This window comes from Mobula birostris, chromosome 14, assembly GCF_030028105.1.
Source record: "Mobula birostris isolate sMobBir1 chromosome 14, sMobBir1.hap1, whole genome shotgun sequence".
Lineage (NCBI taxonomy): Eukaryota > Metazoa > Chordata > Chondrichthyes > Myliobatiformes > Myliobatidae > Mobula > Mobula birostris.
The window spans coordinates 55,149,419-56,302,851 of NC_092383.1; the positions used below are offsets into that span (position 1 = coordinate 55,149,419).

General features: G+C 41.2%; 3 protein-coding genes and 2 long non-coding RNA genes across 5 annotated transcripts; 2 read left to right on the top strand and 3 right to left on the bottom strand.

The window, feature by feature from the left end:
* The first annotated feature begins 756 nt into the window (after positions 1-756).
* Positions 757-37,052, top strand: LOC140209494 (uncharacterized). The gene is made up of 3 exons (XR_011888998.1): positions 757-784; positions 2,630-2,794; positions 37,008-37,052. It is a non-coding gene; the product is annotated as an uncharacterized lncRNA (long non-coding RNA).
* Positions 37,053-91,034: 53,982 nt separating this feature from the next.
* On the bottom strand, positions 91,035-134,597 carry tmem183a (transmembrane protein 183A). Its single transcript, XM_072278584.1, has 8 exons — positions 134,380-134,597; positions 130,969-131,058; positions 119,520-119,687; positions 118,324-118,483; positions 117,575-117,755; positions 109,850-109,930; positions 96,948-97,103; positions 91,035-94,435 (listed from the first exon to the last, which is right to left on the bottom strand). Exons 1-8 carry the CDS (start codon positions 134,594-134,596, stop codon positions 94,250-94,252), a joined length of 1,239 nt encoding a protein of 412 aa, XP_072134685.1. The 5' UTR covers position 134,597; the 3' UTR covers positions 91,035-94,249.
* Positions 134,598-159,817: 25,220 nt separating this feature from the next.
* ppfia4 (PTPRF interacting protein alpha 4) lies at positions 159,818-907,255 on the top strand. The gene is made up of 28 exons (XM_072277740.1): positions 159,818-160,208; positions 708,712-708,813; positions 719,429-719,593; positions 734,436-734,510; positions 787,776-787,892; positions 799,645-799,866; positions 803,050-803,196; positions 807,863-807,997; positions 813,378-813,461; positions 817,005-817,136; positions 832,667-832,729; positions 835,386-835,477; positions 836,322-836,463; positions 842,872-843,098; positions 843,399-843,639; positions 848,473-848,612; positions 850,408-850,580; positions 855,719-855,812; positions 866,489-866,570; positions 868,577-868,777; positions 871,712-871,774; positions 874,306-874,332; positions 881,526-881,701; positions 885,123-885,220; positions 887,428-887,603; positions 887,708-887,776; positions 901,004-901,178; positions 907,020-907,255. The coding sequence occupies exons 1-28, from the start codon at positions 159,969-159,971 to the stop codon at positions 907,067-907,069; spliced, it is 3,708 nt and encodes a 1,235-aa protein (XP_072133841.1). The 5' UTR covers positions 159,818-159,968; the 3' UTR covers positions 907,070-907,255.
* LOC140209496 (uncharacterized) lies at positions 748,369-766,040 on the bottom strand. Its single transcript, XR_011888999.1, has 2 exons — positions 765,972-766,040; positions 748,369-748,566 (listed from the first exon to the last, which is right to left on the bottom strand). It is a non-coding gene; the product is annotated as an uncharacterized lncRNA (long non-coding RNA).
* A 51,693-nt stretch (positions 907,256-958,948) lies between the features above and the next one.
* myog (myogenin) lies at positions 958,949-964,440 on the bottom strand. Its single transcript, XM_072277643.1, has 3 exons — positions 963,801-964,440; positions 962,713-962,812; positions 958,949-959,293 (listed from the first exon to the last, which is right to left on the bottom strand). Exons 1-3 carry the CDS (start codon positions 964,401-964,403, stop codon positions 959,163-959,165), a joined length of 834 nt encoding a protein of 277 aa, XP_072133744.1. The 5' UTR covers positions 964,404-964,440; the 3' UTR covers positions 958,949-959,162.
* Positions 964,441-1,153,433: the final 188,993 nt, after the last annotated feature.

Consider the following 1,153,433-nt stretch of genomic DNA (forward strand, 5'->3'; position numbering starts at 1 on the left):
AAAGAATGTGTGTATAAAAATAAATAACAGATGGGGTATGAGGGGGAGGTGAGGCATTAGCGGAAGTTAGAGAAGTCAATGTTCATGCCATCAGGTTGGAGGCTACCCAGACGGAATATAAGGTGTTGTTCCTCCAACCTGAGTGTGGCTTCATCTTTACAGTAGAGGAGGCCGCGGATAGACATGTCAGAATGGGAATGGGACGTGGAATTAAAATGTGTGGCCACTGGGAGATCCGGCGGACAGAGCGTAGGTGTTCAGCAAAGCGGTCTCCCAGTCTGCGTCGGGTCTCGCCAATATGTAGAAAGCCACATCGGGAGCACCGGACGCAGTATATCACCCCAGTCGACTCACAGGTGAAGTGTCGCCTCACCTGGAAGGACTGTTTGGGGCCCTGAATGGTGGTAAGAACAAAGTCCATTTCAGTGCAAAGTGGGCAAAACGGTAATGGTGTTGCTGAACTATCATAATCAGGGTTTTGCAAGTGGATTCAAAAGCGGAATGGTTGAAGGGAAGTAACAGTTCTTGAACCTGGGACAGTGTGTGATGACAGCTGTAAGAAGATGGCATGGCCCAGATGGTGGGGCTCTTTGATGATGGGTACTGTCTCCTTGAGGCAGCATTTCCAGTACATATGACTATTTTTGGAAAGGGATGAGCCCATGAATTTTGCAGAATCTACTACTTTCTTCAGTTCTTTTTAATGTTATGCATTTGAATTGCCATTCCAGATAATGATGCAACCAGTCAGGATACAGTACTGATGACTGCATCTCTGCCCTGGGTAGGTCACTTGCTAATGCCTTTCTCCTTCCTGAAGTCAATAATCAACTTTTTAATTTTGCCGACATTGAGTGAGCTGTTCTGTTCTCAAACCTTCTAAAATAACATTGCCTGTGTTAAAATGACAGAATATCTTGAAATTGGCAACAAGTGCGTGCAATGTGCAGGCTTTCTTGGTGATATGTCTTAGTCTGTTTTCTTTATTTGGTTTCAGCTCCCTCAAGTGGTGAAGCGTGAAAATGTGTTACCAGTCGTCAATAATTAGGTTAATAACATCAACAAGAAATGGATTAAAATGCAATCTTCCAGAAATTTAAATATCAAATAATTTAACAGGCAAATGAAGTAGACGTTTGCTTCAGTTTTCTGAGTAAATGCCAGAGGCCAGACGAAAGCTTTAGTCCAGAGCAATAAAGAACATGCTGGAAGAACTCAGTGGGTTGAACAGCATCAGCAGGAGGAAATAAACTGTTGGCGTCTCGATCCGAAACCCTGCATCAGCATCTCCCACTGATGCTGCTTGCTCAGCTGAGGTCTTTCAACAGATTGCGTGTTGCCCCGGTGTCTGCAGTCTCTTGTGTCTCCTGCTTTCGTCCATCAGGCTAAAGATAACTTAGAACAACTCCCTTCCGCATCAGTGTACATAGATAAACCCCAAATTCTGAAGTAAAAGAGGTCTGCACTTGAGGTTCAGATTATGTCAATAAATTTCATTAGCTCCGAATATACCTCCCAGCATATGAAGGGAAACTTATAAATACTGTCGATGTTGGATATATTGTAAAATAAAAACTGGAAATCCTTGAAATACGCAGCAAGTCAGGGCATGTCAGCAGGCAGAGAAGCAGTGTTAATGTTTTAAGTCAAAGTGGCTTTGTTTGTTCTGATGAAAGAATGAAGAAGCTTTGACCTGAAACATTATCTCTGTTTCGCTTTCTACTGATGACCTGCTGAGTATTCCCAGCATTTTCTGGTATTTGAAGCTTATGATTATAACCCCATCCATTTATCTGTCTAAATATTAAAATGATCTTTGCAAGTTTTTCTTAAATAGCTTTCTGGTGCATTAAATGTATTTTCCACTTTTGCTATATTTCACTGTTCTCATTTTCAATTCCAATGGGGTACAATGGTTCAGTTATCAAACCAGTAATCCACAAGCATGGATTAATTATCCAGTTAAAATATGAGCAATACTTGGAAGAAGCAAGTAGTGGAATGTGGGAACTTCAATGTACTGAAAATTGAAAGCACTGGATAGAGTGGGCATGCAGAGGATGCTTTCAGAAGGGGAAGGGTCCATGGACCCCTCAGTTAATGGTACAGGTCTATGGCATGAAAAAGGTCGGGAACCCCTGGTCTAGGACTCGAGGAAACAGCCTCAGAAGAAAAGGATGTTCCCTTAGAACAGAGATGAGGAGGAATTTCTTGAGCCAGGGGGTGGTGAATCTATTGAATTCATTGTCACGATAGCTGTGGAGGCCAAGTCATTGGGTATAGAATGGATTCCGGATAATTGGGCCATTAATTAATTGGGTAGCCACTTAATTGGGACAACTCTCAGAGAATAAAATCTAATTGAGAGAATGGACAGCATTCCCTTGATTTATTTGGGATTTAACATCGCTTAATTGGGACAGGAGACTGTTGCCGAAGTTTCAAACTAATGTCAGTCGTATGCTCCTGTGTGGCCATTTAATACTACACGGTGCTTAGAATGGACAGTTTTTAAATAGCATCAGTTGCATGTGTCTGCGTTCAAAAAGCAGTGAATTTTTGTCACTGAAAGTGACAAGAAATAAGCCATCAGACAATTCGAAACTGATTTGCTCACTGCGGTTTCAAGCATTCAGGCACAAAGGTCCAGAATTGGCCAGAAGTGAAAATGAAATGATTTCATCCTTCAACAAGTTAGATACTACAAAGAATTTGAAGGCATCAACAATTGTCTTGAATGTTACAATGAAAATGAAGATTTGGAGGATTCAATAGTCGAAAGTATTGCATAAAGGTAAATCATTATCTGCATCACCTGTCAGGGCTGATATTGTTCATTTATATTAAATCAAAAGAACACAGTAGCTTCTGTTAATGCTTTGTACCTTCAGAAACTAATCAAAAGAAACATGTGGGAACCAGGGATCATATCTATTTTGTTTTACTTTAGTGAGGCGAGTACTTATGACATGGTGCGTAATGACATATGCCATTCACGTACTTCTTACATATAATGGATTATGTGAAAAACAAAGTATGCTTATCAAACAATATATTTACAATATTACTCAGATATTACTGAAGTATTAAATACACAACACTTCCTCCGTGCTTAGGTTGAAACTGCAACTCAGTATAGAATGCATCTCAAATCAAATCTGTAATGTATAGCTCTCTAGTTATTATATATATATATATATATATATACGGTACACTATGTTGTAGGGTAATTTAATGAGTAATGTACTAAAGACTGTCCTACATACACCATCTTTGAGTTGTTGTGTTCACTTCAAGAGACGGTGTCTGATATAATAATGTCAGCGAAAGGTGACTGCTTTTGGTTTGTCCGTAATGGAAGTAGAGGTTGCAGCTTTTATTTAGCACATAGAATGATCCTCACATGTTTTATTCACAAATTCCTACAATATAATACAACTATTATATAGACATCCACAGCACAGTTCTCTTTACAGAAGGGAAGGTTTGCCCCTGAACTGGAAGGGATCCAATATTCTAGTGGGAAGGTTTACTAATGGAGTTTAAACTAGAGTTGCAGGGGGATGGGAACCAGAGTGCCAGAACAGTTAGTGGACAGATTGTGAAGCCAGATGTTGGTAAGACCTCAAACAAAGTCAGGAATCAAAAGGTTGAATATGGTGCGACTGGTATCCTGAACTGTGTATACTTCAATGCAAGAAGTATCATAGGAAAGGTGGGATTTTGAGGAACAGATTTGTAAAAAAAATCACAGACTATTGCAAGAACCATAAAGTTGTAGCAGAAACAAGATGCTGGAAATCCAAGCCACACACACAAAATGCTGGAGGAACTCAGCAGGCCAGGCAGCATCTATGGAAAAGAGTAATCAGTCAATGTTTCAGGCCGGGACTCTTTATCAGTACTGGAAAAAAAAAGATGAGCAGTCAGAGCAAGAAGGTGGGGGGTGGAGAAAGAACAAGTTGGTAGTGGATAGGCGAAATCAGGAGAATGGGAAAGCTGAAGTAAAGAGCTGGGAAGTTGATTGGTGAAAGAGACAAAGGGCGAAAGAAGGGGGAATCTGATAGGAGAGGACTGAGGACCATGGAAGAGAGGGAAGTGGGAGGAGTTCAAGAGAGAGGTAATGGGCAGGTAAGGAGATAAGGTGAGAAGGGAAAAATTAATGGGGAATGGTGAAGTGGGAGGGGGGCACTTACCAGAAGTTCGAGAAATGGATGTTCATGTCATTAGATTGGTGGCTACCCTGACGGCATATAAAGCGTTGTTCCTGACTGTGGCCTCATTATAGTAGGTAGTTTAGTTTTCCACATATTGACTGGGAATCCAATACTCTAAAAGGTCTAGAAGGGATAGAATTCGTCAAAAGAGTTCAGGAAAGTTTCCTTCAGTATGTGGAAGTGCCAATGAGAGAGTGTGCAATACTGGATCTGTAATGAGGGAATGAGACAGGACAGATGACAGAAGTTTTTGTAGGAGAACACTTTGCATCTAGTGACCACAGTGCCATTAGTTTCAAAGTAAATGTGCAATAAAACAGGTCCGGTCCGCTAGTTGACATTCTAAATTGGAAAAAGGCCAATTCTGATGATATCAGAAATGATCTGGCAAGTGTGTATTAGGACAGGCTGTTTTCTGGCAAGGGTGTACTTGGAAAGATGGAGGTCTTCAGAAGTGAAATTTTGAGAGTACAAAGCTTGTATATGCTTGTCAGAGTAAAAGGTAAGGATAACAAGTGCGGGGAAACATAGTTTCACACGATACTGAGGTCCTGGTTAAGAGAAAATAAGGAGGCCCATTACAGGTATGGGCAGGTAGGGAAACATGACATGCTTATGGAGCATAAGAAATGCAAGAGAACATTTAAGAAAGAAATCAGGAGGGCTAAAAGAGGACATGAAGTTGCTCAAGCAGACAAGATGAAGGAGAATCCTAATGGATTCAACACATATGTTAAGAGCAAAAGGATTTCCATGGACAAAATTGGTCCTTTGGAAGACCAGAATGGTAATCCATGTGTGAAGTCAAAACAGGCGGGGGAGATCTTAAGAACATTATTTGCATCTGAATTTACTTGGGAGACAGTTACTGAGTCTATAGATGTGAGGCAAAGTGGCATTGACCCTGTACAGATTACAGAGGAGAAGCTGTTTGCTATCCTGAGGCAAGTCAGGCTGGATAAGTCTCCGGCGTTGAATAAGGTGTTCCCTCAGAATTTATGATAGGTAAGTGCAGAAATTGCTGGAGCCTTAGTAGAGGTATTTAAATCATCTTTATCAACAGAAAAATACCAGGGGATTAGAGGATTGGATGTAGAGTAGTCAATGTTGTTCAGCTGTTAAAAAAAAGGCTCTAAACATAAACCAGGAAATTATAGACCAGTGAGTCCGACATCAGTTACAGGAAAGTTATTGGAAGGTGTTCTAAGTGGCCGGATATATAAGTATTTGGATAGACATGGACTGATTAAGAATAGTCAGCATGGCTTCACACATGGTAGGTCATGTCCAACCAATCTTTCTGGAGAAGGAGGATGAGAGGAGACATGATAGAGGTGTACAAGATAATAAGAGGAATAGATAGAGTGGATAGCCAGCGCCTCTTCCCCAGGGCACCACTGTTCAATACAAGAGGACATGGCTTTAAGGTAAGGGGTGGGAAGTTCAAGGGGGATATTAGAGGAAGGTTTTTCACTCGGAGAGTGGTTTGTGCGTGGAATACACTGCCTGAGTCAGTGGTGGAGGCAGATACACTGGTGAAATTTAAGAGACTACTAGACAGGTATATGGAGGAATTTAAGGTGGGGGGTTATATGGGAGGCAGGGTTTGAGTGTCGGCACAACATTGTGGGCCGAAGGGCCTGTACTGTGCTGTACTATTCTATGTTCTATGTTCTATGAGGGGAAACATCTTCACTCAGAAGGATGTGAGAGTGTGGAATGAACTGCCAGCACAAATGATGCATGCAAGCTCAATTTCGGCGTTTAAGGGAACTTTGGATAGGTACGTGGATGGCAGGGATGTGGAGGACTATGGTCCCAGTGCAGATCGATGGGAGTAGGCAGTTTAAATGCTCTTGGCATGGACTAGATGGGCCAAAGGGCCTGTTTCTATGCTGTACTTCTCTATGACTCTATGGCCCTAATTCATCAGCATTTCCATGATTAGTGATCATTTTGAATTTGATCTTGTAATTGTGTCCAAGAGCAGAATCCATCTGTGCATTCGTGCTGTTACTGTTAGTAGAACACCCCTCTGTGGATTGAAAATGGACAACAGTGGTTGATGATCAGTAATGAGGGTAAGCTTTTACCCCATACAAGTACTGGTTGAAATGTTTTACGCCCCAACACAGACTCAAGGCCTCTCTGTCAACTTAAGCATAATTTTTCTCTGCAGTGGTAAGTGAATGTGATGCAAAGGCTATGGGGTATTCACTTCCATCACTCTTAATATGTAATGTGATTGCACCTATACTGTAAGACAAGCTGTCACAAGCAAGCTTCGTTGAGCGATGTGTGAGTATTGCAATGTGTGAGTACACTGTCTAACATCACCATTTCCTTTATCTTTTTGAAAGCCACCTCACACCGCATTGCCCACTGCCATTTCTTCCCGATCTGCAGTAATGAGTTCAAGGAGTGCAACACAGTAGCCAGGTTTGGCAAGAACTGTTATAATAATTGACAAATTCTAAAAAGGACCACAAATGTGACATGTCTTTTGGCCTTGGGGTGTACGCCACTGCTGAATTTTCTCAGCACACATGTAATGCTTGTGTGTCAATGGTGTGGCCACAGTAAGTGATGCTTGGTTTCAAGAATTCACACTTTTTGCATTGTGCTCCAAGCCCATAATCTTCTAATTGTTTTAAAATTGTCTTGAGATTTTGGAGACGTTCCTTGTCATCCTCATCGGTAACAATGATGTCATTCGGGTAACTCTGAGTGCCTGGGAAGCCTTACAGCACTTGGTCCATAGCTCTCTGTCAGAGTGCAGGTGCAGACGCTACTCCAGAAATAAGCCTATTATAGCAACAAGGCCACTTGTGAGTGTTTATGGTGAGAAATGCTTTGGACTCTTCTTCCATCTCCATCTGTAGTTAGGCTTCAGCTAGGTCCACTTTGCTGAAATGTTCCTCTCCAGAAAGGTTTGCAAAGAAAGCCTCTATCCTGAGCAGAGGGTATTGGTATACTTATAGTACAGGGCTGATCGTGACCTTAAAATTACCACAGATCCTGATGAACCCATTCTTCTTGGACACTGGGACCACTGGCATTGTCTATGGGCTCCGTTCAATATTTAAAAGAGTTCCTTCAGCCTCCATGTGATCTAGTTCACTTTATAAGGAACTGGACGGGCTTTATAAAACTTGGGTGTGATATTTTCACTTAACAATGTTTTTCCATTTATATGTTTGAGTTTTCCAATGCCATCCTTGAACATTACAATGGCATCACCCAGTGCCCTTCCTAATTCGCTTTCAGTCGACTCTGTTGCAGGGCATGTGACATGCAAGTGGTGGATGGATCTCAAAATCAAGTTGCAGTTGTCTCAGCCAATCACAGCCCCCACAATGTTGGTGCTCCTGTTTTACTATATACAAGTCCAATGTGGCTTGCTGATTGTTATGTTTCACCGTTACAAATGTCATTCTCACAGGAGTTAACTTTTCTCCAGTATAAGTTCTCAGTTGGACACCTGCAGGCTTCAGATCAGTATCTTTGAAATGCCACTCAAACTCTTTTTGTGCAATGACTGAAATAGCCGAGCCAGTGTCCAATTCCATTTTAATTAACTTGCTGCCCACTTCTAGTGTAATCCATATTGCTTGTCTCTTGATAGTTTTCACATTGTCAATCTCAAGACTAATCAATCCTGTGTCACGCTCATCATTATCAGTTTTTCAACAACAGAATGCAGATCAGTGCTCTTTTTGAAACTGCAACTTGACTTTCTATCTTTTTCTCTTCCCTGTGCAGTCTATTTATTTTTGTCTGCCTGACATGCTTTTTGTATGTGTCCTACCCTGTGGCATTTTCTGCAATGTTTAAACTTTAAACCTGCATTGGTCTGGTGTATGTGAGCCCCTGCCACAAAGGTAACACAATTTGTTCAATCAGACAGTTTCTCAAAGCTCAAAATAAAATTTACTATCAGAGTACATACATATCACCACTTATAACCCTGAGATTCCTTTTCTATGGGCATGCTTAGCAAATCTATAGAACAGTAACTGTAAACTGTAAATATCAGGAACTATAAACTCTAAACATCAATGCAAATGCAGATATAAATAAATAGCAATAAATAACGAGCATGAAATAACAAGATAATAGAGTCCTTAAATGAGGGTAGCTATTCCCTTTTGTTCAAGAGCCTGATGGCTGAGGGGTAGTAACTGTTCTTGAACCTGGTGGTGCGAGTTCTAAGGCTTTTGTACCTTCTACCTGATGGCAGCAGCGAGAAAAGAGCATGCCTTTGTGGAGAGGATCTTTGATGATGGATCTGCTTTTCTACGGCAATGTTTCATGTAGGTTGGGAGGATTTTACCCATGAGGTACTGGGTTGAATCCACTACCTTTTGTGGGATTTTCCACTCAAAGGCATTGGTGTTCCCATACCAGGCCATAATGCAGCCAGTCAGCACACTCTCCACCACACATCTATGGAGGTTCGCCAAGGTGTTTGATGACATGCTGGATCTTGGCAGACTCCTGAGGAAGTAGAGGCGCTGTCATGCTTTCTTTGCAATTATATTTATATGATGGTCCAGTTGTGACATTGCAATTTTGTTCACTCTCACATTCATTCCTGACAGCGACCTATTGACCATCCCTAATTTTCCATATGTGAAGAGATCCTATCTCTAAGAATCCCCAATAATTTCCCTACCACTAATATAAGGCTGACATTTTTGTCTAATGCCCTGCCCTACATAAAAAAGAAACAACATTGATTACTCTTCAGTCCTCTGGAGCACCAGCTATAACTAGAGAGAATACATAGACCTCTTTCATGGTCCCAGTAACCTCCTCTCTTGCTCCTCTCAATAACCTGGAATAGATCCAGTATGACTTTGGGGACTTACCCACTTCAATGATCTTCAAGAGTCCCAACACTGCTTGATATCAAATGCCCCAGAATATCAGTATACCCCCTGCTTGATCTCACTGTCCTCTGTGTCCTTCTTGCTGAATGCCAATGCAAGGCATTCATTTAGTACCTCATTGACTCCAGATGTAAACCTACAAACTTCTAGCTATGACCTTCCTTTCTCCTGAAGTGGTCCTACCAACAAATTTAGAATTGTGTTTCTAATGTATAGGATTCTTTTACATCCCATTTGCCCAAGTCATTTCATGGATCCTTATAGCCTTCCTGATCCCTTGTTTAAATTATCTACTGTTTCGCTTATATTCCTCAGGACCGTGACCGATTTCAGCTGAAAATAAGTTTCTTTCCATCTGTGCATACATGTACTTGTGCATTAACAATAAAAACATAAATTTGACTGTCACGACTCAGTAACATAGGAATCAGTCCAGACTTTCATATAGCGAGACCAGCAGTCTGGCAAATAACATTCATGTCATATGCCAGGAAATAATCATCTCCAACAAGGAAGGCTGTAGCTACCTATCTTTGACAATAAACAGCCAAGTCCCCAGTCATCAACATCTGGGAAGGTGGGTCACCAGCAAACACAAGCTTACCAGGCCCATAGGAGAACAGTGAGTGATTGGACAACAACACCTTGAAACCTTTCACAACATCTGTAAGGAAGAAAGCAGGGGTATAATGGAATAATTTCCACTTTCCCAGATAACTGATTCCTCAAGCTCATTCAGGAATAAGCAGCTCACTTAACTGGGGCTGATTTCGCCACCATGAACGTAAATTTCCCCCACATTCAATGCACAATAGCTGGTACGTGCCATCTACAAAATGTACTGCCATACTTACTGAGGCTACTCCAATGCTACCACACAACAAGGAAAAGACCAGCAGGTACGTAGAAACACGACCACCTGCAGGTTCCACTCTACATTCCACACTGCCCCTACCTAGATGAACATTATCATCACTGGGTCAAATTCCAGCCATATTCACCAAATAGACTATAGGAAGGTAGCTTATCATCAGAGGCAGCTGGAGGATTCACATAAATACTAGCCGTGTAATGCTCAAGTTGCAAAAAATAACCGATAGAATCATATAGACAATGAACAGAAACAGGGCCTTCAGCCCCTTGCACAGGGCCTTCAGCCCTCATGCCCAGAGCCTTCCAAAAAATAACAGATAGAATCACATAGACAATGAACAGAAACAGGGCCTTCAGCCCCCATGGCCTGAGCCTTCAGCTCCCATGACCAGGGCCTTCAGCTCCCATGGCCTGGGCCTTCAGCTCCCATGGCCTGGGCCTTCAGCCCCCATGCCCATGCTGACTATAAATGAAATCTAAAGCAATAGAAGAAAGAGTATTAGTAATTTATCATTAACCTGGTTATTGAAATCCATTTCATCCTGGTTTCTCTGTGTACCTAAGTGTGAGCTTTCTTATGAAAACAATAAAAAATATTCACATTGGACCAACTTGTTAGAAAAACCCAAGCTGACCAGCTGAAGTGAGTTAGAACAGTTGTACTGTCAGAACGTTCAGATATGGTCCAAGCTCAGGAAGAGACACTGACAGTACACAGACATTAATGGTAACAGGATTTTAAGGGAAAAGAAAACAATAAAAACTAGGCCAAATAGGGCCATTGACTAAAACTCTCAAACGGAAAAATAGATGCCAACACTGTGGCTAAAAGTAATATCTAAATATAAAACGAATACTACTAGACTTCATCATCAGTCAACTCGATAGTCCACTTTCTCAGGCAAGGCTGAATGCAAACAGGCAGCATAACGTTGCTGTGTTTTGCTCAAGTCTCGACAAACGCCACAACAAAAGGAAGGGTGCTAAATACCACCATAGTAATTAGCTGACACATGCATATTTACGAGCACAATTGCGGAACCTGCTGTGTACCCCACTTGTGAGGGGAGCCTAGACCCTGCAGATGTGACAGATGCATCAACCCCTTCACAATATGAGAAACTTAATCATTTATTTATACTGTTAAAACACCACCCTGCAGTTAAAAAAAATGTCAGTCTGTACATCTTACTTGAAACAGCAAGGCCTTGTCAAGGTACTGCATGGCAGGCTGATCACTTGGGATTCAGGATAGGTAAACCAACTGAAAACAGAGTTGGCTCAGTGGATGGAGACGATGAGATGTGGGAGGGGGTGTTATCAGATTATAGGCCTGTGCACAGGGTGGATGGAGACGATGAGATGTGGGGGGGTGTTATCAGATTATAGGCCTGTGCACAGGGTGGATGGAGACGATGAGATGTGGGAGGGGGTGTTATCAGATTATAGGTCTGTGCACAAGGATTGCTGCTGATTATAGGCCTGTGCACAGGGTGGATGGAGACGATGAGATGTAGTGGGGGGAGGTGTTATCAGATTATAGGCCTGTGCACAGGGTGGATGGAGACGATGAGATGTAGTGGTTGGTGGTGTTATCAGATTATAGGCCTGTGCACAGGGTGGATGGAGACGATGAGATGTTGGGGGGGGGGGTGTTATCAGATTATAGGCCTGTGCACAGGGTGGATGGAGACGATGAGATGTGGGAGGGGGTGTTATCAGATTATAGGCCTGTGCACAGGGTGGATGGAGACGATGAGATGTTGGGGGGGGGGTGTTATCAGATTATAGGCCTGTGCACAGGGTGGATGGAGACGATGAGATGTAGTGGGGGGGGGGGGCGTTATCAGATTATAGGCCTGTGCACAGGGTGGATGGAGACGATGAGATGTAGTGGTTGGTGGTGTTATCAGATTATAGGCCTGTGCACAGGGTGGATGGAGATGATGAGATGTTGGGGGGGGTGTTATCAGATTATAGGCCTGTGCACAGGGTGGATGGAGACGATGAGATGTGGGGGGGTGTTATCAGATCATAGGCCTGTGCACAGGGTGGTTGGAGACGATGAGATGTGGGGGGGTGTTATCAGATTATAGGCCTGTGCACAGGGCGGATGGAGACGATGAGATGTGGCAGGGGGTGTTATCAGATTATAGGCCTGTGCACAGGGTGGATGGAGAGGATGAGATGTGGGGGGGGGGGGGGTGTTATCAGATTATAGGCCTGTGCACAGGGTGGATGGAGACGATGAGATGTGGGGGGGGGGGTGTTATCAGATTATAGGACTGTGCACAAGGATTGCTGCTGATTATAGGCCTGTGCACAGGGTGGATGGAGACGATGAGATGTAGTGGGGGGGGGGGGTGTTATCAGATTATAGGCCTGTGCACAGGGTGGATGGAGAGGATGAGATGTAGTGGGAGGGGGTGTTATCAGATTATAGTTCTGTGCACAGGGATTGCTGCTGATTATAGGCCTGTGCACAGGGTGGATGGAGACGATGAGATGTAGTGGGGGGGGTGTTATCAGATTATAGGCCTGTGCACAGGGTGGATGGAGAGGATGAGATGTAGTGGGAGGGGGTGTTATCAGATTATAGGTCTGTGCACAGGGTGGATGGAGACGATGAGATGTAGTGGGGGGGGGTGTTATCAGATTATAGGCCTGTGCACAGGGTGGATGGAGACAATGAGATGTAGTGGGGGGGGTGTTATCAGATTATAGGTCTGTGCACAGGGATTGCTGCTGATTATAGACCTGTGCACAGGGTGGATGGAGACGATGAGATGTGGGAGGGGGTGTTATCAGATTATAGGCCTGTGCACAGGGTGGATGGAGACGATGAGATGTGGCGGGGGGTGTTATCAGATTATAGGCCTGTGCACAGGGTGGATGGAGAGGATGAGATGTAGTGGGGGGCGGTGTTATCAGATTATAGGCCTGTGCACAGGGATTGCTGCTGATTCCACAGTCATGTACACTCAGTGGCCACGGTATTAGGCACCTCCTGTACTCAATAAAATGGCCATTGGGTGTATGTTTGAGGTCTTCTGCTGCTGTAACCCACCCACTTCAATGTTAGATATGCTGTGTTTTCAGAGATGTAACACATGATTATTTGAGTTACTGTCACCTTCCTGTCTTCTGAAATCAGCCTGGCCATTCTCCTCTAACTTCTCTCATTTTTGCCCAAAGAACCTTTTTTTTGCAGCATTCTACAGACTATTATGTGTGAAAATCCCAGGAGATCAGCAATTTTTGAGATACTCAAGCCACCCCATCTGGCACCAGCAATATTTCACCTACAAAGTCACTTCAATCACGTTTCTTATCCATTCTGTTGTGTGGTCTGAAGAACAACTGAGCCACTTGACCATGTCTGCTTGCTTTTCTGCATTGAGTTGTTGCTACATGATTAGATATTTGCATTTACGAGCAGCTGTACAGGTGTATCTAATAAAGTGGCCACTGTGTGCATCTTAACCATGTGGTTGAGAACATCAGTGGCATAATTAGTAAGTCTGCAGATGATATCAAAATTAGTGGTGTGGTGGGCAGTGAAGATGGCTGTCTTAAGCTACAATAGGATTTACATCAACTGGGAAAGTGGGCCAAGGGAGGGCAGATGGAATTTAACTTGGACAAGTACGAAGTAATACATTTTGGGAAGTTAAACATTGGTAGCATGTACAATGAATGATAGGGCCCTGTGAGTGTTGTAGAACTGAGACCTAGAGTACAACACATAATTTAAAGTCGTTTATTGTCATCGAACTCTATACATGTATATAATGTAATGTATACAGTATAACGTGTATAGAAACGAGAAAATGTCTCTCCGATATCGCCTCCATGAGCAAGAAGGCACAGCAATGCAACCCCCCTCCCCAATCTTAACTGCATTTTGCAGTAGCACCATTGAGAGCATCCTGACAAGTTGAGAGCATCAACTGCTGGAACGGGAACAGTCGAACATTGGACCTAAAATCCATACAAAGGTCTGTGAGAACAGCTGAGAAGATCATAATGGTCTCCCTACCACCCATCGGGGATATCTATCACAAGTGCTGCATCATTAAAAATCCCATCCATCCATCCAGCATCTTCTTTGACTTTCTACCACCAGGCAGGAGACTCCGATGCATTAAAAACAAGAATGGTGAGGATGAGAAACAGTTTCTTCCCTCAAGTCATTAGGCTTCTGATCTCCCTGCTGCATCGTATGTGAAGTGTCACGGGTTAATTTGTTACATACCTTACAATATTTAATATTAAATAACTGTGGTTTGTTATTTATGTGTGATTCATCTGTAGATTTTACGCTTACCTTCATAAGTTATCTTGTGTTACGTGTATTACTGTGCTTTACACCCTGGGTTGGAGAAACGCTGTTGAAAATGGCAACGTAAGTAAACAAGGAAGCAAGGAAAGTGTATTGTCTACTTGTCCTCATCAGACAGACATTGAGTCAGTTAAAGCTGTATAAAAAATTGGTCAGAGTGCTGGTCTGGACATAGGAAGGATGTGATAAGCTAGAGAGGGGGCACAAAATTTTCACAAAGATGTTACCAAGACTATATAGCTTGAGTTATAAGAAGATTGGATGAGCTGTGGTTGTTTCCCCTGGAGCGACGGTGGCTAAGTGGTGACATAACTGAGTTCTATAAAACCATAAAAGTCACTGAGAAGATGGATTGTCACAGTCATTTTTCCTGGAGTAGGGGAGTCTAAAACGTGAGGGCACAGACTTTAACCTATACTTAAGTTTAAACTATGCCTTACCTCACATACTGAAAGGGGCAGGCAGCACACACAAAATGCTGGTGAACGCAGCAGGCCAGGCAGCATCTCTAGGAAGAGGTACAGTTGACGTTTCAGGCCGAGGCCCTTCGTCAGGACTAACTGAAGGAAGAGTGAGTAAGAGATTTGAAAGTGGGAGGGGGAGGGGGAGATCCAAAATGATAGGAGAAGACAGGAGGGGGAGGGATGAAGCCAAGAGCTGGGAAGTTGACTGGCAAAAGGGATACAAGGCTGGAGAAGGGGAAGTATCATAGGATGGAAGGCCTTGGAAGAAAGAAAGGGGGAGGGGAGCACCAGAGGAAGATGGAGAATAGGCAAGGAGTTATTGTGAGAGGGAAAGAGAGGAAAAAAATTAGGGATGGGGTAAGAAGGGGAGGAGGGGCATTAACAGAAGTTAGAGAAATCAATATTCATGCCATCAGGTTGGAGGCTACCCAGAGGGTTGAGGGTACATGGAATAATCTGCCAGATGAAGTTGTAGAGATGGTACAATTACAATAGATAACAGATTCTTGGACAGGTACATGGATAGGAAAGGCTTAGAGGGATATTGGCCAAATACAGGAAAACAAAACTAGCTCAGGAAAACATCTTGCTTAGCAAGGACTAATTGGGCAGAAGGGCCTGTTTCTGTGTTGTATAACTCTATGGCTCTATGTCTAAAACCTTTGAGCTTGATGGTTGCAAGAAACAGGAAATTTGAGCAGTAATTATGATTACAAAAATAAAGATGCTGAACTTAAGTAAACATGCAAATTATGTTTGCATAGTCCCGGGGTTGACTTAATTCAGAACAGATTTGTGGAAAGCATAAAGCACTTAAACAAGATTGATTACTCCATGGAGGGCATTGGGAGTTTCGGTGAAAGAACAGCAGTAATTCTAAATATAAGATTCAAATATGTTCCTTAAAACCTTGGGGCCTTAGCAGCTGCAGGGTCAGTCAGTCAGCTGGATATGAAGGACAATTAAAAAATGATCTGCAAGAAGCCATGAATAAGATTACAGTGATAGAGAGGGTGAGATTTAGATGTACCCCCACTATAAATTAAAACCCTTCAAACAGTGCAATAATGGTTTTCCTTCAATCAAATAATTTCACTAAAATTAGGAGATACCAACAGGAGCTCTTTAAATTTATCAAAATTACAGTATCATACTGGGTACAGCAAAAATCCAATTGTTTGTTAGCCTCATAACTTTGGAGTTGCCAGAATGACCAATTTTCCAAGCTAAGGAAATGGGGGAAATGAGTGGTGTTACCTTGGACCACTTGCAAATTAGCAGGGAGGAGGTGCTGGGAATTTAGGGTCTATTTAGTTGGATAAATCCCATGGCCTAACCTGGTGCTTTCTCAGACCTTGTGGGAAGCTGGAGAAGAAGTTGTAGAGGTGGTTGCAGAGATTTTTGCTTCAGATCTGGCCACAGATGAGTTTCTGGAGGTTCGGAGAGTGACTGAAGTGTTACCATATTTTAAAAGGTAGCAAAAAAAAAGGAGCTAGGAATTGACAGGCTGATGAGTCTGATATTGGTGGTGGATAAATTGTTGGAGGGAAATCTGAGGGACAGCATTTGCCAACACTTGGAAAGAAAGGGTCTAATTTGGAACAGCCAGCATTGCTCTGTGTATGGGAAGTTGTGTCTGACAAAGTTCTTGGATTTATTCAAAGAGGCAATCAAGAGGGTAAATGAGGTAGGGCAGTGGATGCTGCCTATATGGGTTTTAGCAAGGCCTTTAACAAGGCGCCTCATGGCAGGCTAGTCTAGGAAGTTGGATCAGATGGGATCGAGGGGAGGTGGTGGATTGGATACATAATTAGCTCAATGGCAGAATGATAGTTCATGGTTCTTTCTCAGGCTAGAGACTTATGTCTAGGGCTCTGGGCTTGGACTTCTGTTGTTTGCAATTTATAGAAACAATTTGGAGAAACATACAAGGCATGGTTCGAAAGCTTGTGGGTGATGCTATATAAAATAGGTGGTATTGTAGATAGTGCAAAGGCTTTGTAAATTTACAGGTGGATCTTAATCAGGTAAGTATGTGGGTTGAGGATTGGTTAATAGCTTTCAATCCAGATAAATGTGAGGTGATTTGGGATATCAGACTAGGAGAGGACTTTCAAGGGGAATGGTGGGGACCTGGGGAGCGTTATGGAACAGAACAACCTTGGAGTGCAAGGGCATAGCTCACTCAAAGCAGTTTCACAGGTGAGATAGAGCAGTGAAGGCATTTGGCAAGTTGACCTTCATCAATCGAGGCGTTGGGTATAGGAGTTGGGAAGTTATGTTGCAGTTTCCTAAGACGCTAGTGAGATGACACTTAGAGTGTTGAGCATCGTGTTGGTCATCATGTTGTAGAAAATATGTTATCGAGCTAGAAAGAATCCAGAAAAGATCTGTCAGGATACTGCCTGAATCTGGGGTCTGACTTACAAGGAGAGGTTGTGTAGACCAGTACTTTATTCCCTGAAGTGTAAAAGATTGAGCTGATAGAGGTATGAAGTTTGCCACGGTGAGAGAATTTAGTTTTCTTTTAGCACCCAGGGAGAGAGTGTTAAAAACAAGACGCCATAGGTTTAAGATCAAAGGTGAAAGATGTAAAAGAGGCATCAGGAATGACTTCTGCATGCAAAGGATGGTGTGAATTTAGAATGAGCTACCAGAAATAGAGTTTGTAATGGGCACATTAGCAACATTTAAAAGCCACCTAGATTAGTACATGGATAGGACAGATTTAGATCAGTATGAGACAAATGCAGAAAGATCAGATTAACTCACTGGACAACAATGTTGACATGGATGAATTGGGCCAAGAGCCCAATTTTCATGCTGCATGACTGATGCTATAGACTCTATTGATATTTCTTCTATTAAAACACCAAAACACTTCTAATTCACTGTCTTAGTAAAATAATTCTTCAGTGAATCGCAAGGGTTTACAAGGAGTTTGAGAAAACCCAAAGAAGTTTAAAAGGAGCCTGGGAACGGGGGGAGGTCATATAGTCATAGAGTCATGGAGCATCAAAGTACAGAAACAGACTCCTTGGCCCATCTAGTCCATGCCAGCCTGTTTCTTACCTAGTCCCACCTAGACCATGCCCTCAATGCTTCCTTCATCCATGCACTGTACCAATCCAAAATTCTCTTAAACGTTACAATCAAACTCACCTCAAGCATTTCCACTGACACCTCATTCCACCTTTGCACCACTCTCTGAGTGATGCAGTTCCCATTAAATATTTTTCTTTCAACCTTAAGCCTATGACCTATAGTTCAAGTCTCACCCAGCCCGAGGGGGAGGAAACCTGCATGTGTTCACTCTATACCGTCATGGTCTTGTATACCTCTATAAGATCTCTCTGTATTTAAACCTTAACCTATTCAACCTGTTCCTGTAACTCTGGTCCTCAAGTCCAGGTAACATCCTTGTAAATTTTCTCTGTACCCTTTCAAAGTTATAGATATTTTTCCTGTAGGTAGGTGACGAGAGCTCTAAATATGGCCTCACTGACGTCTTATAGAACTTCATCATAATACCCCAATTCCTGTACTCAATACCATAATCTATGAAGGCCAATGTGCTAAAAGCTCTCTTTATGGCCCTATCTATGTGTGATCCTGTGATGACACATTCAAAGAATTATAGGTCTGTATACTCAGGTCTTTTGTTCTACCAGACACCACATTGCCCCACGATAACATTCACTGTACGATTCTAAATTGATTTGACTTGTTAAAGTGCAACACTTCAGACTTTCCTGCATTAAATTCCATATGCCATTTATTCGGCCCATTTACCCAGCTGATCCATATCAGTTTGCAAGGTTTGATAGACTTTCTTACTGTCCATAATGTCCCAGTCTTGCTGTTGTCTGCTTTGCAGTTTACCACATTATCATCTAAATCATTAATATAGATGATAAACAATAGACCCAGCATTGATCCCAAAGGCATACCTCTAGTCACAGGCTTTCAGTCAATGAGAAAACCATCTGCTACTCAGACCAGCTGGTAACATGGGCTGGAAAATGGCACATGGAATTTAATGCAGACAAATGTGAGGTGTTGACTTCCTCACTAAGCCAATGTTGAATCCAATTGACTGCTTCATCCTGAATGCCAGGCAACATAACCTTCTGGACCAGCCTCCCATGCGGGACATTGGCAAAAGCATTGCTAAAGTCCATATAGAAAATAACCAATGCCTTCCCTTCATTGGAAATCTCCCTTCTTGGTAATCTCCTCAAAAAAACTACAAGATGAGTGAGACATGATCTACCACATACAAAGCCACATTGACTATCCCTAATCTGGTACAGTCTATCCAAATATTTCTACATCTTGTACCTTAGAATACCTTCCAATAATTTACCTATGACTGATGTCACGCTCACTGGCCTATAATTTCCCAATTTATTCTTAGTGTCTTTTTTAAACAATGGAACAACAATAGCTATCTTCTAATTCTCCACACCTCACCCATGCTAAGGACATATTAAATAACTGCCAGGGCCGCCTCAGTTTCTGTACAAACCACCCACAAAGTCTGAAGTGGCACCTTGTCAGCCCTGGGGATTTATCCATCCTAATTTGCCTCAAGACAGCAAGCACCTCCTCTTCCATAATCGAGATATTGTCCATGACCTCACTAATCTCAGTTCTATAGGCCCTCTGTCTGTGAGTAAATATAAACACAAACAAAAATCATTTAAGATCTGCCCCACCTCTTTTGGCTCAATGCATAGGTGACCACATTGAGCTTCAAGAGGACCAACTTAACCATATAACCATATAACAATTACAACACAGAAACAAGTCATCTCGGCCCTTCTAATCCGTACCGAGCGCTTACTCTCACCTAGTCCCACCGACCTGCACTCAGCCCATAACCCTCTATTCCTTTGCTGGCCATATAGCTGTCCAATTTAACTTCAAATGACAACATCGAATCTGCCTCTCTCTTAAGTGTTCTCTTGCATTTCTTATTCTCCTCAAGCTCCTCATTTGATCGTAACTGCCTAAACCTGATATATGCTTCCTTCTTTTTCTTTAAGCAGGGCCTCAAAGTTCAACGTAAATTTATCAAAGTACATATATGTCAATATATACAACCCTGAGATTCATTTTCTTGTGGGCATACCCAATAAATCCATAATAGAATAACCATAATAGAATCTATGAAAGACCACGCCAACCTGAGTGATCAACCAGTGTGAAAAGACAACAAACTGTGCAAATACAAAAAGAAAGAAATAATAATAATAAAAGAATAAGCAATAGATATTGAGAACATGAGATGAAGAGTCCTTGAGAGTGAGTCCATAGGTTCTGGGAACATCTCAATGATGGGCAAATTGAAGTTGTGTGAAGTTATCCCCGCTGGTTGAGGGGTAATAACTGTTTCTAAACTTGGTGGTATGAGTCCTGAGGATCCTCTACCTTATCTTCTACCTTCTTGCTGATGGCAGCAGTGAGAAAAGAGCATGACCTGGGTGGTGATGGTCGCTGATGATGGATGCTGTTTTCCTGCGACAATGCTTCATATAGATGTACTCAATGGGGGGACTGGGCCGTATCCACTAGTTTTTTTTGGGATTTTCCATTCAAGGACATTGGTGTTTCCTTAGCAGGCTATGAAGCAGCCAGTCAATATACTCTCCATTACACATCTATAGCAGTTTGTCAGAGTTTTAGACATCATGTTGATTCTCCATAAACTTCTAAGGAAGTAGAGGCACTGCTGTGCTTTCTAGTAATTGCTCTTATGTGCTGGGCCCACTTGAAAGCTGCCTGCATGTCAGTCTTAGAGACTGAAATCACACAATCATCATGTCAGCCTTAGAGACTGAAATCACACGATCATCATGTCAGTCTTAGAGACTGAAATCACACAATCATCATGTCAGCCTTAGAGACTGAAATCACACGATCATCATGTCAGCCTTAGAAACTGAAATCACACGATCATCATGTCAGCCTTAGAGACTAAAATCACACAATCATCATGTCAGCCTTAGAGACTGAAATCACACGATCATCATGGGAGTTCCTCATGGTTCCTCCATGTTTCGATGTTCAAAGAGAGCATAGAAGGCTCATCTAGAAGTGAAGACCTGTTGCTGCCTATGTCACCTGATTTAACTTATAAGAGGTGATAGCATTCAAGCCCTGACATCACTCAACATGCCTCGATATCCAGGGTTCCCAAAATATGTTGGCCTTGACTTTTAATTCTTTGAGGGTGATTGGTGAAACCAGGTATGTGGAGAGTAAGAAGTTGGGAGGTGATAGGTGGAAATGGTAAAGGTCTGAAGAAGAAGGATTCTGATAGGAGAGGTGAGTGAGCCATGGGAGAAATGGAAGGAGGAGGGCACCAGGAGGAGGTGATAGGCAGGTGAGGAGAGAAGAGTTAAGTGGATTCGGAGTGGGAATTGAAAAAGATGGGGGAGGGTGAATTTTGGGAGGCAGAAGAAACTGATGTTCATGCCATCAGTTTGGAGGCTGCCCAGACAGAATATAAGGTGTTGCACCTCCAACCTGCCTCGTGGCAGGAAAGGAAGCCGAGGACCAACATGTCAGCGTAGGAATGGGGATTAGAATTAAAATGGTTGGCCCACCAGGAAATCCTGCCTTTTGCAGTTAGAGTGTAGGTACTCGACAAAGCAATACTTAAATCTATGTTGAGTCTCACCTCACCTGATTCGAGGTGAATGGGCACATATAGCACTTGTTCTGCTTGCAGGGATGAGTACCAGGAGGGAGATTAGTGGGGTGGGATGAATGGACAAGGGAATCACAGAGAGAGTGATCCCCGTAGAAAGTGAAGAGTGGAGGGGGTGGGGGAGGTAAAGATGTGTTTGGTGGTTGGGTCCCATCGAAGATGGTGGAAGATGTGGAGAATGATGCGCCAGATACAAAAGCTCATGGGATGGTAGATAAAGACAAGAGGAACTCTACTCTCGTTAATGCGGCTATAAGATGTGGTGAGTGTGGATGTCCAGGAAATGGAGATGCATGTGTGGGCAGCATCAGAGGTGGAGGAAGGGAAGGCCCAAGAAGGAGGACATATCTGTTACCCTGGGAAAGAAAGCCTCATCGTGGGAACAGATGTGGTGGATGTGAAGGAGCTGAGAAAAAGTAATGGCAATTTTACAGGAAAAAAGGCAGAAAGAGGTATAGTCAAAATAGTCATGGAATCGGTAGGTTTGTAAAAAATGCTGATAAATAGTTTGTCTCCAGAGATGGAGACAGAGTTTGAGAAATGGGAGAGAGGTATCAAAAATGAACCAAGTGAATTCAAGGGCAGGGTTGAAGATGGATGCAAAGTCGAGTGAAATTGACAAGCTCAATACGGGTGTGTGAAGTACCATCAATGTAACTCAGAAAGACTTAGGGAGCATTACCACTATACAGGGAGTATAACTTCCTGAACTCACCTTGCAGGACCTTATTGGTAACATTGTGCACCACGACCTCTGACTACTCATACTATGGACTTGATCTGAGACACCTCTGACCTTGGCATCGTGAGGTGTGGGGGGAGTTGGCAGGGGCAACATATCCCCGAAGGTCTCCATCTTCTCCACAAAACCTCCTATCAGTTCTCCTAACCAATGAACCTGCTATCACTGCTGCTTGCCTCTTCTCCCCTCTTCTTTTCTGATCCAAAGGACCAGAGTCAATGCCCGAGACCTGATTACTATGGTTCTCCCCGATGGATTGTTCTCCCTGCAATACTGTCTCAAAGGATGCACTTATTATTGAGGGGACTGGCTGCAGGGGTACCTGAACTACCTGCCTATTGCCTTTCCCTCCTGACAGACAGCCAGGCATCTACATCCTGCAACTTCGATGTGACTGCCTCACTCTAACTCTTGTCTACCAACCTCCTTGTGCGTTTGAAAGAAGCTTAGGAACAAGGTCCTGGTTAACTTTAAGGAGGGCTAAAAAACATGGCCCCATCAATTTTAAAAAGAGTGAAGGAACAGGGCCTCAGTGAGTGTAAGAGTAAATCATGGGATGGGGCTTTGGTGAGTTAAAAGAGAGTGCAGGAAAGGGTGAGGTAGGCGTATGGGATTCAGGGCTTTGGTGAGACAAATACCGAACTATCAGATTTCTGCACAATCAGAATTTTTAATCATCAACGTTTTCTTATAACTAAATTAGAACTGTCAATATTGATTTCATGGTCAGAGGGAAAAAGCTATCTCTATTACTGTATTTTCAATCTATTTCCAGGTTAGGTACTTAGTAAAATCTGGGGATATGTGCTGAATTTTTTAAATAAGTGATTTGAATGTTAGCAGCAAATGGTCAGATGATCTTAAACTGGAGGCAAACCTTCAGCATTAAATTACGAAGCTGAAACAAAGATAATTAAGGAAAGTATTCCCATCAGACCAACTCATTAAGGAACCCAGGCAGATCAGTTTAAGTCTAACAGCACTAGTTTTACAATTTTCTGCTAATGTGTGAGATGCTGGGATGACTAAATAATTCTTTTCTTCTGACAAAGCACTACTTCAGTTGTAGATTGCACAAAGGAAGAATAATCTGTTTCACCCAGAGATTAGTTGTCAAATTAGTTAAAGCAAGTAACCAAAATCTCAGTACTGCACAATCTTTCAAAAACGTCTTTGTTCAAATTCTACTTTCTGGAGATTTGCCCATTCAGTTAAGGATGAGTCCAAAACCTTCATCAGATCCGCCTGGTTATCAGGAATGCTATATTGGAAAGATAAATGTTCTAATCAGAGCATCCTGCACACAAAGACATAATCATGACTCTGTTTGCTTACATGATTGATTTTAATTGAAACTCTCCAGTGCATTTCTGAACCCAGATCCAGCGACAGGCATACCAAGTTACTTTGTTCTTTGATCAAAAGGACAAGTTGGTTGAATTGGAAGGCTGAAGCAAGCCTTTTAACTATTATTTGGATTGAAGTGGAAGCTCTCAATTCTTTATAGGTGTAAGGATCTCCAGCACCCAGGCTAATATAATCAGGAATCAGTTTAGAAGTTCATTCATCATCAGATATCAAAAGGGATTGCCATTGAAAACGAAAATAATATTTTCATTCATCATGGACAAAGCCCTCCCTACCATTGAGGAAATCTTCAGAAGACAGTGCCTCAAGAGAGTGGCATCTATCATTAAGGAACTTCACCATTTGAGACATGCCCTCTTCTTGTTACTACCATCGGGGAGGAGTTACAGGAGCCTGAAGACCCACACTCAATGTTTTAAGAACAGCTTCTTCCCCTCTGCAATTGGATTTCTGAATAGTCCATGAATCCAGGAATACTGCCTCCCTGTTACTCTTTAGCACGATTTACTTCTGTAAGTTAAAGTCATTTTTATGTCTTACATTGCACTGTTGCCCCAAAATGACAAATTTCATGACATATGTCAGTGACAGTACAGATGATTCTAACATAATCAAGTACGCATTATCAGGATATGTCTGCTTCCTAATATACAATTATCTCTTTTTATTGTGTTCTTCACTTTGAATACTATTTATCTCATTCGATGCCTAGCAGGATTGATCATTTAAGGGCAAAATACTGATATTCATCAATGACCTTTAAACTATCCTGTTTATCTTGCGGTGTGTGATAATATCGTTTATTCTGAATAACTATGAGAAGGAAAATTTGACAATACACACATGGTCTTTAACATGGTCTGAAGTGAGAGTTGAAATTGCCTCAGATAAAATTGAAGTTGCTAAAGAAACATAAGTTTTCGCATTCATATAATATCTTTAAAGTAAAAGTTGTATCCTAAAACAAAGTTTATCTATAAAGCATCCTTCACAACCTCAGGAATTGAATGAAGTATCTTGGACAATAGACATAATTTTAACAAAGCAAAATGCAGCAGTTCAATAGTGAACAGTAACAATCCAACAAGCAGTGATAATTGCCTTAAAAGCTGTTCCTTTAAAGTGATATTGGTTAACACTTGAATATGCACCAGGGTATCACTTCTTCAAATTAGCCCCGTAAGATCATATGCATCCATCTGTACATGGAAATGGAGACTTGGTTTAAACTCCAACTGGAAAAACAGAGCAGTAGAAATTTCATCTCTCCTCCTGTACAGTCTTGAACATTGTCATCAACACTTGGTTCCAATGTAAAAGAAATGTAGAATAAATTTCTACTCTTTTGTTTCCACTTTCTCCCCACTGCTTGAACATTAACTTGAATTTTACGCTGAAGTGTTTGGAGAGAAACTGCACAGCCTTCTGACTCAGAGAGTGATGCCCAGGCCAGAGGTGAAATCTTCATCATGGGGCGGGAAAGGAAGAAATAAGAAAAAAAAATTCAGAATCTTGGCAATTGAAAGAGAATCAATGAAGTTGGTCAGTCACTGCAATTTGACAGCAGAATGGAGAGAGAAGCTGGGAGAGAAGGCAGAATGGGCTGCTAGTGATGGAATCTAATAGGAAAAGAGGGTGGAGTATGGAACCAAGGAAGGGAGGTGGGATGGGAAGATGGAAGCACTAGGGAGAAGGGCAGCTTGGGAGAAGTGTTGAGGTACTGGGTGGATGGAATGCAGAGGAGGGGAATGCAAATATGAGATATGGGCCACAGTAGACAGCACAATGCTATTACAGCTCAGGGCATCATAGTTCGCAGTTCTATTCTGACATCGTCTGTAAGGAGTCTCCGTCCATCCCCCCATGGAATGCTTGGGTTTCCTCCCACAGTCCAAAGATGTACCAGGTAGATTAATTGGTCATTGTCAATTGTCCCGTGATTGGGTTAGGGTTAAATTGGGGCTATCAGGGGTTGCTGATGTGGTGCAGCTCGAAGCATCAGAAGGGCCTATTCCACACTGCATCTCTAAATTAATAAATAAATAAATAACTGGCTTGTGGCGAGAGGGAGCGCAGGTACAACAGGTGCTAGATCCACAAACACTGCTTGACCTATTGAGTTCTTCCAGCAGTTTTTTGTTCCAGATTCCAGCATCTGCAGTGTCATGTATCTTGTCAAGGGAAGTGGTCTATTTATCAGATTGAGAACAGGACACTATCTGCTTCTTATCTCACCTGTAGGCCTTACCCCAGGGTGTCTAGTTACTGGCTGAAGTGGCAGCACCAAGTCTGGCCAAGCTGCTGAACTTGTGGCTCTGATCCCAGCTCTCATGGCCGTCAGTGGAATTTCCAGTGATATTGCAAGGCCTTGGCCATTTTGCTTGATGTAGACCTTCCCTTGCATCAAGGGTGGTTCTTGAGGTGACAAGAGAGCAGTCAATCATAATGTATGCATTCCCAGTTGGCATAACACACAAGAATTAAGGGAGTCTGCATAGAATGCAGGTCAGTTGACACAGGAATGTTGCTGGTGATCCATTAATCCCAAGTGAGACCAAATATTTTCCTGAGACAGCAAGGCCAAAGCTGGTCAATCCCCACTTTTGTTTAGACAGCATGACCTAACCCTCAGTGCCATAAATCATGACAACATCCTGTGCCAAAACGTAAAATGCTTTATTCAAAAGAAAACAAAGGAGAACACTGAATACTGGTAAAAGGAACAGGTAATAGGAGAATTTATAAAGGATGAAAATAAGTTGTAGAGGCAAACTGGTTTGAGGAGCCATAGCATGTAAAGACAATTACCATTTCTGGGTGAGAGGTGGGGGCTTCAATTAGGTGCCTCAGTCAGTGACAGGGAGATCCCAAGACAGATTAAAGTATGAAGGAGATTATAAAGAAAGACTTCTGCTCTGTCTCTGATGAACTATTCCCTGCTTTGATTTCACATTCCTTGAGAGAGAGAAAATATTTTCACTAAACCTTAAATTCTTTCCAAAACATGCAGCTACATTTACAAAGTAACTGCCCAAAATTGTACCTTAAGTTTTTGATATAATGTTGTGCTGTAGAAGATGCAGAAATACAAGTTTTTGTGTAGACAAAAATTCTAATGATCATTTGTTTAAAGTATATTTCAAACCTAAGGAAGAAAATACCAATCCTTTAAAATTAACTATATAAACTCGGAACCAATTACCTAAATAAAGTATGATCATTTATTTTTCAATATTGATAAATGTTTCTAGTTAAGGCTATAATTTTCTCTTTGGAGACCTAATAGTCTGATGCTGACAGTAGTAAAAGAGTTAAATATTTGTTAAATTCTCAAAAAGTATAATTTCAAAGGAAGGTGATAACATGTTTGCATTGAGTGTTCAAAATTCACAGGTAACACAAAGTGTTGAGAACCAGTAAGACACAGGAAACATTAATGGGAAAGTGAAGGACAAGTTCACTGAATGTATAAACTATGTTTCTCTAGATCTGTATGCTGAGGAGCAACAAGAGAAAAGGCTACTTTATTTATTATTTGTTATTTTTGTTGTGGGCATCACTAAGTCGTGACTGAAAAAAAGGTTACAGTTGGGACACTAACCTTGTATCAAAAGGACAGGCAAGTAGGAGACGGTATGGTGTGGTTCAGTTGGTAAAAAGTGAAATCAAATCCTTAGGAAGAGGTGACATGAGATTTGAAGATGTAGAATGCATATGAGTAGAGTTAAGAAACTGCAGGGTAAAAAAGACCCTGATGGGAATTATATACAGGCCTCTGAACAGTAGCTGTGGACTACAAATTACAATGGGAGATAGAAAATGCATGTCAAAAAGTCAGTGTTACAATAGTCATGGAGGATTTCAATATGCATGTAAATTAGGAAAATCAGGTTGGTGCTGGATCCGAAAGAGGGAATGAATTGAATGCCAGCAGGATGGCTTTTTAGAGCAGCTTGCAGCTGAGCCCATGAGGGGAAAGGCTATTCTGGATTGGGTGATGTGTAATGAATTGGATTTTACTAGGGAGCTTAAAGTAAAGAAACTCTTAGGCAGTAGAGATCATTATGTGACAAAATTCACTCTGCAATTTGAGAGGGTGAAGCTAGAGTCAAATGTTTCAGTATTACAGTGGAGTAAAGGGAACTATGAGGCATGATTGACAGGCTGGCCAAAGTTGATGCAAAGGAGACACTAGCAGGGATGAAGGCAGAACAACAAGGCTGGAGTTTCTGTAAGCAATTTGGAAGGCACAGGATAGATACATTTCAAAGGCAGGATGATATAACCTTGGCTGACAAGGGAAGTCAAGGACAATATAAAAGCAAAAGAGAGGAGATATAATAGAGCAAAAATATATAGTGGCAAGTTAGAGGACTGGAAGCTTTTAAAAACCAACAGAATACAACTAAAAAAGCCATGAGGGTGGGGGAGGATGAAATATGAAGGTAAGCTCACCAATAATATCCAACAGGATACCGAAAGTTTTTCCAGATATATGAAGAGTAAAAAAGTGGCAGGAGTAGATATCAGACCACTGGAAAATGATGCTGGAGAGGTGTTAATGGGGGACAAGGAAATGGCGGACAAGCTGAGTAAGTATTTTGCATCAGCCTTCACTGTTGAAGACACTAACAGTATGCTGGAAGTTCAAGAGTGTCAGGGGGCAGAAGTGAGTGCAGTTGCAATTACTAGGAAGATGGTACATGGGAAGCTGAAGGGTCTGAAGGTTAATTGTGGAGGCATAAATAATGATCATTCAAGAATCACTAGGTTCTGGCATGTTTCTAGAGAACTGGAAAATTGCAAATGCCACTGAACTCTTCAAGAAGGGAGGGAGGCAGATTTAACTCAGGGGTTGGGAAGATGTTAGAGTTGATTGATAAGGAAGAGCTCAGGGTTCTTGGAGGCACATGATAAATAGGCCAAAGTCAGCATGGTTTCCTTAAGGGAAAATCTTGCCTGAAAAATTGTTGGAATTTTTTCACGAAACAACAAGCAGGATAGACAAAGGAGAGTTGGTGGATGTTACATACTTGGATTTTTCAAAAGGTCTTTGACAAGGTGCCATACATGTGCCTAATAGCAAGATAGGAGCCATGGTATTACAGGAAAGATATTAGCATGGATACAGCAATGGCTGACTGGCAGGAGGCAAAGAGTATGAATAAAGGGAGCTTTTTTTAGTTGGCTACAGGTGACTAGTGGTGTTGGGACCATTTCTTTTTGCGTTATATGTCAATGATTTGGATCAAGGAATTGATAGCATTGTGGCCAGGTTTGCAGATGATATGAAGATAGATGGAGGGACAGGTAGTGTTGAGGAAGCAAGGAGGCTGCAGAAGGACGTAGACAGATTAGTAGATGGACAAGGTTGTGGCAGGTAGAAAACGGTGTCAGGAAGTGTATGGACGTGCACTTTCGTAGAAGTAACAAAGGCATAGACTGTTTTCTAAACAGGCAGAAAATTCAAAAATCTGAGGGGCAAATGTATTTGGGAGTCCTTATGCAGGATTCCCTAATGGTTAACATGCAGATTGAATTGGCTGTGAGGAAGGCAAATGCAATGTTTGTATTCATTTTGAGAGAACTTGAAGTCAGGATGTAATGCTGAGGCTTTATAAAGCACTGGGGAGGCCTCACTTGGATTATTGTGAACAGTTTTAAGCCCATTATCTAAGGTAGGATGTGCTGACATTGCAGAGTTCAGAAAAGGTTCATGGGAGTGATTCTGGGAATGAAAAGGTTATCATATAAGGAGTATTTGAAGGCTCTGGCCCTGTACTTGTTGGAATTTATGTGCATCTACTTCTACCCTATCATCCCTCATTACTATCTGCAAAATGCTAAGCAAAGAGGTTGCTCCAGAAATTTAAACAGCATCTTTAGAAATGCGGCTTCATTCGTATGCCTGTTGCCTCTTTTCCTGCTGGCCGATTGCAGCTTAATCACATTCCTTGTCTTTCCCTCTTCACCCTCTGGTAGCTAAACCTCTCTTTCCAGGGGCATCAGGCCTCATGGATCCAGTCTCTCCAACAGTTCCATGACCATCTGAACAGCATACATCCAAACTTTCAATTTACAATGGAGTTGGAGAAGAATGGTTGCCTCCTGTTCCTGGATATTCCAATAAGACGATAGCCTTGGACATGGTGTTTATTCAAAATCCACTCATACCTCAACAATAACAGCCACCATCACGCTTCCCAATGTAGTATGATTCTTTCTATTTTCATTAACCGTGCTAAAACTATTTTGAACACGTAGAGTTTCCCCGAGGAAATAAGACGATTACACATGACGCTCCTACAGAATGACTACAAAGTGAAGGAAATCAATCGGTCCCTTCAAAAGTGCTGACTGAAAAGCCAGGAAATCTAACGAGGAGGAACCCAGCACTACTGCCTGTCTTCCCTATATCTAGATTGTGTGTGTGTGTGTGTGTGTTCGTCCATCGTCAACGTCGATGAGGACCTCGACACCATTATTGATGGTGTCGAGACTAGCGCGTGACTTGGATTTAAGTGAGGGAGAGTTGCACAGCGTCAGCCTCACTCTCTCTTCCCAATTTCCATCTGGATCCAGTGGCAAGATAGAGTTGAGATGGCTGGAGATGGGACTAGGCGCAGTGGATGACCAGGACGTCTTCTGTGTCTTGTCCTGCTCTACACGTTCCACGACGCTTGCGGAGACCGCCTTCTTGACCATTGGACCTTCCATTGGTCTCGTCCGCTCAATCCGCCAGGGTCTGTCTTCACATGCTGGGGTAGACAACTCCCTATCTCACCGAGGGTTTGAGACCCGTCGGCTACCCTCACCTCGTTTAGCCGGCTTGTCGAAGCCGTTGCCCGGGGTGTGGCCGCTGTCACATGCAAACAGCTATGGGGAGCCACAGGTGAGAGCTGAGTGCCAGGTGGGGACCAAAGGTGGACTAACCGCCCTGTTACATGTTCCCCGACCAGAGGTGCCACCCCTCCCTGACACCCCATACACCCCATATTTAGATTAGATTATGAGGACACACAGTCCTCTTTTTATTGTCATTTAGTAATGCATGCATTAAGAAATGATACAATGTTTTTTCCAGAAAGTTATCACGAAAACACATGACAAACCGACTTAAAAACTAACAAAAACCACATAATTATAACATTTAGTTACAACAGTGCAAAGCAATTCCGTAATTTGATAAGAACAGACCATGGCACAGTAAAATCTCAAAGACTCTCGAAAGTCCTATCACCTCACGCAGACGGTAAACTTCCAGCGCTGCCAACTTGCCGATGCAGCATCCTGGAAGCATCCGACCACAGTCCAACTCCGAGTCCATCCGAAAACTCCGAGCCTCCGACCACCTCTCCGACACCAGGCACCAAGCAACATCTCTGCCGAGCGCTTTGTCCCCGGCCCCGGCAACAGGCAATAGGCAAAGCTGGGGATTTGGGGCCTTCATCTCTGGAGATTCTCAATCGCACAGTAGCAGCGGCAGCGAAGCAGGCATTTCAGAAATTACTCCAGGTGTTCCTCCATACTCTCACGGCTGTCTCCATCAAATCCAGATTGTGCACGGCCCCCTTAGTTACACATATGATATTCATTCAGAACGGCCACGCGCGCTGTGTCGCGCTGCCATCTTCTCCTTGGTGGTATTTCCACGGTTTCTGGAAGGATAACCAAGATCCTGAAGAAATATCAGATTAATACCATCCTCAAACACATAAGGAAGCTCAAATCACAGCTTATGCAGGTCAAAGATTATCTTTGACTCAGGTCGGCTGACATATACAGGATTCCCTGGGAAGTGGAGCATGTTAACCATTACGGAATCCTGCATAAGGAGCACAGGAAGAAGAGAAGAAGAAGAAAGCCCTTAACTCTGAGTGGAGTCATCAGGACACCGTTATTGACAGCATTTTTTTGGGGGGCTTTCTTATTTTTACGAGGCCAAGTTGCTAGCTCGACGCACAACCCAGCACGGATAAAAAGCGTGCAAGGGAGCTGGCTGGATTCGAGCTCGGGAGCCTTTGCCTCTACGCCATCAGCCGGCTGAAAGGAGCACAGGAGGTTTATCAATTTGGGTTACCCAGAGAAATCAGTGTTAGCAGAACATTGCATTTGCTGTGGCCATAGGATTGACTTCAACAGCACAAAACTACTGTGGGATTGCCTGGAGAAGAAAGTCAATGAAATAAAACTAGAGGAAAAGAATTTTAACAAAGACAAAGGACTTGCTCTAATTAAGAAATGAAATTTGATTGTAAACAAGGTGGGAAAGCAGAAAACTGATTGGATGATTACTAACCAATCAGGAGGGAAGGACAACAGGATTATAAATACCACTGAACTAGGCATGCCTAGGCATCATCCCTGATGAAGATGGCAGAGTTTGTCTTCAAAATATCAATTAAAATCGATTCCGTACCTGGCTGAAACCCTGAGAAGAGTTTATTCATCATATACACTAGGAAACCACTAGATCCCTTCTCACTTACCCCTTGTTCCATAAAAACTGACACCCAAATAAGTATAACCGTAACAAGTGGATGCTGCAACTATTTGGTTTCGCTTGGACAAATGGACCCAGACTCGGTAGTTCTCCAAGACTCACTTTATTGTTAATACAGAGAAGGAGAAAAATAGAGAGTTGAGAGAAATGCTTTATATCGTACACTACCAATTCCACTAATAGGTAGGGCTAACTTAAACAACCCCTCGTAGTCTACAACGCCGAGTATACTTAGCAACGTCTGCGTGGTCCCTGAGGCAGGCGATCGACCGTGGACTGGCTAGGGTGGAGGTCCTTGGCACCAGTTCAGCTGCTCAGCCCAAACGTGTGACCTAGGCGAGTGGTCTGCCCAAGAAAGAACTTGCCCACCTTTTATAGCACTATCGCCACCTCCCAGTCCAGCTGGTAGGGGCGAGGCATCCAATCCAACACCAACAGGGCCCTAAACTTTTGGTCAGGTGACCTTCAACAATCGGCCTCTGCCTCCTCAGGGACAATGCGTTCTATTAATCTTACAACCAAACAACATAAAAAACATTCTTTAGGGACAAGGTGATTAATTACTTTTACACAAATCGGCACTTTTAGTTTGCTTTCAGGCAATGTTATCAGGTAGACCAGAGTCACATTGCTCTCCCCTTGTCTAGAATCAAGGGTCAATTTGCCCAACACGCAGGTAGTCCTTCAAAGCAGAGCAGACCCACAAATTCGTACTTGTTAACCATTTCCTTGCCATATCCATTTTTCATACCCACACATCCCATCCATACACTTACCAATACACACCTACGGGGAGGAAGTTCACCACAATATTCATCGCTTTGAATCATTGTGTAAAGTGAAGGCAAGGCTACTTTGTTCTTTAGCCTTCCTTCTGAGATGCTGGGACAAGGACATCATCCATAAATTCATAAGGTTGCATTCCGCAGTGATTTCTCTGGCAGCCAAATGCTGATTAGGAAACACGTCCATTGCATTAGATCCACTCTGGACATCTAGATGAACAGACAACTGTCTCTTTACCTGGAATTCTCAGCTCTCTTGTCTCCTGGTGACTGGGAGTGCATTGACAAGTCCACTGCTGCCCAAGGTGAACAAGTTCCGTAAAGAAACACTGCGAGGCAGGTCAGGAAATACGACAAACTATATAAACAAACTGCAGGCATCCCACCATTGGACCCAGAAAGAACTGTCATCAACCAAACTGGGCAAAGCATCGATTCGATCAGTCCTCACCAAAGGGCTAAACTTTACTCCGGTCCCCAGAGCTATACCTTATCGGGACTACATTGGCAGAGCAGAACAAGCAATCTGAAAACTGCCACCGGATACCGTGGAGGAGCCATCAGTTGCGAAGGGTGGTTATTGAAGCTTCAGGATGCCAGTAGAGGTGTGTATACTCATTCTGGGAGCTGTATTTTAGCATACGCATTTTACAAGTACGTATGTGTTGTCTTGGTGTAGCAGTTAGATGTAAGGGAATACAGCAGGCATCAGGAGTTCCAGCGCTTAGCAGTGGCAGACTGCGGAGTACATACTCTGCGGTTTTAAGTATGTGCTGTTTAACTGGTACCCGTCATTTGTGTTTTGTGTCATGTGGAGATATTTCAGGCAGAAGTTTTACCAGATACGTCTGTCAGGATGGCACCTATTGAGGTCAGGCAACATCAGCTCGAGAACCCTGAAAATCCAAGTCAGCCCTTGACTCTGGTTACGACTACTCATAAGCCCTTCACTCCCGGGGAGAAACAGAGCATTTTCCCTCACTTAAAGTCGCATCTGGGAATTCAGAATTCTGATGCAAGTTCAAGGAAATGGTTGAAGTTGCCCAGATGCACCCTGAAGATATACACGTGTTGGTAAAAGTGAAGTGCCGGAGGAATATGCGGGACGGTATGGCCCAGGGGGTGCGAGATGGTACACAGGCGACTACCAGGAATGCCAGCAATGAAGAGAGATGTCATTTTTTTTAAGTGAAAGCGAAGCAGTGACTGAGGGGAGGTGAGAGTGACTGGGGAGCGGTAATGGCGGTGACTCAGAGAGCTGACGAGAGAGCCATGGATTATGCAAAATGCAAATATCAAGCATATGAGGAGTATTCTGGGTTGGATAATCCAGGGAGGGACGACACAGTCTTCCTGAAAATGATGAAGGAAGGCCTGAGCTCCAGCCCATCAGGAACTTTTAGATTTAGGGATAGCAGTGGGGTTGACCTACTCTGCAATAGTTTCGTGGGCCAGTGAGAGACTAAAGGAAATGCAAGAGAATTCATAAAGTGGCTATAGTGGATGCAGTTGCTGTGATGCCACAGAGGGTTTGTTTTGTGTGCCAGCAGCTAGACCACGTAGCAAGGAACTGCTGGAATAGACAAGGGAGGGTAAAGGAGTTGATATGCTATCGGCCTGTGCTAGCTGTGGCCTTTCGGGACATGGTTGGAGGCAATGTCCAAAAATGAGGAGAGAAAAAGAGGTGAAAGTCACAGCAGACACGCAGTCTCTCACCCCAACAGCGCCCAGTCCGTCCAGTCTATCAATCCGATCCTAGAGCTGGTGAAGATGGCTTCTAGGTCAGAAAAGGATGTGGCGACATCCCCCACTGCCAGTACTGGTGATCTGCAGAAGTACACAACAGCATTGGGGAGCCGGCATTGCGATGTATCAGTTGACACGGGGCATCAGTATTGATAACTGACCTACCCCTGCCAACAACCGGGGACAGGAAATTTATATTACGGGTAGGAGGAAAATCGTTGAAAGCAGAAAGAAACTATTACTATTTATTATTTATGGTGCAACTGTAACGAAAACCAATTTCCCCCGGGATCAATAAAGTATGACTATGACTATGACTAAACAAATCGCAGATGCTCAAAATCAGTGGGGTGCAGCTTCCAGTGCCTTTCTGGGTCTGTCCCAATAATGAGGGCACTATCCTTGGAAAAGACATCCAGAAGGAAGCAGAGGCCATTATAGATTCAGGCAAGGGAGAAATAATAGGGACAAGCCAGGGGCAGCGAACACGTACAAACAACAGAGAACAGAACAGTTGCAACAGCTCTGATCATCAGAGACGGGAGCCAGGCTGGAGTCTATGGATTACTTTTCCAACAGTTCCCAGCAGTGCGGGCTAGACACAAGCAAGATTGTGGTTGAGTAAAGATAAACCCAATTAAAATGGGGGGGGGCTTGCATAAACCCCATAAACAGTATCCTATAAAAACTGTCACACTGACAGTGGTTCACAAGTCAGTAACAAAAGTTAGGGACACCGGAATGAATCCCACGAGCGCCATCCTAACAGAGGGGGAGGAACACGGGTGCAAAATGGAAATAGAGCAGGAAGAAGATGTCAGTGTGAAGGAAACACCTCTGGCAGGGGAAGCAGAGGAAATTTTTACAGATGGGTCTCGGAGCTACATAAGGGGAAGCCACGGACTGGATGGGCTGTGCTGAAGGACACGGATGAAGAATTGGCTTCAGGAGCACTGCCAAGAGTTACTCAGCTCAGGTGGCGGATAGAGATGGCGGTTAGGGTGGCCCTGATAGAAGCACTGCGCTACAGTAAAGGCAGACGAGCAAATATATATACAGATATCTGGTGTGCCTTCGGGGTGGTGCAGGATTATCTGAGGCATGCACACAACGAGCATTTGTAACCTCGATGCACAGGTAGTCAGTACCGGCACCTAACACAACAACTGCTGGAAGCAGTGACTCTGCCAGCGGAGGCAGAGGGGAGAGCAAGGAGCAGAAAGGCATTGAGTGTGACGGGGGCAGTGGAGGAACAAGGGGCAATTGACATTGCAAGTGTGCAGGAAGAAACGATGGGAGCCAGTTTAGTAAAATTATATGAAGAAGTGGAGGCAGAAGCGAAGGAAAGCTGGAGGAGAAAGGGAGCAAAGGAGGGACTAGGTGGGAGCTGCACACACGGGGCTGTGGTGGCCCTACCATGTGTTAGGCAGGTTATACTGAAGTTCTATCAGGGAAGTTAGAGCTTGGTTACAACCGTCCAGCAGGGTTGGGCGGGGATGTTGAGAAATTCTGCCGCCATTGTATCATTTGTGCCCAGCATTACCCTGGTAAGAGCAGAACGCTACAGCTGGCAAAACAGCCGCAGCTGAGAGGCCCCTACCAAAACGCAGGGGGGAAAGCTACTCATGTAATTATTGATCACCTCAGCCGGTGGGTAGAGGCTTTGACAATAAGGACTGCACCGCCAGCACCGCTGAACGGATTCTAGTTCAGGAACTCCTCCCAAGGTGGGGACCCGCGGTTCAGGTGGACTCAGACCAGGGAGCACATTTCACAGGGGAAGTGATGAAGGAAATGTGCCGATTGCTCGTGGCTCAACAACAGCTCCACGTACCCTACCACTCTCAGAGTTCAGGAAAGGTAGAAAGGATGAACCAAACAACCCAGAACGCCTTAGCCAAAGCTATAGCTGAGATAGGAAGGACATGGGATGATGGATTACCAGGAATCCTGATGAGATTACGAACAACCCCAACTGTATGCTGGGTCTCAGTCCCTACGAATTATTGATGGGGTGAGCAATACCTTCTGGGGTAATTACGGTTTTCGATGAGCCTGGGACCTAGAGGGATTGAATAACACAGATAGTGAAAGACCTTTGTAAACATCGTAAAGGACTGAGCAAAGCAGCAGCAGCACATTGCTGATCAGAGAGAGCTGGAGGGAAAGGAGGTAGTCCTCCCTCAGCCCGGTGACCAAGTCACGGTGAGGGTGCTGCCTGAGAGGGCAGGGCTTGCCCCCAGATGGATAGGACCACAGAAGGTACTCTTAACAAATGACACTTATGTCTGTGCGCAGACAGCGAGGAAACACCAGTCTCAGGTTAAACCATTCGACCCACCTTTTTGTTGTCCCCACAGACAGAGCGGGGGATCAAGTGTACCCAGTAACTGTGTAATTACAGAGAACCTGAGGTGAACACCAGCCAGCCACGCCAGACCTGACCACAGCTGATGGAAACGCACCTGCAGCAGAGGTGAAGGCAGAAGAACACCGAAAGCATGCTAAAGGGTAACGGTACTCTGATACGAAAGCTGGCTGCTGAAGGTAGATGATAAATTGAATAGCATAGAATAAAAAAAGATATTGGGGAAAAATAGATGAGGAGGGATTTAAGTTACAGCAAAGACAGTAGGTTCCACAACTTCAATGGCATGGCAAACTGAGAAAGATTCACATAGTATCTGAAGGCAATCACCCCCAGCCTGAATGGGGAGTGAATACAAATGAGCTGGGCCCTTTCAGCAGTCAGGCCAGTGATCAACTGGACAGTTCAGAAGGGGCTGCCACCGGGGAGAGTTCCTTGCAGTCATTTACATAGCGACCACCCCAGCCCCTTCCTGTACATCAATGAGAGGGCCTGTGAGCCTCAAGCACTTACCTTGCTGATGCCCCTGGAAAGAGAGTTAGTGACCAGAGAATGAAGAGATGAAGACAAAGAATGTGATTAGACCGCAATCGGCCAGCAAGGAATAAAATAACAGGCATACGAATGAAGTCACATTTCTAAAGACTGCTGTTTAAATTTCTGGAACAATCTCTCTGCTTAGCATTTTATAGATTGTGATTAGGGATGATAGCGTAGATGTAAATGCACATAAAGTATTTGGTGGAAAATTCCGAGGCAGAGCATTTCTGTTGTCCTGTTTGAGTAGATCCTCCTTAAGATTGCCTTTCCTGATTTTTGCCATGATTTGGCTATTTGGTATTTGCATTAATGAGCAGACTTACAAGGGCACCTAATAAAGTGGCCATTGATACTATGCAAGATTCTAAGAGCAATTGATCAGAGTGGATGTTGAGGAGTTATTTTTCTTGGGCATTTTTGTTAAAGGTCCAGAACTCTTTATCATGAAACTCCACGATGATACAGCTTGAACTGAATGTAAAATAATAGAGAGAGAGAGAAATTATTTTTGACCATGTTACTGAATGTTGATTACATTTCTCTTATAAAGACTACATATTGTCTGTGCTGGCTAGATGCACCCCTGAAGAAAATTCTTATTGTTGGCAGCTGACTGGTAGATTAAGCGGGAATGAAGGAATTAAATAGATTGGACTAGAAATTTCAAACTCCTTAAATTATGTCTCCCACAGGATGATGACAAGAGATTTGCATCTAACTAATCCCAAATTCAAATCTGTTGAAGAGATGAACTCAGCATGTTCTTTCAACTGACTGGCACTCAAGATGGCAATTGGTAGAAATCATCCCTGCCTGAAATAATTGCAATCTATTAAGGCTTGCCAGGTTGGTGTAACTCAAATAAAACAATTAAACAGAAAATGTATGTTTTATATTTCATTAAGTATAGTTGTGCATTTGCTCATTAATCCTTATTTACTCATGGTATAAAAAGGACATCCAAACTCTCTTTCTGTTCCATATATCTCCCAATACTTATGGAAGAAATTCCTCTCTTAGCATTTGGTTATTTTACAGCATAAATCAAGTAAGCCAATCCAAATCACTACAATGTCTTAATTCAAATCTGCAAATGATAAAAGACTCTAACCTGTGTATTTTGCATTTATTTGAATCAACACATTTAAAGTATGCATCTGTGGAGGAACTAGTACCATACTTTGCATTAAACAATACTAAAAACGATTTTAACAGTAGAACCACTTTCAATGCAAAGGCAATAATTCTGGGCTAATATTGGTGTATGTAGCTTTTTCAAATAGCCAGCAGTCATTTTATGGTATATGTTTAGATCTTGACCTGCAAAAGGCTTTTGATAAAATAAATCTAGAAATCTTAAAATACAAGTTTGAGATAAAGTAGCAAAATGGAAGTTAGGTGATAAATTAACTTACGATAACAAGCAAAGGAAACCAAGCAGTTAATTCTATCTTCACAGCCTCATTCTATGAAATACCCCAGAGATTGACTCGAGGGTCTTTGCAGTCTTTTATGCCTGGCTAAGCATAAATGCCTAATTTAAATTTGCTGACAACTCCACTATCAGAGGCCAAATCAAATTTGGTGACAAATCAGCATATAGGAGAAGATTGAAAATCTGGCTGAGTGGTGCCATAACAGCACATCTTAATATCAGCTACACCAAGGAGCTGACTATTAACTTCAGGAGCAGGAACCCAGGGGTCCATGAGCCAGTCCTCATCAGAGAATCAGAGGTGAAGAGGATCTGCAAATTTAAATTCCTTGGTGTTATTATTTGGAGGACCTTTCTTGGACCCAGTACATAAGTATAATTACGATGAAGGCATAGCAATACTTCTAATTCCTCAGGAGTTCGCGAAGATTCAGCATGACATCTAAAACTTTGACGGACTTCTTTGGATGTATAGTGGGGAGTATATCGACTGGCTGCTTCATAGTCTGGAATGGAAACACCAATGCCCATGAATGAAAAATACTACAAAATGTAGTGGATACGGTCCAGCCCATCAAAGGAAAAGCCCTCCCCACTATTGAGCATATCTACATGAAGGGTTGTCGCAGGAAAGCAGCACCCATCATCAGGGACCCCCACCACCCAAGAAATGCTCTCTTCCCACGCTGCCACCAGGAGCCTCAGGACCCACACCACGAGGTTCAGAAACAGTTATTACCCCAGAACCGTCAGGCTCTTGAACCAAAAGGGATAACTTCATTCAGCTTCACTTTGCCCAACATTGAAATGTCCCCACAACCTATGGATTCACTTTCAAGGACTCTTCATCTCATGTTCTCGATATTTATTGCTGATTTATTATTATTATTTCTTACTTTTTGCATTTTGTTGTTTTTTGCATGTTGGTTGAGCGCTCGAGTTGGTGCAGTCTTTTATTGATTCTGTTATGAATTTATTGAGAGTGTCCACAAGAAAATGAATCTCAGGGTTATTTATGTAAACTTCGATAATAAATTTACTTTGAACTTTAATCACCATATTTCTGCTTCTGGGATACTTTGTAGAAATTGGCTGTTGCATTTCTTATGGTATAAAATTGACTACATTGCAAAGGTACTTAACTTAACGTGAACTATATCATAGTTTCCTGAGTTAATGAAAGAGACTTTTTTAATAAAAGCTATAATCGTACTAGCCTTGTAAGAACTTAGTCAAGCAATGAGGCTGATCAACCTCTACCCACCAACCCAGCGCCCCACCACTACTTTATCGTTTCTTTTCAGAGTCACATGACATACAGACACTCCTTTGCCTAGCATCACTTTATGCACACACAATCTATTTATGTATATAAGCTATCATATGCATTTATATTTACATTGACACCCCCAGCCTCCCCCCTCTCCCTCTGATCTCAGCTCTCATCCGTGCCGGGTCTTTACCATCCCCTCCGACCTTCAACTGTCTGGGCAGAACGCTTGGTCCTCAGTAAGGGCCTCACCTTTGTCCCCCTTCGCCCACACCTCAGCGAGTTCCGTGTTCGCCATGATGCGGAACTTTTCTTCCGCCGTCTCCGTCTCCGAGCCTACTTCTTCGGCAAGGACTCCTCCACCCCTACCGATGACCGCTTCTCCCGTCTTCAACCCTCCTCTTCTTCATGGACACCCTGCTCTGGTCTTCTGCCTGCTCTGGATCTCTTTATCGCTAACTGCCGATGGGACATCAACCATCTCGACCTCACCGCACCTTGTCCCCATTCCAAGCTCACTCCTTTGGAACGCTCTGCTCTCCACTCCCTCCGCACTAATCCTAACCTTATTATTAAACCCACCGATAAAGGGGGTGCTGTTGTAGTCTGGCGTACTGACCTCTACCTTGCCGAGGCACAGCGACAACTCGCGGATACCTCCTCTTATTTACCCCTCAATCTTGGCCCCACTAAGGAGCACCAGGCCGTTGTCTCCCACACCATCACCGACTTTATCCGCTCAGGGGATCTCCCATCCACTGCTACCAACCTTATAGTTCCCACACCCCGCACTTCCGGTTTCTACCTCCTACCCAAGATCCACAAACCTGCCTGTCCTGGCCGACCTATTGTCTCAGCTTGCTCCTGCCCCACTGAACTCATTTCTGCATACCTCAACATGGTTTTATCCCCCCTTGTTCAATCCCTTCCTACCTATGTTCGTGACACTTCTCACGCTCTTAAACTTTTCGATGATTTTAAGTTCCCTGGCCCCCACCGCTTTATTTTCACCATGGATGTCCAGTCTTTATATACTTTTATCCCCCATCAGGAAGATCTCAAAGCTCTAAGCTTCTTTTTGGATTCCAGACCTAATCAGTTCCCCTCTACCACCACCTGCTCTGTCTAGCAGAATTAGTCCTTACTCTTAATAATTTCTCCTTTGGCTCCTCCCACTTCTTCCAAACTAAAGGTGTAGCTATGGGCAACCGTATGGGTCCTAGCAATGCCTGCCTTTTTGTTGAGTTTGTGGAACAATCTATGTTCCGTGCCTATTCTGGTATCTGTCCCCCACTTTCCCTTCGCTACATCGACGTCTGCATTGGCGCTGCTTCCTGCACGCATGCAGAACTCGTTGACTTTATTAACTTTGCCTCCAACTTTCACCCTGCCCTCAAGTTTACCTGGTCCATTTCTGACACCTCCCTCCCCTTTCCAGATCTTTCTGTCTCTGTGTCTGGAGACAGCTTATCTGCTGATGTCTACTATAAGCCTACTGACTCTCACAGCTATCTGGACTATTCCTCTTCTCACCCTGTCTCTTGCAAAAACACCATCCCCTTCTCGCAATTCCTCTGTCTCCGCCGCATCTGCTCTCAGGATGAGGCTTTTCATTCTAGGACAAGGGAGATGTCTTCCTTTTTTAAAGAAAGGGGCTTCCCTTCCTCCACTATCAACTCTGCTCTTAAACGCATCTCCCTCATTTCACGTACATCTGCTCTCACTCCATCCTCCCGCCACCCCACTAGGAATAGGGATCCCTTGGTCCTCACCTACCACCCCACCAGCCTCCGGGTCCAACATATTATTCTCCGTAACTTCCGCCACCTCCAACGGGATCCCACCACTAAGCACATCTTTCCCTCCCCCCCTCTCTCTGCATTCCGCAGGGATCGCTCCCTACACAACTTCCTTGTCCATTCGTACCACCCATCCCTCCTCACTGATCTCCCTCCTGGCACTTATCCGTGTAAGCGGAACAAGTGCTACACATGCCCTTACACTTCCTCCCTTACCGCCATTCAGGGCCCCAAACAGTCCTTCCAGGTGAGGCAACACTTCACCTGTGAGTCGACTGGGGTGATATACTGCGTCCGGTGCTCCCGATGTGGCCTTTTATATATTGGCGAGACCCGACGCAGACTGGGAGACCGCTTTGCTGAACATCTACGCTCTGTCCGCCAGAGAAAGCAGGATCTCCCAGTGGCCACACATTTTAATTCCACATCCCATTCCCATTCTGACATGTCTATCCACGGCCTCCTCTACTGTAAAGATGAAGCCACACTCAGGTTGGAGGAACAACACGTTATATTCCGTCTGGGTAGCCTCCAACCTGATGGCATGAACATCGACTTCTCTAACTTCCGCTAATGCCCCACCTCCCCCTCGTACCCATCTGTTACTTATTTTTATGCACACATTCTTTCCCTCACTATCTTTTTTCTCCCTCTGTCCCTCTGAATATACCTCTTGCCCATCCTCTGGGTCCCCCCCACTTGTCTTTCTTCCCGGACCTCCTGTCCCATGATCCTCTCGTATCCCCTTTTGCCTATCACCTGTCCAGCTCTTGGCTCTATCCCTCCCCCTCCTGTCTTCTCCTATCATTTTGGATCTCCCCCTCCCCCTCCAACTTTCAAATCCCTTACTCACTCTTCCTTCAGTTAGTCCTGACGAAGGGTTTCAGCCTGAAACGTCAACTGCACCTCTTCCTACAGATGCTGCTTGGCCTGCTGCGTTCACCAGCAACTTTGATGTGTGTTGCATTTATATTTATTGTGTTTTTATTATTATGTTTGTTGAAATCTGAAGTTTTAATCCAAGGTTCTTTCAGAAGTCAGGAAAGAAGCACAAAACTTGTTGGTTCACAATTGTTATATCAAGCGTTAACAGAACAAAAGAAAATTGAAAAAAAGACAGCAACAAGAGCAGAAGCTAGTAGCAGAAGACTTAAAGGTAAAGAGACTGAGACGGCACTGACCTCATGGTTAGCTCTTTTATACCAATAGATAAGGAAAATCCCATTCTAATTTGTAGATAAGGGTCAACCAATGAGATAGCTATTATTCAGATAATATAGTACCAAGAGCAGCTTCCAGACCATATCAGTGCTATACCAGTATAAACACTAGGGAACACACGGAACTTGCAAGTACACATTGTGGCTATTACGAAGCATAATAAACTGTTACATGCATATACGAGCTACTTAAGATACAAACAGGTAATTACTTGATAGACTGCAAAGAACATATCAATTAAACAGTCTAATCTAAGAATTAAACAGTTGGATCTAAATTGTTCCTTATCTTATTGCGTTTGTTTTTGTGCTGTGTCAGATCTCCTTTTGTTCTCCTTTACACCTGTGTACTGGAAATGACATTAAACAATCCCGAACCTTGAGTTGGGTGACAGTGGCATGCCAGAAATATTAGGCCAATGCTGATAGCTAGCAAGAATATGATGGTGAACTTGACAACTGAATGGTGTTCTAGACATGCTTGCAGGACAATGAGAACAAGTAAATATATATATATATATATATATATACATACATACATACACACTAAGTGTATACTTTTGCAGTACATGTGGAACATGTTTGTATTTGCAGATACATAGCACATAATATGGGAATGAGAGGGTTAACGTATGAGGAATGGTTGTCTGCTCTTGGACTGTATTCCTTGGAGTTTAGAAGAATGAGGGGAGACCTCATAGAAACATTTTGAATGTTGAAAGGCATGGACAGAATGGATGTGGCAAAGTTGTTTCCCATGGTGGGGGAGTCTAGTACAAGAGGGCATGACTTAAGGATTGAAGGGCGCCCGTTCAGGACAGAAATGCGAAGAAATTTTTTTAGTCTGAGGGTGATGAATCTATGGAATTTGTTGCCACGGGCAGCAGTGGAGGCCAAGTCAATGGGTGTATTTAAGGCAGAGATTGATAGGTATCTGAGTAGCCAGGGCATCAAAGGTTATGGTGAGAAGGCGGGGGAGTGGGACTAAATGGGAGAATGGATCAGCTCATGATAAAATGGCGGAGCAGACTCGATGGGCCGAATGGCCTACTTCTGCTCCTTTGTCTGATGGTCTTATGGTCTAATATTCAGCCTTTGCCAACCCTTGTGGCTGTAAAATTGAAAAGCCTGGCCCCCTTATGCTTGCGTCGCTAATGACTCACATCACATTGTTAACAGGGGATTTGACAGGAGATAGGCTGTTGAGGTCCGCATCTTGGCATCAATATTCGATGAGATGAGGAGAAATTTCTTTAGCCAGAGAGTGGTGAATCTGTGCAATTCTTTGCCACAGGCAGCTGTGGAGGTCAAGTCATTATGTATATTTAAGGCAAAGGTTGATAGATTCTTGACTGGTCAGAGCATGAAAGGATAGCAATGGTGAGAGTAAGAGTGTCAGTCCTTGGTTCAAAGGAGGCTTCAGCTCGGAAGAGGCGTTGGATCTGGCTAAGTTTCTGTTAAGTTCCATTTTTTTCCTCTCTTTTACTATACTTAGTGAAGTAAATGGCTGCTGTGTGTTCTTCATGCCGGATGTTAGAGTACTGGGAGACCCAAAGTCTCCCGGGGAACTACATCTGCGTGAAATGCATCCAGCTGCAGCTCATTGAAGACCGGGTTAGGGATCTGGAATTACAGCTGGATGACCTTCGGCTTGTACAGGAGAGTGAGGAGATCATCGGTCAGAGTTACGGGGAAGTAGTCACCAGGAAGTTGCAGGAGGCAGGTAGCTGGGTGACTATCAGGAGAAATGGAAATGTGAATAGGCAGTTAGTGCAGCGTACCCCGTGGCTTTTCCACTCAATGATAAGTATAACGTTGTGGGGGATGACTTCTCAGAGGAATGTCACAGAGACCAGGTTACTGGCACTGAGCATAGGTCGATGGTGCAGAAGGTAAAGAGGGAGAGGAGGGGAGCGGTAGTGATAGGGGACAGTCAGTGGAACAGACAGGAGATTCTGTGGGCATGAATGGGACACCGGAATGGTATGTTGCCTCTCTGGTGCCAGGGTCAGAAATGTCTCAGACCGCATCCACATTATTTTGAAGAGGGAAGGAGAGCAGCCACATGTCTTCGTACGTATTTGCACCAATAACATAGGAAAGAGGTTCTGAAAACAGAATTTAGAGAGCTCAGTAGAAAACTGAGAAGCAGGGTAGCAATTTCTGGATTTCTGCCTGTGAGGGTAGAAACAGGATGCTTTCGCAGATAAGTGTGTGGCTGAGAAGCTGGTGCAGGGGCCAGGGCTTCAGGTTCTTGGATCATTGGGATCTCTTCTGAGTGAGGTATGACCTGTTCAAAAGTGATGGGTTGCACCTGAACCCGAGGGGGACCAATATTCTTGTGGACAGGTTTGTTCGAGCTGTTGGGAATGGTTTAAACTAATTTGGCAGAGGGGTGGGAACCGGAGTGAAGGGACTCGGGGTAGGATGGATGGTAAAAATGTAAAGATAACATGCAATCAGACTGTCAGGAAGGGCAGGCAGACGATAGGACAAAATTGCACACAGCAGGGTGAGTATCAGTGCATTAGGAATGTAGAATCAAAAAGGGTAGCAAATACAGTACTCAAAGTGTTATATCTCAATGCACAGAGTAAAAGAAATAAGGTGGATGATCTTGTTGCACTATTATAGATTGTCAGGTGTAATGTTGTGGCTATCACTGAATTGTGGCTGAAGGATGGTTGTAGTTGGGAACTGATTATCCAAGGTTACACATTATATCAGAGCGATAGTAAGGTAGGCAGAGAGGGTGGCTTGGCTCTGCAGGTAAAGAATGGCATCAAATCATTAGAAAGATGTGACATAGGATCAGAAGATGTTGAATCCTTGTAGGTTAAGTTAAGAAACTGTAAGGGTAAAAGGACGTTGAAGGCAGTTATATACAGGCCTCCCAACAGTAGCTGGGATGTGGACCACAGATTACAACAGGAAGTAGAAAATGCTTGTGAAAAGGGCAATGTTATGAGAGATTTCAACGTGCAGGTCAATTGGGAAAATGAAGTTGGAAATGGATCTCAAGAGAGTGAGTTTGTTGAATGCCTAAGAGAAGGTTTTTAGAGCAGTTTGTCATTGAGCCTATGAGGGGATCAGCTATATTGGATTGGGGAAGATATGATATCACGTGCAATGATGTGCCAGTACGTGATTGGACAGCACTGAGCATACACGGGGTTTGCCAGAATGTTTCAGCATGTGGTGGGGTTAAGACATGTTTGTTTATTACTGTAAATAAAAGTTCTCTAATTCTTCCAGAATATGATCCTTTACTGTTAACTCACGGAACGTTTAAATAGAAGAAATATAACACGAGCATTGTTAGAGCATTGGCTGATTGGTAGGAGGCAGCAAGTGGGAATAAAAGGATCATTTTCTGGTTGGCTGCCAGTGACTGGTTGTGTTCCACAGGGGTCGGTGTTGGGAACATTTCTTTTTATGCTGTATATCAATGATTTAGATGATGGAATAGATAGCTTTGTTGCCAGATTTGCAGATGGATACGAAGATTGGTGGAGGGGCAGGTAATGTTGAGGAAACAGATAGGCTGCAGAAGGACTTTGACAGATTTGGAGAATGGGCAAGAGAGTGGCAAATGAAATACAATGTTGGAAAATGCATGGTCATGCACTTTGGTAGTAGAATTAAATGTGTAGACTAATTTTCTAAACTGTGAGAAGATCCAAAAATCTGAGATGTAAGGGGACTTGGGAGTCCTTGTGCAGAGCACCCTAAAGGTTAACTTGCAGGTTGAGTCAATGGTGAGGAAGGCAAATGCAATATTAGCATTCATTTCAAAAGGTCTAGAATACAAGATCAGGGATGTGATGCTGAAGCTTTATAAGGCACTGGTCGGGTCTCACCTTGAGTATTGTGGACAGTTTTGGGATTCTCATTTAAGAAAAGATGTAGACATGAGGAAATATGCAGATGCTGGAAATTCAAGCAACACACACAAAAAATGCTGGTGAACGCAGCAGGCCAGGCAGCATCTCTAGGAAGAGGTACAGTCGACGTTTTGGGCCGGGACCCTTCGTCAGGACTAACTGAAAGAAGAGATAGTAAGTGATTTTTGTGTGTGTTGTAAGAAAAGATGTGCTGGCATTGGAGAGGGTTCAGAGGAGGTTCACAAGGATGATTCCGGGAATAAAAGGGTTATCATGCAAGGAAGGTTTAATGGCTCTGGGTCTGTACTCGCTGGAATTTTGAAGGATGAGGGGAGATCTCACTGAATGTTGAAAGGCCCAGACATGGTAGATGTAGAAAGGATGTTTCCCATAGTGAAGGGCCCAGAACGAAAGGGCACAGCATCAGAATAGAGGGCCATCCATTTAAAACAGAAATGCAGAGAAATTTCTTTAGCTGGAGGGTGGTGAATTTGTTGCCACATGTAGCTGTAGAGGCCGGGTCATTGGGTGTATTAAAGGCAGAGCTGATAGATTCTTGATTGGACATGGCATCAAAGGTTAGGGGGAGAAGGCCAGGGAGTGAGGCTGAGGAAGGGGGAAAGACCATCAGCCATGATTCAATTGCTGAGCAGACTTGATGGACCAAATGGCCTAATTCTGCTCCGATGTCTTATGGTCTTCTGGTCTTAAGATAGAGGGAGAAGGCAGGAGACAGGGGCTGATGGGAAAATTGGATTAGCCATGATGAAATGGCGGAGCAGACTTAATGGGCCAAATGGCCTAATTCTGCTCCTATATCTTTTATGGTTTAATGGTCTTAATATTTGCAATAGTGCAAATGTTAAATACGCAAAATTTAAGGGTTTACTGGGTTGTATTGGGTGCTCACAATGTGGCCTCCTTTGTAAAGGAAAGTCAAACACAAATTGGTAAACACTTTATTGAACACATCCATTCGGTCTGCAATGTCACTTTATGTCTTTGCCCTATGCCCACTCCAACCTCTCTGTCTTCAGCCTGACATATTTCACCAACACTCACAATTTAAGCTCAAGGAAAAGAAGTACATCTTCTAACCGAGAAAGTTCAGAACTTAATATTGAGTTTAACAATTTCATGTAAACCGCTTTTTCACAATGTGACAGTATCCTTGTCTCTATTGTTTCATTCCAACTACCAGTTAATAGTTTGTACATTATTACAGGCATTTTCTCTGTTCATTTCACTTTTCCACTTCTCGCGAAGGACCTTTGACCAGAAACATTGACCCAGCTTCTCTCCCCACTGGCTGACCTGTTGAGTGGTGTCATATTTCCCTTCCTATTTCGAGCATTGATTTATTTCATTTATTTACTTAGAGATACAGTATGAGACAGGCCCTTTCAGCCCAGTGAAGCGCACTGCCCAGCAAACCACCTATTTAACCCTAGCCTAGACAGAGGACAGTTTACAATGACAAATTAACCTACTAACTGATCCATCTTTGAATGTGGGAGGACACTGTAGCACTTGGACGAAATCCATGGAGAGGACGCACAAACTCCTTACAGATGGTGTCAGAATCGAACTCCAAACTCTGACACCCCAGACTCTAATGTTGTCACACTAACTGCCATGCTACTGTAGCGCCCAAAAAAGGAAACCCAGAAGAGGCACAATCGTGGTGTTGTAAATGGTTGAATATTTGAAGTGGGTTTTTTTGACTCCAATACTTGCATCTGTCCATCTATTGTGTCTGCATCTGATATCACTTGCTAAAGCACATCTTGCACTATGATGTTAACGACTGATGGACACAGCACATATCTGGTGCATCTTAGACTGCACGTCATCCCTTAACATTTGCTTTGTTGGAAGGTTTGATAGATTATCTTTGTGACTTTCGGGCTTGAAGTAAGTGAGGGGAAATAATGTTTTTTCCTCAGCAAGTAGTGGTATTGAGGTACATCACTGCCTGATCTTCAGTTTAGCACATAGAAAGTCTGTTGTCATTGATATTCCAATTGTGATTTCATTGGATTCATCCAAACCCTCTCTTCAATAGAATCCCTACTGTATTATTCACTTCTGTCAGTAACACTTGAAAAGTTTTCTCGTTCATTAACATCACAAAATGATTGATCTGAACTGCAGTGAAATATTGACCTCAAATTTGTGCTTAATGGTTCCCTCCAGTGGCTTTGAAGAAAGCTCCCCAGAAAGATCTAGCAACCTCTGTGGCAAGAACATTTCCTTCTCTGTAACTTGTCTCTGTCAAGCAATATTTCAGGAAATAAGAATAATTATTTTAATGAATGTATTATTTATTATATAAAATACTAAAATAAAATTGAAATATGCAAGTGTGATTATAACAGAAGATGAAAACCTTGAAAATCTTATTTTCAGAGATGTTACAATTTATCAAACTTTGAAATATTTACATGAGTTCACCATAATGCATAATCATGAAAATAAGATTCATGACATGGATTGCTTGTTGTGCAGTAAAATATGGTTTAGCAGACTAAGAAGTGCTTCTTTAGACCTAATTTAAATATTAGACTTTTGGGGCACTTTATAGGGCGCAAATTCATAAGTATCTGAAATACATGTCAGTAGTCTCTCTAGTGTGTAATGGAAACAATAAAAATCAGTATAGATCGTTTGAAATGTAGGCTCAATCAAATGAATCAAAAGTATATTTAATTACAAATAAATTTTCAGTGCAGATAGATTTTACTGGAACAGTCATGCGACATGCAATGGTAAATAGAGTTTGCTACAAAAATAGTAATTTATCATTTAGAAGCCAACCCTCAATTATGATGATGGATGCTGTGATGGAACTGGAGATGCTTTTGTCTCTAGACTGTTTCAGTTGCAGTGGCAAGAACCTAGTCTATCTATATTCTGTTTTGAATTATTGGCTGTGTTGTGCTTTTTCTATCTCCAGCATTCTGTTATAATTCTGCCAATGTACATGCTACAATCAAACTATGCAGTCACATGAAAACTAATCTCAGATATAATCAGATTGAAACATAAGTTCATTCTATATGGTTGAGATTGCTTTTACATTGCAACACAGACAATATTCGTATAAGAAACTTTGGCTGAGGTTAAGGCAGTCAGAAGGTTTTTATTTCGACAGTAACAGGCCCTACCAGCCCAACAAGCCCATGCTGCCCAATACCACCCCGGGACCACTTGACATACGTCTTTGGAATGTGGGAGGAACCTGGAGCACCTGGAGGAAACCCAAGTGGTTACAGGAAGAACATACAAAGCCCTTGTAAGTAGCCAGAATGGAAACTGGGTTGCTGGCACTGTAATGCTGTTATGTTAACTGCTTTGCCTCTTTGCCATCCCTATGCAAGGAGAATGTCAAAGGCTGCTGATTGCTGAGGAGATGTGACCTGCCCCGTTGCTCAGTTAACATATAAATAGAAAGACCAATATGGTTCGAGTTGATTAGTGGATAATCTTCCATCTTTCACACTGATGTTAGGATTTTCAAGGATGACCATCACAACAATAAGGCTATAAAGTGCCTTTAAGATTGGGGCTTGACACTGGATGATTTTCAGTCTTTCAATATCAAGGTAGCTACAAGTGGAATTTTCCCAGCAAATAGGGCTAACAAGATTACTCCACCAAAGAGCTGGCATTGTCCTGGTGAGCCAAATGACTTTCTTCTGTATATGAGCTTCAAGTCTAATTGTCATTCATTATATACATGAATATAACCAAATGAAACAGCATTTCTCCAGGGCTAACATGGAAAACTCACCATCAGCAGCACACAATACACTGCACATAGCACAGGTAGCCCATATGGTTATGATTTCAGAAAAACACACTGCCACAAAGAGAAAAAAATATATAACCCAAGCCCCTGAATTGTCCTGGTCAGCAGGGAGCGAACACTGGAGGGCAGCACTAATGAGTGAGAGGGACCAGCCCCTGAACCAGTATGAAATCCAGTGCACTCTGGCCTCTCCTTTGCCGGTGACTGCAACCTACAAGTATGAGGCATGTGGGCCTTGTCTGTGCAACGACCAAGGAAACCCAGCTTCCCCACTGTCAGGGTCTCCAGTGAACTGGACTTACAGTATCCTACATTACCAATGTCTAAAAGGGTCTTGTGATCACAATAAGAACGACCAAGACGATTACACACATCTTTTTTTAACCTCAATATTTGCTTGCTTTTCTGCCAACTAATGAGACTGTGTTACATTATTTCATGATATGTGGATCTTGTACTCTTAATTAATTAATATGAAACTGCTGCACAGCCCTTTCCTCAGATAAAATGGAAGGCTGGTAAGATTTCATTTCATATAACCATATAACAATTACAGCACGGAAACAATTTCATTGGATTAGATTTTGATTTTCTCTGATAGTTCAGAGCAGAGTGACTGGATGGCTGTTTAATACCAGCCCCCTCTTTGATTTCCATTAATTTCTTTCAACTCTTTAAACTATTGCACATAAAATTTATCACCGCACGATTCTTAAACCTTTAAATAGATTTTTTTTGAATATTTAAAATCTGTGTGTAATTTTCTCTTGCTCTCCCAGCCGATTTCTGCCTAAATTGAGAAAGGTGAAATTGGAGAGTGAAGAAGCAGTACTGCAAATCACCTTCTGTCTTTAGTCAGTGGTATTGTACAACAAACAAATAACAAGGCCATAAATAGTAAGCACGTCACATTAATCAGTTAAGTGTTTAATTGCCATCTCTTTCCATCATTATCCATTGCACTGCTGGATGTAAATTAGATCTGTTCCTTCTGGAATAGAAAGTGAGCCTTTAGAAATTAATTGGTGCTATTGATTGGCTTGAAAACAAAACAATATACACCCAACAAATAGGTGAGATCTCTCACACAGTTTGCAGATCCTGCCTCAATTTCTGAAATAACTCCAAAGCAGGGTAACAGCTCTCTGACATTGCATTGGGCAGACACTGAAAACGCCCATGGATTCTGAGGTAGATGTAAAAGGCTCGCCTTCTCTCCACAGTGTGCCATTCCAGAACAGATTTACTTTACACCCAGCAGTGCAATGGTGAAATGAAGTCCCTGAATACCAATTAACGTCTTCAAATGACATATTATGTGAATTCCTAGCCGATTACAATGCTAGCCTGAATTCCAGGAGGACTGTGGTGACCCACAGTCATCGTATTCTTCAAAACACCAATTCTTTATTCTGACTTCAGTTTTTAGACATTGTTTATGCAGCTGCCAGCACTCTGTATGCCCAGTAGCAATCAGAGCGCCTCTGACTGTGATGCAAATAGACAGTCACCAAAGGGCACTGATGCCTTGTAACAAAAACAAAAGGACATGAAGAAGCAGAATTTAGCACACTCATTTATTGTTCATCATGATTAAATGAAAGACACAGGTAATAAAAGTGTTTAATCACATTGTAGCAAATTTGTTTTTGGTTACCTAGTTACATAACTTTGAGAGTAGCTCTGCCCAGAATTAATGACTACAGATGAAATACATTGCATTAACAATTCTTTTAGTGTACAGAATGTTCTTGAACAGTATAATTGCTGTCAGACAACAAATTATTAATGCTGGTAAAAACAATTCACACAATTGTTAAATTTTTCATTAGTCTACCTTGATTGATCTTCACAGAGTGTTATCAAACTTGTCTAGTAACCTTTCTGACAACCGACGTCAAATCAAAAACTTACAAAATTTAAGCTGTATACAGAATTAAATAAAACAACTGGATTAATCACTTTGTACATTTGTAATGAAATTACACATTGAAGGGGACTGTTAAAATAGATTATATCAAACTGTACATATTGACAGAAACTCTGTTTTAACCTGCATGTAACAATCAATCAATGCACTGCATTATTAACCATAAAAAAAACATTTTACACTTTTTAATTTAAAGACTTCGTCTATTCCATCTCGGAAAAAGAAAGTATCCATTTTAGAAACAAACATGAACTGATCTAATATGCTGTTTGTCTCTTGTCATCCACTACTGGTAAAATGCACAAGCCATTTGAAAGGGCCAGATCACAGTGCTCAGGAATAACACTGAGATATGGTAACTGTAGATACAGCAGTTATAATAAAAGTTAACCACTTTAAAAATCATGCTTACAAATGTGGTTTCTTACAATGTTTGGTGGATTGATATGAATTTCTAAAGGTAAAGCATATGTCTGCTAATTGCATTTTGTTGAGGCCAGTTTTATAGTTGAATATATTTGACTGGGCTCCCTTGAGTTATTTCAGTAATTGGGGAAGGACCCCCAGACTCTGCAAGGGTGCTTGCCTATTTCATCAATTGGCTGTGAGTGACTTCTGATCTGCATGCTCTGTGACTTCTCAACTCTTTTAGAAAAATGACATTTTGTTTTTAAACCTCCTGAGCAACCAGTAGTCCCCTATAATTTTTTTAGAAACTCACCTTCTCTCCACAATATGTTAAGAATGAATATACAGTACTTAAGTTCTACTCAGGATTGCAATGGTGAAATGTTGGAAAAACCTTCAATTCAACATTTCAGTTACAACACAGAGTTGGTGTGATGTTAAGCCTTGTTTTGCTAGGGAGTTGGTATATTCCTTACTATTATTTGTACTTCTCATTTAGAATTGCTACTGCTATTAATGCTTACATAGAAACCTCCTCCACATTGGGGAATCCAAAAGCAGACTGGATGGCTGGGTTGCATTTCTTTACCTCCTAGACTTATTATTGAATTCAACAATTTCAGATATTCAGCCAATTCAAACGTTGTGTCAGGTTTCCAGCAGTAATTTTCCCCTCTCCTCTCCTGGAGTTTCTGATTATATTTATACTGTACCTCACACAGATGTAGCCTTTAGTTAACAACACACACAAGATGCTGGAGGAACTCAGGAGGCCAGGCAGCATCTATGGAAAAGAGTACACAGTCGACGTTTCGGGCCGAGACCCTTCATTAAATCAGTTCTGACGAAGGTCTCAGCCCAAAACGTCGACTGCTTACCCTTTTCCATAGATGCTGCCTGGCCTCCTGAGTTGCTCCAGCATGTTGGTGTATGTTGCTTGGATTTCCAGCACCTGCAAATTTTCTCTTGTTTGTGATTGTACCCTTATGTTATTCACTAGCATTTACCAATCTCTTTCTGGCCAGAATCATGAATATTTGAATCATCCAATCTCTTCTAGTCTCTACCCTAATTCGGACCTAATCTTTTGCTCACTGCTTATCCCCATTTTATTCTGAAATATAAAACTTGTTGTATTTCTAAATTTTCACGAAGCTGACATAAGGGCATCACTTTGAAAACTTTCTCTACAATTTCCTAATTTACAATATATTTTAAACAGTTTGTTTTTTTTCCCCTTATTTCTGATTTTATTGGGCTCTAAAGTGTTGGAGACTGAGGGACAAACTGTTAGAATTATATAAATCTATGAGAGGCAAAGATAGGTTAGATAGTTAGAGTCTTTGTCCCAGTATGGGAATGTAAAATAATAGAGGGCATAGGCTCAGGATTAGAAAAGGAAAGTTTAGATGATATTTGGGAGGCAGGTTTTTCACAGAGTATGATAAGTGCCTGGGATATGCTGTCAGAGAGGTGGTAGAAGTAGAAAAGACAACAATATTTTAAGAGGCAATTGGATGGGCACAGGAACAGACATGGAATGGAGAGATGTAGGCAGATGGGATTAAATTAGTTTAACATCATGGTCAACACAAATATGCTGGTCTAAAGGGCCTGTTCCTGTATTGCACTTTTCTATGTTTGTATATTTCTATCACTATTAATGAGACAGTTTGGAAGGAAAGAATTGTCCACTAAAGAAGAAACTTTCACCAAACAGTGAACCTTCTGTCTTACTGTCTTTCTGACAGTAAGTCTCTTACTAGCTCTTATTTCAGTTTGTCCTGATGAAAGGTCTCGGCCTGAAATGTCGACTGTACCTCTTCTTAGAGATGCTGCCTGGCCTGCTGCGTTCACCAGCAACTTTGATGTGTGGTGTGAGAATTCAGGTACATAATTTGTTGAAAGAGTATCACAGGTTGACAGGGTCATAAAGAAATCTTTTGGCACTTATGCCTTCATAAATGATTGTATTGAGTGCAGGAGATGGGATGTTATGTTGACGTTGTACAAAACGTTGGTGAGGCCAATTTTGGAGTATTGTGTGCAGTTTTGGTCACCTACCTACAGGAAAGATGCAAACAAAGTTGAAAGGCTACAGAGAAAACTTACAAGGATATTGCTGGGTCTGGAGGATCTGAGTTATAAGGAAAGATTGAATAGGTTAGGACTGTATTCCTTAGAAAATAGAAGATTGAGAGGAGACTTGATAGGGGTATACAAAATTATGAAGGTATAGGTAGGATTAATGTCAGCAGGCTTTTTAACACTGAGGGTGGGTGGAACTACAGCCAGAGGTCATGTTTTAAGGGTGAAAGGTGAGAAATTTAATGGGAACATGAGGGGAAACTTCTTCACTCAGAGGGTCATGAGAGTGTGGAATGAGCTGCCAGTACAAGTGGTCCATGAAAACTTAATTTGAATGTTTAAGAGAAGTTAGGATAGATACATGAATAGTAGGGATATGGACAGCTATGGTCCTGGTACAGGTTGTTGGGAGAAGGCAGCTTAAATACTTTTGACAAAGGGCCAAAGAGTCTGTGTCTGTGCTGTAATTCTCTATGACTCTATATAGTGTGATAGATTTTCCAGTGGTCTTCAATCTGTTCCGTTACCCATTCATTTCTTAAAGCCCAGTACAGTACTAAATTTTCTGAGGCAGGAACTTTAGGTTTATACTGCCATCTGTCAGCTTGAAGAAAAGACGTAATTTTACACAACTATGTTGGAAGCTGCTATTCAATTAGAATATATTACACTTTGTAGTGCTTCATCTATGCCACTGCAGTTTACAAATGGCTGTAGGAGCAAACCGCAAGATCACACAGAGCTGCTGCTTGAATAATGGGCAATTTATTAGTAACTGATGCACGGCAGGAGACCATCCAAAGCTGAACTATCCGAGCATGAATTTGGTACAGCTTTTACATTCTCAGTTGAGAAAATTACCAGTATAACTACATTTTGATAACAGAATGTTGGCTACAGGAAGACTTAATTAAGTAACAGACTAGGTCCTGATTACAGAATAAAATGGTTATCCACAGGTTTAGCAGTGAATCTAATAGTCTATTACAATAATGGGTGCATGCTCTAACATAATTAGTGAAACATAGTTAACACCGCTGCACCGTTTCCTTCCTATTTTTGTCTGCAGTTCCCTGTTCGCACATGAGCACAATCCCCATCTCTATTTACAAATTATTAGCCTTCACAATTCTTTCCCCTACAACAATGGCAATTGGAAATTCTGAGTTCTGTTGCCTGCAATGTTTGTAAGGGCACATCATCGACTTTATGCAAAATAGAAGCTCTTTCCGGAATTTGGATTGTGTGCATGCATACAGATACATGTTAATGGCCATGTTAGTTAAGTTAATCATTGAACCAATATCTGCAGCAATATTTATAGTGTAAGAGTAGTCTTCTCGGTCAATATCATAGTATGATATACGAAGGATAAGCTGAGTGACCAGTCTTGTGGCACACAGGAGAGAAAAACTCATAGAAACTGTAATCAGAAGGACAACAGATTTTCTTTTCTGTACCCTGAAATAAAGAGAACTTTCTGAGTCTCTAACTCCCTTCAGTTCACTTGAATTGTGAACCCTATTGCTCTGAACAATCACCCTTAATATCAATCCATTTAGTGTAAAGATGATTATCAGTGGAACAATGTAGTCTATAACTGTTTGAAACCACACCAGACCATGTACAAAGAAATGTGAGACATCTTGTTTGTAAACACATTCATATACAATTCTGTGGGTTTCATTAACATTGATGGGTTCAGGTCTAGCTTGAGAGCGATTAGACCAATAATAAGGAATAGCAAGCAAATAACTTAAGACAAAAGTGAGAGTTATTGCAATTATGGCATGCCGTGAGGTACATAATTTTGTCTTGAGTCTAAAGCTATTTATGGCAATGAAACGTTCAACAGTGAAGGTTACCACAAGCCAGACAGAAGCATTGAATGCACCATAATTGAAAATGTCTCTCATGGTGCACCATGGATCTCTTGCCCAAAATGGTTCAAGGGCATAGAATCGGAGGACCAGCTCAAGTATTACAATTAGTAAAAGCACCAGGGTGTCTGCAACTGATAGTGCCATTAAGTAGTAAGTGCTTGATTTGGACATCATACAATTTCTTTGCCAGAAAACTAGGAACGTCATAATGTTTGCTGAAAAATAAAAAAATATATAAAAATTAACACCACAGTTACCATTATTCACATTGTTATACTGTAGATATACATTTTGCAAGTTAGATTTTTAAATTCTTTGTTAGATTTTTAAGGCATGAAATCAAACCACATTCCGGGGTTTTAGCCTGAGAAATGAAAGAGTTCCCAGTTATCAAAAATAGCTTTCTTTGAATGAGATATCAAATACCATTGAGGTTATATTAATCAGTCAGGTGGATGTTAAGATCCCATGGCACTATTTGAAAAAGAGTAAGCATTATTCTAATGTCCTGTCACCTAGATCAACAAAAGGAGGACAATTGGCTCTTCAGATACTCTCTGTGGAATCATAGAACACAGAACAAGAATGGGAACTTCAGTCCATGATGTCTTTGCTAAACACAGCGCCAGTTGAACTAAATCTCTTCTGCCTGCACTTGACCCACACCCGTCTATTTCTTACATATTCATGAGTTAATCTGAAATGCTCATAATTACCACTGTTGTTTCTGCTCCCTCCAACTCCCCTAACAGTCTGTTCCAGGCACCTACACTTTCTATCCCTCACCATAAATGCACGTCCTCTAGTATTTGACATCTCTTCCCTAGACCCTGTTATTTCAAGGAGGAATATGGCTGCTGTATTTGTATGGAGAAATGTGTCATTAAATTTAAATGATTTTTAAAATGATATTTATCATTCAAAGGAAATGATATGGACAAATGTAAATATAAGTTTTTAAGAAAGACTTGCTGACTTTTCCAAACTGTAAAACCTTATTAACGTATTTTTCATGAAAATATTAACATTAGCATGCCAAAGAATGAAAGCATAAGCTGACTGATTATGTTAGGCCCTCCCCATCATTGAGCACATTTACATGGAGTGCTGCCACAGGAGAACAGCATCCATTATCAAGGACCCCCCTCATCCGAACCATGCCCCCTTCTCACTGTTACTGTTGGGCAGGAGGCACCGGAGCCTGAGGTCCCACAGGTTCAGGAAGAGCTATGTATTACCCTACAACCATCAAGTAGCTGAACCAGTGAGGGTAACATCACCCTGAAATGGCTCCACAACCTATAGACTCACTTCCAAGAACTCTACAAATCAGTATTATTTATATTTTTTATTATTTGCATGATTTGGCTTCTATTCCATATTGGTTGTTTATCAGTATTTCTTATTTATACTTTTTCATAAATTGTGTTTTTTTTTTCTGTACCTGCCTGCAAGAAAATGAAGCTCAAGGCATTATATGATGATGTATACATACTTCAGCAATAAACTTCCTGTGAACTTAGAACTTTGATATGTGATGATGTGACCAGCTATTTTATTGGCAGAAAATTTACCGCTGTGTCGTGCAACATCCTAAAATGCCATTAATAATCCTGACTCCGAATAAACAGTATTTCACAATGTCACATTTGGCACTTTTTCTGCAAGAGCTACAAGTACATGTAGCTTTCAATAGCTTTTTGGATGAGTTTATCTTTGATGAAAATGACTTCTGATAAGATCTGTCTTTGATTCTATACCAGTTACAACTATTTTGAAGGCATTGTTCCTTTGAGATGAAATGATCAGAGGACATGCAATGGATATCTAGTCTTCAAGAAATGACACCATCAATCAATGACATATTCGTATAGTTTTCAACCCCATCTTCTTCTTCAACGGTTTCTCAGGATGTCTCCTCATCAGTGTTACAGTACTGAAAGAACGTATATGACTCTCTCATAATATTTTAAGCAAAACAGTATTAATAATAAGAGGCATCTATAATTCATGCCTAAAATACTTCAATTTCTTAATAATTTTTGAATGAAAATCCCTTGCTGCAGTCTCATCACCAGGCACTTAAGTCAAAAGTATATCTTCAGAGTATAATTTTTGTTGAATTGAACTATTAGATTAATGCGATTTATTGACTACTGTAATTCTACCCATTTATATCAATGATTCATTATTTTGCTTGGATAATTTTATCTAAGAAGCTTTAGATACCATGTCCTTATGGTGTAGAGTTAATATCTTGAAATGCAGAGAGCGATATCCTTACAGACCTGCTCTGAAGATGACCATTTTGAGATCTCTGACATTGTGCTATGCACCAGATATCTGCAGCAATATAGTCATTTTCATGTTTTTAATTGTTCACTTTAGAATCAAAGGTAATGACAAATCGTGATACCACATACAATCAGAAGTACAATAATACCATCATGAGGTCTGCAGATAAACATAACTCTACGATACAATATTATGTTGGTATTTTGCTGTTAAAACATTTTAGTAAGAATAAAATATATGTATATACTCACAAGGAATTCCAATCACAGCAAGAAGCGGGTAGAACACTTTCTGCAGGATTATCATCCAATGCTCGTTGTCCATTTTTAATAATGAACTTCCCAGTCACAAGAAGGTATCTTCAATATGCCTGAAGCCTCATCACTTCAGATATTTTAAACATATTTTAAATATATTTTATTGCTTTATTACATTTTCCCATGTCTCTCAGCAAATACAGCAATACTACTTTTAATTTAATATGTGTAAGTAGTAGTCATAACTAAATCCAAGTGTTAATGATTACCAGGATAATCAGGAAGGTGAACGATTTAGTGGTAGATTTCTGATGCAATGATATCATAAAATCTGTCATGATTAAATCATTCAAACTTTACTATCATACCATCCTTGAATTGCTAAATGTTCCAATCTACAGCTGATGTTGTTATAAACTGGTTTATGTGTGTGCTTCAATTTCCTGTAGCCTGACTTTGTTTTCCAGCCTCTTCTGCCATATGGTTTATTCTGGATATTAGAAGGTGTTTTTTATAAAGTTATGTAACTTTGTCTTGCAGATCAATTGCACATTTTTTTTCTGTAACATACCAGTTATGCCACCAGAAATGGCTCTGCTATACACCTTTAAAAGTTATGGTTCCTCTGTATTGCTATCAAGCACCTCCAGTGGTTGGTTGACATCAGGAAAATTGGATTGCTTTCTACAAAGAAACAAAATGGTGATTTTACTGTCTGACTAATTGTACTCTGACTACTCGTCTTTCTTTTCAGTCCTGATGAAGGGTCTCAGCCAGAAACGTTGAATGTTTACTCTTTTCCATAGATGCTGCCTGGCCTGCTGAGTTCATCCAGCAATTTGTGTGTGTAGCTTGGGTTTCCAGCATCTGCAGGTTTTCTCTTGCTTGTGATTATACTGTCTGATTGTCTTTTGCACACTGGTTGTTTGTCTTTCTTTGTTGTGTGTCATTTTTCATTGATTCTATTCTTTGTTTTGTATTTCCTGTGAATACCCACAAGAGAATGAATTCGAGGAAAGCATATGGTGACATATATGCACTTTGATAATAAATTTACTTTGAACTTTGAACTTATGGGTGTGTTTTTGCTTGATTTTTTCATTGATTGATGAAACCTGGTGTGATAATTAGCCACATGGGATAACGGCAGGTTAACCGAGATCATTACAGGAATAAGTCAGAAATAAATGTCTTTTGTGAGATTGTGGGCATTTTCTCTGGACCTGTTTGGTTTACTGAGATCAAGTTGGATTTCACTGACTTAAGCTTTTGTGCTTACAGCATTGTGCCATGGTACAAGTCTAGGTGACTGTAACCGCCACTTAGAATTCAACATACTTTCAATAATTTAATCAAAACATGGAAATATGTGGTAAGAATTGAACTCTGTTATACTGATCCTGCAGTTGCAAAAGGGAAGATGTTATTTGCACTTCAAAAGAGGCTTTTCCAATTATGAGGAAATTGTGAATCGTTTAACTTTCATTTGGAAGCTCTTGAGTAATAGTTCAAATCATCTTTAAGGGATTTCTTTAAAAAATAATTAAATTATTTTAATGTTTTAATTGTTTGCTCTAATTGGAATAGTTCTTGAATGTTTCTGGACATAGGACTGTTCAGAACCTTGACAGCTTTGACAAACTGCAGAGAGGGAGATGCCGTTAAAACGAAGAAAGCTTGGCCAGAGGCTAATTTGGAAGCCTTGCTTCTTGAAAAGGAGTCTTCAGCAGTTGTCACTTGGGCTTTACAGTAAAAAAGCAATAATACTGTACAGGGTATACATGAGCATGTGAGTGATTATGTCAGGGACCAAGTCAGACACCTTAGCCAGCGGTCTGAGTCTGCCTGTAACACAAGACAGGATGAAGAATCACAACACACATCAAAGTTGCTGGTGAACGCAGCAGGCCAGGCAGCATCTGTAGGAAGAGGTGCAGTCGACGTTTCAGGCCGAGATGTGTGTTGCTTGAATTTCCAGCATCTGCAGAATTCCTGTTGTTTGTGAAGAATCACAACATTTGTTGAGGCTCTATAAGGCACTCGTGAGACCACATTTGGAGTATTGTGAGCAGTTTTGGGCTCTTTATTTTAGAAAGGATGCACTGACACTGGAGAGAGTTCAGAGAAGACTGTATGAGGAACGTCTGGCAGCTCTTGGGCTGTATTCCCTGGAGTTCAGGAGAATGAGGGGGAATCTCATAGAAACATTCCAAATGTTAAAAAGCCTGAGCAGATTAGATATGGCAAAGTTATTTCCCATGGTAGGGGATTCTAGGACAAGATGGCATGACTTCAGGATTGAAGGACGTCCATTTAGAACTGGAATGCGGAGAAATTACTTTAGTCAGAGGGTGGTAAATCTGTGGAATTTGTTGCCACGAGCGGCTGTGGAGGCCAAGTCACTGGGTGTATTTAAGGCAGAGATAGATACCTTCTTGATTAGCCAGGGCATCAAAGGGTATGGGGTGAAAGGAGGGGAGTGGGGATGACTGGATGAAGTGGATCAGCCCATGATTGAATGGCAGAGCAGACCCGATGGGCTGAATGGCCTACTTCTGCTCCTAAATCTTATGGTCTTATTCCAATCAATTTACCTCTCAATCTTCACATAACCCTTTGGAAGGAGACAGCAATCTGCACACTATAGTCAGTGGACATCCTCCAGTAAGTTGTTTTCAGCAAAGCTCAGAAATACTTAATCCTTCACATATGTTATGCAACTCTTACTTACCTGTCCAGCACCAAATAAAGAATCCCATCCGCCCCCCCGCCGCGATTGTTAAAATAGAGGAAATAATGCCAAGATTTGACAGTAACAATCCACAATCCAGAGTCAAGGTTTAATGTGCCTCAGTACACAGATTTACCAGTAGGACATTCGGAGTCTTCAATCAGAATGGACAGGGCAATGCATATGGCATGCAAAGAGCTCATGGGCACTGGCCTATCATGCTTTAATGATCATCCAGAATATTAAAGAGCACGGAAGTCATCTTTTACTAATATAGTCAAAGACCTCGATCTTACTGCCGATGAGGGATTGGACTTGCAGTCAAAGTAGCTTGGTAAGGAATCCTCAGAATGTGTTAGACACCTTAGAGCAATTCATATGAGCAACCCAGCTGCAGCTTTAAGAATGGCCTCAACGAATGTTCCAGTGCACCGGAGGGAATGGAAAGTGCACTTTTCAAGTAGCGGGACAGCTTTTCAAAGATTGCAAATAAGGATAGCTATAAGTTAAGAGAACGTGGGGATGTGTTAATGGAGCTGCTTTCAGCAAAGGAAGATGGTTATCTGCCTGGCTTAACTTGTTTAGACACAGCCTGAGACGTTAGTCCTATTGTTGAAAAGATGCCACATTCTTTGTAAGAGAAATAAATTTGTCAAGGTTCTAAGTATAAACAGGAGTATAGAGTTTTCTTTATTTGCTTATTTCATCTGCCATTGAGCTAAAATAAGAAGTAACCCCAGCTTCCCTCTCCCTGCCACAGCGAAAAACCTCCTCTAAAGCACATGAACATTAGGACTCCAGTGTCAGTCTGTGAGACCAATGTCTCTTCACCTACAGTTCAAAATGAAACTGTTCTCAAAGGTGACCCAGCAAAACATTGCTCCAGCCATAATAAACCTCACCCGTTACAAAAGTGCTGTGGCTTCAGGTAAAAACCACTGAGGAACAAACGACTTACCTGCAAGAGGAAGGAATTTGCTTCATCATCACATCTATCACTTAACAGCAAGGCCAAAGTGTGGTAAATACAATGACAATAGTCATATTACAGCCTCACATCCTGGTCCTCCTGCGTGCCATCCAAGGTTTTAGATCACGCTTCAGAGCACAGTGGGGAGGAAGAGGAAGGAATTTTGCCTTCTGTGAACTCTTGATGCACACTCTGTGACAGCAGTCTAGCAACTAAATCCTGCTCCAGTATATGCCTGAAGTGTATCCTAAAGGGCAACAAGTGAATGCTTTCAAGACATACACTGTTCTTGGAGACCTTAGCCCAGTTGGAGTTCTTTGAACTGTTTGGCACCAGTGGCGATTCATCATCCTACAAATTGAAGGCCTGTGCTGGTGTAATGGAGAGATCAGGTAGAAGAGTGTCAGATTATTAGACTGAAGCATGGAGCGGTGGTATTACTCTGACACGTCCTACACTCATGGAGTGTAATGACATTCCAGACAATCACAAAGAAATAGCGACCCCTGAGGCTGCCCTCTGTCACACTCACCTCAAGCTCCTTGCTGTACAGATCCCGCCTCTAGACTATAAAGCCCAAATCCTACTTGTGCTTGGGAGTGATATCCTCATAGCACATAAGGTAAGAAGCATATCAATAGACCTGGTAAAGCACCTAAGCTGGACCTAGGATAGGTCGTTGTTGGTGATATGTGTTTAGGGAATGTGCACGGGACTACTGTTCACAGATTTAAGGCAGGCATTCAGGACAGTGGAAGTCCTTCGCTAGCTAGCCCTTGCATAAGCCATGTTAACCTTAAAGAAAAGGTAAACTCCCATTCACAGCTTCAACATGGTCTCTCACAAAGCAAAAGAGCAGATGAAGTCTGCCTTAGGCTAACAGTCTTCAAAAGATCTGAGGAAGTTCATAAGCGTGTACACCCTTTCAAAGATGAACTCTTCCTTAAGGCTATGAACAAGTAGGTCTTCCAGAGCGAGTCCAACAGCTAGGTGGCACCTCTCCCCTTTTAAGTCTCCCAGAACCTTTCTGCCCATCAATAGAGACTCACCTCGCTTCTCTGTCGTGCATGCTGAATGGGAAACAGAAGATGAAAGAGCAGCCTGTTGCTTTCGTGCAGAAGGTCTCTGACAATGCCCATGCAGATCCAGCCCCCACCCCCCCCACCCACTGATTAAGGGAGAAGAAAGCTGGTATCCACCCACTTTTGGAGTCTACTACCCCAGAAGGATAGACCGGATCAAGGTGGTTTTCAACTCTAGTGCTCAGTACGATGGCATCAGTGTGATAACCAGGTTTGAATACCAGCCACAACAGGGCCAAAAAGATTCCACAGTCCATGCAGCCAAAGCAGTGGAAGCATGTGCCCACAAAGCAAAATCCTGCAGATCATGCTTCCAGATCTGTCTAAGCCTCCTACTCACCAACAGCAACTAGTTCAATAGGTGTCCATAGGTACATTTAATGTCAGAGAAATGTATACAATATACATCCTGAAATTCTTTTTCTTCACAAGCATCCACGAAAACAGAGGAGTGCCCCAAAGAATGAATAACAGTTAAATGTTAGAACCCCAAAGCCCCCCCCCAGCTTCCCCCTCCCACGTTTAAGCAGCAGCAAAGTAAGAACCTGCCCCCCCACCAGCAAAAAAGCATCGGCACCCCCACCGAGCACTGAAGCATGCAGTACCCAAAGACTACTCGTTCAACCAGTAATTCAACATTCCACAGGCTCTCTCTCCCTAATAAGGGAAAAAGAAGTGTCCCCATTTCACAGCGAGAGGGGAGGCATAACAAGACAACTCACCGATTTATGGTGTTAAAAGTCTGTTGTGTCACTTTTTCCGATCTCTGTGCTCAAAGCTCTTGGGTCTCTGGACACACAGCCAGCAGCCAGCTCACTGCTATCGATCCTCCATGTATTCCCACGACACGCCAGTTTTCTGCAGCAGCACCGACCTCGAACCTGCCCGCCTCCAGAGCCACGAAAAACTGGCACCCTGAAGGCGTGCTAGTCTTCTAGGCCTCGTCCTTAGCATATTAAAAAGCAGCCTGAGAGTGCATCCCATTCCCGCAAAGAACCAAAGTCAGCGTGTAACTCCAGGTCAGGGTTTTCAAAAAAAACCTTGAAAAGGAAAAAAAGATAGAAATAGAGCTGTTTCCAAAGATGCAAGCAAAGAAGTCACCATTAGGCGCCATCATCCTAAGCTCCATCCTCCAGTATGGGACAACACACACAAAATGCTGAAGCATCTCTGCAGACCAGGAAGCACCTATGGAAAAAAAGCACAGTCAACGTTTCGGGCCGAAACCCTTCGGCAGAACTGGAGAAAAAAAGCTGAGAAGTAGGTTTGAAAGATGGGAGGAGGAGAGAGAGAAACACCAGGCGATAGGGGGAGGGATGAAGCAAAGAGCTAGGAAGTTGATTGGTGAAAGAGACAGAAGGCCATGGAAGAAAGGTAAAAAAGGGGGGTGAAGAGTACCAGAGGGAGGGGATGGGTGGGCAAGGAGATGACATGAGGGAGGGACAAGGGGATGCGAAGTGGTGAATGTGGGGAGGCATTACTGGAAGTTTGAGAAATCGATGTTTATGCCATCAGGTTGAAGGCTACCCAGATGGAATATAATATGTTGTTCCTCCGACCTGTGTGTTGCCTCATCACAACATGGAGGAGGCCATGGATAGACATATCAAAATGGGAATGGGAAGTGGAGTTAAAATGGGTGGCCATTGGGAGATCCCGCTTGTTCAGGCAGATGGTGCACAGATGCTTGGCGAGGCGGTTTCCCAATCTACCAATCTCCCAATTTCCTCACCTATCACCCCACTAGCCTCTGCATCCAGCATATAATTCTCCAAAACGTCAACCATCTCCAACTGGATCCCACCACCAAACACGTCTTTCCCTACCACCCCCCCCCAACTTCCTGCTTTCCGCAGGGATCCCTTGTCCATTCGTCCCTCCCCACTATCTCCCTCCAGGCACTTACCCTTGCAAGCAGAACAATTGCTACACCTGCCCCTACACCTCCTCCCTCACTACCATTCAGGACCCCAAACATTCCTTCCAAGTAAGGCAACACTTCACCTGTGAGTCTGTTGGGGTCATCTACTGTGTTGGGTGCTCCCGTTGTGGCCTCCTGTATATCGGTGAGACCCAACATAGATTAGGAAACCACTTCACCAAGTATCTACTCTCCGTCTGCCAAAAGAAATGGGATCTCCCAGTGGCCACCCATTTTAATTCCACTTCTCATTCCCATTCCAATTCCAATATGTCCATCCATGGCCTCTTCTACTGTTACAATGAGGCCACAGTTAGGTTGGAGGAATAACACCTTATTTTCCATTTGGGTAGCCTCCAACCTAATGGCATGAACATCAATTTCTCAAACTTCCAGTAATGCTTTTCCCCCTCACTATTTCCCATCCCCTTGTCCCTCCCTCATGTTACCTCCTTGCCTCCCTCATGTTACCTCCTCTGGTGCTCCTCATCCTCCTTTTTTCTTTCTTTCATGGCCTTCTGTCTCTTTCACCAATCAACTTCCTAGCTCTTTGCTTCATCAATCCTCCTCCAAGTTGCTCCTATTGCCTGGTGTTTCTCTCTCCTCTCCCCCAACCTTTCAAATGTACTCCCCATCTTTTTTTTCCCAATCCTGCAGAAAGGTTTTGGCCCAAAACGTCATAAGTATTTTTTTCCATAGATGCTGCCTGGCCTGCTGAGTTCCTCCAGATGTATGTATGTAAGCTGATTGATCCTGATGCTGATGTGGAAATTCGACTACAAGTGACAAGCTATGCAACTGGCACAATAACTAGACTACAAACCTATAAGACCAGAAGGTATAGGAGCAGGATTAGGCCATTTGGCCCATTGAGTCTGCTCCGCCATTTCTTCATGTCTGATCCATTTCCCTCTCAGCCCCATTCTCCCAACTTCTCCCCGTAACCCTTCATGCCCTGACTAATCAAGAATCTATCAACATTTGCCTTAAATAATCCCAGTGACTTTGCCTTCACAGCCACCTGTAACAACAAATTCCATAGATTCACCACTCTCTGGCTAAAGAAATTCCTCTTCATCTGCGTTCTAAATGGATGTCCCTTTATTCTGAGGCTGTGTCCTCTGGTCTTAGACTCTACCACCGTAGGAAACTTCCTCTCCAAAACTACTCCATTGAGGCCTTTCAACATTCAATGACATCCCCCCCCCGCCACCCGATTTCTTCGGAATTCCAGTGAGTAGAGGCCCAGAGCCATCAAACACTCCTCACGTGATAGGCCTTTCCATCCCAGAATCATTGTCGTGAGCCATCTTTGAACCCTCTCCAATGTAAGTACTTCCTTTAGATAAGGGATCCAAAACTGCTCAGGATACTCTGTGAGGCCTCACCAGTGCCTTGTGAAGCCTTAATATTACATCCATATTTCTATATTCTAACCTCACCATGTTGCCTTCCTCACCGCTGACTCAAACTGCAAATTAATCTTCAGGGAATCCTGCATGAGGATTCCTAAGTCCCTTTGCACCTCTGATTTTTTAATTTTCTCTCTATTTGGAAGACAGTCTACATTTTATTTCTTCTACCAAAGTGCATCACCATACAATTCCCTATACTGTATTCCATCTGCCACTTCCTGGCCTATTCTTTCTAATCTGTCAAAGTCCTGCTGTAGCCTCCCTGCTTCTTCAAACTACCTGCCTATCTTTGTATCATCCGCAAATTTGGTCTCAAAGTCATCAATTCCTTCATCCAAATCATGGACATATAATGTAAAAAGAAGTGGTCCCAACACAGACTCCTGTGGAACACCACTAGTCACTGGCAGCCAACCAGAAAAGACTCCCTTTATTTCTATTCTTTGCTGCCTGTCAATCAGCCAATGCTCTATCCATGCTAGTACCTTTCCTGTAATACCATGGGCTCTTAACTTGTTAAGCACCCTCATGTGTGGCACCTTGTCAAAGCCTTCTGAAAATCCAAGCACACAACATCAACTGATTCTCCATTATCTATCCTGCTTGTTATTTCTTCACAGAATTCCAACAGATTTGTCAGGCACGATTTTTCCTTCTAGAAATCATGGTGACTTTTACCTATTTTATTATGTGCCTCCGAGTACCCTGAAACCACATCCTTGACAATCGACTCCAATATCTTCCCAACCACGAAGGTCAGACTAACTGGCCTATAATTTCCTTTCTTTTGTCTCTCTCCCTTCTTGAAGAGTGAAGTGATATTTGCAATTTTCCAGCCATCCGGAACCATGCCAGAACACATTCACTCCTGAGAAATCATTACTAACGGCTCCACAATCTTTTCAGCCACCTCCTTCAGAACCTAGGGTGTAGACCATCTGGTCCAGGTGGATTATCTTCCTTCAGACCATTCAGTATCTCAAGCATTTCCCTGGTAATGGTAACTGCATTCACTACTGCCCCCTGACACTCTTGCATCTCCAGCATACTGCTAGTATCTTCCACAGTGAAGACAGGTACAAAATACATTTTCAGTTTGTCTGCCATTTACTTGCTCCCCATTACTACCTCTCCAGCATCATTTTCCAGTGGTCCAATATCTACTCTCACATCTCTTTTACTCTTTATATACCTGAAGAAACTTGTGGTAACCTTAAGAAACCTCTTTAATATTATTGGCTGGCTTACCTTCGTATTCCATCTTTTTCTTCTTTATGACTTTTTTAGTTGCCTTCTGTTGGTTTTTAAAAGCTCCCCAGTCCTCTAACTTCTCACTAATTTTTGCTCTATTATATGCCCTCTCTGCAGCTTTTATGTTGACCTTGACTTCTCTTGTCTGCCACGATTGTATCATCCTGCAGTAAAACACTTCTTCTTTGGACGTATATATCCTGCCTTCTGAATTGCTCCCAGAAATTCCAGCTACTTGGGCTCTGCCATCATCTTCCAATCAATTTTGGACAGCTTCTCTTTCATGCCTCTGTAATTCCCTTTACTCCACTGTAATACTTCTGACTTTAGCTTCTCCTTCTAAAATTGTAGGGCCAATTTTATCATATTACAATCACTGTCTTCTAAGTGTTCCATTACCTTAAGCTCTTACTGAAGGAAGTTGCAGAGGAATGTAAATCTAGTCAGCTCCATCTTGGGCACTAGCCTACAAAGTACCCAGGGCATTTTTAGGGAGCGGCTTCTCAGAAAGGCAGCATCCATTATTAAGGACTTCCAGCACCCAGGGCATGCCCTTTTCTCACTGTTACCATCAGTTAGGAGGCACACACTCAGTGACTCAGGAACAGCTTCTCCCCTGTTGCCATCCAATTCCTAAATGGAACTCTACCTCACTTTTTTAATATTTTCTGGGTTTTGCACAATTTTTTATCTATTTTTATCTATTTGCATACTGTAGTTGATTTATTTATTAATTATTTTTTAAAAAAATTCTTCTTCTTCTATATTGCATTGAATTGCTGCTGCTAAGTTAACAAACTTCACGACAGGTGTTGGTGATAATAAATCTGATTCTGATTCTAATCCATTCTGGTTCAGTACACTACACCCAGTCCAGAATAGCTGATCCTCTATTGGGCTCCACCACAAGCTGCCCTAAAAAGCCATCTCGTAGGCATTCTACAATTCCTGGGGATCTAACACCTCAACCTGATTTTCCCAATCTACCTGCATATTGAAGGTTAAATTGACCTGTTGACATGCATTTTCTATCTCCCTTTCTAATGGCTAAACAACATCTTTGGTACTATTTGGAGATCTAATATAGCTCCCATTGGGGTCTTTTCACCTTTGCAGTTTCTTAGCTCAACCCATGATTCTACACCTTCCACTCCTATGTCACTTCTTTCTAAGGATTTGAATCATTTTTTACCAACTGAGCCGTCTCACCCCCTCTGTCTACCTGCCTGTGCTTTCAATATAACGTGTATCCTTGGACATTGAGCTCTCAGCTATAATCTTTTAACTGCCATGACTCAATGATGCCCACATCATACATGCCAGAGATTACTACCCTGGAGGTCCTGCTTTCTACCTAGCTCCCTAAAATGTCTTTTTAGGACCTCTTCATCGTTCTTACCTATCTCATTGGTGCCAATATGTACCAAGACTTCATTCTCCCCCTTTAAGATGCCATGGACCCGATCTGAGACATCCCTGACCCTGGCACCTGAGAGGCAACATACCGTCCGGGTGTCTCTAGCACGCCCATAGAATCTCTTCTCTGTTCCTCTTACAAAGGAATCTCCTATCACCACTGCAGTCTTCTTCACCTCGCTTCTGAGCCTCAGTGCCAGAGACCACAGCTCCCCCTGGTGGTTCGTACCCATCAACAGTATCCAAAGTGGTATGCTTATTATTGAGGAGAATGGCCACAGGTGCACTCTGCTCTGGCTGGCCATTTCCCTTCCTTCTCATGACAGTCACTCAGTTACCTGCTTCCTGCAACCTTGTGGTGACTACATCCCTATAGCTCCCATCTATCACCTTCTCAATCTCCTGTATGAGCCAAGGTCGTCGAGCTGCAGTTCCTGTTCCTTAACACGTTCTCCCAGGAGCTGCAGCTCAGTGCGCCTGGTGTAGATGTAGTTACCTGGGAGGCTGGAGGTCTCCCAGAATTCCCACATCTCACACAACTGCCTCTGGGGCCATTCTCACTGCACTAACTGTGCCCAAACAAATGAGAAATGAAGAATAAAGAAGAAATAAAAACTTACCAGATACTTAGCTCGCCCAACCCTGATGAGCCAAAGCCACTCCAACCTACCCCAGATAGGGTTTGAAGAGTTCTCCTTCTGAAACTCCATGCAAAGACCACTTGTGACTCTGATCCACACTGTGCGCTCTTTCAAGCCTACCGCACAGCTCCCTACTGAGTACAGAGGTTGGCATAGACATTTGAGACCCCACACCACCAGCGTACTCTCCCAAGGCAAGAAACAACATAATCCACTGTGCAGACTGCTCCTCCTCTGATGAATTAGACATTTTTTCTAAGGGAGGAAACCTCAAGAAGAACAACCCACTCACTAAATTGAATCCAATCAGGGGTAAAGACAGCCTGCTCAGAGTTGGAGGAAGATTAAAGCATGCATATTTAAACTGCCTAGAGATGAGCCTCATTATTATGCAGGGCAAGTGTCATGTCTCCACGTTGCTCAAACACTGCTATCAGGTGGAGCATTAGAGACGTATCCTCACGGAAGGAGCCATTCGAGCTGCCGGTATATGGCAAATTGGTGGCAAGAGACATTTTACATGACTGTGTCACCTGTCGCAAGCTGCAGGGCAAAATGGAAAGGCAAATGATGTCAGACTTGCAGAGGAGCGACTAAGCACCTCTCCACCCTTCGTATACACTGGTCTGGATCTCTTTGGTCCTTGGACGCTGGCTAGTACGAGAGGTGGTCTAGCTCATGCTAAGCAATGGGCAGTGCTCTTGCCTGAGCAATCAAGTTATTCACATAGACGTGATTGAGTCCATGGATACATATAGCTGTGTCAATGCACTGAGACTGTTCTTTGGTCTCTCTAAAAGACTATGCTCTGATGTGCTAGAAATGTTATTGGTGCTTGCCATGAAGTTGAGTTCCAGAAAGTGACGAAGGACTGTAAGGGGCAGACTATGTCAACAGCCAAGGATGTACTCGGGACTGTAAACTACCACACTCCTCCCATATAGGCAGCACATGATCAGAGTGTCAAGAAGAATCTTGGCGTCTGTGCTGATGCACAGAGGATCTTCCAGCTTGAGTGCTGAGTTTCTGTGCACCCTCATGGCAGAAGTAATGGCAGTTATCAACTGGAGGCCACTGGTTCCAGTCTCTGCAGATTTACCTTGCATTCTGACTCCTGCAATGCTTCTCACCCTGAAACACAGTGCAGTGCCCCAACCGGAAACTTTACATAAAAAGGACCTCTACAAACAGCAATGTTATCAAATTCAGAATTTAGCTGATCAGTTCTGGAGGTGGCGGAAACAAGAATATCTGCAGACAGTGCAAGTTCACCACAAATAGCAAGTGCCTTGCACTAACATTGAAGAAGGTGATGTCGTGCTTCTAAAGGACAGCTGAGCAGCCGGAAATGACAGGCCCATGGCATTAGTAACACACAGCTTTCCAAGTGAAGATTGAAAGATTCGCAAAGTAGAGCTGAAGATAACAAAGCAAAGGTCAATCAAGAAGTTCTTCAGACCTGTGTCTGAGTTTGTTTTCCTTCTGAAAAAGTAGGACTGAACTTGTTCCATTAACTATTTGCGGCATCTTTATAAATGCCAGGCAGGGAGTACTCAGGCTTTTAATTTGAAATATAGTCCTGCCGACTTTCATCTGATGGTGGTGCTGACTTTAATTTTGAACTTCAGTTGGACCACATCAGGAGGGCAGCCATGATGTTTTTAGTGGAGTCTTTCAGTCAGACTGAAATGCTGTACGTATACGCAATCCTATGTTATCTGTATTTCATTTGCGCCATCAAAATCATTGTCTTTTTAATTTTTTGATTCTAATTCAATTTGTAAATATTATTGCTGCCCAAAATAAAGCACCTGGAGCTTGGATGCTATATCCTGACTCCTGTGTTCAACAGAGTGGAGTTTGGCTTACTGCTGAATTGTATACTTCCAACTACACACGCAAGGAGAGAAATACAGAACCCAATCAACAACAGTCTGGCTAGGATACCGTAAGATTGTTTAACTGTTCAAATGTACAGTGGTCAGAATCAGAATTGGCTTTGTTATCAGCAGTACCTGTGAAAATTGTGAACTTAACAGCAGTAGTACGATGCAAAACATGATAACATACAGAAAAAATAAAGAAGTCAGTTACAGTAGGTATATATATGTATAGTGCAAAACAGAGATAATACAATAGAAATGTAGTGAGGTAGTGCCCATTCAGAAATTGGATGGCAGAGGGGAGGAAGCTGTTCCTGAACTGCTGGGTCATTCACCTTCAGGCTCTGTACTCCCTTCCTGATGGGAACATTGAGAAGAAGGCATGTCCTGGGTGATGGGAGTCCTGAGTAATGGATGTTGCCTTTCTGAGGCACAGCTCCTTGAAGATGTTTTGAATACTACAGAGGCTAATACCCAAGATGGAGCTGACTAATTTTACAACTTTCTGTAGCTTCTTTCGGTCCTGTGCAGTAGCTCCCCAGTGATACAGCCTGTCAGAATACTCTCACGGTACATCTGTATAAGTTTTTGAGTCTTTTAGATGACAAACCAAATATCCTCAAACACCTAATGAAATATAGACACTCTCATGTCTTCCTTATAACTGCATCGATACATTGGGACCAGGTTAGAACCTCAGAGACTTGACACCAGGAACTTGAAATTACTGACTCTCTCCACTTCTGATCCCTCTATGAGGATTGGCTCATGTTCCCTCATCTTACCCTTCCTGAAGTCCACAATCAGTTCTTTCGTCTTACTAAATTGAATGCAAGGTTGTTGCTGTGACATCACTCAACTAGCTGACATATCTCACTCCTGTACGCCCTCTCATCTCCATCTGAGATTCTGCCAATAATGGTTGTATCATCAGCATAGTCAAGGGTATAGAGAGAGTAGAGCTGTGGGCTACGCATACACCCCTAAGGTGTGTCAATGTTGATCATCAGCGAGGAGAAGATATTATCACCTATCTGCACAGATTGTGGTCTTCCGGTTAGGAAGTTGAGGATCCAATTGCAGAGGGAGGTACAGAGGCCCAGGTTCTGTAACTTATTGATCAGGACTGTGGGAATGATGGTGTTAAATGCTGAGCTATTTTCAATAAACGGCATCCTGACATAGGTATTCGTATTGTCCAGGTGATCTAAGTCCGTGTGAAGAGCCATTGAGATTGTGTCTGTCATTGACCTACTGTGGCAATAGGCAAATTGCAGTAGTTCCAGGTCCTCGCTGTGGCAGGAATTCATTCTATCCATGACCAACCTCTCGAAACATTTCATTGCCAGTATTGTTATACAAGTAATTAACCTCCATATGATACGTAGAGACAGTTTTCCAGCTATCATGGTGTGTTAAGACGTTGTTAACTTTAGTGATAGTGCCAAATTTGGTTGCACTCAAAAAGCAGCAATTATGGTCAAAAAAATCTTGATACAGCATCAGTGTAGGTTGCACTCAAGTAAAAAGTTAAATCTCGTACATACACAGCTTTCAATGGGTCTACTCTCGATAGCACTCAACTGTCGTCACTGAGCAGTCAGCAGAGAAGGGCATCAGTAATTAAAAGCACCATCCTTGTAGGAGCCAAACTGTGACTCACACTTGACTCCTGATAGGGGCATGTGAGAACTCCATGGTCGATGGAGAGGACACATAAGTGATAATCAATGTAAAATTTGCTAGGGGAGAGATCTTGTTCATGAAAGCGGCCAGGAAACCTATCAGGAACACTAATAAAAGAAAGATGCTGGAGATATCTGGAGTTAAGAGAAAGAGAACCACATGCCAAGACACAGAAACACATAGTTCAGAATCAGGTTTATTATCACCGGCATGTGACCTGAAATTTGTTAACTTAGCAACAGCAGTTCAATGCAATACATAATCCAGCAGAGAGAAAATAATAATAATAAATAAAATAAAAATAATAATTAATAAATAAATAAATTAGATATATTGAATAGATTTTTTAAAAACATGCAAAAACAAATATACTGTGTATATGTATATATATATTTATATAAAGTGAGGTAGTGTCCAAAGATTCAATGTCCATTTAGGAATCGGATGGCAGAGGGGAAGAAGCTGTTCCTGAATCACTGTGTGCCTTAAATCTTCTGCACCTCCCTCTGCAATTGTTACTCTATCCACCTCTCCTATTTATTCCATTGCACTCTACATTATTCCACAACCTTTTCTCCACCACCCTCCGCAAAGAGATCAAGTCTCCCAAGATCAGATGATGAAAGAATTCTCCCATATTCTTCATCCCCTTCTTTACAGCAAAAACAAGGAATAGGAGAGACTGTCCATCCCACTGGAATAACCACTCTACCCTCACAAGCAGATGAACCAAAGAGCCACAAGACATTTCCCAAGCAAAAGGTGTACAGATTCTGTCAGACATTCTCACAAGTGTTTACTTAGATTATTATATTCCTATCCCGTTCCCAATTTGACCAGCACTAGATATCCTCATTAGCATTTGTGCTTCAGTATTGCTCTAAAGCTGTTTTGGATGCTTCTGATAAAGGTGGCTAACTTCTTTGTTCTTTACCTTTTGCCTTTATGGTGTGTCAGAGTAGGCTCCTGGTTTCCTCGTCAGCACACCACCACAAAATAGCAGAAGCACAGAAAGTGGAGGAAGGGGCAGTGTGGTGTGCAAGGGGGAGGAGAGACACTCTAATGGTAATCTGATAATGATGGTCAAAGCGCCATTGATCAATGTAACACCAGAGGCCTGATATCAAAGGGGAAGTAGATTAGAAACAGCAAACCACTAGCAATACAACAGACGTGGGCGGGCTGCATTATGGCAACTGCTTTAGGGAATCCATGCAAGTTTACCAGAGGCTAGGTCTATGCATCCATGCTGCCCCAAGGGACTTTGATAAGGAATCTTAATTATTAGAATGATTTAGATATGCAATAAAATGCCTGCATGCTATTAGGATTACCTCACTGGATGCAGGAATGACAAAGACCAAGGAGGAGTCCATCTCCATATGACTAGTGGTCTCCTAACTCTTATAGGAAGCTCCTATAGGAGCTAGGAGCTCGACCTCCTTGCAGACCATCATGTTAAGCATCCATACCAGCCTTCGGCACTTTTGTCACTGTTATCCCTTGCATCCTTCCCTCTCTCTACTCTTCCCTCCTTCACCCCTACCCTCAAGCCACACAAAATGTCATTCTGCACAGATTCAGTGGCCATTGGTCATATGGCACCTACTGGAGGCATCGACAGATGGCACGCGTCTTTCTGCTTCTGCGCATTCTCACACAAATCTATCTCGAGGCCTGTCTCTGTCACGGAGAAGCAATGGCGTGCCACCAGTGAACAACTTGATGCAGTCAGAAAGGAGAGAGCTGCCATCTGTGAAGTAATCGCTGCCTTCACTGAACAGCCAGCTGACAGCAGCTCTCAATAGCCACAGGAACATGTGAACTCATCACAAGTGTTCTCTTTGTTCAAATAGGAGGGCCGTGTGTAAACCAAGTCGGGAAGTTCCCTTTTGTGTTCCTCACTTAAGTCCTCTGAGATGATGTTAATGCGTGGGACTGGCCCCTGGCACAGATTCCTAAACCTCTTACCACTCACGTCTGCTGTACTGCCCATGACCTGCAGCCCCTAGTCTACCTTGCCTTTCCCCGGTGGCACATATTACAGAATTAGAGGCATGGCATGACTGAACTCATCACTGCTTTGCAGGAGTGGGGACATACCCCACACGTGCTCATCGTTTCATCTTCCCACTGAGTTACGATGGAGTGTTGACACGGGGAAAGGAATGAAGGCAGCAAGGATCGGTCACCTGTAACTTGGGGTCTTTTTGCTGATCAGCTCGAGGTAAGGAAGATGAGAGCAAACTGCCCTAAATTGTGGCGATGCCCAGGCAAGTCACCCAGTGCCAGGAGTGTACCCCCTTTAAATAGTAAGAAAAGCAGAACTTAATGTGCTGTTCTCCTAAGGATGGTTTCATGATGATCACTGCATGACTTTGAACTTCAGTGTGCGTCAATACTGGCATTTATGTGCAAAAATCATGTGCTAACCTGGATGGCGGTTAGTGTGAATTCACACAGACTTGATTTATGACACAGCAACACATTATATTCCGTCTGGATAGCTTCCAACCTGATGGCATGAGCATTGATTTCTCGAACATCCGGTAATGCCCCCCCTTCACCATTCCCCGTTCCCATTTCCCTCTCTTACCTTATCCTCTTACCTGTCTATCACCTCCCTCTGGTGCTCCTCCCCCTTTTCTTTCTCCCATGGCCTTCTATCCTTTCCTATTAGGTCCGCCCCCCTCTACTGTCCTCACCCCTGTATCTCTCTTGCCAATCAAATGCCCAGCTCTTTACTTCACCATCTCCCCCCCCCCCAGTTTCACCTTGTGGTTCTTCTGCTTCTGCCCCCACTTTCTTACTCCTCATCTTTTTTTCCCGCCCTGCTGAGGGGTCTCGGCCCGAAACGTCAACTGTACTCTTTTCCATAGATGCTGCCTGGCCTGCTGAGTTCCTCCAGCATTCTGTGTGTGTTGATGGACTTCCAGCACCTGCAGATTTTCTCTTGTTTTTCTCTATAATTGAATTCCAAGGTTTTTCTCTTTTTTTGAACTCTTATTCTTTCCCCCCATTTCAAAATCGTCACTCTCATGGGCCGTGCAGCTGCCCCAATTCTCACCAAATCTGAATCCCTAAGAATTAAAATGAGAGCTTGTATAGAGCCTCAGTCAGGTTTTCAGAAAAGTCTTTCCTTCCTCACACGCCCCACCCTATCCTCCCAGTTCCTGCTCAGCCTGATCCTCTTTTTGAGTTCAAGGCTAGTCTTAGTATTGACACACAAGGTTTCAATATCATTTTTATTCATTGTTGTTACATACCTCAAGGAGATCTTGTGACTTTCTTGTGAGAATGATGTAATGGTCTTTTGGAGGTCACCTGATGTAATTTTCCCGCCGATGTGAGGTCACGTGGTGACATGTTCACCACGGGTATAAAAGAGAAGACCCCTGGTGACGCAGTTAGTTTTCCAGCTAGAACGTTCATCAGTGTCTCCGTTCCCATTGCGTATTAGTTTTATGATGCAGTTTCATTTTTAAAATGGAGTTTTACGTTCTATTATAAGGTACAATAGTGCTGGACTGGCAATTTCTGCTAGATTTGTTAATGTACCTTTTCAGTAGTATTGGAGAGTGAAGACTTTATCGAAGTACAGGATCTGAAGGATTAAGAGAAGTTGGTAATGTTCGGCAGTTTAATAAAGGATCAACCTTATTGAGTCTTCGTTGACAAAGTAGCAACCTGCATCAAAGATAACTCCTGCTGAAAGAAAAAAGGAAGTTCATGCAAGGATTGCTCTCTAAAAGAAATTAAGGTCAGTTGTTTTAAGCCGTTTATTTCCTTCATCCTGAATCCTTTGGACAGAACCAGCAGGAAAGTCACGTCTATGAAGAAATCCTTCTCCAGAGAAGTCTCTCCCAAATGAATGTATAAATCTGTTGGACTTTCGAATTTACCATTTTAAGAACTGTGTTTGACTTTACCGCTCTAAGAACTGTTTTCGCATTTACCGCTTTAAGAACCAGTACTGAGTGGCGATTTGTTGAACGGCCACATAGCGGTTAACTTCTGGTTAAGGTTTTCGTTTGATTTTTATTGTTTATCCATTTTTAATAAATGTTTGGTTGTTTTTATATAACCTGACTCGATTGACATTCATTGTTGCCGGCTAGGTAACATATATTGTGGGGGCTCGTGAGATCTTGTTCCAAATTTTTGAGTTTAAGTGCTGATTTAATTGTCATTCTGACTTGGAAAAGGGGAATATCCGATTTTTTTTTTAGTTTGATTGGTGTGTGAGTGGTATTCGGCAGCAATGAATATTGACGTCTTTATGGATTCGCCTGACCCGGAGTTTTTAGAGAATGCGAGAAAACCTGTTGTATCGGAGATTGCTAGGAGGTTGGATATTAAGGGAATTACGAAGCGTACCACAAAGGCCTTAATTCAAAGAAAAATCGCTGAGCATTATATTAGTTTGAAAACATTTGATGAGGAGGTGTTAGATAGGTTTCCAATGAGTAATCTGGAAATGCAGTTACATCTTAAACAGATAAAGTTTGAAAGATTTAAAAAGGAAATGGCCGAAAGAGAGGCTAATAAAAATAGGGAATTTGAAGAAAAAGAGCAAAGTAAATTAAGGGAATTTAAAGAAAGAGATGCTGAAAACAAGGGGAAATTTAAGTTAGAGATGGAGAAATTAAGGATGGGAAATCAGTCTTCTGGTTCTAAGAAACAGTTTATTGCTAGTCGTGAGATTATTTTGACTCCTCCATTTAATGAGGTTGAAGTGGACAAATATTCCCAACATTTTGAAACGGTTGTTCTGAGTTTAAAGTGGCCGAAGGACCAATGGCCAGTGATGTTACAAAGTGTAATTAAAGGCAAGGCACAACAAGTTTATACAGCTTTAAATGCTGATCAAGCACTGGATTATGATATTGTTAAACAGCATATATTAAAGGCATGAGTTGGTTCTGGAAGCGTATAGACAAAGGTTCAGAAATTTGAAGAAATCGATGGAAAAAACTTATGTGGAATTTGCCTATGAAAAATTTGTGTGTTTTGAGAGATGGGTTTCCTTTAAAATTGTGAATGGGGAGTATAATAAATTAAAATAGTTGATTTTACAGGAGGAGTTTAAAAGAAGCATTCCTGTTGAAGTGAGAACATAGTTAAATGAAAGGGACACTGCTACATTGCAAGAGATTGCTAAATTAGCTGATGAGTATGCTTTAATTCATAAGAATAAATTTTCTCCAGGTAGAACTTTTAAAAGGAAAAATAGCACAGAGAGTCAAGGTAAACCAGAAATTAAATCTGACGTTAGTGAGAAAAGTAAGGATGAAGGGAGAGATGTGAAGGAAAGACATTTTGGTATTATTTGTAATTATTGTAAGAAACCTGGACATGTAGTAGCTAACTGCTTTCAATTGAAAAAAAAGAGAAGGAAGCCATCCCAGAAGCTTGTGTGCAGCATATTGAAAAACCTGTAAAGCCACAGGGTTCAGAAACATTAATGAAGATTTGTCAGAGTCTGACCAAGTTAAGAAGGGATATGAAACTTTAATAACAGAAGGATTTGTATCCTTGAAAGAAGGATCCAATTCAGTACCAATAATAATATTTAGAGAAACTGGAGCTTCTCAATCACTAATATTAGAGAGTGTGCTAAAGTTTAGTGATGAGTCTGACATTGGTGAGGTAAATTATATAAGCGGAGTTGGGCGTGCCCTTATGCCAGTACATTTACATAGAGTAAATTTAAGGTCAGAATTAGTTACAGGGGTTGTTAAAGTAGGACTACAATCCAGTTTACCTGTGAATGATGTTTCTCTTTTGTTAGGGAATGATAGGTGGACAAGTTTTTCCTGAAGTGCATTTGACAATAAATCCTAATTCTGAGGAACCACAGAGGGATTCTAACACAGATTCTTCCTGTGTTGTAATGAGAGCTATGGCTAAAAAGACTGATGTAAAGGATGAGGTTGTTACCCATGATTGTTCAACACAAGATTCGAATTTTGAGGATGTCTCAGAAACTTTCTTACCTACATTATTTTGGTAGTAAGTCTGACCATGAGTATTTGTCTTTATCTCGGAAGGAGATGATAGCAGAGCAGGGTAGAGATCCCGAGATAGTTAAATTAAAGGAGCAAGTTCTTCCAGATAGTGAAATTGAAAAAGTGCCAGTAGGATATTATTTTGAAAAGGGAGTATTAATGAGAAAGTGGAGATTGCCTATAATTCCTGCTAGTGAGGAATGGGAAGTTAATCACCAGGTGGTAGTTCCCAAAGTTTATCGAAATGAGATTTTAACTATGGCTCATAGTATACCTTTGGGTGGTCATTTAGGTGTAAAGAAAACTACGAACAATGTTTCTAAACATTTTTATTGGCCTAGTTTAAGAAAATATGTGGCGACATTTTGTATGACGTGTCATACGTGTCAAATTCTGACTAAACCTTATCAGGTTACTCCAGTGGCCCCACTGCAACCAATTCCAGTTTTTGGTGAGCCATTCTCAAAAATCATTGTAGACTGTGTAGGTCTTTTACCAAAAACTAAATCTGGACATCAATATTTGTTAACTATTATGTGCACAGCACCTAGGTTTCCAGAGGCAGCACCTCTTTGGAATATAACAGCCAAAACTGTGACAAAGGCTCTTATATAATTCTTTACTTATTTTGGGTTGCCTAAGGAAATACAATTGGATCAAGGTAGTAATTTTATGTCTGACTTGTTTCAGCAGATAGTTTATAAACTGGGAGCAAAACAGATTATCTCATCAGCCTATCATCCAGAATCACAAGAAGCCTTGGAGAGATTTCATTCTACATTAAAAACTATGACATATTGTGTGGAAAATGAAAAGGACTGGGATGAAGGTGTACATTTACTACTTTTTGCAGTACGAGAGGCAGTGCAGGAATCATTAGATTTTAGTCCTTTTGAACTTGTGTTTGGGCATAGAGTTCAAGGACCCTTGGCCTTGTTGAAGGAACAGTGGATTAATAAAGAGTTACACACTAATTTGTTAGATTATGTTTTAAAATTTAATGAAAGATTATATAAAGCTTGTAGCTTGGTAAAGGAAAATTTAAAATTGGCTGAAGAGAAGATGAGACTTGGTATGATAAGGAAGTTGGAATGAGGTTATTTAAGCCTGGAGATAAGGTGTTGGTTCTTTTCCCAGTGCAAACGAACCCATTACAAGCTAAATTTCATCGTCCTTATGAGATTAGATCTAAGTAAATGATGTGGATTACGTGATAAAAACCCCAGATCGGAGAAAGACAACACAGCTGTGTCATATAAATATGATAAAACTATATTATGAGAAAGAAGCTGCTACTATGACTGTTGTGATCAATAATGAGTTTGATCTTTCTAAAAATTTAATGGATGATTCATCTGAAACTCATTTTAAACCCAACATTATTTCAGCCAGGTTACCAAATTCAAAAATTCTAGAAAATATTGATGAAAAATTAGCTCATTTACAGTAAAAGAGAGAGCAGATGAAACGATTAAATTTTACATATAAAGATTTATTTCCAGACGTCCCTAGAAGAACCACCATAGCTACACATGTTGTAGATGTTGGAGATGCAAAACCCATAAAACAACATCCGTATCAAATGAACAGGGAAAAATGTGAACTTGCTGAACAAGAGATTAAGTATATGATAGAGAATGATATTATTAAACATTCTAATTTGAATTGGAGTTCACCGTGTGTTATGGTGCCTAAGCCAGACAATAGTATTAGGTTTTGTACAGATTACAGGAAGGTGAATGCTGTGACAAAAACTGATGCATATCCAATCCCTGGGGGAGATGATTGTGTGGATAAAGTTGGACAAGCCAAATTCCTTACAAAGATTGATTTGTTAAAAGGTTATTGGTGTGTTCCATTGACGGATAGAGGTAGAGAGGTTTCTGCATTTGTAACCCCATCTAGGTTATATGAATATAATGTTCTTCCATTTGGGATGAAGAATGCACCAGGTACTTTTCAGAGGATGATTAATAGTGTGATTCATGGATTAAAAGATACAGATGCCTATATTGATGATTTAGTTATAGGAAATAATACGTGGAAAGCACATACTACTGCGGTGGAGAAACTATTTGAGAGATTTTCAAAAGCTAACTTAACTATTAACTTAGCTAAAAGTGAATTTGGTCATGCCACTATGACTGTTAAGGAAAAGGGTTAAGGAAATCAAACTCCAATTTAATAAAACAGTTTAATATTACAGGAGTACAAGATTTTGATCACTCATATTAAGAGTAAAGGTAATGTGATCACTGATTGTCTATCTAGATGTTAAATGTACAACGAAAATTTTTTTATGGAGTGGTATTTTAATATTTGTAACACTCCTACTGTATATTAGTTTGTAAAGTGCTGAAAGCTAAGACTGTATATATTGTGTATGTTGTAAATTTTATATCTTTGTATTTTTTTGTGTAAATTGTTAATTGGTTAAAATTTTGTTCCTTAAGAGACCAATTTTTTGGAGGGAGGTGTTACATACCTCAAGGAGATCTTGTGACTTTCTTGTGAGAATGATGTAATGGACTTTTGGAGGTCACCTAATGTAATTTTCCTGCCAATGTGAGGTCACGTGATGACATGTTCACCACGGGTATAAAAGGGAAGACCTCTAGTGACGCAGTTAGTTTTCCAGCTAGAACGTTCGTCAGTGTCTCCGTGCCCATTACGTATTTGTTTTATGATGCAGTTTCATTTTTAAAATGGAGTTTTACGTTCTATTGTAAGGTACAACAGTGCTGGATTGGCAGTTTACCTTTTCTGCCAGATTTGTTGATGTACCTTTTCAGTAGTATCGGAGAGTGAAGACTTTATTGAAGTACAGGATATGAAGGGTGAAGAGAAGTCGGTAATGTTCGGCAGTTAAATAAAGGATCGACCTTACTGAGTATTCGTTGATGAAGTAGCAACCTGCATTAAAGATAACTCCTGCAGAAAGAGCAAGGAGGTTCATGCAAGGTTTGCTCTCTAGAAGAAATTAAAGTCAGTTGTTTTAAGCCATTTATTTCCTTCATCCTGTATCCTTTGGACAGAACCAGCAGGAAAGTCACATCTATGAAGAAATCCTTCTCCAGAGAAGTCTCTCCCAAATGAATGTATAAATCTGTTGGACTTTCGAATTTACCATTTTAAGAACTGTGTTTAACTTTACCGCTTTAAGAACTGTTTTCATATTTACCGCTTTAAGAACCAGTACTGAGTGGCGATTTGTTGAACAGCCGCATAGTGGTTAACTTCCAGTTAAGTTGTTCACTTGTTTTTTATTGTTTATCCGTGTTTAATAAATATTTGGTTGTTTTTATATAACCTGACTCAATTGATATTCATTGTTGCCAGTTACGTAGCAATTGTTCTATTTCTGCTTTCCACAGGTCTCCAACCATCATCATCTTCTCATTTGTTTTGTTTTATTTTTATACTTGCAGCTATTTCAGGGCAATGTCTGCCAAATTGCTTCCTACTCAACAGAGCAAAATGCATCTTTCCTACATAAGTGATTCCCGACCTAATAAAATTACAGGCAGATTGGCTTCAGGTCTTTATTCTAGGATTGTGATTTCATGCACCGTAGTCACAATAGGGGGCTGGGATATACAGTGCCTCTAAAAGCTATTCACTGCTCTTTGAAGTTTTCATGTTTTATTGTTTTACAACATTGAATCACAGTGCTTTTAATTTGGCTTTTTTGACACTGATCAACAGAAAAACACTCGGTCGTATCAAAGTGAAAACAAATTTCTACAAAGTGATCTAAATTAATTATAAATATAAAACATGAAATAATTGATTGCATAAGTATTCACCCCCTATAATATGACAGACCAAATCACGACTGGTGCAGCCAATTGGTTTTAGAAGTCACATAATTAGTTAGTGTCCGAGCTATATATAAACCTGTGTGCATTCGAGGTGTTTAATTTGATTGTATTAAAAATACACAGGTATCTGGAAGGTCCAACCGCTGGTGAGTCAGTATCCTGACAAAAACTATGCCATGAAGACAAAAGAAACTCCAGGCAACTCCGCAAAAAGGATATTGAAAAGCACAGGTCAGGAGATGGATACAAGAAAATTTCCAAAACACTGAATCAAGTCAATCATGAAGAAATGGAAAGAATATGGCACAGTTATAAATCTGCCTAGAGGAGACCGTTCTCAAAACCTGGGTGATTGTGCAAGAAGGGGACGAGTGAGGGAGGCCACCAAGAGACCTATGACAACTCTGGAGGAGTTACAAGATTCAGTGGCTGAGATGGGAGAGACTGTTGCCCGGGTGCTTTGCCAGTTGCATCCTTATGGGAGTGGCAAAGAGAAAGCCACTGTTGAAAAAGATTCACATGAAACCTTGGCTAGGGTTTGCCAGAAGGCATGTGGGAGACTTTGAATCCAGCTGGAAGAAGGTTCTATGGTTTGATGAAACCAAAATTGAGTTTTTTAATCATCAGATTAAATGATCTGGTGTAAGCAAAAACACACATCATAAAAAGCACACCATCCCTACCTGTGGTGGCTGCATCATACACCGCAGCACACCCTAGGTTTGTGAAGGTAGAGGATAAAATGAATGCAGCAAAATACAGGGAAATCCTGGAGGAAAATCTGATACAGTCTGCAAGAGGGGTGTGTCTTGGGAGAAGGTTTGTTTTCCAGCAAGACAATGACCCCAAGCATATGTCCAAAGCTACACAGGAATGGCTTAAAAACAACAAAGTTAATGTCCTGGAGTGGCCAAGTCAGAGTCCAGACCTCAATCCAATTGAGAATTTGTGGCTGAACTTGAAAAGGGCTGTTCATTTATGATCCCCATGCAATCTAACAGAGGTTGAGCAGTTTTGTAAAGAAGAATGGGGGGAAAAATTGCAGTTTCCATTTGTGCAAAGCTGATAGAGACCTATCCACACAGACTCAAGGCTGTAATTGCTGCCAAAGGCACATTACTAAATACTGACTTGAAGGTGGTGAATAATTAAGCAATCAATCATTTTGTGTTTAATAATTGTGAGAAATTTAGATCAATTTGTAGAAACTTGTTTTCACTTTGACAGGAAAGTTTTATCTGTTGATCATTATCAAAATGTCAAATTAAATCCACTGTGATTCAATGTTGTAAAACTACACATGAAAACTTCGGGGGGGGGGAGAATACTTTTTATAGTAATAAGCCTTTCTATATTTACAATAAAGAACGTTATTCTCCTGATTGTTATGTTAATACTGAAATTAAAAATGAAAACCACACTTTACACCTGTTTTAATGACCCAATTATTAATTGTTTTCTTCTATCTATTCTGATATGTCCCTTACATGATTTTGGATACTCCCCCATCAAATCAAATCAAGTTTAATTGTCATTCAAACTATACATAGATACATTCAAATGAGACAGTATTCCTTTGGTGCCAAGGTGCAAAAACATGAGAAATAATGAGAAAGGAAAAAGAAACATAGTCACAGAAGAAAACAAATCTTTAGTCCAAGTCCTGGGCGACAAATCTAACAAATTGATGATTTGGTTCCTCACAGTTCAGCCTGTAATTCCACCAATCCACCACTGGAGGGCAGCACCAAAGGGAGCGACCACCACCGAGCCCAGATACCACGCTACAACGCAAGCCTGAGGTCTGAGGCCTAGTCCTAGCTACAACCAAGTTGACACTACTGCCTCGCCACCTGTCTCGTTACAAAATAAGAGAAGCAGACCTGCAGCAATCAATGTCCAACAAGGTCTTGCGATCGCAAAAGGAACATCCAGGACAATCACTCTCGGTTTCACTTCATGCTGCCTTTACGTCAACTCGAAGGTACCAACTCCGGTACCTCTGAGTAGCAAGCAGCAGCACAGTCTCCACCCAGGTCAGCTCTTCCAAACCCAGTCCAGCTTCTCCTGCTTAGTTCAAATCCCCTGGCTCGAATCCCCAGGCCTTAAAGCTCTGCGCTTCTTTCCGGATAACAGACCCAACCAGATCTCCTCCACCACCACTCTCCTCTGACTGACAGAACTGGTCATTACCTTCAGTAATTTTTCCTTCGGCTCTTCCCACTTCCTTCATATTATAGGTGTAGCCATGGGCACTCACATAGGATCCCAGCGATGTCTGCCTTTTTATTAGTTAAGTGGAGCACTCCACGTTCCAAGCCTACACCAGCATAGCTCCCCAACTCTTCCTATGCTACATCTATGACTGCATTGGGGCTGCTTCCTGCACCAATGCTAAACTCGTTAATTTCATCAACTTTGCCTTGAACTTCCACCCTGCCCTCAAACTTACCTGGCCCATTTCCAACACCTCTCTCCCCTTTCACGATATCTCTGTCTCCGTCTCTGGAGATGGTCTATCAACTGATATCTTCTATAAACCTACTGACTCTCACAGATATCTGGACTCTTCCCCCCTGTCACTTGCAAAAATGCCATCCCCTTCTCTCAGTTCCTTCATCTTCACCACATCTGCTCTCAGGATGAGGCTTTTCATTCCAGCACAACTGAGATGTCCTCCTTCAAAGAAAGGGGCTTCCTTTCCTCCACCATCAATACTGCCCTCACCTGCATCCCTTCCTCTCCTCCATCAACACTACCCTCACCTGCATCTCTTTCATTTCGCGTACATATGCTGTCACCCAATCCTCCCACATCTTTCCCTCCCTCCCTTTCCACTTTCTCCAGGCATCACTCCCTATGCGACTCCCTTGTCCATTCATCCCTCCACACTGACCTCCCTCCTGGTACTTATCATTGCAAGCAGAACAAGTGCCACACCTACCCCTACACTTCCTCCCTCACTTCCATTCAGGGTCCCAAACAGTCCGTCCAGGTGAGGTAGTAATTCACCTGCAAGTCTATTGGGGCCATCCCAATTGTATCCAGTGCTTCAGGTGTAGCCTCCTGTATATTGGTGAGATCCGGCGTAGACTGGGAGACTGTTTCACCGAGCACCTTCACTCCGTCCGCCACAAAAAGCAGGATCTCCTGGTGACCACCTATTTCAATTCTACTTCCCATTCCCATTTTGAAATGTCAATCCATGGCCTCCTCTACTGCCATGATGAGGCCACATTCAGGTTGGAGAAGCAGCACCTTGTATTCCGTCTGGAAAGTCCCCAACCAGATGGCATGAAAATCTATTTCTCAAACTTCTACTAATTGCCCACCTCTTCAACACTCCCTATTCCTGTTTCCCTCTCTCACCTTACCTGCCCATCACCTCCTTCTGGTGCTACTCCCTCTTCCCCCTCTTCCATATTCAGTCCTCTCCTATCAGGTATCTCCTTCTCCAGTCCTTTATCTCTTTCACCAATCAATTTCCCAACTCTTTACTTCTCCCTGTTTCACCTATCACCTCCCCCCACCTTCTTACGCTGACTTCTCTTTCTTTTCAGTCCTGATGAAGGGTCTTGGCCTGAAACGTCGACTGTTTACTCTTTTCCATAGATGCTGCCTGGCCTGCTGGGTTCCTCCAGCATTGTGCATGTGTTGCTTTGGATTTCCAGAGTCTGCAGATTTTCTTGTGTTTAGATATTATCACGTTCCCTATAAGCTTCATTTTAAATTAATAAGACCAATTCTTTTCAGGTGTTTGTATTGTAGTTCCACATGGCAGGAAATTTGAGGTTAGGCGAAATGCTTACCATAGTTTATCATGATATGCATTGCATAATCAGTGTCTGCATTGACAGAATTATCCAGGTTACATTTATGAGTTAAGCAAAAAATGCTGCAGGAACGAGTCCAGGCAGCATCTATGGAGGGGAATAAACAGTCAATATTTCATGCTGAGACCTTTCATCAGGAGTACGTTACTGTAGACTTCCAGCATCTGCAGAACCTCTTGTATTTATGCTGATGAGTTGATTGGTATAATATACAAATTATGGAGTATATTCCAATCTTTTAATAGTGATTAAGTAATCACACTTCACCTGGATTGGTTGAATGGAATCAGCAGTGCTGAAAAATATGAGCTACATATGCAAGATTCAATGACTTTGTGTAGAACAGTAATAGACTGCCACCTAGTGATCATATCTGTAACATTATAATACTTTTGTCTGCAGATTAGATTTCACCTATCTTCAAATTCATTTACACCATAACATAGCAGCAGAACTGGGTCATTTGACCCTCCGAGTCTGATCCACCAATTGATCAAAGCTGATCTACTTCCCTCTCAACCCCATTCTCCTCCGTTCTATTGGCAGAGCCAATAAAAAGTTGTTAAAGGTCAATCAGATAACCTACAGCCAAAGACACTGGAATGCAATATTTGAATTGGTAAGGAACAAATATAAAAGTGGACACTTCGAATGTGCTATCAAGAGACCCACCAGCGCAAGGAAGAACTTCCCCCATACCAGGGGCTGGGGAAAGAAAGGATCGATCACCCGGCCAACTGAGACCCCCTGTTTTGGTGTTACAAATTGGACAAGTGTTCTTTGTGAGTGTTACAGAGAGATCAATAGAAATCATGTTTTAAGCTGTTGGCCCGGGATCAACATAGTTACATCGTTGTTTGTACAATAAAGTATGAGCCATTAATTACGAGTTGTGCAATGCATTTCCTAAATAGTCAACACTTCCTCACCTCTGTTGAGGTTATGTCCTCTGGTCCTAGACTCCCTCACTATGGGAAACATCCTCTCCAGATCCACTCTACATAGGCCTTTCAACATTTGATAGGTTTCAATGAGATACCCCCTCATTCTTCTAAATTCCAGCAAATAACAGGCCACAGCTATCACTTATTCCTCATATGATAAGCCGTTCATTCCTGGAATCATTCTCGTGAATCACCTCTGGATCCCCTCCAATATCAACACCTCCTTTCTTAGATAAGGGGTTCAAAATTGCCTACAATACTCCAAATTAGGCCTCACCAGTGCCTTATAAAGCCTCAGCATTACATCCTTGTTTTGATATTTTAGTCCTCTCGAAATGCATGCTAACATTTCCCTTCCCCACCACTGATTCAACCTGTTACATTGCTCAGTTAGTGAAATCACTCTCTCAGTGGTGGAGACCCAAATTCAATCCTAATCTTGGGTGCAGCCTGTGTAGAATTTGCAAATTCTCTCCATTGCCACATTTTTCCTTTGGGTGCTTAAGTTTTCTCCCATTATAAAGCCTGGATTGGTCACAACAAATTGTTCCTGGTGTGTAAGTAAGTTGTAGGATCAATGGGGAATTTTAAAAATGGGATTAATGTCACTATAGTATACACATTCAATGACTAAGCCATTAAAACTTAAGCTACAATGATTACATTGACCAAGATTAGAAACTAGTTGCTTTGTTTTCTACATACAAAACTATAATTCCAGTCCCTTCACAAGTTTTAAGATTGTGCTTGATGGAGACTAGAGATTTTGCAGATGCTGGAAATCAGGAGCAACATGCACAAAATGCTGGAGCAGGTCAATTCACAGGGAAATGGACAGTCATTCTGGAGTAAGGCCCTTCAGCAGGTCAGGAAAGGAAGAGGCAGAAGCCAGGGCAAGACAGGGAAGTGGATGGGGAGGAGCCCAAGATGGTTGTTTAATAGGCAAGTTCAGAGGGGGAAGGTAGAAGGGTGGGATGAAAGAATTATTGAGCTTCATCTTTTGTTATTGAATATATTTTGTGATGGTGTACAATCAGATAAAGTCATACAATTAAGAGAATAATGTCCATTACATTGAAACTTTAAAGTAATGGTTAGTTTTATAAAGCGTACATTTTTGGTTAGTTTTATAAAGTGTGTACTTTTGAAAATGGCAGGTTTGTAGGGGACAAAGGTTACACCTTTTGCAAAATAGCCATAAACACCAAACTAAGATATCTATTTTCTAGTTCTGACCTCTTGATAATTCCAGATCTTAATATTTCCACCAACAATATTGAGATATAGTGTTTACCGTTTTCATCTCTGGAATTCTTTTCCTAAATTTCTTTTACTCTTCTCTTCAATGCCCCTTAAAATGTGGATCAACAACATATATTCATTTATCAAATGATATTGAAAAACCTCTCTCATTCTTAAGTGAATACAAACTCACCCCAAAAAAGAAAGTGTCCTTATTTAAACAAATTTTAAATTTTTTAAAATTCAAAAATCAGATTTAAAAAAATGTTTGTCCTCAGCTCTTCAGTTTCCCCAATGAAGCTGCTAATATGATATTCAGTTTAGAAATTCATCAACACAACTTACAGCACAGAAATTTATACCATCATGAACTTTATTAAGGTCTGAGACTAATGTCTAAAAATGAAAATAATGTCATTCAAAAATGATTTGTTTAGCAAATATGCTATTTAAATGTTCATAAAATTTATGTTGTACATTTTAAAATGAAAATTCTAATTGTCCAATGAAAGAAACTTTCAAGAAAAGAATGAAGAAAATCATGCTCATCAGTTGTCAACCAACATCAAGTTCAACACTTACATAGTCCAGTTAAAGTAACCATGATATATTTCAGTCAATTTGAATAATATTTAGTCATACAATTTCTGGCTTGCTGCAATATTAGTACATGTTCAATAGCAGTGAAATTTCAGACGACATCAATACCTCACATGAATACATCCACATCTGTTTTGTCTACTTAGTGGTACTTTAATTATTTAATCTCAATAGAGAAGTTCATTTCAAAATAGGGTATTTACACAAATTTGCAGATCTGTTTTAAGTTACATTTGAACAATATGCCAACAATTAGACAGCTATATTTGATAGTGAAACTTAATTACTTTCCTCCAATGTCTTTATATCTCTAATTATGCATATATTAACTCAATACCACAAGAGGACTAAATCCAGAATGCAGAATTAGAAAATTAATTTTTCTTTTAATCAACATTTAGATCTACTACTTATTAATTTTTCCTACTCAGAACACAGATGGATATATCATTAACTTCTGTCCAGTGTCTTGGACATTACAGCTGTACTTCAGTAGCACGCATGTAACCAACAGTACTTGGCATTGGCTGAAAAATTTCTGGTTAGTTCAGTTTTCTGCATTTTTGTAAATTACCAGGTGAGAAATTAAATGATTTCAAGACACACTCAAAAACTTAAATGATAGCTCATAAGCTGATCTGCGTAATCAGATGACCTTCAAAAGCAGTGTAAAACTAGGTGATCCATAAACCCCCTTCACTGTGTCAAAAAATAGCAAATCCATATGTAAACTTTGCCTAATATTCATTGATCATTGTGTGTACTGCAAAAGAAGGCTTGGAGAAATAAAGGTTAAGCAAATAGGTTTCTGAGATGAAGCAAACTTCTGATAAAAGACATTACTCTGGGCATGCTACTTACAAATGAGATGCTGGTTTTCAAAGTCAACATTTTAAAAAGACAATCACCTTCACAACTAACAGAAGATTTCTTCAATGTTAACTGAAATTTCTGAATAATTTGGAACATGTACCAAACATAAGGTACTGACTTTAATGAATAATTAGCTACATTTCACAGAAATACTAGATTTTACTTTTAGAAGAAATAAAGGAAGTGTACTAGGGACAGTAGTAAGCTTGAATTTTCACAGCATGTTTATTTTGATGTACAAATGAATCATCCCTGGCTGAAAATTGAACATTTAATTTTACATTTATGGTTAAAATATAAGATTAAAACAAATTTGGCAAATTATTTACCCTTTGAATACATATACTAATAAATAAATGCACCAAATGGTAAAATTTGAACCAACAGTCACAATTAAAGGCCAATTCCAACAATTTTGAGGAAAAAAATCTTGAGATAAAATAGTAGCTATGTCCTAATGGTTTCCCAGAAGCTAAAAGGTCTGCAACTTTCTTAAGCTCAGCTGTAAATTTCCGCATTTTGTGCATGTGCAATGCCATTTTAGAACCATCCGATTTATAAACTCTCAACTTCCAAACTGTCTAATTATATTGTATATGCATGCACATTTGAAAAACGTTGTTCCAAAAAATTCAAATACAACGTACTTCACGTAAAACAGTAAAGAAAGGACATTGCTGTCAATTTCACATAGCATTGAAATATGTGCCACTAACTGAAACAAGCTGCCATGTACTGTGCAAAATCAGTATTTCTACAATTTCCTGCAATCATCAAATCTGTCAATCAGAAACATGATATCCATGCTATCTATCCATGATATTGTATTCAATTACACTACTCATACTCATCACATTCCACTAACAGAAATTTATCATGACTAGTAAGTTAAGATTGATTTGGGTTTGACTTTACTTCATTATGTAACACATTCGCATTAATGAAATCTTTGACCATGTAGTTTTTAATGGAGACAGGTAGCGTGTTAAAAGTAGTGAAGGCCAATTCAAAACAAATCAAGTTCTGCAATATAAAACAAGTAGTATGACAATGAAACAATTTTCAATTGACAAATCAGTCACTTTTAGTGTTCCAAATCATTTTCATTTAAAGAAATCAGCATCTTTCATGTATTGTGCATGACAATTTCTGTCCACAGACAGCAAGCAGCGAAATTTTAAATGCAAAAAAAAGCAGGGTGATTCTTTTCAGATTATTGGAAACATTAATGAATTTTTTAATTTTTCCAGAGGTTCAAAAATGGTTTAGATTAATTGAATGCACAATGTTTAAATTATCAATTTACAATTTGGTAATTTCAGCTTTTTGCTTTTCAAGTGTAATTCACAACCACTTTGTGCATTTCTAAACCAATCCTCCACTGCAATCAAAATCCCATCAACAAACTATACAAATCAAAACTAAATGTAGTATATTTTAATCCATTTCTAATTGTGCAGAATTAAATAATATATAATTAACAGAGAAATTTAGGAACTTCAAAATAATGCACCATACAAAGATCCTCTTTACAATGAGTTAACTTTTGGCTCCAGTCTCCAGATTACTATAAAAGCAAGCAATCACCTTTTGTGGAAATATATTAAAAAGAGAGCAATGTTTCTATCGGTTACCACCAATGCTAATTTAAAACATTGCATACTACATGAGATCGTCATTCAGTGACATGGGTACTCAGTATATGCAACTTCTTACTGCTCATATATCATTGCCAAGTATTTAATATTTCATACTGTCAAAATAAGGGAAAACCAATTCCTACAACATCAAGCAATCTGCAAATTCTGTGTATAAAATGAGAAAGATGTAAAGATGAACTACTGTTAAACAAATTACTTTCCAGACAAGATTAGTTTTTCCTGATTCTCAAATCCGGGCTCCAAATGCTGTATACACTTCAGCCCTCAATACTTGCATTTCAGCTGCTAATCACCTTTGACATTTATGAATCACAAAATTCTACATTCCTTAAGTCACTTCTCTATAAACTGAACTCATTCTCCATATCTAACATGCAATTCAATTAAGTGCCAATTTTTTCCTCCCAGTTTTGTATTGTTTGAAAGGGAAATAATACTAAATACTGGCAGAAAAGGGATATTGTGGATGCCACCAGTCCAGTAAACGCACACTATGCACAGGATCCAAGATAACTTGGAGTCCTTGGTCCTTTTTAGGCTTCTTGCCTTGTGGAAGCGGGGAGTCTTGAAAGAGCATTCTGACACGATGGTGCCTCATATCAGTGCTCACATTTATTGTAAACTGTAAAAGAAACAAAGGCTTTTAACAACCTGAGAAGGCTGAACATACAGTACATTAGTCAGTAAACGTTTTAACGGCAAACTTGTAAGACAGCCTACAAAACTTGCATACCACAGAGATGATGTTCCATAGGTATGACAAATGTTGTTATATGAAGTAAATTCAGCAGCAGCTAAAATCAATCCGAATAAAAGCCAATGCAACCTTCAAACAAGTTTTTAAACATATGTAATTTGGTTTAATATTGCAAATAATTAATAAAGTTGTCCATGGAAGACTTTTGCAATACTAGTCACAAGATTTTTCCACAGATTACAACAAGACATTTTTTCCCCCACACGATGTATCTGCAATGTTTCGAATTTTGCCTACTCCTGAAACAATAGTACCAGAGTGACAAAGAAATAAGCCAGCTGTTTAAAAAAGGTTTTTATTTAATTGTATCTTTCTTGAAACGGTCCCAGATTGCATAACCAGCTAAACATAGAAACATAGAAAATAGGTGCAGGAGTAGGCCACTCAGCCCTCCGAGCCTGCACCGCCATTTATTATGATCATGGCTGATCATCCAACTCAGAACACCGCCCCAGCCTTCCCTCCATACCCCCTGATCCCCGTAGCCACAAGGGCCATATCTAACTCCCTCTTAAATATAGCCAATGAACTGGCCTCAACTGTTTCCTGTGGCAGAGAATTCCACAGATTCACCACTCTCTGTGTGAAGAAGTTTTTCCTAATCTCGGTCCTAAAAGGCTTCCCCTTTATCCTCAAACTGTGACCCCTTGTTCTGGACTTCCCCAACATCGGGAACAATCTTCCTGCATCTAGCCTGTCCAATCCCTTTAGGGTTTTATACGTTTTAATCAGATCTCCCCTCAATCTTCTAAATTCCAACGAGTACAAGCCCAGTTCATCCAGTCTTTCTTCATATGAAAGTCCTGCCATCCCAGGAATCAATCTGGTGAACCTTCTCTGTACTCCCTCTATGGCAAGGATATCTTTCCTCAGATTAGGGGACCAAAACTGCACACAATACTCCAGGTGTGGTCTCACCAAGGCCTTGTACAACTGCAGTAGTACCTCCCTGCTCCTGTACTCAAATCCTCTCGCTATAAATGCCAGCATACCATTCACCTTTTTCACCGCCTGCTGTACCTGCATGCCCACTTTCAATGACTGGTGTATAATGACACCCAGGTCTCGTTGCACCTCCCCTTTTCCTAATCGGCCACCATTCAGATAATAATCTGTTTTCCTATTTTTGCCACCAAAGTGGATAACTTCACATTTATCCACATTAAATTGCATCTGCCATGAATTTGCCCACTCACCCAACCTATCCAAGTCACTCTGCATCCTCTTAGCATCCTCCTCACAGCTAACACTGCCACCCAGCTTCGTGTCATCCGCAAACTTGGAGATGCTGCATTTAATTCCCTCATCCAAGTCATTAATATATATTGTAAACAACTGGGGTCCCAGCACTGAGCCTTGCGGTACCCCACTAGTCACCGCCTGCCATTCTGAAAAGGTCCCGTTTATTCCCACTCTTTGCTTCCTGTCTGCTAACCAATTCTCCATCCACATCAATACCTTACCCCCAATACCATGTGCTTTAAGTTTGCACACTAATCTCCTGTGTGGGACCTTGTCAAAAGCCTTTTGAAAATCCAAATATACCACATCCACTGGTTCTCCCCTATCCACTCTACTAGTTACATCCTCAAAAAATTCAATGAGATTCGTCAGACATGATTTTCCTTTCACAAATCCATGTTGACTTTGTCCGATGATTTCACCGCTTTCCAAATGTGCTGTTATCACATCTTTGATAACTGACTCCAGCAGTTTCCCCACCACCGACGTTAGGCTAACCGGTCTATAATTCTCCGGTTTCTCTCTCCCTCCTTTTTTAAAAAGTGGGGCTACATTAGCCACCCTCCAATCCTCAGGAACTAGTCCAGAATCTAACAAGTTTTGAAAAATTATCACTAATGCATCCACTATTTCTTGGGCTACTTCCTTAAGCACTCTAGGATGCAGACCATCTGGCCCTGGGGATTTACCTGCCTTCAATCCCTTCAATTTACCTAACACCACTTCCCTACTAACAAGTATTTCACTCAGTTCCTCCATCTCACTGGACCCTCTGTCCCCTAATATTTCTGGAAGATTATTTATGTCCTCCTTAGTGAATACAGAACAAAGTAATTATTCAATTGGTCTGCCATGTCCTTGCTCCCCATAATCAATATATCTTCTATTTTCCTAATTTGATTAATATTACAGATGTATGGTTAATGATATAGGCATGTAGAATGGAAATGATTGATAGTAATTTCAATTATCAGTCAAGCTGCAAAGGTATTTGTCACACCCCACCTTATCCCCTTCTTTGGCTGATGTGATGCTAGGAAATACTACAAATACTAGGAAATTGGAAGCACAACAAATTTAAACCAAAGAAAATTATGCACACTAATACATTTAGAACATTCAAACTTGATCTTACCAAAGCTAATGTCATTCCCATAACCACAGGTGTGAAGATGAAATTGAGAGTGGTGATCTGCAATAAGTAGCAGTCTTGGTCAGGGTTCTTGTGTACTTGTTCATACTGTCTAGGAAACTGTAGTCCATTTTGACAGCCATTCTTCAACTTAGGTGACTGATGGATACAAGTTGTACAAATTACTTGACAATAAACCATTTCAACTACAAACTGACTCATCTACTAGCTCTGACAGCAAATATGTGAGGGAGGTAAAACAAATGAAATTTTAAAGACAAAAAAAATTAACTGGGAATTAGATTGTAGCTTAAAGCATGACAGCTATTAATTTCCACCAAACAAAATCTAAATACTCCTAAAGGTGTGAACACTTTTCTGTGCTAGAAATCCACAGGTCTAAGTTACCCAGTAATCTGAGTTTCAACAGCATTCCAAGGACTTTAGTAATAAGAAACTACATTGCTTGCAGTCAAAATTTTCAACAGACCATAAGACAGTGCAGAATTAGGCCATTGGTCCATTGAGTCTTCACTATTTGATCGTGCTGATTTATTATCCCTCTCTTCCCTTCTGTAACTTTTGACGCCCCTACTAACCACGAACCTATTAAACCCTGCTTTAAATATACCCAATGACTTGGTCTCCACAGCTGCCTCTGACAAGAAATCCCAAGGATTTGCCACTGTCCGGTGAACTCCTCCACATCTCTATTCAAAAGAAATTCCTCCACATCTGTTCCATAACATTTGGAAAACCATGGCCTAATTAGGGAGCAAACCTAACTTTGCAAGGGGCAAGTTGTTTCTCACTAACTTGATCATGTTTCTTGATGAGGTGATGAGAGTAATTGTTGAAAGTAGAGCACTGGATGTTGTTTACATGGTCCTGACAAGGCACCATGACAAGGTCCCATGGGAGGCTTATCTAGAAGATTAAGATGCATATGATTCATGATGGACATTTAGATTCAGAACTGCTTGCCCATAAAAGACAAGAGTGTAGTGGTCGAAGGGACTTATTCTAACTGGGGGTCTGTGATCATTGGTGTTCTGCAGGGATCTGTATCTGTAAACCTCTGCTGTTTGTGATATCTCAATGATCTGGATGAAAATATAAGTCTGCAGATAATACAATGATTGGTAGTGTTGTGGATAGCTTTGAAGACTGGCAAAGAATACAGCATGATATCAATCAGTTGCAGATATGAGAGGAGAAATAGCAGATAGTTAAACCCAGCCAAATGTGAAGTGTTGCACCTTGGAAGGTCAAATGTTAAAGAAACAGTACACTGTTAAGGGCAAGAACTTTAATAGTATTGATGAGCAGTTAAATCTTGGTGTCCAAGTTCATAGCTCCCTGAAAGAGGGTACACAGGTTGAAAGAGTGGTTAAGAAGTTATATTCATGCTTGCCTTGATTAGTCAAGGCACTGAGTTCAAAAGTCAGGAAGTTGTGTTGCAGTTTTATTAAACACCAGTTAGGCTATGTCTGGAGTCCTGCATACAATTCTACTTGACCCAGTTTTTGAAGGATGTGGAGGCTTTGGAGAGGGTGCAGAAGAGGTTTACAAGGATGCTGCTTGCATGTACTGTAACAAGAGGCTGAACAAACTTGTTTTCTCTGGAATTGCAGAGGCTGAGGGAAGATCTAACAGAGGTTTATAAGATTATGAAAGGCATACGTAGAGCTTTTTTTTGTCTGGGTTGAAATGTCTAATACCAGAGGACATGCACCTAAGGTGTGAGGGCGTAATTGCAAGATGTGAGGGGCAAGTTTTTTTTTACCCCGGAGTGTGATGGGAGCCTGGAATGCACTGCTTGGGGTAGTGGAAGAAGCAGATCGACTACAGACTTTCAAAAAGTGTTCAGATAGGCACATAATGTCTATTTTTCTCACATCTGCGTAGGCAGAGGGGATCAGTTTAGTTGGCCATTTAATTACTACTTTAATTGGTTCGGCACAACATTGTGAGCTGAAGGGTCTGTTCCTGAGCTGTACGGTTCTATGTTCTAAATGGACTTCCTTCTCTTCTGAGGCTGTTCCCTCCGGTCCTTGACTCCTCCACTTCTGAAAAACATCCTCTCAAAATCCACTCTATCTAGGCCTTTTAATATTCAATAGGTATCAATTCAATGATGGGCTTTAATGATGCACTGAAAGATTGTTTGGTTTGTGGAAACTTACAAGAAAGCATTCAAAAATGGCCACTAAACAAAGTACAACTCATATTTAAAAGAGCAGTTGAAACAGAATAAATTGTGTTACTGTTATGGCAGGGGCTCACATACACCAGAAAAAATGCAAGCTTAAAGGCAAAACTTGCAGAAAATGTAACAGAGAATTGAACTAAATTGAATGGACTTTATTACTTACACCCTTAATGTACGTGAGTAAAAATCTTTACATTAAGCTTCTGTCTAAATGTGCAAAGTGCAATTTATAGTAATTTATAACAAATAGTATGCACAACAGGACAGTCAATATAACATAAAAATAAAGTCTGATGGCCCGGTGGAAGAATCCTGTTGATCCTGGCTCTTATGCTGCAGTATCGTTTCCTGGATGGTAGCAGCTGTGGTTCAGTTGACTCAGGTCCCCAATGATTTTTCAGGCCCTTTTTACACACCTGTCTTTGTAAATGTCCTGAATAGTGGGAAGTAGGATGCAAAGAGCATGGCGGGCATACAAAAATAAATAGACTGCACAGGGAAGAGAAAAAGACTAAAAAGATGCAGTTTTAAAAAAAAACACTAATCTCCATGGTGTTGATGAAGAATCTGACAATAATGAGTTACACAGGATTGGGTAGCCTTAAAATTTACAATATGAAAACTAACAAGAGACAAGCAATATGATTTACATCAGAAGTGAATGGCAGGGATTCTGCAGGGAGCGCTCATGGAGTGAGGTCGCTTCTGGCTCCGCTCCATTCCTGTTATCTTTTTTAACCTATGATCTCCTTGATCTAATCAATTTTTACCCACACCAGAAAATTTATTCTATTTTACTGATTTTTTCTTAAATTGCAACTCTGGAATTTAAAGAAATGAGTAAAAGATTCAAAGCCAAAGATGGGAAAGATTCTGACGGAAACGGAGGAAAAAGAAAAGGTGACTCTAAACAAACGGAGCTATCTTATGAGGTTATGATGAAGTTTCCAGAGGAAAAGTTCGAGGAACAACGTCAAAATCTATCTGAAAGTTTATCTGATAAATTTGAACAACAACGTCAAAGTCTTAATGAAGATTGAAAATCAATCACGGAATCTCTGAAATCCCTGGGTTGTGAAGTTCAAAAACATCGAAGTAAAATCTCTGAACTGGATATTAAATCTCAGAAGACGGATTCAAAAGTCGAGAACTTAGAGCAGAATTTAGCTTCGACCATTAAACTGCAACATTTTAAATCCAAAGTCATCGATCTTGAAAATCGATCGAGAAGACAAAACTTACGTATAATTGGTCTACCCGAGGATGTTGAGGATGGAGACCCTTCAATATTCTTTGCTCAACTTTTAAAGGATACGTTCAGTTTTTCCCAATGAGCCTCCATTACTTGACCGCGCCCACCGTATACCGCGGTCAAAGTCGACATCGGCTGTATCCAAACTGAGACCAATTATTCTTCGTTTCCATTATGTTAATGTTAATGTTAAATGTTAAAGTTAAAGAACAGCTTCTCCAGATCATCCAGGGATGATTATTGCCAGCATTCTTTCAGGATAGTTCAAGATTACAGACCCGAAGTGATGAAGGAACGACTGACTTTTAAACCTCTGATGTCGGAATGTTATCAAAAAAATCTCAAACCGGCATTACTGTATCCTGCACGTCTCAGAATTTCTCTTCCTGATGGATCTCGTCACGTCTTCCATTCCATAACCGCCGCTCGAAGCTTTTTGGATGATAACTACCCATCTGATGCGGACACCACCCTTTAATTAATGTTCTGTGCTCTCAGTATCAGTTTTTTTTTCCTGGTGTTTTTTTAAAAAAAAAATAAACCTTCTACTACCGTACAACGAAGGTTTTTTATAAGCTCAAGATTTTTGTTTTGTGCTTACTACTAGTTAATACTTTACAACTTACATAAAGTAGTTATTTCTTGCAAATAACGTTACTTTCTTTTAATTTTTCCTTAACTTTTTGTTTTCCGATATTATTACTAACGATTTGATCTGACGATCATTTTCAGTTATATGTTCTTTATTTTTGTTTCTGTACAATTAAAATGGCAATTTGTTTTTCTTTTTGCATAATCTCCTTTGTTCTTTTTGGGACGCCATGTTCTTATGTTTCTTCTTCCCATAATCCCCTTTTTTTGGAAGCGATATTTTACTTACTCTCATTTATAATTAACTAATCATACATATTGATACTAACTTTTTCTTATTTACGTATCTTAGTAATTATACTATGTAGATTATTTTAGTATAGTGTTTAATTTTTTTTATATATATCAGTTTCCGGGGGGGGGGGGTCATCTATATAATATATCTTTGGAGTTGCCTCCTGCAGAAATGGGGTTAGATTTAGTATAGTTAGTTCTTTCTTCAGCCTTTTCTGGCTTAGTTTGGGGTTCTTGGGGATGGTGGGTGGGGTAGTCTTTTTCTTTTTTAATTTTTTCTATTGGGCTGATTTAGTACTACAAAGATGTCTGCAGTGTCGTGATTTCCAGTTCCTCTCTGATCATGTATTCCTCTTCCGATTTCATGAGTTCACATTATGGTTAACCCTTTACATTAATTAACATTAATTTAAGGGTTAATCTTAAATTATGGCTCACATTATTAATTTTGTCTCTTGGAATACAAATGGTTTAAACCATCCAATAAAACGGAAAAAGATTTTCAAAGTATTCCAAAGACTGAATGCTCATATTATTTTTGCACAAGAAACTCATGTAAGGAAAGAGGATCAATGCTTCTTTAAGTTTTGGAAAGGACAATACCACTCGAACTCCCAAGCCAAAATTAAAGGCCTCTCAATTTTTATAGATCCCTCAATTACATTTATTCATCAAGACATTATCTCAGGTCTTAATGGTAGATTTTTGTTCATCACTGGGTTACTTTTTAATAAAAAGGTTGCTATGGTTAATGTTTATGCTCTGAATATGGATTATCCTGAATTTTTTAAACACATATTCACTTCCTTTCCTAACTTAAACGAGTATATGTTGATAATGGGCGGTGACTTTAATTTATGTTTGAATCCCATGTTGGACAGATCCATAGGTAGCCCGGCTTTACCGAGTAAGTCGGCTACTCTTATTAGCTCTTTTATGTTTGATTCTGGAATTTCAGAAATTTGGAGATTTCTACACCCAAAGGATAAAGAATTCTCATTCTTTTCACATGTTCATCGTCCTTATTCTCGAATTGACTATTTTTTTATTGACTCTCGATTAATCCCATCTGTAATTGATTGTAATTATAACATTATTGCCATTTCAGATCATGCTCCAATGAAACTTTCTATCAAGTTAATGGATACTTCTTGTACTAATAGACAATGGCGATTTAACCCTATTTTGCTTCAAGCCTTGGACTTTGTCAAGTTTATAAAGGGACAGATTGATTTCTTCTTTTCAATTAATACTACGGAAGAAATTTCCAATGGAACAGCTTGGGACGCTTTTAAAGCTTATATCCGTGGTCAGATAATTTCCTATTCGGCTGGTTTGAAAAAAACGTGCTAAGAATGAAATACTCTTGTTGGTTGATAAACTTAAAGAAATTGATAAAAAATACACTATTTCTCCCAGTAAGAAGCTGTACAAACACAGAGTTGAACTTCAATTGGAACATAGCTTACTATTAACATCCTTAATTGAAAATCAGTTAATGAGAACTAGAAGTGATTTTTATATTTATAGTGATAAATCGGGTAAATTATTGGCTAATCAATTGAAATTTGCTTCTGTTAAATGTCAAATTACTAAGATTCGCAAACACGATGATACTTTGACAGTTGATCATGATGGGATAAACAAAACCTTTCAAGAATTTTATACCTCTTTATATCTACTCTGATTTTCCTCATGATTTTAATACCATGCATGATTTTTTAAGTAAACTGAATTTTCCAAAATTATCACCCGAAGATTGCTTATCATTAGAAACTCCTATTACAGAGGAAGAAATAATAACTGCAATCTCATCATTCAATTCTGGTAAAGCACCCGGTCCAGACGGGTTTACAGTGGAATTTTTTAAATCCCTTTCCTCTATCCTCTCTCCGTGGTTGTCTAGAATATTCAAAGCAGCAATCAGTTTAGGTAAATTACCACAATCGTTTTATGAAGCCTCTATTCCCTTAATTCTTAAAAAGAATAAAGATCCTACTGATTGTGCATCATACAGACTGATACCTCTTTTGAATGTAGATTCAAAAATTTTAGCAAATAGGTTAGAGAAGGTATTACCTCAAATTATATCTATGGACCAAACTGGATTTATTAAAAATTGTTATTCATCCTTTAAAATTAGGAGGTTAATGAATATTGTTTATACCCCTTCACTTATTACCCCGGAATGTATTATCTCATTAGATGCTGAGAAAGCCTTTGAGAGCTGAATGGCCTTATGTATTTAGTGTGCTTGAGAAATTTAATTTTAGTTTGATATTTATATCTTGGATTAAATTGTTATATTATTCCCCGGTAGGTTCGGTTTGTACTAATAATCAAAGATCTCCCTTTTTTCGTCTATTTCGTGGTACTAGGCAAGGATGCCCACTTAGTCCTTTACTATCTAATATCGTCCTTGAACCTTTAGCAATTGCTATCCGTGACTCTCCCAACAGTTTTGGTATTACCTGCGAAAATGAAATACATAAATTATCACTATATGCAGATGATTTGTTATTATATATCTCTAATCCGGAGATGTCAATTCCTGCTATTCTAGCTTTGTTGGCTCAATTTAGCAATTTTTCTGGCTACAAATTGAATCTTAATAAGAGTGAATTATTTCCCCTAAATAAGCAGGTACCTATTTATGGGCGTTTACCATTTAAATTGGTTACTGACTCATTTATATATTTAGGGATAATAATTACGAAAAAGTATAAAGACTTATTTAAAGCTAATTTTTTACCTTTAATTGATCAGATTAAACTTTTGTTTACTAAATGGTCACCAATATCTTTGTCTTTGATTGGTCGGATTAATGCTATTAAGATGATTACTTTGCCTAAATTTCTATATGTATTTCAATCGGTTCCAATTTTTATCCCAAAATCTTTTTTCGATAATGTTGATTCAAAAATTTCCTCATATATATGGCAGAACAAAAATCCTAGGCTAAGTAAAAGGTATTTACAGAAATCTAAAAAAGAGCGGGGGCTCGCCCTCCCGAATTTTAGATTTTCTTATTGGGCAATTAATATTCGATACTTAAAATTTTGGTTACAAGATTTGGATGTATCTTTAAATTCACATTGGGTAAATCTTGAATGTAATTCATTACAAGGGTCTTCTCTGGGTTCGGTTTTAGGAACTTCGCTTCCTTTTATTTCTTCTAAATTGTATAAACAAATGAATAAGCCAATAGTTAAGCATACCTTACGTATATGGTTTCAATTCCAAAGATTTTTTGGGTTCAATTTATTTTAGCAAGTCCCATTACATCTAATTTCCTTTTTCAACCTTCCATTATGGATCAAGCTTACTTTGATTGGAAAACCAAAGGTATAGTACGTTATTGTGATTTATTTTTGGATAATTGTTTCATGTCTTTTGATCAACTTTCTAATAAATATAATTTACCCAGATCTCACTTTTTTAGATACCTACAGATTAGAAACTTTTTAATTATGGCTTCTCCTCATTTTCCACACTCATATCCAATGGATACTTTGGAAAAAATTTTAGATCTAAATCTCTCTCAGAAAAGTGTTGTAGCAATTATTTATAACATAATTATGAATTTATGTCCTGATGTTTCCAATAAAATTAAAACTGATTGGGAAAGAGAAATTAAGATTATTATACCGATCGAAAAATGGGAAAAAAATTCTTCAATTGGTTAATTCATTCTCCATATGTGCTAAACATGTGTTGATACAGTTTAAAGTAGTGCACAGGGCTCATATGTCCAAAGATAAACTATCTCATTATTATTCTTATATTAATCCTATATGTGATAGATGTCATTTCCAGATAGCTTCTTTAACTCACATGTTTCGGTCATGTCCTTTGTTGGAAAAATATTGGAAAGATATTTTTGATATTATTTCAACAGTTTTGAATACAGACTTACAACCTCACCCAATTACTGCTATTTTTGGATTACCAATGATAGACTCAAATCATTTAACCTCTTCAGCTCGTCGGATGATTGCATTTCTTACTTTAATGGCTAGAAGATCCATTTTGCTGAATTGGAAAGAGATTAACCCTCCTACTGTATTTCACTGGTTTTCACAAACTATGTTGTGTTTGAATTTGGAAAAAATTAGAAGTGTGGTTTATGACCCTTCCATTAAATTTGAAAACTTGGGAGGCCATTTATTCAGCATTTTCATATGATGTAATTTGACCATTTCCAAACTTATTTTACTTCTCTGTACTATTGGTTGAGAGGAATGGAGTCGTTGACACTAAGGTTCTCTTCTCTTCCATTTTTACGTTGTTAAAATTGCCCAAGTCTTTTTAGTTTAGTTGACTAATTCTGTTTAGATTGTTTTTTTTTGGGGGTGGGGTTTGCTTTTTTTTGTTTTTTTTCTTTTTCATTATTTTTCTCCAGTTATTTTTTTTTTGTCCTGTGTTATTCATTGTTGTCCTACATGATTGGGAGCTTTGTCAATTTATACTATTTGGTTTTATAATTACTCATCTTAAGTATAACAATGTATTTCCAACAATTTTGTATTATTGCTATGTTATGTTTATATTTTATGAAACTAATAAAAAGATTGAAAAAGAAAAGAAGTGAATGGCAAATTAATTAAAATCAAATTGGACACTAGCTCAGACGTTTCAGTCATTCCTCAAAATAAGTTCAAATGGCATTTCAAAGATACCAAATTGAAGCCTGCAGATATCCTACTTAAGAACTTAAACTGGAGAAATAATAGCTCCTGTGAGAGTGACATTCATAATAGTGAAGTACACAACCAAAAAACAGAAGGGCCAACATTGTGGGACTGTGAATGGTTGAGGCAACTACAACATGATTGTGGAGATCCATCCACTATTAGCATACCACATCCCCTGTAACAGAGTCAGCTGAAAGTAGATTAGAAAAGGTACTGGACGATGTCACAGCAGTGTTCGAGGGCGGCATCGGAAAACACAAACATATAAAGGATGAAATAGTGCTAAATTAAAATGCAACATCCAAGTTTTTCAAGGCCTGTCTGGTTCTTTATACCATCCATGATAAAGTAGCCAGTGAGCAAGATCGCATGGAGGCTGAAGGAATTCTTTCCAAGGTTGAATGGAGCCCATGGACAATGTCACTGGTCCCAGTAGCCAAGAAGATTGGGTCTGTCAGGATCTGCAGTGATTTTAAGGTCACCATCAATCCAGTACTGAGAGTAGATCAATACCTTCTGCCTAGGATAGGGGATACCTTTGCAAATCTTTCTGGAAAGAAACACTGTAGCAAAGCTGACATAGCTGAGGCCTACCTACAGATGAAGATGGAAGAACAGCCCAAAGTGTTTTTCACCATAAGCACCCACAAAGGGCTTTATCGCTATAATAGGCTTATTTTTGAAGTAGCTCCTGCACTCTGGCAGATAGCTATGGACCAAGTGCTGACAGGCTGCCCAAGCACTCAACGTTACAAATAAGGAATTACAGGGAACATCTCCAAACTGTCAATAGTGTTAACAATTAGAAGATTCAATAGTGTTAACAATTAGAAGATTATGGGCCCACAGCACAACGTGACAAGTCTGAATTCTTTAAATCAAGCATCACTTACTGTGGTCACACCATTGACAGACACATTACACAAGTGTGCTGAGAGAATTCCAGAAATGGCAGATGCCCCAAGACCAAAGAGAGTGTCAACCCTTGAACTCATTACTGCAGATTAGGAAGAAATAGCAATGAACAAGGCAGTGAGATGCCTTTCCAAAAGGCAATGGAAATGGTGACATCAGAACTGTACTCACACATTATGATCCACGTTGTCCAGTGAAGCTTGCCTGTGACACTTCGCCTTATGGTATAGGTGCAGTCATGTCACATGTTATGTGATGGACGTGAAGGCCTCACAGCCTTTGCATCACATTCCCTTAACACTACAAAGAAAAATTACACACAGATTGATAGAGAGGCCTTGAGTTTGGTTTGTGGTGTAAAACGTTTCAACCAGTATTTGTATGGGAAAGAGTTTGCCCTCATTACTGATCATCAACCACTGTTGTCCATTTTCAATCCACAGGAGGGTGTTCCACTAACGGCAGCAGCACGAATGCAGAGATGGGCTCTGTTTCTTGGAGGACACAATTACAAGATCAAATTCAAGAGGACAGCCTGTCATGGAAATGCTGAGAGGTTGCTCAGTTTACCCTTGGCAAAGGTAATACCTGAAGAATTTACAAATGTGGACATTTCTCTTGGCATATTCTCCCTCATGTAAATTGAAAGTCTCCCCGTTCTGGCAGAAATGATCCAAAGGGAAAGCAGAAAGTGCCGAGATGAACTTGCCCTTGACGGATGTTGCCTTCTATAGGGACTGAGAATTGTTGTACCACCCAAACAGAGAGTTAAAATGTTTAAGGAGTTGCAATACACGGCATTATTCTGAGCATGGTCAAAATGAAGTTGTTGGCTTGAAGCTTTGTCTAGTGCCCTAAGATAGATCAGTAAATTGAGCAGCTTGCATACACATCCAGAAGATGCCAAGAACAGTGCCTCTCCATCCCTGGGAAAGGCCTGCACTGCTCTGGCAGAGGACTCATGTGGATTTTGCTGGACCATTTGTGGGAACGGATTTCGTGGTAGCAATGGATACAGCTACAAAGTAGCCAGAAATGTTCCCAATAGCCTCCGCTATAACCTCACACACTGTTGATGTGTTGAGAAACCTCTTCTCAAGAACCGGTATCCCAGAACACTTAGTCAGTGACAATGGACCACAGTTTGTTGTGGAACAGTTTGTCATTCCTGAGAATAAATGGAATATGAATGGCTTGGCAAAAAGGTTGGTTCAGAGTTTAAAGAACACACTGCAGTGAATCAGAAGCATGCCAATTTCTTCTTTGCATGTCGTGATACAGCATACTGCAAAGCCATCCACTCACCATCTATGCTGTTCCTGGGTCGTTCCTTGCGCTCACACTTGGATCTCCCCAAACCAAATCTCAAAAGGAGTTTGCAGGGCAAACAGCTGAAACAAATTCAGTTCTCCTCAAACAAGGAGGTTTGATGCTTCACTCCCAGAGAAGGATGACAGAGATGAGAAGTAGGTACTTGGAAAGATTAAGGAGAGAACTGGACCAGTATGCTACACAGTAGAGATTGCGCATGATGTCATCTGGAGAGAACGCATCGACCAGTTGAGGAGACTAGACTGGATTGTTAAAGAAGAAAAGTGTCCAGAGCTGTACAACTTCCTGAAGTTCCAGAGTCAACTCCTGGAACCAGTACGGAGGCTGCAAAACCCACGAATTATTTCACAGCCACAAGTCTCATCTGCCAAGTAGAATGATCCCCCTTGTCAGAAAAGACGTCATCCTGCAAAAGTAAGAAATCATCCACAGCAATTAAATCTTTAGGGCTGAATGGGACAATTTAAAAATTACTATTCTGTGGATGTCTATAATATAATTTGTAATATATAACGACCAGAGAGCAATGAGCTATGTATTTGAGTTGAAATGTATTCTATATTGACTTGGAGTTTATAGCTAAGCAAGGAGGATTGCAGTGAATTTATTATTTAAGTAGTATTTGAGTAATACTGTAAATATATTGTTTGATTAAGCATTCTTTGTTTATATGTAAGTAGTACATGAATAGTATATGCCATTATGTCACATCATATGTGAGTGCCTCACGAAAAAGAAAAAAAACTCAGTAGGCAAGTATCCTGGCTCCTCTGTTTTTCTTTCAATTAGTTTCTGAAGTTACAAAACATAACATACCTTTATTCCTTCTACCAAAATGCATGACCGTATAGTTCCCTACACTGTATTCCATCGGTCACTTCTCTGCCCAGTCTCCTAATCTCTCCAAGCTCTTCTACAGATTCCCTGCTTCAACACACCCTGCCTCTCTACTTGTAATAGCATGTGCTCTATCTTGTTTAGCAGCCTCATGTATGACACCTTGTCAAAGACCTTCAGAAAATCCAAATAATCAACATCCACTGATTTTCCTTTGTATATCCTGCTTATTAATTCCTCAAAAAAAAACTACTGATAGTTTCTCTATAGAGATAAGAATCCAAAGGACAGTTTTTACCTAGCTCAGGGAAGTCAAGGCCAGACGTAACCCTTTTACTCTATTAATATTTCTATTTGGACTCAACAAGGGTCAGGATACACCTAGGATATCTACAATAGAAAACTCCACCCCCACCCCCCTAGTGGTTAAGTTCTCCAGGCCGGTTCGCTTGACAATTTTGCTTCTTTGGAGCCTTTTTGTCCATCTTAATTACATCAAAAGCATGCTTTCTGTTACTCTTGTGATTTCCTTAAATGCAAGTAGTTTAACCATAAATAAGTTGTCCTTCGGAAGAGTCTGATAAAAGCAAACGACATATCTATGGTAACAAGTGGCACTTAGCTTGGTATCTACCCAGAGGTAAAACTGAGAATGCAACTTCTACTTAGTTCCATAAATTGAAAAAAAAATCTGTGATATTGTTAAAACATTTAGAAAACACACAAAAAAGCTACATTTAGAAAACACTAATTATCAACTTAAAACTTCAGTGCACACCTGCTTTTTGAATTTATAGTTGAACTCCCATCTTTGGTCCGATCTATTTCCACTTCCTTTCTTGCACCAGTACAGTAAGCACTAAAAATAACATTTATTTATGGTCAATGTTCAAACATTCAGCTTCACACATTAGTTACAAAGAAATCATTCTAGGAAATTGGAAGAGTAAATAATTAAAAATTACACCTTCAGTAACACCAGATAATGCTTTGCCAGTAAGATTTGTTGCACACAAATTAAAGGCATTCATATACTTACATATTTCCATCATTTTTATAAATTGTCATCAATATTTAGATAAAAGCGCACAACAGTAACTACATTATTAATTTTGCTCGATTTGCTAAAATTAGCCCAACAGAAATGTTAAACAGCTGCCTATAAGACAAACACATTAATTGTTTGAACAATATACCAACTAAAGGAACAAATATTCATGTGGAATTCCATTACTGCAGACATACATAATAGCTAAACTACTCAAGTTCATACAGGGTAATGTATCTGCATTTGTAGAAGCACAATCTAATGACAGACGCTTAATACTTTCGAAGTACTTTGTGCACACTAGCTCCATACAAAACAGAGGTAGAAAGGAGGGCAGGGACTTGATTATATGTCAGTGAATACATATGATTAGTAGATACGTAAATAAATGCGTGCCTGAAGAGAACATGCAGTAAGGTGGCATCTATTCAAGGTGAACACAGAGAGTTTCAATAGCCAGGGCTAATTCTTTCCTTTCCGGCAAAGCCTGTCACAGCAATATATAAAGGAGAAGTCCAAAGTTAGATGTGAAACACAGCAACATAGTTGAAAAAGCATTACTTTGATGCACAGTACACCTGATCTAGTATGCTGTCCACTGTCTGTGTGGAGTTTAGATACTCCCAGTGACTGGCTGGGCACATTCCCCCACAGACACTGCAGTTTCATCCCACATTCCAGAGATATTCCTGTAGAATGACAGGCTACTGTAAATTTCCCCTAGTGTAAGCGTGTGACATAAGAATCAGAAGTTGATGAACACAAGAGAGGTTATGCAGGAGCAGAAAAAAATAGTGGGGAAAATGCCACAGATGGGATTGCTCTGATCTGGTGTAGAAATATGGTCCAAATAGCCTCCACCTCTATGAAAAATATAAGGAAAGGCATTTGGTCAGAGCTTCACCCATATACTTTTAAAATAAACCAACAAGGTTATAGGACTAAAGGTGATGAAGTGAGTGTGGCCATGACTGAAACAGGATATGAAGATGGTCAGGAAAGTTAATAGAGCATTGCTGATTACAAGGCAAAACTAGCCAAGATAGACAGGGTTGAACTATGTACTAGCATAGCTATAGCAGCTAAGGAAACAACCACAGCTGGCCTTCCAGAAAGATCAGATGAAGTCATGTTAGTTGAACTGAGGAACAAAAATAGGGACAATCATCTTAAGATCTATACACAGGCCCTCTTGCAAAGTACGAGATAAAACTGCAGATATTTCAGCACAAGTATAAAAGCAAAAAAAAAAGGCAGTGAGAGTTGGAGATTTTTAACTAGGCTAACATTAAGTGTGGTCCTGGGTATGACTCTAAACTGCAACTGGTGATGAGGCTCTGATTGGGGACTTTCAGAACTTTCAGAAAGTGGAGTTACCCCTTAGTCATTCATTGCTCCCAGGGCCGCTCTGACCCAGAACGGTAGCACCTACAAGGGTTCCTGCTCAGGATACGAGCGAAGGCCAACGGCAGATCCTGCAGGTTCAGTAACTGAACTTATGACGGAGAAGGCGGATGAGCTAGGACCTCAAATGTCAATGGCTATAGTACAGGCGGACGAACATTTGGGAAGAGAAATGGCGATTTCTTCAGTTCGCCCAACAGTAGGCAATAGCAAACCACTGTTGCTAGATACTAGGTTTCCTAGAATCTATTTGCTAAGAAAACCATGGTCAAACTCACAAAATGTATCACACAACAACAGCGTCAAGAGGCTCTTCAAGACAATTCTGAAGATGTTTCACTCAGTAGAGTTGATTCTGGTCAGCAGGGGATCCCCGACTCTCATCAAGCTACTGCTCATAAAATTAAAGTAACACAAAAGAATATCATTGCCACTTGGAACGTAAGAACCCTATATCAAGCAAGAAGATTGGACAATGTGATAAATGAAATAGAAAGACTAAAGATTAACATCATGGGAATTAGCGAAGTTCATTGGATAGGTGCTGGAACATGTCAGAATAGAAATAAAACACTAATTTATTTTTGTGGAACATCCATACTAATGGAGTAGGAATTCTTATAGATGAAAACATGGCAAAAAGTGTTTTAGGACATTGGGCAATATCAGAAAGAGTGCTCCTTGTTAGATTCAGAGGACAACCATTTGATTTAGCAATTACACAGGTATATGCACCAACAACAGATGGAACAAATGAGGATATAGATAAATTCTATGAAGAGCTTGAACAAGCAAAGAATGGATGCAAACCTCAAGATATTGTTATTGTCATGGGAGATCTAAATGCTAAGGTAGGACAAGGTGCTGATGGAAATACCATAGGAAAATTTGGACTAGGGGAAAGAAAGAGGTGAGAAATGGGTAGAATGGTGCAAGATGAATAATCAGGTCATTATGAATACCTGCTTTAAAAAACATCCAAGGTGCTTGTGGACCTGGAAAAGTCCAGGTGATAACACTAGAAATCAAATTGACTTTATTACTATAAACCAAAGATTTAGAAACTCAGTGACTCAATGCAAAACATATCCAGGTGCAGACTGTAATAGTGACCATAACCCAGTAATATGTCATGTAAAAGTAAAACTTAAAAAAACAAATGCAGCCTGAACAATCCCTTGACTACTTGCAATTAATTAAAGAAGAAAACTTAAAGGCAAAAATTTACAATTGAAGTAAGGAATAGATTTCAAAGTCTAGAAATAGAATCTGTTGAAGATGATAGCAATCATGTAGAAATGAAACTTAACTCTCTAAAGGATGCCTTGGTAGAATCAAAGTCAGTGATTCCTAAAAAGGAAAAAGCACAAAATAAATGGATGACAGATGAAATCAAAAATCTAACAGAGGAAAGGAGACAGAAGAAAGCAAATCCTATAGAATATAAGTCCTTAGATAAAAAAGGTTAAAAGCTTATGTCAAAAAGTCAAAGAAGAATGGTTAAACCAGGAATGTGAGCAAATAGAGTCCCTATTACTGATCCAAAAAGGTTACATCAACAAATCAAGAATATCACTGATAAAAAGCTCCTCTGTTCTTCAGGTGGATGTTTGAAAGCAAAGGACGGTACTATTATCATGGAAAAAGATGAGGTTATGAACAGATGGACTGAGTATATTCAGGAATTGTTTGAAGACAATCGAAAAACCAGAAATTAAGAAAAACACTGAAGGTCTAAAGTATTCTAAAATCCGAAGTTCGTAATGCAATAAATAAGATGAAGAAAGGAAAGGCAGCAGGTCCTGATGAATTAATAATAGAACAAATTATCGCCCTTGAAGATTATGGAATTGAAAAACTTACTGATTTAATCAATGACAATTATAAGACTGGAATAATAACAGAAGAGATGAAAAAAATCAGCATTTATCACTCTTCCTACGAAACCTGGAGGGGAACAAACTGCCGCTGTAAGAATAGATGGAGAAGTGAGTCAGTTTACAAAAATCAAGAGAGGCGTTAGACAAGGGTGTGTTTTCTCTCCTGATTTATTTAATGTGTATAGTAAAACAATATTACAAAAAATAAGAGACATCTTGGGAATCAAAGTTGGCAGTGAAGACATCAATAATTTCAGATATGCAGATGACTCTGTATTAATTACAAGTACGGAGGAAGAACTACAAAACTTAACTGATATAGTTGTTGAAGAAAGTGCAAAAATGGGTGTATCTATCAATTGCAAAAAGACAATGTACAGTGATATCCAAAAAGGAGAATCCCATCTGCAGGCCGAGAATAAATGGGGAAGACATAAAACAAGTACAGAACTTTTGCTACTTAGGAAGCTGGGTGAGATCAGATGGCGGGTGAGATCAGATGGCAGGTGCGACATGGACATCAAAAGAAGGATAGGTTGGCAAAAGACACCTTTACGAGAATGAAGAGTATATTGACCAATACTAAACTAGGCATGACAACCCGCCTCAGAGTACTGAAATGTTACGTTCATCCAGTTATACTATATGGCTCAGAATGTTGGACATTATCTAGTAGCATAAGGAAACGAATTGAAGCAGCGGAGATGTGGTTTTTGAGGAGGATGCAAAGAATATCATGGACGAAACAAATATCTAAAAGGATGTCATGAACACAGCAAACACAAAAAGAAATAGTGTATGAGATCATGAAAAGGCAACGTAACTTCACTGGACATGTGATTAGGAAAGAGGAGATAGAATGCATGGTAATTATGGGAAAGATTGAAGGGAAGAAAGCAAGAGGAAGACAGAGACAAATGATGATGGAGACAGCAGCCAGAGAACTGGAAATGAATGCCAATGAATTGACCCACTTGACCTGAAACAGGGGTGTGTAGGCCATGGCAGTCAAAGCTCAAACTGGGCACGGCACTTGATGATGATGATGATGAACATTAAGTGGAATGGAACATTCTGAGCAAACAAGTAGAGTAGGAGCAAAATTTTTATTAAAACATTTTTAGTAAAATTCAGACTTAGCAAAAGAAATAGTCATGGAACTGAACTTGGTTTTAGATTAGTAATGAAGGCAGCACTGGGAGAACGTATTAGAGGCAGATAATAATTTAATAAGACTAGTTTAATTTAGCACACATATACAAGAAGGATGATAAATGCAGAATAAAAGTCCTACATAAGGGAAAAGGCAATTTTATTGAGTAGAAGTAAAACTGTGAACAGCTGTTTGAAGTTAGGTCAATATTATTGCAATAGGAAGCTATCAAGGAAAAGATAACAAGCATTCAGAACTAATACATCATCACTGAAAGAGCTCTCAGTGCCAAATTTCATGGACGTTACAGGACATACAGGGTACAATAATCTTGTATTGTTTAAAATCAGAGGTCACAGTCTCAAAATATTCAGGACTGAGGTGAACAATTTCTTCACCCAGATGTTAGTGGATTTTCTACCCTGGTGAGCTATGAAGGCTCACTTAATGCAGATCTAGGAAAAAGATAGACAGATTTTTAAACATTCGTGGAATTAAATCATTTAATTCAGCAAAGTGCCTGACATAAAACAGAAGACCATAAGACATAGCGGCAGAATTAGACCATTTGGCCCATCGAGTCCGCTCCACCATTCAATCATGGCTGATCCTTTCTTCCCCTCCTTAGCCCCACTCCCCTTAACCTTTGATGCCGCATCAAATGAAGAACCTATCAGGTTCTCCCTTAAATACACCCAACCATCTGGCCTCTACTGCTGCCCATAGTAATAAATTCCACAAATTCACCACCCTCTGGCTAAAGAAATTTACACGCATCTGTTTTAAATGGACACCCCTCTATCCTGATGCTGTGCCCTCCTGTCCTAGACATGCCACCATGGAAAACATTCTTTCCACATCTACTTTGTCTAAGCCTTTCAACATTCAGAAGGTTTCAATGAGATCACCCCCATCCTTCTAAATTCCACCGAATACAGACGCAGAGCCATCAAACGTTCCTTGTACGATAACCCTTTCATTCCCGGAATCATCCTTGTAACCCTCCTATGAACCCTCTCCAATGCCAGCTCATCTTTTCTTAGATGAGGAACACAAAACTGTTCACAATATTCAAGGTGAGGCCTCACCAGTGCCTTATAAAGCCTCAGCATCTCACCCCTGCTCTGGTATTCTAGACCTCTTGAAATAAATGTTAACATTGCATTTGCTTTCCACAGCACCGCCTCAAACTGCAAGTTCAGTTTTAGAATGTTCTGCACAAGGACTCTGGAATCCCTTTGCATCTCAGATTTTTGGATTTTCTCACCATTTAGAAAATAGTCCGCACATATATTTCTACTACCAAAATGTATGACCATGCACTTTCCAACACTGTATTTCATTTGCCAATCTCTTGCCCATTCTCGAAATCTAAGTCCTTCTGCAGCCTGTTTCCTCAACACTATCTGTCCTTCCACCAATCTTTGTATCATCTACAAAATTGACAACAAAGCCATTTATTCCATCATCTAAATCATTGATATACAGCATAAAAAGAAGCGGTCCCAACACTGACCCCTGTGGAACACCACTAGTCACTGGCAGCCAACCAGAAAAGGATCCTTTTATTCCCACTCGCTGCCTCCTACCAATCAACCATTGCTCTGACAATGCCAGTAACTTCCCTGTAATACCATGGGCTCTTTCAAGCAGCCTCACATGTGGCACCTTGTCAAAGGCCTTTTGAAAGTCCAAATATACAACATCTACTACATCCCCTTTATCTATCCTATGTACAATCTCAATTAATTTGCCAGGTAAGATTTTCCCTTAAGGAAACTATGCCAACTTTGTCCTATCTTGTCCTGTGTCACCAAGTAAACCATAACTTCATCCTTAGAAATTGACTCCAACATCTTCCCAACCACTAAGGTCAGGCTAACTGGTCTATAATTACCTTACTGATGCCTTCCTCCCTTTTTGAAGTGTAGAATGATATTTACAATTTTCCAGTCCTGACACCATACCAGAGTCCAATGGTTTTTGAAGGGTTATTACTAATGCCTCCACCGCTACCTATTTCAGAACCCTAGGATGCAGTTCATCTGGTCTGGGTGACTTATGTACTCTTAGGTCTTTCAGCTTTGTCAGTACCTTCTCCCTTGTAATAGTAACTGCACTCATTTCCCTTCACTGACACCCTTCAACATCTGGCACACTGCTAAGTGTCTTCCACAGTGAAGATTGATGCAAAATACTCACTTGGTTCATTTGCCATCTCTTTGGCCCCAATTATTATTTCTCGGCCTCAGTTTCTAGTGGTCCTATATCCACTCCAAACTCTTTTTTTTAAACATATTTGAAAAAGCTTTTACTATCCACTTTGATATTGCTTGCTAGCTTGTTTTTATATTTCATCTTTTCCCTCCTAATAATTATTTTAGTTGCTGTCTGTAGGGTTTTAAAAGCTTCCCAATGTTCTGTCTGCCCACTAATTTTTGCTTTGTCGTATGCCCTCTCTTTTGCTTTTACATTAGCTTTGACTTCCCTTGTCAGTCACAGTTGTACTAGTTTGCCATTTGAGTACTTCTTCATTTTTGGAATACATCTATCCTGACCCTTCTTCATTTTTCCTAGAAACCCATGTCATTGCTGCTCTGCTGTCATCCCTGCCAGCATCTTCTTCCAATTTACTTTGGCCAACTCCTCTCTTACCACTGTAATTTCCTTTACTCAATCTGAACTTAATCATATTGTGATCACTGGCTCCTAAGGGTTATTCTACCTTAAGCTCCCTAATCATCTCTAGTTCATTACATAACACCCAATCTAGTATAGCTGATCCCCTCATAGGAATGGTGAGCCATGAATGGTGGAGTAGATGAAATGGATCAAAGAGCTTACTTCTGCTTTTATGTTCTGTTTTAGAAAGACTGGGAAATCTGCATTCCACAAGTCTTTGTGCAACATTAATTCTGTCAAAAGTAAACTTGGGGTTGATTACTGCAATTAAAAGACTTTATATGATCAGAGTTCACCAAACAATGGAAAATTACTGGAAATTAAATTTCCACTTACGCTGCAATTCTGTAACGTGGTTGGAGTTGACTCAGGAATTGCTGGTTTCTCTAACAAACGAGAACGAAATGGCTCATACATGAGATACAAGGAACGAATCACAGAGGCCCGCAGTGAACTAAACCTTCCTATGACCTCGCGTTGTAAACGTTCAGGCAAGTACACATCTGGACAGTAGTATCTACAAATTATGCAGAATTATGGATCGGTTAAGAGAACAAATACGCTTTCGTTAAAAACAACGTAAATAAAGCACGTTTATGCTGAACCCTGAAGATACACAAGGATGAATGAAAGAAAAAGATATCTAATGTCATTCCAAGTTGTTCACCATTAATTGGTTCAGATTACAATGCAGTTACTGTATCTTATAATCTCACATTTCCATCAGAATCCAAATCAAAACTATGTGAGAATTACCAAATAAATCTCTACTCCTCCTAACTTGGGCATTTAGGAAAATGGTGGGCATGGAAAACCTGGCAACACTACAGCTGCACTTTGATTTCAACTTAAAATACCGAAGTATGATTTGCAAAGATAACTCTAGGAGACAACTTGTGTGCACAGAATGCATCCTGGCCTGCACAGAATAGTTAACATACTGGTCATAAATGGTGTGCAAATTCCATCTATTAAAAAAGGGCACCTTCACACCTATTGCTGCATCTACAAGAATCAGCTTCTGAATTAACACTTGTAGCGAGCAATATGTATAGAATAAAAATAGTACTCAGAAATAAACTCACCTTTTGTACAATCTGGTCCAAAAAGCAGCTGTACAGGTAACAGCCCAAGCATTTTTACAAATCAGAGCAAATTTAACAGTATCTTCAGGACGTATGTAAGATGACAGGAATAACCAAATATCTATCGGGTATTGTTCTCCACAGTCCTCTTCATCCTCCACTGGCAAAGAGGGAAAAAAAACTGTTCATTTTGACGAATATAATTTATACATTCCGATGGTAAAATGCATTTTTTTGGCTATAACAATAAAATAAATTAGTTGCTATTGTAACTGTAAATCAAAACTATCAATTGCAATTGTTAGGCATGCAGTAGTTAGACACTTTGGTCACACATTGAAAGATTACTCCTTTCATTTATATTTTTCTGAAGTATAACAAAATCAAGGCTGGTGATTGAAATGTTGGACAAATGTAACAGATAGGGAAACTACTTCACACACTTTATTTTTAAAAGTTATAATATGACAGGAGAATTCAATACTGAGGTCTGCAATTATACCAGATGCACAAGCTGACTGTGTGATGCACCATTCATATTTTTCCAATCTCATCACTCTGTAATAATGACATCCTTTGGAACATTTGGGATTTGGAGATACTGCTTAAGTTAATTACTGAGCATAATAAAACCACAACTTGACAATGGAAGGCAATAGAACTAGAAAAAGAAAAAAAACACACTTGCTTTAATTACAGCAAATGTTTGCCAAAGAAATGCAGAACTTGGATATCAACTTCATGTGACAAGGCACAACTTTAGTGATACAAGCATAAGAACCACTTAACCAGAGGAACACTGTGATAACTGCACCAAAACCCAGATAATCCACACACAATATTTCGGTGGAGTTAGACTGACAATTTTTCCCAATTGTCTATTAATCCTATTATTACAAAGCACTGAATTTTTTTTATTGAGATGCTGCACAGACGTATAATAACTTGTTTTAAGGGGCTCTGGTGAGTTTAATGGGAACATGGGAAATAGGGAAATGAGTTTAAGGGAAGTGTAAGAAATGATGAATCAGGAGTTGAACCATCATTGATTTCCAAACAAGCAATTTTATTGCAACAATTTTTAAAAAACTGGTCTACCCATTTTCCTGAAATGCATTTAAAAATCACGCAAAGGACTCTTTGGAGAATATTCAACATTTTCGATTTAAATATATAATTTTGGAGGCAAATCTTACCTTGCTGTCGTTTACTTTTCTTTTTCCTAGAGACCTTCAACTCATTTGAGTGGCCATCAGCATCTACTTCATCACTGCTGTCACAGTCCAAATGATCCCCAGCTACAGAGGAAAGAGCTTCTTCTGCTGCAGGGACTTGAGATGCCTCCAATCCACACAGCAACTTTACTAAAACAATATTACAAATACATTAGACCAGCCTGTAATTCCAAAATATCACAAAAATTTACAATGAAATATTTTAGAAAACATTCAATGATGTTTCAACAATGCATTAAGGCCATGTTAAATAGTATTGCTACATTAAATGTGCAAAACAGAACATTCCAATTCAAAATATTCTGTTCCCATGGTCCTGGGTTCAACCTACAGGCAACATTTGAAATTATGGGGCCATCACTAATGATGACAAAGTTATTAAATATGAAACAATTAAAATATTTATCCATGGTATACAAAAAAACTTCTGCAACATGGTAATGCAATGACCTGGGAAAGGTTTCCCTGCTAATGTAATGGTTCCTCTGTAGCGCAGTGTTTGGGCTATGACTAGAGATAATGGGGCTTTGGAAAGTGGACTGGCCAATGAGGGGAGGTGTTTTCTTTCCTCCGTGCCCAAGCGAAGGTTTCGCAGTCTTTGGTTCAACGGAAGATGGAGAGAGGATGCCAGAATGGGGAAGTTGTAGGCTGCAGGACAGAGTGGACTTGGAATGGGATCGGAAGTCAACACCTAGAGAGAAACAAAAATCGATGGAGAACAAACAGGCGGGAAAACTATAAGCTCCAATGTTGCACATTAGACTGTTTCATGAGAATGAGCCCTCTTCCTTTTTTTGTTTCTTTACTAACCCTATAGTCAAATTAAGAATTATACATCTCAATCGTTTAATTGCATATTGTGTACTGTTTGTTATTTCGTGGTACTGATTTGTAACAGGGGAACACATCACACAACATCCACCCAAACAAGATCTGGCCAGGCCAGAGCTGCTGGCCGAACCCGAGCATTACAGTAACGTTCAAGCAAGGCCCTAACAAAACTGAAGAGTGCACAATAATATGCTTTTCGTGCAACTTCTTATTGGCTAGGCTATCAGTGCTGTCACACACATGAATTCTGCTTCTAATGGCAGCCAATTTCCCCAGCCCAGCTGCAAGGAGCAAAGCAGCCTCCATTGCTTCACTCATTCCTCCATTACAGAAGTCCCACTCAAATCCTCATCCAGAAACGTCACTGACAGTTGAGGTAGAACAGAAGGCAGTGGATATTAACAGGAGCAATCCAAACTATTATTAACCAATATGAAATGTTTTTGTTAACAAATATAAAATGTGTTCTAGCTAAAGTTTCACTACCACCCAGAAACAAGGATCTGGTTGAAATTAATAAATTAGCCACTTGCTTCGTAATCTTGTCCGTCTTACAACAACTTAGCAAAAAAATTGAAGCTCATTCTTAAATATAGGTAGGGCCTAACATTTACGATACTAAGGGCTTATCATCAAACTCAGTAAACCCCAGGGACTTCTCCACTGTGCCCATCCCAGGTTATGAATGTCTGACTTATGGACAACTTGTACATATGAACGAGTGTTTGGAAGACTGACAAGATGGATATGATAGTTGTGCAGGCTGGATGAACTCAAGTATTTTGCGTCTGTCTTCACTGTGGAAGACACAAGCAGTACGCCAGAAACTGGACAGTATCAGGAAGCAGAAGTGAGTGTAGTTGCTATTACTAAGGAGAAGGTGATTGAAAAGCTGAAAGATCTGAAGGTGGATAAGGCAGATCAGTCACCTGGACCAGATGGGACTACACCCCAGAATTCTGAAAGAGGTAGCTGAAGAGATTGTGGAGGCATTCGTAGTGATCTTCCAAGAATTACTAGATTCTAGAATGGTTCTGGAAGATTATTAAAATGCAAATACCACTCCAAACTTTAGGAAAGAAGCGAGGCAAAGGACAGGAAATGATAGGCTAGTTAGCCTGACTTCAGTGGTTGGGAAGACAGAGGCTGAGGTTTCGGACTAACTGGAGGCACAAGTCTGAATAAAGAGACCCTTCATCTGTTTGGCTGCCGCTGACTAGTGGTGTTCCACAGAATCAGTGTAGGGACCATTTCTTTTCATATTATATGTCAATGATCTGGATCATGAAATTGATGGCATTGTAGCCAGGTTTGCAGATGAAACAGGTCTGCAGAAGGACTTGGACAAATTAGGAGAATGTGCAGTGAGGTGGTAGATGGAATATAGTCTAACAAACTGTATGGGCTTTCTGAAATCAGATGTGCAAAGAGAGTTGGGAGCCCTACTGCAGGACTTCCTAGAATTTAATTTACAGGTTGTCTATAGGAAGGAAGGCAAATGCAATGTTAATAGTTATTTCAAGAGGACTAGATTATAAACGCAAAGATATAATGGTGAGGCTTTAAAAGGCATTGGTCAGACCACGTGTGGAATATGGTGAGCCCCTTATTTAAAAAAGGATGTGCTGGCATTGGAAAGGGCCCAGAGAGTGATGACAAGAATGATTCCGGGAATGAAAGGGTTAGCATATGAGAAGCATTCGATGGCATTAGACCTGTACTTGAATTTAAGAGGGGGGTGGATGAGGTATCTCATTGAAAGGTCTAGATAGAGTGGATGTAGAGAGGATGTTTCCTACAGTGGGGGAGTCTAGGACCGGAAGGCATGGTCTCAGAATAGAAGGACATACCTATGGAACAGAGATGAGGAGGAATTTCTTTCTTTGAGGTAGTGAACTGATGGAACTCATTGGTACAGACGACTGTGGAGGCCAAGTCAGGACCGGTGATCCAGAACTATACAAGTCGTCCAGGTATGATCTATGGTAGGCTATCTTAAGAATAAAAATGCAATTCCAATTGAAGTTAGAGACAGAATTGGATGTACTGGGAGGGTTTGGAGGCCATAACTTCCTACAAAGCAAACCCTAACATTGTGAACGGCTGTGATGCTTCACTCCCAGATGAGTTCACTGACTTTTTATGCATGCTATGAAAGGAAGAATGAAACTACACCTGTGTGAATCCCTGCAGCACTTGGTGACCTTGTGATCTCTGAAAGGAGGTTGCCTCAGAACATCTTTCAAGACAGTGAACCCTCGCAAGGTGCCAGGCCCTGATGAAGTACATGGTTGGACTCAGAAACCTGTGCCAGCCAACTGGCTGGACTGTTCAAGGACATCATCAATCTGTCAATACATTCAGAGTTTCCCACCTGCTTCAAAAGGGTGATAATCATACTAGTGCCCAAGCAGAGCAGGGTAAGCTGCCTCAATGACCATCACTCAGTGGCATTCACATGTACTGTGATGAAGTGCCTTGAGAGGTTGATCATGGCTAGAATCAACTCCTGCCTAAGCAAAGACCTGGGCACACTGCAACTTGCCTATCGTCACAATGGGTCTACAGTTGATGCAATCGAACTGGCAGTCCACTTGTCCTTGGATCACCTAGACAATAATAAAACCTACATCAGGCTGCTGTTCATTAACTACAGCTCAGCATTCAACACAATCATACCCTCAGTTCTAATCAACAAGCTCCAAACCCTGGGCCTCTGTACCTCCCTCTGCAACTAGATACTTGACATCCTCACCAGGAGACCACCAGCTGTGTGGATTGGAAATAACATCTCCTCACTGAGGATCAACATTGGGGCACCTCAAATATGGGTGCCAAGCCCACTGCTCTACTCTCTCTAAATCCACGATTGCACAACTCAAATGGCACCTATAAATTTGCTGATGGCACAACAATTGTTGGCAGAATTTCAGATGGTAATGAAGAGGCGTACAGGAGCAAGAATGATCAGCTGGTTGAATAGTGTTGCACCAACAACCTTGCACTCAACATCTGTAAGACTAATGAACTGATTGTGGACTTCAGGAAGGGTAAGACGAGGAAACACACTTCAGTTGTCATCGCAGGATCAGAAGTGAAAAGGGTGAGCACTTTTGAGTTCCTGGGTGTCAATATCTATAAGGATCTAACCTAGACCCAAAGTATTGATGCAATTAAAGAAGATACAGCAGCAGCTATGTTGCATTAGGAGTTTGAGGAGAATTGGTGTGCCACTAGAAACACCACGAATTTCTGCAGATGTAACATAGAGAGCATTCTAACTTGTTGCATCACTGTCTGGTATGGAGGGGCCACTGCACAGGATTGGAAAAAGCTGCAGAAAATTGTAAACAAGAGGAAATCTAAAACTGCTGGAAATCCAAGCAACACACATAATTCCGGAGGAACTCAGAAGGTCAGGAAGCATTTATGGAAAAGAGTGCCCTGATGAAGGGTCTCGGCCTGAAACGGCAACTATACTCTTTTCCATAGATGCTGCCTGGTCTGCTGAGTTCCTCCAGCATTTTGTGTGCAGAAAGTTGTAAACTCAGCCAGCTCCATCATGGGCATTAGCTTCCCCAGCATCCAAGATCTCTTCAAAATGTGATACCTCAAAAAGGTGGTATCCATCATTAAGGACATGCCCTCTTCTCATTGTTACCATCTCATTCGCTCTTCACTCAGTCCAGGAACATCTGGACAGCAAAGATACATACATAGGATGCTCTTTAATTGACTACAGCTTGGCTTTTAATACGATCAACCCCTCAAAACTAATCAATAAGCTTCAAGATCTTAGCCTCAATACCTTCTTGTGCAATTGGTTCCTTGTTTTCCTCACTTGCAGACCCCAGTTTGGATTGGCAACAACATCTGCTCCACAATCTCCACCAGCACAGATGTACCACAAGGCTGTGTGCTTTGCCCATTGCTCAACTCACTTTACACTTCTAACTGCGTGGCTAAGCACAGTCCCAAAGCCATATTCAAGTTTGTTTACGACATCACTGTCATAGACCGAATCAGCATATAGGAGGGAGACTGAAAATCTGGCTGAGTGGTGCCACAACAACCTCTTAATGTCATCAACACCAAGGACCTGATCATGGACCTTAAAACTGTATGAGCCAGTCCTCATTGGAGGTTCAGAGGTGCAAAGGGTTAGCAATTTTAAAGCCAACGGTGTTATTTCAGAGGAGCTGTCCTGGGGCCAGCACACAAGTGCAATTACAAAGAAAGCATGGTAGCGTCTCTACTTCCTTAGGAGTTTGTGAAGATTCAGCATGACATCTAAAACTTTGACAAACTTCAAAAGCGAGTGGTGGAAAGTATATTGACTGGCTGGATCATAGCCTAGTATGGAAACATCAATGCCTTTAAATGGAAAATCCAACAAAAAGTTGTGGATACAGCCTAGTCCATCATGGGTAAAGCCCTTTCCACCACTGAGCACATCTACATGAAGCATTGTTGCAGGAAAGCAGCATCCAGCATCAGGTACACCCACCACCCACGTCATACTCTCTTCTAGCTGCTTCCACTAGGAAGGTACAGGAGACTCGGGACTCAACCCACCACGTTCAGGAACATTACCCCTCAACCATTAGGCTCTTAAACCAGTAGAGATAACTTCACTAGTCCCACCACTGAAATGTTCCAACAGCCTATGGACTCCCCTTCAAGAACTCTTCATCTCATGTTCTTGATATTTATTTCTTATTTACTAATTATTATTTCTTTCTTTTTGTATTTGCACAGTTTATCTTTTGCACACTAGTTGAAAGCCCAAGTCGGTGCGGTCTTTCAGAGATTCTATTATGGTTATTATTCTACTGTGGATTTATTTATTTATTTATTTATTTATTTATGGAGCGGAAAGGCAGCAGATCCTGATGAATTAGTAATAGAACAAATTATCGCCCTTGAAGATTATGGAATTGAAAAACTTACTAATTTAATCAATGACATTTATGAGACTCGAACAATACCAAAAGAGATGAAAAAATATCAGTATTTATCACTCTTCCTAAGAAACCTGGAGCAACAGAATATGAATTACATAGGACCATAAGTTTAATGAGTCATATCACTAAGATACTTCGAAGAACTTTGATGACAAGAGCTAAAAGTAAGATAAAAGCTGAAATAGGTAAAGAACAACATCGTTTTGTGAAAGGCAAAGGTACAAGAAATGCACTATTGATGTTAAGGATACTATCAGAATGAGCTATTCAAGTGCAAAAAGATTTGTTTGTTTTATCGACTACACAAAAGCAGTTGATAAGGTGAAGCACAGCAAGTTATTTGAAATATTACAGAAAACCCTAGATCTAGATTCAAAAGACCTCCGCCAAATCAGAAATCTGTACTGGCAAGGATGTGATCGGTAAGTGGGAAGCCTTCAAAGGAGAAATTTTGAGAGTGCAATGCTTGTATGTTCCTGTCAGGATTAAAGGCAAAGTGAATAAGAATAAGGAACCTTGGTTCTCAAGGGATATTGCAACTCTGATAAAGAAGAAGAGAGTTGTATGACATGTATAGGAAACAGGGAGTAAATAAGGTGCTTGAGGAGTATAAAAAGTGCAAGAAAATACTTAAGAAGGAAATCAGGAGGGTTAAAAGACATGAGGTTGCCTTGGCAGTCAAAGTGAAGAATAATCCAAAGAGCTTTAACAGGTATATTAAGAGTAAAAGGATTGTAAGGGATAAAATTGGTCCTCTTGAAGATCAGAGTGGTCGGCTATGTGCGGAACCAAAAGAAATGGGGGAGATCTTAAATGGGTTTTTTGCTTCTGTATTTACTAAGGAAACTGGCATGAAGTCTATGGAATTAAGGGAAACAAGTAGTGAGATCATGGAAACTGTACAGATTGAAAAGGAGGAGGTGCTTGCTATCTTGCGGCAAATTAAGGTGGATAAATCCCCAGGAACTGACAGGGTATTCCCTCGGACCTTGAAGGAGACTAGTGTTGAAATTGCAGGGGCCCTGGCAGATATATTTAAAATGTCAGTGTCTACAGGTGAGGTGCCGGAGGACTGGAGAATGTCTCATGTTGTTCCGTTGTTTAAAAAAAGGATCGGAAAGTAATCTGGGAAATTATAGGCCGGTAAGTTTGACGTCGGTAGTGGGTAAATTATTGGAGGTCGTACTAAGAGGCAGAATCTACAAGCCTTTGGATAGACAGGGACTTATTAGGGAGAGCCAACATGGCTTTGTGCGTGGTAGGTCATGTTTGATCAATCTACTGGAGTTTTTCGAGGAGGTTACCAGGAAAGTGGATGAAGGGAAGGCAGTGGATGTTGTCTACATGGATTTCAGTGAGGCCTTTGACAAGGTCCCGCATGGGAGGTTAGTTAGGAAAATTCAGTCGCTAGGTATACATGGAGAGGTGGTAAATTGGATTAGACATTGGCTCAATGGAAGAAACCAAAGAGTGTTAGTAGAGGATTGCTTCTCAGAGTGGAGGCCTGTGACTAGTGGTGTGCCACAAGGATCAGTGCTGGGTCTATTGTTACTTGTCATCTATATCAATGATCTGGAAGATAATGTGGTAAATTGGATCAGCAAATTTGCTGATGATAGAAAGATTGGAGGTGTAGTGGACAGTGAGGAAGGTTTTCAAAGCTTGCAGAGGGATTTGGACCAGCTGGAAAAATGGGCTGAAAGATGGCAGATGGAGTTTAATACAGACAAGTGTGAGGTATTGCACTTTGGAAGGGCAAACCAAGCTAGAACATGCAGGGTAAATGGTAAGGCACTGAACAGTGCAGTAGAACAGAGGGATCTGGGAATACAGATACAAAATTCCCTAAAAGTGGCGTCACAGGTAGATAGGGTCGTAAAGAGAGCTTTTGGTACATTGGCCTTTATTAATCAAAGTATTGAGTATAAAAGCTGGAATGTTATGATTGGTGAGGCCGAATCTGGAATATTGTGTTCAGTTTTGGTCACCAAATTACAGGAAGGATATTAATAAGGTTGCAAGAGTGCAGAGAAGGTTTACAAGGATGTTGCCGGGACTTGAGAAACTCAGTTACAGAGAAAGGTTGAATAGGTAAGGACTTTATTCCCTGGAGCGTAGAAGAATGAGGGGAGATTTGATAGAGGTATATAAAATTATGATGGGTATAGATAGAGTGAATGCAAGCAGGCATTTTCCACTGAGGCAAGGGGAGAAAAAAAATCAGAGGACATGCGTTAAGGGTGAAGGGAGAAAAGTTTAAAGGGAACATTAGGGGTGTCTTCTTCACACAGAGTGGTGGGAGTGTGGAATGAGCTGCCAGACGAGGTGGTGAATGTGGGTTCTTTTTTAACATTTAAGAAAAACTTGGACAGGTACATGGATGGGAGGTGTATGGAGGGATATGGTCCGTGTGCAGGTCAGTGGGACTAGGCAGAAAATGGTCCGGCACAGCCAAGAAGGGCCAAAAGACCTGTTTCTGTGCTGTAGTTTTTCTGTGGTTTCTATGGAACAAACTGCCGCTGTAAGAATAGATGGAAAAGTGAGTCAGTTTACAAAAATCAAGAGAGGCGTTAGACAAGGGTGTGTTTTCTACCCTGATTTATTTAATGTGTTCAGTGAAACAATATTACAAAAAATAAGAGACATCTTGGGAATCAAAGTTGGCAGTGAAGACATCAATATTTCAGATATGCAGATGACACTGTGTTAATTGCAAGTACGGAGGAAGAACTACAAAACTAAATTGATATAGTTATTGAAGAATGTGCAAAAATGGGTGTATCTATCAATTGCAAAAAGACAGAATGTATGGTGATATCCAAAAAAGAGAATCTTATCTGCAGGCTGAGAATAAATGGCAAAGACATACAACAAGTTCAGAACTTCTGTTACTTCGGAAGCTGGGTGACATCAGATGGTTGGTGCGACATAGATATCAAAAGAAGAACAGGGATGGCAAAAGACACCTTTACGAGAATGAAGAGTATACTGACCAATACTAAACTAGGCATGACAACCCGCCTCAGAGTACTGAAATGTTACGTTCATCCAGTTTGTTATATGGCTCAGGATGTTGGACAATATCTAGTAACATGAGGAAACAAATTGAAGCAGCAAAAATGTGGTTTTTGAGGAGGATGCAAAGAATATCATGGACGAAACGAATATCTAACGAGGATGTCATGAACAGAGCAAACACAAAAAGAGAAATAAGGTATGAGATCATAAAAAGGCAACGAAACTTCATTGGACATGTGATTAGGAAGGAGGAGTTAGAATGCATGGTAATTATGGGAAATATTGAAGGGAAGAAAGTAAGAGGAAGACAGAGACAAATGATGATGGAGACAGCAGCCAGAGAACTGGAGATGAATACCAATGAATTGATCCTCTTGACCCGAAACAGGAGTGTGTGGGCCATGGCAGTCAAAGCTCAAACTGGACACAGCACCTGATGATGATGATGGATTTATTGAGCATGCCCACAAGAAAATAAATCTTTGGGTTGTATATGGTGACATATATGTACTTTGAACCCTGAAGAAGTACAGGAACCTGAAGGCACACATACAATGTTTCAGAAACAGCTTCTTTCTCCTCCATCATCATATTTCTGAATGGTCAATGAACCCATGAGCTCAGTATTTCCCCCCTTTCTTTTTGTACTATTTATTTTTTCTTCTTTTATACATGTATATACTTATTATAGTAATTTTTAGTTTTTATTATTAGGTATTGCAATGCATTGCTGTTGCAAAACAACAAAATTGGACTTTGTTCTTTGACACTGACCAAGATAAAATTTACACTGGCAAATTTCTACAGTGTCATGAAGACTAGAAATCACTAATGGTGAGTTGAAGGATGGCACAGTCATTCTACGGTTGGTCAAAGACCTTGGCTTTCAAATGATGTCCAAAACTGAAAAGCCTCTGTACATTTCGGTGTCAATTGTTGTGGGGCAGGAGAAGGAGGGAAGCCCAAAGAAATAGGCAGAAGAATTGTTTTAACAATGTTAAGGAAAAGCAGCTTTGTATAATGGCACACATTTAAATAATAATACACGTCCATACCAATCATGCCTCATTCCTAAACCTTCTGCTTTATTCATAACATTTGAGTGGAAAAACTAAAGATGGGAAGAACAACAATCCATTCACAACATCAATTGAAATAATGCTAAGTGTTCTGTCAGTGATCAGTCAATAGCATGCTACAGCAGCCTCACTTGAATAAGGTGGTCACAATTACAAGATTTAAATCTGGCCCAAAGACTGGCAAATTGTCAGTGCAGTACTAATCACAGATAAATACAAAAAATCTCATACTATAATTCAAAGTAGGAACAAGTTAGCCATAAACATTACTCCCATTAAATGACCACTGCATATGCTCCTAGTGGGTGGGTGAGTGATACAATCTGGGGATATTTGCTGAAAGCATGGGAAGAACAGAAAATGGGACTGATGCGACATTAGTGAAATGGTCTTAATGGACTCAGTAGATGGAAGTCTGATTTAGTGTTGTACCTTTCTGACTCTAGATCATTAAAAACCATCCAGCTGATTTAATTCACTCTGCCGAAATTGTTTAACACATTTGTTTTCTTACTTATCACTAATCTATGACATTTCAAAACTACTTCATTCAATGAAATGCACACTCTACCGTAATGTCACTAAAATTCCTATATTAATGCAGGTTGCTTCTTTCTAGGCTGTGAACCATCATGAGTTAATCCTTTGCAAGAAAAGTACACTGAATACTATCAGGTATACGGTCATACATACATGTGCAAAGACAAGTGCACTTCAAAGATGCATGTTAGCCTACTGCTCTACTCTCTCTACATTCCTAACTGTGTTGCTAATCACAGCCCAAGTGCCATCTATAAATTTGCATATGACGCCACTGCTTTTGGTAAAACCTCAGATAGCGACAAAGGAGTGCACAGGAGTAAGATAGATCTGCAGGTTAAGTAATGTCGCAATAACATCAGACTCAACATCAGCAAGACCATTTGGTATGTTACCAAAAACTCGTGCAGATTTCCATAGATGCATGGTGGAGAGCATTCTGACTAATTGTATTACAGCCTGTAATAGAGGCTGCAATTCACAAGATCACAGGAGGCTCAGCCAGCTCCCATCACAGGCACAACCCTTCCCGCCATCAAGGATATCTTCAACAGGTGGTGCCCCAATAAGGTGACATCCATCAGTAAGGACTCTCACCATCTGGGATATGTCCTCTTCTTGTTCTTACCATAGGGGAGGTGGAACAGGAGTGTGAAGACCCATACTCAATGATTTAGAAATAGCTTCTTTCCCTTTACCATTGTACTTCTGAATGGTCCATGAAAACTACCTCATTATTTCTTTTTATTACACTATTTATTTTATACTTTATAGTAGTTTTATGTTTTTGCATTATACTGCTGCTGCAAAACAACAAATTTCACATTATGGGATAATTATAATAAACCTCATTCAGATTTCTGCCTTAAACAGAAGATGGAACAATCAATGTAACAATCAGCAGTAAAGTTCATGGATGGAGACCTAAAGCTATGCATGAAAAGCTTAATCAATTCAAAAAATATTTCCAGAGCAAACCTTCTTTTTGAATTGCATTTGCCACAGCTTTCTTTACTCTACCAGTCTTCACAATAGCTGGGTCCGAATCGGCATAATCTGCCACAGTAACTGAAAAACAAAAGGTTAAATATTTTTAAAACTCTGATGAGCAGATCTGTAAAATAAGAAAAATAAAAACATACATCCTTTGTTGCCACCAGATGAGAACTTTTTAAGTGCAGCTCAGAGCCCTCATCCAAGCTTGTCAAGTAGAATACCAGAAGTTAATAAAAAACAAATCTTAACATTTCACTTTTCATACCACCTACATTATGCTATTTACTTCTACCTACACATGCATGATCAAACTAAGGCTACCCAAACTCTATTCATACAGCATCTTCAGACTGATAGAACTACTACAGTATTAATTGGCATACTGAACCAGCACCAGACAATGCCAATACTCCAATGAAACTGAACTGAAATTAATACAGCAGAGAATCTGCAATGCTAGTTTTCCATAACTGACCAATGGCTGCGCCAGCATTTACAGCCCCTATTTTCCTTAATTGTATTCCTATTTGAAATATTATTCAGAGATGCACAAGAGAAAAGGTCCATTAAAAAATCTAATTGGTAGAGCAAAAACAGAGAAAGGGAATTTAATTGTGTGCAGTATTAGGCAGAGCTGCTGTGTGACAGCTCAAGCAATCCAGGTTTTATCTTGAACTCCGGTGCTGCCTGTTAATGTAGACACACACTCAATGTTTTAGGAACAGCTTCTACCACTCTGCTATCAGATTCCTGAATGCACAGTGAACCCATCAACACTACTTCATTATACTTTTTTATCTCTATAATTTTTTTATGTATTGCAATGTACTGCTGCCAACAAAGCAACAAATTTCACGGCATATGGTAGTAATATCAAATCCAATTAGAGTCTGCACAAGTTTTCTTAAAAAATTAAGTATGGGTTCGTCCTCCAACCGATTAGATGCTCCACATCACAAAAACATGCTCTTATCTGAGCTTCAAGTTTCTAGGAATAAACATCACCAACAGCTTATTCTAGTCCAACTATATAGATGTCACGGTCAAGAAAACACACTGCCACCTCTACATTCTCAAGGGACTAAAGAAATAGGCTACAGGACTAAAGGTGGTAGATTTGAATGCCCGCAGTATACAGATTAAGGTTGATGAACTTGTAGCAGTTACAGATTGCCAAGTATTTGTTGTAGGCATCACTGAGTACAGCTAAAAGATTATAGCTGGGAACTTAATGTCCAAGGATACACATTGTATCGAAAGGATAGACAGCAAGGCAGAGGGGACTCTTGATAAAAAGTGAGATTAAATCATTAGAAAGCGATGACATAGGGTCGGAAGGTGTTGAATCATTGTGGATAGAGCTAATGCAAGGGTAAAGAGACCCTAATGGGAGTTATGTACAGACCACCAAACAGTAGTAAGGATGTGGTCTACAAGTTACAATGGGAGACAGAAAATGCATGCCAAAAGACAATGTTATATTATGTTATAGGGGGGATTTCAATATGCACGCAGGTTGGAAAAATCAAGTTGACGCAGGATTCCAAGAGAAGAAATTTCTAAAAATGCCTACAAGATGACTTTTTAGAGCAGCTCATGGTTGAGCCCACTAAGGATCAGCTATTCTGGATTTGGTGTTGTGCAATGAACCAGAATTAATTAGAGCTTAAGGTAAAAGTACCCGGGGGGTGGGGGGTGTTAAATGATCATAATATGACCAAATTCACACTGACATCTGAGAATGAGAGGCTAAAGTCAGATGTATCAGTACTTCAGAGGAGTAAAGGGAACTACAGAAGCAAGAGAGAGGAGTTGGCCAGGATCCATTGGAAAAGAACACTGGCAGGGATGGCGGCAGAGATGCAATGGCTGGAATTTTCGGAAGCAACTTGGAAGGCACAGGACATACACATCCCAAAGAGGAAGAAGTATTTAAAAGGCAAAATGACACAACCATGGCTAACAAGAGAAGTCAAAGCCAACATAAAATTCAAAAAGAGGGCATATTGACAGGAATTAGAGGATTGGGAAACTTTTAAATACCAACAGAAGGCAATTTAAAAAGTCATTAAGGTAAAGATGGAATATAAAAGTAAGCTACCTAATACTATTACAGAAAATACCAAAAATTTCTTCAGATACATAAAGTGTAAAAGAGAGGCAAGAGTGGATATTGGACCACTGGAAAATGATGCTGGAGATGCAGAAATGGGGAACAAGGACATGGCAGACAAACAGAGTAAGTACTTTGCATCAGTCTTCACTGTGGAAGACACTAGCAGTATGGTGCGAGTTACAGGAGTCAGGGGTCATCAAGTGTGTGAAGTTACCATCACTAGAGAGAAGGTTGTTGGGAAACTGAAAGGTCTGAAGGTAGATAAGTCGCCTGGACCACGTGGTGTAGACCCCAGAGTTCTGAAAGAGGTGGCTGAAGAGATTCTGGAGGCATTAGTAATGATCTTTCAAGAATCACTAGATTCAGGAATAGTTCTAGAAGACTGGAAGGGGATTGGAGGGAGGGGGATGGGGACTGGGGAAAAATGGATCAGCCATGATGAAATGGTGGAGCAGACTCAATGGGCCAAATGGCCTAATTCATTCCTATATCTTATGGTATTATAGAAATTTAACATGCCCAGTAAACCTTTTTTTTTTAATCCATGCACTGTAGAAAACATCATGTCCTGGTATAGCAGATACTATTGGTCAGATTATAAATAACAAAAAGTTTGTATTTAACAACCCCTTACTATTAAATACAAACATTTTCCTGTTTATAACCTAACCAATAGTACCTGCTTAGTCAACTAAAAAAATATTTGAAGAACAATCCACGACTGTTCTACTTAATGGAGGGAGGAACGGCTCCTCTCCCGTCAGATTGGCTTCTTTCCTCTTTATACTGGTTACACGCTTAATCTCGAGTCGAAACATCGACGAACCCTCTGTCTTAGCAGATGGTGTTTGGCCCGCTAAATTCTTTCAGCAGGTGTGTATGTTTGTTCCAGATTCCAGTTTCTGTAGTCTCTTGTGTCTTCAGGTACTACTGGAAAGTCAGGTAAATGGGCGTGGTGGAGTCCATTCAAACTGGCCTTTTGTTGTTCAATCCTCCCAATTACAGTAACGATTAAGATCAGAATGCGACTGTCACGAGCGTCTATCGATAGAACATTTAATGGTCCATTCACAGCTATTCAGCCAGGTCAAAAACTGACCCGCGTTTAATGATAAATGGGCGAACTAACGATGAACGGCTCAACTCCGAGACTGACACATCTATAAGCCAATCGGATGCCCCTTAAGACAGAAAGAACCAATCAAGAAAGGGAAGCGACTAGCAGTTAGGTTGCGCTGCCGCGTTGATTGAATTCACTTTCCCTTGGTCGCCTTTACCTGCTTCAGAAGAAATGTTTCCCCGGTATTTCAGCCGTTTTCTGTTCCCTTTCTTTGGCATGGCGGCGGCGACGACGACACAGAACCGAAACACGCTATCGAGAGTCCTTCCATGTTGCAAAGCCAACAGGAAAAACGGAAAGAAAAAAGAAAATCGTTGGGTGAATAAAATACAACCCTCCGGGATCTTCAGCCATATTGGAAGTGAGACTCCCATCAGCCCCAGCGCCCGAGGGTGGGAACACGCATGCGCAGGAAACGAGCGTCAGGAACATGCAGATGCTGGCAATCTGAAATTAAAGCGAAATGCTGGGAACGCTCAGGAGGTCGGGCAGCATCTGGGAGAGAGAACCAATGTTAACAATTGCAGTCGGAAAATTCCCTGCAGTTTTCAGCTTTGGCGTTTGTCTGATTTCAAGTTACCGATCAAATTTACAAATCAAACAAGTACTTTAGTTTGATTCCAATTCATTGTTATTCCTCTTCGAAGCAATGCTACTCTTAAGGAAGTTGAAGGAGCCAGAGGAAGATAAAATAAAAACATTTTTGTTTGACTCTTGATTTCTTTGTTTGATTTCTGACTGACTCTCTTGCTTCAGTGTTTCCCTCTGATGTTGATACACCGTGACCAACATTTGCTTCCACAAATTGCATCTCTTCTGGTATTTTCTGTTTTATTTCAGAATTCCAGCATCTGCAGTCTTTTCATTTATATGGACAATAAAATGCTAGCCTAGCCAATGATGTTCAAATCTGGAAATAAACAAAATATAAATGTACACATGTACTGGAGACCATCTACCTAAATGTGTTGCAGACATTTCCTTACATTTAATTACGCCTTGAATAATACAATAATGTTTTCACCAGTTCTTATCTCTTATGATATACACAATTTGATACAAATGACTGAACCAATTCTTAAACAACAGGAATTCTGCAGATGCTGGAAATTCAAGCAACACACATCAAAGTTGCTGGTGAACGCAGCAGGCCAGGCAGCATCTCTAGGAAGAGGTACAGTCGACGTTTCAGGCCGAGACCCTTCGTCAGGACTAACTGAAGGAAGCTTCAGTTAAGAAACCAATTCTTAAACTGCTTTCTACCTGCCTGTGCCTAGGCTATTTTTTCTGCCATCAGAGACGGAATGTGAAATATGGTTTATAGAGTAACACAGTGCAAATACTGACTCTTTGACCCAACTTGTATTTGCCAACTTAGATGCCCATCCAAGCCAATCCCGTTTGCCAGCTTTTAGTTCATTACCCTTTAAAAATTTCCTGTTAATTAACCTGTTCAAAATGTTTTTATTTTATCTTCCTCAGGCTCAACCACACTTGATAGTTCCATGAACATACCACTTTCTGTGTGAACAGGTTGCCCCTCAGGTCCCTTTTAAATTCGCCCCCCCCCCCACCATCACCACCTTAAAGCTTTGCCCTCTAGATTTTAACTTTGGTCTAAACTCCATTCCCTTTCCTTGGGAAATATCCTCTTCATGATTTTGTACACTTCTATATGGTCACTCCTTAGTCTCCTATGCTCCAAGGAATAATGGCCGAGCCTGCCCGACCTCTCCTTATAACTTAGGCCCTCAAATGCTGGCAACATTCTCATAATCCCTGCTCTTTTCCCATCTCAATAAACGCTTTCCAATAACAGGGTAACCAAAACTGTACACAACGTTCCAGCTGTGGGTTCACCAATGTCTTGCAGAACTGCAGCAATAACATCTCAACTCCTGTACTTATTGCTCCGAGTGATGAAGGTGTACAAGCCAAACATGGCCTTCATCACCCTGTCTACTCATGATACTGTGGGAAACCAGATATATGTAGTAACTGGGTTAACTGTCTGGACACACCCCTCTGCTGACTGCCCCTGTGGCCCCTCCCACAGACCCTGAATAAAGGCGATTTCGCCCTGCTCCTCTCCCTCAGACCAGGAGCAGACACTTGGCATGGAGGTCACATCTTACTGCGAATAAAAGCCTTCCAGTATTTACCTTACTTCAGTCTTTTGGAATTATTGAAGGTGCTTCAATTTTATTCACAGTAAATTTTAAAGCATGGAACATCCTCTGAGACCTGACAAGTTAGATCTCGATCCGCAAACAGCTGAAGCTGGAAATGCTTTCAAACTCTGGCTGGCCTGCTTCGAATCGTACCTAGAGGAGGTTAAAGTGACCGACCCCACAGCGAAGCGCAGAGTTCTACTTTCCAGGGTCAGTCCACGGTTCTACTTGCTGATCAGAGACCAGCCGAGCTACGACAGAACGATGAGCGCACTCAAAGGACAATACCTGCGGCCGGTAAACACCGTCTATGCGCGCCATCGTTTAGCGACTCGAAACCAGCAGCCCGGGGAATCAAGCGCTGAGTTTGTCCGAGCCCCACTGACGCTCGTGCGATCCTGCAATTACCAAGAACTGATGGCAGTACAGCATGCAGAGCTCCTAGTGAGAGAAGCCTTCATCACGGGGACCAGGTCAGTGTATGTGTGCCAGCGGCTGTTGGAAAAAACTGATCTTACCTTAAGTTCAGCGATCGAGCTGGCCAATACGCTGGAGGCCGCTCTGCACAACTCTAAGGCTCTCCAGGTACACGATCCCCCGATGGCCTCATGGGCGCCGCAGACCCCACAACCCGCCGGCGAATCAACCTTGGCTGCTGCCAGTCATGAGTCTGCGAAGTGCTACTTCTGTGGACTCGAGAAGCACCCCTGGAAACACTGCCCAGCTCAACAAACTACCTGCTCCAACTGCGGAAAGAAGGGCCACTTCGCCAAGGTCTGTAAGGTCAAACCGCGAATGGGATCAAGCAGCACCGCGTGCGAGACATGGGGGTCACCATCTTGCCTGCCGCCATCTTCCCTGCACGCCGCCACCACATGTGAGACATGGGGGTCGCCATCTTCCCTACACGCCACCACCACGTGCAAGACATGGGGGCAGCCAGCTTGGTCGGCGCCACCTCCCACCGCCTACAACCAACGGGTGCTCACGGGGCACCCCACCGCGCCGGACCAAAACAGCGACTCAACCCTGGCCTCCGTGACCCTCGACCAAAGCGCTCCTCACCAGCTCGCAAGGTCAATGATGGACATCCTGGTGGAGGGGCGCAGGACAAGCTGCCTGTTTGACACAGGCAGCACAGAGAGTTTTATCCACCCGAACAAGGTGCAGCATTGCAGATTCGTGATAGTCAGAGGGTCGCCATGGCTTCCGGGTCGCATACAACAGACATCCGGGGCGTCCAGGGGGGTTGTGTAGCGACGCTAGTGGTGCAGGGCACAGAATATCGAGACTTTACATTACTCGTCTTGCCTCAACTGTATGCCCCTGTGCTATTGGGGCTCGACTTCCAGAGCCACCTGAAAAGCGTGACAATGGAGTATGATGGGCCCTTCCCACCAATCACTGTCGTAAATCCCCAGTTTTGTAGGGATATGTCACATACCCCGTTACTGACCACCCACACACACACCGACCCACACATCCCACCCAACACCACTTGTGGCCTCTCCACCCTCAAGATCCCTCCCCCACCGCTGTTCGCCAACCTGACACTCGACTGTAAACCTGTGGCTACTAAAAGCAGGAGGTACAGCGCGGGGGACAGAGCTTTCATTAAGTTGGAAGTGCAGCGGCTGCTTAGGGAGGGGGTCATTGAGGCAAGCACGAGTCCTTGGAGGGCGCAGGTAGTCGTTGTTCGGAACGGGCAGAAAAATAGGATGGTCATGGACTATAGCCAGACCACCAATAGGTTCACGCAGCTCGACATGTACCCTCTACCCCGCATCGCGGATATGGTCAATCAGATAGCATAGTACAAGGTGTACTCAACCATAGACCTAAAATCCGCTTACCATCAGCTCCCCATCCGCCGGGAGGACCGCCCTTACACCACCTTCGAGGCAGACGGCAGGCTTTATCACTTCCTGTGTGTCCCCTTCGGTGTCACGAATGGTGTATCTGTCTTCCAAAGGGCAATGGACCAGGTGGTGGACCAGTGCCAACTGAAGGCCACGTTCCCATAACTGGATAACATCACCATCTGTGGTCACGACCGGCAGGATCACGACAACAACCTCCAAAAATTTCTCCTAGCGGCTAAAGCTTTCAATCTCACCTATAACAAGGACAAGTGTGTGTTTGGGACCACCCTACTTGCTATCCTTGGGTGTGTCGTGGAGAACGGAGTCATTGGCCCTGACCCGACAGTATGCGCCCCCTGTTGGAACTCCCTCTTCCCAACACCCTCAGAGCCCTCAAAAGGAGCCTGGGCTTCTTTTCATATTACGCCCAATGGGTCTCTAACTATGCAGACAAGGCCCGCCCCCTGGTCAAGTCCACCACATTGCCCCTCTCAGCCGAGGCCCGCGCGGCCTTTAGCCCATAAAAGGGGACATTGCCAAAGCAGCAATGCATGCAGTGGATGAGGCCATTCCCTTCCAAATAGAGAGTGACGCCTCCGACTTCGCACTGGCTGCTACCCTCAACCAGGGCGGGATGACCGGTGGCGTTCTTCTCCCGTACCCTTCAAGGCCCTGAAATTTGGCACTCCACAGTGGAGAAAGAGGCCCAGGCCATTGTGGAAGCTATTAGGCACTGGAGGCACTATCTGACCAGCGCTCAGTCGCATTCATGTTTATATAACCAACAGCGGGGCAAAATCAAAAACGATAAAATTCTGAGGTGGAGAGTCGAACTCTCCACCTTCAACTATGACATCATGTACAGGCCTGGGAAGCTCAACAAGCCCTCCAATGCCCTATCCCAGGGAACGTGCGCCAGCACACAGATCGACCGGCTATACACCCTACATGTAGATCTTTGCCACCCCGGGGGGGGGGGGGGTCACCCGCCTTTTCCACTTCGTGAAAGCTCGGAACCTGCCTTACTCCCTTGAGGAGATCAGGACGATGACCAGGGACTGCCAAGTCTGCGCAGAGTACAAACTGCACTTCTACCGACCCGAAAAGGCACAACTAATCAAGGCCACCCGCCCCTTTGCGCTACTGAGTGTTGATTTTAAGGGCCCCCTTCCCTCCACCAACCGCAATGTGTACTTTCTTGACGTTATCGACGAGTACTTGTGGTTCCCCTTCGCCATCCCTTGCCCCGACACCACTACCACGTCAGTTATAAAAGCCCTGCGCAAGCTCTTCACTCTGTTCGGGTACCCATGCTATATCCACAGCGACAGAGGGTCCTCGTTTATGAGTGACGAGCTGCGCCAATACCTACTGGCTAGGGGAATTGCAACTAGTAGGACCACAAGCTATAATCCCCAGGGGAATGGACAGGTGGAGAAGGAGAATGCCACGGTGTGGAAGGCCACACTCTTAGCCCTCATGTCAAAGGGACTGCCGGTCTCCCACTGGCAGGAGGTCCTTCCCGAGGCACTCCACTCCATCCGCTCCCTGTTATGCACGGCCACCAATGCCACCCCTCATGAGAGGCTCTCTTCTTTTCCCAGAAAATCGACCACTGGGACCACCCTGCCAAGTTGGCTGACGTCCCCAGGGCCCGTGCTGCTCCGGAAACATGCGAGGAGAAATAAATACTCCCCGATGGTCGAGAGGGTTCACTTACTTCATGCGAACCCCCAGTCTGCCTATGTGGTTTTACCTGATGGGCGGGAGGACACTATCTCCATCCGTGACCTGGCGCCCGCAGGTGCACCGGGCCTCTACCCTGAACACTCCATGGTGACTATTAACCCCGTATCCACCAATATATATACCCACCAGACACCGCACTCTCCAAGCCCTACACAGACACCACATGACACTCCCATACCGGGCGCGACGCACACGCACGAGGGATTACCAATGCCTAATGTGCTGACACCTCAAGTCAGGCCGAAGCCAGCACAATCACCGTCGCCGACGCAATCACCACCGGTGCTATGTAGATCACAGCGACAGACTCGACCGCCTGATAGACTTAACCTGTAAATATACTTGTTTTAAATATTGTCAGTCACTTCACCCTGTGGAACTCTTTTAAAAAAAAGGAGAGGTGAATGTGGTAAGCCATATATATATATATACATATAGTAACTGCATTAACTGCCTGGACACGCCCCTCTGCTGACTGCCCCTGTGGCTCCTCCCACAGTCCCCTGAATAAAAGCGATTTCGCTCTGCTCCTCCCCCTCAGACCAGGGGCAGACACTCAGCATGGAGGTCACGTCTTACTGCGAATGAAAGCCTTTCAGTATTTACTCTACGTCAGTCTTTTGGAATTATTGAAGGAGTTTCAGATACCACCTTCAAGGAACTACGGTACCATGCAAAAGTCTTAGGCACCTGTAAAAAAGAATTCTGTACAGTGAAGATGCTTTCAAAAATAATGAAATGAAAAGTTTCTAAATACAGTATCAAAAAAATCACTATAAACAGCAGTAAACAGTAAAAAAAGCAAAATTAAATCAATATTTGCTGTAACACACACAGAATGCTAGAGGAACTCAGCAGGCCAGGCAGCATCGATGGAAAAAAGTGCAGTCGACCTTCCGCCCGAAACCCTTCAGCAGGACCACCTTTGCTGTGACCACTCTTTGCCTTTAAAACTGCATCAATTCTGTTAGGTATACTGTTGTGCAGTTTTATAAGAAAATCATCTGGTACATTCTCCCAGCAGCTTGAAGAACTTGCTACAGTTCTCCTGCAGAGCTTGGCAGTCTCGCTTGCTTCTGTCTCTCCAGGCAATCCCAGACAGCTTCAATGATTTTGAGATTAGGGGTCTGTGGTGCCATACCATCTGAAACCATAAATGTAGGGCGCCTAAGACCTTTACACAGTACTATATGTACTTGTATTCCTCTGCCCCTCTGTTCCACAACTCTCCCCAGGGTTCGCCCCCCCCCCCCCACTGTGATGTACCCTGGTTTGACTTAATGCTTCACATGAAACATTAAGAATATATGTTGTAACTTTTTAAACTATCAGTTCCTGTGATTTAAGTTTTCCTTATTTTGATTCAGGGATTTTAATTTACAAATCTTTCTACCTGTATGTTTTATTTTCTATCTGGGAATTTTATTTTCAGTATTTTCATCATCTATTCAATTAGAAATATTTTAGAAGTAGTTGTGCACATAATTTTGATATAGGCTCAGATATGATGTCTGCCACATATTATAATTGTAGTTAAACAGTCACAAGTATGCCTACATGTGTTGATGGAATGATGTGGATCATTTCTATCATCTCTTGTTCAACATCAATGGTCATTTATGAAACTTCAATCAGACTGCTCTTCAATTTCTAAAAGAGCTAATGTGCATATTGAGGTGGAAACAAATTTTATATCTGTATATATTTATAAATATATATTTTGTAAATCTAGTCAGCTCCATCTCGGGCCCTAGCCTACAAAGTACCCAGGACATCTTTCGGAAGCGGTGTCTCAGAAAGGCAGCGTCCATTATTAAGGACCTCCAGCACCCAGGGCATGCCCTTTTCTCTCTGTTACCATCAGGTAGGAGGTACAGAAGCCTGAAGGCACACACTCAGCGATTCAGGAACAGCTTCTTCCCCTCTGCCATCCGATTCCTAAATGGACTTTGAAGCTTTGGACACGACCTCACTTTTTTAATATAAATTATTTCTGTTTTTGCACATTTTTTAACAATCTATTCAATATACGTAATTGATTTACTTGTTTATTTATTATGATTTATTTTATTTAATTATTATTATTATTATTATGTATTGTGTTGAACTGCTGCTACTAAGTTAACAAATTTCATGTCACATGCTGGTGATAATAAACCTGATTCTGATTCTATATATATACAATGAATATTCTTTAAAAAGTTAGAGCCAGATTGTGAATATAATTCAATATTCTTACTCTCATTATCTATACATTTTATATAATAAAATAAGTAAATTTGTAATCAAAAGATATTGAGGACACCAAACAATGTTAGTTATTTTTTCACTCTCAAACTTGATTACTTCTTGCACATTAGTTATCTTCAGAATAATGCAGCTTTTGTTTGGTACAATATTGCTTGTCAAAAAACAAATGCTTTTTTGATAAGCAAGAACCAACTTCATTTTCCATTCTATGTGCTTTAGTGAAATTCAGAAAATTCTTCTGCTTTGTATTAAAATAATGAGTCTTTTCCAGCAACCAAGCTGAGCTTCCTGTAATCAGCATAGTGAGTAGTTTCCATTTGTTTTATCCTTATTAACAGTGTTAACGATGTCAAAATTTCTTTTTGCGGCTGAGAAATACAAATATTTTTTGTTCATAGCTTTTGTTTATTTAAGTGATAGTCATTCTTAGCATCGTAAGCATTTTCCAGGTTTAGCTATTAGAACATAGAATGTGGAACATTCAGCACAATACAAGCCCTGCAGCCCATGACGTTGCGCTGAGCTTATAAAGTACTCCAAGTTCAATCCAATGCTTCCCTCCCACATAGTCTTCTATTTTTATCTTTCATCCATGTGGCTATCTAACGGTCTCATAAAGGTCCCTAATGTATTTGCCTCTATCACCACCCCTGGCAGCGAGTTCCATGAACCCACCCTTCTCTGTGTAAAAAAAACCTAAAATTATGCCTTCTTATATTAGCCATTTCTGTCCTGGGGAAAGGGCACTGGCTTTCCACTCTACCAATGCCTTTTATCGTCTCATACACCTCTATCATCACCTCTAATCCTCCTTTGCCCCAAATAGAAAAGCTTTGGCTTGCTCTACCTATCCTTACAAAACATGCTCTCTAAATCAGGCAGTGTCCTGGTAGATCACCCTTGCACTCTCACTGAAGTTCCACATCCTTCCTGTAATGAGGCAACCAGAAATGAACGCAGTACACGTGTGGTCTAATCAGAGTCTGACAGAGCTGCAACATTACTTCATGGTTCTTGAAGCCAGTCGCCCCATTAATGAACGACAACACACCATACACCTTCTTAACCATCTTATCAACTTGTGTGACAACTTTAAGGTCCCTATGGATGTGGACCCTAAGATTCCTTTGTTCCTCCACACTGATAAGATCCTGTCATTAACCCTGTACTCTGCACTCAAGAACATTTCAAAGTGTATCACTTCACACTTTTCTGGAATGAATTCAATCTGCCACTTCTCAGCTGAGGTCTGTATCTTGTCAATGTCCCTTTGTAACCTGCAACAACCTTCTACACTATCCACAATACTACCAACCTTTTGTCAGCTGCAAACTTACTAAGCCACCATTCCACTTTCTCATCCAAGTCATTTATAAAAATCACAAAGAGCAGTGATCCCATAACTGATCCCTGTGAAACACCACTGCTCACTGAGCTCCAGGCAGAATATGCTCCATCTACTACCGCCCTCTACCTTCGGTGGGCAAGCCAATTCTGAATCCAAATAACCAAGTTTCCCTGGATCCCACGCCTCCTGACTTTCTGAAAGAGCTTACCATGAGAATTTTCGAATTACTTACTACAATCCATATACACAACATCCACTACTCTACCTTCATCAATTTGTTTTGTTACTTCCTCAGACAATTAAATCAGGCTCACTAGGCAAGACCTTCCCCTCACAAAGCCATGCTGACTGTCCCAAATCAGACTATCTCCAAATCTTTGTAAATCCTATCTCAAAGGATCCTCTTCGATAGTTTGCCCACCACTGATGTAATTCCCAAAATTATCCTTATTACCTTTCTTGAACAACGGAATAAACTATGACCCTCCAATCTTCTGATGCTACTCCTAGGGCCAGTGAGGACACAAAGATCATTGCCAAAGGCACAGCAATCTCTTCCCTTGCTTCCTGTGCTAACCTGGTCTATATTCCGTCTAGCCCCAGGGACTCATCTATCCAAATGTTTTTCCAAAGCTTCAGCATATCCTCTTTTTTAATGTTGACATGATCCAGCATTTTAGTCTGTTTTATGCTGTCCTCACAATTGTCAAGGTCCCTCTCACTGGTGAATACCGATGGATAGTATTCATGTAAGACCTCCCCTCCATCCTTCCACTCCAGGCACATGTTTTTCCTCTTTTATCCTTGATCAGTCCTACCTTCACTTTCGTCATCCTCCTGTTCTTCACGTACGTGTAGAATGCCTTAGGATTTTCCTTAATCCTACTTCCTTGTTTCCTTCTAGCTCTCCTACGTTCCTCTCTAAACTCCTTCCTGGCTACCCTATAACTCACAGGGGCCCTGTTTGATCTTTGCTTCCTGAATTTTAAGTATACTTCCTTCTTCCTCTTGTCTTGATGTTCCACATCTCTAGTCAACCATGGTTCCTTCACTCTGTCATCCTTTCTCTACCTTCACGGGACAAACTTGTGCAGAACCTCATGCATGTGCTCCATAAGCAACCTCCACATTTCCATTGTACCTTTCTCAGAGTACACATGTTCCCAATTTCTACTCCCAAATTCCTGTCTAATGGCTTCATGATTGACTCTCCTGCAGTTAAATACCTTTCCACATTGTCTACTCTTAACCCAGTCAGGGAGTTGTGGTCACTGTCTCTGAAATACTCATCCACCAAGGGATCTGTCACCCGACCAAGTTCATTGCCTAGTACTAGATCCCTGTATGCTTCTCCTCTAGCCAGCCCGTCCATATATCGTGTCAGGAATTTTCCCTGGGCATACCTAACAAATTATGCCCATCTAAATCTTTTGCATTAAGGAAGTGCCACTCAATATTAGGCAAGTTGAAGTCACCCATGACAACAACCCTGCTATTATTGCTTATTCGTCTTCGGCCCACCAGGGGCATCTTGCCAGAGTCCACTATCTTGGCCTGATGGAAGGCTGATCAGTCCTGCAGCTTTCACTTTTACCATACAATTTCAAACATCTTCTCGTGAAGACCCTTCCACTCCCAGGGAGGAGGTCTTTGGAGCTTCTGTTCATGTTTCTGTAGCTCTGGGTTTTTACTGGCTCGCCCCATGCTCAACCATCCTCCTCTTGCAGCCAGGCTTGGGCCCATCCATGGTAAAGTTCTGTTATGCTTGCATCTTTCCAAAATCTCCCTTTCCAGCTCCCCTCCAGCCGGCCCCCTAGGCCTGAGTCGATGTAGTAGTTCAGTAGAAACAGAGATACTGAAGGGGGAGGGGGGTAATCTACAGAATAATAGAGTGATTGCTCCCTTTCTGTTTCTGACCTCTACCCACACTGAATCAGTAGACTACCACTCTACAATGTCTTTTCTTTCTGTAGCTGTGATACTATTCTGGATTAACACTGTCATTCACCCACCTCTTTTACTTCCCTCCCTGCCTCTTTTGAAACATCTAAATCCCAGAACTTCCAGCAGTCATTCCTGCCCTTATGAAAGTCAAGTTTCTATAATGTTCACAACATGAATTGAACTGAATTGAATTGACTTTATTTCTTACATCCTACATATACATAAGGAGTAAAAATTTTTACGTTACATCTCCGTCTAAATGTGCTATGTGCAATTTATAGTAATTTATAATAAATAGTACGTGCAACAGGACAGTCAATATAACATAGAAATACAATTGTATCTGTGTGAATTAATCAGTCTGGTGGTCTAGTGGAAGATGCTCTCCCAGAGCCAGTTGGTCCTGGCTTTAATGCTGCGGTACCATTTCCTGGATGGTACCAGATGGGACAGTTTGAGCCCTTTTTACACACCTGCCTTTGTAAATGTCCTGTAGTTCACAATTACAGATGCGCTGATCTGTCCGGAGCACTCTCTGCAGAATCCTGCGATTAAGGGAGGTACAGTTCCATACCAGGCAGTGATGCAGCCAGTCAGGATGCTCTCAGTTATGCCCTGTAGAAAGTCCTTAGGATTTGAGGTCCCATACCAAACTTCTTCAACTGTCTAAGGGGAAAGAGGCGCTCAACCCCAGATCCGCTGTTCAGTCTCTCAACCCCAGATCCGCTGATGTCAATAGAGGCTAGCCTGTCTCCATTCCTCCTGTAGTCCACAACCAGCTCCTTTGTTTTTTTGTGACATTGAGGGAGAGGTTGTTTTCTTGACACCTCTGTGTATGGGTGATGACTTCTTCTCTGTAGTTGGCCCCATTATTATTTGAGATTAGGCCAATCAGTGTAGTATCAGCAGCAAATTTAGTTAGCAGATTGGAGCTGTGGGTGGCAACACAGTCATGGGTATACAGAGAATAAAGGAAGGGGCTTAGGACACAGCCATGAGGGGCTCCTGTGTTGAGGGTCAAAGAGGCAGAGGTGAGGGAGCCCACTCTTACCATCTGCCAGTGATCTGACAGGAAGTCCAGCATTCAGCTACCCAAGCCAGAGTGAAGGCCGAGGTCTCTGAGCTTCTTGTTGAGCCTGGAGGGAATTATGATGTTGAACGCAGAAGTCCAAGAAAAGCATTCTCACATAAGCATTCTTCTTTTCCAGATGTGTAAGGACAGTGTGTAGAGCTGTGGCTATTGCGTCATCTGTTGATTGGTTGTGTCGGTAGGCAAATTGTAGAGGATCCAGTTTGGGTGGTAGCAAGCTGCAGATGTAATCCCTAGGCCTCCCATCCCATGATCCTCTCATATCCCTTTTGCCAGTCAACTGCCCAGCTCTTGGCTCCATCCCTGCCCCTCCTGTCTTCTCCTATCATTTTGGATCTCGCCCTCCCCTTCCCACTTTCAAATCTCTTACTAGCTCTTCTTTCGGTTAGTCCTGACGAAGGGTCTCGGCCCGAAACGTCGACTGTACCTCTTCCTAGAGATGCTGCCTGGCCTGCTGCATTCACCAGCAACTTTTATGCGTGTTGCTTAAATTTCCAGCATCTGCAGATTTCCTTGTGTTTGCGATGTAATCCTTGACCAGCTTCTCAAAGCATTTGCTTATTATTGCGATGAGTGCGACAGGACGCCAGTCGTTCAGACATGTTACCTTGGTGTTTTTAGGTACAGGAACAATAGTGGATATTTTGAAGCAGGAGTCACTCTACACTAGGAGAGGGAGAGATTAAAAATGTTTTTAAACACACCTGCTAGTTGTGCTGTGAACACTCTGAGTACTCGCCCTGGGATGCCGTCTGGTCCCGCAGCCTTGCTACTGTCCACTTGTTGGAAACACCTGCACACTTCAGCCTCAGAGATGACCAAGGCAGAGGCCTCTTCGGTTGCTCTCCTCAGGGGCTCAGTGGTGGCAACATTGAATCAAGCATAAAAAAGATTTAGCTCATCTGGGAGAGAGGCAGCGATGTTGGCAACACCACTGTGCTTAGTTTTAAAGTCTGTGATGGCGTGTGGACCGTGTCATAAGGTGAAGAGTTTTGCCTGGATCTTGTCACTGTATTGTCATTTCACTGCCTTGATGACTTTGCGCAGATCATAGCTGCATCTCTTGAGTTCCTGCAAAATAAGCTCTGTGTCGCATGGTGAGCGCTGCTCGCACGGAACTGTTGATCCAGGGTTTCTGGTTTGGATAGACCCCGACCAGTTTCTGATAGGTCCATGTACTGATCCATGCTCTAAATTCATCACCCTTGTTCCTGATACTTCTTGCGTTAAAATAGATACATTTCAACCCATCCATTCAACTGTAATTATGCCCCATCTACCACTCTATCCTTCCGCACAGTCTCTCTACACGTTGCTTCTACCTTTACGTCAACTACCCCATTCTTTGTCCTATCATTCTGGTTCCTATCCCTCTGTCAACCCAGTTTAAAACCTCCCCAAAAAGCTCTAGCAAACTTGTCCACAAGCATATTGGTCCCCCTTGATTTCAGGTGTGATCAGTCCCTTTCGTACAGTTAGGTAACGTGTCGCTAATGATTTCAGACTTGCATCTTTTCTGCACTAAGTACATATCAATGGTAAGTTTAAGACAAGATTCACTGATTGTATTAAATGGAGAATTTTTATCACACTTATTTGAAAACAACCCAGTTCTGAAAATGAAGGAGGGTTGGCTTGCCACTTTCTGCAGCTGTACTGTAAGTTTGAATGCACAGTAAAAAAAAAATTTGCAAAAAGCAGTGAACTCTGCCCAATGCATCAGAGGTACATCCCTCCCCGCTACCTCAACATTAGCAGTGTCTGCAGTGTTACATACCTCATGGATATCTTGTGACTGTCTTATTACCATGGTGTAATGTTTTTTTTTGTTGGAGGTCACCTGATGTAATTTTCCCGCCGATGGGAGGTCACATGATGACCTGTTCTCCACAGGTATATATAAGTGAGACCCCTTGGGTGATGCAGTTAGTTTTCCAGTTAGAATGTTAGCCAGAGACTCCGCTCTATTGCGCTTTTTTTTTAAGACACAGTTTCGATTTAAAATGGAGTTCTACGTTCTATTGTAAGGTACAGCAGTGCTGGACTGGCAATTTCTGTCAGGTTTGTTGATGTACCTTTTCAGTAGTATTGGAGAGTGAAGACTTTATCGAAGTACAGGATCTGAAGGATTAAGAGAAGTTGGTAATGTTCGGCAGTTTAATAAAGGATCGACCTCATTGAGTCTTCGTTGAAGAAGTAGTGACCTGCATCGAAGATAACTCCTGCCAAAAGAGAAAGGCAGTTCATGCAAGGTTTGCTCTCTAGAAATAAAGGTCAGTTGTTTTTACGCCGTTTATTTCCTTCATGGTGAATCCTTTGGACAGAACCAGCAGGAAAGTCGCGTCTATGAAGAAATCCTTCTCCAGAGAAGTCTCTCCCAATTGAATGTATAAATCTGTTGGACTTTCGAATTTACCATTTTAAGAACTGTATTTGACTTTACCGCTTTAAGAACTGTTTTCACATTTATCGCTTTAAGAACCAGAACTGAGTGGCGATTTGTTGAATGGCCGCATAGCGGTTAACTTCCGGTTAAGGTTTTCATTTTTTTTTTATTGCTTATCCATGTTTAATAAATATTTGGTTGTTTTTATATAACCTGACTCGATTGATATTCATTGTTGCTGGTTACATAACAGCAGCATTTGCTGCCTCAAGAAGGCAACACCGATCAAAATCCCCACCATCATGCCATCCCATCTTTTCACATTTACCAACACCGGGTTCAAGAACAGATATTTCCCTTCAACAATTCAGTACTTGAACCAACCATCAAGACTAGTCACTACACTTTAGCAAAATTCTGATCACTTTGCACAAAATAGACTTTTTTGTACTAATTGTGTTCTTGAAAAAAATTGTGCATATTGTGTTTCATGTGAATGCTGCTTATATGATTCTACAAGTCTGTGATGCTGCTGCATGTAAGTCTTTCATTGCACCTGTGCAAATGTGTAATTGTGCGTATGAGAACAGACTCTACTTTGATAAACATTGAATTAATCAAATCAAACTGAAAAGTTAAACATACCTGCTAGTTTTAGTTCATTATTTCAAATAATATGCAACCAAAATTTATTGTATTTCCTTGTTTTGATTTTGCAAACCAATGTTTCATTGCAATTGGGTCAAACAATTCTGTCAATATAACTTTCAGCTCAAAAAATTAGAATAACATTATTGCACCACTGCATTGTGTGATATGAGTTTTTCTAGATCTGTCATTTAACTGAGCCTCTATTTCCTTCATTGACTTTGAAGAACATTTTTGGTCCTTTTGAAAGAAGTCATATAAATGTAACCCATTTAATTATTTGGGTAAGGCTTTAAATATGCACTGGCATTCTTTATTAAACTGTCCTATTCAAGGCTGAAGAATTAGGTACCTTAAAATGTCAGTGGAGTCAGTAGGCTAAGATTCTGCAAGCTCTCAAATATGGATATGAACTGAGCAACTAATGCCTTCATGTTTCTTATCACTATTTATACCCACGTTTATCTTCAGGTCCTGAAAGTCCATTCAAATGAAACAATTATCCAGATCCTTTGTGAAAGGTTTAGCTAGCACGTCTATTATTATTTTGTAGAAGGTCAAAGAAGCCATAATAGCTTTTCCTCATTGAGCTTTGACCAGCAACCAATTCGGGCATCAGAAGTTTGAAAGCAGGGGATTTCACTCAGGTCTACTGCCCAAGTAGAAAAAGGCAGCAGCAGGTCATAGCTGCGCAATTGAGCTTTGACCAGTGACTAGTCAGTGTTTGGGATTGATTAGCAAGAGCAAACTAAAGCAAGCAGGGGCTAGCACAGTGGCTGTTGCCTGAGTGGACATGATTTTGAGGATTTAGCTCTTCGAGGCTTCAGCAAGGCAAGGCTTTAGTCAGAGAAAGCAAAAAAGAAAAACTCTAGGTAGAGTTTTTTTCCTTCCTTTCTTTATATCTGTTCAGTTAGGACAGTAGAGATGCCAGGCAGGATAGTTGAATGCTCCTCATGCGGGATGTGGGAAGGCAGGGAGTCCTCCAGTGTCCCTGATGACTACAACTATGAGGAGTGCATCCAGCTACAGCTTCTAACAAAACGCATTAAGGAGTTGGAGCTGGAACTGGATGAACTCTGGATCATTTGGGAGGAGAGGTGGGTGATAAATAGAACATATTGGGAGGTAGCTGCACACAAGGTGCAAGACACAGGAAACTGGGCGACATTTGGGAAGGGGAAGGGGGTTAAGGAGCCAGTGCAGAGTACCCCTGTGGTCATCCTCCTCACAACAGGTACTGTTTGGATACTGTTGGGGAGCTGACCTAAAAGAGGAAAGTGACAGTTGTTGGGGTTCTGGTACTGAGTCTGCCTCTGACTCAGAAGGGAAGGGGGAAGAAGAGACGCGCTGTGGTGATAGGAGATTTGTTAGTTCGGGGAATGGACAAGCGGTTCTGTGAGCGAGAATGAGATTCGCAGATGGTATTTTGCCTCCCAGGTGCCAAGGTCCGGGACATCCTGGATCGAGTCCTCAGCATTCCTAATTGGGAGGTTGAACAGCCAGGGGTCGTGGTTCATGTAGGTACCAGTGACATGGGTAGGACGAGTAATAAGGTTCTGCGTTGGGAGTTTAGGGAGCTAGGTGCTACGTTAAAGGGCAGGAACTCGAGGGTTGTGATTTCAGGATAGCTCCCCATCCACGTGCTAGTGAGGCCCAAACTAGAAAGATTATAAAGTTAAGCACATGCTAATGAGCTGGCATAGGAGGGAGGGCCTAATGTTTTTAGATCATTGGGCTCTCATCCAGGGAATATGGGACCAGTGCAGAAGGGATGGTTTGCATGTGAACTGGAAGGGGTTTAATATCTTAGTGGGAAGGTTTGTTAATATTGCACGGTGGGGTTTAAACCAGAGTTTCAGGGGGATGGGAACCAGAGTGCCAGAACAGGTAGTGGGGAGGTTGTCGAGCCAGATGTTGGTAAGACTTCAGACAAAGTTAGGAGTCAAAAGGTTGAGCGTGGTGTGACTGGTGTCCTGAGTTGCGTATATTTCAGTATCGTAGGAAAGGCGGATGATCTCAGGGCATGGATCAACACTTGGAATTTTGACGTTGTAACCATTAGTGAGATTTGGTGCAAGAGGGGCAGGAATGGCAGCTCAGTATTCTGGGGTTCCGTTGTTTTAGATGTGACAGAATGGGAGGGACTAAAGGAGGAGTGGTGGCATTATTGTCAGGGAAAATGTCACTGCAATTCTCCATCAGGACAGACCAGAGAGCTTGACTAGAGAGGTATTATGGGTGGAACTGAGAAATAGGAAAGGTATGACCATGTTAATGGGTCTATATTACAGACCACCCAACAGTTCAAGGGATTTAGAGGAACAAATTTGTAAAGAGATTGCAGACTGTTGCAAAAAGCATAAGGTTGTTATAGTAAGTGATTTTTACTTTCCACATATTGACCTGAAATCCCATACTGTAAAAGAACTAGATGGGATAGAGTTCGTCAAATGAGTACAGAAAAGTTTCCTTCATCAGTATGTAGAATTCCCAATGAGAGAGTGTGAAATACGGGATCTACTGTTCAGGAATGAGACAGGACAGGTGACATAAGTTTGTGTAGGGGAACACTTTGCATCCAGTGACCACAATGCCGTATGCTTCAAAACAAATATGCAAAAAAGATACATTTGGTCTCTGGGTTGAGATTTTAAATTGGAGAAAGGCCAATTCTGATGGTATCAGAAATGATCTGGCATGTGTGAATTGGACAGGCTGATTTCTGGCAAAGGTGTACGTGGAAAGTGGAAAGCTTTCAAAGGTGAAATTTGGAGAGTACAAAGCTTGTAGATGTCTGTCAGAATAAAAGGTAAAGATAACAAGTGTATGCAACATTGGTTTTCAGAGATATTGAGGACCTGATTAAGAGAAAAAGGGAGGAGCATCGCAGGTATAGACAGGTAGGAACAAATGAAGAGCTTATAGAGTACAAGAAATGCAAGAAAACACAAGAAAGAATTCAGGAAGGCTAAAAGAAGGCATGAAGTTGCTCTAGCAGACAAGGTGAACTAGAATTCTAAGGAATTCTAGGATATGTTAAGAGTAAAAGGATTGCAAGGGACAAAATTGGTCCTCTGGAAGACCAGAGTGGTAGTCCATATGTGGTGCTAAACCAGATGGGGGACATCTTAAGTGCATTCTATGCATCTGTATTTGCTCAGGAGATGGATATAGGGTCTATAGAAGTGGGGCAAAGTGCCACCAACTTCATGATCCTTGTACAGATTACAGAAAAGGAGGTGTTTGTTCCTGAGGCATATCAGGGTGGATAAATCCCAAGGGCCTGACAAGGTGTTCCCTTGAACCCAATGGGAAGCAAGTGAAGAAATTGCCAGGGCCCGAGCAGAGATATTTACATATCCTTAGTGATAGGAGGGGCACCAGAGGATTGGAGGGTAGCCAATGCTGTTCTGCTGTTTAAAAGAAACTGTTAAAGGAAACCAAGAAATTATAGGCCGATGAGTCTGATATCAGTTGTAGGAAAGTTACTGGAAAGTATTCGAAGAGACCAAATATGTAATGTAAGTATTTGGATAGACATGGGCTGATTAAGGATAGTCAGCATAGTAGGTTCATGGTAGATCATGTCTAACCAATCTTATAGAGTTTTTCGAGGATGTTACCAGGAAAGCAGATGAAGGCAGTGGATGTTGTCTACATGAACTTTAGTAAGGCATTTGACAAGGTCCCGCATGGGAGGTTGGTCAATCAGGTTTAGTTGCTCTGCATTCAGGATGAGATAGTAAATTAGACATTGGCTTTGTGGGAGAAGCCAGAGAGTGGTAGTAGATGGTTGTCCCTCTGACAGGAGGCCTGTGACTAGTGGTATGCCGCAGGGATTGGTGCTGGGTCCTTTATTGTTTGTCAACTATATCAGTGATCTGGATGATAATGCAGTTAATTGGATCACCAAATTTGTGGATGATACCAAGGTTAGGGATATAGTGAACAATGAGGAAGGCTATCATAGCTTGCAGAGGGATCAGCATCAGCTGGAAAAATGGGCTGAAATTTGGCAGTTGGAAGTTAATGCAGACAAGTGTGAAGTGTTGCACTTGGGTAGGACCAAACAGGGTAGGTATTGCACTGTGAACGGCAGGGCACTGATGAGTGTGGAAGAACAAAGGAATCTGGGAGGTCCATTATTCATTGAAGGTGGTGACACAAGGAAATAGAGTCATAAAGAAAGCTTCTGACACATTGGCCTTCATAAATCAATGTATTGAATACAGAAGAGAGGATGTTATGTTGAAGTTGTACAAGACATTGGTGATGCCTAATTTGGAGTATTGTGTGCAGTTTTGGTTACCTACCTACAGGAAAGATGTAAACAAGGTTGAAAGAATACAGAGAAAATTTACAAGGATGTTGCCGGGTCTGGAGGTCCTGAGTTATAAGATTAAACAAGTAAGGACTGTATTCTTTAGACTGTAGAAGATTGAGCGGAAATTTATGAGAGGTATACAAAATTATGAGGGGTATAAATGCAAGAAGGCTTTTTCCACTGTGCTTGGGTGTGACTACAATCCAAGGTTATGGTTTAGGGGTGAAAGGTGAGAATTTTAAAGGGACATGAGGAAAAACTTTCACACTCAGATGGTTGTGAGAGTGTGGAAAGAGCTGCCAGCACAAGTGGTGCATGTGAGCTTGATTTCAATGTTTAAGAGGAGTTTGGATAGGTACATGGATAGTAGGGACTTGGAGGGCAATGGTCCTGGTGTAGGTCAATGGGAGTAGACAGTTTAAATGGTTTTGGCATGGACCAGATGGGCCGAAGGGCTTGTGTCTGTGATGTACTTCTCTATGACTATTTCTTATTTATTTTCAAACTTGAAAATATAGTTGTGATTAAAATGCTTGAACTACTACTTTGCATTTGAGACAAAATGCAGTATTCATAGAAACATAGAAAACCTACAGCACAATACAGGCGCTTCGGCCCACAAAGTTGTGCTGAACACGCCCCTACCTCAGAAATTACTAGGCTTACCCATAGCTCCCTATTTTTCTAAGGTCCATGTACCTATCCAAAAGTCCCTTAAAAGATCCTATCGTATCCGCCTTCACCACCATTGCTGGCAGCCCATTCCACGCACTCACCACTCTCTGCGTAAAAAATGTAGACATCTCCTCTGTACCTACTCCCCAGCAGCTTAAACCTGTGTCCTCTTGTGGCAGCCATTTCAGCCCTGGGGAAAAGCCTCTGACTATCCACACGATCGATACCTCTCATCTTATACACCTCTATCAGGTCACCTCTCATCCTCCATTGCTCCAAGGAGAAAAGACTGAGTTCACTCAACCTGTTTTCATAAGGCACAGTCCCCAATCCAGGCAACATCCTTGTAAATCTCCTCTGTACTCTTTCTATGGCTTCCACATCCTTCCTGTAGTGAGGTGACCGGAACTGAGCACAGTACTCCAAGTGGGGTCATTTGTATTCCCATTTTTATACAGAACAACTTAAGGTATATGGAAACTAACAAGGAGCGAGAACATAGGATATTAGGTATCTAGGTCAAAGAGTCTGGTTCTTTCCAAGGAATGGAGGAAAAACTTAGGGAAGGAGATCTGGAGCTCACAAAATTGCCTAAGGAACCTGGAATTGGTGACTGCTGTAAGCTTGGTGGAAGTTCTAATGGTGACAAAGCACAAGACCTGAGAAGGATCTATTTAGTTTCAGAAACACATGTAACCTTTAGTGCCCTCTGTGTTGCAAGCAACTGAGGAAGAATTTCTAATCCCTTTTAAAAATGCAAACACGAGGAATTCTGCAGATGCTAGAAATTCAAGCAACACACATCAAAGTTGCTGGTGAACGCAGCAGGCCAGGCAGCGTCTCTAGGAAGAGGCACAGCGACGTTTCGGGCCGAGACCCTTCGTCAGGACTAACTGAAGGAAGAGTTAGTAAGAGATTTGAAAGTGGGAAGGGGAGGAGGAGATCCAAAATGATAGGAGAAGACAGGAGGGGGAGGGATGGAGCCAAGAGCTGGACAGGTGATTGGCAAAAGGGATATGAGAGGATCATGGGACAGGAGGCCCATGGAGAAGGAAAGGGGGGGGAACCCAGAGGATGGGCAAGGGGTATAGTCAGAGGGACAGAGGGAGAAAAAGTAGAGAGAAAGAAACAATGTGTGTATATAAATAAATAATGGATGGGGTACGAGGGGGAGGTGGGGCATCAGCGGAAGTTTGAGAAGTCAATGTTCATGCCATCAGGTTGGAGGCTACCCAGACGGAATATAACGTATTGTTCCTCCAACCTGAGTGTGGCTTCATCTTTACAGTAGAGGAGGCCGTGGATAGACATATCAGAATGGGAATGGGATCTGGAATTAAAATGTGTGGCCATTGGGAGATCCTGCTTTCTCTGGCAGACAGAGCGTAGGTGTTCAGCAAAACCATCTCCCAGTCTATGTCGGGTCTCACCAATATATAGAAGGCCACATCAGGAGCACTGGACGCAGTATATCACCCCAGCCGACTCACAGGTGAAGTGTCCCCTCATCTGGAAGGACTGTCTGGGGCCCTGAATGGTGGTAAGGGAGGAAGTGTAAGGGTATGTGTAGCACTTGTTCCGCTTACAAGGATTAGTGCCAGGAGGGAGATCAGTAGGGAGGGATGGTGGGGGAAACGAATGGACAAGGGAGTCGCGTAGGGAGCGATCCCTGCAGTAAGCAGAGAGAGGAGAGGAGGGAAAAATGTGCTTAGTGGTGGGATCCCGTTGGAGGTGGTGGAAGTTACGGAGAATAATATGTTGGACCTGGAGGCTGGTGGGGTGGTAGGTGAGGACAAGGGGAACCCTATTCCTAGTGGGGTGGCGAGAGGATGGAGTGAGAGCAGATGCGCGTGAAATGGGGGAAATGCGTTTGAGAGCAGAGTTGATGGTGGAGGAGGGGAAGCCCCTTTCTTTAAAAAAGAAGGACATCTTTCTCTCTCCTTTTTCTTCCTTTGTCCCTCTGACTATACCCCTTGCCCATCCTCTGGGTTTTCCCCCCTCCCCCTTTTCCTTCTCCCTGGGCCTCCTATCCCATGATCCTCTCATATCCCTTTTGCCAATCAACTGTCCAGCTCTTAGCTCCATCCCGCCCCCTCCTGTCTTCTCCTATCATTTTGGATCTCCCCCTCCCCCTCCCAATTTCAAATCTCTTACTAGCTCTTCCTTCAGTTAGTCTTGACAAAGGGTCTCGGCCTGAAACGTCGACTGTACCTTTTCCTAGAGATGCTGCCTGGCCTGCTGCGTTCACCAGCAATTTTGATTTCTAATCCCTTGTTTGGAATCAAGTACACAAAATTGACTTTGGGATCCATGGTAGGAGCAAAGAAGTCAGCTTCAATATATTGTCATTCAGAGAGGTAGAAATAGACTTCAATAATTTTTTCCAAAAATTCTCAGAAAATTAATCAATCCAATGTTTAAACCTTTGCTACCAGCTCGGTTGTTTTAATCTGGAAACTATTACTGCGACATGCAATGACTATTTGCCATTGCTTAATAATACTATGTGAGAAACCCAAAACTGGACAGTTATCAAAGTGAGTTTTAACTAATACAATATTTAATTTTACAATGGATAGTCCTGTGAATATAGCCCTGTACTGTTTTTGTTAAAATAAATTTTTTGCCATTATGCTATTCTTCATAGGATTCATACTTTTCCCAAAAACTTTTCTATCAGATACCAGCTTTCAAACACGGGCATTCCTACATACATAAACATTACCATGCAGTTTTATGCAATTTGTCGGGGGGGAACTAGGGGATTGAGGGAAAAGGATGATGCCATGGAAAAAATCCATGTCCCAATCCACACCCCCAACCCACACCCTCACATGCACACACTCTCTCCATTTTAAACATAACACATAAGACATAGGAGCATAATTATGTCATACAGCCAATCAAGTCTGTTCCACCATTCCATCATGACTGATTTACTATCCCTCTCAACCCCATTCTCCTGCCTTCTCCCCATAACCTTTGATACTCTTGCTAATTAAGAAATTTACCAATCTCTTTTAAAACAAAGACTTGCCCCCCCCCCACATAATTGTTTCTGGCAATGAATTCCACAGATTCACAACCCTCTGGCTAAAGACATTCCTTCTCTTCTCTAGTTCTAAAGGGACATCCTTGCAGTTCAACGCTTTGCCTCACGGCCCTAGACATCCCCATGATTGGAAACATCCTCTCCACACTCACTCTTTCTAGGCCTATCAATAATGGATGTTTCAATGAGATCCCCCCTCATTCTTTGAAACTCCAATGAGTGCAGGCTCACAGCCATCAAATGCTCCTTATATGTTAACCCTTCCATTCCAAAGGATAATTTATTTATTTATTTAGTGATACAACATGGAATAGCCCCTCTGGCCTTTCAAGACACCTCACTCCAGCAACCTGACATCCCTGGTTAACACTAACCTAATCACAAGACAATTTACAATGGCCAATTAACCTACCTGGTATGTCTTTGGACTATAGGAGGAAACCAGAGCAGCAGGGGAAAACCCTCATATTCCACACTGAGGAAATACAGAGACTCCTTACAGAATGGTGCTGGAATCGAACTACAAACTCCGGTTACCCCGAGCTGTCATGGTGCTGTGATAAACGCTACACTACTGTGGTGCCTATGCATAGTACATTCTTGTGAACCTTCTCTGGACCCTCTCCAATGGCAGCACGTCCTTTCTTAGACACGGGTTCCAAGGAAAGGAACGTGTGGAATGCCTGCAACATGGCCCTTTAGATCAGCCAGTGAGTGAAAAGGCAACTCCGGATCAGACCCAAATAAGAAGCCCAAATCAAAAGAACCCCAGGTAACAGCAATCACAATATGACAGAATCCACCCTGGAGGGAGGGAGAGAGAGGGGGAGAGAGGGGGAGGGAGAGGGGGAGAGAGGGGGAGGGAGAGGGGGAGGGACAGAGAGAGCAAAATCAGATGAAATAGCACTACAGTGGGGTAAAGGGGATCGGTAAAAGGCTGGCGATTGGAGTCGGCCAAAGCTGACTGCAAGGGGACACCAACAGGGAAGACGGTAGAACTACAATTGTCGGAATCCTTGGGAACGACTCAGAAGGTGCATGATAACTACATCCCAAAGGAGAAGAGGCACCCTAAAGGGAGGATGAGGCAATCACAGCCGAAAAGACAAGGCAAAAGCAAGAGAGAGAGCATACAATTTTAGACTTGGAGTCAATGTAAAGAGGAATTTTCAAATTGATTCCCAGGGTGAAGGCCTTATTCTGGGAATAGAGATTGAGCCAGAATGGTGTAAACTCATTGGAGTTTGGAGAAAAAGGCTTACCATGTAGATGCTGAGAGACTTTCTCAGATTCGGAGAATTTAGAACTGGGCAATGTGATCTCAGGATAAGGAATTGGCAACAAAGTGCAGAGAAAGCTCTTTACTCAGAATGCCATTAATCTTTGGAACTTTGTATCACAAAGGACCAGTCTCTTAGTGACTCAGTATATTTAATGCCTACACTGATAGATACCAAGGGATTGGATTTCAAGACAGACTTTGGAGTAGAATTATAGAATTTTTAAAGCATTAAAGGAAACCATTCAGGTTATTAAGTCTATGTCTGCTCCTTGAAGAGCGATCCTGCGAGTCGCATCACTCATTCTTCTCGCAAATTACTCTCATTCAAGTACATATACAATTCCCCTTTGAAGGTACTATTTAGTTCTTTTTAAAACTGCTTTGTATTCTTTACTGCAAATATTAAGATGTTGCTAATGGCATCGCTTCCCTAAGTGACCAATTCAATCAGTTACGATTTACACACCTCTATCGAATTTCTTGTGTTTCCACTTGTGGGGAAATTAAAATCTGCGGCTTTTAAATAGAAGACAGACACAGATAAAATTTAATAGGATTGCTTCTGTTTATATGTTGTTTAGCAGTGGTATTCTAGACTTACCATATTGATTTTGTGCTTGCAGTTGGCAAACAGAAAATTCCTCACCCATTCACTGGCATTGTTAAACAGTGAGCAGCTTTGAACCTGCGCAGAAGACTCTGATGACGCAACGGTGAGGCAGGAGTGGGGCAAGGCGCATGCGCGGCCACAGCCGATGCCGGCAGAATACTGGAAGAGCACGAGTGCGAGTCCCAGTTACCGGAGTGACTGGGAGCGGTGCTTCATCGGCGGCCTTAAGGCTGGCGGCAGGGGTCATCTATCGGCGCTCAAATTCATGTAGAGCTTACGGGTCTGTGATCTTGTTCGTGTTTTTTTTGTGTGGAAAAGAAGCATCACCTGGTTAGTTTCTGAGTGGTTCTGGAGGATGATGTGCGAGGTGATGCCCACCATCAGCGAGGATACCCTCAATCAGAGGGGCTCGCAGAACGGCTCGGAGGACGCGAATTTCGAGCAGCTGATGGTCAACATGCTGGACGAGCGGGACAAGTTGATGGAGACCCTGCGGGAAACGCAGGAAACTTTGTCCGTCACTCAGGAGAAGATGCAAGAGGTGGCTCACGAAAGGGATCTACTGCAGCGCCAGCTTAATTCGGCTCTACCTCAGGTAACGGGCATAAAGGCACCGGTGTGTCTTCCGGGGGGGGGGGGGAACAGCCACGTCTCTAAAAAGCGGAAAAGGCTTTATTAAGTAAAGCCTTCTCCTGGGATTGCAAGCGGGTGTTCGAAATCGCCAGGGAATTCTTTTGTTATTTGTGTATTGGTTCATAATTATATAACGCTTTAAAATGATCTTGTGTTATACCCATTACAGTTCACCGTCTAATCAATATGGGGCGATAACGTGGGTGTTGCATGTAATAAAGCAGCGCTTGCTTATCTTTCTTAGACAGCACTGATTTATTTTGCTAAACGAGTGTGGTTTCTAGGTTAATTATGTAAGAGAACCTATTCTTTAAAAAGAACTCTGAAAAGGTGTAGGGAAGTCCAAATGCGGTTTCAAGGAGTCTTGTACCTGTGTTCAGGTAAACGAGTGAGCGGATGAGACGTAACGGTTTTGAAACTGTTAAATACCTGGCCGCAGTATGTTTGCGCGTCACCACCAGGGGGCTGAGTCTTAGACCAAGAACATTTATTTAACGTTCCAAATTATTGTTTATTCTCTTTTATTTTTTTGGTTTAGATACGTTTAAACCTGAGAGTTAAAAAAAATGTACTTCAGCACTCATATTTTGAAATAGTGTATCTGTGAGAAAGATAATCAAGGTCAGTCCTATTGATCATACTGCAGTGTCGTTTTTATATATAATCTTAATGAAACCTTTTCTGTGCAGTTACTGGCAGTAATGGAGTCGAATGTCTCGTGTACGTCATATTATTTTTAATATTGTTTCTGTTTAATTGTGGTTTTGTGTTTTTAGTAAGTTATTTTCTGTAAGATTTAATGAAAGCAAAATTAATTTGGATATCATTTTGAGATGGAACACTGGGTTTACCATGAATCCATGATGTTAGCTTGCACCAAATGGAGCAGCAGCACCAACAACTATTGTGAGAACTTACAGCACAATACACATATAGAAAGTAATAAATGGTTGGACTGTGTCTATGGTTATAGAACATGAATTTCTGATATCTGAAAACAGTTTACTGTGCCCATGTGCCCATTATTGGTGGATGGGGAAGAGGAGAATGATTTACTATTTTTCTCTCTAATTTTATTTTTGCCTTTTGTAATTAACGTGTCCTCTGTTTTCACTAGACTCCTATCTGGGGATAAGTATAACATAGAAGTTACTCTGAATCTCTTCTCCAGTCAAGTATTTATAAGGGAAAATGTGATTTCTTCAAAGGACAATACCTTCCAAGTAATGTAAGCTGTTATGAAATGCTAATGAAGTTAAATTGACTCAGTACAAGTGAGTAGTTGGGGATGGATGATATATCCCAAAAAAGGTCCAATGTAAGTAATCAGGAAAAGTAAAGTGCTGCAGGATTACTAAAGGCAATCATGAGATTCTGAAGAACTTTTATGAGGAAGAGGAAAAAATGTCATTGTGAAGAAGTTTACTAAACACAATTAAGCAGGGAGGTTTTTAAAAGTTATTAGATGTGTAGATGGAAGTAGATAGGTTTGGGGTTGAGAAGATTTGAGAAAGAAAAGCAGATTGTAGCAAAATAAATTAATGTGAAAATTGCAAACTTATTAGAAAGGATCAGTGACCTGATTAGTTCACGTCTTTTATGCTCACTTTAAAAGAGAGAATAACACTACACCTGTGTAATTCCTCACAGCATCTGGCATTCTCTATCTTGGATTCTGATGTCCAAACATTCTTCAAGAGGGTCAGTCCTCACAAAGCATCAGGCCCTGATGATGTACCTGGCCAGGTAGTGGAAATCTGTGCCAAGCCACTGGCTGGAGCATTCAAGAATGGCATCTTTGTTACATTGATAGCTAGGAAGGCCATTTTGTTGAAGTGGAAGGATACATCAGCTCCCACTTTGTCACAATGGTTCTCTCAAGTGATGCTATGTCTTAGTTTGGAGAAAATTAGAAGTCGAACCTTTGAACCTTTATTTGATTTTGAGAAAAGATGGGGCTCATTTGCTTGTTATTATCATTTGAGCTAATTGATAGATTCTTTCCATGATCTAATTGTAAATTTTTTGGTATATTTTCTTGCTGACAGTTTGATGTTTATTTTTAGAAGCTTTTTGTATGACGCATGGCTCCGGGGTTGTACACCCAATGGGGTTTTTTTTCCACTTTTTCTGCTTAGGTTTTTTTGTTATCACATTTTTTTTCAATCTTTAAGATAATGTCTTTTTTGAGACATTGTAAGTGTTGTGACTTCAATGTACTCATGTTATTTCTTTTGTATAATATAACAATAAAAAGATTTGAAAAGAAAGAATGACATCTAGTTAATGCTGTGGTGTCAGGTTCCCAGTTGCTTCAAAAGGGCAGGTGCCCAAGAAGAGTAGCATGATCTGCCTCAATGAATATCAACTGGTAGTACACTTACTATAAGGAAGTGCTTTGAGAGGTTGGTTGTGTCTAGAATTAACTGCTTAATGAGCAAGAACATAGATCCACTGCTATTCACCTACAGGCTTTCCATTCAGTTTTGGAACACCCAGAAAAGAACAAAATATATATCAGGCTGCTGTTTAGCAATTACAGCTTGGCATTCAGTACCATGATCCCCTCAGTATTAATAGCCATACTTTCTAATCCTTGGCCTCTGTAACTCCATCTGTAACTAGATCCTTGACTTTCTCACTGGGAGACCACAGTGTGGATCTGTGATAACTCCTTACTGACAGATAGCACAGACACATCTCAAGGATATGTGCTTTGCCCAGCGCTCTACCCTCTCGAATGTGTGGCTAAGCACAGCTAAGATGCCATCTATAATTTTACTGATGACATCCCTGTTCATAAAATGTCAGATAGTGATGGGCATATAGGAGTGAGATTGGCTGGTTGATTGATTGGTGTCACAACAACGATGACCTTGCACTCGACATCAGTAAGACCAAGGAGTTGATTGTAGACTCCAGGAAAGGGAAGTTGGGACAACACTCTCAAATCCTCATTGAGAGTTTGTTGGAGGGAAAAAAAGTGTGACAGCTTCAAGTTCCTGGGTATCAGCATCTCTTTGGATCTGACCTGGGCTCAAAATATTGACATAGGACTACTTTGGAGTTTGAGCAGATTTTCAGAGGTTGGATGTTTGGTAATGAGCATTTTGAATGGTCGCATCCCACCGTGGTATGGAAGCTCCAGTGTACAAGATCGCTAAAAGCTGCAGAGGGTTGTAGACTTACCCAGCTCCATTCAACAATTCAGAAACTGCTTCTTACAAAGCTGCCGACACCCACCCTCCATCAGATTTCTGAACAATCTATGAGCATTACTTCATTATTCATTTGCACTATTTATTTATTTTGTAACTAACGATGATATTTCTCTTTCATTGTACTTCTGCAAAGCAACAAATTCCACATCCTATAAGACAGTGACAATAAACCAGATTCCAGAATGACAGTGAAGTGTGTGTAATAATCAGTGGCAGGAAAGACAGACAGGTTTTTTATGGGTTGGAATTGATGTTGAGCCTTGAGGACAGTAAAATTATTAGATTTCTGTGACAAAAGTAGTTATTTGGAGTTTTGCAATGATGTGACTATCAGACTTGAGGCATGGCTCAAGATTGATTGCCTTTTGCTATATTTCTCATATTTCAAGGTTTAGGGAACCTTGCTTTTCAAGAGAAATTGAGACCCTGGTTAAGAAAAAAAAAAGGAGGTGCTAGCAGGTATAGACAGGTAGGAACAAATGAGGTACTTGAGTATCAGAAATGCAAGAGAACACTGAGAGGGTTTAAAGAGGGTTTGAGGTTGCTCTAGCAGACAAGGTGAAGGAGAATCCTAAGGGGTTCAACAGATATTTTTAAGAACAAAAGAATTGCCAGGAATAATTGGTCCTTTGGAAGATCAGAATGGTAATCTATGCATGGAGCCAAAAGAGATGGGGATATTAAAGGATTTTTTGCATCTGTATTTAGTCAGGAGACTATAGATGAGAGGCAAAGTAACAGAGAGGTCATGGACTTTATCGGCATCACAGAGGAGGAGGTGTTTGCTGTCTTGAGGACAAATCCCCGGGCCTGACAAGGTGTTCCCTTGGAGTCTTCGGGAGGCAAGTACAGAAATTGCAGGAGTCCTAGCAGAGAATCTTAAATCATCCTTAGCGACAGGTGAGATACCAGAGTATTGCAGGACAGTTCGTTGTTCTACTGTTTAAGAAAGGCTGTAAGAATAAGCTAGGAAATTACAGGCTGGTGAGCCTTACATCAGTAGTGGGAAAGTTATTGGAAGGTATTCTAAGAAACTGAATGTGAGTGTTTGGATTGACAGGGATTGATTAGGGATAGTCAGCATGCCTTGTGTGTGGTAGGTAATATCTAACCAATCTTAGAGCTTTTTGAGGAAGTTACTGGGGAAGTTGATGGCAACGCAATGGATGTTGCCTACATGGACTTCAGCAAGGTATTTGACAAGGTCCTGCATGAGAGTTTGGTCAAGAAGGTTCAAGATGAGTTAATAAATTGGATTAGCTATTGGCTTTGTAGGAGAAGCTGGAAAGTTGCCTCTCTGACTGGAGGCCTGTGACTAGTGGAGTGCTGCAGGAATTGATGCTGGGTCCATTGTTGTTTGTTATAGTGGACAGTGAGAAAGATGATCAAAGCTTGCAGAGGGATCTGGCCAGCTAGAAAATTGGGCTGAAAAATGGCAGATGGAATTTAATGTTGACAAGTGTGAAGTATTGCACTTTGGGTGGACCAACCAAGGCAGGGCCCTGAGGTGTGGGGTAGAACAAAAGGGATCTGGGCATACAGGTCCATAATTCATTGAAAGTAGCGACACGGGTAGGTATGGTAATAAAGGAAGCTTTTGCCACATTTGGCCTTTTTGGATCAAAGTATTGAGTACAGGAGATGAGATGTTATGTTGAGGTTGTGTGAGATGTTGCTGAGGCCTAATTTGGAGCATTGTGTGCAATTTTGATCACCTATCGACAGGAAAGATGTAAATAAGATTGAAAGAGTATAGAGGAAATTTACAAGAGTGTTGCTGGGACTGGAAGACCTGAGTTTTAGGGCAAGATTGAATAGGTTAGAGCTAGAACGTAGAAGATTGAGGGGAAATCTGATAGAGGTATACAAAATTATGAGGGGTTTAGAAAGGGTAAATGCAAGTTGGCTTTTTCCACTGAACTTAGGTGAGACTACAACGAGAGATCATGGGTTAAGAAGAGTGAAAGGTGAAATGCTTAAGGAGAACGTGAGGGGGAACTTCTTCACTCAGAGGGTGGTGAAAGTATGGAATGAGCTGCCAGCACAAGTGGATACTATTTCCATTTTGACGTTTAGAGAAATATGGATAGGTACATGGATGGGATGGGTATGGAACGCCAAGCTCTGGATGCAGGCCGATGAGACTAGGTAGCTTAAATGCTTTAGAATGGCTTGTTTCTGTGCTGTAAGTTTTTGAAACTAATGTGGAAAAACTTTGTTAATCCAATTAAACAGAACAGTACAAAGATGTTGTTGTAAGTATAGGATCAAATATTGACATTGCAGCAAACCAAACAGAATTACAAATAAGAATTGCTTAACATCTGGAAATTTGGTATCTGTATTAGAGGACTTCACAAGCAGAGTAAAGAAATATTTGGTCGTTTAGTGAAACCCATAATTACATAGTTAAGTTTGACTTTGTCATCTAATATGCAAATATTTGGTGTGATTTGATTCTTTAGGCATTTTAGGTGTCAGAATTACAAAGCAACATCGGGCTGTCACTTTGTTAATGTGTTTTTTGTACTTTTTTAAAACTGCTTTTGTGGCTGTGTATAGAAATGGGACATTGTTATCAAATATGCAAAAGCACATAGGTATAAACTTTCAATGAACCATTATGTTAATTGTATGGTTCTGAGATCTGCCTTGCATATTACGGTACTGCAAGTTCTTTTAGGCGGTTGACTATGCATTTGAGGAGGTATGCTGCTATTTCATGAATATCGTTAATCCTTCAATTCTAATATATTGATTATGTTATACTTGTGCTGTAAAATAGCCATAACTCTGATCCTATATGAGGTGAGACGTATTCTCCACACTTTATTTGAAGAAGCAAAAGTTTATCAGTTTTTTAATGGCCTAGTTTAGATTTGTATTTTCATTTTCAGAAGTGATTGATGAAAAGAAAAACAGATAAGAACATCAATGAGAAAATGTCCTTGAAACATGGGAATTTCTTTGAGGGCCTGACAAGGTTGTTGCAGAGTTGATGTTTCTTCTAACTAAGAAGTCCAGAATCATTGTGTCAAAATGGGGAATTGGACATTCAGACCAGAGATGAGAAAAAATTTCTTCACTTAAAGGGTGGAGAATCTTCAGAAATTTCTACCAAAGAAGGCTGTGCTAGGGTTAGTTATATACTAGGGTTAGTTCTAGTGCTAGTGTAATGAACAGATTTTGAATCAAGGAAGATAGAGTTGGTACAGACAGTTGGTAAGAGAATAGCTATGATCGTATTGATGATGAGCAGCATGAGGTACAGTATGGTTCCCTCCTGCCCCTATATGCTTGGATAACAAACACAAAAGTGTGTTGGTCATTAGGTAGCACAAAGAGCATTATTTTGTAGACTTGCACAAAGGGAATTGTATAGTAGGTTAAACCTTGCTGGAAAATGTGTTAATGGTGCAGTGTTATTTGGGTGTAAATGAACTAAAAAATTCAAAGGATAAAGTTTGTAAATGATGCATCTCCAAATCTTGCTGGTTGATTTACACTATATAGGTTTTGTTGAATTTAGCTTCTTTGACCAAATGGTTGAGGAATCATTACCTCTCAGTTCCATGATGGCATCTATCTATATCCTTTGTCATGGTTAATACAAACAAATGTACAACGTCAAGATTTTTGTTTCATTTTTGAAGGGAAGTCCAAATGATAAAATTCCATGTTTCTATTGATGAAAGTGAATGATACCCTTGCTTGTGGAACTAACAACTTTAGCTATTTGCTATCATCACTAATCACAACAAGCATAATTACATCTCTTGTATACTGAAGATTACCTGATGCTGCATTGATCTGTTTCTATGTTTATCTCCAACCATGATTACTTGGTGAAATACAGGTTATAAAAACTTGCAAGTTCTCAGCTATGGATTTATCATTCCAAATCTCTAACTTTCATTTTGACAATTAAGATGCTTCCAAACAAAAGCTGTTTGTAGAAGACTTATCATCTGAGATAATGTCTCTTTAATTGGCTCAGTATCAAATTTTGTGTGATAACATTCGTATAAATCACAATGAGATGTTTTACTATATCAAATACACCTTTGAAGATGATTTAAAGGGTTTGACTTGGGACTCTCTGAGCCTGAGAAAAAGGGGAAGGAGAGAAACATTTTTTTTCTCTTATAATTCATGGATAATCCCTTTTCAGTAATCCTTTTAAATAGATATGTTTCATGTATTCTAAATCATGTAAGCAGACTAAAATGGGTGAGATTGGGGTGTTGAAAGAGACAATTTTGAGTTTGAACTTGATTCACAGTTTCTTCTACGTAAGTAAGCGTGATTGAGTCTACTAAAATAAAATGGCTTAAATTATTTGTTAATGTAATGTTTTTTAGACTTGATCTATTAAACTTCTTAACTTTCCTCCTCAAACTCCTGACTGAACAGTATAATGCGTCATCATGCGAGGAGATGGTTCAGGAACCTGAAGACACAAAGTCAATATTTTAGGAACAGCTTCTTCCACTCTGCCATTAGATTTCTGAATGGACAATGAACCCATGTACAGTGCCTCAGTATTTTTTGCTCTACTTATTTAATTTATTTTGTGTATTATTGTGATTGATATTTTATTATGTATCACAATGTACTACTGCTACAAAACAGCAACTTTCAAGACGTATGCCAGTGATATAAAATCTGATTCTGAATATCTTAATGTGAATACTAATTTGGGAAACAGCATAAGTTTCTAGCTCTTTTAATTCAGGAATGTAGAACAGTGCAAATAAGGAAATCAGTGCTTCTACTTAATGTAACAAACAAATTTAATGATTTTGGCATTTTGTTGTTTAGCTGTGATGGAGTAATGTCTGTATTGTCACTCTAAGGTGTCTCTTGCCTTATAAATGTTTGTATAATAGTTTAATTGCTAAATCACAATTAAGGAGAATCTCATAAATCTCATTTAGAATGGTTAGTGAAGAGGTTAAGTGTGCATTGAAGTTTGATGCTACAATATGTATCCATCAGAAGGTTTGGAAATGCAACATTACAGTTTTGGTTCATTTAATTAGATGTGCAGTAATTAGAGTAAATTATTTTTATATTAATGTTTTTTCTTATGTGCATTTAGTATCTTGTGTCAAAAGCTAGCAGGCAATTGAAATTGACTCAATTTATAAGTATTGGTTGCTGTTATTGCACTTGACGGACCGTTGTGAAGCAAATGGTTTTACTGTGTCTAGCAAACAAGAACTCCTTTAATGGCCAGGTTCAAAATTGAATTTTGGCATCACCTGAATGCCCCAGTTGGATACCTTTTCTTAGTCTGTTTTAATTGATTGGTTGGTGGTGTGTGTGTGTGTGGGGGGGGGGGGGTGGTGTCTGAGTACTATTAATTGTCTTTATCACTGTTTTATTTTCCCTTAGCTAAGTTCACTATAGCATTAGCATGCATACAGAACAATTTCAGAGTGAGGCAGGTATAACATAATGTCCATGTGGCTATTTGGCTAGGATGGATAAATTAATCATTGGTGGCAGAAAGTATATTATGAGAATTAAGTAGTCTTTAGTTGTTAATTTGTAATTTATTTGAATTTTTAGATAGAATTGGATTTTTCAGCTGTAAATAATATTGACAACATTTTAAAGAAAGAGACTGGAGAAATGAACGGGCAGGTGGCAGATCAAGTTTAACCAAGAGAATTGGACACGCTGCAGGCAGGAAGCATGTCCCCGCTGATGGGTGAGTCCAGAACCAGAGGCCACAGTTTAAGAATTAGGGGTAGACCATTTAGAATGGAGTTGAGGAAAAACTTTTTCACCCAGAGAGTGGTGGATATATGGAATGCTCTGCTCCAGAAGGCTGTGGAGGCCAAGTCTCTGGATGCTTTCAAGAAAGAGATGGATAGAGCTCTTAAAGATAGCGGAATCAAAGGTTATGGGGATAAGGCAGGAACTGGATACTGATAGTGGATGATCAGCCATGATCACAGTGAATGGCGGTGCTGGCTCGAAGGGCCGAATGGCCTACTCCTGCACCTATTGTCTATTGTCTGTAATTGTGGGGAAAAAAGATCAACATTTGTTGTGGAGATTGAGAGGAATGATACAATTTTAAGGCAAGTAGAGGAGTGAAGACATTAGGAGTATGAGTTGTATATATCTTCTTTGGAAGACAGAAGAGGAGTCCATTAATGTGATCTGTGATTTTTGATTTTACAAAGTAGAGGCATGGCTTACAGAAGATAATCCCAAAACTGGTAAGGTCCCAGAAAGGGTACTGTGACCAGTTTGGATTAATACATTTTAAAGATTACAAAACATTGGAGAAGATCCAAAGATTACTCATGAGCGTGGCAGCTAACATAAAGAATGTTCCTTTACTTGGAGTGGGAAAAGTGAACCCAGAAAAACTGGAAATATTTTATTTCACCTAGAGAAAGTTAACTGGAGTTAATGGTGTTCAAAACCCAGATGGTTTTGTATACTAAGTAAGGAACATCTGTTGCTTTATTTTTGCTTAATTCTGTATCGGAGGAAATCTATTACTATAGAAAGAGATATCATAGGTGTCAAATATACAGTATGCCAGAATAGTTGATATCAGATGCATTAAGTTTAAAATCTTGAGATAAATGGAAGTGGAATGGTGTTTTGGAAATGCTTGGAGAATTAGGGCTAATGTGATTGCTCTTCAGACTGAGGTTTGACCTCTTTAATGAAGATGAATGGTCTGTCTTTTTGTTCCCATGAAGTTGATTTGTACAGCTGACAGCCGTAACCTTTTGTTCCTGATAAGTTCCCATTCTGTCATTGTTCTAGTCTTTCTTTTTTGGATCCAAAGTGATGACCCCATTTTAGTCAGTCAAGCTCCTTATTATTCTCAATCACTCTCTCAGCTTCCGTCTTTTCATTATCTATTTTCATCTTGTTGTGCCTTCTCATGTAGTTTGCACTTTGAGAAGTAGTCATCAAAACTTAATACAAAACACTAAAGTTCACAATGGAAAGCTGAGGACCCAGTTGCTTGAAAGACACCATTTAATGCGTTCTTATTGTAATCATGTGTTGAATGCTTTTCTCCTTTGTTCTTCACTTAGTTTCATGACATAGGTTGATAATTGGCTATTTCCAACTCCTGTACTCAGAGTATTTATGAAAACTCTTTTGGGTCTTCCATAAGCAGACACTCCCCTAATTACTATGTTAGTGATAATCTTATGAGAATTAATTTGATCTGACAGACATTGAAAATATTGTCAACAGCTAAATATGCAAAAATTCAGCTGCTGTAATACTGATGAATTTTTGTAACTTTCTTAATTCCCACAGCACCCCATGCCCCCCCCAAACAATGGAATGAAGATTGTTACCTACTGATATGAAAGTAGGCTTTCCATTGCTAGAAAACTTTTGAGAATGAATCATCTATTTTCTTGTCCTACTGTTATTGACCTGTGGCACAAATGACGAGGTTTATTTTAAACCCCTTCATTTTTTCTATTCAATTTTGAGCTTCAAAGAAAAAGAGGCATGCCTTTTCTACTCTGTCTCCATTTATGAAGTTAATTGAACATGTTTTTGTATTTTTTACACTCCATCTCCATAAAGGTGATCACTTAATGTTAATTTAGCAAGTCTGTCTTTTTCTTATGTTGTTTGAATCTGTGCTTATTTTTTGCTGTAGTTTTTATTCACCATGAGTCTTATCACAATTGTTTTTTCCTATTGAAAAAGTTGATTGGTTTGAAAATGCAATTTGCTTAATTATTGACCATAGTTACTTAACCAATCATGCCTTTTAGTGATACACACTAGGTTTTGTCTTACCAATACTCTAATGAATATTCATAACATGTTTGAACTTCTCAGTCATTATTAAACTTCCCAAAGTTTAGTTTAACCAGTTCTTTCTTGCTTCCCATTATGCAGCTGGCATTTAGGGCAGCAGTGAAGGTCCTCCATCTCTGTCAGTGTTCAGGGCTTTTTTCATAATGTCAGTAGTTTCCTCTTGGTTTTCACTACTGTCGGTCAAGCAAATCCTAGTTGGAGACTCGGGAATACCATTCCACTCAGATGTACAAGTATTCTTCATTGCTGTTTCCATAACAATTTGGATTTGCCATTAGGATTGTTAGCCCTGAGGTTAACACCTGCACCTGGAGGTCTGGTTCTACCCTTTGACCTGTTTAGCATGGGCGACCCGAGCAAGAAAGAAAGCACAAGGCCTTGACTCTAATCGCCATTGCTCTCTGGATCGTTGAGGTATGCAAGTCTCCAAACCACAACAAGGTTGTGGTCCTCCTGGAGGCTGGCCAATTCTACTGTTGGTTTATGCTACTTGACTTCCAAGCTTCTCTCATTCTAAGCTGTCAGCAGCAAGTTTGTCATCTATCAGTGTTTTTTGTTAGTTGAGTTTAGATCAGTTCCACTGCTTGATTATGAAATCAGTTGTACTCACTGCTTTAATATGATATTTTGAGTATAATTAGATTAAATGAGTGTGTAGTTATCTGATAAATGGAATATAATGAGGGAAATGTGTAATTGGCCATTTTGGGCTGGAAAAGCAAGAGTATTGCCTCAATGGTGAGATGCTGCAGAGGAATATGGGTGTTCCAGTGCACTATTCATTATGTGCTAGTTTGCAGGTTCTGAAAATAATTACGAAAGATAACACATTTTGATTTATTGCTAGGAGAATTGAATACAAAAATAGAGGAGGTTATGTGTCACTTACTTAAGACTTTGGTGCCATTACACCATCAGCACTGTATAGAGTAGGTAAGAACAGATGTAACATCATTGAAGGCGTTTCAGTGGAGGTTTATTAGGCTGTTTTTTTTGACAAAGTTGGACATGCAGCCTTGTATTTGTAGTTTAGAAGAGGAAAATGGCTCTTGGGATATGCAAGATCTTGATAGAGTGCATGTGGTATGGATGCTTCAGCTGTTCATTGACCTTGTCACTGTAAGAATGAGGGCCCACACCTTTAAGATATGTGTGAGTTGAGTCTTTGTTCTTTGGTCTTCAGTCTTAGGAACATTCTTCCAAAGAGTGGTGAAAGCTGACTCTGAATATTTTAAAGGCAGAGTTAGTTAAACAATGGGGCAAAAGTTTACTGCAGGTGGACAGGAAGGAATATGGAATTGATATTAGTCAAGTCAGCCATAATTATTAAATGATAAAGTCCGCATGGTTTCATCTAATATATATGAATATATATTGCTGCTACTCTTCTGTTTACAATTTTCTTTTTCTATTCAATTGAACGCACAACTTTGAATAGTTAATTGCTAGAAATGCTTGTTGTGTAACTAGATGTATGGAATAGCTATTGTTCATAACCTTTCTGAGGAGTTTTTTGTTACAGGTTTCTTATTTGTGTTTGTGTTGTCTTTCTGTATATATTTTGTCCCTCTTAAGCCTGTTTTTTAAAATATAATGTGGTTTTATTTTAAATAAGACAACATCTGAATTGCATTATAAAAATTATAAAATAAAATTTGAGAACTGTCAAAAGATTGAAAAGAGATGGCAAGAAATCTTTATTAGATTATGTCAGAAATGATAAGGAAAGCACAAACTCTCTAGAAGGTGATATTATCCAAATCAGGTGGTGAAGTGCTGGGTAAACATTTGTATAAAATGCACAGCCTTAACATGCTCAGTGGCTTTCCCTGCTTATGTAGTCAAGACAAAAAATGCTTTAATATCAATTCATATCAGTCTAATGACCAAATCATTTTAGCCAACAGGTGGAACTGTAGTGCACTCTTCTTGCTCCCAGCACAGCTTTCCCATATCTGCTGCCCATGCAATTGTGAACAAGTTCAGTCACTTTCCCATGATGTTGGGAGGAAGTGGGGGCATTACATTCCTATGAAGAGCTCTTTTCTGTAACGCGATGTTGCATCATCTGTGCGTGCATCCTTGAAAAAGAAAGATACCAGTTTTTTCTCTCAGTACTGGGAGCAAATTTTATTCCATATCTCAAATTTTTGGGGGAGTCATTTGTGAAATCTGTAAGGATGAATTTTCATTACCCAAATGAAATGCCAGTACTCTGCATAAGTTTTTGCATCTATTACGCTTGAATTATTGACTGTGCACAAAGAAATTTTTTTTTAAGAGTTAATGTGCTGAGTTTCACTGGCATGGTTAGTATTTGTATATTTATTGGCTCTATTTGTTTCACTTGGTAATTTGTTGCTTGTATATGCACTTGCATACTTGTTCTGTATCAACAATCCATGTACCAGCTGACTCTTGCAGCCTAATTTCTCCTTTACTCACTTTGAATGCCAGTTTCTGCCCCACTGAGAATATTCAGAAGATGGACTTGACAAAAGTTTGCTGATCTGCTGAAAGATTTGATACACTTGTCTTGGACATTTGCAAGCTCCTATTTTTCTTGGTGTCCTAAAAATTTATAGTCTGATTGCACGGATATTTGCCAAATCTGTTTGGTATAATTTTTCCTTCAGTGATACTTTGTTTTGAATAAAGCTTGTCCTCCTTTTGTTTTAAATATTACTCTGAAAGGACTATAATGCAGTGACTGCAGTGAGAGAATATATTGAAAGCACTATGCTGTCAACTTGTAGATTATGCCATGGAAGGGTCCCTTTCTGTCATCAGCTTGAATTAATTCCAGATTTTGGGCCCAAGTTGCCTGATCGTTGTCATTATTAATGATATATTGCTACTGAAATGCTAGTAACACTTTTGTAAGTGGGGGGGGATATAAAACAGTGGATTTTGGTCAAACTGTATGCTAAAGCCTGGGGTGTCTGTAGCCTTCTGTATCCTGGCAATTTAAATGCTCATTCAGATATTTAAAGTCATAGCAGAATCCAGCACAGAAATAGGTCTTTTAGTCCACTGACTTCATTGCAACCATCCTATTAACTCTTTATTCTAACAGTAACCTACACAAAAGTAGGAATTTACAGGAGACTGTTTACTGATCTGTTTGCAGGATTTCTGAGATTTGGGAGGAAATCCACATGGTCAAAGGAACCTTTTGGTATTATGGTCTGAATTATAACATTTTAAAGATTTATTTTTGGGGATGCTGGCAAAGCTGTGTTTAATTTTGTAGATGATTTCCTAGAATTACTGAAATTCGAGTGATATTCTTCCATTGATTAATCATGAATTCCATAACTTGAAGGCATCAAATGCGATCATTAGTTGAGACCTCCCAAATGGCCAATTCAATAGCCTGAACAGTATTCTTTTGTAATCCAGGAACTCTCCTAAAAATGGTATGGGCTAAGTGTGAAAGGAGATTTGAGTGAACTGTTAGTTAATTATGTTTTGTAACTCCAGAAACCAATTGAATGAGTCTGTAGTGGAGGCTGTTGGGAACATTTCTGGCCACTACTTTGCTGTATCCACTACTACCAAGAAATATGTGGCCATAAATGGTCTGGCAAAATTCCCATTAATCCTCTGCCAGGGCAAGGCAGGCCTTTCCCGGGGATGCTCTTGGCATTTTCTAGACATCCTTGCAGTACATGGCAAGCTACTCAGTCTATCCCAGGCCACCAAATAAAGCTTTGAACTAAAGGTTTCATTTACATTACACACCTCACTACCAATCATGTAGTTCCTCCAACATTTTAGCTCTCAACTTGGATGGTACAACAACTTCAATCGCCACATAAGGCAATCCCTGTCAAGGGCAAGTTCATCCCCGCACTAGTAAAAATGGGGGATCTGGAATTTCTGCTGCACATTTTAGCTGCTTTGGGTTGCCATGTAGACCTGAGACAACGTTGGGTCTTTTCTGGTTTCTCTTTGGATCATCTCTGACATAATAGGGAGATTTTCAATTTGCATGAGAGAGAATACGTCAAGAGAAGTGTCCTCTTCTATAAATTTTTCAGGTATTTCCTTTTCCAAGGGTAAATGGGATAATCCATCAGCATTTTCATGATTAGTTGTCCTTTTGAGTTCTATCTTATTGTATCCTCCAAGAAGCAGAGCCCATCTCTGCATTTCTGCTTCTGTAGTTAGTGGAACACCCTTCTGTGGACTCCAGTGGTTGATGATCAGTAATGAGGGGAAACTTTCTCCCATTCAAGTACTAGTTGAAACGTCATACACCACAAACCAGACTCGAGGCCGTTCTTTCAATCTGTGCACAATTTTTCTCTGTAGTGTTAAAGAAACATGATACAAAGGCTATTGGGCATTCACTTCCATCACTCCTAGCATGCGACATCACTGCATGTACGCTGTAAGACAAGACGTCACAGGTAAGCTTCACTGGATGATGTGGCACGGCTTTGTCCGTTGTCATTTCTTCCTGTTCCAATGTAATGAGTTCAAAGGGTGGAGCACTGTAACCAGGTTTATAGTAATTGACAAATCCTAAAAAGTACTGCAACTGTGACATATCCTTTGGGCATGGGGGTTTCATTACTGCTTGAATTTTCTTAGTGCATTTGTGTATTGTTTGTGTGTCGATGCCGTGATCACAATAAGTAATCTTTGGTTTAAAGAATTCACAGTTGCTGCATTATGCTCTGGGTCCATAATCTTCTAATCTTTTTAAATGTCTTGAGATTTTGGAGATGTTACCAGAACAATAACGTCACCCAGGTAACACTGGATGCCTGGGCAGCCTTGCAGCACCTGGTCCTTAGCTTTCTGTTATAGTGCAGGTGCAAGTGCCACTCCAAAAATAAGCCTATTAAAGGGATAAAGCACTTTTGAGTGTTTATAGTGAGAAACACTTTGGACTGTCTCTCATTTCCATCTGTAGGTAGGCATCAGCTGAGTGCACTTTGCTGAAATTAATCTATCTTCAGTACTGGTTTGATGGTGGCCTTAAAATCGCCACAGGTCCTGACAGACCCATTCGTCTTGGTTACTAGGTCCATTGGCATTGCCCATAGGCTCCACTCAACCTTAGAACAAATTCCTGCAACCTCCATGCGATCTAGCTCACCGGTTACTTTATCACGGGTTTGTAAAACTTGGATGTGGCATTTTCATTTAACACTATTTCACCCTTGATGTATTTGATTTTTTTCAATGCCACCCTTGAACACTGTTGTGGCATCTTCCAGAACCTTCCTTAATTTGTTTTCAATTGACTTTATTGCAGGGAATGTGGCATGCAAATGGTGAATGGATCTCCAATCAAGTTGTATTTGTTTCTGCCGGTTATAGCCCCCAGAATGCTGGCCCTCCTGTTTTTACCACATACAAGTCCAATGTGGCTTGCTGATTGTTGTATTTCACTGTTACAATGTCATTCTCACTGGAGTTTTCTTTACTCCAGTAAAAGATATAGTTGGATATCTGTAGGCTACAGATCAGTATCTTTGAAATGCTGTATAAACTCATTTGTGTAATGACTGAAACAGCTGAGCCAGTGTCCAATTCTATTTTAATTAATTTGCTGTTCACTTCTGGTGTAAGACATATTGTTTGGGTCTTGTTAATTTTTACATAGCAAATCATAAAGCTACGCATTCCAGTGTCACACTCATCATTATCTTATTTTTCAACAACCATGCTCTTTTCAAAACTGCACCTTGACATTTTATCTTCATCTCCTGCCAGTGCAGTGCATGTAATTTTGTCTGCCCAACATGATCTTTGTGCCCTTTTCTGCAAGTTTCGCCTTTCAACCTGCATTGGTCTAATGTATGTGAGCCCCTGTCACAAAGGTTACACAACTTGTCTGGACAGGCAGGTTTCTCTTTAGACATTGTAATTTTGTTCACGCTTACTTTCATTTCTGACTGAACTCAATACTTCTGCTGTTTCTATTCATACAGCAATTTCAACTGCTCTTCTAAATATGAGTTGTGCTTTGGTTAGGAGCCATTTTTGAATGTTTTCTTGTAATATTCCACAAACTAAATGATTTTTCAGTGCATTATTAAGCCCATCACTGGACTGACAATTTCTTCAATTCAGCCACATAAACTGAAAAGGGCACCCCTTCCTTTCAATTGTGTTTACGAAACCTGAAGTGTTCTGCAATCAACAATGATTTTGGTTCTAAATGTTCTTGCATTACTTTCCTGATATCAACAAAGCTCATTTTGGCTGGTTTGGTAGGAACAATTACATTTCTAAGTAGACTGTATGCTTTTCCTCCCACTGCACTCCACAGCACTGACACTTAACTATGAGGCAAAAAATTAATGTATGGATCGAATAACATTCCTTTTTTAATTGACTTACCAGTTCAAAGCATAAATAACAATGTTACCACGAGGCTTGATAAGACATTAGTCAGGCCGCACTTATGGTATTGTCAACAGTTTTGGACCTCGTATTTCAGAAAGGATGTGTTCTCATTGGAGAGAGTCCAGAGGAGGTTCATGAGGATGCTTCCAGGAATGAAGGGGTTAACATGAGCATTAGGCAGCTTTGGGCCTGTAGTCATGGGAATTTAAAAGAATGTGGAGGGATCTCATTGAAATCTACCGAATATTGAAAGGACAAGATAGGGTGGATGTGGAGAGGATGTTTCCTATGACAGGGTTATTCAGAACTAGAGGGCATAGCCTCAAAATTGAGGGGCAACCCTTCAGAATGGAGGTAAGGAGGAAGTTTTTTAGCCAGAGAGTAGTGAATATGTGGAATACTCTGCCACAGACTGTGGCCGAGGCCAAATCCGTGGGTATATTTAATTGCAAAGTTTATTATTTCCTGATCGGTCAGGGTATCAAAGGATAGAGGGAGAAAGTGGATGTATGTGGTTGATTGGTATCTGGGATTAGCAGACTTAATGGGCTAATTCTGCTCCTATGTCTTATGGTCTTGTGCAGTATGACTATGGAAGAAATTCTTTGGAAAAAATATGCCATTGATGATTCAGCTAGTACTATGACAAAAGTGTTTTATTCAAGTCGGAACCAGAAAATGCTCAGAACACGTCATTTTAGTGGAATTTGAATTGTTCTTTCCATGTGGGGAAATCTTCACCCAAGTTTTAAACTTAACCTAAACTTTGAGATGTAGGAATCTGAACATTGTGCATTTGTTTAGTATAGAAACGTAGAAAACCTACAGCACAATACAGGCCCTTCGGCTCACAATGCTGTGCTGAACATGTAGTTACTTTAGAAATTACCTAAGGTTAATGACAGCCCTCTAGTTTTCTAAGTTCCATGCACCTATCCAGGAGACTCTTAAACAACCCTATCGTATCTGGCTCCACCACTGTTGCCGGCAGCCCATTCCACGCACTCACCACTCTCTGCGTAACAAAAAACTTACCCCTGACACCTCCTCTGTACTTGCTTCCAAGCATCTTAAAACTGTGCCCTCTTGTGTTAGCCATTTCAGCCCTGGGAAAAAGCCTCTGACTATCCACACGATCAATGCCTGTCATCATCTTATACACCTCTATCAGGTCACCTCTCATCCTCTGTTGCTCCAAGGAGAAAAGGCCAAGTTCACTCAACCTATTCTTGTAAGACATGCTCCCCAATCCAGGCAACATCCTTATAAATCTCCTCTGAACCCTTTCTATAGTTTCCACATCCTTCCTGTAGTGAGATGGCCAGAATTGAGTACAGTACTCCAAGAGGTGCCTGACCAGGGTTCTATGTAGCTGCAACATTACCTCTCAGCTCTTAAACTCAATCCCACAGTTGATGAAGGCCAATGCACCGTATGCCTTCTTAACCACAGCATCAACCTGTGCAGCAGCTTTTAGTGTCCTGTGGACTCGGACCCCAAGATCCCTCTGATCCTCCACACTTCCAAGAGTCTTGCCATTCATACTATATTCTGCCATCATATTTGACCTACCAAAATGAACCACCTCATACTTATCTGGGTTGAGCTCCATCTGTCACTTCTCAGCCCAGTTTTACATCCTATCAATGTCTAGCTGTAACTTCTGACAGACCTCCACACTATCCACAACACCTCCAACCTTTGTATCAACAGCAAATTTACTAACCCATCCCTCCACTTCCTCATCCAGGTCATTTATAAAAATCACGAAGAGTAGGGGTCCCAGAACAGATCCCTTAGGCACACTACTGGTCACCGACCTCCATGCAGAATATGACCCGTCTACAACCCACTCTTTGCCTTCTGTGGGCATGCCAATTCTGGATCCACAAAGGTCCCCTTGGATCCCATGCCTCCTCACTTTCTCAATAAGCCTTGCATTGGGTACTGTATCATGGTGTTGTTATGGATATGTATATCTATATGCTATAATAATCCACAAGGAAGATCAGTTGAATAGTGATGAAATATGTGCAGCTAATGTAACTAATTAAGTTCCAACTTAAGTGATCCAGCGCAAAAGTGAGGGCAATGTCTGAAGTGTGGAAGGAAATGGACATTGGTTGAACATAATGCTGTGCCAGTGGGGAAGGAATGAGGCTTTGGGTAGTTAACTTAAAATACTGTAATATCTCTGGCCATTATTTTGTAACAATTAATCAAAAACAAAAATAAATCAACTTACCAGCTCTTTACTACTTCCCCTTCAAGTTTCACTTATCACCTTGTGTTTCTCTCTCCCCTCCCTGCCTTTTTTTACTCCAGTCCTGCTGAAGGGTCTTGGCCCAAAACCTCGACTGTACTCTTTACCATAGATGCTGCCTGGCCTGCTGAGTTCCTCCAGCACTTTGTGTTGTTTGGATTTCCCGCATCTGCAGACTTTCTCTTGTTTGTGAAGAAAGAATGCTTGTTGATTTAACTTGAGGGTAATGTCAAATTCAGAGATATACTGGGATTTAATAAGCATAGAAGCTACAGATCAGAATCAAGGAATTGTGAATGTGCTGAACAATGGAATTTGAAGTTTCATTGTTGGTCATATAATCTACATAACTTTAAAAATGCAAGCAGTGCTGTAGTTCCTCTTATCCAAAGGTAGTAATGCACAGTTGTGTATTTAAGTTGCTTAAAAAATACAAGATGAACTATATGAAAATCTATCTTTCCCTTAAACCTCTGCAGTTGATTACATAGAACCATAAATGTTATGTGTAAAACATGATTAGATTTTAATTGATAAATTAAACTTGATAACTTTTATCATGCAATAATCATGTCTTACACAACATTTATGGTCCTATGTAATCAGCTGCAGTGATTTAAGGGAAAGATAAATTTTCACATAGTTTACCTTGTATCCTTTAAGCCATCAAGTTCTTTTATTTTTTTCCCTCTGGCATGAGGAAATTAAATGAAAACCAGCATTGGATTGAAGTTAAAACACAAACAAAATGCTCACAGCTACCTGGACTATACCTCTTCCCACCTTGTTCCTTGTAAAAATGCCATCTCCTTCTCTCAATTCCTTTATCTCTGCTGAATCTGCTCTCGGGATGAGGCTTTTTATTCCAGAACAAAGGAGATGTCCTCCATTTTCCAAGAAAGGGGCTTCCCTTCCTCCACCATCAAAGTTGTCTTCTTCCATTTCATACACATCTGCTGTCACCCCATCTTCCTGCCACCCAACCAGGGATAGGGTTCTTCTTGTCCTGACTTGCCTCCCCATCAGCCTCCGCGTCCAGCACATGATTCTGTGGAACTCCCACCATCTCCCTTGGGATCGTACAACCAAGCACATCTTTCCTTCCTCCTCTTTCTCTTCCCCCCCCCCCCACTTTCCACTTTCTGCAAGGATTGCCTCCTGGAGTCTCCCTTGTCCATTCATTCCTCCCCAATGATCTCCATCCTGGCATTTATCCTTGCAAGTGGAACAAGTGCTACATATGCCCCTACACCTCCTCCCTCACTACCATTCAGGGCCCTAAATAGTCCTTCCAGGTGAGGCAACACTTCACCTGTGAGTCTGTTGTGGTGGTATACTGTGTCCAGTGCTCCCGGTGCAGCCTCTTGTATATCGGTGAGACCCAACATAGATTGGGCGCCTGCTTTGCCGAGCACCTATGCTCTGCAGAAGAAGCGGGATCTCCCATTGGCCACCCATTTTAATTCCATTTCCCATTCCCATTCCGATATGTCTAGCCATAGCCTCTACTGTTGCAATAAGGCCACACCCAGGCTGGAGGAACAACACCATATATCCTGCCTGGGTAGCCTCCAATCTGATGGCATGAACCTCGATTTCTCAAACTTCTGGTAATGCCCCTCTCCCCTTCATTTCCCCATACCCTTTTCCCTCTATCACCTTATCTCCTTGCCTACCCATCGCCTCCCTCTGGTGCTCCTCCCCCTTTCTATCATCTCCTGTCCTCTCCTATTAGATTCCCCTTTCTCCAGCTCTGTATCTCTTTCACCAATCAACTTCCCAGCTCTTTACTTCACCTTCTCTCCCCACCTTTCCCGGTTTTTCACCTATGACCTTACTTCTCTCTCCCCTTCCACCACCTTTTAACTCTACTCACCTTTTTTCTCCAGTCCTGCTGAAGGGTCTTGGCCCAAAAAGTTGACTGTACCCTTTTCCATAGATGCTGCCTGGCCTGCTGAGTTCCTCCAGCATTTTGTGTGTGTTGCTTGGATTTCCAGCAGCTGCAGATTTTCTCTTGTTTGTGATTGGGTTGAAGTTGAATTTCTTTTAGATGAACCATAGGAAGTCCGATTTTGATTATTCCATTTCTAAAATTTATATGCATCAACATCATGGATTGTTCTAACCTCATTCTACAATAAAATAAATTAAAATGTGTTCAAAACCTAACATGTATGTATCTTTGTATTTAAATAATACATTTATCCCCTCATCCCCAACCTTAACACTGATTAGTCTGGATCATATTCTGTGCCTAAGGATCTGCCAAAAGTGGGGTATCTCATGCCATGTCTTTATGCTGGTTTTGATTGATACAGATTCAAAACTGCATTATTGTATCGAACAACTGTCACAATGTAGTAAGTCTTAGTATATTTTCTGCTTCATGACGGTGCTGTTGTTATCTTAAAATGTGTTAATATTTGATTCCTTGGATAGTAATATGTGTTGAAATAGGGTTAAAAAGAAATGCTTGATTCTCTCTTCATAAATTTCTGGGCATGTGTTAAGCTATGTAGGAAATTATAGGGGAGAGAAAAAAGAGATGGTCCCTATGATATGTCTCACAGCTATGCTAACAGCAGCAGGAAATAGATTAGTTTTATGCACAGTGATACATTGCTTAAAATTGTATATATTGATTCTTTATTCATTCATATCATATGGGTGATACTGTTAACACCAGCAATGAATATCATTGAGAAAGCAATGGTGAGCAGTTTCCTTGAAACTAGTTTCTGTGGGAAATTGGAGAGTGCGGTTAGGTAAGGTGGAAAACATTAGCAGTATATTTTAAAGTAAAGGTGTATGTGGTTTGGAGATCCCATTCACCTCCCGATTTTTATCCTCTAGACTAGGTGTTCCCAGGCTTCTTAATGACATGGATCCAAACCATTATCCATTACCTGGCATATAAGCGAAACAAATGTTGCTTCTCATTTCATTAGTATTCAGATCTTGCTGTATGCAGGCACCAGATTACATTATTTAAGGAATTGTAAATTACCCTTTCTTGCATGGAAATAGTGAGTTGATAATTAGAATAGTGGTGAAGTTGTAGGACTAACAAAGCAGGTCCAAGAGTTGCTGTGTGATATACTTTACCGGACGAGAAAGCGAATCGATCAGGGAACACAGGTATAGAAAGTCCAAGCACCAGCTAGGCTCTATCTGGTCCATCAGGAACAAAGTAGGAATGCTCGTTATAAATAGTTGTTTACTTTAAGAATTTAAATAAATACGATCACTTAATCTTCAGTAGATCAGAAATTCTCCCCCCCACCCCCAACACCAAAAGTATAATAATGTAGCCTCTACAATGTCAATCTTGTTTTGTGTTCGGATTCACGGAAACTTGCTCCCCTGGAGGATTCATGTGTGAGAAATATCAGCTAATCCAACACCTCGGGAACGAGGTGGCTGAACTTGAGGCAGCTGACTTGTGATGTTGTAGAAAATTGGCAGATGTGGTCCAGGTGTCCTTTAGGGAGATAGTGTGCACCCCAGGAGAGCCACGGTTGAGACTCCAGACCAGAAAGAAAGAGGTGGGCGACCATGGGAAGGAAGCCCAGGGTATGAGGTGCACACTGTCCGAGGGCATCAACCTCAGTGTTGAATGTGTCCAACCATTCTGAACATCTAGTGATGCTCTATGATGACCATGAAACCTCTGAGGTGGTAGGCAGGACAGAGAAGCCCCAGAGGACCCCCTCTAATAATAAACCTAAACCCCATTTTTAAAAAAAGTAGTAGTGATAGCAGACGACTCAGTGATCAGGGGTTGAGAATCAGGTCCGTACTGACAAGGAGTCATGTACGGTGTGTTGCCTGCCAGGAGCACAAGTAGGAGATCTCCCTGGATGAGTAGATAAGCTCCTGGCTAGAGCTGGGGTGGATCCAGTAGACATTGTCCACATCGGATCAAATGACATGGGTAAGGGCAGGCTGTCAGTTCTGCAAGACAAATTTAAGGAGTTCAGTGAGAAGCTTAAGGGCAGAACTGACAAGGTGGTCTTCTTGGAAGTTCTGCCTGTGCCACGCACCAGTCCAGGTACGATGGAGGAGATTAGAAGATTTAATGCATGGCTCAAATCATGGTGTATGTTAGAAGGGCATAGGATTATGGGACATTGGGGCGCCTTCTGGGGCAGATGGAACCTGTACCACCAGGATGGGTTGCATTTGAACCAGAGGGGCATTAATGTACTGGGCAGGCGTATGCTTCAATTAGTTGAGGACCTTTTAAACTAGAGGGCGGGGAACTTAGAATTGGCCAGGCTCAACTGTTTCAACACCTTGGTGGGGAATAACATATTAGGACGTAAACCGATTATAGGCTTCAAAAATATAAAAATGGGTCAGAATAGGATGAAAAACATCAGTGATAGTCTAAGAATGTTCTGTATAAATGCAAGAAGTATTAACAATAAAATAAACAAGCTGGAATTATGTGCAGGCGTGTATAAGTATGACATAGCAATAACAGAAAGCTTGCTGACCTCAATGGTGATGAATATAGTATTAAAGGATGTACTTAGCAAAGATAGGCAAGATCGTAAAGGTGGAGGAATAGCCATATACATAAGAAATAATTTAAATGTGAGGCTGCTGGGACCGCAGCTATTTACAATATACATTAATGATTTAGATGAAGGGATTAAAAGTAACATTAGCAAATTTGCAGATGACACAAAGCTGGGTGGCAGTGTGAGATGTGAGGAGGATGTTATGAGAATGCAGGGTGACTTGGACAGGTTGGGTGAGTGGGCAAGTGCATGGCAGATGCAGTTTAATGTGGATAAATGTGAGTTTATCCACTTCAGTAGCAAGAACAGGAAAGCAGATTACTATCTGAATAGTGTCAAGTTAGGAAAAGGGGAAGTACAACGAGATCTAGGTGTCCTTGTTCATCAGTCACTGAAAGTAAGCATGCAGGTACAGCAGGCAGTGAAGAAAGCTAATGGCATGTTGGCCTTCATAACAAGGGGAGTTGAGTATAGGAGCAAAGAGGTCCTTCTGCAGTTGTACAGGGCCCTAGTGAGACCACACCTGGAGTATCGTGTACAGTTTTGGTCTCCAAATTTGAGGAAGGACATTCTAGCTATTGAGGGAGTGCGCGTATGTTCACGAGGTTAATTCCCGGGATGGCGGGACTGTCATATGTTGAAAGATTGGAGTGACTGGGCTTGTATACACTGGAATTCAGAAGGATGAAAGGGGATCTGATTGAAACATATTAGATTATTAAGGGATTAGACACACTAGAGGCAGGAAACATGTTCCCGATGTTGGGGGGGTCCAGAGCCAGAGGCCACAGTTTAAGAATAAGGGGTAGACCATTTAAAATGGAGTTGAGGAAAAACTTTTTCACACCGAGAGCTGCGGTTCTGTGGAATGCTCTGCCTCAGAAGGCAGTGGAGGCCAATTCTCTGGATTCTTTCAAGAAAGAGTTAGATAGAGCTCTTAAAAAATAGCGGAGTCAAGGGATATGGGGAGAAGGCAGGAAAAGGGTACTGATTGTGGATGATCAGCCATGATCACAGTGAATGGCGGTGCTGACTCGAAAGGCTGAATGGCCTACTCCTGCAACTACGTCTATTGTCTCTTGCTTGTGATAGCTGAATCGAGACTTAGTGAAGGTAGTGGGGTGAGAATTGAAAGCTATAAGGATAAAGAAATAACACCCTATCCTCGTTATATGCGGGGGATACATTCCTCGCAGTCGACGCTTAGTATGGAAAACGCACAATGTGAATAATTATTTAAATGGAGAAAATAGGGATGCGTTCTGGAGGGCTTCCTAAATATGTTTTAACTGTAATTTATTCACACTTTCATACCAATACGACACAAAAGCAGTACCAGAGGGCAACATTTCATCAATTTAAGGTAATATTCAACATAATAAATCATAGAAAGTTAACATACTAGAGTGTACAGTGTTGGCTGCGGGAGGTGAGTGGTTGTGCAGTGGTGTTGGGCAGCTTTACATGGATGAGGTGGATGGTTGTGGGTCGTCAGGATCATCAAGGACAGCAAGGGGTGAAGGAAGACTCACAGAACTCTCAGAACTGCCGGCAGCAGGAGATGACACCGGTTTGAAGATAGTGGTGAGGGTTGTTTGCTTGGCAGCATTTTGTTTATCAGCATAAATTTGCTTGTAGGGAAGAAGGATTGACTGCAGGGAACAACTGAAATGCTGACTCCGTTCTGTACTTGGGTCCATGTCCATCGCCATTTGTGCCAAGTGTTCCACAGCCTTAAAAAAAATAATTCTGCCAGTCAGCACTAGCTTGCTCACCACGCACAGCTAAGTTGTGAAGCTTGTGATGATTAACAAACTTAGAAAACCATCCCCTACTTGCATTAAAGCTAACAATATCACTTGACACTTCCTCACTAGCCTCTGAACAAAGGTGGCCATAAATTTCCAAAGCTTTCACATGAAGATGATCAGATCTGAGTGTTGTTTTTTTCTTTGTTTCATGCTCAATGTACAAACTCAACATTTTTTCCATTTTTGTCATAATCGGGTTACGCACTTTGGTAACAATCTTTGAAGACACTTGTGATGAATCAATCACGGCACTGTTTATTTTCTCTGTATTTTTCTGTATGTGGCTGATCGTGGACTCACCCAGGCCGAAGTAGCATCCCAGAGCTGTGTTACCTTCACCTGACGCTGCCCTATTTATAATTTCTAACTTATTTTCAGGTGTTAAAGCATTTCTCTGCTGCTTGGCTGATGGCCCAGGACTTGACATAGGATGCTTAGGAGGCACAGTTAAGTATTTCAAGCACAAAATCAGTGCGCCATAGGTAATAACAACAAAAGTTTGAGTGCAAGATTGCACATCCACACGCTGCCAAAACGAATGCGAGACTGGCAGGAATGAGACTGTGAGGCGTGCGCATGTGACTTGTATTGGCGGAAAAGCGGTGCTTCTCGTCCCAACAGCCTTGCATAACACAAACACGACGAAATCTGCAACACACACAAAATGCTGGTGGAACGCAGCAAGCCAGGCTACATCCATAGGAAGAAGCACAGTCGATGTTTTGGGCCGATTGTGCTTCTTCCTATGGATGCTGTCTGGCCTGCTGCGTTCTACCAGCATTTTGTGTGTGTAGCCTCGCATAACTGAGTTTTGGACGCATATAAGGAGAAGTTGGTAGAAATAGGTTTGACGCAAAACTGAATCCGCATTGTCTGAAGATGCATATAACGAAGATAGGGTGAACATTGGTTTTATGTTATAGATCCCCAAATGCTGATTGTGATTTTGGTGAATAACTATATCAGAATATTAAAAAAAACAACTTCTGAGGGTGATGTTATAGTTATGGGTAGCTTTATTTTCTCAAATACTGAGTGGGCAAACTCAGTGACTAATGGATTACAGGAAAGTGAATTGATTGTGTTATTGAATAATTGTTTTTTGACCCAGTATGTAAATACACCAACAAGAGGGGAGATCTGTCTAGATTTGATACTCTTAGATAGAATTTTGAGTACAGAAGTTGTTGAGCCTCAGGAACAAGTTATCATAAGATTGTTAGTCTTGAAGGTTTTTGGGAGAGCGTATCAGTAAAAACCAAAGCCATTAAATTAAATTTCAGAAGGGCAAAGTTTGTGCAGATGCGGCAAAGACTTCAGAAGGTAAACTGGAAGGAACTGCTTGATGTTGAGTCAGTTGTGGAACAATGGGGCCGATTTAAAGAGATACATGCAGTGCAGGAAATGTTCGTACCTAAGGTCAAGAGAAGTGATAATAGATCAACTACATGGATGAGTAAAGATGTACATAAAAAATCCAGGTGATAAAAGAAGAGCAAGTATTAATCTCCACATATTATCAGTTGGTAGATACTATAGCTTTCACATAACACGTGCTGCTCTGTGAAATAAACTATGTGCATTCTTTTACATGATCATTACAAATTATTTGATTTATTGGGAAGGTTGGCATCATATTGAGTTCCCAACAATCAAATTTGCAGTATACAGCTTTGAAGCAAATCAGGTAAGCTAGTTTTAGAGCATAAAATTCTGCATGTATGGGTTTTATCATCCAAGTTCTCCTGATTGAACTTTTATAATGTATTTAAACACTCTTCTTGGAAGTAGTACTTCAGTTACAACGGATAATGTTGCTTCAGCCTTTTATTGTGAGATCAACTCCTTCAGATATCCAGCATTTGTAAGATAACATTTAGCAGTCATCTGTGTCAGTTGTTGAGAATAAAATATCCCTTTGGTGATTCCTATACCCAGCTCACTAAATGTTGTTTCAGTATTTTTTTATTCTAGGTTTGAAGGCATCTAAGCACTTTCAAAGTGTTTTTAAACAATTTTTTCACGTTGTTTTATTAATCTGGTATGAATTTGTATTTCCTGTGGCATAACAGGAGGCTGGTTGGCCCAATTAACTTTATGCTGAATCTTGGGGCAATTATATTCTCCTATTTTCTACAATGCATTTTCTTTACAGTCTTCTCTATCACACATGGCCATATAGACCATCAATTCTCCAACCACTGATCTTCGCATTGAGCAATATGCAGTAGCCAATTGAATAACAACCAGCGTGTCTTAAAGATGTGGGAGAAAACTGTACTTTTGGGATATTGAGGCTCCCGAACCAATGTGGATAACTTCATTCACTGATCTACAACCTACAGACTTATTTCAAGGACTCTTTACAACTCATGTTCTCAGTATTTTTATTTCTAGTTTGTCTTTTGTACATTGGTTGGTTGAGTCTATATTTATGAAATGAATCGCAAGGTAGAATATAGTATCACAGAGATTGGTAATAGATTTGCTTTGAACATCTGTTATAGGGAGAATATGCGAAGTGTGTGGCTTTACTAGTAATGTTTGATTTCACAGTTTCAGTTAAGTAATTTGGATTTAAGTTAAAGTAAATTTGTAACCTTTCTAGTGGAGCATTAATCTGATTAATAATTACTGATGTATACACAGACATCCCACCCTGCAAAAACTCATTTCGGGGAGGTAGCATCATCAATTTGCACGAGACTTCCGGGAGAGGTGGGATGTCTGCAATAGAGTAGCTCCTTAGCAGCTGGCCAGCTAGTTTAACTAGCCTTAGCTGTGCTAATGAACGAATGACACCTGTTACACTCACCTCAACATGTCTTTTACAGTCTTAACCCACCATGGGCAATAGAAAAGTCACTGTTGCAAACAGTGCAGCGAGCAACACTGTCATTATTTTTGACCACTATTAGGCAGGGGTACACATTAGTGTAGTCCGGGGTGACGTGTGTTTTATATTTTTTTTTTGGAACACTTTGCCATGGCGCGCTCTCGCTTGCTCTCTCTCTCGTGGTCGCTCGCGCGCTCTCAAGTGCTCTCGCTTGCTTTCGCACTCACTCTCTCTTGCTTTCTCGCGCGCTCTCTCTCATGGTTGCTGTCACAGTCTCTCTTGCTTTTCTCTCGCTCGCTCTCAAAAAAATTGATTTCCGTGATATTGTATATAATTTGCGGGCATCGGAGAGCCACTATTAATAAGTGGGAGACTCCCGGAAGTTCCGGGAGAGGTGGGATGTCTGTATTCAACTCCAAGATCATTCAGAATTAAAAGATTTTTTTTGGAAACTATCTACTCATTAGCTTGAAGAGAAGGATTAGCTGCATCAGTTTTTTTCCCCTTTAAATATCAAGTTGTTTACAAATTGTTCAGTGGTTTTATGTTTACAACAGAGTATATCACTCAAGGAGTAACATTTATTTTAGATAGCAATCTTTTTGACTGGATTTTAAAAAAATGGAAGTATAAGCAATTATTTGTTAGCAGAATACATAGCACATCAGTGCCCCCTTCCAAAAAAAAGATGGTGACAATTGTTCTTTTTCTTTTCTCCTGCCTTTCCTAGGATATGTGCAGAGCTCTGTAGAAGCCAGTTTTTTTTTATATATCACCATCACCTCCACCTAGTTTTGGAAGAGGTGTAAATTGAAGAAACATTATCTGAAATTGTACAGTTGTATAAGAAAGTAATGCAAATGAAGGTGCTGGCCATCAGGATGTTAAACTTAAGAGTCTAGAAAGTTCTTATATGCCCATTTGAGAGTACTTTTCCTTGACATTTGTGTTGAGTTTTTTTAAGGACAAAGTAGGAGGTTTGATTTTTTTTTCTCTTGCAAACTGTTTTGGATAATTATTTAAAATCTTTGTTCAAAGTAAATTTATTATCAATGTTCATGTATGTCACCATATACAACCCTGAGATACATTTTCTTGGCATACTGAATAAACTCATTATAGAATAATAACCATAACAGAATCAATAAAGGACTGCACCCTTGTTTTATAATTATTGTTATTAGTTATTTGGGAATATTTCACCATATTTATAATTATTTGGAAACCAAGTGTTTTTTGCATATGACATTTCCTACTTTCTGGAAAAGATCACATTGATGATAATATATTACTATCAGAATGCTGTCACTGTATGCCAGAGGGTAATTGTTCTTGTCTTTGCCATGCACTCTTGTTAGGAGGTGACTTCTAGAACTGCAAGAGTTTTGATCTACCCACATCAATAATAAATATTGGCAGACAATTTTTTAGTTAGTCTTTGGTCTTTCTTACTTGCCTTTGATTTAGTTCTGAATACAATCATTAGAAATGTACAAAATCATTTGTCTAGTCAAGGTTATTCTGTAAATGGCTGCTGTGTTTCTACGCAAGTCTTTAATTTCACATCCTGCAGTGCCATTGGATTTCATTCAACTAATTTTTAATGTGAAATGGCTAGGCCTCATATATGTTGTACAGGTTAGCAGTATACACATTATAATACGACATTCTGGGGCATTCCTTTTTATGCAAAAGCAACAGATCAATGAGAATTTATACTGAGCATACTGATTCTGATAGGATGTTGTAGTTTGCAGCAAATCCATTTATTGGCAAAAGGCTTTAATGAGGTGAGTATCAGTGGTTGCAACATGTCAGAGTTTCATAGTCATGTACAATTTGCTGTCTATAGGTACTGATGCAGAAAATATATGGCATATGATTGTTCCAGCAATTAAGCTTGAAGGTTTCTCACTGAAATAGACCTTATTCTAAGAGATATAAATTTAAATCTTTTGTATTGTAAAATCATGCTGCAAAATGAGATGAAGACAAATGGTTGGCTGGCAAGGCAAGGGAGATTATTAGAATTTATAACGTGGAAGAGTACAGCACAGGAATAGGCCCATCGGCCCATAATTTTATGCCAAACCAATTAGATTGGTAATCAAATTAAAATTAGTCAATTGTTTTGCCAATAATGCAGAAGACACTTATAAATATTTAAATTTTTAATCTTAGGAGAAGGTTGCTTGACAGTTATTATTAACAATTGGACACAATAATTTCACTCAAATCTAAATGTACTATTTTAACTTGTCTGTTTTTATTTACTAGGATAGTAAAGTAGATTCACAACTAAGTTTTTCAACAAGATGCTGGTAAAGGACAACTGTTGAGCAGGGTAACATGGGTAACAGTTTTCTGATTTCTGTGTTTTATCTGCTCAAGTATGGACTCCAGCATTTTCTGTTCAGTTACTTCAGTATAAAATGAATATCAATTGTCCTCTTAGTGCAGAATCCCAACCATAGCTTCAGTTTTAGACAATGAATTACCAAAGTGCTGTAGATGAGTGAAGCACCCTTTGGATAATGGCTGGATATTGTCCAAATAAACGTTAAGAATGAATGATAAAGCTGTGCCTTGAAGCATTGATTTGAATCTTTCACAAATACTAATGAACAGTAATTTGCATTACTGTTCCTGGGCCTCCTAATGGTCATCATTTATCTGAAACATTAAATGTTTTTCTTTCCATAGATACCATCCAACCACTGGATATTGTGTTTGAAACTGTAAGTAGTTCATTGGTTCACAGATTTATCATTGATAAGGTTACAAGCTCTTATTTGAAATGGCATACCCTTATAATTGAATCAGTTTGTACAAAATTTATTAGCCCTTAACTTTAAGTCAGCTTAGTAAATTGGTTTATTATTGTCACATGTACCAAATACAGTGACACACTGTTTTGCATACCATCCATAGAGATTATTTCACCATGTCAGTGATTTGATATAGTACAAGGGAAAACAATCAAAGGATGTAGAATAAAGTGTTACAGAGAAAGTAAGGTACAAATCATACCAAGTAGATAGAGGGCAAGAATTCATCTTATTGTACTAGTGGATAGTTCAATGGTCTTGTAACAGTGGGATTGAAGTTGTCCTTGAGCCTGATTGTAAACATGAGGTTCTGCAGATTCTGGAAATTCAGGGGAACAAATGTGATGAGAATACACATAAATTAAGATGTTTGCTGGCCTGGGCTTGCACCAGTGGCACCAGCAGTTGGTCTGCCACCTGTCCTCGGGAGGGAGAGATAAGGAACAATGAAGCAGCATTTGGAGATGTTAATGAAGGAGCCATCAGTCTGGGTATTGTCAAGATCGGCTCCCCCTTTGAACCTTGAGCTGTTTGAAGTGATGGACAGGCGATACCCCAGCAGGGGGATAAAAAGGGACAGGTTCGCTAAGGCAGGACACACACGACACTCGAGGTAACGAGACCCTGGAAGCGGTGCGCCTCTCACGAGTCGGTGGGAAATACTGGGCCACAAACGCACAGGGTGGAAAGGTACAATCAGCAGGAACCCGGTGTGTGTCCGCCCTTGCTTGGGTGCCGGGTTCACTGCAGAGGATCGACCGCATCTGGAGGAGGGGTCACAGTCGGTGACCCCAGGTGACATCACAAAGGACTCGCCCGAAAGCTGCTTGTGAGCAATATCGCAGGTCTGAGAGTGGAAGCCGTTTTGGAACGATCATCCGTTCTCGTTCTCGTTCTCTCCCTCCCTCCCCCCACGTTGTCCATCGCCATGGCAACGATTACTGCGAACTGAACTAAATTGAACTGGACTTTGTGTCACTTTGAAATTGGTCATTTACCCCTAGACAACGATAGAGCTTGATTGATCCTGTTATCTTAATTCTGTGCACATGTGTGTTTATCATTGCTGAACTGTTGCATTTATTATCCTTTCGATTACTGTGTTGCTTGTTTCGTTAATAAAACTTTCTTAGATCTAGTAATCCAGACTCCAACTGAGTGATCCATTTCTGCTGGTTTGGCAACCCAGTTACGGGGTACATAACACAAACAAACAGAAAATGCTGGAGGAAATCAGCAGGTCATGCAGCATCTATAGAAAGGAATGAACAGTTGATGATTTGGGCCGAGATCCTTCATCATGACTGGAATGGAAAGAAGGAAGAAGCCAGAGGGGGGAGGGGAAGGAGCTCAAGCTGGCAAGTGAGCTGTGAAATCAGGCAAGGGGGGTGATAAATGGGTGGGGGAGGGAGATGAAGTGAGAAGCTGGGAGATGATAGTTGGAAGAGGTAAAGTGCTAAAGAAGGAATCTGATAGGAGAGGAAAGTGAACCATGGGAGAAAACATCACGTTTCTCTACCTTCCTGTTGGGAAAGAGGAGAAAAGAACATTTGGGGTTTGGGGGGTCTTTGAATATTTTGGCTTTTTATGAAGGCAACGAAAAGCATAGAGCGAGTCTGTGAAGGGGAGGCTGGTTTTTATGATATGGACACATCTCAACACAACTCTGTAGTTTTTTGCAGTCTAGGGCAGAGCAGTTGCCATACCAAGCTACAAAACATCTGGATTGTTCATGCTGAAATAAGTACATAAAGAAGAGGAGTTTCACTGTAAGGCTCATATAGGTTAGAAATCTATTCATAATTAACAAGTGGCCTAGATCTAAAATTCAATTTGCACTTAATGCAAAGCATGAGGTGTTCAGGATAAGTCTGGGGCGACCAAGAAGCTCAACACATCTGAAATAAACTTTAAACGAGCAGATTTAACTCAAAGTACAGGAGCAGACCCTTCAGCCCAACTAATTAAGTTAATCATGCCTAATTACGTTAATCCCGTCTGCCTGCACATGGTCTATATCTCTGTTCTTTCCATGTTCATGTGTTTAAGTGCCTCTTAAATATCTTATCATATCTGCCTCCAGCACCACCTCTTGCAGTATCCACCACTCTGTGTAAAATAAACAAACACTTCCCCTCTTCCTTCTGCCTCTAATGCTTCACTGAAAACAACACTAATTTGTCCAGCCTCTCCTTGTAGCCGAGATGTTCTAATCCTGGAAACATCCTGCTAAACTTCTGTGCACTCTTCAAAGCATCCATATCATTTCTATATGTAGATAAATATAGGAACCAAGTCACCATCATTGATACGTGCCATGTTGTATAACGTGGGCAATCGTGGTCTTTCCATGACCATGATTTTTCTTGACAATTTTTTCAGGAGAAATGGATTGCCATTGCCTTTTCTGGGGAGTGTCTTTTCAAGATGGGTGAACCAGCTATTGTCAACATTTGCCTGGCCTGAGTGGCTGGTGCAGGGTTCTCAGTTGGATGATCAGCCATGATCATAATAAATGGCGGTGCAGGCTCGAAGGGCCGAATGGCCTACTCCTGCACCTATTTTCTATGTTTCTATTACCAGGGCTTGAGATATGCACCAACTGTTTATCGACCATCGGCTACCTGCCTCTATGGCTTCATGTGACCGTGATCAGGGGGCTGAGCAGGTGCTACACCTTGCCCAAGGGTCTCCTGCAGGCTGGTGGACGGAAGATACACCTTTTCCCTTCTTTGGTAGAGATGTAACTCCACCCTCCCACCTGAAGTATGGGATGTAATCATTGAGAATGCATTTAATTTAATATCAAATGGATGATGATAACACTGAGAAAGTTTTGAAAGTATTTGTTTAGTTATTTGTGACATAATATTCAATAAACCTAATGTTGCGATGAGTTAAACAAGTAGATACATTCCTAAGAAGATACTTCTGATGCTGGAATCCAGAGCAAAAGATGCATGCTGTAAGAGCCCATGGTCTCGACCTGAAACATTGACCATCCCTTTGCTCCCAATCATGCACTTCCAGTAGTTAATTGGATTGGATACATAGAAACATAGAAAATAAGTGCAGGAGTAGGCCATTCGGCCCTTCGAGCCTGCACCGCCATTTATTATGATCATGGCTGATCACCCAGCTCAGAACACCGCCCCAGCCTTCCCTCCATACCCCCTGACCCCCGTAGCCACAAGGGCCATATCTAACTCCCTCTTAAATATAGCCAATGAACTGGCCTCAACCGTTTCCTGTGGCAGAGAATTCCACAGATTCACCACTCTCTGTGTGAAGAAGTTTTTCCTAATCTCAGTCCTAAAAGGCTTCCCCTCTATCCTCAAACTGTGACCCCTCGTTCTGGACTTCCCCAACATTGGGAACAATCTTCCTGCATCTAGCCTGTCCAATCCCTTTAGGATCTTATACGTTTCAATCAGATCCCCCCTCAATCTTCTAAATTCCAACGAGTACAAGCCCAGTTCATTCAGTCTTTCTTCATATGAAAGTCCTGCCATCCCAGGAATCAATCTGGTGAACCTTCTCTGTACTCCCTCTATGGCAAGGATGTCTTTCCTCAAATTAGGGGACCAAAACTGCACACAATACTCCAGGTGTGGTCTCACCAAGGCCTTGTACAACTGCAGTAGTACCTCCCTGCTCCTGTACTCAAATCCTCTCGCTATAAATGCCAGCATACCATTCGCCTTTTTCACCGCCTGCTGTACCTGCATGCCCACTTTCAATGACTGGTGTATAATGACACCCTGGTCACGTTGCACCTCCCCTTTTCCTAATCGGCCACCATTCAGATAATAATCTGTTTTCCTATTTTTGCCACCAAAGTGGATAACTTCACATTTATCCACATTAAATTGCATCTGTCATGAATTTGCCCACTCACCCAACCTATCCAAGTCACCCTGCATCCTCTTAGCATGCTCCTCACAGCTAACACTGCCACCCAGCTTCGTGTCATCCGCAAACTTGGAGATGCTGCATTTAATTCCCTCATCCAAGTCATTAATATATATTGTAAACAACTGGGGTCCCAGCACTGAGCCTTGCAGTACCCCACTAGTCACCGCCTGCCATTCTGAAAAGGTCCCGTTTATTCCCACTCTTTGCTTCCTGTCTGCTAACCAACTCTCCACCCACACCAATACCTTACCCCCAATACCGTGTGCTTTAAGTTTGCACACTAATCTCCAGTGTGGGACCTTGTCAAAAGCCTTCTGAAAATCCAAATATACCACATCCACTGGTTCTCCCCTATCCACTCTACTAGTTACATCCTCAAAAAATTCTATGAGATTCGTCAGACATGATTTTCCTTTCACAAATCCATGCTGACTTTGTCCGATCATTTTACCACTTTCCAAATGTGCTGTTATCACATCCTTGATAACTGACTCCAGCAGTTTCCCCACCACCGACGTTAGGCTAACCGGTCTATAATTCTCCGGTTTCTCTCTCCCTCCTTTTTTAAAAAGTGGAGTTACATTAGCCACCCTCCAATCCATGCTAACTTGTATATTTGAAACTTTACAGACAGGCTAAACCCATAAATAACATTTTATTAAAACAAAGCTTTTCCACTTTTGACTATTTGAGTCAGAATGAACTTTCAGAAACAGAAAATGCAGCCACACTTGACATATGATATCTGCTGAAGATATACTACCCATGCATTAGCTATTAGTGACTTTAGGGTTGGGTGGGTAGAAAGACTGGGGGGGGGGGAAGAGAGAGACATTGTTAAACACCTAATTCGTAAATAAATTTTCATAAATTTGTTCTTGCAGTAGTTTCCCCTGGTTGTGATTTATATGGAATTTTAGTTATCAATGCATCAGGTATAGCATGAGGATGAGCTTTGAAGTTCCAAAGACACTTTGGTGCTCTTTTGCAATAGAACAACCAGATCTGAATTGAACGGCTCTCATCTTGTTTCTCTAATTGCTGATACTGTGTAAAATTTTTATTAGGTGTTTCAATCATTTGAAAATCGTTTGGTTCAGAAGAGTTTTTAGGCATTGCAGTGTTTTCAGACATACTATTGAATTCATGGTCAAAGCCATGCTCGGTTGAAGAAACAAGTATTATTAAACATTTGTTGCTTGTAATAATTTTATAAGTTTAAGTCATTGAAAAGCAATGGAGAGAAAAGTTATTGTAGCCCAGATATGGTATGCAGTCAGTTCTTCTATATTTGAAGTGTGAATGGAGTCTGAAATCTCCTCTAAATATATCTTTGTAGGTTTTGTGTGAGAAAGGTGACTTCCAATTTAGCTATTTGACTTAAGTCAAGTCTTTTGAATATCTGCGTGGAAATTTAATCATGTATGTTTCCCTGGCAACATATATGTAGCTGATTGTGTGGAATTTAACATTGTGGTAAAGTGCATAATAGCCTTTTCTCCCCCTGTTGCCCAGAAGGGCTTGATGTTGCCATGCTGTTTGTGTGGGAAGGTGAGGTATTTATCACTCAAAAGTAATCAAGATCCAGAAAAATGAACTGAGGAAGGATGTAGCATCTGTGAAAAATAGCAGTGCTGTAGTCATCATCACACCTTATGTACAACTGCTTTGAAGCATTAATGGGTTTTCAATCACTCAGTCATTAATAAGCAGGAATCCAGCTGGATGTCCGGTATTGATGAAGGAGCATATAATGATAGCCCTAATGTTTTCCAGAATTATGGCATATTGCAGTAGCATGTTATCAAGGACATTTAAAATTGTTAAAATGTCTTAATGTCTTCTTGTCTTCCTAGGCACTTAAATTATATTGATATTTTTGCAACTAATTAAAAATTAAATGATTTAAAATTTGAGGCTTCAGTTAATTCTTGACAAAACTAAATTTATACTCAAGATCCTATGTTTGCTGTCAAGGCAACAGTGAGGCTCAGAGCATCATCATCATTCAAGTGCAAATGCTTTAGCAACTTGAGCCAAAAGTGAATGTTTGATTAAATGTAGAAATAGAAAAGCTGTCTCAGAGGTTGTTAGCATCACGAAAATGATACCTGTCTGCACCCCAAAATTTAATGGCACCCTCTGTATTTGCAGGATAAATATCAAATAAAAGCTTTATAGTTAATTTGATATCCAAATTCTTTGTCATCTGTTAATTTATATTGGTGGTAATGAAAAGTATATTGATTAATTCCATTGGAACATGCTAAGCCTTCTGCATTACACTACTCCAACAACATCTGCAAAATATCAGGTGAAATAAAAGGCAAGATTGAAGGTTTGTTTGTTGAAGATTACTCGTTAATCAGAAAGTATATTGGAATAAATAGATTTTTTACAGGTGACAAGTGGGTACCAAACTTATTGATATTTAGGTCTCAGCTTATCTTGATCCCTATCAAAGAATTCACCGATATTTCCAAGGTTGCTGATGATACCGAACTTGATGCAAAAAGATGGATTTGGGAGTAGAGAGTAGGTTGTTAATAGGCTGCCAAGAGAAGCAAACTGAGGAACTGGGCAAGAATTTAGTTGGTGAAATATAATCTGGGCTCATTTCTGGATATTAAGGGACTGAAAGGAAGTGTGGACAGTGTTAGAAAGTAGGAAAGTAGGATCAAAAGGAGGTCATTTTGCAGTTGAACGTGCCTGATTTCAATATCATATTCTAGCTGTCTCCTCATTATTAATGCCTTTTGTCTCCCAGAATCTGTCTTCGATATGTTTATGTCTTGTGCTCCAAAGCTTTTTGAGGTAGAAAATGACAGATTCAAGATTCTTTGAGTGAAGAAGTATATCCTCATCCCAATCTTAAAAAAATAATTCTGGAACTATGATCTCCAAAATGCTCCATATTTCAAAGACAGATGGTCTCATTCTTCTATGCTCAAGTGAATACAGGCCCATTTAACCAAATAATTAGTTACTCATCAGTCAGTCCTCCATTCAGACTAATGAACTTCTAACATTACCTCTCTGGGAATAAACCACATTTCTTTAAGAGGACCAAACTGTGCACACGACTTAAGGATGTAGTTTCACCAAGGCCTTGCATAACTGTGCTATGATATCTTTGCTCCTGAACTCAAAACCTCTGGCAAGAAAGACCAATGTACCAATTTAGCTCTCTTTTTGTTTGTTTTTGGTGTCGTATACATGGATACCCTGGTCCCTTGTATATGAGCATTTCTGAACCTCTCAGCATTTCAATAAAACTTTGCATTTCTGTTTAATAATACACTTTCAGGGATAGTGCATTTTGGGGTGCAGTCAATCTGCAGAACGGTCGTGGAGGAGGAAAGGGACTGGGTGACTATCAGTGAGACAAGTGTACATAAAGTAGTCCAGGAGACTGCTGAAGGCATTCTAGTTCCCAAAGCACTTCTGAATGTTGATGGGGGGGGAAGAATGTTTCTATGGGGATTGCCGCAGCAAACAAATCTGAACTACCAAGCCTTCCTGGTGTAACTCTTTTTCCACACATTCTACTTGCAAGCCACCTTATCCAGGTACGTATTCCAAACAGAAATGGGTCACCTGGCTCCTTGAGCCTACTCTGCCGACTAGTGAAATCATTGCTGATCTAATTTTAACCTCAACTCCACATTCCTGTCTACGAGCCTCATTGCATATCAAGAATCTAATCGACTACGCCTTAAAAATATCCCAGTTCTGATTTAAGTAAGAAAATGTTCCAAATGTTTGTGACAGTCATAAAAAATGTTTTCCTCATCAGTTTTCAATGGTCTTTTTAAATGGTGTCTCTTAATTTAAAATTCAGCCAGCAGAAGAAAAATTCCCTTCACGTCTACCTTGTGAAAACACCTCTCAGTCCTATTTTGTAATTAAGTTGCTTCTTGCTCTCTTGCACTCCAGCAGCTAAAATTCAGCTTTTACAACCTTTGCTCATAAAAGAATCCACCCATTCCAGGTATGAGTCTGGTAAACCTCTTCTGTACTGCTTCCAATGCATTTGCATTCTTCCCTGAGGAGACAATGACTCTCGCTTAGACGCTGCGCTCTTAGTAGGTGAAACATGCCTCCCTAGTTTTGCATTAAACTCCCCAAGCAGTAAATGTTTTATTAGCTTTTCTAATTACTTGCAGTATTTGCATTCTACCCTTTAGACAATCATATTGCAGCACACCCAGGCATCTCAAAGGTATGCAATTTCTTGCCATTTAATTTTTGTTCATTCAGCCTGTCAAAATGGAAAATTTAGTATCTTGCCACACAATTTGCCACATTTTTGCCAAGTTAATCAATTTCTTTATATTCTTTTGTAGCCTCCTTATTTCCTGTTTGCAATTTGGATTGTACCTTTATAAAATTTTGCAACAGTAATATTATTGCCATGATCAAGTCATTCATATATTTATAAAAGGTTGAGGCTCCAGCACTGATTCCTGTGGCACACCACATGCGATGTGAAAATTGTACATTTGTGTTCTGTAAATTTTTTTAGTTATTCTCGTAGATTATTCTCTTTAAATTTTTTTTATTGGAATATGTCATTCTGTGTGTTCTGAAAGATCCCCTAAATGTTGTCTGCTGCATCTTGATTGACTGGTCGCGTAATCTAATTTTCCAGTTCACTTCAATTAGCTCTGCTTTCATGCCCCTCATAAATGCCCCTATTTAAATTTATAATGCCGCCGCCTTTCCTTCAAATAGTAAAATTTGATCACTTGTGTCAGAGTACCTTGACTATAAAGTCATTACTTAACCCCGTCTTACTTCCGGTAAGATGGCAGCGGCTTCTGCAGAGTCAACCAAAGGTGTTTACAGCCGCCCAAGAGAGAGGTATCAGAGTCGGTGCCCTCCATTGGAAGTGGTATGGTGCGCCATTCAAACTGGAGTTGGTGTTCACTCAGCAAAAGACCAGCCATATTGTGTTTGACTGCAGATTTTTGTCCTGGACTGTATTTTTTTGCGTGACTATACTTGAAAGATATCTTTATGTGCTTGCTTTGTGTTTGTGTGACTGTTCAACTGTGTGTTGCATCATGGCCCCGGAGTAATACTATTTAGCTTGGCTGTATTCGTGGTAGGTTGAATGATAATTACACTTGAACTATGAACTACCTTGCTTTGCAGTACCAAGCCTCCAGAAGTTGTATACAGACTGTGTTTGAGCATTTGCTGAGACACAGAAGCACGGTTGTGGAAAGTGGTTCCATTTTAAACCAAGGTCTAATTGTAAATCTTGGTGGGCTACATGTGTAGGAGGGGCGGGTGAAAAAAGGAGCTTTGTTTTGCAGGTGTTTAGTGAGTCCCATTGCTGGCTTGTAGTTTGAATTTCAAATATGCACATCTAGAAGTGACTTGACCACAACATCTTGACTATTGAGGTAGGAGTGAACTTTGTTCCGGAGTGGAAGTGATGGAAGGTTAATAATTTTACATTTATCCTGTAGCTTAGCTGCACTCCAGTGGGAAGCTTATTGGATGTGAGATACAATATAGCTGCAAGGAAGATTGAGAAGGTTGCTGTGGTTGTATAGCTTTGGGATTAGGTCTGTGTTGAGCTTATTGAATCACGAGAATCATAGCTTGCATACTATTATGTTACAGACATAGAACAGGAATGAATCTAAGAAAAGGGAGCGGGCAGTATGTTAAAGGCAGTTTGAGTTGCTCAATAATTCAGCAAGGTCATTGCCATTTTTTTTCTGTCATTTTGCACCAAGAGAAAACATCAGCCCTGAGAACAAGGCATGCTGCAATGTACGCATATCTCTTGATTTTCTTTGTCCAGATTTCTCTTGTAAATGGATGACATCCAAGTCTCCATGGAGTTTCAGGGTACTGAATTTCAAAACTTCGTGAACAAATTCCTCCTAATTTCCGTTTGAATTGGCTTGCTCCTTATTCTGAAGCAGGGATCCCTGGTTCTGAGATTCTCATTGTTAAACTTCTACTTTGAAAAAGGCACACTCGACAACTTCATGCCAAAGAAACGACTTTATCTTGAACTTCAAAACTGTTATGTATATGCAGAGGCTTTTTACAACCTGTACGGCATTGCAGGCACACTATATACAGAGCACACCAGAAGCAAAGAGAATGGAAGAAAAATCCCCCATTATCCTAATTAGTATTAACTTACTTTTAATAATGCTCACATTACAACTCCTCTCCCCTTTAAAATCCAACATTCCCCAAATGTAAAAACTAGGAAATAAAAATAGTGGTGTTATTAACTTGCGTACCCCTGAAAACTTGTACTAGTATCTCAGCAACAGTTTATCAATACAGAACATCTGGAAAATGTGATAGATTCAACATTCAATCTAACAAAAACAAAAAAAGAACTGTCCCGTCAAAGATTCAGTCTGTCAGGAGGTTTACGAGTGCGCTGTGATCTGCACGCTACCCCCCGGTGACCCAGCAGGCACAGCTGGTGAGGGTGTTATTATTAGATTATGAAGACACACAGTTCTCTTTTATTGTCATTTAGTAATGCATGCATTAGGAAATGATACAATATTTCCTCCGGTGTGATATCACAAAACACAGGACAGACCAAGACTGAAAAAAATAACTCAACCACATAATTATAACATATAGTTACAACAATACCATAACTTGATGAAAAAGTCCATGAGCACAGTAAAAAGTTCAAAGTCTCTCAAATGTCCCACATCTCACACAGACGGGAGAAGGAATGCCCGACCACAGTCCGACTCTGAGTAGTCCGAAAACTTCGAGCCTCCGATCAGCCCGCCGACACTGAGCACCATCTCTATCCAAATGATTCGACCTCAATCTCAGTCGCCAGCAGCAGGCAAAGCTGGGGATTTTGGGGCCTTCCCTCTGGAAGATTCTCGATCGCCCAGTAACAACGGCAGCGAACCTGCGTTTCAGAAATTTCTCCAGATGTTCCTCTGTGCTTTCACGTCTGTCTCCATCAAATCAGAATTGTCCGCGGCCCCTATTTAACAGATACAATATCATTTTCACCGGAGGGCTGCGCGCATGCGGCGTGATGCTGTCTTCTCCAGGAACATGTTTTGGGTGGATCTGGTTTTGGGGGCATGAGAGGGGTCTGTGTGTCTGCATGAGAATGTCCATCCTCCTCAAGGGACCCCGACCACTCTGCCAGCGTCTCGCCCTCTGGCAAAGTCACTGGTGGACATGCTTCCACCGTAGTCTGTCTCACAAATGGAAACTCAATGGAACTGTCTGCCTCTGAGCCAGTATCATGATGCAGGCACACATGGTTCTGATGCCTGTGGAAAACACGCCCATCAGTCAGCTTAACAACAGAGGAGACGGGACGACTCTGCTTGAGAATAACCTCAGGCAGTCATTGCTGATTGTTTCTCACATAGACATTGTCATCCGGTTTTAACTGTCTCTCTCACACATGTTGATCATGTCCCTCCTTCTGCTTTTCCTGCTTTCCTTCCAGTTTCGCCTTCATGTCCGGACGCTGCAGGTCCAATCCTGACTTGGGCCTATGCCAAATCAGCATCTCTGCTGGAGGGCGGGCAGTCGTAGTCTGTGGCGTGAGGCGGTATTTAAACAGGAAACCTGAAAGCCGCATGCTAAGAGAGTCCCCTGGCATCCGCTTCAGGCCTTCCCTTCACTGTCTGAACAGCCTGCTCAGCCAATCCATTGGAGGCTGGGTGGAAAGGGGCTGTCCGAATGTGATGAATGCCATTTTGCTGCATGAACTCACTGAATAGTTCACTGGTGAATGTCGGGCCATTATCAGTGACCAGAGTGCCAGGCAACCCGTGGACTGCAAACATTTGCCTGAGGTTTTCTATGGTTGAGGGGGCTGTGATGTTGCTCATGATGTGAGCTTCGATCCATTTAGAATGTGCATCTACCATTACAAGAAACACCTGCCCCATAAAAGGGCCAGCAAAGTCTAAATGTAGCCTAGACCAGGGGTGGTCTGGCCACTCCCATGGGTGCAAAGGAGCTGGTGGTGGCATATTCTGATTAGTCTGACATTGCGTGCATGATTTTACCTTGTTCTCCAGATCCTGATCCATTCCCGGCCACCAAATGTAGGACTTTGCAAGGCTTTTCATTCGAGACACTCCTGGGTGAGTCTCATGAATTTCCTCCACAATCTATGAATGGCCAAGGGGAGGCACGATGACCCTCGCCCCCCCCCCCCCCCCCAGAAAATGCAGCCATCCTGCAGACTCAGTTCTGTCTTGCGTTTGGCATAAGGCCTCAGTTCCTTTCCTTCCACAACTCTGGGCCAACCTTGTAAAAGAAAAGTCTTAACTTGATAGGACTGGGTCCCTCTCTGTCCACTGCCTGATCTGGGTCACCTATACAGGTGTCTCTGACAGCTTCTCCAATGAAAACAGTCTCTGGAGGCACATATGTAGTAACAGGTGTCTCAGGTAAAGGTAGTCGACTCAGGGCATCGGCGTTTGCATTATCCCCACCGGCTCTGTACACTATAGTATACTAGTAGGCTGACAATGTAAGAGCCCAATGCTGTATCCTGGCTGAGGCTAGTCCTGGGATGCATTTAGTCTCACTGAACAGGCTCATCAGTGGTTTATGGTCCGCATAAATTGTAAATACGTGTCCATAAAGGTACTGATGAAAGCGTTTGACCGCAAAAACGATGGCCAGATCTTCTTTGTTCAGCTGTTAATATCCCTGCTCAGCAGCTGTCAGGGTACGTGAAGCAAAACCAATAGGCTTCTCTGAATGGTCCTCCATTACATGTGAGAGAACTGCCCCGACTCCATAGCGTGAGGCATCGCATGCAAGGGTGATCTCCTTGTCTGCGTCATAGTGAACAAGCAGCTTCACTGAGTGGAGGAGTTCTTTCACTTCCTTGAAAGCTTTCTTCTGCTCTTCACCCCACTGCCACTTAGTGTCATTGTGAAGCAGCTTATACAGTGGGGTCAAAACCCTTGAGAGGTCAGGAAGAAACTTGCCATAATAATTCACCATGCCCAAAAATGATCCGAGTTCCGTGACGGTCCTAGGGCGTGGGGCCTCCTTAATAGCTCTCACATTGTCCTCCACAGGAAAACCCCCTCAGCTGTGATCTTGTGTCCCAGGTAAGTCACATTTGATGCCAGGAACACACTTTTTCTGCGTTTCAACGGCAGCTTTGCGTCTGAGAGCCTCTTCAGCACCCGTTCTAAATTAGCCAGATGCTCCACCTCCATAGCCCCCGTGATCAAGATATCATCAAGGTACACTGCAGCAAAGTGTCCATTGTCCTTTGGAAAATGGCAGGGCTGGACGCCACTCCAAACACCAGGCGATTGTATTTGAATAATCCCTTGTGTGTATTAATTGTGACGTACTCCTTTGAATCCTCGTCGAGCAGCAGCTATTGGTAGGCGTGGCTCATGTCCAGCTTTGTGAACAGTTTACCCCCTGACAGGGTCGCAAACAGGTCATCCACCCGTGGCAATGGGTACTCCTCCAGCCTAGAGACCTGATTCACTGTAAGATTATAATCCCCACATATCCTCACCATTTTGTCTGCCTTCAAAACTGGAACAATGGGAGCCGCCCATCTTGAAAACTGGATGGGTTCAATAATGCCCACCCTCTGTAAACGTTCCAGCTCCTCCTCGACTTTGCCTTTCATGGCGTAGGGCACCGACCTGGGCTTAAAGAAATGTGGTGTAGCCTCAGGGTCGACATGGAATTTCACTGTTATGCCCTTCAGTGTTCCTAGCTCGTCCCTGAAAACGTTACTGTACCGCTGCAGAATGTCCTCCGTTGTGTGTGCATACTTAATTTCATGCCAGTTTAGCCGGATTTTGCCAAGTCAGTCGTGACCCAAAAGACTGGGTCCCCTGCCCTTATCTATCACTTGCCTGGCTTCAGCGTTCTGATCCCCGGCTGAAATGTCCACATATAACACCCCTAAATGAGGTATGGGCTGCCCTGTAAGGGTCCTAAGTTTGAGCTTTGACGGTCTAATGGGAGGCAGGTTGGACCCCCATGTTCTCCTGTCGGTCTCCTCGCTAATGACCGATGCAGTACCCCTGAATCAATCTCAAACTTAATGTTCTTTCCCCTGACAGTGACTGTGGCATAATATGGTTCAGGTGATTCCTCATCTGTGTCCACTGTAAACATGTTGTAGGCACACGCTGCCTCTTCATCTGTTTCTTCTAGATGGTGTGTGGCTGCCTGAGCCTGTTGAGCTTTCCCCTGCCCAGGCTTAATCTTACCCTTTGAACTTCTGCACTTTTTAGCTATATGTCCCTTTTTGCTACAAGCGTGGCAGCATCTTTGAATTTGCAGTCATTTGCATAGTGCGACCCTCCACACCGGAAATATTCCACCTGCTTTGCCTGTTTACCAGTCTCCCTCCTGACTTGATGCACTGCTGCCGACTGTGACCCCCCCCCCCCCCAATGTCCTTTCTGGATATCCTTGACATCATTAGCAGCCATCTCCCTGCCTTGGGCAATCTCGAAGGCTTTCTTGAAAGTCAACGGTGGGGTTTCCCTAACAGGCGGTGTTGTATGCCGTCATTATTAATGCCGCATACCAATCTATCACAGAGCATGTCTTCCAACACAACTCCGAAATCACAATGCTCCAACAGCTGCCGAAGCTCGGCCATGAAGTTGGCCACAGACTGACCCGGCTTCCTGAAACGGCTGTGAAACTTACACCGTTGGGCTATCACAGAAAGTTCTGGATTGTAGTGGTTCCCCACAAGCTTGACCAGTTTGTCATATGGAATGTCCCCCGGTTTCCGCGGTGCTGCTAAATTCCTTATTAGCTTTTAAGTCTTTGCCCCACACACACTCAGGAGAATAGAGCGCTTCTTAGCCTCCCCGGTAATTCCACTAGCACAGAAAAAGTGTCCCAACCTTTCCTCATACTCTGGCCAGTCCTCGTTTCCTTCCAGAAATTCCCCAATAGTTCCAAACGTAGCCATCTGAAACACGAAGCTCCCGTTCAAAAAACGTGCCAGTACGTTCACAAAATCAGTTCACCTCATCGCCAAAAATATGTAGTAACTTCTACTTTCGACAACTTCATGCCAAAGAAACAACTTTATCTCGAACTTCAAAACTGTTATGTATATACAGAGGCTTTTTACAACCCGTACAGCATTGCAGGAACACGATATACAGAGCACACCGGAAGTAAAAAGAATGGAAGTAAACCCCCCTCCCCCATTATCCTAATTTGTATTAACTTACTTTTAATAATGCTCACATTACAACACTCAGCAAGATGAGCATCTTCCTTGTATCTGGCCTTTAAAATCCTTTAAGAATATTGTATGTTTTGTTCAGATCTTTCTTCTAAACTTCAGAGAATAAATGCACAATCTCTCCTAATATGGCATTTTTTTTTGTAGCTAAGATGATGAAAACAATGGGGCCTCTTTTATTTTAATACTGCAGTCCTCTGGTAGACCAACATACTAATTGCCTTCCGTATCCCTCACTAAGCCTGTATGTTGACTTTCCGTGATTTGTGTCACTCGGGTCCCTTTTGAACATTAACATTCAAGCGTTCCCAACCTTTCTTCTGCCACGGACCCCTATCATTAACTGAGGGGCCCATGAATCTGAGGTTGGGAACCCTTGATTTTAAAACAAAACTCTAGTTCTCCATTTTGTGAAGTTATCCACTTTTGTGCACATTTTTCCAGTTTAAATTATATCAGCTATATTCCTGTCCATTCCTTGTCTCTGTCTTAAAGTATCTTTACATTCTCCTCTCTACTCACAATTCCATCTAGTTTTGTAAACACAAGGATGAGAAAGATGAGGTTATGAACTTGGCTTGGAGGTTTTTGTCCACCAGTTTTGGAATGTCTGCATGACCATGTCTACTTCAGAGGCTTTGTTATTCGTCAGATGATGTGTGACTATTTTGTTCCCTTGTCCATTTGTTGCGAGTGTGAGAGAGGATGAGAAAGTTTCCTGTCAGATGGAATTAAGAACAGTCTTATGAGGGACAGGGCTATGGTCAAGGTGTTCTTTCCAACATGTGCTGATAGTCTTTGTCCTTGATGGATTTTTCCTGTTTTTGATTCTCAGCGGGATTGATCCATCTATATTTGGAGTATAGATGGTCATGAGAGCAATGAAAAATCTGGATTTGATTATCAGATGATTGCTGTGATTATCCGTATTTTGGAATGTTCATCAAATGAGGTCAAATGAAATGAACTGAAGTACATGAGGGGCAATTACACTGAAGGGAGTTTACTATAGATCACAGTGGACGGAGATAGAGTAATTTATTGGCAAATTTTTGACAAAGCATTAAAGCACTTGGTCACAATAGTAATAGATTTCAGTTATTCTAATAACTCTCATACGCTCAATATCAAATTTGTAGAGACCATGCTGCTTTCTAAATGGCATAGCTTCTAAATTGAGGTAAAGCTAGACTGAGAAATAGGGGTCAAAAACAACGGGTGATTTGAAGTAATTGTTAATTTAGAGGGATGGTAAAGAAAAGCTTTTTCACCCAGACATGGTAGAGATTTGTAAACTCACTGCCTGAAGGTGCGGCAGGGGCAGAAGGCCTTTTAATATTGAAATAAGTTCTTGGAGGCATAGTTGGAGACCTGTGATAACATGAAAAAGAGAAAAGTAGAATTGAAGTGAGTGATTTCACTCTTGAAAATGCTAAGTTGGAAAAATGCAGCATGTGCCTCTGTATAGTTCTGAAGGTGAGCCAGAATCTGAAAACCAACACACAACATTTTAGGAACTGCTTTTTCCCTTCTGCCATTAGATTTCTGAAAGGTTTATGAACACAACCTCATCCCTCTTTTGCATGATTTAGTTTTGCAACTTAAGGTAATTTTTATGCATTGCACTGTACTGGTGGTACAAAACTCCAAATTTCACAACATGTCAGTGATAATAAACCTAATTCTGACTGTCATATAATCAGGAGATCTCCTGGTTGGGTGTGAGGGTGTTGAGGGTAAAATGTTCAGGTATGTTCAAGGTCAGCGGTCCCCAACCACTGGGCCGCAAACTATGTGCTACCGGGCTGCGAGGAAATGATATGAGTCAGCTGCACCTTTCCTCATTCCCTCTCACGCACTTGAACTTGAAGATAGGGTTGTCAACTGTCCCGTATTTGCCGGGACATCCTGTACATTGGGCTAAATTGGTTTGTCCCATACGGGACCGCCCTTGTCCCATATTTCCCCTGCTAAGGTAGAGCGTTCCTATGAAACCTTCTGTGCGAAATGGCGTGAAGCAAAGAAGCAATTACCATTAATTTATAGGGGAAAAATTTCTGAGTGTTCCCAGACCCAAAAAGTAACCTAACAAATCATACCAAATAACACATAAAACCAAAAACAAACAACACTAACATATAGTAAAAGCAGGAATGATATGATAAATACACAGCCTATATAAAGTAGAAATAATTTATGTACAGTATAGTTGGGAAGATGAAGGCAAAACCGACTTGTGGGGAAAAAAATCAGCACGTACGCGCATGCGCACATCACGTGCGCACGTCACGCATGCGCACACAGGTGCCCGCGCAAGACTTCATGGTTATGGTAGTCTTTCCTGGAGTAAAGTGTCCCACGATTTGACTGCTACTTTTGTCCCTTATTTGGGAGTGAGAAAGTCGGCAACCCTAACTGTGAAAGACATGTTGAGGTGAGTTTAACCCTATTTGAACACCCTCCCCCGCTTGGCCGGTCCGCAAGAATATTACCAATATTAAACCGGTCCGTGGTGCGAAGAAGGTTGGGGACCCCTGTTCAAGGTGATTATGATGAGAAAGTAATTACTGTGGATGAAAATATTGGAAAGATCACAAGTTCTGTAGTGTCTATAGGAAGAAATTGTATTTAGCCCCTCAGTGTTATGCACTTCAATTAAATTATAGCTGCAGTAACATTTCATTTGTAGTGGCTTTTAAGTGGACATGTTAATAACCCTTAGCATAACCCCAGGATTAAGGGATGATTCAAGTGATTATGAATTCAGCATATTTTTGAATGAGTAAATAAAGGTAAATTGTTCAGTTTTCTGAGTGTTTGCTAATCAAAACATATGTATAAAAATGGTAGGCAAAAGAAAAATGGATTATGATTTGAAATGTTGCCTGAGGGAGTTTTCAAAATCATTACGAAGGGAATTGGAAATGTATATATGTAGAAAAAGTACATTTTAGAATTAAATGAGGAACAGGGCTATTTGATAGTGTTTTGCAGCTGGCTCAGCTTTGTGCTGAATGTGCTTACTGATTGATTTGTAACAGTTTTGCTGCCTATAAAAATTAATTGGTCTTAATCCTGGAAATTTCAACAGTTATAGCTGCTTAGAGCAATGTGTTCCAACCATCCAGAACCCTATTATGTAAAGAATTTTGCCTTTGATTTGGTCTTGTGTGTCCTAGTTCCACTTTAGGATTGTGACCTCATGTTTTGGATTCCTTTACCAGATTAAGTAGCTTCACTGTATCTTTTTGATTCAATGCTGAAGTAGGTCATCCACTCTTTCGGAAGGGAAGCACAGTTACCTGTTCTGATGATAGAATCTCAGCGACCCTCTTAAGCTAACACCTTTCCTGATATTTATTTAGTCCAGAGCTGCAGATATGATCTGACCAATTGTACAGCTAAAACATTTCTTTGCTATTATGTCCTAACATGTTGAAATAAAGGCACGTGGGACATTGGCCATTGTGATTACCTTTGTAACTAAGTAAATTTTTCAGTGTCTTCTGCATGTTATCTCATGGAATCCGTGGCTCCACCCAGCTCTTTAAAAATGGACTACTTTTCATTTCATGCACAGTGGATGGTAATTCCACCTTGCTATTGTTTGCCATCTGCTTTGTCTATCCATGCCTTTTAGTCCTTTTTGGCTTCCTGCTTCCACATGCCATCTTGCCTACAATCAGAAAGTTTGTTTATACACCTCATAATTATTCTGTATTGTTCTAGCACAAATCACTGGGAAGTGCCATTTATGAAATGTCAGTTGGTGAAAGTTTTGTCTTGACTGTCTCCAAATTTCCAGAATTTTGTTGGCCCATTTACTAAAACAATCTTTGGGTAGCCTCCGAGGTGACAGTATGAACATTGATTTCTCTAACTTCCAGTGGGTTCTCTTCTCCCCTCCCCCCTCAACTTCTCTTCTTTTCCATTCAATATTCCGGCTCCCCTCGTTTCTCTTTCTTGCCTTTCATTTCCCTCTGGTGCCCTCCTCCTTTCCTTTCTCCCATGGTCTACTCTCCTCTCCTAGCAGATTCCTCCTTCAGCACTTTACCTTTTCCACCTATCACCCCCCCCCACTTCAAAGTTCAAACTGAATTTATTATCAAAGCACGCATACTGTGTCACCAAATACTACCCTCGAGATTCATTTTCTTGCAGGCATTCACAGCAGAACAAATGTATAATAGAATCAATAAAAATCTACACACACTGTGCAAATACAAAAGGAAACAAGAAATAATAACAATAAATAAATAATACTGAGAACCTGAAAGTTCTTGAAAGTGAATCCATAACTTGTGTTCAATGATCAGTTCAGTGTTGTGTGAGTGAAGATGTCCATGATGGTTCAGGAGACTGATGGCTGAAGGGTAATTACTGTTCCTGAACCTGATGGTCTGGGATCTGAGGGCCTTTCATACTTAGTCATCTACTGCCACCAACATAATGAATTCAATACTCGGATGAAAAGCAGGAGTCATCTCGTACAGCCAGATTTGGGAACAGCTTCTTTCCAACTGTGATAAGACTGCTGAACGGATCCTGACATGGATCTGGGCCGTACCCTCCAAATATCCGGACCTGCCACTCGTTTTTTTTTTGCACTACCTTACTTTCCCTTTTCTATTTTTTATTTATGATTTATAATTTAAATTTTTATTATATTTACTATTGATTTGTACTCCAGGGAGCACAAAGCGCAGAATCAAATATCGCTGTGATGATTGCTCTAGTATCAATTGTTTGGCAACAATAAAGTAATAATAATATCATGAATACTTGGTGGAAGTGGGTAATAATTGTAGTGTGAGTAGTGTGTGTCTTTTGGAAGCCTACTAAAGCCTCTGCAGATTCTCCTGAAGGAACCATGTATTGTACTCAGTCATAAAAATTGTTCTGTGTGGATGAACAGGTTGTACCTATCTCTAGCAATTGTTAAAGACCAATAAAGCCAATGTAGAGTCAGTTCCCAACAGTGTTGCTGAGATTGAAGTTTTTGGTCTTGTTTGTAGGGAACAGTTTAGAAACATAGGACGCCTACAACACAATACAGGTCCTTCAGCCCACAAAGCTGTGCCGAACATGTCCTTACTTTAGAAGTTACCTAGGGTTACCCATAGCCCTCTATTTTTCTAAGCTCCATGTACCTATCCAGGAGCCTCTTAAAAGACCTTAGTTGAGCTGGATATTCTTTGTGGGGAGCTTCAAATTGGGAGCATGCAAGTACTAGTTCAATGTGGCAAAGAGAAGATGAAATTGGGATTTGTTCAGAGTTTTTAACTTTTCCAAATGTTCTATACTTTGAGAGGCTAGTCCATGATGGGGGATCATACTTGGTTTAGACCATATTTATTTATATTAATTGCATTTGAGTTTATGATGACCCCATCAGAACATTCAATCATTGCAAGCATTTGACTTCAATAGAGATCCTTAAGGATTTCAACTAAACACATTAATTAATGATTCTTTCAGGCAGCTGCAATGATTGATGTGCCAGTAAATGCAATTTCCATAACATTAATGCAATTTGCAATAACTATCTTCTGTGCTTCAATTGCAGCCAGTTTGTAACATGCTTTTCAGCTGATTAACCATGTAATTGGACAAGTTCTAGAGGAGAGTAGTTTAATACAGTCATCCGATGGAACATTGGATCTTGTGCTATCAGAAAGCTACAGGATATCTGCAGTGGTATTTGCCTTGCAACCATTCAGGCTAAGCCTGAGACTGAGCAAATGTCAGGAATGTCTCTCAACCTACGTTAACAGTAGTGGATCAGGACCAGAATGAAGAGCATTAACTTTAGTTCCACGGATTATGAAGGTCAAGGGGTAAATTTTGCCTTAATGTTGTGGATCCCTTCTTGGCTCTTTGCAAACTAAGATCACTTGCATCTCATTAATGAAAGAAATGGAATATTTCTTAGCCATTTATTCGCAATGAGTTTACAAGGTTTCCTATGGTGTTAAAGCCATAAATGTGTGAGGAATGAATGAAAGTTTTGATGAGGGAATGCACTCGATTTAGAGTTGTTGAGTAATGTTTGGAAAGGCATCGATGATGAGCAGCTCCAGCAGGTGCAAAAATGGGAGTAGACTAGGAATGGGAACAATGACATATGCAAAGTCTCAGAAGAATACATGGGAAGAAATAATACTATTGTAAATCTAAACATAAAGATGCAAATGAATGTAGATAGGCCATTATCTGCATTTTGGGTTTTCTTTTGAGAGCACAGTAAAATTGCAGGATCCTAGTTATTTTGGAACAGTCTTCAGTTTTGAGCCCAGAAGTGTAGATGCTCTTAGATTTTTATGCTGCCCCTTGGGATTTGAGATGGAGATATTTATGACCTAAGGCAAATGAACATTTGAAATATAAGAAGATGCAGGATAATGGAGGGTAAGAAGCTGGCATGAAAGAATAGCTAGGTAGCCTTCTGTACATTGTAAAATTTGCTTGATTCTTAGGAACTCAGTGAGAGATATTTTCAGGTGAAGGCCTAATTATTTCCAGCATTTAAAAAAATAAAATATTGCATAATGTCCATGCAAGTCATTTAACATTTGCTCCTATGTGCTTTTCTAATTCTTTTGTGAATTATTCACATGTAAACTTGCCCAAAGCCAACTCTGCCCTGAGACCCATTTCTGTCCAGTCCTCCTAATATGCTTGACTTACATTATCTTGTTAATTTTCCCTGTCACCTCCTGGCCACTGATCTCCCTTTCACCCTGAGCACCTGCCCGTGACTCTTCTGTCCTCTTAACAGTCTCTTTTCCCCACTTCCTTCTTCCAACGCCACTCCCCAGCCCCGCCCAGCCCAGCCCAGGCTGCAACTCTGAATCACCACCATATTCGTATGATGTGGGACTGGCCACTGTAGGGAGCTGGCACCCTTGGTGTCTTTGAGCCAATCTCTGCTATGGTTTTCTGATCTAGTGATTGATAACTGCTCTGATTCAATATTTTTCAACACTTGGCTTAGTCATGCAATGCCACAGGAATAAAAAGGTCATTATAGATGCAAATCACATTTTGGTCAGGGATTGACTGCACATTTTCACTCTTCATTTATACCCTGGTTGAATGGAAATAGTTCTACTTTGGCCTTTGAGCATGCAGTTTTAAAATATATAAGTTTTAAAAATATATATATATTATAAATGTTCAGACATTAAATTTGTATTGCACATCCAAACTCTTGGGCCTAAAGTAATCTCTGGACAAGTTTTAGAAACCTCTGGACTTTTCTCAACATATAGCTTTGATACTATATAGTGTTGAATATCATGAGGCTCAGTGGACCTCGAGTTCCTTATGAACTTATCCAAATTTATCTGTTGAAACTGCAGGCAGGCATCCTGATTCCTAACTATTTAAAACCATGCTTATATATATCTAACCACAAGCAGTGCTTTTCCTAACCAATAAAATCTCTTTATTAAGCTGCAACTCAAACTGGCAGCAGCAGACCAACTTGGAAAAGAGGCTCGTGCTGAAGAAAGACTTCTGTGTATATGTTTAAGTACAATGCAGGTATGAGTTGTTAAAACATCAAGTTGATACAGTGCATTAGGCATATATTTGCTCCCAGTGAGGATATTGCTGTTGTATTGCTTTTATGAATTTTTGTTTCACAAATAATGGCAGTAGATCATAATAATATCTATGCATAATACTTGAAATTAGTTTCCTGCTTGATTGTAGCTCATCGTATAAAGATTATTCTCCTGAGAACAAAGTAGCTTGTTGTAATTGCACAGGAACAAAAGTCTGCAGTGATATGTTGCCAAGAAGAGAACAGGGTTACCCAGATTCTTAATATAGTGAGGACGTATCCCTAGCCAGAAATCTTTTAAATCTGTTTATCATGACTATTGCTGGCTATGTCCATGGTTTAAATAACGTAGCCTCCTAATCAAACTCCTAGCAGTAAATTAAAAAGTCGAGAAAAGTGACTCATTGGAAAACTGGTGATGGGTGGAACCAGATGAGGAGAGAGACGGGCAGATAGAGTCAGGTAGGGGAGGAGAGGAGCAATTGGGGGCTGGTGGCTGCAAGGTAATGGATCCAGTTAGGTAAGAGGGAACAAAGGGGACAGGTGGACCTGGGGAACATGGAGGTTGACAGAGGCTGGAAGTTATTAAGTGGAAACAAGTGGCTGCAGATGCTGGAATCTGATAAATAGTAATGGTGATAAGTAGAACCAGATAAGGGAGGGATGATGGACAGAGCAAATCAGTTGAGGAAGCAATAGGAGAACCAGCAAGTGGCAGATGGAACCACTTGGGGGAGGGGAATAAAAGTGAATGTTGGGGGGGAGGGGGCTAAAACCATGAGAAAGGAGCACGGAGTGTGGTTTATGTGAAGTTGTAGAATTCATTGTTCATGCTATTGGGTGGTAGGCAACCTGGATGGAATACAAAGTTCCTTTCTTGGTTCAGTTTGGCTTCACTTGGCATTGAAGAAGGTCAAGGATAAACAGGTCAATGTGGGAATGTGAAAGAAGTTGAAGTGGCATATAATCGTGAATTAGGGTAGCCAGTGTGGATGGAGTGCAGGTGTTTTATTGGTCTCATTGATGTAGAGGCCACATTGCAGTAGACAGGTGTGGAAGAGATGCATACAAATCTTTTTATGAGTTGAAAAGCTTCTCTGGGGCCCTTGGTGTAAAGGAGGAAGTGATTGGACAAGTTTGCCTTTCATACAATTGCAGGAGAAAGTACTGGAGAGAAGGAAGGGTGGGTGGTTAGGGATGGTTAAATCGGAGAATCAGAAGATGGTCCTTTTTAAATATCAGACTGGTGGAAGGATCCAGTTTCAGTTGACAAGTGATGAAGGATGTGTGAAATGTGAAGGTTGTAGAGTGAAGTTTGAGGATTAAGGGAACTCTATCTCTATTCTGTCTGGATTTCGGTGCGGTATGCGAGAGTAGAGCTGGAGAGGAGAAGCCATGTTTCCTGAAAAAGGAGGACACTTCAGATGTACTGAAATAGAAACCCTCTTCTTGAGAACAGATCTGGTTATGATGGAAAAATATAAAATCTTTACAAAAGGCTGGGTGGGAGGACTTGTAATCAACATATCTGTAGAAGTCTGTGTGATCATAGTAAATACCTGTAGACAGTTTGTCTCCGAAAATGGAGACAGATCATGAAAAGGGAGAAGGGCGTCAGAAATTCATGAAGTAATATACTGCTATGTGGTTATACACTCCGTGGCTACTTTATTAAGTACCTCCTGTGGCTAATAAATTGTCCACTGTGTGTGTGTTCGTGGTCTTGTGCTGCTGAAGTTCATCCACTTCAAGGTTCAACAGGAAAGTTCAGCATTGTTCTGCACACCACTTGTAATGCCTGGTTGTTTGAGTTACTGTCAGCTTGTCAGTTTGAACTAGTTTGGCCATTCCCCTGGGACTTCTCTCATTAATAAGGCATTTTTGCCCACAGAACTGCTGCTCAATGGATTTCCTTTTTTGTTTAGTGCAGCATTCTCTGAGAATGTTGTGCATGAAAATCCCAGGAAATTAGCAGCTTCTGAGATACTCAAACCATTCTATCTGGTACCAACAATCATTTTATAGTCACATTTCTTCCCCATTGATATTTGAGCAACAACTGAACCTCTTGGCCATGTCTGCATTCTTCTATGCATTCAGTTGCTGTATGCATAATTGGCTGATTAGATGTTTGTATTAATGAGCAGGTGTACCTAATAAAGTGTCACTGAGTATATAATCCTATTTTATAAAGTTTTAAAAACATTTATAACTACAGATCCATTTTCATACTGGTACTTTTTTTCTCATTGTAAACAACCAGATAATGTTAATGAGATGAAAACGTCCTGACATCAACAAGAAGGTGGTCAGTATTATTATCAGGTCAGTAGGATACAATTGTGTCCTATAGGCTGTACCTGCTGCACAAGCTGATGCAGTCAAATGTAAATACTGAGCAGCTTGCATACTCTGCCTTTTTACCAGGTTCCTGAAGTCCTGTCCACTGGTGCTTAAGTGCTTAAAACCTTCCCACTGTCAATAGTGGGGTCTTTTACATCCTGTTAGACTTGTTTGATGTCAAAACAATTTGGAATGTTTATGGATTCTCTGACATTCACAAAGAAAATAATTATTTTTGAAAGATTAAATATTCAAAGTTATAAATTTAAAAAGCAATTTCAATGTTTTAAGATTGCAATGATTTGGAACTTGCCTTTCTTGCTTGCATCTATTTCTCTCCATTGAGATGGAGTTGCTGGACATCAGCCAATAGACTTTCCATTGTAATTGCTGGAAAGCTGCGCAAAGCTAGCCTTCAATTGCTGATCGTTATGGGGTGTTCGGAGTCAGAATAATAGCAATGTTCTTTTGGAAGTTTAGAAATTCCAGGCCTCAGAAGTGATTCCTATTGTCAGTTGCTATATAAGCAGATTGAGAAATGTAGACAATGAGGATTGTCAGTCTGGCCAGGTTTGCCCTGAGTCCTGATAAGCAGGCCTCCACTCATTTTCCATTTTAAATTATATTAAGTCCTGGAAACTCAAACAGCAATAAACACACAATAGTAGCATTTCAGAGAGAATAGGTTGGTTGATCGAGTACTCCATCTCAAAATTGTTGCTGCACATTTCCAATGACTTTGAAATTTTGGGTCATTTTATTGATGAGCATAGACTTTTCGGTGGATCTGTATATATGATGTACATATGATAGCTGTATATTGTGATGCAAGCTGGAGATCTAATGGGAATAAAAAGGAAATTAAGAGTACAGGGAGTACACATTTCAGTTCAAAGGAACATTTTTGTACTGTTTAGTCTACTGCATTAATCTTTATGTCAATTGTTTTTTGAAGTGAAACAACTGGACTTTCTGGAGCTGTTTCTGTAAATTTATTAGTCCAATTGCACAGCTGCTGACTTGTTTTTGGCAAACAATTGAATTGTATTAGGGTTTGAATCAGCTCGGTTTTGTCATGTGTATGGTGAGTTTCTTTATAATGAACACACGTGCAACTAACCTGGCCAGATCAAAAAGGATGAATATTTCAAATTTTATAATTATGCTCACTTAAAAAGGGTTTAAGTGCTTAAAAGTCTTATTGACTTGAATGAGTGTTAAAAATGCAATTGATAATTAGGTAAGCTCTGTCTAGCTGAGAATGAAGGCAAGTAATCAGTATATGTGTTAGAATATTTACTGCAGCTGTGCTTGAGCTGTCAGCTGTTGCCTTTTAATCGGCTTTCGAAGTATGAGGTCAGCCTTTCAGGAATGGCTGCAAATTATATTCATGCTATTAATTCTGTGAATATGGGTGTTTCAGATGGCACAAAAATAAACTTTATTTCTAACTGAATATTATAAATGCTATGGAACTTGTGTGAAGTGCCTGTAATTTTAATTTTAAATTTCAATTTTGTATTATGGGCACAGTAACATCCAAAAGTTGTGGAAGGAGAATGCTGGCAAGCGAAATTATTTCTTCTTGGTACTCAAGAAAATATTTGAGAGGATTTGCTGTTTAGATGAAATCTTAACAGATATAGCAGCATGGGGCAAATAACTTGAGATGAAATAGTTATTTTGGCAGTTTCAGTTTTTACAGTAGTGGGTGTTAACATGAACTAATCAAAACATGAAAATATGCTTGCAGTGACAACAAACTATCTTCAGAACAAAAAAGATCAAATTTTTAAATGTATTCTGAAGAGAAGCTATTTAGAGCTCATCAAGATGAGCCTATCAGTGCAGGAAAGTAGAAGATGTCTTTGTTTTTTGACACCTGTTGTTTGAAGCAGGTACTCCCAAATCAGATATGTCTTGGAATGCGTACAGAAAAGAGCTCCTTCTGATAAGACTATAAGGCATAGGAACAGAATTATTTCTACTGTATAATGCCTTCAATTAAAGTACACAAATACAGCCTTTTTGACCACTGGTCTTGCTGTCCCTCTTGGTTTGAATACTGATTCAAAATTGCTTATTGTAAACTGAATAGTTAGTGCCATTGACAGAGGTCCATGCAAAACTGGCAAAACTTATCTCATAAGCACTTGTGCAATTGGTAAGAGATTTTCAGACATGGAAATTCACTGTTGTTTCAAATAAATGTTTTATTTTTTTTTAAAACTGAGAAATCGTCTTTGAAACTTCTGTTATCACCAGCATGATGCCACCACCAAAATCAGCTTCCTTTCCTGTATTCTACAAGGAGGCCATTCCCTCCTTGATACGTGGGTACAGGCTTTGTTCTCTGCTAACCAGATGTAATAATTGTAATTTTACATCCTTTTCTGCCACTTTCAGGGCACTGAGCACTCCCAAATGAAAAGGACTTGCATATACATTTTCAATTTGGTACATTGCACTTGCTGCTCACAATGCAGCCTCTTGTATGCACATGTAGAATAGCTGATAACTTTGTGGAACATCTCCAGTCAGCCTCGATAGTGTGGTCCTGTGCTCTTGTCTTCTGTCCATTCTCAATCTGACCACTATGTTCTTGGCCTTCCACTATATTCTAATAACGCTTGATGTTAGCTTAAAGAAACTGATCTCATTTTTCATTTAGACGCTTAATAATGTTCATGACATAACCACATCTTCCACTTGTGAGTAGCAGTTGTTTGTGATAATTCTGATATAGCTTCTCTGCGCTCTTTTGTTTTGTTACTTGTTTTTTACCATTCTCCTTTTATATTGCACCATTATCATTTTGTCATTTTAATTACTTCTATCCTTTTGAGACATCCCACCCTGCAAAAGCTCATTTCAGGGAGGTAGCACCACCACCCCTGCCCCCTGCAACCCTGTATTCTCTCTCTCTTCCCCCCCCCCCCCCCCCCCCCCGTCGACCTCCAAGGGTGTATGTATACAGGACATTTGATTATGAAAGAACACAACAAGTTATTTGATCACATCTTGAAACCACACACACACATCTATCTGTCTATTTATCTATATGTATCTTTCTTGTTGAGTATTTTTTTGGCAGTTTCAATACTAACAGGTGAATGCTAATGCAAATAGCTTTTCTATTTCTTTTGCAAACTTTCCTTGTACTGTGATATGGCTTGCTTGGCAGATTTGAGCATTTTGCCATAAGTCTCAACCTCTCAGCAGTCTGTGGCAATGAATTTGTTAAATTTTGCAAGACATCAGATTCACAATTATATTATATTATCATGGAGTCGGTCTTTTTATTCTATTAAGTCTACAGGGAGTTTGACCTCATCACGTAGGACATCAATAGAGCAGCTCCTTAGCAGCTAGCCAGCTAGTTTAAATAACGTTAGCTATGCTAATGAATGAATGACACCTGTTAAACTCACCTCAACATGTCCTTTACAGTCATTTAATCCACCATGGGCAATAGAAAAGTCACTGTTGCAAACAGTGGAGCGAACAACACTGCCATTATTTTTGACTCTATTAGGCAGGGGTACACTTTAGAGTAGTTTAGGGTGAAGTACGTTTTAAATTTTTTCTTTTTGGAACACTGTGCCATGGCGCTGTTGGACACTAAACTGAACTGATGGACAATGAAAGAGAGAGAGAGAGAGAGAGAGAGATCGACTGTAAAGCCCACCCACAGGGAAAACTGATGGGTCTACTTAGCACAAAGAGAAACCAATCAGGATGCGCTGTCTCTCACTCTCTCGCTGTGTGTGTCCCCCTCCCCCTCCCCCTCCCCCTCCCCCGATTTTGAAACACAGCAGCAGAATTGAACTGGGTCGCTGGTGCTCTAATAGCATCATGCTAACAACTACTATGTCGTGACAGATTTCTGTCAATTTCAGTTTGCCTCTTGCAGGTGTCCTCCAAAACTTAGACTAAACAAGCATCTTCAATTGCACATCAACTTTTTTTTCTTTTGTAATGTTCAAACCATTTTGTAGGAGAATGATGTGCTAAATGTGGTTGAAGACATTATAATATCCACCAATATTCTACTAAATGGTTTGTGCCCCTATATTGAAATATTCATGTTTGGCTAATGAACATGTTCTGAAATAAATAAGAAAACTGGTGATTTAAGCTGTAGGTTTAATGTGTTGGTGTGAATCTGTTCAGCTATTGGGAAATCTGTTATAGTTCAGTCCACTAGAAATGGACTATAGTGCTGTGACTCAGCAATTCATTTGTGGTGTGATGCAGTTATATCTTCAGAATAGTATTTTTAATACAGAAAGATCCGATGATATTTGCCTGTTTATGGTATTATTCTTATTGCAGATTCTGCTATTACTTTGGTGCTAACCACTGACATGCTTTGTATGTTTTGAGGATTGCAAATGCTCAGCTTTTTGATTGTCGTCAGCTGGAAATCGGGTGGATTGGTGTCCCTTAATGGACAAAGATCATAGTCCTTGTAGTTTCTTTCTATATATTAAAATAAGATGTTTAATTAGTGTCATAAGGTGTTTTGTGAACTTAATCTCTACTTATCACAGATGCAACTGGCAAAGAATAGATATACTTAAGTTATTGTCAAGTATAAGCAGATGAAGTTGATTCTTTTGAAGGGTAAGAGAGCGAGTCTATGCATTTATTGTGCTAACATGGAACATAGAGATTCAGGAGACAATCCAGTAAAAAACTATCAAAAACCCTTAATTCTAAAATGTAAACTTTTAAAAATTAGTTGAAGAAATCTTTTTGTACTGGCCTTTTGTACCTCCTGGGTCTCCATTAATAATTGTGTAAAAAGATTTTTAAAAATTGTGTTGATAAATTACTCAATTGTTGAGTAATTGTTGATCCAGAATTGCAAAATTACACTGAAGTTGCATGCAATGCACCTATAAATTATGTGAGCACACATGGAATCGAGTTTTTATACTGCTGCTTCAGACTTGTGAAATGTGTAACTTCTCGAATTCCATCAATAGCTGTTGAGTTTGCTCATTATTTGAGGATGCCCTGTGTGAACAGTAGGAGATTTTCTTAAATATGGAAATGAAGGTTATCTGGAGGATTTAAATTTAAGTGGCAATATTTATACAGGTCTTTGCAAAGACTTCCAAATCTACTGGAAGGATAAGTGAACCAAATTCAATATCCTTTTCCAGGCCAACATCCTTGGCAGTTGAGGACCTAAATTGCAATTACTTTATGCAAGCCATATCCCCAGCACCATCCTCCTTAAACAGAGATTCTTCAGAGAGCTTGATCGTAGGAAGAAATCTACAAACATACAGGACAAAATATATCAAAGCCTTCTTTGAAAAATGCATTATCTCTACTGACTCCTGGGAATCTGAGAAACAGAAAATGCTGTGAGGACTCAGCGGGTCAGGTAAAATCTCTGAGAATAAAAGAAGCAACATAATGTGATATATCACTAGTATTGCATAAGTAAAAGAACAAATTGATTCTAAGTTGTGGAGAATGTGGCAGAGGGGTGACTAGGGGAAAGAAGGGATAGTTTCTGGTGGGATGAGGTCAGGGATACCAAATGCATAAACTAAATGAGGTCTCCTGATTAATGGTTTGATCAGTGCAGTTAGAGAACCAGAGCAAAGGAACATGAAATGTGTGGTCAGTCAGTTTTTTTAAAAGGAAACAAGGTGCAAATGTTGAGGTCCGGCATGTCGGGTTGTGTAAATGGAAAGAGAAAAAACAGAACCAATACTGTGAATTGACTGGGAATTTCAGGTTTAAAAAAAAAACAAAAACAAGTTGCCCAAGGTTATAGAATTTGATACTGCACCTGAAAGGCTACATTGTACTTGGGTGCAGAGCGAGGGCTGTTCTTCAAGTTGTATTGGTCTCATTTTATTATACTGGAAGTTACAGCAGATACTTCAGTGTAGAAGTGGGATGGGGAATTTAGAGCGGCAAGCAACAAAAGTTCAGAGTTGTCCCTATGGAATGAATGTATATGCTCTGCAAGTGGTCACTCAATGCTTTTTCTCTTGTGGAGAACATATTGTAAATAACAACAGATTTGAAGGATGTTAATAAATTACTGATTGACCTGAAAAGACTGTTTGAGTCCTAGAAAAGGAATAGGTATATTAACAGGTAATATATATCTTGTATATTATTGTACTAGCTCGTTGGTGGCATAGTGGCATCAGCGCCAGGCTTCGGAGCAAAGGCTCTTGAGTTTGAATCCAGCTGGCTGCCTTGCACACTTTCCATCCGTGCTGGGTTGAGCGTTGAGCTAGCAACTCCGCCTCGTAAAAATAAGAAAGCCTGCTTAAAAAAAAAACGCCATCATGATGGCGTCCGGATGATTCCACTCGGAGTTAAGGGCTTTCTCCTTCTTCTTCTATATTATTGTACGGTTATTTATTTGTATTGAATGGTATTATGTTGCACAGAGTCATACAACATGTAACCACATTAAGCATATAGCCATTTTGTAGGTTTTATTCCAGATTTGTCACAATAGGTTTTGCTTCTTGGTTCACTCTTTACTTGTTGGTCTTGCTGAGCAGTAAATTCAATATGGTTAAGTCAGGTGATGCAGCTTAGAATTTTGATAGGATACTAATTATGTCCTTGGCTTCACCAAAGAGGGATGGGTATTTGATGATGTGCTTTTCTGAATGACTCCATTCTCAGTCCACAGATGGAATGTCGGTAACCAAATCAAACTGGCCTCTGCAGCCAGAATTAAATGAAACAAAAGTGAGGCCATTTTCTATCACATTTGGTCCAATTGATCTCTCATCCTCTTTATTGTCAGTTCCAATTAGCTGAGCTGCTGTTGAAGTAGGTCTGAACACTAAGAAATGGAAGGAACATATAGAAAAGGTGAAGCAGAAACTGTGATCATGGACATGTTGGAAAAGGATCTTGTCAACATGTGAGTTGCTCTTGTTGCTACCGCAGATTAGACTTGCTGTCTGTTTCCCTGTTGCAGCAGTCACGTGAGCTGTTTCCCAGATTATCTTCGGTTCAGAACTGCAATGTTCTCAAAAAAAAAGGAAAACTGTACTAATGTTGTTCTTATCCAAATGTCATCTTTTGTGTTGGGCTGCCTCAAGCTGTGGGTATACTCTGGGTATGCAAATATCAAGTGTCACTACTTGGGTTCCACCTGCAGCTGTCATTGCAAATGTTGCCATGGAATGTTCTATTTAATTGCTGTGCCACCTGTTTGAGACATCTGTGATCACAGGTCAATGTAGCAGTGATCTGTATGGCATATCCCTGAGGCCCTTGGCAACTTGGATTCTGTTGAAGGCTGCCAAAGCTTTTTGCCAGAACTTCCAAACAAGCACCAAGATCTTGTTTAGCTCATGCTGAGAAGATCTGGACTCATCGGCAAATGGATATCAAAAAGAACAGCAGATACTGGCAGACTGAAAGGAAATTGGAAACACTCATCGGGTCAAGCTATGTCCATGTAAAGAGAGTCTCTGTGTCAGACAAAGTCACAGATTTGAAATGTTGATACTGATTCTCTTTCCACAGTGATGCTTGGCTCGGTGAGTATTTCCAACATTTACTGTTTTTGTTCCGGATCTGACAGGCCCTTTCATGAAGTCGGTGTCAGCAGTACCAGATGCATTTTCCACCTCTTCCCTTTCCCAGAATGTCTGAAAAGGAATGCAGAGAGTCTTTGTTGCAGTTGAGCCCATACAGCTCTGCAACAGTGTTTCATGGGCTGTTCTCAGAAATGCACATCAACACAAGTATCAGCTGATGCTGAAAGGTCCTCAGTTTTAGGAGCGATGCTCTTTATTCTATCCAAAATTTGTGGGTCCTTCAGTGTAACGAGGTGTTCAGAATTGATTGTTGTCGACTGGCACATTTCAAAGTCCTGGGCTGCATTCCTAGGGATGCACTGATGTCTCATGCTGCTGCCACACAGCTCTGTTAGGGAAAAGCCATTGTTTAAGGCCCTCCTGCTGCTGCACTTTGAGGGAGTGGAGCCCAGTTAAAAATTCCTCAGTGTTTGGTCATTGAAATTATATAAGAGATTTGCTATTAGAATGTAAATCTTGTATGTAAATGGAATGTTGTGTTTGTACTGAGAAAGGTGAAAAGAATGTACTGTATTATGATACTAGTGATGTTCCTGGAATCATCAGGTGTTTTGGGTATTTCAACATCATACAAACTCCTCCAGGTGACCCAGCCGGGGCTGATCAGACCCCAGCTTGTGTCCAGATGGCTAGCTACTTATGACTCCATGGCTCCCTTCTTTTGACCCATAGCCATCTTGAGGCCCTCTCTGCCGCAAATTCTATAAGTAAAAGTGAGAATCCTCTGCAACTTAGTTATTTTAGCATAATTTATTGTTGTAGAAAAATCTGATGTGCTTAGGCAGAAAAAACAGCTTTAAGTGTGGAAAGCGGCCAGTGAAGGAGTGGAACTTTGAGGCTTTGACTTGAGAGGCTTCGACGAGAAGAGGCGGAGGACAAGCTAGCTCGCAGTTAATTTTTACAATGTCTCCTGAGATGGTGATGTGCCTCTCATGTGAGATGTGGCAGTCTTGGGGGAATTCCCCTCTCCCGCAGAGTCACATCTGCCAGAAGTGCATACGGCTGGGCGATCTGGAAGACTGTGTAAGGAAGCTGGAGCAGCAGCTGGATGACCTTCGACTCATAAAGGAGAATGAGGCAGTCATAGATGAGAGCCACAGGGAGGTAGTCACACCTGGGCTGTCTGAAGCAGGTCGCTGGGTGACAGTGAGAGCGGGGAAAGCGAAGGTGAGCAGACAGGTAGTGCAGAGCACCCCTGTAGCCATTCCCCTGAATAATAAGCTTACCGTCCTGGATACTGTTGGTGGGGATGACCGACCAGGTGTGAGTCATGGTGGCAGGGCCTCCGGCACTGAGTCTGACCCTGTGGTGCAGAAGGGTGGGACGGAGAAGAGGAGAGCTGTCGTCACTGGACACTCTATAGTCAGGAGAGCAGACAGGAGATTTTGTGGACGTGAGAAGGACACCCGCATGGTTTGTTGCCACCCGGGTGTCAGGGTCCGGGATGTCTCTGACCGGGTGCACGACATCCTAGTACGAGAGGGAAAGCAACCAGAAGTCATGATACATGTTGGTACCAATGACATAGGCAGGAAGAGGGATGAGGTCCTGGAGTGTGAGTTTCGGGAACTAGGTAGAAGGCTGAAGAACAGGACCTCAAGGGTGGCATTCTCAGGATTGCTACCAGTGCTACATGACAGTGATGGTAAGAATTGGAGGAGATGGCAGTTGAATGCGTGGCTAAGGAGTTGGTGTAGGGAGCAGGGTTTTAGATTTTTAGGTCATTGGGATCTCTTCTGGGGAAGGTGGGACCTTTACAGATTGGATGGGTTGCACCTGAACTCGAGGGGGAGCAATATCCTTTCAGGTAGGTTTGCTAGCATGGTTCGGGAGGGTTTAAACTAATTTGCGAGGGGGATAGGACCCAGAGCGATAGAGCAGTGAAAGAAGTGCATGGAGTACAGCCAGATCTAACATACAGAGAGGCTTTGAGGAAAGAGAAGCAGAATAAACAGTGTAAAGACAGTAAGGTAGAAGGGCTGAAATGTGTGTACCTCAATGCAAGAAGCATCAGGAACAAAGGTGATGAACTGAGAGCTTGGATACATACATGGAATTATGAAGTAGTGGCCATTACAGAGACTTGGCTGGCACCAGCACAGGAATGGATTCTCAATATTCCTGGATTTCAGTGCTTTAAAAGGGATAGAGAGGGCGGAAAAAGGGGAAGAGGGGTAGCATTACTGGTCAGGGATACTATTACAGCAACAGAAAGGGTGGGTAATGTAGCAGGATCCTCTTTTGAGTTAATATGGGTGGAAGTCAGGAACAGGAAGGGAGCAGTTACTGTATTTGGGGTATTCTGAAGGCCCCCTGGTAACAGCAGAGATACAGAGGAGCAGATTGGGAGGCAGATTTTGAAAAAGTGCAAAAATAACAGGGTTGTTATCATGGGTGACTTTAACTTCCCTAATATTGATTGGCACCTGATTAGTTCCAAGGGTTTAGATGGGGCAGAGTTTGTTAAGTGTGTCCAGGACGGATTCCTGTCACAGTATGTGGACAGGCCGACCAGGGGGAATGCCATACTAGATCTAGTACTAGGTGATGAACCGGGTCAGGTCACAGATCTCTCGGTGGGTGAGCATCTGGGGGACAGTGACCACCGCTCCCTGGCCTTTATAATTATCATGGAAAAGGATAGAATCAGAGAGGACAGGAAAATTTTTAATTGGAGAAGGGCAAATTATGAGGCTATAAGGCTAGAACTTGCGGGTGTGAATCGGAATGATGTTTTTGCAGGGAAATGTACTATGGACATGTGGTCAATGTTTAGAGATCTCTTGCGGGATGTTAGGGATAAATTTGTCCCGGTGAGGAAGATAAAGAATGGTAGGGTGAAGGAACCATGGGTGACAAGTGAGGTGGAAAATCTAGTCAGGTGGAAGAAGGCCGCATACATGAGGTTTAGGAAGCAAGGATCAGATGAGTCTGTTGAGGAATATACAGGGAAGCAAGAAAGGAGCTTAAGAAGGGGCTGAGAAGAGCAAGAAGGGGGCATGAGAAGGCCTTGGCGAGTAGGGTTAAGGAAAACCCCAAGGCATTCTTCAGTTATGTGAAGAAAAAAAGGATGACAGGAGTGAAGGTAGGACCGATTAGAGATAAAGATGGGAGGATGTGCCTGGAGGCTGTGGAATTGAGCGAGGTCCTCAATGAATACTTCTGTTCGGTATTCACCAATGAGAGGGAACTTGATGATGGTGAGGACAAATATGAGTGAGGTTGATGTTCTGGAGCATGTTGATATTAAGGGAGAGGAGGTATTGGAGTTGTTAAAATACATTAGGACGGATAAGTCCCTGGGGCTTGACGGAATATTCTCCAGTCTGCTCCACGAGGCGAGAAAAGAGATTGCTGAGCCTCTGGCTACGATCTTTATGTCCTCGTTGTCCACGGGAATGGTACCGGAGGATTGGAGGGAGGCAAATGTTGTCCCCTTGTTTAAAAAAGGTAGTAGGGATAGTCAGGGTAGTTATAGACCAGTGAGCCTTACGTCTGTGGTGGGAAAACTGTTGGAAAAGATTCTTAGAGATAGGATCTATAGGCATTTAAAGAATCATGGTCTGATCACGGACAGTCAGCATGGCTTTGTGAAGGGCAGATCATGTCTTAACAAGCCTGATAGAGTTCTTTGAGGAGGTGACCCGCATATAGATGAGGGTAGTGCAGTGGATGTGATCTATATGGATTTTAGTAAGACATTTGACAAGGTTCCACACAGTAGGCTTATTCAGAAATTTAGAAGGCATGGGATCCAGGGAAGTTTGGCCAGGTGGATTCAGAATTGGTTTGCCTGCAGAAGGCAGAGGGTGGTGGTGGAGGGAGTGCATTCAGATTGGAGGATTGTGACTAGTGGTGTCCCACAAGGATCTGTTCTGGGACCTCTACTTTTCGCGATTTTTATTAACGACCTGGATGTGGAGGTAGAAGGGTGGGTTGGCAAGTTTGCAGACGACACAAAGGTTGGTGGTGTTGTAGATAGTGTAGAGGATTGTCAAAGATTGCAGAGAGACATTGATAGGATGCAGGAGTGGGCTGAGAAGTGGCAGATGGAGTTCAACCCGGAGAAGTGTGATGTGGTACACTTTGGAAGGATAAACTCCAAGGCAGAGTACAAAGTAAATGGCAGGATACTTGGTAGTGTGGAGGAGCAGAGGGATCTCGGGGTGCATGTCCATAGATCCCTGAAAGTTGCCTCACAGGTGGATAGGGTAGTTAAGAAAGCTTATGGGGTGTTAGCTTTCATAAGTCGAGGGATAGAGTTGAAGAGTCGCGATGTAATGATGCAGCTCTGTAAAACTCTGGTTAGGCCACACTTGGAGTACTGTGTCCAGTTCTGGTCGCCTCACTATAGGAAGAATGTGGAAGCATTGGAAAGGGTACAGAGGAGATTTACCAGGATGCTGCCTGGTTTAGAGAGTATGCATTATGATCAGAGATTAAGGGAGCTAGGGCTTTACTCTTTGGAGAGAAGGAGGATAAGAGGAGACATGATAGAGGTGTACAAGGTAATAAGAGGAATAGATCGTGTATAGCCAGTGCCTCTTCCCCAGGGCACCACTGCTCAATACAAGGAGACATGGCTTTAAGGTAAGGGGTGGGAAGTTCAAGGGGGATATTAGAGGAAGGTTTTTCACTCTGAGAGTGGTTGGTGCGTGGAATGCACTGCCTGAGTCAGTGGTGGAGGCAGATACACTAGTGACGTTTAAGAGACTACTAGACAGATATATGGAGGAATTTAAAGTGGGGGCTTATATGGGAGGCAGGGTTTGAGGGTCGGCACAACATTGTGGGCCAAAGGGCCTGTACTGTGCTGTAGTATTCTATGTTCTATGTTCTAAATTTTATTCAAGGCATTGAAATGAGTACTTCAACAGATGCATCAGCACCCAGTTTTATTTCTAGCAGTCTAATGCCAAGTTTTATTGTTATTTAATTATTTATTTAGAGCCACAGCGTGGAATGGCCTCTTTTGGCCCACTGTAGTGTAGCAACACGTAGCAACCCGATTTTAATCTTAGCCTAATCACAGGGCAATCTACAATGACCAATTAACCTACTAGCAGGTACATTTTGGATTGTGGGAGGAAACTGGAGCACCTGGAGGAAAGCCACCCATGTTAAATCAGTTCAACATCAGACAATAAGTATTACTGCTACTACTTTCTCAATGTTTTTGGTTTACTCTCTGGCACACAACCAACGACATTATTTCTACCATTTCACTCAAATTTACCTTCAAATCGTCTTAGTTGCTTTGGTGTCTTCGCTAACATGCGTGTCTCTATATCCCTTTAGCTTTAAACTATCCTTCCTTGACCTCTGCTTCTGGACACCTTGTCTAATATCTTCCAATTTGGCTTGGCAATTTTTGTTAAGCCTTTTTTCTTGAAGCATCTGATACTTATATTAAAGATATATTTTAATCCAATTTTGTAATTTTATTTTGCAGGAATTCTGAGATTGCTGAAGTTTTTATTTGGGCTGAAAAATTCCAAAATGTGTAATGATGAGCCATTCCTTAAACTTCATTGGAACAAAGCAAAAGAGTAAGGACTGAAAAATAAAATGGAGTGTGGTTGAGAATTAATCAATGACCTGATTAATTGATCTGCAAATTGATCTCATTATTTGAATTTATTCCTCTAATGAGCAGTGAATAATGGTACAGTTTAGGATGGCCAAAAGGGGACATGAAATGTCCAAGGCAGGCAGGATTAAGGAAATCCTAAGTCATTTTATACACAGAATATTTCGGGGAAGAGTATGCCCACTCAAAGTTAAAGGAGGGAATTTATGAATGGAACCAGAGGAAATGAGTTTGTTCCGAATTACAATCTGAATCAGGTTTAATATCACTGGCACATGTCATGAAATTTGCTGTTTTGCAGCATTGTAATACATAATAAAAATAATAAGTTGTAATAAAAAATTAAATTAAATAAGTAGTGTAAAACAGCAAAAAAAAAGGTTCATCGTCCATTCAGAAATTTGACAGGGGGGCAGATCCCGAAACGTTCCGATTGTCAAGGACCTCCACCACCCAGGACATGCTCCCTTCTCTGCTGCTGTCAGGAAGGAGGTACAGGAACTTCAGGAATCACACACCAGGTACAGGAACAGTTATTACCCCTCAACCATCAGGCTGTTGAACCAAAGGGGATAACTTCACTCAACTTCATTTTTACCATCTCTGAAATGTTGTCACAATCTATGGACTCAGTTTCAAGGACTCTTCATCTTGCGTTCTCGCTATTTATTGCTTATTTATTATTATTATTTATTTTTGTATTTGCATACTAGTTGTACGCCCATTTGGTGTCATCTTTTATTGATTTTATTATGGTTATTGGATTTATCGAGTATGCCCCCAAGAAAATGAAACTCAGAGTTGTATATGGTGACATATGTACTTTGATAATAAAATTTACTTTGAACGTCATTATGATTTTGCATTTTATCATTTACCTGTATTGTACTTTTTTGTTAACTTAAACTTTATTCTGCACTGTTATTGTTTTATCTTATTGTAGCTCAGTACACTGTGTGGTGATTTGATCTGTATGACAGCTTGCAAGACAAGCTTTTCACTGTATCTTGGTACATTTGACAACAATATAATCTAGTATTCTAAAATAATGGATGTTATTGTTATGATTTATAACTCCAAAACATTAAACTCATTGAAGAAAAAGATGGGAGCCTGGGGAATGCAAGTCTAACTTTGTCTTTTACTTTAAGCAAGGCATGCATGTAATGTGGTGGTGTGATAATGTATTCCATTTACAGATAACCCACAATGGATTAATTAAATGAACAAAAATGTTGAAATAAACAATGTATTTACAATATTATTCAAATACTATTGGAATTTACATACTCCTCCATGCTTAGCTGCAAGCTCCAACTCAATATAGAATGCATCTCACCTGTATACACGGTATGCTATAATACAACTACTATACAGACATCCACGGCACAGTAAATTTTAAATTGTCCCATTCAGGCTTAAAGGGTTAATCGCTGTAGAGGTCTCCTTACTCTTGTGGGATGATGTCTTTCCTGACAAGGGGATCACTCTGCTTGGCAGGTGAAACATGTCTGTCAAGCAATCTCAGGTTCTAGGATCTCTTCTGTGATGGTTGTAGGTGTTGAGTGTGGGACTGTAGGAAGTGGTTCTGACAGATCTGGCTACCTTTCTTCTCTAACAATTTCCTCTGTTCTCTTCAACTGATCGCTGCACCATCTCCAGATGATGCCAGACACAACCTCCGCTGTGTAGGAGAGTGGTCCAGTTCATCTTTGGTTTTTTTGTTTACCCACTTTTGATCACCTCTATTGTGCCTTCCCAGGGATGCTTGTCCAAGAGTGAAACCTGAATCTCCATGTTGAGGAGCCCTCAATTTGTCTGGGCTGTTTATTCTGCATGCTCCTGAGGTTTGGTCTGAGGAGATCCAAGTATTGAATGTAAGGGACGACCCAGGAACAGCATAGTAGGTGAGTTATTGTAGAGTGTGCTGCATTATAATATACAAGGAGGAAATTGAAAAGCTTCTGGTTCAGTGTATGTGTAGTATCTTCTGCAGGCATTGCTTGTAGTGCATCCTTTAGACTCTGGACAAACCTTTCTGCCAAGTCGTTTGTATCTGGGTGGTACGGTGCAGATGTAATATGTTTTATTCTGTTCATCTTCAGGAATAACTGAAACTGTTCCACCACAAATTGGTGCATTGTCTCAGACTAAGTGTTCTGGAATGCTAGTTCCTGTGAAGATGCTTCTCAACACATCAACAGTGTTTGAGAGTGTAGTGAATGTGACTGGGAACACTTCTCATCACTTTGTAGCTGCATCCACTACTACAAGAAATTTTTGCCTATGAATGGTTGGCAAAATCCACATGAATCCTCTGCCAGGGAATGCAGGCCATTTCCGGGGATGGAGAGGCTCTGCTGTTAGCACGGTGCATGGCAAGTTGCTGGATATGCTAATCTGCCCCAAGCCATCAAGCAAAGCTTCAAGCCAAGTCTTTCATTTTGACCATGCCAAGATGACTAGCATGTAGCTCCTCCAGCTCTTTATCTCTCAGCTTGGATGGTACAACTAACTCTCAATCCCCACATAAGGCAACATCTGTCAAGGGCAAATTACTCTCAGCACTGGTACAAATGGGAGAACTGTAGTTTCTGCTACTCATTCCAGTAATTTTGGGGGGCCATGTAGAGCTGAGATGGTGTGGGGTCTTTGCTGGTTTCCCTTTGGATCATCTTTGTCATAATAGGGAGACTTTCAATTTTCAATAGCGAGAGTACATCAAAAGGAATGTCCTCTTTGTAAATGTTTCATGTGTTTCCTTTTGCAAAGATACATTGGACAATCCACTAATCTTTTCATACTTAGTTGTACTCTTGTAACTGTCCTTCAAGAAACAGAGCTCATCTCTGCATTTGTGCCGCTGTTGTTAGTGGAACACCCTTCTGTGGATTAAAATGGATGCAAGTGGCTGATGATCAGTAATAAGGGTAAGCTCCTTCCCATATAAGTACTGGTTGAAATGTGTTATACCCCAAACCAGACTTGAGGCTTCCTGTCAATTTGTGCATAGTTTTTCTCTGCAGCATTAAGGGATTGTGATGCAAAGGCTATGAGGCATTCACATCCATCACTCATTACATGTGACATGACTGCACCTGTACCATAAGGTGAGGCTTCACAGGCAAGCTTCACTTGATTATGTGAATCTTAATGTGTGAGTAGTGTCTGACGTCGCTTTGTCTTTTTGAAAGCCACCTCACACTGCCTTGACCATTGCCAGTTCTTCCTCATCTGTCGTAATGAGTTCAAGGGTGGAGGACAATAGCCAGGTTTGGGAGGAACTTGCTTTAGTAATTGACAAATCCTAAGAAGGACTGTGACCGTGACATGTCCTTTTGTTTTGAGGCATCCACCACTGCTGGAATTTTCTCAGCATACTTGAGTAATTCTTGTGCATCAATGATATAACCACAGTAAGTAATGCTTGATTTAAAGAATTCACTCTTATTGCATTGTGCTCTGAGCTCATAATCTTCTAATCTTTTTAACACTGTCTTGAGATTTGGACATGTTCCTTGTCTTCCTTACCAGTAACAATGATGTCATCCAGGTAACACTGAGGGCCTGCACAGCCTTGCAGCACCTGGTCCATAGCTTTCCACCAGCGTGCAGGTGCAAATGCTACCCGAAAAATAAGCCTATTATAGCGATAAAGCCCTCTGTGAGTGTTTATGCTGAGAAACACTTTAGACTGTCTCCCATCTCCATCTGTAGGTAGGCCTCAGCTAAGTCCACTTTGCTGAAGTGCTTTTCTCCAGTAAGGTTTGCGAAGATATCCTCCACCCTGAGCAGAGGGTATTGATATACTTTCAGTACCTGGTTGATGGTGACTTTAAAATCACCATAGATCCTGATGAACCCATTCTTCTTGGACACTGGGACCACTGGCATTGTCCATGGGCTCCACTCAACCTTGGAAAGAATTCTTTCAGCCTTCATGTGATCTAGCTCACTTTATCACGGATGGTACAAGGAGTTGGGCAGGCTTTGTAAAATTTGGTTGTTGCATTTTCCTTCAACACTATATTATCATTGATATGTTTGAGTTTTCCAGTGCTATCCCTGAACACTGTTGTGGCATCACCCCATGCCTATGTGATTATAGTTCAATTATAGACTATGTAAATAATCCAGAATAATTTTCCCTCCATCAGCACAAAAGTACCATGTAGAATTTTGATCCTAATATAAAAAAAGATAGGGGGACTGGGAAGATGCAAAATAAATTCACAATAGATATCAGAGTTGAGAAATTATGGGCCACACACACAAAATGCTGGGGGAGCTGAGGAGGCCAGGCATCATCTATGAAAAAGAGGACAGTCAGCATTTTGGGCTGAGACTCTTCAAGGACTAAATTAATATAATCACTTCCCGGTCATATGAACCATGCAGATGATAACCGCTGGATGTACTTTTAGAAACAATGCCGCACATTTATGAATAACCTTCCAGAAAACCATTTCAGCTGAACTTCTGAACTCCAACTATCTAGAAAGCAACATGAATGAAAATGTATTCAATTTTGGTTACCCCTAGAAACCAGAATCCAATAACAACACATTTTAAATGAGTTGCAAACTAATTGGTAATAAAATTGTGTTTCGTTGAAAGGGCTGGCAAAATTTTTGCTATTTTCAATCTCTTTGAAAATTACATTATTTTATTGAAAGTTGAGTGCCTGTTTATTTTGATGCATACTCTGACTGAAGCAAAGGTGAACCACTCGGTATGCAATGTCCAGTTATCTGTTGTGTAATCAAATGCACCGATCTCTCTGATGAAGCCAGCCATTTCTGCTCTTTATGCTCTTCACTGTTTATGAACCCATGTATTCTTTTATTTTCTGACATTTTTAAAACTCTATCATCTTTCCTCTTCTGAAGAAAACATGCTGCACTGAAGGAAAAAATGCAAGTTTTTTTTGACTGTTTTTCGCTGTGCTTTTTAAAAACTCGAACCTCATGCTGCACTTCAGGTATGTAGTGTCTTAGGTGCATTCAAAACTTACTCAGCACTACTGTTACGTTTTGTAACCTTAAAACATTAAACTAATTGAAGAAAAAGACCTGAGCTCAAAGAATGCGTCTATTATTTGTTTTTTATGTCCACATATCGCACGGTGGCGTGATGGTGCATGCCATTTCTATACTTTTACAGGTTACCCATGGTGCATTATTTAAGAAAACAAGAATAGTCAATCAAACAATATACTTACAATATTACTCAAATACTACTAAAATATTAAATACACAACAGCTATGTTTACCTAACAGGTTTATGTCCAATATGAACATCCTTGGAATACTTGTAGTTTCCGGAACAAATAATATTACACAGATGAATGTGATACCACTTCATCATGCACTCATCTGATTATTTTAGGAATTTAATGTCTTTAACTTTCTTTTTTTTTCATTGGTTTACTCCTTTTTCCAGCAAGGCAAGCATTTACTGGCCATCATTTACTGATCTTCAATGAAATGGTGTGCTATATCTTTCCAAGGGAGTTACTTGTAGACCAGAATGGATAAGGAAACATTAGTATACACCAACAAGAGAAAATCTGCAGCTGTTGGAAATCCGAGCGACACACACAAAATGCTAGAGGAACTCAGCAGGCCAGGCAGCATCCATGGAAAAAGGCACAGTCGATATTCTGGGCTGAAACCCTTTGGCAGGACTGGCAACACTCAAAATGCTGGAGGAACTCAGCAGGCCAGGCAGCGTCTATGGAAAAGGTTTCAGCCTGAAATGTTGACTGTACTTTTTCCCATAGATCCTGCCTGGCCTGCTGAGTTCCTCCAGCATCTTGCTTGTGTTGTATTAGTATACACCAGATTTCTCAAGGTTGTGATTGTTGATATTAGATTGTTATTTTGGATTATTGTTTAATTAAAATAAATTTTCCCGTTAGCTTCTGTGGTGAGGTTTGAGCAAGCATCTGTAAATCATTAATTTGGAATTCTAGATGAGTAGTCTCATTAACAACACCTTACAAACATATATTTATTTTGGTACTGTAAAACAGTTGGCAAGAAGTATTATGGATGAAAGATTTATTGAAATCCTCAGATTTTATGAGAAGTAGTGATAGAAGATGAATGATCTTCTCAACAAAAGCTCAAATTGACATACTGCACAGTGAATGGACACAGCGTTGTTTTGATTTGAGTCAAAGGTTGTATATCATGCCACTCAAAAGCTAAAAGGTCAAATGTTGCAATATAATTCGATTGTCCAGCCTTTATACTTTGTGTAACTTTCCAATTCATTGTCTTTTGCCTTAGCTGCATGAATTGCTTAACTTATAAAGCTGTAACCTCAATATATAACTCTTTTGAGAACTGCTTTGAAGGTTTAAAGAGCAGTATTTCAGAGTGCCTGACCTTTTCAAAATTGCATTAGATTGTCACAATTTTGTATAGCCAAGATAGTTGGGACTACTTAAGGGTGCTGTTCAGATTGAAACCTGAAGTAATAGATTCACCAAACAGATATGTTTTCTACAAAATATAAGCACTTTATTGTTTAAAGTATCTTACACGGCAAAGGAATTAGAAAAGACAGGAGGGAAAGAGATAAATTGGAAAGAGATAAATTAGAAAGGACAGATGCAGCACAAGGTTATTTTAATTGGAGAAGGTGTTAGCATCCTTCAGGATCAGTGTTTAGATTCCTGGTAATTACTTGCTGTTGCAGTGAACAGCTGCAATAATCATGCAACAAGTGACAGTAATACCAGGAGATAAAGTAGTGTGTGTGGGGGGGGGGGGGGCGGGGGGGTGGTTGCTGGTAGTGTTGGTGGTTTCTGTCTGCTTTCGTCCACTAGGCTTAGAAATCCCCTGTGCTTGCTGCCCTTCTTGTCTACTGGGTTTTAATTCCCCTCTACCGGTTTCCAAGAAATCATGGTGGGTTTGCCAATTTCAAGAACAAACTGAACATACAGTGATAACAATCATGCAATCATGTAATTTTAAAAGAAAATGATTGAAAATGGAAAACTGTTGTCAAATCTGTAACTAAAACTTAATTTTATTACAATAGTTTGTAGCATATTTAAAGTAAATGTTTTGTTGTTGGATTTAATTTCTGGTTTCTAGAGGTAACCAATACTTAATAAATTTTCATTTTTGTTGCTCTCTCAGGATAGTTGGAGTTCTAAAGTTCAGCTGAAAATGGTTTTCTGGAAAGTTATTCATAAATCTGTGTCATTGTTTCTAAAAGTCAATCCAAGGGTTATTAACTGTATGGTTTATATTGCCTGCAAATGATTATATTAATTTAACACTTGAAATTATTAGTATAAACAATGTTAATTCTTTGCACTGAGATAAATTATTGAAATTATTCCCTGTGCTGGCAAGTTCCATATGCTTAATTCTTTTTGATGTTTCTTCTGCATTCCCTTATGGTCTTAATAGTGTGTGCTTTAAATGTATGGTCCCTTGTTTTCTGTTTTCATGTGTGGAAATGTATTCACTATATTTACCCTTTTGAATTCTTTATAGTATGACTATATTAAAAATGAATATAAGCTTATAATTCCTTAGCTCTGGCATCTCTATTGTGAATTTGTTTTGTACCTTCTCAGTCCTTTTGTTTTTTTTTGTGATATTGGGAACATGGTACTTTTATGCTGATGGAAGGGAGATGTTTTTGGATTACTTGCACAGTTCTGTGATTGAACTATAATCACATGAGGTTGAATTTGAAATCTAATTTATTTCCTTTCCGTCACGTTGTTATCTGTGAAAATATTGCTTTAGACAAACAAATATTGAAGTCACAATTGAAATTTGAGTGTCTGTTTATTGTGATGTACAGTTTGATTGAAGCAAAGTTGATTCACCTGCCTCATTCTTCAGAGGATATTAGTGCAAAGAAAGCAGTTAGTGGAGGATTAGAAATATTTCAACTTTCAGCAGAAGGAAGCCAAGACACACATGTCCGCACTGGCACGGACATACATCCATACTAATAGACTTAAAGTGTTCTGTGCCTTGGTAATTCAGGTGCTTATCTGGATGCTGCTTAAATTCTGTTAGAATAGTTGCCTCTACCATTCTTTCAGGCAACACGTTCCAGATTCTGGTCTCTTTTTTTTAGGATCAGTGAGGAATTGAACTAAATGTGTCTGTTTCCAAAAGGAATAGAAAAATTGACAATTGATGTGTTGCCGTTGTCGGAGATATGTTGCTTGAAGAGGTAATTTTCACTGGGTTCAGATGAAGGGTCTCAATCAGAAACAAAGACCACTTTTTGTGACCCCTTAAAAATTCCACCAGTTTACATTTTGAATGACTACTTTGCAGACTAACTTGAACTAATAACCATTGTCTTTAAATTAGAGAACCATAGTTTGTTTGGCTGGTCATTTTCATCTCATGAGAGTCAAGTTCTTATTTGTGTCCTTGTAATTGCAGTAGTGGGAGAAGTCCAGTCAAGGGAAATAGCATTGTGTGTGATCTGATTCTAATGAGTTGATGTTTGTACAAACAATCTCAGTCATCAAATCATACACATTTTTGCTAACATTGGAATTAGATTAGTGATGCAAGTGCTTGCATGAAAACTGGTTTAGACCATCTGATACTGAATGGACAGTTCTGTCTACCTGGTTACGGAATTGCATCATTATTGATTTAAAAAAATACAGAAAATGCTACCATACTTAAGAGTTTATATATTTGTTCATGAGTTTGCTGGCAATGCTGACACTTATTGGCCATTACTAAATATCCCTGAATAGAGGAGGTAGATAAAAGTCAATCACTTTGGTCGATGTTGAGTCACAATTGAGCCAGATTGAGAAATGGTAGTAGATTACCTTCCTTGTTGGATGTTAGTGAAACACAGTTTTTTTAATCACAGTCTGGTAGTTTCATGACTAGCTCTTTTCATTTCCAATTGAACTTGTTTATTTGACTGTAAATTCCTTGGTTATGTGATATGTTCATACTCATATGAATAGATTAGTGGTCTAGAAGTGCCTACTGTTTTATGAAGAAAGCATCTTGACCCACTGCTGTTCCCTGCCTCACCAAATGAAGCAAATCTTTTATTAAAAAGTCAATGGATATTGAATATAAAGCTGAGTTTAAAAAAAGATCTCGTGTTTTCTGGTGTATATGATGAATAAACTCAACTTGGGCTTCCAGCCGGGTATGGATATTTATCTTAACTGACAATTTTGACAGCAAGCTCTTCCTTCCGCGTCAGGGATAATTCATGGCCATGTTTTGTCTGGTGGTATTTATACCCCCCTCATCAGTCCCTCCTGATTGGTTAGTCTTCATCCAATCAGGTTTCGGCTCTCCCACCTTGTTTACAATCTAATTCCTGTTCTAATTTAAAGCGAGACCTTTGTTTTTGTTAAAATTCTTTTCCCCTAGTTTTACTTCATTGGCTTCCTTTTTCAGGCGATCCCAAAAGCCATTGGCACGGCACAGTAGTTTTGTGCCATTGAAGTCAATCCTGTGGCCATTGCAAATGCAATGTTCTGCTACCGCTGATTTTTCTCTGGGTAATCCAAACGGATACCCCTTCTGTGCTCCTTGATGCGTGTTTCCAGCGTGTGTCCTGTCTGGCCAATATACACTGCTGTGCATTCACAGGGAATCCTGTGAACACCAGCAATCTTGAATCCATGGTCATCTTTGACCCATATAAGCTGTACTTCTGAGTTTCCATATGAATTTGTAGATTGTATTAATCTGGTATTTCTTCAAGATCCTGGCAATCCTTCCAGAAACAGTGGAAATATAAGGAAGGCAGGTGGTATAATAGCCACCAACACGCCTCCCAATGTAGAGCGGTTCTTTCTACTTTGATTGACCTTGTGAAAACTATTTCAGACCCAGAGAGCCTCCACGAAGAAGTAAGACAACGTTCCTATAGAGTGGCTACAAGGTGACAGAAACCAAAGTTCATGTGAGTGGGTTTCGGATAGATGCCATGTTAGAGGCTACCGTCTGGTTTCCGTCATATTATAATGTCCAGGAACAGGAGGCAATCATTCTTCTTCATCTCCATCGTAAATTGAATGTTTGGATGTATGCTGTGCAGATGTTTGTGGAACTGTTGGAGCGCCTGGATCCATGAGGCCAGACTATGAAGGTGTTATGGACGTGTCTGAAGAAGCATTTTGGGCCTCTCTTCAAAGTCCTCCATGTAGAAATTGTAATAGCTGAGGATAAGGGCATTCCAACGGCCACTCCATCTGTTCATGCTAGTTCCTCTAACAGGGGAAGTATACAGCTGAGTTGTTTAAACAGGCTGTTTGCAAAAGCAATAATGTTACAGGTATTCTTCAGTTAAAGTCGATACTGAATTTCCTTAAATTAATTTTCAAAGTTAAATTTTGCCTTGCACATTGATTGTTGAAATGATTATTGATGTTGTAATTGTTTACAAGAAGAATGAGCCTTGGAAATGGACTTAAAGTACTTGAGAGCTAGTTCAAATATGAGATGCATTTGCATTACATAACTTAAATGTGGGTACACTTTATTTCCTCCACTTTGAGACCGTTCAAGTCATCCAACTTTGTGCTTGTCTGTCTTACCCACTGCATCTGATAAGTGAATTATTTTATAAATAATTTTAATAAAAGAAAGGCTGTAGAGCAAGCAAGGTCAATTTTTTTAGTGGGGGTGAAGCAAAGTTTTGAAGTGCTCAACTGGTGAGATGTGTACACTGAAAGGCTTGTTCACACAAGTATAACGTAGATAGAAAAAGTGATACTTATAAATAATATATGACCTTTAGCCATCCCCTTTCCCAGTTACCCCAACCTTCTCACAGGACTTGTTCCTTGGCTCTCTTTTGGCTGAGCTTTACAGCTTTGCAGCCCTTCTATCATCCAATGATATGTAGATCTTTTTCTCCAGTGAAGCAAAAACTTCAGCTACTCTTGACACTGAATTTTTTTTATTTTGTTGTTGAGAGGATCATAGTTTATCATTAATTTATGCTAGAGGTAGCTTTTTGTCGATACGTCCAAATTCGAAGGACTAAACAATTGTTACTGCCTTTAAAGTAATACGTAGGGAACTTGTATTTATGTACACTTCTATCTGAGGTGGGTGGTGGGGTGGAGATGCATCTCTGCCAAAGGAGGTGAAAGCGCACCTACTCTCCACTAGTCTGCAGGTCATCCTTGGGAAAGGTGTCACACCTGCTTAGCCCACTGATCAGGGTCATGGGAAGCCATGGTTGCAGGTGATGGATGGTCATATAAGCAGAGGGTGCATATCACATCTTGGTTATGTGACCACTGACACCAGGCATACAATCTCTGAACAGCCAGAAACAAGAGAAAATCTGCAAATACTGGAAATCCAAGCAACACTCGCAAAATGCTGGAGAAACACAGCAGGCCAGACAGCATCTGTGGAAAACAGTAAACAGTCAACATTTCAGGCCAAGATCCTTCATCAGGACTGGAAAAAAATGAAAGTCAGTGGGAAGTGGTGGGGAGGGAAGGAATAGCTACAAGGTGGTAGCTGATAGGTGAGACCAGGAGGGGGGCAGAGGTGACGTAAATTCTACTTCCCATTCCCGTTCTGCCATGCCAGTCCACTGCCTCCTTGACTACTGCGATGAGGCCATACTCAGGTTGGAGGAACAACACCTTGTATTCCGTCTGGGTGCCTCCAACCTGATGGCATGAATATCAATTTCAGCTTATGGTAATTTCTCACAGCCCCCCCCCCCCCCCCACCTTCACCATTCCCCATTCCCATCTCCATTTCTTGCTTTGTCTCCTTACCTGTCCATCACCTCCCTCTGGTGCTCCTCCCTTTCTTTTCTTTCATAGTCTTCTACCCTCTCCTATCAGATTCCCCCTTCTCCAGCCCTTTATCTTTTTCACCTATCATCTTCCAGCTCTTTACTTCACCTCTCCTCCCCTCCAAGTTTCACCTGTCACCTCCTACCTTGTACTTAGTCCACCCCTCCCCTCACCCTCTCACTCTGACACATCCTTTTTTTTTCCCGGTCCTGATGAGGGGTCTCTGCTGGACATGTCGACTGTTTACTCTTTTCCATAGATGCTGCCTGGCTTGCTATGTTCCTCCAACATTTTGTGTGTTGCTTGAATCTCTGAAGAGTATTGATCTTGTAAAGACAGTGTCAGAAGAAAGCAATCGCAAAGCACTTCTGTAGAAAAATTTGCCTAGAGCAATCATAGTCAAAGCCACAATCGCTCACATCAGGTGATATGACACATAATGAATCTATTTGAGCAAAATTTTTTCAAGGATTAAAGAAACAGAAATTGGATCAGAGCCACAATATTATAGCAGGTAGCCAAACACAAAGGAGGAAATTATAGAGCTCAGGTCTTTCTTAGTTGAAAGAATGAATGCCAATGGTATGACAATTAAATTTAGGGATGGGTAAGAGTCCAAGGCCAGGGGCTTGCAGATTTTAAGGTTATTGCAGAGACTGAAGCATGCACAGTGAAGTGAAAGAGTTTGAAAACAAATGAATGGAGTTCTAAAGTGGAAAATTTTGCATTATCAGTACATCTCAGCATGCACTGTGACTATTAGTAAACAGAACTCAGTGAGAGTTGGGACACAAGTTAAAGAGCTTTGAATTACGTTGATCGGAGGGAATGGAGGATTTGGTCAGTCAGGAATGTATACAATTGTTTGAGACTATTTTCCAAGACTAGGAGGATCTGAGGCATTGCGGTTAAGATATTAGGCTAATATCCAGGTGTCTCTCTTGAGTAAGGCACAAGTTTTAAATCCCACTTTTTGTGCTTGGATTTTTGGTGATATTTGACAAGCAGACTTATTGGACTATTGGATGTTATTTGATTAGGAAAAGAAAAGGGGGGAGAAAAAAAGGACTAATACTTATATATGTAGTGAAAAGGTGCGTGGGGTAACTGGAGCTCTAGTGAGTTGGGAGTAATCATGGGAATTGGGGCCCTGATGAGGCAGAAAGATATTGGGCATCAGGACCTCAATGAAGAAGAAAGGTTCAGGGTTACAGGGGCCTTGCAAATCAGGAAATACTACCTGGTGAGCCTGATGCTGAATCAAGATTTCCAACTGTTGCGTATCAGATTATTGAACCCTTATTATAAACCTGAATAAATAATAGCTTGTGATTATGACCATGACACTATCAGATTGCCAGAAAAACCCATCTGTTCAACTTGTATTCTTCAGTGAGGAAAAGTTTACTTCTGACCTATATCTAATTTCAGATCTGTCAACCTTGATAACCTAATTTTTCTCTGAAAAGGTCTCTCAGTTCAGGGTGTGACTTGGGATAGATGGGCAATAACAGTGATGTCTGCGTCCTAGGAATGTGTGACTATAAAGTGGGAGAAAATATGAGCTTTATAATTCAATTGGAAGAAATTTCTGAACACTCTGTAGTACAAAGAGTCTAAGAAATGTAGTAGAAAGAGTCTACAAAGACTACTTAGAAACTGTAGAAGGGCCGGGAGAGGTGCTGGTGAGGTAAAGGTTGGGTGTGGTGAGTTTACATGTGAAAATTGTCGTGTTCTTATCAATTGTCGTGATATTACCAAAGGGCAGCATGAAGTGGTGAAATGAAGATTTATAATATTTTTAGGAAACACAAATGTAATGGGGTATATGTGTACATATGTGTATGTATGTGTATATGTGAGTAGAAGCTACTGTTGGTGGTTCTCTAACACTGGATAGTTAGGAACTAGGTGAATGCAGCTCATTTAGCTGGACCATAGTGGATAGGTGGAGAAATAAGTGATTGAAGATGCTGGAATATGGAATAAAATGCAGCCTTGGAGGATCTCAGCAGGTAAGAAGGGAAATGATCTGGATGTATGGTACATGCTGCCTTTTGCTACCTTCCCATTGATTGAGGAAGAGACTCCTGGGCTTTATGTGAAAGTTGCCTCACAGGTAGATAGGGTAGTTAAGAAAGCTTATGGGGTGTTAGCTTTCATAAGTCGAGGGACAGAGTTAAGAGTTGCGAGGTAATGATGCAGTTCTGTAAAACTCTGGTTAGGCCACACTTGGAGTACTGTGTCCAGTTCTGGTCGCCTCACTATAGGAAAGATGTGGAAGCATTGGAAAGGGTACAGAGGAGATTTACCAGGATGCTGCCTGGTTTAGAGAGTATGCATTATGATAGAGATTAAGGGAGCTAGGGCTTTACTCTTTGGAGAGAAGGAGGATGAGAGGAGACATGATATTGGTGTACAAGATAATAAGAGGAATAGATAGAGTGGATAGCCAGCGCCTCTTCCCTAGGGCATCACTGCTCAGTACAAGAGGACATGGCTTTAAGGTAAGGGGTGGGAAGTTCAAGGGGGAAATTAGAGGAAGGTTTTTTACTCAGTGGTTGGTGCGTGAAGTTAGTGGTGGAGGCAGATACACTAATGAAATTTAAGAGACTGCTAGATAGGTATATGGAGGAATTTAAGGTGGGGGGTTATATGGGAGGTAGGGTTTAAGGGTCAGCATAACATTGTGGGCTGAAAGGCCTGTACTGTTCTATATTCTAAATGGTCAGTTGACGTTTTGAGTTGAGACTTATCTGGACTGGACATGGCAGATGAACGTCTTAACCCACAACATTGACTGCCCATTTCTCCGTAGTGGATAGGTGTTGGGGTGGAGATATAGTGGCCATTTGTATCCAAGGTTATAGAGTGGTCAAGAGATATGAAAAGGGACAGGATTAACATTGTTGTACTCACATAAGATGCTGTTTTAAATTTGATCAGATTTTTGAGTGCTGTGGTAGTAGAGGTTTGGTAGGTTTCAGACACTGGAGTCACAAGAATGGTAGGCATAAATTTTGCAACGTATCTGTAAAGACTTTTGGGGAATGACATTGGGGTTGGGAATGGGTTGTGGTTTGCAATGACTAGATGTTTATTTAATATGATTGCAGTATTTCAGGAAAAGGTTTTGGTATCTGAGGAGAAAGAGCTATTAATATGATTACCAAGCTTCCTTTATAGCTGGTTTAATGGGAATAGATTCATTTAGAAGTTGGCTTTTGGTCAGTTTGAACTTAGCTCCACGAGTAAAGTAGAAACTCCTCAATTTTCTACATGTGGGCAAGATGCATGTATCTTTGTGTTGTATTCAAATGAGTAATTTCCATTCTTTCCTGTCACTTTAGCAATATATAGTGTTACGTAACCGGTAACAATGAATATCAATCGAGACAGGTTATATAAAAATAACTAAACATTTATTAAACACCGATAAACGATAAGGGAAAAAAAAACAAACAAGAACTTTAACTGGTAGTTAACAGATATGCAGCCATTCACCAACTCGCCACTCGGCTCTGGTTCTTAAAGCGTTAAATGCGAAAATAGTTCTTAAAATGATACAGTCAGATATAGTTCTTAAAGCAATAACTTCGAAAGTCCAACAGATTTACGCGTTCAATTGGGAGAGACTTCTCTGGAGAAGGATTTCTTCACAGACGCAACTTTACTGCTGGTTCTGTCCACAGGATTCACAATGCCGAAAAGAAACAGTTTAAATCGACTGACCTTAAATTCCTTTAGAGAGAGAGAGAGCACACCTTTGCATGAACTCATTGCTCTTTTGGCAAGAGTTATCTCGATGCAGGTTGCTACTCCAACGAAGACTCAATAAGGTCAATCCTTTATTAAACTGCCAAATGATGCTGACTTCTCTCGATCCTTCAATCCTGCACTTCAGTGAATTCTTCACTCTCCCTTCGAATGTTGGAATTGAGTAAATCAACACATCTAGCAAAAATTTCCAGTCCAAGTAATAATGGTATCTTGCAACAGAAAGCACAACCGTTTTAAAAATGAAACTGCGTCACCAAAAACAAACACGCAACAGAAACGGAGATACAGCACATTCTACCTGGAAATCTACAAACTCAAAAACCAACTGCGTCACCTGGGTCGACCATTATATAATCACGGGGCACATGTCATCACGTGACCTCACATTGGTGGGAAAATCACATCAGGTGACCTCCAAAAGACCATTACATCATTCTCACAAAAAAAGTGGTCTGCTTGAGTATGTAACAATAGCATTTATTTCTGAATCTCTGAGGGATTTGTTTTCAATGTTTATTTTCTTCTGGCTGATTTTCTAAGCATGTAGGACCAAGAAATCATGGCTTGATAAAATTGTGTAAGATGTTCAGATGATTGCCTCCATACTTCTGCTAGATAATTCATAATGCCTGTCATTAAAGCAGTTAGCAAATGTTAATGAACACTTTTCAAGTTAGCAGAGCAACAAAAGACAATTTGTTGATGTCTAGTCAAGTATGTGTCCAAAGAGGTGAAAATGAGGTGCCTATTGAAGCAACAGGTGGAGTAAGCAATAGCAATGGGGGCCAGAACATCAAAGTGTTGGTGAAGGTGTGTTTGAACAGATCAGTAGCTGGAAAAAATTAGCACTTTTTGAATAGATCAAGAAATGTAAGGGAAGTTAAAGAAAGTTATGTTCTATGTGTAGTCCATTTATACTACATCATTCATTGATGCTTTTACATATAGCTTGTGAAAATGATTTTTTTTTCAGAAATTTAACCTGAATCCTAAAATCTTGAACCTACTTTTGTGGTAGAGTATCCAGTGAGGGTTCTCCTATCCAGTACATATTGTTCCTATTGTATTTATTTTATTGGAATGTTAAGCTTCACTTTAACAAAGATGATGCCAGTGTCCAATGCTCCCTCAGGTGACATCTTCCAGATAGCTCATGAAAATAGCGTTTTACATTTATGTTTGTTTTTCACCTTAAGTGTGTTACTGGGACTGTTAGAACCTCCTGCGATATACAGCTTGGAGATTGTTTGAGTGATCTAGCGCTTCGCTGGCTCCAGGAAGCAAGTGTGTACTCTGATAGTCTCGATGCAACAAAACTTCGAGACGGAGCGCAAACTGATGTTTGACTCTGTTTTCCCATTGAAAGCATCCATTAATTGCCAATTAAAGCATTTAAGAAGACTGAGATATCGAGGCGAATGCTGAAGGTGAGTGAGAGTTTCAGTGCCGACTCCCTTTTGACCATGGCTGGAGAAGGAGTTTGTGAGGGGCCTATCACTGTGTGGCTCACTGTGGCAGGTGGGTAGGCCTCTCTGCGTCATATGATGTCCCTTTCTTTTGGTGAATGTCGGTGAGATTGTGATTCTGCTTTTATGATTTGGACTATTGCGTTTAGGGACTGTGGACTTTTTTAGACTTGTGGTTTTTGTATTCTGTTTTTTTTATCGCCCATTCTTTTTCCATTTTGTTGTGTAAGGGGAGGGAATTTGGAAGTTGATGCTCTGTTAGTTTGTTTTTTTTGTGCAGGGAAGGGGTCATTTTTTGGGGGTTGATGTTCCTGTTCCGTTTTGTACAGGGGGATTGATGATCAGGATGCTGTTCTTTTTTGTATGGGGGTGGGATGGATTTGATGTTTCCCTCTGAATGACCTTTGTTCTTTGTTTTGTGGCTATCTGGAGAATACAGATTTCAGAGTTGTATGTGGATACATACTTTGATAATAAGTGAGCATTTGAACCTTCTAACTTCATGCAGGTTTAAATAGAATTGCATAGTCTGTTAAAGGAAAACCTGATATGGAAAAGCATTGTGGAATGGGACTTGTATTTCAGTGATTTTTCCAAAACCTGACTAAAATGTTGCCTCTTTTGCTGTTAATTTGCATGTTTCGGATGAAATCTAACCTTTCAGGACAACAGCATAGAGTTGGCTTCCAACAGTTGTTCTTCAAGTCAGCCTATTTGGAAAGTTGGGCTAATAAATCAAGTTCCAGACATCTGATTGTCCAGCTCTGGAATTTGTATGCCTCTATATTATGTGTGTCTTATCTTAGGGCTATATTCAAAAGAGATCTAATTTGTAAATTGGACAGGTCTTGAATTTAGGGAAGCACAAATGTTAAGTGATCTAAATGTGTTTAACAAGTTTACTAATAAGGCAGCAAGTCAACCAAGGCAACAATGCATGATTCTGTATTCACTTGGAGCAATGAGATAAAATAATGGGTTCATGCTCTGCCACTTCTGACCTTTTACATTACTGTTCTGGATATTGGAAAAGGTTCTAGTTAAATTGACAAATAGTTGGTGTGAAATGCTTATTTATTTATTCATTGAGACAGCATGGAGTGGACCCTTCCAGCGCTTAAAGCCTTGCTAGCCAACAACCCCCTTATTTAATCCTATCCAAATTATGGGACAATTTGCAACGACCAGATAACCTACCAACTGGTACACCTTTAGACTGTGGTAGGAAGCTGGAGCACCCGGAGGAAACACACACGGCCACAGGTAGAATGTACAAACTCTAGAACCCTTGAACGGTATTTCAGCATGGCTATCATTTACTTCGAGATCAGTTTGTGCCAATCTGGATACCTCAATAAAATTAAGAATAAAAATTGAGCACGGCAATATGCAAGTCATGATAAGTTAGAGTTATTAGTTAGGTGAAGGCCCATTGTTATAACAGTGGACTGAAAATATGCATACAGGTTTCCCCCGCCATCTGAAGGTAGAGCATTCCTATGAAACGGTTCGTAAGCCAGAATGTCATAAAGCGAAGAAGCAATTACCGTTTATTTATATGGGAAAATTTTGTGAGCGTTCGCAGACCCAAAAATAATCTACCAAATCATGCCAAATAACACATAAAATCTAAAATAACAGTAACATATATACAGGAATGATATGATAAATACACAGCCTATATAAAGTAGAAATACTTTTCCACAATCATTACTGAACTATTCTCTGTAGCGAAATCTCACGCAAGCACCGTCGGCAGAAAATCTCACGCAAGCGCTGTTGGCAAGAACACTCTCTCCAGTAACCTTTAAACTATGAAGCTGCCAAATCATACCAAACAACACGTAAAAATACACAGCCGATATAAAGTAGAAATAATATATGTACAGGGTAGTATCACTTACGGGAATTGGGAAGACAGCGAGCACACGGATGATGGTGTGTTAGACTGAGTCGTTGCAGGTTGGGTGGTGCAGTGGCCCCCACCCTGCAGGCCGCTGAGCGATACACTGCCGTGAAGAACGTAGGGGTCCAGCGGTAGCCGGGAGGTACACAGCACATCTTTAAGAAAAAAACTGAAACAAACTTGCTAATTAATCAGGTGCCGCCCGTAATTGTCGGCCCAGATCAGTGCCACTTTCCGATTACGTCGTCTCTGATCTGGGCTGACAATTACGTGTCGGTGGCACCTAATTAATTAGCATGTTTATTTCGGCTTTTTTCTTAAAGATGTGCTGGGTGCCTCCCGGCTACCTTTGCATTCTCCGCGAATCGGTATCTGTCTGTGGCCTGGGGTTTGGGGTGGTGGGACACTGGGGTGTCATCTCGTCACTTATTTCCATTGGAGCAGGCAGCTCATCTTCTCCTCTGGCTGCCTGCCTTGATGTCGAAGGTCGAGGTCTGCTGTGGCTGATGTGGAAGGCTTGCTTGACTGCTGAGCCTTGCGCATTTTTCTATCACGCAGTTCTTTCATAAGGACTCAAACCATCCTGCAAATATCCCCTAAACCGACGTACCCTTTCAAAATTAAAGTCGTACTTTATCATTACTCATTTGGTTTCGATTGTTATCCTTTTTTTCTTCCAATTGCATCAGCCCTTCATCTGTCAGTTCTTGGTGATGGGATGCCAAAACCTCTTCAAGATCATGTTTGTCAGCTTCCACAAGCCAAACTCACGTTGCCCTTACTTCGTTCACCAGGATCAAAACGCTTAATTATGTCTAGTTTTACCGTAAGTGTAACACCCTTACGAGCTCTTTCAGGCTTTTCTGATACCATAGAACTCATCTTGCAAACGGCTGCTCACAGGCTCGTGTTAAAACAAAGCAGTTCTGAATCAGGGAGAGAGCAGCTGCTCGGGGCGCGCTGCCTTTTATCGCACGCTGATCTTTTCGCGCGCTGAATTTTTTTCGTAACAGTAAAAACACCTTCTGAAAGCGAAAACGGGGTACTAATGTAGGTCTTTCATAACAGTGAGGTTTTGTAAAGTGAACGTTCGAAAAACGGGGGACACCAGTACTTGTTTTGCAGAATGTCGCAAGGAAACACTATCAGAATAACATGAGTTTAGAGTAGATGCTATCTTTGGCAATACACAAGTAGGATTCAAAATTGTTGACAATTCAGGGTGCAGTATGTCACCTTGTACAACATCTAAGCATACTGAAATCTTGTACAGGAGGACATTGCAGATGTGTCAGAATTGGCAAATTATCATTGTTTGAGTTATTTCTATTTGACCTCAAATTGAAGTGTTTCAGTGAAAGACTAATTGAATGCATTTGCTATGTTTAGAGATGGTCAAAAGAGCAACAACTATTGCAATACTTAATTAACTCCACAAAGTAATATTACCATTTGGTTTACAGTGTTTCTAAGGAAATTTGCTCATCCTGACTGCAATGTTTTAATTCCTAAAGCTGAGAACGTAAATCCAAAATTTATCACGTGCAAAATTTAGCACTGATTTGACAGGGGGATGAGAACCAGAGTGATAGGGCTGAGGATGGGGCAGTCGGTCCGGTGTGTAGTGAGTCTGAGGGAGGACAGGCAAATGATAGGCCAGAATTGAAGTCAGCAAGGTGAGTTGAAATGTAACACAGGGGCAAAATTGAAGTCTGAAGGTGTTGTATTTGAATGCTCACAGCCTACTGAAAAAGATAGGTGATCTTATAGCACAGGTAGAGATTGGCAGGTATGATGTGTGGGGCATTCTCTGAGTTGTGACTGAAAGAAGATCATAGTTGGGAGCTTAACGTAAAAGAAAAAGGGCATACAATATATCAAAAATTTGTGGGAAGTTAGAGGATTGGAAAGCTTTTAAAAATTAACAGAAGGCAACTAAAAAGCCATGAGGAGGGAAAAGATGAAATATGGAACTTAGCAAGCCAATGGTATAAAGTGTAAAAGGGTGGCAAGAGTTGATATTGGGTTGCTGAAAAATGATGGTGGAGTGGTAGTCTTGGTGGGCAAAGAAATGACAGACCAATTGAATAAATATTTTCGATGAGTCTTCACTATGGAAGACACTAGCAGTATGCCAGAAATTTGAGAGTGGGGTTGGGCATGAGTGTTGATGCTATTAAAAGGAGATGGTGCTTAGAAAGCTGAAAGGTCTAATGGTAGATAAGTCACCTGGGATCAGATGGACTACACACCAGGGTTCTTGCAGGAGGTAGCTGAAGACATTGTGGAGGCATTAGTAATTTTGGAATGGTTCTAGCAGACTGGAAAATTGCCAATGTTACTCCACCTTTTAAGAAAGGAGGGAGGCAGAATGAAATAAATTATAGGTCATGGATGATGTTAAGGATGAGGTCACAGCCTACCTGGGGCACATGACCTATTAGGTTCAAGGGGGATGTGAGGGGTAAGTTTTCGACTCAATGAATTGTGGATGCCTGGAATACGCTGCCTGGTATGGTGGTAGAGGCAAATACATTACAGGCTTTTAAGAGATATTTAGATAGGCACATGGCAGTAAGGAAAATGGAGGGATATGGACATGGTGCAGGTTGGAAGAATGAGATTGGGTGTTCCTGATTTGCTTTTTAGCTGGTTTTGCACAACATTGTCAGCATGATTTCCTTCAGGAGAAATTTTGCTTGACAAATCTGTTGGAATCCTTTGAGGAAATAGTACGCAGGGTAGAGGAGAATCAATGCATGTTGGGCAAAGAGTCGGACTGTGGTCGGGCATGGCAGGGAGAGTTTCTCTTCCTTCTCCCATGTGCGTGAGATGTGGGACATTTGAGAGACTTTGAACTTTTTACTGTGCTCATGGACTGTTCTTCATCAAGTTATGGTATTGTTGCACTGTTGTAACTATATGTTATAAATATGTGGTTTTGTTAGTTTTTTCAGTCTTGGTCTGTCCTGTGTTTTGGGATATCACACTGGAGGAATATTGTATAATTTCTTAATGCATGCATTATGAAATGACAATAAAAGAGGACTGCATGTCTTCATAATCTAAAAAAAAATGAAGCGGCAAGTGGAATATAGTGTGGGTATGTGTATGGTCATGTACTTTGGTAGATGGAATAAAGGCATAGACTACTTTTCAAATCTGGAAAAAAATTCAAAAATCAGAGGTGCAAAGGGAGTCCCTAAAAGTTAACTTGCAGGTTGAGTCAGTCAGTGGTATGGAAGGCAAATACAATGATCAAAGTACATTTATTATCAAAATTTATATGCAGTACCCTGAGATTTGCTTTCCCCCCAGATAGCTACAAAGTAAAGAAAACAAGATGTAGACACGAGGAAATCTGCACATGCTGGAAAATCAAGCAACACACCCAGCCTGAAACGTCGACTGTACCTCTTCCTATAGATGCTGCGTGGCCTGCTGTGTTCACCAGCATTTTTTGTGAAAACAGGATGTGTTATAATGCAAAAGGGTGACTATTGAAATATATTTGTGTGCAATATATGGAATAAGGTAGATGAACTTGCAGCACAGTTGCAGATTGACATATGTGGTGTTACAGGCATCACTGAATCATGCCTGAAAGATTATAGCTGGGAGCTTAATGTCCAAGGATACACATTATATTGAAAGGACAGGCAGGAAGGCAGAGGGGGCAGCTTTGCTCTGTTGGTTTTGTGATGAAAGAGGGTTACAAAAGTACACATAGACTAAGATATTAACTGTCCTGTGCTAGCACCAGTGGGATCAACAGTTGATCTGCCACCTGTCTTCAGGAGAGAGAGATAAGCAAGACAATGGAGCAGCATTTGGAAATGTTAATGAAGAGACGAGAGAGTTTAACGGAAGGAGACACCGGTCTGGGTATTGTCAAGACCGGCTCCTTTCGAACCCTGAACTGTTTGAAGTGTGATGGACAGGTGATACCCCAGCAGGGGGATTAAAAAGGGGCAGGTTCGCTAAGACAACATACACGACACCACGAGGTAATGAGACCCTGGAAGCAGTGCGCCCCCACAAGTCGGTGGGAGTTTTGGAGATTTGTTCGCGGAACCAGCCATAGACGCACAGGGTGGAAGGATATGGTCGGTGGGAACCTGGTGTGTGTCCGCCCTTGCCTGGGTGCCGGGTTCACCGCTGAAGAACGATCGTGTCTGGAATGGAGGGGTCACAGTCGGTGACCTCAGAAGACATTACCAAGGACTCGCCCGAAAGCTAACTGCGAGGAATATCAAAGGTCTGTGTGGAATCTGTTTTGAATATTCATTCGCTTTCGCTCTCTCTCCTTTTCCCTGCCCAACGGCACAACGGTGATTACTGCGAACTGAACTGAACTCAATTGAACTGAACTTTGCGTCACTTGAAACTGGTCATTTACCTCTAGACTGTGATAGAGCTTGATTGATCCTATTATCCTAGTTCTGTGTACATGTGTGTTTATTCATTGCTAACCTGTTGCATTTATATCCTTGCTATTAGAGTACTGTGTTGCTTATTTCTTTAATAAAACTTTCTTAGTTCCAGTAATCCAGACTCCAACTGAGTGGTCCATTTCTGCTGGTTTGGCAACCCAGTTACGGGGTACGTAACAGTTTAAAAAAAAATGAAATCAAATCATTAGAAAGAAGTGACATAGGATTGGAAGGTGTTGAATCATTGTGGATAGAGCTCAAGAACTGTAAGAGTGAAAAGATCCTGATGGGAGTTATATACGCAGCGCCAAACGGTAGTAAGGCTATGGTCCACAAATTGTAATTCAGAGATAGAAGCCCTAAGGGCAATGTTACAATAGTCATGGGGATTTCAATCTGCAGGTAGATTGGGAAAATCAGATTGGTGCTACATTCCAGGAGGGGAAATTTCTAGAGTGCCTATGAGATGACTTTTCAGATCAGTTCGTGGTTGAGCCCACCAGGGGATCAGCTATTCTGGATTGGTGGCTGTGCAATGAACCAGACTTTATTGGAGAAGGCAAAAGAACCCTAAGGAGAAGCGATCATAATGTGATCAAATCCACCCTGAAATTTGAGAAGGAGAAGAGGTTGGTCATAACTTGACTGAACTCCTGCCTCAGAAAGGACTTGGACCCACTGCAGTTTACCTATCACCACAATAGGTCAATGGCAGATGCAATCTCGGTGGCTCTTCACATGGCCTTGGACCACCTGGACAATACAAACACCTATGTTGGGATGTTGTTCATTGATTATAGCTCAGCATTTAACACTATCATTCCCACAATCCTGATTGAGAAGTTACAGAACCTGGGCCTCTGTATCTCCCTCTGCAATTGGATCCTTGACTTCCTAACAGGAAGACCACAATCTGTGTGGATTGGTGATAATAACTCCTCCTCGCTGACTATCAACACTGGTGCACCTCAGGTGTGTGCTTAGCCCACTGCTCTACTCTCTATACCCATGACTGTGTGGCTAGGTATAGCTCAAATACCATCTATAAATTTGCTGATGATACAACCATTGTTGGTAGAATCTCAGATGGAGATGAGAGGATGTACAAGAGCGAGATATGCCAACTAGTGGAGTGGTGTTGTAGCAATAACCTTGCACTCAACATCAGTAAGATGAAAGAGCTGATTGTGGACTTCAGGAAGGGTAAGACGAAGGAACACATACCAATCCTCAGAGGGATTAGAAGTGGAGAGAGAGAGTGAGCACTTTCAAGTTCCTGGGTGTCAAGATCTCTGAAGACCTAACCAGGTCCCAACATATCAATGCAGTTATAAAGAAGGCAAGACAGCGACTATACTTCATTAGGAGTTTGAAGAGATTTGGCATGTCAACAAACACACTCAAAAACTTCTATAGATGTACCATGGAGAGCATTCTGACAGGCTGCATCACAGTCTGGTACGGGGGGTCTACTGCACAGGACCAAAAGAAGCTGCTGAAGGTTGTAAATTTAGTCAGGCCCATCTTGGGTGCTACCCTACAAAGTACCCTGGACGTCTTCAAAGAGCAGTGTGTCAGAAAGGCAGCGTCCATTAGTAAGAACCCCCAGCACCCTGGCATGTCCTTTTCTCACTGTTGCCATCAGGTAAGAGGTACGGAAGCCTGAAGGCACACACTCAGTGATTCAGGAACAGCTTTTTCCCCTCTGCCATCCGATTCCTAAATGTTCATTGATCCTGTGAACACTACCTCACTTTTTTAATATGTATTAGTTCTGTTTTTGAACAATTTTTTAATCTATTCATTATATGTACACTGAAATTGATCTACTTACTATTATTATTTTTTTCTTCTATATTATGTATTGCATTGAACTGCTGCTGCGAAGTTAACAAATTTCACAACACATGCCGGTGATAATAAACTGATTCTGAAACGGGAAAAAAAAGCAAAATGCAATATTGATAGAGTCCGGATATTCAGTTCAGCTTAGTTCAGATCAATCTTGCAATGTGTTGTTTGTTATCTGCAGGCCACCCCAATCAAAAATGCCCAAAATAACAACAAAAAGAGGAGTGATGATAAATGTTTCTTAACATGAACTGCAGAGTCCAATCCTCAAACTGTGTTGTTTAAACCTTCCCAAAGACCCAGGGCTCCAGCAAAATGCTCTGGCAGCTTCGAATGGGAGAGGAGAAACCTGCTTGCCTCCATGATTTCAATCTTCCTTGATGCTTCATTTGGTGAGATCAGCGAGAAATGGAATCAATTATGGGCTTGCGTCTGATCGCAAGGCCTTTTGGTTTTGAGGCTGCACAGTTTGCTTGAAACCTCGCTGAACATCATTGGAGACAGCAAAAGGAAGTATTTTGTTATTGTGTATCAGCAAAGCACCTGATCGCTCAATCAGCCCAATAGCAACACACCATCAAAATGTAGATCACAGGCTCCAGCAGCAGCAGAATCACATTTGAAAGGAAATGAAGGGAAGGAAGTAATTTCTTGAATCCTCTCAAGGATGTCGCCCTTGGTCATCTTGTTCACTGGCACCATCTTCATTCACTGCATTCATTTTGCGAGGATTTGAATACAAGTGCCAAGGATGTGATGCTGAGGATTTATAAGCACTGTACAAACTACATTTGGAGTATTGAGAGTAGATTTGGGCTCCTTATCTAAGAAAATTTGTGCTGGTATCGGAGTGGGTCCAGAGGAGTTTCACAAGAATGATTCCAGGAATTAACACATGAACGCTTGGCTCTGGGCTTGTACTTGCTGGAGTTTAGGAGGGATCTCATTGAAACCTATCGAATATTGAAAGGCCTAGCTATAGTGGATGTGGAAAGGATGTTTCCTATGCAGGGGTTCGCAACCTTTATTATGCCATGGATCTTTACCATTAACCGAGGGGTCTGTTGATCCCATGTTGGGAACCCATGTATAGTCCAGCCTCTGAATAGAGGGATGACCATTTAGAACAAGGATGAGAAGGACTTTCTTTGGCTACAGGGTGGTGAATCTGTGGAATTCATTTCTGTGAATGGCTGCAGAGGCCAAGTCTTTGAATATATCCAAAGTGCAGGTAGGAAGTTCTTGGGTAGTCAGGGTATAATTTGTTACGGGGAGAAGGTAAGAGAATGGTGTTGAGAGAAGTAATATATCAGCCATGATGGGACAGTGGAGCAGTCTCAATGAGCCAAGTGGCCTAATACTACTCCTATGTCTTCTAGTATTATGGTCTTATCTGTGCAGTATTTCAAAATTATTGCAGAAGTTTTCCGACCCTCTATTTCACTCCCTTTTTGTAAAAGGAAGTATTTTGTTATTGTGTATCAAACAGCATTCAACAATAAAATATTCGGGTAAATTTTTGAACTGCAGATGGTCTACAAGTGTTGTTTCACTTTGGACATTCACCTGCACTCTGTCACGAGTTCAACGTGGAACCATTTTTCTTAACTGGACTACTAAAGCATCCCACTGTCTCTGTGTATATGGTGTTAAATGCTCCATCTGAAATCTAATCCGTGAAATGTGACTAATCATATTTTTAGAAATCATTTTTACAGTTCCTCAGTCTCAGCACAGAATAGTGAGAATGGAACTTTTAAAAAAATTGCTAAAATCTATTGTGTGCAATGATCCAGTACTGAAAACTGGATTTTAGGGATATGTCACTGACCTGCACACAGCAGGATGGTTTAGTCCTATTCTGTGCCATGTTAGCTCACTGAAATACATTTTTTCTGTATCCTTCTCTAAGGGGGTTTCGATTTTTATGTTACTGTGGAGGCTAATTAAAATGGCGTTTTTGTTATGTTAATCTGGGGAATGCGGCTTTGTTGTGCTTTAACGCTGCGAAAGTTTGCGCTAGCAGCTTATTGTGGTTTAGAGGGTGATAAGAGGGTGCTATTAACCAATTGGGATAGTTGTTATGGTTTTGGTGTATTTGAAGATACTGTATGAGCGGGGTTTTGGGGCAGAAGGCGGGAGAGCGAGACAGAGGATGGACCAGGTGCTATGAGTCCGCTAACGTGGTCGGACCCCGAGCGGGACGTTCGGCGAGGAGACGGAGACGGACTCGTGTGGAGCGCCTGGTCGACCACCGTTGTTGGTCCCAGGCGGCCGGACGAGGTGGTCTGAGGGGTCACAGGGTGAAGAAGAAGGTCCTTGAGCTCCAACGGTTTTTGTGCACGAAGAGATTGAACTTTGATAAGTGTGGCGCCTTTTATTTTCCTTTTATATTTTATTCTCTTTTAATTATATAGTTCCAGTAATATCTATAAACTGTAAATCATTTAACTGCATCTGGTGTAATGTCTGTTATTTGGGCGGGGTGGAGTACCTCACACAGCATCCACACAAACGGATTACCCAGTTTGGCGGGGCCGAGGCTGTTTCCCTAGACGACAGCGAGCCGAGCGACCCTGAGGGTGGCCAGGGGGGCTACATTGTGGGGGCTCGTCCGGGATGCTTGAGTCTGTTGGTATGCTGTGTGGGTGCCCTGATTAAATCTGTAATGTGTGTCTCTGTGGGTTATTTGCTGTTGATTGCTGTATGCGTTGTGGGTGCGGTCTTCGTTCGAGTTCAGACTAGCATTGACGAGTTAGAGGTGGCACTCGGGGCTGTCCATGCAGTTGGGAGAGAGAGGAAAGAGTGGTCTGATTTGGAGGTAGAGTCTGCGAATAAATGTTCTAGCTCTGGCAGGCTCCGCCTGGCACTGGGGATAGTGTCCACCCCAGGAGGGGCGGAGACGTGTGAGACGTGGGCGAAGCGGATCTCTCAGTTGTTAGATGAGTGGCAGTGCTTGGTTGAGGGAGAGCGACAGGGATTGGTTGAAAGTTTGAGTAGGTGGGCTGGTGACGGTGTTAGAGCTGTCAGGTTCACTTACACCGTAGTGACAGCTGTCAGTTATTTGAAAGAGGGGGGAAAGTTTTCAGTGTGTCTTCTCTGGCGAGGAGGGCGGCTAAATTGCTTGTAGTGCCAGGGGGATCATTTCAGAAGATCAGTTGTTCAGCTGATCAGAGAGGTGCCGGGAAACTTAGTGGAGGCCCAGTGGGGGTACGGCCTGCGGTCTCTGGGGAAACACGTTCCTAGCAATGTACCACTGAACTTCCGCAAGGAAAAGACCCTATTCCTGAAGGCTTAGAGGGGCCACGCCCCAGGGTGTCGCTATGGATAGAGGGAAGCGATGCTAATGCTATCCTCCACCCCGGCGCACAGATCAAGTTGTTGGACAGTTCGTTTTACAACCGGTGTCTGAAGCATTTACCCTTGACAACCGCAAGGGCACCGGAGACTTTGGGTACTAGTGGTAGTAGTTATCCAGAAGACGATGATTGGTTAATGACCCTGGAGTTCATGGGGGCATTGTCTGGGCACCCAGCGTGTCGAGTTGCTTCTGTGGACGTGTGTAGCAGCCTTGAGCCGGTACCGAATTTAAACGAGACCCAGCGGTGGTACGGCTTGGGGAAAGTAGCTGAGGGTGAGACCCTCTTAGTAGATGCTCCGAACCACCATGAGGGAGGGGAGTTGACCGCTGAAGACACCTCAGTGAGAGAGAGGTCACGGCAACTGGACCCTGGCGGCGTGGAAGATGAAGGCAGCGTGTGTGGGGATGATGCGACGTGGTTTAATGTGCCTCATCTGAGGGGTGGATGTTGCCAGATCCTGAGGAGTGCGGCTGTTGAGCCGAAGATGGCCTTTATTAGTTCGTTAGGATTCTTCCGATCCGAAAAGATGCCCAAGGGCATATCCGGAGCCCCTGCATCCTTCCCGCGGAGCATGAGGAAAACCGTGGGGGAAGTGAAGGTGTGTAGAGTTTTGACGTATGTGGATGACCGCCTAGAGCTTGGATTCGCCTTGGGGGACTATGAAGCGAGGCGAGTGGCTGAGCCCGGGCGACCGAAGCGAAGTGTCAAATGTGGAGGAGTTTTTGGCCGGAGGAGTTTGGTGCAATGTGAGGAAAATGACCCGACATACCAGTTGAACTTCCTGGTGTTGGGACAAACGGTGGTGGACCGGGGGATGGAAACCCAGGTCGTCAATCTGAATGAGACACAGGGAAGAGAGGGGATTTGCACCGCACTGCGGTCATATACTGACGAATTAATCCAGCGAGAAGAAACAATGACCCACCTTCGAAGGTATCAGCAGAAACTCAAGACGTCCATTCAGAACAGATTGGAAGATTTACAAGTTGGGGAAGATCAAGGAAGTGTTCTGACTAAGGTCAACAGAAAACCGAGAGCCCAGGGAGGGGAGTTTGACTACACTCCCGAGGAGGTAAAGAAATGGAGGACCGATCTCGGAAAAGGGAGGCGGACGCTTGAAAGGAACCTGAAGATGACTATCGCGAGTTTAAATGAAGTGGAAAAACTGAAAGTTGACCTGGAAGACGCCCTCAGGAAGAAACAACCGGAGGCTGAACATTCTTTAACTGCTGCTTTTCAAGTCAGGGTGGAAGAAGCTGGTGGGGTAACTGCGTCCCAGATTGAGATGGCCAGGAACCCTGAGTCAGAACTGCTGAGGCTGTGGCAAGAGTTGAAGGAGTCCCCAAAGAAGCTGACGTCTCGACTGCAGGAGGCTGAAGGGGTAGCCCCAGCTAAATGTTTCAGTTTGGAGAAACTCAAACAGCAGCTACCGATCGAAGGAATGAGGAAGAATACGGATTCGAAGGATGATGTGCTGCACATGTGGTACATGCTGCCTTTCGCTAACTTCCCTGTGATTGAGGAAGAGACCTTTGGCCCTTCTCCCACTGAGTCAGGTGTAGTGGGGAGGGCTAGCTGTGGGCAGTCTGAGTTACGGCAGGATCAGGAAGGAGGAGAGGCGGGGCCCCGGCCACGGGACAGGGGGCTCCGAGCTGTAGTGGTGGCCTGAGTGAGAGAGGAGTTGGCAAGCAGGCCTGAGGTATCCCTAGTAGTGTCTGAGCCTTGTGGGTTTAGGTGAGGGGGTACGGAGGTCTCAGAGGGTTAAGAAGCTCCCGGATAGGTTGGCCTATTTAGCGCCCGTGGGACGGGAGTAAGGTCCACTGTTTGGGGAGCACTGTCAGTGTGTGTATCTGTGTATGTGTGTGTTGTGTGTCTGTAGGACTGGGTGGCGAGTTATTTAGAAGTCATGGGGACATGACTTTATTTGGTGGGGGGAGAGTGTAAGGGGGTTTCGATTTTTATGTTACTGCGGAGGCTAATTAAAATGGCGTTTTTGTTATGTTAATCTGGGGAATGTGGCTTTGTTGTGCTTTAACGCTGAGAAAGTTTGCGCTAGCAGCTTATTGTGGTTTAGAGGGTGATAAGAGGGTGCTATTAACCAATTGGGATAGTTGTTATGGTTTTGGTGTATTTGAAGATACTGTATGCGCGGGGTTTTGGGGCAGAAGGCGGGAGAGCGAGACAGAGGATGGACCAGGTGCTGTGAGTCCGCTAACGGGGTCGGACCCCGAGCGGGACGTTCGGCGAGGAGACGGAGACGGACTCGTGGAGCGTCTGGTCGACCACCGTTGTTGGTCCCAGGCGGCCGGTCGAGGTGGTCCGAGGGGTCACAGGGTGAAGAAGAAGGTCCTTGAGCTCCAACGGTTTTTGTGCACGAAGAGATTGAACTTTGATAAGTGTGGCGCCTTTTATTTTCCTTTTATATTTTATTCTCTTTTAATTATATAGTTCCAGTAATATCTATAAACTAAGTCATTTAATTGCATCTGGTGTAATGTCTGTTATTTGGGCGAGGTGGAGTACCTCACACAGCATCCACACAAACGAATTACCCAGTTTGGCGGGGCCGAGGCTGTTTCCCTAGACGACAGCGAGCCGAGCGACCCTGTGGGTGGCCAGGGGGGGGCTACACTTCTAAAGACGTCAGAAACAACGGGTTTTCAAGGGTATAGGGAGGGTAACTGGATGGACTTCTGTCCAACTTGGCCGTGATGTTTATTTCCTTAGCCTGTGGAAAAAAAAAACAAAAACGAATGGATTTGCTTGTCTGAGCAGACTAAACAATACCTTTGAAAAAGGATCTAGTGCACTATACCTTCGTTTCCTATTTGATAGTTTTAAAAATATATACTACTAAATTTTGTAGTTGTGTTATTTGTGAAGCCATTTCTTGCAGTGCCTTCTGCTTCCGTATTTGTCAGAAAGTCTCATCTGCACTTTTGCCGATAGTGCCCTTCAGTTCTCACATTCAGTCCGCTCAGCTGAGAGGAAAGCTGGAAGGTTGAAACTGCACAAATTTTGCAGCAAATTTCACCATTATTTGGCACTGGCCTTAAAAGGATTTTAATTGAACCATGGGAAGTGAATCTTAATTCATCTAATGAGTGATTTGAAGAATACATTTCACGATGCTCTGAACACTTCAGTGACATAACCTGAGGTCATCTATTGTTTCAGTTCTTTCAACATCAGACTCTCTCACCCAGGCAACCCAGCCATGGTTGATCAAGCCACGACTTGTGTTCAGGTAGCAAGTACTGCAGATCCCCATGGACTTGCCCTCTTCAATCAGAGCCATCTTGTCATGGTGTTGTTGCCAATAGCTTTCTGCCTCCTTGTACCAGTGATGCCCAACGCACTGAGGACTCTGTGAAGAGACTGTCCAGCAAAGCCCCAGCAGCCCACTTCAATGGGTATGCATTTTGCCTTCCATTCCTGCTTCTGACAGTCACTGACCAGTTCCTCAGATTTGGCAAGTTTCCTCTCATGAGCAGACTCTCCTCCCGAGGCACTGTCAGCTCCAGCAGGATGATATATTTTGCTGCTTCTGAGACCAGGAGGGTGTCTGGTCTTGAGGTCTTGTTTGCTGTGGGAACTTCAGTTGTTTCTCCAGGTCAGTCATGAGTCAGCAGTCATGATCAGGTGCCAGAATCCCAGTGGGTGGCTTTATTTTTGCTTTCGGTTTTTCCCCAGCTGTCACAAAGGTGATGCCTTGATTATAGGGTTGATGTTTGCTGTTACCGATTCTTCAAAAGATAACTTCTGCAAGAGGCTTCAGTACCTGGTCATGTCTGCATTGCCATCGGCCCTCTCCAAGAGCTTTTGGGTAGCAGCTCAGGATGTGCTGCAAGGTTCCTCCCCTGGAGCACAACAGATAGTCTGGGGCATCAGCCTTCCTCTGTAGGATGCTGGATGGGCTGGGCAAGATATCAAACGCCGCCTGGATAAGGAACTTGATTTGGTGTGGTTCTACTCACCAGAGATCGGTCCATGTCACTCCTTTCCATAGCCAGCTCTCACCTGGTCCAAGCTCCCTGCTGCTTCATGTCCACTGCTTTGGTGGATCTCCCTTCATCCACAGCTGCTCTGACTTCCTCCTGGATGAGCCTATACTTCTTGCTCCCCTTATCCCTGTCATACCTGGGGACTGGGAAGTTTCCCAAGCCAGCTCTTCTATAGGTCTTTGCTCCCACCAGTACATTGTGGCACAGCCAAGATTCAGCCTGCTGCATGGCCTCTTCTCTCCATTTCCTCTCAGTCTTCACAATGACCTTTGTCTGTGCGAACTTTGAGTTGCTGGACTCCCTGTACTATATCAACTCTCTTGCTCTTGTCACCTTGAACTCTTCCTCCAAAGATTTGAAGCAGCTGCAGCTTGGTGTTCTTTCGCAGAGGGTGGTGCTGCTGAGAGTCCTAGGTGATCTTGGCCGCCTCTGGAGAAAGCTGCTGGCCTTTCTCTTTAGGTTCTCAACGTGGAATTTAGAACTTCATATACCAGCAGTGACCAAAGAATTCCTGGTAGGATGCTGTGCTGATACATCTGTCCGTTGAGCTTGCCAGGTAGTCCTGACCAGTCACCTGCTTTCAACTAACCCTTCAGCTCCTGGCAAGTTGCCTGGATTGATGACATGTCTTTCAGGCTGCTGTCAGACATCTTGCCAAGGCTCTTCATTGTGGGTTTGTAAGTTTGAAATTCATCCTTCCCCAGTTGTTGAGCTTCTCCAGTCCTTGCAGGATCCAGCTGCAGACTCTGCAGTGACAGTCAGGTCATCCATGAAAGCTCTAATTGGTGGTTGCCATACCCCAAACCTGGAACAGGGCCTTGGGACTCGGGTTTGGCAGACTTTGCAATCATATTCATTGCAAGGGCAAAGAAGATCATAGAGATGGCACAGCCTGTGATATACCCATTGTTGGAGATGAAAGCTATCAGCTGCCTTGCGACAATGCTGAAAAACATTTTTCCTTCTGCACTGAGCAAGGAGATAATCATGAACTGGTTTATGTTCCTGGAGTCGTCATCCTTTGGGGATCAGGACTCGAGCAAACTTGCACTGCTCTGCCAACTTTCCTCTCCTCCAAATGACTCTGAGTATCCTCCAAAGCAATTTAAGCAGTCGGGGACAGTGCTTGTAGACTTTGTACGGGACTCCATTTAGTCTAGGTGAAGAGCTGGACCTTATCTTCCTCACCACATTTTGCACATTCAGGTGTGGTTTCCTGTTGCTAAATTCAGAGATGGCTGGAGGTGGATCTATCAAGATGCTACAGTGATCCAGATTTCTTCCTCTGCTGGGGTCACTATGTGGTTTGGATATGCAGGTCTAGTTTCTCATTGGAGCACACCAATCTCCCACTTAGCTTCTGCCCCAGTAGTTGTTTGGTGACCTTAAACAGATTGGCTATGAATGCTGCTTACCTCCTGGCTCTCTGCTTGTGGCATCTATTATGCTGCTCAGCTTTGTACAGGGTCATAAGCTGCTTCTTGAGGATGCTACACAGCTCTGCCAGAAGTAGTTCTTATCCATATCTCGTATCTACAGTTCCTGCTGCAGAAGTTACAGATGTGAGTCTGCTGTTAACCTGCATGATGGGTATCATTCTCTGACCATTTCATGCTCCCTCTTTTCAGCGTTGAGGGATAGGTGTTTCTCCTTTAAACAAATTCCTGATCTATGTAAAGTTTCTTTGACATAACAGTCAATTGGAGGATCTCTTGGCTCATGCTATCTTTCTCTTGTCTTGAGAGATGCTTTTAGTTATTCTTTGTACTGTTTTCTTTGTCGACCACATAATCTCTGGCTGTGATTGAGATAGTGTGGAATTTGTTCTAATGATTGAGAGTTGGGCATGCACTGTGAGCAATGCGCTTACAGATACTAGCTGGATGGTGATTGTTGCCTGGATAGCTTTTCTTTTAATGAACTTGAAGTGGCTAAAGCTGTAACATTTTTGCAACAGAAGAGACTGGATAAACATGAAGTTGGTGTTGTGCAAATCTATACTTCAAGTATTAAGCATTCTATATTTGGAGAAATTTCACAAGAGCCAATAAATAAATCCAAGAGACTTTTTAATTAAGCAATTTAAACTTCCTTTTATAAACAAATATTTATTCTCCTCCCTCACTCCAAATAAATAGATTTTTGAAGAAAATGCTCCCCCAAATACAGAGAAAAATTTATTTGTATCTGGGAATTCAACTGAAAATGGTCATTAATTGTAGTAAGAAAAACATTTCTTGGATTCTTTATTTCCCATGTTCATTCTTGCTCCTCACAGGTGAATTGCTATGTACCTTTGTATTTTATTAAAAATTAAAAAAAACATTTAAAAAGATAACATAGTCAAACACCCAATGTGCAGAGAGAGAAAAAAAAATTGTGCAACGAATAAAAGTAAGCAAAGAGCATTCAGAACAGAAGTGAGTCCATAGGCATGAAGCTGGGAGCAGCCAGAGCAGGCCACAGATTCAGCCTCAAATCAATGTAGAGCCAAATAAAGATCGCAGTGTATGGAGCAAGCCTCGACTTCAGTCTAGTGCAGAGCTGAGTAAACGTTGTGGAGCAGCAAACTGAACCAGCCCAACCCTCGCTTCTTGTGCCGATATCCTGCCTTTTTAATCCATCTGGCCCGGTGTTTAAATCGTCCAAACATGGGTCATTTCTTGCACTAGGATCTGGGCTCTGTTGCATCGATCTGGTCTAGGCCTGTACCCTGCCACCACAGTTCGACCCAAATCAGCCTGGCTCTTAAATTGATCAAATTTCTCTCGGTTTTGGTGGAATCTACCTCTCCTCTATTCCGACTTTGCCTTGAATATGTTTTGACCCTGCATCGACTTTGCCTTGCAACTGTACACTATGACTATTGATTTGACCTCTCCTTCGCTCGCCTTTCCATTGTTTGCGGTGATTGTTTACCATAAATTTTACAAGAAAAAGTGTTATTAATAAAGTGTGTTGTATTCTTGGCTTTGTTTCCCACCAGAAAGTAGTCACCGGGCTTCACCAGTACCATCTTAAACCGGAAGTTGTACAGTAGCAAAGTAATGGAGTAATTTTTAAAATAAAAAGTAAAATCAAAATTTTAAAGTAAGTTTTGAATTATGTAACCACATGGAGGGACTTTCCAAAACCAAGTTCAGTCAGGTTGATTTTTCTCAACACGTAGGTGTACAATTTGATTTAAATGGCTTGCATAGAAAGGTCACAGAGAAGTTAAGAAAAGGTAATATTGAAGTTGGCTCTGACTCCCATGACTGAATAACCTGTTGATGGTATCACCATACAAAAACCATTGATGACAATTGGGTGAAATACTGGATGATGAACAGAATATAGAATTGCATAACTGCAAAACCCTCAAAGGTGGGCAAATGGGAAGGAAGAAAAAAGAAGAAAATACATTGATGTGGCAATGGGTGTAAACCTCTTCAATTTTACTGTATTTAAAAACACACATGGTTTTAGTTTCACCACACTGCATTCAAGTAACCCCAATGCAGTGTGTATTTTAAGTTTCTTTCATATATTAGGATGTGCTTTTCAGAGGCCAAGTCATGTGTGTTTCTATTCAGGGAGACATATTGTTAACAAGGGTATTAAAGGCCCAAATCCCATGGTGTGATTCAAATTCTTGAGTGATACCAACTCTCTAAATCTATATTCCTACTTCTTTAATTAATAATTGAGTTGAGACTAGTGTGCCTTGAAAGTAATTTGAAGGCTTTATGCTGTTGTGTCATATTTCAAGTCTAACAATTCTCTTATGATTTTGCTCAATTCTAATGAACTTTCATTTAAATAAAATTTTAGTTCATGAATGTGACAATTAGAATTATTATTGAAAGTTCTTTATTTCTCTCTCAAACATTCTTAACTTTGGTAACTCAGAAGAGACAATTATGCTTTATTAAATTTTGACTAATATTATAGTGTAAGTAATGTTTGACCCGAGAGAGTTCTGAAGATTTGTTAGTGGTTTGGCTTTTCTGATATTGGTGATTTAAAGAAGATGCTGCATACTGTGCATTATTATCCATAATAGAATGATTAATATACAGTTCCATTCTATAAATTGATTTATATTTTTAAAATGATACCAAGAAGCCCTTAGTTTATTTGTTATTGTGAACTGTGTGCACTTAAATCCATAGATGGGTATCAACTGTTCATTTGTTTTTACTGAAGGTACTAATAAGCAGGATTTCTCTGTGTGTGTGTGTATATATATATATATATATATACACACACACACACAGGCGCGCGCAGTTTATTCTTGTTCCAATAGTAATAAAACTTGGTCCCTTGTTCAAATTCACCCTAAATTTATCATCAATGTGTATATATGTTGTCATACAGTACCTTGAGACTCACTTTCTTACAGGCATTTACAGGAAAAAATACTGGTAGAATTGATGAAAAACTATGCACAGAGACTGCCAAACAACCATAGTAGGAGGGGAAAAAAGACAAATTGTGCAAATAAAAAAAAATATGCAAACATTAGAACGTGAGTTGTAGGGTCCTTTGAAAGTGAGTCTGTGGGTTGTGGTATTTGTTCAGAGCTGAGGCCAGTGAAGTTAAGTGAGCGAAGTGTCACCTATTTATAGACATCCAGGAGAGGGGTGTCGGAGCAAGTGTGCTCTACCAAAAGCGGTGTGGCGCAGTGTCCGAGCTGGAGTCCGTGCTGCCACCCAGTGTTCACCCAGCAGAAGATAAGCTGTATCGTATTCGACTGCAGACTCCTGCAACATTCATGGACTCGACTTGATCTTGGACTACATTTTTTTTGTGTGACTATTTTACTGGTATTTTCTATGTGCTGTTGGACTGTTGGTACTGTGTTTTGCACCTTGGCCCCAAAGTTTCATTTGGCTGTATTCATGTATGATTGAACAACAGTTAAGCTTGAACTCTGAATATCCATGTCGGTTCAGGGGCCTGATGGTTGTAGGGTAATAACTGCTCCTGAACCTGGTACCGTGGGATCTCAGAATCAGGTTTAATGTCATCGGTATATGTCATGAAATCTTGTTTTGCAGCAGCAGTACAGTGCAATAAATAGCAATAAAAGCTATAAATTACAGTAAAAGTTAATATTAAATAAATGGTGCAAAAAGAGAGGGAAAAGTTACTGAGGAAGTGTTTGTGTTCATTGTCCATTCAAAAATCTGATGGTGGAAAGGAAGAAACCGTTCCTGTAATGTTGAGTGTGTGTCTTCAGGCTCCTGTACCACATCCTTGTATTTTGCAGTAAGAGGCCATGCCCTGTGTGATTGGGGGGGTAGGGGGGGTGGTCCTTAATGATGGATGCCACCTATTTGAGTCATTGCCTTTTGATGTTGGGGAGGTGAGTGTCCACGATGAAGCTGGCTGAGTTTACAACATTCTGTAGCTTTTTCCAGTCCTGAGCAGTGGCCCCTACATACTAGGTGGTGATGCAGCCAGTTAGTTAGAATGCTCTCCAAGGTACATCTGTAGATATTTGTGAATGTCTTTGGTGACATACTAGTTCTCCTCAAACCATAATGAAATACAGCTACTGTTGGGCCTTCCTTATAATTGCATCAGGCTCACAATAGATTCTCATATGTTGACACCCACAAACTTGAAACTGTTCACTCTTTGCACTTCTGATCTCCAGATGAGAACTTGTGTGTATTTCCTCTTCCTGAAGTCCACAATCAATTTTGTGGTCTTACTGACGAGCACAAGGATGTTGCTGTGACACTACTCAAATGACTGATCTATCTCGCTCCTGTATACCACCCTGTCACCATCTGAAATTCTGCCACAATAGCTGTGTCGCTGACAAATTTATAGATGGCGTTTGAGCTGTGCCTAGTTTATTTGGGTAGAGAAAGTAGAGCAGTAGATGCACTCATCCTGGCGGTGACTAGTGTTGATTGTCAGCAAGGAAGAGGAATTATTTCCGATCCACACAAATTGTGGTCTTGCCATGGTTGGGTCAAGTATTTAGTTGGAGAGGGAGGTACAGAAGCTCAGGTTTTGGAGCTTGTTGATTAGAACTGAGGGTAGGAGTGTGTTGATAGCTAAGCTGTAGTCAATAAACAGTGCCTGACATAAGTATTACTATTGTACAGATGATCGAAGGTTTGAGTTGGAGAGTTTGTGAGACTGCATCTGCTTTAGACCTATTGTGGTGATAGTTAGGTTGCAGTGAGTCCAGGTCCTTTCGGGGGTGGAAGTTGATGCTAGCTATCATCAAGCTGTCAAAGCACTTTATCATAGTAGATGTTAGTAAGTACCACTGGGTGACAGTCATTAAGGCAATTCACTCTTCCCTTTGGCACTGGTATGACTGTTGCCCTTTTGAAGCATGAGGATTTCCCAGCTAATGGTAGTAGTGAAAAGAGAACATGGTCTGGATCGTTAGCTTTTTTTGATGATGGATGCTGTTCTCCTGTGACAGTGTTCCATGTAGATGTTCAGTGATGGAGAAGAGTTTGCCTGTGGTGGACTGGTTTGTATCCAACACTTTCTACTAACTTTTATGTTCCTGGCCATTAATGTTTTCATACTAGGCTGTGTTGCAACCAGCTATGAAACTCTACTCTGCGCACATATAAATTTTTTGGTAAGTTTTAGGTGGCGTGCTGAACTACACAAACTTCTTTTTTTAAAAAAAAAAGTAGAAGCGCTGTTGTGCTTGCTTTGTGATGGCATTTGCATGTTGGTCCCAGGATAGATCCTCTGTTGTAGTAACACCAAGTAATCTAAAGTTACTGACCCTCTCCACCAATCCCCTAATAAGGACTGACTCATGGACCTTTGGTTTCTTCCTCTTCTAGTTGTTAAACAGCTCTTTGGTTTTGCTGGCGTTGAGTGAGAGGTTGTTATTGTAGCACCATTAAGCTAGATTTTCAGTCTCCCTCCAATGTGCAGTTTCATCACCATCTTTGATTCAGCCAACAGCAGTGGTGTCATCAAATTTAAATATGGCATTAGAGCTTTCTTAGCCACACAATTATAGATATAAAGTGAGCTGAGCACGAGGCTAAACACACAGCCTTGCTAGAAATCATCAATAATTTGCAAATAAGAATTAAAGTTCTTCCGGTGTATTCTCTATTCTTTTCTTGGCCTTAGTGACCAGGCAGAGGGAAGTGAGTTTCGTTGAGTTTTATTAATGCATTCATTGAAATGGAGAACGCAAGAATTTCTGGAAATTCAGATGGGTCCAATTCAGAAGATAACGTTTGTAGTCAATGTGCAGTATTACATGATGAGATGTGGATCTGAATGCACAAAGATCATAAATTAATTAGTGAGGGAAACTGGGAGGCTTCTGTTGTCTGGATATTGTGGCAGGCATTTGAGAAAGCTTGAATGCCAAGATTTGTAAAGCCAATCATATTAACTGTGCTTCAGTAATATTTTGTTCAGAAGCACTGGACTTTATTTCATTTAGAGATGCGATACAGAACAGGCCCTTCCAGCCCAATGAGCCACATCGGCCAGCAACCCAGCTGTTTAACCCTAGTCTAATGACAGGACAACTTAGAATGACCAATTAACCTACTAACCAATACGTCTTTGGAATGTAGGAGGAAACCAGAGCACCTGTAGTCAACCCATGCGCTCACGGGAAGGACATACAAATTTCTAACAGACAGCATCAGAATTGAAATCTGATGCCTTGAGCTGTAATAGTGTCACACTTACCACGAGGTTATCATGGTTCCCCCAGGGGATTAATGTTTATGCATTGCTCTTTCCTGTAAAGCAATGAGCTTATGAAGTTTATATTGGTTTATAAACTCAAATTAACTATGAAACAAAATAGGAAAAATGCCTTGCTTGGAGCTTCAGAGATCTTCAGGGCCTGCTCCTTCACACTCCTCTGTCTGATTAAGCTTAGATGACTGCATTCTGCATTTTAAAGGGATCAACGACAAACAGGATCACTCGCATTCTAATATGAATGGCCTCAACTAATTTATTCACTTTTATGTGGCACAGTATATGTACTTGAGGTACAAGACTGACCCCCTAAACCTTATGAGAACACTTTAAAAAAATTACAGTTCTGTCTAGCCTTGTACATCATGTAACTCACCACTGTACTTGGTTCTCTTCTCTTCTGGAATCGTCTTTCTCCCACTAAACACCTTTTCTGAATGGGTGCTTTGAGCCAAGAACACAAGTTGAAGGTGCATGTTTATAATCTTCCAATGACGGGCGTCCAACCTAAAATATAGACTGTCTCTCTTCCAACGGATGTGACCTGCTGATTATTTGCAGCATTTTCTGTTTTAGCTTTAGATTTCCAGTATCTGATTTGCAATTAAAAAAATATTTCAGTGTTTATATCTATCTGCCCAATCCCAGCCCATGCTTATAAAACAGCAAATGTTAGGAACATCAGGTCAGGCTGCACTTTTGGAAAGGGAAACAAAAGTATTATTTCTGATTAAAAATACACAACAGGGTGCTGGCTGGTGGTGCAACGACATCAATGCTGGACCTGGGAGCGGAGGTTCCCGGGTTCAAAACCATTCGGGTCCACTCCTGAATACACTTTCCAACCGTGCCGGGTTGAGTGTCGAGATAGCAACTCAACCTCGTAAAATAAAGGGAAAGTGCTGCAAAAATGTCTGTGTGAGGAGTGGCGTGCCACACAGTCTATCCTCTATCTCTATCTCTCTCTCTCTCTCTCTATCTCTCTCTCTCTCTCTCTATCTCTCTCTCTCTCTCTCTATCTCTCTCTCTCTCTATCTCTCTCTCCGTGCCTTGTTTAAAAAAAAGCCTTGAAAAAGACATCATCACGAATGCACGTACGGACACGCAGACGCACATGCACAGACTCGCACGCATGCAGGCATATGCCAAAAAAAACTTCACAGGACTGGGAAAGTTAAGAACACAGGTTAGTTTTAAGTTACAAGTAGGATGGTAGAGAGAGAGATGTAATGAGAGGAATATCTCTAAGATGAGGTTAAGGTTGTCTTTGTGATATCTGCCTATTGAACTTAACAGGTCGTTAGAAAGAGAGAAGACAAATAAACGAAAGTGATACAATGGTGTAATCCAAGTCAGAGCTGTTGAAACGAATTTAAAGTGAAATGCTAGAAATGGCATGGCTCTGCTTGTTCTTCCAAACTCCTGGATTCCTCTAGGAAAGCCAGATTATTTTACTGCCATATTTCACACCTTAACACTGTAACTGCTCTGTTTTGTCGTCTTAAGTTTTAAGTGAAGTCTGGATTTTTTTCCTCAAATTTGGCTTCAAATTCTTTTGCCTCTTACGCACCAACATTACCCTTCCAAGCAGATTCCCATCCATCATGCAATACCATCAGGGAGATGTTTGATTGGTTCCAACTTCATTCTGCAGCAGGATAATGATCCCAAACACATGGCCAAGGTCATAAAAAGCTATCTTCAGCAAAAAGAAAAACAAAGTTCTGAAACAAATGGCCTCCACAGAACCCTGATCTCAACATCACTGAGGCTGTCTGGGATTACATGGAGTGACAAGCAAGCGAGACAGCCAGCGATTGCAGAAGAAGTGTGACAAGTTCTCCAAATGCTTGTCACCAGCTGATTTTCTTATAAACCTGCCCAGTGTACCCAAGATTGATGCGGTTTTAAAGGCAAAAGGTGGTCACACCAAATATTGATTTGATTTAGTTTTCTTTTACTGTTTACTGCTTTTTATAATTTTTTTTGATATAAGTAACTTTTCATTTCTTTACTCTTAAAAGCATCTTTGCTTTTCCCATTCTTTTTTATATTGCCTAAGGCTTTTCCAAAGTACTATAGTAACTTTATGTATTACATTGTACTGCTGCTACAAAACAAAATCAAATTTCATGACATGAGTGATGATAAACCTGGTTCAGATATGGGTCTTTATTATAGAATGATTTTGGGGGTGGGCAAGGAGGGAAGAATCATGGTTAGGAAAAGGGGAAGGGAGCTACACATAGTTGTTTTTTGTTAAATATATCTTTGCCAGTGAAGACTGCAAAGTGTCACTGAGAAGATACTGTAAATATATGAAAGAAGGTCTTGTGGTTGGATAAGACGAAAATGGAACATTTTGGCCCCAACACCAAGTGTGGCGTAAATCTAATGCTGCACATCAGCCAGGTCACACCATCCCTTCTATAAGGTATGATGGAGGTAGCATCATGCTATGGGGATGCTTTTCAGCAGCAGGGACTGGAAATCTGCTTAGGTTTGATGAGAAGATGAATGCTGCTAAATAGCAAGATCCTGCTAGCCTCTGCTAGAATGCTTAAACTAAGGAGGAAGTTTGTCTTTCAGCAGGACAATGACCCAAAGCATACTGACAGAGCAACCATCGAGTGGATTCAAATGAAGAAAATTGATGTCCTTGGGAGGCCCAGTCGGAGTCCTTAGCTTAATCCAATTGGACATCTCAGGCAAGACCTCAGGATTGCTGTCCTCCACCACCACTCCCCAACTAACCTGGCACAGCTTGAGTAATCTTGCAAGGAGGAATGGGTAAATCTTGCTCCATGTTATGCAAAGCTAATAGAGACTAATCCAAAATGACTTTTGGCTGTAATAGTTGTGAGAGGTGGCTCAACTAACACTGAGCAAATAGGATGAAAACTTCTGAACTGTTGACATTTCAGTTTGTGAATTTTTAGTTTTTCATGATGTACAATTTTCCCTATTTTTTTGGGTTCAGTTGTGAAAAAAGGAGCATGTGATCCACAAATAAAAATGCTCAGTTAAATTGATCAAATTCGTTGGTTGTATTGCTATTTACATGAGCAAAGGGTTGGGGACTGAATACCTTTTCAAGACACTATGTGTCTGGATGAGTTAACTTTTGTGGAACATCTGGACAGCAAAGATGCATACATCAGGATGTACTTCATCGATTATAGCTCAGCATTTAACCATCACTTCCTCAAAACGAATCAGTAAACTCCAAGACCTGGGCTTCAATACCCCCTTGTTCAATTGGATCCTGGATTTCCTGACTTGCAGACCCCAGTCGGTTTGGATTGCCAAAAACATCTCCTCCACAATCTCCATCAGCACTGGAGCACCCTGCTCTACTTACTTTGCACCTATGACTGTGTGGCTAAATACAGTTCCAACACCATATGCAGGTTTGCTGATGACACCACTGTTGTGGGCTGTATCAAGGTGGTGATGAATCTGCATACAGGAGGGAGAATGAAAATTTGACTGAGTAGTGTAATAACAATAACTTCTCACTCAGTGTCAATAAGAGCAAGGAACTGATTGAGTGGAAAACCAGAGGTTCATGAGCCAGTAATCATTGGAGGATCAGAGGTGGAGAGGGTCAGTAACTTCAAAATTCCTGGATATCGCTATCTCATAGGACCTGTCCTGGACTCATTATATAAATATAATTGCAAAGAAAGCAGGACAGCTCCTCTACTTCCTCGGGAGTCTGTGGAGATTCAGCATATCATCAAAAACCTTGGCAACTTCTATTGAGGCGTGGTGGAAAGTGGATTTCCACCCTGCTGGCTGGATTTATGACCTGGTATGGGAACACCAACGCCTTTGAGTGGAAAATCCTACAAAAGGAAGTGGATTCGGTCCAACATGGGTAGAAACCCCCCCAACCATTGCGTATATTTACATGAAACATTGCAGTGGAAAAGCAGCATCCATCATCAAAGTTCCTCGCTACCCAGGCCATACTGTTTTCTCACTGCTGTCATCAGGTAGAAGGTACAAGTACCTCAAGACTTGCACCACCGGATACAGGAACAGTTACTACCCCCAACCATTAAGCTCTTGAACACAAGGGGATAACTGCTACACTCATTCTACCTCTGGTGTTTCCATAACCGGTGGTCTCACTTTATCTTGTTATTTCATGGTCGTTATTTATTGCTATTTATTTAGACTTGCATTTGCACAGATTGTTGATTGATCCTGTTTACAGTTACTGCTCTGTAGATTTGCTAAGTATACCCGCAGAAAAAGAATCTCAAGGTTGTATATGGTGACGTGTATGTACTCTGATAATAAATTGAACTTTGGTACCTTCCTTGGAATATTGATGACACAAAATTCAGTGATGCTGATATATTTCAGTGTGAAAGTAAGGTGAAGCAATGCCATCTTCTCAAACAAAGATGTTCTGTATCAGTGTGTTTAAACATGATGGATTTAATAAAGAAGCATGAGTGTAAAGAAGGGGGCTTCCCTTCCTCCACCATCAACTCTGCTCTCAAATGCATCTCCCCCATTTCATGCACATCTGCTCTCACTCCATCCTCCCGCCAGCCCACTAGGAATAGGGTTCCCCTTGTCCTCACCTACCACCCCACAAGCCTCCAGGTCCAACATATAATTCTCTGTAACTTCTGCCACCTCCAACGGGATCCCACCACTAAGCACATCTTTCCCTCTCCCCCCCCCCCCACTTTCCACAGGTATCGCTCCCTACGTGATTCCCTTGTCCATTCGTCCCCCCCATCCCTCCCCAACGATCTCCCTCCTGGCACTTATCCTTGTAAGCGGAACAAGTGCTGCACATGCCCTTACACTTCCTCCCTCACTACCATTCAGGGCCCCAGACAGTCCTTCCAGGTGAAGTGAGACTTCACCTGTGAGTCGGCCTTTCTTTGCATTAGTATGCAAAGTAGTGATGAATATTAGCTCAAAATAGCTTTCTATTACCTATGGTATGAACAATTGTGAGTTTAATATATTACAAAAAGGAAACTAACAGTTCCTAATTGTGTTTTAGATTTTCTTTACGGTTAAAATCATGTTTGTCAGATGAGGTATAAGAGAGGAAGTATAATGATGAGAACAATAGAATTGTTGAGGTAAATTATAAAATAAACTTTAGGATCGTTCATACTTTTTCATTTGGAAGTGCCTTCGAAGGGAATAAAGGACAATGATCACTTTGTCCAATTTCACTTGAAAACTGTGATACTCACTTTGATAACTCACCTGTAACGTAACTTTATGATGCAACACATTGATGCAATCACAAAGAATGCATGCCAGTGGCTATACTTTATTGTGAATTTGAGAAGATTTGGTATGTCGACGAAGACTAGCAAATTGCTACTGATGCACCGTGGAGTGTGTTCTGACTGGTTGTATCACTGCTGGTATAGAGCAGGGGTCCCCAACCTTTTTTTGCATCGCGGACGAGTTTAATATTGACAATATTCTTGCGGACTGGCCGACCGGGGTTGGGGGGGTGTGTTTGTTCAAGTACGGTTAAACTCACTTCAACATGTCTTTTACAGTTAGGTTTGCCAAGTTTCTCACTCCCAAATAAGGGACAAAAGTAGCAGTCAAATACGGGACACTTGCGTTTACCCCGAGAAAGACTACCATGACCCTGAAGCCTTGTGCGGGCACCTGTCTGCGCATGCGTGATGTGCACGTATGTGATGTGATGATTTTTCTTCCCACAAATCAGTTTTTGCTTAATCTTCCTGACTACACTGTACATAAGTTATTTCTATTTTATATAGGTTTTGTATTTATCATATCATTCCTGCTTTTACTATATGTTAGTGTTATTTTAGGTTTTATGTGTTATTTGGTAGGCTATTTTTTTGGGTCTGGGAACGCTCAAAATTTTTTCCCCTATAAATTAATGGTAATTGCTTTTTTGTTTTACGCCATTTCGGCACGAAAGGTTTCATAGGAACGCTGCACCTTAGCGGGGGAAATATGGGACAAGGGCGGTCCCGTTTGGGACAAACCAACTTAGCCCAATATATGGGATGTCCTGGCATATAAGGGACAGCTGGCAACCCTATGTTCAAATTCAACAGTGCGTGACAGGGAATGAGGAAGGGTGCAGCTGACTCATATCGTTTCCTCGCGGCCCGGTGGTACATGCTTTGTGGCCCCGCGGCCCGGTGGTTGGGGACCGCTGGTATAGAAGTTCCAATGCACAGGATCAACAAAAGCTGCAGAGGTTTGTAGATTCAGCCAGCACCATCATGGGCACTAGACTCTCAACCATTAGAACATCTTCAAAAGTGGCATTTGGCATCAAGAAGGCGGCATCTGGCTTCATGGACCTTCATCCGGAGCATTTCTCCTTCTCGTTATGACCGTCAGGCAGGAGGCAGAGGAGCCTGAAGATGTATACTCTAAAATCTACTTCTGGTTTTCTTCACTGTTCATGAACATCATCTCACTATTTTGCTCTCTTTTTGCACTTTATTTGTTTTTTATATTTCTTATTGTAACAGTATTTAAGTATTTCACTGTACTGCAAAATAAGAAATTTCATGATATGGCAGTGATAACAAACATGATTCTGATCTTAATTGGGCAATTTTATGCAGGTCGACAGTATGCCTTTATTCATGGTTTATGTTTAAAACAAAGCATGCTCAGAGGATTAATCTTCAAGGTTCAAATTTATTTGAGTCAGAATCAAGTTGATTATCATTAGAATATGTTATGAAATTTGTTTTGTGGCAGCAGCACCACATTGCAATAAAAAGTGTGCGTGTGTGTGTATATGTATGTGTGTATGCATATATAGATGTATATAATCGTGCAAAAACAAAATCCCGAGGGAGTGTTCAAGGGTTCACTCTCCATTCAGAAATCTGGTAGAGTGAATATCATACACATACAATACTGTTACCCAGAACAGGCTCTAGCCATGGACTTGGGCCTGGAGACAACAGGCTTTTATCTCCCCAGTGGACTCAGGGATTTGCAGATTCGACCCTAGCCCTGGATTCTCAGCATTGATCCCAGGACACACCAATCACCAAACTCTGTATTTTCCAGTATTGCAATCCCAAACACAAGACCTTACACCTTGGTCTCACTGATGTGTGATTCCCAGAGGGTCATCAGAACTCGTTCCTCCTGCCCACAGAGAACTCTGGCTTTGGAACCTGAAAACAACTGAATGAATGACCTGGGCGTTTCTTGTCCACTCTCTGCTAATCCTGCATCTGATTGTTGATATCCCCGTCCACATAGCTGGTTTTCAAACATATGGCAGAGACTTGGACTCTGGCCTGATATCTGATTCCTCCACAGCCATGTTACTAAACCCTAACCTGACCCTTAATACCCCTCCCTGTCTCTAAAACCATCCTTATGAACTTAAAAAAAAGGCAGTTAAAAAATTCCTAATTTAAACAATTGACAATCAGCAAAACCTGAGGATACCTCCTCTTATTTACCCCTTGATCATGACCCCACTAAGGAGCACCAGGCCATTGTCTCTCACACCATCAACTTTATCACCTCAGGGGATCTCCCAGTCACTGCTACCAACCTTATAGTTCCCATACCCCGTACTTCCTGTTTCTACTTCCTACCCAAAATCCACAAACCTGCCTGTCCAGCTAGACCCTTTGTCTCAGCTTGCTCCTGCCCCACTGAACTCATTTCTGCATACCTTGACACTGTTTTATCCCCCCCTTGTTCAATCCCTTCCCACCTATGTTCGTGACACCTCTCATGCTCTGAATTTTTTTCAACGATTTTAAGCTCCCTGGCCCCACTGCTTTATTTTCACCATGAATGTCCAGTCCCTATATACCTCCATCCCCCACCAGGAAGGTCTCAAAGCTCTCTGCTTCTTTTTGGATTCCAGACCTAACCAGTTCCCCTCTACCACCACTCTCCTCCGTCTAGCGGAATTCGTCCTTACTCTTAATAATTTCTCCTTTGGCTCCTCCCACTTCCTCCAAACTAAAGGTGTAGCTATGGGCAACCGTATGGGTCCTAGTTATGCCTGCCTTTTTGTTGGCTTTGTGGAACAGTCCATGTTTGAAGCCTATACTGATATCCGTCCCCCACTTTTCCTTCGCTACATCGACGACTGCATTGGCGCTGCTTCCTGCCTGCATGCATGCTGAGCTCGTTGACTTCATTAACTTTGCCTCCAACTTTCACCCTGCCCTCAAGTTTACCTGGTCCATTTCTGACACCTCCCTCCCCTTTCTTGATCTTTCTGTCTCTATCTCTGGAGACAGCTTATCTACTGATGTCTACTATAAGCCTAGGGACTCGCACAGCTACCTGGACTATTCCCCTTCCCTCCCTGTCTCTTGCAAAAATGCCATCCCCTTCTCGCAATTCCTCCGTCTCCACTGCATCTGCTCTCAGGATGAGGCTTTTCATTCCAGGATGAAGGAGATGTCCTTTTTTAAAGAAAGGGGCTTCCCTTCCTCCACCATCAATTCTGCTCTCAAACGCATCTCTCCTATTTCATGCACATCTGCTCTCACCCAGTCCTCCTGCCACCCCACTAGGAATAGGGTTTCACTTGTCCTCACCTACCACCCCACCAGCCTCCAGGTCCAACATATAATCCTCCGTAACTTCCGCCACCTCCAATGGGATCCCACCACTAAGAATATCTCCCCTCCTCCCCCGGCTTTCCGCAGGGATCACTCCCTACGCGATTCCCTTGTCCATTCATCCCCCCCATCCCTTCCCACCGATCTCCCTCCTGGCACTTATCCTTGTAAGCGGAACAAGTGCTACACATGCCCTTACACTTCCTCCCTCACCACCATTCAGGGCCCCAGACAGTCCTTCCAGGTGAGGTGACACTTCACCTGTGAGTTGGCTGGGGTGATATACTGCATCCGGTGCTCCTGATGTGGCCTTCTATATATTGGTGAGACCTGACGCAGTCTGGGAGACTGTTTCGCTGAACGCCTACGCTCTGTCCGCCAGAGAAGGCAGGATCTCCCAGTGGCCACACATTTTAATTCCACGTCCCTTTCCCATTCTGATATGTCTATCCATGGCCTCCTCTACTGTCAAGATGAAGCCACACTCAGGTTGGAGGAACAACACCCTATATTCCGTCTGGGTAGCCTCCAACCTGATGGCATGAACATTGACCTCTCTAACTTCCATTAATGCCCCAACTCCCCTTTGTACCTCATACCTTATTTATTTATTATTATTATTTGTTTCTTTTTCCCTTTTTTCTCCCTTTTTTCCTCTTTGTCCCTTTCACTATAACTCCTTGCCCATCTTCTGGGCACCCCCCCCCCATTTTCTTTCTCCCTAAGCCTCCCGTCCCGTGATCCTCTCCCTTCTCCAGCCTCGTATCCCTTTTGCCAATCAACTTTCCAGCTCTTAGCTTCATCCCTCCCCCTCCTGTCATTTCGGATCTCCCCCTCTCCCTCCCACTTTCAAATCTCTTACTATCTCTTTCAGTTGGTCCTGACGAAGGGTCTCAGCCCGAAACGTCGACTGTACCTCTTCCTATAGATGCTGCCTGGCCTGCTGTGTTCATGAGCATTTTTTTGTGTGTGTTGCTTGAATTTCCAGCATCTACAGATTTCCACATGTTTGCACTTTTAAAAAACCTGAGCTGTGACTCAAGGGAGGTTGTTCTTGGTGCCATCTTGGAAGGCTGCTATTGAACTTTGTAGATCTGATGGCACTTCAGACAAGAAAAGAATGACCTAACAATTCAGTTCAGTCAAGTAGTATATGATGTCAATTGAACAACAGTTCTTATCATAAATTTGTTACTAGATTATCCCGTCACTCAAAACTTTACAACTGATATTGTTGATAAAACTTTCTTTCCTTCGTTTGAATTAGTGGTGAAAATGGAAGTGCTGATATAGAAGTTAACATACAGGTTTCCCCCCCCATCCGAAGGTAGAGCGTTCCTGTGCAACGGTTCGTAAGCCAGAATGTCGTAAAGTGAAGAAGCAATTACCATTTATTAATATGGGAAAAATTTTTGAGCGTTCCCAGACCCAAAAAATAACCTACAAAATCATGCTAAATAACACAAAACCTAAAATAACAGTAACATATAGTAAAAGCAGGAATGATATGATAAATACACAGCCTATATAAAGTAGAAATAATATATGTTACAGTGTAGTTTCACTTACCGGAATTGGGAAGACTCCAATAAATTGCAGTTTTGTCACAGTTAAACACTTGCTTATACGAATAACCACCTTTCTGTAGTTATTTTCTTCAGTTCTGTGGGGAACTTTTCCGCAGCTTTAGTATCAGCTGAAGCACTCTCTCGAGTAAACGTTAAACTATGAGGCTGTCCTCGCCTCAGAAACCGATCAAACCACCCGTGACTACCTTTAAATTCCACTTTCGCAACACTTTCATCACCATCGTCCAGTGCTTTCTGTTTCAGCTTATTAAAAAGACTGACTGATTTCTCCTTAAGTATAAGAAAACTTAACGGAACATCACACTTCATACACCCATCAATCCACTCAAGCAATAGACTTTTCATTTTATTCATTATTGGATGCCGACTAAGAGAGACCACTTTGCTACGAGCAGAACCAACAGTAACATCGGCAGCTTTCAAAATTCTTTCTCTCCGCATATAAATAGTGCAAATGGTGGACGCAGGTTATTTCAATGCACGGAGAGTGTCGTTACTTCATCCACCATGATCGAAATGCTTCGTTATGTCTAGTTTTATGCTAAATGTAACACCCTTACGAGCTCTTTTAGGCTTTTCTGATACCTTAGAAATCATCTTGCTAATGGATGCACAAAATAATTCGAGATAAAGCACGTGTTTAAGCAATGGCAGCTAGAATGCAGTTTGGGGGGAGGAGTTTGGCTGTTCGGGCGCGCGCTGCCTTTTTTCGTAACAGTGAAAACCCCTTCTGTTAGCAAAACCAGGTAACTAATGTGGGTCTTTCGCAACAGCGAGGTGTCGTAAAGTGAACGTTCGGAAAAATTGGGCCCACCTGTACGGCAATTTTAACATAGATAGGATAGTTGTAAAACTTCAGCTAAGGGCTCTGGAAATTTGGAACACTTACCTGTTGGTACTAGATGAAGTGATGAAGAGAAAGTGCCGGAGCTGAAATTGGTAGCGATGTGTTCGATAGGGGTATTAAGCATTCTAGAATGTGGATGTCAGGTATAGATCAGTTATGATCTAGTTGAAAACAGTGGTGAATAGCTTATTCGTATTCCTACATCTATAATAATATTTCTTAATAAAATATAGTTAAAATATAAACAGTTACCTGGATAATTTGCAGACCATCTCAAAAAGGTCACAACACGCTGGAGGAACTCAGCAGGTCGGGCAGCATCCGTGGAAACGATCAGTCAATGTTTCGGGCCGGAACCCTTCGTCAAGGCTGAAGAGTGAAGGGGCAGAGGCCCTATAAAGAAGGTGGGGGGGGAAGGTGGACCCCCACGTTCTTTGTAGGGCCTCTACCTCTTCCCTCTTCAGTTGATCTGTTGTTGTTGTTCTGAGTTCTGCTGGTCGTCATTTTGCAACCCACTGGCTTAGGACAAACTGCAGGAGGAGAGTTAGACCATTTAAGACAAACTGCAGGAGGAGAGTTAGACCATTTGGTCCATCAAATTTGCTCTGCCCCTCCATGTTCTCAAGGGATGTCCTCGTGTTCTGAGGCTGTGCTTTCTGATTTGAGACTTCCCGCACTACAGGAAACAGCCTCTTCATGTCTACCTTATCTAGGTCATTCAATATTTGATAGGTTTCAATGAGATTCTCTTCCCCCCCCCCCCCCATTCTTCTAGTGAGTTCAGGCACAGGGTCATCAAACGCTCCTTATACATTAACCCTGAGGTTATTCTCATAAACTACCTCTGGACCCTCTCCAATGACAGCATATCCTTCCTTAGATATGGGGCCCAAAACTGCTCACACTACTCTAAGTGCAGTCTGACCAATGCCGTACAAGGCCTCTGCCTTCAACAGATCATCCTTCAAACTTCCTGCCAGTTGAAATAAGATTCCACATCTTTTCCTTTACCTTCTCTTATTGTAGTTCAAGGAGAGCATCCTCTTTTCAACTCCCTGTTTGTTTTGTGCTAACCTCTCCTCTTGCTGTGGTTTCCCATGCAAAAATAAGATGTCTGAAGCCTCCGTTAGTCAGGGTTGACCACGGATGTTGCATCCTAGCTATCCAGATACGTAAGCCAGGGCAGTACAATATGGAGAGTGAGCTGTTGCCCATGTAGCAAGCTGCCCCTTTCTAGTCATCTGATGAACCCAAAGGAGCGGTAAAGACCGATACTGTTTGGAGCCAGTAGCGACGCAGAAGTTGCCAGTCAGCATTGAACTCAATGTAGGACTACCTTAGGGGATTCCGCTCTGGATTTTCCCCTTGGAGTTTACTCTCGAAGTCTTTCCCATGAGTGTGTATAGCCTCAAGGCAGCAGAGGTTTGAGATCAGAGTTTTCCTTCTAGATGAGCTGCCAACCACAGCTGACGAGCTCCATCTGTTCGAAGGGACTGGTTTTCAGGTGCCAGTAACCCACCTTTGCCCCTTCTCCTGTCAGTAGAAACAGTTCTGCCGGGCCTAGTAGCTAAGCCACACATGAAGGCCAGGAGCTGGACTTGGTTGTCAGCAGCATCTGACAAGAGATGTAACACCTGTCATTTCACTTCTCTTCCCATCATCTGCGGACACAAATAATCCTTTCGGGTGAAGCAGTTATTCACATTCATTTTTTCTAATCAGTGTTCACAGTGTGATCATCTCTACACTGGGGAAATCAAACAGATTAGATGACCACTTTGCAGAGCACCTGCATTCTGTCCACAGGGGTGGGCGGGTGGGGTGGGGGTGAAACCTGAGCTTTCTGTTACCTGTCATTTTAATTATCCATTCCATTGGCACTCTGACCTATCTGTCTGTGGCCTCAGGCATTCTTTTAATGAGGTCCAACACACACTTGATGACCAGCTGCTGGTCTTCCATCTGTGTATATTGCAATGTCCCAGACTTCATATAAACTTGCACAACTTCAGACCACTTGATTTCTCTGCAAAAGACTTGGTCATTGATCATATTAGCTCAGTTTCTTTTCCTCTTGATTGTTTTTGTGCATGGTGCCAAAGCCCTGCATTTTAAAATATTTTATACTTTTATTATTTCCCTGCAACTGCATTGATTAATCCATTGACTGAAGGATCTCTACAATTCATCCCTGTGGCAAATCTGGCCTGACATTGTCACAGTTATTCCTTCTCTTCTAATAATTCCCTCTTTCACAGTTCTGATGAAGTGTCTTAAACTTGATTTTTAAACTGCTTTTCTTTTCAATTCACCTGGTGAGCATTTCCTACATTTCCTATTTTTTAATTTCAAATTTCTATTATCTACAGGCTTTTGTTTCATATGCCAGCCAGATTGGTTAAAGAAGGTAGGTTGTTTCTCAGATGGAGATCAGTAGTTAAAATAGGTTTAACACATACAATAGTTTTGTGGTTACCATTACGAAGATCAGCTTTTTATTCCAAAATAAGTTCATTACTTAGATTTAAATGAATCAGCTGTTGCAGTGAGATTTGAACTACATTCTCGAAATCAATGGTTCAGACTGTTGATAACTTGTCTGGTAACTTTGTCACTAAATATAATTCTTTGTTTCTCATTTAAATTGATAGTAGAGTGAAAATGCCAGATATATCAATTGTTAAAACACCAGTGTAAGTTTCCAAATTTGTATCAGTCTGTCTACTTCATTCACATCAGTACTTTCTTATTTTTCTGACAAAGTTTGTAATAAAACCAATTGGTTTCCAATTCAAAACATATACTTGTATTTAACCTAATGATTTCAGTTGAAATTTAATAAACATTGAACTATATTTTGAACCTTGTAGTACAATGAAGACCCATTTTTCCTTCTATTACATCAACTTGTACAAGCTTCTAAGGAACAAATGTTTAAAGTTCAACATCTTAAATCTGAGAAATGGCTCATGCTGATGTTTGAACTTAATTGGGAAACTCTTTGTGTCATTTACAATATTTGGGTGTGCTAGGTTCCAACAGGGAATCTATATTTAATTTATGTTGTCATTAGGCAATGCAGTGTTACTTGAGACCTTATTGGTAACTAACAATTCATTTCAAGGGCATGGGTTTAACAATTTTTAAAACTCTATAATGTTTGCATAATCACTGCCAAGCATTTTGAGCAGCTGCGTGGAACAATACTTGATTAGAGAATCTTGTATTCACCCTTCATGAATTGTTAATTTTTTAAAGCATGTACAAGAAAGGAGACTTTTGACAGTATCGTTGAAATCAGTGTTATCACGGTAGACAGTTTTCAACCAGATTTGTTTTTTTTCCTTCATTTTCCTTTTTTTATTGTAAAAGGGTTCAGTTTTTGACATCTCCAGAAAGCTTCTGAAGTACACCTGCAAATAATTTGCATCATAGCATCTTCTAACCAAGGACTAGAAACTATGAAGTTATGAACTATCCATTGATGTTGGACTACATTGCAGTTATTGGACTTCCAATTTTTCTTTCAATTTTAAATTGATCATTTCCTTAGTAATTATACTGTTTCTACTGTTTAAACCTGTCAGCTATCATCTTCATTTTGCGATCATTTTAATAGAACATAATGGGAAAATCACACATCATTTACAGCTTTATCCCATATGTCATATTTGCATGTGTTCCAAGAAATTAGTCAGTCATACAATGGCATAGAATGGCATCCTTTGTTTCTATTTGCTTCATTTTTGAACTGAACAAGGTGTGAAGTACCTGTCACATTCAGGGGATGGGGGCAAATATTGTGCTTTCCATTATTTTTTAAGAGTGCAAGCAGAATTCTGAATAGGTGTCATCTTTGACAATCTAAAATTAAACATTGATTGCACTCAAATGAGCTTCATGTGCAAGTTTTCTTGGAGGCCATGGCTTTCTAGTGCAAGTTCAGTTAGTAATTTTCGTCAATAACCTCCAGTGTCATTTGAAAGATAGCTATTTGCTTAAGCAAAAACAAGCAGTTTGGTGCGAGAATTACTGAAAATGTTTCTCAATTGTATAAAGAAATCTTGCAATAGAAAATATGCTTTCGAGCCCTCCAAAATCAATTTCTTCTGTCAACTGGCATATTAGATGGGAACCATAATCAGTTTGAAATACTCAAGACTCAGAAAATGGCTCAAGTCTTTCAGTTCCTTTGCATGAATGTTGGGAAAAATAGAAGATAGAGAACGGCTGTTTGTACAAGTTATGAACAAGATGATCACCAGAACCAAAACAATACATCTAAAGAGACCATAAAACGTAGGAGCAGAAATGGGCCATTCGGCTCATCGAGTTGTTCACATTTCAGTCATGGCTGATCTATTATTCCTCTCAACCCCATTCTCCCTTTGTCCTTCCTTCTCTCAGTAATCTTTGACACCCTGGCTGATCAAGCACCTATCAATATCCACCTCAAATCTACCCAATGACAGCCTCCACAGCTGTCTGTGGCAATGAATTCCACAGATTCACACCCTTTGGCAAAAGGAATTCCTCCTTATACTTATCCTATTAGGATGAACTATTCTGAGGTGGTGTCCTCTGATCCTAGAGTGTCCACTGTAGGAAACATGCTGTCAGTGTCTATTCTCTCTAGGCCGGCGCCATTACTCTAGGGGAAGGCACTCCCCGGCCTGCCAAACTTATGAAATCTGGTTTGTGTGAATGCTGCGTGATGTTTTTCCCTGTTACAAATCAGTACCATGAAATAACAAACAGTACACCATATGCAATTAAACGATTTAGCTTTATACTTAATTTGACTAGACGGTTAGTAAAGAAAACAAAAAGAAAAGGGCCCATTTAATGAAACAGTCTAATGTGCACGTTGTTGGCACTCACGACTTTCCCATCCATTCTTTCTCCATTGATTTCCCCCAGGCGTAGTTGAATCCCGACCCCATTCCACGTACACTCAGTTCTGCAGTCTAAGGCTTCTCCGTTCTGGCATCGTCTCTCTCCATCTTTTGCCCAAAAAAAGCCTGCGAATTCCTTCTCTCAGACCCACAAGAAAGAAACAACACACCTCTCATTGGATGGCACACATTCCAAAGCCCTGTTATCTCTCGTCATAACCCAAACACTGCTGCTACAGAGAAACCATTCCATTAGCAGGGAAACCTTACAGAGCGTTACACTCTCCCTGCACCACATTTAGTCATGTCCTCCTGACGTTGCATTAATTTGCCAACCCTTCCTGCAAAACACAAAGGCCAACCGAGGTGTAAAAGGCAGTCATGTCAAGCCAGTCACTTTTTATTGTTATTTCGACCATAACTGCTGGTACAGTACACAGTAAAAATGAGGCAATGTTTTTCAGGACCATGGTGCTACATGAAACAATACAAAAACTACACTGAACTACGTAAAACAACACAAAAACTACACTAGACTACAGTCCTACCCAGGACTGCATAAAGTGCACAAAACAGTGCAGGCATTACAATAAATAATAAACAAGGCAATAGGCACAGTAGAGGGCAGTAGGTTGGTGTCAGTCCAGGCTCTGGGTATTGAGGAGTCTGATGGCTTGGGGGAAGAAACTGTTACATAGTCTGGTTGTGAGAGACCGAATGCTTCGGTGCCTTTTGCCAGATGGCAGGAGGGAGAAGGGTTCATATGAGGGGCGTGTGGGGTTCTTTATAATGCTGTTTGCTTTACGGATGCGGCATGTGGTGTAAATGTCTGTAATGGCAGGAAGAGAGACCCCGATGATCTTCTCAGCTGACCTCACTATCCGCTGCAGGGTCTTGAGATCTGAGATGGTGCAATTTCCGAACCAGGCAGTGATGCAACCGCTCAGGATGCTCTCAAAACAACCCCTGTAGAATGCGGTGAAGATGGGGGGGTGGGAGATTGACTTTTCTCAGCCTTCACAGAAAGTAGAGATGCTGCTGGGCTTTCTTTGCTATGGAGCTGGTGTTGAGGAACCAGGTGAGATTCTCTGCCAGGTGAACACCAAGAGATTTGGTGCTCTTAACGATCTTTACGGAGAAGTCCTCGATGCTCAGCGGAGAGTGGTCACTTCGTGTCCTCCTGAAGTCAACAACCATCTCTTTTGTTTTGTTCACATTCAGAGATAGGTTGTTGGCTCTGCACCAGTCCGTTAGCCGCTGCACCTCTTCTCTGTATGCTGACTCATCGTTCTTGCTGATGAGACCCACCACGGTCTTGTCATAGCTCCCCAAAGTAGTTGGGGCCACACTCTGTTCCCCCACTGCTACATAGGCCAACCTATTCGGTGGTTTCCTGATTCTGTGAGACCTCCATACCCCCCTCATCTATCTCTTCATGTTCCGACACTACTGGGGATACTTTTGGACTACCTGACAGGGTCTCCCCCGGCCTATCACTCATGTCCACCTGCACATCTGACCCCTCTGTCTCTTGGCTAAGCCCTGCTTCATCCCTTGCAGGGTCCTGCTGCAACCCAGGCTGACCGCCGATAACCCCCCGATTTCACCTGACTCAACATGAGAAGGGTTGGGAGTCTCTTCCTCAGTCAGTAGGTAGTTAGCAAAAGGCAACATATACCACCCCTCCATGTCCTCATCCTCCAAATCAGTATCCCTCTTAGTGGCAGGGTCCAGCGTAACCTTTCCTGCTGTTGGTCCTAGAGTTGCCCTGCGTCACCGCAGAGGCCTCTTATGAAGTGTAGGCTCCAGGTCAGGCTCTGGGGCAACCTGCATTTCTTGTCCCAGAGGCAGAAGATGGTTCTGATGGAGAATCATGACAGGTCCATTCCCATCCTCTGGTTTCACCCGGAAAACTGGTAGGTTTGGCATCTGACTTTCCACCACATAGGGCGTAGCCGCCCAGCAGTCAGCCAATTTATGCTTCCCCGGTAGCCCCAAATTCCTTATGAGGACTCGGTCTCCTGGAAGGAGTTGGGAGAACCTCACCTTTTGATCATACCTCCTCTTATTTCCTTGATTCTGCTTGGCAGCTGCGACTCCAGCTAATTCACAAGCCCTCTTCAGCTCCCTTCTCATATTAGACACATACTTCAGATAGTCTTTGGTGATAAGTTGCCCTTGTCAGTCCCAAAACAAAAGTCAATGGGCAACCTCGCCTCGCGTCCCAAACATAGATAGTATGATGAGTACCCAGTAGCTTTATTTCGGGTACAGTTGTTACTGTGGACTAGATGTCTAATATGTTGACTCCACCTGCTCCTCTTGCTGATCTCCAAGGTTCTGAGCATGTCTAGCAAGGATCGATTAAATCTCTCGGGCTAGGGATCACCCTGCGGATGATGGGGAGTGGTCCTCGACTTCTTGACTTCAAGCATGCCCAGTAACTCATGGATGAGCCTGCTCTCGAAATCCCATCCCTGACCACTATGTATCTGCCTGGGAAGGCCATAATAAATGAAATACTTCTCCCATAACACTTTGGCTACTGTGGACACCCTCTGGTCCTTGGTAAGAAAAGCCTGCTCATATCTGGTATAGTGGTCCATGATGACTAAGACATTCGCCATGTTGCTGACATCAGGTTCTATGGACAGGAAATCCATACACACCAGGTCCAGGGGCCCTACACTCTGAAAGTGGGACAAGGGAGCTGCCCACGTAGGCAGCGTCTTCCGCTGTATATAGTGAATGCACGACTTGCAGTATTCTTTGACCTCCGGCTTTATCTGGGGCCTGTAAAACCGGTCTCTGAGCTATCCATAGGCCTTTTCAATCCCCAAATGTCCAGAATCATCATGAAGTGACTTCAACGCAATTCTCCGATACTCCTCTGGCTGAACCAGCTGGGAACGCCAAAGTCGGTCTGGTGGTGACGTGACCCGGTATAGGATCTTGTTCCGCAACTCCAACCGGGGCCATTCTCGTAGTAATGGAGGCACTGTGGTGTGTTTTGTCTTCTCCACCTGAGCCACGTCTCCCTTTTCGACCGCTGACCAAATGGTACTGATACCCGGGTCATCTCGCTGAGCCGCTGCCACTTCCTCAGAACTTAATTCTGGCAGCTGATTTGTCTTCAGAGCAGTCAGGTCACAGTAAACTTGTGGAATGGCGTCATCAGAAGCTCCCAATTGATCCACTGCTCGATCCTGCCCCTGCTTTCCCTCTGCCTTCACTGTGATGGCAAACTGACACATGGCTTTCACCCCCGGGGCAGGAACACTCTCCCACTCTTCGACCCTGCCCAGCTCTTCATACAGGATGCCCCCTAAACCCTTTCGGCTGGCATCTGTGTGCTGTACATACGGTAATTGGGGGTCTATAAAAGCCAGCATCAGCACCTGGGTCAGCAGCTCCTTCAGCGACTGAAAGGCCTCTTCACATTTTGCATCCCACCTCAGTCCAAAGGGCTCCGATGGGCTAAGACACTCTCCACCCTCCTGTCCTTTTTTCCCCCTCCCTTTCTTCCCAGGGGGGGCTGTAACCACACAGAAGCTGATTCAATGGGTAACTCATTTTTGCATAGCTCTTCACAAACCTCCGATAGTAACCACAGAACCCGAGGAACAAGTGCAGAGCGTTCACAGTCTGTGGCCTTGGCTAAGTGGTCACCACATCTTAGTCGGATCAGTAGCTACTCCACCCGTGAGACAATGTGCCCAACATAGCTAACAGACATCTTGCAGTACTGGCACTTATCCAGGGAAAGTTTTAACCCTTCAGTTTTCAGGTGGCCCAGCACCTTCAGTAGCTTCGCTTCATGTTCTTCCAAGGTGGACCCAAACACTGTGAGGTCATCCAGATACCCCAATACCTCAAGCAAGTTCATATGCCCCACCATCTTCTACATGACCCGCTGGAAGGTTGCAGGGGCTGCTGATATGCCCTGGGGCATCCTTTGGAATTGGAAGAATCCCAGAGGACATAAATGCTAAATTCTCTTGTCAGCCTCACTCATGGGGATCTGGCAATATGCACTCCTCAGGTCCAGCATACTGAACCACTTCGTACCACTCAGGCAACCCAGCACTTCTTCAGTCCTCGGGACAGTATACTGGTCAGGGATGGTGCGCCTGTTCAGAGTCCTATAGTCCACACACATGCGTACCTTCCTTTTCTTCTTTCAGGCCACTACTATTGGGGACCCATAGGGGCTTCAGTAGTCGACGAAGATTCCAGCTTCCTTCAACTTACACAAATGCTGCCGAACATCTTCCACCTCTGCAGGGGCCAGTTACCGCAGAGTATCCTCGGTCACCTAGATAGTGTAACGAGTGCTCTTGGAACAACCTACATCAAACTTGTCAGTGGAAAAGACACCTTCCAGCTTCAACATCTTCTCTACCAACCTCCTCTTCCAATCCGCAGGTACCGGGAGTCCCCGAAGTTGAATGACTCAGCGGTCAACTTCCCCCCACCTTTCCAATAGTTTCTCCCTGGCTTGTCTCACAGGGGCACTAGACATTACGGTCACCGGGAACAGATATACCAGGGGCATCCCCCACTTGAAGGTGACCTCCCTCTTCATAGTGTTCTTGACAATCACTGCCATCCTGCGTTCCTGTATAACCAAGGGCTTCTGCAGTTTGGGCCTCACCAGTACCCCAGCAGGAAATCCTGACTCCCCCTCGTGGTCTTCCGGGGCGTCCACTACGAGGACCTTGCCCTCTGGCATTCCGGGAAATTTAGGGGTCCCCATCACTCTTGCTACTTCCCTGGGCCATAACACTTTTGGCTTCGACTGGGTTAACCACACAGTCCCTCATCTAAGTTTGGTGTCTGGCCCAATGCAGCCACACACTTCCTCAAAAGCAGCTCGAAACACCGGGTGCACGGACAATGTTCCCAGAAAGTTTTCCCCAACCCTTGCAGGCCTCCATGAACCTCCTCACCAGAGGAATGTTGGTCCCTACCAGGATTGAAACGCTCCCCTTCTCAGTGGGGTCCGGACAAACCAGCACTAATGTATTAAGGACCTCAGCCACTCCCACATTGGCCTCCAAGAACTCCAGCTTCACTGATAAATAACGGTTGTATAGATAATGACCTGTACCTAGACTCCAGATCTCTAGTGCACTGAGTGGTGTCAATGGTAAATGTGCCAGATACTGGTTATAAAACAAATGGTACAGCAACGTGACCTGTTACCTGGTGTCAAGTATGGCTTTGGCATAAATACCCTCTATCCGTAGCAATACACTGGAGCATGGCCCCACTAAGCCTTCAGGATAGGGTCTTGTGCTTTCGGGGGTTCCTTGGGATATGGCTGGGACCGTGTTCTCCCAGAGACACCAGGCTGTTACCTCACTGGGTCCCCTCTTAAGTTTTTCCAACGACTCTCTCTGCGTTGGTAGCCGGGGGTTCACTCTCCTTCTCGCGTGACACCAGCTGGCAGCAGTCCTCTGCATTGTTCATCCCCCTGAGAAGATCTTCCCCCTTATTGGCTCCATCATATGGGGGGGTGGGGAGGCTGGGGTGACACCTGCTGATAACAACCAGGGCACTTCAGTTCTCAACTCGGCCACAATCTCCTCTACCACTCCCTGGGGCAGGCTATCTATGGTCACTTCACCGCAGGGGACCACTACCGAAGACTGTACACTGCTGACTGAGGCCTCCCGTGCTTCCAACACATTCTCCTCCTCTCGTACGTCATTGATCAGTTCAACAAAAGAGGGAGAGGGGCGTGTCTTATGAGACAGTTGGAAACCCCAAGCAATCAGGTCCTGGGACTAGGCGCCCTTTGCTGTCTGGTCCATTCTTAACTGATCCACCTCAGCCCCCTGAATGACCCCTCTGCGCTGTAAGCAATTTAACTGCCTCTCTAGCTGAAAAATGTTGGCAGAAAGGTTCTCCCCCTGCTCCTGCCACATGTTCTGAAACCCTGTCATGAGCTCCATTGGGCTCCCTGTCGTGCCAAATGCCTTTTCCATTGCCCCCCATACAATTGACAGCTTTACTTACGGGAAACTCGACTTGTGATTTAGCCCACTCAGCTAACGTCATGTCAGCGCTAGTCTGCAGTAAAACGAGGTCTGTGCCTGCCATTTTATTAAACCTCTGCTCACAATTTTAACAGTACCTAACAGGGGAATTAACAATTCATTCAGAGTACAGATATCTCCCCCACTCAACACATACTTGTTAGTTACCGGTAACCCTGTGGATGAACACCACCACTCCACCCTGGCAGCATCCATGCTAGCACAGGCTTAAACACACAACCCACTGGTTCAATGCTCAGGACAATCATACAGCATCCAACGAAATCATTCCTGAACAATACCCCCGCAATTGTAACCCTCAGATACGGCCAGTGGCATTAATCTAGGAGAAGACCCTCTCCAGCCCACCAAACTTATGAAATCTCATTTGTGTGGACGCTGCGTGATAGTTTCCCCTGTTACAAATCAGTACCATGAAATAAACAGTACACCATATGCAATTAAGTGATTTTAGCTTTATACTTAATTTGACTAGAGGGCCAAAACAAAAAGAAAACAAAAAGAAAAGAGCCCATTTTAATGAAACAGTCCAATGCACATGTTGAAGCTCATGACCTTCTGGTCCGTTCATTCTCCGTCAATTTCCCCCAGGTGTAGTCAACTCCCGACCCCATTCCACATCCGCTCAGTCCTGCAGTCTAAGACCTCTCCATTCTGGCATCGTCTCTCTCCATCTTCTCTGAACAAAAGTCCATGAATCCCTTCTCTCAGACCCACAAGAAAGAACCAACACGCCTCGCATTGGATGGCACACATCCAAAGCCCCATTATCTCTAGTCATAACCCAAACACTGCTGCTACAGAGAACTATTCCATTAGCAGGAAAACATTACAGAGCGTTACGTTAAGCATCTTAGTTTGCTTCATTCTAGGGAGCTGAACAACGTCGTCTTGGCTGTTTTATTTGTCTCCCATTTTCATTTTGTTTAATCTTTTGGTCAGTTTTGTAACCGAATGCTGTTGACTGTTGAGAATTTGTTTAAGATTGCACAAAGTAATCTGATAGAAGTGAGGCAGAAGAGACTTGTGTTCCTAGCATTGCTTTCAAACAGTGATTTGTATCCGTATCTGACAAATGTTTGGATATTATTAAACCATTGCACTACTTGATGTCCTTGAATTAAGTGAGATGAGTTTGTATTCAAAGTAGAGCATAGTAGGCAAAGAGAAGTAATTTAACACTTCATCTTTTGATAGCTGCTTCTCCAGCAAGATTTCACTTGTCCTTTGGCAGCATTTAATGTTTGACGACCCTTTTAAAATATTCATGTTAAGCAAACTACAAATTAATTTAAGAAAATGTCATCTGAAAGATGCATTTTAACCACTTGGCTGCTTGAATTCACTTGTCTTCATTTTATGAAATGACTTTTATTGTCCCTATTATTTTCTGACAGCCTTTTAGTAGTCTTCATTGAGTCACCCAGTAATTGAATGAAAATGTTGGGACAGAATTGATTGCAAGTAGTTGCCAAAATTGCAAAAAATTATTGCAGACATATAGCCTGAATTGTTACATCGTACAATAAAAAATGGAGCTTTATATGTTAGCTGTGCAACAAAAGAGAAAACCCTGTTTTTGTATAGACTTTACTATTTTGTTCAATATCTCACAGACTGGAAGTGTAAGCCTAAGATTTTCATTCTGTGGATCTCCCATTTTGATTGGTCACCAAATCATCAGAGAAATGTACTGTTATTTGTTTTAAGCTAGAGTTACTAAATATATAATACTAAATGTGATTTTATTTTGAGTTGTGTAATTTGTTTTGACAGAGCAAATTTTTGTTTCAAAGGAGTCCTTCCTTTTCTAACCACATTAAATTAATTGAAGAACAATTTAAACCACGTGCATTTTCCACTAAAAATGGGCAAGATGTAGTTTAAAAATGCAAACCATTGCACACTTTGCAAGTACTTGCAGCTGGGCTTAAACATTGTGATGAAAGTAAGGAATATTTGACAGAATAGAAAGTCCAGAACCATTTTCTGCACAATGTGAAGTGATGTATGCCTCTATCAACTCTACGTGCTTTCTTATTTTACACCAATAACTGCAATCAACCTTTCTTCTAGAATGTTAACAGATTCTCTGTCTGCCACTTAATATGAGACACCCTAATGTAAGCATCGTGTAATGCTGTGCAAAATATAGTTAGCTCACCATTTGTTAGCAATGATTTTAGATTTTTATTGCCCTTATAAGCTGACAATTGTTAATTTCAGATGCATTAGGTCTTTTACGGCTTGTTCACACCAGGACAGTCCTGGTTTCCTTGGTATCTTGATGAAACTCTTTACTTTCTTCACCGTGGCATTGACATACTTCCTCGATATTGATATATTTCCTGGATGCACTGTTCTCATGATGACCTCAACTGATTTGTGTAGTTTCAGCCATTCCTGTGTGCAGTTACAGGTGTCCCCCGCTTTTTGAATGTTTTCTTTATGGCATCTCGCTGTTACGAAAGACCTACATTAATTACCTGTTTTTGCCGATTGTGTCGCCTCTGATCTGGGCCGTCATTTACGTGCCGGGCGGCTCCTAATTAGCTTGTTTATTTCGGCTGTTTTCTTAAAGATGTGCTAGGTGCGTCCCAGCCACCGTTGCACCCCTGCATGCTTCGCGGATTGGTATCGGTCCGCGGCCTGGAGGGTGGGGACCACTGCACCACCCCAACCTCTGATGAATCAGCCTAACACACCATCATCAGTGTGCTCGGCGCTGTCTTCCTGATTCTGGTAAGTGATACTACACTGTACACACATTATTTCTACTTTATATAGGCTGTGTATTTTTATGTGTTATTTGGTATGATTTGGCAGCTTCATAGCTTAAAGGTTACGGGAGAGAGTGTTTCTGCCAAGAGCGCTTGCGTGAGATTTTCGCTACGGTGGACAGTGTGGCAATAATTGTAGAAAAGTATTTCTGCTTTATATAGGCTGTGTATTTATCATATCATTCCTGCTTTTACTATATGTTACTGTTATTTTAGGTTTTATGTGTTATTTGGCATGATTTGGTAGGTTATTTTTTGGGACTGCGAACACTCACAGATTTTTCCCATATAAATAAATGGTAATTGCTTCTTCACTTTACGACATTCTGGCTTATGAACCGTTTCATAGGAATGGTCTACCTTCAGATGGCAGGGGAGATCTGTACCATCTCATTGAATTGAATTGACTATTTCTTATATCCTTCACATACATGAGTAGAAATCTTTACGTTACATCTCCGTCTAAATGTGGAATCATAGTAATTTATAATAATTTATAATAAATAGAATCGTCAACGTAATATGGAGTACACTCAAATCAGCGTGAGTTGATCAGTCTGATGGCCTGGTGGAAGAAGCTGTCCTGGAGCCTATTGGTCCTGGCTTTTATGCTGCGGTACCGCTTCCCAGTTGGTAGCAGCTGGAATAGATTGTGTTTGGGATGGCTTGGGTCCCCAATGATCCTACGGCCCCTTTTTACACACCTGTCCTTGTAAATGTCCTGAATCGTAGGAAGTTCACAACTGCAGATGCACTGGGTTGTTTGCACCACTCTCTGCAGAGTCCTGTGATTAAGGGAAGTACAGTTCCCATACCAGATAATGATGCAGCCAGTCAGGATGCTCTCAATTGTGCCCCTGTAGAAAGTTCTTAGGGTTTGGGGGCCCATACCAAACTTCCTCAACCGTCTGAGGTGTAAGAGGCGCTGTTGTGCTTTTTCACCGCACAGCTGGTGTGTACAGACCTTGATTACAAACCTTAAAGAGGTGCTAAGCTTCTATTGCTCGCCTTCCTTTACCACAAAGATTTCTTATTGCACATTTTTGCATCATTCTCGAAAAATGGCTCAGTATCAGAATCAGGTTTAATATCACTGGCATATGTCGTGAAATTTGTTGTTTTGTGGCAGCAATACAGTACAACACATGAAAATAAAACTATAAGTTAAATCTATATCTGTATGTATATGTATATATGTAGGTGTGTGTGTGTGTATATATAGATATATCTATCTATCTATCTGTAGGCACTCTTAAAGGAAAAGCAGAGTAGTGTATATTGTTGCAAGCATAACTTTAACAATTGAGTGGATCATGTGGTATGGCTTTGCTACAGTGCTGTCCAAGATTTTGCTTAAGAATGGTCCTATGATTTGGAGAATGTAGGAAACTTTGAAACAAATTTTGAATACTTGGATTGTTGTGAAGTTTCAAATTAAATCTGAGAATTTGCTTTGGAAGTTGCTGAGAAATACTTAAGTTTACAATTGACATCCATGACTAATGGAGTGGATTGGTATTCAATCCTGACTTCCCCCTGTGTAAAATTTACACCTTCTCTGAGACTGTATAACTCTGGTTTCCTCCCACATTCCAATGATGTGGGATTTGGTAAGTTAATTGTTGAATGCAAGTTTCCCCTAGTGTGTAGCTGAGTGGTAGAATCAGAGTGGAATGATTGATCAGTGTTCTCAACTCAAACTTGATGGGCTGAAGAGCCTATTTCCATACTGTATTCTTCAGTCTATGACTTTGCCATTATTCATCCTGCATTCTCAAAGCTTTGCAGAACAACAGTGCTCAATATCTTGCAAGTACTACTTGTAAGGAGAGCTATACACAAAATCTCTTAAGAGCTGCATTGAAGAACAAATACTCTTAGTAATTCAGAAGCTGGAAACAAAGCATCTAGGTTTAGATATAGAAAAATAGTTTTCATTTTTACAATATACAATGGCATGCAAAAGCTTGGGCACCCCGGTCAAAATTTCTGTTACTGTGAATAGTTAAGTGAGTAGAAGATAAACTGATCTCCAAAAGTCAAAGTTAAAGATGAAACATTCTTTTCATCATTTTAAGCAAGATTAGTGTATTATTTTTGTTTTGAACAATTTTAGAGTGGGGAAAAAAAAGAAAGAAGCACCATGCAAAAGTTTGGGCACCCCAAGAGATTTGAGCTCTCAGATAACTTTTACCAAAGTCTCAGACCTTAATTAGCTTGTTAGGGCTATGGCTTGTTCATAGTCTTCATTAGGAAAGGCCAGGTGATGCAAATTTCAAAGCTTTATAAATACCCTGACTCCTCAAACCTTGTCCCAACAATCAGCAGCCATGGGCTCCTCTAAGCAGCTGCCAAGCACTCTGAAAATTAAATCGTTATCATTTGACAAAGGAGAGACTTTCTAAAATCTTTCCTAATGTTGATAGTGATTGTAATAGATGTAAAACTGAGATAGCTACACTGACACATATGTTTTGGTCTTGTTCTATATTGGAACAGTTCTGGAAGTCGGTTTCCTCAACAATTTCTAAAGCACTTAAAATTAATTTACAACCAAATAAATTAACTGTGCTTTTTGGAATAGTTCCTCAAAATATTCATGGTATTTCTGTGTCTGACCAACATGTTATTGCATTTGTTACATTGATAGCTAGGAGCACCCACTTTGTCATAATGGTTCTCTCAAGTGATGCTATGTCTTAGTTTGGAGAAAATTAGAAGTTGAACCTTTGAACCTTCATTTGATTTTGAGAAAAGATGGGGCTCATTTGCTCGTTATTATCATTTGAGTTAATTGATATAATTTTTCCACGATCTAATTGTAAATTTTTTTAGTGTATTTTCTTGCTGGTGGTTTGATGTTTATTTTTAGAAGCTTTTTGTATGACGTATGGCTCCGGGGTTGTACACCTAATAGGTTCTCTTTTTTTTTCTCACTTTTCTGCTCAGTAGGTTTTTTTTTTGTTATCACAAAATTTTGTTTTCAATCTTTAAGATGATAGTTTTTTTTTGAGGCATTGTGAATGTTGTTACTTCGATGTACTCAGTTATTTTTCCTATATATACAATAAAAAGATTTGAGAAGAAAGAAAGAAAATTAAAATAACTGATGCCCACAAAGCAGGAGAATGCTATAAGAAGGTAGCAAAGCGTTTTTAGGTAGCCGTTTCCTCAGTTTGTAATGTAATTAAGAAGTGGCAGAAGGTGGAGATCAATTTGAGGTCTGGAAGACCAAGAAAACTTTCCGAGAGAACTGCTCGTAGGATTGCTAGAAAGGCAAATCAAGACTCCCGTTTGACTGCAGAAGACCTTCAGGAAGATTTAGCAGACTCTGGAGTGGTGGTGCACTGTTCTACTGTGCAGCGACACCTGCACAGATATGACCTTCATGAAAGAGTCATCAGAAGAAAACCTTTCCTGCATCCTCACCACAAAATTCAGCGTCAGAAGTTTGCAAAGGAACATCTAAGCAAGCCTGATGCGTTTTGGAAACAAGTCCTGTGGACTGATGAAATTAAAATAGAACTTTTTGGCCACAATGAGCAAAGGTATGTTTGGAGAAAAAGAGGTGCAGAATTTCATGAAAAGAGCACCTCTCCAACTGTTAAGCACGGGGGTGGATCGATCATGCTTTGAGCTTGTGTTGCAGCCAGTGGCACGGGGAACATTTCACTGGTAGAGGGAAGAATGAATTTAATTAAATACCAGCAAATTCTGGGAGCAAACATCACACTGTCTGTTTAAAAAAAAAGCTGAAGATGAAAAGAGGATGGCTTCTACAACAGGATAATGATCCTAAACACACCTCAAAATCCACAATGGACTACCTCGAGGCGCAAGCTGAAGATTTTGCCATGGCCCTCACAGTCCCCTGACCAAAACATCATCGAGAATCTGTGGATGGACCTCAAAAGAGCGGTGCATGCAAGACAGCCCAAGAATCTCAGAGAACTAGAAGCCTTTTGCAAGGAAGAATGGGCGAAAATCCCCCAAACAAGAATTGAAAGACTTCTAGTTGGCTCCAGAAAGTGTTTACAAGCTGTGATACTTGCCAAAGGGGGTGTTACTAGGTACTGACCATGCAGGGTGCCCAAACTTTTGCTTTGGGCCCTTTTCCTTTCTTGTTATTTTGAAACTGTAAAAGATGGAAATAAAAAAAGTAATCTTGCTTAAAGTATTAACTTTAACTTTATGCCTTTTGGAAATCAGTTCATCTTTTACTCACTTATCTATTCACAGTAACAGAAATCTTGACCAGGGTGCCCAAACTTTTGCATGCCACTGTAGGTATACTGAGTCTCTTACCAAGTACTGAACAGTTAGCATTTGTTTAGCAATCGTGCTATCTTGTCATTAAAATGAAGCTGCCATTTTTAGTTTACACTAAAATCGGAGAGTGTAAAGTAATAGTGTGGATGGGATTCATGTTAAAGGAATTGTATTTAAGGCTTAGGGTATTGCCGATGAGGTATCTACAGAGATTTCCATACATATTATTCCCTGGGGTGGTTAAAAAAAAGACTGGCTTGTTGTCTGAGGGATGTGGTCAGGAAGTGTTGGATACCCTGCTTAATGAGTTTCTCACAAATGCGGTGATTGCAAAATATTCTTATTGGTGCTGCTTCATTCCAGGGGCTATTATTGCACTTTTGCTTTTGTGATCGATCAGAGACAGCAGCCACATATAGAACAAGATGATGAAGGGCTCATCCTAGGCCACACCTGAGAAGAAAACAGTGTGCCAAGATTGAGTTGCTGGGATAAAGGCGACGAAGGAATAAAAGTAAATTAGGTAAATTGTGCATTATTCTAGAGTGGGTAAGAAGGGAAGATTGGAAACAAGGAATTTTGTTTGAACATGGGGGTGGGTTGATTATTCAGGTAGTCTTTGGTGTAGCAGTATTCTGCTGCATACTGATGAACTCCTTTTTCCAAAAATGTAAAGCTATCAGTTGTGAGATAAATGGACTTAAAATAGAACGTACACAAAATCTGAGATTTGTATTGGGAGAAACAATGATGGCATGTGGATAGAGAATGCACAGTTCTAAGTTTCTTAATGACCCCTGTGTTAGTGGTACTGAATAATTAATTCAGTTGCTCGTGCATTGTGAATTATTCATGTATCCTGTTGGGATAACATGCTGTTTGTGAGTTATTCCAGTTGTTTCATTGTTTCTCCTGTGTAAGCAGTTAAAATGCTAGATTCACTGAAATTTGAAGAAATTATATAATTTATTTTTATGTGCATGTTACATTAATTTGATATCTTGGAATCTGTTTAATTGTGTTGCAACTTCATGCAAAAGAAGCTATTCTCAGGTAGTGTGAAGCACCCCTGGATTATTCAGTTGTCTACCACTACTATACCTTAAACATTTTTTGATGATAGTGGTGATGGCGTTTAGTCAAGAGGTTGTGAACGTCTAGAGGCCTAAGAATAAAATCTAGACCCCCCCCCCCGCTTAAACTGAGGGTGTGCTGCACTATCAAATAATCATTAAGTCACAGAAAACCAGAGCACAGAAACAGGCCCTTTGTATGTGCTGAACCCTTATTTTGCTTTGTCCCATCGACTAGAGCCTTCGTACTCCTCCCATCATGTACCTATCCAAATCTGTCTTTAATGTTGAAATCGAATCCACATCCACCACTTGTGCTGGCAACTCATTCCACACTCACCACTCTCTGAGTGAAGAAGTTCCCCCTCTTGTTCCCTTTAAAACATTTCACCTTCCACCCATGACATCTAATTGTAGCCTCACCTAAACTTGATGGAAAAAAACTGCTTGCATTTACCCTATCTATACTATACCCTTCATAATTTTGTATATCTGTATCAAATCTCCTCTCAATCTTCTGTGTTCAGGGAATAAAGTTCTAATCTATTCAACCTTTCCCTATAACTCAGGACCTCAGCTCTGGCAACGTTCTTGTGAATTTTTTCTGCACTCTTTCAAATTTATTTACATCTTTCCTGTAGGTAAGTGACCAAAACTACTTAGCAGTCCTGAAGAAAGGCTTCAGCCCAAAACTGTGACTCTTTATATATTTCCATTGATGCTGCCTGACCTGCAGAGTTCCTCCAGCATTTTGTTTGTGTCACAATACTGCAAATTAGGTCTCACCACTGTCGAGTACAATTTGAACATAACATCCCAACTCCTGTACTCTGTACATTGAGTTATAAAGACAAATGTGTCAAAAGCTTTCTTTACAGCCCAATCTACTTGTGACACCACTTTCAATGAATTGTGAATCTGTATTCCCTGATCCCTTTGTTTACAACCTTCAGTGCCGTACCTCTCACTGTGTAAGACCTACCCTGGTTGGTCCTCATACTTATCTGCATTGAATTCCATCTGCCATCTTTCATCCAATTTTTTGGCTAGTCCAGATTCTGCTGTAAGCTTTGGTCTTCTTCATTGTCCACTGCACCACCAACCTTGGTGTCATCTACAAATTTGCTGGTCCAGTTTACCGCATTATCATTTAAATCATTGATATACGTGATAAACAACCACAGACCCAGCATCAATCCTGGTAGCACTCAACTAGTCACAGGCCTCCATTCAGAGAGGCAACCATCAACTATCACTCACTGGTTTCTCCCAAGAAGCCAGTGTCTAATGAAATTTACTACCTCATCTTGAATCCCAAGCAACTGAACTTGTTGTGTCAAAGGCCTTCCATGTAGACAACATCCACTGCCTTGCCTTCATCAACTTTCCAGGTAACTTTCTCAATAAACTCTATGAGACTGTTTAAACACAACTGCCATTCACAAGACCATGTTGACTATACCTCAGGAATCTCTGTCTATCCAAATACATGTATATCTGGTCCCTTAGAAAACCTTACAATAACTTTCCCTGGTGTCAGGCTCACCAGCCTATAATTTCTGGCCTTATTCTTAGACTTTCTTAAAGAGTGGAACCGTATTACCTATCCTCCAGCCCTTTGGCACCATATCCGTGGCTAAGTGTGTTTAGAATATCTCGTCCAGGGCCCCTGCAATTTCTGCAGTAGCCTCCATGGGTCTGAGGGAAGACCTTGCCAGGCTCTGGGGATTTATTCTCTTGAATTTGCCTCAAGACAGCAGCAGATCTTCCTCTGTAATCTGTATAGTGTCCATGACCTCACTGCTGCATTGCTGCACGTTATAGACTCTGTGTCTATCTCCCAAGTAAATACAGATGCAAAAAAAATCTTTAAATCTTCCCTCATTTCTTTTGGCTCCACACATAGATTACCACTCAGATCTTCCATAAAAGTGATTTTTTTTTCTTTTTTGTTCCTTGCTATACCTTTGCTCTTAATATATCTGTAGAAGCTCTCAGTATTCTCCTTTACCTTGTTCGTTTGAGAAACGTCATGTCCTTTAGCCCTTCTGATTTCCTCATCTAGTATTCTCTTGCATTTCTTATACTCCAAGTACCTAATGTTCAGACTTTCAAATGAAGAGTTGATCTGTACCCTTATCTATTCATCTGCAGGTTTGTGTAAAATTTGCTTTGGTGCTATTTGAAATAAAAATAAGGAAAGTTATTTCTCCTCAACTTCCTGGTCAATATGTAGATCAGAACTAATCTGATTGTCATCAAATTGCTGTTTGTTGGATCTTTAAGTGTTTGAGTTGACTGGCATTTCTACTAAATATGTCAATGACTATTTGAAGAAATAAGTGAACTGTAAATTGTATTGAGATGACTGAGGTATACAAATTGTTTCTCTTTACAGCTGAACCACTATTCACCAAACCACATGTAGAAACATAGAAACATAGAAAATAGGTGCAGGAGTAGGCCATTCGGCCCTTCGAGCCTGCACCGCCATTTATTATGATCATGGCTGATCATCCAACTCAGAACACCGCCCCAGCCTTCCCTCCATACCCCTTGACCCCCGTAGCCACAAGGGCCATATCTAACTCCCTCTTAAATATAGCCAATGAACTGGCCTCAACTGTTTCCTGTGGCAGAGAATTCCACAGATTCACCACCCTCTGCGTGAAGAAATTTTTCCTAATCTCGGTCCTAAAAGGCTTCCCCTCTATCCTCAAACTGTGACCCCTCGTTCTGGACTTCCCCAACATCGGGAACAATCTTCCTGCATCTAGCCTATCCAATCCCTTTAGGATCTTATACGTTTCAATCAGATCCCCCCTCAATCTTCTAAATTCCAATGAGTACAAGCCCAGTTCATCCAGTCTTTCTTCATATGAAAGTCCTGCCATCCCAGGAATCAATCTGGTGAACCTTCTCTGTACTCCCTCTATGGCAAGGATGTCTTTCCTCAGATTAGGGGACCAAAACTGCACACAATACTCCAGGTGTGGTCTCAACAAGGCCTTGTACAACTGCAGTAGTACCTCCCTGCTCCTGTACTCAAATCCTCTGGCTATAAATGCCAGCATACCATTCGCCTTTTTCACCGCCTGCTGTACCTGCATGCCCACTTTCAATGACTGGTGTATAATGACACTCAGGTCTCGTTGCACCTCCCCTTTTCCTAATCGGCCACCATTCAGATAATAATCTGTTTTCCTATTTTTGCCACCAAAGTGGATAACTTCACATTTATCCACATTAAATTGCATCTGCCATGAATTTGCCCACTCACCCAACCTATCCAAGTCACCCTGCATCCTCTTAGCATCCTCCTCACAGCTAACACTGCCACCCAGCTTTGTGTCATCTGCAAACTTGGAGATGCTGCACTTAATTCCCTCATCCAAGTCATTAATATATATTGTAAACAACTGGAGTCCCAGCACTGAGCCTTGCGGTACCCCACTAGTCACCGCCTACCATTCTGAAAAGGTCCCGTTTATTCCCACTCTTTGCTTCCTGTCTGCTAACCAACCCTCCACCCACACCAATACCTTACCCGCAATACCATGTGCTTTAAGTTTGCACACTAATCTCCTGTGTGGGACCTTGTCAAAAGCCTTCTGAAAATCCAAATATACCACATCCACTGGTTCTCCCCTATCCACTCTACTAGTTACATCCTCAAAAAATTCTATGAGATTCGTCAGACATGATTTTCCTTTCACAAATCCATGCTGACTTTGTCCGATCATTTCACCGCTTTCCAAATGTGCTGTTATCACATCCTTGATAACTGACTCCAGCAGTTTCCCCACCACCGATGTTAGGCTAACCGGTCTATAATTCCCCGGTTTCTCTCTCCCTCCTTTTTTAAAAAGTGGAGTTACATTAGCCACCCTCCAATCCTCAGGAACTAGTCCAGAATCTAACGAGTTTTGAAAAATTATCACTAATGCATCTACTATTTCTTGGGCTACTTCCTTAAGCACCCTGGGATGCAGACCATCTGGCCCTGGGGATTTATCTGCCTTCAATCCCTTCAATTTACCTAACACCACTTCCCTACTAACATGTATTTCGCTCAGTTCCTCCATCTCACTGGACCCTCTGACACCATCTTTATTTAAACATTCGCGATCTGGAACTGTGAAGGTGTTGATGGAAGAGAAAAGAGGAAAGGACTGTCAGTGAAATTGAGATTAGTGAAGAGGAGAGGAATTTACATAGCAGTGAAATGTATTGTCTGTGCACAGCTACATATCGATTAAATAAAAACACATATGCGGGAACTGGCTTTAACTGGTGTATTCACATTGCAATGAGAGAGAGACAGAGAGTGAGAGAGAGAAAACAATGCGCATTTCCAGACAACAGATCAATGCAGAGTGCTGAAGGGGTTGCGGGGGGGGGGGGGCGGGGGGGGGGTGGTCATTGCCCTAAAAGAAACTGATCCATAAATTACACTTCCTCCCCCTTTAGATTAATACAACATACTGCATATGTACAAAACATTCAATTTCCTTTCAAACTCATTCCAAATAAACATGCTTTCACAATAACAGTCCATAAACTAACTTCACAGTTCTATAGGTTCAGTCTTTTGGGTGGTGCTCGATTTCTTTCAGGATAGGGCCTTTGGAACTGTAGAGTGCCATCAGGTTTGGCAGGTGTCTTGTCTGAGACAATATTCTCAGTTTCTGGTGTCACATTGCTGTCAGTGACTTCATCACTGAGAGGCAAATCCGGTAGCTGTAATATGTCCAACTTGTTAGATGGAATAAACTTGGATGTGTTCTTTGGTTGAGCATCCAAAGTCTGGTCCACAAGATGACTCCATGTATGATCTCCAACATCCACTCTGCATTAGCGACCCAGTTCTTATATCGGGTGTCCAGATTGGACTTCCTGTCCATTGTCAAACCTCCTTGCTGCTTCACTTGACAACTGGCTGAACTGTTTATTCTGTGCTTCCCTCCAGAGGTCTTGCTTCAGGAGGCTTATGCGAGATCTCAGATTCCTGCTCATGAACAGCACTGCAGTTGTTCGTCGCATGAACAGAGTTCCGATACATAAAAAGTTGTCCATGTTGTGCTGCAGAGAAATGTTCTCTTTGACCATCACTTTAATGGACAACTTGCATGTTTGGATAAACCTTTCAGCTAACCCATTCATTCCTGGATGGTGAGGAGCTGCTTGAAATGTCTGATGCCATTTTTCTTCATGAACATTTGGAATTTTTGTGGTCTGTTGTCAGTCAAGCTTGTTCTGGTAAGCCGTTTCTGGTGAAGATAGTCCTCAGAGTGGAGACAGCGTTTACTGATGTACTTCATTTCATTGGTATAACCTCAGGCCACTTCGAATGAGCATCCACAGCAATCAGAAACATGGAGGCCATGAATGGCCCAGCAAAGTCAATATGTACTCTTTGCCATGGTGACAACAGCCACTCCCATGGGTGTAACAATGCCTGTGGGGGTGCATTTTGAACTTTTTGGCATCCCAAACACATTTTAGCCAAGTTTTCGATCTGTTTATCTATGCCCAGCCACCACATGTAGTTCCGGGCGAGACTCTTCATCTTGACTGTACCCAGGTGTCCTTCATGCAGATTTTCTTGCACTCCACTGCGCATTTTAAAGGGAACCAGAACACTGGATCTGCACATCAGAGTACTTTGACATACCTTTACTTACTTTATTTTACTTTATTGTCGCCAAACAATTGATACTAGAGCGTACAATCATCACAGCGATATTTGATTCTGCGCTTCGCGCCCCTGGTGTACAAATTGATAGTAAATATTAAAAATTTAAATTATAAATCATAAATAGACAATAGAAAAGGGAAAGTAAGGTAGTGCAAAAAAACCAAGAGGCAGGTCCGGACATTTCGAGGGTACAGCCCAGATCCGGGTCAGGATCTGTTCAGCAGTCTTATCACAGTTGGATAGAAGCTGTTCCCAAATCTGGCTGTACAAGTCTTCAAGCTCCGAGCCTTCTCCTGGAGGGAAGAGGGACGAAAAGTGTGTTGGCTGGGTGGGTCGACAGTTGGTCGCGTCATGCTGAGAACTCTGGAAACATAGGGTTGCCATGTGCTGGCCATCCTTCCATGGTGATGTCATAGACTTATAGAATATCGGGTCATTCGTTGCTTCCGTTTGTATTTTGAAATTTGTTACTGGCAAGTGGTCCACTAATGCGGTGTGGAACACTTATGCAGGGTCACAGAATGAAGACTTCTTCAGTTGCCAGTAGTGGAAGATATGTCAAGCCGTCAAGCCATCAAGTGTTGCTGTGCTTGGTATCCTTGAACTCCATGTCACAAGTGGGCTCCTAGAAATAGTGCCCACATTGTAACTGGGTAGCAGTCATCACTGGAATTCCCTTCCTGGGATTGAAAATGTACGCAAGGGACTGGTGATCTGTCACTAGAGTAAACCTTTGTCTGTAGAGGTAGTGGTGGAACTTCTTTATTCCCCATACTCGAGTAAGGGCCTCTTGGTCGATCTGTGCGTATTTGCGTTCTCCACTTGTCAGTGTCCTTGAAGCAAATGCAATCTGGCATTCAGATCCATCTTTAATGTGTGATAAAACGGCTCCAAGGCCATAAAGGGATGCATCACACACCAATCTGATGGGCAGGGATGGGTCATAATGGGTGAACAGTTCATCAGATGTTATTAGTCTCTTTGTTTCCTCGAATGCTTTTTTTTTTACATCTTTCTGACCATTCCCACTTTGCTCCTGTCTGCAACAGTGTGTTTGATTGATGTAGCACTTCAGCAATGTTTGGGAGAAACTGGTGGTTGGAGTTTACAAGGCCCAAATATGACCTTGAGTTGTGACATATTTTCCAGTTTGGGGATGCATGTAGCACTGCTTCACTCTTTTGTGGCTTGTGTAAGCCCTGCTTGTCAATGACACACCCACAATATGAGATTTCATTCATGAAAAACTCCCATTTCTCTCTCTTTGCATGCATACCATATTCACTCAGCCTGGTGAGCACTTTACCAAGGTTCTGGAGGTGCTCTTCATCTTTCTTGCCAGTCATAATGATGTCATCAAGGTAACATTGTGTTCCTGGTATATCTTGGAGCACTTGTTCCATTGTTCTTTGCCAATCTGTTGGGGCTGATGCAACGCCAAAGACAAGACAATTATACTTGAACAATCCCTTTTGAGTGTTGATTGTGAGGAACTTCCTGCTTGACTCCTCAATCTCCATTTGCAGATAGGCTTGTGACAGGTCAATCTTGGAAACCTCTCCTCGCCTGCCAAAGATGCAAAAATGACCTCTCTTCGTGGCAGGGATACTGCACAGCACACAGCACCGGGTTGATACTCAGTTTGAAATCCCCACATATGTGAATGGTGCTGGCCTTCCCATTCTTGACCACTGGGAAAATGGGCATGGCTCAATTGCTTCACTCAACCTTGGAGAGAATTCCAGATGCCTCCAAGCTCTGCAGTTCAGTATTCAATTTGGGATCTTGTGCATAAGGCACTGAACATGCTTTATGGGATCTTGGTGTTGTTGTTTCATCCAGTTTAATTCTGGCCTTCATGCCTTTGAGTTTACCAATCCCCTTCTCAAACACCTTCTCATTAGGATTAAGCAGCTGCGCCAGCCTCTGGTTAGTGCTACCATTTCAGCTGCCGTTCCCTATCGATGCCACACTGAGTGCTTTGTATGAGTGCCAGTTTAGCTGGATTTTTCCCAATCATTCATGTCTGAAGAGTGCTGGTCTTCCACTTTTCTATACATAGAGCTCTAACTGTTGTATTTTGGCCTCCATATGTCACCTTCACTTTCAGTTTGCCTTTGGGAGGCAATTTTTTGCCTGTGTAAATCGTTAGCTTGACTGAGGTCTTCTCTAATGGTATCTTAGAAAACAATCTGTTGTAGTCAACCTCTGGAACTATGGACAAAACTGACCCGGTATCTAGTTCCATTTCAGTTTTATATCAGACCAATCTATTATGATCCAGATGATTTTGTGATCTGCTTCAGTTATACTATGTAGTTCATGGCATGACAGCTTACCTTTGTCACACTCTGTTGTCTGATTCTGGTTTACATTTGGTAACTTGATGCATTTGTTTAGTTTTACATTTGAGACTTTTCACTCGGTTGTGCTTTTTGTCTATCTTGTACATTCTCTGTATCTGATGTTGTCTGTGACACTTTCTGCAGACTTTTTTCTTTGAACCAGCGGTCATTTGCATCATGGGAGGATTTGTCAAATTGATAACATCTTCAGCTTTTTGCACCATTCAGGGACATTTTGTGCATTTCACATTCTAAACTTACTGGTTCTGCTGCCTCCTTTGCTGCAGTCTCTAATGATATTGCAATGGTCAATGCCCTTTCTAAGGTTCTGTCTCTTTCAGATAGTAACCTATTTTGAGTGCTTTGACTCAGCATGCCACCTATAAGCGTGCTCCTTAATGCATCAGAAAGTCCAACTCAAAAGTCACAGTATTGGGAAAGCTTGCGCGCCTGTGCAGTGTATTCAGAAATGCTTTCTTCCTTTGGTTCCTTTTGTAAAATATAAAACTGTCAGCTATTACTAGTGGTTTAAGGCTCAAGTGATTTTATAAAATTGTAACAATTTCATCGAATGTCTCGCTTGCTGGCTTGCAGGGGTTACTAAGTTGCATAAGAGACTGTACGTACTTGGGGGCCCATCAAGCTAAAATGTATAATATTGTAAACAAAAACAGCAGGAATTCTGCAGATGCTGGAAATTCAAGCAACACACATCAAAGTTGCTGGTGAACGCAGCAGGCCAGGCAGCATCTGTAGGAAGAGGTGCAGTCGACGTTTCAGGCCGAGACCCTTCGTCAATATTGTAAACAAATTGGTCCATTTTTACACACGGTATAAAGATACTCCTTAAGTGCCAGTGGAAGTTATTTCTGGTGAGGCAGGCTTTGCAAATGAGCAGCAGGTTCTCAAATATGTCCAATTTTCATTAATTCTGTTATTTCTTAGCTCCGCAAATAATTGAAGGAGTAGCTTTTATTTAAATGGTATCCTCATTGGCATTAAATATGTCAAACATGTTAATACTACTTGTTCAACCAACATACACAAAAACTGCTGGTGAACGCAGCAGGCCAGGCAGCATCCATAGGAAGAGGTACAGTTGATGTTTCAGGCTGGGACCCTTTGACAGGACTTCCTATAGATGCTGCCTGGCCTGCTGCATTCACCAGCATTTTTTGTGTGTGTTGCTTGAATTTCCAGCATCTGCAGATTTCCTCGTGTCTGTGTTTTTAATAATACTTGTTTTCTCATTATAGTAACAGCCATGTGCTATAATATTGACGAACCAAATTTTTAATCCAGACACTGATGCGCATGCCAGGACTGGCATGTGGAGTTGCTTGTTCAAGAGCTAGTATTTGTCTTCTGCCCTGCTCAGGTGAAGTGCTTATAGAGACCAATGGCGACAACATGATCTTCTGTGGATTTTTTTCTGCACTCCTGCTGGGAATTCTATGCCTGAACCAACGTTGGATTGCAACAAAAACACATCATACCTACTTGTATTAATGGGAGATTTTGATTTCCAGGAGAAAGACAAATGCTTGCTGCTTTTCATTGTGTATTTTTAAGTTTTTATTACACTGGACAATAAAGATTTTGCTTCCTGAATACTCTTGGCTGTATCTTATGGATTTGTGGCCGCTAGTCATGAAAATCACCATGAAATTTTCCTATCATTCAGATATATTTGTTATTTCAGTTCATAATTCAAGTCAATTAGCTTGCCCACAATGCAAACTGAAAAGTTTTCTATCTTGTCCAGTCATGCCTGGGCAGGGAGGATACTGGTGGCAGGACAGGTTTTAGGAAAACAGGACATGGAGTCTAGAGGAGACAGAGAAAGATGAAGTGATGCACAAGCTGGGAATGGAGAACGACACTGATCCTGATACAGATTTTTAACCCTTTATGTTGAGTGAGCCTCATCAGGTAACTCAATCTGAGTGGAATGACCTAGTCAGAGACTTCAGTTTGTCAAAGGCGAAAGCAGAATTACTGGTTTCAAGACTGCTGTCACCAGCCAGAAAAATCTCCTTGAAGGATTTCGATATTTGAGACTGATGTTACCAAGAATAACTGATGCCAAGAGTAAGGAAGGCATTTTTATTGGTCCACAAGTCAAACAGGTCATCAATGAGAGGTAATTCAAAGAACTTCTAGTTTGACTGGAGAAAATCACACACAAGGCATTCAAGGAAGTTGCTGAATTTTTTCTTAGCAACTGTAGAACAGCAAGCTATGTGCAGCTGGTTAACAACACGCTCCAAGCATACAAAATCATGAAGTGCGACATGTCACTGAAGATACATTTTCTGTACTCCTATTTCGACTTTACTGCAAATCTTGGTGCTGTCATGAAAAGCATGTTGAAAGGTTTCACCGGGCCATTTCAGTCATGGAGAAACAGTATCGGGGCAACTGGGATCCATCTATGCTGGCTGATTATTGTTGGACACTTAATCGAGAAGCCTCAGACACTGAGTACAAATGAAAATGAAAATCATCAACAGAACATTTTTATCTTAGTTGAACTATTGCAAAGTGTCAGCACCATTATGCAATTAAATGCATTATATTCAATAAAAGTTAATTTCTTGTTTCTCCAAATTCCTACAAATGATACAAGTAGTATGAAATTATGTCTTCAGCTTCAAGCAGTCTATTTTTAAAAAAAGTCTGAGAGAGCAACGCTTTAGAAAAAGAATATATTGTCCAGTGTTAACCTTTATTAAACGGAAAGTATTTTATTTTTTAGAAACATATGCCAGACACATACACAAAAGTTCAACTGATCTGATTACTTTGACAAATTTGAAAATTCAGGAGTAGAGGAGGAGGGCCTCATCAGCTGTGCAGCCACAGCTTGTGCCAAAGTACTGTGAGCTGGGGTCCCAGTGGAAGATTGTCCCAGAGGCTGTGCTGGAACAAATAGTGTGGCTTGAAGGCAGGCATCAGCAATTCAGCAGCAACGGAAGTCTGTTCTATTTTAGAATTTCAGACTCGTGGAAACAGAGCAGCATGTCGATGTTTTTTATGTGTTTCAAGTCCTGATCTTCGCTTCTAATTTTTTTTTTCTCTTTTAAGTTTGTCCAAAATTTCCTTTTCACCCAAGTTATCAATCACCATCTTAGTCTTCCCATGAGTTGGCATTTTGCCCTCAGGAATATAGCCATGGGTGGCTGGTTAAATCACTACCACGATAATAATTGGTATAATAAATTCCTTTGGTTAAATACCAGCAAGAATGCATTTTTGGGGAGGTTCCTGGCTTTTCATTGAAGTATAATAAATTATACTTTCTGTAATTCCTGACATTTTTGTTGTGCTGTACAAATAAAGAAAAAAAACTTTATATATGACAACATTATTACATGCTACAGGATAGTCAGTCCGATGCGGTACTATGGTGATTAGTGCTATGCTTTACAGTGCCAACTGTAAGATCGGGTTTCAATTCCTGTTGCTGCCTGAAAGAGCTTGTAAGATCTCTCTGTGACTGTGACTGCATAGGTTTCCTCCAGATCCTCTTGTTCTGTACCACATTCTGAAAAAGTTGTAGGCATGCTATGTTGGTGCAAGAAGCATGGTGACACTTGCAGGATACCCAGCACAACTCTTACTGATTTGATTTGGCACATGTGACAAATAAAGCTAATCTTTAGAAAAAATGGGTAGTGGAAAAATGGGGGTGCTGAATTTAATGCAATTGTAATGCTGAAAATTCTCAGTTGATCAGACAGCATCTGTAGAGGGGACAGTACTGGTGTTACCATTTTGGAATCACCTTTCACCAAGCACTCATCAACTGCAAAGATTTTGTTTTTCTGTCCACATATCCTGGAACATTGCTACATTATTAACACACAGCATATCCCTACATGCTTAAGTAGCAAAGTGCCACATCATGGGAAAGTCTAGGAGCATTGATTGATATCTTGGACAAATTTTTAAAGTGGAAAAATGAGCCAGCAGTGCAAGAAGTATGGTTATTTCAAGAGAGCAGAACTTGAAGCATATTCCTTAAAACAGGTAGTAGTTTAAAAACAATGCCTAGGAGCTGATGGTAAAAGGAGGAAGAAGCTGCAGAATTAGAATAGCCTATATCATGGAGAAATTATAACACGAATTTTCTAAATGAACCAAAGGGAATGTTATGAGTAGAATTCAATATAGCCCCATTGATCTGACCAGTGGATGGAAGATAATATTGTGGTTGATTTTACTGTAGACAACAGAAGAGGAGAGGTGATGAAGTCATATGTGCTACATTATTGTAGCTACTATGGTCGATAACTGCAACGAAGGGATTTGTGTACAAGTACAAACTATTCTTTCCATTTGTTGGACACCTTTACATGAAAAATATCAAGCAAAGTTTGATGCCAAATCCTATAATGGAATATATAGATTTGAATGCCTTAAAATAGATAAGCTAAAAAATTTTGGAAGCTAATTCCAGAACTTAATGGTGTTGGCAGCTGAAAGCAAAGCTGCCAATATTGGACTAATTACATTTGGGAAAGGTATGATGCTTTGTTTGAGCATGTCCAGATATATTATCATTATAGGAAAATTCAGAATTCCAAATCTCCCTCAGTTTATATTAGTAGTGCATCTATATATCCAATGAACAGGTTCTGTGTGGATATAGTAAAATAAATTGATTAACTAAAGGCTTTCATTTTTTTCCCCATTTGTCTCTTTGAAATTAGAATATTGTGACTGAATAACAAGTGGAGCTTTATCAACGTACCTATATATCTACTTAATCTCCTGCTTTAGTTACAACATATCCCTGCAGTGTTTGATATTTAAAGCAAAGTTGAGTCACCTAGCTCTGCCTCCTGTTCTTCAAGCCATTACTAGCACTCCTCTGGAGTGGAGGGAGTAGAACTTATAAAGCAGCCTCTGAGCTTTGAAAACATAACTCATTAAATGCAAGAGTATTTCTGCAGTGCTGCTGTGAGTGAACATCAATCAAAATGCAATGATTAGCTTATACTTTCACAGCTAGAAGCTTTTGAAATATTCTGATACAGAATTTTTAGCATTTCGTATTCTTTTCCATAGATGCTGCCTGATCTGCTGATTTCCTCCAGCATTTTGTGTTTTTGGCCTCTGTCTCCTTTGTTTGCATGACCTGTGACCAGCAAGTTTAGTAATTATAAATCATAGTTTCCTCTTGTACAGAAAATTCATTCATGTTTTCTGTTTTATTTCTTTTGAAAGCCTGATGGAGGGCTAATATGTTAACAATAGAAACAGAATTGTAAAACTTAAAAGTTATTCATCCCCTGAGGAACAGGAGTACACATGGTCATACTGGATCACTTGGTCACAGCCCTCCAGTTCGACTGAATGACACCATCATGGAAGTCATTTCAGGTTTTTCCCTTGGAAAGTTCTTACTCCAGCCACGTCCTTCCACCTCCATTAAAAACCCTTCCTCGCTTCCTCAACAATATGCACTTGTGTTAATTATTTTAAGATCAAATATTTGTCTCGCTCTAAAGTATCATACCTCATCTATTTGATCCTGATTCCCTTCAGATCATTTGACATTAAAGAATTTCCTGTCTCGGTGTTCTTTTGATAAGTGTATCAGGGATCTGATGGCCGAATGAGTAATATCTCCTACTTGCTGCTTACCAGCTCCCAAGCTTATTCAAAATTACTTGACACATGTTATTGCTGACTCCATGACTTCCCTGTACCCTGTCAGGCATTTGTAACAGGAACTTGGAGTTGCTGCCTAAACTATAAACAAGTCTTTGGCATTTTGTATAATAAAAAAACATATTTGAAAGATGAGCAAAGCATATGCAGCCAACAGGTACCATCAATTTGGCTGTCTTGCGTGTTGAAGGATTCAGGTTATGTGTGATAAGATCTTGTTGTGATGATTAAGTATTGATTAAAGAGCCTGGAATCAGTGTATTTCTATTGATGTATTTTGCCAAAAAGATTCTCCTGGTTTACAAATATGCAACGTTGCTAAATGTGAACCAATTTGATTTTCTCTAATGTTACTTTGGAATTGCAGTTTAGTATAACAAACAGTGGGTGATTATGGTACTGAACTAAAGATGAAGTACTTTGGGTTGTAATGTTAGCCAAGATTCAGCTGCTGTGTACTTCAACAATAATTATTTTGTTTCCAACTGTTGAACGTACTGAAACTAGGAATTTGAAACTCATCTGGGTTAGCATATGCACAACAGCAAATACGTCACTGAGTCTTGCAACTGGCATCTTTATGTTGCTATTGTGGAAATTATGGGCAAATGCCATACTGTTAATCTGTCCTGAGTATGGCTGTGTGAATCAATGCTTCTAATTCTTTCTACAATGAAATTAATTCAATATTAGTTTAGGAAGAAAAAGAAATTAGCATGACTGACCCTGAAGTATAGAATGGAGGTCTTAATTGACCTGCTGTCTGTGTTGCAAAAAGAAAGCATGTGCAGATATTATTGTATGGAAAAAAATGCCTCCTGAATTATGTATTCAACATGTTGTTGCATATTTGTTCTCAAGTGTTAGGTTATATTTCTCATTTTGAACAGACTCTGTTTCATTCTATTTTTATAATGTGTTTTCTTACCAGGGCTAATGCAAAGCTCTTGTTTAATACAGCTGCCACTTGATGTTTAAAAACATCAAAGTGATGAAAGATTGTTAAGTTTGTTTAGCTAGTGATGCTTGAGTGAGAAGTATTTACTTAGGGTCTGTGGAAATTTGCTTGTTTATTTAGGAGCATTGCATGAGCTTTAACTTTCACCTGAACCACTCCTGTGGACAAGAATCACAAAAATTAATTGTAAAAGCTACCAGAGTATGTAAATAGGAAAAGGCCAAAGTGAAGAAAATGGAAAATATATGGGGAAAAAAGTAAATGGTTGAGGTATTAAATAAGATCTTTCTGTTCTCCATTGCAAAAAAATATAAAAACATATTCTGAAAACCGTATGGAGCAAAACATTGACAATGAATAATTTAAATTATTTGCAAACAAAAGGGAAGATATAAATTAATATACCAAAGTCTGTAGCCTAAAGCTTATGCATTTAAGGCTTGGAAACAAAGATGGCGGATAAATTATTTCTAAATTTCCCTGTAGTCCTAGGCTTTGAATAGTCATTGCTAAATGTAACACCAACATTCACAAGGGAAGGGAGAGTAGGAAAAGAGGCCTGCTAAACAGTCAAAAGAGCTGGAATATATTATTCAAGGTAGTGATAGATCACAGCATGACCAGGCAAACTAAGAGCTGAATTATGAAAGGAGAATTGTTTCTGACAAATCATTTGAGTGCTTTTTGATGTTATGTCATCGTGGATAAGGGGGAAACCAGTGGACTTGAACGGATTTTCAAAAAAAAATGTTTAATAGCTGCTGGAGGTTAATTCAATAGATTAGAACCTGGAATTTTAAGGAATATATAAGCATGAATTAGTGATTTAATTTCAGGTCGAAGCAGAATCGGAATAAATGGGTCGTTTCTGGGTTGTCATGCTGTGTGAATTAGAAATGGGTGTACTTTACTTACGTTTGCTAGTAATTCAAATCTGGCTGCAAAAGCTAAGTTGAGGGGATGGTGCAAGTAGGCTGCAGTATTTAGTGAAAAGGGTAAATCAGTGGCAGCAATCTGACAAAGCATGAATAACAGATGAAAAATAAAATGAAACAACATTTGAAAGTTTAAAAATGCAGATGCTGGAACTCCTGAAATAAAAATGGAAACTGCTAGAAAGTCAGCTCAATAGTATTGTTTGCTTTTATTATAAAATATTACTTTTGGTTAACTGATGAAGTGCAGAAATGTTGAGGGAACTCTTTTCTGTGAATCACAATGTTGAAGAACAGGTATAGGAAGTGAGTGCAAAGTAAATTTATTATCCAAGAACATACTGTATATGCCAACACATGCAATCCTGGGATTCATTTTTTTGCGGGCATACTCAGTAAGCCAATAACCATAATAAAATAAATGAAAGACCACACCCAGCAGGGCAGACAATCAGTATGCAAAAGATAACAAACTATGCAAATGCAGTACTGTGCAAAAGTTTTTGACACATTATATATAATATAAATCTATAATGTAATAATATAACTATTATATATCTATATATCTATCTCCGCCTCCCCATCCCCCCTTTCTCTCCCCCCCCTTCCCCAACTCCCTTCCCCCCCCCCTCTCTCCCTCCCCATCTCTCGCTGTAAAACGTACATGATATGATAAACGATTCTGATGTGGGCCTCTGTGGTGGACTGAGAATGGGAAGGGGGCAGGAAGAGGAGAATCATGGTTAGGGAAGCACAGAGAGAGAGATTCTGTCACAGCCAATAAGTCAATTGGTTGGAATCAAATGGTCTTGCTGGGTGTGTCTACATCTGTGCCTCTTCCCTGCCCTGGCACTCCTTCTCTGCCACTTGTCCCACACCCTCTCACAGCATTCCATTCTCACTATTCCCAACATCCTTTTCTCTCTCTCTCTTTTTCTCTCACCTTCTTTCTCTCTCCATCTCTCTCTCTCTCTATCTCTCTATCTCTCTCTCTCTCTATCTATCTCTATCTCTCTATCTCTCTCTCTCTCTCTCTCTCTATCTCTATCTCTCTCTCTATCTCTCTCTGTATCTCTCTCTCTATCTCTCTCTATCTCTTTCTCTCTCTTTCTCCCTCTTTCACCCCCCCCCCCCGCTTCAAGAGAGCCGGATGGTTAAGGGTTGGTGGTGTGATTTCTCAGACTCCTGCGCTACCTTCCTGATGGCAGCAGCGACAAGAGAGCATGATCTGAGTGGTGGGAGATCCCTGATGGTAGATGCTGCTTTCCTGCAACAATGCTCCGTGTAGATGTGATCAAGGGTGGGATGGGCTTTACCCATGATGGACTGGGCTGTATCCACTACTTTTTGAAGGATTTTCCATTCAAGGCCATTGGTGTTTCCATACCAGGCTACGATGCAGCCAGTCAATATACCCTTCACCACACATCCAGAGAAGTTTGTCAACAGTTTTAGATGTCATGTTGAATCATCGCCAACTTCGAAGGCAGTAGAGGGGTTGCTGTGCTCTTGTTGTAATTACACTTGTGTGCTGGGCCCTGGGCAGGTCCCCTGAAATGATAACACTGAGGAATTTAAAGTTGCTGAGCCTCTCCACCTCTGATCCCCTGAATAAGGACTGCTTCATGGACCCCCTGTGTCGTCCTCCTGAAGTCAGTAAAAGTAAGTAGATTGTTAGCTTTCCCTGCAGTAGTATTAGGATACAAGAATAAAGAAATCTTACTACAATTCCATGGAGCACCATTCCTGCAGAATTACATATAGGACCCTTTAAATAAAGGATGAAGTGCAAGAAAATGATTAGGCTCTTTCTGGAATGGGTGAGGGGGTGGGTACTTTACAGTTTTGATCTTGTATTCAAAGATGTACAGTAAATATTGGCATTTAAGGGCATCCAAAAAGTTTCATTTGGCTAATTCCAGGGAGACGTGATTGAGCAAACTGAAATAATTTCCATATTTAAGGCCACATGAGGAATGATCTGGCCAAAAGCTCAGTTGTGCAGTGGGGAATTTGGAAGTCAAAACAGAGAATATAGGATTGTCCACTTGGAACTAAGATAAAAAGGAATTGCGTAGAATTGTATTTCTTTGGGAATCTCCACCCCGGATGACTGAATATGTGGGTTGTTGAGCACATTCAAGGTACTATTTTTTGTTTCAAATGGCTACTCCAACATTTTCTTCATCCTGTATGAGAGCTCTCATTTAACTGGATAGGTTTTGATTTTGGTTATTCTTGCAATTAAGTTGGAAAAGTGAAAGCGAGATTAAACATCGTGTTGCTAGGACTTGAGTTATAGGGAAAGATTAGTTTATTCTTTGGAGCCTTGGAGACTGAGGGGTGAAATTGTGAAGGTATATAAAGTTGAGGGGCAGGGACAGGGTCAATGTACACAGACTTTATCCCAGGGAAAGGGAGTCAAAAACTAGAGGGCATTGGTTTAAGGAGCAAGCTTATATAAAAAAAACCCAAGAGGCACTTCTTCGTGCAGAGTGTGTTTCTTATATGGAATGGACCACTGGAGCAAATGGTTGAGGCATGTATAATAATGACATTTAAAAGACTCTTGGACAGGTACCATGTGTAGAAACGTTTTCAAAGAATATCAGTCAAATAAGGCCAAGTGCATCTTGCATAGATGGAAATCCCAGTCAGCGTGAACGAGTTAGATTGAAGATCCCTTTTCTGTGCTATTTTGCTGTGACTCTGTTGAAGTGATCTTGATATCTAATTTGACCCTAAGGTAAATACAGTACTCCATACTATATACTTTCTGCCAGTGACTGCAAACTACTTTTGTAACATCACACTTACCTCTTTAAGGTCTTTCTTTGTAAGTAGAAATAGAAGTAGACTACATCAACTACACCCCCCCCCATGCCTTCTCCTTTCTCTGTTAACTTTTAACTCCTGTGGGTTTGTTGTATTTACGTCAGCAGTATAAATTTGCTTTGCTGAAACTCTCCTCTATTGTTCTGTCAGAAAATATCAGTGAGCATCAGAAGGATTGCACCGGCTCGAACTGTCTATGAAGGCTTCATTGAAACACAGTTCGAAAATGGCCAGGTTCCCCTTGATGTAAAAACTGTGCTTAAAAAGTAAAGTACAGGATTTTCATGTCATCTGTTCCTGTAAAAACATCTCATACATGGCATTTACAATTTATTCAGATATTTGAAAACAATTCAGATTTGTAGCTGTTTTAAGAATGGCAATACCTTTATGTGAAATGGGTGAATGAATCTCATTTAATGTAACTTGTCATTATGTTATATAGTTCATATCTCAGCTGCACATAGCTTTTTCTGTACATGTGAAACATATTTGAATTTGCACTAATACATAACTGATGGTTATCGGCATCAAATTTACACCTTTGGGTCTATGGTACTGGCATATGCTTTATGTTAACTGGAATGTTTAATGATGTTAAAAGGTCAAGGTCCTGAACTATGAATTTTGCTTTTATAGAGACAATATCCAAATACCACCACCATTTCAGAAAGCTGAATGAACATTGGAACACTGACCTCTCCGTTGCCTTCCAACCCCTCCTTTTCTCCACCTCAGCCAGCATAACAGTGAAAATTTTAATCTGTCCTTGGTTAGTTTAGTTTTTCTAGCCATTTCTCAGTTAATGTACCTTACTTTAAACAGCTTCAAATTTATCTAGAATACTACAATCCTCATGCTCACCATGCTGACTGGTAGTCAGCTCCATCTCTACTTGCATGGCTATTGTTTATTTTAAAAAATTGTCCTCATTTTAAAGCTAGTTTGTTTTACTTTACTTTTTGGTAATCTCCTGCATCTTTATAGAACACATGACATTCATTCCTATAGCGCTGTGCTTCCCTTTTGTCCTCCACTGTATCATTTATTTCAGCCAATTATAATGCACCTATTCCTTAGAAACCTTCTCAATAGTTTCCTCTCCCTCCTGTCTCCTCTTTAACCAAAAATCTTAGTGATCCATTTCTACTGTCTCTGTGCTTTGTGCTTCCTCTGAAAAAATACTTGGAAGAAATTGAGAGCTTCAGAAATGTAAATTGCTAACTCAGTTTAACATTTTTAACTGATGGTATGATGTCCTGTTTTTGAGGAGAGCAATGTGGCACTGGCAATATAACCAACCTCTAACCAGCATGTAAAATTCAAAGATGATGATGTGTGTCAGGTTTTGAAATCTGAGGCAGCAGGAGATCTGTTCAATGAAATTATCAATGCATAATATGGCTACTTAAATAAGATAATGTAGTGGAGTATTTCCATTTGTGGCTGGTGAAAATGTGGGATCTGTTAAATGCAAAGTTTCACTGGTGAGACCACAGAGATCTTGGAGCACCATCTGTTTTCTGTACAGGATGAAATCATGCACATTAATCACTGTGCACTCTGCATCAGTGGTTCAGTACTCAAAAATAGCGCAGCATATTAAAGAAATGAGGATGGCATGTTATTTCTGTAAGTGATCTCATTTCTCCAGTGCTGCTGACAGTATACAGCATGCTGCCTGAGAGGCAGCTTGTTAGTAATGGAGTGGGTGGAGATAGTAAATGACAATTTAATTCTGCTCCTTACTGGCAAATACTATATGATAAAGCTGCAAGTTCATCATAGTATTAATTACTGTTTAGGGCTGTAGCAACCTCAAGAAATATTTGAACTGGCACTTCCATTTACGTGCACAATATCAATGACATGGAAATCAGTTGGCGATTGAGTGATGAATTAAAAGTCAATATAGATTTTTTTCATTAGAAGGGGACTTTGTCCCTCAAAAAGGATAATTTTCTCCATCAGAAATGAGTCTTACTGTTCTTAAATAAAATGATGATAATGATGCTGGGCAGGTCAGAGAAGTCACTACTCACATTTAAGGGCAATGATTTATTCCAAACCATACCATTCTTGTAGTGTGGAAAGTCCATGTCAGACAAATGAAGCCAACTCTACTTTGACAAAGTTGATAAGAGTATTAAGGGAATCAATGGGTATGGAAATAGTGCAAGAGTTGGGTCATCCATGATCTGTGCAAATTGCAGCAGTTTCTAAGAGCTAAATAACCCCACTCTTGTTCCCATTTATTATGCTGTTATCAAGCATGTGAATCTTATAGACCAATATCTTTATTAAATGTTGATTCTAAAGTTTTTTCTAAGTTATTAGCAAATAAATTAGAAAAAGTACGTACTTCTATTATTTCGGAAGACCAAACGGGTTTTATTAAAGGTCGTTACTCTTTTTATAATATTCGCACACTGTTAAATATTGTTTATACTCCCTCACAAAATGTTCCTGAGTGTGTTATCTCTTCAGATGCTGAGAAAGCTTTTGATAGAGTAGAATGGCCTTAAGGTGCTTGAAATGTTTAATTTTAGCTCGAAATTTATATCCTGGATTAAACTGTTATATCATTCTCCTGTGGCCTCGGTCCGTACTAACTCTTTAAGTTCACCTTTTTTCCCTCTTTTTCGAGGTACTTGACAAGGTTGTCCTCTTAGTCCTTTATTATTTGATATTGCATTAGAACCTCTTGCAATTGCCATTCGAGAATCTCCAAATATTACTGGGATAACTCGGGGCTTAAAGTCCCATAAAATATCACTCTATGCTGATGACTTACTTTTATATATTTCTAATCCCCAAAAATCCATCCTGGCTGTTTTAGAGCTATTAGCACAATTTGGTCTTTTATCAGGTTATAAATTAAATCTTAGTAAGAGTGAACTTTTCCCGATTAATAAACAACTTCCCTTATATCTTAACTTTCCATTTAAATTGATTAATAATTATTTTTCATATCTTGGGATTAAAATTACTTGTAAATACAAAGATTTGTTTAAGATTAACTTTTTACCATTAATTGACCATATTATTCAACTTTCATCTAAATGGTTTCCTTTATATTTAACTTTGATTGGTCGTATTAATGCAGTTAAGATTTTTTTTTGCCAAAATTTTTATATATATTTCAGGCATTACCAATCTTTGTTCCAAAATCTTTTTTTGATAAAGTCGACTCCAAAATTTCTTCATTTATTTGGCAAAATAAAAACCCGAGACTGGGTAAAATACATTTACAGAAAGCTAAGAGAGATGGAGGCTTAGCATTACCTAACTTTAGATTTTATTATTGGGCAATTAATATTCGACATATGAAATTTTGGTTACTTGATCAGGATATACTATCCATTCTTAAATGAGTAGCATTGGAATTACAATCTGTTCAGGGTTATACACTTGGCTTTATTTTAGGTTCCTCTCTTCCTTTTGATTTGAAACGTCTTAAACAGGTGTCTAACCCGATAGTTAAATATACCTTACGTATTTGGTTTCAATTCAGAAAATTTTTTGATCTTAATCAGTTTGGGTTAGCGATTCCTATTTTAGGTAACATATTTTTTCCTCCCTCTTTTACGGATCGTGCTTTTCAAATTTGGAAGACTTAAGGGTATTTCACGGTTTTTGGATTTATTTTTAGATGGTTCCCTTATGTCTTTTGAACAATTATCTAATAAATATAATTTATCAAGAATACATTTTTTTAGATATCTGCAAGTTAGAAATTTCCTAAGTACTATACTTTTTTCTTTTCCAATGCTTCCTCCTACATACATTTTAGATACTATAATTAACCTTAATCCATGTCAGAAAGGTGCATCGGCTATGATTTATAATATTATTATGAAACTTAGGAAAGCTCCATTTGATAAGATTAGGGTAGATTGGGAACAGGAATTGGAGTTTATCATTTCCGTGGATGACTGGGGGCAGATTTTATAATTAGTCAATACTTCCTCTATCTGTGCTAAACATTCCCTAATTCAATTTAAAGTTGTTCATAGAGCACATATGTCCAAAGATAAATTAGCTCGCTTTTATTCTCATATTAATCCTTTTTGTGATAGATGTCCGGGGCAGATAGCCTCTTTAACTCATATGTTTTGGTCTTGCCCTACTCTGGAAACTTTTTGGAGAGACATTTTTAATATTATCTCCAAGGTATTGAATATAGATATCTCTCCTCACCCTATTACTGCTATATTTGGACTACCTAAAATTTCCAGTAATCTTTCTCCTTCCGTAGCCCGTAGAATGATTGCATTTCTTACTTTAATGGCGAAAAGATGTACCTTACAACATTGGAAAGAGCTTAATGCTCCAACTACCTTTTTTTTGGTTTTCTCAGACGATATTATGCTTGAATTTGGAGAAAATTAGAACCAACCTTTATGACTCCTCATTTAAATTTGAACAGACCTGGAGATCTTTTATTCAATATTTTCATTTAATGTAATATATACCCTTCCTGTTTTTTTTTACTGTTTTTAATGGAGGTCGGGATTGAGGACGTGATTTTAAGTTTTTTTAACTCTGTTTGGTTTCAAGTTAGCCCATTGCTTTGCTTTGCTTTTAGTTAGTTGCACGGTGGGTTTTTTTGGGGTGTTTTTTTTTCCTTTTCTCTATTGATATATTAAGGCTGCTGATAATTGCAAGTGGAATGTTAGTGAAGAGAAATCACGGATAAGGAGCAACAAATAATCTGCTGGAGGAATTCAGCAGGTCAAACAGAACCTTTGGGGTGAAAGGAATTGATAACATTTTGAATTGAAACCCTGCATCAACACCAAGGGTGGAGAGGAAATATAGCCAGCATAAAGAGGAGAGGATTGAGTTTCTCCAGCAGATCACTTGTTGCTTCAGATTCCAGATTCTGTGTCTTTAGTATCTCACATTTTAAAATAATTATTTTCTTATTTGGAGCATAGTGACTTAGAAGCAAACAGGCTGAAATTCTATTTGTGACCATTATGCTTGAATGGATCTTAATATTAAAGTCAGCTATATTTAATAGTTAGGGCATTTTCAGTGAAACATTTGTACTAGAAAACCAATGAAACAATGTTCCTCCAGACCAAGGTGCACAACGAAGTACATGTAACTCACACACAACATGTAAAGTAGTATCACCACAAATAAATTAATAAATAATTAAATGCATTTATGACACAAGTTTAAAAAGCAAACAGTATAACATTATTGGTTCTTAATACACGGTGAGACCCGAGAGGTGGCAGGGAGTACAATAGGCTCACAGCCTGGGGAAAGAAGCTGATTCCCATCCTAGCAGACCTTGTCCTAATGCTATAGTACCTCCCAGCTGATGGTTGGGAGCAGGCTCACTTGCCTCAATCTGCTCAGAATGCTGACTTTAGTGAAATATTAGACAAGATTAAAGTCTAGTCACAGTTTGGAATTAATTTGATATTCCATGAAAATTATAGCAATTTATTTTGAAAAGGCATGGCACAGAGCTAGATTTTGCTGGCTCTAGAATTGACCCATTGCTATTTAGTTTTATCAGTGATTAAGTCCAAGATTTCCTAGAATGTTAGTTCCATTCTTAGTTAAAGATTAGCAGTACCATATCTTTCCTGGTTGTACCTGGTACATGATCTGATACCTTACTAATTTCAAAAAGGTTTGTGGAGGTGGGAATTACAAGGCAAAAGGAATGGTATGTAATTACTTCAGTTTAAAATTGCTAAAGACAGTTGGTTCTGGTTAGTTGGGACATATTGGTACCAGTACATTTTGGCCCAATTAAGTGGCTGCCCCAATTATCAAAGTTTCACGGAAATAGTTTTTAAAAATTTATTAAAAAAAAGATAAACTACCATTTAACTGAATAACAAATGTATTTATATGAAGCACAGAATAAATGAGAACACTACCAAAACTAATACATTATTATAAACCAGTATTACAGGTTTCCCCCGCTATCCGAAGGTAGAGCGTTCTTATGAAACGGTTCGTAAGCTGGAATGTCATAAAGTGAATAAGCAATTACCATTTATTAATATGGGAAAAAGTTTTGAGCGTTCCCAGACCCAAAAAATAACTACAAAATCATGCCAAATAACACACAAAACCTAAAGTAACATTAACACATAGTAAAACCTAAAGTAACATTAACACATAGTAAAAGCAGGAATGATATAAATACACAGCCTACTTTTACTTTTCTGCAAAATACTTTTCTGCAATCATTGAAGCACTGTCTAGCGCAGCGAAAATCTCACGCAGACGCTCTCAGCAGAAACAGTCGGTGCAAGTGCTCTTGGCAGAAACGCTCTCTCCAGTAACCTTTAAGCTATGAAACTGCCAAATCATACCAAATAACACATTAAAAATACACAGCCTATATAAGGTAGAAATAATGTATGTACAGTGTAGTATCACTTACCGGAATCGGGAAGACAGCGAGCACACTGATGGTGTGTTAGACTGAGTCGTCGGAGGTTGGGGTGGTGGGACACTGGGGTGTCATCTCATCATTGTCTTTTTCCACCCAGGGCAGGCAGGTCATCTTCTTCTATGTCTGTCTGCCTCAATGTCGAAGGTTGAGGTTCGTCGTTTGCTGTGGCTGATATGGAAGGCTTGAAAAACAACAGTATGCTTTACTGCTTAGCCTCGTGCATTTTTCTATCATATAGTTCTTCGTAAGCAGTCAAACCATCCTGCAAATATGCCCTAAACCTACGTATGTTTCAAAATTAAAGTCGTACTTTTCTGCAATCGTTGCCAATTGCAGCGAAAATCTCAAGCAGTTGCTTCACGTTCAGTTCCTGGATGACTTCACTTCGGTCCGTTCGCTACTGCATTCGGTTTTGATTGTTATCCTTTCCTCTTCCAATTGCATCAGCTCTTCATCTATCAGTTCTTGGTCATGGGATGCCAAAACCTCTTCAACATCATCTTCGTTAACTTCCACAAGTCAACCTCACTTTGTCTTTACTTTGTTCACCATGATCAAAATGCTTAATTATGTCTAGTTTTATGCTAAGTGTAACACCCTTATGAGCTCTTTTAGGCTTTTCTGATACCTTAGAACTCATCTTGCTAATGGATGCTCAAAATAAATCAACATAAAGTACAGATGCTCACAGGCACGTGTTTAAGAAATGCTGGCTAGAATGCAGTTCCGGGGGAGGAGCTTGGCTGCTCGGGGTGCGCGCTGCCTTTTTTCATAACAGTGAAAACATCATCTGTTAGCGAAAACGGGTAACTAGTGTAAGTCTTTCGTAACAGTGAGGTGTCGTAAAGCGAACGTTCAAAAAGCGGGGGACACCTGGTAATTACTAATGGTAATCGACAGAGGAATTCATTCAACATATGCTAATATGTTCTTTAGATTGACTGTAAATGAACAAAATCAGTGCTGACACTTAGTGCAGTTAGTGGTCTGCCTTCAAACAGAGCTTTCATTAATAGCATCCTCAATCTTCATCTTAATTGTAACATCCAAGATGATTGTGGATAGCTAATTCTTTGTAGGTCCTAACTAGTTGTAGTAGTGAAATCGTTTGATTTTTCACTCCAGCTGTTTCTGACATCTCCAAACCTGAATGTTTGAAACCACAGTGAGAAAACAGTTCTGAACTGTCTTATCTATAACCCACGATCGTCAATGACAAAAATCACTGCTTTTTGAACACAAACAACCAAGTGACACTATTTAAAAGCTGCTTGCGCTAAGCACACGATGTGCACGCGACTGACACTAGTTAGAAAATGTTCATCAACAGTGCCTTGTCCCAATTAAGAAGTATAGCGTCCCAAATAAACAATGGGAACCCAGCTATTTTCTTCATTTTTTTTAAAGAATTGTTCCAAGTAAGTGACTGGTACAATTAACTGATGGCTCAATTAACCAGAATCCACTGTATTTGTTTTTAAATGCTAACTTAAAAAAAAATATTTTATTTAGAGAAAAAGCACGGAACAGGCCCTTCTGCCCAACGATCTGCACTGCCCAGCAACCCAACTATTTAACCCTAGCCTAACCACAGGGCAATTTACCTACCTACAGGTATGTCTTCGGAATGTGGGAGGAAACTGGAGCACCCGGAGGAAACCCATGTGCTCATGGGAAGGGAGTACACATTTCTTACAGACGGTGTCAGAATTGAACTCCAAACTCTGTCACTTCCTGCTGTAATAGCATCATGCTAACTGATATGATACTGGGGCCCCCCCTTTGAGAGAGTAAACAGCAGCATCTTAATGGCCAACAAACTTTTTCAGTACTTCACTGGCTCCTCAATGTGTGTTTGGATGTCCTGCCTGTTGTCTAGACTGTGCTACTGCAGTCTGAGATGCCAATAACTTATGGTTCTTTGTCTTTGCATTTGGTTCAGGTAAGTACTGGAGTAATGGGGGTGCAGATGGGTTCTATACTGGCAGTTGTAGACAGTGGCCTAAGCCAACAAAATCTGGCCAGTGGAAGTCTCAAAGAAATTGAGTCCTGATTTTTGTTTGTCTGCTGTTCAGTGCCCTGTAGCGCCTCATTCCCGATTATAAATAATGTTACTGAGTACTGATAGTTTAAATAACTGTTAATTTAAGGTTGCATTGTACGTCATTTTTTTCTGTAATTGCTTGCAAGACAATTAATCTCAAGGTAGTATATTGCACTTTGATAACAAATTTACTTTGAATGGTAGTGAGGAAGTCTTAGTCTGTGTTTTATGTTTTGTTTCCTTATTTTTTTGGAGAATAAACTAGTATGTTAACTCCATTTTGAGCCACTCAACGGAATGCAAACATAGGAGTTATTCATTTATGGAATAAGAATACAAAGTTAAAATTCTTAGCTGGTCAGTGAATATCAGTGGAGAGTTGTACAGAGTTAGCATTTCAGTGAATGTCCTTTTTTTTTAGGGCCTACAGTACATTGCTTTCATATTTAATACTTAATTTCTGTTTGTATGTACTACATGCTGGGATACTTAAATCAATTCTATATTATTTTAACTATGTGAACCCAGAACCCATTGTCTGATAAATACGGTTTGAAATTTTTATTACCTTGGATCTGGAAATCATTAATTTGTTCTTCCATGTAATTTAATTCATGCAAATCCTCCCTAATGCAAAACACCTTCAATGGTATTTAATTAATGATAAGTCAGAAGGGATGTTAGTGTATTACTTAAGCCTGTATATTTTTGTTCAATTGACTTAGCTGTCAAGTAAAGGATAAAGACTGAAAAATCAGCAAAGATGGTAGAGAGTGGAGAGATCATTCAGATACACTTAATGAATTGAAGGAGATCTTGGAATGCAAGTTATTAACATTGTCCTTTGCTGCAAACACATCTTGCTTGCCGTCAATTCTCCCTGGCCATCATTGAGATAGAACAACCTAATAAATTGACAGTTTTGTTTGGTATAATTCCTCAATATATTCATGGTATTTCTATATCAGACCAACACGTAATTGCATTTGTCACATTATTGGCTAGAAAGGCTATTTTATTAAAATGGAAAGATGCCTCTGCTCCCACTTTGATACAATGGTTCTCTCAGGTGATGATATGTCTTAGTTTGGAAAAAATTAGAAGTCGAACTTTTGATCCTACGTTTGACTTCGAGAAAAGGTGGGGTTCTTTTGCCTGTTATTATCATTTGATTTGAGTTAATTAAGATGACCATCTGAATGATCTCTCCACTCTCTACCATCTCTTCTGATGCTTGGGTATATGGATTTGGTTGGCGGATTGATGTCTTTTTTTTATGGAAGCTTGTATGGCGTATAGCTCCGGGTTTGTGCTCCAAATGGGTTTTTTTTCCCTGTTTTTTTTTGGTCATTAGGGTTTTTTGTTTTAGTTAGTAGGGGTTCTTTTTTCCTTTTTTTTCCAAAAAAAAGCTTTAATATTTTGTTATTTTATTATTATTGATATACTGTTTAGTTTGGTTGATAGTTTAACTCTTATTCTACATATGGATATGTTGTCTTGATTATCTTGATGTTGTTTTCTTTGTTGTTGATTTTCAATAATAATTAATAAAAAGATTTAAAAATGAAAATGAAATAGAACAAGACTAGTAAACCCAGATGTCATCTTTAAATCCTGTAACAGAATTATTGCTAAAGCTGCTTTTTTAACAGTGTAAAAATATCCTTTCTCAGTTCCTTTGTTTTGCCAATTTTTCTTGTCCTTTTTTACTTCGAGGTGGCTTCTCTTTATAAACGTGGTCAACCAAAGCTCTGTTTCATGTCCTAGTGCTGAGTAGGTCCTCTTCAACCACAGTTTCTTGTTTACCAATTATTATTTGCTTTCAGTCAAGCACTACATAGATTGTTTAAAATTTTTAACATGAATTTGGATTCCTTTACCATCTGGCCCCTTCTACTATGTAATCAGATATTAGTGTTCCTTAAAATCTTGCTTATATTTACACTTAATTTCTTTGAAACTACTTTTGGCCTTTAAGGCCCTAAGTTTGAGCAAGCTTTTCGGTTATCTTCCCAATTTTGCCATGGTTCACTTTCAATATTTGTTGATATTGCTCCTGTCAATCCCCTTTGGATGATTTGTCACTATCCAGACACTATATGGTGTGAAAAATGATGCTGTCATAAGGAGCTAACTTTAATAAGTATTGAAGGAAACCCATAGGCAGAAATGTTGAAGAGCAGATAAGCATCTGGGGAGGTTGTACTTGAAGGAACCATTTGTATTTCAGGGAGCATGAAGCGCAGAGTCAGATATCGCTGTGATGATTGTACGCTCTAGTATCAATTGTTTGGCGACTATAGAGTATAAAGTATTGACCACGACAAAATTGAGAGTTTTGCAGGAAGAGCAGTTCACCTGAAAAAGGTGAACTTCAGAGAAAATCACAAATCAGAGAACAATCCAATAAGTCAACAGGAAGATGGCTATGTTAGTCCTCGCCAGGCTATAGGCAGCCAACTTATGGACACCCCATACATTTGAACGATAATTTGGAAGATCAACAAAATGGATGGGGGTTAGTTTGCCAATTGCTGCAGGCACCTTCTTTCTGGGAATGGGGCATTTCCTCCCACCCCAACACACTCCTGAGCTTCAGCAGTATGGCTGGGTTGAACCGAGCAGATTTGGGAGCACTGAGAAGATTTACTCTTCCAGTTGCTGACTAATTGAGCTGGATATTAGTTGCTCTTGCTGTACCTTCTCACTCACTCATCTCAGCTGGTTCTGTCATCCTCTCCAACACACTATACTTCTTTACTTCTAGCGCTTCTGGCTGCTATCAGTTCTCAGGAACAAAACTCTGTTGTAACCTGGTGACTGCCTGTAATACGTGTGTCTTTCTTGACCAGAGAAGATGAATGGGCTGACAAACATCTGCTGGAGGAAATCAGCAGGTCAAACAGCATCTGTGGGGCGGGGAGAGGGTGAGGTGGGGAGAAAGGAAATGTTAACATTTCAGTTTGAAATCTTGTATCAAGATGAAGATTGGAGATGTGTAATACCTATTATAAAGAGAGACAGGGAATGGTGTGGCTGAGATAAGAGGTGGTTGATGGACAGATGGTGGGGAAGGATTATAGAAGGATGATTGGCAGATTGAGCCAAATAGGAGTGAGGGTGGTAGTGTTCGGAGGTATGTAGATGGCAACAGCGAGCTAAATGGCCAATCAGTTAGTGAAGGGCAATTACCATCCCTTTTATTTGTCTTTCACCTGTTGGTTTATGACTCTAAAACTATTCAGAGTTGTTCTCTCTAACTAGCTACTTAGATGTTTTATTTATTTGCCACAAGCCACTTTAATTTCCTATCACAGATGGTTTGATGTTAGCTGCTGACTAACACTTCCACATTCTTCCAGGCTTTTTGTTGGGGGCCAAAATCCATAAGAGGTACCAAACTTGGATGGGTAGAGATAGGACAGCCAAAAAGGAATTAAAATAAAAGCAGAAAAGCAGAAAATCCTGGAGGTACTTGCCAAGTTAGGTAGGAGAAGAATAGTTTCATGGATGGGACCTAATTGAAGCACAGATCATAGACAATTATCATACAGCAAACTCCCTCAAACTAGTGTACTATTTACCAGGCAGATGATCTCCTTTACTAATATTGAGTGGAAGATCAATGTTGACTCTGCCTTTCCATGTGATTTTTCCTGTTCATATGACAGTACAGGCGGTGATGCCTCAGTTAAGTGCTTTATCTGAAAGATAACACTCCTTGCACTGCAGCTTAGATTTGGACTTGAACCTATAATCACTTACACAGAAACATACATAGAAAATAGGTGCAGGAGTAGGCCATTCGGCCCTTCGAGCCTGCACCGCCATTTATTATGATCATGGCTGATCATCCAACTCAGAACCCCGCCCCAGCCTTCCCTCCATACCCCCTGACCCCCGTAGCCACAAGGGCCATATCTAACTCCCTCTTAAATATAGCCAATGAACTGGCCTCAACTGTTTCCTGTGGCAGAGAATTCCACAGATTCACCACTCTCTGTGTGAAGAAGTCTTTCCTAATCTCGGTCCTAAAAGGCTTCCCCTCTATCCTCAAACTGTGGCCCCTCGTTCTGGACTTCCCCAACATCGGGAACAATCTTCCTGCATCTAGCCTGTCCAATCCCTTTAGGATCTTATACGTTTCAATCAGATCCCCCCTCAATCTTCTAAATTCCAACGAGTACAAGCCCAGTTCATCCAGTCTTTCTTCATATGAAAGTCCTGCAATCCCAGGAATCAATCTAGTGAACCTTCTTTGTACTCCCTCTATGGCAAGGATGTCTTTCCTCAGATTAGGGGACCAAAACTGCACACAATACTCCAGGTGTGGTCTCACCAAGGCCTTGTACAACTGCAGTAGTACCTCCCTGCTCCTGTACTCGAATCCTCTCGCTATAAATGCCAGCATGCCATTCGCCTTTTTCACCGCCTGCTGTACCTGCATGCCCACTTTCAATGACTGGTGTATAATGACACCCAGGTCTCGTTGCACCTCCCCTTTTCCTAATCGGCCACCATTCAGATAATAACCTGTTTTCCTATTTTTGCCACCAAAGTGAATAACTTCACATTTATCCACATTAAATTGCATCTACCATGAATTTGCCCACTCACCCAACCTATCCAAGACACCCTGCATCCTCTTAGCATCCTCCTCACAGCTAACACTGCCACCCAGCTTCGTGTCATCCGCAAACTTGGAGATGCTGCATTTAATTCCCTCATCCAAGTCATTAATATATATTGTAAACAACTGAGGTCCCAGCACTGAGCCTTGCGGTACCCCACTAGTCACCGCCTGCCATTCTGAAAAGGTCCCGTTTATTCCCAGTCTTTGCTTCCTGTCTGCTAACCAACTCTCCACCCACACCAATACCTTACCCGCAATACCGTGTGCTTTAAGTTTGCACACTAATCTCCTGTGTGGGACCTTGTCAAAAGCCTTCTGAAAATCCAAATATACCACATCCACTGGTTCTCCCCTATCCACTCTACTAGTTACATCCTCAAAAAATTCTATGAGATTCGTCAGACATGATTTTCCTTTCACAAATCCATGCTGACTTTGTCCGATCATTTCACCGCTTTCCAAATGTGCTGTTATCATATCCTTGATAACTGACTCCAGCAGTTTCCCCACCACCGACGTTAGGCTAACCGGTCTATAATTCCCCGGTTTCTCTCTCCCTCCTTTTTTAAAAAGTGGAGTTACATTAGCCACCCTCCAATCCTCAGGAACTAGTCCAGAATCTAACGAGTTTTGAAAAATTATCACTAATGCATCCACTATTTCTTGGGCTACTTCCTTAAGCACCCTGGGATGCAGACCATCTGGCCCTGGGGATTTATCTGCCTTCAATCCCTTCAATTTACCTAACACCACTTCCCTACTAACATGTATTTCGCTCAGTTCCTCCATCTCACTGGACCCTCTGTCCCCTACTATTTCTGGAAGATTATTTATGTCCTCCTTAGTGAAGACAGAACCAAAGTAATTATTCAATTGGTCTGCCACGTCCTTGCTCCCCATAATCAATTCACCTGTTTCTGTCTGCAGGGGACCTACCAGTCTTTACCAGTCTTTTCCTTTTCACATATCTATAAAAGCTTTTACAGTCCGTTTTTATGTTTCCTGCCAGTTTTCTCTCATAATCTTTTTTCCCCTTCCTAATTAAGCCCTTTGTCCTCCTCTGCTGAACTCTGAATTTCTCCCAGTCCTCAGGTGATCCACTTTCTCTGGCTAATTTGTATGCTTCTTCTTTGGAATTGATACTATCCCTAATTTCTCTTGTCAGCCACGGGTGCACTACCTTCCTTGATTTATTCTTTTGCCAAACTGGGATGAACAATTGTTGTAGTTCATCCATGCAACCTTTAAATGCTTGCCATTGCATATCCACCGTCAATCCTTTAAGTGTCATTTGCCAGTCTATCTTAGCTAATTCACGTCTCATACCTTCAAAGTTACCCCTCTTTAAGTTCAGAACCTTTGTTTCTGAATTAACTATGTCACTCTCCATCTTAATGAAGAATTCCACCATATTATGGTCACTCTTACCCAAGGGGCCTCTCACGACAAGATCGCTAATTAACCCTTCCTCATTGCTCAAAACCCAGTCCAGAATCATCTGATATAGACAAGATGATGTTACTAAATGAATCATGACTGACATTTTAATATTTCTTCATTTTCTACATAGCTTGGGAGATCAGAATTTTTTGTATGAAAATAATTATTACTCCAGCTTGAAAAGTGGATGATTGACCTTTCCTGATGCACCTATCATGGAGATCATTACACATCTAAGCTTGTAATCTTTAATTTGAAATAAAAATCAGGCTATGTTTATGGCTGATGACTGTTATTTATCGAAGTTATGGTCCAAAGCCTTTGATCGAGCTGTGCAAAATTGCTACTAATTGTAACTACGACTGTACAAGCTTGTACATTGATGGAGGTCCGGTGCAAGCAAGATTGATGCTGGCAGAAATATTGTGCTCTGGTGGACCTTGTGGAATCCAACAGTGGTGTGTGAGGTTCAACAGTTCCCCAGCTGTTATATTGGCAATTCAGCTGCTTCACCTCACCATGTTGGACCATTTCTTATTGAAAGGGAAGACTGGGTGCAAGGGAATAAAATGCAAAGTAACTTAACTTTTTTTTGTAATTAAATCTAATACATTTAAATGTATTTCATTGACAAGTTTTTTTTGTGTTGAACAATGTTTTCTATAATAATACTTTAACTTTCATCTTTATTTTTGTAATTTTTGAATATTTGTGAATGCCACCCTCTGACATTATGCCAGCCAATCAGCTTCAGTGTGTGGCTTAGCTTCCGATGAATTGCACTTACCATCAGAATGCAGGGTCTCATTGAAAATTAAATCTGAAGATCCACTCCAGATCAGTAGAGCTTTGGCATATGTAAGCAATGACTGTTAGCCTTGAGTTGCTTGGAAGGTTTTGGGTTTTGAGCCTGGAAAATACATGGCTATCATTAGATTCCTTATTGCATCGATTTGAGTATTTTTGAGGGAGAGTTACCAGACCTGCCCCAGATTGAATCTTAACATTGTGTATTCATTATCACCAACTCAGTTTCCTCCAATTTACTTTATTGACAATGACTATACACTGAGCAACTGCTTTGTAATGTGATGAAAATTCAATTCCAAATGATGTTTTGTCTCCTTAAATGGTTTCTTTCATGTGCTGAATACTTTTATTCTTGTGTTATGTGTACATAATTTACATTTACTCAAATTAGGAAATGTCATCTTACAACACATATCTATGTAATTGATTTCCCAACCCTACTGTGTATTTAAACAATTTGATTTTAGATTTCCAGAGTCACATATTTTCTGCATCTTGTAGTTCCAACATTGCTCATATGTTTTCTTTTCCTTTTCTCGCCTATTCCCATCCCCACTTCCCTTTTGTTCCTCTAATTACAGATGCTACCTGACCTATGACGAGTGTACAGAATTTTTGGGCTTTATTCCATATTTAGCTTGTGTTTCAAAAATTAATGTAATCCATTCTGCTTTTATCTGCTTGTGTGACCCAGCATATTTATCCTTGATTCTAGACGTTATCTGAAAATGTTCTTTTGCTGTCCTCTTTTATATTATGACTCGCTTACCTTTATATTTCATCTTTTCTCTCCATATTACTTTTTTAGTTGTCTTCTGATGGTTTTAAAAAGCTTCCAAATCCCCTGGATTCCAACTAAATTTTTCTATATTGTATGCCTCCTCTTTTGCTCATATGTTCTTCGATTTGCCTTGTCAGCTACTGTTGTCTCATCATCCCTTTTAGAATATGGCTTTTATTGAGATGAAATAACTCTGTATCTTCCAAGTTATTCCCAGAAACTCTCATAATTGCTGCCCTACCATCATCTCTGTTAGTGTCCCCTTCCAATCCACTTTGGCAAGGTCCTCTCTCATGTCTTTGTTTTTACCTTTATTCAATGCAGTACTGATACAATTGATTTTAACTTCTCTCTAAAAATTCAGAGCAAATTCTATCATATTATAATCACTTCCTGCTAAGGATTTCTTTACTTTAAACTCCCTAATAACTCCTAATTAAATCTGGTCATTATACAATACCCAATCTAGAATTGCTTTTTCCCTAAAAAGAGATAATCTGCAGATCCTGGAAATCTAAGCAACACACACAAAATGCTGGAGGAACTCAGCAAGTTAGTCAGCATTTATGGAAAAGAGTAAACAGTCAACATTTTGGGCTGAGACCCTTCATCAGGACTGGGAAAAAAAGAGATAAGAAGTTAGAGCAAGAAGATGGGGGGGGAGGAGGAAGTATAAGGTAGTAAGTGAGAGGTGAAACCGGGAGAGGGGTGAAGTAAAGAGCTGTGAAGTCGATTAGTGAAAGAAATAAAGGGCCGGAGAAGGGGGAATCTGCAGGAAGAGGATGGGAGGCCATGGAAGAAAAAGGGGAAGGACTCTCCAGCCCGCATTTCTCTAATCTTCATCTTCCTCCTCTTCCTGGACTTTGCACTCTGGTCTTCTGTTGGCTCTGGATCTTTTCCTTGCTAACTGCCTAGAAGACATCAACCATCTCGACTTCACTACTCCTCTTCACAATTTCAACCTCACTCCTTCTGGACGCACTGCTCTCCGCTGTCTCTGCACTAATCCTAACCTCATCATCTAACCTATAGATAAAAGGGGATGCTGTAGTAGTCTGGCGGACTGATCTCTACCTTGCTGAGGCCAGATGACAACTGTTAGACACCACCTCTTACTCATCTCCACTAAGGAGCACCAGGCCATTATCTCCCACTCTATCACCAACCTTATTAACTCTGGGGATCTCCCATCCACTGCCACCAAACTCATAATTCCCTCACTCTGCACCTCCCATTTCAACCTCCTACCCAAAATTCACAAACCTGCCTGTCCAGGTAGACCCATTGTTTCTGCTTGTTCCTACCCCACCAAACTCAGTTCTTCATACCTCGTTTTGTCCCCTGCTTCAGTCCCTTCCTAGTTACATCCGTGACACTTCACACACTTGGTCTTTTCAATGATTTCAAGTTGCCTGGCCATGATCATCTTATTTTCACTATGGACGTCTAGTCCTTACACACCTCCATCCCCCATCAGGAAGGCTTCAAAGCTCTCTACTTCTTTCTGAGTACCAGATCCAACCAGTTCCACTCTACCACCACTTATCTCCATCTGGCTGAAATGGTCCTCTCTCTCAATTCCTTCCACTTCCTTCAAACAAAAGGTGTAGCCATTGTCCCTCCTGTGGGTCCCAGCTGGACCTGTCTTTTGTTGGCTATGTGGAACTATGTTCCAAGTCTACACTGGTATCACTCTCCAACTTTTCCTACATTACATTGACCACTGCATTGGTGCCTCTGTCTGCACCCGTGCTGAATTTGTCGACTTCATCCACTTTGCCTCCAACTTCCAGCCTGCCCTCAAATTTACCTGGTGCATTTTTAACACCCATCCCCCTCCCCTTAATCGATCTCCCTGTCTCTGTTTCTGGAGACAGCTTATCTTACGTCTTTTGTAAACCCACAGGCTCTCACAGCTACCTGGACAAAAAAAAAAACACCTCTTCTCACCCTGTTACTAATATGCCATCCCTCTTCTCTCAATTCCTCCGCTGCATCTGTTCTCAGAATGAAGTTTTTCATTTCAGAACTAAAGTGATGTTCTCCTCCTTCAAAGAAAGGAGTTTCCCTTCCTCCACCATCAATGCTGCCCTCACCTTCATCTCTTCCATTTTGTGCAAGTCTGCCCTCACCCCATCCTTCACCACCCCACTCCTCTTGTCCTCACCTACCATCCCAGCAGCCTCGCATCCAGCACATAATTCTCTGTAACTTCCACCATCTTCAACGGGATCCCACCACCAAGCACATCTTTTCATCCCCTCCCTCACTTTCTGCTTTCTGCAGTGATTGCTCCCTGCATGACTCACTTGGTCATTCGTCCCTCCCACTGATCTTCCTCCTGGCATATCCTTGCAAGTGGAACAAGTGCTGCAGCTGCCCTTACACCACCTCTCTCACTATCATTCAGAGCCCCAAAGAGTCCTTCCTGGTGAGGCAACACTTCACCTGGGAGTCTATTGGGATCATCTACTGTATCTGGTGCTCCCAGTGTGGCCTTCAGTATATCATTGACTTGATATCAGTGATTGGGAGACCGCTTTGTCAAGCACCGACACTACTACTTCCAGAAGAAGTGGGATCTCCCAGGGGCCTTCCATTTTAATTCCACTTCCCATTCCCAATCCGAAATGTCCATCCATGGCCTCCTCTACTATGCGATGAGGCCATACTCAGGTTGGAGTAGCAACACCTTGTATTTCAGGTGGGTAACCTCCAACTTGATAGCATGAACATTGATTTCTCGACCTTCTGGTAATCCCCTCCCCCTTTTTCCTTCACCATTCCCTGTTCCCCTCTCTCACCTTATATCCTTACCTGCCCATCACCTCCCTCAGTGCCCCTCCCCCTTCCCTTTCTTCCATGGCTTACTGCCCTCTCCTATCAGATTCCCCCTTTTGTAACCCTTTATTACTTTCACCAGTCAACTTCACAGCTCTTGACTTCATCCCTCCTCCTCTCCCAGTTTCACCTATCACCTGCTACCTTGTATTTCTTCCTCCTCTTCCTCGTCATTTTTTCTACAGTTCTGATGAAGGCTGTCAGCCTGAAACGTCAACTATTGATTCATATACATAGCTGCTGCCTGGCCTGCTGAGTTCCTCCAGTATTTTATATGTTGCTAGTGGGGTTGACTGCAAACTGACCTTTAAAAAGCTATATCACAAATTCCTTCTCCAGGAATCCGGCTCTAACTTGATTTTCCCAATCTACCTGCATATTAAAATCTAGCATGACCATTGTAACATCAGCATTTTACATGGCAGGACCCTGGTCTGAGCATAGTTCAGGTGGAGCCTCTTCATTTGGAACAAATCCCTCCTTCCCCATTGCAATTGCCAATGTCACATAAAATGCAAACCCACTTGCACACCAATCTTTCAACCACACATTTAACTCTGATCTTAGTATCCCAGTGCCAATTTGCACTTGTCTCAGGTAATAATCAAGAGATTATTACTTTTTGGTCTCCGTGTTTTAATTCAGTCTCTAGCTGCTCGTATTCTCTTAGCAGAAACTCTTTCCTTGTTCTTCCCGTATCATTGATACCCACATGGATCAGAGCAACCGGATCTTTCCACTTCCACTCCCACTCCAGACTCAAGATAGATATGGTTACACACAGTAACAACTATTGATGCCAACATATTAATAAGACCTTGTGAAATGTCATTGGCTTCATGGTTCCATGCAAAACTGTTATGGGAAATCAGAGTCATCATTATTTGATGATATACCCCACATAGGATTGGAAGATGTAGAATCCTAGTGGGTAGAGTTGAGAAGCTGCAAGAGTAAAAAGACCCTGATGGGAGATGCATATAGGCCTCAAAACAGTATGCAGGATGTGGGTTACAAATTACGACGGTAGCTAGAAAAGACATGCGAAAAGTGCAATATTACAAAAGTCATAGGGAATTTCAATATGCAGGTAGAATGAGACAATCAATTTGGTGCTGAATCTCAAGAGTGATTTTGTAGAATGCCTATGAGATGCCTTTTTAGAGAGCAGCTCATGGGGAAAGTCCACAAGGTGAAAGGCTTTTCTGGATTGTGTGTTGTGGATTTGATGAGAGTTTAAGGCAAAGGAACCCTTGGGATGCAGTGATTGTAATATCACTGATTCTTGAGACTTCAGCAAAAACATGTCCCACTAAGAAAAGTGTGAATTCCGTTGAAAATAAATAGCATTTTCTTATTTAAAATAATCAGGGTTGATCATCTGAGGGTCTTTTGCACAAATGCAACATTTTTTCGTATGTTTGTTTTTAATTTTATAAATTACATGATTATATGATAGTCCAGTACCCACAAAATCAGTTGTCCTCAGACAAGAGATTATCATTTCAATTTGATAAAAACGTGTGAAAAAAATCATTTAAAATATATAATATATATGCCAGATGAAAGAGTGTGAAAAACCTCTTTAAAACTAAAATAGTGAATTTTCAACAATATTTACACTTATTTTGTGGTTGCTCAAAATGTGTTCCTAGATTTTGTCAGCACCGTCAGATATTTATATAAAAAAAGCAATAAAATCAGGCAACCACGTGGTCAACTATATTCCTGAGGACCCCCTTTCCACCCTCCACATCTGCTAAATGCAACAAGGTCAAACAAGCTCCTGTAAGTTTGCTATTTTTTCAATATTTTTTACATATTTATTGATGTTGCTAATGTCACAACCATGACGTGTCAACACTGTTTTGTATAGAAAGAATTACTTTAAATTATGACATAAATTTATACATTTTAAGTAGAGGCCAGAGGCAGCTAGCAAAAGAGGGAAAACAAGATGGCTCCTGTATACAACTCATGCATGTCATGTAAAAAAGTGTGTTTTTGTCACCACCGTCAGACGTCAACACTGTCAGGTTTTCAGTCTGACGGTGGTGACACATAGTTTGACGGTGCTGGCAAAACATCCAAATCATCTTTAAAGGAGGCTTGAATATAATTTATGATCACAATAGATAGTAATATGTCTTGTAATGTTTCATTAACCTCTTTATAATATGCATAATTTCCCCTTTATTTCTTCCACACAGGCCTACAATTTTTCCTTGCTATATGTATCCCAAATGACTAAAACCACAAATAAATTTAGTTGTGCCATTTCATGATCATTTTATAAAATTTCACCAAATTAAACATAATTAAATTCATAGTAATTTTGCACAATTTCATAGTAATTCCATTAAATTCTGACCTTCCTTTTATGTATTTTGGGAAGTTATGGCTAGGCAGCAGCTATCAGTGGAGGAGCGAAGGAGAAGAAACAGGGAATACCAAAAAAAGCGGCGAGAGAAAATATATAGTGAGCCAGAGTTAAAGGAGGAATAACTGAGAAAGGAAAAGCAAAGATGAAAGAAGAGAGTAGAAGATGGGAAGATAAAAACTATCAGTGATTTGAATAAAAGGGAAAAGAGGAGTAAGAGAAAGGCATGGAAACGTAGAGGGCAGGAGTCAAGAGAGCAGAAGAGAAAGGGCCCAGGACACCCAGAAACTCCCCCAGATAGTCCATTGGATCAGGCTATACAGGAGCCAGCTCGCAGTAGGCAGTCTACAGCAGGGGAAAGAGAAAGAAAGAAACAAGAGCAAGATACTTGAGAGAGTGAAAGCTTTGAAAAACAAACTTCAAGAGATAATATAACAGGGGTCCCCAACCTTTTTTGCACTGCGGACTGGTTTAATATTGACAATATTCTTGCGGACTGGCCGATTGGGGGGGGCGGGGGGTGTTAATCATGACCAGAATATAGGTGATAAATTAACTATAAGTCACTTATAAGTGGATAATACACTCAATTTTGTTTCTAAAAGGACTTATCTAACGAATTTAATATTAAACACACCGCATATTTTCTTCGTATGAACATATAAAATCATTGCAACACACCAATATCGCTGAATCAGTGGGAGCCCTGGGCTTGTTTACCTGCAACAAGATGGTCCCATCGAGGGGTGATGGGAGACAGCGATACTCGAAGGGGGTTCCTTATGTCCAGTCTATTCCGCAATTTAGTTTCTGTTGCATTCATTGCAGAAAAGCCTGCTTCGCAGAGATATGATGTTGGAAATGGAAGCAATGTTTTCAGTGCTTTTGAGGCTATCTCAGGATATTCAGCCTTGATTTTGATCCAGAATGCCGGCAGAAATGTTATGTCAAACATACTTTCAGCCCACAGTCATTTGCAAGTTCAAGGAGTTGATCTTCTTCCCACGCTGACATGGATGACTCACCGGGGACATTCACAAATGGGTCACGGACCCATTCTTTTGCACGTCTTGGGTCATTTGCGGTTGGGAAGTAACGCTCAAATTCCATCGACAGTGAAGATAGGTGATTGTGCACCAGCTGTGAGAAGGACGATGCAGCCTCAGTCTCTCCCAAAATCCCAGCTAATGTTGGGAACATGTCAAATATGCCCCCGTCCACTGGCCGTCCCTACATTTCCAGTTTGGCTTTGAAAGCAGACACTTTATCTGCCAACTTGAAGACAGTTGTCATTCTCCCCTGAAGTGACAAATTAAGTTCATTGAGCAGGTTGAAGATGTCACACAGATAAGCGAGTTTTGCTATCCACTCCTCATCACTGAAGTGTGCTGCCAGTGGTGACTTTTTTCCTGAAAGAAATCTCTGCAGCTGCTTTCTTAACTCAAAAACCCTGGCCAGGGCTCTTCCACCTTGATAGCTACCTGACTTCAGTGTATAAGAGAAGGCGTTTGTGCTCTGTATCCATTTCCTCGCAAAGCTGTTCAAACAGGTGTTTCTTAGCCTTAGCAATACGGCTATCACTAAGTACGACGCTGTCAGAGCAGCAGCATTTGTGGAGGTGGTGGCTCTCAGCACTTGCTTCTGTCCTTTCTGTCCTGCTTGCTCATGTTTTTTTTCTGCTCAAAAAACTCAACGGGTTTGTCTTTAATTGCAAGGTGCTTGGACTCAAGGTGCCAAAGCAGTTTTGAGGGCTTCATTGCCTCATTAGACAGCTTGTCTCCACATATCACACACAGGGGGCTTGGAGCGTGCGAGTCACTGGTCGCATTAAAGCCATATTTTATGTACAACTCTTCGTATTTTCTGTTGAAGGAAGCTTTTTTTTTTGCAGTCTCAGCCTCAGCTGTCTCTGCGTTATCATCATTGTTGGGCCTTTTTATGTCCCCTACCACCTCTTCCAAAGAAAATCTCAAGCGTCTTTTGTTTTTCACTCATCATACCGCCAAATCATATCGTTTCCTCGCAGCCCGGTAGCACATGGTTTGCAGCCCGGTGGTTGGGGACCACTGTAATAAAAGATAGGACAAACTGAAAAAGCATTGGCGATGAGAGCAAACTAGAAAAAAAAACACAGGAATCATCAAGAAAAAGCACAGAGCAGATGCTGCAGGGAATTAAACTCAAAAAATCCTCCATCAAGAAAACTCTGCTCTTCCACAACTGTCATTCAAGAATTTAATCAAAACAAAAATAATTTACAGTCGCCCCTCAAGTCTGCTCAAAAATCAAAGAACTTCACTCTTGTCAGGCAGGGTTCTAAAGAAATATCGCCTAATACACCAGACAAAGCAGTTCGGGCTGACATACAACACACTATGAAAGAGAAGGACTACTGACAAAAAACCCACTTACATTCAAACAATAACCCAGATGGTTCAGGATTTCTACCATAGATCTGCATAAATGACGACTTTGACAAACAGGACACGATAACACGGAAGAAAATAAAGCATCAGAGAATGATTCTGACTAACACAATATTCAACCTCCACAGGAAGTTCAACAAAAAGGAACCAACTGTAAAACTCAGTTATTCATCCTTCTGTGCTTTATGTCCATTCTATGTCACAGCACCAAAACCATCGGATCGAAAGACATGCTAATACCATGAAAATGCAAATGTTTAAGGTCCTAAGCATATGGTATTGTCAAGTCTAGCAAATTGGAGGATAGTTTTGAACTTGTGTGTTGTTCTCAGACAAGCGAGGCATGTCTCTGTGCTCCTGCACCCGGTGTCTCCACAAGCACACACTTCCCACCATACAGCAAGAGTTGACCGATGTTGAGTGGCAGCAATGGGAATGAGTTCAGGACCAAACAGCAGATGGAATTCACTACAATACGAGACTTGTGAAGCACAATGACACACTAGTAGAGCTCATCAAACTGTATGAAGACAAACTAAAGAGTGAAACAACAACATGTGTGTTTGGGTCAGAACCAGTCTAGGGAATACAGGAGCATGATACAGAACTGCAATGAAGGCACTGTAATTGTGCATGTGGATTTTTCTGAGGCATGGAAATGCAAATATAGTTCTTGAGGTACAGTCATGCCATTTTGGTCAGAACCTCCCACAGCGCAATCTGCACACTGGCATGCACTACACAAAAAAAGAGAAAGCAGGATTTTGTAGAATATCAGAATCCAAGCGACAGGATGCTTCTGCCATTTGGACTCGCGTGGAACCAGTCCTCAGAGATATTCGTTTAAAATTTCCAAAAGTCGATACCATTCAATTTTGGTCAGATGGCCCCAGCAAGCAGAACTAAAACAAGAACTTCTCTCTCCTCTGCAAAGTCCCTCAAACACTGGGTTTCCAGAGAACAACCTGGAACTTCTTCGCCACTTCACATGGGAAGGGAGCTCCAGATGGGATTGGGGAAACTGTGAAAGGTCTGCAGACAGCCTTGTACTACTGGAGAATGACATTGTGGATGGCAAGATCTTCCATAAGATGGTTGGGAGAAGCCTTTGCAGTACTCAGCTCTATCATATTGCTGAAGGTGACACGCAGACATATGATGCACTCCTTTCTCAACCATTAAAACCTGTACCAGCAATGAGGAAAATCCATCAGGTCATACCTTACGGAAACAGCATCCATTGCAGATCATTGTCATGTTTCTGCAGTGAGCCACAGATGTGCCATTGTTTCAACCCAACAACATTTCAGTTGACTGAAAATACACATGCCAGGGTACAGGATGAGGAGAATGATGGCCCTACCACAATGGGAAAGAACAGAGGGCCTTTGGCGATGCTGTTGGAGGAAATGGAGCAGAAACCCCAGTGTGGTCCTGACGGGACTACAACAGATATAACAGCTGGTGTCATTAATTGTGGAGATTGGCTTGCAGTCATTTATGACCAAAATTGGTGGTTAACAAAGGCTGTCACTGTGGATGCTCATCATCAAGATGTTCAAGTGGAGTTTTTCCACCCTCATGTGCCCAACACACGCTTCCATCCAAAACCAGATGGAAAGGATATGTGCTTCATACCAGTTGAAGATATTCTGGTCAAACTGATGGAGCCATCATCACCGGATCGTGCAAGCAGGATGAGGGAGATCTACTACCTGTCTGCTGAAGTCTTGGACTTCATAGAGGAGAAGCATGTTAATTGTTTACTTCCTGATAAAGCTGACTGAACATTTTCGAAGGTTTTCAAGCTCAGAAATGGATGGAATTTTTTTTTTAGTTCTTGGTATGTTTTCTGATGTTTATGCTTAAACATTGCAGTTGTACTGTAGTTTTGATTTTGCTGTTTACCATTGTTAATATTTACAGAAGGATAAAATGTACATGACAATTTGTTATTTGTTGTACCAAATTGTTAAATAAAGTTGTTAAGCAAGGAAGCATTGACTTGAGTGGTGAAAAGGTTGGAATTGTTTGTTGTAATTAGGCCACTGCCACTACCGTCAGGTCTTAGTCACCACCGTCTGATGGAACTTTCTTTGTTTTAAATTAATATGCTTACAACCTGTTCCTCCAAAACAGTTGATTTATTAAAGTAATTGTCTCTTTAGAGTTAAAAATATGTTTTTATGTCCAGAATTGTTACTTCGTATATTTAATGCTAATGATAAAAGTTGCATGATGGAAGAGTTTTTAAAGGAGTACATGTGAAATAGTATAAAAAATGAACAAAAGTGAATATTCAACATTTAACAGCATATATGTGTACCTATGGTGTAGACATAATCATTTAAAAGCTCTAAATCTATATAAGACTAAATAAATAGGAATAATTAGCTTTTTGTTGTGTCTGACTGTGTTGACAAAAACTAAGTAATGATAGGAAAAACACATATTTTATGAAAAAATTACAAAATCAGAGGTTGCACCAAAATATTGCTTGATTGCTGAGACCTTGTTCTATAAACATACAAGTTTAGATTTCTTAACACTTAAAATTTTTTCTTTTCAAAATTAAAACTTGTTTTATCTAAATTCTCAAGAATCAGTGATATGATTTGAGAGGGAGAAGCTAAAGTCAGATGTATCAGTATTACATGCCTCTATAAAGGGACTTATAGAGGCTTGAGAGAGGAGCTGGCCAAAGTTAATTGGAAGGGAACACTAGCAGGGATGATGCCAGCACAGCAATGGATAATTTCTGGGAAATATTCGGAAGTAAAAACCGATGTAAAAGCAAAAGGGGGTATAAAATAGAGCAAATGTGAGTGAGAAGTTAGAGGATTGGAAAGCTTTTATAAACCAACAGAAGACAGCTAAAAAAAAGCCATAAGGTGGGAAAGATGAAATGTAAAGGTAAGCTAACCAATAATATCAAAGGGGATACCGAAAGTTTTCTCAGATATATTAAAAAAAAGGGAGAGGCAATAGTATATATTGGAATTCTGGAGAGGTCGTAATGGGGAGAATGAAATGGCAGGCAAAGTATTTTTCATCCATCTTCACTGTGGAAGACACTGATAGTATGCTGGAAGTTCCAAAGTGTCAGGGCAGAAGTGAGTGCAATTGCTACTGTGAGGACGAAGGTGCTTGGGAAGCTGAAAGATCTGAACATGGGTAAGCCACCTGAGCCAGATGGTCTACAGCCCGGGGTTCTTATAGAGGTTACTGGGGAGATTGTGGAGGCATTAGTAATAACATTTCAATAATTACCAGATCCTGGAGGACTGGAAAGATGCAAATGTCACTCCACTCTTCAAGAAGGGAGACAGCCAGAAGAAAGAGAATTATAGGCCAGTTGGCCTGATGAACTCAGTGATAGGGAAGATGTTGGAGTTGATTAAGTATGAGGTTTCAGTGTACTTGGAGGCACATAATTTAGTAGGCCAAAGTCAGCGTGGTTTCCTTAAGTGGAAAATCTTGCCTGACAAATCTGTTGGAATTCTTTGAGGAAATAACAAGCAGGATAGATAATAGAGAATTGGTGGATGTTGAGTTTTCAGAAAGCCTTTGACAAAGTGTTGCACATGAGGCTGCTTAACAAGATGAGAGCCCATGGTTTTATAGGGAAAGTACTGACATGGATAGAGGATTGGCTGATCTACAGGAGACAAGGAGTGGGAAGGGAGCCTTTTCTCGTTTGGCTGGTGGTGACTAATGTTGTTCTGCAGTGGTTGGTGTTGTGACTACTTTTTACATTATATGTCATTGATTTGGATGGCAGAACCAATGGCATTGTGGCCAAGTTTTCAGACAGTATGAAGATTGGTGGAGTTGATAGCAGAGAGGCAACAGAAAGACATAGACAGATCAGGAGAATGGGCAAAGAAGTGTCAGATGAATGCAGTGTCAGTCAGGCTCTTTGGTCAAAGGAACAAAAAAGCATAGACTCTTTTCTAAATGGGCAGAGGAATAAAGGGTGGGGGGGGGGGTGGTGGCATTGCCAGTCAGGGAAAATGTTACAGCAGTGCTTATGCAGGACAGATTAGAGGGCTTGTCTACCGAGGCCATATGGGTGGTGCTGAGAAACAGGAAAGGTATGACCACATTAATGGGGTTGTATTATAGACCATCCAATAGTCAGCGAGAATTGGAAGAGCAAATCTGCAGAGAGATAGCAGACAACTGCAGGAAACATAAAGTTGTGCTAGTAGGGGATTTTAATTTTCCACATGTTGATTGGGATTCCCATACTGTTAAAGGTCAAGATGGGTTAGAGTTTGTAAAATGTGTTTTGGAATGTTTTCTAAATCAATATATAGAGGCACCAACTAGAGAGGATGCAATATTAGATCTCCTATTAGGAAATGAATTAGAACAGGTGACAGAAGTGTGTGTAGGGGAACACTTCGGTTCCAGTGATCAGAACACCATTAGTTTCAACTTGATCTTGGATAAAGATAGATCTGGTCCTCGGGTTGAGTTTCTAAACTGGAAAAAGACCAAATTTGAAGAGATGAGAAAGGATCTAAATGTGTGGATTGGGACAGGTTGTTCTCTGGCAAGGACATGATTGGTAAGTGGGAGGCCTTCAAAGGAGAAATTTTGTTTGTATGTTCCTGTCAGGATTAAAGGCAAAGTGAATAAGAATAAGGAACCTTGGTTCTCAAGGGATATTGGAACTCTGATAAAGAAGAAGAGTTGTATGACATGTATAGGAAATGGAGCAAATAAGGTGCTTGAGTATAAAAAGTGCAAAAAAAAATACTTGAGAAAGAAATCAGGAGGACTAAGAGAAGACATGAGTTTGCTTTGGCAGTCAAGGTGAAGGATAATCCAAAGAGCTTCTACAGGTATATTAAGAGCAAAAGGATAGTAAGGAATAAAATTGGTCCTCTTGAAGATCAGAGTGGTTGGCTATGTATGGAACCAAAAGAAACGGGGGAGATCTTAAATGGTTTTTTTTGCGTCTGTATTTACTAAGGAAACTGGCATGGAGTCAATGGAAATAAGGCAAACAAGTAGTGAGGTCATGGAACCTATACAGATTGAAGAGGAGGAGCTTGCTATCTTGAGGCAAATCAGAGTAGATAAATCCCCAGGACCTGACAGGGTATTCCCTCGGACCTTGAAGGAGACTAGTGTTGAAATTGCAGGGGCCCTGGCAGATATATTTAAAATGTCGATATCTACGGGTGAGGTGCCGGAGGATTGGAGTATAGCTCATGTTGTTCTGTTATTTAAAAAAGGCTCTAAAAATAATCTGGGAAATTACAGGCCGGTAAGTTTGACATTGGTAGTAGGTAAATTATTGGAAGGAGTACTGAGAGACAGGATCTACAAGTATTTGGATAGACAGGGACTTATTAGGGAGAGTCAACATGGCTTTGTGCGTGGTAGGTCATGTTTAATCAATCTATTAGAGTTTTTCAAGGAGGGTACCAGGAAAGTGGATGAAGGGAAGGCAGTGGATGTTGTCTACATGGACTTCAGTAAGGCCTTTGACAAAGTCCCGCATGGGAGGTTAGTTAGGAAGATTCAGTTGCTAAGTATACATGGGGAGGTAGTAAATTGGATTAGGCATTGGCTCAATGGAAGAAGCCAGAGAGTGGTAGTGGAGGATTGCTTCTCAGAGTGGAGGCCTGTGACTAGTGGTGTGCCACAGAGATCAGTGCTGGGTCCATTGTTATTTGTCATCTATATCGATGATCTGGATGGTAATGTGGTAAGTTGGATCAGCAAATTTGCTGATGAAGGAAAGACTGGAGGCGTAGTGGACAGTGAGGAAGTTTTTCAAAGCTTGCAGAGAGATTTGGACCAGCTGGAAAAATGGGCTGAAAAATGGCAGATGGAGTGTAATACAGACAAGCGTGAGGTATTGCACGTTGGAAGGACAAACCAAGGTAGAACATACAAGGTAAATGGTAGGGCACTGAGGAGTGCAGTAGAACAGAGGAATCTGGGAATACAGATACAAAATTCCCTAAAAGTGCCGTCACAGGTAGATAGGGTCATAAAGAGAGCTTTTAGTACATTGGCCTTTATAAATCAAAGTATTGAGTGTAAGAGTTGAAATGTTATGGTGAGGTTGTATAAGGCACTGGTGAGGCCGAATTTGGAGTATTGTGTACAGTTTTAGTCACCAAATTACAGGAATGATATTAATAGGGTTGAAAGAGTGCAGAGAAGGTTTACAAGGATGTTGCTGGGACTTGAGAAACTCAGTTACAGAGAAAGGTTGAATAGATTAGGACTTTATTCCCTGGAGCATAGAAGAATGAGGGGAGATTTGATAGAGGTATATAAAATTATGATGGGTATAGATAGAGTGAATACAAGCAGACTTTTTCCACTGAGGCAAGGGGAGAAAAAAAACCAGAGGACATGGGTTAAAGGTGAAGGCGGAAAAGTTTAAAGGGAACATTAGTGGGGGCTTCTTCACACAGAGAGTGGTGGGAGTGTGGAATGAGCTGCCAGATGAAGTGGTAAATGCGGGCTCACTTATAACATTTAAGAAAAACTTGGACAGGTACATGGATGAGAGGTGCATGGAGGGATATGGTCCAGGTGCAGGTCCGTGGGACTAGGCAAAAAAATGGTTCGGCACTGCCAAGAAGGGCCAAAAGGCCTGTTTCTGTGCTGTAATGTTCTATGGTTCTATGGCAGAAATCTGAAACATTTGAAGTGCAAAGGGATTTGGGATACCTGCTGCAGTACTCCCTAAAAGTTAACTTGCAGTTTGAATTGGTGGTGAGACAGGCAAATGTAACGTTAGCATTCATTTCAAGAGGACTAAAATATAAAAACAAGGATGTAATGCTGAGGGTTTATAAAGCTTTGGTCAGACATTATTTGGAGTACTGTGAGCAGTTTTGGGCACCTTTTCTAAGAAAAGTACTGGCATTGGAGAGGGTTCAAAGGAAGCTCTGGGACTGTACTCACTGAAATTTAAAAATGAGGGGCAATCTCATTGAAACCTATCAAATAGTTTAGATAGGGTAGATGTGGAGGGGATGTTTCTTATAGTGGGGGAATTTAGGACCAAAGCGCACAGCCTCAGAATAGAGTGATGTCCATTTAGGATGGTGTTGAGGAATTTCTTTTGCCAGAGGGTTGTGGATCTGTGGAATCTGTTGCCACAGCTCACTGTGGAGACCAGTTCATTGGGTGTATTTAAGGCAGAAGTTAGGTTCTTGATTAGTGAAATTTCAGGGTGAAAGGTTACAGGGAGAAGGCAGGAGAATGGGTTTGAGAGGAAAAATGGATCAGTCATGATTAAATAGTGGAGCAGACAGGTGGGGCCAAATGGCCTAATTCTGCTCCTTTGTGCCATGCTCCTATGGTGGTACCATGAGCAAATTTGCAGATGGCGTTAAAACAGAATCTGGTTATGCGTTTAGGAGTGTTTTGAGAGTAGAAGTTTTAAACATCTCCAGTGAATATTCTCACATAGTTGTCTTTCTATCTAGATGTTCTGGAGATGTATATAGGGTTAGGGAGATGACTAATAAACCTGTATTCTTAGATGAATTGCAGTGGGTCAAGGTTGTTTGGTAGACTGGAGTTAATATGCACCATGAACAATCTCTTAAAGCACTTTATGATGGTAGATGTCAGAGCCAATGAGCAGTAGTCTTTTTGGTGCAATATCTTTTTTTTCTCCTAGATCCTGAGATGATAGCAGTTGTTTTAAAGCAGGTGGGAACCTCAGATTGAAGCAGGGAGAAGTAAAAATGTCTGCAAATACTCCCTCCAGCTGACCTGGACAGGAAATAAGGACACAGCTGGAGGCACCATCTGGGCCAGATGCTCTTTGTGGGTTCATTCTGTTGAGGTGGGTGATTACATACCCATTCTCCTCTGTTCATTGGGAAAGGATGTGGTATTGTCAGTGATGCTGCTGGACTTCAGTTTTATAGCCCACTAAAGTTCAAAGTAGAAAGTTTCACCACATGCTACCCTGTGATTCATTTTCTTGTAGGTGTTCAGAGCAAATAGGAAGAAACACAATTGGATCAATGAACGACTGCACACAAGATAGACAAATAACCAATGTGCAAAAGTTGACAAACTGTGCAAATACAAAAAAGGAAAAAATAATAAATTGGCAATAAATATCAAGCACATGAAATAAAAAGTCCTTGACAATGAATCCTTAACCAATGGGAATAGTTCAGAGTTGGGATGAGTGAAGTTGAGTGAAATTATATCCGCTGGTCCAAGAACCTGATCGTTGAAGGACAATATCTGTTCCTGAACCTGATAGTGTGGGATCTGAGGCTCTTGCACCTCCTTCCTAATGGCAGCGTTGAAAAGAGAACCTGGCTGGTTGTTCTCCTTGATGATGGATGCTGCTTTCTTGCAAGAGCATTCTTAAATGTTCCCAGTGTTGGGGAGGGCTTTTGCTGTGATGAACTGGGGCTGTATCCATGACTTTCTGTGGGCTTTTCTGTTCCGAGGGCATTGGTATATGTTGTAGCACCATTCAGCCAGATTTTCAATCTCCCTTCTATATCCAGATTTGTCAACTCCTTTGATTCGGCCAACAACAGTGGTGTCATCAGCAAACTTAAATGTGGATTGGTGCTGTCCTGGGCTCACAGTCATAAGTATAAAGTGAATAGAGCAGGGGGCTAAGCACACTGCCTTGTGGCTCACCTGTGCTGATGGTGATTATGGAGATGTTATTGCTAATCCAAACTGGCTGAGGTCTGCAAGTGAGGAGATCAAGGATCCAATTAGACAAAGAGGTATTGAGGCTTAGGTCTTGGAGCTTATTGATCAGTCTTGAGGGGGTGATAGTATTGAATGCTGAGCTGTAGTCAATGAAAGGCATCCTGGTTTATGCATCTTCACTGTCCAGATGTTTGAGGGTTGAGTGAAGAGCCAGTAAAATGACATCTACTGTAGACCTGTTGTGTTGGTAGGCAAATTGGAGTGGACCCAAGTTGCTTCTCAGGCAGGAGTTGATATGTTTCATCACCAGCCTCTCAAAGCACTTCATCACTGTGGACATAAATGCTACTGGACAATAATCAGTGAGGCAGGTTCCCGTGTTCTTACACAATGGTATAATTGAAGGCTGATTGGATCAGGTGGGTACCTCAGACTCCTTGATGAAGATGGCAGAGCTTGTCATCAAAACTTTGGTTAAAGTCAATACCTGTACCTGGTAGAAGCTCGAGAAGAGTTTATTCGTCATATATGGTAGGAAAGCAATTGATTCTTTTGCCAAAGTTAGAGGTTAAAGATATCTGTGAACACTGTAGCCAGTTGGTCAGCATAGGTTATCAGAACTCAGACAGGCTTGGGTCTGGGCCAGATACTTTCTGTGGGTTCAACCTCCATTATAGCATGTAAGCCCTGCCATAAATGATGGCTGGAATAGGACTCTAGACTGTCTCTTAGCATCTCTGATAGCTTTACGGAAGTTGTATCTTGATTTCTTGTAAAGGTCAGGGTCACCTGACTTCAGTGCCTCAGACCTGGACTTCAGTAGGGAGTGGATGTCCTGGTTCAATCTGGGGAAAACCCAGATTGTCCTTTTTGGTACACAGCTGTCAATATACTTGCTGATACTATCATACTGGTTCTAAGCAATCTGAATTTGGCTTGTTGCCCGGACATTACCTACAGTCTCTATTCACATACTCTTAATAGCAGAGCTGAATGGGCTGACCCAGCAGATTGAGGAAGGCACAGCAAGGTCTCATTAGCAAGTAGTCCTCAGGTGACTTGTCTCTGAAGCACTGCCCCAGAGCAGTTTGCAAGCATTTGGCTGGAGGCAAAGCTGAGGGTGGGAACTTGTTTTTTGATATTTAAAGCTGTATTAAAAAAAGTATGGAAATTATTCCCTTTTTAAATTGTACAACAATTAACAAAACATTAAAATACCAATACATATTTAAAATACTAAAATGAAGTAAATTAAATTTAAAGCATGTAATTGCACTGGTCTCACTCAGAGAGCTGGGAAATGCTTTTGAAATGAGTGAGATCATGACATCAGTTGAGTCTGATTGGTGTAGGGTGGGACAGGTGGATTCCCTCACATTACGGCAATATCAGGGTGTGCTGCTCAACTCTCCATACAACCGAGCAGTGTAAGCAGCACACCAGCGGCTGTCATGTACCGTGTCCTTTGAATGAGCTTGAGAGTCCAGGGCATATTCCCCAGGAATATCTGAATGATACCTTGGGAGTTGCCAGCCTCAGCCAAGCGGTTGCCCCAATGTTTTATCAACCTCTTGTGGGTGAAATTAAGAACTACAAGATTGTGCCTGTTTTTGGGAATTTTTCTCCCTGTTTATGTGGTTAGGCTTACGACTAATGCATGCGATTTACTTTAAGCTGGCCTTTGAACATGCAATACTGTTTAGGTAGGATGCCCCTGTCTGATTGTCAGTCTGTGTCTTGAACAGACCAGGAAGCTTGTGTACATTGCATTTTCATTATTTGCTATTCCTTTTCATTAAAAAAATCCATTATTTAAAATGTTCTCAATATTTGATTTTTTAAAATAGGTCCACAATATATAAATGTAACCCAGGGACATTCACCAGTCGTGTGATAAAAATTCAGAAAAGTGTTTCAAAATGGTGATTTTATTTGGTCAGCAATAATTTGAATTTGATTTAATGATTTGATAACAATGGTTTAAAATTTGCTGTTTTAAATATTACATAGGAATCAACAGTACAGCATTTGGCTCAGTTTTGTGCGTGACAGATAATGATGTTTGGGTACTCAAATGCAGTTAATGATAATGAAATCGCTCTGGACAGAGTTTGAATTCGGAATTCTTGTGGCAAAAAGTGATATCATTGTTGGCTGGCTGCCAGTTGCTATGGGAACTAGCTCTCAGGCTCACAGCTCATCTTTCTCTGACAGAAATTATCTCAGTCTCTTGTTCAATGCAGTTTCAGAAACATTAGCACAATTAGGACTGAATTTTTTTGAAATGCATAATGTATATTTGGTGTCAATAAACAACCGAGATAATAAAATGAGTCACAGACATCCCAGAACGGCTGCACTGATCCAAATAGATTGTGGTATTAATAAATAGATAAAGTGGTTGAACCTATTGGAGAAGAACAGGCTGTGATGCTTTTTATTTATCATGTTAAATACTTAGAGGGCTTCACAGGATAGATTAGTTGTGGATACTTTTCTCTGACTGGGGTACTGAGAGTTTTCAAGACAGGTTCAGGGCAGAGACAAGAAGAAATTTCTTCACACAAAGAATTTTTGAAACTCACCACCCAAGAGGGCTGTGGCCCATTCACTGACTGGCTGTATTTAACGGTTATTTACATGTAAAGGAAATCATGGATTACTACAAGAAAAGATCATCCACGGTTTTATTGAGAAGTGAAGGAAAAGAGGTTTAATGGACTATTCCTCTATTCTTTGTGTTTATACGTAATGGGATTGAGGGTTTTCATGATTGAATAGACTGATTGGGCGTATGGGCTATGCAGGTCAGTGAAGAGTAAATCACACAACCAACATTTTATTGCATTTCACTGTGCCCAGAAGCAGTATTTTTCTTTTCGAAATTTCAAAAAAAAACTCCATATCGCATTCTGTAGGTTCTTGATAAGTCATTTTGTTTATGAGCTTCTTGCAGGCTTGAATAATTGCCATGCTGTGTCCTGGCAAACCATCCGATCTAGAGCACACACACAAAATGCTAGAGGAACTCAGCAAGTCAGACGGCACCTACGTAAGGTTCTGAAGAAGGATCTCAGCCTGAAACGTCAACTATTTATTTCCCTCCATAGATGCTACCTGACTTGCTGAGTTACTCCAGCATTTTGTGTCGCTCAAATTTTCAGCATCTCTTGTGCGATCTGATCTGAAAATTTCTGAAGCTTATACTGTGATATTGCTGAAAGATGGTGCTGAACAGCACAACATAACTGACATCATTTTTATATTACCTAACCATGTTTGGATTTTAACATCTAATGCACTAGTGTGTCTGTACTCAGGAGTCAATGAACCCAAAAATGGTGCAGATGATTTTGCACTGGTTCTTAACACGAACTGTGCAAAAATGTCAAAACTTCCAATGCAATAACATATTTACAATATATTTTATCAATATGCAATAAATCTCTGAACTGTTTCAATTGGAGAAGAGTCCTCACTCTGAATCCTCACTGTTTTGTTCCTTTTGGCTCAGTTAAGCTGCACTGTTATTATTTTGTGAGAAATATTGTGATGCCTCTGGTTTTATTTTGTTATTGGTTTTAGACTATGGAATGTCTCTCAAATTCTTCTTAAGGCAACACTTATTCCTGTGATACCTCACACTTCGTTTACGCTTCATCCCCTATCATCCAGGCCAAGACAACTGTAATGCTTTCTGCTGCAGTGGTTGAATTTGTGCCACTTGGATTTGGGTTAACATCTCTTTACTTGTCCTGTTACAGCACGAAATTTGTTTTTCCTTTTCTCTTTTCCTCCATCTTACTGGAAGTGGAATTTTAGCTTTGTGGCTGTTGCCAGCAGTGCGCAGCTGTGCACCCAGTCCCTGGACTGGACTGCACATTTAACCTTGGTGATAGTATACTTCCATGTGCCATGATACTGGGGTGCGCATCTCTGTATGCTGATTTGTTTTCTTTCTCAAAGGAAACCTGGCTGTTTCATGGCATTCTCTGGTTTTATATTTAATTGTGAATAGTGTGTTGCCAGCAGTGTGTGAGTGAATTCATGTGGTGGTCTTTAATTTTGTAAGCTTACCTGCAGCAAATTAGGGGAGTGAGTTGTCTGTCACAATTGTGGAGGATATTATATATCTGGTGAACTGAACTTTCATCTTGAGAATGACATCTGAAGATATAATTGACTGTTGCCAGCACTGGCAAAATAATCAGCCAGCTAAGTTCTGACCTCAAATATAAAGCGGTTCATTGCTGCTTTGTCCACGCTATTGAGTAGTTTATGTTGAAATATCTATTTCTATTTTGTCCTGTTGATCCGTACACACCACATCTTCATATGAAATGTTTCACTTGTGCATTTATTCCTGACCATACAATGATGCACAAACTCTCTTCAGATTGCTGTTCCCTCACAGAGAGAGCAATTGTCTTCTCGTAGACTTTTTTTTGGAGGGTAATTCCTCCAAATTGCCAAGCTCCTCTTGAATGTGGAAGACCAGGGCAAAGCTGAGCGAGGTTCTACTGTCTCTCTATTCATTTTTTCATAATAATTGCATGCAGTTCTTGAAGTACCATGGCTTTTGCTGTTGCTTGTTCATTCATGGCTTTGGTATTACCAGATACTTCCTCTAATTCTGTTTTTAGGATCTGTCTTTCTGCTGGGAAGATGTGCATAACTCAGTTCATCCATGACGTAGACCTTGCTAACAGGATGATAAACAGTTTGTGTATTGTACATTTATAAGCACAGGTTCAGTCACTGTTGCCCTCTGAGGCTTGGTGCAGATTCTTCATCGCAATCCCTTCAGGAATTCATGGAGCAAAAAGTAAAAATAAAGCGCTGGTAATCCAAGACTGTAAGTTCATTGACCTGAAAAGCTAACTCAATGTCTTCTTCCTCTGTTGCCTGACTTCCTGAATATTTCTAGTACTTTGTGTTTTTTTATTAAATGGGGTTTGTGATTGGGATGCACTTTACTCGTATATGTCAAGCCCAGATGCCATAGCCAGTCATTCATTTTCAGTGTGATGAAAGCCTATACAATGCACACAAAATGCTGAAGGAACTCCAAGTCAGGAAGCATCAATGGAAGGGAATAAACAGTTAATGTTTCAGGCTGAGATCCTTTATCAGGACTGAATCTTGATGCAAGGTCTTGGCGTGAAGTCTTTACTGTTTATTCCCCTTCATAGACATGCTGAGTTTCCTGCAGAAATTTGTGTGTGTTGTTTAGGATTTCCAGGCATCTGCAGAATGTGTTTATCATCAAAGCACTTTACAGCTTCTGTCAGAACTTAGCTTGCGTACGCTACTGGCTGGCCTCCTTGCTTTTTCAAGGTCCTGCATAATAGCTGATCCCTGACCTCTTTCCTGAGCCACCTGCTCAACATCATTGATGCAACATTGCTCTGGGTCTGTTGTTTCTATTTCTTTGATTGGGTTGAATGCTTACGAATGTCTTTACAGCACTATTCAATGATAGTTGCCTCAGCAGTTTGCATATCTCACTACTCTGGATCTTGGAAACATAGAAATATATAGCAGAGAATTGGGCCCTTTCCAACCCTACCTAATGATGCTCATCCAGGTTAATCTCAATTAGGCCTGTATGCCCTTCCTATCCAAAAACCTGTCCGAATTCCTTTGAAATTTTGTAATTATGTCTAACTCTACTAGCTTGACAAGGTGGGGGGGGGCGGGGTGTGGGGTGGTATGTATGCCACCATCACCACAATGGCAGGCAACTCGGTAAATAAAAGGACCTACATTTCACTGTTAAAAAACACAAAACTCTACCAGAGGTGAACAATGGATCATCACTACTGAAGAGTTTGCACTTATTAACATAGATACACAGTCCAACCCCACGGGTCTTACCAGAGGTTGTTGGATTTCTGTTGGCCTGTAAAGAGATGAAACCTTCTATATGGCATCATTCAACAGCCACTTTCCATTCAAATAATATTCTACTTTTTCATTCTTCTCACCACACGATTAATTCCACTCTCTATGTACTCTCCATTTCATTATTCTTTCCATTTTTTTAACTTTGCTGGATCAGGTATGACACCCTCTACGACCATGTGACCCTGCAAGGAAATCCTTAGCTTGCATACAAGGTTCTCCATGTTGTACTACTTCTTCCTATAGCTGTTCATGATCCCAGTCTATTTTTGCCTCTGCAGCAGTCTATCCTTCTCCAGAGGGAAGAGTGCCATCTGCTGTGATCCTTCCCATTTTATTTTTCCCATGGTTCAATCAGGTCCTCCCTCCTCAACCCCCCTCAAATTCTACCACTCACCTATGCCCTTGGGGCATTACTATGGAGTGTTATTTTACTAAACCAGAGCACCTGAAGATAACTTAGGCAGTCACAGGATGAACGTACAAACTATACGTTCAGAACTGGTGGTCACAGGAGATGTGAAGCAGAAGCTCTACTCAATCTGCCACTCTGCAGTGGACCTTTGTTGAAGTCCTTCAAGTGTTGTGCTGATCCCCAAAGACATTGCCAGTGTGTTGAAGAAACAAACTCTCACTGTCGAGCTGTTTGGTCCAAAATGCATTCTTCCTCTATCTGGCACTCTGAAGATTTTCACTCTGCTCAGATCTGGCAGATCAGGACCCTTTAATATCTTAATTGGATAATGTTTTCTCTTCAGTGCCTTATTCAGATCATGTGGATTCAAACAGATGCTCAGCCTGTCGGGCTTATCCACACGCACTAAGCTTGAAGTGGTTACTGCTGAGATGATCTCTGCCCTGTTCAGCTTTGTTTCTCATAGCCTCAGCACTAAATATTACTTTTGCTGTAACTTTGTTTCTTTAAACACATGCACAAATTTGTATAGCAGCTAATCAGAAGCACAGGAGATTCTGCCAATATGGAAATCCAGAGCAACACAGTCAAAATGCTGTGTTGACTGTGTTAGCAGGTTAGCAGCATCTATGGAAATTAATAAATAGTTGGCATTTCAGGCTGAGACCCTTCTTCAGGACGGGATGTCTGACGGCTGTTGCTTTAGTGTAGAACTTACATCTGCAGTAGGCTGCTCCCATCAGGTTCTCTTTTTATATACTATGATAATTTCCATTTGCTGAGTTGTACAATTATTGAAAATTAAACTTTTCACCAAGTACAGTAAGCTCTGATTTGTACCTTTTTACATTAATTGAATTGGTCCGTTGTAGTTCCCATTTGCACAATGCTCCCTCAGTCATATGCTTTCACTTTATTAGCACTTATTTTGTCTCTTCAAGATTCCTTGTATATTTAGGAATGATATTACATGTTACTACAATTTTACCTCAGTTCTTTCTCTTTTGTTTTTCCTTTGCATTTCTCTTAAGACCAAGGATGAGTTGTTTTCACTCTGATTTTGAAGACTTTCAGGTGGCTTATGGAGCCAATATGGAACCCACAGACTCTGTCACAGATGGGGCAGGAAGTCCTTGGTATGGCATGTTGGTGGATAGTTTGCCACGTGGTGTTCTCTTTCCTGAGCTTCTATGTGCTGTTGGTGAATGGCCGTGGGATTCTCAATGTCATCCTGAGTGCTGATGATCTATTTTGATCAGTTATGGTCAGGTGTCCTTGCAAATTGTTTGAGATGTGTTTCTCCCCCCATCCCCCAGGGAGAATTTGAGACATAACTAGAATCTTTCCGCTTTCCCAACTGGTATTTATTCCCTTACCATGATCAGCTTAGGCAGAGTGCACTGATTTGGAGTCTTGTGTCAGGCAACTGAATGATGTGGAGCTCCTCAGAGCCAACTGCATACAACTAGTGTTAGTGATGTTGGCTTTGGAGATGATGCTGACATCGACTTGCTTATTCTGCTGGTTGATTTCTAGATCTTACGGAAGAATCACTGGTGGCTTTGCAACTAGATAAGAGGTGGGAAATCCAATTGAAAACAATTTTGCTTTCTCCCAGAGCTCTGGAAACTTATTTTGAATATAGCTAGTTATCCAGAAATTTTGCTTCAGCTGTTATATTGCATTGCAGCTTAGTAAGGCATTCTTCCAATGTGGTGTCAATAGCATTCACTTTCACCCAAATGGATCTCCACCCAATTTGGTATGTGCATCTCCAGCAAGTCTCTGAACTGAAATTCCATATCAGTATGTATTTGTTTCAAATAATCAAGATATACTATCAGATCTTTATCTTGCAGTTCTGTTTTATGAGTGGCTGGTGAAGGAAATCGCATAAACTCAGAATGTCTAATGTTACTGTTGAAAAGTTTGAGTTTTCCAATGAAAGCGGAATTTCTATACTAAATACTAAATTCTATACTTCAATACTAAAGTCAAAGAATTATAGTAAGTGTAATCATCTGTTAAAGTATCTGTATTGAAATATAGATGTAAAAATAAAACTAGCTTTTTAAGCAGTATTTTAAAAAATTTTAATTTTTTAGACAAATATTTTTTAAATGCTATTAATAATACAAATTCTATGTAGCAATAAAGAGCATGTGCTCACCAAAAGAAGCAAATTGAACTTCCTTTTCAAGATATGTTGAGTATCTGGGATTTCATGGAAGTTTTAGAGGTCTTTGCAGATTGGCCGTTTCTGGAGGATAACCCCACTGCAGTAACTGCAGCCTTCAAATCATGCTTTGTAGGTATTATAACACGCACGGGTCAGTGGAATACAAACAGAACCAGCCTGCTGCTGCATCCTTGCTGATTGTTGCAGACAACCCCACCCAATCTGTAGTTTGTGATTTGTGACTGGTTCTAGAGCAGGGGACAGCGGACCGTCCTGTGGGGTGTGAACAGTGATTTGTACATGATCAAAGTTCAAAAGTTCCAAATAAGGTACATATGAGTCACCGCATACAACACTGAGATTCATTTTCTTGCAGGTAAACTAATAAATACATAATAAAATAATAACCATAATAGAATCAATGAAAGATTGTTCCAACTTGGGCATTCAACCAGTGTGCAAAAGACGTCAAACTGTCCAAGTAAAAAGTAATAATAATAAATAAGTAATACATGAGATGAGTCCTTGAAAGTGAGTCTGTAGGTTGTGAGAGCACTTTAACGAGCAGGAACAAAGATAAAGGCTGATGTGCTGCACACCCATACACAGGCTAAGCTGTTTTGCTGCCTCATTTGCATCACTTAGCATATTTTCCCCATTCATTTCAGGGTTACAATTAGACTACATGTTTATTTATTTATTTATTTATTTATTTTACAATATATTTTAGTATTATTTCTTTAAAATTGTAAACTTATGATGGTCCATTCTGAAACTTCTGTGGCTCCCAGTTTCTTGTTTTTTATTTACGGCCTCTGTAAAATCCAGGATGGCCCACATTGAGAACCACTGTCCTACCTAGCAGATTAAAACAAAGTGTGAATTTTTTGATCACTTCACTGTATGTCAGCCATGTACTATTTCTAAGGGGTTTATGTTTATCTACTAACAGGTTGCTTAGCTTTTGGCTTGCTCTTGAAGATTTCTCTTTCAAGCCTTGCATGCACAATCTTTTTCCTATTGCAGTCTATGTAGCAGTTCTCAACAACTAGTCAGTGTTGCAAGTAAAACTACTCTTGGAGTTGCACTGGCATTGCTCAAGCTACTGGCTTGACTCAATGTTATATTATGCTGTCTTCACAAGCTGTTCCTTCTTTGAATTTTTTTTGTCACATTGATGAGTTAGTCTTTGGTGAGTCATGTTACAGGGTTTTGGGCCGATCATTTACCTGCAATATGCTTTGTGTTATTGTCTGGTGCTTCTGCACCTCTTCAATGATTAGCTTTTTGATTTCCTGGGCAGTTGGAGATGATAGAAGTCACTTCCTTTGTGTAAGAAGTAGCTACAGAGGATGACTTTCCATACAAAACAATCAGTGCATTTGCATTTCATACTCATTGTGTTAAGTTGATCAAGTGTGACCATTCCTGCATTGAGAAGCACACCAATGAACTGATTTTGTTTGAAAATGCTTTTTAAATGTATAAAATTGACTGCAACCTGCATCTGCCAGACATCATTTTCTTTTAGCTAAAATGGTGTTATCTTGTATGCAAAGGCAACATCCAGGGGATTTTTCTGACCTTGGTTATGCATGCAGTAGATTTGCACTGGTTAATGATGTGGAAGGAGTTGCTGAGTCCCTTTTCCTGTTCCAAGCGCAGATGATGTCCTTACTGTGTGATGACAGATTGTTACTAATGCATGAAGATATCCTGTGCAGACAGCACATTTGGAGGCAGTGTGAAATCTGTGACATCCCAGCTTTCCTGAAAGTTGCTGCTTCAGTGATGTCATTGCAAGGTTCTTCAGTGGTCAGCACTATCATACCAGGTAGAGCTGATTAAGTTGCAATACGTGGTAAATTGTAGAATCAGAATCAGGTTTTATATCACTGGCATGTGTAGCAGGATTTGTTGTTTTGCAGCAGCAGCAATATATAATAAAAATTATAAATTACAATAAGAAGTAAAGGGAGCAATAGGATTAATAAGGGAATACTCCAGTGAACTAAATGTATCTTCCCAAGATCAAGATGCACATCTTAGAAAGAAGCAAAAGGAAAAGAAAGAGGAGGATGGCAGAAGTGGTAGGGAAATGGAAGAGGATAGACGAGATCTAATTTCTCCAGAAATTAGCAAATTCAGAGATACTCACAAGAAACTAGGAGGAAAAGGAAGACGAGAAAAAGAAAGACCAGAAGTTGTAAAGCAGAAATGGAGAGAGAATGTGAGTGAGAAAGAAAAAGAAGCCGGTTCTGGTTGAGAAGCAAGGATCAAAGTAGATCCAGAGAGAAAAGCCAAGAAAAGGAGAAGAAAGGTGTCCAGAGTTGTCAGAACCACTTCCTCCAGTCTCAGAGTCAGCTCCTACAACCACCATGGAGGCAGCCCAGAAGATGAGTTTGTTTCACAGCCTCAAGTCTCACATGCCAAGCAGAGTGATTCCCTTGTCAGGAAAGATGTTATCGCAGGAAAGTAAGAAAGCTTCCACGGTAATTAAATCTTTAGGTCTGAGTGGGATCATTTAAAATTTGCTCTGCTATCGATTGACTATATTGTATTTGTATTACACAGTGTACTATATACGTGTATAAGTTGAGATGCATTCTTTACTGAGTTGGAATTTATAGCTAAGTAGGGAGAGTGTTGTACATTTAATATTTCAGTAATGTTTGACTAGTATATATACTTTGATTAACCGTTCTTTGTTTACTTGATGCATTGCATGTTATATGTAAAAATAAGTAAATGGCATATGTCATAATGATGCCATGTCATGTACACGGACAACTCACTTAAAATATAAATGAAACGAAGACCCATTCTCCTCAGCTCTTGTCTTTTTCTTGCAATTAATTTTTTACGTTTTGGAGTTACAAAACATAACTATTCTCTCTTTCAAAGCTTAAATTAAAAGCATTGAGCTCATCTGGAAGTGAAGCATCACTGCCGTTCATGATGTTAGGTTTCGCTTTGTCAGAACTAATTGCATGCAAGCAGTGCCCAAGCTGATGAGCATCCAATTCTATCTCTAACCTCAATTGAAATTGTTTTTTTGCTCTTAAGATGGCCTTCTGTGGGTCATCCCTGGGTTTCTTGTGCAGTTCTGGATCACTGGGTCTTGAATACCACAGATCTAGTCCTCTGCAGACTCCAAATCCCCTGGTCATTCGACAGCTTTTGATTTGGGTATGTCTGGTGTGTTCTTGAAGGTACAAACTCATCCACACAGGTTTTGATGAAGACGGTGAGAACTGTGGTGTATTCATTCAGACTCTAAGATGAATCCCTGCATATTGTTCAGTCCACAGACTTGAAGCAGTCCTGTAAGTACCCCTCTGCCTCTCTTGACCATATTTCTTTGTCCTCACCATTGGTGCTTATTGGTCTTTGGTCTCGGCCTATATGCTTGGAGTAGTACAGCTTGGTGATAGTACTATCCAAAGTGAGTATTGGAAGGCACGGTAAGTGTTCTTGATGGTTATGTTACAGCAGTCAAGTGTGTTGGCTCCCCTGTGGTGATATATTGGTGCTAATTGTTCAAAGACTTCTTTAAGCCAGCCTGGTTGAAATTTCCCACAATGATAGGGAAGGCAAAGGGTGTGCTGTTTCATGCCTGCTCATATGGAGCTTAGCTCCATCAGTGCCTGCTTGATGCTGGCCGGGGTGAAGTAGACACCACTGTCAGGATGACAACAGAAACTCCATCGGCAGATGAAAAGGGTGACATTTGACTGCTAGATGCTTCAATTCGGTTGAAAAGCACTGAGACAGAACTGTCACACCTGTGCACCATGATGAATTAATTATCGAGCATACTCCATCTTTTCTGCCTTTAAAAGACTGAGCTGGAAAAAAACCTGTTTCTTATTAAGGCCTATATTGAACTACAGGCTCTTTAAGATTAAGGATTAGAAGCAGAAGAGGTGTTGGTTCCCACACTGGATTATTTCCCTCCACAAATGCAACTTATACTCCACAGCTAAATGCTACATTTCATACTGACCTTCGTCCCCATTAAAATGTTTAACTGGGGGGAAGGGATGAGGGTTAATAGGAGAAGAAAAATTCTGTCAATTTGATGCAGCAATTCTGTGCTCATTCGTTTATTTCCAGTACTTATGGGTACTCTTGACAACTCTGTCTGAAAATTTCTCAGGTGAAATATGCCAATGCTGAATCAGGTATGATGGGGAATAATTTCATTTTATACCTTCAAAGGTGTCACCTTTTTGATAAACAGTAAAGTCAGTATCCAACATTAAATTGTACTTGACTGTCATATTTCTTTGCAGACTGTTAGCAACCTTTGGGCAAATGGTGTGATTCCAATACCTATTAATTTTTGTGAGATTTAAAGGCAGTTGAAAAATATTTTAGCATTTTATAAACGGCTAATGCAATTTCAGTATCAAACACATCTTGATCCTGCTTGACTATTGAACTTTCTTCTGATGGGTTTTAGCCAAATTCAAGCTTTTCTCAGCCCATTTCCCACTGAAAAGTTGCAAGTAAAAAAAGGACCTGTCCCTGTGAGCTCATCCTGCCCAGAAATTGGCCAGAGTGAAATACTTGATCCTTACCTCAGTGTTGTCTTACCTGGGCAAAATATGTGAGCTGAGTTATATATGCACTGATTGCATGTCCGTGGTCTTCTGCTGCTGTAGCCTATCCACTTTAAGGTTTGACATCTGAATTCAGAGATACTCTTCAGCACCACTGTTGTGACTTGTGGCTGTTTGAGTTACTGTTGCCTTCCTGTCAGTTTGAACTAGACTGGCCATTCTCCTCTGACCTCTTTGATTAAGAAGGCATTTGCACCCACAGAGCTGCCACTCACTGGATATTTTTTTTGTTTTTCACAAGATTCTCTAAACACTAGAGATTGTTGTGTGTGAAAATCGCAAGAGATCAGTGGTTTCTGAGATACCTAAGCCATCCCGTCTGACACCAACAATCATTCCATGGTCAGAGTCACTTAGATCACATTTCTTTCCCATTCTGATGTTTGGTCTGAACAACAATTGAACCTTTTGACCATATCTGCATGTGTTTTTTTTCTTTTTGCATTGTTGCTGTCATGTGATTGGCTGATTAAATATTTGCATTAACAAGTAGGTTACCTAATAAAGTGGCCACTGAATATAGGTGCTAGCTTCACAGTGGAAAAAGCATGAGCAAATTGGTGCATGCATTTCTAGTTTTGGAATGTGAAATCTTGGAGCAAATTCTGATTGTTCTCATTTTTAGGAATGGTAGGTGGCACAGGGAGAGAATAGATTTCAGTCAATACTGAAAGTATTGGAAACCTTTTCTGAATATTATATTGTCAGAGCTCTTTTTCAAATTTTGTCAAGACAGTGATATATCAAGCAAGTTTAATTTATTGTTTTTTATTCTGGTTTTCCAATCCTGAAGACTGGTGTGGGGCTTGTTTGCTTCTTGTTAAAATTCAAAAGAAATGACAATTGTTTTCAAGCAACACACATCAAAGTTGCTGGTGAACGCAGCAGGCCAGGCAGCATCTCTAGGAAGAGGTACAGTCGACGTTTCAGGCCGAGACCCTTCGTCAGAACTAACTGAAGGAAGAGTTAGTAAGAGATTTGAAAGTGGGAGGGTGAGATCCAAAATGATCGGAGAAGACAGGAGGGGGAGGCATGGAGCCAAGAGCTGGACAGGTGATTGGCAAAGGGGATATGAGAGGATCATGGGACAGGAGGCCCAGGGAGAAGGAATAGGGGAGGAACCCAGAGGATGGGCGAGGGGTATAGTCAGAGGGACAGAGGGAGAAAAAGAGTGAGAGAAAGAATATGTGTATAAAAATAAATAACGGATGGGGTATGAGGGGGAAGTGGGGCATTAGCAGAAGTTAGAGAAGTCAATGTTAATGCCATCAGGTTGGCGGCTACCTAGAAGGAATATAAGGTGTTGTTCCTCCAACCTGAGTGTGGCTTCGTCTTTACAGTAGAGGAGGCCGTGGATAGACATGTCAGAATGGGAATGGAATGTGGAATTAAAATGTGTGGTCACTGGGAGATCCTGCTTTCTCTGGCGGACAGAGCGTAGGTGTTCAGAAAAATGGTCTCCCAGTCTGCGTAGGGTCTCGCCAATATATAGAAGCCCACATCAGGAGCACCGGACGCAGTATATCATCCCAACCGACTCACAGGTGAAGTGTCGCCTCACCTGGAAGGACTGTCTGGGGTTTATTGTTTTCATCATTTCAAACTCTAGGTATTGTAAATGAAATAAAACTAAGTGCCAGAAACACTCAGGAGTTCAGGATACATCTATGAAAAAATTAAATTGATGAAAGTTCAAATTAAATTTATTATCAAACTACATACTGTATATGTCACCATATACAACCCTGAGATTCATTTTCTTGTGGCATGCACAGTAAAAGAAATGCAATAAAATCAATAAAAGACTGCACATAAGATGGACAAACAACCAATGTGCAAAAGACAACAAACCATGCAAATATAAAAATAATGAGAATGTGAGTTGAAGAGTCCTTGAAAGTGAGCCCCTCTGATGTGGGAACAGTTCAAGTGCTGGGGTGAATGAAGTTATCCCATCTGGTTCAAGAGTTTGATGGTTGACAGGTAATAACTGTTCCTGAACCTGGTGCTGTGAATCCTATGGCTCCGGTACCTCCTTTCTGATTATAACATCAAGAAGGGAGCGTGGCCTTGATGATGGGCATCCTTGATGATGAGTGCTACTTCCCTGTGAAATCACTCCTTGTAGATGTGCTCAATGTTGGGAGGGGGTTTACCTGTAATGGACTGGGCTGTTCTACTAGATCTATCTTTTGTAGGTGTAAGGGGTTTCTTCTTTTATGTTACTGCATATGTTAATTAAAATGGCTACTTTGTTATGTTAAATGCTGAGAAAGTCTCTAGCTAGCACTTTGCTTGGGTTATAACAGATAATAGAGTAAATGAACCAATGGGTGTCCATGTTATTCTTCCTTGGGTTGATGTGCTGGCTCATATGGCTGGGAAACAGGGGCTTTTGGTGGGAAGTCGGAGGAGAGACCGTGAGGACGATCATCTGACTGGGACCAGGGGGTTTTGACAGGGAGTCGGAGGAGAGACCGTGAAGATGACGGACGTAGTGATACGCTGTCTCATATGACTGGGAACCAGGGGGTTTTGGCGGGTAGTCAGAGGAGAGACCGTGAGGGCGATCATCTGACTGGGAACCAGGGGGTTTTGACGGGGAGTCGGAGGAGAGACCGTGAGGATGATGGACGTACGGGAAAGCTCAGGTGGATCACTCCGGGTGGGGAGTTGGAGGAGAGACCGTGAGGACGACGGACGTAGTGATGTGCTGTCTCATATGACTGGGAACCAGGGGGTTTTGGCAGGGAGTCGGAGGAGAGACCGTGAGGACGACGGACGTAGTGATGTGCTGTCTCATATGACTGGGAACCAGGGGGTTTTGGCGGGGAGTCGGAGGAGAGACCGTGAGGACAACGGACATAGTGATGTGCTGTCTCATATGACTGGGAACCAGGGGGTTTTGGCGGGGAGTCGGAGGAGAGACCGTGAGGATGACGGACGGACAGGAAAGCTCAGGTGGATCACTCCGGGTGGGGAGTCGGAGGAGAAGACCGTGAGGACGGCGGACGTAGTGATACGCTGTCTCATCTGACTGGGAACCAGGGGGTTTTGGAGGCGAGTTGGAGGAGAGACCGTGAGGACGACGGACGTAGTGATACGCTGTCTCATATGACTGGGAACCAGGGAGTTTTGGTGGGGAGTCGGAGGAGAGACCGTGATGACGATCATCTGACTGGGAACCAAGGGGTTTTGGCGGGGAGTCGGAGGAGAGACCGTGAGGACGACGGGCGTAGTGATACGCTGTCTCATATGACTGGGAAATAGGGGGTTTTGGCGGGGAGTCGGAGGAGAGACCGTGAGGACGATCATCTGACTGGGAACCAGGGGGTTTTGGCGGGGAGTCGGAGGAGAAACCGTGAGGACGACGGACGTAGTGATGTGCTGTCTCATCTGACTGGAAACCAGGGGGTTTTGGCGGGGAGTTGGAGGAGAGACCGTGAGGACGACGGACGTAGTGATACACTGTCTCATCTGTCTGGGAACCAGGGGGTTTTGACGGGGAGTCGGAGGAGAGACCGTGAGGATGACGGATGTAGTGATACGCTGTCTCATCTGACTGGGAACCAGGGGGTTTTGGCGGGGAGTCGGAGGAGAGACCGTGAGGACGATCATCTGGGAACCAGGGGGTTTTGACGGGGAGTCGGAGGAGAGACTGTGAGGGCGACAGATGTGCAGGAAAGCTCAGGTGGATCACTCCGGGTGGGGAGTCGGAGGAGAGACCATGAGGATGACGGATGCAGTGATACACTGTCTCATCTGACTGGGAACCAGGGGGTTTTGGCGGGGAGTCGGAGGAGAGTCCGTGAGGACGACGGACGTGCGGGGAAAGCTCAGGTTGATCACTCCGGGTGGTCCTGAGCCGCGAGTCGACGGGGTCATGGGGGTCCCGAAGAGGTCCCCGAGCTCCAACGTGTGCACGAAGAAATTGAACTTTGATAAGTCTGGCGCCTTTTCCATTCCGTTTTGTATTGAACTTCTATTAATCTCATAGACTTAGTAATATCTATAAAGTGTAATTGGTAAAACGTACGTTGTGTGCTGGCTGATGACTGATGTTTGAAGCTGAATCCGGTGGCAGTTGTACAGCACCCGACGTAACCCAGAGACAAGGCGGGCTGCGGACGGGGTTTCCCCCAGATAAATACGAGCCAATATAGCTGAGCATTTCATAGGTTTTTCCATTCAAAGGCATCGATGTTTCCATACCAGTCCGTGATGCAACCAGTGAATATACTCATCACATATCTATAGACGTTTGTCACAGTTTTAGATGATATGCCAAATCTTCGCAAACCTTTAAGTAGAGATGCTGCGGTGCTTTCTTTGTAATGGCATTGACCTGCTGGACCCAGGACATTTTCTCTGAAATGATAACACTGAGAAATTTAAAGTTGCTGATGCTCTCCACCGCTGATTCCCCCAATGAGGACTCGCTCGTGGACCTCTGGTTTCCTCCTCCCGAAGTTAATAATCAGTTCCTTGGTTTTACTGACATTGAATGAGACTCAGCTACATATTCAATCTCCCTTCCATATGCTGATTGATCACCAGCTTTGATTCAGTCAACAACAGTAGTGTCATTAGCAAGCTTAAATATGGCATTGACGTTGTACTTAGCCTTACAATCGTAAGTGTAAATCTAATAGAGCAAGGGGCTAAGCACAAAGCATTGTGGTACCCCTGTGCTGTTGGTAATTGTGGTGGAGATGTGGCCAATATGAACTGATTGGAGGAAATTGAGGATCCAGTTGCACTAGGAGGTATCGAAGTCTAGGTCTTAGAACTTATTGATTGGTTTTGAGGTGAAGATCTTATTCAATGCCGAACAGTAGTCAATGAAGAACATTCTGATATTTGCATTTTCACTGTCCAGATGTTCCAGGGTTGAATGAAGAGCTAATGAAATGGTATCTGCTGTTGACCTGTTGTGCCAGTTGGCAAGCCAAGTCTCTTCTCAGGCAGAGGTTGATACATATCACAGTGGATTTAAGTGCTATTGGATGGCAGAGAAAAGAGAGGAAGCTGAGGGGAAAGGCATTTAAGGTGAATGGTAGTTGTTGAGGGTGGAGGCAAGAGAATGTCAGCAGGATTATGTTGCCATTTGTGGTTAGAGTGCAGCTGCTTGTGCTTAGAGTGAGTGCAAGTGTTTGTCCATGCCTGTGTGAGTGCAACAGCCACCAAAGAATTCACGTGTGTGCATTATCTTCTGCTCAATCTGGAGTTACAACAAAGGGACTGCCACTGAAGAAGGAAGACCAGGAATACGAGAGAATCTGCAGATGCTGGAAACCCAGCAACACACAAAATGCTTGGAGTAACTCAACAGGCCAGGCAGTATGTACAGAGGGAAATAAACAGTCAACATTTTGGACAACTTTCTAAAGTAATGCTTGCCTCACCACATCATGATAACAAAACTCTTGTCTCATGCAAAGACGACAGATGCTCCAGGTTGAATAGTTATGCTGGGCTACTTGGCTTGGTCCAGTGAACAAATCTAATGTGAGCCCAGCTGTTCTTGAATTTTGTGCAGATCCTGGGTCAGTGCAATGAATGTTGCAATGAAACCAGTACTGATGCAGAATCCCAGCATGCTTGAGACAATGCATTCAGTGCAAACTACATCTTGATAATGCTACCTTGAACAAGCTGTTAATGATAGCTTAGCTGAGGAGGGTGTGATTTTTGTTTGCCTTTTAGAAAGAACTGTTAATTGCAAGTCAAGACTGCCTATTTAGTCCGAGCGTAGAAGAGTCTAACTGTGGCTATGTCCACACTACGCCGGATAATTTTGAAAACAAAGATCTTTCTCTTCGTTTTGACCCTCCGTCCACACTGAAATGGCCTTTTCATCCCCCGAAAACGGAGCTTTTCTAAAACACCCTCCAGAGTGTTTAAATTTGAAAATGATTGTTGTGCATTGTAGTGTGGACGGGGTAAACGGAGAGATTTCAAAACGCTGTCATGACAACACCACAACAACAATGCTTTTTCTGTTTCTGTTTGGTACTACGCAAGCACTGCCGGACGGCTGTTATAACACGCAGTCGGTGTGAACGGCGTGAGAGTTAAATTGTAAAGTGAGCTTTTTGACTATTTAAAAACGCTGTCATGACGTGCTGGAACAGATGGCGGCAGCACAGCATTTCATTGTTTTCTTGAACGCAACCCCCCACACAACCTAACAATTTCAGAACAGACGGCATTGAGACTGAAGCCAGAAGAGTTAGAAATGTACTCACCAAATACTTTGACCCATAGCTTGCTGAATAAATATGTATGCTCACTTTGCCCTGTTTTCTGTCCTTGCTTGTATGAAGGTGGTTTACTTATTTATGCAAGTACTTCTCTGACAATAGATGTGTAATAGCCTAATGTAACAGTGTATGGAAATACAAGATAACACTGATGCAAACATGTTTTATACATTTAACGAGGTGCTTTATTAATGCAACAGAGTTGGTCAGTTTTTCAATGTTCATCGTCAGCCAGGTCATACACTCTGTGAACTCCCTATCGGTTGCCTCCATACGCTCCAGTATTTGTTGTTTTTTAGTTTTAAGTCCTCCTGCACAAGAGCCAACAGCAATTCCTTTAAAGTTTTTCTAGTCTGTAACTGGACAAACGCGCACCAAATATACCATTTCCTCTTTGCTTGTTTTCTGTGTGTCCTGCGCATGCCCAGTAGGAGGAGATTCGCCCAAATATCCGGTCTAATATGGACGGAGATATTTTGATAAACGCTTGGTGGGGATGCCTGTCGTTTTTATTCGAAACCGGCATTTTCAAAATTATCTGGTCTAGTGTGGAAGTAGCGTGTGTCTCTGGTTCAGTTTAGATATCAAACAGCTTCTAAATTCTTGGGTTTGGATTGACTATGGTCAGATTAGGTTTGGGCTGAGTTGGTGAAGTTGAGAGTGACATGGATAAATGATTACCAAAATCAGCTAACCACTACTCTGTTAGTTGGGTTATAGGTGTATGGGGATTGGTTGTTTGACCTGATTCAAAGGCGCCACATTGGCTTGAAACTCATTGCCTGTAGAGGTGATGGAAACAGAAACAGAGCTTTTTTTTTTGGCTTCTGCACCTTTCCTTTTCAGTCCCATTGAGGGGTCCTGATCTGAAACGTCAACTGATTATTCAAGATTCAAGTTTGCTGTTATTTGTTAATGCTCAAGTGTAAAGGAGTAAAAGATTGTTTCTCCCGATCCAAGGCAACATTAAGAAAAACTAAGCATAAAGAACGCAGTGAAATAAACACAATAAATATAAATACATAAAATTAGCATTTATGCATACATATGCTGTATGTAAAATGACACTTGGTACAGGAGTATCTGCACATAAGGTGACTGACTGAAAATGATTAAGTAGTTGTGGATGGGGTGGATTAATGGGCTGGGATATTGATCAGGCAGACCGCTTGGGGATGTAACTGTTTTTGAGTTTAGTGGTGCTGGCGTGTATGCTCCGCATCTTCTTCCCTGATGGGAGTGGGACACACGGTTCATAGGAAGTGTGGATAGGATCCTTCGTGATATTTCTGGCACTGTTCTGTGTAATGTCCTTGATGGCAGGTAGTCTGGTGCCAGTCACTGGGCAGTTTAAACTATGTAGTGTGTAAGTTGCAGTGCAGTTTCTGTTGCACACAGTGATGCAGAATGTTCATATACTCTCAGCTGCACATATGGAGAAGCAACACTCATACGGAGAGGGTTGTGAATATTGATGTGCACAGCCTAGCTCTTTTCAGCCTCAAAGTTGGTGAGTTATTTTGACTGTATAAGATGTGTTCTGGGACCATAAGGAGTTGTGCAAGACACACACTCTCAGGAGTTCGAAACTGTTTTCACTGCTGTGCCACCAATATGCAGAGGGGTGTGAGTATTGCGATTTCTCCTGAAGTTGATAACCATCTCCTTTGCCTTGTCGATATTGAGGAAGAAGTTATTTGCTTGGCACATCTCCACAGATAGTTATCCCTCCATAGATGCTACCTGACATGCTGAGTTCCTGCAACAATTTGTGCTCAGTGCTCAGTGTTTTTTGGTAAGTGATTTATTTTGGTATCTCAGAGAATTTGCAAGAGGAAGGTTAGGTAATGGGATTGATAATATTGCTCTTTTTTTATAGAGGAGATAGAGTTTCAATGGACGGAGTGGTTCTGACCTTTACAACCAGATTATTCTCAAACATCATATGGTTAAAATGTGCTCACTTGTAACTGATATTCAGCTGTAGATTGTATGCGTCTGTGTGTATATATGTGCATATATGTGTATATTTCTCTAAAATACAGAAAAGAAATAATTTTGAGTTTTACTCAATTATAAATGTTGTGGCAAAACAAAAACCAAGGCTAATGACGCCACCTTTGTTTAGTGATGTATTTGCATTATGGATTCACTAGAGGGCATCTGAGACAGTATTGTGAAGGTATTTTGAAATGTTACTAACTTTATGTGCTTTTGATCTTTTGTCTTTCTTATGGGCAATGTTGGTTGGTCTAGTGAATAAATGTGGCACCGAGTAGGGCCTAAAACCACATTCTTAGTTACATGGATAATTGCTTTAAAATTAAGGGATTATGCAGGTTTTTTCCTGTGGTTTTTCACCTAAGACCATATTTATTGCTACTGAACAGGTGGTGGTGGTAATCCATTCACTCGAATTGCTGCTGACTTTGTGTTGATGGTTGTCAGAAAATTCCTGGATCAAAACATGATTAAGTAATTCTACTTATTTAAGGTATCTATCTATACCATTAATCCATCTGCTCTTTGTGGTACTATGTTCAATATTCCAACTACTGGACAAAGTAAAGAAAAATATTATTGTGAAATAAAAGCAGAAAGTGGTGGTTCTGTGATGCTGAAGGTCTATATATGGAAAGAGAAAAGCAATTTTTAATAGTTCAAGTTCATTTAACATTTCAACAGGACTAAAAAAAAAGGAGAAATGAAGCAAGTTTTAAATTAAGGAGAGGTTTATGGGTGGGGAGAACTGAGCTTGCCCAGTTGATCTAAATGTGTATGGTGCCAGAGGAGGAGCTGCAAACAGAAGTAGGTGAATGAGGGCAGTAGAGAGTGCAAAATAAGTGCTTAAACTCTCAAGTGTGGAACCCAGCCATTGCTGGAAATCTCTAACAAAAAAATAATGGAGGTACTCAGCAAATTGAATAATCAGATTACATCTGACGAGAGAGGAAAACCTCAGTTAATATTGAACATCCTTTCATTGGTACTGGTCAATTCTGACACAAACTGGAAAAGTTGGTCAGCTGAAATTGTTAGAAATCAGTACTGAGTCAAGAGAGAGCATGCCTACGTAGAAGATATGAGGCACTTCTTTGGAGCAATGTAAAAAGTCAACAATGAGTTGAGCAGTGGGCAGAGCAAAGAAGGAATAGAGAATCAAAGAGGTAGGCAACTGACAACTCGGGGAGTACCCCAGTAGATTGATGGGAGCGGTAATGCAAAACAGCCACTAATCTGTGTTTAGATTCTCCAATGTATAGAAGATCACATCATAAATACCGGATGGCATGCACTGAGTTGGCTGAATAGCAAGGGGATTGGTATGGAAGGAAGAATGTAGCAGAGAGTTGTGGAGGGCACCATCCCTTCAGAATGCTGAGGTGGAAAGGAAATTTGGGTCTGTTCGGGGAATGTTGTTGTAGATGTTGAAATTATGGTGACTGGTGGTAAGATGAAGATGAGGAGAACCCAAAGTAGGTTAAATAAAGTTAAGAACCCTAACTGCGTCGAAGAGTTAGCCACATTAATGGAGAAAGGAAGACATCTTACAAGCACTGGTGTGTGAAGTCTTGTAATCAGAATAGATATAATGGAGTCAGAGAAGCTGGGAAAATATAACAAAGCTTTTATACAAAAGGTGGTGGGGTAGATGCAGTTAAGCTGTCTGTTGGGAATCTGTAGACTTGTAACAAATACTGTAGCTGCTAATTTGTTCCTTGAGATGAGATAGGAAAGTCGGAGCAGAAGATATGAATCATGTGAAAATGAGGATAGGGTGGAAAATGGCAATGAAAGTAATAAGATTTTCAATTTCAGTGTGAATCTGTTTTAGCTTTCTGGATAAAGGCATTTCTCCTGAATTCCTTAGTGTTCTGTGATTTGGCACAGGAGGGAGAAAGAAGGCATAACACAGAAAGGAATATGCTTATCGACACTCAGTGATTACAGATTTCTGACATTTGAAATGCTGGAGTTGCATTAGCTTCCTCATGTTTTAAAGGTTATTGAACAGAAGGTTCTTTCAATAGAATCATGAGCCGAATCACTGGCTGATTCTTGTCTTCCTTTTTACCATGTAAAAGGATGCTCTGGTGAAACCTAATATTGTGCATCACAGGAAGTCAGCAGCAAATGTGACCGTAGTGTGAAGACATAAATAAAAGTATGAGTCTGCATGAGTAAACGTTGTGACATGTGCAAAGTGATAGTCATGTCATTTAAAAAGAATCCTGTCAGTATTTCCCTTTGTATCATTTGATACAGGGGAGCCATGGTCCATTCAATTCCTATGAGAACTCTCTGATGTATTAGGAATTGAACAGTGGGACTGCAGTCTCCTTTCACTTTTCTCTTCCTTCCTAACAAGCTGGGTAAGTAGCCTCAGCAGCATAAGCTGGGTAATTTTATCAAGAGGAGGATGAAAGTGCCACAGTTCTATAAATGGAATATTAGTCTGTCATTGCAATCTGCCTAATAGACCAGGGCATTGCACTTAAAAATTAGTTAAACAAGTAATTAATTGGTGGTTCATGATGTTGTTACATTGCATTTATAGAAACTGGTCTTTTAGTCTATCTGCCAATGCTCCACACAAGTTTTTACCAACTATTTTTCTTCGGCTGCCTCTGTGTATCTAAGTTAATTTCTCCCTTGGGACTTTCCCTTGCTTTCCTTTTAAGTCTTCTCTACTGCTTGCCTCAACTTCAAAATTCATTTATTATCAAAGAATGTATAAATTATGGCACATTGAGATTTGCTTGCTCAAGAGTAGCCACAGAGCAAGAAATCTGAAGGAACCCCATTAAAGAAAAAAAGAATAAAAATAAAAGACCAACACTTGATGTGCAAATGAAAAAAAATAGAAATTATGCAAACAATTGAAACGAACGACAGCATTCCGAACCAAAACTGAATCCTCTGATCCGAGCCCCAGAGCAGCCTCGAGTAGGCCAAAAGCCTCGCTTATCAGTTCATCATGTTAGTGGGCATGGAGCGCAGCAGCCAGGGCAGTCTTCATAGCCTCAGCACCATAAAGACAGGACAAGCAGAATCTGTTCTTGCCTCAGATCTTGACACCCTGTCTTTTCAGTCTATCTGGGTTGGCGCCCTAGAGAGGAGTAAACATCACAGGGAGTGAGTGAAATTGGCTCTTGCCTCCAATCTGGGCTGATGCTTAAATTGTCTGAACAGCGTACCGTACCTCACACGAGAACCCAGGCACAGGGCGCCGCCCGGCTACTTGCTCAGATTCCATAGTCCAGCCCAAAACTGCTCTCAAGCTCTTCAGATCGGCTCGGTGCCCAGAGCTATCTAATCTCGCATTCGGACCAGTTGAACAAGCATCGGAACTTCTCTGCTCAGGCGCCAAGTTCTCCTTTCGTGTCCAGAGTGATCCAAGCTCGCTTGCAGGCCAGCTGTACGAGCATCGGAATTCCACCTGCAATAATACTGCAACACCCCATCTCTGCTCATCCCCTGAACTCACCTCACCATCACTCGCCACCTCACTGTTTATGGCTATAATTTAACACAATTTACCACAAGAAAGGTATTTTTAATGATGTTTATAGTCAGATTTCCTATCTTTTCTGACTTCACTTTGTAATTGCAAGTTCCATATTCTAATCACTTACTGGATAAAGATGCTTGTCCTGAATTTCATTTTACTTGTGAATTGTTACTGCAGAACATTTATACTTTGACGGATTTGCTGGGGAAAATCTGAGGGTGAATTGTGACATTGTTAATATTCTAACTTAATTGTTCATTTTGACAGAATACATGCTCGCAGTTACAGGGCAAAATTCCAAAGACCTTTTATTCAGTACTGAACACTGCAGATAACATTCAAAGGCAGTGGAATAGAATTTGTCAAAGCTGGGAAGGAAGTCTGTGAGTATTGAACCATTCATTGCCAATGAATCATTTCACACAGGATTTGGAAAGTTGCTGGTTCATAGCTTCAGTGCTCCTTTCATGGTAATGGAATTAGTGTATTTAGGGTTTGTACCAATTGATACAGAGGTCTTTCACCTTATAGTGACTACTCTCCACTTTTCTAAAACTGTGATAATGAACACAATGTAACGTCAGCAACATTCATGTTGATGGTGCGGATGTTCCTTTTTTCAAATTTGTGATCCAAGTTTCCTATATTTTTCCATGTTCCACTGTATTATCTGTTATCTGAAAATTGTTTGTTTCATGACAAAAAATTACAAAAGTAGATTAACCTTCATTTATATATTTGGCAAAATAAGAATCTGCTTAGGTTAAACTTAAAACTGACCCTTCTGTGGCCAATTTGACTGTGTGCTCAGCTTGAGTGCCAACCTGGCTTGATCGTCTCTTTAGGAAGAACAATCTCATTGAAGCTACTGACTTGCTTCAAGATGAAACAGCCATTGATCAAAATTAGAGGACAATGTGGTTATACTAAGCAAACTATCCTGGCATGGATGAAGTTCTGAGACAGATAAGAATGGTATGGGTAACTTGAACCTGCAGGACTATTCAGAAGGTATATTTAAACTGAGCACAGGCACTCCCCAAGGCTGTGTGCTCAGCCTCCTGCTGTTCAGACTGCTGACGCATGACTGTGTCACAGGATCCAGCTCAAACTCTGTCAACAGGTTTGCGGATGACACAACAGTGGTTGGTCTCATGAAGAATGATGATGAGACAGAGTATCCAGAGGAAGTGGAGCAGCTGGTGGATTGGTGTGAGAAGAGCAACCTAAGCCTGAATGCAGAGAAGACAGAGGAAATCATTGTGGACTTCAGGAAGGTGCAGACAAACCATCCATCCCCCTCTGCAAATACATGGCTGCTCTGTAGAGAGAGTCAAGTGCACCATGTTCCTGGGAGTTGCACCCATCTTAACTGCGTTTTACAGGAGCACCATTGAGAGTATCCTGATGAGTTGCATCTCCATCTGGTATAGGAACAGTCAAGATTGGATGTAAAGGCCCTACAAAGGACTCTGAGAACAGCTGAGAGGATCATAGTGGTCTCCCTGCCATCCATCGGGGACATTTATCACGAGCGCTGCATATGCAGAGCCCTTAGTATTACTAAGGATCCCACCCACTCATCCAGCATCCTCTTTGACTTTCTACCATCAGGCAGGAGACTATGATGCATAAAAACAAGAATGTTCAGGATGAGAAACAGTTTCTTCCCCCAGTTCATTAGGCTTCTGAGCACCTGGCTGCAGCGTATTTGAAGTGTCAGTGGTTAATCTCTTCCGTACCTTACAATATATAATATTAATGCACTTTACTTTGTTATTTATGTGTGATTCATCTGTAGAATTTATCCTTAACTTCATCAAGTTATGAAGTGTGTTATGTGCTTTGCACCCTGGTTCAAAGAAACGATGTGTCGTTTCTATATATATATTAAATGTTTTTTAAAATTTTTATATGTATATTTTTAAATGACAATGAACTTGACTTGACTCGACCTATAATAAATAAACCCAGTGTACTTTGTTGGGTAACCACGCTCAATGGAAAAATAGACTCAAATTCATAGATTAGAAACAGGCCCTTCAGCCCATCTAGTCTGTACCAACCCATTTAAACTGCCTAGTCCCATCAACCTCCACCCAGAACATAACCATGTACCTATCCAAACATCTCTTAGTTGTTGAAATCAAACTCACATGCCCCACTTGCATTGGCAGCTTGTTCCACACTCTCGTGACCCTCTGAGTGAAGAAGGTTCCTCTCGTGTTCCCCTTAAACATTTCTCCTTTCACCTTTCACCCTTAATCCATGACCTCCAGTTGTCTTGCTCAACCTCAGTGGAAAAAGTCTGTTTGCATTTACCTTGTCTATGTCCCTCATAATTTTGAATTCCTCTGTCAAATCTTCACTCAATCTTTTGCGTTCTAGGGAATAAAATTCCAACCTATTCAATCTTTCACTATAACTCAGGTCTTCAGTCCTGGCAACGTCCTTATAAATTTTCTCTTTCAACTTCACTTACATCTTTCCTGCAGGTAGGTGAGCAAAACTGAAAACAATACTCCAAATTAGGCCTCACCAATGTCTTGTACGTCTTTAACATAGTAGGCCATCTTCTGTACTCAGTACTTTGATTTATGAGGCCAATGTGCCAAAAACTTTCTTAATGACCCTAACTACCTGTGACTCTACTTTCACCGAATTATGGACCTGTATTCCTAGATTCCTTTATTTTATCGCACTACTGTGGTTGGTCCTCCCAAAGTGCAACACTTCACTCTTGTCTGCATTAAATTCCATCTGCCATTCTTCAGCCCATTTTTCCAGCTGGTCTTGATCTTGCTGCAAGCCTCAATGGTCTTTCTTGCTGTCCACTACACTTCCAATCTTTGTGCCCTCGGCAAATTTACTGATCCAGTTAACCACATTATTGTCAAAATCATTGATATAGATGACAAACAACAACAAACCCAGTACCAATCTATGCAGCACAGGCCTCCAGTCAGAGGGACAACCATCTACTACCACTGTCTGGCTTCTCCCACAAAGCCGATGTCTAATCCAAATTACTATCTCACTTTGAATGCCAAGCAACTGAACCTTCCTGACCAACCTCCCATGTGGGACCTTGTCAAATACCTTGCCGAAGTCTTTGTAGACAACATCCACTGCCTTGTCTTCATCAACTTTTCTGGTAACTTCCCCAAAAACTCCATAAGATTCATTAGACATGATCTACCATGCCATGCCATAGGTGCTAATCAGTCCCTATGTATCCAAATACTCATAAATCTGGTTCTTTAGAATACCTTACAATAACTTTCCCACTACTGATGTTAGTCTCACTGGCCTGTTATTTCCTGGTTTATCCTTAGAGCCATTCTTAAACAGTTGAACAGCATTAGCTTTCCTCAAATCCTTCAGTACCTCACCTGTTGCTGAGAATGATTTGAATATCTCCACTAGGGCCCCTGCAATTTCTGCACTTGCCTCCTATGGAGTCCGAGGGAACAATTTGTCAGGCCTTGGGGATTTATCCACCCTAATTAGCCTCAAAAAAGCAAACACCACCTCCCCTGTAGTCTATATAGGGTCCATGACTTCACTGCTGCTTTGCTTCACTTCTATGGACTCTGTGTCCACCTTTCAAGTAAATACAGATGCCAAAGATCCATTTGAGATCTCCCCCATCTCTTGACTGGATACAAACATTTAAAAATGTGAGTAGCCATCAGATACTAGGGTAGGAATTAAGTGAACTAAATCTAATTTTATTCCATGCGTGCAACTTAACCCAAAGGTGGGTTTTACTCATAATTAAGATGGGTGTGATTTTATTTGTTATTGAGGTAAAGTATGGAATAGGCCTCCCCCACGCTGCTCAGCAATCCTCCAATTTAATCTTAGCTTAATCGTGGGACAATTTACAATGACCATTTGACCTAACAGCAAGTACGTCTTTGGACTGTAGGAGGAAACCAGAGCTCCCAGAGGAAACCCACTTGTTCATGGGGAGAACAGACAAACTCCTTACAGGCTGCGGCTAGAATTGAACCCGGGTTCCCTGTACTGTGAAGTGTTGTGCTGCTCAGATGCAGGCACTGGTGAGGACAGTACCTGCTGTTCTCCATATTTATGCTTAGTGACAGGCTTTCTGTAGGAGTTTACACTGGATCATCCAATGATAAGAAAGCCAGTGGACTGCTGTGCCCTCTACTAGGAATCTAAGATTTATGTTGACATAGTAATCAACTACCTGTTTTAAGTGATCAGATTGCAGAACCTTTGAGGCTGGGTCTGAAACAGGATATGTGATTAAGTGTTAGAAAGTTCATTCAAAACAGTCTTGGCACAAATGGCTTTATCTTAGCCTTTTGGGGTTGAGGATGACGTCAACTCCAGTTGATTAGATTCTGCATGGCTCTCAGATTCTGCAACAGGTGGGGCAGGAGGTGCTGAACAGGGCTGATGTGGGCAGTTAGGGAGGTGGAGTATTTCTTCTGCCAATTACACTGTGCTTGGTGTGCTCACTAATGTTCCTTCATTTTGAATGAGAATAGGCTAGGGATTTCCACAATGTTAGTTTTTCAAGAAGGCCTTGAGAATATCCTGGAATCTTTTGCTCTGTCCTTTGAGGACAAAATTAGTGACAGTGTTAGGAACGGAGTCCATTGTGGAATCCAATGACAGGTTAGTGAGGAGAATTATCTGCACAACAGTGAACTGAGTAATTCAAATCTCAGGTTGGTGATATATTGGTCTAGGAGAGGATGCTGACAATAAGACTGGAGGGTTTTATGGAGCCAGCTATGCTGTTTCTTTAGTATGTTGAAGTGACTGGGAAAGATAGTCATAGTCATACTTTATTAATCCCGGGGGAAATTGGTTTTCATTACAGTTGCTCCATAAATAATAAATAGTAATATAACCATAAATAGTTAAATAGTAATATGTAAATTATGCCAGTAAATTATGGAATAAGTCCAGGACCAGCCTATTAGCTCAGGATGTCTGACCCTCCAAGGGAGGAGTTGTAAAGTTTGATGGCTACAGGCAGGAATGACTTCCTATGACGCTCAGTGCTGCATCTCGGTGGAATGAGTCTCTGGCTGAATGTACTCCTGTGCCCACCCAGTACATTATGTAGTGGATGGGAGACATTGACCAAGATGGCATGCAACTTGGACAGCATCCTCTTTTCAGACACCACCGTGAGAGAGTCCAGTTCCATCCCCACAACATCACTGGCCTTATGAATGAGGTTGTTGATTCTGTTGGTGTCTGCCACCCTCAGCCTGCTGCCCCAGCACACAACAGCAAACATGATAGCACTGGCCATCACAGACTCGTGGAACATCCTCAGCATCGTCCGGCAGATGTCAAAGGACCTCAGTCTCCTCAGGAAATAGAGACAGCTCTGACCCTTCTTGTAGACAGCCTCAGTGTTCTTTGACCAGTCCAGTTTATTGTCAATTCGTATCCCCAGGTAACTGTAATCCTCCACCATGTTCACACTGACTCCCTGGATGGAAACAGGGGTCACTGGTACCTTAGCTCTCCTCAGGTCTACCACCAGCTCCTTAGTCTTTTTCACATTAAGCTGCAGATAATTCTGCTCACACCATGTGACAAAGTTTCCTACCGTAGCCCTGTACTCAGCCTCATCTCCCTTGCTGATGCATCCAACTATGGCAGAGTCATCTGAAAACTTCTGAAGATGACAAGACTCCATGCAGTAGTTGAAGTCCGAGGTGTAAATGGTGAAGAGACAAGACAGTCCCCTGTGGAGCCCCAGTGCTGCTGATCACTCTGTCGGACACACAGTGTTGCAAGCACACGTACTGTGGTCTGCCAGTCAGGTAATCAAGAATCCATGATACAAGGGAAGCATCTACCTGCATCGCTGTCAGCTTCTCCCCCAGCAGAGCAGGGTGGATGGTGTTGAACGCACTGGAGAAGTCAAAAAACATGACCCTCACAGTGCTCTCTGGCTTGTCCAGGTGGGCGTAGACACGGTTCAGCAGGAAGATCCATGTCTTAGAAATCTAGTGGAGCTTCGGGGTTATATCAGCATGGTAGAGCATGAGCTTTGAGTCAGCACTGTATTCTTGGCCTTCAAGTCTTTTTTCCCTCTGATGGCCAGAATCTGTTCTGGTAAGTAGATGGTCTCACGAATTTCATCACCATCTGTCTTCCCCAAGAGATGGTTTCCAATATACGCAAATGAACCTTATCTGGTAGAAACCTCCTGATTTTTGTGGTGAGCTACACAGGTGCAGCTGTGGTTTAAGCAACACTCACAGCATGCTGGAAGAACTCAGCAGGTCGGGCAGCCTCCGTGGAAAAAGATCGGTTGACGTTTCGGGCCGGAACCCTTTGTCAGGACTGTAGGGGGAAGGGGCAGAGGCCCTAAAAGAAGGTGGGGGGAGGGTGGGAAGGAGAAGGCTGGTAGGTTCCAGGTGAGAAACCAGTAAGGGGAGAGATAAAGGGGTGGGGGAGGGGAGGCAGGGAGGTGATAGGCAGGAAAGGTGAAGAAAGAATAGGGGAAAACACAATGGGTATTAGAGGGAGGCAGAACCATGAGGAAGGTGATAGGCAGCTGGGGGAGGGGGCAGAGTGACACAGGGATAGGGGAAGGGAGGGGGAGGGAATTACCGGAAGTTAGAGAATTCTATGTTCATACCAAGGGGCTGGAGACTACCTAGACGGTATATGAGGTGTTGCTCCTCCAACCTGAGTTTAGCCTCATCATGGCAGTAGAGGAGGCCATGTATGGACATATCTGAATGGGAGTGGGAAGCAGAGTTGAAGTGGGTGGCTACTGGGAGATCCTGTCTGTTTTGGCAGACGGAGTGGAGGTGCTCGACAAAGTGGTCCCCCAATCTGCGTCGGGTTTCTGTTTGATTTGTGGTTTGATTTAGATTTTAATAATAGTAACTTTTCCTGCAGATTTTGAATCATTAATTTTTTCATGTGTTGAGCTGTTTCTGATTTCACCAGTAGCTGGTGCTGAAGGACTGTATATTTGCTGTGAGCTTGCTTCAGTACACGAATTGACTGAAAAGCAGAAAAGCTGCTGGAGCTCTCGATGAAACTGATCAGCACACAGTGTTGGTGCCTGGAGTTGAGCTCTCTATCATTTGTAGGGTCTTGAGACAAACTGAGAACACAAATTTGACTCAAAGGGACATAGGTTACTTTCTTGTATATTGAGGCATTTTTTATAAATAAACCATGCTCTGGGATTCTGCAGGAGTGTTTTTGTAGAACTCATTGGTACTGTTTGTCACCTAATTCCTAGGACAGGGTGGTGAAGGGTAGGTTATCCTGTCCAAATTCATCCTGAGCAATGAGACCTTTCATGCTCAACCCATTTCTGCTTCCAGCACATGATTTTTGGAGTTGCTGCTTCACAGTCTTGCCTGGGTATCCATGGCATGCTTTGTCATGTATTTTGTCGTGTACTTAGTTAAATGCAAAGCCTTTCAGGCCACAGCTTGTGCAAGGTTCTTAATATTTAAGCAAATCCTTTGTTTATGTTGATCACAACTTGTCAATTTTAGTCAGATTTGATTCTTTGGCTTCTTGACCAAGTGTTTTAATTTGAATTAGTTGCAGAAGCTTTTTATTATCTTCGTAAAACGCTGTGAATGTAGTCTTCTTGTCCAGCTTTTATTTATCAGATAAGTTTTCCGATGGTCAAAATTAGTTCAATTACTGTACTTCATGACCTTACATTTGTAACAATTAACTTCTCCCTGATTGTCAGTTTATCTACCCCAGGGTTACACCACTTCAGTTCCAGCTCCTGCTGGAGTCTTGATGGATGGAGATATGAAATGGGGTAAAGTGATATTCTCTGCTATATCGTCATCCTGTGAAGAAACATGGCCTTTGTTTGAGTCTGCATTGTCCATCAAGTAGCTATCTATACCAGTTCGGTTTACCTGCACTTCATCTCTCTGGGTGGCGTAATTGATAATCCATGCTAAATTGTGGTCTATACTATAGACCATATTTTAGCAGGGTACTCAAAGTGGGCAGTATCTCCCCCCCCTCTGGGAATGGTATGGGGGCAACTGGTAGCAAGGGGAGCAGCTAAGGGATTACAGGCTTAATTAAAGGAATGAATACTCATTATAAACATTTGATTCGCAGTGCTTCATAACATTATAATGATCAAGTACAAACAAGAGAAAATCTGCAGATGCTAGAAATCAAGCAACACATATAAAATGCTGAAGGAACTCAGAAGGCCAGGCAGCATCTCTGGAAAAGAGTACAGTCAACGTTTTGGGCTGAGACCCTTCAGCAGGACCTACTTTCCAACATTGGCTATCATGACCTTTTCCAATTACTGAACATCTCTGAGTTGGAAGAGAAAGTAAAAAAAAAAACTAGGTCATGATCTTAAAGTGTACAGTGCCCACCTGGGTGAGCTGCACAATAACTTGTCAGAGTTTTCAGGATCCTCTCTCAATCCACATTCCAAGCTGGATAATGAATACATTCCTGAACCCTGTAATGAGGAATTAACAGGAGGATGGATGAAGGACTGATCTTGCTACAAAATGACTGTGAGCTGAAGCTGAGGTTAAAAAAAAATCACATCAAGACTTTTGGTTGCAGAAATAAATCTGAACACCATCCTGCAAAGTGGAAGAAGGTCAAGATGTTCTTTGTTTCCTTTCCAGCAACATATTTAGTGGAGCATACTTTCAGTGCTGTCATCCAACAAGCAATGAAACACTGCAAATTACTGAATGTGGGGATCTGAGATTCCTTCTGAATGACATTCAGTCTGATGTTGAGAAGCTGATATCACTATACCAAGCCCGCCCATCTCATTGAAAGGTGAAAAATGAATGTAGTAGTAAATAGATGGGCTACTAATGCATACTTTTAAATTATTGATGAAAATAGTTCTTGTTGTAATTAAATAAAGTCATTTCATTCATAGATTTAAATTGATTTTTTTTGCAATTATGTGTCACTGTTTTGAAATTACTGTGCACAGTAAATCAAAATTCTTTGTGGTTTTTATGTAATGGTTGGAAAGGGACTCTGGGGATGTGGTCTGGGAGCCAAGGGAAGGGGGCAGTCACCCAAAATGTTTGGGAATCACTGGTTTAAAGGAATCAAAGGAAGCACTCTGCCCAGGCTGGAAATCCACCTGACATAAAGGAAGATGGCTATTAGTGGTTATTCCTACGACATTGCTTTTGGACCCCACCCCCCCAGAAATAATATTCTAGGCCAACTATACAGTAGATTCAACAATGGCTTCAGTTTTTTAAAAAAATAATATTGAAGTAGGAATATCAGTTGGTTGTTTAGTTCCATTTGCCACATCTTGGATAATGACAGTTTTTGTCTGCATACAGGAGGATTCGGACAGCATTCTGGAATGGCTGATGAATGGCAAACAATTACAACAGGTCACAAACAATAGAAAATCTGGAAATCCAAGCAACGCACACAAAATGCTGGAGGAACTCAGCAGGCCAGGCAGCATCAATGGGGAAAAAAAGGTACAGTCGACGTTTTGGGCCAAAAGTGCCCCAGAAACGTCAACTATATTTTTTTTTCACAGATGCTGCCTGGCCTGATGAGTTCCTCCAGCATTTTGTGTGTTACTTATAATAGGTGCAAACTTAAAAAAAAACAGACATTTAATCACTTTGCCTTGGTGTTCATCAGTATTGCTGCATTAAGTCTCCTACCAAGGGTGTCACCTTTGATTAATAAATTATCAAATAAACATAGGCAACAAGAGGAGTTCAGTAGTTGGGTATCCTTTGTACAGGTTTGTATAAACTATCTTTCTGACTCATCAATGTCTTTTCACCATTGGTAAAGCATTAGTGAGGAATATAATGCATTACTCTTTACTTTGCTGACAGTGTAACTACAAAAATACTTGAAATTGGACACTATTAAGCACCCAGTACTTTACCCTAAATATTTGTTTTCTCTACTCATGACACACTGGTTACAATGTATAATGCCTGCAGAATGCATTGGAGGAATTTCTGGAATAATTCATCTGAGCTTCCTAAATTTTAAGACTTATACCACTGAAATCCTCCAAGAGGACCAAAACCTTGTTGTGGTTTGGAGGCTTGTGTGCCTCACTGACCTAGAGAGTGTGCTGGCTGGAGTCAGGGCTTTATGCTTTTCCTCTTGGTTGGGTCTCCCATGCCAAACAGGTCAAAGGGTCGAGCCCAGACTATGAGCGGTCCACCGGTCCTCTAGGTCTGGGGGTTCGGCTCAGGGCTGACACACCTGACTGAATGCTACGGAATTCCTGAGTCTCCACCCAGTACTTGTATGACTGATAGTAGTGAAAACCGAGAAGAAGCTACTGACGTGATGAAGGAAGCTCTGAACACCGCCAGAGTTGGAGGACCTTCATTGTTGCCGTAAAGGCCAGCGGTGTAATGGGCAGTAAGTGCCACTGAGATGGGAAGGAGCACCAGATATATGGTAAGCTAAGTCTACTTGCCTTAAAAATGAAAACGTATCACCATCCTTTCATCATTGATTAATCTACAAAGCTGCACTCAATGAGGTTGCAGATGGACAATGTTAATGACATCTTATGAATGAGTATAGGAATTGGATACTGGTCATGGTATTGAAGATGTAGTCTGATTAGATTACAGTACATCTTGAGTTATTTCCTACCATTCATGCTTAAGTAAGTTCCTCACAGTGTTCTGTTAATCTGAAGTATTTCTGTGCAGTGTGGACATGCTGTGAACCTGGTCCAACAATAATCTCTTCAGACTAGTTTAACTGTTTTAACATTCTCCTTGAGATCTTAGATGATCAGTATTTCCTGTCTCCAGTTCTTTAAATTCTTCTATATACTTACCATGTTTCATCTGTTGCTGTTATAAGCATTAGATCCACTAGTTTTATTGGAAACTTTAGGGATCATAAGGAAAACCACGGAGTCATTGTAATCAGCATTAATCCCTTCCTCTCAATATCATTTTCCTTGACCAGTACCTACAGTATGAAGATCTGTCTAACTGAATGGCTGTTTTGAACAGCCTGTAATATATAATACACTGCACATGTCATAACATGCTTTGTTTCCATGGTCAATTTGCCCACCTAAATCCGCATTAATTGCTGTTGATAAGGTTGTTATTCTGCTGGAATTGCTTTTACCCAGTACATTGATTTGTTTTAAGTGGTTTTGATTTAAGATCTAATATGTAGTTTTCTTCATTCTTTTAAAAATAAGCAATGCATTTCTTCTTTTCAATGCTAAATGGTATCTCTAATTTGTACTTGTAATACTAATAAAAATGCCTAATGTATTCTTTGACTGATATGCATTTAATTTTTCTACAATATTGATTTCTATGTCGTATAATTACCTTCTTATAAATTAAGGATTTGATGCCCAAGAAAAGAATGGCATTTTCCCTTCACTGTAATGGCTTCTTCCTTGTCTGCAGTGGACTTTTGCAGAGAGGCATTGACTAGAGATGAAGAACTCTTCAAATGGTCTGATGAAACCGTAGTTGTTGCAGAAATGCAATACTTCGTGCATTTCAGAAAGTACCTTAGTTGATTTGAAATGAGAGGTTTGTCAAGGACTGGGTTAAATCTCATTTTCATAACCTGCATGCAAAATTTAGGCTGACTCATGTCAGTATTATCCAAGAGAACAGTGTTGTTGCAGATGCTATTGAATGAGAAATTTAATTAAGGCCGTAAGAGCAGGTTCTGTATGCCTTTGCCAGTCAGTGTCACCTAAAGCTGATTTGGTCATTTATATTAGATTAGATTAGATTATGAAGACACGTAGTCCTCTTTTATTGTCATTTAGTAATGCATGCATTAAGAAATGATCCTCCGGTTTGATATCACAAAACACAGGACAGACCAAGACTGAAAAAACTGACAAAACCACATAATTATAACATATAATTACAACAGTGCAACAATACCATAACTTGATGAAGAAGTCCATGAACACAGTAGAGTTCAAAGTTTCTCAAATGTCCCACATCTCATGCAGACGGGAGAAGGAAGAAAACTCTCCCTGCCATGCCGACCACAATCCGACTCTGAGTCATCCGAAAACTTCGAGCCTCTGATCAGCTCTCCGACACCGAGTACTGAGCGCCATCTCTGTCCGAACGATTCGACCTCCTTCTTGGTCGCCAAAAGCAGGCAAGGCCGGGGATTTTGAGGCCTACCCTCCGAAAGATTCCCAACCGCACAGTAACGACAGCAGCGAATGGGCGTTTCAGAAATTTCTCCCGATGTTCCTCTGTGCTTTCACGTCCATTCTCCATCAAATCAGAATTGCCCACGGCCCCTATTTAACAGATACAATATAATTTTTCACCAGAGGGCTGCGTGCATGCAGGCACGCCACCATCTTCTCCTCCCACAACTTGATGTTGTTGTTGTTTGTAGGATTTTGCTGTTTGCAAATTAATCATTGCTTTTGCTTGTACAAAAAACCCCATGTCATTTCAGAAACAGTTGATCAACTATGGAGTACTTTAGGGTGTGAATAGGTTTCAATAGGTATATCTGATGTCAGAGAAATGAAGACAATATACATTCTGAAATTCTTTTTCTTCGCAAGCATCTACAAACTTTGTACAAAAACAGAGGAATGCCCCAAAGAATGAACGACGCACGCACAAATGGCAACAAGGTAACGACCCCACCCCCACCAACAAAAAGCATCAGTGCCCCCCACCAAGCACTCAAACGTGCAGCGAAGCATCAATACAGGCACAGATTTGCAGTACCCCAAAGATTATTTGTTCACCCAGTATTCGACATACCATAGGCTCGCTCTCTCCCTAATAAGGGAAAAAGAGGTGTTCCTGCTTCACAGCAAGATGGGAGACATAACAAAATAGCTCGCTGATTTATGGTGTTAAAAGTCTGTTGCGTGGTTTTCCTGAGCTCTGTGCCTCTGGGCACACAGCCAGCAGCAAGCCCACTGCTTCTGATCTTAAACGCAAACAACAGGAATTCTGCAGATGTTGGAAATTCAAGCAACACACGTCAAAGTTGCTGGTGAACGCAGCAGGCCAGGCAGCATCTGTAGGAAGAGGTGCAGTCGACGTTTCAGGCCGAGACCTTCCATGTTCTCCTACAACGCATCAGTTGTCAGCACCAGCCTTGAATCAGCCCGTCTCCAGAGCCACGAAAGTCCGGCACCCTGAAGGCATGCTAGTACTTCAGGCATGCCCTTGGGATATTGAACAGTGGCCAGTCGTGAGGCCCTGAGAACAGGTCTCATTCCCGCAAAGAACCGAAGTCAGAGTCTAACTCCAGGTCAGAGTCTTCAAAAGAACCTTGAGAGGGAAAAAAAGAGATGTCAAAGATAGAAATAAAGTTGTTTCCGAAGATGCAAGCAGAGGAGTCGCCGTTTAGTGCCATCATCACTAAGCTCTGCCCTCGTCTGATATCCTGTAATCATGATCACTTTTCTGTAAAATTAATTTTACAAAGAATTTTATGTCACTTATGCACAATTGATGAAAAATGCAGTTGTTGATCTAGGCACTTGATATTAAAGGAACCATTTAAAGGGTTTTGGCCCGAAATGTCAACTGTACTTTTTTCTATAGATGCTGCTTGGCCTGCTGAGTTCCTCCAGCATTTTTTGTGTGTTGTTTGGATTTCCAGCATCTGCATATTTTCTCTTGTTTGCATTTAGAGGCTTTGATCACTCTTGCATTTCTTTAAGGTGAATACTACTTTCAGTCAAAAGCAGTCCTGTAATGTTTGTACACTGTTGGGAAACTTGCTCAATGCTTCATGCAATGAAAGTCATTCCTGCTCAGTTAGAAAGGTAGAAGGATTCAGTCTATAGTCATTTTAATTTGATTAAGTATTTTAAATTCTGACATGACACAGGAAGGAAGAAATACTCCTCATGAATTATGCAAATTCCAGAGAGTATTCTGGTCATGCTTGAAATATATGATACTGGTTAGGCCACAGCTAGAATACCATGTACAGTTCTGATCACCATATTCTCAGAAATAATGTAATTGCTTTAGAAAGAGTGCAAGGAGATCCACAAGAAATTTTCCTGAGGCTTGAGAAGTACACTAATAAAGCAACTCTGAGTAGGCTGCCGTTATTTTCTTTGAACTAAGGACACTGCAGCTATAATTAATTGAAAGTGTACAGAATCTAGATCAGTGGTTCCCAAAGCTTTTTGGGTTACTGCCCTCTTGGCTCCCAGACCACATCCCAGTGACCCTTCTCCCTTTTTGGGCATTACATATAAAGAATTTTCATTAATGATGCGCCATGAAAGAAAACAGGAACTGCAAATTCAAAGCAGTGACGAATATTGCAAAAGTTATTCAAATCTATTTGAAGCTACAAATAAAATTATTTAATTATAGTAAAGGATTTTCATCAACAATTTTAGAGGTTAGATTAGAATACCAGCTATTCACTACTTAGATTAGATTAGATTATGAGGACACGCAGTCCTCTTTTATTGTCATTTAGTAATGCATGCATTAAGAAATGATACCATGTTTTTCCAGAATAATATCACAGAAACACATGACAAACCAACTTCAAAAAAATGACAAAAACCGCATAATTGTAACATATAGTTACAACAGTGCAAAGCAATACCATAGTTTGATAAGAACAGACCACGGGCACGGTAAAAGTCTCAAAGTCTCTCGAAAGTCCCATCATCTCACGCAGACGGTGAACCTCCAGCGCCGCAAACTTGCTGATGCAGCAGCCTGGAAGCATCCGACCACAACCTGACTCTGAGTCGGTCCGAAAACTCTGAGCCTCTGACCAGCTCTCTGACACGGAGCACCGAGCACCATCTCTGCCGAGCGCTTTGAACCCGGCCCCGGCAATAGGCAAAGCAGAGGATTTGGGGCCTTCCCCTCCGGAGATTCTCAATCACACAGTAACAGCGGCAGCGAAGTGGGCATTTCAGAAGTTTCTCCAGGTTTTCCTCTGTGCTTCTCACGGCTGTCCCTATCAAATCAGGATTGTGCACGGCCCCCTAATTAACACATTGCGATATCATTCGGAATGGCCGCGCGCTCTGTCGAGTCGCCATCTTCTTTCTCCCTCCCTCCCTCCTACTTAATTGCTTTTTCACTTTTCAGTGAGATGGATGGGTTTGGTGTGGTGATATCAACCTCACAACATCAGGCCTAATGTCACTCAGAAAGATTCGCGGATCCCCACATTCAGTAATGTGGTCAGTTTTGTTGCTTTGAAGTAAGGTGGGTGACTGCACTGAAACTGCCCTCCACTAAATATGATGTTGGAAAGGCAATAAAAACATCTTGACCTTTTTCCACAGTGTAGGATAACATTCAGAGATTTATTTCCACAACCAAATGTCTTGATTTTTTTTTTGAACCTCAAAGTCATTTTGTAGCAAGATCAGTTCTTCCTCCATCCTTCTTGTTAATTCCTCATTACAGTGTTCATTAATTGATTTATTTACAAATCTGGAATTTGGATCAAGAGAAGCTCCTGCAATTTCTCTGTCACATTTCTTTATGCAGCTCACCCAGGTGGGCACAGTATTCTTGAAGATCATCATTTAACATTCTTCATTTCTCTTCCTTCTCAGACACTTGGAAATTGGAAAGGTCACATTGGCCAATGTTGCACTGAAGTAGAGTTAACTTGGACAGAAATCTGGAGACAACTGATTTATCCTTGATAAGATTCACGTCATTTCCTTGCAATGGAAGATTGATTTAATTAAACTTTATGGATAATTATGACAAATAAAAATACCATGCTTAGCATTCTTGCCCCATTTTATCACATTTTCAAAAAGTGCATAAAAACATCTCAGGCAATTTCTTTTTGAGAGCCATCTGACTTCTTTGCAACAACAAATATTCTGACTGTTCATCATTCTTTATACAAATCTCTTGAAATAATTGAGAATTGAGAGAATACAGCTTGATTTTATTTACCTCTGTGATAACAATATTTAATGATTTGTGCAGTGGATAAATTATGTTTTTTGTGACAGGATGTTATCTGTGAATTACACAGTAAATGGTAAATTAGTAGGTACAGCGTTTTTCAAGAAAGCAACTCCATGATGGTGTCCTGTCATTGATGATGCCCGCTATTTGTACGAGCAAGAATGTTGGTGAATGGAATTTCTTTCTCTTTGAAAGGTTGCTTAGCAACCAAAAATATTGACTCACCCTTATCTGTTTCTAGTTCCCATGCAAATGATAACTCTTGAACCATCTTTTCTGAAGCTAATATAACCAAGAAGCAAAGATTTGTTGCCAGGCAAAGCTGATTCATCCAACTGTAGAGCAAATTCTTTTGTCCTAAGTATGTTGCACAATGTGTCTTCCACCTTCTCAGGCATTTCATTTATTTGTCTTTGAACATATTTGTCACTGAGCAGAATCATTTTAATTATTTGGTCTAGTAGATTATGCAAAACCGTACTCAGAACCCCCCTTACTGCAGGCAGAATCAGTTCTCCAATTGTATGGGACTTTCTACATTTAACAATGAGCAATAAAATGTTCCATGAAGCCCCCAGACCATTACTGTTTTGTTGTGAAGTGCCGGCAACTTGTTTTGAAATGCTTTCTGTTTCTGAAAGCTTTTACAAAGTGACTGAAAATAAGTCAAGTTCTTGTTTGCTTTATCAGTGTGTATTCTCTTCAAATGTTCAAGGAGCCTGGATGGTTTCATTGCTTCATTTGAAAATATCTTTTCACACAGCAGGCACTTTTGCTAGTTGATCCATATCTCAGATACTGTACACTACACTGTTTACATTTTTTCATTTGTTCTGCTTCTGCCATTTTCATTATGGATTAACTAACAAGGTCAATTGCCTATTGCTTAAATCCATCTTCGAGTTACAATCAATAAAGGGAAAAGTTATATTATCATAGCTCAGGGAAAACCTGACTCTTTGTCTGAAGGTACATAAAGTTGGGTAGTGATATGTCATTTGAGCCATGGACTGGAGAAATGCAGACAAGACCATTCAAAAGGGCAGACTTTAAACTTTACCCTATTGAATGGCAACATTAATTCACAGGAATTGTGTCATTGGGTGATTAAATTATGGGAATTGTACCAGCTAACACTGTTCTACAGTAGTGAACAAGAATAATGCATGGGCCATGCTTGGAAATAACACAATTTCTTCAGTCCTGATTTCTCATGATATGCCAAATGTAGAGTGTCACAGTGCTTTTCAACAACTATAATGTACATTGAACAAAGTGTAAGAGAATAGTGAGTTCGTAAGAAGTAAGGTGATTACATGATCATTGAATTCAATTATGAAGCACTGAGGATCAAATGCTTATAATAAGCGATTTATTTCTTAAATTAAGCCTGTAATCCCACAGGTGCCTCCCTTGCTACCAAGCATACCCCCACCCCCACCCCACCACCCCTTTATTTTTATCGCCACCTTAGAAATTCCCACTGCCCTTGGGGGTGATATTGTTCATTTTGGGAACCACTGGTCTAGATAACAGAAGCAGAAAGTATCAATTTCCCTAACCAAGTAGAGCAATAAAATGAGCAATTGACTAAGTTCATTGATAGAAGGATGACAGGGGAGTTAAGAAATTTGTTTTCTCACCCAACAAGTGGTGTGAGTCTAGGACTGTCTCTGAAATTTGTGTGTGTTAACTTAGACGGTCCACTCCAGACTGCATGGACGAAATGAGTTTTTGAACATTTTGTGCCATACTGATATCTGTTCCTGATATCTGAAAGCCTTTCCATCAGGAGTGTAATGGAAGTCTCTTGCTTGTTTGCCTGAGTGCAGCTCTAGTAACATTCAAATCATAACACGTAGAGGGAAAAGCAGCCTGTTTGCTTGGGATCTCTTCTAAAACCTCAGGTATTCACTCTTTTTCTGACCATTGCATCATAGTTGTAGGGGGTAAAATGCTCTGCAGTTACCCAGCAAGATGACTCCTACAGTAACTGTTACATTCTGTATTAAGAAATATTAATTCCAATAAATTACTGTTTGGAAATACTAAATTTCAACTCATTATTAAATCACTGAATTTTTAAGTAGTGATCCCTAGATCTCAATTCTTTTCATAGTGGAAATATCATCTTTGTTTAACCTGTCAGGAACTCTAATTGCCAGAAGCCCGCCTTATGAAGACCATGCACTGTGAAATTTCTGTGGTTATGCTGTGCGGTATTATCTTATGACATCTACTTTACGAAAAACTTTTTTCCTTTTAAACAACAATTATTTGCATATACAGTTGTGTAGAAGTTAATAAGCTGTCACTATGACTCCATTTTACTAAGCCATGTGTTTTTATTCTCAATTAAGTGTCATATATGAACATTTGTTCAGAAAACTGATTATATAATATGTGGAATTTTTTTGTGACATTTGAATATCAAAGTAGATGGTAACTCTGGCTGAATTTGCATCAGCAATCTTGGCCAATATCTTGTAGCAACTAGTCAATTCCTTTTACACCTCTTACATCCTTCAGCTGAAAATTTTTTTTCTTCTCTCGAGTCAGGAATGTCTCAGATCAGTTCCATAGCTTTCAAAAGGCGGAGAGGGAGCAGCCAGAAGTTATGGTACATATTAGTACCAATGGCATTATTAAGAAAAGGGAAGCGGCTATGAGGAGAGAATATTGTAAGTTGGGTAGAGAAATGAAAAGTAACACCTCAAGGATAGTAATGTCTGGATTGTTGCCTGTGCCGCATGGCAGTGAGAGCTAGAATAAAATGACTTGGCAGATGAATTAGTGCAGGGGCAGGACTTCAGATTTCTGTGTCATTGGGATCTCTTCCAGGGAAGGTATGACCTGTACAAAAAGGACAGATTACACCTGAACCCAATATATTAATGATCTGGATGATGGGGTGGTAAATTGGATTAGTAAGTATGCAGATGATACTAAGATAGGTGGAGTTGTGGATAATGAAGTAGGTTTTCAAAGCTTGCAGAGAGATTTAGGCCAATTAGAAGAGTGGGCTAAGGATAGCAGATGGAGTTTAATGCTGATAAATGTGAGGTGCTACATTTTGGTGGGACTAATCAAAATAGGACATGCGTGGTAAATGGTAGGGCATTGAAGAATGCAGTAGAACAGAGGGATCTAGGAATAATGGCGCATAGTTCCCTGAAGGTGGAATCTCATGTGGATAGGGTGGTGAAGAAAGCTTTTGGTATGCTGGCCTTTATAAATCAGAGCGTTGAGTATAGTTGGATAGCTATATGGACAGGAAAGGAATGGAGGCTTATGGGCTGAGTGCAGGTCGGTGGGACTAGGAGAGAGTAAGAGTTCGGCACGGACTAGAAGGGCCGAGATGGCCTGTTTCTGTGCTGTAATTGTTGTATGGTTATATGGTTATATTAGCTGGAGGTGTGTGAAATAAGCTGTCTGAGACTTCGGTCAGCAGGAGAAACAATCCCTCCTTACAATAAGAACTGAGGAAAGAATGAAAGAACAAATTAGAAAAATTTGCAATGTAAAATTTTGTGGAGCACCAATTAGTCATAGAAAAGTACAGCACAGAAACAGGCCCTTTGGCCCATCTAGTCCATGTTGAATTAATAAAATTACATCCAGGAAGAGAAGGAACAAAATGACTTCTGCTTAAGCTACTCATTTTCTGCTATGGATGGAAGTTCCCACTTGCTTCAAAAAGGCAACAATTATACCAGTGCCTAAGAAGAATAATGTGAGCTGTCTTAATGACTATCGCCCAGTAGCACTCACATCTACAGTGATGTAATACTTTGACAGGTTGGTCATGACTCGACTGAATTCCTGCCTCAACAAGGACCCAGAGCCACTGCAATATGCTAATCGCCACAAGAGGTCAAAGGCTCTTAGACAATCTTAGACCACCTGGGCATCACAAACACCTACGTCAGGATGCTGTTCATCGACTATAGCTCAGCATTTAATACCATCATTCCCACAATCCTGATTGGGAACTTACAGGACCTGGGTCTCTGCACCTCCATCTGCAATTGGATCCTCGACTTCCTTGCTGGAGGACCACAATTTGTGCGGATTGGTGATAATATCTCTCCTCGCTGATGATCAACATTGGTACGCCTCGGGTGTGTGCTGAACCTACTATTCTACTCTCTCCTTACCCATGACTGTGTGTCTAGGCATAGCTCAAGTACCATCTATAAATTTGCTGATGATACAACCATTGTTGGTAGAATCTCAGATGGTGACCAGAGGGTGTACAGGAGTGAGATATGCTAACTAGTGGAGTGGTGTCGCAGCAACAACCTTGCACTCAATGCTAGTAAGTCAGAAGAGCTGATTACGGACTTCAGGAAGGGTAAGATGAAGGAACACATACCAATCCTCAGAGGGATCAGAAGTAGAGAGAGTGAGCAGCTTCAAGTTCCTGGGTGTCAAGATCTCTGAGGACCTAACCTGGTCCCAACGTATCAATGCAGTTATAAAGAAGGCAAGACAGCGACTTCACTTCATTAGGAGTTTGAAGAGATTTGGTACGTCAACAAAAACACTCAAAAACTTCTATAGATGTACTATGGAGAGCATTCTGACTGTCTGGTATTGGTGGGGCGGCGGGGTTGGGGGGGGTTGGTGGCTACTGCACAGGGCCAGAAGAAGCTGCAGAGGTTTGTACATTTAGTCGGCTCCATCTTGGGTACTAGCCTACAAAGTACCCAGGATGTCTTCAAGGAGCAGTGTCTCAGAAAGGCAGCATCCATTATTAAGGACCCCCAGCACCTGGGGGGCGGGGGGGGGGAGGGGAGGTCATTGTTACCATCAGGTAGGAAGTACAGAAGCCTAAAGGACACACTCAGCAATTCAGGAACAGCTTCTTCCCCTTTGCCATCCGAATCCTAAATGGACATTGAACCTGTGAACACTGCCTCACTTTTTTTTAATATATATTATTTCTGTTTTTGCACGATTTTTAATCTATTCAATATACGTATACTGTAATTGATTTACTTAATATTAATTTTTCCTTCTATATTATCTATTGCATTGAACTGCTGCTAAGTTAACAAATTTCACAACACGTGCTGGTGATAATAAATCTGATTGTGATGGAGATTGACATTATATTTAGGGTCATCATGGTGCTCAAACATTTGATCTACTGTTATTCCAGATAACTGCCTGCATTGGCTTCAACAAATAACCAAAAAGCAAATCCAAAAAGTTCTTGAACTCGTGGAACTAAGTAAATCTTTACTGCTGGTGCTATCTCCAGTGAGGTTTCTACCTTATCACATTATCTGAAAAGTTCTCTTCAAATTTACAAATTACACTCTATGCATTGTTACAAAAAAAAAAATCACTGGCCAAGATAGCACTGAGCTGCGACGTCCATTGATATCATGGCTTGGGCTTAGGCACTAGTCGTTTGTTGTTTGTAGGGATGGTTTTGGGGACAGTGTGGGGAGTTGTGGGTCAGGTTAGGGTGGGTGTTACAGAGGTCAGGGTGGTGAATGAAGAGTCAGAGGTAGGAGTTTGAGTTCCAGTCGAAGCACTCCATGGTTAACCGTCGGTGATCCTGTATGGGAAGTCGGCAAGTGCTGAGTAGACCAGTGAATCCCAGGTCGGAGACCAGTCCTGGACAGCGAATCTGGGTGCGGGCATGAGTCACGAGGGCTGGTGACCACTCAGCCATCCCTACCCAACTCACTGCAGTTTGAAGTCCATATGAGTCCTGCAGTAGAGGCCTGAAGATTAAACCCAGTAAAGTCTGGAGGGCAAGGCAGAAGAACAAAGTCCAGTGCATGGCATGCCCAGAGGAAGGTGCCTGAAGGTCAAAGACTGATGGTAGAGGCCCAAAGGAGTCATGAGGACACGAAGGAGTCAGATGGGCCCAGGTCACTGGGGTGGAGGTCTATGCTAGTCCAGAACTTGAGGCTTGAAGGTCAAACCAGTGATAGGCAAATCCTGGGGTGAAGTCCAGAAAAAGAGGCCCAATGTCTGTGTGTTTGAGAATCTGAGACAAGGACTGGAGGCAGAAAGCAGCCTGTCCTGATGTTGGAGGCCTGTCTGTGTGTGTTAATGGATGGGAAATGGGCTTTTTTGCCATTATTTCCCCTTTTGTTGTTGTTATTTGTGGTGTTCTGCAGAATATTGTGCATATGCTACGTTGGTGCCCGTGGGAAGATGTGGCAACACTTGTGGGCTGGCCCCTGCACATTCTTGGGAATGCTGGTTGTTGGCGTAAATGATGCATTTCACTGTACGTCTTGATGTGCAGGTGACAAATGCATCTGAGTCTGAAATAACCTATTCCATGTTGTCCGTCTTTTACTTTTTGTTTGGATCACCTCCAGTCAAAATAAAGAAGGATCATTTGAGATGGTATTCAGTACCCCGGGGCCGTGCATCAGGAACACACTTCCTGCCCTGTTCATGGAGGTATCCGTATTGGCCTCATCACTTCACCACTGGCATTCTCAAATAGCTTACTCTGTATTTCACCTTTCTCTTGTACTTACTGCTTGTTGGAAAATGTACTGTCAATTTTCACAATTGTACCTAGCTCTCTGATTAATGGACTGTCATCACAGTTCACTTTCATTTTAACAAAACCACCCTGCCTCTGCAGCCGAAATTATTAATTGACGAGCAAGTTCCAGTATCTTGCAACTTGCTGTTTTTCTTTTAATCCTGTGAATTTGCTAGCAGATTAATAAATGCGTGACATAAAATGACATTTTCCAACAGAGAATCCACTTCAATATCTGCTTTGGAAAGCGAAAATCTATTTTGACTGAATCCACTGTACTGTATTTTATCATTGTAATTTTTGAATGCTAAAAGAATGAACTTCATTTCATTTTCCAGGAATTAGATGAGCTGAAGATAAAAACTCTTTTCCACTCATTTAAATCTACTTAAATTTTGCTTCTGGTAATTCCTTTTTAACCAATGAATACATTTCTTCCCAGGCTCAGTCAGAAAGCAAAGCTGTACCTTTTCAAGAATAGAAATGGAACGTTGAAGTCTGAAATGCACAGAGGTTAAGTAATATTTTCTATGCCAAAAGCGATCAACTTGTGTGGGATCAACTTGTCATATGTTCTGAGTTTAAGTTTAATTATCAATCAACCATGCATGAATATAGCCAAACGAAACAGCGTTCCTCTGGGGCCTAGGTGTAGATCATATTACCAACAACACACAGCACATTGCACACTTCACATAGGACTTAGCACAAATAGCACATATCGTTACAATAATAAACAAACATACAGTCACGAAGTAAAAGAAAAAATAAATGCATCCTAAATCCCTGAATGGTATGACCTGTGGATTGATGGCAAGTTGTCCTGGTCCAGCTTGTCCTTTTACTGAGCGAACACTGGAGAGCAGCACTCATGGGAGGGGCCAGCCTCCAACCCAGTATGGATTCCAACACACTCACGGAGGCCTCTGCTCTCTCCCACACTGCCTTGGCATCTCCTGGGTGGCGGCTGCAGCAGACAACTCCGCGGCATGAGGGCCTACTCCTCGCTACAACCGAGGTATCACAGCTCCCCCGTTGTCAGTCTCTCTAATGAACCAGTGTACCAGACTTGCAGTATTCTATGATACCAATGTCTAAAAGGGTCTCGAGATCACAATAGAAAAAAGTCTAAGACAATCACCTGCACTGCGTACCATCTCGACACAACAGCGGTACGCAACAAGTCCAGGTGAGAAGACAACGGTACACAATATATCCTGCTCCCATCAGGCAACTGGCTGATGGGCAGACCTGCAATTCTTGATGTTCCTAGTATCCGGCAGTGTCTTGTAATTGTTTAAAAAAAAATGTAAAGGATGAGCAATTACACTTTTGGTTGGACCCGGTTTTCCCGCTGCTTCAGAGCTTGCTGCATCTTACTGGAAACCGGTAACCATTAATTTAATAATCAAAGTACAAAAGAATTGTCAGTAAGTTTAGGAAATAACTTGAAACTTTCACGTTGTATATATCTGGTCCTCAATGTGTCAACATTCTGTTCATGTTTCTTTGTTTGATATGATGCCATTGACCCTGTGGGAGTATGTGTCTTTGACTAGTTCTGCTATAATATGTACAAAGTCGAAACAGTGTTCCTCTCTGCCCTGAGACATGCACTGAAACATAATACCATACCTGATGCATTTTACTCAGCCTTTTCAATTTACCTGACAAAACATTTTACAGAAATGTGTTTCTTTTATAAATCAAGGTAAGGTTGAACTTTAAGAGAGAGACTGCTAATGGCACAGCAATAATACGGTGCAGTTATGCTTTAACCTGATGCAGAACCACAAGATACAAGACAGTCTCCGTATTCGTGTGTGTTAGCCTGTGAAATTTATGTAATTCACCATTTGGAGCTAAAGTGTAGTAATCAAATATTGGACTGAACTGGTACAGGAAGAACCTTCAATATTTTTGCCTCTCTTTCTCTGTACGGTTCCAATTCCATATTCTGGACCTTAGGACAATTTTGATTTTTTTTCCAATGAGTTGTGCAGCGCAATAGAATGCTCCATTTTAAACGCCATCCATCATCAAGGACCCCCACCATCCAGGCCATGCTTTCTTTTAACTGCTGCCATTGGGAAGGAGGTACAGGAACCTTGGGTCCTACATCATCAGGTTCGAGAACAGTTTTTATCCTTCAACTGTCAGGCTTCTGAACCAGCGTGGAGAACTTCACTCACCTATAGACTCATTTTCAAGGACTTTTCAGCTCATGTTGTCAGTGTTATTTATTTATTTCTATCTCTATCTCTCTATTTGATTTTTTTTGTATTATAAGTTTACTTTGAACTAATTGTATGACCAGGCACTTCCACACAAAAGCAGCAACTCCTTTATCTTTTAGCCCTAACACCTTAATATATCATTGAGATATTCAACACCAAATATATAATACTGGTGATGCCAGCTGTGCCTATACTCCTTATTGTCCATTGAGCAATTTATTAAAATTCTTTAATAAAGATTTTGCTTTCTGGTCACAATTTGAATACCTCATTTAGACACAGTTTAATAATGCACAAGATTCTCCATCCAGACCTGTACAAATATGATGCATTTTTGTTCACAATATTAACCCCCCCCCCCCCCCACCCCGCATCCAGACACAACACAATATAACTTGGGTCCTTGTGTTCTGAAGCCAAATTTTCAAGAAATTATCTTCCCTCATTTTCGTAGGATCCAAATGATCTTCTCTTAAATTTTATTTTGGACTATCGTCTGTCTGGGAACATTAAATAAAATGTTAGTGGAATCTTCAAGTAGCTTATGTGTAAGAGAAAGGAAACGGAGTTACAGCTGCAAGGGATGGAGCCCTGGGATTGTAGTTGCTTTGGAGGTACTCAGGATCCTTGTTTCTGATGAGGTCCTTAGTTTCCATAAAGGAAGTGTATCTGGAATTTGTTAGCAATTAAATATTCTTTCATTTGTTGCTGCAGGCTATTTACTCCCCATTCATAATTGCCCACGAGATAGTGTTGAACTGCTGTTTTATACAACACAGTTATTGAAGGAATTCCCATAAAGATGTCAGCTGGTGAGTTCTAAGATGTTGACCAAGTGGCTTTGAAAGAATAATGATGCATTTCTAGTGTGTGGTTTGGAGCGCTGTTGTTCCTATCTTCCTGCTGCCAGCATACAAAGTGATCAAAATCATGTGTTTAAAAGCTCCTGTCATGAGACCCATCATGGTTAATTGCAATGCATTTTGGAGTGTGCTTGTGGTGGATGAGGTTCCAGCGAAGCAGTTTGCATCATCTTGAACCACATTTAGCTGATTGTATTCTATTAACAAATCTAAATTGGGGTTCTGTCACAGATACAACTGGCTTCCAACAATCACTACCCAGTGATTAACCTGGGCAAGGGAGGCTGCCACTATGTTTATCTCTTGCCTAGATTTGTCATTGAGTAATATTAAAAAAGGTCTTGTGGCTTTTATTTTATATTATTTAATATCTCCATACAACATTAAGGAGGCTACTCTGCTCATCAGGTCTATGCTGTTCTAAGAGAAATTTCATTAGTCTCAGCCCGTTATAGACAACCCTCACATTTTGTGGGTGATGTTGGGAGTTGTTTGCTTTCTTAGTAAACAATCTGTATCACAACTTTCATTAATGCCAAGTCATACCATTTGTCCACGTGTCAAGAAGTGCAAAGTGTTGTTTGTTTCACATGAGTTGTGTGAGATGTACGTTTATTCTGTATCTCAGTTTTTTGGATCGTGTTTTGTGAATTCTCAAATTTGTATATGGTGACGTAAATGTACTTTGATAAATTTACCTGAACTTGGAACTTTAAACTTTGACTCTTGTAAGACTGCATTTCTGTTACCTACAACCCTCCATCTATATTGACAGTGATTTACATTAGTGTATTTAGCTATGACATTGTCATTGGGAAGTAAGACAGAGCCAGAGCACCTGGGGAAATCCATATGGTGACTGAGATCTTGCAGTCTCCACACGGATCATCATCATCATCATCATCATCATCAGGTGCCGTGCCCAGTTTGAACTTTGACTGGCATGGCCCACACACCCTTGTTTCGGGTTAAGTGGATCAATTCATTGGTATTCATTTCCAGTTCCCTGGCTGTTGTCTCCATCATCATTTGTCTTTGCCTTCTTCTTGCTTTCTTCCCTTCAATTTTTCCCATAATTACTGTGCATTCTGAGTCCTCTTTCCTAATCACATGTCCAATGAAGTTACGTTGCCTTTTAGTGACCTCATGCATTATTTCTCTTTTTGTGTTTGCTCTGTTCATGACATCCTTGTTAGATATTTGTTTCATCCATGATATTCTTTGCATCCTCCTCAAAGCCACATCTCTGCTGCTACAATTCATTTCCTCATGTTACTAGATAATGTCCAACATTCTGAGCCATATGACATAACTAGATAAACGTAACATTTCAGTACTCTGAGGTGGATTGTCATGCCTAGTTTAGTATCGGTCAGTATACTCTTCATTCTCGTAAAGGTGTCTTTTGCCATCACTATTCTTCTTTTGATGTCCATGTCGCACCTGCCATCTGATGTCACCCAGCTTCCTAAGTAGCAAAAGTTCTGTACTTGTTTTATGTCTTCACCATTTATTCTCAGTCTGCAGATAGGATTCTCCTTCTTTTTGGATATCACCATACATTCTGTCTTTTTGCAATTGACAGACCCATTACTGTATTGCACTTTCTTCAACAACTACTGTATATCAATTAAGTTTTGTAGTTCTTCCTCCGTACTTGCAATTAACACAGTGTCATCCGCATATCTGAAATTATTGATGTTTTCACCGCCAACTTTGATTCCCAAGACGTCTCTTATTTCTTGTAATATTGTTTCACTGTACACATTAAATAAATCAGGGGAGAAAACACACCAAACTGACTGACTTCTCCATCTATTCTTAGAGTGGCAGTTTGTTCCCAGTGCAGATTTCTGATTAGGCGGAGGTCTTTTGAATCTAGATCTAGAGTTTCCTGTAATTTGTTCCATTACTAATTCATCAGGACCTACTGCCTTTCCTTCCTTCATCTTATTTATCGCATTACGAACTTTAGATTTTAAAATACTTGGACCTTCAATGTTTTTTTAAATTTCTGGTTTTTCGCCTTGAATGTTTTCAAACAATTCCTGAATATAGTCAGTCCAGCTTTTCATAATCTCATCTTTTTCCATGATAATGGTACCGTCCTTTGCTTTCAAACATCCACCTGAAGAACAGAGGAGTTTTTTTACCAGTGATATTCTTGATTTGTTGATGTCACCTTTTTGGATCAGTAATAGGAATTCTTTCTATTTGCTCAAATTCCTGGTGTAACCATTCTTCTTTGGCTTTTTGAAATCAGATTTTAACTTTTTTTATCTAAGGACTTGTATTCTACAGATCTGCCAAGTTCAGTAACTGAACTTATGACGGAGAAGTCGGATGAGCTAGGACCTCAAATGTCAATGGCTATAGTACAGGCGGATTAACATTTGGGAAGAGAAATGGCGATTTCTTTAGTTCGCCCAACAGAAGGCAATAGCAAACCACCATTGCTAGATACTAGGTTTCCTAGAATCTATTTGCTAAGAAAACCATGGTCAAACTCACAAAATGTATCACACAACACAGCGTCAAGAGGCTCTTCAAGACAGTTCTCCTCCGTGATCTTGACTGATGTTAAGTAAGCACTCAATGTATTGAGTGCTGTCATTAACAAACAAGTAACAGTTTACCCTGATACCTTTCAAATCATTGCCGTGGGCTTCAATCAAGCTTGCATAAAGAAATCTCTACCCAATTATCATCAACTTATCACCTGCAGTACCAGGGGTCTTAACACGCGGGATCACTCCTACACTACCATAAGGAATACGGTGTACTGTTCGATCCTTAGACTGTGTTTTGGGAAATGTGGTCATCTGCCTGTCCTCCAGGCAGAGGCTAAAGAGCGAGGCTTCAGAAGTGAGGACAACAAAAAGGTGGCCCAATAGACTCAGAGGAGTAGAGTGGGACTGCTTCGAGTCAGTGAGCTGAGTCATGTTCAAGGACTCAATGAATATGCCATGGCTGTCACGGACTTCATAAAGTCAGTCGTGGATGAGTGTCTTCCCACAGAATCATTTAGAGTTCTACAACCATAAACCCTAGATGAACTAATCTGCTAAGGGCCAGATCAGTGACGTTCAGGTCTAGTGACTAAGTAAAATATAAGAGGTCCAGATACAATCTCCGGGAAAGCCATCTCACATGGCAATTCCGGACCGAACTGAAATCATAGAAGGATGTTTTACAGCTGTGACAGGGTCTGAATGCTGTCACATCCTACAACATAAAACCAATCAATGTATGTGACAACAAGGTTTCACTTCCAGATGAGCTCAATGCCTTTTATGCTCGCTTGACCAACAAAACATGGAGGCATTCTTCACGAACTTCCACAATGCAATGTTATTACTGCTCAGGGCGTTGGAGTTCAGAGTTCAGTCCTGGCGTCCTATGTCAGGTGTCTGTGTGTCTTTTCCGTGGCTTGTGTATTTCAGTGCTCCAAAGGTATAACGAGTAGGTTAATTAGTCATTGTAAGTTGCCCCGGGATTAGGTTAGGGTTAAATCGCAGTGGTTTTAGGTTACTGGGGCAGCGCTGTTTGAGGGGCCAGAAGGATCTACTCGGCGCTGTATCACAAAATAAATAAATAAATTAGATTTTTCTGAATTGCCAGCCATTTCCCGGTTATTCATGGTTGCTTGTGTTTTCTTGCGGACTATAAGCTTGAACCTGATATTTACCTGGAGAGCATCACATTCCACATATGTTGTTTGGAAGAAGCCTTCGAAATTGTCAGGTCTAAGAGTCAATGCTGACCTTGAGATCCTTCTGCTGACGGTGACGTCTGTGTTGGTGTCCAGGCATGCTTGGTTGGCAACAGTTCAGTCAGCTTGTTAAATCAATGGGCACAGATGTAGCAAATTGGATTAATGGTGGAGAAATGCAAAGTTTGCACTTTTATTTGAATAACTGAGAATTTTTGGATTTTGCTGTTGCCTTGTCTTTGTTCACAAAATTCAGAACAACAGCATAGGCAATTATTAAAATAAATTGTATGTCAACCTTCAAAATAAAAGAATTAAAGTACAAGAATAGAATCTTATAATTCTATAATACCTTGCTTGTACTTCACCTGAAGTGCAAGGAAAGTTTAATAAACAGCTTGACAGAGTTGCCAGAATTGAACATGAACAAGAGTAGATCTATATTCTATGTTCCCCTAGAATTTGCAAGAATGACAGGACAGAGTTGAGATGCTGTGATTCCTGGTTGTGGGATTAAGCACTGGGATCTTCCTCATTGAATAAAGGGCTGACCATTCATGACTGATTGGAAACTTAATTCCTTTATTGAAAGAGTTGTGGTTATGGAATTGAAAACTTACTGATTTACCCAATGACATTTATGAGACTGGAATAATACCAGAAGAGATGAAAAAAATCAGTATTTATCACTCTTCCTAAGAAACCTGGAGCAATAGAATGTGAATTACATAGGACCATAAGTTTAATGAGTCATATCACCAAGATACTTCGAAGAATTTTGATGACGAGCTAAAAGTAAGATACAAGCTGAAATAAGTAAAGAACAATGTAGTTTTGTGAAAGGCAAAGGTACAAGAAATGCAATATTGATGAGGATACTATCAGAACGAGCTATTCAAGTGCAAAAAGATTTGTTTGTTTTATCGACTACACAAAAGCATTTGATAAGGTGAAGCACAGTAAGTTATTTGAAATATTACAAGGAGCTCTAGATCTAGATTCGAAAGACCTCCGCCTAATCAGAAATCTGTACTGGGAACAAACTGCCGCTGTAGGAATAGATGGAGAAGTGAGCCAGTTTACAAAAATCAAGACAGGCATTAGACAAGGGTGTGTTTTCTCTCCTGATTTATTTAATGTGTACAGTGAAACAATATTACAAAAAATAAGAGACATCTTGTGAATCAAAGTTGGTGGTGAAAATACCAATAATTTCAGATATGCGGATGCCACTGTGTTAATTTCATGTATGGAGGAAGAACTACAAAACTTAATTGATATAGTTGTTGAAGAAAGTGCAAAAATGGGTCTATTTATCAATTGCAAAAAGACAAGAATGTATGGCGATATCCAAAAAGGAGAATCCTATCTGCAGGCTGAGAATAAATGGGAAGACATAAAACAAGTACAGAACTTTTGCTAATTAGGAAGCTGGGTGACATCAGATGGCAGGTGCGACATGGACATCAAAAGAATAATAGGAGTGGCGAAAGACACCTTTGTGAGAATGATGAGTATACTCTGACCACTACTAAACTAGGCATGACTACCCGCCTCAGAGTACTGAAATGTTATGTTTATCCAGTTACGTTATATGGCTCAGAACGTTGGACAATACCTAGTAACATGAGGAAACAAATTGAAGCAGCAGAGATGTGGTTTTTGAGGAGGATGCAAAAAATATCATGGACAAAACGAATATCTAACGAGTATGTCATGAACAGAGCAAACACAAAAAGAGAAATAATGCATGAAGTCATGAAAAGGCAACGTAACTTCATTGGACATGTGATTAGGAAAGAGGAGTCAGAATACACAGTAATTATGGGAAAGATTGAAGGGAAGAAAGCAAGAGGAAGACAGACAAATGATGATGGAGACAGCAGCCAGAGAACTGGAAATGAATACCAATGAATTGATCCTCTTGACCCGAAACAGGAGTGTGTGGGCCACGCCAGTCAAAGCTCAAACTAAGCACGGCACCTGATGATGATGATGATGATGGTGATGCTTTGGGATTGTCAAGCCCAGATGCTCCAGATATTCAATTGCTGGCAACATATTTTCATGTTAATGGGACTGGGGAATGTGGAGAGAGATATATTTAAGAAGAAACATTTATCATAATTTTATTGAAAGGGAGAGCAGATGTGAAATTTGATACTTCTAATTTAAAGCCAAATTAACTGTGGATTTCATTTTACAGCTGGAACAAAATCTCAATCTGATGAATTGGTTACTTAAATGCTGCTAATGGCAAGCCTCTTGTATAAAGCTGTGTATGCCTTCTAGGTCCTTCTCTTACAAGAGACCAAGTTGCATGCATCAGTAGATAGTTGGTAGGAATTTTCATCTGCATTATGAACTAATGTAGTCAAACATATCAAGCCAAGACCTAATAGTCCAGAGGGAATGGTCAAGTAAAATTAATGTATCTCTGTTTTCTTTTCTCATTTGCATGTTTCCAGATTTATATTCTTTTCCCAAAATATTACATATGTCTCTTCTAATGTATTTTCACTACCTGGGGAAAGTTAGAGATTTTTTTCTTTGGAGCATCGTAGAATCTTAGAAATGTACAGCACAGAAACAGACCCTTTGGCCCATCTAGTCCATACCGAAACAATTTAAGCTGCCTACTACCATTGACCTGTACCAGGACCATTGCCCTCCATATCCCTAATATCCGTGTGCCTATCCAAACTTCTCTTAAACGTTGATATCAAGCTTACATGCACCACTTGTGCTGACAGCTCATTCCACACTCGACCTTCTGAGTGAAAACGTTTCCTCTCTTGTTGCTCTTAAACTCTCACCTTTCTCCCTTAAGCCATGGCCTCTGGTTGTAGTTCCACCCAACCTCAGTGGAAAAGCCTGCTTGCTTTTACCCTATCTATACCCTTCATAATTTTTTACACCTCTAACAAACTTCCTCTCAATATTCTACCTTCTTTTAATACAGTCCTAACCTATTAAATCTTTCCTTATTATTCAGATTCTCCATATCCATTGCCTTACCTTCATTTACTTTCCTGGTAACTTCCTCAAAAAAGTTGATAGGCTTGATTAGACACGACCTATCATGCACAAAGCCATTCTTACTATCCTTAATCAGTTCATGCCTATACAAATACTTATATATCCAGTCTCTTAGAATACCTTCCAATAACTTTCCCACAACTGATGTCAGACTCACCAGGCTGTAATTTCCTGTTTTCTGTTTATAGCCTATCTTAAACAGTGGAACAACATTGGCTATCCTCCAATCTCCTGTCACTAAGGATATTTTAGATGTTTCTGCTGGGGCCCTGGCAATTTCTGCACTTGCCTCCTGTAGAGTCCAAGGGTATACCTTGTCAGGACATGGGGATTTATCCACCCTGATTTGCTTCAGGGTAATAAATACTTCCCTCTTCTGTAAACTGTACACAGTCCCTGAAGTTGATGCCGCTTTGCCTCACTTGTATAGGCTCTGTATCCATACAGATGCAAAGAATGCATTTAAGATCTCCCACTTCTGTTTTGGCTCCATGCATGGATTACCATTCTGGTTTTCCAGAGGACCAATTTTGTCCCTTGAAATCCTTTTGCTCTTAACAAACCTGTAGAAATCCCTTAGGAATCTCCTTCTCTTCATCTGCTGGAGCAACTTCATGCCTTCTTTTAGCCTTCCTGATTTCTTTCTTAAGTGAAGGAAGATGAAAGTTGTATAACATTATATGAGGCATGGGCAGAGTGCATAGCTGGTGCCTTTTTCCCAGGGCAGCAATAGGTAAAACCAGAGGATATCGTTTTTTTAACCTGCATGGTATAAGATGGGGATGGGAACAGTGTGGACATGATATGTTTACCTGATGATGAGCATGTTCAACTTCATACTTCATTGTTGTTGGACTTTATTGACCAATAATACTCATTTTCTCTACCTCTTACCTCCAAACCCCTCCTCCCTACTCAGCCAAAGATAATTACTATGGATTAGTGTAATGATTGATCTTATTCAATTTTATGATATGGTTCCCTTTGGATATATATTCAGTGCATTTTGCCAGTTTCAATTGTGTTGCAAGTTGTTGGATAGCTAATTACAAACTTTTTTTATGTGTAGCTGCAAAGACCCAATTTAAAAATCGTATGTGCAGTGACCTATCTGTGCATTGCAGTGTAAAGGCTGTACAGGGAACAAATCTTGCAGCTGCTGATTCTGTTGGTGTGTGCCTCAATTTACTATGCTTGGCTCAGTCCCCAGTGTACAATCCTGAAGCTTATTGCAAGGCACTAGCCTCTGGAAATTGTTTTTTTGGGGATTTGATTGTGATGGGTTTGATGGTGTTTCTTTTTGCTGCCTAAAATCTAAATTTTCTTCTCACAGGTAGTAGAAGCGTTAATGCGTTAAAATCAATTTTGGTTTCTAATTTGTTTTTTTCATTCATTCAGAAACCACTGTATAAGTCTGGGAGATGGAGTTGTACTTGTGCCATTGATAGCGCAATGAAATGATGTGTCACTTTTTTTGCAACCAGTGTTGCTTTTCAGCAATTAAGCCTCATGTACTAGATGTAGTAATGGACGGAGTTGAAGGATCATATGACACATTGGATTTTCTGAGTCAACATCACCTGCCTGTGCTGGTGATGCCTCCCTCCCAGATGTGTTGAACAACTTGTTTTGAGGTGGAAAATGACGTGATGGTGAGGAAGCTGTGTCTTACTGTGGCCGATGTGAGGAAAATTCTGTGCAGGGTCAACCCACGGAAGGCTGCTGGATCAGACAATATTCCTGGCAGAGTGCTCAGAGGATGTGTAGACCAGCTGGCAGATGTTCTCACTGACATCTTCAACACCCCTCTACCACCACACTCCTCCGTCTAGCGGAGAGGGGTGGAAAGGGGAAGATGTGCTTCATGGTGGGGTCCTGTTGAAGGTGGCGGAAGTTGCGGAGGATAATGTGCTGGATCCAGAGGCTGGTGAGGTGGTAGGTAAGGACAAGGGGAACTCTGTCCTTGTTGTGGTGACGGGAGGATGGGGTGAGGGTCAAAGTGTGGGAAATCACATCTTTCCCTCTCCACCCCTCTCTGCTTTCCGCAGGAATCGTTCCCTCCATGACTCCCTGGTCCACACGTCCCTCCCCACGGATCTCCCACCCGGCACTTATCCCTGTAAGCGCAAGTGCTACACCTGTCCCTACACCTCCTCTCTTGCCACCATTCAGGGCCCCAAACAGTCCTTCCAGGTGAGGCAACACTTCACTTGTGAGTCTGTTGGGGTCATCTATTGCATCCGGTGCTCCCGGTGTGGCCTCCTCTACACTGGTGAAACCCGACGCAGATTGGGGGACCGCTTCGTTGAGCACCTCCGCTCTGTCTGCCACAACAGACAGGATCTCCCAGTAGCCACCCACTTCAACTCTGCTTCACATTCCCATTCAGGTATGTCCATACATGGCCTCCTCTACTGCCATGATGAGGCTAAACTCAGATTGGAGGAGCAACACCTCATATACCGTCTGGGTAGTCTCCAGCCCCTTGGTATGAACATAGAATTCTCCAACTTCCGATAATTCCCTCCTCTTCCCTTTCCCCATCCCTGTTTTACTCTGCCCCCTCCCCCAGCTGTCTATCACCTCCCTCATAGTTCCGCCTCCTCCTACTACCTATTGTGCTTTCCCCTATTCCTTCTTCACCTTTCCTGCCTATCCTCTCCCTGCTTCCCGTCCCCCACCCTTTTATCTTTCCCCTTACTGGTTTTTCACCTGGAACCTTCCAGCTTTCTCCTTCCCACCCTCCCCCACCTTCTTTATAGGGCCTCTGCCCCTTCCCTCTTCTGTCCTGGTGAAGGGTTCCGACCTGAAACGTTGACAGATTGTTTCCACGGATGCTGCCCGACCTGCTGAGTTCCTCCAGCGTGTTGTGAGTGTTGCTTTGACCCGAGCATCTACAGATTATTTTGTGTTTACCTTCAGACTCTTCAGCTTCTCAGGGACCTTCTTCTTAGTAATAGACCTTCTTCTTTTAATTTTCCACACATAGACTGGGAAGCCCATTCTGTAAAAGGGCTGGATGGTTTGGAGTTTGTCAAATATGTGCAAGGTAGGTTTTTGGAGCAATACATAGAGGTACCAACTAGAGAAGGAGCAGTGTTGGATCTCCTGTTAGGGAGTGAGACAGGGCAGGTGACGGAGGTATGTGTTGGGGAGCACTTCGGGTCAAGTGATCACAGTACCATTAGTTTCAGTGTAATTATGGAGAAGGATAGGACTGGACCTTGGAATGAGATTTTTGATTGGAGAAGGCTAACTTTGAGGAGATGCGAAAGGATTTAGAAGGAGTGGATTGGGACAATTTGTTTTATGGGAAGGATGTAATAGAGAAATGGAGGTCATTTAAAGGTTAAATTTTGAGGGTTCAGAATCTTTATGTTCCTGTTAGGTTGAAAGCAAAGGTTAAAGGTTTGAGAGAGCCATGATTTTCAAGGGATATTGGAAACTTGGTTTGGAAGAAGAGAGGAATCTTCAATAAATATAGGCAGCTTGGAGATAAGGAGGTACTCGAGGAATATAAAGAATGTAAAAAGAATCTTAAGAAAGAAATTAGAAAAACTAAAAGAAGATGCGAGGCTGCTTTGGCAAATAAGGTGAAAATAAATCCAAAGGGTTTCTACAATTATGTTAGTGGCAAAAGGATAGTAAGGGATAAAATTGGTCCCTTGGAGAATCAGAGTGGACGGCTATGTGCGGAGCCAAAAGAGATGGGGGAGATTTTGAACAATTTCTTTTCTTTGGTATTTACTAAGGAGAAGGATATTGAATTGTGTAAGGTAAAGGAAACAAGAAGGGTAGTTATGGAAAGTATGGCAATTAAAGAAGAGGAAGTACTGGTGCTTTTAAGGAATATAAAAGTGGATAAGTCTCTGGGTCCAGACAAGATATTCCCTAGGACCTTGAGGGAAATTAGTGTAGAAATAGCAAGGGCTCTGACAGAAATATTTCAAATGTCATTAGAAACGGGGATGGTGCCGGAGGATTGGTGTATTGCTCATGTGGTTCCATTGTTTAAAAAGGGTTCTAAGACTAAACCTGGCAATTATCGGCCTGTGAGTTTGATGTCAGTGGTGGGTAAATTGATGGTAAGTATTCTTAGAGATGGTATGTATAATTATGTGGATAGACAGGGTCTGATTAGGAACAGTCAACATGGATTTGTGAGTGGAAGGTCATGTTTGACCAATCTTATTGAATTTTTTGATGAGGTTACTAAGTTGATGAGGGTAAAGCAGTGGATGTTGTCTATATGGACTTCAGCAACGCCTTTGACAAGGTTCCACATGGACGGTTAGTTAGGAAGGTTCAATTGTTAGGCATTAATATGAAAGTAGTAAAGTGGATTCAGCAGTGGCTGGATGGGAGACGCCAGAGAGTAGTGGTAGATAACTGTGTGTCAGATTGGAGGACGGTGTGCAGCGGTGTGCCTCAGGGATCTGTACTGGGTCCAATGTTGTTTGTCATATTTATTAATGATCTGGATGATGGGGTGGTAAATTGGATTAGTAAGTATGCAGATGATACTAAGATAGGTGACGTTGTGAATGATATATGTTTTCAAAGCTTGCAGAAAGATTTAGGACAGAAGAGTGGGCTGAAAGATGGCAGATGGAGTTTAATGCTGATAAATGTGAGGTGCTACGTTTTGGTAGGGCTAATCAAAATAGGACATACATGGTAAATGGTAGGGCATTGAAGAATGCTGTAGAACAGAGGGATCTAGGAATAATGGTGCATAGTTCCCTGAAGGTGGAATCTCATGTGGATAGGGTGGTGAAGAAAGCTTTTGGTATGCTGGCCTTTATTAATCAGAGCATTGAGTATAGGAGTTGGGATGTAATGTTGAAATTGTATAGAGCATTGGTAAGGCCAAATTTGGAGTATTGTGTACAGTTCTGGTCACCGAATTATAGGAAAGATGTCAATAAAATTGAGAGAGTACAGCGGAGGTTTACTAAAATGTTGCCTGGGTTTCATCTCCTAAGTTAGAGAAAGAGATTGAACAAGTTAAGTCTTTATTCTTTGGAGTGTAGAAGGTTGAGGGGGGACTTGATAGAGGTGTTTAAAATTATGAAGGGGATTAATAGAGTTGATGTGGATAGGCTTTTTTCATTGAGAGTGGGGAAGATTCAAACAAGAGGACATGAGTTGAGAGTTAAAGGACAAAAGTTTAGGGGTAACATGAGGGGGAACTTCTTTACTCAGAGAGTGGTACTGTGTGGAACGAGCTTCCAGCAGAAGTTGTTGAGGCAGGTTCGATGTTGTCGTTTAAGGTTAAATTGGATAGATATATGGACAGAAAAGGAATGGAGGGTTATGGGCTGAGTGCAGGTTGGTGGGACTAGGTGAGAGTAAGAGTTCGGCACGGACTAGAAAGGCCGAGATGGCTTGTTTCTGTGCTGTAATTATTATATGGTTATAATTGCAACTACAACTCACTTCAGTTCTCTGGCACTCAAATTTCTGGCATACCGCTAGTGTCCAGCACAGTGAAGACTGACTCAAAATACTTACTAGCTTATTATTTCTTTGTTCCCCATTACTACCTCTCCAGTGGCATTTTCCAGTGGTCAAATATCCACCTTTGTTTCTCTTTTTATCTTTGTACATCTGAAAAAACGTTTGATATCCTCTTTGATATTTTGACTAGCTTACCTTGATATTTCATCTTTTTTCTCCTGTTTTTTTTTAGTTGTCTGTACTGTTGGTTTTTAAAGGTTTCCAAATCCTATAACTTCCCACAAATGTTTGCTCTATCATATGCTTGTCCTTTTGCTTTTATGCTGTCTTTAACGTCCCTATCAGCCACGGTTGCCTCATCCTCTCTTTGGAATACATTTTCATCTTTGTGATGTATCTAAAGTGCACCTTCTGAATTGCTCCCATAAGCTTGAGCCATTGCTGTTCTGTTGTCATCTCTGTTAGTGCCCCCTTCCAGTGAATTTTGGTCAGCTCCTCTCTCATGCCTCTGTAATTCCCTTTACTCCATTGTAATACTGATACATCTGACTTCTGCATCCTGAACTGCAGGGTGAATTCTATCATATTATGATCACTACCTCCCAAGTTAATTTCCAAAGGCCTTGTTACCACTTCTTTAAGACAAATTTCCGTTATGTTGATGTCAAGCTAACAATATTTCCTTATTTTCTGTCTTCCCAGTTTCTTCATCAGATGAAGTTTTCATCATGTTAATCTTTGTAATTTTCTCCCATAAGCGCTATAGAAATTGGTCATTATATTGAAGTCATAAATTGATAGATATTATCAGAATTGAATGATAATCGATTATCACAGGACTGTGATGCCAGGTTAAAAGATAAATTGTGATCTCATTGAATAGGATAGTAGATACAACTGGTTGAGGTAGACACGGACCAGTTGGGCCAAATGGCCTGTTTTAGAAATACTGGTGGAATGGATTAAAATATTGTCTCAGGACCTTCAGGCAATATGGTGGTAAACGGGTGTTTCTCAGACTGGAGAATAGTAGATGGTGATATACCCAAAAAGGAATTGCTGGGATTGTTGTAGTGTAAATCCTTCAAAAGCTATGAATAGAATTTCAAAATCCTTGGATGGGATATTTGGAGCAGTGAGGTGGTGAGTGATAGACTGCAGTGGAATATTGAATGTTGATGGATTGGTGGACAAGTGGCAGGTCAAATTTACTGCAGAGAAGAGTTCCTTCTGGTATAATTTCTGTTCAGTTTGTTTCTTTTGTAAACTTTGAGCTTTTAATGCTGTGTGCCCATGATAATGCTATGAGTAAGCTTTTCATTGCACTTCTGCAGACACGTATTTGTGAATCTAACAATAAACTCAACTTTGATTTTGACAAAAGATTGTTTCGGTGGAAAGGATGAGACGAGATAATATAGTTAAATAGTACAGTTCTAAAGACTGTGTGAGTAGAAGGATATCTGTACACACATGCCATAACTTTTGAAGGTAGCAGAAAATGCTGAGTGCATAGTTTATTTGCAATTGGGAAGGATCATCAGCATTGAGCAATTTCTGCCCTACTAGCGTTTTCCTTTTTCTTCCTCACTGTTCTGTGGAATCTTAAGTGATCTGAGCAATATATGGACATCTTTCTAATGTGTTCTATTTGAATGATGGTATCCGTTAGCCCCATGCTGCATGTGTATGTTTTGGGGAAAAAAAAACACGTTTTAAGTAAATTATTAGGGAGGAATACATCAGAGAAACAGGCCTTTCATTCCACCATCTGTACCAACAGCACCAATTACAATTATCCCACATTGATCCATATAATTCCATAAACTCTCCAAAGTTTCTACCTCTCATTTATACACTAAGAGCAATTATATAAATTAACCTTTTTGAACACCAACACGTGCAACTGACGCTGTTTTAAAAACTGTTCGCTCCAAGCCTGGTGCCGTGACTAACGGCCATATTAGTGCATGCAACTGATGTGAGATATAAACTGTTCAGCAACAGACTCCTGTCCCAGTTAAGCAGCATAATGTCCCAAATAAATGAAGAGAATTCCGGCTATGTTCTCTACTATTTTGTCCCAAATAAGTAGCTGCCCTGATTAACCAATGGCCCAATTAAGTGGATTCCACTACTACCCTTTACCTATAGTTGACAAGACAGAGAAAATAGAAGAAACAAAGTAGGCTAGAAACTATTTAAGGTAATATTTGTGCATAATTGTGTGCATCTTTGGGTATAATGTGTGTTCTTTCAGAGGAATATAATTTAAGGACATTAATTTGAAAATCATGCAAGCTCAAGCTTCCTAACAAAAGACACATTCTTTCTGTGCAATTGTTGATACACTTGTGAAAGAGTGGTAAAAATTAATTTAAACAATAGAAGAATGCAGGGGAATCTGACGTCTACCCAGAGAAGTGATCTGCACTTACTCCTGAACCTTACAACCGAACCTTACAACCTGCATGTTTTAAGCAATTACCAGGAAGTTAAAACCAAAATTTCTAATGAATTTTCTCTGCATGAAATGATTTCTAAAGGTCACCAGCAATCAGTTATGAGAAAATTATTACGTTTGGCAACACAGTAGGTGGTGTTTATTTATTCCAAGCTTTATCCTGGTGCCGAATTCAGATAACTGAGCAATTTCAAAGATTGATGCTAAAGTTTATTGTGATATATTTGCATATTGCAGAATGCATTATTAGTCGACATATTTCATGGTATAAGCTGATTACCTTAATGCATCATTTTTGTTGAACCAAACACTGATATATATTCCTAATTTTATTGTTACCTTGCATATAAAGTCGTAATTTTGGCTGGGAAGATTTAAGTACTAAAATGATGTGAAATGGAAAGCTGTTAAAATTGCTTCTGAGAAATATCAACTTTTTACATTAAAAAGGCTACCAAAAGCAAATATTCATAATTAGTGATTTATTGGAGTTCAATAGTAATATTTTTTTGTCTGTAAAATATATACAATGGAAATGCATTTTCAGCATTTATGTGGTCTGAAGAGCTTGGACAATTACAAGTGACTATCAGAGCAAAACAATTCTGCAATTAAGCTGCCATGTTATTAATTATGAAATAAAACTGAATAGCTTTAATGTTACTTACTTTTGACATTTATGACATCATTGGTAGCTAGAGACAGAAGAAATTATGTTCTTTCGATTTTTGTCGATTCCGCATTTCGAGCTGGCTGGTGTGTGTGTGTGTGTGTGTGTGTGTGTGTGTGTGTGTGTTGTGTTGTTTTTGGAATGGTTCAATATAGATTATAAACCAGGAAGGTAAAAGGTTGAAGAAATAAGTGGATTTGTACAGGTGCAGTGAATTTGTTGGGTTGGTGTATAATAGGAGCTTTTGAGTTTTTGATTGAAGAACAAAAACAGTACCTCTTTGCCTTATCCATCCTTCCCCGTTCTCACTGCAACTTAAACCTTACTTGTTTAACCTCTTTCCCAGTTTTCACGAAGGCTGTCTGTCTGAAATTTTAACTCTAGTAATTTTAAAATGAAGGGGGATACTGTATGGTATGTTTCAAGTGTACAATGGCATGATTTGTTTGAAATGCTCTTTATAGACCTCATCTCTGGTGACTTCGCTACACTCTATGATCCAATCAGCATCTCATTATTGATTTTAATTTATTCGCAGTTTACAAATTAAATTTAAAGTAACTGTTAAAAGAGTACAAATGTACAAATATGAATTGCTAAAAGACAGACTTTGATACAGGTTTTCATTTTGTTGCAACATCTATTTCAGTTCCCTGGGCTCTATGATCAAATGAAATGGTTTTATTGCTTCCCCAATATTCACAGTTAGTTATGTGCCAATGTGGAGTGTATATAGGTATGGTTTGGTTCTGGTAGCTGATTTAATTTACCCAATCTTCCTCCCTAACATTCACTCTGTCACCCAATTCCATTCCACTCCCCTCCCCCATTCCCTGACCCATCTGCTTCGCTCCCCTTGTTATATTAAGTTGGAGTTTGGAGTTCAACCCCAGCGTCATCTGTAAGGGGTCTCTGTACGCAAGCTTTCCGTAGATGTACCAGTTAGGTTAATTGGTCGGTGTAAATTGCCCCGCACCTAGGCTAGGGTTAAATAGGGGTTGTTGGGGATTGCTAAGCAGTGCAGCTTTAAGGGCCTATTCTGCACTGTATCTCTAAATAAGTAAAAATAATAAATAATCATTCTATCTTGACTTGATTCAGGAGCCTCCAACTCAGACTGAAGAAGCTAAATTGGGATCGATCTTGCTTCATGTATGTTTGTACAACCATGAACTCGGGTATGTGAATACTTACCTTTGGGGATTTCAGTTACCCAAGGTTCTTTTGCTGCTCCCCTGGTGAGCTGGTCAATAGGTTTTCAGAACCTGTTGTGACCTTCAGTGAAGGAAAGATCGGGTATTAACCTGGTTACAAATCAATGTACTCTCCCCACTCCAGTTGAGAACTTTAATCCCAGACTCATTCCAATACATGTGACAAAATAGCGCACAATACTAATAAAGCCTCTGTCTTCATTGAAGCAGTCCTTTCAGGGCCGTAAGTTGAGGATACTGCTGTTCTCTGCTCACAGCCTGTCATTAGCTATTCAATTATCAGCCTAAATCTGTTTTATCTAAACAAATCATGCAAAAATCAAACCATTGCAGAGCAATTGAACAGGAGGTGGACAGCAGGATGGCTGTTGATAACCTATGTGTCTGATGATGGTTTTATTTACTTGGAGAGCATGTGAAAGGGAGTCTTACAATGCTATATTGGAGACCCTGGGCCAATTTTGTAACAAGCAAACTTCAACAAGTGGTAACATGTACCAACAGGCTGCTGCACCTCCTATATACCAAAGTGATTATACTTCAAAAATTTTTAATTACCTGTAAGAGGGTTTGAGATTGGATAGCAAAACATTTTTTTGATGTTTTAATTTGCGTAATGACAACTGTTCAAGTGAAAGAAGCCATGCTAAAACAGAGATGTGAATTATTCCTCTCCATCAGCACTTCAAGTTATAGTGAAATATAATTTCAGAAGTTATTGAGAAATTAAATTCAAGTTGAGTTTTATTATCTATCATCAATGACTGAAAATGTTTGCTGTTAGTAAAGGCATCCGTTAGTCTTGCAAGACCATGGATCTGCGACTGGAAAGTCTTCACTCTCCAGGGCGCAGGCCTGGGCAAGGTTGTATGGAAGACCAGCAGTTGCCCATGCTGCAAGTCTCCCCTCTCCATGACACCAATGTTATTCAAGGGAAGGCACTGCTGGTCTTCCATACAATCTTGCCCAGGCCTGCGCCCTGGAGAGTGAAGACTTTCCAGGCACAGATCCATGGTCTCGCAAGACTAACGGATGCCAACACTGCTATTAGTAGAGGGATTTCAAGCACAGAAAACACGGGAAATGTTTAGCAGTTCAGGTAGTCTCCGAGGAAAACGAAGTCGGGCCGAAGTCCCTTGTCTAAACAAATCTTCAGCCTGAAATATTAACTTACTTTCTATAGATTATATCTAATCTGCTGTGTTTCCAGTATTTGCATTGCCTGTTTTTAGCAGATTCATTGATGCTCATTCTTTCTGCATATTAATTAATTAATTGCTCTGCACATTTGAAATACTCAGTATAGTTGGAACATGGTATTTATTGTCTTTCAAGGTGACTTTAGTCATAGATTCCCAAAACTGTCATATCAGTTCATGGAAGATTAAAAATGGTTGGAACTAGTAAAGGGATTTAAGAATATTTTAGTGGAATTACTTAAATGCAAGTTAATGACATTCATTGCTGAAATTCTTTGTTTCCAATTCTTTGTCTTGTGTATTATGGAGTGGAAGACATCAGCTCCCGAAGAGATTGTTGAGAGAATTGGAAACAACTCTAAATTCTGAGAGTTCACTCATTATTTATGTATTTATAGAGTTGCTGATTTCGTCAACAGCATTTACTTATCATGATAAATCTAAACAATATATAGCATATTAAAAATATATACTTTAACTGGCATCTGTGGAGAAAAGGTCTGTGGCTATTAAACTAAGCACTAAACCAGTAACATGAGGGTTACAATTTGTTTTAAGATAGATTATGATTTGCTCTCTGATTGGAATTTCTATGGCTTGTGTTGGAAAGAGTCACTTGAATTTATAATTAGCTGACTGCATCAGCAAAAATGTGCCTCCAGTTTTGATTCAAGTTAAAGCAGATAGTAGCCAGTCTCTGTAATCTTCTGTTGCTTGAAAGGTTCCTAGAAACCTGCTCTGCTGCTGCTGCTTAGGGCTTCAGCTGTCAATGTCCTAAACAATGAATTCTGTCCTTTTTTTTCCATTATACCTCTAACCTGTGATTTGGACACCCATAATACTTAATTCCAACTTAGTTTTTCTGCTTTATCTCTTTTTGTGGTGTGACAAGAATACACATGGATTAAGATGTAGCTGGCCTGGGCTGGCACCAGTGGAATCAGCAGTTGGTCTGCCACCTGTCTTCAGGAGAGAGAGAGATAAGGAAAACAATGGAGCAGCAATGGAGAAGTTAATGAAGGAAGGAGAGCTGTCAAGTGCGGCTCCCCCTTTGAACCCTGAACTGTTCGAAGTGATGGACAGGCTATACCCCAGCAGGGGGATAAAAAGGGACAGGTTCGCTAAGGCAGGACACAGACGACACCTGAGGTAACAAGACCCTGGAAGCGGTGCGTCTCTCACAAGTCGGTGGGAAGTACCGGGCTATAAATGCATAGGGTGGAAAGGCATGATCGGCGGGAACCTGGTGTGTATCCACCCTTGCCTGGGTGCCAGGTTCACCGCAGAGAAACGATCGCATCTGGGAACGGAGGGGTCACGGTCGGTGACCTTAGATGACATCACAAAGGACTCGCCCGAAAGCTGACTGCGAAGGTCTGTGTGGAAGTCGTTTTGAATATTCATTCGTTTTGCTCTCTCTCTCCTTCCCCCCACTGTCCATCGCCACGGCAGCGATTACTGCGAACTGAACTGAACTTTGCGTCACTTTGAAACTGGTCATTTACCCCGAGACAACGATAGAGCTTGATTAGTCCTGTTATCTTAATTCTGTGTACATGTATGTTTATCATTGCTGAACTGTTGCATTCATTATCCTTTTGATTAGAGTACTGTGTTGCTTATTTCTTTAATAAAGCTTTCTTAGTTCTAGTAATCCAGACTCCAACTGAGTGATCCATTTCTGCTGGTTTGGCAACCCAGTTACGGGGTACGTAACATAAGTGGGGTTCTCGTCCGCGATTTTGAATGCTAAATTTGGGACGGAGTAAATTGATTGGGTCAAAATTCCCGAAAGAAAGAAAAGACAAACAGCAGAAATGGAGGCTGAGGAAATTATAAAGGCGCCGACCTCGGAGGCATTAGAGGATGCCAGGAAATCGGAATTGGTAGCTGTGGCCAAACGGTTGAATCTTGCTAAGGGGGAGTCGACAATGAGGAGAGAGGAGATACACAGAGCTATCGTAGAGCACTATGTATCTAAAGGTGTGTTTCCCCAAGGCGAGCTGGAGGTGGTGTCTATTGAAAAACCTGCCGGAGACGCGGTACAGGTACAGCTTGAAAAACTGAGACTCGAGCACAAGTTCTGGGTACGGCAGTTAGAACACGAAGAGAAGCAGTTAGAAAGGCAGGAGAAAGAGAAACAGTTAGAAAGGCGGGAGAGAGAGTTAGAAAGGCAGGAGAGAGAGAGAGAGACAGCTGGAGCGAGAGGAGAAACAGAGGGAAAGGGAATTCGAGCTGGAGAAGTTAAGGATAAGGGCAGAGCAGGGGCCCGTGCCGAACCAAGGTGGAGGGTTCCGGGCGACCCAGGAGGTTAGGCTGGTTCCTCCATTTGACGATACCGATGTGGATTGGTACTTTCTCCATTTCGAAAAAGTTGCTACGAGTCAGGACTGGCCGAGGGATCTTCAACATGTTCGTCAGCTTCCACAAGCCAAACTCACTCAGTCCTTACTTCGTTCACCACGATTGAAACGCTTAATTATGTCTAGTTTTATGCTACGTGTAACACTCTTACGAGCTCTTTTAGCCTTTTCCAATACCTTAGAACTCATCTTGCAAATGGCTGCTCACAGGCATGTGTTTCACCAATGCCGGCGAGAATGCCGTTCTGAATCCGGGGGAGAGCGGCTGCTTGGGTCGCGCGCTGATTTTTTCGCACGCTGATTTTTTATCGCGCGCTGCCTTTCTTCGGAACAGTGAAAACACCTTCTGAAAGCGAAAACAGGGTACTAATGTAGGTCTTTCGTAACAGTGAGGTTTCGTAATGCAAACATTCGAAAAGCGGGGACACCTGTATAGCAAATGCACATGGTGAGAAAATGTATAGAAACGAAACCCTGGATCACTCTGCATCTACAATGCTTCCAAAATTGGAGAGCTAAAGAATTGATCGTCTTCACCTACTTGGCCTCTGGCAAAGCTGAACAGGCATGGTGTCCTGAGGCTCTGCACTTCTAAGTGGCTTTTAACCAAGTTTTAAATGTCTTGCCAGACATTCAGAAACTATTCAAATAATATGACTGAAAAATAATATTTAAAAAAGTTAATTAAAAACAAATTAAGATAGGAACAATTAATTAAAATACTAAAATAGTCAAATATGTGAAGCACTTAACCTGTACATAACATTTTCCATTCAACTGAATGAGGTCACTATTCCCAATCCAGTGCTCCCCAGTGTAAAGCTGAGGGCCGTGTGTGATGTATCTAGATCAGTGATTCTCAGCCGTTTTTTGGCCACGGCCCCCTTAGGAGCTCTTCTCAGGTTCCAGGGCCCCCCTTTCAAACAGGAATACAACACAAACAGATAGACAGAAAATAATTTATTATTGAATACCAAGAAAGCTTGAACATTCCCACATGTGGACAAAACATAAAAAAAGACTGTATGAAATTAAACATCTTTCAGGCCTAATGCGATCCTTGAGCTTGGTGCTTTTCTGCAAGTTTCATGATATTGGGCTTCAAGTTAGACAATGACAGTCGGAGGTCACCTCTTGTTGCGATATCAATTCTGTTCCTGGATTTTGTCAAGGAAGCTACCTTGTAGAATCCACTTTCAACCAAATAGGTGGAGGGAAAGGCAATAAAAAAATCTTTGGGCTTTTTCCCAGTGTTGTAAATTTATTTGGTAGATCACCAATGTTGTGAGTATTTCCAGTTTTAGCAATCAGTTTACTAATTTTGTATGATGCAACAAGACCCTTCTCTAACTTCTGTGACGTTTGAGTAAGCATTTGTACCAGCGTTGGCCTTCGTTCGAAATTATCTTGAAGGTTTTTGAAGAAATCCAAGTGTTTAGCCTTCTTCTCTGGATGTGAGGTATCCAAATGTTTTCTCAATTTGCTTGGCCTCATGCTTTCATTTGACAATGTAGTCATGCAGTTCAAACACATGGGCAAAGATGGGTTTTGCAGAGCTGCGATGAAACCATGTGATAAGTATTCCGCTGAATACTGCCGACACTTTTTTTTTGCCAAGGGGCTCATGGGCAGAACTATTTCTGAAAATAATAAGCGCGTGAAATACAGATACATTACTGACAAAAAATGCTGTCACCTGGAGCCAGGGATTTTCTTTTTCCGGTGACTTTGTATGCAGTAATAAACACTTTTCACAACCTACCTTAATGTATAATATATCCAAACACATATACTTTAAAGCTTCTAGGCTAAAAAAGACCTAGCAAGACTCACTGATCTTCGGAGAATGAAGTATGGCGATAATGGATGCGAGAACCCTTGATCGAACACGTTGACCTGGTGCAGTCTGATTCGCGACTGACTCTGAAGTGAGGCTGTATGGGAGGAGCTTAAGCAATGAATTTACCAGGTGCGCTGAATTCAAACAGTGTGTTGGAAAGATATTATAAATAGGAGGGAAACTATTGACTCCAATGAAGGTTGCTGCTTGGGTATTTCATCGGTTCAGTTACCAGGGCCCCCATCAACCCTTGGGGCTCCCCTTCTCACAGTTTTCAGTCAGTGGCCCCCTTCAAATGTGCCAGGGCCCCCAAGGGGGCCATATGGCCCCCATTGAGAATGGCTGATCTAGATCACCTTCAGTGAGTCACTGTTCTGTTGCGAGAATGAATGGTGGACTCAGTGACAGAGCAAGTAGTCAGATGTGCTGACTTCTGACCTTCAGGAGTTCAGACTTCCAGATTTTGCTCTGCAAATGTGAAAGTCTTAGACCCCTGTGGCACAAGCAGCTGAGGCGATGATCTACTTGGTATGTATCAGTCCATAATTTCAAAATAATTACATTGTTACTGATAGTGATCGTTTTCTTTAGAAATAGGACCTTGGAGATTACATAATTTGTCTGTAATAGTTTTCCTTCCCACATACATACATTCATACACACACACACACACACACACACACACACACACACACACTCTGCACACGCACTCAACACACGTGCCCTCTTACATATTTCCTTGAGAAATATGTAACCTTTTAAAATGTGCACCCCGCAATATTATGCAGGTGGAGGTGTCTGATTACTAGTAGTGGAGCCATTGAGGCTGTAGCTACAGAAAAGCCATCTGCGCAGTCTATGATCCATCAGTCAGCCTTGGGTCCACATTCTGCAGACCTGTATACAAGGATCCAGAGACTCAGGACTATGTAGACTCCATCCTATCTTCTTATCCTGAGTCCAAAGTTAGTCTTAGTCCTAGCAGCATAACGCACGTGCACATGGGTCTCTCATTATTGTATGCATACAATATTGATGGCTGAATCTGTCATTGTGTAAGTTTGGCATGTAATACGTTGGCTGTAGGTCTTCACTGGCAGTAACTATAGTTATCAAGAGCTGGCTCAGACGCTATGCTGTACAATTCTTTGAATTATCACCCTGTCATGGACTCCTTCCCAGAAAAGTATATATGAACCTGAGAGATTTGCAGATGAACCTGTTTCTGTAAAGTTATTAAGTGCAGGCAGAGAGGAAATGTGCTGAGCTTCCTATATTAGTGGAGTGGGAAATGTTTCACTTTTAGGAAGAAGATATGAGCAGTAGCTTAAAAAAATACATGTTTTTGAATGCTTTCCGGATGTCTTGAAATGCAACAATTTGACCATATCTCTAATAGCATTCATACTGATTATGACAAGACTTCAAAAAAAATACAAAGATAGTTTTAAGAAAAATTATGGAGAGTATGGAAACTTGGGTGGAGAGTGGCTGAAGGGAGGAAATTCTAGAACTTGGGTCATCAGCAGCTGAAAACAGAAATCAAGTATCAGTAGACCAGTTACCATTTCTTTCTTTTCTTTTGCTAATCATTTAGACCATAAGAGACAAGAACAAATTAGGCCATTCAGCCCAACAAGTCTGCTCTACCATTTCGTCATGGCTGATCTATTTTCCCTCTCAGCCCCATTTTCCTGCCTTCTCCCTGTAACCTTTCAGACCCTGACTAATCAAGAACCTTGAAATACAGTCAGGGTCTGAAAGGTTACAGGGAGAAGGCAGGAGAATGGTGTTGAGAGGAAAAATGGATACACCACCTGTGGCAATGAATTCCACAGATTTACCACCTGTGGCTAAAGAAATTCGTCTTCACCTCCAATCTAAACGGATGTCCCTATTTTGAAGCTGTGCCCTCTGGTGCTAGACTTCTCTAATTTGGGAACATCTTCTACAGCCTACAATGTCCACAGTTTCAGGAGACAGGACATTACTTTGAGGCTGTCCTGGCAGGATCTCAACGTAGAATGGTGACATTCCTGACCATGGCCCACCTTGTATCAGGCCTCGTATCACTCTCAATGTACAGGCTGTGGTGATTTATTGCTCTGAGAGGGCCATTTTGGTGTAGGACAGTGAGAGCAGGGGATCTCAACACAGTGGGCAAACTGGGCAATTATGTGGTGTGTAACTGCAGATGTTTGGGCTGGAGGATGGAGATTGTTATAGTGGAAGTGGTGTGCAATAAGTGTACAGATGATGGCCAACATGCAGTATGCTCACTAGTACTGAACATACACTTAGTGGCCACTTTTTTTTAGGAATGCCTGTACACCTACTTGTTAATGCAAATATCTAATCAGCCAATCATGTAATAGCAACTCAATGCACAAAAGCATGCAGGCATGGTGAAGAGGCTCATTTGTTCTTCAGACCAACTATCAGAATGGGGAAGAAATGTGATTTAAGTGACTTTGACCGTGAAATGACAGTTCGTGCCAGACACTTTGAGTATCTCAGAAACCACAGATCCCCTAAGATTTTCATGCACGACATTCTCTGTAAAGTTTACAGCGAATGGTGCAAAAAAACAAAAAAAAATTCAGTGAGTGGCAGTTCTGTGGGTGAAAATGCCTTCTTAATGAGGTAAGTCAGAAGAGAATGGCCAGACTGGTTCAAATTGACAGGAGGGTGACGGTGACTACACTACAGCAGCAAAAGTTAGGAGTCATCAGTATTTCCCAGAAACAATCCAATAGCTGTACTGATTTTAATTCATCGGCAAGTGTATGCTACGCCGAAAGCTCTGACTGGAACCTTTTTCTTTCAACTGATATCTTAAAAAGCTTTGCTTGATGGAATTGAACCCACAATCCTACTTCATTACTTTGAGAAAGCAACGGTGTCCTAATTTACCTGGAGCATTTATTTCCTTTCTAATGATTTGTCTATTGAATGTTTAAATGAACAATCTATTTTTGTCATCTAAGTACTAACTGCCTGTTAAATTGTATAAAGTTTGGGGATGTGTATAGCTCAGCTTATGAGGGAAGCTTTCCACTTTTCCTTCAATTTCCCAATTTCCTCAGCAATTAGCTCCATTTATAGTCTGAAGGAAAATATCAGCCACGGAGTTCATCTTGAAATCTCATTGTGGAGGAAGCCATGTTTGAGGTACTTGATCATTAATAAGCAGACTTGATAAGTATGCACATTGTCATTTGGTACACACCTTTGAGTTATATTGATATCTACTTAGCAATTTAAATGTGATTAATTAAACCTGAAGCCTGTGAGGTAAGAAACCAACAAAGTATTTTAGTATTAACTGGACAACTTTTTAGTAGTCTAGAATAGTGTTACAGAGAAAGTGCAATGCTAGCAGACAATAAAATGTAAGGGTATGATGAGTTGGGTTGAGATTGAGTCTATTTATCAAAGTAGGGGACCATTTAATAGTCTTATAACAGCTTGTCCTTGAACCTGCAGATTTGTACTTCCATGTCTTTGTATCTTCTGCTCTGTAGAAGGGAAGAGAAGATTGACTGCCTGGGTGAGTAGGCTGCTGTACTGAGGCTGAGACAGCAATCAGTGTAAAGTAGCTTTGTAGAGTGGAGATTTGGTTTTAGTGAGGCCCAAAGCCATGTACACTACTCTCAATTTTTTTTGCAATGTCCTCTGCTCTAAGTTCTGAAAATTGTTTCCAAAAGCCCTGCCCCTTGTAAAATTCTTCTTAAAATTAATATTTCTGATGAAACTTCATCTTAAAGTATTACCATATCTCATACCTTGAAAAACTTTATACTTTAAACCTTGAAAATTATTTTAAAAATCTGTATATGTTGGAAATCTAAAATAAATGTCAACTTTACCTTGTCAATACTGTTCGATTCCAAATGCTTTGGGACAAATTCTTATGTAAAAATATATAATATACTGTAAATGCAACTTATTACTGTTCATCTACTTGAAAACAGAGACTTTGTAGTATTCTTTCAGTCAAATGTTTTAGATTATTAACAAATCATTATGATGTATTCCTGTGAAAGGTATGATTTCTCCAAAATCATTAAATGTTCCTTGAAGAGCAAAAGAAACTCAAAATTGTGAATCATCAAAACAAAAGATGACCTTTACTGAGTAATAGGACAGAAATCCGGCTTTGGGGATTCACGTTATATTGGTGTTGTGTATTTAATATTTCAGTTAAATTTGAGTAATACTGTAAGTATTTGATCAATCAATCTTTGTATACATAATCCATTATGGGTTCTATGTAAAAGTACGTGAATGGCATTCGCCATCACGCCACCATGTCATGTGTAAAGAAATGAAATTTTATTCATACGAGTTACCCCTGGCACTGCTGAGTTTTTTTCCAATTAGTTTTGGAGTTACAAAACCATAACCGTTAGTTTATTAATTCAAGCTTTGATCACTGAGCCTGATCAGCATTATTATCCATAACTTTTTTGAATAGTGCTTGCTTGGGTTGATTGAGGAAAATTGTATTTTATATCAAGACCTTAAATCTAGCTCAAAACTTATCGTCTACTGGGCAACATTAATGCCGGATTCTGAGACCTAGATCACTGGTGTCAGAAGACTTTGGGAAAACTACTACTAATACTATCACAGTAAAATCATCCAAATTTCTGGAAAGTTAAGAGAAATAACATAAATTTCTGCAAGATTAAGAGAAATATTGTTCTTTCCCAAGCTAACATCCCAGACCGAGGCCTTAGCTATTTATTTAGCTGTGTTTGGCTGGGCATGTCATTCACAGGCCTAACATTGGAACTTTTAAGAAAATATTCTAGGTGATGTCTGTTGTAGGAGGAGATCATGAGGCAGACAAAAAAAATTCAAAAATGTGCTCAAAGCTTCCTTGAAAAGATACAACATCCCCAGTTACTCCTGGGAATGACTGCTGAAAGTAGAGAAGGATCACAGGATGGTATGAAGACTTCGAAATAATGCACATGTAATGCGCTAATGCAAGAATGAATGGAGAAAGATAATGGTGATTTATTGATATCTCCTGAAATCTTCAAAAGGTGAAGATGGCAGGAGCTGGTAAAGAATATAGGGCCAACTTCGGTTATACAGAGAATAGAGTTAATTCATGCTCTGTGCATTGGAGTTGATGGGCTGAATTGTCAAAATGTTGTTTTCCTTTGAGTCGCTCAATAACGAGAAATTGGATGCGTACCTCACTAATTGGCACCTAGCGGAATAGATACCAATGTGTCACAGTTATAATTTTTATTGTTGTTAATCCTCATACAACTTGTGTCTTTACCTCTTGTTCCTCCAACATCAGAATCCTGCTAACACAACTGAAAAGTTTGCATGAGCTGAAAATTTCGCCATTGACAAAAATAGATTTGTAATCAGATTAGGGTGACTTGTGACTCTAATCATCAGGAGGCACCACAACGATTCTGGGTATATTCCACATAGATTTTCTGTTGCTCTTAAATGCAACCCCTTCTGGATTAAAACAAAACAGAACATGGGACAAATACTGAAAATACTTGACACATTAGGCAACAATGATGGAGAAGGGATTGTTTTAAGTTAATCGTCATTTACTCATCAGTGTTCTCTTTTACCTGGTAAACACTTCAGAAAAGTTTTGTTTTTTATTTCAGATGTACACGATAGGCAGCATTTTCTTTAATATGCCCCAATTTGCTTGTATACTCTCTGATTGCACTGAGGGCAGGGCATTTTTTAAAATTCCCAATTGTGGCATATTTGCTATTAAGATACCTATATTGCCATATACTGTATATGCATAAACTCATTCCAAGACATAGTTGATGAGAAAAAAAGCATGTTAAATTTTTGTATGTAATTGTTGAAAATTATGATGAAACAAAATATAGAGAATGACAATATCTGGGTTCCTTTGTTTACTAGCATTATAGCATTATGATGTAGTGTGTATAAATCACAAGTGTACCATTTTAAGAACTGAGTATACCATGCAACGTGATCTCGATACATACTCCATAGCTTAATTGTTATCTCTGCTTCCAATATTAACTTAGCAATCAATAATATTAGCCGCCAGGCACCATACTTCCTAATGATTATATTATTCCACTGAGTGTAGGAAACATTTTTTGAGGCGACTTGAAATTTAATAAACATTATAAATATACATTTCAAATAGTTGATTGGCAGTTATTTATGGACAACAGGAGTTATGAATTGATCAGAAAACTTGCAATATGCTGTTCAACTTATAAACTTTCAGTGCATGACTTGCTGTAAATTTTGTTTTGTTGTTTCAACAGCATAAGTGTGCTTATTCAAATTCATCCCAAAATACTTCTCATTTAAACATGTCAATTAACTTGTTCACTTATTTTGAGTAGTTTCTTGAAATTTGTACATTTCTCCATTGACTATAACAGCAAGAGTGAACCTTTAATAGCAGTGGTTTAGCTCTGTGACCCAGCATATGGCGTAAATTTATGCTTCTCTGTAATTTGCAAAAACTACTTGATTGTTTTAATCCTTAATTCCGTGGCACCACGTGATGTTGTAAGAGCCCACTGGTCCAAAGCCAAAACTTCTGTGCAGCTCCATCTGCCATGTGAGATTTGAGTGTTTTTATTTTCAAATGCAAAGATTTTTCTGAATAGCTGCCTCTGCTTTGTTAAATGTTGATTGTTCTCTCCTTTTCCCTTCCCCAAGCTTTCCAAATGGTACATTGTTAGTTGTTCCTTAAAGAAAATCATTGTCTTTAATGCTACAATATTGTTCATAATTGTACTTCTCATTGTAATTACTCCAAACTGTGTTCCATTTGGTAGAGCCAGCAGGGATCGACTAAGTTTTGCCCCTGATAACCACCACACTTGTAGCTTTTGTGATTCATTTAGAAGCTTTCTCCCCAACTGAATTGCTTCCAACCTTTAGCTCTGTCTGATATTTTGCCAATAGCCTTGACACGTGCTGTATCTGCTCGATCCATATTATCCACTGCACATCTCACGATTAGAACTTCCTTTCTGCATTTTCCAGATCACATCTTTAAATACAGATCCATCACCACCTTTGCAAGTTCTCATTCAAATTAGTAATTTCTGTCTAGACTACAGGACATTGAAATTGAATAAAACACAGTCTCAGATTAGTGATACTTCAGATGCCTGGAGACCAGCCAAGGTGTTTAACAGAAGGCTTCACTGCCAAATTCCCAGCATTTTGAACAATATGGTTGACCATCTGAAGATTCCTCCTCTCCACCTGTGCTTTGGTTTCTCTAGCCAGCATTGGCATCTGTAATTAATTTTGGCCAATTCTGTTTTTAAGTTTAACAAGATGGTTTGAAGCAGGAAACCTTGTTGGATAAGGGGAAAAAAGAAGAAGGAACTTTTGCCTCTGCCTAACTTGCACAGTGCAAAACAAGCATAGGAAGAATTGTTCCTGTCTGCATTTCTCATTCTTTTACAAATGTCACTGAAATTGGCAAAGTGATAGCCAGAATTCTTGGCTGTTTTTTCAGACTGAAGGAAAGTTGTTGGTAGTATTCCCTGGAGGTCAGATTTGGTAGCAATGTTCTCTTTGGTATGGCATAGCATGGATTTTGGCTGAACTAAACTCATTGCTTGAGCTTCTCACCTGCAATACTAACCCCCCCCCCCCCCCCCCCGCCCTCCAGCTACTCACCTCCACTCAATTAAAGTGCTGAGAATTTATACAGGATATTTGCTAAATAAACACTGGGAGAAGCTTCAAGGAGATTGTGTAGAAATTTAATACACTGGAAGCTCTGGGCTAGCAAGTGTCAGACTTAACAGATGATAAATAATTGCAGCGTACAACCCGATGCCTGAGTGATGGTTGAGCATTATCTCAGTTTTGGATTTTCCTTCAGCACTCTCTCTCTGGCCTGGGCATTTCCTTTTGAAGTACCTTGTACTTCATGGTTCGTTACTAGTTAACCATAAAACATCATTGACACCCCAGCTGGAGTACTGTATTCATTCTGGGCACCGCATTTTAAGGAGGTTGTCGGGATGATGCAAGAGAAGCTGAAAAGGAAAGGATAGAGAAGTCTTTTCAGTGGAAAGATGTGAGAGGCTGAGATTATTTTTCTCAAGCTTAAAATTGTTTGAGAGATTTAATAACATAATCAAAGCTCAGTGCATTCAAACATTCCTTTCACTGGGAAGAAGTGATTTGCCACTGATTTCACCATTGTGTCAGCTATTTGGAACTGACTTCTTTATGGCTCAAAAATCCTTTTGTGAAGTCGGTGATAATACGTGGATACAAACCAGAGAAGCCAGTGGAAAAAATATTATTGTTTACCTATAAAATTTGTTCATGGTTAAAAAGGTACTTTCTGAACTAGAAAGAATGGTGAATTTATTGGTATTTACATACAGATTGAAATTTAATAAATTCACTGAAGTAACACAGCTAACAAGCCTCTTACATGTATGCATTGAGATGAAGCCTAATGTTCTGGGTATTCCCTTGGGGTCTAGGATAGCTTACTTCCACTGCAAACACAAAATACTCTGCAGATGCTAGTGTTGCTTACTTCCACTGCACTTCTGTGGATTCTGCGATGACTGAAAAACCTGTGTGGTTGCTGCTGACTCTTCAAAAGGTGCCTAGGTGATACTTTATAGGTGGTGAAATGGGTGGGTCCTTCCACTGTTGGCCTTTATATGCTCGCAGTGTACAGCCTCAAGGTGCTTGGTGCCTCTCCAGAAGCTCCTTCTCCATTTTGAGCAGTTAGGTATCATAAATCAGTGAAGTTATTGTAGTTATTTAAGCAATACACACAAAATGCTGGAGGAACTCAGCAAGCCAGGCAGCATCTATGGAAGAGAGTACAGTTGACGTTTTGGGCTGAAAGTCTTTGACAGGACTAGAGAAAAATGCTGAGGAGTAGATTTAAAAGGTGGGCGGGGGGAGAGAGAGAGAGGTGATAGGTGAATCCTGGAGGGGGAGGGATGAGATAAAGATTTGGGAAGTTGATTGGTGAAAGAGACAGAAGGCCATGGAAGAAAGGAAATGGGGGAGGAGCACCAGGGGGAAGCGATGAGTGGGCAAGGAGATGAGGTGAGAGAGGGAAAAGGGGATGGGAAATAGTGAAAAGGGAGTGGGGAGCATTACCAGAAGTTTGAGAAATTGATGTTCATGCCATCGGGTTGGAAGCTACCCAAATGGAATATACGGTGTTCCTCTAACCTAAGTGTGACCTCATCATGACAGTGGAGGAGGCCATGGATGGACATATCGGAATGGGAAGTGGAATTAAAATGGGTGGCCACTGGGAGATCACACTTTTTCTGGCTCAGTAAAGTGGTCTCCCAATCTATGTCAAGTCTCACCGATAAACAAGAGGCCACACTGGGAGCATTGGGCACAGTATACGACCCCAACAGACTTACAGGTGAAGTGTCACCTCACCTGGAACGACTGTTCAGAGCCCTGAATGGTAGTAGGGGAGGAAGTGTAAGGGCAGGTGTAGCACTTGTAATGTTAGATTTAATTGCTTTGAAACATCCTCAAAACATTTTGTCTGCTCTACTGGTAATGTCATGCTATGATAGATCTCAGAGTTGAGTATTTGTTTTGGGGGTCTAGGTTAGGTACGTGACTGATATGAGAGAGTGTTACCACATGAATGTTGGCCAGGAAAAGGATCCTGACCTTGTTTCATGTTTTCTGCCAATGGAGCTGGAGAACTTTGTTGAGGCAGCTTTGGTAGTGTATCCAGTAGTTTCTACTCCATACTGTTAATTGTCCATGTCTCCAAAGCATTCAGGGGGTCAAGGATCACGGCAACTCTGTAGACCCATGAACTTACTGATGGGTTTTGAGTTTTGATCTTCCACTTTTTTTTCAGTTGGCCAAAGTTTATTTTGGCAGGTTAGAGATAGTGGGGAATTTGTCTTCAGTATCTTCCTTTGCTAATTCATGGCTTCCCAGATAGGGAAAGTGATCCATGCTTTTCCAGGAATTTTGTACACTGTGCACATGCAATGTCAGGATTCTGGAGCTCTGGGTGGGGGCAGTGTATCTAGTTTGACAGGTGGACTGAGAACCTCTGTCGCCTAGATGCTCGGTTTAAGGCCCTTCTCTTGCTGTATGTAACCTGCACACAATCACTGTCACTACAGAAAGACAAGATCTTTCTTGACTCTTAACACCTACAAAACAGTTAGCAAACACATTTGATTTGTTGTTTATTCTATGCTATTTGATCATTGGTATCCCAGCTCAATATTTAAAGTGTAATTAAAAAAGAAAGATTAGGAAGCTTTGGTTTATTTGTCACATGTACATCAAACTATACAGTGAAATGTGTTGTTTGGTCATATCAGATCAGCGAGGATTGTGCTGGGTAGCATACAAGTGTTACCATGCTTCTAATACCAGCACAGCGTGCCCCAATTTACTAACTCTAACTGTACATCCTTGAAATATGGGAGGATTCTGGAGCACCCAGAGGAAACCCAAGTGGTCATGAGGAGAATGTACAAATTCTTTATAACCTTGATCTTACAGCTAGCAGTGTAAAGGGGTCATCGCTACGCTACCATACCATCCTAATCTAAGTCATCTAAGATTTGTTGGGTGTTCAAAACCTTGATTTGTTTTGATAGACTGTAGCAACAACTGTTTGTTCTGTCAGCAGGGTTAGTTATCAAAGCAGACAGATTTGCCATGTCATCTAAAACTTTGACAAACTTCTATTGATATGTGGTGGGGAGTATATTGACAAACTATATCACAGCCTGCTGTGAAAACACCAATGCTCTTGATTTGAAAACTTACAAATAGTAGTGGACCTGGCCCAGTCCATCACAGTTAAAGCCCTCCCCACCATTGAGCACAGCTACAAAGAGTGGTGTTGCAGGAAAGTAGCATCCATCATCAAGGACCTGCACCATCCAGGTCACACTGTCTTCTCACTGCTGCCATCAGGAAGGAGGTACAGGAGCCTCAGGACCCACACCAGATTAAGCAACTGTTATTAACCCACAGGCTCTTGAACCAGAGGGGTAAGCTTCACACAACTTCTCTAGCCCCATCACTGAATTGTTACCACAACCTATGGACTCACTTTTAAGGACACATCATCTTATGTTCTCAATATTTATTGCTTGCTTGCTTGTTTGTTTGTTTGTTTGTTTATTTATTTATATTTCTTTATTTTTGTACAGTATTTGCACAGTTTGTTGTCTTTTGCACATTGGTTGTTGTCCGTCCTGCTGGTTGTGATCTTTTATTGATTCTATTGTGTTCCTTGTATTTACTGTGAATGCCCAGAAGAACATAAATCTTGGTTGTATATGTACTTCGATAATAAACTTACTTTGAAGTTTGAACTTTCAAAATGGAAGTAGACAAATACTTAAAAGTAGTTATCTATGGAAAGAGCAAAGTAGTACTAATTGTAGCAGTGTAATTATTTTAAAGAACCAAGCCAGGTTTGATGTGCTGACAAGCTTTTTTGTTCTGTTAATGTGTGAATGAAGAGCAAACTACTCATTGATCTATCCTGAAACCACAATTTTTAAATGCAAATTAGCTAAATAATTAAAAATATCTATTTATAGCTAGGGGTTATCTCAAGTAGAGTAACAATGTGCTAAACCAGCAGCTTTCATTTAATAGAATGAATGGCTTATTTTTGTACAAGGCCTTTCAAAACCATATAGCAGGGGTGGCTAACCTTTCTGAGAACACGTCAAGTCAAGTCACTTCTTATTGTCATTTCGACCATAACTGCTGGTACAGTACACAGTAAAAATGAGACAATTGACAATGTTTTTCAGGACCATGGTGCTACTTGAACAATACAAAAACTACACTGAACTACGTAAAACAACACAAAATTACACCAGACTACAGACCTACCCAGGACTGCATAAAGTGCACAAAACAGTGCAGGCATTACAATAAATAATAAACAAGACACAGTAGAGGCCCGCACAATGGAGGGCAGTAGGTTGGTGTCAGTCCAGGCTCTGGGTATTGAAGAGTCTGATAGCTTGGGAGAAGAAACTGTTACATAGTCTGGTCGTGAGAGCCCGAATGCTTCGGTGCCTTTTGCCAGATGGCAGAAGGGAGAAGAGTTTGTATGAGGAGTGCGTGGGGTCCTTCATAATGCTGTTTGCTTTATGGATGCAGCATGTGGTGTAAATGTAATGCCAGGAAGAGAGACTCCGATGATCTTCTCAGCTGACCTCACTAACCGCTGCAGGGTCTTGCGATCCGAGATGGTGCAATTTCCGAACCAGTCAGTGATGCAGCTGCTCAGGATGCTGTCAATACAACCTCTGTAGAATGTGATGAGGATGGCTGGTGGGAGATGGACTTTCCACAGCCTTCACAGAAAGTAGAGACACTGCTGGGCTTTCTTTGCTATGGACCTGGTGATCTCTACAGAAGAGTCGTTGATGTTCAGTGGAGAGTGGTCACTCTGTGTCCTCCTGAAGTCAACAACCATCACTTTTATTTTGTTCATATTCAGAGACAGGTTGTTGGCTCTGCACCAGTCTGTTAGCCGCTGCACCTCCTCTCTGTATGTTGACTCATCGTTCTTGCTGATGAGACCCACCACGGTCGTGTCATCGGCGAACTTGATGTAGTTCGAACTGTGTGTTGCAACACAGTCGTGGGTCAGCAGAGTGAACAGTAGTGGACTGAGCGCACAGCCCTGGGGGGCCCCCGTGCTCAGTGTGATGGTGTTGGAGATGCTGCTTCTGATCCGGACTGATTGAGGTCTCCCAGTCAGGAAGTTTAGGATCCAGTTGCAGAGGGAGGTGTTGAGGCCCAGTAGGCTCAGCTTTCCAATCAGTTTCTAAGGAATGATTGTGTTGAATGCTGAACTGAGGTCTATGAACAGCATTCGAAAGTACATGTCTTTTTTGTCCAGGAGGATTAGGGCCAGGTGGCGGGTGATGGCAATGGCGTTGTCTGTTGAACGATTGAGACAGCAGGGTCTTGATGTGCCTCATGACGAGCCTCTTGAAACACTTCATGATGATGGATGTGAGTGCGACGGGACAGTAGTCGTTTGAGGCACGTGCCTAAATTGGCAATAACCTTCTAAAAATTGCCATGTTACTTTTGAGCAGAGATTAGCGTTAATGAATGAATTAGTAATAATAATTATTGTCTTAAGGAAAAAGGGTAAGTCCTGTTGCTCATTTACATATATTCATTGTTTTACTATTAATCAGGTTTAATCTCACTATTGTCATGAAATTTGTTATTTTGCAGTCATACATTGCAATATATACAAAACAAATTGCAATAAATCTATAAATATTTAAATTAAATAAGTAGAACAAAAAGAGAAGAAAACAAAAAATTATTGAGGTAGTGTTCATGGGTTCATTGTCCATTCAGAAATCTGTTGGCAGAGGGGAAGAAGCTGTTTCTGAAACTTTGTGTGTGTCTTCTGGCTCCTGAATCTCCTCCTTGATGGTTGCAATGAGAAGGGGGTCTTCCCTGGGTGTTAGGGGTTTCTTAACGATAGGTGCCACCGTTTTGAGAATAAAATTATAGCAATGACTGATTTATATAAATGAAACATTTTAGAAAATCTGTTCAGAATTGTTAATATTCATCTATTAAAACACACTTGAAGAATAGAATAATTTCTAAATAATATTGTTACTGAACCTCATAAGAAATGTTCATGTGAAATTATATGTTTTAGTGTATATTTGAAAAAGATGAAGGAAAGGAAAATAAACACATGTTGCTTTCAGTGAGACTTTTGTTTCTGCACTAACAATTACAAATATTTTATATCCAGTTTGTATTTGGTTATTTTGAGAGCTCTGCATGTAGCAGTAGTTTCATCAGTAAGTCTACTCCTATAATTAGACTTGACCAGGTTCATCACTGAGAACAATGACTCACATGAATATGTCGTAGAAAATACTATTAATATTGCCATTGCAACATTGTGCAGACAGTTGAGTTTCAGGAATGGAATTCTAGAGTTTCAGAGCCTCATTGCCTGGATTTTTATGCTTTGATCCAGTCTGTAACCACTCTCCTTCAATATTTTCAAGTTCAGTTCGTAATTCGTCAGATTTTTTTGCCTCCAAATTGAGCTGCTTTTTAAATCAATTAATTACATTTCAAAATTATTCAAGTCAATTCATTATTAAATGCAACATTTCCAAGTTCAGTTTGTCTGATGTTGGACTGTCTGTACACTTTATGATTTTTTTCCTATTTCTTTCAATGAACTGAGTATTGTGAATCGTAGAGAAAATTATTCAGTGGTTGAACCAAAGATACTCAAAAATAGCATTGCAAGACACTGTCTGTTTTTTCAGAGATTTCAGTATCTGTCTTTTTTTAAGGTTTGGGAAATACTTTAAAAGTACAATTTTTGGTACAGGTATCCCCCGCCGTCCGAAGGTAGAGCATTCCTGTGAAACGGTTCGTAAGCCGAAATGTCGTAAAGCGAAGAAGCAGTTACCATTTATTTATATGGGAAAATTTTATGAGCGTTGGCAGACCCAAAAATAATCTACCAAATCATGCCAAATAACACATAAAACCTAAAATAACAGTAACATAGTAAAAGCAGGAATGATATGATAAATACACAGCCTACATAAAGTAGAAATACTTTTCCACAATCATTACTGTACTGTTCTCCGTAGCGAAAATCTCATGCAAGTGCCGTCGGCAGAAAATCTCATGCAAGCGCTGGTAGCAAAAACACGGTGCAAGCGCTCTCCAGTGACCTTTAAGCTATGAAGCTGCCAAATCATACCAAATAACACGTAAAAATACACAGCCTATATAAAGTAGAAATAATGTATGTACAGTGTAGTATCACTTACTGGAATTGGGAAGACAGCGCCAAGCACGCTGATGATGGTGTGTTAGGCTGAGTCGGAGTTTGGGTGGTGCAGTGGCCCCCACCCTCCAGGCCGCTGAGTGATACATTGCCGCGAAGCATGCAGGGGTGCAGCGGTAGCCGGGAGGCACACAGCACATCTTTAAGAGAAAAGCTGAAACAAACATGCTAATTACTTAGGTGCTGCCCGACACATAAATATCAGCACAGATCAGAGGCAATTGCTGATTGCATCGTCTCTGATCTGGGCCGACAATTACGTGCCGGGCAGCACCTAATTAATTAGCATGTTTATTTCAGCTTTTTTCTTAAAAATGTACTGTGTGCCTCCTGGCTACCGTTGCATTCTCCACGAATCGGTATCTGTCCGCAGCCTGGGGGTTGGGGTGGTGGGACGCTGCGGTGTCATCTTGTCATCGTTTGTTTCCATTAGAGCAGGCAGCTCATCTTCTCCTATGACTGCTCACCTCGATGTCAAAGGTCGAGGTTCGTCATCTGCTGTGGCCGATGTGGAAGGCTTGCTTGACTGCTGAGCCTCGCACATTTTTCTATCACACAGTTCTTTTTAAGGACTCAAACCATCCTGCAAATATCCCCTAAACCGACGTACCCTTTCAAAATTAAAGTCGTACTTTATCATTACTCATTCGGTTTCAATTGTTATCCTTTTTTCTTACAATTGCATCAGCTCTTCATCTGTCAGATCTTGGTCATGGGATGCCAAAACCTCTTCAACATCATGTTTGTCAGCTTCCATAAGCCAAACTCACTTTGTCCTTACTTTGTTCACCATGATTGAAACGCTTAATTATGTCTATTTTTACGCTAAGTGTAACACCCTTACGAGCTCTTTTAGGCTTTTCCGATACCACAGAACTTATCTTGCAAATGGCTGCTCACAGGCTCGTGTTTAAGCAATGCCGTAACGAATCCGGGGGAGAGCGGCTGCTCGGGGTGCGCGCTGCCTTTTATCGCACGCTGCTTTTTTCTTAACAGTAAAAACACCTTCTGAAAGTGAAAACAGGGTACTAATGTAGGTCTTTTGTAACAGTGAGGTTTCGTAAAGCAAACGTTCGAAAAGCGAGGGACACCTGTATCACATTTAAATACTTCGTTTTATTTAAAGCCTTCAATATTATCAAACATCAGATGGTTTATCAGAACCCTGTAATTTGGCATTTACGCCATTTAAATGTGAGTAGAAATCTACAGAAACCATCAATCAACAAATTCACACAACATTATATAATTCTTGACAAGGACCTTTTTCATACATCAAAATTAGAGAAATTTCATCCACTCAACAATCCTTTGAGGATAGAACCTCTACTAAGCCAGCAAACATTTGCTGTATGTAGGCAGTCCTGTGTACACTGAATTCACCTCACTCAGTAAATTCTGAAATTGTCTGTTTTTCAACGCATGCCCAGAAATGAAATTAATTGCCTAAATTACAATTTTTTAAATATATTTTTATTTTTTATTTTTTTTAGCTCAACATAACAAACTTTTCAATTTACAGGTATGTTTATATTTACATTTGTTCCCCTCACAGATATCAGCTATCAGAACACTTCCATCAAAATATAGACATCACCTCAACATCCAATACAAAAGCCCTTATTAGTATAGCAGACAGGTTTACATCTACATATTGCAGAAAAGGTTGCTATGTTTTATGAAAACTATTTGTTTTTGAGTGTACCTACATGTCAGAAAGTCCAAAGGAATGTATTCCATTTATGCCAACCAAAAAGTCCAGGGGCCTTATCGGATATCCAACAAAGTAAAATGTTCTTCCTCGAACAAAAAGTCAGGACGTTAAAAAGTTTTTTCTGATGTGCATTAATAATACGACTGCTGGGTAAGCCTAAACGAAAAGACACTGGGTCCGGTTCAAGCTCCATCTTCAGAATCTTTTCCATTTCACCCAAAATATCACTCCAGTATGCCTGATGCATGGGACAAGTCCGAAAACAGTGGGTGAAAGTTCCACTCCAATAACTGGCAGTCCAGATTTTCAGCCTGGCGTAATGGATTGTGGATTTAAACTTTGGATTCCTAAGGGTATTTTCCATCTAGGAGATTTGTTTGATGAAGGAACGATGATGTCTTTTAGTCCAATAGTTCAGAAATCTAACATACCCAACAAAGATCTTTTTTTGTTTCTTTCAGATAAGAGATTATATACAGAAAAAAAAAATCATTGTTAACTGATTTCTATAGTTCTGACATAGGAAAGAGGGTGTTTTGTTCTAAGGGTGAAGTCCCCATTAGTACTTTTTACAGCATCCCGAGGGAATGTTCTTGTGGAGAGGCTGAGCAGCTGGGAAAAGTCTGGGAGGAAGAGCTGGGAGTAGAAATTACAGCTGAAACATGGGAAGACATCTGCGATAATGCAAAGAAAATTTCAGTTTTTAATAGAACTAAAGCACTGCAACTCAAAATTCTGCATAGAGCCCTTCGTCTCTCGAAATTTAAGACGGGGGTTTCTCCAGTGTGTTCTAAATGTAAAGTAACTACTGGAACTTTCACCCACTGTTTTTGGACTTGCCTTAATTACAGTTTTCCTGAAGGACAGTTTTTGAACACAAATCCTCCTTGTGAACTATACAATGAAAGCCTATCAGTGGATGTCCAACATGTGTTGGATCTCCCCCTTCCCCTCCCACTTTCAAATCTCTTACTAGCTCTTCCTTCAATTAGTCCTGACGAAGGGTCTTGGCCCGAAACGTCAACTGTACCTCTTCCTGGAGATGCTGCCTGGCCTGCTGTGTTCACCAGCAACTTTGATGTGTGTTGTTGCTAGAATTGACAGGATTGCCTCTTTAACAATCCTGCTGGGTGGATCATCAGTTGTATGGAAACTATTTTTGAAAGGTTAACTTGTTGATCAGACAGTTCTTTTATTACTACCTTACATATTTCAACCCCTGTAATGTGTTCAGGAAATGTTACCAAGTTAACCAGTTCTTCACTTATTTCACTACTAATTTGAGTAACAATGGCTGGCCCAGCTAATTATGTAATATTAGTGTTCTCAAGACGAAGGGGAAGAAATTTATATGAACTATACCTTTTTGTTTTGCTATGTTTATTCCCATCATTTATTCCCATCACCAGGGCATCAAAGGTTGTGGTGAGAAGGTGGGGGAGTGGGACTAAATGGGAGAAAGATCAGCTCATGATAAAATGGCGGAGCAGACTCGATGAGCCGAATGGCCGACTTCTGCTCCTTTGTCTTATAGTCTATTAATATTCAATAATTTACTATAATTCTCACTGCCAAACCTTAATACACTGAATATTATTTTTCTTTTTCTGGAAAATCATGTAAAAGGAAAGTAGCACATTTTAGCCACAATTCTTTCACTTATTCTCCATCACTGAGTAAATTTTCCACATAGAGCAGTAATCTTTGAAACCCCAAAATTAGCAGCAGCTAAGTTGGAACTACCTGAAATAAATGTCATAAAAATATTTGACTGCATTTTTTGTTGCTGATTTCTTGAGAAATGTGTTTCTTTTTCTTTCGCTCTTGCTCACTTTTATTGCAAAGCCATTTATGAACAGTTTCATAATTGCGCTTTATAGCGGAAGTCTGCGCACCACTGCTTTGATACATAAGATGCATAATGCGTTATCACCCTTTTAATCATGCCAGATCCTTCCCTCCACCACTTCTCACATTAGACCAACAATTCTGTTTCTCTTAATCATGCCAAGTCCTTCCCTCCACCACCTGAAAATCTCTGTTTCTTCTCACATTATACCAATGATTCTGTTTCTTTGCTGGTGTCTGATATTCTGAACAAGATGAAAATATCTCATTGATAAACTTAAATAACATCATTTTACTAATTTAAATAAAACATTTATCGCAAAAAAAGGAAATATTCATAGAGGCACTAAACTACATATTGTACTTACTATTGTTATCTAGTATATACTCAAAACTGACAGAAGAAAAATAAGCAGAGTAAACTCAATACCAACTAGCTCAAGGTGGTATGCGGTGAGGATTCCAAAATGTATCATCTAAGATCATGAGTTTTTGCAACCATTTAACTGCTGCCAAGCTGGCATGAGACATTTCCATTGAAAACATCTCAGTGCTCTCAGGTTGCAACAATTATTCACTGCTTCATTTGGCAGTAAAGAAGATCATTGTTCTTTTATTATTATGGATGGGGTTTAAAGAATTAAGGGAGAGCACTGCATGGCACATGCCAACAAAGTTTTTGCATGTGCATCTTGGGCACAGGTGCCATAGGTTTGCCATCCCTGCTTGACGGTGCCCCAGCATTCATTGTAAGCTACAGCATTACATGGTCATGGTTGCAATTTTGGAAATATGACAATTAATTTGTGCTAATCACTAGATACCTTGGTTTTAGATTGTATTAAGTATTGTTCAGTATACGAGAAAAATACTCCCTTAATGTTCTTCATTATAATGTAATGGGATCGATCTTTCGTGTTCATTTTTGGGAGCAGAAAGAGCATCCATTTTAGAGCTTCACCTGAGAAGGACGCCTCTGATGGTTGAGCACTATAACAATAGAATAACAATCTCAGTATCTGTGTTTGAGTCTCTAAACTATGATTTGACTCTATAAATTTCTGATCCAGAGCCAAGAAGGTTACTACAGAGTTAAATCAGACACACAGTTGTATTGCAGTTAATCTGGAACACAGCTGACAGTGAAATAGTTAAATTACAATGCATTCATGCTGTTTAGTAGCAGATGGAGAATTTTACAGTATACACTTAATGGATAGCAACTCTAAAGTAGAATGATTCTGAAAAAAATAGTAGCTAGAAATCAGAATACATGAAAATTTAGAATTCAATTTTAGATTGTTCATTGTGTCAGCAATGTTTTCACATAATAGGTTACTGTTCGTCATTATTGTATCTCTCTTAGATAGAATGAGAAAATACTGATTAAATTCTATTTGTATCTGGTAAAAAGCTATTAATTGTTTCTTGTGATGAGGCTTCTGGTTGTGCTGTTTGCAGATATTATTATTTGCCTTTACTGCACACTTAGTAGCCTGATTGTGGGTTACACTGAGCCAAATTGGCCTCACAACAAATTCAGAGCCCACAACTGCTGCAAACCCAAGTCAGGCCTGACCCACATTTTGTTGCTGATGTAAACAATAATTGCTCGGTTGAAAGAATCTTGGTTTAGCAGGAACACTAAAGAGTCACACCATGTTCTCTTCTCAGCCCGAACAGCAGAGGTTTCCTTTATCATTCGATTTATAAGCAAACTTTCCAGAACTCTTGAGGTGGGAAGTAAATACTCAAAGGCTGTGAGGATGAATCGATCATTGTCTAAATCTGCAGTAATCTTGTGGTTCTTTCTCCCTTGTGGATCTGCAGAGGATTTTAAATCTCATTTGTCAAGATCCTTCTCTGTTCAATAAAGCACTGATGAGATTCAGTAATTTGGGATTGTTAAATGAATATTTCTGAAGGAGTAAATCATTTCTTGTGACTTACTTATTCAATGGTTTGTTATACCATAGATTTCATGCAGTGTGTTTATATTTTTTGTGTTAGAAGTTAATGTGTAATGTGGATAGTGTCATTACTGTGATGTTATACGGTATCTTTAAAATGATGAAACATGTTTTCTCAGCTAAGGTTTTGAACGTTTAATGTTGTGATCTAATTGCGACAACTAGACCCCATGTGTTTCACTGCCAATATAATCCCATAAAATTCACAATATATTGGGAGTGGTTAACCACAGAGAGCTTTATGATTTTTTTTGTAATGAACTGCCATATTAGTATATCCTGGGTTTAATTAGAGGCTTGATAGTGGGGACTAAAGCAATACTGATGACTTGTAGCACCGTCTGACACTGTGCTCACTTGCACTCACGTTGGTCGTCGGTCCATTTGGCTTCTGACAGGAGGGTGTAATCAGTCACCTGGCTGTTATAAAGGCATATGATTATCAGTGGGAGCAGATGGGCAGCTCCTATGCTCCCTGACTGCTTACACTGTGACATACTCTCTCATGAGCTCTGTCCCAGCTATAATTTCCTCATGTTTTACATCAGCCATCCTTTCAATGAGGAACTGTTTTTCAACGACAAGCAGCTTATTGGCTGGCTGCAGCTAAAGCTAACCCACGCTTGTGGGAGTTCAAATTTCCCTTGGTTATCCTGCTCCAAGTTAGAGGATACAGTGCAGTTTCTGTGAGATCCCCACATATTACAGGAAGAAGGATCTAGGCTTTGCAACTGTCTGCCGTTGTGGACTTGATGATTCCTGTAGTGCTCAAGTATGATTTTTTGCGACATGAACTCGGGGACTAACTCCATAAAGATTCAGCTGCAGAATGGAATTCGCTTTAGCACGTATCAGGTAAATCACTGTTCTCCTTCAGCAGGGTGTTGGGGAAGGTTTTAACAGAGAGAATATATCAAACAAAATGCTTTGTTAGAAAGGCTTGATTGTGGGTTTAGTGATACATTGCAGACCTGGGTGGCAAAGCACTAAGCAGTTTATAATCTTTGGAATTTTAAATAGCTGGATTCCATACATAAGGCTGTTTGAAAGGGCAGGTTTTCATTATTTTACAGTATTAGAAATCTTTGCCTACTGAGCTTTGTACTTGCAGAGGAGATTTTGTAATGCAGAATAATGCATATAACTGATTCGTATTCATTCAGAGTATCAGACTTAAAACTAGTGAGTCGTTGTACTAAACCCAGTGGAACTCTGCTGTTAGGAATTCCATGAATAAAGATGAATAATTAAACTCTAATTCCTGTACTGTAAATAAAAGCAAAGAGAGGCTATAGTATTGGTATGCTCATGAAAGAGGATTATTCTACAGTTTCAAAGATCTTTAATAGTAATATTTTTGTCACAGAATTGATTCATTTGATTATTTTGGATTGTCAAAAGATGTATTCAAGGTATTTGGATACAGTACTCAAAAATCAAATATTTGGCAACTTGGGATACAGTAATTTTTCTCAAGTAATTTATGTGATCTTTCTTTATTGCTTTACCTAAAGCTTCCTTTATCTATGCATTTTACTCTCTGAAGTCCCCGAGCAAACCCTCCAGAGTGTGTATTGTCAAGAGAGAGATTCAGCAGCTCCTGCAGTTCACTGCTGAAGTGGATTTGGTGGCAGCATTGCTTCAGCAGTGATTTTCAGTGCAACGATGCTTCTATTTCAGTTAAGAGCATGCTTCAACTAAGGATCGTCTCACACTGGAATGATGATTTTGTTTGGAAAAAATATCTTGCAGATGAGATAACATTAATGTTCTCAAGTTTGGTTTTATGATCTGACCAGAATAATTGAGAATGAAGTCATAGAATGAATGAAATTGAAATACTTGTTTCTCTATTTAAAAACTTGTTGATTATCAAAATGGGTTATTCCACCTTTGATTTTCAAACAGGAAAGAATAGGAACTTAACGATGTTTATTTGTAACTGAATTTGTTCACGTTACACTAATGGGACAAGGTAGGCTTAATGAACGCTGAATTTTGGTGTGCTAATATCCAGAACTGCCTGATGCTCATGTGCCACCTAAGAGGAATCTTTGTAACTCCTTGATGGTCTCTGCATGGGTAACATGTTTGCAGAGTTTTTTTGAGCCAATAGTCAGTTGCAGGACCGTTATGAGATAATTATGACAACAGGAAATTTTTATTTATCTTTATCCTTGTCTTAATTCAGTTGAAGGGTTTAGATTACAGAAGTGCAGCAGTTTATGAGAAGGAAGCTACCGACTGAATCCAATCTGATTTTATTACATACTGTACCTTAATCCTGGAGGAACCATTTTCTGAAAAAAATAGTTGTAAACACTATAAAAGTTATCACTGGTCTCTGTTAAAAAAACAAATTTAGTGACTTGAGTAGAAATAGTATAATATTGCAGTGCAACAATCCAATCATCTGCAGATTTCCTCGTGTTTGCGTTTTTAAAAGCACGCCAGCTTAATCAACCTTAAATTTAATGCTCAGATTTGATTTGATTAAGGGCATATTGTGATCAATTTATTGTGATACCTTTTCAGTTCCATTTCAAAGCAAAAGAAAGTTAAACTTTAAAAATTCTGACCAAATAAAAGTATAATTAATGGTAGGGATTATTACTGTAAGTAATCTTTTGTTTGATTGTCTGGATAGTGAATTTTGTGGAGATTTTCAATGATTGGCGAGTCTAAGAAGCGTTACATATGAGATATGACTCATCTGCAATAGATTTCTTTTTCCTTGGAGCAAGTAGCTCCAGTGTTGTCAATCATGTAGCCTGGAAGTCTGTTTTTGCTGATATTTTTGACCTTAATTTCATGACTCATTGAAATAAAAAAATAGACACTAGGGAGAAGAAAGCTTGATTGTTGATCACATTGAAATTTTAACTGAGTGGGGACTGCAAAGGCAGTTCTGAATCCCTTTGAAAATAACTAGGCTATCTAGAGATTTAGATTAAAGGTTATAAATCTGGAAATAATGGTTCCAGATCCAGGGTCTATACTGACGTTGTTAAATCAGACTGTATGCAATTGATCTCAAAGGTTAAAGAGTTGCAATAATGGTTGCTGTTATTAATTGGTGTGACAGATGTTAATCAATAAACTAACGTGCTGTGTAAGTGAGATGTGGCGGGTAGGGGCACTGAGTGGTGAAGAGGAGGAGAGGATTCACGCTATGTTCATATTCGTGATCATTCTGTAGAGATGGTGAAGTACAGTGAGTATATTATGAACCTGTAATATTGATAGTTAGCGATTTTAGAGTAATCACAATGTAATATTACTGTAAGATCATACAGCTTCTGTGCAGAGAGAAATATAATTAATGTTTCAAATCAATAAGCTGTATTTCATCTGATTATACAGTATTTTCTCCATTTTCTGCTTTTTTCAGGTTTAAAGAATCCGCAGTCCTTTTCTAAACAAGGTATTGGTAATTGTAGGCTCTTTTAAAAAAAATAGTACCTCATTAAGGAACAATACTGGGTTAAACCCAATGATTACAATTTATTTAATTGGTAATATTACTTGAATGTGGAGCTGCCTTATTTAATAGTCAACAATAACCGAAAGAATTAGTTTGCTAAGTGGAAAACCACAAACCCATAAACTTACAATGTTTGTGACGGAGTGGCCTGGTAAATTTTGTTTTTAGTTCAGTGTATTGATTGATTGATTGATCAAGCTAAAGCACAGAATAAGCTTGTCTGGCCATTCGAGCTGTGCCGCCTAGCAACCCTTGATTTGACCCTAGCCTAATCACTGGACAATTTACTATGACCAAATGACCTATCAATTGGAATGTGGGAGGAAACTGGAGCATCTAGAGAGAACCCACTCATTCCATGGGGAGGACATAGAGACTGCTTACAGATGACGCCAGAGTTGTGAGGTCTGGAGTTGCAATAGTGTCGTTCTGCTTGCTACTGTGTGTTGGGATACAATGTCAAGTAATGAATTGGAGATGTGATGACTAATAGAAGTCCAATGTACAGCAAGCATAATTTACTCAGGAAACATCTATTCAAAGAAAAGAGGAAATAAAGTATAACAGCTTCTCCCACTAAAAGCAGGATGTTTTCCACAGAAATAAAGCAAGGAATTTTTCCACTTAAATTGTATGCTGAAATCTTTCTGACATTTATCATGCTTGATTGATAAAAGAACGACTGAATCACCTCCACACTAGTTAATGATAGTGTTGTGACTATTTGCGGCCTCTAAGTCTTTGTGCTTCTACCTGTTTTTCATCATTACATAACAGTGACTAGTTTTAGTACAGTTTTCTTATACAAAGCTTTGCTATTTTGTTCGTGCTTCTTTATGAGCTTCTGGTGTAGAACGTAGATTTTTTTTCCCTCTGGGGAGAATTGAATGATCCTAATGGGTATGAACTCATCTATTGAGCTGCCACTTAGTTAGTGAAAGACAGGCTAAACTTTGGCAGAGTATCTATTTAACATCTTATTTTGCTGCAGGTTAAAACAAATTAATTTTTTTGGGGTACTGGGAAATGATATGTCATTTTATATAAAGTACCTGAAATATGTGCTGCTTTTCTCTTTCCACATATGCAGCCTGACCTGCTGAGTATTACCAGTTTTTTCTGATTTTTGTTCAGATTTCCACCTTCTGCAGTATTTTCACCCAGAAGGAGAACGTGCAGAATTCACCTGGACAGCATCAGGGATTAGGATTAAACCTGGGTTGCTGGAGCCAGAGTAGTAGGGCAACAGCCCCACCTCTGCACCACACTACCCTTATCTTCTGAGATAAAACCTGGTGCCCATTAGATTCCCATCAAGATTCCCATTAAAAATGGGTGCCACTTGTTTGAAGGTTTTGAAGTCACTTGAGCAAATTATTTGCACTAACTTTCCACAAATCTTGTAAGTGATTAACAAGAAGAGTACTGATGTATCATTTAGGAGGAGTTAGAGCAAGTGATAATTTTCCGGCTTCCTCTGTTAATCTGATCCAAGTGGCTTTCTGAGGGTAATTGTCCAGGCTAAGGGCTCTTTTGGTTTTACCACCTCATTATAAACTATTGTGGTAACCCCAATTTATCTGCCTTGCTGGGCAGGTCTCTTGGGGTGGTTGATTGTTGGCTGAAAGTGAAACCTATACTGATATTGACACAAATTTAAAAAAAACATTAATCTGTGGGGCTGTTCCTGCAACTTCATTTTGTAGACTCAACTGCTTTGAACTTATTTGAACGTTGGATGTGAAGTCTGTGTCACTGACCTTTTTATTTCCCCTTTTCGATTACCTTTATTTCATTACTCTTATTTTGAAGTTGATAATTGGTTCCAGTTGTGACTTGGTCAGGGGGAAACTAAGAGCCATCAGTTCAAGTCAGATTGGAGTCTGGTGGAGGTGAGATTGGAGAGAAGGACAGAAAGCAGATTGTCTTTCATTTAGGCATCAGTGAATGAAATGTGTTTCTATATATCTTGTACTGATTTGCCATTTGACTGATTATCAAAGAAAATTGTTTTGTTGTCTCCATTGGGCACAGTTTGGAGATTCTCTCTACAGTAGTAAAGTTGTATATGACAAGAATGTTCCAATGATGTAATGTTCCAACAATGTGATGTTCCACCCTTAGCCAACATTGCCAAAGGCATATCCACCGAGTATACATATGTTCAAAATTGTTTTTAAAAAGTGTGAAGCTTGGGAGTTAATTAATAAACACTGGAGTACTATATGCACATATTATTCTCTCCCTACAATTTTCCTTCATGCGACAGTTCTATTTCTCTTGGTATGAGCCAAGGACTTTAATTATGAACTTTATGCAATAAGCGGTAAGTACATATTGAAGCCTCAGTGAAATGGGCAGCCAACTCATTCATTGCTCAGCTGCCGAGAGGTTTGCACAGGAGGTTTACAGTGTCTGCCTTTTCATTTCATTATCTCCTCCAACTCCTGAATGTTAGTTAGCAAATTGTATTATACAGGGAGTGTCTGATTGAAATGTCAATTAGTCCTAGCATGCCAAATCAAAAATGCAAATGCCAAATCTCAGGGTGTCAACCCTGTTTTTTAATATTCTTAATCCATCTGCTGTTCTTAATAAAGATCCAGAATTGCCTGAATAAATCAAACCCCTATTTTTGCCACTAATATTTAAATCATTTCACTGAAGTATTAGTTTAAACTCCTTTAATATATAAGCAGTAGTTTCACAATTGATCTGAATTGAGTAGGCATTTTGTTTAATCTGGTGCTTTTAGTTTAAAATGAGACAATTTTATTAGAGCAGTTAATTGGGAAGTTCCATCAGAAAAATTCTTGCTTAATTTTGAATAAATATCTACAAACAGCTAGCTGAAATGCTATATAATGAGTGATATTTTCAGATGGACTGCAGAAGATTATGCATAGAATTATGTCTTGTTAGATCAATCCAAAACTAATCCCACTCCTCCACATAGACCCATGCATGTCACATCCTTGTTTTTAACTGAAAAGAGGAAATGGTATAATCCTGCTTTGGGAATTGAACATGTCTTCTAACCTGATGTGTTCATGTAGAATGGGGAGAAGTATTAAGAGCTGTGGTGAAGAAATAAAGGGGGATGGGAATTAATTACTGACTCTACCAAAGTGATAAAGGAGACAGAACTCTTTCTGTGTGGTATTGTTCAATAACTATATATCGAGAGTATTACTAGAAGGTGTTGAGCTTCGGAAATTAAGAAGAAAATTAAGTCCTGCCGCTGCTCAGCAGGGTCTTTCAACCTTGCCACTCCCGCAGTCATCCAGACCATGTGTATATTACGAATGTATGTTCAAATGTTCATCCTGAATCATTAAGAATACATGGGCTGTGTGTGCACTGCTTTAACAGCTGGCCAGTTTAAATATTTACAGGTGTCACCTGTACAGGTGTTACATTCCTAAGAAATGGTCCATTTCATGATTATCCATAGCACTATATTATGTCATCTGCACATCTGTCAAGATATGTGAATTGAAAATACAGTAAACTTTGTGTTTATTTAGCTCACATAAGCTTGATGAGAACAAATTTTATTCTAAAACCCACATTTTTGGGCAGTGATTTGTGAATTCTGTAAAGCCAAATTTTCATTACCTGATCAGCTGTAATGGATGGGGGAAGGTAGGCTCCTTTTTGTATAAAGGAAGTTAAATATTTGATAGGCAATTTACCACCAAAATAGGTAAGATGGTCGCTTGTTTTCTTTCTCCTTGGAAATTGCTTGAGTGTATATTTGATCAGTATATTGTGCTCTAGCAATATGAAACGTGTGATTTAAGTAAGCCTTTGATCACCTTCATTAATTGCTTGCTTGTACAAAATCTGTAATGCTATCAATTTGATTTGTTTTGCTTTACTCAACTGTGTTCACTTTTTACAGGGAACTGTTTCAAATTATTTCAACTCTTTGCTGATTTTATACCGGTGGTATTTTTTTCATCGAATGTGCATTTAATTTCTCCGTTTTCTTCTCAAAGTATTTCCTCTCATTTATCTACAAGCTTAATTGCATATGTTGCATTCTTATTATGGGAAACTTCTTAAGGTGATTCACAAGAGCATAATCAGATAAACGTTGAGATTGAGTTGAGGCTAGAATCATTGTTTGTATCACAATTAAATTGTGTCTACTATTCCAGCATTTCTGTCTTTCCCTATCCCCTTCACTTTGTCAGATCATTTATTTTTGCATTGTACCAATAAAGTTGATGGTGGAGGCAGTTTTATTGGTGATACAGCAACACAGTTGGTAGAATTACTGCCTCACACCTCTGAGGGTTCGATCCTGGTTTCTGGTACTGTCTGTGTAGAGTTTGCTTATTCTCTCTAATTGCATGGTTTTTACCCGGGTGCTTTGACTAGATTCAGTAGGCTAAAATAATTTTTTAGAGAAAGAATAAGAAGTCATTGTCATGTTCTCTTAACTCAAGTCCAGATTTGTTATATTTTGACAATCAAGGCTCCCAGCACTGGACTAATTCAAACTCTTCTCCAACCACTTGACAGTCAACCATCTTTCTATCAGATGTGCTGTATTCTCTTTTGTACGATCCAAATGAATCCTTATAGAAGCCTCTTGAACTTCTCTGAAATTTCATACACAGTAGACTTTCCTTACCTACCCAGCTGTTACTAATTTAGGGAGTGTGATTGTCAGTGAAGCAGTTTGAGAAAAGCTATGTTACTTGTACAACAATTCAAAACAATTAGAGAATCAGAAAGAAAAGGTGTATTAATACTGAACTAAGCAAAGGAGCCAAAGCTATTCCCATTGTGCTTTTTGGGATTTATGCAATCTATGAGATGACCTTTAGAACAAACTATTGATTTTAGTATCCAAGTGCGAAGGAGGATACTCCATTTGGACAATTTAAATGCTGGCCCAGATATTCTGGAAAGCTGGTGTTGGGATTGGATCGGAGGTGAGAGCTGATTTTGCTCACTCTCCCACAATGTTCACTCCTGTACGTGGTGCTGAGGCAATGAAGACTGTCCACGGCTGCTGTGCTCTGTGCCCAAGAAAATGATGGAGTGATACCGAGGCTTTGGGACTGCTCCGGGGTTCAGATCTAAAAACTTGTTGGTGTGGAATGTTGTTGATCGCTTCCATTACTTGCATGATTTAATTCTTTCCCCCTTTCTTTGCACATTGGGTGTTGGTCTTTATTTTTTTTAATTGGGTCCTTTAGGATTTCTTGCTTTGTGACTGCCTGTAAGCAAACAAATTGCATAGTTGTATAATTTATGCATTTTTTGATAATAAATGTACTTTGAACTTGAATTTGAACTTAATATCACAATCCCCTTGTATATTGGAATTTAGGATCTCTTTGCTGTCATGGGACATAACACAAAGCCTAATTTCATGTGTTTATTGATGAAATTGAGTCCGAGTGAGGAATTAATTGTGACCCTGGACTGGTAAACCAGATAAATATTTGAATTATTTAATCAGCAGTATGTTGCATTTTGGCCAAGCATATCACCTGCCAGAGCAGCCATCAGCCAAGCAGGCCCAATAATGAAAAACATCATTCTATAAGTGACCCAGTTTATCTAAAGATAAATAAAATCTGTAAAGTATTTGAGGATTTGATGATTATGAACAGTTCAAAATTTAATTTAATATGTGCGGTGCAATTTGTAAGCTTCTCAATTTATTCCATTTGTAAAGATTACATGATGTCTTTTTTGAATGCTGAGCATTTAGGACCCCCCCCCACCCCAACGAGACCAGAAAAGGTTGACCACGTTAGTAAAATTAAAGCAATACACACAATATGCTGGAGGAACTCAGCAGGTCAGGCAGCATCTATGGAGGAAAATAAGCAGTTGACATTTTGGGCCAAGACCATTCATCAGTTCCTCTGGCAATCTGTGTGTATTGCTCAAGATTTCCAGCATCTGCAGAATTTCTTGTGTCTTACCAAAGTTAAAACCAGCCAAGGCTCCAGTTGTTTGTTATGTTGACACAGCTACTTTCCCTTTCAAAGTGTGGAGATGCCCTGCAGAAGTTTTCATTTCAGCTCACTGGTTTATAATACTTATTTAATTGATGACTAACATGTACAAAATAATTGCACAGAGTTGTAATACTTGGAATGAAATCATCTGTTACATGGGATTAAGGAAGGATATTCCCAAAATTGGCATGATATTCTAATACATAACCCAAGGGAAGATTTTTAATTGTGTTTGAACAGCATCGTCACCCTCCCCCTATCACAGACAGGGTTTAATATTGTTGAACACGATGAAATACATGAATTATTAATAATATTCTCATCATTAGGCAGAGCAGCATGCAGCTGAGATGAGGGATTTGTTTGTGAGCTATGATGATATTTTCAGTTTGGTTCAGCAAAGTGTTTCCTTATTGAGACTCATCAGTAAATGTAAAAATATCAGAGTGGAGCTGGAGAGAGGAAAACGCAAGTATCATCTTGGTTCCCAGGAGTGTCATTGTCTGCGAATCCTTGTGCAGCTAAGTAATAAATGTAAGTACCATTAAACCTGGAAATAGTTTGAAATTGAAACAGAGCCTCATTGCACTTTATTGAAGATCCCAAAGTTTATTTACTTCTCAGACTTGCTTTCTTTTTTGCCATCACCAGGCTTTTTAACTGCTAACATTGCACCAATCAGTCTCCGTTTAGAGATTTTGTACATTACTTTAACTTTTGGGTTGTTCTTTTAGGGCTTGATACTTGCTGTTTTTCAAGGCATTCTTTTTAAACATATTAACCTTGACAGAAGTTATTTGTTTGCTCAAAGCCAGGGATAATATTCTTTTTATTGGAATGAGTTATCATATTAGAATTTGAAGACCTCTATGTTTCCATTATTTTTAGAAGTTTCTCTTCCCTAGGAATGTTTTTGCTGAACTTAGCTGAGGCTGAACCAAATACAGGTTTCCCCCGCCATCTGAAGGTCGAGCATTCCTATGAAATGGTTCATAAGCCGAAATGTCGTAATGTGAAGAAGCAATTACCATTTATTTATATAGGAAAATTTTGTGAGCATTCGCAGACCCAAAAATAACCTACCAAATCATGCCAAATAACACATAAAACCTAAAATAACAGTAACATATAGTAAAAGCAGGAATGATATGATAAATACACAGCCTATATAAAGTAGAAATACTTCTCTACAACGATTGCCTGCATAGATTTCCATAGCGTAAATCTCACGCAAGCGCTGTTGGCATAAATGCGCTCTCCAGTAACCTTTAAATTATGAAGCTGCCAAATCTACCAAATAACACGTAAAAATACACAGCCTATATCAAGTAGAAATAACGTATGTACAGTGTAGTATCACTTACAAGAATTGGGAAGACATCGAGCACACTGATGATGGTGTGTTAGACTGAGTCGTCGCAGGTTGGGGTGGTGCAGTGGCCCCCATCCTCCAGGCCACCGACTGATACATTGCTGCGAAGCACGCAGGGGTAGCTGGGAGGCACACAGCACGTCTTTAAGAAAAAAGCCAAAATAAACATGCTAATTAATTAAGTGCTGCCTGGCACGTAAATGTCGGCGCAGATCAGAGGCGATGCCGATTGCATCGGCACTGATCTGGGCTGACAATTACGTGCTAGGTGGCACCTAATTAATTAGCATGTTTATTTTGGTTTTTTTCTTAAAGATGAACTGTGTGCCTCCCGGCTGCCGCTGCATTCTCCGTGAATCGGTACACTACCTGTCCGGGGCCCGGGGGTTGGGGTGGTGGGTCATGTGGGTGTCATCTTATCGTCAATCAGAGCAGGCAGCTCATCTTCTCCTATGACTTCCTGCCTCGATGTCGAAGGTCGAGGTTCGTCGTCTGCTGTGGCTGATGTGGAAGGCTTGCTTGACTGCTGAGCCTCGAGCATTTTTCTATCACACAATTCTTTGTAAGGACTCAAAACATCCTGCAAATATCCCCTAAACCTACGCACCCTTTCAAAATTAAAGTCGTACTTTATCATTGCAGCGAAAATCTCATGCAGTTGCTTCACGTTCAGTTCCTGGACGACTTCACTTTCGCTACTGCATTCGGTTTTGATTGTTATCCTTTCCTCTTCCAATTGCATCAGCTCTTCATCTATCAGTTCTTAGTCATGGGATGCCGAAACCTCTTCAACATCATATTCGTCAGCTTCCACAAGCCAATTTCACTTTGTCCTTGCTTCGTTCACCACGATCGAAACGCTTAATTATGTCTAGTTTTTCGCTAAGTTTAACACCCTTACGAGCTCTTTCAGGCTTTTCTGACACCTTAGAACTCATCTTGCTCACAGGCTCGTGTTAAGCAATGCCGTTCCGAATCCGGGAGAGAGCAGCTGCTCGGGGCGCGCTGCCTTTTATCGCACGCTGATTTTTTATTGTGCGCTGCCTTTCTTCGTAACAGTGGAAACACCTTCTGAAAGCAAAAGCAGGGTACTAATGTAGGTCTTTTGTAATAGTGAGGTTTTGTAAAGCGAATGTTCGAAAAGCGGAGGACACCTGAAGCAAAAGCTTGTATTAACCAGAGTGCGCAGCCCATTTGGAACATAAGCACAACAAGATATACAAACAGAATTTTTTTTGTGTGGTGTAAATACTATATAATTCTGAGGATGGCTGAGGTCTTTTTTGTGGTGTGGCATTTATTAGATTTAAGCAGTATATATTTGTAAGCAGTAGTTATTTACTCCAACCATGAACCTGATGGCATTCTTTTTCCCCATTTCTGCCCCATGTAATATGTATTACTTATATAAGAATGATTATCAAATTATTACATGGTTTAAGTAGCTCCCTCTAACCAACAGGGTAACCCTATTACAAGTCCTGACACATGAATCACATTGAATAGGTTTTCTGTGTAACTGGTTTATGGAACAGCCAGTTTTCCCTATTCACCCCTGTTTTAACTACACAAGGAACTTTTTACAAATGACCATGAAACTCAGGAGCAGAAATTAGGCTATTCTGCCCATTAAGTCTGCTCTGCAATTATGAACCTAATAATTCTATGAACTTTAATGAAGATGGCAGATCAATCTGTTGAATAAAATGGTCATTCAGAAGAGAGAAAGCTTAGTTCATATAATTCTGTACCATCATTCGTCTGAGAATTGTTGGTGCAGAATAAACTCCAGTAGGGCTCACATTACTGTAAATATAGGTGAATTAGGAAATTTGCCGTAGGATTTCCCTAATATCCTGCTAGCAGTTTAATGGAAAGATTAGTTGAACCATCAGAGAACACAGCTATATTTTTTTCTCTCCTTTCTTAACCGAGGAATCAAGAGAATCAAATTCCTAACTTTAGTTTGTAATACAGATGCTTAATTTTCCCCTACCCTTTTGTATATGGAAAAACGTAAATTTGAAGTATTAAACAGGTCAAGGAAGCAAATCCCTTAAGCAATTTTAAATTGTACTAACAAGTGTAAATGAACTACTTTTTCTTTAGGTGACCTTCATGACCCATGCTCCCACACTTTGGTAACTCAGAAAGGTACAGAATCTTTAAATCAAAAAGCAAAATGTTAAATAGAAGTTAATTACTAATAAAGACTATTAAATCACATGCTTAGTGATATTTAAAACATAAAACTGATGTCAAATAATTATAACACGAGGAAATCTGCAGATGCTGGACTTTCAAGCAGCACACACAAAAGTTGCTGGTGAGCGCAGCAGGCCAGGCAGCATCTATTGGAAGAGGTACAGTCGACATTTCCGGCTGGGACCCTTCATCAGGACTAACTGAAAAAAGAGATAGTAAGAGATTTGAGAGGGGGAGGGGGAGATCTGAAATTAAATAACTATATAAGGCTTTCCCTTCCTTTGCCTCATTAGTCACAGGCCAAGATTCTTGGTTTAATGTACTTGGGTCGAACCTGAATAATCTGGGAGGGATGTTCTCTATCTTGAAGAATTCCAGCAAGACTGGACTTTGCTACTGAACTTTGTGGTATTCAGTGATGGAGTGCAGAAGCAAATACCATTGGTTAATATAGGACTGGAATATGCATGTAAATCAGCTGTTCATTCTGTTGTAATACCTGAATGCTGAGGTTCCCCAAGGAGCTGTTACTAACAGTCGGGGAGGTTTGTTGACCTAGATAGGATTTTATTCTGTTTCTCACTCCTCAGATGTTGCCAGTCCTGATAAGAATTAGCAGCCTTGTCTCAGGGGTTCTAATTATCTGGATAAGTGTCAGAATTTGCACTATTTACAAGAGCCTAAAGGGGATAAAGAAATTCAATTAGAACATTTTGTTTAGAATGTGTAGGGAAAACTTTAGACTAGCTGTCAGCAAGTACCCTTTGTATTTTATTTTAACTTCAGAAGAAACATAAGAAACAGGACCCAAATAAGGTCATGTGGGGCTTTAAACCTGGTGTGCCACTCATTAAGGTCATTGCTGAGCTTACATCCCAGTGTAATTTTCTCAGTAATTTCCCAGTACTGCTTGATTTCCTGGATATCCAGAAATCTATCAGTCTGTTTTGAATGGTAATTCGTTTATTATTGTCACATATACTAAAGTACAGTGGAAAAACTTTGTTCTGCAAGCCTTCCAAACAGATCATTACGAAACATCAATACAATAGGGAACACAAAGGGAAGAAGAAAATGTAGACCATACTGTTAGTTACCATTACAGAGAGAATGCAGTGGAGATTAGATCAATAAAGTGCAAAATCCATTAGGTAAGTGAGAGATCAAGAGTTTTATTTTTATTACTTGAGGTCTGTTCAAGAGTCTAGTAGCAACAGGATATCAGAATCAGGTTTATTATCACTGGCATGTGACGTGAAATTTGTTAACTTAGCAGCAGCAGTTCAATGCAATACATAATATAGCAGAGAGAGAGAAAAACAATAATAATAAATAAAATAAAACATAAGTAAACAAGTAAATCAATTATATATATTGAATAGATTATCAAAAAGTGCAAAAATAGAAATAATTTATATTAAAAAAAAGTGAGTTAGTGTCCAAGGCTTCAAAGTCCATTCAGGAATTGGATGGCAGAGGGGAAGAAGCTGTTCCTGAATCACTGACTGTGTGCCTTCAGGCTTCTGTATCTCCTACCTGATGGTAACAGTGAGAAAAGGGCATACCCTGGGTGCTGCAGGTCTTTAATAATGGACGCTGCCTTTCTGAGACACCGCTCCCTAACTATGTCCTGGGTACTTTGTAGGCTGGTACCCAAAATGGAGCTAACTAGGTTTACAACCTTCTGCAGCTTCTTTCGGTCCTGTGCAGTAGCCCCTCCATACCAGCCAGTGATGCAGCCTGTCAGAATGCTCTCCATGGTACAACTATAGAAATTTTTGAGTGTATTTGTTGACTTGCCAAATTGCTTTTTAGCTGTAACAAGCTGAAATGGTAATATTTAATTGTATCCATTCAGAGTACTCCTGCTACTCGAGTCCATAATAGCTATCCTTGTTTTCAAATTTTGGTATATTCTGCGCAGTGGTTTGAATGGGACTGCACAGCTAACCGTATAACCATATAACAATTACAGCACGGAAACAGGCCATCTCTGCTCTTCTAATCTGTGCCGAACTCTTACTCTCACCTAGTCCCACCGACCTGCACTCAACCCATAACCCTCCATTCCTTTCCTGTCCATATAGCTATCCAATTTAACTTTTAAATGACAACATCGAACCTGCCTCAACCACTTCTGCTGGAAGCTTGTTCCACACTGCTACCACTCTCTGAGTAAAGAAGTTCCCCCTCATGTTACCCCTAAACTTTTGCCCTTTAACTTTCAACTCATGTCCTCTTGTTTGAATCTCCCCCACTCTCAATGGAAAAACCCTATCCACGTCAACTCTATCTATCCCCCTCATAATTTTAAATACCTCTATCAAGTCCCTTTCAACCTCCTATGCTCCAAAGAATAAAGATCCAACTTGTTCAACCTTTCTCTGTCTGTACTCTCTCAATTTTGTTGACATCTTTCCTATAATTCGGTGACCAGAACTGTACAGAATACTCCAAATTTGGCCTTACCAATGCCTTGTACAATTTCAACATCCCAACTCCTATACTCAATGCTCTGATTTATAAAGGCCAGCATACCAAAAGCTTTCTTCACCACCCTATCCACATGAGATTCCACCTTCAGGGAACTATGCACCATTATTCCTAGATCCCTCTGTTCTACTGCATTCTTCAATGCCCTACCAGTTACCATGTATGTCCTATTTTGATTAGTCCTACCAAAATGTAGCACCTCACATTTATCAGCATTAAACTCCATCTGCCATCTTTCAGCCCACTCTTCTAACTGGCCTAAATCTCTCTGCAAGCTTTGAAAACCTTCATTACCACAACTCCACCTATCTTAGTATCATCTGCATACTTACTAATCCAATTTACCACTCCATCATCCAGATCATTAATATATATGACAAACAACATTGGACCCAGATCCCTGAGGCACACCACTCGTCTCCGGCCTCCAATCTGACAAGCAGTTATCTACCACTATTCTCTGGTGCCTCTCATCCAGCCACTGCTGAATCTATTTTACTGCTTCGATGTTAATACCTAACAACTGAACCTTCCTAACTAACCTTCCCTGTGGAACCTTGTCAAAGGCCTTACTGAAGTCCGTATAGACAACATCCACTGCTTTACCCTTGTCAACTTTCCTAGTAACCATTTCAAAAAATTCAATAAGATTTGTCAAACATGACCTTCCACACACAAATCCATGTTGACTGTTCCTAATCAGACCCTGTCTATCCAGATAATTATATATACCATCTCTAAGAATACTTTCCATCAATTTACCCACCACTGGTGTCAAACTCACAGGCCGATAATTGCTAGGTTTACTCTTTGAACCCTTTTTAAACAATGGAGCAACATGAGCCAATCCTCTGGCACTATCCCCGTTTCTAATGACATTTGAAATATTTCTGTCAGAGCCCCTGCTATTTCCACACTAACTTCCCTCAAGGTCCTAGGGAATATCCTATGAGGACCTGGAGACTTATCCACATTTATATTCCTTAAAAACACCTGTACTTCCTCTTCTTTAATTGTCATAGTTTCCATAACTACCCTACTTGTTTCCCTTATCTTACACAATCCAATATCCTCCTCCTTAGTGAATACCGAAGAAAAGAAATTGTTCAAAATCTCCCCCATCTCTTTTGGCTCCGCACATAGCCAACCACTCTGATTCTCTAAGGGACCAATTTTATCCCTCACCATCCTTTTGCTATTAATATAACTGTAGAAACCCTTTGGATTTATTTTCACCTTACTTGCCAAAGGAACCTCATATCTTCTTTTAGCTTTTCTAATTTCTTTCTTAAGATTCTTTTTGCATTCTTTATATTTCTCGAGCACCTCATTTACTCCAAGCTGCCTATATTTATTGTAGATCTCTTTCTTTTTCCGAACCAAGTTTCCAATATCCCTTGAAAACCCTGACTCTCTCAAACTTTTAACCTTTCCTTTCAACCTAACAGGAACATAAAGATTCTGTACCCTCAAAGTTTCACCTTTAAATGACCTCCATTTCTCTATTACATTCTTCCCATAAAACAAATTGTCTCAATCCACTCCTTCTAAATCCTTTCGCATCTCCTCAAAGTTAGCCTTTTTCCAATCAAAAATCTCAACCCTTGGATCCAGTCCTATTCTTCTCCATAATCATATTGAAACTAATGGCATTGTGATCACTGGACCCAAAGTTCTCCCCAGCACATACCTCAGTCACCTGACCTATCTCATTCCCTAAAAGGAGATCCAACACTGCCCCTTCTCTAGTTGGTACCTCTATGTATTGCTGCAAAAAACTATCCTGCATACATTTTACAAACTCCAAACCATCCAGCCCTTTTACAGTATGGGTTTCTCATTCTGTGTGTGGAAAATTAACATCTCCCATAATCACAACTTTGTACTTACTACAAATATCCGCTATCTCCTTACAAATTTGTTCCTCCAATTCTCACTCCCCATTAGGTGGTCTATAATACACCCCTATAAGTGTTACTACACCTTTCCCATTCCTCAATTCCACCCAAATAGCCTCCCTCGGTGAGTCCTCTAATCTAGCCTGCCAAAGCACCGCTGTAATATTTTCTCTGACAAGCAATGCAACACCTCCCCCTTTTGCACCTCTGATTCTATCACACCTGAAGCAACAAAATCCAGGAATATTTAGTTGCCAATCACACCCCTCCTGCAACCATGTTTCACTAATAGCTACAACATCATATTTCCAGGTATCAATCCATGCTCTAAGCTCATCCACCTTTCTTACAATGCTCCTAGCATTAAAATAGATGCATTTAAGAAACTCTCCACCTCGTACTAAGGCATCCGTTAGTCTTGCGAGACCATGGATCTGCGCCTGGAAAGTCTTCACTCTCCAGGGCGCAGGCCTGGGCAAGGTTGTATGGAAGACTGGCAGTTGCCTGTGCTGCAATTCTCCCCTCTCCATGCACCGATGTTGTCCAAGGGAAGGGCAAGGGCCGAAACAGCTTGGCACCAGTGTTGTCGCAGGGCACTGTGTTGTTAAGTGCCTTGCTCAAGGACACAACACGCTGCCTCGGCTGGGGCTTGAACTCATGACCTTCAGGTCGCTAGTCGAATGCCTTAACCACTTGGCCATGTGCCCATAGGGTATATATAGGTAAGGTGTATATCATGGTGGCATCCGTTAGTCTCGCCAGACCATGGATCTGTGCCTGGAAGGTCCACCTCTTACTCTCTGTTTATCCCTAATGGTGCACACAACTTTGTTATCTTTTTCTTCCTTCTCCCCTACATCTTCGGTCTGAGCGCTCCCATTCTCTGTCCCCTGTCTATCCTCCCTCACACACTGTCCATCAGCTTTCTCTATTTGTGAGCTAACCTCCTCTCTTCTAGTCTCTTCAATTTGATTCCCACCCCCCCAACCATTCTAGCTGAAAGTCTCCACAGTAGCCTTCACCAATCTCACCGCCAGGATATTGATTCCCCTAGGATTCAAGTGCAACCCGTCCCTTTTGTACAGGTCACACCTGTGCCAAAAGAGGTCTCAATGATCCAGAAACTTGAATCCCTGCCCCCTGCTCCAATCCCTCAGCCATGCATTTATCCTCCACCTCATTCCATTCCTACTGTCATTATCGCATGGCACAGGCAGTAAGCCCGAGATCACTACCTTTGCGGTCCTTCTTCTCAACTCCCTTCCTAACTCCCTATATTCTTCTTTCTGGACCTCTTCCCTTTTCCTACCTATGTCATTGGTACCTATATGTACCACGACCTCTGGCTCCTCACCCTCCCACTTCAGGATATCTTGAACATGATCAGAAACATCCTGGACTCTAGGACCAGGGAGGCAAACTACCATCTGGGTTTCCTGACTGCGTCCACAGAATCGCCTATCTGACCCCGTAACTATCGAGTCCCCTATCGCTACTGCCTTCCTCTTCCTTTCCCTACCCTTCTGAGCTACAGGGCTGGACTCTGTGCTGGAGGCACGGCCGCTGTTGCTTCCCCGAGGTAAGCTGTCCCCCCCCAACAGTACTCAAACAGGAATACTTATTGTTAAGGGGCACCTGGCGCAGATGTGGATGTCCAGGAGGCTAGGAGACTCCAGGATCTCCCACATCCGATACCGAGAACAGCAAGCTGCCCTCACACTCCTACTTTCCCCTTTCCTCAAATAACAGGAAGAATTGAAAACCAAACCTACTTTGCCTCGCCTGTTTCCGCCTAAGCCCATTGAGCCAAAGCCCTTAAACCTTCACTCTGCTCCCGGCTCACTCCGCTGCCCGCAAGACGATGCTACCCGCTGTATAAGGCTGTGTTCCTTTTAAATCTTGCGTGCTTCACTGCCTGACGTCACATGCCTGCGCAGTCCTCCCTCTCTTAACTCAGATGAGGAAAAGAAAAAATCAAAATGGCTTCCGCCGTACTCCGGTTCTGATTCTCAGACTTCCTTCTCTGAATTAAACCTGAATCAAGCTTTCTGACCTTTTAAATCTTCCACGCTTCACTGCCCGACATCACACACCTCTCTTAACTCCAATGAGGAAAAGAAAAAGCTAGTCAGGGCAGAGACTCCTGAAGATGTACCAGCCACTGAGCAAATAAAATTCTCTTCAGCGCAGCTGTAAGCCTCTATTTCTCATGCTCAGAAGTATCTCTTGCTCTACAGCTCATCAGCCAGGAGAAATTATTTGCCTGTACTTCGCCTGTCAGGCTTTGTAAGAATTTTGCAAATTCCCTCATTATTATCTCTCAATCTTGCAAACACAAGAGAGAAAGCTTGCATGGTATCTTCTCATGCGGCAAACCTGCCATAACTGCAACTAATTTAGTGAATCAGCTGCACACACTCTGTGGCAACAATATCCTTTCTTAGAAAAAAAGACAAATAGCACAGAAAGCTCCAAGGTACAGTCTCACTTTAGGTGAAACACAATTGTATTAAGACTTCCTTACTAAATAAAGGCTAACATACCATGTGAACTCATCATTGTTTACTATGTGTGCAGGCCCTCACTTCAACTGCGGCACACTGTTCTGCATAGTTGCTATCCTTCAAAAAGATTGTAGTGGACATGATCTCAGTGGACATGTCCAGGCACAGTGTGTATTGCTAGAAGCTATTGAATTCTGAGCCCTCAGTCTCCACAACCTTAGCTTTAAAGACATAGGGAGGAATCTCCTTGAGATTTCCAGGTCAATCCTAAGGGTAAGTTTAGGAATTGGTCAGTGTGAGTGGATTCTCAATATTTGGGTAAGAAATGCTTGATGATCTAGACAACTGCCCTTTCATACACTTATGGTCAGTCTACTTCAGCTACAAGCAAAGTTTTGCCTGATTGGCCATTTTCTATTAAGATTGGGATAATTATTCATCAATGTATAAAGTGGTAGTAATCTGATCAAAACACATTTAATTGAGACAGAAGAACGGAATAGCTTGATAATGCTCATGCGATCACGTTCTTGTTTTAGGAATTAATGATGCCATTTCTGGTGGTTTTGTATGGTTGGACCTATTACAAAATGTGGTAAATTTTCTTTCACAAGAGGTGACAAAGTGAGAAAGCAAGCTTAGTACACAAACTAAGAATAGAAGTTGCCTCTTTTAACTGCCTATTTTGTGCTAACTATTAGTGATCTGACGCAGTGCACAGGAACCTGCTTTTCTTCAGACAATTATTTGGATGAATTGATGTCATTTGCCATCATTCGCAAGAAGAATGAACCAGCAAATGCTCTTTCTCCCTTTTTTCAATCTTTATTGATTTTTAAAAAAAACTGTATACAAACAAGAGGAGAATATCTTTGGTATATTTGTCAGTAACAGTACATGCAGAAGGTAAAATAAACAATATCAACATCACATAGTGTTGATCTAGAATGTATAATACACGATAAAAAAGAATGTAATTCATTCTCCTCTTATCAATTTATGAAGAAAGAAAGGACTTTTCGAAATTTTTATATATAAGAAAAGAAAAAAAAACTATTCTTAACAGAGAAAAAAGGACTGGGCAGTCCATCCTGAGAGAAAAACCAAGAGAAGAGAGACTCTCTGATCAAATCCAAGGTTCTGAAAAAATAGCTGGAAGAGAATCAGTACAAAAATCTGATCATATGAAAATATTGAATAAAAGGTCACCAGATTTCCTCAAATTTAAAGGATGTATCCAATGTCCGACTTCTTATTTTCTCTAGACTTAAACAGGACATGATAGAGGAAAGACAATTAAAGGCAGTAGGAAGGTTAGGGTCCTTCCATTTAAGTAAAATGGCTTTCCTAGCCAATAGGGTTGAAAAGTCTATTAGCCGCTGAGTGGAAGCAGGAGTGTATCCTGCTTCAGATGGAATAATCCCAATAATAGCTCTAAATAAGTTTAGTTGTAAATCCAGATCCAGCATTTTTGATAAGGTTTTAAAAACATCTTTTCAAAAATTCTACGACTTTATGCAAGACCAAAACATGTGAGTTAAAAGTGGCCACCTGAGTATTACATCGATCACAAATAGGATTAATATTGGGAAAAATACCGGCTAATTTATCTTTTGACATATGTGCCTGATGCACTACCCTGAACTGTATCAAGGAATGACGGGCACAAATAGATGAAGTATTTACCAGATGAAAGTTTTTACTCTATTGATTATCTGAAAGTAACTCTTGAAATTCCATTTCCCAGGCAGCTTTAATTTTATCGTTAGATATCATTTGTAAATTCAGTAATCATTTATAAATTGTAGCTATTAATTCTTTTTGGAGTGGTTTAACCTGGAAGAGGGTATCTATTATATTAGATGAATAAGCGGAGGGATAATTTGGAAGCAAAGTACTTAAAAAAAAAAAAAAATTCCTAATTTGAAAATATCTAAAAAAGTGTACATTGGATAAATCAAGTTTATCCGCTAGCTGAGTAAAAGACATTACATAATCCCCTATAAACAAATCCGAAAAAGTTATTATTCCTTTGGTTTTTCAAATTAAAAAAGCCTGATCTAAAATTGATGGTTTAAAAATATAATTACGATATATTTTACTAGAAAGGACAAAATTATTTAATTCAAAAAATCTGTGAAACTGAAACCAAATTCTTAATGTATGTTTAATAATAGGATTAAGGTCTTGTCTACCAATCTTAGAGAACAGAAAAGGAAGAGGAGCTCCCAGTAAAGAGGCCAAGGAATACCCCTTCACCGAGTTTTTCTACAAATCCACCCATAAAGGACAGTCATATATGTCTGAATAATGAATCCAACAGGTAATATATTGAATATTAATTGCCCAGTAGTACAGACTAAGATTTGGCAAAGCCATATCATCGTCCTTTTTTAATTTCTGCAATAAAGGTTTACTCAATCTAAGATTTTTGTTGTTCCAAATTTAGGATAAAATTTTAGAGTCTATTCTATCAAAAACCATTTAGGAACAAATGAAGGGACTGTTTGAAATATATATCAGAATTTCGGTAGAACTATCATTTTAATAGCATTAAGTTGACCAATTAATGATAGCATCATAGGAGACCATTTAGAAAGTATTTGTTGGGTTTAATCAATTAATGGGAGAAAATTATATTTATGGAGATCTTTAAAATTCTTAGTAACTTTAATACCAAGATAAGTAAATTGACTAAAAGGTAATTGCTCATACTGATCCAAATGATTATTAATGAGAAATAGCTCACTTTTGTATAAATTTAACTTATATCCAAAAAAAAACTACTAAATTCGGAGAATATGGATCACATAGAAGGAATAAATTTCTTAGGATCTGAAATGTAGACTAACAAGTCATCTGCATACAACGAAACCTTATACATTTTATCCCCTCTCTTAATACCCTGAATACTATTAGAATTCCGAAGAGCAGTAGCAAGAGGTTCTGGAACCAAGTTAAATAACAAAGGACTAAGAGGACAGCCCTGCCGGGTACCTCTGTATAGCAAATGTTCTGATTCCAATGTGTCACTGAGTGCAATGGAAAAGGAACATTCCTTGCTTAAGTCCAACTTGCATAGAACTGTCTTATTTATAGAACATAGAACAGTGCAACACAGGACAGGCCTTTCGGCCCACAATGTTTTGCTGAACCAATTCAATTAATAATCAAAAATTTAAACTAGCGTAAGATTGCCTCAGGACCAGGAAGGGTGATACCAACTTGGATTGCCACTCTTAATACTGCTTACATGACTCCGATCAGAAAACTTGTATCTGATCAACTGATGAAATCCTTCATATTCAAATATTCTCCCATTTCTTGTGTGAATGAGCTTGAAAGATGGATACGTATTTAAGGTATTGGGAAAAAGTGCGAAAGTGAGTTACCATCATCTGGATATAAAATGAAGACCAGTGTAAACAAGAAGTTTTCTGTACTAATCAAATTGGCTGGGAGTGTTGTACTACATATTTGTATGTATATTTATATTCATTATTAATACTCTCAATGACCAAAGTAAAGAATGGTAGCAAAACAAATGCCATGATTGCAATAACTAGATTTTTCCAACATTGGGAAAGTAGTCCACGCACAAGTCAATAAATACATAGTATGGCAGTCAAATCTCCATTGTATCTCATTACCAACACTCAGTTACGCAAAGATGTTTGTTTGCCACCCAGTTATGAAATATTGTCTAACCTTTCTTCCTATAAGATGCTGAAGCAGTGGGGTGTACTGTACCACCAGGGACAAGATAGTGTTTCCTAAATTCACAAAGTGCAGGCTTTAGGATGAAATAAAACTTCAGCATTGCTGAAGATCAGATAATCCAGCATTGTCAAATTCCAGAATTTCTGGACTATTGGATGCTATCCCAGAAGTACACCAGCACAAGTGCTTAATTAACTTTTAAAAATATTGTACAGTATTATAGAAAATTTCCTGTGAGTGCTCATCAATTTAAAGAAACCATGGGAAATAGGGTCTGGTGAGCTGAATGGGGATGTAGAAACCAGGGCCGCAATGAGTGGGAGGAAGAGTGGCAAACAATATCTGATGAGCAAAATACCAAATGAATGAACATTTCTGAATCATCAGATACTGTGTGTGTGTGTGTGTGTGTGTGTGCTGGGGCAGCAGGCTGAGGGTAGCAGACACCAACAGAATCAACAAACTCATTCGTAAGGCCACCAGTGATGTTGTGGGGATGGAACTGGACTCTCTGATGGTGGTGTCTGAAAAGAGGATGTTGTCCAAGTTGCATGCCATAATGTACTGGTTGGGCACAGGAGTACATTCAGCCAGAGACTCATTCCCCTGAGATGCAACACAGAGCGTTATAGGAAGTCATTCCTGCCATCAAACTTTACAACTCCTCCCTTGGAGGGTCAGACACCTTGAGCCAATAGGCTGGTCCTGGCATAATTTACATATTACTATTTAACTATCTATGGTTTTATTACTGTTTATTTATGGTGCAACTGTAACAAAAACCAATTTCCTCCGGGATCAATAAAGTATGACTATGACTGCACTGTATCTCCATCCCCCACCAGGATAGGGTTCCTTTTGTCCTCACCTTCCACCCCACCATCCTCCATGTTCAGCACATAATTCTTCGGAACCTCTGCCATCTCCAACGGGATCCCACCACCAGGCACATCTTTCCTCCCCCCCCCCCCCCCATTCCTGCTTTCCACTGGTATCGCTCCCTGCGTGACTCCATTGTCCAGTCATCCCTCCTCACTAATCTCCCTCCTGGCACTTATCCTACAAGTGCAACAAGTGCTACACCTGCCCCCACACCTCTTCTCTCACTACCATTGAGGGCCCCAAGCAGTCCTTCCAGGTGAGGTGACACTTCACCTGTGAGTTTTTTGGGGTCGTATGCTGTGTCCGATGGTCCTGAGGTGACCTCCTGTATATCGGTGAGTCCTGGCATAGATTGGGAGATTGATTCGCCAACGCTCCATCCGCCAGAAGAAGCAGAATTTTCCAGTGACCATGCATTTTAATTCCACTTTCCATTCCCATTCCGATGTCAGTCCATGGCCTCCTCGACTGTTGCGATGAGGCCACATACAGGTTGGAGGAACAACACTTTGTATTCTGTCTGGGTAACCTCCAACCTGATGGCATGCTCATCGATTTCTCGAACTTTCAGTAATGGACACCCCCTGCACTCCACCCCCCTTCACCATGCCCCAGTCCTATTTCCTTGTCTCACCTATCACCTTATCTCCTTGCCTGCCTATCACCTCCCCCTGGTGTTCCTCCCCACTTTTCTTTCTTTCGTGGCCTTCATGGGACAGGTATAGTCAGAGGGACAGACCCCTTACCCATCCTCTGGGTTCCCCCCCCCCCTTTTCCTTCTCCCTGGGCCTCCTGTCCCATGATCCTCTCATATCCCTTTTGCCAATCAACTGTCCAGCTCTTGGCTCCATCCCTCCCCCTCCTGTCTTCTCCTATCATTTTGGATCTCCCCCTCCCCCTCCCACTTTCAAATCTCTTACTAGCATTTCCTTCAGTGAGTCGCGACGAGGGGTCTCGGCCTGAAACGCTGAGTGTACCTCTTCCTTGAGATGCTGCCTGGCCTGCTGTGTTCACCAGCAATTTTGATGTGTGTTGCAGAATTCTTCGTGTTTGCGTTTTTGAATGGTGAAAGGCCTTGATAGAGTGAATTTGGAGAGGATGTTCCCTATGGTGGGAGAATCTAAGACCACAGGATACAGCCTCAGAGTGGAGGGGTGTCCTTTTAGAACAGTATTAAAGAGGAATTTCTTCGGCCAGAGGGTGGTGAATCTGTGGAATTCATTTCCACAAGCAACTGTGGAAGCTAAGTCTTTATGTATATTTAAGGAAGAGGTTGATAGATTCTTGAGTGGTCAGGGCATGAAGGGATATGGCAGAGCAGACTCAATGGGCCAAATGGCCTAATTCTGCTCCTATATCTTATGGTCTTATGGTCTTTCTGTTTCTTTGCATTTTAATTTACTTTTGTGCCTGCAACTTTATATCTTTAGTATTTGTAATAACAAAAAATTGTTATAGATCCCTTTTGCGATTGACATTGTTAAACTCACTGGACAAATTAAAATAGGTGAGCTTAACAAAACTCTTATGGTAAAGAATTATTTTTTGTGAAGTAAAATGTTATTGTATATTTGGTTTACATTAGTCTTGCGAGACCATGGATCTGCGCCTGGAAAGTCTTCACTCTCCAGGGCGCAGGCCTGGGCAAGGTTGTATGGAAGACCGGCAGTTGCCCATGCTGCAAGTCTCCCCTCTCCATGACACCAATGTTTTCCAAGGGAAGGGCATTTGGACCCAAACAGCTTGGTACCAGTGTCATCGCAGAGCAATATGTGATTCAGTGCCTTGCTCAAGGACACAACACATGTTGCCTCGGCTGGGGCTTGAACTCAGGACCTTCAGGTCACTAGTCCAATGCCTTAACCACTTGGCCATGTGCCCACACTTATAAAAGGCAATATTGAGGTAGACCTCAAGGCTATGGACAGGAGTTGAGATAGTTCCACTTCACAGTGTTCTGTTCAGTTTTCATTTGTAAAAACACCAAAATATTTATGAAAGTGGGCAGCTGTTCACACTCAGTAGCCAGCTTTATCCGGTACCTCCTGTATCTAATTAAGTGGTTACTGAGAGTATGTTTATGGTCTTTTGCTATTGTAGCCCATAGCCCATCCACTGCAAAGTTTGACATGTTGTGCATTCAGAGAAGTTCTTCTGCACACCACTGAGGGTAACACGTGCTTATTTGAGTTATTGTTGCCTTTGCCAGCTTGAATCATTCTCCGCTGACCTCTCTCATTAACAAGGTGTTTTCAAAATAGAACTGCTGCGCACTGGATATGTTTTGTTTCTGGCACTATTCTCTGTAAACTCTAGAGACTGTTGTTCATGAAAATCCCAGGATATCAGCAGTTTCTGAAATCCTCAAACTAAACCATCTTGCACTAACAGTCATACTATGTTCAAAGTCACATTTCTTTGCCATTCTGATGTTTGGTCTGAACAATAATTGAACCTCTTGATCATGTCTGCATGCTTTAATGCATTGAGCTTCTGCTACATGATTGGCTGATTAGATATTTGCATTAAGGTGCTGGTGTGTGAGTGCACCTAATAAAGTGGAGACTGAGTGTAAATCCCACAAGAAGTTTGTTTTTATTTGTGGCTGCATACTGGCTGAGCATAGTCTCAAATTTAGTGTTTTTGTATATGCTAAAAGATTTAGTGAAAGCATTATGAATAGTGCAATATTTTAACCAACCACAGTGCTATTAATCACGGAAAGAGCTTTCAGTATGACAGCTCATTCTCCTTAATGGAATTGGAGGAAATTGTAGTCATCCAGAACAATAAAGAAAACTTGCAAAGAATCTTCTACTCTTTAGTGCCCATCTGTTTTCTTTAGTGCTTGTTTTTTTTTGCCATATGTGGTACCAAGTACTCTTGTCTACACACCTTTGAAAGACTTTTGTGTATTAGTGTGAAAATTGACTTTTACATGATTTAAATATTTTTTATATAACTGGAACAACTTAAAAGCTCAGGTCTTAGAACTATGCAATTTAATTAAAAGCCAGTTTATAATTTTTATATCTTATTCAGAGGCACCACCTTATTGGACCATTAAACCCTTGTAGCAGAGAAACCACACTGTAGCATTTTGGCTTGATAGCCTGTGATGATCTCCAGTTTATATTCTGAGCTAAGTGCCTGTAGTTGTCCTGTGGTCTCTTGTCAAACACAAACCTACCCTAATAAATAATTGAAACTCTTCATTCCTCCTTTATGCTTCCTAGCATTAAAAAATGAGATTCACAACATTTAGGATAATGGCCTTCTGGGGTAATCATCTGGAATCACTTTATTTTTGTTTTATCCATCTGATCTAAAGGCTTCAATATTTTGCTTGAATATGTTTCAAGTTCACCATACTCAAATGAACTCAATTTAGTACGAGTCCTGGCCCATTATCTGCTGTACTCTGGCTCTCATGCTCCCTTGCTCGCCTTGATACTGTCCTAATTTCCATCATTTCTACTGCAGTTGAAATGTAAACCTAATTCCCTGAAGTTCAATATTATGTGACATCTTTGCCGTGTTGACCACCATATTAAAGAAATTACATTGCTTGTATGCTCCACCCCCTTTATTTTTCTTTTAATTATGCAAGTGAGATGGATGGCTATCATTTTTATCCATATGTTTCAGCTTCTGCCACAGTCATGCTTCAAGTTCTAGTTCAGGTTTATTGTCATCTGACTGTACATGTATATAACCAAATAAAATAACATTCCTTCAGACGACACTGCACACACAAAACACACATAAGACACAGCACATAAAACAAAATATTAGCTTAAATAAGTTTGTAAGTTTGCTGTCCAAGTGACAAGAGCTCGGTGATGGCAGAGTATTCATTAATCTCACAGCCTTGGGGAAGAAGCTGTTACCCAGTCTGGCAATTCTAGTCCTGATGCTTCTGTACCCCCTCCCTGATGATATGGGTCAAAGAGATTGTGGGCAGGGTGGTAGGGACCCTCAACAATAGTTCGGGCCCTTCATCTGCAACACTCCCAGTAAATATCACAAATGAGGTGGGGGGTGGTACGGAAGACTGCTGTGATTCTCTCAACAGTTCTTATTCAGGATTCTATTTACTGCCTTATTTTTTCGTTTATAAATTGAAGTTAATGTTTTGGATCTGAGAAGCTCAATAAGGAACAATTAAAATGTATTTGGATATGGGCCAATAACAAAGGCTGTTTGGGATCATCCTAGTCTCCCTAAGCCAAGTCCAGATTGATACAGGCTGCTCTGAAGAATAGGTTTCTATTGAAATGAACACAACTCTCGAATGCAAATTCTTTGCCACATCTCTCCTTTGTTGTTCCATAGACTCTTTGTGAGGATACTAGATTACTTATGTTGTCCCTCTTACGTTGACTCTCTTTTCCTTTCCACTCCTTTCAGATAAATTCCATGCCTATAACATTAAAATCTCAGTATGGCTCAGTTTAAATTTTGTTTAATAGTTGCACCATGCAAAAGTTTACTCTACCAAGTATTATGTAATTACCTAGTTGTACACAATTCTTTAAAAGTGTATTGAACAGAAGGTAGGATGTTTTGCCAAACTCTTTGTAGAAACCAACTGAATGACTCATACAAAGTTCAAGGTAAATTTATTATCAAAGTGCATGTATATCACCATATGTAAGCCAGAGATTCATTTTTTTGGCAGCATTTACAGTAAATACAAAAACAAGCAAAATAATAATAAACTATAAATATCGAGATCAGCTGGCTCCGGCTGACAGTACCCGGTATGGGCCCCTGTCCAGAGTTACGGATCCCACTGCCTTGTGGGTATTTTCGGGAGAAGAGAAGGCTGAGGAGTAAGCCCTACACAAATCCGGAGTGGAGCCCCTAAGTCGGTTGGATGACGTATCATGTCATCTCCCGGCAGCTCCTGCAGCCAAGCTGTTGCCAAATGTACTGCTTCGCATTCCTTTGGACCACATCCACGAGGCTGAGAGGGGGATCTTGATGTCTAGGCAGCCCAGGATCTCCATATTCATCGTCCAGGTCTGTGCCCCGGAACCAGACGCATCCATTGTCTACTTAGGTGGAGCCATTATATTATAAATACCGAGAACATGAGATGAAGAGTTCATGAAAGTGACTGCAAAGGTTGTGGCAACAGTTCGGTGATGTGGTAAGTGAAGTTGAATGAAGTTATCTCTCTGGTTCTAGATCCTGATGGTTAAGGGGTAATAACTGTTCCCCAACTTGGTGGTGTGAGTCCAGAGGCCCCTGTACCACCTCCCTGATGGCAACAGTGAAAAGAGAGCATTGTCTGAATGCTGGGGATCCTTGATGATGGATGCTGCTTTCCTGTGACAGTGCTCCTTGTAGATGTGCTTAGTGGTGAGGAGATCTTTACCTGTGATGGTCTGTGCTATATCCACTACTTGTGCAGGTCTCCACCTCTGACCACGGTGAACAATACCTGGACCTTACATATGGTTAAAGTCTGATGGCGATGGGGCGTCTGGCAGCAGGAGCAGGTACGAATGGACTGGGAGCTCCTAGTCAGAACCCTGCATGGCAGCGGCACAGGGTATTTGGTCGCTAGCAGCTGGGACTGAGTGGCAGCTGTTTTCGGCAGACCCCTGTGCGACTGAGCAGCCCTATTTAGGGACCGCACTGCTCACCCCAATTGGGGAATGGCCTAGAAAAGGTGGCCTAAATAATTGCCCATTCAATCATTTGCCTGGATAGGGTACCATGCCTATCGGGTTATTCCACTACTATGGTCGAAAGAAGAAACAATGCAACCTAAAACTGGCAACATGGAATATAAGGACTCTCCTAGACTCTGACAGACCTCACCGGAGAACAGCCTTGATCGCTGCTGAGCTGGGGCGCTACAACATTGACATTGCTGCCCTGAGTGAGACCAGTCTCCTGGATGAAGGCTCTTTAACAGAAGAAGGGATGGGTTACACCTCCTTCTGGAAAGCTTTCCCCCTCAGGTGGACAACATCTCCATGGAGTAGGATTGGCCATCAGGAACACCTTTCTACCAAGTTTCACAGAAACAGCTGATGGCATTAGTGAAAGACTAATGACCCTCCATATCCCCCTGGCAAAGAAACGTTATGCCATGCTTCTCAGTGCCTATGCACCAACTTTGCCATCTGAGAATGAGGCCAAGGAATGCTTTTATCAGACATTGGATGCAGCTGTTTGTCAGATCCCTAAGAATGATAAGATCTTTTTGCTTGTGGACTTCATCGCTAGAGTGGGACAGAACAATAGGATATGGAGTGGAGGATATAGAGTGGAGTGGAGGATATGGAGGTATTGGTAAGGTGAATGCAAATGGCATGAGGCTACTTACTCTTTACTTTGAGCATAACCTTACCATAACCAACACCATCTTCCATCAGAAGACAAAATATAAGACCTGGTGGATGCACCCTCACTCTAAACATTGGCACATGATCGACTTCATCATTGTGAGATGTAGTGACATCAAGGATATTCTTATCACCCGTGCCATGAGAGGTGCAGAGTGCTGGACTGACCACCGTATAACCATATAACAATTACAGTACGGAAACAGGCCATCTCGGCCCTTCTAGTCTGTGCCGAACTCTTACCCTATCCTATTCCCACCGACCTGCACTCAGCCCATAACCTTCCATTCCTTTCCTGTCCATATATCTATGCAATTTAACTTTAAACGACAACATAGAACCTGCCTCAACCACTTCTGCTGGAAGCTCATTCCACACAGCTACCACTCTCTGAGTAAAGAAGTTCCCCCTCATGTTACCCCTAAACTTTTTTCCTCTAATTCTCAACCCATGCCCTCTTGTTTGAATCTACCCCACCCTCAATGGAAGTCTAACCATGTCAACTCTATCAATCTCCCTCATAATTTTAAACACCTCTATCAAGTCTCCCCTCAACCTTCTACGCACCAAAGAATAAAGACCTAATTTGTTCAACCTTTCTCTGTAACTTAGGAGATGAAACCCAGGCAACATTTTAGCAAACCTCCTCTGTACTCTCTCAATTTTATTGACATCCTTTCTATAATTCGGTGACCAGAACTGTACACAATACTCCAGATTTGTATGATTGTGGCCAAGCTCCATATGAAAGTGCGTGCCCCCCTTGCAGCTGCAAAAACCCAGTAAGAAGCGGCTAAATTGCAACTGCCTGAGAAACAAAGAAGAAAGAAGTGAGTTTGGATGCATCCTAGCTGAGAAACTAAGAGAGTTCAAACCTTGCCTGAGCTCAGAAAATACCATGGAACAACAGTGGACCTATATCAGCTCTGCATTCTATGAGGCAGCAGCCCAGTCCATCGGCCATAAGAGCAGGAACCACCAAGACTGGTTTGACGATAACTCAGACACTATCCACAACTTGCTTAAGGACATGCACAAAGTACACCGGGCAACTTTACACAACCCTTCATCCACCAGCATCAGGCAGCATTGCAGGCAACTCGGAGGAAAATGCTAAAGGCAATACAGGCCAGACAAAATGAGTGGTGGACTGAAAAGGCACATGAAATCCAGTCCTTCGCTGATAATAATGACATGCATAATTTTTACAATGCTGTCAAAACTACCTACGGCCCAATAAGTCGATGCATTACTCCCTTGAAAACAGCAGATGGTCTAACACATCTGAAGAATCAGAATACCATTCTGCTGAGGTGGGCTGAGCATTTTAACACCCTGCTTAATCAGGACGCAGACCCCACCATCCTGGACGAACTGCCTGAATTTCCTCCTGTCTATGACCTCCGTCTACCACCAACCTTCCGGGAGGTTCTATCAGCTGTCCATTCCCTTAAGAACAACAAGTCCCCTGGCACTGACAGTATCCCTGCTGAGTTACTGAAGAACTGAGGGTACATGTGTATGTGCACCCTCTACCAGTACATCACAAGGCCTGGACTGATGAGAACATCCCACAGCAATGGAGAAATGCAAACATTGTTGTCATTTATAAGAACAAGGGTGACAAGGCCATCTGCGGCAATAGTAGGGGCATATCACTCCTTTCTGTTGCTGGAGAGGTCCTGGCTAAGATGATGCTTCAGAGACTCATCAGCAATATCTCCGAGTCAATGCTGCCTGAATCGCAGTGTGGCTTTAGGAAGAACAGGAGCACGATCGACATGATCTTCGCAGCCTGGCAGCTTCAGGAAAAGTGCTGGGAGCAACATCAGGACCTGTTTATGGCCTTTGTCGACCTCTCCAAAGCATTCGACACTGTGCAAAGAGAGCTATTATGGGATGTCCTCCAGATTTGGCTGTCCCAATAAATTTGTTAACATCCTCCGCCAGTTCCACGATGGGATGACTGCTTGGGTGACCATAGGAGGACAAGAGTCTGAGCCCTTCCTTGTATGCACAGGGGTTACCAAGCTTCTCCACAATGAGACTGAAGACAGCAGCGGTGTGGCAGTGGACGTCCGATTAGATGGCAACCTCTTTGACATCAGGAAGCTCCACGCAACCACCAAACTCCGTTGAGGGTGGGTCCTAGAGCTGCAGTATGCAGACGACTGTGCGCTTCTGGCCCATACTCCGGAAGATCTTCAGACTGTCCTTGCTGTGGCGGTGAGAGCATACAGCAGGATGGGGATAACTGTCAATACCACCAAGACAGAACTGGTTTGCCAATAGAGTACCAGTGTCCCACCCACTCTACCTGCCTTCACTGTTGGTGATGAAAAGCTGTCAGTAGTGCCATCTTTCAAATATCTGGGGAGGATTCTCTCTGAGGATGGCGGTATTGACAACAACATCCAGAGCTGCATTAAGCAGGCATCAGCTGCCTTTGGGTGACTTCGGCGTAGAGTCTTTCAGAACAGGAGCCTTCGTCCCTCCATGAAGGTTGCCGTATACCAAGCGGTCTGTGTCACCACTGTCCTTTATAGCTGTGAAGCTTGGGTAACCTACAGCCATCACATCAAGTCCTTGGAGCGCTTCCACATAAGCTGCCTCCAGCACATCCTGGGAATTACCTGGTGTAAGCAAGTATCTCACACTGAAGTACTTGTAAAGACCAACTGCAGGAGTATTGGGACCATGATCACCCAGTGTCAGCTGCAGTGGCTGGGGCACATGATGAGCATGCCCCCATGTTGGCTACCTTGCAGAGTGTTATACGGCCAGCTACATCATGCTCAGCTGGAGGGCTGAAGAAGCACAATAAGGATCAGATGAAGAATCCTTTAATGAAGTGCAAGATCAGACCCGAGGACCTGGAGGATGTTGCTGCTGACCGTACCACTTGGTGACAGCTGTGTAGGGATGGGGTTTGTATTCTGGAGATGGAAAGAACAACCAGAAGACAGCAGAAGAGAGCCAGGAGAAATGCAGCTATGGTTGCCACCACTACCACATATACATGTCCCATCTGCAATAGAGCTTGTGGGTCCATGATAGGACTGTATAGTCATCAAAGATCTCACGTTAAAGGAGTGGATGTCGTCATCGGATTTCGATGGACAGCTGAAGGACGGAAGGAAGGACCTTTTGTAGGCTTTTCTATTTAAAGGCATTGGTGTTTTCATACCAGGCTGTGATGCAACCAGTCAGTATACTCTCCACCATGCATCTATAGAAAGTTGTTGAAGTTTTAGATGACATGCTGAATCTTCACCAACTTCTAAGAAAGTAGAGCTGCTTCCATGCTTTCTTTGCAGTGCCATTTGCATGCTAGGCTGAAGACAGTTCTTCTGAAATGATAACATTGAGGAATTTATGTTGCTGTGCCGCTCAACTTCTGATTCCCCAGTAGGACTTTCTCCTTGGACTTCCGGTTTCTTCATCTTGAAGTCAATAATCTGCTCCTTGGTCTTGCTGACATTGAGTGGGAGGTTGTTGCGTTGGAAGCTGTGCAATGATATGCAAAATGCTTATGGTTTGGGGTTAAGTTATGAAAAGCATTACATTTTGCAGAAATTTTCAAAATCTTAAGATAATTTGGAAGTATATTTTGATAGGATGTGCTACAAAATATGTTGTTTACCGTTGTGTTTTGAAAATGTACACCTGTCCAATTTTTTTGAAATGGTTCAGTGTATTTTTGAGTATAATGTCAGGGGGCATTATTAATACAAACATGATTGTTGAATCCAATATTGTCTGACCATAAGGTTTTGTACAGTGCTTCCAAATATTTGGCAAAGGAACTGAATTTAGAAATTTTGTCTTTTAGTATGGTATCTATAAGATACCAGATTGAATAAATGATTTAATCTATGTTCAAAATTGTTCTGTAATTGTTTTGATATTGTATTTGAACATTCAAAGATGAAAAATAGGAACAATTGCTATCCTATTGTAAAATAACTTTGCTAGGTTCAAGATTGATATTCAGTATAATCTTATGTAGTTAAAGTGTCTAAATTTTTATTTAATAGTTATGTTAGGTAGTTTACTGCTCAATGCTCTAGAGTTTATTGCATCTTTGTACAACTTAGATAATGTATTTGTTGGAATAACATCAGTTTTAATTCTTATAATCTTAAGATCACATAGTGAATTGGGCAGCTCAGACAGTGATGACATAAGAAAGACATTAGGGCAGCTCACCAACGGTTGATCTTCTCTGAGATCTTGTTCACAGCAATGCTTTTTATTTTATGATTAACTATTACGGTCTGTATGGAAACAGATCAGAATAATACGAAGCTTTTTTTTAAAATTGTGAATGCAAAATATGGATGAAAACATTTCCACACAGGGCAGAGTAAATATTTAAAATTGTATGATTGTTAACCATATTTTGTATAAAGGTTGAACCACTAATGGAAATGCAATTTAAACTTTAGAAGATTCACATACTTTAAGCTTTTCCAGACCATTTTTGTCAGCCTTACTACTGTTTTGTGAATAATCAATTGGTCTTTTTATTCTGGAACATTCAAAATAAAAGGATCACTTAATTATGATGCTATGCGTTCTTCTTTGTATTGGCAGCATACATACAGATTCATGATTTGACATAAATGCAAAGAGGAGTAAGAATTTATTGGAGAGAGAATCTCAAGCTCTTGTAGTTCAACAGCACCAAGAGTCCAAATATATGCACATTGAACCACATTTGAAAAAGGTGAAGAAATTTATTTTAAATTTATGGAGAACGTAAGATCTCTTGTACATACATGTCATGTAATGTGCACCTGAAGGGTATCATTTAAAGTTACAGTGGCATGCAAAAGTTTGGGCACCCTGGTCAAAATTTCTGTTATAGTGAATAGCTAAACGAGTAAAAGATGAACTGATTTCCAAAAGGCAAAAAGTTAAGGATGACACATTTCTTTAATATTTTAAGCAAGAAAACTTTCTTATTTCTATCTTTTATAGTTTCAAAATAACAAAAAAGGAAACAGGCCAGAAGCAAAAATTTGGGCGCCCTGCATGGCAGTACTTAGTAACACCCCCTTTGGCAAGTATCACAGCTTGTAAACGCTTTTTGTAGCCAGCTAAGAGTCTTTCAATTCTCATTTGGGGGATTTTCACCCATTCTTCCTTGCAAAAGCCTTCTAGTTCTTTGAGATTCTTGGGCAGTCTTGCATGCACTGCTCTTTTGAGGTCTATCCACAGATTTTCGATGATGTTTAGGTCTGGGGACTGCGAGGACCATGACAAAACCTTCAGCTTGCGCCTCTTAAGGTAGTCCATTGTGGATTTTGAGGTGTGTTTAGGATCATTATCCTGTTGTAGAAGCCATCCTCTTTTCATCTTCAGCTTTTTTACAGACGGTGTGATGTTTGCTTCCAGAATTTGCTGATATTTAATTGAATTCATTCTTCCCTCTACCAGTAAATGTTCCCTGTGCCACTGGCTGCAACACAAGCCCAAAGCATGATCGATCCACCCACGTGCTTAACAGTTGGAGATGTGTTCTTTTCATGAAATTCTGCACCCTTTTTTCTCCAAACATACCTTTGCTCATTGCAGCCAAAAAGTTCTATTCAAAACGTTCAAAGGAACACCTAAATAAGCCTGATGCATTTTGGAAACAAGTCCTGTGGACTGATGAAGTTAAAATAGAACTTCTTGGCCGCAATGAGCAAAGGTACGTTTGGAGAAAAAAGGGTGCAGAATTTCATGAAAAGAATCCCTCTCCAACTGTTAAGCACGGGGGTGGATCGCTCATGCTTTGGGCTTGTGTTGCAGCCAGTGGCATGGGGAACATTTACTGGTAGAGGGAAGAATGAATTCAAGTAAATACCAGCAAATTCTGGAAGCAAACATCACACCATCTGTATAAAATCGAAGATGAAAAGAGGATGGCTTCTACAACAGGATAATGATCCTAAACACTCCTCAAAATCCACAATGGACTACCTCAAGAGGCGCAAGCTGAAGGCTTTGCCATGACCCTCACAGTCCCCTGACCTAAACATCATCGAGAATCTGTGGATAGACCTCAAAAGAGCAGTGCATGCAAGACGGCCCAAGAATCTCTCAGAACTAGAAGTCTTTTGCAAGGAAGAATGGGCAAAATTCCCCAAACAAGAATTGAAAGACTCTTAGCTGGCTACAGAAAGCATTTACGAGCTGTGTTACTTGCCAAAAGGGGTGTTACTAAGTACTGACTGTGCAGGGTGCCCAAACTTTTGCTTTGGGCCCTTTTCCTTTTTTGTTATTTTGAAAGTGAAAAAGATGGAAATACAAAAAGTTTTCTTGCTTAAAATATTAAAGAAATGTATCATCTTTAACTTTTTGCCTTTTGGAAATCAGTTCATCTTTTACTCACTTATCTATTCACAGTAACAGAATTTTTGGCCGGGGTGCCCAAACTTTTGCATACCACTGTATATCTGGGCAGAGGTAGAGCTACACAAAAATAATTTGGCCTGATTGGCACCCTGCTTTGTTTACCAGCCTTTCAAGGCTGAAGCTGCTGTTTGAACCCATTGCGCTGAATTAATTAATACTACTCTGTTCCTCCATTTAGCTTATTGGTAGTAAATCAATGTGTACCATCAGACCTCCTAAACACTAAAGAACAAGGGAATAATCATTGGTAGAGAAGGTTTCTCATTAACATTTATGATTTTTAAGTAATCTATCCAGCCTACTGTTGGTTGTTTTGGCAGTAGCTTTACTTCTGAATTTAATATTTTAGTCTTTTAAATTTTATTCAGGTATGAAGTTTCTCTTGCAGAATTCTCTTCCCACATATGGATAACTAACTGGTAACTTTTGAAAATGTTGCAGAATCGAAGCCCTTTGGATACTTAGAGGGAAAGTTGGAAAAGGAGTTTAGTTTATGGTGTTTTATTTTAATAGCTTGTTTTAATTATTTTTCACTTAAAAAGTTGGCCGCTTGAAAAGATCTTCCAATAGTTGACTCAAAAATTCCACCTACACTGAGTTTATTAGGAAAGTGTAAGTGTATCAAATGAAACTCATTTGTCAACCTGGTTACTTACAGAAAATACTCTGTATGCAATATGCCCTCCCACTCTACTGTAATTAATGAAGTTAATGCTGTTGAACGTGTAATGCTAGAAGCTGATAACATTTGGGTTTTTAATTCCTTTAATTAAACTCTACAAAGTGTTGCAGTAAATGGTGAGCACAATCCAGTTTTACTGATTTGGAAGTGTTGAAATATTTTGAAGATTTAAAAAAAGGTTTCTATATATACTTTTGTCAGCCTGCATGGTCTGCTGAATTACTGTGTACTCTTGATGAAATGGAACGACAAATATAGTGACATTGAAGTGGAGGCATGCAACATTATTCTCTGCAGACAGAATTGTTGTATATAGCTATGGTGTTTATTCAGTTATAAGGCATGTAGGCAACAGAACAGTGTTATTTTAGAAGAATGAATGAGGCTTCTGTGTGGATTGAGTTTAAAGCATATGGTTCAGTGTGTGAAATACTCATGAGAAAAAACACATTTGGTTTTGCATTTCAAAATTTTGGATTGTGACAGTAACACTACCATACAGCACAGCAAACAGCTTGGCTAGTACTATATTTAGCACCTGCCTTGCAGCAAAAATGAACTTTGGTGCTGCAAATTCTCAATTTGTGAATAAGTGACTGGTATCATCAATAACACCTTATTAATGAGTATGTTCTTTCATTTGTATGTTGTAACAGTGAGGATAAAGTTGCTTTCCAATTGTCATCATTATGATGGTATTGTGATATTGAACAGGGCTGACAAGTAATTTATGTACAATATTAATGATTTTAATTGCCAAAACAGTACTTTTTAACTGAATGGTGATAACTTTACTTGTTCGTGATGGTTGAGATGGATGTGAATGATACTGGAAAAAGCATTGCATTAGGAACTGCTCATTTCATATTTTCTGAGCATGGAGGTCTTGCTCAGTCCCACTCAATAGTCACAGATTACATCCAGCCACATGACGCTATGTTTCTTTGGAGAATAGTCAGCGCCCTGTGATCTAGAATTTAAGAGTGAAGTTTATGGGAAAATTAGAATGGTTAAATATCAGTGAAATTGTTTGCAAATCCAGCTCTTGCTTTGTGCAATATAATATCATCAACATTGGGTATACCGAGAGAGGTCAAGTTGAACCTTTTTAGAGTTCTATTTAGGCTCTTAGTTCTCATCCATACCTTAGGAAAGATTCAAATGTCATTGAAAAGTTGCAGGGAAAATTTAGTTGAGTATGTCCACAGTGAGTGGTTAAAAACCTGGTACTCACAACCTACAAGGGTGTGGAAGCAGAGCCAACCATTGATATGGAATGAAATGTGACAAAAGAACCAGTTATCAGAAGATTGATGCCGATAAGAGGACAATGGGGGAACATGCAAGGTGCTAATAAGAGAGAGACGAGAGAGATTACTGGAAGGAGACACGATTCCGAGTATTGTCAGAGACCGGTGTCTTTGAACCCTGAACTGTTTGAAGTTTGATGGACAGGCGATACCCCAGCAGGGGAATAAAAAGGGACAGGTTCGCTAAGGCAAGAGACACATGACACCACGAGGTAACGAGACCCTGGAAGCGGTGTGCCCCCACAAGTTGCTGGGAGTTTTGGAGGTCTGGTTGCGGGACCAGCCATAGACACACAGGGTAGAAAGATACGGTTGGGTGGGAACCCAGTGTGTGTGTCCGCCCTTGCCTGGGTGCCGGGTTCACCGCAGAAGAACGATCGTATCTGGAACGGAGGGGTCACAGTCGGTGACCTCAGAAGACATTACAAAGGGCTCGCCCGAAAGCTAACTGCGAGGAATATCGAAGGTCTGTGTGGAATCCATTTTGAATATTCATTCGCTTTCGCTCCCTCTCTTCTCCCCGCCCCAACGGCACAACAGCGATTACTGTGAACTGAACTGAACTAAATTGAACTGAACTTTGCGTCACTTGAAACTGGTCATTTACCCCTAGACTGCGATAGAGCTTGATTGATCCTATTATCCTAGTTCTGTGTACATGTGTGTTTTATCATTGCTAAACTGTTGCATTTATATCCTTTTGATTAGAGTACTGTGTTGCTTATTTCTTTAATAAAACTTTCTTAGTTCCAGTAATCCAGACTCCAACTAAGTGGTCCATTTCTGCTGGTTTGGCAACCCAGTTACGGGGTACGTAACAGAAATTAAATAGTCACTTAAGGGAACTTTGGAGGGCAATTGTAGATGGCTTCCTGTGCCATAATGAACATGTTTAAACCAGTAAGTCAGACTTAATTGTTCTGTGCACACCATGATGACACGTTTTACTTGTTTTAGATCTATTGGCCATCATAACCATGGCATCCTAAACTTGATGGGTGTGCATTGTTTTAGCATTGTTCTTTCCAGTCTTTATATTTCTAAAGTTGCTAAGCTTAGCTTTGTTTTCCAAGGTATGATGGGAACATTTTTCTGTCCTAATGTAATACTGTCTTTGAAATGTATCCCTGCAGAGAGTTGATTGAAGTGGGTAATGAGGTTTGTTGCGGCATTTTTTTTTCTTGGAAAGTGCATTAAGGCAGGAATTATTGAGAATCACTGCTCGATGGCAAAATGCTGCTTCACATCGCTTACCAATGCCGTGTTACCAGGGCAGCTTTTCTTGGCAAATTTTAATTGAATTTGTTAAAAAATGAAAGAATGTATGCCATTATCTTTGTTAAGTGTGCAAAGCAATATATAGTAAATAAGAAGGAACTTATTTTCAGCTGTCTATATTGCGAAAAATGGACTACCACAGTTTGAAAGTTGTCTTTGTGCTAGTGCTCACTTTCACAGTCGCTCTTGATTTTTGCAAACTTTATTATAATGAATCTATCTGTACAATAGCTCACAGTGTCTTTGCTGAAGTTGGGTCAGATGCCTATCCGTTGGGCTTGACACAGTCAATACAAAGATGATTGCAATTTTATAGTAATAAGTTGGATCATAAGGTCAACAGGCATTTGATCTTGTCTGAATGTTGGCAGGCAGAATGGAGCACTCATTCCTCTACAAGTGAATTGCACTCTGGAAGAGACTATGTATGCACATGAAGGATTTAATTGCTTAGTGATGGCAAACTTAAATCGAGGGCACTGATCTTATTGCCCTTTTCTTCTCTGTTTCTTTAATGGTGAAACAAAATGCCCCATTGATTTTGATGTGTAAATTCAAAGTAAACTGGGTTTCTGTTATTTCTAGAATCAAATTCCAAATACCTTACCTGACTCACTCTCCTGAAATACGTTCTTATCTGACAACTCCTTATTTAAATTTTTCACATGTCATCTATTACACAGTAGTTTCCAAAATTGTCTCCAATATCAAAGCAGAAATCTGCTTCACTAGGCCACTTAACCTCAAGGCCAACTCTTGTTTCCATTGCTACATCGTTGACAACTGTTTTTAATCTGCTGAGGACCCAAGTTCTGGAATTCTTTCCCTAAGTTTCTTTACTTCTCTAAGATTCTCTTAAACTTTCCCTGACTTTAATCGCTTAACCAAACTTTTAATCATTTGTCACAATGTTTTTGCCATAAATTTGTTTTTCATCATCATCATCATCATCAGGTGCCGTGCCCAGTTTGAGCTTTGTCTGCCATGGCCCACACACTCCTGTTTCGGGTCAAGTGGATCAATTCATTGGTATTCATTTCCAATTCTCTGGCTGCTGTCTCTATCATCATTTGTCTTTGTCTTCCTCTTGCTTTCTTTCCTTCAATCTAACCCATCATTACCGTGCATTCTAACTCCTCTTTCCTAATCACATGTCCAATGAAGTTACATTGCCTTTTCATGATCTCATGCATTATTTCTCTTTGTGTTTTTTCTGTTCATGACATCCTCGTTAGATTTTCATTTCATCCATGATATTCTTTGCATCCTCCTCAAAAACCAAATTTCTGCTGCTACAATTCATTTCCTCATGTTACTAGATATTGTCCAACATTCTGAGCCATATAACATAACTGGATAAACATAACATTTCAGTACTCTGAGGCGGGTTGTCATGCCTAGTTTAGTATTGGTCAGTATACTCTTCATTCTCATAAAGGTGTCTTTTGCCATCCCTATTCTTCTTTTGATGTCCAAATCGCACCTGCCATCTGATGTCACCTAGCTTCCTAAGTAGCAAAAGTTCTTTACTTGTTTTATGTCTTCCCCACTTATTCTCAGCTTGCAGATAGGATTCTCCTTCTTTTTGGATATGACTATACATTCTGTCTTTTTGCAACTGATAGATAGACCCATTTTTGCACTTTCTTCAACAATTATATCAGTTAAGTTTTGTAGTTCTTCCTCCGTACTTGCAATTAACACAGCGTCATCTGCATATCTGAAATTAGTGATGTTTTCACCGCCAACTTCGATTCACAAGTTGTCTCTTATTTTTTGTAATATTGTTTCACTGTACACAATAAATCAGGGGAGAAAACACACCTTTGTCTAACGCCTCTGTTGATTTTATGTTTTTAGAAGCATAATTTGTCATAAGCTTGTTTTTTTTTAATCTGGATGTCAAATATGATCTATTGCTCCTGTGATCTTCTGCTGCTGTTCTCGTTACTGGGCAGAGGATGTGTGGTGCTCTCTGTGTAGCAAGCTGACTTTTTTAGGGATTAAACACTTGCTGTTAAATATAAATCAAGAAGTGTGCATGCTTTGGTGTTTTCCTTAAGGTGTATTGGAGGTGTAGTTTTGTGTTAAATACAGTTTTATATCTTCTCAGCACAAAAGATTTTGAGCACAACTTGCCCATCAGTAACTTATGAACATGAACTTCTTTTTAATTGTGGCCCTGCTTGTTTTGAGAGGAAGATCTCAGATTAATGCATATAAATATTTGTCTGTTGTAGTACCAAGAAATAAATTATCCATGTAGTTTGAAGCTAGTAACAAGAGTATCAGTTATAAACAAAACGAAGTAACTACATTCCAACACTTGATATTTTTATGATGGTCATTATTCACAAAGAACAGAAACTGGACAATAATGTTCCTTTTAACAGCTTTTCATCAAAGCTTATTTAATTAGTTTAGCCTCTGTTATTGATGTTGCCAAAATGTAATAACTTAATGGTGAGGCAAAAAAGAAGAGAGACCTGGAGCTATACGTGGGGTGATTGATAAGTTCGTGGCCTAAGGTAGAAGGAGTGAATTTTAGAAAACCCAGCACATTTATTTTTCCTGCATTTGCACACTTAGTCCAGCGGTCGTGGAGCATACGGATCCCTTCGTTGTAGAAGTGGTCCACAGCAGGGGTGATTGATAAGTTGATGGCTTAAGGTAGAAGGAGATGAGTTATACTGCTCTCGTTACATGCACATGCAGTTCAACTCTTTGAGTGAAAATGCAGAAAGTTTGTAGTTTCTCCTCACCTCCTTCTACCTCAGGCCACGAACCTATCAATCATCCCTGCTGTGGACCACTTCTGGAGGTCCAAGACGCCGACTTCTACAAAGAAAGGATCCGTATGCTCCACGATCGCTGGACTATGTGTGTAAATGTAGGAAAAATAAATGTACTAGGTTTTCTGAAATTGACTCCTCCTACCTTAGGCCACAAACTTATCAATCACCCCTCGTATTTATGTAATATACCAAGTAAATTCTCTGAATAGCTTTCTACCTCATTGAAAAGTGCACACAAATTTCCTGTACAACACTTTGGTTCATGGCGTTTCATGGAGGAGGGGAGGAGAAGATGGCGCGACGCAGCGTGCGCAGCCGCTCCGAATTGATATCATATTTGTGAAGTAGGATGCTGTGCACAATTCTGATTTGATGGAGACGGACGTGAGAAGCACGGAGGAACATCTGGAGAAACTTCTGAAATGCCTGCTTCGCTGCCGCAGCTACTCTGCAATCGAGAATCTCCGGAGGGGAAGGCCCCAAATCCTCAGCATTGCCTGTTGCCGGGGCCGGGATCGAAGCGCTCGACAGAGATGGTGCTCGGTGTCGGAGAGCTGGTCGGAGGCTCGAAGTTTTCGGACGGACTCGGAGTCGGACTGTGGTCGGGTGCTTCCAGGATGCTGCATCGGCAAGTTTGCGGCACTGGAAGCTCATGGCAGGAAGAGTTTTCTTCCTTCAACCACCTGCGTGAGATGATGGGATTTTTGAGAGACTTTGTGACGTTTTTTTTTACTGTGCCCATGGTCTGTTCTTCTATCAAATTACGGTATTGCTTGCACTGTTGTAACAATATGTTATAATTATGTGTTTTTTTGTCAGTTTTTTTTAGTCTTGGTTTGTCTTGTGTTTCTGTGATATCATTCTGGAGGAACAAATTGTATCATTTCTTAATGCATGCATTACTAAATGACAATAAAAGAGGACTGCGTGTCCTCATAATCTAAAAAAAACTTCAAGACGTGATACTTCAGTGCTGCTTCTGTTTTATTTTCATTACTTTATGGATAAGATTGTAATGACAATTAATATTCATGCCAGCTAGAAGGTTGGCATTATTCTTAACATTGACCTCCCCAAATTAAGTGATATTGTAATGTAACAAGCTCCATGTTTGCCATTTAGGACAGTATTTTCTGTGTTTCCATCTTGTGCCAAGTAATTCTGCCTTTGCTTTAGTGTTTTTGGCAAAATCACTTAAATAAGTAAAAAGATGTAATCATTATCCTCACTCAATTCAGTTTGATACTATCTAGTTCCAACTTCTTTTTTCATGAAGGTGTAATATTTTCCCCTTCCTGTTCTGAGATTATAACATTTTAATTCTTGCTGAATGGTAGTCAGTCTTGTTATTGTTTGAGCTTTCAGAATCATGGATCCAAGGAACTGTGCAAATTGTGATATCCATGAACTGGAGGCAGAATGTAATTTACAGAACATTTTGAAGCAGACTTGAGGCAGAAGCTCAATGATCAATGTTTTTAAATGGAGTCCTTGTGAATTGACTAAAACTTGCATCAAATAAATCTAACAACAAATTGCAGTGAATGGATGCAAATTATGTCCTTATTAATAATTCCAATCACTAGCAGCAGTGAGGCCTCAGGATATGTTCAAAAATTATTCATTTTCAGTAAAATCAGGATTTATTTTAACTTGATCTGTCTGTCTTTCAATCCAAGTGTACTTTTGCCTTCTCACAATATTCTTGTGTTTTGTTAAAACCGTGGTAACTATACAGTTTGAAGTCTGCTCCCCTCATCAAGTTGTTGTAGAGATCTGCTCTTAAACTTTGTTGAAAAGTGCAATTTTAACAAGCAATTTGTTTGCAGAGCAGTAGGCAAAATGTTTTTGGACCTTGTATTTAAAAAATGCTATATTGCAACATTGACCCTCAACTTTTAAAGTTTTGGTACATTTTAAAGAAGTTTCCAAAGGCAAGTTGTTATTTAAATACCCGAAAAAGTTTGGAAATGGAACATATTTCACCCTCGTCATTTCTACAGTTTGAGATCAGTCGATGTAGCCATAACGTAGAATGACATCACTGTGAGTGACGTAGCTAAGTTTATAACACACAAAATTGCAATTGCGTTGTATATGAACAGAGTTCCAAGCTGTGATTTACAACTTTACAGCAGGCTTCCATTCTCAACCAATCTGTTAACGTGTGGCATCAAGCTGAGGGCACCTGCCCCAGCTCATGCTTATAAATTATTTTGTCAACAATGATCCAGTTCTGTGTTTCCTCACTTAGTTTTATCTGTGTTCTACTTAATAAGGAAAACACCAAGCAAAAATGAACAGTGTGGGCAGACTATTGATACAGAATGGTTACTGCTGATGCTCTGGTCCAAACCAGATGTAAAATAAAAAGCTTTACAGCCTGGGGACAGTTTTGTTTCTGTGGAGGCCAATGAACTTGACCATGTAATGTCTTTCCTCATTACATTCCGTTCCCTTCATAGGACATTACAGATTAATTCTGTTTTTCCTCAACAGTAGCTAAAGTATCAAAGGGGATGAATGAATGATTTATATGCCATTGCCTGAGGAAATTGTAGGTCTGAAATGTTATGCAGCAGTCATGATGCCATGGTGAGGCCTCAGCGTCTCTTCTCTGACAGTCATGAATACAATTATGCAAATCAAACCTTCACTGCTGCTGTTAGTGATTTGAACAATAGTACTTTATTTTTTGGTGTATAACCCGTAAAGTTGAATTTGATATGAGGTTAAACCATATTTAATGTTCTCCTTTGTGACACAACTTAATTCAAGTCAATAGAGCAGAAATAATAAGTTGTGAATTATGTTCTAAGAATGTTTCAAGTGTAAAGTAAGTATAAATATGACCAGAGTATATGGTCGATAATTTTGATTTCTCAATTATGGTGTCATCTTTATAGGTCATAGAAGTATGTTCTTTCATTTTCAATGCCTGTGACTGAAAGAGAGTCCTATAATGAACCTGATTTGATTTCAAATCATACAGGTCTTTGGTGAATGCTCGGTAGAATTCTGAAAATTTTCCAGCAGTGTATTATGGGTGAGTAAATTGTATTGAATTTTACATAGAATAGAGTAATTACCATTTCTGGAGCGTCAGGCGTGTCCCAGAGATTGCACGGACCAAAGATTAATCTTCAAGACACCACAGCAAATAAAGCAAATAAAAGGGACTTTTAAAAAATCATTTAAATACTTGTTTAATATAAAAATATTGGAGAAAGGCAAGTAGAGACAAGCATGTTGGAGGTAGATTGCCATATGATAAAAGCATCTCCAACTATATCAATACTATATTTAAAATGAACTTGAATTACTTTCCTGTACCCATGGTTTCAATTGAAGAAGGATCCACAACTAAAGGACTGATGATTCTTTTCTTACCCCAGATTCAGTTTAAACTGCACATTATCTCTATATTATTTTTTCATAATTTGAATCAACAAATGCAACTGAAAATCTAAAGTAATGTCTGAAATATGCCAGATAGGCCCTTGATTATGTTTCGTCCAAAATTATTTTCTAGTGTCAGATTTATAATGCAAAGTATCTGAAGGTGCATGTAGACCCTTTTACAATGGCAGCACAGCAGTGGAAACTGGGAGGAGTTTCAAACTCGTGGGAAAGCGCATCACACACAACCTCTCAGGGTTCCAGAACACATCTGACTCGGTTAAGAAAGCTCGCCAATGCCTCTATTTTTTGAGGAGGCTGAAGAAAGCTGGACTCTGCACATCCATACTCGCATCATTGTATAATGCGCAGTAGAGAGCATGCTTCCAAGCTGCATCACTGCTTGGTATGGAAACTGCATTGCAGCACACAGGAAGGCTCTTCAATGGGTAGACAAAACTGCCCAATCTATCACTGGTACCAGCCTACCTGCCACGAAGAACATGTATACAGAAAGGTGCCAGAAGACGGCAGTAACATAATGAAAGTTCTCACACACCTTGCTTGTGGGCTGTTTGCCACACTCCCATCAGGAAGGAGGCTGCGTAGCATCCACGCCAAGACAACCAGACTTAAAAACAGTTACTTTCCCCAAGCAGTAAGGCTGATCAACACCTCTGCCCACTAACTCCACCACTACTTTATTATTTCTCGTCATTTTCCTTGTGTCCAACCTAGTGTCACTTTATGTATATAAAATCAATCTATCTATCTAAGCTATCTTATGTTTTTATATTTATTGTGTGTCCATTATTATTGTTTTCTTTACCTTTTGTGTTTTTTGTGCTGCGTTGGATCCAGTGTACAGGAAATGACATTAAGTAATCTTAAAAGTTGAAAACTTGAAATTGTAGAATTTTATCTCTTTAGATCTTTTAGAAAACATTTTCTGTTAAATTATCTTGCTAATGTAGTGGCTATAAATGTTGGGTTGGATTGTGTTTCACCCAGTATAGATTTTGTGTTTGCCTTTTACAGGATCACTATAACCGCACTAAGCTTCTGTGGCTGTTTGACTTCCCATGTCCTGAAGGCATATAATGACTTTCTGACACCTTATGTTATACGATGGCCTTTTTGCCATTTCTAAAATGATCAGAGGCATTTAGGATTAGTTGAAATATATTTACATAATGGAACAATTAAAAAAAAGATTTAGCTTCTATTCTGCAAATACTGGCTTCAATTATATGAACTGTAGGAACTTTGGTGAACTGTGTGCAATCAAGCATTTCTAAATGGAAAGCTACAGCTATATAAGTGAGGTTATTGAAAGAGCTAAGAGCAGCAGAATGTGAACTATAAGGAACACATTAAATGCCTATCTTGTTCACGTCACTAGCTCGGGCTTCACAAACTATCTAAAATGAAAGTTTGTAAGAAAAGTCGGTGCTTGTAGTTATTGGTGACTGGATTGGATCCTGGAGAGTCAATTCTCATTAGCTGTTAATAAATTCCTTGGTGCAAGGCCAAAAGAGAGTAGAAGAGATCTCAGCAATGTCCAAGCCAATATTTATCACTCAACCAACATTTTAGATGATCTCGCCATCAGCAAATTATTCTCTTAGATTAACTGTAATAAAATTTGCACATATTGTCATGTGTGAAGCCAAACAGAGCTGCAGAACGGATGATGCTAATGAGAGAGAGAACGAGAGACAATGGAGAACCATTCAAAATACTAATAATAGAGAAGAGAGAGATTAACGAGAAGGAGACACATAATTCAGATGTTGGTGTCTGCCACAGACAGTTGCTTTGAACCTGAACTGTTTGAAGTTTGATGGACAAGCGATACCCCATCAGGGGGATAAAAATAGCGGGTTTGCTAAGGCACAGGACACACACCACGAGACCCTGGAAAGAGCATTGTGCCCCACAAGTTAGTGGGAGTTTGGAGGACTGATTCGTGGGAATCAGTCAGAGGCTCACAGGGTGAAAAGGTACGATCGGTGGGAACCTGGTGTGTGTGTCTCCTTGCCTGGGTGCCGGATTCACCACGGAAGAATGATCGCATCCGGAACGGAGGGGTCACAGTCGGTGACCACAGCGGGATCAGAAGGCATCGCAAGGTTTGCCTGAAACCAACTGTATCTCTCACTCTCTCCAATGGTACAACAACAGCGATTACTTCGAACTTCACTAGATTGAACTGAACTGAACTCTGCTTCACCTTAAGACTGATCATTTCACCCCTAGACTGTGATAGAGCTTGGTTGATTCCTATTACCCTATTTCTCTGTATATGTGTATACTATCATTGCTAACCTGTTACATTTATATCCTTGCGGTTAGTGTACTGTATTACTTATTTCTTTGATAAAACTTCATTAGTTCCTAGTAATCACAGACTCCAACAAGTGTTCCATTTCTGCTGGTTTGACAACCCACTTACGGGGTACGTAACAATATATAAAATTAAGACTCAGTCCATTTGTGAAAATATGAAGATGGTGTTAACGTGGCTTTGACTGGATACTTGTAGTTGTGCAGTTATGAATAAAGGGGTTAGCAATTAAAAAACAGCACAAAGAGCAACGTGGCCATCTCTGCTAATCTCATTTGCATTTCACCTATATCCATCCAAACCTTTCTGATCCATCTGCTTGTCCTCAGCTCTTTTAAATTTTATTATTGTCCCGCCCTCCACCCTTCCACTGACAGCTCATTCCATATGCATACCAACTTCTGTGTGGAAAAGGTGTCCCAGAGGTGCCAATTAAGTCTTTCCCCTCTCACTTTAAACCTATGAACTCTGGTTCATGATTCTCCAATGCTTGGAAAAAAGTAGTATGCATTCAACTTGTCTATGCTCCGCATGATATTATGCAAGTCTATAAGAAAACACCACAGAGTCCTACACGCCAAAGAATAAAGCCGTAACCTCTCCTTGTAATCCAGTCCCCCTGAGTTCAGGCAAAATCCTCATACCTGCTGTGCATTCTTTCCAGTTTAAGGACAGCAATCCTATAGCAGGGTGTCAAAAACTGAACACAGTTTTCCAAGTGCAGCTTCAACAATATTTTGTACAACTGTAACATGACATCCACTTTAAAATTGAGCATAACTTCTAGACTCAGTGTTCTTACCAATGAAGGCCAACACACCAAAGGCAGTCTTCACCACCCTGCTCACTTTCACTTTGTGTCACACGTTCAGTGAACTATGCACTAGTTCACTAGGGTCCTTTTAGTTTGTTATAGATTTGCCAAGTAAAGCAGGGGCCCCCAACCTTTTCTGCACTGCGCACCGGTTTAATATTGACAATATTCTTGCGGACCGGCCGACCGGGGGGTTGGGGGGTAGGATTGCCAATGGACAAGAGTAGCAGTCAAATGCATTATTTACCCAAAAAGACTACAATGGCCATAAAGCCTTGCGCGGGCACCAGTGCACATGCGCGTCGTGACCTGCCGATTCTCGCCCCCGTGAGCAAATCCTTTTTGGCAATTCTGTTCGTGGGGGTGGGTGTTAATCACTACTGGAATATCGGCGATAAGTGGGTAATACACTCAATTTTGTTTCTAAAAGGGTTTATCCAATGAATCTAATATTAAACACACAGCGCATATTTTCCTCGCATGAATACAGTGATAAGTCAATTATCAGGGGAGGACAGGGGAGCTTGAAGTGTTGAACGAACTTCCAGTAGAAGTGGTAGAGGCAGGTTTGATATTATCATGTAAAGAAAAATTGGATAGGTATATGGACAGGAAAGGAATGGAGGGTTATGGGCTGTGTGCAGGTCGGCGGGACTAGGTGAGAGTAGCGTTCGGCATGGACTAGAAGGGCCAAGATAGCCTGTTTCCGTGCTGTAATTGTTATAGGGTCACTTATAAGTCAATAGCATCATAACATTTGGATATTAAACACACAGCACATATTTTCCCCGTATAAATATATAAAATCATTGCAACACACCAATATCGCTGAATCAGTGGGAGCCCTGGGACTAGGTGAGAGTAGCGTTCGGCACGGACTAGAAGGGCAGAGATGGCCTGTTTTCATGCAGTAATTGTTATACAGTTATATAAGTCACTTATAAGTCAATAGCATCATAACATTTTAAGTAACCTTTGGATATTAAACACACAGCACATATTTTCCCCATATGAACGTATAAAATTATTGCAACTTACCAATATTGCTGAACCAGTGGAAGCCCTGGGTTTGTTTCCCTGCAACAAGACGGTCCCATCGAGGGGTGATGGGAGACAGCGATACTCGAAGGGGGTTCCCTATGTCCAGTCTATTCCGCAATTTAGTTTTCGTTGTATTCATTGCAGAAAACTCCGCTTCGCAGAAAAATGTTGGAAATGAAAGCAACGTTTTCAGGGCTTTCGTAGCTATCTCAGGATGTTTAGTCTTGACTTTGATCCAAAATGCCGACAGAGATATTATGTCAAACATACTTTTCACCCCGTCGTCATTTATAAGCTCGAGGAGCTGATCTCCTTCCCACCCTGACACGGATGACGCGCGGGTCACGATCTCGCGTGCGTAATGGCTGATCAGTGGCCATGACAGGGAATGAGGAACAGTGCAGCTGAATCATATCGCCAAATCATATCGCTTCCCCGCGGCCCAGTAGCGCATGCTCTGCAGCCCGGTGGTTGGGGACCGCTGAAGTAAAGAGTCAGTACAAATACAATGAATAGCATTACTCTTTTCTGTAAGCACTATACGTGGAATTGACTGAATTGCTTGGGTTCCAGGTTACAGCTTGTGCATTTCTGAGGTTAGTAATGTAATCGTGCATACTTTTCAGGGCAGTCTTGTATGGAACACTGTACTGTCACTAGCATCCCACGTTATAAACGTTCCTGGTCTGGCTGCTACATATCCATTAACTCCTTATTTAGGAAAGCATAACTAATGCAGTCATCCCACCTCTCCCGGAAGTTCTGGGAGTCTCCCATATATTAATAGTGGCTCCCTGATGCCCGCAAATTATATACAATGTCCCGGAAATTGATTTTTTTGAGAGTGAGCGTGAGAGAATGCGCGAGAAAGAGTGAGAAAGTGAGCGCAAGAGCAAGAAAGCAAGCGCGAGTGAGAGCGACCACGAGAGAGTGAGAAAGCAAGCGTGTGAGTGTGTGTTTGTGTGTTGGGCTGCAAAGCATGTGCTGCCCGGCCGCGAGGAAATGATATGATTTGGCGATATGAGTCACCTGCACCTCTCCTCATTCCCTGTTGAGTTTGAATACACGCGAGGTCATTATGCACGCGTCATCCATGTCAGCGCGGGAAGGAGATCAATTCCTTGAGCTTGCAAATGATGGCATCCTGAAAAGTATGTTTGACATAACATCTCTGCCGGCATTCTGGATCGAAGTCAAGGCTGAATATCCTGAGATAGCCACGAAAGCACTGAAAACGTTGCTTCTGTTTCCAACATCATATCTCTGCAATGAATGCAACGAAAACTAAACTGCAGAATAGACTGGACATAAGGAACCCCCTTCGAGTATCGCTGTCTCCCATCACCCCTCGATGGGACCGTCTTGTTGCAGAGAAACAAGCCCAGGGCTTCCACTGGTTCAGCAATATTGGCAAGTTGCAATAAATTTATACGTTCATATGGGGAAAATATGTGTTGTGTGTTTAATATCCAAAGGTTACTTAAAATGTTATGATGCTATTGACTTATAAGTGACCTATATAACCGTATAACAATTACTGCATGGAAACAGGCCACCTCTGCCCTTCTAGTCCGTGCCGAACGCTACTCTCACCTAGTCCCACCGACCTGCAGTCAGCCCATAACCCTGCATTCCTTTCCTGTCCATATATCTTCCCAATTTTTCTTTAAATGATAATATCGAACTTGCCTCTACTACTTCTACTGGAAGTTTGTTCAACACTTACTTCAAGCTCCCCTGTCCTCCCCTGATAATTGACTTATCACTATATTCATGCGAGGAAAATATCCGCTGTGTATTTAATATTAAGTTCGTTAGAGAAACCCTTTTAGAAATGAAATTGAGTGTATTAGCCACTTGTCACCTATATTCCAGTCGTGATTATCAGTCCCCCCCACCGAACAGAATCGCCAAAAGCAATTTGTGGGAAAAAAATCGGCTCGTACACGCATGCGCACACAGGTGCCCATGCAAGGCTTCATGGTCATTGTATCTTTCTTGGGGTAAACACAACGTATTTGACTGCTACTCTTGTCCGTTGGCAACCCTATCCCCCTCACCCCCCGGGTCGGCTGGTCCGCAAGAATATTGTCAATATTAAACCGGTCCGCAGTGTAAAAAAGGTTGGGGACCCCTGTTGTAAACAATCGAACACACCAGTGTTCTTTATCTGCATACCAGCATGAAGGTCACTTTGCTGGGTCACATTAATGAGACAAGGCCAGTGAGTTATGCTCTGAGTTACCTTGGAGAAGATTCTGAGGAAAAACTGAGTCAGAATAATTGTCAATGCTAGTTATGTGGATGAAGTTTATCGAATTGTTGTCTTATTTGTCAGAAGGTAATGATAGTTAACTGAGCTCATAAACATCAACAAGTAAGAAAAGGATTGATTGAAAGTTAATTACCTTCTGCTGTGACCTTCAATACCAATCACATACCTATCTGTCACTAATGGGTGTCTTGGCCTGGTCTAGTCTCAGGAGGGTTTCCTCTGGGCGTGAGAAACTGTTTCAAATTTTCCAGCAAAATGTGTTTCTTTATTCAAGGCTTAATAATGAGCCTTTGAAAGAAGCTGTCACTTTAATTGATGTGATTATTAACAGTGTGAATAGTGTGATTTATAAAAAAAACATTTGTGATTTGGATTGGTTTCAGACTCAACATTGTGACAGATTTGATGGACATAAAGGATCATTTTGTTGTATTCATTCTGCCTAATTCCATGAGTCATATTCTCTGAAAGTGCGGATGGGAGCTCTCCCTTCTTTTCCCACCCATCCATAAGCACAAATCTGCTATCTAACTGATTTTAAAAAAATTATATAATAAGTTAGAAAACAGACTTGGGAAGCTTTTTTTTACACACTCCCTCAGCAAAAAACTTTGTTGCATAGCAAGCAAGTATTTAAAGTGTGTCATTGTTGGTAATAAACTTTAAATTTATTTTTAAGCTCAGGATTCAAACTGTGAAACATCTATATTTAGGACAATGCAAAGAATTGAATTATCAATCTATAGCAAGTATGAGATTGTTGTAGTTGAACAAGAATGTGTTATTTTCAACTGTAATTGGTTACCTGCTCTTCTCCACATAACCTCATTCTTCTTCCTTGGCAGTCCCTTAGGATAAAGGCTTCCTTGTGTCCCCCTTTGTTGGTTCGGCATGGCTGATAAAACCAGTGAGGGAACTGCAGATTCATCTGATGGGGCAGGGTACTTCTCATACGATGGATCGATGGGTGGGTGGCTTGTGAGGTGTTGTGCACTTAACTGATTGACCTTGCTTATGTAGTTATTTAGTTGTAGTCTAATTTTAGTTGTGTTTACTTTTCACAATGTTGGCCCTCTGCTAAGATGTTCATTAAACACTGAAGTAAACGCAACCTTCATGTTAATTAACAGATTGCAAAAACTTGATATGCTGCCGGCATTAGAAGAAATTGATGTGGGTTAATCCATTGTGATCCAAGCCTCTATCTTTGGGAGCTATCTAATTCAGACTCCCCATTCCGTTACAATTGTAGACGAGGAAAAGTGGAATGCACACTCCTGCTCAAACTATTTTTTGTAAATGCTGTTTCATATCATTTCAAGTCCACATGCAGTGTCCAATTCATTCGGGTCGCGCTGCATTCATTTGTCATTTGTATACAGATTGCATCTTTATTTTCATCAGAATAGGCTTAATATCATTGGCGTATGTCATGAAATCTGTTGTTTTGCAGCAGCAGTACATTGTGATACATTTTTTAAAAAATAGTATAAATTACAATAAGAGATGTGTAAAAAAAAATTAAACAAGTGCAAAAAGAGAACAAAAACAGAAAAAGTGAGGTAATGTACATGGGTTCATTGTCCATTCAGAAATCAGAATCAGAAATCCATTTAGGGAATCACATCTAATTACAGTGCTCTTGTATATAGCCAAATATTAGTTATGCAGGTTTTAAAAGAGTGGATTGCCCATTGACTTTATATGAAGATCTCTCAATTTGTATGCATGGCTTGGGTGGCTTTCTGATTAAGTATTTTCAGATGTGTAAAACTACTGCCTAAATATGTAAATTTAGTTCAAATATAAATATAGCTATCTTATTTACTGAATATTTGATCTCCAAATAATATCCTTCATCAAATTCGGAAGTTCTTAATTGACTCCCAGCTTCAACAACTTTTTGACAGTGCATCAGATTTCCACTATGGAGAAGGTACTTCCTGGTATCAGCACAAATGAAGCTACAAGTTTTAAGTTATGTCCGTTCATTCTGCATTGTCCTATAAAACCAAATGTCTTCCTCTTTCATATCCTATCACATCTTTTAATTATTTTAAATCCTGTACCTTGTCTGCAAACCATACTTTTCTTGACTCAAAGCAAAGGTAAGATGCAGGAGTGGTCAAATGGCACCTCTGGTGTGCACCTTTCTAGGCGATCATAGCTGATATATTTCAAATCTCTGTTCCCAGATTTTGCAAGCAGAAAAACATTTCTGAGCACTTCCCTTGTAAAAGCAAAAAAGGAAAATAGAGGACATATAATATAGCAGAAATTAGTGGTAAATTAGAGGATTGGGAAGACTTTAAAAACCAACAGAAGCCAATTCAAGCCATAAGTAGAGAAAAGATTAAATATGAAGATAAGCTAACCAATAAGACAAAAGAGGTTAAAAAAAAGTTTTTTCAGATGTACAAAGAGTAAAAGACAGGTGAGTGGATATTAGGCTGCTGAAAAATAACACTGGAGAAGTAGTAATGGGGGAATGAAGAAATGGTGGACGAACTGAATAAGTATTTTGCATCAGTCTTCACTGTGGAAGACACTAGATGTGTGCCAGAAATTTGAGAGTGTCAGGGGGCAGAAGTGTATGTCATTGCTATTACTAAGGAGAAGGTGTTTGGGAAGCTGAAAGGTCTGAAGATTGATAAGTTGCCTGGGCTCAGTAGACTACACCACAGGGTCCTGAAAGAGGTAGCGGAAGAGATTGTGGAGGCACTAGTAATGATCTTTCAAGAATTGCAAGATTCTGGCATAGTTCTGGAGGACTGGAAAATTACAGATGGCACTCCACTCTTTAAAGATGGAGGGAAACGAAAGAAAGGAAAGTATAGGCGAGTTAACCTGACTTCAGTGGTTGCTAAGATGTTGGAGTCGATTGTTAAGGATGAGTTTTCAGGGTACTTGGAGATGCATGATAAAGTAGCATGGTTTTCTTAAGGGGAAGTCTTACTTGACAAATCTACTGGAATTCTTTGAGGAAATTACAGGCAGGGTAGACAAAGAAGAGTCAGTGGATGTTGTTTACTTGGATGTTCAGAAGGCCGTTGACAAGGTGCCACACAAAAGGCTGCTTAACCAAGGAAGGGGCCATGTTATTACAGGAAAGATAGGAGACTGGCTGACTGGCAAGAGACAAAGAGTGGGAATAAAGTGGGCCTTTTCATGGTTGACTGACAGTGACTAGTAGTAATCTACAGGGATTGTTGTGATTGCTTCCTTCTTACATTATATGTCAATGATTTGGATGCCTGATTTGATGGCTTTGTGGCCAAATTTGAAAACAATACAAAGAACTGAAGGGGCGGGTAGTGTTGATGAAGTAGGGAGTCTGCATAAGGACTTAAACAGAAAAGGAGAATGGGAAAAGAAGTGGCAGACGGAATACAGTGTAGGAAAGTGTATGGTCATGTATTTTAGTAGAAGGAATAAAGGCTTAGACTTTTCTAAATGGGGAGCAAATTCAGTAATCGTTTGCTGCCTCATGGGAGTTTTTGTGCAGAAATACCTAAAGGGTAACTTACAGGTTGAGTCGATGATAAGGAAGACAAATGCAATGTTAGCATTCATTTCATGAAGAAATTCATTCAGCTACCTACAGGAAAAATATCAATAAGATTGAATGAGTCCAGAGAAAACTTAGAAGCATCTTGCTAGGAAATAAGGACTTGAGTTATAGGGGAATGTTAAATAGTTAAGGACTTTATTTCCTGGAGCATAGGAGAATGAGGGGAGATTTGATAGGGTAAATACAAGCAAGGTTTTTTCTACAGGGGTTTGGTGAAACTAGAACAAGAGGTCATAGGTTATGGGTGAAATGTAAAATATTTAAGGGAATCATGAACTTCTTCACTCAGAGGGTGGTGAGAGTAACAAGCTGCCAGCAGTATCGATAGATGCAGGTTTGATTTCAACATTTAAAAGAAGTTTGGATAACTACATGGATGAGAGGAGAACAGAGGGCCACGGTCCAGGTAAAGGTTGAAGGAACTAAGCAGAATCATAGTTCGGTATGGACTAGGTGAGCTGAAGGGCCTGATTCTGCAGTGTTCTATGACTCTATTATGATAACATTTTCCTGGAAGATCTTTGCCACGAGATTCTTTCTTACTTTCATGTTTCATGTATCTTGGTTCTGTGGCAAATTGTTTTGAAACAATTTCTGTGAATTAATCTTCTCCATTATTTTTGTCAAATTGGCTTAATCAGATTGTACGAAGATAAAAATCCTCCAAATTATTATATTGATATTTTTACAACCACCTCTTACTTTGCTGACCCTTTCCACCTCTGATCATTTGATGAACACTGGTTCATGGGCCTCTGGTTTCCTCCTCCTGAAGTCAATAATCAACTCCTTCGTCTTGCTGACATTGAATAAGAGGCGGTTATTACAGCACCGCACAGCCAGATTTTCAGTTTCGCTCCTATATGCTGATTTGTCACCACCTTTGATTTGGCCTGCAACAGTAAATTTGAATATGCCATTGGAGCTGTGCTTATCCACACTGTCATAAGTGTAAAGCAAGTAGAGCGGGGGCTAAGCACATAGATTTGTGGTGCATGTGTGCTGATGGAGATAGTGGAATAGATGACCCTAATCTGAACTGACTGGGGTTTACAAGTGAGGAAGTCCAGGATCCAATTGCATAAGGAGGTACTGAAGCTAAGGTCTTAGAGCTCATTGATTAGTTTTGAGGGGATGATGGTATTAAATGTTGAGCTGTAGTCGATAAGGAGCATCCTGATGTATGGATCTTTGCTGTCCAGATATTTTAGGGTTGAGTGAGTGAGATGGCATCTGCTGTGGACCTTTTGCTCCAGTAGACAAATTGGAGTAGATCCAAGTCGCTCCTCGAGTCGAAGTTGATATGTTTCATCACTAACCTCTCAAAACACTTTACTGTTGATGTATTAATCATTGAGGCAGGTTACCACATTCTTCTTAGGCACTGGTGTAATTGAAGCCTGCTTGAAGCAGTAGGGTGCCTCAGAATGCTGAAGCGAGAGGCTAAAGATCTCAGTGAATGCCTCAGCCAGTTGATCAACATAGGTTATTACTATTTGTCTGGGCTGGATGTTTTCGTGAGTTCACTCTCCTGAAGGCTACTCGCATGTCAGCCTCAGAGATTGAACTCACAGGATCATTGAGGATTGTGGGAGTTAGTAATGGTTCCTCCGTGTTTTGACATTCAAAGCGAACATAGAAGCATTGAGGTCATCTGGAAGCAAGGCCCTGTTGTAGACTATGTCACTTGATTTAACGTTATAGGAGGTGATAGTATCTAAACCCTGCTGCAACTGTCGCGCATCCTTCATTGATTTAAGTTTAGTCCGGAATTACCACCTCGCCCTTGAGATAGCTTCTTGGAGATCATAGGGTCCAAGGTCATATCTCCCTGAAAGTAGCTACACAGGTTGATAGTGTGGTTATGAAGGCATGTAACATGCTTGCCTTAGTCAAGGCATTGCATTCACAGGTCAAGAAGTTACGTTGCACCTGAAGGAAAAACTCCAGTTAGGTTGCATCTGGAGTTTTGCACACAGCTCTGGTCACCCCATAATAGGAAGGATGTCAAGGCTTTGGAGAAGGTGCTGAAGAGGTTTACCAAGATGTTGCCTGGATTACAGGGAATGTGCTATAATGAGAGTTTGGAGAAACTTGGTTTGTTTTCACTAGAGCGGAAATGGCTAAGTGGAGATCTAATAGAGGTTTATAAGATCATGAAAGGCATAGATAGAGTAGACAGACAATATATTTTTCCAAGTGTTAAAATGTCTAATACCAGAGGGCATGCATTTAAGGTGAGAGGGGGTAATTTTAAAGATGTGAGAGGTAGGTTGTTTGCACAGAGTAGTGAGTACCTGGAATGCACTGCTTGGTGTAGTGGTAGAGGCAAAAACACAAGAGACTGTTAAGCAACACACATCAAAGTTGCTGGTGAATGCAGCAGGCCGGGCAGCATCTCTAGGAAGAGGTACAGTCGACGTTTCAGGTCGAGACCCTTCGTCAGGACTAACTGAAGGAAGAGTTAGTAAGGGATTTGAAAATGGGAGGGGGAGGGGGAGATCCAAAATGATAGGAGAAGACAGGAGGGGGAGGGATGGAGCCAAGAGCTGGACAGGTGATTGGCAAAGGGGATATGAGAGGATTATGGGACAGGAGGCCCGGGGAGAAAGACAAGGGGGAGGGAACCCAGAGGATGGGCAAGGGGTATATTCAGAGGGACAGAGGGAGAAAAAGGAGAGTGAGAGAAAGAATGTGTGTATAAAAATAAATAACAGATGGGGTACGAGGGGGAGGTGGGGCATTAGTGTAAGTTAGAGAAGTCAATGTTCATGCCATCAGGTTGGAGGCTACCCAGACGGAATATAAGGTGTTGTTCCTCCAACCTGAGTGTGGCTTCATCTTTACAGTAGAGGAGGCCGTGGATAGACATATCAGAATGGGAATGGGATGTGGAATTAAAATGTGTGGCCACTGGGAGATCCTGCTTTCTCTGGCGGACAGAGCGTAGGTGTTCAGCAAAGCGGTCTCCCAGTCTGCGTCGAGTCTCGCCAATATATAAAAGGCCACATCGGGAGCACCGGATGCAGTATTAAGAGACTGTTAAGATCTGTTCAGATAGGCACATGAATGTGAGGAAAATAGAAGGATAGGGGCATTGTGAGGCAGAAGAGATTAGTTAGACATTTGATTTTTAATTTGATTAGTTTGGCACAACATTGTAGGCCAAAGTGTCTATTGTGCTGTTCTATGTTCTATGTCAGTATGTGAGCCTCTGAAATTAAAAATGGGAATCTTGAAGCTATTGCCTTCATACATGTGTATCTTTCAGTTTTCCTCACTCCTGGTGTGCATATGAAGTAGATTAGCTCTCAACACAGCAGTCCAGTGTTGTTTTTTCAGAAGCATCAACTATGTTCTCTATAAATTCCAAAGAATATTTTGTGTCAGATGCAAAGCGCAATGCCTCAATTCACTGCTTGCACCTGTATCTGCACAGCTAAGTCCGAATGCCAGGTTGGCTTATGTTTGAGGTGACACAATGATGGGGAAATTGATGTTCATTCGTTCTCAGTAGCAGTTGTTATTTTTGCAAGCAATGTATCTCTTTTTTTTTGTAATGAAGAAGTGTCCATGGGTTTCATCAGTTTAATTCACCTGCCAGTAAATAATTAATTTCCTATTAAACAATGGGAAATGCTTTAGATTTTCTTTACTTATAAGCTACTATTCTACAGATGGTCATTATTCCTATGACTTGGATTTTGCTGTAGGATAAAAGGACTTGAATGATGCATGCCATCATTAATATGGAGTTTAAGGTAAGAAAGAATATCCATACGTTACAAACTGCTGTGAGCTGCTGGCTGACTTCAGGCACCCTACCATCTGCTACACCAAAGTGCCATCTCACCCGGAAGCACCCCTCAAGTATGAAGTTGCTGCATTTTCATATTAATTTTTCCATTAAATAGCACAGGGATTTGGCAATTAACAGTATAAAAAGCCTTTATAACAATGTGATAACTATTAATTACTAACCAACATATCTTGTCAGAGAGTAGTTCTTCATTCTTATTTGCTAACTTTCCTTTCTGGCCTTTCATTTAATCAATTTTCATACAGTGATTCCCAACCTGAGGTCCACAGACCCCTTGCTTACTGGTATTAGTCTATGGCATAAAAATGTGCTGGGAACCCCTGATCTAAAATGTGGTCTTTCTGTTGATCCTTACTTCATACTTTTTCTGCTAAACTTTTGATTACACTTCCAGAGAACTGATGGCCAATTCTTCCTTGAAAGCTAACACATGCAAGCAAATCTGTTAATCTGGGTCATAATCCCATATTAATGAGATGTGTTTGTAACTTCTATTCAGTGTGGATATATTGGAAGTATGATATAGAACTATATGGTCAGTTGATAGCACACAAAATTTAAACAAATATTGGACATTTTACTTTGTCAACTGTCTACTTAAAAAAACTTTAAAATAATGTCCAACCTTTTCTGACATTAAATAATTTAAATAATTTTATTTGAATTATTCCTGCATTTGACATGGAAGTTCTCAGTATGAAATCCATTTTTATCTCAGTGTGAACATGGAAAATTTACTTTTCACACTGAGATAAAAATGGAATTTAGCAAATCACAAGTCTCGTCAGTGGAGGCGAATTTAGTTATTTGATGAAGGAAGTTGAGATTTAGACCAGCAACTGTCATTACTGAAACTCATGGACCCACATAGCACTGTTAAAACAATCCCAAGGTGTCCCACAGTATCTAGTCAGTAAGTGCATCATTTAATTTTCCTTCATTACAAGTTGTGTTGTTGTTGGTTTTCTTACGAAAAGTTACTGAAAATTAAGGAATTTTATTTACCCATCGGCATGTGTTTGTTGAAGATGCCAGTAGGATTAAAGTGAAATACAAAGGCATCTCTGATCTGGATATGTGGAGCTTCGAGGCATTTCACAATGGTTAAAATTTCTGGATATGAAAATTAAATGTGGACACTTCAAAAAATGTACTCTTATTACATGAATTATAAACAATACTTAATATTTGGAGGATTTTTTTCCTGTCTATCTAAATCTGACAAAGTTGAAAAAATAAAAATTTACATCCAACTGGGATAACTTGATTTTGAAAATGTACATTTAAATTGTATTTCACGTTAAAAGGATATTTTTCTGTTTTAAAGATGAAGTTCAAATGTCAATCCTGTTGAAGGATCTCAGTCCTAAACACTGATGACTATTTACTCCCTTCCAGTATTTTTTTGTGTTGCTCACGTTCTCCTTAGTAATATTGCCTACATTTATTTCTGCCCCCTGACTTGAATTTCTGGCATGTTGCTAGTGTCTTCCTCTGTGAACACTTGATGTAACATTCTTATTCAGTTCATCAGCCATTTCTTTGTTCACCATTACTACTACCCCTTTAGCGTCATTTTCCAGTGGTCTGATGTCTGCTCTAGCCTTTCTTTTACTCTTTATATATGTGAAAATGACTTTTGGCACCCTCTTTTATATTATTGGTTAGCTTACCTTCAAATTTCAACTTTTCTCATTATTGCTATTTAGTTATCTTATGTTGGTTTTTTAAAAGTTCCCAACCCTCTATTTTCCCACTTTTTTTTTGTAATATTGTACGCTCTTTCCTTTGATTTTACGCTGTCTTTGACTACCCCTTATCAGCCACAGTTGTTTCATCCCCCCCTTTAGAATGCTGCTTCTTTGGGATGAACTGATTCTGCACCTTCCAAATTACTCCCAGAAACTCTAGTCACTTTATTGTCATCCCTTCTAGTGTCTCCTTCCAATCAACTTCAGCCAGATACTCATTCATGTCTCTGTTGTTGCCCTTACTCAATTGTGCTACAGATGCATCTGATTTTAGCTTCTCCCTCTCAAACTGCAGGGCAAATTCTATCATATTATGATCACTGGTTCTTAATTGATCCATTACTTTAAGCTCCTTAATCAAATCTGCTTCATTGCACAACATCAAATCCAGAATTGTTTTTTCTCTCTCTCTCTAGTGGCTCAACCACAAGCTGCTCTAGAAAACCCTTTTGTAGGCATTCTACCAATCACTTCTGTTGGGATCCAGTACTAACCTGATTTTCTCAGTCTACCTGCATTTTGAAATCCCCCTTGACCATTGAAATTTTGTGCTTTTTACATGCCTTTTCTACCTTCCTTTTTAATTTGTACGCCACATCCTGGCTATTATTCATATACCTGTATATGACTCCCATTCGGGTCTTTTTACTCTTGCAGTTTCTTAACTCTACTCACAGGGATTCTGCATCTTCTAATCTTATTTCACTTGTTTCTGAGGATGTGATTTCATTTTTCATGAACAGAGCAATCACCTCCCCTGGTCACCTACCTGTCTTTTCAATTGGATGCGCATCCTTAGACGTTTAGCTCCCAGCTGTGCTATTTTTTTCAACTACAATTTTCTGATGCCCACAGTCTCACACGTGGCAATTTCTAGCTGTGTTATAAGCTCACTTACTTTATTATACTGTATGCTTTCAAATATAATGCCTTCCTACTGTACTCACCAACCACCTTAATATTTTCATCATGTTGCTGGAAGTTAAACTTTTATCCCTTTCTAAACTTTGTCTTCTTTATTCTGGAAATTTCATTAATCTCTCCTGCATTTACCTTTCCTTTTACTTTGTCCATAATTTTTAAAGCTGTTGAATCCGCCCCGTTTTCTCCCCCCCCCCGCAATGTAGTTTAAAGCCCCAACCACAGCCCCAGTTATAACATTTGTTGGGACCCTGGTCCCTTCATGAGTCAGGTGGAGCCCATCCCATCAGAATAGGTCCTTCCTTCCCCAATATTAGTGTTAGTATCCCACGAATTGAAACCCACTTCTTTCACACCAATCTTGGAGCCAGAGATTGTTACCTTTTTGGTTCTGAGTTTTGGGATGGCAAATGATTCTGACTTTTAGTTTAGTCCTTAACTATTCACGCTTCCTCTGCAGAACCTCCTTCCTTGTTTTTCCTACATAGTTGGACCATGACAGCTGGTTCTTTTCCCTCCCACTCCAAATATCTCTACAGGCCAGATGAGGTGTTCTCAACCCAGGCACCAAGCAGACAACACAGCATTTGGATCTACAAATCCTTCACAGTTACATTTCTCTTCTCTCATCCACCTTTAATGGCTTCCATGGAGACATGATTCAGTTTCTCATCCTTCCAACAGCCCCTACTCCTATCTGCATAAGGAGTTAGAATCTTAACCCTGTTGGGCAAGCTCAAGGACTAAGGCTCCTCCAGCACTACCATCTCGATCCTCCAATCTGCCTCACTCACAGTCACATCATCTTTCCCCAAACCACAGATCGAATTTGAAATAGTTAATCTAATGGATGTGGCTAACTTCTGAAACAGTGTCCATGTAGCTGTCTCACTCTCTTATGCATCAGTGTTTAAAGCTGAGATTCCAGATCATCAGTGTTGAGCCTGTCTTCCTTGAGTAACCAGCGCTTGTAGTAAATGGGGTCCACTAGCTCCCATATCATGCAGTAACAAATCATTACCTAATCCTCCTTCCCTACTTAAATTATTTATAATTTTGTGTATTTTTATTTAACAATAATACTTAAAAACCTTACCTTTTCTAACCTGTTCCTTACCCATGCCTCCTTACTGAAGCCTTCCAAGCTAAAGCCTCAAATTGCCTCTCCTGTTGATATTGATGCTTAAAACATGGTTGGCAAATAAAGTTCAGATTTTCTTTTTCAAAGGGCACAAAGCTTGTTGTGGAGTTTGGTAGTTTCAATGACATTAAACCGCAACACATGCAGTTTGATTTCTACCTAGAGGCTTTTTTGATTTGCTTCAAATATGCAGCCTCAATGTGTTTGAGAACTAGTTTAGTCCAAGTATGCAGTTTTTAATCAGGATGGTTCCTGTAACATCTAAAGTACCAAATATCGATCGCATTTGCTTGCATAACTCATTCCTTATACAAAAATCTTTGCAGCAGTAAATCACATTGGGTACAACCGGAATGAAACATCTGTTGGAATGCCAAAACAGTCATAATTGATTCTTGCCAATTACTGAAAGTCAATGAATAGTATTCAAAATGTGTGGGGAGTTCTGCCTAGTTACCTACCTGTGAAAATCTGTCCTTCACTTGCCATCCCAAAACAGCAACTTCTCACATTTATCCAAATTAACTCCGTTTGCCATTCCTCAGCCCACTTACTCAGCTGATCAAGATCCTTCTGTAATTCCTTATAACAATGTTCACTGCTTCATGTCCTTTAAATATCTCCAAAGTATTTTCCCTTGCTATTCAATGTGGAAGTTCTGTCTGTGCTGTTAGATTTTGGCATAGTCCCTTAATGGATTCAGAAAAATAAATGAACTACTTCCATCTGGGGGTGGGTGGGTGGGACACAAACCAAACTAATAAATGTCAGCAAATCAGTTTGTGTCTTTTAACCCTTGAAATTTAAGGCTCCTGATGAAGCACACAGATTTCTTAGTCATATGAAATTTTCCACTTTATTTTTTTGTGGAAAAAGTGCACCACGGATTGTGGCACACAAGCTCCCAAATCACCATAATATTGTAACAGATGTTTCTATGATGCCAGCAGTGTATCTGTTGTTCATACACTTAGTCTCTGAGTCAGAATCACACACCATTTACATGAGCGCGTAGTCTGGGGTGACTAAGCTCTGCTGCGATCCTAAGCAACATGGCACAGTTGGAGATACTGTCTTTCAAATGACTAATATAGCTTGAGACTGCACAATAATGCAAGTCCTCAAGGAAATATTGAAAAAGTGTTCTGGGGTTTTGCCTGGTGACCTTCCTAATATTTGTCTTTCAACTAATGTCTAATTATAGTTTATTTTGTTATCATCATGTTAAGTCTGTCAAACCTTGCCCTGTACAAATTAGCTGCTGTGTTTTTCTTTGTTTACGGCAGGGATTACATTTTCTATGTATTTAATTATGCATTTAGTGTTTTGGATGTTCACCTGCTATTTCTTCTGTTCTTAACCAAATCCACAAATTTCTAGGGTGTTCCCTTACTTTTATCAACAAAGCTCAGCATCAGTATGAAAATATTCAGAGGAGGGACTACAATAACTGATGCTAAGTATAATTATTTATCCCACAATTAGTTTCTAATAAAATTGCCAGGTTATCCAGATGTTATTGTTCCTGGTTTCAATCCTCTAATTTCCATTATGACTCAAGAAAATAAATGATATGAGTCCTATAAATGTTCTAGGTTTGTCTGAACAGAAGAACCCTGGTCTTCAGAGAATCTGGGCAAATTTTGACAGGAAATATGTGATTTTGCTGCCAAATTTTAATTGGATTTAAAAATGCTTTCCAATCAGAATCATTTTGTATATCACAAACATAAAATCTGTCTTGTACCAGCAAAATCCTACATCAATTTGAAATTTGTTTTTTTAAAATATTTGATTAATACAAGTGGAAAAGACTTAGAACAAAAAATAAGGATTTTAGTCAATCTTGCTCACTGCCCATAGTTCACACATTTTTGATGTTACCTTAAAGTACTGTGTTGAACAGTTGCTCGTTGAGTTTTCCCTCAAGCTTTTCAGTTTTTTTTCAACAAGCTACCAGTTACTTTGTGTTAAGTGTAGAACAAACATCTTCTCTAGCTTTTCCTTTCAATTGGGTTCTCCAACTGAACTGTGATCAGATCCATTGCTGGCTGCATGGCTATTAAGAATTTGCAGACAAAAGTCTTGGTACATATTGGTGCCAATGACATAGGTTTGAAAAGGGAGGAACACCTAAAGAGAGAATCTAATGAGTTGGATAGGAAGCTGAAAATTATGACTTCCAGGGTAGTAACCTTTGGATTGCTGCCTGTGCCATGCACCAGTGAGGGTAGGAGTAGGAGTCCAGATGAAGGGTCTTGGCTGAAACACCAACTGTTTGCTCTTTTCCATGGATACTGCCTGGCCTGCTGAATTCCTCCAGCATTTTGTGTCTGTTGATAAGAATAGGATTATTTGGTAGAGGACTGTGTGGCTGAGGAACTGGTGCAAGGGGCAGAGCTTCAGATTTCTGGATCACTGGGATCTCTTCTGGGGAAGATGTGATCTGTACAAAAGGGATGGGTTACACCTGAATCCAAGGTGGGTGGGAAACCCTTGCAGGCAGGTTTGCTAGAGTTGTTGGGGAGGGTTTAAACTAATTTGGCAGGGAAATGGCAACTGCCTGAGGATGGGGTAGTTGGTATACAACTAGATACAGTGTGCAGGGAGACTGTCAGGAAGGACAGGCAGATGGTAAGGCAAAATTGCGGTTAATGCAATGACTTACATTGTAACATGGGGACAGATTCGAAAAGGGCGACAAATACAGTACTGAAGTTGTCATATTTGAATGCATACAGTATATTGAATACTGTAGATGATCTTGTAGCAGTGTTGGTAGGTATGGTGTTGTGGGCATTACTGAGTTATGGGTGATAGAAGGTCGTACTTGGGAGCTGAATGTCCGCGGATACACATTGTATCAAAAGGACAGGCAGGTAGGCAGAGGGAGTGGAGTGGGTCTGTTAGTAAAAACTGAAATCAAATCCTTAGAAAAGAGGTAATGTAGGATCGAAAGATGTAGATTCTTTGTGAATAGAAACAGCAAGGGTAAAAATACCCTGATGGGAGTCATATATAGGCCTTCAAACGTAGCCAGCATGTGGGCTATAAGTTACAACGGGAGACAGAAAATGCTTGTCAAAAGGACAATGTTATGATAGTATAGGGGGGATTTCAATATGATGGCAGATTGGGAACATCAGGTTGGTGCTGGACCTTAAGAGAGAGAGTTTGTAGAATGTCTACAAGACAGCTTTTCAGATCAGCTGGTGGTTGAGTACAATGGAGGAAGGCTGTTCTGGAATGGGTGTTATGTAATGAAAGGATTTGATTAGGGAGCTTAAGGTAAAGGAACCCTTAGGAGGCAGTGATCATAATATGATAGACTTTACTCTGCAATTTGAGAGGGACAAGCTGAAGTTAGATCTATTAGTATTACAGAGGAATTAAAGGAATTATAAAGACGAGAGGAATTGGCTAAAGTTGATTGGAAGAGGACTCTAGTAGGGATGATGGCAGAGCAGCAATGGTTGGAGTTTCTGGGAGTAATTCAGAAGGTGAATCAGTTCATCCCAGAGAAGAAGTATTCTAAAGCAGGATGTTGCAACTGTGGCTGACAAGGATGGTCAAGAACAACAAAAAAAATTAGTGGGAAATTAGAGGATTGGGAAGCTTGTAAAAATCAACAAATCTGACATGGTTCCAGAAGAATGGAAAATTGCAGTGCAACTCCACTTTTCAAGAAGGGAGAGAGGCAGAAGAAAGGAAATTACAAGCCAATTCGTCTGACCTCAGTGGTTGGGAAGATGTTAGAGTTGATTGTTAAGGATGTGGTTTTGGGTACTTGGATGCACATCATAAAATAGGCCAAAGCTGCATGGTTTTGTTGAGGGAAAATCTTACCTGACAAGTCTGTTGGAATTCTTCGAGGAAATTACAAGCAGGATTTACAAAGCAATAACTGTGAATGTTGTTTACCTGGATTTTCAGAAGGGCTTTGACAAGGTGCTACACATGAGGCTGCTTAACAAGATAAGAGCCCATGGTATTACATGACAGATACTAACATGGATAGAGAATTGGCTGATTGGCAGGATGCAGAGATTGGGATAAAAGGGAGCCTTTTGCTGATTGGCTTTGTGGCTCTTAAGAAGATAGGTGGAGGGTGGTTAGTGTTGAAACAGGGAGTCTGCAGAAGATTTAAGCAGATTATGAGAATGGGCAAGGAGTGTTGGGAAGTGTATGGTCATGCACTTTGGTAGAAAGAACAAAAGCATAGACTATTTTCTAAACAGACAGAGGATTTAAAAATCTGCAGTGCAAAGGGACTTGGGAGTCCTCTGGGAGGATTCCTTGAAGATTAACTTGAAGGTTGAGTTGGTGGTGAGGAAGGCAAATGCAATGTTAGCATTCATTTCAAGAGGACTAGAATATCAAAGCAAAGATGTAATGCTGAAGCTTTGTAAGGCCCTGGTGAGGCCTCACTTGGGAGTATTGTGAGCAGTTCTGGGCCCCTTATTTAAGAAAGATGTGCTGACATTGGAGTGGGTTTATAAAAGGTTCATTGGTGATTCCAGGAATGAAGGAGTTAATATATGATAAGCTTTTGATGGCTCTGGGCCTGTAGTCTCTGGAATTTAGAAGAATGAGGAGGTATCTCATTGAAATCTATCAAATGTTGAAAGGCTTAGATAGAGTGGATGTGAAGAAGATGTTTCCAATCGTGGAGAATCGAGGACGAGAGGACAGAGCTTCAGAGTAGAGGGACATCCATTTAGAACAGAAATGAGGAGGGATTTCTTTATCATGAGGGTATCTTTGGAATTATTGCTACAGAGGGCTGTGGAGGCCAGGTCATTGGATGTAGGCGTAGGTTGATAGGTTGCTGATTAGTTAGGATGTGAAAGGTTATAGGCAAAAGGCAGGTGAACACAGTTGAGATGGAAAATGGATCAGCTATGATAGAATAGCAGAGCAGACTTGATGGGCTGAATGGCCTAATTCTGCCCCTATATCTTATTGTCTTCTTTCTGTTTAAGTTTGACAAACTTTGCTTTGTATTACCATTTTTTTGACATTTCAGTTGTTCTAGTGTGTAATAGTGTGTGTCAATAGCAGTATATTTTACATATTACCAAGGATCTCTGTTGGGCAGTTGTCTTCTCCAAGTCTGTTAGCATTCTATTTCCCCACTGCCTTGTTCAATGTCATGACTTGGGACTTGTTGTATTTTCCTTCTGCTCACAACCTAGAAACTGTAACTGCTTTCTGTGACATTGGGAACTGGTTTTGTTCCATTATTATTACTCTTGTGCTTCCTACTAGCCTTTCTCCATCTGTATGAAAAGTGATTCATGCTATTGTATTTGTTACATTCCTTCTCTTAATCTGGGTACGTCTCCTGCCATTTATCTTTCTGTCATAATGCATATATTACATTGTCAATTTTCTTTTTTTTGCCCCTATTTGATGAAATGGGCAGAATATCCTTTATCCAATTCATCAATTTTGGTGGCTTTAGACAACATTAAACCTGTGCAAGATTTGTTACACTGAATTTTTGCAATGTTCTTTCCCTTTAGCCTGAATCTTGAATTCATCAGACAATCCCCTTGTAGATAACTGACTCCTTCAGATCTCCAGTGTTATAATTTAATATCAGAAACTACTTTTTAGTCAAGGACAAGAGATTCTGTAGATACTGCAAATCCAGAGCAACAACACAAAATGTTGGAGGAACTCAGCAGGTCAGGTAGCATCTCTGGAAAGTAATAAACAGTTGCTATTTCATGCTTTTCAGTTAAGTATGTGTTGAATGGCCCTTTATTTGTCTGCCATCTTCTTGAACTCTTGAATCTGTCCAACTTGTTATTACATGAAGGGTTGTTGTAATTCTCAAAGGCTGTGATAATTTCCTCCAGCAAATAACCTGTTCCAGCATTCGGATGCTTAGGCTACATTTGCAATATGTGCTGTATGTGTATACTAACTAATTGAAGCATCTACTGTCAACCTCTCCCAGGGTTTACCTTCATCTATCTACTAATAGTCATGTGGCTGTTGTACATCATTTGGACAGACCATCAAAAATCCATGACTTTCAGAGATCTTTCTTCTCCACTATTATACAAAGTCATTGTCCTTCACAAAACCACATGTAAAAAGTCAATATAACATAAGAAAACAATTTTCTGACACATGCTATGCCGTGTCCAGCAGACGTTCTCTGTTTAAAGTATTATTTTTCATATTCTTTGCGTTCTTCGTGAAAGCATTTAATTGGAATAAGGGGAAATATGAGGCTATCAGGCAAGAACTTGGAAGCATAAATTGGGAACAGATGTTCTCAGGGAAATGTACGGAAGAAATGTGGCAAATGTTCAGGGGATATTTGCGTGGAGTTCTGCATAGGTATGTTCCAATGAGACAGGGAAAGGATGGTAGAGTACAGGAACTATGGTGTACAAAGGCTGTTGTAAATTTAGTCAAGAAGAAAAGAAGAGCTTATGAAAGGTTCAAAAAACGAGGTAATGATAGAGGTCTAGAAGATTATAAGGCTAGCAGGAAGGAGTTTAAGAAAGAGAGCCAGAAGGGGGGCCATGAGAAGGCCTTGGCCGACAGGATTAAGGAAAACCCCGAAGGATTCTATAAGTATGTGAAGAGCAGGAGGATAAGACGTGAGAGAATAGGACCAATCAAGTGTGACAGTGGAGAAGTGTGTATGGAACCGGAGGAGATTGCAGAGGTACTTAAGGAGTACTGTGCTTCAGTATTCACTACGGAAAAGGACCTTGGTGATTGTAGGGATGACTTGGAGCAGACTGAAAAGTTTGAGCATGTAGATATTAAGGAAGAGGATGTGCTGGAGCTTTTGGAAAGCATCAAGTTGGATAAATCACCAGGACCGGACGAGATGTACCCCAGGCTACTGTGGGAGGCGAGGGAGGAGATTGTTGAGCCTCTGGCGATCTGTGCATCATCAATGCGGACGGGAGAGGTTCCAGAGGATTGGAGGGTTGTGGATGTTGTTCATTATTCAAGAAAGGGAGTAGAGATAGCCCAGGAAATTATAGACCAGTGAGTCTTACTTTAATGGTTGGTAAGTTGATGGAGAAGATCTTGAGTGGCAGGATTTATGAACATTTGGAGAGGCATAATATGATTAGGATTAGTCAGCATGGCTTTGTGAAAGGCAGGTCGTGCCTTAGGTGCTTGATTGAATTTTTTGAAGATGTGACTAAACTCATTGATGAAGGTACAGCAGTTGATGTCGTGCATAGGGATTTCAGCATGGCATTTGACAAGGTACCCCATGCAAGGCTTATTGAGATACTCTTCATGGTTTTTATAAATGACCTGCATGAGGAAGTGGAGGAATGGGTTTGTAAATTTGCTGATGACACAAAGGTTGAGGGTGTTGTGAATAGTGTGGAGGGCTGTCAGAGGTTACAGCAGGACATTGATAGGATGCAAAACTGGGCTGAGAAGTGGCAGATGGCGTTCAATCCAGATAAGTGTGAGGTGGTTCATTTTGGTAGGTCAAGTACGATGGCAGAATATAGTATTAATGGTCAGACTCTTGGCAGTGTGGAGGATCAGAGAGATCTTGGGGTCTGAGTCCATAGGACACTCAAAGCTGCTGCGCAGGTTGACTGTGTGTTTAAGAAAGCATATGGTGCATTGGCCTTTATCAATCATGGGATTGAGTTTAGGAACCGGGGGGTAATGTTGCAGCTATAGAGGACCCTGGTCAGACCCCACTTGGAGTACTGTGCTCAGTTTGGGTCGCTTCACTATAGGAAGGATGTGGAAACCATGGAAAGGGTGCAGAGGAGATTTACAAGGATGTTGCCTGGAATGGGGAGCATGCCTTATGAGAATAGGTTGAGTGAACCCTTTTCTCCTTGGAACAACATAGAGTGATGAGAGGTGACCTGATAGAGGTGTATAAGATGATGAGAAGGATTGATCATGTGGATAGTCAGAGGCTTTTTCCTGGGGCTGAAATGGCTAGCATTAAAGGGGACTGTTTTAAGGTGCTTGGAAGTAGGTACAGAGGAGATGTCAGGGATAATTTTTTTTTATGCAGAGAGTTGTGAGTGCATGGAATGGGCTGCTGGCGACGGTGGTGGTGGCGGATACAATAAGGTCTTTTAAGAGACTCCTGGACAGGTACATGAACCTCAGAAAAATAGAGGGCTATGGGTAACCCTAGGTAATTTCTAAAGTAAGGACATGTTCAGCACAGCTTTGTGGGCTGCAAGGCCTGTATTGTGCTGTAGGTTTTCTATGTTTCTATGACATGTTATGATATTTGAAGTTTTTACACACCTGCAATGTGGCCATCCGCTATCCTCAGGCTTGAACACCTCTGTCAGAAACATTCCTATTCAGGAACAGATTGCTGAAAGCTTTTTCAGAACGTCCTCAAGGAATGTAATTATGCCCAATTAACAGAAAATTGTGATAGGTGATTAATGTGTTTCAGGAGCATGGCTAGTTTCATGGGCTGACCCTGCTTCAGGTGCAGTGTTTTGATTAGCCAGTACAAGAAATCAGAGAAGCTTCATGTGCTCCTAAAATTACTCAAGTTTGATTTTGTTCTTTCGCAAAAATAGCAACATATTTGAACGCAAACTCCAGGCAAAAGTCTGTGCTGTCACAATATATCTGTTTCCATGTACATGGTTCATCCGTTTTTTGCTGAACACTGCATGTTCATGGCACGTTTGCTATTTCTAGTCTTCGGCTTTTCTCCTTCTGGTGAAGGTTGACTGCTAGAAATATTTGCTATTAATGCAATCTGATTCTGAAGGTATCCCTTACTCACTCTTCCTTCAGTTAGTCCTGACGAAGGGTCTCGGCCTGAAACGTCGACTGTACCTCTTCCTAGAGATGCTGCCTGGCCTGCTGCGTTCACCAGCAACTTTGATGTGTGTTGCTTGAATTTCCAACATCTGCAGAATTCCTGTTGTTTCTGAAGGTATGTGCTGTCAAGGGGCACAAGTAAGCTTTTGTTTCTTTTCTCAGCTGACAGCACTATAAAATCCTTTACTTTTGAAAGAACTAAATACTTCCAGACATTGGACAACATGGAGATTCCTGATAAACACCAAACCCTAAAACCTTGGGGGTCAGTCCACAAGTGTCCCAATGCTTTTGTTTTCAACATAGAACACCCACAACTTACTAACCCTAATCTGTACGTTTTTGGAATCCGGGAGGAAATTGGAGCACCCGGAGGAAACCCACGTGGTTGCAAGGAAAATGTATAAACTCCTTACAGACAGCAGTGGGAATTAAACTCAAAGTGGTGATGACCAACAATGTAAAGCAATCATTCTAACACTGTGTTACAGCGCTGCCCTTTCTAATGGATTTATCACAATAGTGATAAGAGGAACTGTTTGGAGAAGTAATTTGAAGCAGCAGCTCCTGATGGCCCCCCTATATTGGTGAGGTATCTACCACTGCCAGTTTGGTGACAAAAATACAGTTCACAGACTGCGGGAGTGAAACGTGTTATTGTTGTCAGCTATACTCTGATGTAGCTTTGATTTAATCTTGTGACATTGGATCACTTGACACCAGTTAACATAGAAACATAGAAAACCTATACAGGCACAATACAGGCCCTTTGGCCCATAAAGCTTTGCCGAACATGTCTTTACCTAAGAAATTACCTGGGGTTACCCATAGCCTTCTATTTTTTTGAGCTCCATATATCTGTCCAGGAGTCCCTTAAATGACCCTATTGTATCGCCTCCACCACCATCGCCAGCAGCCCATTCCACGCACTCGCTACTCTCTGCATAAAAAAAAAACTTAACCTTGACATCTCTTCTGTATCTACTTCCAAGCACCTTAAAACTGTGCCCTCTCGTGCTAGCCATTTCATCCCTGGGAAAAAGATGCCCTGCTTAATTGTATGACATTTAATGGCATGACTTTAATCAACTTTTCATATAGTATTTCATCCAAATTAGCTGAGTATGACCATGTCTTATGGAGTACTTTTACTATCCTCTTCCCCACCCCCTCCCCAGTGCTTCCCAGTTATATACAAGCTAACATAACATTTGACCTTGTGCTTTTAGTGGTGAATCGCAATTTCTAAATCAAAACATTCAGAAGGATACAAACGTGCAAAAGTATGTTTAAATCAATGCTAATTTGTAGAAGATGTATTTATTTTCTGCAAGATATATTGCAAACAATACTTTTTCATAAAATATTGATATTAATTTATTACTAAAGCTGTTGTACAATGTTATGATGTATTCAATTTGGAGTAGGTTTTAGAAATATATGAAAGAAAACAAAACAATGCCTTTCACTAACTGCTCAAGAAAGCTTCAGGAAGTTGATACAGCAGTAAAGGTGGCCAATTCTTTCCTCAAGACCCATATTAGAGAATATGATGCAGTTACAATGGTTAGATGAACATCCTTCATCTCTCCAGGTATCCATGAAACCAAGAAAGGAACTTATGATCATCAACCCCCAAATCCCACCTGCCCGCAAAAATAACATGCAAGAATGGATACTGTCTTAGTTTCTGATGAATTATAATTAATAAATAATGTACTGTAGTTAAGAAAACTATAATTAACAGTAATGATGAAATCTATCCGCTTCATTAACGCTTGTGAGATGAGGAAAGGAAATCATCTTTGTTTCTCATAATGCCCATTTCTCAATGCACTCTTAAGTGGTCGAGTGAGCCAACCAATTGGAGGGAAATTAGGGATGGGCAATACATTCAGTGGCCACTTTTTTTGGTACACCTGTACACCTTGTTAATGCCAATATCTAATGAGCCAATCCTGTTGCAGCAAAAAAACATACAGACATGGTCAGGTGGTTCAGTTGCTGTTCAGACCAAACATCAGAATGGGGAAGAAACGTGATCAAAGTGACTTTGACCATGGAATGATTGTTGGTACCAGAAGGAATAGATTGTGTATCTCAGAAACTGTTGATCTCCTTGGACTTTCATGCACAAGAGTCTCTAATTTTATAGAGAATGGTGCAAACTACACACAAATTCCAGTGAGCAGCAGTTCTGTGGGGGAAGATATCTTGATAATTAGAGAGATTAGAGGAGAATGGCAGACTGGTTCAGCTGACAGGAGGGCGAAAGTCGTGTGTGGAAGAGCATCTCTGAATGCACAACATGTTGAACCTTGAACTGGATGGGCTACAGCAGCAGAAGACCATGAATGTGCACTCTGTAGCCACTTTATTACGTACAGCAGGTACCTAATATAGCGGCATCTGAATGTAAATGCTGCCCTTGCCAGTAATGCTCAGAATTTAGAAAACAAATAAGTTTTTAAAAAAATCATAATAATTTACTGACATCTTACTAACTTACTGTACTTTTTGGCATTGTTCCATGGCATTAACCATAGACTAATTTGGCTTGAATGTGCGCTTTGAAATTGTTCTTTCAATTCCGTGGTCAGGAATTTTATTCAAGCTTCATAATACATATAACATTTACAAATTCTCCCTTTAGGCTTTGAGTTATCAATAAACATAAGATAGGGATTTACATTTTCATGTAGAGGGCTCTGTCAGAAGGAGGTAAAGCTTGGATTTAAACCAGTTTTATTGAATTTCTTGACAGGACACATGATAGATTGTTTTTGTTATAGCTGTGCAAGGGGATGAAGCTGGACTTTTGAGGATTTTCATTTAAAATCCACTGGTGGTGGAAGTTCAGAGCTAATTTTATTTTGTAATTTCAAACTTAAGCATGGCAGGTTCCTTGTGGAGAAGGGTGACCATAATCTCATGATTTATAATTGGATCTGGAAATAAAAATGATTCCATCTGATTAAAGTTCAATACCACACAAGTTGAGTTCTGTACATTTAGTTTCCCTGAAGTCTGCTAAATCTGTCTATTCTAGTGTAAATGAGGTGTGTGTAATAATTATTGATTTTCTCAAATGCAAGACAATTAAGCCAAAATATCTCCCAATAATGACATTACTGTATGTTAGAGTGGATTTCTTTTTGGGTAGATTATTTGTTAACACTTAAATGACTTTGGCCACCAGACTTCTATTTTAACTGTTTGACAAAGGACTGTGGATTGAGTCCACCACAATGGGCTTCCTAAAAGGTGTAAATACCAGATGCTTCTGGTGCCTGATGCTGTAGTTTCGAAGACAGTATTATCTATACATTATAAATATTAATTGTTTTCTATGTTAGCACATAAAATGCCAAATAAACGTATTGTGGATTGAACTAAAGGCTGTGGATACCAACACAGACATGTTGGCGTCAGAAGGAAAGGATGAAATCCGAAGTTGTGATGTTTGTATGTAACTTCAAAAGGAAGCATTGTCTGTAACTTTTTAAGTAGCAATTGCCTTTGTGTTTAGCATATAAATATTGAGCCCACATTTTAGCTAGCAGACCTTTCTGCGGAAAGCGTCTCCATCCGTTAAGGTGCCTGCTGTACCTTGTTATGTCGTATAAAGAAGCTGCTTTGTATCTACCAGTGACTCTGTCCCTCCGGTGACTTCATCCACGCTACAACACTGTATACCAGGTGAAGGTGAGTAAAGAGATACGGAGTTTAAAAGTCAACTAAGTGGAAAGATGGAGTTATAGATTATCACATTTGACCAAAGATTTAGTTTGGGAGGGACATGAACTGATGGCAAAGGTGTCACATTGGAGTTCAGGAATAGCAATAGTGAGATCAGTCCTTTTGGCATTATGTCAAAACAAATTGCAGTTTATTGAAGACTGAATGTTGGGCAATAGTTTGCTGAAGGGTGAAGGTCAAAAGATGTGGCAGAAAGGTTGAATACATGACAAATGAATGAATCTATCTGGAGCCAATACCATCACATTTCTCTTTCTCCACCACTTTCTGTCTAACTTCACCCCGTTAATTCCCAATCCAGCCCACACCCTTTATTTTCCTACTCTCTTGCTGCCATCATAGGATTTAATGTTTATTTTCATAAATTAAATCAATACTTCAACATACAGCAAAGGAAATTATATACTTAGAATAACAGAAATTACTATAATGACCCAGTCATAATTTTAAATTCCAGGCTGAGGCAGCAGTCTATAATTAAATTGTCACAGCGATAGCTACAAAAATCCTTAGACCAAGCTGCATCAAGGAGTCTTGTGTGAAATGAATTTTAAGTAAAGCAGAAGGCAATTTAACAAATAACTTTATTTTGTTCGAATCCTAATCTCTCCTAGAGAAAAAAAGTTGTTACTTATTCTTAAATGTTGCAGGTTGGATTTCAGCCCCCAGACTAGTTGTATGACATAGATTAATGTTGATGAAATCTTTAAGAAGTTCTGCAGTATCAATGAGAGTCAAGTTGTTCCTCTAGTTCAAATTAACTTTAAACTGGTGTCACTATTTGATGAAGGGCAGGAAGTTCCAGTCATTGTTTGACTTTCAAGCAACAGCTCCATCAGTTAATGAGTTGCTCTTTGTTACTGTTGCTTCAGATCAGAAGACTTAGAAGCAGAATTAGGCCATTTGGCTCATCAAGTGCACACCTTTTTATCATGGCTGATTTATTATCTCTCTCAACCTCATTCTCCTGTATTCTCGCTGTAATCTGCGACTAATCAAGAAAATCTCTGCTGTAAGTGTACTCAAAGACATGGCCTTCACAGCTGCCTGTGGCAGTGAATTCCACAGAACCTCTCACTTTCGCAGTTTAAAGTACCCACCTGCATCAAGCAGGACTCAATCATACTGGTGCCTCAGAAGAACTTGGTAACCTGGTTCAATGACTATTGTCCAGTAGCACTTACATCCACAGTGATGAAGTGTTCTGAGAGTTTGCTGATGAAACACATTAACTGTTGCCTGCGAATCTACTTGGATCCACTCCAGTTTGAATTCTGGCACAACAGGTCCGCAGTAGATGCCATATTATTGGCTCTTTTTTCAACCCTGGAACATCTGGACAGCAAACATGCATACATCAGGATGTTCTTTATGATGACAGCTCAGCAGTCAATACTATTGTCCCCTCAAAACTAATCAATAAGCTTCAACACCTGGGCGGATCAAATGTGGTGATGAATCAGCATATAGGAGGGAGATAGAAAATCTGGCTGGATGGTGCCACAACAACATTTCACTGAATGTCAGCAAGACCCAGGAGCTGGTTCTTGACTTCAGGAGGAGAAAATCAGAGATCCGTGAGCCAGTGCTCATCCGGGGATCGAAGGTGGGGAGGGTCTGCAACTTTAAATTTCAGCGAACCTGTCTTGGGCCCAGCAAGCAAGTGCAATTGCGAAGAAAGCACAGCAATGCCTCTACTTTGTTAGAAGTTTGTGAAGATTTGACATGACATCTAATACTTTGGCAAACTTCTAATGGTGTGTGCTGGCGAATGTATTGACTGGTTGCATCACAGCCTGGTATGGAAACACCAATACCCTTGAACAGAAAATCGGACAAAAACGAGTGGATATGGCCCAGTGCATCATGGGTAAAACTCTCCCCACCATTGAGAGCATCTACATGAAGCATCGTTGCAGGAAAGGAGCATCCATAATCAGTTAACCCCACCACCCGGGTCATGCTCCCTTCTCACTGTTGCTGTCAGGAGGAAGGTACAGGAGCCTCAGGGCTTTCACTACCAGAATCAGTAACAGTTATTACCCCTCAGGCTCCTGACCTAGTGGGGATAGCTGCATTCAACTTCAATTGGCCTGTCATTGTTTCCAGAACCTGTGGGCTCACTTTCAAAGTCTCCTCATTTCATGGTTTCTATTTTTTGCTTCTTATTATTTTCTTCTTTTCCTCTTTTGTATTTGCAATTTGTTGACTTTTGCACATTGGTTGTTTGTCCACCCTGTTGGGTGCGGTTTTTCATTGATTTTACTATGTTTCTTAGATTTACTGAGTATGCCCACAAGAAAACAAATCTCAGGGCTCATAAATAGGTACTTTGATAATAAATGTACTCTTGAACTTTGAGATTCATTACCCACTGGCCAAAGAAATTCCTCCTCATCTCTGTACTAAATGGTCGTCCCTCTATTCTGAGGCTGTGCCCTCTATATCTAGGCTCACACACTATAGGAAACATCCTTTCCACATCCACTCCATTCAGAACTTTCAATATTCAATAAGTTTAAATGAGATCTCCCTCATTCTTCTAAATTGCCGTGATTACAGGACCAGAGTCATCAACCATTCCTCCAATGTTATCCCTTTCATTCTGGGTATCATTTCCTTGAAGCTCCTCTGGACCCTCGCCAATGCCAGGACATCTTTTCTTCAATAAGGGGCCAAAAACTGCTTACAATTCTCCAAATGTGGTCTGACCAATGCCTTATAAAGCCCCAGTATTACACCCTTGCTCTTATATTCTAGTCCTCTCAAAATGAATGCTAACATACATTTGCCTTCCATACCCTCAAATCAGTCTGCAAGTTAACCTTCAGAGAATCATGCACAAGGAGCCCCCAGATCTCTTTGCACCTTTATTCCTTCTACCAAAGTGTTTGACCATACACTTCACTACACAATATTACATCTGCCATTTCTTTGCCATTTTCCCAATCTGTCTAAGTCCTGCAGACTCCCTGCTTCCTCAGCACTATTTGCCCCTTCACATGTCTTCATACCAGCCACAAACCTGGCCACAAAGCCATCAATTCTGTCATCCAAATTATTAACACAATGTGGAAAAAGAATGATCCCAATGAACCCTAGGAACAGCACTAGTCACAAGCTGCCAACCAGAAAAGGCTTCCTTTATTCCCACTCTTTGTCTCCTGCCAATCAGCCAATCCTTTATCCATGTTAGTATCTTTCCTGTAATACCATGGGATTTTATCTTGTTAAGCAGCCTCGTGTGGCATCCTACCAAAGTCCTTCTGAAAATCCAAATGAGCAACATCTACTGACTCTCCTTTGTCTACCCAGCCGTTATTTTCTCAACGCATTGCAATGTGTTTGTCAGGTAAATTTTCTCCTTAAGAAATCCATGCTGACTTTGGCCTACTTTATCATGCACCTCCAACTACCCTGAAACCCTATACTTAATAATAAGTCCATAAGATTAGGCAATAAGACCATAAGGAGCAGTATTAGGCCACTCGGCCCATTGAGTCAACTCTACCATTTCATTTTACCTGATCCATTTTCTCTCTCACCACCACTCTCCTGCCTTCTCCATGATGAATCAAGAATCTATCAACTTCTGCCTTAAATATACTCTGCTGTCTGTGGCAACAAACTCTACGAACTCATCACAGTGCATGGAGCTTAGAAAAATAGAGGGCTATGTGGTAAGGAAATTCTAGGCCTCTTCTAGAGTAGGTTACATAGTCAGCACAACGTTGTGAGCTGAAGGGCCTGTAATACGCTGTAGGTTTCTGTGATTCTCTGGCTGAAGAAATCCCTGCAACACACATAAAAGTTGCTGGTGAACGCAGCAGGCCAGGCAGCATCTCTAGGAAGAGGTGCAGTCGACGTTTCAGGCTGAGACCCTTCGTCAGGACATTCAAAGAATACACCTCAGGGCATATTCAAAACCCGGACTCCAGCAACGACCATGGAGACATTCAAAGAATACACCTCAGGGCATATTCAAAACCCGGACTCCAGCAACGACCATGGAGACATTCAAAGAATAGTCCTGACGAAGGGTCTCAGCCTGAAATGTCGACTGCACCTCTTCCTAGAGATGCTGCCTGGCCTGTTGCATTCACCAGCAACTTTTATGTGTGTTGCTTGAATTTCCAGCATCTGCAGAATTCCTGTTGTTTGAAGAAATCCCTTCTCATTTCCGTTCTAAAAGGACACTGCTGTATTCTATGGTTGTGTCCTCTAGTCTTAGACTTATTCTCCATAGGAAACATCTTCTCCACATCCATTCTATTAAGACCCTTCAACATTCGACAGGTTTCAATGAGGTCACCCCTCATTCTTCTGAATTGCAGTGAGTAGAGGCCCTGAACCTTCAAACACTCCTCATATAACAAACCCCTTTCAATCCCAGAATCATTTTTGTGAACCTCCTTTGAACCCTCTCCGTTGTCAGCACATCGTTTCTTAGAGAAGGGGGCCAAAACTACTCACAATACTCCAAATGAGGGCTCACTAATGCTTTATAAAGCTTCTACATTACATCCTTGCTTTTATATTCTAGGCCTCTTTAACGAATGCTAACATCACATTTGCCTTCCTCATCACCAATTGAACCTGCACATTAACCTTTCAGAAATCCTGCATAAGGTCTCCCAAATCCTTTTGCACCTCAGATTTTTGAAATTTCTCTCCATTTAGAAAATAGTTTAGAGTTTTATTTCTTCTACCAAAACGCATGACCATGCACTGCCCAACGCTGTATTCCATCTGTCATTTCTTTATCATTCTCTTAATCTGTCTAAATCCTTCTCTAGCCTCTCATCTGCATCAAATCTACCTGCTCCTCCAGCTATCTTTGTGTTGTCCACAAGCAAATGGACCCCCAACACCTTCCCAACCACTGAAATCAGGCTAATTGGCCTATACTTTCTTCTGCCTCCCTCCATTCTTGGTGTGATATTTGCAATTTTTCATTCTTCAAGAACCATTCCAGAATCTAGTGATTTTTGCAAGATCATTACTAGTACCTTTAAAATTGCCCCAACTACCTTTTTCAGACTTAACTATTTTCAAAACTTTCACCTTCCCAAGGACCTTCTCCTGACAAATAGCAACAACGCTCAACTTCTGCCCAGACATTCCACATTTTTGGCATGCTACTAATGTCTTCCCCAGTGAAGATTGATGTAAAACACTTGTTAAGTTTGGTTGCCATTTCTTTGTCCCTCGTTACTACCTGTAAGGCATCATATTTCAGTGTAGGCTTCCGCAAATAAGACAAAGTGAGGCATTTTATGTTTCATGAAGCCTGTAACACTTTTTATTGAACTCCAAAACCTAAAAGACAAAAGCACACTGAAAACCTTTATCTAACAACATCATCATGTCAGATCAGCCTCTTAAAGCGAAGCCCCAACTCAATGTTGGTGGTTTGAATTATGTACATTTCTCCCATTTGCGTTGCCCTATACAGGTCCCCCTTGAATTCACTAAAGCTGGCACTGTGAGCCTGTCTGGAGCTCAGATGAGTTCCGTGGCTTGGATGTTGTGTTCCGTGGGTGGAGGAACCGCGGGTGCCTCAAACTCATCCAGAGGTGTGTTGACACGTTCAAGTTCATGTTGTGATGCCAGTGACATGGCAGCGGAATACTCCAAATCTTGGTGGGATGGTTTAAGGCGATCTACAGATAGGAGGTGGGGATAGGTGAAAAGGAATTGAATTTGCTGAAGAGGGTGGAATGCTGTTGATAAGCCAACTAGATGGTTGTGGCATTAGGAATGAAGTTATCTGGCACTCATAATGGCTGCTCGTATACCAGCTCAGTTGCAGATGACTTCAGGTCCTCTTTTAGAGTTGTTCTGAGCCCTAGCAGGACTCTTGGGAGACAATCATACCAACAGTCATTGGTCAGTGAAGGACACAGAGCAGCCTTTGAGGAATAGTGAAACTGCTCGCATAGGTCATTGAACTGCAGATGATATGCTGTAGTGTGATTATAGCCTATCACCAAGGTTCTGGGCCATTGCAGCCCAGAAGTCTGAAATGACTGTGGTCATAGGAAATATCAGATGGGGTGTAAAGCCAAGCAATCCAGGTGCTGATGAGTGCCCGAGCCATGCCAGTAGCCATCGTCAGTGATGACCTCTGACCACCTGGTGGTATGGTCCACCAAGGTAAGAAAGTGCATAAACCCACAGAAGTGGGGGAAGAGGACCAACAAGGTCCACATTGACCTGGTCAAACCGTCGCTCAGGGACCTCAAAAGGTTCCAAATCTGACTGAACATGATGGTTAATTTTTGCCTGCTGGTACTCCACATAGGCTGCAGTCCAATCACGCACATCCTTTCTGAGGCCATGCCAGACAATCTGTAGTTCAATCACTTTCTGTGAGGCATTCTGGCCAAACTGCGACAGGCCACGTCTGGAGTCCAAAACAGTCCATCTCCAGTTTGCAGGCACTTTGGGGTGATGGCGACTGGTTGAGACATCACACAGGAGACAAACTCTAGCTTCCCCCGAACTTAATGTTAGCCAACTGCAGGCCCATGACTGTTGTTCGGTAAGCTTGGACCTCTGGGTCAGTAACTTGGTTGGCTGCCATGCCAACGTAATCAACCCCTACGTGTACGGCCTCATTGGACATGACATTATTTTTCACCTTCTGTCGTGAACTCAGGTATGTAGGTCAAGTGGCGTTGCTGCCGTGCAGGCCAAGGGATTGGTATTTTGGCCATCGTATGCACGAGGGATTTGTGGTCAACAAATGCTGTGAAATGGTGACCCTCTAAAAGAAAAAGAAAATGGCAGACAGCCAGATAGAAACCGAGAAGCTCATGGTCAAACGTGCCGTACTTCCTTTCGGGGGGGATGGAGCTGCCAGCTGAAGAAGGTGAGTAACTGCCAAACGCCTCCGACCAACTGTTTGTGCACAGCACCCCCAGTATACTCTGAGGCAACAGTTGTAATGGCTACAGATGCATAGGGGATAGGGTGCACCAGTTGGGTTGTGTTAGAAAGAGATTGTTCGGTGTCTTCAAATGCTCTGGTCATTTCCACTGAACAGTCAAACACTTGATTAGGGCTATTGCTTTTAAGCACACTATGCAACGAGAACATAAGCTCAGCAGCTCGCTGAATGAAGCAGTGATAAAAATAAAAAAAAAAACTCGTAGTATTTTACTAGAATGGGGCGGGGGGAAATCCATATCAGTGGCTACTTTTGATGAGAGTAGTTTTGTACCTTCTGTGGAGATGCAATGCCAAGGAAGTCAATGGTTGACAACCCAAGCTGGTGTTTAGCAGGGTTAATCAACCTGTGATGGCTTAAGTGCTCAAAGTGTACAGAGAAGAGATACGTGTTTGGGTTTGGATACATTGGTGACAAGTATGTCGTCCAGGGTAAACAAAAACAAAATCTAAGTCTTTTAATACAGAGTGCATCAGCCATTGGAAAGTCTGTGCAGCATTTTTCAGTCCAAACGGCATGTGCAGAAACTCAAAAAGGCCAAATGGGGTTATCGCAGCTGTTTTGGGAATGTCCTCCAATCACACAGGCCCCGACTGGTAGCCCCTAACTCGATCAACTTTGGAAAAATTGAACTTTCCTGCTAAATGAGCTGAAAAGTGTTGGATGTGTAGGACCAGGTAACGTTTGGGGTTGTGGTGTCGATCAGGCATTAATAATCACCACGAGGGTGAAAACGACTTTGGCAATTATGGAGATGACTTATAGTGGACTGAAATGCTTGAGTGTATAGACATTAAGAAAGAGGATGTCCTAGAGCTTTTGAGAGGTATTAAGAAAGATAAGTTGCTGGGACCAGACGAGATATACCCCAGGCTACTGTGGGAAGTTAGGGAGGAGATTGCTAAACTTCTGGTGATGATGTTTGCATCATCAATAGGGTCAGGAGAAGAACCAGTGGATTGGAGGGTTGAAAACGTTGTTGCCTTGTTCAAGAAAGGGAGTAGAGATGGCCCAGGAAATTATAGACCAGAGAGTCTTACTTCAGTGCTGGGCAAGTTGTTGGAGAAGATCCTGAGAGGCAGGATTTATGAGCATTTGGAGAGACATAATCTGATTAAGCATAGTCAGCATGGCTTTGTCAAGGGCAGGTCATACCTAATGAACCTGACTGAATTCTTTGAAACATAGAAACACTCTTGTTACATTCTTTGAGGATGTAACAAAACACATTGATGAAGATAGAGTAGTGGATCTAGTGTATGTGGATTTCAGTAGGGCATTTGATGGCTTTAGTAAAGAATAGATGGCTTTGCTGCCCAGTTTGCAGATGATAAGAAAATTGCTGGAGGGGCAGGTAATGTTTAGGGATCAGGTAGGATGCAAAAGGACTTAGACAGATTAGGAGAATGGGCAAAAAAATGGCAAATGAGGTAAAATGTTGGAAAATGCATGGTCATGCACTTTGCTAGTAGAAATAAATGTGTGGACTATTTTCTAAATGAGCAGAAATCCAGGAATCTGAGATACAGAGGGACTTGGGAATCCTTGTGCAGAACAACCTGAAGGTTAACTTGCAGATTGAGTTGATGGTGAGGAAGGCAAATGCCATGTTAGCATTCATTTCAAGAGGTCTAGAATACAAGAGCAAGGATGTGATACTGAGGCTTTATAAGGCACTGGTGAGGCCTCACCCTGAGTATTGTGAACAGTTTTGGGCCCCTCATCTTAGAAAAGATGTATTGGCATTGGAGAGGGCCCGGGGAGACTCACAAGGATGATTCCAGGAATGAAAGGGTTATCATACAAGGAAAATTTGATGGCTCTAGGTCTGTAGTTGCTGGTATTCAGAAGGATGAGGGAGTATCTCATTGAAACCCTTTGAATGTTGAAAGGCCTAGACAGAGTGTATATGGAAAGGATGTTTCCCATATTGGGAGAGTATAGGACAAAAGGGCACAGCCTCAGGATAGAGGGTCATCCTTTCAAAACAGAGACATGGAGAAATTTCTTTAGCCAAAGGGTGGTGAATTTGTGGAATTTGTTGACACATGCAGCTGTGGAGGCCAGGTCGTTGGGTGTATTTAAGGCAGAGATTGGTAGGTTCTTGATTGGACATGGCATCAAAAGTTACAGGGAGAAGGCCAGGAACGGGGTTTGAGGAGGAGATAGAAAAAAATGATCAGCCATGATTGAATGGCGGAGCAGACTCGATGGGCCAGATGGCCTAATTCTAATCTTTTGTCTTATGGTCTTAATAAGGTTTCCCATGCAAGGCTCATAATGAGGCAAGGGATCCAAGGATACCTTGCTTTATGAATCCAGCATTGGCTTGACCACAGAAGGCAAAGGTGGTTGTGGAAGGTTCGTATTCTGCATGGATAAGCTGAAGGATTGTCAGAGGTTACAACAGGGCATTGATAGGATACAGAACTGGACTGTGAAGTGGCAGATGGAGTTCAACACAGGTAAGTGTGAAGTGGTTCATTTCTGTAGGTCAAGTTTGAAGACGTAATATAATATTAATGGTAATGTGGAGGATCAACGAGGTCTTGGGGTCCATGTCCATAGGACCCTCAAAGCTGCTGTGTAGGTTGACAGTGTTGTTAAGAAGGCCTGTGGTGTGTTGGTCTTCATCAGCTGTGGGATTGAATTCAAGAGCCGTGAGGTAATGTTACAGCTGTATAAGACCTTGTTCAGATCCCACTTGGAGTACTGTGTTCAGTTCTGGTCACCTCATAACAGGAAGGATGTGGATACTACAGAGAGAGTACAGAGGAGATTTACAAGGATGTTGCCTGGATTGGAGAGCATGCCTTATGAGAATAGGTTGAGTGAATTTGGCCTTTTCTCCTTGGAGTGACAGAGAATGAAAGGTGACCTGATAGAGGTGTATAGGATGATGAGAGGCATTGATGTGTGGATAGCCAGAGGCTTTTTCCCAAGGCTGAAATGGCTAACACAAGGGGGCATAGTTTTTAAGTGCTTGGAAGTAAGTACGAGGGGATGTCAGGGGTATGATTTTCACACAGGAAGTGGTGGATGAGTGGAATACACTGCCAGCAAAGGTGGTAGAGGCGAATACAGTAGTGTCTTTTAAGAGACTCTTAGATTCTGGAGTATGTTACATGGTCAGCACAACATTGTAGGCTGAAGGGCCCCATAATGTACTGTAGATTTTTTATGTTTCTATAAGAAGCGTTGCCCTGAAAGGGTGTCTGTGATAAACAGTAAACGACCCTGGCAGCTGGAACTCACGGTGTTCACAGACCTCTGATGTCCTGATGTGCTGGCACTGTCAAAGTTGTAAGACGGTTGGTACTACTTAGCATTCTCTTCAAAGCAAGCATGGTAGAAGGACCGGTACAGCCACAGACGTCCTTCTGTTGAGGGCCTTGCTGACCGGGCTTATCGAGGTTGAGAAAGGAGGATGAATGATGCCTCGCTGTCTGGCTGATTGTAGACTATCAGCCATTTTAGCAAGCTCCCTATAGTCCCATCACAGGTGCATTAATGAGGGCTACATGAACTTGATCAGGTATTTGCTGCATGAAGAGTTCTTTAAAAATAAAACAAGAATGGTGATTTCCCAGGAGAAACGGCATGTGGTCCATTAACTCTGAAGGCCTAGCATCACTGACGCCAGGCAAGCTGAGCAACAGCATGTGGTCCATTTGCTAGGGCTTCAAAGCAAATGAAGGAACTCAGACATCGATAGTGTAAAAGTCTGTAAAAGGCAAGTTTTCAGCGATGGTAGTAGAATTTGGTGTCATCGGTGGAGATTTCTCGCAGGGCAAACTGAGCCTCAGCTTGCTCAAACCAAGTGACGGCATTTTGCTCCCAAAACTCCAGCAATTTCAAAGTAACTGCATTGGCTGACATGTCTAATAACTCTGGAGTTATCTTAGAGCATCGGGGTCACTAATGTAGGTTTCCGCAAAGAAAGCGAAGTAAGGCGTTTTATGTATAATGAAACCCGCAACACATTTTATTGAACTCCAAAACCTAAACACAAAATTGTCCAAAAAATCATTACGTAACAACGTCATCATGTAAGACCAGTCTCTTAAAGCAAAACCCCATCTCAATGTTGGTGCATGTGAATTATGTACATTTTTCCTAATTACATTACTCTACACAGGCAGTCCGATATCCACTCTCACCTCTCTTTTTATATATTTGAAAAATCTTTTGGTATCCTCTGTTATATTATTGACTTGGGTTACCTTGATATTCAAAGGTTCAAAGGTCCAATTTAATGTCAGAGAAATGTATACAATATACATCCTGAAATGCTTCGCAAGCATCCAAGAAAACAGAGAAGTGCTCCAAAGAATCCAATCCTCCACTTTCCAACTTGCCAACGGAAACTCCAGCCATTGCTGCTCTAGTGTCCCCTTCGAAACAACTTTGGTCAGCTCCTCTCTCATACCTCTGTAGTTCTGTTTACTGCTCTGTAATACTAATACATCTGATACTCTCGTCAGGGTGACTTGATGACTATTATGATCACCATTTCCTAGGGTTCATTTTCCTTAAGCTCCCTGATCAAATCTGGTTCATTATACAACGCCAAATCCAGACTTGCCTTTTCCCCCAGTGAGCTCAACTACAAGCTGCTGTAAAAAGGGCATCTTGCAGGCATTCTACAAATTCGCTCTCTTGAGATCCCCCACTAACCTGATTTTCCCAATCTACCTGCATAATCCCCCATGACTATTGTAACATTGCCCTTTTTACATCCCTTTTTTTATCCCCTGTTTTAACTTGTAGCCCATATCCTGGCTACTGTTTGGAGGTCTGTATATGACTCCCTCCTGTTACTTTCTTTTTACCCTTGCAGTTTCTTAACTCTGCCCATAAGGGCTCTACACCTTTCAGTGCCACCTCTTTCTAAGGATTTGATAGGATTTTTACCCACAAAGCCACATCACTCCCTCTGACTCCCTGCCTGTGTATCCTTGGATGTTATGTTATAATTCAGTGATGCCCACAACCTCATAGTCTGCCAATCTCTAACTGCGTTACAAGATCATCTACCTTATTCTGTGTACTGCATGCATTCAGATATAACACCTTCAGTTCAGTATTCATCCTCCCTTTTTGATTTTCCCCCATGTTACACTTCAGCTCATCCCACTGACTGCAATTTTGCCCTATCATCTGCCTGTCCCTCCTCACAGTTTCTATGTGTATACCAACTGACCCATCCTCAGCCCTGTCAATCTGGTTCCCAACCTGCTTCAGAATTGCTTTGTGAACTTTTCTTGGGAAAACTGTTGCGTTCGTTGATTAGATGGTAATATGCTTGTTTATGTTTCTAAGATGTGCTGTAAGGCGCTAGGTAGGTTAATTTTTGTGGAACATATTGCATTCAGAATTGGGTTTATTATCACTCACATATGTTGTGAAATTAGTTGTTTTGTAGCAGCAGTACAGCACAAGACGTAAAAAGATCCAAAAAGTTACAATAAAAAGGAGTGCAAAAGAGTGCATGATTTTTGTAAACAAAAACCAACTCAAGAAACAATGCTCATATGGCTATTGTGTGTTACTGAAAAATGACATGTATTAAATTTAATTGAAACATTATCATGCCTCAAAGATCAACTAGTTGTATAGTTGTGACAAAATGATTTTCAATTGTGTATCTTGAGCATTCCTGGTCAAACTCTTCGTGAAATTTTTTCTGTCATTGGCTTAACAGACTTCTGTCCCATCAAGAATTAATTCCAGTTTTGAAAAGCTATACTGACAGATCTGATATACCAAGAATCCTATAGTATTTTTAAATGGGTAATAGTTGGATTGTGACCTGCATTTAGTTTTGCTAAAATGGTTTGCACAAAGGAGGTGTGCAGAACAAATGTACCTTGGCCTCTGGGTATGTGCAGGCTTATACTGGTGTCTACTTGACAATTAATCTTCTAATTAAAATTCTTAGTTCTTCCAAGGCATGATCATTTTGTTGGGTGTGGAATATAGAATGTGTAATCAGTTCTTTTCCTGTTTAAGGTGAATAGTCATAATTAAGTCAATTATAAGCTAATAGCAACTAACTGTAGGAACAACTGTAACAAAATTTACAACCTTTTAGAGTTGCAATCAAACTGAATAAGCTGTGCTGCATTTTCGAACGATTGAAGTGAGAGTATTGGATGCTGAAATAGTAGTACAGAAAACCAGTATAATTGGATTTGGCAGGAGATGCAGGCAGTTAGAAATCAAAGACAGGCATTTATTGCTATTGTCTCTGACAATATTTTATGCTCTTCATCAAAGGCATTGCAATATTGAATCGACAGAAAACTGCCTACTGCACGCTCGCATTAGAGTAAGTTCAACAGTTAAGCTGTCAACAAGATTCAGATGAATGCAGTTAGCAATGGCAGTTGTAGAGCAGAAGCTTCACCCAAAATCAAACAAATGAATGTGCTGTGGTGGCCACTTAATGTCAGTTCTCTTGCCCTTCCTGCTCATTTGCCAGGTTGCTCCTAGAAGCTGCTGGAGAATTTCCCGGTTGTTTCAGTGAATTCTGATTTGTTTTCACTTTATTTTACTTGTGTGATTACTTCACACCAGCAGATGCTGGTGGATAATGGCGGTTAAGTCATCACTTCCATTAAACTGTTGCAACAGATATGTTGTATGAACACTCAACGGACTTTATTGGAAGGTAGTTCATCTCAAATTTATCTCTGAGAAAAAAAATATGTTCATGTAATCCCTGACAAGGTGCCACACATGAGGCTACTTAACAAGATAAGAGCCCATGGAATTACGGGAAAGTTACATACGTGGATAAGGCATTGGCTGATTAGCAGGAAACAGAGAGTGGGAATAAAGGGATCCTATTCTGTTTGGCTGCAGGTTACTAGTGGTGTTCCACAGGGGTCTGTGTTGGGGCCGCTTCTTTTTACATTGTACATCAACGATTTGGATTATGGAATGGGTGGCTTTGTGGTTAAGTTTGCTGACGATACGAAGATAGGTGGAGGGCCGGTAGTGCTGAAGAAACAGAGAGTCTGCAGAGAGACTTGGATAGATTGGAAGAATGGGCAAAGAAGAGGCAAATGAAATACATTGTTGGAAAGTGTATGGTTACGCACTTTGGCAGAAGAAATAAATGGGCAGGCTATTATTTAAATGGGGAGAGAATTCAAAGTTCTGACATGCAATGGGACTTGGGAGTCCTTGTGCAGGATACCCTTAAGGTTAACCTCTAGGTTGAGTCGGTGGTGAAGAAGGCGAATGTAATGTTGGCATTCATTTCTAGAGGAATAGAGTATAGGAGCAGGGATGTGATGTTGAGGCTCTATAAGGCACTGGTAAGGCCTCACTTGGAGTACTGTGGGCAGTTTTGGTCTCCTTATTTAAGAAAGGATGTGCTGACGTTGGAGAGGGTACAGGGAAAATTTACTAGAATGATTCTGGGAATGAGAGGGTTAACATATGAGGAACGTTTGTCTGCTCTTGGACTGTATTCCTTGAAGTTTAGAAGAATGAGGGGGGACCTCATAGAAATATTTCTAATGTTGAAAGGCATGGACAGAGTGGATGTGGCAAAGTTGTCTCCCATGATGGGGGGGTGTAGTACGAGAGGGCATGACTTAAGGATTGAAGGACACCCATTCAGAACAGAGATGCGAAGAAATTTTTTTAGTCAGAGGGTGGTGAATCTGTGGAATTTGTTGCCATGAGCTGCAGTGGAGGTCAAGTCATTGGGTGTATTTAAGGCAGAGATTGATAGGTATCTGAGTAGCCAGGGCATCAAAGGTTATGGTGAGAAGGTGGGGGAGTGGGACTAAATGGGAGAATGGATCAGCTCATGATAAAATGGTGGAGCAGACTCGATGGGTGAAATGGCCGACTTCTGCTCCTTTGTCTTATGGTCTTATGGAAATTGTATCATTCCACCTTTGCCACATCATTGCTGGATTTCTTTGCAGAATGAAAGCAGTGCTTCCTGAACAGAGACTGGTGCCTTCTGCAACTGGATCAAATCCTTCTCCTCGTACCAAAAAGGTGAATGAATCTCTGCAGTTAGAGTCATGCAGAGGTATAAACAAGTCTATTGGCCCAATTTGTCCATGCCTTCCTGAGCTAGTGCCATTTGCCCAAATATGACATATGTGGTCCATTTCTAACTGCATCTACAAGTTTGCAAATGACCCATTGTAGTGGCTGTATCTCAAATAAGGAGTCAGAATACAGCAAGGAGGTAGAGTGCTCAGTAACATGGTGTTATGGCAACAACCTTTCCCTCAGTGCTAGTTATTGACTTCAGGAAGGAAGGTGGTGCTCATATTCCTGTCTACATCAACAGTGCTGAGGTTGAGAGCTTCAAGGATTTAGGAGTGACATCTCTAGTGTCTTGTCCTAGTCCAACCATGTTGATGTCATGGCCAAGAAAGCTCACTACTGTAATGCCTCTGCTACTTCACAAGAGTAAGAAAATTTTGCATATCCCTTTCAATGCCTATAATTTTTTATTAATGCACTTTTGAAAATATTCGATCTAGATGCGTAATGGTTTGGTATGGCAACTACACTGTAGATAGTTGTGGATACTGCTCAACACATCACCAGAAACCAGCCTATTTTCCATGGACTCTTTATACTTGCTGCTGCAGTAAAATGGTCAGCGTAATCCAAGGCCCCACCGATGCTGGACAAAAGATGCAACAGCCTAAAAGCATGTACGACCAAGCTCGAGGACAGATTCCATCCCACTGTTATCAGACTCTTGACCTCTCAATCTACCGCATTATTGTTACCTGTACTACTTTTTCTTTATAGCCTTTATACAATTCTGCATTGTTACTGTTTTCTGTTTTAACTTGTTTGACTTCAATGCACTTGTTGTGGTTACTTGAAAACAAGCCAGTGCCGCTGAGAGACTAAATACAGGAGTCGATGTTGTATGACACGCTTCAAAATAACTGAGTTCCAAGTCAGAAAAATGTCCATTCAGTCCTTTATTACCGAACCAGCAAAGATGATCAATCTTTAAGCGATAAAGATATGAACAAAACTAAAATTAGCAATATGGTGAAATAAAAGTAATTAATGTTTAAATTAGCATAATTAAATGAAGATCATAAATAAGCATAATTAGCAGTCAACTAAAACATATCATTCCCTAGTTGCCTCTAACTAGACTAAACTGAATTAACTCATACAAAGTGTAAATATGTATCTATACTCATTTGCTTTTACCACACCCCAATCCATGTCACAAACAAATGCGCAACACAAGAAACAATAGAGTCATAAAGTAGATAAAGGCTACTATAGTACTGTTTAGTATTGTGTTCAGCCTCTGTGGTACCAAAATGAATAATTCTCTTTTTTCCAATGTTAACAATTTTTATTCCTCCCACTGATGCTGTTCAGCCTGCTGTTTTCCTCCAGCAGACTCTTACTGTTTTTTTCCATGGTTGGATATGAGTCAATCAGTCAGCACCAAAGTACAATGGTTTAAAAAAGGAACTCTATTTTTGATAATGCATTTAAATGCAGATAGCAGCTTACTCATGCTGTTGTCACTTCTATTGGCAAAGTTGTTTATTGTTGTGAATTGCTCTTCCTTTCTATGCCTTGCGGCGCATCAGGTGGCAACCTTGCTATTTCTTTTCCATTTCTCTGTTTTTTACAAGGCGAGTTGTTAGCTTGAGGCTCAACCCAGTACAGATGGAAAGTGTGCAAGCTTCAAACACAGGACAACTCACCCCGAAGTCCGCTGCAGATGCTACTACGCCAACCTGCTGGCCATTGTTGTGAATAGTTGTTTTCAAGTAGGATCACAAATGTTAAATTGATACCAGGAAAATGTTCTAGTTGGTACTAACAATAAGTTTCAAAAGTAAGGTAAATTTCATTCCAAACAGAAGTTGCGATTAACATATCAAGAATCTTGTGGATAATCTGAAAAGCATTTTGTTACAGGGAATGCTGTAAGATTGGCTCTAATATGCAGAGAGTAGTTGTGAAACTTGAAGTCCTATATGCCTGTCTAGGTGATAAATCCTGTCCTCATTCGAGATGTAGGAAGCAGTTGTTGCATAGGAGGTGATTGAATTTCTCTTGTTCTTTGTCCCAAGTCAGCAAGTGATTCTTCCATTGTGAGTTGTAAATGTTCTGGTTCTGCTGTGTGTGCACAGATCAATCACCCAGGATTGTTTCTTTTCAAAAAATGATTGATGTACTTTGAAGTGGAATATAAAGGTAGTTAGTACTTTTTAATATGCCGGCAGAATAATGGAGCAGATCTAAGACCTTTGCAGCCTTGGTACATGAACAATAATTGTTTTCTTGTATATAACCATGCCCTTGTACTTAAGGGCCACTCCCCCATTTCACATACATCTGCTCTCACTCCATCCTCCCGCCACCCCAGTAGGAATAGGGTTCCCCTGGTCCTCACCTACCACCCCACCAGCCTCCGGGTCCAACATATTATTCTCCGTAACTTCTGCCACCCCCAACGGGATCCCACCACTAAGCACATCTTTCCCTCCCCACCTCTCTCTGCATTCCGCAGGGATCGCTCCCTACGCAACTCCCTTGTCCATTCGTCCCCCCCATCCCTCCCCACTGATCTCCCTCCTGGCACTTATCCGTGTAAGCGGAACAAGTGCTACACATGCCCTTACACTTCCTCCCTTACCACCATTCAGGGCCCCAAACAGTCCTACCGGGTGAGGCAACACTTCACCTGTGAGTCGGCTGGGGTGATATACTGCGTCCGGTGCTCCCGATGTGGCCTTTTATATATTGGCGAGACCCGACGCAGACTGGGAGACCGCTTTGCTGAACATCTACGCTCTGTCCGCCAGAGAAAGCAGGATCTCCCAGTGGCCACACATTTTAATTCCACATCCCATTCCCATTCTGACATGTCTATCCACGGCCTCCTCTACTGTAAAGATGAAGCCACACTCAGGTTGGAGGAACAACACCTTATATTCCGTCTGGGTAGCCTCCAACCTGATGGCATGAACATCGACTTCTCTAACTTCCGCTAGGCCCCACCTCCCCCTCGTACCCCAGCTGTTACTTATTTTTATGCACACATTCTTTCTCTCACTCTCCTTTTTCTCCCTCTGTCCCTCTGAATATACCTCTTGCCCATCCTCTGGGTTCCCCCCCCCCCCCGTCTTTCTTCCCGGACTTCCTGTCCCATGATCCTCTCGTATCCCCTTTTGCCAATCACCTGTCCAGCTCTTGGCTCCATCCCTCCCCCTCCTGTCTTCTCCTATCATTTTGGATCTCCCCCTCCCCCTCCAACTTTCAAATCCCTTACTCACTCTTCCTTCAGTTAGTCCTGACGAAGGGTCTCGGCCTGAAACATCGACTGCACCTCTTCCTACAGATGCTGCCTGGCCTGCTGAGTTCACCAGCAACTTTGATGTGTGTTGCTTGAATTTCCAGCATCTGCAGAATTCCTGTTGTTGATGTAGGAGCAGAATTAGGCCACTTGGCCTATTGAGCCTGTTCTGCCATTCCATGATGAGTGATTTGTTATTCCTCTCAAACTCATTCTTCTGCATCCCCCCCCCCCCCCCATAACCTTTGACAACCTGACTAATCAGGAACCTAACAACCTCTTCTGTAAATATATTCAATGACTTGGCCTCTACAGCCATCCATGGCGATGATTCAACAGATTTATCATTCTCTGGTTAAAGAAATTCCTTCTTTCTGTTCTAAATGGATGTCCCTCTATTCTGAGGATGAGCTGTCTGGTCCCAGACTCATCCACAACAGGAAACATCCACTCTATCTGTGCCTTTCAACATTCGATAAGTTTCAGCGAAATCTATCCCCTTCCCCCCCTAATTCTTCTAAACCCCAGTGAGTACAGGCCCGGAGCCATCAAATGCTCCTCATTAGCTAATCTTTTCATTCCTGGAATCATTCTTGTGAACTTCCTCTGGATCCTCTGCAATTCCAACATCATGTCTTGATTAAACGGGCCCAAAAAAGCTCAGAATACAGAATACAAGTGAGGTCTGACTAATGCCTTATAAAGCCTCAGCATTACATCCTTGCTCTTATACTCTAGTCCTCTCAAATGAATGCTAACATAGCATATGCCTACTGTATCATCAATTCAATATGCAAGTTGACCTTTTGAGAATCCAGCATAATGACTTCCTTTGCACCTCAGATTTTTTCAACTTTGACCCTTTGTATCCTTTTTACCAAAGTATGTAACCATACTATACTATATTCTATCTGCCACTTCTTTGCCCATTATCTCAATCTGTCCAAGTTCATCTGCAGACTCCCTGCTTCCTCAACACCACTTGCCCTTCCACCTATGCAAACCTGGCCACAAAGTCATCAATTTCATCATCCAAACCGTTAATAATAACATGAAAGGAAGTGGTCCCAACACTGTGGAACACCACCTGTACTCAGCAGCCAACCAGAATAGGACCCACTTATTCTGCCTCTTTGCCTCCTGCCAGTCAGCAATCTTCTACCCATGCTAATTTCTTTCCTGTAATACCGTGGGCTTTTATCTTGTGAAGCATTCTCATGTGCGCCCCCATGTCAAAAGTCTTCTCAAAATCCAAGTAAATCCTGCCTCCTATTTTCTGAATTCCTGAAGTAATTCCAACAGGTTTATCAGGCAAGATTCTCCCTTAAGGAAACCATACCAACTTTGGCCTACTTTATTACGTGCCTCCAAGTACCCTGAAACCTCATCCTTAATAATGAACTCCAACATCTTCCAACCACTGAAGTCAGGCTAACTGGCTTATAATTTCCTTTCATTTGCCTCCCTCCCTTCTTAAAGGGTTGAGTGCCATCTATAATTTTCCAGTGCTCCAGGACCATTCCAGAATCCAGTGATTCTTGAAAGATCATTACTAGTGCCTCCACAATCTCTTCAGCTACCTCTTTTAGGACTCTGTGGTGTAGTCCATCTGGTCCAGGTGACTTATCTAGCTTAGGACCTTTCAGGTTCTCCCTAGTAATAGCAACTACAGTTACTTCTGCCCCTTGACACACTCAAATTTCTGTCATACTGATAGTGCCTTCTACCGTGAAGACTGACACAAAATACTTACTAACTTCACCTGCTGTTTCCTTGTCTCCCTTTACTACTGTAACTCTCCAGTGCCATTTTCCAGTGGTCCAATATCCACTTTTATCTCTCTTTTATTCTTTATACATCTGAAAAAAAAGTTTGGTATCCACTTTAATAGTTTTGGCTAGTTTGCCTTCATATTAGTGATACCCAATGTAGATTGGGAGACTGCTTCACTGAGCATGTACGCTCTGTCCACCACAAAAAGCAAAAATCTCCCGGTGGCCACGCATTTCAATTCTACTTCCCATTCCCATTCTGATGGGTCAATCCATGACTCCTTCTACTGCCATCATGAAGCCACACTCAGGTTGAAGGAACAACACCTTATATTCCTTCTGGGTAGCCTCCAACCTGATGACATGAACATCAATTTCTCAAACTTCCAGTAATTGCCCTCCCCACCTCCTTCACCCTTCCCCATTCCCATTTGCCTCTCTTTTCTTATCTTCTTATCTACCTATCATCTTCCTCTGTAGCTCCTCCCCTTCCCTTTCTTCCATGGCTTTCTGTCCCCTCCTATCAGATTTCCCTTTCTCCAGCCCTTTATCTCTTTCATCAACCAACTTCCCAGCTCTTTACTTCACCCCTCCCCCTTTCCTGATTTCACCTTTTACCTACTACCTTGTACTTCTTCCTCCCCTCCCCCCACCTTCTTACTCTGACTTCTCATCTCTTAATTCCAGTCTTGATGAAGAGTCTCAGCCTGAAACGTCGACTGTTTACTCTTTTCCATAGATGCTACCTGGCCTGCTGAGTTTTTCCAGCATTTTGTTGTGTTGCTTGGACTTCCAGCATCTGCAGATTTTTCTCTTGTTTACCTTCATATTTGATCTTTCTTAAGTTTTTTAGATGCCTTCTGTTGGTTTTTAAAAGCTTCCCAATCCTCTAACTTCCCACAAATTTTTGCCATATTATATATTAATACACTCTTTTTTACTTTTATGCTGTACCTGACCTCCCTTGTCAGCTGCAGTTCCCTCATCCTCCCTTTAGAATACTTGTTCATTTTTGGGTTGATATCCTGCACCTTCCTAATTGCCCCAGAAACTCAGGCCATCGTCCTGAGCAGGTATGATGGCAGGTGTTCTGCTATCACTCCTGCTAATGTCCCCTTCTAATCAACTTTGGCTAGCTCCTTTCTCATGCCTGTATATGCTCTACTGAAATACTGATACATCTGGCTTTATCTTTACCCTCTCAGTCTGCAGGATGAATTCTATAATATTTTGGTCATTGACTCCCAATGGTTCCTTTATTTTAAGCTCCCAAATCAAATCTAGTTCATTACACAGCACCAAATCCAGAATTGCCTTTCCCCTAGTGCTCTGAACCACAGTCTGAGGTAAAAAGCCATCTCATAGGCATTCTACACATTCCCTCACTTGGGACCCAGCACCAACCTGCTTTTCCCAGTCTGTCTGCATATAGAAATTTCCCTTAATTATCATAACATTGCCCTTATTACATGCCTTTTCCATCCCCCATTGTAATTTTTATTCCATGTCCTGGTTACTGTTTGGGACACTGTATATAACTCCCATGAGGGTCTTTTTACCTGTGCAGTCTTGTAGCTCTACCTCCAAGGATTCTATATCTGCCGATCCTATGTCACCTCTTACTAAGGATTTGACTTAATTTTTTACCAACAAATCCACCCCACCCCCTCTGACTTCCAGTCTGTCCTTTTGGTGCAAGGTGTACCCTTGGATGTTAAGCTCCCAACTATGATCTCCTTTCAGCCACATCTCAGTGTTGCCACAATGACATACAAACTATCTCTGTCTGCTACAAGATCAGCTACCTTATTCTGTATACTGTCTGCATTCAAATATAACACGTTCAGTCCTGTATTCCTCACCCTTTTCTCTCTTGCCCTACATTACCCTTCACCTCATCCAACTGACTGTATATTTGCCCTATCATCTGCCTGCTCATCTCACAGTCTCACAACACACTGCATTAACTTGTCTACCAACTGCCCCATCCTAGCCCTATCTCTCTGGTTTCCATCTGCCGCCAGCTTAATTTAAACCCTCCTCAACAGCTCTAGCAAACCTGTCCACAAGGATATTAGTCCCCCAATCTCATAATAATACATTTTTTTATCTTTGAAGTTTATATCAGGTCAACATTTTAAAAATCTGTTTTCTTGTTTATTGGAAATAAAATTTTCTTAGTATCATTTTTATAAGAATTTCTTGGATATCAAGATTTTTTTTCTTGATAGCCAGCTAAACTAAAATCAGGCAGTGCTGGAGACAGTATATGCTATAGAGAGCTAGAGGATCATCAAGTACAACAGAAATGTTTATTCTCCAGGGCATTGTAATTTTGTTGATCAAATAAGGAACCAACAATTCTTTGCACATTTTATTATAATGGTTTTGAGAATTAATTTTGTAACATCGTCCTTTTTCCCCTTTTGTTTATAAATACATTAAAGATGCTTTTTTAATTATAGGAACTCTTAAGTTCATTAATGCTGTGTAGAACATCATCTCTAACATAAACACATCATAGTGACTGGCTGAGCTTTTATGTCGGGTAAATGGCAAGGCAATTGGTGTTCACTGTACCTTCCGGGTAAATCTGTCAGTAGTTCCTAAGCTCCACGTGGCTGCAGTTGAACTGAGGTATCAGAAAAAATGTGCCTGATATGCTCTGCTCCTTTCTGTGCCATTATTTGCTGTAAAATATATGATAGATCTCATCTAAAAATACACTCCAAAAGATTATGTCCATTCTGCTATAAATGTATTAGCACATTCTTAATTGTAGTCACTGGCACTCAAAATTTAATTTAACAGATGTATAATCTGTAACTGGAATTTAACTAGATTTGCAGAAAATTTTAATTTTACTTCTTTCACCACCTTTTCCCCACTTTCCTTTTTTTATTTTTCAAATATGAATTAATGACTGAAATATTCTACTTTGTACCTGATTCTGTGTCTAAATGAGGATTCTTCATTCTGGTTATTTTGGAAGTATTTTCTGTTGCTTGACATGCATTTAAATGCTGTGGTATTACAGCGCTGCTTTATGGTTAAGTTGTTACGTAAAGACTCAGACTGTAGAAAGTTATCTTCCCTTCATGTTAATTGCAAAATATAGGCCATTATATTCTTTTCTCCTCTACTCCATCCCCCTCCAAATCCCAACATCGCACACTGCAGTTTTTTGATCTGTTTATTGAAATTGAGCGTGATTAACATGTAATCGAAGGATGAATGATGAAAACATAGTTGTCACAAGGCTAGGTCAGAATTTGTAATCCGTTATGATGACTTTTTGATGTCCTATTTCTCTGTCATCTAAACTCTTGTAAACAGCTAACTCCAGATGTGCTCAGTGCATTAATTACATTGATAATTTGTATGAACAGTTAGCAGTTGTCACTTTGTCATAGAGACATACAGAATGGATACAGGCCATTTGTCCACAAGTGCATTCCCACAATTAAGCAGAAATTTAATCCAACCTTAACCAATTAACCCCAAATTTCATTCTTTCCACCATCCCCTACCAAATTCTACTGTATGAGGGGTGATTGATAGGTTCGCGGCCTAAGGTAGAAGGAGTCGGTTTTAGAAAACCTAGCACATTTATTTTTCAACATAGTCCCCTCCTACTTTTGAAAGTATCTGACTGAGGCGCTGCCTTTTAAGAAGGTATCAACAGTCATCAAAGATCATCACTACCTGCCCCATGCCATCTGTTAGAGTGGATTTCTTTTTGGGTAGATGATTTGTTAACACTTAAATGACTTTGGCCACCAGACTTCTATTTTAACTGTTTGACAAAGGACTGTGGATTGAGTCCACCACAATGGGCTTCCTAAAAGGTGTAAATACCAGATGCTTCCGGTGCCTGATGCTGTAGTTTCGAAGACAGTATTATCTATACATTATAAATATTAATTGTCTTCTATGTTAGCACGTAAAATGCCAAATAAATGTATTGTGGATTGAACTAAAGGCTGTGGATACCAACACAGACATGTTGGCGTCAGAAGGAAAGGATGAAATCCGAAGTTGTGATGTTTGTATGTAACTTCAAAAGGGAGCATTGTCTGTAACCTTTTAAGTAGCAATTGCCTTTATGTTTAGCATATAAATATCAAGCCCACCTTTTAGCTAGCAGACCTTTCTACGGAAAGCGTCTCCGTCCGTAAGATGCCTGCTGTACCTTGTTGTGTTGAATAAAGAAGCTGCTTTGTATCTACCAGTGACTCTGTCTCTCCAGTAATTTCATCCACGCTACAACACCATCTACTTGCAGCCATGATTGAGCAGGAAGTATAGAAGCCGGAAACATCAGGTTCAAGTACAGCTACTTCAGTCATTCAATTCTTCAACCAGCCTGCACAACCATGATAACAACTGTATCTGCTTAGCCCCATTCTACCTGCAGCTGGCTCTATACCCTTCTCGTCCATGTACCTATCTAAACTTTTCTCAACTGTTGAAATCGAACCCATATCCACCACAACTGCTCTCAACTCATTCCATACTCTTATTTAGATTAGATTAGATTCAACTTTATTGTCATTGAGTACAGATACAAAGCCAATGAAATGCAATTAGCATCTGACCAGAAGTGCAAAAGAATAGTGTTATTTACAAAATAACTGCGAATAAAAAGTGAGTGCTACAGCATACAAATATAAAATTACTGAGACAGTCCAATATGGGTGCAATATTGCTTAGCACTGTGATGTGAGGTTCAACAGGGTCACAGCCTCAGGGAAGAAGCTCTTCCTGAGCCTGCTGGTGCGGGAAGGGAGGTCTCTGAATGAAGATGCTCCCCCTCATTGTTATGTTTTGTAAATTACAAAACATAAAACTAATTGAAAAGAAAAGATGGGGGCCTGGAGATGATATGTCTGGTTTAATTTTTACTTTTAGCGAGGCATGCACTTATGACGTAATGACATAATAATGTATGCCATTCATATACTTTTACATATAACCCGTAATGAATTCTGTAAGTAACAAAGAATTCTTAACCAAATGATACACTGACAATATATTTACAATATTACTGAAATATTAAATCCACAACACTCATGTTCCTCTTAAACTTTTCACCTTTCACCCTCAACCCATGACTTCTAGTTCTAAACTCACCCAACCTCAGTGGAAAAAACCTGCTTGCATTTACCCCAAATATCCTGTCAACAGGATAAATTGCAATGTAAAAGGTGGACAAAATCAATAAAGATTAATATAGGTCTAAAGGTGTTATATTTGAATGCACTCTGTATATGGAATAAGGTCGATGAACTTGTAGCACATTTATAGATTGGTGGGTACGATGTTGTAGGCATCATTGAATCATGGCTGAAAGAAGTTTATAGCTGGGAGCTTTATGTCCAAGGTTACACGCTGACAAGCAGGAAGACAAGGGGTGGCTTGGCTCTGTTGGTAGAAAATGAAATCAAATCATTAGAAAGAGGTGACATGGGGTCGGAAGGTGTTGAGTCATTGTGTATGGAGCTAAGGAACTGCAAGGGTAAAAAGACCCTCATGGGAGTTCTACAGAGGCATCCAAACAGTAGTAAGGATGTGGTCTACAAGTTATAATGGGAGATAGTAATTTGAATATGCAGGTAGATTGGGAAAATCAGGTTGGTGCAGGATTCCAAGAACGGAAATTTCTAGAATGCCCATAAATTGGCTTTTTAGAGCAGCTTGTGGTTGAGGCAACTAGGGAATGAGCTGTACTGGATTCAGTGTTGTGCAATGAACCAGAATTAATTAGAGAGCTTGAGGCAAAAGAACCTTTAGGGGAAAGTGATCATTATATGATTGAATTCACCCTAAAATTTGAGAAGGAAAAGCTAAAGTCAGATGTATCAGTGTTACAGTGGAGTAAAGGGAATTACAGAGGCATGAGAGAGGAGTTGGCCATAATTGATTGAAAAAGAACACTGGCAGGGATGATGGCAGAGTAGCAATGGCTGGAATTTCTGGAAGCAATTGAGAAGGCACAGGACATGTACATCCCAAAGAGAGAAGGTATTCTAAAGGAAAGATGAAATGACTGTGGCTAACAAGAGAAATCAAATCCAACATAAAATTCAAAGATGGCATCTAATAGAGCAAAAATTAGTGGGAGGTTTGGCGATTAGGAAGCTTTTAAATACCAACAGAAGGCAACTTAAAAAGTCATTAAGAAGGTAAAGTTGGAATACGAAAGTAAGCTAGGGAATAATATTAAAGAAGATGCCAAAAGTTTCTTCAGGTATATAAAGAGTAAAAGAGATGTGAGAATAGATATCGAACCACTGGAAAATGATGCTGGAGCGGTAGTAATAGGTGTAATATTGATGTGACTCGGACACCGGTGTAGATTGAACAACCAACCTTTATTCACCAGACTTCCATTTTTTTTAAACCCTTTTTCCACGTCCTGACGTCATACGCACTCTGATGCTACGAATACTCACACAATACATTACATCCCCCTCTCAAGATTTTTTTTTACAACACTGAATTACGAAAACAATGCCTCTAGGTATGCCCTTCTTACAGTGCAACAACTATGACATAAACTAAAAAAAATCTTACCTTCTTGTACTGTATTCTGCATTGTATTTTACAATACTAACAGCAGTGTATTTTCTTTTACTAACATAGACTAATAAACCTTTTATTTCACACCTTGGAACTTATGACATGTGACTTTGCCTCAAACTGTATGTCTAGTCTCCGTATCTAGCTGGAAGTTTGACTTGTCTCCCAGACCATGTGTGATACAACTGTGACTGCTTGACCTTCATCCGTGTCAGTCTCTCGAGTGACCTCTGTGTTTTTGGGGTCTGCATCATTCTTGGTGTCGCTTGTTTCCATGTCTGTATCTGAGGAAATGTCCTGTGCATCTGTACGTGGAAACTCCCTCTCGCCTGTCTTCAGCAGATGCTTCCTGTTCCTCCTGTAGACTCTTCCATCCGGCGTGCGAACTATGAAGGATCTTGGTTGCTGATGTCTGTTCACAACCACAGCTGGTTGCCAAGTGTCCCGTCTCTGTATTCTGACATTTTCACCTGTACGCAGATCTGACAACTGTCTTGTATGTCTGTCATAGTAGCTCTTTTGCTTTATATGCTTGTACTTTTGCTTGTCATGTACTTGAGCATTACCTTCAGGAGTCAGTAGAGTTGTGGATGTTGGCAGTCTGGACTTCAGACGACGTCCCATCAACAGCTGCATAGGAGAGAACCCCACACCCTCAATCGGTGTGTTGCGGTATTCCAGCAGAGCAATGTAAGGGTCGCCGTTGCTGCTATGTGCCTTCTTGAGCATGTTCTTGACAGTTTGTACAGTTCTCTCTGCTTGTCCATTAGACTGAGCGTGCCCTGGACTGGAAGTAACATGTTGAAATTCCCAGCTTTCTGAGAACCCTCTGAACTCACCACTGGCGTATTGTGGACCATTGTCACTAACGACAATATCAGGAATCCCATGTCTTGCGAATGTTGACTTCATTGCGGTAATGACACCTCGACTGGATGTGTCACTTAACTTGGTGATTTCCGGATATTTTGAATAGTAGTCCACACAAAGCAGATATTCTGTACCATTGTAGTGAAAGAGATCTGTGCCAATCTTCTCCCATGGTCTTACTGGTAGTGGGTGGGGAAGCAGAGGCTCTCTTGGATTGCTGTTTTTGTTTTCATTACAGACAGCACACTGAGACATAATGCCTTCTATCTGAGTTGACATGCCTGGCCAATAGAGAATGTCTCTTGCTCTTTCTTTACATTTCACTATCCCCAGGTGTGACTCATGAATTCTGTTGAGCATCTCCTGTCTCATTTGGTTTGGTACGATGAGTTTTGCAGTTTTGAACATCAGTCCTGATGCATAGCTGATTTCCTCTTTAAATGTCCAGTATTTCTGCATTTCCTTTGGAACATCTTTTCTTCCTGTTGGCCATCCATTCATTGTAATGTCTCTTAGCATTTGCATTTCAGGATCATCTGCAGTTGCCCTCCTGAACATGTTCAACTTCTCCTCAGAGATGGGTAGCTGAGGTGTAACCCAGTTGACCTCCAGCTCTCTTCCTAGCAACTCTTCCTTTTGCTCTTTGAGGTAAGCACGGCTCAAAGCATCAGCGATGTACAGTTCTTTTCCTGGCTTATGGGTGACTGTGAGAGTGTACCTCTGTAGCCTGAGAAGCATCCTTTGCAGCCTCATAGGAGCTTGGTGGAGTGGCTTTTTGAAGATGCTCTCAAGTGGTTTGTGACCACTCTCAACCTGGATTTCTTTGCCATATACATATTGGTGGAACTTCTCACACCCATAAACTATGGCGAGTAATTCCTTCTCGATTTGAGCATATCGGTGTTGGCAGTCCGTAAGTGCTCGTGATCCATACGCCACAGGCCTCCCATCCTGCAGTATAACAGCTCCTATTCCTTCCGAACTGGCATCCACAGACATCGTCACCGGTTTATTGACTTCATAGAACTTGAGTGCTGGTGCATTGGTAACCAACTGCTTCAATGTATCAAAACATTTCTTTTGTTTGTCTTCCCAATGCCATTCAGTGTTGCTCTCTAGTAGCTTTCGGAGTGGAGCGCTGACCTCTGATAAGTTGGGAATGAATTTGGCAAGATACTCTATCATGCCCATGAACCTCAATAGTTCTTGCTTGTCTTTGGGTGGTGGTAGCTGTACCACAGCTCTGACCTTTCCATCATCTGGTTTTAGCCCATCAGCACTGAGCACATGACCTATGTATTTGATCTCTGTAGTTCTGATCTTACATTTACTTTTGTTCAGTTTTAGGTTGTACTCACGTGCTCTCTCCAGGAGCTTCCTCAGTCTCTGATCATGTTCCTCAATTGTGTCACCCCATATCAGCAAATCATCAATGATGTTGACCACCCCGTCCAGGCCTTCAATCACTTGTGCCACGGATCTCTGGAATACCTCTGATGCAGAAGAAATCCCAAAGGGTAGACACAGGAAACGATATCTCCCTATGGGCGTGTTGAAAGTGCATAATTTGGAACTTTCTTCATCCAGCTTGATCTGCCAGAAGCCTTGATTTGCATCTAATACTGAAAAGTATTTTGCATTAGGCATGCGGGAGACAACCTCTTCAACCGTGGGCAGCGGATAGTGCTCTCTTTTGATGGCTCGGTTGAGATCTTGTGGATCCATGCAAATCCTCATCTTTTTTTCTGTGACCACTGTCACCATACTACTCACCCAGTCGGTCGGTTCTATTTGTCTTGTTATGACTCCCATCTGTTCCATTCTGTGTAGCTCCTCCACTACTCGATCCCTGAGAGCTACTGGAATCTTTCTCGGGGCATGCACGACTGGTGCAATAGTTGGATCAATCTTGATATGGTGTTTCCCTGGTAAACATCCTAATCCAGAAAACAAGTCATCAAAGTCTTTGAGAATGTCATTTTCTTTTTCAACACCATAGATTTGCTTCACCAGGCCTAGCTTTGTGCATGTTGCTTTGCCCAGTATTGCGGAAACATGTTGCTGCACTATTTCAAATTTGATCTTGTATTTTTGACCTTTGTATACACAGGTGAGTGCTTTTTTGCCCAGTGGCGCCATCTTGTGGCTGAAATATGCAACAAGCTTGCAGGTGGATTTTTCCAGTCTTCCTCTGATGTCCAGTGAGTTGAATGTTTCTGCCGACATTATATTACACTTTGCCCCAGTGTCAAGCTTAAATGTCACTTTCCTCCTGTTTATTATCAGATCTTGGGTCCAATCATCTTCATCCTCCATCTCTGCATTGTCAATATTCTTGATGCTTACCTCCTGTTCCACTCCAACTGTGCCAATGAACATGTCACTGTTGCCCTCACTCTGTTCCACAGCATGCATTTTCCTTGCGTGCTCCTTCGATTTGCACATCTTTGCAAAGTGATTTCTTTTCTGGCATAACTTGGTGTCTGACCAAAGGCTGGACATTTTCTGTATCCATGTTTATAACCACACCTGTTGCAATTAACTTCCTTTTGATCATCCTGTGGAGCTGGCTTTGTCCTACTCTTGTTAGTTTTCACAGTTTTTATTTTGTGCACTTCAATCTCTTCATTGAGCACTTTAACCTGACTTGACATGATCTTGCTGGCACGGCAAACATCAATCGCCTTTTCTAATGTAAGATCTGCCTCTCTCAATAGCCTGCCTCTCACTTGATCATCTTGTATGCCGCATACAATCCTGTCACATATTAAAGAATCATGCAGTTGTCCGAACTCATAGTCTTTTGCCTTGCTCTTTAAATCTGTTACGTGGGCGTCTATGGTCTCCGTTGGTCCCTGAGCCCTCGTGAAAAACCGGTGTCGGATGAACGGTAAGTTTTTTCTCGGTTCGCAGTAATCTTGAAACTTTTTTTTCAACACTTAAATTTTTTCTTGCTCATCATCTTGGAAGATAAACGTGTTGCAAACCTTTATTGCCTCTTCTCCCACTACGTGCAGAAACGTAGCACATTGCACTTTCTCCGTCTTTTCAGCTAGGCCGCTAGCGGTGCAAAGCAGCTCAAACTTCTGGATCCTTATTTTCCAGTTTTCAGCAAGATTACCTTGTAGGCTTAAACTTGACGGTGGCTGTAACTGTGACATCTTTTGCGTGTCTTCTCTTCCTTCTTATTGTTCGCGTTTTCTTCTGACACCATGTAATATTGATGTGACTCGGACACCGGTGTAGATTGAACAACCAACCTTTATTCACCAGACTTCCATTTTTTTTAAAACCCTTTTTCCACGTCCTGACGTCGTATGCACTCTGATGCTACGAATACTCACACAATACATTACAATGGGGAGCAAGTAAATAGCAGACAAACTGAACAGTATTTTGCACGCGTCTTCACTGTGGAAGATACTAGCAGTATGCTGGAGGTGCAAGAGTGTCAGGGGGCAGAAGTGAGTGAAGTTGCCATTACCAGGGAAATGCTTGAGATACTGAATAGTCTGAAGGAAGATAATCCACCTGGACCAGATGGTCTACACCATAGGTTCTGAAGGAGCTGGCTGAAAAGATTGTGGAGCCATTAGTAATGATTTCTCAAGATTGAATGGGTTCTGGCATGGTTCCGGATGGCTGGAAAATTGCAAATGTCACTTCACTCTTCAAGAAGGGAGAGAGACAGAAGAAAGGAAATTATAGGCCAGCTAGTCTAAACTTAGTGGTTGGGAAGAAATTGGAGTCGATTGCTACAGATGTGATTTCAGAGTACTTGGAGGCAGATGATAAAATTGGCTGTAATCAGCATGGTTTCATTAAGGGAAAATCTTGCCTGACATGTCCATAGGGGTACTTGGATTTTCAGAAGACTTTTGACAAGGTGCCACACATGAGGCTGCTTAACAAGTTATGAGCACATGGTATTACAGGGAAGATTCTGGCATGGATAAACTAGAATGGTTGGGGGGTGGGAATCAAATTGAAGAGACTAGGAGAGAGGAGGTTAGTTCATAAATAGAGAAAGCTAGTAGACAGTGTGTGAGGGAGGATAGACAGGGGACAGAGAACGGGAGCACTCAGACCTAAGATGTAGGGGAGAAGGAAGAAAAAGGTAACAAAGTTGTTTGCACCATTAGGGATAAACAGAAAGTAAGAGGTGAAGAGTTTCTTAAATGCATCTATTTTAATGCTAGGAGCTTTGTAAGAAAGGTGGATGAGCTTAGAGCATGGATTGATACCTGAAAATATAATGTTTTAGCTATTAGTGAAACATGGTTGCAAGAGGGGTGTGATTGGCAACTAATTATTCCTGGATTTCGTTGCTTCAGGTGTGATAGAGTCGGAAGGGCAAGAGGGGGAGGTGTTGCATTGCTTGTCAGAGAAAATATTACAGCGGTGCTTTGGCAGGATAGATTAGAGGACTCGTCTAGGGAAGCTACTTGGGTGGAATTGAGGAATGGGAAAGGTGTAGTAATGCTTATAGGGGTGTATTATAGACCACCTAATGGGAACGAGAATTGGAGGAGCAAATTTTTAAGGAGATAGCAGATATTTGTAGTAAGCACAAGTTTATGATTGTGGGAGATTTTAATTTTCCACACATTGACTGGGAAGCTCATACTGTAAAAGGGCTGGATGGTTTGGAGTTTGTAAAATGTGTGCAGGGTAGTTTTTTGCAGCAATACATAGAGGTACCAATTAGAGAAGGGGCAGTGTTGGATCTCCTGTTAGGGAATGAGATAGGTCAGGTGACTGAGGTATGTGTTGGGGAGCACTTTGGGTCCAGTGATCACAATACCATTAGTTTCAATATGATTATGGAGAAGGATAGGACTGGATGGACCCAGGGTTGATATTTTTGATTGAAGAAAGGCTAACTTTCAGGAGATGCGAAAGGATTTAGAAGGAGTGGATTGGGGCAACTTGTTTTATGGGAAGGATGTAATAGAGAAATGGAGGTCATTCAAAGGTGATATTTTGTGGGTACAGGATCTTTATGTTCCTGTTAGGTTGAAAGGAAAGGTTAAAAGTTTGAGAGAGCCATGGTTTTCAAGGGATATTGGAAACTTGGTTTGGAAAAAGAGAGGGATCTACAATAAATATAGGCAGCTTGGAGTAAATGAGATGCTCGAGGAATATAAAGAATGTAAAAAGAATCTTAAGAAAGAAATTAGAAAAGCTAAAAGAAGATACGAGGCAGCTTTAGCAAGTTAGGTGAAAATAAATCCAAAGGGTTTCTACAGTTATATTAATAGCAAAAGGATGGTGAGGGATAAAATTGGTCCCTTAGAGAATCAGAGTGGATGGCTATGTGCAGAGCCAAAAGAGATGGGGGAGATTTTGAACAATTTCTTTTCTTTGGTATTCACTAAGGAGAAGGATATTGAATTGTGTAAGGTAAGGGAAATAAGAAGGGTAGTTATGGAAAGTATGATGATTAAAGAAGAGGAAGTACTGGAGCTTTTAAGGAGTGTAAAAGTGGATAAGTCTCCGTGTCTAGACAGAGTATTCCCTAGGACCTTGAAGAAAGTTACTGTGGAAATAGCAGGGACTCTGACAGAAATATTTCAAATGTCATTAGAAACGGGGATGGTGCTGGAGGATTGGCATATTGCTCATATTGTTCCATTGTTTAAAATGGGTTCTTAGAGTAAACCTAGCAATTATTGGCCTGTCAACAAGAGGAATTCTGCAGATGCTGGAAATCCAAGCAACACACATCAAAGTTGCTGGTGAACGCAGCAAGCCAGGCAGCATCTCTAGGAAGAGGGTACAGTCAATATTTCAGGCCAAGACCCTTCTGATGGAGGGTCTTGGCCTGAAACATCAACTGTACCTCTTCCTAGAGATGCTGCCTGGCCTGCTGCATTCGCCAGCAACTTTGAATTATCGGCCTGTGATTTTGATGTCAGTGGTGGGTAAATTGATGGAAAGTATTCTTAGAGATGGTATATACAATTATCTGGACAGGCAGGGTTTGATTAGGAACAGTCAACATGGATTTGTGCATGGAAGGTCATATTTGACAAATCTTATTGAATTTTTTGATGAGATTACTAGGAAAGTTGACGAGGGTAAAGCAGTGGATGTATGGACTTCCGTAAGGCCTTTGACAAGATTCCACATGGAAGGTTAGTTAGGAAGGTTCAATCGTTAGGTATTAATTTTGAAGTAGTAAAATGGATTAAGCAGTGGCTGGATGGGAGACGCCAGAGAGTAGTGGTGGATAACTGTTTGTCAGTTTAGAGAGCGGTGTCCAGTGGTGTGCCTCAGGGATCTGTACTGGGTCGAATGTTGTTTGTCATATATATTAATGATCTGGGTGATGGGGTGGTAAATTGGATTAGTAAGTATGCAGGTGATACTAAGATAGGTAGAGCTGTGGATAATGAAGTAAGTTTTCAATGCTTGCAGAGAGATTTAGACCACTTCAAAGAGTAGGCTGAAAGATGGCAGATGGAGTTTAATGCCGATAAATGTGAGGTGCTACATTTTGGTAGGACTAATCAAAATAGGACATACATGGTAAATGGTAGAGCATTGAAGAATGCAGTAGAACAGAGGGATCTAGGAATAATGGTGCATAGTTCCCTGAAGGTGGAATCTCATGTGGATAGGGTGGTGAAGAAAGCTTTTGGTATGCTGGCCTTTATAAATCAGAACATTGAGTTGGGATGTAATGTTGAAATTGTACAAGGTCAAATTTGGAGTATTGTGTACAGTTCTATGCACCGAATTATAGGAAAGGTGTCAACAAAATTGAGAGAGTACAGAGGAGATTTACTAGAATGTTACCTGGGTTTCATCTCCTAAGTTACAGAGAAAGGTTGAACAAGTTGGGTCTTTATTCTTTGGAGTGTAGAAGGTTGAGGGGGGACTTGATAGAGGTGTTTAAAATTATGAAGGGGATTGATAGAGTTGACGTGGATAGGTTTTTTCCATTGAGAATGGGGGAGGTTCAAACAAGAGGACATGAGTTGAGAGATAAAGGGCAAAAGTTTAGGGGCAACATGAGAGGGAACTTCTTTCCTCAGAGAGTTGTAGCTGTGTGGACCGAGATTCCAGCAGAAGTGGTTGAGGCAGGTTCGATGTTGTCATTTAAAGTTAAATTGGATAGATATATGGACAGGAAAGGAATGGAGGGTTATGGGCTGAGTGCAGGTTGGTGGGACTAGGTGACCCTAAGAGTTCAGTACGGACTAGAAGGGCCGAGATGGCCTGTTTCCGTGCTGTAATTGCTATATGGTTATATAAACTGTGGCTGATTGGCAGGAAGTAAGGTGTGGGAATAAAGGGAGCCTTTTCTGTTTCGCTGCTCGTGACTAGTGGTGTTCTACAGCGGTCTGTGTTGAGACTGATTCTATTTACATTATATGTTAATGATTTGAATGATGGAATTGAAGGCTTTGTTACAAAGTTTGCAGGTGATATGAAGATAGGTGGACGGGAAAGTAGTTTTGAGGAAATAGGGAGGCTACAGAAGAACTTTAGAAGAATGTACATTAGGAGAATGCACAAAGAAGTTGCAGATGGAATACAATGTCGGGAAGTTTATGGTCATGCACTTTGGTAGAAGAAATGAAAGGGTTGAATATTTTCTAAATGGAGAAAAAGTACAAACATCTGAGATGCAAAGGGATTTGGGAATCATTGTGCAGGATTCCCGAAAGGTTAATTGGCAAGTTGAGTCTAGTGGTGAGGAAGGCAAATATGATGTTAGCATTCATTTCATGAGGACTAAAATATAAAAGCAAGGATGTAATGTTGAAAGTTTATAAAGCAGTGGTGACCTCACTTGGTATATTGTGAACAGTTTTGGGCCCTTTATCTTAGGATGTGCTGAAACTGGAGAGGGTTCAAAGGAGGTTCATGAAAATGATTCCAGGTTTTAATGGCTTGTCATGAAGAGTGATGGCTCTAGGCCTGTATTCATTGGAATTTAGAAGAATGAAGGGTGACCTAATTAAAACCTATCAAATGGTTTTCAAATTCATAAACATAACATGACAACAATACTAATACAAAGAGATTGGGATTACATTATTGCTAATTAGCATATGCAAATATAAATTATAGATAACACAAGCATACTGAGTCTCCCAAACTCTTAATGTAATAATAAAAAGAAAAATGAAAAAAATGTCAAGAAAAAAAACACAAATTAGAAAAAAAAGAAAAACTAAACTAAACAGAACTAAACTAAACAAAGCTGGGCTATTATATTACATCAGATACAATCATTAATGTCATTAACTCCGCTCCTCTGTCCATATATTTAAGGTAAATAAAAAGGATTTGGAAAAGGTCAAGTTACATCACATGAAAGTGTTGAATAAATGGTCTCCATGTCTCTTCAAATTTAACCAAAGGATCAAAAGTGACACTTCTGATTTTTTCCAAACTTAAACAAGATACAGTTCGGAAAACCATTGAAATGTAGTACGAGGATTAGCCTCTTTCCAATTTAATAAAATGGATCTTCTAGCCATTAATGTAACAAAAGCAATCATCCGATGAGCTGATGAGGATAAATAATTATGTTCCATCATTGGTAAACCAAAAATTGTGGTAATAGGATGAGGTTGTAAATCAATATGCAAAACTGTTGAAATAATATCATAAATGTCTTTCCAATATTTTTCTAAAAGAGGGCAAGACCAGAACATATGAGTCAAAGAAGCTACCTCAGAATGACATCTGTCACAGACAGGACTTGTAGGACAGTAAAAATGAGCTAGTTTATCTTTAGACATATAGGCCCTATGCTCCACCTTAAATTGTATCAACGTATGTTTAGTACATATAGAGGAAAAGTTAACTAATTGGAGAATCTTCTCCCATTTCTCTATAGGTAAGAGAAATTGAAGTTCCCTTTCCCATTCATTCTTAATTTTATCAGATATACCTGGCTGTATTTTCATAATCATATCATAAATAGTTGCTATTAAACCCTTCTGATCAGGGTTTAAACCTAAAATTTTTTCCGTGATATCAGTTGGATATGAAGCCGGAAAAGTAGGTAGCGTAGTATTTAAAACGTTTCTAAGTTGTAACTATCTAAAAATATTGGATCTGGGCAAATTATATTTATTAGACAACTGTTCAAAAGACATGAAACAGTTATCCAAGAATAAGTCTCGAAAGCATATTATACCCTTCATTTTCCATACCAAAAAGGCTTGATTCAAAACAGAGGGTTGGAAAAAAAATTAGATATAATAGGACTTAGATTAGATATAATGGTCTTGATAAAATAAATTTGTTCAAACCAAAAAAATTATGAAATTGAAACCATATTTGTAATGCATATTTAATTATTGGATTAGCCATTTGTTTATTCAATTTAGAAAGCACAAAGGGAAGCAAAGTCCCTAAAATAGAAACCAATGAAAACCCTTGTACAGATTTACATTCAAGGTTTACCCATTGTGGACTTGGAATTATATCCAAATCCTTTATCCAAAATATTAAATATTGATATTAATTGCCCAGTAATAAAATCTTAAATTTGGAAATGCCAAACCACCATCCTTTTTAGACTTCTGTAAGTATCTTTTACTTAGCCTAGGATTTTTATTCTGCCATATTTATGAAGAAATTTTAGAGTCAAAAGTATCAAAAAAGGATTTAAAAATAAAAAGTGGTAAATCTCTGCTTATTCTTCTACACTCTAGAGAATGAAGTCTAACTTATTCAATTTTTCCCTTTAACTCAGGTCTCAGGTCAAAATTTTCTCTATACATCTCTCCTATAGATAGGTGACCAAAACTGTACACAATACTCCAAATAAGGCCTCACCAGTGTATTATAAAACTTCAACATAGTATCCCAACTGCTGTACTGAATGCTTTAATTTATGAAGGTCAATTGCGAAAAGTTGTCTTTACAACCCTATCTGCCTGTGATGCCCCTTTGATGGAATTAAAAATCTTCATTTCCAGTTCCTTCTGTTCCACAGTGCCCAACCTTGTTCGTCCTTCCCTGGTTGGTCTTACTGAAGTGTAGCACCTCACACTTGTCTGCATTAAATTCTGTCTGCCATTCTTCTGCCCATTTTCCCAGCTGGTCCAGATCCCACTGCAAGCTTTGATGGTCTTCATCGTTGTTCACTACATCTCTAATTTGGTGTCGTCTGCAAATTTGCTGGTCCAGTTTATCAAATTATCATCCAGATTATTGATATAGATGACAAACAACAAGTGACCCAGATGGCAACATACCATCTGGGAATCTTGTTCTCATCCGCAGAACCTCCTCTCTGTACCCCTAACCAATGAATTGCCTATCACTACAACTCGTCGCTCCTCCTGCCTTCACCTCTAAGCCACAGAGCCAGACTCAGTGCCAGAGACCTGACTGCTGTAGCTTTCCTGTGCTAGGTCATTCCCCACCCCCCACAAACAGTATCCAAAATGATGTATGTTTTGTTCAGGGGAACAGCCACTGGGGTACTCTGTACTAGCTGTCTATCCTCTTTCCCCCTGCTAATGGTGCTATATGCTTGTGATGCACTTGTGCAGGGGTCCCCAACATTTTTTGCACCGCGGACCGGTTTAATATTGACAATATTCTTGCGGACCAGCCGACGGGCAGGGGTGGGGTGGGGGGTGGGGGCAGGGGGGAGGTGTTCAAGTAGGGTTGCCAACTTTCTTACTCCCAAATAGGGGACAAAAGTAGCAGTCAAATACGGGACGCTTGTGTTTACCCTGAGAAAGACTACCATGACCATGAAGCCTTGTGCGGGCACCTGTGTGCGCGTGCGTGATGTGTGCATACGTGACCTGCACATGTGTGTACGTGCCGATTTTTTTTTTCTACAAATCGGTTTTGGCTTAATCTTCCCGATTCTGTTAAGTGAAACTACACTGTACGTACATTATTTCTACTTTATATAGGCTATGTATTTATCATATCATTCCTACTTTTACTCTATGTTAGTGTTATTTTAGGGTTTATGTGCTATTTGGTATGATTTGGTAGGTTGTTTTTGGGTCTGGGAACGCTCAAAAATTTTTCTCATATAAAGTAATGGTAATTGCTTCTTCGCTTTATGCCATTTCAGCACGAAAGGTTTCATAGGAGCGCTGTACCTTAGCGGGGGAAATACGGGACAAGGGTGGGCCGGTATGGGACAAACCAATTTAGCCCAATATACGGGATGTCCCAGCTAATACGGGACAGTTGGCAACCCTATGTTCAAGTTTAACAGTGTGTGACAGGGAATGAGGAAAGGTGCAGCTGACTCATATCATTTCATATCGCCAAATCATATCGTTTCCTCGCGGCCCGGTAGCATATGCTTTGCGGCCCAATACCGGTCCGTGGCCTGGTGGTTGGGGACCACTGCACTTGTGCATATACGTACTTGCACTGATGCACATAACAATAAACTCGATAGGGATGTTGACTTGGGTGCTTGATCTCTCATTCATGTGTAAGTCAGCATTAAAACACCAGCCCTCTGCTAAGCTGACAGAAAAGAATTTCTGACTTAAGGGAGTTTCCATCTCTGTCTCACAGTCAGCATTTGATTTACCATTTGAATTATGATATATTTTTTGTTCTATGAAGCTACTAAAGAAATTGTAATTGATGTTGGAAACCTGAGGAGATCTTTGCTTCTGCTGATTATTTTTTTTTATTCCTGAAATCACAACAAGAAATTATCAGAACTTCCAAGGAATTTCTTGGCTGCCAAATGCATAGTAGTTTGCTCAAAGTCAATAAGATTAATTGTATATGTTTATTTGGTAACAACCACACAACTAATATAAGGAAGAAGAAAGTGAGTCTACCTGTTTAACTAGATTTCCCTATTAATCTCATGGACTGTCAGTATTTTACATAAATTTTCCTCTTTATTGAAAAGTTTTTTAAGGTTTTGCACTGTATTCCTTTTTTAACCGGATGAACTGGACCTGGTGGCATCGAGATTCATTGTCACCGAGGAGGACGTTAGAAGGGCTTTCCTGAAGATAAATCCAAGGAAGACGACGGCCCCAGATGGCATCTCGGGACGGGTTCTCTGGGCCTGTGCAAGCGAGCTAGCTGGAGTGTTTGCTGACATCTCCACCTGCTCCTTGCTTCAGTCTTAAGATCCCCTCGTGTTTTAAGAAGGCAATGATAATCCCAGTGCCGAAGAAGAGCAAGGTGGCATGCCTGAATGACTATCGACCTGTGGCTCTGACATCAATTGCTATGAAGTGCTTCGAGAGATTGGTTATGGCACACATCAACCACAGCCTACCGGTCAACCTCAATGCTTTGCAATTCGCCTACCGGAGCAACAGGTCAATGGCAGATGCCAACTCTCTGGCCCTACATTCCTCCTTAGAACACCTGGAGAATAATGACACATACATAAGGCTCCTTTTCATTGACTACAGCTCTGCCTTTAATGCCATCATTCCAAATAAGCTGATTCCTAAGCTCCGGAACCTGGGCCTTAGCACTCAGATCTGCACATGGATCTTCAAATTCCTCACAGACAGGACCCAGGCTGTAAAAATAGGGGACAAGCTCTCCTCTACAATCACTCTGAGCACCGGTGCCTCACAAGGCTGTGTACTCAGCCCCCTGCTGTACTCACTGTACACCCATGATTGTCTAGCCAAGTTTCCATCAAACTCAATATATTTAAGTTTGCTGATGACACAACAATTGTAGGCCGTATCTCGGGTAATGATGAGTTTGAGTACAGAGGGGAAATTAAGAACCTGGTGGCATGGTGTGAAGACAATAACCTATCCCTCAACGTCAGCAAAACGAAGGGATTGGTGTTGACTTCAGAAGGAGTAGTGGACTGCACGACCCAATTTACATCAGTGGTGCACAAGTGGAACAGGTCAAAAGCTTTAAGTTCCTCGGGGTCAATATCACAAATGACCTGACTTGGTCCAACCAAGCAGAGTTCACTGACAAGAAGGCACACCAGCGCCTTTACTTCCTGAGAAAACGAAAGACATTTGGCCTGTCCCCTAAAACCCTCACTAATTTTTATAGATACACCGTAGAAAGCATTCTTCTAGGGTGCATCACAACCTGGTATGGAAGTTGTCCTGTCCAAGACGGAAAGAAGCAGAAGATCGTAAACACGGCGCAGCACATTACACAAACCAATCTTCCATCTGTGGACTCACTTTACACCGCACGCTGTCGGAGCAGTGCTGCCAGGATAATCAAGCACACGACCCACCCAGCCAACACACATTTCGTCCCCCTTCCTTCCGGGAGAAGGCTCAGGAGCTTGAAGACTCGTATGGCCAGATTTGGGAACAGCTTCTTTCCAATTGTGATAAGACTGCTGAATGGATCCTGACCCGGATCTGGGCCGCACCCTCCAAATATCCGGACCTGCCTCTCGTTTTTTTTTGCACTACCTTAATTCCCATTTTTCTATTTTCTATTTATGATTTATAATTTAAATTTTTAATATTTACTAATTTTAACTATTTTTAGTATTTTTAATATTTAATATTTGTAATCCAGGGAGTGTGAAGTGCAGAATCAAATATTGCTGTGATGATTGTACATGCTAGTACCAATTGTTTGGCGACAATAAAGTATAAAGTATAATGGTTGTTTTAATGGAAGGAGGAGAAGATGGCGGCGCGATGCAGTGCACGCGGCCTCTCCGGTGATGAATATCTGTTATCTGTCAAGTCGGATGCCGTGCACCATTCTGATTTGTTGGAGGCAGACGTGAAAGCACGGAGGAACATCTGGTGAACTTCTGAAATGCCTGTTTCGCTGCCGCTGCTACTGTGTGATCCAGAATCTCCGGAGGGGAAGGCCCCGAATCCTCGGCTTTGCCTGTTGCTTGGCAGCTGGGGCTGGGGTCGAAGCGTTCGGTAGGAATGGTGCTCGGTGTCGGAGGGCTAGTCGGAGGCTCGAAGTTTTCCGATGGACTCAGAGTTGGACTGTGGTCGGGTGCTTCCAGGATGCTGCATCGGCAAGTTTGCGGTGCTAGAGGTTCATGAGTTTTTCTTCCTTCTACCGTCTGCGTGAGATGTTGGGGCTATCGGGACTTTGGGAATTTTTTTTACTGTGCCCATGGTCTGCTCTTGTCAAATTACGGTATTGCTGTGCACTGTTGTAACTACATGTTATAATTATGTGGTTTTTGTCAGTTTTAGTCTTGGTCTGTCTTGTGTTTCTGTGATATCATACCAGAGGAACATTGTATCATTTTTTAATGCATGCATTTCTAAATGATAATAAATGAGGACTGAGTGTCCTCATAATCTAATCTAATCATTTTGAATGCTTATCAGTTATCAAAGCCTATCTGTCTTTTTCCTAATTCTGCGGCCAAATCTATCCAACTTAATCATCTTCCTCCAAAAATTCTATGTAGTAAGATTCCTTCAAACCATTTTAATGAAAGATTGCTACCCTGGCTATTTCTCATAACCTTTATCAAAAAATGTTTGCCACTGTAAACTACATATGGTACAAATTTAACCCTGGTAAGAGCTACTTCAGTATGATGCTTGGGGAGAAAACTTGATTTAAGAAATTCAATACTTCTGCCACCTCCAATGGGATCCCACCACTAAGCACATCTTTCCCTCCCCCCCCCCGCATTCCGCAGGGATTGCTCCCTACGCAACTCCCTTGTCCATTCGTTCCCCCCCATCCCTCCCCACTGATCTCCCTCCTGGCACTTATCCGTGTAAGCGGAACAAGTGCTACACATGCCCTTACACTTCCTCCCTTACCACCATTCAGGGCCCCAAACAGTCCTTCCAGGTGAGGCAACACTTCACCTGTGAGTCGGCTGGGGTGATATACTGCATCCGGTGCTCCCGATGTGGCCTTTTATATATTGGCGAGACCCGACGCAGACTGGGAGACCGCTTTGCTGAACATCTACGCTCTGTCCGCCAGAGAAAGCAGGATCTCCCAGTGGCCACACATTTTAATTCCACATCCCATTCCCATTCTGACATGTCTATCCACGGCCTCCTCTACCGTAAAGATGAAGCCACACTCAGGTTGGAGGAACAACACCTTGTATTCCGTCTGGGTAGCCTCCAACCTGATGGCATGAACATCGACTTCTCTAACTTCCGCTAATGCCCCACCTCCCCCTCGTACCCCATCTGTTACTTATTTTTATACACACATTCTTTCTCTCACTCTCCTTTTTCTCCCTCTGTCCCTCTGAATATACCCCTTGCCCATCCTCTGGGTCCCCCCCCCCGGTCTTTCTTCCCAGACCTCCTGTCCCATGATCCTCTCGTATCCCTTTTGCCTATCACCTGTCCAGCTCTTGGCTCCATCCCTCCCCCTCCTGTCTTCTCCTATCATTTTGGATCTCCCCCTCCCCCTCCAACTTTCAAATCCCTTACTCACTCTTCCTTCAGTTAGTCCTGACGAAGGGTCTCGGCCTGAAACGTCGACTGCACCTCTTCCTAGAGATGCTGCCTGGCCTGCTGCGTTCACCAGCAACCTTTATGTGTGTTGCTTGAATTTCCAGCATCTGCAGAATTCCTGTTGTCTCCAGTTTATAATGATTAATTTTCCCAACATGCTTCTGCAATGAAAGATTTGTTGAATCAGCTCTCATTCCTCATGAGAATATTGACGCTTACCTTTCCTTTTATTTCCCTGGATTATGTGTCTCCCTGTCACTGTTGCTATTTCTGTTTCCCTTTTATTGTTTGCAACTTTCAGATCCCCACCATTTACAGTCTGCATTAGTTGAGCGCTGCCCTGCAGCTCAATCAAAAATGTGTCGCATTTCTTCAAATCACAACTTGTGCTTTTGCTGAAATACATGATTTAAGTACAGATGCTGCTAGATACCGAGATGAAAACAACAGAATCCAAATACAACAAGTTTATGAAAGTAGAGTGATTACTTTGAGCATAAGGATAAAGGGAGTATTGTGACCCAAATGTACATCAAGAAATGATGATAGGAAATTTAAATGATACAGAGACAAAAATAAAATGCTAATAATTAAGACAAATTTACCTTCAACTTTGCTTAATGAGATGATATTTATCTTTATGAATGTGCTTTGGATTCATACAGTTCTACCATAATTGAAATTAATAGTATCAAAGGAGGCTGTTCAGCCCATTATACTCATATTGACTGTAAAATAAAACAAATCTTTTAGCCCAAGTGCCAATGCTTTGTCTATAACTTGTATGCTCTTTCAACAAACTTTGAAATGGTATTAGAATATTTCACACACATTGAAGAAGTGAGTTCCAGACCTTGGCTCACTCTACATGAAAATATATTTCCTTAGCTCCTAATTTTATTGCAGTAAATATCTTAAATCTGCCCCTTGGTATTGAACCCTCAACCAAGTAAAAGAAATATTGCTTATCTGCCCTGTTCATTCATTATTTAATCTATCAGGAGTCCAAAATTAAAAATTGACCCAGTCACAATCACAACATCATGTCTGCAATTCAGGTCAAGTTTCAGTTGTTGGCTTAGGTTGGATTATTAATTTTACATTCAAGCAGTCCTCCACTGACAATGTCCTACTATTTTATCTGTAGGCACATCCTTGCCTTTATTCAATGACCAGTTCACTGCTGATAACTGGTGTGCTGTCATGACTTCCTTGTTCTTGCATTTCATTAAAGCAATCCATATGTTTTTCTGGAAGCTATCTACTGGTCTGACTGCATTTGGAGACCTGCATTTGCACTTCAAGGTGCTTCTGTGCACACCCTCTCAATATCCTATCATTTTGATTTTGTTTGCCCTGATTAGGTGATTACTTTGCATTTTTCTGGGGTTAAATTCCATTCTCACTTTTCTTCCCACATTTTGCTCTTCACCATCAGTTACATGGTTAGTTTTTGAATCATCTGCAAAATTACTAATCATGGTCCTGATACACCAGGGGTCCCCAACCTTTTTTGCACCGTGGACCGGTTTAATATTGACAATATTCTTGCGGACCGGCCGACCCGGGGGGGGGGGGCAGGGGGGAGGGTGTGTTCAAGTAGGGTTAAACTCACTTCAACGTGTCTTTTACAGTTAGGGTTGCCAGCTTTCTCACTCCCAAATAAGGGACAAAAGTAGCAGTCAAATCCCGGGACACTTTACCCCATGAAAGACTACCATGACCATGAAGCCTTGCGTGGCACCTGTGCGCGCATGCATGACATGCGCATGTGATGTGCGCATGCGCGTACGTGCGGATCTTTTCCCCCACAAATCGGTTTTGCCATCATCTTCCTGACTATACTGTACATACATTATTTCTACTTTATATAGGCTGTGTTTTTATCATATCATTCCTGCTTTTACTATATGTTAGAGTTATTTTAGGTTTTATGTGTTATTTGGTTGGCTATTTTTTGGGTCTGGGAACGCTCAAAAAATTTTCCCATATCAATTAATGGTAATTGCTTCTTTGCTTAATGCCATTTCGGCACGAAAAGTTTCATAGGAACGCTCTACCTTAGCGGGGGAAATATGGGACAGGGGTGGTCCCATATGGGACAAACCAATTTAGCCCAATATATGGGATGTCCCGGCAAATATGGGACAGTTGGCAACCCTATGTTCAAGTTCAACAGTGTGTGACAGGGAATGAGGAAGGGTGCAGGTGACTCATATCGTTTCCTCACAGCTGGGTAACACATGCTTTGCAGCCCGGTACCGGTCTGTGGCCCGGTGGTTGGGGATCGCTGTGATACACAACTCGATAATTGATCAGGAAACCAGGAAAAGCACTGAAACCAATAATAAACATTGGGCACATAATAGATAAAAAAGCCTTCCAGTAATAAAACACCAGCTGCTGAAATGGTTTTGGATCCAACTTGATGCTTCCCCAGTCCCAAGGACTTATGGATTTCTGACTTCTCTACTACAATACACAGAGACAATACCAGATGTCTTAGATTCACCAATGCTCTTCAAAACAACTCTACCCTTAACAAGTCCACACTTACTGACCTTAATTAAACTACATCATTTTAGATGAAGGATACACATATTGATTAAGGACAATAGAGATTGATTCTGGCTCTCAGAACTTTTTTTCAGTAACTTGCCCAGTACTGTTGTAAGGCTGACCGGCCTGTTATGAATCTGTCCTTAAACACCTTATTCAGCAACAGTGCCACATTAACAGTCCAGCACCAAATCTGCAGACAAAAAGGATAGTAAAGTCTGGTCTTTGTCTGTAAATTTCATTCCTTGCTTTATTAGCTGTGGTAAAGTATATATATGTGTGTGTGTATATATATATATATGTTGTAACTCGGTTACCTGTCTGGACATGCCCGGACGTGCCCCTCTGCTGACTGCTCCTGTGGCTCCTCTCACAGACCCCTGAATAAAGGCGAGTGTGCCGCTGCTCCTCCTCTCAGTCCAGGACAGATACTCAGCATGGACTTTGGACCATTTACTGTTAATAAAAGCCTTTCAGTATTTACTCTACTTCCAGTCTTTTGGAGTAATTGATAGTGCATCATTAGCAGACTGAGGAAAAAAATTCTGAGCCAGAGAATGTATTTACTTTTGAAGATACTAATCTCCTTAATATTTCATCAGCTATGTTTGAGTTGAATACCCTAAACTCTTTCTCCCTAATTGCAGTGGCTGCATTATGCCCTGTTTTGTGAAGACACTTGCAAAGCATTGAGTTGGAGTCATTCTCTTGTCTCCGCATTTGTTACCATTTTTGGTCTCCTGTAGGCCTGTTTACTTTGTTATCTTCTCGTATTGCTTTTCTTCTTTGAGTTAGCCTTATTTTCACAGAGCAAAGTGTTTTCCTGTATTCACATTTTGACTCTCCAAATTCCTCTTTAACTTGGATGTACTCTCTATCAGGTTTCTATAGTTTCAGCCTGCCTTGATAATTATTTTAATGCATTTTGAATATTTTCCATTGTTTTGGGGTCAGAGACAATGACAGGCATTCAAATTCCTACGGCAGTTAGACAACTATTCGTCATGGGATGTACAGTAGCTTCAGTGACTCTCAGAACAGTTTTGGATTTGACCATTTATGATGTGAAGGCCTTGCATTGTACAAAGAGGTTTGCTGGTCAGGGGCTGATTATGGGTACAGTATCAAGTTTCAACTGCAAGGGAATTAGGGAACAGCAGACAGAGACAATTGACCAAAGTTGGAAGTAACATATAGGTTAGATATGGCCAGGTCCAGTGTCCTAGAGTTGTACGGCACAGAAGCAGACCATTCAGTCCAACTCATCTACGCTGAACTCTGTTGAGTTTACCCACTCTAGAGTCTTAAACGTGGTCAAGGCTTAAGTCTTTCCTGTTATAATAGACAATAGGTGCAGGAGTAGGCCATTCGGACCTTTGAGCCAGCACCGCCATTCACTGTGATCATGGCTGATCATCCACAATCAGTACCCCGTTCCTGCCTTCTCTCCATATCCCTTGACTCCGCTATCTTTAAGAGCTCTATCTAAATCTCTCTGAAAGCTTCCAGAGAATTGGCCTCCACTGCCTTCTGAGGCAGAGCATTCCGCAGATCCACAACTCTCTGGGTGAAAAAGTTTTTCCTCAACTCCGTTCTAAGTGGCCTACTCCTTGTTCTCAAATTGTTGCCTCTGGTTCTGGACTCACCCAACATCGGGAACATGTTTCCTGCCTCTAGTGTGTCCGATCCCTTAATAATCTTATATGTTTCTGTCAGATCCCCTCTCATCCTTCTAAATTCCAGTGTATACAAGCCCAGTTGCTCCAATCTTTCAACATATGACAGTCCCGCCATCCTGGGAATTAACCTCGTGAATCTCCGCTGCACTCCCTCAATAGCAAGAATGTCCTTCCTCAAATTTGGAGACCAAAACTGTACAGAAAACTCCAGGTGTGGTCTCACCAGGGCCCTGTACAACTGCAGAAGGACCTCTTTGCTCCTAAACTCAACTCCCCTTGTTATGAAAGCCAACATGCCATTAGCTTTCTTCACTGCCTACTGTACCTGCATGCTTACTTTCAGTGACTGATGAACAAGGACACAAAGATCTCGTTGTACTTCCCCTTTTCCTAACTTGACACCATTCAGATAGTAATCTGCCTTCCTGTTTTTACCACCAAAGTGGATAACCTCACATTTATCCACATTAAACTGCATCTGCCATGCATCTGCCCACTCACCCGACCTGTCCAAGTCATCCTGCAATATCTCAACAGCCTCCACACATTTCACACTGCCACCCAGCTTTGTGTCATCTGCAAATTTGCTAATGTTACTTTTAATCCCTTCATCTAAATCATTAATGTATATTGTAAATAGCTGCGGTCCCAGCACCGAGCCTTGTGGTACCCCACTAGTCACCGCCTGCGTTAATCCCTACTCTTATTTTCCTGTCTGCCAACCAATTTTCTATCCATGTCAGTACCCTACCCCCAATGCCCACTAACCTCCTATGTGGGACCTTATCAAAGGCTTTCTGAAAGTCCGGGTACACTACATCCACTGGCTCTCCCTTGTCCATTTTCATAGTTACATCCTCAAAAAAGTCCAGAAGATTAGTGAAGCATGATTTCCCCTTCGTAAATCCATGCTGACTTGGACCGATCCTGTTACTGCTATCTAAGTGTGCCGCTATTTCATCCTTCATAATTGACTCCAGCATCTTCCCCACCACCAATGTCAGGCTAACTGGTCTATAATTCCCTGTTTTCTCTCTCCCTCCTTTCTTAAAAAGTGGGATAACATTAGCTACCCTCCAGTCCACAGGAACTGATCCTGAATCTATAGAACATTGGAAAATAATTACCAATGCGTCCACGATTTCTAGAGCCACCTCCTTAAGTTCCCTGGTGTGCAGACCATCAGGCCCTGGCGATTTATTAGCCTTCAGTCCCATCAGTCTATCCAACACCATTTTCTGCCTAATGTGAATCTCCTTCAGTTACCCTAGGTCCTCTGGCCACTATTACATCTAGGAGATTGTTTGTGTCTTCCCTAGTGAAGACAGATCCAAAGTACCTGTTCAACTTGTCTGCCATTTCCTTGTTCCCCATAATGAATTCACCCGTTTCTGTCTTCAAGGGCCCAACTTTGGTCTTAACTAATTTTTTCCTCTTCACATACCTAAAGAAGCTTTTACTATCTTCCTTTAAATTCTTGGCTATTTTGCCTTCGTATCTCATCTTTTCTCCCCATATTGCCTTTTTAATTATCCTCTGTTGCTCTTGAAAAGTTTCCCAATCCTCTGGCTTCCTGCTCATCTTTGCTATGTTATACTTCTTCTCTTTTATTTTTATACTATCCTTGACTTCCCTTGTTAGCCACGGTCGCCCCTTACTCTCCTTAGAATCTTTCTTCCTCTTTGGAATGAACTGATCCTGCACCTTCTGTATTATTCCCAGAAATACCTGCCATTGTTGTTCCACTGTCATCCCTGCTAGGGTATCTTTCCATTCAGCATTATGTATCCATTAGATCTCTTCAGGAAAATTATACTGTGTCAAGATTTCCTTCATTGACTAAATTGCTTAACTACATTAGTTTAATTATGAAGAGATTTTGCTGTCAGTGATCACTAATTTGATTGGTGCTTTGGGATAGGGTTCACTGTCTGCAAAGTCCTAAACTCAAAAGAAGATTTTAAGCCCTATGCTACATAGCTACCTATGGGTATCCTCACTATAGGGAGGTTATACTGTATCCACCTACTTTTCAAGGGCGAGATTACTTCCCCATCTGCAATGAAGTCTAGCTACCAATACCCACCGCTTGAATGGTGGGTCACCCCTCCCCACCAAGGAGGCGATACTTCTGTGATGGTATTGGCTTTGCTGATTGTGAAATTCTACACCAAAAAGAAGACATTAGGGCCTATTTTATATAGGTAGCCACAGGTACCCTCCCTAAAGGGAGGTTATTCTGTGTACCCAAGCTTCAAAGACTAGTTCACTTCCCTGTTTATTCCTCACAGTGAGTTTTAGCTGCCAGTACACCGCACCTTGTTCCCATTCCAACCTTACATCTTCCGAACGCTCTGCTCTCCACTCCCTCTGCACTAATCCTAACGCTACTATTACCCGCCGATAAGGGGGGTGCTGTTGTAGTCTGGCGTACTGACCTCTACCTTGCCGAGGCACAGCGACAATTCGCGGATACCTCCTCTTATTCACCCCTCGATCGTGACCCCACTAAGGAGCACCAGGCCATTGTCCCCCACACCATCACTGACTTTATCCGCTCAGGGGATCTCCCATCCACTGCTACCAACCTTATAGTTCCCACACCCCCCGCACTTCCCGTTTCTGCCTTCTACCCAAGATCCACAAATCTGCCTGTCCTGGCCGACCTATTGTCTCAGCTTGCTCCTGCCCCACCAAACTCATTTCTGCATACCTCGACACTGTTTTATCCCCCCTTGTTCAATCCCTTCCTACCTATGTTCGTGACACTTTTCACGCTCTTAAACTTTTCGATGATTTTAAGTTCCCTGACCCCCACCACTTTATTTTCACCATGGATGTCCAGTCCCTATATACTCCCATCCCCCATCAGGAAGGTCTCAAAGCTCTATGCTTCTTTTTGGATTCCAGACCTAATCAGTCCCCCTCTACCACTACTCTGCTCCGTCTAGCGGAATTAGTCCTTACTCTTAATAATTTCTCCTTTGGCTCCTCCCACTTCCTCCAAACTAAAGATGTAGCTATGGGCACCTGTATGGGTCCTAGCTATGCCTGCCTTTTTGTTGGCTTTGTGGAACAACCTATGTTCCGTGCCTATGCTGGTATCTGTCCCCCACTTTTCCCTCGCTACATCGACGACTGCATTGGCGCTGCCTCCTGCACGCATGCAGAGCTTGTTGACTTTATTAACTTCGCCTCCAACTTTCACCCTGCCCTCAAGTTTACCTGGTCCATTTCTGACACCTCCCACCCCTTTCTAGATCTTTCTGTCTCTGTCTCTGGAGACAGCTTATCTACTGATGTCTACTATAAGCCTACTGACTCTCACAGCTATCTGGACTATTCCTCTTCTCACCCTGTCTCTTGCAAAAATGCCATCCCCTTCTTGCAATTCCTCCATCTCCGCTGCATCTGCTCTCAGGATGAGGCTTTTCATTCCAGGACGAGGGAGATGTCCTCCTTTTTTAAAGGAAGGGGCTTCCCTTCCTCCACCATCAACTCTGCTCTCAAACGCCTCTCCCCCATTTCTCGCACATCTGCTCTCACTCCATCCTCCCGCCACCCTACTAGGAATAGGGTTCCCCTGGTCCTCACCTACCACCCCAACAGACTCCGGGTCCAACATATTATTCTCCGTAACTTCCGCCACCTCCAACGGGATCCCACCACTAAGCACATCTTTCCCTCCCCCACCCTGCCTTCCGCAGGGATCGCTCCCTACGCGACTCCCTTGTCTATTCGTGCCCCCCATCCCTCCCCACTGATCTCCCTCCTGGCACTTATCCTTGTAAGCGGAACAAGTGCTACACATGCCCTTACACTTCCTCCCTTAACACCGTTCAGGGCCCCAGACAGTCCTTCCAGGTGAGGCGACACTTCACCTGTGAGTCGGCTGGGGTGATTACTATGTCCAGTGCTCCCGATGTGGCCTTCTATATATTGGCGAGACCCGACACAGATTGGGAGATCGTTTCGTTGAACACCTACGTTCTGTCCGCCAGAGTAAGCAGGATCTCCCAGTGGCCACACATTTTAATTCCACATCCCACTCCCGTTCTGATATGTCTATCCACGGCCTCCTCTGCTGTAACGATGAATCCGCACTCAGGTTGGAGGAACAACACCTTATATTCCGTCTGGGTAGCCTCCAACCTGATGGCATGAACATTGACTTCTCTAACTTCTGCTAATGCCCCACCTCCCTCTCGTACCCCATCCGTTGTTTGTTTATATATACGCATTCTTTTTCTCTCTCTCTCTCTCCTTTTTCTCCCTCTGTCCCTCTCACTATACCCCTTGCCCATCCTCTGGGTTTTCCCCCTTCCCCCTTTTCCTTCTCCCTGGGTCTCCTGTCCCATGATCCTCTCATATTCCTTTTGCCAATCACCTGTCCAGCTCTTGGCTCCATCCCTCCCCCTCCCACTTTCAAATCTCTTACTAGCTCTTCCATCAGTTCGTCCTGACGAAGGGTCTCGGCCCGAAATGTTGACTGTACCTCTTCCTGGAGATGCTGCCTGGCCTGTTGCATTCACCAGCAACTTTGCTGTGCCCACTGATTGAGAGGTGGGTCCCCTCTCCCTACCAGGGAGAAGATACCTCCAGCAAACAAAGTAGTTTAAACACAGTTTGTTTATTTTTAGTGATGCATGTTTAATGCCAAACAACATTCTTAAAACAAATTTAAAACCTACCAAGAATTTCTACCTTATAAAAGACGTCCAGATTACGAGCCATTTCTAAACGAAGGATTTCCAAAACACTTGCAATTCCGATAAGCTAAAAAGAGATACTCATAAGCCACAGATAAACCAGTCATCCATTGCAGAAATTGAAGGCGGAGGAATACATTCCAGTTCACCCTGTGTTTCTGTCATGCTCCATTGTGCTCCTGGACCATTCCTAATAAGCCTAAACTGCTGTGTAAGTGTATACTGTTTTTCTGCCTCTAAGGTGACTTCACATTCATGTTTTTTCTTCAGAAACCTTTTAACACAAGTGATCTTAAATTTTCTGGAGACAGAGCTCCCAGGTCTCCAGAGTCAATGCTGTGAAGCTGACTCTATGAATACACAAATAGAACTTCCAGCTATTAACAGATCAGTTATTAATATGCTTAGTGATAAAATCTGTAATATCAATCTGGTCTGCAAGCTTCCTTGAACGAAATAACTTAGCCAGTGTTGGCTGATTTGAAACAAGCCTATTAAATATCCTGTTGTCTTACAGTACACCTCTTCAGAAGTTAGCACAGGTACAATGGGGCCCACATCCTGTGTTGTAGACAGTGCTTATTTGCAAAGTTCTTTACAAACTTCAAACTGATTAACTGCTTGCTGTTGACATTGAGAACTGAAGACTGCCTCCCACTTATGACGAAAACTAAACAAAGGATATTACAGTAGTTGGAAATTTAACTGATTTGAAAATAACTCTTTGATCTTTAGAAGTGTCATCTGAGCTTGGGGGATAAAAGCAGGGCCCCCTGTCCCAGGACAGTAAATATCTATCACACTTCCAGCCCAAGGGGTAGTTGAAACACAGTTCATTTTTTTCATAATGATGCACATTTGAATCTAGACATATAACCCACATTCAACACACACAGAGGTTTTCTGATTCATAAAACTTTCCAAACTACAAAAGTTTTGTAAGCTACTAAGGAGTTTGAAATACAGGTACAATTCTTATGTACTAAAAGAACATACCAAAAAGTTGCAGATGAACTAGTCATCCATTGCAGAAACTGAAGGCTAAGGACCAGAAATGTACACAATAGTCCAAGTGTGGCCTAAGCAATCAGAAACTCGAGAGACTGCGCAGATACTGGAGATCCAGAGTAACACACAAAGGGAACTCAGAAGGTCGGGTGGCATCCAAGGCTAAGCAATATGATATCCCAGCTCTTAAACCTCTGCCAAGGAAGGTAAATGCCCTGCTCTCTGGCCTATACATTGTGTTACCATTTTCAGGGAGTTATGAATTTGCACTCCAAAATCTCTCTGCACATCAATGCCATTGATATGTCAAGTATATGTCTGGACAATATTAGTTGACACAGAATGCATGCCTCGCCCTTGAGTGGATTAAAGAGCCATCTGCCATGGCTCTGCCCAAATATCCAGATGCTCTACCTGTACGCCTCCCTCTGTATCCTCAGGCAACTATGTGCAACTTCACCAATCTTTGTGTCTTCAGCAAATTACTTAGTAGCCCACAGAGATTCTCATCCAAGTTATGTAGAATAGGTTCAACGCCAGTCCCTGAAGTACATCACTGGTTACGAATTCCCAGTCAGAAAAAACAACCCTTCACCACTAGCCTTTGATTCCTATTACCAGTGGTACCATGTTATGCGCCATGGCCCAGTTTAAAAATAGATTATAATTTCTGTATAATTACAGCAGATTTTTAAATTTAATCGGGCTGATAAGCTTAATAGCTCTACTCTTCACTGTAATAATTATATTTTAAAATGAGGTCAAAGCTTAATCATATGCAATTTTACTTATATGCAGTGTTTTTTTTTGTTGCTTTCCCTGTTTGGGGTAGTAGCAACAGTAATAAAAAAAAAGGAGAGTACTGCATTAAAATTGGTATTTTTCAATTATCATTATTCAAGGAAATTGTTCATTTCAAACCTTAAATTACTTTGCAAAAATTCAAACAGCATAATCAAAGATGGCAATTGTTTTGTGTTGCCGTTATCAAATTACCATAAGACACAGGAGCAAAATTGGGCCATTCAGCCTATCGTGTTTGCTCCACCAGTCCATCACGGCTGATCCTGTATCCCACTCAACCCCATACACCACCTCTCGCCATATCTTTTGATGCCCTGACTAATCAGAAAACATCGACTTCCACTTTAAGTGTACCCACGGACTTGGACTTCACCACAGTCTGTGGCAGAGCATTCCACAGATTCACTACTCTCTGGCTAAAAATAAATTCCTCCCTATCTCTGTTCTGAAAGGTAGCCCTTCAATTTTGAGGCTGTGCCCTCTAGATCTGGATACCTTCACCACCTTTCCACTTCCACCTTATCTAATCCTTTCAATATTTGGTAGGTTTCAATGAGATTCCCCAGCATTCTTCTAAATTCCTGTGAGTATAGGCCTGAAGCTGCCAAATGCTCCTCATATGTTAAATGGCTTCATTCCCGGAATCATCCTCGTAAACCTCCTCTGGACTCTTTCCAATGACAAAATATCCTTTCAGAGATATGGGGCCCAAAACTGTTGACAATACTCCAAGTGTGGCCTGACTATGTCTTATAAAGGATTAGCATTATCTCCTTGCTTTTATATTCTATTCCCCTTGAAATAAGTGCCAACATTGCATTTGCCTTCTTTACCACAGATGCAACCTGTAAGTTAATCTTCTGGGAGTCTTGCACGAGGACTCCTAAGTCCCTTTGCACCTCTGAAGTTTGAATTTTCTAACCATTTAGATAATAGTCTGCACTATTGCATTTCGCACCACTGTATTCCATCTGCCACTTTTTTGCCCATTCTTCCAATTTGTGTTAAGTCCTGCTGCAATCGCGTTGCTCCCTCAGCTCTATCTATCCTTCCACCTATCTTCAGATCATCTGCAAATGTTGCCACAAAGCCATCAATTCCATTACAGATTGCCCCCGCCATCTGAAGGTAGAGCGTTCCTATGAAACGGTTCATAAGCTGAAATGTCGTAAAGTGAAGAAGCAATTACCATTTATTTATATGGGAAAATTTTGTGAGCGTTCACAGACCCAAAAATAACCTACCAAATCATGCCAAACACCACATAAAACCTAAAATAACAGTAACATATAGTAAAAGCAGGAATGATATGATAAATACACAGCCTATGTAAAGTAAAAGTACTTTTCCACAATCATTGCCGGCACTGTTGTCCGTACTGAAAACCTCACGCAAGCGCTCTCGGCAAAAACACTGTCTTCAGTAACCTTTAAGCTATGAAGCTGCCAAATTTTACCAAATAACACGTAAAAATACACAACCTATATAAAGCAGAAATAATGTATGTACGGTGTAGTATCACTTACTGGAATTGGTTCAGCGCCAAGCACACTGATGATGGTGTGTTAGACTGAGTCGTTGCAGGCTGGGGTAGTGCAGTGGCCCCCATCCTCCAGGCCGCTGACCGATACATTGCCGCGAAGCATGCAGCGGTAGCCGGAAGGCACACAGCACATCTTTAAGAAAAAAGCCGAAATAAACATGCTAATTAATTAGGTGCCGCCGGACACGTAATTGTCGGCCCAGATCAGTGCCGATTGCATCGCCTCTGATCTGGGCCAACAGTTACGTGTCGGGCAGCACCTAATTAACTAGCTTGTTTATTTCAGCTTTTTTCTTAAAGATGTGCTGGGTGCATCCCGGCTACCGCTGCATTCTCCGCGAATCGGTATCTGTCCGGGGCCTGGGTGTTGGGGTGGTGGGACACTGGGGTGTCATCTCATCGTCGTCTGTTTCCATTAGAGCAGGAGGCTCATCTTCTCCTATAACTGCCCGCCTCGATGTCGAAGGTTGAGGTTTGTCATCTGCTGTGGCTGATGTGGAAGACTCGCACATTTTTCTGTCATACAGTTCTTTGTAAGCACTCAAACCATCCTGAAAATATCCCCTAAACCTACGTAACCTTTCAAAATTAAAGTCATACTTTATCATTGCAGCAAAAATCTCACGCAGTTGCTTCATGTCCATTTCGCTACTGAATTGGTTTCAATTGTTATCCTTTCCTCTTCCAATTGCATCAGCTCTTCATCTAACAGTTCTTGGTCATGGGATGCCAAAACCTCTTCAATATCATCTTCATCAACTTCCACAAGCCAAACTCACGTTGTATTTACTTCGTCACCACGATCGAAACGCTTAATTATGTCTAGTTTTACACCCTTACGAGCTCTTTCAGGCTTTTCCAATACCTCAGAACTCATCTTGCAAACGGCTGCTCACAGGCACATGTTAAAGCAATGCCATTCCGAATCTGGGGAGAGCGGCTGCTTGGGGTGCGCGGTGCCTTTTATCGCGCGCTGATTTTTTTCGTAACACCTTTCAGAAAACACCTTCTGAAAGCGAAAACAGGGTGCTAATGTAGATCTTTTGTAACAGTGAGGTTTCATAAAGCGAACATTCGAAAAGCGCGGTCACCTGTATCTAAATCATTGACAAACAACATGAAAAGTAGTGGTCCCAATACTGACCCCTGAGGCACACCACTAGTCACCGGCAACCAACCAGGAAAGGATCGCTTTATTCCCACTCGCTGCCTTCTGCTTGTCAGCCATTCCTCCATCCATGCCAGTATCTTTCCTGTAACACCATATGATTTTATCTTGTTAAGCAGCCTCATGTGTGGTACCTTATCAAATGCTTTCTGAAAATCCAAGTGAATGACATCCACTCCCTCTCCTTTGTTCACTCTGCTTGTTACTTCCTTGAAAAACTGTAACAAATTTGTCAGACAAGATTTCCCTTTACAGAAACCATGCTGACTTAGACTTATTTTATTATTATTCTCCAAGTACCTTGAAACCTCATCCTTAATTATAGACTCCAACACTTTCCCAATCACTAAGGTTAGGCTAACTGGCTGGATAATTTCCTTTGTTTTGCCTTCCTCCCTTCTTAAAGAGTGGAATGATATTTGCTATTTTCCAGTCCTCTGGGACCATGCCAGAATCACGTGATTCTTTAAAGATCATGGCCAATGCATCGATTATATCTTCAGCAATCTGTCTCAGGACTCTGGGATGTAGTCCATCTGGTTCAGGTGACTTATCCACCTTAGGACTTTTGAGTTTGTCTAGCACTTCTTCCTTTGCAATAACAATGGCACTCACTCTTGCTCCATGGCACTCATGGACTCTGGCACACTGTTAGAATCTGGCACAGTGATCCACAGTACTCGTTAAGTTCATCTGCCATTTCTTTGTCCCTCATTACTACTTCATGAGCATCATTTTCCAGTGGTCCAATATCAACTCTCACCTCCCTTATACTCTTTTTGTAACAGGAAAAAATGCTTTATTCTGCTTTATGTTATTGGCTAGTTTGCCTTCATATTAAATCTTTTCCATTCTTATAGCTTTTGTAGTTGCCTTTGGTTGGATTTTGGAAGCTTCCTAATCATCCAACTTCCCACTCACTTTTGCTACCTTATCTGCCCTTTACTTAACTCTTATGCAGTCCTTAACTTCCCTTGTCAACCACAGTTGCCTACCCCTGCCATTTGAAAACAACTTCTTCTGTGGGACTTATCTGTCCTGCACTTTGTGAACTGTTCCCAGAAATTTCAGCCGTCTCTGCTTTGCCGTCATCCCCGTCAGTATCCTCCTCCAATCCACCTGGCAAGCTTCTCTCTCATGCCTCTGTAATTCCCTTTATTTCATTGCGATAGTGATCCCTCTCAAATTGCAGTATGAATGCAAGCAAATTTTGATCACTGCCTCCTAAAGTTTCCTTTATGTTAACCTCACTAATAAGATCTGGGTTATTACACCACACCCAATCTAAGATAGCCTTTCCCCTTGTAGGCTCAAGCAGATAAGGAGATAAGGTGAGACAGGGAAAAGGGGATTGAAAGTGGTGGGGGGGCATTACCAGAAGTTAGAGAAATCAATGTTCATGCCATCAGGTTGAAGGCTACCCACTTGTTCCTCCAACCTGAGTGTCTCCTCATCACGACAGTGGAAGAGGCCATGGATTGATATATCAGAATGGGAAGTGGAATTAAAATGGCTGGGAGATCCCTCTTTTTCTGGTGGATGGAACATAGTAGCTAGGTGAAGAGGTCTCCCAATCTGCATCAGGTCTCACCTATATTCAGGAGGCCACACTGGGAGCACTGGACGCAGTACATGATCCCAGCAGACTCGCAGGTGAAGTGTCACCTCATCTGGAAGGACTGTTTAAGACCCTGAATGATAGTGAGGGAGGAGATGTAGGGCAGGTGTAGCACATGTTCCGCTTGCAAGGATAAGTGCCAAGAAGGAGATCAGTGGGGAGGGATGAATGGACAAGGGAGTCGCTTAGGGAGCGATCTCCGCAGAAAACAAAAAGTAGGGCGGAGGGAAAGGTGTGCTTGGTGGTGGGATCCAGTTGGAGATGGCAGAAGTTTCTGAGGATTATGTGCTGGATGCAGAGGCTGGTTGGTTGGTGGGTAAGGACAAGAGGAACCCTATCCCTGGTAGAGTGGCGGGAGGATGGGGTAAGAGCAGACGTGTGTGAAATGGAAGAGATGTGGTTGAGGGCAGCATTGATGGTGGAGGAAGGGAAGCCTCTTTCTTTGAAAAACGACGACCCTCTTCTTCATTCTAGAATGAAAAGCTTCATCTTGAGAGCAAATGCAGTGGAGAGAGGAATTGAGAGAAGGGGATGGCGTTTTTACAAGTAACAAGGTGGGAAGAGGTATAGTCCAAGTTGCTGTGAGAGTCCATGGGTTTATAATAGACATCAGTAGATAAGCTGTCTCCAGAGATAGAGACAGTGAGTTCAAGAAAGGGGAGGGAGGTGTCAGAAATAGACTAGGTAAATTTGAGGGCAGGGTGGAAATTGAAGGCAAAGTGGAAGAAGTCAACGAGTTCAGCATAGGTGCAGGAAGCACACCAATGCAGTCATCAATGTAGAAAAAATGCAGGACGGTCACCAGTGTAGGCTTGGAACATAGACTGTTCCACGTAACCGACAAATAGGCAAGCATGGCTGGGACCCATGCAAGTGCCCATGGCTACCCCTTTTGTTGAAGGAAGTGGTAGGAGCCAAAGGAGAAATTGTTTAGAATGAGGACAAGTTCTGCTAGGTGGAGGGGAGTGGTGGAGAGAGGGGAGCTGGTTAGGTCTGGTGTCCAGAAAAAAATGGAGAGCTTTGAGGCCTTCCTGGTTATGGATGGAGATGTAAAGGGACTGGACGTCCATAGTAAGATTAAGAGACAGATATCATAGACAGATTAGGAGAATGGGCAAGAAAGTGGCAAATGAAATATAGTGTTGGAAAATGCATGGTCATGCACTTTAGTAGTAGAAATAAATGTGCAGATGATTTTCCAAAAATCCAGGGAGAAAATCCAAAAATCTGAGATGCAAAGGGATTTTGGAGTCCCTTTGCAAAACACCCTGAAGGTTACTTTGCAGGTAGAGTCAGTGGTGAGAATGGCAAATGCAATGTTGTTTTCATTTCAAGAGGTCTGGAAATAAGGGATGTGATGCTGAGGCTTTATAAGACACTGGTGAAGCCTTGCCTTGAGTATTGTGAACAGTTTTGTGCTCCTCATCCAAGAAAAGATGTGCTGGCATTGGAGAGGGTTTATAGGAGGTTTACAAAGATGGTTCCGGGAATGAAAGGGTTATTGTACAAGAAACGTTTGGTGGCTCTGGGTCTTTATTCACTGGAATTTAGAAGAACAAAGAGGGATCTCACTGAAAACTCTTGAATGTTGAACGGTCTGGACAGAGTAGATGTGAAAAGAGTGTTTTTCCATAGTGGGGGTGGGTGTAGGACAAGAGGGCACAGCCTCAGGATAGAGTGGCATCCACGTAAAGCAGATGCAGAGACAATTCTTTAGCTGGGTGGTGAATTTGTGGAATCTGTTACCACGGGCAGCTGTGGTGGCCAGGTCATTGAGTTTATTTAAGGCAGAGCTTGATAGATTCCTGATTGTACACAGCATCAAAGGTTACAGCGAGGAGGCCGGGGAGTGGGCTCAGGAGGGGAGAAAAGAATCAGCCATGATTGACTGGCAGAGCAGACTCAATGGGCCAAATGTACTAATCCTGCGCCCATGTCTTATGGTCTAATTAACACCCACTAGCACATCTCTGACATAGACAAAGGATGAAATGAGATCATCCAGGAGAAATGTGCTGTAATATTCCAACACTTTCCAAACTGAAACTGCCCTCTGGGTGGAAAACGAAATCCTTATTTCATCTCTTAATTATTTTACTCCTCATTTTAAATATGAGCCCTTTGGTTTCTATTGTGGAAAAGTTTCTCATTCTCCTTCCTATCCATGCTTTTCATAATTTTGTAAATCTCATTTAGTTCTTTCTCATTTGCCTTCATTCCAAGGAAAACAAATCTAGCCTATCCAGTTTCTCATCACTGAAATGTTCCAGCCCAGGTAAATCTCCTCTGCACCTTCTCAACTACAATTGCATCCCTCCTATCGTATTGCAACCAGCACTCCTTTCTTCAAAATATTATAAAGTTGACCCGTAATCTTCATTCTTTTACTTTTTATGCCTCAGCTAATGAAAGCCCATATCCTGTTTGCCTCCGTTAAAGATCTACGCACTTGGGAACACAGGTCCCACAGTTCTTCAGTGCTCCCTGAAGCCTTGTAATTCATGATGCTTGTTCTACCTGCCATTGTGTCACCCTGTTAATTAGCTGACCAATATTGTTCTGTGAGCTAAGGATATCCTCACTATTAATAACACCAGCAAACTATTAATCATATTAATCATACCTCTTGCATTCAAATCTGAATAATCAATGTATATGTAAATTAAAGGGATTAAAGGCAGATAAATCCCCAGGGCCAGATAGTCTGCATCCCAGAGTACTTAAGGAGGTAGCCCAAGAAATAATGGATGCATTAGTGATAATTTTTCAAAACTCTTTAGCTTCTGGACTAGTTCCTGAGGATTGGAGGGTGGCTAATGTAACCCTGCTTTTTAAAAAAGGAGGTAGAGAGAAACTGGGGAATTATAGACTGGTTAGCCTAACATTGGTGGTGGGGAAAATGCTAGAGTCAGTTATCAAAGATGTGATAACAGCACACTTGGAAAGCGGTGAAATCATCGGACAAAGTCAGCATGGATTTCTGAAAGGAAAATTATGTCTGACGAATCTCATAGAATTTTTTGAGGATGTAGCTAGTAGAGTGGATAGCGGAGAACCAGTGGATGTGGTATATTTGGATTTTCAAAAGGCTTTTGACAAGGTCCCACACAGGAGATTATTTGTAGTGGTGTGCTACACACAGCGCTAGAATAACCACACGGAGTCGGTGAGTTGGAGTTGTGATAGAGATTTATACAAACTTCGCGGCCTGCTTTAAAGCCTTCCTGTTCCCGCCCTCCCTGGGGTGGGACTGCTGTGGGGAATGCATATTCCCAGACCCTTTCCGCACGCGGGATTTTCCCCCTGCTGGTGAAGATGGCCTGGCGCCCTTTTTGGGGCCAGCCCTTTGCCTGCGCGCGCTGTTTTGTGTGCCGGTTTGTGTGTGCTAGAAAGTGGGTCGCCACATAACCCCCCCCTCCCCCCGAACCGGCAATACCTCCCCCAATGTCCACAGTCTGGATCGGCCCCCAGTTCTCCCCAATGCTGAGACAGAGGGCATTTCTGCCATTGAAAATTCATCATGTTTTGACAAAGTTGTTCCAGTGAGATGTCTTGTTGGTTCTTGTGAGGATATCACAGTTTCTTTCAACTCTAAAATCGATTCTTTTGCAGCTGCAGAAGAACCAAGGTTATGCTCATTAATTCGTTTTGTTATTACATCGCTCTCGGTATGAATTCTTGCTTTGCAGGATCGTACCACACATCCCCAGTAAGTTTTCGTGCCCGCAGCATTTTTCTTATGATAGTGATGGATATAATTTCTGTCATCAACAAGTATGTTTCCACTTTTGCTTGATTTCAAGAACTGTGACATAGCTTAGTTTCTGAAAAAAAAAGTAAATTTAAAGCCAAATTGTAATTGGAAACATGTGGGGGTTTGTTTATAAGTAGCGCAGTCGCAAACGAGGCACCCCTCATTTGCCTACAATTACCCTAATCAATTAGATGGTTGCTTTTTGAGCTGAGATAAGAGGCTTAGCATATATAATACAGGGTTTATTACCCAGTGATTATTACATATAGTGGGACGCAAATGACCCGGACACAAAAAAAACGGATGCAAATGTCCAAGGACGCTAATGAACAGGACACTAATGACCGGGACACAATGGTCCAGGACGCAAATACCGTACTATCCACAATATCATGTGTTTAACATTAAGTTATACAAAATAATATGTTTGATTGATACCTTAAAAATAGTTTAAATTCCTTCAATTAATGGAATGTCAATTATATAAATTGAACTGATTTCTAAGAAAAGGGCATTTATACCCTTGGTTAATGCAAGAACCATAAAAGAATTTTAGAAGTCTATTAAAGAAGCATTTTTTTGTTATGTGGTAAAGTTAGGGAATTAGGAGTAATCTGTAACTTAATAATACCTGTAAATGTAACATCAGACCAAGGGAATCTCAAGTCTTCAGATTTGTGTTATTATATTTAAGTGAATTTAACAAGTATAGTTTATACGTTTTGTATTTCAGTAGGTGGGAAGAAATATGTCTAATTAAGAGGTAAATGAGAAGCCAGGAACACTAATTTGTCTCTGCTTTAAATAGATGCATTTCTTAATAGTTTCCCATCATGATGAAATTTGATATTTATTAGAAAATATCTGCAGATATTCAGAACTCTGATGTTTATTTTTTTAATGTCTTTCATTTCACCTACTCCAGACAATAGCTGATGCTTAAAATTACCCATCCACCTAAGAAAGAAATTTTGCTGGGTTGTAAAACTGCTAACATATTTTTATAGTGTCTCTTGCTGATGTGTAGGCGAGAGGGATTGCATCTTGTTTCATCCCTCTAAAACAGGACTTTTACTTGAGTGGAATAGGATCACTGTAACGCTAGGGTTCCCTACCTTTTTTATGCCATGGGCCCCTGCCATTAACCGAGGTATCCGTGGACACCAGGTTGAGAACCCCGACAGAAAATAGGATGCATGAAGAAAAAAATTGATTTCACTGACTTCTTGATTTTGATATGCATGTTCTGTTGAGGAAGAACAATAAAGAATGAACTTTCAAGTTTGATGGAAGATCCTCAGACTTAGTGAAATGAACGCAAACTTGAATTTAATTTTCACATGACTTGGCTACTTCTTCAAATGTTTACAAAGACATTATTGAGTATTATATACCTCAATGTTTCTTGTCATCATTATTCTAAATACTAATGTCTTTTTCATGATTATTCTAGAGGCCAAATATTTACTGATTATAAATTATAGCATTTTCATTATTATATGTTATTGCATCTTAGACCATAACAAAATTAGAAGCAGAATTAGGCCATCTGGCCTATCGTGTCTGCTCCACTGTTCAATCATGGCTGATCCTTTTTTTCTATCTCCTCCTAACCCAGTTCCTGGCCTTCTCCCCATAACCTTTGATGCCATGTCCAATCAAAAACCTATCAGTCTCTTCCTTAAATACACCCAATGACCTGGCTTCCACAGCTGCGTGTAGCAACAAATTCCACAAATTCACCACCCTTTGGCTAAAGAAATTTCTCCGCATCTCTGTTTTGAAAGGGCACTCCTCTATCCTGAGGCTGTGTACTCTTGTCCTAGGCTCTCACACCATGGGAGACATCCTTTCCACATCTACTCCGTCTAGGCCTTTCAACATTCGAAAGGTTTCAATGAGATCCCCCCCTCATCCTTCTGAATTCCAGTGAGTACAGACCCAGAGCCATCAAACGTTCCTCGTATAATAACCCTTTCATTCCTGGAATCATCCTTGTGAACCTCCTCTGGACCCTCTCCAATGCCAGCACATCGTTTCCAAGATGAAGAGCCCAAAAATGTTTACAGTACTCAAGGAGAGGCTTCACTAGTGCCTTATAAAGTCTCAGCAATACATCCTCGCTCTTGTATTCTAGACCTCTTGAAATGAATGCTTTCCTCGCCACCGACTCAACCTGCAAGTTAACCTTCAGGGTATTCTGCACAAGAATTCCCAAGTCCGTCTGCATCTCTGATTCCTGGATTTTCTCCCCGATTAGAAAATAGTCCGTACATTTATTTCTTCTACCAAAGTGCATGACCATGCATTTTCCAACATTGTATTTCATTTGCCACTTTCTTGCCCATTCTCCTAATCTCTAAGTCCTTCTGCATCCTACCTGTTTCGTCAACACTACCTGCCCCTCCACCAATCTTTGTATCATCTGTAAACTTGACGAGCAAGCCATCTATTCCATCATCTAAATCATTTATATACAGCAGTGGTCCCCAACCACCGGACTGCGGACTGGTACCAGGCCGCAAAGCATGTGCTGCCGGGCCGCGAGGAAACGATATGATTTGGCAATATGAAGCGATATGGGTCAGCTGCACCTTTCCTCATTCCCTGTCATGCCCACTGTTGAGCTTGAACGCACGTGAGGTCATAACCCATGCCGCTCATCACCCACGCCGGAGGTCATCAGCCAGTATGAGTAAAAATCAAACATCGCTTGAGAGTTTCTTTGGTAGAGGTGGTAGGGGACATAAAAGGCCTAATGATGATGATAACGTAGAGATAGCTGAGGCAGAGACTGCAAAAAAAAAAGAAAGCTTCCTTCAACAGAAAATACGAGGAGTCGTACATAAAATATGGCTTTATTGCGACCGGTGACTCGCACGCTCCAAGCCCCCTGTGTGTGATATGTGGAGAAAGGCTGTCTAATGAGGCAATGAAGCCCTCAAAACTGCTTTGGCACCTTGAGTCCAAGCACCCTGCACTTAAAGACAAACCTGTTGAGTTTTTTGAGCGGAAAAAACGTGAGCAAGTGAGACAGAAGCAAGTGTTGAGAGCCACCACCTCCACAAATGCTGCTGCTCTGAGAGCATCGTACTTAGTGGCTAGCCGTATTGATAAGGCAAAAAAGCCTTTCATTGTTGGTGAAGAATTGATTCTTCCTGCTGCCAAGGGCATGTGCCGTGAACTGTTGGGAGAAGCTGCAGCTAACAAGATGGCACAGGTTTCTCTTTCAGCTACCACAGTTTCAAGGAGAATCGATGACATAGCGGAGGACATCGAAGCACAGCTGTTGGAACAGCTGAGCGAGTCACCATGGTATGCTATCCAGGTCGATGAGACTACCGATGTCGACAACAAGGCAAAGCTGCTGGTTTATGTGCGATATATGTTTCAAGACGATGTTCAGGAGGATATGTTGTGTGCACTGCCGCTGCCAACTAACACAACTGGGGCAGAACTATTCAAGTCTTTGAATGACTACATGTCAGGCAAACTGGACTGGTCATCCTGTGTTGGAATATGCACAGATGGGGCTGCTGCTATGACTGGACGGCTGTCTGGGTTCACTACCCGAGTGAAAAAAGGTTGCTCCAAAATGCCAGTCTACACAGTGTCATACACAGGGAAATGCTGGCTCGCTGAAAAATGTCACCTGATCTTAACAGCATATTGAATGATGTTGTTGAAGTTATCAATCACATCAAAGCAAAAGCCCTTAACTCACGTCTGTTTGAGCAGCTTTGCGAGGAAATGGATGAAGAGCACAAATGACTTCTCTTACACGCTGAAGTCAGGTGGCTATCAAGGGGGAGAGCCCTGGCCAGGGTTTTTGAGTTAAGAGAGCAGCTGCAGAGATTTCTTTCAGGAAAAAAGTCACCACTGGCAGCATACTTCAGTGATGAGGAGTGGATAGCAAAACTCGCTTATCTGTGTGACATCTTCAACCTGCTCAATGAACTCAATTTGTCACTTCAGGGGAGAATGACAACTGTCTTCAAGTTGGCAGATAAAGTGTTTGCTTTCAAAGCCAAACTGGAACGTGGGAACGGCGAGTGGACAGAGGCATATTTGACATGTTCCCAACATTAGCTGGGATTTTGGGAGAGACTGAGGCTGCATCGTCCTTCTCACAGCTGGTGCACAATCACCTGTCTTCGCTGTGGACGGAATTTGAGCGTTATTTCCCGACCACAAATGACCCAAGACGTGCAAAGGAATGGGTCCGTGACCCATTTGTGAATGTCCCTGGTGAGTCATCCATGTCAGTGCGGGAAGAAGATCAACTCCTCGAACTTGCAAATGACGGTGGGCTGAAAAGTATGTTTGACATAACATCTCTGCCGGCACTCTGGATCAAAAGTCAAGGCTAAGTATCCTGAGATAGTCATGAAAGCACTGAAAACGTTGCTTCCATTTCCAGCATCATATTTTTGCGAAGCAGGATTTTCTGCAATGAATGCAACAAAAACTAAATTGCGGAATAGACTGGACATAAGGAACCCCCTTTGAGTATTGCTGTCTCCCATCACCCCTCCTTGTTGCAGGGAAACAAGCCCAGGGCTCCGACTGATTCAGCGATATTGGGTTGCCAACTGTCCCGTATTAGCCGGGACATCCCGTATGTTGGGCTAAATTGGTTTGTCCCATACGGGACCGCCCTTGTCCCATATTTCTCCTGCTAAGGTAGAGCGTTCCTATGAAACCTTTTGTGCCAAAAATGGCGTAAAGTGAAAAAGCAATTACCATTAATTTATATGGGAAAAATTTTTGAGTGTTCCCAGACCCAAAAAATAACCTACCAAATCATACCAAGTAACACATAATATTTAAGTAATTTTCCTTACATATTGGAGGCTGACCTGTTAGATACAATTATGAGTATGAATCCTTCGATCAAGGGTTCTATTGGAAGAATTTATAACTTATTATTACAATGGGATAAGCATCCTTTATCTAAGATTAAACAGGATTGGGAAAAGGAACTCAATTTGTCTTTTATGATGGAGGATTGGATGTGGATTTTGAAGTTGGTTAACTCTCCTTCAATTTGTGCTAGCCATTCATTGATTCAATTTAAAATTATACATAGTTATCATTTGATGAAGGAGAGACTTTCTAAAATCTTTTCTAATGTTGATAGTTATTGTGATAGATGTAAAACTGAGATAGCTACACTGACAGGTATGTTTTGGTCTTGTTCTATTGTGATGCCAAACCAAGTTATCGGATGATTGATGCTAATGAGAGAGATAAGAGAGACAATGGAGAAATGTTCAAAATGCTAATGAGAGAGGAGAGAGAGATTACCAGAAAAGAAACACAATTCAGACTATTGACAGACCGGTTGCTTTGAACCTGAACTGTTTGAAGTTTGATGGACAGGTGATACCCCAGCAGGGGGATAAAAAAGAACAGGTTCGCTAGTCACGGACACACACCACGAGATCATGAGATAATGAGACCCTGGAAGAGCGGTGTGCCCACACAAGTTGGCGGGAGTTTGGAGGTCCGGTTCGCGGGAACAGACTATAGACTCACAGGGTGTAAAGGTACGATCGGTGGGAACCTGATGTGTCTGTCTGCCCTTGCCTGGGTGCCGGGTTCACCGCGGAAGAACAGTCGTATCCGGAATGGAGGGGTCACAGTCGGTGACCACAGCGGGATAGAAGACATAAAAGGGTCCGCCCGAAAACCAACTGCGAAGACATCAAAGGTCTGCCTGAATCAAATTGCACCCCCCCTCTCTCCAGCGGCACAACAGCGATTACTGCGAACTGTACTAAGCTGAACTGAACTCTGTGTCACTTAAGACTGATCATTTTACCCCTAGACTGCGATAGAGCTTAGTTTGATTCCTATTACCCTAGTTCTGTGTACATGTGTGTATTATCATTGCTAACCTGTTGCATTTATATCCTTATGATTAGAGTACTGTGTTACTTATTTCTTTAATAAAACTTTATTAGTTCCTAGTAATCCAGACTCCAACGAGTGGTCCATTTCTGCTGGTTTGGCAACCCAGTTACGGGGTACGTAACACTATATTGGAACAGTTTTGGAAGTCAGTTTTCTTAACAATTTCTAAAACACTTAAAAATTAATCTACAACCTAATAAATTAACTGTGCTTTTTGGAATAGTTCCTCAAAATATTCATGGTATTTCTGTGTCTGACCAACATGTTATTGCATTTGTTACATTGATAGCTAGGAGGGCCAATTTGTTGAAGTGGAAGGATACATCAGCTCCCACTTTGTCACAATGGTTCTCTCAAGTGATGCTATGTCTTAGTTTGGAGAAAATTAGAAGTCAAACCTTTGAAGCTTTATTTGATTTTGAGAAAAGATGGGGCTCATTTGCTCGTTATTATCATTTGAGCTAATTAATAGATTTTTTCCACAATCTAATTGCAAATTTTTTGATATATTTTCTTCTCTTGCTGGCGGTTTGATGTTTATTTTTAGAAGCTTTTCGTATGAGGCATGGCTCCGGGGTTGTACACCTAATGGACTTTTTTGCTCACTTTTTCTGCTTAGTAGGTTTTCCTTGTTATCACAATTTTTTTTCAATCTTTAAGATAATGTCTTTTTTGTTGTTACTTCAATGTACTCATGTTATTTCTTTTCTATAATATAACAATGAAAAGATTTGAAAAGAAAGAAAGTAACACATAAAACCTAAAATAACAGTAACATATAATAAAAGCAGGAATGATATGATAAATACACAGCCTATATAAAGTGGAAATAATGTATGTACAGTATAGTTTCACTGAGCAGAATCACCAAAGACGATCTGTAGAAAAAAATTGGCACGTACATGCATGCGCACACAAGTGCCCATGCAAGGCTTCATGGTCATGGTAGTCTTGGGGTAAACACAGTGAGAAAGTTGGCAACCCTAACCCCCCCCCCCCCCCACCCCGGTCAGCCGGTCCGCAAGAATATTGTCAATATCAAACCGGTCTGCGGTGCAAAAGAGATTAGATGCTGCTGGCCTGCTGAGTTTCTCCAGCATTTTGTGTGTGTTGCTTGGACTTCCAGCATCTGCAGATTTTCTCTTGTTTGTCATTGGACTACACAACATCTGCCGATTCTCCTTTGTCTATCCAGCTTGTTTCTTCAAATAAATCCAACAGAGTTTTCAGGCAAAATGTTCCCGAAAGGAAACTAAGTTCGTTTTGTCTCCAATTATTCTGAAACCTCATCTTTTAATCATCAACTCCAACATCTTCCTATCCATTGAAGTTAGGTTAATTAGCCTATAATTTCCTTTCCTCTGTCTCCTTCCCTTGTTGAAGAATGGAGTGACATTCGCAATTTTCTATCCTTTGGAACCATGCCACAATATATTGATTCTTGAAAGATCATTGCTAATGTCTCCACAATCTCTTCAACCACTTCTTTCAGAACACTGGGGTGTACACAATCTGGCCCAAGTGACTTACCTATCTTCAGGTCTTTCAGCTTTCCAAGCATCTTCTCCCTAGTAATAGCAATTGCACTCTCTTCTGCCCTGTGACACTCTCAAACTTCCGGCAGACTTCCAGCTAGTGTCTTCCACAGTGAAGATAGATGCAAAATACTTACTTAGTTCATTCGCCATTTTCTTGTCCACTATCACTACCTTTCCAGCTGTCCAATATATACCCTCACCTCCTCTTTACTCTTTTTGTATCTGGAAAAACCTTTGGTATCCTCTTTGATGTTATTGGATAACGGTACCTTCATACGTTATCTTTTCCCTTTTTATGGTTTGTATAGTTGCCTTCTGTTATTTCTTTAAAAGCTTCCCAATCCTCTAACTTTCCACTAACTTAGCTCCATTATATGCCCCCTCTTTGTCTTTTATGTTGGTTTTCACTTCCCTTGTCAGCCACAGTAGCATCATCCTGCCTTCAGAATACTACTACTTTTTTGGTATGTACCTATCCTACACCTTCCAAATTGCACTCAGAAACTCCAGCCATTGCAATTCTGCTGTCATCCTTGCTCCTCTCCCCTTCCGATCAACATTAGCCAACTCTTTTCTCATGCCTCTGTAATTCCCTTTACTTCACTGTAGCACTGATGCATTTGACTTCAGGTTCTCGCTCTCAAATTGTAGGGTGAATTCCATCATATTATGATCACTGCCTCTGAAGGGTTCACTTACCTTATGCTGTCTAATCAGATCCAGTTCATTACACAATACCCAGTCCAGAATAACTAATCCCCTGGTAGGCTCAACCACAAGCTGCTTTAAAAGTCATCTTGTAGGCATTCTATAAATCTCTCTCTTGAGATCCAGCAGGAACCTGATTTTCCCAATCTACCTGTAAATTGAAATCCCCATGACTTTCATAAAATTGTCCTTTTGACATGTCTATCTCCTTTAGTAATTTGTAGCCCACGTCTATTGGGAGGTCTGTATATAACTCCCATCATGGTCTTTCTACTCCTGCAGTTTCTGAATTCTGCCCACAAGGATTCTACATATTCCGATCCTATGCCATGTCTTTCTAAGGATTTAAATACATTTTTACCAACACAGCCCCACTCCACACTCTCTGCCTACCTGCCTGTCCTATTGATACAATGTGTATCCTTGGATGTTAAGCTACCAACAATAATCTTCTTTCAACCATGACTCAGTGATGCCCACAAAGTCATACCATCTGGGTGTCTCTTTCACGTCTACAGAATCTGTATCTGCCCTTCTAGCTATGGAATCCGCTATCACTCCTGGCAGTTTTCTTCTCCCCCTTCCCTTCAGCTCTGCAGCATCAGAATCACTGCCAGGGACAAGGATGCTGCCCCCCCACCCCCCAGCCCGGTAGGTCATCCCCCCACCCCCCAATGTATCCAAAGGGGAACGGCATACAAAATACAGAAATATAAAAAGTGAATTTTTCTAAAGCATAAAGGAATCATGGTTTTCATGTGATTATGTGGAATAATGTATCTGCAGGAAATATTTGAATTTGGTTGCATCTTGTCTTTGCTCCCAAAGTGTAGAACAGTTTCCATTTCTGGCAGAGATGTGTGAAATTAAGCATGATAACGCTTCATACTAAAGTAAAAGTCCTAAATGAATTATTTAACACCATGAAACGATATAAAGTTTGATCCCATTTAGATATTTTAAACTAGATTTTGTGACTTAATGTTAGATTCCTCATGTCGATACATGTTGATAGATCATTTATTCTGATGCTAGATTCTACTTTCGTATCTCTATCCAAATTTATGACAAGTTCTCATGGAGGTGAAGTGTGCATTTTTTCTTAGGGACTTTCCAAAAAGTGGAAGGTTGTAAAGCAATACCCCTTGTTGACCAATCATTTTGGAATTATATTCACGTATTTATGAGAGTAATAGTAGCAAATGCAAATGATTGTTTTGATTTTGGAGATTTTCTTTGGAGAATGTGGTAATGCTGTCTTCTGGAACCTTATCCTTAGACTTCTTGCACTAAGCTTTGCTTAATCTGAATACGTGTATTTTGGAGCAACTTAGTCTTTGTACCATTGATATCCGTGACTTATATAATTCCAGAAGAGTAGATCATACTAATATTTTCACTTACAAGAGAAAACCTGCAGATGCTGTAAATCCAAAGCAACACGCACAGAATGCTGCAGGAACTCAGCGGGCCTGGCAGCATCTATAGAAAAGAGTGAACAGTTGACATTTCGAGCCAAGGCCTTTCATGTGGACCCTTCATCAGGCTCGAGACGTTGACTGTTTACTTAGTTCCATAGATGCTACCTGGACTGCTGAGTTCCTCCAGCATTTTGTGTGTGTTAATATTTTCACTTTACTGCTGGGCTTGAACTTGCTCAGGAACCAAAACATAGAATTTAATTTTTTGTAAACTGTTCATTTCAAAAAGCCAAAGTGCTTGTATTTTAAATTTCATTGTACTTATCTCTTCGCATGCATGGTGTTCTTCTGATGGGAACTTAAGGGGACAATGAGCCGAAAAAAATATTCACTTCATTGTAACTGCATGATTTCTTGCTTGAATGTGTGTTTGATTTATTTAGAATTACACATGCTATATTCATGTAGTTCCAGTGACTAAATTAATCAATATCAAAAATATTTTAAGTACTCTGCACTGCTCCTTCATCAATCAGGCGTAAATATACAGCAGTTCATGTACTGTAGAATGAAATTGCACTGAAAGCACGAGTAATAGATAATTTTTTAAAACCCCATATCAGATTTTTATTCTACTTTTACAATGCATTTCACTCTCTCTATCTCACCCTTACCCTGGCATTTCTTCACATTTAGTACCCTTGCCAGGCCACCTTACTCTCTTTCCATTTTCTCCCCTCCTTACACTGCATCTTCCTTTCATTTTGTACACCAGTCTAGTCTCTCATCTCCCTCCTAGTCCTTGCCCCAGTTTGTTGGCTCTGCCATGAATAGAAGACAAACAAAAAATAAACAGGAATCTTTCACTGGCTGTTGTAAAACAATAGAAATACTTCGTCTATGCTGGTTTCTGAAATGGAAAGTAAACAAAAGGGATTGATATTTTCCAACATATAATTAAGAAGTCTATTAAGTTTGAAAATAAGATAAGTAGACTTTTTCTTCTTCAAGTTGTTATTTGATCTAGGAGCTGGTATACCTACTTGGCTTGGATCATACTAACTTCCCTTTTACAAGTTAACTCGTGTTTAAACTCCATTGGCGTAGTTGCCTCCTGACTTTCAAGCTCAAGGTCATTGACATAGGCGCTGTGATTGTCTCTCAATTTTTGTTCTGTAATGAACACAGGTTTTACCGATGTTCTACTCTCTTTTCTCATCACTTCTCTTTTGTTTTTATCTCTGCCAGGCAGCCTGTCTTCTCAATCCACTTTATCTCAGTTTTTGATGGTACAAACAATAACCTCAGTTGTTAGAAAGGGTCATTTTATTCGCTAACTTTTTGAAAGAAATGAAACATGTTTTCCTTACATTTATGGGCCACTATGTGATTCTGGCCCATACCAAAGTAAGTAACACCGATCTGTTTTCTAATGTGGCCTGGGAAACCTCTAGAATACTTCAGTGCATTGTGCACACTCAGCACTGTTGAAATTTATGAGGAAAACCATCCATATGCTTCTCAAAAGAAACTAGGAGCAGGCATTAAGTGTCAATCTCACGTAACATTTAACCATTTTTAAAAGCTGATAATGATGGCTTACCCACCTCTGCCATTTAACATTTGTTATTTCATATCGCTGAGTGAAATGATTTTAAAACTCTGATCATTGTTTTTAAATCCAAACTTATTCTATCAGCTGGACCCTATCCAGTTTCATTGGAATTGCAATTGGTCTTTTAGTTCCTGAAGCTTCTGCTAGACTAAGAGCCTCCGGCTGACTTCATATAGACCTTTTACCCAAATGCCTTAATACTTTTGATTAAACAAATGGCACAGTTTGTGACTGGCCTGTGAATAAAAATTACACTCATCCTGTATGGTCTGTGCTGCTGTGAAGTTGCTAAGAAATTGAGTCTTTGTACTGATAAATCCGGTTACGCTGTAAACTCAGCTGGCTCTGGACCAAGCAGGCCACAGAAATGAGGAAAAAGCATGAACAGCCATCTAGGAATCCTCTATACATTCTCTTGAATATTACTGAAGCATTAGAAATGTATGAAATATTTAAATGTTGTCAAAAGTTATTCAGGAATTTAAAATTAAGCATCATTAATAAATCAGCAAAATAAGGAATATTCAAAATTACTTAGAATGTTTAAAAACAATTAGAATCAAAAATAAAATGCTTAGTGCTTTGCTTATCTGATTCAAGTTGTTCAGGTGGATTCCCTAATGCAAGTGCTAAGATATTGTCTGTTGGAGTGAGTTAGGATATTGTGCTTGAGAAGGTCATCCCGTGAGTCACTCTCTGAACTGCTGGTGCAGATACTTCCATGGTACATTTTAGGGACTGATGGAGAGTGCAAGGGGAAGTTCCACTATTTATTTCCAGTGACAATGAAGGGACGGGAATATATTTACAAGTAAGGATGAAATACGGTTTGGAAAGGGGATGCAGGTAAGAGTATTGTTTTGCACCTGCACTCCTTGTCTTTCTTGGCTATAGCACTGTCCAAGTTTCGGGGTTGAAGTTTGCTGGGGCCAAGGGCTGTTTCCCTAGACAACAGCAAGCCAAGCAACCCTGAGGCTGGCCAGGGGGGCTACATTGTATTTTAAAGATTTTTCATCCAAAAGCATGGCGCACTGATGGTGGAGTCAATGAATGTTCAGACATTGGATGGGAAACTAATTAAACCTAGTATTCCAGAATGTATGCAAGCTTTTGGAATGTTGTCAGAACTGTACACATCCAGGCACAGGAAATGTTTCCACTTATGCACCTGACTTGTACCTTCTAGATGATAGGGGTGACTCAGTTAGCTTTCTTTGAGGCAGTATCCATGTGGCTTGTCTGATCAATGATGAACAGTCAGGCTGTTAATAATGCAGACTCAGTGATGATAGTGGTTTAGATTATCAAGGATAGATGATTAGAGTTTCTCTTGTTGGAGGTGGTAATAATGGTAGACTTGGGAACGCAAGGCTACAGATTATTTCTGCTGTAGATGATGGTCCACAGAGCCTCATAGCTTTGAGCTGCTATGTCTGTTGCGACTCAGGTTCACCAATGTGAGCCAAAAATCTGAACAGCAATCCTCAGATGAAGGGTAATTTGGGATGGACAACAAATAACAGCATTGGTGGTGACATTAAAGAGGTTTGGAGATTTCCCAAACACTTGAACAAACTTCTACAGGTATGCTGTTGTAAGTATCCTGACTGGTTGCATCATGGTCTGACAGAGCAACTTGAATGTGCAGTAATGTAAGAAGCTGTAGAGAATAATAGAGCCAGTCCAACACATCACAGGTATGTCTCTCCCCACCATTCGTAGTATCTACAGCAAGTGCTGCCTCATGAAGGCAACATCCATAATCAGAGCACCCCAGCATCTGGAACATGCTATTTCGCAGCTACCAGGATGTATAGAAGCCTGAAATCCTGCACCACCAAATTCAAGAATAGCTGCTTCCTTTCAGCCATTCAGTTCTTGAGCCAATGCACACCTAATCACTACCTCAGTGTGGCAGCATTCAGACCACTTTGCACTACAACAGTGTTTTTTTCTGATTAAAAAAACTTTGTATAATTGTGCTTAGTTTATGGTTTTCTTGTGACACTGCTAAAAAGATGCTATACGCCTGTGATGCTGCTACAAGTTAAGCTGTTTATTGCACCTATGCATACACATACATGTACTTGTGCATATGACAATAACCTCAACTTTGCGTTTGACCTATTCGCTGAACAAAAAAAGGTTGATGAAGAATTTCTGCTCATTATCAAAGAAGTGGATTTGAATTTGCAGGGCATTGGTACCAGTATTGGGGAAAGAGGCTGCTGTTTCACTGGCAAACACGAGGAGTTCTGCAGATGCTGGAAATTCAGGCAACACACATCAAAGTTGCTGGTGAACGCAGCAGGTCAGGCAGCATCTCTAGGAAGAGGTACAGTCGACGTTTCAGGCCCGGACCCTTCGTCCTGATGAAGGGTCAAGGCCTGAAAGGTCAACTGTACCTCTTCCTAGAGATGCTGCCTGACCTGCTGCGTTCACCAGCAACCTTGATGTGTGTTGCTGTTTCACTGAGATGGGCTACATACACCTGAACCATAAACACGGGGTTCTGCAGGTACTATAAATTTTGAGGAACACACACAAAATGCTGGAGGATCTCAGCAAGTCAAACAGTATTTAAGGAGGGGAATAAGAGGTTGATAATTTGGGCAGAGACTCTTCATGAAAAGGAAAGGGGCGGAAGTCAGGATAAGAAGGGGAAGGGAAGGAATAAAGACCAAGACAAAAAGTTTAGAAAGAGGTAAGAATTTAATTTCAGGCAACATGGAGGTACAATTGAAATGAAGAGTGGTCAATACAGGACTGAAGATGTTATATTTGAAGGCACACAGCGTACAAAATAGGATGGATGATTTTGAAACACAGCTAGAAGTTCACAGGTATAATGTAGATATCACTGAGTCATAGTTGAAAGAAAATCACAGCTGGAAGCTGAACAACCAAGGATACACATGGTTTTGAAGAGGCAGACAGGTGGACCAGAGAGGGGTGGGGTCGCTTTGTTGGTAAAAATATTAAAACAAATCCTTAGAAAGAAGTGACATAAGATCAGAACATGCAGAATCCTAGTTGCTAGAGTTAAGAAACTGCAAGGGTTTAAAAGACCCTGATGGGAGTTATATATATGCCTTCAAACAGTAGCCAAGATGTGGGGTACAAATTGAAATGGGAGACAGAAAGGGCAGGTAAAAGGGGCAATATTGCGATGATCATGAGGGGATTTCAAAATGCAAGTAAATTGAGAAAATCAAGCAGCTGCTCAATCCCAAGTGAAGAAATTTGTAGAATGCCGACAAGAAGGCTTTTCGAGCAGCTTTTATGTAAAAGGCAATTCTGGATTGGGTGTTGTGTAATGAACAAGATTTGATTAGGGAACTTAAGGTAAAAGAAACCTTAGCAGGCAGTGATCATAATGTGATAGAATTCACCCTGCATTTTTAGAGGGAGAAGCTAAAATCAGATTTTTCAGTACTACAGTGGAGTTAAGGGAATTAGAGAGGCATGAGAGAGGAGCTGACTAAAGTTGATTGGAAGGGGACATTACTAGGGATGACAGTAGAGCAGCAATGGACGAATTTTCAGGGAGTAATTCGGAAGACGTGGAATTGGTTCATCCCAAAGAAGAAGAAGCATTATAAAGGGTGGATGATAAAAACTGACAGAAAGCAATTGGAAAAAAAAAGCAATAAGGAAAGAAACTAGCCAATAATGTGAAAGAAGATACCAAACCTTTTTTCAAATATATAAAGGGAGGCATGAGCAGAAGGTGCTTGGAAAGCGGACAGGTCTGAAGGTGGACTGGATGCCATGGTGCTGTAGCAGGTAGTGCGATGCTAATACAGCTCAGAATTCAATTCTGGCATCTTCTGCTCCGAGTCTGTACATCCTTTCTGGGAATGTGTGAGTTTTCTCCAGGTCCTCCGGTTTCCTCCCATAGTCCAAAGACGTACCAGGAGGGTTAATTGGTCATTGTAAATTGGAAGGAGCCTATTTCATGCTGCATCTCTAAATAAATAAATGAATAGGTCTCCTGGACCAGATAAACTATGCCCCTGGGTTTTGAAAATGGTGGCTGAAGAGACTGGAGGACTGGAAAATTGCAACTGTCATTCCAATCTTTAAGAGGAGAGGGAGCGAAAGAAAGGTAATTTTAGCCAGTTAGCACAACTTGTGGTTGGGAAGATATTGGAGTCTATTATTGAGAATGAGGTTTCAAGGTACTTGGAGGAGCATGATTAGGTAGGCCAAAATCAGCGTGGTTTCCTTAAGAGGAATTCTTGCCTAACAAATCTGTTGCAATGCTTTGAAAAAAAATAACAGGCAGGGTAGACAAAGGAGAGTCAGTGGATTTTCAGAAGGTCTTTGACAAGGTACAGCACATGAACCTACTAAACAAGATAAGAGCCTATGGTATTACAGGAAAAATGCAAATATTTACAAAAGATTGGGTGACTGGCAAAAGTCAGAGTGGGAATAGAGAACGTCTTTTCTGGTTGGCTGAAACTGACTTTGGTGTTCTGCAGGGGTCAGTGATGGGACTGCTTCTTTTCACTTTCTGTGTTAATGATCTGGATGATAGAATTTATGATTTTGTGGCCAAGTTTATGGATGATACAAAAGTAGGTGGATGGGCAGGTGGTATTGAGGAAACTGGGAGTCTGCAGAAGAACTTGTACAGATTATGAGAATAGGCAAAGAAGTGTCGGATGGAATACAGTGTAGGAAATTGTATGGTCATGCAATTTCATAGAATGAATAAAGGCATAGACTATTTTCTAAATGGATAGCAGTTCAGAATTTGAAGGTGCAAAGCGACTTGAGAGTCCTTGTGCAGGATTCTCTGAAGACTAACTTGCAGGTTGAGTCAGTAGCAGAGACAAGTGCAATATTAGCATTCATTTTGAGAGGACTAGATATGAAAAAACAAGGATATAAAGCTGAGGCTTTATAAGGCATTGGTCAGAAAGCACTTGGAGCATTGTGAGCAGTTTTGGGCCCCTTATCTAACAAAGGATGTGCTGACATTAGAGGTGTTTTATGAGAATGATCCCAGAAATGAAAGAGTTAATGTATGAGGAGCATTGGATGTCTCTGAGTATGTACTCATTGCAATTTAGAAGAATGAGGATGGATCTAATTGGAAGTCCTAGGTAGTGTGGACGTGAAGAGGATGTTTCAAGTCATGGGAGAATCTAGGACCAGCCTCAGAATAGGATTTCCCTTTGGAACAGAGATGATGATGTGTTTCTTTTGCCAGGTGGTAAGAAGTCTGTGGGATCGATTGCCAGAGACAGCTGTGGTGGCCAACTGTGTTGCCAGCTGTGTTTAAAGCGGAGGTTGGTTGCTTCTTATTAAGTGAGGGCATCAAAGGTTACTGGGAGAAGGCAGGAGACTGGGGTTGATAGGGAAAATAAATCAGACGTGATAAAATGGTGGAGCAGACTCAATGGACTGAATGGGCTAATTCTGCTCCTATGTCTTTGTTATCAGCAACATAGCCTTCTGCACTTGTAACAGCTTAGACAGCATTTAGCATTTTTATAATAATATCAAATTGGTTTTAGGTGAATGTAAAAATTAATGCCAATCTTTAATATAATCTTTGCAATGACAGTTGCAAATAATTGAATTCTTTCTTTCCACTGTTTCAATTACAATTTTATTCCCATTTTATTCTTATTTCTCAATCATTTATCTGTGTTACAAACTGTGTTACACAGGCTGAAATATTCAGAGTAACAGCATTCCACATTTTTTACTTGATTATTCCGTTCATTGCCGTTCTTTCTGGGTTTTTAATCAATAGGGTATTTCATTCCGTGAGTCAAATGGCTCATGTGGAATGTGAAGTTATTTGCAGATGTAAAGATCCTGAAAGCATGTTCATTAATTGGTAACAGGAAGAAACAAGAATTTTAATCAGTCGGAAGATAAACTGAAAAGTAGTGTTGGAGCATTAAGCTATCTGAGATCCATATAGAATGCTCTTGTGTTTTACCCACTGGCTGAAATAGATGTTTCATTTTGTTTTCCTCTATCCAGCTCATTTGAGTGATAAAACCAACTTACTGCAAATTAGTGTGAAATTGCAGTTGATTATAGGCCCATGCTCTCTGAGATCCAGATAAAAAATTCTCAATTTAGTTCTGCCTGACCGTCTTTCAACAGTTGGAGGAAGATGATCTTTATCTTTGTCAGTATATGGTTCAACTATGGGCCCTGTGTTTAAATACTTTATCTAATCGTTATTATCCATTCCCCTTCACAGATCTAATAGCAATGAGATTGTATTGTATTTAAGCTAACTTTCTTTATGCTTTTATGTCTGTCTAAGTGTTGAGTAAAATTTTAATTATAAATTTTTCATCTTGACTTTTATACTATTTTTCCCATGATGCTTTCTATTCATGATATTTTATATGAAGTGAAAATGGCTTTCTACTTGAGTTTCCAAGAAAAATTAATTTACCTTTAACAAAATAGTGTGCTTCTTTTCTGGTTGACCTAATAATAGTCCTGGTTGTCAGGATAAGTGGCTTTTCTATTGTGCCTTCTCGATGAAGGGATAAAAGATATTTCTATTTAATCTATTTTCTATGACCTTGATGTCCCAAAGTGTTTTGTATCCAGTTAGTGATGTTGTGTCCGGCATAGCTCAGCTGAATATATGTACATGAAAGCAATTTGAATAGGTTTGCTAATCTTTATCCTAATTGCAAAGTAAAGCTGAAGCTGAAAATCTGAAATGAAAGTTGAAATACAGGATGTATTCAGCAAGTCAAGGAACGTCTACAGTGAGGGAAACTCAGTAAATGTCCAAGATCAGTCATCTTTAGGATTTTAATACTGAAAAGTCATTGGGCAAAGCATTGAAAATAAGAAACGGGAAGTTATTCCCTAATTATGACTTCTGGAATCTTGAATGGAGCTTTGATTTTCAGTCATCAGAAAAGATGGCCAAAATATTTTTCTATTAAATGGGAATGACTGAGTAATTAGGTGTATGTTCTTTGGAATTTAATATAATGAAAGTTCACAGTTGGATTTCCTGGCAGTCTTTTGGTTGAAAAGAACATTCTGAAGTTTCCTGTGAGATCGAGAAGATCATCTCCAGGCTGCAAAAAAGGTGCAGGATCAAATGTTGCAAATCAAAGAAATTCCTGTGTTGCAGATGCAATCAGCCCCCTATATTGTGCTTTATATTTTGAATGCACAAGGCCATGGATGAATCAGTGTCAACATCAGAGATGGACCATGAAGAATTATTAATCGTCAACCATTCCAGCTCAACATTTGAAGGCTTTCTCTTTGAAGAAGTTAATTACTGGAGTTTAAACAAACATTTTAATTTTACTACTTGACTCTTACTTTGTTTCAAATCCGTTTCTCTTTATAAAGTTTTACTGTTATTTCTGTGCTTGATTTAATGTTGATTTTCCCTCTTTTATTTCACTGCTTTCTTAATGCTTCCTGTCTTTAGTTCCTGGTCTTTAAATCTAAAAGAGCAAGTTGATTTAAAGACTACAAAAAGTGGTAGATACAGCCCTGTGCACCACATGCAAAGCCCTCCCACAACCTTGAGCACAGGGAGAGATGCCTCAAGAAACAGCATCCACTATCAAGGATTCCCATCATCCAGGCCATGCTCTCTTCTTGTTACTACCATCAGGCAGGAGGTACAGGAGCCTTGGGTCTTATATTCACCAGGTTCAGCAACATTTATTAGCCAAGAGCCATCAGGCTTCTGAATCAGCAAGGATAACTTCACGCACTTCAATTCTGCACTCACTCCACAACCTATAGACTCACTGTCGAGGACTCTACAACTCATGTTCTCAGTATTCTTTATTTTCTTAAAAAAAATTCCTACTGGCATGATTTGGCCTCTTTCCACGTTTGTTTCAGTCTTTATTATGTATTGTTTTTAATGAAATTTATCGTATTTCTTTATATTCCTGTGAAAGCCTGCCAGAAAATAAACCTCAAAGCAGTATATAGTGACGTATGTGTACTTTGATAATAAATTTACTTTGAATTTAAGTTGAAAATCTATGTAAAAGAGATTCCCTATTTCCTATTTCTTTTTATGTAGAATTTCGCTTAGTTTAATGTGAAACCAAGTCTCTCTTCTGAGAGAATTTTCTTATTGATGCCAATTCTAAAAATACAAGTGCAAAAGGAAAGGAAATAAAGCCACTGCTTTTACTGGCAACCAGAGACAATTCCCAACTTTGCTCTGAAGTGGCAGTTGATGCCTTAGAACTGTATTTAGCCACAAAAGGAAAGCTAATTAAACAGTTTTAAAATTAGCAAATTATTGTTAATTTAATGCAACACTTAGTTTCCAGATGATTGAAGTTATTTCAGTTGCTTCAGAATATTGCCAATTCATTTTGCATAATATCTAGATAGTGCTAGTGTTGATACAAGTCCTGTTGATTGATTTAAATGTTGGATTCTAAAAGCTTGACGAAGTAATCTGCACAGATCAGTTCCATGTGAGGCCTGGGGAGGGGGTGATATTGAACAGGATTTTACTGATGTTGGCAGGGTGTTGCACAGGGAAAGGCCTGTAAATTTTCCTGACGCTTCACTGAACTGATGGAGTGGACGATGAATGTTTTGTCATATAGTTCCCTAGACTCCCCATGTGCGCTGAATACTGTACAAATAAAATATTGTTTATTGTGAGGAAGTTGTTAATAATTTTCATATTCCAAGAAGTAGTTCTTGAAAAAAATAATGTAAAACAGGTGATGAAATCTTAGGCTAACAACTTTCAATTTTATGCATAATCATCCAGCCCCTGTTTTCTTGTGATTTGAAGAAAATGACAAAATATCCAATGAAGTTGATCCCAAACAATACACTTTCATAATTTAGTCATTTTTTTCAGTAAGTACCAATTGCCTACATCCAACAATAGGCTGATTATTTAATGTTAATCTGAAAGGCCTTTTTCAAGAATTCTGTATCAACTTTGTTTCAGAATGAAGCCCATAATTGGAATTAAGCTATTTCATTAGTCATAGTCATAGTCATGCTTTATTAATCCTGGGGGAAATTGGTTTTCGTTACAGTTGCTCCATAAATAATAAATAGTAATAGAACCATAAATAGTTAAATAGTAATATGTAAATTATGCCAGTAAATTATGAAATAAGTCCAGGACCAGCCTATTGGCTCAGGGAGTCTGACCCTCCAAGGGAGGAGTTGTAAAGTTTGATGGCCACAGGCAGGAATGACTTTCTATGACGCTCTGTGTTGCATCTCGGTGGAATGACTCTCTGGCTGAATGTATTCCTGTACCCAACCAGTACATTATGTAGTGGATGGGAGACATTGTCCAAGATGACATGCAACTTGGACAGCATCCTTTTTTCAGACACAACCATCAGAGAGTCCAGTTCCATTCCCACAACATGACTGGCCTTACGAATGAGTTTGTTGATTCTGTTGGTGTCTACCACCCTCAGCCTGCTGCCCCAGCACACAACAGTAAACATGATAGCACTGGCCACCACAGACTCGTAGAACATCCTCAGCATCGTCCGGCAGATGTTAAAGGACCTCAGTCTCCTCAGGAAATAGAGACAGCTCTGACCCTTCTTGTAGACAGCCTCAGTGTTCTTTGACTAGTCCAGTTTCTTGTTAATTCGTATCCCCAGGTATTTGTAATCCTCCACCATGTCCACACTGACCCCCTAGATAGAAATAGGGGTCACCGGTACCTTAGCTCTCCTCAGGTCTACCACCAGCTCCTTAGTCTTTTTCACATTAAGCTGCAGATAATTCTGCTCACACCATGTGACAAAGTTTCCTACCGTAGCCCTGTACTCAGCCTCATCTCCCTTGCTGATGTATCCAACTATGGCAGAGTCATCCAGAGTCTGAAGATGACAAGTCTCCATGCAGTAGTTGAAGTCCGAGGTGTAAATGGTGAAGAGACAAGACAGTCCCCTGTGGAGCCCCATTGCTGCTGATCACTCTGTCGGACACACAGTGTTGCAAGCACATGTACTGTGGTCTGCCAGTCAGGTAATCAAGAATCCATGATACCAGGGAAGCATCCACCTGCATCGCTGTCAGCTTCTCCCCCAGCAAAGCAGGGCGGATGGTGTTGAACGCACTGGAGAAGTCAAAAAACATGACCCTCACAGTGCTCTCTGGCTTGTCCAGGTGGGTGTAGACACGGTTCAGCAGGTAGACGATGGCATCCTCAAGTCCTAGTCGGGGCTGGTAGGCGAACTGGAGGGGATCTAAGTGTGGCCTGACCATAGGCCGGAGCAGCTCCAGAACAAGTCTCTCCAGGGTTTTCATGAAGTGGGAGGTCAATGCCACCGGTCTGTAGTCATTGAGGCCGCGAGGGCATGGCGTCTTCGGCATAGGGACAAAGCAGGATGTCTTCCACAGTACAGGAACCCTCCGGAGCCTCAGGATCAGGTTGAATACATGGCAAAGTACTCCACATAGCTGAGGGGCACAGGCTTTGAGCACCCCGGTGCTGACACCATCTGGTCCTGCAACCTTGTTTGGATTGAGACGTTTCAGCTGTCTTCTCACCTGTTCAACTGTGAAGCCCACCGTGATGGTTTCGTGTGGGGAAGGGGTATAGTCATGAGAGCAGGGTGGGGGACTGTGAGGAGGGGTAGGAGGGGAGAGTGGAATATGTGTTGGTTGGGGGCCGACAACAGATGGCTCATGTGTGGATGGGCAGGGGCCAAATTACAGATCTAGTTTTGAATAAAAGGAGAAAATATAAAGAGAATGAAAGCATTTTATATTTAACCCGAGAATGTTGAGGGATCTTTTAACATTGTGTATCAATAAGAAGTTATACCACTATTTTTTTAACAGTTGCACATTGTGACAATGATGCAATGATGTTGTACCTTCAGAAGAATGTGTGTTTCCAGAAGAAAAATTCTGAGTTGAATTTGCATTATCCCACAATCAAAACTCATCTCATATTGGAATGTGAGCTATTTATACTGCAATAAAATCCATCATCATTTGTCGCATTGTCCTTGGGGAGAAAGTTAAGAATATAGTCCTGTGAATTCTAAATATACAGTGGAAGTCGGAAGTTTACATACACTTAGGTTGAAGTCATTAAAACTCACTGTTTAACCACTTCACAGATTTCATATTAGCAAACTATAGTTTTGGCAAGATGTTGAGGACATCTACTTTGTGCATGATACGAGTAAAATTTCCAACAATTGTTTACAGACAGATTATTTCACTTTAAATTGACTATATCACAATTCCAGTGGGTCAGAAGTTTACAAACAAAATCAAAAGAAATCAGCCAAGACCTCAGGAAAAAAAATTGTGGACCTCCACAAGTCTGGTTCATCCTTTGGAGCAATTTCCAAACACCTGAAGGTACCACGTTCATCTGTACAAACAATAGTACGCAAGTATAAACACCACGGGGCCACACAGCCGTCATACTGCTCAGGAAGGAGACGCATTCTGTCTCCTAGAGATGAACATTCTTTGGCGCGAAAAGTGCAAATCAATCCCAGAACAGCAAAGGACTTTGTGAAGATGCTGGAGGAAACAGGTAGACAAGTATCTATATCCACAGTAAAACGAGTCCTATATCGACATAACCTGAAAGGCTGCTCAGCAAGGAAGAAGCCACTGCTCCAAAACCGCCATAAAAAAGCTAGACTACAGTTTGCAAGTGCACATGGGGACAAAGATCTTACTTTTTCGAGAAACATACTCTGGTCTGATGAAACAAAAATTGAACTGTTTGGCTGTAATGACTGTCATTATGTTTGGAAGAAAAAAGGTGAGGCTTGCAAGCTGATGAACATCATCCCAACCGTGAAGCATGGGGGTGGCAGCATCATGTTGTGGGGGTGCTTTGCTGCAGGAGGGACTGGTGCACTTCACAAAATAGATGGCATCATGAGGAAGGAAAATTTTGTGGATATATTGAAGCAAAATCTCAAGACATCAGCCAGGAAGTTAAAGCTTGATCGCAAATGGGTCTTCCAAATGGACAATGATCACAAGCATACCTCCAAAGTTGTGGCAAAATTGCTTACGGACAACAGAGTCAAGGTATTGGAGTGGTCATCACAAAACCCTGACCTCAAACCGATAGAAAATTTGAGGGCAGAACTGAAAAAGCGTGTGCGAGCAAGGAGGCCTATAAAACTGACTCAATTACACCAGTTCTGTCTGGAGGAAAGGAACAAAATTCCAGCAACTTATTGTGAGAAGCTTGTGGAAGGCAACCCAAAATGTTTGACCTAAGTTAAACAATTTAAAGGCAATGCTACCAAATACTAACAAAGTGTATGTAAACTTCTGACCCACTGGGAAAGTGATGAAAGAAATAAAAGCTGAAATAATTCATTCTCTCCACTATTATTCTGACATTTCACATTCTTAAAGTAAATTAGTGTTCCTAACTGACCTAAAACAGGGAATGTTTTCTAGGATTAAATGTCAGGAATTGTGGAAAAACTAAGTTTAAATGTATTTGGCTAAGGTGTATGTAAACTTCTGACTTCAACTGCAGCTCTTCAAGTGCAATTTTTGAATATTTTCATAGAAGTGTATCTTTTTTTTTTACATTTTCATTGTATCACATCTTAAATAAAAAGTAGATGATTGATATACTCTTTGTGGTGCATTCATTTTTCTCCATCCCCATGTTATCAAAGTAGCCTCATAGGAGGCTTATCAATTTTGTGTCTTGAATGTGATCCTTCATTACTACCCTTAGTAAAAAGCTGAATTATGATTAGGAGAGGTGAAGAGAGGTTACATGTTAGAACTTAAAATTTAACTAGACCTTCAGAAATGGATCTTTTGGGCTAGAAATGAGTTCCAAGAACTAAAAATTATTAATATAAATTACATCAAGATCACTCAGTTCAAGTGTTTGGAGACTTTGATGGATAAAGACAAATTAAGCTTGCCTAAAACATGCAAGCATAGGTAATGCAACAAACTATACATCAAAGCAGAATTCACAAGTTTTCCAATTTGGTAAGCCATCAAAGAGTAGAAAATAATCACCCATTGACAATCTTTATTGTCAAAGTACATACTAAATACTTCAGTGTATGATGAGTAACCACTGTAGAAATACAACAGGAAAATGTGGCAAATTATTAGTAGACAGGAAGATCTACTAAATGCATATATCCAATTCATCTTTTGAAACTTACGGTATTTATCTTAGCAAATTTGAAGCCTGTGGAATTAAAGGGTCTTTTTCAGCATGGATAGACAATTAGCTTACAGGCAGAGAGTAATATTAAATTGTGGTTTTCACTGTGGTAGAAGATTGAAAGTGGTGTCCCCTGGGGTCCTATCCCTTTTACAAACATAAGACCTTTGGTTTTGTTACAAAACAACATTCCTCCGGACAATGATCCACCCACAAAACCTATTACACATAGTACATAAAGTAAAATATTACTGTAAATAAGTTAATAAAATTTAATTCAAAATACCTGTAGCTAGTAACACAGGTAAACACTAAACAGTACAGTAAAAAGGAAGCAGCTCGCTGTTCTACTAGTGAGACCTCGGTGGTGGCAGGGTATTCATTAGTCTCACAGCCTGAGGGAAGAAGCTGTTACCCAGTCTTGTCATCCTAGTCCTGATGTTTCTGTACCTCTTCCTGATGGTAGTGGGTCCAAGATATGGGTGGTAGGGATCGTCAAAACTGCTTCCAATCCTTTGTCTGCAATGCTCGCAGTGAACATTACAAATAGTGGGGAGGGACACCCTGATGATCTTTTCAGCAATTCTTTCTGTCCTCTGTAGGGTCTTACAGTGCAATGCCTTGCAGCTTCTGTACCAAGCAATGATGCAGCAAGACAACACACCCTTTGTAGAAAGTTGTTGGAATGAGGGCAGAGAGCCTCAGTCTCCTCAGAAGGTGTAGGCACTCTGTGCCTTCTTAATTGGTGAGGTGGTGTTGTGGGTCCATGTTATATTGTCTGTTTTGTGCATACCACGGAACTTAGTGCTCTTCACTCTCTACATGGCAGAGCCATTGATGTGCAATAGAGAGTGGTCGACCTGTGTCTTTCTGAAGTCCTCATTTATCTGTTTTGCCTTGTTCACATTGAGATTCAGGTTATTGTGCTCACACCATTTGACAAGCGTCTCTACCTACTTTCTGTATGCCAACTTGTCGTCGCTGATGGTGTCACAAAGGTGTCTGTGAATTTTCTGTGCATACTCATGCCTTGCCTTCCTCATAAGACCATAAGATATAGGAGCAGAATTAGGCCATTTGGCCCATCGAGTCTGCGCTGCCATTTCATCATGGCTGATCTAATTTTCCTCTCAGCCTCAATCTCCTGCCTTCTCCCTGTTTCCCTTCATGCCTTGACCAATCAAGAATCTATCAACCTCTGCCTTAAATATACTTAAAGACTTGGCTTCCACAGCTGTCTGTGGCATAGAATTCCACAGTTTCATCAGTCTTTGGCTAAAGAAATGCCTTTTCATCTTCATCCTAAAAGAATGCCCCTCTATTCTGAAGCTGTGTCCTCTTAGTCTTAGAATCTCCCACCGTAGGAAACATTCTCTCTACATCCACTCTATCAAGGCTTTTGACCATTTGATAGGTTTCAATTAAGTCCCCCCTTGTTCTTCTGAATTCTAGTGAATACAAGCCCAGAGCTATCAAACGCTCTTCATGTGATAAGCCATTCAATCCTGAAATCATTTTTGTGAACCTCCTTTGAACCCTCTCAGCACCTCCTTTCTAAGATACAGACCCCAAAACTGCTCATAATACTCCAAGTGAGGCCTCACCAGGCCTTTATGAAGTCTCACATTACATCCTTGCTTTTATATTCCGGTCCTCTTGAAATGAATGCTAACATTGCATTTGCCTTCCGTACCACAGACTCAACCTGCAAATTATTCCTTTGGGAATCCTGCATAAGGATTCCCAAGTCAACTTGCACTTCAGTTTTTTATATTTTCTCTCCATTGAGATAATAGTGAGCCCTTTCATTTCTTCTACCAAAGTGCATGACCATACATTTCCTGACTGTTTTCCATCTGCCACTTCTTGGCCCACTCTCCTAATCTGCCCCAGTCCTTCTGTAGCCTCTCTATTTCCTCAAAATTACCTGCCCCTTCACCTATCTTCATATTGTCTCCAAACTTTGCAACAAAGGCAACATTCCGATAGCATGGGAGAACGCAGCTCTTGCTGACCTTAGAGTCGTCCTGACCCTGATCTGTCCCCCATATGCCAGACATTTCCTTTGTTTTATTTCTACTGTTCTTCCTTTTTGCAACTCAAAATGGACCTTACTTTTCCAGCTCTGATGAAGAGAAATTAACCCAAAATGCTGAAATGAGAAACTGTTTCTCATCCATTCTTGCTACATGACTTGTTGAGTGCTTCAACACTTTCTGTTTTTGTTATGCATGAATATATTTTTACTTGTTGATTGAGTTAGACTATGGTGAGTAGAGTGTCCAAATTTACAGATGATAAAACTTTTAAAATTGTGGTAAACAGGGAAGAAGGTAGCATAGGACTATAGGTACCTGAATAGGCTGCCCAGAAGGAGATGGTATTTAATACAGAAGTATTTGAGCTGTAACAGTATTGCATAGTTCTAAAGGAAGTGCAGGAACAGAGACGGAGCTTTTGAAGATTGAGGAGCTTGTTTAGAGAGTGCATAGTAAACGATATGAATCCAGGGATTAATAATTTGGAGATTATTAATCTCCAAATGGCGTGGGCAAGGTTGTATGGAAGACCAGCAGTTGCCCATGCTGCAAGTCTCCCCTCTTCACGCCACCAGTGTTTCGAAGGGAAGGGCACTAGTGCCGATACAGCTTGGCATTGGTGTCGTCGCAGAGCAATGTGTGGTTATGTGCCTTACTCAAGGACATAACACGCTGCCTCAGCTGAGTCTCGAACTAGCGATCTTCAGATCACTAGACCGACGCCTTAACCACTTTCAACATCAAAACCGATGGACAGCCGAAGAAGAAGAAGAGGAAAATTTGGAGATATCAAGTTTAAAAACAAGAAAATTATTTTGAATGTTAATGTAAAATAAATAATTAGGTCATAAGTAGACTATTCCATCCAATTAGCAGAAATATGAAGATTCTATAGAGGATGCAGGAAAGATTTACTATAAAGTCCTCAGAGATGATGTATTTCAACTGTAAGCTTGGTCTGAAGAAAAACGGGGAAACCTCATTTTTTATGGCAATGAAACTTTGTGGTTAAGCATTTTTTGAAAAAAAGGGCACACACTGCTTTCATTTGAAGCTGGAAATTTTGTGCCATTTTTGGCATTTTATTGTAGGTACATAGAAAACTCAAAGCTGGAAGCATTGAAATGTTAATAAAAGGAACACAAGTACCCAGACAAAGTAACGTTGATGCAATGGTAACTGGTTTACAGTGAGAAATAGAAATATTGTATATGCATTTTATAAATGTTCAAAATCCATAGGATCAAAATTTTGATTTTATCTTCCAAGGTGGAAGAACACATTTTGCAGGTTAACAAGTGATAAATGGAATAACAAGAGTCTGGAGGTGTTGGAATCTAGAGCTAAAGCACAAACTGCTGGAGCATCTCAGCAGGTTGAGCAGCATCTATGAAGGCAAAGGAATAGTCGACAGTTTGGCTCAAGACCCTGCATTCAGACTGAGTGTACAGGAGAGATAGCCAGTATGAAGAGGTGAGAGGAGGGGTGAGGCTGGGATTCTCAGGCAAGAGATCGAAGCAGGTGAGGAGGGACAGATGAATCATGTTGGGGAGCAGTGGAAAGGGGAGACAGTGGCTGGGAGGAATATTGGCTGAAGGAGCACATTGGCAAGGGGATAAGAGTTCCAATATGTACAGTGTGTAGGTGACAGCCAGATGGAGACAGGGGATTGAGAAATGGTGGTGAGGGGCTTGAGGTGAGATCAGAAGGGGAGAAAGAGGAGCACAGGGAGCGTAGGTTACCTGAAAGTGAGGAATATGATCTACTGTTCCCATAGTTTGCCTTGAACTTCACTCTGGTTGTGGAGAAGATTGGTGACAGACAAGTTGGTGTGGGAAATTGAAGTAGAAAAATGCAAATGCATTGTGAGCTCTGGGGACAGTGTACACAAAGCATAGGTGTTCCGCATAGTCACAAAAATTGACTTATTGCTGGCACATGTACTGGGATACAGTGAAAAAATTGTCTTACATGCCATTCATATAGATCCATTCATGACAACAGTGCATTGAGGTCGTACAAGGTCAGAGTGCAGAATAAAGTTACAGAGAAGTGCTGTGCAGGCAGACAATAAAGGATATAATGAGGTTGATTGATCCATCTATCTAATTCCCCTGATTTTTGAACTAGATTTTAAATATTGGTAGATTAGATGCAGGCCCATCTTGCATTTGGATGGTTATTGATTGATTACAGCAAAAACAATCTCCATCTGCAGTTAAGCCTTTGCATGGAAAAAGACCCTTTCCAATCCAGCTCATTTTAAGAGAATCATAATCATAGCTGTATGTTTGCTGTGGACTTGCAGGGATTTTGGATTACAGTCAGTTTAGGCTGGGGAGTCAAAGGTGTTTATAGATTGCGAAAACATTAACATTGGAGTATATTTGTGGATTTTGCGTCTTTTTTGCTTAATTTCTTCTTTAAAATGCAGAAAAAATCTGCATTTTATTCTACAGAGTTTTTTGGCTTCTGTGGTGATAAAAAGACATTGCAAATTAGATACATGCTTCAGAGTTCATTAGACCTGCAATCATGCGGATTCATGATTCATTTAGTTTATGCAAACTGCATTTAATTGTCATAATAAACACATAGTATATGGTAGTAAAGTAGGGGTGAAAGCTTGAATCCAACAATGTGCGTTAGAGGAATTGTATGCAGATGGCCATGTCATGTGGAAAGTATACTTGAGGCCTTAAGTAATGGTTTGGAAAACATGAGTGGACCGCTGTTGTATCTGCCATAGTTGCCACATAAAGTGCCTGGAGAAAATTAGACAGTGGAATTACAGAAGAGTGTACAGGAGATATTGTGACAAGAAGACAGGAGAATTCAAGTCATGTGTATGCACAAATTATTTAAGATGATCGAACTGTCTCATTAAGGATGTCTAGAGCCTCCATGCCATCATTAAATGTATTCTTTAAGCTTTATTGCGGCAATCTCATATCATCAGTCACAGGATTTGAACACCTAATCTAAGCTAATGATTAATAGCATTAATGGATGCAGCATTTACTGTTGCCATTATAGATATTGAACTCTAATTCCACCTCCCTATTCAGATAGATAGGAGGCATCTTTCTCATAAATCACAAATGACCAGGTCATTCCCCAGGATGACTTCAAATGCCAACCTGCACCATTAATATAGATTTTTACCTTCTTTCCCTTATTTGAAATCGGTGGGATCTACGGCACCCAATGATTTCCATGTTGTGTTAAAAATGACAATATCCTAAAAATTATTCCTTGAGCATGAATTGGATCATAAAATGTAATTTTATTTTTCTGTAAGGCGAAACAATAAAAATGAAACAGGTAAATAGGTTAGGGGTGATGGATAAGCTTTGACCATGGAGATGATAAAAATATACAATTTCTAAAGCTCTAAAGAAAGGGCAGCCATTATGCTTGATATAAATCTTTCTGAATGTTATTTTTTAAAGATTAGATCCTATTATACTTGCCCCACTCATCCTTAGTCCAGTATCTATCACCTCATGTGCTAATAGGTGTGACTGCAGACAATTTCAAGCATATTAGTTCTCCCTGTACAATATACAAACACAGCAATCCAAGGTAGTAATGTTGCAGTGTGATGGAAAATGGACTGAGCAGATGGTGAAGAAAACTCATAGCTTTGAAAGTAAATTGGTTTATTATTGTAACATATACTGGTGTACAACGAAAAGCTTGTCTTACTTGTCATCTACACAGATCAATTCATTACAACAGTTCATTGAAGTAGTGCAAAGTAATGCGTTATTGTCCCAGAAAAAGCGGTGCAGGTAGACAATAAGGTACAAAGTTGCAAGCTAGGTGGTGATGTTAAGAATCTATCTTAATGTACTACAAAACCATTCAATAATCTTATAACAGTAGGATAGAAGGATGTCATGCTGAGGCTTATTAAGGCATTGGCCAGACCTTACTTGGAGCATTGTGAGCAGTTTTGGGCCCCTTATCTAAGAAGGGGTGAGCTAGCATTGGAGAAGATCCAGAGGAGGGTCACGAGAATGGTTCTGGGAATGGCAGGGTTAACATGTGAGGAGCAGTTGATGGCCCTGGGCTGTACTTGCTAGAGTTTAGAATAAAATGGGGGGATCTAATTGAAACCTATTGGATATTGAAAGGTCTAAACAGAGTGTTCGGAGAGGATGTTTCTTATACTGGGTGAGTCTAAAACTAGAGGGCACAGCCACAGAGGAGAGGAGTGTCCATTTAGAACAGAGATGAGAAGGAATTTCTTCAGCCAAAGGGTAGTCAATCTGTGGAATTTGTTGCCACTGATGACTGTGGAGGCCATTTAATTGAGTATATTAAAAGCAGAGGTTGATAGCTTCTTGGTTAGTCAAAGTGTCAAAGGTTATGGAGAGATGCCCTTGAGAGAGATCAATAAATCAGCCATGATGGAAAGGCCGAGCAGACTCAATGGGCTGAGTGGCCTAATTCTGCTCCTATCTCTTATGGTCCTTGAGCCTGTTGGTGCGTCCTTTTAGGCTAGTCTTAATGAAGGGTTTTGGCCCGAAAAGTTGACTGTTTACTCTTTTCCGTAAATGCTGCCTGGCCTGCTGAGTTCCTCCAGTATTTTTTGTGTATTGTTTTGTATCTTTTGTCTAGTGGGAGGGAGAAGAAAGAGAAAGTGAAAGATAGGTGAGGTCATTGATTATATTGGCTGCTACCAAGCCAGCGAGAAGTGTATCCACTCTATGGAGGGGAGGCTAGTTTCCATGATGTGCTATGCTGATGTCTGCAAATCACTGTCATTTCTTTCAGTCATGGGCAGAGCAATTGCCATACCTTATTGTGATGGAGCTGGATAGGATGCTTTCTATGGTTTATTGATTAAAAAATTAGCAAAGGTCAAAGGGTCATACAAATTTCTTTAGCTTCCTGAGGAAGTAGAGGTGCTGGTGAGTTTTCTTGGCCATTATGGTTGAACCATATTAGATCAAGTAGAGAGTTAGTTGAGTTTGTCTGAAGTAAAAAGTATACATTTATATTGTATCTTCAGAACATCTAAGAATAATTGACACATAGTTAACATTAGAGAATTAATTGCTTGATAGCAATTTGTGCAACAAGGTCCTATAAAATAGATGCAGTATTTGACCTGATTTCTTGACAGCAACGAAAAGGGAGACTTCAAAAGTTAACCTCAAAGAAACATGCCCCTAAAGACTTATTCATCTGTGTTGTGGGGGTTTCCCTTACTCGGTGGTGGTGACTTTCATCTGTCCATTTTAGAGAAACGTGAGCAATATCAGTGTTGACATCTTCAAGAGGACAGCAGCCAATCAGATTGAGGCTGTAAGATTGGAACGATTCTGAACTCCTTTAAGTTATATTGTGGGTTTTGCATCCGCTGGAGATGGCAGGTGGAGCACTCGCTGACATCAGTGGTAAGCATGAAGTTGTCTTTCAGACACCTTATGCCCAAAGCCTCTCCAGTGGCCAGACTCAAGTACATAGAACATACAATAGTACAGCACAGTACAGCCCCTTTGGCCCACAATGTTGTGTCAACCCTTAACCCTGCCTCCCATATAACTCCCCACCTTAAATTTCTCCATGTACCTGTCTAGTCGTCTCTTAAATTTCACTAGTCTATCTGCCTCCACCACTGACTCAGGCAGTGCATTCCACGCACCAACCACTCTCTGAGTAAAAAACCTTCCTCTAATATCTCCTTTGAACTTCCCACCCCTTACCTTAAAGCCATGTCCTCTTGTATTGAGCAGTGGTGCCCTGGGGAAAAGGCACTGACTGTCCACTCTGTCTATTCCTCTTAATATCTTGTATACCTCTATCATGTCTCCTCTCATCCTCCTTCTCTCCAAAGAGTAAGGCCCTAGCTCCCTTAATCTCTGATCATAATGCATACTCTCTAAACCAGGCAGCATCCTGGTAAGTCTCCTCTGTACCCTTTCCAATGCTTCCACATCCTTCCTATAGTGAGGCGACCAGAACTGGACACAGTACTCCAAGTGTGGCCTAACCAAAGTTTTATAGAGCTGCATCATTACCTCGCGACTCTTAAATTCTATCCCTCGACTTATGAAAGCTAACACCCCATAAGCTTTCTTAACTACCCTATCCACCTGTGAGGCAACTTCCAGGGATCTGTGGACATGTACCCCCAGATCCCTCTGCTCCTCCACACTTCCAAGTATTCTGCCATTTACTTTGTACTCTGCCTTGGAGTTTGTTCTTCCAAAGTGTACCACCTCACACTTCTCCGGGTTGAACTCCATCTGCCACTTCTCAGCCCACTTCTGCATCCTATCAATGTCTCTCTGCAATCTTCGACAATCCTCTACACTATCCACAATACCACCAACCTTTGTGTCGTCTGCGAACTTGCCAACCCACCCATCTACCCCCACATCCAGGTCGTTATTAAAAATCATGAAAAGTAGAGTTCCCAGAACCGATCCTTGTGGGACACCACTAGTCACAATCCTCCAGTCTGAATGTACTCCCTCCACCACGACCCTTTGCCTTCTGCAGGCATTGGAGGTACATTGGAGGTGGAAGCCGAACATGCTCCAACAAAGATACAACTTAAGGCAATACTTTGACTGCATAAATCATGCTAACAGTCTTAACAGGTTGTCTCTGCATATCAGCAAAATTCAAAAATTATTAAAAATCATAAAAAATATCAGTAAAATGTGATGAATTGGCATAATACTTGAAAAAGAAGAGTAAAATAAATGAATTGATAAAAATATTTAGTATCTTTTCATTCTTTAAAACCATTCCTCTCTATCAAATGAAAGGAGATGTTGTTACTGTACTGAGTCCAATTGGGTTCAGATTCAGTAAATGGATTCTCCAATATTTATTCTTTTCCCATCTGAAGTCTGTTCTGCAATATTTCAATGTATTTAGTAAAGATTGGCAAAAAATGGTTAGCATTTCTGGGACTTGGGCATGAAAATCCTGATGCTGGCAGCTCTTAGCTGAAGTTGATCACATTTCCCTCTAAATTTGGGCCAACATCACTTCCGAAAATTTGAAGTACATGTCTTTTAATAGGACAGAGGTAGGCAGACAAGGTGGATAAAGGATAAGTACTGTAGATGGTGACAAATTTGTTTTGTGCTTTAAATAATGTGATCTTACATCATTTTTGTCAGGCTTCCTAACTGAAGAATATATAATCACAATCAGGTTTGTTATCACTGGCTGGAAACAGTTAACTTGAATATGTTAACTTAGCAGCAGCAGTTCAATGCAATACATAATATAGAAGAAAAAAATCAATCAATTACAGTATACGTATATTGAATAGATTAAAAATCATGCAAAGAAACAGAAATAATATGTATTGGAAAAGTGAGGTAATGTCCAAGGGTTCAGTGTCCATTTAGGAATCGGATGGCAGAGGGGAAGAAGCTGTTCCTGAATCACTGAGTGTGTGCCTTCAGGCTTCTGTACCTCCTACCTGATGGTAACAGTGAGAAAAGGGCATGCCCTCGATGCTGGAGGACCTTAATAATGGAAGCTGCCTTTCTGAGACACCACTTCTTGAAGACAGTGATGTAGCCTGTCAGGATGCTCTCCACGGTACATCTATAGAAGTTTTTTAGTGTATTTGTTGACATACCAAATCTCTTCAAACTCCTAATGAAGTATAGTCGCTGTTTTGCCTTCTTTATAGCTGCATCGATATGTTGGGACTGAGTTAGGTCATCAGAGATCTTGACACCCAGGAACTTGAAACTGCTCTCTCTCTCCACTTCTGATCTCTCTATGAGGATTGGTATGTGTTCCTTTGTCTTACCCTTCCCAAAGTCCACAATCAGTTCTTTCATTTTACTGACATTGAGTGCCAGGTTGTTGCTGTGACACCACTGCACTAGTTGGCATATTTCACTCCTGTATGCCCTCTTGTCACCATCTGAGATTCTACCAACAATGGTTGTATCATCAGCAAATTTATAGTTGGTATTTGCGCTATGCCTAGCCACACAGTCATGTGTATAGAGAGAGTAGAGCACTGGGTTAAGCACGCACCCCTGAGATGTGTATATATAGCTGCATTGACTATTTATTAGCTTCAAGGCAGTATTCTCTTTTCAAAATATTGACTTTTGACACCTATTTTAACCATGTCCATGAGTAAAGCAACTTGAATTAAGTAGCCAATGGTAAATTTTGATAACAGTGCTTGAATAGTGGAGATTCATATAGTCCTCATTCAGTTTAAACTTCCTTAGGAGAATTCAAAATCTCATGTAATGTGTGAAGCAAAGATCAGCTTTAATTTTACTGTAAGCTTATTTGATTACGTATCACTTAACATGAAATAATTCATGTAAAGATAATTTTCATGTGAATCCCCACTCCTAATGCCCTCTATCACTGAATAATGTTCAGCTGTTAGAACCTGAATGAGTGTGCACAATGCAAATAAGGCTTGATATTAGTCATAAAACATGAAGCTATGGGAATAATAGATAGATATTGTGAGCAAAAATATGTTTAGAGAATTTCAAGAAGAAAGTCATTTATTAATAATTGATAGACAAACAGAATAAAAATTAATTAAAGATTTCAAAATGCATCTATTAGAATTTGCAAGGAGCCTAGGGTTGTGTGCAGAAGCAGGACTGGAGTGCGCGAATGGGAGCAAAGATACATTAGCCCAGTCATTAATCACTCAACAAAAGCCTCAAACATACGGTTATGGAATGTGAATCCAGACTTGTTTATAAGGACAGATAGTGTACACCTCCATAAGCTGGTAAATTTGATGTCCTGAACACATCCTTTTTTTCACTTCAGTGGGATGTTTATAATCTAAGTACGCTGTGTTCCAAAATACATTGTTCTGTGATGATTATCTGCTCTTTCAATTATCAAAATCATTGTTACCTTTAGATTGTATTTAAGGATTATATTAAGCATGTTAGCAATACTGCTGAATTTGTACTAACAACATTTTGAACTTAAAAAAGGATTCATGAAGTGAAATTGTTGCTGTCAACGTGTGGATTAATCACTACCTTAGCCACAAGTATTTTTGAACAGAAAGCTAATTTGTTTTCCTTTACTGATTGTAGTGCTGGAACATGTTGGCATGGTCTATGTATGCTTTTAAAATTTTATCTATTCTAAATCAGAAACTGGTTTATTATCAGATTTGTTGTTTTTTGGCAGCAGTACTATGCAAGATCTAAAAATTACAATTAGTTACAATAAATAATGGAAAAGAGAAGTAGTGAACCATTAAGGTATCTAATGATGGAGGGGGAGAAGCTATTTGAAAACGCTGAGCTGGGTCTTCAAACTGATGTGCCTACTCCTCAATGGTAGTGTGAGAAGAGGGCATGGTGAGAGTACTTCAATGGTGGAAGCTTACTTCTTGGAGCACTGCCTTTTGAAGATGTCCTCGATGGTGGGGAAGGTTGTGCCCGTGATGGAGCTGGCTTGATTCTTTAGCCACTTTCGATCCAGTGCATAAGAGTCTCCATACCAGGCCGTAATGCAACCAGTCACTGTACATCCGTAGAAATTTCCTGGAAAATATGGTAACATACCAAATCTCCTTAAACTGCCACTGAAGTCAAGCTACTTGTGTGCTTTCTTTGTGATTGCATCAATGTGTTGGACTCAGGATAAATCCTCTAAGATGTTAATGCCCAGGAACTTGAAATTGTTCATCCTTTCCACTGCTGACTCCTCACTCCTGACTCACTTAATGAGAAAGAGCTGACCGTTCAGCAATGCAGGAATCCACCTGAAGTTGTATTGGTAACATCATTGGTGGTGAAGCAATAATTGCCTTTATGCCATTCTTCTGTCTTTTAGCCGTCATTGGTAATACAATGAGGCTGGCATGGATCTACTTGTCCTATGATTCTGAAATTACTAAGTGAGGTGCTGCTATTGGTGTGTGTAATTTATTGCTTCTGTCCCCTTGGTGCTTCTATGTAAATTCATTTAATGTGAGTCAGTGATATTGTCACTGGGGTGGGACTTCTTAGTAAACCTATTGAGAATCTTTAAACAAAGCATTTTCTCACTGGTATCCTCCAAGGGTAATTTCAATACAAAAAGGTGGCAGTGGACGAATACCATTTTAGTGTAAGAGAATGGAAAACTTTTTGTTCAGGGCAGGGCAGCATTTGACAAAGACCCTTTTTATGTATTTGCTATGCAGCACACTTTAATTTTCATTGTCCATCCACAGCCAAATCATTTTATTTCCACTCGCATTAGGGGAACATAGTTAAATATTAAAGTTCAATCATTATCAAAAGGATTGTTGGCACTTTCTTTTAAAATAAAGGGAGCATTATTCGTTAAGATAAATTGCTTCAGATGTTAACTGTCTCAATGACCTCTTTCTTCGAATGGTTAAATTCCAGGTTTTGCAGGGTTCCTTCTAATGTCATACGTTAGTGCAAGGTAAAGTGTAAACAGCTGAACAATCAATGTTATGTTCTGTACATTAACAGTACTTTATTTTTTTAAAAATAAGGAATGATTTTTAATTAAAAATCCTTTTAATGATCTACGAAGGTACAGATTGCCAAATGTCTGTGCACACTCCGTGAAAGCTGGAGTGAAGTTGGGGAATTTTAAACCTTGATTTTTAACATTAATGTTTTGAAAGGTCAAAAAGTGTAATGCACCTCATGTATCATATTTGTTTTACATGAGTAGCAATTCCAAACTTGTGCTGATAATAGCACAAAGCATGTTCATAGAGACCACTCAATTGATCTGCAAGTCTGCTAATGTCAAGCAGTCTACGGCAGGAAAATATATTTGTTAATGTATTCCTGCTCTGCGATTAACTTCATGTATTAAAGTACCATTCTTCTTAGACCAAATGAAATGTAAATGTAGTGCATCTTTTGGTAATGCTTTCTGCAAGTTTCCTGTAAGATGCACTGATTACAGATATTTAATTGCCAGCCACCAACTTCCAAAATTATGCGTTAAATATTATTCATCTGGGAATCTATAGTTAAGAACATAAGGGATTCTGCAGATGCTGGAAATCCAGAGGATCACCCTCAAAATGTTGAAAGAACTCTGCAAATCAGGCAGCATCTATGGAGAGGAGTAAAGAATCGACGTTACAGGCTAAGAGTGGAATTGAAATTAATGACCGTGTTTTTCGACTGTAGTAATACTGATGAAACTGTCATCTTGTGAATACTTGTGTAATGTCCTGGTTAAGGTTTCTACTGCTCTGCTGTGAGGTATTTTTATTTTAGCAGAAAAACAGAGTGTCCTACTAGTAAGAGTGTTTTGGCTTTGGCTAAAGATAAGGAGCCATGTTGTCCAACTTAAGAGTGTTGTGTCAGCTAGTCGGCATTGCCTTTAACGTGTTGTAACTTTCTGCCCAGTGCGATGCCATGGAACATTTGAGAGGGCTAGGCAGGATCAGATTTCTGAAGGGCAGTAGTCTGGTTTTGTTTGGGGTCTTTTGGCAGGGGCTGCTGGTTCAAAAGAGGAAGTGCCAATACTCCTGAGTTAGCCAGTTCATTCCAAGATGGTCTTTGAGGGAAGTTTGGACAGTGGCTGGTGTCTTTCACACAGAACGTGAGTTCAGCAATGCACCGGACACTCCAGAAATGAACTCCATTGTTTATGTGCACATTGGACTTGTTTAACTGTAATAGGCCCTTTTTTTCCCTTTTCCTGTTAATTGTTTGATGAAGTTGTAAAATTGGTAAATATGCTTTCTTTATAATTTTATGCTGGTGTATGATCTGTCATTTCTTGGTGAACGATAATTTTGTATCTGTCGGTATTTACACAACATTCCTTATTCAGAGCATACTAACTTTCCTGCTTGGTGGAATTCAAACGATATCGACCCTGGATGTTTGTTACTTATAACGGTGGTCTTCTCCCTGCTGAGTCATGTAGCTGCTAGCCGAGCTAGCTAATGAGCCAAGTTTGTACACGAGCCCTATGAGAAAATTACACTTATTTTTAGTTTAACTCTTCTCACTGTAATTTTCAAACTTAATAGTATACTTAGTGATATTCCTCCTGATTTTCTTAAGTAGAAATTGTTTTGGTTTCTTCCTGCTTCTCTGTTAGATTTCAAGGTTTAAAACTTGGAGATAGAATATAGAGAAGAGCATTTTTTGTTTTATCTTTCTCACCCTTCTATCATAGTAACTTCCAAGTATTACAGTGTTTGGGGTAGGATGAGAAAGAGAAAGAGCAGTTGTTCTGTTTGTCTATAACACAGGTTATAGATAAAAATGAGGATTGAGAGTGCTGTCTAGTTTTCAGAGGCTTTTGAATTTTTCTAAACAGAAGCCAATCATAATTAGAGCTATGTCTCTGTCTTTTAACTGTTGTGATGGATTGGTTTTCCATAACTTTTCTTGCCTTTATTCATAATATTCTTACTCTAAAATAATTTAAATGATGACATTTTTAGGATGAATTTTGATTTCTGCTTATTGTTGGTGAGCCAGAAAGTCATGTGCAGATGGTAGGAGAAAAAAAACAAGCTTTTTATATTAAAAGGAAAGGAAGTTTGGCACACCATGAATTCCTGCAATCATTAAATAAGGCAAAAGCATGAAAAGGCCCCAGCCCAAGTACATGCTTCACTATTGAACAGCTGATCTTTTAATTCAGCCACTTTCCTGCAGTAATATCTTATCTTGATGTGTTTCCAAAAATTAACTGTATTTCAAATGAAGAAACATTTCCATCCAGATTGGATAACTCTTTATTTTCTGTCTCTGACCTTTGACACCTGGACCAGGGAAAAATGCCACTCTATCTATGCTATCAAGACACATAAGAATTTCAATCAGATTGGCTCTCATTTTTTCAGACCAAAGATAATATAAGTCAAGTGTGCATTATTTCTTCTTGTAGAGCAAGCCTCCATGACAGTTATCCGTCTGATCAATCTTCACTGTACTCCATCCATCACAAATATATCCTTCCTTAATTGAGGAGACCAGTTCTATACAGAATATTTCAGGCATGTTCTCACAATGACCCTGGAAAACCGGTGGAAGACGTATCTACTCTAGTACTGAAATGCTCTTGCCTTCCTAAATGCCTGTATGTACAGAACAAGCATCCCACCCTGCAAAAACTCATTTCAGGGAGGTAGCATCATCAATTTGTGGGAGACTCCCGGAACTTCCGGGAGGGGTGGGATGTCTGCAGTAGTGTAGCTCCTTAGCAGCTAGCCAGCTAGTTTAAATAATGTTAGCTATGCTAATGAATGACTGACACCAGTTAAACTCACCTCAACATGCCTTTTACAGTCTTAACCCACCATGGGCAATAGAAAAGTCATTGTTGCAAACAGTGCAGTGAGCAACACTGTCATTACTTTTGACCCCTATTAGGCAGGGGTACACTTTAGGGTAGTCTGAGGTGAGGTACGTTTTATATTTTCTTTTTTTGGAACACTGCCATGGCGCGCGCACGTTTTCTCTCTCTCGCTCTCTCTCTCTCTCGTGGTCGCTCTCTCGCTCACTTGCTGTCAAAAAAATTGATTTCCGGGATATTGTATACAATTTGTGGGCATCAGGGAGCCACTATTAATATGTGGGAGACTCCTGGAACTTCCGGGAGAGGTGGGATATCTGCATAACAAATATGTATATTGAAACAGAATTATTTCTTGGCTCATAAGACCATGAGTGTTGATCTTTATATGTTAGACTATAGTACATAGGAGTAGAGTTGGACCATTTGGCCCATTAAGCCTGCTCCATCATTTGATCACATCATTCAGTCTGATTTATTATACCTCTCAACCCCATTCTCATGTGTTCTCCCCATAACCCTGGACACACTTATTAACCAAGAATCTATCGACATCCGCTTTATGTATACCAAATAACTTGGCCTCCACAGCTATCTATGGCAATGAATTCCACAGATTCACCACCCTCCGGCTAAATGAATTCCTCTTCATCTCTGTTCTAGAGGGATATCCTTGTAATTTGAAGCTGTGCCTTCTGGTTGTAGACTCTCCTCCTGCTGGAAACACCCTCTCAATATCTGCTCTATCTAGGCCCTTCAATATTTGATAAGTTTCAATGTGATCCACCCTCATTCATCTGAACTCCAGTGAGTACAGGCCTGAGCCATTAAACACTCTTCATATGTTAACCCATTGATTGCCAAGATCATTATCATGAGCCTTCACTGGCCCCTTTCCAATGCCTTTCTTAAACAAGAGGCCAAAAACCACTCACAATATTCCTAGTATGGTCTGGCCAATATCTTATAAATCCTCAGCATTATATCCTTCCTTGTATATTCTAGTCCTCTCGAAATGAATGCTAACGTTTGCATTTGCGTTCATGACTAAAGACTTAACCTGCAAATTGACTTTAAGGAATCCTACAGTAGGACTTCCAAGCCCTGTTGCACTTCCAATTACTGAATTGGCTCCCCATTTTAAAAATAACCGTTACATTTATTCCTTCTACTCAAGTGCATGACGAATCACTTACCTACTCTGTGTTCCATCTGCCATTTCTTTCCCATTCACCTAACCTGTCCAAGTCCTTCTGCAAACTCTCTACTTCCTTATCACTGCCTGTCCCTCCTCATACCTTCGTATCTATCAATTCTATCATAGAGATCATTGCCATATAACATTAAAAGAAGTGGTCCCAAAACAAATCACTCGGAACACCACTCTCAGCCAACCTCTTCCTTTATTCCCACTCTTTACCTCCTGCCAGTCAGTCAATCTTGTGTCCATGTTAGTATCTTTCCTGTAATCTTCTTTAGCAGATTCATGTGCAGCACCTTGTCACAGAAAATCCAAGTATACAACATCCACTGACTCTCATTTGTCTATGCTATCTGTTACTTCCTCATAGAATTCTAGCAAATTTGTAAGGCAAAATTTTCCCTGAAGGAAACCATGCTCTCTTTGGCTTATCATGTGCTCCAATTACCCCAAAATCTCACCCTTAGTAATGGATCTTAACATGTTGCCACCTCTGAAGTCAGGCTAACTAACGTATAATTCCCTGTTTTTGTCTCTCTCCCTTCTTAAAGTTCAAAGGAAATTTGTTATCAATGTATATACACCTTACCATCTACTTATAGGCATCTGTTAGTCTCGTGAGACCATAGATTTGCGCCTCGGAATGTTTCCAGGGCGCAGGCCTGGGCAAGGTGGTATGGAAGATCGGCAGTTGCCCATGCTGCACGTCTCCCCTCTCCACGCCACCAAGGTTGTCCAAGGGAAGGGCATTAGGACCCATACAGCTTGGCACTGATGTCGTCGCAGAGCAATGTGTGGTTAAGTGTCGCTCAAGCCAAGGCTTGAACTAGCGACCTTCAGATCACTAGACGAACGCCTTAACCTCTTGGCCACACGCCAACACTACCATCTACTATCTACCACCATCTCTGAAAATCATTTACTTGCAGACATTCACAGTAAAGACTGGAGTGACATTTGCAATTTTCCAGTCCTCCTCAACCATTCTGGAATCTAGTAATTCTTGCAGGATCACTACTAGTGCTTCCACAATCTCTTCAGCTACCTCTTTAAGAACCCTAAGGTGCTGTCCATCTAGTCCAGCTAACTTACCTACTTCTAGTCCTTTCAGCTTCCCAAGCACCTCCTTAGTAATAACAACTGCACTCACTTCTTCCCTCGACACTTGAATTTCACTGTGAAGACTGAGGCAAAATACTTCTTGAGATCGTCCAGTGTTTCTTTGTCCGCATTATTACCTCAACAGTGTAATTTTCCAGTGGTCTGATATCCACTCTTGCCTCTCTTTTACCATTTATATATCTAAAAATACTTCTGGTATCCTCTTTTATATTATTGGATAACTTCATATTTCATCTTTACTGCTTTTTAAATTGCCTTCTGGTGGTTTTTAAAAGCTTCCCACTAATTTTTGCTCTATTACTTTTATGTCTGGTGAAGGAGCTAAACTGTTCAGTCTTAATGCAAAAGTCCTCTGTGATTTATTTATGCATTTCTGATGTACTTAAAAGTGCTGATTGCTTTTTTAACTTGCTTATGAATTACATTTGTAGAAACATGTAGTGCAAGTGTGGAATGAGTTACCAGAAGAAGTGGTAAAGGCAGGTTCAACTGGAACATTTAAGAGAAGCTTGATAGATGAGAGGGATTCATCTTGGGTGCAGGTAGATAGAACTAACCTGAGGGGGAAGAAAGCTGGCATGTGCTTCCCATATCTATATCTCTCATAATTTTATGCATCTCTACCATATCCTCACTCATTTCCCTTGCTCCAGGGAATAACGTCCTAATCGTACTAGTGCCCAAGAAGTGCAGGCTGACCTGCTTCAATGACTATCGCCCAGTTCTACTTAGATCTACTGTGATAAAGTGCTTTGAGAGGTTGTTCATGGGTGGAACCAACTCTTGCCTAAACAAGGACCTAGACCCACTGCAATATGCCTATTGCCACAATAGATCTAAAGAAGATTGAATATTGTTGGCTGTCTACTCAGCCTTGGATCCTTGGACAATAGCAATAACTATATCAGGCTAATGTTTATTGCTTAATGCTCACCATTCAGCACAATCAAACCCTCAGCTCTAATCAACAAGCTCCAAAACCTGGCCTCTGTACCTTCCACTGCAACTGGATCCTTGACGCCTTCAGCAGGAGACCATTGTCAGTGTTGACTAGAAGTAACATCTCCTCCTCACTGACAATCGACACTGGCACACCTAAGCTCCTAAGCATCCTAAGCTCACTGTTCCACTCCCTCTACACCCATGACTGTGGGACTAGTCACAGTTTAAATGACATTCATAAATTTGCCGATGACACGACTTGTTGGCAGAATTTTAGATGGTGATAAAGAGGAGCACAGATGCAAGATAGTTCAGCTACTTGAGTAATGTTGCAATAATCACCTTTCACTCAATGTCAGTAAGACCAAGGAATTGACTGTGGACTTCAGGAAGAGGAAGTCAAAGGAACACACACCAGTCCTCACTGAGGGGTCAGTAGTGGAAAGGGCGAGCAGTTTCACATTCCTAGGTTTCAACATCTCCGAAGATTTATCCTGGGCCCAACATAGTGATGGAAGTGCAAAAAAGGCATGACAGCAGCTATGTTTTATTAGGAGTTTGAAGCAATTTGATCTGTCACTAATAGCAGTCATTAATTTCAACAGATGGAGAGCATTTTAACTGGTTACGTCACTGACTGGTAAGGAGGGGCCATTGCACAGCATTGGAAAAAGCTGCTGAAAGTTGTGAACTTAGCTAGCTCCAGCATGGGCATTACCCTCCCCAGCAACAAGGACATCTTCAAAAGAAAAACCTCAAAAAGGTGGCAACCATCATTAAGGACCCCAGTCACCCAGGACATGCCTCTTCTCATTGCTACCATCAAGGAGGAGATACAGGATCCTAGAGAAACACACTAAACATTTCAAGAACAGCTTCTTTCCCTCCAGCATCAGATTTCTGAATGGATTATTAACCCATAAACACCACCTCACTAATTTTGCTCTCTTTTTGCACCTGTTATTTAATTTAATTTTTTATATATACTTATTATAATTTATCGTTTTTTTATTAAGTATTGTAATGTACTACTGCTGGAAAACAACAAATTTCATGACATATGCCAGTGATATTAAACCTAATTCTGATGCAGATTCTGATAACTCAGGTCTTGAAGACCAGGGCAACATCCTTGTAAATATTGGCAAGGACTAGATGGGCTGAATGGCTTGTTTAGGTGCTGTACTGTTCTACCATGACTCTAATTGCATACAAATTTGACTTAGTGGAAGAAGTCAGAGGGTGGTAATGGAGTTTTGTAATTTCAGATTGGGGGTCTGCACTGCATGGATTGGTGCTTTTGTGTGTTCTAGAGTAATACTACACAGGATCAGGCCCTTCAGCCCAATTAATTCATGCTGATTACGTTGCCCATCTAAATTGATCCAATTGTCTACATTCAGCCCATGTTCCTCTATCCTCTCCTATCCACATTCTTACTTCACCTGAATGTCTTTTAAAGGTGCTTAATGCATCTGCTTCAACCATCCTTTTTGGCAACTCATTCCATGTACGCACCATTCTTTGTGTGAATAAGTTGCTCTCAGGTTCCTATTAACGTTATCCCCTTTGATCACAAGTACATGTTCTTGAGTATTTTGTTTCCTGTCCCTGGGAATAAGACTGTGTGCATGTATCCTACTGTCTTTGCCCCTCACAATTATACACATCTCTACAAGGTCATCCCTCAGTTTCCTACAAGAGTAAAGTCCTAGATTACCCAACCTTTCACTAGAACTCAAGTCCTCAAGTACTGGAAACATTTTCAGAAATCCAATTTGCATTCTTTCTAGATTAATGACATCATTCCTAAAACAGTGTGACCACAAAGTGGTACACGAAACTCCAAGTGCAGCTTCACCAATGTCTTGTACAACTGCCACGTAACGTTCCAACTCTTAAATTCAGTGCCTTGACTAATGAAGGCCAACAAACCAAATGCCTTTTTCATCATCCTGCCTATCTGTAATGCCCCTTTCAGTGAACTGTGTACCTAAACTTCTAAGTCCCACTCTTCAACAAAGCTCCTCAAGGCTGTCCCATTCACAAGCTGTACCCTGGTTTGATTTTCCAAGATAGTAGTCTGGTGAGAACACCATTTGCCAATCTTCAGACCACTCACCTAGCTGATCGAGGTCCTCTATCCACCTATTTTCGTACTATGCACAAAGGATCTATATTGGGATGTCAATTTTGTTAACATGGTTAGTAAGTTTAAGGATGACACCAAAATTGGTGGTGTATTGGACAATGGAGTAGATTATCCAAAATTATAACAGAATCAAGATGAACTGGGCAAGTGGACTAAGGAGTAGTGCATGGAATTCAATGCGAACTAGTGCTCAATGTTGCCAAAGAAAATGACAGAGTGGATACAATAACAATGCCTAAAAGATATTTGGACAGGTAGATGGATAGAAAAGATTTAAGGATGCAGGCAAATGAGATTAGCTCATTTTGACATCTTGGTAGGCATGGACAACTTGGACCAAAGAACTTGTTTCTACCCTCTGAATCTATGACTTTCGTTGAAGTATGGAAGTTACTTTTAAAGTTCCAGGAAGCACTGTGGAGATGGATGACAAAGGGTGATTGTGTCTCAACTTGCTTTTTCCTGCTACTTCAAGTTAAAATGAGCCAGCTGAAATGAAACACAAGCAACACACACACACACACACACACACGCACACAATGCTGGAGGAACTCAGCAAGTCAGGCAGCATCTATGGAAAAGAGTTACAATCAATTTTTTGGGATGCTTGGATCTGCACATATTCTCTTGTTTGCAACTGGAACACATCTTTTTTGGCTGATCTTAATCATTTTGAGCAACGCACATCAAAGTTGCTGGTGAACGCAGCAGGCCAGGCAGCATCTGTAGGAAGAGGTGCAGTCGACGTTTCAGGCCGAGACCCAATTTCCAGCATCTGCAGAATTCCTGTTGTTTTTGTTGTTAATCATTTCGACTTGTGTTTGCAACTCATAATTTGATTCAGAAAATAGTAAAATAGCAATGTTTTCTTTTTGATGAGTACCACAACTGTTACAAAAATTTCTGTAATGTATGCTTCTTAGTGTTAAACAAAATAACCATCATAATCTGAACCCGTTAATTTTCTTTATCTTGATTGAAAGGAACAGAGAATGGTATTTGGTAGTATCATTGTAGAGAAACAAGACAGTTTTCTACAGATTGTTTGATTTAATGTTGGTAACACTAGTACCATGTCAGTCAGGCTTAGAGTGCTCTCACAAGGTTGCAAATTCCAAGTGCACTTAGTCCTGAGCAAATAATCCAGGAAGATTTTTGATTGTGGAATTAACAGAGTGCTGTTCTGAGAAAGATTCGTGCCCAGACTCTGCTCACTCACTTGGATGTATAAGAACCCATGGCATTAGTTGTGATTATTTTTCATATTCATGTCAGTATATACTTGATTCCCGTAAGTTAACAAATGCTATTCCTTGAAGTGCTGTATAGGTATCATGAAACTTCAAAGATTCAAAGTAGATTAAGCTAGGTATGCAATCCCGAAATTCATCTTCCCACAGACAGCCATGAAACAAAGAGAAACCATGGAACCTATTCAAAGAAAAGTATCAAATCCTATCCCCTCCCATGCACAAAAAAATCTAACAAATCGTGCAAACGATAAAAAAAAACAAAACAGAATATAAAACATCAAACCACAAATTCAAAGAACCAGTCCAGGAACGTTCAGAATCAGCTCAGTTCAGTTCAGTCTGGCCATTCGTTGACTGCAGGCCATAGAGTCAGTCCACCCCGATCAAAATAGCAACAAAAAAAGAAGCAACCAGAAAGCAGAAACATATCATAACATGAACTACAGAGACTAATCCACAAACTATGACACCAAGACCCACACCTCCGGCAGCATCGAGCGAGAGCGAGCGGTCACTCGCAGGCAGACAGTGCTGAATACCCGCTCGCCTTCACTCTTGTCCCTATTGATTTCAGTCTTCCTCAACACTTTAATTGGTGAGATGGTGAGATTGGCGAGATATGGAGTCAATTACAGGCTTGTGCCTCCTCTCTGGGCTTCTTGACCTTCAGGCCATACACTTTGCTCGAACTCTTTCACCAAACTTCACCGAACTCCCACAGGGACAGCAAAGCGCCGGATCGCTCAATATGCTCGAAAACATACCATCAAAATGCAGCTGAATTACAAACCCCATTTCCAGAAAAGTTAGGATATTTTCCAAAATGCAATAAAAACAAAAATCTATGATATGTTAATTCACGTGAACCTTTATTTAACTGACAAAAGTACAAAGAAAAGATTTTCAATAGTTTTACTGACCAACTTAATTGTATTTTGTAAATATACACAAATTTAGAATTTGATGGCTGCAACACACTCAACAAAAGTTGGGACAGAGTTAAAATAAGATTGAAAAGTGCACAGAATATTCAAGTAACACCGGTTTGGAAGACTCCACATTAAGCAGGCTAATTGGTAGCAGGTGAGGTATCGGGACTGGGTATAAAAGTAGCGTCCATCAAAGGCTCAGTCTTTGCAAGCAAGGGATGGGTCGTGGCTCACTCCTTTGTGCCAAAATTCATGAGAGAATTGTTAGTCAGTTGAAAAGGAATATTTCTTAATGCAAGATTGCAGAGAGTTTAGGTCTTTCAACATCTACAGTACATAATATTGTGAAAATATTCAGAGAATTCAGAGACATCTCAGTGCGTAAAGGACAAGGTTGGAAACCACCGTTGAATGCGTGTGATCTTCGAGCCCTCAGGCGGCACTGTCTAAGAAACTGTCATGCTACTGTGACAACTATAGCCAAGTGGGCTCAGGAGTACTTCGGAAAACCATTGTCCCTCAACACAGTCCGTCGCTGCATCCAGAAATGCAACTTGAAACTGTATCATGCAAGGAGGAAGCCATATATCAACTCTATGCAGAAACGGGCCGAGCTCATCTCAGATGGACTGAAAGACTGTGGAACTGTGTGCTGTGGTCAGATGAGTCCACATTTCAGCTAGTTTTCGGAAAAAATGGGCGTCGAGTTCTCCGTGCCAAAGATGAAAACGACCATCCTGATTGTTATCAGCGAAAGGTGCAAAAGCCAGCATCTGTGATGGTATGGGGGTGCATCAGTGCCCACGGCATGGGTGAGTTGCATGCATGTGAAGGTACCATTGACTCTGAGGCATATATTAGGATTCTAGAGAGACATATGTTACCATCAAGGCGATGTCTCTTCCCAGGACAATGGGAATTCAGCAGGACAATGCCAGACCACATTCTGCACGGGCTACAACAGCGTGGCTTTGTAGACACAGAGTGCATGTGCTTGACTGGCCTGCTGCCAGTCCAGATCTATCTCCTATTGAAAATGTATGGCGCATCATGAAGCGGAGAATCAGACAATGGAGACCACGGACTGTTGAGCAGCTGAAGTCTTATATCAAGCAAGAATGGACAAAATTTCCAATTGCAATTAGTATCCTCAGTTCCAAAGCGATTAAAAAGTGTTATTAAAAGGAAAGGTGATGTAACACAATGGTAAACATGCCTCTGTCCCAACTTTTGTTGAGTGTGTTGCAGCCATCAAATTCTAAATTTGTGTATCTTTACAAAATACAATTAAGTTGGTCAATAAAACTACTGAAAATCTTTTCTTTGTACTTGTGTCAGTTAAATAAAGGTTCACGTGAATTAACATATCACAGATTTTTGTTTTTATTGCATTTTGGAAAATATCCCAAGTTTTCTGGAAATAGGGTTTGTATATTTGCAGTACGAAGTAATAAAGAAGGTAAAAGAAGTAATTTTGTGAACTGTCTGAAGAATGTCGCCTTTGGTCATGTTGTTCACTGTCAAGTTTTCTTTTGTACAATAGTAATCCAGTTCAATATACTTCATTGCCTGTGAAGTGCTATAGGATGTCCTCAAGTAGTGGAAGGCAGTCTGAATATTCAAGTTCATTCTGTATTAAAATGTGAAAACAATCAAATAATTGTCTTGTATATTGGATTTTTTTCTTCAGTGTGTTTTTGAACTTAGCAAAATCAGCTTCTCCTCTATTTACTTACCTAATGCTGCTTCTTCCAATATTCCTGCCTCACTTTTTGCCATCAAGCTGAATGTGAATTCAAAGGTAGGATGAGAGCATCTTTATAGTAGATTGTTTTGATCTTGACTGTCAGGAGTTGTTAGTGGAGGGCTGCTGCTGATGAAATCCTTTTTTAAAAATTGTTTTTAAGGTCCCCTTCAGAAAATTACCTATTATTTTCTTTGATTTTAATGCTGAGGTACAGTATGGTAGCTGTTTCAAAGAGTCTTTGCTTAATTCTATTGGCATGTAACTTTGTGACAGAATCCTGGTTTCATGATGCTGATGTACAATACTTCAGGGGATGGCATTCTGCCATTCTCTTAATCAAGCCCATCCCAAAAGTGTAAGAGAGTTTGGAAGCTCTCCTTAATCTATTGGAATACTTCCAAAAGAAGCTTCCTTCACGCTGTGGCCTTCAAACAGATTGAAGATTTGCCAGTGGCAGTGTAACTGCTGGCTGGGCTCTGTGAGCAGCTGTTGTTCCACTTTGACGTTCGGAGATATTTATAAATGTTCATTGGACATTCATTTAATAACTAAAATGGCCACCAAGATAAACTGCAGATGCTGTTAAATGAAATAAAAGCAAAAATTGCTGGAAACACTCAGGAAGTCAAGCAGCATCTACAGAGAAAGTAATGGAGTTAAACCTTCAAGTGAAAGACCCTTCTTGGAAAACAAAAAAAAAACAAGTTGGTTTTAAGTTGCAGGGAGAGTAGAGGAGGGATGGATGGCATAAACAAAATAATTTCTGATGAAGCCAGAACTGTTGTAAAGCCCATGGGAATAATGGGGATATTAGAGAGAGGGAGAGCAGATCTAAATGAAAGAGAGAAAGAATGCAAAGTTGAAAAGTGCAGAGCTGTAGGATGTACCCAGCTCTGCCAATAGAGAGCGAAGGACTGGGCCAATATGATGTACTGTACATCAACATCATCAAACCAAGCTTTTGTCACAATTGGCATTCCAGTGAAACAAGGCAAAGATTCCTTGGAGCAACTACTATTTTGCACCTCAGGTCAAATGGCCAATTCTGGCTCAGAAAGAGAAATGAAGTTACCTGAAGTTTAGTTCCCAGAAGATTGCACTGCACCCAGAAAGAATATGAGGTATTTTTCCTCAAGCTTACATTGGGCCCATAATAGCAGTGCAAAAGCCACCACCATCAGATAGCAGACATCCCACCTCTCCCAGAAGTTCCGGGAGTCTCCCGCATATTGATGGCAGCTCCCTGACGCCCGCAAATTATATTCAATATTCCGGAAATCAATTTTTTGAGAGGGGGAGGAAGAGCGAGAGGGAGCATCCTGATTGGCCTCTCTTCATGCTAAATAGACACATCAATTTTCTCTGTGGGCAGGTTTTACAGTCGACCTCAAAAATAATAACAGTGTTACTCGCTGCACTGTTTGCAACAGTGACTTTTCTATTGCCCATGGTGGGTTAAAATGTAAAAGACATGTTGAGGTGAGTTTAACAGGTGGCATTTGTTTAATAGCATAGAACATAGAGCATAGAATAGTACAGCACAGTACAGGCCCTTCAGCCCACACTGTTGTGCCAACCCTCAAACCCTGCCTCCCATATAATCCCCCACCTTAAACTCCTTCATATACCTGTCTAGTAGTCTCTTAAATTACTATTTAAGAGACCACCACTGACTCAGGCAGTGTATTCCACGCACCAATCACTCTCTGAGTAAAAAATCTTCCTCTAATATCCCCTTTGAACTTCCCATCCCTTACCTTAAAGCCATGCCCTCTTGTATTGAGCAGTGGTGCCCTGGGGAAGAGGCTCTGCCTATCCACTCTATCTATTCCTTTTAATATCTTGTATCCTCTCATTCTCCTTCTCTCCAAAGAGTAAAGCTGTAGCTCCCTTAATCTCTGATCATAATGCATACTCTCTAAACCAGACAGCATCCTGGTAAATCCCCTCTGTAACCTTTCCAATGCTTCCACATCGTTCCTATAGTGAGGCGACCAGAACTGGACACAATACTCCAAATGTGGCCTAACCAGAGTTTTATAGAGCTGACAACAGGAATTCTGCAGATGCTGGAAATTCAAGCAACACACATCACAGTTGCTGGTGAATGCAGCAGGCCAAGCAGCATCGACTGCACCTCTTCCTACAGATGCTGCTTGGCCTGCTGCGTTCACCAGCAACTTTGATGTGTGTTGCTTTTATAGAGCTGCATCATTACCTCGTGACTCTTAAACTCTATCCCTTGACTTATGAAAGCTAACATCCCATAAGCTTTCTTAACTACGCTATCCACCTGTGAAGCAACTTTCAGGGATCTGTGGACATGTACCCCCAGATCCCTCAGCTCCTTCACATTACCAAGTATCATGCCATTTACTTTGTACTCTGCCTTGGAGTTTGTCCTTCCAAAGTGTCCTACATCACCCTTCTCCAGGTTGAACTCCATCTGCCACTTCTCAGCCCACTTCACGAAAAGTAGAAGTCCCAGAACCGATCCTTGTGGCACACCACTAGTCACAACCCTCCAATCTGAATGTACTCCCTCCATCACAACCCTCTGCCTTCTGTAGACAAGCCAATTCTGAATCCACCTGGCCAAACTTCCCTGGATCCCATGCCTTCTGACTTTCTGAATAAGCCTACCGTGTGGAACCTTATCAAATGCCTTACTAAAATCCATATTGATCATATCCACTGCACTACCCTCATCTATATACCTGGTCACCTCCTCAAAGAACTCTACCCGGCTTGTTAGACACGATCTGCCCTTCACAAAGCCATGCTGACTGTCCCTGATCAGACCATGATTCTCCAAATGCCCATAGATCCTATCTCTAAGAATCTTTTCCAACGGCTTTCCCACCACAGACCTAAGGCTCACTGGTCTATAATTACCCGGACTATCCCTGCTAACTTTTTTGAACAAAGGGACAACATTCGCCTCCCTCCAATCCTCCGGTACCATTCCCATTGACAACGAGGACATAAAGAGCCTAGCCAGAGGCTCAGCAATCTCTTCCCTCGCCTCGTGGAGCAGCCTGGGGAATATTCTGTCAGGCCCCAGGGACTTATCCATCCTCATGTATTTTAATAACTCTAACACCTCCTCTCCCTTAATATCAACATGCTTCAGAACATCAACCTCACTCATATTGTCCTCACCATCATCAAGTTCCCTCTCATTGGTGAATACCAAAGAGAAGTATTCATTGAGGACCTCGCTCACTTCCACAGCCTCCAGGCACATCTTCCCACCTTTATCGCTAATCAGTCCTACCTTCACTCCTGTCATCCTTTTGTCCTTCACATAATAACTCCTGTCTCCTCAGCCTCTTCTTAATCTTCTTTCTTGCTACCCTATATTCCTCAATAGACCCATCTGATCCTTGCTTCCTAAACCTCATGTATGCTGCCTTCTTCCACCTGACTAGATTTTTCACCTCACTTGTCACCCATGGTTCCTTCACACTACCATTCTTTATCTTTCTCACAGGGACAAATTTATCTGTAACATCCTGCAAGAGATCGCTAAACATCGACCACATGTCCATAGTACATTTCCCTGCAAAAACATCATCCCAATTCACACCCGCAAGTTCTAGCCTTATAGCCTCATAATTTGCCTTTCCCCAATTAAAAATGTTCCTGTCCTCTCTGATTTTATCCTTTTCCATGATAATGCTGAAGGCCAGGGAGTGGTGGTCACTGTCCCCCAGATGCTCACCCACTGAGAGATCTGTGACCTGACCCGGTTCGTTACCTAATACTAGATCTAGTATGGCATTCCCCTTGGTCGGCCTGTCAACATAGTGTGACAGGAATCCGTCCTGGACACACTTAACAAACTCTGCCCCATCCAAACCCTTGGAACTAATCATGTGCCAATCAATATTAGGGAAGTTAAAGTTGCCCATGATAACAACCCTGTTATTTTTGCACCTTTCCAAAATCTGCCTCCCAATCTGCTCCTTGGTATCTCTGCTGCTACCAGGGGGCCTATAGAATACTCCCAATAGAGTAACTGCTCCCTTCCTGTTCCTGACTTCCACCCATACTGACTCAAAAGAAGATCCTGCTACATTACCCACCCTTTCTGTAGCGGTAGTAGTATCCCTGACCAGTAATGCCACCCCTCCTCCCCTTTTTCCCCCTCTCTATCCCTTTTAAAGCACTGAAATCCAGGAATATTGAGAATCCATTCCTGCCCTGGTGCCAACCAAGTCTCTGTAATGGCCACTACATCATAATTCCATGTATGTATCCAAGCTCTCAGTTCATCACCTTTGTTCCTGATGCTTCTTTCATTGAAGTACATGCACTTTAGCCCTTCTACCTTCCTACCTTTATACCCTTTATTCTGCTTCTCTTTCCTCAAATTCTCTCTATATGTTAGATCTGGCTTTACTCCATGCACTTCTTTCACTGCTCTATCGCTCTGGGTCCCATCCCCCTTGCAAATTAGTTTAAACCCTCCCGAACCATGCTAACACAGTTAATGTTATTTAAACTAGCTGGCTAGCTGCTAAGGAGCTACTCTATTGATGTCCTCCGTGATGAGGCCAACCTCCCTTTGGACTTGCTTAAAGTTGTGATAGAATAAAAAACGACTCCATGATAATATAATATTTTAATGTCACATTTTCTGCATATACCCAACTTGGTTTACAGATTAGACAAAATCACTAAACAAAGTATTACATAAACCCTTGGAGGTCGATCGAGGGGGGTGGGGGGGATATGGGGTTGCAGGGGGTGGTGGTGCTACCTTCCTGAAATGAGTTTTTGCAGAGTGGAATGTCTGAGACAGGCAGTGTGAGTAGAATGGGGAATTCATTTGGGAGGCAACAGAATGCTCAGGGTCATCTCTGCACACTGAACGTGAGCACTCTGCTAAGTGAGCACCCAATTATGTTTTGTTTCTCTCAGTAGAGCAGACCGATGGCAGACTGCAGTAAGATAGAGTGAGATGACACCTGACCTACATTCCCCGAGTGTTATAACTAACTAACCTGTTCGGAGTTTTTAGGAACAAGAGAAAATCTGCAGACCATGAAAATGCAAGAAACACACATAAGATGCTGGAGGAACTCAGCAGGCCAGGCATCATCTGTGGAAAAGAGATGTTTCCAGTCTTGGCCCGATACATCAACTGTACTCTTTTACATAGATGCTGCTTATCTGAGTTCCTCCAGCATTTTGTGTGTGTTGCAAATTTAGAAGTCACTTAAAAATAAACTGCTGATGTACTTTATCTTCCACCAGCAGTTGTCTCCCATCTTCACACTCCTCTCTCCCCACCTTGCTCTGTCTGTTGTTTTTTTTTTACTTTCCTCTCATTCTTTGCCTGCCTCCATCTATCATTCACTTGCCATAATCTTCCAACTCCTCTCCTGTTCACCTTCTCTATCTGGCACTACCTGCCTGTCATCTTGCGTGCCCCCTCAGTCCACCAATCACCTTGGACTCCTTTCCTTTCAGCCCCGCCCTCCCCTCCTTCTCCTTCCTATGCTGGCTGTCTTGCCTCTCAACTCTCAGTCATGATGCAGGGTTTTGACCTGAAAAATTAATAGTTTCTCTTTAACCACTGATATTTCAAGATCTGTTGAGTTCTTCCTGCAGATTGTGTGTTATTTATATCTGGAGTCACCTGAAGGCCAGACTAGGTAAGGATGGCAGATTTCAAGCCCTGAAAGACATTATCTGGTAGTTTTGTTCTTCTCTTCTCCTTTGACTTTCCCTTGGATTGAGGATGACTAGTTTGGAGGATCCTGAAATAGCTGATGAGACCAATATGGAGACTGCAGACTTCTTCCAGAGGTGCTGACGTGGAGGGTTTGTTGACTGTGAGGTGGTGCATTCTTTCTGCTGTCTGTGCAGTGTTTCGGGGTACAGTATTCGTTATGCATATGCCTTATGCTCTCTATACTATCCTAATGCAACTTCCCCACTTTTACGGGCCAGAGGTTTCCAAAAGTGAGTGGGGATGTGGTAGTGCTTCAGGCAGCTTTTAGAGTGCATCCTTGCATCATTTCCATTCTCAGTCTGATATTCTCTCCCAGTGGCTGTGCTTGGAACAGAGTCTGGTGATAGGAATGGTAAGTGTTCAGAGCAACAGAGTGGAATTTGGGCTTCAACGCTGGAGATGTTGGTTTGTGCGAGGACACTAGCAGTGGTTTGCTTATGTTTCCAGTTGATGATTCCTTTCTAAAACCTTGAAATGGCTGCGGTAAGCAGTCCAGGTCTCAGAACAATAAAGGATAGCAGGGAAGTTTTGTGCCACATCTGAGTTTTTGATCTTCACAGACCCTTTTCCACAGTTGGTACACTGAAGGTCTCAGTGAAATTGATTGTTCACTATACCTTGAGAGCTGAAGTGTAGTCGCTGCAGCTGAACAGCATCACATTGGTTCTGAAAAGTAGCTGTGGGAAGTTTATTAGAGTTTTATGATTTTATAATAGCTAATTTGTTTATTTTAAAATTCCACAGCTGCGTGGTGGGGGTGGAGTGGATTTAACTCAGTCTCTGAATTCTAACTAGGTCGTTAAAATATCAAGACAGTAATGTAACTACTGAGGCACAACCATTCCTGTTCTCATCTGGTTCCTGAAAATCTCCTTGCAGTAGAGCACAACGCTTGGCACAATGCACAATACAGAATGCAGGACAAATTTCAGAGTTTCCATACTGAATTACACACACACACACACACACACACACACACACACACACACACACACACACACACACACACACACACACACACACACACAGTTCAGATGTTTGCATTCTGATTTTCCGATTTGTAATGGTGAGTATTGTAGCAAATTAGCTATTGAGCTGAATATCACGGCAGACTGGTGAACATGCAAAAGGGAAATACTTGTTAATGTTCTGTGAAAGTAAAGCAAGAAAATTAAAGCTGTCACAAAGTATGTGCTTTGTGTTTATAAACTACGTGCTTGCAGCTCTAATGTCTGGAAGTAGCTAATGCACAGGTAACTGAACTAATGTTATTACTTCAGCACGACATCTAGCCAAGCATCTCCCACACATTCACTTCACTCTGTAGAAGGTTATATAATCAATGGTGCTCATTAGTGAAAAAAATAATTAAGATCACTGGACCTCATAACTTGGAACAAGTAGAGTTAGGAGCTTTGTAGCCTAGTACGAAAGACAAAGTGTTTAGGAGAGTGCACTAATGCAAATTACTGTTTCAATTTCAAAGAGCCTGATAATGAATGCATTGGAAACTATCTCAGTCATACAAGGAGTCATATGCGCAGAAAAGGAATAAGAAGGGTGGAATATGTTACTTCTCCTGTGTTTTATTCTTGTATTAAATTATTTTGTATTTTTGAGGAATGTTCCCATGTTTTATATGCGCTGATACCTGTAACATTTTCCTCGCATCTTGCTCCCATACACTTTCAAAACACTAAAACTAATTTAACTGTCCTCCTCTTCAGACTAATTGCATTCAAATTTGTGGTTGTTTATTAATTCAATTTAGTCTAACAAAATATTGAACTGTCACTTCCATATAATGTGAATATCAGTTTTTCTTAAATTTTTCCATTTCCATTTTCATTTTTAGCACTTCGACAGCAAGGCCCACATTTATTATTTCATCTCTACTTGCCTTTAGTAAGGTGGTCAGCTTTGAGGTACCTCCTGAACAGAGGTTCATGTTCTTCATGTTCTTCTGCTGCTGTAGCCCATACACTTAAAGTTTCGACGTGTTGTGCATTCAGAAATGCCCTTCTGCAGGCCTCTGTTGTAGCACGTAGTATTTGAGTGACTGTTGTATTCTTGTCAGCTTGAACCTGTCTGGCCATTCTCATCTGACTTCTCTCATTAACAAGGTGTTTTTGCCACTCACTGGGTGTTTTCTGGCTTTCACACCATTCTCTATAACCTCCAGAGACTGCTAAGCGTGAAAATCCCAGGAGATCAGTAGTTTCTGAGGTTCTCAAATCACCCCTTGTGGCACCAATAACCATTCCACAGTCAAAGTTACTGAGATCACATTTCTTCTCCATTCTGATCTGTGTTCTGAACAACAACTGATCCTTTTGATCATGTCTGCATGCTTTTATGACAGCTTCCAACACTTTGCTGAAAATTGGGAGAAGATTGTCTGGGTGATAATCGTCCTTATTTTTGTAAACAGGACCCATCTGGCCAAGATTTCACAAAGGTGGGTGGATGCCAGTGTTGCAGCTTATTGAAAGAGTTTGGCTTGAGGTGATGCTAGTTACTGAGTACCGGTCTTTTGTAAAACAGCACTGCTGGTCAGTGACATACGGTTATGAAACTTCAGATTTTTTTGTCTCAACTCTCTTTGTGAAGCACCTCTGTAATCAAAGATTGTTCTTCTGAATGAACATCTGCAGGATTTCCATGGGAGTAGGTCCTTTGCTCCACTCATCCCTGTGAACAAAGAACAGTACAGCGCAGACAGGTCCTTTGGCCATCACGTCCATGCCAGCCATGGTACCGTCTGCCTGCATATGGTCCATATGGTCTCTGTCCCTCTACCCCCTGCCTGTTCATGTGGCTGTTGTAAACATTGCTTTCATTATCAGTGTCTGCCACCTCCCTGGTAGCATATTCCAAGCACATCCCGTGCGCTCTCTAAAAAGACTTGCCATTTCTCCCATTTCATCTTAAACTTGTATTCTCCAATATTTGATAGTTCCATCTGGGAAGACTCCATCAATCCTGCCTAGGCCTTTCATGATTGAAAATACTTCAATATGGTCAATCTTCAGCCTCTGGCATGATAGAGAAAGCAATCCAAATGTGTCCAGCCTCTCCTTATAGCTAATGCTCTCTAATCCAGGAAACATCCTGGCGAACCTCTTCTGCGCTCTCTCCAAAGACTCCATATTCTTCCTTTAATTCTTCAACTCCTCATGAGTCTCAATATACTGCTATATATATATATACACACATACATGCACACACAAAATATTATTTTTCTCTCCCCTTATGGGTGGTGTGTATGTGTATTTTACCCTCTATCTCGGGCCCTTTACTAGCGGCCTGGGAGCTTGGGGATTCGGCACAGTATCCTTGCCGTTCCTAGTAGTGCACTCTTCTGCACCGAGATCCCAGTTGTTGTTCCAGGGATTTGTTGGAGCCCATTCTCCCAGTCCAGATGTCACAGTTATATCACCACCAGAATTACTCTGGTTTAACCTTCCACATCCTTTCTGTCTGCTCTCTGAAGCCCTGGTATTTCTCCAGCTTCTCATATTCTTTCTTTCTGATTTGGGATTGCCACAGCTATTACTATTGCTTTCTTCTGTTCCTTGTCCCAGTATTACTCTGTCTGATTCGTTGGGAGTACCTGCTTATCAATCTGTATTTGGAAGTCCCAGAGGCTCTTAGCTCTATCATTCCCCACTACCTTCTCAGGTATTTCCCATTTAGACTTGGGAGTGTCCAATCCATACTCAGCACAGATGCTCCTGTACACAATTCCTGCAACTTGGTTGTGACATTCAGTGTCTTTTGTCCCTGCCTGCATCTTGCACCCTGCTACTATGTGCGGGATGGTTTCAGCGAATTCCTTGAACAGTCTGCATCTTGGGTCTTGTTTGGTGTGATAGACTCCTGCTTCTACGCTCTTGTGCTCAGTGCCTGTTCTTGTGCAGCCATGAGCAGTGCCTCTGTGCTGTCCCTCAGCCCTGCCATTTCCAGTGATTGGTAGGACTTTCTTATGTCAGTCACCTCAGATATCTAGTGATGGTACATGCCATGCATTGGCTTGTTCTGCCTTGGCCTCTGGTCCTCTGGCTCTGCTTCACCCACTTCCATTTCCATATTCCCTGCCTGCTGCCTGAGGCATTCTCCTAGCAGTTTGTCCTTAGGGGCCATCTTTTTGACATAATCATGGATGTTTCGCATTTCTTCCAGGACTTCCAAATACCCATCCCCCTTTATTCTGGTGGTTGTATAGTTGCTCGACGTTGAACTCTGGATGGGATCCTCCACATATTGTTAGTAGTTTCCGGATCTTAATATCAGCGGCTTCCAGTTCGTTCCTTGGCCAGCACACTGTTGCAGCTAGGTATCTGATGACTGGCAGGGCGAAATGTGTTGATGACTCTGATCTTGTTCTTCCCATTCAGCTGGCTTTTTAGGACCTGTCTCACTCTTTTGAGGTATGTGAATATTGCATCCTTCCTTGTGTCCTTATAGAAACATAGGAACATAGAAAATAGTTGCAGGAGTAGGCCATTTGGCCCTTCGAGCCTGCACCGCCATTTAGTATGATTATGGCTGATCATCCAACTCAGAACCCTGTACCTGCCTTCTCTCCATACCCCCTGATCCCTTTAGCCGCAAGGGCCATATCTAACTCCCTCTTAAATATAGGCAATGAACTGGCCTCAACTGTTTCCTGTGGCAGAGAATTCCACAGATTCATCACTCTCTGTGTGAAGAAGTTTTTCCTCATCTCGGTTTCCCCTTTATCCTCAAACTGTGACCCCTCGTTCTGGACTTCCCCAACAGCGGGAACAATCTTCCTACATCTTGCCTGTCCAATCCCTTTAGAATTTTATGTGTTTCAATAAGATTCCCCCTCAATCTTCTAAATTCCAGGGAGTATAAGCCTAGTTGATCCAGTTTTCGTCGTATGAAAGTCGTGCCATCCCAGGAATCACACATTGCTCTAGTCTGTGCGAGGAGTGGCGCCCCACACAGACTTCCAATCTGCCCCTTGTAAGGCATGAAAATGCCCGATGCAGGCTGTCATAGTCTGAGTTGATGTTCCCTCCCTCCCTAGTTACAGTCGAGAGTTAACTGAGGCCGGCTGGACCCTGCCAGTGATTCCGTTCCACGATGGTCCTTTTAAATTCTCCCCTGTTGTTCTCCTTTCACTCTCCCTATGGTGATGGGTTCCAAAGAGTCACAACTCTGTGGGTGAAGAGGTTTCCCTTGAATTCTCTGCAGACTGAAGAAGTCGAGCTGACTGCAGTTCTGTCTGACATGTTCTTTGCTTCTCAGATCTGTGGGCTGAGGAAGAATGACATTGGTAGTTAACCTCCTTATTCACGGCTCATTTTCATATGTGGGTAATTTTCCCTGCTTCTAAAGGGTTGTTAGAAAATACCACTGCCCTCTAAAGACTGAAAGCCGAATGGGAAACCATTGGTTGGATGCTCAATGGAGCAGGGTCAGAAACCAGAGGCCAGTCTGCACAGGGCAGAGTTTGGGGCTCTGGAAGATGGTTGGGAAGAAGGAGAAGGGAATCAGCAGCGGGGCGTGGCAACAGATGATAGAGTAGCAACATTTGGAAGCTAATTGGCAGAGAAAATTAATTCCGTTGTCTGACTGATAACACAAACAATACCTGGTGTGAGGTGCTCCACTGGTCGAGGCACATTTGTGTGGTGGGAATGGTTATATCTATCGAGAGAGTTGTTCCTGCTTGTTTATCCTGTAGTATTATATCCCGATGATTATTATGGATTGTCCTATCTGAAATAATGTATTGATTATCATATAAAATGTGAGATTTTGATTCTAAAACTGGATCAAGCTTGAATTTATGGTGCCTTTATGAAATGACGGAGGTCATACATCAGTCTGTATTTTAAAGCAAGATTCTGGTGAATGATATTTGCCACTTGATTGTAATCAAATTGAGTTCAACTGCTGCAGGATCCTGGAATGTGTTGGAATGTGTCTGGTTTCTCTTGGCATTTCCTGCATTTATTGACTTGTTTGTTGGTATTGTATGTAGTTTTGATTTTTTTCTTATTTTTGTTAACCACCTTGTCCTGTATTTCTGCAAAGAACCCTCTGTTTCTGGGAAGAGGTCTCCAACTCTCAGTCAGGTGCTCGATGCTTCCTTGTCACCATCTCATCTGCTCAGATCACTGGGATGTCTCCCATGGAGGGTCATACTCATTCCACTGGTTCATCTTTTCTTCCATAGTGATGATTCATTTTTCTGAGTTGGCCTCTCATTTAAGTTTTCTGGTCTGTATTTCTTATCACAATTGTATATACACACATGGACTGTTGAATCCTGTTCAGTTTTGATGAAAATATATACTTAATTTTATCTGACTGTTGTGTGATTTTTTTTTTCAAATGTGTTATTTCTCTTCCTCCTTCTGTCCAAGGTAGTGTTAATCTAAGTGGGTTTGAGTGTAAATAGTCTTCTCTAAAGTTGTCATTTCAGTTCTTATTTATCTTTCTAAATATTACTGATTGAAATGGGACCAAGATATTTTCATTTAAAAAAGTCAATGTCGGTATTGATGAAAGTGTTTATTGCCTTTGTTGTATTTGTTAACTATTGAGCTCTGTTTGGCAGGTTTTTTTTTAAAGCCTTGAACTAAATGTTGTCAAAGGTTTTCCCTATTTCACACTACTTTTGTTTTCTTTGCTTGTTGATATTCCAGATACATGGGTATCAAGAGTCCCGATGAAGGGTCTTGGCCTGAAATGTTGATTCCCATCCATAGATGCTGCCTGACATGCTGAGCTCCTCCAGCACCTTGAGTGTATTTCTCTAGCATCTGCGGGTCCTCTTGTTTCCTAGATACTTACATGTTTCTTGAAAGAACAAGCCAAGAACAACCTGGTAGTGGGGTTGTGTGGCTCTGTTGGTAAAATATTAAATAAAATCATTAGAAAGACGTGGCATAGGGTTGGAAGGTGTAGAATCTGTGGGTAGAATTAAGGAAGAGCAAATGTTAAAAAAAAAAATCCCTGATGGGAATTGTATAGAGACCTCCAAACAGTATTAAGTATGTTTTCTACAATTTACAATGGGAGACAGAAAATGTGTGCCAAAAGGGCAATGTTACAATACTTTTTACTTTATACTTCATTGTCGCCAAACAATTAGTACTAGAACGTACAATCATCACAGCGATATTTGATTCTGCGCTTCACACTCCCTGGATTACAAATATTAAATATTAAAAATAGTTAAAATTAGTAAATATTAAAAATTTAAATTATAAATCATAAATAGAAAATAGAAAAATGGAAAGTAAGGTAGTGCAAAAAAAACCGAGAGACAGGTCCGGATATTTGGAGGGTACGGCCCAGATCTGGATCTGGATCTGTTCAGCAGTCTTATCACAGTTGGAAAGAAGCTGTTCCCAAATCTGGCTGTATGAGTCTTCAAGCTCCTGAGCCTTCTCCTGGAGGGAAGAGGGACGAAAAGTATTGTGGCTTCCATCTACCTGCAGTATCCCCAGTATTTGTAGCATGGGGGTCTGGGGTTCAGTGGTGGCAGCCTGATAGGACCCCTTGTGCTTACTCTACATCTGCCCACACGTAGGTATACATATATACGTGTGTGTGCGCGTGTGCACACACACACTCATATTTATGTATCATTCTGAGCAAAATTAGACTACTGGCATTTTCCAACAACATTAACAACCATTATTGATTTTAATCCTGGACCACACAGCAGTAAAACAAAGTTTAGATCATTTCATTCAGTGTCTTGCACAAGCTGTGGTTGGGTGGGTGGACATCTGCAGCACCCTCAACAATTGTTTGCATAAGTGTGAATTTGGAAATGTGCATGTGCATGCTCACATCTGCCACAACAACACTAAGGAAATATTGATATGCCCTTCCCAAAATTGGCAAATTTAAATTCCTGCATATTCCCCAGATTTTATTAAGTACATGAACCAAATGTGAGGAAATACAGTCACCTTAGCTGAAATTGCATTGCAGCTGTGTCGAACTTTATGAAATTTGTTTTTGTGTTGTGAATATCTGTGTTAGAAGGATGATGTTAGAGGATTTTGTAGTAGGTTGCTGCTTTTTAATTAATGGGCAGAGAGGACTGTTGAATTGGAATTTGCCAGATGGTTACTAGGAAAGTTGATGAGGGTAAAGCAGTGGATGTTATCTATATGGACTTCAGTAAGGGCTTTGACAAGGTTCCACACGGAAGGTTAGTTAGGAAGTTTCAATCGTTAGGTATTAATATTGAAGTAGTAAAATAGATTCAGCAGTGGCTGGATGGGAGACGCCAGAGAGTAGTGGTGGATAACTGTTTGTCAGATTGGAGGCCGGTGACTAGTGGTGTGCCTCAGAGATCTGTACTGGGTCCATTGTTGTTTGTCATATATATTAATGATCTGGATGATGGAGTGGTAAATTGGATTAGTAAGTATGCAGATGATACTAAGATAGGTGGAGTTATGGATAATGAAGTAGGTTTTCAAAGCTTGCAGAGAGATTTAGGGCAGTTAGAAGAGTGGGCTGAAAGATGGCAGATGGAGTTTAATGCTGATAAATGTGAGGTGCTACATTTTGGTAGGACTAATCAAAATAGGACATACATGGTAAATGGTAGGACATTGAAAAATGCAGTAGAACAGGGGGATCTAGGAATAATGGTGCATAGATTCCTGAAGGTGGAATCTCATGTGGACAGGGTGATGAAGAAAGCTTTTGGTATGCTGGTCTTTATAAATCAGAACATTGAGCATAAGAGTTGGGATGTAATGTTGAAATTGTACAAGGCATTGGTAAGGCCAAATTTGGAGTATTGTGTACAGTTCTGGCCACTGAATTATAGGAAAGATGTCAACAAAATTGAGAGAGTACAGAGAAGATTTACTAGAATGTTACCTGGGTTTCATCTCGTAAGTTACAGAGAAAGGTTGAACAAGTTGGGTCTTTATTCTTTGGAGCGTAGAAGAGTTGAGGGGGGACTTGATAGAGGTATTTAAAATTATGAGGGGGATAGATAGAGTTGACGTGGATAGACTTTTTCCATTGAGAGTGGGGGAGATTCAAACAAGAGGACATGAGTTGAGAGTTAAAGGGCAAAAGTTTAGGGATAAGGGGGAACAACTTTACTCAGAGAGTGGTAGCTGTGTGGAACGAGCTTCCAGCAGAAGTGGTTGAGGTAGGTTCGATGTTGTCATTTAAAGTTAAATTGGATAACTATATGGACAGGAAAGGAATGGAGGGTTATGGGCTGAGAGCAGGTCGGTGGGGCTAGGTGAGAGTAAGAGTTTGGCACTGACTAGAAGGGCCGAGATGGCTTGTTTCCATGATGTAATTGTTATATGGTTATATTATATGGTTGTATGATACTGGTTCCCTTCTCAAGGTGCAACATTGTTCAGTCAATGTTCTGTTGTTTAGGAGCATAATAAATTTAGCATTACCTGACAAGGAACCAAATATACTGCCTCACCATTGGGACAGTTTTCCTTCTGACACTTTGAGACTTACACTCAGTTACCAATAATTCAATATATTATCTCCTCAAACAGTGCAAGAGTGGAATGATCATTGGTTGGAAAAAGGCAAATGATTGATCTGAAAGAAGATTAATACACACTAAATCTTCAAAAGTTAAATTCCATTTCGTACTCATCCTTGGCAGTCTAAATAAGACATGATTAAACTTATCTGACCGATGCACACGTGTTCAAATAGCAGATAGCCTTAAGTCTCCCTCTAATAACCCTCTCGACCTGAATAATCATATTCTACAAATAGATCGAGTAGACCACGTGCTTTGACTACATTTTAAATAAAGATGGAAAGAATATTTTTAATTAAGCTTCTAATTTGACTGCTGGAAATAACTCACTCCTCCGTCATACCCCTATGCTCACTGTATCTTTTCTGTCTGATGCCTGTCTAATGTTAAGCTCATTTTTTCCTCATTAGCCCTGTTGTAAAAATCAGGCCGACTTGATCTCCTTTTCTTTACTACCATTAAAAGCCATGCCTTGATTTTCTAGTACACTTAATTGTAGATTTCCAAGTTTTTATACCCATTAATTCCAGGTTTTTAAGTTCATTGCTGTCCAATAAGCAATGATTGATAGCTGCATTAAATCGTTTGCACAGATGTCATAAAAGAGTATATGTAAGGAATCACTGTCTTAGGATGATGAAAGCTTGAGTAATCTAGATTGACTGTGATAGAAAATAACTCCTGTCCTGTAGAAAAAAAATGAGACTTCAGACAAATGTTGCTCATTAATTTTCCAAATGTTTTGGCTAAGTACATTTAATAAGGCTGGGTTTTCCTTTCCCTTCTGATTATCAGTAATAAATGTTCAGTGTCAATATCCCTAATGACTGCCATCAAATTACCTTTTTAAATTGTCTGGTAATCATGTTTCAGCCCCAGTGCCTGATCACAAAGGCCAATTAACAAGAGTGTTGTGATGCTGGAGTTTTCTTTTTCTCTAAATGTTAGGTTGGTTATAAGGTAAGATGAAAAGGGAAAACCACAAAGTACCCAGGAATTGAAGTCTAAACCAGTAATTTCATATCTCTGTGCAATCTAGAAAAAGACATTGCTTTAAACTCTTATTTGAAGGTGTCTAGCTCTATGGGGATTTGTAGCTAAGTTAACAATAAGCTAACAGCTGGGGCCCAGTTTCTCTCCTTTTTGGTTGTTTAGTCTGATGTCCACTGGTTCCCCAGCTGATGTCTTGCTGTGGTACATCTAAAAGGAGAGAAGGAAATCAAGGAATTAACCTTTGGAAAAGCATTAATAATAACAAAAAAAAAACAATATGCTGGAAGAACTCAGCGGGTCAGACAGCATCTGGATTAAGGGAAGCAATTACCATCTCAGTCTGGGATCTTACATTAGGACTTCTTTGCAAAAGCATTTTGGACTTTTGCAGCCATCAATTAAACGCAGTTAAAAGGAAACATTTTGCCTCTCTCAGCTGGGAAAGTAAGATTAGAAGTGTGTCTTCATAAGATTAGAGACATGTCTTCATAAGACTGGATGAGGAAGGAGACAAATGTCATTGATGTGATGGAGAGAAGGCTCACTATCCTAAGTGATATAATGGCTTTATATTTTCCAGAATCCAAAGTCTATTTCACACATCTGACCTGATCTTATCTGATTCTCATCTTTTGGGATGGAATAGTGGGTTGCAAGCTGTCACTTTCACAGCTGGAACCACAATGTCCATCACTTTATAGCTAATGTTCAACTATCTTCATGCCAGTGCTACTTTAGCCAGGTACGACCACAAACAACATCATATGTAGACTGTTAATCCATTGAATATCTGGTAGCTATCAGCATTATAAATCATCAAAAAATGTGTTGTAATTGTACATGTGATCATATTTCTGAATCCTGTATTTTATTGTTTGGCACAAAAGATTGTGCAACTGGATTTATATTAATCAGCTATAATTTGCATCAAACTATTTAGAATATGTACAGAGCCTGTGAACTAGAAGTGCTCTTGATTCCTCCAGTGTTTGCAGAATAAATGTGTGAATAGTATGTGCAAAATAACATTGTGTAAATTAAAATCTTTTAAATACCATACTTACTCATTATGGTAGTGTAGCGGTTAGCCCAACGCTATACAGCTCAGGGCATCACAGTTCAATTCCAGCTTCCTCCATAAGAAAGTTTTTATGTTCTTCCGGTGAGCACATGGATTTCCTCTGGCTTTCAAATATTTAATGTCAGAGAAATGTATGCAATATACATCCTGAAATGCTTTTTCTTCGCAACCATCCAAGAAAATAATGGAGTGCCCCCAAAGAATGAATGTTAGATGTTAGAAACCCAAAGTCCCCCCCCCAAGCTCCCTTCCTTCCCGCATGTAAGCGGCAGCAAGCAACGATCCCCCTCCCCCCACTGGCAAAAAAAATCATCGGCACCTGCCACCGAGCACTCAAGCGTGAGCAAAGCAACAGCAAAGACACAGACTTGCAGTACTCCAAAGACTGCTCATTCACCCAGTATACGACATACCACAGGCTCTCTCTCTCTCTCTCTCTCTCTCTCCCTAATAAGGGAGAAAGAGATGTCTCCGTTTCACAGCGCGAGGGGAGACATAACAAACAGCTCACTGGTTTACGATGTCAGAAGTCAGTTGCGTCACTTTTTCTGAGCTCTGTGTCCAAAAATCTTGGGTCTCTGGGCACACAGCCCTAGATCTTCCATCTCCCACCACACACCGATCTCCTGCCCGTACACCGACCTCCGATTCCCCCATCTCCAGAGCCATGAAATCTCAAAGCTCCAAAGGCAAGCGAAGCTGTTAGACCACGTCCTTGGCATGCCAAATAACGGCCAGTCATGAAACCCTGAGAGTGCGTCCCATTCCTGCAAAGAACTGCAGTCAGCATGTAACTCCAGGTCAGGGTTTTCAAAAGAACCCTGAAAGGGAAAAACAAAGATAGTAAAGGTGGAAATAGAGCTGTTTTGGAAGATGCAAGCAAAGGAGTCGCCATTAGGCGCCATTGTCTCCTCCTAAACTCCTCCCGTTTCCTTCCACAGTCCAAACACATACCAGAGGTAGATTGGTCATTGTAGATTGCCCTGTAATTAAACTCGGGTGAAACAGGTGGGTTGCTGGGCGGTGAGCTCATTTGATCAGAAGGGGCTGTTCTGCACTGTATCTCTAAATAAATGAAATGAAATAAACCTAGAAGTGCAAATAATACAGATACACTAAAATGATCTAGGCTGAAAGGATTAAATTAAGAGGAAAATTTGCAACGAATTACATTGCCTTTCTTTAAATATGAATGGTTATAGAGAGAGATATTTAAGATGATTCGAGGATGTGATGGCTAGGTATTTCCTGTGATGTGCATGGAGAACAAGGAACATAACACTGAAATGAATGCTGGACTTTCTTTGATGTCAAGCATGTCTTGACATTGGAGAGGATGTGTAAAAACATCAAACAGTGAAGATCAAAAGAATAAAATCTAATAAGCAGTGAGGATGTTAAAATGTAATGTACTGTATGTCATGTTTGTTGTGAAAAGGTCTCTGACAGCAGCAAAAATAACATCTGTATAAATTTAACAATTAGAAAGTTATTGCTGAATGGAATTGCTTAAATTAAATACCCATGTAACGCTCAACTATATTGGCTCGTATATGTCTAGGGGAAATCCTGCCCGGCACCAGCCCGAACGCTTCCCGCTTGGCTGGTTGCTGTACCACTGCCACCCGAGTCAATCCCAAACATCAATCATCAGCCAGCACACACAGTACGTTTTACCAAGTACACTTTGTAGATATTACTAAGTCTATGAAATTAATATAAGTTCAATACAGAAAAGGAAGTAATGGGAAAAAACAGCGCCAGACTTATCAAAGTCCAAGTTCTTCGTGCATAAGTTGGAGCTCAGAAATTCCTGGCGATCACCCGGACTCTGTCGACTCCTGGCTCAGGACCACCCGGAGTGATAGACGGGAGCCTTTCTGCACGTCCACTGTCCTCTCCGTCTCTCCTCCGACTCCCCCCAAAAAACCCCTCATGTCCACCATCCTCCTCGTCTCTCCTCCGACTCCCCGCCAATAACCCCTGTTCCCAGTCATATGAGACAGCATTATCACCCCAAGACGGTAACATGAACACCCATTGGCTAATAGCACCCTGCTGTCTGTATTAACCCAAGCAAATGTCTAGCTGGAGACCTTCTCAGCGTTTAACATAACAAAGAAGCCATTTTAATCCACATACGCAGCAATTTAAAAGATTAACATAACAAAGAAGCCATTTTAAATTTAACATACAAAGAAGAGACCCCGTACACCCGATTTTTAATGCAAGTTGGAAAGAATGTAATAAGTTCTCAGAAATATAAGAATTCGCTTATGTTTTCTGAATATTTCTGTGTTCCAGAACAGGTAAAAAGCATGCCATAACAGATTTAATAGTAATACAATAGTGACTTTGAAAAGGGGCACTAGAATACATTTACAAAGTTCTCAGATCTTATTGTATGACTTCAGGAGGATAAGCGGGTAAGCAACTGGGTAAAACCACACATGAAGATCATGGGTGGTACACAATAAAAGATTTAACTTGGTCAATGAAAGCCTTCACCATAAGATCAAAAAGACAATAGACAACTTCCTCACAGACAGGACCAAGGCTGTAAAAATAGGGGACAAGCTCTCTTCTACAATCACTCTGAGCACCGGTGCCCCACAAGGCTGTGTACTCAGCCCCCTGCTGTACTCACTGTACACCTATGATTGTGTAGCCAAGTTTCCATCAAACTCAATATATAAGTTTGCTGATGACACAACAATTATAGGCCGTATCTCGGGTAATGATGAGTTTGAGTACAGAGAGGAAATTAAGAACCTGGTGGCATGGTGCGAAGACAATAACCTGTCCCTCAACGTCAGCAAGACGAAGGAATTGGTTGTTGACTTCAGAAGAAGTAGTGGACCGCACGACCTAATTTACGTCGGTGGTGCGCAAGTGGAACACGTCAAAAGCTTTAATTTCCTCGGGGTCAATATCACAAATGACCTGACTTGGTCCAACCAAGCAGAGTTCACGCACCTTTACTTCCTGAGAAAACAAAAGAAATTTGGACTGTCCCCTAAAACCCTCACTAATTTTTATAGATGCACCGTAGAAAGCATTCTTCTAGGGTGCATCACAACCTGGTATGGAAGTTGTCCTATCCAAGACCGAAAGAAGCTGCAGAAGATCGTGAACACGGCACAGCACATCACACAAACCAATCTTCCGTCCGTGGACTCACTTTACACTGCACGCTGTCGGACCAGTGCTGCCAGGATAACCAAGGACACGACCCTCTCAGCCAACACACTTTTCGTCCCTCTCCCCTCCAGGAGAAGGTTCAGGAGCTTGAAGACTCGTACGGCCAGATTTGGGAACAGCTTCTTTCCAGCTGTGATAAGACTGCTGAACGGATCCCGACCCGGATCTGGTCCGTACCCTCCAAATATCTGGACCTGCCTCTCGGTTTTTTTGCACTACCTTACTTCCCATTTTTCTATTTTCTATTTATGATTTATAATTTAAATTTTTAATATTTACTAATTTTGACTATTTTTAATATTTAATATTTGTAATCCAGGGAGTGTGAAGCGTGGAATCAAATATCACTGTGGTGATTGTACATTCTAATATAAATTGTTTGGCGTCAATAAAGTATAAAGTATAAGGTATAACAATATAAGTGTGAATTGAGAAAAAGTCCAGATACATAAAGACAAATAAAAAAGAAAATAAGTAACAAGTCCCTGCTTGAAGGCATTCAGCAAGCTTCCATGTGATAAAACTTAGGTAAAATCAAAGCGCATACATTTAAAGCGTAATTATTGATCAGTGGAGAAGTTTCTTGTTGGTTGAAGACAATCAGTGTATTCTTAAATTGGACAAAACATAGTGGTGAGCTGGCCTCAACCAAGCTGATTAATAATGTGAAATTATGGCACACTACCAAGTTATCAAAGTTTGCCAATGACACACATGTTGAAAATGTCTAAGTGAGAGTAGAAAAGACTAAGCAATGGGGTCAGTGATTGATTTCAACACCTTTAAGGGCAAGTTTGACATTTTTCATTCAAAAGGGATAAATCCAAATAATTTGTAGATACTCGTTGGGAAATTTGGATATCCTTGTGCACACATAAAACCTGTAGTTTAGTACAACATATAATCACCAAGGTAATTGAAATGATAGTCTATTTAGCTAGAGGACTAGAATGTAAGAAGGAAGAAATTTTGCTGCAATTAATAATAACCTAAATCAGACTTTGTGAGGTGCTATGTATAATACTGGACATTTTTAATCTGTCACGTTTGCAGTCAAGGGTTCCCACCTGCTTCAAAAGGGTGTCAATCATTTCAGTGTCCAACAATGGCATGCTGAGCTGCCTCAATGACTATTGCCCAGTTACATTCTATCTGCTGTGATAAAGTACTCTGAGAGGCCGGTCATGGCCAGGATCAACTCGTGCCAAAACAAGGAGCTGGATCCACTGCAGTTTGCCTTTCACCACAACATGTCTACAGCAGATGCAATCTCATTGGCCTTGGATCGTCTGGACAATAGTAATACCTACATCAGGCTGCTGTTTATTGATTACTGTTCAGTGTTCAACACAATTATGCCCTCAGTACTCATCAACAAGCTCCAGAACCTGGGCCTCTGCAAATGGATCTTTGACCTCCTCACTGGGAGACCATGTTCAGTGCAGATCAGAAATAACATCACTTTGCTGACAATCAACACTGACTCGCCTTGAGGATACATGCTTAGCCCACTGCTCAACTCTCTCTACACCCACAACTGTATGGTTAGGCACAGCTCAAATGCTATCCATAGATCAGCTGGTTGAGTAGTGTCGCAACAACAATCTTGCATTCAGTGTCAGTATAACCAGTGAATTGATTGTGGACTTCAGAAAGGGGAAGTCGAGGGGACACGTATCAGTCCTCATTGAGGGATCAGCAGTGGAAAGGGTGAGTAGTTTTATCTTCCTGGGTGTCAACATCTTTGAAGATCCATCATACTAATGCAGGTACAAAGAAGTCTTGAAAGCGGCTATACTTTATTAGGGGTTTGAAGGGACTTACTATGTCATCAAAGTCTCTCACAAATTTCTACAGATAAGCCCATAAGACATAGGAGCAGAATTATGCCATTCAGCCCATCGAATCTGCTCCATATTCCGTCGTGGCTATCCCAGATCCCACTCAACTCCATACACCTGCCTTCTCGCCATATTCTTTGCTGCCCTGACCAATCAGGAAATGATCAACTTCTGCCTTAAATATACCCATGGAATTGGCCTCCACCAGAGTCTGTGGCAGAGCATTCCACACATTTACTACTGCCTGGCTATAAAAAAAAATTCCTCCTCACCTCTGTTTTGAAAGGTTGCCTCTCAGTTTTGAGGCTGTGGCCTCTAGTTCTGGATAACCCCACCATAGGAAACATTCTCTCCACATCCACCCTATTTAATTGTTTCAACATTCGGTAGATTTTGATGAGCCCTCCCCCACATTCTTCTACATTCCAGTGAGTACAGGCCCAAAGCTGCCACATGCTCCTCATATGTTAACCCATTCATTCCCAGAATCATCCCCGTGAACCTCCTCTAGACTCTCTCCAATGACAACATATCCTTTCTGAGATGCGGGGCCCAAAGCTGTTGACAATACTTCGATTCAATTTGAAGTGCGGCCTGACTAGTGTCTTATAAAGGCTCAGCATTATCTCATTGCCTTTATATTCTATTCCTCTTGAAATAAATGCCAACATTGCATTTGCCTTCTTTACCACAGACTCAACCTGTAAATTAACCTTCTGGGAATTTTGCATGAGGACTCCCAAGTCTTTCTGTACCTCTGTTACTTGAACCTTCTTCCCTTTTATTGTTCCTTTTACCAGAACGCATTATCATACATTTCCCAATGTATTCGAGCTGCCACTTTTTTTGCCCATTCTTCCGATTTGCGTAAGTCCTGTTGCAATCACATTGCTTCCTCAGTAGTACCTACTGCACCACCTATCTTTGTATCATCCACAAACTTTGCCACAAAGCCATCAATTCTGTTATCCAAATCATTGTCAAACAATGTGAAAAGTAGCAGTCCCAATACCAACCCCTGAAGAAATCCACTCGTCACTGGCAGCCAACCAGAAAAGGCCCCCTGTATATACTGTGCATACATATGCATGTGTGTGTGTGTGTGTGTATATATATATATATATAGTACTGTGTAAAAGTCTTAGGTACATATAAAAAATCTATGAAGTGAAGATGCTTCCAAAATTAATGAAATGAAAAGTTTCTAAATATGAAAAATTATTATAAAGTGTACGGAACAGTAAGGGGCTAAATCAAATCAATATTTGGTGTGATTCCCCCCCCACCTTTAAAACTGCATCAGCTTTCTTAGCTGCACTGTTATACTGTTGTGCAGTTTTATAAGAAAATCAGCTAATGATTTTTTTCAAGGATCTTGGCGAAGTTCCCACAGTTTATCTGCAGACTTCAGCTGTCTCGCTTGCTTCTGTCTCTCCAGGTAATCCCAGAGAGCTTCAATGTTGTTGAGATCAGGGCTGTGTGGAGACCATCTGAAATTCTATAGAAAAATCTAGGGTACCTAATACTTCTGCATGGTACTATATCTTTCTTATTGTAATTTATGTTTTTAATAATATGTATTGCAATGTATTGCTGCTGCAAAACAACAAATTTCCTGATTTATGTCAGTGATTCTGGTTCTGAGGTGTACCCTTAAATTTCACAGCCATTTAGATGGAAAGTGAGGATGGTAAAAGTGTGGAACCTTGTGTGTTAGTACAATCAATTATTTAAATGAGAAAGTGGTAGTTTTTTTATGAACATGACAAATGGATGGATTTAAAAGTGGCATTATTTCATTGAATGACTGAAGAGGCTCAGGGGCTCAGTGCTCTTCACACAATTTTGGAGAAATCTGGAACTTTTTTTCTTTTCCCCTATATAAAAGGAATGTTTGAATTTAGTGGACTAGGGACTGTTGAAAAGTTTCATTCTATAGTAGTTTTTCTACAAAACTGTCTGTAAGATGAAAAGCATTCAAATGAGTGTATTGTTATAAACACAGGTACATGTATGTACAGGCACAATGAAAAACCAACTCGCGGCAGCATCACAGGCACATAGCATCAGATAAACAGAATTCACAAGAAACGCGTAACATAAATATACACAATCTTTAGGAGAAAATACAATTAGAACAAAAGCTGAAAATCCTTTGTAATGCAAACTGGTCATAATGTTGCTATATTGAAATAGTGACAAGGGTTGTACATATTGGTTTAGGTAATGAATGGTTGAAGCAAAGTAGCTGTTCTCAAGCATAGTGGTGAGACTTCAGACTTGTACCTTTAGCTTGTAGAACATAGATCAAAGCATAGTACAGGCTTGTCAGCCTATGATATTGTGTCAGCTTCTTAGCCCACTCCAAAGTCAATGTGACCCTTTCCTTCCACATAGCCGTCCATTTTTCTTTCATCCATGTGCTTATCTAAGAGTCTCTTAAATGTTCCTAATGTATTTGCTTCTATTACAATATTAAATCACCCCGGTAGTGTGTTCCAGGCATTTACCACTCCCTGTGTTTAAAAAACACACCTAACGTTGATGCCCTACCCCCCAATACTTCCATCCAATCACTTTAAAATTATACCCTCTTGTATTAGCCATTTCTGCCCTGGGAAAAATGTGCTGGCTGCCGACTCTATCTATGCGTCCTATCATCTTATACACTTCTATCAAGTCACATCTCTTTCTCCTTCACTCCAAAAAGAAAAGCCCCAGCCTGCTGTACCTTTTCTCATTAAACATATTCTATAATTGAGGCAACATCCCGGTAATTATCCTGATGGCTACAAAAAGGTGCATGGCCCACATGGTGGGGATCTTTGATGACAGATCACAAACAAGAGAAAATCTGCAGATGCTGGAAATCCAAAGCAACACACACAACATGCTGGAGGAACTCAGCAGGCCAGGCAGCATCTATGGAAAAGAGTGAACAGTCGACATTCCGGGCCGAGTCCCAAGTCCCAAGTCCCAAAACATTGACTGTTTACTCTTTTCCATCGATGCTGCTTCTTTGTGTTGTGTTTGATGACATGCTGCCTCCTTGAGGCAGTGGCTCCTGTAGATACTACCAGCAGTGGGCAGTGATGCTCCTGTGATGTATGGAATGAGTTTGCTGCTCCCTGCAGCTTCTTGTGTTCCTGTGCATTTGAATTCCTGTACTAGACTGTGAGCAACCAAACAGGAGATTTTCAAGAGTACAGCTATAGAAATTTGTTAGTATGTTCACTGACATGCCTAAACTCCTTAACCTCTAAAGAAAGTGAAGATGCTGGCACACCGTATTTGTGATTGCATCTATGTGCTGGGCCAAGGAAAGGTCTTCCCATTTGTTAATTTCCCCAGAATTTAAAGCTACAGACTCTCTCTACCACTGATTCCCCCAGTATGGATGGTGCATTTTTGCCCTCCTCCTCCTCCCTAAAGTCAACAATCAGCTCTTTAGTTTTACTGATGTTGAGTGAGAAATTGTTGTTGCAGCACCCCTCAACCAGTTGACTTGCCTTATCTATGTTAAAGTAATATTCTTTATATAAAACCATCAAGATATTCAGTATTCTGTTATGCTGAGTTGTTAAACAACAACGGTGTCATTGGTCAATTTGTATATGACATTGGCGCTTTGCTTCATCTCCACTGTCACATATCCGTGGAGAGTGAAGCAAGGACTTCAGCACATAGCTTTGAGATGCACCTATGTTGATAACAGTCAGTGAGAAGGAGATTAGTTACCAGACCTCACTGACTGAAGTTTGTTAATGAGGAAGTTGAGGATCCAGTTGCAGAAGGAGGTGTAGAGGCCCCGACCTATTAGCCTGAAGATGTATTTGGATGAAGTGATTGTGTTGAATGCTGAGCTATAGTTGGTGAATGGCAGTTTGACGTACGAGTTCCTGTTGACCAGATGGTCTGGAGCAGAGTGAGGAACCAGAGGAACCACAACTGCTTTTCATCTCTCGTGGTGGATTCAAGTAATTTCTGAGGCAGGAATTGATCTGTGCCATAACCATCCCCTCGAAGCACTTTGTTATGATTGTTGTAAGCCCAGCTGGATGGTAGTCATTGAAACAGGACACCACACTCTTCTTCAGCAGTACAATCAGTGGAATGATTTTAGGTTTGTGTTGAGGCTGGGTAATTGCACAATTGAAAACAATGGAGCAGTGGATTATTATTATTAAGATAGAATATTCACATTTTTGGACCAAGATAATGGATGTTGAGACTCAATGGGATCTCATGAACTCATAGATCATTAGGATGGGCTGGACAAGATGAATAGTTGACTTCTTAATCAACTTCTAGAGCACTCTTTGTTTGCCTGTATTCAACACATGGAGACTTCACTCTTTTCACCAACTGCTGCCACCCCCACCAATGTGTTGTGTGTATCTGTGTGTCTGTCTGTGTAACAAGCATCAGTGAAAGACACATGAAAATATGTAACATGGCAATGCAAACATTCAAGTATGTAGGTACATAGTTATCAATATGTAGGTCAGCCAGCATCTGTATTGACAGAAATAGAGTTAATATTTGCAAGTCAATCACCCTTTATGAGTTTGACATCGTATCCTAAAATTCTACTTGAAGCATCCCAAGTATCTTGGTTTTGAAGTGAGCACAAGAGGGAATATAATGTTATTTTGAAATTTAGAGGTGGTGATAGTTTCTGCTTGTTTATTTTGTTTCTAGAAATGGATGTGTTGAGAGGAGAGGAGGAGAATGTGTAGTTAATTTGCAAAAGAATCAAGAGGAAGGTTAAAGGCATTTGTTAAAATTTGTAATGCGCTATCTGGAAACATAATAAAATATTCAAAAGGGAACTCAAGGTTCAACTTTATTTGCCATATGCATTGACATGTATTAGGAATTTGCTGTGGTGTGTTCGGTGTCATGCAACAAAAACATTTAACAATCATAAAGAATAAAAAATTATATAAATATTGTATTAGAAGTATGGATAAGGAATAAAATGCACATTAATATATAAATTCCTGAATATAGTTACAATGTAAATAGCATTGTAAAAAGTGGATTAAAGTGTTTGCAATGCAGTTACTGAGGTAATAGATTGGGTTCACTAGAATGTGGATCAGTTTAACTGCCTGTACGAAGAAACTTTTGAAATAGTGTAAAGTTTTTAATTTAATAGCCTGTTCTTGAAAAGGGAAACATTACAAGGCAGTTTGGAAAATATGAAGGAACTGACATAAAAGCAATTCACTGTAACATTCTCTGATTCTTTTTGAAGTTCAGTGATCTGATATTTAAGTGTCGCTCTGACAGATGCAGTTGGTACTTTATTAAAACTTTTGATCAGCGTTGCTACCATTGATGACATACCCTGTATAGATTGTTTGTGGTTTATGATGTTTCCCACAAAATGTAACATCTCGGATATTGTGATAAAATTCAACATGTTAGACATCCCACCTCTCCCGGAAGTTCCGGGAGTCTCTCGCATATTAATAGTGGCTCCCTGATGCCCGCAAATTATATACAATATCATGGAAATCAATTTTTTTGAGAGCGAGCGAGAGAAAGTAAGAGAGAACGCGAGAGTGACCATGAGAGAGAGCAAGAGCAAGCAAGCGAACGAGCGAGGGAGTGAGCGAGAGAGCAAGAGAGAAAGCAAGCAAGAGTGAGCGAGAGAGAGAGAGTGAGAGAGAGAGTGAGAGAGAGCGAGCGAGAGCGCGCCATGGCAGAGTGTTCCAAAAAAAATATAAAACATACGTCACCCCAGACTACACTAAAGTGTACCCCTGCCTAATAGGGGTCAAAAATAATGACAGTGTTGCTCGCTGCACTGTTTGCAACAGTGACTTTTCTATTGCCCATGGTGGGTTAAGACTGTAAAAGACATGTTGAGGTGAGTTTAACAGGTGTCATTCATTCATTAGCATAGCTAACATTATTTAAACTAGCTGGCCAGCTGCTAAGGAGCTACTCTATGGCAGACATCCCACCTCTCCCGGAAGTCTCCCGCAAATTGGTGGTGCTACCTCCCTGAAATGAGTTTTTGCAGGGTGGGATGTCTGACGTGTTCTATACTGTAAGCTATTCGGTAACTGTTGATCCACACATATAGTTTGTTCAAGATGGGAAGAAAATGATCTTGACTTTAATGTTACCTAACACAGTTTATTTCAAGCAAAACTCTTCACTGCCTAACTATTTTGAACTTTAATAGTACTCTCTATTGCCCTCATATGTTGCAAACAAGATTTCATTCATGGATAAAACATGTAAATATTGTTTTGAAATCCCTTGCATTGACGTCAGCTCAGTGGAATTGAACAATCGAGACTGCTCTTGCATTTTTAGCTTCTCATTGATGGCACCATAATGAACAGTTCTGTTGGAATTCAAGGATGTTTGTTTAACCTAGGCTATATATATGCATAATATCAAGTCTGAGAATTTAATTGTTGTGAGATACATCATGGACTACTTAAGCAATTGCTGTGAAAGAGCTCAGTTTGCATGCAATATTCGTGTCTTTCAATGGAGAGAATGGAGAGGTGGGAGAGGCGGGAGAGGCGTGGTCATGGGAACTGGAGGCGAGTGGTAGCAGAGGACCAGGGAAGGTGTGGTCGTGGCAAGCGGAGGTGAGTGGTAGCAGAGGACCAGGGAAGGCGTGGTCCTGGCAAGCGGAGGTGAGTGGTAGCAGAGGACCAGGGACGGTGTGGTCGTGGCAACCGGAGGTGAGTGGTAGCAGAGGACCAGGGACGGTGTGGTCGTGGCAACCGGAGGTGAGTGGTAGCAGAGGACCAGGGAAGGTGTGGTCGTGGCAAGCGGAGGTGAGTGGTAACAGAGGACCAGGGAAGGTGTGGTTGTGGCAAGCGGAGGTGAGTGGTAGCAGAGGACCAAGGAAGGTGTGGTCGTGGCAAGCGGAGGTGAGTGGTAGCAGAGGACCAGGGACGGTGTGGTCGTGGCAACTGGAGGTGAGTGGTAGCAGAGGACCAGGGAAGGCGTGGTCCTGGCAAGCGGAGGTGAGTGGTAGCAGAGGACCAAGGATGGTGTGGTCGTGGCAACCGGAGGTGAGTGGTAGCAGAGGACCAGGGAAGGTGTGGTCGTGGCAAGCGGAGGTGAGTGGTAGCAGAGGACCAGGGAAGGCGTGGTCCTGGCAAGCGGAGGTGAGTGGTAGCAGAGGACCAGGGACGGTGTGGTCGTGGCAACCGGAGGTGAGTGGTAGCAGAGGACCAGGGAAGGCCTGGTCCTGGCAAGCGGAGGTGAGTGGTAGCAGAGGACCAGGGAAGGCGTGGTCGTGGCAAGCGGAGGTGAGTGGTAGCAGAGGACCAGGGAAGGCGTGGTCGTGGCAAGCGGAGGTGAGTGGTAGCAGAGGACCAGGGAAGGCGTGGTCCTAGCAAGCGGAGGTGAGTGGTAGCAGAGGACCAGGGAAGGCGTGGTCCTGGCAAGTGGAGGTGAGTGGTAGCAGAGGACCAGGGAAGGCCTGGTCATGGCAAGCGGAGCCGGGGTCGAAGCAGAGTCGTGGCGTCCCTGAGAACAAGAAAATTCACAATGTCCGATCCATTTAAGCACCAGACTGAATTGAAAAGGTTGGGTGTGGCCTGTATCATGCCGGTGGTGTCCAGTTCCCAGAGCAGTCTAAGAACAAGGCATGACCCAACGTTTGGACGATTTAAGTGCCGTGCCAGATTGAAAAACCAGACTGAGGGGAACGGAAGTGAGGCGACGGCTGGTTCTGCTTGCTGATCCGCAATGCTGGCTGCAGTGATGCCTGTCTTTGTGTCTGTGGTCTCACAATGCTCACCTCTGCGATGAACTGTGGCTGTTGCCTGCACCAGCTGCAGTGAAGCCTAGCTTTATGTCTTTTGTAAAGCTCCAGGTCTGAAACTATTTGCTTACTTCTATTGTTTGCCCGATCTGTTTTTTTTCTCTCTCCACTCATTAGATGTTTGATGGTTTTTTTTAGTGGGTTCTTTTAGGGCTTCTTTGTTTTGTGGCTGCCTGTAAGGAGACGAATTTCAAGGTTGGATAACATAGTTAGGTAATAAATGTACTTTGAACTTGGAACTTTGTATGGGAAGGATATCATGGTGACCATTTTGGAAGTCTAATTTAGTCATATCTTTGATGAATAAGAACATTCTTATATTAAAATATAGACAAGATATTTACAGAGTTAACTGTTGTACCAAAGTCAGCTATTAAGAGAATGGCAAATCTTTTTAACTCTTTGCTTTAATCCTTATAAAAATGTATTGTAGGATAATCTCAAATAGCCTTACTCATGATGCACTCAAAAATCCCTTCTCACATGAATAGCTGTTGCATTTCAGAAATCTGATTGGTTTCATTCCGTTTATTTCGCACAAACCTAAGTGATGTGCACCTTCAGATTAAATGTTGTTATTATCTGCTTCATTTAGCTAAGTTATACAATAGTGGAAATCCATTAGGTAATATATTTGATGGATTCAGTTCACATATACTTATGCTGTGTGACAGTTTGGTATTTTATTTATTACTTTTATTTTATACTGAGCCATGGTTATTCTTAAGATATCTTAACAAAGTATTTGTGTATACTTGGCCAATTCAAATAAATTTATTATTGAAGTACACACATATATGTCATCATATGTCATCCTGAAATTAATTTTCTTGCAGGCATTCAAAGTAGAACAAAGAAATACAATAAATTCAATGAAAAGCTACACACAAAGATTGACAAGCAATCATTGTGCAAAAAAAGTGTGCAAATACAACCCCCCCAAATAAATAAATAAGTAAATACATACTGAGAACACGTGTTGTGGAGTCCTTAAAAGTGTGTTGTAGAATAAGCCAATTGTTCAATGCCAGCTCTTTAAAAGGTAGCCTTAGAGCTTTTAAGACATAAAAATCATGATTGTGCTTTCCCTTACTTGTGCTGCATCTGCTTTTCCGGTGATTGTAGGCCGTATCTCGGGTAATGATGAGTTTGAGTACAGAGAGGAAATTAAGAACCTGGTGGCATGGTGCGAAGACAATAACCTATCCCTTAACGTCAGCCAGATGAAGGAATTGGTTGTTGACTTCAGAAGGAGTAGCGGACCGCATGACCCAATTTACATCGGTGGTGCGCAAGTGGAACAGGTCAAAAGCTTGAAGTTCCTCGGGGTCAATATCACAAATGACCTGACTTGGTCTAACCAAGCAAAGTTCACTGCCAAGAAGGCCCACCAGCGCCTTTACTTCCTGAGAAAACTAAAGAAATTTGGCCTGTCCCCTAAAACCCTCACTAACTTTTATAGATGCACCGTAGAAAGCATTCTTCTAGGGTGCATTACAACCTGGTATGGAAGTTGTCCTGTCCAAGACCGTAAGAAGCTGCAGAAGATCGTGAACACGGCGCAGCACATCACACAAACCATTCTTCCGTCCGTGGACTCACTTTACACCACACGCTGTTGGAGCAGTGCTGCCAGGATAATCAAGGACACGACCCACCCAGCCAACACACTTTTCGTCCCTCTTCCCTCCGGGAGAAGGCTCAGGAGCTTGAAGACTCGTACAGCCAGATTTGGGAACAGCTTCTTTCCAACTGTGAAAAGACTGCTGAACGGATCCTGACCCGGATCTGGGCCGTACCCTCCAAATATCCGGACCTGCCTCTCGGTTTTTTTGCACTACCTTACTTTCCATTTTTCTATTTTTTATTTATGATTTATAATTTAAATTTTTAATATTTACTAATTTTTACTCTTTTTAATATTTTTAATATTTAATATTTGTAATCCAGAGAGTGGGAAGCACAGAATCAGATATCGCTGTGATGATTTATGTTCTAGTATCAATTGTTTGGCGACAATAAAGTATAAAGTATACACATTCTTTTCAATTTCATTCAATTTATTTCTGAAGTAAATTTCAAATATTTACCATACCCATGTATATTTTATGATTTAAAATATATTACCTATTTGTAATTCTCATAATCACCTAAAGACTAATTATTTAGTAATGGATATTTTTTACCTAATATGTTTTCTCCTTTTGTGACACTATTTGCGGTATATGTTTTATGTATATCTTTGCATGCATTGCATTCAAATTATATCACAAGGAGGCACCACCAACCCTTAAAAACTGGTACAAATATTGTCTGTAAGTTAATATATGATAAATCTATCAACTTGATCCTGAAGGCTGTGCTTTGTGATATGAAAATGATTCAGGGCTGTATTTCATGATTTGCTTCTGTGGATTTCCCCAAAGCCATAGGATGAAACTTGTGGAATCGTTTTAAGAATGAAAGCTGATGTTACTCTAATCTCAGGAAGTGCACTAAAGATAAATCCTTTATTTTATTCTGTCTGTCTACTTATATTTACATAATGCCAAATCACAAAATTTCCTTTTGTTAAATTATAACAGTTTGACAATCTGCAGAATAGATTAATGTGTGAGGCTTCTATATGCTTGTTTTAACTCTGGATTGGAACTGCTGCCCAAGAGTATGAATGTATCTTCATAGGACAGTTTAATTTGAGACCCTGACTTTAACCTACATTGCTTAATAAAAGAATTTCAAATCTTGTAAAACAACATGATTGTAGAAATCTTAAAGGGGTTTATATATGTTTTTGTTTTTAGTAGATGATAGCAGCTTTCTGTCTGTAGTGTTTTTTTTTGTAACTTGTTCACTTGTGACTCTTGAAAAGGCAGCATTCGCTGAATCCCAATAAGCATAATGGTGGTATGCCATCTTGATCACCTCATGAAACAAAATCCCCAAACTGTTGATATCTAATAATTTCCAGGAATTTGACCTGACAAATACAATAACCTTTGCCTTTTGCCTCCTACATCACTCCAATGAAGTTCAGCTTAATATCAGGATTAGAACCACATCATGTGATGCAACATTAAACAGGCTTATGGACTCAGAATTTCAAATAATCGGGCACATTCTAGCCATGTGTTTCAGTTTCACCCTCTGCCAACCCCCAATCTTTCTCTGTACCTTAGAACTCATTGTGGCCCTAACTTTTCCATGTTTGGTTCAAAACTCCACCACCTGAACATTTAACTCATTTTTTCTACCTGTATATATATTGCCCCACTCATTATTTGCAGCATTTATTGATTTTATTACAGCGTAGAAATTGTTGAGGCCTACAGCACGGGAATTCAACATAGAACAATACAGCGCTGAACAGGCCATTCAGCCCATGATGTTGTGCTGACCTCGATGCCAAATGTATGCTAAATGTACTCTTCCTGGGTACCATCCATATCCCTCCATTTGTATCATATTCATGTGCCCATCAAAAAATCTCTTAAATTCCACCAAACTGCTTGATTCCACTGCTCCCTCAGTGACCTATTCCAGGTACTTATCATTCTCTGTAAAAAAAAATTAAAAACTTGCCTCTCACATCACTTTGAAGATCAACCCTCTAACCTTAAAAGCGTGTCCTCAGTGTTTGACATTTCTTATCTGGGGGAATGATTCTGACTGTGTTCCTGATCTATGCTTCTCATAATTTTAAAAAACACTATAAGGTGTCCCATCAGTCTCTGACACTTTAGAGAGAACAAACCAAATTTCTCTAACCTTTCCTTGTAGCTCCTACCCTCTAATTCAAGCAACATCCTGTTGAATATCTGCATCTATTTCACAGTCTTCACATCCTTCTTATAATGGGGTGACCAGAACTGCACACAATGGTCTGACTGAAGTTTTATATCTCGGCAACATGACAAGTATGGCAAGTTGCCATATGCCTTCGTTACCACCTTATCCACTTGTGGAGCCACTTTCAGTGAACTATGAACCCCCAAATCCCCCTGTTCATCAGTGCTGTAAAGGGGCCTACCTTTACCTGTATACTTTCTCCTTTCATTTGACCTCCCAAAGATCTCTCAGCCTTTGATCTGTCCAGTACAATTAGATATTTATACGTACCCCATGAAGTTGTAGTAAGATGGTGGCTTGTTCAGACACAGCAGCCACTCGGGCCAAACAACGGTGTTTTTTTTTCCTTTGTGAAATGTGTTATTTTTTGTGATCGTATGACTATACTGGATTCCAAGAACTCTGGGTACAGCAGGTTTACTGCATCAGTGAGCTGCGCATTGATCAGAGTAGCTGGCTGGTGTGTTGGAGAAAACCAGACTGGGTTTGGAGGACGCAAACAACAGGAATTCTGCAGATACTGGAAATTCAAGCAACACACATCAAAGTTGCTGGTGAACGTAGCAGGCCAGGCAGCATCTCTAGGAAGAGGTGCAGTTGACGTTTCAGGCTGAGACCCTTCGTCAGGACTAACTGAAGGAAGAGTGAGTAAGGGATTTGAAAGTTGGAGGGGGAGGGGGAGATCCAAAATGATATGAGAAGACAGGAGGGGGAGGGATGGAGCCAAGAGCTGGACAGGTGATAGGCAAAAGGGATACAAGAGGATCATGGGACAGGAGGTCCGGGAAGAAAGACAAGGGGGGGGGACCCAGAGGATGGGCAAGGGGTATATTCAGAGGGACAGAGGGAGAAAAAGGAGAGTGAGAGAAAGAATGTGTGTATAAAAATAAGTAACAGATGGGGTACGAGGGGGAGGTGAGGCATTAGCGGAAGTTAGAGAAGTCAATGTTCATGCCATCAGGTTGGAGGCTACCCAGACGGAATATAAGGTGTTGTTCCACCTCAGGCCACCTCAAGCCACACTCAGGTTGGAAGAACAACACCTTATATTCCGTCTGGGTAGCCTCCAACCTGATGGCATGAACATCAACTTCTCTAACTTCCGCTAATGCCCCACCTCCCCCTCGTACCCCATCTGTTACTTATTTTTATACACATATTCTTTCTCTCACTCTCCTTTTTCTCCCTCTGTCCCTGTGAATATACCCCTTGCCCATCCTCTGGGTCCCCTCCCGCCTCCTCGTCTTTCTTCCCGGACCTCCTGTCCCATGATCCTCTCGTATCCCTTTTGCCTATCACCTGTCCAGCTCTTGGCTCCATCCCTTCCCCTCCTGTCTTCTCCTATCATTTTGGATCTCCCCCTCCCCCTCCACTTTCAAATCCCTTACTCACTCTTCCTTCAGTTAGTCCTGACGAAGGGTCTCGGCCTGAAACGTCGACTGCACCTCTTCCTAGAGATGCTGCCTGGCCTGCTGCGTTCACCAGCAACTTTTATATGTGTTGCCTGGGTTTGGAGGAGCTGGCCTGGGTGCAGACTGTGTTGCACCCTGCTACTGAAAGCCATCAGAGTTGGTGCACAAAGGCACTGTGCAGGGTAACCATGGGTGAATGTCTTGGACATTTCTCTTGTGATCACAAGACCCTGTTGGACATTGTTACCCTTGGTTGGACATTGTTACCCTTGGTTGGTGAGAGTTGCAGAGCCTCAGTTGTAACAAAGATTAGGCCTCAAGCCACAGACTTGCCTACTGCTGCAGTCTAGGTGAGGAGACACTAGAGGTGGTGTAGCGTGGCATCCGAGCTTGGTTGGGTGCTGCCCTCCAGTGTCTAATCAGTGGAATGACAGGCTGAATTTCAGGAAACTGTATTCTCTCTTTGTGGGACATGGTGCACAGGATTTTATATGTATGTATTTTTTTGCATGACTATGTTTTTTTTGCTCGCCATTTTGAATGTACTGTTTATGTTTTGCACCTTGGCCCCAGAAGAATGTTGCTTTGTTCAGCTGTATCCATGTATGGTTGAATGATAATCAAACTTTGATTTGATTTGAAATGCATTTGCAGAATCCTGTTTTCATGTGTTACTGTGAACCACAGTAAGAGGCTGACGTATGTTGAGATGCTAAAGTTGGTTGCAAATGCTTCAGGCTCTTCCAACATTATCTTGTATCATTGGTAAAAGAAAGACTTGATGTTACATTCTTACCCGACCTCACAATCACCTGCCACTGGCCCCACTCCCAAATTATTGTCCACCTGAATTCATGACGGGATATGTCAGGGCCATGGAGCATGGATTTAAACCCCTGATTCTGGAGTGGCTTAACTTTGTCACATACTACGTCTGATTTTCAGCATGCCTATGGTTATGTATTTGAGATTCATCACATTAGCACTTCGTTCTTACTTGGAACTGCTTCCAGGTAAGGTAAAGCTCTAAAAATTCAGTACACTATTATTCAGAAATATTTGCTTTCCTCCAGTTATTTGGCCTCACTTATGTCCAGTGAACCTTTGAAGATCTCAGCCGTGACCTTCTTCCTTTGCTTCCTTCAATAACCTGGGATAAATCACTTTGCACATTGAAAAGATAATCTGTGAGGACTTTAGAGTGGGAAGTTGGGTATTGAGTGTGCAGTCTTAGTCTCTTGGTTCACGGTGATGGTGGAGAGTAATCCATAATACTGATTCGTATCTCTCAACTGTGTCTTTGCAGAGAGACATTTTTACTTGACAAGGTTGAATGTTCATATGAAAGATTATTGAACTGAAACACTAACTATGTTTCTTTAAATTTGTTGTCTAATCCATTGAATATTTGTTACATTTTCTGTTTTTTCTAGCATCTGCAGTATTTTAAGTATGTGCAGAATTTATAGGAAAGCTGTCTGTTTCTGCTAATAGAACTCCCATGGAGCTAATTAGATCTGTCCAGAATCTGTCTCATTTAGCTCAAAATGTGTGGTTGTTCCTCAAACACAATGAAGATATTTTCAATTAAATTATTGGTGTTTGCCTCCACAAACATTTTAATTGTTGACCTTGCAACAGGCAGATGCCAACATTAAGAAATTTAATTTTCCGTATTTTGACCATCTTAACACCTATCACATACTTGGTCTGGAACTGATGTCCTTGAAGGTTCCTTCAGTAGTGGTGTAACAAGCTATTTTTGAAGACCACTTTGAAGTGCCCCCTCCAGAATACATGCTCTTGCCAGTGTTAATGCTACTTCTATTTATTGTTCAACATTATAAAATACTGATTCATTAATTGATGGTGGGCAGTGAATAATAATGAGCAAGCAATACAAGAGAATTTCTAATGATTGTAGACAGGGATTGCACAAAACAATGCTGAAGCTAAGTTGTCAGTTTCAAATTAACATGTATCAGAATTGATTACCTTTAGAGACATTTTTTGTTTTAATGACTGCCTGTGGTTGTAAGGAGTTTTATGCAGGATAGGTTATCCTGTGGTCTAGAAATCAATGTCAGGGTGATGTCTCCAGCTGTTTGTGAAGCAGTGATGGACTAAAATGGACTAAAGCTTGCAGAAGCAACTGATCATACTGGATCATTCAATAACTTGCTTAATATGCACTTTTAATGCATAAAGTGAGATGATTGTTCCAAGGACGCTGTGCAGATTAGTTTTGAATATTTCCATGTATCATCAGGGAAATGTTAAGTAAAACATCTTGGCAATGTTCTGAAGTTACGTAGAATGCTAAAGTTAGAATGATTATTTCTTTTTATTTGCACTCAAAACCAGTTTCAAATTCAAGTCAGTCAATTGCATGTTGATGGTATAAATCACAAAATTCCATTATTCTTATGACATTACTCTAGCTTAGATTCTGACATACGATAATATCACAGACAACAGCATTGTATCTGGAACTGACAAATAGCTCAAAGGATGATAAAAGCCCAGTGCAAGAGCAAATGGGAGAAAAGACTGAAGAAACAAGAATGCAGCTAACAAGGAGGAGAACGGCCAATGAATAATTCATCTGATAATTCTGGCCATCAAATCACCTTGGCAGTAGCAGGACAGCTCTGTCCTGACAATATCTTGGGCTAAATACCCTCCAATTAGAAGGTCATGTTTCAGGTATTAGAATTTTGGTCCCATTTGTACGGGTCAGTCTTGCCTCTGTAGAGAGTAAAACTTCAGAACTCAAAGTGAGAAAGTGAGTATGTTTTAAGTTGCAGGAAGGAGCGAGGGCTAGAGAGGACTGCGTGTGTGGTTGGCCTATTACAAATGCCCTTGGTGCTGTCCAAGAGGGAGTGATGAATGTTTGTCGATCACATCTCATTAGACTGGAGGAAATGTAGACTATAAATGAGACATGAAAAAAATAGAAGGGGCAGGAAAACACAGTGCTAGACCTGTAAGATGTGGAACCTAGCAGCTGCCAGCAGAAATCTGAAATTAAAAAGAAATACTGAATAGATCAGGTAACAACAGCAGCAAGAACAAAAAATGTTGTTAATATTATAAATGGATGACCTTTCATCAAAACTAACCCATTCATAGAACATAGAATACTACAGCACAGTGCAGGCCCATGGTCCATGGTCCATGATGTTGTGCCAACATCCACTCTGAGACCAATCTGACCCTTCCCTCCTAAATTAACTTCCAGCTTTCTATCATCCATGTGTTAAACTGACACAAGCTGGAAAGGCTAATTATCTGAAATTGTTGAATTTAATATCAAGTCCCAAGGCCAAGAGGTGCTTGGACACAAGATGATGAATTTGTGTTAAAGAGTGCTGGAGGCCAAAAATAGAGAGAATAAAATGAGGTGGAGAATTGAAGTGGCAGGCAAGAGGAAACTTACAGTGACCTTGCAAATCGTGTTCTATAAAGTGGTTATCAATCTGTGTTTGATTTTTCTGGTGTGGAGGAAACCACACTGAGAGCATCAAATCCAGTGTACTAAACTGGAAGAAGTGCAAGCGAATTGTTGCTTCACCTGGAAGGAATATTTGAGATCCCAGATTGCGAGGGAGGGAAGAAGCAAATGGGTAGGTGTTGCAACTCCTTTGGTTGCAGGGAAAGTGAGCAAGATAGGTGTTGGTAGAGATAGAAGAGCAAATAGATTGCTGGAGGGACCTGTTCCTTTGGAAAGATGGGAGGAGAGGGGAAGAGATCTGTGTCTCATTGAAGAAGTATTAGAGAATGATCCATAGAATACAGATGCTGATGGGGTGGAAGGTGAAAATAATGGGAAATAATACTTGGGGTGAGAAGAAACAAAATAGTAGCAGAAATATAGGAAGGCGAGTGGAAACTTCCTGAATATCTTATAAATGTCTTTTTATTTCTGATTTCCAGCTTGGGCAGTGCTTTTACTTTTCAATGACTGCTTTTATGTGGAGTGAAATGGTGTTTTTACTCTTCCCAAGTATTGATTTTCCAGCTGGGATAGAAATGAGTGCTTGGTTAATGAAGGGTTGGAAGTCGGGAACAGAAATAGAAACCTTGTCTAAATTCCTCTATGTTTTTGAAAACCATCAGAACCTTGAGACAGCAAGTGTTCAGGTGCTTAACTGAAGATTCTGAGCTGTCAGTGGACGCTTGTTTCACTGTGGATGAATTGGCTTTCAAATCCCATTTTCGGCATTAATTAGAATGTAGTTTATTGATCTGAGGGCAAGATTCTCACATAAATCTTCATGAGGCCATGAGCAGTAAATTCAGGATTTAATAATGAGAGGGTTTTGCTTTGATTGGCAAGTTGGAGAAGTTAGAGTGCTGTATGTTAGCTGTACGTCAGAATGGAGCATGAATGTAGAAATTTATTCGATCGAATGCATTAATGGCCATCCAGTGACCATGAGCTAAGAACATGGGCTAAAATGTTGCTTCTCTCGTGCATTTTCTGACATTAAAATTTTAATATCTTTGAGAAAAGAGATTGCTTGTTTGGAAAGAAATTACTATGCCGGCATGAAAGAATCTTTCATTGCAATTGTCTGCTTGAATTTCATACATTGGTAATGAAGCACTTAATTGCTATGTATTCCTGTCTCAGATGGAATGTTCATGTTCAAAAGGACACCACTTGGAGTTTAACATTACACTGAACCAGGATTGCTCAGTTCTTACAATTTGAAGAAATGTTCCTGAAATTTAACTCCACAATATTTCTGTTGAACTGCATTGACTGTTGCAATGTATCTTCTATCACCAAGAAAGGACAGCAAGCACATTGGAAGCAACATCATTTGAAGTGGCCCTTCCATGTCACATAACACTTAACTTGGAAATACCACACTGTTCCTTCTCCACCCTGAGTCTACATCTTGAGTCGCCTTACTTAATAGTGTATGGTTTCACCAGAAAGTATAGCAATAGTTCAAGACTGTACTTGCCACCATCTTTCCAAGTGATGGTGATAGAAAGCATCCTATCTGGATGCATAACTGCTCTGCTGGTGACTGAGAGAATCTGCAGACAGTTGTGGACAAAGCTCAACACATCACAAAAACCACCACCCGCCCCCAGACTCTGGCTACACTTCACGCTGCCTCGTTAAAGCAGCCAGCATAATCAACGGCACCACACACTCTGAGCACTCTGAGAACTGTGTTAGCACCCATAGCACCAACCCGCTAATTTGCTGACGACACTTCCTTAATTGGCCTTATACAAGTAATAACGAGGCAGCCTACAGGAAAGAAGTCATCACCCTGACACAGTGATGTCAAGAAAACAACCTCTCCCCTCAACGTTGCAAAAACAAAGGAGCTGGTTGTGGACTACAGGAGGACTGGAGACAGGCTAGCCCCTATTGACATCAATGGATATGGGGTTGAGAGAGTAAACAGCTTTAAGTTCCTCGGTATACTCATCACCGAGGATCTCACGTGGTCTGTACATATCGGCTGTGTGATGAAAAAAGCACAACAGCATCGCTTTCACCTAAGAAGGTTGAAGGTGTTTGGCATGATTCCCCAAATCCTAAGGTCTTTCTACAGGGGCACAATTGAGAGCATCCTGACTCACTGCATCACTGCCTAGTATGGGAACTGTACCTCCCTTAATCGCAGGACTTTGCAGAGAGTAGTGCGGACAGCCCAGCACATTTGTAGTTGTGAACTTCCCACGATTCAGGACATCTACAAAGACAGGTGTGATAAAAGGGCCCAAAGGATCATTGGGGACCGAAGGCACCCCAACCACAATCTAATCCAGCTGCTACCATCTGGGAAACAGGTACCGTAGCGTAAGAGCCCGGACCAACAGACTCTGGGGCAGCTTCTTCCATCAGGCCATCAGACTGATTAACTCGCGCTGATTTGAGTGCATTTCTATATTACATTGACTGTTCTATTTATTATAAATTATTATAAATTACTATGATTGCATATTGCACATTTAGACGGAGACATAATGTAAAGATTTTTACTCCTCATGTATGTGAAGGATGTAAGAAATAAAGTCAATTCAATTCAATCCTGGAATCTGATAGTAGTGGGATAGAAGCTGACCTTGACCCTGATGGTACGAGCAGGCTTTAGTAACTTCTGCCTGATAGGAGAAGGGAGAAGAGAGAATTGAATTGAATTGAATTGTATTGACCTTATTTCTTACATCCTTCACATACATGACATTATGTTTCTGTCTGAATGTGCAATTTATAGTAATTTGTAATAAATAGCATGTACCACAGGACAGTCAATATAGCATAGAAATACAATTGTATCAGCATGAACTAATCAGTCTGATGGCCTGGTGGAAGAAGCTGTCCTGGAGTCTGTTAGTCCTGGCTTTAATGCTGCGGTACCGTTTCCCAGATGGTAACAGCTGGACTCGGGTCCTCAATGATCCTTTGGACCCTTTTTATGCACTTGTCTCTGTAAATGTCCTGAATAGTGTGCCTTTTTCACCACACAGCCAATATGTACAGGCCACGTGAGGTCCTCGGTGATGTGGATGCTGAGAAACTTGAAGCTGTTTACCCTCTCAACCCCAGATCTATCGATGTCAATAGGGGTTAGCCCATCTCCATTCCTCCTGTAATCCGTAACCAGCTCCTTTGTCTTAGTGACATTGAGGGAGAAGTTGTTTTCTTGACAGCACTGTGTCAGAGAGATTACTTCTTCCCTGCAGGCCACTTCATTATTATTTGAGATTATGGACCTCTTTTATGATAAGACGGACTCTTGGCCTCACAATCTACCTCATTATGATCTTCCATTTTATCATTCACCTGCACTGCTCTCTTGTGATAGCATTTGTACTTTATTCTGCATTGTTATGGTTTCACCTTATTGAAGATGAATGCACGGTGCAAGGATTTTATCTGAAAAACAATATGCAAAGCAAACTTTTCACTTTATCTTAGTACATGTGACAATGATAAACCAATACCAGTACCAATAGTTATAGGCTATTCCTAAATCCTGTGTGTGACTGTGATTGAAGTCAGAGACATTGAAGCTGGAGATATACAAGTCTTTATTCACCACAACAAGCTGTCATTCTCACGGAGACACTCTTGCTTCAGGCTCACAAACCCAAAAGCACATCCCATTTTCTAATGTAACATCAGGTGATTCAATACAATTTCAATGACACCATTCACTTTCATATTTTGGTTTGACAATGCTTCTTCTGAATTACATTTCTACAGTGGGAGACATCTCTGACTGTCCAAACACCTTTGTTACATAGTAATTCACACAAATAGTCTAAAACCTTCTGAAGACAGAGAATGAGACACCCAAAATTTAATGTTGTCTGAGCTGTCTCTGAGTTCACAAATATCGTGAGTACACAGAAAAATCTCTTCATTGTCTGTGACCATATTTGATATGCTAAGTGACAACATCAGTCCGGCCTAAGAGTTTGAGCTCAAGTCACAATGGTGTTAATTGGTCTGCATCAGAGTAATTACTTAGCCCATGTTGCCTGGTTTGGTGCAGACCAATTGGTACAATTGCATTGTCTTAATGTTTGACTGATGCATATGCAAACATCTCATGGTCACCATTTTGCACACCACATGTCTTGGTCTGTGGGCTTGTAACTTCAGTTTACTTGCTTGCAACTTACAGTAAAAACTGAAGAATGTTTCTTGTTTGAATTAACATCTGTGTTTATGTAACTCCAGAATACTCCCTAACTCTGTATAGAATGAAGAAAATAGCAGGTCTTGCAATTGCTTCAGAGTGAATTTTCACACAGTGTTATGGATACATTGCTTGTTTTATGACTGCCACATAACAGCTGTTACTTTTTTTTAGAGCCATCAAATTTATGCATGTCTTAAAGTCTTTTAACTTTTAAGTGTATTGTCATAAGCATAAACAGCCAGAATACAAATATCATGAAAATTAACTTTTTGCAGCAATAGCAGCACAGAACATTATAAATATGACACATATAAGCTAACATAAACTTAAATTAACATAAATTATGCATAACTTTCACAACAAAATATACATGGATAGGTGCTGCCTGGCCTGCTGAGTTCCTCCGCCATTTTGTGTGTGTTGCTTGGATTTCCAGCATCTGCAGATTTTCTCTTGTTTCTAAAATATACCTAATGACTTTACTGCAAGGTGAGAGAGAGAAAAAGAAGTATAGTCTGAGATAATGGTAGGAGTTTTCACAGTGGATTCGTTAACCTCTTGGCAGTGCGGAAGAAGGTGCAGTTGAACCTTGAGGTGTGGGTCATCAGGCTGCAGTACCTCCTGCCTGATGACAGCGTTGAGTGGTGGGTGCACCAGAAATGTTGATAAATTCTTTTTGATGAAAGTCACAAAGTGCTTACCTAATACTGAAAACATGTTGGATGAGTAAGCACGTATTCATTCCACTCAGAAGTGTCAGGTTGAAAATCCAGAGTGCCATGAAATGGCCTGCGAATGGCTGTGATTACATTCCATTCCGTTGCATGATGCTGTAAAAATCAACCCAATGTCAACTGGTTATCTGTGTCTACTTCCAAGGGTAAACAACAGGGATGGTATCAATTATCCACTTTCAAATATCTCTCAATTCACTGGGGATAAAAAAGATAATGGCATGAGATGCAGTGGCTGCGGTCAGTATATGACTGCGTCTCTAGAGTTTACTGACAAGACAGTCTGGAGGACCAAATTTGTTACTTTGCTGGATTCCTCATGAATTCTATTGCTGGAGTCCTGTCTGATTACAGGTCGCCACTTTCATACATTGGGAATCTCCGCTCTCTTCCAAGGTCATGTCACACTCTAACAGATTTTTTAAAAATTTTAAAAGACATTTCACAATGTTATGTCCTGTATCTCTTCCCATTTTGCTAAATGTAGTCTGTATATTTTGCTTTGTAACGAGGCACCTTAAAAAATGCCCATATTCTGAATTTGTTATTTGATCTTGTTTGTGGGTTGCAAGATGAGGAAGTCTTTTTCTTTTGTGTTGGGTATTTAGTAAAGCTTTGGAAGTTGGGTTTTTCTCAATGGACAAAGTACCAAGGTGAAAATTCCCATCCCACAATTCTAAAATGTTAATTGCAGAAGGAAGGATGATGGAATTAACTGCAGTTTGATGATCTATTAACAGCATTTTCTAGGTGAAATATTCCTTACAATCTCATTTCCTTTCTTCTACAACCTTTTCCTTACACTTCTCTCAGCAAAGTGCAGTTACTATTACATAACACACCCACAACCAGAAAAGGTCAGATTAGTTTCTTTATTTGTTTTTGTAATTGTTCAGGGGCCAGTGTCCACCCTTCTCTTCGAATTGTAGCATGAGATCTGTGCATTAACCTCCACTTAACTTCGAAATGCAGGGAGCAGCATGAACCTTTATATATGACTTTGGTTTGATTTGAGTGAAACCTTTGACTCCTTCAGCTGGAAGGGAGTGTGAAGCTTTCTCCTCAAATTTCACTCCCCTACTTTACAGTTAGTGATGATATTATACAAGCGGTGATTCAGCCAATAGTTTAGTAATAGATCCGACCTTGAGTGCAGACTGGTCTTATGCAAGCATCTGCTGCTATCATTCCAACATATTTCAGAAGTGTTCTCATCACAATATTCCTTCTCAGTTTCAACAAGGTTCCACTGGAGTGAAGCTGAGCTATAGGACATGCAAATCTTTAATCTTCATGCCGTCCATTCTGGAACTGAAGTCAGCCCATTATTAATAATTGATCTGCAGACTGCATTTGATATTTGCATAGGTGGGTGTTCAATGATTGAATATATTCATGTATTTGAAGGGAAGTGTCTTACACTTAACATTAGACAAACAGAGGTACTTTAATACCTTGCGCTAGTGTTATGCTCTATCAAAAAGTCTGTTGTAGGACATGAGTAAACATGAGCACTTAGCATGTCACGGAAATCAATTCTCAGGGATGATGATAATTTCATCTTTCTAGTGCACAAGTCATTCCTTAGCTCTCTGAGGAAAAGAGATCTGAAGATCAAGTAGCATCTCTAGGAAGAGGTACAGTCCACGTTTCAGGTCGAGACCCTTCGTCAGTGTCCTGATGAAGGGTCTCGGCCTGAAACGTGGACTGTACCTGTTCCTAGAGATGCTGCCTGACCTGCTGCGTTCACCAGCAACTTTGATGTGTGTTGCTTGAATTTCCAGTATCTGCAGAATTCCTGTTGTTTGCGTCTGAAGATCAAGACCAGCTTAAAATTCATGGATGAATTGACAACTGTAATCCTTGCCTTCCAATATGCTTCTGAGACTTGGACCATTCACAATAACCATTTTGGAGACATCAAAGTTCACAATTCAAAGTAAATTTATTATCAAAGTATATATATAGCACCACATGAAACCCTGAGATTCATTTTCATGTGAGCATACTCAATAAATCCGGTAACCATAATAGAATCAATGAAAGATAGCACCAACTGGTGTAACACCAGTGTGCAAAAGACAACAAACTATGCAAATACAAAAAAAGAAATAATAATATTAATAAAAATAAATATCGAGAACATAAGATGAGGTCCTTGAAAGTGAGTCCAGAGGTTATGGGAACATTTCAGTGATGGAGCAAGTGAAATTGAGTGAAGTTATCTCCTCTGGCTCAAGAGCCTGATGGTTGAGGGGTAGTAACTGTTCCTGAACCTGATGGTGTAAGTCCCAAGGCTCCTGAATCTTCTTCCTGATGGCAGAAGTGACAAGGGAGCATTGCCTGTGTGGTGGGGTTCCCTGATGATGGATGCTGCTTTCCTTCCGTATGCTCCACGTAGATGTGCTCAGTGGTTAAGAGGGCTTTACCCGTGATGGACTGGGCCCTATCAAACTACCTTTAGTAGGCTTTTCCATTCAAAAGCATTGGCGTTTCTATAAGAGGCTGTGATGCAGCCAGTCAATATTCTCCACCACACTTCTATAGAAGTTTGTTAAAGTTTTAGATGTTATGCTGAGCGTTCGCAAACTGCTAAGGAAGTAGAACACTGTCGTGCTTTCTTCGTAATTGCACTTATGGGCTGTGCCCAGGACAAGTCCTCTGAAATGATAACACTGAGGAATTTGAAGTTGCTAACTCTTTCCACCTCTGAACATCTGTTGAGGATTGGCTCAGGGACCTCCAGTTACCTCCTCCTGAAGTCAATCATCAGTTCCTAGGTCTTGCTGGGTAAGAGGTCGCTGTTGTGGGATCACTCAGCCAGATTTTCAACCTCTCTCCTATATGTACGTTCATCACCATCCTTGATTCAACCTACAACTGTGCTGACATCATCAAACTTGAATATATCACTGGCGCTCTGCTTAGCTGCACAGTCATAAGTTTAGAGCGAGTAGAGCAGGGGCCTAAGCACACAGCCTTGTGGTGCACCCATGCTGATGGAGATTGTGAAGGAGATGTAGCCTATCCAAACTGACTAGGGTCTGCAAAGGAGGAAATTGAGGATCCAATTGCACAAGGAGGTATTGAAGCCAAGGTCTTGAGGTTTATTGATTAGTTTTGAGGGGATGATAGTATTGAATGCTATTGGGGTGGAGGAAAGTCACATCCTCAACCACAAGGGATCACCCAAGAGGTAAGACTCTAAACACTAGATCCAGTCATGGATTTAAATTCTCACCCAAAAGATCTGCAAAAAGAAAAATATAGTTTAGATGGCAAATTTACATATTATATGCTCATATAAGCAACTTGTAATGTTTGTTGAAATTCCATTCACCTTTGAGTAGTCTTGACATTCTCCTTTCAGGATTGGAAGAGGGACACAATGCTCTTGTGCAAATAATGAGCAATAAAGAAGTACTTAAACTGACTGTTAAAATGTTTGTTCCAAAAATATGATTCAACAGAGCCAAGTATATTAAATCCAGTGCTGGAATATTTATTGGAAACCTAGCAAAATTGTGCTCTGTTTATTATTCAATGCTTGGATGTAAATTTGTAAATAGACAACTTGAGTAAGATAGATTGCTCATGACTATTAGTTTTTGAGCAGTACATATTTAGTTGTTGGAGAAGAATACTTAAACATACAAATCACAATTTTGAACTGAAGTTGTTGCTTAATTTCTCATGGGCAGTCTTCTCATTTTGTTTTTTGATATAGTTCCTGGCTAGAAAATATTCCTTTTGAAAGGAAAACTCATGGAAATACTAATTCTATTTACAATTTACTAACATTCAATTTTATAACATGCCTGTTATAAAATTGAATGTTACTAGATATTTCTGATATTTTAATATACTGATTCTGATACTAGTTCCCACAGAAAGACTAATTTTGTGTATTTAACGACTGCTGAGTACACTAGTATAACACCTCCACTAATAAAACTGATGCGTTAAATGTCAGTATCTTTGTAATCCTCAGATTTTATTTTCCATTTTGCACTATGATAGATATTTGCTTCACAGGTCTCTTTCTCATGTTTTGCAAAGCTCACTTTCTAAACACAGCAGCTGCCACTTATCAAGATCAGTTATAAGTGAACTCCAACTAATATTTTTTGGTTTAACTTCTAGTTGTGAAGTGTAGTCAGTCTTCAGTACTAAAAATGTAAATGAAAAGCAGTAATCAGCTTAAAGTTAAAACACAACCTTTTAACAAGCTCTGTTCACAGCAGATTCTCATTCTGAGAAGTACAATGTACTCACAGTACCTGGTTTATTGCTGCTCAAGAGTGCAGTATAAAACAATGTGTAATTTAATTTGGCTTGTTTCAAAACAGACAAGCTGACTAAGTTGTTTTGGTTCAAGGAAGCCTGCAGACGGTATGATTAATACCACTTAGCATTTCAATAAATGATCTATTAATGTTGGGAGTTTGATGTACACAAGGAAGTTACAGTGTTAAATGTAGGTAGGTGAAGTCTGTGTTTCCACAAAGTGTTTAGCCCTTTTGTGTAAAAAAGGGTATCTGAGGAAATATCATATGTGTATGAAGTCACCATCATTGATACGTGCCATGTTGTATAACGTGGGCAATCATGGTCTTTCCATGACCATGATTGTTCTTGACAATTTTTTCAGGAGAAATGGATTGCCATTGCCTTTTCTGGGGAGTGTCTTTTCAAGATGGGTGAACCAGCTATTGTCAACATTTGCCTGGCCTGAGTGGCTGGTGCAGGGTTCTGAGTTGGATGATCAGCCATGATCATAATAAATGGCGGTGCAGGCTCGAAGGGCCGAATGGCCTACTCCTGCACCTATTTTCTATGTTTCTATGTTTCTAAGTCACCCAAGTGACAAAGAAATAGTATAGAATAGAGAGCGTCCAGGCTTATTTGAAATTGGATAAGGAAGCAAGAAAGAAACACTGAGTGAACTAGAATCCATTCCTCTGGCTTCAGTTTCTGTGACAGATTATTCATTTGTCTGTATCGTTGAAATATCTTTTTGGTTTATAGGAATTGTACCCGTGTTTTGGAAATCTTTTCTCCTTATTGTTTTAGAAATGCTTTGTGTTTTAGGAGTGCTTTCTGTTTTAGAAATAGTTTGTAATTTAAAAATGTTTAAGATAGAAATCCTCTGAGTTTTGAATGTGCTTTAAGAATGTTGTTTGGATTTAAACAAATATTGATAAAAATAAATTTACTGTATTTAAACTGCTTTGTTATCTGGAAGTATTTTGTCCTTGGTAGGGAAAGCAGTCCCACCTCTGTACAGAGGATATTGGCAGCTAAAATTAACTTGGAAAATAAACAGGGAAGTGAACTAGTCTTTGAAAATTAGCTACTTATATCCAAGCAACACACATCAAAGTTGCTGGTGAACACAGCAGGCCAGGCAGCGTTTCTAGGAAGAGGTACAGTTGACGTTTCGGGCCAAGACCCTTCGTCAGGGTCCTGGCCTGAAACGTCGACTGTACTGATTCCTTGAGATGCTGCCTGGCCTGCTGCGTTCACCAGCAACTTTGATGTGTGTTGCTTGAATTTCCAGCATCTGCGGATTTCCTCGTGTTTGCATACTTATATCCAATCTCCATTTGAGTTTAGAACTCTGTGGACAGCAAGCCCAATGCCATCACAAGCCAGTATTACTCAATGCAATGTATGCACATGCATAAGTGGAAGTAGCTTAGGCGCTAACATTAATAATATTTTAAAAATTCATTACAGAAATCAGTTCCAATTTTCCATAAGAAAATTAGAACTGACAATAATTCCTAGCAGGTTATCAACTATCAGTATGTTTAAGGTCTACATAAGGAAACTGTTCCTGAAAGTGAGCATGACTATAAAATCTTTGTTTCATGGTCGTCACTTCAACTGAACAATGTACTCTTTCACAAGTCTTGACAAATGAAATAATTTCCAGTATCATACTATAAACTGTAATCTGTCTCCTGTAATACATGATCTACTTTATTTAAGTCTGATACTGGCACTGCATTATTGTAAAAGAAAATCAAAGAATTTGTGCATTTGCTGATGGAAAATGAAATGCTTGCGGAATTGTAGCTCCAGTACAATTTATTCCTATGGTTTGTACTCCCCACTCAGCTGTAAAATCCTCAGATCGTGCTCCTTTCCTGTAATCTATTCTGTTTTAATGTACAGACAAGAGAAAATGTGCAGGTGCTGGAAATCCGAGTAACACACACAAAATGCTGGAGGAACCCAGCAGGCCAGGCAGCATCTATGGAAAAAAGTACAGTCGATGTTTCAGGCCGAAACCCTTCGGCAGGATTGCCGGAGTTGTTTTTAATGTAGCTGTTTTGATACAACTGAATAGCTTACTCAGCTATTTCAGAGGACACAAGTTAATGGCTGTATTGAGTTTTGAAGTTGTTTGTACTTTTGCACAGAACTCCACTTTACAAGATACTAGCTCTTGTCTTCAGCTGCTAATGGCTTTTGTTCAAAGTACATTTATTATCAAAGTATGTATACTTTATGCAACCTTGAGATTCGTCTCCTTACAGGCAGCACAAAACAAAGAAACCCAAAAGAAAAAAAAACGCAAACAACAGGAATTCTGCAGATGCTGGAAATTCAAGCAACACACATAAAAGTTGCTGGTGAACGCAGCAGGCATCTCTAGGAAGAGGTGCAGTCGACGTTTCAGGCTGAGACCCTTCGTCAGGAATAACCCAAAAGAACCCCAGTTTTTAAAAAACCGTCAAACAGCCAATGTGCACAGGGAGAAAACAAGTCATGCAAACAATATAAACCAGCAAATAGCGTTTGGAACTGAGTCCATGAGAGAGAATCCATCCACAGACACGAAGCTACAGCCTCAGAGCAGCACAGAGCCAGGGAAATGTCATGGAACAGGGAGCTGAACTGGCTCACACCTCACCTCTGGCCCCGACACCCTGACCTTTTCAAACTGGTCCAGTGTTTAAATCATCCAGATGTCAGATTTTGTCACTTCAATAGACTGTGGGGCCTGGACCCCACTGCCTCAGTTTGGCTGTATCTGACCTTTCCAATTCGTCCTGGCACTTAGGTCGATCGAACCTCAGGATTTTCCTCATTCCCAGCAACGGGCCTGCTGCCTCACCACACCACGGTTCTGCCACAGCAAATCACCTACAGGTCCAAGGGGAAATTGCAGGTTATTGTTTGCAGTGACTGTTCAGCCAATAAAGTGGGGTTAGCAAAGTATTTAGTTGTTTCCTTTGTTTCATCAGCCACCAGCAAGTAGTCACTGAGCTTCACCAGCACTGTCTTCTTGGGATGAAAGTTTTTAACCCCTCTCTTTGAGGTCAATTATACTTAAAGCAAGACTCTTAAACTGCATCTAACCATAAATGCCTTCCAATTTAAAAGTATAGATCAAGCTTATCAAGAAGATGGCTAGATTATGTTACGTACAGTTCAACTGTCAAAAAACGTTGAAAAGTTCTTACTGTGCAGCATAATGGTTATTGTAAAAATGTTTTATGTTCAATGTCAACAGATTTCCCCTCCATTGTGTTTATTAATTTACTTTCAATTGGATCTTTCCAGCCCCCACAGAACATTTTGTAATGAACCAGCTGCTGCTTATTTGCTGTTTGAATTTTTGTTAATGTGGGACTAAAATTAAGTTTTTGTTTGTGTATCGCAGGGCACTGATATAGCAGGAAAAAAAACATTAATCTTAGTTGAAAGTGCATTGTTGTGATAGTGCTTGGAATCTTATTTATCAATCATTTGATCAGCCTCATTTTAAAATTGTGTCCATTATTATTTTCCTTCCTTGTTCCCTAAATTTACTTTATGACACTCTGTCTATCATCTTTCTTTTCATCTTCTTTTCAGTGTCAACGGTGTCCTGCTGGTATTTGTGGGTTCTGAGGAGAATGAGGGAACTATGGACTCTTCCACTGAAAAGGCAGTTAGGATAGGAGGTCTTTGACACTGCAGCCAAGGTGGCACTCTCCCTCTGCTCTTCACACAGGTTTTTTATTATGCTTCGAACATGAGGTTCTCGATACCATCTTGAATGTTCCCTGTCCTTGCTGTGTGATCCTGGACTAGGTATACCTGGGAGTCGGTGGGAATGTTGCATTTTCTCAAGGAGGCTCTGAGCATATGCTTGAATCTTTTGTTCTGACTTTCTGGTAATTTCTTTATGTAACAGAGCTCAGAACAGAATATCTGTTTCAGGAGTCTCATGTCCTCTATGTGAATGCCATGGACTGCTCTCAGTAGGTTGGACATTCAAGTGAATGCAAATACTGGAACCTGGTTTCTTTAGCAGTTTGGTTTGGGTGAGGATGTGGACTTTGCTTTCCTTATTCTTTTAGTAAATTTTCGAGGATTTTACAGTGGTGTTGTTAATTGGTATCTTTCCAGAGCCTTGAGGCATCTGCTCTAATTGGTCAGGTCTCAGTAACATATGTGAGAGCAGAGAACAGGGCTGGCTAGAAGACCATGTATCATTACTTGCAACTTATCAGCACTGCTGTTTGCTGATAATGTTCTGAACACGTGAATGCCCTTTTTTCTTCCATTTTCCTGATGTTGCTGATGGTGTTATATATTGTAGAGTCCATCTCTTTCCGATGATCGATCTTCGCTAGTTTGCTCTGTTAATTCCACTATTTCTATTTCCTCAAATATGTTTCCTCCAACGTCTCTCTTTCTGCTCCCAGGCTCTGCTGGACTTTTCCTTCGAGGCATCCTTCCTGCTAGTAGGGAATCTGGTTCCATATGTGCACATATTCGATTATTCTTAATTCTCGCAGAATGACATTTGAAGATTACAAGCAGCTCCATAAGCTCTTAATTTAAGCACTGCAGCTTCATTTCACAGACAATAATGAGGCTCCACGTCAACATGGTTGTTCAGAGCTAATTTCTCTTCCCCAAATTTGCATTTTTTTGCCATTTGTAGATTTATTTTCTTTAACCACTTAACCTTCCTCGTAATACTCAGACTTTATTTTATCTATAATAAAGGTAAACTTATCAAGTGGTTTGCACTTTCTGCCAATCTATTAGACAGCATTTTGAGCTTTTGCCCAGCTAAAGCCAAGAATTGATTTATCCTGGTCTTTGTGCTGACTATCATGCACTGAGTTTTAAAGAACCGGTTTTAGAAACTTCTAACGGTGCTGTGTCATTGTATGTCTGCAACTGCTAATTAAGTTCAATCCTCATTCCCCCGTGGTTCACTGTACTTCCTCTTATTCTTTTGCCAAGTGACCTTTGTCTTGCTTTATTCATTCACGTTTTAAAAAATGCTACATAAAATTGCAAAAACTTGACTCTATCTGTAATCTATTCAGAGTCATAGAACACTACAACACAAAAACAGGCTCCTCAGCCCATCTAGTCTGTTCACAGCTATTAATCTGCCGAGTCCCATCGAACTACACCTGGACCATAGCCCTCTATAAACCTCCTATCATGTACCTATCCAAATTTCTCTTTAAACATTGAAATCAAACCCACATTTACCATGGCCCTCACAGCCCCCTGACCATCAAAAATCTGTGGATAGACCTCGAGAGCAGTGCATGCAAGATGGCCCAAGAATCTCACAGATCTAGATGCCTTTTGCAAGGAAGAATGGGCAAAAATCCCCCAAACAAGAATTGAAAGACTTTTAGCTGGCTACAGAAAGCGTTTACAAGCTGTGATTCTTGCCAAAGGGGTGTTACTAAGTACTGCCATGCAGGGTGCCCAAACTTTTGCTTCGGGCCCTTTTCCTTTTTTGTTATTTTGAAACTGTAAAAGTTGGATTTAAAAAAATAATCTTGCTTAAAATATTAAAGAAATGTGTCATCTTTTACTTTGTGCCTTTTGGAAATCGGGTCATCTTTTACTCGCTTAGCTATTCACAGTAACGGAAATTTTGACTGGAGTGCCCAAACTTTTGCATACCACTGTACGTAGCATCATACAAACAGCAATCACAGGGTAAGCATAAACAAAAATCATATACAACTTTTTAATTTAAAAACACGATTAGGACTAAAAACAAGTCCATCTTAGTGCAAAGTGGTCAGAGTGCACATAGCATTGCTAAACTGTAGTCATTGATATTCAAGAACTGATTATTTCTGATCCGAATGGTAGATTGCTACTGGTTAGTGGTCTACTATTTAATAAAAAGGTAGTTTTGGTTAATGTTTATGCTCCTAATATGGACTGTCCGGAATTTTATAAATCATTATTCAATCAGTTCCCGAATTTGAATGAGTTTTCATTGATCTGGGGCGGAGATCTTAATACCTGTTTATCTCCAGCTTTGGACCGTTCGGCTCCTCTACGGACCTTACCTAATAAATCTGCAACTTTGATTAATTCATTCCTCTCTGATTCTGGGTCGACGGACATTTGGCATTTTTTGCATCCTCAGGGAAAAGATTTTTCTTTTTTTTCACATGTTCACCATTCCTATTCAAGAATTGATTATTTCTTTATTGACTCTCGTCTTATTTCTTCAGTGATTAAATGTGATTATGACTCTATAACCATTTCGGATCATGCTCCACTTAAGCTTTCTATTAAAATTCAGGCCAATACACAAAATAATAGACAATGGTGTTTTAATTCGCTGTTGCTTCAGGACTCGGACTTGTTAACTTTATGAATGAACAGATTGATCTTTTTTTTACAATCAACTATACAGAGGATATTTCTGTGAACATTCTTTGGAATACTTTTAAAGCTTATATTCGTGGTCAGATTATCTCGTATTCTGCTGCTTTGAGGAAGAAGCTGAAGCAGGAGGAATTGGTAATTGTGGACAAGATTAAGGAAATTGATAAGAAATATGTTACAGCTCCCTCTGAGGAGTTATATAAACAAAGAACTGAACTTCAAATGGAACACAGTTTATTACTTTCGTCCTCGATTGTAAACCAATTAAAGAAAACAAGAAGTGAATTTTATGTACATAGTGACAAAATTGGTAAACTGCTGGCTAACCAATTGAAGTCTAATTATGCTAAATCTCAAATTAATCAGATTTATAATCAAAATGACCGACTGATACTTGATCATGCGGGGATTAATCAAACCTTCTGTGATTTTTATTCTTCCTTATATCAATCAGAGTCTCCTCAAGACTCTAAATATATGAATGATTTTTTAGATAACCTAGGCTTCCCTGAGATTTCACAGGATATGTCTTCTATGTTAGATACTCCCATTACCACTGATGAGATTAGGAATGTTATTTCCTCTATGAATTTGGGGAAAGCTCCTGGCCCTGATGGGTTTACCGTAGAATTTTATAAATGTTTTGCACCTTCATTAATCCCTTGGTTCTGTAGGGTTTTCGCGGCTTCATTAAAACTTGGTAAACTTCCCGAATCTTTCAATAGAGCGTCAATCTCTCTAATATTAAAGAAGGATAAAGATCCTGCTCAATGTGCATCTTATAGACCAATATCTTTATTAAATGTTGATTCTAAAGTTTTTTCTAAGTTATTAGCAAACAGATTAGAAAAAGTACTTCCTTTTATTATTTCGGAAGACCAAACGGATTTTATTAAAGGTCGTTACTCTTTTTATAACATTCGCACACTGTTAAATATTGTTTATACCCCCTCACAAAATGTTCCTGAGTGTGTTATCTCTTTAGATGCTGTGAAAGCTTTTGATAGAGTAGAATGGCTTTACTTATTTAAGGTGCTTGAACTGTTTAACTTTATCTCGAAATTTATATCCTAGATCAAACTGTTATATCATTCTCCTGTGGCCTCGGTCCGTACTAACTCTCTAAGCTCACCTTTTTTCCCTCTTTTTCGAGGCACTCGACAAAGTTGTCCTCTTAATCCTTTATTATTTGATATTGCATTAGAACCTCTTGCAATTGCCATTCGAGAATCTCCAAATATTACTGGGATAACTCGGGGCTTAAAGTCCCATAAAATATCACTCTATGCTGATGATTTATATATTTCTAATCCTCAAAAATCCATCCCTGCTGTTTTAGAGTTATTAGCACAATTTAGTCTCTTTTCAGGTTATAAATTAAATCTTAGTAAGAGTGAACTTTTCCCGATTAATAAACAACTTCCCTTATATCATAACTTTCCATTTAAATTGATTAATAATTATTTTTCATATCTTGGGATTAAAATTACTTGTAAATACAAAGATTTATCTAAACCCGAGACTGGGTAAAATACATTTACAGAAAGCTAAGAGAGATGGAGGTTTAGCATTACCCAACTTTAGATTTTATTATTGAGCAATTAATATTCGACATATGAAATTTTGGTTACTTGACCAGGATATACTATCCATTCCTAAATGGGTAGCATTGGAATTACAATCTGTTCAGGGCTATACACTTGGCTCTATTTTAGGTTCCTCTCTTCCTTTTGATTTGAAACGCCTCAAACAGGTATCTAACCCAATAGTTAAATATACCTTACGTATTTGGTTTCAATTCAGAAAATGTTTTGATCTTAACCAATTTGGGCTAGCGATTCCTATTTTAGGTAACATATTTTTTCCTCCCTCTTTTACGGATCGTGCTTTTCAAATTTGGAAGACTAAGGGTATTTCACGGTTTTTGGAGTTATTTTTAGATGGTTCCCTTATGTCTTTTGAACAATTATCTAATAAATATAATTTATCAAGAATACATTTTTTTAGATATCTACAAGTTAGAAATTTCCTAAGTACATACATTTTAGATACTATAATTAACCTTAATCCATGTCAGAAAGGTGCATCGGCTATGATTTATAATATTATTATCAAACTTAGGAAAGCTCCATTTGATAAGATTAGGGTAGATTGGGAACAGGAATTGGGGTCTATCATTTCCGTGGATGACTGGGGGCAGATTTTACAATTAGTCAATACTTCCTCTATCTGTGCTAAACATTCCCTAATTCAATTTAAAGTTGTTCATAGAGCACATATGTCCAAAGATAAATTAGCTCGCTTTTATTCTCATATTAATCCTTTTTGTGATAGATGTCCGGGGCAGATAGCCTCTTTAACTCATATGTTTTGGTCTTGTCCTACTCTGGAAACTTTTTGGAGAGACATTTTTAATATTATCTCCAAGGTATTGAATATAGATATCTCTCCTCACCCTATTACTGCTATCTTTGGATTACCTAAAATTTCCAGTAATCTTTCCCCTTCAGTCCATAGAATGATTGCATTTCTTACTTTAATGGCGAAAAGATGTATCTTACAACATTGGAAAGAGCTTAATGCTCCAACTACCTTTTTTTGGTTTTCTCAGATGATATTATGCTTGAATTTGGAGAAAATTAGAAGCAATCTTTATGATTCCTCACTTAAATTTGAACAGACCTGGAGATATTTTATTCAATATTTTCATTTAATGTAATTTTTTTTCTCCTCTTTTTTTGCTCCATATTTATATACCCTTCTTGTTTTTTTTACTGTTTTTAATGGAGGTCGGGATTGAGGACGTGATTTTAAGTTTTTTAACTCTGCTTGGTTCCAAGTTAGCCCATTGCTTTGCTTTGCTTTTAGTTAGTTGCACGGTGGGTTTTTTTGGGTTTTTTTTTTCCTTTTCTCTATTGATATATATATATAAGAATTAGTATACTATTATGTTACCTTAGTATGTTATGTTTAAATTACATTGTTTGTATTAATATCTTCTGTAATTTTATTATATTCTAACAGTGTATTAGTGCCTTTATGGCTTACCTTTTTGTATACTTATTCAATAAAAAGATTTAAAAAGAAAGAAAAGAAAGAACTGAGTGATTGAAGGGATGTAGCTATTCTTGAACCCAGTGGTGTGGGACTTCAGGCCACTGTACCTCTCACTTTCTACTCCTTTCATTTCTCATTACTCTCAATTGTTCATATTTCCCAAGTACAAAGACAGAGTGCAGTATTCCTGGGAGAGAAGCAGGATAAGGATTAAAATTTGAACTTTAATGACTTGCATTTATATCGCATTCATTTCAAGAGGTCTAGAATACAAGAGCAAGGATGTGATGCTGAGGCTTTATAAGGCACTGGTGAGGCCTCACCTTGAGTATTGTGAACAGTTTTGGGCCCTCATCTTAGAAAAGATGTGCTGGCATTGGAGAGGGTCCAGAGGAGGTTCACAAGGGTGATCCCAGGAATGAAAGGGTTATCATACGAGGAAGGTTTGATGGCTTTACGTTTGTAATCGCTGGAATTCAGAAGGATGAGGGGGGATCTCATTGAAACCTTTCGAATGTTGAAAGGCCTAAACGGAATAGATGTGGAAAGGATGTTTCCCATGGTGGGAGAGTCTAGGACAAGAGTACACAGCCTCAGGATGGAGGAGTGCCCTTTCAAAACAGAGATGCGGAGAAATTTCTTTAGCCAAAGGGTGGTGAATCTGTGGAATTTGTTGCCACATGCAGCTGTGGAGGCCAGGTCATTGGGTGTATTTAAGGCAGAGATTGATGGGTTCTTGATTGAACATGGCATCAAAAGTTAGGGAGAGAAGACCAGGAACTGGGGTTGAGGAGAAGAAAAGAAAGGATCAGCCATGATGAAATGGAGGAGCAGACTGGATGGGCCGGACGGCTTAATTCTTTTCCTATGTCTTATGGTCTTATGGACTTGAGGTTCCAGACAGTAATTTGTATAAAACTGCATGTTTGACATGTCTGTTAACACTGAAATTGTAAACTTGTACTTGCTTTGACAGACATCCCACCCTGCAAAAACTCATTTCAGGGAGGTAGCACCATCAATTTGCAGGAGACTTCCAGGAGAGGTGGGATGTTTGCAATAGAGTAGCTCCTTAGCAGCCAGCCAGCTAGTTTAAATAACATTAGCTATGCTAATGAATGAATGACACCTGTTAATCTCACCTCAACATGTCTTTTACATTTTAACCCACCATGGGCAATAGAAAAGTCACTGTTGCAAACAGTGCAGCGAGCAACAGTGTCATTATTTTTGACCCCTATTAGGCAGGGGTACACTTTTGGGTAGTCTAGGGTGACGTATGTTTTATATTTTGTTTTTTTGGAACACACTGACTTTTTTTTGGAACTCTCTCGCTGTTGATCTTGCTCTCTATCGCGCGCGCTCTCGCTTGTGGTTGCTCTCACTCGCGCTCGCTTGCTTTCTTGCTCTCTCGCTCGTGGTCGCTCTCAGTCACTTTCTCGCTCTTGCGCTCGCTCTCTCACGCTCGCTCTCAAAAAAAAATCGATTTCCGGGATATTGTATATAATTTGCGGGCATCAGGGAGCCACTATTAATTTGCGGCAGACTCCCAGACCTTCCAGGAGAGGTGGGATGTCTGCTTTGATTAGGTATTATTTCAGATGCTGAGAGACCCTATAATCTCAGGTCATTTGACAGAGATCAAGCCAAATACTGAAGCGGCAAAATTTAGACTTAGCCACAAGTACTAAATGTACAATTGCTTCCTGATATTTGCACTTTATTGACATGGAGCTAAGCATTGGATCATTGTTTTAAGCACATTTTACAACCTGAATTGTGCAAACAATTGACGAACAATAGCTTGAGGCCTGATTAAGTTTTTCTCTTTGCTATTGCATAAAATAACACAAGGACAAATCAGAACAAGCTCCTGAACTGGAAGAGGTGAAGAACCCAAAAGAACTGAGTGTGACCCTTCTGTGAAAGCAAACACTCAGAAGGGTGACAGTCCATGTACAAGGCAGATTGTTGACAGGAAATCACAACAGACCCAGTATTATCAAATGTGATCAACCAAGCCCTGGAGAATAAATACAAATGTCAGAGACGTTCAGAAGCATTTCAAAAGATTGTCAGATTTGAAAGATGGCAAAGCTTGTGAAGTGGCTGGCCATCTGTTGCAGCTTTTCTCAGCAATTTTGTGGGAAGTGCTTATTGAGAACTGCTGATATGCCCTATTATGTCACATTGCACAGGACCCTTGTCAATCTATTGGACAGCAAGCTGAGCCTTCTAGATTCTAACTAACTACTGGGAAACTGAACAGCCAGTGCGTTTGGTGGACTTGCCTAAGCTGGGCTAATATTCCAATTGTGGCCTAATCAATGATTTGCATATGTTCAGAAATATCCTTCTGTTTTCTCTACAGCCCTACTTAAATAAATAATTTATCTTATTAGTTTTTTAAAAAATTCTCTGTCCATAACACCAATTTGCATTTACGTAGTAATAAGGTCCAAAATGCAGACATCCCACCCTGCAAAAACTCATTTCAGGGAGGTAGCATCATCAATTTCTGGGAGACTTCCGGGAGAGGTGGGATGTCTGCAATAGAGCAGCTCCTTAGCAGCTAGCCAGCTAGTTTAAATAACGTTAGCTATGCCAATGAACGAATGACACCTGTTAAACTCACCTCAACATGTCTTTTACAGTCTTAACCCACCATGGGCAATAGAAAAGTCACTGTTGCAAACAGTGCAGCTAGCAACACTGTCATTATTTTTGACCCCTATTAGGCAGGGGTACACTTTAATGTAGTCTGGGGTGACGTACGTTTTATATTTTTTTGGAACACTCTGCCATGGCGCGCTCTCACTCGCTCTCTCTCTCGTGGTGAGTCGCATGCTCTCAAACGCTCTCGCTTGCTTTCTCGCTCTCTCTCCCTCTCTTGCTCGCGCGCTGTCACTTGCTTTCTCGCTGGCTCGCTCTTTCTCGCTCGCGCGCTCGCTTGCCTTCGCTCTCACTCTCTCTCGTGGTCGCTCTCACGCTCTCTCTTACTTTTCTCTTGCTCGCTCTCAAAAAAATTGATTTCTGTGATATTGTATATAATTTGCGGGCATCAGGGAGCCACTATTAATATGCGGCAGACTCCCGTAAGTTCCGGGAGAGGTGGGATGTCTAAAAATGCATCATGTAAATTTTAGTAAATTTTAGTAAACTGAATTTGGCATAGAATCACATTAGAGTTCATATTAAAGATCATTTAAGCAGTGGTTAAAAGATGCTAAAGCAGTGGGATTTCTTGAGAGAAATAGGGGAGACATTCCAGAGGGTAAGAACTGAATAACTACCAATTGAGGAGACATTTAGGTATCGTGTCTATAAAACACCGGATGGCTACCCTCTCCTGATTGATCCTATCAGGAGATATGTGACAGTTACTTAAGAATTGTATGGTGATAAAGCGTCAGCATTATATAATTAATTTCTGTCTAAGCTGATATTGAATATACTGGCACATCTTATAGGTTAAAGAGAAACTGTCATGAATATGTAGGTTCCACGTATATCTCTTGCCAAGAAGAATGTCCACTATTCTGAAACACACCTTTGGACAAAACTATGATGTACAATGTGATGACTTTGGGATATTGAGTTCAGAAGGATTTTTTAATGGAGAGATAACATTCCTTGTACACTGAGACTGAACTAAAATTGTTTACATTATATGGGGAAAAACTTAATTTATTTGTAAATATATTCAGTTTTTGTAGTAAAATAACAGATAACAGAAATTATCTTTGAATTGTTTTTCAAAGAGATTAATAACTTTGCATTGCCTTTAGACAAGTGACAGCTGGACCATAACAATTAACAGGAAAATGTCCCGTACCCTGTTTTGTTTGGAATACATCCCCACTGTTGAGAAAAATCGTCTATGGACAGACCTAGCAGTGGTTTTCAAAATTATGGAAGGTTATGACAGAATAGATACAGAGAGATTCTTACTACTTGTGGGAAGTCCATCAATACAAGATAGTCTCAAAGTTATCCAATAAGGAATTCATAAGAAATTTCTTTATGCAATTACTGTAAGTGATTGGAGCAAATTGTATACATTCTGTACATCAGAAAGAAGGCTGGTCAAACAAATGAGGAAAAGAGAACAGACAAAAACTTCAGGAGTTTTACATGAAGAAAGACTGGAGAAGGCTTGAATGTCAGATAAATATTGATGTGGATTAGTTGAGCTGAATGACCTGCTTTTATACATTTAACAACTCCATAGTTGCCAGCTTCTCTGGTCTGCCTGCAACAGCATGTCTTCGCACCAAACACCTTGCATGTACTTTGCTATTTCATAAAACATTTTGATGCTTTCAAGGTAGCAGAATAGCAAAAAAAAAACACCTATTGAAGCAAGTCAAAAACTTTTCAACATTCACCAGGAGAGCTACTAGGCATCTCTCAAATGTAACTAATTGTAATATATTTCCATGAATGTATTTAATTCTTCACAGAACTCTCCTTACGTTATCCTGTGCAGACTTCTCCGGTTTCGAACAAAGCATTTTTTACAAGGATTAGAGTATAAAGTGAAAAGCCGAAAATATTTGAAAATAATGCTTAAAGTTGCCATTTGTTATAATCAGCATAATAAGACCATAAGTCATAGGAGCAAAATTAGCCCATTTGTCCCATCAAGTGTATGAATTCCACAGATTCACTGCACTCTGGCTAAAGAAATTCCTCCTCATCTCTTCTAATTGGACCTCCCTCTATTCTGAGGGTATGCCCTCTCGTCCCACACTCACCCACCATAGAAAACATCCTCTCCACATGTACACTATCTGTGCCTTTCAATATTTAATTGGTTTACTGAGATCTCCCCTCATTCTTCTAAATTCCAGCAAGTACAAGCCGGAGCCACCAAGTGCTTCTCATATGTTAATTTTTTCGTTCCCGGGTGTATTCTTGTGACCTCCTATTGAAACCTCTCCATTGCCAGCATAGTATTTCTTAGATGAAAAATTGTTCATAATACTCCAAATACAGTCTGACCAGTGCCTTATAGAGCCTCATCATTGCATCCTTGTCTTTTATAATCTACTCCTCTGGAAATGAATGCTAACATTGCATTTGCCTTCCGTACCACCGACTCAACCTGCATGTTAACCTTTAGGGAATTCTGCACAAGCCCTCCCAAGTCCCTTTGTACCTCTGATTTTTGAATCGTCTCCCCATTTAGAAAATATCCGAAGCCTTTATTCCTTCTACCAAAGTGTATGAACATGCTCTTCGCTACATTATATTTCTCATTATTGCTCAGTCTCCTAATCTAAGTTCTTCTTTAGACTCACTGCTTTCTCAACACAACCTGCCACTCCACCTATCATTGTATTGGTTGCAAACTTAGCCACAAAGCCATCAATTCCATCATCCAAGTCACTGAGTACTGTGTGACATGAAAGGAAGCAGGCTCAACACCAACCCTTGTGGAATACCACCAGTCACCTGCAGCCAACCAGAAAAGGCCCCTCTATTCCCACTCTTTGCCTTCTGCCAGTCAGCCAATCTATTCTGATAGTATCTTTGCTATACTAACATGGGCTCTTATCTGGTTGAACAGCCTCGTGTGGCACCTTGTTTGAGGCCGACTTTCTGAAAATCCAAGTAAACAACATCCGCTGACTCTCTTTTGTCTATCCTTCTTGTTATTTTCTCAAAGAATTCCAGCAGATTTGTTAGGCAAGATTTCCCATTAAGGAAACTATGCTGACTTTGGCCTATTTTATCATGTGCTCTCACGTACCCCAGAATATCATCCTCAATAATGGACTCCAACATCTTCCCAACCACTGAAGTCAGGCTAGCTGGCCTATAATTTCCCCTCTTCTGCCTCCATCCCTTCTTAAAGAGAGTAGTGACGTTTGCAATTTCCAGTCCTCTAGAATCTGGTGATCTTGAAAGATCATTCCTAATGCCTCCACAATCTCTTTAGATTAGATTATGAGGACACTCATTCCTCATTTATTGTCATTTAGAAATGTATGCATTAAGAAATGATACAATTTTCCTCCAGTATGATATCACAGAAACACAGGACAGACCAAGACTAAAACTGACAAAAACCACATAATTATAACATATAGTTACAACAGTGCAAAGCAATACCGTAATTTGATAAAGAGCAGACTGTGGGCACGGTAAAAAGAAGTCTCCAAGTCCCAATAGCCCCAACATCTCACGCAGACGGTAGAAGGGAGAAACTCTCCCTGCCATGAGCCTCCAGTGCCGCAAACTTGCCGATGCAGCACTCTGGAAGCACCCGACCACAGCCGACTCTGGGTCCATCCAAAAGCTTCGAGCCTCTGACCAGCCCTCCGACACCAATTACCGAGCAACATCTCTACCGAGCGCTTTGACCCCACCCCGGCCGCCGAGCAACAAGCAAAGCCGAGGACTCAGGGCCTTCCCCTCCGGAGATTCTGGATCACACAGTAACAGCGGCAGCGAAACAGGCATTTCAGAAGTTTCACCAGATGTTCCTCCGTGCTCTCACGTCTTCCTCCATCAAATCAGAATTGTGCACGGCACCCTACTTGACAGATAATAGATATTCATCACCGGAGTGGCCGCTGCGAGCTGCGTCGCGCCCCCATCTTCTCCTTGCCTTTAGCTACCTATTTCAAAACCCTGTGGTGTCCATCTGGTCCAGGTGAGTTACCCTTCCTTCAGACCTTTCAGCTTTCCAAGCACCTTCTCCTTAGTCGTAGCAACTACGCTCACTTCTGCCCCCGATAGTCTTGAACTTCCAATCTGTTGAGAGCTTCATCTATCTGTGATCACCCAACCTATCCACAACTCCTCTCCTACCAGCTTAATTATTCTTGGGTGCATTAGGTTTTGTGAACATTTAACTGTGGTGTCCAGGAAGTTCAAATCTGTTTTCACACTGCTTCACATGGGTTTTGAAACTGTAATCTGTGAAAGTTTGAATATGGCATCATTGTTAATTTTGGATTGAAGAGAGAAGGGAGGTGCATTTTTTAAAATCTCAGATACCTTGTTTGTGGAGTGAAACTGAACCAAAATCTCTCATAATGTGAACAAAAACCTCAAATAAAAATTGTTGTAATTGGAATATTTTTACAAGGTGTTTGAGGGATTCTCTGTATACAGTATAAATTATTACACACACTTGTTTGTAAAAATTGAAATTCTGCCATATAGATTTCTTCTACTCAGTTATTTTTTTTTGTGATGAGAAATCGAACCTACATTGGAGAATAACTAATGAGAAAATCTGCAGATGCAGATCCAAGCAACACCCACAAAATGCTGGAGGAGCTCAGCAGACCAGGCAGCATCTATGGAAAGGAATAAGCAGTCAAAGTTTCTGGCCAAGACCCATCATCAGGCCATGAAATCACTCAAGCTTAGGGAGGTTATGATGTACTGAGACTGCTCTGATATTAAAGTCGCTTTGGCAGGAATCCGCGTAAAGACCGGAAGGAAGTGGCAGGCACAGGAAGCTGTCGACAGAGTGGGGGCACGGCTGTGGCACAATATTTTGTTGGGGCAGGCAGGACTGGGTTGTTTTGCCAAACCACGCTACAACAAAACCCGTGGAAAGGAGAAGCGTCAACTGGTTCCGAACGAGATATGAGCAGAAGTGGAGGAAGAACGATACAGCAAGATGGTTGGCATGTACAAGCAAGGCGCCTGGACTAGATGGGAGCATGCGAAACCTCACAAATTCACCTGGACAAAGCTCTGGAGAGCCGAACCATTGCATATCAAGTTTCTCATCCAATCAGTCTATGACGTTCTCCCAAGCTCGACCAACCTGTACAGGTGGGGCATGGCAAACACTCCAGTATGCCAACTGTGCCAGAGGAGGGGCACCTTGGAGCATATCCTAAGTTACTGCTCGAAGGCGTTGGGGGAAGGGCGATACCGCTGGCGCCATGACCAAGTCCTAAGGTCTAAGGTGGATGCAATCAGCACAGCGATTCAAGACAGCGAAAATCAGCACACTTCCAAACAGTCCATCACCTTTATAAGAGCGGGGGAGAAGGCTCAACATTGGCCTAGCTCCTTGGGAGGGCTTCTTGCCACTGCATGAGACTGGCAGCTCCAAGTCGACCTAGGGAGGCAGCTCAAGTTCCCAGAGAACATCGCAGCCACTCCGCCCCGCCCGGACATGGTGTTAATATCGGAGTCTACAAAGCAAGTGGTCCTGCTGGAACTTACTGTCCCCTGGGAAGACTGGATTGAAGGGGGCAATGAGTGCAAGAGGGCGAGATACACAGATCTTGTTGCAGAATGCTGGAGCAATGGCTGGAGAGCTCGCTGTGAGCCAGTCGAAGTTGGGTGCCAAGGCTTTGCTGGCCATTCATTACAGTGGACTCTAAAACTCCTTGGAGTTAAAGGACTGCAGTGCAGAAGAGCCACCAAGAACATTCTGGAGGCTGCTGAAAAGGCCTCGCGGTGGCTGTGGATCCGGAGGGGGGCGGAATCCGTGGATTTGTGCTCCACTTGGACACAAGTCGGGGGCTGATCACCCCTGGCTAGGTCAACCGGGCGAGGGTATCTGATGATTAAAGACCCAAAACACCCTATGACCCCGGGTTCATCACTGAAGACGTGTCCAAGTAGCACCAGAAGGTGTATTCTACAACTAAAAAAAATATTGACTGTTGTCTTTGTATTCACTGTTCTCTCCCAATAAGCATTTTTAAAGAGGTTAACTGCAAATTTCAAACTAAAATGTATCTAGAATTCTGATTTGCTTTGTGCTTTTTGGTTTGGAACCATTCCTGTACGCTGACTCTGACATCTTAAAACCATTCTTCTTCATTCCCCACTCTGGACTCTTACTTCTTCTCATCTGCTTATCACCTACCCCTGGTGCCCCTCCTCCTTCCCTTTCTCCCATGGCCCACTCTTCTCTCCTAGCAGATTCCTTTTTCTCCAACCCATTGCCTTTGCCACCTATCACTTCCAGCTTCTTTCTTCAGCTCTCCTCTCCCACCCACCTGGTTTCAAATTCATCTTCTAGGTTGTCCTCCTTCCCCTCCCTCTACTTTCTTATTATGGCATCTCTCCCCCTCCTTTCCAGTTGGTTTTGGCCTGAAATGTTGACTGTTTTTATTTCCATATGTGATGCCTGATCTGCTAAGCTCTTCCAGCATTTTGTGTGTGTTTCTCTTAAAAACATTGATTTGTATACTCTAATGAGCAAAGAGTGGTGAACTGTTAAAATCAAGCACATGTAGAAATATTTGCTCTTCCATAAAATTAAGTTTATTCTTTGTACCTCAGCAGAATTGCAATGTTATACATGAACCAAATTTGCACTGGGACTGTATTGAATTCTGTGAAATGGTCTACAAATTGTTCTTGTGTATAGCAAGAAAAGAAATGGATACACTCAGTGGTTACTTTATTAGAAATCTCCCGTACCGAATAAAATGGTCTCTTAGTGTACGTTCATGGTCTTCAGCTGCTGTTGTTACAAGCACCGATTCGGCAGCACAGCAGATTTGGCAATTGCGCTCGTGAATATGCACGTGCCAGCTAATTATTATTAAATTGTGATAGTACTTAATTCCATTCATTCTGTCGTAGTTTTGTCAAGACTTGGACACAGCACAGCAATGCTTCGCTGCCTGTTTGCATTCGGCCTGACCGGACTCTGAAGACTAGCGGTATTCGTTTAATATTTAGTTGTTCTTTTCAGCCGCAGTGTAGGCTTTGTTTTCCATTTGAGAGTTTTAGTGAACGGCCCTGTTTGGCCTAGCGTTTATTGTTTTCTTTTCCCTTTAACACTGTTCGCATTAAAGTCTGTGAAGTATCGACCTGCTTCAGTGTCTCTCACTCTGCACTTGGGCCATATCCACACCTGGTGACAGCTGTAGCCTGTCCTTTTCAGGGTTGAGCTTCTGCACACCACTCCATTCAGAGATGCCAACCAGAATTTGCTTTCTGAACACCACTGTTACAACATGTGGTTGTTTGAGAACCTGTCGCCTTCCTGACAGTTTGAACCAGTATGGCCACTCCCTCCTGACCTTTCTCATTAACAAGACCTTTTTGTCCACAGAACTACTGCTCAATGGATGCTTTTTTGTTTTTTTACACTGTTCTCTGTAAACTCTAGAGACCGTTGAGTGTGAAAATACCTGTAAATCAACAGTTTCTGAGATACTCAAAGGACCCTGTCTGGCACCAACAATCAATCCACAGCCAAAGTCACTTAAGTCGCAGTTCTTCCCCAACCTGATGCTTGGTCTGAACAACAACTGGACCTCTTGATTATGTCTGCGTGCTTTTGTTTTGAGTTGCTGCCACATGATTGGCTGATTCGTTATTTGCATTAACATACAGGTGTACCTGATAGGGTGCCACAGTAGTGTAGCCATTAGTGTGACACTGTTACAGCTTGTGGTATTCAGGAGTTCGGAGTTCACTGCCAGTGCCGTGCTGTGAGGAGTCTCTCTATTCCTCCTTGCGGAATGCCTGGGTGCTCCAGTTTCCTCCCTTAGTCCAAAGACGTACCGAGTAGGTTAATTGGCCTTTGTAAATTGTCCTGTGATTAGGTCATGGTTAATCAGGTTTGTCGGGAGTTGCTGGAATGTTGTGGCTCGAAGGACCGGAACAGCCTACTCCATGCTGTATTGCTAAATAAATAAATAAAATGGTCACTGCATCTTAAGTTCCAATATCTATGGAACTGTATCTCAGTAATAACCAGGCCCTTTACAAAGCAGAGCAAGTAAAGAGAAAAAATAAGATTGTGTCAAGAATAAATGGCAGTCTCTTCAAGCCTTGCTATCCTTGAGGAAGAGTCATCTATCTTATTATATTCCCCAGCAGGTCCAGGAAGTTTATCAAGCTGTCAATCACATTTTTTTGTGGGATAGCATGATTAATTCATCATAATAATAGCTGTGGGTGGGAATAGATGAATTTATATTGATATTGGTGCACGGTATTCGGTAGAATATGACTTATTTGAAATTTGTACTTGGTATTTATCATTTTCTCTTAATTTCCACTATCTTCCTTTGCATCTCAAAAGGAGAAGTTATGGCCATTAAAAGTGATGTTTTTTGCCAAGCATTTACATGATAAGGGAGCATTTGTTCAGTAATGTTATTCAACTAGCCTGCTCAGTATGTCTAATAACTTACAACCTTGAGTTTGTTCACCTGCGCCTTGATTACTTTTGAACTAGTGAATGTCTGTATTTGGAAACTGACAGATCCAAAAATAGTCAGGTAATTGTGAGATAGATACTCATCTCTGCTGGCGGTGGTGAAGTGAAATACTACATTACCCAACAGGTCAAAGAAGTTTATCAAACTAGCAATCAGATTTTGAGTTACTTTGCCATGAAAGATGCATTTCTCTCATTGTTCCAACTCTGTATGATATTTACCTGCAGAGTTTGAGAAAGGCCTTAGCTATCTTTTGGTGAGAAATGGTGGACTGGTGTATGCCTAGCACTCTGAAAATTAAAATAAATAATGCCCACAAAGTAGGAGAAGGCCATAAGAAGATAGCAAAGCGTTTTCAGGTAGCCGTTTCCTCAGTTCGTAATGTAATTAAGAAATGGCAGTTAACAGGAATGATGGAGGTCAAGTTGAGGTCTGGAAGACCAGGAAAAATTTCCGAGAGAACTGCTCATAGGATTGCTAGAAAGGCAAATCAAAACCCCTGTTTGACAGCAAAAGACCTTCAGAACAATTTAGCAGACTCTGGAGTGGTGGTGCATTGTCCTACTGTGCAGCGACACCTGCACAAATATGACCTTCATGGAAGAGTCATCAGAAGAAAACCTTTCCTGCGTCCTCACCACAAAATTCAGCATCAGAAATTTGCAAAGTAACATCTAAACAAACCTGATGCAGTTTGGAAACAAGTCCTGTGGACTGATGAAATTAAAATAGAACTTTTTGGCCGCAATGAGCAAAGGTATGTTTGGAGAAAAAAGGGTGCACCTCCAAATCCACAATGGACTACCTCAAGAGGCACAAGCTGAAGGTTTTGCCATGGCCCTCACAGTCCCCTGATCTAAACATCATCGAAGATCTGTGCATAGACCTCAAAGGAGCAGTGCATGCAAGACAGCCCAAGAATATCATAGAACTAGAAGCCTTTTGCAAGGAAAAATGGGCAAAAATCCCCAAACAAAAATTTAAAGACTCTTAGCTGGCTGCATAAAGCGTTTACAAGCTGTGAGACTTGCCAAAGGGGGTGTTACTAAGTACTGATCATGCAGGGTGCCCAAACTTTTGCTTGGGGCCCTTTTCCTTTTTTGTTATTTTGAAACCATAAAAGATGGAAATAAAAAAGTAATCTTGCTTAAAATATTAAAGAAATGTGTCATCTTTAACTTTTGGAAATCAGGTCATCTTTTACTCACTCAGCTATTCACAGCAACAGAAATTTTGATCGGGGTGCCCAAACTTTTGCATACCACTGTATATATATTCTGTTTGGGTGTCATTTTACTCTGTCTTTTCTCTTGTCTTCTCGTTTTGTTTTATTCTGAGATGGCTCTTGAGATTTGTTAAATTTTGACATGCCTTTTATGTTTGCAGTTAATCTAGTTCCATATACCTCTTGTTTTTTTTGATGTACTCCATGGCTGTTGGTTGATCTAGTGAAGAAATGTTCATAGTACAACCTTCAGTCTCCCAAGTTCATGGCTCAGACTGTAAGTTAAGTTCATAGGGATGGGTTTAAGCCGGGGGTGGGGGGGTGGAGGTTAGGTGACAGGTTAAGGTTTAAGGACAGAGAGGAGGGGCAATAAATAAAGTATCAGGGGCAGGAGACAGTTGTCAGAGTTCAGGTTCCAGTGCTCCGCATTTGAAGGCTAATGATTCCTGAGAACTGACATCGTGTCTGCAGCCTCTGAGGACGAAGGCCAGCGATCACTGTGGCCGATGACCAAGGTCGGCGGGTCCCATGGATGAGAGTTGGTGACCACCACCCCCCTCCCCCAGGTCAATGAGTCGCGAGGTTATGGCCTGAGGGAGTCCGGAAGTCAAAGTCCAGAGGTCGGTGAGTCCTGGGGTTAGTACCCAGAGGTTGAGGCCTGAAGATAGAAGCCCCTGGGTCAGCTTGTCCAGAGATTTGGTGTCTGTGAGTGTGGGCCAGGGTCTGGAAGTTGGACCCAATGTCTCTGAATCAGGGGCCAAGCACTAGAGGTTGAGGCCTGGAGGCAACCAGTCGGGGCTGGAGGTCTGACTGGCTCTGTGAGGGTGGGAAAGGGACATGTTTTGTTGTTATTTTGTTTTTTTTGTGTGTTGTTGCTTTTTTTTTCTGCTGAACATGGTGGGCATGCTATGTTGGTGCCTGGTTATGTGGCGCCACTTGTGGGCTGCCCCCAGCATATCCTTAGAATGTGTTGGTTGTTTATGCCAGCAACACATTTCACTGTGATAAAAAAAATCCGTATCTTCCACTCTGAATCATGTGCCATCGTTACTTGCCATCCATCAGGCCAGGTCTGGGTTTTGTGCAAACCTTGATGCATTTGGTTATAGACTGCTTTATGATCTGAAGGGTGCTGAACGTTGTGCCATCATACTTCTGACCTTGTGCCTGATGGAAGTCACTGATGAAGCAGCTGTTGGAAGGTTTGGCCCAGCCCACAATCCTGAGAAATGACTGTGGCTGAGATGATTGATCTCCAACACTGCCATCATCATCCTCTTTTTTTCTTTTTCAATATTTTTGTTGATATTATGTAAATTATATAAATACAAATACAAAATTGATAAGGATACAAGTAAATAATACAAATTACATTACATTTAAATCACAATAATATGATCATAGTATCCCATATTCCAAAACAATCATGTATAAAAAAAGATTGAATTATGAAATGAAATAGAGTCAAATAATTGTATTTTATTTAAAAAACAATCTACCCCCACTACCAAAATGAGCTGGTTGGTAAAAAAAAAGAAGAAAAAAGAAAAATACCTTACCATATGATATTATAATAATAATGGCTCAGATCCATACTTTAATAACAGTTCAAAGATTGTGAAAATAATTCAGAAAGGGTCCCCATCATCATCCTCAGCACTGGTTTGATTCCAGCCAGCAGAGGGTATTCTTGCGCCCCCCCCCCCCCCCCCCAATTCACATTGACTTCTGTCTAGCCATGGCTCCTTGATGCCATTTTCAGTCAAATATTGTCTAGATATCAAGGACAGTTGCCCTCATTTCACCTCTTCTGTCTAGGTTGGGACTAATGCGGTCAGCAGTTGAGTGAATTTGATAGAATGCAGCTTCTGTGAGCAGGTTGTTGCTAGCAAGTACTGCATGAGCGCACAGTCGATTATCCCTTCCATCATCACTTTGTGGATGATCGAAGAGTGGTATTCGGCTAGATTGGGTTTTTGTGGATGAGACATATCAGAGCAATTTTCCACATTGTTGGGGAGATGCCATGATTGTAACTATTTTGGAATAACGTGGCCAAGGGCTCGACAAGTTCTGGCGTACAAGTCTTGTATACTAGTGTCAGGGATCAGAGCCTTTGCTGCATCAAGTGACTTCAGGCTATTTCGTGACATCAGGTGAAGTGCTCAGACTGGCATCTATCATGCTGGGGACCACTAGAGGAAGTTGAGATGGATCATCCACTCACCACTTCCAGCTGATGATTCAGCTTCCCCTTTTGTACTGACGTGCTGGGCTCTCCCTTTGCTGAGAATGGTGGTACTGGTGCGGAGCCTGCACTTAAATTGTGATCCACAACTCGCTGATTTCAGTAAGGATTGCAGAGTTGTGAGAAACAAAGAGAAATGAAGTTTCTTTTTAATGACATGAGGTTCTGCGGATGCTGGAATCTGGAGCAACACACAAAATGCTGGAGAGACTCAGCATGTCAGGCATCATCTATGGAGGTTTGATGAAGAGTCTCAGCTTGAAACATCAGCTGTTTATTCCCTCCATAGAAGCTGCCTGACTTGCTGAATTCCTCCAGCACTTTGTGTGTGTTCCTTTATAGTGATTAGAGTTTAGTTCATTTTAATAAGTTATTTAGCTGATTTTCTTTTCAGTCATTCAGAATCATTTCAAAATCTTGGCAGCTGTAAACAATCTTGGAAGGTTTCAAGAAAGGGGTTTTAGTGTACTGTTTTAAATGCTGCTATCTAATCTCAACGGTATTCAACCAGTTGATCTGTCTGACTCCTGTACACCTGCTGTTGACAGAATTTCAGATGGTGATGAGGAGACGTACAGCTGTGAGGTAGGTGAACTGGTTGGGTGGTGTCACAGCAACAACTTCGCACTCAACATCAGTGAGACCAAGGGATTGGTTGTGGGCTTCAAGAATGGTTAGTCGAGGGAGGGAACACACACCAGTCCTCATCAAGGGATCAGCAGTGGAAAGGGCAAGCAGTTTCAAGTTCCTGGGTGTTCCTGTTAGATCTCTGAGGATCTAACCTAGGCCAAACATATTGATGCAATTATAAGGAAGGAATGGCAGCAGCTATATTTCATTCAAAGTTTGAGGAGAGTTGTTATGTTACCAAAGGCATCAGCAAGTTTCTATATATTTACCATGGAGAGCATTCTAACAGGTTGCATCATCATCTGGTATGGAGTGACCACTGCATAGCATCAGAAAAAGCTGCAAAAGGTTGTAAACTCAGCCAGCTCCATCATGGACACTAGCCTCCCCAGCATCAAGGATCCCCCTCAAAAGGCAACAACTCAAAAAGGTGGCATCCATCATCAAGGATCTCCATCACCCAGACATGCCCTCTTCTCATTGCTAACTTCAAGGAGGAGGTGTAGGGGCCTGAACACACACACAGAACATTTCAGGAACAGTTTCTACCCCTCAGCCCTCAGGTTATTGAATGGACAATCAACCCATGAACACTTCCTCAGTATTATTTTCCATCTCTTTTGCACTACTTATTTAATTTATTTTTATATATATATATATATACTTACTGTAATTTATAGTTTTTATTATTATGTATTGCAATGTGCTGCAAAACAGCAAATTTCACGACATATGCCGGCGATATTAAATCTGATCCTGATTCTGGCTATCAGGCCAGGACTTCTTCATTCAGCTGTTAAGTAGAGAAAAACTGAAGTGAAGCAAGTTTTACAATAACTGTCTATTTCTTTTCAGGAATGGATTGGAGTATGTCAACTTTGAGATAATAATACTAGCAATATGAAGGATCTGGTTCAACTTTGATTATAACTGTGAATTTAAATCTAATGCTAATATATGAAAAATAAGCATGTAAAAGAAAGGGATCTGATGTTTTTGTACTGTATTTTGTGTTTGATTTCAGCTTTTGATTAAATGGTTCAAAATATATTCATTGTAAAAAGTAGGTCATCCCAACTGATGATTTTGGCAAAACATGCCTGGTCCTTTGTAATGTTACGTAATTGAAATGCAAATAATTTCTTTGTCATTAGCATTTGGTTTTTCCTGCAGTGTTTTATGGGGAATTATTCAGAAACTGTTTATTGTTGGGAAAAATAACTTCCCTTTATCTTAAGCACAAAATAATCTGCAGATGCTGGGGTCAAAGCAACATTCACAACACACTGGAGGAACTCAGCAGGTCGGGCAGCATCAGTGGGCCACTGATGCTGCCCAACCTGCTGAGTTCCTCCAGCGTGTTGTGAGTGTTCCCTTTATCTCGTTTTTACTCCATGTACATGTTTGTGGAATGCTATGCAGTGAAAAGTTTGCGTGGCTGAAATGTTCTTTGAATTGAAGTTCAGAAATCTCACTGCACAGGGTGACTAAATCCAAGTGATAGTTAAGTTCCTGTGGTTGCAGTACAACAGAACATAAGAGTTGAGATTTTGAAGTTCATCATACTGTAGCTTTTTGCGTCAGTTCCTTCAGCATGTGCCCAGTTTTCAACTAAAACCAAGACAACTGGGATGGTTTGGTGAAACATTGTCACTTTAGACAATTAGTTGGAGATGTAGAGTTGGAGATGTAGAATCTGAAGCTGATGTAGAATGTCTCACTGTATTCACCAGATTCTACAGCAACAGCTCTTAAAGACAATGGTTCTTAGCAACTATTGTCAGGGCTGGTCATTACATTCTAGAATCATGGTACTGAATGACAGCAAATGTACCACACTGGAATAATTTAATATTGCATGGGAAATAATGCTACTTGGCCATTTGACACATCATAGACATGTTTGTTATCAGCCTTGGGATTTTTGGATCCAGAGCAGATTATCAAAATATTGTATGTATTCCAATATAGTAGTAACTTTCCATTTGATGTGAGGCAACTTACTTATTTTTTGGTAATCTTACCATATGTTTAAGATGACTTTGCATTATTTCTATCTGCTTTTCTTTCAACAGATGTAGTTCACACGTTTAAGGTCATTGAGAAGATCACTTAAGTTTTTCAAACTAATAGCATTCAACTACGTTTGATTACTGGTTTGACAGGGAGTATTCTATGGTCAAGGGGGTGATTTGTTTTTTGTTTCAAATCTTCTGGTTGTCACTCTTTCTCTTAGTGATGTACACCAGAGAATTGATCCTTTGAAAATTTGGTCTGCCTCATTATTTATTGGGCTCAGTTAGTGAATTGCAGAAGGCTGCTCAAGCTGCAGAAAAAGAAACATCTAAATGGGGCAGCTGGATAGTATAGCTGTTGTGCAATCATTTTATAGAGTCAGCAGTTCAATGCCCGTTGCTGTCTATAAGGAGTTTAAATGTTCTCCCTGTAATGGTTTGGGGTTTTCTCCGGTTGTCCCAGTCAATCAGGGTCCAGTGCCCATTGCTGTCTATAAGGAGTTTGACTGTTCTCCCTGTGATGGTGTGGGGTTTTCTCCGGTTGTCCCAGTTTTCTCTCACACTCCAAAGATTTAGGGTTAGGGTTAGTGATTTGTGGGCACTGCAAGCATTATCAGCATAATCCTCACTGATTTGATTTGATGCAAATTACACATTTTTCTATATGTTTCAATGTACATGTGACAAATAAAGCTGATCTTTAAAACCCTTCACCCTGAATTCTCATCAAGGATCAATCAATCAATCAATCCAAATCACAAGTTAGATATTAGTTGGACTCCCCTTGGTTTCTCTCCTCCTCCAACACCTGCTCAAAATGTTGTGCTTTTACAGTACAGAACAAAAACTAAGGCTGGATACCCCTTGGTCTCATTATTCAGCAGCAAGTAGTGTAGTTACTCATTGATGGGCTGACGTTTTGGGTTTAGTTGTCTTTCCTTCCTGGCAGTGATAATAACTGTGATCAATTCCTACTCTACCGTTTTCATATCATCCATGGGGTGGGTGTTCTTTCTGCTATCATCCCTCCCACACTCTGGTGCACCAATCGCAAAATGCATTTTACTTTGCAACACTCCTCCTGATTTTAAAAGTCTTAAAAGAGAAACAAAGCTTCCTTTTTACCAGCTCATCAAGCTGTGCCCTCAATTCCAATTCCCTTGATTCAGTTGGTTTTGTGTCAATATTGACAGTAACCATTAATGGTGAAAATGTCAGTGTGATACTTTTGAACTCTAATTTTCCTGATTTCCTTTTAGAGCTCCAGTCTCCACATTCTTTTTTTTAGAAACAAGCTGCAGAAGAAGCAGGCCATTTTTTTTTCAAAAAGACCTGCTTTTGATTCTTTTATGTGTTCCTTTCTATTTGCATGAACAATTATAAAGTCTTATCACGAAGATTTTAACCACAAACTTTCCCTTTTGCTAAGATTGAATGGAGGTCAGTGATTGAGAAATTGAATCTGTTTCAAAGAGTTTACAACTGCAAAGTAGGAGTCGATTGTTAAGGCATGATTATTTTTATTTGGAGTGGAAAAAGTATCATTTTCCACTGGTAGATTGGAGCATACACTTTAACAGTTAAAAACAGTAGGCTAAGTTATATTACCAAAAGCAGTTAATTCCTAAATCAACAAATATAGTTCTCTACCTACAGCAGTTCATTTCTGGAATTATTATCAAGCTAAGTGCCTATCTCTTATCTGTGTTTCAGGAGTTTGCCGCACTAACAAAAGAACTGAATGCCTGCAGAGAACAACTTTTGGAGAAAGAGGAAGAGATCTCTGAACTGAAAGCAGAGAGGAACAACACCAGAGTGAGTAATGAAATCACACTTCACTGAAAGAATAATCATTGCAAGGTTCAACTAAAGGACATGGATAATACTGCATTTATTCAGACAGAAGAAAACCAGCATGATAGTTGGTCACTTTGTGCCATTGTTTACAATTTCAATGACTATTTGTGGTAGTTGTCATGAGTAGTTCATTAAAATCAAGCAATGTTATTTCTCCAACAAAGAAATTAGGCTTTAGTTAGTAGGGCATAGAAGTCACTCCCTTTTTTTTCTCATTTTCCCCTCCTCTTCCAATGTTTTAAGTTTGTGCTTCGCACATATTTTGTCTGAACAGCTGGGATCAAGCACTCGGGGCTGCTGCATTAGCGTTCCTGAGTTTCCTGGTGCTATGTAACTTTGTTGGCTCACATTGTGGTAAAGGTTTATAGATACAAATAATTCTTTGGCGTTTTCTCTAGCAGTCACTCTTTGTGCGAGGTAAAAACCTAGCCAATCTTAACACTATCTTCATTTGACATTACAGCTTTCAGAAGGCTGAGAATGACTATCGAAAATGTAGAATTCTCTGCTTTTCCCCCAGCCCTTCTAGCTTTCAAGCCTGAACAAAAATTCTCGGAACATACTAAATTAATCTGCAAATCTTACCACTCCAACCTGTTCAACATGGATTGGGAGTTTTTCTGCTGCTCTCTTGGATAAAATGTACTTACAAAAAGAATCTTTTGACACTTTGGAAAATTTAAAGCTTGGTCTAATTTTGCTCTGACAACAAAAACAGAGGGATCTAACAAAGTTAATTGTTCAGGAACTTTATTTGAAACTGACCCAGCATTTTTACTTAAAATGAAATAATCTATTTTTTTCTAATGTTGCACCAGTGGCAACTGTGAAGAACAAAAGGCAGTCACTTATCTCTAATATGGATAGAACTGATATATTACAGCAGATGAATACCCAATTAAGTTGTTTGTTCTTGGACATGATGCTATCTTATTTCATCCATGATAGCTCATTGGCAGTTGGTATAAATCCTAATTTTATATCCTCTTCTTGTATATTACATATATTCTTCCCAAATTTCCTCCATTGAAATTACATGTTCCTAATGCAATTATTTCCTTACTATGATTTTGTTTACTGGCGCTTGACATGACTTGATTCTGCTTACAATTGCTGACACTTTAGCTTCTTACTGTCTCTATCCAGATTGCCTCGTTAAGAGTCCAGTATGCTCACTTCCAAAAATTAAAAGAAGTTACTTTAAATCTTAAGATATAAAACAGAAGCAGAAACTTTTGTGAGTGTGCATCTGGTTAAATACTCTACTTAAAAAGTAGTTCACAATTTAAATGGACGACTCTTTGTACAGCACAATGAAAAATGACCAAATCCTGCTGTCAGCTCAAAACACACAAATGAGCAGATATGGGCAGATAATAGTTCATTAAATCACAAGACGTAAAAATCAGCAAACAGTGTAATTGAAAAAGAGGGGCCCACTGAATTTTTTTTTAAAAAGCTACTTTATAGGAAGAAAAGGAAGATTTGCATTGGAACATTTATATCCTCAGATATTTGAAAGTAGTTCAATTCTAAGAAATAGTTTATACTTTTGCCAGTGATGTAATATGTAGGTAAATTGTGCATAGTAAGGCAAAACCAAATTTTTTGTCATAACTGCAAGTTTGTGTATGCATAGATGCAATGAAAAAACGGGCTTGCAGCCGTGTCACAGGATTATAGCATCATAAAAGCAGCCTTCACAAGAAAAATAAATTAAACGTAAATTATACACAAATTTTACTAGATCCCACAAGCAGTACTGTGTTTTACCTCTTTTGTTAAGTATCATCCAGAACACTAGGAAATAATCTTTTTTATTTAATAATGCTCTCCAGTTTTTCTACATGCACTATACCAGCCTCAGCTTAACTTTTCATCTGAAAGTTGTCACTTTCAACACAGTGGCTCTTTGTTAGATAACCTTGCGGGGTGAGCCAAGATCCTATTGCTGGGTACTGCAAAACATGAACAACATCTTGTATTTATTGAGTTCTTTAATGTAATAATACATTCTTAAGTGCAGTCTCTGTATGTTTTCAAACAAATTGCACATCAGGCCACAAGGAGATTGCAGGGCAGGTGAAGGCAAAGGACTATTTTAAGGACAAAAGGGAGGCCTAGAGCTTTGGTGAGACAACTCATTGTCCTTTAGCCTGAAATTAAGCTGACAGTCAATGATGGATTTAAGTTCAGAAGTAACAAGGACACCAGAATTAGAGGAATGAAAAGATCTTAGTGTAAAGTGATGGAGATGAGTGATCAAGTAATGGAACACCTGAAAGCAAGACAATGATTTTTCTTAAAATCAACATGTCGCATACTGGAGAGTCAATATGGTGCCCAAGGCTGGGGAAAATAGATAATACCACCAGTGCTGTCTTGGCAAAATTCTTCACCTTGACTGGAAGGAGAAGCAAGCCAATATTCTGTCCTATGTTGACTTCCCCATCAATGATGCCATAAATACAGTCACCTTTGCCCAGCAGCCACTTTTATTCTTGATACCAGATTCCTAAAGCAAGAACTTTTCCATTTTTTTCATGTGTAAAGAGGAAAAGATTAAAGGATGTGCTCAAAATTATCTTGGAAAAATTACAAAATTCTCCACTGACTTGGGAAAACTCAGTTCATGACTGTCAAAGTCAAGTCTGGAACGACAAAATGAACACCTAAGTGTTTCAGTGGTGGATGAGCTCAGGCAGGGGTAGAGTCAGGAGAAAGTTCTTAATTAGTTCCAAGCCTGTTGCAACATGGTTTGCATATAAACACTCCTGAGTATATTGGCCACGTGTCCATATATGATAGGATAGTTCTAGTCTACAAAGATTTAGTCCTGTGCTGAAAGAGCTGAACTCAGATTCAGAGTTTTCTATTATGTTAAAATAAGTAAAAAAAATGTAATAAATTTAAATTGACTCAGAAGTTTAAGTTCACGTCACTTTCAGCAAAATGATTACAACTTGCAAGCCATGCCTTAGAGATTTCTAACTTTTGTACATCCTTGTGAATGGAATTATAAAAATGACTGTCGTTATAAGAAAATTCCCTCTGAAATTCATTTGAAAAGTAATTATAGTTTAGCTTGTGCAGGATCCCCACCAGCCAGTAGAATTAGTGAAATCCTACTGGTGACGTTGTATCTAGAGCAGGCGTTATATTCAAGCAAATTTGTGACAGACAGAAGGGGAAAAGGTTGATGGAACCCATTCACACCAGGTGTGCAATGTGAATCTCTGCTCTCACACACTATTTCTAAATGTTTTGTGTAGAATTTGAGGACAAATCTTTATTTTGTAGCAACAAACACTTGACTGACTTGCACGGTTCGATTTCTATTAGTAATTTTGGAGCTCCTGCATCTTTTAGATAGATTATTTCTTTCTGTCTTTTAGTTTTTGTGCTTTTTAGTGCTCTAACCAATTTTTACATGAGATACAAGCTTGAAGATATTGCCAAGTAATATCAGCTAATAATCCAAAATGAATATGCCATTACCTTCAATAAAATGGCAAGGACAATTTGTTCTTTCCGTCATCTACCCAAATTGATTTGAATTTTGCTTCATCTAAGGTAATTCTGATGATGGAAAGAAGAATAAAGGATTTCTTTCAACAGTTAATTGAGTGCTAGTGAAATGGATGCATTGAAGTGGTGGGGTATTATATTATAGACAGTTTTTCTAATATCCTGTGTCACCATCAGAGATTGCAGAACAGGCATTTGTACACATGCTAGCTTTGATATATGTTAGCTTCATCCTCATTTACTTGCCTTTCTTTGAAAATTTCAAGTGATGTTACATAAAACTTGGTTCATTCCTGAGCTCCCATTCTGGAACTTTAAAAAATAGCACAGTAGCATAGCACAGACCACAGGAAAGGTCCTTTAACCCACAGTGTTGTGCCAAACTAGTTAAATTAATGTTCAAACTAAACTAATCCCTTCTGCCTTCAAAATGTCCATATTCTTCCATTTATTGGTCTATCTGAGAGCCTCTTAAATGTCTCAATCATATCTGTCTCCACCACCACCCCTGCTCGTGCATTCCAGTCATCCATTCTGTGTCTAAAAAAACATGTCCTGCACATCTCCTTTGAACTTAACCTCTCTCTGCTTAAATACATACCCTTTGCTATTACACATTTCAACCCTGCGAGATGATACTGGCTGTCTACTTTGAGTCTCTTATAATTTTATAAACCTCTATCAGATCTCCCCTCAGCCTTTGCCACTCCAGAGGAATCAAGTTTGTCCAACTTTTTCTTGTAGCACAAACTCTCTAATCCAGGCAATGTCACTGTAAACCCCTTCTGCACCATCTCCACAGCATCCATATTCTTCCCATCTTGGAGCGACCAGGGCTCCAGATGCGGCCTAACTAGAGTTTTATATACAAACCCCATTTCCAGAAAAGTTGGGATATTTTCCAAAATGCAATAAAAACAAAAATCTGTGATATGTTAATTCACGTGAACCTTTATTTAACTGAGAAAAGTATAAAGAAAAGATTTTCAATAGTTTTACTGACCAACTTAATTGTAATTTGTAAACATACACAAATTTAGAATTTGATGGCTGCAACACACTCAACAAAAGTTGGGACAGAGGCATGTTTACCATTGTGTTACATCACCTTTCCTTTTAATAACATTTTTTAATCGTTTTGGAACTGAGGATACTAATTGTAGTAGATTTGCAATTGGAAATTTTGTCCATTCTTGCTTGATATAAGACTTCAGCTGCTCAACAGTCCGTGGTCTCCGTTGTCTGATTCTCCTCTTCATGATGCGCCATACATTTTCAATAGGAGATAGATCTGGACTGGCAGCAGGCCAGTCAAGCACACGCACTCTGTGTCTACAAAGCCACACTGTTGTAGCCCGTGCAGAATGTAGTCTGGCATTGTCCTACTGAAATAAGCATGGACGTCCCGGGAAGAGATGTCGCCTTGATGGCAACATATGTCTCTCTAGAATCCTAATATATGCCTCAGAGTCAATGGTACCTTCACATACATGCAACTCACCCATGCCGTGGGCACTGATGCACCCCCATACCATCACCGATGCTGGCTTTTGCACCTTTCGCTGATAACAATCTGGATGGTCATTTTCATCTTTGGCACGGAGAACTCGACGCCTGTTTTTTCTGAAAACTAGTTGAAATGTGGACTCATCTGACCACAGCACATGGTTCCACAGTCTTTCGGTCCATCTGAGATGAGCTCGGGCCCAGAGAACTCGCCGGCGTTTCTGCATAGAGTTGATATATGACTTCCTCCTTGTGTAATACAGTTTCAAGTTGCATTTCTGGATGCAGCGACGGACTGTGTTAAGTGACAATGGTTTTCTGAAGTACTCCCGAGCCCAGGTGGCTGTAATTGTCACAGTAACATGACAGTTTCTTGGGCAGTGCCGCCTGAGGGCTCGAAGATCACGCGCATTCAACGGTGGTTTCCAACCTTGCCTTTTACGCACTGAGATGTCTCTGAATTCTCTGAATCTTTTCACAATATTATGTACTGTAGATGTTGAAAGACCTAAATTCTCTGCAATCTTGCGTTGAGAAATATTCCTTTTCAACTGACTAACAATTCTCTCATGAATTTTGGCACAAAGGGGTGAGCCACGACCCATCCCTTGCTTGCAAAGACTGAGCCTTTGATGGACGCTACTTTTATACCCAGTCCTGATACCTCACCTGCTACCAATTAGCCTGCTTAATGTGGAGTCTTCCAAACCGGTGTTACTTGAATATTCTGTGCACTTTTCAATCTTATTTTAACTCTGTCCCAACTTTTGTTGAGTGTGTTGCAGCCATCAAATTCTAAATTTGTGTATATTTACAAAATACAATTAAGTTGGTCAGTAAATCTATTGAAAATCTTTTCTTTGTACTTTTGTCAGTTAAATAAAGGTTCACGTGAATTAACATATCACAGATTTTTGTTTTTATTGCATTTTGGAAAATATCCCAACTTTTCTGGAAATGGGGTTTGTAGATGAAGTCTAGATACTGACTGTTCAGCTCAGTTCCTTTATTAATGAGGGCAAGTATGTTGTCTGCCTGCTTTACCATCTTATCAACCTGTGTGTAGCCATTTTCAGGGAGCTATAGGCCTACACTAATATCCCTCTGCACATTAACAATGTTAAGGGGCACATCATTAATAATGTGCTGTCTATTTACATTTAATCTTCCAAAATGCAACGCTTCACATTTGGTTGGGTTAAACTCCATCTGTTATTTCATTACCCATATTTGCAACTGTATCCTTTGCCAGTTGACCACAATACCAGCAACCTTTCTACCATCTGCAGACTTACTAACCCACCCACCTATGTTTTCATTTCATCACGAACACCAGAGGTCCCACTTTCGATCTCTGCAGAACACCCTAGTCACAGAACTCCAGTCAGAATAGGTCCCATCAACCACTACCATCTGTCTTCTGAATCCTAACAGCCAATTCACCTTGGATCCTATTCATCTTAATCTTCTGAATGAGCCTCCCGTGAGGAACCTTGTCAAGCTCCTTACTAAAATTATTGCAGACAACATCCACAGTTCTACCTCCACACAGATCTCCCTATTCTCCATGTACTTCTACTTGGTAAATGCTAATGTAAAGTACTCATTTAGGACCTCACCCACATTCTCTTCCTCCAAGCACATGTTCAATCATTTATTCTTGAGTGGTCCTACCAGTTTTCCCTTTGCTCTTGATGTATGCATAGAATGCCTTGTGATTCTCTCTAATCCGACTTGGCAAGGACTTTTCTTGGTCCTTCCTAGCCCTCCTAATTTCCTTCTTGAATTCTTTTCTGGCTACTTTATAATTCTCAACTGCTCCATATGATTTTAGCTTCCTAAACCTCACATGCACATCTTGTTTTATCTTTTTTTTTACTCAACAGAGCCTTTACTTTGTGAAATATACCATTTTCTATTTTATTCCTTTTGGATATATGTTCCATTTCTTTTGAGGGTTGGGAGAACTAATGTTTTATAATTGGGCCATTCAAAATTTTAAGTTCCTTTTCTTCTCTCCTCAGTTGCTTCTGGCCAAATTCCCAGTGAAAGGGGAAAGCCTGCTGCCATCTGTCATGCCTTAGTCCTTATTATTTCTGACTCTAGTGCTGGATGGTTTAGACTGATAGTGAATCAAACTGCATTATTTTTCATTCTTCACTTCCTCCTCTTCTCACTGACTTTGGTAACAGTATTTTAATAATGTGAGAGCTAGTACATAAGGAAGTAGCCATAGACACAGATTTCTATTCTGCTATTCTATGAGGCAATGTATTAAGACATTAGTGTACTGTGAAAAGATACTAGTCAAGTGCTCCAGTTCTCAGTTTCCAGCCATTTCACCCTCTACACTCAAACTGTTTATGTCAGTTCTTTCATTTTCTTTCCTTGTAGATATTCCATTAAAAACAAACATTCCTGATCTTTTTCTGTACCTTAGGCTTGTTTTCCAAAAACTAATTCCTTTCTGCAAGTAAGGACTTCCTTCTTCTTTTTAGTCTACCACCCCTATTGGGACACAGCTTCCAACAGCAGCTCACCAGAGTCCTCTGTCCTAGGCTAAACGTTGATCAGCCCTGTGGCTTCTGCTTTCACCACATGACTTCATACATCTTCAAGGCAAAGATCCTTCCTCTCCAGGGATAAGGTCTTTGCAGTTCTGCTGATACCTTTGCAGCTCAGGGTTTTTACAGAATGGGTTTGCTCGCCCCAAGCCCAACCCCTCTCCTTTGACAGCTGGGCTTGGGACTGTCCATGTTGGAGTGAAATAAGGACTTTGCTTGACATTTAGTTCACCACATTCTTCCATTTAGCTTCCTGATATTAATTCTGTTCTGGACATTTTCCAGTATAGGGTCTTGAGTAGGTGCATTTGCTGTCTTTCACTGCCTACCCTTTGCAGTGTTTCATCCTTTTTTATTTATTCATTTGTGGGATATGGGCGTTGCCAGCTGAACCAGCATTTATTGCCCATCCCTAGTTGCCCTTGAGAAGGTGGAGATGAGCTGCCTTCTTGAACCGCTGCAGTCCCTGAGGTGTAGGTCCACCCACAGTGCTGTTAGGGAGGGAGTTTCATGATTTTGACCCAGCGACAATGAAGAAATGGTGATATGTTTCCAAGTAAGGATGGTGGGTGATTTGGAGGGAGATTTCCAAGTGTTGGTGTTCCCAGGTATTTGCTGTTCTCGTCCTTCTAGGTGGTAGTGGTCATGGGTCTGAAGGTGCTGCCTTAGGAACTTTGATTCATTGTTGCAGTGCATCTTGTAGATAGTACACACTGCTGCAACTGTTGGTCAATGCTAGAGGGATTGGATGCTTGTGGAAGGGGTACCAATCAGTAGGCTGCCTTGTACAGGATAGTGTCAAGATTCTTGAATGTTGATGGAACTGCACCTGTCCAGGTGAGTGGCAAGTATTCCATTCCACTTCTGACCTGAGGCATGTAGATGGTGGTGGATAGGCCTTGGAGAGTCAGGAGATGAGTTACACGCTGCAGGAGTCCTAGCCTTTGACCTGCTGTGGTAGCCACGGTGTTTATGTGGCTAGATCAGTTCAGTTTCCTGTCAATGGTAACCCCCAGGATGTTGATAGTAGGGGATACAATAATGGTGATGCCACTGAATATCAAGGACAATGGTTAGAGCCTCTCTTGTTGGAGATGGTCATTGCCTGGCACTTGCATGGCTCAAATGTTACTTGCCACTTGCCAGCCCAAGCCTGGATATTGTCCAGGTCCTCCTGTATTTGGGTATGAACTGCTTCACTGTCTGAGGAGTCACGAATGGTGTAGAACATTGTGCAGTCATCTGCGAATATCCTCACTTCCGACCTTATGATGGAAGGAAGGTCATTGGTGAAGTGGCTGAAGATGGTCAGTCCTAGGACTGATCCCTAAAGCATTTCTAACAAACACAGAAATGAAGGAAGAACTCAGCCAATTAAGCATTATCTGTGGAAGCAGAATTTTTGTGACTCCAAAACATAGAAAACTAATTGAAAATAAAACAAAGGAGCCGGGAATGCGAGGCTAACTTTGTTCTTATGTTAAGCGAGGCATGTATGTATGACGTGTGCCATTCATGTCTTTTTACATATAGCCCATAATGAATTATTTAAACATAGAATATTTAATCAAACAATATATTTACAATATTACTGAAATATGAAATACACAACACTCCTCCCTGCTTAGTTATAAACTCCAACTCAATATATAATACAACTCAATTTATATATATCTGTATATACAGTATACTGTATAATACAACTAACATATAGACAGAGTAAATTTTAGATTGTCCCATCCAGGCCTAAAAATTTAATCGCTATGGAGGATTTATTACTCTTGTGGGATGACGTCTTTCCTGACAAGAAGGTTCACTCTGTTTGGCAAGTGAGACTTGTGACTGTGAAACAATCTCATTTTCTGGGGCCGGTGAAATAATCTCAGGTTCCGGGGCCTAATTCGTGCTGGTTGTAGGAAAGAATCCTGGGACTGCTGGAAGTGGTTCTGATGTCTCTGGACACATTTCTTGTGGACGTGTTGGCATCCCAAATAGTGCATGGCAGGCTTCACTGGATGGTGTGGATGATAATGCGTGAGTACAGTTTCCTTGTAAGTACGTCACAATTTCCTGAATCTTTTGGAAAGCTACACCTCACATTACATTGTCCATTGCCATTTCCTCCTGATCTGTGATAGTGAGTTCAACAGGTGGAGCACAGTAGCCAGGTGTGGCAGGAACCAGTTATAGTAATTGACAAATCATAAAAAGCACCCCTAGAAACCACTGATTTAACTCTAGCCTAATTACAGGATAATTTGCAATAGCCAATTAGCCTACTAACCAGTATGCCTTTGGACTATGGGAGGAAATCCATGCATTCCACAGGGAGAATGTACAAATTTCTTACAGAGGACATGGGAATTGATATCTAACTCTGACCCTTGACCTATAATAGTGTCATGCTTACCACTATGCTATCATAGTTATTTTCATGGTACTTAATCATTTTTGGTGTTCTAATAATCTTTACTTTTTAATAGCTTCTAGATACTTTAACCTTTACTTTTATTTGTATAATTCTTTATTAGTTATACTTGTTGCATATTGTTGTTTCTGTTGCACGTTGTGCCAACACACCATAGCAAATTCCTGGTATGTGTATATGTACTGTATATGGCAAATAAAGTTGATCCCTGTTAGACACCCCTAGGTATTAATGTCTGAGCAATTTAGTGAGTAGGCTTTTAACTTACAATTTGAAATAAGCCTCATTTGAAGCTGTCTTATCCTTGTAAGCTTGTGGCAGCAGACGTGCTTCCAGGTAAGAATAGGCTTAATGGGAAGATGGCCAATGAGTATCTCTGATATCTTGTTTAACACATAACAGTGTTTTAAACCTTGGTGTTATGAAAAAGGTGTCCAACATATTGAATGGAGTTGAATTATTAATTGTACTTGTAGAATCATTTGGTTAAGTCTGTTAAAAATTATTAATCAAGCTGAAGCCCTTCTAACTTATGATTATTTGACAGCTCTTACTTGAACATCTGGAGTGCCTTGTGTCGAGACATGAGCGGTCACTGCGAATGACAGTGGTCAAGCGACAATCACAGTCTCCATCAGGTGTCTCCAGTGAAGTTGAAGTTTTGAAGGCATTGAAATCATTATTTGAACATCATAAGGCTTTGGATGAAAAGGTGAGAAGTTACTGGTGGGCTGGGAGAAAAAGAATCATGTCTGAAGGTGGTTTGTCTCCTTTGTCAGTCCTTGTAAGATATTTGATAGGTATCAGATGAGTCTCCAATTCTTTCAAATCAAAATTAGAGATCTGCTAAGGACTGTCTCCAAATTCAGAATTGCATTTTGGTTCTGGTAATAGAAACACAGAAAACCCACAGCATAATACAGGCCTTTCGGCCCACAAAACTGTGCCGAACATGTCCTTACCTTAGTACTACCTAGGTCTACCCATAGCCCTCTATTTTTCTAAGCTCCATGTACCTATCCCGGAGTCTCTTAAAAGACTCTATCATTTCCGCTTCCACCACCGCTGTCGGCAGCCCATTCCACGCACTCACCACTCTCTGTGTAAAAAAAACTTACCCCTGACATCTCCTCTGTACCTAATTCCAACCACCTTAAAACTATGCCTTCTCATGCTAGCCATTTCAGCCCTGGGAAAAAGCCTCTGATCAATGCCTCTCATTACCTTGTACGCCTCTATCCTCTGTCACTCCAAGGAGAAAAGGCCGAGTTCACTCAACCTATACTCTTAAGGCATGCTCTCCAATCCAGGCAACATCCTTGTAAATCTTCTCTGCAAACTTCCTATGGTTTCCACGTCCTTCCTTCTCGGCTCTTAAACTCAATCCCACTGTTGTTGAAGGCCAATGCACCATCTGCCTTCTTTCCACAGAGTCAACCTGCGTAGCAGCTTTGAGTTTCCCATGGACCCCGACCCCAAGATCCCTCTGATCCTCCACACTGCCAAGAGTCTTACCATTAATGCTATATTCTGCATCATATTTGACCTACCAAAATGAACCACCTCACACTTATCTGGGTTGAACTCCATCTGCCACTTCACAGCCCAGTTCAGTTTTGCATCCTATCAATGTCCCGCAGTAACCTCTGACAGCCCTCCACACTACCCGCAACACCCCCCAACCTTTGTGTCATCAGCAAATTTACTAACCCATCACTCCACTTCCTCATCCAGGTCATTTATAAAAATCACAAAGAGTAGGGGTCCCAGAATAGACCCCTGAGGCACACCACTGGTCACTGACCTCCATGCAGAATATGACCCATATACAACCAGTCTTTGCCTTCTGTGGGTAAGCCAGTTCTGCATCCACAAAGCAATGTCCTGTTTGATCCCATGCCTCCTTACTTTCTCATAAGCTTTGCATGGGATACCTTATCAAATCTTGCTGAAATCCATATACACTATGTCTACTGCTCTACCTTCATCAATGTGTTTAATCACATCCTCAAAAAATTTAATCAGGCTCGTAAGGCACGACCTGTCTTTGACAAAGCCATGCTGACTGTTCCTAATCATATTATACCTCTCCAAATGCTATAAATCCTGCCTCTCAGGATCTTCACCATCAACTTACCAACCACTGAGGGAAGACTCACTGGTCTATAATTTCCTGGGCTATCCCTACTCCCTTTCTTGAATAAGGGAACCATATCCGCAATGCTCCAAACCTCCGGAACCTCTCCTGTACTCATTGATGATGCAAAGATCATCGCCAGAGGCTCAGCAATCTCCTCCCTCGCTTCCCACAGTAGCCTGGGGTACATCTGTCCGGTCCAGGGGACTTATCCAACTTGATGCTTTCCAAAAGCTCCAGCACATCCTCTTCCTTAATATCTGCATGCTCAAGCTCTTCAATTCACTGCAATTCATCCGTACAATTGCCAAGATCCTTTTCCATAGCGAATACTGAAGCAAAGTGTTCATTAAGTAGTTTTCCTAGTTTTTTGAACCTTTTGTACCCTCTTCTTTTCTTATTGACTAGATTTACAACAGCTTTTGCACACTACAGTTCCTGTACCCTACCATCCGTTCCCTGTCTCATTGGAATGTACCTATGCAGAACCGCATGCAAATATCCCCTGAACATTTGCCTTATTTCTTCCGTACGTTTCCCTGAGAACATCTGTTTCCAATTTATGCTTTCAAGTTGCTGCCTGATAGCCTCATATTTCCCCTTATTCCAATTAAACGTTTCCCTAACTTGTCTGCTCCCATCCCTCTCCAATGCTATGGTAAAGGAGATAGAATTGTGATTACTATCTCCAAAATGCTCTCTTACTGAGAGACCTAACACCTGACCAGGTTCATTTCCCAATACCAGATCAAGTACAGCCTCTCTTCCTGTAGGCTTATCTATATATTGTGTCAAGAAAACTTCTTGAACACACTTAACAAACTCCACCCCATCTAAACCCCTCACTCTTGGGAGATGCCAATCAATATTTGGGAAATTAAAATCTCCTACCACAACAACCGTGTTGTTCTTACACTTTTGCAGAATCTGTCCCCCTATCTGCTCCTTGATGTCCCTGTTATGATTGGGTGGTCTATAAAAAACACCCAGTAAAGTTATTAACCCCTTCCTATTCCTAACTTCCACCCAGAGAGACTCCGTAGACAATGCCTCCATGTCTTCCTCCTATTCTGCAGCCGTGACACTATCCCTGATCAACAGTGCCATGCCCCCTCCTCTTTTGCCTCCCTCTGTCCTTTCTGAAACATCTAAAGCCTGGCACTTGAAGTAGCCATTCCTGCCCTTGCACCATCCAAGTCTTTGTTATGGTCACAACGTCATAGCTCCAAGCGCTGATCCACACTCTAAGCCCATCCGCTTTGTTCATAATACTCCTCACATTAAAATAGACACATCTCAAACCAACGGTCTGAGCGCATTCCTTCTCTATCACCTGCCCATCCTCCCTTTCACACTGTCTCCAAGCTTTCTCTATTTGTGAACCAACCTCCCTTTCCTCTGTCACTTCAGTTTGGTTACCCCCCCCCCCCCCCAGCAATTCTAGTTTAAACTCTCCACAATAGCCTTAGCAAACCTCCCTCCCAGGATATTGGTCCCCCTGGGATTTAAATGCAACCTGTCCTTTTTGTACAAGTCATACCTGCCTCAAAAGAGGTCCCAGTGATCCAGAATTCTGAATCTCTAACCCCCGCTCCAATCCTTCAGCCACGCATTTATTCCGCACCTCATTCTCTTCCTATACTCACTGTCACATGGCACAGGCAGTAATCCCGAGATTACTACCTTTGAGGTCCTGCTTCTCAACTTCCTTCCTAACTCCATGTGGTCTGTTTTCAGGACCTCCTCCCTTTTCCTTCCTATGTCGTTGGTACCAATAGGTACCACGACCTCTGCCTGTTCTCCTTCCCATTTGAAGATATCGTGGACGCGATCAGAAACATCCTGGACCCTGACACCTGGGAGGCAAACTACCATCCGCATTTCTTTCCTGCGTCCACAGAATCGCCTGTCTGACCCCCTAACTATAGAGTCCCCTATCACTGCTGCCATCCTCTTCCTTTCCCTACCCTTCTGAGCCACAGGGCCAAACTCCGTGCCAGAGGCACAACCACTGTTGCTTCCCCCAGGTAGGCTGTCCCTCCCAGCAGTACTTAAACAGGAGTACTTATTGTTAAGGGGGACAGCCACTGGGGTACTCTCTAGCATCTGCCTCTTGCCCCTCCCTCTCCTGACTGTTACCGGCTTATCTGTCTCCCCGCTTATAGTTCCTCTCTATCATCTCCTCACTCTCCCTGACCAGACGAAGGTCATCGAGCTGCATCTCCAATTCCTTAATGCAGTCCCTCAGGAGCTGCAGCTTGACTCACCTGGTGCAGATGTGACCATCTGGGAGGCTGGGAGTCTCCAGGACTTCCCACATCTGACACCAAGCACAGAACACCGGCCTCACACACATACTTCCTGTCTGTATTCTACACATGCAACCTACCTCGCCTCGACCCACTATCGCCGAAGCCCCGTTGAGCCAAAGCCTTCCTACTCTGTCTCCCCCTACTCTGACGCCCGCTGTATAAATCTGTCTTCTTTTTAAACTCTTCTTGCTGTTCTCACTGGCTGACCTCCATGCACTTGCGCAGTCCTGCCCTGTTCAAACTGCTGAAGAAATGAAGAACTGTGTTCAAAATACCTTGGTTGATGGTTCTTTGAATATACAGCATTGATTAAAGTTGATTATTTACGATGGTCTTGCACCAAAAAAATGTTACCAGCCTACAGAGACATAAAATATTTGAAATTTGCTGCATGTGCATTTGTGTTTTTAGTAAATCTGTCCAAATGTTCAGAAGAAAACCCTTGATGTTATACTTGCAGTTCTTAAAGTGCCATTGCAATCATGAAGATTGGGAAATTGATTATTTGCTATTTGTCAGATGCCAAATTGTGTTTATTTCTTTAGTACTGTTTTCATTTAATATGATCCATTTTAATACATTTGCCTTTGACATACTGTGGCTCAGCAAATGCTTTTCTATATAACAAGAATAAATTGCGTTTCATTAATTAAAATGGTCGCACTAATCATTTGGCCTAAGGTAAGCGATTTTTATAATTAGTTCTTCCGATAGCCACATTGTACATATAGTTGGGGACATTTCTTTATAAAATAACTTAGTTATAGCATTGTAAGCTGTAATAGAAATTCTTCAGCTGATGCTTCCTAAAAACTCTTCACCCATTTATAGTGACCATGAATTTGTGTCTGTCAAAATCTCTGTAGTCAACAACTGTGACACTTCGGTTTTCCTTCCCATCTGCCCTGTAGCTAATTCCTGTTAAAGATGAATTCTAAGTCATAATGATAAGTTTTACAAGGAATGTAGCCAATCTATTAGGAATTTATGTCAATCCTCGATTATCTAATCTCTTAAGTGATATGATTTGTCTGCTTCCACTGGTATGACGATTAGTTTTCATATTTTTTTGTAAGTGGAGCTTTTATTATTCCCCCTTTAAATTAGGTTGAAGGTATTTTGAACTTGAGCAAACAAAATTGGAAAACTAAGGGAAACCCCAAAGTGGCATTTTCCCTCCATAGTTTGAAAGAACGTCCTGTTGGAAAATCTTTAATGTAGATCAAAATAAATATACTGTTAAATCACTGAAGTAACTATATTAACTTCTATTACAATTCACGGCCACATAAAGTTTTGGTTTATTATGTCTGGTTAGGCCTTTGCTAACTAAATTAATCCAAGACTAAACCTGCTGTCAGATTTTCATCATACCCCATCCTTTTGGCTTTATTCAATTTAACCTGTTTTATCAGATTTGGCAGCACACATAAAATGCTGGGGGATCTCAGTAGGCCAGGCAGCATCTCTGAAAAAAAGTATAGTCGACGTTTCTGGGCCAAGACGCTTCAGCAGGTACTTTTTTCCATAGATGCTGCGTAGCCTGCTGAGCTCCTCCAGTACTTTGTGTGTCTTGCTTGGATTTCCAGCATCAGCAGATTTCCTGTTGTTTGTTATCATAGTTGGCATGGTTTATTCATCTGTAATTTATTCTTGCAAAGATATGCCTCCTAATCTTTTTAAATTGATAATCCTATATTACCTGATTTTCCATTCAGAAGAAAAAGCTTTTCTGTCTTCACTTTATTAAAATCCTTCTATAACTGAATAAGAAGTCTGTATGAAATTTTCGTCTGTCCTTCTCTGCTTCAGTGAAAATTATCCTGCTATGTTTAATCTCAGCTTAGAACTCTGAGGTTGCATTCTCAGCATGTTATTCGTGAATTTCACTGTGGAAACTCAATGGGTTTTATTGATTTGACTGAAGTGGAATATTGCATGCATACACTGCAGTATTGTCCATTTAGATTATGGGACCAAAGCCAAATATGAGAATCTGCACAGTATGCTCCAGTGTTTGGTGGTGATTTATCATTGCCTGTTTACATTTGTATTCTTATTTCAAAGACACAAATGTTATAGGGTCGCATTAATGGTTTTATCAACCTACACACAATTCCCTGTTAAGTATTTCTCTGCGAACTTCTGATTTGACATTTTCCAAACCTTTTGATGTCCAGCTATTTCTAGTAGACTCATTTCCCCAAGTCAACGTTTCCATTCAGATTGGCTTAGCACTAAATTGTGTATTTGTTTTAGTGAATATTGCTAATATCTTTTCACCTACTAGATTAAAAAAAATGGTTGACTCTTGTGTAGGCCATACTACCAGTTCTGACAATTGGATTGCATGTGTGAGAGGTAATATTTGATATAATTAGAACACGCATTAAAATTATATTTTTATGGAACAGAGGAACAGTGGATTTGGAAGGACATTGATGATGAATGTGACAGCATAAATTTAGGTATAAGACTGTATGGATGCATGCTGAATTCTCAATTTTGCCTTTAGAATCAGAGACTAGGAAATCACAAAGGCTGCAGATGGAACATTGCCTACAGTTTTGCATCTAACTTACATGAGATATACAGAATAAAAGCAACATAGATATGGATTCACTGTGGTTTTATCAGATATAAGTGATTTACAGTTTTGCAAAGATTTGATATCAGAATTTTTAGTCAGGAACTGCAGAACTTTAGGAAGAATCTTTGGGAGATCTTCATGATTTAAAGTGTTATGATTGAGTAAATATTGTTTCAATTGTTAAGCCAAATGCCATCAGTTTAACACAGCCACAACAATAATTGAATAGAAGATTCTTCATTCACATACTAGGACACAGACTATTGAATGGCCTTTTCTCCGCAGTGCAATGTTCTGTAATTGTTTGGAATGGACTGAATAACTTCATTTAGTTAAACCTCTATTTCTGCCAGTTTTTAAAATGAGTTCCCAAATTCAAAGATTTAAGAATGCATCATAATTCTGTCTAACTTAGTGCATTTTATAGGGCTAAAGAAAGTTCATAAATATGAACATAAAATTTAATTGAAACTGAATCTCTTTTAAGCTTTTGAACAATTTTCTCATTAACTTAACAGAATAGGAGCAGTAAATTGTGATATTGTGAGCTGATACAGTGATGCATTTTATGTTGAATACTGAAATGGCAGATTTCTGTCTATAGTTCCCTGAAAGATGAATTTTCAATTTGAGTATTTTTGGAGTAACTCCCATGGTAGCATGACTCATACAAAGGACATTAGCATTCTGTTTAAATTAATGCTTCTTTGTCCACCCACGTAAAGATAATCCAGAGAAAGTTCCTAGTCAATGAGCATTCAGCCATTCTGAATATCGAAAACCTAAAAGGTGGTCTTACAAAAAAATTGAAAAGCGCCACAGAAGAGGTAATATAAAGTGTGACTGATAGCCATGTATCGAGACTGCGCTCAGCCATTTGCAGCAGGCTATGTTCTTAACACGAGCTGTTAACTCCAACTGTTAACATCACGTGGAGCATCCTGAAGCATTGCCACAGAGCATGAGAGCACAGCATGAATCGAGAACAAGCCAGTCACAGTATTTTGTTTTAAAGCAATTGGTTATATTATTATCCATTTTATTTAACAGCAATAATCAGATTATTGATAAAAAGAACAAACAACGCTTTGCAAAATGCATCTTGCTTTGTTTTGAGTTTATAATTGGAACTAACGTTTTCCTTCTGCATTGATGCTGTTACTTTAGATTCTTCATTTGCTCCTTAGTCCTTGTATCTCCTGCGAAATAGAGTTTGTATCCTTATCGATATTTATAAATTTCACTGACTTTATTGACAGCTTTTTTTGAAGTGTGCTGAGCTATCACATGGACTTTTTAAAAAGCAGACCATTCATATTAATGTTTAGCACAGTTTGTTTTCTACATTCCTTTTCTCTGATCTTCCAGTACGATGGCTGCTATTTCCTCCGTCATCTCTATAATGAGAAAAGCAACTTCTTTCCAATGTATGACCTGAACTATCAGCTGAATTCAATCCTTCCAATGTTGTCTGGAGCATGTGGGAAATCCGGAACACTCTTAAGTGTGTCTTTTGGCAGCTTTTGAACGGAGTCACTTCATTGATGCATTATCTTCAGATTTCCTTAGTAGTTAGTTCGAGTGTGTGTGATGAAGACTTGTATATATCCATTGCAACTCCACTGTATAATAGGACTTTATCTACATGGTAGTTGATAGAATTCTGATGCATACATTGACCCGAGACTATTATTTTGCCTTATAAAGTCCACTCCAGTACGTCATTTCTTACACCAACTCAACTTCCGCTCATCCCTGCCTAACAGCACTTGCACATCTCTCCAGCTCCACTGATAATTGGCCTCATCTTGATTATTAATTATGTCTCTCCTTCATTGTATCATCAGTGAAAATATGCACCCTCTTACATATTACTTTAGTTTTTCTCCTGAATTGTGGAAGAGAGCTTTTGGGAGACAAAAAGAGACAGAAGTGATGACTTTCCTGTCATCTTAACTCAGACTGGCAGAGGAGGAAGCACTGGAATTAAGAGTGAAAATGGAGGGAATAACTGTAGAAGGGGTCCCCCTGGCAATCTGGTGACAGAATTCAAAATCATCTACCCATTGCATTTAACATTCACTCACACAGATTTGATCAGCATCTAGTAAAATACAATGCAAGAGCAATATTGCAATATTTTAAATTTTACAAATATATATCTTGTTCTTAATCTCCCACAGGTGCTTTGTGCATTTTACTGGACGTAACAAGAGAATCCTCACTGTCTGAGGATACACTGTCACAAAGTGTGCATTAGCCTGGATAGCCCAGACTTTGATGGAGAAAGTGCTCATGTATCACAAGAAGGAATAGACAGTGGATACAGTGGTGTCAAAGCCAAATTTTCATCAAAGGGTGTCGAATGCACTGCTCAGCTTGGCACAGGTGTGACATCTTGGACTGCTGACAAACAGGATACTTCCTCAGTGGTGCAGTAATGGATTGGCAGGCATCCTCAGCTGCTCTATGCATAGCTTAGCAAGATTGGAAGAACTTTCTTCCAGCATGTAGTGTATTATGCTGCGGGCATTTGTAATCATGTATGACTTCATCTCTGAAAAATGGCTACCTGTACAGACTAAGTGCAGGAATTAAGTGAGCTGCCTTTATTGTCCTTACCACAACATCCTGCAGCATAGTCATTGGTAACTCCTACTCGGAAGAGACGGGTGGTAGGGCCATGTGATGCTCTCACTGAAGGACACCTACATACTACTGATCCATTATGTCCCTTACTATTCAGTTATTACCCCCTATTTTCCTGGATGAGTTTGCCCTACGCTGGTATAGATGGAGTCTTTGGTGGAGTCCTCACATTTTCCTGCATGGAGGATCTTTGTCTTTATCACAGAGACAAGAACAGCCAACCTTCTGTTACGAAAGCTTTGGGACTGACTTCCATTGGAGTCTGAGGAAAGCAAGAATAATGAACGTGAATATTTTCAATGATTTTTAAGTTTCAGTTACGGTTTTAACTCAGAAGTGTTATTTATTATGTTTTTCTCCACTTTCTGCCATGTTTGATTGATGTCCAGTTTTTTAATCCCACTTGAGATTAAATGCTGATGTACTGATGCCGAGGAGTTTTTTTTTTAGAGGGGCAGATTACTGAGGGAAGAGGTGGGTGGTGTCTATGATAGGAATGCCCAGTGAATCTCCACATACTGCAGGGATCCCAACCAGCACCATGTACTGCATTTAGTGGATCAGATAACTGAATCTCCTTCTCCTATTCCTATTTTTCTGATTATATCAAATGCATGCTACAGCTCCAGTTCTCATCAGTGAAATAAAGCCAGCTTCCACCATTCTGAGTACCCTAACTCGTGTACTTTGGACCGTGTCTCTAGTCTCTTATCAGTCTGCTGATGCTTGCTCAGAGACATACAGTTGAAGTCTGAAGTTTACATCCACCTGAGCCAAATACATTTAAACTCAGTTTTTCACAATTCCTGACATTTAATCCTAGAAAACATTCCCTGTCTTAGGTCAGTTAGGATCACTACTTTATTATAAGAATGTGAAATGTCAGAATAATAGTAGAGAGAATGATTTATTTCAGTTTTTATTTCTTTCATCACTTTCCGAGTGGGTCAGAAGTTTACATACACTTTGTTAGTATTTGGTAGCATTGCCTTTAAATTGTTTAACTTGGGTCAAACGTTTTGGATTGCCTTCCACAAGCTTCTCACAATAAGTTGCTGGAATTTTGTTCCATTCCTCCAGACAGAACTAGTGTAACTGAGTCAGGTTTGTAAGCCTCCTTGCTCGCACACTCTTTCAGTTCTGCCCACAAATTTCCTATTGGATTGAGGTCAGGGCTTTGTGATGGGCACTTCAATACTTTGACTTTGTTGTCCTTAAGCAATTTTGCCACAGCTTTGGAGGTATGCCTGGGGTCATTGTCCATTTGGAAGACCCATTTGCGACCGAGCTTTAACTTCCTGGCTGATGTCTTGAGATGTTGCTTCAATATATCCACATACTTTTCCTTCCTCATGATGCCATCTATTTTGTGAAGTGCACCAGTCCCTCCTGCAGCAAAGCACCCCTACAACATGATGCTGCCACCCCCATGCTTCACGGTTGGGATGGTGTTCTTCAGCTTGCAAGCCTCACCCTTTTTCCTCCAAACATAATGATGGTCATTATGGCCAAACAGTTCAATTTTTGTTTCATCAGATCAGAGTACATTTCTCGAAAAAGTAAGATCTTTGTCCCCATGTGCACTTGCATACTGTAGTCTGGCTTTTTTATGGCGGTTTTGGAGCAGTGGCTTCTTCCTTGCTGAGCAGCCTTTCAGGTTATGTCGATATAGGACTCGTTTTACTGTGGATATAGATACTTGTCTACCTGTTTCCTCCAGCATCTTCACAAAGTCCTTTGCTGTTCTGGGATTGATTTGCACTTTTCACACCAAAGTACGTTCATCTCTAGGTGTCAGAATGCATCCCCTTCCTGAGCGGTATGACGGCTGCGTGGTCCCATGGTGTTTATACTTGCGTACTATTGTTTTTACAGATGAACGTGGTACCTTTAGGTGTTTGGAAATTTCTCCCAAGGATGAACCAGACTCGTGGAGGTCCACAGTTTCTTTTTCTGAGGTCTTGACTGATTTCTTTTGATTTTGTTTGTAAACTTCTAACCCACTGAAATTGTGATATAGTTAATTAAAAGTGAAATAATCTGTCTGTAAACAATTGTAGGAAAAATTACTCGGGTCATGCACAAAGTAGATGTCCTCAACGTCTTGCCAAAACTATAGTTTGCTAATATGAAATCTGTGAAGTGGTTAAACAATGAGTTTTAATGACTTCAACCTAAGTATATGTAAACTTCCAACTTCAGCTGTATATTTAGAATTCATAGGAATGTATTCTTAACTTTCTCCCCAAGGACAATGCGACAAATGATAATGGATTTTATTGCAGTACAAATAGCTCACATTCCAATATCAGATGAGCTTTGATTGTGGGATAATGTAAATTCAACTCAGAACTTTTCTTCTGGAAACACACATTCTTCTGAAGGTACAACATCATTGCATCATTCTCACAATGTGCAACTGTTAAAAAAATAGTGGTATAACTTCTTATTGATACACAATGTTAAGAGATCCCTCAACATTCTTGGGTTAAATATAAAATGCTTTCATTCTCTTAGTACTTTCTCCTTTTATTCAAAACTAGATCTGAAATGAAACAGCTTAATTCCAATTATGGGCTTCATTCTGAAACAAAGTTAATACAGAATTCTTGAAGAGGTCTTTTAGATTAACATTAAATAATCAGCCTATTGTTGGACATAGGCAATTGGCACTTACTGGAAAAAAATGACTAAATTATGAAAGTGTATTGTTTGGGATCAACTTCATTGGATAGTTTGTCATTTTCTTCAAATCACAAGAAAACAGGGACTGGATGCTTATGCACAAAATTGAAAGCTGTTAGTCTAAGATGCCTGTTTGTTTCGCTGCCGCCGCTACTGTGTGATCCGAAATCTCCAGAGGGGAAGTTCCTGAATCCTCAGCTTTGCTTGTTGCTTGGCGGCCGGGAACGGGGTCAAAGCGCTCGGCAGAGATGGTGCTCGGTGCTTGGTGTCGGAGGCTCGAAGTTTTCGGACAGAATCAGAGTCGGACTGTGGTCGGGTGTTTCCAGGATGCTGCATTGGCAAGTTTGCGGTGCTGGGAGCTCATGGCAGGGAGAGTTTCTCCCTTCTACCTTCTACTGAAATGTTGGGCTATTGGGACTTGGAGACTTTTTTTTTTACCATGCCCATGGTCTGTCCTTATCAAATTATGGTATTGCTTTGCACTGTTGTAACTATATGTTATAATTATGTGGTTTTTGTCAGTTTTAATCTTGGTCTGTCTTATGTTTCTGTGATATCATTCTGGAGGAACATTGTATCATTTTTAATGCATGCATTACTAAATGACAATAAACAAGGACTGAGTGTCCCCATAATCTAAAATCTAAGATTTCATCATCTGTTTTACATTATTTTTTTCAAGAACTACTTTTTGGAATAGGAAGATTATTAACTGCAATATTTTCTCTAGAAAGAACTGGTGTAACTGAGTCAGGTTTGTAGGCCTCCTTGCTCACACATGCTTTTTCAGTTATGCCCGCAAATTTTCTATCGGGTTGAGGTCAGAAAATGATGTCAAGTCTGGTTCATCCTTGGGAGCAATTTCCAAACACCTGAAGGTACCACGTTCATCTGTACAAACAATAATACGCAAGTATGAACACCATGGGACCACGCAGCCATCATACTGTTCAGGAAGGAGACGCATTCTGTCTCCTAGAGATGAATGTACTTTGGCGCAAAAAATGCAAAACAATCCCAGAACAATAGCAAAGGACCTTGTGAAGATGCTGGAGGAAACAGGTAGACAAGTATCTATATCTACAGTAAAACGAGTCCTATATCGACATAACCTGAAAGGCTGCTCAGCAAGGAAGAAGCCACTGCTCCAAAACCGCCATAAAAAAGCCAGACTACAGTATGCAAGTGCACATAGGGACAAAGATCTCACTTTCTGGAGAAATGTCCTGTGGTCTGATGAAACAAAAATTGAACTGTTTGGCCATAATAACCATCGTTATGTTTGGAGGGGGAAAAGGGTGAGGCTTGCCAGCCAAAGAACACCATCCCAACCGTGAAGCATGGGGGTGGCAGCATTATGTTATGGGGGTGCTTTGCTGCAGGAGGGACTGGTGCACTTCACAAAATAGATGGCATCATGAGGAAGGAAAATTATGTGGATATATTGAAGCAAAATCTCAAGACATCAGCCAGCAAGTTAAAGCTCGGTCGCATGAGTCTTCCAAATGGGCAATGACCTCAAGCATACCTCCAAATTTGTGGCAAAGTTGCTTAAGGACAACAAAGTCAAGGTATTGGAGTGGCCATCACAAAGCCCTGACCTCAATCCGATGGAAAATTTGTGGAAAGAACTGAAAAAGTGTGTGCGAGCAAGGAGGCCTATAAACCTGACTCAGTTACACCAGTTCAGTCTGGAGGAATGGAACAAAATTCCAGCAACTTATTGTGAGAAGCTTGTGGAAGGCAATCCAAAACGTTAAAACAATTTAAAGGCAATGCTACCAAATGCTAACAAAGTTTATGTAAACTTCTAACTCACAGAGAAAGTGATGAAAGAAATAAAAGCTGAAATAAATCATTCTCTCTACTATTATTCTGACATTTCACATTCTTAAAATAAAGTAGTGATCCTAACTGATCTAAGACAGGGAGTGTTTTCTAGGATTAAATGTCAGGAATTGTGAAAAACTGAGTTGAAATGTATTTAGCTAAGGTGTATGTAAACTTCAGACTTCAACTGTATATAACTTTCTGATGGACTTTGCTGATCTATTTGGGTGGGGATCTTCATTCACAATTTGAAGAAGTGACCCTTAACTCCTGGTGATTGGTTGCTAGGTTTGCTTCCAGATGCTGACGTATAAGGGAGAGCAGACTACTTCTGGCGTTTGGACTCCTGGTGGCTGTGCAGAGTTTTTGCATGCACGTTTCAGGAAGATCTCACTGCATTTTGATGGATTGGAAACCTTGAGGTTTATTGTGCTTCAGGTTGAAGTGGTAGTGCCTTGTTTGCCATAGGGATAATGGATGAGATGGTGGTTTATTGTGCTTCAGGTTGAGGTGGTAGTGCCTTGTTTGCCATGGGGATAATGGATGAGATGGTGCATCTGAGAAATGTCCGGCGGAGCAGCAAACTCTGGAGTCTGCTCTCTGCTCTTTCTAACTAACGTGATTGGGTTGATTGCAGGAGGCAACAGTTTCAGAGTTATTTCCTGAATGCAGTCATTTCCAGTGGATTTAATCTCCCTAATCCCTCCCTCTGAAATTCACAAATTTTATTGCATAACTATTCAGTCCTTTAACTCTTGATTTAGCCTGACATAAAATTCTCAGGAGGTTTAGTTCTCAAATTCAAGTTCAAATTTGTGACAGCATTGGAAATAGAGTTTCTTATGTTGTGATTCACAGTCGGACTTGTATTAAGCATGCTGTTCTGTGATGGCCTTCGTTCTCTGGTGTGATAAAGTCAAGTATCAGTTGTATACTCATTCAGAGTCTTGAAGTCAACTGAGGAATAACCATCTAGGTTTGTGAGTGGCAGTAGTTACTCTATTCTACTATGTGTACTTAATGGAAAATGGTCATTCATTGTGATTTTCAGAAGTCCCATAATTTTTAGATAATGGTGTTCTACATTTATGCAAGTTATTGATTGAGTACAAAGAATGTTTTCTAACTAAAACTCCACGTAACTGCTCCTCACAGCATTGAAGTGAGTTAGGTAAATTGATACCATTGGTGCGTGTTGGTGTGAAGTTGGGCCCTGATATTCGTTAACACCTTTGTTACTTTTGTACTCTTGCTTTAATCATAACTTTTCAAGTCACCAATTTTATTAATTTTAACTGAGGTGATGAACTACAAAATGCCTGAATACATTTGCTATTCTTAATTCCACAAGGTTCGTGAGCGACTCCGAGTTGCTCTGGAGAGGGTATCAACGCTGGAAGAGCAATTGTCTTCAGCCAACCAGGAGGTAAGAACAAATTCCTTCAAGCCTGTTTGTTACAAACTTACTTGAGTTCAACTCTGTATTTGAGTACTGATGAAACTATTGAAATTTGTTGAAATCCTCTCCTTGAGTTCAGCATTGTTTGGTTAGGGTAGGATTGACTGTCTGGTTTATCTACTTCTCACGTCCTCTCATTTCTATCAAATGGAGTCAACAATCATAGTATTAACTATGAATATCTTTCCATGCATTTGCTTTTTTCAATTGATGCAGTAATGTATTAATAGATTAAATTCTTTCCTTTAAAAAAACAAATCAAACTCAATTTAATACAAGTGATATTAAGTTTACAGAGATTCTCTTATGTTGTAGGTTGACAACCGATTGAGTGACTTGTTCTGATGGTTTAGAATTTCCAATTAGTATTCCACTTTATCAGGCTTTATTTACCTGTTGTGGAACGCTAATTATTAAGACGAATTTTGTCATTGGCAGAAGTGTAACACTAGTCATCATTAACTAAAAAAAATACAAGTTTCCTACAAATATTGAGTCATCCTGGCAGTGTGGAAATTTCTTCTGAAGTTGAGTGTCAAGTAAAAAGAATCTGTCATCTAACAGGCTAAGCAACCAGTATTTTTCTCAACCAGTAAACAAAGAAGTGAAAAGCACATTATTTTCATGAACAGGGAATTAAGTTAAAGTCAGGATATCCAGTTCAAATTAGGGAATAAGCAATAATATCATTATTTGGCTTAAAAGTTAATACAAAAAACACTTTCATATAACACAGGCAATACAAAGGGTATCAGTTTTCCCTTTACCTTAGTGCATTGTTAAAGCTTAGCTACATTTCATACAAGGCATAACATTTTCATGAGCATCGAATGACGATTCTGAAGCTAAACTATTATTTCTTATGGCTTGTTTGAAATTCCTGATGATTTCATCACACTGAGTCCTCTTTCCAAATCTACCAATTGGTAAGTTATTTATCCCTTATTTTTTAGTAATTAAAGTGAAATCATGCAAAGGAAGTAATGCACAGTTATGTTAATACCCTGATGAATATTCTTCTTTGTGCAGTGTCTAGAAAATTGCTTTTAGATTCTTGGAAACTCAGGACGATCTAGAAAATTGAGAATCCCTCATTCTATCCAATGCTCCATTCAAGTTGATTGTATGAAGGAGAATTTTCATTTGTGATAGTTTAGAACCAGTTGAGTAATAGAACTGCAGGTAATTCAGAGCAGAATTTCTCACTCAAAACTTCAAGCCTGCTCTGCCATTCAATATGATCATCGCAGAACATCCATCTCAGTACCATATTAACTCACTCTTTCTATACCCTTGATGCAATTTGTATCTAGAAATTTATCTTTTTCCTTAAATGTGTTGGGACTTGGCTGCTATGTCCTCCATGGTTGATTAGTCCACTTGTTCACTGCCCTCTGGTTGAAGACCTTTCTTTCTGTTTTCGCCCTAAATGTTTTATCCTGTATATTGAGACTATGGTCCTCACTTTGAACTTATAGCTATGGAAAACCTCTTCCTTGCATAGATGCTAGCTCATCATTCAAACCTTTATTGAAGTATTTGCACCAGGCATTTCCCTGCTTGGCTGAATTGAATAAGACTGTTCCTGCTAGCTCCAGGGGAGTCCTCATCTCCTTAGTTATAAATAAGCCTGACTTCAAACAAAAAAAATGTCAATTTAAGCACAGGATATACATGGCAAAACTGTACGCCATTCCTAGTACTGCTTATTTTCTAATTTATAGTAAAATTAAGAATCAATATCAGAGTAAGAATTATGTTTAACATCACTGCATCTATCGTGATATTTATTGTTTTGCAGCAGCAGTTCATTGCAATACATAGTAATAAAAACTATAAATTACAGTAAAAGTGTATCCAAAATAGAACATTAAATTGACCAGGTAGTGCAAAAAGAGAGGGAAAAATACTAAGGAAGTGTTCATGGGTTCATTGTCCATTCTGAAATTTGATGGTCGAAGGGAAGAAGCTATCCCTGACACGTTGACTGAAGCAAGATGGTGCTGGTGAGCCATGGCAACGTGTTGCAGGCGGCTTACAAAACTTCTAAATATACTTCTCTCACTGCAGCTTGCAGCTTGTAATTTCCTTTTAAGCGACATAATTTGAAAAGTCTCGATATACTGGCTATTTCACGAAGGACTCGGTGAATTTACTCTCAAGCATGCTGGTACAGCACCTTTAAGGGGACAAAGATAATTGCAATGGCCAGAAGAGGGGAAGACTGCCAAGCCAGACTGCAATGTCAAGTAATGTAAGTTCCTCTACCCACCATCTTGTTAGCAAATGTATAGCTGCTGGAGAACAACATTAAGAACCAAAGGGCAAGATTGCTATTTTGGAGGGAAATGAGGAATTGCTGTGTTCTGTGTCTCATGGAACATCTAATAATTAAGTGCCAACCACTTTACTTACTCTCCTCCCTGATCCTGATTGTAGTTTACATACCACAAGAAGCCAATGTTAATTAGGCACTTAAGTAAGACATAGGAGCAGAATTAGGCCATTCCGCCTATTATGGCTGTTCCTGGATCCCACTCAACCCCATACAGCTACCTTCTCACCATATCCTTTGATGCCCTGACCAATCAGGAAACTATCAACTTCTGCTATAAATACACCCTCTGACTTGGCCTCCACCACATTCTGTGGCACAGCATTCTACAGATTCACTACTCTTTGGCTAAAAAATTTCCTCCTTATCTCTGTTCTAAAAGGTTGCCCCTCAATTCTGAGGCTGTGCCCTCTAGTTCTGGATACCCCCACCATAGGAAACTTCCTCTCTACATCCACCTTATCTAAGTCCTTTCAACATTTGGTGGGTTTCAGTGAGATCACCCGCATTCTTCTAAATTCCAGCGAGTACAGACCCAAAGCTGCCAAACACTCCTCATATGTTAACCCCTTCATTACCGAAATCATCCTTGTGAACATCCTCTGGACTCTCTCCAATGACAACAAATCCTTTCTGAGATATAGGGTCGAAAACTGTTGACAATTCTCCAAATGCAGCCTGACTAGTGTCTTATTAAGGTTCAGCATTATCTGCTTGCTTTTATATTCTATTCCCCTTGAAATAAATGCCGACATTGCATTTGCAGCCTTTACCACAGACTCAACTTGTAAATTAACCTTCTGGGAGTCTTGCACAAGGACTCCTAAGTCCCTCTGCACCTTGAGATATTGAATACTGCCATCATCAAACAAAAAACAGCCCACCCTGTTGGAGTTCAAATCATAGTTGTAGACATCAATCAGGCTTGTTTGGCAAAATATCTGCTCGATTATCAGCACCAGAGGTCCTACCACACTCGACCTCTGCTACACTATGATTAGAAATGCGACCATTCCATGCCTAGACCACATTTTGGAAAATCTGAACACTTAGCTGTCCTTCTCCTGCCTAAACACAGGCAGAGGTTAAAGAGCAGGGCTTCAGAGGTAAGTACGACAAAGAGGTGTTTGCAGGAGGCAGAGATTGTTTCAATTCGGTGGACTGGGCTATGTTCAGGGACTCAACAGTGGATCTGAATGAATACTCCATGGTTGATATGGACTTTATAAAAACAGTCATGGACATGTGTCTCCCCACAAAATCATTCAGTCTTTCCCAACTGGAAACCCTGGATGAACGATGAAATCTGCAATTTGCTAAGACTGAGATCAGTGGCATTCACATCTGGTGACCAAGTAAGATAAAAGAGGTCCAGGTAAGATCTCTACAAAGCCGTCTCATGTGTGAAATGGCAATTCCAGAGCAAACTTGAATCACTGAAGGATACTCGACAGCTGTAGGTACCCTACTGCTTCAAGCATGCCGAAGAAGAGTGTGGCAAAATGCTTCAACGACTATCGTCCAGCAGCACTTACATCCATTGTGATGAAGTGTTTTGAGAGGTTGGTGATGAAACATATCAAAGCCCACCTGAGAAGTGAGTTGGATCTGCTCCAATTTGCCTACCAACACAACAGGTCCTCAGTAGGTAGACATAGACATACTTTATTGATCCCGAGGGAAATTGGGTTTCGTTACAGCTACACCAACCAAGAATAGAGCATAAATATGACAATACAAAACCACAAACAATCAAACAACAATATGCAAACTGTGCCAGATGGAAATAAGTCCAGGACCAGCCCATTGGCTCAGAGTGTCTGACCCTCCATGGGGGGAGCTGCAAAGTTCGATGGCCACAGGCAGGAACAACCTCCCATGATGCCCAGTGTTGCATCTCGGTGGAATATGGTGGGAGTCCAACAGCAAAAGGTTCAATATCTGGGCTACAAACACGTTCCTTGATCATAATATGATGCCATTTCAATGGGTCTTCACTCAACCCTGGGGCACCTGGTCAGTAAGTTTCAAGACCTTCCCCTCAATACTTCCTTGTGCAGTTGGATTCTTGATTTCCTCACTTGCAGAGCCCAGTCAGTTTGGATTTGCAAAAACATCTCCTCCACAATCTCCATCAGCACAGGTGCACCACAAGTTTGTGTGCTTTGCCCCCTGCTCTGTTCACTCTATACCTATGACTGTTAGGCTAAGCATAGATCTGATAACCATATTTAAGTTTGCTGTCGACACCACTATCATTGGCCTAATTGAAGGTGGAGACAATTCAGCAGAAGGAGGAAAATTCAGAATCTGGCTCAGTGGTGCCACAACAACAACCTCTGGCTCAATGTCAGCAAGTCCAAGGAGCTGATTATTGACTTCAGGAGGAGAAAACCAGATGTCTCTGAGCCAGTCCTTATTGGGGGCTCAGAGGCGGAGAGGGACAGCAACTTTAAATTCCTCAGAGGATCTGTCCTGGGCCCAGCTGGTTTGAAGAAAGCATGGCAGCACCTCTACTTCCTTATAGATTTGCACAGATTTGGCATGACATCTAATACTTTGACAAACTTCTATAGATGGGTGGTGAAGAATATATTTACTGGTTCAGGAGGGTATCATAGCCTGCTATAGAAACACCCAAAGTCCTTGAATGGAAAATCTTATAAAAAGCCGTAGAAACAGCCCAGACCATCATGGGTTAAGCATTTCCCACCATTTAGCACATATACATGAAGCATCCATCACCGAGGACCCCGTCCATCCGGGCCATGCTCTCTTCTAATTGCTGCCATTAGGAAGAAGGTGCAGGAGATTCAGAACTCACACCACCAGGTTCAGGAATAGTTATTACCACTCAATTATCAGGCACTTGAATCAGAAGGGTTGGCTTCACTCAACTTCACTGATCACATCATTGAACTGTTCCCACAAACTATGGACTCACTTTCAAGGACTCTTCATATTATGTTCTCTATATTTACTGTTTATTTATTTGTTATTTTTTCTTTTGTATTTGCACAGTTTGTTGCTTTCCGCACATTGGTTGTTTCTCTGTCCTGTTGGGTGTGGTCTTTCATTGATTCTATTGTGTTTCTTGGATTTACTGTGTATGCCTGCAAGAAAATGAATCTCAGAGTTTTATATGGTGACATATATGTACTTCGATAATAAATTTACCTTCAGTTGAATTTACTTTAAAAGTGTGTCTTCAGGCTCTCATGAGAAGAGGGCATGTCCTGGGTGATGGCGGAACTTCATGATGGATGCTGCCTTTTTGAGGCATCGCCTTTTGAAGGTCTTGAATAGATTTCAACTGGGATTAAGATATTATAATATCTAAACAGCTGCACAGGGACCATGTGTAATGAGGTGTAGTAATCTGTAATTGCTGCTTAACTTGGGCATTATAGATTTTTATTACACATCATATTTATCTATGAATTTTGATCCCTGGATACTTTATGGTAGTCTCGATAATTGCAACCTTTCTCACTGAATTAGTGAATGTGGTCTTTCTCCTCTTGAAGTAAATAGTAACTGTCTCTTGTTTTTGAGGAGCTTGAAGAGCGATGAATTCTTTTTGATAGCTTGTCTTTGTCACTAAACAGTAACAATGGACATTCTGACATTAATCTCACTTCATGGTTCAAAATTAAATGATAATGATAGTTCACTTGTCTCTGATGAAGCACAATTAGGATTTCATCTTCAGTTTCAGATGATCATAACCAAGGATTGTTGATTAGCATATTATTACATTGTCAGTTTATATTTCAGTCTGACTTGATGCATGAGATTGGCATCCTGATTCAGAATTTGATACCAAAACCTGAAGGTAACTCACTGCATTACAGTAGTCAGGAATTGCTTCTTGCCAAAGTTTAACAGATACTTCTGACAAACACAGGTAAAGAATTATTCTTAACCACTGTGGCTAAACGTGACATAAAGGTTTCAAATCTTTTAAGCATGTGTCAGTATCCAGAGTCCAGAGCTTTTTAAAGAAATAGCCTGTTTAGTCATGGTGTAATGTTTATGCTGCACTAATGCTCGGGCAATAGTTTGCAGCTTACAAGATGTCAGTGTTGGAGAATGATCTCTCCATTTGGTTTTACACTAACATCATCAGAGAGGCTGAAAATATGATTTTCAAGAGCAACATGACTTGCTTGGACCTCACTTATAATGTCATCCTGAATAATGAATGTATTTCCAGTATTTCAAGGTAATGTTTCCGTTTTGAATGGGTGAATTTCTCATTCTGAATGATATAGGGATGATTGTCAAATTTCCCTCTGTTTGTAACAAACCTAAAGTCTGACAAGATGCAGGACATGGATGTGTAACATGAATCTTAGAAAGGTCAGTCTTATAGATTCAAGTGGGTTCATTAATTGGTCTTGTCCAACATTAAACAAATAACAGCAAAATGATGATGCCAATACACACCTGCCCAATGGCAGGGCATACAGAACAAGAATAATTCCTAACCATATTTTTGAAACAAAAGTCATTGATGCCTTATACTCCAGACAGTAACAATATGACGCTGGCTAATGCTGGAGGCAGCCAGAAATGTATTTGTATGGATGATTCAATTTTGTCAATTGAAATAAGTTAAAAATCTCATTGCCTGGTACAGTGGCATGCAAAAGTTTGGGCACCCCTGGTCAAAATTTCTGTTACTGCAAGTAAAAGATGACCTGATTTCCAAAAGGTATAAAGTCAAAGATGATACATTTCTTTAATATTTTAAGCAAGATTACTTTTTTATTTTCATCTTTTACAGTTTCAAAATAACAAAAAAGGAAAAGGGCCCGAAGCAAAAGTTTGGGCACCCTGCATGGTCAGTACTTAGTAACACCCCCTTTGGCAAGTATCACAGCTTGTAAATGCTTTCTGTAGCCAGCTAAGAGTCTTTCAATTCTTGTTTGGGAGATCTTCACCCATTCTTCCTTGCAAAAGGCTTCTAGTTCTGTGAGATTCTTGGGCCGTTTTGCATGCACTGTTCTTTTGAGGTCTATCCACAGACTTTTGATGATGTTTAGGTTGGGGGACTGTGAGGGCCATGGCAAAACCTTTAGCTTTCGCCTCTTGTGGTAGACCATTGTGGATCTTGAGGTGTGTTTAGGATCATTATCCTGTTGTCGAAGCCATCCTCTTTTCATTTTCAGCTTTTTTACAGACGGTGTGATGTTTGCTTCCAGAATTTGCTAGTATTTAATTGAATTCATTCGTCCCTCTACCAGTGAAATGTTCCCCTTGCCACGGCTGCAACACAAGCCCAAAGCATGATCGATCCATTCCCATGCTTAACAGTTGGAGATGTGTTCTTTTCATGAAATTCTGCACCCTTTTCTCTCCAATCATACCTTTACTCATTGCGGCCAGAAAGTTCTATTTTAACTTCATCAGTCCACATGACTTGTTTCCAAAATGCATCAGGCTTGTTTAGATGTTCCTTTGCAAATTTCTGATGCTGAATTTTGTGGTGAGGACGCAGAAAAGGTTTTCTTCTGATGACTGTTCCATGAAGGTCATGTTTGTGCAGGTGTCGCTGCACAGTAGAACAGTGCACCACCACTCCAGAGTCTGCTAAATCTTCCCGAAGATCTTTTTCAGTCAAACGGGGGTTTTGATTTGCCTTTCTAGCAATCCTATGAGCAGTTCTCTCGGAAAGTTTTCTTGGTCTTCCAGACCTCAACTTAACCTCCACTGTTCCTGTTTACTGCCGTTTCTTAATTACATTACGAACTGAGGAAACGGCTACCTGAAAACGCTTTGCTATCTTCTTATAGCCTTCTCCTGCTTTGTGGGCATCATTCATTTTAATTTTCAGAGTGCTAGGCAGCTGCTTAGAGGAGCCCATGGCTGCTGATTTTTGAGACAAGGTTTGAGGACTCAGGGTAAAGCTTTGAAATTTGCATCACCTGGCCTTTCCTAACGATGACTGTGAACAAACCATAGCCCTAACAAGCTAATTAAGGTCTGAGACCTCGGTAAAAGTTATCTGAGAGCTCAAATCACACACATCAAAGTTGCTGGTGAACGCTGCAGGCCAGGCAGCATCTCTCGGAAGAGGTACAGTTGATGTTTCAGGCCGAGACCCTTCGTCAGGACCTCAGCCTGAAACGTCGACTGTACCTCTTCCAAGAGATGCTGCCTGGCCTGCTGCGTTCACCAGCAACTTGGATGTATGTTGCTTGAATTTCCAGCATCTGCGGTATTCCTGTTGTTTGAGAGCTCAAATCTCTTGGGGTGCCCAAACTTTTGCATGGTGCTCCTTTCCTTTTTTTCACTCTAAAATTGTACAAAAAAAAATAATACACTAATCTTGCTTAAAATATTGAAAAAAATGTTTCATCTTTAACTTTATGACTTTTGGAGATCAGTTCATCTTCTACTCACTGAACTATTCACAATAACAGAAATTTTGACTGGGGTGCCCAAACGTTTGCATGCCACTGTATAATTTGGTAGGAGTGTTTGGCATGCAGTCATTAGAACAAGAGGTGCACAGCTTCTGTGTTCAGTTTTTGCTGTTGACAGTGTGACAAATGGACTTTATTACAATTCATCAAGAACTGAGTCACATTTCCCTTTTCTCCTTGGAGCGACAGAGGATGAGAAGTGACCTGATAGAGGTGTATATGATGATGAGAGGCATTGATCGTGTGGATAGTCAGAGGCTTTTTCCCAGGGCTGAAATGGTTGCCACAAGAGGACACAGGTTTAAGGTGCTGGGGAGTAGGTACAGAGGAGATGTCAAGGGTAAATTTTTTACTCAGAGAATGGCGAGTGCGTGGAATGGGCTGCTGGCAACGGTGGTGGAGGTGGATACGATAGGGTCTTTTAAGAGAGTTTTGGATAGGTACATGGAGCTTAGTAAAATAGAAGGCTATAGGTCAGCCTAGTAATTTCTAAGGTAGGGACGTGTTCGGCACAACTCTGTGGGCCGAAGGGCCTGTATTGTGCTGTAGGTTTTCTACATTTCTACATTCATTTATATATCAGATGTAACCTAAACAGACAAGGAAATGCATTGATTGCGTTAACAACCAACACAACCTAAGGTTATGCTGGCGGCAGCCCGTAAGTGTAATCAGATGTAATCAAAACATATGGAGAAATGCACTGTTTGCGTTAACCAACACAACCTAAAGTTATGCTGGGGGCAGCCCCACAAGTGTTGCCCACATTCTGCTGTCAACATAGCAGTGTGCAGCAGATCAACACAAGCAACAACAACAAAACAACAGCAAATCAAGTCCCTTTCCCACTCTCCCTGCACCCACTCACACGTGGACAGGACTCCAGCCCCAGCACAGGATGCCTCTGGCTCAGGCTAACAGACATAACGCCTTTCACTTTTGGACACGTTGACCCAGGGGCTTCGACCATCAGGGCTCGGCTTCGATCTACAAACTTTGGGTTTCAATTTGCGCTGTCGACCCCAGGGCTCGCCAATCACAAGGCTTTGAACTGACCCCAGAGATTGCCAATCACAAGGCTTTGTACTGACCCCAGGGCTCGCCAATCACAAGGCTTTGAACTGACCCCAGAGATTGCCAATCACAAGGCTTTGAACTGACCCAGGGCTTGCCAATCACAAGGCTTTGAACTGACCCTAGAGATTGCCAATCACAAGGCTTTGAACTGACCCCAGAGATTGCCAATCACAAGGCTTTGAACTGACCCCAGGGCTTGCCAATCACAAGGCTTTGAACTGACCCAGGGCTTGCCAATCACAAGGCTTTGAACTGACCCCAGAGATTGCCAATCACAAGGCTTTGAACTGACCCCAGAGATTGCCAATCACAAGGCTTTGAACTGACCCCAGAGATTGCCAATCACAAGGCTTTGAACTTTGGGCTTCAAACTCCAGGCTCGCATGAACCTCAGACCCTAAGATTTGCTGATCAGGGACGTCACTGGTCCTCGTGCCTCCTGTCTGCATGGACCTCTTTTTCAGGGTCTCGCTGGCTCAGAGGGAGTCACCAACCTGAGGGCTCATCATCCCTCACCAATGGGGCTCAGCGACCTCAGTCATTGACCATGGGGGATCACTGGCTTTCTACTGCAGAGTGCTCCAACTTGGACTCCAGCTCCTCTTCTGACTGTTCATTTACCCCCCACCCCCGACTTACCTCTAACTCCCCTCAACCCTGTCCCTAAAGCCTAACCTGTTGCCTGACTTCCCACACTACCCCCACTATCCCTATAAACCGAAAAATCAGTGAAGTCTGAGCCATGTCCTGGGCTGAGATTGCAGCTCAGCGCCACCTAGGCCAGAAGGGAAAATGAACTGAAAGATATTCTTCAATGTTGGCTGCACAAACTGCTTCCTGTAAGTTATTTCTCCACAAACTTGTGTTGTTCTGTATTTGAGGCATTCCAAAAAAAAAAATCAGAAGATTGATTCCTGAGATTAAAGTGTTGACTTCCAAGGAAATGTTCAGTCAGTTGGGTCCGTAGCCAATTGGGATTTAGAAGAATGAGAGCTGATCATACGAAACTATAACATTCTGAATCGGTTTGACAGCTTAGACACTGAGAAGATGTTTCCTCTCAAAAACAGTTTCAAACTCATGGGAGTGCACATCTTGCACAATTTTTCATGGTCCCAGAACACATCCTACACAATCAGGAAAGCTCACCAATGCCTCTACTTTCTGAGGAGGATGAAGAGAGCTGGACTTTGCACATCTATACTCATGTCCTTCTACAGATGCACAGTAGAGAGAATCGTAACGTGCTGCATCACCTCATTGTATGGAAACTGTACTGTGGTGGACAGGAAGGGTCTACCACGGGTAGTTAAAACTGCCCAAACGTATCACTGGCAGCCTACCTGCCATTAAGGGCATATATACAGAAAGGTGTCGGAAAAGGGCCAGTAACATCATGAAGAATCCTACCCACCCTGGTCATGCACTGTTGGTCCCACCCCCACCAGGGAGGAGGCTATGTAGTAGCGTCCATGCCAGGAACTCCAGACACAAAAACAGTTACTTTCCCCAAGTAGTAAGGCTGATCAACACTTTCACCCACTAACCCACCACTCCACCACTCCACACTGCTCCCCCCCCCCCCCCCCCCACCACCACTGCTTTATCATTTCTGGTCAGAGTCACTTTCTGTGCCTAGCATCTCTTTATGGACATATAATCAGCCTATGTATATAAGCAACATATATACTTATTATTGTGTACTTTACCTTATTGGTGTTTTTTGTGCTGTATTGGATAACAATTAATCTGTTCTTCTTTACACTTGGGTACTAGAAATGACATCTGAGTTGGATGATCAGCCATGATCATAATAAATGGCGGTGCAGGCTCAAAGGGCCGAATGGCCTACTCCTGCACCTATTTTCTATGTTTCTATGTTTCTATTAAACAATCTTGAATCTTCAGAATTTCGGGGCACTGTTCCAGTATCAGGGGTTGCCCATTTCAGATGTAGCTGAGAATTCCTTGGAATTCTTTACCCCACATTAGTTGTGAGGAAGTCATTGAATTTAATGAAGGCTGAGTGATACCTGGGCAGCAAGGATGATAAGACTACTGGGGATAGTAGGAAAGAGGAGTTTGGGCCAGCATCAGATCAGATCCTACTGAAAGGTGGGACAAGTCTGAGGAGTCATTTGACTTATTCCTGTTTTCTTATCTTATGTTCTAGGTTGAGGATTGCCTTTTTTTTAATCAATGAGTGATATCTTTGGTCAAAAAGAAGTGGAGGGATTAATACTGTCTGACCATATTCATTGCAGCTACATAAGGCTGCAGTGCAGCTGCAGATTTGGGACTGCTATTTTGAATGTGGGTATACACTATATTTCAATGTTTACATTGCTTTCTTCTCAAGGAGAACAATCATTCACTGACCCTTCACTCACAAGCAACAGGGTACTGGTGGAAGTTTAATTTCAAGGGAGAGCTGAGGACCAGCTTGGAACCATGCTAACACTATAATGCATCATATTGAAACTTTATGGTCGGCCATGCAGCAGCTACAGTTTGAAACTACAGGAGGATTTGACTCCCTCTCTCTCTCTTCAGGATTGGTTCTGAACATTTGTCTAATCCTGAATAAACTCCCTTCACTCCTAAATTGTGCAATATAGTTTGTACTAGTGCACAACCAGAATCATTTCACCACGTTAGTGAAGATTTAATAACCAATTCTGCACTCTGTGATATGAAAACAGCTAATGCTAAATCCTGAATATTATGTTGCAGCTCAAAATAAAATATGCTCATTTATATTGTAATAAAATGTTATCTTCTCAAGCTATACAAAATGTGTGAATTAGCATTCAACGATGATATGCCGGCATGGTGTTAGGTTTTTATATCCTTTCCTTTGGTTTTTATATTCACAGGCAATCCTCCAATTCAATTTCTCACCTGCAGGAGTTCTAATGGCCAGCATAACCTTGAAAAGCAGCCTATTTTTGCAGCATATGACTAATCAGAGAGTGAGCTGTCAAGAACAAAATTCGCCCACACATCTTCACAGAGGCCTTAAGATTATTGAATCCCAATGTATTTTTGAAGGCATAAATGAAGTTTAGAACATAGTACAGCCTGTATCTTTAGCTGAAGCTGCTGGTCATTCAGGCTAAGCTTATGTCCCAAATAATTATGTGTTGGCAATGTCTAATAACTACTACTTTGAGACCATTATTAATGGAGTCATAAGACTACAGAAAGTCTTACAAAACAGAGAAAGAAATTTGGATCAACAGATCCATGCCAGTGGTTGTACTTTGCCTCAGCATCATTGGTCTTGCTTTTTTAAATTATTTATTTATTTACTTACTTACTTACTTACTTACTTGCTGGCATACAACGTCCTCCCTTCGAGCCGAGCTGCACAGAAATCCCCCAATTTAATCCTATCCTAATCACAGGACAATTTACAATGACCAGTTAAGCGACTGACTGGGATGTCTTTGGACTATGGGAGGAAACCAGAGCACCCGGAGTACAGCCACGCAGTCACGGGGCAAACATACCAGCTGCTTACAGGCAGCAGTGGGATCTCTTTCGTGTTCTGTCCCCAGCTCAACGAAGGATAAATTCAACAACTTCGCAGCTGTTATTCTATAGAGTAATCTGAATTTTTGCTGAAAATGATATTGATAGCCAAATTCAGGATTAATGAAGGAAACCCAGTATTTTTATTAAATGCATGTTGTGCCTAACTAATGTATCTTTCAATGTAGCAACTCTATAATGTTTCTCAGAGCAATCTCGTCAGTTCCATTCCTGATTCATTTACCTGTCACCACTTTCCTCACATTTGATGCTCTCATCTGCCATGTACAATAGAGACAACTTGCAGTTGACTATTCACATAACAACCAGCATATCTGAAGGACAGAAAAGAATAGAGTCAGAAAATAGAAGAGCTCATATATTGACAGGGTAGGACAGGGTAAGGAAGTGTTCGTGAGAGGAAAGAAGTCAGAGCGTAAAATAGAAAGATTTTGATAACGAATGAAGGTTATCTTTATTTGTCACATGTATATCAAATCATACAGTGAAGTGTGTCTAGGGCCAACATATTCCGAGGACGTGCTGGGGTTAGCCCACAAGTGTCTCCATGCTTCTGGTGCTTGCATAGCATGCCCACAACTCACTGACCCGCGTCTCTTTGGAATGTGGGAGGAAGCTGGACCACCTGGAGGAAACACACAATGTTACAGGTAGAATATACAAACTCCTTACAACCAGTGGTGGAATTAAACCCCTGTTGCTGGTGCTGCAAATTGTCATACTAACAGACTTTCGAGAAACATTGTTGCAGCTCTATGAACACTGTTTCACAGCTGGAATTTTGCTTCCAGTTATAGTCACAGCATCTTGAAAGATGTGAAAGCACTAGAAAAGGTGCAGAAAAGAGCTTGTTGTATGGTTTTGAGGGTCCGGAGAAGCTAATTATTCTTAGAGGATGAGAAGTGATTTGGTACAGGTATACATATTACAAATAATTTTGACAAAATGAATGAAAAGAAATTATCCCCATGATGGGAGGGTGAAGAATTAGAGGACCTCAATTTAAAGGGAAGGGCATATCCCCATCCATGTTGCTAGTGGCGTGCTTGTCTTATGGACTTCAACATTCTGACAAACTGCTTTTGAAAGCCTACTTCTGCAGTTCTCCTGTCATCAAAACCCAAGTTACTTGAGCACTTTTTATCAACATGACAAGGAATTCCTTTTCACTCAATGAGCTGTCATTAAATAGAATTGATTTCCTTAAGGCACAAGGATTACTGCCACTTTCAAATGAGAATGAATGCTTAAGGTGTAAAAAAATACTCTAGAAATACTTTGGGGAATGGAATTGACTGAGTTCATCTTGGATTACTACCCTTGTTTAATGTCATATCCAAAATATGTTGCCTCCAATAATACAATATTCCCCAAGTATCATCGCTTGTATATGCTCTCAAGTCTCTGGAACAGGCTTGGACCAGCAGCCTCATTCAAACAAGAGTACCATCAACTGAGCTACTGGTGAAGACAGATCAAGTGAGTGAGGGACATTTGGATGTAAAGAACACTATGTGTGAGCAACAAAATTTTGAAGACCTCGGTTCCTTAGGGTTCAATTAAGGTTGACAAAGCCATGAATTAGAGTCTTAGCATAAATGGACTGAGGCTCTGAAATCAATCAATCAATCAACCATAAAAATTAATATTTATCAACTGTTAACATGTCATAAAGAAGAGGAGGGGTGGCATTACTGGTCAGGGATACTGGTACAGCTACAGAAAGGGTGGGTAATGTAGCAGGATCCTTTTTTGAGTCAGTATGTGTACAAGTCAGGAACAGGAAGGGAGCAGTTACTCTATTGGGAGTATCCTATAGGCCCCTTGGCAGCAGTAGAGATATCGAGGAGCAGATTGGGAGGCAGATTTTGGAAAGGTGCAAAAATAACAGGGTTGTTATCATGGGTGACTTTAACTTCCCTAATATTGATTGGCACCTGATTAGTTCCAAGGGTTTAGATGGGGCAGAGCTTGTTAAGTATGTCCAAGACGGATTCCTGTCACAGTATGTTGACAGGCTGACTTGGGGGAATGCCATACTACATCTAGTACTAGGTAACGAACCAGGTCAGGTCACGGATCTCTCAGTGGGTGAACATCTGGGGGACAGTGACCACCGCTCCCTGGCCTTTAGCATTATCATGGAAAAGGATAAAATCAGAGAGGACAGGAAAATTTTTAATTGAGGAAGGGCAAATTATGAGGCTATAAGGCTAGAACTTGTGGGTGTGAATTGGGATGATGTTTTTGCAGGGAAATGTACTATGGACATGTGGTCAATGTTTAGAGATCTCTTGCAGGATGTTAGGGCTAAATTTGTCCTGGTGAGGAAGATAAAGGATGGTAGGGTGAAGGAACCATGGGTGACAAGTGAGGTGGAGAATCTAGTCAGGTGGAAGAAGGCAGCATACATGAGGTTTAGGAAGCAAGGATCAGAAGGGTCTATTGAGGAATATAGGGAAGTAAGAAAGGAGCTTAAGAAGGGGCTGAGAAGAGCAAGAAGGGAGCATGAGAAGGCCTTGGCAAGTAAGGTAAAGGAAAACCCAAAGGCATTCTTCAATTATGTGAAGAAAAAAAGGATGACAGGAGTGAAGGTAGGATCAATTAGAGATAAAGGTGGAAAGATGTACCTGGAGGCTGTGGAATTGAGCGAGGTCCTCAATGAATACTTCTCTTCGGTATTCACCAATGAGAGGGAACTTGATGATGGTGAGGACAATATGAGTGAGGTTGATGTTCTGGAGCATGTTGATATTAAGGGAGAGGAGGTGTTGGAGTTGTTAAAATATATTAGGACGGATAAGTCCCTGGGGCCTGACGGAATATTCCCCAGGCTGCTCCATGAGGCGAGGGAAGAGATTGCTGAGCCTCTGGCTAGGATCTTTATGTCCTCTTGTCCATGGGAATGGTACCAGAGGATTGGAGGGAGGCGAATGTTGTCCCCTTGTTCAAAAAAGTTAGTAGGGATAGTCCGGGTAATTATAGACCAGTGAGCCTTACGTCTGTGGTGGGAAAGCTGTTGGAAAGATTCTTAAGGATAGGATCTGTGAGCATTTAGAGAATCATGGTCTGATCAGGAACAGTCAGCATGGCTTTGTGAAGGGCAGATCATGTCTAACAAGCCTGATAGAGTCCTTTGAGGAGGTGACCAGGCATATATATGAGGGTAGTGCAGTGGATGTGATCTATATGGATTTTAGTAAGGCATTTGACAAGGTTCCACACGGTAGGCTTATTCAGAAAGTCAGAAGGCATGGGACCCAGGGAAGTTTGGCCAGGTAGATTCAGAATTGGCTTGCCCGCAGAAGGCAGAGGGTCATGGTGGAGGGAGTACATTCAGATTGGAGGATTGTGACTAGTGGTGTCCCACAAGGATCTGTTCTAGGACCTCTACTTTTCGTGATTTTTATTAACAGCCTGGATGTGGGGGTAGAAGGGTGGGTTGGCAAGTTTGCAGACAACGCAAAGGTTGGTGGTGTTGTAGATAGTGTAGAGGATTGTCAAAGATTGCAGAGAGACATTGATAGGATGCAGAAGTGGGCTGAGAAGTGGCAGATCGGGTTCAACCCGGAGATGTGTGATGTGGTACACTTTGGAAGGACAAACTCCAAGGCAGAATACAAAGTAAATGGCAGGATACTTGGTAGTGTGGAGGAGCAGAGGGATCTGGGGGTACATGTTCACAGATCCCTGAATGTTGCCTCACAGATAGATAGGATAGGTGAGAAAGCTGTGGGGTGTTAGCTTTCATAAGTCGGGGGATAGAGTTTAAGAGTCGCAATGTAATGATGCAGCTCTATAAAACTCTGGTTAGGCCACACTTGGAGTACTGTGTCCAGTTCTGGTTGCCTCACTATAGGAAAGATGTGGAAGCATTGGAAAGGGTACAGAGGGGATTTACCAGGATGCTGCCTGGTTTAGAGAGTATGGATTATGATCAGAGATTAAGGGAGCTAGGGCTTTACTCTTTGGAGAGAAGGAGGATGAGAGGAGACATGATAGAGGTGTACAAGATAATAAGAGGAATAGAAACATAGAAACATAGAAAATAGGTGCAGGAGTAGGCCATTCGGCCCTTCGAGCCTGCACCGCCATTTATTATGATCATGGCTGATCATCCAACTCAGAACCCCGCCCCAGCCTTCCCTCCATACCCCCTGACCCCCATAGCCACAAGGGCCATATCTAACTCCCTCTTAAATATAGCCAATGAACTGGCCTCAACTGTTTCCTGTGGCAGAGAATTCCACAGATTCACCACTCTCTGTGTGAAGTAGTTTTTCCTAATCTCGGTCCTAAAAGGCTTCCCCTCTATCCTCAAACTGTGGCCCCTCGTTCTGGACTTCCCCAACATCGGGAACAATCTTCCTGCATCTAGCCTGTCCAATCCCTTTAGGATCTTATACGTTTCAATCAGATCCCCCCTCAATCTTCTAAATTCCAACGAGTACAAGCCCAGTTCATCCAGTCTTTCATCATATGAAAGTCCTGCCATCCCAGGAATCAATCTGGTGAACCTTCTTTGTACTCCCTCTATGGCAAAGATGTCTTTCCTCAGATTAGGGGACCAAAACTGCGCACAATACTCCAGGTGTGGTCCCAACAAGGCCTTGTACAACTGCAGTAGTACCTCCCTGCTCCTGTACTCGAATCCTCTCGCTATAAATGCCAGCATACCATTCGCCTTTTTCACTGCCTGCTGTACCTGCATGCCCACTTTCAATGACTGGTGTATAATGACACCCAGGTCTCGTTGCACCTCCCCTTTTCCTAATCGGCCACCATTCAGATAATAATCTGTTTTCCTATTTTTGCCACCAAAGTGGATAACTTCACATTTATCCACATTAAATTGCATCTGCCATGAATTTGCCCACTCACCCAACCTATCCAAGTCACCCTGCATCCTCTTAGCATCCTCCTCACAGCTAACACTGCCACCCAGCTTCGTGTCATCCGCAAACTTGGAGATGCTGCATTTAATTCCCTCATCCCAGTCATTAATATATATTGTAAACAACTGGGGTCCCAGCACTGAGCCTTGCGGTACCCCACTAGTCACCGCCTGCCATTCTGAAAAGGTCCCGTTTATTCCCACTCTTTGCTTCCTGTCTGCTAACCAACTCTCCACCCACACCAATACCTTACCCCCAATACCGTGTGCTTTAAGTTTGCACACTAATCTCCTGTGTGGGACCTTGTCAAAAGCCTTCTGAAAATCCAAATATACCACATCCACTGGTTCTCCCCTATCCACTCTACTAGTTACATCCTCAAAAAATTCTATGAGATTCGTCAGACATGATTTTCCTTTCACAAATCCATGCTGACTTTGTCCGATCATTTCACCGCTTTCCAAATGTGCTGTTATCACATCCTTGATAACTGACTCCAGCAGTTTCCCCACCACCGACGTTAGACTAACCGGTCTATAATTCCCCGGTTTCTCTCTCCCTCCTTTTTTAAAAAGTGGAGTTACATTAGCCACCCTCCAATCCTCAGGAACTAGTCCAGAATCTAACGAGTTTTGAAAAATTATCACTAATGCATCCACTATTTCTTGGGCTACTTCCTTAAGCACCCTGGGATGCAGACCATCTGGCCCTGGGGATTTATCTGCCTTCAATCCCTTCAATTTATCTAACACCACTTCCCTACTAACATGTATTTCGCTCAGTTCCTCCATCTCACTGGACCCTCTGTCCCCTACTATTTCTGGAAGATTATTTATGTCCTCCCTAGTGAAGACAGAACCAAAGTAATTATTCAATTGGTCTGCCATGTCCTTGCTCCCCATAATCAATTCACCTGTTTCTGTCTGCAGGGGACCTACATTTGTCTTTACCAGTCTTTTCCTTTTTACATATCTATAAAAGCTTTTACAGTCCGTTTTTATGTTCCCTGCCAGTTTTCTCTCATAATCTTTTTTCCCCTTCCTAATTAAGCCCTTTGTCCTCCTCTGCTGAACTCTGAATTTCTCCCAGTCCTCAGGTGAGCCACTTTCTCTGGCTAATTTGTATGCTTCTTCTTTGGAATTGATACTATCCCTAATTTCTCTTGTCAGCCATGGGTGCACTACCTTCCTTGATTTATTCTTTTGCCAAACTGGGATGAACAATTGTTGTAGTTCATCCATGCAACCTTTAAATGCTTGCCATTGCATATCCACCGTCAATCCTTTAAGTGTCATTTGCCAGTCTATCATAGCTAATTGACGTCTCATACTTTCAAAGTTACCCCTCTTTAAGTTCAGAACCTTTGTTTCTGAATTAACTATGTCACTCTCCATCTTAATGAAGAATTCCACCATATTATGGTCACTCTTACCCAAGGGGCCTCTCACGACAAGATCGCTAATTAACCCTTCCTCATTGCTCAAAACCCAGTCCAGAATAGCCTGCTCTCTAGTTGGTTCCTCGACATATTGGTTCAAAAAACCATCCCGCATACATTCCAAGAAATCCTCTTCCTCAGCACCTTTACCAATTTGGTTCACCCAATCTACATGTAGATTGAAGTCACCCATTATAACTGCTGTTCCTTTATTACACACATTTCTAATTTCCTGTTTAATACCATCTCCGACCTCACTACTACTGTTAGGTGTCCTGTACACAACTCCCACCAGCGTCTTCTGCCCCTTAGTGTTACGCAGCTCTACCCATATCGATTCCACATCTTCCCGGCTTATGTGCTTCCTTTCTATTGCATTAATCTCTTCTTTAACCAGCAATGCCACCCCACCTCCCCTTCCTTCATGTCTATCCCTCCTGAATATCGAATATCCCTGAACGTTGAGCTCCCATCCCTGGTCACCCTGGAGCCATGTCTCTGTGATCCCAACTATATCATAATCATTAATAACAATCTGCACTTTCAATTCATCCACCTTATTACAAATGCTCCTTGCATTGACACACAAAGCCTTCAGGCGCTCTTTTACAACTCTCTTCGCCCTTATACAATTATGCTGAAAAGTGGCCCTTTTTAATGCTTGCCCTGAATTTGTCGGCCTGCCACTTTTACTTTTCTCCATAGTACTTTTTGTTTCTACCCTCACTTTACACCCCTCTGTCTCTCTGCACTGGTTCCCATCCCCCTGTTGTGAACTAACCTCCTCACGCCTAGCCTCTTTAATTTGATTCCCACCCCCCAACCATTCTAGTTTAAAGTCACCTCAGTAGCCCCTGCTAATCTCCCTGCCAGGATATTGGTCCCCCTAGGATTCAAGTGCAACCCGTCCTTTTTGTACAGGTCACGCCTGCGCCAAAAGAGGTCCCAATGATCCAAAAACTTGAATCCCTGCCCCCTGCTCCAATCCCTCAGCCACGCATTTATCCTCCACCTCATCGCATTCCTACTCTCACTGTTGCGTGGCACAGGCAGTAATCCCGAGATTACTACCTTTGCGGTCCTTTTTCTCAACTCCCTTCCTAGCTCCCTAAATTCTCCTCTGGCTCCTCACCCTCCCACTTCAGGATATCTTGGACACGATCAGAAATATCCCGGACCCTGGCACCAGGGAGGCAAACTACCATCCGGGTCTCTGGACTGCGTCCACAGAATCGCCTATCTGACCCCCTTACTATCGAGTCCCCTATCACAACTGCCCTCCTCTTCCTTGCCCTACCCTTCTGAGCTACAGGGCCAGACTCTGTGCCGGAGGCATGGCCACTGTCGCTTCCCCCGGGTAAGCTGTCCCCCCCAACAGTACTCAAACAGGAGTACCTGTTGTTAAGGGGCACAGCCACCGGGGTACTCCCTATTACCTGACTTTTCCCCTTCCCCCTCCTAACCGTGACCCACTTGTCTGCCTCCCGTGGCCCCGGCGTGACCACCTGCCTGCAACTCCTCTCTATCACCTCCTCATTCTCCCTGACCAGACGAAGGTCATCGAGCTGCAGCTCCAGTTCCGTAACGCGGTCCCTTAGGAGCTGCATCTCGATGCACTTGGCGCAGATGTAGATGTCCGGGAGGCTTGGAGACTCCAGGGCCTCCCACATCCAACACCGAGAACAGCAAACTGCCCTCACACTTATACTGCCCCCTCCTCAAATAACAACTAAAAATGAATGCCAAACCTTCCTCGCCCGTTTCCGCCTAAGCTCGTTTCGCCGAAGCCCTTAAGCCTTCACTCTGCTCCCGGCTCACTCCGCAGCCCGCAAACTATGCTGCCCGCTCTATGAGGCTCTGTTCCTTTTAAATCTGCCGCGCTGCACAGCCCGACGTCACACGCCTGCGCAGTCCCGCCTCTCAGAACGCCGTTGGAGAAAAAAAATAACGAAAATTTCAAAAATAGATAGAGTGGATAGCCAGTGCCTCTTCTCCAGGGCACCACTGCTCAATACAAGGGGACATGGCTTTAAGGTAAGGGGTGGGAATTTCAAGGGGGATATTAGAGGAAGGTTTTTTACTCAGAGAGTGGTTGGTGCGTAGAATGCACTGCCTGAGTCAGTGATGGAGGCAGATACACTAGTGAAATTTAAGAGACTACTGGACAGGTATATGGAGGAATTTAAGGTGGGGGTTATATGGGAGACAGGGTTTGAGGGTAGGCACAACATTGTGGGCCGAAGGGCCTGTACTATGCTATACTATTCTATGTTTTATGTTCTATAATTATGGAGATGCCACCACTGCTAGTAGTCTATATATCACTGCCAATGAAGCAAATGTGTATGAATGCTTTGGATGTTGTTATAAGATCAAGTTTCACAGTACCACAGTACTGCAAGTGACATGGCAAAGCCAGCAGCAAACAATCTGATAGATTCTATGTGAGCATTACAGTAATTGCAGGCCAATTCTTCAGTGCTTTGGTTTTTAATCTGTGCACATACTGAGCGGGACATGTAAGCATAAGAGACCAATAAGATATAGCAGCAGAATTAGGCTATTTGGCCCATCGAGTCTACTCCATCATTTCATCATGGCTGATCCAATTTTCCTCTCAGCCCCAATATCAAGCCTTCTCCCTGTATCCCTTCATGCGCTGACCAGTTAAGAATCTATCAACCTTTGCCCTAAATATACATAAATACTTGGCTTCCACAGCTGCCTGTGGCAAAGAATCCCACAGATTCACAGCTCTCTGGCGAAAAAAATTTCTCCTCGTCTCCATTCTAAAAGGAAAATCTCTGTTCTGAGACTGTGTCTCGTGGTCTTAGACCCTCCCACCTGAGGCAACATCCACTCTATCAAGATGTTTCACCATTCAATAAGTTTCAATGATCTCATCCCTCATTCTGTTGGATTCTAGTGAATACAGGCCCAGAGCCATCAAACACTCTTCAAATGACAAACCATTCCATCCTGGAATCATTTTCTTCAACTTCCTTTCAACCCTTTCCAGTTTCAGCACATCCTTTCTACGATAAGCAGAAGAACTGCTAACAATACGCCAAGTGAAGTCTCACTAGTCCTTTCTAAAGTCTCACCTTACATCCCTGCTTTTATATTCCAGTCCTCTTGAATTAAATGCTAACATTGCATTTGCCTTCCTTGCCACAGACTCAAACTGCAAATTAACCATTAAGGAATCCTGCACAAGGACTCCCAGGTCCCTTTGCGCTTCAGTTTTTTGTATTTTCTCTCCATTTAGAAAATAGTCAACCCTTTTATTCCTTCTACCAAAGTGCATGACCTAAGGAGCTAATTATCAATTTTGGAAAGTCACGGGATGACGAGTACGCTCCAGTCTACATTAACGGAGACAGTGGAGAGAGTGTCCAGTTTCAGGTTTCTGGGAATATATATCTCAGAAGAACTTACATGGTCTACTAACACCACTACAATAGTTAAGAAAGCACAGCAATGCTTGTTTTTCCTCAGGACACTGAAGAAAGCTGGTCTACCTGAACAGATGCTGGTCAGCTTTTACTGCTGCAGCATAGAGAGCATCTTAACATACTGCATCTCTGTGTGGTATTTCAGTTGTACAGCAGCTGATAGGAAAGCACTTCAGCGGGTCATCTCTAGCGCACAGAAGATCATTGGGACACAGCTACACTCACAACACACTGGAGGAACACAGCAGGTCGGGCAGCATCCGTGGAAAAGGTCAGTCGACGTTTCAGGTCGGAACCCTTCATCAGGGCTGTAGAGGGAAGGGGCAGATGCCCTATAAAGAAGGTAGGGGAGGGTGGGAAGGAGAAGGCTGGTAGGTTCCAGGTGAAAAACCAGTAAGGGGAAAGATAAAGGGGTGGGGGAGGGGAGGCAGGGAGGTGATAGGCAGGAAAGGTGAAGAAAGAATAGGGGAAAATACAATGGGTAATAGAAGGAGGCGGAACCATGAGGGAGGTGATAGGCAGCTGGGGGAGGGAGCAGAGTGACATAGGGATAGGGGAAGGGAGGGGGAGGGAATTACTGGAAGGTAGAGAATTCTATGTTCATACCAAGGAGCTGGAGACTACCTAGACGGTATATGAGGTGTTGCTCCTCCAACCTGAGCTTAGCCTCATCATGGCAGTAGAGGAGGCCATGTATGGACATACCTGAATGGGAGTGGGAAGCAGAGTTGAAGTGGGTGGCTACTCGGAGATCCTGCCTGTTTTGGCGGATGGAGTGGAGGTGCTCGACGAAGCAGTCCCCCAATCTGCGTTGGGTTTCACCGATGTAGAGGAGGCCATACCGGGAGCACCGGATGCAACAGATGACCCCAACAGACTGACAAGTGAAGTGTTGCCTCACCTGGAAGGACTGTTTGGGGCTCTGAATGGTGGCAAAAGAGAAGGTGTAGGGACAGGTGTAGCACTTGCGCTTACAGGGATAAGTGCCGGGTGGGAGATCCGTGGGGAGGGACGTGTGGACCAGGGAGATGCGGAGGGACCGATCCCTGTGGAAAGCAGAGAGGGGACGAGAGGGAAAGATGTGCTTGGGGTGGGGTCCTGTTGAAGGTGGCGGAAGTTGCGGAGGATAATCTGCCGGATCCGGAGGCTGGTGGGGTGGTAGGTGAGGACAAGGGGAACTCTGTCCCTGTTGTGGTAGCGGGAGATGGGGTGAGAGCCGAAGTGCGGGAAATGGAGGAGATGCGGGTGAGGGCATCATTGATGATGGCAGAAGGGAAACCACGATCCTTAAAGAAAGAGGACATTTGAGATGTCCTGGAACGGAAAACCTCATTACACCTCATATACTGTATAGGTAGTCTCCAGCCCCTTGGTATGAACATAGAACTCTCCAACTTCCGATAATTCCCTCCCCCTCCCTTCCCCTATCCCTATGTCACTCTGCCCCCTCCCCCAGCTGCCTATCACCTCTCTCATGGTTCCGCCTCCTTCTACTACCCATTGTGTTTTCCCCTATTCTTTCTTCACCTTTCCTGCCTATCACCTCTCTGCTTCCCCTCCCCTACCCCTTTATCTTTCCCCTTACTGTTTTTTCACCAGGAACCTACCAGCCTTCTCCTTCCCACCCTCCCCCATCTTCTTTATAGGGCCTCTGCCCCTTCCCCCTACAGCCCTGATGAAGGGTTCCGGCCGAAAGCGTCGACCAATCTTTTCCACGGATACTGCCCGACCTGCTAAGTTCCTCCAGCATGTTGTGAGTGTTGCTTTGACCCCAGCATCTGCAGATTATTTTGTGTTTACGATCGGGATACATCTCCCAGCCCTGGAGGACATCTACAGCTCTCGCTGCCTAAGGAAAGCTACAAGCATCTGTAAGGACAGTACACACCCATGCAATCATCTGTCTGAACTTCTTCCACCTGGCAGACATTATAAGATTTTCTATGCCCGCACTTCCAGACTGAAAAATAGCTTTTTCCCTAGAGCTATAATTGCTCTGAACCTATCGATCAAGCATCATCCATAAATTTGTTATATTGCTACTTTAATACTGGTTTTATGGTTGCTGGTTGTACTGGCTGGTTACTTGATTTTATTTATTGTTTATTTATTTTATTTGTTGTTTTATAGCATTGAGTATGAGAGTTGCAAACTCATTTTCGCTGTATTGGTGCATGATAAATTGTACTATGCAACGACAATAAAAATATTTCATTTCATTCCATTTCATACATTTCCTGACACCTTATTCCATTCGCCATTTCTTTGCCCATTCTCCAAATCTGTCTATGTCCTTCTGTAACTTCTCTACTTCCTCAAAACTACCTGCACTTCCAGCTATCTTCATATCATCTGCAAACTTTGCAACAAAGCCATCAATTCTATCATCCAAATCACTAACAAATAAAGTAAAAATAATCGGTCCTAACACAGACCCCTGTGGAACACCACTAGTCACTGGCAGCCAACTGGAAAAGACTCCCTTTATTCCCATTCTTTGCCTCCTGCCAATCAGCCACAGTTTTATCCATGCTAGAGTCTTTCCTGTAATTCCATGGGCTCACAGCTTGTTAAGTAGCCTCATGTGTGGCACCTTCTAAAAGGCCTTCTGAAAATCCAAGTACAGTACTCAACATCAACCAATTCTCCTCTATTTATCTCACTTGTTGTTTCTTCAAAGAATTGCTATGTCAGACAAGATTTTCACTTGAGAAAATATGCTGACTATGGCCTATTTTATCATGTGTCTCCAAGTACCCTGAGACCTCATCCTTGTTAATCAACTCCAACATCTTCCTAACCATTGAGGTCAGACTAACTGGCTTATAGTTTCCTTTCTTCTGTGTCTCTCCCTTCTTGAAGAGTGGAGTAACATTTGCAAATTTACATAGAACATGGAATAGTACAGCACAGTGCAGGCCCTTCGGCCCACAATGTTGTGCCGACCCTCAAACCCTGCCTCCCATGTAACCCCCCCACCTTATCTTCCTCCATATATCTGTCTAGTAGTCTCTTAAATTTCACTAGCATACCTGCCTCTACCACTGACTCAGGCAGTGCATTCCACACACCAACCACTCTCTGAGTAAAAAACCTTTCTCTAATATCCCCTTTGAAATTCCCACCCCTTACCTTAAAGCCATGTCCTCTTGTATTGAGCAGTGATGCCCTGGGGAAGAGGCGCTGGCTATCCACTCTATCTATTCCACTTAAAATCTTGTATACCTCTATCATGTCTCCTTTCATCCTCCTCTCCAAAGAGTAAAGTCCTAGCTCCCTTAATCTCTGATCATAATCCATACTCTCTAAACCAGACAGTATCCTGGTAAATCTCCTCTGTACCCTTTCCAATGCTTCCACAGCCTTCCTATAGTGAGGCAACCACAACTGGACACAGTACTCCACGTTCAGCCTAACCAGAGTTTTATAGAGCTGCATCATTACCTCGCGACTCTTAAGCTCTATCCCTCGACTTAGGAAAGCTAACACCCCATAAGCTTTCTTAACTATCCTATCTATCTGTGAGGCAACTTTCAGGGATCTGTGGACATGTACCCCCAGATCCCTCTGCTCCTCCACACTACCAAGTATCCTGCCATTTACTTTGTACTCTGCCTTGGAGTTTGTCCTTCTCACACTTCTCTGGGTTGAACTCCATCTGCCACTTCTCAGCCCACTTCTGCATCCTATCAATGTCTCTCTGCAATCTTTGACAATCCTCTACACTATCTACAACACCATCAACCTTTGTGTTGTCTACAAACTTGCCAACCCACCCTTCTACCCCCACATCCAGGTCGTTAATAAAAATCACGAGAAGTAGAGGTCCCAAAATCGATCCTTGTGGGACATCACTAGTCACAATCCTCCAACCTGAATGTACTCCCTCCACCATGACTCTCTGCCTTCTGCACGCAAGCCATTTCTGAATCCACCTGGCCAAACTTCCCTGGATCCCATGCCTTCTGACTTTCTGAATAAGCCTACCATGTGGAACCTTGTCAAATGCCTTATGTAGATCACATCCACTGCACTATCCTCATCTATATGCCTGGTCACCTCCTCAAAGAACTCTATCAGGCTTGTTAGACACGATCTGCCCTTCAAAGCCATGCTGACAGCCCCTGATCAGACCATGATTTTCTAAATGCCCATAGATCCTAAGAATCTTTTCCAACAGCTTTCCCACCACAGACGTAAAGCTTACTGGTCTATAATTACCCGGACTATCCTTACTACCTTTTTTGAACAAGGGGACAACATTCGCCTCCCTCCAATCCTCCGGTACCATTCCCGTGGACAAGGAGGACATAAAGATCCTAGCCAGAGGCTCAGCAATCTCTTCCCTCACCTCGTGGAGCAGCCTGGGGAATATTCCATCAGGCCCAGGGGACTTACCCGTCCTAATGTATTTTAACAACTCCAACACCTCCTCTCCCTTAATATCAACATGTTCCAGAACTTCAAGTTTAGTCATATTATCCTCACCATCATCAAGTTCCCTCTCATTGGTAAATACCGAAGAGAAGTACCAGACCCATTCTAGAATCTAGTGATTCCTAGAAGATCATTTTTATTGCCTCCACAATCTCTTCAGCCACCTCTTTTAGAACTCTGGTGTATATACCATCTGGTCCAGGTGAATTACCAGACCTTTAAGTTTCCCAAGAACCTCTCTCTAGTAATGGTAACTTCATACACTTCATGACCCCAGACACCTGGAACTTCCACCATACCGCTAGTGTCTTCCACAGTGGATAATATTGCAAAATACTTAATCGGTTCATCCACCATTTTGTTCTCCCCTATTACTACCTCCACTATCGTTTTCCAGCAGTCCAATATCCACTCTCGCCTCCCTTTTACACTTTATGTATCTGAAGAAAATTTTGGTATCCTCTTTAATATTATTTGCTATTTCCAGCAGTCCAATATCCACTCTCGCCTCCCTTTTACACTTTATGTATCTGAAGAAAATTTTGGTATCCTCTTTAATATTATTAATAGTATACTTTCAAATGCTATCTTTACCTTAATGAATTTTTTAGTTATTTTCTGTTGGTTTTTAAAAGCTTTCCAATTTTCTAACTTCCCACTAATTTTTGGTCTATTATATGCCATGTCTTTGGCTTTCATGCTGGGCTTTGACTTCTCTTGTTAGCCATTATTCTGTCATCTTTCTTTAGAATACTTCTTCCTCTTTGGGATATATATATCCTGTGCCTTCCAAATTGCTTCCAGAAATTCCAATCATTGCTGCTCTGGCATTATCCCTGCCAGTATTATTTTCCATTCAATTCTGGCCAACGCCTCCCTCATGCCCCTGTAATTCCCTTTACTCCACTGTAATACTGGTACATCTGACTTTAGCTTCCCCATAATAGATGTTTTTGCTGCAAGTGCTGTACAGAGTAGTTCCAGAGCATCAGAATGATTTTATGGAAGGTGTTTTGTTTGTGCTTCAAAATGAAATTCTGAACGTATTCAAGTTCAGCTTATGGCCATTGAGTTAACAATAGTATTAGTGTCCACCTACATACTTTTATGAGACCAAAAGATACAGGAGCAGAATTAGGCTATTTGGCCGATCATGTCTGCTCTGCCATTCCAGCATGGCTGATTTCACATCCACATCCTTCTGCGTTCTTTCTGTAACCTGTGACACTCTTATTAATTAAGAAGCTAAAAACCTCTGCGTTAAATATGCCCATTGATGATGTCATCTCCATAGCCGTCTGTGGCAAGGAATTCCAAAGATTCACCAACCTATGGCCTAAGGAATTCCTCCTCATCTCTGTTCTGAGTCTGTGCCCTCTGGTCCTTGACTCATTCGGTGTAGGAAACATCTTCTCCACATCCACTCTATCTAGACCTTTTAATATTCGATTGGTTTAAATGAGATCCCATCTCGTTATTCTAAACTATAGCAAGTACAGCCCAGAGCCATCAAACATTCCTCATACTTTAACCCTTTCATTCAAGATCATTTTTATGAACTCTTCTGGACCCTCTCTCACCCCAGCATTTCCTTTGTTAGATAAGGGACCCAAAATTGCTCACTATACTCCCAAGTGCCATCTCACCAATGCCTTATAAATCCTCAAATTTATTGTTTTCTGACAGTCACTAGGATAATGTGTTATTTACTGTTTCCTTTTACCTGTGTTGCACACTATATGAATTAAATTGTGCAAAATTATTTATTGTAATATTTAGATTTATATCCTGTAAGTGCATTGTTTTTTACTATCTGATAACACACACATGCATTAGGGATAACAACAAATTTGAACTTGATCTTATTAGCCATGGTCGCCTCATCCTCTGTTAGTGCCCCCTTCCAATAAACTTTGGCCAGCTCCTCTCTTTCCTCTGCAAGTTTCTTTACTAGACTGTAATAATGATACATTTGATTTTAGTGTCTCCCTCTCAAACTGCAGGGTGAATTCTTTCTTATTATGATCACTGTCTCCTAAGGTTTCCTTTACCTCAAGCTCCCCAATCAAATCTGGTTTATTGCACAATGCCCAATGCCCAATGCAGGCTTTCCTTTTCCCTAGTGGGTTCAATCACAAGCTGCTCTAAAAAGCCATCCCATAGGCATTCTACAAATTCCCTGTCCTGGGATCCAACACCAACCTGATTTTTCCAATCTACCTGCATATTGAAATCCCCCATGACTATTGTAACATTACCCTTTTACGTGCCTTTTCTATCTCTCATAGTAATTTGTACCCCACATTCTGGTTACTGTTCAGAGGACTGTATATAACTCCCATCAGGGTCTTTGTACCTTTGTAGTTCCTTAACTCTGCCCATAAGTGTTCTGCAGCTTCTGATCCTATGTCACCTCTTTCTAGGATTTGATTTAATTTTTTACCAACAGAGCTACCCCAACCTCTCTGCCTATCTGCCTACAATGTGTATCTTTGAATGTTAAGCTCCCACTTCTGATATTCTTCCAACCTAGACTCAGTGATACCCACGTTATACCTGCCGATCTCTAACTGTGCTACAAGATCATCTACCTTATTCTGTGTGTTGTGCGCACTCAAGAATAACACCTTTGGACAGTCATTCATCACTCTTTTCAATTTTGCCCCAATATTACACTACAACTTATCCCTTTGACTGCAATTTTACTCCATCATCTGTCCTTCCTCACAGTCTCCCTACTCACTACATGTATTTGCTTACTAATTGCCCCATCTTCAGCCCTATCACTCCAGTTTCATTCCCCCAACAACTCTGGCAATATATCCGTTTCATTTGAGTTCAAGTGTAACCTACCCTTTTGTATAGGTCATACCTTCCTCAGAAAAGATCCCAATGAAACAGAAATTTTAAACCTGCTCCCTACACCAATTCCTCAGCCATTCGTTCATCTGCCAAATTATTCTATTCTTACCCTCATGGGCGCACCCAGAGATGGCTACCCTGGAAGCCTGCTTTTCAACTTTCTACCTAACCCCCTATATTTTCTCTTCAGGACCTCCTCCCTTTCCCCACCTATGTCATTGGTGCCAATATGTACCATGACTTCTGGCTGATCACCCTCCTCCTTTAGAATGCTGTGTGCTCTATCCGAGACATCCCTGACTGTGGTGTCTGGGTGTCTCTTTTGTACCACAAAATCTCCTGTCTGATCCTCTAATTATTGAATCCCCCATCACTACTGCACTCCTCTTCTCCCCCTTCCCTTCTGAGCCACAAAGCCAGACTCAGTCGCTGGGGCTTCCCCCGGTTGGTCATCACCCCTGTATCCAAAATGGTACACTTATTATTTAGGTAAACGGCCACACGGTTTCTTTGCACTGACTGCTTGTTCTCTTTCCCTCTCCGCTCAGTCACCCTGCTACCTGCCACTTGTGACCAGCTCCAATCTAACACCTCCTCATTTTTCTGGGAGTTGATGGTCATCCAGTTGCAGCTCCAGTTCCTTAAAATATTCTTTAAAGAGCTGCAACTTGGTGCACCTCACGTAGATGTAGTTACCAGGAAACATAGAAAAACAACAGCACAATACAGGCCCTTTGGCCTACAATGCTGCGCCGGACATGTACTTACTTTAGAAATTACCTAGGGTTACCCATAGCCCTCTATTTTTCTAAGCTCCATGTACCAGGAAGAGTGGAGATCTCCCAGAGTTCCCACAATTCACTCGAAAAACATACCACTAACCCTGTGTCCATTCCCACATCACTAGCTATCTATTAATAGACAAAGAAAGGCAAAAACTTACCAGGAACATACTTGGAGCCTTCACCCCTTCTCCCCTGAACCTCGCAAGCCAAAGCGCTGACACTACCACTAGCACTCTCTCACAATTGCCTCTCTGCTTATACCTTGCTTCTTTTTATTGGTCTTTGCCAAGTGCCTAATAGACCATGATGATTGAAGGTCACTGAAAGTCCCGAAAGGCCTGAGCTCTTTTTAAACCTTGTGCTGCCTCTCCCACAAGCCAGTGCTCGCAATGATTGAGGGCTGTTGAAAAGTTTTTAAACCTTGCACTAGCTTTCCCACAAACGGGTATCATTTCCCTGACAAAGCATTTAAATTGGTAACGTTGGTTTAGATTAAAATTCAGCTTTCTAAATTTATGTGAAATATTAAGAACAGAGAATCATCAGTGTTCTTATGATTCTGGATTGGTACCATTGATCTCCACATGATCTCTGTGGAATGTTGCCAATATGTTCACAAGAAAAGATTTTCTCGTGTGCTACTACGAACAAAGTACTCTTATAAAGTGGAGATTTATGTTGTGAAAGTGGAACTCTTCCCCTTGAATCTTGTCTGAGCAAGTAAATGAGTTGGACTCAAGATATTCTAATTAATCTCACAAGTATTCAAATTAATGACTTCAACTTTCTAATATTCTAATTAATTCCCAATAGCATTGTTCATAGACAAATTCAATTGCAAAGTCAGGATATGATTTGAATAATTGCAATCCAATATCTTAATGGAATTTAAGATCTGTATGTGACATAGATTTATTTCCCCACAAATATCCTGAGATTTAGTATTTTGTAATAATTTGGTAACACTTCACTAAGCGATGTATACAATAGTGTTGCATGGAACACAATTAGGAACTGGACTATTAATCTAGTTGGGTAGTTTGCAAATATGGATTTTGTTAGAAATAAAAAGCTGATGTCAGTGTCTTGGGGGGAAAGAACATGGGTGCATCAGAATCCAGTTTAATATCAGAGGTATATGTCATGAGACTAGTTACTTTGCAGCAACAGTACAGAATAAAGCATAATGCATTTTCTTATAGTTTACAGTAAGAAAAAATATACAGTACATTTTGTGCAAAAAGAGAGCTAAAATAGTGAGGTAGTGTTCATAGGTTGGTTCATTGACTATTCAGAAATTTATGGTGGAGAGGAAGAAGCTTTTCCTAATACATTGAGTGTGTGTTTTCTGGTTCCTGACCTTTTCCCTGATGGGTGATGGGGGTCATGAAGGATGGTTGCCACATTTTTGAGACATTGTCTTTTGAAGATGTCCTGGATTCTGGAGAGGCTGGTATCCATGATGGAGCTAGCTGTGTTTGCACCCTTCTGCAGCATTTTCAATCCTGTGCAGTGACCACTACATAACAGACGGTGATGCAACCAGTTAGAATGCTCTCCACAGTACATCTGTAGAAATTTGCCAGAGTCTTTGGTGGCACACCTAATCTCCTCAACCTCCTAATGAAATATAGCCACAGACATATTTGTAATTGCATCCGTATGTTCGGCCCAGGATAGCTCTTTGGTGATGTTGACACCCTGCTCACCCTTTCCACTTTCGATCCCTTGATGAAGACTCTGTGTGTTCCCTTGACTTCCCTTTCCTTAAGTCTACAATCACTTCCTTGGTCTTACTGATATTGGGTGTAAGGTTGTTGTTGCAACACAACTCAACCAGCTGACTATCTCATTTCTGTATGTCACCATCTGAGATTCTGCCAACAGTTGTGTCATCGGCACATTGAAAGATGGTATTTCAGCAGTGCCCAGCCACACAGTCAAGTGTGTAGAGATAGAGAAGCAGTGGGCTAAGTATACATCCTCGAGGTGCACTGTTGTGGAATGTCAGCAAAGAGGGCATGTTACTTCCAATCTGCACTGACCAAGGATCCAGATGCAAAGGGAGGTACAGAGTCCAATATGTTGAATCTAGTCGATGAGAACTGATGCTGTGATCATATTGAACACTTGAGTTAAAGTCAATAAACTGCTACACGATGTAGCTGCTTGTGTGGTTCAAGTGGTCCCAAACCAAGAAGAAAGCCAGTGAGAATGTGTCTACTGTAGACCTTTTGTAGCAGTAGTTAAATTGCAGTGGGTCCACGTCCTTGCTTAGGCAGCAGTTGATCCTGACTGTGACCAAACTCTCAAAGCACTTCATCACAGTTGATGTGAGTGCACCTCTGGGTCACTTTGCTCTTCTCGGGCGCTGATTGATGCCCGTTTCAGGTGGAAACCTCTGACTGCAGCAGTGAGAGATTGAAGATGTCTTTGGACATTCCCGCCATTTGGTTAGCAAAGGTTTATAGTGCCTGCCCTACTGTGTGCACCCTTGATACCTGATGTTTTGCAAGCGTTCAACCTCTTGAAAGGTGTTCTGATGTCGGCTTCTGTGACTGCGATTACAGGGTTGCCAGATGTGGCAGGGATTCGCGCAGGTATAGTTTGATACTGTCTTTCAAAGCATCTGGGAGTGTAACATCACAGTCATTTATGTTAAGTTCACCTTGTAATGTCCTGCACACCCTGCCAGAGCTGATGTGGATCCAATTCCATTTCTAACTTCAATCAGAATTTTTTAAAAATACCTTTAGAATAGCCTTGCATAGGCCATACCTATGTGTGACTGACTTTGTTTAACTTGGGGAGCCTGATGCTTGGGCAGTCACCACACAGTCCTTAATAAATGAAAGTAATGTTCCAGATTAGCTTTTTTTTAAAAAATAGCTTGGTGCTTTAGCTTAGGAGTAGAATCCATTCATTAATATCTCTTTTCCAGGATTAAGATATCAAGAAATTAAAATTTGTTTTCATTCACTCCTGTACAAAATTTGGTTTAATTGCTTCTGACATTTTGTTTTGAAGTAAGATCAAAATGCAGTTATTACTGTACCTGGAATTCTTTGCTTGAAATTTCATTGTATTTAATAAAGTACTTAGTGAGCATTTAGAGTATTGTAACCCCAGAATACTAAAGACCAGCTTCCGTGGGATAAGGAAGGATAAGCTCTCTGCAATACAGGCACAATGGATTGAATAGTCTCCTCCTCTAGTCTGTGTCCAGCACATAATTCTCTGCAACTTCTATTGTCTCCAACGGGATCCCACCACCAAGCACATCTCCCCCCCCCCCCACTTTCTGTTTTTCATGGGGATCGCTCCCTACACAACTTGCTTGTTCATTTGTCCCTCCCCACTAATCTCCCATCTGGCACTTACCCTTGCAGCAGAACAAGTGCTACACTCCTCCCTCACTACCATCCGGGGCCCCAAACAGTCCTTCCAGGTGAGGCGACTCTTCACCTATGAGTCTGTTGAAGTTATATACTGTGTCTGGTGCTCCCAGAGTGGCCCCCTGTAAATTGGTGAGACCTGACATAGATTGAGAGACAGCGTCACTGTGCACCTACGCTTCATCTGCCAGAAAAAAATGGGATTTCCTGGTGGCCACTCATTTTAATTCCCCTTCCCATTCCATTGCAATATGTCAATCCATGGCCTCCTCTACTGTCTTGATAAGGCCACACTTAGCTTGGAGGAACAACACTTTGTATTCCGTCTGAATAGCCTCCAATCTGATGGCACGAACATCAATTTCTCAAACTTCCGTTAATGCCCCCCCCCACCATTCCCCATCCCCTTTTCCCTCTCTCACCTTATCTCCTTGCCCGACTATCATCTCCCTCTGGTGCTCCCCCCCCTTTTCTTTCTTCCATGGCTTTCTGTCCTCTTCTATCAGACTCCCTCTTCTCCAGCCCTGTAAATCTTTTCACCAGTCAACTTCCCAGCTCTTCACTTCAACACTCCTCCTTCAGGTTTCACCTGTCACCTTGTGTTTCTCCCTCCCCTCTACCCACCTTTCAAATGTTAACCTCATTTTTTTTCTCCAGTCCTGATGAAGAGATTTAGCCCAAACGTCAACTGTACGCTTTTCTATAGATGCTGCCTGGCCTGCTGGGTTCCCTCAGCATTTTGTGTGTGTTGCTTGGATTTCCAGCATCTGCAGATTTTCTCTTGTTCCTGAGGTGCACTGTAAGTTTACGTAATCTTGAAATCCTCTAGAATATTTTGCTTTTAAATATTGACTACTATTACAAATACCATTTGTCTTATTTCAATTTAGCTGTATTAGTCCTTCCTCTATTATTTGCAGTCTCTGTGAAGACCTTGGCATTATTTCTTTTTTTACTTAATAATGACAATATTTTTCATCAATATAATCTTTGCAACGTGATGACTGCAATGCTGTATACGGAAGGGGACAATGATTGGAAGGTTTTACTGTTAACCGAGGGCTTTGAGTAAAAAAAAGATTGTAGCATCGTAACACATGAAGTTATCTTCGCAATAGAAAGATTAATGTGACCAACAGACTCTCTTGAATGGAACATCTCCAGCAACTTATTTCCCTGGAGGACTACACTTTTATTACATTGCTGAATTTGAGTCCTTCATCGTTTCTCTGTTATCATAATCTTTATTGGAGAGATACAACCAAATAACATTTGCAGTTCCCAAGAATATACTAATGTCCGTTGTGGACAATAATTTCCCAGAATTCAGTCTCAGGCTGAATTCCAAGCCCATTCTGAGGGTGGAGGTTGCAAAAGCAAAGTATTTCTTTAATAACAGACAGCAAGATGTTACTGTTTGCGAGCGCCTTCCCACCCCAATCGTTTAAAAGAAAGGTCATGGTAATAATAAAACATGACAAGGTTACTATTCGCCACTGAGTAGTCAAAGAAAGCTTTTGCTTTAAAGCAAGAACAATAAAACTGACCGTTTTTACTCATGGTGACCTTGGGGAAGATGTTTTAAGCTGAAAAAAAAAACGGAGGAGTTATGGATAAAGAGAATCTCTGTAACAGGGAAGTCTAAGTGATGCTAACTGTGGAGGTGAACAGCACCCTTACACTCAACACCAATAAGATCCAAGGAATTGATTATGGATTTCAAGAAAGGGAAATCAGCAGAACACACACCAGTCCTTATCGAGGGGTCAGCAATGGAAATGTATTACTGCCAGGAGGTACAGATGTCTGAAGACACATGCTCAATGTTTTAGAAACAGCTTCTACCTCTCCGCCATCGGATTTCTGAATGGTCAATGAACACTATCTCTCGCTCTTGCTCTCTTTTTGCACTAGTTTATTTTTTATATTTCTATTGTAACTTTTTTAATTAATTGCACTGTATTGCTACCACAAAGCAACAGATGTGTCAGCTTTATTATCACTAACTACATATGTCAGTGGTAATAAACCTGATTTCCATTCTGTTGGGAGTGTGGTGAAGGCTTGCAAAGCTGAAAGAGAGGTTAATGGAAGGAAATGAATGAGCAGTGGAGAGAGAGAGATAATAGTACTGGAACCATGAAATAAAGATCACTGTAGTTGCTGGAAAATGAGAGACAGATTTATGACCATATTTATTCCAAGCACAGGCTCCCTTATAGCTGTCTTGACTGTATCTTTTCCTTTCTCCAAGTTTCTCTGGCTCCTTGGCATCTTCTCTGATGCTGACCATCTCTGTACCAGTAACAAGCAAACAACAAAAAGTAAACAAATAACACTCAGAACAAAAGTTCATGGAAGTGAGTCCACAGCTATGAAGCCAGTTCATCACTGCAGTCGGTCCAGGAGCTTAAGAGTTGCAAGCTACAGCCTCAGTTCAGCACAGAGATGTGTAAACCTCACAGAGCAGTGAAGTGAACTCCAGCCCATCCCTTGCTTCTGACCTCGACACCCTGACCTTTTCAATCTGGTCCTCTGCTTAAATCGGCCAAACATCTGCTTGTTCTTTTCTCTCAGGCCCTGGCCCTGCTGCTTCAATTCAATCCCAAGTCTATTCCAGCAATGGCCAAACATCATTCCTCGCTTTGAGTCCTGGGCCTCCAACGCCTCAGTTCAGTCCACACCCAATCTTTTCAATCTGGCCCAGCGTTTAAATTGATCAAACATCAGTTCTTTCCTCGCTTTGGGTCCTGGGCCTCCATCTCAGCCCATACCCAACCTTTCAATCAACCAGATATCTGCGCATTTCTCGCTCTTGAGCCTGGGCCCTACCACTTCAATTTGGCCCCAAGTACGCTCCTACATTGGCCATTCACCAGCTCATTCCTTGCTCTCAGGCTTGAGTCCCGCTGCCTCAATTAGGCCCATACACGCCATGCCACCACACTGCACCCTCAAAACTCCAGTTCACCAAATCTCCTGGAACACCACAAAAATGCCAGGTCATGCAGGTGGTTCAAAAGCACAACTCTGAGAGGAAAGATACGAAAGATTGTTTGTAGTGATCATGGTCCAGAAAAGGTATGATTAATAGAGTAGCTGGTAGATTTGTTTGCAGCCAGTAAAGTGTCCTTGTGTCTCACTAGCACCATCTTAAACTGTTCATGATTGTTTAATAAATATTAGCTTCACAAGCAGCAAGTGATGTGAATGACCAATTAATCAGTGTTCCGTGTTAATTGAGAGATAGTTATTCAACAGGACATCAGGATAAATGTGTATTCCAATTTAAATAACATATGGTAATCTGTTTCTACCTAAATTTGGCTCATCTAATAGATACTGAATCTGATAAAGCCTCAAACTTACTCAAATGTTAACAAGATTCTTGGCCTTGATAGAGTGGACGTGGAGGGGATGTTTCCTACAAGGGGAGATCTAGCACCGGAGGGCACAGCCGCAAATGCGAGAAACTCCCTTTGGAACAGAGGTGAAAAGGAATTTCTTTAGCAAGAGGGTGGTGAATCATTGCCACAGACAGATGTGGTGGCCAAGTTATTGAGTAGATTTGAAGCAGTGGTTGATCAGTTCTTGACTAGTAAGGGTGTCAAGGGTTATGAGGAGAAGGCTGGAGAATGGGACTGAGGGGGATAATAAATCAGCCATGAGAGAATGGCGGAGCAGACTCGTTGGGCTGAATGCCTAATTCTGCACTGATGTCTTACAGTCTACAGTCTTGTGGCCTGGAACGAAACATCAGACCACAATCTTAAGATTGCATTGAGAGTGCCACAACAGACCAAGCGGATTTTAATGATTGATATGAAAGAGAAAGTCATATGGTCAAGTTAGTTGCACCTTTGTGAATCAAATCACTTTTTGAAAATTTATCCACATAACACAATAAATATAGTATTTCACGTCTTTCCAATAACGTTGTTCAGAAGGGATTCTTGGGTGGAGCAGAATAAAGTGCCATTTCAATTGTTGGTGCTTAGAGTTTCAGATATAGGTCATATTTCCTCAAAAGAAACAGTGCTATTTTTCATGACTAACAAAGCATTAAAAGAGCTGAGGCAAAGGTATGTTAAAAAGAATGGAATTGTGCCACCTCAGCAGATATTAGACAGTTGTCGAGATATTTATCTTAATGAAAAATATCAACCTGAGTAGTTACAGCTGTGGGAAGTGTTCTCCAATAGTATTGCTGTGAGCTGAAAATTGATTTTTCTTAGTGTTTGTGATGATTGTTTCAAGTATTCACAAAGGATTCTGTCTACTGACATCTTTTATAAAGTTACCGATTCCCACGGTTATCTTGACAACACCTCTACCCACCTATAAAAATGCTATTCCATTCTCTCAGTTCCTTTATCTCTGCTGTATCTGTTCTTAAGATATCATCTTCAAAGAATGGGGTTTCCCTTCCTCCAGTATTGATGCTGCCCACACCCACATCTCCTCCACTCCCCAGACATTTGTGCTCACCCGAGCTGTAGAGGGATAGAGTTGCTCTTGTCCTCACCCAAAACCCCATGAGCCTCTGCATCCAATACATCATTGTCCACAACTTCCACCATCTTCAATGGGATCCTACCACCAAACACATCTTTACTTTCCCCCACACTCTGCTTTCCACAGGTATCACTCCCCCTGTGATTCTTTTGTCCATTCATCTCTCCCCACTATCTCCCTCTTGGCACATATTCCTAAAAGCGAGAGAAATGCTACATCTGCCTATTCACCTCCATTCAGTGACCCAGGTGAGGCACCACATCATCTGCAATCTGTTGGGGTTATCTTTCGCATCTGGCGCTCCCAATGCAGCCGTCTCTATATTGGTGAGACCTAACGTAAATTGGGGGACCACTTTGTCGAGCACCTCTGCTCCATCTGTCAAAAGAATTTCCTGGTGGCCAGTCATTTTAATTCATATCCCCATTCCCATTCTGACATGTTTTCCATGGCCTTTTCTTCTGCCGAGATGAGGCCAGTCTCCACTGCTAGATTCCAAAATCAGATTGATTCAGAGTCCCAAATGTGATGATACTCTGAGAAACTTGAAGATGCAAGCATTTGACCAGCGGCGAATTTGGACATCGGAAGATTGGAGAGGAGGGGACCTCAATCAGGTTCGCTGCCTGAGAATAAAAGGCAGGAGCAGATCGTGGCAGTGTAATAGAGCTTTGACCAGTGACCAGTCGGTGTTTGGGATGATTACCATTGGCAAATTAAAGGCCATCGTCTGGACATAGTCAGGGTGGTGATCTTGAGGCTTTAGCTCTTCGAGGTTTCAGTGAAGAGAGGGTTCACTCAGAGAAAGTAAAGGAAAGAAAAGCTCAGCTATCTCTTCTTTATACCTGCTTATCTAGGACAGTAGGGACGACCGGCAGAATAGTGAAATGCTTCTCTTGCAGGATGTGGAAAAGCAGGGAAACATCCAGTGTCTTTGATGACTACAACTGTGAGAAGTGCATCCAGCTGCAGCTTTTAACAATCCGCGTTAAGGAGCTGAAGCTGGAACGGAATGAAGTCCCCCATGATGATTGTAACATTGCCCTTTTGGCACTGGACGAACTTGATGAACTCTGGATCATTCGGGAGGCTGAAGAGATGATAGATAGGATATATAGAGTGGTAGTTACACCCAAGGTGCAGGACACAGGAAACTGTGTGACAGTCGAGAAGGGGAAAGGTGTTAAGGAGCCAGTGCAGAGTACCCCTATGGCCATCCCCCTCAACAACAGGTATATCACTTTGGATACTATCGGGGGGGGGGACGGGGAGTGGATGACCTAATTGAGGAAAGTCATAGCGGTCGGGCCTCTGGCACTGAATCTGCCTCTGTGACTCAGTCGGGAAAGGGGAAGAAGAGGCATACTGTGGTGATAGGAGATTTGTTAGTTAAGGGAACGGACAGGAGGTTCTGTGGGCGTGAATGAGATTCCTGGATGGTACGTTGACTCTTGAGTGCCAGGATCCGGGATATGTCGGATTGAGTCCTCAGCGTTCTTAAGTGGAAGGGTGAACAGCCTGAAGTCATGATCGATGTAGGTACCAATGACATGGGTAGGATGAGTGACGAAGTTCTGTGTAGAGAGTTCAGGGAGTTAGGTGCTAGGTTAAAGGACATGATCTCTAGGGTTGTGATGTCAAGATTGCTACCCATGCCACGTCACGTACTAGTGGGGCTAGAGATAGGAAGGTTATACAGTTTAATATGTGGCTAAGGAGTTAGTGTGGAAGGAAGGGTGTAAGGTTTTTGGATCATTGGGCTCTCATTGGACCTGTACAGAAGGGACTGTTTGCACCTGAACTGGAGGGGACTAATATCCAAGCAGGAAGGTTTATTAATGCTGCATGGTGGGGTTTAAAGTAGAGTTTCAGGGGGGCAGGAACCAGAATGCCAGGACAGTTTGTGGTGAGATTGTGGAGTCAGATGTTGGTAAGACCTCAGACAAAATTAGTAATCAAAAGGTTGAGCATGGTGCGACAAAATTGAACAGGGTGAATATAAGACTGTAGGTGCTGTATCTGAATGCATGCAGTTTACAGAATAAGGTAGGTGAACTTGCAGCACTGTTGCAGATGGGCAAATCTGATGATATAGGCATCACTAAATCATGGCTGACAGATTATAGATGGGAGTTTAATGTTGAAGGAAACATACTGTATTGAAAGAATAGGCAGGAAGGCAGAGAGGGCAGTGTTAATCTGTCTGTAAAAAAAATGAAATAAAATCATTAGAAAGAGGTGGCATAGGGTCAGAAGGTGTTAAGTCATTATGGATAGAGCTAAGGAACTGCAAGGGTAAAAGACCCTGATGGGAGCTGTATTCAGACCCCCAAACAGTAGTAAGGATGTGGTCTACAAATTACAACAGGAGATAGAAAATGAATGCCAAAAGGGCAATGTTACAATAGTCATGGGGGATTTAAATTTTCAGGTAGATTGGGAAAATCGCATTGCTGCTGGATCACAGGAGGGGAAATTTCTAGAGCGCCTACAAAATGGCTTTTTAGAGCAGCGGTTGGTTGGTCCTGTGAGAAGATCAGCTATTCTGGATTGGGTGTTCTGCAATCAACCAGAATTAATTAGAGCTGAAGTGATCATAATATGATTAAATTCACCCTGAAATTTGAGAAGAAGAAGCTAAAGTCAGATGTATCAGTATTGCAGTGGAGTAAAGGGAACTCTAGAGACATGAGAGAGGAGTTGGCCAGAATTGATTGGAAAAGAACACTGACAGGGATGACGACAGAGCAACAATAGCTGGAAATTTTGGAAGCAGTTTGGAAGGCACAGGATATGTACATCCGAAAGAAGAAGTATTCGAAAGGAAAGATGGCACAACTGTGGCTAACAAGAGAAGTAAAAGACAGCACAAAAGCCAAAAAGAGGGCATATAATAGAACAAAGATTAGTGGGAAGTCAGAGGATCAGCAGATTTTTAAAAACCAGCAGAAGGCAACTAAAAAAGGTCATTAGAAGGCAAAAATGGAATTTGAAAATAAGCTAGCCAATAATATTGAAGAAGGTACCAAAAGTTTCTTCAGATACACAAAGTATAAAAGAGAGATGAGAGTGGATATTGGACTGCTGGAAAAATTGCTGGAGGGGTAGTAATGGGTGACAACAAAATGTCGAAATGTCGGATGAACTGAATCAGTATTTTTACATCAGTCATTGCTGTGGAAGACACTAGCAGTATAGTACAAGTTCCAGGTGTCACAGGGCATGAAGTGTGTGAAGTTTGCATTACTAGAGAGAAGGTTCTTGGGAAACTGAAAGGTCTGAAGACAGATAAGTCACCAGGATCAGATGGTGTACACCCCAAAATTCTGAAAGAAGTGGCTGAAGATATCATGGAGGCATTAGAATGACCTTTCAAGAATCACTGGAATAATTCCGTAATACTGAAAAATTGTAAATGTCACTCCACTCTTCAAGAAAGGAGAAAGCCAAAAGAAGGGAAACTATAGGCCAGTTAGTCTGACTTAAGTGGTTGGGAAGTTGATGTAGTTGATTATCAAGGATGAGGTCTCAGAGTACTTGGAGGGACATGATAAAATAGGCCGTAGTCAGCATGGTTTCCTCAAGGGAAAATCTTGCCTAACAAATCTGTTAGAATGCTTCAAAGAAACAACAAGTGGAATAGACAAAAGAAAATTGGTTGATGGTATGTCTTTGGATTTTCAGAAGGCCTTTGACAAGGTGCCACACATTAGATTAGAATAGATTAGATTCAACTTTATTGTCATTGTGCCGAGTACAGATACAAAGCCAATGAAATGCAGTTAGCATCTGACCAGAAATGCAAAGAATAGTGCTATTTACAAAATAACTGCGAATAAAAAGTGCTACAGCGCACACATATAAAAGTACTGAGACAGTCCAATATGGGTGCAATACTGCCTAGCGCTGTGATGTGAGGTTCAGTAGGGTCACAGCCTCAGGGAAGAAGCTCTTCCTGTGCCTGCTGGTGCAGGAGCGGAGGCTTCTATAGCGCCTACCGGATGGGAGGAGAGTAAAAAGTCCATGGTTAGGGTGAGATGCATTCCTGATAATGCTTTTCGCCCTGCCCAGGCAGTGTTTATGGTAGATGTTCTCAATGGTGGGCAGTTGGGTGCCAATAATCCACTGGGCAGTTTTCACCACACGCTGGAGTGCTTTACGGTCCGATACGGCTCAATTGCCATACCTCTCTGAGATGTAGTTGGTGAGTATGCTCTCAATGGTACAGTGGTAAAAGTCTGTCAGTATCCTGGGACAGGGGTGAGCTTTCTTGATGCTCCGTAGGAAATAAAGCACTGTTGCATCTTTTTGATCAGGATGGAGGAGTTCAGGGACCAGGTGAGATTCTCGGAAATGTGGACACCAAGGAGGAGGCTGCTCAACAAGCCATAAGCCCATGATATTACAGGGAAGATTCTAGCATGGATAAAGCAGTGGCTGATAGGCAGGAGGCAAAGAGTGGGAATCAAGGGAGCCTTTTCTGGTTGGCTGCCGGTGATTAGTAGTTTCCACAGTGTTGGGACCAATCCTCTTTATGTTACATGCCAATGATTTGGATGATGGAATTGATGGCTTTGTTGTAAAGTTTGCAGATGATATGAAGATAGCTGGGGTTACAGGTAGTTTTGAGGAAGTAGAGAGGCTACAGAAGGACTTAAACAGATTAGGAGAATGGGCAAAGAAATGGCAAATGGAATACATTGTCAGGAAGTCTATGATCATGCACTTTGGTAGAAGAAATGAAAGGGTTGACTATTTTCTAATTGGAGAGAAAATACGAAACACTGAGGTGCAAAGGAACTTGGGGGTTCTTGTACGGGATTCCCTAAAGGTAAATTTGCAGGTTGAGTCTGTGACGAGGAATGCAAATGAAATGTTAGCATTCATTTCAAGAGGACTAGAATATAAAAGCAAGGATGTAATGTTGATTCTTTATAAAGTATGGGTGAGGCCTCCTTTGGACTACTGTATTGTGAGCAGGTGTGGGCCCCTTATCTCAGACAGGATGTGCTCAGTCAGGATGGAGACAGTTCAAAGGATGTCCACAAAAATGATTCTAGGATTGGTAGGCTCGTCATATGAAAAGTATTTGATTGCTCTGGGCCTGTATTCACTCAAGTTCAGAAGAATGAGGGATAACCTCATTGAAACCTATCGAATGGTGAAGGACTTTGATAGAGTGGATGTAGAGAGAATGATTCCTATGCTGAGAGAATCTAAGACCAGAGGACACAGCCTCAGAATAGAGGGGTGTCCTTTTAGAAAGGAGACGAGGAGGAATTTCTTTAGCTAGAGAGTGGTGAATCTGTGAAATTCTTTGCCAGAGGCCGTTGTGGAAGCCAAGTATTTATGTATATTTAAGGCAGAGGTTGTTAGATTCTTGATTGGTCAGAGCATGAAGGGAAACGGGGAGAAGGCAGGAGATTGGGGCTGAGAGGAAAATTGGATCAGCCCTGATGAAATGACAGAGCAGACTCGATGGGCCAAATGGCCTAATTCTGCCCCTATATCTTATGTTCTTATGGTCTTATAGTCTTGAGTGGTGATGAAGCTCAACCATAGGACAGAATCAGCTTTTGAATCATCTCGTTGGTTTTGATGGTTTAGATTGTATGGCTGGCACTATTGCTTGTTCCAATTTTATTCAGACAAAAGGGAATTCAAATTTTGGAACCTGGAGCAACATTAAGTGCCCCGGATGAACCCAGCAAGTTAGGCAGTACCTGTTGAAGGAAATGGGGAGTTGATGTTTCTGTGTCTCAGTGCTAACTGTCTACTTCCCACCATAGGTGCTTCCTGAGCTGCTGGGTTTCTCCAGTGCCTCATGCTGGAACAAATTATTCCTTGACTCAGGAGTCAATGAAAGAATTATGACATTGTGATGGTCAGTCAGTTCACAGCATCTCTGCCATCTCCCTTAAATTTCCATTCACTTGGTCTTATTTTTCTTTACAGTTCTCATTCATGTTTTAATGTTTTAAAAATAATGTATCACCTACTCTGCTTTCATAATTATTAACAGTATGCTGTTGCCTCCTGATCACGTGTTGGCATGTGGCCAAGTGGTTAAGGCGTTTGTATAGTGATTTGAAGGTCGCTAATTTGAGCCTTGGCTGAGGCAGCGTGTTGTGTCCTTGAGCAAGGCACTTAACCACACATTGCTCTGCGACGACACCGGTGCCAAGCTGTATGGGTCCTAATGCCCTTCCCTTGGACAACATTGGTGGCGTGGAGAGGGGAGACTTGCAGCATGGGCAACTGCTGGTCTTCCATACAACCTTGCCCAGGCCTGCGCCCTGGAAACCTTCCAAGGCGCAAATCCATGGTCTCATGAGACTAACTGATGCCTATATATATATATATATATATATATATATATATATATATCCTCCTGAAGAAACCACTGATTAAACAAACTAATCTTCAGCTCTGTATGTTTTTGATGACTTTCTCAAATTTGTACTCTATGATTCACAATGTAACGGGAATAGTTTTCCTTGTTCACTTTATCATTGTAGAATGTTTTGATAATTGTAAAGTGCTGAAGTTACCTTTCTGTGTATGTTGACATCTTTATCACTTGTTTACCCTGGCATATCTGAAATTTCACTGCTGAGACACAAGAGTTGGTACTTGTCGCTGTTCAGATTTACTATCCTTCCTGAGAGATTTACAATCCTTATTCAGTAGGTATAAGCATTTACTGCAGGGGATCATCATTCAGAGTTACTGACTTGACCATTTTGCTCTAAAAGTAAGCCATTGGCTGACACAGTGTGCATCTCCTCATGGCAATTGCATTGCATTGAATCTTTAAATCTGTTGTTGTTTTTCATGATGACCACCACATTTTTGTCAGTTAAGACATGAAACAGTTAAGTTCAATTCACAAAAAAGATGTCTAGTATCACTTTTTAATGAATAAGGAGAGATGGTTGATTAGTCAGAGGCATGAGTAGAAGTCATAATAATCTGGTGACTATCCCTCTTCTGGGACCTACAGCAGCTGTCATGGGAATAGGAAGTGCTTCAATAATGCAGTATTTTTTATACTTTTCCAACACAAAACACTGAGGCTAACGTGTGTATATTATGTTAAGTGGTTAGAAATTGTAAATGTCAAAGTAATAAAACAATTCTAATTCTGAGCTCTTTGAAGTTTTAATTACTGTAACATTAACTCCTGGAAATATTTGATCTGTGCAAGTTATTATATTTGAATTCTTCCATGTCACGAACAAAAATATGAATCATATGATTTCTAGCCTGTGGTACTAAATACAAGTTGGTCTTGCTCATTTTTCCAAATTAACTGTAATTATTTAATATTCATTAACATTTTTTCAAATATTGAATACATTTTGTATTTTGACATTGTGAGAACTGAAGCTAAAAGACTTTAGTTGGACTAAATGTCTTCTTCCTGTAGAAATGTACTTAATGTGCAGGATGTTTTCTTCATTTTAAGAAGGATGTCTGTAAAGCTCATAAAATAATTTGTTGAGACACCGAAACTAAATAACATGTAATGGAGCAGATGGATTTTTGTAGGAAACAAAGTTTAATAGTCTAAGTTTTCACATTCAGTCTCCTTCAGTCCATTAGAATATTGGTAAAAACACTGAAATAGAATACTTTCACCATATTTACTTTGGTAAAAAATGCATCTAAAAACATATTATTTAACGTAAACTAGTATTGAAATAGAAATAAATGTGTGTTATTGGGCTGGCAATGAAATATATTTATAATGTTAAACGGTGCAATGTAAGCTATTCTATCTGTACTGTGATTGGTTGTTCAAAATCAATTTAAATACTATTCAAACTAACAAAAGGAAAAACCTTTTGAACTTACTACAAAGGTCAGAGCTGATCCTGTGCCCAGTCGTCATTTCCCTGAAATTCCAATATTCTGTGATTCCCCTTAGCTTAAATCTGTGCATCTGAGCCTTGAATGCTATCCATTGCTAGTGTATTACCAGTCCTCTAAAGCATATGACAGATTCATACCAGCACATGGTTGGCCTGTCAAGTTGCTTTGTTTTGGGATATTGTTCTGAAAACTTCAAATAGTACAGATAGTATGCAAAATGTGTCTGAAGCAAACATCCTTCATACAGAAACTGATGAAATGCTGAAGATACCAGAATTGACCTCCAAACACTAGTCCCACAGTATTTTAATTCATTTGTTATCTGAATAGATTAAGGGCAAAAAACAACGATTTTTCATTAATAATAACATAGTATTCTTGCATTCAATAATTAATGCATGATCTATAATGTATTTGCAAATATGCAATACTGAAATCATACCCCAAAGTTCACAAAGTTTAAAGTTCTAATTTTTTTTTATCAGAGTATGTATACCATGTCCCACCTTGAAATTCAGCTTCTTGTAGGCACTCACAAAACAATGCAACCCGTAAGAAACCAATAAGTCCAACAAGCATTCAATCTTCAAGAGAAGACAAATAATGAAAATAGTAAGAAGAGTAAACAAATAATGCATAGAAAATGAGCTACAGGGTGACAAAACTGAGATTACAGTCTGCGGAGTGACGAAAGTGAGTCTACAGACGGCAGAATGACAAGCATGAGTCCACAGGCAGTACAGTGACAAAAGTGGGATTACAGACAGCAGAGTGACAAAAGTGGGATTAGAGACTGCAGAGTGACAAAAGTAAATCTACGGACGGCAGAGTGACAAAGGGAAGTTACAGACTGCAAAGTGACAAAACGAGATTGCAGACTGCAGAGTGAGAAAAATGAAACAGCAGATGGCAGAGTGACAAGAGTGAGTCTACAGACTGCAGAGTGACGAAAGTGAGATTACAGACTCTTACAGTCTACTGAGTGACAAAAATGAGATTACAGTCTGCAGAGTGACAAAGCTGAGATTGCAGACTGCAGAGTGACAAAAGTGGGATGAGAGACTGCAGAGTGACAAAAGAGCGACTACAGGCTGCAGACTGACAAAAGTGAGTCTATAGACTGCAGAGTGACAAACGTGAGAGAACAGACTGCAGAGTGACACAAGTTAGATTACAGACTACAGAATGACAAAAGTGAGAGTACTGACTGCAGAGTGACAAAAGAGCGACTAGACTGCAGAGTGACATCAGTGAGATTACAGACTGTGGAGTGACAAAATTGAGACAACAGACTGCAGAGTGACAAAAGGAGATTATGGACTGCAGAGTGAGAAAAGTGAGATATCAGATGGCAGAATGACAAGAGTAAGATTACAGACTGCAGAGTCACAAAAGTGAGATTACAGACTGCAAGAGTGACAAAAGTGAGATTACAGACTGCAGAGTGACAAAAGGAGATTACAGACTGCAGAGTGACAAAAGGAGATTACAGACTGCAGAGTGAGAAAAGCGAAACAGCAGATGGCAGAGTGACAAGAGTGAGTCTACAGAATGCGGAGTGACAAAAGTGAGATTACAGACTGCAGTGACAAAAGGGAGATTACAGACTGCAGAGTGAGAAAAGAGCGACTACAGACTGCAGAGTGACAAAAGTGAGTCTATAGACTGCAGAGTGACAAACGTGAGACGACAGACTGCAGAATGACAAAATTGAGACAACAGACTGCAGAGTGACAAAAGTGAGATTACAGATTGCAGAGTGACAAAAGGAGATTATGGACTGCAGAGTGACAAAAGTGAGATTACAGACAGCAAAGTAACAAAAGGAGATTACAGACTGCAGAGTGACAAAAGTGAGTCCACAGACTGCAGAGTAACAAAAGGAGATTAGAGACTGCAGAGTGACAAAAGGAGATAATGGACTGCAGAGTGAGAAAAGTGAGTATCAGACGGCAGAATGACAAGCGTACGATTACAGACTGCAGTGACAAAATTGAGTGTACTGACTGCAAAGTGACAAAAGTGAGATTACAGTGTGCAGAGTAACAAAAGGAGATTATAGACTGCAGAGTGACAAACGTGAGTCAACACATGAAACTGGTTTTGGAGCCTGATGGCTGAGGGCATTAACTGCTCCCGAACCTATTGGCAGGGAAGCCAAGACTTCTGCCCCTTGAACCTGATGGTAAAAGCAAAAAGCAAGTGACACAGGCAAATAGGATGTGTCTCGGCAGTGGGGAATGGCTGGCACAGGGAAGAGTAGCAGTTTGTTTTCCACTTTGCTCTAATCTGGCTTGGCGCTTTAATGGGTGAAGTGTGATGCAGCTGAGCATGGATACACATTCTACTCTCTGGCCTCAATGCAATGTCTGCTTCTAGTGATGGCTGCCCCAGCGATAGCTATACCCGCGGTAGGTTCACTAAGTACATTTAATGTTAGGGAGATGTGTACAATATACATCCTGAAATTCTTTCTCGAAAACCTCGAGGTGCCCCAAAGAATAAATAGCAGTTCAATGTTAGAACCCCAAAGTCCCTCCTCGAGCTCCCCTTCCCCCCACACACAAGCAGCAGTAAAGCAATAACCCCACCCCCACCAGCAACAAAGCATCAGCGCCCTCCTTCAACACTCAAGCATACAGCAAAGCATCAATAAAGACACAGAGTTGCTGTACCCCAGAAACTGCTTATTCACCCGGTAATTCAACATACCATAGTCTCTCTCCCTAATAAGGGGAAAAAGGGGGTCAAATTTTGTACCCTTCAGGAGATCCTGAAACTTGGGCTATTCATCCTCACATGATCTTGGACCACACTTTATTACTTTTCTGTTTCTCCATTGGGAGGTGTGTCTTGAAGGCTGCTACTGCATAGCTGAAAGAGGAACTTCATCTCTTAAGTGATGATGCTGATGCAACACCAGAACTCCGATTGTGTTTATTTTTTCTTGTCATGCATCATCTGATACTGCATAGTAGCATTGTTTCGAGACATTACTGCACTGATTTAAAGTGTCTCCTGTTTTATATCCGTTATGATTCCCGGCTGGTGGTGTAGTGGCATCAGCGCTGGAGTTCGAATCCGGCCAGCTCCCTTGCACACTCTCCATCTGTGCTGGCATCTCTTAAGAAAAAACTCACCCGGCAGAAGGAAATGGTAAACCACTGCTGTAACTTGCCACGTACACGATTTCCCAATACGTCAGAGCAGCGTGGAAGGAAATCGTCCGCCAACTGGAAATTCCAGATGCGACATACCAACGATGATTCCTTGAGCCATTTTCCAAGCACTTGGTCACAATTGCTTGCTTGTACTAAAGCACCAAGCAGCACTTTTTATATTTATATTGCAATTAATTTATGACAAAATTGTGTAGATTAGCAATTCCTCCTGAGATTTAATCATATTTATTACCTATTTGATTCAATGTGATTTGCAGTTCCAAGAGACCATGGTGTCTCTAATTCTAAGCAGAATGCTAAAATGATGCAAATAGTGTTTTGGTAATCAAGGGTGTAAAAAACCTTGGATTTTATTACAATACTGTAAAATTTAAATCAGATTCTTTTACAAAAAGTAGCATCTTTCTGGAAATTATGGTTTCTCAGATGTATTTGATATGGAAGGAGGAGGTCACCTCATCCAGTAAATCTGTGCTAGCTCTCCCACATAACTCTGCTGATGTGTCCTTTTCCCATCTATGTCTCAATCCAAATGTGGATTATACATTGTGTAAGCATGTGTTTATTCTGCATTAACATCAGGAGACCACTGGAGGGTCTCAATAGTAAACACTGGTTTCCTTGTAAACCTTGCATATAAGGAAGCCAGTAGTCAGATTTTCTTTCTGAATATGGTAATTTCATCAGGGAATTGAGTGTGAACACTGAATTAGGCTGCTGCACCACTGGAATACGTGGGAATGATCATTCGGTGTGCAGCTCTTGCAACATTTGGAAGAGACATCAATTATTGTATATAAAAGAAGTATCATTTATTATATTTGGCTCCAGTTTTTATGTATTTATCCTGCTTGCTACTCTGCATACGATGTCCACAACATCGCGTAAAATTTGAGTTTTTATCCTGCCATAGCTCCGAGTCACTCCAGAGATTTGAGCTTAATTTCTAAGGAGACAGTTCAGTGCAGTACTGAGGCAAAGCTGCACAGTCAGCACCGAACCTGGTATAGCATTGAACCAGGGCTACTTTGCCTTCCTGGTGGCATGACACGTTCTCACAGCACTATTTTGAAGATGAGCTGGGAATTCTCTCTGCTGTCCTGGCATTATTTATGTCTTAATCAGCCACTTTTTAAAAACCAGCTTTTCTTAATTACACTTAAACAATGGTTCATTGGCTGATTCGAGATAACATGAAGTCATAATATAAGTGGAAGTTCTTCTCATCTCTGGTGAGAAAACATTATATGTTCTGATTTTATATGACAAGTTATCCTATGGGTTGAAATGTCATCTGTCAGCTTAATGGTTGGTGCTGGGTGCACGTATGATGGGAACAACCCTTGCAGGGATCATTGTCGCAGGCTGTAAGGGCACTTTTGCCAATAGAATGTTGATTGATTGCATCACTGGAATGGCAAAGGACAAAAGCTTTCATATTCTTCCTGACTGGGATACCTCAGTCAGTCCAGATTGGAATCAGCATCTCCAACACCATCACACTGAGCACGGGGGCCCCCCAGGGCTGTGTGCCCAGTCCACTGCTGTTCACTCTGCTGACCCACGACTGTGCTGCAACACACAGCTCGAACCACATCATCAAGTTTGCCGATGACAGGACTGTGGTGGGTCTCATCAGCAAGAGTGACGAGTCAGCATACGGAGAGGAGGTGCAGCGGCTAACAGACTGGTGCAGAGCCAACAGCCTGTCTCTGAATGTGAACAAAACAAAAGAGATGGTTGTTGACTTCAGGAGGACACAGAGCGACCACTCTCCACTGAACATCGATGATTCCTCTGTAGAGATCGTTAAGAGCACCGAATTTCTTGGTGTTCACCTGGCGCAGAATCTCACCTGGTCCCTCAACACCAGATCCATAGCAAAGAAAGCTCAGTAGCATCTCTACTTTCTGCGAAGGCTGAGAAAAGTCCATCTCCCACCCCCTATCCTCACCACATTCTACAGAGGTTGTATTGAGAGCATCCTGAGCAGCTGTATCACTGACTGGTTCGGAAATTGCACCATCTCAGATCGCAAGACCCTGCAGTGGATAGTGAGGTCAGCTGAGAAGATCATTGGGGTCTCTCTTCCCACCATTACAGACATTTACATCACACGCTGCATCCGCAAAGCAAACAGCATTATGAAGGACCCCACGTACCCCTCATACAAACTCTTCTCCCTCCTGCCATCTGGCAAAAGGCACCGAAGCATTCAGACTGTCACGACCAGACTATGCAAGAGTTTCTTCCCCCAAGCCATCAGACTCCTCAATACCCAGAGCCTGGACTGACACCAACCTACTGCTCTCTACTGTGCCTATTGTCTTGTTTATTATTTATTGTAATGCCTGCACTGTTTTGTGCACTTTATGCAGTCCTGGAAAGGTCTGTAGTCTAGTGTAGTTTTTGTGTTGTTTTACATAGTTCAGTGTAGTTTTTGTATTGCTTCATGTAGTACCATGGTCCTGAAAAACGTTGTCTCATTTTTACTGTGTACTCTACCAGCAGCTATGGTCAAAATGACAATAAAAAGTGACTTGACGACTTGACTTAACCTTTCCTTCATCTCAGCATTGTCTTTGTAACTTGAAGGGGTAATCAGAAGATAGGTGAACTGCAAAGTTATGAGATGGAAACAGCACAAAAGTGCAATGTTTTGACCTATCAACAGCTACTGTTGGTCCTCTTTCATTCCCCTGGGTCAGGCAGATAAATTGAAACCTACTTTAATGTTTCATTAATCTTGCAAATAACGATGAGTATGCTTCCTCTCTTGGTATCTTTACATTGTCTTTGTCCAGGAGATCAGTGTGATCTGATAATGCTGTGTGCAACATTTAACTTTACCACAGTCCTTTTACTAAAACTGAGTTGATAGTTTCTCACATTGTAGTTTTATGCCTGAAAGTGGCGCAATATGAGATTTGCATTGAACATTTACTGTTAATTGTCTTTCGTTGTGAGGCTGCTATTGTATTTTACTTTTTTACAGATGACTGTACTGAGACAACAGACTGCACACACACACAGGAAAACAGCTGCCGGTGAGGGTCCAGAAGATTTGCACATCTCAGAGAGCACAGAAGCTGCTCTGAAGACAACGTGGAAGGTAGCTCATTTTAGCAGTAATAACTTGGGCATAATCTATGATTTCATGTTTGAGCAAGTACACCCGATGTGCATGTTTGCTTCTGTTTCTCCAAGTGGTTGTAAAACTATGCGAAGTATCACTAATAGTTCATCATAGGCATGTTCACATGAATTTGTAATTAACTTGCCATGCAAAGATTTGCATCAATCATTTAAAAGTAAATCTCAAGGGAAACAAATTATAGTTGTTTAGTCAGCATAAGAATGAGCCCATGAAAGTTAACTATCAATGTTAAAAATGTCCAATTTTGGGTTCTCTGAAAGCTATCACAATGTCTATAGGGACAACTCAGCACTAATCAGTTTCAATGACTTTGTTTGCAGTAATCAATTTAGCCATTAATAGCGTGGTAATTTGTAGAATATAACATGTTAGGATTTAAATAAAATATGATTTTATAATAGGATTTGTGAAACACCAATAAATATATTCATTTTTCTTTCATTAGTGAAAATATTGAGGTTATGACAGAAAAGACTTTAATGTCACTTTCCAGATAATTTCCAATTCATGACTGACTTCCTTTGTTTGTTATGCTGTTCATAATATAAGAGTTTAAAGAAGCAGATCAAAATACCTTGTCCTTTCCTCCTAATTAGAAATTCTTCAAAAATTCCCTTATTGATGGGATTTGAAATAGTGCTCAATGCAAAGATAGAACATAAGGGAATTCATGTTAATTCCTTTTGCAGCAATGTATGTGTTCCTCCCTGCCCTTCAATACTAGAGGCTCTTGGACATTTGCATAGTTGTTCATTAGCAAAATAAATCGTAGGTCAAATAACACCAGAAAAAAAAACAGATGGCTCATTAAAATTATTGTATGTGTTCATGGAGCTATTTTTAAAAGGTACATAATGCTATAAAGTACCAAACCAGCCACAATAGACTAGAACTGAACCATATGTCTCCTTAGACAGCGTAGGCGGGAAATGAAGTTTAACCTGTCAGTTACATCTTATTATGACAAGAAAAATGGACTAGTGCAGTTTATATCTTAATTTCCCACGACAGCACTAACAGAACCATAGAACCATAGAAACTACGGCACAGAAACAGGCCCTTTGGCCCTTCTTGGCTGTGCCGAACCATTTTCTGCCTAGTCCCACTGACCTGCACATGGACCATATCCCTCCATACACCTCCCATCCATGTATCTGTCCAATTTATTCTTAAATGTTAAAAAAGAACCCGCATTTACCACCTCGTCTGGCAGCTCATTCCATACTCTCACCACTCTCTGTGTGAAGAAGCCCCCCCTAATGTTCCCTTTAAACTTTTCCCCCCTCACCCTTAACCCATGTCCTCTGGTTTTTTTCTCCCCTTGCCTCAGTGGAAAAAGCCTGCTTGCATTCACTCTATCTATACCCATCATAATTTTATATACCTCTATCAAATCTCCCCTCATTCTTCTACGCTCCAGGGAATAAAGTCCTAACCTATTCAACCTTTCTATGTAACTGATTTTCTCAAGTCCCGGCAACATCCTTGTAAACCTTCTCTGCACTCTTTCAACCTTATTTATATCCTTCCTGTAATTTGGTGACCAAAACTGAACACAATACTCCAGATTCGGCCTCACCAATGCCTTATACAACCTCATCATAACATTCCAGCTGTTATACTCAATACTTCGATTAATAAAGGCCAATGTACCAAAAGCTCTCTTTACGACCCTATCTACCTGTGACGACACTTTTAGGGAATTTTGTATCTGTATTCCCAGATCCCTCTGCTCCACTGCACTCCTCGGTGCCTTACCATTAACCCTGTATGTTCTACCTTGGTTTGTCCTTCCAATGTGCAATACCTCACACTTGTCAGTATTAAACTCGATCTGCCATTTTTCAGCCCATTTTTCCAGCTGGTCCAAGTCCCTTGGCTCTGAAAACCTTCCTCACTGTCTACTACACCTCCAATCTTTGTATCATCAGCAAACTTGCTGATCCAATTTACCACATTATCATCCAGATCATTGATATAGATGACAAATAACAATGGACCCAGCACTGATCCCTGTGACACACCACTAGTCACAGGCCTCCACTCAGAGAAGCAATTCTCTACCACCACTCTCTGGCTTCTTCCATCGAGCCAATGTCTAATCCAATTTACCACCTCTCCATGTATACCTAGCGACTGAATTTTCCTAACTAACCTCCCATGCGGGACCTTGTCAAAGGCCTTACTGAAGTCCATATAGACAATATCCACTGCCTTCCCTTCATCCACTTTCCTGGTAACCTCCTCGAAAAACTCCAACAGATTGGTCAGACATGACCTACCACGCACAAAGCCATGTTGACTCTCCCTATTAAGCCCCTGTCTATCCAAATGCTTGTAGATTCTGTCTCTTAGTACTCCCTCCAATAACTTACCTACTACTGACGTTAAACTCACCGGCCTATAATTTCCCGGATTACTTTTCGATCCTTTTTTAAACAACGGAACAACATGAGCCACTCTCCAATCCTCCAGCACTTCACCCGTAGACAGCGACATTTTAAATATTTCTGCCAGGGCCCCTGCAATTTCAACACTAGTCTCCTTCAAGGTCCGAGGGAACACTCTGTCAGGTCCCGGGGATTTATCCACTCTAATTTTCCTCAAGACAGCAAGCACCTCCTCCTTTTCAATCTGTACAGTTTCCATGGTCTCACTACTTGACTCCCTCAATTCCATAGATTTCATGCCAGCTTCCTTAGTAAATACAGACGCAAAAAACCTATTTAAGATCTCCCCCATTTCCTTTGGTTCCGCACAAAGCCGACCACTCTGATCTTCAAGAGGACCAATTTTATCCCTTACAATCCTTTTGCTCTTAATATACTTGTAAAAGCTCTTTGGATTATCCTTCACTTTGACTGCCAAGGCAACCTCATGTATTCTTTCAGCCCTCCTGATTTCTTTCTTAAGTATTTTCTTGCACTTCTTATACTCCTCAAGCACCTGATTTACCCCCTGTTTCCTATACATTTCATACAACTCCCTCTTCTTCTTTATCAGAGTTGCAATATCCCTTGAGAACCAAGGTTCCTTATTCCTATTCAATTTGCCTTTAATCCTGACAGGAACATACAAATTCTGCACTCTCAAAATTTCCCCTTTGAAGGCCTCCCACCTACCAATCACATCTTTGCCAGAGAACAACCTGTCCCAATCCATGCTTTTTAGACCCTTTCTCATTTCTTCAAATTTGGCCTTCTTCCAGTTCAGAACCTCAACCAGTTCAATATTAGAAAACTTCTATTTTATAAGATGCATGGAGCTCTTCTTATGTAATAGGTCGGGAAGACAAAAAAAAGTGCTGTATATAAATGCTTGAATAAACAACTTTGACATCTGAACAAAATACTTTGAAATGGCACAGGTTATTGGATGCAGAGAGGAGAAAGATAAGCAGGATAGGTACAAATAAATTTTCATTTCATTTATTAAATTAAATTTTGCTTATAAATATGTGGTATAGTTGATCATTTTCTCTTGTAATTCCTTATAACCATTTTCACAATCTTGTGTTCTTACTCTTTAGTGTTGCAAAGCTAAAATCAAGAGACTTTGTTGTTAACAAATGTCAAAACTTTTAAGGATGGCCTTCACTCGATCAAACTCAATAGCCAGTGGTCTTAATTCACTTACAGTGAGTGATTTTAATTCACTCCACATCACACATTTACAATGCAATTATTAACTAATTACTCTGAAAATGTACATGTTGTTCTTCCATGGGTAAAGAATGTGTGCAGCTATTGTACTTATCAATGTGTTATTGATGTTTCCAGAGCCTGTAAGGACTGTTAATACGCAATGAGATACTGAAATGATATTCATTAAATGTCTTAAAGTCTGTATTTTTTTTAGTTTTATACTCATTCACATTGCAGTTAACAATAATATTTGGGCCTAAATTGACTTGAATTATATTCATTTAATTGATATTAAATTATCAAAATATCCAAAGCAAAATATTACTTATAAGCAAATATTTATAAATACTGTACTGCCTCTTGTATTTTCTTTCATTTTCTTTTCTGTACTCTTTTTCCCATACTCATTTAAATTTAGTTTGTCATTATAAATTTCTATACCATCCAAATATTTATTTAGGTATTTTATCTGGTTTCGAGGGTTTCTCATTTTCACAGCTTTATTCCTTTACAACTACCAGCATCCATTTTACAGACATGGGGGACTGTATATTGATATAATTGTATAGATATGCAAATATTGTTGGATTTTCACCATATTTCCACATGCATATGGGTTGGTTTCCTACCCACTAAACCCATGGATTCTGTGAATCCCTGTGCTGACTTCACAGGAATGATGAGTTTAGTTGTTTATATGTTTGAATGTTATTTTAAACAAAGAAGAGCAGCTGCCAGTGTGCATTTTGTCAATACCGCCATAGCTCAACGTTGCCTCAGTGAGTAAATTCTCCCGCAGCGCTTGGAGCACTTCTGGTCAGTTGCACTATGGTGGCAGTCAGGGGATTGCAGTGTTTCTTGTGTTGTATTCAGTTCATAATAAAGCAAATTAGACAGCCTGTTCAAGTTGTAAAAACAGCTAGAGCATTGAAAATCTTTCCTGTTCTCTCTGCAGATTTATCTGTGCTTTCACAAAGTTTCACACACAGCTCTTTCTTTCTGATGTTCTTTAGTGTGCTTTTCCATGATTGGTTATCTTTTCCTTTCTTTCTCCACTCTGGTGAATTTGTTCCACTTTCGAATTAATTCATAGCACCTTATTCATTTTCAAATCCTGATGAAATGACAGACTAGCATTTATTGTGAAATTGCTTCTGTCAGTCTGCCATAGATCTCATCATTGAACAGTGGTTGGTAGACATTTGCAACATTCTATGCAGTTCAAACACTGTCATTAAAAATAGATCATAGACTTATTCAATACATATTCGTCAGATGTGAAAATATAACTGTGAGGACAGACTTGGGACAGTAGCTCCACTTGTACAACAGGAAAATAAAAATTACATTATAGACTTATAACAAAAGGGGAATGTAACCAATAGGATTGGCAAACAACAGGAATTCTGCAGATGCTGGAAATTCAAGCAACACACATCAAAGTTGCTGGTGAACGCAGCAGGCCAGGCAGCATCTCTAGGAAGAGGTACAGTCGATGTTTCAGGCCGAGACCCTTCGTCAGGACTAACTGAAGGAAGAGTTAGTAAGAGATTTGAAAGTGAGAGGGGGAAGGGGAGATCCAAAATGATAGGAGAAGACAGGAGGGGGAAGGATGAAGCCAAGAGCTGGACAGGTGATTAGCAAAGGGGATATGAGAGGATTATGGGACAGGAGGTCCGGGGAGAAAGACAAGGGTGGGGGGGAACCCAGAGGATGGGCAAAGGGTATAGTCAGAGGGACAGAGGGAGAAAAAGGAGAGTGAGAGAAAGAATGTGTGTATATAAATAACAGATGGGGTACGAGGGGGAGGTGGGGCATTAGCGGAAGTTAGAGAAGTCGATGTTCATGCCATCAGGTTGGAGGCTACCCAGACGGAATATAAGGTGCTGTTCCTCCATAGGATTGGCACACCTGGCGCCAGCGTAGATTCGATAGTCCGAGTGACCTCTATCCATTTAAGGCCTCATTAAGTTGAAAAGAGTACAAAGAAGGTTAATGAGTATGTTGTCAGGACTCCAAGGCCTGAGTCATAGGGAGAGGTTGAGCAGGCTAGAACTTTATCCCTGGAATCGTATTCTAAAGTTCAAAGTACATTTATTATCAAAGTATGTATACGTTATACAACCTTGAGATTAGTCTCCCAACACGAGTCACAAAACAAAGAAACCCCAAAAGAACCCATATAAAAATAAGACTGTCAAACAGCCAGTGTGCAGAGAGAAGAAAAAACAGATCATGCAAACGCTAAAGGTAAGCAAATAGTGTTCAGAACAAAAGTGAATCTATAGACACAAAGCCCAGAGTAGCCGGAGCAGCCACAGCTTCAGGCTCAGTTCGTGTACAACCGAATAAACATCATGGAGCCCTCAGACACAGAGCCCAGAACAGGCCACAGCCTAAGCCTCAGTTCGTGTAGAGCCGAGTAAATGTCACAGAGCCCTCAGGCACAGAGCCCAGAGCAGCCACAGCCTCAGGCTCAGTTCATGTAGAGCTGAGTAAACATCATGGGAGACATCCCACCTCTCCTGGAAGTTCCGGGAGTCTCCCGCATATTGATAGCCGCTCCCTGACACCCGCAAATTATATATAATATTGTATACAATATCTTGGAAATCGACTTTTTTGAGAGGGAGAGGAAGAGGAAGAGCGAGAGTGAGAGAGAGCATCCTGATTGGTCTCTCTTCATGTTAAGTAGACCTATCAGTTTTCTCTGTGGGCAGGCTTTACAGTCGACCTCAAAAGTAATGACAGTATTGCTTGCTGCACCGTTTGCAACAGTGACTTTTCTATTGCCCATGGTGGGTTAAAATGTAAAAGACATGTTGAGGTGAGTTTAACAGTTGTCATTCGTTCATTAGCATAGCTAATGTTATTTAAACTAGCTGGCTGGCTGCTAAGGAGCTACGCTATTGATGTCCTACATGATGAGGCCAACCTCCCTGTAGACTTGCTTAAAGTTGTGATAGAATAAAAAAATGACTCCATGATAATATAATATAATATAAGTACATATTTTAATGTCATATTTTCTGCATATACCCAACTTGGTTTACAGATTAGATAAAATCACAAAACAAGGTATTACATACACCCTTGGAGGTCAACTGGGGGGGTGGGGAGGATATGGGGTTGCGGGGGGCGGGGGTACTACCTCCCTGAAATGAGTTTTTGCAGGGTGGAATGTCTGTCATGGAGTCCTCAGACACAGAGCCTGGAACAGGCCTCAGGCTCAGTTCGTGTAGAGCTAAGTAAACATCATGGAGCCCTCAGACACAGAGCCCGGAGCAGGCCTCAGGCTCAGTTCAGCACAGAGCCACATAAATGTCACAGAGTCCTCAGACATGGAGCCTGGAGCAACTAGGGCAGGCTACAGCCTCAGGCTTAGTTCAGATGAGTAAATGTTGTGGACCGGTGAATAGAACCGGCCCAACCCTCACCTCTGATCCTGACACTCTGCCTTTTCAATCCATCTGGTCCTGTGTTTAAATTGTCAAAACATCAGGTTGTTCCTTGCACTAGAACCTGGGCCCTGTCACATCGATGTATACTGGGCCTGGATGCTGCCACCATGTTTCGATCTGTACTCGACCTTTCCGAATCGGCCTGGCGTCTAGATTGAACAAACCTCACACTCCATTTTGGTGGACGGGCCTTGAGTCTGCATCTCCTCCACTCTGACTTCACTGTGCTCTGCTCACCCCAGCATTGCCATGCGTATGCCCCGACTTTGCCTCACACCAGCATGCTTCCATCCTTGACTCAACCTCGCTTTAGCACACCTCTCATAAATTTTACCAGAAACACCAGTATTTAACCATTTAATCAGCAGTTGGTGCCTGCATCAAGTGTGTGTAGGTCCCAAGCATACTGACATATTTGAAGTTATGCATTGAAAGCAATGTTTGGATCTGTGCGGTTTCTAACTGGTGCAGCACCTTAGTGCCTTAGGCCCTGTATATTTAGATGAGGTTTATTGAACTGCACTTGGGATAGGGGCGGCATAGCAGCGTAGTGGTTAGTGCTACGCTTTACAGTACAGGCGACCCAGGTACAATTCCCGCCACTACCTGTACGTTCTCCCCGTGACTGTGAGGCTTTCCTCCCAGTGCTCCGGTTTCCTCCCACAGTCCAAAGACGTACCAAGTGGTTGTTGTAAATTGTCCTGTGATTAGGATAGGATGAAATCGGGGGATTGCTGGATGGTGCAGCTCGAAAGGCCAGAGGGTTCTGTTCCATGCTGTATGTCAATAAAGGAGAGAAGATTTTAAAAATTAATTTCTATTTTTGGTTGATTTTGACAACTATCAAATTTTGGGGGTGGAACTTCCACACTATTAGCAAAAGTTATTGAGATTGAAGCCTGGGTTGATTTTGTCACAAGATAGAGTGGGTAGGCATAGACACTGAGAACCCATGATTATGATTCTGGATGTGGGGACCTGACCAGCAATATCTTTCCCAACCAATTGTACTTTGAGATTTGGCCTGCAAGTCTGCTCTGTCATTCAATATGGCATCTCTGAATGACAATTATCTGTCTCAACAGATGCTACTCAACATGCTGAGCTTCAGTCTTTTGCTCCAGATTCCAGCATCAAGAGTCTCTAGTATCTCGAGTATGTTCATTCCTGATCATCTAAAGCCCACATGGTCACAGAGAGAAAGTGCAGGCTGGACAGGGACAATACCATCTGTCCCATGGGGCCAAATGGTAACTAGCTGGAGAGCCAAGGGTAAATGGGTTTTGGGAAACTGGCTTAGTTCAGCTTATACTGAACTTCTGAAGAGAAACTTAGATACAGTTTAAAGGATGGAGGGTATGTCTCCCTTTTGCTGCCATCATAAAGACACCTAGATAAAATATTTTTTAATACCAAATTCAACACTGTTTTATGTAAAAGGTTTGCCTGGTTTTCACATTGGGATTTGATCAATGTTCTGATGAAAACGTACTATACCAGTGAGAAAATCTTGTGCCTGATTTGAGAGAACTCATTGCTATGGAACATCATACAGTAGAGGATAGCAAGCGGCTCTTCAACCCAGCACGTTGTGCCCAACTAATTCCGTGAATAGCAGGGATGAGGGGTATCACTAAGTGAAGGTCACCACGACCAGTATTTTTAGCCTTGATGTAAAATAAGCTATAGCCCATTTTTTTAAATGATCTTTTTTCAGTATTAACACCATCTGCACGAATTTTGAGAATACCATTTATAGATGGGTTCAGTCAATGAAATTTTAGGGAAACACGGACAATACACTATTGCCTCCAGTTTTCAGCCCACAGCTTTAAATTCAAACCCCATTTCAGATTTTAAAATCAGAATTTGTTGCAGGTGTAGCTGTATGTATAGGACAGCAAACCAGTGCTTGTCTTCAGCCTCATCAGCTGATGCAAGTCATGCCCTGATTTAATTCGAAGGAGATCAAGACTTTTGGTCAAAATTCCCCCGTGCTCAAGGTCCCAAAGGCTGATCATTTATTTATTTAGTTATTGAGATACAGTGTGGAATAGGCCCTTATTGCACTTTGAGCCACATCACCCAGCAACCCCCAAATTAACCCTTGCTTAGTCATGAGCCAATTTAAACTGACCAATTAACCTCCCAACCTCCCAATGTCCACAGAACCCGGAGGAAACAAAAGCAGTCACTGGGAGAATGCACAAACTCCAGACAGCAGCAGGAATTGAACCCGGGTCGCTGATACTGTAAAGTGTTGTGCTAACCACTATGCTACTATGCTACCCCATACTGTATTAATACTCCATACTCATCTTCATCCTGCTTACTAAATGTCTGCCATCTTTCCCATCCTAAGGGACCACTCTTTAAAAATATGTACTTCAATAAAAATCCTTTGCATATGTAATAAAAGGAGATAATCTACTATAGAAATACATACATATTATTGTATTTCTATCTTATCAGTTCTGCTTAATAGAATTTGCATCTTTTGAATATGTCCATTTTGATTTGGTTCATTTTAATTTTAACTGAAGTAATAAAAATGCAGAGAGGTGCTGGGGAAAGCAATGTTGATTCTATTTTTACATGCTTCATGTTGATTTCACTATAAATGGAAAATTCATGCAAATTAGCTGGCTAAAACAGATTTTTATGAAATGTGGAAAGAGACGTCAAAGAAAGCTAGAATAGTGTATTTTGTATCTTAATCTTAACAGCAATTCTATATGAAACTATTGCATGCATCATGTTCACCTTTTGTCATTCAGAGATCTATTTATGTATTGAAGCAAAATACTTTGGATGCTGGAAATCTGAAATTATCTATTTATATACTAATTGTATAGCCCTAAGAGTTACAATTAACCTGTTGTTTGAACTATTAGTGGTTGTAAACAGTCTGATTTTAAATTTCTTTCTTAGAGTTTGACTCTAATTAGCACTTATCCTAATTTTATTTCTTTTTTAGAATATTATTGATCTACATCTGCCTTTCATATATTAGATCAAATTATATTTGGAAAAGACAAATTACTCATGGTATAATTTTGACGTTAAATGCAAAGTAACTTCATTAATTCTTTCTCATGTGTCTACATGAGGTGTATGGAGGTGGCAAATTGGTTATTATTTAGTTTTATACTTGTATATCTTTAGTTACTGAATTTCATAACTGCTTGAAGGTTAGTAAGGAGAAGGGACTGTTGACGTTCTCTCCCCCTTAGTAAGCAGTCTTGGCATAAGTAGAAGTTTACACTAGTATTAATTAAGAAAATATACATTTTCTTCTAAAATTGCATCTATTGCATTATATTATTTCTTGCTCACTCCCATTTAAGTTCATCCCTTTTCCATTAGTAGGTTTAGATCCTTGCAAGTTTCAAGAGTAACTTCTCGGGTATTTGAAACCTAAACTAGATTCCTCTTTTCTCAACCGCTCTGCACTGAGATCTTTGGTTCTTATTCACAGTTAACCAATTAGCAACATTTTATAACCACTTATGGAATGCCTATTGTTAATAATTTCTCAACTACAACTACATTGAGAGATTACTGAGAAATATTACTGTGAAATTCCCAGCAGGCAGTCAAGAGATTGGACCTGAGAACAACTCAATTCTGAACAACATCTGGAATAATAAGGCCATTAACTTGAAGGAGTTTAATAATAACTTATTACAAACCTGAATCTGTTCTATTTGTAATATAGGACAGGGAAATTTCTGTTTAAATTACTGGCTCTTGATAGTCTATTTTGTACCTTTGCCGGTTAGAAAACTTAGACTAGATCACTGTTAAAAGCAACTGCTGTTGCCTTTGCCAGGAATCTGAGGCACCTTATATTTCATTGACAATGGAGATTTTATTTATACTGACTAAAAAATCTCCCTAATGGACAGTAGGAACAAAATTGCTTTGTTGGCCTTTTGCATGACAGGCACAAATGCTTCAGTAACTTTATCTATCACCAGCCATGTGGAGTAGATGGATTGAAAATTGCCTCAAATTATAACAATTTCACATGGTACCCACAAACGTTTACTGTGAATCTTGTTGAGACGTTTGACATTTATATTTATTGAAAAGTACTTTCACAAATATTCCTGTTTCTCTGTATTAATTTCTTACAACTTGACTAATTGTGTTCTGTTACAGCAGAGGACAGATCATCATTGTAAATTGTATTTGTACATCTACTTTTGAATAAATGATATGGACTTCTTATTGCACTGTAGGAGCATGTACTCTATTACTTACCCCATCAGCTCTTCCATTTGAGGTGCTTAATTAGTGCAGAATTATCTGGGACATTTATATGATATCATTGTCATAACTTATTTGCCCTTTTATAACAATAAGCATTCAGCTGCACCGATCAATTTGAATCCACACTTATATTAGAACCCATCTCAATAAGGACCATTCAAATATGCCTGAGTAGATTGCTGTAAGCACTTGCTAAAATGAAGCTGTTTTAGTAGTTTATATTTCACTTTAATGGTCAAAGAACTTACAATGATGACAGATCCCGATGATGAGTACATGTAGAACATGATGCCTGTTATATCTGTTGTTGTGCTGTTATCCTTGCAGAGGCTTTCAAATGGTTCCATTGATCCCAATGATGAGGTTAGTCAGGTTGTGGAGATGCAGGATTTGCTCGAGAAACAGAACTTTGAAATGTCACAGATGAAAGACCGCCTGTCCTCATTATCAGCACGTGTGGCAGAACTAGAGGAAGAACTGGATACAGCCAGGAAGGATCTGATCAGATCTGAGGAGATGAACAATAAGTACCAGAGAGACATCAGGGAGGTGAGATGTGACCACATTGAAATCAATTTAATCAACTGTCATTCCATCATTTTTTGTTTACCGCTGAATTATACAATAATATATATTTTTATCTGAAATCTATGCAAGTTGCTCAATAGCTTGCAATTTTTCCAGTAGGAGTGTTGTTACTTTTTTGTAAATATCTAGTTTCTCCACGGCAAAAAAAATCTTTTCAAATCTACTTGCATTCTTGCCATTTCTATGAGAAGAATGCCTCTCTTCATAGTAACATATGAATAATACGATTCTTGGATTTTCAGCTCATATTTCATACTTTGTGTTAGTGTAATCAAAACAGGAACTTGCCACGCAAGTGTCCATCATTCAAATACCAGGGCTAAAGCTAACAGTACTGGTGCCACCAGTCATTGAAAGCTCCCTTTACCAAAAAGTGAAAAGAAACTCATTCTCAGGTTGAATTGAATTGTTCAAATTCAGTAGATGTGTAAACATGAGAAATTCTGCAGGTGCTAGAAATCTAAAGCAATGCACACAAAACACTGGAGGAACTCAGCAGGCAGCATCTGTGCAGATGAGTAAACAATCAACATTTCAGACTGAGACCCTTCTTCACAACTGGAAAGAAAGAGGGAAGACGCCAGAATAAAAAGATGGAGGGAGGGGAAGGAGGATGGCTAGAAGGTGATAGGTGGATAGGAAAGGTAAAAGGCTGGAGAGGAAGGAATCTGATAGGAGAGACCATAAGACCGAAAGATATAGGAGCAGAATTAAACCATATGGCCCATTGAGTCTGCTCCACCATTTCATTACGGCTGATCCAATTTTTCTCTCAGCCCCAATCTCCTGTCTTCTCCCCATATCCCTTCATGACCTGACCAAACAAGAATCTATCAACCTCTGCCTTAAATATATATAAAGACTTGGCCTCCACACTGCCTGTGGCAAAGAATTCCATAGATTCTCTACTCCCTGACTAAAGAAGTTCCATTGCATCTCTGTTCTAAAAGGATGCCCCTTTATTCTGAAGCTGTGTCCTCTAGTCTCAGACTCTCTCACTACAGGAAACATCCTCTACACATCCACTCTATCAAGGCCTTTCACCTTTCGATAGATTTCAATGAGGTCGCCCCTCATTCTTCTGAATTCCAGTGAATACAGACCCGGAGCGATCAAACACTCTTCCCATGACAAGCCATTCAATTCTGGAAGAGGGACACCAGGGGGGTTGATAGGCAGGTGAGAAGAGGTAAGTGTTCAGAGTGGGGAAAAGAAGAATTGTAGTGTTTTGTGCTTGAAAAGTTATTCTAACTTTTGAGGCTGTCCACAAAATGAAAATTACATGCATCAAACTTTAATCAGATATCAATTGAACAAGTCAGTGCTTTTGGGGAGCATATTTGATAATGACAGAGCTCTTCTCTGACTAAATGAACTGATATTGGAAATTTCCACGGACTTCATAGTCTTTGAATTGCTTTTTATCTAATGTGCATTCAGAGTTGTTGATGTGGACGAACACTTAGCAAAATCACACAAAGAGATGTAGAAAAGAAAGAAAAACACAAGTAGGACCAGGACATCTGGTGCTTCATGACTACTCCACCATTCAGTGCAATCACTGCTAATCTATCTCAATATATTCCCCCTCTCCCCATGACCCACTGATGCCCTTTGTATCTGGAAATCAACTTATGTCCTCTTCAAATATTCTAGACGAATTGACCACCATACCACATTAAGGTTCACCACCCTCGGAGTGAAAACATTTCTCTTCATCTCAGTTATTAACTTGCATCTTGAGATTTTGACTCTAGTTCTTGGCCCACAAGCCAAGGGAAACATCCTCCTTGTCTTCTGTCAGTTCAACTATGTTAGAATTTTGTGCTTTTCAAGTAGACCCCTACTTGTGCTCTAAATTCTTGTGAAGATCTCTCCTTCTACAACAGCCTTGTCATCCCAGGAGTCAGTGGATCAAGCTTCACGTCACGTCATGCGGATAAAATTGTATATAACACTCCTAGTTCAGTCCCTGTATAATTGTACTGAGACATCTTTGCTCCTGTATTGACAACCTTTTTCCTATAAAGACCAATATACCATTGTCTTTTTAACTGATTGCTACACATGTATGTTTTCTTCAACAACTGGTGTGCAAGGACATTCAAGTCCTTTTGTACATTAACATTTCTCTGTCTATCACCATTTAAATAATACTCTACTTTTCTATTTCTCCAACCAATGTGCACAGCGCACTCAACTTTATCTGCTCACGCAGCTTGTCTAAATTGCTTTGAAGCCCCTTTGCAACCTTCTTACAACCCTAGCCACTTCCGTGCCATTGTCAAATTTAAAAATGCTGCATTTGGTTGCTTGATACAGGCTGTGAATAGCTGGGGCCCATACACTGAGCCCTGTGATATACCACATGTCACACTAGCCACCATAAGAAAGTTGCAGTTATTTCTACTCTCAGTTTCCTGCCTCTCAGTTAATTTTCAACTTGTGCCAATACGTTACCCCCTCCCACCCCATCCCATGTCCTTTAGTTTGCATACTAACCTTCTATGTCAAACATTATTAAAGGCCTCCTGAAAATCTAAACAATTATATCCATTGTTTCTATTTTATTTACTAGATAAGTTGTAGCCTTAAAAAAAACTTGAGTTGTGTTTATCAAACATACTTCTATCTCATAGATCCATTTCGGATTTGCCCAATCCCAGTAATATTTTCTGTGAGTCTTGCTGTCATATTTTTTATAATTTACTTGTATTTTCCCTATTACCCTATTGGGATAACTGGTTTGTAATACTCTGTTTTCCCTCTCCTTGCTTTTTTAAACAATGGGTTCACATTTGACATTCCCAATCTACAGCAATCATTTCATAATCTATAGATATTTTAGAAGATGACCAATTACTGCATCCACTATTTCTATAGCTACCTCGTATGGTCCTCTCAGTGCTGATCATTTAGGCTTCTTTAAGTGGTGCTTTGAAAATTCTCTTATCAAGGTACACGGCCGAGGAGTAGTTCAGCTTGTTCAGCTCCCTTTTATGATCTGCTGAAGCTGCAGATTTAATTATCAAGAGGCTTGAAATGTCAACTCTTTTCCTCAGGCTGCCACCAACCAAGCAAAGGCTGACATGGTTTTACTCTGCATTTCACTTTTCCATTTAGCTCTCATTTTGTTGTCTTTAGGCAATGGCACAGAAGGAAGACATGGAGGAGAGGATTACAACACTTGAAAAACGTTATCTAGCTGCACAAAGAGAGTCTACTTCAGTTCATGATCTTAACGACAAACTTGAAAGCGAACTTGCTAATAAAGAATCTTTGCATCGCCAGGTAACCTGTTTGTCATTGATAAATATGTTAATGCAGATGAGTATTTACTTAGCATGCTGATATACAGGTACTTCTACATATGACAACAAACTTGAATTTGACTTTAGTAGACACTTCAGCAATTTCCAGATAGTTTTATAGATAGAAGTGGATTGTCAAATGCTGCTGTGCTCTCCATGTACTCAATGAGTAAATATCCAGACCAGTACTTTTATTTACTTCCTTCTCCCTTTTCTATGCACTGTGCTGTTTCTTTTACTGCGGCAGGCATTCTCCATCTCCATTCAGTGAAGATCTAACTGTGGGCAAAAGGGCCTGTTCCTTTGCTGTACTATCTTATGTTCTAACACTCAAGAGGCCTTAAGCTATCCAGGTCAAAGCATCTTGCCTGATTTCAAAGTTCAAAGTAAATTTACTATCAAAGTAAGTGTGTGTCACATATACTACCCTAAGATTCATTTTCTTGCAGGCATTCATAGTAGAACAAGGAAGTGAATAACTAATGTGCAATTGAAGAAAATCTGTGTAAATACAAAAATAAATAAATATATAATATTGAGGTAATGAGTTGTAGAGTCCTTGAAAGTGAGTCCATAAGTTGTGGAATTAGTTTTGAGTTGAGGAGAGTGAAATTATCCATGCTGGTTCAGGAGCCTGATGGATGAAGGATAATAACTGTTCCTGAACCTGGTGGTGTGGGACCTGTGGCTCCTGTACCTCCTTCCTGATGGCAGCAATGGGAAGAGGGCATGGCCTGGATGATGGGGGACTTTGATTGTGGAGACAATGTAACATTAGACTTACAGACTCATAGGGTAATACAGAATGGAGGTAGACTCTTTGGCCTAACTAGTCCAGCAAACCACACCATCCTCCTTGCCAGTTCCAGTTGCCCATGTTTGGCCCATAAACCTCCAAGCCCCTCCCCTCCCCTTCCTGTAGCTTTCTAAATCCCTCTTTGATGTTACAGTTGTACCCCCCTCGACCACATCTTCTGGCAGATGATTTCTAGCTACTCGCTACCTCTATATAAAGAAGTTGCCTCTCAGTTGCTTTTAAATCTCTCCCCTCTCATCTTGTAAGCGCTGTAAGTATTCATTCCTTCTACATTATAAGATACACTACAATTGCTCATGTTGATTATTCGGACATGACCTCTCAAACCTGCAACCTCTATCACCAGGTAGTGCAAGACTGGCAGGTGGACAGTGAAAACATCAACCAGAGGCCCATGTCTGAGTTGTACAAAATTCCTAACTTGGAAAAATGCCATTATTTTTTCATTACAAAATTATCTTCACCAGTCTAAGAAGACAGTTCACTGCCACCTTTTTAAGGGCGATAAATGCTGACCTTGCTTGTTTACCCGCATCCTGATAAATACTGAACAAGTGGTTGGATGACTGTCCTCATCAAAGACTGTGCACAATTTTGGCTAGATTATTTCTATCCCCAGAGAGAAATTGTATGTCTGTTCCCTGATAGGTGGCAGTCGTGTGCAAAGAAATTCATTGTGTGAAACTAAAGCAACCTAATGGCCTCAGTTTCTGTGACACTAGGCTGACTAGTCAGCAGCACTTCCAAGTTAAAATAAAAACTCCGCATATCAGAGCTGTTCTGTTTAAATTTGTATAATGAATAGAGCAGCCAGCTTGGAAACATTGTCAGTTGCACAGAATTCAGCCTATGATGCGCCTTTAATGCACTCAGAGTCATTCAATTACAATATCCTACAGCTGGTTTTTAAAGCAATGACAACAATATTTTTTTAACCGTTGTCCATTTTATTTGATGTATTTTAAGGAGGTGCATTGATAAATGATTTTGCTTGGTTATGACTAAGTTCCAGTGGCTGTCCTTGGCATTCAAGACCAGTGATCCTGATCTATACAAGAAGTCCAGGTATGACTTGGAAGGCTATTTTAAGAGTGAAAAACATTTCCAATTGAAGTTAAGGATGGAATCGGATGCATGTCAGCTCTGGCAGACCATTACTTTCAACAAGGTGAAACCTAACACCATGAATGGCTGTGATGTTTCACTCCCAGATTAGCGCATTACCTTCTATGCAAGCTTTGAAAGGGAGAATAATATTATGCCTGTGTGAATCCCTGCAGCATCTGGTGACCCTGTGATCTCTGTCTCGGAGGCCAACGTCAGAACATCTTTCACGAGGGTGAACCCTCACAAGGTGTCAATCTCTGATAGTGTACCTGGCAGGGCAATGAAAATCTGTGACAACCAACTGGTAGGAGTGTTCAAGAACATCTTCAATCTCTCACTGCTGCAGTCAGAGGTTCCCATCTGCTTCAAAAGGGCAACAATCATACCAGTGCCCAAGAAGAGCAGGATGAGCTGCCTCAATGATTATCACCGCATTGCACTTACATCTAATGTGACAAAGTGCATGGAGAGGTTGGCATTGGCCAGAATCAACTCCTGCCTAAGCAAGGGCCTGGTCCCACTGCAATTCACCTATCGCCACAATAGGTCTGCAGCAGATGCAATCTCACTGGCTCTCCACTCAGCCTTGAATGGCCTGGACAATAGCATGCCTACGTCAGGCTGCTAGTTATCGACCCAGCATTCAACACCTTCATTGCCTCAGTACTAATCAACAGGCTCCAAAACCTGGGCCTATGCTCCTCCCTCTGCAACTGGATCTTTAACTTTCTCAAGTGGAGACCACAGTCAGTGTAGATCGGAATTAACTCACTGACAGTCAACACTGGTCCACCTCAAGGAAGTGTATTTAGCCCATTGCTCTACTCACTTTACACCCACGATTGTGTGGCTAGGAACAGCTCAAACACTATTTACAGGTATGTGGATGACACAACAATTGTTGGCAGAATTTCAGATGGTGACGAGGAGCTGTACAGGAGTGAGACAGGTCAGCTGGTTAAGTGGTGTCGCAATAACAACCCTGGGGGATGAGGAAGCCCTCTCATCTTATTTATCTGAGTATTTCTGAAAATGAAACACTGACCCTGTGCCTTGTTTTGTTGAGACTCCCACTATCTTGTATTTTCAGAAAAGAAGACAACCTTCTATTCCCAGACTGCTTCCAATTTTCTAAAACTCCAGATACAGTCAAAAACTGTTTGATACATGGAGGGTTCATGTAGCTTTAGTTATCCTACATTTAGAAAGCAGTTAATAGCTATTATACAAATACTAGATGTTATAAGATTAGATGATACGTACGTTATGGGCATATGACAGAATAGATCTGCATTATTAAATCATTTGGACAAGCTTTTCTCTAAATACTAATGTTAGTCGAAAATGTAAACATGATGTGTTATGCTTTGCTTCATAGTTCAGGGTTTGGTCAGCATTGTTTACTGCAACTTAGACAAAATGCAGAACATAGCAAAATGAGTTGCAGTTAATGCTTGTTTCTCAATGAACAGTAAATGTATTAATTAACTTAAATGAATTTTTTTATTAATGGTGATGAAGTTCTAAAAGCCTCTTGATCAATGCTAATTGTATTTGAATATCCCAATCCTTCTTTTCTTTTTGCTGAGTGTTCTTTTCTCAAATCCTGTCTATGATACATAGACTGTTTGTTATTTAAGCTTATGCAGTGTTGACGTAGATACTGTTTGCTGGCTGAGTCATTTGTTTCCTTAGGCAGAAAGCTGATTTGCAGCTGGTGTTCCCAAATAGTTTTCTATTTCAATACTGACCAGGCCTGGGTGCTTATGATGAGCACAGTGAGAACACTAAACCACTGTTTCCCTCAGGGCTCATTACACAAAGTGTCAATTTTGTCTATTACTGGAAATGTTAAGAACCATGGTGGGATATGAATGAAAGGGGTAGACAAGGCTGGTTTAACAGTCCCCATGTTGAAAGCTTAACCTTTCGTGCCAAGGATCAAGGGATCAATCTGATTTTGGAACAAAGGCGATGGAAGGTACTGGAGTCACTCAGCCAAGGTGCTAACAGGTCAATGCAGATGATTAAAAAACGATATTGACAAGCACTAGATTCTTTACACACAAACACACACACACACACACACTATTGCAGCAAACCTACAGAAGAGAAAAAGATAAGGAATAAAGGATTTATTAGTAGAGTTGCTGCTTTAAAGCTCCAGTGGCCTGGGTTTAATTCTGTCCTTTGACGTTGTCTGTATAGAATTTACATATGAACTACCTCCCATATTCCCAAGATATGTAGGTTGGTATGATCATTGGCTAATTTGAGTTTTTCCTAGTGTGTACTGTAGGTGAGTGTGCAAACTTCATATGAGTATTTGGGAATGTGGGGAGAATAAAGAAGGATTGGTCTAACTAGGATTAGTCTAAATGTAATTAGCCGAAATAGATACCTGAAGATTGGGGCGGACTTAGTGAGCCAAAGATCCTGTTTTAGTGCTGTAGGATTTGTGGGACTCGGAAGTAAATTAGTTCCATTTATAATTTTTTCAATATGGTAATGTACATTTTTTTAATAGTATGGGGTATCTCGTTCACAGTGGGCTTATACAAATGATTAACTATTTCACAGCTCATTTTGATTGCATGCGGAATGTGACATAAGATTTTTTTTTATCTCCAGTGTTGTAGAAAGAGATTTGATGTGTAGAGTGTCATTCAGCCAAAAGAATATGACTGCAGTACTCAATGTGACACTCTTTTCTTTTATGAAGAGTGAAGAGAAGAATCGACATTTCCAGGAACTGCTGGAGCTGGCTGAGCAAAAGCTACAACAGACGATGAGGAAGGCCGAGACCTTGCCTGAGGTGGAGGCTGAGCTTGCTCAACGGGTGGCAGCATTGACAAAGGTGAGTCTTCTCACTGGCCTTCAAAATGGAAAGGAAACACTGTAATTAACTAAATGTATCCTGTCAGCATTTTGATTAATTTGCCATTCCTTCAGGAAGGTTTTTGAATTTTTGTTCATTATTTTTGGACCTCTGTTGCAAATATTTAATGAAATTCATGTTACAGAATAGGCATACAGAGTGGATGCAGAGGTGAGGCTGTTAGGCATGGGCCTGGATTTTACATTAAATACCAAGGGACAATGTTCATCAGTGACCTCAAACCAAACTCCTTGTAAAGTTTAACTAATGATTTGTGACTCCTCCAACATTACTTTAGTCGAGTTTTTAAAAGCATTGTTAGGATGAGCTTTAAGCCACCTGTTTAAGACTAATTGTGAATATTACTGCATAACTGAAGATATGGCATCTAATAGTTTTTACAATGGCATCTTACAGCACATTTTTATTTAGATGAGAACTTTTCAGTGTTATTTTGCAACATAAGTTGATTTTACTAACAATTCTGGCTCAAGATCCGATTTTGTCAAATGAAATATTAAGCTACTATCTTTTGGAAAATATTCTTACAGTGCACTTTAGCAAGAAATATTTTGTTTCTGATAAATAGTTGGTTGATCATTTTAGAAACAAATCTGCCATTTCTTCTTGGATTTATTCATTCAATTTTATAAAGAGATAACATGGATGTAATTGTTCTCATCTCTTAATTTCCACAACTCATGATGCAAGTGGTACAGAGATCTGCAAAATAGATGTTGGTGTTGTGGTTTATGTGCTGAGTTTATTTCATCTCCAACTCTTAACTTTAAGGCAAAAGTTCTGTTCCTAAATATAATGGCTCAAGTTTTCTGAAGATGTGCATCTTCCTTGATTCTCTGAGAGTTTGCAACTGTTTTGCAATTGATTTTATCTCAAACGATAGATTACTGAAACAACATACATCAAAGTTGCTGGTGAACGCAGCAGGCCAGGCAGCATCTCTAGGAAGAGGTACAGTCGACGTTTCAGGCCGAGACCCTTCGTCAGGACTAACTGAAGGAAGAGTTAGTAAGAGATTTGAAAGCGGGAGGGGGAGGGGGAGATCCAAAATGATAGGAGAAGACAGGAGGGGGAGGGATGGAGCCAAGAGCTGGACAGGTGATTGGCAAAAGGGATATGAGAGGATCATGGGACAGGAGGTCCGGGGAGAAAGACAAGGGCGGGGCAACCCAGGGGATGGGCAAGGGGTATAGTCAGAGGGACAGAGGGAGAAAAAGTAGAGAGAAACAATGTGTGTATATAAATAAATAACAGATGGGGTACGAGGGGGAGGTGGGGCCTTAGCGGAAGTTAGAGAAGTCGATGTTCATGCCATCAGGTTGGAGGCTACCCAGACGGAATATAAGGTGTTGTTCCTCCAACCTGAGTGTGGCTTCATCTTTACAGTAGAGGAGGCCGCGGATAGACATGTCAGAAGGGGAATGGGATGTGGAATTAAAACGTGTGGCTACTGGGAGATCCTGCTTTCTCTGGCGGACAGAGCGTAGGTGTTCAGCAAAGCGGTCTCCCAGTCTGCGTCGGGTCTCGCCAATATATAGAAGGCCACATCGGAAGCACCCGACGCAGTATATCACCCCAGCCGACTCACAGGTGAAGTGTCGCCTCACCTGGAAGGACTGTCTGGGGCCCTGAATGGTGGTAAGGGAGGAAGTGTAAGGGCATGTGTAGCACTTGTTCGGCTTACAAGGATAAGTGCCAGGAGGGAGATCAGTGGGGAGGGATGGAGGGGACGAATGGACAAGGGAGTCGCGTAGGGAGCGATCCCTGCGGAAAGCAGAGGGAGGGGGAAGGGAAAGATGTGCTTAATGGTGGGATCCAGTTGGAGGTGGCGGAAGTTACGGAGAATAATGGGAAAGTTATAAAAGTGAAGTTTGAAATCCAAAGTACTGGTAAGGAACACACATTAGAGAAACAGCTGCCGCCCAGAAGATTGGTCAGTTCTTTGTGAGAGTCACAAAAAGCTATGAGTGTTATGATAAGGAGTAGTAAATAATAGAGTCATAGAGAGATACTGAATGAAACAACAGTGACCTTATCCTGAGAATTAAATGTTTCCGTTTCCTACATTCTCTCTGACTATTTTTTAATTGTTTATATCCTCTCTCTATTTCTACTTGTATTTCACATGTTTTCCACCTTTCATGTCTTCCTTTAAATGTGATGGGTTTAATACAATTTTTGAATTTTCATTTGAATTCCAAGATGCATGAGGAAGAGAAAGCAGCTTGAAGTACAGAATCAAAAGAGATGGGAAAAGCCAGTTCTAGTCCTTTTTTTCCTTGCATTTAATAAAGTATTACACAAAGGCAGGTCACATTACTGTGATCCTCTCTAGGGCAGAAAATGATAGTTGCATGTGAATAATCTGACAAGTAGTATGAATTAAAACTCTAGTGATTTGTGAAGTTTTCTCAGGCTCACAATACCCACTATCAGAAAGACTTGTCAACAACTATATGGGAACGCTGTGACTTGCAACATCCTCTCCAAGTATACCCCATTTTGGCCTGAACCAACTCTCAGAGACTACTTTATGAGGTACACTATACCTATAAGCCTCGTTAATGCAAATATCTAATCAGCCAATCACGTGGCAGCAACTCAATGCATAAAAGCATGCAGACGTGCTCAAAAGGTTCAGTTGTTGTTCAGACCAAACATCAGAATGGGGAAGAAATGTGAGATCAGTGATTTTGACTGTGGAATGATTGTTGTGCTAGATGGAGTGTTTGAGTATCTCAGAAACTACTGATTTCCTGGGATTTTTGCAAACAACACTCCCTGGAATTTACAGAGAATGGTGCAAAAAAAAAACAAAATACATCCAGCGAGGGGTAGTTGTGAGTGCAAGAAAGCCATGTTAATGATAGACGACGGAGGAGAAAGGCCAGACTGCTTCAAGCTGAAAGGAAGTTGACAGTAACCACATGTTACAATAGTGGTGTGCAAAAGACCATCTCTGAAAGCACAACACGTCAAGCCTTGAACTGGATGGGTTGCAGCAGCAGAAGAAGAAGATCACACTGGCATCCAAGGGGTATCTAATAAAGTGGCCACTGAGGGTTTACTGTTTCTTTATTTTTAGATTTTTAGATTTAGATTTAGGTTCAACTTTATTGACATTGTGCCGAGTACAGATACAAAGCCAATGAAATGCATTTAGCATCTGACCAGAAATGCAAAGAATAGTCTATTCTTAGACTTTATCATCCCTGCAGTACAATCTTGACAGTTTATGAGAACAAATATAGGCTGCAGGTTTTATAAAACTAGCACTTATTTTTTAAGGGCAATTAAGACTAGGATATGAATTCCGAGCTAGCTAGTGATGCTCATATTCTGAGAGTGAATATTTTAATAATATCATACTGCAGGAAAAATTAAATCCCATCGTACATTGGATTCTCATCTTACCTGCAACATTAAGTTGGAAGTTTTTTGAAGATCTCTGTTAATTGTATTTCAAAAGAAGTTAGTGCCTAAAATCCAAAACATTTAGGTTGTGAAAATTCAGCTTTTGAACCATAGACTGGATTCCGGTTAATTGGAACACATCAGGACCAGTATATTTTGGCCCAATTAAGTGGCTGTCACAATGCCAGCATATCCTTTCTTAGATATGGGTCAAAAACTGCTCACAATACTCCAAAGATGGCCTGACCAATGTCTCATAAAGCCTTAGTATTACATCCTTGTTTTTATATTCTTATCCTCTTGAAATGAATGCTAATATTGCACTTGCCTTCTTTGCAACACACTCAACTTGCATTTTGACCTTTAGCTCATCCTGTACTAGGACTCCTAAGTCCCTTTGCACTTCCAATTTCTGAATCTAGTCCCCATTTAGTAAATAATCTCGGCCTTTATTCCTTCTACCAACATGCATGACCATAAACATCCCAATACTCTATTCCATCTGCCATTTCTTTGCCTATTCTCCTAATCTGTCCATTCCTTCTGCAGACTACCTGCATCCTCAACACTACCTGCCCTTCCACCCATAGCATATAGCATGAACTATAGAGGATCCAATTCCGGCATCCAACTAGAAAATGCCCCCCTAATTTCCATTTTGCTCTTGCATGTTAGCCAATCTTTGGTTCATGCTAGTATCTTTCTTTAATACCTTCAGCTCTTATCTTGTTTTAACATCCTCATGCTGTAGTGTATACTCTCTCTTTTGCTTTTTTACTGTCTTTGAATTCCCTTGTTAGTCATGGTTGCCTCATCCTGCTATTAGAATACTTCTTTTTGGATGAACTGATCATGTGTCTTCTGGTTATCTCTACCTATGTCCCCATTCCATCAATTTTGGTCAACCCCTCCCTCATGCCTCTGTACTCAACTGGAATACTGATATATCTGATTTTAGCTTCTTCCTCTCAAACTGCAGAATGAATTTAGTATTCATGTACATTTCTACTTTTGACTTTGTTTGAATTTGCTGTAATTGTATAAGTTGATAAACACCAGACTTTGTGAAGAACCACCCCAAAAGTTGACACCTGTCTGGTTTTTGGTTTGAGTATGTAATTTTGATTCAGTATTAGAAGTTTAGATGAGTTGATTCTAAAAATAGCGATCCAAATTGTAATAATTTAAATCTTGCTCTGCTCTGTGTCATATTTGCAAAGGACGTTGTTTTAGGTGATAATCAATTGCTAACTTGCCCTTACTATAAAGAGTTAATATTATAAAACAGAGAGTATAGATTTCTGGAGTCCCACAACACATTGCACAACATCCACTTACAATAAGACAGCCTCTATTCCATATTCTGTAGTGTAGTAAATCAGATTTACTGCACCGATGGATAGCTACAGCTTGCTTGGAGCAGTTCCATAGCAGGTGCGTAATGTGAAGCTAGCAAATGGAGCTGAAGATGAGGTAATCTGATGCACAAATAACTTTTAAAATGTGCAGAAATAGGATGGGAAGCTAAGACCGGTTTTTATTTTCTTATACCAATAACTTTGCCTCATGTTTGAGTTAAATGAATATTCAATTGAAAAGTGTTGAAAGAGTACAAATTTTATTCCGGTTTTAACTTGTTCTATTACCATTCCGCTTGAAGTGACAATATTTATGTCAGAGAAGTTATGTAAGTACTCTGAAATGATGTAGAAACACTGATTTTGAGGATCAGTTCTGTGGAAAATCATATTTATGGGAGTATTTCTGTTCAGTGCTCGGTGTTAATTCAACAGTGGTGTCATGAACACAGTAACAGTAAAGGTCACAAAATGCCTCCAATCTCTGCAAACTCTGCCTCATGCAATTCTGACTAGACAAAACAGTCTTGTGAATGCAGGATAAATGTTGCCTCTTTTTCTGTTAGGCAGAAGAAAGGCATGGGAACATAGAAGAACGTTTAAGACAACTGGAGAGCCAGCTAGAAGAAAAAAATCAAGAACTTGGACGGGTAGGTTATATATTGTTAATGAGAGAAATCTGGACCCCTTGTTTAACTGAAAATACTTCACAGAAATCTGTATTTAAATTTGATTACTTTTTATGTGCTAACCTCCTGGTCCCCTGCTTAAGTCAGCTTTTCACAATGCAATCATCTTTGATCAGGTGTTCCCAACTTTGGGTCGACAGACCCCTTGCTTAATGGTATTGTTCCATAGCAGGAAAAAAGGTTGTGAACCCTTGCCTTAGATGATTGAAAAACTGTGAAGAAAAAATATTTGTTCATTAAAAGTAGTACAGATGTCCTCCTTCAAGGACACCATATGATATATAAAGATAATCTTTTTGAGGTTCATAAAACTGCTCAAATGTCAACACAGCCTGTGTATTTGGCACAAGTTTGCCACAAGTGAACCAATTAGTTGTATTTTTATTGATCTTCAATGTTGAGAAAATGGTAATTAGTATGTAGTTTTGCAAGGACGAAAGAGGTATGAAGGTAATATTGATAGGCAGTGAGTAGATTTGTAACTCACAGACTCCTGAAGAATCATATTAATGACAGCTTACAAAAACTGAACAACAGAATAAGTAACATTGACAAGAAATTTACTGTTTAGTAAACTGAAACCCTGAGCAGATCCCATATTGAATCAACAGCTAATTATGTTGTTATACAGTACATTAGATAGGATTTATTTCCAACTTTTGTATCAATATGTTTTCAACCAGATTAATTTATTGTTAACATAGTTCATATTTTTAAAATCTCAAATCTTGTTGGAAGACAATAGGACATAAGGTAGGGGTGGGAAACTAAAAAGAAAATGAAGAAATTTGGGAAGACACCGAAGTTCGTCCTCTTATATATACTAAAAACTTGGTTAGTGGCTTGTCTGTAACCAAGTTTCAGAAGGATAGTTCAATGCATATAGGTTGGTATATTAAATGTTAAACACATACAGAGTTTAAATTTACATTACATATTATTTTGATTTTTTTTGAGACAAGAAAATATGTAACCCAAAGATATAATTTTGAAAAATGTTGTACAGAGAAAAGATTGGATGACAGATTTTCAATAATAAAATACAAAATGCTGAAGCAGAGGATGGGAGTTCCTTGAACTGAAACAAATATAGTGGTGAAAATTCTTAGAGGGTGTGTGATGGGGTTGAAGCACTGGATATAAAGGTGTAAGGATTCATTCTACTTTAAGTAGTATAGCCTCTCTCAATGGTTGCTACCTGAGTATTATCTTTTTAGCTTTTGTTTCAAACTTTCGGCATCCATGATGTTTACTTTTACACTGTTTCTGGCTTTACTTGCTCAGAATTGTGTGACCAAATAGATAAAGGCAATGAGCCATTCTCAGCGGACATCAAAAATGAACAATAATGCTTGGCTTCTTAAAAAGCTCAGTTCATGAGAACACCTTGATTACATCAATTTACAAACGTGAATAATTATAACCATGTCCCGATTCAAAATAAAAATTAATATCAGAGCAATGAAAACTGGTTTGTTGAACTGACGGTTGTTTAAAATGTTGCATAAACTCTTAAACATTTGGATACCTCAATCTTGATCCAGCTGTATCAACTTATCATATTTGGATTTATGATGTATGTTATTGATTTGGACTATGGTATTAATGGTTTCTGGCTAAATTTGCCTATGATACAAAGATAGGCGGAGCAGCACGTAGTGTTGAGGAAACAGAGAGCCTGCAGAAAGACTGAGATAGTTTAGGAGAATGGACAAAGAAATGGCAAATGAAATACAATGTTGGAAAGTGTATGGTCATGCACTTTGGTGGAAGAAATAAATGGGGAGAGAATTCAAAATGCAGAGATGCAAAGGGACTTGGGAGTCCTTGTGCAAGGTACCCTAAAGGTTAACCTCCAGGTTGAGTTGGTTGTAAAGAAGGTGAATGCAATGTTGGCATTCATTTCTAGAGGTATAGGTATAGAGGGATGGATGTTGAGGCTGTATAAGGCACTTGTGAGACCACACTTGGAGTATTGTGTGCAGTTTTGGGCTCCTTATTTTAGAAAGGATATACCGACATTGGAGAGGGTTCAGAGAAGATTCATGAGAATGATTCCAGGAATGAAAGGGTTACAGTATGAGGAACATCTGGCAGCTCTTGGGCTGTATTCCCTGGAGTTCAGGAGAATGAGGGGCGATCTCATAGAAACATTCTGAATGTTAAAAGGCCTGAGCAGATTAGATAGGGAAAAGTTATTTCCCATGGTAGGGGATTCTAGGACAAGATGGCATGACTTCAGGATTGAAGGACGTCCATTTAGAACAGAGATGTGGAGAAATTACTTTAGTCAGAGGGTGGTAAATCTGTGGAATTTGATGCCACGGGCGGCTGTGGAGGCCAAGTCATTGTGTGTATTTAAGGCAGAGATAGATAGGTTCTTGATTAGCCAGGGTATCAAAGGGTATGGGGTGAAAGCAGGGGAGTGGTGATGGCTGGAAGAATGGGATCAGCCCATGATTGAATGGCGGAGCAGACTCAATGGGCTGAATGGCCTACTTCTGCTCCTCTATCTTATGGTCTTAAGGATTTTGGATATACTCAAACTGTTTTCATACTGTGGAACTTAAAAGTGCCAGCCAAGGAAAAGAACAAAGGGACAAAGGTTTATAACTAATCCATCTTAATAGAAGAGACTACATTATAAAAGAATTGTAGGATTGAGGTATAAAGATAAGCAGAGTAAATAATGCAGATATGTATGGCAAGATGACAGTTTGATTTTAATTGTCTTAAAGTGGTAATTATCTCGAGCTAAAGGTGAATGTAAATTTAGAACTTTATGATTGCAACAGTAGATAATACAAATCAATAAGCAAGGTGATTATGTATTTGGACCAATGCACTTGAACAGAAAATCCTACATAAAGTAGTTGATATGGCTCAGTCCTTCACAGGTAAAGCACTCCCCACCATTCAGCACATCTACACGACACATTTTTGCAGGAAAGCAGCATCAACTTTTCAGGGGCCCCCACCACCCAAGCCTTGCTGTCTTCTCACTGCTGCCATCAGGAATAAAGTACAAGAGTCTCAGGCCTCTCACCGTCAGGGTCAAGAACAGTTATTACACCTCAACCATCAGGCTCTCGAAGCAGAGAGGACAACTTCACTCAACATCATCACTGAACTGTTCCCACAGTCTGGCTTTCAAGGTCACCTCATCTCATGTTCTTGAGATTTATTGCTTATTTATTTATTATTATTACTTATTTTGGTATTTGCACAGCTTGTTGTCTTTTGCACGCTGGTTGAGTGTGCCCACAAGAAAATGGAATGGTGTATGATGACATATATGTACTTTGATAATAAATTTACTTTTTAATTTTTGAACCTTTTAAACCCAAAGGTAGTGTTTGGATCCAAGCATGTTAAGTTGTGATCTGTGTCACCAAAGTATATACTCTAGATCATTCTAGGGCAAGATCTAAGCAGCTGCTTTAAGCCAAACTAGGTATGCATCCAAGGGAATTTAACTAATGACAACCTCCTTTATGATTGCAGGCTCGACAACGAGAAAAGATGAATGAGGAGCATAACAAACGGTTGTCAGACACTGTGGATCGACTGTTGTCAGAGTCAAATGAAAGACTTCAGCTTCACCTGAAGGAACGAATGGCTGCTCTTGAAGAGAAGGTACAAGGAAGAATGCTCTGTTAGCTGTTTGGTGGACGGTGTTCTGAAGTGATTAGTGCGATCAGCTAAGAGCTGGCATTTTAAAGTAGGTCCCTAACTCATCTTAACACAAATCTGATAAAAAAAAAAATCAAAGGAAAAGAAACCCACATCATACTGGCTTCTCCCTTGTCTTGATCTCAGTGTGTGGAGTGAATCATGCAAAAATGCTACAGTGCAGTAATATTACTTTAACTCCGGAAACAAATGCAGGCAAAGTAATTGACATGAATTCATGATTTGTTCAAACATATCTCTTCTACTTCCCACAGCATTGACAATATGCAGTATTAATGATTTATTAATGTGCTTGTCGGTGTTATTCCCACATTCAGAAATGGTGGTAATGATAAGCCAGAAGACTACAGGCTACTGACCTTTTCATTTGTAGTAAGGAAACAACAAGAAACTACTACAAGGATAGGATTTATAATCATTTGGAAGGGCAGGATATGATTATGGGGAGTCAATATGGTTTGTGATCAGGAAAGTATCCTGCCTGTGCCACGCGACAGTGAGAGTAGGAATGCGATGAGGTGGAGGATAAATGCGTGGCTGAGGGATTGGAGCAGGAGGCAGGGATTCAAGTTTTTGGATCATTGGGACCTCTTTTGGCGCAGGCGTGACCTGTACAAAAAGGACGGGTTACACTTGAATCCTAGGGGAACCAATATCCTGGCAGGGAGATTAGCGAGGGCTACTGAGGTGACTTTAAACTAGAATGGTTGGGGAGTCGGAATCAAATTAAAGACGCTAAGCGAGAGGAGGTTAGTTCACAACAGGGGGATGGGAACCAGTGCAGAGAGACAGGGGGGTGTAAAGTGAGGGTAGAAGCAAAAAGTACTATGGAGAAAAGTAAAAGTGGCAGGCCGACAAATCCAGGGCAAGCATTAAAAAGGGCCACTTTTCAACATAATTGTATAAGGGCTAAGAGAGTTGTAAAAGAGCACCTGAAGGCTTTGTGTGTCAATGCAAGGAGCATTTGTAACAAGGTGGATGAATTGAAAGTGCAGATTGTTATTAATGATTATGATATAGTTGGGATCACAGAGACATGGCTCCAGGGTGACCGAGGATGGGAGCTCAACGTTCAGGGATATTCAATATTCAGGAGCGATAGACATGAAAGAAAAGGAGGTGGGATAGCGTTGCTGATTAAAGATGAGATTAACGCAATAAAAAGGAAGCACATAAGCCGGGAAGATGTGGAATCGATATGGGTAGAGCTGCATAACACTAAGGGGCAGAAAACGCTGGTGGGAGTTGTGTACAGGCCACCTAACAGTAGTAGTGAGGTCGGAGATGGTATTAAACAGGAAATTAGAAATGTGTGCAATAAAGGAACAGCAGTTATAATGGGTGACTTCAATCTACATGTAGATTGGGTGAACCAAATTGGTAAAGGTGCTAAGGAAGAGGATTTCTTGAATGTATGCGGGATGGTTTTTTGAACCAACATGTTGAGGAACCAACTAGAGAGCAGGCTATTCTAGACTGGGTTTTGAGCAATGAGGAAGGGTTAATTAGCAATCTTGTCGTGAGAGGCCCCTTGGGTAAGAGTGACCATAATATGGTGGAATTCTTCATTAAGATGGAGAGTGACATAGTTAATTCAGAAACAAAGGTTCTGAACTTAAAGAGGGGTAACTTTGAAGGTATGAGACGTGAATTAGCTAAGATAGACTGGCAAATGACACTTAAAGGATTGACGGTGGATATGCAATGGCAAGCATTTAAGGATTGCATGGATGAACTACAACAATTGTTCATCCCAGTTTGGCAAAAGAATAAATCAAGGAAGGTAGTGCACCCGTGGCCGACAAGAGAAATTAGGGATAGTATGAATTCCAAAGAAGAAGCATACAAATTAGCCAGAAAAAGTGGCTCACCTGAGGACTGGGAGAAATTCAGAGTTCAGCAGAGGAGGACAAAGGGCTTAATTAGGAAAGGGAAAAAAGATTATAAGAGAAAACTGGCAGGGAACATAAAAACTGACTGTAAAAGCTTTTATAGATATGTAAAAAGGAAAAGACTGGTAAAGACAAATGTAGGTCCCCTACAGACAGAAACAGGTGAATTGATTATGGGGAGCAAGGACATGGCAGACCAATTGAATAATTACTTTGGTTCTCTCTTCACTAAGGAGGACATAAATAATCTTCCAGAAATAGTAGGGGACAGAGGGTCCAGTGAGATGGAGGAACTGAGCGAAATACATGTTAGTAGGGAAGTGGTGTTGGGTAAATTGAAGAGATTAAAGGCAGATAAATCCCCAGGGCCAGATGGTCTGCATCCCAGAGTGCTTAAGGAAGTAGCCCAAGAAATAGTGGATGCATTAGTGATAATTTTTCAAAACTCGTTAGATTCTGGACTAGTTCCTGAGGATTGGAGGGTGGCTAATGTAACCCCACTTTTTAAAAAAGGAGGGAGAGAGAAACCGGGGAATTATAGACCGGTTAGCCTAACGTCGGTGGTGGGGAAACTGCTGGAGTCAGTTATCAAAGATGTGATAACAGCACATTTGGAAAGCGGTGAAATCATCGGACAAAGTCAGCATGGATTTGTGAAAGAAAATCATGTCTGACGAATCTCATAGAATTTTTTGAGGATGTAACTAGTAGAGTGGATAGGGGAGAACCAGTGGATGTGGTATATTTGGATTTTCAAAAGGCTTTTGACAAGGTCCCACACAGGAGATTAGTGTGCAAACTTAAAGCACACGGTATTGGGGGTATGGTATTGATGTGGATAGAGAATTGGTTAGCAGACAGGAAGCAAAGAGTGGGAATAAACGGGACCTTTTCAGAATGGCAGGCAGTGACTAGTGGGGTACCGCAAGGCTCAGTGCTGGGACCCCAGTTGTTTACAATATATATTAATGACTTGGATGAGGGAATTAAATGCAGCATCTCCAAGTTTGCGGATGACACGAAGCTGGGTGGCAGTGTTAGCTGTGAGGAGGATGCTAGGAGGATGCAGGGTGACTTGGATAGGTTGGGTGAGTGGGCAAATTCATGGCAGATGCAATTTAATGTGGATAAATGTGAAGTTATCCACTTTGGTGGCAAAAATAGGAAAACAGGTTATTATCTGAATGGTGGCCGATTAGGAGAAGGGGAGGTGCAACGAGACCTGGGTGTCATTATACACCAGTCATTGAAAGTGGGCATGCAGGTACAGCAGGCGGTGAAAGAGGTGAATGGTATGCTGGCATTTATAGCGAGAGGATTGGAGTACAGGAGCAGGGAGGTACTACTGCAGTTGTATAAGGCCTTGGTGAGACCACACCTGGAGTATTGTTTGCAGTTTTGGTCCCCTAATCTGAGGAAAGACATCCTTGCCATAGAGGGAATACAAAGAAGGTTCACCAGATTGATTCCTGGGATGGCAGGACTTTCATATGAAGAAAGACTGGATGAATTGGGCTTGTACTCGTTGGAATTTAGAAGATTGAGGGAGGATCTGATTGAAGCGTATAAAATCCTAAAGGGATTGGACAGGCTAGATGCAGGAAGATTGTTCCCGATGTTGGGGAAGTCCAGAACGAGGGGTCACAGTTTGAGGATAAAGGCGAAGCCTTTTAGGACCGAGATTAGGAAAAACTTCTTCACACAGAGAGTGGTGAATCTGTGGAATTCTCTGCCACAGGAAACAGTTGAGGCCAGTTCATTGGGTATATTTAAGAGGGAGTTAGATATGGCCCTTGTGGCTACGGGGATCAGGGGGTATGGAGGGAAGGCTGGTGCAGGGTTCTGAGTTGGATGATCAGCCATGATCATAATAAATGGCGGTGCAGGCTCGAAGGGCCGAATGGCCTACTCCTGCACCTATTTTCTATGTTTCTATGTTTCTATGTATGCTTCACAAATCTGACTGAGTTTTTTGAGGAGGTTAGTAATGAAACTGATGAAAATAAGGCAATCAATGTGGTGTACTTGGAGTTCAGCAAGGCTTTTGACAGGTTCGTCTTTTTGACACGTTCGTCAATAGAGTTCAAGGAGTTTTGGCAAACTCAATCTAAAATTGGTCTGGTGTTAGAGTCCTGTGAAGGATTGTTTTTCTGATTGGGAGTCTAATCAGTGGCGTACAGCAGGGTTCAGTGCTGAAACCTTCACTGTCATTATATCTAAATAACTTGGATGGGAATGCTTTTGATAAGTAAATTTGGCTGACGACATGAAAATCAGAGATGTTGATACTGAGAATGACCCCCTGAGGATACAGAGAAACCTACTGCAGATCACCAGGAAAATTGGCCGAGTGCTGGCAGATGGCATTTAATCCAGACAAGTGGGAGGCAATTCATCTTGAGATTATCTAATACTTGGGAAAAACTTGAGAAGCATTGATGTACGGAAGGACGCTGGGGTGCAAGTTTATAGCTCTCTCAAAATATGGCAAAGGCGGATAGGTTACTGGTGAAGGTAGTTGGCTTGTGTGCCTTTTTATAGGCAAGGTTATTGAGTAAAAGAGTTCGGACATCATGTTTCAGCTGCCTGAGACATTAGTTAGGCCACACTTGGAATTTATGTGCAGTTCCTTTCACCATGATAGTGAAGAGATGTTCTTTGCTAGAAATATTGCTGGGAGATCCATAAAGGTGCATCTCTGGAATGGAGGGCTTTTGTTGCATATTGAGATTGGATAGGCTGGGATTGTTCTCAGTGGAGTGTTGGAGACTGATGGATGACCTTATGAATGAATTCAAGATTGTTTAATGTCATTTTCAGTACACAAGTGTAAAGGAGACAAAATAATTGTTACTCTGGATCAGATGGAGCATAATAAAAAACACGATAAGAACACAAGAACGCAATTAGGCAGGATGGTTGAGAGCTCCTCTTGCGGGATGTGGGAAGACAGAGAGACCTCCAGTGTCGCTGATGACTACAACTGCGAGAAGCGCATCCAGCTACAGCTTCTAACAAACCGCATTAAGGAGTTGGGGCTGGAAATGGATGAACTCCAGATCATTCGGAAGGCTGAAGAGGTCATAGATAGGATATATAGAGAGGTAGTTACACCCAAGGTGCGGGACACAGGTAACTGGGTGACAGTCAAGAAGGGGGAAGGGGAAAGGGATTAAGGAGCCAGTGCAGAGTACCCCTGTGGCCATCCCCCTCAACAACAGGTATATCACTTTGGATACTATCGGGAGGATGACCCAAAAGAGGAAAGTCATGGTGGTCAGGTCTCTGGCACTGACTCAGAACAGAAGGGGGGAGAAGGGACAGTGTGCTGATAGGGAACTCATTAGTTAGGGGAACAGACAGGAGGTTCTGTGGGCAAGGACGAGATTTCCAAATGGTATGTTGCCTACTGGGTGCCAGGGTTCGGGATATCTTGGATCGGGTCCTCTGCATTCTTAAGTGGAAGACTGAACAGCCAGAAGTCATGGTCCATGTAGGTACCAATGACAAAGGTAGAACAAGTGTTGAGGTTCTGCATAGGGAGTTCAGGGATTTAGGTGCTAGGTTAAAGGGCAGGACCTCCGGGGTTGTGACCTTAGGACTGCTACCCATGCCACATGCTAGTGAGGATTTTACAGTTTAATATGTGGCTAAGGAGTTAGTGTAGAAGGGAGAAATTAAGATTTTTGGATCATTGGGCTGTCTTCCAGGGAAGGTGGGACCAGTACAGAAGGGATGGTTTGCACCTGAACTGGAGGGGAACTAATATCCTAGCAGGAAGGTTTGTTAATGCTGCACGGTGGGGTTTAAACTGGAGTTGCAGGGGGATGGGAACCAGAGTGCCAGAACAGTTAGTGGAGAGATTGTAAGGCAGATGTTGGTAAGACCTCAGACAAGGATAGGAATCAAAAGGTTGAGCGTGGTGTGACTGGTGTCTTGAGCTGCATATATTTCAATGCAAAAGGTATCGTATGAAAGACAGATAATAGCGCTGAAGATGAGGTAGATGGTTTACAAACAGGCAATGTGTAGTGAGGAAAGTCTGTAGATAGGGTGAAATTGCAGTCAACAGGATGAATTGTAATGTAAAAGGTAGACAAAATCGAAAAGGATGAATACAGGACTGAAGGTGTTGTAAATGGAATAAGGTCGATGAAATTGAACCACATTTGCAGATTGGCAGGAATGATATTGCAGGCATCACTGAATCATGGCTGAAAGATTATAGCTGGGAGCTTAATGTCCAAGGATACACATTGTATCAAAAGGACAGGCATGAATGCAGAGGGGGTGGCGTTGCTCTGTTGGTAAAAAATTTATAGGCATCCGTTAGTCTCATGAAACCATGGATTTGTGCCTTGGAAGGTTTCCAGGGTGCAGGCCTGGGCAAGGTTGTATGGAAGACCAGCAGTTGCCCATGCTGCAAGTCTCCCCTCTCCACGCCACCGATGTTGTCCAAGGGAAGGGCATTAGGATGCATACAGCTTGGCACCAGAGTCGTCACAGAGCAATGTGTGGTTAAGTGCCTTGTGCAAGGACACACATGCTGCCTCAGCCAAGGCTCGAACTAGCAACCTTCAAATCACTAGACGAACACCTTAACCACTTGGCCACGTGCCAACACTGGTAAAAAAAAATCAAATCATTAGAAAGAAGGTTGGAGTTAGAAGGTGTTGAATCATTGTGGATAGAGCTAAGGAATGGCAAGAGTAAAAAGACCGTGATAGAACTTGCATAGCGATCCCCCAAACGGTAGTAAGAATGTGGTCCACAATTTACAATGGGCGATAGAAAATGCATATCAAAAGGGCAATATTACAATAGTCATGGCAGGTAGTTTTGAGGAAGTAGGGAGGCTACAGAACGACTTAGATTAGGAAAAAGGGAAAAGAAATGGCAGATGGAATACAGTGTTGGGAAGTGTATGGTCATGCACTTTGGTAGAAGAAATAAAAGGGTTGACAACTTTCACAAAGGAGAGGAAATACAAAAAACTGAGGTGCAAAGGGACTTGGGAGTCCTTGTGCAGGATTCCCTAAAGGTTAATTTGAAGATTGAGTCGGTGGTGAGGAAGGCAAATGCAATGTTAGCATTTATTTCAAGAGAACTAGAATATAAAGGCAAGGGTGTAATGTTGAAACTTTATAAACCACTGGTGAGACCTCACTTGGAGTATTGTGAGCAGGTTTGGGCCCCTGTTTTAGAAAGGATATGCTGAAACTGGAGCGTGTTCAAAGGAGGTTCAAGAAAATGATTCCAGGGTTAAATGGCTTGTCATATGAAAAGCGTTTGATAGTTCTGGGCCTGTATTCACTGAATTCAAAAGAATGAGGGGTGACCTAATTGAAACCTATCGGATGGTGACCGGCTTTGGTAGATTTGATGTGGAGAGGATGTTTTCTATGGTGGGAGAAACTAGGACCAGAGGACACAGCCTTAGAATAGAGGGGTGTCCTTTTAGAATGGAGATGAGGAGGAATTTCTTTAGCCAGAGAGTGGTGAATCTGTGGAATTCTTTGCCACAAGCAGCTGTGGCGGCCAAGTTTTATGTATATTTAAGGAAGAAGTTGATAGATTCTAGATTGGTCAGGGCATGAAGGGATACAGGGAGAAGGCAAGAGATTTGGGCTGAGAGGCAAATTGGATCAGCCATGATGAAATGTCGGAGCAGACTCGATGGGCCAGTTGGCCTAATTCTGCTCCTATATCTTATGGTCTTATATTATAAACGTTCAAAGTAAATTTATTATCAAAGGACATATATGTCACAATATACAACCCTGAGATTCATTTTCTTGTGGGCAATGACAAGAAGCACAATAGAATCAATGAAAAATCACACCAATAGGACAGACAACTGACGTGCAAAAAAAGCCAACGCACTGTGCAAATACAAAAAGAAAGAAACAATTATAATAAATAAATAAATAAATAAGCAATAAGTATCGAGAACATGAGATGAAGATTCCTTGAACGTGAGTCCACTAGTTGGAGGAACAGTTCTGTGAAGGGGCAAATGAAATTATACCCTCTGGTTTAAGAGCCTGATGGCTGAGGGGTAATAACCATTCCTGAACCTTGTTGTGTAAGTCCTGAGGCTGCCGTACCACCTTCCTGATGACAGCTGCGAGAAGAGAGCATGGCCTGGATGGTGGAGGTCCTTGATGATGGATGCCACTTTCCTATGATACCGCTCAATGCTGGGGAGGGATTTACCCCGATGGACAACACAAACACAATAAATATAAATAAATAAGGTAGTTTATATACATAGATTAATTGTACATCCAAAAAATGACGCAAGGCACAGGAGTATCTGAACATAAGGTGTTTGACAGGAAATGATAAAGTAGTGGAGGTTGAGGGTGTGGATGGGTGTGTTGAGGGTGATAAAGTAGTGGAGGTTGAGGGTGTGGGTGGGTGTGTTGAGGGAGATAAAGTAATGGAGATTGAGGGTGTGGATGGGTGTGTTGAGGGAGATAAAGTAATGGAGATTGAGGGTGTGGATGGGTGTGTTGATGGTGATAAAGTAATGGAGGTTGAGGGTGTGGATGGGTGTGTTGAGGGAGATAAAGTAATGGAGATTGAGGGTGTGGATGGGTGTGTTGATGGTGATAAAGTAATGGAGGTTGAGGGTGTGGATGGGTGTGTTGAGGGTGATAAAGTAGTGGAGGTTGAGGGTGTGGGTGGGTGTGTTGAGGGTGATAAAGTAGTGGAGGTTGAAGGTGTGGATGGGTGTGTTGAAGGTGATAAAGTAATGGAGGGTGATAATGTAGTGGAGGTTGAAGGTGTGGATGAGTGTGTTGAGGGTGATAAAGTAGTGGAGGTTGAAGGTGTGGATGGGTGTGTTGAAGGTAATAAAGTAATGGAGGGTGATAAAGTAGTGGAGGTTGAGGGTGTGGATGGGTGGATTGGTGGGTGGAGATATTGATCAGACTGCTTGGGGAAAGTAACTGTTTTTGAGTCTGGTGGTCCTGGTGTGGATGTTATATAGCCTCATCCCAGATGGGAGTGGGACACACCATCCGTGGGCATGGCAAATGGGATCATTCTTGATGTTACTGGCCCTTTTCTGAAATCTTTCTGTAGATATATATATATATCTCCGTGATGGTGATTAGGCTGTTGCCGATGATACACTGGGCAGTTCTGACTACCCTATGTAGAGTCTTCCTGTCTGCCATACCATGCAGTTTCGCAGCTTGCTAGGATGCCCTCTACTCCGCATCTGTAGAATACATCAGTATAGTTGTGCATTGTCCAGCCCTCTTCAGTCTCCTTAGAAAGTAGTGGTCTTGGTGAGCTTTCTTGTTTGAGTACAATGTGTTCTGGGACCATGAGCAGTGCGAGAAGGGCACTCCCAGGAGTTTGAAGCTGTACCATTGAAGCAAAGGAGATAGGGGTTGTGAGTGTTGTGAGTTCTCCTGTGGTTGATAACCATCTCATTTGTGTTATTGACATTGAAAAAGAGGTTATTTGCCTGGCACCAAGCCTCAAGCTCTCCCATTTCCTCTCTGTGGACCATCTCATCGTTATTAGTCAAGAGCCCACCACTGTCGTGTCATTGGCGAACTTGACAAAGTAATTACTCATGTGTTTGACCAAGCAGAATATACAGCAATGGTCTCAGCACACAGCCCTGGAGGGCACCCGCTTTGAGGAGGTTGGGGAGGAAGGAGCAGTTGTGCATCCTGACTATCGGAGGTCTGTTGGTTAGGAAGAGGAAATATATGTTAGAGAGAGGTTTATAAAATTGTAAGATGCAGAGATAGACTAGTTAGTCACTGTCTTTCTTTGAAGGTAGGTAATTCTGAAACTAGCAGACAAAGGGTTAAGCTAAGGGGGGAAATATTTAAAAGAGATCTGTGGAGCAAGTTCTCCCATGCACAGAATGGAGAGTATATGCAACTAGTTGCCAGAAGCAGTTGTGGAGGCAGGTTCAATAACAGCATTTGAAAGTATTTTTGGACAGGTGCATTGATAGGAAAGGAAAAGAGGTGTGTGTGCCAATGCAGGAATATGGGATTAGCACAGAAAGGCGTCTCAGTCAGCATGCATGAGCCGGGCCAAAGGGCCTATTTCTATACAGTTTGACTCTATGAGTCTATATATGCAGTGTTAGATTAGTATTGACTTTCACAACAAAGTTTTCCAACGAAATTAGAACCTTTTAACTTTGGCAATTATTTTCATTGGATAGCATCTGTTAATTAGGCACCATCTGCTCCATGCCTTCTTGCCATCACTGGAATGCTCACTGCTGTTTATAATTTGATGGTTGCCCATCGTGTCTGACAATGACAGGAAACATGCAGGAGAGTTTTAAAAATGGAAAAGCCATAGCACTGGGGCAGTTCCACTCTCTCGACCACAGAAGTCAGTTCAAATAGTACAAACAAGCGTCACAAACTGGGGTCTTCCTTGGTTGTTGTGGATGGCCATGATGTGTTCTGGGCCTTGTTATGCCCCTCGCTCTCCACAGAGCATTGTAGTATCACCTTCCTGGCCATTGGGTCTCACTGTAGATCTCATCCGCCCAGTCTGTTGGAATTGACTCTGCACGCTAGGACAGACATGTCCCTGTCTCACTGGCTATCCTCACCTGGTTTAGCCTACCTGTCGAAGTCGTGTACCATGCTGTCACATGCAAACAGCTACTTGGAGCCACAGGTAAGAGCTGAGTGTCTGGTGAGGACCAAAAGTGACTGAGCTGCCTTGGAATGGACATGACAAGCCCCTTCACCAGAGGTGCTGCCCATCCCCATACACTGCTGTTTATAATATATTCCCACTTTAATGGCAAAATAGGAAAAGGGTTGTTATAACATCATCAGACATGGGTGAGATATATTCTGGAATATTATAAAAAGTGAAGTTATGTTTACAGTGATTTCCACAAGTACTCAAATGCATAGGTGCAGTCTTGCAGCAACATCACAGGTTCATTGCATTATATAAATAGCATTCATGAGAAAAATTAAGGAAGCGTGAATTTTACACAATATTGTACAAGAAGGAATATAATTGGAGCAAAAAAAAAAGCAAAGTTCATTGTGGTCAAGGGTTGCTATCCTGAGATAGAGTTGTACAGTTTAGGTCAAGAACTGAATAGTTGAAGGGAAGTACCTGTTCTTGATGATCAGTTTGGTCAGCATACCTCAGAAATAAAATGCATTGACCATAATAAAATAATATGAATCAACCTTTCTAATATATAAAGATATAAAGTAGGATTGAAGTGACTGTGATCTTTTAGCAATAAGGCTCAGCCAGATGAAGGACGAATGTGTAAAGATTTATGAACCTTCTATTGAGAAGGGGGGCGATTTCTGAGAAAAACACCCTTCCCTGACGGCAGATATACAGTAAAGGGTCCAAGTGAAGGTGGTTAACAGATTTAAGAGGGGAATGTACTCTGTAACTGTCAAGTGGGATTTTGAAAGCATTTCCTGTTTATCCCCTTGGAAAGGCATGGAAAGAAATTTGCTTTAACATCAGCAGTGGCCCATCTTGAACAAAAATGGTGAATGTCTCCCATTCTGAGTTTTACAAACTTGTACTTAAAGTCAAAATCTATCTAACTTTTTATGGCCCTTGTACTTCATTGCTGCGATTTGCTTGTTCACCTTCATATCATTTGGCCATAGGGTGAGCCTGAATAACACCATATGTTGAACGGGATGGTGTCATCCAATTAATTTAAGAATAGTGAAAAGAGATGTGGAACTCTAATTGTCTTTGATTACTGCCTTCCCTGCTTAGCTATTTGTTTTTCCGATTCACTGCCAGTTTCTCGTTCTATTTTTCAAGTGTGTTTACAATCCAGGTGTCTAATCTTATCGTTTAGTACTTGTATAGAGCATTCAGTGTCATGTTCATTTTAACTGCAGACCCAAAGAATTAAAACAAGTATTGTTGATTCCCAGTGTTCCTCACATTATAAATATTGCAATTTTATAAAACTCATGAGCAAGTTCATATAGAAGAAGAGAAGAAAGCCCTTAAGTCATCGGGATGCTGTCATGACGGTATTTTTTTAAGCAGGCTTTCATATTTTTACGAGGCCGGGTTGCTAGCTTGACGCTCAACCCAGCATAGATGAGAAGCATGCAAGGGAGATGGCTGGATTCGAACTTGGGAGCCTTCGCTCCGAAGTCCGGTGCTGATGCCACTATGCCACTAGCTGGCAGAATTCATATATAGTAAGGCCAAATTATGATGACCAAGGATTTAAGATGTACAAAACAAGTAAAATTGACTTTACAAAATGCAAGAGAAGTCTGCAGATGCTGGAAACCCAAAGCAACACTGACTTAACAGGGGCATATGATTTTATGATAAGAGGGGAATTGAAATTGATTTTATACTTCCTTCTCATCATCTAACTTCAGACTTTTAGAGGAATATTGAAAACAAGACCATCTGGTGCCTCTGAAGTAGCGTTGTCTGTGTACATCCTGTGTATGATCACTGTTTAATGCAGCACAGATTTCAGCTATTTCCAATCAGACATAACATGGCACTGTCTTCTGTTTGGTTTTTGTTTGAAAGGAATTGTGAGATGCAGGTAACCGAAAAGTAATGCAATACAATTTTAAGATTTGCTCTTATGAAGTTCAATAAATTACTCGATTTATAAATGACAACTATTGCAAGTTATTTTAATAGTAGTAGAAATTGTAAGCTGACAACAGCAGAGCAGCCTCAAGAGATAAAGAGTAGATGAAGATACTGTGTCAGCATAAGTAAACCAGATAAAAGGTTTAATATAATTTGGTAAATGCCCTCAAGTCATTCTCAGGAATATTTCAGAGATGATGCATATTCTCTGAAGACACTACCTAGTATCTTGCACATGTACCTCTCCTAACAGTGATAATATTTAATTCCTAATCTTCCCTCTTCAACCTCCAACCCAAGGCTCAAACCAGGCAATGACCGAGTGTTCAGCCATCAAATACAACAAAATCTATGAACTTTCCCCTTTCTCTTTCCTGTTCAGGCAACTCCTTGACCCTTGACATCCCAACAGCAATCTTGTTTCAACATTAAGTGCCATTAACACCTAGCATGTTAATAAAATTACCTCCATCTAAACCTTTACTCGCCCAGCCTTTCATTGAGCAAGTTCTGGTCTGTCTGTCCCTTCCTCTCACATGACTAACAACAATAATGCCCACCTTGTTCATTCCTGAAATGACAAGATTTCAAGTCATCTTCCTCTGCCTTGGTAGTTATATTTCATCTTCCAGTGTTCATGGTAACTAGCCCCTTTGCTTCTCTCCATTGGCTGAATTGCCATTTGCACTCCATATGCATCTTTTTACAGCTCCCCATTACATATGCGACTTAATTCCTTCTCCACACTAGTGCTCTCAAAAACTGAGATACATCCAACAATATATCCATTCATTTTCCTTGTTCACTGTAAGGAGTATGTTCATTCTCAGTGTGACTGCATGAGTTTCCGTTAATTGGTCAGTGTAAATTGTCCTGTGATTAGGCTAGGGCTAAATAGGTGGGATGCTGGGTGGTGTGGCTCATTGGGCAGGTAGGGCCCACTCAACATGTTATTTCTATATAATAAATAGATTGATAGATAAGTAACAGTTTCGCCATGCTCTCCTCTTTCACCATTACTCTAGTTCCTACTCCAAGTCTTCTCTTCTCATTGTTTCTTTATGCTTTGCTACCTTCTCTCTCCTCATCCAACATTGTTCTCGGCCCTAGTTAACCCTTTCCCACTTTGATTCTGTCTACTACAACCTCTAACTTTGCACAGACAGAGTACAACTAAAACTACCTTAGTCAATCATATAGAAATTTTACATAGTTTATAAAGTGGGAACAGAAAGAAATCCTTTAGCACTTCAATCAGAAAAATACTATTGCAGAATCACAGATGAAGATTTTTAAAGAGAAACTAAAATTTCAGTTAAAGTGTTGATCTTAAGAGGAAACTAAATAGGGTTGAAAGAGGCAGAGAGATGTTAGGTAGGAATTGAACAGAACCTATTAGACAATTGAAGGCAAGCATGCCAGCGGTGGGATAGGCAGCTTTGAGAATGCAAAATAGGTCAGAATTTGGAGGAAAACAAAATTCTTTGAGGCTTGTTGAACTGGTAGGTTCATGAAATAAGTATATTTTGAAATACTGTAGGTCAGGGGTCCCCAACCTTTTTAGCACTGCGGACCGGTTTAATATTGACAGTATTCTCGCGGACCGGCCGACCGAGATGGAGTGGGGGTAGGTTGCCAATGGACAAGAGTAGCAATCAAATACGTTGTGTTTACCCCGAGAAAGACTACAATGACCATGAAACCTTGCACGGGCACCTGTGTGCGCATGCGTGTACGTGCTGAATTTTTTTCCACAAATCGTTTTTGGCGATTCTGTTTGGGGGGGGGGGTGGTGGTGTTAATCATGACCGGAATATAGGTGATAAGTGGCTAATACACACAATTTCATTTCTAAACGGGTTTATCTAACGAATTTAACATTAAACACACAGCGCATATTTTCCTTGCATGAATATAGTGATAAGTCAATTATCAGGGGAGGACAGGGGAGCTTGAAGTAAGTGTTGAACGAACTTCCAGTAGAAGTGGTAGAGGCAGGTTCTATATTATCATTTAAAGAAAATTTGGATAGGTATATGGACAGGAAAGGAATAGAGGGTTGTGGGCTGAGTGCAGGTCGGTGGGACTAGGTGAGAGTAGCGTTCGGCACAGACTAGAAAGGCAGAGATGGCCTGTTTCCGTGCTGTAATTGTTATATGGTTATATAAGTCACTTATAAGTCAATAGCATCATAACATTTTAAGTAACGTTTGGATATTAAACACACAGAATATATTTTCCCTGTATGAACATATAAAATCATTGCAACACACCAATATCGCTGAATCAGTGGGAGCCCTGGGCTGAATACTTGTTCCCTGCAACAAGACGGTGCCATCGAAGGGTGATGGGAGACAGCGATACTCGAAGGGGGATATTTAGCCTTGACTTTGATCCAGAATGCCGGCAGAGATGTTGTGTCAAACATACTTTTCAGCCCACCATCATTTGCAAGCTCGAGGAGTTGATCTTCTTCCTGCGCTGACATGGATAACGCACGGATAATGACCTCGCGTGCGCTCAAGCTCAACAGTGGGTGTGACAGGGAATGAGGAATAGTGCAGGTGACTCATATCGCCAAATCATATTGTTTCCTCGCGGCCCGGTAGCACATGCTTTGCGGCCCAGTGTTTGGGGACCACTGCTGTAGGTATTCAAATGAAACCTTTACATTTCCTCATCTTTTCCTCTCAATTTCTTGTTGGAGGAGATGAGTAAGTAGCATTTCTCTGATAGATCAGCCTCTAAGTATTAACCTTAATATTTAATATAATATAAACCTTACTTGTCTTTGCTTTAAATTTATTTCATAAATTGATACCTCTCTACAAGACTGCAGCGTTCATTGCTGCATTTGAGATTACATTAGATCTTGTCGAAGAATTTATTAAAAGCTGCCCAAATCATGCATTTTGATAGCAAACGGCCATCTCATTCAAGAATTTTTTTTTATCTTTCCAGAACACATTGATACAAGAAGTGGAAGATACAAGAAAACAACTAGAAGAATATCATCAGGACAAGGTAAGATTGTCAATAATACTTTGGGCAACTGTGTGTGCTATATCAGTATTTACTTCTTCTCCTGAATAGGTCTTATCCAAGGTTTAGCCTTAGAATGGAGTTTAGCAACCAACACTGTATGGTCACAGTGTTGGCAGGTGGCAGTGTGGCTGAGAATTCACTGAACAGGTTATTTTCTGCATATTCCCAGCGTCTTGATTTTAATAATATAGTGATAGAATGTCTTAGCCGGCCCAAGGTGACCATAGAACAGAATAATCAACATAAGCAGTTCCTGTATCTTGTTCAGGAGTATAAATTAAGAAGCATTTTCAGAAGATATTTCAGAACCTTTTGAGATGTTTTACTTTAGTTTGTATACTCAATGTAAAATTATTTCTCTTGTATTCAGTAGAGTAAAACAAAATATTTTCCTGCTTTAGTCACATACCTTTTGTTTTGCAATGTGCTAAAGCTCCTTTTTTAAATGTTTACATTGTTTGAATATTAAATCAACATTGAAATACATCACCAGCTCTCGAAAGCCATTAAATATAATTATGCTGATACAGCTGATGCGGTCTAACTGCCTGAATCTTAGCTACAGATTGATTTGTGATTGCATAATGAGTGCACGGAGAACCAATGTTCCTTATACAAATCCTTTTACTATATTAATATATTATATAAATTATATAATATATATAATTTACTATATTTGAATAGGTATATTCATCATTTATTTACAGATAGATAGACAGATAGATATACTTTATTAATCCCGAGGGAAATTTGGTTTCTTTACAGCCGCACCAACCAAGAATAGAGCGTAAATATAGCAATACAAAAAAACCCCAACAATCAAACACCAAAATGCAAACTATGCCAGATGGAAAATAAGTCCAGGACCGGTCTATCGGCTCAGGGTGTCTGACCCTCCACGGGAGGAGCTGCACGTTCGATGGCCACAGGCAGGAACAACCTCCCGTGCCGCCAAGTGTTGTATCACGGTGGAATGTGGCCGAAGTCCAACAGTAAAAAGTTCAATATCCGGTCTGCAAACACGTTCCTTGATCGTAATATACCCCAGATTGCACCATCCGTTGTTAGCCAGAACAGTAAGCACCCAATTCCTTTACGCTTACCGATCTCAGTGCACTTCCAGTCAGCTGGAACGGTATTACCCACCAAACTCCTCTTCTCCAAAAGACTCTGTTGTCTCGACCTGGTCCTCTTTCCTCGGCTTTGTGATCCCCCTCTGCATCCTCTGTGTGTTTTCCTCCGTATTTCAGCAGGAGTGTCCACCGCTCTGTCCGCTAAGCTGGCCGGTCTTTGCTGGTCCATGGAATACACAATGCGACCTTGCTTCTGTCCCGCATGTCGGGATGTAACCATTTCCAGCGCTAAAGATAAGCCAAATAAAACTCTCTCTACCAGCATGTTAGAGAGGGTGCAGCTTCGACGTTTTACTGTGAGAAAAAAAATGCAAAAAATAACATAAATTAAAAAGTAAGAAGAAGAAAGTAAGAATAGATCGGAACAGCTGTACCAGGCTGCATACACGACCGGCGCATGCGCACTAAGGCACATAGTAGGGCACTAAGGCAGATAGTAAAAAATCAACCAAACAGTCATGTTCCCCAAGTTACAGACAGTACACTGAATATCATTGAATATTCAACAAACATACTTAACTAAAAGCATGCACAGAGCATACCTGCCCAATGGTCATGTGCATCACTTGCCTTAAAGAAAAGAAAAGAGACCGAGCTTCCTGTATGTGCTTCTTATATACCCAGGATATTTGAAAGTGTACATCAGGCAGCTATCCAGTGGGAAAAGCAGCTGCAGTTTCTAAACTAACCAATCACTATGGAAGCAACTTTCAACAGTCAGAACAAGGCATGCCCCCCCCCCCCATAGGACAACTCAACTGTAAAACTTAGTTTTCCTTGGGGACTATTGTAATGGAAGTTTAGGTAAGAAAAAATACAACATAAATATAATGAATGACTGGGCCCTATTGCAATTTACAAAGGTTCATCCACTTAACATCTTTTCATGCCATTAACTTCTCCAGAAGTATGATTTTCCAATTTCCAATATCCTTTAATTCCTCTTATTCAGTAGATCTGGGTTTTCTGGCATTTATAGAAAGTTACTTGTGTCTATATATAACTTCCTATAACTATTCAGGATTTTATGGAAAGGTATTTATGGGCACAAAGATTAGTAATTTGTTTGTTATTGTCACATGTACCAAGGAACAATGAAAAGCTTAGTTTTGCATGCCATGCATACAGATAACCTCAAATGTAAGTACAAAAGGAAAGGCAATAGCAGGAGAATATAGTGTTACAGTTAAAGAGGAGTACGATAAAGGTAAACTAATACCTTTATTGGTAAGCAAGACCATGACATGATAGATTGAGAGATCAAGATTTAATCTTTATCATCCAAAAGATTTGTTCAACCATCTTTTGATCGCAGAGTAGAAGCTGTCCTTGAGCCTGGTGGTGTGTGCTTTCAAGCTTTTGTATCTTCTGCCCGGTGGAATGGGGGCAAAGAGAGAATCACTGGACTGAATAATTTATTTAGTTACTCTGCCACCTTACTTTGTTCTTTGTTCTTTGTTGTAAGTTATCCTCTTTCTGACTGGATGTCCTATTTCACACAGGAGAGGCTGGCGAATGAAATAGGAAAGTTACGGGCTGAAGTGGAGCAGCTGAAATTAAAGACAGGAGCTTTTGCAGAAAGTGTTCATCCACGGTAATTCATCAGCCTTGTTCTCGAGAGGGTCATTTTCTTGTTGTTTATTTCCTTTACAAGGTTAACATGAGCTAATGTCTTCAACACCATGTGTTCATTTTTCATTGTCAATATCTATGCTGCATTCTACTTAAGACACAGCAATTAACTGGTTCTTTTGCTAGGCAGAAGTATCAGTGTACCTCCATTGAGAAAAGCAGAAGATAAAAGCAAACTTAAAGGACCTGTGCTTATTGCAGCCCGTCAGCAGTTGCTAGTACTTTCTAGATTGTGCGAGTTGAAAGAAGGGAATTTCTTCTTTCTTAATCTACCCTTTTTGTTTTGAAATAAAATAAGTATACCTTATTTAATAACTCAGTTTTGGCAGGTTCTCTTCTCCATCTGGGACTTTGAACTTAAGAGTCATTAAATGTTATTACTGTCATTAACATGATTTTAGAAGAAAAAACAACAGAATATATAAAACATAGATTGTAGTTGAGTGTCTGGATTTCAGCCAACTCTTCAATTCTAGTTAGAAGTTCAAATAACCGAATTCATGGAACATATATTCCTAATGCCTCTATTCAAGACACAACAGCAGAATTTTGAATAGTTTCTGAAGACAAGAGTTACGATGACATGATAAAGTGTATAAGACACATTTGTATTACTTTCTTTCAGAATCATTGGAATCAAACTCTTTGAAGTTAAATTATTTGAGACAGGAACTAGCTATTTGTACTCGCAAGCCAGAAACCAAATTAAATTTGTGTACATGTGTTTGGTAGTGTTGAATTAGATAATTTGATAAAAGTAATTAAATAATTTAATTTGATAAAACTAATTCAGCACTTTCTTGTAGAACTCATTTGGGCAGTGCAACAGATTTACGATACACACTTAGTTCTGTCGTGGAGACGCAGCCTGAACACTATGGGACCCCAGCAGTGCTAAGGCGACCTCAGAAAGGGCGTTTCACCCCTCTGCGGGATGAACCCACTAAGGTAAGAGCTAGCTTATGACTGGCATTTCAGAAGATTGGTAGAACTCTCAAAACCCTTTGCAATGTGTTATTTAAAGATGTGGCTATTTCCTTTATAGAATTCTCAGGTTCAGACTGTTACTGGGATATCCAGCAGTGACTTGATTTGAAAAAGTCAGCGCCACACTGACATCTTGGTTAAAATAACAAGTTTGTGTAGGAACAACTGTTATTTCTGTTGTGGTGAGATTTTTGTTTACTCTTATGCCAAAGACAACATTGAAGTTCTATATCTCGAAAAGTAACAGGCTCCCCATGCTGCAGATTTTGTCACCAAGTTCTTTGGAAAAGAGGATCAATTTCCTGTGTGCCTACAGAATTACATCAAAATAAGACAGTGGCAAGTGAAGTAAATATAGTTAGAAAAAGCAAGGTGTTGCAGCAGTTAATGAGGCGGAATTGATGGGCAAGTAAACATACCATTGATAATTGTGGAACCAATAACAAGACGTGACTTGTGCAGAATAAAATAGGTTTACACAAGCCTGCAATGAGAATATCAAATTTACAAGTATGATTGTTTAAACTGAGTGGGACTGTGATGCCGCATGAGAGCAAAAATAGGATGAAAGCTCTGATGGATGAAACAAGAGGAATTATTAAAGGGCAGAGTGTAAATGGTGTTCTTTCTAGTATTTTTGGGATAACTAGTAATTCAGAGATTAGCTGACATCAATGGATGGCAAATTAAAACTCTTGCAAAGATAGAAGGCCATTTTATCTCCTCCTGCAAAAGGTGTTGAGGTTCAATATTCAACAGGAGTCTGACAGCAGAACTTGTTCTGAAAACCATGTTTTCCCGTTAAGACTCCATTTTGGGCAGAAATATTATGATGATTCAAGAAGCAGCAAGTTAATACAATGGATGCTGTGACTCCAAAGTAAAAGCAAAGGCACTAGAAATGCTTTCCAGGCCAGGGAACATCTTTATAGAGTGAATCCGTTTCACATCTGTGATCTTTTATCAGAGTTCTACTGGAGAGTCATTAACATTAGCTTTCTCATCATAAACACTGGCTGACCTTCTTAGGTCTTCAAGAAAATTAATTATATGAAATCCTCAGCTTAGTCTTTACATTTGAAAGACGTATAGCTCCACAAGATCTATTCATGGTATATGTCTTCAAGTTTTCCAATTTTTGCAATTCTGTGAAAATGTGTTGGGAAGAAGCTTTAGCAACTGAGTGTCACCAGGGCAACTAGGTCAGATGTGCATCCTGGAATACCAACATACATGAAAGGCTGACAAGAGAGCCTATTATTAGCATGTCCTGTGCAATTTTTGTCACATGTACGGCGCTTTCAATTGGAACATGTCTTGACTAAAGACGTAGCTCCTGCATTAAGTAAGGGGGAGACCAAAAACACAATTTATTTTGGATTGAGTCATCTTCCTTGCTCATGTTTATGCTTAACATTTCATATTGATTTCTGATTTTCTCCCACAACCCTCCCCACCTGTACCCCTTCAATTAGATTTCACTCTCTTTCCCACTGTGCTTCTTGGATCACTATGTGCCTTAAGCCTATCAATCTTCGATTTGTCTCTAACTTTTCCACTGCAGTTCCCCAGGATACTGTATTATCTGTCTACGTCCCTGATTGCTTGCCTATCTCATCATTAACCATCAGGCAGCTCGATGAAGTGGTCTCCCAATCTCTGTTGGGTCTCACCGATATACAAGCAGTCACATGGGAGCACTGCGCACAGCAGATGACTCTAACAGACTCACAGGTGAAGTGTCACCTCATCTGGAAGGACTGTTTGGGGCCCTGAATAGTAGTGAGGGACAAAGTGTAGGGGCAGGTGTAGCACATGTTCCGCTTGCAAGGATGTACCAGGGGGGAGATCAGTGGGGAGGGATGAATGGACAAGGGAGTCACATAGGGAGCGATCCCTGCAGAATGCAGAAAGTGAAGGGGAAGGGAAAGATGTGCTTGGTGGTGTGATCCCATTGGAGATGGCGGAGGTTATGGACAATTATGTGCTAGACGTGGAGACTACTGGGGTGGTAGGTGAGGACAAAAGGAACTCTATCCCTGGTGGGGTTGCGGGAGAGTGGGTGAGGGCAGATGTGTGTGAAATGGATGAGACGGGTGAGGGGAGTGTTGATGGTGGAAGAAGGAAAGCCTCTTTCTTTGAAGAAGGAGTTCTGACATCTCATTAGTTTTGGAATGAAAAACCTCATCCTGAGAGCAGATGTGGTGGAGACAGAGGAACTGAGAGAAGGAGGATGGCATTTTCACAAGTTGTGTCATATTGCCACCATTTCCAAGTTTCTCACCAGGTCAAGTGCAATTCTTTCTTGGAAATAGGTGGCAGCTGTACATGGCCCCTAGGCTCCAGTGTTCCTGGAAACTACTCACAAACAGTCCCACGAATACCTTTTCCACACAGTCTGCAACAGTTCAAGAATGCCACTCTGTACCAAGTTCTTGAAGGGATTTTAGGAACAGGCAATATGTGCTGGCCTTGACAGCAATGCCATAACCCCTGAATGAATTAAAATTTACTGCTGCTTATTGAAAACAGAGGGTAAAAAACAAGGATGTTCCAAACAGGAATCTATAGAAAGAAGGTTGCTAGTTAAGTATACGTACATTCCTGCTGCTTGTTTTGGTCATAATTCTTGTTTCTCCTATGTAAAATGAGATCAGCAAAGAGATTTTTATTTCATTTACCAATGTTTTGTTGTTATGTTTTCTTGGGAGCCTCAAATTGACAATTTGAAAACTATTGCTTAAAGGTAATGAACAGAAGTTATTTCAGTAGGAATAAAAAAAACATAGAAACATAGAAAATCTACAGCACAATACAGACCCTTCAGCCCATAAAGCTCTACTGAACATGTACTTAACTTTAGAAATTAGCTAGGGTTACCCATAGCCCTCTATTTTCCCAAGCTCCATGTACTTATCCAGAAGCCTCTTAAAAGATCCACCACCATCGCCGGCAGCCCATTCCACGCACTCACCACTCTCTGCATAAAAAACTTACCCCTGACATCTCCCCTGTACCTACTTCCAAGCACCTTATAACTTGTGCCCTCTCGTGTGAGCCATTTCAGCCCTGAGAAAAAACTCTGACTATCCACGCAACCAATGCCTCTCAGCGTCTTGTACACCTCTGTCAGGTTACCTCTCATCCTCTGTTGCTTCAAGGAAAAAAGGCCGAGTTCACTCAACCTATTCTCATAAGGCCTGCTGCCCAATCCAGACAACGTCCTTGTAAATCTCCTCTGCACCCTTTCTATAGTTTCCACATCCTTCTTGTAGTGAGGTAACCAAAACTGAGCAGAATCATGTTCCTGTGAATTAATTCCTTTTTTGTCAGGTTAAACAATGTTATTTTTTAATGTGATCAAAGGAAATCTTACTGGGAAGTTCTGTGCCACCTTATAACCATATAACCATATAACAATTACAGCACAGAAACAGGCCATTTCGGCCCTTCTAGTCTGTGCCGAACTCTTACTCTCACCTAGTCCCACCAACCTGCACTCAGCCCATAACCCTCCATTCCTTTCCTGTCCATATATCTATCCAATTTAACTTTAAATGACAACATCGAACCTGCCTCAACCACTCCTGCTGGAAGCTCATTCCACACAGCTACCACTCCCTGAGTAAAGAAGTTCCCCCTCATGTTACCCCTAAACTTTTGTCCTCTAATTCTCAACCCATGCCCTCTTGTTTGAATCTTCCCCACTCTCAATGGAAAAAGTCTAACCACGTCAACTCTATCAATCCCCCTCATAATTTTAAACACCTCTATCAAGTCTCCCCCCAACCTTCTACGCTCCAAAGAATAAAGACCTAACTTCTTCAACCTTTCTCTGTAACTTAGGAGATGAAACCCAGGCAACATTTTAGTAAACCTCCTCTGTACTCTCTCAATTTTATTGACATCCTTTCTATAATTCGGTGACCAAAACTGTACATAATACTCCAGATTTGGCCTTACCAATGCCTTATACAAATTCAACATTACATCCCAACTCCTATACTCAATGCTCTGATTAATAAAGGCCAGCAAACCAAAAGCTTTCTTCATCACCCTATCCACATGAGATTCCATCTTCAGAGAACTATGCACCATTATTCCTAGATCCCTCTGTTCTAAAGCATTCTTTAATGCCCTACCATTTACCATGTATGCCCTATTTTGATTAGTTCTACCAAAATGTAGCACCTCACATTTTTCAGCATTAAACTCCATCTGCCATCTTTCAGCCCACTCTTCTAACTGTCGTAAATCTCTCTGCAAGTTTTGAAAAACAAACCTTGTTTGAAGAAATTGGCCTTCCTAAATAAACTCGACTTAATTCAGGCAACTGTTACTGGAATAGTTTGATGATTTATTACCTACCCGGATCACAGAGAAAATTTCATATTTAAATGACAGACTGGCATAAGGTATTTTACCATCTGTCAAGAGAGTCAGATTTTAATTTTACTGTTATGTCTTTTTACGTATCATTAAAACACAACACCTGTATCTTGAACTATAACTGGGACTTCACTAATCCTTAATTTCTTGAACTCTATTAACCAATCTGATGATGCTTGATCGTTCAAGTGTTTCTACTGTCGATCACCTCAAGACCCTTTGCTACCTGTAATCCAAAAACTAATGAAGCCTCCATGCAAACCCAGAGGTGCAATCACCCTGACTTCTCAGATCTTTGATGATCATTGGACCGTACATTGGTACAAGTAAACGGTTCACTTTGTGTTCCCTTTAATTGGCTGAGATTGCCTCTGTAGCCTATAATCTTTTATGTAGCATCTATATCAACATTGATAGTTTAATTAGTTTTGGCCTTTTCCTTACTTGGCATTCAGTCGGTCTACTGACAGTACCATAAATGATCAAATTAGTAAATGTGGGCTTTTGCTGGTACAGTTTTAAGATCTTACCAAATTTCCTTTTGCAATTTTATGATTAACTTTTATTACAAAGGTTCCATTATATTTTTATATTTTAGTCTGTAATATTTTGGAAAAAATAGGGCTTGGCAGGTAGAATGCTAATGTGGGGCAGTCTTGAATGAATATTTTTTTACCAGATTTTCATACTGTTTTATGCAGTATGTGCATCTATGTGTTAAGACAAATTGTACAACCAGTCCATGCTGCACCCTTTCTAATCTAAAATAATATATACCAAGGTAACTTGTATTGTAATGAAAACAATAATGTTTCTCCTGACACTATATTTACAACACCTTGTATCAGGCAGCATCCTAATGAATCTGGTCTTACTGTTTTTGCCTCAACAGCACTTTTTACACAATTCCAAAACTAGAAAAGTAATCAAAGTTTGTGATTCACTATCATCTTGGGCTTAATATTTTATATCTCCTGCTATTAATTCAGTATTTCATGAGCTTTTTTTGATAGCTCATGAGATATTGCTTTTAGCATACTGAGAGGCCGACTAGCCCAAACCATGACTCTTCTGCACCACCCAATCTTGTACCAATTATTAGTATATTGTTTTACTTTTAACCAAACTATACCAGCTCTTTTAAGTTCTTGACTTATCAATACATCCTTGGCAGTACGTTTTGAGCTTCAGAATTAATTCTTTCATTTTCATTTCATTTGTAAATGTGAACAGTTCTCCTGATTTTCCCCTAAAGGTTAAAGCGAAGCCTTTACATCTGGAAGAAGGCTATAGAAAATATTGTAGTTTCTCAGCGCAGGTTAGTCATGTTGAATTTTACTGCAATCTAGATGTATAATAAATTGAAGGATTCAATGATTTTGTCTCTCAGGAATGCAGGAACAGCCAACACCAGAAGAGCCAGGGTGGAGTTCAAAATTTTGAATTCTGTGGTTAATTTTCACCAGTTAATAAGCATCTGATCTAAATATTTTGAACATGAACACAAGATATTTTACAGGCCCAAGAGTGGAAAATGAACCAGTGTTCAGCCCTTCTACTCTGGCCAGCTGAGGATCCCACCTGAGTCCATCCCATCTGCCCGTGTTTGACCCGTCTCCCTCTCTTCTTGCTACTACCATCAGTCAGGAGGTGCAGAAATCTAGGGTCCCATGCCAGCATGGCATCAAGAACAGTTGTTGCCCTACAACCACTGGGCTCTTGGATCTGCGTGGATGGCTTCATTCGCCTCAACGCTGAACTGACGACACAGTCTCTAGACTTATTTTCTGGAACTCTGCCTTGGTTATGTATGGTTTTTCATGAATTTTAATGTAATTTGTTATTTTCCTGTGATTGCCTGCAAGAAAATGAATCTTGTATATAGTATACATACTTTGATAATAAATTTACTTTGAACTTTGAAGATGTACACCAAGCAATAATGATTGGTAACTGCAATTTTTTCCATTGACCACTTAGATTCAGACTTTAAGTGAACAGGACTGGGAGTGCACTCAGCAAGCAAATGTTCTGACCAGTAGCACACATGCTTTTGAAAGTGATACAGAAATGTCCGACATTGACGATGAGGACGGCGAGACGATGTTCGGTTCAGCAGATCTGCTTTCACCCGGTGGGCACTCGGATGCTCAGACTCTGGCTATGATGTTACAAGAACAACTTGATGCTATCAATAAAGAAATCAGGTAGGGTGAAAAACTGTGCAAGAAAACGTAAGACAGTTGTGGAGATGCTGTTATAACAGCAAATGGTGTACTTCCTGAAACTATTCTCTTTCACTAAAACTTCTTTCAATATGATTTTTTAACTTTTGCACATTATAACTTATTTCCATTTGCATAGAGTAATATTGTTGAAATCGTGAGATAAGATCTTTCTTTCACATTATTTTGAATTATAATCTGTTGTCTTTGTGTAATTGTTGTCAGCTTTTTAATGATCAGTGGCTTGCTAATGCTAACGTGACCAAGTCTTTTCTATGCCAGGATGATCCAAGAGGAGAAGGAGTCCACTGAGCAACGAGCTGAGGAAATTGAGTGCCGTGTGGGGAGTGGAAGCATGGATGGGCTCAATTTACCTCGCATTCGAACGGGCACCTCCATTCCAACATCTCTCACTGCCCTGTCCCTCACCAGTTCTTCTCCACCTGTGAGTGGACGCTCCACACCCAAGCTAACTCCTCGCAGTTCATCCCATGACCTGGACCGGATGGGCATCATGACACTGGTGGGCATCACGTTAAATGGGAAGGGCAGCACTGGGGTGGGAGTATGGATGCGAGAACAAACATGTTGCTTCAAAAACTATGCTGAACTGCACGTGAATATGACCCTGATGTTCGCAGGCATCAAATTAGTTCTTCCCAAGAGTCATGTTTATGCAGAAGACTACCTCAAGATTTGTATAAGGCAGACAGCCCTCATGTGTAATCATGTTGCTGGGTAGCAGATAAGAAGCAAAAAAGGAGCAAATGGTTTTCATTTCAATAATTAACCTGGAATTAGAAAATATATTTAGAGTCACATAAGGAAGCTATGGAATTGTGTTGAAGTGCAGATTTCCATCAAAATCTGTGGTTAATTTTCACCAATTAAATAAGTATTTGATCGAAGATGTTTTGAACATGAACACAAGAGAATTTTCAGATGCTTGTAATCTAGAGCAATACCCATAAAACACTAGAAGAACTCAGCAGGTCAGGGAGTATATTTAGAGGGGAAGCATAAATCATCGACCTGATGAAGGATCTCGACCTGGAACATTGACTGTTTATTTCCCTCCATGTAGTAAATGCTGTTTGACCTGCTGAATTCCTCCAGCAATTTTGTGTAAATATTTTTAACAGTGTATTTTAAATGATAATCTAGTCATTAGGGGTCCACATGTAGACAAAAGACTTAAGGAAAGCATTTAACTGAATCCCACATTTGTCATCAAATCCTACACCCGGTTCCCATGTGCTACTCAAAAATGCAGAGTGTATCACATTTTCTGATGCGTCCAAGGCAATTTCCTTGCTGGTATGATGAACATTCACTGTTTGAGAAAGCAAAATTATAAAATTACCCTAACTGAATCACACAAGTAACTTCTAAATAATTTTAAAACAGAAATTTAGCAAGATGTTTGAAATAGCCACAGATAGCAATCATTTAGTGCTTTCCTTTTTTACCTTATGCTGTGGGGTTAAAAGCTGAATGTGGTGAGAGTAAGTGAGAATAACTGACAACTTCAGGGATCACCACTGATTAATTGGTCAACTTTGCAGACTGAAAAATGTCTGAATGATGTGATGTATGTCCAAGAATGAAAGGGTTGACCTCCAAATCTCTAGGATTATACTTAATAGAGTTCAGAAAAATGAAAGGGGAATCTTATTGAAACCTACCAGATACTGAGAGGTCTGGTTTGAGTGGATGTGGAGAGAATGTTGAATTAGTAGGAGAGTCTGTGATTTGAGGGCTCAGCCTCAGAATAAAGGGGTGTTCCTTTATAACTGACACAAGGAGGATTTTTTTCAACCAAGAGGGTGGAATTGCGGAATTCATTTTCGCAGAGTGTGATGGAGGCTAAGCCATTGGATGTAGTTAAGACAGAAATTGATAGTTTTTTGATGAGTATGGGGATTAAGCATTATGGGGAGATGGCAAGAGAATGGGCCAGGATTGAAAGATGAAGCAGATGTGATGGGCCGAATGGCCTAATAATACTCATATCTCTTAAAATCTTGTGAATTTTATCCTCAATAACTGATTTCCTAAGTACTGTTTTGCTCTGACATTATTTCTCTCCTATTTGTAGGGAGCCCTCAGGTTACCAAGCTCCCTTTAATTTAGTATCTGTACTATATGAGTCGATGTACTTGTATGAGTTATCTCCCTGACTTCATTGATTGTCTCTCTCTCTTTCCCGCAACCGCTGTTCAGCCTAGTGACTTAAGGAAACACCGTCGGAAGGTAAATAGAACTGATGGTCATGATTATTAGCCGTGGTGTTTTTAAAATGCTCCTTCTTCCATGATTTATTTTTTGTTATTTGCATTTACCTAGGGCATGGCAATGGTTTTGCAGAAAACACCAGTAATGTTAACATTACTCAAGTGTTGATCCTTAATTCATGAACACAGGGCAGTGTCTGATCCCAATCCTCATGCTGCAGCATACATTCCAAAAGTCCATAGCTACAAGTAAGAGCCAATGTTGATGTCTCTGCCTTTCCTGCACCTGAGAATCCTGTAGCTAGTTGCAGTTACCCCATAACAATGTTGGCTGAGATTAGTCAACTCACGTCAGATTGTATATATCACTTTGGTGAGACTATGTCTCTCTTCCTTGCTAGGTAAAGCTGACATTTAGGAAAAAACCTCCCTACTTCCTAGCCACCAGAAAGCACATAAGAGCGAGATACATTGACATGGTTGGTGGATTGCCTTGGTTAAGCCATTTGCAAGTCATTCCAATTTTTATTTACTCTGATTTTCCAAATAGTGTTTCCTTACTGTTGATAGGCAGGAATCTCTGGAAAGTATCACAGAATATTAGTCTCACAACTAGATTATATAGCTGAACAGGAGGTCATGGGTTGGTCAATGTTCCCTGCAATCGTGCCCTTGCTTTAGTTGGGGCTCTGTAAATAAATCATTCCAACCTTTGGCTTTCCTGCAATTTTTCATCTTGTGTCTCATCATCTTACTAAATGAAGAGGTTTATCAGGAAGCTGCCTGCGCTGGAGCTTATGAGCTATAAGGAAAAGGTCAACAAACTTGGATTGTTCTGTCCTAGAGTATCAGAGGCTGAGGGGAGGCTTGCTGGAAGTTTTTAAAATTATGAGTTAAGATAGGATGGTCAGAATCTTTTCCCCAGGGTAGAAATGTCAAACACCAGAGGTCATGCTCTTAAGGTTAGAAGGAAAAAGTGAAGGTTTAAAGGCGATGTGAGGGACAAGATTTTTATGCAGAGACTGTTGCCTCTAAGCTGCGAGGGTGCTCGGCTGCACAGTCATTGAAATGCCCCTGCACACGTAGCCTTTGTTGCCGTACAGCTAGAATTTCTTTGGTATAATGTTAATTTAAAGTGCCATGCAGTTTTCAGGCTGTGTAAAAACTTCCTGCTCAGAGCAGTGGTCTGCGCAGTTGTAAAAAAATATTGGAGAGAACATTGGTGCTAGTGCTTGGAATAGACTACCAGGGGTAATCAAGCAGTTTGGTGGTGTTTAAGAGGCTGTTAGGCATATGAATACAACATGAATTTAACATGATTGGCTGGTCAATCAATTTAATATAATAATACAAGATCATAAATACAAGAAGGAGTATCTATTCAACCCCTCGATGGTTGCTCTTCATTCATTAAGATCTTTGTGGCTTTCTACCTCAGCGTTACTTTCTTGCAATAATTCCATATTCCTCAGTTCTTTTAATATCTAAAAGTGTATCAACACCTGAACTTGAAGATATCACAGCTGTTGAGCTATAGGGATTATATTCAATTGACAACAAGCAGCAAAGGAAAAGAGACAGCCAAAACCTTTAAGGTTCCTAGATCTTTATGGACAGCAATCTTTCTTCAAGTTTCATGGCAAAGACCTTTTCATTTCTGGTTATAAAAATCGAAGTCAATTGTTCTTCATCTGTGAACTTCTTCTGAGAAGATTGGGAGAGCTATTCCAATATTGTGCAGAGCTATTCCAATATTGTGCATTACACAATGAGTCCTTGCTGTATGCAGTGTAATGAGCAAGCAGGAATGGCCATTGGTAACTTGTTCTCTCTTGTTTGAACAAATATACTGAGACACTTGCTTTATCGCAGCTGAAACCATGAATTAGTGCTGCACTTTATTTTTTAAATTATCATTTAGTCTTCTTAGCTATGGAAAAAGCAAAATTAGGATGTGAGGGATCATTTCTTTTTCCCATATTTAGTTTACCATTGAATAGTGAAATCGTTAGTGAATTGGGCATTGAGAAGGCCAAAGGATTGTGTTTAGACTAGCACAATTCTGTACAGTTGCATGCCACACACCCCTCTCCACTCCACTCCATCCCCTTCCTGTGCTCTTCACTCACATGGGATGGGAAAGAACTGTGCATTGTGTGCTGTTAATTCCAACACCCTCGAGTGCATTACTCAGATCTTCATTGTTTGCAGACTTCTCCCATATTTCTTCATGAGTATTCCACTCAACTGAACTCATGAGCTCTATTGCTGCTTTACTACATCATCCTTTGTATCTGACTGACTGCCATCTGTACTAACATTTATTGAATTCCTATTGCCTCGAAATGTAAAATTTGAAGTCCCATTATTGGTTATAACTCTCTCCTTGTTCTCACCTCACACTGCTTCCATCAACACTTGTGGCAGTACAGCAAGTATGTTCTAATTTATTCTCTTGTCCAAAGCATCCTCTCTCCTTTATTCAGCTACTCAAGTTTAAGTTCTTGTTTATTGTCATTTCAACCATATACATGCATACTGCCAAATGAAACAACATTCCTATGGACCAAGCGATACAACAAAGTACATATGACTCACACATAACACATAAAGTAATATTACCAAAATTAAATTAATAAATACCTTAGAGGTGTATTCACAACACAAGTCAAAAAGTAAATAGTAATGCTACTGGTGCTTCATACATGGTGAGACCTGGGTGGTGGCAGGGAGTTCAGTATTTTCATGGCATGGGGAAGAATCTGTTTCTCATCCTAACAGTACTCTGGTGTGTTTGCCCCTCTCCTTTCCCCCACACAGTGTCATCTTGATACTTTTCTCTTTGTTTCTACTGTATGCACTCCTGTCTTTAAATTTTCTATTTGGCAATGTGGTTTGAACAGTTTAAAACTGCTTTCAGGATACAAGTTGTTCTTCCCTCTGCACTTCCCCAGAAATCCTTTATCACAGGTTTCAACACTGCAATGGGAGAAGATAACAGAGTGTTGGCTTCATAGAGTTCTAATTGACATCTGGCATATATTGTTGGATCATTAGATATTTTTTATACAACATAACAATTCTACCCATGCACTTTGTTCACCTTGCAACATGTGCTTTAGTCTCCAGTGTCAAGGGAGGACAACCGTGAAGATAAAACAACAATCAGATGTGAAACTTCACCTCCTTCGTCTCCACGGACTGTAAGGCTGGAAAAACTTGCCCACTCACTGCAGTCAACAAGTCAAGAAGAAGGAAGAAGGTGAGGAGAATTTCATGTTTGACAAGCATAGGTCATACATACATACATACATACATACATACATACATACATAAATATATATATATATATATTAAAAGTCAATGAGTTTCAAAGAGAACAGTAATCCTGAAGGTTGGTAGCAAATAAAAAATGTTTCTGAATTCACTTAAATAGAGATGGCACTGGTCATGTTATTTAAGCAAAGGATTCAAGTTTCATGAGGAGTTAAACCAATAAAGCACTCATAGATTTGGAAAGATTAGTACTGATTCTGAAATGCTTTGCACCAATATCCCATTAAGACATCCCTGAAGTAAAAATCATTCACTCATCGCTGCTACCTGAATAAATTCTATTTCCTTTATACAACAAAAAGTTATTAATTTCCCATTCAAAACTAACTCACCTGCATAATGCGGTGTGACAACAGGAAATAATTTTTTTTCCCTATAGTTAGCCTAACGAACTGCTTCTGAATGTTAAAATGTTTTTTAACAATTTATCACATATTATCTTGTCTAGTTTGTACTATAAATAAGTTTTAAAATCAGCATTTTAAAAAGGAAGTGTCCATAACACCTTATACACTTAACATAGTGAAATGTCATGGAGCCTTTAAGAGAGAAATGTTCATTTTATACTGAATACTCAGGGTTTGTTATTGTTGCAAGAGGATAATAAGTTATAACAAGCTATTCACATCTCAATATCATCCTTGGACAATGCTGATGGGTGTTCATGTGTTTTATGTAAAGTATAAAACATGGTTAAGTTTAAAAACAAAATTATCTTAAAGTACCAAATGTAAAAAATGTTTCTGATTTCTCTTAAATATAGTTGTCACTTGACATGTTATTAAAGAATTTAAAATAAGAATTTTGTGAAACCTGGCCTCTTTGTCCTCCTGTGGTGGTTCAGCTCCCAGCATCATTCCTGAATGGCAAACGTTTGAAATCTTTGATTCTTGTGCCAACATTCAACAACATTACCAGCCAATTCCTTCATGATTGCAGAGAATTGAACTCCTTGCTGCCTGACAAAGAACACTCTGGAAACTGAGTTTGTTACATAGGAGCAGAAGCACAAGGGTAACGTTTCTGCCGTTTAGTAAAGTAACTTCCAGTTTTTAAATTATTAATTGACACAGCTTCAATAGTTTTTGGCCATGAGTTTCAGATCTCCACTATGCTTGTGTAAAGAAATCATACCAAATCAGCCTGTGAACTGCATGGCCCTAATCCTAACATTTCCCACTTTGTTCTGATCTCTCCATCAGAGTAATTTCCTGCAATCTTCACTATCAAATCCATTGTATTCATCTTAAAAAAATTTTGATCATTGCTTATACTTCTATTTTCAAGGCACTATAAGACTTCTTAGTGTAATCTGCCCTCATAATTTAATTCCTTTAGCCCAACTGCATCTTTCTGATGATTCTGCTCTTTCCCTTCAAAGCCAATCGATCTTTCCTAAATTGTGATATTGATTCTCCACAACTTGTTATGTGTACTGAAGCTGGTACCTGATATATCACTCTGAATCAGAAAAGCAACATGTCACTTAAAAGCATAGAACATTTAAAGTACTGTATTTTCTGTTTCCACGGGATTCTAGATAATGATATTGCATCATGCAAACTGAGTTAATGTTACTTAATGGTAAATTTCTGGACACATAATTTACTGAAAATTTAATCAAATTATTAATGATTGTTTTCAAGGTCTTTTGGACTGCTGACTGGCCTCTTGTGATTAACTTATTTGTTTGATTGCTATTGGCAATGGTTGATTTTCAGCACATTGACTGCAGAGGAGCTGGCTAGCAACCCCAGTAGCAACAACAGCAGCCAGGACTCGTTGCATAAGGGTTCAAAGAAGAAAGGCATTAAATCCTCTATAGGCCGTCTGTTTGGCAAAAAGGAGAAGGCACGGCTGGGCCAACTCAGCAAGGAAATGGCATCAGTTCATGGTATGTACAGCTGGATTTCAAAGATTATATTAACTATCAGATATATACAATTCATCTGGTGCTTAAAAGCCCAGCAGGTATGATTAAAGGCCAAACCAACAAGGTGGCAGTGCTGTGGTGCTGGTTGATTAAGGAAGGAAAAGTCAGCCAGGTTTTGCACATTTTTTGGGATGTGTATACGAGATATCGAGTTCAATGTAAAGCCTGCCAAAACTCAAGGTTTACAAGGCATGGGTTGGGCAGAAATCTAAATCTGACTACTTTTGGATGGAGAATTTAGACATAGACACCTCTTGCTAATAGGCTTACTGATGATTAACAGGATCTGGTTTCTGCTCCCTCTCTGATTTAATACTTTAAGTAATCAAATGGAATATTGTCCTTTAGTTAATCAACAGATATGCAGCAACAATGTATAACTTTATTAAGTCAGTGTGTAACAAGTAACGAGTGGAGGCTGAGTATTTCTTGGGTTTACACAGGCAAACTAGGAACTGTGGGACAGTAGTGTCGCAGTTAGTATAATGCTATTACAGTACCAGCAACCGGACTTCAGTTGCACAGCTGTCTGTAACAACTCTGTTCGTTCTCCCAGTCATTGAGTGGGTTTCCTCCCTGGTTCCGAAGATGTGTGGCTTATTAGGTTAATGGGTCACATGGATTTAATTGGGTGGCGCAGGCTCGTGGGGATGAAAAGGTCTGAAACCATACTGTATTTCTAAGTAAAAATAAAAAAAATTCCATGAATAACAAAAAACTGAGGGAAAATGGAAATAATGAAAAACTCAGCAGGGATGAACTTTATCCACCAAGCCATAAATTAAGTGGCTTTCACAACTAACCAAATCATTAATCAAATTGCACTTCAACTTTGCATTTCTATCCTCTCTCAGCTACTAAGTTCTTCTTTGCTTTAATGTGTGGAATTTTTTTTTGTGTTTTGTATTTGGCTATTGATGACAGAAATTATAGAAATTGATAAAATATTGATCATTATTTTAATATTTATGTTGTTTATTGGTTCAGGTTTGATTATAATAGCTTGGAGCTGAAATTAGAACTGGATTGAAGTGCCTAGGGACACCTGTGACAGGAACCAGAGAACAAGGAAAGTTGTTGGAATTAGTCAAATCAAAGATTTATGAAAGGAATTGTATTTAACAAGCATAATGGGTTTTTTTGGAGAATGAAACTGTTAGATGATAGAGAACCAGTGGATCTGGTGTTTTATGGACTCTCAGAATGCCTAAGATGAAATCCCATTAGTTTGGTGCTAAGATACTGGTGTAGATTGAAAATTAGATGAAAGTATACATAAATTGTTGTATTTTATGGTAACCGGAGATGAGCAGCAGGACATCAAAATAAATAATACTTTTTGCTCAATACATTTAGGACAGACCTGGATGCAAAAGGCTTCAAGGAATATGGAGCAAGGGAGTGAATATGTTGTTGAGGTAGAGGTAACTGTGGTTACCTATCACCTTTTAGCACCAGTGACTTGGGTTCAACACCGAGCATTGTCTGTAAGGAGCTTGTCTGTTCTCCCTGTGACAGCATGGGCTTCCTCCAGGGGCTCCACCCACATCCCAAAGATGTATGGGTTAGTAAATTGTGGGCATGCTATGTTGGTGCTAGAAGCACAGTGACACTTGCAGGCTTCCTGCAGCACTTACTCGTTAACACAAACAAAACATTTCAACACATTTCAATGAACACCTCTGCTCCGTCCACAAAAAGTAGAATTTCCTAATGGCTAAACATTTTAATTTTTATCCCCATTCCATTCCGACACATTAGTCCACGGCCTTCTCTTCTGCCACGGTGAGGACACTCTCAGGTTGGAGGAGTAACGTCTCATATTCTGTCTAGGTAACCTCCAACCTGATGTCTGAACATAATTTCTTCTTCCAGTATCTTCCCCTCTCCTTCCTCTTCCTTCTATTTCCCACACTGACCTCTTACCTCTTCTCCTCACCTGCCTATCACCTTCTTTCCCTTTCTCCAATGGTCCACTCTCCTCTCCTATCAGGTTCCTTCTTCTCCAGCCCTTTACCTTTTCCATCTATTACCTCCCAGCTTCTTACTTCATCCTCCCTCCCCCACACACCTGGCTTTAAAGGTTTCAAAGGTACATTTAATGTCAGAAATGTATACAATATACATCCTGAAATGCTTTTTCTTTGCAACCTTCCACAAAAACAGAGAAGTGGCCCAAAGAATGAATGACAGTTAAATGTAAGAACCCCACGCTCCCCCCCCAGCTCCCCTCCCTCCCAAGCATAAGTGGCATCAAGCAACGATTCCCCCTCCCCCCCACCAGCAAAAAAAGCATCGGCACCCACAACTGAGCACTCAAGCTTAAGCATGGCAACAGCAAAGACACAGACTTGCAGTACTCCAAAACTTAGTGTTTCACCCACTATTCAACATACCACCTACCACTTTCTAGCCTGTCTTCCCTTCCCTCCACCCACCTTCATATTCTGGCATCTTCCTCCTTCTTTTCCACTCTTGATGAAGGGTCTTGGGCCAAAATATCAGCTATTGATTCATTTCCATAGATGCTGCCTGACCTGCTGAGTTCCTCCAGCATTTTTTGTGTGTTGCTCTGGATTTCCAACATCTGCCGCATCTTTTGTGCTTATACGTTTCAATGTATGTTTCGATGTACATGTGACAAATACAGCGGATCCTTAATCTGATGGGGGATGTTCGTATTGAGTAGGGGAACGGGCTCAAAGGATAATTGCCTTCCCCTACTCCTATTTTGCTATATATGCTTATGTGTCTGTGTATATATGTTTCTATGTTGAGCAATCTGACTAAACATTAAAGAGGCAGGTGTGGGTTTTGGTGGAAGATGGGGGTAACTGGCTTGATGGAAGACTCATGACTCTCAGAGTTCAACATCGGTGGCTTTTCACCTCATTCAAGTTAAGCTGCTCTCAGATGAAACATTTGCCCTTTATGGGAGTGTATGACCTCTGCTCTGGTTCTGGGCAGCCAGGGAAACAGGGCCTTCAATGTACCTTTTGTGTGTAAGGATGTGGAGGATACTACTTTTAAGATGACTTTGCTCTTTTTAGTATTTAAGGCTTGAAGTAAGAAATACATCTGTATCAAAATATTTGTATAAACAAATTACATTTCTTTCACGACTGGATTGAGGGTTTTAGTCTTGGGTGTTTGATGTTGTGATTATAAAAACTACGGAGCAAGTATCCTTCAGCCCACTCTCACAGTGCAGGCTGTCTGACCCCAGACTAGGTGAGATATCACATTCTCTTTTTTGCTTCCCATCTTGGCTCCACAGAACTGACTGCAATTCATTGGAAAGCATGTCTGCATAAGTTGCAGTATGTTAAGTTTGAATACGTTCCATGGATGTTCAGCTAACCAGTACTGACAGTCCAGATTCTCACTTGGGGAATTATACTAAAAGTTTTCAACTATCAATGGTATATTTTGCAGTAGTGAGAAACAGTATTTTAGTGAAAAGGAAAAGGAAAGCATTGGGAAAATTGTAAAAAAAAAAGGGATTAAAGTGATGTCTGATGTGCTGTTTGACTCACCTTGCACTTTATCTACTGCAGGTAACGAATCTGATTACGAAAATGAAATTTTGAAGTACCTACTGAAACATTTTAAAGTATATTGCTTATTTTGCATGCAAATAAATCAATATGTTGTTTATTTCTCTCATGTCTCACAGGATATGGATATTTCGGTAAGTAGTGGCAATTTAAATCACGCCACAGTTTCAGTATTTTTCGAATTTTTATTCATTAATAATTTAAATGTTAAATTTACCATGGAAGACAGAGACGTTTTTAATTAAACTGTATATTTTTATTCCTCTTTTGGAACAGAAACAACAAAAGTTCAAAGTAAATTTATTATCGAAGTACATATATGCCACCATATACAACTCTGGGATTGTTTTTCTTGCGGACATACTCAATAAATCCAGTAACCATAATAGAATCAATGAAAGACCACACCAACAGGGCGGACAAACAGCATGCACAAGGTAGCAAACTGTGCAAATACAAAAAGAAAGAGAAAAAAAGAAATAATTATAATCTATAAATAAGCAATAATCTCAAGAACATGAGATGAAGAGTCCTTGAACATGAGTCAATAGGCTGAGTGAAGTTATTCCCTCTGGTTCAAGAGCCGGATGATTGAGGGATAATAACTGTACCTGAACCTGGTAGTCTGAGTGCTCTACCTTCTTCCTGATGGCAGCAGTGAGAAGAGAACATGACCTGAGTAGTGGGGGCCCCTGATGATGGAGACTGTTTTCCTGCATCAATGCTCCTTGTAGATGTGCTTAGTGGTGGGAAGGGCTTTACCCTTAATGGGCTGAACTACATCTACTACTTTTTGCAGACTTTTCTGCTCAAAGGCATTTGTGTTAACCATACCAGGTTGTGATACAGCCAGTCAATATATTCTCCACCACACATCTATAGAAGTTAGTCTCATCTATAGAAGTGAATTATAATATTATGGAATAGCATAAACATTCAAAGAAAACCTCATTTTTGCAATTGGGTTGGGATGATCATTTCACAGGAATTTAAAAGGCTCAATAGAAGTAGATTTTAGTGGAAAAATACTCCAATTTTACTTCCAATTAATCTACAATTAGTCTTAACTTGGGAAACTTTGTTTGTGACCCAAATTTTCCTTTGGTAGATGTTCTTTTTTTCCTTCTTGTTTTTCTACATATGTTGTATATACATCTAAATAGGAACAAATCCACCAAGCATAGTGTTGAATATCTGCCAATATCACTTTGGATTCATTGCAAGACGAGTGATGTATCAAGGGCCACATGTGACAGGCATGTTATGTTGCTTTCTGAACACTGCTTGCCATCCTGCACTAACACCTGCAAAGGGAACATGCCAAAAGGAAAATTGTGAACATGGGTCACCAACGTGTCAGGGCAACACTGGTGCCTCGTTGTCACAGTCCTTTTGCTTTTGAAACTTTGCACCTGCCATGATATTCTCATGCTTCAAGCTACCAGTAGATTTAGGAATCCCAATTTCAATTTTTTTAAATTATTGGAAGCTGAATTAAAATGAATAGTAAAGTTCTCTCAATGTTCACTTGTTGTTAACCAGGTGGCATTCTGGATGCAGAAATGGCTATTCAGGACTCCCTTACTCTGGGCAAACTTGGAACACAAGCAGAGAGAGATCGAAGGTTAAAGAAAAAGTAAGTCTGAGTCCATTATTTATTTTGAAAAGAAGCATAGCAGTTGCTCTTCAGGCTTTAGTATTCCCTCCCACAGTACTCAATTCCACATGTAGTTGGGCAGTCAGATATCCAGATGTTCAATCCAAGTTAATGCTTCTCTAGTGTTATATTACAGAGTTTTTCAGCATCCCTGTCAATGCCCCAGTGCCCCTTTTATTCAAGTGCTTGGGTCTTAATGCCTCACTTTCTTGTAGAGTTGCTAAGACGCTATCTGTTCTTCTTGTAGCTTAGTGACGTGCTGCTGTCAAGCAATTTTCCATTGGCTACTGTGTCAATTGCACCAGACTTAGGAATGTGGGAGTAGAGATTGGCCATTCAACCGTTTGGGCCTATTCAAACACTTATTCAGTCCATAAATTGTTTTGCATTACCACGTCTTCCAGAACCATTTTCCAATTTTGGAAGAGAGATATGGATTTCAATCATCCTAACTTCACTTCCAAAGGCCTGCTTCTAAATTTGAGATTAATTGATATTTTTCTTTGTAGCTTCCCCCTCCCTTTTCTATGCACACACATTGTACATCTAAGCATGAGAAAATCTACTCTATTTGGTGCCAAATGTTTGCCAATGTCACTCTAGGATCACCTGCAATATGTGAAATGGTGAGAGTCACATGGTACTGCCATTTTATTTTGCCTTCTGATCACTACTTAATACCTGGCATTGACAACATCAGCCAGAAAGGTAACGTTTTGTTCAAATCCAAATTTTAGTCAGATATTTATCATGTTTGTTATCACCTTTTAGAGCAAAAATTAGTGGGAAGTTAGAAGATTGGGAAGCTTATAAAAACCAACAGAAGGCAACTAAAAAAGTCATTAAGAAGGTCAAGATGGGGTTTGAAAGTAAGCTAGCCAATAATATTAAAGAGGATACCAAATGTTTCTTCAAATAAAAGATGTGTAAAAGAGAGGCGAGAGTGGATATTAGACTACTGGAAAATTATGCTGGAGAGGTAGTAAAGAGACCGTTGAAATGACAGATGAACTGAATGAGTATTTTGCATCAGTCTTCATGGTGGAAGACACTAGCAGTATGATGAAATTTCCAGCTGTCAGTGTCATGAATTGTATGAAGTTACCATAACCAGAGAGAGGTTCTTGTAAAACTGAAAGGTCTGAAGGTAGGACCAGACAGTGTACACCCCAGAGTTCTGAAAGAGGTGGCTGAGGAGATTGCGGAGGCATTAGCAATGATCTTTCAAGAATCACTGGATTCTGTAATGGTTCCAGGAGACTGAAACATTGCAAATGTCACTCCACTCCTCAAGAAGGGAGAGAGACAGATGAAAGGAGACTATAGGCCAGTTAGTCTGACCTCAGTGATTGGGAAGATGTTGGAGTCGATTATCAATGATGAGGTCTTGGTACTTGGAGGCACATGATAAAATAGGCCATTGTCAACATGGTTTCTTCAAGGGGAAATCTTGCCTGACAAATCTGTTGGAATTCTTTGAAGAAATAAACTTGATGTTATGTACTTGGATTTTCAGAGGGCCTTTGACAGGTTTCCACACATGAGGCTGCTTAACAAGCTAGGAACCCATGGTATTACCTAAAAGATTCAAGCATGGATAAAGCAGTGGATGATTGGTGGGTGGCAAAGAGTGGGAATAAAGGGACTAGTGGTGTTTCACAGGGGTCTGTGTTGGGACCGATTCTTTTTACATTATATGTCGATGATTTGGATGATGGAATTGCAGGCTTTGTTGCAAAGTTTGCAGTCGATATGAAGATAGGTGGAGGGTCAAATAGGTTTAAGGAAGTGGAGAGGCTAAGGAAGGATTAGGAGAGTGGGCAAGGAAATGGCAGATGGAATACAGTGTTGTGAAATGTACGGTCATGCACTTCGGTAGAAGAAGTGACAGGTTTGACTATTTTCTAAATGGAAGGAAATACAAAAATCTGAGATGCAAAGGGACTTGGGAGTCCTTGTGCAGGATTCCCTAAAGGTTCATTTGCAGGTTGAGTCTGTGGTGGGGAAGGCAAATGCAATTCTTTTCAAGAGGACAAGAATGTAAAAGCAAGCATGTAAAGTTGAAACTTTATGAAGCACTAGGGAGGCCTCACTTGGGGGATTGTGAGCAGTTTTGGGCCCCTTATCTTAGAAAGGATGTGCTGAAACCGGAGAGGGTTCAAAGGAGGTTCACGAAAGTGATTCCAGGAATGAATAGCTTGTCATATGAAGAGTGTTTGATGGCTCTGGGCCTGTATTCACTAGAATTCAGAAGAATGATAGATGATCTCATTGAAATCTATCGAATGATGAAAAGTCTTGACAGAGTGGATATGGAGGGGATGTTTCCTATAGTGGGAGAGTCTAAGTCCAGAGCCTCAGAATAGCAAGGTCTCCTTCTAGGACCCAGATGAGGAGGAATTTCTTTAGTAGAGAGCGGTGAATCTGTGCAATTCTTTACCAGAGGCAGCCGTGGAGGCCAAATCGTTATATATATTTAGGCAGAGCTTGATAGATTCTTGATTGGTCAGGGCATGAAGGGATACAGGGAGAAGGCAGGAGATCGGGGCTGAGGGGAAAGTTGGATCAGACATGATGAAATGGCAGAGCAGACTCGATGGGCCAAATGGCCTAATTCTGCTCCTGTATCTTATGGTCTTTCATTCTTGTGTTGTTCATGTCAGCTAGGAACCCAAGCCCATATGTTAGTCAGAGTATTTTATATAATAACCACATTATTCATTTTTTCTACATACTGTTCTTCAATTCCATTTGTGTTTATACATTTATCTTCCTTCTTGACAGTAAAACTTTAATTTTAATGCAGTGTGATTTTTCTTTTGTTTTATTGATAAACAAGCACTTCTTATGATGAATATCATTGTGGGTTAGAAATCAAAAGCTGTGTCTTGATGTCTGATTCTTGCTGAATAGGCAAAAATTCTGTACTCTTCATTAAATTATAAGATGTAAAAGGAATGAATTTACATTCCCTCTGTAGATTGCTATTGTCTTAGTCAACAATTTCTCACTTCCAAGACCAGTGTGAAATCTGAAGAACACTAGCAGTATCTTTTAGCTTATAGGGTCATTAAAATGATCATGAATTATCCTATTTATAGGTTGCTTTTGACACAGATTTGACTGACTTCTAGTTACCTTACCTTCCAAGTACTTTTCTCTTTGTAGATGTTGATAAATCATGAGCTTTTTTAAAATGTCTGGACACTGTTCAATAATAGGCAGTTATTTCTTCACAGCCAGTGGTTCAGATTAGAGGATACTGATTGGGAATTGCTGACCAATCAGAAATAATTGTACATGTGTCTTGATTCTGCTTCACAGTTTGCATCATCCAGCACTCATGTCAGATATTTAACCCCAATCAATTAGGTGTTCATGAGGTGTTCACCCAATCAGTTAGATTAGATTAGATTAGATTCAACTTTATTGTCATTGTGCCGAGTGCAGATACAAAGACAATGAAATGCATTTAGCATCTGACCAGAAATGCAAAGAATAGTGTTATTTACAAAATAACTGCGAATAAAAAAAATTGCTACAGCGCACACATATAAAAGTACTGAGACGGTACAATATGCTTAGTGCTGTGATGTGAGGTTCAGTAGTGTCACAGCCTCAGGGAAGGAGCTCTTCCTGTGCCTGCTGGTGCGGGAGCGGAGGCTCCTGTAGCACCTACCGGATGGGAGGAGAGTAAAAAGTCCATGGTTAGGGTGAGATGCATCCCTGATAATGCTTTTCGCCCTGCCCAGGCAGCGTTTATGGTAGATGTTCTCAATGGTGGGCAATTGGGTGCCAATATCCTGCTGGGCAGTTTTCACCACACGCTGAAGTGCTTTGCGGTCCAATACAGGACAGTTGCCATACCACACTGAGATGTAGTTGGTGAGTATGGTCTCAATGGTACAGCGGTAAAAGTCCGTCAGTATCCTGGGACAGAGGTGAGCTTCCTTGATGCTCTGCAGGAAATAAAGGCACTGTTGTGCTTTTTGATCAGGATGGAGGAGTTCAGGGACCAGGTGAGATCCTCGGAAATGTGGACACCAAGGAACTTGAAGCTTGATACATGCTCCATTACAGCTCTGTTGATGTAGATGGGGACGTGGTGCATGCCTGAAGTCCACAGTGATCTCCTTGGTCTTCAGGGTGTTAAGGGCCAGATTGTTGTCGCCACACCATGCGGCTAGCTGCTGAACCTCGTCCCTGTAGGCCGTCTAGGTGTTACATTTCCTATTTTAAATGACTTATGACCTACCAACATTAATTCACAGAGAATTTTACTCCAATTTTGATTCTTAAAACTGAACAGTGTAACAACCCAATAAAAACAAACATAACCTATCAACATCTACAAAGAGAAAAGATGTACCAATGTTACTAGTGTGAATCAGTACTAGGGAAGTAAGATAACCTGGAAGGCAATTCTTTCCTTCACTGTCACCAACCCTTTTGAAGCTAATTACCTTTCATGGAACTGGTCTTATATTGTCCTCAAATATGTTTTAACCTTCGAATAGTACTGTGCTATAGATTTCCTGCAACATCTTGCCTCTTAATACTTGCTTGAAATTTTACGTGAGGATATCATCTAATCTGTTAGGAATTCATACTTTGCTGGTACATAAATGTGATGTTTCCCTAAAAGAACATCAATGGCACTTACGAAAGTGTAGCATGTGACAGAAACACACTACTGAAATTTCAGATGTGGAGTTCTGTCCCTTCACCAGTGGAGAAATAGAAGCAGCAGGCCGCTGGTGCCCGAGTCCTTGTGATGTGAATGTTATTTGCATAGAAGTTGATTTTTGCATTCAAATGTAATTTGAGTGAAAAGCTCTGCCTCCATTACTTCTTGCCTCAGGTGAATCTCAAGTTGTTGTTGCTGGATTAGCAAAGGTTCAAAGGTTTGTTTTATCATCAAAGTATGTATACAGATTTGTCTTCTCCAGATAACCATAAAATACTGAAAACCATAGAAATAGTTGAAAGAAAGATATCAATCCCCCCCGCATGAAAAGAAAAAGAAACAAAACTCATAAACGCAAAATCCCCAACTCCTCCTTCGTCCAAAAACTAACAGATCACCCACATGGAGAAACTACAACATCAAACCCCAAACCACCAGCCCACCAATCAGCAACAAGAAAGAGTGGGCGAGAACACAAAAAAAACATAGAATGGAAAGAGACCAATATGAACTACAGTCCAATCCATAAATCTCAGAAGTTCAATAACATCCCTGAGAGCATCAGGGCCCAACGGCCCCTTTGACAATGGCAACGAAAACCAGCAGCTCCTCCCAGGGCAGTGACATGAACCAGCAGCCTCTCTGAGGGTAGTGACACAAACCAGCAGCCCCTCCGAGGGCAGTGACACAAACCAGCAGCCTCTCTGAGGGCAGTGACATGAACCAGCAACCCCTCTGAGGCCAACGACATGAACCAGCAGCCCCTCTGAGGGCAGTGACACAAACCAGCAGCCTATCTGAGGGCAGTGACATGAACCAGCAACCCCTCTGAGGCCAATGACATGAACCAGCAGCCCCTCCGAGGGCAGTGATACGAACCAGCAGCCCCTCAGAGGGCAGCAACATGAACTAGTGGACTCTTCAAGGGCAGTGACACAAACCAGCAGCCCCTCCGAGGGCAGTGACATGTACCAGCAGCCCCTCTAAGGGCAGTGACACGAACCAGCAGCCCCTCCGAGGGCAGTGATACGAACCAGCAGCCCCTCTAAGGGCAGTGACACAAACCAGCAGCCCCTCCGAGGGCAGTGACATGAACCAGCAGCCCCTCTGAGGGCAGTGACACGAACCAGCAGTCCCTCCGAGGGCAGTGACACGAACCAGCAGCCCCTCCGAGGGCAGTAACATGAACCAGCAGCCCCTCTAAGGGCAGTGACACGAACCAGCAGCCCCTCCGAGGGCAGTGACACGAACCAGCAGCCCCTCCGAGAGCAGTGACACGAACCAGCAGCCCCTCCGAGGGCAGTAACACGAACCAGCAGCCCCTCTGAGGGCAGTGACACGAACCAGCCGCCCCTCTGAGACCAGCGATATGAACCAGCAGCCCCTCCAAGGGCAGTGACACGAACCAGCAGCCCCTCCAAGGGCAGTGACACGAACCAGCAGCCCCTCCGAGGGCAGTAACATGAACCAGCAGCCCCTCCGAGGGCAGTGACACGAACCAGCAGCCCCTCCGAGGGCAGTGACACGAACCAGCAGCCCCTCTGAGGCCAGCGATATGAACCAGCAGCCCCTCCGAGGGCAGTTACACCAACCAGCAGCCCTTCAGAGGGCAGTGACATGAACCAGTAGCCCCTCCGAGGGCAGTGATACAAACCAGCAGCCCCGCTGAAGGCAGTGACACGAACCAGCAGCCCCTCCAAGGGTAGTGATACAAACCAGCAGCCCCGCTGAGGGCAGTGACACGAACCAGCAGCCCCTCTGAGGCCAATGACATGAACCAGCAGCCCCTCCGAGGGCAGTGACACGAACCAGCAGCCCCTCCAAGGGCAGTGACATGAACTAGTGGACTCTTCGAGGGCAGTGACACGAACCAGCAGCCCCTCCGAGGGCAGTGACACAAACCAGCAGCCCCTCCGAGGGCAGTAACACGAACTAGCAGCCCCTCTGCGGGCAGTGATACAAACCAGCAGCCCCTCCGCGGGCAGTGACACGAGCAGCAGCCCCTCCGAGGGCAGTGACATGAGCCAGCAGCCTCTCTGAGGGCAGTGACATGAACCAGCAGCCCCTCCGAGGGCAGTGACATGAACCAGCAGCCCCTCCGAGGGCAGTGACATGAACCAACAGCCCCTCCGAGGGCAGTGACATGAACCAACGGCCTCTCTGAGAACTCTTCCACATTTGCTTCAATGCTTCAGTCTTCTTCAATGCTTTAATCGGTGAGAAACGTAATCGATAATGCCCGCTCATCTTATCTCTGAACTTCTCCTATGGTAGCTCGGGCTCGCATTTCTCTCCTAGAGTTTTCACAGGGACAGCAGAGCGCTTGCTCACTCAATCGAACTACAGACTCTAAGTCACAGGCTCCAACAGTTTCAAAAATAAAATTAAGATTCAAAAGTCTAAGAAGAAGACATAGAAAAACTAAAATGATTGACCCTCTGAAAGATGTCGCCCGAAAAATCGGTTCGCTGATGCCATCTTGACCGGCAGTCCTTTGAGACAGCTGATCGATTATTATGCTAATAGATTTGAATATTGTATTTCTTTCTAATGTTTGCAGTTGAGTTTAATCTGCAAATCCCATTCAAAGTTCAAAGCAGATTCATGATCAAAGGTATACTGTCTATGTCACCATATACAGCTTTGAGGTCTGTTTTCTTCTGGGCATACTCATTAAATTCAAGAAACATATTAGAACCAACAGGACAGACAAACAAACAATGTGCAAAAGGCAACAAACTGCAAATACAAAAGAAAAAATATATAATAATAAATAAATAAGCAATAAATATCAAGAACATAAGAAGAATAGTCCTTGAAAGTAAGCTGACACATTGTGGGAACAGTTCAGTGATGGGGCAAGTGAGATTATCCCCACTGGTTGAGAGCCTGATGTTTGAAGGGTAATAACTGTTCCTGAACCTGGTGGTTTGGGTCGTGAGGCTCCTGTAGCAGCAGTGAGAAGTGTTTCCTGTGATAGCCCTCCATGTAGATGTGCTCAATGGTGGGGAGTGCTTTACCTGGGATGGACTGGGCTGTATCCACTACTTTTTGTAGGATTTTCCATTCCTGGACTTTGGTGTTTCCATACCAGATCATGATGCAGCCTGCTCATATGCGTTCATCAACGTTTCAGATGTCATACAGAATCTTTGCAAATTTTCAAGGTATTGCTGTACCTTCTTCACAATTGCACTTGTGTGCTGAACCCAGGCCAGATCCTCTGAAATGATATCACCGAGGAACTTAAAGTTGCTAACCCTCTCTCATCTCTGATTCCCCCGATGAGGACTGGCTCAGGTTTTCTCCTCCTGAAGTCAATGATCAGCTCCTTGGTCTTGCTGACATTGAGTGAGAGGTTGTTGGTGTGGCACCACTCAGCCAGATTTTCAGTCTCCCTCCTATAAGCTGATTCATCATGACCTTTGATTTGGCCAATGACACTGATATCATCAGCAAACTTAAATACAGCTTAGCTACACAGTCATAATTATAAAGTGAGTAGAACAGGGGAATAAGAACACAGCCTTGTGGTGCATCTGTGCAAATGGAGATTCTGAAGGAGATGTTGTTGCCAAACTGAACTGACTGGCATCTGTAAATGAGGAAATTGAGGATACAATTACTCAAGGAGGTATTGAGCTCAAAGTCTTGACGCTTATTGAATAGTTTTGAGGGGATGATTTTAGTCAATGCCAAGCAGTAGTCAATAAAGAACATCCTGATGTACTGTATGCGTCATATTTGCTGACCAGATGAGCTGTAGTCCATAAAGAATGTCTCTTTGCTGTCCAGGGTTGAGTGAAGAGCCAAGCAATGGCACCTGCTGTTGACCTTTTGTGCCGGTAAACAAATTAGAGTGAATCCAAGTTGTTTCTCAGGTAGGAATAGATATGTTTCATCACCAACCTCTCAAAACATTTCTTCACAGCAGATCTAAGTGCTACTGGCTGATAGACATTGAGGCAGCTTATAACATTCTTGGGCACCAGTATAATTGGAGCCTGCTTGAAGCCAGTTAGTACCTTAGACTGCTGAAGTGAGGGGTTAAAGATCTCAGTGAACACTCCAGCCAGTTGATCAGCAGAGGTCTTTTGTACTCAGCTAGGTACCCTGTTTGTGCTGGGTACTTTCCACTGATTCGCCCTCCTGAAGGGTACTCTCACGTCAGCCTCAGAGACTGAAATCACATGGTCATCAGGGCTGTAGGTTTCTCCATGTTTTGACAGTAAAAGCGAGCTTAGAAGGCATTGAGCTCACCTGGAAGTGAAACTCTCTTCTCACCTATATCACTTGATTTCACTTGTTCCCATGGAACATTCCTAAATATTTTGGGCTGTTATTCAGTTCTTAAATAATTATTAGAACTGAGATTCCTCTTTGTAATAAGTTGCGTTGCCACAAAAAAAGAGGCATCCGTCATCAATCAGGCCATGCTCTCTTCTCGCTATTGCCATCAGGAAGGAGGAACCAAAGCCTAAGTTTCCACCATACCAGGTTTAGGAACAGTTATTATCCAACCATCAACACTGAACTGATTCCACAACCTATGGGCTCACTTTCCAGAACTCTACAACTCATGTTCTCAGTATTATTTATTTACTTATTTATTCAGCATTATTTTTATTTGTATTTACATAGTTTTGCCTTCTTTTGGACATTGGTTGCTTGCTGTCTTTGTAGTTTTTCATTTCTTTGTTCTGCAAGAAAATGAATTTCAGTAGTATATGATGGCATATATGTACTTTGATAATAAATTTACTTTGAACTTCAAACTTTAGAAGAAAAGCACAATGTAAGCTTGTATATTATTTACTGCACTGAAGGGCACTTATCAGAACGTCTGGAGATTTAGGGTTGTTTTTACATTTACAAAATTATATTCTGTTTCAGCGATTAACAATCTACGTTTTAGGGCACTGTGTTTTTTGCATCTACACAGAGAAGAGTTTTGGGAATACTCTGTTCATTCAAAGCAGAATTCATCTCCAAACAACTTGTGCTTTGGCTCAGAATTAAAGTATGCTTGGGAGTAGGGTAAGATGAAGGGCTGTTTATTGTTGTCTTATGTCAATGATGGAATGGAAGGGGAATATACCATTGGCTGGATTGTACAGATCAGCAGAGCTCCATTCATGTGCGCTACAGAGTGAAAGTACAGGGCATGTTGGAGGTCCATTGAGGATCGCCTGACTATTCACTCCATGGCAGATGTTCTATTTAATCCATACCTTTTCTGTAACTTTGAACTGAGTAGCTGGGTGTGCTTCTTATCTGGCCCCTTGAATCTTCACAACCATAGCTGATGTATCTAGCACCAACCCATTTGACCGGGATTGCAGATGTTCATGAAAATGATTTTGTCTCTTTATTTTTTATATACTCCATTTTATATTTGTGTTTTAGTTACTTATCATAAGTTTAATAATCTTGAGTCCATTTGTAACTTTATAAATCTTTTCAATGTTTAAAAATTATTTTAATCAACTAGAGACATTTAAAAGAAAACTGGGGATGTTTTTGGAAGTACAAGTTGTCAAAACCCTTTGGGACAATATTGGGATAGGGGATGTGGAGAAGCAGCCTGGTACTCTGATCAGTTCTCATGGCCCAGTTGGCTCACAAGCTGTCTCTGCAACTAAGGCTCTTTTGAAGATTATGCAGTCACCAGTAGATGCTGCTCGTGTGAGGTGCAAGAGTTGATCAGGTTAAACACAATCAGCCTTTTTTACGTGGAGAGTTATCTTCTGGCAGAATAATCAAAGATCCAGCTCATTTTACATGGAGAGTTATCTTCTGGCAGAATAATCAAACTGGATCTTTCCCCTTTGCAAATCAATTATTAATATCTTCTCACTTTGTTCAGGTTTTTCCAACCAGAATTAAATTCAGCACCTTGCATTTGCTGAGGCATTAAGCAACAAAAAACACATGCACAAAAGCTGTACTTAATTATAATTATTTCCAGGCATGAATTGCTGGAGGACGCTCGGCGGAAAGGAATGCCATTTGCCCAGTGGGATGGACCAACAGTTGTGTCATGGCTAGAGGTAAATACAAACAAAGGAATCTGACTACTGTACTAAAATTAGGAACACAGGTGTGTTACTGCTTCATATTTATTTCCCATCTCTCAACCCTCATATACGTAGCTTCAGTTTTACAGTAATGATTCTAACTTTGTTATACAAATCTTTAATTATTTGGAAAAGCTGACTTTCCTTGTCAGCATTTTGTCATTATGAATGTGACTGGCATCCTGAAAACTATAGTGAAGTTCAAAATGAGCAAGAAGAAAAAAATTAGATCTTGCCTTGTTTTCTAAACCACTGTCGGATATTTATGCTTTCTGAATTAACTGTGGCCTGGATATCTACAAAATAGCTTGTCTTCCTACTTGCAATTAATCCTCTTGTTTTCTCCAAAGATCTAACAATGATATTTCCTCTTTCTTATTTGAATGTTGCTCCATGTTGGCATAATTTGCAAATATGGAGAGTGCTTCTATATGTGCACCAGTGGCATCCAAATTTGTCTTCTTACTAATACGCACAAAATACTGGAGGAACTCAACAGGCCAGGTAGCATTTATGGAAAAGGGTAAACTGTCAACATTTCGGGCTGAGACCATTCACCAGTCCTGATAACGGGCCTAGGCCTGAAACATTGATTGTTTAGTCTTTCCTTAGATGCTGCCTGGCCTGCTGAGTTCCTCCAACATCTTGGATTTCCAGCATCTGCAGATTTTATCGTCTTTATCTTTCTACTATCTTTTCAGTTTCTGATACTTATATGATTTGACATTGTCTTTTGATTATTGAGTTTTGCAACAGCCTTAATTTTCCAGAGCTAAGCACTGGAAAAACTGTAGATATTGCCTTCCATTTCCATCACAGTCTCCACATTCCCAATTGTAACCTTGTCTTCATCCCTAGCCATGGTCACATTCTTTTCAGTTTCTTAATCTTGACCCCAAATTTTATTTTGGATTCTATGTTCTTACGGAGAATACTTCATAATTGTCCATCAGCACTGCATGTCAGATGGTTCATCACTGACATCACCGTGCAAGATTTTATCACCACTGTGTTCCATTATTTAGATATTTTCCAAGTGACCCTCCCATGTTCTGTACTCTACAAACTCCCTGCAAAAACCATCTTGCTGGTTCTCTATTTTTCACACTTGCTTTTTTTTTTGTTTCTCTCACTTGATGCCACAGATCAATAACTGATAAACTTGCATTTAAGTCGTTCAGAACCATCCCCTTCCCCAACCTAACGAAAACTCTGCACTTCTGCTTCTATTATTCCATGTTCTGGAAATCCCTCTAACTCTCAAGATTATCATCTTTCTTTAAAACTCCTTATAAGTCACCTCCTTAATCTTTTTTTCCTGTTCGCTGTGCACCTCTTTGCACCTTCATGTTTCTTTCTGTCTGTGATAAAGATGAATTACAGAGGTAAATTATTGCAATTTTTGAGTACTTTGTAGCTCATCAGAAATTTGAAATGTGAAACTTCAGTTTCATGGTGTGGCAATTCTGCAACTTCCATTTTCCATTTTACTTTGTGTTGTTCAAGAGAGAACTTTACATTTAAAAATATTTGATGTGAAGATGGAAATTGCAATGTTTTTACTATGGTAAAGTCTTGCTGTGCTGACATAACCTCACCCAGGTTAGAGTATGTTAAAAAGTAATTAGGAAACACAGGCAGGTATCCATTTTCTATTCTGTGGGCTGAGATTGATAGATTTCTTGTTGACTATTGCCTGTTGGCTAGGTAAATCCTCAGGTGCCAGCAGTGCACCACAGGGCAGCTTAGCAGAACTGAACAGAATTGTTTAAGCAGGAGGTCTTGAGGAATGTGCTATTCTTGGAACCCAGTTTCATGTAATTTGATTTTCTGCAATATGAAGATATCCTCCACAACAGCAATCCACCAGGTTTTCAGCATAATCAGGTTGCAGTAGAATAGAACACAGTTTTACTTAAAGAAGGAAAGTGAATGAGAACTAATTTAAGCATTTCTTTCTTTGCTGCAACACTAAACAGCTGTGGGTAGGAATGCCAGCCTGGTATGTGGCAGCCTGCCGAGCCAACGTGAAGAGCGGCGCTATCATGTCGGCTTTGTCCGACACAGAAATCCAGAGGGAGATTGGAATCAGCAATCCACTTCACCGACTGAAGCTCCGTCTGGCAATACAGGAGATGGTGTCATTAACAAGTCCATCAGCGCCACCAACGTCAAGAACGGTAAGGCCATGGTGTTATATATACTTTGAATATATCTGTGCAAATGTTTGAAAGCCTGCTTGACAAAATGGAGTGGGGAGAGTTAACATATTCTGCAGGTTCCCTCCCTGGACAGGGACATTGGAATCTTACTAAAAGTGGTCTGTGCTGGTGTAAGAAGAGCAAGATTTGTGTCCTTTAGATTTGCAGTAGCAGATAAGAGGTTAGCAAAGCCAACTGCTAGCTGATAGAGTTCAAACGTTCTGTAGCTTCCCATTTGCTATTACTGAATTGCTGGTTTTTATTGTAAATACTCCTCATTAATTAACCATATGTGACTGAAAAGCAATGTGCCACAGCGATGTGGAAATGGTGATGGTGACCTTTGCTTGTCTTTTCCATGTTCATTTAACAGTGATGAACAGATCTGCTTGCACAGATATAGTGGCAGTGGAGAAATGAAGTGTGCTGACTGACATAACTGAAAGTATATTTATAGTGAAATCCAAGATCCCACAGACTTTCAGTTCACAGTAACTGAAATGTACATAATGTGATGTCATGAATACACGGCAGTTCAACAGATACTGAATATTTGTGTGGTGGCTTCAATAATCAAGGAAATAGTAAATGCAACTGAGATAACTAAGGAAGGGTTATGAAGTGAGTATACTGATGACTTCAAAGGAATTTTAATCAACACATGCTCAGCTTCTTTATCACTTACCAGACCACCTATTAAATAAAAAATAGCAAATGCTAGGTATATGTCAATGAAGTGTCTCTCATTCTTTGATATATTTTCAACTGTACTCAAAATATCTTAAAGCATTATAACTGTTTCATTATCAATATTTTTATAGATAGAATAATCCATTATATGATCAATATCTTATTTCTTAATAAATAGAAATAAAACTGAATAACACTGCCAGTTGAAATCTACAGCTTTCCTACTGATAAAATACGGAATTAATGGAGAGATTTCATTGTGGCGAGATGATATAAAGTACTACATTCAGTTTGTGGTTCATGTTGTCATCCTTGCATTACACTGACTACAAGTACTTCAATTTATGATATATTGAAAAGCTTTATCTTTGAGAAGAAAGATAAAAACATGTAATACTTGAAATTAAAGGGAAATCAGCAGTTTTAAAGGAGTCCTTCCTTTCAAAGATATACGCTGAGTTCTAAAAATGAGATTACATATTGATATCGTATTCTCTTGCTGTAATGTCCATTCATCTACTGTAGTCAGAAGGGTAGTTTTAAAGCCCTGTGCATCATTTCACTGATACGAGTTGCAAGGATTTACTTGTCAAAATAAGTTCAGCTTGAGCTCTGAGTTATGAAGTGCACATTGGTGGAAAGTTTACTCTGGAGACAAATCTGTGCTACAAAACAGAGTTGCCACAAGCAATGCAGACATGTGATGTGGAGCAGTATTTACTGAACCTATCATTCAACAGAAAACTTTTATAGACCCGATATTGGAAATCTACCAGTTAGGAGGTAAATTTCTGAATTGGGTTGTGTTATCAGAAAATAAAATGGACAGAACCGCTGATTTCTGATTTGCTTTGTTACTTACTACTTGCCAACCAGATACACAAAGTAAAAATACTGTATGTTTACCAGTGTGATTCCATTTGAACAAAGCACGCTTATTCTGCATAAGTGAAAACTGACTTCTAATGCAACCTTAAAGCTGAGAATAGAAACGAGGCAGAGGAAAAACACAGCTTACACTTAGAGAACTGATACATTAGCAGTAAGGTGGAAGCCAGATTCAAAGAGAGGCACTTCTGCTGACTTCTACATACACTGTTTCACTTCTACAGCATTGATAGATCAAAAGAAGAGAATGGAATTCATTTTAAAAAACCACATGCTATCCTAAAACTAATTCCCAAGCCTCCCTTTCCTTTCAATGCAGAACATTCTGACAGCTTTTTATCCTGTCGGTCCTAGCTGTCTGGTGATTGTATAAGGTTTTCCCATTCCTGTCAATCTGATATAAATATAAATCACAACAGTTGTTCATCTTGCCAAGTTGCTTTAGGGAACCTCCCTTGTGCTGAACATAGAACATAGAATAGTACAGCACAGTACAGGCCCTTCGGCCCACAATGTTGTGCTGACCCTCAAACCCAACCTCCCATATAAGCCCCCACCTTGAATTCCTCCATATACCTGTCTAGTAGTCTCTTAAACTTCACTAGTGTATCTGCCTCCACCACTGACTCAGGCAGTGCATTCCACGCACCAACCACTCTCTGAGTAAAAAACCTTTCTCTAATATCGCCCTTGAACTTCCCACCCCTTAACTTAAAGCCATGTCCTCTTGTATTGAGCAGTCGTGCCCTGGGGAAGAGGCGCTGGCTATCTACTCTGTCTATTCCTCTTATTATCTTGTACACCTCTATCATGTCTCCTCTCATTCTTCTTCTCTCCAAAGAGTAAAGCCCTAGCTCCCCTAATCTCTGATCGTAATCCATACGCTCTAAACCAGGCAGCATCCTGGTAAATCTCCTCTGTACCATTTCCAATGCTTCCACATCCTTCCTATAGTGAGGCGACCAGAACTGGACACAGTACTCCAAGTGTGGTGGATTTGGAGCTGTGGACACACCCTTTGGGGAAGTGAGAGATCTGGTCATTCCAGGCCTCGGAAAGCAGATCTTTTGCAAGGATCATAAAGGATTCTTAGTATTGAAGTCTGAAGTCCAAATTCTCCAGTTATTTTTCCCTGTTACAGAAGTAACTGAGTGTGAATGGTCTCCAAAGTGCTTAATTTACATAATTATATGCTATTTATTATGGTACTGACCATATATGCAAAGTGTATTTTCAATTAACTTCCTCTTACTTTACTTCATCCTTTTGTATAATGCTTTTCTTCTCTAAACTGCTTACTGGACTGTCCTTGTGCTCTCTGGGCCTTTTACATAGTCTTCTGGAAATGTCTGGGTGACTCATGAGGAAATGGAAAACCTGGCGGCTTCAGCAAAAACGGTTAGTCTATCTCTGTCCAACTTTATTGCATTACTGTGTCTTCGTGATCATTTTCATTTAACTCTTTTCAACCTCTTGTCTTTTATCTGCTTGTAATTTATCACCAACAAGAAATGACTAATTATTTCTTGCTAACAGGGATTTGACTTGTTTTGTGTTGAGGCATCTTCTCCCATTTGTGAAGTATTTTGTAACTTGGAAAGTCCTGGTATGGGAACAGAATGAATTTTAGAAATACAGTAAACACCATAGATTAAATGAAAACATCTGCAAGTGGCAATAATCTTTATGGTGGTAAGCTTTTCTCACATAGGAAAACATCTCACTAAAAGCATTGTTGATAGTTATTAGACAGGGAGTGGAGTTAGAGAGGATGTCATCTGCCTTTCATCATGCAATGGTGCAGGGATATCATACAATGTATGGGGAAATAGATAACAACAGCACAAACGAAGAATTATATATCCAGGTTTTCCATGAATAAAATTAATTGAATTCTTCAACACACAAAGTCTCCACATAATTCATTTATTTCTTGTTAATTTGTGGTGGGTGATGAAAGACTTGGTGGCTTTGTGGGTTGGAATCATCTTTTTCACTTTAATGGTCAGATAATCCTGTTTGCTTCCATTTGTCACGTAATGTCCTTGAATTTAAACATAAATGTAGCCCGGGAAATGTGTTTAAAAATCACATTAGAGTTGTAATGTCATGGGCATGAAGAGGTCATTCAGCCCACCATGCCCATGTTAACCATTGGGCATGTTTCTGTATTAATCCCACCTTACACCACTTGGCTTGTAGCCTTCTAGGCAATTCAAATACTCATCTAGACCCTTCTTAAATGTGGTTTGTAAACCTGCTTCTACCACTATCGCAAGCAGTGCATTCTTGGAACTCATCATTGTCTGGGTGAAAAATCCCTCTGAATCTTTTACCCCTTGTCCCAAATATATGTCCTCTAGTTTATCTACACCGGATACAGCAGGAATAATTTCTTGCAGACTTTCTATAGACCTCATCATCTAAGTCAATCATGTCCCCCTTTAACACCCTCCGCTCCAGGGTAGAGACCTATCCTATCTGGTCTCAACTCATAACTGAAATATTCTATCCCAGACAAAATCCTGGTGAATCTTTTTTGCAAAACTCTCACATACTTCCAATATACTCAAAGTAAGAATAATGTAAACTCCTCTGATAGACTGCAGGCTAATTGACCATCGGTAAAGGATGAGGCCAAGAGGAAACTGCACTGTTATGTTATAGTTGCTGTTGTGAAACTGAAAGTTAAAGTAAAGTGTGTTGAGCTAGTGGAGTGAAAGGGTGTGTATTCTGTATCAAACCCAGGCATCTTTTTATTTAGATGTTATTGATTAAAACAGCATTGATTATTTTAGTTCATTACCTGAATGGCCACAAATGAAGAATTAAATACAATTTTTCTTCAACACAAGATGGAAATGAAGCTTCCCACTATGAGCATTTTAAGATTATAGCCTTCCTTGCAGCACTTGGCTGTTTGGAGTTATAATTTATTTTACTGTGATCACACAGAAAGTTTCACTATGTGCTTTGCATATTTGTTTGAAGACTCAGTGTTTTCTGCATAATTAATTGTTATAGATTAAAGAAATAAGGAGACATTATTTAGTAAGTGTTACTTTAAACAAAGTGCTTAATACAAATATATCAATATGTTTGATACAAATTTCTAGCATAGAAAGTCATTGAATGTATTTAGGCAATCTCTATTCTTTTTGAGGTTCTAATATCCATAGTAAATCAAGCTCTGATTATATTGCCTGAGTTAGGGTCTCGATTGTGTACCTTGTCTATATTGCTGAATCAAATGAGCTTTAGCAATATAAACTTAACTGTAATTATCTGCACTGAATTGAACATCTTTTACAATTATTATAAATTTTAATATTTTAATAAATCAGACTGTATGCAGTTAGATGTTTTCTAAAGTTAAGTGATTTTAACCCTTGGCGATAAGCAGCTATTCACTACCACTGTCTGTTTCGGCTCTTGAGCCAATGTTCTATCTGTATAAGAATGACCTCTTTAATCCCAAATGATGAATATATGGTATATTATTAAGAGCAGTACTCAGATGCAATAATGAAGGAATGCTGCCCTCTCAGCCCATGGATTTCCAGTGATTGGCCTGATTATATTTCCTTTATTGAAATATAGGCAATTAAGTCAACTCGAGTGAGATGCAGTTTTCTTGTCTGTTTGTATTTCATTTGCCATATAATGGAAATGTAACAGTTTTTGGGCTGCAGTTATCCAGGCACTGTTACTATCTGTACAGAACGTGTTTGTTTATTACAATGTTTGACTAATCGAATTGCTGAACTTCCCATTCTACATTAACTTTTGTTATGTGTCATGCAAAAAGTGCTCATGAGGTGAAATAATGTTCTAGCCTAGGAATTCTAGGATTTTTTTGGTCGAACTAATCAAATTTTTTCACTTTCTATTTTTCTGCTAATACTTTTACTAACTTGCTAACCTATTAGGAGAATGAGGAGGGCAGTTGGGCTCAGGTGAGTGTACTAAATATTTGAATAAATTTCAGGTTTACTTGTAACTACTGTACTATGTATATTAAATCTTTCTGAACTGTCAACTCAACAATTCAATCCCCCATCCATTCCCCTCACCCTAATTTCCAAATGCAAGATCTCAGTACTGAGATCTTTAAATGTACCTTGTAGCTACAACCTAAAATTCAGAACCTTTAGGTTTTGAGGTGTTAAAGTACATGGAACCCAAATGCACAACAGAATTGTGGAGACCTCTTACATTTATTTGATTTTCATAACTGAATTATCAAGCAAATAAGGGAAAACAGAGAAGTCATTTATATTTATACTCGGTTTCTACCAGCAAATTAAGTTGCGATGCTGACAAGGATGAAATATTGCAGTTTGAGTGAAATATATATAATAGAACATCTAGCTGACAGTTGTTTTCTATCCTTGAATATGAAAAATGGGTGGTTGGATTAGTGTTGATGAGCTAGAATCTGTGAATCAAACTTCAAAGGAAGAGCCTTCAGGAGAGATTACATACAGACCAAAACGTAGAATTCAGGAAGAACCCAGTGGATAAAGCAACATCTGTGGAGGCAAGAGCTGTGGGTTTACATTTTGGACCCTGTTTCTGGTCCTGATATGATATAGGGCTTTGACCCAAAATGCTGACTTGCACCTTTTGAGCTGCTGTGTTGGTTGGGTGGTTGAATTTAACCTGCTTGTTTTTACATTGTTTTTGCCCTAGATTCTAACTAGTCTTTACACATGGAACAACTCTATCACCAACAAGTTTTGAATCCTATCTAGTGATAATTTGAATTTGAATTTAATTAAATCTTACATCCACCCCACAGCGTGAGGGAGAAAAATCTTTGCGTTATGATTCCATCGCAATGTACAGACATGTGAATTTATAAGTCTAATGGTTTGTAGAAAGAAGCTGTCCCGTAGCCTGTTGGTCCTGGCTTTAATGCTGCGATACCATTTGCCAGATGGAAGCAGCTGAAATAATTTATGGTTTGGGTGACTGGTGTCCCTGCCGATCTTCCAGGCCTTCTTTACACACCTGCTGCTGTAAATATCCTCAGTGAAGGGAGGTTCACATCCACATATGCACTGGGCTGTCCATACCACTCTCTGCAGTGCCTAGCAATCAAGGTTGGTGCAGTTCCCATACCTGGTGGTGATACAGCCGGTCAAGATGCTCTCAGTGGTGGCCCTGTAGAAAGTCTTGAAGGTTTGGGGATCATGCCAAATTTCTTCAGTCGCCTGACGTGGAAGAAACACTGTGTGCTTTTTTTGCCACACAGCCAATGTGTACAGTCAAGGTGAGATCTTTGGTGATGTGTATACACATTCACCCTCGCAACTGCAGTCCCATTGATGTTGATTGGGGTGAACCTGTCTCCGTTCCTCATGATTGGCTCTTTTGTTTTTTGGACATCGAGGGAGAGGTTGTTATCCTGGCACCACTGTGTCAGGGTATTAACCTCTCCTCTGAGGCTATCTCGTCACCGCTAGAAATAAGGCTGATCAATGTTGTGTCATCTGCGAATTTGATCAGCAGATTGGAGCTATGTGTGGCAGCACAGTCATGGGTGTAAAGGGAGTAGAAGAGAGGGCTCAGGACACAACCCTGGGGGTACCTGTGTCGAGGGTCCGAGGAACTAATGCACTAAAGGCAGTCTATAACTATTGGACTAATATCTTGGTTACAGCTTCAAGATTTCAAATACTTCAACCATTTACCATAATAAAATGTTGTATTAAACACTTGGAGGGAATCCAAAAGGATGGAAGCAGCTGTTACAGCCTGGCTTTCGGATTGAATTCATATGCTCATCTGCCTGCCTGTTCCATTTAGTTTGCTTTTCTGAGCAAATCCAGCATGTTACTCATTACTCCACACAAGTTATTGTTGTGAATGCTGTTTTTTTTTTCATTTTACCAGTAATTTCATTGTTAGTTTCGTTACATTTAAAGGCATCTATTAAAAGGCATCCAGAAGGCAAGCTGATCTCCACTGTTCGTATGTGGTTTTGAGCATGGCTGTAATTTTTAACCAATCAAGTTTGAAGCCACAGATCAGGCCCATCTGATTGTGGAGAGAGTAGGTAGGCTTTACATGACGTGAAACATTAGTGGATGTTTCTCATGTAAATCAAATCCTTAGAAAGAGCTGATGTATGATCAGAAGATGTTTAGAACCCTTGTGAGTGGAGTAAAGAAAATACAAGGGTAAAAAGACTCTGATGGGAGTTATATACAGTGCCTAATACAAAGTTTTCACCCCCTCCACCCTTGGAAGTAGTCATATTTTATTGCTTTACTACATTGAATCACAGTGGATTTCATTTGCCATTTGTATCAAAGTGAAAACAGATCTCTACAAAGTGATTTAAATTAATTACAAATATAAGACACAAAATAATTGATTGTGTAAATATTCTCCCCCTTTAATATGACACACGAGACCATCACTGGTGCAGCCAAATGGTTTTAGAAGTCACATAATTAGTTAAATGGAGATCTGTTTTTGGAAATCTGTGTGCAGTCAAGCTGTTTCAATTAATTGTAGTAAAAATACACCTGTATCTGGAAGATCAGTATCCTGGCAACAACAAAAGAATACTCCAAGCAACTCTGGGAAAGGGTTATTGAAAAATGCAAGTCAAGAGATGGATACAAGGAAATTTCCTAGACACTGAATATCCCTTGGAGTACAGTTAAGTCAATCACCAAGAAATGGAAAGAATATAGCACAGCTGTAAATCTGCCTAGAGCAAGCTGTCCTCATAAACTGAGAGACCGTGCAAGAAGGGTACTAGTGAGGGAGGCCACAAGAGACCTATGATAGTTCTGGAGGAGTTACAAGCTTCAGTAGCTGAGATGGAAGGACTGCACATACAACTGTTTCTCGGGTGTTTCACCATTGGAGCTTTATGGGAGAGCGGCAAAGAGAAAGCCACTGTTGAGAAAAACTCACATGAAATCTCTACTAGAGTTTGCCAGAAGGCATATGGGAGACTCTGAAGTCAGCTGGAAGGAGGTTCTATGGTCCGATAAAATCAAAATTGAGCTTTTTTGGGTATCAGACTAAACGCTATGTTTGGTGTAAGCCAAACATCACACATCATCACAAACACAGCATCCCTACCATGAAGCATGGTGGTGACTGCATCATGTTGTGGAATTTGTGGCTGGACTTGAAGAGGGCTGTTCACTCATGATCCCAGTGCAATCTGACAGAGCTTGAGCTTTTTTTGTAAAGAAGAATAGGGAAAAATTGCAGTGTCCCGATGTGCAAAGCTGATGGAAACCTATCCACACAGACTCAAGGCTGTAATTGTTGACAAAGGTATATCTACTGACTTGAAGGGGGGTGAGTAATTAAGCAATCAATTACTTAGTGTTTAATAATTGTAATAAATTTGTAGAAATTTTTTTCACTTTGAATCGAAAGAGTGTTTTCAATTGATCAGTGTCCAAAAAGTTGAATTAAATCCATTGTGATTCAATGTTGTAAAGCAATAAAACATGAAAAATTCCAAGGGGGGATGTGTACATTTTATAGGTACTGTACAGGCCTCTGAATAGTAGCCAGGATGCGGAATACAAATTACAATGAGAGACAGAAAAGCCATATCAAAAGGGCAATGTTACGATAGTTATAGGGGATTTCAATATGCAGGTAGATTGATAAAATCAGGTTGGTGCTGGATCCCAAGAAATGGAATTTCTACGATGCCTACAAGATATCGTTTTAAGAGTAGCTTGTGGTTGAGCCCACTAGGGGAAAGTCAATTCTGGATTAAGTGTTGTGTAATAAGCTAGATTTGATTAGTGAGCTTAAGGTAAAGGAACCCTTACGAGGCACTGATCATAACATGATAGAGTTCACCCTAGAGTTTGAGAGGCAGAAGCTAAAGTCAAACATATTAGTAATACAGTGGAGTAAAGTGAATTACAGAGGCAGGAGAGAGGAGCTGACCAAAATTCATTGAAAAGGGACACTGATGAGAGAAAAGCAATTACTCAAGTTTCTGGAAGGAATTTGGAAGTGCAAGATAGATTGATCCCAAAGAAGAAGTAATCTAAAGGGAAGATGAGACAACCGTGGCTAACAATAGAAGTCAAAGACAGTATAAAAGCAAAAGAGGGACAACAGAAAACCAATTTAAAAAGCCATACAGGGAGGAAAGTTGAAATATGAAGGTAAAGTAACCAATAATGTAAAAAGAATACCAAAAGTTTTTCCAGATATATAAAGAGTAAAAGAGAAACAAGAGTGGATATTGGACTGGAAAATGATGCTGCAGAGTCATAGAGTTAGAAAAAAGTACAGCATAGAAACAGGCCCTTCAGCCCATCTAGTCCATGTCAAAACCATTTAAACTGCCTACTCCCATTAACCTGCACCGGGACCATAGTCATCCACACCACGAACATCCATGTACCTATCCAAGCTTTACTTAAACATTGAAGTTGATGTTACTGTGTGGCCTAGTACAGCTCTTACACCATATACAAGTTTTCTGATGACACCACTGTTGTGGGCTGTGTCAAAGATGGTGATGAATCAGCATACAGGGGATAGATTGTAAATTTGGCCGAGTGGTGTAATAACAACAGCCTCTCACTCAATGTCAATAAGATCAAGGAACTGATTGTAGACTTTAGGAGAGGGAAACCAGAGGTCCATAAGCCAGTACTTAATGGAGGATCAGAGATGGAGAGGGTCAGTAACTTTAAATTCCAAGGTGTTATTATCTCTGAGGACCGGTCCTAGACCCATCATACAAATATAATTGCACAGAAAGCACAACAGTGCCTCTACTTCCTCTGGTGTCTGCAGAGGTTTGGCTCTTCATCAAAAACCTTGGCAAACTTCTATAGATGTGTGATGGAAAGTGTACTGACTGGCTACATTACGACCTGGTATGGGTGCACCAATGCCTTTGATCAGAAAATCCTACAAATGGCAATGGATTTGGCCCAGTACATCACGGGTAAAGCACTCCCAACCACTGAGCACATCTACCTGAAACATTGTCACAGAAAAGCAGCATCCATCATTAAACTGCTGGTGAACGCAGCAGGCCAGGCAGCATCTCTAGGAAGAGGTACAGTCGACGTTCAGGCTGAGACCCTTCGTAAGGACGAAGGTTCTCGGCCTGAAATGTTGACTGTACCTCTTCCTAGAGATGCTGCCTGGCCTGCTGCATTCACCAGCAACTTTGATGTGTGTTGCTTGAATTTCCAGCATCTGCAGAATTCCTCGTGTTTGCATCCATCATTAAAGATCGTCACCACCCAGGCCATGCTTTTTCTCACTGCTGCTATCACTTAGAAAGTACAAGTGCTTCAGGACTCGCATCACCAGGTTCAAGAGCAGTTACTACCCTGCAATCATCTTGCCCTTGAGCAAAAGATATATATATATCAGATGGTCTCACTTCCTACATCTGATGGTCTCACTTTAAGAAATCTTTATCTTATTATATAATACTCGTTATTTATTGCTAATTACTTATATTTGCACAGTTTGTTGTTCATTGATCCTGTTTACAGTTATGATTCTATAGATTTGCTAAGTATGCCCGCAGGAAAAAGAACCTCAGGGTTGCATGTGATGACATGCAGTGCTCTGATAATAATTTTTACTTTAAACTTTGAAACTTGAAATCGAGTTTGAATGTACCACTTGAGCTGGCAACTCATTCCACATTCTCTGAGTGAAGAAGTTTCCCCTCATGTTCCCCTTAAACTTTTCACATTTCGCCCTTAACCCATGATGTTTCGTTGTAGTCCAACCCAACCTCAGTAGGAAAAGCCTGCTTACATTTACCCGATCAATACCCGTCATAATTTTGTATAGACAGGTAGTAATTGAGGACAAAGAAATGGCAAATTAACTTAATAAATATTTTGTGTCAGTCTTCACTGTAGAGGACACTAGCAGAATGCCAGAACTTCAAGGGTGTCAGGAGACAGAAGTGAAAGTAGCTGCTGTTACTAGGGAGAAGGTGATTGGGAAGCTGAAAGGTCTGAAGGTAGATAAGTCACCTGGACCAGATGGAATATACCCCAGGGTTCTGAAAGAGGTGGCTGAAGATATTATGGAGGCCTTAGTAATGATCTTTCAAGAATCACTAGAATCTGGAATGGCTCCAGAGGACTGGAAAATAGTAAATGTAACTCCACTCTTAAAGAAGGGAGGGAGGTTGAAGAAAGGAAATTATAGACCAGTTAGCCTGACTTCAATGGTTGGCAGGATGTTGGAGTCCATTATTAAAGATGAAGTTTCGTGGTACTTGGAGGCACATGATAATATAGGCAAAGTCAGCTTGGTTTCCTTAAGGGGAAATCTTGCCTGACAAATCTGCTGGAATCTGTTGGAAATAACAAGCAGGATAGACAAAGGAGTGTCATTGGACATTGTGTACTTGGATTTTCAGAAGACCTTTGACAAGGTGCTGCAACTGAGGCTGCTTAACAAGATAAGTGCTGATAGGCCAGTACTCGCTGGAGTTTAGAAGAATGAGGATTATCTCATTGAAACCTATCAAATATTGAAAAGTCCAGATGTTGAGAAGATGTTTCTTATAGAGGGAGGGCTCTAGTTCCAAAGGGCACGGCCTCAGAATAGAGGGACATCCATATGGAAAAGAGATGAGGAGGGATTTTTTTAACCAGAGGGTGGTGAACCTCTGGAATTATTTACCACAGGGAGTTGTAGAGGCTACGCCATTGGGTATACGTAAAGCGAAGGTTGACAGGTTCTTGATTATTAATGGTGTCAGAGGTTGCAGGGAGAAGGCAGGAGAATGAGGCTGAGAGGGTTAATAAATCAGTCAAGAGGGCAGACTCAGTGGGCCAAATGGCTAATTCTGCTCCCATGTCTTATTTACTGATGCTTCTGTATGCTGGCTCAATAATAGAGTATATTGCTCTACTCAGACTTCCTCAATAAGCTTGAATTATGATCTTCAATCATTTTATACAAATATGAAATAGTAGAGGTTGGCTATTTTCAAATCTTGCTTATGAACAGATACTTGAACCAGGATGCTTCCTTAATCTAGTTACTTCTTTAGATGTTAGTTTAGATTTGTGTATGTGACTGAGAGAACTCAGGCCATCATTCTCATATAGTATGCTTCTACCATAAGTGGCTAATTCTGTATTGTACCTCTTACTAGACTCTGGCTTATGGAGATATGAACCACGAGTGGATTGGTAATGAATGGCTTCCCAGTCTTGGATTGCCTCAGTATCGTAGCTATTTCATGGAGTGCTTAGTGGATGCACGAATGCTTGACCATTTAACCAAGAAAGACCTGCGAATGCATCTGAAGATGGTTGATAGCTTTCATCGGTAAGATTTGGTGCTTTACTGTATTATGCCTTGAGTAATTAGTCATTGAATAATAGAGCACAGAAACAGGGCCTTCAATATGTTAATGCTCACCATCAAGTACCTATGTATCATAATGTCATTTAGCAGTAGTCGGTCCATGGGAATTCAAATGTTCACCCAGGTACTTCTTAAAGTTGTGAGAGTACTTGACTCCTCTACCCACTCAGCCAATACATTCCAGACTTCAGCTATCCTCTGGAATGAACATATTCTCTTCAGATCTCTTCTAAATCTCTTCTAAAACAGAGGAGATGTCAGGGCTAAGTTTTTTGTGCAGAGATTGGTGTGTGTGTGGAATGGGCTGCCGGCGACGATGGTGGAGGTGGATAAGATAGGGTCTTTTAAGAGACTCCTGGACAGGTACATGGAGCTTTAAAAAATAGAGGGCTATGGGTAACCCTAGGTAAGTTCCAAAGTAAGTACATGTTCGGCACAGAATTGTGGGCCAGAGGGCCAATATTGTGCTGTAGGCTTTCTATGTCTCTATGTTTTTATGTTAAATCTCTTAACATGTATCTTAAAGCTATGTCATCTGGCTTATAAATTTTTGCCTTGGGGAAAAAATTCTTCCTATCTATGTCTCTCATAGTTCTGTATCCCTCTGTCAGTTTCTCCCTCAGCCTTATCTGCTACCAGGAATACAAACCCAGCTGCTTCTCATAACCGAAATGTTCTATCCCAAGCAACATCCTGGTGTTACACAACCTACCCAGCTCCAGCAAGTCATTTCTGTAGTGCAGTGAACAGAACTGCATACACTATCCAGCTCTATCCTAACCAGTGTTATTTAAAGCTGCTCCAAGAACTTCTGACTCTGGTATTCAGTGCCCTGGCTATTGAAGTCAAGCATTCCATCTGCCTTCTTCATCATCCTATCTATCTTTGTTGTCACTTTCTGGGCTCTATAGACCTGTACACAAGTTTCCTTTTGTTCCTCATTTAATATGGCTCAGCAACATTATCTCCTCCACAATCACCATCAGCACAGGAGCACCACAGGGCAGAGTGCTTACCCTCCTGCTCAACTCACATTACCCTTATGATTGTGTGGCTAAGTGCATCCCCAGTGCTCCTTTTAAGTTTGCTGATAACAGCACTGATGTTGACTGGATCAAAGGCGGTGACGAATTGACATAAAGGAGGGAGACTGAAAATCAGAATCAGGTTTATTATCACTGGCACGTGCCATTACGTGTTGCTTTGTGGCAGCAGTACATTGCAATACATAATAAAAAACATAATAAACTGCAATCAGAAGTATACTGTATGTAAAAAAAAGTTAAATTTAATAAGTTATGCAAAAAGTGAGCAAAAAATTGGTGAGGTTTTGTTCATGGATTCAGAAATCTGATGGCAGAAGGGAAGAAGCTGTTCCTGAAACACTGAATGTGCACCTTCAGTCTCCTGTACCACCTCCTTGATGGTGGCAATGAGAAGTGGGCTTGTGCTGGACGATGAGTCCGTAATGATGGATGCCACCTTTTGAAGGTGTCCTGGATGCTGGGAAGGCTCGTGCCCATGATGGAGTTTATAACTTTCTTCAGCTTTTTTCCAATCCTGTGCAACAGCCCCTCCATACCAGATGGTGATACAATCAGTTAGAATGCTCTCCACTGTATATCTGTAGAAATGTGTCAGTATCATTTGTGACATCTCAAACGCCTAATGAAATATAGCTACTGTCATGCTTTCTTCATTGTTGCTTCAATATTTTAGTGCAGGATAAATCTCCAGAAATGTTGACACCTGAGAACTTGAAACTGCTGACCATTTTCACTGCTGATCTTTCAGTGAGGACTAGTGTCTGTTACCTTGACTTCCCCTTCTTGAAGGCCATAATCATTGCCTTACTGACATCGAGAGGAAAATTGTTGTTACAACACCACTCAACCACTCACACAAGACTCAGCAATCTGTCTTGCTGTTGTATGCTTCCTCGTCACCATTTGAAAATCTGCCACCAATAGTTGTGTCATCAGTAAATTTATGTTGTCTCACTCAACATCAGCAAAACAAAGAGCTAATAATCAACCACAGAAGGAAGAAACCAGATGTCCATAAACCAGTCCTCGTTAGGAGGACAGGGGTGGAGAGGGTCAGTAGCTTTAAATTCCTTGGTGTCAACATATCAGAAGATCTGTCTTGGGACCAGCACATAAAGGTCATCACAAAGAAGGAACAACAGTGTCTCTGTTTTCTTAGAGGTTTGTGTAGATTTGACATGTCTCCAAAAACATTGACAAACTTCTATAAATGCACAGTGGACAATCTGAAAGCACCATGGCCCAGGAAGGGAAAAGGTGACAGAAAGTCCTGGATACATCCCAGTTCATTACAAGCAAAGCCTTCCCCACCATTGAATATATTTACATGGAGCACTGCCATAACAGAGTAGCATCGATCATCAAACACCACCACCATCCAGACCATGTCCTGTTCTCCCTACTATCATCGGGCTGGAGGTACAGAACTCTTAAGGGCCCAACTGCCAGGTTCAGGAACAGCTGTTACCTTCCAATCATCAGGTTCCTAAACTGCTGTGGATATTTATCACCGTATTCCACAACCTACAGGTGCACTTTCAAGGACTTTTTACAACTCATGTTCTCAGTATTATTTTTATTTGCAGTTTGTCCTCTTTTGAAGTACCTTTTGAGAATAGGTTGAGTGTACCTGGCCTTTTCTCCTTGGAGTGATGAAGGATGAGAGGTGACCTGATCAAGGTGTATAAGATGATGAGGGGCATTGATTGTGTGGATAGCCAGAGGCTTTGTTCCCACAGCTGAAATGGCTAACACAAGGGGGCATGGTTTTAAGGTGTTTGGAAATAGGTATCAGAGGTAAATTTTTCACTGGGAGGGTGGTGGGTACGTGGAATTCACTGCCGGCAGCGATGCTGGAAGCAGATACAATAGGGTCTTTTAAGAGCCTCTTGGATAGGTACATGGAGCTTTGAAAAATAGAGGGCTATGCGCAAGGGAAATTCCACGTAGTGTCTAGAGTAGGTTACATGGTCGGCACAACATTGTGGGCCAAAGGGCCTGTAATGTGCTGGAAATTTCTGTGTTCTATGTTCTATGTTTTTACACACCAGTTGTTCGTTGGGTACTATGTGAATGCTCCAGCTCTCTAAGTAGCACCAGGGGATTTCACATTTAGCCCTGAGGGCAGAGATTTGCCATCTGATTCAAAAGATGCTATTTTTAAAAACATTGCATTTCTTCACTTTTACTTAGATTATTTCTTGATGCCTCTGAGGGATGGCTTCAACTTGCAACCTTCTGACTCGAGTGAAGCTGCCAGCACAAAGCCAAGGGGATCATGTCTTTAATAAATGGCCTGTGTATCATTTTTACTGAATGATATGTTTTGTTCCCAGCACGTGTTTACATTACGGTATAATGTGTCTAAAGAGATTAAACTACGACAGAAAGGAGCTAGAACGGAGGAGAGAAGAAAGCCAACATGAAATTAAAGGTTAGTTTGTTCGAAATATCACTGTCATTCAATTTCCCTGTTTATTAAAGTGTCAGTGTGAATTTTCAACATTGTTTGAACAACCAAATACCACGTTTTATTCCATCATTCTCTTCTGTTCCTTTCCATATAATGATGAGGATAATCCCGTTTTATTATGAACATTCAGACTGTCTATGGTACAGAACATTCAAGTGCTATTCATAGATTGACCAGCAGATCTTGCATGTGAAGTTGGGTGGGTACAAAGGAATTGTTCAATACTGCCATCTTATGACCAGACTAATGGAACTTCTAGAACTTAATTAAATGAATCATTTTGAACAAGAGAGTCATTTTCAAAATCTCAGTTCTTTCCATGGTCTTAGTTTGCTGAATGGAAATATGTTTCTCGAAGATAAATTAGCTCAATTTTGTGAAGAAAATTAAGCTGCAACTATTTTAAGCAGGAGAGTTTTATAAATGTTTGTTATAAGCTTCAGGGTCATAGTAGTATTCTGTTTACTCCATGTAGATCGCTTTGTATTTGTAATTAAATGTGATGCAGACACATTGGACTTGCAACACATACACACTTGGACACATGGCACAGGTGTTCATTGAATGGATATTTGTTACATTAGTCTGGTCTCCCTCAACCCACCTCTCCCCACCCCCCCTTCCCAACACTCCCTCCATCTCCCCAACGCTCCTCTCTCCCCTCTCTCCTCTCTCCCCCCCCTCCACCCCTTCCCTCTCCCCAACACCCCTTCTCCCCCACCCCTCTTCCCCCACCCTTCTTTCCCCAACCCCTTCCCCTCTTTCTCTATCCCTCTCTTCCTGGCCCACCCTTTAACCCCGCCCTTCTCTCCCCCTCCCCCACTGCCCCCTTCCTCCCGCTCCTCCCTCCCTCCTCTCTCTCTACACCCTCCCCTCTACTCTCCCATCTCCAGCTCTCTTTCCCCCCACATCCCGCTACCCTTCTCTCCCCCACACCCCTCACTTCCCTTCTGTCGTCACACCCTTCTCTCCCTCACTCTTCCCCCTCCCCTACCCCTCCACCCTCCACCTCAACCCCCCTCCTCCACCTCATCCTCACCCTTTCCTCCACATCACCCCCTCCTCCACCTCACCCTCATCCCCTCCTCCACATCACCCCTCCCCCACATCACCCCCCTCCACCTCACCCCATCCTCTCCCTCACCATCCACCCCCTCCCTTTCCCCTCCCCTTTGCCCCCTCGCCCTCACCCCCTCTTCCTCCTCACCCCCTCCTCCTCCTCACACCCCTCCTCCTCCTTGTCCCCCTTCCCGCCACCTCCATCCACCCCTTCCCCCCTCTCCTCCACTGGATGAGTGAAGCATCGCACTGGAGTAACCACAGCTGGATTTGATACTGAATCTGAATAACAAACCAGCAGGTTATTTGTTTAATGTGCTCAGCTGTTCAATTTGAATATAGAGACGTAAACAAAATATGTTTTTTATATTTATTTTTATGTAAAGCTTCTTTGAAATGTGGATGAAGAAAGTTATGCTCCCATTGTTTTTCCGTTTATTTCATTCACCTGTGGCTCCTGATGCTACTTTCTCGTAATTCTGTTCCACTAAAAGAATATTTATAATCCACACCAAGTCATCTAATTTGTACAGCTGAATTACTGGACCATATTTCTTGAAGAGCAATGTAATCAGTCTGAAGTAATCCTCAGCAAAGCCATTTACTGTGTGTTATTCAGAAAAATGTCTGTAGTGCTGAACACACAACTATGCATGTAATATGGGTCTCCCCAGAAATGATATAATTGCCTCTATACAAGTAACACAAATTGCTGGAGGAAATCAGCAAGTCAGGCAGCATCTATGGAAATGAACAAACAGTTTAAGTTTACATCCAAAATCCCTCACTGGGGCTGGAAAGGAGGGAGGAAGACATCAGAACCAGAAGGTGGGGAAAGGTACAAGCTACAAGCTAGATGATGATAGATGCAACTACTGATCACCTTCTAGCTCGTACTCCATATGTACTCTGAGGTCCTGATGAAGCATCTCAGCCCGCAACATCAACTGTTTATTCATTTCCATCGATGCTGCCTTAACTGCTGAATTCCTCCAGCATTTTGTGTGTACTGCTCTGGATTTCCAGCATCTGCAGAATCTCTTCTGTTTATGGTGAAAATAACATTTATTTTACTCTCAATCAATGACTTGTGTTTGACTTTGGCCTAGATGTGTTGGTGTGGACTAATGACCAAGTCATTCACTGGGTGCAATCTGTTGGACTTCGTGAGTATGCAAACAACATTCTTGAAAGTGGAGTACATGGAGCCTTGATAGCCCTAGATGAAAATTTTGATTACAACAGTTTGGCATTACTGTTACAGATTCCCACACAAAATACTCAGGTAACCTAAGGAATAATGCCTTGGCTTCCTTCATTTCTTGAATTTCTGAGTAATTGTGCCACTGTTGAACTGCAAGTTAATTTTTCAATATAAATCTCTTACAGGCAAGGCAGGTCTTGGAGCGTGAATTCAACAACCTGTTGGCCTTAGGAACTGAGCGCAAGTTGGATGATGTGAGTATTAGGGATTCTTTCGGAATTCCCTATGGGAAAAGTGAGGTGTGAAGTTTGTGTTGTCTGATTATGTTAAACTGTTGGCCTACAGTTGCCAAGAGTTGGATTCAAGGGAGAGGTTTACTCTTCATCTCATCAGAAGGGGTTGAGTTTGAATACTTGCTGCATTATCCCTCCTCAGCTCACTGCCAGAGTGAATTGTTTTGATCAAGCATAGGTATTAGCAAGCTGCAGTTTTTAAAGCAACACAAGAAACTGCAGATGCAGGAATCTGGGGCGGAGTATAAACTGCTGGAAGAACTCAGCCAAGCAGCATCAGTGGAGGCAAAGGGAAGATCAACATTTTGTGCTAACACCGTGCAGGACTGATGCAAGGTCTCAACCAAAACACTGGCCACCCTTTGCCTCCACACATGCTGCTTGTCTGGCTGAGTTCTTCCAGCATTTTTTTTTTTTTGCTTCAGCTTTTAAGCTGACAAATAAGAACTGAAACCTGAATTTATATCCATTTTATTTATTTATTTGTTTGTCTGTTTGTTTGGACACCGTGCAGAATAGGCCCTTCAAACCATGCTACCTGCTACCCAGCAATCTCTTGATTAATCCTAGTTTAATCATGGGACAGTTTACAATGACCAATTAATGTACCAACCAATGCGTTTTTGGACTAAGGGAGTAAACCAGAGCCCCGGAGGATACAGACCTGGTCACAGGTATAAACTCCTTACGGGTAGCAGCAAGAATTGAACACAAGTTGCCTGTACTGTAGGGCGTTGTGCTGTTCACTACACTACTGTGCTGTCAAATCCAGTGAAGGATACTGGACTGCTGCACTTAGGAAAATTACGAATAGTAATCTATCTGAAATGGTGACCTTTTTATCATTGTGAAGAGAAATACAAAGTCAGGAATAGAAAGATTGAGCATGGTAGGACTAATGTTCTGAACTGTGTATATTTCAACCTAAGGAGTAAAAGGCAAATGAGCTCAGGGCATGAATCAGCTTGGGGAATTAGGACATTGTAGCCTTGAGTGAGACTTGGTTACAGGAGGGACAGGACTGGTTGTTCAGTGTTCCGGGGTTCCGTTGCTTTGGACATGATAGAGTGAGAGAGATTAAAGGGGGGAGGGGTGGTATTACTAGTCAGGGAAAATATCACGGCAATGCTCAGACAGTCTTTCCGATATACTGAAGAGCTCGTCTAGTGGGTGGAACTGTGGAATAAGAAAGGGATAGCCACATTAATGGCAATATATTACAGACCACCCAACAATCCACAGAGGTTAGAGAAGCAAATCTGTAGAGGCATTGCAGACTGTTGCAGGAAACACGTAAGGTTGTGATAGAGGTGATTGTAACTTTCTAGTTATTGACTGAGACTCCCATACTGTAGAAGGGCTGGGTGAGATAGAGTTTGTCAAATGTATTCATGAAAATTTCCCTAATCAATACCTAGAGGACCTAATCAGAGGTAGTGCAATACTAGGTCTGTTATTATAACCCTACAGACAGCAACTAAAAGTATCATTAGGAGGGAAAATATCAAATATGAAAGCAAGCTAGCAAACAGTATCAAAGCGGATAGTAAAAGCTTTTTCAAATATGTAAAAAATAAAAGAGAGATAGGGGTGGATATAGGACTGCTAGAAAACGAAGCCTGAGAAATAATTACGAGTGCCAAGGAGATGGCAGATGAACTAAATGAGTATTTTGCATCAGTCTTCACTGTGGAAGACACTAGCAGTGTGCTAGATGTTGAAGGGTGTGAGGGAAGAGAAGAGAGTGCCATTATTATTACAAGGGAGAAGGTGCTCAAAAAGCTGAAAGATATAAGGATACATAAGTCAACCGGGCGAGATGAACTACACCTTAGAGTTCTGAAAGAGGTAGCGATTGAGATTGTGGAGGCATGAGAACTGATCTTTCAAAAATCATTGGACTCTGGCATGGTGCCAGAGGACTGGAAAATTGCGAAATGTCACTCTACTCCTTAAGAAAGGAGGAAGGTAACAGAAAGGAAATAATAGAACAGTTAGCCTGAACTCAGTAGTTGGGAAGATGTTGGAGTCAATCGTTAAGGATGAAGTTATGGAGTACTTGGTGACATGGGACAAGATAGGACAAAGTCAGCATGGTTTCCTTCAGGGAAAATCCCGCTTGACAAACCTGTTGGAATTCTTTGAGGAGATTATATGTAGGATAGATATAAGGGATGCAGTGAATGTTGTATATTTTGACTTTCAGAAGGCCTTTGACAAGGTGCCACACATGAGGCTGCTTACTAAGTTAAGAGCCCATGGTATTATAAGAAAGTTACTGGCATGGTTGGAGCATTGGTTGATTGGTAGGAGGCAGCAAGTGAGAATAAAAGGATACTTTTCTCGTCGGCTGCCAGTGATTAGTGGTGTTCTGCAGGGTCAGTGTTAGGATCGCTTCTTTTTATGCTGTCTATCAGTGATTTAGATGATGGAATAGATGGTTTTGTTGCCAAGTTTGCAGATGATATGAAAGTTGGTGGAGGGGGCAGGTAGTGTTGAGGAAACAGGTAGGATGTAGAAGGACTTAGACCAATTAGGAGAATGGGCAAGGGAATGGCAAATGAAATGCAATGTTGAAAAATGCATGGTCATGCACTTTGGTACTAGAAATAAATATGCAGACTATTTTCTAAATGGGGAGAAAATCGAAAAACCTGAGATGGAAAGGGTCTTGGGATCCCTGTTCAGAACACCCTAAGGGTTAACTTGCAGGTCGCGTCGGTGGTAAGGAAGGCAAATGCAATGTTAGCATTCATTTTAAGAGGTCTAGAATACAAGAGCAGGGATGTGATGCTGAGGTTTTATAAGGCACTGGTGAGGCCTCACCCTTGAATATTGTGAACAGTTTTAGGCTCCTTATCTAAGAAAAGATGTGCTGGCATTGGAGAGGGTCTATAGGAGGTTCACAAGGATGATTCCAGGAATGAAAGGGTTATCATATGAGGAATATTTTATGGCTCTGAGTCTGTACTCGTTGGAACCTAGAAGGATGAGGGGGATCTCACTGAAACCTTTCAAATATTGAAAGCCCTTGACAGAGTAGATGTGAAAAGGATGCTTCCCATGGTGGGAGAGTCTAGGACAAGACGGTACAGCCTCAGGATAGAGAGGCATCTATTTAAAACAGAGATGCAGAGAAATTTCTTTAGTCAGAGGGTGGTGAATTTGTTACCACAGGCAACTGTGGAGGTCAGGTCATTGGGTGTATTTAAGGCAGAGCTTGACTAGTTCTTGATTGGACATTGCATCAAAGGTTACGGGAAGAAGGCTGGGGAGTGGGCTGGGGGGAGGGGTCGGGGAATGGATCAGCCATGATTGAATGGTGGAGCAGACTCGATGGGCCAGATGGTCTAATTCTGCTCTTATGTCTTATAGTCTTATCATCTTATTAGGGAACAAGACAGGGCAGGTGATTAAGGAAAGTTTGTGTAGGGCAATACTTTGCACCTGGTGATCATAATGCCATCAGTTTCAAGATATTTATTGAGAAGGATAGATCTGGTCCTCGGGTTGAGATTCTAAATTGGACGAAGGCCAGTTTTTATGATATCACAAAGGATCTGACAAATGTGGATTGGAACAGTTTGTTTTCTGGAAAAGGTGTGCTTGGTAGGTGGGAGGCCTTCATAACTGGTATTTTGACAGTACAGAGTTTGTATGTTCCTGTCAGAATAAAAATCAAGAATAACAGCTTTAGGGAATTTTGGTTTTTGAGCAGTATTTAGGTCGTGGTTAAGAAAAAGAAGGAAGTGCATAGCAGGTATAGGAAGGAAGGAGTATATGATGTACTCGAGAGGTATGGGGAGGTCTTAAATGGACACTTTGCATCTGAATTTACTCGTGCTGCAGACTACAAAAGCGAGGCGCAGCAGTGAGGTCATGGACCGTAGACAGATTATAGAGGAAGAGGTGTTTCCTGTCTTGAGGAAATTAAGGTGGATAAATCCTAACAAGATGTTCCCTTGGACCCCATGGGAGCTTGGGAGGTGACTGCAGATACTGCAGAGGCCCTCGCAGAGATACTTAAAATGTCTTTAGCCACACGTGAGGTGCCAGAGGATTGGAGGATAGATAATGTTCTGCTGTTTCAGAAAAGCTCTAGAATAAGCCCGGAAACTATAGACTGGTTAGCCTGATATCAGTAGTGGGTAAGTCATTGGAATTAATTCCAAGGGACTGGATATACAGTATAGGTATTTGAATAGACAGTGACTAATTAGAGATAACCGACATAACTTTGTGCATTGTTGGCCGTGTCTAAAAAATCTTCAAAGTTCAAAGTACTTTTATTATCAAAGTATGTATACATTATACAACCTTGAGATTCATTTCCTAACAGGCAGCCACAAAACAAAGACGCCCAAAAAGAACCCATATGTACATATAAAAAAAAAGACTATGTAACACTCAATGTGCAGAGAATAAAAACCACATCATGCCTTTAAAAAAACCATAAAAAATAAAAGAATGAAATAATCCATAAAAAAGACCATCGAACACCCAATGTGCAATGAAAAAAAATCATGCAAACAGTAACGGCGAGCAAATAGTGTTTCTGAATTGATGTCCACAAGAGAGTCCCATAGTTTAATGCAGAGCTGAGGAAACGCCTTGAAACAGCAATCTCAATCATCTCACCTTCAGCCTCAACACCCTCACCTTTTCAACCTGGCCCAGAGTTTAAATCTCCGCATGAGCTGCTTGGAAGTGCCGAACTTCGCCTGGATTCCGCCTGTAAATCTCTGTCTGAGCATCGTGTTCAGCCGCATCGATACAATCTGGTTCCTGGACCCATCAGTTTCGATTTGGCTTGTGCCTGACCTTTCATGCTCTTCCATGCTCTCAGCAATGGGCTCACCACCTCACCTTGCCTCAGTTCTGAAGAAAGCATGGAGTTGCCTCTACTTCCTTAGGAGTTTGCGGAGATTTGTCATGACATACAAAACTTTGACAAGCTTATATAGGTGTGTATATTGGAGAGTACATTGACTGGTTGCATCACAGCCTGGTATGGGAACAGCAATGCCCTTGAACAGGAAATCCTACAAAAAATAGTGGATCCATCCCGGTTAAAGCCCTCCCCATGTTGCAGGAAAGCAGCATTCAGCATCAGGGACCCACACCACCTAGCACATGCTCACTTCCCACTGCTGCCATTAGAAAGGAGGCACAGGAGCCTCAGGACTCACACCATCAGGTTCACAACAGTTACTACCCCTCAACCATCAGACTCTTGAAACAAGGGGCTCAACTTCACTTGCCCCATTACAGAACTGTTCCCACAACCAATGGACTCACTTTCAAGGACTCTTCATTTCATGTTCTCAATATTTATTGCTTATTTATTCATAATGATTATTTCTTGTTCTTGTGCTTGCACAGTTTGTTGTGCTATGCACTCTGGTTGAACATTCTAGTTGGGCGGTCGTTCATTGATTCTATTATGGTTATTATTCTCTTATGGATTTGTTGAGTATGCCCACAAAAAATGAATCTCAGAGTTGTACATGGTGACATATATGTATATGATAATAAAATTTAGTTTGAACTTTAAACTTTGGACGTTGCCTACATGGATTTTAGCAAGGCCTTTGACAAGGTCCTGCTTGGGAGGTTGGTGAAGAAGGTTCAGGAAGATATTGTAAATTGGATTTGACATTGGGTTTGCGGGAAAAGCCAGAGGGTGGTAGTAGATTGTTGCCTCTCTGTCTGGAGGCCTGTGATTAGTGGTGTGCTGCAGGGATCAGTGCTGGCTGTATTGTTGTTTGTCATCTATATCAATGATCTGGATGATAATGTGATAAACTGGATCATCAAATTTGCAGGTGATATCAAGATTGAGGATCCAGTGGACAGCGAGGAAAGCTATCAAAGCTTGCAGCAGGATCTTGACCAGCTGGAAAGATAGGCTAAAAGATGGCAGATGGAATTTAATGCAGACAAGTGTGAGGTGTTGCACTTTAGGAGGACAAACCAGGGTAGAACTTACACGGTGTGTAAGAAAGCACTGTGGAGGGCAGTAGAATAAAGGGATCTGGGAATACAGAACCACATTTCCTTGAAGGTGGTATCACAGGTAGGTAGGGCCATAAAGAAAGCCTTTGGCACATTGGCCTTCATAAATCAAAGTATTGAGCGCAGGGGTTGGGATGTTATGTTCAAGTTGTCTAAAGACATTGGTTAGGCGTAATTTGGAGTGTTGTGTGTCACCTACCTACCGAAAAGATGTCAACAAGATTGAAAGAGTGGTTCAAGGGAGAGTTAATAGAATGATTGTAAAAGTATTTGAGATAATTTGTTGATATTTTCCAGTGAACTGTGAGTTGGTAACATGAAAATACAGGCTTGATATTATATTTCTGGAAGGCAAAGTGAAATGATTTTCTTTCTCCTCATGCAAAGCTTTCTCTGAACACAGTATAGATTGCAAATATTGACCATAAAGTCAGTACCTGACTGAGGGAGTTACTAAACACATGAGCTAAAATATTGACGTTTTCAGTGAAGAGAGAGTGAAGTGTGTAGATACTTTGCTGTTGTGCTAGGAGCAGTACATGGCAAGCCAAGTTCAACTCCTGTTCTTAAGTATGTTTTATTCTGACAAATGACTGACTGACCACAGATAAAACTTCTATGAAGATGAAATTTTCTACAATTTCTATCCAATGCCTGAAGTAACTAATGTGTAAAAAAGAATAAGCACATGGTTGATAGAAAACTGGAGGGTTGTGTAAAAGGGAAGGGTTATATTGATCTCAGAGTAGATTAAAAAGTTCCACACAACATTGTGTGCTGAAGGCCCTGTAATATGCTGTCATGTTCTATGCTCTAAACCTTTCCTGTGGCATAAATTCACAAAGTATGAGAGAGAGCAGTTGAAGTGAAAATACTGAGGCATCTCAACAATAATAAATTTGAATAAAAACACTCAAGAAACACGTTTTAAGTCCAGCCTTTTTTAATCACAAAAGAACTGCTGTCATACTTCATTTGAACTTGCAATGAATATTTTATAGATTTCAGAAGAAATTCTTTGCTTAGAAGCTGTCATCTTATTTGTGTTTCAAACTGAGAAGAATGGGCTAGGACTTTGGTCTTTATTTCCAATAGATACATTTGATTGTTGAAATACAACAGTTGATATTCATGCACAGATAATCAGCAATTGTTGTTTCTGAAACAATAACCCAAACAAACAATTGCATTTTCATCATCCCACAGTGTTGCCCAGAAGTACAATCTAACAAAGGCAAGTGCCAAGGCGAACATTTAGGATGAGTGTCTTAAATAAAAGGGAGAATGGACCAAGAGATGTTTGTTATATCTGGTCTTGAAGGAGGAAATGGGATGAACAACAGGGAGAGGTTTAGAGGCTATTCTAAAGCTGGAAGTTGGAAGCAAAAATGTGACCACACAACAGGCCAGCACAGAATAACACAAGTTTTACAACTATATACAGTGTGAGCCATTAGGAAGAGAAACTACTGAAGTTGCAGAGAAAGTTTAAATGTAATGCTGAAAGTTCTAATTTAAGAGGCCAGCAGAATATGTAATTGGGCAAGGAAATGGGGTTATGGTTATGGGGATAAGGCAGGAACTGGATACTGATAGTGAATGATCAGCCATGATCACAGTGAATGGCAGTGCTGGCTCGAAGGGGCCGAATGGCCTACTCCTGCACCTATTGTCTATTGTCTATTGAAAGGTGCTGCTGATACATGAGCTGTACCTAAAGTGGGCACACGTAGGGGAAAGAGTTTCAGATGAGGTGAGCTTATGCAGGGTAAAAGAATGGAAACCAACAAATAGAGCATTGGCTCTGTCAGTTTTTCATTGACAAAGATGTGAAGGAGGATTTTTAGCAGTAGACAGCCAGGAAAACATTTGAAATCAGGAAAATGCATAAGTGATAATGCTGGACAGGTAGTCTGACAGTACAGAGCCTGTAGAAGGATCAGAACAAAGCATGAGGCTGTCAGCGGAAGAGCGAAAGTTTAAGTAAAGTAAAATTTCCAAGTGGATGAGTGTATTAGAGAATTAGAGATAGGCACTAAATGTTCACCTTACTGGTGAAGCTAAGCTCCCAAAATGAATTTAAAAAAGTAAACGAGATTCTGCAGATGCTGGAAATCCAGAGTAACACACACACAAAATGCTGCCGGAACTCAGAAGGTCAGGCAGCCTCTATGGAGAGGAATAAACAGTTGATGTTTCAGGCCAAGACCATTCACCAGAAACTGGAAAGGAAGGGGGAAGAAGCCAGACTTCCAACATCAGATTTCTGAACAGACCATGAACACTACATGAGACCAAAAGCCATAGGAGCCAAATTAGGCCATTCAGCCCATCGAACCTGCTCCACCATTTCATCATCATCTCCCTCTCAACCCTATTCTCCTGTCTTCTGCCCATAACCGTTCAAAGTTTATTTATTATCAAAATGTGCATACATAATACACCCTTACAGGCAGCTGCAAAACAAAGAAACCCCAAAAGCACCCATTTAAAAAAGACTGTCAAACACCCAATGCGCAGAAAGAAAGAAAATCATGTAAGCAATAAGAGTAAGCAAATAGCATTCTGAACAGAAGTTCTACAGAAGACATGAAGCCGTGAGTCACTGTAGCTAGAACAGGCCACGGCTTCACTTCATTGCAGAGCCGAGTAAACGTTGTGGGACCACAGACACAAAGCCAGACAACACTACAGCTGGAGCAGGCCATGGCTTCAGTTCAGCACAGAGCTGAGTAAATGTGGCAGAGCAGTGAGCAGAACCAGCCCATCCCTCACCTGTGGTCCCAACACCCTGACCTTTTCAATCTGGCCCGGTGCTTAAATCGTCCAAACTTTGGGTCATTCCTCGCTGTCAGACCACACTTGGGGCCTGGACTCTGCTGCCACGATTTGGCCTGTACCTGACCTTTCCAATTTGGCCCAGCGCTTTAATCGATAAGATATCAGGACTTTCCTCTCTCTCGCCTCCACCATACCTCACCTTCGCCTTCGCCTTCGCCTTTGCCTCCTCCCACCTCTGCTCAGCTAGCCTCACGTCTGCATGCCTCTGGATTGTTAGCAATGATCATTATTAATCTAGTGTTAATAACAGGGTGTTCAGTAGTTTTCTTTGTCTTGTATTTCCACAGATTCAGCACCCTGTGGCTAAAGAGACATTTTACACTCCATACTACATGACATTTTTGCTCTCTTTTGAATGACTCACTTATTTTTTATAGATTTCTTGTTGTAACAGAGTAATTTTTTATGTTTTGCAATGTTACGCTGCCACAAAACAACAAACTTCACGACGTATGTCTGTGATAATAAACCTGATTCTGGTTTTGATTAAGAAGGTCAGGGGTGGGGCGGATGTGCAGGGGAGGAATACAAGCTGGCAAGTGATAGGTGAAACCAGGTGAGGGGGAAGGTGGGTGGTGGAGGGGGTGAAGTGAGAAGCTGAGAAGTGATAGGTGGAAGAGGTAAAGGGCCGAAGAAGAAAGAATCTGATATGAGAGGAGAATAGGAAGGAGAAGGGGCACTAGAGGGAGGTAAAAAGAGGAAGGATTGATTGTACAGGTGGAAGGAAGAGAAAATATTCCTGGAGATACTCTAGCTTAATAATACTTCATCTTACAAAATGCAGGTTGAATTAGTGCTGTGCAGGTGACCTGTGCATGTCTTGACTGAGGATGGAGGGAGCAATAGCCTTAAAAAAACACGTGTAATACAAAGGCATTGTGAAAGACAAGGCTGAATTATTTGTAGCCATTCCCAGAAATGTGCTGCACACATGATCTGGCTTAAATTTTTCTTGAATTCTCACACAGACGAGTATTCAGCATTCTCACACAGACGAGTATTCAGCCACTCTGTTGATGCAAGGAAGCAGCTGAAAAAAACTGAATACAGAAAAGGCAACGAGACCAAACAACATCCTGGCTGCTGTGCTGCTGACATGTACTTTAGAAGTAACCAAGTCTCCAGCTATGCTGCTTCAGCACAATTAGAGCACTGGCCCCTACCTAATAATGTTGGAAAAGTGCCTGTCCACACAAAGAAACAGGACATGCCCATACTAGCTAATGACCAACCAATCAATTTTGAATGATCAACAATGAATGGAAAGTATTGTGACAGTTCTGCCAATCAGAACATATTCATAGACTACACACTGATCCTCAGTTTAGGTTCTCCAGAAACATTTAGCTCTGAACTTCATTAATGGCTTGGTTCAAACATGAACAAAAATCAGATATCCGCGTGAAGGTGACTACCCTTGACATTTGCAACAGTAGGCTTACCCTTGAATGGCCGTTTGTCATGGAGATGGATGCTACAAATCACCTGTGGTCTATGGGACACACATCTCTGGTGGTAAACATTCATGGTACCCTCTTCCGCATCCTCCTCTAAGACAGAGTTAGGAACTTGCCTTGAAGATGGAACAGCTCAGGACTATGTAGCGGAATTAGATGTATCTTTACATCCAGCTTCACTAGTAGTAGCCAAAAATGTTCTTTTCCCTCTTGATAAGTCTTTTCCCGACACCTTGAGAACTGGGCCAAACACAAGTTGTGTTCTTTTGATAATTGCACCCGTATTCTACAAGCCTGACCAGGCACCAGCACACCTGGCTACTTTCAAGGAAACCTGTGACAAATGTTTGAAGCAGCAAGTTACAATTTCAGCACAGTTCAAATTCAAGTATAATGGTAATTCAACCATACCCGAATACCCATGAATACAGCCAAATGAAACAGTGTTCCTCCGGGGCCAAAGTACAAAACACAACACCACAGTCATACACAGCACAAGGTACATACAGTGCATGTAAGATAGCAGTAAGATGCTGTCCCACAAAATATAGTCTAAGTCCCTGACTCCACAAACGTTGCAACAGTCTGCAACTGAACACAATACAGCTTGTCTTCTGCCGAGGGAACACTGGAGGGCAGTACCGACACTGCAGCATGAACAACGTGCCACACCGACAGCGACACCTCCCTCCTGGACGGTTACAACACCACGGCTTGAGGCTTAGTCCCCTCTGCCACTGAGGGCATGCAGCTTTCCTGCTGCCTGCCAAAAACTCAGTGTCCTGGACTTACAGCATTCCACTTTACCAATGTCCAACAGGGTCTTGCAGTCACATGAAAAGTGACTAAGACAATCACTCACTGATAGACTGCACACAGTTTCAATGCACCACGCCGATGCCTCCCTGTCACAGTCAGCAGCATGGTCCACACCAGGTCCAGCTCCTTCAGTTTCTCCGCCAACGAGCAACTCACTGATGGGGTAGACCTGCAGTGCTTTAAGTTCTTAATGTCCAGCAGGGTCTTGTGACCATAAAAAATACATTTAAAAAAGACAATAACACCTTTGTTTGACCCCATAGAAGCCACTGCTTCCAAGCGCATCGCTATCTTACCAGAATTGAATTTTAGATTAAATTTCATTGCATGGCACATGAAAATGTTGCTCCACAGGATACAATTTCTTGTCTTAGTTCAGAATAGAATGATCTGAACTATACCTGCTGAACTGCAGAGCTATTACGGCAGTACAATAGTATAGCTGACAATGCCAGGCACTGTGGTCTGTAGAGCGATGAGGCAGGATGGTTACAGTCACACAGAAAACTTTGGTTCTAGCCTTTTCAGTGGTGTGGAAGAGGGAATAACTGATTACTGAGTATTCAACTATGCAAATGAAGGAAACATAGAAAATAGGTGCAGGAGTAGGCCATTCGACCCCTTCGAGCCTGCACCGCCATTTATTATGATCATGGCTGATCATCTAACTCAGAACCCCGCCCCAGCCTTCCCTCCATACCTTCTGATCCCCCTAGCCACAAGGGCCATATCTAACTCCCTCTTAAATATAGCCAATGAACTGGCCTCAACTGTTTCCTGTGGCAGAGAATTCCACAGATTCACCACTCTCTGTGTGAAGAAGTTTTTCCTAATCTCAGTCCCAAAAGGCTTCGCCTTTATCCTCAAACCGTGACCCCTCATTCTGGACTTCCCCAACATCAGGAACAATCTTCCTGCATCTAGCCTGTCCAATCCCTTTAGGATTTTATGCCTTTCAATCAGATCCCCCCTCAATCTTCTAAATTCCAGCGAGTACAAGCCTAGTTCATCCAGTCTTTCTTCATATGAAAGTCCTGCCATCCCAGGAATCAATCTGCTGAACCTTCTTTGTACTCCCTCTATGGCAAGGATGTCTTTCCTCAGATTAGGGGACCAAAACTGCACACAATACTCCAGGTGTGGTCTCACCAAGGCCTTGTACAACTGCAGTAGTACCTCCCTGTTCCTGTACTCGAATCCCCTTGCTATAAATGCGAGCATACCATTCGCCTTTTTCACCGCCAGCTGTACCTGCATGCCCACTTTCAATGACTGGTGTATAATGACACACAGGTCTCGTTGCACCTCCCCTTTTCCTAATCGGCCACCATTCAGATAATAATCTGTTTTCCTATTTTTGCCACCAAGGTGGATAACTTCACATTTATCCACATTAAATTGCATCTGCCATGAATTTGCCCACTCACCCAACCTATCCAAGTCGCCCTGCATCTTCTTAGCATCCTCCTCACAGCTAACGCTGCCGCCCAGCTTCGTGTCATCCGCAAACTTGGAGATGCTACATACACGGTCAGAAAGCTGGGAACTTTAGATGAGGAAGGTACAAACTTTGTAAATTGGAAATGAGACTTTAGTTTGTAGCAGTAAAAGAATCACAAATAAGGAATGGTAATGTCGATATTTTTGAAAGTGACTGAGAAGGTTTATATTGGCAAGAACTGGGGGGCCAGCAGTTTGGTGGATGTGGTGTGGGAAGTGAAAAGATGAGCGCAGAGTGCATGAGAGAGAAGGGAGAAAATTAGAGAGAGCAAAGTTGACTCAGAGGCATAGCGGTTGGTAACCATAAATAAATTTACATTAGTAGAAGAAGAATGTGCTGGTATTTTTGAGAATGATACAAGATGGCCAGAGGATATCTGAGTGCTTAATCAAGTGATATCCAGTCTCGGAACCTGGCAGGTGAGTACAAAGTCAGAGAAAATGTGATGGAATAGGGTTGACCTTTCTGGGCAGTTATGTGTTAACTGTTAAAAATCATAACATGTTCTTGTTCCTAATTCTGTTAGTGTCATTGTTTTATGCTCCTGTTTTACAGGGTGACGACAAAAGTTTCAGGCGAGCACCATCGTGGCGAAAACGCTTTCGCCCACGGGAGGTTCATGGTATAACCATGATGCCGGGGTCTACAGAAACACTGCCTGCTGGGTTCAGAGTTACAGCAATGTCCTCCCCAGCCCCATCTGTGCAGCCGAAGAAAATTCAACCAGAAGGTAAAATATTACCAACTTTAAGCCTTTTTCAATCAAATTGGTAGCTACCTGCTCACAAAGGGAGCATCATTGATTCATATTTAAACTGGTTACATGCTTTGCAGTCAATTCCACACAGTTTTATTGCAAAACAAATTTTTACAGCTAGGAAATAATGCATGTGAATGCATCCTTAATATGTTTAACTTGTCTGTTAGCTGTGGTGAATTAACATAACACTGAATGGCATGAAACAGGGTAAGACGAAGACTTTTCTCAGTGCCAAAAGAAACACTTGTCAGTCTGAAACTACTACAGTCCTTGTCGTATGGCTGAACGCCATTGGCAACAGAAATATAAAACCTACATTAGAGTGTTGAAGTGTACAAAGTTAATTGACAGTCATGGCAAGATATTAATATCTAACCATGGTTGTATACCATAAATTAAGATTTCACATGATGCAGCTAACCAAGGACAAATTGTATCTTGCTCAAAAACAAGGAATTTTATTGAAAACCATAAAATATTTATTAACAAATAAAATTCTAAACACTAAAAGGTATAGAGCTCATTCACTTGCTCTTATTAAGAAGACTATATAATTCCTAATTTGCTTTTGAATAATTTATATAAAAATGACATTTGACTTCATTGATGCAGAAAAAACTCCACTGTATAAGACATGACAATATTGCCCTATAAGGTATACTTTCATGCCCTTGGTATTTGCTTTGACTAATTCACCACAATATCATTACAGGACTTGAGACAGTTATTGTAGAGTACAAGATGTCCAGAACCAGGGGCCACAGTGTAAAAGTATAGAATTAGTTATTCAGGATGTGAAGTTTCTTCACACTATGCTAATGAATTTTTGGATTTCTCCACCCAAGCTGGGTCTGGAGACTTAATGATTTGCTGTGAGGTGGTTATTCAAAACAATGCTGGAGCCAACAGCTGCAATAGCATCCAGTTTAGAGGGTGACAAATATTTCAATGTTAAGGAAACCTATTGAAATGAGGCTATAGTTAGGAAAATGTTGCTGCATTAAATAGCACAGACAAAATGCTGGAGGAACTCAGCAGGCCAGGCAGCATCTGTGGAAAAGAATTCTCCAGTGTGTTGCTTGGATTTCCAGCATCTGCAGATCTTCTTTTGTTTGTGACTGCATTAAATGATCATCCCTAGCTAGCATTATGGCCAAATAATATATTCCTGTTTCAATTTCTAATTTCCAACTAGGTAGAAGGTAAATTATCTGGCTACAACCTTCCTGGACAAGCTATTGAGATTAGCTCAGCTTTAAATTTTATACTTCTTTATCATTTTGAAACTGTGCAGGACATTTCCATAATTCCTCCTACATGCCTTTTAAGGGCCTTCCATTTAAATGGCGTGCTCAAAGAACCATCAGTCAATATTTAACTCTGGGATCTGGTAAGTAGATGAGTAGAGTATCAAAGTGGTTCATTGTTTCAGTTCCCATATAAAAGCTTGGGTACCATGTAAACTTGAGAAAGAAATGAGACAGAGATACTAGAAAGCAGAATGAAGAACAGAGTTAAACTATACAGATCAAAGAGACCCAACACCATTGTTTGAAGTGTGGCTACTTATGTTTATGCTAACGTATAGGAGTGGCTTGCTGTACTTACTGCATGTTGTGTGATTTTTTTGTTGCCTTGATGGAAACACAGTTGGTACATCAGGGACACAGAGGTTAGACACATCAACAGTACGCACATACTCCTGCTGACATCTAGATCAGTCAGCAAGCCAGCGGTGATTACCGGTGAGTAAGTAACTTCCACCTTCTGTTTTTCATGCCTATTGGATGGAGCACTGAAGTTCTACAAAACCATTGGAACTTTGATACAGTGCAAGGAAAGTTACACAGAAAATTAAATGCATTTGTTGCGAGAATTTTTGTCCCAAAACAATGATCTTTATCTTCAAATTATTATGGTGAAATTATTATGGGGAACAAGGAAATGGCAGACGAGTTGAACAGGTACTTTGGATCTATCGTCACTGGGGAAAACACAAACAATCTCCCAGATGTAATAGTGGCCAGAGGACCTAGGGTAACAGAGGAAATGAAGGAAATTTGCATCAGGCACAAAATGGTGTTGGGTTAACTGATGGGTTGAAGGTTGATAAATCCCCAGGGCCTGATGGTCTGCATCCCAAGGTACTTAAGGAGGTGGCTCTAGAAATTGTGGTAATCATTTTCCAATGTTCTATAGATCAGGGGTCCCCAACCTTTTTTGCGCTGCGGACCGGTTTAATATTGACAATATTCTTGCGGACCGGCCGACCCGGGGGTGGGGGGGCGGTAAGGTTGCCAATGGACAAGAGTAGCAGTCAAAAAATACGTTGTGTTTTCCCCGAGAAAGACTACAATGACCATGAAGCCTTGCGCGGGCACCAGTGCGCATGCGTGTACCTGCCGATATTATTCCCTGCAAATCGTTTCGGCGATTCTGTTCGGTGGGGGGGCGGTGGGGTGTGTTAATCACGACTGGAATATTGGTAATAAGGGGCTAATACACTCAATTTCATTTCTAAAAGGGTGTATCTAACGAATTTAATATTAAACACACAGCGCATATTTTCCTCGCATGAATATAGTGATAAGTCAATCATCAGGGAAGGATGGGGACCTTGAAGTAAGTGTTGAAAGAACTTCCAGTAGAAGTGGTAGAGGCAGGTTCGATATTACTTAAAGAAAAATTGGATAGGTATATGGACAGGAAAGGAATGGAGGGGTATGGGCTGAGTGCAGGTCGGTGGGACTAGGTGAGAGTAGCTTTCGGCACGGACTAGGAGGGCCCAGATCGCCTGTTTCTGTGCTGTAATTGTTATATGGTTATATAAGTCACTTATCAGTCAATAGCATCATAACATTTTAAGTAATGTTTGGATATTAAACACACGGCATATATTTTCCCCGTATGAACATATAAAATCATTGCAACACCAATACCGCTGAATCAGTGGGCGCCCTGGACTTGTTTTCCTGCAACAAGGCGGTGCCATCGAGGGGTGATGGGAGACAGCGATACTCGAAGGAGGTTCCTTATGTCCAGTCTATTCCGCAATTTAGTTTTCGTTGCATTCATTGCAGAGATATGTTGGAAATGGAAGCAATGTTTTCAATGCTTTCGTGGCTATCTCAGGATATTTAGCCTTGACTTTGATCCAGAATGCTGGCCGAGATGTTATGTCAAACATATTTTTCAGCCCGCCATCATTTGCAAGCTCGAGGAGTTGATCTTCTTCCCGCGCTGACATGGATGACGTGCTGTTAATGACCTTGCGTGCATTCAAGCTCAACAGTGGGGGTGACAGGGAATGAGGAATGGTGCAGCTGACTCATATCGCTAAATCATATCGTTTCCTAGCGGCCCGGTAGCAAGTGCTTTGCGGCCCAGTGGTTGGGGACCACTGCTATAGATTCAGGATCAGTTCCTGCGGATTGGAGGGTAGCTAATGTTATCCCACTTTTTAAGAAAGGAGGGAGAGAGAAAACAGGCAATTATAGACCAGTTAGTCTGCCATCAGTGGTGGGGAAGATGCTGGAATCAATTATAAAAGATGTAATAGCAGCATATTTGGATAGCAGTGGCAGGATAGGTCCGAGTCAGCATGGATTTACGAAGGGGAAATCATGCTTGACTAATCTTCTGGAATTTTTTGAGAATGTGACTATGAAAATGGACATTGGAAAGCCAGTGGATGTAGTGTACCTGGACTTCCAGAAAGTCTTCGATAAGGTCCCACATAGGAGGTTAGTGTGCAAAATTAGAGCAAATGGTATTGGAGATAGGGTACTGACATGGATAGAAAATTGGTTGGCAGACAGGAAACAAAGAGTAGGGATTAATGGGTCCTTTTCAGAATGGCAGGCAGTGACTAGTGGGGTACTGCAAGGCTCGGTGCTGGGACTGCAGCTATTTACAATATATATTAATTATTTAGATGAAGGGATTAAAAGTAACATTAGCAAATTTGCAGATGACACAAAGCTGAGTGGCGGTGTGAAATGTGAGGAGGATGTTATGAGAATGCAGGGTGACTTGGATAGGTTGGGTGAGTGGGCAGATGCAGTTTAATGTGGATAAATGTGAAGTTATCCACTTTGGTGGCAAGAACAGGAAGGCAGATTGCTATCTGAATGGTGTCAAGTTAGGAAAAGGGGAAGTACAACGAGATCTAGGTGTCCTTGTTCATCAGTCACTGAAAGCAAGCATGCAGGTACAGCAGGCAGTGAAGAAAGCTAATGGCATGCTGGACTTCATAACAAGGGGAATTGAGTACAGGAGCAAAGAGGTCCTTCTGTACAGGGCCCTGGTGAGACCACACCTGGAATATTGTGTACAGTTTTGGTCTCCAAATTTGAGGAAGGACATTCTAGCTATTGAGGGAGTGCAGCGTAGGTTCACGAGGTTAGTTCCCGGGATGGTAGGACTGTCATATGTTGAAAGATTGGAGCGACTGGGGTTGTATACACTGGAATTTAGAAGGATGAGAGGAGATCTGATTGAAACATATGAGATTATTAACAGATTTGACACGCTAGAGGCAGGAAACATGTTCCCGATGTTGGGGGAGTCCAGAACCAGAGACCACAGTTTAAGAATAAGGGGTAGACAATATAGAACGGAGTTCAGGAAAAACTTTTTCACACCGAGTGTTGTGGTTCTGTGGAATGCTCTGCCTCAGAAGGCAGTGGAGGCCAATTCTCTGGATTCTTTCAAAAAAGAGTTAGATAGAGCTCTTAAAGGTAGTGGAGTGAAGGGATATGGGGAGAAGGCAGGAAAAGGGTACTGATTGTGGATGATCAGCCATGATCACAATGAATGGTGGTGCTGGCTCGAAGGACTAAATGGCGTACTCCTGCACCTATTGTCTGTTGTCTATTGTCTAAATTGAAAGTACAGGAATGACATTTTAAGGTCTGTTACAGAGCTGCCTCGTTTCACCTCTAAATATGATTTTTTTAAAAAATGTTCTCAACATTTCCATATGAAATTGGAAGATTAGGTTTGCAATATAAGTAGCATTGGACTGTTTAGTATGATGGAACGTAAGAGCTCTCACTTGAGGATAAATCCAGAATCACACTGGGGTATAGACTGAACTGAATAAGTAACCAATGAATAACACACGCTGTAAATCTGTCTTTCTTCTACCATTAGCATTACAGATCCTTTCCTCCTCTTTCCCGCCAGTCCACCATCCTGACCCACAGTGAAGGCACAGTGTCTGAATTTGCTGGGATAATATCGTGTATACTGATCTATTGCACAGTTGCAAATTTATCATTTGGACAAGTTTAAAGAGCTGAACTTCTTTTGCTGTGACTAATTAAAAAGCATCACTAATTTACAGGTCTTCACTCCTCCAGTAAGCACAAAGTAGACCCCCAATGAGTTTTATATTTCTACACTGACTTTAAATAAAACTCAGTTTAAAGTATACATCTTTTTTAACCAGGTCCATCCTACTCTCTTGCCCTTAAAAAAGAGCATTGATATACTCTGTTGTCTGTATTGTTTATGGCACTTTCACCTTTGGTGAGTTGCTTCATCAGAGGTGGGACTGTGGAAAGAACTTGCTGGTATCCAATGTTCTTATATTATCCAATGTTTCTCCCTCTGCAAAATGTAAGTGGATTGATGTCAGGTGAGAGTAGAACACAGCAAGCCTGCAACTACCAAATAAACTCAGAAGTTTACATGTCAAAATAGCATGGTAATCTGAGGATGTGATAAACATCTCCTAATTCAGGTGGGGAATGAAGAAAGTCCGCTGTGAAAGAATATAATTAATAATTGATCATTTGTTTCCTCCAGTGCATTCCCACTACTTGTATGGACACATGCTTGCTGCCTTTCGGGAATAATCCACTACATCTCTGTGAGATCAACAATGGAGGTCAAATGCTGTTGCACAAAACTTAGAAAGGCATAGATGGTTTGAATGTATGTTGAATATAAATGGGCAATAGTTTACTTACATTCAAAAAATGCTTACACTATGATTTTATTTATCTGGTAATGACTTTCTTTAGATTATCTTTTACAATGCTGGTAGAGAATTTTAGGTTTTCATTTTGGAGGTGTTTCACTGTAATATTATATTCTAAGTACAGTATGTAGTAAATTCGGTCAACTTTAAACCTCAAGTACAGTTGTAGTTTCATTGGTTGTAGTAATTTTTTTTCCAAGTGTATCATATCTGCTGTATGTAAACGTATGGCCATGAAGTAATGCAAGTTTTTTATGTAAATGTATATAATTATGGCTGACTGTAACAGCACTTTTTAGATAATTTAATGGAATTTGGAGAGTACAGATTCAACCTAAATGCTGTCTTAATTAATGATGTTGCTGCCGTTTTTATCTTGCCTATATATATCAAGGAAATCTTGTTCCATTTGTTCATTTTCAGCAAATCATGTGTGCAAATATATGTCTACCATGCCAATTTTAGCACATGCAATGATGACTGGATAGTTTTCTTCCTTATTTCTTATTTATTGTGGAAATGGCAACTGTTAAATTGAGTCCTCAAGTTCTGATTTTCTAATTGGCAGCAATTTAAGGCCGCCAAAGTCTCTTGTTCCATTGAAAGCTTAAAAAAATATTTTTGACTCATTTTTTTTAAAAAATAGCCTTGTAGGCAGCTATACAAGGTCTGTTTTTTTTTGTTTTTTGGACTCCTGAGTCTTTCACTTCAGTTGCTATATGTATTTCAGTTTACTTCCTTAAACTGCAGATCTGAATAGTTTTCTTTTTTCCCTATTTCCCCTCATTCACTATCGAATGTACAGAAGTGGTTGCAAAGGATCCTTTTGAAAGTGTCAGTCATGAGGCAGCAAAGCAGCACAGCATTCGAACACCTCCAGTGCTGATCATTCTGATTTCAGAAACAATTATAGGCTCTGATGTTAATTCAACAATCCACAATATTTTGAAATTGGTGGTTTCTACTCCAAAGCCTCCAAATATCGAGAAAGTTTAGGATCACAAGAAAATTATTTGCGTTTTATCAAAAGATGCCCTGTATTGTCTAAACTAAGTATTTCTTGTTGTGATTCCCACTTTTAATATGTACTTCTAAAATCAGATTCAAAACGTTTTTGTCTTTTTTCCCTATTTTAGCTAGATATTGTACATGATCTAATAATTGACAAAATGTGACAGATGAGTGCTGTTAAACTGATTACACCCAGACTACCTGGGACACAGGGAAGTTATTTCCCAAAGTAGGAAAAGAAAGTAACATTTTACCTTACCATTCAGGAGGAATTTAAGCATGCTTCTTTATAGTGGCAAAGCACTGGCACTTTCTGTTCCACGAGTGTTTGTGAGTATCCCTTGAATTGTTGACCATTAAAAACTTTTATGAAGATCAACAAAATGTTAACCCTATTTTATAAAATTCATTTTAATAAATTGATAAATATATATATATATATATATATATATATATTATACATGGTCCTTCAAAGCTGTTGAAGTCTGCATCTTTTTAATTCAACACTTTGTGAAAGCAGTCAAAAATTTTTCTCAGACATAAGTGTTTTACAAGTCAAATAATTAAATGCACTCACTTTAAACTTCTAATTCCCAAGTGCCGTGAAAATAAAGTAACGACTTCTTCCTATTGTAATGAGTTCTGCATTAGGTGACATTCAGGGGATGTGTAGATTACAGAATGAACTAACACTAAGCTCTGGTTATAGTTTTCTGCCTGTGAGGGTCAACATTACATATTGGAATAAAAAAAAGAATAGGAAGTCATGAATAGTTATCTTAGTAACAGCTGTGATATTGTAACCCAAGGATTTATTGAGTTTATCTAATGAATTTTGAACAATGTCATAAGAATCTTCTAAATCTAACTCTTGCCTGTAGTAAATTTGAAAATGGTCTCCAGGTCCATTCTCAGTTCGTGGGGAAACCATAATAAATAAAATGCTTAAAAATAAACTTATTCTGATTATGGAAAGGCATTAAATATCTTTTTCCCTCCATACTTTGTACTCAAAATAATGTAATAGCTAGATTTGAATGTTTTTGTTAAAATGGTTGGATATCATGTTATTTTATTTTAATTGAACATGGTGTTTGTTTTTTTAAACATTTTCTCTCTGAATATATTGGCAATCTTTAAGAAGTATCTGTGCTAAAGTTAATGAAATTTATTTTCAACATAGTGCACTGAGTTTACATAACACTTGCTTTACTAACGGGCACGCTAATTGTAAGAGATATTCTTGTGGAAATTCACTGGGCTGTTTTTGTTTGAAGTATAACATTGCAGCATTTTTGTTCAAATATAATCTTTTCAGGTAGGTGGATTATGAATAAACAGCTCAGGAAGCATGTTGATCAAAGTTTTCAAAGTAATTATCCAGAAAAACTGGAATCGATCTATTGTGTCTCACCAAAGTCCAATTTTGTTTCATTTGAAAACACTGTTTACAACCTCACCTACTCACACACATATACATAATTACAGTTTAAAATCTCATTGATAACACAATGCATTGGTGAATGTGAACTTGCTCCATAACCCTGTCCATAAATCATGACCATTTTTAATCAAGTAAATATGAAAAAATGAAGCGCCTCTCTCTCGTGTGTAATAGAACCTCCGTTCTATCCAATGTTTATGAGCTTTCTATTTCTCTTTCCTTCATCAGTCTTCCCAGATCACCCCTGCTCCTTTTCCTTCTGCTGACCAGCCTTTGGTTTTACACTTTATTTATGCCAAATTTGCCTTGTCATATGGTAATTGTCTCTTTTACCAAATGTACTAATTCAAAGATAAAGAAATTCCTGCACATCAATTGATAAGTAAATGCTATTATCATTTGCCTGTACAGAATTCTGTTACTTATTGCCTGTTATTTTGACAATGAACATATCTTCTGAGTGTGCTGTGGTGACAGATCTTAGCAGATACATATCTACATGCTCTTTTTAAAAATTGAACATGAACATTGGTCAGGTTGGGATGAGGAGAGATGTGAAGGAGTACTCAAAAATAAATACACTATAAATGGTTGAACATGGAATTTGAACTCTAGAAGGAAAATGTGGTCATTTACTTTGAATCAGGTGCATGTGTATTTAAATTGTAAGTTTTAAACATCTGTATCTATGAGATTCATTATTGAATGCATGTACACCATCTACTTCATTAAACTGTGAAATAGTAAGATGAGCTCAATATAAATTAAGAGGGTCTGTTTTGAGATTATTTGCTTTCTATTAATGTCAACAAAGAAACTTCCTGAAAAGAAGCATTTCCACTGGTTGACATAAACCAATTGTGCAAATCTGGGTGCTTGTTAAGTAGTTTCCCTTTTTTCTCAATCACAAAAACATTCATCAAATACATAGGCCTTTAAAAAGGCTGGGTTGTGGGCTTCAAATACCAATGCACTTTAAACTATTGTTTAGCATGTTAAGGTTATTTTTGGATTAAACTTGGAGAATTACCAAGAATACTTGGAGATTTGCTTTGTACTGTTCGTAAAATGATGGTGTTCATCACACATGGATGGTTCACAATGTCATACTGTAATAGATAAGCTACTTCTGAGGAGACTAAATAAATTATGTTAAAGCTATTTATCACAAGTGCCCACATTTTACTCAAGGTGTATTAATATCTGAGTTGCATGCTATTCTATGCTACTCAGTATGATGTAGCTCAGGACTCATTATCTTCAATTAACTGATTTTATCAGCCAAAACTTAAAATTGACTGTTGGGGGAATTCCACCCCTATAAGGACACATATTGTCACTGGGTTGGCTAAAAAAAACAAGCATTATTTTTTTCCTTCGTTTTTATACCCAATGTTTTAAGTGTTTTGTGGGTGCATGATTCCGTAGTCACTTACCTTGATGATATATTTTCAGCCCTTCACGGCCATGCATCATTTCTTTGTCTGTGTTTCTCACCTTTTTAGAGTGGATAAAGGAAGGGATATACCTTGCAAGTTAGATTAAGTAACAACTTATTTAACACATGCAGATAAGTAATTTTTAGTTTTTGCAGCATGTATAGCAATAGGCAAAACAATAAAATTGATGCTTATCAATATTGTTTAAACCTTTACCTCAGTGGAAGGAACAATGTGTGCTATGTTAGGTTTTACAGAAACAGGAATGTGTTGATCTAAACACTCCATTAAAAAAAAACAGCTATGCCTTTGTTTACACGTATAGCCACAAACATTATGTTGGGGAAATGAAGCTAGGGAAGATGTTGGTTTGATTAATATTTAAACACATCATTAACAGGTGTAGTGAGTTCTTAGATAAACATTTGTAAATTCAACTCATGGGTTATCTCCTCATGCTGAAGTAAACTAAATTATGGTCCTTGCAAACTATTCATTTCCATATCTAGCGAACGGTTATTCAGTCATCAGTAGACAGTTCCCATTCCAAATACAAATACCATTATCGTCTATATGTGACCAATTAAAATGCAATAACCAACTTTTCTCAGTGTGCAGCTGTGATCTCTGAGCTGTCTAATGCTGATAGCCATGAAGAGTCAATTCACACAAACTAACATTATGCTCTTAGAAGGAAGGCTTAACAGTTGGGTTGCATTCAGATCCAAAGAGGGTGATGAGCTGGGCTTGGTGTTGATTTAACCTTAAGAATGTATGCATGCAGTAAACAACAATTATTTGTAGGGAGTATTGTTGCAGGACAGAGTAACCTTGAGAATTCATTATTATGCATATTGTTTGAGTTACAGACAAAGTATTCACTGATAAATTAAAAACACAATCCTACAATTTTATGAATTGGAATTGGAATTGGATAATACCTGTCACATGCACCAAGACAGAGTGAGGAGCTTGTCTTGCATACTGTTCCTACAGATTACACAGTACATTGAAGTAGAACAAAGTTAAAAAAAACGATGCAGAACAAACTGTTCAAGCTACGAAAGAAGTGCAGTGCAGGTAAGCAATAAGGTGAAAGATCGTAATGAAGAAAATTATGAGGGAACCATTTTATCATAGTAGGGAACCATTTAATAATCTTATAACAGCAGGGTAGAAGCTGTCCTTAAGGCGGGTGGTATGTGATGTTGATGACCTCCAAGAAATTGTGGTAGACTAGTAATGCAGTCCAAAAGAAATGTGGAACTGATGACATTAATTAGTATTTTAAAGTAATATTGCTGATAATTGCAAATATTATATAATCTGCAGTACAGTGCTGTTTGTTTTGGAATATGTAAAATCCTGAACTTAATGTACAGTCTTAAAAATTTTGTTTCCAGAAGCAAAATGCCATCGATTTTATTTCATGCAATAATTTGACAGTTTTGCATCACTACATAACTTATTGCAATCCATATATTTAAGACAAAATATCTACTGTTATAAGGCTTTATTTTGTGGTCCACATTTAATGGGAAGTAGTTAATGTTTTGATGGCACATAGCTCTATAAACTTTGGGCTATGTGTCACAAACGGTTCCTGCATCATTTTATAAAGTCAAAATGTTTTTTTTTTGGAATTTAGGGGATGAAATACCGAACTAATTTTGGACATGTTGAAAGATTTTCAGTGATGGACTAGATGATTAGATCTGGAATGTTGCACACTTGGAATGACATGTTCATCTGTGCCTGACAGCAGTCTTCCTTTCTGTTGCTTATAATTAAGTGTAATTGTTTGCTGGTTTCAGTAACCAACCAAGAACATAACCTTGTGGTCTTTGCACTTGAAATGCTCTTGTTTTGTACAGTATCTTCAGACCTTTTTTGTCACAGTATTATTTGTTGCCTGCTTTCAGTTGACATTAGAATTGAAATAATTATTTTCCACTGCCAATAAAAAAATAATAAAAATGATCTTTGTCCTGTGTCATCCTTTGTATTTTTGTGTAGAATCCTGAATTTCTCAAACCTTGAAACTGCAACCAGAAGTCCTGTTTCCTTTTGTTCATTTTCCTCCTTGGCTTTTTTAAAATATCTTGAATCAGTAGAATTTCTGATGCAACCAGCTTATTGTAATGGAACGTGGTACATTTCTTCTTTTCTTAAAGTATTGATTTTTTCCTTGGATTTAATTATATGGACAATTCAGTCCTCTGATACTGCAGTTAAGACTGCGATTCTTCAAGTGGGATCTCAAATAGTCAACTTGGGCAAAAACACTGAAGCAATGTGAATATTGGCACGGAGGCAAACTTTATCAATCTAACATAGGCGTGACCTTATATTCCGTCTGGGTAGCCTGCAACCTGATGGCATGAACATTGACTTCTCTAACTTCCGCTAATGCCCCACCTCCCCCTCGTACCCCATCCGTTATTTATTTTTATACACACAGTCTTTCTCTCTCTCTCTCTCTCTCTCCTTTTTCTCCCTCTGTCCCTCTGACTATACCCCTTGCCCACCCTCTGGCTCCACCCCCCCCATCTTTCTCCCTGGACCTCCTGTCCCATGATCCTCTCATATCCCCTTTGCCAATCACCTGTCCAGCTCTTGGCTCCATCCCTCCACCTCCTGTCTTCTCCTATCATTTTGTATCTCCCCTCCCCCTCCCACTTTCAAATCTCTTACTATCTCTTCCTTCAGTTAGTCCTGACGAAGGGTCTTGGCCTGAAACGTCGACTGTACCTCTTCCTAGAAATGCTGCCTGGCCTGCTGTGTTCACCAGCAACTTTGATGTGTGTAACATAGGCGTGATCTGTTTTCCGCTAGTCATTTTTCTTCTATTTGAAATTTTCATTGTTTTAGTAACTACATCTGATATTATGCTTGAAACAAACTTAGAGTGAGTGAAAAAGCAATGGGAAATCAACTTGAACGTTGCAGAAGTCTGGTGCAGTTCATGTTCTCAAAATGGCAGTGGAGTTGAAATGCTGAAACAAGTGTCTAGCTGAAAGATGTGGTTTAGGTAAGTAAATGAGTAGACATCTCACCATTAGTCAACAGATGGGCTCTAGCAAGAACTAGTAATTGTTAACTGAGTCATTGATTTGTTTAGTGCAGTTACAGGCCCTTCAGCCCTTCTTGCCTATGCCAACCATTAAGCACCCTTCTAAACTAATCCAGTTTAAGCATTTTGCTCCATAACCTACTATACCTTAGCAATGCATATGCTCATCTGAAGGTATTGTGAGAGCCTCTACCCTCACTACCCCTTTAGTGTGTTCTGGACTCCAACCAAAACAGTGGTCAAATACTTGGAGATTATGTCCTCTGCTCCTCCTGCCTTGTACAGCTGCATCTGTTGATTAGAGTTTCATTGAAATGTGTGTTGAATTAAGAAAGATCATTCACAAGTTTCTGTTACATTTTCTATTTCAAGAAAGCCCCACCTTCTTTAAAGAGCACACAGAAGATGACTTTTTGCCAGAAATAAAGGAATATTTGAAGGGTTCATCCTGTGTTGAAGCCCATAATATTAAACTCCAAAACACAAAATAATCTGCAGATGCTGGGGTCAAAGCAACACTCACAACACGCTGGAGGAACTCAGCAGGTCGGGCAGCATCCGTGGAAAAGATCGGTCGAGGTTTCGGGCCAGAACCCTTCGCCAGGACTGAAGAGGGAAGGGGCAGAGGCCCTATAAAGAAGGTGGGGGAGGGTGGGAAGGAGAAGGCTGGAACGTTCCAGGTGAAAAACCAGTCAGGGGAAAGATAAAGGGGTGGGGGAAGGGAGGTGATAAGCAGGAAAGGTGAAGAAGGAATAGGGGAAAACACAATGGGCAGTAGAAGGAGGCAGAACCATGAGGGAGGTGATAGGCAGCTGGGGGAGGGGCAGAGTGACATAGGGATAGGGGAAGGGAGGGGGAGGGAATTACCGGAAGTTGGAGAATTCTATGTTCATACCAAGGGGCTGGAGACTACCTAAACGGTATATGAGGTGTTGCTCCTCCAACCTGAGTTTACCATCATCATGGCAGTAGAGGAGGCCATGTATGGACATATCTGAATGGGAGTGGGAAGCAGAGTTGAAGTGGGTAGCTACCGGGAGGTCCTGCCTGTTTTGGCAGATGGAGCGGAGGTGCTCGACGATGCGGTCCCCCAATCTGCGTCGGGTTTCACCGATGTAGAGGAGGCCGCACCAGGTGCAATAGATGACTCCAACAGACTCACAAGTGAAGTGTTGTCTCACTTAGAAGGACTGTTTGGGGCCCTGAATGGTGGCAAGAGAGGAAGTGTAGGGACAGGTGTAGCACTTGCGCTTACAGGGATAAGTGCCAGGTGGGAGATCCGTGGGGAGGGACATGTGGACCAGGGAGTCGCAGAGGGACCGATCCCTCTGCAAGGCGTGGAGAGGGAAAGATGTGCTTAGTGGTGGGGTCCTGTTGAGGGTGGCAGAAGTTGCGGAGGATAATGGGCTGGATCCGGAGGCTGGTGGGGTGGTAGGTGAGGACAAGGGGAACTCTGTCCCTGTTGTGGTGGCGGGAGGATGGGGTGAGAGCCGAAGTGTGGGAAATAGAGGAGATGCGGGTGAGGGCATCAATGATGACGGCAGAAGGGAAACCACGATCCTTAAAGAAAGAGGACATTTGAGATGTCCTGGAAAGGAAAACCTCATCCTCGGAGCAGATGCGGCGGAGACAGAAGAACTGGGAATAGGGAATGGCATTTTTGCATGTGATGGGGTGGGAAGAGGAATACTTGATGTAGTTAAGAGAGTCAGTGGGCTTGTAGAAGATGTCAGTGGACAGTCTGTCTCCAGAGATGGAGACCAAGAGATCGAGAAAGAGGAGAGAAGTGTCTGAGATAGACCAAGTGAATTTGAGGGCTGGGTGGAAGTTTGAAGTAAAGTCGATGAAATTGATGAGCTCAGCATGGGTGCAGGAAGCATCACCAATGTAGTCATCAATGTAGCGAAGGAAAAGTTGGGGAGCAGTACCAGAATAGGTTTGGAGCACTGACTGTTCCACATAACCAATGAAGAGGCAGGCATAGCTGGGGCCCATGTGCTTGCCCATAGATACATCCTTGTCTGAAGAAAGTGGGAAGAGCCAAAAGAGAAGTTATTGAGTGTGAGAACCAGTTCCACCAACCGGAGGAGGGTAGTGGTGGTGGGGAACTGGTGAAGTCTATTGTCCAGAAAGTAGCGGAGGGCTTTGAGGCCTTCTTGATGGGGAATGGAGGTGTATAAGGATTGGACATCCATATTGAAAATGAAAATTAAACTCCATAGAATGGTATCATAGCGGATGTTTTGGTCTGCTGTCCTGTGCTGGTGTGTTCACAGCAGTAGCCAATTTAACTGCATTGCTTTGTTATTTTTATTAGACTAGAAGGCTCTATGAAACAAAACTCTGACTTCAGGGATCTCATCTTGAATCTGTCTTAGATTGATAGTTCCAAGATTTTAAAAACATATTTGTGTATCAGTTGGGTGAGCTCCAGTGCAGAAGTGTCCACAATCACCAATCTTGAGTTATTCACAAGCAGGTCTGACCTAGTGGTGCTTTTTGTTGTTTTCTCAGTGCTTGGATTTTGCTAATAACAGCTGTTACTAAAAGTTGAAGAATATCTCAGTCTTCAATCTATCATACTTCAATGTGACCATTAGAATTCATAAAACATAGAACAGTCCAGCACTGTGTGGGCCTTTTGGTCATGATTCAGTGCCTACTTAAATTAATCTGCTCCACAATCAATCTAACCCTTACCTCCTACACCGAATATAAGCATTCATTTTTCTTACATCCATGCGCCTATCTAAGAGTCTCTTAAATGCCCCTATTGTATTAGCCTCTACCACCAACCCCAGCAGTGTGTTCCAGGGCCCCTACCAATCACTGACATCTCCACTAACCTTTCCCCCAGTCACCAGAAATGATGTCCTTTATTATTGGTCAATGACACCTGGCTACCTATTTTTTTCTCAATCTTATATACCTCTATCACCTTTTACTCTCCTTCATTCCACAGAGAAAAGCTTGATCAACATACAATTTCTAATAAAAACATGTTTTTGTCACATTGAAAATTTAACCATTAAATGTATTGCTACTTACTTCAGCATTTTCATCACAACAGCGAAAAGTTCTATGAACTACTTGGTCCAAACAGAACTAGTGCTTTACATGGTAAAAACAAAAGACAAGAAACACTCCTTTGTCAAAAGTACCTTTGCCCCAAAATATAAGCGATGTTTTTCTTTCCACAGATACTGCCTGACCTACTTAGTGTTTCCAGAATTTTCTTCTGCATTTCAAAGGTTCAAAGGTTCATTTATTATCAAAGTATACAACTCTGAAATTCTTCTTCTCCTGGTAGCCATGACCAAGAAAGAAAAGAACAATAGCACTATCCGCACCTCAAAATACCCCCTCCCTGCACAAAAAAAAGCATAAAAATGGAACAGGCACATCAACCCCCAAATCCCTCCTTCTGCACAAAAAAACGAACAAAACCGGAACACGCACATCATAGAAACATAGAAAACCTACAGCACACTACAGGCCCTTCGGCCCACAATGCTGTGCGGGATATCTATTACTTCAGAAATTACCTAGGGTTACCCATAGCCCTTTGTTTTTCTAAACTCCATGTACCTATCCAGGAGTCTCTTAAAATACCTTATTGTATCCGCCCCCGCCGCCGCCACCAGCAGCCTATTCCACACACACACCACTCTCTGCATAAAAAACTTACCCCTGACATCCCCTCTGCACCTACTTCCAAGCACCTTAAACTGTGCCCTCTCGTGTTAACCATTTCAGCCCTGGGAAAAAGCCTCTGACTATCCACACAATCAATGCCTCTCATCATCTGATGCACCTCTGACAGGTCACCTCTCATCCACTGTCGCTCCAAGGAAAAAAGGCCGAGTTCACTCAACCTATTCTCATAAGGCATGCTCCCCAATCCAGGCAACATCCTCGTAAATCTCCTCTGCATCCTTTCTATAGTTTCCACATCCTTCCCAGAGAACTGAGCACAGTACTCCAAGTGGGGTCTGACCAGGGTCCTATACAGCTGTAACATTACCTCTTGGCCCTTGAACTCAATTTCTCGGTTGATGAAGGCCAATTCACCATATGCTTCCTTAACCACAGAGTCAACCTGCGCAGCAGCTTTGAGTATCCTATGGACACGGACCTCAGGATGTCTCTGACCCTCCACACTGCCAAGAGTCTTACCATTAATACTATATTCTGCCATATTTGACCTACCAAAATGAACCACCTCACATTTATCTGGGTTGAACTCCATCTGCCACTTCTCAGCCAGGTTTTGCATCCTATTGATGTCCCACTGTAACCTCTGACAGCCCTCCACACTATCCACAGCAACCCCAACCCTTGTGTCATCAGCAAATTGACTAACCCATCCCTCCACTTCCTCATCCAGGTCATTTATAAAAATCACAAAGAGTAGGGATCCCAGAACAGATCCCTGAGGCACACCACTGGTCACTGACCTCCATACAGAATATGACCCATCTACAACCACTCTTTGCCTTCTGTGGGCAAGCCAGTTCTGGATCCACAAAGCAAGGTCTCCTTGGATCCCATACCGCCATACTTCCTAAATAAGCCTTGCATGGGGTACCTTATCAACTGCCTTGCTGAAATCTATATACACTATGTCTACTGCTCTACATTCATCAATGTGTTTAGCCACATCCTCAAAAAATTCAAACAGGCTCGTAAGGCACGACCTGCCTTTCACAAAGCCATGCTGACTACTCCTAATCATATTATGCCTCTCCGAATGTTCAAAAATCCTGCCTCTCAGGATCTTCTCCATCAACTTACCAACCACTGAAGTAAGGCTCACTGGTCTATAATTTCCTGGGTTATCTCTACTCCGTTTCTTGAATAAGGGAACAACATCCACAACCCTCCAATCCTCTGGAACCTCTCCCGTCCCCTTTAATGCAAGGATCATTGCCAGAGGTTTAGCAATCTCCTCCCTCGCCTCGAGGCTACTGTGTCTTATCGGGTCCTAGTGATTTATCCAACTTGATACTTTCCAAAAGCTCCAGCACAGCCTCTTTCTTAATGTCTATTTGCTCAAGCTTTTCAATCGCCAAGGTCCTTTTCCATAGTGAATACTGAAGTAAAGTATTCATTAAGTAACTCTGTTATCTCCTCAGGTTCCATACATACTTTTCCACTGTCACACTTGACTGGTCCTATTCTCTCATGCCTTATCCTCTTGCTCTTCACAGACTTGTAGAATGCCTTTGTGATTTTCCCTAATCCTGCTCTCCAAGGCCTTCTCATGGCCCCTTCTGGCTCTCCTAAATTCATTCTTAATCTCTTTCCTGCTAGCCTTATAATTTTCTAGATCTCTATCATTACCTAGTTTTTTGAAACTTTCATAAGCTTTTCTTTTCTTCTTGACTAGATTTTCAACAGCTTTGTACACCATGGTTCTTGTACCCTACCATCCTTTCCCTGTTTCATTATTGGAACATACCTGTGCAGAACACCACACAAATACCCCCTGAATATTTGGCACCTTTCTGCCATACATTTCCCTGAGAACATATGTTCCCAATTTATGCTTCCAAATTCCTGCCTGATAGCTTCATATTTCCACTTACTCCAATTAAACATTTTCCTAACTTGTCTGTTCCTATCCCTCTCCAATGCTATGGTAAAGGAGATATAATTGTGATCACTATCTGTTCCTCGATGTCTCTGTTACTATTGGGTAGTCTATAAAAAAAACACCCAGTAGAAATATTGACCCCTTCCTGTTCCTAACTTCCATCCACAGAGACTCAATAGATAATCCCTCCAAAATCTCCAAAATGCTCTCCCACTGAGAGACCTGACACCTGACCAGGTTCATTTTCCAAAACCAGATCAAGTACAGCCTCTCCTCTTGTAGGCTTATCTACATATTTTGTCAGGAAACCTTCCTGAACACACCTAATAAACTCCATCCCATCTAGGGAGATGCCAATCAATATTGGGGAAATTAAAATCTCCCACCACGACAACTATGTTATTATTGCATCTTTCCAGAATCTGTCTCCCTGTCTGCTCCTCGATGTCCATGTTACTATTGGGAGGTCTATAAAAAAACACCCAGTAGAGTTATTGACCCATTCCTGTTCCTAACTTCCACCCACAGAGACTCCGTAGACAATCTCTCCATGACTTCCTCTTTTTCTGCAGCCATGACACTATCTCTGATCAACAGTGCCATGCCCCCACCTCTTTTGCCTCCCTCCCTGTCCTTTCTGAAACATCTAAACCCTGGCATTCTAAGTAGCCATTCCTGCCCCTGAGCCATCCAAGTCTTTGTTACGGCCACAACATCATAGCTCCAAGTACTGATCCACTCTGTAAGTACATCCACTTTGCTCATGATACTCCTTGCATTAAAATAGAGGCATCTCAAACCATCAATATGATTGTATACCTTCTCTAACAGCTGTCTATTCTCTCTCACACACTGTCTCCAAGCTTTCTCGATTTGTGAGCCAACCGCCACTTCCTCTGTCTCTTCAGTTCGGTTCCCACCCACCAACAATTCTAGTTTAAACTCTTCCCAATACCCTTAGCAAACCTCCCTGCCAGGAAATTGGTCCACATTGGCTTCAAGTGAAATCTGTCTCTTTTGTACAGGTCACTCCTGCACAAAAACTGAACAGACATATTGACCCCCAAATCCCTCCTCCTGAACAAAAATGGGACAGACACATCAATTCCCAAATCCCTCCTCCTGCACAAAAACAGAACAGACACATCAATTCCCAAATCCCTCCTCCTGTACGAAAATGGAAAAGTCACATCAACCCCCAAATCCCTCCTCCTGTACGAAAATGGAAAAGTCACATCAACCCCCAAATCCCTCCTCCTGTACGAAAATGGAAAAGTCACATCAACCCCCAAATCCCTCCTCCCGTACGAAAGTGGAAAAGTCACATCAACCCCCAAATCCCTCCTCCCGTACGAAAATGGAAAAGTCACATCAACCCCCAAATCCCTCCTCCCGTACGAAAATGGAAAAGTCACATCAACCCCCAAATCCCTCCTCCTGTACGAAAATGGAAAAGTCACATCAACCCCCAATCCCTCCTCCTGTACGAAAATGGAAAAGTCACATCAACCCCCAAATCCCTCCTCCTGTACGAAAATGGAAAAGTCACATCAACCCCCAAATCCCTCCTCCTGTACGAAAATGGAAAAGTCACATCAACCCCCAAATCCCTCCTCCTGTACGAAAATGGAAAAGTCACATCAACCCCCAAATCCCTCCTCCTACACAAAAAAATGAACAAAAATGGAACAGACACATCAACCCCCAAATCCCTCCTTCCTACCTTCTGTATTTTCCCCCAATTTACAGTTACTCCATTTTATATGGTTTGGGACTTCCAGTTTTCCTTTAGTCCCGTCAAAATTAAATAAATGGAGTTACAACTTTATTATTTGAACACTGATTTAAATTATTTAAATTTAGCAATTGGGCTTAAGCACTTTGGTTATCTATTATCAGATATTGCTAGTTTGGAGGCAGTTAAATAAAAGTGCTTTTGCATTTGAAAGATTTTCTTCAGTGAAAATGATATGTATTATACATATAAGTCAGATATTCAGTGTTAATGGCCAACATTTTTAATTTCAATGCTGAATGGAATGATTATAAATGTGGCATTTGTCATTCAAACTTAAGATATTGGAGAGGGGTGAGAATCCCTCACACATTACCAACCAATGTATGAAAATCAAAATCAGATTTTCGACTTTTCTCCAACTCAGATGACACGCTGTAAATTGGAGAAATGCTGTATTTGAATTATTGAGATGCTTTATTTTCTGTGTTTATTTATTAACAGGGGTGTAAACAGAAGGCAGCATTTATTGCCAATTGTTAATTGCTCTTGAGATGCTGATGGTAAGCCACTCCCTGGTGTTATCTTTGACATGATCTGATGTGTTTAAGGATCTTGACCAAATGCTGATTAAAGAATAGTGAGGTATTATCAAATCGGGATGGTGTAAGGAAGTTTAGTGATGAAGTAACACGGAACGCTGGGTCTGATAAATAGTTGCTGTGTTCTATTGAGATTGAACTCATTAATTACCAATGGACACAGCTAGTTTCCTTTGTGCAAGATATGACTCCAAGTAGTTGAAGTGTTTTACTTCCCATTTCTGTTGTTGTTAGCTTTAGCACGGCCATTAGGTTTCAAACTATGTGGCATCAGTCTTCAATTAATAGGGTTACACACCACAGAAACTGACTGTTAGCCTACTCAGTCTGTGCCAACTATCAAACACCCAACACACTTAAAAGTTGCTGGTGAATGCAGCAGACCAGGCAGCATCTCCAGGAAGAGGTACAGTCGACATTTAGGGCCGAGACCCTTCGTCAGGACTAGGAATAGGGTTCCCCTTGTCCATTTTTCAAAAATAAAGAAAGGGGCTTCCCTTCCTCCACCATCAGCTCTGCTCTCAAACGCATCTCCCCCATTTCACGCACATCTGCTCTCACTCCATCCTCCTGCCACCCCACTAAGAATGGGGTTCCTCTTGTCCATTTTTCAAAAACAGCCATATATCAAACACCCATCTGCACCAATTCTACATTAATCTCAGTTTATTCTTCCCATATGTCCACAAACTTCTGCCCCCTCCCGACCTCATCCACACACTAGGAACAATTTACAGTGGTCGGTTAACCAATCAACTTGTACCTCTACTCCAGAGGGCCCAGGGGATTATAGGGACAACATGCAAACTCGCCACATACAACACTGGAGGTCGGGATGACTGGAGCTTTGAGACAGCAGCTGTGCCACATTTTGAGAAAATAGGCAGGCTTACTTATTTGATTTCACCCATGATGTGGTTTCAGTTATTTCTCTACAGGCTGACAGAGGAATCGAGATGTTTATCTGAGATTTCTATTCTCCTGGATTCCATTCGATTGACATTCATTGACATTGTATGTAATTGCAGACCGGCAGAGTGGACATCTTTGGAATTGTTAAATGACCAATATATCTGTGTGAAATACTATGTTAAACAATTGACAGCCAATGAAAGGCTTTTTGCCCCTTTGTAATCAAAGGAGCATTGAATGATTCTGAGTCATTTTATTTCTATCTGTCCTCAAAAGATGTTGAATTATATTTCTGTGCATGCCTTTATTTCAGCTCAGTTATTCTGAAGCCATTGGGAAAACTAAACAAGATCTCTGTGCCCTCTGCTGTATGGAAAGCAAGCGAATATGTTGTTGAAGTCAATTTTATGTTGGGAGATTGTGTGGAGACGTGTGTTTCTTGTTGTGGTATTTCAATTCAAATAATAATAATAACTCGAAGTGTGCTAAGTACACAATAAATTAATGTTCTTCTAATGTTGAATAGAATTTCTAGATTTAAGTCTTAGCTGAATAAGATATAGCCATCCCCTCCTCCCCACCTCTGCCATGTACTGAAGATTAAAGGATAACATATCAAATCAAGATATCTTCCCATATGTCAAAGTGAAAGTTTTCACTGCTCAGTCGCTAAAGCATCCACATTAACACTATAGAATAAAAATTATCTTGAAATTTTAAATGATGATTTACAGACAGGCATGGAAGCTAAAATAAAATAATGTTACTTGCCTAAAACTCACAAGTATTAGTATTCTTCACATTTGCTTTTATGTTCCTGGTTGGACATTTAGAAGTGTTTTGCTCAAAATAATACACATAATTTGTTGTGAAAGGTTGGTATTATTAGCTTTAAAATTCCATACTGAATCAACAGACAGTCATACATGTTAAAAATATAGGTCTGGACTGGTGCTGACTTTTACCAATTTCCTAACACATCCAGCCAAAAATAATCCAAATCTAAAGAACATTCAAATCCTAAACGTTAGCACCCTCTGTTCAAGCTGGAAGTAAAGATGAAGAGTAAGAGAAAATGGAGCTGACCATCCCAGAGGCAAAGTTGGCCTGATCTTTGGGATGATTATAGATGAATATAGATTCTTTTGTGGGTCCCTGATTTAGCCGGATCTCATGGAACCACTGTCAATCCAAATGATAACTGAGCACGGGCTCTGAGTGAAAATAACTTGCTAGAACTGATTTTATCACTGCTACCTGGTTGCAACAGGTTAACTCTTGTATTACGGTTTTCTTTCTTGGTCAGTCAGGGATTGTGGATGTTGTTGCAAGGGTGTCACTTACTATTTTCCCTTAAGTGTGTTTTGAACAGTCCACTCTACTAACTTTGGAATTTTATGTTTATTTCCAAATCAGCAATCTTCAGGTCTGTATTAGCCCCAGATCTGCTGGACTGACTGCTCTTATATACCAGGTTTCAAACCCCAATGTCCTGCTTTTTTATGATGCACAATGGCCTGGTTTAATTTGCATACTTGATAATTCAATAGATGAATTATTCTATATGAAAATGAAACCAGATCACTGGAGAGATTAATCATAAGTCAACCGGATTGTGTCAAATTAATACCACTAAACTTTAAGCTACGCTTTATCGAGTTGGGATACAAGTGAAAGTAAAAGTTGCATTTAACAAACTCTGCCACATGTCCTGCTCACAGGTACCACACATTCTCTGCAGAGGGTGCTGCAGTTAAAAAAAAAGTGGGAATTTCTGCTGATAAACCTTGCAGAGTTGAGATCAACTTGATGATCAGACTGACAATCCTGTCCTGAACTGATGAGAGAAATTTTGAAAAATAGGGTTTTTTTAATGGAATGATGCCGATTTGGTTTCGTAGCAGAAATAACTTTCACAGAACACCTTGTGATCAAAAGGCGTTTCTCAACCTTTTTGCCCTGGAAGAACCCTTGAAATAATTTTCAGGTTTCAGGGAACCCCTGCATAATAATCATAATATCTAGAGCTCCCAGTACGTGAGTGTGATCGGTAAGTTGCAGATATCATCAAAAATAATTGTCAATGCTCGTTTGAGTAGAAAATGAATTTTTAGCCAACCTTTCTTAAAAAAAACAAATTGTTAAGCTTAGCTTCCTTTCTTGAAATTTCTCTTTATTTCTCTTTCATAAATTTTAAAGGCATCAGGCTAACATAATAAATTTCTTTGTTCTGGGTCGAGCTTGAGATAAGCACACAGGGATTTCACCTTCAACTGAAATGAGACAATTTCTATCCTTGCTCTAGATGCTTGTCAAACAAGAAAAAAGCTTGCTCACACATTTAAGAAGTTGAAAACTGCAGCAAAATATTCATTGCATTCCTATAAATGGCAGGATGCTCTTTAGAGAAATCCAGAACTTGTCCAGGGGCAGGTAAAAAATCTCATCTTGAGTGCATGAACAGAGTGCAGCTCACAAAGTTGTTCCTCTTCTCTCAAAGTTAAGTTCTCAGGCTGAGCAGAAGATTTAGAGAAGGGATCCCTCACCCAGTCATACACTTGTGTTAAAAGGGAGGAAAAATACTGTTCAGTGTTGTTCTGCAGTTCTTCCAGATGGTTTTCAGTAAGATTTGAGTCTTTCTGATATCCTTCCTCACTTTTCAAGATTTCCTTTTGGAGCATGATTTTTTCAAAGAATTAGTTTCATTTTAAATTCAAGAATCTTGTCACTTAAATTCAAAACCTTTTCTTCAGCGTCTTGCAGACACTTGTTCAACTGGTTCATGTGATGAAAAATGTCTGTTAAGTAGGTTAGTTTCTGCAGCCGTTCTTCATCTTCAAAGCAGTTAGCAAAATCTGGCCTACTATTTACTTGAAAGTACTCCTGCAATTCACCTTTCAGCAGAACCACCCTGTTGAGAACTCTTCCTCTGCTAAGCTCTGGATTTCTGTATATAGCAGGAGATTGCTGTGCTCTTTGTGTTTCCACACAATTTTCTAAACATTCTTGAGTGAACAGGTATTAAAGCTACTAGATAATTTGTTTCCTGAATCTTTTTACTGACTGTGACTTTATTTTCAAAAGTTTTAATCTGTTTGTTTTGAGATTCCAATAGTTGTTTAAGATAATCAGCACTTTTACATGTCATATGGCTGTGATTTGTAGTTAAGTGTCTTTTCAATTTTGCTGGAGCCATTGCTACATTTGTAAGTTGTTTGCCACAGACTAGGCACAATGAAATAGGATACTTGGGTTACTAGTCCATGTAAAACTCATTGACAAGTAGCTTTCATTGTAAAGGTATGGTACCAGTTGATTAGTTTAGTCCCACCCACTGCTTTTGTCTTCAGGACCCAGAAGAAGCTGATGGACTTCTGGGGCAACAGAATGCTTTGGGTCTCTGCTACTGTCCTGAATCTTCCGATCGCGGAGGGCGGTCAGTCATTGGTTTGTGTGCCCACCCAGCTTTCACCTCTCTGCCTCAGGACCCCGCAGAGATACCTGTACAGTGACTACCCTCCGACTTTGCATGCACTGGCGACGCACTTTCGCCACCAGGGACATTGCCTGCAGGAGGGAATATGGCTTCCAGTGGACAACATCAGCCATACCACTTTGAGGGAACTGCCTTGCTCTTCCCAAGGGCTGTTGAGGGTATGGGGTCTAGTCTCATCCAGACAGTGTGCTCCTGCACCAGCGGGGGATGTACGCTATCTGCGACAGCGAGTGGTCCCCCGTGCTATCACGGTGGGTGTCGAGGGGGCACGGGAAGTGGAGAGGTTCTGGCTACACTACCGTCTGATGGGCCGGAAGTGCTCAAAGGACCCATGCCTCGGGATAGCACGCAGGAGAGGGTCCCACACAATGTGAGCCATCTCACAGTGATGCTTACCGTGCCATTCCGTGACGCTGCAATGCGTTTCTTGTATGGGCTGCTCCTGCACACCTTTCAGTTCCTTTGCTTCATCTGCCGGCCGGACTCACCTTGGCGATTGGTTTCACCATCTGGCAGTGGAGTGGAGGGGTCCTTCCCCTGGACATTGGAGACCTGGGGTGGAAGGTATTGCGTAGAGCAGTACCGTGCAACGGGTTCACTGACACCCCGTTCACCTGTCCATTCTGCGGCCAGGAGAGGTCAGTGTCCCAAGCTTACATGGAGTGTGAGAGGTTGCTGCCCCTGTCTGATTATCTGACAGGGCTGCTGCTCAGTTTCTGGCTGCACTTCAGCCCTGCGATACTGACATCCAATGTGGAAGGGGGCGAATCACGAGGAAGATCATCTGGTGGGCTTGCTCCTGGGCCTGGCTAAGATGGCCATTCAAAGGTCTAGACAGTGGACAGTCGGGGCCCCCTCCAGGGTCGACTGTCTGCCCCTTTTCCAAGGATACGTCCATGCCCGGCTGTCCTTGGAGAGGGATCATATGGTCACAATGGGGGATTTTCAGGAGTGGTGGACCCCCTAGGGAATTAACTGTTTCATAGACAGTAGTAATCATATTTTAATTTGAATTTATTCACCGTCTCGTAAATACTTAATGTTTCTACTTTGTATTTGTTGTGTAAATAAACTTTTGTAATTTTTCTTTCTTTCTTTTTCAATCTTTTTATAAATTTCATAGAAGTACGAAGTACATGGTAGTAGTACAAAGTTATTGGGAATACATTGTTATAAATAAAATTAACATAAGTGATTATAAAGCCAGATAACACTTAAATGATAAAACTCCCAATCATATAGGATACAGATGAATGTTTTTATAATTTTTGTGTCTGTTGTTGCACTAGTGCAGTGAAATGACACAGAAGATAGTATTTCTTTATCATTAAGCTTAACAGATTTGTCCGTAGGCCTAAGTCTAGAATTCTCCTCTTCCATCTTCAAAAATCGCCACATTGGATTGCTTTAGAATGAAAATTTCCCTCCAGTTTTCTACTACACTGGTAGTTTGTTCGCTCCCATTAGTCAATTGGCAGTGCATAAGGGGAATTTGGGGTAGGTAGTTCAGGAGGGAGAGGCTGACATCACAGCCCGAGATGGGTGATTCTATTCAATGCTTAGAAAACGCACTTCACACTTCTCATCAGCCTACTGTCCTCCTCTCCATACAATACAGCGCTCACCAATAATCAGCTTACCGTCCTTCCCTGTGTAATACAGCGCTCACCAATTATCAGCTTATCGTACTCCCCTCTGTGTAATACAGTGCTCACCAATTATCAGCCTACTATCCTCCCATCTGTGCAATACAGCGCTCACCAATAATCAGCTTACCGTCCTCCCTCCATGCAATACAGTTCTCACCAAATATTAGCCTACTGTCCTTCCTCTGTGCAATACGGCCTCCCCTGTCTTGCGTCAAGAGCTGAAAATGAACACGGTCCTACTTGACTGCGCACTGCCATATTGGGCTGAGAGACCTCGAATAAGATTGCCATCACCTCTGTGAGCACTAGCATCGCACGTTGCATGAAATTCTAAAAATGATGTTAGTTTTTTAAAATCACAATCTCTTGTGGAACCCCGGTTGAAAAATCCTGGTCTAGAGTCTTGGTTGGCTTGCCGGTGAAATTTCTACACATACATGACTTGATTTTATGTTGTCCTCTTGACAGAAGGACTGTGAGCAGCCTCAGCAGTAGGAAGGCCTTTAGAACGTCAGACCAAAGTATACTTAATTCAGCATGAAGGAGTCATTCAGAAAGTAAAAAATGAAACATTATTTATATTTAAATTATCATGGAAAAATAAAGTAATCCAACTTATTTCAAAGCTTCAAAGTGCATTTATTATCAAAGGATGTAAAAATTACACAAGCTTGAGATTTGCTTGCTTACAGGCAGTTGCAAAGCAAGGAACCAAAAGAACCCAGTTTTAAAAAAACGCTAAACTTCCCCACCCAGTGCCCACAGAGAAAGAGGAAACAAAAACACTAAACAAATTATCTGAACAATAGAAGCGAGCTACAGCAGCATTCCAAACCAAATTGAGTCCTTAGGTGCAAATCCTCGGAGTAGGCCCAAACCTACGAGTATTCAATTCGTCATATTAGCGGGGGAAATCGCCGCAAAGTTCACAGACCCGAAGCAAAGCAACTGGGGCAAGTCTCACATCTTCCATGCCGCAGAGAGAGAAGCCCCCAGACTATCTGGTCTGGCGTTTAAATTATTCGAACCTTGCACTAAGATCCAGGCCCCACTGTGGAGAATTGCTCGGGGCCTAGATTTTGCTGATATAGAGGCCATTCTCAACCTCTCCAAATTGGCTCAGCGCCCAGAGCAATCCGGCCTCGTCACCTTGCCTTTCCAGGCTATGCAGGCTGGCATTTAGATTGTCCAAACTGAATACTGAGGTTTTGGGCCTACTGCGGGGATCTGGATCTAAGGACTCAATTTGTTTTGGAATGCTGTTGTTGTTCCTTGCATTAGGACCAGGCCTCACCGTGGCGAGTTGCTCCAAGCCTAGGACATGCCACCCAGCGATTCACTTTGGACCTGGATTTTGCTGCAGAAGAAGCCGTTCTGGCCCTCTCCAATTTGGCTTGGTGTTTAGAGTGATCCACCCTCATTCCTGGGTTAGCTGGAACAGCTCTGCCCCGTCTTCTCTCTCCAAATTGCCCACTCCAACTCTGTGTGTGATTTTGTAGTGCACCAGCAGAGTACATCCTGCAAATTCACTTTGCCTTCGTTCACTTCCTCATTTCTTGCAGTGATAATTCGCTACAAATTACTTTTTGAACGTGTTATCAATAATGATTTTAATCAAACTCCTTTGCTTTCAAACTTCCAGGAAGCTGATTCATGTTTTCAGTAGCACCATCTTAAAAGGTAGACTAATTAATCTCAATAATTAAAAGAGTAAGATAAAAGATACATACAAAAGTAGCTTTTAAAAAGCTATGGTGTCAATTTTCATCTGAGAGATTGAGCCCCAAGAGTTACAAATTAATTTTTCACGCCAGAGAGATTGTTCAGCTCTAATTAAAGTTAGCCGCACTGTTAAAAGTTCTTGTACATATGAATGCATTAGCTCTTACATTTCTGTCTTTTTTTAATAGGCAACCTGTGCATGATTTCCTTGATTTAGTTGTTTCAGTGCCGAGCCTTTCAGCTAGGAATAACATGCCCGTGGAGCATACCACTAGCAGCTGCTCCTCGAGTTTTGAAATGGGGAGTGCATTTGGGTGTTAGAAGTTGCAATGAAATTGCTGCTTAATAATTGGCAAGTCAGTATAATTATTACGGTCATTGACAGCAAAACCCAGACTAATGACTTGGTCAATGCACACTTTCATCAATAGTGAACTACAACACATTTGGATTGAGATGACTGAGTTTGATTTGACAATGATTAATCTGCACACAAATGTAGTCCAATGCCAAAATCTGTGCCAATAATACCAGCTATAAATATTAAAACTGATGGAAATTTGGAATTGTCTGATGCAGAGATTTCTATGTAGCCTGTTGCTGGTAATGTAGATAGCTCTTAACAATTTGGCTACCATGTATATTCATTAAGTATCTTCCTATGTATAATAATCAAGATGAGCTCTTTTGTGTTTTATGTTATGGGTCAGGAAAGTGCAGCAATATGAATAAATAGCTGCTTGAGTTGCATAAATTCAGAAAGAAGCATTCACTGTGCATTCTACACTGAATACTTGTCTGTTAATGAGGTCAAATGATTAGATAACACTGCTTTAAATTGGAAGAATTTTGAGGGTAAAATATAGCTGCAAGATCTCCCAAAAAAACCAGGAAGATGTTCAAATAGTGGTAATATAAGTATCAATATACTTAGAATTACTTTTGATGTGAATATTTTTGTCATAAGGTGGGCGCTGGGAGCAGATCCAAATGCAAGATACAGACACTGAAGTACTAGGAACTGGACAAAGACTCAGACTAGGAGCTGGGACAGGAACACAGACTTGGGCTAGGACTTGGCTGGGAAAGCAGAACCAGGACAAGGAACTGGGAACTAGGAGCCTGGGCTAGGACTCCAAGCCAGAGACTGGACAAGGACCCAGAACCTGGGTCTTGACTCCGGCTCGGACTCCAGAACTTAGGCGAAGACGTGACGTGGCTACAGGACTGAACATAGCTACAGGACTGGATGTGGAGCTCCTGCACAGGATGAGGCACATGGACAGGACGAGAACCTTGACTTGGTTTTGAGAGAACAGGAACACAGGGACTTGGTCTTGGCAGAACTGGAAAACAGGGACTTGGTCTTGAGAGAACAGGAACACAGAGTCTTGGCAGAACAGGAACATGGAACACAGAACCGGGACCGCTGCTTGGGAACAGGACTTGGGGTCGGGGCTCTACACAGAGTCAGGACCCCTCCTAGGGAGCAGGACATAGGGCCAGGACTCATACACAGAACACTGAGCGACAGATCTCCACTCAAGGTAGCGGCAAATGGCTGGGCCTACCCAGTGGAGGCGAAGGCACGAAGAGACAGTTCCAAACAATGAATGACAGTTCCTTATCTAGACGCAGCAAGCCTCCGGTCTTGTTCCAGCGGTAGAACTTGACAGCGATACAGGCGAGGACACAGACAAGGATGCAGGCAAGGCTCAGAAGGAAGGTGAAGGGAAGGGAAAGGAACAGTCCAGCAAATGAAGCTGAGGGGGAGGAGGGAGGGGGAGGGAACATCGACTCAGGGAGGCCTGTGTCCGACATTTTCATGCCTTACAAGGTGCAGATTGGAAGTCTGTGTGGGGCGCCACTCCTCGCACAGACACCAGAGTGCCTTGCTCAAGGACACAAACACATTGCCACAGCTGAGGCTCAAACCAGTGACCTTCAGATCCCTAGACAAACACCTTAACCACTTGGCCACATGCTCAACACTAAGCTGTCTGTCTGTCTGTATCTTGTTTTACGGCGGTTGGCATCCAACTTAATGGTGCATCACTGCCACCCTCTGCTCCAGAATGTGCACTAGACATACATTCTAAATCCCTTCACCCAATCTCTCTCTCTCACACACACACACACACACAAACCTACACTTCACCCTCCCATCTTTGACCATCCTAGTATCCTATTCCTGTTTATTCGTCATATTCTATAAAAAACCCCTGTACCCCTTAAAAACGCTAAAAATACCCGGACTTGTGCTCTCTCACCCATGCCCAGCAACCCTTTTAATGTGAATTCCTGCATCCCCAACTCCCTTAATTTATTTCTCATCATCTCTCTCTGTATCCTATACTTCCTGCAACACAAAACTACATGTTCTACTGACTCCTCTTCCTGACATTCCTCACACAATCCTGTCTGGTGTTTCCCTATCATTTTCAATGTTTTGTTTAATGCACAATGCCCCAGCCTTAACCTAGTCCGCACAATTTCCTCTCTTCTGTTTCCATTACCTACCCTAGTAACTGCAACACTCTTTTGTATTTGATATAAATGCCTCCCTTTCCCCTCCCTGTCCCATCTTTCTTGCCACATTCGGTTGACTTTTTCCCAGATTACACACTTAACCTCTGCTTTACTGATACTAATGTGCATTTCCACATTTTCTTTCTTTAACGCCCTCTTTGCCAACTCATCCACCCTCTCATTCCCCTTCACCCCTACATGTGCTGGAACCCATAGAAATTTTACCTGACCTCCCTGATTTGCAATTCTTGTAACTAACTGAAGGACTTCATAAAGTACATCTTGCCAACTGTTTGTGTGAAAAGACCTTAAACTTGCTAGAACGGAGGATGAATCTGAACATATCAATGTTTTGGCTTGTCTGGCTTTCTGCACCCATGCAACGCAACCAACACTGCCAGCATCTCCACTGTAAACACCCCTAACTTATTAGATGTTCTTCTGCTGATTCCAATTTCTTTTGCTGGTATGACCACCCCAAACCCTGTCACTCCTGTTTCAGGTTCCTTCGCACCATCCGTATAAATGTGAGTATAATCACTATACTTTTCCATCACATGACAGTTAAATGCATTTACCAAATCTGTTTTATATCTTTCTTTCCTTTTTACCTCTAACAAATGCCAGTCTATGTCAGGCCATACAAGCTTCCATGGAGCTACAACCGGATAAACTACTGAAGGACTTACCCTCAGATCAAATACTCCACATTCTTTCGCGATATCATTCCCTACCTGACTAAAGGTATCCCTCTGAAACCTCCCATTTTCCCAGCACTCCTGCAACACTCCTTTAGTAGGGTGAGAATCATTGTGCCCCTGCAAGTTAGCCCAGTAGTTTGCCATCAGTTGCATCCTTCTTAGTTCCAAAGGCATTATTCCCATTTCTACCTGTAGGGCTGACACTGGTGACGTTTTAAAAGCCCCACTGCACACTCTCAAGGCCTGAGCCTGAATCACATCCAGTTTCCTTATAAGAGACCTAGCTGCTGATCCATATACTATATTTCCATAATCCAATACAGATCTTACTAAAGCCACATACATTCTCTTCAAAGCTGAACAACTTGCTCCCCATTCCCTACCAGTCAAACATCTCATCACATTTATTACTTTTTTACATTTCTCCTCAACTTTCCTGATATGGTCTGCCCATGTTAATCGTGAATCAAATATAACTCCCAGAAATTTAAATGATGCAACCCTTTCTAATTCAACCCCATACATCCTTAACTTCTTCCCTACCTCAACCCTTTTCCTGGTAAAAAAATACAGTTCGAGTTTTGTCCACTGAAAATCTACATCCCCAATCATAACCCCACTCCACCACTTCATCAATTGCTTCTTGTAGTTTCCTGATCATATGGTCCATGTTCCTGTCTCTTTTCCACAAGGCCCCATCATCCGCAAACAGTGACCTACCAACATCCACTGGTACCTTTGTGAAGACATCATTGATCATAATGATGGAAAGTAACGGGCTAATCACACTACCTTGAGGTGTGCCATTTTCCACTATGTACTGTTTTGATAATTCTGATCCAATCCGAGCTTGAATTTTTCTACCAAACAAAAAATCTTTAATCCAATTAAAAACTCTCCCACGAACCCCCATCTTGTGCAGTTTAATTAATAATCCTTCCTTCCACATCATATCATAGGCTTTTTCAATATCAAAGAACACTGCCACTACTGACTCTCTATTTGCCTGGGCCTTCCTTATTTCAGTCTCGAACATAATCACTGAGTCCATGGAATCCCTTCCCTTTCTAAAACCACTCTGATAACTTGCCAGCATTCCCCTTTTCTCAAGCCCATATGATAATCTTTCTGTTATCATCCTTTCCATTATCTTACATATACTTGATGTTAATGCAATTGGTCTGTAGCTAGTGGGTTTTGACAGATCCTTGCCAGGCTTCCTTATTGGAATTACTACTGCTTCCTTCCATGCACTTGGTAATCTTCCCTCCTCCCACACTCTGTTATAAAAATGCAGCAACTTCAAGAGTGCTCCTTCTCCTAGATTTTTTAGCATCACAGAGCATATCAGCTCTTTCCCTGGGGAGGTTGGTCTCGATCTCTTTATTGATCTCCATTTCTGCTAATGTAAATGGATCATCAATTATATCATCTGTTCCTTCCCTCCTGCTTAACACACCTGGGTGTTGGCTCATTATTCTTTCCCTTCTTCTTCTCCCGTCTTCAGACAAATTTTCTGAACTGTGTATCAGTACAAATGACCTGGCCATGACCTCAGCCTTATCTCTACTGGAGACTGCAGTTTCCTCCTCAGATATCATTACTGGATATTCCCATTCCCTTCTATCTCCTCCCATCCTCTTAATCATTCCCCATATCTCTCCCACAGGTGTTGTTCTTCCTACCTTGTCGCAAAAACTCCTCCAACTTGCCCTTTTAGCTTGACGTATAGTTCTTCTCACCACTGCCTGTGCTTTCTTATATTGAACCAAATGCTGCATATTATGGGTTCTTTTAACTAGCCTGAATGCTCTATTTCTGTTTTTTACAGCCTGACAACATTCCTCTGTCCACCATGGTACCAGTTTTCTATTCATCCTATTTTTACTCCTAGGTATAGATCCTTCTGCTGCCATGATAATTGCTGAAGACACCTGACTGTTTAATTCATCTACATTTCCAGAAATATCAATCTTTGTCAACCCTTCTTCACTCAACTTCTGGAACTTACCCCAATCAGCTTTTTCAAACACCCACTTTGGGGTTCCACCACCTGATCTTACTTCAACTCTTTCACCCACTGAACACAAAACTGGGTAGTGATCACTGCCTACTGCTGAAGCAGTCCAAACTCCCCAGTTACTAATGCCAGCCAAGGTATTAGACACTAACGTAATATCTAACACTGACTCAGTTCCTGTTGTTATATCTATCCTTGTGCCGTTACCATCATTCATACACACCAAATCCCTTTCTTCCATCAAATCTTCAATTACCTTCCCATTTGGATCTGTAATCTGATCCCCCCATATTGTGCTATGAGCATTGAAATCTGCACACCACACTACTTTGTCTGTTTTGTCCTTGTATCTTTAATAGGCTGTCCAAATCCAACCTTTTACATGGATTGTAGTAGTTAATTATAACCACCCCCTCTCCTCTCTCCCACACTTCCACCACTATGTATTCCTGATCATCTCCTTTTTCCAGTACCCTATATGATATATCCTGCTTGATTAACATTGCACAACCCTCTCCTCCCCCTAGATTTCTATCTTTCCTTATCATTGTATACCCATATACCACAAAGTCTAAAGTTGGTTTCAACCAAGTTTCCTGAATACACACTACATCCGATTTTACAACCATTTCTTTAATAAAGTGCTTGAATTCCTGGCTATTGGCCAGTAAGCTCCTTGCATTCCATTGTAAAAGAATCACCATAATTAGTATTAACCAACACATGACACTTCCTGGCTTGACTGATTACTGAGGTTCTCCCTCACTTCCTCCCATGTCAGTCCTACTAACCCTAAATGGTTTACTGCTGCTTTTACCACCAGCTGAATTTTGTCGCTTTTTGACTTTACCTCAGCCGTACTATTAATCACTCCTGGAATGAATGTTACTAGAGCCTTTTTGTCTACATAAATCCTGTCATTTGTTCATTGTTGCATCTCTCGTATCCCTATTGCTCCCTGTTCATTAGGAACATTATTCTGTTCTTTTGACATTCTTACAGCTTCTGCATAAGTGATCTTTCTTTTCACTCTTATTTCTTGAATTTTAGTCTCCCGTCTCATAACCTCACACCCACTATATGCAACATTATGAGCTCCTCCACAATTGCAGCATTTTGGTTGAACTCCTGTTCCGCACTTTCCATATTCATGATCACCCCCACATCTAGCACATCTCCTCTGCCTTTTACAGTTTTTAGCCACGTGTCCAAACCTTTGACAATTATAGCACCTCAATGGCTTTGGCACATACACCCTTACTGGGTAACTCATGAAACCCAGGAACACCTTCCTTGGCACTCTTTCTTCTTCAAATTCAATCAATACTGATTCACTTTCCTTTTTCACTCCCTCCTTTGTTGTTTTCAGTCTTTGAACATTCATTACTTTCCCTCCTTTGATATTCCTCTTTATCTCCTCCATATTTATACTCATTGGTACCCCCATGATCATTCCTTTACAACCACTGTTTTGTGCTCCCACCCTCCCAGTGTATTCCACCTTGCATTTTCCTATCTCTTTTAGCTTGAGTGCTTTCTCAAGTTATTCCTCATTCGCACATCTTACCAATAAGTTGCCATCATTAAGGACTTTTGCAAATACTATTTCCCCTACCTTATTTGTCAGAGTTGTTGTTAGCACAAACGGGTTAATTTTCTTCATATGTCCCTGAGCCTTCTCATTAAACCTAATTATGACAACACCTCCTCTCTGAGCTTGTTCATCTTCCTCACTTTCAGAGCTTTCTCCACTATCATTTCTTATTCTTTTATTCCCTTTGTCTTGGTTTTTATTCATCCGACCCCTCACTACCTCCTCATTCCCTTTATTTCTCCCTTCACAATAATCCACCTCTCCCCAGCTGCCTACCTCTGGTCCCAAGTCTCTATCTATCTCCTTCTCCACTTTCTTTCCCTCAACCCCGCCTCTTATCTTGTCCGCCATTACCGGACCCACACGACCCCCTCCCAGCAATTTCCGTTCCTTCCCCACTCTCTTTCCCTCAACAGGTTCCAAAACACACTCACGCATCAAGCAAAACACAGCCAGCTTCCAGTCAAGCCAACTCCGTAATTCTCAACAGTAAGCTGTCTGTCTGTCTGTCTGTATCTTGTTTTACGGCGGTTGGCATCCAGCTTAATGGTGCATTACCGCCACCCTCTGCTCCAGAATGTGCACTAGACATACGTTCTAAATCCCTTCACCCAAACACACACACACACACACACACACACACACACACACACAAACACCCCTACACTTCACCCTCCCATCTTTGACCATCCTAGTATCCTATTCCTGTTTATTCGTCATATTCTATAAAAAACCCCTGTACCCCTTAAAAATTCTAAAAATACCCAGACTTGTGCTCTCTCACGCATGCCCAGCAACCCTTTTAATGTGAATTCCTGCATCCCCAACTCCCTTAATTTATTTCTCATCATCTCTCTCTGTATCCCATACTTCCTGCAACTCAGAACTACATGTTCTACTGACTCCTCTTCCTGACATCCCTCACACAATCCTGACTGGTGTTTCCCTATCATTTTCAATGTTTTGTTTAATGCACAATGCCCCAGCCTTAACCTAGTCCACACAATTTCCTCTCTTCTGTTTCCATTACCTACCCTAGTAACTGCAACACTCTTTTGTATTTGATATAAATGCCTCCCTTTCCCCTCCCTGTCCCATCTTTCTTGCCACATTCGGTTGACTTTTTCCCAGATTACACACTTAACCTCTGCTTTACTGATACTAATGTGCATTTCCACATTTTCTTTCTTTAACACCCTCTTTGCCAACTCATCCACCCTCTCATTCCCCTTCACCCCTACATGTGCTGGAACCCATAGAAATTTTACCTGACCTCCCTGATTTGCAATGCTTGTAACTAACTGAAGGACTTCATAAAGTACATCTTGCCGACTGTTTGTGTGAAAAGACCTTAAACTTGCTAGAACGGAGGATGAATCTGAACATATCAATGCTTTGACTTGTCTGGCTTTCTGCACCCATTGCAACGCAACCAATACTGCCAGCATCTCCACTGTAAACACCCCTAACTTATTAGATGTTCTTCTGCTGATTCCAATTTCTTTTGCTAGTATGACCACCCCAAACCCTGTCACTCCTGTTTCAGGTTCCTTCGCACCATCCGTATAAATGTGAGTATAATCTCTATACTTTTCCATTACATGACAGTTAAATGCATTTACCAAATCTGTTTTATATCTTTCTTTCCTTTTTACCTCTAACAAATGCCAGTCTATGTCAGGCCATATAAGCTTCCATGGAGCTACAACCGGATAAACTACTGAAGGACTTATCCTCAGATCAAATACTCCACATTCTTTCACGATATCATTCCCTACCTGACTAAAGGTATCCCTCCGAAACCTCCCATTTTCCCAGCACTCCTGCAACACTCCTTTAGTAGAGTGAGAATCATTGTGCCCCTGCAAGTTAGCCGAACCCAGGAGCTATTTATATAGCCAGCTCAAAATCAGAATCAGGTGCCTCAATTAGAGCACCCAGCAGAACAAGGGAAAAGCAGAAAACCTGGAATAAGGAACGAAGGACGGGACTGTGAACCGGATTACAGACTTCACGGACCGGACCATGACACTTTTTCCTGGTTCTCTAAAACCAATTAAAAAGAAATCCCAAGGGAACCATAGATAAGTATCCAGCAATCATTCTACCCAATTAAATGGATCCTCTGAAAGAAGCAGCTTCTCAAATTTCATGATTATATTTTCCTACAGAAGTTACTTCGAAATCAATTGCAATTAAAATACTGTCATATGTGGCCATGTAGAACAGTCCACGTTCAAAAGCTTTCTATGATAATGCTCCCCATCTCTTCCTGTGCTATATTAACGACAGTGTTGGTGCTGCTTCAGTCACCCATGCTGAGCTCGTCAATTTCATCACTTGGCTTGCAGCTACCACCCTGCTCTTAAATTCACTTAGTCCATTCCTGGCACCTCCCTCGCCTTTCTCAATCTCTCTGTCTCCATCCCCGGACACAAACTGTCCACCAATGTCTTTTATAAACCTATGGATTCCCACAGCTATCTTAACTGTACCTCTTCCCACCATGACTCCCGTAAAAATCTTATTCCCTTTTCTCAGTTCCTTTCTCTCCATTGTATCTGTTCCCAAGATTAGGCTTTCCTTTCCAGGATATCAGAGATGACTTTTTAAACCAAAGAACAGGGTTTCCTTTCCTCCACCACTGATGCTGCCTTCAGCCGCATCTCCTCCATTTCCTGGACATCATGCTCACCCCACCTTCCCGCTGTCTTAACAGGAATAGGATTCCTCTTGTCCTCACCTACCACTCCAGGAGCCTCTGCATTCAAAATATAATTTTCCACTATCTTGAACAAGATCCTACCGCAAACACATCTTTCCCTTTCCTCTCCTCTGTCTGCTTTCTGTAGGAATCACTTCCTCTGTGATTCCCTTGTCCATTTGTCCCTCCCATTTACTCTTCCTCCTGGCACATACCCCTGCAAGTGACCGAAATGTTACACTTTCCATTTATCTCCTCCCTTACCTCCATTCAGGGTCACAAACAATACTTCCAGGTGAGGAAACACTTCACCTGTGAATCTGTTGGGCTGATATATTGTCTCTGGTGCTTCTAAGGCGACCTCCTGTACGATAGTTGGTTGGGGACTGCTTTGTCGACCATCTTTGTTCTTTCCATCAAAAATGGAATTTCCAGGTGGCCAACCATTTGAATTCCTGTCCCTATTCCCATTCCGACATATTGGTCCATGGCCTCCTTTTTTGCCATGATGAAATCATTCTCAAGGTGGAGAGTAGCACCTCATAATTCATCCGGGTAGCCTCCAACCTGATGGCATGAACATTGACTTCTCCTTCCAGTAAAAAAAAATCCCCCCCTTCTCTTTTCATCTATTCCCCACTCTGCCCTCTTACCTTCCTTTCACCTGCCCATCACCTCCCTCTTCTTCCCTTTCTTCCTTTGTCCTCTCCCATCAGATACCTTCTACTCTCACCCTTTACCTCCCAACCCACCTGGCTTCACCTATCATTTTTTAGCTCGTCCTCTTTCAGCCCCCCACATCTTTCCCCTTCCTTTCCAGTCCAGAAGAATGGTCCTGGCCTGAAACGTCGACTGTTTATTTATCTCCGTAGATACTGCCTGACCTGCTGAGTCCCCCCAGCATTATGTGTGCGTTGTTGTGGATTTCCAGTATCTGCAGATTCACTTGTGATTATAACTTATAAATAAATCCTGCTTTCATGTTGGCACATGGCCAAGTGGTTAGGGCGTCGGTCTAGTGATCTGAAGGTCGCTAGTTCAAGCCTCAGCTGAGGTACAGTGCTGTGTCCTTGAGCAAGGCACTTAACCACACATTGCTCTGCGACAACACCGGTGCCAAGCTGTATCAGCCCTAGTGCCTTTCCCTTGGACAACATCGGTGGTGTGGAGAGGCCAGACTTGCAGCATGGGCAACTGCCGGTCTTCCATACAACCTTGCCCAGGCCTGCGCCCTGGAAACCTTCCAAGGAGCAAATCCATGGTCTCATGAGACTAACGGATGCCTGCTTTCAGTCTGATAAATGATAATACACTTTGCTTGTCTTCAAACCTGGTCTGAATCGGCACATTGACTGGAAATAACTGGTTAGTTTATGGTGATGAGAAGTATCCTTTACTTCTCTCATTAAAAAGATAGTTTTGAACCATGTGGAGTAACTCCGTTTTCAATGTAACCATTGGCCTACAGGTTCATCTGCTGTCTGCTAAAATAAAGCAGCTTGACTTCATATCTAATTTCAATGAACTAACATTTTTACATACATATTTAGCATATTTTTCTTCAATATTGACTTGGAAATGGTACAGATAAAGAAACACGTACTCCTTAAAGAACAAATCATCCAATGTAAAAAAGTATGTGCATTAAACCACTTCTGAAATTCAGTTCTGTTAGACGGAATCAATAGTCATTGGTATGTACTAGCTGGGTGGTTTTGTGCTCCATTTCACTAAAGCTTTCTGAACAGTGTCTTCCATATTGCTAACTTCTATCATGCAAACAACCGAGACCTCCCTGCTGAATCACACACTGCTCTAACGAGGAAATACTTCCTAGTTTATTTATTTGTATTTCTTAAGAGTTAGTAACACTGTCCCCAAAAATACCAAGTAGTACACTGGTGTTTTTCAAATATCAAAGGGATCATGCTGTTAAATTTTGCACATAACTGGCTGCTATCTTAACAAAGGATGAAAAATAACAAAAAAGTATATTTCTGAAACCTGCAAATGAGCAGAGCAGCTTGATTCTTGTCTTCCTTCCATCCCTTGTCGCATGGGTCAGCAAACAAATGCTTCTGTGACATTGAAACCACCAGCTGCCACTCTGCCAGTACACACAAGTTTTCATAGAATGCAAAGGACAAACATTTTATATTTTACAGATTTAAGCTCTCTGCAGTTTTTCATACGATAGATAACATTTTTTTCAAAGTACAAAGTAAATTTATTATCAAAATACATATATGCACTACATATAATCCTGAGATTCATTTTCTTATCGGCATTCACAGTAAATGCAAGAAACACAGTGAATCAATAAAAGACTACACCTATCCGGATGGACCAGTGTGCAAAAGACAACAACTGTCCAAATACAAAGGGAAAAGGAATAATAGTAAGAAGAAGAATTAAGAAATAACTATCGAGAGCATGAGATGAAGAATCATTGAAAGAGAGTCCATTGGTTGAAGATTTCAGTGATGGGGCGTGAAGTTGAGTGAAGTTATCCTGTCTGGTTCAAGAGCCTGATGGTTGTGGGATAATAACTGTTCCTGAACCTGGTGATGTGGCTCTTCAGGCTCCTGTACCTTTTTCCTGATGGCAGCAGCTAGAAGACAGCATGGCCAGGATGGTGGTGGTCTTCAATGATGGATGCTGCTTTCCTGTAACAGCGTTTCATGTAGATGTGCTCAGTGGTTCGGAGAGCTTTACCCATGATGGACTGGGCCCAATTCACTTCTTGTTGTAGGCTTTTCTGTACAAAGATATTGGTGTTTCCATACCAGGCTGTGATGCAGCCAGTTGATATACTCTTCACCACACATCTACAAAAGTTTCTCGAAGTTTTAGATGAGGTGCTGAATCTTCACAAACTTGTAAGAAAGTAGAAGAATTGCCATAAGCACCATGATGGTGCTTATGTGTTGGTCCCAGGACAGTCCCCCTGAAATGATAACACTCAGGAATTTAAAGTTGTTGGCCCTCTCCGTTGTGATACCCTGATGAAACTGGCTCATGGATCTCCAGATTCCTCCTCCTGAAGAGAATAATCAGCTCCTTGGTCTTGCCAAAATTGAGTGAGAAGTTGTTGTTGTGGCACCACTCAGCCAGATTTTCAATCTCCCTCCTATATGCTGATTCATCACCATGTTTGATATGGCCAATGATAGTAGTGTAATCAGCAAACTTAAATATGGCATTTGAGTTGTGCTTAACCTCACAGTCATAAGTACAAACTGAGTAGAACAGGGGGCTAAGCACACAATTTTGTGCGGCACATGTGCTGATGGAGATTGTGAAGGAGATGTTCTTCTCAATCTGAAGTGACTTGGGGTCTACAAGTGAGGTAATTGACAATCCATTTGCATGAGGAGGCATTGTGGCCGAAGTCTTGGAGCTTATTGATTAGTATTGAAAGCCGAACTGTAGTCAATGGAGGGCATCTTGATGTATACATCTTTACCGTCCATATATTCCCAGGTTGAGTGGAGAGCTAATGAAATGGCATCTGCTGTGGACCTGTTTGAAAGTAGGCAAATTGGTATGACTCCAAGTCACTTCTCAGGCAGGAGTTAATATGTTTCATCATCAACCCCTCAAAATACTTCACTGTGATTTAAGTGCTACTGGATGATAAGCATTGAGTCAGGTTACCACAGGTCTTTAGAACATGGCCTGGTACCCTGGCTGGGCTGGATGCTTTCTGTGGGGTCACTCTCCTGAAAAATGCTCTCATGTTGATCTCAGGGACTGAAATCATGAAGTCATCAGGGGCTTTGGGAGTTCATAAACATGCCTTCATGTCAGAGGATTTTTCCCAGGGCTGAAATGGCTAATACGAGAGGATACAGTTTTAAGGTGCTTGGAAGTAGGTACAGAGGACATTTCAGGGGTAAGTTTTTTATGCAGAAGGTGGTGAGAGCATGGAATGGGCTGCTGGCAATGGTGGTGGAGGCAGATATGATAGGGTCTTTTAAGAGACTCCTGGATAGGTACATGGAGCTTAGAAAAATAGAGGGCTATGGGTAACCCTAGGTAATTTCTAAAATAAGTACATGTTCTGCACTGCATTGTGGACCACAGGGCCTGGATTATGCTGTAGGTTTTCCATGTTTCTATGTTTCATATTTTGATGTTAAAGTAACCACAAAATGCATTGAGTTCATCTTGGAGCAAAGCTTGGTTGTCACCTATGTCACTTGGTTTCACTTTGTAGGAGATGATTGCATTGAGGGTCTGCCACAGCTGTCAAACATCCTTCAGCGATTCAAGTTTGGTCCCAAATTGCCACTTTGCATGTGACAAGGCTTTCTATAGATCATACCTGGAGCTCTTGTATCTTAGTTGGTCGCCAGACCTGAATGCCGTTGATCTGGCCCTGAGCAAATTGCAAATCTCATGATTCACCCAGGATTCATACGGTTGGGGGCACTCTAAATGATTTTGTGTGGACACACTCATACCTGACTGATTTTATAAAGTTCATGTCAACCATGATGTATTCATTCAGGTCCACAGATGAGTCATTGAACACGGCCCAGTCTACCGACGTGAAGCAATCTCATTGCCCAACCTCTGCTTCCCACGGTCATTGCAGTCAAGATTATGGAGCAGAACTCACTAGGTAAATAGAACAGATGGCATTTGACCATGAGATGATCAAGGTTGAGGGAACACAAGTTCGACAAAATTGCCACATTGGAGCACCACTGAGAGTTTATAACGAAACATACATCTCCACCTTTTGCCTTTTCCGTGTCAGCAATTCAGTCCATCCTGTGACTCGAGACGCCTTTGAGATTGCCATTTCTGCCATTCTGGGAGTAAGCCACATCTCATTCAAACATAGAACACAACAATCTCTCATTTCCCTTCGATACAACAATCATGCCCTCAGGGCCTGTTTTGTTCTCCAGCAACTGCACATTTGCTAACAAAATTTTGGATAGAGGAGCCTCGTTCCTTGGTGTTTCAGCATGGCCTAGATTCCCACCCTCCTGTCTCACTTCTAGCCAGGGCAATGAACCTTCATCTGCTCAAAGCTGCTCTACCTGCTTACTTCAGAGTTAAGTCTGCCGAGTCTTTCATAAGATCGTGAAATCTGTTGACATTAAGTTGATTTAAAAGTATATTGCTTAAAGAGAATGTACTTTGCCCATACTATCTGGTTTGGGGAGGGGCACAGGATCATAATAAGCTGCAAAGCATTGTAAACTCAGTTAGCTCCACCATGGCCACTAGCCTCTGTACCCCTGTATTATCCAGGACATCTTCAAGGAGGCTCAATAAGGCAACATCCATCATTAAGGACCCTCATTACCAAGTCCATGCCTTGTTCTTATTGTCACCATCATGAAGGAGGTACGGAAGCCTAAAGCCACACACACAGTGACACAGGAACAGATTTTTCTCCTATGTCACCTAGGCCTTTACTCAAGCCCTGCCACAACTGTCAAGCATCCATCCTTGATTCAAGTTTGGTCAAAATTGCCACTTCACCCATATCATGGCTTTCCAGAGATAGTACCTGGACCTCTTGAACTTTCTTGGTCACTAGACTTGAAAGCCTCTGATCTGGCCTCAGCAGATTGCAGATCTCATGATTCATCCAGGGTTTCTGACTGAGGAAGACTCTAAATGATTTTGTGGGGACACACTTATCCACAACTGTTTTTATGAAGTCCATGACAACCACGATGTTTATGTCAGGGTCCTCCGATGATTCTGGTCCACTGAGTCGAAACAATTCTGTAGCCACTCCTCTGTTATCCATGACCACCTCTTTGTTTTCCTTACCTCAGGAGTTTTGCTTTTTAGCCTCTGCCTGAATGCAGGTAGGAGGGCATCCAAGTGGTCAGGTGTACTGAAATGTGGTCTGGTCATGGAAGAGTAGGCATTCCTAATTGTAGTAGAGCTGTGGTTGAATGTGTTGGCACACCTGGTGCTGCCACAGGTGATAGGCTGATGATAGCTGGGCAGAGAGTTTTGCAAACAAACCTGATTGAAGTTCCCGACAATGATTTCAGAGGCGCCAGGCTTGGTCGATTTTCGTTTGCTGATGCCAGCACTCGAGTGCCTGTTTAACATTGGTCTTTAGTGGTATGTAAACTGCAGTGAGATTTATGGAGGAGAACTATCTTGGGAAGTAGAATAGTTGGCACTTAATAATTAGATGTTCCAAGTCAAGAAACAAGAGTGCAACAAGACCCTGCATCCAAGTCAGGGAACAAGAGTGCAACAAGACCACTGTCTCCAAATTACAAACCCAATATTGTGCCTTCTCCAAATCAGTAGTCTGATCCTTTCAGTGTATCAAGATGCTCTCAGGTCTTACTGACTTATTCAGCATGTCGGAACTGAGCCATGTCTCTGTGAAACACAAAATGCAGCAATTCCTCATTTCTCTCTGAAACAGCAATCTTGCCCTTGGGTCCTCAATCTTGTTCTCCAGCGACTGTACATTTGCTAATAAGATACTGAGTTAAGGAAGTTTCATGCCCTGACATTTTAGTCTAGCTTGGAGTCATCACTTCCTCCCTCTATTTTGGCCATAAGGATGGAGCTTAATCTGTTTATTGGTGTTATATCTGCATGCTTGAGTGTTAAGTCCACTAAGTCCTTCAGAAGATTGTGAAATCACTAGTTCGCTAAGACAGTTCAAAAGTATGGTACTTAAAGGGAAATTACTGGCTGCAGATTTCAGTAAGGGTAGATCAAAAGTATACACCCTATTCTCGTTATATGCGAGGGATACGTTCCTCGAAGTTGACGCATCATGTGAAATCGCATAATGTGAATAATTACATAAATGGAGAAAATAAGGATGCATTCCAGAGGGCTTCCTAAGTATGTTTTATCTGTAATTTATTCACATTTTTATACCAATATGACACAAAAGCAGTAGTACAAGACATCATTTATATTATATTTAATCAATTTAAGGTAATATTCAATGTAATAAATCGTAGAAAGTTAACATCCTCTGGTGTACAGTACTCACCAACAGTGGCAGGTGTGTTCGCTCTGGGAGATCAGTGGTTGCTGTGGTGTCGGGCAGCTGTACGTGGATAAGGTGAATGGTTGTGGTCGTCAGGATCATATCAAGTACAGCAAGGAGTGAAGGAAGACTCACAGAACTCTTAGAACTGCTGGCAACAGAAGGTTACAGCGATTTGCATAAAATGGTGAGGGTTGTTTGCTTGGCAGCATTTTGTTTTAAATTTGCTTGTAGAGAAGAAGGTTTGACGGCAGGGAACGACTGAAATGCTGACTCCGTTCCGTACTTGGGTCCAGGTCCATCACCATTTGTGCCAAGTGTTCCGACTTCTACCATTCCCTCACCGTTGGTAAACTCCTGGGATTTTCAAAATCGTCTGTTGCTTGCAACATCTGAGAAATAGTTTGTCGTAAAAAAAATACACACACCTTGAATGTGGATTACACCTTGGTTGAGGGGTTGAATCAGCGATGTTGTGTTAAGTGGCAGGAAACTCACTGTTATGTTAGTATGAATGTTGTCCAATTGTTTAGGATGGGCTGGAGTATTGTCAAGCAACAAAAGAACTTTAAAGGCAAGATTCTGTTCCTGGCAGTAGCGTCTCAGAGCTGTGTTACCTTCAGCTGATGCCGCGCTGTTTATAATTTCCAACTTTTTTTCAAGTGTTAAAGCGGTTCTCCACCGCTTGGCTGACGGCCCAAGACATGACATCGGACGCATAGGAGGCATAGTTAAATATTTCAAGTGCAAAATCATGACACCGTAGGTAAAACCAACAAAAGTTTAAGATCATGTATCCATACCTTGCCAAAACCAATGCGAGAGTGGTGGGTGAGAGATTGTGAGGCACACGCACCTGACTTGTATTGGCGGGAAAGCGGTGCTCCTCATCCCAACAGTGAGACTGTGAGGTGTGCGTACGTGACTCGTATTGGCGGGAAGGCAGTGCTCCTTGCATAACTGTGAATTTTGGATGCATATAACAAGACATTGGTAGAAATAGGTTCCTCCCATAACTGTGAATCCGCATTGTCTGAAGATGCATATAACGAGGATAGGGTGTACTTAGAAGTTTTACGAACTGCCCACATCATGTCACCATGTTTTACCAGAACCATATTTCTTCCCCTTGTATTGTCCATTTTAGAATTGTTGCTTCTTTTATTTATTAAGGCGTACAAGCTTTCAAGTTGGCTCACAAATATGTATTTCTTTTCTGCTGTTGGACTTTGGACCAGTAATGCTACTGCTGGATGTGCAATGAAGCTTTACCCATGCACTGCACTTCACTGGTCAGAAAACACCTGGAAGGATGTGCCCACACTATTGTGCAAATATAAGATACTGCGGATGCTGGAAAATTAAGTTAGGAACAGAAGGTACTGGAGCTACACACCAAATAGATCAACATCTATTGAGAGAGAAGTTAACATTTTAGATTTAAAAGTCAACAATCTAAACTATTTTCTCCCTCTCTCCTCCCTCTCACTCACTCACTCTCATTCTATCATAGTGAATAGGGATGAGCATTCAGAGCTCAAGGCCCTCAGACACACTGAAGAACTCATATTGTGCAGCTACTATGTAAACTGTGTAGGCTTGTACTTGTTGTAACTGTGATAAGGATCTTCAGGTTTTTAATTACTTAGGAGATGCTGCAAAACTGAGAAAATTTGGAAATAACTCTTCATGAAGATAGTATTTCTAAGTAATAACAGTTAATGCAATAGTTTCCTGTGGGTTATTTAGAAAAATTGTGAACAAAATCAATCTGAACCAAACCTGCACGATCATCTAGTCATAGTCATACCTTATTGATCCCGAGGGAAATTGGTTTTCGTTACAGTTGCACCATAAATAATTAAATAGTAATATGTAAATTATGCCAGGAAATAAGTCCAGGACCAGCCTATTGGCTCAGGATTGGTGAAGTGGAGAACGTAGTTTGTGATGGGTGGAGTGGGAAACGTAAGAGCAATTTTTCATGAGGTTGGGATTTCCAGGCAAGGATGGCATAAGAATGAGGTGTTAATGGAATAACGGCAAAACAAGAGATTGAATCAAGCCTGAGATTATGATTTTCGTGACATTTAATGACAACTGAAGGGAAAATATATAAGTAAGGAAGATAATGATGAACAATAACCGAATTGCCATGATGTGTCAAACGGGAGAAAGCTAGAAGAACAAAATAAGTTTTAAATTGCAGCTACATTTTTGAACATTTTAGCCAATGAAGTCAAGAAATTCTGTTGTAGATCATGTATGAACATTGGATAAATGATTATTAAGGATTGTTTAATCAAATTAAGTACATGGAAAGGAAATTCACATTGCCTTGATGACTGCAGATAAGATTGAAAACATCTGAGAGTCTGAAGGCAATAATATCTTTGGAGGTGAAGCCTCAGAGACCAAAGGCTGTGAACCACTCCCCAACTATCATCTGAAAGAAAACTTATACTTGCTAGATTTGTGATCATTCACACATTTATTAATGGTTGGCAATAAGGCTGTTTCCAAAGATTTAGATTGTTGCCCATTTCTTTACTTTTTGCCTTATTTTAAAATCATTATATTTTAATGAATGATCCTTTGAATTAGCATAAAAGGGGAAAAAAGATTTGGATTTCAGAATGGCCCTGTTTAATATATATTAATATTATGTCTCATGTGAAAATATTTGTCAGGATGTGATTTTCACTAGTTAAAAACTGGTAACTATTGAATAATTTGATTTAGTATACTGGAAAATGAAATGATTTTTCACAAAATTTTGATATCAAAAGGACAATATGATTTGTTGGGACTTTTCTGAGATTTAATCACAAGAAAAGGATAATATCTTAAAACTGTAGGAATATCTGATCAATGCTTGAAACATTTTTGTCTCTGAAAGGTGTTAAGTCCTAAAGTTTCTCCAAAGCAGTTGCAAAAGAAATATTACTTTTAATCATATTTTCTCAAATACAAATGAAGAAACTACCACAACAAATAGGAAGCTTTCAAATGTTTGTTTTTAATGGTGTTATATTACCTGGATCCAATTCACCAACAGATATTTCCCTGGGTTTTAATACATATTCAGAAAAGAAATACTTAAGAGCAGCTACTTAACTACTATTTTCTTGGCAAAGATTGTGTCGTTGATTTTGCAGCTTTTTAGTAACTGCCTTTGATGACCTGACTATTCCCATAAATATGGAGAGACAAGCAACAAGCTTCAGGCTCTGCTTTAATGGTGATCACCTGAAAACTGGTTCAGATTGGACAATGCATTTGGCATGGTATTAGGGTACCACACTGTGAAAACATTGAATTTATTGGAAAATTGATTTCCTCTATTTTGAAACCCCAAGTGTTTTTTCGTGTGATTGTTTTTCATGTTGTCTAACTATTAAGTCACAGCTTGATTGTCAGCTGGCTGTTGGACTGTGGTAAAGGAAGCATGGATCAATGCTGGACACCCAAAATAAAATCATGCTCTTGAAAAAAACCAGTTTTAAATGACGTATTCCACCAGGAATGACTGAATCTGAATCAGAATCAGAATCAGGTTTATTATCACTGGCATGTGACATGAAATTTGTTAACTTAGCAACAGCAGTTCAATGCAATACATAATCTATCAGAGAAGAAAATAAAAATAATAATAAATAAACAAGTAAATCAATTATGTATATTCAATAGATTTTAAAAACATGCAAAAACAAAAATACTGTATATTAAAGAAAGTGAGGTAGTTTCTAAAGCTTCAAAGTCTATTCAGGAATCAGATGGCAGAGGTGAAGAAGCTGTTCCTGAATCACTGAGTGTGTGCCTTCAGGCTTCTGTACCTCCTACCTGATGGTAACATTGAGAAAAGAGCATGCCCTGGGTGCTGGAGGTCCTTAATAATGGACGCTGCCTTTTTGAGACACCGCTCCCTGAAGATGTCCTGGGTACTTTGTAGGCTAGTACCCAAGATGGAGCTGACTAGATTTACAACCTCCTGCAGCTGCTTTCAGTCCTGTGCAGTAGCCCCTCCATACCAGACAGTGATGCAGCCTGTCAGAATGCTCTCCACGGTACAACTATAGAAGTTTTTGAATGTATTTATTGACATGCCAAATCTCTTCAAACTCCTAATAAAGTATAGCCGGTGTCTCACCTTCTTTATAATTACATCAATATGTTGGGACCAGTTTAGATCCTCAGAGATCTTGACACTGAGGAACTTGAAGATGCTCACTTCTGATCCCTCTATGAGGATTGGTATGTGTTCCTTCGTCTTACCCTTCCTGAAGTCCACAATCAGCTCTTTTGTCTTACTGACGTTGAGTGCCAGGTTGTTGCTGCAGCACCACTCCACTAGTTGGCATCTCTCACTCCTGTACGCCCTCTCATCACCACCTGAGAAACTACCAACAATGGTTGTATCGTCAGCAAATTTATAGATGGTATTTGAGCTATGCCTAGCCACACAGTCATGTGTATATACAGAGTAGAGCAGTGGGCTAAGCACACACCCCTGAGGTGCACCAGAGTTGATCGTCAGCGAGGAGGATATGTTATCACCAATATGCACAGTTTGTGGTCTTCCGGTTAGGAAGCTGATGATCCAATTGCAGAGGGAGGTACAGAGGCCCAGGTTCTGCAACTTCTCAATCAGGATTATGGGAATGATAGTGTTAAATTACGGCTATAGTCTATAGTCGATAGCGGCTATAGGGATGTATGGGGTGCCTAGGGAGGGGTAGCACCTTTGGTGGGGGGCTTGCTGTGCCCTTTTTCAGGGCAGCTCATCCACCTTTGGTCCCCAGCTGGCACTCAGCTCTCACCTGTGGCTCCAAGTAGCTGTAGCACGTGCAGCGGCCACACCATCTCGGTAGACAGGCCAAACCAGGTGAGAGTAGCCGACGGGTCTTCGACCCTTGGTGAGGTAGGGGATCTGTCTATCTCAGCGTGTGAAGTCTGGCCATGGCGGATTGAGCGGAGGAGACCAATTAATGGTCCAACGGTAAAGAAGGCAGTCCAGCAGGTGTTGTGGAGCGCTAAGACCACGACAAGGCACTTAGACGTCCTGGTCATCCACTGCAAGAGGTAGTGATCTCTTTAAACTCACCCGGCAGAAGGCAAAGGCAAACAACTGCTGTAACCTGTCATGAACGTGATTTCCCAGTGTGTCAGAGAGGCATGGAGGGAAATCGTCTGTCAACTGGAAATTCCAGGTGCGACCTAACGACAACAATAGTCGATGCACAGCATCCTGATGTAGGTGTTTGTTTTGTCCAGGTGGTCTAAGCAGTGTGGAGAGCCATTGAGATTGCATCTGCCGTTGATCTATTGCAATAGCATAATTGATAGGCAAATTGCTATGAGTCCAGGTCCTTGCTGAGGCAGGAGTTCAGTCTCGTCATGATCAACCTCCCAAAGCATTTCATCACTGAAGTCAGGGAAAGCTCACTGTAAAATTCAAATTGGGCCATTTCCACAGTGATGAAGTGTTTTCAGAGGTTGGTGATGAAACATATCAACTCCTGCCTAAGAACCAAGTTGGATCCATTCCAACTTGACTGTTAGAGTGATTTTTTGGGTAGAAGATTTGTTTATACTTAAATGACCTTGGCCACCAGACTTCTATTTTAACTGTCTGACAATGTGTTTCCTAAAAGGGTGAGAATACCAGATGCTTCTGGTAGTTTGACCTGATGCTGTAGTTTCAAAGACAGTATTATCTATACATTATAAATATTAATTGTCTTCTATGTTAGCATGGGAAATGCAAAATAAATGTACTGCACTTAACTTACATTTCTAAAGGCTGTGGATACCAACCCAGGCATGTTGGCATCAGAAGGAAAGGATGGTGTGATATTTCGTATGTAGCTTCAAGAGGAAGCATTGTCTATAACTTTTTAAGTAGCGATTGCCTTTGTGTTTAGCATATAAATATTGAGCCCACATTGAGCTAGCAGACCTTTCTGCGGAAAGTGTCTCCGTCCGTAAGATGCCTGCTGTACCTTGTGTCGAATAAAGAAGCTGCTTTGTATCTACCAGTGACTCTGTCTCTCCGGTAATTTCATCCACGCTGCAACATTTGTTGTCAGGAGTGGGATACCTTCGTGACTCATTGTGTGGCCAGCGTTCCTAGCAGTCTTAAGTTGGTGAGCGTTTTTCTAAAATAACACTCACACTTGGATCTGTTCAATCGGTGGTCACATGGCAACACGAGGTATCATGAACGTGGAGAGTGAACTGGTAAATATTAAAGTAGTGTGTGCGTGTGCATGTGTGTTTATGTGAGGAATCTTTGCATGTTGACTTGGTTAACTTGGAGCCACCAGTTGCGAAAGGTGGTAACCAACAGTACGGTTCGAGACACCAGAGTGGGGGCGTGTATACTCATACGGGAAGCTGCATTTTAGTGTATGCGTGTGCAAGTGTGATACAAGGGAATACAGCAGGCATCATGAGTTCGGGTACTCAAAAGTGGCAGATTGTGGAATACAAACTCTGTGGTTTTAAGTTTGTACTGTTTAAGTGCTATCCGTCTACGATGTTTTGCGTAGTGTGGCGATATCTCAGGGAGAAGTTTTACCTAGCAAAATCTACCAGAATGGCACCTATTGAGGTCAGGCAACATCAGGTTGAGAACCCTGATGATCCGAGCCAGCCCTTGACCTAGATTACGACTATTCATACGCCCTTCACCCTCGGGGAGAAACAGAGCATTTTGTCAGAGTTGCCCTCACTTAAAGTCGCCTGTGGGAATTCAGAATTCTGGCGTAAACTCAAGGGAATGGTTGAAATTCACTGGATGCACCCTAGATATACACGTGTTAGTGAAAGCGAAGTGCCCAAGGAGTACGTGGGACAGTATGGCTCTGGGGATGCGGGATGGTACATGGACAACTACCGAGAGCGCCAGTAATGAAGAAAGATATCGCTCTTTTAAAGGGGAAGTGAGGCAGCGGCTGGGGGGAGGCAAGAGTAGCTGGGGAACCATAATAGCAGTGATTCAAAAAGCTGACGAGACAGCCATGGATTATGCAGAGCGTAAATATCGAGCATATGAGGAGTATTCAGGGTTGGATAATCCAGGGAGGGACAACCCTGTCTTCCTAAAAATGCTGAAGGAAGGCCTGAGCTCAGCCCACCAGGAAGTTTTGGATTTAGGCATAACGGTAGGGCCCACTACTCTGCGATAGTTTTGTGGGCCAATGAGATAGACCAAAGAAAAGACAAGGGAAATCATAAAGTGGGTATAGTGGATGCAGCTGCTGTGATGTCCCGGAGAGTGTGTTTTGCTTGCCGGCAGCCAGGGCACCTAGCAAAGGACTGTTGGACTAGGTATAAGACAGTGAAGGAATTGATATGCTACAGCTGTGGCCCATCAGGACAGGGCTGAAGACAAAGGAATGTGATTAAGATGCAGTCAGCCCGCAGGTATACAAAAGGAGCTGCATTCCTAAAGACTTGGAACAGCCTCTCTGCTTAACATTTGGTAGGTAGCGTTTAGGTAATGCTAGGATAGATATCGAGGTACATAAAATTGGGGGGGGGGGGGGAGAGAGAGAATGTCAAGATGGGGCATTTTTGCTGCCCTATTTGAGCAGATCCTCCTAGGTTGGCCTTTCCTGATACAAATTTAATTTTGTCCAGGAGGATTAAGAGGGACTGTTAGAGTGATTTTTTGGGTAGATGATTTGTTAACACTTAAATGACTTTGGCCACCAGACTTCTATTTTAACTGTTTGACAATGCACTTCCTAAAAGGGTGTGAATACCAGATGCTTCTGGTAGTTTGACCTGATGCTGTAGTTTCAAAGACAGTATTATCTATACATTATAAATATTAATTGTCTATGTTAGCATGGGAAATGCCAAATAAATGTATCGTAGACTTAACTTACATTCCTAAAGGCTGTGGATACCAACCCAGACATGTTGGCATCAGAAAGAAAGGATGGTGTGATATTTTGTATGTAGCTTCAAGAGGAAGCATTGTCTATAACTTTAAGTAGCGATTGCCTTTGTGTTTAGCATATAAATATCGAGCCCACATTGAGCTAGCAGACCTTTCTACGGAAAGCATCTCCATCTGTATGATGCCTACTGTACCTTGTTGTGTCAAATAAAGAAGCTGCTTTGTATCTACCAGTGACTGTCTCTCCAGTAATTTCATCCACGCTACAACATTGCCAACTGGCACAACAGGTACACAGCAGTTACCATTTCATTGTCTCTTCACTGAACCCTGGACAGCCAAGATGTTCTTTATGGACCATAGCTCATCATTCAATACTATCAACCCTCCCCCACCCACCAAAACTAAACAAACTTCAAGACCTGGGCCACAATAGCTCCTTTGTGCAACTGGATCCTCAATTTCCTCAGTCAGTTCAGATTGCTGATGACACCACTGTTTTTGGCTGAATCATGTGCTGGTGAACCAGCTGAGAATCTGGCTGAGTGGTGCCACAACAATCCTCTGTCACAATGGGGTGTTGGGAATGGACTCAAATGCAAGACACAGACACTGAAGTAAAGGAACAGGACTTGACAAGAGTAGGGACATGACAGGATTCAGACCAGGAGCAGGAACAAGAATGCAGACTTGGGCTAGGGAGAGCAGGACCAGGACTAGAAACCATGGACTAGGAGACAAGGCTTCGACTCAGAGTCAGAGACTGGACAAGGCCCCAGTACCTAGGTCTTGCCTCAGGCTCAAAGCCCAGAACCAGGCAAGGACATGACATGGCTTCAGGACAGTATGTGGCTGGTGTCTGGGGTCTTGAGCTTGGCTGCAGGCTGGGGCCTTGGGGTCTTGAGCTTGGAATCCTCAACACTTGGGTTCTTGGAGCTTCTCCTGGGCAGGACACAGAACTTCACCCCACAGAGGCAAGGACAGGGAGGGACAAATCCAACCACAGGGTAACAGCAATTGGCCTAGCTTACCCAACAGAGGCAAGGGACAGGAAAGGACAGAACCAACTGCAGGGTAACAGCAATCAGCCTAGCTTACCCAACAGAGGCAAGGACAGGAACAGAGCTCAATCCAGGGTGGCTCTGAGACTCAAGGCAGCCAGCAACCTTGGCTGGCCACAGAAACAGCCAAATCCATACCACAATGACTGCTCCAACAATTGGGAACAAGGCTCCATGAAGCAGTGGTCCTCCAACCAGGCCTAGAGATCACAAATGGTTTCACTAGCCTTCCATCAGCAGGTTGCTCCAAGGGGGACTGCCAAGACAAACCAGCAGCCCACACTGAATCCCAAGGCTACTTATATTGCAAGCCCAAAGATGGGAATCAGGTGCCTATGATTAACTCAACCAAACGAGGGACAGCTGGAAGACCCGGAGTCCTGAGTCCACGGACCGGACCATGAACTGGAATGCAGACTTCACGGACTGGACCATGACATCCTCTCACTCATTGTAAGACCAAGGGGTTGACTTTTGACTTCAGGAGGAGGAAACCAGAGGTCCATGAGCCATTCCTCATTTGGGGATCAGAGATGGAGAGGATCAGCAACTTTAAATTCCATGGTGTTATCATTTCAGCAGACCTGTCCTGGGGCCAACACTAAGTGAAATTACAAAGAAAGTATGGCAGTGCCTCTACCTCCTTAAAAGTCTGTGAAGATCTGGCATGACATCTAATACCTTGAAAAGCTTCTATAGATGTGTGGTGGAGGGTGGTTCACTGTCTGCATCACAGCCTGGTACGGAAACATCAATACCCTTGAATGGAAAATCTGACAAAAAGTACATCACAGGTACTGGCCTCCCCACCATTGAGCACATTCTTTATGGACTGTTGTCACAGGAAAACAGCATCCATCATCAGGGAGCCCCACCACCCAGGTCATGCTCTCTTCTTGCTGCTGCCATCAGGAAAAAGTTACAGGAGCCTCAGGAACAACACCACCAAGTTCACGAACAGATATTACCCCTCAACCATCAGGCTCTTGAACCAAAGGGTGAAACTTGACTCAACTTCACTTACCCCATCACTGAACTTTTCCCACGACCTGTGGACTCACTTTTAAAGTAAATTCATCAAAAGTTGTTGATATTTGTTGCTTATTTATTTATCATAATTATTCTTGTTTGTTTTTTGCATGTGCACTGCTTGTTGTCTTTGGCATCCTCGTTCTCTCCCATGTTGTCATTGACTCTATTATGGATATTGGATGTACTGTGAATGTGCACAAGAAAATCAACATCAGTGTTGTATATGCTGATATATATGTACTTTGTACATTGAGGAGCTTCTAATAAGGGAAGAAATCTTGACATTCTAATTGCTGCATTGCTCATTGTGCACTTCAAATAAGTGACTAGAGGCTTTGCCACTCTCAACATGTAACAACCTTGTATAAAACTGAGTAACCAATGTAAAGGTCAAGGTTGGTAAGGTGAAGACCAATGTCAATTATCATGATAGAAGCATAGAAAACCTACAGCACAATACATGCCCTTTGGCCCACAAAACTGTGCCGAACATGTCCCTACCTTAGAACTACCTAGGCTTTACCCATAGCCCTCTATTTTTCTAAGCTCCACGTAGCCATCCAGGAGTCTCTTAAAAGACCCTATCGTTTCCACCTCCACCACTGCTGCCGACAGCCACGCACTCACTGCTACGAAGGTTACAAAGAGGTAAGATATCATTAAACTCTATAGATTGTTTGTGTAAATAAAGGGCAGACATTGAGGAGTTTTCAGGTTCCATCAAACATGACTTACAGTTGGAAACTATTCTTTATTTCAGCACAGAGAGATGGAAGAAATTGAAGTCTAAATTAACTTATCAAAGGTTTTAGCATTTAATCAAGGAAACAGTTTAAATCATTTATGTCCAAATATCTTACTGATAAAATTGCATTTGTGCAGAGCTAGTTGGGAATTGATAGCACCTCTCTTCTAGACACTCACTAATGTAAAGTTCAAAGGACATCTTTACTTGCAAGTTAAAATTTAAAGAAATTTTAAGACTCTCTTCAGAGCTAAATGACAAATATCCAGTGGCACTGATGATAATCATCACAAAGTGCTTTTAACAGTGATAATGGCACATACCAAAAGCTCCCTTCCTGCCACATTAGACACTAACCAATATGCTCAACACGGGCACCCGCAGAGCTGCGCACTGAGGCCATCGCTGTACACTCTACTCACTCATGACTGCAAGGCCAAATGCTAGAGTAATCATATTGTCAAGTTTGCCAGTGGTGTGGGTCTCATCACCAACAATGATGAGATGGCCTACAGAGAGGTGGAGGAACAGCTTGAGGCTTGATGCTGGATAAGTAACCCCTTTGTCAATGTCAACAGGACAAAGGAGGTGGTTATTGACTTCAGGAGAACTTGCATCACTCACACCTTTCTTTACAGCAAGGAAAAATGCGAGCTTTTTCAAACTCTTGGGAGTGCTTATCTTGCGCAATTGCTCATGGTCTATGAACACCGACACAATCAGGAAAGCTCAGCAATGCCTCTACTTTCTGAGGAGGCTGAAGGAAGTTGGACTATGCACATCTATACTCACATGATTCTATAGAAGCACAGTAGAGTGTCCTAACATGCAGCATCGCTGCATGGTACAGAAACTGCACTGTGGTGGACAGGAAGGCTCGACAAAGCATAGTCAGAACAAACCAATGCTTCAGCAGCACCAGCCTACCTGCTATCATGGACACAAGTACAGGAAGGTGCCAGGAAAGTGCCTGTAACATCATGAAGGATCCCATCCATCCAGATCATCGGGGGAAAAGCTATGCAGCATCCACACCAGGACCACCAGACTCAAAAGTAGTTACTTTCCCAAACAGTAAGGCTGATCAACACCTCCACTATTAACCCACCCCTCCAAACCCCCAGCCATTATTCCCTGTCAGTCACCTGATGTACAGATATTCCTGTGTCTAACATTACTTTATGTACATACAATCAATATCTATATATAAAAGCTATCTTATGTTTTTATACAGTATTTATTGCGTTTTTACTTGTTATTGTGGTCTTTATTTTGTACTGCGTCGGATTCAGAGTAACAACTATTTTGTTCTCCCTTATACTTCTGTACTTGAAATGACATGAAAACATCTTGAATTACACAATCTTGAAATGCCATCAGCATTCAAGTGGTGATCAATGTAATGGGACATCGACTCAGCCTCAACATGCTATACTGCTGTAAGATTTTACAATTTGCAAAAAGTTATCTGCATAATGTCATCAGAATGTTTATAAAGGGAATGATCCATGAGGCGTACAGGACTTGTTATTTAAGGTTGATGTTTGTTTTAAACCATTTTCTGATTTTAACAATGGATAAAAACAATATTATCTACCTCTACAACTTATCAACTTGTAATGGAACTGACCGTAGTAAATGTTAGTTGCATAGTTTTATTAATGCAATCATTGATTTATTTTATAATAACTTTATTGTAAAAAGCAAAATAAGTTAGCAAAAAATCCAAATATCAAACTCACTCAAAAATAAACAGTAAAAAATATTTATATTTACATCAATTACTTTTGGCACATTAGTTGCAAAAACACGCATTGGTCATAGATCTTTATAAAAATGCATTGGCCATTTAAGAATTAGGAATGATTTTTTTTTCTCTAATTGAACAACCCTTTGAGTCAGCAAACCTTATGCACAACACACACCAAAGTGTATAAAAATAAAAAAAAGCTTCCTATTAGAAAAAGATGCATGGAAAGAACAGCAACGTCCATTCAGTTTGGGGTGTTGCTCTCCAAATAGCTGTTCGGTGAACTCTCTGGAGTAATGTTATCCACTATGGAGGAGAGAGAACGTAAGCTGGCACTTCCAGTGGACTGGCCCTTATTCACAGACAGTAAGTGTTCTAAGAGAAAACAACACAGATAATGAATCAATGAGACAATACATTTAAGGTTCAATAATTTGAAATGATAGATCATAAGAATTGAATGCCTGACTTATATAAGAATAAAGGCCACCTCAGAGATCCCATACTTACTGCTAGATGGATGAAAGTCATTGAAAATGGTTCAAAGTTCAAGGTATATTCATTATCAAAGTATTTATACAGTATACAGATCCAGCTTCTTGCAGGCAGCCACAAAACAAAGAAACACAATAGACCCCATTTAAAGAAAAACCCCACACAACGAAGACCATCAAACACCCAAAGTGTGATAAAAGAGCAAAGTGTGCAAGCAATAAAAAGTGAACGACTAACAGAGAACACCGAGTCCCCAAAAGTGAGTCCACAGCCTCGGATTTGCTGAGGTGAGTGAGTCCCATGGCTGTAGGCCACAGCCATCAAGGCAGTTCAATGCTGTGTCAACAACAGCTGCAGTATCAGTTCAGCGCTGAAGCCCCTTGATCAAATTGTGCAAATAGTCACAAAAAAGGTAAACATGGACTACAGAGTCTCCGATAGTGAGTCCACAGTTGAGGAGGGAATTCAGCGCTGAGGTGTGTGAAGCCCGATGGCTGCTTCCAAACCTTGCAGCATGGGACCCAAGTACCTTCCACCGGCTGCAGCGAGGAGAGAGGGAGACCAGTCAAATGCCGCCCGCTGGCGCTGAGCACCAACTCACTTTCCACCCTCATCCTTGATGATTTTAACCTGGCTTGAATCTTTAAATGGTGCAGAGTAATGTTCACGTTCTGCCATTGGGAACCAAATCAGCTACTGCAGCAATGGCCGCCCTGCACTCTTCTCTTCACTCTCATCCTTGCTGAATCCGCCAGGAATTCACAAAAGCACCAGATCATTTAGTTGGCTCAAAATACATCCTTAAAATGGAAATTACAGGCTGCAATGATCACAGTTCATAAGTATATTTAGAAGAAGAAAAGGATCTAGTAGTTTTTTGAGCTGTCTGTAAGATGTCACTGTGAGTCGCTGGCACCATCTTACTTTCTTGGAGGCTGTAAATGCTGGAATCTTTAGTAAAATAATGTAATCTCTTTCTGTCGTCTTTGAACCTCCCCATAATGACTAGCTCTCTGTCTTTGTATTGAATGGCACAAATGTCTCACCAGCTAGATCCAAAAAGCATACTTTGTAGGTCTAAATCTGGATCATTATACCATAGATATCCACTAACAGCAACATAATGATGACAACTCACACTGTTGTAAACCACTAGGAAAGTGCCGACATGCTCAAATTCAATTTCAAACCTCATATCCAGCTCATTGACAGTGCTACACAATATAGAGTCAAAAATACATCTTGTGACCTGTATTAACAGCATCTTTTCAACACATTAAGGCTCAATTTTTTCAATGACCTAATGTGCTTAACCCTTTAGCATTCAGTACTATCACCAAAAAAAAATCCTGTTTCCTCCTCATGCTCCACAGAATTCCCAGTCCATGGATTTATTTATTTCAAGTTCCCTATTGTTTCCAACTTCCAGCCTTATTCCCATTCCCATCTTGCATCTTCCGACCATTTAGACCGTAAGATATAGGGGCAGAATTAGGTCATTTGCCCATCGAGTCTATTGGGCCATTTTATCATGGCTGATCCAACTTTCCCCTCTTTCCCCCAATCTCCTGCCTTCTCCCTGTATCCTTTCATGCCCAGACATATCAAGAATCTATCAACCTTTGCCTTAACTATACATAAAGACTAAGCCTCCACAGCTGCCTGTGGCAAAGAATTCCACAGATTCACCACTCTCTGGGTAAAAAAATTCCTCGTCATCTCTATTTTAAAGGGACGTCCCTCTATTCTGAGGCTGCGTCCTCTGGTCTTAAACTCTTCCCCCCATAGCACCTTGTAATTTATTGAAATTCTACCATCCTCTGCTCCACCACAGATGTTAGGGTCACCTTCCTAATCTATCCTTTCACTACATCTGCCACCCATTTTCAAGACCTCTCTTTTCCATACAATTGTTCGATTCTCAGTATATCACTCAATCACTCACATCGCCCTTTGAATTATGTTCAGCCAAGATCAACAATACAGAAAATCTCTGATAAATAAGTTGTGTTATAAATTAAATTTTATTAAACCAATCATATCTATGTTATTTTCCATGTAAACCTGCCTGTGTATTAACCGTGCTTATTTATTTATTTGTTTAATTTTATGTAGTGATTCAAAGCAGATAAACATGGAAACATAGAAAACCTACAGCTCAATACAGGCCCTTTGGCCCACAATGCTGTGCCAAACATGTGCTTACTTTAGAAATTACGTAGGGTTATCTCTAGTCCTCTATTTTTCTAAGCTCCACGTACCTATCCAGGAGTCTCTTAAAAGACCCTATTGTATCCAAATACAGACAGACCCTACCAGACCACGACACTCATTACAAATTAACCTACTAACCTGTACATCTTTGGATTGTGGGAGGAAACTGGAGCACCCAGAGGAAACCCATGCGCTTATGGCGAGAATGCATGCACCAGTCACAGAACAATGGTAGGATTGAGCTGGTGCTGTAATTGTGTTATGCTAATTGCCACAACACCGTACCATCCACTTTCTTCATAGACTGATATCAAAACATGTCATACTTCATGTCTAAAATTCTGCTGAGTTATTGATGGACTTTACCATAACTTCCTGGAGTGCTTTAGCTTTAATGACCCAAGCCAGAGTGACTGTGAAGGAATGATGTCTGATAAGGCAAGTTTACTTGCTGATGGGCAAGCCAAGGAATGATGCTGTTGGTGCAAGTAACCAGAAGATGGCATGTGTTCTGCTCTTGGATGAACACGGTTCATGGACTCCTGTTCAAGGGTTTCGTTATTGCCTCTCAAACATTGTGTTATGCCCATTTTTAAAAGGTGTAAGTGAAAGGTTTAAAGCACGATATTGAATAAGACAGTGAGATGGCAGGTCATTGGGGAAAATGATCTTCAAGGGCCCATCTCAGTTATGATTATATAAGTGGAAACTCTATTTCAGCTTCAACTCCTTTGCTGATAAATATGTACTCATTGTTTTAAACAAGGTAACAGATGTCTGCTAAATAGGCTTTCGTTCCACTTTGAATTGTAAAGAAATTCTATTGCTGGAAATCTGAGCTAAGAGTAGAAAGTGCTGGAAATACTTAGTAGGTCAGACAGCATCTATGGAAAGAGAAATAGAAGGAATGTTTCAGGTTCCAGATCCTGCCTTTCACCTGCAACATTAACCATGTTTCTCTTTCCAAAGGAGTTGCATTTCCCCCTTGGGTCTTAATGGTACTAAAGTTGAAATAGTTCTTCTGAATCGAAGTAAGCTGATAACTCAAGTTGATAAGGGCCCTGTGCAGACAGGCCGGTACCTACCGCTGGGAGTACTGTACGGAGTGTTACACTGATCAGAGGAGCAGCTCCATTCGGGACTACAAGAGGCGCTGCTTGATGCGCACTCAATTGCCACGCCGACCTACAATTACAATAGGAAAACATGAGCAAGAATGTATTAACAGAGGGTATTTATAGTCAAAGTCCAAACCGCCTCTGCTTCGACAATCTTCAACATGTGCAGACCAACAACAGTTCAAATTTCTTATTTTCTCTCTATAGTTATTCCAAAGACTCCGCAAAGCACCTGTCCTCCCCGCGACACCTCTCGCTTGGATGAGGAATTAACTGGGTATCTTTCCCCCGTGTCCGTATCTGGCCTCAAGGGCCCATGACAATTTACCATCTGCCAAGAAAATAAATCCCCGGCACATTCCGTGCCTAGCTTTGTACATTTGCTTCTTTCAGTAAAGTGAGCGATGCGCATTTTCCTAAGTGCCAAAGTTCATGGAAAACATTTACGTTTCCCCTTACCCTCCGCTTCGTGAAATCAACACATTACTCTAGTTTTCAAAGTGTTTTCGTCCCATTTTGATTTAATCTATTTCATTTTGCCCATTAAATTATGAAGATAATGTTCAACTTTTCATTGAAACCTATCAATCTTTCGTTAACATCACTCCAAAATATCAACTTGATATTAATATTAACGGCCCCTTTACGAAGAACACTGATTTAAATAAATAGCATCTCGATTAATTTCTACTATCAATGGCGAACTGGGTCCATGGAAGTTTCTACGCAGCAATTCCCTCATAAAAACAACGAAAACGCTTTAAACCAAACATTAGAAAAGTCACGCGCCGGGGCTCTCGGCGCAGTTGGCACTGAATTTGTCTTAACCTCACAAAACAAGCTGTAACAGCCACTGGCAGAACCACATCGCCCAGCGAGACAAAAACTTCTCATTTTTGAGAGATGTGTCATGGTTCCCCAGTCCTAGAGAAGGTGCCGGTGCCGGAGCAAAGGTGGGCGACGGGACGCGAGTGACCACACCACAGCTCAAAGTATCCAGGCCATCGGCGGACAGGGTAGCTCTGTTCGGATCCCTCTCGGGGTTTTGAGGTTGCCCATGCTAGCTGAAACGGCACGCGGACTGAGCTCTTTGCCCAAGCTGCGCGGATACTTGCCCCCTGACGCATGTTGCTGCCACTGTAGTGCAACTTCTCCTGTTGATTCAAAGTGCTGAGCAGAGCCTGCAGCCTCTCGATGTACTGAATGGCGCTGCGAAGGATTTCCACTTTGGGCAGTCTCTGATTGGGATTCAGCAAAGTACTTCGCTTCAGAGCCTCGAACGCCTCGTTCACTTTCTTCAGCCTCCTCTTCTCCCTCAATGTAGCCGCCTTTCTCCTGTCCAAGGTCACGGATTTCCTCTTGCAGGTCTTGCACGCCCACAGCAAGCACTGGCCGTGGCAGTCCTGCTGGAGTTGCTGCTGCTGGATTTGCTGCTGCTGCTGCTGGAGCTGCTGGAGCTGGAGCTCCGATACTGAGTACACGTGCTCGTCCAAAGCACCTTCCAGCGACCTGGCATCCGCGCTCAACCCCGACCCCAGCCCCAGCCGATCTTGGTACACGGGCTGCTCAAAACCTTGCAGGCGCGAAGGGAAGAGATTTTCATTGTCGAAAAACCGCTGGTCTGTAAAGTAGTAAGGGTTGGTTTCGAATAGTTCCATTGTCGGCGGGGCTTTTCCTTCTCGAGTTATCCCTAGCACCAACTGCACAAGACTATGGCTGCGCCAACTGTTAGGCGGCATTTAAAGTCTCCGCTGGCATGAAATCACCGGGATATATATAGAAAGCGCAGAAATTCTATCCAACTCTTAGCTGTCGACGTGCATCAAAATTTCAGCCTGATTCCACCTATTCCCAGGAGTGTTGGTTGCGTGGACGAACTCACCGAAACTCAGGACCCAAATTGTGATTTAAAGACGTTTTCCAAAATGATCGCATCCAGCCAGAACAGTTCTGGAAGGTCGCAGGGGTCGTTTTGGTGTGAAATGGCGAATAAAATAGCAACATGTTGGACCCGTTCTGTTCCTATGAATAAGGAGAATAGCCTCTTTAGGGTCTGGTACCTGCAGGCTTCTTGGGATCAGGCGGGAAAACCTGACTCATTGTGTTACTGTATCTCAGTATTGCAATGTTTGTTTCTCGAGAGTAACACTGCGACACTTAAAGCGATAGTGCCTTGCATTTTTTTCCCTAGAGACTCGGCACTGTGCAGCTAACTGTGCCAGCTCTGTTTCAAGATCCAAGAAGGTCGTCACTATGACATATTGGGATTGTATTTTCTAATATGCAGCACGCTTGGGGCAATGTAAGAGGTAAATGAATGGCATGGCGGTGCACGGACGCGGCTCAGTTTGAAGCGCTCTTTACGTTGATGTGCTTTGACATGCTGACCACACTTGTGTCTCTGGATGCGGGGCGGGTAGCGAAAGGTCAAACCAAGTCCGTTTTCACTTTCACCGACAGCCTTCGCACCTTGTAAACGTTCGCAAGAAGTCCCCAAACTATTCCGGAGGCAGCATCGAATTTCAACATTACTGCCGTACCCAAGATGGTCTTCATACACTCCAATCACGAATTATTTTTTTCAAAGCCTTTGCGATTCATTCCTGCCCGAGGATTAGATCCCTGTGATGCCTGGTGTCGAGTTAAACAGTGATGGATGATGGCGAATGTTTAAAATAACACAAAGCCTCCATTGTAGCCACGATTAATAATGAACGTGTTGGAATCAGTCAGAGTCGGCTCACTCCAACAGCGGTCCCCTGTTACTGTGGGGTTGGGGCAGGCGTTGTCCTGAACACATAATGTGCACTTTGCACGCCATCTGACGATACTAAACCCATACTTTATATGCAGTACAGAAGACCACACGTCGCGTTTTAAACAGTTTTTTTAAACGCTCAAATCCATTTCTTTAGTTAATCCCTCCACACCTTTCCTCCATAAAGCCAGGCACTGCCGTCTAGAGCCATACATTTTTGCAAACTGATAACTAAAAATTAATGCCACATTAATTAGAAATATAAATAGTTGAAATAGTCTACAATATTATATTTTCTTCTCCGTAATATAGTCGAAGGTTTAAAGAATATATATATAAAATTTTAGGACCCTTTGGGCAAAGCTTATTGAATGCAGGCAGAATCTGTTTAGATTCAAAAGCTGCAGTTGTTGCTTTAGTAATTAAGATAGCCAAGACAGAGAAACCATTACATTGTAGACCTATTAACATCTGTTGCACGAGGAACAATGTAATTAGCATTTCTAAAAGTGAACCTTTGAATTTAAAAAGCCTATAACTGCAGCTAGTGAGCTTTGGTCAAACCTACTGCAGTTTCCCCATTTCCAAGTTTGAAACTCTTAGGTGGAAACACCTGGCCTCTGATTGTTCTGTTTTTAACCTGCAAGAAAATAATAATTTAATGGAGAAGAAATGTAAACTAGAGCAGGTGATTAGAAGAAGTTGATGGGACTATGATGTCAAACAAAACTAACTGAACCTGTTGAGGAAGTCATTGTGACAGTAGGCAGGAGTATCTTTATGGAATTCCAACACTGCAGTTTGAAAGTTGTCCTTTGTAATTAATTGTTAAGAATATCAAGGGCCACTTTCCTCTATCTACTCTTGTTGCTAACTAATACTTATTTATTCAGTTCTATGGCTAGTTAATCTTATATTATCCCTCATTAATCCACACTTTCTTGTAGTGTACTGTCTTGGTTGCCATATCAGTTAAAAAAAAGTACAAAAGAGAGCCACATGCAGAACAATGTTATAACCCAATAATAATGCCAAAACTGGGAGGAACCAGTTGTCAGGAAATGATTGGCAGCTTAATTATCTTTCCCTTGGAAAAATTAAGGGGATCCAATAGCAGTCTTTAAAAAAAGTTTTGCTAACAAAACAAAAGAGCTGGTCATTTTCATCAGGAAGTGTGGAGAAGTACAGACCCCCGTCTGCATCAATGATAGTTGAGATGGAGATGGTTGAGAGCTTCAAATTCCTCCATGTAAACAATTTGCTTGGTCCAGCTACATGTACACAAATAGCCAATAAAACACAACAGCGCCTCTACTTTCTCTGAAGGTCAAGGAAATTTTGCATGTCCCTGATGACCCTGAATAAATTTTACAATTGCGGCATACAAAGCATTCTGTCCAGATGCATCACAACTTAGTATGGCAACTGCTCTGCCCAGGACTGCAAGAAATGACTGAGAGTTGTGAACACGGCCCAGTCTATCGTGAAAATCAACCTCCCCTCCATCGACTTGGTCCACACTTCACACGACCTTGAGAGAGCTGCCAACATAGTCAGACACACTTCCCATCCTGCCTTCTCTCACTGGGGAGCAGGTACAAAAGCTAGAGAACGTGTACCAGCGGACTCAAGGACAGCTTCTATCCCCTGTTATAAGACTCTTGAATGATGTATCATGTTCTAAAGATGAACTCTTGACCTCTGAGTCTGCCTTGTCATGGACCTTGCACTTTGAATACCCGCACTGCACTTTCTCTGCAACAATAAAGCTATATTCTTCACTTTGTTTCCCTTTTGTACTACCTCAACATATGCGTAGGTGAGATGATCTGTCTAGATGGAATGTAAAGAAAAGCCTTTCACTGTATTTCATAATAAGAAATTGATCTAAATTTGATCTGGAAATTTAGAAGAAGTTACTTTATCCACAGAGGGTTGAAAATGTGGAGCTTAGTTACCTATGGAATCATTCAGGGAACTAACATCTACACAGAATACAGATTAATAAATGAGAGAAAGGAAATGATTTCTTTTGTAATGAGGAAGGCTACAAGAAATAATTAATGTAGCATAAATAACAGGAGTGACCGTGGGCCAAATAACCAATTCCTGAGCGATATGGTCCATGAGGTTTAATTTAATCTAATCATAAAGTTTATGCCATTTTTTAATAAAGTTTTTTACATGCTTAGGCAATGAAGAGCTTCATTGCTTGGATATTGAGAGAACTGGATATATTTTTGGAAAACAATGGTCAGGTCACTTGGCCCTGAAATTGATTGCAGTAGTGCTTACTGATTGACTGCTACAGTTGCAAACATGGAAGGATCTCTTTTTTTAAAAACAATTTTGTTATACAAAGTAACACACAGAAAATGCTGGAGGAACTCAGCAAATCAGGTAGCATCTATCAAGAGGAATAAGCAAACAACAGGAATTCTGCAGATGCTGGAAATTCAAAAAAGAGTCCTGACGAAGGGTCTCGGCCTGAAATGTCGACTGCACCTCTTCCTACAGATGCTGCCTGGCCTGCTGCGTTCACCAGCAACTTTGATGTGTGTTGCTAAGAGGAATAAGCAGTTGGTTTTTTGGGCCAAGATCCTTTACCAGGACTTGCCATACTCAGAAAAAATGTAGTGTTATACACATTGGTAGGGTCTAGCTGTGATTGTCATTTTGCTGTGATTGTCAACATGTACAGCTATTTAAAATTCTGTAATGAACCTACACAAATCATGACATCATTCAGGGTGAAACACTTAATGCCTGGATCTCAGCTAACAATGCCTTCAACATATTAACCGTCCAAAAACTCTCCACATTCACTACTTCAATGACTCATTAATTGCTTGCAGATTTGATTGTCATTGGTTTGAAGATTTATCACAATTTGTATTGTCTGCTGAGACTGGTTGGTTGAACTAAATGTCAAAACCACAGGAACTCTCGTCACAAGACTCTGGGCAGCATATCTCTTGGTCTTTAAAATGAAAAGGAGAAGCTATAAAAGTTCCATATAAAAATCTGGGTTGTAATGTTGAAATGCAGGGTATGAAGAAGTTAGCATCATCTGGATAAATGATTGGCTCAATAGCAGAGTATTGTTTTCCAATCTGATGAGTGGCAGGTGTTTCCCAAGGGTCAGTGCCAGAAACGCTGCTTCTTCAACATATCTTGATAGATTTTGATATTAGGGAAGATTTTGAAGTTTGCATATGGTGCCAAACTTGGATATGTAGTAAACATAGGAAAATCTGGAATGCTGTGTTTACCTTTCTGGCTGCCTAGGGAGTTCACGGCTGCTACTATCACAGCTGTGTATATTCCGCTGCAGGTTGATACTGACCTGGCTCAAGGAAACATACAAGACCATCAGCACCCTGGAGACTGTATACCCAGAGGCTGCCTTCATCGTTGCCAGAGACTTTAATAGAACATCACTGTCTAAAGTCTCTCCAAGGTTTTGCAACACAACCAGGTGAGCACACGGGGAGATAGCATACTTGACCTCTGCTACTCTCCCTTTTGCAACGCTTACAAAATGCTACTCCGCCCGCCATTTGGGAAGTCGAACCACTCCTCCATCTTGCTTCAGCCCATGTACAGACAGAAGCAGCCATAGTTAAAACCATCCATTGTTGGTGCAACCAATCGATCTCCATGCTACAGGACTACCTTTAATGACGTCAACTGGAATGTCTTTCGTGATGAGGATATCTCTGAGTTCATGGAAGGGGTCATGAGCTTCATCCAGAAGTGCATCGAAGATGTTGTCCCCCAAAAATCGGCCAGGGTCTAACCTAACCAGAAACTCTGGATCAACAGTTCCATGCATGCTGCACTTACTGCACAAGACAGATCTTACATTGCCGGTAGCCCACAGGAGCTGAGAAATGCAGATACAATCTATGCAAAGTCATCAAGACAGAGAAACAGCAATACAGGGACAAGATCCAGACACAACTCTCCACCAACAACACACGCAGCTCTTGATAGGTCTGCACGCCATCACAGACTTCAAAGCTAAATGCAGTGATGTTGTCAACGTCGCTGTCTTTCTCCCAGATGAGCTAAATTTTTTTACGATCGGTTTGATGTCATTGACACTGAGCCCTTGAGGAGAGCCACCGAAAAGATCTTCACCTTGGTCATTACTGAGGCTGAAGTTCACAGGTGTTTTCAGTGAGAGGACAGAGGCAAGGCTGTGGGACTGATCGCCATCATCTTAAATTTCTCCCTCCCCCAGAGTAGAGTGCATTCCTACTTCAAAACATCCACCATTGTTCCTGTGCTTAAAAAGACCAAGGTAACATGTCTGAACAACTAGTGTCCTGTCATACTCACCTCAATAACAAGCAAATGCTTTGAGAGACTGGTCAAGGACTACATCTGCAGCATGCTTCCTCCTTACAATTCACCTACCGACGTAACTAATCAACAGACGACGCAATAGCCACAGCTCTACGCACTGTCTTTGTACATCTGGAGAAGAAGAATGCTGATGTGAGAATGCTGTTCTTGGACTACAGTTTAGCATTCAACAACATAAGTCCATCCAGGCTCAACAGGAAGCTCAGAGACCTCGGCCTTCACCCTGCCTTGTCCAACTGGATCCTGGACTTCCTGTCAGATAACTGGCAGATGGTAAAAGTGGGCTCCCTCACCCCTGCCCCTCTGATCCTCAACACAGGTGCCCCTCAGAGCTGTGTTCTAAGCCCCTCCTTTACTCCCTGTATACCCATGACTGTGTGGCCACCCAGAGCTCCAATCTGCTAATTAAGTTTGATGACAATACTACATTGATTGGTCGAATCTCAAATAATAATGAGGCAGCCTACAGAGAAGAAGTCATCACCCTGACACAGTGGTGTCAAGAAAACAACCTCTGTCACAATGTCACAAAAACAAAGGAGCTGGTTCTGGGCTACAGGAGGAATGGAGTCAGGTTAACCCTGTTTGACATCAATGGATCTGGGGTTGAGAAGGTGAACAGCTTTAAGTTCCTCAGCATACACATCACTGAGGATTTCATGTGGTCTGTACATGCCGACTGTATGGTGAAAAAAGCACCTTTCACCTCAGATGGTTGAGGAAGTTCAGCATGAGTCCCCATATCCTTAGGACTTTCTACAGAACCACAATTGAGAGCATCCTGACTGGCTGCATCACTGCCTGGTATGGGAACTGTACCCCTTTTAATCACAGGACTCTACAGAGGGTGGTGTGGACAGCCCAGCACATCTGTAGATGTGAACTTCCCATGATTCAGGACATTTATAGAGATAGGTGCATAAAAAGGGCCTGAAGGATCACTGGCGACCCGAGTCACCCCCAAACACAACCTGTTCTGGCTGCTACCATCTGGGAAACTACCACAGCGTAAAAGGCAGGACCAGCAGGCTCCGGGACAGCTTCTTCCACCAGGCCATCAGACTGATTAACTCACACAGATACAATTGTATTTCTATGCTATATTGACTGTCCTGTTGTACATACTATTTATTACAAATTACTATAAATAGCACGTTGCACATTTAGAGTGATGCAACGTAAAGATTTTGACTCCTCGTGTATGTGAAGGATGTAAGTAATAAAGTCAATTCAGTTCAATGGTATATTGCAACAGGACAAAGTTGAGCTGGCAGATTGAGCAGACAAATGGCAGATAAAATTTACAAAAGAAAAGACTGAAACAATATTTTTGGCAGCTAGAGGACAGTCAATATTCATTAACTGACACAGTACTGCAAGGTGTACAGGGAGAAAGGAACAATGCCATAAAACTACAGGTTACAGAACCTATTGAAGCCTGAAGCCCAGTGTCCGATTGAAATCACCACACTTTGTACAATAATACATGAAAATCTGCTGGTATGGTTCCAAGGATGAAAGAACTCCAAGCAATGGATTTAAACAAAATCTGGAGGTTTCCACCTGGGGAAAATCAAGATTCAAGATTGCTTAATGTCATTTCCTATACACAAGTTCAAAGGAGAACAAAATAATTGTTACTCCAGATCCAATGCAGCACAAAATAAATCACAAAAGATAAAAAAACACAATAAATATAAATACATGACAGCTGAGATATACGGATTGTTTGAATGTGCATAAAGTGACACTATGTTGTACATAAGGTGACTGACAGGAAACAATAAAGTAATAGTGAAGTTAGTGGGTGGAGGTGTTGATCAGTCTTACTGCTTGGGGAAAGTAACTGTTTTTGAGTCTAGTGGCCCTGAAGTGGGTACTACGTAACCTCCTCCCTGATCAGTGTGGGACAAACAGCTCCTGAGAAGGGTGGGTGGAATTGTGTGGAGATTTATCTGTGGAGTACAAGAAGAGAACACATCACACCAATGGAGAGATAATGTTACTATTAATGGATGATTCAAAGATCAAGGGACACAGTTTCAAAGCAAGGCAGAAGACTCCACAGGCTAGGCATGAAGAAATCTTTTCATACAGATAGCTTTTTTGATCTGCAACTTATTGATGAAGAGTTGGTGGAAACAGCATTAATCAGGGATTTCAACACCATTGGATAGGCACTAGAGATAAAATAAGTTTCTGTGCTGTGGAGAAAGTACACAGATTGAAGAGATTGCTACAGTAATTGACCTCGACCCAATGAGCAATCTCCTTTTATGATTTTATTTGTGAGCTATTTGTTTGGAAGAGGGAAGAGGCTGAGAAAGGGAACCAGAGGTCTCAGCAGAAGGCCAGCCCCTTCTAATTTCTGGGTGCAATTGTATGTTTAGAACAGTGTTTAGATGTAGACTTTTATATCTATATAATAAATCTACAGGGCTCTGCAAAACCAACTTCACTGTAAATGAATCAGCAATATTTCATTGACAGCTCAGTGATAAAGCCACAACAGCATGCGTGACAACATCAAATGAAGGAGCAGACTCGATGGGTTGAATGGGCTAATTTTGCTCCTGTGTCTTATAGGCTTATACCATGAGGAAACCTGTTCTGTGTAGATATTCTCCAACTTTAGTTAAGCTAGCTTTTCTTTTTACCCATGTGGAAGGTGGAGAAACTATTGACAGATTCAACTTGATGCCAATAGCTTGCAGGTGTATGGTTATAGAGAGACAAAGAAAAATTAAAAGGAAACTGAAAATTAAGTTCCCCCACTTTTCCCCCACATTAGAATTCACACAGAGTATCCAGCCTTATAAACAATTCTATTAGCACAGGATGTTTTTCACTGTGTTATTTTCAGCATATTATCAGATGATTTTACATTGTAGCCAGTGGCTATATAATAAATCAAAATTTCATCACAACAGGCTTTCTTTAATACATTGTTTGTCAAGGCAAAGATGCATCTTATCCTAAGTTGCAAATCTGTCCAAAATTGTTTGCATTACAATCTGGCTGTGATGAATAGATTGACCCTTTCTATTTCATTTCTGCTATCTTTCAAATATATAAGTATGAGAAATAGCTGAAAGTTAGAAGTGTGACAGTAAAATATGACTAAGCGACACACACAAAATACTGCAGGAACTCAGCAAGTCAGGCAGTAGCTATGGAAATGAATAAACAGTCAATGTTTCAGGCTGAGACTCTTCGTCAGGACTGGAAAGGTAAAAGGAGGGCACCACCATAAAAAAGTGGGGGGAGGAGAGGGAGGATAGCTATAAGGTGCTCGGTGAAGCCGGGTGAGTGGAAATGGTAAAGGGCTGGTGAGGAAGGAATCTGATAGGAGAGGAGGGAAGACCATGGTAGTAAAGGAAGAAAGAGTGGCACCAGAGGGAAGTGAGAAGAAGTAAGAGGCCAGAATGGGGAATAGAGGAAGAGGGAAAGTGGGCAGGATATTTTTTTAGCTGGAAAAAGGAACTTATGTTCATGCCATCAAGTTGAACACTACTCAGAAGGAATATAATACGTTGGTCCTGGACCCTGAGATTTGCCTCAATGTGACACAAGGGGAGGCCATGGACTGACATTTTGGAACGGGAATAGGAATGGGAATTAAAATAGGAATTAAAACAGGAAACTCCCCTTTTGGCAGCAGGAGAAGAGGTGCTGAATGAAGTGGTCCCCCCAATTTACGACAGGTCTCACCAGCGTAGGGAGGCCACATCGGGAACATCAGATACAATAGATGACCCCAACAGCTTCACAGGTTAAGTGTTGCCGCACTGAAAGGACCGTTTGGAGTCCTGAACCGTGGTGAATGGACAGGTGTAGCACCCTGTCCACTTGCAGGGATATACACAGTTCACAATCAGTAAGGTTAGTAGATCCTTCTCTAAAGAATATTAGTGGACAAGCTGAATTCTATAGTGATACAGGAACACCAACTTACCACTTAAATGATTGTTTAAATGGGAAACTTGAGTTGATTAGAATGAATTTAAATTGCATTCTTAGTCAAGGTCTCATGATTAGTGATCCAGAAGCTCAGCCTCTGCATCATTAACCCCCAATTACTGATTATTACATTTAGCTATTTGGAAACTCAGATTATTTATATAGCTATGCTTACATCTCTCTGTGTAATGTAATGCACATCACCACACTGTTTGGTTCAACAAAAAATGGAACGTCTCATTTGTCATTTTATATATATATATTGATTTTAACAATTCTCCTTTGTAATACATCATTTATAAATAATGAAACTAATAACTACTGATTAAAATAAGTATTTTCATGGGCTCAATTCCGAGAGTTTCTGCCCTTTCAGGGCGGATTCCACTTACTGGACTGAGAAAATTAGAAGAATTTTGTAATAACATACTATTTGGAGCAGAGTATTGTTTCCATATTCCATGCTAGTTATGTATAATAGGAATCATTGCAAAATATTTAGGATATTGCATGTTGAAAAACAGGAATGACCAGAATTTGACTGGTATATCGGATCTGCAAAGTGAACCAGCCATCACCTTCAGTTCAATGGATGACTGAAGGCATGCTCAAGGCAACATAAGCATGTTGGTGATGGCCCCTTGGAACCGCAATACAGGACTACATCTGCAGAAATATTACTCTTGAGACAGAGTTAAACAAACTCATGGCCAATGAATCAACTCAGAGCATCCTATCACACCTCTTCATGACTGGTGATCCACAATCAGTGCTGATGATTTAGTCATTCTTGCTTCTTTTTAGGTCAGGGAAGTCATCTATAATTAAGATAAATAACACTGTCACACTGATTTGTGAACTCTCATTAAACTATCAACCTGAATCCTAAGGGTGCACTTGTTAGCCACCACCTTCCTACCTGTCTCAAAACCTCCTTTGAGATGGATTGTGTTCATATTTCAGATTTTTAGCTTTTCAGCCAACTTGAATGAAAATTAGTGAATACATTATCATACATTGAAATAGCTAATTACAAAAAGAACTCAATATAAAGTCTCTCGATATCCTATTAAAATCTGCTGCTCTTAATATTTTTTCACTTTGAAAGCATTAATATATTGTCTGTTGCAATATGATTTCTAGGCAGTAGTACCACTCTGGAATTAAGGTAAAAGCATTCAAAGGCATTGCACAATTTTGTTGTTTTCTCTGTCCCAAAAGCAACACATCGTCAGTCCCTGCGGATGTCATTGAACATAATTAGGAATGAGACCCTAGCCTGTTTTCTTCTCTCTATCCAGACACAGGAGACTCAGGAGTTCAAAGTCAGAAATCCTTTCACAGTCAGAGATTCTGAAAGAATGTTGCACAGGTTCTGTTCATTGAAGCCAATGAACGGGAGTATCTGGACCATGCACCTGCCATCTTCCATCATGTACTGGCTGCCTGTAAGGCCCTGTTGATGGCACTGGGTGTCAAGGAATCCACCTTATGTACACTGCAAAACTACTCCTGATTAAGTTGCAACAAAAAGGTTATTTGAGAGAGCAGGAAAAATGCAAGCTTCAAACAATAATTGAAAATGCATTTTCCCGTGTATTTCACAAACCTATTTAACTAGGAGAATCACCACATTAAATCTATCAAGGATTGGAACTTCTATGAATTTGCACAGTGCACAAAATGCTCTGTATCTTTTATTTTGCCACTTAGTTTTTAGAGTTTTGGAAAAGAGAAATGGAAAATGGGTGAAAATTGGTCAAATTTTCCATTTAAATTAAAACATTTTACCTTTGATATTTGGACAGTAATAATATAACTGATACCTGTAGCAAATTAGGAAAGGATTTAAAGTATCTGGATAGAGAGAAGAAAACAGGCTAGGGTCTCATTCCTAATTATATGCAATGACATCCGCAGAGACTGATGTTGTGCTGCTTTTGGGACAGACACAACAACAAAATTGCGCAATGCCTTTGAGTGCTTTTACCTTAACAAGAGTGATGGTGTTTTGACAAGGCTGTCCCTAAGTATGGCTTTTTAAGTTAAGTTTTAGACATTTCTAAGTAAGTTCTTTTTAAAATATTGTCAACTATTTTGGCTTTCGATCTCCTGTTCTATTACCTATCTATCAATTTAGCCATGAGGACAGAGGAAAGAGTTTAGCACCTTGACAGCTAGAGGCACAAATCATTCCTGATGGTTTCCCTTAGGACTTGATTGGTAAATTCATGGCACTGAAGAGCTAAGATAGAGAACCTCTGTGCTCCTAGAAACACAGAACTTGGTCCCTTCATCCGTGCCAACCATGATGCCTATCTACAATAATTCTATTTGCCTGCACCAAGCCATTTTCCCTCTGCCCCTTTTTTAAGCATTTACCTATTCCAATTTCCTTTAAACGTTGTAGTTGTATCTGTCCTTCATCATCCCCAAATTTAAATGCTCCAGCTGAGAGACTGTGCTTTCATCTGCCAAGATGCTAAACTCTGAAGTTCTGTCTCTAAATCTCTAACCCTTGTCTCTCTTTCCTCCTTTAAAATCTCTGTCATCTGCCTTAATGGTGCTTTTTGACAAAACTTTGGCCAGTGCAACTGGCATGAAGTTTCTCTGTGACATTGTGTTCACAACATGAATTTGTTGTTGCTTCAGTCTGTGGGGGGTAATGAATGGTTCAGAACAAGGTTATTCTCCAGAACTGGAAGATGTTGGAAAGCCACTGAATCATCTCCCATGATGCACTGATTGATGACCTAAATGAAAAAAAATCAAGTGCTACACTAAGAAAATTATTTTAAAGAACAGAGAAAATGTTGTGAGTTCTTCCTGCTGCCGGCTCTTTAATTGCAAAATTTAAATCCCTGCCAGTGACATACAGCAGCAGACTTTGAGCAGCTGTGCACTGAATAACTTATTGTGAAGAAATGTCTAGAACGTGGCCACATTAGCCAAGGAATGCATTGCTTCCACATCTCGCTTTGCACTTAATGCCTAGAATAATAACAGTTTCTCCACTTACTAAGTACCAGAATGAGCTTCTGTATTTGTTCCATGGGACAGGTGCTGCCTTCAGCAAGGCAGCTATAGTTCTTTATGAACAGCACTTCTAAAATTTTACCCTGATAGTGAATAATCTTTTGATGAGATCTCAGCTCCCAGTAAGATATTTAGAAAGCCATGTGCAATTTGGCACTTGGAGTGTGCAAGCAATTGAACTCTTAGTTTAATGATTTCACCAGGGAGAAACTCTAAAGTCTTATTTAAAGAAGTTATTCGGTTAGATTACCAAATTTTAGCAATTGTCACATCTTTTGTTCCAATCTTCGACTGCTGTGATTTTAGTGATGGTAACTAATTGATTTTAATACTTAGTGAATTAGTAACTATAGAAATGAATGCACCTGATTTTTCTTCTAAAGTTGTCTATGTTGATAAATAGAAAAAAAATGAAAATACAAGAAACCTGGAATTTAGAAAAGGTGAAAAGTACTGGAATATGTAACAGATCAACTGATATGTGAAAAGGAAAATGTCATTTTAATGCTGTAACCGTGCAGTAATTTTTCAGGGCAGGAGATTTCCATAGTTATATTTCAGATACCCACTTTTCCAATGTTGATTACATGTTTGCCTTCAGAGTCTCTTCAGAGATTACCAAATATAATGGGTGTTACCAGCAGGTTTTCTTTATATTCCTTCATATTAATATCGATAAAGGTCATTAGCAAAGCACGTGGTATAATACTTATATTCACTAGGAATGAACATGTCAGTGATTCATTTGCTTTATTGATGGAGTCATGTATTTCAGTGTCCTTGTCTTTACAGTCTCAGAATGCTGCAATAGGGTGTGTACTATACCGAATCATACATTGTAAATATTTTATTGCATCACCTTGATCATTCCTTCAATATTTTTTTCCTTGGGCTTTATAGACTAATTCTTTTATCTCTCGAGTAAGAATGTTTTAAACTGAATGCTTTCCTTTTATTGCAAACAGCCTTTGGCACCATATAATGATGAGGTTCCGTTCGTTGAAATCACAGGCTCATCCACATACCTCACTTTCCAAATTTCCATGTCTTTTGACCCTTGAAGATAGTCCTCCACTGTTCAATTGTTGAGAAACATTGAGGAGGAAACTGTATTGCAACCCATTGCTAACACCTCCATCTTCTACGACAGTTCCTTGGGATTGGGGATGACCTATCTTCACTCCATTTTTGTTGGCTTTCAGATGGCCAAGGGAAGCTCACATGGGAACTGCAGACTCTTCCGCAGATTGTCAGGTGGTGGGGTGGTAATTTGTGAGGTGTCACACTGTTTCTGCCACTTATACAGAGCTTTCAGATGCAGGGCCTTGAAGCTGTCCATCAGGTCCTTCTTCATTTCAATCGGTCATGGGTCAGACATTCCCAGGAGTCAGAAAGGATGTTGCTTTTCTTCAGGGAAATCTTGCCCACATACTTCAAACTTTTTCTCTGTTCGCCTTGTAATGTTATCCTGTGAGAGAACTCAGAATAGTGCCTGTATCAGGGTCTTGTGTTGGGCATGTGAACAACATAGTTAGCCTGACATTGTTATTTAAGCTATTAAAAGAAAAAGTAGTAATTATTATGCAGTTATTGTATTAAAAACGCAAACAATGAGGATTTGAAAGCTTTAACTAGAACTGGTAATATCCATAATACTTGACCTATTTAGCTCACAATCCATTGGTATAGCAGGGATAAATATTTTGGGAAAGAGAAAATGGACAAAATTTAGTTCCTGTAGTGAATAATGTATAAAATATAATTTGTTTAACCTTCAATAAATCTACACAGAAACACTCTGATTATGTGACCATCTCATTGTTGGATTAATGCAATCTCCATTCTGCATAGAAAATGATATAATTTCATTGATAGGGTATTGTACTGGTACATGTCAGAAGCAGAATATAAAAGTTCACACCAGCATGTCCACTGATTATTAACTGTATGGTTTAAAGCAATAATATTGATTTTCAATAGTATTGCTTGTTGGACTAAGGCTAAGATTTAATTTACTATTATTTGGTCATTAACGTTATCCCCTATTAGTCAATGGTGCTCACAGAAGAAAAATCTAAGAGCATGAGAACATTAAATGAATCTCCCCTGATCTTATACAATTATTGACAATATGGTTGGCCAGATTGTTACTAATACCACTGTGTAAAGGAAATCCAAACAAGTGTACTGGAAGAACAGCGGAACGACAGGAGTGACAAGTGTACGTATATTGCCTGTAGTATTCTACATCTCCATTTTACCTACACCTTCACTCCAGCATATCCACTGAGCACAGGGGAAGCTGCAAATAAACCGGAAATAAACTGACTCCAGCATTTTTCCTAAAGTTAATCTCCTATTATAAGATTGTTTCCCACAATGTTAACTTTGAAGAGTGGAGAGGTTACAAGATGATCAAATTGCAAATTGTAAGGATGGCTGATGGACCAAAATCAGGGATAAATTGATCTCTTAACATTGGACTGTTCTCTTCTCTACCAGCAATCCCGCCGAGACTAACTTAACACTCTCACCTTAGTACTGGGATATCCAACAAACAGAGAATTAGAACAACTTTGGAATTTTCGAAATCAGTAAAATCTGCTATAAAACACAAAGGGGGCGGCTGGTGTGAATGGACATCAGTGTTTGAGACGAACAATCTTTTACAGTTCTCTTCATGAACCTGATTAGTTCATTTCAATCATTCCAATGGCTTTCCTGTTCTTTTCAACCTTAATGTTCTGAACAATGAGATTTGGTGTTTTACTAAGAATATTAAGAAAAAAATCTTCCTTAATATCACAAGATATCATTTTATATCTTCATGTCTTATATTGGATTTTATTTATTTAGTTATTTAATTCGTTGAGATACAGCACACCCTAGCCTAGCCACGGGACAATTTACAATGATCAATTAAACCAACAACCAGTATGCCTTTGGACCGTGGGAGGAAATAGGAGCAACTGGAGGAAACCCATGCTGTCACAGGGAGAGTGAACAAACTCCTTAGAGACAGCGGCAGGAACTGAACCCGGGTCGCTGGTACTGAACAGCATTGTGCTAACTACTACGCTACCGTGCTGCCCCATTTCATGATGATTATGAAATTTGCTGTGTCCACACATTTGTTTAAATTTGATTTCTTCATAAATCTATTAACTTTGATCTATTGAAATTAATTTTTAAAGATGCAATTGGATTGTTTCTATTATTATCAGCTCCATTTTATCACTGTACAAAATATTAAACTAACCAGCCTGTAGTATCCAGGGCCATGTGTTTGACCTTTTCAAAGACTGGACTCATGTTACTTATTTTCCAGTTTGCAACCAAACAGCTTTGCAATTTGTCTTTAAGTATTCCTATTTAATACCTTGGTAATTCCACACATTTTCCATCTGAATATGGCATAATATGAACTTTGTATTTCTAAATTATGGTTTTATAATACTGCAGGCTGTCCAGATGTACTGTAAATCTTGTTTTCATTTTCTGTTATATTATAACAGCTAAACTTCTTCCTCTATATTCTTCATGCCAATGAAATATCCACTAGGCAATATCATAAGCACCATATTAATAAGCACAGAATGCAAAGCACATGCTCTGTTATTAGAATTAAAATTGTTTGATATATTGCAGACATAATCTCAGTAGAGAAACAAGTACTTCAGATTACAGAATCTGGTAGGGGCAAATGGCTAGTTTGCCTACTGAACAACATATCTTTGGAGCACATAAAGAAAAATTCTGGGAATACAGATCCATAATTCCTTGAAAGTGGCATCATGGGTGAATAGGATTGTAAAGAGAACTTTTCGCTCATTGACCTTCATAAATCGAAGTATTGAGTACAGGAGTTGGGATGTTATGTTGAGGTTGTATAAGACATTGGCGAGGCCTAATTTGCAGTATTGTATGCAATTCTGGTGACTTACTTACAGGAAAGAAATCAATAACATGGAAAGAGTGTAGAGAGCATTTACAAGAATCTTGATGACCTGTGTTATAGGGAAAGATTTAATAGGTTTGGACTTTATTCCCTGGAGCATAGGAGATTGAGGGGAGATTTAATGGAGGCATACAAAATTATAAGGGGTATAGATAAGATAAATGCGTGCAGGCTTTTCTCACTGAGATTGGATGAGTCCAGAACTAGAGGTCATGGGTTAAGGGTGAAAGATGAAATGTTTAAGGGCAACTTCTTCACTCATAGGGTGTTGAGGGTGTGGAATGAGCTGGTGGATGTGGGTTTGAATTCGACATTTAAGAGATGTGAGTGGATGGAAGTGGTATAGAGCGCTATAGTCTGGGAGCAGAGCAAAGGGACTAGGCAGATAATAGTTTCGCATGGACTAGATGGTCTGAATGGCTTGTTTCTATGCTCTATAAAATCATACATTCACAGGGTGAATGTGCAAACACCACACAAGTAACAGTGGAAGTCAGAATGGGAATGGGTCATTGGAACAGTGAGGTAGCCCGGCAACTTGCACCATGGTGCTGCCTCATGCATCTGGAATCTCTCCTGGGAAAACTCTCTGCTGTTTTCTGGCATGAGATGGAAGATGAGATACTGCCGTGCAACATATAACACAGCATAGATACACTATTTGGAAGCACAAAATCTCCGAATTAATTTTGATTGCTTTCACATATTGTTTCTATCAAATAAGAAATCTGGTTTGGATAATCCAGCATTGACCATTGAGAGAGTTTTTCTGTGCTATGTTTAGAGCTACCTTCAGCCCTATCTTCACCCACATATTACTCTGAGGGTTTGGAATTCACTGCATGTAAACCAAGTTGAGGAGTTTGACTAAGGTTGCTGCCTCGCAGGGAAGAAGGAAAATTGCAAAACCTTTATCACAATGTTGGCTGAGAAAATTAACAATCAGGAAATTAACCCTGATTGGATTATTCTGACTACATCAATTCCTCAGTAGTCCATGGAGAAAATATTTGAAGATTTTAATACAATACAATATATGGCTCTAGCCACTAAACATAAGGGCTTATATATTTTTTATTTCCTACAGCCCAGTATATAAAAAACAGCCCTTCTTCTGAAGATATTGTGCAATTGGCATATGTAACCTTGTGGTACATAATGACTGGGGTCTTTATTCATCTCTGATGTTTCATGGTAAACACTTGCAGTACATTTCAAGATGAAAGATGGATCCTATGCTCATCCAACATCCACATATACAGAAATAGGGTGATTGTGATCGGGGGGGGGGGGGGGGTTGAACTTGAATGATTTTCATCTTAGCAACATGAGCTGTGGAAATGAAAGTCTTCTCACCAACACCGTTTGTGATCCGCTATCCATGCACAAATCCATCCAGGAGATGACTGGTCTTTCCAGGGGATTGGCTCCATTTTGGATGAATTTCTTGAGCATTTGAGGACTCCTCAATTAAAGATTTAGGTGGGCTCATTATGAGCCTCAAAAAATGATAACTCTCTTGCCCTGCCATGATGACTTGATTTGGGAGAAGGGCAGATTTGAAAAATTGAATGATGAAGAATTTCCCCCAATCTACTGCAAAGCCATTGTGGGCTTTATAGTTGTGAGTTTAATAGGATCTAAAGGACTTTCCGTCCAGTGGCGGGGCACTGTTCTGGAAATCTCTCTGTAGGAAACGTTTGATTGTGCTGGAAAAAGCACAGAAGATCTGCATCAGGATATTGCCCAGATTGGAGGACTTTAACTTTGGGAAGAGATTAAATAGGCTGGGCCTTGGAGTGAAAGTGGCCGACGGGTGATCTGATAGAAGTATATAAGATTATGAGAGGCACTAATAGGATACATGTTCAAAATCTCTCTCTTACATGGCAGGGGCATTAAAAATAAGAGGACATAGTTTAAGGTGAGAGAAAGGAGTTTTAAAGGGGAACTGAATGCTATCTGACAATCTGCCTCATTATATCTTGTGTGATGTCGTTCCTCTTCACTGCACTTCCTCAGCAGCTGCCACACTCTACTCTGCTCTTTGTAATATTTTACCTTCTACCTTAGCACACGGTGGAATGATTTGATCTGTCTGAACATTATGCCGGACAAGCTTTTCATTTTACCTTGGTACATGTGACAGTAATAAACTAAAATCAGCTTTATTTGCCAGATGCACATAGAAATATCGAAAAATGGAGTGAAATGCATTGTTTGTGTCAAATCAAGTCAGCGAGGACTGTGCTGGGCTGTCTGCAGGTGTTGCCATTCTTCGAGTGCCAGTATAGCCTGTCCACAACTCACTGACCCTAACTATAAGAACTGGAGCTGTAGCTCGATGACCTCCAGCTTGTTAGGGAAAGTGAAGAGGTGATAATCAGGAGCTTACAGGGAGGCAGTCACTCCAAGGCTACAGGAGACAGACAAATGACTGACTGTCAAGAGAGCGAAGGGAGAACATCAGATACTGGAGCGCACCCCTGTGGTCATCCCCCTCAACAGTAATTACTCCATTTTGGGTACTGCTGGGGTGTAGCCTACCTGGGGGAAGTAACAGTGGCTGTGCCTCTGGCACTGAGTCTGGCCCTGTGGCTCAGAAGAGTAGGGAAAGGAAGAGGATGGCAGCAGTGATAGGGGACTCTATAGTTAGGGAGAAATATAGGTGATTCTGTGGATGTGAGAAAGAAACATGGATGATACTTTGCCGCCCAGATGCTATGGTCCATGATGATTCTGAACGCATCCACAATATCCTGAAGAAGGAAGGTGAGCAGCCAGAAGTCATGGTACATATTGGTAGCAACAGCGTAGATAGATAAAAGGAGGAGGCCCTGAAAGCAAAATACAGGGCATTAGGAAGGATGCTGAGAAGCAGGAGCTCAAGGGTAGTAATCTCAGGATTTCTGCCTGTGCCACGCGACAGTGAGGATAGGAATAGAATAAGGTGGCTGATAAATGTGAGGCTGAAGAATTGAAGCAGGGAGCAGGGATTCAGATTTCTGGATAATTAGGATCTCTTCTGGGGCAGGTGGGACCTGTACAAAAGGGACGGGTTGCACTTGAATCGGAGGGGGAACCAATATGCTTGAAGGCACGTTTACTAGAGCTGTTGGGAGTTGTTTAAACTAATATGGCGGGGGATGGGAACCATATGATAGAACTGAGGATGAGCCAGCAGGTTTACAAGTAGATGATCGGTGTAACATGAATGTAAGGAAGGACAAGCCAATGATTGGGTACAAATGCAGACAGAGCAAAGAGTGAAATTGTACCACAGAGGCAAAATTCAAAAGGGCAAAGAATGCAGAACTGAAGGTGCTGTATTTAAATGTGAGTAGCATTTGGAATAAGGTGAGCGAACTCATGCACAATTAGAGATTGGTCGGTCTGACGCTGAAAGAAGGCTATAGTTGAGAGCATAACGTCAAAGGATATGCTTTGTATCAAAAGGACAGGTAGGAAGGTATAGGCAGTGGTATGGCCCTGCTGGTAAGAGATGGAATCACATCTTTAGAAAGAGGACACAGGGTCAGAGAATGTTGAATCTTTGTGTGTGGAGTTAAGAAACTACAAGGGGGAAAATCCATTACGGGAATCATATATAGGCCTCCAAATAATAGCCAAGATGTGGGCTGAGATTGCAAAGGGAGCTGGAAAAGGCATGTAATAAGTGTAATGTCATAATTGTAATGGGGGACTTCAATATGCAAGGTGATTGGGAAAATCAGGTTGGTGTCGGATCACAAGAAATGGAATTCGTTGCATACCTACGAGATTGTTTTTTAGGGCAGATTGTGCTTGAGCCTACTCGGGAAAGCTTATCTTAGATTGGGTGTTGTGTAATAATTAAGATTTTATAAGGGAGCATAATGTAAAAGAACCCTTAGGAGTCAGTGATCATAATATGATTGAATTCATACTGCAATTTGAGAGGGAGAAGCATAAGTCACATGGACCAGAAAGGAGCTGCCAAAGTTATACGAATATGTCTCCTGCCCCACTGGAGGCCCGAATATACTTGACCACTGCTACATAGCAGTCAAGGATGCCTACCGTTCCGTCCCACAACCTCACTTCGGAAAATCAGACCATCAGACCGTACTCCTCCTCCCAGCTTACAAACAGAAACTGAAGCAGGAGGTCACGGTGTCAAAAGTAGTGTCGCGTTGGACGGAGGAAACAGATGAGGTCCTCCGTGACTGCTTTGAATCGGTGGACTGGTTAGTATTCAAGGACTCGGCAGCTAACCTCGATGAGTATGCCTCAGCTGTCACGGACTTTATTTGGAAGCACGGAGGCCTGTGTGTCTCACAAGAAGATCTGGGTATTCCCTAACTGGAAATCTTGGATGAATTATGAGGTCAAGTCCCTTTTAAAGGCTAGAGTTGCGGCTTTCAGGTGCGGGGATACCAGTTGCTACACGGAATCCAGGCGTGAACTTCGGAAAGCCATTAAGGGCGCCAAGAGGCCCAGACTAAACAGAGGGATGCCAGTAGACTATGGCAGGGTCTAAATGAGATCACTGGGTGCAAAGAAAAGGCTGGGAATATCAATAACTGTGGTGCTTCTCTTCCTGACGAACTTAACGTATTCTACGCAAGATTCGAACAGAAGAAGAGCATCCCCCTCCCTCCGGATGAACCGGACCTGGTGGCATCGAGATTCATCATCACTGAGGAGGACATTAAAAGGGCCTACCTGAAGATAAATCCAAGGAAGGTGATGGGCCCAGATGGCGTCCCAGGATGGGTTTGCCGGGCCTGTGCAAGCGAGTTAGCTGAAGTGTTTGCTGACATCTTCAACTGCTCCTTGCTTCAGTCTAAGATCCCCTCGTGTTTTAAGAAGGCAATGATAATCCCAGTGCCGAAGAAGAGCAAGGTGGCATGCCTGAATGACTATCGACCTGTGGCTCTGACATCAGTTGCTATGAAGTGCTTCGAGAGATTGGTTATGGCACACTTCAACCACAGCCTACCGGTCAACCTCAACGCTTTGCAATTCACCTACCGGAGCAACAGGTCAATGGCAGATGCCATCTCTCCGGCCCTAAAATTCCTCCTTAGAACACCTGGAGAATGAAGACGCATAAGTAAGGCTCCTTTTCATTGACCACAGCTCTGCCTTTAATACCATCATTTCAAATAAACTGGTTCCTAAGTTCCGGAACCTGGGCCTTAGCACTCAGATCTGCAGCTGGGTCTTCAACTTCCTCACAGACAGGACCCAGGCTGTAAAAATAGGGGACAAGCTCTCCTCTACAATCACTCTGAGCACCGGTGCCCCACAAGGCTGTGTACTCAGCCCCCTGCTGTACTCACTGTACACCTATGATTGTGTAGCCAAGTTTCCATCAAACTCGATATATAAGTTTGCTGATGACACCACAATTGTAGGCCGTATCTCAGGTAATGATGAGTTTGAGTACAGAGAGGAAATTCAGAACCTGGTGGCATGGTGCAAAGGCAATAACCTATCCCTCAACATCAGCAAGATGAAGGAACTGGTTGTTGACTTCAGAAGGAGTAGCGGACCACACGACCCAATTTACATCAGTGGTGCGCAAGTGGAACAGGTCAAAAGCTTTAAGTTCCTCGGGGTCAATATCACAAATGACCTGACTTGGTCCAACCAAGCAGAGTCCACTACCAAGAAGACCCACCAACGCCTTTGCTTCCTGAGAAAACTAAAGAGATTTGGCCTGTCCCCTAAAACCCTCACTAATTTTTATAGATGCACCATAGAAAGCATTCTTCTAGGGTGCGTCACAACCTGTTATGGAAGTTGTCCTGTCCAAGACCAGAAGAAGCTGCAGAAGATCGTGAACACGGTGCAGCACATCACACAAACCAATCTTCCGTCCTTGGACTCACTTTACACCGCACGCTGTCGGAGCAGTGCTGCCAGGATAATCAAGGAGACAACCCACCCAGCCTACACACTTTTCATTCCTCTTCCCTCCGGGAGAAGGCTCAGGAGCTTGAAGACTCATACGGCCAGATTTAGGAACAGCTTCTTTCCAACTGTGATAAGACTGCTGAACTGATCCTGACCCGGATCTGGGCCGTACCCTCCAAATATCCGGACCTGCCTCTCGGTTTTTTTGCACTACCTTACTTTCCATTTTTCTATTTTCTATTTATGATTTATAATTTAAATTTTTAATATTTACTATCGATTTGTAATCCAGGGAGCGGGAAGCGCAGAATCAAATATCGCTGTGATGATTATATGTTCTAGTATCAATTGTTTGGTGACAATAAAGTATAAAGTATCAGTATTGCAATGGGATAAAGGAAACATGAGAGAGGAGCTTGCCCAGGTGGATTGGAGGAGAATACTGGCAGGAATGATGGCAGACCAGAGATGGCTGAAGTTTCTGGGAATAGTCCATAAGGTGCAGGATAGATATGTTCAACAGGAAGTTCTCAAATGACAGGGGTTGGCAACCATGGCTGACAAGGGAAGTTAAGGACTGCATAAAATCCAAGGAAAGGGCATATAAGGTAGCAAAAGTGAGTGGGAAGTAAGGTGATTGAGAAGCTTTTAAAATTCAACAAAAGTCAACTAAAAAGCTATAAAAAGGGAAAAGGTTAAATATGAAGGCAAACTAGACAATATTATAAAGCAGAATCACTTGATTCTGATGTCATCCCGAAAGACTGGAAGATTGCAAATGTCACTCCACTCTTTAAGAAAGGAGGAAGGCAAAAGAAAGAAAATTATAGGCCAGTTAGCCTAACCTCAGTGGTTGGGAAAGTGTTGGAGTTCATTATCAAGGACGAGGTTTTGGAGTACTTGGAGACCAATGACAAAGTAAGTCAAAGTCAGCATGGTTTCTGTAAAGGGAAATCTTGCCTGACAAACCTGTTAAAGTTCTTTGAGGAAGCAACAAGCAGAGTGAACAAAGAAGAGGCAGTGGATGTCATTTACTTGGGTTTTCAGAAGGCATTTGATAAGGTGCCACACATGAGGCTGCTTAACAAGATAAAATCCTATGGCCTTACAGGAAAAATACTGGCATGAATGGAGGAATGGCTGGCAGGCAGGAGGCAGTGAGTAGGAATAAAGGGGAGCTTTGCTGGCTGGCTGCCGGTGACTAGTGGCGTTCCTCAGGGGTCAGTATTGGGACCACTACTTTTCACATTGTTTTCAATGATCTAGAAAATGGAGTTGATGGCTTTGTAGCAAAGTTTGTGGATGATACAAAGATGGGTGGAGGGGTAGGTAGTGCTGAGGAAGCAATGCAATTGCAGCAGGGCTTAGACAAATTGGAAGAATGGGCAAAAAAGTGGCAGATGAAATACATTTTCGGGAAATGTATGATAATCCATTTTGGTAAAAGGAACAACAGTGCAGACTGTTATCTAAATGGGGAGAAATTCAAACATCAGAGGTACAGAGGGACTTAGGAGTCCTCATGCAAGACTCCCAGAAGGTTAATTAACAGGTTGAGTCTGGGGTAAAGTAGGCAAATGTAATGTTGGCAGTTATTTCAAGGAGAATAGAATATAAAAGCAAGGAGATAATGCTAAAGCTTTATAAGACACTAGTCAGGCCGCACTTAAAATATTGTCAACAGCTTTGGGCCCTGTATCTCGGAAAGGATGTGTTGTCATTGAAGAGAGTCCAGGGGAGGTTGACAAGGATGCTTCTGGGAATGAAGGGGTTAACATATGAGGAGCGTTTGGCAGCTTTGGGACTGTACTCACTGGAATTTAGAAGAATGTGGGGGGATCTCATTGACACCTACTGAATGTTGAAGGGGCTAGATGGGGTGGATGTGGAGAGGATGTTTCCTATGGTAGGGACAGCCAGAACTAGAGGGCACAGCCTCAAAATTGAGGGACAACCTTTTGGAACAGAGGTAAGGAGGAATTTTTTTTGCCAGAGAATAGTGAATCTGTGGAATGCTCTGCCACAGGCTGCAGTGGAGGCTAAATTTGTGGGTATATAAAGGTGGAATTTGATCATTTTCTGATCGGTCAGGGCATCAAAGGATATGGTGAGGAGGCAGGTATATGGGGTTGAGTGGGATCTGGGATCAGCCATGATGGAATGGCAGAGCAGACTCAATGGGCTGAATGGCCTAATTCTGCTCCTATTTCTTATGCTTTTATGGTCTTACAGCTGGTGCTCCTTTATACAGGGAGTGGTAGGGGTTTGTGTTGGCGTGTGGCCAAGTGGTTAAGGCATCGGTCCAGTGACCTGAAGGTTGCTAGTTTGAGCCTCAGCTGAGGCAATGTGTTGTGTCCTTGAGCAAGGCACTTAACCACACATTGCTCTGCGACAACACCAGTGCCAAGCTGTATCGGCCCTAGTGCCCTTCCCTTGGACAACATCGGTGGCGTGGAGAGGGAAACTTGCAGCATGGGCAACTGCCGGTCTTCCATACAACCTTGCCCAGGCCTCAGTCATCATCGAAAATTGATGGACAGCCGAAGGAGGAGGAGGTAGAGGTTTGGAGCATGCTGCCAGAGGAGGTGGTGGAATTAGATACAATTCCTATGTTTAAGGGGTATTTTAAATAGGCAAGGCATAGAAGGAAATGTTCCTAACATGGGTAAATGAGATTTGAGCAAAGCTGTCGGCATGGATGTACGTACCAAAGGGTCCACTTCTATGCTGTACAACTCTGTGACTTCTTCACCTCATTAAGTCAGGCTTCTGCTTTGCAATCTAGAGCCCAGTTCAAACTTTACAGCCGTTTTGTGGTGTTCTTGGAGTTGAGAAACTTCTCACTTTTCCTGTGATGCTCCTTTTCCACCATGACTCTCAGGAATTCCCAGCTCTCCAAAACTTGATTCGACTGACCTTTCTCCACCACCATGTCACACACTGCTGATGCCTGTCCTCAAGAAACCCCTGCAACTTCTGTTGTTGCTCTTCCCCTTCTCCACATGAACTGGCCTGTCAGTTTGACCAGCTGCCAGACAGGCAACAGAAGGGAAACTAGATGACGAGACGTTAGAAACTCAGAATCTCTTTGGTTATTTTTGACCTCTTCAGTTTTTCCACACAGTCTCACGAGTATAAAAATCTCTTTACCTTGCCCAGGCACTTTACACATATGACAAATAAAATCATGTTGCCGAGGCATGCTATTGGCCTTTAAATTGGCTAAAATATAAGCAGCAGTTGTCTGAAGCTTTCCTAAAAATTAATTGTTATTTAAAATTCATTTTCATTAACAAAATAGTTGAGATTTTCCCAGCTGTCACAATGCTCAATGCTCAATGAACAAGTGGTGTCATGCTGAGATTGGACTCTATAACCCTGGAAGTCGAACAGATAATCCAGCTCATGTTCTCTACCACACAGGCTTGTGTAACTTTAGAAGGAAATTGACAGAAGTTTTTACACTTTCACTGGTTTGAAGGGCTGTTGCACACCATATTTCAATCTTTCCTCACAAGATTGATTTGTTCATTTTCAAAAGTTCCACAGAAAATTATTGGCAAATGCAATAATATCCAATGATTTATTTTCAATAAAATATTTAAATTTAAAGCAGCGTAGAATATATACAAAAGGACAAAAGGGGGTAAAAATAAACCAAAGCATGAATTTTCCAACGTGTAACTAGATCCAAGTAAGTGAACCTACTTGATATTCTGAATATAATCTTAAGCGAAGGAAGAATTTGGTGAAATGGTATCAAGTTCACTGAGATAGCATACTTGCGAATTTTTGGTTGCTCTTATTATTACATATCAGAGATAGGAGGAATTAAACTCCAAGAAGTATTTCTTAGATCGATGATGAGCCATATTTATACTTTTATGGCACAAAGTTTAGAAAATAATTTTGTTGTATATAATATGTGAATAATTACTGTTTGTCAATGACCTAAATTCTGAGGTCAGCTGGAAAGGAATTGGAGCTCCCAATCACTTCACTGTCAGCTGCTCATAAAGCTTCTGTGTTGGGGGGGGGGGGGGCTTGTTATCTGAATTAGTGCGAGTTCCTCTGCAGGGGAACAGTGGCAGGGAAAGAGACTATGTAACTGTCCGGCTCTGTGGCCAACCATACAATCTGCCAGAGGAATTCAGCAAGTTGAGCAGCATTTGACAGGTGAAAAGAATTGTCAGTGCTTGGACTCAAATCCTAGTAATAGGATCAAGAAAGAACAAGGTAAAATGGCCTGTATAAAGAGGAAATGTGGGTGGTGAGACAAGGACTAGAGGGTGATTGGCAACCATGGAGTGCTGTAAGTTGACCAGCAGATAGAGAAGGAGGGCAGAGGCAGACAGAGAAAATGGCAGATGAAGCCAAGTGAGGGCAAGGGAGGGTTAGTGATTAGTAGCAACACAAAGGCTACCTGTGCTGGTATCTGATAAGGAGGGAATATGACGAGTAGGTTTAATGGCAAATGCAATCAGATAATGGACATAGAGGTGGGAGACGGTAGATAAAATCTGAAGGTAATCGGTGGATAGAAGCAATAGAGGAGGTGAAGTATGTAATGGGGAGCTGGAGGGGGGCATAGAAAGAAAAATAAAATCAGAGGACTGCAGATGCAATTGTGACCCACTTGCTCATCTTCCTATCATCCTTCACCACTCTGTGGTCCACTAATCACCCACTAGTCCCTGCCTCACCACACACCTCTCTTTTCCACCTATCTTCCTTTGCGCTCCTTATCCTGATGCAGGGTTTCAACCCAAAATATCAGCAATACTTTTCACCCCACAGATGCTGCTCGACCCAAAAGTTCCTCCAGCAGGTTGTTTGTTGCTCCAGCTTCCAGTATCTGCAGTCTCTTGTACCTCTGTAGCAATCAGACTATATCAGTATTTTGCGACATTTTTTAGCCCAATGCCCTGCTAAAGCACCTTCATATATGCCAATACTCCTCTTAAGCACAATATTCTTTCCAGTGCCCCATATTGTAAAAACATGTCTACCATATGCTGACATGAGAAAAATCATTCTGCTTTAAATTTTTTATTTATCTTTAAACCTAGCTTACACAGTACCTGTGCTTCCATATCAATGTGAATCCTTGAGTTTGATGGCTTTTAGCAAGAGTTGAAATATCTACTTCAAGTTGTGACAGCAAAATCCTTAAATCCCCACAAATATCAATGTCCAAGCGGTTTCTGGTATGTGGTTCACTGCACTGAAGCCCCTTTCAACAAGGTAGGAGGATGGAAATGAAATGAAGACCAGGAAACTTCGTCTGACAGTGTAGCCACATACCACAAAAGCTGACGTTTTTGCTTCTTCATCATTCTGAATTTCGATCATTTCTTCTTGCAAGCTCTCTTCCTGTTCTTCCACCTTGTAAAGAAATGGGTTAATTCCCCAGTTAGAAATTTCCAGATCATTCAAATCCTTCGATTCTAAAAATCCTACTTCCGTAACTGCAGGTATAAGCAATACTCTTACAAATCCCCTTCTATGGAAGAGAGTGCCATGCTTTTCACGCAGGGAAACTGAGAACATTCTTCTCCCAATGCTTTGCCTATATATTTCCAATGAAAGTGGACACTGCACTTTTTGCCTGGATTGAATTGAAATTCTCACTCTGCAGTTTCATATTTAGAAAGTTCATTTTGTCATTCAGATTGGCTAGGTGTGCCATATCTCCACATAGACGTTCAATCTTGTTTCCCAAGCTGTTGTCAACTTTGAGCAAAAATTTAACCACAGTGTCAAAAAGATCAAAGAAATGTTTTAATCAATAGCCTTTTGACAGCCAATGCATTTCAGTGTGAAGAAACGAGCGTTTAAACTCTTCTTTGTTATCTTGGCATAGCTAGCGAAATATTCTGTTAGTTAATAGATGAGCTTTAATTTTGTTGATAGAGTCGTGCTTGAAAAAAGTCTCTGGCTGAGGTATTTAGCTGTGAGATATTGATGATGAATTACACAATGGATTGCAAACAGACTTGGAATTTCTTTTTTCCTAAATGCCACTAAACCAGCATGGCGGCCTGTCATGTATGGTGCTCCATCTGTTGCACAAGAAATCATGTTCCTAATCAGAATACTTTTACCCTCAATATACACTTTGAGCTTGTCATAGATTGATTTTTCATTGATATTTATTTTTAACTTTTTACAAAAGAGAATCTCTTCATAAATTTTTCCATTTTCGATTAACTGTGCATATGCCATAAGCAGTGCCTCATTGTCTTGCACAGTTGACTCATCCAGTTGTATCCCAACTTCTATCCTTTGTAGCTCTGTGCATAGTTGTTACTCATTTCATAAATATGATGAGCGACAGAGTTATAACTCAGAGGAATTGATTTTAAAATACTGGTATCCATTTTGAGAACAGTAGTGGTGTTAGATAAATTGAAGAGATTAAAGGCAGATATATCTCCAGGGCCAGATGGTCTGCATCCCAGAGTGCTTAAGGAAGTAGCCCAAGAAATAGTGGATGCATTAGTGATAATTTTTCAAAACTCTTTAGATTCTGGACTAGTTCCTGAGGACTGGAGGGTGGCTAATGTAACCCCACTTTTTAAAAAAGGAGGTAGAGAGAAACCGGAGAATTATAGACCGTTAGCCTGACATCAGTGGTGGGGAAAATGCTAGAGTCAGTTATCAAAGATGTGATAACAGCACATTTGGAAAGTGGTGAAATCATCGGACAAAGTCAGCATGGATTTGTGAAAGGAAAATCATGTCTGACGGATCTCTTAGAATTTTTTGAGGATGTAACTAGTAGAGTGGATAGGGGAGAACCAGTGGATGTGGTATATTTGGATTTTCAAAAGGCTTTTGACAAGGTCCCACACAGGAGATTAGTGTGCAAACTTGTTGTTGTTGTTCGTCCTTCGTAGTCGAAGATGACCATGGCTTCAAAGTCAAATGGGAGATTGGTGGCTGTGGTCCAGAGGTGACTGATGAGGCCAATCCAGGCCCTGAAGGCTCGCCCACATGTGGGACACAAGTGGGTGGGTGCTGTCGTGGCAGTGGATGCTGCTCGGGCCTTGCGCACAGCACGCTTTCGTTGTGCCTCGGTGATGCACCTGACTTCAGCTGCACGGGCTCCTGTGGTGATCTTGCTGCGCCAAGCTGGATGGTCGAGGGCAAGCGTCTCCCACGTGTTGATGTCGACACCCAGGCCTTTGAGGGACGCTTTGAGGCAGTCTTTATAACGTTTCTTCTGCCTCCCCCGACTGAGCGCTTGCCCTGACACAGTTCTCCGTACAGCAGCTGCTTAGGCAATCGGCTGTCTGGCATTCTGACCACATGTCCAGCCCACCTGGCTTGGGCTTTCAGCAGGAGGGTGTAGACGCTGCAGAGCCCAGCTCGTTCCAGGATTTCCGTGTCGGGGACATTGTCCTGCCACCTGATGTGGAGGAGTCTGCGGAGACAGCTCAGGTGAAAGTGGTTGAGCTGTTTGGCGTGTCTGCTGTAGACAGTCCAGGTCTCGCTGGTGTAAAGAAGGGTGGTAAGGACCACTGCACAGTAGACCTTCAGCTTGGTGGTAAGGTTGAGTCCTCTCCACTCCCAGACGTTCTCACGGAGTCTCCCAAAGGCGGCGCTGGCTTTGGCAATCCTGTTGTTGACCTCAGCGTCTATGTTCACTGCGCGAGAGAGTATGCTGCCCAGGTAGGTGAAGTTGTCGACTGCCTGGAGGTTCTGACCCTTCACCGTGATGCGCGGTTCCTGGTATGGCTTTCCTGGGGCAGGCTGGTACATAACTTCGGTCTTTTTGGTGCTGATAGGGAGACCGAAGTTGTCGCAGGCTTGTGAGAAGCAGTCTATTTCACGCTGCATCTCCTGCTCTGTGCTGGTGTTGAGTGCGCAGTCATCAGCAAACAAGAAGTCTCTGATGACAGTCTCTTGCACCTTTGTAACTGCCTGCAGGTGCCTAAGGTTGAACAACCTGCCGTCAGTCCTGTATCTGACGTGGATTCCTTCTTCGTAGTTATGGAAGGCATCTGTCAGCATGGCAGAGAATACCATACTGAGCAGATTTGCCATCAATTCTAACCTCGCCCGTAAACTCACCAAGAACCCAGAGAGCATCAGCGACCGCCTGATGACACTTCAGCTCCCACTTGCAAACAAGAAGAGTGCTACGCTGATTAGTGCCTACGCTCCCACCATGACCAACCCAGATGACATTAAAGACAAGTTCTACGAAGAACTCGACGCCCTCATCTCAGCAATCCCACAGTCAGAGAAGCTCATCGTTCTCGGGGACTTCAATGCCAGAGTAGGGACAGACTACCAAACCTGGGAAGGGATCATTGGAAGACACGGCACTGGCAAGTGTAACAACAGCGGCCTTCTGCTCCTCAAGACATGTGCCACACACGACCTTGTCATCACCAACACCCTGTTCCGCCTACCCACCCGTAAGAAGACGTCATGGATGCACCCACGCTCGAAGCACTGGCATCTGATTGACTACATCATCACCAGGAAGAGGGACAGGATGAATGTCAGAGTGACAAGAGCCATGTGTGGTGCCGACTGCTGGACCGATCACCGCCTCATTGTGTCCAAGTTCAGGCTTCGCATTCTGCCCATGAGAAGACCCCCAGGGCAGAAGACTGCAAAGAGGCTGAATGACTCTAAGCTGAAAAGCAGCAGGGTTGCAGAAGAACTCGTCGCTGACCTTGAAGGCAGACTGCCAGACACACCACAGGTGTGCAAACTTAAAGCACATGGTATTGGGGGTAAGGTATTGATGTGGATAGAGAATTGGTTGGCAGACAGGAAGCAAAGAGTGGGAATAAATGGGACCTTTTCAGAATGGCAGGCAGTGACTAGTGGGGTACCGCAAGGCTCAGTGCTGGGACCCCAGTTGTTTACAATATATATTAATGACTTAGATGAGGGAATTAAATGCAGCATCTCCAAGTTTGCGGATGACACGAAGCTGGGTGGCAGTGTTAGCTCTGAGGAGAATGCTAAGAGGATGCAGGGTGACTTGGAAGGGTTAGGTGAGTGGGCAAATTCATGGCAGATGCAATTTAATGTGAGGTTATCCACTTTGGTGGCAAAAACAGGAAACAGATTATTACCTGAATGGTGGCTGATTAGGAAAAGGGGAGGTGCAACGAGACCTGGGTGTCATTATACACCACTCACTGAAAGTGGGCATGCAGGTACAGCAGGCGATGAAAAAGGCGAATGGTATGCTGGCATTCATAGCAAGAGGATTCGAGTACAGGAGCAGGGAGGTACTACTGCAGTTGTACAAGGCCTTGGTGAGACCACACCTGGAGTATTGTGTGCAGTTTTGGTCCCCTAATCTGAGGAAAGACATTCTTGCCATAGAGGGAGTACAAAGAAGGTTCACCAGATTGATTCCTGGGATGGCAGGACTTTCATATGAAGAAAGACTGGATCGACTAGGCTTATACTCATTGGAATTTAGAAGATTGAGGGGGGATCTTATTGAAACGTACAAAATCCTAAAGGGATTGGACAGGCTAGATGCAGGAAGATTGTTCCCGATGTTGGGGAAGTCCAGAACGAGGGGCCACAGTTTTAGGATAAAGGGGAGGCCTTTTAGGAATGAGATTAGGACAAACTTCTTCACACAGAAAGTGGTGAATCTGTGGAATTCTCTGCCACAGGAAACAGTTGAGGCCAGTTCATTGGCTATATTTAAGAGGGAGTTAGATATGGCCCTTGTGGCTAAAGGGATCAGGGGGTATGGAGGGAAGACTGATACAGGGTTCTGAGTTGGATGATCAGCCATGATCATATTGAATGGCGGTGCAGGCTCGAAGGGCCGAATGGCCTATTCCTGCAACTATTTTCTATGTTTCTATACAGCAGGCGTCTTTCACCAATTGTATGAGATTTTCCACACTTTGCTGTCATTTTGTAAATGTTATAAGAAGCAGTGAAACGACTATCAAGGTCATTTTTCGCTTTCTTGGCAAATGACTCGAGTGTGCAATGCTTTTCAAATGCTTTTTTCATCTTCTGGAACTGAGTGATACCATACGTAGCCTCTTCAGGGAGTCTTTTACAGAAGTGTTCCTGCAATCTTGATGGTTTCATGGCTTCTTTAGACTGTACAGTGTTACAAATAAGAAACATGGGACATTGCAGAATTGACAGGAAAGGAATAAGACCATACTCCAGGTTTGTAACATTGTATTAACATAGTTTCTGCAGCTTTTGTTTCTTTGCAGTATTAGATTTCGGGGCTTCACCACCCTCACATTCATAGAGATCACACCATATGTATTCATCCATCATTAATGGGGCTAAATTAAAATAAAAAATTAACACAAACCAGGAATGCCTATTGGATATTGATGACAGCAGTGAGTTAACATAGATAGAATATTGGTAGCAGCATGCAAAGGAATGCTGAGGTGAAGATGAAGATGAAGTCAAAACCAATGTAGGAGCAGAAGAGAGGACATATAACAGAACAAAAATTAGTGGGAAGTTAGAGGATTGGGAAGCTGTAAAAAACCAACAGAAGGTGGCTAAAATGTCATTAAGAAGGTAAAGATGGAATACAAAGTAAGCTAGCCAATAATATTAGAGGGTACCAAAAGTTTCTTCAGACTCATAAAGTGTAAAAGAGAGGTGAGAGTGGATATTGGACCACTGGAAAATGATGCTGGACAGGTAGTAATGGGGGACAAGGAAATGGCAGACAAACTGAATAAGTATTTTGCATCAGTCTTCACTGTTTAAGGCACTATCAGTATGGTGGAAGTTCCAGGTGTCAGGGGCCCTGAAGTGTGTGAAGTTACCATTATTAGGGAGAAGGTTCTAGAGAAACTGAAAGGTCTGAAGGTAGAGAAGTCACCTGGACCAGATAATGTACATCCCAAAGTACTGAAAGAGGTGGCTGAAGAGATTGTGGAGGCATTAGTAATGATCTTTCAAGAATCACTAGATTCTGGAATGGTTCCAGAAGACTGTAAAATTGCGAATGCTGCTCCACTGTTCAAGAAGGCAGAGAGGTAGAAAAAGGAAACTATAGGCCTATTATTCTAACTTCAGTGGTTAGCACAATGTTGGAGTAGATTATTAGGATGAGGTCTGAGGGTACTTGGAGGCACAGGATAAAATAGGCTGTAGTCAGCATGGTTTCCTCATGGGAAAATCTTTCCTGACGAAACTGTTGGAATTCTTTGAAGAAATAACAAGCAAGATAAAAAAGGAGAATTGGTTGATGTTGTGTACTTGGATTTTCAGAAGGCCTTTGACAAGGTTCCATAAGTGAGGCTGCTTGACGAACCATCAGTCCATGGTATTACAGGAAAGATTCTAGCATGGATAAAGCAATGGCTGATTGGCAGGAGGCAAAGAGAGGAAATAATAAAAGGAACCTTTTCTGGTTGGCTGCTGATGACCAGAGGTTTTCCACGGGGGTCAGTGTTGGGACCACTTCTTTTTACATTACAAGTCAATGATTTGGATGATGGAATTGATGTTGCTTGGTTGCAAGGTTTGCAGATGATATGAAGGTAGGTGGAGGGGCAGGTGGTTTTGAGGAAGTTGAGAGGCTACAGAAGGATCTTGACAGATGAGGAGAGTGGGCAAAGAAATGACTGATGGAATACAGGGTTGGGAGGTGTGTTGTCGTGCACTTCGGTAGAAGAAATGAAAGGGTTGACTGTTTTCCAAATGGAGAGAAAATACAAAAAAAAACTGAGATGCAAAGGCACTTGGGAGTCCCTGTGCAGGATTCCCTAAAGGTTTATTTACAGGTTGAGTCTGTGGTGAGGAAGCAAAAGTGATGATAGCATTCATTTCAAGAGGACTAGAATATAAAAGCAAGGATGTAATGTTGAAACTTTATAAAACACTGGTGAGGCCTCACATGGAGTATTGTGAGCAGTTTTTGGGACCCTTATCTTTAGGAAAGATATGCTGAAACTGGAGGGGTCTCAAAGAAGGTTCATGAAAATCATTCCAGGTTTGTCATATGAAGACTTGGATAGGTTGGGTGAATGGGCAAATTCATGGCAGATGCAATTTAATGTGGATAAATGTGAAGTTATCCACTTTGGTGGCAAAAATAGGAAAACAGATTATTATCTGAATGGTGGCCGATTAGGAAAAGGGGAGGTGCAACGTGACCTGGGTGTCATTATACACCAGTCATTGAAAGTGGGCATGCAGGTACAGCAGGCAGTGAAAAAGGCGAATGGTATGCTGGCATTTATAGCGAGAGGATTTGAGTACAGGAGCAGGGAGGTACTACTGCAGTTGTACAAGGCCTTGGTGAGACCACACCTGGAGTATTGTGTGCAGTTTTGGTCCCCTAATCTGAGGAAAGACATCCTTGCCATAGAGGGAGTACAGAGAAGGTTCACCAGATTGATTCCTGGGATGGCAGGACTTTCATATGAAGAAAGAATGGATGAACTGGGCTTGTACTCGTTGGAATTTAGAAGATTGAGGGGGGATCTGATTGAAACGTATAAGATCCTAAAGGGATTGGACAGGCTAGATGCAGGAAGATTGTTCCCGATGTTGGGGAAGTCCAGAACGAGGGGTCACAGTTTGAGGATAGAGGGGAAGCCTTTTAGGACCGAGATGAGGAAAAACTTCTTCACACAGAGAGTGGTGAATCTGTGGAATTCTCTGCGCACAGGAAACAGTTGAGGCCAGTTCATTGGCTATATTTAAGAGGGAGTTAGATATGGCCCTTGTGGCTACGGGGGTCAGGGGGTATGGAGGGAAGGCTGGGGCGGTGTTCTGAGTTGGATGATCAGCCATGATCATAATAAATGGCGGTGCAGGCTCGAAGGGCCGAATGGCCTACTCCTGCACCTATTTTCTATGTTTCTATGTTTCTATGATCACTGGAATCCAGAAGAATGACGGGTGACCTCACTGAAACCTATTGAATGGTGAAAGGCCTTGATAGAGTGGATGTAGAGAAGATCTTATGGTGGGAGAGTCTAAGACCAGAGGACACATCCTCAGAATAGAGGAGTCGAGGAGGAATTTCTTTAGTTGGAGAGTGGTGAATCTGTGGAATTTGTTGCCATTGACAGCTGTGGCAGCCAAGTTTTTACGTATACTTAAGGGAGAGGTTGATAGATCCTTGATTGGTCAGGCCTTGATAGAGTGGATGGGGGAGGATGTTTCCAATGGTAGGGGAGTCTGGAACTAGAAGACCCAGCCGAATAATAAAGAGGCATCCTTTTAGAACAGAGATGAGGAGGAATTTCTTTAGCCAGAGGGTGGTGAATCCATGGAATTCATTGTCACAGGCAGCCATGGATGCCAAGTCTTTATGAATACTTAAGGCAGAGGCTAATAGATTCTTGACTGGTCAGGGCATGAAGGGATCTGGGGAGAAGGCAGGAGATTGGGGCTGAGAGGAAAAATTGATCAGCCATGATGAAATGGCGGAGCAGACTTGATGAGCCAAATGGCCTAATTCTGCTCCTATATCTTGTGGTCTGACGGTCTTAAACAACTGCTCTATTTAAATATTCCCATCCTTGAGTTCAACTTTCCGATGTTTTCAAAAATCAAAGCAATTGCACATGCTGGAAATCTGAAATAAAATGGAATCAGGTCAAGCAGTATCTTTGGAAAGAGAAACAGAGTTAATGTTTGAAGCCATAGACCACTTTTCCGTGAGTGGCTTTGCTCTATACCATTTCCATAGCCTTTTCCTGCTTTACAGTTTTTCGCTGTCAAATTTTGACCTCTTAGCTCTCTATAATGATCTCCTCACTGGGAGCAATGTCTTCAACTATCTTTGATATAAGTCCTAGAATTCACTTCATCAAGCTGGAGAAATGATCTGTTTTTTCATTTTCTTATAAGATTTTGAGCTTCACCAGGGTTTTGGGGAATCATTAAACTTTCCTTGGTATGTGCTGCTTTGCCATTTCTCAATCACAAAACTTTTCTGCAATTTTCTTACAAAAAAATTACCAACTGCCTAAGACATATTTCTTTGGACATCACCAATATCTTTTGATCCCCCTGTTGCCTTGTTACATTTTCCAGTGGATTTAGATGATGACTGGCCACTATAGACCATTGAGCCTATATCAGTAATAGAGAAGATATGGAAAAAATCCTGATACAGAGGATTAACATTTACTTGGAAAGGCAGTGACCAGTCAGAGTGCTGTGTCAAAGCATGGCTTTATCAAAAGCAAAACTTATCTGACTAATGAATCGAATTCTTTGAAGAGGTAACATAGTATATTGATGAAGACAGGGTTGTAGATGTGATTGACAATGGACTTTGGTAAAGCTCTTGACATGATCCTGCATGGGAGAGTGGTTCATAAGGTTAGGGCACATAGGATCCAGGGCAAGTTGGCAAACTGGCTTAGTAATACCTGTAGATAAGAGAAGATAATGTCAGAAGATTTTTTTGCAATTGGATGCCCGTGACTGTGGGTTTTTCATAAGGATTGATTTTGAGACCTCTGTTCTTTGTAATATACACTCAGTAACCACTTCATTATGTACACTCGTATACCTTGTTAATGGAAATATTGAATCAGACAATCATGTGACAGCAACTCAATGCATAAAAGCATGCAGATATGGTCAAGAGATCCAGCTGTTGTTCAGACCAAACATCAGGATGGAGAAGAAATGTGATCTAAGTGACTTAGATTGTAGAACAATAATTGGTGCCAGATGGGGTGGTTTGAGTATCTGAGAAACCGCTGATCTCCTGGGATTTACACACAAGAGGATGATGCAAAAAAAAGTCCAGTGAACGGCAGTTCTGTGGGTAAAATCATTTTGTTAATGAGAGAGTTCAGATGAGAATAGCTGGATAGATTCCAGCTGACAGGAAGGTGACTGTAGCTCAAAAAACTACACATTACAACAGTGATCCTGTATATTGGTGAGACACAACCTACATTGGCAGACCGCTTTGCCGAGCACCTACGCTCCATCTGCTAGGAAAAGCAGGATCTAGTGGCTACCCATTTTAATTCTACTTCCAATCCCCATTCTGACATATCAATTCATGGCCTCTCTACTGTCATGATGAGGCCACACTCGGTTGGAGGAGCAGCACCTTATATCCTGTCTGGGTAGCCTCCAACCTGATGGCATGAACGTTGATGTCTCAAACATCTGGTAATGCCCCCCCGCCCCCACCATTCAGCATTCCCATTTCCCTCTCTCAGCTTATCTCCTTGCCTGCCCAACACCTACCTGTGGTGCTCCTCCCCTTTCGATGATGATTACGAAGACATGCAGTCCTCTTTTATTGTCATTTAGTAATGCAAATGTATACAATATTTCAAGAAATCAAGAAATGATACAATATTTCCTCCGGTGTGATATCACAAAACACAGGATAGACCAAGACTGAAAAGACTAACAAAACCAGATAATTATAACATATAATTACAACAGTGCAACAATACCATAACCATAAGACCATAAGACCATAAGACAAAGGAGCAGAAGTAGGCCATTCGGCCCATCGAGTCTGCTCCGCCATTTTATCATGAGCTGATCCATTTTATCCTATTTAGTCCCACTGCCCCGCCTTCTCACCATAACCTTTGATGCCCTGGCTACTCAGATACCTATCAATTTCTGCCTTAAATACACCCAATGACTTGGCCTCCACTGCTGCCCGTGGCAACAAATTCCATAGATTCACCACCCTCTGACTAAAAAAATTTCTTCGCATAACCCGATGAAGAACAGTCCATGAGCACAGTAAAAAGTTCAAAGTCTCTCAAATGTCCCACATCTCACGCAGATGGGAGAAAGAAGAAAAACTCTCCCTGCCATGCCCGACCACAGTCCAACTCTGAGTCATCCGAAAATTTTGAGCCTCTGATCAGCTCTCCGACACCGAGTACCGAGCACCATCTCTATCCGAGCGATTTGACCTCTATCTCAGTCACCAACAGCAGGCAAAGCCGGGGATTCTGAGGCCTTCCCTCCAGACAATTCACGATCGCGCAGTAACGACAGCAGCAAACGGGCGTTTCAGAAATTTCTCCAGATGTTCCTCTATGCTTTCATGTCTGTCTCCATCAAATCAGAATTGTCCACGGCACCTATTTAACGGATACAATATCATTTTTCACTGGAGGGTTGCGCACGCACGGCGCGCTGCTTCTCTTCTCCTGCCTTCCTTTCCTTCCTTCCATGACCTTCGGTCCTCTCCTATCAGACCCCCTCTTCTCCAGCCCTCTATCTCTTTCACAAATCAACTTCCCAGATCTTTACTTCACACCCCGCCTCCCAGTTTCACCTATCACCTTGTGTTTCTTCCTCCCTTCCCTCCACCTTTTTACTCTGACTCCTCATCTATGTCTCTCCAGTCTTGATGAGGGGTCTCGGCCCGAAACATCGACTGTACTCTTTTCCATTGATGCTGCCTGGTCTGCTGAGTTCCTCCAGCATTTTGTGTGTGTTGCTTGGATTTCCAGCGTCTGCAGATTTTCTCCTAATTGTGATTACAACGGTGGTGTACAGAGCAGCATATCTGAGTGTACAACACAGCAAGTGGATGAGCTACAGCACGAACATACACACTTTGGGCACTTTATTAGGTACGGGAGGTACCTGAGTGTATGTAGATGACTTGGATGTGGACGTACAAAAGCTGGTCAGCAAGTTCACAGATGGCACAAAGATTGGCAGAATTGTTGATAATGTAGAAGGTATTGCTAAGCTGCAGATCTATGTGCTGATAAATGGCAGATGGTAATACATTTTGAGAGCAGTAATGAGACTAGGACATGCACCACGAACGGTGGAATCTTAAGGAGTATTGAAGAACAGGGAGACTTCAGAGCACAAATCCATAGATGTTCCAAAGTAACAACACAGGTTAAAAAAAAAGTGGCTAGGAAGGCAAATGGGATTCTGGCTTTTTTGATGTGACATTACAGAAGTAGGGAGATTATGCTCCAACTTTATAAATTCTTGGTCAGGCCACAGCTGGATTACTATCTGCATTTCTGGTCATCAAGGTACAGAATCAGATTCAGAATCAAGTTTAATAGCACCAGCATACGTCATGAAATTTGTTAACTTAGCAGCAGCAGTATATGATAATACAGAAACAAAATAAATAAGTAAATCAGTAAGTGTATACATGTATGTACAACAGTTAAACTAAAAATACTACAAAAGCAGAAATAATTAAAAAAAGTGAGATGGTATTCATGGGTTCAATGTCCATCTAGGAATCGGATGGCAGAGGGGAAGAAGCTGTTCCTGTGTTGCTGAGTGTGTGCCTTCTGGCTTCTGTACCTCCTGTCTGATGGTAACAATGAGAAGAGGGCATGTCTTGGGTGATGGGCATCCTTAATAATGGACGCCACCTTTCTGAGGCACTGCTCCTTGAAGATGCCTTAGATGCTACAGAAGCTGGAACCCATGATGGAGCTGACTAATTTTACAACTTTCTGCAGCTGACTTCGATCCTGTGCAATAGCCACCCCTAGCCCCCCATATCGGATGACATTGCAGCCAGTCAGAATGCTCTCCACGGTACACTTGTAGACATGTTTTAGGTGACAATCTACCTCATTATGATCTTGTACTTTTTCATTTAGCTGCACTGCAGTTTTTCAGTAGCTCTTACACTTTATTTTGCATTTGCTCCTGTTCTACCTTATTCTGGCTCGATGTACCGTGCAAAGATTTGAACTGTATGAACAGTATGCAAGACAAGCTTTTCACTGTATCTTGATACATTCAACAGTAACCAACCCGTATCAATACCAATACAGGGACAGAGAAAAGCCTGCTTGCAGCAACATCTCAAACAAGAAGCCCCCTACCTCTTACTTTCCCTTCCACCACAACAACATTATTACTTTTCCCTGTCTAATTTAGGTATCCAGGTACTGTAATCCGGCCTGGCAGTGAGTAGCAGTATGTGACGCTGGATACAATTAGCTTTATACTTTCTCACCCTCTCGCATGTTGACGCATTCTGTACTTTGGAGGGAAGAATAGAGGCAGGATCTGAATGTGGTGCAAGACAATTATGGATCAAGGATAGCACTTGTTCTCCAGGTTCTCAAAGGTAGAGCTCACATGAGTCTGATGCTGGGAATTCAGGTTAGTTTATGGTTACAGTTGGCAGTAAGATGTTCATTTACCCAGTGGTTCAGCTGTGGAGTCCTGGCCTCGCAGGGACAATGATCTTGGTTTGTTCTTTACCTCCTGTGCTGTCTGAGTGGAGTTTCCACCTCCTTCCTGGGGTGCCCCAGTTTCCTCCCATATGCAAATAGGATAATTGACCACTGTAAGTTGTCCTGGTTTATAGATGAATGGCAGAACTTGAGGTGGAATTGATAGGAATGGAGCAGAATAAAATAGATGAGCATCAGATTAGTGTAAACTTGGATGTCTGGTGGTCTGCATGAACCTGGTGCATCAAAGAACCTTTCTTTGTGCTTTATCTCTCTCTGGCTCTATGACTACCAAGCAGTCAGCTCAATTTTTGAGTTATCCTTGACTTAACTCAGAGTGCAGAGCTGTATCACCCACAGTCCAAAATAAATTTTCCCAAGTATTTCAGTCAATATATTACCTTCACAATAGAATCTAATCTTAAAGAGGCCCCTTGAAGTGAAAGGATTAGCAGTCTGGAAAATGCAAGTTATCAAGAAACCAAAAAACTGTTACTTTTCATTGCAAGATGATTGAAATAAGAAGATCATTCTGCAGTTATATCAGGCTTTAGTGAATCCAAAAATAGTTGCTATCTCCATATCTAAGAAAAGAAATATTTGTTTTGGAGATGCCACTGCACAGATTCACCAACTGACTCCTGATATGAGGGGGTTGTGGGAGCCATGGTAACGTAGCAGTTAATGAGATACTATCACACTTCAGGGCATTAAAGTTTGCAGTTCAATTCCAACAACATCTGTACGTCCTTCACGTGGAATGTGTGGGTTTTCTCCAGCTGCTCCAGTTTCCTCCCACAGGACAAAGACAAGCCGGTTAGTAGGTTACTTGTCCATTGTTAATTGTTCCGTGATCAGGCTAGGGTTGAATCCGAGCTTGATTGTCGGCCTGACTCGAAGGCCCAATTCCACAAAGTACAGTACAGTATCTCAATAATAAATAATAATTGTTAACTGAAGAATATTGAGTATCTCAAACATACTCAGAGTTTAAGGGAATAAGTGATCTGATTCTGAGGGGGAGAGCTGGGATACATTCACAGTGGCTTTTTCCTCTATTTGCAATACCTAGGACAATAGGTTATGGCCTGAGGATATAGATTTGCTCATTTAGTGGAAATAGAATCAGAATCAGAATCAGGTTTATTATCATTGGCATGTGTCATGAAATTTGTTAACTTAGCAGCAGCAGTTCAATGCAATACATAATATTGATTAGATTAGATTATGAGGACACGCAGTCGTCATTTATTGTCATTTAGTAATGCATGCATTAAGAAATGATACAATGTTTCTCCAGTATGATGTCACAGAAACACGATTTTGACCAAGACTAAAAAACTGACAAAAACCACATAATTATAACATATAGTTACAACAGTGCAAAGCAATACCGTAATTTGATAAAGAACAGACCATGGGCACAGTAAAAAGAAGTCTCAAAGTCTTGAAAGTCCCATCATCTCACGCAAATGGTACAAGGAAGAAAACTCTCCCTGCCATGAACCTCCAGCGCCGCAAACTTGCCGATGCAGCACCCTGGAAACACCCGACCACAGTTGACTCCTGAGTCCATCTGAAAACTTCAAGCCTCCAACTATCCCTCTGAAACTGAGCACCGAGCACCATCTCTGCCGAGCGCTTCGACCCCAACCCCGGCCGCCAAGCAACAAGCAAAGCCGAGGATTCGGGGCCTTCCCCTCCAAAGCAGCGGCAGCGAAGCCGGCATTTCAGAAGTTTCTCCAGACATTCCTCCGTGCTTCTCACATCTGTCTTCATCAAATCAGGATTGTGCACGGCATCCTACTTGACAAATACAGATATCATTCACTGAAGAGGCTGCGCGCGCTGCGTCGTGTCGCCATCTTCTCCTCCCCTTATTAATATCGAAGAAAATAACAATAAATAAATAAGTAAATCAATTTCAGTATACATAAATTGAATAGATTAAAAATCGTGCAAAAAACAGAAATAATATATATTAAAAAAGTGAGGTAGTGTTCAATCTCCATTTAGGAATCAGTTGGCAGAAGGGAAGAAGATGTTCCTGAATCGCTGAGTGTGTGCCTTCAGGCTTACGTACCTCCTACCTGATGGTAACAGTGAGAAAAGGGTATGCCCTGGGTGCTGGAGATCCTTAATAATGGACGCTGCCTTTCTGAGACACCGCTCCCTAAAGATGTCCTGGATACTTTGTAAGCTAGTACCCAAGATGGAGCCGACTAAATTTACGATCCTTTGCAGCTTCTATCGGTCCTGTACAGTAGCACCCCCCACCCACCCAATACCAGCCTGTCCGGATTCTCTCCATGGTACATCTATAGAAGTTTTTAGTGTGTTTGTTGACATACCAAATCTCTTCAAACTTCTAATAAAGTATAGTTGCCGTCTTGCCTTCTTTATAACTGCATTGATATTTTGGGACCAGATTAGATCCTCAGAGATCATGACACCCAGGGACTTGAAACTGCTTAGTCTCTCCACTTCTAATCCCTCTATGAGGATTGGTATGTGTTCCTTTGTTGTACCCTTTCTGAAGTCCACAATCAACTCTTTCATCCTTTTGAAATTGAGTGCCAGGTTGTTGCTGCGACACCACTCCACTAGTTGGCATATCTCACTCCTGTACACCTTCTTGTCACCATTTGAGATTCTACCAACAATAGTTGTATGATCAGCAAATTTATAGATGGTATTTGAGCTGTGCCTAGCCACACAGTCATGGGTATAGAGAGAGTTGAGCAGTGGGCTAAGCACACACCCCTGAGGTGCACCAGTGTTGATCGTCAGCAAGAAGGATAAGTTATCACCAATCCGCACAGACTGTTGTCTTCTGGTTAGGAAGTCTAGGATCCAATTGCAGAGGAAGGCACAAAGGCCTAGGCTCTGTAACTTCTCAAAAGGGTTATGGGAATAATGGTGTTAAATGCTGAGCTATAGTCGATGAACAGCATCCTGACATAGGTGCTTGTGTTGTCCAGGTGGTCTAAAGCCGTGTGAAGAGCCACTGAGGTTGCATCTGCCGCTGACCTATTGTGGCGATAGGAAAATTGCAATGGGACCAGGTCCTTGCTGAGGCAGGAGTTCAGTCTACTCATGACCAACCTCTCAAAGCATTTCATCACTGTCAATGTGAGTGCTGAATAGTTAGGAATTCCATAGACTGAGATAGAACAGTATAACATGTACATGCCACAATGTTGTGCTAACCCTTTAACTTGTTCCAAGATCAATCTAACCGTATCCCTGCCACAGTTTTTCTTTCATCTGTGTACCTATCTAAGAGTATCTTCAATGTCCCTAATGTAACTGACTTCACCCCCACCCCCGGCATTGTGTTCACTGCACCTATCATTCACCGTGTGGAAAAAAAACTACCTCCAACACCCCCTTTTATACTTTCCTCATCCACCTTAAAGTTATGCTGACTCATATTAGCCATTTCCACCCTGGGAAAAAGCCTCTGGGTGTTGACTCTACAGTACCTCTTATCATCTCGCATGCTTCTATTGTGTCAGCTCTCATTCTCCTTTTCTCCAAAGAGAAAAGCTCTAGCTTAATCAACCTCTCCTCATAAGACATGCTCTCTATTCCAAGCAGTATCCTAATAAGTCTCCTCTGTCCCATCTTTAAAGCTTCGACATTCTTCCCATACAGAAACGACCAGAACTGAACACAAATATGTTTTTGAATAGAAGAAGAATCTTTGGAAATTGAGATTAAGAAGGATTATGGACTAGTATTTCTATCTTTAATTTCTCTGTTTTTCCCTTTCAGGGTTCTTTTGAAGACCCTGACCTGGAGTTACAGGCTGACTTCGGTTCTTTACAGAATGGAATCCGCTCTCGGGATCTCACGACTGGCTGTTATTCGATATGCTAAGGATGTGGCCTAGAAGACTAGCGTGCCTTCAGGGTTCTGGGAATTCATGGCTCTGGAGGCGAGCGGACTTGAGGTCGGTGGCGCCGCAGGAAATTGGCATGTTGTTGGAGATAGAAAAGATCAAAAGCAGCAAGCTGGCTGCTGGCTGTGTGCCCAGAGGCCCGAATTCTTTGGGCACAGAGCTCGGAGGAAGCAACGCAACAGACTTTTAACATAATAAATCAGCGAGTCGTTTGCTATCCCTCCCCTCTCGCTGTGCAACAGGGACATCTCTTTTCCCCTATTAGGCACAGAGAGAGCCTGTGGTATGTCAAATTACCCGGTGAACGAGTAGTCTTTGGGATACTGCAAGTCTGTGTCTTGAGTGCTTGGTGCGGGCCGCTGATGCTTTTTTTTTGGTGGGGGACAGGGGGTTGATGCTTTGCTGTTGCTTATGCGTGGGTGGGGGGAGCTGGGGGGGGACTTTGAGGTTCTAACATTTAACTGTCATTCATTCTTTGGGGCAGTCCTCTGCTTTTGTGGATATTTGCGAAGAAAAAGAATTTAAGTATGTATATTATTGTATACATTTCTCTGATATTAAATGTAACTTTGAAACCCTTGGTATCTTAATAAATAGTGGAAGATGGATGCCATGGCACATGTGTGACCCTATTTCATAGTTTCTGATGTAGTTATGAATATCGTGATAGCTTACTGAGTAAAAGCACACTGTGGGCTTCTGTGTTGGTTTATCAATTTCAGCTGCAAATTGACATAATTCCCACTGCTGGGAAAGAGAAAACACTGTGCTTTCAGTTTGGATTGCAATCGTTCATTCATCATTGGCAAGAGCAACTTGAATCAATGATCTTTAACTTACTTTCAGACAATGAGTTTCTGTCGTCTGCATTGGGAGGGTATTCCAACAACACTGTTAAATCAGGTTAGGGAAGATTTCAACAATGGTGCAACACAATATACAATGTGTCCCGTTCCTGTCGTGAGTGGCTCAAAGGAGAACGTTCAGTGACGGTGTTCCCATCTGGCTGTGTCCTTATCCATGGGTTAGGGAGGTGGGATCAGGGAAATCTTGGCAATTCATCCAAAGCATATGGGTGTTAAATGGAGGTGAAGGAAGGGTCACCTTGATGCATGCCTGAATAGCTCTAGATTATTTCACACCTTGAAAGGTGCAGAAATATATTACAATATTTGGCCTTTTAATTTAGGCATTTCTACCACAGCTTCTCATATTATCCAGTTGATTTAAGAATGTGATGTGCAATGAAACCTGATAGATGGTAGAAATGAATGTCAGGCACACTATGCTTAAGATTCAGGTCAACATTAATCAGTCATAGCAACACATACCCTGCAACTAGCAGCTGTCGTTCTGTCACAAGAAATTATATGGACATCATAGAAGTGTCATATCACATCTCATAACAGTCCAGAGGCTGCAAACCCTTAATAACTAGAGCCCAAATAAGTATTAATGCAATACTTTTTACACTAATTTATTCTGTTACATAGCTTCTGTATCCCGAGAATGATTGAAATCTACAATATAGGGGCAGGATTAGGCCATTTGATTATGGTTATTTGTTTTTTTTTATTCTCCCCCTTAGCTTCTTGGACCAGCATGGGTAAAGTCTGGTGGTTCCTCTAGGGTCAGTGAGTTGCTGGTATGCTCTGGAGTTGGAGTTCCATGCAGGTAGGAGGATCAAAGTCGAATGAACCACACCCCACCGGGCTTGTGAATCAGTGAGACTGGAGTTAGAGGCCTAGTATTTGAGGTTCCTTCATCGATGAGTCTGGTGTTTGAGGCTTGGTGTTTCAAGATCAGTGGCCCCTGTGGTCAATGCTGAGGATCGAGGCCAGAGGGTTGAATTGGAAGTCTAGAAATCAGGGCCCTCACTCTCTGTGAGTCCACTGGGGTAGTCAAAGGCCCAATGTTTGTGTGTCTGACTTGTATCCGAGTCCTTTGGAGGCTGGAGGCTGAAGAACATGGACAGTCTTAGCATTAGAGGACAGTGCAGGTGTATGAGTGGGAGGAAGGTATGGGCCTCGTTTTGCTGTTGTTGTTTTTTGCTCATTATGTTTTGTGTGGTTCTGCCAAAACATTTTGGTACTGCAATGTATGGTGACTCTTGAGGACTGCCCCCAGTACATCCTGGATATGTCATCATCTGAATGAAAATGATGTACTTCTCTGTATATTTTGATGTGCACGTGAATCTTAAATCTTGAATCTTGAATTTCTTCATAGCCTTTGATGCTCATACAAGAAAATCTGCATTAAATGTACCCAATGACTTGACCTTCACAGGTGTCTGTGGCAATGAATTCCACAGATTCACACTCACCTCAGGCCTTCTATTCTGAGGAAGTGCTTTCTGGTCAAAGACCACCACTATTGGAAACATCCTCCCCATGTTCACTCTGTGTAGGCCTTTCAATAATCAGTAGGTTTCAATGGGATTCCGCCCCCCCCCCCCCCCACATACTTCTAAACCCCAGAGAATGCAGGTGCGGAGCCATTAAACACTCCTCATGCATTAACCCTTTCTTTCCTGGGATTAATCTTGTAAACCTCCTCTGGACGTTCTCCAATGCCAGCACATCATTTCTTACTTAGGGGTCCAAAACCGCTCACAATACTCCAAACGCGATCAGATCAGTGCCTTATGAAGACATAGCTTTACATCATCCATCCTTGCCAGGCATCAGTACAGCCCTTCACATTGAATCATTGTACATTTTGTACAGCGAGGAAACAGGTCATTCAGCCCAATTCATCACTTCTGATCAATGGGCTCTCTAAATCCCACTGCTCTGCTATCTCTATATCCATGACTGTGTCGCTAGTGGCTAGGCATAGCTCAAATATCATCTATAAATTTGCTGAAAGGCACGTACAGGAGTGAGTGAGATATACCAGCTAGTTGAGTAGTGTCGCAGCAAAAACCTTGCACTCATTGTCGGTAAGACCAAAAAGCTGATAGTTGTCTTCAGGAAGGGTAAGAGGAGGGAACACACATGAGTCCCCATAGAGGGATCAGAAGTGGAGAGAGTGAACAATTTCAAGTTCCTTGGTGTTCACATCTCTGAGGACCTAACCTGGTCCCAATGTATCAATGCAGCTATAAACAAGGCAAGGCAGTGGCTATATTTCATCAGGAGTTTGAGGCCATTGATTTCCAATGGGGGCAGATACAAGTCCTAAGGGGTGCAAGGGGAAAATAGAAGTCATAAAGGGGTGCTGTGGGTGGGGGGGGGGGGAAGTTAAGAGGCACCCTAACTTGAGGCACGAGACCTGACTGACCGTATCAACTCATTGCCGTCATCAACATCCGATAGTCCCGTTAATGATGGATAAATATGTACAGTGCGATCTCCATGTGTCTGAAGGCAGTGTAGCATTGAATTCTAATCTTGCTAAGAAACAGTAACTACAGAAAGTGCATCAAAACAATATTACATACCTGGGATATGGTTTTATTCTGTTTCCATCAGATCAACACTGTCTAATGAAGCCATGAAACCATCAAGCTTGCAGGAACACCTCTGTAAAAGACACCCTGAAAAGGCTACTTATAGTATTACTCAGTTCCAGAAGATGAAAGAAGCATTTGAAAAGCATTGCACGCTTGAGTCATTTGCCAAGAAAGCTAAAAATGACCTTGATAGTGGTCTCATTGCTTCTTATAACATTTCCAAAATGACAGCAAAGTGTGGAAAATCTCATACGATTGGTGAAAGATGCCTGCTGTATCAGAAGTGCTCACCACTGTTCTCAAAATGGATACCAGTATTTTAAAATCAATTCCTCTGCACAATCATTCTGTAGCTCATCATATTGATGAAATGAGTAACAACTATGCACAGAGCTACAAAGAATAGAAGTTGGGATACAACTGGATGGGTCAACTGTGCGAGACAACAAGGCATTGCTAATGGCATATGCACGATTTAAAAAAAATGTAATGTTTATGAAGAGATGCTCTTTTGTAAAAAGTTCAAATCAAATATCAAGAGAATCAATCCTCAACAAGCTCAAGATGTATATTGAGGATAAAAGTATTCCAATTAGGAACATAATTTCTTGTGCAAAAGATGGAGCACCATATGACAGACTGCCATGCTAGTTTAATGACATTTATAAAAAAAGAAATTCCAAGTTTGTTTGCAATCCATTGTGTAATTCATTGTCAACATCCAGTGACTTTCTTAAGCATGACCCTTGTAATAATCTGCTATCAACAAAATTAAAGATCATCCATTAAATAGTAGAATATTTTGCCAGTTTTGCCAAGAGAATGGTGAAGAGTTTACATAGAACATAGAACATAGAATAGTACAGCACAGCACAGGCCCTTCGGCCCACATTGTTGTGCTGACCTTCAAACACTGCCTCCCATATAACCCCCCACCTTAAATTCCTCTGTATACCTGTCTAGCAGTCTCTTAAATTTCACTAGTGTATCTGCCTCCACCACTGACTCAGGCAGTGTATTCCACGTACCAACCACTCTCTGAGTAAAAAACCTTCCTCTAATATCCCCCTTGAACTTCCCACCCCTTACCTTAAAGCCATGTTCCCTTGTATTGAGCAGTGGTGCCCTGGTGAAGAGGTGCTGGCTATCCACTCTATTTATTCCTCTTAATATCTTGTATACCTCTATCATGTCTCCTCTCATCCTCCTTCTCTCCAAAGAGTAAAGCCCTAGCTCCCTTAATCTCTGATCATAATCCATACTCTCTAAACCAGGCAGCATCCTGGTAAATCTCCTCTGTACCCTTTCCAATGCTTCCACATCCTTCCTATAGTGAGGTGACCAGAACTGGACACAGTACTCCAAGTGTGGCCTAACCAGAGTTTTATAGAGCTGCATCATTACATTGCGACTCTTAAACTCTATCCTTCGACTTATGAAAGCTAACACCCCATCAGCTTTCTTAACTACCCCATCTACCTGTGAGGCAACTTTCAGGGATCTGTGGACATGTACCCCCAGATCCCTCTGCTCCTCCACACTGCCAAGTATCCTGCCATTTACTTTGTACTCTGCCTTGCAGTTTGTCCTTCTACCTCACACTTCTCCGGGTTGAACTCCATCTGCCACTTCTCAGCCCACTTCTACAACCTATCAATGTCTGTCTGCAGTCTTTGACAATCCTCTACACTATCTACAACACCACCAACCTTTGTGTCATCTGAAAACTTGCCAACCCACCCTTCTACCCCCACATCCAGGTCATTAATAAAAATAATGAAAAGTAGAGGTCCCAGATCCGATCCTTGTGGGACACCACTAGTCACAACCTTCCAATCCGAATGTACTCCCTCCATCATGACCCTCTGCCTTCTGCAGGCAAGCCAATTCTGAATCCACCTGGACAAACTTCTCTGGATCCCAATGCCTTCTAACTTTCTGAATAAGCCTACCGTGTGGAACTTTGTCAAATGTTTGACTAAAATCCATATAGATCACATCAACTGCACTACCCTCATCTATATGCCTGGCCACCTCCTCAAAAAACTCTATCAGGCTTGTTAGACACGATCTGCCCTTCACAAAGCCATGCTGACTGTCCCTGTTCAGACTATGATTCTCTAAATGCCCAGAGATCCTATCTCTAAGAATCTTTTCCAACAGCTTTCCCACCACAGACGTAAGGTTCGCTGGTCTATAATTACCTGGACTATCCCTACTACCTTTTTTGAACAAGGGGACAACATTTTCCTCCCTCCAATCCTCCGGTACCATTCCCGTAGACAACGAGGACATAAAGATCCTAGCCAGAGACTCAGCAATCTCTTCCCTCGCCTCGTGGAGCAGCCTGGGGAATATTACATCAGGCCCAGGGACTTATCCGTCCTAACGTATTTTAATAACTCCAACACCTCCTCTCCCTTAATATCAACATGCTCCAGAACATCAACCTCACTCATGTTGTCCTCACTATCATCAAGTTCCTTCTCATTGGTGAATACCGAAGAGAAGTATTCATTGAGGACCGCGCTCACTTCCACAGCCTCCAGGCACATCTTCCCACCTTTATCTATAATCGGTCCTACCTTCACTCCTGTCATCCTTTTGTTCTTCACATAATTGAAGAATGCCTTGGGGTTTTCCTTTACCCTACTTGCCAAGGCCTTCTCATGCCCCTCCTTGCTCTTCTCAGCCCCTTCTTAAGCTCCTTTCTTGCTTCCCTATAATCCTCAATAGACCCATCTGATCCTTGCTTCCTAAACCTCATGTATGCTGCCTTCTTCCACCTGACTAGATTTTCCACCTCACTTGTTCCTTCACCCTACCATTCTTTATCTTCCTCACCGGGACAAATTTATCCCTAACATCCTGCAAGAGATCTCTGAACATCGACCACATGTCCATAGTATATTTCCCTGCAAAAACATCATCCCAATTCACACCTGCAAGTTCTAGCCTTACAGCCCCATAATTAGCCCTTCCCCAATTAAAAATTTTCTTGTCCTCTCTGATTCTATCCTTTTCCATAATAATGCTTGCTTCTTCACACTGAAGGTTGTTGTCTACCAAAAGGCTGCTGCTTAAAATCTTCTTTTAATCTTTTTGGCACTGCAGCTAAATTTTTATTCAAAGTTGACAAGAGTATAGGCTATCAAAAGGCTGCTGCTTAAAATGTTTCTTTAATCTTTTTGACACTGCAGCTAAATTTTTATTCAAAGTTGACAAGAGCTTAGGAAACAAGGTTGAACGTCTACATGGAGATGTTGCATCTTTAACCGATCCATATAACAAAATAAACATTCTAAATATGAAACTGCAGGGTGAGAATTTCAGTTTAATCCAGGCAAAAAGTGCAATATCCACTATTACTGGAAAATTGAAAATATGTAAGCAAACAATTGGGAGAAGAACGTTCTGACAGTTTCACTGCATGGAAAGTATGGCACCCTCTTTCAGAGATGGTGATTTGCAAGAGTACTGCTTATACCTACAGTCACTGAAGAAGGATTTTCAGAATTGATTCAAGTATTTGAATGACCTGGAAATTCCGGACTGGGTAATTAACCCATTTCTTTGCAAGGTTGAAGAACAGAAAGAGAGCTTGCAAGATGAAATTATTAAAATTCAAATTGATGAAAAGCAAAAATGTTTTTCCAAAAATGTTGGCTTTTGTGGTTTGTGGCTACACTATCATACAAAGTTTCGTAGTCTTTGGAGAAGAGCCAAGCTGGTCTTCATTGGATTTCCATCCTCCTACCTTGTTGAAAAGGGCTTCAGTCCAGTGAACCACATATTCATAAAAAACAGAATCTACTTGGACTTTGTTACATGTGGGGGACTTAAGGTGTTTGCTGTCACAACTTGAACCAGATATTTTGACTCTTGCTAAAAACCATCAAGCTCAAGGAGCACATTGATATCTAAGCTGCTGTACATTGCACAGGTACTGTGTAAGATAGGTTTAAAGACAAATAAAAATTTAAAGCAGAATAATTTTTCTCATGTTAGCGTACATGGACAGCAGAAAGTGTATTGTGCCTAAGAGGGGTGTTGGCAAGCATGAAGGTATCTTGGGGGGGGGGGTGTTGGGCTAAAAAAGGTTGGGAAACACTACACTAGGCTCTCTATCTCCTTCCTGTACTCCAGCTCAACATTATTTGAGATATGGCCCATGACGGTGGTATCATCTTGAGTTAGAGCAGAGTCTGACCACATAGTCAGGAGTGCTTAGGGAGTAGAGTAGGCAGATGAGGACACAGTCTTGTGGGGCACCAGTGTTCAGAATAATTGTGGCGGAAGTGTTGCTGCCTGTCGTACTGTCTGTTGTTTAGGAACTCAAGAATTCAGTTGTAAAGTGAGGTGTTGATCTGGAGATACGTTTGCTTGGATTATAGTACTGAAGGTGGACCTGTAGTTAATAAACTCTTGATGTAGGAGTCTTCACTACCCAGACACTCTGGTGAAGAGTGTAAGTCTGGGGGTTGGGGTGCGAGGGCTACTGCGGTAGACCTGTTTCACTGTTTGGTGAATTGCATTGGGTCAAGGTTGTCTGGGTGACTGGGGTTAATATGTGCCATGACTGGCCTTCAGAAGAGCTTTGTGGTGGTGGATGTCAGAACCACTGGGCATTGTCATTAAGGCATGATGCCTTTTTTTTAGGTACTATAATGATAGATGCCTGGTCTGGGTTGGTATTGCCGCTTGATATCCCTGCTAGTTCAAAGTTCAAAGTAAATTTGTTATTATAGTTCACATGTGTTACTAAATACTACCCTAAGATTAATTTTCTTGCAGGCAAAGAAATTACAACAAAGAAATACAAAGAAAGAACAACTGAAAAACTGTACAGAAAGACAGACATGTAACCAAAGTGAAAAACTGTACAGACTGACATGTAACCAAAGTGCAAAACTGTACAGAAAGACTGACATGTAACCAAAGTGAAAAACTGTACAGAAAGACTGAGATGTAACCAAAGTGCAAAACTGTACAGAAAGACAGACATGTAACCAAAGTGAAAAACTGTACAGACTGACATGTAACCAAAGTGCAAAACTGTACAGAAAGACTGACATGTAACCAAAGTGAAAAACTGTACAGAAAGACTGAGATGTAACCAAAGTGCAAAACCGTACAGAAAGACTGACATGTAACCAAAGTGCAAAACTGTACAGAAAGACTGACATGTAACCAAGGTGCAAAACTGTACAGAAAGACTGACATGTAACCAAAGTGCAAAACTGTACAGAAAGACTGACATGTAACCAAAGTGCAAAGGAAGACAAACTGCGGAAGTACAAAAAAAAAACACCTGAAATAAATAATTAATACCGAAAAATTGAGTTGTAGAGTCCTTGAAAGTGAGTGCATAGGTTGTGATCAGTGATCAGTTTAGTGTTGTGGTGAGTGAAGTTGTCCATTCAGTTTCAAGAGACTGATGGTTTAAGGAGAATAAATGTTCCTGAACCTGGTGGTATGTGACCTAAGGTTCCTGGTCCTCTTTCCTGATGGTAGCAGCTAGAAGACAGCATGGCCTGGATGGTGGGGGTCCTTCATAATGGATGCTGCTTTCTTGTGGCAATGCTGTTTGTAGATGTGCTCAATGGTGGGAAGGGCTGTTTATGTGATGAGCTGGGCTGTATCCACCACTGTTTGTAGGCTTTTTTAATAGCTTTATGGAGGTCCCATCTTGCTTTCTTGTAAAGGTCAGGGTCACCTGTTTTGAATGTCTCAGTCTTGGACTTCAGCACAGAGTGGTTCTCCTGGTTCATGCACAGTTACCAGTTTGGGAACATCCAGATCATTCTGTTTGGCACACATTTCTCCACACCTCGTTGATAAAGTCTATGATGATAACGACATACATACCTAGGCTGAATGCTAATTCTTTGAATGTGGGCCATTTTACCAACACAAAGCAATCTGTACTGCACCCTCTTGTTTCAGCTTCTGTTTGTAATGAGGGAATAGAAATTGAGGGGTAGATGGAATGTAAGGAGGATTAGGTAAGAAAGTACTATTATTTTCCTCAAACAATTATGGCCTACCTTTGACTACTGCTTCATCAATAACTGTTGCAATAATGGTCAACATTGTCTCCTCCATAGCAATTTGACAAATGTTGGAACCTCTCGTTAGTTCATCCTGGGTCTCCTATTTTGTACCAGCCTGTCCTGCAAGAGAGAAGGAAGAGTACCATGCATCCTAGATGACATGACTGTTGGCAACAGTATGTGTACTCTCTGCATACAGGAGTGAGGCTTGCAGCAGCACTAGGTGCATGAATGTAAAGATAATCTTTAAAGGGTAAAGATCTTTCATTTGTTATGTTCATTGAACATACAGTGAAACGAGTCATTTGCATCAAATCAAATCGGCGAGGTTTGTGCTGGGCAGCCTGCAAGTGTCTCCTCATGGCAAATGTTGCATGCCCACAACTTACTAACCCTAACCTTATCTATACATCCTTAGAAAACAGAGCTCCCGCAGGAAAGCCATGTTGGCAGAGTAAAGCTTCACACTAGCCAATATGCTACCATGCTGCCCAGTACGAAAACCTATGAGTTCTGATTGATATAGTTTGCTGGTAGCTGAATGTTGGGACTGTGATGAGTTGAGCTACATCTCAGGATTGCAGTATGTATGATAAGAGATGACTTTTGAAGATATGTGAAGTCACAGAATTTCTTGCGGCACTGGATCAAGAGGTCTTAAGGTCTTGGCTCTATTTTTAATTCCCACTATCTTCTGAGCTTTGGTCTACAGGGTATTCTGACATTGTGTGGTTCCATGGCTCCGCTTATAACTTGGATCCCTGTGTCTAAGACATCCAGTGCACAATCTGCAAAATGTAGAGATGCCTTTCTCCCATGTTGACTCATTCTTTGGAATTTTTTAGACCAGACTCACTCATAAGACAAATGCCTGTGTCTGTTTCAGCCTTGTTTTTATGATGTAAATGAAACTAGGGTAATCGCAGGACAATTGGTGCAAGGTGTAGCTAGACATTATCAATGATATGAGCAGGGAGTGTGAAACTTGTATGCTGCCTGCGAGATAGTTAAGCAGCACAGGCTGATTGTTCATCTTTGTCTTAGTACCTGGTTTTAAACTATTGAACTCTGAGAATCATTCTTTTTGCTTTAGCAATGTAATTCAGGAGTAGACAGATAGAATTGGGTAAGAGTTTGTTGTTGTGAAATTACTTGTTCAATGGCTGATGCACTTCCTGAGAACAATGAAATAGATATGAAGATACCTGTCTCCTGGAGGTAAGCACTTCATTTCTAAATGGGAACTTCCCATCTCTGTGTAGAGTTTACACATTTTCCCATAACGGCATGAGCTCTCTTTGGAAGGGCTGGCTTCATCCTACATCCCAAGCGATTCGGTTACAAAAGGTTATCTTTAGAGTAGAGAAGTGTAAACAAACCAAATAGGATTTAATGAACAGGTGAGAGGGAATGAATTGGAGGACAAAGGGATATTAAGAGTGACGAGATGGGACAAATGGGATTGCTCTACTTGGAGGGGGCATGGATCCCAAAGGGTAAATTATCTCATTAAGTGTCATAATTAATAAGTAGAAACAATGAATCTATCATCAATGGGACAGATTCTCCAACATACTACCTCGCTAAGCATTTAATGATCATAATGACCCTTTATTGGGGGCTGTGAGCATCACTTCACAAATTCGATCGACTTTGTTAAAACAATAACCAACATCCAGCTGAACCTGGAGGACATAATGGTTAGTTTTGACGTGGTGTCCCTGCTCATGAGAGTTCCCATTAAGGGCAGTTTGGTCCCTCTGGGTCAAGGTTTGATAAGGGTACCACTGATCTTTTTGAACACACCCTTGTATCGATGTACTTCCTTTATAAGGGGAACGACTATGAACAAATGGACAGAGCGGCCGTGGGATCGCCCCCTTGCCACCAGCTTGCTAGTTTCTACATGGAGGACATTGAGAAGAGGGCAATAGACAATAGACAATAGACAATAGGTGCAGGAGAGGGCCATTCGGCCCTTCGAGCCAGCACTGCCATTCACAGTGATCATAGTTGATCATCCACAATCAGTATCCAGTTCCTGCCTTATCCCCATAACCTTTGATTCCTCTATCTTTAAGAGCTCTATCTATTTCTTTCTTGAAAGCATCCAGAGACTTGGCCTCCACTGCCTTCTGGGGCAGAGCATTCCACATATCCACCACTCTCTGGGTGAAAAAGTTTTTCCTCAACTCCGTTCTAAATGGCCTACCGCCTATTTTTAAACTGTGGCCTTTGGTTCTGGACTCACCCATCAGCGGGAACATGTTTCCTGCCTCCAGCGTGTCCAATCCCTTAATAATCTTAAATGTTTCAATCAGATCCCTCCTCATCCTTCTAAATTCCAGTGTATACAAGCCGAGTCGCTCCCAACTTTCAACATATGATAGTCCTGCCATCCCGGGAATTAACCTTGTGAACCTACGCTGCACTCCCTCAATAGCAAGCATGTCCTTCCTCAAATTTGGAGACCAAAACTGCACACAATACTCCAGTTGTGGTCTCACCAGGGCCCTGTACAGCTGCAGAAGGACCTCTTTGCTCCTATACTCAATTACCCCTGTTATGAAGGCCAGCATGCCATTAGCTTTCTTCACTGCCTGCTGTACCTGCATGCTTGCTTTCAGTGACTGATGTAGAAGGACACCTAGATCTCGTTGTACTTCCCCTTTTCCTAACTTGATTCCATTAGATAATAATCTGCCTTCCTGTTGTTGCCACCAAAGTGGATAACCTCACATTTATCCACATTAAATTGCATCTGCCATGTAGCCACCCACTCACCCGGCCTGTCCAAGTCACCCTGCATTCTCATAACATCCTCCTCACATTTCACACTGCCACCCAGCTTTGTGTCATCTGCAAATTTGCTAATGTTACTTTTAATCCCTTCATCTAAATCTTTGATGTATATTGTAAACAGCTGTAGTCCCAGCACTGAACCCTGTGGTACCCCACTGGTCACTGCCTGCCATTCCGAAAGGGACCCATTAGTCGCTGCTCTTTGTTTTCTGTCTGCCAGCCAATTTTTAGTCGGTGTCAGTACTCTGCCCCCAATACCATCTGCCCTAATTTTGCCCACTAATCTCCTATGTGGGACTTTATCAAAGGCTTTCTGAAAGTCCAGGTGCACGACATCCACTGGCTCTCCCTTGTCCATTTTAGAAACATAGAAACATAGAAAATAGGTGCAGGAGTAGGCCATTTGGCCCTTTGAGCCTGCACCGCCATTTATTATGATCATGGCTGATCATCCAACTCAGAACCCCGCCCCAGCCTTCCCTCCATACCCCCTGATCCCTGTAGCCACAAGGGCCATATCTAACTCCCCCTTAGATATAGCCAATGAACTGGCCTCAACTGTTTCCTGTGGCAGAGAATTCCACAGATTCACCACTCTCTGTGTGAAGAAGTTTTTCCTAATCTCGGTCCTAAAAGGCTTCCCCTTTATCCTCAAACTGTGACCCCTTGTTCTGGACTTCCCCAACATCGGGAACAATCTTCCTTCATCTAGCCTGTCCAATCCCTTTAGGATTTTATACGTTTCAATCAGATTCCCCCTCAATCTTCTAAATTCCAACGAGTACAAGCCCAGTTCATCCAGTCTTTCTTCATATGAAAGTCCTGCCATCCCAGGAATCAATCTGGTGAACCTTCTTTGTACTCCCTCTATGGCAAGGATGTCTTTCCTCAGATTAAGGGACCAAAACTGCACACAATACTCCAGGTGTGGTCTCACCAAGGCCTTGTACAACTGCAGTAGTACCTCCCTGCTCCTGTACTCGAATCCTCTCGCTATAAGTGCCAGCATACCATTCGCCTTTTTCACCGCCTGCTGTACCTGCATGCCCACTTTCAATGACTGGTGTATAATGACACCCAGGTCTCGTTGCACCTCCCCTTTTCCTAATCGACCACCATTCAGATAATAATCTGTTTTCCTATTTTTGCCACCAAAGTGGATAACTTCACATTTATCCACATTAAATTGCATCTGCCATGAATTTGCCCACTCACCCAACCTATCCAAGTCACTCTGCATCCTCTTAGCATCCTCCTCACAGCTAACACTGCCACCCAGCTTCGTGTCATAGTTACATCCTCAAAAAATTCCAGAAGATTAGTCAAACACGATTTCCCCTTCGTAAATCCATGCTGACTTGGACCTATCCTGTTACTGTTATCCAAATGTGTCGTAATTTAACCTTTTATAATTGACTCCAGCATCTTTCCCACCACTGACGTCAGGCAAACTGGTCTATAATTCCCTGTTTTCTCTCTCCCTCCTTTCTTGAAAAGTGGGACAACATTAGCCATCTACAGAAACTGATCCTGAATCTATAGAACATTGGAAAATGATTACCAATGTGTCCACGATTTCTAAAGCCACCTCTTTATGTACCCTGGGATGCAGACCATCAGGTCCCGGGGACTTATCAGCCTTCAGACCCAACAGTCTATCCAACACCATTTCCTGCCTAATATAAATTTCCTTCAGTTCATCCATTACCCTAAGTCCTTTGGCCACTATTACATCTGGCAGATTGTTTGTGTCTTCCCTAGTGAAGACAGATCCAAAGTACCTGTTCAACTCATCAGCCATTTCCTTGTTCCCCATAATAAATTCACCCGTTTCTGTCTTCGAGGGCCCAATTTTGGTCTTAACTATTTTTTACCTTTTCACATACCTAAAGAAGCTTTTACTATCCTCCTTTATCATAATAATCATAATCATAATTAGCCATGATCATAATAAATGGCAGTGCAGGCTTGAAGGGCCGAATGGCCTACTCCTGCACCTATTTTCTATGTTTCTATGTTTCTATGATCGCCTGGATCCTGAAGAAATATTGGATTAATACCATCCACAAAACCACAAGGAAGCTCAAGTCACAGCTCATGCAAGTCAAAGTTGACCTTGGACTCAGTATGTCTGGCGTTTACAGGATTCTCTGTGAATGCTAAGCAGTGTATATCGACCAGGTGGGACGCACGGTGCAACCCTGCATCTAGGAGCACAAGAGGTGTATTTGTTTGGGTTACCCGGAGAAATTGGCGGTAGCAGAACACTGCATTCGCAATGGCCATAGGTTTGACTTCAAGGGCCGTGCCAATAGCTTTTGGAACTGCCTGGTAAAGGAAATGGTTGAATTAGAACAAGAGGAAAAGAATTTTAACAAAGACAAAGGAACTAGAATTCGATTGTAAACAAGGTGAGAGAGTGGAAATCTGATTGGATGAGGACTAACCAATCAGGAGGGTTGGAATACAGGGGTCTAAATACCACTGGACTAGGCATGACCAAGCATCCTCTCCGATAATGTTTGTCATCGAAACATCGGTTATAATCGATGCCTGTACCTGGCTTGAGGCCTGAGATGATTTAAAAAGAAACAATATTCTGCAGTAATTTCCAAATGTCTGGCATGCTGGATACAAGTGGTCCAAGGATATCTGAGATGGAATGCCTTGGGAAGAAAATTTGAATGATAGAAAGGTAATTTTTCATACTTCCAATCCTGAGTTTCCAACATGCTTTATAAAATAAAATCCCAAACCTTTGCTCTGGTTGCTGTCAGTTTACCTTGTTCTCACCATTACTATTCCCAAACTTAAGCAAATTTCTGCCTGAGGCAACTGGAAGAAAAAGGGAATAAATGAGTATTTGACAAATTAGAGTGAACAAGAGGTGATTTTGCATTATCAGTGAGATCTGATCTCATTAGTCACTGGAGAATGCGGAGGCTTCTCAGCCGACAGTATGTTGGGCAGGAGGCCTGGGTATGCCGCTACAATCAATACATGTCAGGCCAGTCATCATGCTGACTGCTTGCTTAGGATGGACGCAGTATGATTTCATTCTCAAGCTTGCATTATAATTGATGCAAATCTTGCTAACAAGTAAAGATGTATTATTTAAAGTGAGATTCAGCAGTAAAGCAAGGCATATCTTGTTAACAAGAGGCTCAGTGAACAACTTATACTTAATGGTTAACTATGTTAGCAGGTTTTTGAGGGTAATATTTACTTAGGATGAAAACAGTTGGTTTCTTCCCAAACGTTCAAACGCAGCAGTGCCTTGGGTACGACATATAATCATCGGGCTCCAAGGAGGCTACTCTGGCAAACGGGCACATCTGGGGAATATATTGTGCTGTGTGATATTGCTGAGGACGTCTGAGATCATGCAGTGAACATCTACTGAAAGCAGGCAGAACACGGAGCATCCTCATTTTGCAACTCAGTATACCCCATCTTAACTGCACACAGTAGCAGGAAGGATCACTTCATAGTGTCCTTAATAAGATTATCCAATTAACTGGTTGTATATGTTTGTTACTATTCTTGTACTAAGCTATAATTCTCCAGAAAATAGTGTAATAAATGCTGTGAGACACTTGATATCCTCTCTGAATGGGTGTGCATTTGTATGTTTCCTCCTTAAACTATAAGATAATGGTATGGATGATGGAGAGAGTGTGCATGAGAAGAAAAGTAGAATAGGAGAATAGAAGGCAACACTGTCAGATTGAACTGTTGAAAGATGGGAGGAGTTCAAATGGACATCATACCAGTCTGGCCAATGACTTGTTTCATTGCTGCTCATCCAACGTAATCCTACATTCGTCTGGCACTCCGAATCCACTCTTTTACACCAGACCAACATTAATCCGGTATCCAGTCACATCATCTCCTACCAGATTCTACCATTCATCTGCACACCAGGGACAAATGACAATGGTCAGTGAACCTACCAACCCATATGTCTTTGAGATGTGTGAGGAAAAACATGGCAAGAATGGTCAAATTCTACACAGGCATCAGCCAAGACCAGGATTGAACCAGGGTCCCCATGGCTGAGAGCGAGCAGAATGGAAGTTGATATTTGGAGCTAGCCTGTGAAGCTGGGCCATATAGGAGCTTGCAACCTTAGCTCTCTCCAGCTACTGGCCTCTAATAAGAAAGATTTAAATGTAATTTAGTCCTTTTAAGTCGAGCTTCAATAACTCCCTTAGGCAAGTGGCAGCATGGTAGCATTTCATTTAGCACTGCCAGCAATCACTGATAGGGGTCTCATTCCTGTCACTACCTGCAAGGAGTTTGTATGTTTCCTCCCACAGTCCAAGGTGTATTATTATACTGAGTGAGTTGTGGGCGGGCTGTGTTGGCACCAGAAGCATAGTGACACTTGTGGGCTGCCCAGCACAATTCTTGTTGATTTGATTTGACACAATCATCACATTTCACTGTATGTTTTGGTGCTTCAATGTAGATGGGACAAATAAAGCTGTTCTTTAACTTTAGAAATCATGTTATAAGATATTGCAAGCACTTTGTGCAACGTTCCATGCTGAAATTGCAGATTGCCTGTGAACATCTTGATCAACTAATCTTTTGATAAGCACCATTTTTCTGTGACCTCTCCTGCTTCAAGTGCAACTTGTCTTTGCCGGCACGCCTTCACTCATTCTTCCCTCGGGCAAAATTTCTGAAATTAATTTCAAGACAGGGACTAGTAATTTTCTGTTATAGTTACTGTTGACTCAAACCAAATACCTCATAATAATATATCATAGCACTGGTAGTGTTGCAATGATTTAATTAAACCTCCCTTCATCACTGTTGATTTCTTTAACAACAAGCCAGAGAATATTCAAAATTACTACAGAGTAGGGAAGAGTGAAAGTGCCTAAAGGAGGAGGATTCATGATATTATTTTGAACCTCTGGATTCTTTTGGTTCACTGTGGCTGGAATGTTGATTTCTCAGACATCTTGGTGATTAAAATTCCAAACTTTTGACTGCAGGACTAGATTGAAAAGGGGAGAAGATGGGATAAATGCAGTGATCATCAGCCACCAAGTAGCTTTGAAAATGTCAATCGATAAGAGGAGAAAGGAAATACTGAGAAAGGGACATCCAGCCAAATTAGTACTGACTGATGATTGAACTGTCTATTCTATCAGCACACTGCAACTGGAGATCATGACCTTCAATACAGTGAACTATCTCTAATAGATGGTAGACTATAAGACAGCCGCACCTCCTGGTTTGATTATTCCCTCAAAACTTTAAACTATTTCTCATCTTAATATTTTTTGATTTGAGGCTAAAGAGGGACATTCCATTACCTATTCATTTAGGATTTCTCAGAGTAATTAGCAAAAGGGAAATGTCCTCGGCACGTTCAGCTTGGGTTCCCCACCTACTACCCTCCCCCCTTCCCTGTTCCCTCCCCACCCCGACCCAGAAATCTCCTGTTAGCTTGAATGAATTTTTGAACAGCTGCAGACAATCCAGATGACATGCAGGGCAACCAGCCTCGTTACATAGGGTTACATCAGAAGGCCTTTGCCTGCTGAACTGCCAACACAGGTGCAGCGTGTCACACATGCCGCTTAAAATCAACCAACAGGCAACAGATGCACAAGAGGAGGGTCAGTAGTCAGGACTTTGCAATAGTCAGATCCACAATGATTAACTCATCATTTACCATCGTGGAAATAAATATACATCAACCCCAATGAGCTCGACTAATAAAACCGGCCAGGACAAGAATGTGCCTTCAATATCTATTTGCCCATGTCTTGTTTAGGCTTACTTATTTGGAGAAGAGAGATTCAGAACATATTATGAATTTATTGTCATTGTATCATGCATATGTATTCATCCCGATTTTAGTACACAATATGTACGGAAATAAATAAAAAGTTTGAAAGAAGTCATGCAATTTACTTGAATTTTTAAAAAGGGTATCTGCAGGCATTCTTATCCCTTACTTTAGGAAAGTTAGCTGTCATTAATCAGAAGCATTAGCACCCTTTTGTTTACGCCTTGCTATTACAAGCTTTGCTTCATCAGTCTGTTCTGCTGCTGGCTTCAGGAGTCACTGTGCGTGCTTGGTGTGAAGCAGCTGAACTGACAGGAGGAGTGGTTTTATCATTCATCTAGAGACTGACAGATGGGCTTCAGCGATCATGCAAATCAATCATATATTGTATGGTACTACTTCTCTTCAATGTTTTTGGCCATTTTAGGTTAGTTCACGCAATGATACATGTGACTAATTTAACTGGGCAGCAAAGATTTTATTCCCTGAATACATGTGGGTGTATCTTCTGGATTTTGGGCTGCTGATCATGAAAATCACCATGAAATTTCACTATCATGCACCAATTAAAAAAAAAATCCCCTATATTTGTTATTTCAGTTCATAATTCAAGGCAGAATAACTGATGCCAAGATTAAGGAAGGCATTTTTTGCTGCTTCACAAATCAAACAGGTAATCAAGGACAGGCAATTCAAAAAACTTCTAGTGTAGTGGAGAAAATTGCATGGAAGGCATTCAAGGATGTTGTTGAAAATTTTCTTGGCAACTACAGAGAACCAAACTACATGCGGCTAGTTGACAACATGCTTCAAGCGCACATAACCATGAAGTGCAACATGCAGCAAAGGATTCATTTTCGGCATTCCCAGTTACACTTACCACTGCAAATCTTGGTGCTGTCAATGACGAGCTTGGTGAAAGGTTTCACCAGGATATTGTGGTCATGGAGAAATGATATCAGGGCGACTGGAACCCATCAATGCTGGCTGATTATTGTTGGACACTTTAGCACAAAGCCTCAGACTCTGAGTACAAATTAAAATCATTAGCGAACCATTTTTAGCTTAGTTGAACTATTGCAATGCATCAGCACCATTATGCAATTAAGCACATTATATTCAATAGAAGTTCATTTCTTGTTTCTCCAAATTCCTACGCAACACAAGTAGTCTGAAATTATGCAAACACGAGGAAATCTGCAGATGCTGGAATTTCAAGCAACACACATAAAAGTTGCTGGTGAACGCAGCAGGCCAGGCAGCATCTCTAGGAAAAGGTAGAGTCGATGTTTTGGGCCGAGACCCTTCGTCAGGACAAACTGAAAGAAGAGTTAGTAAGAGATTTGAAAGTGGGAGGGGGAGGGGGAGAGCTGAAATGATAGGAGAAGACAGGAGGGGGAGGGATGAAGCCAAGAGCTGGACAGGTGATTGGCAAAAGGGATATGAGAGGATCATGGGACAGGAGGCCTAGGGAGAAAGAAAGGGGGAGGGGGAAGCCCAGAGGATGGGCAAGGGGTATAGTGAGAGGGACAGAGGGAGAAAAAGGAGAGAGAGAAAAAGAATGTGTGTATATAAATAAATAACTAACGGATGGGGTACGAGGGGGAGCTGGGGCATTAGTGTAAGTTTGTAAAGTCAACGTTCATGCCATCAGGTTGGAGGCTACCCAGATGGAATATAAGGTGTTGTTCCTCCAACCTGAGTGTGGCTTCATCTTTACAGTAGAGGAAGCCGTGGATAGACATATCAGAATGGGAATGGGACGTGGAATTAAAATGTGTGCCACTGGGAGATCCTGCTTTCTCTGGCAGACAGAGCGTAGGTGTTCAGTGAAACAATATCCCAGTTTGCGTCGGGTCTCACCAATATATAGAAGGCCGCATCAGGAGCACTGGATGCAGTATATCACCCCAGTTGGCTCACAGGTGAAGTGTCGCCTCACCTGGAAGGACTGTCTGGGGCCCTGAATGGTAGTGAGGGAGGAAGTGTAAGGGCATGTGTTGCACTTGTTCTGCTTACAAGGGTAAGTGCCAGGAGGGAGATCAGTGGGGAGGGTTGGGAGGGACGAACGGACAAGGGAATCGTGTAGGGAGCGATCCCTGCAGAAAGCTGGGGGAGGGAGGGAAAGATGTGCTTGGGGCTGGGATCCCGTTGGAGGTGGTGGAAGTTACGGAGAATTATATGTTGGATTCGGAGGCTAGTGGGGTGGTAGGTGAGGACAAGGGGAACTCTATTCCTAGTGTGGTGGCAGGAGGATGGAGTGAAAGCAGATATGTGTGAAATGCGGGAAATGTGTTTGAGAGCAGAGTTGATGGTGGAGGAAGGGAAGCCCCTTTCTTTAAAAGAGGAGGACATCTCCTTTGTCCTGGAATGAAATTCCTCATCCTGAGAGAAGATGCGGCAGAGACGGAGGAATTGCGAGAAGGGGATGGCATTTTTGCAAGAGGCGGGTGAGAAGAGGAATAGTCCAGATAGCTGTGAGAGTCAGTAAGCTTATAGTAGATAAGCTGTTTCCAGAGATAGAGACAGAAATATCTAGAAGTGGGAGGGAGGTGTTGGAAATGGACCAGGTAAACTTGAGGGCAGGGTGAAAGTTGGAGGCAAAGTTAATGAAGTCAACGAGCTCAGCATGCGTGCAGGAAGCAGCGCCAATGAAGTCGTCGATGTAGCGAAGGAAAAGTGGGGGACAGATACCAGTATAGGCTTGGAACATGGATTGTTCCACAAAGCCAACAAAAAGGCAGGTATAGCTGGGACCCATACGGGTGCCCATGGCTACACCTTTAGTTTGGAGGAAGTGGGAGGAGCCAAAGGAGAAATTTTTAAGAGTAAGGACTAATTCCGCTAGACGGAGCAGAGTGGTGGTAGAGGGGAACTGGTTAGCTCTGGAATCCAAAAAGAAGCGAAGGACTTTGAGACCTTCCTGATGGGGGATGGAAGTATATAGGGACTGGACCTCCAAGGTGAAAATAAAGTGATGGGGGCCAGAGAACTTAAAATCATCAAAAAGTTTCAGACCGTGAGAAGTGTCACGAATATAGGTAGGAAGGGATTGAACAAGGGGGGATAAAACAGTGTCAAGGTATGCAGAAATGAGATCGGTGGGGCAGGAGCAAGCTGAGACAATGGGTCTACCTGGACAGGCAGGTTTGTGGATCTTGGGTAGGAGGTAGAAACGGGAAGTGCGGGGTGTGGGAATTATAAGGTTGGTAGCAGTGGATGGGAGATCACCTGAGCGGATAAAGTTGGTGATGGTGTGGGAGACAATGGCTTGGTGCTCCTTAGTGGGGTCACGATCGAGGGGTAAATAAGAGGAGGTATCTGTGAGTTGTCGCTGTGCCTCGTCAAGGTAGAGGTCAGTACGCCAGACTACAACAGCGCCCCCCTTATCGGTGGGTTTTATAGTAAGGTTAGGATTAGTGCGGAGGGAGTGGAGAGCAGAGCGTTTGGAAGGAGTGAGGTTGGAATTGGAACAAGGTGTGGTGAAGTCGAGACGATTGATGTCCCGTCGGCAGTTAGCAATAAAGACATCCAGAGCAGACAGAAGACCACAGTGGGGTGTCCATGAAGAGGAGGAGGGCTGAAGGCAGGAGAAGGGGTCATTGGGGGTGGGAGAGTCCTTGCCGAAGAAGTAGGCTCAAAGATGTGAGACAGTGTCATGGCGAACACAGAGCTCGCTGAGGTGTGGGCGAAGGCGGACAAAGGTAAGGCCCTTACTGAGGACAGAGCTTTCTGCCTCAGGCAGTTGAAGGTTGGAGGGGATGGTAAAGACCCGGCACGGATGAGAGCTGGGATCAAAGGGGGGGAGGGAAGGGAGGCTGGTGGTGTCAGTGGAGAGGGGAGGGTTGGGGTGAGAGGAAGAAGGAGTCTCCGAGGGCCCAGGAGTAGCTGATGGAACGTGAGGGAGACAGGGTTGCAGAGTGGTGGTGGGGGAAGTGGAGACAGGAGTCACAATAGCAACATGTGAAGACCCAGCCTGGAGTTCAAGGCTGGAATCTTGAGAGCTCGGATCAGAGGGGGGAAGGGGGAGGCTGGGGGTGTCAGTGGAGAGGGGAAGGTTGGGGTGAGAGGAAGGTGGAGCCTCTGAGGGCCCAGGAGCTGACAGTGGGATCTGAGGGACACGGGGTTGCAGAATGGTGGTGGGGGAAGGGGAGATGGGAGTCACAGTAGCAGCACATAAAGACCCGGCCTGGAGTTCAAGGCTGGAGTCACAGTTGGTGGTTGTGCAATCGCTTTGAAGGTGTCCATGGTCGTTGCTGGAGTCCGGGTTTTGAATATGCCCTGGGGTGTTGGAGCTGCCGAGATCGATGGCAGGGGCAGCAATCCAAAGTTCATGCCTGCTAGCATTGGGGTCAGCAGGCTCTGGGGTCTGCAGATGTAAGATCTTGCGATCCTTGCCTAACATGACAAAGTCAAAAAAACAGTGATTACAGGCATGGAACCGACGGAGGATGAAATAACGAGCAGGTCCATTACAGACGGCGAAGAAAGTGTCCCGGAAGTGTGGAAGGGTCTGGGATAGAGACGCCAAGTACCTCCTCATGGCGGAGAGAGTCGCCTTCAGAGCTTGACGGGAGAAGCGACGAGAGGCAGATTCAATAAAATGTGAGTACCTGGGATCCTCAGAAGGTCCCAATTGAGAGGCTCGAAAATGAATCCTAAAGCCAACTGGAGTAAGTTGGCGGCGGAGACACGTTCCTTGTCTTTCTCCCTGGGCCTCCTGTCCCATAATCCTCTCATATCCCTTTTGCCAATCAGCTGTCCAGCTCTTGGCTCCATCCCTCCCCCTCCTGTCTTCTCCCATCATTTTGTATCTCCCCCTCCCCCTCTCACCTTCAAATCTCTTACTAGCTCTTCCTTCAGTCAGTCCTGATGAAAGGTCTCGGCCCGAAACGTTGACTGTATCTCTTCCTAGAGATGCTCTCTGGCCTGCTGTGTTCACCAGCAACTTTTAAGTGTGTAGTCTGAAATTATACTTGTGTTCAACTTCAAGCAGTAAACAAAATCATAAACAAAAAAAATTCTGAGGAAGCAACACTTTTGGAAAACATTGTTGTTCGGTGCTTTAATGATTAAATGTTGTAGAAAGAAAAATACAGAAACTAGAAATTGCAATTCCTTGACTTCTAAAAAGTTTAATTTAACATAGTTTAAATATGTTATTATCCTTCATCCATGTCACAGAAAAATGGAGGAAAATATCAGGATGTGGGCGCCTGTTAAATTAAGAGGCAATACTACAATTACACAAATAAAATTCTGAACTTTCATAGAAAACACATATAGTTTAGAGGTAAACAAAACTATTATTCATGGCCCATTCCTCAAAGGCTTACATTCTTGGGCAACACACACAAAATGTTGAAGGAACTCCGCAGGTCAGGCAGACTTTAGGTGCCACGGAGAGTAAGTGCTGAAATATTTTTTCCCATGGTAGGAGAAAACAGAATAGAGTTCAAGTTGTGAAGCTGATCATTTACGAATAACATCCTTAATCAGAGTTTGCTAAATCACCGGCATTTTCAGGTATCAATGGCTAGTTATTAAGGTAATTAAGAGAAATCAAAGTTCAAAGAAATTTATTATCAAGTTATCTATATGTCACCAAGTATTACCTTGAAATTCATTTTCTGTCGGCATTCATATAAAACAAAGAAATGCAATATAATCAATGAAAAACTACACACAAACAAGGACTGACAATCAACCAAAGTCCAAATACAAGCAAATAATAATAAACAAATTAGTAAATAACAAATACTGAGAATATGAGTTACAGAGTCCTTGAAAGTAAGTGCAGAGGTTATGGAGTCTGTGCAGGAGCCTGCAGACAGTAGTAAATGCGGCCCAGCCCATCACGGGTGTAAAGCCCTCCCTATCATTGAGCACAAATACATGAAACGCTATTGCAGGAGAGCAGCATTCATCATCAAGAACCCAGCAACCAGGCCATATTCTCTTCTCACTGCTGCCATCAGGAAGAAGGTACAGGAACATCAGGACTCACATCACCAGGTTCAGGAACAGTTTTTAACCCTCAGCCATCAGGCTCTTGAACTAGAGGGGATAATTTCCCTCAACTTCACTCAGCACACCACTGACTGAACTATTCTCACAACAATCGACTCACTTTCAACGACTCTTCATCTCACGTTCTCAATATTTATTGCTTATTTATTTGTTTGTTTGTTTGTTCATTTGTTTATTATTTCTTTTTTTATTTGCACAGTCGTCCTTTGCACATTAGTTACTTATATGTTCAGTTGAGCGTGGGCTTTCTGGATTCTATTGCGTTTCTTGTATTTACTGTGAATGCCTACAAGGAAATGAATCTCAGGGTTGCATATGGTGACATACATGTACTTTAATAATAAATTTACTTTGAAGTATGAACTTTGAAGGTTGAGGGGTAATAACTGTTCCTGAACTGTACCTCCTTCCCGATGGTAGCAGCGAGAAGAGAGGATAGCATGGAGTGTGGAGGTCCTTGCTGGTGGAGATATTTCTTTCTTGTGGCAGCGCTGCTTGTAGATGTGCTCAGTGGTGGGGAGGGTTTTGCCTGATATGGACTCCGTGTGAGAAAGTGGATGGATTAACTGCAGCCATTGTCTACATTTATACAAAAACTTGTTCCCACTACTTGTGAATGCATTGTCTACTATTCTGTTTTGCCAAGACTTCTAATGGTTGAAACAACTTGGTTTGAGAAGTTAACATCTGTAGAAAGCAGAAACTATTTGACTTACTGCATCTTTTGACAATAGTGCCTCTCTATTTTATACAAGAGCAGAACTCCCTGTGAATTCAGCTGAGATGGAGACTTTATCCTGACCTTGACATTGAGACAGAGTTGTAGCATATTTCTACAGTGGGAATGGCTTGTTCTTAAAATTTGTAAACTGCAATCAGCCTCTTGGAGGTTTATGTGACCCAGACAGTTATCATACAATTGATAATGAATAGATTCCCACACCAACATCATTATTATCCTATCAGCTAGAAAATCTATTAGCTTTTAAAATAATGTGAATACATCAGACATTTTGTCTTATTTAGTTAGCTTTTTGATGCTGAGAATGAGCCCTAGACATAGAGACAATAGGTTATATATATTAAATAAAATAAATGAAAAATATGAATACCTAATCATTCAGAATGTTAATAGTCACTTATTATCTGAGTACCAGAAGTTATTCAATAGAAGGAGCAGTTACAGAAAATGTTATAGTTTAGTTTGATTTTGCTATTTGCAACTTAAATTATTCAACTAATTGGGATCAAAGGGCATCCTATTTTAATTCAGAAACAAAATGACAAGCTTGCTGGAAATATTCAGCAGGTTACTCCTAAGAAAAAGAGAGAAGGAGACTGAACACTTTAGGCTGATTTTAATTATTTGATTAATTAATTTATTTATTGAGATATGGTGTGGAATAGGCCCATCGAGCTGCACCGCCCCTGCAACCTCCGATTCAACCCCAGTCTGATCATGGGGCAAATTAACAATGACCAATTATCCTACCAACCGGTATGTCTTTGGACTGTTGGGCACCCGGAGGAAGCCCGTGCATTCCATGGGGAGGGCGTACAGACTCCTTACAGATAATGTTGGAATTGAACTCCAAACTCCGATGTCATGAGCTGTTATAGCGTCGCGCTAACTGCTACCCTGCTGCGGTGTCCTCCACAGCATGGTATTGACATTGAGTCCCACTCTACTTCCAAATTACAGCCTGAGATGGAAAAGGCAATGTTTAGGTGGTCTTGGGGAATTAAATATCAATATAGACTGGGAAAATTAGATTGCCATTAAATCACGAGTAAAGGAATTTGAAGAATACTTACAAGATGGATTTCCAGAACAACTTGTGGTCGAGCCCAGGAACCACAAAAAGGAAAATGCAATTTGGATTGGAAGCTTAAGGTAAAGAAACTCTTAGGAGGTAGTGATCATAATATGATAGAATTCACCCTGCAGTTTGAGAGGGAGAAACTAAAACTGGATGTATTTGTATAATAGTTGAGTAAAGGTAACTACAGATGCATGGGAGGGGAACAGGTCAAAGTAGATTGGAAGGCGACCCAAATGGACATGACTGTAGAGCAGCATTGGAAAGATTTGATGGGAGTAATTTAGAAGACATGGGATCACTGTATCCTAAAGAAAAATAAGTAACCTTAAAGGAGAATGAGGCAATCATGGCTGACAAGGGAAGTCAAAGGCACCTGATAAACAAAAGAGAGGGCAAAAATTAGTAGGAAGATAGAGGATTGACAAACCTTTAAAAAACAACACAAGACAACTAAAAAGCAGTAAGAGGAGAAAAGATGAAGTATCAAGGCAAGCTAACCAATAATATAAAAGAAAGCACCTGACGGTTTTCTCACATATATCAGGAGTAAACGAGAGGCAAGTGGATGTTGGACTGCTGAAAAGTAAAGCTGGAGAAATAGTAATGGGGAACAATGACTTGAATAAGAATTTTGTGTCAGTCTTCACTGTGGAAGACACAAATAACATGCCAGAAATTCAAGAGTCAGTGGCAGAAATGAGTATAGTCACTGTTACTTAGGAGAAGGTTGAAAGGTCTGAAGGTGGATAAGTCACCTGGACCAGATAGGCTACACTCCAGGGTTCTGAAAGATGTAGCTGAACAGACTGTGAAAGCATGAGTAACAATCTTTCAAGAACCACTAGAAATAGGAATGGTTCCAGAAGCTTGGAAAATTGCAAATGTCACTCCACTCTGTAAGAAGGGAGGGAGAAAAAAGACAGGAAATTATAGGTCAGTTAGCCTGACTTTGGTGGTTTGTAAGATTTTTGAGTCCATTATTAAGAATGAAGTTTCAGGGTTCTTGGAAATAAATAATAAATAGGGAAAAGGCAGCATAGTTTCTTTAAAGGGAGATCTTGCTTGACAAATCTGTTGGAATTCTTTGAAGAAGTGAAAAGCAGGATAGACAGCGGAGAAAGTGGATGTTATTTACTTGGATTTTTAGGCTATTGACATGACTCTGTTAAATAAGATAGGAGCCCCTGGTATGATAGGAAAGGTATTAGCATTGACAGAAAATTGGCAGACTGGCAGAATGTAAAAAGTGGTAATAAAGGGGGCCTTTTCTGGTTGGCTGCCACTGACTAGTGATGTTCCGCAGGGGTCAGTGTTGGTCTGCTAATTTTCGCATTCTACAGTGAAACAATATTACAAAAAATAGGAGACATCTTGGGAATCAAAGTTGGCAGTGAAAACATCAATAATTTTAGATATGCGGATGACCGTGTAAATTGCAAGTACGGAGGAAGAACTACAAAACTTAATTGACACAGTTGTTGAAGAAAGTGCAAAAATGGGTCTATCTATCAATTGCAAAAAGACAGAATGTATGGTGATATCCAAAAAGAAGGAGAATCCTATCTGCAGGCTGAGAATAAACGGGGAAGACATAAAACAAGTACAGAACTTTTGCTACTTAGGAAGCTGGGTGACATCAGATGGCAGGTGCGACATGGACATCAAAAGAAGAATAGGGATGGCAAAAGACACCTTTATGAGAATGAAGAGTAAACTGACCAACAATAAACTAGGCATGACAACCCACCTCAGAGCACTGAAATGTTACGTTTATCCAGTTATGTTACATGGCTCAGAATGTTGGACAATATCTAGTAACATGAGGAAATGAAGTGAAGCAGCAGAAATGTGGTTTTTGAGGAGGATGCAAAGAATATCTTAGATGAAACAAATATCTAATGAGGATGTCAAGTCAAGTCAAGTCAAGTCACTCTTTATTGTCATTTCGACCATAACTGCTGGTACAGTACACAGTAAAAATGAGACAACGTTTTTCAGGACCATGTTGCTACATGAACAATACAAAAACTACACTGAACTACATAAAACAACACAAGACTACATTAGACTATAGACAGATAGATAGATAGATAGATAGATATACTTTATTAATCCCGAGGGAAATTTGGTTTCATTACAGCCGCACCAACCAAGAGTAGAGCGTAAATATAGCAATACAAAAAACCCCCAACAATCAAACAACAAAATGCAAACTATGCCAGATGGAAAATAAGTCCAGGACCAGTCTACTGGCTCAGGGTGTCTGACCCTCCACAGGAGGAGCTGCACGTTCGATGGCCACAGGCAGGAACAACCTCCCGTGCCGCCCAGTGTTGTATCACGGTGGAATGTGGCCGAAGTCCAACAGTAAAAAGTTCAATATCCGGTCTGCAAACACGTTCCTTGATCGTAATATACCCCGGATTGCACCATCCGTTGTTAGCCAGAACAGTAAGCACCGAACTCCTTTACGCTTACCGCTCTCAGTGCACTTCCGGTCAGCCGGAACAGTATTACCCACCGACCCAGACCTACCCAGGATTGCATAAAGTGCACAAAACAGTGCAGCATTACAATAAATAATAAACAAGACAATAGGCACAGTAGAGGGCAGTAGGTTGGTGTCAGTCCAGGCTCTGGATATTGAGGAGTCTGATGACTTGGGGGAAGAAACTCTTACATAGTCTGGTCGTGACAGCCTGAATGCTTCGGTGCCTTTTGCCAGATGGCAGGAGGGAGAAGAGTTTGTATGAGGGGTACGTGGGGTCCTTCATAATGCTGTTTGCTTTGTGGATGCAGCGTGTAATATAAATGTCTGTAATGGCGGGAAGAGAGACCCCAATGATCTTCTCAGCTGACCTCACTATCCACTGCAGGGTCTTGCGATCTGAGATGGTGCAATTTCCGAACCAGTCAGTGATGCAGCTGCTCAGGATGCTCTCAATACAACCTCTGTAGAATGTGGTGAGGATGGGGGTGTGGGAGATGGACTTTTCTCAGCCTTTGTAGAAAGTAGAGATGCTGCTGTGCTTTCTTTGCTATGGAGCTGGTGTTGAGGGACCAGGTGAGATTCTCCGCCAGGTGAGCACCAAGAAATTTGGTGCTCTTAACGATCTCTACGGAGGAGTCATCAATGTTCAGTGGAGAGTGGTCGTTCCGTGTCCTCCTGAAGTCAACAACTATCTTTTTTGTTTTGTTCACATTCAGAGACAGGTTGTTGGCTCTGCACCAGTCCATTAGCCGCAGCACCTCCTCTCTGTATGCTGACTCATCGTTCTTGCAGATGAGACCCACCACGGTAGTGTCATCAGCGAAGTTGATGATGTGGTTCGAGCTGTGTATTGCAGCACAGTCGTGGGTCAGCAGAGTGAACAGCAGTGGACTGAGCACACAGCCCTGGGGGGCCCCCGTTCTCAGTGTGATGGTGTTGGAGATGTTGCTTCCAATCCGGACTGACTGAGGTCTCCCAGTCAGGAAGTCTAGGATCCAGTTGCAGAGGGAGGAATATGAACAGAGGAAGCACAAAAAGAGAAATAATGTATGAGTTCATGAAAAGGCAACATGACTTCATTGGTCATGTGATTAGGAAAGAGGCGTTAGAATGCATGGTAATTATGGGAAAGATTAAAGGGAAGAAAGCAAGAGGAAGGCAAAGACAAATGATGATGGAGACAGCAGCCAGAGAACTGGAAATGAATTCCAATGAATTGATCCACTTGACCCGAAACAGGAGTGTGTGGGCCATGGCAGTCAAAGCTCAAACTGGGCACGGCACCTGATGATGATGATGTTAATGATCTTGATGTTGGAATTAATGGCATTGTGGCCAAGTTTGTGTATGATGCAAAGATAGGTGGAAGGGCAGGTAATATCATGGAAGCAAGGAGGCTGCAGAAAGTCTTGGAAAGATAAGTAACACGGGCAAAGAGGTAGCAGATGGAATACAGAGTAGGGAAGTGTATGGCCATGCACTTTGGTAGAAGCAATTAAGGCAGAGATGATTTTCTAAATGGGAAGAGAATTCAGAAATTGGAGGTGCAAAGGGATTTGGGAATCCTCATGCAGGATTCCCTAAAGGATAACTTGCAGTTTGTGTCAATCATGAGGAAGGTAGATGCAATGTTATGCATCTCCATTAGTTGGTGTTGACCATTAATGTTGCATTCTAGCCGTCTACATGATACACAAACTAGTATGCAGGACAGGGCAGTGGAAATGAAGAGTAAGGTATTGCTCATGGAGCAGGATATCCCTTTCCACACAGTCAATGAATTCAAAGGAATGGCAGAGACTGATGCAGTTGGCACTAGCGACATCACAGCAGTTATCAGTCAGTATTGAACTCAATGTAGGACTGTGTTATGGACTTGTACTCTGGATTTTTTATCAGAGATTACTCCCAAAGTCTTTCCCATGTGTGGGTACAGCTGCAAGGCAGCGGAGGTTTGATATCTGAGTTTTCCTTCTCAAACCGCCTTTGCCTCTTCTCCTATCAATAGTATGGTTCTGCTGGGCTTAGTAGCTAGGCCACATGTGAAGGCCAGCAGCTGGACTTGGTTGTCAGAGGCTACTTGAGATGTATGTCATTGGGAATACTTAATAGGTAACGGGAGCCTTTTCCCACTACCTCCCCTCTACATCCCCTGGCGATGACAACCTTAAGGAACCAATTAAGGATTCAGAGGAGGTTTACCAGAAAGATCCCAGGGATGAAAGGGTTAACATATGAGGAGCATTTGATAGCTCAGTGCCTGTACTAGCAGAGATTTAGAAAGATGAGAGGGGTATCTCATGGAAACCTGCCAGAGCTCGAAAGGCCTGGATAGAGAGGATGTGGAGAGGATGTTTCATGTAGTAGGGGAGTCATTGGGGCACAGCCTCAGAATAGAGCGACGTCCCTTTAGAACAGAGGTGAGGAGAAATTTATTTAACCAGGAGGTGCCACAGGTGGCTGCAGAGGCCAAGTCATTGGGAATATTTAAAGTGGAGGTTGATAGGTTCTTGTTTAGTAAAGGTGTCAAAGGTTACAGGGAGAAGGAAGTAGATTGGCAGTGAGAGTGAAAAATAAATCAGTCATGATTGAATTGTGGAACGGATTCAGCAGGCCAGATGACCTAATTCTGGCCCCATATCTTATCTTCTTATTACTAATATCCCCTCAACCACTCGTGACCTTGCCTCCACTCTCCCACCTGCTGACAGCCTATCACATTGCTTGACTCATACCTTCACTTCCTGACAATGAATCACTCTACTGTCATACCCCCTGAAATTCAAGATTTCTAGTCGACAATAGTTGCCACAATTTCCACTTAGAAACACACCCAACTCCTTTATTAAATGGCCCCAACCTCCTCTCCTTTCAAGAGGGATTCTAACCCACCCTAACACCCTGTCCCTGCTCTGCCTGATCTGCCTGAGCTTTGAATTACTTGTACAATGAAAAATGTAAAAATGGCGGCCTCTTGCAGAATATTTTCAGCAGAGGGTGATAAACACTAGTGTTCTTCTCACATTCATACACTTTTTATAGCCAGTTGCTGACTACAAAAACTAAAACTTGCCCAAGCCTGTAGTGGTTATATATAGCATTGTGAATGCTGCTGGAAACAGTGCAACCGTACACTCTATGGGTTGGGTTGTCGGAAAATATTCAATTTTATTTTAGAACTCAGCTTTAAATAAAACATTGTTGTGGTTCATTGAATATCTAAAGATGAAAGAAGGGCAGAAAGAAGCAAGGCTTCACAGTCCCTTGTGTTTTTGATTCTTTTCTTTCACCTTTATTAATTTGAAGTGTGTGCACTATCTGAAGATCAATGATGAAGGGGAGACCAGGTTGGCTAACTTCAGAAGTTTCAGCCAAACAATAGTTTAAAATACGCCCAGTTTGTTGGTGTTAGTATGTTCAAATGTCACCTAGTCTCATTCAAGACCTCCATCTTAAAATGAGTATAAAACAAGCAAACAGGGGGTCCTTGTCAAAACATGTTGAATAATATACAAAATGGAAAGATTTTTCACTTTTGCTATAGAGGATTCACTTTGAAGAAATGGATTATTCAGAGTAAGCCTTTGTGAAGATTATTTTTCCAATGCCGACACAAATATGTTTGGTGGAGTTAGACTGTAGTCCACATAATTCCAGTGGCAAATCTTAAGAGGTACAAATTTATTCTTGTGCAATGTATGGTCATACTGACTTCTGAGTTTCAGAAACAGAGCACTATCATACTGTATATTTAGAACAAATGGTTGAGGAAGATATTATTTTTTCTCTGGCTCTCTGAACTTTATCTGTTTGGGAAATGTAACTTTTTGATGATATCAGTGTGATATAATTTTCTTTGAATTAGTAAGTACCAGTGCAGTGAAGAAATCACATTTAAAATAAAAAATCAGATTGAGCAATTTCATCGATATGCCATTTCTTTAATTAATAGTGTTTGCCATCTGGTTTTTCAGGATAAAATTGTTTCCATGTTCCCTTGGAAGATTTTTTTTAACTGGAAGATTAAGTCATCGTGGCTATCCCTCGAGGTTGAGGATGATGGTCTTCGTTCTGAAGAAGTGGCTCACAGAGTGAAGACACCTGTGCGTGTATTTGTTTAACGTGTACTTGATGTTGCACTCCAAGAAGCACATGATACTTCACAAATCAACCAACTAATTCCAGTGGCATGGAAACCATGACAATTGGAGCTGATGGATTTGTTACAGCCTTCATCTGCCTTCACAGCCATTGAGTTTGAAGTAACTTTGTCCACCTGTTCCACCATTGAGGTCTTGGTTGGATTGTTCTTCGTCAGGGACCTCACCCTCGACCTTACTGCCATGGGTGACCCTACCAGGAGCATAGCTCCAGACGGCATTGCTCTCGGGATCACAGGACCACACAAGCTTCTCCACCATGACAAGGTGACAATCCACGGAGGAGGGAAGATTAAGTACCTGTTCTTTCATTTGATTAGAGACATTGTAACAGACTGGGATTTAGCACAGTAGACAGAAAAGAAGCAGATTGCAAAGAAGGAAGGGAATAGTGTGGGGCAGTAACTTGACAGTGATGGATTGTGTACTGTGGTGAGTTGCAGTAATGAACCTGGAAGCTGAAGCAGGGAAGGTCAGTGATGGAACGAGTGGCACTATTGGCATTCATGGTGTATGATCAATACACTAATGCAATGACAGTGTAAGGTATGACCAGACTGGTTAAAGTGCTGGGCTAATATTCAGAGGCATGGGCCGTTGATCTGGAGATGTCATTAAAATTTAAATTAATTATTAGATTAGATTATGAGGACACGCAGTCCTCTTTTATTGTCATTTAGTAATGCATACATTAAGAAATGATACAATATTCCTCCAGTGTGATATCACAAAATCACAGGACAGCCCAAGACTGAAAAACTAACAAAACTACATAATTATAACATATAGTTACAACAGTGCAACAATACCATAACTTGATGAAGAACAGTCCATGACACAGTAAAAAATTTCAAAGTTTCTCGAAAGTCCCACATCTCACGCAGACGGGAGAAGGAAGAAAATTCTCCCTGCCATGCCCGACCACAGTCTGACTCTGAGTCTTTGAGCTCTGATCAGCCCTCCGACACCGAGTACCGAGCACCATCTCTGTCCAAATGTTTCGACCTCAGCCTCAGTTGCCAGCAGCAGGCAAAGCCGAGGATTTTGGGGCCTTCCCTCCGGAGATTCTCGATCGCACAGTAACAACAGCAGCAAACCAGGCTTTCCAGAAATTTCTCCAGATGTTCCTCTGCTTCTCAAGTCTGTCTTCATCAAATCAGAATTGTCCACGGCCCCTATTTAACAGATACGATATCATTTCACCGGAGAGCTGCGCACACTGCGTCGCGCTGCCATCTTCTCCTCCCACCTAGAGTTCACTATTTATGGGGCTGGTAAGATCTGAATCAATTAGTAAGGGACTGGATTGGAAGCTTGAGATGGAATGGTTGGAGTTGTTTTCCCCCAGGACCAGCTATGGACTCAACGGAGTGAATGGGTTCTTGCGTTGTAGTAACTTAATTATTGTGTGAACTGTCTAAGAAAGTGTAAGAAATACTAAAGTGAAAACATGACTGAAACTATGATCATAAAGATGCAACAGAAAGTATCTTGTTACATTTTTAAGCGAATGTTGGTAGGTTGGCGTCTGTCTGTCTTGAAGGATAATGGGTGATGGTCATCACAAGCCTGGGTGGACGGTGTGGAGATCCTGAGGTGCCCAGTTGTCAAAGTCCTCCTCTCGGCCTCACCAGTGTAGTCGAAAGGAAAGCTTATGAAGCAATACGTTTGGCACCAGTTTGGGTGCAGGAGCTGCTGGAAGGATGTTCAGTGACGTCCAGCCGCCTTAGGGGCTGCACTCCGGATTTGCTGTCTGGGTTTACTCCCGTAGGCTTCGTCTCTCCCGAGGCTGCTGTTACGTACCCCGTAACTGGGTTGCCAAACCAGCAGAAATGGACCACTCAGTTGGAGTCTGGATTACTGGAACTAAGAAAGTTTTATTAAAGAAATAAGCAACACAGTACTCTAATAGTAAGGATATAAATGCAACAGGTTAACAATGAATAAACACACATGTACACAGAACTAGGATAATAGGATCAATCAAGCTCTATCGCAGTCTAGGGGTAAATGACCAGTTTCAAAGTGACAGAGTTCAGTTTAGTTCAGTTCGCAGTAATCGCCGTCGCTGTGGGAGAGAGAGAGAGAGAGAGAGAGAGAGAGAGAGAGCGAATGAATATTCAAATCGGATTCCTAACAGACCTTGGATGTTCCTCACAGTCAGCTTTCGGGCGAGCCCTTTGTAATGTCTTCTGAGGTCACCGACTGTGACCCCTCCGTTTCAGATACGGTCGTTCCTCTGCAGTGAACCTGGCACCCAGGCAAGGGCGGACACACACCAGGTTCCCGCCGATCGTACCTTTCCACCCTGTGTGTCTATGGCTTGGTCCCGCGTACAACCCTCCAAAACTCCCACCGACTTGTGGGAGACGCACCGCTTCCAGGGTCTCTTTACCTTGTGGTGTCGTGTGTGTCCCGCCTTAGCGAACCTGTCCCTTTTTATCCCCCTGCTGGGGTATCGCCTGTCCATCACACTTCAAACAGTTCAGGGTTCAAACGGAGCTGATCTTGACTATATCCAGACCGGTGTCTCCTTCCGTTAAACTCTCTCGTCTCTTCATTAACATTTCCAAATGCTGCTCCATTGTCTTATTTGTCTCTCTTTCTCCTGAAGATAGGTGGCAGATCAACTGTTGATCCCACTGGTGCCAGCACAGGACAGTTAACATCTTTATCTATGTGTACCCTTTGTAACTCTCTTTCGCCACACTGCCCACAAGGCAATGAGGCTATTTACCCGTAGCTGGGAATTTGGTTCACCAGGGTGTGTTCACACACAGGTGGGCCTGCATGTTACGTGTGCGGGGGCCAGGCCACCGTCCCATCCTCTGTGGTTCACTACAAGTCTGAAAGGGGTTCAGTTTCCGTGCATCACCAGTGAGGAGGCACTACATGAGGCTTGCTGTTGGAGAGGCTATGTACTGGCTGGGAGAGACTTACACATTCAGCTCTCCTATTCGCAAGACTGCTAGCTAGCAGGGGAAGCTGAAAGTGAGAGCGACAAGCACTACCCACTACACTACCACACTAGACGTGTCACAACATCATTTTAAGCAAATGTTATTGTTTTAATCTGGGGATCCCAACGTGGGTCCACGGATCCCTTGCTTAATGATATTGGTCCATGGTATAAACAGGTTGGGAACCCCTGGCTTGAATAGATCATGTCTGAATCTGATCATCATGGTATCCACTGGTTCACAGAAACAAAGTGAGAGGCCATGCCATAACAACATTCCAGACCCTAACCACATTTCTGATTTTATCAAATACCATACGTACATCAAGCCATCACTTCCGCCCATTACCTGTGCCACGTTTTTAGAGCAGTTCTCCATCATTGGCCACAACCTAGCTGGTGGATTGCCTCTGACTCGATATGAAATTTGTTGCCGCATAACCTTGAAGGGTGATCATGCACAGATTTAGACCTAAAATGCTCAGCTTCTTAAGGCCGCTCTTTTGGTTACCTGGCTATGAAGCAAAATCGGGCTATGGCTTGAGTAGTATTGGTGCGATCACAAAATGTCATTCTGATCCACAGGATCATTGCCATGCTCCATTGTGATAGCCTGCTGGAGGATGGAATACTGGAACACACACAAAATGCTGGAGGAACTCAGCAGGCCAGGCAGCACCTATGGAAAAAAGTACAGTCACCGAAATGTCAACTGTACCTTTTCCCATCGGTGCTACCTGGCCCGCTGAGTTCCTCCAGCATTTTGTGTGCATTGCTTGGATTTCCAGCATCTGCAGATTTTCTCTTGTTTGTGGATTTCAGGAATATTGTTACATTGTGCGACCTAGTATACAGCAAAAACTAGCAGAAATCTGAGTTTGCACTCCAGAAATATTCTGGGTGGTTTCAGCAAAGGACATTGAACTACATCATGATTTAGTGTGCAGTTGCTGAAATGGTGCTGCTGACTACTTCCAGTCTGGGATGTGTGGTGTTCAAGCCGGCTACAAAACCTAGCGCAAGGCTGAAGATTCACACTTCGATGTTTCTTGCATTACATGCATACACTCTAGAAGAACTGTCAACACAGAAAACTTAATATTTGCACATTTTTTGTAAGAAATGAGATATGGATAGTGATAATTTGACTAAATCATATCTATTCTCCTATGATTTGAATTGATTTATTATATAAATCTAGACTGGAGCCCATTGACCTGGAGTCATGGGCAAGGAAGGGATGGGAAGTCTAAATGATCTAAACATTAGGTTGGAGATTAGGGAATACAATAGCAAATGTGTCTTGGTGTCAGGGACAAGAATAGGAAAGGGGTCTAGTATAATACCCCATGGATTGGGAAAGGCAATCAGATATGTGGTGATGAAAGGCTGTTTGCATCATAAAGGTGGTGGCTGGGAACGGATCCAAGTGCAAGACACAAACACTGAAGTACTAGGGACAGGACTAGGATACAGGGCGATGGAAAGGACATGCACAGGAAAACCAGGAACCTGGAAGAGGACTAAACAAGAGAGCTAGGAGCCTAGGCTTGGACTCCGAGCCAGGGACTCGACAAGGACCCAGTACCTGGGTCTTGCCTCTGGCTCGGAGCCCAGAACTAGGCAAGGACGAGGCTTGGCAGGCAGGCAGGACGAGGCTGGAGTCTTCAGGCTAGAAACTAGAGGCTAGAGATTTGGCTTGGCTTGGCAAGAGGCTGGAGGCTAGAGACTTGGCTTGGCTTGGCAAGAGGCAGGAGGCTGGAGTCTACAGGCTTGAAGCTAGGCAACAGACGAGGCGAGGCTAGGCAGGAGGCTGGAGACTTGATGCGAGGCGAGGCAGGCGGCTGGAGACTGGAGCCGAGGCGAAGCTGGAGGCTGGAGACTGGAGGCGAGGCGAGGCTGGAGACTGGAGGCGAGGCGAGGCTGGAGGTGAGGCGAGGCTGGAGGCTGGAGACTGGAGACTGGAGGCAAGGCGAGGCTGGAGGCTGGAGGCTGGAGGCAGGAGACTTGAGGCGAGGCTGGAGGCTGGAGACTGGAGACTTGAGGCGAGGCTGGAGGCTGGAGACCGGAGGCGAGGCTGGAGGCTGGAGGCAGGAGACTTGAGGCGAGGCTGGAGGCTGGAGACTGGAGGCGAGGCTGGAGGCTGGAGGCAGGAGACTTGAGGCGAGACGAGGCTGGAGGCTGGAGACTGGAGGCTGGAGACTGGAGGCAAGGCTGGAGGCTGGAGGCAGGAGACTTGAGGCGAGGCTGGAGGCTGGAGGCAGGAGACTTGAGGCGAGGCTGGAGGCTGGAGACTGGAGGCGAGGCTGGAGGCTGGAGGCAGGAGACTTGAGGCGAGGCGAGGCTGGAGGCAGGAGACTTGAGGCGAGGCTGGAGGCTGGAGGCAGGAGACTTGAGGTGAGGCGAGGCTGGAGGCAGGAGACTTGAGGCGAGGCTGGAGGCTGGAGGCAGGAGACTTGAGGCGAGGCTGGAGGCTGGAGGCAGGAGACTTGAGGCGAGGCGAGGTTGGAGGCTGGAGACTTGAGGCGAGGCTGAAGGCTGGAGACAGGGGATTTGAGGCGAGGCGAGGCTGGAGGCTGGAGACTGGAGACTTGAGGCGAGGCGAGGCTGGAGGCTGGAGACTTGAGGCGAGGCTGGAGGCTGGAGACTTGAGGCGAGGCTGGAGGCTGGAGACTTGAGGCGAGGCTGGAGGCTGGAGGCAGGAGACTTGAGGTGAGACTGGAGGCTGGAGACTTGAGGCGAGGCTGGAGGCTGGAGGCTGGAGACTTGAGGCGAGGCTTGGCAGGCTCCTCCTGGGCAGGGCGTGGATCACCACCCAACAGAGGCAAGGGACAGGAAGGGGCAGAACCAACCCCAGGTAATGGCAAGACGGCCTGGCTTACCTGGGCAGAGGCAAGGGACAGGAAGGGAGATAGGTACAGGGTGGCTCCAGGACCAGACAGCAAGACACGGCAAGGCTACTGGCAAAGCAAGGCAAGACGAGAACTTTAAGTGAGGCGAGAGTTACCGGCAATACAAGGCAGGGCTTCTGACAAAGCAAGGCGAGACAGAACTTCAGGCGAGGCGAGAGTTACCGGCAAGACAAGGCAGGGCTTCAGGTGAGGAAACAGAAGGCAGAGGAAGGGATACAAGGAGTAAGGACAAGAACAATCCAACAACCATGCCCTGATATCTGGAGGTATTTATACAGCCAGCCCCAACTAGCATCAGCTGCCTCAATTAGCTCAACAAGGGCAGAAACAGGGTAGATAGGAAAATCTGGAGCAAGGGTTAATGGACCAGACCGTGAACCGGAATATGGACTTCACGGACTGGACTATGACAGTTTGTTTAATGTCAAGATTGTTTAATGCCATTTCCAGAACACAAGAGTAAAGGAGAATGAAATAATTGTTACTCTGGATCTAACGTAGCTCAAGGAGAAACACAATAAGATATAGAACACAGTAAATACAAATACATAAGATAGCTTATATACATAGATTGATTTGTATGTCCATAAAACGAAGCTAGGCTCAGGAGTATCTGTATATGGTGTGGCTCTGACAGGGAATGAGAAAGTGGTGGTGGTGGTGGTGTAGAGGGGTGAGTTAGTAGGTGGAGGTGTTGGTCAGCCTTATTGCTTGGGGAAAATCAGAATCAGTATGGGTAGCCACGAAACTGGAAGGAGTCCTGAAGTATTGGGTACTTGGCGGATTCTTGGAGCTTGGATCATCAAGTAGATCGAGGTGCCTGGGAGACTGGAAGAAAGTATCATGAGGATTGAAGGGATAAGGGTTTAGCCGCTGGAGTCAAGAGTGTTATGTTTTTTTCTTAATAAAGACAAACTTGCCATTGGTTTACGTTAGAACATTTTATCACCGAACTGCTGCTCAACCCAATGTGTGCGCAATCCAGTGACGATCATAGCTTCCATTTCCAGGTGAACTCCTTGCATTGCCCACAGGGAAATAAAGTTCTTTATTATGCACACTTAATGACACATCTTCCCCCTTGAAAAAAACACATGCAATACTATGTCTTCATAATCTTTTCCAACAAAAATATCTACATTCCGTAGCCAGTCTATTTTTTCCCACATTCTCAACTGTTCAATATTTCAACTGCAGTTGTAATGAGCAACTACAGTCCCCTATTCACTCATCAACTTTCAATCAATCTCTGAGGTAGTTTAATAGTCCTTTCTGTCTGGCTATTTTTTCTCTCAGGTATATTGCTTGCATTTGCTGAGTTAATATTAGAGTCTTTCTGAGAATTCTGATTAACATGTTCATTTTTTACATATGTTGACTCCTTTGGGGTACTGACAGGTGATGCATCACTGCTATCAATTGGAGCTTGTGATTGTAAATCCATGCGGTTCCTTCTCAGAGGTGTCCCTCACTCTGTCTGGATCTGGTAGGAATGTGGAGCTACTTCCTCTTGCACATATCCTTACATGGACCATGTGCCAGAGTCGTGATCTCGGATTTGCACTTGATCTCCAGGCTTTTGGACTGGTAGGCTTTTTGCAGTCTAGTTGTGATACTGTTTCTGTTTTTCTTGCCCTTTCACTTTAGCCAGTTTGACCTTGTGTGCTCCTTTAGGTGCCTACAAGATTTTGTAGACTGGAAGGTTAGTGTGTATGCCTCAACCCATCAACATTTGGGCTGGTGAAAGGCCACTCTGCAGATGCACAGTTCTGTAAATCATCAGACTTTTGCCGAAATACTCCTGTCTATCTTGCGCTTTCTTCATGAGACCCTTCACTATCTTGACCAAACTCTCTGCTAGGCCATTAGATTTTGGGTGATGTGGGCTTGAAGTCATATGTCAAAACCCCCAATCACTGGAAAAAAGTCTCAAATTCAGAGCACGGAAATTGTGGACCATTGCCTGATACCACTTCACATGGAACTCCATGCCTCACAAACACAGCTTTCAGGAAGGTGATGATTGTTTTGCTGTATGTTGATTGCAATGTTGCAACCTCTGGGTAATTGGAAAAGTAATCTGTTACAACAATGACTCTTCCCATTACAACCAAACAAATCCACTCCAACTTTATACAGCCTGTCTGGTACAGGGAATGGTGCAAGTGGTTCTGCTTGCTGCTTTGGTCTGTAGGTAAGACATAGCTCACATGAAGCAGTTGTCTGGCTGATGTCTTGGTTCATTCCTGGTCAGTACATCACTTCACGAGCTCTTTGTTTAGTTTTTTCCTCACCAAGATGACTTTCATGTACCTTCTGGGGCATTTCCTCATGTGGCAACACTGGAGTCACAAACCTGTTCCCTACGACAACCATACCTTTCACTACTGACAGCTCAGCACTGCATACCCAATTACCCTGAATGCACATTGGACAGTCATTCTTAGCTGCTGGACATCCTTTCTGTATTGTCTCTGTGAGTACTTTCATTGTTTCATCTTTTCCTGCTGTTCTTTGACTCTGCTCTGTTCTATCAGGAGATATTGGAATCAAGGTGGCAATCCCCATGTCAACATAGTCCCGTATGTTTGCATTAACCTCTTGATCACTCACTTCTTTCTCATTGACTGCTCGAGACAACACATCAGCAGCAAAACATATACTTTCCAGATGTGTAGATCATCATCATGTCATATTTCTACTGCCTTCTCAACATGTGCTATATCCTCATGGGACAGTCATTCAATGGTTTGGACAAAATTGAGATCAATGGTTTAAGGTCTGTATCCACTTCAAAAGCTTGTGCACAGATATACTGATAGAACTTTTCGCATGCATATGTGCTGGCGAGAAGTTCTTTCTCTATGGAGGCATAACTAGCCTCCACACTTGTTAAAACCCTTGATGCATAGAACACAGCTTGCCATGTGTCATCATGGTGCTGCAGTAGTACTGTCCAAGGCCGTACCGGGACGCATCAGATGAGATCCTAGTACACCTTTGCTGATCATAAAACTTCAGTTAGGATTCCTTTCAGCATCTGGAAACACTCTTCTTGCTCGTGAGACCAAATACACCTATTTCACTGCTCAAGGAGTGACCTAAGTGGTGCTGACACAGTAGACAGTCAAGGAATGAACTTAGCCAGGTAAGTCACCATCTCCAAAAAATGTCTGACCTCATCTTTGTTTTAGGCTCTTTCCATGTTTTCAATGGCTGAAGACACTTTTGGGGTCAGACTTCACCCCCTCTTCAGATTTCACAGCTCCTACAAAGATCAGTTTCTTAACCCAAAACTCACATTTCTCTTTATTTAATTTAAAAATGAACGTTCTGTGTTACATCAAGCACTTGCCTCAGTCGTGTATCATGTTCATCCTTGGTGGACCCCCAGATGATGATGTCAGCCATTATTGTCTCAACACCAAGTATGCCCTTAAAAATCACGTAGGTAGCTTTATAGTAGACTTCTGATATGGACAGAATCCCATACAGTAGCCAAATAAAGTGATATCTTTCCAGGAGTGTGTTAAGGTACAGTTTCAAACTTGCCTTATCAAGCTTCATCTACCAAAACCCAGATGATTCATCGAGCTTGCTAGACCGCTTGACACCTGCAGACCGGGACATGACTGCTCCCGTGTTGGCAGTTTAAAATGCTCTGTTGTGACGGTTTTATTGAGATCTCTTGGGTCTAGACATATCCACTTGCTCCAGTTTCCTTTTGCACAATGGCCAGTGTGCTCACCCAGTCTGTTGCTTCTTCAGTTTACTGTGTGACATGCACCCATTGTGATGAGAGTCATTGACGAGGATGGTCATTGAAGCTGCTGGAGTATTCGAGGCTAGGATTGAGACACGGCATCAAACTGGATTAAGAACTGAGCACAAAACAAATGCTAGATGATGTCACTCGTGGGGCTTGCAATTGGGCACTGATGAGTTCAGCGTTCTTTAAGCACTCAATCCTTGGCACCCAAAACATGATTGCCAATTAGCAGGATGGTCCTGAATCTTCAAAGGGGCCGTGCCAACTATCCAAATTCTGTAGAGTTGGAGCATCTAAACCCCAGAAGCTGTCACTGTTGGATGTGTGTTGTTACAGGACCCCTTCCCCTATTGCTAACTCCTGTCGGCCCTAGCTGCTCCAACATGTCCCTTTCAGGAACCCAACGCTATTTCTCGGGTCCGAATCCTTCCCAGAACTGCCGAGCACCCTGAACTGTGCATGAATCCAAAATTCTGTTCACAGCGAAGACTTGTGCTCCCAGTGACAAACCTTGGTGATGGTGGAACTGATGGTAGTGGGGTTAAAAGGCTACTGCTCACAGGTTTTAATTTGGAAATGAGGGAAGTATTATTGATCTTGAGAGTCTGCCGGAGCTGCAAGGCGTGAGCCACCAGGTTTAATTTCCTGAGGATCTTGAGGGGTCCAATGAACTCAGGAGCCAACCAATTTCCTGGACCCCACTCGGAGAGGCAAACCCTGAGTAGACAGCCAGAGCTGTTGCCCAGACAGCAAAACCGGTCTCTGTCCTCTCTTGCGGTTAGCTTTTATTTCAGCCTTTGGGGTAGAGGCCAACAAAATCTCCCTTGTCCTAGTCCATTTCTCCTTGCAGTGTCGGATGAGATCTTCGGCCTCCTGATCAGGGAAAAGTGGTGGAGAATACTCAAAATGGCACTTGAAAGGGGACATCATGTGTACCGAATGCTGTAAAGTCTCACCCTCATCCGGTCTTTTAAAGGCCAGGCACCTTGGGATTCGTTCCAAATCTTGGTTCACCCACTCCACCTGGCCATTGGACTGCGGGTGAAACCAGAGGAAAGACTTTCTGTTGCCCCAGCCAGCTTACAGGACAGGCTCCAAAAACGTGATTCTAGACCATGATCAGGCACAATGTCTACTGGAAAACTATGGGTCCTGGTCAGTGCTATCAGCAGACTGCCACTGAGCTGAAGTTCCTGATGAACCTTCAATAACAATTGGCAAATCCTAGGAATTGTTGGACTTGTTTCACACTGGATGGTTGTGACCATTCACTGACTGCCTGAGTCTTACTAGAGTCCATCCTGAGATTGCCATGAGAGATGAGGAAACCCAAAAATGAAATGGTAGTTACATAAAATTCAGACTTCTCCAGCCTGATGTAAAGTCCATGATCAAGAACTCTCTTTAGGATATCTCTGATGTGAATGACGTGCTCCTCCCTGGACAGAGAAAATTAGGATGACTTCCAAGTAGATGAAGGTGTACTCATGGAGAGCATCCCAGAGCACATCATTTATAAAGGCCTGGAAAATCACTGGTGCATTCACAAGACCGAAGGCATAGTGCCCTGTCGTTGTGTAGAGTGCCATATTCCACTTGTCACCCTCCTGTATGTGAATCAGATAGATAGATACTGTATTGATCTCAAAGGAAATTACAGTGTCACTGCAGTATTACAAGTACATAGATATAAAAATATACAAATAGTAGAAGAGAAGTAAGAAAGAATTAAAAAAAAGGTTACCTCAAACAGTCTAACAGGAGGGAGGGAGGTCATCACCTCCCCAGCTATAGGTTGACTCATTATAGAGTAAGAAGGGCCTGATATAGCACTCTTTGGAGCAGCACAGTTGTCTTAGTCTATTACTAAAACTGCTCCTCTGTTCAGCCAAGGTGGCATGCAGAGAGTGAGAAACATTGTCCAGAATTGCCAAGATTTTCATAGGGTCCTTTGCTCCACCACAGCCTCCAGTGTGTCCATTTAGATTCCTATACTGTAACAGAGCCAGGCTTTCTATTCAGTTTATTGAGCCTGTTGGCATCACCCGTGTTGATGCCATTGCCCCAGCACACCACTGAATAGTAGATTGTACTGGTGACAACAGACTGGTAGAACATGTGAAGGAGAGGCCTGTATACTCCAAAGGGCCTCATCCTCAGGAAGTAGAGGCAACAGGAAGTACACAGCTTCTGCGTTAGTGCTGCGCTCGAGTCTGTCATCCAGGTGCACCCCAGGCGCTTGTAGGTCCTCACCACATCTTCGTCCTCACCTTCAATAGTAACAGGAACCAGTGCATGCTTAGTCTTCCTAAAGTCCATCACCATCTCCTTTGCTTTCTGATGTTGAGTTGCAGATGATTCAGCTTGCACCATTTGACAAAGTCCTCTACCAGGACCCGGTACATACTCCGCAAGTCTAGCTTTGAGAATACTCTTGTCACTTGGAGAATCTCGAAGGCAGTGTTCATGAGTGGAAGAGGTTAACGATTATTGACAGTTATGTGATTCAGTCACATATAATCAATATATGGCTGCAGGTTCCCATTCTTTTTCAGTACGAAGAAGAAGCCAGCACCGGCCGGGGAGGTGGAGGGCTGGATGAATCCCAGGGCAAGAGCCTCCTTTATATACTTTCCCATAGCACTTCTTTCCAGGCCTGAGGGCATGTATAATTGACCCCATGGAGGACGAGTACCCGGCAGTTGATCTGTCGCCTTTCCCTTGCTGAAGACCTCTTCCAAATTCTTGTAAACAGAAGGGATTTCTACCGGTAGGACCTTCCTCCGAAGACAACTCCTGAGGTTCCTTAGGTAGTGGGAGAGGTGGGCGGGGGGGGGGGGGGTGTGATTCGGCAGACTCCAGAGTCTCCTCCATAGTTTCACAAGAGACTTTAGTGAAAACAAAGGCCAAATCACAGTCCAAATCCTTGTCCGTATCTTCAGATGTTGGCAGTGAGGCATGACAAATGGTCCCCGTGCTCCAGGGACTTTGCTCCAAGGGTCTCCATTTTGGTGCCTTCCCCTTAGATGGGATCTGGCAACTGGAGACCTTTGGCTTAGATGCTAGAGCTCCAGACTGCTTGGGCACCTCTTTGGCTTGCTCCTGAACTGGAGATCTAGTTCCAGCACACCCCTGACTGCACAGGGTCAGGACTCACACAGGCCTGTTGGCTAGGGCGGCTTCTCTTCCCTTGAAAGCAGGATTGGGTTTCCTGAAGATTCTAGGTTACCCCAAAGGGAAGCCTGCCCCCTCTGAGGCTGCGGGTCTCGGGACAGTCCGGAGGTCTGAACATCGAGCCGAAAAGATACCTTTTTGCAGTGACAGGACCATGCAATGATCCTGCCTTCCTTCCAGTTCACAGAAGGGTTACGCTGGGACAGCGAAGAGTGCCTGAAGATTACTTTATACTTTATTGTCGCCAAACAATTGATACTAAAACGTGCAATCATCATAGCGACATTTGATTCTGTGCTTCCCGCTCCCTGGATTACAAATCGATAGTAAATATTAAAAATTTAAATTATAAAGCATAAATAGAAAATATAAAAATGGAAAGTAAGGTAATGCAAAAAAACCTAGATGCAGGTCCGGATATTTGGAGGGTACGGCCCAGATCCGGGTCAGGATCCAAATTAGGGGTAAGGGAGGAGATTCAATGATACAGAAACCAATGTCCTCTGTCTGATCTTCTATCCTTATCTGCAAGACCAATGTCTGCTGCTGGACCTGTCCGGAAACAAGCGGACAACCATCCAAGATAGTTGCAGCCATGGGCAGGCTCAACTCCTGCTGCAGTATGCTGAGCTGACGGGAGGTCCCCAAGTCCAGGAAATTTCCAGATGTCCTAGAGTCCAAAAAAGCAATCCTCTCGCATCAGTTCATACACAGGAGATCTCCACCCTCAGCGTGACACCAAAATCCGTGAGGTTAGGGGTAGTGGCAGCTACCATCACAGTCCTCTGGCACCGAACAATCTTAACAGTTCTCCCAACGGCTGCAGCTTCAGACATTCGGCTCACAGGTGACCTGCTTCCCCACAGTAACAGCAGCAACCTTTACTCTGACGCCGGAACCTCTCATTGGCAGAGATTCTCATGCTGCGATTTTCGTGGGCTCGACAGGATGCTGAGCATGAGACGGGTTGGTCATGGTCCGGGGTCGGAGAGTGGAACTATGATTATTGAGGCCGAGCTTGGGCTAGCCCCTTCGACCTCCTGACGTAGTCTCACTTACGCGCTGCCAAATGATTATCGAGATGAACGGATTGATCAATCAGAACCTCCAAGTCCTCTGCTGGCTCTCCCAAGGTGAGGGCATCCTTCAGTTCGTCTTGGAGTCCAGGGCGGTGTAGAATGGCCAAGGCCTCCCCATTCCAGCCACTCCCTTGGGTCAAGGTCTGAAACTCGATAGTGAAGTTGGCCACTGGCCTTCCACCCTGTCGAATCTTCATCAGATGGTCCAAGGCTCAGCTGGCTCCAGCAGGGTGATGGAACTCCTTGCTCATGGTGGCCATTAACTCCTCTGTATCTGAGCCAGCCTCTGACCTTCGTTCCCAATGCGCGCTTACCCAGCCCAGGGCTCTTCCAGTCAGAACAGACGTAATGAAGGCCACCTTTCCATGCTCCAAAGAGAACTGGGATGGCTGGAGTTTGAACTCTAATGAGCATTGAATGAGGAAGCCGTGGCAAGAGCCCAGGTCACCATCAAATCTCTCTGGGGTTGGAAGATGTACTGGCTCTGCAGAGTGACAGACTGGCTCTCTGTGTGACTCTGGCTTCCTCCTTGCAAATGTTGACCAGCGTCTACCTGGAGGTCATGTATCTCCAGCCTCTGTCTGGAAATATTTTCCACAATGGACAAAAGACTAATGCCCCGCTAGATCCATACTGGCTCAATCGTACTCTAACGAGAGCCCTGACGAGAATGGTTTGGACCCAAATGCTGAAGTATCTGAGGCTAGGATTGAGACATGGAATCAAACTGGATCGAGAAACTGAGCACAAAACAAATGCTAGCCAATATCACTACAAGGGCTTACGATTGATCACTGAGGCTCCTTTCAGGTGCTTTTTAAATATTCAACCCCTGGCACCCAAAATGTGATTGTCAATTAGAGGGACAGTCCTGAACCTTTAAAGAGGCTGCACCAGCTGTCCATATTTTGGAAAGTTAGAACATCTAAACCCTGGAAAGTGGCATGTGTGCTTCAAAGTGGAAACAAAAGTTTCCTGCATGTATGAACAACAGGAGTCACTGTCTCATCTATATGAATTTTGCATACACTGGGTAAGTATCCAAGCCCCTCAAAGATATCTGCATACTCTTTCATGAGTGAAGAGTGGTCATCATTGGACTGTGAAGCCACCATGAAAACTCCTTTCCCAGTTTGAGCTTTTCACATGCACTCAGACCTCATATTGGCTATACTTCCTTTTCTACAATCAGTAGCTGTGCCTTTTTAGGTGCTGCCCCTTCTTCTGGAGGGTCACTATATAGCCTCCTTTTTACTGGAACGTTCACTCCAGCGCAACCTGTCACTTTTAACTTCATTGGGTAAATCTTGCTCTTTACTGTGAGAGTCTTGTAATTATCAATAGATAACAGATTCACCTGGGCTAGCTTGTATGGGATTACTGTCTCATTCACAGTCACTGGAATGACCCATCTTTTTTACCAGTCTATAGAGAATCTACAAAGACTTCCTCCATTTCCTCAGCAACCATGTTCACCTTTCTCTTAGTAGCCCCAGCTTTGCAATACATTGCAAAATGATTCTTCTGCCCACAATTTTTGCAGGACTTTCCATAAGCAGGACATGACTTTGGAATGTGACTGCCTCTGCATTTGCAGTTTGAGCCTTCCTCTTTGCATTGCTGTTATTTTGAGAAACACTGTGTGCTGCTCCTCTGTTTTCACAGCATGTACTGTTGTGTCTGCCCTGTGCAACTCCTTAGCTTGTGCTTGTGTGGTCTCTGCTGCCGTACACCTATTCACAGCCTTTTCCAGCATCACATCTTTATCACACAGCAGTCTTTCTCTGAGTTTGTTATCTGGAAATCCACAAACTATTTTGTCTCTAACTAATGAGTTTTTAAAATCTCCAAACTCACAAGACTTACTCAACCTGTGAAGCTTGGCTAAGCGTTGGTCGTATCTAACCTTATTTCTGGCCACAAGGAAAAAAAAATCCTCCCTCTCAAGCATGATGTTTTTACTTAAGAGAAAATACTGTTCAGATTTTGTCATCAGAGTGTCCAATGTAAAGGCTGTCTCATCAATTTGACAGCTGATATAGATGTCCAAAGCGTCCTTGCCAATTACATGCAGAAAAATAGATGCCTTAAAATTTTGCTCAGCTCCTCCCACTCTGCTAGCAGCTAAATATATATTGAACCGCTGTTTGAAGTGTTTCACGTTATCAGCAAGATTGCCGGTAAACTGCATAGATGCAGGAGGGCTTAACTCATCCATGATGGGAACTTTCGGCCTCTGATCTGGATCTCTCTTGGTGAATCCAGTGACAGTTGAACTTCAGGAACAACGTGCTCTTTTGTCTCACTGGCCAACGTTTCTCTGTCGTTAAAAGCATCCGACCTCACTTGCTACAATCACCTTTTGTCTTCAGGCAGTCTCTTCCTCAGTTGCGCACGGTATTTATTTACTTTCCATGCTTAGACATTGTGCCATCTTCTGACACCATGTTATGTTTGATGTTAATAAAGACAAACTTGGCATGGGTTTACGCTGGAACTTCTTATGACTGAACTGCTGCTCAACCCTGTGTGCATGCAAACCAGTCACCATTGTAGCTCTCCGTTCCGAGTGAACCCTGGCATTGCCCACCGGGAACTGAAGTTCTTTATTACGCACACATAATAACACAGACAGCAATATGGCAGTGTAGTGGGAGGGGCTCTGCGTAGCACTGGGTTGGAGTAAATAAGGACAACCAAAGGATGATGGGTAATGCTACTACCATTTAGTTTTTGTAGGGGTCAAATGATGATGGCTCCAGAGAAACAATCTCCCCAATACTGGACTTCCTGTCAGATCGCCGGCAGGTGGTAAGGGAGGGCTCCCTCACCTCCACCCCTCTGACTCTCAACACAGGAGCCCCTCAGGGCTGTGTACTAAGTCCTTTACTCCCTGTACACCCATGACTGTGACACCACTCACAGCCCTAATCTGCTAAATAAATTTGCTAATGACACTACACTGATTGGCCTAATCTCAAACAATAACGAGGTGGCCTACAGAGAAGAAGTCCTCTCTCTGACACAGTGGGGCAAAGAAAACAGCCTCTCCTCAATGTCGCAAAAAAGAAAGGAGCTGGTTGTGGATTACAGGAGGAATGGAGATGGGCTAACCACTATTGACATCAATGGATCTGGGGTTGAGAGGGTAAACAGCTGTAAGTTCCTCGGCATCCACATCACCAAAAACATCACCTGGTCTGTACACACAAGCTGTGTGGTGAAAAAGGCACATCAGCATCTCTTTCACCTCAAACAGTTGAGTAATTTTGCTATAAGCCTCCAAAATCCTAAGAAATTTCTACAGGGGCACAACTGAGAGCATCCTGACTGGCTGCATCACTGCCTGGTATGGGAACTGTACGTCCCTTAATCGCAGGACCCTGCAGAGAGTGGTGCGAACAACCCAGCACATCTGAAGGGTGTAAGAAATAAAGTTAATTCAATTCCATACACCACGCAAACATTTGCACTTGGAATGACATCACCCTTTGTAGATGGGATCAGTGGCAGATGAACCAGGAAATGCCCAGTTGAGTTTTCAGAATGATAGAAAAATGGCCGAAAAATAAAACAAATCCTGTAAAAAAAAGTAATTTCCCACAAAGGGGAAAAAGCAACATTATGTGATTGATCTTTAGGCGATCTTTTTTGCTTCTCAAAATGAATAATCTTTCTTCGTGTTATATACCATCTGACATAGAGTCGTAGTCATAGACTTGACAGCGTGAAACCCAGCCGTTCAGCCTAACCCCACCATGCATCCCAATGTGTCTATCTGAGGTAGTCCAATTTGCCTGCATTTGGACTATATCCCTCTAAACCTTTTGTATCCATGTACCTGTGTGAAGTTTTTTAAACATTATAAATACATATATCTACCTCTACAACTTCCTCTGGCAGCTCTTTCCAAACACTCACCACACTCTGTGTGAAAAAGTTATCCCTCTGGTCCCTTTTAATGCTTTCCCCCTTACCTTAAACATTTACCTTCTAGTTTTAGACTCCCCTACCCCAGGGAAAAGACCGTGACCCTTAATTTATCCTTTCCCTTTATATATAATCACTATTTATATCTCTTTCCAGGCTCTTTGATTCCTCCATATACCCTCTTGTTTCCATTTAACTTATGAACATAATCAATTATTTGCTTGTAATTGATTATGTTCATGATGTATAGTGCTGTATTAATTTCACTTGGATACAGTAGTAGTGTTAGTGTTCAAATCTGTAGCACTCTTCAATATTGTATTTGTCCTTCTCTGATTGTAACAAAAATAAACTTTGCTGATGTTGAAGAATGTAAAGATCTCAATTCCTCCAAAACATTTTCAGTGCGTCAAAAGGGAACAAGTATTTGAAGCTGTGTTTTTCTGCTTTCACTGGGCCCGATAGCATGCTTCTGGTACAGTGGAAAAATGTGATGCATATCATGAATATCCCAAGGGTCACCCAAACATCGCTCCTTGACCAAACGTATGACACGAAGTATAGACTTGGCAAATTGTGCCATTCGTCTGTTGGAATGGGAAAAAATAACCAACCAGAAGAATTTATTAACATTACAGATTAATATGTTTTGTTATGACTTATGGCTTCTATATATTGTTGTTCTGACTGTCATTAATTTAACAGTTAAAATTTGTGGCTTATTGTTTCTCTATTATATATGGAGTTAGCAAACATTCCAGCAACTCTAGCAAATATACTAGCCAGAGTTAGCAAACATTCTACTTACAGAATCCTATTCAAAGGTTCATTTATTATCAAAGTATACAGCTCTGAAATTCTGCTTCTCCAGATAGTCATAAAACCAAGAAAGAAAGAAAGGCAGCAACCCTCAAATCCTTCCACCCCGTACAAAAAACGAATCCAGATGGAACAGGCACATAAACCCCCAAATGCCACCCCCCCCCACACAAAGAAACTGAGAAAGATCAGACGAAAAACCCAGAATACAAAAAAACCTTAAGACTGAAAGAGGTCCACAGTCCAAGTCCACATCCAAAATGTAGAAAACCAAGGCAACATTCCCCTGTCTCCGTGCAGAGCAATCTCACTAGCGATAGAAAGCAATGTTGGAATTCGGATTGTCTTTCACTGTATGTCCAGGTTCAACATGAGAAATGCATATAGATTTGAGATTAAAATAATTGTGAACAAAGTATACTGAAGTAGTTATAATTTATTTATATCTTTATAGTATTAACAATTTTTTCAACTGCCCTTCAGCAATTAGGATATTCATTGGAATAAAACTCTGAGAAATACTTTATATTTTTTGATTTCACTGTATTATATGGCATTGGTGATTTACTGTCACTTATCAGAGTGAAGTCTGAGCACTTCTTGGACAGCTTCAGTGCTGAAGTCTGTCAATAATATTCAATATTCTTCAAATAGCAAGCAACAACATTCTGAACCAGATTGAGTCTATTGATCCGAATCCCTGGAGCATCCTGAGTAGGCCTAAAGCCTTGGTCTCAGTTCATCATATTAGCGGGGCTAATAGCTGAGAAGCTTGCAAACATGAAGTCTCACAGCCTCAGCACCATGGAGAGAGGAGTGAACACTGCGGGTGAGTGAGCCTCACCTCCATCCCGACACCCTGCTCTTCCAGTCTCTCTGGGCTGGTGTTTAAATTGTCCAAACACTGGATTATGCCTTGCATTAGGACCTGGGCCCCAGCTCAGCAACATGCTCTGGGCCTAGACCTCACCATCTAGCCTCTCCAAATCGGCTTTGCACTTAGTGTGAACCAACCTCACACCCGGGTTAGGTAGACAGGCATTGAAGCTCCTCCTCACCGAAACAATCAATCCAACTCCATTTCCAATAGCAACACTGTCTCCGCCTGCGACCCTGTCTCAAATATGTTACGCCTTGACTTTGTAACGCACCAACATGGCCCACCCCTCGAATCAGCTTCGCCTCTGCTCACATCTTCATTATTTCCAGTGATAGTTTACTGCAGTTTACTTCAGAAAAGGTGTAATTAACAATGTTTTTAGTTGAATTTCTTGCCTTTTGAACTTCCAGTAATCTGTCACCAGAAGCTACTAGTAAGAAGCAGCCGAAAGAGCAATTCATAGTCTACAATCTTGTTTGGGATCTCCAGAAAACTTGAGAACAAATCATATTAGTGTCATATTGCTAGATTGGTGTGCCTTTTACACAGCTAGCAGTAGTAAAGCCAAAAGATGCAGTTCTTAATCTTAAATCATGGATCATCCATTTGATTCTCAGAACCTCTGGCAGAAGCTGTCAGCAAACTAACTTCAAAAACAAGAGAAGATCTGCCTATGCTGGAACCCCAAGCAACAGACACAAATGCTGGAGAAATGGCCCAGACCATCAACTGTACTTTTTTCTATAGCTGCTGCCTGGCCTGCTGAGTTCCTCCAGGATTTTGTATCTGGAGCAAACTAACATCGTTTTCACTTTAGTGTGGGGGCTGTGCCATTATTGATTATGTAAGTAATCATAGAACCTCCTACTCCCAATAGTTGGGCTTAAAGAATAATGCAGCATGGAATCAGTGCCTTCGGCCTGTTCCTCCCGTGTTAACAATATACACCGATCTTACTTTCTCTTTTTCATCTCTTTTATTTGGCTGCATTAGCAATTTTAAAAAGCCATTTAAGCTACCAGCCAGCAACCTTTGGATATGGGAGTACCTGGGGAAATGCACACAGTCACGTGCAAGTTCCTCAGAGACATGATCCTAGTCTGGAACTTAACTTCTGAAGCAATGATGTGGTTATTTAATTGTCTGCCACTCTTATAACTCAAATCAATGGAATGGAAGAGCACTGGCCTGCTCAGTCAGTTGTGGGATTGTGTTACAAATGCTCCCTCTGTTATTCAATTGCTTGTGGTCCAATATTTCAGTTGGCGCTCTGTCTTTGGGATGCCTGGTGCTGCCCAAGTGTATTCGTTTGCACTCTGACAGAATGGGAATATCAGATTGAGCACAGTACTTGGTGGTGGATCAGGGTTCTGTATGGAGGTATTCTGAGGCATCTCATTCAGCATTATCGCTGTGCCATACAACCTGAGGGTGTGACTGTTCAAGCCTGAAACAAGGAATGGTCTCTGCCAGGTTAATGCAATGGTCATGCCTGCAAGGAAAGATGTATCTGCAGCAGAGAGATTGGTGGCATTGGTTCCTTCATTGCATTAATTCTCTTCCCTCAGACTGGACCTCCCTAAGGAGAATAAATCCTTCCGATTTACTTCATCTTGTAAATCCTCATAAAGTTGCCACTTGGTAAAATAACACATTTTCTGTAATGTAACTTGAAATTAATGTAGGATACAAACTGTGACCATTTAGTGTTGTACAGAGTTCAGAAGTACCATTCTAGATTTATTTACGCATAGGGAGTAAGTGAATGGTACACGCTGCCTGGGGTGCTGGTAGAGGCAGTTCCATTGGGGACATTTAACTGACTCTTAGGCAGGCACTTGGATGACAGAACTATGGAGACCATGTGGGAGGGGAGGGGTGGATCGATCTCGGAGTAGGTTAAAAGGTCGGCACAACATTGTGGACCAGAGTGCCTGTACCGTTTTCTGTTCCACGTTCTATGTTCTTTGCTGCAGGGAGCTTATCATGTCTGCTACAGTCCAAAGTTCATGCTTTTGAAGCACTTTGAAACAGTTAACTGGCGTGGCTAACCCAATTCTGATCTGTTAAAAGTTAATCACATCACTCTGGAAAAGGGTTGAAAGAAACCTGCATTTAAACTAACATTTAATATTTTCACAGATCTCATTGCCTGTAAATTTTTGGCAAGACAATTTAATTTCCCCATATCTTAAAAATTTAGTCCTACATTTGTCAGTGTTCTCTCTCATATGCTCTGTATACAAACTATCATAAGCATGCAAATAATTCAAAATGGGAAAACTACACGGCAGGTTCCCACCTAGTACTCACTTCTTCCCAGTACATGTGATTGCAGATTTCCCGTTGGTCCCAGTATATTCCCTGCTTTCTAGGTGCAATTATTGTATCAAATGTTTACACAACGTGTTGTAACTTAAGACATATTTGCCCTTGTGCAGTCATTATGTGTGTGAACAGCTGTCAATATTATAATCAATTACTTTTGCATTAATAGTGGACTTAATTCTTTCAAAATTTGGGAGAATGTTCAGTAGTAAATGTGCCAAGAAGGGAGTACTTAGAATGGTATTCTTAATAAAGTAGATGATAAAAGCACCTCCTTAATTTTGAGAATGTGGCAAACGTCAGCTATTCACTCTAAGCAATCAACAGGGACATATGGTGTACTCATTACTGAAGCTCCTAAACAATGAGGTAATACAACTAACAAGCAACTGCCAAGGCTTAAAGCCTTTGTGAAGAAGGGGTGGCCTATTCACCATTCCTTCAATGGCCCTGACTTGCGGTAGGTCTCGTGTAGGTTTACAAGTTGATGCAGTTGGTCATACCAGGCAAAACCGCTTATCTCCTGCATAATTCTGACAACTTCAACACTATGCCACTGAAGCAGTTTTAATTGGATATATTAACTCCATATTCAGTCCTAATTTAATATGCGTATTATCATGTTAAATCGGTCAGGTGGCCATAAGATGCAACTAAATCCCACTCAATTCCCTTTGCATATCAGTGAGAAGATATTGCAACATATCCATCCACTCAACCTAGTCTCCAACAAAATGACAGAGGCTACTCAGTCCTGACCGGCATACATTAATAATCAAATGACTGATGTACTGGCAGTGTACACATTGCTTCCTTTCTTTTGAACTGTAGTTAGATTTTAGAATAAAACTATTTATGTTTTTTGATAGAAAAATAACATTGTTAAATTGTCTGTTAGTGGCTTGGTATGATAGAAAATACATTTGAAACTACTGAAATAGTGTTTTATTCCTGACCACATTGTGATCTGCTTATCTCCATAAAGGCTGCACTCAGAGAGACGCAAGAGGTTGAATTTCCGGTATACACACTGATCAAATTCTTCCTGGCTGGCGTTATTACATAACTTTTTACAGCACCAGGTTGATGAGGAGAGGGAGTAGCTTGCAATGTTTTTATGAGAGCACTTTACCTCTGAAATCAGCTAGTGCTCCTTCAGCTGATAAAATGTTAAAAAAGTACAAGTCTATTCCAACCACTAAACCAACAGTGATTAGATATCTATAGATATAAATGAAGTAGATGATAAGTGACAAAGATTGAGTAGATAGCCAGAGATTTTTTTTCTTTAAGATCTAATAAAGGGAGGGAGAAAGGTAATTTTATGCTGATTGGAGGAAAGTATGGTGGGGGTGGGTGTCAGAGGCAAGATTTTTATACATCTAGTGGTGAGTGCAAGGTGCGGTGGTAAAGGCAGATACATTAGGAGCATTTGAGAAACTTTTAGAGAGGCCCATGGATGATAGAAACATGGAAGGCTTGAAGGGGGAAAGGGTTTCATTGATCTCAGAGTAGGTTAAATAGTTGGCATTTTGACGTGGGCTGAGGGCTTTTATGGTGCTGTAGTGTTTGATATTCTATGCTCTAAGTCCATTAAAGATTCAAAAATTTAAAGTAATTTATTATCGAAGTATGCATATAGAATACAACTCTGAGGTTTGTCCTCCCACAAGCAACCACCAAACCAAGAAACACCCTGGAACCCATTCAAGAAATCATCAGACACCCAATACGTGAGAAAAAGAACAAATTGTGCAAACAGCAAAAAGCGGGTGAACAAAACATAGAATATGAAACATCAAACCAGGAGCCCAGGAGGGTTGAGTTTAGTTCAGCTCAGCACTACACCACTAGCTCACTGCAGGATACAGGGCCACTCCTCACCAAAGCACCCCTGTACACATTGATTGCCCCGATAAAACCACTCAAAAACAGCAAATTAAAGAGTAACCAGAATACAGGAACACATGTAACGTGAACCTCAAAGACACCCAAGGTTAGTCCACAGACTCGCCAATCAATCCCGGTAATGTGGATACCAAGACTCCTGCACTTTCCTCCAAATGCAGCTAGTGAGAGCGCGAGGAAGACTGGTCAAACACAGGTAGATGGCAATGAACACCCATCTATTTTCTGCACTCATCCTTATCAACTTCAACCTCTGAGAGAAGCAATGGAGTTGAATATGGGCTCACACCCTCAACACCTCAGTTGGAGAGAAGCAATGGAGTCGATTATAGGCTCGTACCCTATATCCAGGCTTCAAGGACTTGATATTTGAAAGAAGAATAGGTAAAAGTAGTAGTTTCATAAACTGCCAGCAGGACATCACCGTCGGTCGCGTTGCTCACCGGCGCCATCTTGACTATGTCATTATTTAGTAATATTTGAGATTTAATTTGTTCTAAAAGAAAATCCACACTGAAAAAAATTATATAAGTAATCAGCTCTCATTGTATTATATCAGGAGCTCTTGTTTAAAAAGGCACGTAAATTTCTGCAGTGGAAATTTCCTGATAGCAGTTCCTGAATCATGAGTAATTTTGAATCCTCCACCACTTCTCCAAACGATGGATTCAGCTTACGCAAAGACATTCAAGAAATTATCGGATGGCAATACGAAGGCACAAAGCTTAAGAGAAGATATTTGTAAAGTTCCTTTAATGAATGTTTCTTGCTGATTTACATTACATCATTAAATGGATATTAAATCATTGAATGTCAAAGCAGTCTTAGTGTGTTCCCACTGAAATACAATAAGACATGCGCCTTATTTAATATAATTTGCTTCACATTCTTAGGAGCTGAGAGAAAGGTTTCTTCCCTGCAGCACAGGGTCTGACATTTTATTCAGACAGTGAAAGGAAATGTACAGAATTCTGAATTCTGAATTATTTCATCATACATTTTCTTCAATAATCTTTTTCTATTCATTACATTGCCTTACCTTTACAAAGATCATATCGATCTAGAGGCATGAAGCTCCCTTTAGCCTCTCACATATTCAAAATCTATGATGTAATAGATGAGTATCAATAGATTTGTGTACTTTGCATTATATATTAACCAAATCAGCTCATGATATGACAACCACATCATATTTATTAAATTACTATGTATTAAGGGGAAACCATGTTCAGAGGTTTGCACTGTTGATCCTTGCCAGCAAGGGGGAGATCTGGACAAGCAACAACAGCTCACATCAACGATATGTGCTTAGCCCACTGCTCTACTCTCTCTACACCCACCGCCATGTGTCTAGGCACAGCTCAAATGCCATCGATAAATTTGCTGATGATGTAACTTCTGTTCGCTAAATTTCAGATGGTGACGAGGATGCTTACAGGAGTGAAATAGATCAGCTGGTTGAGCAGAGCTGCAAGAACAACTTTGCACTCAATGTCAGTAAGACCAATGAATTGATTATGGACTTCAGGAAGGGGAAGTCGGAGAATAACACGCAGTCCTTATTGAGGGATCAGAAGTGCAAAGGGTGAGCAGATTGAAGTTCCTGGGTGTCAACATCTCTGAAGGTCTATCCTGGGCCCAATATATTGCCAAAGAAGGCACAACAGTGGCTATGTTTCATTAGGAGTTTGAGGAGATTTGGTATGTCACCAAACACTCTAACAAATTCCTACAGATGTACCAGGGAGAGCATTCTAACTGGTTGCTTCACCATCTGGCATGGAGGGGCCACCGCACAGGAACAGGAAAAGCTGCAGAAAGTTGCAAACTCAGACAGCTCTATCATGAGCACTAGCCTCTCCAGCATCCAGGACACCTTCAAAAAGCAATTCCTCAAAAAGGCGGCATCTATCATGAAGGACCCCATCACCCAGGACAAGCCCAGTTCTCAGTGCTACCGTTGAGGAGGACGTACAGGAGCCTGAAGACATACACTCAATAACTTAGGAACAGCTTCCTCCCATCTGCCATCAGATTTCTAAATGGACAATGAATCTATGTACACTATCTCACTATTTTTTCTCTACTTATTTCATTTAATTTTTAAAATATATATTCCTTTTGCAATTTATAGTTTTCATTATGTATTGTACTGTATTGCTGTCACAAAATAACAAATTTCATGACACATTCCAATGATATTAAACCTGATTGTGATCCAGAGATGCATCGGAATCTCCATTAAAACCATAAGATATAGGAGCAGAATTAGGCCATTTGACCCATCGAGTCAGCTCCACCATTTCATCATGGCTGATCGATTTTTCCTCTCAGTCCCAATCCCCTGCCTTCCCCCGCCGTATCCATTCATGCCTTTACCTATCAAGAATCTATCAACCTCTGCCTTAAGTATTCATAAAGACTTGGCATCCACAGCTGCCTGTGACAAAGAATTCCATGGATTCACCATTCTCTGGCTAAAGAAATTCCTCCTCATCTCTGTTCTAAAAGGATGCCCTTTATTATTAGACTACCACTCTAGTCCTAGACTCTACCACCACTGGAAATATCCTCTCCACATACACTCTATCAAGGCCTTTCACCATTCAATAGGCTTCAGTTGGGTCACCCCTCTTCTTCTGAATTCTAGTGAATACAGGCCCAGAGCCACCAAACACTCTTCATATGACAAGCTGTTCAACACTGGAATCATTTTTGTGAACCTCCTTCGAGAGCTCTCCAACGTCAGCACATCCTTAACTGCTCACAATACTTCAAGTGAGGCCTCACCACAGACTCAACCTGAAAATTAACTTTTAGGAAATCCTGCACAAGGACTCCCAAGTCCCCTTGCGCCTCAGTTTTTCATATTTTCTCTCCATTTAGAAAATAACCCTTTCATTTGATGGTAAAGCAAAATAAATTCAATGGTCGTCATGGAAACAATGAATTATCATTTTTTAAGAAATCTGTTGTTCTAACATCATTCAGGAAAAGAAGTCTGCCATCCTTACCAACTAGTCCGTATATGCCAACAGACCTAAGAAAATGGTTAACTATTACCTTCTGCAAGACACTCAGTTCAGTGAGCAATTGCAGATGATGAACAATAACTACCATGAATAAATACATTAAGAATGCCTTGTGTTTACATTGCTTGGTCTTGAATGCATACAGAATGTATCATGTTGTGTTCTGTCTGTGCACATTCACGTATGGAATACACATGGACCCTTACATAATCTTATATGAATTATCCCCATATGCTTCATATTTGCATATATATACTCTACCTCTTTTATGTATTCTGTTCAAAGTGGGTTGCAGCTTTAGCCTGCCTTACTGTCTATTACAGGTCATAAGTGGAGATATTCCATAATAAATCACAGTTATTTTGATAAAATAAAAGCTGCAGATGTGGAGATCAGAAGTGTAGACAAAAAATGATGGAAGCATTCAGTAGGTCAAACTGTAATAGTGGAAAGAGAATGTCAAGGATATTTTATCAGAATACATGGAAGGTATTTTGATCTAAAATGTGAACTGCTTTTCTTATCGCAGATGCTGTCTTAGCTGTTGAGTGTTGTCAGCATTTTTATTCATTCAATGAAATGAAACACAAAGTATTATTTCTGTTAATACACCACCCAATGAGACAAAATGGAAGTCAAAGTACATTTATTATTCAAGTATGTATGCAGTATACAGCCCTGAGATTCACTTTCCTGCAGATAGCCACAAAACAAAGAAACAGCATGGAACCCATTCAAAGAAAACACGAAACACCAATGCAGAAGAAAAATAGCAACTCGCACAAATGCTAAAAATGAGCGAATTACTCACAGAATGATAAGCATCAAACCGTAGTCCTTGAGACAGCCTAGTTCACTGTAGCACTGTATCGTTCGTTGACTGCAGTCTGCAGAGCCAGTCCTACCCCATCAAAGCTGCGCACAATAGCAATATAGAAGTGAGAAACCAGAAGCACATATAACATGAACTGTAAACAACAGGAATTCTTCAGATGCTGGAAATTCAAGCAACACACATAAAAGTTGCTGGTGAACACAGCAGGCCAGGCAGCATCTCTAGGAAGAGGTACAGTCGACGTTTCAGGCCGAGACCCTTCGTCAGGACTAACTGAAGGAAGAGCTAACTCTCGGCCTGAAACATCGACTGTACCTCTTCCTAGAGATGCTGCCTGGCCTGCTGCGTTCACCAGCAACTTTGATGTGTATAACGTGAACTGTAGTGTCCTCTAAAAATGAGTCTAATCCACAAACCACACCAATCAAACCTTGCCCAAGGATCAGAACTCCTGCACCTTCTTCCAGCAGCAGTGAGTGACAGGAAGAGGGAGGCAGGTCAAACACAGGCAGACAGCACTGAACACATCGCTCACCTTCTGTTCTTGGCCAAGTTGATTTCAATCTTGCTCAACTCTTTAATCGACGAGATAGGTGAGAAATAGAACCGATCATGGGTTAGCGCTCTGCCATGAGGCCGCACACTTTGTTCTCCACCGTGCCGAATTCCCTAGGAGACAGCAAAAATGGCAGATCACTCAGTCAGCCCCAAGACATATTATCAAAGTGTACGTTACAGGCTCCAATCGCACACAGGTCAGTAGTATAAGTATATTTAAAAGAAGGAGAGGAAGTAGTCGTTTTGTGAACTATCTGCAGGACGTTGCCGTTAGCCAGCACCATCTTGACAGAATTTGTGCTTTAGAAATATACTAATGAGTATTGACAAAATGCACAGCAACAGAAGTGTAAATACCATTCTGGAGAACATCATTCCTGGACCAATTCGATATAATTTGTCATAATATATATTTTAAGGGAAAAATATTTTCGAGTCTATAGTGCAGCAAACCTATCAAAGATAATTATTTCAATGTCACAGATGTAAATCAGTCTAATTTTCTTATTTCCCACTACAGTCATTTCAGTTAAGTGGTGAGTTAGATCTATTTAGTATCTCTTTCAATTGAATAAATCAGAAAATTCAGGAAATCTATGAAGAAAGTAATACAGGCAGATACATCTTCTCGGAACTTCATATACTTCATATTTTCTTGGGTTTTGATTGTTTGTTGCTTGTTTACCTTGCTCTCAACTAAAGATACTGGCTTTAGTGTTCCACATTCCTTTGCTCACTCACTAAAATCTCGCTGAAGTGACACCTATCATGTACACTGTCTGGACTTTGGGATTTGAAAGTTCCAACCATGATTCATTCTTCACTTGATCTGCACGAACTCACACATATGATCAGAGGCTGTTTTCCTCCTATTTCCTCTCAAAAACTAGGAAACGATGGGTCTTATTATTGGGCTGCAAACATGTTCTAACTTAATGAACCGAGGTGCCAGTGGATTTCTGTTCAAACTACTATTTATACAGTCAGTACAAAACCAGGGAATAGTAGAAAATTGCTTCAAGCTTCCAATTCTAGATGAGCAGAAATTTCCTTCAATTACTGGGAAGGCTGAAGTTGATGATTAAATTTTGCAAGGACACCATTGAGTAAAAAGTCAGAGTTTGCTGGCATTGGACTACTCAAGGAATGCCTCTCTGCAGTAATGCAAGTGTATATGGAAAGAAGCAGAGAATTGTAATGTCCCAGAAAGAAGCCATTTCTGTCTTCATTCTCAGGCCAACTCCGAGTAGTGCCATAGATCCCATTCTCTGGTACCCTGATAATTATTCAGGCTCAAGCACACGCCCAAGATACTGACTGATTCATCTCACAAGGAGTGAATTGCAAATTATCACCACACTGTTATATTGTTAGCCCTCGCATTTGAGTTACAGTGTCACAAAATAGAACTTCACAGAAATGAGCTCTTCAGCCATTATGACCATGCTGCCATTTTTACCCATCTATACTGATGCCATTTGCCTAGAGATACTTATGTATTTAAATATTTGACTAACTGTTCTTAAGTTTCCAACCAAAATCAATGTCCCTTAGCTCTGAACTATCTCCTGAATGGAGGAGCATGCCTCTTACTTACCCATCTAAATCTGGTGTAATGCTGTAAGACAGATCTCTTTTCAATAGCTGAAGATGGACCAGAGTGACTTCACTATTTGTCAATGTATTTTTACAGTATTCTAGTAAACTCTAAATATTTTCTCAAATGTATTTTAATATTGTTAATATTTTTCTGCAGTTAATTATTTAATTCATATTTTGGATAGTTATTTATTGATTCAGAATATCTTTAATTAACTGAGATATTCAGAAATAATAAGACTCTGATAAACTTAACAACATTCAATGATGTAGTATAGACATCTTTATCTTACCCTCTATTTTTGTGAGCTCATCTAGCCTTAGACATGTTTCATAGTATTTTATTTTTGTTCTTAGGCTCTCAATAGTTTTAGTAATATGCTCTATCATCTTCACAACTGTGCTAAAACCTGTTTGATAATTTTCATATGAAGTATTCTGAGATATTTTACTACATGAAAGGCGCTATATAAATATGAAATAATGTAATTGAAATGAAATAACTCTTGAATCTTAATGGTGATCTTTGGTGTGTAGGAAGGTACAAAACCTATATCAAATTCCTCTTCTCACCCTGTCTGCTGCAAAAACGCCATCCCCTTCTCGCAATTCCTCCGTCTCCGCCGCATCTGCTCTCAGGATGAGGCTTTTCATTACAGGACGAGGGAGATGTCCTTTTTTAAAGAAAGGGGCTTCCCTTCCTCCACCATCAACTCTGCTCTCAAACACATCTCCCCCATTTCACACACATCTGCTTTCACTCCATCCTCCCGCCACCCCACTAGGAATAGGGCTCCCCTGGTCCTCACCTACCACCCCACCAACCTCCACGACCAACATATTATTCTCCGTAACTTCCGCCACCTCCAACAGGATTCCACCACTAAGCACATCTTTTCCTCTCCCTCTCTCTCTGCTTTCTGCAGGGATCACTCCCTACATGACTCCCTTGTCCATTCATCCCCCCCATCCCTCCCCACTGATCTCCCTCCTGGCACTTATCCTTGTAAGCGGAACAAGTGCTACACATGCCCTTACACTTCCTCCCTTACCACCATTCAGGGCCCCAGACAGTCCTTCCAGGTGAGGCGACACTTCACCTGTGAGTCGGCTGGGGTGATATACTGCATCCGGTGCTCCCGATGTGGACTTCTATATATTGGCGAGACCCGACGCAGACTGGGAGATCGTTTCGCTGAACACCTACGCTCTGTCTGCCAGAGAAAGCAAGATCTCCCAGTGGCCACACATTTTCATTCCATGTCCCATTCCCATTCTGACATGTCTATCCACGGCCTCCTCTACTGTAAAGATGAAGCCACATTCGGGTTGGAGGAACAACACCTTATATTCCGTCTGGGTAGCCTGCAACCTGATGGCATGAACATTGACTTCTCTAACTTCCACTAATGACCCACCTCCTCCTCATACCCCATCCGTTATTTATTTATTTATATACACACTTTATTTTTCTCTCTCTCCTTTTTCTCCCTCTGTCCCTCTCACTATACCCTTTGCCCATCCTCTGAGCTTCCCTCCTCCCCCTTTTCTTTCTCCCTGGGCCTTCTGTCCCATGATCCTCTCATATCCCTTTTGCCAATCACCTGTCCAGCTCTTGGCTCCATCCCTCTCCCTCCTGTCTTCTCCTGTCATTTCGGATCTCCCCCTCCCCCTCCCACTTTCAAATCTCTTACTGGCTCTTCTTTCAGTTAGTCCTGACGAAGGGTCTCGGCCCGAAACGTCGAATGTACCTCTTCCTATAGATGCTGCCTGGCCTGCTGCGTTCACCAGCAACTTTTATGTGTGTTGATCAAAGCAATCCTTCTGTTTCAGTTAATATAACTCACTAAAGCCACCTATCTATTTTTATTTAATTTTTATTTGAAGGTTGAAGAGAGATTATCAAAAAACTCATTATATTCTGAAACATCAATAATTTTTTTTAGAAGGGGCCAATTGTTTGTCTTATGATTGAATATGGAGTACCACCTAGTGGAGGGCAGAGGTACTGCCTCAAATATTTCATTTTTGATATGAAAACGAAAGGTTACCAATGCTGTTAATTATTTCTGGAATATTGTCCAAGTACCCGGTTAGCTTTTGAAATATGTTAATTACTTCTTGCTGAGAGTGAATATCATTAATCAAGGTGCAGACTATTATGTGAAAATCGTAAGACATATTTTTAAAGAACTTTTAGAGTCTTTTCCTCCTCTCTGAATACATTCCGTCTTTATTTCTCTTTTAACACATGATAAAGCATTAAATTCACCACTCTTACTTATACTTCTTCGATTCTTCTGTTGTGGATCTTACAGTCTTTCTGATTGGTTAAGAAAAGAATTTTATTCACAGTTTCAAGATATTTTGCTTCCTTTGTAATGATGTTATTGCATCTAATTTTCAGCAAATTGTCACACAAAATGATCTGAAAACCTCAATATTCAAGAATATCTAACTTGAAGAAGATAAATACAGAGGTTTTTGTTCATGCTAGGTAGCAGCAAGATTCGTGGAATTCTACTTCTATTTAGAAGTATTAAAGATCTTGGTGAATCTGGTACTTTATTAAGCATTTTATTTCTTTTTTAAATTCAGGTAAGTTACACATTAAGCCTTTAGGTAGAACCAGTTAACTAGTAATTACAGTCAGCAGGGGTTAGGTCAGGTCACAAGAATCTCCATTATAAAGTCGGGTGGATTTTTGCTCGTGTAGGAAGTAGTGCTTCGACAGAGGAGAGGGAGATTCCTAAAGCAACACACATCAAAGTTGCTGGTGAATGCAGCAGGCCAGGCAGCATCTCTAGGAAGAGGTACAGTCGACATTTCGGGCTCAGACCCTTCGTCAGGACCAACTGAAAGAAGAGCCAGTAAGAGATTTGAAAGTGGGAGGAGGAGGGGGAGATACAAAATGATAGGAGAAGACAGGAGGGGGAGGGATGGAGCCAAGAGCTGGACAGGTGATTGGCAAAAGGGATATGAGAGGATCATGGGACAGGAGGCCCAGGGAGAAAGAAAGGGTGGGGGGGGGGAAGCCAGAAGATGGGCAAGGGGTATAGTGATGGGGACAGAGGGAGAAAAAGGAGAGGAAGAAAAAGAATGTGTGTATATAAATAAATAAATAAATAACGGATGGGTATGAGGAGGAGGTGGGTCATTAGCGGAAGTTAGAGAAGTCAATGTTAATGCCATCAGGTTGGAGGCTACCTAGACGGAATATAAGGTGTTGTTCCTCCAACCTGAGTGTGGCTTCATCTTTACAGCAGAGGAGACCGTGGATAGACATATCAGAATGGGAATAGGATGTGGAATTAAAATGTGCAGCCACTGGAAGATCCTGCTTTCTCTGGCGGACAGAGCGTAGGTGTTCGATCTCCCAGATCGTTTCGCTGAACACCTACGCTCTGTCCGCCAGAGAAAGCAGGATCTCCCAGTGGCCACACATTTTAATTCCACGTCCCATTCCCATTCTGATATGTCTATCCACGGCCTTCTCTGCTGTAAAGATGAAGCCACACTCAGGTTGGAGGAACAAAACCTTATATTCCGTCTGGGTAGCCTCCAACCTGATAGCATGAACATTGACTTGATCCATTATTTATTTATTTATATACACACATTCTTTTTCTCCCTCTCCTTTTTCTCCCTTTGTCCCTCTCACTATACCCCTCGCCTATCCTCTGGTTTTCCCCCCCTCCCCCTTTTCTTTCTCCCTAGGCCTCCTGTCCCATGATCCTCTCATATCCCTTTTGCCAATCACCTGTCCAGCTCTTGGCTCCATCCCTCCCCCTCCTGTCTTCTCCTATCATTTCGGATCTTCCCCCTCCCCCTCCCACTTTCAACTCTCTTGCTAGCTCTTCTTTCAGTTGGTCCTGACGAAGGGTCTCAGCCCGAAACGTCGACTGTACCTCTTCCTAGAGATGCTGCCTGGCCTGCTGCATTCGCCAGCATCTTTTATGTGTGTTGCTTGAAATTCTAGCACCTGCAGATTTCCTCGTGTTTGAGATTCCTAAAGTGTTGAGTTTTATTTCTTTCTAGAATTAAGATAAATTGTGCAATTAACATAAATCATTTAAATTGACTTTGATATTAACAGGGAGTTTATTTAATTGGTCCTGAAGTGACAGTTTTTGTTTGCTGACTATAAATGTTCTAAACTCAAGTGAAGACATTAAGGCCTATCAGATATCAACAGCCACAAATACTCTCACTAGAGGGAGATTATGCTGTAACTACCTGATCTTCAAAGACTAGTTCACTCCCATGTTTATTCTCTGTGGTGAGTTTTAGTTGCTAATACACACTATTTGTTCAATGGGTTCCTCCACCATACCAAGAAGAAGATACTTCCAGCTAACAAAGTAGTTTAAAACACAGTTAGGTCATTTATTTATGGTGACACATATTTGAATCCAGACATTCTTAAAACACATTTAAAACTCACAGAGGATTTCTTCCTTAAATGTTTATTTCTGAATTACAAACTGTTTCTAAAACACAAAGTATTTCTAAACCAAAGGAGGAACTCTTATAAATGAAAATGATGTGGATGGGCAAGTTGTTCATCACAGAAACTGCAGCTATTCACCCTATCTTCCTATCATTCTTCTTGATGCTCCTCAACACTCCTAATAAGCTTGAATTGCTTTCTACATTTATACATTTTTTCTACCACTTGGGTGCCTTCACACATGTATGCTATTTCGTCAGATGTCCTTTAACACAACAGACCAAAACTATTTTGAAAGCATAGTTCTTCAACCATTAATGCTGTAAAGCTGTGAAGCAAATTTCCTTGAGCACAGAAAACCTTCCAACTGTAAACACATCATATTATGACAAATAATATTATACCTCTGTTCTGCAAGATTCCTTGAACCAAGTAACTTAAGAGTCAGCTTGTTTGTTTGAAACAGATACTTTATCTTGAGTAATAATAAAGCAAGTGAAGTGAACTGAACCTTACTTCTCCCAGACAGAATGTCTACTATCCACAAAGCGTGTTTGCAAAATTGGTCTTTAGACAATACTTAGTTTAACCTCAAGGTGATTAGTACTTGCCATTTACATTTCAAGAACTGAAGAATGACTTCCCTTTATGACCAGAAGTCAAAAAATTGTTAGTTGCATGTTTACTTACATCTGTTTGTGATCATACAATTAGCAGATGCTGTGCTTAGAAAGCAAGATTTGCAAAAAAACCAAAAGAGAGAAAGAGGTCTTATTGTCCATGAAGTGAATATCCATCACACCCCCCTCTTGCTAAGCGAGGATTTCTAATTGAGCTTCTTCCTACCAAAATCAGTTTTGACATCAAGACTCCTGTCGAGAATAGGCTATCATTCCTCCATCCATTCCAGTAGGTTACCAGTGCTAGAAAAGGCTGTCTTCGCTCCTTCAATCTGATGCTCAAAAGCACTCATCAAGTACTTTCCAATGTAAGGATTTCCTGTGTGATTTTCTATTCAGAACAGTAATTTCCTCAATCTCTGCTGCACACATTTCCCAAATCTCAGAGGAATGTCACTTGTATAATTTCCATAAATTCATGACAACAATGCAACAATGTCCATATTAGTCTAATCTTAAATCCTTTTCCCCACAAACAGTTCTTACCATTTGCTTGATGCAAAATCCAAATCACTGTCTCTGTCACCATTATTTCATCAGGCCAGCTGGCAATATCTCTCACTAAGTTCAACTCTTTCACAGGGATATTCACATTGCTTTCAATGTGATGCATGAATTCACTCACGTTTCCTGAAAGCAAGTCTCAGAAACAAGCTTCTGATCATGTATTGCTGTTTTCTTTTGCCTAAAGATTAGTCATCTCATATTTTACATAGAATATTATATCCATCAGTTACATTATTTTACAATATAATAATATACACAAAAATTAAACACATAGAAAAGTAAGGAAGAGTACAGTTCTCTTGATCAGAATTCTAAGCTCCCAGAGAGGAAAAGAAAAGTCACAAAATAGGGATTAGTTACGTCCCTCCTGTGGGAGTGCACTCCCATTGGTGCACTAGAACTTAACATTCTGACACCAACCATACCATCTGCATAAGTCTCTTCCCATTTTTAGTGCTTCTCGACTCTGTATATAATTGTTCAAGTCTTCCAATTTAACTTTGTCAAGGATTAGACTCGACTGAGAAGAACTGACACATTTTCCTGATTTCTGTGTTTTCCTAGAAAACCTTAACGGAGCAAGATCACTAAGTCTATTCAGTCAAATCACAGGATTTTATCAACCAAATATACAAATTGCTTGGGTAGCATTAAGTATGACATAAAAAGCAGTGCTGGTAGGTTTAGTGGTCCTACGTGATGCGTTATCGGAGAACCACATACACAATATATATTTATACCCAAATAGGAAGCAAATAGCAACAGATTCTAATAATTAAAACTTGTGATAATGTAATGCTTTATAGATCTCAGAGGTCCTAGGATTACATCTCCATTTCCAAAGAAATTACAACAAAATAGGCAAGAATTTCCCAGAGGCATAGCATTCCTCAGGGGTAACCATCATTCTCCAAAGTTCAAAAGTTCAAAGTTCAAAGTAAATTCGTTATCAAAGTACATATATGTCACCATATACGACCCTGGGATTCCTTTTCTTGTGGGCATACTCAATAACCATAATAGAATCAATGAAAGACCGCACCAACTTGGGCATTCAGCCAATGTGCAAAAGACAACAAACTGTGCAAATACAAAAAGAATTTAATAATAATAATAATAATAATAAAAATAAGTAATAAATATTGACAACGTCAGATGAAAAGTCCTTGAAAGTGAGTCCATAGGTTGTGTGGAACATTTTAATGATGGGGAAAGTGAAGTTATCCCCTTTCATTCGAGAACCTGATAACTGTTCCTGAACTTAGTGGTGTGAGTCCCAAGTCTCCTGTACCTTCTTCCTGCTGGCAGCAATGAGGAGAGAGTGTGACCTGGGTGGTGGGAGTTCCTGATGAATGGATGCTGCTTTCCTGCGACAACTCTTCATGTAGATGTGCTCAATAGTGGAGAGAGCTTTACCCGCAATGGACTGGGCCGTATCCATTATTTTTTGTCAGATTTTCCATTCAAGGGCATTGGTGCTTCCTTACCAGGCTGTGATGCAACCAGTCCACTACACATCTAAAGAAGCTTGTTGAAGTTTTAGTAGTCATGATGAATCTTCCCAAACTCCTAAAGAAGAAAAAGCGCTGCTGTACTTACTTCGTAATAGCACTAACAGGCTGAGCCCAGGACAGGTCCACCAAAATAATAATACTGAAGAATTTAAAGTTGCTGACCCTCCAATGAGGACTTCTGGTTTCCTCCTCCTGAAACCAATAGTCAGTTCTTTGGTCTTGAGTAAGATGTTGTTATTGTGACAGCACTTTCACCTTTGTGTAACATGATACACAAGTATAATAAGGTAGCTAGTTTCAAAAGTCAAAAATGTGTGCCGTGATTGTATAATGGATTCACTAACAATGAACAACACATTCACAAAGCACACTATATAAAATGTTTAAGAACCATGTATATAAAAAGTTACCCATGTTTAAAGTAGATATTCAACATCTAAATAGGTAAGTGAAAAATAATGCTTGGCGACTCATTTTTCTGTAGGATTGTGTTATTAAACCACTTATTCATGCCAGACACATCAGATACATCCCAACCACCCCACCGCCCCCCCCAAGGTGAGGCAAAAAGCATGCATATCCACGTGCAACATTAGCAATCAGAACTAGGAAGAGGAGATGAGCAAGGATAACGTGATCGGAGCAGTGACTGCTCTTCACTCTTCCAGGGTTAAAGATGAATCAGGTGCAGTAAAAAGGCCAGGAATAGCAAAGCATTCATAAAAGAGATAACCTATAGTAGTGCAGATCAGCAATGGGAATGAACCAAGACATAGGGGTGGAGCAGTCCTTGCAGGATAATTCCAATGGCAAGGGAAATTGTCCATTGGAAACTGCAAAAAAGATCTTCAACTCCTTTTAAAGTACGACTAATCCACCCGGAAACTATTCACTGCTGTGGAAGCTGAATTTACAAAAGTTGGAAATATCTTAGCGATTGCTTCTGCTAAAACGTTAAGCCAGCCAAGGACTTAGTATGAGTCCCCAAAGGAAACTTGTGAGATGAGGTACCTTGTTCATCTGATTGTTTCAGTTCTGTGACTCTGATAATGTATAGCAAAATATTCTTTTAATTTGACTGAGTCTCTTCAAGCCATTGTTGACAAACATTAGGTCCTTCTAGAACATTCCTGGTTCTGCATCCATCATAAATCATTCCTTAAAACTCTACTTGTGTCTCTGTCTCAACTAAATCATGAAATTACTCCAAGAGTCACTTCTTTTACAAAGTTTAAAAAGTGAGTGATCCCTGATAGCAGTATGTCTGAACAACTTTGGCCATCAGAGATTTCTGCCTTCAGAGTGAACCAAAGGATCTATTGCTATAAGAGTGACACTGTCAAAGGGTCACACCATTGTTACTATGAGAGTGACACTGTCAAAGGATCACACCATTGTTATTTTGAGAGTGTCCTAGTCTCAATTACCACAATCCTATTATTGATAAACTACAACGTTTGTATGTAATGAGATGATGAGGTTTCCATTTACGATGAAAGTTAGGGACAGATTTATTTTTGTCAAATTTCTTGCATCCAGTGTCCTTTTTGTGATACCAACCTTCTTTGTCAGGTTCCTTTGCTTTCTCTCGAATTCCCATAAACTCTCTCAATTCCTTGAGGAGAGTTATTTCAGGTGTAGGTGATGGTTGGTCTGAGTTAGTGATTGGGGTGTACTTAAATGAACATTATACGTTGAATCAGGTGTAGGCGATGTTTGGCCTGAGTTAGTGATCAGGGGTGTATGTAGGTGGACATTGTACATTAAGAAATAAAGTGTAACATTCTTGTGCACTCCTATGTTTGCAATTGGCATTTTGTTTACAGACATGTGTGCTTCAGGGACAGGTGTAGCCCATTTTTTTGGCCTCTAGAGTAGACCAGTTTTGTCCGGCCTCGCTGATTAAATGCCCTCTACATTAATACCCTTTTTCTACCACTTGGGTGACTTCACACGAAAATGATATTTCCTCAGATGTCCTTTCAACACAAACAGACTAAAAGCATTTTGCAGACATAGTTCTTCAGCTGTAAAGCTGTGAAGCAACTTCTTTGAACACATAAAACCTTCAAACTGCAAACACATCATAGTTATTGATTATGATAAATAATATTATACATCTTTCCTGCAAGCTTCCTTGAACCAAGTACTTAAGAGTCATCTTGTCTGTTTGAAAAAATCCAAATTAAAAAACCCATTGTCTTTTACTGCAGTAATAAAGCAGTTATAATGAGCTGAACCTTACTTCTCCCAGACAGAAAGTTTACTCTCCACAAAACTTGCTTTCAAAACTGGTCCTATGGTAATACTGGTTTTAACCTCAAGGTGATTAGTGCTTACCATTTACGTGAACTGAAGACTGACTTCCCTTAACGACCAGAAGTTAAACAATTGTTAGTTGGTGAAGTGTGGGAAAGGGATGCTGATTTGGTGATTTGTGAACATTTTATTTAGAGATACAACATGGAACACAGGCTCTTCTGGCCCAACCAGCGGTACTGACCAACAACTCACCTAATCACAGGACAATACACAATGATCAATTAACCTACTAACTGGTATGTCTTTAGACTGTGGGAGGAAACTGGAGCACTCAGGCGAAATCCACATACTCATGGAAAGAACATACAAACTTTCCTGCAGATGATGCCGGAAATGAATGATGAACTCCGATGCCCTGAGCTGTAATAGCATCATGTAAACTGCGACGCTACTGTTTCAGGGAAAGAGTTTTGTTCCTCTGAACTAAGGCAGTGATTCAAATTGATGATGGGAATTTTTTCCCTTAGGGGGCTGTAAACCTCTGCACCTCTCTATCCCAAGGAGCTGTGGAGAAGAACCATTGACTATACATTCAAAGCTATGGGGTAAGAGGGGAAAGCAGGAGAATGCTGCAGAACTTAGATTGAATCAACCATAATCTTATTAACTTGCAGAGTGAACTCAAATAGCTGAGTCTTCTATTCTCCTCATTCCTTATGCACTTCATACTTGTTTTAACCACGATATTACTCCATCTATTCCTTAATGACCCTTCTCAACTCTACTGTTTTATTGATGTATTCATAAAATATTTTAGAATTTTGTTTCATTAATTTTGTTGTTTTATTAATAATTATTTTTTGTCTTCTTTGCCATACTGATTAATGTTTTGACTTCTCCTCTATACCATACACTCAGTGGCCACTTTATTAGGTACCTGTACTGAGTGTATGTTTGTGGTCTTCTGCTGCTGTAGCCCGTCCACTTTACAGTTCAACATGTTGTGTGCTCAGAGATTGTCTTCTGCCCACAACTGTTGTAATGTTTGGTTATTTGAGTTACTGTCATCTTCCTCTCAGCTTGAACCAGTCTCGCCATTCTCCTCTGACCTCTCTCAGTAACAGTACATTTTCACCCACAGAGCTGCTGCTCACTGGATGTGTTTTGTTTTCTGCACCATTCTCTGTAAACTCTAGAGACGGATGTGCATGAAAATCCTGAGATACTCAGACCAGCCCATTTGGCACTAAAAATCATTCCACGGTCATAGTCACTCAGATCACGTTTCTTCCCATTCTGATATTTGGTCTGAACAACAATGGAACCTCTTGACCATGTCTGCATGCTTTTGTGCATTGGGTTGCTTCCGCATGATTGGCTGATTAGATGTTTGCATTAACAAGCAAGTTTACCTAATGAAGTGGCCACAGAGTATTGTAATCTTTCTTATCATGGACTCCTCCATGATACATTCAATCAATGAGTCTTTCCATACTAAATCATTCTCTTCCATACTTTTACATTCACATAGTCATAACTAATATTTTTCACATTCTTTCATTTATTGCTTCTATTGAAAGCTGCTGCTCCTCCCGCCTTTTCCCAAAGTTGTTTCCCATTTTGTTTCCCCTGGTTTTATTCAAACACCTCCCATAGGAAAGAAGTAAAGAAAGTTGAAAGAGTACAGAAAAATTTGCAAGGATGTTGCCGGATCTGGAGAACCTGAGTTATAAGGAAAGATTGACTAGGTTAGGACTTTATTCCTTAGAATATAAAGGATTGAGAATATGAAGTGGCTTTAGGGAGGCTTTGGCAAGTATGAAAGTGCTTTAGGGATCCATTAGACTAAAAAAGCTTGAGAAACACTGTACTAACCTATCATGCTGTGAACCTCCACATCCAATACATTATTCTCCACTAAATCTGCCATCTCCTAAGGGATTCTACCACCAAACACTTCTTTAAGTCCCACCATCTTTCAGCTTTCCACAGAATTGCTCCCTCCATGATTCTGTTGTCCATTCATCCCTCCTCACTAATCTCCCTCCTGGAACCAATCCCTGTAACCAGCCAAAGTGCTATGCCTGCCCATTCACCTCCTCCCTCACCTCCATTCTAGGTCCCAAACAGTCCTTCCTGAGGCAACACTTCATCTTCCAATCTTTTGCGGTTACTTATTGTGTCAGGTGCTCCCAATGCAGCCTCCTCTGCATTGGTAAGACCCATCATAAATTGGAGGATCACTTTGTCAAACACATCTGCTCCATCTGCCAAAAGTGTAATTTTCCAGTGGCCAACCTCAATTTCTCCTTCTGGTGAAAATATTTCACTCCCCTTCTCTCTTCTTCTATTCCTCACTCCGGCCTCTTACCTCTTCTCTTCTCACCTGTCCCTGGTGCCCCTCCTTGCTCCCTTTTTCCCATGGTCTACTCTCCTCTCCTATCAGATTCCTTCTTCTCCAGCTCTTTTCCTTTCCCACCCAGCTGCGCCACCTACCATCTTCAAGCTAGTCCTCCTTCCCCACCCCCCACCTTTTTATTCTGCCATTTTTCTCCTTCTTTTCCATCCTAAAGAAGAGTCTTGACCCAAAACATCGACTCTTCACTCACGGCCATAGATGCTGCCTGACCTGCTGAGTTCCTCCAGTATTTTGTGTGTGTTATTTTTTTAAATACAGTATAAGTTTATTAGTTATGGATATTGATCATTTAGTAAATTGTATATGTTTGAACTCTTTACTTGTAAGATCAATCACCACTCACAATAGAGGTGTTAAAAGTCAATTGAAACTTGCAGCTGACAATCTCTCCTGCTGGTTGTGAATGGAGTAACAACTTCTTGCAATCACTCCTATCTCACTTACTTTACTGTTTCCAGTCTGTTTTGATACCTCACTTTTAAATGTGATATTTTTTACTACGAGTACGAGGGGTGCCATAAGTACTAAAAAAGAAGAAGATGCTCCTGCGTCCTGGGATTCTATAATGGATTTGCTTTGAAAACCCAGAAAAGAATTTTCCAATGAGTTCCAACAACTTAGATCTGAAATTAAACTAGTGGACGCAAAATTGGATTCTATTCAAAAAACCTTAACTGAGCATGATAAATGAATAGAAGAGAATAAAGAAACTCTGATGATTTTGGATGCAAGAATGGATGACCTGCAAAAGCTCTGTGAAAAGCAATCTAAATCTAATGAGAAATTAAGACAGAAGATTATCGAAGCAGAAGAAATAACCTACAAATTCTGGGTCTTGAAGAGTTAACGGAAGGTGATCAGCCTACTGGATTGTTTGCAAGCTTTTTGGCACAATTATTTCCTAAAATCTTACTGTCTGCACCTATGATCGATCGAGCTCATAGATCACCAGTGCCCAGACCACCTCCGGGAGCCAAACCCAGATCAGTTATAATTTGTTTTCATGAATTCCAAACAAAGGAACGTTTAATTCGTGAATCTCGTTGAAGAGGAATGATTGATTACAAGGGTCAGTAGATTAGGATTGTTGAAGATTTTTCGTCGAGGCCATGAATGAGCGTGCTAAATTTAAAAAGGTTATGTCGGAACTTTTTAACAAAGGTTTAAAGCCATCTCTTTGTTATCCTGCTCGTCTTAGAATCACTCTGCAAGATGGTTCTAAAGAATGGTTTCGCTTAAGTGAAGAAGGCCGGGATTTCTTAAAAACAATGGATTGACTGCTTAGTATCTTGCTATATGAATAATTGCTTCTCTTACTTTTGGTGAACCTTCGCAGCTAAACTTCCTTGTGATTTAAATGCTTTATTTAGAGAATAAGATTTTAATGAATTAATACCGTGTGATTATATGCTATGAATTTTGTTAAGTTTTATTATTGTTTTATACACTTTTCTCAAGATTTTTTTTTATCAATGTGGCTTAGTTTGGGTATTTTTCCCTCTATTGTTTTGAAACTGTAATAATTAATCTATTTGTGTTCTTGTTATGAGGGTTAATTTTTTTTGGCTGTTATTTAGTCTAGCCTGGAACACAGCTGACCTTGGAATTAATTAGGAGTCAAATTCAGCAGGTTGTTTTATACAGAACATAGAATAGTACAATACATTACAGGCCTTTTGGCCCACAATGTTGTGCTGACATACAGGTAGACTGGAAGAATCAGGTTGGTACTGGACCCCAAGAAAGGGAGTTTGTGGAGTCCCTCCTAGATGGATTCTTAGAACAGCTTGTACTGGAGCCGACCAGCGAGAAGACAATTCTAGATTTACTGTTGTGCAATGAACCGGATTTGATCAGGGACCTCAAGGTAAAGGAGCCATTAGGAGGTAGTGACCATAATATGGTAAGTTTTAATCTACAATTTGAGAGGGAGAAGGGAAACTCGGAAGTGTCAGTATTACAGTTGAACAAAGGAAACTATGGTGCTATGAGGGAGGAGCTGGCCAAAGTTCAATGAACAATACTGTAGCAGGGATGACAGTGGAACAGCAATGGCAAGTGTTTCTGGGAATAATGCGGAAGGTGCAGGATCAGTTTGTTCCAAAGAGGAAGAAAGATCCTAAGGGCAGTAAGGGGAGGCCGTGTCTGACAAGGGAAGTAATGGACAGTATAAAAATAAAAGAGAAGAAGTATTACATAGCAAAGACGAGTGGGAAGCCGGAGGATTGGGAAACTTTTAAAGAGCAACAGAAGGCAACTAAAAAGGCAATACGCGGAGAAAAAATGAGGTACGAAGGTAAACTAGCCAAGAATATAAAGGAGGATAGTAAAAGCTTCTTTAGGTATGTAAAAAGGAAAAAAATAGTTAAAACCAAAATTGGGCCCTTGAAGACAGAAGCGGGTGAATTTATTATGGGGAACAAGGAAATGCCAGACGAGTTGAACAGGTACTTTGGATCTGTCTTCACTAGGGAAGACACAAACAATCTCCCAGATGTAATAGTGGCCAAAGGACCTAGGGTAATGGATGAATTGAAGGAAATTTATATTAAGCAGGAAATGGTGATGGATAGGCTGTTGGGTCTGAAGGCTGATAAGTCCCCGGGACCTGATGGTCTGCATCCCAGGGTACTTAGGAGGTGGCTTTAGAAATCGTAGATGCATTGGTAATCATTTTCCAATGTTCTATAGATTCAGGATCAGTTCCTGTGGATTGGAGGGTGGCTAATATTGTCCCTCTCTTCAAGAAGGGAGGAAGAGAGAAAACAGGGAATTATAGACCGGTTAGCCTGACGTCGGTGGTGGGAAAGGTGCTGGGGTCAATTATGAAAGATGAAATCACAACACATCTGGATAGTAGTAACAGGATTGGTCCGAGTCAGCATGGATTTACGAAGGGGAAATCGTGCTTGACTAATCTTCTTGAATTTTTTGAAGATGTAACTATGAAAATGGACAAGGGAGAGCCAGTAGATGTGGTGTACCTGGACTTTCAGAAAGCCTTTGATAAAGTCCAACATAGGAGATTAGTGAGCAAATTTAGGGCAGATGGTATTGGGGGCAGAGTACTGATATGGATTGAAAATTGGCTGGCTGACAGAAAACAAAGAGTAGCGATTAATGGTTCCCTTTCGGAATGGCAGGTGGTGACCAGTGGGGGACCGCTGGGTTCAGTGCTGGGACCGCAGCTGTTTACAATATATATTAATGATTTAGATGAGGGAATTAAAAGTAACATTAGCAAATTTGCTGATGACACAAAGCTGGATGGCAATGTGAAATGTGAGGAGGATGTTATGAGAATGCAGGGTGACTTGGACAGGCTGAGTGAGTGGGCAGGTGCATGGCAGATGCAGTTTAATGTGGATACGTGTGAGGTTATCCACTTTGGTGGTAAGAATGGGAAGGCAGATTATTACCTAAATGGAGTCAAGTTAGGAAAAGGGGAAGCACAACGAGATCTAGGTGTTCTTGTACATCAGTCACTGAAAGCAAGCATGCAAGTACGGCAGGCAGTGAAGAAAGCTAATGGCATGCTGTTGGCCTTCATAACAGGGGGAATTGAGTATAGGAGCAAAGAGGTGCTTCTGCAGCTGTACAGGGTCCTGGTGAGACCACACCTGGAGTACTGTGTGCAGTTTTGGTCTCCAAATTTGAGGAAGGACATTCTTGCTATTGAGGGAACGTAGTGTAGGTTCACAAGGTTAATTCCCGGGATGGCAGGACTGTCATATGTCGAAAGATTGGAGCCACTGGGCTTGTATACTCTGGAATTTAGAAGGCTGAGAGGGGATCTTATTGAAACATATAAGATTATTAAGGGATTGGGAACGCTGCAGGCAGAAAGCATGTTCCTGCTGATGGGTGAGACCAGAACCAGAGGCCACAGTTTAAGAATTAGGGGTAGGCCATTTAGAACAGAGTTGAGGAAAAACTTTTTCACCCAGAGAGTGGTGGATATATGGAATGCTCTGTCCCTGAAGGCTGTGGAGGCCAAGTCTCTGGATGCTTTCAAAAAAGAGATGGATAGAGCTCTTAAAGCTCGCGGATTCAAAGGTTATGGGGATAAGGCAGGAATTGGATACTGATAGTGGATGATCAACCATGATCACAGTAAATGGCGGTGCTGGCTCGGAGGGCAGAATGGACTACTCCTGCACCTATTGTCTATTGTCTATTGGCTATTGACCCTCAAACCCTGCATCCCATATAACGCCCCACCTTAAATTCCTCCATATGCCTGTCTAGTAGTCTCTTAAACTTCACGAGTGTATCTGCCTCCACCACTGACTCAGGCAGTGCATTCCACACACCAACCACACTCTGAGTGAAAAACCTTCCTCTAATATCCTCCCTTGAACTTCCCACCCCTTAACTTAAAGCCATGTCCTCTTGTATTGAGCAGTGGTGCCCTGGGGAAGAGGCGCTGGCTATCCACTCCATCTATTTCTCTTATTATCTTGGACACCTCTATCATGTCTCCTTTCATCCTCCTTCTCTCCAAAGAGTAAAGTCCTAGCTCCCTTAATCTCTGATCGTAATCCATACTCTCTAAACCAGGCAGCATCCTGGTAAATCTCCTCTGTACCCTTTCCAATGCTTCCACATCCTTCCTATAGTGAGGTGACCAGAACTGGACACAGTACTCCAATTATGGCTGAACCAAAGTTTTATAGAGCTGCATCATTACATCGCCACTCTTAAACTCTATCCCTCGACTTATGAGAGCTAACACCCCATAAGCTATCTCAACTACCCTATCCACCTGTGAGGCAACTTTCAGGAATCTATGGACATGTACCCCCAGATCCCTCTGCTCCTCCACACTACCAAGTATCCTGCCATTTACTTTGGACTGTGCCTTGGAGTTTGTCCTTCCAAAGTGTACCACCTCACACTTCTCTGGGTTGAACTCCATCTGCCACTTCTCAGCCCACTTCTGCATCCTATCAATGCCTCCCTGCAATCTTTGACAATCCTCTACTCTACCTACAACACCACCAACCTTTGTGTCGTCTGCAAACTTGCCAACCCACCCCTCTACCCCTACATCCAGGTCGTTAATAAAAATCACGAAAAGTAGAGGTCCCAGAACAGATCCTTGTGGGACACCACTAGTCACAATCCTCCAATCTGAATGTACTTCCTCCACCACAACCCTCTGCCTTCTGCAGGCAAGCCAATTCTGAATCCACCTGGCCAAACTTCCCTGGATCCCAATGCCTTCTGACTTTTTGAATAAGCCTACTGTGTGGAACCTTGTCAAATGCTTGACTAAAATCCATATAGATCACATCCACTGCACTACCCTCATCTATATGCCTGGTCACCTTCTCAAAGAACTCTATCAGGCTTGTTAGACACGATCTGCCCTTCACAAAGCCATGCTGACTGTCCCTGATCTGGCAATGATTCTCTAAATGCCCATAGATTCTACCTCTAAGAATCTTTTCCAACAGCTTTCCCACCACAGACGTAAGGCTCACTGGTCTATAATTACCCGGACTATTCCTACTATCTTTGTTGAACAAGGGGATAACATTTGCCTCCCTCCAATCCTCTGGTACCATTCCCATGGACAAGGAGGACATAAAGATCCTAGCCAGAGGCTCAGCAATCTCTTCCCTCGCCTCATGGAGCAGCCTGGGGAAGATTCCGTCAGGCCCCAGGGACTTATCCGTCCTAATGTATTTTAACAACTCCAACACCTCCTCTCCCTTAATATCAACATGCTCCAGAACATCAACCTCACTCACATTGTCCTCACCATCATCAAGTTCCCTCTCATTGGTGAATACCGAAGGGAAGTATTCATTGAGGACATCGCTCACTTCCACAGCCTCCAGGCATATCTTCCCACCTTTATCTCTAATCGGTCCTACCTTCACTCCTGTCATCCTTTTGTTCTTCACATAATTGAAGAATGCCTTGGAGTTTTCCTTTTCCCTACTTGCCAAGGCCTTCTCATGCCACCTTCTTGCTCTTCTCAGCCCCTTTCTTAAGCTCTTTTCTTGCTTCCCTATATTCCTCAATTGACTCATCTGATCCTTGCTTCCTAAACCTCATGTATGCTGCCTTCTTCCACCTGACTAGATTTTCCACCTCACTTGTCATCTATGGTTCCTTCACCCTACCATTCTTTATCTTCCTCACCGGGACAAATTTATCCCTAACATCCTGCAAGAGATCTCTAAACATCGTCCACATGTCCATAGTACATTTCCCTGCAAAAACATCATCCCAATTCACACCCACAAGTTCTAGCCTTATAGCCTCATAATTTGCCCTTCCCCAATTAAAAATTTTCCTGTCCTCTCTGATTCTATCCTTTTCCATAATAATGCTACATTCCAGGGAGCGGTGGTCACTGTCCCCCAGATGTTCACCCACTGAAAGATCTGTGACCTGACCCGGTTCATTACCTGGTACTAGATCTAGTATGGCATTCCCCCAGTCGGCCTGTCCACATACTGTGACAGGAATCCGTCCTGGACACACTTAACAAACTTTACCCCATCTAAACCCTTGGAACTAATCAGGTGCCAATCAATATTAGGGAAGGTAAAGTCACCCATGATAACAACCCTGTTATTTTTGCACCTTTCCAAAATCTGCCTCCCAATCTGCTCCTCTGTATTTCTGCTGCTATCAGGGGGCCTATAGAATACCCCCAATAGAGTAACTGCTCCCTTCCTGTTCCTGACTTCCACCCATACTGACTCAAAAAAGGATCCTGCTACATTACACACCTTTTCTGTAGCTGTATTAGTATCCCTGACCAGTAATGCCACCCCTCCTCCCCTTTCCCCCTCCATCCCTTTTAAAGCACTGAAATCCAGGAATATTGAGAATCCATTCCTGCCCTGGTGCCAGCCAAGTCTCTGTAATGGCCACTACATCATAATTCCATGTATGTATCCAAGCTCTCAGTTCATCACCTTTGTTTCTGATGCTTCTTGCATTGAGGTACACACACTTCAGCCCTTCTACCTTACTACCTTTACACTGTTTATTCTGCTTCTCCTTCCTCAAAGCCTCTCTATATGTTAGATCTGACTTTACTCCATGTACTTCTTTCACTGCTCTATTGCTCCGGGTCCCATCCCCCTTGCAAATTAGTTTAAACCCTCCCGAACCATGCTAGCAAACCTACCTGCAAGGATATTGCTCCCCCTCAGGTTCAGGTGCAACCTATCCAATCTGTACAGGTCCCACTTTCCCCAGAAGAGATCCCAATGATCCAAACATCTAAAACCCTGCTCCCTGTACCAACTCCTCAGCCACGCATTCAGCTGCCATCTCCTCCAATTCTTACCATCACTGTCACGTAGCAGGGGCAGCAATCCTGAGAATGCCACCCTTGATTTCCTGTTCTTCAGCCTTCTGACGAGTTCCCGAAACTCACACTTCAGGACCTCATCCCTCTTCCTGCCTATGTCGTTGGTACCAACGTGTATCATGCCTTCTGGCTGCTTTCCCTCTCATACCAGGATGTCGTGCACCCGGTCAGAGACATCCCAGACCCTGGCACCTTTGAGGCATCAAACCATGCGGATGTCCTTCTCACGTCCACAAAATCTCCTGTCTGTCCCCCTGACTATAGAGTCTCCAATGACGACAGCTCTCCTCTTCTTCGTCCCACCCTTCTGCACCACTGGGTCAGACTCTGTGCCGGAGGCCCTGCTCACACCTGGTCGGTCATCCCCGCCAACAGTATCCAGGACAGATTTGGGAGAGCGATGTCATTAGCTGTAGCTGCCAGCCTTCTTTTGGCTGGCCTTCTGACTTTGGGAGGGGGGAGGGGGTGTCTCTTTCCGGGAGCTGTTTTGGGATGTTAGCTAAATCTGTTGCTTGGTTCCCCTATTTCAAGGCTTATTGTTTGGTTTTAATATTCATTTTACTGGTTATTACTTTAGTTTCTCTATTAAATAGTATTAATAATGGGTCATACTATTATACAGTCTTAATGTGAAAGGATTAAATCACCCTGTGAAGCGGAATAAGATTTTTGCCTATATTAAAAAACTTAAGGCCACAACAATTTTTTTAACAAGAAACACATGTACGTAATTGTGACAACTTATGACTATAATTTTTACTCCTTGTTCCAGGCTAAGTCTAGGGGAGTTACAGTTCCCCTTATCCAACGTAAGGTAGTGTCTGATACTAATGGGCGTTTTGTCATAGTGGCAGGAAAATTAGATAATAAATTAATGGTATTTGCCAATCTGTATGCTCTGAATACAGATGATCCAGGATTTTTTGAGTGTTTTTTTGTTTCTGCCAGATTTGAGCCTTTACTCATTGGTGATGGGAGGAGATTTTAATTGCTGGTTAGATCTAGTTTTAGATAGGTCATCCTTTAAAACAGCGACACCTAATAAATTGGCTTTGTTTATTCAATCTTCTTTAATGAAATGTGGCATTATTGATGAATGGCGTTTCTTATATCCAATAGATAGAGAGTATTCATTTTTTTCTCATGTCCATCATATGTATTCCAGGGTTGGTGACTTTTTTTATTGATAGTCAAATGATTCCTTTAGTTCAATCCTGTGAATATAAAGAATTTGCTGTTTCAGATCATGCTCCGGTGCTTTTATCTTTAAATCTCCCTGATTTTCCTCAAATAAACATGGATTTTAATTTAACTTTGTTATCTGATAAAGACTTGTTAAAATTTCTGGAGAGACAAATTATTCTTTTTTTTCGAAGAGAATGCTTTGGAAGAGACTTCTAGTCTTATTATATGGGATGCCTTTAAGGTTTTTATTAGAGGTCAGATTATTTCCTATACTGCAAGTGTCAAGAAAAAAGCTAATAAAGAGAGAATTGAGTTAGCTAATGAGTTAAAACAATTAGACCAAAAATATGCCTTGGCTCCAGATCCTGCTTTATATAAAAGGGAGAGAACGTCAACTCAGACCATGGGATGTCTGCTTCGGGCATTTTCATGCCTTACAAGGCACGGATTGGAAGTCTGTGTGGGGCGCCACTCCTCACACAGACATTTGAGCAATGTATGATTAACTGCCTTGCTCAAGGCCACAAACACGCTGCCACAGCTGAAGCTGGAACCAGCGATTTCAGATCACTAGATGAACACCTTAACCACTTGGCCACATGCCCAACACTTTTATATAAAAGGTGTGTTGAAATTCAAACTAAATATAATCTTCTTTTAACATATCCAATTGAAGCTCACTTTTAAGAGATAAAAGTTGTTTTTATATCTACAGAGACAAAACAGGTAAATTATTGACTAACCAATTAGAAACCTTTATAGCTAAACGACAAATTAAAGAAATTTATAAAGCCAATGGTGATAGGACAACTGACCATTTAGAAATAAATGATATTTTCAAAGAATTTTATTCTAAACTTTATAGTTCTGACCCTCCCAAAGATAACACTGTCATTAATATTTTTTTAGATCAATTAAACATTCCTACACTTTCTGTTGATAACCGAAAACAGTTGGATCAACCTATTTCGTATCAGGAAATTGCCGAGGCTGTACGTTCCTTGCACTCGGGGAAGGCTCTGGGTCCTGATGGATTTTCTGCAGAATTTTATAAGGCTTTTCCCTCACTGCTTATACCTCATTTATGTACAGTTTTTTTGGACCCCTTTAAGTTGGGTAGGATGCCACAATATTTTTATGAAGTTTCTCTTTTGCTTATTCTTAAAAAGATTAAGAACACAACTGAATGCTCTTCATAGAGACCAATCTCTTTAGTTCATGTTGATACTAAAATCCTATCAAAAGTTCTGGCCTGTAGAATTGAAAATATTTTACCATTTACCATTTCTGATGATCAGATGGGATTTATTAAAATTGATATTCCCACTTCAGTATTCATTTTTTATTAAACGTTGTTTATTCCCCTTCTAAGGAGATATTGGAATGTGTGATTTCTTTGGATGCTGAGAAGGCTTTTGATTGAGTTAAATGGAATTATTTATTTAAGCTTTAGGAAAATTTAATTTTGGGCCGGATTTTTTTCAATGGATTAAATTACTTTACCTATCTCCTTCTGCTAGGGTCCTTACTAATTTTCAGAATTCCAAATCTTAAAGCTACAACATGGAACTAAACAAGGTTGTCCCTTGAGTCCTTTGCTCTTTGACCTTGGCTTTAGAACCTTTAGCCATCGCTTTTCGAGAATCTATTGATATTACTGGTATTCTAAGGAGAGGGACTGTTCATAAAGTTTCGCTTTATGCTGATGGTCTATTGCTTTTTATCTCTAATGTCGAGACTTCACTACCTCCTGTGCTTTCTCTGCTTTTGTATTTTAGCCAGTTAGGATACAAACAGAATTTACATAAGAGTGAACTTTTTCCTCTGAATAATTTGTTATCAATTAATACTAACCTTCCTTTTAAAATTGTAAGAAATCAACTTACCTATTTGGATGTAACAATTACCAAGAATTATAAATACCTATTTAATGAAAATTTTCTTACTTTACTGAATTTTGTAAAAAGGACCCTATCAAACAGGTCGCCTTTATCGTTATCCTTGATTGGCTGAATTAACTCTATTAAAATGAATATTTTACCTAAATTTATATACAATGGCATCCAAAAGTTTGGGCACCTCTGGTCAAAATTTCTGTTACTGTGAAGAGTTAAGTGAGTAGAAGATGAATTGATCTCCGAAAATCATAAAGTTAAAGATGAAATATTCTTTTCAACATTTTAAGCAAGATTAGTGTATTATTTTTGTTTTGTATAATTTTAGAGTGAAAAAAAGGAAAAGAGCACCATGCAAAAGTTTGGGTACCCCAAGAGATTTGAGCTCTCAGATAACTTTTTCCAAGGACTCAGATCTTAAATAGCTTGTTAGGGCTATGACTTGTTTGCAGTTATTGTTAGGAAAGGCCAGGTGATGCAAATTTCAAAGCTTTCTAAATACCCTGATTCCTCAAACCTTATCCAAACAATCAGCAGCCATGGGCTTGTCTAAGCAGCTGCCTAGCACTCTGAAGATTAAAATAAATAATGCCCACAAAGCAGGAGAAGGCTATAAGAAGATAACAAAACATTTTCAGGTAGCCGTTTCCTCAGTTTGTAATGTAATTTAGAAGTGGCAGTGTGGCAGTTAACAGGAACGGTAGAGTCAAGTTGAGGTCTGGAAGACCGAGAAAACTTTCCAAGAGAACTGCTCGTAGGATTGCCAGAAAAGCAAATCAAAACCCCCCTTTGACTACAAAAGACCTTCAGGAAGATTTAGCAGACTCTGGAGTGGTGGTGCACTGTTCTACTGTGCAGCGACACTTGCACAAATATAACCTTCCTGGGAGAGTCATCAGAAGAAAACCTTTCCTGCATCCTCACCGCAAAATTCAACGTCAGAAGTTTGCAAAGGAACATCTAAACAAGCCTGATGCATTTTGGAAACAAGTCGTGTGGACTGATGATGGTAAAATAGAACTTTCTGACCGCAATGAGCAAAACTATGCTTGGAGCAAAAAGGGAGCAGAATTTCATGAAAATAACACCTCTCTAACTGTTCAGCACGGGGCTGGATCGATCATGCTTTGGTCTTGTGTTGCAGCCAGTGGCACAAGGAACATTTCACTGGTAGAGGAAGAATGAATTCAATTAAGTACCAGCAAATTCCGGAAGCAAACATCACACCGTCTGTAAAAAAGCTGAAGATGAAAAGAGGCTGTCCTCTACAACAGGATAATGACACCTCAAAATCCACAATAGACTACCTCAAGAGGCGCAAGCTGAAGGTTTTGCCATGGCCCTCACAGTCCCCCGACCTAAACATCATCAAAAATCTGTGGATAGATCTCAAAAGAGCAGTGCATGCAAGACGGCCCAAGAATCTCACAGAACTAGAAGCCTTTTGCAAGGAAGAATAGGCAAAAATCCCCCAAACAAGAATTGAAAAACTCTTAGCTAGCTACAGAAAGTGTTTACAAACTGTGATACTTGCCAAAGGGGCTGTTATTAAGTACTGACCATGCAGTGTACCCAAACTTTTGCTTCAGGCCCTTTACCTTCTTTGTTATTTTGAAACTGTAAAAGATGGAAATAAAAAAGTAATCTTGCTTAAAGTATTAAAGAAACTTTAATCTTATGCCTTTAACTTTATGACTTTTGGAAATCGGGTCATCTTTTATTCACTTAGCTGTTCACAGTAACAGAAATTTTGACCAGGGATGCCCAAACTTTTGCTTGTTATTGTACCTTTTTCAGGCATTACCCGTTTTTATTCCTAAAACTTTTTTTGATTCTCTCGATTCTATTATATCTTCTTATATATGGAAGAAGAAACATTCTTGACTAAATAAAGTTCATCTTCAAAAATCTAAGAAGAATGGAGGTTTAGCTTTACCAAATTTTAGGTTTTATTATTGGGCAGTCAATGCACGAAATCTTATGTTTTGGACATATTATATTAACTGTGAGGACTGTCCGATATGGGTTTCTTTAGAAGTAACTCTGTTAATATAATTTTCTATTATTTCTCTTCTCAGATCCTCACTCCTTTTATTCTTTAGTAAACTAACTGAAAGTTTGGTAGTTAAACATATCTTGAGGATTTGGGTACAATTTAGGAAATTCTTTGGTCTATTGAAATTTTCTTTGTCTAGTCCCATTTGTTCTATTTTTTTAAAACTTCGATGACCGATTCTGCGTTCCCAACTATATACATTTCCTATAAGTTCTGGTAAGGACTTATTAGATGTAATTTTTAATTTGAAACCTTTTTATAATGGTTCAATATCCAATATTTATGGTATGTTGCCAGGAATGAGAAATATTCCTATCGACAAAATTAAAAATCTTTGGGAACAAGATTTACAGACTTCAATCTCTGAGGAAACTTGAAATGAAATTTTTAAATTGATTAACACTTCATCGTTATGTGCCCATCATTCCCTCTTACAATTTGAAGTGGTTCATAGGACTCACATGTCTAAAGATAAGCTATCTTGTTTTTATTCGGATATATCTCCTTTCTGTGATAGATGTAATAATGGAGAAGCTTCATTAATTCACATGTTTTGGACATGATCGAGCCTTGAGAGATAGTGGAAGGAAGTATTCCAAACTTTCTCGGTACTTTCAAGGTAAATTTTAAACCTAACCCTTTGACTGCGTTATTTGGTACTGTTGGAGGAAAAGACTTTATTTTGGAGACACCTGATTTGCATATTTTGGCTTTTTTCTTTCTTATAGCTAAGAGGGCACTCTTGCTTAAATGGAAGGACGCTGTTCCGCCTACTCATGCTCAATGGTTATGTGATGTTATGTCATGCTTAAATTTAGAGAAGATCCATTGTTCAGGTTTTGAATCTAGCCAAGACTTTTATACATTGTGGGGACCATTTCTGAGTTATTTTTAAAATCTTTGATTTGTTATAAAAGTACAGATGGTGGCTAATAATATATTTTATTATATGATAAGTGTTGTTTCCCCTTTTTTCTTGCTTTTCCTAACAGTTTTGACTTTGGTAGTGAGTTTAGATTTTTTTTTCTGTATAAAAAATTATTATATTTCAATATTATGATTTAATTTAATTTTTATGAATGCAAGGTTTTGTGATTGTAACTGTTTTTTTTAATACAATGTATTTGGTAATATTTTATTTTTTAACTTACATACCTTCTTGTACTCTGTATTCTTCTATGCAGAAACTAATAAAAATATTGAAAGAGAAACTTCCAGCTGACAACAGATGTTATCACATCCTTCCGTTATTCCTATCTCATTTGTCTCCAGCGCTCCCTGTTGTGTAAAGGGACGTTATGTTTTAAGGAGACCTTTCTGGAAAAGTATTGCTGCAGCGATCTCACTCGTCTGGCTTGAGTGCACATTGCTACAGTCAGAGCAGTCTGTAGTAAGCAGAGCTGTCTCTGGCAGTGTCACTTGACTACAACTGCCCCAGGCTAACCTTGCCTGGACATTGTCTTGAGCTCTTGTCTTACCATAGATTCCACTATGACTCTCAGATGACATTGGGTGGTTTGGAGCTTCAATATGTTGACCCAGTGACAGTGAAGGAAAGCCAAAACATTGTCAAATCTGGGCGGTGTAATTTGGACAGAAACCTTCAGGAGATGATCTACTAAAATTAGCCCTCTCATGGTGAAAGCCAGTGGTTTTGAGAGTGCTGTGAAAATGAGTTGTTACAGTTCTCTTTGTAGATGGAGAAAAAGTCAATGTGAGACATGTCACTACAGGATACCCTAAAACTGGCTTGAAGGTGGTTGCTCATGTTACATTCTTCCTCAATGTGATCTAAGAGATGTCAATGATAGATTTGTCAAATTTGTCAAAGGGAATCACATTCTGTTATTATACTCCTTTGTGCAACATCAATACACTGTGCAATGAAATAATATTTATGGATGACACACTAAAGCTTTTCACTGTACCTCAGTACAGGTGACTGTTGTAAAATCTCTTTCCTTTGGAGGTGATCATTGGTACTTTTGCACCATTTGCTACTTATCAGCCCAAACCTGCATGTTCCCTTGCTCCTTCTGAACATGCATGTGGGCATTTTCATGGTTGGAGGAACTGAGAATGTAACTCAACATGTTACAACCATCCATACAAATCCCCACTGTTGACCTTATTTTGCAGGTGAGGACATTGATGAAACAGTTGAAATTGATTAGGCCGAGGACATCCCCATCTAAGGACATCTTCAATGATGTCCAACAGGGAGAACATAAATAGTTCAAAGTGAAACAAAAGTGCCCTGAATGAGGCAACTGTATGACCCAGCTGGTCAGTGTATGGACTCTCAGTGTTTATGCACTGGGTCATGTGCAAACAACGAGATCTAGGTGAGGTGAGGATATCAGCTGTCTTAAATGGGATCATCGAAATCCATGATAGCGAAGCATTATTCAAGTTTTATTGCTTGAATCCTGGGCAGCCGGTACAGATAACTAAAGTACAGGCTTCCCCCGCTACCCGAAAGTAGAGCATTCCTATGAAACCTTTCGTAAGCCGAATTGGCGTAAAGCAAAGAAGCAATTACCATTAATTTATATGGGAAAAATTTTTGAGCGCTCCCGACCCAAAAAATAACCTACCCAATCATACCAAATAGCACATAAAACCTAAAATAACACTAACATATAGTAAAAGCAGGAATGATATGATAAATGCACAGCCTATATAAAGTAGAAATAATTTATGTACAGTGTAGTTTCACTTATCAGAATCAGGAAGATTTAGCCAAAACCGATTTGTAGAAAAAAATCGGCATGTACACACATGCGCACACACCTGCTCGCGCTAGGCTTCATGGTCATGGTAGTCTTTCTCCGGGTAAACACAAGTTTAAAGCGGGCGCTTTTTTGCGTAAAAGCGAAAATCCTCTTCGAATTTCTTTTGGTTAGCGAAAACAGATACTAATGTAGGTCTTTCGTAAAAGCGAAGTGGCATAAAGCGAATATCACAGCAGGAGACACCTGTAAAATACTTTCGTATTGAAAAAATGAGGGATAAGGAAGAGAACTACGAATATAAAATTGCTTACTGTCCTGTGCCTGGCACGTAAGCGCAATGATGAAGAAAGCATGGCAGTGCCTCAACTTCCTTAGGAGTTTCCGAAGATCTGGCATGACACCTAAAACTTGGACAAACATCAATAGATGTGTGGTATATTAACTGGCTGCATTATAGCCTGGTATGGAAACACCAACGTCCCTGAATGGGAAATCCTACAAAAAGTTGTGGATAAGGGTCAGTCCATCACGGATAAAGCCTTCCCTACCATTGAGCAAATCTACATGAAGAGCTGTTGCAGGAAAGCAGCATCCATCATCAAGGACTCCCACCACCCAGGTCAAGCTCTCTTCTCACTGCTGCCATCAGGAAGAAGGTACAGGAGCCTCAGGATCCACACCACCAGGTTTATGAACATTTATGAACCTCAATCATCAGGCTCTTGAAGAAGAGGGGGATAATTTCACACAATTTCACTTGCCCCATCACCAAACTGTTCCCATAATCTATGAGCTCACCTTCAATGACTCTTCATATCATGTTCTCGATATTTATTGCTTTTTTTAAGTTTTATTTTTTCTTTTGTATTTGCATAGTTTGTTGTCTTTTATACACTGGTTGTCCAGCCTGTTGGGTAGGTCTTTCATTGATTCTATTATGGGTATTCGATTTATTGAATATGCCCTTGAGAAAATGAATCTCAGGGTTATATATGGTGACATATATGTATGTACTTTGATTATAAATTTACTTTAAACTTTGTACTTTGAACTCTTACTTGCCAATGATATAATCCAACGGGCATTCCCCCTGAAATAAGGAGATGAAACAAAATACCCGGTAGTTATTTCTGGAATTCATTATCTTTCAAAATAACTTCCAGAGGCCATGGGAAGTGGAAAAGCAGTTTGAAAAACGGCCTGATATAGAGCTTCCAGTAGTTTGTTGAGAAAAATCAATTGATAGATTAAACTTTATCTACTCCCTCCACTGAGATTACAGCTGAGAAATAGTTGATAAAGGATTTATCTCATGCACAACAATTTAGTTATCTTCATTATTTCTGCCATCAATTCTACATCACAGTACAATGTGCCCAGTCTGATAATCATTCTATCTCTGAGGAATCGGAAAATTGTCAGAAATTCAAACTAATGATGAAGGTACATTGTTAAATAAAAGAAATGCTGGCAGGGTCAGAACAATTTGCTTTTAATACTGCAGCTTACATCCAGTGAAACTGAGACTTTTAATATGTTCCACATCACAAAATATTGTAATAATTTGATACCATGATGCAATTATTAAGATGCTACCAATCAGGATTATAATTGCCACATTTGTTATATACCTCTGTTTATGATGATAAGAACAAATGCATCCAAATGATTATCTACTGTCTGTGTCTTTTGGCACAAACTCTTCCAGATGTTTGGGTTGACTGAATGTCCTTCACACTCTGGGCCCATTTAGTTACACTTCGTGTGGGACCTAACACTGGACTGTGATGTTCTCACTCTGCAGAGTTCATCCTCTGATATCTTCATGTGTTTTTGTAAAACAGGCCTCTTCCCTACCACCAAACACATCTTTACAGCCCCCCACTCCTCACTCTCTGTGACTCCCTGGTCTACTCATCCCTCCCCACTGACCCTCCTCCTAGCACTTAGCCCTTCACCTTCTCCCTCTCCCAACAGTCCTTGCAGAATGGGCAACACGTCACCTGTGACCCTGTTGTGGTCGTGTATTGTGTCCAGTGTTTCCTGCAGAGGAGGCAACACGTTACCTGTGAACCTGTTGTGGTCGTGTATTGTATCCAGTGCTCCCTGCAGAATGTGCAACATGTCACCTCTGGACCTGTTGTGGTTGTGTATTGTATCCAGTGTTCCCTGCAGAATGTGCAACATGTCACCTCTGGATCTGCTCTGGTCGTGTATTGTGTCCAGTGTTTCCTGTACACAGGTGGGACCCAATGTAGACTGGGGGGAATCGCTTCATTGAACACCTTTGCTCCATCCACAAAAATTAAGATTTCCTGGTGGCCGACCACTTTCGTTCTAATCCTCCTTCCCATTCCCACTTGTGTGCCCATGGCCTGCTCTCCTGCAATGATGAGGCCACTCTCAGGCTGGATGAGCAACACTTCACATTCCGTCTGGGTAACCTCCAACCTGATGGTATGAACATCGATTTTTCCAACTTCTGGTAGTTCCCCCCCTTTCCCTCTACTTCAATGCCCCACTCTGCCTCCTCTCCTCTCACCTGAATATCACCTTCCCCTGTGCTTCTCCTTCTGTGTCTCCCATGGTCCACCCCATTAATATTTTTTTTTCTCCAGCCCTTTACCTTTTCCACTTATTACCACCGAGCTTTTTACTTCACACCCCTCACCCACCTTCGTATTCCAGCTTCTTCCTTCTTCCTTTCCAAAACTGATGAAGGGTCTCAGCCCAAAACTTTGACTGTTTATTCATTTCCATAGATACTACCTGACCGGTTAAGTTCCTCCAGCATTTTGTGTGTTTTACTCTTCAGTGGGCTTCCTGAAATGACATTCAATTCTCTGATCAGGGACACTTTTCCTCATCATGACCTGTGCGGACCTGGGCTGGTGAGACTGATGTGAGCTTCTTCTCCCTCACTGCACCTCTGCATTTGGCACTGCTTTTGTGGTAATATACTGGTCTTTTATAACTGGGTACAGAGATCTTCTCACACTTTAGATCCAGCAGCCTTTCTGTGGTTGGGATTAGATTGCTAGTCTGTATATTTATAAATCTCCCCACAGGATTCCTCAGCATTCCCTGTTTGGTGTGTTGCAGAAGGCTAGGATACTCAAATAGGGCTCTTGGCCATTCTCAGCAGTTCCTCAGACATCTTCACTACCTTTGCTGCCTTTCCTGTTTCACTGTGAAAGGTGAGATGATAAAATCCTTTGAAACATAGAAACATAGAAAATAGGTGCAGGAGTAGGCCATTCGGCCCTTCGAGACTGCACCGCCATTCAGTATGATCATGGCTTATAATCTAACTCAGAACCCTGTACCAGCCTTCCCTCCATACCCCCTGATCCCTTTAGCCACAAGGGCCATATCTAACTCCCTCTTAAATATAGCCAATGAACTGGCCTCAACTGTTTCCTGTGGCAGAGAATTCCACAGATTCCCCACTCTCTGTGTGAAGAAGTTTTTCCTCATCTCGGTCCTAAAAGGCTTCCTCTTTATCCTTAAATTGTGACCTCTCGTTCTGGACTTCCCCAACATCGGCAACAATTTTCCTGCATCTAGCCTGTCCAATCCCTTTAGAATTTTATACGTTTCAATAAGATCCCCCTCAATCTTCTAAATTCCAGCGAGTATAAGCCTAATCAATCCAGTCTTTCATCATATGAAAGTCCTGCCATCCCAGGAATCAATCCGGTGAACCTTCTTTGTACTCCCTCTATGGCAAGGATGTCTTTCCTCAGATTAGGGGACCAAAACTGAAACAATATTCCAGGTGTGGTCTCACCAAGGCTTTGTACAACTGCAGTAGAACCTCCCTGCTCCTGTACTCGAATCCTCTTTCTATGAATGCCAGCATACCATTCAACGTTTTCTCCACCTGCTGTACCTGCATGACCACTTTCAATGACTGGTGTATAATGACACCCAGGTCTCGTTGCACCTCCCCTTTTCCTAATCGGCCACCATTCAGATAATAATCTGTTTTCCTGTTCTTGCCACCAAAGTGGATAACCTCACATTTATCCACATTAAATTACATCTGCCATGAATTTGCCCACTCACCTAACCTATCCAAGTCACCCTGCATCCTCTTAGCATCCTCCTCAGCTTCGTGTCATCCGCAAACTTGGAGATGCTGCATTTAATTCTCTCATCTAAGTCATTAATATATATTGTATACAACTGGGGTCCCAGCACTGAGCCTTGCGGTACCCCACTAGTCACTGCCTGCCATTCTGAAAAGGTCCCGTTTATTCCCACTCTTTGCTTCCTGTTTGCCAACCAATTCTCTATCCACATCAATACCATACCCCAAATACCGTGTGCTTTAAGTTTGCACACTAATCTCCTGTGTGGGACCTTGCCAAAAGCCTTTTGAAAATCCAAGTATACCATATCCACTGGTTCTCCCCTATCCACTCTACTAGTTACATCCTCAAAAAATTGTATGAGATTAGTCAGACATGATTTTCCTTTCACAAATCCATGCTGACTTTGTCCAATGATTTCACCACTTTCCAAATGTGTTGTTATCACATCTTCGATAACTGACTCTAGCATTTTCCCCACCACCAATGTCAGGCGTACCAGTCTATAATTGGAAAGCGGCCAGTGCGTGAGTGGACCAGTGAAGGAGTGGAGCTTTGAGGCTTTGACTCGAGAGGCTTCGACGAGAAGAGGCGGAGGACAAGCTAGCTCGCAGTTAGTTTTTACTATGTCTCCTGAGACGGTGATGAGCCTCTCATGTGAGATGTGGCAGTCTTGGAGGAGCTCCCCTCTCCCGCAGAGTCACATCTGCTAGAAGTGCATACGGCTGGGCGATCTGGAAGACCGTGTAAGGAACCTGGAGCAGCAGCTGGATGACCTTCGACTCATAAGGGAGAATGAGGCAGTCATAGATGAGAGCTACAGGGAGGTAGTCACACCTAGGCTGTTGGAAGCAGGTCGTTGGGTGACAGTCAGAGGGGGGAAAGAGAAGCTGAGCAGACAGGTAGTGCAGAGCACCCCTGTAGCCATTCCCCTGAATAATAAGTTTACCGTCCTGGATACTGTTGGCGGGGACGACTGACCAGGTGTGAGCCACGGTGGCAGGGCCTCCGGCACTGAGTCTGACCCTGTGGTGCAGAAGGGTGGGACGGAGAAGAGGAGAGCAGCCGTCATTGGAGACTCTACAGTCAGGGGAGCAGACAGGAGATTTTGTGGACGTGAGAAGGACACCCGCATGGTTTGTTGCCTCCCGGGTGCCAGGGTCCGGGATGTCTCTGACCGGGTGCACGACATCCTGATACGAGAGGGAAAGCAACCAGAAGTCGTGAAGCATGTTGGTACCAACGACATAGGTGGGAAGAGGGATGAGGTCCTGAGGTGTGAGTTTCGGGAACTAGGCAGAAGGCTGAAGAACAGGACCTCAAGGGTGGCATTCTCAGGATTGCTGCCAGTGCTACGTGACAGTGTTGGTAAGAATTGGAGGAGATGGCAGTTGAATGCGTGGCTGAGGAGTTGGTGCAGGGAGAAGGGTTTTAGATTTTTAGATCATTGGGATCTCCTCTGGGGAAGGTGGGACCTGTACAGATTGGATGGGTTGCACCTGAACTCGAGGAGGAGCAATATCCTTGCAGGTAGGTTTGTTAACTGGGTTCGGGAGGGTTTAAACTAATTTGCGAGGGGGATGGGACCCAGAGCGATAGAGAAGTGAAAGAAGTGCATGGAGTAAAGCCAGATCTAATATACAGAGAGGCTTTGAGGAAAGAGAAGCAGAATAAACGACATAAAGAAAGGTAGAAGGGCTGAAATGTGTGTACCTCAATGCAAGAAGCATCAGGAACAAAGGTGATGAACTGAGAGCTTGGATACATACATGGAATTATGATGTAGTGGCCATTACAGAGACTTGGCTGGCACCAGGGCAGGAATGGATTCTCAATATTCCTGGATTTCAGTGCTTTAAAAGAGGGCAGAAAAAGGGGAGGGGTGGCATTACTGGTCAGGGATACTATTACAGCTACAGAAAGGGTGGGTAATGTAGCAGGATCTTCTTTTGAGTCAATATGGGTGGAAGTCAGGAACAGGAAAGAAGTAGTTACTCTATTGGGGATATTCTAAAGGTCCCCTGGTAGCAGCAGAGATACAGAGGAGCAGATTGGGAGGCAGATTTTGGAAAGGTGCAAAAATAACAGGGTTGTTATCATGGGTGACTTTAACTTCCCTAAAATTGATTGGCACCTGATTAGTTCCAAGGGCTTAGATGGGGCAGAGTTTGTTAAGTGTGTCCAGGACGGACTCCTGTCACAGTGTGTGGACAGGCCGACCGGGGGAATGCCATACTAGATCTAGTACTAGGTAATGAACCAGGTCAGGTCACAGATCTCTCAGTGGGTGAGCATCTGGGGGACAGTGACCACCGCTCCCTGGCCTTTAGCATTATCATGGAAAAGGATAGAATCAGAGAAGACAGGTAAATTTTTAATTGGGGAAAGGCAAATTATGAGGCTATAAGGCTAGAACTTGTGGGTGTGAATTGGGATGATGTTTTTGCAGGGAAATGTACTATGGACATGTGGTCAATGTTTCAAGATCTCTTGCGGGATGTTAGGGATAAATTTGTCCCGGTGAGGAAGATAAAGAATGGTAGGGTGAAGGAACCATGGGTGACAAGTGAGATGGAAAATCTAGTCAAGTGGAAGAAGGCAGCATACATGAGGTTTAGGAAGCAAGGATCAGATGGGTCCATTGAGGAATATAGGGAAGCAAGAAAGGAGCTTAAGAAGGGGCTGAGAAGAGCAAGAAGGGGGCATGAGAAGGCCTTGGCGAGTAGGGTAAAGGAAAATCCCAAGGCATTCTTCAATTATGTGAAGAAAAAAAGGATGCCAGGAGTGAAGGTAGGATCGATTAGAGATAAAGGTGGGAAGATGTGCCTGGAGGCTGTGGAAGTGAGCGAGGTCCTCAATGAATACTTCCCTTCGGTATTCACCAATGAGAGGGAACTTTATGATGGTGAGGACAATGTGAGTGAGGTTGATGTTCTGGAGCATGTTGATATTAAGGGAGAGGAGGTGTTGGAGTTGTTAAACATAGAAACATAGAAACATAGAAAATAGGTGCAGGAGTAGGCCATCTGGCCCTTCGAGCCTGCACCACCATTTATTATGATCATGGCTGATCATCCAACTCAGAACCCCGCCCCAGCCTTCCCTCCATACCCCCTGACCCCCGTAGCCACAAGGGCCATATCTAACTCCCTCTTAAATATAGCCAATGAACTGGCCTCAACTGTTTCCTGTGGCAGAGAATTCCACAGATTCACCACTCTCTGTGTGAAGTAGTTTTTCCTAATCTCGGTCCTAAAAGGCTTCCCCTCTATCCTCAAACTGTGGCCCCTCGTTCTGGACTTCCCCAACGTCGGGAACAATCTTCCTGCATCTAGCCTGTCCAATCCCTTTAGGATCTTATACGTTTCAATCAGATCCCCCCTCAATCTTCTAAATTCCAACGAGTACAAGCCCAGTTCATCCAGTCTTTCTTCATATGAAAGTCCTGCCATCCCAGGAATCAATCTGGTGAACCTTCTTTGTACTCCCTCTATGGCAAGGATATCTTTCCTCAGATTAGGGGACCAAAACTGCACACAATACTCCAGGTGTGGTCTCACCAAGGCCTTGTACAACTGCAGTAGTACCTCCCTGCTCCTGTACTCCAATCCTCTCGCTATGAATGCCAGCATACCATTCGCCTTTTTCACCGCCTGCTGTACCTGCATGCCCACTTTCAATGACTGGTGTATAATGACACCCAGGTCTCGTTGCACCTCCCCTTTTCCTAATCGGCCACCATTCAGATAATAATCTGTTTTCCTATTTTTGCCACCAAAGTGGATAACTTCACATTTATCCACATTAAATTGCATCTGCCATGAATTTGCCCACTCACCCAACCTATCCAAGTCACCCTGCATCCTCCTCACAGCTAACACTGCCACCCAGCTTCGTGTCATCCGCAAACCTGGAGATGCTGCATTTAATTCCCTTATCCAAGTCATTAATATATATTGTAAACAACTGGGGTCCCAGCACTGAGCCTTGCGGTACCCCACTAGTCACCGCCTGTCATTCTGAAAAGGTCCCGTTTATTCCCACTCTTTGCTTCCTGTCTGCTAACCAACTCTCCACCCACACCAATACCTTACCCCCAATACTGTGTGCTTTAAGTTTGCACACTAATCTCCTGTGTGGGACCTTGTCAAAAGCTTTCTGAAAATCCAAATATACCACATCCACTGGTTCTCCCCTATCCACTCTACTAGTTACATCCTCAAAAAATTCTATGAGATTCGTCAGACATGATTTTCCTTTCACAAATTCATGCTGACTTTGTCCGATGATTTCACCGCTTTCCAAATGTGCTGTTATCACATCCTTGATAACTGACTCCAGCAGTTTCCCCACCACTGACGTTAGGCTAACCGGTCTATAATTCCCCGGTTTCTCTCTCCCTCCTTTTTTAAAAAGTGGAGTTACATTAGCCACCCTCCAATCCTCAGGAACTAGTCCAGAATCTAACGAGTTTTGAAAAATTATCACTAATGCATCCACTATTTCTTGGGCTACTTCCTTAAGCACTCTGGGATGCAGACCATCTGGCCCTGGGGATTTATCTGCCTTTAATCCCTTCAATTTACCTAACACCACTTCCCTACTAACATGTATTTCGCTCAGTTCCTCCATCTCACTGGACCCTCTGTCCTCTACTATTTCTGGAAGATTATTTATGTCCTCCTTAGTGAAGAGAGAACCAAAGTAATTATTCAATTGGTCTGCCATGTCCTTGCTCCCCATAATCAATTCACCTGTTTCTGTCTGCAGGGGACCTACATTTGTCTTTACCAGTCTTTTCCTTTTTACATATCTATAAAAGCTTTTACAGTCCATTTTTATGTTCCCTGCCAGTTTTTTCTCATAATCTTTTTTCCCCTTCCTAATTAAGCCCTTTGTCCTCCTCTTCTGAACTCTGAATTTCTCCCAGTCTTCAGGTGAGCCACTTTCTCTGGCTAATTTGTATGCTTCTTCTTTGGAATTGATACTATCCCTAATTTCTCTTGTCAGCCACGGGTGCACTACCTTCCTTGATTTATTCTTTTGCCAAACTGGGATGAACAATTGTTGTAGTTCATCCATGCAACCTTTAAATGCTTGCCATTGCATATCCACCGTCAATCCTTTAAGTGTCATTTGCCAGTCTATCTTAGCTAATTCACGTCTCATACCTTCAAAGTTACCCCTCTTTAAGTTCAGAACCTTTGTTTCTGAATTAACTATGTCACTCTCCATCTTAATGAAGAATTCCACCATATTATGGTCACTCTTACCCAAGGGGCCTCTCACGACAAGATTGCTAATTAACCCTTCCTCATTGCTCAAAACCCAGTCCAGAATAGCCTGCTCTCTAGTTGGTTCCTCGACATGTTGGTTCAAAAAACCATCCCGCATACATTCCAAGCAATCCTCTTCCTCAGCACCTTTACCAATTTGGTTCACCCAATCTACATGCAGATTGAAGTCACCCATTATAACTGCTGTTCCTTTATTGCACACATTTCTAATTTCCTGTTTAATACCATCTCCGACCTCACTACTACTGTTAGGTGGCCTGTACACAACTCCCACCAGGACAGATTAGGACAGATAAGTCCCCAGAGCCTGACGGAATATTCCCCAGGCTGCTCCACGAGGTGAGAGAAGAGATTGCTGAGCCTCTGGCTAGGATCTTTATGTCCTCCTTGTCCACGGGAATGGTACCGGAGGATTGGAGGGAGGCGAATGTTGTCCCCTTGTTCAAAAAAGGTAGTAGGGATAGTCGGGGTAATTATAGACCAGTGAGCCTTACGTCTGTGGTGGGAAAGTGGTTGGAAAAGATTCTTAGAGATAGGATTTATAGGCACTTAGAGAATCGTGGTCTGATCAGGGACAGTCGGCATGGCTTTGTGAAGGGCAGATCGTGTCTAACAAGCCTGATAGAGTTCTTTGAGGAGGTGAGGAGGAGATGAGGGTAGTACAGTGGATATGCTCGATATGGATTTTAGTAAAGCATTTGACAAGGTTCCACACGGTAGGCTTATTCAGAAAGTTAGAAGGCATGGGATCAAAGGAAGTTTGGCCAGATGGATTCAGAATTGGCTTGCCTGCAGAAGGCAGAGGGTGGTGGTGGAGGGAGTACATTCAGATTGGAGGATTGTGACTAGTGGTGTCCCACAAGGATCTGTTCTGGGACCTCTACTTTTCGTGATTTTTATTAACGACCTGGATGTCGGGGTAGAAGGGTGGGTTGGCAAGTTTGCAGATGCCACAAAGGTTGGTGGTGTTGTAGATAGTGTAGAGGATTGTCAAAGATTGCAGACAGACATTGATAGGATGCAGAAGTGGGCTGAGAAGTGGCAGGTGGAGTTCAACCCGGAGAAGTGTGAGGTGGTACACTTTGGAAGGACAAACTCCAAGGCAGAGTACAAAGTAAATCGCAATATACTTGGCAGTGTGGAGAAGCAGAGGGATCTCGGGGTACATGTCCACAGATCCCTGAAAGTTGCCTCACAGGTGGATAGGGTAGTTAAGAAAGCTTATGGGGTGTTAGCTTTCATAAGTCGAGGGATAGAGTTTAAGAGTCGCTATGTAATGATGCAGCTCTGTAAAACTCTGGTTAGGCCACACTTGGAGTACTGTGTCCAGTTCTGGTCACCTCACTATAGGAAGGATGTGGAAGCATTGGAAAGGGTACAGAGGAGATTTACCAGGATGCTGCCTGGTTTGGAGAGTATGCATTATTATCAGAGATTCAGGGAGCTAGGGCTTTACTCTTTGGAGAGAAGGAGGATGAGAGGAGACATGATAGAGATGTACAAGATAATAAGAGGAATAGATAGAGTGGATAGCCAGCGCCTCTTCCTCAGGCCACCACTGCTCAATACAAGAGGACATGGCTTTAAGTTAAGGGGTGGGAAGTTCAAGGGGGATATTAGAGGAAGGTTGTTTACTCAGAGAGTGGTTCGTGCGTGGAATACACTGCCTGAGTCAGTGGTGGTGGCAGGTACACTGGTGAAATTTAAGAGACTACTAGACAGGTATATGGAGGAATTTAAGGTGGGGGCTTATATGGGAGGCAGGGTTTGAGGGTCGGCACAACATTGTGGGCTGAAGGGCCTGTACTGTGCTGTACTATTCTCTGTTCTATAATTTTCTGATTTCTCTCTCCCTCCTTTTTTAAAAAGCGGGGTTACATTAGCTACCCTCCAATCCTCAGGAACTAACCCAGAATCTAAAGAGTTTTGAAAAATTATCACTAATGCATCCGCTATTTCTTGGGCTACTTCCTTAAGCACTCTGGGATGTAGACCTTCTGGCCCTGGGGATTTATCTGCCTTTAATCCCTTCAATTTACCTAACACCACTTCCCTACTAACATGTATTTCCCTCAGTTCCTCCATCTCATTAGACCCTCAGTCCCCTACTATTTCTGGAAGATTATTTATGTCCTCCTTAGTGAAGACAGAACCAAAGTAGTTATTCAGTTGGTCTGCCATGTCCTTGTTCCCCATGATCAATTCACCTGTTTCTGACTGTAAGGGACATTTGTCTTAACCAATCATTTTCTTTTCACATATCACAAAATCATTTTCACAAAAGCTTTTACAGTCAGTTTTTATGTTCCCTGCCAGCTTTCTCTCATAATCTTTTTTCCCCTTCCTAATTAAGCTCCTTGGCGGGAGGAGGCGATAGTAGCGCGGTGTGTGCGCAACCCTCTGGTGGAAAATGATATCGTATCCGTTAAATAGGGACCGTGGACAATTCTGATTTGATGGAGACAGAGGTGATAGCACAGAGGAACATCTGGAAAAATTTCTGAAACGCTCGTTCGCTGCTGTCATTACTGCGCGGTCGGGAATCTTTCGGAGGAAAGGCCTCAAAATCCCTGGCTTTGCCTGCCGTTGGCGACCGAGATGGAGGTTGAATCGCTCGGATAGAGATGGCGCTCAGTACTCGGTGTCGGAGAGCTGATCAGAGCTCGAAGTTTTCGGATGACTCAGAGTCGGACCATGGTCGGGTATGGCAGGGCGAGTTTTTCTTCCTTCTCCTGTCTGTGTGAGATGTGGGACATTTGAGAGACTTTGAACTTTTACTGTGCTCATGGACTTCTTCATAAAGTTATGGTATTGTTGCTGTAACTATATGTTATAATTATGTGGTTTTGTTAGTTTTTTTCAGTCTTGGTCTGACCTGTGTGTTGTGATATCACACCGGAGGAAATATTGTATAATTTCTCAATGCATGCATTACTAAATGACGATAGAAGAGAACTGCGTGTCCTCATAATCTATCTAATAAAATCTCAGGATTTTTCTGGCGCAAATGTCAGAGCCATTACCTGTCATCAGATCCTGGTGATGTCTCTGAATTCCTTCATCTGTGGCTTCTTCACAATCCGGAATTTCACTGCTCTTAGCTGCTGACTGTGATCCGTAATAAAACAGCAACGGAATATTGCATTTGCTGCTAAGTTTTTGTTGAGGTACTCCAAGGAGAAGATCAACGGGAGAGCATAAGGTTTCTGGATTGGCAGGTATGGGTTTGATCACCTTTGTGCTCCACCTGCTCCTGCTCTGAATGTTGCCGACTGATCCAAGAGACATGATCGACCTCTTGATCAGATCCGTTTTTAGTTAAGACTGTAAACACAGAGTGAAACCAGATACCACAGTTCCAGTAATGTTCCAAGTCAGTGGACCGTAACATAAATTGTCATCTGGGTTTCAGCCAGAGGAATCTTATGGTTTTGATTCTGATTTGGCCTTTACTTCATCTCACCAGCTCTCTGTACATTTCTCTCACTCTTCCTCCTCTCTCTCACTCTCTCTTTCCTCCACCTTTCTAACTTTTCTTCTCACTTCCACCCTCTCCCGCTCTCTGGCTCAGAATTTGTTTGCCCGGTTACTGAGTGACATCGACACTCGGTGAAAATCATTTGCTTCATGTAAGATGAAAGCAGAAAATACTATAAGCACTCAGCTGGTCAGGCTGAGGAAGTAGAAACAAAGTTAATACTTTGAGTTAAATGCCCTTCTATCAGAACTTGTAGAGGGGCAAAGCAAATTAGTTTTACATTACAGAGGAAGTAGTGGAGAGAAGGAGGGATGGGAGGGGATATTTCAGATATCAGAGTTGCTACCTTAAGCCTTTTGTGATTCAACTGAGAACCAAAATCGTCAGTCAAAACCCTCTTTTCAAGGAAGTTGAAATCCTGAGGAGTGTAACCATGTGGTTCTATTACCATGTTTGTAAATCTTGGACAAATCAAAAGAAGGACATTATAAATTGAAGCAGAACCAGACAGCTCAGTCTCTTGCACCTTCTCCATCAGTCAATAACATCCCCACTCCAGCCACCCATCCTGACTGAAAGCTTTAATATGCAGATAGATTGGTTTACAAAATTCATACTTCTCTGTATGAATCGCATTGCCCTTGATTCTCTTAATATTCAAAGATATATTGAGTTTTGTCTTGAATATCCTCCGTAATGATGTCTACATAGTCTTACATTGAAAATTTTCAAAATTCATTACCCTCTGCGCGAAGCCATGTCTTTTCATGTTGCTGTTGAATAGCTGTCTCTTTATTCAGAGATGCTGAACTATGCTTCATTATAGCCCCACCAAGGGGAAACGTTATGGCCATGCAGAACCTGAAAAGCCCCTTAAGAATTTAGTTTGATTTAATAAGTAAATGGAGAGAGTGTAATTCATTTACTTTAATTAGTTCACCCCATGAATTCATGATTTCTGGGAGTGACAAACATTCTGAACCATTTGGCCAATTTCAGTTTCCACTACTACTGCCTCTTCCTCATCTCTGCTATTTTGTGAAGCCCAGACCGTGTACACACAGTAAGTAAGTGCTGTATTTTCTCAAGTAAAGGCTGTAGAGCCATACTGTTACAAATAACAGTAATTGGTGCACACTAAAGATATCTTGGTTGCTACCTTATTGTTGCAGCCATATCTAAAATGCACTGTCCTGTACGATAAGTGGAACAGTAGTCCTAAAGTTCTACAAACTGAGGTACTGTAAGTGCTTTGGTATCCCCACTCCAGCCACCCATTCTGATAGAAAGCTTTAATATGCAGATAGACTGGTTCACAAAACATTTGTGGCGTGAGCAGTGTGCTAGGGGCTCCTTAATAAGTTTTGGCTTTGTGATTGCCGATGCTAACAGCATTTCAGTTGAACTGAGTGAACCATAATTATTATGGAAGTTAGAGCCATGGTCTTGCATTTGGACGTGCGATGGATTCTGTGTGTGCTAACTATAACTGCCACTGTTGAGTATCATCTGTGCAGAATAAATTCCAAGGTGTTCGATGTACACTACGTTGGTTCCTCTTGGCAAATGACTGCATACTGTATAAATGTTGCCGTTTGACGACACAAAGTGAAAGTGCTTCTGTCATGATTACATAACCGCTCATGCACAAAAGAAAGGCAGCAAGTTGGAAGGAAAATGAGAAGGCCAAGTTGGAACAACAAATTTCACCACATACTGAGCTGTACCCCTGAATCACATACTGATTTCAGCAGAGCTGAGAATGAATTATGAAAGGTTATTTTGCTTAATAACAAATACAGGTGTCCCCTGCTTTTCGAATGTTTGCTTTATGAAATCTTGCTATTATGAAAGACCTACATTAGTTACCTGTTTTCGCTAACAGAAGGTGTTTTCACTGTTACGAAAAAAGGCAGCGTGTGAAGAAAGCAGCGTGCGGCCCGAGCAGCCAAGCTCCTCCTCCGGAACTGCATTCTACCCCGGCATTGCTTAAACATGTGCTTGTGAGCAGCCATTAGCAAGATGAGTTCTAGGGTATTGGAAAAGCCTAAGAGAGCTCGTAAGAGTGTTACACTTAGCGTAAAACTAGACGTAATTAAGCATTTCGATCTTGGTGAACGAAGTAAGGACAAAGTGAGTTTGGCTTGTGGAAGTTGACGAAGATGGTGTTAACACGAGGAATTCTGCAGATACTGGAAATTCAAGCAACACACATCAAAGTTGCTGGAAGAGGTTTTGGCATCCCATGACCAAAAACTGATACTTGAAGAGCTGATGCAATTGGAAGAAGAAAGGATAACAATTGAAACCAAATGCAGTAGCGAACAGACTGAAAGTGAAGTCGTCCAGGAACTGAACGTGAAGAAGATGACCTGCCTGACCTGATGGAAATAGACGATGATGAGATGACACCCCAGTGTCCCACCACCCCAACCCCCGGGCCACGGACTGATACATTGCCGCGGAGAATTGCAGCAGTAGCTGGGACGCACCCAGCACATCTTTAAGGAAAAAAGCCGAAATAAGCAAGCTAATTAATTAGGTGCCGCTCGGCACATAAATGTCAGCCCAGATCAGAGGTGATTGCTGATTGTTGAAAGCTGTGCCGAACATGTAATTACCTTAGAAATGACCTCCGGTTACCCATAGCTCTCTATTTTTCTAAGCTCCATGTACCTATCTAGGAGTCTCTTAAAAGACCCTATCATATCTGCCTCCACCACCATCGCCGGCAACCCATTCCACGCACTCACCACTCTCTGCATAAAAACTTACCCCTGACATCTCCTCTGTACCTATTTCCAAGCATCTCAAAACTGTGCCCTCTCATGCTAGCCATTGCAGCCCTGGGAAGAAGCCTCTGACTTTCCACAGGATCAATGGCTCATATCATCTTGTAACCTCTATCAGGTCACCTCTTATCTTCCGTCGCTCCAAGGACAAAAGGTCGAGTTCACTCAATCTATTCTCGTAAGGTATGCTCCCAAATCCAGAAACATCCTTGTAAATCTGCTCTGCACCCTTTCTATAGTTTCCACATCCTTCCTGTAGTGAGGTGACCAGAACTGAGCACAGTACTCCAAGTGGTGTCTCACCAGGGTCCTAAATAGCTGCGACATCACCTCTCATCTCTTAAACTCAATCCCACGATTGAGGAAGGCCAATGCGCCGTATGCCATCTTAACCACAGAATCAACCTGTGCAGCTGCTTTGAGTGTCCTATGGACTCAGACCCTAAGATCCCTCTGATCTTCCACATTGCCAAGAGTCTTACCATAAATACCTTATTCTGCCATCATATTTGACCTACCAGAATGAACCACCTCACACTTATCTGGGTTGAACTCCATCTGCCACTTCACAGCCCAGTTTTGCATCCCGATGATGTCCTGCTACAATCTCTGACAGCCCTCCATACTATACACAACACCCCCAACCTTTGTGTCATCAGCAAATTTACTAACCTATTCCTCCACTTCTTCATCCAGGTCATTTATAAAACTCACAAAGAGTAGGGATTCCAGAACAGATCCCTGAGACACACCACTGGTCACTGACCTCCATGCAGAATATGACCTGTCTACAACCACACTTTGCCTTCTATGGGCAAGCCAGTTCTGGACCCACAAAGCAATGTCTCCTTGGATCCCACGCCTCCTTACTTTCCTCAATAAGCCTTGCATGGGGTACCTTATCAAATGCCTTGCTGAAATCCATATACACTACATCTACTGCTCTACCTTCATCAATGTGTTCAGTCACATCCTCAAAAAATGCAATTAGGCTCATAAGGCTATCTCTGCTCCCTTTCTTGATTTAGAGAGCAACATCTGCAACTCTCCAATCCCCTGAAACCTCCCTCGTTCCCATTGATGATGCAAAGATCATCGCCAGAGGCTCAGCAATCTCCTCCCTCACCTCGCACAGGAGCCTGGGGTACATCTCGTCCGTTCCCAGTGACTTATCCAACTTGACGCTTTCCAAAAGCTCCAGCACATCCTCTTCCTTAATATCTACATGGTGCTGTAGATTTCTATGTTTTATGTTTTATGTTCCTTGTCAACTGTCACCAGCGTGTATTTTCCTAACTCTAGTCAATTTAAACTGAAGTGTTGATGAGAGTTATTAGCATTTCTTTCCATTTTGTAATTGTTTCTAAACATCACCACTTGATGGCAGCAAACTGATGAACAACAAGAAGCAGCTCCCTGTTCATGTAACGTGAATGGTTGCCTTTTGATTTGTGACTTTCCTGTTGTACTGCAATCTTTCCTAACAAGCTACGGATTAAATTGACTGACCTTGAAGACAAAATTTATTGTGAGCAAATAAAAAAAATAACCCAGACATGTAGTTCAGGGACTAGAGTTCAATTCGCAGAATAATGTTCTGCAGTTCAAAATGGGTTTAACCTGGAACAGAGTTACCTTGTTAATATTTGCTGGGTGAATTGATGTCTCATGAGTAAATAGAGCATGAGTTTTGTTTGCACATGTGCCACCTTTACCAGAGTAAAAGTGCCCCCTACTATCAAAATGAATAATAGGACAAAGCACTTGCTGTGAAAACTTCAAACTCACTCATCTGAACAAATATGGTTTTTATATATTCACAGAACATCTCGGTGTTATTCTCACTTTATTTTCTCAGAAATGGTGCTATTTAAAGAGTAAACACTTAAAGAGTAAACAATCATGCTTCATTCTTTGTCCTGGAAGAAGCCTGTGACTTCAAGTAAAACCTCACGTGTGCCTAGATTGCTTTACCCGGTATCGTTCTCAGCTTCTCACTGTGCCTCAAGTAGCGAAGAGCTCATTGTCTTCTCCTTCCACCATCAGGAATGTGAGAGACATATTGTCCTATCCAGGCTTCCATAAACATGCAGGCATTTATTGTCTGCATTCATGCCTTTACAAAGTCAAAGTTGATTTTATTGGAACAGAAGATCTTGCCTTTCAATCAATATTGTAGCTAGATTGTTTATCTTTATTATTTTTACTTGGGAGACAGCATATTAACAAGCACATAACATCATACTGTATAACATTGAATTGACTTTATTATTTACATTTTTCATATACATGAGGAGTAAAAAATACATTATGTCTCTGTCTAAATGTGAAATGTGCAATGTATAGTAATTTGTAATAAATAGTATGTACAACAAGACAGTCAATATAGCATAGAAGTACAATTGTATCTGTGTGAGTTAATCAGTCTGATGGCCTGGTGGAAGAGGCTGTCCCGGAGCCTGCTGGTCCTGCCTTTTATGCTGTGGCACTGTTTCCCCGATGGTAGCAACTGGAACAGTTTGTGGTTGGGGATGACTCAGATCCCCAATGATCCCTCAGGCCCTTTTTACACACCTGTCTTTGTAAATGTCCTGAATAGTGAGAAATTCACATCTGTACACAATAAGCAGCATTCACAATAAAAAAAGAACATACACATAAATTATCCAAGCAACACACATCAAAGTTGCTGGTGAACGCAGCAGGCCAGGCAGCATCTCTAGGAAGAGGTACAGTCGACGTTTCGGGCCGAGACCCTTCATCAGGACTAACTGAAGGAAGAGTTAGTAAGAGATTTGAAAGTGGGAGGGGGAGGGGGAGATCCAAAATGATAGGAGAAGACAGGAGGGGGAGGGATGGAGCCAAGAGCTGGACAGTTGATTGGCAAAGGGGATATGAGAGGATCATGGTACAGGAGGCCCAGGGAGAAGGAAAAGGGGGAGGGGGGGAAAAATTCAGAAGATGGGCAAGGGGTATAGTCAGAGGGACAGAGGGAGAAAAAGGAGAGAGAAAGAAAGAATGAATGTATATAAATAAATAACAGATGGGGTACGAGGGGGAGGTGGGGCATTAGCGAAAGTTAGAGAAGTCAATGTACATGCCGTCAGGTTGGAGGCTACCCAGACAGAATATAAGGTGTTGTTCCTCCAACCTGAGTGTGGCTTCATCTTAACAGTAGAGGAGGCCATGGGTAGACATATCAGAATGGGAATGGTATGTGGAATTAAAATGTGTGGCCACTGGGAGATCCTGCTTTCTCTGGCGGATAGAGCGTAGGTGTTCAGCAAAACGATCTCCCAGTCTGCGTCGGGTCTCGCCAATATATAGAAGGCCACATCGGGAGCACCGGATGCAGTATATCATCCCAGCCGACTCACAGGTGAAGTGTCGCCTCACCTGGAAGGACTATCTGGGGCCCTGAATGGTGGTAAGGGAGGAAGTGTAAGGGCATGTGTAGCACTTGTTCCGCTTACAAGGATAAGTGCCAGGAGGGAGATCAGTGGGGAAGGATGGGGGGGATGAATGGACAAGGGAGTCGCGTAGGGGGTGATCCCTGTGGAAAGCAGAGAGAAGGGGGGTGAGGGGAGGGAAAGATGTGCTTAGTGGTGGGATCCCGTTGGAGGTGGTGAAAGTTATGGAGAATAATATGTTGGACCCGGAGGCTGGTGGGGTGGTAGGTGAGGACCAGGGAACCCTATTCCTAATGGGGTGGCGGGAGGATGGAGTGAGAGCAGATGTGCATGAAATGGGGGAGATGAGTTTGAGAGCAGAGTTGATGGTGGAGGAAGGGAAGCCCCTTTCTTCAAAAAAGGACATCTCCCTCGTCCTGGAATGAAAAGCCTCATCCTGAGAGCAAATGCGGCAGAGATGGAGGAATTGCGAGAAGGGGATGGCATTTTTGCAAGAGACAGGGTGAGAAGAGGAATTGTCCAGATAGCTGTGAGAGTCAGTAGGCTTATAGTAGACATCAGTCGATAAGCTGTCTCCAGAGATAGAGACAGAAAGATCTAGAAAGGGGAAGGAGGTGTTGGAAATGGACTAGGTAATCTTGAGGGCAGGGTGAAAGTTGGAGGCAAAGTTAATGAAGTCAACGAGCTCAGCATGCTTGCAGGAAGCAGCGCCAATGCAGTCGTCGATGTAGCGAAGGAAAAATGGGGGACAGATACCAGAATAGGTTTGGAACATAGATTGTTCCACAAAGCCAACAAAAAGGCAGGCATAGCTAGGACCCATATGGGTGCCCATAGCCATAGTTTGGAGGAAGTGGGAGGAGCCAAAGGAGAAATTATTAAGAGTAAGGACTAATTCCGCTAGACGGAGCAGAGTGGTGGTAGAGGGGAACTGGTTAGGTCTGGAATCCAAAAAAAAGCGGAGAGCTTTGAGACCTTCCTGATGGGGGATGGAAGTATATAGGGACTAATTTTTACAAGAAAAAAACAGAAATAGATTTTCCCCCAGTGATCTCTTGTCAGAATTACATGGGTCGCACACACAAAGATCATCCCTACTTAGCCACAGTCTTCACCAGGCTTTTAAAGTCCTCTATCGGTTGTAAGGAGCTTGTGCGTTCTTCCTGTGAGCATGCGGGTTTCCTCCGGGTGCTCTGATTTCCAAAGACATACGGGGTTAGTGGGTTAATGGGTCACATGGGTGTAATTGGGCAGTACGGGCTCTTTGGACCAGAATGTCCTGTTAATGTGCAGTCTCTCTAAATAAAATAAAAAGATAAATAACGTGGCTACAATATTGGTCGAAAAGCTTGAGTTTCTGTGGCAAATAACTCACCTGCCTGCCGCCCAATACTTAGTTATTATCTACAAGGAACAAGTCAGAAATGTGATGAGTGCAGCTCCCACAGGAGAAACTGAGTATTATCCAAAATAAAGTGGATCAGTTGACTGACCCTTTATTATCTCAGTTATTCCATTCCTCCATCACCAGTAACAAGAGGTTGCTATATAAATTGTTGCCTCAGGATGGGCTACAGAAAATTGTCAGGATTTCTTTGACAGTGTTTACTAAATCCGTGACCTCTATCCCCTGGAAGTACTAAGGCAGCAGACTGATGAGAACCCCCAAGAACTCTAACAATCACCACCATTTTGATTTAGGAAGGTGACACATCTGCCAAAAGGTGACTCATATCCTGTGATTGAGTAAAGAAATAACTTGAGAACATAGTGTAAAAAAAATGCTTGACATTTACTTTGACGACAAAAATTATTCAGTCAACACCTGTTGGGAATTATGCCACTGAAGGTTGGTTTTAAATCATATTCTCTGCAACCAGCTGCAAAATTCACAGCTGAGAATTTGTACTTGACTTTGATGCCTGCAAGTGAAAGTTTTAGTGATTTTATTGCTATTTTCAAAACACTGGACCATTATATTACAGTGACCTATTTTAATTTAAAAATACTCTGCAAATTCATGTATTCTTTTCCTTCAATTTCTTAGAAATGTTAACCAGATATATGAATGAATAAAAGGGTATACACTATTAATAGCAGAATTATATTCATATTACATAACACTTCATAGAAAGTTTTCAAGTGCAGTTTGAGTCTATCAATAAGACACAGCAATCCTGTTACTTTGCATGTCAGAAAGATATTTTGAATTCAGTAAACAGAAGATATATTTCCTATACAATCTGTTCATATGGAAATACATCTATTAAATTTGCATATTTTGTATATATTGAAATGTTGAAACATAAACTTCATGTAACGCCCCGAAGATTTTTGCAGCTCTACTGTAGGTATTTCATTTTAGCAGTTCTGTAAGAGCAGTCTGTTCTGCTTTCACCCTGGTTGTGTTTGAGCTAAGATAAGGGGCTTTGTTGTTCAGTTTAGGAATGTTGTGTCAGTCAGTCAGGAGGGTGGAATTGGGAGACGGTTCTAGAGAATTCTGGGTGGAGAGGTGTTTGTGTGGGTCGAGGTCTTTTTTGCTAGAGCTGGGAGAAAACAGGAGAGAAGATGGCTGAGGATGCCAGCCCTGCTTTGTACAGTTGAACAGCTTCAAGGGGGAAGGACCAATACTCCCGTTGAGGGACCTATTTGTTGGAGATGGATTTTGAGCAACCTTTCGGAAGGTTGCGTGTGCTTTCACGCAGACCAGTGTTCCAGCGCATGAGTTAAAGACAACTTCAAGATGGGTTTCAACTTATGTACACATTTGGACTGGGTTAACTGTAATGGGCCCTTTTGTAGTTTTCTTCCTTTAATAACTGTTTAATTAAGTTAACATTCACAAATATATTTTCTTTATCATTTTAGGCAGTGTACAGTCTGTTATTTCTTGCTGGCGGGCAATTACATGGGGTCAGTAAAATATATAGTATTTGCACAGATCGGGATTTGGGTGGATGAGACATCCCAACCTCACGGGTTTTGCAGGACCCAAGTCATATCGACCCTAGATGTACGGAGTCTGTGAAAGGTGGTTTTCTCACCACGGAGTCCGGTGGCTTTTAGCGAGGAGCTAACGAGCCACATCTCCAGAGACGCCCGATAAAAAGGGGTTTCATTCATTACAGTGATCTATGTATTCCAGATTTCCCCAGGAAGAGGAAGCTCCAGATTCTTGGCAAGCTTATGTTTGATTGTGTTTCAGTGTTGGTCTTCACAAGGAATCCAGTGGCTAAACATGAAGTTAAGTATTTTCCCACTGCTTACGTTTAGAAATCCTCTTGAACAACTTGCACCAAATTAGACATATCTGAAACTCAGTTTCCTGTATTTGAATGGTCAGCAATTGTTGTGAAGGTTTAAGATATGCTCTAGATCACTTAGACTTTTGCAGCTTTTTCAATTGTCCTTAAAAAAGTTGATTGTTCCTATTGTCTGTTTTCTTCATTTATATTTTTTCATGTTGAACTGTTAATAAATAGATGCTTGTTGTTCCACTGCATTTCATGCCTCATGGTCCAATAATGAGAACCATTCTCTGCAAAAGGATCATTGTATTCTCAGCAATCAAAACGGAATCATGACATCGTTTGTACTTTGGCTGAAATACCATTTATAACAGCTGAAAGTTTTCACTGAATCAGCCTCATATCATTTTATAAATCAAGTTTATTCAGTATATAGCTAAAGTGATAACTGATTTATTTCTCTTTGCAATCACCTACTTTGGTTGTAGCCATTTTTTGGAAGGCAAGATCCAAGGCCCCTTCATGTGAAGTTCTTCTATAGATTATTCCTATTATTGGTTTTAATCAGTTTAGTCTGTGAAGATATTTTGAATGAATACTAACTGGACATTTGTTTCTACAAATGGCAGATTCAAATTAAAAAATAATTTCTATCAATTTATCAGTAATATCTGGTTAGCATTTCTAAGAAATTGAAGGAAAAGAATGCATGAAGTTGTACATTATTTTTAAATTAACATACACTATTGTCATAATAAGGGTCTGGTGTTTTGAAAAAAGCAGTTAAATCACTACATCTGGTGGAAATCCGAAGCAATACCCACAAAATGTATGGGGAACACAGAAAGCCAATCAGCATCTATGGAAACGATTAAACAATCAATGTTCCATAGATGCTGCCTGACCTGTTGTGTTCCTCCAGCATTTTGTGTTGTTGCCGGCCAAATGACCTAATTCTGCTCCTATGTCCCATGGTTCAATGGTCCTATAAACTTTTCTCTTGCTACTGCCTAGCAGCATATACCATGTTGATAGTCCCACGCTCTTTCCAGACTCTCTGGTAGGGGTCCCTGGTCAATGTATGGTGTAAGATGGTTGAGAAGAAGTCTGATGAAGATATTGCCTGTGATGACAGCAAAGATGTTCCCCGACAGTTATCGCAGGACTGCTGGTTTCCCATTCGCTTACAAAGTTTGACAATGGATGAGTCTTTAAATTCCTGTAGAATCATCTCTTGCTCCACACGAGTTGGAAGAGCTGATGGAGCTTTTCTGTTAGCACTGCACCACCTTCCTTTTAGGCTTCAACTGGTATTGCATTTGATCCAGGCAGCTGAAAGATCGCTTTCTGGGTCTCAGCTAAGGTCAGTGGAATATTCAGTGCTTCATTGACTGATATTTGGGGCAGACAATCAAAGGCTTTGTTATTTATAGCCAATGGGCAATTCAGAGCACTGTTAAAGTGCTCAGCCAACCTCTGAGGAATTTTCTCTTTGTCCATGTGTCCCCACAGCAGTAAGGAAAACTGATGATATTGATGATGAGGGGTTAAAGACTTCTTCTAGTGTCATACCTACCTGCATACACCTGGATCTTATCAGCTTTTTGCTCAGCCAGCAATCCTCCATCTGCTGTATGGTCCTTCATATATTATTGAACATCTCTTTCTTTGAGATGGACTTAAGGTCACTGAGGAAACCTTTGTGGAGACAATGTTTCTCACCCAGCAGTTGTTTCATGTTGACACAGTTTTCATCAAACCAGTCCTTGTGTTTTCTGGTAGCAAGCCCCAGAATCTCTGTAGCAGTATTGTAGATCGGCTCTCGTTGAGCTGACCAAACAGTTTCCGCATTCTTATTGTCAAGAGGAATGGAATTTAGGTGGTCTGCTAGAGTCTCAACAAAAGACGGCTTTATAGTAATGCTTTTCGGCTTGCAGACGTTCAGCCACCTTGGTGCTTTCTTTCTTTGTGGACCTCTCTGGGGCTGGATATGGATGTTCAATTTAGAAACAATGACATGGTAGTCTGTCCCACATTCAGCACCGCACATAGATTTTGTCAACTAATGTATCTTTTCTGTTTCTCTTCCCGACAATGATGGAGTGGATGAGATGCTGGTGCTTAGAGAGGGAATACACCCACGAAGTTGTGTTATGGGTAGGAAATCAGATGACGGTGTTGGTGATCAACAATTCATGTTCGACACATGAGTGGAATGGTAAAGACCATTGTTGCTGCAGCAGCTATCGTTGTATTTCCCAATGACCCCATCCCAGGAAGTGTTGTTAGAGCCCACTCTTGCAGTGATGTCATCAAGGATGATAAGTTTGTCAGCTTTTGAAACTGTGGCAATAACTGAGTGCAGTTCTTTATAGAACTTGTCCTTGATATTATCTGGGTAGGTCATTGATTGGGGTGTAAGTGCTGTCAGTGGTGACATGTTCTTACCGGGGGAGCATCATCGTCATGAGCCTGTCATTCACGCCTTTTGGAGGTCCAGCAAGCTTGCCCCCAATCTCCATCTTCACTGCAAATCCAATCCCGGACTCAGATTGGTCTGAATTTTCTTTTCCACTGCACAAGAATTTGATCCTGTGGCCCATTCATAAAGCTCAACCTCTCTTGCAATTTGCATGTTACTCAGGGCTGCAATATCAATCCTATATTGAGCCAAATCCCTCTCTATTAGAGCAGTTCTCCTCTGAGGTCTGTCAGCATCAACTCTGTCCAACAACAGGCAAAAAATTCCAGGCACCAGGGAATGTTCTCCTTGATGTATTGAGACCACTGTGACAGGGTCCCTACTAGATGCTTTAATCTGGACAGGGAAAGAATGAAACAGGCAATGTTAAGGGCACTTTTCCAGCCCCTTCCTCATAACAAGGAGGGGAAGTGCATTCCTGAAAGGGTCTGCTCTCTCACTCAGGTGGTAATGAAAGCCATGACTGCTCCCTGTCAGTGGATAACCAGCCTAAGGCCCGAGCCACCAGCGTGCAGGTTTGTGGCTGCAGCAACCAATTACTCACACCTGCCACTCTGCTGTCACAGGAATTAGGCGAGGTTGGGATGGGAAGCATGGAATGCAAATGTGACTTGCACGAAGACAGTTTAAAGTGAGGAAGAGTTGCACAGCGTCGACCTCACTCCCTCATCTGGGACCATCGGTATCCAATGACGAGACAGAGTCAGGACACTGATATCCAGTGACGAGACAGAGTCAGGACACTGGTATCCAGTGACGAGACGGAGTCAGGACACTGGAGATACAGTCAGATGTAGTGGATGACCATGATGTTCTGAGTGCCTCATTATGCTCAAAGAGCTCCACAGCACCTTGCTGGGCCTGCCTTCCTGCCCGTTGAGCTAAAGTTGTGGTTACCTTCGTGCACGCTGCCGGGTTCAGTCCTCACTTGAGTTATACGGCACAGAAAAGAGACTCATTGGCCTAGCTTGCCCATGCTGACCAAGCTGCCAAAAGAGCTTGTATCATTTGCCTGTTTCTGGCCAAAGCTTTCATATGCATCCATCTATCCAAATGTCTTTTAAATGGTGTTATTGTTACTGCATTTAAATGCAATTACAATCACTTTCTCTGGCAGCTCATTCCATTGTAAGGACAACACTGTGTGAAAAGGCTGCTCCTCAAATCCCATTTAAAGCTTTCCCCTCTCACGATATAACAATACCCCCTAGTTTTGGACTTCTCTACCCTAGGGATAAGACTATAGCCATTCATCATAGCTATGACCCTCATGATTTTATAAATCCCTGTAAGGTTATCCCTTAGCCTCCTCACCTTCAGAGAAAAAAAATGTTCAAGCTTATCGAACCTCTCCTTATAACTCATAGCTACCAGTCCTGGTAACATTTTCATAAAGCTTCTCTTTTGCACCTTTTCTAACTTCACGATACCTGTTAAATAGAAGTGCAACCATAATTGATTAGTGTTTGCCTTCAGTGGAGATAGAGATCAATACTACTCATGTTATTTTTCTGCCCAGAAATAATATTAACATGAGCCTATGTTAGGACAATTTCCAACCTCTGTGGGATAAAAGAGACATAATTCATTACTGCCTCAATCACTTTCTCTGGCAGCTCATTCCATTGTAAGGACAGCACTCTGTGTGAAAAGGCTGCTCCTCAAATCTCACTTAAATCTTTCCGCTCTCACTTTAGAAGAAAACCTCCAGTTTTGGACATCTCCACCCTAGGGTTAAGACTATAGCCATTCATCATAGCTATGACCCTCATGATTTTATAAACCTCTTGTTAAATCATCTCTCAGTCTCCTCACCTTCAGTGGAAAAAAAATCCAAAATTATCTACCCTCTGCTTATAACTGAAACCCACCAGTCCTGGTAACATTTTCATAAAGCTTTTTTCACACCTTTTCCAGCTCCATGATACCTGTTCTATAGAAGTGCAACCAGAATTGATTAGAATTTTCCTTCAGAGGGGACAGAGATCAATAATTCTCATATTATTTTTCTACCTGGAAATAATATTAGCATGAGCCTATGTTAGGGCAATTTCCAACCTCTGTGGGATAAGAGAGACAGAATTCATTGAACCTCACTGCAGCTGCAAGGGAGAAGATAGCTGCTCTGTGGCAGTTGTTCACTTCACTAGAAGTTTTTGCAACAACAGCATGATCTAGATGACACTGTACTCTGTCTGGTCTCATGTAAGTCCCAGTGACATTGTAGTGTTTCAAATTGCTTTTGGGATGTACCCGAACCATTTCTTAGAAACTCTATTCCCAGGGCAGGGGAGCCAATCTTCCTGGAACACACCAGTCAAAGGTTTGCCTTCCAGGGAAGTGACCTTCATGGAAAACTGCTCCAAAATGTGGGTCACTGTGATTTTCAGCAGCAAAAATGTGACCATTGCAGGAACATTAGAACCTAGTGGAGAGACCATTAAGCTTGTTTAGGGAGTTAAACAATTAAAAGTGGTTTGTTTAACAAGTAGAGAAGTAGTCATTGAAATATAATTTTGCCCCTTACTAAGCATAATAAAAGGTATTTAAATTCAGTGAGTATGAATTTTCAATGGATATTGTCTGATTTACATTCAACATGAAAGGGAAATGGCTGGCAGAGCCCTGAACAGTGAGGCTGAAAGGACCTGCTCTGCTGTATTGTGCAGTGTGCACTCATACTTAACTACACAGGGAATTCTTCCTTTCTAACGCAGAGCCAGATGATAATTCATTAATGCATAGATAATAATCTTTACTTAACATAGCAAACGATAAAACATTGGCTCAACCTTGGGAGTGGCAGTGCAACACTTGTCTGTACAGTGACCATTGTAGGAGGAAGGTATATTGTTTCCAACTGTACAAGGATCATTATCATCACTCATAGGAAGCGCCACCCTGATCCTTGGACTCTGTCTCCAATGGTCATCGACAGTACCGTTGAGTGATGGTAGGCAAGACCGTCATTCCATTAAGACTTAGGATCTTTAAATGGTCTTGGACAGGAATTGAGGTTATGTATTTTACTGCTTAAGTGATCAGCATTTCATGTGATCACCATTATGCCTCTGAATCTAAATAGGAATCAAGAGTGTCATTACTTCACATCTTATTGGCTGTCACCTTGTGGCAAGGCTCCTTAAAAATTCTATTTCGTCCACAGCTGTATTGATGTTAATAGGGAGCCATTCATTATAATGAGTTGACCCTGTCCGAACATTAATTATACATACCACAGGCACCATGGGGACAAAGGAAATGCATGGAACCCGACATTTTAGCAGTTATGAACAAGGGAGTGATTGAGGTTCGGGATCTCATTGAGCCGAATAAGCATAACCAGAGTGTACCGAATATACAAGTTTCTCCCTTTATTCCTGACCAAAGGTTTCAAAGGTGCATTGCAAGAGCCTACGCATTGAGAATGACAAACCCCATGATAAAATGATGATCACCCCTGACTTCAGACAGTAAGACATGAGCTTTAGTCATCAGGGAATATTGCTGATTCCCTGAATTGTGGTGTGTGCCTATGTTCTGTATCATAAAGATGTATTTTTGTAGTGGTGCAAATGGATTGAAGGCAAGCAACAGGGATGTAGGATAGTTGTGCTTGGATGTCAGATGTCCGGCTGGTCAAAAGTGGATGTGGGCACTACCGCCCCCACCCCCACTCCTTCAGGTCAGTGAGATGTTGGCAGGTTTTAGAGTCAAAGTTCCATGTGGGAGGAAGGAACAATTTCTGATTGACAGATGGGCTCATGAATCAGTGAGCCTTATGTTCGAGGTTTAGTGTTTGGGGTCCTGTCATTAGCGAGTCTGGAGTTTGAAGCCCAGTGTTTGGTAACATGCGCGTTCTGGAATCAATGACGAGGATCGTGGCCCAAAGTCAAATCAAAAGACCGGATATTGAGGTCCGTTGGTCGGTGTTTTGTCTGCAAATCTCTGCAAGTCTACTGAGGAAGCTGAAGCCCAATATCTGCAAGCCAGAATCTGGGTCCAAGTCCATGTCCACTGGGGGCTGGAGGCTAAAGGATAGGGCCTCTTTTGGGTTTAAAGGACTGAGCGTGTGCATAGCTGGAATGGAGGAATGGGGCCTGTTATGGCATTATTGTTTGGTTGCTTGTCATGTTCTGTCTAGCATTGTGGGTATGCCATATTGGCACTGGGATGTGTGGGCTGCCCCCAGCACATCCTTAGGTGTGTTGGCTGCTAATGCAAATGACACATTTCACTGTATGGCTCAATGTACACATGATAAATAAACTTGAATCCTGAAAAAATGATACTCGATGCATTACGAGGATCTTTCATGGCTTATAGCATATCCAGATGATTGTGTCTTTCTCCATCCCTGTCATTGGGCTCTTTCTCTTGCCGTTGCTCTAGGGCTGTCAATGGAGACTCAGATCCTGATCATCCTCCTCCTTCCCCTCTTCCTGCTGTGGAACTCAGGCAAGTTCTCTGCATGTCTTTTTGCCAAGTTGATCAGTATGCAAGAAATAACTATGATACAGAAGTCCCTGCCTGGTGTGCAGCAAAGGGGACACCCAGAATGGGCTTACCATTCAATCTGAGGAGATCAGTACCTTTGACACCAAGGTCTGATCATCGATACTTTTTATTATGGGGAAATTGAGTCACAGTGATTTGAAAGCACATTTTCATAAGAAGTGAGGAGAGGATGGGACAGCATTTATTCCCCAATATCTATTAATCAAGGCAACAAACTGACTGAAAGATGATAGGGAGCCAAAACTTCTTTGGAAAAAATGATATGCATGAACTCCCATTAACCTGCTAATGATCATGAATATGATCATTGATATCCATATATAACAGAACATTGCCTGGGTGCAATCCCTGAGGAGTACTGTAGTGAAGCCCAGAGGTACTCCATGAGGATAGCCTTTGATGGTCAGAGCCATGGGAAGGCTGTCAATCCTGCTTAATCCTCAACTTCTGGACTAGTCAAAACATAGAAACCATCTCCCTTAGTGCCAGTGACCTTGGTAATGCATGGAGAATACCAAATATAGATCTAACTGCATCTACTCGGAACACTCATAAGTCTAGGAAGCCTGAATGGTAGCAACCTCCATATTGGAGATGTCTAAACACAGATAGTAGCCTGGACCTGAAAGAGACAAGGTGAAATCTCAGTCATGACTGCTTTGACAATTCTGAGAAATTGATAGTCACTTAATCTCCAAACTTACATTTCGTGGTTCATTTGCAGACCAACCAGGTTTGCATACACTGTTTGCATCACTATACAAATCCATCTTTATGATACAGAACATAGGCACACATCACAATTCAGGGAATCAGCAGCATTCCCTGAGGACTAAAGCTCATGTCTTGCTGTCTGAAGTCAGAGGTGATCATCATTTTAACATGGGGCTTGTCATTCTCAGTGTGTAGACTCTTGCAATGTACCTTTGAAACCATTGGTTAGGAATAAAGAGAGAAACTCGTACATTCAGTATACTCTGGTTATACTTATTTGATTCAATTTGAAACACTGTAATGTCACTGGGACTTACATGAGACCAGACAGAGTACGGTGTCATCTAGATCATGCTATTGTTGCAAAAACTTCTAGCGAAGTGAACAACTGCCACAGAGCAGCTATCTTCTCCCTTGCAGCTGCAGTGAGGTTTAATGAATTCTGTCTCTTATCCCACAGAGGTTGGAAATTGCCCTAACATAGGCTCATGTTAATATTATTTCTGGGCAGAAAAATAACATGAGTTCTATTGATCTCTATCTCCACTGAAGTCAAACACTAATCAATTCTGGTTGCACTTCTATTTAACAGGTATCGTGAAGTTAGAAAAGGTGCAAAAGAGAAGCTTTATGAAAATGTTACCAGGACTGGTAGGTTTGAGTTATAAGGAGAGGTTCGATAAGCTTGAACATTTTTTTTCTCTGAAGGTGAGGAGGCTAAGGGATAACCTTACAGGGATTTATAAAATCATGAGGGTTGTAGCTATGATGAATGGCTATAGTCTTATCCCTAGGGCAGAGAAGTCCAGAACTAGGGGGCATTGTTATAACGTGAGAGGGGAAAGCTTTAAACATTTGAGGAGCAGCCTTTTCACACAGTGTTGCCCTTACAATGGAATGAGCTGCCAGAGAAAGTGATTGTAATTGCACTGAAATGTAGTTACAATAACACCATTTAAAAGACATTTGGATAGATGGATGCATATGAAAGCTTTGGCCAGAAACAGGCAAATGAAACAAGCTCTTTTGGCAACTTGGTCAGCATGGACGAGCTGGGCCAATGAGTTTCTTTTCTGTGCCGTATAACTCAAGTGAGGACTGAACCCAGCAAAGTGCATGAAGGTAACCACAACTTTAGCTCAACGGGCAGGAAGGCAGGCCCAGCAAGGTGCTGTGGAGCTCTTTGAGCATAATGAGGCACTCAGAATATCACGGTCATCCACTACATCTGACTGTATCTCCAGTGTCCTGACTCTGTCTCGTCACTGGATACCGATGGTCCCAGATGAGGGAGTGAGGTCGACGCTGTGCAACTCTTTCCCACTTTAAACTGTCTTCGTGCAAGTCACTTTTGCATTCCATGCTTCCCATCCCAAACTCGCCTAATTCCTGTGACAACTGAGTGGCAGGTGTGAGTAATTGATTGCCACAGCCACAAACCTGCACGCTGGTGGCTCAGGCCTTAGGCTGGTTATCCACTGACAGGGAGCAGTCATGGCTTTCATTACCACCTGAGTGAGAGAGCAGCCCCTTTCAGGAATGCACCACATCCCTGGTCCCTGGGCCCAGTGGAAAAGAAAATTCAGACTCATGACCATGGAACGAACCCCCTCCCCATTAAGAACATGTCACCACTGACAGCACTTACACCCCAAGAACTGAAGAACTGCACTCAATATGTCTCCTACTATTCCACTTATGTGTCGAACATGAATTGTTGACCACCATCGCCATCGCCCACCTTCCCACCCGTAACAGAACTCTGTGGTTGCAGTCCCACTCTCAGCACTGGCATCTAATCAACCCCGTCATTGTCAGGAAGAGAGACAGGCAAGATGTATTAGGTTGACAAAATCTATGTGCATTGCTGAATGTGGGACAGACTAACATCTCATTGCTTCTAAACTGAACATTCATATCTAGCCCAATAGAAGACCACGAGGAAAGAAATTTCCAAGATGGCTAAATGTCTCCAAGCTGAAAAGCAATACTATAAAGCAATCTTTTGTTGACACTCTAGCAGACCACTTAAACTCCATCCTTCTGGACAATCAGAATGCGGAAATTGCTTGGTCAACTCAACAAAAGCTGATCTACAACGCTGCTACAGAGATTCTGGGACTTGCTACCAGAAAAACAAGGACTGATTGGAGGAAAACTGTGCTGACATCAAACAACTGCTGGATGAGAAACATTGTCTCCACAAAGGTTTCCTCAGTGACTTTAAGTCCATCTCAAAGAAGGATGTTTTCAATAATATATGAAGGACCACACAACAGATGGAGGATTTCTGGCTGAGCAAAAAGCTGATAAGATCCAGGTGTATGCAGATAGGTATGATTTAAAGAACTCTATACACACTGGAACAAGTCTGTAGCCCCTCATCATCAACATCATCACTTCTCCTTAGTGATGGGGACACATGGAAAAAGAGAAAATTCTTCATAGGTGGGCTGGGCAATTTAACAGTGTTCTGAATTGCCCATTGACTATAAATGACAAAGTCACCGATTGCCTGCCCCAAATATCGATCAATGAAGCACTGGATGTTCCATTGACCTTAGCTGAGACCCAGAAAGCGATACTTCAGCTGCCTGGATCAAATGCAATACCAGTTGAAGCCTATAAGGAAGGTGGTGCAGTGCTAACAGAAAAGCTCCATCAGCTCTTCCAACTCATGTGAAGCAAGAAATGATTTTACATGAATTTAAAGACTTTGTAAGCGAATGGTAAACCAACAGTCTTGCGATAATTGTTGGGGAATATCCTTGCTGTCATCACAGGCAATATCTTCATCGGGCTTCCTCTCAACCGTCTTACACCATACATTGACCAGGAACTCCTACCAGAGAGGCAGTGTGAACTTGGAAAGAGCGTGGGACTATCACCATAGTGTATGCTGCTAAGTTGTAGCAAGAGAAAAGTTGATTAGGACCATAAAACCATAGGACATAGGAGGAGAATTAGATAATTTGGCTGGCTGATTGAGATTGAGTGTAGTCAACCAATTGATCATGGTTGATCCATTTCCCTCTATACCTATCTTGAAATCAACTGCAAACTTGGCTATAAAGCCATGAATTCTGTGATCCAAATCATCGACATACAACATAAAAAGAAATGGTTCCAAAACCGACCCCTGTGGAACAGCACTAGCTACTGGCAGCCAACCAGAAAAGGTTCCCTTTATCCCCACTCTTTGCCTCCTGTCAATCTGCCAAGGCTTTATCTATGTGAATCTTTCCTGCAGTGCTATGTGGTATTGTCTTGCTAAGCAGCCTCATGTATGGCACCTTATCAAAGGCCTTTTGAAAAGCCAAGTACACCACATTCACTGATTCTCCTTTGTCTATCTATTCTGCTTGTTATTTCCTCAAAGAATTCCAACAGGTTTGTCAGGCAAGATTGTCCTTTAAGGAAACAATGCTGACTTTAGCTCATTTTATCATGTGCCTCTAAGTTCCCCAAAACCACATCCTTAATAATTGACTCTAACATCTTGCCCACAACTGAGGTCAGGTTCTCTGGCCTCATGTGCCTCCAAGTTTCCCAAGACCACATCCTTAATAATTGACTTCAACATCTTCCCAACCACTGAGGTCAGCTAACTGACCTACAATTTCCTTTCTTCTGTCCCTCTCCTTTCTTGGAGGGTGGAGTGACATTTGCAATTTTCCTCTCATCTGGAACCATGCCAGAATCTAGTGATTCTTGAAGGATCATCACTAATGCCTCCACAATCCCTTCAGCCACCTCTTTTAGAACCCTGGGGTGTACACCATCTGGTCCAGGTGACTTATCAACCTTCAGACCTTTCAGTTTCCCAAGCACCTTCCCCCTGGCAATAGCAACTGCACTCCCTTCTTCTCCCTGACACTCTCAAACTTCTGGTATACTGCTAGTATCTTCCAGAGTGAAGACTAATGCAAAATACTTATTCAGTTCATCCACCATTTCCTTACCCACATTACTACATCTCTAGCATCGTTTTCCAGCAGTCCGATACTTACTCTCACCTCTCTCCTCCTCCTTATATAACTGAAAAACTTCTGGTATCCTCTTTGATATTATTGTCTAGCTTACCTTTATATTTCATCTTTTCTCTCATTATGTTTTTTTTCAGGTGCTTTCTATTGGTTTTCAAAAACTTTCCAATCCTCTAACTTGCCCTCTCTTTCACTTTTATTTTGGCTTTGTCTTCCCTGTCAGCCACAGTTGAGTCATCCTGCCTTTGGAATTCTTCTTCTTCTTTAGGATGTATCTATCCTGCACCTTGCTAATTTCTCCCTAAAACTCCAGCCATTGCTGCTCTGCTGTTCATCCGTGCCAGTGTCCCCTTACAATCAACTTTGGCCAGCTCCTTTCTCGTGCCTCTGTAATTTCTTTTACTGCATTATAATATTGATACATCTGATTTTAGCTTTTCTCTCTCAAATTACAATTGAGTTCCATCATGTTATGATCACTGCCTCAGTGGGTTTCTTTATCTTGATCTCCTTCATCAAATCCAGTTCATTACACAACACCTAATCCAGAATAGCCAATACCTCAGTGGGCTCATCCACAAACTGTTCTAAAAAGCCATCCTGTAGGCATTTTACAAATTCTCTCTCTTGGGACTGAAAGTCAGCAGCAACCTATCTTTCTATGCTTGCAGTTCCTTAACAATTCTACATCTTCTGATCCTATGCCACCTCTTTCTAAGGATTTGATTTCATTTTTATCAACAGAGCCACGCCATCCCCTCTGCCTACCTGCCTGCCCTTTTAATACAATGTGTATTCTTGGATGTTAAGGGTAAAATGTCAGGAGCAAACCACTGATCTGATCTCCTGTTATGTCAATCTGACTAAGGCCCTTCTATCTTTAGCAGAGAGGGTCTGTGGAAGATCGTGGTAAAGTACAGATGCTTGAGGAAATTCATCATCGTGGCGCAGCAATTCCATGATGGAATGCAAACCAGAGTTCAGGACAATGCTGAGACATCCGAGCCCTTCCCTGACTCAAACAGGGTCAAGTAGGGCTGTGCCTTGGAATCAACGCTACTCAGTCTGGTGTTTTCATCATGTTGACTCATGCCTTCAGAGACAACGATGTTGGCATCAGCATCAGATTCCACACTAATTCTAAACTGTTCAACCTCCAAGCAAAAACTAAAGTTATGACAAACATCATCAGAGACTTCCATTTTGCTGATGACTGTGCCCTCAGTGCTGGTTGAGAAGATGATATGCAGTGCTGTGTCAGCAAGTTTTCTGATGCCAAGAAGACTGAAGGAATGCACCAACCAATTCAAAATCATGCATTGAACTTAACATCACAATCAACGGTCAAAAGCTCAACTCTGTGAACAGTTTTTATAAAACTTGGTAGCACACTGTCCCAGAACATAGTCATATTTACCTTCTATTCCTGTCTTCCTGCAGTTGAAAAGTGGCAAATCTTTCTATAGGTCCCAAGGACTCCTTGATTTGCACTGTACCCTATTGGTCTCCGTACCAGAGTTGGTTACCAGCGGGGATAGTGAAGCACAGTGCTTTCTCAGCAAAATCCTCCTCTTATTTAGGCTCCACCTCTGTCTTCTCCTTTTCCTGTTCGTGAACTGTTGGAGATGAAGTGGGATCTACTGATACAGACAAAACGTATCAAAGTTGCTGGTGAACGCAGCAGGCCAGGCAGCATCTCTAGGAAGAGGTACAGTCGACGTTTCAGGCCGAGACCTTTTGTCAGGACTAACTGAAGGAAGAGTTAGTAAGAGATTTGAAAGTTGGAGGGGGAGGGGGAGATCCAAAATGATTGGAGAAGACAGGAGGGGGAGGGATGGAGCAAAGAGCTGGACAGGTGATTGGCAAAGGGGATATGAAAGGATCATGGGACAGGAGGCCCAGAGAAGGAAAGCGGGGGGGGGGGGGGAGAAACAGAGGATGGGCAAGGGGTATAGTCAGAAGGAGAAAAAGGAGAGTGAAAGTAAGAATGTGTGTATAAAAATAAATAGCGGATGGGGTATGGGAGGAGGTAGGGCATTAGCCTTCCGCTAATGTCCCACCTCCCCCTCGTACCCCATCCACTATTTATTTTTATACACACATTCTTACTTTCACTCTCCTTTTTCTCCCTCTGTCCCTCTGACTATACCCCTTGCCCATCCCCTGGTTCCCTCCCCCGCTACTTTTCCTTCTCCTTGGGCCTCCTGTGCCATGATCCTCTCATATCCCCTTTGCCAATCACCTGTCCAGCTCCTGGCTCCATCCCTCCCCCTCCTGTCTTCTATCATTTTGGATCTCCCCCTCCCCCCTCCCACTTTCAAATCTCTTACTAACTCTTCCTTCAGTTAGTCCTGACGAAGGGTCTCGGCCTGAAACGTCGACTGTACCTCTTCCTAGAGATGCTGCCTGGCCTGCTGCGTTCACCAGCAACTTTGATGTGCGTTGCTTGAATTTCCAGCATCTGCAGAATTCCTCTTGTCTACTGATACAGGTATCAGTATCACAATGGAATAAAGGGAATCACAGAGGCATGAGAGAGGAACTTGCCCTGATGGATTGGAATAGGATGCTGGTGGGGATGACGGCAGTGCAGAGGTGGCTGAATTTTATGGGAGTAGTTCACAAAGCGCAGGATAGATATGTCCCACAGAGGAAGAAGTTCTCAAGTGGCAGGGGTAGGCAACCCTGCCTGACAAAGGAAGGTAAGGATTGCCATAAAAGCCAAGGAAAGGGCATATAAGGTAACAAAAGTGAGTGGGAAGTTGGGTGATTAAGAAGCTTTTAAAATCCAACAAAAGGCACCTAAAAAAGCTATAAGAAGGGAAACGATGAAATGTGAGGGCAAACTAGCCAATAATATAAAGCAAGATACCAGTAGTTTTTTCAGTTATATAAAGAGTAAAAGGAAGGTGAGAGTTGATATTGGACCACTGGAAAATGATGCTGGTGAGGTAGTAATGGGGGACAAAGAAATGGCAGATGAACTCAATGAGTACTTTGCATCTGTCTTCACTGTGGAAGACACTAGCAGTGTGCCAGATGTCCGTGAGTGTCACAGAGCAGGAGTGAGTGCCATTGCTATTACAAAGGAAGAATGTGCTAGGCAAACTCAAAGGTCTTAAGGTGGATAAGTCACCTGGACCACATGGACTACATCCCAGAGTCCTGAGAGAGGTTGCTGAAGGGATAACATATGGGCATTGTTCATGATCTTTCAAGAATCACTTGAATCTGGCATGGTCCTGGAGGACTGGAAGATTGCAAATCTCACTCAAATCTTTAAGGAGGGTGGAAGGCAAAAGAAAGGAAGTTATAGGCCAGTTGGCCTAAAGTCAGTGGATGGGAAAGTCTATTATTAAGGATGAGGTTTTGGGGTAATTGGAGACTAATGATAAATTAAGTCAAAGTCAGCATGGTTTCTGTAAGGGAAACCTTGCCTGACAAATCTGTTTGAGTTCTTCGAGGAAGTAACAAGCAGGGTGGACAAAGGAGGGGTTGTGGATATGATTTACTTGGATTTTCAAAAGGCATTTGATAAAGTGCCACACATCAGGCAGCTTAACAAGGTAAAATCCTGTGGCATGACAGTGAAGATACTGGCATGGATAGAGGGATGGTTAACAGGCAAGAGGCAGTGAGTGGGAATAAAAAGGGCCTTTTAGGTTGGGTGCTGGTCACTAGTGGTGTTCCTCAGGGGTCAGTATTGGGACTGCTACTTTTCACATTGTCTATCAATGATTTGGATAATAGAGTTGGTGTCTTTGTGGCAAAGTTTGCGGATGATACAAAGATAGGTGGAGAGGTATGTAGTACTGAGGACACAATGTGATTGCAGCTTGACTTAGACAAATTGGAAGAATGGGCAAAAAAGTGGCAGATGGAATACAGTGCTGGAAATGTATGATAATGCATTTTGGCAAAAGGAACAATAGTGCAGAATATTATCTAAATGGGGAGAAGGTCCAAACATCAGAGGGGCAGAGGGACTTAGGAGTCCTCGTGCAGGGCTCCCAAAAGGTTGAGTCTATGGTAAAGAAGGCAAGTGCAATGTTGGCATTTATTTCAAAGGAAATAGAATATAAAAGCAAGGAGATAATGCTCAGACTTTATAAGACACTAGTCAGGCTGCACTTGGAGTATGGTTAACAGTTTTGGGCCCCATACCTCAGAAAGGATGTGTTGTCATTGGGAAGAGTCCAGAGGAGGTTCACAAGGATGATTCCAGGAATGAATGGGTTAACATATGAGGAGCATTGGGCAGCTTTGGGCCTGTACTCACTGGAATTTAGAAGAATGCTGGGGGGGGGGGACGCGGTGGTGGATCTCATTGAAACCTACTGAATGTTGAATGGACTAGATAGGGTGGATGTGGAGAGGATGTTTCCTATGGGGGGGGGGATATCCAGAAATAGAGGGCACAGCCTCAACATTGAGGGGGCGACCATTTAGAACAGGGGGAAGGAGAAATTTTTTAGTCATAGTATAGTGAATGTGTGGAATACTCTGCCACAGACTAAGGTGGAAGCAAAGTCTGTGGGTATATTTAAGGGCAAAGTTGATCATTTCCTGATTGGTCGGTGCATCAAAAGATATGGCGAAAAGGTAGGTGTTTGGAGTTCAGTGTGACCTGGGATCAAACATGATGGAATGGCGGAGCAGACTCAATGGGCTGAATGGCCTAATTCTTCTCCTATGTCTTATGGTCCTATGGTATATCTCTGGGGAACCTTCACTAATAAAACATAAACAATAGCAGGGTATGAAATATGCATGGTTTCTTCACTCTAAGTAGTGATCAGATTGAGACTTTATTTCAAAAAGGGAATCAATGTTGTCATGCAAAGATAGATGTCTACAAGGAAATATCCATGGCTGTCCTGTTGCCTTTGAGGTATGAGGTTTGACTATCCTGGAGAAGGAGGGTACCTTTTTATTTTTGCAGACTGCTTCGTCTGATAGGCTGAGCATGTTCTCTGTCCCAGGCCTCAAATGCTTTGATTGTTGTTGGTTCTTTGCCGCTTTAGTAAGTCAGATGAATGCAGTTCACCTATGGCAAGATTTGCCCTGCCCAATGAACCTGTCCATTCATGTCCTGATTATCAGAGTGGTGGGGTCATGGTGGGGGAGTGAGTAAATGTTGTCTGACTGGCAAGGTGTGAAGGGAAGGGGAAGAATAGGGGAGTGAGCATTGCTATCTGTTGGATTAGGATGAGGAGGGGAGGAAGACTGGAGTGAACATCCTATTTGGCAGTCAAAGAGGAGGAAACTAGAACAGATACAGTTTTGCCATGACCTCAGTCCTGACCACTGGTACTCCCATTCTCCTGTGAATGCATGTGTTTTCCCCCGAAGCTCTGATTTCATAGAAGATGGAACATTACAGCACAGTATAGGGCCTTCAGCCCACGATGTTGCGTGATCTTTTAACCTACTTTAAAAGCAATGAAGCCCCTCCCTCCTACATAGCTTTCTATTTTTCTATCATCCATCATTCATGTGCCTATCTAAGAGTTTCTTAAATATCTCTAATGTATCTGCCTTTACCACCACCCCTGGAAGCGTGTTCCATGCACCCACCAGTCTGTGTAATCATAAACTCAAGAGATTCTGCAGATGCTGGAAATCCAGAGTAACAGACATAAGATGCTGGAAGAACTCAGAAAGTCAGGCAGAATCTATGAAGAGGAATAAACAGTCAACGTTTTGGACCAAATCCTGATGAAATGCTTCTGCCTGAAGTGTCCACTGTTTATTCCTCTCCATAGATGTTCCTGACCTGCTGAGTTCCTAAAGCATTTTGTATGCATTACTCTGTGTCTAAAATAACGTCTCTTCTGCTTCTCTGTCTTGTTTTATGGCGGTTGGCACCCAGTTTAAAGGTGCATTACCACCACCTTCTGCTCCGGAGTGTGCAATAGACTTGCACTCTAAATCCCTAAAATAACTTGCCTCTAACATCCCCCATATACTTTCCTCCAATCACCCTTAAATTTATGCTTCCTGGTATTAACTATTTCCCTCCTGGCTATCTCCTCCATCTATGCCTCTTATCATCCTGTACACCTCTGTCAAACCTGCTTATTTTCCAAAGATATGTGAGTTGGTAGGATAATTAGCCATTAAAGAATTGGCCTGAATGATTAGTAATTGGTTGACTAGAAATGTGGGGTGAATAAAACGGGATTTCTGTAGGATTAGTGTAAATGGATGCATACTGGCTGGTTCAGAATCAGTGGGTTGAAGTATCTGATTCTGTGCCATATGACTTTATGAGTTTATGACTGAAAACTGTGGCTGAAGCAAACTTCACTCTGTGGTGAGTCGTTTTTAGTAGTGAATCTGAAGCTGCACAGTAGGACAGTAACAAGTGAAGGTGTGACTATCACATCCTACACATAACTTAAAAGCACCATACGTTGGGATAAGTCACTCCAGAAGTGAGCTCCTGCACCATTTCCAGCCAACAGAGCCGAATTGTTGCCTTGGACAGCCCCTATGGCACAAAATACCTCTTTCATGTAAGTGATCTTGTCCACTAAAATTTTCCAATTCCATCTACTCCTCTGTATCTATCATTTTTAACAAGTTGTATCTGTGTATGTTATCCTTTGAGGGATGGTTTCTCACGGTGACAGCTATCTGAACTGCTGTTGATGTTTGTAATAAAAAGGTAGGCAGCAGTTGAAGTATAAGGCAGTATAAAGAAATCACCTATCCTGTTACACAAGGATCAAAATTGAAGTTCATGATTGCTTCCAACATTTGAAAGCAGCATCAATGTGATAGCAATACACACAAAATGCTGGTGAACGCAGCAGGCCGGGCAGCATCTATAGGAAGAGGTACAGTTGATATTTTGGGCAGAGACACTTCGTCAGGACTCAATGTGATAGACAAGGTTGTTGTAATACTCTGATCTTTGTTTCTAAACCATCTGTTATAGTTGGAAGTAACATTCCCCTAGAAAGTGGCCCTAAAAAGCATTTGATCCAGAGTGCTAGCCTTGTCATTAATTAAGCCTTTACCTTCTTAAGACCCAGGATCATAGATTGTTAGAATATAAGATGCTTTGGGAATCCATTATATTATATATTACATTACATTATGTAGTATAGCAACGTGCTTGACATGTGATTGGTTAGATTTACTTCTTGCATCTTTGGTTGACAGGTTAAATTATTCATTGTACTTGTGCGTCTTTAATTAGCTGATTTTTGTTGTCTAATCTCCTGTGCTTTATTGTGACTTGGGGAATGATGTGAATGTTGGACAATCAACATGTTTATCGCTGCACGTATTAAGTGGAACTTGGAATGGAACGTCTGAAAGCATTCATCACCTACAAAATCAGGATGATGTATATGTTTCAGTGCCAGTGCAGCAAAATAAGAATGGTTCTCAAAAACTAAAAAAAGTACTTATATTGCATTTTTATCATAGTGGTGTGTCCCATATTTTAATAATTAATTTTGTACTTTGTGAAATGGATATGTTATCACACTGTAAATCAGTACAGCCACAGAAAGATCCCACAGACAACAAAGTGACAGTGACTAGGTAATTGTTTTCTAGTGGTATAGTGGTGGCTGAGAGGTGAAATATAATTTGAGTCTGACTTTAGAGCAATTCGAGTTGCCTCTCACAATTCAAAGCAAGAATCCAAATTAAGAATCTAAATAATTTACCATTGAAAAGATGGTCCTAATTTCCACCAAAAAAAAATCCTCATGTGTTGCTTGCATTACTTTTCCTTAAGTGAAATGAATAGCAAAATAAATGTGAACAAATGGAGGATAGATCTCACAAGTTTTAATTTGTCATTATTTTGAGCTGATCTTGTTAAGATTAGTTAGAATTTTCTAATTCGGAATGCCTTCAATTAAAATATAATTTGAATTTATTTCACATCATGTTTTACAAATGACGTTCCAAGAAATTATATGGGAAATAAAGTGATAACCTGTCACATAAATATCATTTTTAATATAGGATTCCAATTTCAACTACTGACAAATTAATGTATAGCACATCGAACTTTAGAGCTATCGTCATTCATTACATTAACCTTAAAGTCAGTTCATCTCAAAACTTTGCAATTAGCCAAGGAAAAGGGGGAATGGGGCCTATCTTCTCTTCGAGATTATTATTTTGCAGCACAGATGAGAGCTGTGATATGCTGGTGCAACCCATCATATGAAGCTCAATGGAAAAACATTGAGGAGAAGATACCTTCCATCCCCATACAGGCAATTTTGGCTGATAACAACCTACAAAGTTATATAAATACCATTGATAACCCATGGGTGAAATGGACACTTAAAATATGGAAAACTATTATAAAAGAATATAAACTAGAGGAAGATATTGTAATTCTTAAATGGTGTGCATATGACTCAGATTTGACGCCGAATAAACTGGATGCTAGATTTAAGGACTGGACAGCTAAAGGAATAACAGTTCTATGCCATATAATGAATGAAGGAACACTGTTCAGTCTTGAAATGCTTAAAGGGAAACACCTATTAGAAAAACAAGATTCTTATCAGTATTTGCAGATGCGACATTATGTTAATAGGAGGGTGAAAAATGTAACCAAGGCAAGTACATATTTGATAGAACCGTTTACAGAAGCATATCGTTCAGATAATGGTAGTAGAATCATTTCAAGCGTGTATAAGGGTCTGTCAAATCTTAAAACACATTTGACTTTATACATTAAAACAAAATAGGAGAAGGAAGGAGGGATAACTGTATCTGAGGAAGAATGGACAAAAATATGGAGGTATCAATGGAAGTGTACCAATTCACAGAAATGGAGGGAGTTTGGGTGGAAAAACCTGACAGGATATTTTATTACACCCTCTCAGAAATCCCATTATGATAGTAACCTACCTGTTTGCTGGAGAAATTGTGGAAATCAAAATGCAAACCATTACCATATTTTCTGGGATTGCCCCGTTATCAAAGACTATTGGAGTGGGATACACAATGCCCTACAAGACATTTCGAAACGTGAAATACCCTTAGAAAGTAAGACCATATATTTTGGGTACGTACCTCAAGGATGGTTGAAAAGAGATACATTTTTAATGAATATACTGCTGGTGGCTGGTAAAAGGACCCTTACCAGGAAATGGTTATCACAGGACAGCCCAACTTTAAACACATGGATGGAAATTACAATGGACATTTACAAAATGGAGAAGATAACAGCCTCTGTTAATCATAATTTGGAACAATTTGATTCATACTGGGGAAATGGTTTAACTATATAACACACCATAGGCCTTATTTTATCCTCACAAATGAATGATTTTGTTGTAAAAAAAGATCACTCCCTCCTTGTACATAGTTTTCCTTTTGTTAGTTCTTTCTTTTCTATAAGTGTATATCTCAGATTAATACTATGTGGAGATTTGTAGCAAACTTGAATATATGATATATACATACACTATCTGAAATACATCTTATGGAAGTGTTTGTATGATGCTGAATTTCAATAAAAAATAAATTACAAAAAAAGTCAGTTGAAATCTTGTTTATCAAAGGGTTCATTAGGTTTCAGTAAAAAGAGGAAAAGTTGACATAGCGTTCATTATTCTTTCCCTGTGACATGAAGAAGAAGTCCAAATGGTCATATAAAAAACAAATACCCTGCCGATCTCCACTTCATAGAAAGCCATCTCTGCCTATTTTTTCACATTCCTCTATCCTTTTTTAATTCCATTCTCTAACTTGTCTTATGCTTCTTCCATGTTGTTTTAGCTACACTATGCTGCCAATTGTTTTGCCTTTGGCCTTGTATCCTAACATTGCTCCTGAAATTGTCAGGCTATCAAATAATTTCTCCTTTTAATCTACTTTGTCCTGGTAACTTACTCTGTCCGGCTCATTCCTCTGTGTAATGCCAATGTTCACATCCTCATCTGAAGAATACAGAGTATTTGATCCTCAGATGGGTTTGCCAATATGCCTGGACAACTTCATGTGCTGTCATTATCCTCAGCAAAACCTATCATTCTTCAAGGCCATCCTGGTAAGCAAATTTCCTGCAGCTTCTTGGTCTTCTCGACTAGTATGAACAGCATGGATCAAATGGCCCCCTTTCTTAACTGTAAATTGCTCTGACTCTGTATTATTAATGGTCACTCCTCTGATTTGCCTTGATCTTTCTGTTTCTGCAAGCTATTGGATCACCTCTAACTTCCTGTTTCTCCCCCATCCTTAGATGTTCTCCCTAATCCATGGCCACTTCCACTGCGGTTTGTTTTCCTTTAATTTTGCAAAAAATGAGTAGAAATGTTAGGTGTCCATAACCAATGTGCATAATCCAAGAAGGCCCACCAGCGCCTTTACTTCCTGAGAAAACTAAAGAAATTTGGCCCGTCCCCTAAAACCCTCACTAATTTTTATAGATGCACCATAGAAAGCATTCTTCTAGGTGCATCACTACCTGTTATGGAAGCTGTCCTGTCCAAGACCAAAAGAAGCTGCAGAAGATCGTGAACACAGCACAGCACGTCACAAAAACCAATCCTCTATCCTTGAACTCACTTTACACCGCACGCTGTTGGGGCAGTGCTGCCAGGATAATCAAGGACATGACCCACCTAGCCAACACACTTTTCATCCCTCTTCCCTCTGGGAGAAGGCTCAGGAGCTTGAAGACTCATATGGCCAGATTTGGGAACAGCTTCTTTCCAACTGTGATAAGACTGCTGAATGGATCCTGACCCGGATTTGGGCCGTACCCTCCAAATATCCAGACCTGCCTCTTGGTTTTTTTTGCACTACCTTACTTTCCATTTTTCTATTTTCTATTTACGATTTATAATTTAAATTTTTAATATTTTTAATATTTAATATTTGTAATCCAGAGAGTGGGAAGCGCAGAATCAAATATTGCTGTGATGATTGTATGTTCCAGTATCAATTGTTTGGCAACAATAAAGTATAAAGTATAAAGTATAACTATCCTCTGCACCCTCTCTATACTCTATGCTACCTTGCACCTCATGATCCTTTAGCTTATGTTGCATTTGTTTTCTGTGTTATGTTGTTTATAGATGTTGTCTTGACTTGTTTTTACCCAGTTGCACTCTGACCAAATTCTCAGATGTTGGCCGCCTTCATTCCAGTGAGAACAAACCCAGTCTATGCAGTCTCTGCTTGTAAGTAAAGATTTCCATTCCAGGCAACACCCTGGTGAATTTCTTTGGCACTCTTTCTAATGTTACCACATCCTTCCTGTGGTGTGGTGACCAGAACTTTACACAGCATTGCTTATGTGTCCTGAGCAATGTTCTGTGCCAATAGCAATTTTGGTTTAAGCAAGAAGTGATGATCTTGCACTTTCTAAGACACACCTCAATATTTTGCAGAAGTTTCATTAATGGCACTTTCGAAAATGATGGACTGCACAATGAGTTAATTGCTCAGTGTTGCTCTTACAGTTTAATTAAAGCTAGTGGTCAGAGAAGAGTGAATCATTGGTTGGGATGCTTTATAGACGTTCTAGGGTGTATTAAATATTGTTTGAGGTAACTGAGTGAAACACAAGTAAAACGTTGCACTGGAGAAGGAAATTTCTGGCCATTGCACACACTAATGCAGAAGCCTGGACAACTTAATCTTCATACCTTCCAGTTATCTGATAACATGGAGGAGGGTCCAAATGATGACTAACCTCTTTTCAGGAAATCTGCATATACTTTGGAAACTTAACTGCTATCAAGGGCTTTGGAATTGTTCTTGAGTACAACCTTTTTCATCTACAAATCAGGTTCATTATCAATTCACACTACCCACTAGCCCAGTATTCAGGCTCCAGCTTCAACCAAATCATAGCAGTGAACTGCAAACATCACGCTGAACCAGGCAGTTTGGTGCTGAAGCTGAACTGAAGATCAAGTTGTTATAGTCCCTGAGGTAAATGGTTAGAGAAGGCTGGACAATGGGCTCAGTATGAAGGAGGGTATTGATCATATGGCTGGGGGTACTTAGAGAGAGGAGGGTAGCAAAAATCAGGAGCAATTGCTGGGGGAGCTGTTAAACCATATATAACCATATAACAATTACAGCACGGAAACAGGCCATCTTGACCCTTCTAGTCCGTGCCGAACTCTTACTCTCACCTAGTCCCAATGACTTGCACTCAGCCCATAACCCTCCATTCTTTTTCTGTCCACATATCTATCCAATTTTACTTTAAACGACAACATCAAACCTGCCTCAACCACTTCTGCTGGAAGCTCGTTCCACACAGCTACCACTCTCTGAGTGAAGAAGTTCCCCCTCATGTTACCCCTAAACTTTTGCCCTTTAACTCTCAGCTCATGTCCTCTTGTTTGAATCTCCCCCATTCTCAATGGAAAAAGCCTATTCACGTCAACTCTATCAATCCCCCTCATAATTTTAAACATCTCTATCAAGTCCCCCCTCAACCTCCTATGCTCCAAAGAATAAAGACCCAACTTAGAAAACCATAGAAAACCATAGAAAAACTACAGCACAGAAACAGGCCTTTCGGCCTTTCTTGGCTGTGCCGAACCATTTTCTGCCTCATCCCACTGACCTGCACACGGACCATATCCCTCCATACATCACCCATCCATGTATCTGTCCAATATATTCTTAAATGTTAAAAAAGAACCCGGATTTACCACCTCGTCTGGCAGCTCATTCCACACTCCCACCACTCTCTGTGTGAAGAAGCCCCCCCCCATGTTACCTTTCAACTTTCCCCCCTTCACCCTTAACCCATGTCCTCTGGTTTTTTTCTCCCCTTGCCTCAGTGGAAAAAGCCTGCTTGCATTCACTCTGTCTATACCCATCATAATTTTATATACCTCTATCAAATCTCCCCTCATTCTTCTACGCTCCAGGGAATAAAGTCCTAACCTATTCAACCTTTCTCTGTAACTGAGTTTCCCAAGTCCTGGCAACATCCTTGTAAACCTTCTCTGCACTCTTTCAACCTTATTAATATCCTTCCTGTAATTTGGTGACCAAAACTGAACACAATACTCCAGCTTCAACCTCACCAATGCCTTATACAACCTCATCATAACATTCCAGCTCTTATACTCAATACTTTGATTAATGAAGGCCAATGTACCAAAAGCTCTCTTTACGACCCTATCTACCTGTGATGCCACTTTTAGGGAATTTTGTATCTGTATTCCCAGATTCCTCTGTTCTACTGCACTCCTCAGTGCCTCACCATTTACCCTGTATGTTCTACCTTGGTTTGCCCTTCCAAAGTGCAATACTTCACACTTGTCTGTATTAAACTCCATCTGCCATTTTTCAGCCCATTTTTCCAGCTGGTCCAAATCCCTCTGCAAGCTTTGAAAACCTTCCTCACTGTCAACTACAACTTTTCTCTGTAACTTAGGAGATGAAACCCAGGCAACATTTTAGTAAACCTCTTCTATACTCTCTCAATCTTATTGACATCTTTCCTATGATTTGGTGACCAGAATTGTACACAATACTCCAAATTTGGCCTTACCAATGCCTTATACAATTTCAACATTACATCCCAACTCCTATACTCAAGGCTCTGATTAATAAAGGCCAGCATAACAAAAGCTTTCTGTTCTTAACAGAAAAGGTGTGCAAATCTGTATGTTCAGCTGTGAGATGCATTATCTACTGTACTTCTCTGAAATGTTGTCTAAATCTTTTAATAATTACAGTACAAAAACAAAGATTCTGAAAGGATGTAAACAAGCAATTTTGGAATTACTAGTCTATTAGCATTTCATGCATGACGATCCTCACTGCTGAGAGCATTTAGTTGTTCAAGTTCCTTCATGTGCTTTATTTTATCTGTATAGAAAGTGAAATGATTTTGTGCAAGGTTTTTTTGAATGTCCAGAAAATCAGCTGTGTTTATCTTGGAGCAATATAATTGAAAATGGATTCTTATTGAATAAAAATATGATAATAGCAATTTCTGGTCAATTTGTGTCACTACAGAATATCTACTTGTTACTTGTCCATTTTGTTAATTTTTGGAACTCCAGAACATAAAAACTAATTGAAAGGAAAACAAGAGAGCTAGGAATATAAGTCTAACTTCATTTTTTCCAAAGGAAGGTGTGCACGTCTCACATGATGACATATGCTACTTACGTACTTTTACAGATAACCCACAGTGCATTATGTAAACAACAAAGGATGCTTAATCAAACAATATTTACAATATTACTCAAATAGTACTGAAATATTAAATATACAACACACCTGAGTCAATGTCTGTCTCATGCAAACATCAAAATATGTTATTTCCCATGCAAGTATCCAAAGCTTTGCTAGAGAAATTATACCACTGTATTCTCAGGAATACTCGATTGGGAATTTTCTGAACATATAGGTTTTATTACCAGTGTCCAGGCTGGTGTTCCCACCGCTCATAACAGTGACAATCCTTCACCCAGTGGTTTCTTTCCCAGATTGTTCTTAGCATCAATGCTGACTCATCGATCACCCCTGGCTCACACCCTGCTGAATAAATGAGCCCATGCTCTGAATTATCTGATCTTTCAACTGTTTCCTTCTCTGATCTTTAATACCTCAAATTCTGGGAGTTGTAATAGAGGTAACGCAAAATATGCTAGCTCGATCAAGTCTGTCTTACTTAGAGACAATATTGCATTTGAAGCTTTATATTTTTAAAAATACTGTCCTTTTCTCCTATAATGAGGTTTGCAAAGTAAATATTCCTTTTTACTGTGACGAGATTTTGCTCCCTTTTGCTAGGATCTGCTTCACTGCTGTGAAATCCCGCGGCAGCTTGTAAACTGACTATTACTTGTCAAGGGAACACATACAAGGTAGGCGGGCCAGGCAGCATCTATGGAGAGGAGTCAATAGCTGATATTGACTGTCAATTCCCAATTACAGATGCTGCCTGACCTGGTGATCTGCAGAATCTCTTGTATTTATTACTTCTGTAAGACCCTTGACTGTGGTTGTCAGCAAGCCTCTTCAGTGTAGGGTAAGGAGGAAGAGAGAACAATAATTGAGAATGATATTGTTTCGTTATTGAGACTTTCTGTGCAATCCATTCAATTCATATAAAACCAAGGGAGTACTGGGATGTAAATGATTCGAGAACCTTTCTATCTGTGTCAAATCATCAAAAAAAAGGATTTGTGGAGAGGTTGTCAGACAAATCTGAAGTTTTATATTGGTTGCTGGAAATTATTTAATGTATATGCTTAACATATCTTGTTGAAATTATCAGTAGGCGTTCTTGAGCCTGCCTATTACAAATGTCTGATATTGCCAAATCAAGAATAAACTATAACTTAATTCAATATTTGTGGAGAGTTAGAGTGATGGAATTTTATGGTCACCATGCCCATACCATACTTTTCCATTTGCCAAGTCACTAATGAATGTGACAAACAGCAAGAGTCCCAGCACTGTGGTACACCACGAGTCTCTGATCAGAAAAAACATCCTTCTACCAAGCCAATGTAGGTTCCAATTAGTTAGCTCATCTTGGAGCCCATGTGCCATAACCTTTTGGAAAAGTCTATCATGAGGGACCTTGCCAAATGCTCCATATAGACGATGTCAAGCTCCATGGTTACCTCCTCAAAAAAGATACAGTCAAATAAGAGAGATGGGATTTCCACTAACAAAACTGTGCTGACTCTTTTAAATCAGTTCCTGCCTTTCCAAATGGATTGAAATCCTATCCCCTTGAATTTTCTCCAATGATATCTCTCCCACTGATAATAGGTTCACTGGCTTGTATTTGCCTGGTTTATTCCTCTGCCCTTCTTAAATAATTGGAAAGCATTAGCTATTCTGCAGTCCTCTGGTAAATTATCATTGCCAAGGACTGAATGATAGCTAATGTCCAGCTCTGGGGATTTACCCACTGTTAAGATATCTAAGGCCTCTACCTTCCCAATACAGACATGCTCCAGACTATCAAAATAAGCTCTCTTTATGATCCTCAAGGACCCCACTTAATTTTGGTTGCCTATTCTTCCATGATTTTCCAGATGAGACATTCAATTATCTTGGTTATCCTAGATTACTAGTCTTGCCATCCTTTCCTTTCTCCCTTTCTGGAATTTGCTGTCCCTGAACACTTGCCAACTCTTTTTAAATGACTGTGGCAGAACAATTGAATATCCATATTTTATCAGTTGGCTGTACATGAATTTGTCCTTGTTAGCTTGTAGCTAGGAAATATCAACTAGGGGATTTGAGAGATACAAAGGTGGCTGCAACCCACTAAGAAATGACAGAATCTACCAAACTGAAATGCAGATGGAGTGATCACTCCTGCATTTTGGTGCTCTACAGTCCAATGGGTGTTTTTTTTCAACAAAAATGTGTTAGGGCCCCAGACAGTCCTTCCAGGCACTTCCTCCCTTGCCACCATTCAGGGCCCCAGACAGTCCTTCCAGGTGAGGCGACACTTCACCTGTGAGTCGGCTGGGGTGATATACTGTGTCCGGTGATCCCGATGTGGCCTTCTATATATTAGCGAGACCCGACGCAGACTGGGAGATCGTTTCGCTGAACACCTATGCTCTGTCCGCCAGAGAAAGCAGGATCTCCCAGTGGCCACACATTTTAATTCCACATCCCGTTCCCATTCTGATATGTCTATTCACGGCCTCCTCTACTGTAAAGATGAAGCCACGTTCAGGTTGGAGGAACAACACCTTATATGCCGTCTGGGTAGCCTCCAACCTGATGGCATGAACATTGACTTCTCAAACTTCCGCTAATGCCCCACCTCCCCCTCCTACCCCATTCGTTATTTATTTATATACACATATTCTTTCTCTCTCTCTCTCCTTTTTCTCCCTCTTTCCCTCTGACTATACCCCTTGCCCACCCCCTGGGTTTTCCCCCCTCCCCCTTTTCCTTCTCCCTGGGCCTCCTGTCCCATGATCCTCTCATATCCCTTTTGCCAATCAACTGTCCAGCTCTTGGCTCCATCCCTCCCCCTCCTGTCTTCTCCTATCATTTTGGATCTCCCCCTCCCCCTCCCACTTTCAAATCTCTTACTAGCTCTTCCTTCAGTTAGTCCTGATGAAGGGTCTCGGCCCGAAACGTCGACTGTACCTCTTCCTAGAGATGCTGCCTGGCCTGCTGCGTTCACTAGCAACTTTGATGTGTGTTGCTTTTTTTTAAATTACTGTTTTGGCCATAAGAAGATCACACATTCCTGACTTCAGTCAAAATGATGTCAATGACTTTCAGGAGACCAACTTTGCATGGAAAGTTCTCAAACAAACGTTGTATCTCATACTGAACTGACAAGAAGTTCAAACATCTGTGTCAAGTAATGTCCTGAATGTTTCTTTCTGTGCCTGCTCAAGAGTGCTGAGTTGTACATGCTTGGTGCTTAGAACATGCCAATTTACTGCATTGTGTTCTCAGCATCTATTTGACTGTGCATAATAAGACCATAAGATAAAGGGGCAAAAGCAGATTTAGGATATAGGAGCTTAATATGCATCTTCTAAAAACTGCACTGTAACTTCTCACAAGGCTTTTCATATAGCTATTTTTAAACTTGTGTACTTCCACTACCTAGACTGATAGGGACAATGGGAACACTTGAATATCACCAACTGCCTTTTCAGATTACACACTATCTTGACTTAAAATATATTATCATTGCTTCATTGCCATGTCACAGAAATGTCTACTGCATACTCACCTGTGGTAGTACAATTCCTTCACCTGGAGGAGCTCTGCAGCTTAGGTTTCCAGGAGTGGCGAGGATGGTTCATGACAGCATCTCACACACACCTTATAAAATTTGATATTTTAACAGCAGATATACCTTGTTTATTGGATGGCACAATATTTTGGCCCTTCCAATGCAGCAAATCATCTGATTTTTTTGAAATCAAAGCCATGTTGGTATTTAACCTTTGCATATAACTATGGGCAATAGTTTCAGAGTTTGAATTAATGTAGACACCCAAGACTCATATGTGTGAGAACTAATAGGACATAGTAACAGATACAGTTTTATTCTGGAAGCCCAAATGTGAAAATCCATGACTGGCGCAATGATAGCAATACCCAGAAGTCTTACAAGTGTATGTAGCTCAATTAGAAGTTAAGATTTAGTCTATGGTTTTGTTATTTATTTATTATCTGCATTTGCAACATTTGTTTAAAGTTTACTGTTCCTGATGTTTGCAGCTTACAGATCCCGTTTACATTACTGTTCTATAGATTTGCTAAGCATGCCTGCAGAAAAAGAACCTCAGGTTTGCATGTGGTGACAGGTATGCACTCTGATAATAAACTTTACTTTGAACTTTGAATATTTAGCAAGCTAAGTTCTGCTCATATAATTTTAAACAATATGAAAATACTTCTTTTCTCTAACTCAGTGTTCATCCTGTACGTGCTGGGAAAAAATAACCACGTTCTTTTACTTGGAACAACACAATTTATAAAGTATAAGGGAGGCCACAAGGAAGTATGCCGTTGCATTGTTCCAAAGAAAGAAATGAAACCTAAATGCACTCTGAAGCTACAGATAATCCATGAGAAACTATGTCTTGACTTTCTGCATTAGGTCTATTAGCCTTTCTTCAACCTGATCAATATTTGAAGCCTTGTATCTTATCCAAAATTAAACTATCTTGCTTGCATCATACACCAAGTGTGCTCTCTTCAGTTACTTGATGAGGTAACCGCAGCCTTTGGCCAAGGGCAGATGTTGTCAGGTGGAGCCCAACCTTCATAGAGTGTTTCGACCCTTAACCACTACACTCTCCAGTTGGCAGGTCAGCAGTGGTGGCCAAGTCACTGCCCATCTGCTCCTGCCTTCCAGCTCAACTCCTCTCGTCTGTTCCACATCCAGTAAGAGGCTCTTTCTGCTTCCTCCCCCATCCTGCGAGATGCTTGGTTCTTGCTCCTTTCATCAAGGCCCAGCGCAGACAGCAACCTCCATGCTGGCCTTGTCGGAAACTCTACAGCCGATCTCCACGGGGAAAAGCCATGCCTGCCATCCTTTGTCCCTGCACTGCTGGACTGAGGACTGGTACTTCAGAACCTCCCTCTCGTGAGCCTCCTCGCATCCTTAGGCAGCTCCTTTCACCTCCAATTAAAATATTATGTTAAGTATGTACAGAATCACTTTGGGCTCATGCTCCCATTATTTTTCAGAAAATGTTACCTCAGGAGGTTTGAGTATGCAGCAAATAAGGGCTGGATATTTTACATCAAAGGCCGAAGAAACTCACCACAAATTCTATAAAGCAATGCATTGAGACACTTTAAACAGCCATATGACTGAAAGAAATTGATGTCATTGGGAAGATAAGAAAAAAAATTTGGCGAAAAAAGGCCAAACAAAAATAATAATATTGAAGAGTTGATAAAGACTCTTAACTTGTGGTTTAGACTTACTGCCAAAAATCCAAAATCTGTAAAACTTCTTTCTTACTAATGAAAGGGTTTTGAAACTTGAATTTCCCATCATTTACCCATTGCTTTTGGTCTTCCCGAATCTTCTTGGAAAAATGAAAGATAAACAAAAGTGTACATATCCTTAAATCATTTATTTAATCCATTAAAATGTTAAGAATTGAACTGGATTGATGATATGTTACTAATTTAGAGAGCTGCAACTAAAGAAATCATTCCCAGATTGAAGAGTCTGTTACTTTCAGCAACTCTTTATGTACCTTCCCATGTGTGATACTTTAGACATGTCTCCCTTTGAAAGGAATGAAGCACTTAAAAAAACACTGAACACATTTCAGAGCATATAGTATAAACAGTGATATTAATCCTGATTTGGCTTTTTATTTTGTGTATTGCAGAGTACTGCTGCCACCAAACAACAAATTTCACATATGTCAGTGATAATGGACCGGATTCTGAACCTAATTTCTGATTAAGACTTGCTCCTTACATATTTCTGTGTTTCTTTGTGTCTGTTCTTCTAGCTGTGTAATGGAGTATGAAAGATAACAAAAGCCACCTTTGTGTGCAACAGATCTACTTACAGATGCACAAAAGCTCATTCTAATCTCATAACTTTGCTGCACATACTAAAATGATAATTGTCAATGCCTCGTGTATCTGTTAAAAATTGTAATAGAAACCTCTAACAATGTATAACTTTGCAGTACAAAAAAACAGAAGAAAATAATATGAATACTCAGCAGGATAGAAAGCAGCTGTAAATAGCGAAATGGAGTTGACATTTCAGGTCAATTACATCTCACAAAATATTTAATTACATACCTAATTTTATAAGAGATCAAATCGAATCATAACATTGCATTTGCTTTATTTTTAAACAAAGTTCATTACTTTCATGACATCGGAACTAATATTTTCATTGTGCTTAAATTGCACTTCAGAGTGATAGAAACAGGCCGTTTGCCCTACTTATTTTGTGCTGAACCATTAATCTCATCTACCTACACTATGACCATAGTCCTACATAGCATTCCCATCCATGTACCTATCCAAACTGAAACCACATCCGCCACTTGCACTGGCAGCTCGTTCGACACTCTCCCCGCTCTCTGAGTGAAGAGGTTCCTCCTCATATTCCCCATAAACATTTCACCATTCACCCTTAACCCTTGACCTCTTGTTGTAGTCTAACCCAAACTCAGTGTATTTACCCTATCTATACCCCTCATAATTTTGTATACCCCTATCAAATTTCTCATCAATCTTCTACATTTTAAAGAATAAAGTCAAAACCTGTGCAACCTTTCTTTATAATTCAGAGCTTCCATTCCTGGCAACATCCGAGTAAATTTTCTCTGTATCTTTTCAAACTTATTGACTTAGATGAGTTATTAACTTCAATCCGTCTGCATAATCACTCAAGGAGTTGAACTGCATGTACATGTAATAAGAGCTGTATAACTCATCTCCTTCTACCTTAGGTCACAAATTTATCAATCACCCCTGCTGTGGACCACCTCTGGAGGTCCAAGATGCCGACTTCTACAAAGAAGGGATCCGTATGCTCCACGACTGCTGGACTGTGTAAATATAGGAGGGGACTATGTTGAAAAGTAAGTGTGCTAGGTTTTCTGAAATTGACTTCTTCTACCTTAGACCATGAACTTATCCATCACCCCTCGTATATTCAAAATATTTACATGAGTAAGAAGAACTTAATATCCCAACAGT

Bases quoted from the DNA above. Each gene is read 5' to 3' on its own strand.
- myog (XM_072277643.1), bottom strand. From the start codon at position 964,403: ATGGAACTATTCGAAACCAACCCTTACTACTTTACAGACCAGCGGTTT. The intron at 962,813-963,800 runs GCAACCTCAAAA...TTGTAATTGTAG, and splicing joins TGCCGTTTCAGCTAGCATGG to GTCGGCGTGGCAATTGAGTG. The intron at 959,294-962,712 runs GTAGGTACCGGC...GTTTTCTCTTAG, and splicing joins TCCGTACAGTACTCCCAGCG to AACACTTACTGTCTGTGAAT.
- ppfia4 (XM_072277740.1), top strand. From the start codon at position 159,969: ATGATGTGCGAGGTGATGCCCACCATCAGCGAGGATACCCTCAATCAG. The intron at 832,730-835,385 runs GTAAGATTGTCA...TATTTCACACAG, and splicing joins AAGAATATCATCAGGACAAG to GAGAGGCTGGCGAATGAAAT. The intron at 855,813-866,488 runs GTAAGTCTGAGT...AATTATTTCCAG, and splicing joins GATCGAAGGTTAAAGAAAAA to GCATGAATTGCTGGAGGACG.
- tmem183a (XM_072278584.1), bottom strand. From the start codon at position 134,596: ATGGGAGTCTCACTTCCAATATGGCTGAAGATCCCGGAGGGTTGTATT. The intron at 131,059-134,379 runs GTAAAGGCGACC...TTTGTTTTTCAG, and splicing joins AAACATTTCTTCTGAAGCAG to TTACTGTGGCAGATTATGCC. The intron at 117,756-118,323 runs GTGAGTTTATTT...CATAATTTGTAG, and splicing joins TGGACCAGATTGTACAAAAG to ATACTACTGTCCAGATGTGT.